General features: G+C 24.8%; 20 protein-coding genes and 1 long non-coding RNA gene across 40 annotated transcripts; 11 read left to right on the forward strand and 10 right to left on the reverse strand.

Annotated features, from left to right (window-relative positions):
• Nucleotides 1-436: 436 nt before the first annotated feature.
• LOC122498024 (RPII140-upstream gene protein) lies at nt 437-3,195 on the reverse strand. Its single transcript, XM_043605518.1, has 4 exons — nt 2,797-3,195; nt 1,056-1,310; nt 716-964; nt 437-614 (listed from the first exon to the last, which is right to left on the reverse strand). The coding sequence occupies exons 1-4, from the start codon at nt 2,952-2,954 to the stop codon at nt 515-517; spliced, it is 762 nt and encodes a 253-aa protein (XP_043461453.1). The 5' UTR covers nt 2,955-3,195; the 3' UTR covers nt 437-514.
• A 112-nt stretch (nt 3,196-3,307) lies between these two features.
• Nucleotides 3,308-139,064, forward strand: LOC122498021 (cationic amino acid transporter 3). Of its 2 annotated transcripts, none has more exons than XM_043605514.1 (14): nt 3,308-4,158; nt 84,651-84,795; nt 104,383-104,536; nt 108,415-108,645; nt 130,782-130,990; nt 134,365-134,536; nt 134,641-134,824; nt 134,900-135,024; nt 135,358-135,611; nt 136,323-136,568; nt 136,716-136,860; nt 136,935-137,028; nt 137,293-137,420; nt 137,786-139,064. In XM_043605514.1, the coding sequence occupies exons 2-14, from the start codon at nt 84,655-84,657 to the stop codon at nt 138,109-138,111; spliced, it is 2,409 nt and encodes an 802-aa protein (XP_043461449.1). In that variant the 5' UTR covers nt 3,308-4,158; nt 84,651-84,654; the 3' UTR covers nt 138,112-139,064. The 2 variants fall into 2 exon arrangements, with proteins under 2 accessions (XP_043461449.1, XP_043461448.1); XM_043605513.1 differs by lacking the exon at nt 3,308-4,158 and adding an exon at nt 16,928-17,944 and having other exon boundaries at nt 137,786-139,063.
• On the reverse strand, nt 32,446-146,580 carry LOC122498025. The gene is made up of 3 exons (XR_006301191.1): nt 146,357-146,580; nt 126,624-126,678; nt 32,446-32,515 (listed from the first exon to the last, which is right to left on the reverse strand). It is a non-coding gene; the product is annotated as an uncharacterized LOC122498025 (long non-coding RNA).
• A 311-nt stretch (nt 146,581-146,891) lies between these two features.
• LOC122497931 (protein wntless) lies at nt 146,892-160,528 on the forward strand. The gene is made up of 12 exons (XM_043605359.1): nt 146,892-147,097; nt 147,286-147,473; nt 150,508-150,613; nt 150,712-150,836; nt 151,015-151,170; nt 151,259-151,436; nt 153,233-153,360; nt 153,516-153,521; nt 153,599-153,760; nt 155,862-156,089; nt 156,163-156,316; nt 159,567-160,528. Exons 1-12 carry the CDS (start codon nt 146,992-146,994, stop codon nt 159,665-159,667), a joined length of 1,638 nt encoding a protein of 545 aa, XP_043461294.1. The 5' UTR covers nt 146,892-146,991; the 3' UTR covers nt 159,668-160,528.
• A 2,024-nt stretch (nt 160,529-162,552) lies between these two features.
• Nucleotides 162,553-196,609, forward strand: LOC122497971 (ubiquitin-conjugating enzyme E2 H). The gene is made up of 5 exons (XM_043605417.1): nt 162,553-163,521; nt 172,343-172,419; nt 194,165-194,332; nt 194,807-194,935; nt 196,214-196,609. The coding sequence occupies exons 1-5, from the start codon at nt 163,469-163,471 to the stop codon at nt 196,345-196,347; spliced, it is 561 nt and encodes a 186-aa protein (XP_043461352.1). The 5' UTR covers nt 162,553-163,468; the 3' UTR covers nt 196,348-196,609.
• Nucleotides 196,610-202,168: 5,559 nt separating this feature from the next.
• Nucleotides 202,169-262,035, forward strand: LOC122497972 (inositol 1,4,5-trisphosphate receptor). 8 transcript variants are annotated; one of them, XM_043605421.1, is made up of 45 exons: nt 202,169-202,937; nt 206,287-206,478; nt 219,071-219,141; nt 219,319-219,434; nt 221,676-221,762; nt 222,002-222,496; nt 226,796-226,934; nt 227,403-227,611; nt 227,800-228,126; nt 228,268-228,414; nt 231,953-232,254; nt 232,320-232,434; nt 232,786-232,961; nt 233,083-233,238; nt 233,524-233,674; nt 233,757-233,904; nt 236,242-236,268; nt 236,505-236,844; nt 237,034-237,199; nt 237,502-237,721; nt 237,948-238,489; nt 238,701-238,952; nt 240,521-240,778; nt 242,181-242,258; nt 243,019-243,139; nt 243,377-243,519; nt 243,618-243,805; nt 244,001-244,112; nt 244,616-244,723; nt 247,669-247,786; nt 248,103-248,335; nt 248,459-248,561; nt 248,866-249,158; nt 251,774-252,283; nt 254,079-254,228; nt 254,747-254,939; nt 255,069-255,206; nt 255,597-255,769; nt 258,650-258,814; nt 258,991-259,171; nt 259,556-259,797; nt 260,283-260,448; nt 260,930-261,090; nt 261,162-261,323; nt 261,594-262,035. In XM_043605421.1, exons 2-45 carry the CDS (start codon nt 206,381-206,383, stop codon nt 261,672-261,674), a joined length of 8,361 nt encoding a protein of 2,786 aa, XP_043461356.1. In that variant the 5' UTR covers nt 202,169-202,937; nt 206,287-206,380; the 3' UTR covers nt 261,675-262,035. The 8 variants fall into 8 exon arrangements, with proteins under 8 accessions (XP_043461356.1, XP_043461353.1, XP_043461354.1 ...); XM_043605418.1 differs by having other exon boundaries at nt 202,170-202,937; nt 248,459-248,594; XM_043605419.1 differs by having other exon boundaries at nt 202,170-202,937; nt 248,459-248,594; nt 255,084-255,206.
• A 2,650-nt stretch (nt 262,036-264,685) lies between these two features.
• On the reverse strand, nt 264,686-265,079 carry LOC122497975 (histone H4-like). The gene has a single exon (XM_043605427.1). It carries the CDS (start codon nt 265,052-265,054, stop codon nt 264,743-264,745), a length of 312 nt encoding a protein of 103 aa, XP_043461362.1. The 5' UTR covers nt 265,055-265,079; the 3' UTR covers nt 264,686-264,742.
• A 174-nt stretch (nt 265,080-265,253) lies between these two features.
• On the forward strand, nt 265,254-265,759 carry LOC122497974 (histone H3). Its single transcript, XM_043605426.1, has one exon. It carries the CDS (start codon nt 265,327-265,329, stop codon nt 265,735-265,737), a length of 411 nt encoding a protein of 136 aa, XP_043461361.1. The 5' UTR covers nt 265,254-265,326; the 3' UTR covers nt 265,738-265,759.
• A 4,312-nt stretch (nt 265,760-270,071) lies between these two features.
• LOC122497976 (histone H2B) lies at nt 270,072-270,582 on the reverse strand. The gene has a single exon (XM_043605428.1). The coding sequence runs from the start codon at nt 270,503-270,505 to the stop codon at nt 270,131-270,133; it is 375 nt and encodes a 124-aa protein (XP_043461363.1). The 5' UTR covers nt 270,506-270,582; the 3' UTR covers nt 270,072-270,130.
• A 108-nt stretch (nt 270,583-270,690) lies between these two features.
• LOC122497977 (histone H2A-like) lies at nt 270,691-271,221 on the forward strand. The gene has a single exon (XM_043605430.1). It carries the CDS (start codon nt 270,790-270,792, stop codon nt 271,162-271,164), a length of 375 nt encoding a protein of 124 aa, XP_043461365.1. The 5' UTR covers nt 270,691-270,789; the 3' UTR covers nt 271,165-271,221.
• Nucleotides 271,222-275,453: 4,232 nt separating this feature from the next.
• On the reverse strand, nt 275,454-870,949 carry LOC122497978 (serine/threonine-protein phosphatase 4 regulatory subunit 1-like). 8 transcript variants are annotated; one of them, XM_043605432.1, is made up of 13 exons: nt 870,867-870,949; nt 656,644-656,696; nt 603,842-603,886; nt 538,639-538,942; nt 301,051-301,163; nt 290,737-290,879; nt 289,954-290,094; nt 285,433-285,603; nt 284,892-285,184; nt 284,567-284,756; nt 281,026-282,183; nt 277,030-277,321; nt 275,454-276,866 (listed from the first exon to the last, which is right to left on the reverse strand). In XM_043605432.1, exons 1-13 carry the CDS (start codon nt 870,932-870,934, stop codon nt 276,715-276,717), a joined length of 3,123 nt encoding a protein of 1,040 aa, XP_043461367.1. In that variant the 5' UTR covers nt 870,935-870,949; the 3' UTR covers nt 275,454-276,714. The 8 variants fall into 8 exon arrangements, with proteins under 8 accessions (XP_043461367.1, XP_043461366.1, XP_043461368.1 ...); XM_043605431.1 differs by having other exon boundaries at nt 538,639-538,945; XM_043605433.1 differs by lacking the exons at nt 656,644-656,696; nt 870,867-870,949 and adding an exon at nt 603,971-604,007 and having other exon boundaries at nt 538,639-538,945.
• On the forward strand, nt 457,662-554,910 carry LOC122497984. The gene is made up of 4 exons (XM_043605445.1): nt 457,662-460,401; nt 553,927-554,003; nt 554,143-554,243; nt 554,334-554,910. The coding sequence occupies exons 1-4, from the start codon at nt 460,241-460,243 to the stop codon at nt 554,355-554,357; spliced, it is 363 nt and encodes a 120-aa protein (XP_043461380.1). The 5' UTR covers nt 457,662-460,240; the 3' UTR covers nt 554,358-554,910.
• On the forward strand, nt 607,358-618,024 carry LOC122497982 (DNA damage-regulated autophagy modulator protein 2-like). The gene is made up of 7 exons (XM_043605442.1): nt 607,358-607,543; nt 607,989-608,077; nt 610,967-611,088; nt 613,859-614,085; nt 614,675-614,813; nt 617,534-617,691; nt 617,838-618,024. The coding sequence occupies exons 2-7, from the start codon at nt 608,007-608,009 to the stop codon at nt 617,907-617,909; spliced, it is 789 nt and encodes a 262-aa protein (XP_043461377.1). The 5' UTR covers nt 607,358-607,543; nt 607,989-608,006; the 3' UTR covers nt 617,910-618,024.
• Nucleotides 628,535-630,120, reverse strand: LOC122497983 (BTB/POZ domain-containing protein KCTD16). Its single transcript, XM_043605444.1, has one exon. It carries the CDS (start codon nt 629,726-629,728, stop codon nt 628,946-628,948), a length of 783 nt encoding a protein of 260 aa, XP_043461379.1. The 5' UTR covers nt 629,729-630,120; the 3' UTR covers nt 628,535-628,945.
• Nucleotides 651,706-692,631, forward strand: LOC122497979 (lysophosphatidylcholine acyltransferase). 2 transcript variants are annotated; one of them, XM_043605439.1, is made up of 12 exons: nt 651,706-652,453; nt 657,416-657,559; nt 666,741-666,886; nt 677,306-677,523; nt 683,095-683,207; nt 685,594-685,748; nt 686,168-686,305; nt 689,290-689,415; nt 689,492-689,639; nt 691,480-691,578; nt 691,712-691,856; nt 692,163-692,631. In XM_043605439.1, the coding sequence occupies exons 2-12, from the start codon at nt 657,458-657,460 to the stop codon at nt 692,249-692,251; spliced, it is 1,479 nt and encodes a 492-aa protein (XP_043461374.1). In that variant the 5' UTR covers nt 651,706-652,453; nt 657,416-657,457; the 3' UTR covers nt 692,252-692,631. The 2 variants fall into 2 exon arrangements, with proteins under 2 accessions (XP_043461374.1, XP_043461375.1); XM_043605440.1 differs by lacking the exon at nt 677,306-677,523 and adding an exon at nt 680,575-680,789 and having other exon boundaries at nt 651,707-652,453.
• On the reverse strand, nt 701,291-723,595 carry LOC122497981 (transcription factor HES-1-like). The gene is made up of 3 exons (XM_043605441.1): nt 722,236-723,595; nt 705,317-705,544; nt 701,291-702,971 (listed from the first exon to the last, which is right to left on the reverse strand). Exons 1-3 carry the CDS (start codon nt 722,404-722,406, stop codon nt 702,021-702,023), a joined length of 1,350 nt encoding a protein of 449 aa, XP_043461376.1. The 5' UTR covers nt 722,407-723,595; the 3' UTR covers nt 701,291-702,020.
• A 35,014-nt stretch (nt 870,950-905,963) lies between the features above and the next one.
• LOC122497830 (dynamin-like 120 kDa protein, mitochondrial) lies at nt 905,964-926,110 on the reverse strand. 3 transcript variants are annotated; one of them, XM_043605167.1, is made up of 19 exons: nt 926,010-926,110; nt 925,882-925,925; nt 924,249-924,483; nt 921,370-921,505; nt 921,027-921,158; nt 920,478-920,522; nt 919,856-919,942; nt 919,605-919,762; nt 915,156-915,319; nt 914,468-914,732; nt 914,099-914,290; nt 910,773-910,957; nt 910,503-910,664; nt 910,137-910,324; nt 909,684-909,898; nt 909,136-909,393; nt 908,786-908,986; nt 906,370-906,574; nt 905,964-906,072 (listed from the first exon to the last, which is right to left on the reverse strand). In XM_043605167.1, exons 2-19 carry the CDS (start codon nt 925,908-925,910, stop codon nt 906,008-906,010), a joined length of 2,922 nt encoding a protein of 973 aa, XP_043461102.1. In that variant the 5' UTR covers nt 925,911-925,925; nt 926,010-926,110; the 3' UTR covers nt 905,964-906,007. The 3 variants fall into 3 exon arrangements, with proteins under 3 accessions (XP_043461102.1, XP_043461103.1, XP_043461104.1); XM_043605168.1 differs by having other exon boundaries at nt 926,046-926,083; XM_043605169.1 differs by lacking the exon at nt 920,478-920,522.
• A 278-nt stretch (nt 926,111-926,388) lies between these two features.
• LOC122497833 (sperm-associated antigen 7 homolog) lies at nt 926,389-931,060 on the forward strand. Its single transcript, XM_043605172.1, has 5 exons — nt 926,389-926,778; nt 926,914-926,981; nt 927,067-927,155; nt 927,242-927,579; nt 930,550-931,060. The coding sequence occupies exons 1-5, from the start codon at nt 926,700-926,702 to the stop codon at nt 930,669-930,671; spliced, it is 696 nt and encodes a 231-aa protein (XP_043461107.1). The 5' UTR covers nt 926,389-926,699; the 3' UTR covers nt 930,672-931,060.
• On the reverse strand, nt 930,994-941,090 carry LOC122497831 (exocyst complex component 8). Its single transcript, XM_043605171.1, has 8 exons — nt 940,818-941,090; nt 940,221-940,582; nt 939,774-940,076; nt 935,196-935,334; nt 934,605-935,114; nt 931,964-932,094; nt 931,469-931,885; nt 930,994-931,331 (listed from the first exon to the last, which is right to left on the reverse strand). The coding sequence occupies exons 1-8, from the start codon at nt 940,870-940,872 to the stop codon at nt 931,125-931,127; spliced, it is 2,124 nt and encodes a 707-aa protein (XP_043461106.1). The 5' UTR covers nt 940,873-941,090; the 3' UTR covers nt 930,994-931,124.
• A 430-nt stretch (nt 941,091-941,520) lies between these two features.
• On the forward strand, nt 941,521-948,740 carry LOC122497908 (ubiquitin-conjugating enzyme E2 J2-like). The gene is made up of 4 exons (XM_043605312.1): nt 941,521-942,355; nt 942,479-942,713; nt 946,281-946,409; nt 946,500-948,740. The coding sequence occupies exons 1-4, from the start codon at nt 942,231-942,233 to the stop codon at nt 946,710-946,712; spliced, it is 702 nt and encodes a 233-aa protein (XP_043461247.1). The 5' UTR covers nt 941,521-942,230; the 3' UTR covers nt 946,713-948,740.
• Nucleotides 948,741-962,858: 14,118 nt separating this feature from the next.
• On the reverse strand, nt 962,859-969,223 carry LOC122497961 (protein twist-like). 2 transcript variants are annotated; one of them, XM_043605405.1, is made up of 3 exons: nt 968,179-969,223; nt 965,752-965,849; nt 965,379-965,519 (listed from the first exon to the last, which is right to left on the reverse strand). In XM_043605405.1, exons 1-2 carry the CDS (start codon nt 969,209-969,211, stop codon nt 965,755-965,757), a joined length of 1,128 nt encoding a protein of 375 aa, XP_043461340.1. In that variant the 5' UTR covers nt 969,212-969,223; the 3' UTR covers nt 965,379-965,519; nt 965,752-965,754. The 2 variants fall into 2 exon arrangements, with proteins under 2 accessions (XP_043461338.1, XP_043461340.1); XM_043605403.1 differs by lacking the exon at nt 965,752-965,849 and having other exon boundaries at nt 962,859-965,519.
• Between the last annotated feature and the right edge of the window lie 18,880 nt (nt 969,224-988,103).

The raw sequence follows: 988,103 nt of genomic DNA on the forward strand, positions 1-988,103 counted from the left end.
TTTTTCAAAATTCGGAGCCATAATTAAATTTTTACCAAATAGAACTTTTTTTTTGTAAGAAGTTTAGAAAAAGTTTATAAAAAAGAAAAAAACACGTGAATCATTTTTCATATTACAAAAAGGACAATTCAATTAAGGCCAGAAGTTACCTAATATTGAGATTGTATTTTAAAATTATTTACGATATAAACTTTTTTTAATCACTCTATATATTATATGTTTATCGCAGATTGATCTAATACATCAAATACGCATAATAAATTTTCTGCACACGGATTGTTTATTTTAAGAGAAACATTCTTTTTTAAATCTATTGTATTTAATGATTATATGATTATATTTCAAGATTGTATTTAAAGATAGAATTAATTCATATCTGTTTTATTTGTTACCCGGGTTTGGATAGAAAAAACAAATTGTGATTACAATCAATAAATTGTGATTAATTATAATTTACTGTAGTTTTACTTTTTCTTTGTACAATTAGATATTAAATATTCATTTACAATATACATTACGACGTTGCCTCTTTTCCAGTCAGATCCTTCAGTGTTTTCATTATCTCTTGCTCCTCCTTCTCCAATCGTTTTTTCCTATCAGCTTTGAAAAAGAGGCTGAAATTTTTTTACAAACGTAAAATATCAATTAAACCTGAATGAATGAATGAATTGACTTTATATAGTCAATTAGAATTCAGAAATAAAAATAAAGTTACCCTTCTCTATGATCTCTCCATTGAACAGTGTAGAATTTAACGTCCTCCATTGTTTTTCCTGACAGAGTTAAAATTACGAAAGCTAAGGTTCCAAAAATTGTTCCTAAAACTGCACCTAATCCTCCGCCAACGATGACTCCTCGAAAGCCATTTTTCATATTATACAATGCTCCTGCGACCAAGCCACCATCTGTATGTTCAATAATGCCGGATTTTCCTCGAACAACTGCTACGGATGTTGAAGTAATCCTGAAATTATAATTACAAAAATATATGTCTCTCAAGAGAAAATTATTCAGTAATTTACTGGATGAAAATAATTTTTCCCCTTTAAATTTACCCATAAAGTGAAGTAAATAAAGCAGTTCTCCAGGCCCATTGAGCACCTCCTTTTAAGAGATTATATGACAAAATATCCTGCAGTCTTCGTTTTGCATCCAAATGATTTTGAAACATTGTCGCTTGATTGTTATCGATAAATTTGAAAAAAGCAGTTCGTCCATTAATTAAACCACCATAAAATCCTCCAATTACCAGTCCCATTGAAGTTAAATGTACACAATACTGAAGTTCCGGAGAAAGATTTCCATACTCACTGTAAATAAAATAAAAAAAAAAAATTAAAAAAAAAATTAAAATTAAAAAAAATTAAATAAAAAAACTCGTTTTATTCACTTCACAAGACTGACAAAAATCCCATTTCATATTTTTTATTTTCCTGCCTTTTTCCTAATTTTCATCAAAAATATTAATTTTTTTCTTATCCTGCTAATAAATTGAATTCCTTCAACGAATTTTATTATTCATCAAAGAATTTTAATATTTATAAAAATAATTTAATTCTTGCGAAGAATTTTATAAAAAATTTTAAACAATTTCTTTCGACTAATTTTATGCAAATTCTAATTTAAATAATTGAATTCCTGAGAAATTTTTATTATTCATGAATAGAATTGAATTCTTAAAAAGATTTTTACAAAACTTTTTTTAAATAATTGAATTCTGTTTGGAAATTTTATAAAAATAGTAAATATTGAAAAAATAACTAATTTCGTGCTAAATATTGTGAATCTCGTTTATATGTACGAAAGGGCTTTATGCCCGTAAGCTTCCTAAATAAATAATTAAATAAATAAATAAATATTGAAAATCATTGAATTGCGAAAAGTTTTTAAAAATAATTAAATTTTGCAAAGAATTCAATTAAAATTTTTGACAATAATTGAATTCTTGCGAACGATTTTATTAGAATTTTTTAAAATAATTGAATTTTCAAGAAGAAATTTTATACTTTTAAAAATAATTAAAATCCTGCGATGAATTCTATTATTTCTAAAAATAATTGAATAGTTGTTAAGAATTTTATTAAAATTTTCAAAAATAATTGAATTCCTGAGAAGAATTTTATTATTTATGAAAATAATTGAATTATTCAGAAAAATGTTATTAAAATCTTTAAAAAGAATTGAATTTCTGTGAAAAATTTTGTTATTTTTGAAAATAATTGAATAAAAATAGTATAAATAATAATTTAAATTCTTCGATGAATTTTATTATTTATGAAAATAATTGAATTCTTGCTTATAATTTTATTAAACATTTTTTAAATAATTGAACTGCCATAAAGAATGTTATTAAGTATTAGTGAAAGTAATTGAATTATCGTGAAATTTTTTTGAAAAAATATTCTAAATTAATTGAATTCCTGTGGAAATTTTATTATTTATGAAAATAAATGAATTTTGGATAAATTTTATCAATTACTTTTTGATATAATTGAATTGTTTTGCGAAATGTGATTAAAATACTAGATAATGAAAAGAATTGAATTTCGAATATTTTTTGAAAATAATTGAATCGTTTTAAAGAATTTGATTATAATTTTTGAGAATAGTTTTTTGATTTAGTGGAAATTCTAAAAAAAACAGAAATAGTAGCTTTTAGTATTACAATATTGAGCACGACTGATCACTCCTAGGAGTAACTCCGAGTAATTGCCGAAAACAGCCAATTAGTAATGAAAATGAACAGTAAAACTTGGCTTTGTTTCCAAAAAGAAATAATAAAATTAAAAAACTTACTCTTTGTAAAATATATTTTGAAATCTCTCCATTTTAGTCGTAGGTTTAGGTTTTTCTACATAAGTGTCGTCACTTGGAATATCAAGTGCATTGCCGGAATTATAAAATGGCAAAGCAGCCAATGCATATAGAGAACTTCTTGTCAATATGAATGTCATTTTTAAATAAATATAAGTTTAATAAATTCTTTTCATAATAAATCAAAAGGATCAAAAGTATTCACGGTATTCACTTGACACTAGTTTTAGGTTAGGTTTCATATCCACCTTATCGAGCACACATTTTTTTTACATAATATAGAATAATATTAATAATATATACAAAAGATGGCTCTAATTATACTTCACAATAATTAACACCTTAATTAAATAAACAGTTTGTAATAATTATAGAATATAAATGATATAAACGTTATATCAAAAAGTGAAAAATAATAAAAAATATTTGTGATTTAATCACAATTTATTTTACCGACAGATGATATTTTGTCGCCGGCGGGAAATTTAAATGCTTTTCATTATGTTGAAAAAAAGTTCAACGCTATTGGAAAAGTCTTGAATAATATTTTGATTAATTTTCATTTTCTTTCTAATTAGAAATTAGATGAGAATTAGAAATTAGTTTAGAAATTAGATAAAATTAGAAAACGGAGATAAATAAAATTGGTGTACAAAGAAGACATATATAAATACAAAAAAAATTTATCCACCAGATGTCTCTATAAGTCAAGTTCTAGTGTATATACCGAAATACACTCTACTCTCTGTTATTGAGAAATTCAAATTAATTTTTAAATGTCTCGGGAATAATTTTTTTTATTTTTAAATAAACTCTCGAATTTCTTATTTCTCGTTTCAATTACAATATAGAGGAAAAAAAGGATACAATTAAGTTAAGTGTCTCAATAATGAAGGTTCGACTGTATATTTCTAACTTTCAATTTTTCTCCTTCGTTTTCCTTTCAACAAGTATAAAATTCGACTCAAAGGAAAATTACAAAAGTGATTTGATAAGATTTCGTGTGATCAATTGGCGACAAATTTTCGTCAACATAAATAATTCTCGAATAAAGCACAGTCTAGACGGTCCACATATAGTGGAAATAGCGCCGGCGTACGTTGCTTTTCTGACGTAATTTGGATACGCTACACGCAAAAAAAAGGAGAGGAATTTCACGCGTGGGTGTATACATGTATATAGTGAAAATAGGGAAGGGGTGCACTGAAGCTTGCACGTCAATAGGAGAGTCCTTTTGGAAGAGAGTGGGGGGGATGACTGCGAATGAGGAAAGTAATAGTGCACAGGAAAAGAGGGGCGATTCGTTTCTGTGAATACTGTATGTGGAGAAATTGAGGAGAGAGGGTAGTAAATTTTCTCCCTCAAGCAAAGCTTGTTTCAATGTGGTGGGTCAGCTTTGCCCTTTTACGAGCATTTACGAGAGGGGAATGATACCATTTTCAGGAGCGTATCAAGTTTTCACCAAATTAACTAATTTATAATTTACACTTATTAATTTTCTAACTTTTAATTAATTTTTATTTTTTATCTTTATTTTTATCTAAAATTCTTTTTAATTTCAATTAATTTTCTGTATTTTTTAATTTTCAACATTGTCTCTTCTTTCAATTTATTTCTCCACGAGTTTTTTAATTACGTTCAAATTAATATTCATTTTTTAACAATAATTAAATACAAATTGAAATTATAAATAAAGAATGTAAATTCGATGAAACAAACAGAAAATGAAAAAGTATTTTTTATCTTAAGATTTATATTAAATTTTTAATTTATTTTTTTAAATTTAATTATAAGTTATCAATTTGATTATACAAAAAAAAATTAATTTAAATTCAAAAAAAAAATACTAAGGGAAATACGACAAAAAATAATAGTTTAAATTTGTCGAGAAATATTTATAATGCATATAAATTAATAAAAATGCAATAATAAAAATGAAATGAAATTTTATAATTTAATTTAAAAGAGAATTAATTCTTTTTTAATCATTTTAGAGTAATTACTCTGTTATATATACATAGGTTGGTTCATGAATAAAAATTGATGAATCAATGATCAAAGGGGAAAGGTTTATTACCCGAAAACATGTGAATGACTTAATAAAATTGACATTTTTTGATTGAAAACTTTGTCGATGAAAATTATTCAACGAGAAGATATTAAATTTCCTGACAAGGATATAATGTGTATAGCTTGAATCAAAAAGAAAAAATTCGATTTAGCTATATTCAAATATTAAAAAACGCTCTTTTTTAAAATTTTTTATAAAATTGAAATAATCTAATAATTTTTATATCTGCTTATCTAAACAGTCAATTACAAGAGATTAAATTAAAAAAATCTTTCAACATTTCAAAATTAGAAGAAAAAATTCTTTTTCATTAGCTAAAGGTATGTTTTCATGATTAATAATAAAATAATATTAGAAATTAGAAAATTTTAAAAAAATTATGATGAACAAATGAAAAATATACCCATTTTGTTTATTATTTATGAAAATAATTGAATTATTAAGGAAAACTTATAAAAAAATTGTAAATAATTGAATTCCTGTGAAATTTTTATTATGTATTTATAAAAATAATTAAATGTTTGCGTACAATTTTATTAATTCTTTTTTTAAATAATTGATTTATTTTGAGTAGTTTTATTAAAATGGTAGAGATATTGAAAATTATTGAAATTAGAAAAATTTTTGAAAATAATTGAAATTAGGACAAGAATTTTTTTTGACATTTATGAAAATAATTGAATTTTGGAGAGGAATTTTATTATTTATAAAGATAATTGGGATTTTGACGAGATTTTTTTTTTAATTTTGATCATAATTGAATTTTGCGATAAGAATTTTATTACTTTTGAAAGTAATTCGATTTCAGCAATAATTTGTAACTTCTTCAAAATTCAATTTTTTTTAGTGTTTTTAACAAAAATTCTTCTATAAATCCATTATTTTTAATAATTAATTAAATATATATTGACAAATTTAACTAATTTTAGAAGATTTTGAATTATTAAAATTTTTCAAAAATCTAAGTTCATTGTACACTGTAAAAAATTTAGGGAGTTAACGGACGCGGGAGTTGGGAGTGAAATAATTTTTCGAGTTAAAAATATCAACTCCAAAAGAGAGTTAATTTCTAACTCCCTTCATTCAACACCCGCGCGAGTTATTTTTTCCATGGGGAGTTAGCATTTGGGTGTTAAATTTTAACTCTCTTTATTTAACTCCCCTGGCATTAACTCTTCAATGGGTGCGACTTTTATAGACCCCCCGGGGGAGTTAAAATTTAACTCCCTTTTTTTACAGTGTAATTTCTAATTAAATTCATTCAACATTAAATTTTTATAAAATTTCAAATTGAAACCATTTGAAGTTCAGTTATTTATGAAAATTATAAACGCAACTCTTTTAAAATTTAATTAATTTTGAAATATTTAAGTATAATATATTTATTAAGTATATATATTCATTAAATAATTTATTTATTTTATGATATAGAGCCTGTTTACACCGCGTCGCATAAATGTATTCCTCCGCGTGCATAAACGTATATTCCTCCAGGAGAATAAACTCGCGCCTGCGCAAAGTGCTTCCCAGCGGTTTCTAACTCTTCACAACACAGCTGGGAAGCACTTCGCGCAGACGCGAGTTTATTCTCCTGGAGGAATATACGTTTATGCGCGCGGAGGAATACATTTATGCGACGCGGTGTAAACAGGCTCATAGTTGATCAAGATTTAAGTTATTTAAAAAGAAATTATTTTCAAAAATTGAAAAAATTGAATGTTTTGTATTACACTGTAAAAAAGGGAGTTAAATTTTAACTCCCCAGGGGAGTATCCAATGAAACACGACTAGTATCGAAGATAGTCGATGAAGCCCGAAGGGCATTTTGTAAGTGTACGAAATGTGCTCACGGGTGAACAAATAAAGAACAGTAATTTGAACAAAAATAACTCGCGCGGGTGTTGAATGAAGGGAGTTAGAAATTAACTCTCTTTTGGAGTTGATTTTTAACTCGAAAAATTTAACTCCCAACTCCCGAGTCCGTTAACTCCCTAAATTTTTTACAGTGTATAATTTGTAGTAATTTCATAGTTTGTGAGGCAAACAAAAAAGACACAAAAATTCAGAACTTTCTTATAAATTCTAAAAATTTAATTTTGTTTCAATACTTTTAATAAAAAGCCTTTACTTTTCACTGAATTCCCTGTGTCAGAATATATGATATTATAGTTATAATAATATTAAAACTATAACAATTCATATTTTATTTTTATGGAAATAAATTTGAATTACAAATTTAAACGTTCTATTATTTTTAAAATTGTTAATTTTATTTATAAAAGTGAGTAAGAAGTTAACCGCGCGCGAATTGTTGCTATAGTAAAATGAATTATTTTCCATCTAATTTTCCTTATTTCCAGTGCGAACCGACGAAACAAAATCAAAATTTAGTTAATTTTGAAAAGATTCTCTCTTTCTCTCATTTCAAAAATCCTTATAAAGACACAGAAATCTTCAATTTTTGCCAGTTATCCACAGTATAAGCACGTGTCGCATAACTCATAACTTTAAATTTATTCATAGGAAATCTTATATAGTTTTAGCCCTCGGCTTTCGGTTCCCATATAATCTTTCTAAATAAAAGATCAGCATTTTTTATTTTCCTTTTTAGATTTCAAGAGTGAAAATCATCCCCTGCATGTAAAACATGTACATTATTATTAGAACTTCATACGAAAAACTTTTCCGCCTTCAACAAAAAAGCACGCACATTAAAAAGAGGGGTGAAGAAAAAGAAACTTTTACGCTACAAAATTAGGTAATAACAAACCCCTAAATATGCGTGTGTATTTGACACGATCCCTCTGCTCTGTTTCATCGCTTTCCACTATCATATACATTGATCGTTACACGGAGAAATACACTCTTTATATATTCTAATTAATATTAACGCTTTCAATTAAAATTCTTTTCACCCTATAGAATAATAATTTTTACCCATCAAATTTTTTCTGATTTTAAAAATAAAAGAATTTTCTACTTTCTATTCGCCTTCATTTTCACTTCGCAATTCGAATTTAGAAAGGATTTTTCAAATACATACTCTTTTCAGAAAATGGATAAAACTTGAGTGGAAAAAACAGAAAAATGTAGAAAATGATTAGAAAAAGGAAAATTAAGAGCTAAACTTACTTTTCTAACTGTTTTTAATTATTATTTGAAGTTTTCCGATAACAAGGATTGTTGGTGTGTAACCTTCGGTATTCAAATTATGTGTACCTAATACGCAATATTCATTCTGCGACCCTGATAGATGTGTATAAAAGCCATTACACGCAAGAGTTAAATTTTCCGGTGATTGTAGCATGGAGATATTTGACGCAGTATTCGACAAAGAAGAGTAATCCGAGTCGTAATTTATCTGGGTACTAAAAATACTTTTAAATTTGTAAATATATTTTATATATAAAATTAACTCCCATTTACGTCGGAAATGGAAAATCTGCCATTAAATACCAAAGAGCGACTACATTCAGTCAACATGTAAACTTGTGTTTCACTCAAATGGCCACACGGAAAAAAATTTTTACTGTGAGGAACAGCTAATTTCAAAAATAAATAACATAAAGAATCTATTCAACTAATTCAGTGAATGATTTCCAATGCAGTAGTCAAACTGTTTCTCTGATATAGAGAAAATGAATTTCACTGGCCAGCCATATTGGAAATATTTGACAGTTTACCATTCTCATATAGAAATTTCTCTAAAATCACCCTACTAAAAATAAAATCACAAAACGATAGAAATTTAGTCAGAATCTCTGATGATTTTAGGCTGCATTTGTTACGATTGCAGCCACAGAACGTCAGGCTTGAGTCATGTTTAATCAGAAAGCTTCAAAAGTAGTCAGGTTTTTTATAGAAAGTCGACACCCTTTTTTTACCTGGAAAAAGGTCAGCTGACCGTCATAAAATTGAAGGGAAATCTTTTTATTTGTTTATATTCATATTTATTTAAACATTATATGGGTCAGTCCATTATATTTCATCTGAAGCCGTTGCGGCCTATTTTTAAAAAAATCTCATAATTTGTAAAAATGATGTTTAATATCCACAAAATTCATTTTTGAGAATTATTTTATAAAATTTTTTGAATTTAACTTAGAATTTTAATTTTTAAATTGAGTTGGACAGAAAAAAGGTTAGATTGACAGTTATGAAAATTTAATAAAAAAGCATGGAAATAATTTAGATAATACAAATTTCTAGATTGATATTTGTTAAAAATGGGCTAATTTACTTGTATAAATAGATTATTATGTAAACATACCCAAAATAATAGATAAAAATTGATTTTAAAATTTACCTATGAAATGTCGAAAGTCACTACATTTTAATTAAATTTTTCTAAAAAGTTTATAAATATTAAAAAATTTATTACTACTTAATGTAAAGTATTTTCAATGTACTTTCATAATATGTGCTAACTTTTTAATTTTATACTATAGAAATATGAAATATTTTACCTTTAATATTGAGTGTTTCATGATTTTCATTGATTTTAATTACTTATTTCTTCTCAGGTGCAAGACTAAAAAATCCAATTTTTGTCTTAATATTTAAGTTTGAACTTCTTTTCCATTCTATTACATTTTGGTGATGGAGAACGAGCTACTTTTCATTTTAAATTTAGTTTAAAAAATCTGCTGAAAAAACGAATTTGTTGGTTAAAATGCAAGTAGATTTTTGCATGACTATTGAGATAGCCAACTTCAGTGTTATAAAATTACCTGCATTTTAACCAACAAATTCTTTTTTTCAGCAGATTTTTTAAACTAAATTTAAAATGAAAAGTAGCTCGTTCTCCATCACCAAAATTTAATAGAATGGAAAAGAAGTTCAAACTTAAATATTAAGACAAAAATTGGATTTTTTAGTCTTGCACCTGAGAAGAAATAAGTAATTAAAATCAATGAAAATCATGAAACACTCAATATTAAAGGTAAAATATTTCATATTTCTATAGTATAAAATTAAAAAGTTAGCACATATTATGAGAGTACATTGAAAATACTTTACATTCAATAGTAATAAATTTTTTTATATTTATAAACTTTTTAGAAAAATGTTATTAAAATGTAGTGACTTTCGACATTTCATAGGTAAATTTTAAAATCAATTTTTATCTATTATTTTGGGTATGTTTACATAATAATCTATTTATACAAGTAAATTAGCTCATTTTTAACAAATATTAATCAAGAAATTTGTATTATCTAAATTATTTCCATGCTTCTTTATTAAATTTACATAACTGTCAATCTAACCTTTTTTCTGTGCAACTCAACTTAAAAATTAAAATTCTAAGTTAAATTCAAAAAATTTTATAAAATAATTCTCAAAAATGAATTTTGTGGATATTAAACATCATTTTTACAAATTATGAGATTTTTTTAAAAATAGGCCGCAACAGCTTCAGGTGAAATATAATGGACTGACCCCTTATTATATAATAAGAAAGTTTATATTCATTTTCTATAACATGTAATAAAAAGTTGCACTTAGTATTCCCCCCTTTTTTAAAAAACCCCTCAAGTGATGTAAACATGTAACTTCGTTCTACCTGACATTATGCATTATAACAATCAAAATATTGAAGATCCACAAATTATTGTCAACACTTTTGCGGATATTTTCTCGTCTATTAATGCTACGCCTTTACCATCATCATCTATTGAAAATATGGGTGACGTCCAGCCATTCCTTGAAAGTAATTTTTTCCAACTGACAACAAAACAAGTGCTTATTGCGACAAAAAAGTTAAAACCATCTAATACTGCAGGTCCTGATGGGATCTAAGCCTCTGTTTTTTCCCTCTGTTGACAGGTAATTTCAATTTATCCCTTCAACAATGTGTGGATCCTGGAAAATGGCTAAAATTTTACCAGTCTAAAAATCTGGCGATAAAATTAACTGTGGGAATTATAGACCAATAGCCATAATTAATAACTTTGCGAAAGCGTTCGAATTCTGTGTCTTACCCACTCTTAATTTTGCTATAAATATTAAGTCTTTTGTCTTTTATTTAAGAATCATTTAAACTACACTTTCAAGTTGATGTTATTTACTTAGACTTTGCAAAGGCTTTTGACACAATTGATCACAGGATCCTGAACAACAAGTTAGATCAATTAAACTTACTTTTTAACCTTAAACTTATAATTATTGATTAGTTAAAGAATCGTTCACATTCTGTGAGTGTTGGTAATTTTAACTCTGCACCTTCAGTACCATATCGTGATGTACCCCAGGGTTCTTCCTTTGGGTCTCCAATGTTTATAATCTATACACGGAGAGACCCACATTTGTAAAAATTACTAAAAATGGTTGCAATGACCGGAAATAAGGGGACTTTTAGCATAATATACTACAGAATTAGATAAATTTACAAAAGAAATAGATAGATAGAAATTTAATTAGACAAAATCTGACAAATGAAAACATTTTCCACTAAAACCTACTATCCACTGTAGTAATTTTTGGTGAGCAAGTGTGGCTAGCGAGTGCAGTCATATGGCGCCTGCATTTCTATTGGTTGCTAACTTCGTCAATCTCCGTAAATAAGCCGATGCCATCCGATCATTGACAGTGACTATGTTTCGCGTATGTAATATAAATTTGGATATTATCTAGAATAAGTAAATATAAAGTGAAACGTAGGTCGTTCGTTATCTCAGAAATTGACCATTATAAATTAAAAAATTTTGCATTTATTCCTGTCCCAAGAACTATGTCTCATAATAAGTTGTTAAAAGTAAACTGCTTTATCGTAAGTGCTGTAAATTTTCATCATTCAATATATAAGGAAACAAAGATGTATACTTTCAGTGAAATTCGATGTCGTGCGTGCAGTTGTGTATTAGTGTATTAATTAACCGCGTCTATACATATAAGTGAAATAAACATGTGTGTCTTCAAATATTTATCCAACAAATATATAAGTGTGTGTGTCTGTGTATGTAAAAATCCTTCCAGTTTATCCCCATTAGTCAAGAATTGACGGGAAACCGGCGACAAAAATCCGTATTTTTTCTTTCACTCTTTCTTTCTGCATTTACAAACGACTATAGTAATTTTACGTACACAATACTTCTGAGTTTACTACAGTTGTTTGGAACTATTGGACGAAATAGTAAGAAACTTTGCTAATTTGGTGAACATTTGTCGGATTAGTGACTTAGTGTAGAAAATAGTATATTTTTTATTAAAATGCATTTCTATTCATCTATGTTACAATAATTGAAAAAGGAGTTTCAGATAAACAATATTTATAAGTGTAGACTAAATAAAAAATTTGTATAATTTATTTTTTTAATTCACATTATTTACTAATAAACAAAATTTATTATAAATACATTTTATGGACATTTTCTGCAAGATTCCAATATTATTTTATAAACAATAGTTGATTCACAAATGAATAAAAATGTCAATTTCGAAGATGAAGGGTTCGTTTTAATTTACATTATTTACTAATAAACAAAAGTTATTTTTAATTAATTTTTTTAATTAAATTTTTATTTATTTAACTGCATATTTACAACAATTTTAGAATTTACCTTAGAAAAGATCATACAGTTTGTTGACCCTTTTTTTCCAAAATTAAAAATGGCTGATCGAAAATTAAAACAGCGATGAAAAACGGACTTTATGATGATCTCAAAAGAGAACAGAAACATAGCTCTGACTAGGACTGATTAATAGTTTTTTAATGTCAAAATATAAAATACCACTTACCTGCGAAAAACACGAAAGATTCGTAATGTTTTCACATAAAAAGTTTGCTGTATAGGGGAGAGTGGGGCAAAATGGGGTAGGCGGGTCAAATGGGGTACCTCTGTTTTTCCATGATAGGTACTTTTAATTTTTTTTTCCTCGACATATATCATTAATATAATTATTATAAGATGGTAAGGTGTCAATTTAGCGGATATATATTTATTTTGCTTATCATCGATAAGACAGAAATCAATATTTCAAAATTAATACTTCATTAATATTTGAAAATATATTTTATTTTGTGCATGGTTTCTGAAAAAAATGAATCGTCTCTCACCGCTGGGGTATGATCCCAGAACCTTCCTATTGCCGGTAGGATGCTCTACCAATTGAGCTACAGAGAGATCCGATATCATCAATTTCAGAAACCAAGCACACGACTTTTCAACGCATAGTACAAATTTTATTGTAATATCATAAGATATTATCACCTTACCATCTTATAATAATTATTATCACGGAAAAAACCCATTTACCATCTTATGATATTACAATAAAATTTGTACTATGCGTTGAAAAGTCGTGTGCTTGGTTTCTGAAATTGATGATATCGGATCTCTCTGTAGCTCAATTGGTAGAGCATCCTACCGGCAATAGGAAGGTTCTGGGATCATACCCCAGCGGTGAGAGACGATTCATTTTTTTCAGAAACCATGCACAAAATAAAATATATTTTCAAATATTAATGAAGTATTAATTTTGAAATATTGATTTCTGTCTTATCGATGATAAGCAAAATAAATATATATCCGCTAAATTGACACCTTACCATCTTATAATAATTATTATCACGGAAAAAACCCATTTACCATCTTATGATATATCATTAATGTTGATAAGAAACTGTTATTAATTATGAAGACACTCCAAAGAAAATTTTTTTTTGAAAGTTATACAACTTTTAAGTTTTAAGCAAAAAAAATATGAATTTTTTTCAAAATTAAAGTGCTCTCTAAACTTTTTGGGATAATGCATTTAATTTGGCAAGTGTGGGATCTGTTTCAGTACTTATTCTAGAGTAATTTCCAATAGAATAGATTGTTTAATTGTTTACAATAACTTGTAAACATTGCATTTTGTTTTAATATGCAGTGTGGGGCAGAATGGGGTACCTAAGTGTGGGGCATGCCGGAAGCTACGCCGTTTCACTAAAACTATTTAAAAACATTATATTATGCATATTTAAAGGTTTCCTGCAGAAGAATCGATATTTTTGCTTCGAGGCATTTATACTATCGATGTTTCATTATCGATATATCGATATTTTGCAATATCCATGTTTTTTTTGTTAAATTCCAATAAATATTACTTGTTTTGTCATAGTAATAAAGAATCCTACTTTTTGTTTGTATTTATAATCTCATACAACAAGAATTTAATGAATTTTGAAAAAATACTCAATGTTTTGTATAGTTATTTGATGCCACCCCATTTTAGCACTTTCTTAGAAAATACGATATAAGTTCTTTCAAAAATTTTTTTCTCCGCTATTATCATAATTTCCTCAAAGCTATAAGTGTACAAAGAAGAATTCTGAAGTTTAGCTGAATCGATTTATTCGTTTGGTTCTCTGTAAACAGCCAATTTCAAAAAGGTACCCCATTTTGCCCCACTCTCCCCTATATATTTTTCGTAAGTTAAAATTTGAGAAATAAATTTAACACAATTTGAATATTGTTTATTAAATTGTAATTAAAATTCTTTTATTATTATTAATTAGTTATTATTTTTCAATTTCCGCACTATTCTCATAAAAAATTAATATTTTTATAACAGCTTGTCAAAAAAATCAGTTAAAAAATTAAGCTAAGAACTTTAGTTTACTAACTCATAATATAAATTAAAACGAACTTCGTAGTTTTAAAATTAGTAAACTTACGCATTTGTTAATTAAGAATTTTAACAAAATTATCATCATCATTTTAAACAATTGCAGGAGCTGCAATTTAACAAAATTTAAGTAAATTTCGATATAAACCAAAAAAATTGTCTCTGGGTAGTAAGAATTACGAAAGATATGTGATTGTTAACTAATTATTGTTTATAAAATAATAAACAAATTGAAGAATGCAATTTATCAAATTATGACTTGTTTCCATATAAAATAATCAAATCTGATATCTTGACTTATCTTCCAAATTGACATTTTTATTCATTCGTTAATTAACTATTGTTTATAAAATAATATTGGAATCTTGCAGAAAATGTCCATAAAATGTATTTATAATAACTTTTGTTCCTTTGTAAATAATGTGAATTAAAACGAACCCTTTACCTTCCAAATTGACATTTTTATTCATTTGTTAATTAACTATTGTTTAACTCGCCCGACGCTCGGAGGAACGCGCAACTGCCAGTCAGTGAGTAGTGAGCGTCTCTGGGCCACTCACTGCTACCCGACTGGTATTAACCTTCGAGCGTCGCGTCGGGCGAGTTATTGGATCCAAGACCTCAATTTGTCTTAAAAAAGTACGTGTCGTAAATTTATTTGTTTATAACTAATTAAATAAATTTTTTATTTAGTCTACACTTATAAATATTGTTTATCTGAAACTCCTTTTTCAATTATTGTAACATAGATGAATAGAAATGCATTTTAATAAAAAATATACTTAAATACAATTTTTTTCTCTCTTTTACTTCCTCATAGAGGAAGTATTGTAATACCGAAATTTTTCGAGTTCGATTTTTTGACATATCTTTATGTTATTTGACCTCAGGAGTTCAAAAATGACATTTTTAAAAAATGTCATTCCGTATGTGTGTGTGTGTGTGTGTGTGTAAACATCACATTTTCATAAATATCTCGAAATCATGAAGAGCTTTTGAGTTGAATTTTTTTTTAAATTGTAGATCTCACCTGCGGACATAAAGCGAGAGTACTTTCTGATATATTAATAAAGTTTAACTAAATTTTTTTTTGATTTTTAATTTTGCAAAAAAACGTTTTTTGACCATAACTTTAAAAAAATGTTAGGACACCTATAAATGTTTTTTCATAATTTTGTAGAGTTTTTTTATACGCATCTTTTGAGCCTAATTGAACATTTTTCGTCCATATTAACCGGAGTTATTAAACTTTTAAAAATCAAAAATTTTGGAAAATAAGACTTTTTTGAAAATTTTGTTAAAAAACGTAGAAGTAACTTTAAAATTATCGTTATCAACTTGTAGAGCATTAAAAAACGCTTCGATTGACCTATTTTTGAACCTAATTCGATAATAAATTTCAAAATTATTGGTATTTTAAAAACCAAAAATTGTGAAAAATGACATTTTCTCAACTTTTTTGATTGACAATTTTTATTTAACTATTAAATTATTGTAACTATCTTGTAGTGTATTTAAAAATACATTGATTGACTCAAAATTCAATCACTTTTACCATATTTATAAAAAGTCATTCATATATTTCTATTATTTTTATCTCTATGAGGAAGTAAAGTGTTCATGAAATGAGCACCAAAATTATATAAAAAAATACAACTTGGCAGCGGTTTTTTTCATATTTATTGTTAAATAAAAAAATTGTTAACAATTTTCAAAATTCTACGACCACAGATCGATGCGCAATTTTATAAGTTTTCATTTAAAAAAAAAATGATTAAAAACGAATAATATTTGTAACCTCTAGACTGATTTGTCCACGACAAACCACTTTTGCCCCATTGTGTGCTGCAGTGATTGAGGCCTTCTCAGTGACTGAAATCAAAAAAACCAAAAAGATTATTAAACTAGAAGATATTTGCCGTACAATGGCGGAGTTTTGAAAAAAGCTGTTAAATTTCGCCAAAAAAATCCGATGGTTCTTGGCATCCCAAAATTTTATTTTTCATCCAATCAAAAAACTGGAGCCTCATTGTACGGCAAATATCATCTAGTTTAATAATCTTTTTGGTTTTTTTAATTTCAGTCACTAAGAAGGCCGCAATCACTGCAGCAGTGGGAAAACTTTTTTTTTGGAGATAGCGAATAACTCTTTAAAAAAAAGATATTTTTCTTTGAAAAAATTACAAAATGTTCACTATTTATATAAATATACATGTACAAAACTTTAAAAAAAATTAGATGCAATCATGTCCCTGAAAAAAATTCCCTGACTTTAGAAAAAATTCTCTGACATTTCCCGGTTTTCCAGGTGTTGTAAACACCCTGTTGTATACAAGATATCATGATCCGGTTTGTCTCAAAATGAAGCTTGACTCTTTTCCTCATTTTTATCTCATCACGTGTATGGGCCAGGATCAAAATTTAAAGAACGTTATGGATGATTATAGAGACTTGAAGTTGGTCCCAAACTGAAGCTTGACTCTTTCCCTCATGATAGATGATAAGTTTGCAACGTCAGGAATAAATTCCTTTATGCCATTTGTGCAAAAAATCGACAAATTGGACGCCTGCCTGGTGGGGACTATAGGATCTACGTCTCATGGAGATAAGTTAGCAACAAAAAGTATTAGCAAGAAAAAACTTTTTCCCTATAAAAAAAGAATTTGGATGTAGTGCAGGTGAAAAATACCCGCAAACTCACGCTCCTGAAGCGTAGTTAAAATGAAATTTGTACGCAAGTCGGGGAGGGTGACTCGAAAGATGAGAAGAAGGGATGCTGCAGGAGTGAGAGAGAAGGCAAAAGAGGGGATAACCCTTAGTGTTAGCACGATAGGGGTGGAATAAGCGCGGATAAGAACGAACGACTCTGCCCTAAAGCGCACTGGACACCCGTGTCGCAACTAAAATGTGACTCGAGGGTAGAAAACGGGGAACGTGTACCGTGCCGAAATTTTCATTAGTTTAGTATAACACATTTTGTGGTGCATGATGGTACACACATTTCCATCCGGTCAATACAAATTTTAATTATAAAAACCAAACAAACAAAAAAATTCCTAATCGTGACAGTGAAAAATCGAAAAAACAAAATAAAAAAAAACCGTGAAAAATTATTTCGAAAGTATCCAAAATATATACATATCATTTTATCGTAGTAAAAACAAAAAGAAAGGAAAAATATTTCTTTATTTGCATGTCGCGTGCTCCAAGTGTGGATTAAATGAAATCTCGATGCAAACACCAATTATTAAATGCAGTCGACAAATATAGTTAATCGATTTTTAGTTTTTGACTGGTGTCAATACATTTGTCTTTTTTGATAAATATTGTGATTTGTGATTTTTTTTCGTCTTTTGTGTGTCTCTTTTTTGAAGCGCCAAAGAAGAAATTAAAAAGGTAGAAGAAAAGGGTGAAAAAGAAACGAGTTGAAGAAGCAAAAACGAAATTAAGGTAAGTTTAGCTAGAGACGCAATTATTCTAAAGTGTATACGAGTGTATAATGAAGTAGTTTATGACGTTTTTTATACTTGCTTTCTTAGAATTAAATTATGCTTTCACCGAAGTAAAAAAGTGCATCTCCTGGCATTTTTAAAAATACTTTTACCAAGATCATTATTATACAATCCCCCCCCCCCAAAAAAAAAAGAAAAGAAGAATTACGAAACTGTTTATTGCATCTCTAAATAAGTCCAAATAGCTTTTGTGCCTGTACCCAAAATTATCAAACTAACCTATGTGCTTTCTGTTAAATACAATTAACACTAAATTAATAGTCAATTTAATTATGTTACTTTAGTGCAATTATTATACAATCAAACGATAATTAATTATATCTTCTACGCATATTTAAATTTGTAATTAATTCTTGCTTTTGCCAGCATTGTAAACTTTAGTCTTTTGTGTATTAAAAATTGTTTTTTGTTTTTGAAAGTTCGTTTATATACGTAAATAAATATTTCAAATATGCAAATATTTTGAATACCTAAATATTCCGCATTAATAAATATTTCCAATTAATATTTCGAATAAAAAACAAATTTTTCGAATAAATATTTTAAAATAAACATTTGAAAACACAAATATTTTCGATAAATATTTGAATAAACAAATATTTCGAATAAAAAACAAATGTTTCGAATAAATATTTCTAATAAGCATTTGAATAAATAAATATTTCGAATAAATAATTCGAATAAACAAATATTTAAAATAAATTATTGTATTTGCTAAAAAGTTTTGTTTGTTGATTATTATTTATATTTTGTTTACTTGTTAAAATTGATTTATTCAATTATTACTTCCTCATAGAGGAAGTATTGTAATACCGAAATTTTTTGAGTTCGATTTTTTGACATATCTTTATGTTATTTGACCTCAGGAGTTCAAAAATGACATTTTTAAAAAATGTCATTCCGTACGTGTGTGTATGTGTGTGTAAACATCACATTTTCATAAATATCTCGAAATCATGAAGAGCTTTTGGGTTGAATTTTTTTTTGAATTGTAGATCTCACCTGCGGACATAAAATGAGAGTACTTTGAGACAGATTAATAAAGTTTAACTAAATTTTTTTTGGATTTTTAATTTTGCAAAAAAACGTTTTTACCCATAACTTTTAAAAAACGTTAGGACACCTATAAATGTTTTTCCATAATTTTGTAGAGTTTTTTTAGACGCATCTTTTGAGCCCTAATTGAACATTTTTCGTCCATATTAATCGGAGTTATTGAACTTTTTAAAATCAAAAATTTTGGAAAATAAGACTTTTTTGAAAATTTTGTTGAAAAATGTAGAAGTAATCTTAAAATTATCGTTACCGACTTGTAGAGCTTCAAAAAACGCTTCGATTGACCTATTTTTGAACCTAATTTGATAATAAATTTCGAAATTATTGGTATTTTAAAAACCAAAAATTGTGGAAAATGACATTTTCTTAACTTTTTTGTTTGAAAATTTTTGTTTAACTATTAAACTATTATAACTATATTGTAGAGTATTTAAAAATACATTGATTGACCCAAAATTCAATCACTTTTACCATATTTATAAAAAGTTATTCATATATTTCTATTATTTTTATCTCTATGAGGAAGTAAAGTGTTCATGAAATGAGCACCAAAACTATACAAAAAAATATACAACTTGGCAGCGGTTTGTAATTCAAATTCTAATTTAAATTCAAGTTCAAAATTGCAAAAAAAAATTTATAAATATTATGCAGTAAAATATTGAAAAATAGTTGCCACAGTAAAAATGATAAATTTCCAAACATTTTCCTTACAAAAATCACTATTCTTTATATTTTTAAACAAACTTTTCATTTAAAAAAACTCTTTTCTTTCATTTTAATCAAATTTTTCATTAATGGAACTTTTTTTCAAGAGTTTATATTATTAGTTACAAACGATCAATGACAATTTCCCTTAAATTTTCATTGCTCTGACACTTATTGCTTTTTTTCTGCCCTTGTGCACACGTATCTTTATAAAGTATATAATATCAAACAATGAACACCGTCTTTGCGATAAAAAAGAAAAAAAAAGAAACAACACTTTATTCGCATTCTGAGGGCGTCAAAAATGTGAAATTCATCTCTGTCGTTATTTCCGCTCCATTCACAGTTCATCATGCTCCCTCTAAGCTTTGGATACTCTTTCAAGCTCTCACATACTAAATGTATATATATATATTTTTTTTCTATTTCTTTATCAGACGATTTAAGATACGACCTTTCTCTTATATAAATACAATAATACAATGAGCGCGCACAAGAATATAAAGAAAGTTACCAGAAAGTTCATTTTTCTTTTTCCAGACGGTGTGGAAAGATTTCAAAAATACATATGGGTGATTCTCCGCGTAGCGCACAATTTAATGTCCCTCATGTTTTTTAAGAAATCAGTTTCATATATTCTAATAAATTCAACGTGGATAACTTCTTTCCATGATAACAAATAAAAGTCTATAGTCGTTTTCATTTAAAAATTTATGATTTTACTTAAAAATCTGTTTTAAGGTGCCAAAACATCATGGTCTAATCAGTCCCCACTACTATTTCATAAATAAAATGTTATTTTTTTAGTAAAATATAATAATAAATATTATGAATATTGACATTTTCTTATTGTCTAAGTTAGTAGAATTGAGAAAAACAAAACACTTGTCGAAAAGAAAATTTATTTTTTAATTTTTTTGTAGATATTTCTTGTCCTCCGTTTTCGCGTCATGGTCTAATCACTTTGTAAAATTGAATAATTTACATAAAGAATCAAATTGAAAAATTACTTAACATTAATAAAAAGTATTAATAAACTCTCCTAAGTAAATTACTAAAAAAGAAATTAATTAAAAAATTTTTTTTCTGTTTTAAGGTAAAGGTCCCTATTATGGGACGCGATTTAATCTAAACTAAATTTCTATGATAAATTTCTTGGAATCAGGAGTGTTAATATGAATAATTAGGGTATAGATTGAAAGATTTATATGTTATGAATAATATTTAGACCCTAAAATGGTTATTTTTCTTGAAATAAAAATAATATTAATTAAATTTTGAAACTCTGCACTGCACTAATTATGGGACTATGTAACGGGTATGTACGGGTGTCCGAAAATAAATGTTCCTATTATGAGACATTTATTTAATTCAATAAGTAATTAGAATTCTATTGACTTCTCTTAATAATTTGAATATTAATTATAAAGAATAAAATACAATAAACGAATTCTGGTTTAATAAATAATTATAAAACTAATTTTTCTGGTAGAAAATTAATGTGAAAATACTGAAAATATTTGAGGTTATGTTTGCTGTGTGTCTCATAATAGGGACATGCAAATAATAAGTGTACCTAATGTGGGACGGTAGTCTGACGGAAAACCTGGCCTACCTTAATTTAAAAGCTAAAATGCAATTAAACATTTCTTATTAAATTAAATGCTATTCACAAATAATTATTCTTATAACGTGTAAAATTTTTTGAAGTAAGTAGAAATTTCATATGACCAATTTTAATTGCATTTATTTTATTTTTTGTAATACTGTCTCATAATAGGGAAAAAATTGTGAATTGTCCCATAATTGGGACCTTTACCTTATATATGTTAAAAGCATGAAAGTTGCATAGGGAATCACAGAATCGTCATGGTCTAACACGGAAAAAAAGAAATTAGCTGCAGCAGTAAACAGATGTTTGCTGTAAAATCTCTGAAAATTAGCTACCACAGCTAAGAAGTTTGCAGTGGCAGCGAACATGTTAGCTGTGACAGCAAACATTAGTAAAAATTTAGTCGAGTTTGCTGTCATAGCGAACTTGTTTGATCTCACAGCGAACTTGTTCGCTGTCCCTATTTCAACGAACAAGGTTTGCTGTGGCAGCAAAATGTTCGCTGCCACAGCAAACCCTTTCTATGCGTGAATCATCACATATTTGCAATAAAATGAATAATTATTTATATTTTACCTCAAAACAAGTTTAGTAGTATAAAGTATTGAACTGTGTCACTGAAGCACTCATAAGTGTAACTAAGATTTTAAGTTCAGGTAAATAATGAGTAATCAAATTAATTTCTATAAATTACAGCATAAATTTCTATAAATTACTGCATAAATTTCTATAAATTACCGCATAAATTTATATATATTTCCGAAATTTTTTTTCTTAATTACTAATTTTGCAACAATTTACTGTTCATTGCCGCACAACTTTCTATAAATTTCCATAAATTACCAAATTCAAAATTTTTAATAATAATTTAAACTTTACATATTTTTATGAATTATGGCGAAAATTTCCATAAATTTTCATAAATTTCTATAAATTACCATAAATTTCCATAAATTACCGAAATAATAATTTTTAAATAAGATTTACGCTATAATATTGTTTAAATTACCGCAAAATTTTTTTGGACAGAATCTGTCCAAACAGTAAATTTGTTAATTACTATACTTATGTTGACAACAAAAATTATAAACAATTTTTCCGGCCTGCTATGGATTTTTCTTTCTGGAGCCTTTATCTTCAAAAAAATATATTAGGTAATAATAATCATAACGATAAAATTTTTTTTTTAAATTTCATAAACCAAATCGTGCGCTACGCGGAGAATCACCCATATAAATGTGCTGTGACACTGAATAAAATTGTTTATTTCTTAATATATTATTAATATTTACTGCTACTAATATATTATTATTAACTTTTACTATTAACTTTTATTATTAATATTTACTATTAATTTATATTATTATTAGTATTTATTGCTAATATATTATTACATCCATAAAAAAGAAATATTTGACTCAGAGCCAACTAAACTTTATATTTGTTTCAAATAAATTTTATTTCGTTTAAATAACATTTTATTTAGTTCAAATAAATTTTATTTGATTCAAATAAATTTTATTTCGTTTATATAAAATTTTATTTGGTTCAAATAAATTTTATTTAATTTAAATAAAATTTTATTTGGTTCAAATAAATTTTATTTCGTTTAAATAAAATTGTATTTGGTTCAAATAAATTTTATTTCGTTTAATAAAAATTTTATTTGGTTTAAATAAAATTTTTCACAAATTAATTTGATTCAAGTAAATGATTACTTTTCCATTATCAAATAAATATTTTTTTGTATCAAATAATTTTTATTCAAGTCAATTATAACATTATAAGTACTGAAATTATTGGATATTATTTTGTTCCAGGAGAAAATTTTCTTAAAAAAAACACCATAGAGAAAATTTATTTCTATAATTACAAGTTGACAGTGAATGTGAAAAAAGACAGAAATTTAACGCTTGTTAATATTCTCCAGAGTTGACTCGAGAGGAGACCATTTTCTCTTTATTAGAGAAAGGTGAAGGATTTGAGTTTTCTCTTTGTCCCCAAAAAGTGAACAGTATTTAGAAGTCATTGTCCCGAGTGGATCATTAAATTTCAAAAATAAAAAATCACCATATATAGAATATTTTATTTAAAAACAAAATTTAATTAAAAAAAGACTACATTTTTAAAATAGAAAAAGCATTTTTTTTTATTTTGCAAGGGGGAGTATTAGAAAATATTAACTATAATAATTTAAATGTTCTTTTCACTTTTTCTGTCCCTCACACTCTGATATTCAATTTATTATTGTTATGCAAATTACAAAATTCTTTATTTTCAAATATAAATTTTTAAAATAATTTCATAATCAAAATTTAAAAAATTCACTTATTAAGTACAAAATTAATTATTCATATTTTCATAAATTTTAATAAAATTTCACGAAAGAATTAACTTATTTTCTAAAATTTTAATAAATCCTCCTAAACAATTCAATTATTATTTTAAATAGTAAAATCTTTACAAAAATTCAATGATTTTCAAAACAATTTTAATTGAATTCCTCGGATAAATTCAAATATTTTTAAATATTTTCATAAATTTCAATTATTTCCTAAAATTTTGATATTATTTTTCGAAACAATTCAACCATTTTTATAAATACTGAAATTCTTTGCAGAAATTAAATTATTTTTAATCAAATTTAAATAAAATTACATGAAAGAATTTAATAATTTTCAAAAATTTCCATAAAATTCAATTTCAACAATAATTGAAAATTCTCTAAAAATAATTCAATTATTCTCAAAATATTTTTAAAAAATTCTATATTAAAATTGAATTACTTTCAATGCAATTTTTAAATATATTCGTCAAAAAAATTAAAAGAATTCAATTGTTTTCAAAAAATAATAAAATTCTTGTGATGAACTCAATTATTTTGAATATACTTAATTTTAATAAAATTCTTTAAAGAAATTCAATTATTTTCGAAATAACTTTGATTGAATTTCTCTACAAAATTTAATTATTTTCAAATATTTCTATAAAATTCTTCATCATAATTTAATTATTTCTTAAAATTTTAATAAATTCTTCGAAACATTTCAATTATTTTTATAAATAGTAAAATTCTTCGCAAGATTTCAATTATTTTCAATTCACTTTTAATAAAATTCTTCTTCATAAAATTCAATTGCTTTCAAAATTTTCAATTAAAATTATTAAAGAAACTCCATTAATTCAATGATTTTCAATACATTAATTTTAAAATTGAAAATATTTGAAAAGAAAAATTATAAAAAAGTTAAGTTTATGAAAATAATTGAATTCCTGTGAAATTTTTATTATTTATAAAAATAATTAAATGTTTGCATACAATTTTATTAAAATAATTGGATTCTTTTTGGAAAATGTTATTAAAATAGTAGATATTGAAAATCATTGAAATTAGAAAAATTTTTGAAAATAATTAAAATTAGGACAAGAAGTTTTTTGACATTTATGAAAATAATTGAACTTTGGAGAAGAATTTTGTTATTTATAAAGATAATTGGGATTTTTACGAAATTTTTTTTAAAATTTTGAACATAGTTGAATTTTATAAGAATTTTATTTTTTTTTTTAAATAATTAAATTTTTGCAATTATTTGTAATTTTTCCAAAATTAAATTTTTTTTTAGTGTTTTAAACAAAAATTTAAATTAGAAAATTTTCAAAATTCTATTATTTTTAAAATTGCTAATTTTATTTAAAAAAGGTAGTTAGAAGTTAGCCGCGCGAATTGTTGCTAGTAATAATTTATAGAAAAATACTTTTCTATATAATCGATTAGAGAAAAAGTGACATTAAAAATATCTTGAGATGCGTGTGTAAAGTACAAGAGTTTAAGTGGATAACGTCAATTAGAAAACCCAGAAGACCTGTCTGACTAAATACTGTCTAATCTACTTCAAGTGAAGTATACAGAGAGTAGTTGGAAGGCACACCAGATAATGGCAGAGCAAATGACTTAAAAATTCCTTTAGTTGGCCATATTTCAACAGAAACAATAATTTTCAAATTCAAAAAGAAAATTCCTAATTTTTCCTTTGCTAATATTTACAATTATTATTTAAAACCCAAAGAAACAATTATATTATACTTTCTTTTATTTTTATCTTTATTCTTTCTTTTTTATTTTTTAAAGACTAATTTGTCAGAAAACAAAAAGACAATGTTAAATAAAAAAAAATTAACGAAATGTAATATTTTTATTTTCTAATTATAATAATTAATTAATAATAATTACAAATTAAATAATTGAATAAAATAAAAATAATGAAACATAAATAACAAGGAGAAAATTAAAGAAATAATAATAACAATTTAATTATTAATTAATTAATAATAACCACCAATTAAATAACAAAATATTAATCAAACATTTAGACATAAATAACAAACAGTAAGAAGAAAAGAAAAATTTCAACAATCGAGAGAAAATATAAAAAAAGTGAAAATAAAAAACAGCAATTGGAAAACTTATTATGTTAATGCAAATCTAAATATTAAAATTTAAAAAAAAAAAATTTTGCAATAAACAAACTGAAAGAATAAAAATGAAAAACTCGTTTATATAGCGTCAAGGATTTAAAAAAATGTTTATTGAATTTTTGCAAATTGTATTTCTGTGCCAAGAAAATATAAACTAAATTAAAAATTATATTACAAATTTTTCTTTCTCACTCACTTTACCCGAGAAGAGTTTTTTTGTACTATATATATATATATACACGAAATAAAAGAAAATTCTACATCTAGAAAATTAGCAAAATAAAAGGAAAAAAGTTTTCAACAATTTTCCTCCATTCGTACACTAGATGTGTAAACTCTCCTACACAACAATATAAACATTAATTCAAGAGTTGTCTTACATACATCTTCTTATTTTCCTTTTATTCTCCAAAAAAGAAAAAAATTTTGAAAAATTAAGGAATGTAAAAAAATAAAAAAAAATATCTCAGAAAATAAAAAGCAAAAAACTTGGAATGTATTTTTCAAATATTTCACTAAAAAAATGTTGTGTCTTTAAATTTTATTTAAATAGAAAATAAAAAATATTGAAAATGTAAGTTGAAAAACAGACTGAAAAAAATTTGATTCAATAACTTGTCTATTATCAAATAAATATTTACTTGAATCAAATAATTTTTATTTAAGTCAATTTAATTGTATTTGAACTAATAATTTCAATATTTGAAACATTTAACAGACAAAAACAAAAGTATATAATATAATAATAATAAAGTTGAAATTATCGATCACTCCGAGTCAAGTTGAAAAAAAATATAACAAATTTTATATTTTACGTTTCAACGGCACAGCCGTCCTCATCAGAAACTAAAATTTTATTATAAACAATTATTAAAAGAAATTACATAAACAAAACGAAAATGTTTTTTAAAATAAACAATAGGTATAAATAAAAAAATACATAAATGACAAAATTATTAAAATTTCTTTTACCAGTAAAAATTTTGTTAAAAAGAATAAATAATATTAAACATTTGAAAACTTGTAGATTATCAAACGTTCTGATCAACGCAAATTGCTACTTGACACTAATCAAATATAAAACTATTACACAGTCCGTCAATAATAAATAATCGAAAGGTCATTAAACTAATTACAATAAGTGAACATAAATAGGAAACGTCACAGTACAATTAAACAGTGGAAATCACAAATATTTCCTATCGTTAAGAAAATGTATATAACAATTACTAAGATTTTGAGTGTCATCCTTTTTATTTATCGAATTCTTTTGCAAATTAATATGAATCATTTCAGAAATTAGGCGTTTGCTCTCATTAGTTTCTTTGTCAAGTATATGAAATCTTTCCCAGTCAAAATTATGATTAAGTGAACTTCTATGAGTTGCAGTGACACCGACTTTTGAATTTTTGTGTTCATTAATTCGTACCCCTGCCATTCTTTTAGTTTCACCAACATACGATGCGGTACAATTTTTACATTGAATTTTATAAACAACATTAGTTGTTTCGGATTTTATATTTTTATCCTTGCCTTTTTTTAATAAATTGTGACTAAAATCATGGTTATTAGTGGGAACAGATAAAATATTATATTTTCTAAGCGTTTCGGACGTTCTCTCATATAAGTCTTGAACTATGGTAAAAAAAACTTTAGGTTGTCTACTATATAAAAATGAATTAACGTTATTTTTTAGCATTAGATTCTATAGAATGAATACGTTTTAAAATGTACTTATTAATAAAATCAATAGGGTAGTTATTTCTTAAAATAACTTTTTTTACATACTGAATGTTTTCCGAGTGGAATTTTTTATTAGATAATTTTAATGCTCTGTCAATTAAGTTATAAACAATAGCAATTTTTTGAGAGAAAGGATGTCTAGAGTCAAAATTAATGGTTCTTTCAGAAAATGAAGGTTTTCGATACCAATTAGTTATAAGCTTATTATTTTGTTTAATTGTAGGAACGTCCAAAAAATTAATTGAGTTGTTATTTTCAATCTCATGAGTAAATTGCAATCTTTCATCATAGTTGTTGAAAGAGTCCAATGTCTCAGAAATTTTATCTTTTGGGATGCAAGTGATTATATCGTCTACATACCTATAGAAAAATAAAGGTTTAAATGACAATTTGTTAATGCAGTCAACCTCAAGGTCATCCATAACCATATCAGCAAAAAGACCAGATATAGATGAACCCATTGATGTGTCATACGTTTGTTGATAAAATTTATTATTAAATTAAAAAAAATATTAATATAAACATAAATAATTATTAAACAATTAATAATAATATTTATTAAACGTTCATCCCCTTCAGCTTTCAACGTATTTAAATAAAAATATGGAATATATATTAAACGAAATATAATATTAATACCGTAATAAATTTCTCCAATTTGTTATTTAAACATACAGCGAATTCAATAATTTGCAAAGCAAAAATCCTCGATTAATCAATTTGTATTATCTTTATTTTCTTTTTAAATACGGATTTTGCAAGAGTCTTTTTTTTGCAACTGTGTCAACTATGTTTTTTCGTTTTACCAAAAACACTGTATACGTATTACGGTATATATGACATCAGGAACAGTAATTTTTGTGAGCTCGCTTTGTCAACGAGTTGAACAAAAGCTAAAATAGAAGAAGAAAAAATACAGGAAATATAAATAATCAAAAAACTTTAATTTCGATCCTCTGCGTGATAGCTGCGTGACAGTAATTTTGTTTGATTTTTTTTTCTTTTATCATAAAAGCGGTTTTAATTTATCTCCCTATCGCGAAAATAACACCGAGAACTGCAAATTTTAATTAAAATAATTTCAGTTACGAATTTATGAAATAAATTTTATAAAAATATAAAAAAGTAATTTATAAAATGAAAAAATTTTCGTAAATATTAACAAAGTATTGACATTAAAAGTTTCTAGAAATATACATTTATGTCGATAAACAAATTTTTATTTTTAAATTTATTTAATTAACAATTTACACGGTCTAAAGAGTCTTTTTATTTAATTGTTAATTTTCTGTTTCAATAATGAAGTTTTTAATTAAAATTTCGAATTTTTAAATTAAAAACATTTTTTGAATTGGCTTTGCTCGTGTATTTCAATATGGAAATAAATAGATAAATAAATAAAAGGTTTGCTTTTTAAATTAAAAATTCTAATTTTCGGATTAAAAATATTCCCCGTCAATTACAGTACCGGCCAAAATTGTCAGTCCACCCATTTTTGAAGAAATGAAAAAAATTTTTTAACATAAAATTTATGAAAACTCAAATTTTTTTTGGTTTATATTTTGAAAGACGATAAAATTTTGAAAAGAATAAGACCTCACAGAAGTCATTTGGCAAATATTTTTTCAAGATATTCTTAAAAAATCGTCATTTTCAATGTTTTACAAAAATTTGAATAACTTCTAAAATAATGAACGCTTTTTAATAATCTTAGGCTTATTTTAAAGGTCATTTTCTACAGAATAAGAATTACTTATAGGCATTAACCTGTAATTTTTTTCTTGGAATAAGCATGACGTCAAAGTTAGACAAAAAAATTAGAAAAATTTGAAATAAATTTTTTGTACTAAAAACTATTCTAGAACATATATAAAACATGATATGGTGTAGATTCTTCAAGAAAATTTAATAAAAAAATATGTTTGAATTTCAAAAATTATTTTTCTTTTAATAATATTGTTTCAAATTTTTTGAATTTTTTTGTCCAACTTTGACGGCATGCTTATTCCAAGTAAAAAATTACAGGTTAATGCCTATAAGTAATTCTTATTCCGTAGAAAATGACCTTTAAAATAAGCCTAAGATTATTAAAAAGCGTTCATTATTTTAGAAGTTATTCAAATTTTTGTGAAACATTGAAAATGACGATTTTTAAGAATATCTTCTACAAATTTTGGCCAAATGACTTCTGTAAGGTCTTATTCTCTTCAAAATTTGATCGTCTTTTAAAATATAAACAAAAAAAAAATTTAGTTTTCATGAATTTTATGTTAACAAATTTTTTTCATTCCTTTAAAAATGGGTGGACTGACAATTTTGGACGGTACTGTACATATTTTATTCTCTCATTCAGGCTTCACAGTGCCCCTAAAAAGTATTTTAGGGGAAATAGGGGACTAAAAATTTAAAAATAGGGGACTTTTAGGGGACCATAAAAATTAGTTAAATAAAGATAAAAATATTATTTATTTATACAGGGTTGCCACAAAAATTTAACTTCATTTTTCCCTGATTTCCAAACACAAATTTGACTTTTTCTCTGACCCTAAAGAATATTCTGATTCACTTTAAAAATTATTAGATACTCAAAAAAATGTTCTACTAAATTTATTTACAAATTTCTTTAAAAGTAAAGTTATTCGAAAATATCAATAGTTTTATTTAAAATAAATATTTAATCATTTCTTTTTCATTGGAATTAAGATGTTCAAAAATTTCAAATTCAAACCTTTTCAAACTGAACAACTCATAATAATTAAAGATGACCGAGTGACAAAATCATTATTTTATTATTATAAGAATATTGTTACTGTAATTTCTTCAAAATTATTTGTATCATTTCAATTCAATTAACATTTTCTAGAATTTTTAACTAAAATTCTACTTTCAATCAATAACATCAATTATTATTCAATTAAACATTTTCAAAAAAATTAATTCTACAGAATTGTTAGTTAAAAGTACGAAAAATAATAAATTTATTCTATGAGAAATCAATTATTTAAATACAAAAATAAATAATATTGAATGTTTCTTAAAATTTAATATTTACGAAGAATTGTATTAACAACTTTTGAAAATATTTAATTTCTTTTAAGGAATTTAATTAAAATTTTAATGAAATTTATTATATTAAAGAATTTTATAACAGTTTTTGAAAATAATTGAAAACTTTTTGAAGAGTTTTATTAAATTTTTTAAAAATAATTGAATTCCTGAGAAGAATTAAAATAATAATTTTTGAAAACAATTGAATTCATGAGAAGAATTTTAAAAATAATAATTGACTTCTTGAGAAGAATTTCCCTGTCTATTTATAAAAATAAATTTAATTCTAGACGAAAATTTAAAAAAAATTTTGAAAATATTTTAATTTCTGCAAAGTATTTAATTACTTTTTAAAAGAATTGAATTCTTGTGATGAATTTTGATATTTATCAAAATAATTGAATTTTGGAAAAGAATTTTATCAAAATTCCTTAAAATAATTGATTTTATGGAAAGAATTTATGCGATTTTGCTGTTTATCGAGCTAATTGAATTCTTCTGCAAAATTACTTAAAAATTTTTGAAAATAATTGATTTTCTGCGACTAATTAAATGTTATTTATGAAAATATTTGAATTATTGCAACGAATTTTATTGTTTTATTTAAATAATTGAATGTTTCTTAAAATTGAATTCTTTCCTCAAGTTTTAATAAAATTTTTAATAATAATTGCATTTTTCAAGGAATTTTTTAAAAATTGTATTAAAAGTATTTGAAATTCTGCGATGAAAATAATTGAATTCGTAAATGAAATTTTATTATTTATGAATATAATTGAATTTTTGCGTAGAATTGTATCAACAAATTTTTTCTATAATTAAATCTGTTGATAAATTTGATGAAAATAGTAAATATTGAAAATTATTGAATTGCAAAAAATTTTTGAAAGTAATTGAACTTTTGCAAAGATTTTTATAAATTTTTGAAAATAATTGAATTTTTGGCGAAAAATTTTTGCTATTTGTAAAGATAATTGAATTCTTGACGAGATATTCGTGAAAATTTTATAAAAATAATTGAATTTCTTCGAAGAATTTCATTACTTTTGAAAATAACTGAATTCTTGGAATGAATATTGTAACTTATGAAAATAATTGAATTTTGTAAAGAATTTTATTAAAATTTCTAAAAGTTATTGAGTTTCTGTGAAGAATTTTATTATTTATTAAGATAATTGGATTAAAACTTTTGTAATAATTACATAATATTAAAAAATTCATTCTTGTGTGAATTCATCATTAAAAGATAAAAGAAAAAAATAGGGGAAATTTAGGGGAAATTTTGAAAATAGGGTACGTTTAGGGGCCAAAATTAAAAAAAAGGGGACTTTTAGAAAAATAGGGGACAGACTGCGTGAAGCCTGCTCATTCCATAATTCTGATTTTATTATAATTATCGATAAAATTGCAAATATTTTATCACGAGAAACATGTTTGGAAAGTATCCTGTATAAAATATGTAAAATATCTTAAATATATTTCAACGAGAGAAAATGTTTCTATAATAGTGATTTCTTTTCCTTTTTTTAAAAAAAAGTATATTTTAAATATTCTATCTGTGTGTATAGTTTTAAACTCAAAAACGAGATCAAACTGATCAAATAATCTTGTCCAACCTCAAAGTGCTTCCTCAAGCGAAATTTCTCTTTCATGTAATAAAGTAACTTCATCCATAAAAGACGATCTTCTATATGGTTTCTACATACCGAGGGAGTGAGATAGCGAGAGTACGTCTAAATCATGATGATAATAATAATGATAATGATAATAATTAATAACTAAAGATCAATTACTTGGTTAGCAGTCTTGCGAGCATCAAATTCCACTATTTTTTGCGAGTGCGCCTTCCTTGATCGTGATTTATGTCTGAAAGAGAAATTATTTAAAATTAAAAAATTATTTAAAGCAAAATATCGTTTGAAGAAAAACTATTTAAAAAGTTATATTCTCTTTAAAAAAAGATTTAAACTTATTTTTAAAAAAGTATTTTTAATTCCCCATATTTTCCAAATTTTTATTTTTATTTATATTAAAAAATATTTTTAAAAAACCATAATTTCTAAACAAAATATAATTCTCTTTTCAAACATCATACTTAAAGAAGTGTTTTTAATTGTCTATTTTTAATTCCAATTTTACAAATTTTAATTTTTATTTATATTGCAAAAATTGTAAATTAAAAAAATAATTTCTAAACAAAACGAAATTTTCTTTTTAAACCTTTCAGAAGAGTATTTTTTTGTACTCTAGAAAAATTTTTACTGTCTTTAATAATTTAACCTACAAATTTATTGATTAGCTTCTCTGCAATATTGAAAATTAAAAATTGTACAATTAAAAATTTCACAAAGAACTGCAATTTTCTTTATAATAAAAAAACACACAATTCCCAAACAAAAAGAAAATTTCTTTTCAGTAAAAAATGATGTTTTCAAAAGAGAATTATTTTCATAAAAAAATACATAAAGAGTGGAGTTTTTAAATGTATTTTTTAATTAACAAAAACATGTTTTTTATTTAGAATATAAAAAGCAGTGAAATAAAAAAAAAGTAAAAAAATTTGCTAAATAAATATTTTTGTTTAAATGCAAACGAGAAAAAATGAACAATGTACTCTCTAAATTTGATTTTGTAAATTTTATTATATAAGTAGAAATTTCTACGAATTTATTAGTAAAATTTACTAATTCAAATCAGAAAAAATAGAACCAAAACAGCGCGCGTTGCGCACTCACTCCTAGTTTAATATAACTTTACCAAATTTCGCATTAGATTTTTTTAAGTATTAAAGTACAATTATATAAATAAAAATAAATACAAATTTTTCCCTTCATCTAATATTTCCAATTTTACTTTTATCCAACATAACCATTTTTCAATTTTGTCTTTTATCCCGCATTTTCAATTTTACCATTTATCCAACATAAGCAACTTTTCATCCTTTTATCTAATAAAACTAATTTACATTTCTGCCTTTTACCCTCTGAAACCAATTTTCAATTTTTTATATTATTAAATAAAACCAATTTTCAAATTTTCATATTATTAAATAAAACCATTTTCTAATTTAGCCTTTTATGCAACATTTACTATTTTACCTTTTATAAAATTTAACCAATTTCCAATTTTGTATTTTACCCAATATAACTTATTTTTCATTCTTACCTTATATCCAATATAACCAATTTTATCTTTTATCCAATTATAAACAATTTCCAAATTATAACCATTTTTCCAAGTCTACTTTCATTTAATTTTTATTTTCCAGTAAGCATCAATCAATTCTACTATTTTTTAACATTAATTTACAAAACAATAATAATATGAACTAATGTGAAAAATTAAACTTCATTAATTTACACCAGAAACTAAAAACAACTAAATGAATTATTTAATACTGGAAACAAATTTTAAAAACAGATTATTAATATAATTCGAGTATTACTTACTATTCACTAAATCACTTACTTAACTTTATATATTTACTAACATTCAGTGAGTGAATTTACCAGTGAATTAAAAATATTTTAATTCACTGTATAATGTGTCGCATCGAAAATATTCTATGATGTGATGAACTTTAAATTTTCTTCTTATTTAGGGGGTGCAGGCATTATAAAAACCGCTGCCAAGTTGTATATTTTTTTGTATAGTTTTGGTGCTCATTTCATGAACACTTTACTTCCTCATAGAGATAAAAATAATAGAAATATATGAATAACTTTTTATAAATATGGTAAAAGTGAGTTTAATAGTTAAACAAAAGTTTTCAAACAAAAAAGTTGAGAAAATGTAATTTTCCACAATTTTTAGTTTTTAAAATACCAATAATTTCGAAATTTATTATCGAATTAGGTTCAAAAATAGGTCAATCGAAGCGTTTTTTGAAGCTCTACAAGTCGGTAACGATAATTTTAAGATTACTTCTACATTTTTCAACAAAATTTTCAAAAAAGTCTTATTTTCCAAAATTTTTGATTTTAAAAAGTTTAATAACTTCGATTAATATGGACGAAAAATGTTCAATTAGGGCTCAAAAGATGCGTCTAAAAAAACTCTACAAAATTATGGAAAAACATTTATAGGTGTCCTAACATTTTTTAAAAGTTATGGGTAAAAACGTTTTTTTGCAAAATTAAAAATCCAAAAAAAATTTAGTTAAACTTTATTAATCTATCTCAAAGTACTCTCATTTTATGTCCGCAGGTGAGATCTACAATTTAAAAAAAAATTCAACCCAAAAGCTCTTCATGATTTCGAGATATTTATGAAAATGTGATGTTTACACACACACACACACACATACGGAATGACATTTTTTAAAAATGTAATTTTTGAACTCCTGAGGTCAAATAACATAAAAATATGTCAAAAAATCGAACTCGAAAAATTTTGGTATTACAATACTTCCTCTATGAGGAAGTAATTCATAAGACTGTCTTACTTTACCTAATTTGCATATCTACTCGTTTCTAAAGGATTGTGAAAAAAAACTTATAATAAGGAAAAAGCCTTATTAAAAGGGTTTTTTCAAAATTTAATTTTCACAGGGAGAAAAGAAAAAAACACCATACAAAAATTATTTTTTTTATTTAAAAATAAAAAAATAATTAACAATGTGATCCTTGAAAGAAAAATTGAGGCAAAAAGTCTGCCTGTTGCATTTGCCGTCACCCAGTCGCGTCAAGATTATATTATGAGCCTGTTTACACCGCGTCGCATAAATGTATTCCTCCGCGCGCATAAACGTATATTCCTCCAGGAGAATAAACTCGCGTCTGCGCAAAGTGCTTCCCAGCTGTGTAGTGAAGAGTTAGAAACCGCTGGGAAGCACTTTGCGCAGACGCGAGTTTATTCTCCTGGAGGAATATACGTTTATGCGCGCGGAGGAATACATTTATGCGACGCGGTGTAAACAGGCTCTATATAGCTAACTCTTAATATCAGATATAGTGAATCGCTTAAAGACCCCTCCCTCTCTCTCTGTCTTTGAAACATAATATAATATCGATAATACTTATATCCATCATCAAAGAGAGTGAGAGAGCACCCATTAATATACACGGAGAGACCGAGATTACTAATTTTTGTATAAAATCACACTAGAATTTACTATTTTCACATTGCAACCACCGGAAATAAGGGGACTTTTTGTATTTTTTACTATTTTCTACACTAAGTCACTAATCCGACAAATGTTCACCAAATTAGCAAAGTTTCTTACTATTTCGACCAATAGTTCCAAACAACTGTAGTAAACTCAGAAGTATTGTGTACGTAAAATTACTATAGTCGTTTGTAAATGCAGAAAGAAAGAGTGAAAGAAAAAATACGGATTTTTGTCGCCGGTTTCCCGTCAATTCTTGACTAATGGAGGTAAACTGGAAGGATTTTTACATACACAGACACACACACACACTTATATATTTGTTGGATAAATATTTGAAGACACACACATGTTTATTTCACTTATATGTATAGACGCGGTTAATTAATACACTAATACACAACTGCACGCACGACAACGAATTTCACTGAAAGTATACATCTTTGTTTCCTTATATATTGAATGATGAAAATTTACAGCACTTACGAGAAAGCAGTTTACTTTTAACAACTTATTATAAGACATAGTTCTTGGGACAGGAATAAATGCAAAATTTATTAATTTATAATGGTCAATTTCCGAGATAACGAACGACCTACGTTTCACTTTATATTTAATTATTGTAGATAATATCCAAATTTATTTTACATACGCGAAACATAGTCACTGTCAATGATCGGATGGCATCGGCTCATTTACGGAGATTGACGAAGTTAGCAACCAATAGAAATGCAGGCGCCATATGACTGCACTCGCTAGCCACACTTGCTCACCAAAAATTACTACAGTGGATAGTAGGTTTTAGTGGAAAATGTTTTCATTTGTCAGATTTTGTCTAATTAAATTAGAAAAAACTATAATCAATTTTTGCTACATTTACAACTCTTACACAAAATATTAAAACTTGCTATTTCAATGTAGCAAATTTATCTATTTCTTTTGTAAATTTATCTAATTCTGTAGGGGAGACTGGGGCGAAAAGTTAAATTTTGCATAAATGATTTTTTTTGGCAATATAAGCCGCTTAGATGCAAATATTTGTATATCAATATTGTAGGGCAACTTGTCCTCTACAACTTTCAATAAAAAAGTTCCTGATATTTTCGCAAAAAATACATGTTTTTTCCTTTTTTGAAAATTTTGTTTTTTTTAACTTTTCGCCCCACCCTGGGGCGAAAAGTTAAATTCTATTTTTAGCCTACTAAAACTATTTTCTGATAAGTGATAAGTAGTAGATAAGTTAAAGTATACGTAAACAAGTAATTCAGTAAATAAAAGATCTTTGTTTATTTGACAAAAGCTTTAGAATAGTTGTAAAGTTAAAAAATTGAAATTTCAAAAAAAAAAATAAATTTTTTTTTGGTTTATTTCACGTTAACCGGTTTATTTTTTGACAGAGTACTTGCCCAATATCAAATAAATCATTTTTAAACAAACAAACCCAAAAAAACAAAAAATAAAAAAAAATTTTTAACAACATGTAAAAATACATTTAACTTTTCGCCCCACCCATTATTTAACTTTTCGCCCCAAGGTGCGTTTTTGGCTTTAACAACAAATATAAAAAATCTGACTAAAGATATTTAGCAAATACCTTTAGGTATCTCTTCAGGGGACCCAAATAAGGATCTAAAAAAATCGCGATGAGAATAAATTCAAAAAATATACTTAAAAGTTGATATTTTCTTTTTCGAAAAAATTTTCAAAAGTAGGTTAAAAAAAACTTTCAATATAGACACCACAAAAATGAACAGAATTGCATACAACTCCGGACATTTATTTAGGGTGATAACACCCTTCTATAATTAAAATTGCAATGCTCTAACTATTTTCGTTCGAAAGATAATGAATTTTAACGGTTTTGTCAGTTTAACTTTTCGCCCCAGTCTCCCCTAGTATATTATGCTAAAAGTCCCCTTATTTCCGGTCATTGCAACCATTTTTAGTAATTTTTACAAATGTGGGTCTCTCCGTGTATAGAATCTCAATCATTATCGAATTTTAATCATTCTCCTCTCTCTCTATATAACGATTATAATATAATCTAATATTGTCAATTCATAGACAGAAATTGTTACGATACGTAGACGTACGTATGTTAATACCACAAGTGCGATCCATTTCGAGTGAATTAGTATATAACATTTACCAGCAAACGTATGCCTATATAAGTACAAATTTATGTGTATACAGTAAGAAAAGCTATCCGTCAGTCATAGGAAAGTATGGAAATCGCATAAGTCTGTCTCACTCCCACTCATGGGATATGACTGACGTGCTAGGTTTTCGTACTGTATATACACATAAACACGCGTCATCTATTAATTAAGGAGAAATTGTTGCATACAGGCGGTTAACCGTAGTTTCACGTTCTATAAGTGAATATATACCTACATTCTCTCTCTTCCTATGCGAGCGCAAAGACGGTGTACCAATTAAGCGCAATAACTCTTCTTCAGTGCAAAATTATTATTATTATTATTAATTATTTTATTATTATTACTACTACCATTACTATTATTACTATTCAATTATTATTATAATTATAAATATACACTACCGTCGGAAATTATCGATACGGCTCCACGCGCATGGCCCAAAAACATATCAATATTTAAACAACGATTTTTCTGTAAAACTTCTTCAAAATTACTTTCATCATCTTAATTCAATTATTACCCAGGTGGAAAAGTTAACGTTAGCTAATGTTATTTTTTCCACCTGGGTATTTAGGAAAGATCGAGAAAAGATTCAGTTATTCAATAAATTATTTATTTTCTTATTTTTCTCCGTGGATTTTCAAAGGTTTTAATTTTGAAACTTTTTCAAAATTCAATAATTATTTTCTAAAAATTCATGCTTTAATGCTTTTATTATTCAAATTATTATCTAAGATTTTTAAATCAATTTTTATTAGAAAATTCTACGAGAATTCAATTATTTTAATACGAAAATAAATAATTTATTGAGTAATTGAATCTTTCCTCGATTTTTCTTAAAATTGAATTCTCATTAAAAATTTTATCAACAAATATTTAGATACATAATTGTATTCGAATATTAATAAATTTAAAAACAAATAATTACATTTTTATTTATGAAAATAATAGAATTTTTGCAAAGAAATTTATAAAAAATTTGTAAATAGGGTCAGTTGGGGGTAAATCTGGACAAAATACCTATTTTTCACAAATGACGTAAGTTTTTTATTATAAAAGTCAATATACTTTCGGTTTTCTATTGCATTAATTTTTTCCTTGTGTTCCCTAGATTAATTTTATGCAGCATAAAAAAATTTAGATAAGCTTTAATCGCATATAACTAACTGTCCGGCTTTACCCCAAGATTTAGAAAATTTCCTAAAATTTGGGTTAAATCCGAATACTTAAGTTTCTAAGAAAGGTTTTTAAAAAAAGTTACCTAAAGTATACTATAGTGTATTAAGGAATGGAACAACTTGAAAAAAATTCATAATAGTAGATGTATAAAAGTTAAATCAGTTAAAAGTTATAGTATCACAAATGTTAAGGAATCAACCATTCAAAAAGTAGTAATGAAAAACTTAAAACCGCTGCCAAGTTGTATAATTTTTTTTTATAATTTTGGTGCTCATTTCATGAACACTTTACTTCCTCATGGAGATAAAAATAATAGAAATATATGAATAACTTTTTATAAATATGGTAAAAGTGATTGAATTTTGGGTCAATCAATTTATTTTTAAATACCCTACAATATAGTTATAATAGTTTAATAGTTAAACAAAAATTTTCAAACAAAAAAGTTGAGAAAATGTCATTTTCCACAATTTTTGGTTTTTAAAATACCAATAATTTCGAAATTTATTATCGAATTAGGTTCAAAAATAGGTCAATCGAAGCGTTTTTTGAAGCTCTACAAGTCGGTAACGATATTTTTAAAGTTACTTCTACATTTTTCAACAAAATTTTCAAAAAAGTCTTATTTTCCAAAATTTTTGATTTTTAAAAGTTTAATATCTTCGGTCAATGTGGACGAAAAATGTTCAATTAGGGCTCAAAAGATGCGTCTAAAAAAACTCTACAAAATTATGGAAAAACATTTATAGGTGTCCTAACATTTTTTTAAAGTTATGGGCAAAAAACGTTTTTTTGCAAAATTAAAAATCCAAAAAAAATTTAGTTAATCTTTATTAATCTATCTCAAAGTACTCTCATTTTATGTCCGCAGGTGAGATCTACAATTTAAAAAAAAATTCAACCCAAAAGCTCTTCATGATTTCGAGATATTTATGAAAATGTGATGTTTACACACACACACACATACGGAATGACATTTTTTTAAAATGTCATTTTTGAACTCCTGAGGTCAAATAACATAAAGATATGTCAAAAAATCGAACTCGAAAAATTTCGGTATTACAATACTTCCTCTATGAGGAAGTAATAATTTAATAAATTTTAATGCATTTTAATTAAACTTGGTAAAAAAATGTTTTTGGGGTCACTAAATAAGAATCCGAAGTTAGATTTTGAAAATTCAAAATGGCGGATCCAATATGGCGGACATTTTTAAAAATTGGTCGGATTTGCTTGAAAATTGTTACTCGGGGGTTTTTGGGGTCGCTAATTACGAATTTGAAAACACTCACTCTCTCCCCTCTTACTCTCTCTCATTCTCTTTCACTCCCTCTTACACTCTCTACTTTTTGAAATGTAATAGAAGCTCTGTCCGGATTTACCCTAAATACTGGACCAGTCTGAAAATTGATGTCAACTTTTTTTGCATTAAGCGACAACTTTAATTATCCTGTTGCCAATTGTCAAGATAAAAACTTGGCAATACTCAGAATCTCTTGTAGGTGATCTGAGCTTGAAATATTGACGTCGAACTTAATTTTTAATTTGTAAATTAAGCTCCAACACTTCTTGTCCGCATTTACCCCCTGTCCGGATTTACCCCAACTGACCCTAATTGAATTCCAGTGAAATTTTTATTATTTATGAAAATAATTAAATGTTTGCACAGAATTTTATTAAAAATTTTTTTTAATAATTGAATTATTTTGGAAAATTTTATTAAAATAGTAGATAAGTATTAAAAATCATTGAATTGAGGGAAATTTTTAAAAATAATTGAAATTTTACCAAGAATTTTATTAAATTTTTGAAAATAATTGAATTTTAGAGAAGCAATTTATTATTTATAAAGATAATTGAAATTTTGACGAGAATTTGAAAAAATTTTTGAACATATTTGAATTTCTGCGAAGAATTTTATTACTTTTGAAAATAATTGAATTTCTGCAATTATTTCTGTATAAATAAATAAGTAATATAAAATAATAATATAAATAAAATACATTCTCCAAAAATCAATTTTTTTTAGTGTTTTTAACTAAAATTTTTCTTTAAATCCATTAATTTTAACAATTAATTAAATATATAATATATATTAAGAAATTTAACTAATTTCAAAAGAATTTATTAAAAGTTTTTAAAAATCTAAGTTCTTAAAAATTTCTAATATTGTAGTTCATTTTAAATTGAATTTTTATAAAATTTCAAATTAAAACCTTTTAAAGTTCATCTATTTATAAACATTGTAATTACTTCTGTAATTATTATTTCTTTTATCATTAAAATTATTATTATTTTTCTTTTGCTATCATTATTATTTAATTATTATTATTATTATATGCGAAAAGAATAGAATCCATGAATTCTCCTCGCTAGATAGATAATAAAATTTTTTTTTGCCCTGACAGCAAAAGTTTTTTGTTTTTCTTTTGTTAAACAGATTTTTAGTCCATCTAAACAAAAACATATTCAGCAAAAAATTCTCTTTGTGAGGGTGAAAATGTATCTTTTTTAAATTTTATTTAAAATTCTGAAAAATTAGGTTTTTTAAACATATATTTCAGTTTTATATTTTTTAAAGGTAATTGAATTTTCATAATAATAGAAATTTGAAATTTTTTTAAATAATTGAAATTTTCTTAAATTTTATTAAAAATAATTGAATTTTATAAAAGTTGCGTTTATAATTTTTAATAATATTTGAATTTCAAAAAGGTTTATAATATAGAGGATGTTTAAACAATTTTAATTAAAAATTCTGTAAAGGTTAGTTTTTTGAAAAATTTTCAATGGAATTTTTTTGCAGTAATTTTACAATTAAAAATATTCACAAATAAATGTATTAAAAATATTTTTGTCTTCTAATATTTTTTAGGATTCAATTAAAATTTATTCGATTTAAATACAAAAATTATTTGATTCAAGTAAATATTTATTTGATGAAATATTCAAGTATAATCCAGTAATTGAGTCAAATAAATTTTTTTACTGCGACTGTTGGATTTATTTCAATATGGAACGTCCATATATTATGTGCCGCTTAATACGTGAGGCGGGGGGGGGGTCAAAAACAAATATTGTTATATTTATTTTTGTTAATAAATTTTTATTACAAATAAAATGAAATAAAAATTTATTAACAAAAATAAACAGGATAAGCCCACTTTCTAATATTATAGCTGTAGAAAGCCTAAAGGTAAAGGAGGTGTATATATAAAAGGTATAAAGGAGGTGTAAAAAGTATAAAAAAGACATTAGAACTTATACTTTATACCTTTATGAAAAAACAGAAAAGGAAATATACTATACTGTCCGAACAAAATCATTAAATCAAATAAAAGAAAAAAAGAAACACTGTGTCACTAATATTAATGATTAAAATTCTTAACAAGGTATATATGTAAATGAGTATAATTAGAGGACGGCAAAAGGTTGAGATGCAACTCCAGGTCTGCACAATATATGTGTGTATATATATAGTCCTTTTACAGCATAAGTTTAATGCTCGCATTTAAACATGTGCACGTTGTGCAAACCTTAAAATTAAACTCAACTGTATCTTCTTTCAATTTTACAACAATATATTATTTCTCACAGGAATATAGTCTCAGCAAACTCAAGCAAAATTTCAGCTCCGTTTCACTATTATACCAAATTCATACAGAATATTATATATAAATTTCAAAACGTTATAATGACTCATATTAATTATTTTTTCAAGGAATTAATAATTAAATAAATACTAATTAAAAAAATGGTAAAAATAATATAAACACAATGTTGATATTATTAATATTATAATAATAATAAGAAGAAGAAGAATAAGAAAAAACACAAAAATTAAAAAACGACTATGGAGTTTTATTTATAAAGAAAATAAATTTCCATTATATTATAAATAAAACAGTACTATTATTATAACTTAAATATTTATTGCTATCAACGATGTTATTATATATTTAATCTCATGTTATAACAGGCATTAATGTCTTGTATAAAAGATTAAATTTAACTTTTACAACAATATGAAGGTTTAAGAATGCGTCATATAATGAAGTGAAAAGTTAATCGTCGTCGTCGTTTAAAATAAAGATAAATTTTAAATGAAGTAATTTAAATGCTAATCAAATGACCTATATATTTACCCCACCGAAACTGCGTGTTTTCAAGGTAAAAAACAAAATTTATTTTCATGAAAAAATCATTCACTTTTCACGAAATTATTTTTCAATAAACCTCATCTCATCTAGATATTTATTAAAATTATATATAAACAGTAGAGATATTAGAGAAGTCGAAAAATTAGTAAATTAGCTTTTTCTTCTCCTCTACGTTTTATATATATAAATTTTGGCTGTAAAATCAACAAGATTATGTAAAATAATATATATCTAAATATTTGAGTACCTTTATCAAAACGGTTCAATAATTCATAAAGGGAAATATACAAATATTTGAATTATGTTTTTCATCTCGTATCCTTATGTTATATAAAGGAGATAAAATTCTAAATTATTAGATAAAATTACAAATAAAAAATTTCTTATATTATTTTAGTTATTATTCTCCTTAAGCAAATTTATTTTGTAAAGAACAATAAATTATGGTGATAATTTGTAAGTACATAACTATTTTCAAGAAATTAATAATTAAATTCAAAAATAGAAAAATATAACTTATTGTAATTACCAAGCTTCCTTGTGAGATAGCAAAAAGTAGTTAATGATCAAGAAGAATTAAAGCATTGACTCTCTTATTTTCTACTCTCTTTTTTGTATAACACCAAAAGGGTGTAACTTTTATATAATCCCGTCGGAAATTAAAATTTAATTCCAATTTTTTACAGTGTAATAATAATTTAACTGTTATTTGTTATATACATATATATACACAGTTTATATGCCTTTCGGCTTTGAACGTAAATCATAATTTTACTCTATATGTTTATATAAAGTATGTAGAGCATATAAATAAATAATAGTATAAACAGCACTCTCTAAATTTTAATTATTATATAGAAAACAACTAATTAACAATAAAACCGTAAACGACTTGTGGCCCTATTTCAATTAATAAAAAGTTGAAAATAACCAATTTTTAGAGTATAGAAAACAACTAATTCTGTAGTCGAATTTTACTAATTATTTTTATTACTAAAATATGTTCTCTAAAGAATTAATTAGAAATAACTGATTTATGTCAAATGGAGAAAAAAATACGCATTAATTTTTACTATTTACAAAGTAATATCAAAACTTGATGGTAAATTATACGGTGGTGAGACTCCGTGGCTTGTGATTATCGAGGTTTGTTGATGATGGTTGTATTACACAATTTTATTTTATTTTATATATTTTAAGAAAACATTTTTGTTCAGCGCATCCAAAACCATAAATTTACATCATCAAAGCAAAAGATTAATAAAAAAAGTTATCATACAAAATGTAAGAAAGTGCACTAATCCTATGTTAAATGCCATTTAAACTTTAACTCTTCTGTGGCACGGGTTAATATTGATCGATTGGACTGTTCTTATGCACAGCTCATTTTTTCACATTCTAAAACAAATTCAGCCCGGCGGCCTAAGAAATTCCAACTTTCGCAAATTAACGGTCACCCTAATAATTTTATAATATACGTATGAATTATATAAAGATAATAATAATTCCGGATTCCTATTTATAAAAACGGATCATTACGTAAACACATTGTTTATCAAAAACAAATCTTCCATTGAGAGTTTGTTACTTCTGTTTGGAGACAGTTGGTTAAAATGTGAAGCCAAATCTCCTTGATAAGATAAATATATGCATATATTCTATATATATATGTTTAAAGTGATGCGCGCCAGTTGACAGAGTTACACGTAAAATTTACTTGTTTCAATGTGTACAACGTAGAATATCACAGAAATACAAACGAAAGTACTTAACAATAGCTGAAACGAGTTTTCGAACCTAGCAACATATCAACACTGTAAAGGAGAGCTTTGTTGTACATACTATATTCAATACTGTTTCAATGCAAACTAGATATTCCGAATTATATATATACATATAAAACGACGAAAATAGAAAGAATTCAAAAATAAAAAATCCATTTCCATCAGAACATACAAGTATATGCATTAATGATAAAGCTAATATTTAGCATACGTGGATAAACTATATGGAAAATTATACTATTTCTAGATAAGTGAGCTTTAGTTTCGGCTTTAGTAAAAATCAGTAAACTATACTTCGATTGTAGTAAAATTTACTATTTCGAAAAACGGAACAAAACTCCAAAAAGTAGAAATAAACTTCTTCCAAAGCTCCTTTTGATCCAAATTTTGGTCTCATTCTCTTGTTTTAGAATCAATAATAATGCGGTTACAGGCTTCACAGTGCCCCTAAAAAATATTTTAGGGGAAATAGGGGACTGAAAATTAAAAAATAGGGGACTTTTAGGGGACCATAAAAATTAGTTAAATAAAGATAAAAATATTATTTATTTATACAGGGTTGCCACAAAAATTTAACTTCATTTTTCCCTGATTTCCAAACACAACTTTGACTTTTTCTCTGACCCTAAAGAATATTCTGATTCACTCTAAAAATTATCAGATACTCAGAAAAATGTTCTACTAAATTTATTTACAAATTTTTTTAAAAGTAAAGTTATTCGAAAATATCAATATAGTTTTATTTAAAATAAATATTTAATCATTTATTTTTCATTGGAACTAAGATGTTCAAAAATTTCAAATTCAAATCTTTTCAAATTGAACAACTCATAATAATTAAAGATGACCGAGTGACAAAATCATTAGTTTATTATTATAAGAATATTGTTACCCGTGTAGAAATCACCATGCTATGCCTAAAATGATTATTGGCCCTAGCTTGGACCTAACTTGGCAACCCCTTTTTATATATCCTAGGCTGGTCCTAACTTGGTACTAGCTAGGAGATCCAGTTATGACTTAGAAAAATTTTTAGGAAAATAAAGTGTCATAATTGATACATGAAAAACATGTAAAAATTGATAAATATTCTCAATTAATATTTATAAAATTAATTGATAATCATATTTGTTTAAACAATTTATTGTTTGACATAAATCAGAAAATTATACAAATACTATAAAATAAAGTTAATTTATTAATTTATTAATTCAGCAGTTGTTTAAACAAATAATTGTTATTTACTAACTTTTTACACAATCAACCTAGAAACTAGCAGTTTTTTCTAATTTTGCAATAAGTAAATACTCAGATTAGTTAATTGCAAAATTTTAAAAGACTACAAGTGTCTAGACGCTTTATTGTCTTAAGAATTAATAAGTAACAACAATTTTTTGTTTAAACAAATGCTGAATTGTTAAAATTATAAATTATCTTCATATTTCACTACTCAAGTGTAATAATCGCGAAGTTATATAGATAAAAAACTGCAAATTTTTAAGTAATTTGTTACAAAAGTTAATAAAACAGCAAAATTTATTTATTTAAACAGATACAGACTGCAATATAATTATCATTAGTAAAATATATTTCTAATTTCGTTCGCTGATTTTCAGTTTCGTTTAAGTTGGTGCTAAACACTAAGAGATATTGCAATTCGAATGTGGGCTGACCCACCCAGGTCCAACCCAGGACCTACCTGGGCTTCCTAGTTTCATTAGTAAAAATTTCTAAGTCCAAGTCTAAAAAATTTTTTGCAACAAAAAATTAATGCTTAAAATGATTTAGAATAATGAAAAACGTGTTTTTAACATAAATTTTTTTTACATTTTTTTAAAAAGTGGATCACCCGCTTAATTAATTAGGAAAAATTTCCAAGTCCAAAAGACGAATATTTTTTTTAGACCAAGAAATTAATGTTGAAAATGATTGAGAACAATGAAAAACCTGTTTTTAACGAAAATGTACAGATATTTTTTTTCTTGATATAATATAAAAATATTAATTTTTGAATTTTTATATTTTGATATTATTTTATTATTATTGTTGTTGTTAAACTATTTTTTTATTTATTATCGTGTATTAGTGTCAATAATTACTATATTGAATCATCAAAAGCAAGTTCACAAGTCACTGACAATAAAAATTTTGATCTCAACTAGTTTCATTAGCATAGTGGTTAGGGCGTTAGTCTCGTAGTCCGTAGGTCGTAGGTTCGATTCCCGCGTGCGTTAGATTTTATTTACTTCTTAGGTTTGCGTTTATTCCGATTTTTCTGCGTTGTATTCGTATAAGTAAGCAATTTAATGATTATATATACTGTAAAATAATTTAATTAACAAGTTTCTAATTTTTTTTATAATTTTTAATGTATATATTAGAGGAATATATATTAATCTCTACATATACTAATATTATTTATGAATTCGCTTTTGGTCATCACTTAATTAAAAAAAATTATAATTAATTAAAACTAATACTTATTATTAATAATTTAGGTTATTTCTTTAACAAATATTATTAACTAATTAAAATTATAATGAAATAGAAAATACTGTCTGAGATGGTCCTTTCTAGGTCCTAAAATGGACCCATAAACTGGTCCTAACTAGGCTCCCAAGTTAGGACCAGACTAGAATCGCATCACCACCCATTGTTGGTCCAACCTACACTGCCAACCTAGGACCAAGCTATTAACAGGGCAAAATAGGTAGGACCTGGCTAGGACCAATTTTCATTTTCCACACGGGTACTGTAATTTCTTCAAAATTATTTGTATCATTTCAATTCAATTAACATTTTCTACAATTTTTAACTAAAATTCTACCTTCTATCAACACAGTAAAAAGAAAATCTTATTTTAAGGCACGAAAGCTGCCTTAAATTAAGATGCAACATTTTTAAGACAGTCAATGTTGAATTTACGCACGTTTTTCGTATCCTTTAACATTATAGCAGACAGTGTTGAATTTAAGGCAGTTCTTAAATTAAGATTTACTTTTTACTGTGAATAACATCAATTGTTATTCAACTAAACATTTTCAAAAAAATTAATTCTACAGAATTGTTAGTTAAAAGTACGAAAAATAATAAATTTATTCTATAAGAAATCAATTATTTAAATGCAAAAATAAATAATATTGAATGTTTCTTAAAATTTAATTTTTACGAAGAATTGTATTAACAACTTTTAAAAATATTTAATTTCTTTTAAGGAATTTAATTAAAATTTTAATTAGATTAGATTTATTTTCTCCATTGTACACTTAATATAAGCTTTACAATATTTATCCCTCCAACTTAAAGTACCATATAAGTTATAAATGTTTAACAATATTATTAATAAATTAAATTAAGATTAAGAATAAGCTACATAAAAAATAGAACGAATACAAGTATATTTTAGACTTCTTGAAGTCTAGCATTTCTCGCGATTTTTTCAAAACATTTCGCATATTAGCAGAGCATATTACTTCTTCAACTAACGATTCGTTAATTTTGTGTAAAGCCTTAAAATTTCAATTAAATTTATTATATTAAAGAATTTTATAACAATTTTTGAAAATAATTGAAAACTTTTTACAGAATTTTATTAAATTTTTTAAAAATAATTGATTTCCTGAGAAGAATTAAAATAATAATTTTTGAAAACAATTGAATTCATGAGAAGAATTTTAAAAATAATTGACTTCTTGAGAAGAATTTTTAAAAAATTGTTGACAATAATTTAATTCTTGAGAAGAATTTCCCTGGCTATTTATAAAAATAATTTAATTCTTGACGAGAATTTAAAAAAAATTTTGAAAATAATTTAATTTCTGCAAAGTATTTAATTACTTTTCAAAAGAATTGAATTCTTGTGATGAATTTTGATATTTATCAAAATAATTGAATTTTGGAAAAGAATTTTATTAAAATTTTTAAAAAAAATTGAATTCCTGTAAAAATTTAGTTATTTATGAAAGTAATTGAATTCTTGCATCAAATTTTATCAAAATTTTGAAAAATAATTGAATTTCTGGGAAGAATTTTATTAAATTTTTTTTAAAATAATTGATTTTATAGGAAGAATTTATGCGATTTTGTTGTTTATCGAGCTAATTGAATTCTTCTGTAAAATTACTTGAAAATTTTTGAAAGTAATTGCTTTTCTGCGACTAATTAAATGTTATTTATGAAAATATTTGAATTATTGCAACGAATTTTATTGTTTTATTTAAATAATTGAATGTTTTTTAAAATTGAATTCTTTCCTCAAGTTTTAATAAAATTTTTAATAATAATTGCATTTTTAAAGGAATTTTTTAAAAATTGTATTAAAAGTATTTGAAATTCTGCGATGAAAATAATTGAATTCGTAAATGAAATTTTATTATTTATGAATATAATTGAATTTTTGCGTAGAATTGTATCAACAAATTTTTTCTATAATTAAATCTGTTGATAAATTTTATGAAAATACACTGAAAAACTTTTTGTTTCAAAAATTAATAGAATTCATTTCAAACTTTAATATGATGCATTTGAAACATAGGGAAAAACGATGTTTTTATGTTATTTAATCGTACGAACGTATCAGCTTTTAACAAAGTAATACAAAAAATTAGTATGGTCCGTGCCAATCTTTAGTATAAACCATATTAATAGTTGATACGTTAAGGGGTCTACCCACTTTAGACGCGCTAAAAAAAGGCTATTTTCATTAATTTTTTTAATAGGTTTATATTATAAATATTTTCATGTGAGGTATTACACATCTTAAATACACTCTCAAAGTGCAAAAAAAAAAATATTTTGATTTTTTTCAATTTGTATTTTTATTTAAAAATAATTGTTAAAAAATATGTTTAAAAAAGAAAGGGGTGTGGCGCTGTTGATAAAATTTTTGGCGTGGATGATCTAAAACAAAAAATTCAAACGGTATTAGATTCTGCATGTTAATAGCTCTTGCACATATCATACGATTTTTTTTCAAAATTGACAAAATGGCGGACATTTTTCGAAAAAAATGTAAAAAAACGTTGTTTTTTGACCGTTTTGGGCCCCAAAAAGATATTTAAAATTAAAATTTTGAAAATCCCTCGATATGCGCAAGAGCTATGGTCCCATAGAATATATGTGGTATAAATTAGGTAAGGATCGGTTCAGTAGCTTCGGAGATATCATCAACAAGCGGTCGAAAAACGCGTTTAAATAAAAAACAAATTGAAAAAAATCAAAATATTTTTTTTTTTTGCACATTGAGAGTGTATTTAAGATGTGTAATACCTCACATGAAAATATTTGTAATATAAACCTATTAAAAAAATTAATGAAAATAGCCTTTTTTTAGCGCGTCTAAAGTGGGTAGACCCCTTAATACGATTAAATAACATAAAAACATCGTTTTCCCCTGTTTGACATGATCATGTTAAATTTTGAAACACAAAGTCTTTCCGTGTAGTAAATATTGAAAATTATTAAATTGCAAAAAACTTTTGAAAGTAATTGAACTTTTGCAAAGATTTTTATAAATTTTTGAAAATAATTGAATTTTTGGCGAAAAGTTTTGCTATTTGTAAATATAATTGAATTCTTGACGAGATATTCGTGAAAATTTTATAAAAATAATTGAATTTCTTCGAAGAATTTCATTACTTTTGAAAATAATTGAATTCTTGGGATGAATATTGTAACTTATGAAAATAATTGAATTTTGTAAAGAATTTTTTTAAAAATTCCTAAAAATTATTGAATTTCTGTGAAGAATTTTATTATTTATTAAGATAATTGGATTAAAACTTTTGTAATAATCAAATAATATTAAAAAATTTATTCTTGTCAGAAATAGAAAAAAATTTTCAAGGTTTTGTATTAGAATTAGTGTCAGTTTCATAGTTTACGAAGCTAAATTTGGTGTGAATTCATAATTAAAAGATAAAAGAAAAAAATAAGGGAAATTTAGGGGAAATTTTGAAAATAGGGTACGTTTAGGGGCCAAAATTAAAAAAGGGGACTTTTAGGTAAATAGGGGACAGACTGTGAAGCCTGCCGGTTAATTATTTAATTTCACAGTATGCTATAGTTGAGGCATAATTAATATAAATTAATAATCTATATAATAAATTAATGAATAATTAATTATTTAACCGCATGGTGATACAGTTGAATAATTAACCACATTAATTAATTAACTGCACATAATATTGATTCTAAACACACTAATATAAACTGACATATAACACTCATCCCTAAATTTCAATTAGTAAATTTTACTAATAAATAGTAACACAGTTTTTCTAAGGATATCAAATTGAGACAAAAAATGTATCAAAATAGTTAACGTTTTGATACATTTTTTCTCTCAATTTGATATCCTTAGGAAAACTGTGAATTTCTACTAAAAAATAGTCATTTCTAGGAACATAATTTATTAGTAAACTTTACTAATTCAAAAGCAAAAAGTAAGTCGCTAATTCGAATTCTAATAAACATTTTTGTACTAATTCAAAAGAGAGGATTTATGTAAATAAATATTTACTATACAAATTATTTAATTACCTAACTATAAGATTGAAAATTTACAAACTTAATTAAGGTTGTAATTGTACAAGTGTATTATTACAATATTGCTCCTTTGAAAGTAAATATAATTTCATACAAAATTGTTAGATATAGTACTCCACTACAAGTGGTACTTGATACTGTATTCACGATAATGATTACAATCCGTAAATTAATGTAGTAAATTAAGTTTAGAAACAATGCCAATTTTAATCGATAATTAACCGCAACAATATTAATTACAAACGATAACATTTGTTAATATTGATAATAGTCACACCCTCACTGATATACTCAAAATGTATATAATGGTGAATCATTATTATTATAAATTCTTTGCAATATAGATATTAATTAATTATAAATTAACCAATAATTCAAATCAGAGCAGTACTCATGATAATTGGTTTATTGCTATTTTCATCATTATATATAACTAATATTATTATTAGTATATATAAATATTATGATTTTTACTATTTTCTTCGTTTATCACATTTTTTATATATTTATTTATTACTGTTTTTACTATTATTATTAGGGGACGTTCAAAAAATACGTAACCCGTTCAGGGGAGGGAGTGAAGCTATTTATTTCGTTTAGCAGAAAAATACTATTTTTTCATCGTTTATTATTCATCATTCATATTATTATTATTATGATTTTTACTATTTCTTCTTCGCTCGTTATCTATTATTCATATTACTATCATTATCATTATTATTTCTAATATAATGACTATTAAATTAAAATTATTATTATTATAATACCTATATTATATAAATGTATATCAAATTATTAAAAAAAACTTCTACAAAAAACATTTATATTTTTTTAAACCTTCGATCTCTTTTTTTCAAACTTCTTTATGAAAAATCCAATATTCTTGTTGAACATATAAAGAGAAAAACAAACTTTAATCTGACGTAACGGTAATAGATTTTTCTAAAGAATTTATATAGAGAGAATTTTGCGTCAAATAGGCAACTATATATATGTTGAGACATTTTATTTATTATATAAAAAAAATATCACCTGAGAATTTAAAAGAAAATGTTAAAAAATATTTTTAAAAAACATATCAAAATGCAAAATTAAATTTAAAATGAAAATTGTACAAAAATTTCTTTTAAATTTAAAAAATTTTTTTAAATTAAATTTTAAATTCTTTTTTCTTTTTTCTTTAAAATTTTAAATTCTTTTTTCTTTAAAATTTTGAAATTTATGAAACAGAAATTTAACTAAAATTTGTTTCACAACTGAATTTATAAATAACACGTTAAAGAAATTATGAAAAAATTCAAATTAAATTTTGTAATTAATTTTCTGTGTATAGATAAATATTTTATAAAAGTTGATGTTTATAAATTTTTGCAATTTAACAATTTTATGAGCTAGTATTGTATACTATACGTATTCTATTATATAATTACTTTACAGTCGTGGTAGCATGTTCGGTAAGTAATTAGAACAGCTTTTAAAATAGTTGTTCAACCTCTATGCGCGGCTTATTATTAACAGAGCAAGCTTTCTCTTTAAGAATACACACAAAATGGAAAAATCATCTCACGAGTAAATAATTTAAACAATTAGTTGCGAAATAGAAGAAAACTTCTGCATATAATAATAGTTAATACTATTATTATTATTATTATTATTTGAATAAGTTAGTCCCTTACTTTTTCATAGTTTTAATTTATTTTTCAATTATTACAGGCTTCACAGTTTGTCCCCTATTTCCCTAAAAGTCCCCTTTTTTTAATTTTGGCCCCTAAACATACCCTATTTTCAAAATTTCCCCTATTTTTTTCTTTTATCTTTTAATGATGAATTCACACCAAATTTAGCTTCGTAAACTATGAAACTACCACTAATTTTAATACAAAACCTTCAAAAAAATTTTCTACTTCTGACAAGAATGAATTTTTTAATATTATGTAACTATTACAAAAGTTTTAATCCAATTATCTTAATAAATAATAAAATTCTTCACATAGAAATTCAATAATTTTTAGGAATTTTTAATAAAATTCTTTACAAAATTCAATTATTTTCATAAGTTACAATATTCATCCCAAGAATTCAGTTATTTTCAAAAGTAATGAAATTCTTCGAAGAAATTCAATTATTTTTATAAAATTTTCACGAATATCTCGTCAAGAATTCAATTATCTTTACAAATAGCAAAAATTTTTCGCCAAAAATTCAATTATTTTCAAAAATTTATAAAAATCTTTGCAAAAGTTCAATTACTTTCAAAAGTTTTTTGCAATTCAATAATTTTCAATATTTACTATTTTCATAAAATTTATCAACAGATTTAATTATAGAACAAATTTGTTGATACAATTCTACGCTAAAATTTAATTATATTCATAAATAATAAAATTTCATTTACGAATTCAATTATTTTCATCGCAGAATTTCAAATACTTTTAATACAATTTTTAAAAAATTCCTTGAAAAATGCAATTATTATTAAAAATTTTATTAAAACTTGAGGAAAGAATTCAATTTTAAGAAACATTCAATTATTCAAATAAAACAATAAAATTCGTTGCAATAATTCAAATATTTTCATAAATAACATTTAATTAGTCGCAGAAAATCAATTATTTTAAAAAAATTTCAAGTAATTTTGCAGAAGAATTCAATTAACTCGATAAACAACAAAATCGCATAAATTCTTCCCATAAAATCAATTATTCTAAGGAATTTCGATAAAATTCTTTTCCAAAATTCAATTATTTTGATGAATATAAAAAATTCATCACAAGAATTCAATTCTTTTGAAAAGTAATTAAATACTTTGCAGCAATTAAATTATTTTCAAAATTTCTTTTAAAATCTTCTCAGAAATTAAATTATTTTTAAAAATTTTGATAAAATTTGATGAAAGAATTCAATTACTTTCATAAATAATTAAATTCTTACTGGAATTCAATTCTGTTGAAAAGTTTTAATAAAATTCGTTTTAAAAATTCAATTATTTTCATAAATAATAAAAGTTTTTAAGGGATTCAATTATTTAAAAAGTTTTTATCAAAATATTCTTAAGAATTCAATTATTTTTAAAAATTATAAAAATCTCAGAAATTCAATTAGTTTTAAAAATTTTATAATAATTCCTCTTAGAAATTCAATTATTTTTAAAAATTTTAATAAAATTCTTTTCCAAAATTCAATTATTTTGATAAATATCAAAATTCATCACAAGAATTCAATTCTTTTGAAAAGTAATTAAATACTTTGCAGAAATTAAAATATTTTCAAAAATTTTTTTAAATTCTCGTCTAGAATTAAATTATTTTTATAAATAGACAGGGAAATTCTTCTCAAGAATTAAATTATTGTCAAAATTTTTTAAAAAATTCTTCTCAAGAAGTCAATTATTATTTTTAAAATATTCTTCTCATGAATTCAATTGTTTTCAAAAATTATTATTTTAATTCTTCTCAGAAATTCAATTATTTTTAAAAAATTTAATAAAATTCTTCAAAGAGTTTTCAATTATTTTCAAAAATTGTTATAAAATTCTTTAATATAATAAATTTAATTAAAATTTTAATTAAATTTCTTAAAAGAAATTAAATATTTTCAAAAGTTGTTAATACAATTCTCCGTAAAAATTAAATTTTAAGAAACATTCAATATTATTTATTTTTGTATTTAAATAATTGATTTCTCATAGAATAAATTTATTATTTATCGTACTTTTAACTAACAATTCTGTAGAATTAATTTCTTTGAAAATGTTTAATTGAATAATAATAATTGATGTTATTGATTGAAAGTAGAATTTTAGTTAAAAATTCTAGAAAATGTTAATTGAATTGAAATATTACAAATAATTTTGAAGAAATTACAGTAACAATATTCTTATAATAATAAAATAATGAGTTTGTCACTCGGTCATCTTTAATTATTATGAGTTGTTCAATTTGAAAAGATTTGAATTTGAAATTTTTGAACATCTTAATTCCAATGAAAAAGAAATGATTAAATATTTATTTTAAATAAAACTATTGATATTTTCGAATAACTTTACTTTTATTGAAATTTGTAAATAAATTTAGTAGAACATTTTTCTGAGTATCTAATAATTTTTAGAGTGAATCAGAATATTCTTTAGGGTCAGAGAAAAAGTCAAAGTTGTGTTTGGAAATCAGGGAAAAATGAAGTTAAATTTTTGTGGCAACCCTGTATAAATAAATAATATTTTTATCTTTATTTAACTAATTTTTATGGTCCCCTAAAAGTCCCCTATTTTCTAATTTTCAGTCCCCTATTTCCCCTAAAATATTTTTTAGGGGCACTGTGAAGCCTGAATTTTTATTATTATTTTAAATAACAATGCTAATGATAATAGTTATGCTAATAATTATGACAATAATTATGCCAACTGAGATAAGAACGATTATAAAACGATTGTGATAAGAATTTTCAGATGATTAAATAATCATTTAGATAACTAGGTCATAATATAAGATTTTAGGATGCTGCAGCTTACAACTAATGCATTTTAAAATAATATATCTATATATTATTCTATTCTTCTAAAAATAATTTATTTATAGAATATTGAATTTCAAAAAAAAATTTCAATTACGTTAGGGGTCGTCCATATACCACGTGGACAGTTTAGGGGGAGGGGGGGTCAATACAAATGTCCACGTGGACACAAAAGTTTAATTTTATATCTTTTTTTCTTTTTATTCAACTTTCAAATTTCGCGGCAATGTATTGCAGCCAAAGTCCTGTCTATAATACTAAAAATGATATTTATCTATTTAATAACAATTTAAGATAATTAAATCTTTATTCAATTTTAAAGAAATTTGTTATAAATAAAAAAAAATTTTTGAATTGTATTTCTTATTAAATATCTGTTTATTATTCACTATTTTAAAATAAAAAACCCGATTGTCCACGTGGACAATCAGGGGGAGGGGGGGTTCGTCAAAAATCCACGATTGTCCACGAGGGGAGAGGGGGGGGTCAAAAAGTGCCTAAAAAATGTCCACGCGGATATATGGACGACCCCTTAGAAATAGTACAATTTTAGAATAATAAAAAAATATAAAATTATATAAATAAAATATAAGTGTAAACAAAATTCAATAAAAGTTATTTATATAAAAGTTTCTAACTCAAAAGAAAATAAACAAGATAGAAAAAAAACAGAAGAAAAAGTTTGCATTCAAAACATCAAAAAATTGTTTGAGTAAATAGGCATTGTGCATTTTATTTATATTTTTTCCAACATGTGCATGACGGGTAACGGAAATAGTATAGATTTATCGTCGTTATAAATCTCGCTTCCTATATATGATTTAGCTCTGTCTGACTGCACTGGCATTTCTGTCAAGATAATTAATTCAATGAAATCGTTCACTAATGCGTAATTTGACCGATATTAATAATTGTTCTCATTAAAATTATCTGTAAAAATGTTACAAATCGAATAGAAAAAAAATTCATTTTTAATTACTCGTTAAAAATTATCATATTTCCAAATTGGAAAATTCTTTTTGATTCAATCGAAGAGAAATGTAATTATATTTTTATATTTATTTATTTATTATTATTATTTACTTCGCGTACTCTTCATTATTAATCATTTCATTTATTATTATTATTATTATTATTATTATTATTTATTTCATTTACTTTTTATTTTATTATTTACTGCAATTATTTTTTATTATCATTTATGCCAATAAAGGCTGACAAGTTCCTTTTGCTAATTGGTTAATTAAATTTACTTTCACAATTATTGTTATGTCGTTACTTGAAAAACACTCGTTTTTTTATACACGTGAAATGGAAAAATGTATAAATGTACGTTTGTATTTTTGTAAAGAACCAAAAGGTATATATAAACATCAGTGAATGAAAAAGTGGGAGAAGGAAAATTGTAATTGCAGAAAAGCTTCTTTTGTATTTCCAATTACGGATGACTAGGAATTGATGAACGATTCGTAGAAATCTATATATACAATTTGAACGTCAATTTATTGGTTTTCATTTCTCACGAGGGGATGTTGCGCTTTTTTTCGATCAACTTACGACCTGTATTCGAAAAGTGAAAAAGAAAAAGAAGGAGAAAGAGAGGTACACGGGGAAAATTTTGTCCCTAACACTCGGCCAGTGACTAGCAATATTTTCACATTTACGACATTAGTTTTCTGATGCTGCAGATTTTTCAATGAGAGACAGACACTAACACACATGAGAAAAATTCACTAATTTAAACCAGTAGTGTAAAATCATACTTTCAATTTAGCTCATGAATTTTCTACTTCAAACACACAAGGATGAAAAAAGAAATCTATGTATGAGAAAAAAATTAATTACACACCTTTGACGATGATAATTTTGTTCTTTAGAAAAAGGAGACGACAAAAAAGTGAAACGTTTCGGAAATAATAAAATAAAAATTTAAGTAAATATAATAATAATAATAATAATAATAATAATAATAATAATAATATGAAAATGAATATGAAAAATAGGGTATAGAGTAAATATAACAAAGACGATAAATATTAAATACTCTTTTTAAAAACAAGTTTCATTTTTATCCTTCTATTTTTTATTCCAAAGGATTTATGGGATAATGATGTGAAAAATTTATACCCCGAGTATAAATGTAACACGAACGTTATTGATACGCGTGGCTTTTGTGAGAAGGTATCATCAGCTTTTCTACAATATTGTTCGGATTATTTCATTGGTTACACAGACGTACGGTCAATGTTTGTGCAGACGATCACAATAATGTACATACATACACACATACTCATCGAAAAAGTTCATTTCCCTTAATGCCCGGCAAATTAATTCATTAATTAAAATTAATTAATTCAAATAATCAATAATTTCTGCTATTTTCAGTTTGTTGAAAAGCTAATAAACAATATTTCGTAAAATAATAAAATTTTACTGTTACTTTTGATACTAATTTAAATAGTTTATTTTTCTTCTAGTGATTATAAATAAGTTTTTCCCCTTATTTCAATTTTATCCTCTTTTTCACCTTTTTTTGACGATTTGTCATTTTTTTCCCCTTTTTTCGCTGATTTGTCCCGCTTTTCACCTTTTTCTAATAAAAAATAAACAAGTTTTTCTTTTTTTGAAATCTTTTTCAAAGTGTAATCATAAAATTTAGACTCAATGTTATAGAATTCAGTGCATTTTATTTTTGATTTAGATTTTTAACACTAGAACATAATAAAAAAATGTGTTTTTATGTTAATGATTTAAGTAATCATTAACATTCAAACAGAATGCAGACCTCTATAATAATTAATCAACATTCAAATAATTAAAATATTATTAATAATAGTTTTTTCCAAAAAAAACCAAAATTCTAATCAATATCTTCAATTTTTTTCATTTCTGACAATAATTTCTTTTTAAATAACTTAATTCTTGAAAAACTATCATAAAATCATAACTTAGACATTATTTAATGAATAATTTTATTTATACATTTCAAAATTAATTGAATTTTAAAATAGTTTTGTTTACAATTTTCATAAATAGACGAACTTGAAAAGATTTTAATTTTAAATTTTGTAAAATTTCAATTCTGAATGAATTTTATTAGTCAAAAAGTTTAATTGAAATTATTCGAATTTTTTATTTTCAAATATATAATATATTTAATTGAAGAATTTTCGAATAATAATCGATGAAATTTCGTAAAATTGAATTCTAAACAAATACATTTGAAAATTCTCAGAATTTTTTAAAAAATTATTTTAAATAATTGATTTAAAGAAGAATTTTAGTTAAAAATTCTAGAAAATAATAATTGAATTGAAAGGATGAGAATAATTTTGAAGAAGTAACAGTGAAACAATATGTTGAATTTCAAAAAGATTTGAATTTGAATGTTTTGAAAATCTTAATTCCTATGGAAAAATAATAATGATTAAATATTTTTTTAAAAAAGAAGTTATTGCTGTTTTCGAATAATTTTACAGTTAAAGAAATTCGTAAATAAATGTAATAGAACATTTTTTTGAGTATCTAATCATTTTTAGTGTGAATCGCAGAATATTCTTTTAGGGAAAATGTCAAAATTTTGTCTGGAAATCAGGGAAAAGTCAGGGAAAAACAAAATGAAATTTTTGTGGCAACTCTGATTAAAATCGAATCATTTTTAAAAAATTGTATATAATCTATATGATAAATAATTTGAATTATATATGCACTGAAAAAATTACATTCTAATTTTAAGAAAATCTTTAATATTCTTGGCGCATATTTAAAAAGTTTTTCTTAAAATTCACAGTAAAAAGTAAATCTTAATTTAAGATCAGTCTTAAATTCAGCACTGTGTGCTCTATAATATTAAATCATGCAAAATCCATTGCTTAAATTCAGCATTGACTGCCTTAAAAATGTTGCGTCTTAATTTAAGACTGCCTTCCTGTCTTAAAATAAGACTTTCTTTTTACAGTGTTAGAATGTAATTTTTTCAGTGTGTAAGTTGTATAAACAAAAAAAATTTTATTCCCTTTTGGTCCCCTTTTTGAGGAAAAAAAATTCCCCTTTTCACCTCTTTCGAGGAAAAAAGGTACTGTGATGCCTGAATATATTTTTTGAAATCTATAATATTTAAAAAAATAATAAAAAAAAGTGACGCAAAGAATAACATTCTATTTCTAAAGAAGAGAAAATTGATATTGCAAAAAAGAAGGTAAATTGTTCTAATAAGGTCGTACATGAAAAATGACTTTAAATCAGAAATAAAATGAGCATCGATTTTAGTTTAAGAGTTGTCTGTGATGTTGGCAATGAGCCAGGTGTGACGAAGCTCTCCCTCTTTCTCTCTTTTCGGTTCGAATAAATTCAAAGAAGTGTATCACTATTGCAAGAACGAGAGGCACCGAGTTGTACAAAAAACGGAAACAAGGTTGTAGTTGAGAATAAAGAAAAAAAACCGAGAATGAAGTAGAGCTTAAAGTCTTATCCCTATACAAGTACATCTCATTCCTTTTGTTTTTCAAAAAAAAAAAAAAAAAAAAAAAAATGAAAGAAAGGGTGAAAAATTTCACCTCACCTCAAAAGGTAAAATTTCCGACTAAATTCAACAATATCGCACAGTTTAAAAACAAAAGGTCAAAAAAAACTTTTCTTTCAATAAATAAAGCAAGTTACTATCTAAACGATAAAGTTACTCTATCCAAACGATAAATTTGTTAAATTTTTATCCAGATAGTAAACACTTGAATTAATTGTTATGCATATGCACGATACCGATCATTTTGCAACACCAATCGCGCAGGCATTAATATGTCAAGTGTTCATGGTAAAGTCACAAGAAGCTAAGCCCATCAAAAGGTTTCTATATAATCTGGTAAATTTACTGAATTAATTTGTCTACAAAGTGGTTTCAGAAATTATGTGTATATATGTTAGGCTCAAAAGCCGAAAACGGCCAATGGCCGAAAAAAACAGCCAAACCTAGTTTTGGCAAGTGCAGTTTTGCCAAAACTAGGTTTGGACGTTTCACTTCGGCCATTGGCCGTTTTAAATTGACAAAACTAGTTTTGGCAAATCGACATTTGCCAAAACTAGTTTTGGCAATTTAAATTTGGCCATTGGACGTTTCTAATTGCCAAAACTAGTTTTGGCAATTTGACTTTTGCCAAAACTGGTTTTGTCAATTTGACTTTTGCCAAAACTGGTTTTGTCAATTTGACTTTTGCCAAAACTAGTTTTGTCAATTTGACATTTGGCAAAACTAGGTGAGGCATTTCAAATTGTGAGAAAGACCGCTTCGTTATACAATAGGAATATATTTATTTAAAAATGTGTCATTGATTAATATTATTTACAATAAGATGAAATTTCTCTAACAAAAATCCATTAATATTTTGCACATAAAAGTTAATTAAAATAACTTTTTTAACACTTATTTATTTTTACAAAGATTAATTTACCTTTATACAGACTAATTTACCTTGTTGACGATTTCTTATTTCATACACACAATCATTCAATACAGAAACAATATATAGACAGAAAAGAGTGAGAGACTACATGCTAATTCTAAACAAATTTCCTATTAATACGGCGGTCTTTCTTTTTCTATTCTTTCTTTCTTTCAATTTCTCACAATTTGAAATGCCTCACCTAGTTTTGCCAAATGTCAAATTGACAAAACTAGTTTTGTCAAAAGTCAAATTGACAAAACCAGTTTTGGCAAAAGTCAAATTGCCAAAACTAGTTTTGACAAAAGTCAAATTGCCAAAACTAGTTTTGGCAATTGGAAACGTCCAATGGCCAAATTCAAATTGCCAAAACTAGTTTTGGCAAATGTCGATTTGCCAAAACTAGTTTTGTCAATTTAAAACGGCCAATGGCCGAAGTGAAACGTCCAAACCTAGTTTTGGCAAAACTGCACTTGCCAAAACTAGGTTTGGCTGTTTTTTTCGGCCATTGGCCGTTTTCGGCTTTTGAGCCTAACATATATATATATATATATATATATATATATATATATATAAGTGAAGCTATGGAAACTGTTGGAGAGGAGATCACATTTCATGACAGATACAGATGCTTTCGAGGGTGATAATCTATTTTACCAAAAGTCTGTCTCATGATTAGTGTCTAATTAGACGATGTATATATTTCAGATAGTAATTAACATCAATAGAAACTTTGATCAAAAGAATAAAAATAGCAACTTATAAGAGCATTCGATGAAGACTATGCTTTCTAGGTTCCTTCTATTTTTCTATTCTATACAAAATTATTACTATTTTTTATTTTCTCCTAAGCTTTTCTATATATATGTCAATTACAGAAAAAGTAGAAAGAATTATTTATCGTTTTACTACTGCCACTGATTCAAACAGAATGTTTTTCATTTTTCTTCTAGTTTTAAAATTTCTAAAAAAAACTTGCGCTTTATTATATAAATACAATAAAAACATTACAGATCCACGTAATAATTTCATACAGATTGAAATAATAACATCAGATAAAAAAGTATCTAGGGAAATTTTTATTTTTCCACGATTTTCTATATGTATTTGAAAGACCCATCAATTGCAAACTTTATAAAAACACATCTTTGTGAACTAAAATTATATACATTTTAAAATAGTATATAAAGTTTCAAGAACCGCTAGGAGTCTTTTAAAATCAATTTTATTGGAAATAAGAAAACTTGAAGAAAAATTCATACCCATAGACATTTCTAAGTTTATGGACGTGGTTTTTTTTGTACTTTGCAGAAAAGAACATTTTCAAATTACTGTAAAAAATAACTTTCGATACAATTGTTGCTGATCCACTATCGAGAAAATATAATTATAATCGTCAGTCACTGTTTCTTGAAACTTGTGAGATAATTAAAGATCTTCTCTAAATCTGAGTTAATGAAAAATGTTCCACCAAACGAAATTGCAGACATCACAGTACTTTTTTTCCTCAAAAAAGGTTAAAAGGGGAATTTTTTTCCTCAAAAAGGGGACAAAAATTTATTTGTTTATACAACTTGCATATAATTCAAATTATTTATCATATAGCTTATATACAATTTTTTAAAAATGATTCGATTTTAATCAGAGTTGCCACAAAAATTTCATTTTGTTTTTCCCTGACTTTTCCCTGATTTCCAGACAAAATTTTGACATTTTCCCTAAAAGAATATTCTGCGATTCACACTAAAAATTATTAGATACTCAAAAAAATGTTCTATTACATTTATTTACGAATTTCTTTAACTGTAAAATTCTTCGAAAACAGCAATAACTTCTTTTTTAAAAAATATATTTAATCATTATTATTTTTCCATACGAATTAAGATTTTCAAAACATTCAAATTCAAATCTTTTTGAAATTTAACATATTGTTTCACTGTTACTTCTTCAAAATTATTCTCATCCTTTCAATTCAATTATTATTTTCTAGAATTTTTAACTAAAATTCTTCTTTAAATCAATTATTTAAAATAATTTTTTAAAAAATTCTGAGAATTTTCAAATGTATTTGTTTAAAATTCAATTTTACGAAACATCGATTATTCGAAAATTCTTCAATATATATTTGAAAATAAAAACTTGGAATAATTGCAATTAAACTTTTTGAAAAAAAATTAATTCTACAGAATTGTTAGTTCGAATTTTGCACAGCTCTAAATTATTGCAAAGAAATTTATAAAAAAATTTGTAAATAATAGAATTCTTGTGAAATTATTTCATTATTCATGAAAATAATTAAACGTTTGCGTAGAATTTTAATAAAACTTTTTTTAAATAATTGAATTCTTTTGGAAAATTTTATTAAAATAGATATTTAAATATCATTGAATTTAGCAAAATTTTTGCAAATAATTGGAATTTTGGCAAGAATTTTATTAAAATTTTTGAAAATAATTGAATTTTGACGAAGAATTTTATTATTTATAAAGAGAATTGAAATTTTGACGAGAATTTCTTTAAATTTTTGAAAATAATTGAATTTATGCGAAGAATATGATTACTTTTGAAAATAATTGAATTTTGACAATCATTTGAAACTTCTCCAAATTCCAAAATTTTTTTTTAGTGTTTTTAACTAAAATTCCTCGTTAATTTATTTATTTTTAATAATTAATTAAATATATATTGAAAAATTTAACTAATTTCAGAATAATTTAAATTTTGAAAATTTTTGCAAAAATTTAAGTTCTTTAGAATTTTTAATGAAATTTATTCAAAATTGAAAGTTTCTAAAATTTGAAATTAAAATCTTTTCAAGTTCAACTATTTAGGAAAATTGTAAACGAAACTATTTTAAAATTCAATTAATTTCAAAATGTATAAGTAAAATTGTCCATTCAATAATTTTTAAGTTATAATTTTATGATAAGTAGTTCTTCAAGAATTAAGTTATTCAAAAAGAAATTATTGTCAGAAATGGAAAAAATTGAAGGTTTTGTATTAGAATTTTTGTTTTTCTAGAAAAAACTATTAAAAATATTGTAATTATTTCAATGTTAATTAATTATTTTTCTAGAGCTCTGCATTCTGTTGAATGAACCACCTTACTCTTTATGAAATTCTTTACGTTAGGGGAGACTGGGGCGAAAAGTTAAATTTTGCATAAATGATTTTTTTTTGGCAATATAATCCGCTTAGATGCAAATATTTGTATATCAATATTGTAGGGCAACTTGTCCTCTACAACTTTCAATAAAAAAGTTCCTGATATTTTCGCAAAAAATACTTGTTTTGTCCTTTTTTGAAAATTTTGTTTTTTTTAACTTTTCGCCCCACCCTGGGGCGAAAAGTTAAATGGCTGGGGCGAAAAGTTAAATTCTATTTTTAGCCTACTAAAACTATTTTCTGATAGGTGATAAGTAGTAGGTAAGTTAAAGTATACGTAAACAAGTAATTTAGTTAATAAAAGATCTTTGTTTATTTAACAAAAGCTTTATAATAGTTGTAAAGTTAAAAAATTGAAATTTCAAAAAAAAAAAAAATTTTTTTTTGTTTATTTCATGTGAACGGTCTTGTTTTTTGACAGAGTACTTGCCCAATGTTAAATAAATAATTTTTAAACAAATAAACCCAAAAAAACGAAAAATAAAAAAATTTTTTTTAATAACATGTAAAAATACATTTAACTTTTCGCTCCACCCAATATTTAACTTTTCGCCCCATGGTGCGTTTTTGGCTTTAAAAACAAATATAAAAAATCTGACTAAAGATATTTAGCAAATACCTTCAGGTATCTCTTCAGGGGACCCAAATAAGGATCTAAAAAAATCGCGATGAGAATAAATTCAAAAAATATACTTAAAAGTTGATATTTTCTTTTTCAAAAAAATTTTCAAAAGTAGGTTGAAAAAAAACTTTCAATATAGGCACCACAAAAATTAACAGAATTGCACACAACTCCGGACATGTATTTAGGGTGATAACACCCTTCTATAATTAAAATTGCAATGCTCTAACTATTTTCGTTCGAAAGATAATGAATTTTAACGGTTTTGGCAGTTTAACTTTTCGCCCCAGTCTCCCCTATATTATTTAAATTATTAATGTAAAAGATCACATTTATATTATGTTGTGGTGTTAATATTCTAAATCAAAAATAATATGCACTGAAATCTATAACATTGAGTCTAAATTTTATGATTACACTTTAAAAAAGATTTCAAAAAAAGAAAAACTTGTTTATTTTTGATTAGAAAAAGGTGAAAAAGGGGACAAATCAGCAAAAAAAAGGGAAAAAGGTGATAAAATTAAAATAAGGGGGCAAAAGGGGAAAAGGGGACCAAGTGTGATGCCTGAAATTAATAAAAATTGCTAACGATTTCAGTCTAAAAATGGATCTTAAAAATTGAAGTTGATTCAGTTCTAAAAATTACTACCGATTCTATTCAAAAAATAGCTAACTTTCAATTTTATCTGATAAACATTTTATGCACCTTTTTCGATATTCTATAACATAGAATGACAATAATTTCCTATAAAATAGTATGACAATAATTTTCTATAAAATAGGAAAACAATAATTTTCTCTGAAATAGAAGAACAATAATTTTCTCTAAAACAGAATGATACTAATTTTTAATAGAAATTTCCAATTGATGCGCGTAAAACGGTTTAAAAGAGATCAACATATTTATATAAGTTCCAATGTTTCAAGAGTAATATTCGAATAATACAGAAATGGAAAACAAACTCTAACTCTTGGACCTTTTGATTGATTTTCTCCTACAAGCACAATATTATATAGATTTTATCCAAATATAAAAAGTATTGGCGTATACAAGAAAAAAAACCCCGGGGAAAAATAACCAGAGAATATTATATTGAAAAGTTTACTTCAAGGGGTGTGTGAGAATATATATACGAATGAAATTTTCAGATACGTGTGTGTATGTGTGAATAGTTTGTTATCCGAGCGAGCGAGTAAAAGAGGGTTCATTGATAAATTAGGTTTATGGAAGTGTTACTAACTCCCTCCTAAACTACGAATCGACAGGAAGGGTCGAAAAAGAAAAACCCCCAACACACATATGGTGTTGTTAAAAGATAACTAATGTGTGCTTTCTCTCGTGTATTTTCTTTTTTTAGAAAAAAAAGAACCAACGACTAAGATCTCATTTTGAAACTCGAGAGTTTTTTCCCGCGAGCAAAGAAATTCCTGTGCGTTTTTTCTCCTCCTTTTTTCATAACATATTTTTCATCTACATACTTATACAATATACAGTATCTTCGTAATACGCTATAAAAAAAAAAAGCTACAGAAAAAATTTCAAAAGCTTTATAATTCCCCCTTTTGCATACATGAGAAGACAAAAACAAAAACTTCTGATTTGTTGAAAATCCTTTTCCTTTGCAAAGTAAAACGTATATAACAAAAATTAAAATATACCTTCGTAATTCCAAGTATGAATGTAGAAAAAGATTTTCGCTAAACAGCTTTTAGAAAATTAGAAATTTTCTTCTCAATAATTTCCAAGAACATCGAGTGCACTCAAACTTTTAGTACATGATCTCATTATCAAGAACTAATTATTGTACTATAATTGAACACTAAGGGAAAGAACACAGTACTAATTACTAATTAATACGATAGTAATAGATATAATGAATCGAAGCAATCGAATTCAACAACTTTATTTAATCTCCTAGGAGTAAAACTGAAATAACAGTTGTCAGAAAAATGTGTAACAAACGATTTTTCTCTACACTGCAGAATAATATTGGTACAAAAGATTTTGCCCTGGGACACAAAAAAAATGTTCTATCAGAGAAAAGAAAACAGCAAAGTTTGCACTTAAAATATGCTGAGAGTGGCAAGATAATTGAAATTGGATGGGTGCGGCAGTAAATTATATGATATTGAATAAAGAAATTGATTATTTAGAGAAATGTTCCCACGAGATCGAATGTCGAGGACATTTTAAAGGAAGAAAACGCTGATTGCCTCTCACCGATATTGAAAAAGCAGTTTCGATTGCCTGCTTTCCTAACTATACACCCTTTCCTCCCTCAGCTATTCAAAGAAAACGTTCCATCCAAGAATATCGCCGAGATTTTCGAATTCATAAGATGAATAGTAAAGGAGGACGATAGAAAAAAGAAGTTTCAAAGAACAAATATATATATATTTTTTATACACCCGAGGCGTGAAACTAATTCCCCATGCGTCAAGAAGAAAAATCGAGATATTCTCTTTATATTATATAGATAAAATTGTATCTCACGTAAAGTATTTTAAATTTGTTCAAAATATGGGAAAAATATAGAAGTAGTGGTAGAAATTTTAAGTACTTTAGTTTCTAGATAATTTCAATGTGTTCGTTAGTTGTCATTCATATGAATGATTTAAATTTATTGGTCTTTTGCCCTCTCGAGGATTTTCCACTAATTTCCTACTTCAAGATGTGCGCAATGTGAATTATTAATCTCCACGGATTTACGTTTACTCATGACATGATTATAGCACTGCACATTTTAGGCATGCATTCACAACAATTTTTCGTCAAATTAAAAATTTCTTTCTCGAAAACTGTTATCAGAAATTTTATTTTAATTTTTAATTAAAACATTTTTTCATTTTTTGTCTAGTGATCATAAATATTTTTTTTCGTAAGAAACAAATATATTTCATTATTACCACAGAGCCTGAAAATCCAGGAAAACTTGGAAAAGGTATGGAATTTAAAAAAGGGTCTGGAAAATCTGGAAATAGAATGGAATTTAAAAGAATTTCTGGAATTTCGCCTGTTTTCAAAGATTTTTAACAAAATTTTAATTTAAAATTGAAAAATTTTTGTGTCATCGCCATATAAAAATCTCTGAAGAAAAAATTTTTGGCTCGTAATTATTATATTGAATTTCTGGTATTTGGAAATTTAAATAAACTTTTAAGAGACAAAGCTATGTTCTTAAGCCAGCAATTTTTTTTAATTTTTCACTAGAATTTCATAATAAGTATTGACCTGGAAAAAGCCTGGAATTTTACATTTATTATTTTGTGGCAACCATGATTATTTACAAATTATTTTCATAAATAATAACATTTTTTACACGGATTCAATTATTTTCATAAATCCATAATACAACTCATCAAAGTCTTTCAATTATTTTTAATTTTTAACACAATTTTAATGGAATTCCTCGAAAAATGTAATTATGCTTAAAAATTTTATTGAAATTCAGCACAGAAATTCAATTACTTTAAAAAAATTTGCTACAATTTATTTATTACAATTTAAGTATTATTTTCAATACATTTTTAATTAAATTTCTTCAAAAAATTGAATTATTTTTATAAATAATGAAATTCTTTGTAACAATAAAATATTTTTTTAAAAATAATTTTCATAAAATTCTTCGTAGAAATTTAATTAATTTCAAAAATTTGGCAAAATTCAATTATTTTCAATGTCTACTATTTTAAAAAAATATCACAAAAGAATTCAAATATTTAAAAAAAAATTTTAATAAAATTCGTCTCAAGAATTCAATCATTTTCAAAAGTATTATAATTTTTGCAAAAATCCAATTATGTTAAAAAATTCACAAAAATTCTCGGCAAAATTTCAATTATCTTTATAAAAAATAAAATTCCTCTTCGAAATTCAATTATTTTCAAAAAGTATTATAAAATTTTTGGCAGAATTTCAATTATTTTTAATAAAATTTTCATCAAATTTCTCAACAAATGAAATTATTCTTAAAAATTTTATTAAAATTTGTCAAGAGAATTAAATTATTAAAAAATTTTGTTAATAAAATTCTGTATGAAAATTCAATTTTAAGAAACATTTAATTATTTAATAAAATATCTATTTTTGTAGTTAAATAATTGAATTCTTGTAGAATTTTCTAATAAATGTTCATTTATAAAAAATAATGAATTTTAGTTAAAATTTTAGATTATAATTGAATATTAAAAGCATTATAGCGTGAATTTTTTGAAATAATTGAATTTTCAAAAGGTTTCAAATTAAAATCTTCGAAAATTTGAACTTTTTAAAAATTCTGTAGAATTAATTTTTTTCAAAAAATTTAATGGAGTTTTTTTTTAATTATTTAAAGTTTTTCATTTCTAATATATTTAATTGAGGAATGTCAGAATAATCGAAATTTTATAAAATTAAACTGTAAACAAAAGAATTTAAAAATTCTCAAAGAACTTTTTCAAAAATTATTAAAAATAATTGACTTACAGAAGAATTCTAGTTTCAAATTCCAGAAATGAATAATCGTAATGATGAAAATAATTTCGAAGAAGTTACAGTAACAAAGTAGCAAGTTTAATTTAATTATTGTAAAACATGAAGAAAGCGATCACTCCGAGTCGAAGACTCTCGGAGTGATCGATATCTTATAATAATAATATAATAATAATAATATTAATAATAATAATATAATATAATATAATAATAATAATATTTATAAATAATAAAATTATTATTATTATTATTATTATTATTATTATTATTATTATTATTATTATTATTATTTTTATAATAATATTCTTATAAGTTATTGAATTTCAAATTTTTGAAAATTTTAATTTCTATATGAAAAAATATTAATGATTAAATATTTATTTAAAAATGAAGTTATTGATATTTTCGAATAATTTTCGTATTAAAAACCTAGAAAAATTCCGTTTTATAACCTGGAAAACCTGGAAAAGTCAGGGTTGTTTGTTTTTTTTTCATTGTTGTTGCTGAATAATAATACTTGTCATGTTTTTAATTTTTCTTCTAGTGATCTTCAATAAGTTTTTTTTACACTTCTGAAAAGAATATTCAAATTAAGAAAAACATGCTGAGATTGTATAAAATGTACGGTATTTAAATAGAAATATCAAAGTTTCTAGTTTAATTACTCAGTAATAGTTGTCTAATCTAAAACCAAATGAAAGCATATGTAAATAAGAGTAGTAGAAAGTAAAGAAGAGTGTTATTAGTCTGAAGCAAATATTCCGGTCTAGAACTAGAGGAAACAAATTACAATACTGTTTCAAAAAAACGAATATAGAAAGAGAAAAAAAAAGAGAGAGAGAGAGAGAAAGAAAGAAAGAAAGAAAGAAAGAAAGAAAGAAAAAAGCAGTTAGAAATCGTACTTTCTTTATATCAGTTTTTAGCGACTTTGATCCCTGGAGAAGCATTTCCCGGGCGTTCAACATCGTTAAATACTGTAGCGCAAGGCGAAAGACAAAATATAGAAAAGTAGATAGTGCATTAAAAAACAGGGGAGCCAATGAAACACCGAACAGCAAAGGGTTGCACATCCAAGCCAAAGCGTAAAGTTTACATGAATAAAATTTTCATAGCATTTCACCTTCTCTTAACCGACATTTCACTATATTTTACGCTTCACTGTCAAGTGCACTTTAAATATTTTCAAGTTAAAACCTAGAGAGGGTAAAATTTCCCCATAATATCATAATAAAACTGTAATTATTCATTTAGAAAAATTGCCAGTTTAAAAATAACTATAATAAAACATATTCTCAAAAAAAAAAAAAAAAAATTAACACATATAGTAATAATAACAGTAAAGAAACGAATAACAAAATATTTTCTTATTACTAAAGTATACCCCACGCAGAGCTCGAACCAGTAAAAGTATTTAAAAATACGAACTTTACGAACTTTTCAAAAAAATGAATTTCACAGTATTGTTAGTTGAAAATATGAAAAATTAATATTTCCAAAGATTTTAATATGAAGCCTTTTTAAAATTCAATTATTTCTAAAAATTCTCGCTCTAATGCTTTTAATATTCAATAATAATCTAAAATTTTAACAATGAAATTCATTTTTAAATCAATTTTTATTAGAAAATTCTACTGGAATTCAATTATTTAAATACAAAAATTAATAACTTATTGAATAATTAAAAGTTTCTTGAAATTTAATTCTTTTGAAAAATTGTAATAAAATTTTTAAAAATAATATTTCATTTTTTGAGAAATTCGATTATAAAATTGTATTAAAAATAATTGAAATTCCTCAATAATTATAGTTTTATTATTTATGAAAATAATTATTTGTAATAAATTTTATTGTTTATGAAAATAATTAAATTATTTCGAAAATATTTGTAAATAATTGAATCCCTGATTGAAATTTTTATTATTTACGAAAATAATTAAATATTTGCGTAGAATTTTATTAAAATCGTTTTTAAATTATTTAATTCTTTTAGGAAATTTTATTAAAATAGTAGATATTGAAAATCATTGAATTGAGAAAAATTTTTGAAAATAATTTAAATTTTGCCGAGAATTTTATCAAAAATTTTTTTAAATAATTGAATTGATACGAAGAATTTTATTAAACTTTTTAAAAATTGTAATTGAATTCTTGCAACGAATTTTATTGAACTTTTTAAAAATTGTAATTGAATTCTTGCAACAAATTTTATTAAAACTTTTCAAAAATAATTATTGAATTATTCTTACAAAGAACTTTATTAATTTTTTCAAAAATAATTGAATTCTAGCGAAGAATTTTATAAAAATCATTTTAAATAATTGATTTTTTTCGAAAAATTTTATGAAAATTGTGTTTGAATTTGAAAATAATAAAATTCCTGTGAAAATTTTATAATTTATGAAAATAATTGAATTCATAAATATTAAAAATTATTTACAAAAATAATTGAATCCCTGTAAAAATTTTACATTAATTAAAAAAATAATTGAATTATAGCGAAGAAATTTATAAAAAATTTGTAAATAATTTAATTCCTGTGAAATTTTGATTATTTATGAAAATAATTGAATATTTTTTGTAGAATTTTATTAAAATCTTTTTTAAATAATTAAATTCTTTTGGCGAATTTTTTGAAAATAGTCGATATTGAAAATCATTGAATTCAGGAAAATTTTTGATAATAATTGTAATTTTGACAAGAAATTATATATTAAAATCGTTGAAAATAATTGAATTTTTGCAATCATTTGTAACTTCTCAAAAATTTTTCAAATTATTATTGTATAAGTAGCAACAATTTGTGCGGCTAACTTTTTAGGATAAAATTAGCAATTTTAAAAATAATAGAATTTAAAAATTTGTAATTCAAATTTTTGTTGAAAACACTAAAAAAATCCAATTTTGAAAAAATTACAAATAATTGCAAAAATTCAATTATTTGCAAGAGTGATAAAATTCTTCTCATAAAATTCAATTATCTTTCAAATTTAAAAAAATTTCTCGTCAAAATCCCAATTATCTTTATAAATAACAAAATTCTTCCCCAAAGTTTAATTATTTTCATAAATAATAAAAATTTCTCAGGAATTCAATTATTTACAAATTTTTTTAGAAATTCCTTCGCAATAATTCAATTATTTTTATAAATAATATAAAACAATGAATTTATCACTCGGTTATTTTTAATTATTATAAAACATGAAGAAATCGATCACTCCGAGTCTTCGACTCGGAGCAATCGCTATCTTCATGTTTTATAAAAATATTCTTATAAGTTATTGAATTTAAAAAGATTTGAATTTGAAATTCTTAATTCCTATGGAAAAATAATATTGATTAAATATTTATTTAAAAAAAAAAGTTATTGATTTTTTCGAATAGTTTTACAATTAATGAAATTCGTAAATAAATGTAATAGAACATTTTTTTGAGTAAAATTTTTTCCTTTATTTTCTAAAAATTCAAAAAGTTTCAATTTCAATTTTCAATTAATATTTGTAATTGACAAATGGAATAGAATATGTAATGTTTCTTTTCCAAAAGGAAAGAATGAGTTTCTGAACAATATTGTTATTGAGAAATACAAATTATGCGTATATTTCCTATTTCTTAATTATAATTTTTTAACAATTAACAATTTTTTTAAAAAAACTGAATTTTACGGGCTTTAAAAAAATTTACGGAACTAGTTCGAGCCCTGACCCCTCATTTTTTAGATAAAAAGTAATTTATTATATTCATTGTCAGGAATCTTTTTTTTACCAAGATTAAAATTAAAGTTAATTTCTTTTATTTTTCTACTGTTAAAGCAATGAAAATCAATTGAAAAAAAATGTTTGTAAAAGTTTTCTTCTTATTTACCAGTAACTGGAAGTTTTTAATAAAGCCTAAATTGAGAAATAATCAAGTTTTCTATACTAGGTTTCATAGGAGAAAAAAGTTTATGCCAAGTTTGACTAGATTTTTACCTTTTGAAATAGTTTGCAAGACTTTTGTGAACGTGTTAAAAGTTTAATGAACTGTGAAATAAGAATCCCATCAAGAATAATTGATTTTGAATTCATAATGGTTATAATGCTTTTAAGGAGGACGGTCTTTACCCCCCACGAGGATGCGATTATATTGCACTGTGTGAACGCTTTGACTTTTTGACTTTGGAAGAACGACGCATAGTCAATGCAGCTATTTTTGTATTTAAAATTATTAACTATAATATTGACTGTAGAATTCTACTGGACTTAATTAATTTCAGGATCCCTCGTATATCATCTAGAGATGTTTCACCTTTTTATATTGACCAAAATGACTTCATTCGAATAAAAAATACTCCTATCGTTTTTGCGTGCTATCATATAAACCGAATGTACAACTCTTTTCGCCCGAATATGGACTTATTTGTAGCGTCACAATCTAAGTTTGTAGAATGCGTAAAGAATTATGTTGTCAGCCTACGAGAGCACAACTAATCACGTCACTATTAGCTAACATATTTTTTGTTTTTTTTTTTAATTTTATTTTCCATATTATTTTTTTTTCTCTTTATGCAGCTTAGTTCCGATTGTAGTAGTTTTTCTATATACACAGTTTTTTTTTTTGTTCTGTTCAATTCTATTTTTCTTTTGTAACCCATTTATGGTTCTTTGTTGGACCGCGGGGATGTATTTTGATAAATAAATAAATAAATAAATAAATAATAAAAAAGTTTATATTTTTTTTATAAAAAGAATTAAAGTTTTACTTATTTTTTTAAACTTTTGTTTTTTTAGATTTTCAATTTCAAAAGGTAAAAATTAATTTTAAAAGAATTTTCAAGTTTTTATATATATATATATACATATATATATATGCATACCTATGTGAATTAGTTAGCTATGAGACGTATTTCATCGGCTATTATCTGTTACATTTCAGCAATGTATATATACACGCAGAAACACGATTTATGAGCTTTTCAAACTATTCTCAGCACCTATATTATGAGGTTCCCCAAATGCATTATTGGTATTTTGCCCCAATTAATCCCCCTGGTTACAATTTTGCAATGTCAGAATTCTTGAATTATTGAAAATAAATTTACAATATTTTTTTAAAATAATTTTAACATCAATTTTAATTCTCTTTTCAACTCATTCATGCGGATGAAAATAATTAGTAAAACTTTAAAAAAAAATATTAATTATACAACTTTCTAATAATTAATATTGTTTTCTTAAGTTAAAAAAAAAAGATTCGAAAATACAAAATAAAGTCCAGATTTACCTGCGAAAAATGTCGGTGTACATTCAAAGAGAATGGATAAAACTTTATCTCTTATTCTGGTTTAGCAATTTTTCCAAAGTTTCTGTTTTCAACTACATCTTATCACTCTTATCAAAGCAATTGTATTAACATAAGCATTACTTGAGTCCCACTTGACTTCTTTTTCTATCTTTTATTATTCGCATCTATTTACATTTTTACATTTCGAGAATGCACAACACTCTCTTGCGTAAACAGTTACTTTAGAATCAAAATAAAAAAAAAATATTATGAAAAAGAAAAAATTTTCCGAAACAAAAACAACTAGAAAATATATCGTAATGAACATTTGTATTATATATTTTATGCAAAAAACAACAATTTCATGGAAAATTTAAACCATTTATATTTCGAAATATTTTCTCCCGCTAATATAATTTATATGCAAAATTATGACAAACATGTATATAATTTATATAATATAGAGGGTGATAAAGTAAATTACAAACTGTATAATGTAAAAGCGTTAATAAAACTTATTATATATCTGCGTGTAAAAACACTTATGCTTCGAAAAGTTATTTAAATAATGGCAGATTAATCCAATAAAATACGATATTCATAAATGGAAAAGCTTTTATTATTAAACTTGATTGAGAAAACTAATGAGCGCGAGTCAATTAATGTATGTTTACCTCAATATTTAACTATACTAATTTTTTCACATTTTGTTCAAAGTAAAATAAAGCTAAAAATAAAAATACTTTATTAACATTCAATAAATTCCTATTTAAATTTAATATCATTACAATATTTATGTAATTAATTACGATATATTTATATATAAGTACATAAATAAATACTAAATAAAAAAAATAATAAAAACCGCTGTCAAGTTGTACATTTTTATAATTTTGGTGTTCATTTCATGAACACTTTGCTTCCTCATAGAAATAATAATAATTGAAATATAAGAATTACTTTTTATAAAAGAGTTAAAAATCATTAAATCTTGGTCCAAAAAACATAATAAGTTAATAGACAAGAATGTTGAAAAAATGTTATTTTCCACAATTTTTGATTTTTCAAATACCAATAATTTCATAATTTCTGCCCGAATCAGGTTCAAAAATAGGTCAATCGAAGCGTTTTTTAATGCTCTTCAAGTTGGTAATAATTTTTTGAAGTTACTTTTACATGATTTAAAAAAATTTTTATAAAAGTCTTATTTTTCAAAATTTTAGATTTTTAAAAGTTTAATATCTCCGGTTAATATGGAAGAAAAATGTTCAATTGGGGCTCAAAAGATGCGTCTGAAAAAACTCTACAAAACTAAATACAAAACAAAAACTAAACTTCTACATTTTTTAAAAAAATTTTTAAAAAAGTCTTATTTTCCAAAATTTTTGATTTTTAAAAGTTTAATATCTCCGGTTAATATGGACGAAAAATGTTCAATTAGGGCTCAAAAGATGCGCATGAAAAACTCTACAAAACTAAAGAAAAAGATTTATAAGTGTCCTAACATTTTTTTAAGTTATGGCCAAAAAAAAAATTTTATGTCCCCCGGGGAGACCTACAATTTAAAAAAAATTGAGGCCTTTAGAGCTCTTTCTCGTTTTGAGATATTGAGGCAAATGTAATGTTAGTACACACACACACACACACATCGGGACAAATTTTTAAAATCCGTTTTTTGGACTTCGGAGGTCAAAATACGTCGAAATTTTTTTTTATTTATTTAGAACATTTATACGGGGAGTTCCTGTGCATATATAAAGTACTAAAGTATTAGGCATAATAAAAAAAAATTTATAAATATGTCAAAAAATGACAATCCAAAATTTTGCTAATACAAAGCTTCCTTTATGAGGAAGCAATAAATAATAAATAAATAAATAATAAATAAATATAAATAAAATATACATTTATAAATATATGAAAATATATTGAAATTTAATGTGATGCAATTTCGTTTTACGATTCAAAATTCGAATTCCGAGTAAATAAAAAATAATTCGTTATTTTTAAAAAGCATGAAATATTTGAAAGAGTTCTTAAATTTTCCAGTGGAGTGCAAATAAAGTGCATTTCACACACATTTTTTATATATAAATCTAGTCCATAAGTTTAATATTTTCTTCATAAAAAGTAATTAGATTTATTTTTTCATAAAATGTTGATATAGTGGAAAATATTTTGTTACTTAATGTTTAACTTGAAATTAAAATATGGGCTAAAAAGTAGAACATAATTTTAAATGATATTATTATTATTATTATTATTATTATTATTATTATTATTAATGAATATTTAATAATATTATCTTTATAATTTTTTTTATTTTTATTCAATTTGAAAGATAATAATTATATTATTAATTATCTCAACGAATACAATAAATAATTATAATTATTAATTATATTAAGATTGTTCCACTACTACAGATAAATAAAAATAAAATACAGGCAAATTATCAACTATAATAATCTTCGTATTTCATTCTTTCATTTTGTCTGGCCAAACTTTGAAGTTAGTTTTTGTGTATGCTTTGTTTTTTTTTCTTTAAAAAATATTGTTTGACAAATCGAAAATATACAGGTATTTTTTCATGATTTATAATAAAATAATAAGTATTTGAAATTAGAAAATTTAAAAAAAATTATTATGATAAGGAAATAATTTGCATCAATTCTATTTCTTAATTTCAATTGTTTTAATAAAATTGTAAAATTATTCGAAAACAATAATTTCTTTTTAAAATATTTAATTATTATTATTTTTCCATATAGGAATTAAGATTTTTAAAAATTTAGAAAATTCAAACCTTTTTGAAATTAATCAACTTTAAAAATATTGTTATAAAACATAAAGAAAACGATTACTTGTTTTTGATCGATTTCTTCATGTTTTATAATAATTAAAGAGGATCGAGTGTTAAAATCATTATTTTATATTATAAGAATATTGTTACAGTAACTTCTTAAAAATTATTTTTATATTCTATTATTATCTAAAATTTAAACTAAAATTCTTTTTCAAATCAATTTTTATTAGAAAATTCTACGAGAATTCAATTATTTAAATACAAAAGTAAATTATTTATTGAATAATTGAATGTTTCTTAAAATTTAAGGAGGTTCTATCGATAATTGATTTAATGAACAGATTTTGATAAAACTTGATGAGCAACTAGATAAAGTTAATATGAAGGCGTAGTTAAATTTTTGTGACCTCTAGGTACCTATGAAAAAAGTTATAAACATTTTTGATTTTCAACATTTAACATTGAGTCTTATGGGAATTGAGTAGTTTGTCATATATATTTACAAACTGCAAAGTACACTGAAAAAAAAAGTTCATTGAATCAAGTAAATGCATTTTCTTGACCTGATTTATTTGAAACAAACCCATATTTTCTTATTGGAAGAAATTTATTTTCTTGTGTCAAGTAATTTTGAGCATTGATCAAAGTTATTGGAATAAGAAAATATGGGTTTGACATAAGTAAATATCTTACTGTTTCAAACGAACTGTTTTACATGCGCCAAGTCTCGAAAAAGTATTGAATCAAGAATATCATGTTCTCACGTCAAGTAATTTACCTTGAGTCATTTGGTATCTTGAGTCAAATAATTTTTTTATTTCCTTTAAAGCAACTATTTATTTCATCCAACACCCATAGTCTTGAGCCAAGAAAATGGGAAGATTAATACAAGTTAATAATTGTTTCAACTCAATTAAAAATTATTTTGTTTCAAAGAAATATTAATTAATCTAAGCATTTCTTTTACTTGAAGCATTTCTATATTCTCATGTTTCAAAATCATTAATTTCTTGCGAGAATGTTATATTTTCTGGAATGAAATATTTTATTTATTCAATTCAATTAAGTGTAAGATCTTGAATTAAATCATTCTTTTGTTTCCTTTAAAAAAGTTTTTACTTAATTCAACGCTCATATAATCCTGATTCAAGAAAATACGAAGGTTAATATAAGTAAATATTTGTTTCAAGTTGATTAAAAATTATATTCAATTAATCCCATATTTATTTGAAGAAAGAAATTCATTTTCTTGTGTCAAGTAATCATTAGCATTAAACAAAATTCTTGAATTAACAATTTAGTATTTGTCAGAACTCAATATGTAATTATTTCAACCAAATATTTTACTTTTCCGAAGTACCAAAAAGTATTGAATCTAGAATATCATGTTCTTAAGCGAAATAATAAAGTATTGTGTGGAGAATTCATGTTTCTTGAATCGAATCATTTTATTTATTTGCTTTGAAACTTTTTTTTACTTAACACAATGCCGGTGTTCTTGATCCAAGAAAATATTTTTCTTCAAATGTATATGCAACTTAAATATCAGTTTTTGAAAACTGTCCATTGAGGCTAGGATGGCATAGCGGTAGCGTGACGGCTTCTGGTGCGTGCAACCCGAGTTCAATTCCTCCGACCGTGGAAAATTTTCTTTCAAGGTATATTTGTTGTATTTGTGTTAAGTAATAATTAAATGTAAATATATATGTAAAATAACAATTATTTAATTATTTAAATAAAAAATATAAATGTTAATTAATTAAATAATAAAAATGTTTGACCTAAGTATTAGAAAAGATGGGATGGAGGTAAGGGGGGGGGGGTAATTTAAGTAAATAATTTACTTGTATTGAGAAAGTATTTTTTTGATTGAAATCTATAAATTTTCTCAAATCAAGAAAATATTTTCTTGGATAGAGAACATACTTTCTTGATTTGATACATAAATGATTTTGAATTAATATATTCTGCATTTCTTACATGCTACTTAACTTCTTGATCGAATTCCATATTTTCTTGGATCAAGAATATCTGCGTTCTCTCACAAAATAAATGTTTTCTTCATTTAAATCTTGAATTACTTGAACGAACGTTACAAAAAATTGAATGAATCAAATAAAATAATTCAATTAACTATATATATTCTTAGAACAAGAAAATATTTTATTCATTTAATACATTTCATACTTCGTATAAGAAGACTAACTTCTTGGTCGAATTCCATATTTTCTTGGATCAAGAATATATGTTCTTCTCCCAAATATCCTATGTCAAGAAAATCGTTTTCTTGAAGCAATACTTTAATAGTCTTGGCCGTATTCAATCCCACGATTTGCTTCAACCAAGAAAAATTTTCTTGGTTCAATACTTTTTTTTTTCAGTGTATTAAATGAACAGATATTGATCTAAATTTTTTAAATACTAAACCGATAGGCAATAATTACATATCTGTTAAAACAATTGTCAATAGGTACCTGTAAGATTTACAATAAATCAATTTGTAAACAAAATTTACGTTTCATCTAAAAATATAAACAACACTTATAGCGTTTGGCAACGTTGCATGCACTATACACATTAAATTTGAGCGCGAAATTCAAATGATAATTTTTATCAGAGGTTAGAAATAATTCGGCGTTGCCAAACGTTTGACGTTACCAAGTGAGTCAAAACATTAAATATTTCTCACTGTTTTGACTAGCTGCGTCAAGCGATAGAACCTCCTTAATTCTTATATAAAGAATTTTAAACAAATTTTTAAGTAATTGAATTCTTTTGACGAATTTTAATAAAAGTTTTTAGAATATTTACATTTTTCAAGGAATTTTATTAAAATTGTATTAAAAATAATTAAAATTCTACAACGCTCTAATACTTTTAATATTCAATTATTATCTAAAATTTTAAATAAAAATTTATTTTAAAATAAAGTTTTACTAGAAAATTCTATGAGAATTCAATTATTTGAATACAAAAATAAATAATTTATTGAACAAATGAATGCTTCTTAAAATTAAGAATTTTATTATATTTATGAAAATAATGGAATTTCAGTAAAATTTTTATTATTTATGAAAAAAATTAAATGTTTGCGTACAATTTTATTAAAATTGTTTTTAAATAATTGAATTCTTTTGGGTATTTTTATTAAAACAGTAGATATTGAAAATCATTGAAATGAGGAAATTTTTTGAAAATAATTGAATTTTGAAGAATTTTTTAATTTATAAAGATAATAATTGATATTTTGTCGAGATATCTTTGTAAATTTTGAATATAATTGAATTTCTGAAATCATTTGTAACTTCTTTAAAATTCAAATTTTGTAGTGTTTTTCACTAAAATTCTTCTATAAATTAATTTTTTTTAATAATTAAGTAAATATGTATTGAAAAATTTAACTAATTTTAGAAGATTTTGAGTTAATAAATTTTTCCAAAAATCTAAATTTATTAAAATTTCTAATTACATTCATTCAACATTGAAATTTTATAAAATTTTAAATTGAAACCGTTTGAAGTTCATTTATTTATGAAAATTGTAAAGGCAACTGTTTTAAAAATTATTTTTTTTAGTACTTTTAGTAAAAATTCCTTACTTTTCCCTAAATTCCCTATGTCAGAATACATGATTATTATAATTATAATAATATTATTATTATTAAGTTTATTTGTCTTGAACTTACAGTTCATACAAAGAGGTTGCGATGATACAAAAAAATATATATATACATATAAGTAGAGTAAATAATTACAATGTGGTTATCTAGTTGTATAATTTGTTATTCTTACATCTAATTTTTATTACATTTATAAGGAATAGGGAGGCGGCCTTCAAAGTTTCCGTTGAAGGTTCATTAAGTATTTTGTGCCATATATCTTTAATTTTGCTAGGATCATTGCTCATGCTAATTTGCTTTTCCCTCTCTTCTTTATGTGAATAACATTCAACCAGAATATGGTATAGTTCCTGATCATCTTTTTTACTATGCGCGTATCCGCCTTTCCTGTAGATTAGTATCTTAGTTTTATTTTCATTGACCTTTAACATATTACGTACACAGTATTTTCTAAGAGCTCGAAGTAATTCTCTCATTTTTACTGGTGAATCCGCGAACAATACCAGATCGTCGGCGTATGCTGATACTATAATTTCTGTTTTATGATCGATCGAGACCCCTCTAATTCCCTCCTCCCTTAAAAAATCCTCTAAGTCATGCATAAAAAGGGAAAATAGCAGAGGGCTACTGACTTCCCCTTGAAGAACACCTTTCGTCACATTAATTGGTTTTGAAATTACGCAGTCATTTTTTACCGCCATTGTGGCCTTCGAGTAGAAGTCTTTTAAAATTTTTATTGTTTTACTACCTACACCTAGCTTGTACAGTTTCTCCCAAAGTAAATTGTGCGAAATAGAGGGAAAAGCATTGAAGAAGTCGACAAACAAAGTATTATACTGTTTAAAACAAAAATATTGTCTACACAACTTCTACTTTTTCTAAAACCGGTTTGAAATTCTGGGAGAATTTGGTTCTCCTCAGCCCGATTGGTAATTCTAGTTGTTAATAATCGTGTAAAACCTTTTGTTATATTGGTTAAAAAGGAGGCACACTCGTTCAACCCAGCCTTGCGTTAGATTTTTAAAAAATTCGAATGAAATTTCATCGGGACCCGAAGCTTTATTGTTTTTGCAAGTCTTAAAAGCTGCTAAGATTTCTTCAGGGGAAATAGGAGCCTCTATCATAGGATTGGTATTGGTTATTGGAAGCTCTGAAATATTTTCAGTAGTGAAATTAGGTATATTTTCAGAAAGGAATTTTTGTAAGTATTCATCCCAGCTTTCTAAGTCAATACAATCCTTACTAGTATACCTCATTTTATAACCGTTAATAATTTTTCAGAATATTTTTGAGTCTCTGGTTGAAGACAATCTATCAATAACTGACTTGGAGTGGGCCTCCCTCTTTGACCTGATTACATCTTTATAAATTTTTTTCTTATCGCTATAAATCTGAACAATATTTTTATTAAAATTTAGTTCTTTGCAATTTTTCAGAGTAAGTTTAACGAATTTTTTAAAGCCACACATTCGGCGTCAAACCAGGGTTTGGATAGGCCAGTTTTGCCATTTATTTTTGTTATCATACCTATTCCTTTTGCTTTTGATTTTATATGGTTAATTAAATTATTCGATATTTCATCCAGAGAGCAGATATCCATCTCCTCAAACTCCGGGGGGTCTCCCATTGCTTCAATAAAATTATCCCTCAATTCCTCCCTCCATTTTATTTTATTCTCATTTATCTTATATTCTTCTTTTATTTGTAATGTAACAGCTACTGGGAAATGGTCCGAGCCAGAGACTACTTGTAAAACTTCAAAATCTTTTATTTCGGGAATTGCGTTCAGACTTGCCCAAATGAGATCAATTGTAGATTTCCTATTAACTAAAATATAAGTATATTGTCCGAGATGGTTACGTCCTTGAGCTATATATTTTTGATCTGGTTTGAATCCTTTTCTTGGTCCGGGGTTATTTTTTGTGGTGCAAAGAATGATTTAATTGAACTTCTTTGATTTAAACTCGTTAATGTTTTTTGTTTTTTCTTTATTTTATTTTTCGATCCAGATTTTCTTCCCCTCTTCCCGCTGGCGTTAGAGATCATTGAAGAAGAGTCATCGCTGTCCGAGTTGAAAAGGGATTCCTGTTCCTCCTCAGAGACCTCTCTCCTGCTAATGATTTTTTTAATCTCTTCTACATCCATGACTGCATCGCCAACGATGAGTTTGGAGCCCTTGATGATGGAAGATTCCCCTCTCTGTTGCAGGATTCCTTTGTATCTTGTTAGTAGATTGAAGTTCTCTCGTCTTTGCTTCCTTTGCTCTTTCGAGAGAGATCGAAGGAGAAGCCGAGATTTGTATGTCCAAGAGCTATTTTGTCTTGAAAAATCATTGTTTTCCATTTAAAATCGTTAAAAGTGACAAGAATTGGTCTCGAACCTTCTTGTTTACCCAATCTCTTAGCTTCAATAATACTTTCGGTGGGAATATTAGTGTTAACACTTTGAATGATATTTTTGACAGTAATGAGTAAGTCATTGTTTTCCTTTTCAGTGTCCGGAACCTTGTATATTACAATGTTATTAGCTCTGTCTTTATTCGTTAGATAATTCATGTTTTTCTCAAGTAGGTTTATTCTTTCATTTAGCCTTTTGTTTTCCTTATTTAATTTAAAAGCTTTATTTCTATAATTTTTCATATCATTTTTTAAGAACTCCACGGTTTGCTTTATTTCTTTATTGTCCTGGTCCATTCTATCCAGTTTTTCATTTGTTTGCTTGACTCCTTCTTGAATGGATTCCAGCAAGGCTGTAAGTTCCTTTGAGTTAGACATCGTCCATACACTAGTTGCACACATAACTCTAATAAAGAAATAAACGAAGAGGAATACACTTTCAAAAGTCCTTATGTGAAAAATTCACTTAGAAAAACACTTGCCAATACAACAGATTATACATATACGGATGATACAGAGCTGTTTATAAACACGTCCGAACACTTCGACTGCTCATTCGCAACTCTAATTATAATAATATTAAAACTATATATTCCAATTCGTATTTTATTTTTATTAAAAAAATTTGAATTAAACATTTTTACGTTCTATTATTATTAAAATTGCTAATTTTACTTAAAAAAGCGAGTGAGAAATCAGCCTCACAAGCCTCAACTAGCCAAATGTTGCTAGTATTATTATAATTTAAAAAGAAAATTAAAATTGAATTTTTTATCTGTTGCAGCAAAATGAAGCTTGATGTGGATAGAGACAAAGCTCTAGAATTATTCGGAAAGTTCATTAGAACAAAAAATGTTAGCAGTCTTCAAGGTGAACAAAAAACTAGGGCCGGACAAGTTTGTCCTCCAGAATCTAAGCAGAAACTACAGGTACGTCTCTTTTCTTTTAATCCAATATTTTTTAAATGGTAATTAAAATATAAAAATCTGAATACCCGGATATTTCATTTTCTTCTAGTGATCATAAAATCTATTTTCAATCTTTTATTAAGTCGTGAAAATATATTTCTTCTTCTCTTTCAATAAAAACTCATCATTCCTTCTTCACTGAAAAAAGAGTATTCTAACTTTAAGAATATTTTACTTGACGTTAGAATATTCGCCACTTAAATGGGCGCCAAGAATATTTTCTTATTGTAAGTGGGGAATATGCTTTAGGTAAGAATATATTCTAAAAATCTCTTACGAGAATATATTCTTAACCTATTAAGCCGTACTTCTTATATTAAGAATATTATATTCTTAAATTTATAAGCACATAATACTTTTGGGTTTCTGGAAATAATATTTTTCATTTATAATCTAAATAATAAATTTTTAATTAAATACACTGTAAAAAATTTAGGAAGTTAACGGACTCGGGAGTTGGGAGTTAAATTTTTCGAGTTAAAAATCAACTCCAAAAGAGAGTTAATTTCTAACTCCCTTCATTCAACACCCGCGCGAGTTATTTTTTCCATGGGGAGTTAGCATTTGGGTGTTAAATTTTAACTCTCTTTATTTAACTCCCCTGGCATTAACTCCCTAATGGGTGCGACTTTTATAGAATCCCCTGGGGAGTTAAAATTTAACTCCCTTTTTTTACAGTGTAGACATAATTTTGGAATTATAATTCCAAAATTATAATAATTAATTTAATAATTAAATAATTAATAATAATAATAATAATTAATAATTAATAATAATAATTATTATTAATTTAATAATTAATTTTATTATTATAATTTCTTTAAAATTATTTGCATCATTTCAATTCTATTAACATTTTCTACAATTTTTAACTAAAATTCTACTTTCAATCAATAACATCAATTATTATTCAATTAAACATTTTCAAAAAAAAAATTAATTAATTAATTTAATTATTATTAATAATAATTTTTTAAAAATGTTTCATATAAGTTTTGATAGATTTTATACATTGGATTACCTATAAAAGATGTAATTGGTCTCATAGGGATGTTATTTTTGTGTAGTTTCGGTAGTCCATATTTTGGAGCAAGTATTTTTTTTAAAATATTTTTTATTTAAAAAAGATTTTAAGAGATTTTTTGTAAATAATTTTGAATGGAGATTGTAGGATCCGAATTTATTGTAAATAGTAGTGTCAGTTAGAAGATTAAGCGTTTTCGAAATATAATCAGTTTTTGTTATAATAACAGTTTTATTACAATACATTTATCGGCAGTGGTTACAATGATATTTTTATTTAAGTTTAACATTTTTTTTGTTTCGTTAATTTAATTAATTAAATTTTTTTGAGTGCAATTAAAATTATATTTACTAAAAATTAAATTTTGTAACCAGTAAGATACATTTTCTCTAATAGTATATTTTTAGTATCAGAGAATATTTTAGTATCTACAATCTACAAAATAATAATTATTATTATTTTATTAAAATTTAAAATGTCATCCTCGGAATTAAATAATATAATCGAAAAGCGGATATATATAGTTGCATTAGATATCGGTTTTCCACGAAGCATTGCAATATTCTTCAACAGAATTCACACAACTGCGGTCAATTTCCGACGCATGCATCAGAATTTCCGTCTGATGTTGATTATAGAGAGAAAATTAATTACAAGGTCGCGTTTGAATGTATATGTCAATTTTGTGACAAGTTATAATTATCTCGTTACACTTCCCCATTCAAAATAAGATTTTATTATCATTAATGAAACAATACCCTCTAAATTTGAAATATAATCACTTTTCAACTAATCCAACTGCACTGATTCGTTTATTATAATAATCCACTTTGAGGCAAATTAAAAAAAAACATTCCACAACTAAAAGTTTTTCCAATTATTTCCGCAATAATGAGAAAAAAATTATATATTATAAACTTTTTCCAATTTCTGATTAATGAAAAAAAATGTTAATTTTCTTTAAAAAAAATGAAATTTTAATTTCTGTAAATAAAGAGAAACTTTTATTTCTATAAATTGTAAGAAATTGTATAATTTCTGTAAATAATAAGTTTTAATCTCTATATAAAGTAATTATATGAAAAAGTAAGAAACTTGAAGGACCTGAAGGAAAATGTGAAAAACAGATTCATTAAAGAGTTTATGGAATGTCTTTTTGTATTACTAAAAAATTATACCGCAAGCATTATTTGATCAAAAGAGAAAAGGAACTTAGTCGTTTGAAACAAACGAACAATTCTTGTTACGTTTCGTTTAGGAGTTTGAAACTAGTTCACAATCGGTTACCAGACGTGAAACAAAGTTTGCGCCAATAGCAGATATTTTAGCGCCAGTGACTATATATACATATACGTATATATTCTTGATATATTCTAAACTTTATACCATTTGAGTAAAAAAAAATTCTCATTTTCTTTTTTTCTACTTTTTTACTTATTCGAGCAAAAAAAAATAATTTTTTTTCTTCTCCGGAGAGGCCTCTTTCCTCACAGGCAATTGGTCGAGAAAGGAAATCTTATCCGGTTTAAGAGAATGAGAGAAATCCATTTGAATAAAAGAAAATAAATTAAGTTTAAAGAATTCAAGAAGAGGGATCTCAACTGAATGAAAATGGAGCTTATCAATAGAAATTGTGTATATTTTCCAATCCTCTTTCGATAGTATATAGTGTGCTGTTAATTGAAATTGAAGTCTACGATACAGTCTCATTTAAAATATTGGAAAATAACAATAAACTTATATATGTTTAGCAGAATATAATGTTTCTCACTTTCATTGAACACATTAAGCCTGCCAATAAGAATAGCTTCAATAAAAGAAATTTACCTCTTAGTATTCTAAACGATAAAAAAAGTTTATGAGATTAAAAAACGTAAAAGATAAAGCAGGGTTGCCACAAAAATTAAATTTTGTACTTTCCTGACTCTTATCTGATTTTCAGACAAAATTTTCACTTTTTCCCTGACTCTAGAAAATATTCTGATTCACTTTCAAAATGATTAGATACTCAAAAAAAATTCTATTTACTTATTTCTTTAATTGTAAAATTATTCGAAAACATTAATAACTTATGTTTTAAATGAATATTTAATCATTATTATTTTTCCAAAGAAATTAAGATTTTCAAAAATTCCAAATTCAAACCTTTTTTAAATTAAACAATCATGTTTTATAACAATTAACGATGATCGAGTGATAAAATCATTATTTTATACTATAAAAATATTGTTACTGTAACTTCTTCAAAATTATTTTCATCATTTCAGTTCAATTATTATTTTCTACAATTTTTAACTAAAACTCTTCTTAAAATCAATTATTTAATTCAATAATTTCCGAAAAAGTTCTTTGAGAATTTTCAAAACCATTTGTTTACAATTCAATTTTACGTGAAATTTCGATAATTCGTAAATTCTTCAATTAAGGGCATCCGGAAAATAATACTGGTTTCGTGATAGACGTCTCATTTAAAAAGAAAAGAATATATTGAGTCGGGATTTTTTGGTAAATATAGAGAAATGCTCTGGGACCAGCGGTCCTCTCGGAATTTAGAGAAATTTTGATAAATAATTATTGAAAAAAATTGTTTAAATATACGGAAAAAAGGGGTTTTGAACGGTTCAGTATAGACGTCTCATTTTGAGAGGATAAAATATTTCGGGTTCATATTTGGAGGGGTGATAGAGGAAGACTCTCCGAGGAGCGGCCCTCTCCGTTTTTGCAATAATTTTGCGAGGAAATTATTTTATTAACGATTGAAAGTGGAGTAATTTGAGGTTAATACATTTCCCTCAGTTCAACTCGCGACCACTTCCGAGAATTGGCGCCACCTCCTTGACCACTGACACATAGATCTATTGTCTGTGTGCTCGCCGCCATATTGCCTCTCACTTTCGCCAAAAATCCAACTTTTGTAATTTCGTTTTTCAATATTTATTTCAAAAATTACTTGCAAATTTCGAGAATATTCTTTATCATCATGAATTCCCCTAATTATCATGATAAATCCGAACTAAATATCTCTCATTATTTAGGAGTGAGACGACACGCGGGAAAACACTTTTTGGGCTCGATTTTTCCCGGATGCCCTTAAATATACATTATAAAATAAAAACTTCAAATAATTTTTAAAAAAATTCAATTAAACTTTTACAAAAAAAATTAATTCTACAATAGTTAAAAGTATGCAAAAATTAAAATTTTCAAAGATTTTAATTTGAAATCTTTCATACTTCGCACTTGATAATTAATTTTAAAAAAGTAGCAAAAAGTAACTTTCAAACTAAAAACAGTAGTAAAAAATCTGTCCGCGCAAGCGCGGACACATTCTTATCCGCGCTTCGCGCGGGGGCTCGCTTCGCTCGCAAGTTTCAGCGCGCCTCGGGGCGCGCGAATATTGATCGTCGCGCTTCGCGCTCCGACGACTATTTCGCACGTCGCGCTTCGCGCGCAAATGGCTCGCTTCGCTCGCGGTGGTCTGCAATTATTGTGCATTATTTGTGTTCTTGTTTCCTATTACAGTCGAGCCGCAGAACTGCACGGTACCCCAGAAATAACCCCTCCACTTGATTTCAAACTGAACGCTGACGAACTCATCCCTACTATCTAATTCTCACGACCGTACTTGGATATTTATCCTCTGGGATTATAATTGAGTTCATAGAATTTTAAAATATACGGCACTGAATTTAGTACCGCCACCGTTCACTATGGAGTACTTAGAAACTAAAGCCAGTGTGAAGTTTGTCGACAGCGTTCAGTTTCAAAGCGTGCAGTTCGGAGGCTTGACTGTATATGTTTCATAAAACATTTTTTTTTCTTAATGTTACTACGACTTTAAGGATTACATTCTCATCACATGTTTTTGTTTGCTGATGATTGCGAGATTAAGTGGATTTAAATGTATATTTTTGGTCTTGATGATTAAAATTAAGAAGTTATTTTTAATTATACTAACTCTCTTAGCAGAAACATGATTTACAGAAGCAGCTAAAATATTCTTAAAGCGTTTGTCTCCTCCCAGATAGCACAACAATTTGCCACAAGTATGCAGCAAGTTTGCATTGCAAACTTCGAAAATTTGCATGGGAAGTTTGCAACAAATTTATGGTAAATTGGTAAATGTCCGCCTTGTGTAAAGTTTGCGGAGCAAACTTGCAGAAAACTTGCGTGGCAAGGTAAATTAAAATGTCTGCGCAGTAGTTTTCTATGATATATACCCAGGTGCGAATTTTGGTCGGCCGCCAGAGTTGGAAGGTCGGGCGCAGCTCGGCCCATCTATGGCTGCCAATAGGTCGGCAGCCAAAGTCGGGCCGACTTTGGTTACTGTTTCCACCCAAGTTTGGGCCGACTATGGGTGCCAAAGTTTAGAGAACCTAATTTTAGTTGGTCGGGCCGACTCTGGCCTGAGTCGGGCCGATGGTCGGTACAACTATGGCAGCCAGAGTTTAAAAAGGTTAATTTCTGTTGGTCGGGCCGACTTTGGCCTGAGTCGGGCCGATGGTGGGTTAAACTATGGCAGCCAGAGTTTAAAAAACCTAATTTCAATTGGTCATGCCGACTCTGGCCTGAGTCGGGCCGACGGTCGGTAAAACTATGGCAGCCAGAGTGCAAAAAACCTAATTTCACTTGGTCGGGCCGACTCTGGCCTGAGTCGGGCCGATGGTCGGCTAAACTATGGCAGCCAGAGTTTAAAAAACCTAATTTCAATTGGTCGGGCCGACTCTGGCCTGAGTCGGGCCGACGGTCGGTAAAACTATGGCAGCCAGAGTGCAAAAAACCTAATTTCACTTGGTCGGGCCGACTCTGGCCTGAGTCGGGCCGACGGTCGGTAAAACTATAGCAGCCAGAGTTTAGAGAACCTAATTTTAGTTGGCAGCCAGAGTGCAAAAACCTAATTTCACTTGGTCGGGCCGACTCTGGCCTGAGTCGGGCCGACGGTCGGTGAAACTATGGCAGCCAGAGTTTAGAGAACCTAATTTTAGTTGGTCGGGCCGACTCTGGCCTGAGTCGGGCCGATGGTCGGCTAAAGTATGGCAGCCAGAGTTTAAAAAGGTTAATTTTAGTTGGTCGGGCCGACTCTGGCCTGAGTCGGGCGGACGGTCGGTAAAACTATGGCAGCCAGAGTGCAAAAAACCTAATTTCACTTGGTCGGGCCGACTTTGGCCAGAGTCGGGCCGATGGTCAGTTTGAAGTTGCAGCTTATAAAATCATTTTTGTTCTTAGGCTTTCATGTAAGCGTAGCGTAATGGTTAGCGTGTTAGACTTCGGTGCGTTAGGTTGCGAGTTCGATTCCTGCGAGCGTTAGAAATTTTAATTTGTATTTATGTGTAAGATTGCGTTTAGTGTTAAGATGTATACAATAAATAAATAAATAATGAATAATAATAATTAATAATAATAATTAATAATTTTTTGCAATCGGTCGGCCGACTTTTGGCTGCCAAGGTCGGCACGACCAAGGTTGCCAAAGTGAATCCGACCTTCTTTCTCATGGTCGGCAAAACTTTGGCACCCCTGGTCGGTCCGACTTTGGCAGCCATAGTCGGCCCGACCATGTCAGCCACTGGACGGCGGGTGTTACAATTCGCTAGTTCGGCCGACCTTTGGCTGCCAAGGTCGGCACGACTATCCACTTGGTCGGCGCGACCATGGCCCGACCAACTTTTCGCACCTGGGTAGAGCTGCGCACTACATTTTGTCACCTTCCCCTAGAGGGAAGGCAACATTTGACAAAATATGTACATTTTGAATACAAAAAGATTTTTTTTTAAATTTTTAAAGTTTTCAGAAAGTTTGTTGCAAGTTTGTTACAACTTTTCTGAAAGTTTTCTGTGAAAACTTGTAGCAAGTTTGCACCGCAAACTTCACACAAGGCGGACATTTGACAATTTTTAAAAAACGAACGTCCCTATATTACTCTTACTTTTTTTCTACAATGAACGTACACTTCGTCGGAAGTCGGACTTCCGAATCACTTTACTCATTGTAAGAGCGACTTCTTTTTTGGTTTGTGTTCTTAAAAATGTGTTACATCAAACGTTAACGTTTGTGATTATCGCAGAACTTAATTTCTTACGGTTTCTAGGTGCAGTGCTGCTATTCACACTATTTATTTCACATTTCCGCTGTCAGATAACTTAAAAGCTCAGGCGGTCCACTCTAGGTGACATTACCCTACATAATAATTTATTAAATACATTATATGTTATTTTGAGCTTAAACAAATTCACTTAGACATTTTAAAAAAATCGCCATTTCCAATGCCACACAAATATTTGAATAACTTATAAAATAGTAAACGTTTTTTTCTTCTTTTATTTTAAAGGTCATTTTCAACAGTATGAGAATTACTTAGCAAAAGTCAATTTTCCACTAAATCTAATACCTTCTCATGTGATGAGAATGTAAAAAACCATTTCCAACAAGATAGGACCAAAAATTGAAATGTAAAAAACGGTCACATCAGACCAACTGTGTTAAAAAAAATTTCATTGATTTTCTAAAATGTTAAAACTTTTATGAATATATTTTAGTTATAACATTTTACAAAATCAATAAAAAAATTTTAACCCAGTTAAGCTGGCCTGATCGAAAAACTTAAAAAAAATTAAGTTTCTATGAAAGAATGTTTTAGGGAAAAGTTGTTTGTATTTTTCTAATTTAAAGTAATATAAAATTAAAAATGTTGAAATTTGAAAAAATTGAATTTTCAAAATTTTGAAACTACTGTAGTTTGTGTAGTTTTCGACGAAAATGGATAGCTAACGAACTTGATCTGTATTTTAACACTAACTTTGTGCATGCAAAGTTGCAAGTAGTTGCAATAAGTTTTTCAAGATTTATTGTAGGGACACCATTGTGTCTACAGACAGACACGAAGACAGACTATGTTTTTCGGATTCAGGGGACCCAAAAACGTCGAGATTTCATGAAATTAGCGAAAGTCAATTTTCTACCAAAACTAATACTTTCTCATGTGATGAGAATGTAAAAATATTTCGTTGTGGAATGAACTTAGTTAGCAGAGACTACTTACGTATCAGAAACGACATATATCTTTTAAACCATTAAAATATTTACTTGTCTTAAAGTTACTACGACTTTAAGGTTTACATTCTCATCAAATATAATCAAAAATTTTTAAATTATTATTAATTTTGTGCTTATTAAGTAGAAAATTAATTATTATTGTTTATATTATCAAAATTTTAATATTTTTTGCAAGAACTGAATTATTTTTATATAAATAATAATCCAAAATTTTAATAAAATTTCACGAAAGAATTAAATTATTTTTTAAATAGTAAAATTTTTCACAAGAATTCAAATATTTTTACAAATATAGTAAAATTCTTTGCAGGAATTCAATTATTTTCAAAACAATTTTAATTGAATTCCTCGGCAGAATTAAAATATTTTTAGGGTTCCGTACACCTACGGTGTATTGGCGGAACCCTATTGGTGAGACTCTGTTGTCCGTAGCCAAATCGTGCCCCCCCCCCCCCTAGCGGCTAAACTATTTGACCTAAAGAGCTCAAATTTGGTCCAGATATGTATTTTCACACGTAGATTACAGGAAAAATATAGCGAATGTGATTGGACGTGATGGTCACAGCGTTGTCAAGGAAATAACAAGATTTTTTGCCAAAAATGCATAAAAAGTGACCATTCCCCCCCCCCCCCTTAACTTCTAAACTATTCGACATGGAGAGCTGAAATTTTGCATGTTGGTGTATTTTTACTCGAATATTACAGGAAAAATATAGAGAACTTGATATGTAATGATGGCCATAGCGTTGTCAAGGAAAAACTAAAAAAATTTAAAAAAAAAATTTTTTTTCTCTAACTTTTACATTATTTGACCTAATGAGCTGAAAATTGGTATCCTAGTGTATTATTACAGTCTGACGACAAAAAATTTATTTAAGAAACTTTTTGAAAAAAAATCAAAAAAAATTTTTTTTTAATTGTTTTTTCAAAAAAAAAAAATTTTTTTAATTTTTTTTTTAGTTTAAACACGTGGCATTAAATATTTTAAGGAAGAGAGTGAAATTTTAAGAGAATAAATGAGAGATTGTTTTCTGACTTTAATTTCTTAACTAAAAAAAAAAAAATTGGACAAGTGCGAGTTGTACTCGCACTGCAATGGCGGGTTCCGTACACAAATATTAAAACAATACTTGCAACATTTATCGGTAATTGATAGAATTAAAATAAACAATTAAAAAAATATATTAAAATCATTTGATAAAAAAAATAACTAAAAAAAATTAAACTATTGTATATCTAATATTGTAAACAATAATAAGCAGAGGAACTATAATTTTGAAAATTTTGTTCCTCTGCTTATTATTGTTTACAATATTAGATATATACAATACTTTAATTTTTTTAGTTATTTTTTTTATCAAATGATTTTAATATATTTTTTTAATTGTTTATTTTAATTCTATCAATTACCGATAAATGTTGCAATTGTTTTAATATTTGTGTACGGAACCCGCCATTGCAGTGCGAGTACAACTCGCACTTGTCCAATTTTTTTTTTAATGTTTTGGCTAATGCTTCACTCACTATAAATCTCAATTTTTTGCACTTTTTTGGGAAAAAAATTCATAACTTTTTTGTTTTTTGTTGTACAAAAAAGTATCCAAAGGAAAAGTTGTTTGTTTTTGCTCAAAATTTAAAAAAAAAATATATATATTTTTTTGAAAATTGTAGAAAATAGAAAATTTTGAAAATTTCAAAATTTCAAAAAAATTCATAACTTTTTTGTTTTTTGTTGTAAAAAAAAGTATTCAAAGGAAAAGTGGTTTGTTTTTGGTCAAAATTTAGGGGAAAAAAATGAAAAAAATATTTTTTTGAAAATTGTAGAAAATAGAAAATTTTGAAAATTTAAAAGTTTTGTATTTTTGTTGTTTTTCGACAAAATGAGCTGTCCAACGAACTCAGGCTTCATTTTTATGGAATATAAAAGTGCCCAAAATTGCAAATCGATTCATAAAAGTTTATTCGAGTTATCGTGGAGACAAATTTTTCCACAGACAGACTACAGACATACAGACAGACAGACGGACAGACACTTCTCTAAAAACCACTTTTTTGGAATCAGAGGGTCATGAAACGTAAAGATTTACCAAAATTAGACATTGCTTAAAATCGCACAAATCCAAGACTTTCTCATTTTTGATGAGAATGTAAAAAAGTAGCTGACGAAAAATTAAACTTGACGACCAAAAAAAAACTCGTTTTAGACACTTCACAAAACTGACAAAAAATCCATTCCATATTTTTTATTTTCCTGACTTTTTCCTAATTTTTATCAAAAATATTTACTTCTTTCTTATCCTGCTAATAAATTGAATTCTTGCAACGAATTTTATTATTTATGAAAGAATTTAAATATTTATACAAAATAATTTAATTCATGCGAAGAATTTGTTAAAAATTTTTAAGTACCTAATATTGATTTCTTTCGACTAATTTTATGCAAATTCTAATTTAAATAATTGAATTGAACTCTATTTGGAAATTTTATAAAAATAGTTAATATTGAAAATCATTGAATTGCAAAAAGTTTTTAAAAATAATTAAATTTTATAAATAATTCAATTAAAATTGTTGACAATAATTGAATTCTTACGAACGATTTTATTAGAATTTTTTAAAATAATTGAATTTCCAAGAAGAAATTTATTACTTTTAAAAATAATTGAATTCTTGTGATGAATATTGTTTTTTATAAAAGTAATTGAATTTTGCAAAGAATTTTATTAAAATGCCTCAAAATAATAGAATTATTAAGAATAATTTTGTTATTTATCTTTAATAATTGAATTCTTTTGAAGAATTATTTATGTAAATGATTGAATTCTTGGGAAGAATTTTATTAATATCCAAAAGAATAACTGAATTATTTCAAAAAAATGTAATTAAAATTTAATTTTAAATAATTGATTTCTTTCGAACGATTTTATTAAAATATTTGAAATTGGATTCCTGTGAAAAATTGTAATATTTTTGTAAATAATTTTTTATGCAAACATTTTTTTAAATAATTGATTTTTTCGAGGAATTGAAAGTAAATTTTTTAGAATAATTACATTTTTTCGAGCAATTCTTGTAAACTTTAAAAAAATAATTGAAATTCTGCGATAAATTTTATTATTTATAAAAATAATTGAGTAGTTGTTGAATTTAATTAAAATTTTCAAAAATAATTGAATTCCTGAGAAGAATTTTATTATTTATGCAAATAATAAAATTATTGAGAAAAGTTTTATTAAAATGTTCAAAAAGAATTGAATTTTTGTGAAAAATTTTATTATTTTTGAAAATAATTGAATTCTTCATAAGAATTTTATAGACATTGTTTTAAATAATTACTTTTTTTCAAAATATAATAAATATTATTAAAATTTAAAATTTTATTTTAAATAATTGGATTTTTCGATTAATTATTAATTTAAAGTAGTATCAAAAATATTTATGAAAATAATTGAATTCTTGCTTAGAATTTTATCAAAAATTTTTTTAAAAAAATTTAATTTCCATGGAAAATGTTATTATTAGTGAAAGTATTTGAATTATTGTGAAGAATTGTATAAAAATTTTGTTAAGTAATTGATTTTTTCGAAATATTTTTGAAAATGCTATTCTAAATTAATTGAATTCCTGTGAAAATTTTATTATTTATGAAAATAATTGAATTTTGGATGAATTTTATCAATTTCTTCTTAATTAATTGAATTCTTTTGCGAAACTTTATGAAAATACTAGATATTGAAAATAATTGAATTTCGAATATTTTTTGAAAATAACTGAATCGTTTTAAGGAATTTTAAATATAATAATCAGTGGAAAATTTCACTGATTTCAATTTAGTGGACGAGTTTTCTTTAATTCATCAGTGTAAATTTACTGAGAATTAGAGCTGTGCAAAATAATTCGAACCGAACTGTTCGAATTTTTTCGCCTAGTTCGAATGTCGAAAATTCGACATTTCGGCGCCCCAAAACCGAACAAAACTCGGTTCGGTTCGAATTTTGCACAGCTCGACTGAGAATCAGTAAAAACGACTGATTGTCAGTAAAATTCCACTGATTCGTCAAAGAAAACTCGTCCACTGAATTGAAATCAATGAAATTTTCACTGATTCATATTTAGAGAGTAATGAATTATTATCTAAAAGTTCAACTTAAATTTACGGAAATTCATTTTTTATCAAATCAATTTTTATTAGAAAATTCTACGAGAATTCAATTATTCAAATACAAAAATGAATAATTTATTGAATAAGTGAATGTTTTTTAAAATTCAATTCCCATAAAGAATTTTATCAACAAATTTTTAAATAATTGAATTCTACTGACGAATTTTAATAAAATTATTAAGAAACAAAGAAATAATGCATAATAACATTAATCATATTTTTAGATTAATAAAAATATTTTTGAATTATTAGAAAAATAAAGGTAATATTATTAAATTAAAAAATAGTAAAAAATAAAGAAGTATAATATTATCTATCAAAAATACATAAAAAAACAAAAGCATGCACAAAAGTCTAACTTCAAGTGTGGACAGACTGGACAGAATATGACGATTATTATAGTTAAAAATAAAATTCCAAACCTGTGGCAGCCCTGAAAAAAAATATATAAAAGATACTTTTCTATTCAATCCAAGGTGATAAAAAAAATACGATCGAATAATAATAAATTGAGAATTCTAATTGGAATGTACAAGTAATAACTTCATTATATTGTACAGTTTAGCGCGATATTTACGTTTTGTAGGGTACTTCCTAAAGATTAGAGAAGCTCCAGTTTCATTCTTTATATTTAGCATCGTTCAAAGCACACCTGGGTTATCTTTTGCGATTATACGTTCCTTCACATGTCTACCTATCGTGTAACAATGCCCTATCAGTGAACTAATAGCTATTGAGTGTTTAGTTATTCTCACATGAGATCAATATATGAAAACATAAAACGGTTTTTCTATCCTTTCAGGTCAATTACGTCTATCATAATTAAAAAAAAAAGTATATATATAGTTCCACTGTTATTGTCTAGACGATTATAGCCTACAATAATCATATGACTGCATTTTACATGAACATACTTATTTCATCTTCAAAGCAAAATCAATAGATTCTTTACACTACCGACAATTCTCAATTGACAACATTGAAACAAATTAATACCTTGTACGAACTACAAAAAATCTTCTAAAATTTTGAAAGTTCATAAAACCTAACCTTTAGATGCTTAAAAAATAAAAATTATATACGGTAATTATTATTCAATGTTAATAATTGAAATTTGTATTATTTTGCTGTTTCGTTTTCTGACCACAAAACTAATTTTTAGTCTAAATATTTTTTACACCTTTTTTCAATTCCACTAATTGGAATTGAAAATTCATTGCCTTTTTCTAGTATGATCATAAAATTAATCTTTAAGTTTAACACAGTTTTTCAAAAAAAGGCCTCTTTGGAATATGAGAATATTTTTCTATTCTGAAATTCTTTCTTCTAGTGAATATAAAACGTACTTTTAATCTTTAACCTCTGGCTTCTCGAAATGTGCAAATATTTCAATTTCCATGTTGAATTTTCATCCTGAAAACAGAGAATTTCAAATGAACCTTTGTCCTCTCAATAAACAGAATCTCTTATTGAAACTTCTACTTTAGCAATACTGAAGCTGCATTAGTCTGCATCGAACTTTCCAAGGAACGTCGAAAAAGTTTTCAGAATTAAATTTTCAAACTAATATCCAATATTGATAGAAAGTATAATCTGAAACATTACTTCAATACAAAGACGCTAACATTACTCCTATCAGATTAAACACTACCATCAAGAACCCTAAAAAATTACAATGTTTATGATCAAAATTATGTTCCTAATGTTTTCAACGTTCAAATGAACGACATTTATTACGTCTCTTATTAAAAATAAATTATTATTGTAAATGTTTAATTTTGTTTTTGCTTTCATATCAGTCAGTTTTCAAAAATATTTGTAATAGTAAAAAATTTCGTTCATCCGCATGCGGATCATTCAAAATTACAGGGCTCGAACCAGTGAAAGTATTTCAAAATACGGGCTATACGGACCAATTACTGACAAACATATAACAAAAATTCGTAAATTCTTCAATTAAATATGTATTAAAAAAATAAAAACTTCAAATAATATAAAAAAATTCAATTAAACTTTTTCAAAATTCAATTATTTCTAAAAATTCTCGCTATGTTGCTATTAACATTCAATTATTATTTAAAATTTTAACTGAAATTCATTTCTAAATCAATATTTATTAGAAAATTATACTAGAATCTCGACTAGAATTCAAATATTTAAATACAAAAATAAATCATTTATATTGAATGTTTCTTAGAATTGAATTCTCATAAAGAATTTTATTGACAAATTTTTGAATACTTGAATTCTTTCGCCAAATTTTATAATAAAATTTTTAAGAATAATTACATTTTTCGATAAATTTGATTAAAATTGTATTAAAAAATAATTGAAATTTTCCAATCAGTTTTATTATTTATGAAAATAATTGAATTGATCAAAAAAGAATTTTATTATTGACGAAAATAATTGAATTTTTGCAACAATTTATAACTTCTCCAAAATTACATTTTTTTAGTGTTTTTAATTAAAATTCTTCTATAAATCCATAACTTTTAATAATTTTTGAAAAAGTTTTTTGAGAATTTTCAAATTCATTTCTTTACAATTCAATTTTACAAAATATCAATTATTCGGAAATTCATTAATTAAATATATATTATAGAAAATAAAAACTAAATAATTAAAAAAAAAAAATTCAAGTCAACTTGTAAAAAATAAATTCTACAGAATTGTGCGGCTAACTTCTTACTGCCTTTTTTTTAAAATAAAATTAGCAATTTTCAAAATAATAGAATTTAAAAATTTTCTAATTTAAATTTTTTTGGATACACTAATAAAATTCAATTTTGGAGAAATTACAAATAATTGCAAAAATTGAATTATTTTCAAAGAAAAAGAAAATTCAAATAGGTATGTTCAAAATTTGAAAAAAATTCTAGTAAAAATCCCAATTATCTTTATAAATAACAAAATTCTTTTCTAAAGTTTAATTATTTACATTTAAATAAATAAATTAATTAAATTAAAAAATAAATAAATTTAAAAAAAAATTAAATAAAAAAAACAAATTCTTAAATAAATTCTTGTCCTAATTTCAATTATAATAATTATTAATTAATTAATTTATAATTAATAAAATTTCCCAAAAAGAATTCAATTATTTAAAATAAATTTTGATATAAAATTCTACGCAAACATTTAATTATTTTCATAAATAATAAAAATTTCACAGGAATTCAATTATTTTCATAAATAAAAAATTTTTTTTAAGGAATTCAATATTATTTTCATAAAAAATAATTTAAAATTCTAGAAAATAATAATTAAATTAAAATGGTGAAAATAATTTTGGTAAAGTTACAGTAATAATATTCTTATAATATAAAGTAATTAAAAATTATCTTAAGGCTTATTTTTATCTCTCGGTCATCTTTAATTATTAGAAAACATAAAGAAATCGATGACTCCGAGTCTTCGACTCGGAGCAATCGATTTCTTCATGTTTTATAACAATACTTTTATAAATTGTTTAAAAAATTTTAAAAAAGTTTGAATTTGAAATTTTTGTATGTCTTAATTCTTGTGAAAAATCCTGTTCCAAAAATAAGATTTAAAATAAGAAATGGTGCAAATATTTTTCTTCTGTTTTTAAAACAAAATAATAATTTTGTTAAAAAAATTGTGATTCATAAACAAAAATAATGCAAAAATAAATAAATTTTCTACTTCTTAATCATAGTTGTTTAACAATTTTCTAATTTTGTTTAGAAGTAAAGAACACAAATCTGCATAATTTCAATTTGACAAAACATAATATTTAACAAAATTTTAATCTTTTAATGAAAAGAAGTGGAAAAAAATTCTGATGATTTCTATTTGTCATTACAATTTTGAATTAATTATAAAATAAAAATAATTATAACATAATAATATAATATACAATCTATCTAAAGTTAACAAAAAACAAAAGTATAAACAAAAGACAACTTCAGAGTGTGAGAGACAGAAAAAGTGAATGAATGAAAGAAAGAAAGAACATTCAAATTATTATCTATAATCTAAAATTTTAACAGAATAATTACATTTTTCGAGGAATTCGATTAAAATTGTATTAAAAATAATTGAAATTCTGCAATGAGTTTTATTATTTATGAAACAAAATGGAATTATTGCGAAGAAATTTGTGAATAATTGAATTCCTGTGAAATTTTTATTATTCTATGAAAATAATTAAATGTTTGCAAAGAATTTTATTAAAATTTTTGCAAATAATTGAATTTCGGAAAAGAATTTTAATATTTCTAAAGATAATTGAAATTTTGACGAGAATTTTTAAAAAATTTTGAAAATAATTGAATTTTTGCGAAAAATTTTATACTTTTGAAAATAATTGAATTTCTACAATCATTTGTTATTTCTCTAAAATTCTCTTAATTATATCGTACTCATTTACAAAGTAAATTTGCGTTTCGTCATTTTTCCGATTTTTCTTATTTTTAAACAATCTATTTTTGCAATAACTAATTCAAATTGTTCATTTTTTTACACAGTTAGATACAGATTCTTGTGCATTATTTGGCAGCACTGAATACTAACTAAACGCGTTTGTTTCTAACAGAGATATCGTTAAAATTCAGTAAAAAAAATTTTGAAAGAATTGTTTTTAAAGTGATACCGTGATTACAGTTAATAGTTTAAAAGTTCTAAATTTTGTGGTAATCTTGTTTACATATAATACAATAATATTATAAATGAATATCGATAAAATTGTGTGTTATACAATTTTTTGATAACTTTTAAAAAATATGTCGTCCTGGCCCTAAGGTGGCCACCATGCATTTTTATGTAAAATCACTTTTGAATTTATTTACGATGTAATATTTATCAAAATATATTATGGAAAATGTAAATTTTATCGATTTGGAGAATTTTATGATGAATAATAAAATAATTTAGTTTTTAATGTATGAAATAGGATAAATAATTAACAATGTTTTAAAATGGCTTCTTATAAGCAAAAAACAGAGTTTGCAACTATTGATTCTGTGATTATAAGCAAAAAACACTACATTTCAAATAAAATTACCTTAAATTGATTTTTACAACTATATTTTTAATTTTTCAGTGGATTTTTGAATGGTGGCCACCTTGAGGCCACTTTTTTTTAAAGAAAAATTTCAGCTGTTTTTCCAAAGTCGACGAAGTTTTATTTTCCTTAGTAAAATAAAAAAAATTTTGTTGTTAAAAAGTTAGCTAAGGAGATACAGTTTCAGGGCATATATTATTAATTATGTTATATTGCTTCCTCATAGAAGAAGGATTGTATTAGCAAAATTTTCGATTGTGATTTTTTGACATATTTATAAACTTTTTTCATTATATAGGGGAATGTAGTCAAGGTTGGCCTACTGTCTAGGTAGGCCACTCGCGTTTTTTTGTCAAGTTCACTAGCGCCACCTACGCGCATTTTTGTCGAAGCTTGTCTTAGTGAAACCTAACTTTTTGTTCAATTACATTTTCGGAAAATCGAAAATTGTGTTTTTTGTGACGTCGGTACAAAAAAAGCTCAAAAAAAGTTTTGTGCATAATGTGAAAAACCATTAATAAAAGATAAAAAACAAATTGAATCGTCAAGGCAAGTATGCAGAAAATTTGTGGGACTCATGGTTGAAAGGAAAACAAAGTAAAAAATCGAATCCCGAAACGTATTTCTTTTTGTTTACAACAATTCGGTAATGTTACTTACTGTCAAGGTCGGCCACTATGTGTTTAAAATGCGCAAAGTTGAGGACGAGCTACTTCATTTGCAAAAACTGCAATTCTGTATAACTCATAATATAATTGATCATCTTATTAATATTTTTATTTAATTTTATTAATATTTTAGTGCAAAACTTTTTTTTATTTATATTTATTTTTTTATATTGTTTATTGTTATTATTTTGTTATTTCATTAAGTTACAAACTGTAAACAATAAAGAATCAATTTTCCGTAACTCCAAACATGTTATTTTATTTTTTAACGATTAATGCCCTTTGAATTTTAAACATGGCCGACCTTGACTGTAATGGCTAACCTGGACTACAAATTTTTTTTTTTTTAAATCTTTATAACTTTTTCATTTTTAAACCTGTCAATTTACTTTGTACAGAAAAAATGTTCCTATTAAACAGGACTTTCCAACCATATACTTCAATTGTCCAAATTCATTTTTAAAAAAAAGTTATAAACAAAAGTCAAAAAGGTGGCCGACCTAGACTATGTTCCCCTACCTAATCTTTTAGTACTTTATGCACGAATGGGCATTGCTCGTATAAATGTTATAAATAAATAAAAAAAATTTTTGATGTAATTTTATCTCAGAAGTCCAAAAAACGGATTTTAAAAAATTGTCCCGATGTGTGTGTGTGTGTGTGTGTGTGTGTGTACTAACATTACATTTACCTCAATATCTCAGAACGAGAAAGAGCTAAAGGTCTCAATCTTTTTTTAAATTGTAGGTCTCCCCGGGGGACATAAAATGAGAGTATTTTCATTCCGATTCATAAAGTTTAACTATATTTTTTTTGCATTTTTCATTTTGTAAAAAAACGTTTTTTGGCCATAACTTAAAAAAATGTTAGGACACCTATAAATGTTTTTCTTTAGTTTTGTAGAGTTTTTTCAGACGCATCTTTTGAGCCTTCATTGAACATTTTTTGTCTATATTAGCCGGAGATATTAAAGTTTTAAAAATCTAAATTTTTCGAAAAGAACACTTTCTTGAAAATTTTGTTGAAAAATATAAAAGTAACTTTAAAAGTATCATTACCAACTTGTAGAGCATTAAAAAATGCTTCGATTGACCTATTTTTGAACCTGATTCGGTCAAAAATTATCGAATTATTGGTATTTGAAAAATAAAAAACTGTGGAAAATATAATTTTGTCAACATTCTTGTTTATTAACCTATGTGTAATTATTAAACTATTATAACCATCTTATAGAATATATAAAAACACATTTTTTGGACCAAGATTGAATGATTTTTAACTCTTTTATAAAAATTAATTCTTATATTTCAATTATTATTATTTCTATGAGGAAGCAAAGTGTTCATGAAATGAACACCAAAATTATAAAAATGTACAACTTGGCAGCTGTTTTTTAATACCGTTTAGGAATTACAGTCGTTCAAAAGATGGGTGTCCACCTTGGGGCCCCTTTCCCTACAATTATAAATTGTAATAACTAATTTTACCCTAATAGTGCAGACAATAGAAAATATTTTTTTACCCCAAATAGAGGTATGTAATTACCTCGCAATTATTAAAGAGAGAGAATCGAAATTTAATATTCAGCAATCAATTTTCTTTGGTTTTGCAGAAGTGCCTGACAACACTGGACCTGACATCCCTTGGAGTGGGATCTTGCGTAGGAACAGGAATGTATTTGGTCGCGGGAATGGTAGCACGTACTGTGGCTGGGCCCGGGGTTGTGATTTCGTTTGTCATTGCGGCGGTGGCCTCAATTTTTTCGGGTATATCACTTAATTACATTAAAATTGACTTTTTATTTAATATACATATTCCCCTTTTGTATAATTGGTTATATGAAGAATTATCTAATTTTAATTGCAAATTTGATTGAATTTTCCCCTACATAGAATCTCTAATTTATCTTTAATTCGTAAAATGGAAAAAAAATTAACATTTGGCAAGAAGAGAATATCGTTGAATATAAAAAATTTACAAAACATTTACATTAACATGACAGAAAAGAAATGAATAAAGTCGCAAAAAGACGGATAAATAAAAAATAAGTGAGTTTCTATTAAAAGTAAATGAAGAATTTAAAGAAAAATTAATTATTGACTAGTTTTTGTACTGCAATAACATTTATGTGTGTGAGTTACAAAATTTAAAATTCACCTCATTTCCTGCTAGTAAACGATATTTTTCTTTTTTTTCTGGTTCAATTATTTAAGATGATCCCGTTAGCGATAAAACTTAAATGTTTGGAAGAGATTTTAAAATAAGACACATATTCCCCGGGGGTTTTGAGATTTTGCTATACGCTTAACTGCATAGAATAAATTTCCTTTCGTACGTTAAAAACACGATTCGGAAGTGAAATCTTTTCTTTTACTCTAAAAGTTAAATTTCCTTTCTTACCATTTTTAATGGTGTATTTATTGTATATTTTAAAAATGTACAATTTAGAAACAATAAGTCTTATAGAAGGGTTTTTTTTTACCTTTCTAGAAATAAAAGAATTGTTACTTTAAACTCAAAACCATTGTTGCTTTGAAATAAAAATAATATTTTTTGTCCTAAGCATTATTATTAATCATAACAGCAATTTTTGAATTGAGTGATAATTTACGACTACTTTTAAAAAAATGTTAATCCATCCTGTAACAATTTAACAACAATTTTTCAAGCAACCGTGAAGAAAGTTTCGAGAAATTATGACATGGCTATAATTTTTAAAACTTCCTTAATATCGCGCAACAAAAACACAACATTTTTCTTCTTTACTTAAAAAAAACTTTTTTTTTAAATCTAAAAATCTTTCCTTTTCAACAAAAGATTATCAGGCTTGCCACAAAAATTAAATTTAGTTTTTATTATTATTATTATTTTTCCATATGAATTATTGAATAATTAAATGTTTCTCAAGATTGAATTCTCAAAAAAAAAAATTTGAAAATAATTGAATTTCTGAGAATTTCATTATTTTTAAAGATAATTGAAATTTTGACTAGAATCTTTTAACATTTTTTAACATTATTCAATTTCCGCGAAGAATTTTATTACTTGTGAAAATAATTGGAATTTGAACAAGAATTTTATTAAAATTGAAAAAAAATTAAATTTCGGAAAAGAATTTTTTATTTATAAAAATAATGGACATTTTGACGAAATTTTTTGAACATAATTGAATTTAGGCAATCATTTTTTGTAACTTCTCAAAAATTTAATTTTAATTTTATTTATTGAAATAAATCCAACAGTCACATCAAAAATGCAATTTTTCTGAAGTTCACATATTTATGAAAATTATAAACGCAACTCTTTAAAATTCAATTAATTTTGAAATATATAAGCAAAATTATTTATTAAATAATTTATAATTAATAACTTTATGCTAGTTATTCAAGATTTAAGTTATATTTAAAAAGAAATTATTGTCAAAAATGGAAAAAATTGAAGGTTTTTTATTAGAATTTGTGGTAATTTCATAGTTTATGAGGCAAACAAAAAAGACACGAAAATTAATAATTTTCTTATGAATTATAAATATTTAATTTTTTCCATTACTTTTAATAAAAATCCCTAATTTTCCCCTGAACTCCCTGACCTGTGACAACCCTGATTATTATTATTTACATCATTTAGTGCATAAATCTGAATTGCAAATTTGTTTTTAATTACAAAATAATTTAAAATATAAATTATAAAACATGAAGATAACGATCGCATTTAAAAAATATTTTTAAATATTAAATGAATAAGAAATTTTGCAAATAGTGATAATACTGCTGTTATTATATACAGAGCAGAGGAAAAATTGAAATTTTATGGTAAAATAAAAAGAAATCAATTCAAAACTGTTATAAAAGATTTTAATTATGATCATCATTAGATAACGATGATCGTTCATATTAATCACTCATAAATGACAAACCTCGAACAATTTTGTGTAAATGTAAACTATCCATCGCACCTCTATAATCGCTTATCGTTTATGTAATGGCATGTCACAGCTTGATTCGATGGTTATTTGTTTCTAATATTGATTTCATATATAAAACCGTTTTCACTGAGAATAATTAGCTACTATCCAGTTTTCTACTTTACACTGGAAACAAAATTATTTTATTCAAAGAAACGATTACTTGTCTTATATTAAATAAAATCTGATAAATAAATCTGTATTTACTTATAAATTAATAAATAACGAAATTTTATCAAATAGGTTTTATCTAAATCAATTAAATGTTATTTGGTTGAATTACTGAAATTATTGATTCAAACACAGTTTATTTGGTTTAAGTAAAATTACGGACTTTATGGACCTTTTTTCAAAAAAACGGACTTTTATGGAATTTACGGACCTAGTTCGAGCCCTGGACAAGTAATCGGTTATTTGAATAATAAAAATGTTTATTTCATGTGTAATTTGTTTGAAATTAATGAATAGTGGAAAAAACCAGTGGTTACTACCAATACAGTAGTATAAACCTGAAATATTCAGACACAGTGGTAGTAGTCAATTTTACGTCAGACACGTTCCTTCCTTTCTCTATTTTTTCCCCCTCAAAAAACAGATAAACTATTTTTACACTTCTTTCTATTTACGGTTACAAAAGTCTATTAATTATTTATAAAGAAAATTCCACTTTTACGTCTATGCAGGTGAAATGTTGTGTGGGTTTTTTCCTCTTGTATTATACACTTGTATATATAGTTGTATCAAAATGAATGTTTCCAAACTTACACATTGGATGGGATTTCGTGACACATTCTTTTTATTTATTTAGAGATCCACGATATATACTACTGCTAAAAGACTGTCAGGTATTCTCGAGACTTTCACACAGTGAAAGAATGAAAGAAGGAACAGATGGAGAAAAAAAAGAGAAAGAGAGTGAATTCAAAAGTTACCAACAAAAGTGAACTTATACTCAAAGAGAGATATTCTCCTTTTTTCATCATCTTTCCTACATAGCATCAATTAAAGTCCGAATCAAAATTGTTATAAATTGCTCTCCTATGTATAATTCTAAAAAGTAGGTTACCTCCAACAATCGTAAAACTGAACGAGACTAATAAATTCATCCTTCTATATTGACAAATGGAATTATTTTGTCCATAATTAAATTTATGGCAAAATTAATGAGAATGCAATTTGCAGAAGTTCAACTAATGATAGAGTGGAAAAGACTAAAGGGAAAATAATAGAGTATTTCAAGGAGTTTGATGAAAAGTTTCTATAAATTGTTGCACTATGCGAATTGTTACTAAATTGATAATTGTGGACATAAAGATCCAGATGATCTATAGCAAAAATTAATTCTTTCTTTTGCTCTCTCATAGAGGAGAAATTGTATTTATTTATGTATTTAAGAAAATAATAATGCTACTTTAATTATTGTACAAGTATTGTAAAAAAATAATGGTACCTTAATTATATATTATTGAACAAATATTGTAAGAAAAATAATTTAATGGTACTTTAATTTTGAACAAGTATTGTAAGAAAAAATAATCGTACTTTATTTATTGCACATTGTAAGGAAAAATAATGGTACTTTAATTATTGTACAAGTGTTTAGACATCTTTGTCATAAATTAAAAATAATGGTACTTTAATGATTGTACAAGTATTTAGACATCTAATTTCTATCTCTAGGAGCCTGTTACGCCGAATTTGGTGTCAGAGTGCCTCACACAACTGGCAGCGCGTATATGTACAGCTATGTGACAGTAGGAGAATTAATAGCGTTCATTATTGGATGGAACATGGTGCTTGAGTACCTTATAGGTACGAGTGCGTGTGCCTGTGCGCTTAGCGCTTGTTTGGATGCCTTGGCGAATGGTGCCGTTTCGGGAGCCATAAGCAACAGCGTTGGTACCATTTTCGGTAAGTCTATCGACAATCTCATAAATTTTATTGCTATCTGATAACGATTGAATTTTACTCCACGACTAGTGAACACAATCATGGACTTCAAGCTCTACATCAAATCAATTTCTACCATCAAAAAACTTCTTATACAACAACTATTATTTATTTATTTTTTTTTATTAATTATCAACAACTATTTTATCTTTTTCATTTTCTAAGAATATCAAATTGAGACAAAGAAAGTATCAATTTGACATTCTTAGAAAATTAATGCTAGTGATAATCATAAAACTTATTTTACTTATTCTGGAATAAAGAAAATATACTGGAAATATTAAAATTTTCCCCGGAATTCATCTCTTATTGAAATTTTCTTTTTAAAAAACAAACAATTTAAATGATCATTCAAAGACCATAAATTTTCCTCTTAAGTATAAATAAAATGCATTATTCATGGAATGGACAAATAAAAAAAGAGAAGAAAAAGTTAACAGTCCGTTTTTAAAGCGTCAACAGTAAACACGCACAAGATGTTAAAAGAAAAAAATTCCCCACATACAATGTGAAATCAATATTTACTATCAACATTATTTGCTGAAATGATACTTTCTCCTCTGATTGAATGACAATTAATTCGAATTATTTCCTACGGAAAAATATAACAAACACTTCTTAGAAATATCCTTTCTTTATATCATTAATTTTTCGTATTTTATATCTTATTTAGCATTAAATAAAAATTGTCTACCTCCAATTTTTTTTGTTTCTATATATATATATATATATATATATATATATATATATACTAGGGGGGCTTCGCCCCCCTGCGCGCCGCGCGAACAACCCCCTATCTCTATTTTTCTATTAATTTTAATTTTTATAAATTTAAAGTAATTTTTTCTTAATATCAATGCATCTTAATAAATTGCATACAATACATGACAAAATACGCATAGATTTTGACGTAATGTAATAATCGTTATGGACCTTTTTTATATATATGTCAAAAATTAGATTAAACTTTGACATATATTTTGACCCATTTTAACCTATAGGTTAAAAAGGCGTCAAATTTTAAATAGATTTTGACGTATCATAGATACGTTTATTGTCCTTTATTGTCCCTTTTTAAGTTGTAGTTAAATAAAAGTCAAATTACACATAGATTATGACGTAACTAAATGAGGAAGTAAAAATAAAACGTCAAAATTAGGTCAAAATGATAGGTGTAAGAGCAAACACAATTTTAAAATTACCTTACATTGTTAGGTAAGATGCCAAACTTCACCTCATCATTAAGTCTGCGCGCGGAAATTGTTTGACAAATTTTGATGTGTAGGTCAAAACTGCCCTCAAAATTGACCTAAATTTTGAGGGTAGCGGAAATTGTTTGTCAAACTTTAACGTCTAGGTCAAAACTGCCCTCAAAATTGACCTTAATTTTAAGGGTAGCGGGAATTCTTTGTCAAATTTTGACGTCTGGGTCAAAACTGCCCTCAAAATTGACCTAAATTAACGTAATGTGAGGCCTTTATTTATCCTCTTTTTGACCTACAGGTAAAAAAATATGTCAAATTAGACATAGATTTTGACGTAATGTGAGGCCGTTATTTATCCTCTTTTTGACCTATAGGTCAAAAAATAGGTCAATTTTGACATAAGTTTTGACGGCCCCTTTGGGCTAGGGCGCCCTTACAGAATCTTGAAACAGCGGCGGCGGCGGCGGCGATATCTTTTTGTAATATATATATATATATATATATATATATATATATATATATATATATATATATATATATATATATATATATATATATATATATATATACATATATAGATGGAAGTGTAGTATCAATTTAATTATACAATAAATATTAAAATAACTCCAATTCAGTTTAAAATCAATTAATTAAAATGAAAATACAGTTATTTTGATTTAAACTAAATATAAATATAGAACCATTAACGAACCATTGGTTCAACGTATCAATTAAATTAATTAAAACTTTTTTAACAGGGTTGCCACGCTTTTGCTCTTTTCAAATTCCCTGACTTTCCCAGGTTTTCCAGGTTAAAAAACGGAATTTTTCCAGGTTTTTAATACGAAAATTATTCGAAAATATCAATAACTTCATTTTTAAATAAATATTTATAATCATTATTATTTTTTCATATATATAAAAATTAAAATTTTCAAAAATTTGAAATTCAATGATTTATAAGAATATTATTATAAAACATGAAGATATCGATCACTCCGAGTCTTCGACTCGGAGTGATCGCTTTCTTCATGTTTTACAATAATTAAATTAAACTTGCTACTTTGTTACTGTAACTTCTCCAAAAATTATTTTCATCATTACGGATTATTCATTTCTAGAATTTTCATCTAAAATTCTTCTTTAGGTCAGTTTTTTAAAAATTATTTTTGCAAAAGTTCTTTAAGAATTTTCAAATTCTTTTTTTTATTTGGTGAAATTTCGATTATTCTGACATTCCTCAATTTAATATATTAGAAATTAAAAACTTTAAATAATTCAAAAAAATTCCATTAAATTTTTTGAAAAAAATTAATTCTACAGAATTCTTAATTAAAAGTATAGAAAGTTCAAATTTTCAAAGATTTTAATTTGAAACCTTTTCAAAATTCAATTATTTCAAAAAATCCACGCTATAATGCTTTCAATATTCAATTATAATTTAAAATTTTAACTAAAATTTATTATTTTTTAAATCAATATTTATTAGAAAATTCTACGAGAATTCAATTATTTAACTACACGGAGAGACCGAGATTACTAATTTTTGTATAAAATCACACTAGAATTTACTATTTTCACATTGCAACCACCGGAAATAAGGGGACTTTTTGTATTTTTTACTATTTTCTACACGAAGTCACTAATCCGACAAATGTTCACCAAATTAGCAAAGTTTCTTACTATTTCGTCCAATAGTTCCAAACAACTGTAGTAAACTCATAAGTATTGTGTACGTAAAATTACTATAGTCGTTTGTAAATGCAGAAAGAAAGAGTGAAAGAAAAAATAGGGATTTTTGTCGCCGGTTTCCCGTCAATTCTTGACTAATGGAGGTAAACTGGAAGGATTTTTACATACACAGACACACACACACACTTATATATTTGTTGGATAAATATTTGAAGACACACACATGTTTATTTCACTTATATGTATAGACGCGGTTAATTAATACACAACTGCACGCACGACAACGAATTTCACTGAAAGTATACATCTTTGTTTCCTTATATATTGAATGATAAAAATTTACAGCACTTACGAGAAAGCAGTTTACTTTTAACAACTTATTATAAAACATAGTTCTTGGGACATGAATAAATGCAAAATTTATTAATTTATAATGGTCAATTTCCGAGATAACGAACGACCTACGTTTCACTTTATATTTAATTATTGTAGATAATATCCAAATTTATTTTACATACGCGAAACATAGTCACTGTCAATGATCGGATGGCATCGGCTCATTTACGGAGATTGACGAAGTTAGCAACCAATAGAAATGCAGGCGCCATATGACTGCACTCGCTAGCCACACTTGCTCACCAAAAATTACTACAGTGGATAGTAGGTTTTAGTGGAAAATGTTTTCATTTGTCAGATTTTTTCTAATTAAATTAGAGAAAACTATAATCAATTTTCGCTACATTTACAACTCTTACACAAAATATTAAAACTTGCTATTTCAATGTAGCAAATTTATCTATTTCTTTTGTAAATTTATCTAATTCTGTAGTATATTATGCTAAAAGTCCCCTGGCCTTATTTCCGGTCATTGCAACCATTTTTAGTAATTTTTACAAATGTGGGTCTCTCCGTATACAAAAATAAATATTTTATTAAATAAATAAATGGTTCTGAAAATTGAATTTTCATACAGAATTTTATCAACAAAAGTTTTAAATAATTTAATTCTCTTGAGAAATTTTAATAAAATTTTTAAGAATAATTTCATTTTTCGAGAACTTTGATGACAATTTTATTAAAAATAATTGAAATTCTGCCAAGAATTTTATTATAATTTTTGAAAATAATTGAATTTCGAAGAAGAATTTTATTTTTTATAAAGATAATTGAAATTTTGATGAGAATTTTTGTAAATTTTTTAACATAATTGGATTCTTGCGAATAATTATAATACTTTTGTAAATAATTGAAATCTTGAGACTAATTTTCTTAAAATTTCTTTTTAAATAATTGAATTCTTTTGTGAAATTTTTTTGAAATAGTAGACATTGAGAATAATTGAATTTTGCCAAATTTTTGAAATTAATTAAATTTCTCTAAAGAATTTTCTGAAAATTATTTTGAAAAAAATTTTATTGTTACAAAGTATTTCATTATTTATGAAAATAATTAAATTTTTTGAACAAATTTAATTAAAAATGTATTGAAAGTCTATGATGAGTTGTATTATGTATTTATGAAAATAATTGAATCCCTGTAAAAAATGTTATTATTTATGAAAATCATTGAATAATATTTTATGAAAATAACTTGTAAATAATCACGGTTGCCACAAAATAATAAATGTAAAATTCCAGGCTTTTTCCAGGTCAATACTTATTATGAAATTCTAGTGAAAAATTTAAAAAAATTGCTGGCTTGAGAACATAGCTTTGGCTCTTAAAAGTTTTTTTAAATTTCCAAATACCAGAAACTTAATAATAATTACAAGCCAAAAATGTTTTCTTCCGTAAAGATTTTTATACACTGTAAAAAACTTAGGGAGTTAACGGACTCGGGAGTTGGGAGTTAAATTTTTCGAGTTAAAAATCAACTCCAAAAGAGAGTTAATTTCTAACTCCCTTCATTCAACACCTGCGCGAGTTATTTTTTCCATGGGGAGTTAGCATTTGGGTGTTAAATTTTAACTCTGTTTATTTAACTCCCCTGGTATTAACTCTCCAATGGGTGCGACTTTTATAGACCCCCCGGAGGAGTTAAAATTTAACTCCCTTTTTTTACAGTGTATGGCGATGACACAAAAATTTTTCAATTTTAAATTAAAATTTTGTTAAAAATCTTTGAAAATAGGCGAAATTCCAAAAAATTTTTTAAATTACATTCTATTTCCAGATTTTTTATTCCCTTTTTTAAATTCCATACCTTTTCCAGGTTTTCCAGGATTTCCAGGCTCTGTATAGCAACCATGTCTAATAAAAGGAGTATTTATTCGAAATAAAAATTAATGAATTGAAAATGTATAATTATAATACTATAAATGACTTGCTATATATTTCTTATATAGCTTTTTGCCTTTATTATCAATAAATCTATTTATAAAACTAGTATAAAGCAAAAGGGGAAAAAGTATCACGAAAAAATTAGTCATTTTGAACGACAAGTCGTACTCAACTAAGTATCTGTTAATGGCTTCAAGGGTCTCTGAACTAAAATGGGAGTATTGTATGTCCAAAAGAGACTTACACATTATACAACTCTTCAGACAATAAATAGTAAACATGTTTACGTTTCACTCGACTCCGTTGAACTTTGCGCATTTAACTAGCCACGTAGTTATAACATACATTCAAACATCATTCAACTAAATTTCCTTTTGTTAGTTATCAATTAAAATTTTTAAAATATTTTAACAAGGTAAAAACAGGGTTGTGAGGGAATTCAGGGAGAAGTTAGGGAGAAATAAAATTTAATTTTTGTGGCAACTTTGAAACAGAATTTAATTTTTGATAACTACATCAACCGAAAAATGTGTACGCTACACTTTCAAATTACTAATTTTTTTCCATTATATTCTTCTAGTGATTATAAAACTTATTTTGCTTCTGAAATAAGAAAATTAAGAAGACTGAAAATATTCACATTTTTATACAATTTTTGAAATCTAATTCTTCAATGTGAATTATTTTTTTGATTTTTTATCTTCTTTATCGATCTTATAGAGCACTACCTGTACATAATGAATTATTAGAAGGCAAAGAAGTGTTAAGAAAACGAAGCAAAAAGAAAATGATATGAAAAGAAAGCAAAAGGAAAAGTTAACGGATGAGACATTTTGCCTTCATTTCATGAAAAAGAGAACTTGAAACGTTCTTGATACTATTGGTTGATTTCTCTTGGGTAACTTTTAGAAGAGATAAAAAGAGAGTTCTCGGCATTTACGATCGGTCGCTTCATTTCTTTCCACTTTTGCAAACGACAAATTTCCCTTTCGACCTCCCTCCTCATCAATAATGTCTCGATTTCCAAAAAGAAACCCAATCGTACCCAAAAATTGGAGTTTATTACGATAATGATCAGTAAAAGAGTAATTTTTATTTAATCGGTAATTTTCATCAATGCTAATATTGAACTTAACGAAAATAGAGAATTTTGGAGAATCATAAGTCGTCTCGTAAATAGGCGTAAAATCTATTCCTTAATCTGTCATAAAAAGCATAAGAGCTTTCAACAATAAAGCCGAGAGTTTTAGAGCCTAACAAAAGCTGATAATCCTATATTGCTGTTATGAACTCTTCGTATAACGGATTTGGATTTCACAGTATTTTTTGTTTTGTTTTTACCATTTGTCTATTATTGTTCAGAAATATTAAAATAAAAAAAATGTCTTCGATATTTCTGTCTTGAAAATCTCGTGTGTCTATCAAGGAGAACTAGGTCGATTGACGGAAAAATAAATCGATCGCAATCAACTCTGACTTTTACCGGAGGTAGAATCTTTTAAATACTTGATGGTTTTCCAATAAACCTCCATAAATTCTTCTCCATCATTCTTAAAAGATTTTATGACAATTTTCAAAGAGAGAAAGAAACAATGAAACCGAGATGATCATTCGATTTATCCGTCTATCTAGCATTTCTCAAATAAATTGCTGCTGCATTAAAATTGTCTCTTATTTCTCTTATCCTAATCGACAACAAGAATATTTAATGAGAATAAATTTAATTTCTAGGACTTTAGTAATTGTGAAATAATTATGAAAATAATGCTCTTTCTGCAAAAGAGAATTTAGAATAAAAATCCAGAAAAGGAAAAACCAAGCGGTACCCAAATTAAAATTGGGATATTTAATGTTGGGCGAAATGGAATACAGCAATAAAATGTTAGAATTGATTCACAAAGTTTGCTGTATGGGAATATTTTTAATTTTTCTACTTTTTTTGTGTGGTTTCACGTGTCAGAGGTGAGTCTGCGTGTTGAGGGTTTTCAAGGAACATAGAGTGCAAGTGTACTTAAACAGAGAAGAATAGTATAAAGGACGCTTGCGCAAATGGTTCTTGGTCTGGCACCTGTGGACCCCATCGATCCGATCTGAACCACGTACAGTATACACTCTGACACATCAACTTGCTCAACTGCACCTACCACCTTGAACCTTCTTTTTCTTCCTCCTATTCTTAGTACTCCTCGCCAAAAAAAAAATCCTGCCTCTTCAATTATAAATGATAATCACTGGAATCTTTAGCGGAAACAAGGAATAAAAATGCTTCTTTTTTTTCATCTCGAGAGACCTCAAAATGAGGAAGTCCATCAATAATAAGATAATTTCTCTAAATCAAGATATCTGAATCGTTATTATACAATCTAAACTGATATGAGCTGTTATTTTATATCTAAACTATATCTAAATTTTGAACCGATATATCTGAATCAATATTATATCTAAACCGATATAATTTCCCTCTTAAAGGAAAATACTTCCTTTTGAATCAAGGCCATTTCTTTATTTGGATTCAAAATTATTTGAAAATTTCAACAAATAAAACCGTTTCTGAACAGAATGGAATTCGAAAAAAGAGCTGAAAAGTGCTCCAAAGGGGTGTTTGCAAATTAATGGACAAATACACTGTAACAACAGTCAGCAGTTTGTCAAATATTTTTAAAAACCTGACAATAATTCACCAGTTTTTAAATCCGATTTTCCTCTCAATAAAAACGGAGAATTTTTTTTTGTTCTACTTGGAGTAATTTTTTTGAAAATAAAACCTAGTAGATGATGATTTCATTGTCAAATATAAAATCACAGTCAGAGTTGCTACCAGTCAGGGAATTCAGGGAAAGGTCAGAAATTTTTATTAAAAGTACTGAAAAAAATTTAATTTTTATAAAATTCATAAGAAAATTCTGAATTTTAGTGTCTTTTTTGTTTGCCTGATAAACTATGAACTTACTATAAATTCTAATTATACAAAACACTAAAAAAAATTGAATTTTGGAGACGTAACAAATGATTGCAGAATTTCTATTATTTTCAAAAATACATAATAAAATTCTTCACAGAAATCCAATTATGTTCAAAAATTTAAAACAATTCTCGTCAAAATTCCAATTATCTTTATAAATAACAGAATTCTTCTCCAAAATTCAATTATTTTCAAGAATTTCCCTCATTTCAATGATTTTCAGTTACTATTTTAATAAAACTTCCCAAAGAAATTAAATTATTTAAAAATAAAAACTTTAATAAAATTCTACGCAAACATTTAATTATTTTTATAAATAATAAAAATTTCACAGGAATTCAATATTTTTTATAAATTTCGTCGCAATAATTCAATTATTTTCATAAATAATGAAATTTTTTACAGAGATTCAATTATTTGCACAAATGTTGCAGAATTTCAATTATTTTTAAAACAATTAGTTTGTAATTTATTAGGTAAATATTACCTAATATAATAAGTACAATATGCTTAAAACTTTTATTAAAATTCATAGAAAAAATTTGTTGGCAATATATTCTTTACGAGAATTCAATTTTGAGAAACATTTAATTATTCAATAAACTATTTATATTATTATATTTCCGTCAATTTCAATTAAAATTCTAGATAATAATTGAATATTAAATTAATTCTGTGGAATTAATTTCTTTGAGAATCTTTAATAATTGGGGATATTTTTAATATTATTTTAAGTTTTCATTTTCTAATATATATTTAATTGAAGAATTTACAAATAATTGAAATTTTGTGAACAAATGAATTTGAAAATTCTTAAATAAATTTTTCAAAAATTAATAAAAATAATGGATTTATAGAAGATGTTTAATTAAAAACACAAAAAAAAATTCAATTTTGTAAAAGTTACAAATTATTGGAAAAATTCAATTATTTTCAAGAATTTTTTTTTATTTTTTTATTATTTCTTCGTAAAAATGAAATATTGTTCAAAAGTATAATAAAATTCTTCTTAGGGATTCAATTATTTTCACAAATAATAAAACTCATTGCAGAATTTCAATTATTTTTAATACAATTTTAATCAAATTTCTCGAAAAATGTCATTATTCCTAAAAATCTTATTAAAATTCGTAGAAAAAATTCAATTACTTAAAAATTTATTGGCAATATTTTTTATGAGAATTAAATTTTGAAAAGGTTTCAAATTAAAATCTTTGATAATTTTAATTTTTCGTACTTTTAACTGACAATTCTGTAGAATTAATTTTTTTTGAAAAAGTTTCATTGAATTTTTTTTTGCAATTATTTCAAGTTTTTATTTTCTAATACCTACATATATATTTAATTGAAGAATTTTCGGTAATTATGCAGAAGAAGGACTTTTCTCAACTTTAAAAATAAATAAAAAAAATTTTAATTTTTTAAAATCTTTTTAATTTTGATTTTGTTTCCCATCCTTGGCATTCCTAAAATCGACTTTTTCGTCTTCTTCCATCTGATTTTTTCTTTTTTAGCTAAATGAAAGCTTTCCCAAAAAGAATTAACCATTTATCTTTAAAATTGTGAAAAGTCCTTCTTCTGCATAATTACCGAATTTTCGAATTTAATCGAAATTTATTTTAAAATTTAATTGTAAATAAATGGGTTTGAAAATTTTGAAATAACTTTTTCGAAAATTATTAAAAATAATTGATTTGAAGAAGAATTTTAGTTACAAATTTTAGAAAATAATGATTTAAATTTATTTTTATTTATTTTTAGAGTGAATCAGAATATTCCTTAGAGTCAGGGAAAAAGTCAAAATTTTGTCTGCAAATCAGGGAAGAACAAAATTAATTTTTTGTGGCAAAGCAAAAATTGATCTACATTTTTGGTATCAACTTGATATACTTTAATATATCAATTCGATACTTTCAAGAAAATGATAATATTATGCTAAATATAGATTACAAAAAAGGGGAAAAAATAGAAAATTTATAAACTGCAGTCGTACTATTTCTGCTATTTCCTCTACTCGATCTATAATTTAATTAATAAATTGTTATTTACAACTTAAGGATTAAACGACCATAAAACGATTCTCCTAAATAACTGTATTTACTCTGTCTCTGTGGTTATTGGATTGCATTTTTCTCAATATCACAGTTCCATTATATAGTTGGAACGCATCCAAAAGGAAAAGGTTAAATATTTTTTTCAACTATAAAAAACAAAGCATTAGAATCACAGCAAATACAAAAGAATTATAAAAAGTGAATTAAAGTCTGCAAATGGCAGTTTCACCAAAGAAATAAGAAATGTGAAAGAAAAAACAAAATATAGACGCGTATAGAACAATTTTATAGAATATATCTCAAAATGTATAAGGAGAAAAATATTCACTCCAGAAGGGAACCTTACGTAAATCCTGATAAAAGAAAGCTTTATTTTCAAATATATGTATGCATAGTGTATTGTGCGAAGAAAATTGACGTATTTTACGATAATTGAAAATATTTTTATGCTTCTTACTGTTATAATGCGAGGCGAGTATAAATATTCTAAAGAATACGAAGACGAGAAAAAAAATTCCTATACATAAAATTTGTTTCATACAAGTAACAATGTCCTTCATTTAATTTCAATATATAAATATAAATTTTTTATTAAAATATGATTCCGAATACATTCGTTCGATCATAAATGTTATATTTATATAACAAGATTGAAAAGAATAGAATTTATTTTAAGGCTATAAGTTATAAGGGATACTAAAAATTCCTCAGAGAGATGCCTCGCATTGAGCTTTATTCACATACGGTTACGTTTCAAATTGATTGATTAGATCCGCAAACGCATAAGGTTAGATTTGAGAAAAATCGAAACAATTCGAAATTTTTTTCTCTTCATTTAACTGTTAAATTTCACCCATAAAACTATTCTGAAAATTTTATTATTTCTACTAATGTATCGTTTGTCTTCTTTCCTCTTCAGAAAATAATATACCAAATTTCAGGCTTCGCAATCATCTACTAAAACCTACTATTTTTACTACTTTTTTACATTATACTGATATTTGGGTACTTTTTTTAGATTTCAGACACTCAAAGCTACTATTTCTTTTTTTTGAGAATCTATACTACTTTAAATTCGCTATACTAGAAATAAAAAAAATATTTAAAAAAAAATTCTTTAAAACGATTCAATTATTTTCAAAAATTTTCCTCAATACAAGGTTTTTAATATCTAGTATTTTAATAAAATTTCCCAAAAGAATTCAATTCTTTCAACAAAAAAAATTGATAAAATTCATCCAAAAATTCAATTATTTTCATAAATAATAAAATTTCCACGGGAATTCAATTAATTTAGAATAGCATTTTCAAAAAAATCAATTATTTAACAAAATTTTTATACAATTCTTCACAATAATTCAATTACTTTCACTAATAATAACATTTTTCATTGAAATTCAATTATTTAAAAAAAAATTTCATAAAATTCTAAGCAAGAATTCAATTATTTTCATAAATAATAAAACTCATCGAAGAATTTCAATTATTTTTAATACTATTTTAAATTTATTAATCGAAAAACTCAATTATTTTCACAAATAAAGTTTTTTACAAGAATTCAATTATTTTCATAAATAATAAACTAAATAAAACTTATCGAAGAATTTTAATTATTTGTAATACTATTTTTAATTAATTAATCGAAAAATTCAATTATTTAAAATAAAATTTCCATAATATAAAATTTTTTCGCAATAATTCAATTATTATTATCATAAATAATAAAAGTCATGGCAGGATTTCAATTATTTTTAATACAATTTTACAAGAATTGCTTAAAAAATGTAATTATTTTAAAAAATTTCATTTCATTTCCTCGAAAAAATCAATTATTTAAAAAAATCTTTTTTTAAAATTCTTTCAAAGAATTCAATTATTATTATTTACAAAAACTTTAGAATTTTTCACAGGAATTCAATTATTTTCAAATATTTTAATAAAATTGTTGGAAAAAAATCAATTATTTTAAATACAATTTGAATTAAATTTTTTTGAAATAATTAAATTATTTATTTAGATTTTAATTAAATTCTTCCCAAGAATTCAATTATTTACATAAATAATTCTTCGAAAGAATTCAATTATTAAAGATAAATAACAAAATTATTTTCATAAATAACAATATTGATCACAAGAAATCAATTATTTTTAAAAGTAATAATTTTTTTCTTGGAAATTCAATTATTTAAAAAAATAATAAAATGCTTCGTAAGAATTCAATTCTTTTCATAAATATTATAAATATTGAAATTCTTTCATGAATAATAAAATTCGTTGCAGGAATTCAACTTATTAGCAGGATAAGAAAGAAGTAAATATAATGTTTGTCAGTTTTTTTGGTCGTCAAGTTTAATTTTTCGATAGCTACGTTTTACTACTTTTTTTACTATTTGAAAGCTACTTTTTGCTACCTTTTTAAAATTAATTATCGAGTGCGAAGTCTGAAATTTATTATATAATATGTAACGGGGAAATTAATAGTTATTAATAATTACTCAATTTAAACTATTGCATCGATAACCCGAAATTCAGTCACTATAATCTCAAACCTCTAATTCACAAAGGGACACAAAATTCAACAAAACCTCATTAAAGGGGGGAACTGCTGAGAATTAAAATCGCGATGCATCGATGTCCAGATTCCTTGGACAATAGGCAAACCTTAACTGCTTCTTTGAAAACTCGTAACGACAGCGTCTCCGAATCTCCAACAAATTTCGAGAAACAATAACGCCAAACAAACAGGGAATTAACTAAAATAATCACTCACAAATTAAAATAAAAAGGAGTAATAATTTATTTAATAATAAAGAAAGTTAAGCAATTAAAATTGAAAGTGTACAAATATTAAAAATGGCAACAATTCTACTTTAAATTCGTCTCTCATTTTCGTACACACGAAAATACAAATTAGACCAAACTACAAATCAACTCTCTCAAAAATCAATCAACACGATTGATATCTAGGCGACGAGTGTTCCTCCGATCCGCGGCTTTTCTGGAAACCGGCAGCGAATTTCGGAAAACTCCTTCCTTATCACACCTCATGATTTTTCCTATGAATCCTTCCTTGTCGAATTTGAACGATATACCTATTAGAAAGAAGGGAAAGGGTCGCTATAAGCCATGTGACATCTCCCTCTTATCAAACAGACGAGAAATCATTCAGGGAAGGGGCACTAGGTGAGATAGACACAAGACGCTGACCAACGGACTATACCAAAATTGGGAAAAATGCGACGGAGACAAAATCACTAACTATAGCACTGGACTCAGAACGAAAATTTGCCTATACAAGTAACGATTTACTTCGTTACAAATAATAAAGTAGTTTACCAAAATAAAACGTTTAAAAACGTCTTATCGTTTTTTTTTTGTCTTTCTAAACATTTTTTGTTTATTTTGCCAAGTTGCAAAATTTAAAATCATAAATTCCTTTTTAGAGAATCTTCAAAAATTATACATAAAAGTCTAATTGCAAATATTTTTCTTTAATTTTCCTTCTTGAGTATACAATATTTTTAAAGGTAATTTTTACATGAATGTTTGTATAATGAAAAAAATACATAATATATGTATATACACAAGTACAGCTATGTGTACTATACATTACGGTTAACGATTCATGGAAAAATTGCAAAAACATGGCAGTTTGTATCACGCAATATTTTCTTTAACATGGAAACGATAAAATCAGCAACTTCTAGTCGCATACCCTCACACTTAATTCAAAATTATTTATTAATAATGTTTATTTATCCCACGACGATGAAAAATAGAAATAGCTTAAAATTATTTAAACAAATAAGAAAAGAAAATTAGAAATACGATGAAGACATTTTTCAAGATTTCAGGTTTAAAAACAGTAAAAAAAACACAATAGTCAAGTAATGACGATATTATGTGATTCAAATAACTTTTTTCCACTCTTTATGCGATTAAAATCAAGTACTAAAAATAAAATTGTATGTATACACAGATTTATTGCTCTATTCGTTATATTCTTTCTTTCCAGTAAAATCCACGGCGAATAATTAGCGTAACCGATATTAATCAAAATTCCATTGTTCAACTAAAGAGAAATTCAAAGAAACTCGAACCAAACATACATATATAAGAAAATTATGATCAAAGAGTGAAAGCTTTGTCGTCAAGCTATATCTTTGTCTTCAAAGATTGCCTATTCATTCTCAAAGTCTAGTGATTTATCTTCGTTCCATGTCATGAATCACCTAATTTAATTCTACCCCTAGTATATAGGAAATTGCTTTCAGAATACAGACGACTTTTTCTTATATATACATATATATATATATAGTGTCCCAAATCAAAATGAACATACATTGCATATGTATATATTTTTCATAAATTGAAATTCTTCTTTCCATATATTTATATATTTTCTTTTTTCGCATTATTCAAATTCAAATTTGCAAACCATTAATAATCGCGGGAGAAATTTTTATAGAAATAAATCATCGCGAGGAGGAAAATTTTATTCGAATTTTAAAATTTCTACAATACAGTCATCGGAGAAATGGTTTTATTTTAAACAAGTACCTATAAGATATTTTTACGTTAAAAAATTGAAATTTTTCTCACATTCAATTTTATTTGTTTCGAATAAAAAATTTTATTTAAAACAAGTAAATTTTTTTCAGGTGGAAATAAACATGTTCCTAAAATTAGAGGTGACGCTCAATGTCGAAAACTATTATTTAGGGTTTTTAGAGATTAAAATGTCCCTTTATTCACCTAGGGAATTGTTTATTGTACGCACCCAGAGAAATGGTATATTTGTCTCAGAACCAACTAGACTTTTTATTTGTTTGAAATAAATTTTATTTGGTTTAAATAAAATTTTATTTATCTCAAATATATGTTTTATTTGTGTCGAATAAAATTTTTATTTAACCTTTAAAGTGCTAAGTGTTGAAAAATCACGCTCAGTGCTAACCCCGGTCTGTCAGACCGCTATTCCCTTTTGACAGTTTTTTAGTAATTTATAATTTTTAAAAGACAACTATTATAAATATTTTTTACTTTTTAACAAAAAAAGTCATTTCTGTATTATGCATTTATTTATTTTATTTATTTTATAAATGCAGTCTATGAGAACTGTCAGTAGAACTAGCTGCGCGTCAAGTTGCGCAGACGTCACTCATGGGAATATACTGGAATATACTTTCACTTAAAGCTAACCCCGGTCTCACAGACCGCTATACTTCAAATATTTATTTATATTACAAAATTTAACGAATAAAAATTTTTGAAAAAGTTGTCTCCTAACAGATTTTTATAAAATATGAAGCTACTAAAAAGTTCAAGTTCTTATTATACTTTGAAAAAAAGTTACAAGCAAAGAAAATTTTAATAGCGGTCTGTCAGACCGGCATAGCACTTTAAAGGTTAAAAGAAATAAAAAGTCTAGTTGGTTCTGAGACAAATATACGTTTATTTAACTCAAATAAAATATATTTGGTTTAAATAATATTTTTCTCTGGGTGTAATAAACAGGAAATTATTTTTTTCAAGTGTAAATATGTATAAAAGTAATTTTAAATTAAGAAAAGAAAAATTAATTGTAGTTTATTTTTATAATTTTTATTTTAATTCTATTTTTAATATTTCAGTGACAGCGGTGGGATTTTAGGAAAATTAAAAAAAAACTATTCTGGAACATTTAGGGAAAGCACCCAGTGAGAAATTGCCAATAGACTTTAATCGGTCCAATATCGGTCCAATATTGGTTGCCGTGCTGGGCGCCGATTGACTCCCAATATTGGACCAATATGGGCTGATGCTTGGGATGTAACGGCATCGCCAATCATCGGTTGTCAATATTGGTCCAATATTGGCCGAATATTGGCAACCAAGAGAAAAAAATTTTTTTAAATAAATTTTTTTTAATTAAATAATAATAATAAAAAATTAATGTTTATAATTTTTGTTTAATATATTTATTTGTTTAATTATTTATTTTTAATAATTCATGTAAATAATAAATAATTTATTATTCATAAATTATAATTATTTAAAAATGCAGCAGCTATTAGAAAATAGCATTCTGCAAAAAAATTCTATCATTGAAAAATCAATGATAGGCGAGAGAAATCCGCGTCTTTAAATAGATTCGCAGATGATAGACAAGAGATATCCGCGTCATTAAACGGATTCGCAGATATACTCTGGTCTCGCGACGAATCTCTCGATACTTATATACACTGGAGTCGCCGTGTCAGTTGCGAGAACGGTTACAGCGTCCCTCTTGCGGCAGAGATAAGAATTGTCACGTAAACTGCTAAATCGCTTTACCGACCGCCTTATTATACCCGCAGTTTACGTGACAATTCTTATCTCCGCCGAAAGAGGGACGCTGTAACCGTTCTCGCAACTGACACGGCGACTCCAGTGTATATAAGTATCGAGAGATTCGTCGCGAGACCAGAGTATATCTGCGAATCCGTTTAATGACGCGGATATCTCTTGTCTATCATCTGCGAATCTATTTAAAGACGCGGATTTCTCTCGCCTATCATTGATTTTTCAATGATAGAATTTTTTTGCAGAATGCTATTTTCTAATAGCTGCTGCATTTTTAAATAATTATAATTTATAAATAATAAATTATTTATTATTTACATGAATTATTAAAAATAAATAATTAAACAAATAAATATATTAAACAAAAATTATAAACATTAATTTTTTATTATTATTATTTAATTAAAAAAAATTTATTTAAAAAAATTTTTTTCTCTTGGTTGCCAATATTCGGCCAATATTGGACCAATATTGACAACCGATGATTGGCGATGCCGTTACATCCCAAGCATCAGCCCATATTGGTCCAATATTGGGAGCCTTTATTGGACCGATGATCGGTCTCTTGGCTCCCAATATTGGACCGATATTGGACCGGTGAGAAATTTCTCACTGGGCAGAACAAATGATGTCTGTCTGGTGCAAAAACAATAGAATCCAACTTTGATTTCAGAATTTTCATTATATATAATTAATTTGGAACTAACGAACTTTTAATTGGAATCGATAGCAAATTGATGGACACTAAGCAGACAAGGAACATTTATCCCCTTGTCATTTTAGGGAATTATTTTACTCTACTTTCTTTCTTTTTTTTTTGAAGAGGAAAACACGTTTTCTTAAGTGGAAAAGAAATTATCAATCTTCCTGATAATGCAGCAAACCAATTTCCTAATTACTGTTATAGTTGATGGCTATTTGGTAAACGAACATCCCTCCACCCTTATATATATATATATAAATTTATCGCACAAATGAAGAATTACTATCACATGAGAAAGTATTATCCGCAAATAATGTCGAAACCCTACTCACCAGTATTTTTTTTCTTTTTTCTTAAAAGAAAAACGTAATTTTGGTCAATTTTGTTTTTCTACTCGAAGGAAAAGAAATCTGTTTTTAGAAAATGTAGATGAATTTTTATCTCTTAATTTTTGTGTTTAAAATTTTTGTTATTTAATAATAATTTTTTTTCTTTATCAATTATTACAATTTTTGGAAAATCGAAAGTCTGTCTGAGAATAATAAATTAATAAATAAAAAATATGTTTACCTTCCGCAAAAAATTCTAATTTAATATTTGTCGCTCTCTTTGAAAATGTGTTTAATTTTTGTTTGATAAATTTAGTAGCAATATTGTAAAAGTTTGATAAATAGTATAAAAAATACCAAAAACTAAATATAGTATCATAAATGTACTCACTCATTATCACAGCAAAAATTATCTCTCCATTATTTCATCACTAGTAAAAAATAACCTGAAACAACAAAATTTTTTATTGTACATTTTACAAATAATAAATTACGTATCTTATTTTCGTTCATGTTTCTCCTCTCTAAATCTAAATTAGTTAAATTCTAATTAATTTTTTTTTCTTCAATGATTAATAGAAAACATAACTGATTATAATCAGGGACTTTTCCAGGTTTCCCAGGTTAAAAAACAAAATTTTTCTAGGCTTTTAATACGAAAATTATTCGAAAATATCAATAACTTCATTTTTAAATAAATATTTAATCATTATTATTTTTTCATATATATAAAAATTAAAATTTTCAAAAATTTGAAATTTAATGATTTATAAGAATATTATTATAAAACATGAAGAAAGCGATCACTCCGAGTCGAAGACAATACAATAATTAAATTAAACTTGCTATTTTGTTACTGCAACTTCTTCAAAAATTATTTTCATCATTACGATTATTCATTTCTAGAATTTTTATCTAAAATTTTTCTTTAGGTCAGTTTTTTAAAAACAATTTTTGAAAAAGTTCTTTGAGAATTTTCAAATTCTTTTGTTTTTTTACAATTTAATTTTATGAAATTTCGATTATTCTTACATTCCTCAATTAAATACATTAGAAATTAAAAACTTTAAATAATTTAAAAAGAATTCCATTAAATTTTTTGAAAAAAATTAATTCTACAGAATTCTTAATTAAAAGTATAAAAAATTCAAACTTCCAAAGATTTTAATTTGAAACCTTTTCAAAATTCAATTATTTCAAAAAATCCACGCTATAATGCTTTCAATATTCAATTATAATCTAAAATTTTAACTGAAATTCATTATTTTTTAAATAAATATTTATTAGAAAATTCTACGAGAATTTAATTATTTAACTACAAAAATACACTACCGTCCGTGAGTATCAGGACGCCCCTTTTTTCATGAGTGGAAAAATTCTTAAAACGTAAAAAATAAGAATGACAAAAATTTTTCGTATTTTTTTCCTGAAAGCTAATGAAATTATAAAAAGACTGACACCTGATCGAAGAATTTTCGTTGACTATTCTGTCAGATACAGAAAAAATACTGGATTTTGCATGCTTTTCGTAATTTTTTAATTTCTCGAAAACTAATTAACTTTTATTAGCGCTCTTGGTCTTGTTTTAATCTCTATTTAATGTAGAATCTAAATTATTAACTGCTATTGTGAAATAAATTTTTCCAACAAAATTTGAAACCGTAAAAGTAGGATTAAAAAAATTCAAAAAATTATCATGAATATTAAAGTGTCAAAAGGTCAATGTAAAATATATTCATTTGATAGATATACTAAAATTCAAAAAAATCTTTTTTATCCCACATGCACAAAAACGGCGCTTTCTGATAGCAGCCGACAGGGAGGAAAGTCATTCATTTCTTCGACCGTATGAAAATGGCGGCCGTGTTCTCCCAAGGGCAAGAAAATTAGCTGTTCACATGCATTTTTCTTGCCCAAGGGAGAAATCGGCCGCCATTTTCATACAAATCGAACAAGTGAATGACTTTTACTCCCTGTCGTCTGCTATCTGAAATCGCCGCTTTTGTGCATTAGGAATAAAAAATATCGTAAGTAACACGAGAATAAAGGCAGCCAATTTCTTTACAATGATTTTTGTGACACTCGTTCCGGTCTCGGGGCGCCTACGGCGCCCTCGACCTCCACTTGTGTCACAAAAATCACCGTAAAGAAATGGCTGCCTTTCTCCTCTTGTTGCTTAATATACTATTTAATTACTTAATTATTTAATTTAAAAAAAAATTTTTCTGTTGAAAAAGTGTCAATCTGTTTTTCAAAATTTTTTTATCCGACTTTCACATTTTTAAATTTTTTTGGAAAAATTTATATCACAATACCATTAATTAATTTAGATTCTACATTGAATAGAAATTGAAACAAGACCAAGAACGCTAAAAAAAGTTAATTACTTTTCGAGAAATTAAAAAATTACGAAAAGCATGCAAAATCCAGTATTTTTTCTGTATCTGACAGAATAGTCAACGAAAATTCTTCGATCAGGTGTCAGTCTTTTCATAATTTCATTAGCTTTGAGGAAAAAAATACGAAAAATGTTTGTCATTCTAATTTTCTACGTTTTAAGCATTTTTCCACTCATGAAAAAAGGGGCGTCCTGATACTCACCGACGGTAGTGTATTTTTGTAGTTAAATAATTAAATGTTTCTTAATATTGAATTCTTAAAGAGAATTTTATCAACAAACTTTTAAAAAATTAAATTTTTTCGACGAATTTTAATAAAATTTTTTTAAATAATTACATTTTTCGAGGCATTTGAATAAAATTGTAAATAAATTGTACTAAAAATAATTGAAATTCTGACAAGAATTTTATTACAATTTTTGAAAATAATTGAATTTCGAAGAGGAATTTTATTTTTTATAAAGATAATTGAAATTTTGATGAGAATTTTTGTAAATTGTTTAACATAATTGGATTTTTGCGAAGAATTATAATACTTTTAGAAATAATTGAATTCTTGAGACAAATTTTATTAAAATTTCTTTTTCAATAAAATTGAATTTTTTTTGAAATTCTATTGAAATAGTAGAATTTTGACAAATTTTTGAAATTAAATAAATTTCTACGAAGAATTTTATGAAAATTATTTTGAAAAAATTTTTATTGTTACAAAGAATTTCATTATTTTGAAAATAATTCAATTTTTTTTTAAATTTAATTAAAAATGTATTAAAAATAATACTTAAATTGCAATAAACAAATTGTGGCAAAAGTTTTTAAAATAATTGAATTTTTTTGCTGAATTTTAATAAAATTTTTAAGAATAATTTCATTTTACAAGGAATTCCATTAAAATAATTGTATTAAAAATAATCGAAATTATGCCAAGAATTTTATTATAATCTTTGAAAATAATTGAATTTCGGAGAGGAATTTTATTTTTTATAATGATAATTGAAATTTTGACGAGAATTTTTGTAAATTTTATTAAAATTTCTTTTCCAATACCTTATTTGGATTTTTTTTGAAATTTTATTGAAATAGTAGACTTGGAAAATAAATTGAATTTTGCCAAATTTTTGAAATTAATTTAATTTCTACAAAGAATTTTATGAAAATTATTTTGAAAAAATTTTTATTGTTACAAAGAATTTCATTATTATTTATGAAAATAATTCAATTTTTTGAAGAAATTTAATTAAAAATGTATTGAAAATAATACTTAAATTGTAATAAATAAATTGTAGCAAAAGCTTTTAAAATAATTGACTATTCTCTTGACAAATTAATTTTAATAAAATTCTTAAGAATAATTTCATTTTTCGAGAAATTTGATGAAAATTGTATTAAAAATAATTGAAATTCTGCCAAGAATTTTATTATAATTTTTGAAAATAATTGAATTTCGAAGAGGACTTTTATTTTTTATAAACATAATTGAAATCTTGAAGGGGATTTTTATAAATTTTTTATCATAATTGAATTTTTGCGAAGAATTATAATACTTTTGAAAATAATTGAATTCTTGAGACGAAATTTATTAAAATTTCTTTTTTAATAAAATTGAATTTTTTTGTGAAATTTTATTGAAATAGTAGAATTTTGACAAATTTTTGAAATTAATTAAATTTCTACGATGAATTTTATGAAAATTATTTTGAAAAAATTTTTATTGTTACAAAGAATTTCATTATTTTGAAAATAATTTAATTTTTTGAAGAAATTTAATTAAAAATATATTGAAAATAATACTTGAATTGCAATAAACAAATTGTGGCAAAAGTTTTTAAAGTAATTCAATTTCTTTGCTGAATTTTAATAAAATTTTTAAGCATAATTACATTTATCGAGGAATTCTATTAAAATTGTATTAAAATTTAAAAATAATTGAAAGTCTGTGATGAGTTGTATTATGTATTATTAGCAGAAATTTGAATTAATAGAATAAAATTAGTAATTAGAAAGAATTAGTTTCAAAAATTTTGATAATTATTTTTGACTAATAATTTTAAAAAATGTTTCAAATTTATGAATTTGAATGCACCTGTATTTTTTTCTCCTGCGTAAATTATAGAAAGAAAAAAAAATGAGATTAATTTTTCTTTTTGCAGGACGACCGCCGGACTTTTTAGCGTTCGTTATCACGTTGTTAATGATGCTGTTGATGGCGGCAGGAGTTAAAAAATCTCTCATATTTAACAATGTGTTGAATACTATAAATTTGGCCATTTGGGTCTTCATTATGACTGCGGGTCTATTTTACGTCGACTCCAGCAATTGGACAGAGCACAAGGGCTTCCTCCCTTATGGCTGGAGCGGGGTAAATATTTCTATTCTTTAAAAAAAAATTATTTAAATTACTATTCAAATTACTATAAATATAAATTACTATTCCCATTTCAATTTTTTTTAAAATAAATAGAATCGTATAAAAAAATAAAAACAATTAAACATAAATTTTTTTCTAAACGACTATTAAAATTAAATCATATAAATTTCTTTTATAAAAACACTTTCAGACAAACTCTTTTTGTTTTCATCAACATTTTAATTTATAGAATTTCAGCTTTTAGCATTTAAAATCTCTCTCTTCTTTTTCACACGATTCATATTTATAATCTCTCCGGTCTTATGTTTATAATCCAAGTTAATAACTATCCAAGGAAAGTGTGTTTTAATAGAGAACACGCGATTATATGGGTATAGCAAAAAGAAGAACGATCATAATCTACGTTTGGCATCTCATTAATTTTTTAAACGCGCAAACAAAACATGTGCGTCCAAAAAAAAATTCGGATATAGAATAGTAAATAATAATATTATAACAGAAACTGTTATAATATAAAATATTGCATAATTTCACAATATAAAGCTTCTTGTTGGATATACCAAGAAAATTTTATTGCTATATACACATATATATAAATGTGTGGGTGTAGTTTTTACTCAGTTTTAAGCCAATCGCAATGCTAGAAAACTAGGACAAACTGCAACAGCCTGCATCGTTGTGGATATGAAGAATTCTCCACACGATTTGTTTTCTGAACGCAATGAGCGTATCATCTGGTCATTATTATAAGATTTTTCTTTTCCTCTCTCCTATACCTATGTACACAATTACTTTTTGTATTTGACAATTATAAAGTTTCTGAAACGAAAAAAAGGAAAAAATTTCTCCTTTGTAAACTTCTTTTTTAATATAAAATTAATGCTTTGAGGGATGCATTTAAAATATTTAGAGAAATTTAATTTATAAAAAAGTTGTTCAAAAACATTTTTTTACACTTTTTTAAATCTAGAAAATATTTTATATAATTTATAAATTTATGTAACTTATAAATTTAAATAATTTAAATGTTTATATAATTTATAAAATGTAATTCATACATTTATATAAAAGATAAATATAAAGAAAGACTTAAATATACATAAAAAGTGTTTTTTTAAAATGAAATGAAAAATTTGCAATCAGACTGTTGCTGAAAGAAATATTCTTCTTGAGATTAAAAAAAGTAGAAAAAGGCCAAAGGCGATTTCAAAAAAAGAAATACAAAGGCGATATCTTTTCTTCGCCCGACTTTTTTATGATACACTATCCCCTTATGGTCCTCTATTCACCCCTTTTCAACCTTCTTAACCTACCACTTTATGGTTAACCCGAACTAGTAGAATATCGGATACTTTTTCACGAATTCAAAGTTTTCCGCAAACGTGACTTGTAAATGGTCGAAAGATTTTCCGTCCACACTTTATTTCACGAGAACAATGGCAAACTTGTTGCGCAAGGTTCGGTCTATTAAAACCTTGTTTGAGAAAAATAAAAACAGGGTATATGTATGCATGTATATATATACCATAAAGGATCTACTCGAGGATCTATGTATAAACAAAAAAATATGCCAAGACAAAATTATTAACATTTTTAAATTGCTTTAAGTGGAGATAAGAAAAATGAAGAAATAGAACAAAATCGATAACTGTGGTAATATGGGGTAGATGTAGAAGAATCTCTCTCTCTATTACGTTAAAAAAATTTTTTTTTTCTTCTTAAAGAAAGGGATAAAAAGCACAATATACCTATCTTTTTGAATTAATAAATTCACTTAAAACTGAAGAAAAGTTTTAATATAATTTTATCTTGTCTGAATGAGAGCAAAAAATTTACTTTTCTCCTTCTTCTATGTTTATCGGAAAATATTTAATAACCCATATTTTCAAAAAGCCTAAAAAAGACTCGATATTACTAAAAATACTCTCCCATCATCCTAATGAGAATAAATTTTATTATAAAATCAATATTTAAGTGAATTACTGCAAAAAAATTAGTCTCGTCAAATTTCTCTTTGATGATTTTTTTAACTTAAAGTTTCATTTAAAAAAACTAGAAAGTTAACTAAAAAAAATTTTTTTTCGATGTTTAAAGGATTTTTTCTGTATAGCTAAAAAAATGTATAGAAAACATATTTTTACAAATTCTCTGAATAAAAACCGAAAATTACTTATTGAGATGCTTATAAATTGAATAGCAATTTCTTTTTTTGGAAAAGCATACATGTAGAAAATCTCTATTTACATAATATCCATTTGAATTTTCAATACCAGAATTTAACGGTATTGAGAGTTTACGTTCTCGTAACATCCAAAAGAAAAGTAAAAAGTAAAAAAAAAAGTATTTTCAATATTAGGTCAACCGTGATTGACCTACAAAATTGAGACCGCAAAAGTAATTTTGGATTATATGAAAAGAAACATTTAGCGTCTAAAAATAATTACAATTCCAGACTGATAAAAATATATCAAAATTCTATCAACAAGTAGTAGTAATTATCCACTCCACATTATATTAAAACATTATTTTTCAATCCTTAGGTCAAACTTTAATGATTAAATAATACTGATCACTTTTTTTCAATAATCTGCGCAAAAAACTAAAAAGAAAATTTCACTTTAATTTCTTTATTTTATATTTTTCAACAAACACTTTCATTGATCGTAAAATTTTTTTTACGATTTACCGAAAAAAGTTTTGAGAAAACATTTTTTTTTTTTATTGAAATATGCAACTTTAGAAAGTATAATAAAGATTGACCTTCGGAAAAAAGAATGTTTTTTTTTCTTTCGTGAAAGATAGGAAAAAAGCTACATTTGACCTTTGAATGATAGAAGGGTGGGCGTGTAATTTGGATGACAATTTGAAACTTGAATAAAAGCGGACAATACAAACAAGGGTTGGGGAAGGCTTTCGTTATATGGGTTTTTCAAGAATACTCTTTTCACTCGCTTTTAAAGGCTCAGGAACATCCGATATTTAATTCTATACACTCCATGAAAATAGGAAAAAAACGAAGAAAGAGAAAATATACAGAAATTGAAAAAACCTACACATTTTTGCAAAACACTACCTGATGAACTTTGATGACTAAATATTCTAAACACTCGCTTTTAAAGGCTCAGGAATATCCGATATTTAATTCTATACACTCTTCGTGAGGAGAGAGAGAAGAAGAGAGAAAAAATATATAGAAATAGAACAAACCTACATATTTTTGCAAAACACTACCTGATGAACTTTGATGACTAAATATTCTAATCTAGAAGCACACACTAATCACTAAAAGGCACACATTTTGTTGCTTTTATGAATTAACATGAATTCTACGGATTTGATGTTAAGAAATAAATTACTTCTTTTAGGTATTTACTGGCGCTGCCACTTGTTTTTATGCCTTTATTGGATTCGACATAATAGCCACAACCGGAGAAGAAGCAACGAATCCAAAAAGAAGCATTCCACTAGCTATAGTATCATCATTGATCATCATACTCATCGCGTACGTCACCAGTAGTATGATTTTAACATTGATTGGTAAGTTATTTGAATTTTACTACTTCGATTTTAGACTATTTTCAAATTTGAATCAGAAATTATTTCTGTTTAATTTAATAATTTAATTTCTGAATTATTTCTAGTACCTTATGAAGAGGTGGATCAAGATTCGGCATTGGTGGAAATGTTTGGCCACGTTGGTGCCAATAAGTGCAAATACATTGTTGCTGTTGGCGCTCTTGCCGGATTAACTGTTTCCATGTTTGGAAGTATGTTTCCAATGCCTAGAATAGTATACGCTATGGCTCAAGATGGACTGATTTTTCGGTAACAATGGACTTTTTCAATGTCTAGATTCTATCTTTGATCGAATTTTCCATAAAATATTAATTTATTACACAGATCCTTGAGCCAAGTGTGGCCCGTGACAGGGACTCCTGCCTTAGCCACTCTTACTTCGGGAGTATGCGCTGCTTTTGCAGCACTGTTAATTAAATTGGAAATTTTGGTGGAGATGATGTCGATTGGTAAATATTTTTAGTTCTCTAGCAGAAGAAGAAAAAACAGCTTAATGATAATTAAGAAGTAGATGAATCTATTTGAATTCATTCTTTTATTAGTGTATACTCTACTAGAGTCGATTCCAACTAACACAGAAAGTATTGAAGAACACTAAAGAAAAGTGGTTCTGCTAAACCATTTCTTGAATCATCTTGATGCCTAATAATTACTAAACTCTTTTACAAAAAAGTTGTTAACTATTTTTTGTTAACTAATATTACTGTATTATTGTTATTGTACCATTATATTCAATGGTAAATTTTTTCTTCTACGTATCTTTAATAAGCTTTTTTTCCTAGGTACTTTGTTGGCCTACACTTTAGTGTCTACTTGCGTCCTGATATTACGATATCAACCTCACACCACAAATTTGGTCGAACTGCTTCCGCAAAGTTTGCGAACGCCTTGTCGTACTCCAACAAAGGAAACTCAAGGCAATGGTCAAGTTAATTACGGGAAAGAGTTGAGACCGGATCAACTTTCCACCGCCTTGAATACAGTTCAGGTATCTCAATCGGAAGTCGTCGCAAGTAATAATGGCCAGCGTGTCATGGTAATTTTAATTCCTTCCCCTTATCTAAAACAAAATAAAAATCAGAGAATAAATTAAAACAAATCGGAAAATAAATTGAAACTAAATGGAAAATAAACTCATTTTAAAAAAAAAGAGTTAACAAAAAAATTAAAATAAAAGTTCTTTTATTAAAGTTTTTCTTTTGCTAAGAGAGGTTTTTAAAAAAAAATGAACTTCACTCAAGAACGTGAAGCAAAAGATAAAAGAGACTCGAGATGATATTAACTTAAAATAAGCGTAGACTAGTCTGACCTAGACAAGAGCTACTATTTCTGTACTAAAGCACGAATCTTAATTTCATTCATAATTGAAAGCATAGTAGCAGATGAAACATGTACAATTGTAACTCTTATCACGTAAAAGCAAAATTCCTCACCACAATAAAGACCGTTCCCTTAACTTGTTGAATTAATATGCAAAAAGAGCTAATTAAACAATTTGACGTGAATAACTTATAAACATAATTCATCATCATCAATTTTTCACCCCACCAACGAAAGTCAACTTCAATTATAAATTCACACGAGAATAATATAATAGATGCTAATTAGGGAATTCGATTAACACACTCACTCGTAGAATATAAATTGAAATATTTCACAATTGTCATTTTTATTTTGAAACAAAATAATAAAAATGAATTTTCAAAAACCCAATTAAAATGCTAAATAATGTTGTAAATATTTTTAGGTACGACGAGTTAGAAGAGCTAATAGTTCATCGCCTGATTCAGATGACACTTACGGCGGAGAGGAGGATGAAATTGGTTTGGGTAAAGATGACCAATATTTGGTTAGTGATCGTACTGAGAATAAATTTTATGGAAGTGTTCATGCTGCCACTGCAGCAGGTTCGAGTTGTGGTAGTGCACATCAATATCCCGGAAATACACCCATTATAGGGCCACCATTAAATTATTTGCAACGCAAATTACAGGTAAATTCCCTTTAATTATCAACTAATCCCTTTTGACAAAGCAATTTACATATTTAATTGCAAAAGTTAAATTTGGAAAAAATCTTTTGAAAATTTGTTCTTTGAAAAGTATTTTTTTGAAATTAATCTAAATTCTATTTTTTGCAGGACGTTCAATACCTGTGTCCAGGCATATTCCCTTGGGTCGACAGGGGACCTGCCACCGAAGAAACGGGTCGATATGTCATGAAGTTGGTCGGAATATTGTATTTACTAATTTTAATTTTCGACCTGATAATAGTCTGTGGCATGGGTGAGTTAATATTTTACGATTGAATGAAAAATATTTGTGTTAATATTTACGAAATATTCTTTTAATTTTTACAGGAAATATGGGAACGTTCACGACACTTTTGATGTTTGGGTTTCTATTCGGAATCATCGGTGTACTTTTAGTCATTAGTAGAAAACCGCAAAATAGGTAATGTTTATTTCTTACTATCAAGCAGTTGGTGTAGAGAAAAGCTTTTTAGAAACACTTTTAATTGATAAACAAAATTATGAGAATTTGTTATAATAATGTGTAAAAGAACTGATCATCTAAACGATAAGTAATATTCTTTTGTTTGCTTTCTAATCCTTGACTGTGAAATTAAAGCTGACCTCAACAAATAAGGATGTTAGCTACTCTTCAGCTTTTAATCCTAAACATCTAAAGTAAATCCAACTACCACTTTGTTTACAGACATACCCTGATGTTTAAGACCCCAGGATTGCCATTTGTGCCAGCCATTGCTGTCACAGTGAACATTTACCTTATATTCAAACTCAGCGTGTTGACACTAGTGAGGTTCACAGTTTGGATGACACTTGGTAAGTTGCTAACGCAAACAAGAAATTTTAGCGAAAATCAAAAATGTTAAACTTGCTCAAGTCGAGTTTCGACAAATATTAATCCTAAATACTTGAAGGAATTCTAAACTAAAAGTAAACGAAAATAAAATAAAAATTAAAGCAACACGTAAGGAAAGTTTCACCTGGAACAGCGAAAAGTTCCTCTAGAGTATCAAGTTTTTACTGAAAGAAATACAACTTTCGTCGATATGATAAAATTTGTAACCATTCTAGATGAAGCTTTCTTTCCGGAATTTTGATGAAATGATTATATGACTGATTTGATGAATGAATGACGAAAATTAACCCAAAAAGAAAATCTAAACTAAATAAACAAATTACAGGTTTTATCATGTACTTCTACTATGGTATTAAGCACAGTACGTTGGAAGAAGGTAACAAGACGGATAATATGGATGATGGTGTTACTGAAATTGCTGGTAATATTGAACTCACCGTCACTGAGCATACAAAACCACAATCATCATCGTCATCATATCCATCGCAAGATCGTAATATTTATGAGGGCCAACAACTTGATGTTTTTGGTCAACCAGTATTTGGTAGTACGAATTTTGGGGGCACGCCTAAACACAATGCATCCCAATCGCAATCGCAATCGAGAAATTTATTTATTCCACAAGACAGTTTTCCCACTTGGGATGATTGAAGATGCGAAACATTCAACGCGCGATTAAAAAATCAATTTCGAAATTTTAGACGCATAATATTTCATTTTGAAAATTGCAGATCAATCCCCGAAATTCTTGAAAATGCTTTCTTCAGAATTTAATTCCATTCTTCCTCTTCTTCTTCCAGTGTTTTGAAAATCTTTTTATATTTTAAATATTTTATTTAAAATTTTTACAATCTACTATTTACATAAAGATAATTTTTATGGATTAAATTTGTTTGGGGTATTGTTCATGACCCTAAAGTTTGCGTCGACGCTCGTGGACAAAAAATATTATTTGAGGTTTTTAGAGATAAAAATAAGACAATTTCACGTCGTTCGCACTTTTCTAACTTAAAATTAAAACAATTAAAATTAATTAAATAATTATAATTCTCATTAATTATTAAAAAAATAGTCGACGCTAACTTCAAGGAACTTTTTTTCTTTAACAAAAATATTAAAATTGCGATTCCAATACTGAAATTTCAAGATTAAATAGAAAAAAATATATCTGTAGCATAAGGGAGAAGAAATATTTTTTCTAATTAATATTAAGACAAAAAAAAATATTCACAAAAGAATAATTTCTTTCTCTCTCTCTCTCATCTGAATCTGTTCAAAAATAACAAATTATCAAATAAAATCGTTTGGAATTTGATTTTTTTTTTCTAAATTATTGTTACTATTGTAACAAATTTTGATTTAGAGAATATTCATATCTGACAATATATCGAAAAATGAAAAAAAGGGATCAAATTTACCGCACATATCATTTTTCTCTTTCGAGTAAATCAACAAATTTTATCAGTTCTTTTATTTTAGTGCAAAATTGGTACTGAAAAATATGGACTAATTGAATTGCAAAATTGATATTTATATTGATATATTTAATTAACGAGAAAAATAATTAACTATTAATTAATAGCAAATAATCGCAATTTTAAAATAATCTGTTTTTACCCAAAAATATTTAATTTTCACCTTTGTATAATTTACAAAACAACAATATTATTAGAAAATAATTTCACTAAAATTTTTAAACGCTCAAGTGAACGTAAGTTTTTTTCTACTTAATTATTTTGAAAAATTACTATACTTAATTGCAAAATAATGCAAATTCAACATTTTATTGGTTAACAATTAATTTTTTCAATATAATTTTTTTATATAATATTTTTTAATATATTTTATTATTATTTTTTTTAACATAATTTTCAATATTATGTTTTTATATATAACATTCACTATTATACTTTTTATATAATTTTCTTTAATAAAATACAAATTAAAAGTAGTGACAAAAATATAGACAATCATTTGAACGTTCAAAAACTTTAGAAAAAATTAAAAATATCACAAACTCGCGCTTCCAAAAAAATTCTTATTCACGCTCAAAAAAAAAAAAAAAAACTATCATCATAAACAAAATAAAATGAGTAAAATAAAAAGAATTTATATCTGCAATTTTCCAAAATGACCTCGAGTTCTTGTTAACTAATATATTGTTCAGAACAAATGTAGCAAATCATTTTCGGCAATATTTAATAGTACCATAGTTGTTGTTACGAAAACGAAACGAGAAGAGGAAAAAAATGTTATTCAAAAGCAGAGGAAAGTCATTTTAACAAAAAAACAAATCTCTTTCTCACTTCTTTAAAGAGGAAAAACAAAGCGAAAAAAAAAGTTTATTGTTAAAAAGAAAATATAAGGAAAACGTTGATGAATTTTTTCCTCAAAAAAAAAAGAAGAATATTAATACAAAGAGAGAAAAAAATGTGAAGAAAAAAGGAATTAACAGAAGGAAGAGACCACTTTAGTTAATAAGATAATAAAAGAAGAAAAAAAATTGTGTTTCGCACGCGAACATTATATAGAAAATAAAAAAGTTAGTCTATCGAGAGAATATGTGCGAATGAAAAAGAAAATACTTGCATTATAAAAAATTGAATCGCGAATACGAGAGAAAGAAATCGATAGTGTGAATGTATCCGTCTGTGACTGAATGAATATAAAAGAGAAAAATTCGAAAGCAAGAATAATAAATTATGATCTTTGCCTAAAAATTTAGTCTTTCCCAAAAAGAGAAAAAAAAAACTAGTCATTAAATTATAATTCCCTAAAATCTATAAGCTCACTGTAATATTTATCTACGTCTTACCTCCTTATAAATCGTAAATATAATTGTTATTTTACACCATTTGTATATTCGTTCCCTTGTAGATTATACTAGAATCGCATAAATATATATATACACACAAAAAAATCTTTAAAGGACAGAAAACTACTTTTTCATTTAATATAAAATGAATAATGTCTGTAGACATTTTTTTTCCAAATGTAATTAAAAAAAAGAATTTTCGCTGTGCTTCGTTTTGTAATCACTGAAACATATCCAGAAATTAAAAACGAAACTCGACGTCTTCCTATATTTTATAATTAAATTATCATTCTTTTTCCTGCATTATTAATTAATTTCTGTTTCTTTTTTTTTCACTTTTTTCCTAAAAAGAATAAAATTCTTCCATTTGAAAAAAAGCTTCTTTAATTAATTTTTCATCTTCTTTATATTAAAGTGAGATTATAATTTGTTCCAAGGAACAAAAGAAAAAAAGGAGATAGAAAAAGACAGATAGTACAATTATTGTGCAGTTGTATTCATAAATAATCCTGGATATGTTTCTATATATATATAAATACATATACATATTCGAATATATTGTGAATTGGATTCGAAGTCGAGTCACGAATTTATATTCATAGAAACCTTCAAATATTAATTTCCACATAAATATTCCGTCGGCGGGAACGACGGTCGATATTTCAAGATTTCGCTTTAAAATATTTTTGAAAATGTCACCCCACTCAGATTTTCATGTGCGTTTGTGACACCACTCACGCAGCACAGCACGCGAAAAAGAAAAAAAATTTTAAACATTCAAATGAAAGAAAAATAAATTACATTTTTTAACATATACGAATTTATTATTATAGAGATGATGAAGAAAAAAAACACTGATGATCATTTCATTTAAATGTTTGAAATTCGAAAGAAGGATAAAAAAAGGGAAAAAGAATGAGTTGTGAACTGTTGAACAGTAGCGATAGAAATTAATTATGTGTATACGTGCGTGAGTCGCTTGAAGTATAAATTATAATAGTTTTCTTTTTGAATCACTACTTATTAGTTATTTATTCAATAAAATAAATAATAATTTTAATACAATACAAATGTTCTAATTTAAAAATTTAATAATTTTTTATGTATTAAAAAAAGAAGCTAGAATCATTTCTTTAAATTCACTTTTTTCTACCAATTTATGTATTAATGATAACATTATTAATATTACAATGTTAATTATATCAATAGTTGATACACTAATAAAAATTTATTTATAACAGATTACTTGACTATTATCAAATAAATATTGACTTGAATCAAATAAATTGTATTTGAATAAATTATTTCAGAATTTGAAGCAAATACCGCATTTAATTGATTCAATTAAAAATTATTTGACCCAAGTATAAATATATTTATTTAATAATAGACAAGTAATCGGTTAATTAAATCAAATACATTTTTTTCTGTGTAGTAATGTTAATTATATTGTTAATTAATATTAACTTATTAATTATTAATTCAATTAATTAAATTAGTCTTCCTTTTGTTGTTATTTAAACTTTTATTCAACTGGTATGATTAAAATTGTTTATAAAAAGGTTATATTGTTAATAATGATTAATTCATTAATTATTAATTAAATATATTAATAATTAAAAATTATTTATTAATAGAATACACATTTTAATAAACAATTTTAATTTCAATTTTTATTATTAATTTGTAAACAAATTTTCATTTACGGCTCACGTACGCGCATACTTCGAAGCGCTACCTGATGTAAAACATGTATGTATTGCGAATTATAAATTGTTATTATTATTAAATATTTTGAATGCACGTCTCTCTCAAATTTAAACGAAAAGATAGAAGTTTACAACAATAGAAATTAAAAGAGGAAAAAATTAACGAAAGAAAAAAAATACTATACATATTAATAATGTTTATAATTAATAAATTATCTTTCATCGAAATATATATTGCGAAGAAGAAATTAATTAAATTAAAGAATTCCAATTTTTATTGGAAAAAAACAATTGAAATTTTTATATTAAGGGCATTTGAACCATTATGACGTCACAATTTGCGCAAAGCATGTGTTCCAAAATTGTGACGTCATAATGGTTCAAATCCCCTTAATTTAAAATTAAAAAAATTAATTTAAAAAACTTGTTAATTATTAAATTTTTTAATTGAATTGAATTGAAATTGAAAATTTACGATTTAATGATAAATTGAAAATATGAAAAATATTCTGAAATATATTTGAAAATTATTGACAATTTTTTTAAAAATCATTGAATAAAATATTATTATAATATAAAATCGGTCGGAATTAATATCATTGTAATATAAAATCGGTCAGAATTAATATATCATTATAATATAAAATCGATCGGAATTAATATATAATTATTAAACGTGTGCTTAAAATAATAAAACTAAATTTGATCTTATTCAAAATAAATAAATACCTTTACGTATTTATATATAAATTCCAAAATATATGAATGTACCTATTATGCTACCTATATACACACTATAAAAAAAATAATAAAGGGAGATTATATTATATTCTGTGAAAAGAACAGTGCCTGTACCTCAGACGCTAGGGAAAAAAATTAGATTCTTCCGTTTGATTTTTGAGAAAAGAAAAATAGAAATCTTCAAAGTTAATTGAAAAGAAACAAGAAAGAAAAATTTGCTAAAAATAAAATTACAAAGTGATTATAAAATGAGATGACAGTGAATAGACTTTTAGAATTATTTTATCTGCAATATTTGAAATCGCCGACAATCCGAAAACAAAAATAACTTCCAGCTTAATATGTTTCTTTAATTTTTATTTCATTTAATTACTTTAATTTATTTATTTTAACTATTATTCGTAAATATCTTTCTCCCAATATTTAAATAATTTTATAAATAATTATTTATTATAAATATTTAAATAATTTTTATAAACAATTAATGATTATTAACAATGAATAAATAATAATTATTAATTAGGAATAACTTTATAAATAATTAACAACAATTTGTTAATAAATAATTTCTGTATGAATTATTTTAATATATAAAAATCTATTTATTTCTATATAAATTATTTATTTGTATAAAAATTTATTTATTTATTTTTATACAAAGTATTTATTTATATAAAAATAGATAGATACTAATGTAAATATTCATAAATATTTATTTACCAATTTTTTATAAATATTTATTTCTCGTCGTTTAATATAAATATTTAATAATAAATATTGAATTCAAAAATATTTATTCACAAATAATTCACAAATAATTCATATAAATAATTCACAAACAATTCGTAAATAATTCACAAAGAATTTATAAATAATAATAATAATAATAATAATTGTCAATATTTGTGTAAATTACTAAAAAAAAATCCTAAGTGGTTAAGTAAATTGAAACTTTTTTCATGCAATTATATTTATACTTTTATTAAAAAAATTAAAATTTAATTTTCTCTTTACAATCCACGATGCGTAAATTAAATAATTCCTACTTTAAGTCCATTTAATTATTTATTTAATTCTAAAAGTTAATTGTAAAAAAAAGGTTTGTGCATAAATATTAAAATTTTCCTATTTTGGAAATTGTAAAATTGTAACAATAACAAAATATTAATTTTTAATTTAACAATTAATGTTTAAATGATAAATATAATAATAAGTACATTTTTCACTGTGATAAATGAAAATATATAAGAATATTGTTTCGGATTGTCGGTGAAAAAGAGAGAAAAAAAAATAATAAAAACAGAATTATACATATCTTCCGTCGTGTTCACGAGTTATGCGTTATGTTTAAATATATAACTAATGCACTAAACAGTTTTAAGACTCATGGTAAAATATTTTTTATACTAAGCAGATTTACTAATCTCAGTAGGCTTGAAGTTTTTCATATCGTTGGCTAAATTTAGTTTTCAAAATGAAAAAACCAAAAAAAAGAAAAAGGAAGAAAGGTGTTTTCCAACTTTACTTAAATTGAAAAAAAAGAAATAATAAAAAATAAAAACTATATTAATACTTGTATATTCAAATCTTGAACATTAAACAAAAAAATGACTGTAGCTAATTATATTAAAAAATAATTTATTGAAAAAAAGGAACTTAATGAAAAAACTGTATTTTACCATTTTTTTAACGAGAAAAAGCAGGGAGAAAAATATACGTATACTTTAAAAACTGTCTCATCTCAAAATTATTTAGAATTCATTTTTTTGTTGCGTATTAGAGAATTCCGAAATAGCACAAAATGCTTTTTTTATGTAAAAAAAAGAATAAATTGTAGAACTGAATTATGGGAAAATATACGAGCACGGTCATAGGTAGTTAAATGAAAATTAAAAAAAAAATGTTACAATGTTTCTCTCGACTCTTTCGACTTTTACAAAATGAAAGTACCATAAAAAATGTATTGGTCCGACGCGACGAAAAAAAATAGTTGCGCACCGTTTTGAAAAGCAGAGCATTCGTAAATTATTTTTTAATGCAAGAATGTAAAGAAATGACACAATATAGAAAATAATGATGAATAGAAGTGAAAAAAACGATTTTATTGAGGAAATTTTGACGTAGTAAATTACTCTGTGCTTTTTAGTTAGATTTTCAAATTTTTAGATAAGAGGAAATGGCCTATTGCATTTTATGAGTACAGGGTGTCACAGAGACGATCTTTTATTAATCTAAGGCAGCGAAACAGATTTAATAGGCGGAGAGAAAATATTGTTCAAATGATCCTTCTTCTTCTTTTAATTGTTAATTTTAAATTTTTGAAATTTTACTCACTTTTTTTCAAATATTGATTATTCTAATTATTAATTTTTATTCCAAATATTGATTATTTGTTCCAAATTTACAGAAGAACAGATGATAATTAAGAGCTAGCATTAAAAGTAATTCATATAGAAATACGCAAAAGTCTGTGAATCAAGAAAAAAAAAGAAAAATAAATTCCATTAAACATTATTTCTCTCCAGCCTGATGCATCCTGTATACTATAATTAATTACTACTTGATGTACTTGTTCCAAAATGTTATCGCGTTATAATTTATAATTAACAATTCGAAGAACAAATTTCTACACTAATGAATAATTCACTTGTGAAAGAATTACAATATTTTTGTTATTTATCCATTTTTTCTATTTATTAGTGAAAATAAACTAAACTAAATTTTAGACAGAAAAATTATTAATTTTGTTTTAAATTGCATTTTCCATGGATAATGTGTATTGTAAAAAAATAGATTGTATTGAAAAAAGTTGAAAAAATGTGTTATTTGGAGTGAATGTCTCTGTATAATGATTATGGAAAATTCATAGCGAAACACGAACACAATATTGTCGCCAATAAAACGCCAGTTATGAATTTTTTTCAATTTATAATAGTCGATAAAACAAATTTTATGCCCGAAAGTGTATAATTATATTTCCTGACGAAATGATGACGAGTTTCAATATTTGATACTTGAGTGTTATATCGTCAGTGAACAATTCTACATAACGGACAAACAATTTTCCATGTAAAATATATACCCCTACATAGGGTGTTTTCGACGTTGACACTCTGAGCGCTCTGAAAGTACGAAACGTGGTTGGTTGGGCTAGGGGAATTCTGAATGTTGATTGGCTGAACTTCAAAATTCATAGTTTTATGCTCTGGTTTCCACACTCTGTATCGCTCGGACCTTTGATACCGAGCGATACAGAGTGTGGAAACCAGAGCATAAAACTATGAATTTTGAAGTTCAGCCAATCAACATTCAGAATTCCCCTAGCCCAACCAACCACGTTTCGTACTTTCAGAGCGCTCAGAGTGTCAACGTCGAAAACACCCATAAAAACTACGTTATTTAATATCGATAAGGATCAAAATAAAAATGATTATTCAAAAATAATTTGCATTTTGTCATTGTAATGCGGCTTCCCTCGTGGCCATGTGTACGTCCCATTAAAACTGTTGAAATTTTTATTATTCCGATAAGGGTATAAATGGTATAAATCATTGTTTAGTAAATTATTCGTCTAAAATATACAAGCCTTAAAAGAAAACTTTGATAGTATGCAAAAAGAGGAGAAATTTACCATTTAGAGATGAAAAGAGAGGTTGGAAACGACACAGACCGGTGAAAAGTGAAGCACTTGTTGACAAAATTGACGCGCACTGGATTTTAACACTTTTTACTAAAAAAAAATAATCACTAACTATTTAACACTACTGGGTGGTGTATTTCTGTTAAAAAATACTTTACGAACAATAAAAAACTTCAATAATGGGAAATTTTAGCAACTTTCGAACTAAGCTGGTCTTCGCGGGAATGTCACACTAAAGCATGAAGTACACACAAGAGAAGGTCGACTCAGAAACATCCCTATAGTTCCGAATTCGACCACCAGATGTAGCGTCAAGTAACTTCCCCGCTCTTATTTAAAATGTTTAAACATATTTATTAATAATTAGAAATTAATAAATAATTTTCACTGATAGTTGTTTGAAATACAGAGGAAAAATTAAGAATTATCTTTAGATTAATCGATTAATATTTTTTAAGCAAAAACACAGCTGGAAGTTAACAGCGCCACCTTTAGGCGGCGCTGTTAACGCTTCTCAATTTGACCGGCGTCTTTTCCGTGTCTTTTGTCTTCCGAGACATTGCTAAGCGTGTATACATTTCATTTTTAAATTAAAATTTTTAATAATAAACTATATTTTCGACACAATGCAAGGAACAATTATTGAAAATTTAAGTGGCAGAAAACTCTCAGTACTAGTGTCGTTGCTGATAATTGGACAAATTACTTCCTTTTTAATTGGTGGTCTCATTGGTAAAGTATTATTCATTTTGTTTATGTTACTTGCATGTGGGGCATTATTGTCAACACAAACGAATGCATAAATAAATCTTATGGGGGTAAATAATTTCTTTTAAATCAATTTGTTTGGAATATTTGAGTATTTCTTTAAAGAATCAGGTCATTTATATGTGGATTAAAGGTTTATTTCGTTTTTATAGCACCCACTCCATCGAATACTCAGACTATTCTTGGTTATACTTGCAAGGATGTGCGAATTAATGGAACAATACCGAATGATAAGTGGTACTATTCCCGTGGAAAAGGGGCTTGTAATCTTGTCGATTTGCATACATTTGATGATTACGAGAGCCACTTGAAGGCCTTTCAAGTTGTCTTTGCATTCCAGGTTGGGGAATTTTCTTTTTCTTTGTATTTTTCTACTTTACGAATTTTCTACTTCTGTTCTATATTTGCAATTTTTTTTGCAAATATGTATTGCAAATTTTTTTACTTTTTTCTCTTGAAAATAAATTTTCAACTAATTTTAAGTTATTAGGGTATTAAATCGTTTGTACTTTTAAGGGGAGACTTTGACTACATTTTTAACTGTAGTTTATCATAATATTTTTGTATTTTATACTTTTTACAGGCTTCACAGTTTTTCCCCTTTTGTCCCCTTATTTCAATTTTATCACCTTTTTCACCTTTTTATTGACGATTTGTCACCTTTTTCCCCTTTTTTGGTGATTTGTCCCCTTTTTCTAATAAAAAATAATGAAAAATAATTTCTTTTTAAATAACTTAAATCTTGAAGAACTATCATAAAATTATTACTTAGAAATTTTTAATGAATAATTTTACTTAAATATTTCAAAATTAATTGAATTTTAAAAAAGTTGCGTTTACAATTATTTTCATAAATAAAGATTTTAATTTTTTATAAAATTTCAATTTTTAATTGATTTTATTAGAAATTCTAAAGAACTTAAATTGCAAAAATTTTCAAAATTCAAATTATTCTGAAATTACTTAAATTTTTTAATTTATATATTTAATTAATTATTAAAAATAATGAATTTATCGAGGAATTTTAGTTAAAAACACTAAAAAAAATTTGAACTTTGGAGAAGTTTTAAATGATTGCAAAAATTCAATTAATATTTTCAAAAGTAATAAAATTCTTCGCAGAAATTCAATTATATTCAAAAATTGAAAGAAATTCTCGTTAAAATTTCAATTCTCTTTATAAATAATAAAATACTTCTTCAAAATTCAATTATTTTTAAAAATTTTAATAAAATTCTTGGCAAAATTTCAATTATTTGCAAGACTTTTCCTAAATTCAATGATTTTTAATATCCACTATTATAATAAAATTTTCCAAAAGAATTCAATTATTTAAAAAAAAGTTTATTAAAATTCTACGCAAACGTTTAATTATTTTCGTAATTAATAAATTTAATTATGTAAAAATTTGGTGACAAAATTCTTTATGAAAATTCAATTTGAAGAAACATGCAATTATTCAATACATTGTTATTTTTGTATTTAAATAATTGAATTCTAGTAGAATTTTCTCATAAACATTGATTTAAAAATGGATTTCAGATAAAATTTTACATAATAATTAAATATTAAAAGCATTAGAGCGTAAATTTTTAGAAATAATTGAATTTTGAAAAAGTTTAATTGAATTTTTTTATGTTATTTAAAGTTTTTATTTTCTAATATATATTTAATTGAAAAATTTCCGAATAGTCGAAATTTTGTAAAGTTGAATTGTAAACAAATACATTTTTGAAAATTCTTAGAATTTGTTTAAAAATTATTATAAATAATTGATTTAAAGAAGAATTTTAGTTAAAATTTTTAGAAAATAATAATTGAATTGAAATAATGAAAATAATTTTGAAGAACTTACAGTAAAAATATTTGTTAAAGTATACAAAATAATGATCTTATCACTCGGTCATCTTTAATTATTATAAATTGTTGGATTTCAAAAAGATTTGAATTTGAATGTTTTGAAAATCTTAATTCCTATTGAAAAAATAATGATAAAAAAAAATAATAATAATGATTAAATATTTTTTAAAAAAAGAAATAATTGCTGTTTACGAATAATTTTACAATTAAAAAAATTCGTAAATAAATGTAATAGAACATTTTTTTGAGCATCTAATAATTTTTAGAGTGAATCAGAATATTCTTTAAGGTCAGGGAAAAAGTTAAAAATTGCCTAGAAATCAGGGAAAAACAAAATTAAATTTTTGTGGAAACTCTAATTGAAATCGAATCATTTTTAAAAAATTTTATAGAAGCTATTAAAAAATTTGAATTATATATGCAAGTTTTATAAACAAATAAATTTTTGTCCCCTTTTTGTACCCTTTTTGAGGAAAAAAATTCCCCTTTTCACCTTTTTTTAAGAAAAAAAAGGTACTGTGATGCCTGTTATAACTTAAAAAAATTATGATTTAAAATTAGTTAAAAAAAATAAACAAATGAATTTCCATAAAAAAAAAAAATTCAATAACAATGGTTTTTTAACATTTTCGACTTAAAAACAATGTTTTTTTTTAAAAAAAATAATAAAAATCATTTTTTTCATTCAGCAATTTTTTTGAGAATACAGAAACATCAAACATATTTTCTAAAAAATTACGGATGGACTTTAAAATCTTTCAATTTTTAAGAAAAATAAAAATCCGAAAAGCAGGCTTCGGATATTTTCCAAAAATGCGACTTTTTTCGACTAATTTTCAAAAATTGCTACAAAATACCACATGTTTAGTATAAATTCACAATTATTGTGAAAGTTTTTAATTAAAATTCTTCAAGAAAATACTTAGTTTTTTTTTAAATTATACAAAAATTCTTTTAAGAAATTCCACTATTTTCGAAAAATTAAATTAGAATATTTTTAAAAAACTAATTCTTATAATTGTTTTATCATAATTTTTTAAGATTTACTTATCTTCGAACAAAGTAAATTATATTTTCTTTAAATTTACTTCGTTAGTTTATTATTAAAATTTCGGAAAAATCATGTTTATATTTATAATTAAAATTCTTCAAAAATTTGATTATTTATTTTATTTTTAAAAATATTTTTAAAAATATAATAACTTAATAACTGTAAAAAAAACATGGTCAATTATTACAGTTACAAAGATAAAATTTTTGTTGCAAAACTGAATTAAATAAACGATTTTTTCGACTTTTTTTCTGTATTAAACTCGATCCGAGGCCTGCAAAAACTTCAGAATATTTTATGACCGTTTTTATTTTCTGACCATTGACTTTCCCTCTAAAAATTACTATAAAAATAATTTTATGGGAGATATAAATCATTTTCTTGATACAGTTAAAAAAAAATGTAGCCAAAGTATAAAATACAAGAATTTTTTGTATTTATTTGTTTATTTATGAACTTTTAGATGCCATTGCCTCGAGATAAAGTTCAGTTGGATTATTCTCGTTGGCATCACAGTTTAATTGGCGTTTTGCACGTGGATATGGTCTATCACCACAAAATCACAATACGTAAGAAATATTTTTCTTAAATATATATACAAAAATTATGGTAGTAATATTTTTTTATTAATATTTAATTTGTTACTTTTATTTACAATGTTATTCAGCACCGAGAACGAAATTGACAATTGATGCTAGACTTGGATACAGAAATAAAGAAGATCCTGATGATGCTTGGAAAATGTACGCTTCTTCGGAATTCGAAAGAAATTTGGAATGCAGCATCAGTACTGTAAGTACTTTTTTAATTTTTATTTATTAGAGCCGAATAAAATTAAATTATTGAAATTATTATTCACTATTAATTTATTTGCTATGAAAATTATCGTTGGTGATTTACCATTAAAATTATTATTTACCGTTAAAATCAATTCTAGTTTTCTATTTTATAAATTTTATTTCGGTTTCAGAAAATGGATCAATATAATTACAACTGCAGTCTCGTTTCACTTTTTGAATTGGGTTCACTGTTTCATGATTATTATTTACTCAATATTCGTCTTCCTGCAGATAGTGATAAAAATATAAATCAGGAACTAGGCTACGTTACGGATTTATTACTCACCGTAAGTGCTAGGAAGTTTTTTTCTTTTTTTCGCAAAATCACAGTTTATCAATTTTATTTTTAATTTTTAAATTCTGTTTTAATTACAGACGATAAATCAAAATGGAGGATTTACGAAAGTTTGGGTTGGTCTTAAAACATTTTACTTTCCAATTGTCGTGTGCCTTCTTTTGTGGTATTGGCGACGAGTTAATATGCTCACGAGATCGCCTGCACTTTTGGAATATATGCTTCTGGCTCTTGGAATATCCCTCACGTTTTTAAATGGTTAATTTATTTTTTAATTAATTTAACACATTTAATATTTTTTAATTTAATAACAATATTTCTAATATTTTTTGATTCAATAATTACATTTTAAATAATTTTTAATTCAATAATCTATATTAATAATCGTTGTATTCCGGTAAACTGTTCGCAGTTTCAAGTTAGTTGCTGTTTGCATTTTTGTTTCCTAACTTTTTAAATAATTTTTCTTTTTAAATATTTTCAATTTTAAAATTAATGTAAGTAAATGAAAATAATTGAATTCTTGCAAAAAATTATATTAAAAAATTTGAAAATAATTGAATTCCTTCGATGAATTTTATTATTTATGAAAATAATTGAATTCCTTCGAAGAATTTTATTATTGATGAAAATAATTTAATTCTTGCAAAGAATTTTATTTAAAAATTTGAAAATAATGGAATTCCTTCGAAGAATTTTATTATTTATGAAAATAATTGAATTCCTTTGAAGAATTTTATTATTGATGAAAATAATTGAATTCCTTCGAAGAATTTTATTATTGATGAAAATAATTGAATTCTTGCAAAGAATTTTGTTAAAAAATTTGAAAATAATTTAATTCCTTCGAAGAATTTTATTATTTATGAAAATAATTGAATTCCTTCGAAGAATTTTATTATTGATGAAAATAATTTAATTCTTGCAAAGAATTTTATTTAAAAATTTGAAAATAATGGAATTCCTTCGAAGAATTTTATTATTTATGAAAATAATTGAATTCCTTTGAAGAATTTTATTATTGATGAAAATAATTGAATTCCTTCGAAGAATTTTATTATTGATGAAAATAATTGAATTCTTGCAAAGAATTTTGTTAAAAAATTTGAAAATAATTGAATTCCTTCGAAGAATTATATTATTTATGAAAATAATTGAATTCTTGCAAAGAATTTTGTTAAAAAATTTGAAAATAATTGAATTCCTTCGAAGAATTATATTATTTATGAAAATAATTGAATTCTTGCAAAGAATTTTATTAAACTTATTAAATTAATTATTATTATTAAATTTTATTAAAATTTTTAAAAATTCTAATTAAATTCTTTTGAAGAATTTCTTTGGATTTTTTAAAATAATGGAGTTTCTTTAATAATTTTAATTGAAAATTTTGAAAGTAATTGAATTTTATGAACAATTTCTTTCAAGCTAGGTATTAAATTCGATCGTGTTTCTTAATAATTAAAAATAATTATTTAATTATAGATTTTAATAACATTTTTAGAAAATAATTAAATTCTTCTTAGAATTTTCTTACAATTTTTTAAAATAATTTAATACATTCGTGGAATTTTATTAAAATATAGAAAATAATTGAATTCTTTCAAAAAGTGAAACTCCTTTAAACAATTTTATTAGAGTTTTTGTAAATAATTAAATTCTTTTGAAGAATTTCTTTTTTTAAAGTTTTTTTTAAAAATAATGTAGCTTTTTGAATAATTTTAATTAAAAATTTTTGAAATTTAATTGAATATAATCGTGTCTGTTAATAATTATAATTGAATATTTGATTATTGAAGTTTATTAAATTTGAATTGAAAATAATTAAATTTCTCAGAATAATTTTAGTACTTATAAAAAATAATTTAATTCTTGCGATGAATTTCATATAATTATATTTTAATTATATTTTTTTTTCTTTCATGAAAAATTCAAAATATATTTTTACTGTACTTTACTTTTATCAATAAGTGAATTTTTAAATATTTTCTAAAAAGTTATTAATTTCTGTTCAACAATCCAAGAGGAAAATTTACGTTTCTTTATTTTTCCAGCACCTTTGGAGTACTTTACACTTGTTTTCGACATGCCGTTTATGTTACTCTTGGAAGATATTCGTCAGGGTATATTTTACGCGACTCTACTTTCATTTTGGTTGATATTCGCCAGCGAACATCTTATGGTGAGTTACATATTCATAGTAATTATTTATTGTATCATAATAATTGTTATTTTTACTAGAAAATATTGACTTTTTTTACCTTTTTTACTATTTGAAAAAAAATCACTGTTTAATAATGAGAATTTTCTTTTTATTTCATGTCGCAAAACGAACAGATTCAAGTAAGTTTACGCTTTTTCATTTATAATTTTCAAATTTTGAATATCGTTTAATGTAACATTGCTTTTTTATTTATTAGGAAGGTGATCAAAGAAGTTCTTTGAAGTCCTATTGGCGTCATCTTTCCGCAGTTGGAATCGGATGTTTGTCACTCCTATTTTTCGACATGTGCGAGCGCGGAGTCCACATTAGAAATCCGTTTCACTCCATTTGGGTTACAACTGTCGGTGCACAAATTGCTGTATCCTTTTCTTTTTCTATTTTAAATTACTTAGTTTAACATAATTTAATTTTCATTCATTCTATTTAGTTTCATTCTTTTTGTTCTATTTTTAATTTGTTTTATTCCTTTTATTTCATTTTCTTTGTTCCATTTTTTTCCATTCTTACTTTGTTTCATTTTTTTTTTTTTTTTGTTCAATTTTTAATTTGCTTCAGTTTTAATCTGCTTCATTTTTAATTTATTTCATTTTTAATTCGCTTCGTTTATAATTTGTTTTATTCTATTTAATTTAAAAATACGATTTAACTGTCTTTCCTTTTTTTTCCATCAGTTGTTGTAAATTCAGGCCTCGGATCGACTTTAAGCTTCTGACATTTAATAACTTCTAAAAATTACAACTTTAATTCTCTTAAAATTCAATTATTTTCTACAATTTTTAATAAAACTTCTTCTCGAAATCAATTATTTTTAATAATTTTCCAAAAGTTCTTAGAGAATTCAATGATTTAAATACAAAAATTCATTTTTTTATAATGATTGTAACTGTCCATGTTTTTTAAGTTATTAATTAATTTTCAAAAAATTATAATAAAAAAATTCTTAAAATTAATTTTTCAAAAATAGTTTATAAAAAAAATACTTTTTAAATATTATATACAATTGAAAAATTTCCAAAACAATGAAAATTTGATAAATTCTATTAAAAAAAAAAATAAATTTTTAAAGAATTTTAATTATTAAATATAAACGTGATTTCTCCAAAATTTTAATTAATCTAAAAAAGTAAATTTAAAAAAATTTTAATTTACTTTGTTCGAAGTTAATTGAATCTCAAAAAATTAAGATAAAAAAATTGCAAGAAAAAGTTTTTTTAAATATTGTAATGTAATTTTTCGAAAAAAATTAAATTTCTCAAAAGAATTTTTGTAGGTATAATTTAAAAAAAGAATTTTTTTCAAGAATTTTGATTAAAAATTTTGAATATGATTGTTATATGTTATTAAAATGTTAAAAATAATTGTAAACAATTGTAATGTTATTATTTTTTGTATGTATTTGAATTTTTGGAAATTTATATTTGAAAATATCGAAAATAATTGAATTTTAAAAAATTAGAATGCAAAAATTCTAACAATTATTTTCTTCAAAAATATTTTTTAATATAATTTTTAGAAGTTAATTTTCATTAATTACCATTTTTAAATTTATACTTGAAGATTTTTCATTAAATTTTTAAGAAATCTTATTTTTTCAAAAATTTGCAATTAAAATTCTTTAAAAGTTGATTTTCAAAAATTTTTATAAAACACTTTCAAAAAAATCAATTATTTTCAATTAAATTTTACAAAATTTCAATTATTGAAACTCTTTTCAATTCTAAGTTTTGAAAATTTATTTAGTATTTATAAAAAATAGTTGAATTGTTTCGAAGAAATTATTAAAATTTTAGGAAATATTTGAATTCTTCCAAGAAATTCAATTAAAGATGTTTTGAAAATAATTGAATTCCTGCAAAGAATTTTACTATTTATAAAAATAATTGAATTCTTGCGAAGAATTTTACTATAAATAAAAATAATTGAATTCTTGCGAAGAATTTTACTATTTATAAAAATAATTGAATTATTTCGAAGGATTTATTAAGAATTTAGAAAATAATTGAATTTATTCGAAATATATTAACATTTTTTTTAGAAATTGAATTCTTTCGAGGAATTCAATTAAAATTGAATTAAATTTCAATTATTTTCAAAATTTGCAATTAAAATTCTCCAAAAGTTGATTTTCAAAAATTTTTATAAAAAAAAACACTTTGAAAAAAAATCAATTCTTTTCAATTAAATTTTACAAAATTTTATTTATTGAAACTTTTTTTAATTGTAAATTTCGAAAATTTAATTAGAAAAATTATTAATAAGTTGCATTTTATACTAAAAATTATTGCAATATTTGGAAGAAAAGTCGAAAAAGTCGTAATTTTTAAAAAATAAGTCGAAAAAAGTCGGATTTTTGAAAATAGTTTTAAAAAGTCGAAAAAGTTATAATATCCGAGGCCTGTAAATTTAATTTTCCGAAATTTTATTCACGAACTTAATTATTCCTTAACGAATTTAAACAGCTTGGCTTTATAATTCTAGCTGGAGTTTCAGCGGGTATTTACTTTTTGTTTTTGTGCTACATAATATGGAAGGTTTTCACGAATATCAGTATTAAAAGAGCCTCATTACCATCAATGAGCAGCGCACGTCGTCTACATTACGAAGGTATTATTTATCGTTTCAAATTTCTCATGATTGCAACTTTACTCTGTGCATCTTTAACCATCGCCGGATTCATTCTTGGAGAGGTAAATCAATTTTAAAAAAAAGACACTTAATTTAATAGTTAATAGTAATTAATTCTTTTTTTTTCGCAAAAAGGTGGCTGAAGGACAATGGAAATGGGACCAAGATATTAAATTAGAAATGACTTCAGCATTCTTTACTGGTGTTTATGGAATGTGGAATATTTACATCATGGCACTGTTGTGTCTTTATGCGCCTTCTCACAAACAGTGGCCCATTGAACCTTCAGGTGAGAAGAACTATTTAATAATTTAATAATAAATAATACAGGGTGGTCGCTGGACCGGGAAAACCGGGAAATGACAGGGAATTTTGATCTTGACCGGGAGTTTGGAAATTTTTTATTAAAAAATATTTTTTTTTTATAAACATACATTGATTATTTTGTGAGAAAAAAATAGAAATATTTATTTTAAGACTTATTAATTCTATTTCATTAAGAAAAATTTAATGATCTTCTAAAACATCGTTTTATTTTGTCAGGAAATTTTATCAAAAGTACTGGAAAAATATTCAATTTCTAGAATTTAAATAAGAAATTTATGAATTTTGTTGTCCAACTTAACAGACTTGAAAAAAAAGAAAATATTAAATTTAATTTTAAATTCTTTCTATTTCTAACAATAAATAATTGAACAAAATACAGTTTTAATTAAATTCGTCGAAAAATTTCACATCCTATAAAATAGTGAGAAATAAATCAAATTATAAATTTTTTTTGCAATAATTTTATGACAAAACAAATTTGAATTATTAAAAATGTGAACTAATGAGAACAAAAGTGATAAGAAATTTCTAAGAATTAATTTTTAATTTCTAAATATAACGAAACATTAAAATAAATAAAATTCTGTTTTTCTTAGAAAATTCAATTATTTCCAAACGTGATAAACTTCTTCGCTTAAATTCAATTATATTCAAAAGTTTAGAAAAATTCTCGTCAAAATTTAAATTATCTTTATAAATAATAAAATTTTTCTCCGAAATTTAATTATTGTCAAAAAATTTAATAAAATTCTTTGCAAGATTTCAATTATTATCAAAAATTTTCCTCAGTTCAATTATTTTTAATATCTACTATTTTAATAAAATTTTCCAAAAATTCAATTATTTAAACTAAATTTTAATAACAATTTTACAGAAATTCAATTACTTACCAATTTTTATAAATTTCTTCGTACCAATTCAATTATTTCGAAAAATTTAAATAAAATTTTTTTAAAAATTCTATTATTTAAAAAAATTTTGACAAAATTCTTTACAAGATTTAGTTAATAAAATTTTGCTATACAAATCAATTATTGTCAATAGAATTCTTCTTAAGAATTCAATTATTTTCATAAATAATAAAATTTTTCTCCAGAATTTAATTATTTATAAAAATTTTGTTAAAATGCTTTATAAATTTGAAAAGTTATAATAAAATTGATCATAGAATACAATTATTTTTGTAAAATATATATAACACTCTTCCTAGGAATGCAATATTATTGTCAAAAATGTTTGTAAAAATCTTTGAAACAATTCAATTATTTTCGTAAAAAATAAAATTCTTTGAAGCAATTCAATTATTTAAGAAATTTTAATAAAATTCTTTCCAAGAATTCAATTCTTTTCAAAAATAAAATTTTTCACTAGAATTCAATTATTTAAAAAAAAATTAATAAAATTCTTCGTTAGATTTCAATTATTTTCAATTTTTTAATGAAATTTCTCAATGGAATTTAATTATTTACAAAAAGTTTTAAGAAATTCTGAGAAATTCAATTATTTAAAAAAATTTGAATAAAATTCTTCACAAAAAATTATTTATTTTCATAAATAATAATATTTTTTTCTCCGGAATTCAATTCTTGAAAAAAATTGTTAATAAAATTCGTTGCAAAAATTCAATTATTTTCATAAATAACAAAACTTATGGCAGAATTCAAATTATTTTTTATACAATTTTAAATGTACTAATAGAAAATTGCATTTATTCTTAAAATTAATTTTTAAATTCGCCGAAACAATTCAATTATTTTTAAAAAGATTGATAAAATTCTTCATAAAAATTCAATTTTAAGAAATATTCAATTATTTAATAAATTATTTATCTTTCTATTAAAAAAAATTGGATTCTCGAAAAATTCTCTAATAAAAATTCATTAAAAAATAATGAATTTCACGTAAAATTTTAAATTGTAATTGAAAATTAAAAGCATTATAGTGTAAATTTTTAGAAATAATTGAATTTCGAAAAGTGTCTAAATTAAAATCTTAAAAAATTTGAATTTATTGTTACAATATTCTTATGATGGAAAATAATGATTTTATCACTCTGTCATCTTAAATTTCTTCATGATTTATAATAATATTCTCATACGTTATTGAATTTTAAAAGGTTTGAATATTCTTTAGTGTCAGGGAAAAACAAAATTAAATTTTTGTGGCAACCCTGTTACTATACTTTTATCTTTCATGGAATAATTTATTTTGAAAGCTATACTTTTTGACCGGGAAAAGTAATTAATGACCTTGAAATGACCGTGAATTTTCAGGGTTGCAACGCAACCTGGAAAAGTCAGGGAATTTTGATTGGAATCCTGGAAAATTATTGTTTTCTAAAGTTATTGTGCTTATTCTTGAAATCTAATTTTTCTTTTATTCAATTTTCTTAATTCAAATTTCTTAATTCAATTTTAAAAGAGTTGCCTTTACAATTTTTCTTCGCAAGAATTAAATTATTTTCATAAATAATAAAAAAATTTATAGATTTACAATTATTTTTATAAATAATAAAAAAATTTATAGATTTACAATTATTTTCATAAATAATAAAACTCATCGCAAAATTTCAATTATTTTTAATATAATTTTAATGGAATTTCTCGAAAAAAATTTCTTAAAAATTTTATTAAAATTCATCAAAGAAATTCAATTATTTTCAAAAGTAATAAAATTCTTCGCAGAAATTCAATTATGGTCAAAAGTTTAAAAAATTTATCGTCAAAATTTCAATTATTTTTATAAATATTAAAATTTTTCTCCAAAATTCAATTATTTTCATGAAATTTCGTAAAATTGAATTTTGTAAACAAAAGGATTTGAAAATGTTGAAAGAAATGTTTTAAAAATTATTAATAATAATTAATAATAATTAATTTAAAGAAGAATTTTAGTTAAAAATTCTGGAAAACAATAATTGAATTAAAATAATGAAAGTAATTTTGAATAAGTTACAGTAAGAATATTCTAATAATAAATGTATTTTTAAAAACCTGGAAAACCTGGAAAAGTCAGGGAATTTGAAATGAGCAAAAGCGTGGCAACCTTGATTTTTTTAATGAAAAAAGTGGCCACCCTGTAATAACAAAACTGTTAAAAATAGATAAAGTAAAGAATTAAATTTAAAGGAAAGTTTAAATTAAAATTTTTTTTATACTTAAATCATGATATTAAAATGGAAAATTGTAATTTTATTTGATTTGTATTTCTAGAAAATAGTGCAAGTGAAGAAATTGAATTTTCGAGATTGCAGTCGGAGCCAAATGAAATGTTGTCATTGACAGCATTCGCTCGCAAAACAGCCGTAGAATAAATGGGAATTGATAAACAAGGAATGAAAAGCCAAGTGGCCACATACTTGTGACTGATATTCGTTATATTATCTTTTATACGAAACTTAAAATTATTAGTTATCGCTAACATTTTTCAGTTGGAATAACTATTTTAAACGTCAGATTTTGATAACAACTTTCTCGACAAAGTTTGGGAAATTTTTAATTTATATACACTTCTAATATTTTATATTTTTACACTTTTTTAACTTTACACTCTTTTAAATTTATACAAACTTACAAATTTTTTGAAAACGACTTTTTTTATATCTAATTATCTTTACATTTACATATTTCAAAATGTAATTCTGTACATTATTGAATTTATTTATTTTCTTCACTTTTTTATAATTTGTATATTTAAATTTTTTGCTATTTATAATTTTTTATAATTTATTAATTTTTATAATTAATTTATTAAGAAAATATTTAATGGCACTAAAAATAGTTCAAACGACAATCAAAATGAGAAGAAAAAAAACAATGCTTGCACTTTTACAAATTTTATGTGACAAGTGAAATTTTTTTATTTTAAAACAATCATTAATTTCAGAAACAGAATAGAATAAATTAAAACTTGCATTATCAACGAAAGTAGCAAATCAAAAAATGAAATCAAGTAAAAAATAATAATAAGATTTAGATACTGAAGAATGAAAACAAACTGCTAATATACATATCAATATTGGGCATTTACTTACGTTTTATGAAAGCTGCATTTATGAACAAATTGAATTATTTGTAGACACTAAACAGTATTCAATATTTGCTTAAGAAGTGCTGTGGTACGTTATACATTAATCTTAGAGGTAATTGAACTTTTTTTTTTTAATTATTTAAAATGAACTTTTTACACCGTCTTGGTCGTAAAATTTGGATTATTTAATTCTTTTTTTAATGTGTATGAAAATATCGAATTTAGAGAACGTGATTAAGTAGATTTAAGGTGTAATAATCACTCACGTAAATTTAGAGTCAGAATTCACTCTAATTTTTTTTACATTTATATATTTATAATACAGAGAATATTATTTTGGCATAATATTGAATTTTATTTGACTAATTATATTGAGTCTATAATTTATTTAAAAAAATTTTTTTAATGTTTAAACTATAATAATTGTTCAAGGAATTGAAAATTTAATGAAATTATTAATTAATTAGTTATTTAAATTATTTTATTCAATTTAATAAATTAAATTAATTACTTAAAATTAAAAGTTAAATTAATTACTAAAATTGCTTTTACTGTTGACATTATTAATTATGTTATTAAATGTTTAATTCTTATTTGATTTGAGATTTTCTTTTTCATTTGGACGAATATCTGACTTTATTTGACGTTTACAATAATCTGCATGAATATGAAAAAGTATTAGCCGATAATAGATCGATCATATAAATATATAATCCGAATCAGTATTCAAATCATAATAGAATTTACAAACTAAAGTCATTAGTGTAGCAAAAAAAAAAAAAAAACGAAAATAACTTTTTTTTAAATATTACTCTTGCCTCTCAAGAAGTTTTACTTTTTTTCAAATTCAATTTTAAATTAATTTATATATTTTGTACATTATAATTTATTTTTCTTATTTTTTACTTTAGATTTTAATCTAGAAAAGTGAAATGCATGAATGATGAAATTAAATTAATAGAAAATATAAAGTACATGTGCCATTTACAAAAAAAAAAAAACTTTATATTATTAACAATTAATTCAACTGTAATTCTTGTAAACTTTTGTACATTTTTTTACAATAAATTGATTTGTTATAAAATTTTATTTCAGAAAGTTTTCAAAAGGAGGCGATAAATAATAATGATTACAAAAAATAATTTTCAATTTATCAATATTAATTAATTATTAATTGATTATTATTAATTATTATTAATAATAATAATAAATATTAATATAAATATTAATAATAATTAATAATTATTAATAGATATTAATTCATTATTTTATTTTTTTCTTATTTTTTGCGTTTATTGTATAAAAATTAAATTACGGTAAAGAAGTATTTTTATTTATTTATTTATTGAAAATTTATTTCTTTAAGCATAAAGTCTTAAATAAAAAATTAAATTGTTTATCATTTAATGAACTTTAGTTAAATTCCAATTTGCTAATTGTTTATACAAATGAAAAACGATTTTATTTTGTTTTAGTAATGTCAAGATGAATTTTGAAGACAGACGTAAGAAATCATTTATAAAAGTGACCCGATTATTTTTATAATAATAATTTCTTTTTTACAAATAAAAAATTGAGCCTCAAACCGAAAAAATCCATGATTTTCACCTGAGAAGAAAATATTGCAGGTATTTCTCATTTACAAAATATAAAAACATGATTAAAATATCGATATTTAGAATATTAAATTATTTGTCAATATTGAGTGCTGCAAATATTTCATTGCGATTAATAATTGGAAATAAATTTGAAATATGTGAAAAAGGGAACATTTTACCATTTTACTAAAAAGTAACAATTTAGAAAATTTACCAAAGTAATTAATAATACTACGACTGTTTTTTAATATCTATTTTATCTTATTTTTAAAATAAATTTTATTACTCAATTATTACATTTATTTTAATACTAAATAAATAGTGGATTTTAATTTTCCCACGCGATAATCCGATTGGTTGGCTCAGTGTCAAAACAAACTTGACGCATGCGCATAATGTGAATTCGAAATTTCCCGCGCAGGGGATTTAAAGATGGCTGCCGCAAGTTTTACCTTTCACTTTCACGGATTGGTTCGTTCTAATCTATCGCAACATTCTATTGGTGGAAATTTAATGGCCTAACAACAATTCAAAAAAAACTAAACTCTGGCGCAGTACAAATAACGCCTGGAGAAACACACAACATAAGAGAACACACTCATACACGGATAACATACATTGTGTCTACACATGCCCTTATGCGCATGAGAAGCCTTTGTCCGTATTTGTGATTGCTTTTCGCAGCAGAGTCGAGTAGTGTGTGCGCATTGCATTCACGGGATCAGTCTGGATTGTTTGGCAACGATTGCTCGATTAGCAACCTGGCAGATCTACAGTTGGCTAGTGCTGCTATCGAGATTTATCAAGTGTTTTGTGTGACGGAGATTGTGAGATTTTTTTTGGAAAATTGTGTTGTGTTAAAGTTTAAAGCAGTCCTCGGATTGACAGCTCGCGACAAGTCCGCTGAACGGAAGTTTTCATTATCTGTAAGTTGAAGTGGATAGTTCGACCATTCGTGTGTGAAATTTTCGCATTATCAATCGGTAATTTTTGCGTGTCTAATTATTAAATCAATTCGTGGTGACTCTTTAATTTTTCCTCACACATGAATCTAAATTGTAGATGATCGTGACGAGAGTGAGACAAAATGATGATAATTTAGTATTGGTGTATGGGAAGTGTTTAAACAAAGGGACGATTCAATTGTTTATCCGCGGACCATCAGTGTTAATTATACGAACATAAAATCGGATCATTGACGACTCTCTTTCCTATCACTTTCTCTCTTTTTCTTAATTCGCAGACCGTTGATTGTCGAAACTGTTTGTTTGTTTCTTTTTTTTTGGTGCTGCCATTGCTGCTAGAGACTAAAACCCCCATAGAGAGAGTCGGAGTGCTACAGTGCATTTCAAGTGAGAAGATAGACAATTGGATTGGAGTTGTGCAGTGTCGTGCCTGCGAGGCCCTTACATGAGAATCGGCTCAGCTGATTCATAGACTGCGCCATCACGGGCTCTTCGCAGCTTTTCCAATAATCAACAATAAAAATGTCGTCTCCAAGTGCTGGCAAGCGACGTATGGACACGGACGTTATCAAACTGTATCCTTGACTCTTTCTCTCTTTCTCTAACCTCCCACTCTTTTGCTTCTTTCTCCCTGTCTCTCTCAGCTTTGCATCTCTCTTTCTCTTTGCCTATCTCTCTTTCTCTCCCTTCTATTTAATTCTCAATTTTTCTCTTCCTTAAAGACTATTTTTACTATGCCCTTTATTTTATATTTAAACAAAAGAAGGTTTGTACTAAACTATTCTCAATTTATAACTCTAAATCTTTACGAAAGTGAAATTTTAAAAATATCCGTAAATCGTTATTTTGATGATAGAAAGTAAACACTTGAATAAAGAATTCAACAATGGGATTTTATTTTGAGGAGGGGCATTTAACCTCGTGCTACGCCGATGACAAGCACAGCTGTTTTTAACCAGCTGATTGTGTACAGTGTTTTGTATATATGCGCAGATTTTTATTTTATTGTGTATAAAAATATCAAAAAAAAAGAAAGAAAAAGACAGATTTTACAATCAGTAGAATTTTCCCTGTTGCTAACAGGAAATGATGTGCCAATTTTTGAGTCACCCTGAAAACAGAATTAAACCCTTTAAATTAATTATCAAAATAGAATTTTTTATTTATTTTGAAAATTTTCAAAATATTTGCTTGTTAATACAGCTTACTTGATATTTGGTTTTTTATTCATGTTTGAATTTAAATATGTACCAATAAAGAGAATTTATAATTTCATGAAAATGTAAATTTTTTTTTTTTTTGAATGAAAAATTGACAATCTAAAGCAAAATTTTTTTGAAAATTATCAAGTATTTTGTTTATTAAATGACGTGTATAAATATAAAATTAGCGGAAATGTTTTCAAGAAAGTGGAAATGAGAGAGGAGCACGGAAAGTTAATTAAGCCCCTCTGAACTTTACGTGTAATTGTAAAATACAAAAGCACATTATCGCTTACTGAGTGAGTAGTGTAAATCAGATTAAACTAAGAAATCCTATTACACTTTTCATCTCTCTTTTGAAGTTGAAATCAATAAAAATAGAATTCTCGTCAGACGTGTATTTAAAAAAAAATAAAAAAGATGAAATTCATTATAATTAAAAGCGAAAAAAAACTCTTTTCATGTTTTAAAAAGTTAGTTTTTTTTAATATCAAGATATATATATTATACAAAGATTTTGATTTCCTTGACATGCGTCACTGACATAACAATCAATAGTTACATACATTTTTATTTCCCATTTTGATCTGCAAACGACCTTGGTCGAAAAGGAAACTTACGGATGACTTAATATTAATTGCATGTGCTTACACGCACGCTAAAATCTATTCGCTTTCGAAAGAATACGTCACAGACGAACGTTTCACATAATCTTTTGTGCTCTATCGCTCACCGTCTTTCTCTCCCTCTCTTTCTTTCTCTCTTTTCATTTACTGCAACTTTTTAACGCGTGTAAAAAGAAAAGATGTGCGGGTAAAATTTAATTAGAAAAAAAAAAAATCAAATGCCTCTTAATTTTTATATATAATTGCGTACATTCTAGAAATTGCTTCAATTTTCGCAATTAATTTTTTATCTTTTTGAAATAAATTATGTAAGCATTCATTGATTGATTTAAATTACATTATACACTCCAAATATTATTATTTTATACTAATTATTTTTAATAATTATAATAAAAATATTACTAATAATAATAATTATAATAACAGGCCCTCGGATATTATGACTTTTTTTTGAGTATTTTCTAAAAATGCGACTTTTTTTCGACTTATTTTCGAAAATTGCGACTTTTTCGACTTTTTTTTCAAATAAGTATTGCAACAAAATACCACATTATTTGTATAAATATTGCAAATTATTTCGATTTTTCTAGAGTGAAAAATAATTAGACAACTTTTTCAAAAATTATTTTTGTATATTTTTCTAATTAAATTTTCGAAATTAGAAAAATAATCAAATGAATTTCCATGTAAAAAGAAATTCAATAACAATGGTTTTTTAACATTTTTGACCTAAAAACAATGTTTTTTTTCAAAGAAATAATAATAATAATTTTTTTCATTCGGCAATTTTTTTGAGAATAGAGAAATAAATTTTCTACAAAATTACGTATGGATTTTCAAATCTTTCAATTTTTAAGAAGAATAAAAACCAAAAAGCAGGCCTCGGATATTTTCCAAAAAAGCGACTTTTTTCGACTTACACTAGAACCTCCAACGATTGCATCTCTATCTATTGCAGTTGTTTACGAAAGTTTGGTGGTCATCCGCTAGGGGGGTGAGAGGGGAGGACACCGCCATATTAATGCGAAGGCAGTATTGTACTAAGTTTAGTGTTCTTTTGCGCCCCGTTTTTTAAAGTTGTATTTTCATATTTCAACATGAGACTGAAAAAGGTCAAAAACGTAAAAGAACGCACTTAGGCATTGAAACTAAACATAATATTTTAAAAAAAATAAAAAATGGCGAGGATAAAAATGACATTTTACGCCAATACAAAATATTTGAGAGTGTACGGCCCTGAGTGTTGACACTTTTATGGAAAGATGGCGCCAAGGTGAAAACCTCCATCTATTGCACACAAGAAGGTCACGCTGCAATCGTTGGAGGTTCTAGTGTATTTTCAAAAATTGCAACAAAATACCACATTTTTAGTACAAATTTTAAATTATTTTGATTTTTCTAGTGTGAAAAATAACTATAAACAAATCATTCAAAAATTATTTTTGAATAATTTTTCTAATTAAATTTTCGAAATATACAATTAAAATGATTTGTAATAATTGAAATTTTGTAAAAATTTAATTTAAAATAATTGATTTTTTTCAAGTATTATTATTACAATTTTTGAAAATCAACTTTTGAAGAAATTTAATTGCAAATTTTGTGAAAATAATGTAATTCTCAAAAAAATTTAATGCAAAATCTTCAAGTGCAAATTTATGAAAATGAAAATTAATAAAAACTAGCTTCTAAAAATTGGTATTAATTTTTTTTTTAAAGTAATTCTTAGAATTTTTTTTATTATAAATTTGTAAAATTCAATTATTTTCAATATTTTCAAAAATGTAATTCCGAAAATTTTTCAGAATTATTTTTAACATTTTGGAGAAAACAATCATTGTGAAAATTTTTAATTAAAATTGCTCAAAAAAATTACTTAGTTTTTCTTAATTATACAAAAATTCTTTTAAGAAATTCGATTATTTTCGAAAACCTACTTTAGAATATTTTTAAAAAACTAATTCTTAGAATATTGTTTTATCATAATTTTTTAAGATTTACTTATCTTCGAACAAAGTAAATGAAATTTTTTTTAAATTTACTTCTTTAGATTACAAATGATTTCTTAATGAAGAACATGAATCCTAAAGCGTGGACCATCGGAACTAAAATTAAATACTCATAACTTCGTCAATTTTGCTCCGATTGTCTTGAAATTTTAACACAATATTTTGGAGACATTATGCATTCATTTAAAAAAATTTCAGACCTTCCCCCCTTAAAGTCGATCCGAGGCCTGTAATAATAATACCTAATTATTATTATTGTTACTATTTTTATTATTATTATTTATTATTATTATTATTAATTACTATTTTTATTGTTACTATTTTTATTAATATTATTATTATTATTTTTCACGAAAATTTTAGTACATAATTAGGCAAATGTTAATGATTTTCTTTATAACTGGTACCAATTTGTGTCAGGCTTTTCATTATTTAGTTTATTTTTCAAATTGTAGGAAATAATAAATTCTTTTGTCTCGTGTCAATTTCTAATTTCAATAATATAGTGGAAGTTGAGGTTAAAATACAAAACGTGCGTGATTCTCGAAATCAGAAAGATTTCATCATTCCTTTATTGATTTTAATATGCCTTCTGAAAAGCAGAAGGAAATTTTTTTTTAAGTTCTTTCATTTTCTTTACTTTTATGTATAAATATGTATATACAACAAAAAACCTTTGTTTCAATTTTTTATATTTTTATTTTCCTTTTAAAATAATTTAAAAGCCACACAGGGAATGAAATGAAATTTATTTTCTATTTTTGTATTCTTTGACTTATTGAGTTTATTTATTTTATTTTTATTATTTTTTTCATTAATTTATTTCTATATTTTACATTTGTTTATTTTTACTATTTTTTTCGTTTATTTATTATATTTTATTTGTTTATTTTATTATATTTATTTTTTGTTTATTTTCTCCCCAATTTATTTAATTCTCTTGCCCCTTTGACTAATTATTTTCTATTAAGAGTTTAAATTAAAATAATGTTTATCCTTTTGATACAAAGATTCAAGGGAATTAATTTTATCTTTGACATATGTTAATGCAAAATATATTTATGATAAATTGAAAAATTGATGATGATGCAACTGTGTATTTTTCCCTTTGTCCAGTATGCTTTTCCTTGAAAGTTTAGGTTCCTTGTGGCTCTTTGTTAGGAAAGTATAGCGATTTTCAAAAGAGGAAGGCATAGAAACCTTTAGTTATAAAACTGTATACAACTCAGGCTCTAAAATACGGCGGGCATTGAACTAGAACACTCTTTATTGTATAAACTATACATTAGTATATATTTATATATATGTGTGTGTGCATGTACATGCGCGCGCAAATGCGTGATTATTAAGAATTTCCATCTCTTTAGAACCATAACAAAGATCTTGGTAATCTATTTTCAAAAAAAAAAATTTCTCCTCATTTCTATGTACGGTGAACGCAACGTAACATTATTTTACGTATTCAGAATCTCCCCCCTCTCTCTCTCTTTCTATTAACTAAAATGTAATTTTAACTCTTTTTAACATTTATATTATGTGAAATGTGAATATTCGATTTTTGAATAAGTATTCGATTGGAATAAAATAAATAAATAAAATTCGAGTTGATTTATTTTTTTAGGAAGGGGCGAAAATATATATATATATGTATATTAAAAATTTGAAAGTCAATTTTATTGTGACTTGAGTTTCGTAAATGAACGCGCTCTTGAACGAAAATAGACCGTGGCATTATTTCTAATGGATCTCTCTTGCTTGTTCTCTTTTATTTGATAGTGTCTCTAATTGGCATCGTCATTTTTAACACATCCCTGTAATTTTGATTTTCTTATCGCGCATCAAGTTCAATATATATACACATTTTTTCCTCCGCGCGAAACAAAAGAATTGATCTTGTTACTTTTACTTTCACATTATTGTGCGTATTTTTTTTTCAAAAAATTTTTTTTACATATTTTGAAAAGAAATTTTTTTTAATTTATTATTTTCTAAGTTTGTTCTAATTTATTATTATAAGAGATCACTTTTTAGTATAGTGGTTTATTAGTTCCAGTTGATATTAAAATAATTATTTAAATACGAAAGGAAATGATAATTAGAAGAATATTTTATTTCTCTCGTTTCTTGAAATGAAGAAAAAAAAATTTAATTTTCGATCTCTTTTAGAGCCACGTGTGTCTTTTAAATATGTACTCGAAAATTTTCTTATAATCTTTTTTGGCTGCATGCCCAGTGAGCAGTTTATTCATTTATATTCTTCACTAATTCTAAACAGATGTTGATAAGTTTCAAGTCAGGAAATGATGCTTTTTGATGACGTTATAAAAAAAGTGTATTAAAATGTCGTTGGTTAATCGTCATTTTCTACAAATAGGAATTTTCTAAGACAAATAATTATAATATAATAATAATATAATAATAATAATAATAATAATAATAGTCCCAAAAAATTTTTTTTTCCTACAAATAGAAATTTACTGAACCAAATAATTAGAATATAAAAAATAATAATAAATAATAAAAATAATAATAAGAAAAAATAGTAAAATAATTAATACAGGGCTCGGATTGTGCGACTTTTTTGTGAAAAAATGCGACTAATCGACTTTTTTGATTCTTTTTAGTAAAATGCGAATGAAATTAAAATTTTTTTTTTAAATTTAAAGGAAAAAGTTTGATTTCAAAAAATGTTCTGTTACATTTATTTACAAATTTTTTGAAAACATCAATAATTTTTTTTTTTTTAATAAATATTTAATTATTTTTTTTCCATAGGAATTAAAATTCTTCAAAAGATTCAAATAAAAATAAAATTTTTAATTATTTTTTATGCAAATAATTGAATTATTGGGAAGAAATTTATAAAACATTAGTAAGTAATTGAATTTTGCAGAAGAGTGTTGATATTTACAAAGATAATTGAAATTTTGAAGAGAATTTAAAAAAAAATTTTTGAAAATAATTGAATTTCTGTGAAGAATTTTTTTACTTTTGAAGATAATTGAATTTTGCAAAAAATTTTATCAGAACTTTTCAAAATAATTAAATTTCCAGAATGAATTTTATTATTTATGAAGATAATAAACATTTTAACAAGAAATTAAAAAAAAATTTTGAAAATTATTTAATTTCTGCGAAGAATTTTATTACTTTTGAAAATAATTCAATTTCTAGGATAAATTTTATTATTTAAAAAGATAATTGAAAATTTGACAAGAATTTTATTAAAATTCTTTGCAAATAATTGAATTTCAGAGAAGAATTGTATTACTTTTGAAAATAATTGAATTCATGTGAATAATTTTATTAATTTTGGCAAATAATTGAATTTCTGTGGAGAATTTTATTAAAATTTAAGAAAATAATTCAATTCTTGCAAAGATTTTTATTAATATTTGAAAAAAAATTTATTTCCCGTAAAAAATTCAATTAAATTTTGAAAATAATTGAATTTTTGCGAAGAATTTTATTAAAATTCCTTAAAATAATTAAACTTCCGCGAAAAAAATTTTGTATTGAAAACAATTCAATTCTTATCATTAATTTAATCAAAATTTTTCCAAATAATTGAATTTCTTGAGAAGAATTTTAGTAATAATTGAAAATAATTGAATTCTTACGATAAATTTGATGAAGTTTTGAAAATAATTGATGTCATGCGAAGAGTTCAATCATTTTTTGAAAATAATTCAATTCTTGTGAAGAATTTTATTAATTTATAAAAAAAAAATTACTGTCAAGAATTTTAAAGTTTTTAAAAATAATTAAATTCTTGTAAAGAATTTGATGAATTTTAAAAAATAATTGAATTCCTGTGAATAATTTTATTAATTTTGGCAGATAATTGAATTTCTGCGTAAAATTTTTTTAAACGTTTTTAAAATAATTGAATTATTACAAATATTTTTATTAATATTTGAAAATAATTGAATTCGTAAGAAGAATTTTATTTCAAATTTGTGAAAATAATTGAATTTTTGCGAAGAATTTTTTTACTTTTGAAGATAATTGAATTTCTGCGAAGAAGTTTATTACTTTTGAAAATAATTGAATATTTCAGAGAAAAATTTTATTATTTATAAAGATAATTCAAACTTTGACAAGAATTTTATTAAAATTTTTGTTAAATAATTGAATTTCGGAGAAGAATTTTATTATTTATAAAAATAATTGACATTTTAAAGAGAATTTTTAAAAAAATGTTAAAAATACCTAATTAAAATTTTGCTATGAATTTTATTTAATTTTTAAAAATTTTATTCTTGATTGTTTGATATTAATGTATCTGTTGTCGAGAAATGTGATTTTTTTTACAATTTTGACAATTTCGTGTTTCCTTTTTGTTTTTTTTTTCTAAAATTTCATGCAACTTTTTTCCGACTTTTTTTGGAAATTTTATGCGACTTTTTGTGACTTTTGTTGTAAATTTATGCGACTAAAGCGACTTTTTTTGAGTCTTAAAGACGATCCGAGCCCTGCGTTAATAACAATAATAAAATTTTTATTTATACAAATTAATTTATGCACAAAATTTTTGAAAATAACATAAAAATTTCTTTTATTGATTTTCGCGGGCGTTTGAGAAATTTTGTCTTTTCAATAAAAAGAAATTTTTCTCTTTTCTTTTGCACACTCTTAATAAAAATCTTTTAAATTCAGGGCGAGAAAATTTCATTGTACAATAAAAAGAAAAATTTTAAATTGAAGGGAACTTTTTATAATTTAATATGAAAGACTTGAACGAAAAGTTTATAAAGTATACATATGTGTGAATTGTAAATGGAAAATTTTAACTTTTTGAAAACTTTATATTATAAATGAAAAATATTTGGCGAAAATCTCGTCATTGAAAAGTTAAAATTTTTATATCTTATTTGTATACTCTGAAATATAATTTTCGAATGGAATTTATTTTTTAATGTCATACCTATTCTGAAATATTTTTTCCCACTATTTTTAACTTCAGCGATTAATTTTTTATTTTTCATTCATTTTTTTTCCTTTTTGTCTTTCCCTCTTTTTTCTCTCCTATCTTTCTTTCTTTTCTTCTTTTTTTTAATCTTTTTTCTTTCCCTTTTTTTCGTGTATAAATACCTACAAAAATACGCGAAAGTGAAAAAGTACGATTAAAAATAAAATAAAACTCACACTTTCAACTAACATTATTGTAATTTTATACTTCGGAAATCGTTTTAGAAATCACGTTCAATAATTATTTCACTTGAATAGTAGAAATTATTTATTATATTATTATGTGAGAGATTTAAGAGGAAATTATTTTTTTTCGATAAGAAAAGAAATTCAGAAAAATAAATTTTTTCTCCATGATTGTATTTTTATTTTTTATGATTACTAAAATTATTTTACTTTCTATCATCATTTTGCGCTATTTTATAAATGTACATGTATCTTTTTCCTCTCTATATATATTTAGTGTTGCTTAATCTTTTAATTGCCGCTTTTTTACTATCGCTCTCAAAAACAATTATCAAAATATATTTTTAAGTATATCTTACAGAAGCCAAGAAAAATTTTTCCTTAACTTATTTTTAAAAACAGAATAGAAAGCAAACACGAAGTGACAATTTTAGGTGGACTCAACGAATTTTCCGTCAAATTTTACGGACCTCGAGGGAGTGAGTATTTTTACTTTCTATATGATGATAATTACAATTTATTTATTTATATATAAAATATTAACTCCAATCTATCAAAAAGAAAAGAAAGGGGAAAAAATTATCTCTAAATCTGAGTTTGAAAATAAAAATAAAAAGTTTACAAATAATATCAAAGTTCAATCTATGAAAAAGAAAAGAAAAAAATGATCTCTAAATCTGAGTTTGAAAATAAAAATAAAAAATTTACAAATAAAATTAAATAAAAAGTTTAATACAATAGGAGAATAAAAAGTATTTTTTTTATAGTAAATAATTATTGGAAAAATTTATTTTCCAAAAATAAATATCGCGCGAGTTTAATTAAATAAGCTAGTTATAAATTTTATGCGAATATAATTAAACGATAATAAATTGGTGTTTGGTGCGTATAAATTATTGCTTCAATCGTGAAAAGATTTATATTTTGATGATGTTCAATAATATTGTGCCAAACCCATTTTTGGACGGAAGTTGTAAATTATATAACAGTGCGTTTGTTTTCCTGTTGTAGATTTTAAAATATAATAAAAGTCGATGTCGTTATTTTAAAAGCTTCATTCACTTGATAATTTATTTTTTTCAAATCTCTTCACAAGCAATATTAATTTATTTTTCTATCAAAAAAATTTAATTTCAGTAAAAAATTTCCTTTTTCTCTTGTAAAAAACTTAACTTAAATATAATAATATTTAGTTGTAATTAATAAATAAAGTATAATAAATAAATAGAAAAGAATAAAAATATAAAAAAATAAAAAATTCATTGAGGGAGAAATGTTTCCTTTCTGAATTTAATTCGACCTTTTTTTCACTGGTATAAAAATAATTATACACTGTGTTTATTAATAATTGAATAGAAACAAATTCCTTCTTGATTGAAAGAAACATTTTTTTCTGGGTGTGTCGATGAGAATAATAAATATATACATGTATATTTGTTTCCATTCGAAAATCTTTCTTTCACTTTCTCTTAATAGTTATTCCATAACAGCTTCCATATTAGTTCATGTATAATATTGATAAAATTTTATTACAACTATTTTAAATATATATTATATTTTCATTGTAAATTCGAGTGTAAATTTATATTTAAATTTTATTAAAAATTTTAATTTCTCCTTTTTTCTTGTTTTTAATTAAATTATTATAAATTTATAAATTCTTTCACACGTGATAATGCTTTATAACTTTTTACATTCTTTTTTTCATTTGTTAATCATGTGATATTATAAACAAAAGTTTTATTATCATACTTTTTTTTATCTGTATAATATACTTGCAATAATTTTACCTTTCTTGTTCCACTTAACTTGCTTTTATACTCTTTTTTACTGCAGTTCTGATAAATTTTATTCGTAATTTAATATTTTTAATTGCATGGAAAAATTTATTGTTTCAAAATTAATTTTAGAAAGAATTTTAAAATAGTTTTTTTATGTTACTGACCAAAAAAAAATTATTATTTGATTCAAATAACTGATTACGTACCTATTACAGGCATCACAGTTGGTCCCCTTTTCCTCTTTTGTCCTCTTATTTCAATTTTATCACCTTTTTTTACCTTTTTTGACGATTTGTCACCTTTTCCCCCTTTTTTGGTGATTTGTCCCCTATTTCTAATAAAAAATAATGAATAATAATTAATTAACATTATAAAATAATTAAAATATTATTATTAATAGTTTTTTCTAGAAAAACAAAAATTCTAATACAAAACTTATTCAATTTTTTTAATTTCTGACAGAAATTTCTTTTTAAATAACTTAATTCTTGAAGAACTATCATAAAATTATTACTTAGAAATTTTTAATGAATAATTTTACTTAAATATTTCAAAATTAATTGAATTTTAGAAAAGTTGCGTTTACAATTATTTTCATAAATAAAGATTTTAATTTCAAATTTCATAAAATTTCAATTTTTAATGAATTTTATTAGAAATTCTAAAGAACTTAAATTGCAAAAATTTTCAAATTTTAAATTATGTATTCTGAAATTACTTAAATTTTTTAATATATATATATTTAATTAATTATTAAAAATAATGAATTTATCGAGGAATTTTAGTTAAAAACACTTAAAAATTTGAACTTTGGAGAAGTTTTAAATGATTGCAAAAATTCAATTAATATTTTCAAAAGTAATAAAATTTTTCGCAGAAATTCAACTATATTAAAAAATTTAAAGAAATTCTCGTCAAAATTTCAATTCTCTTTATAAATTAATAAAATTCTTCTTCAAAATTCTATTTTTTTCAAAAATTTTAATAAAATTCTTGGCAAAATTTCAATTATTTGCAAGACTTTTTCTAAATTCAATGATTTTCAATATCCACTATTTTAATAAAATTTTCCAAAAGAATTCAATTATTTAAAAAATTTTTTACTAAAATTCTATGCAAACTTTTAATTATTTTCATAAATAATAAATTTAATTATGTAAAAATTTGTTGATAAAATTCTTTAGGAGAATTCAACATTAAGGAACATTCATTTTTTTAGTATAAATAATTAATTTTTGTATTTAAGTAATTGAATTATATGAGAATTTTCTCATAAACATTGAATTATTTGATTTAAAAGTGAATTTCAGTTAAAATTTTACATAATAATTGAATACTAAAAGCATTAGAGCATGAATTTTTAGAAATAATTGAATTTTGAAAAAGTTTCAAATTGAAATCTTTGAAAATCTGAATTTTTCATATTTTTGTAGAAAATTAATATTTTTCAAAAAGTCCAATTGAAATAACTCGAAGTTTTTATTTTCTAATATATATTTAATTAATTTTGTAAAATTGAATTGTAAACAAACATATTTTTGAAAATTCTCAGAATTTTTTTAAAAATTATTGTAAATCATTGATTTAAAGAAGAATTTTAGTTAAAATTTGCAGAAAATAATAATTGAATTGAAATAATGAAAATAATTTTGAAGAAGATCAGTAACAAAGTTCTTACAATATGAAATAAATGATTTTATCACTTTCTTCATATTTTAAAATTATATTCTCATAAATTGTTGAATTTCAAAAAGATTTGAATTTGAATGTTTCGAAAATCTTAATTCCTATGGAAAAATAATAATGATTAAATATTTTTTTAAAAAAGAAGTTGTTGCTGTTTTCGAATAATTTTACAGTTAAAGAAATTCGTAAATAAATGTAATAGAATATTTTTTTGAGCATCTAATAATTTTTAGAGTGAATCAGAATATTCTTTAAGGTCAGGGAAAAAGTTAAAAATTGTCTAGAAATCAGGGAAAAGTCAGGGAAAAACAAAATTAAATTTTTGTGGCAACTCTAATTAAATTTGAATTATTTTTAAAAAAATTTATAGAAGCTATATGATAAAAAATTTGAATTATATATGCAAGTTTTATAAACAAAAATTTAAATATAGAATTAATTTAAAAAATATTCTATAGAAAAATTTTCTTTTTTCATTTTAATGGTAAAAAACAATATAATATGTGATAATGTAACAATCAGAATAAAAGACTTGTCTATAGAAATATGAAGGCTTTTTGAATTTGTTAGTCAGAGTAATAAGCGTTTAATTAGCATATAAGGGTATATAAACGTAACTATATATATATGCGTACGCCGAGAAAATATTTTTTATTGTGTAATGATTCAAGATATTCTCTCAAAATGGTACATGCCCTTGTAAATTCACACCTCTCATAATCAGTTAAATGAGAACAAAGAGCAATTATTATATCATTCAGAGATAGTTTTGTTAATACTTTCCTATATTAAATAGAGTTTTTTTTAATTCTATTCATTCATATTTATATATTGCTAAATAATCGCAAATGACACATGTGAGTCTAAAACGATAAAATTATAATTTTTCTGCCTATTAATTATCGTCATTTACCTTATTTAAGTACTGAAAAGATTTTCAATTACATGTGTATGGTAATTAAAAATAACAAATCTACAATAACAATAGAAAAATTTGTAACACTCAAGAACAAAAGATTTCTTTGTGTCAAATTTTTTTCTTCTTTTTGTTTTTAATTTGACGCGTTTATTAATTTTTTTCAAATTAGTTTTTTAGTAGTAAAAATTTATTCTTTCGATAGCAACTTTTTTACATTTGTAATATGAAGATTTGAACGTTTAAATGAACGTAATATAATTTTGTTTTCCAATATTTTGAAAAAGTAATGAACTGAATTAAAAAATATTTTAATTAATTATTTATTCAAGAAACATTAATTTTTTAATAATTAGAACAAACGAAATTTTTTAAATAAAAATTCACATTAAAAAAAATCAAATATCGTCGTTTATTTGAACGTTCGACATCTTAGGGCATTTTTTTACTATTGTTTCTAGTCTTCAAGCTACTTTTTTTATAAAATTAATTATCGAGTTCGATGTCTGTAATTAATAAAATATTACATTGAAAAAAAAACTTGACTATTATTGCAATTAAATATTTACTTAAATCAAATAATTATTTATTTCAGTCAATTAATGGTCAGGGCTCGGATTGTGCGACTTTTTCGACTTTTTTGTGAAAAAATGCGACTAATCGACTTTTTCGAGATTTGTTTTAATAAAATGCGAATGAAATTTAAATTTTTTTTTAAATTTAAAGTAAAAAGTTTGAGTCAAAAAAATGTTCTGTTACATTTATTTACAAATTTCTTTCAAATTTTTCGAAAACATCAATAACTTCTTTTTTAAATAAATATTTAATTATAATTTTTCCATTGGAATTAAATTCCTTCCAAACATTCAAATTCATTCGTTTTTGAAATTAAACAACTTATAAAAAATTGTTATAAAACATGAAGAATCGATGTCTTTATGTTTTATAATAATTAAAGATGACCGAGTGATAAAATCATTAATTATTATTATAAGACTTTATAAAAAAAAATTTTTTAAATTATTTTTTATGCAAATAATTGAATTATTGGGAACAAATTTATAAAACATTAGCAAGTAATTGAATTTTGTAGAAGAATGTTGATATTTACAAAAATAATTGAAATTTTAAGGAGAATTTAAAAAAAAAATTTTAAAAATAATTGAATTTCTGCGAAGAATTTTATTACTTTTGAAAATAATTGAATTTCTGGGGAAAATTTTATTAAAAGTTATGAAAATAATTGAATTCTTGCAAAGATTTTTGTTAATAATTGAAAAAAAATTTATTTCCTGTCAAAAATTCAATTAAATTTTTGCGAAGAATTTTATTAAAATTCCTTAAAATAATTATACTTCCGCGAAGAAAATTTTGTTAATTATAAAAATAATCGAAATCTTGTAGAGAATTGATTTAAAATTATTGAAAGTAATTAAATTTTTTCAATGAAATTTAATTAAAATTTTGTATTCAAAATAATTCAATTCTTATCATTAATTTAATCAAAATTTTTTAAAATAATTGAATTATTGCCAATATTTTTATTAATATTTGACAATAATTGAATTCATAAGAAGAATTTTAATACTTTTAAAAATAATTGAATTTCGATGAAGAATTTTATTATTTATAAAGATAATTGAAATTTTGACAAGAGTTTTATTAAAATTCTTTGCAAATAACTGAATTTCAGAGAAGAATTTTATTATTCACAAAGATAATTGAAATTTTGAACAGATTTTTTTCTAAAAATGTTTAAAAGTAATTGAATTTTGCAGAAGAATTTTGATATTTATAAACATAATTGAAATTTTGAGGAGAATTTAAAAAAAAATTTTGAAAATATTTGAATTTCTGTAAAGAATTTTATTATTTTTGAAGATAATTGAATTTTGCAAAGAATTTTATCAGAACTTTAGAAAACAATTAAATTATTATGATGAATTTTATTATTTATGAAATTTTGAGGAAAAATTTAAAAAAGTTTTTGAATAGGGGAGAGTCTCCAGTTGTGAGACGGGTTTCATTTTTGACCCGTAAATTGTAAACAGGTAAACGAAATTGTAAATAAAATACACCGTTCGAAAGGTAACAGAAATACGCAACTTTTATTAAAAGAAAGTATAGTGTTTCGATGAACTCAAAAAATTTTACGATACATTTTCCGAGCACATCGCTTTTTTCAAAAAAAAAAAAATGTCTCCAGTTGTGAGACACTCATTAAAAATTGCTAAAATTTAATAAGTTTGACATAAAACGTTATGTTTAGTAGAAATAATTAAATATTTTAATAATATATATTATTATATACTAAATAATAATATTTATTCGCCAAAATATGACTATCAAATAAACACAATTTAATAGCTTCAACAAGAGCATTAAAATTGATTTCTTCTGAATCAATTGACTTTTTTCCACTTGACATGCCCAAAAATACTAGAAAAAGAAATCAAAACAACATTTAAATAGTATGCCTGCAAATTTGTATTTTTTATGCTGCCCAGATGGGTGTTGACACCGTCTCACAACTGGTGATATGCTGTGTCTCACACCCAGAAATTGGCGCTATTTTGAAAAAGGAAAATTAAATTATTTTCAACCGTAGATTGGAACAATGCAATATTGCATCACAAAATATAAGGAAAAGACTAAAAGAAAATGCATTACATTTACCTTTTCCAATTAATTAACTTGGAAAAAAAGTACTTTGCATTTATTGAAAAAACGCTTTTTAGTCGATTATCACACACAGTGTTGGTATTTAACAAAAACAGTTTATATATCCGCTTCGGCGTACATGAAAAAGTTGGCTCATGTAAAAAGAAATGTTTTTATATAAACCAATCGGATTTTTAATATTGCATGTTAAAAAAAATTGACTGTCTCACAACTGGAGGTGTCTCACAACTGGAGACTCTCCCCTATAATTGAATTTCTGCGAAGAATTTTATTACTTTTGAAAATAATTGAATTTTAAAGAAGAATTTTATTATTTATAAAGATAATTGTAATTTTGACAAAAATTTTATTAAATTTTTTTTTAAATAATTGAATTTCGGAGAAGAATTTTATTATTTATAAAAATAATTGACATTTTAAAGAGAATTCTTAAAAAAATGTTAAAAATACCTAATTAAAATTTTGCTATGAATTTTATTTAATTTTTAAAAATTTTATTCCTGATTGTTTGATATTAATGTATCTGTTGTCGAGAAATGTGATTTTTTTTACAATTTTGTCAATTTCGTGTTTTCCTTTTGTCGTTTTTTCTAAAATTTCATGCGACTTTTTTCCGACTTTTTTTGAAAATTTTATGCGACTTTTTGTGACTTTTGTTGTAAATTTATGCGACTAAAGCGACTTTTTTTGAGTCTTAAAGACGATCCGAGCCCTGAATGGTACTTGAACCAACAATTTTAGTATTTGAAGCAAATATGAATTTTGAACCATTTAATTAAAAAAAATAAAAATTATTTGATTCAAGTAAATATTTAATTGATAATGGTCAAGTAATTAAGTATTTGAATGAAATAAATTTTTTTTCAGTGTAATAATTAACTGCAAATATTTTTCTTAGTGAAACGATAAAGTGAATAAAAAATAAAATTTTCGATAGACGAATTTTTCTCAATTTTTCGAAACAATTAAAAATTGACGCAATTTTTTCCATTAAAGTGTCATTGACACTACGTAGCAAGCACATTATCTTTGGACAATAGTGGCGGAAATTACGCATTCTCTTCGCGGGTTCAGATGAGTAATTACGTAAAACGTTCTTAACATTTCGAAAAGCGTAAAATTATGTGCAGCATGCGACATATCTTTAGTTTCATCTCCCTTTTCTTATATACATTCATAACTCTCTCGAAAATCTGAAAAAGATTTTGTAAAAATGCATATTCGAAAAAGTAAAAATATCTTTTTTCCGGTATAAAAGGAAAAAAAAAATTGCGATATTATTTGTATAATAATATTATTATTAATAAAAGGACGAGGAAAAAGGACTGCGCTCCACTTTATACGCATGCGAAACCCAGGGAAAAACTGGGTCACTAGGGCAAGCGCGCGCGATGTTGGACTCGAGCTCTCTGCACTTCTATTGAATCATGCAACTGCATCTGCATGTGCAAACGCGGAAACTAGATTCTGTGTGTGAACCATTTGCAAACCATATAGAGGAGGAACCAAGCTTCCTTTGTGCTCATGATACAGTTCACTTGCGCTCACAATCTCCACGTTCATATTATGATCCCCGTTACAAAACTAATTATGCTAACAGGTTTCTTTTCTTTTGCACAAAAAAAAAAAGAAAAAGAAATAATTTTTTTAACATTTCCCTGCGCGTGAGCTATATTAACATTAACAAATAGCAATTTAGAAAGTAAAACTTATTTTTAAAATCAAATGTTCAAAATCGCACAGTTTTTCTAAATAATGATAATATGAAATTGAGACAAAAAGCGAATCAAAAATGTTGCTTCGCAACACTTTTGATTCGCTTTTTGTCTTAATTTCAGGGCTCGAACTAGGTCCCAGGCATCACAGTTGTAATGAGTTGTTCCCCTTTTGTCCCCTTATTTCAATTTTATCATCTTTTTCACCTTCTTTGACGATTTGTCACCTTTTTCCCCTTTTTTGGTGATTTCTCCCCTTTTTCTAATCAAAAATAATGAAAAATAATTAATTAACATTAAAATAATTAAAATATTATTATTAATAGTTTTTTCTAGAAAAACAAAAATTCTAATACAAAACATTTAATTTTTTTAATTTCTGACAGAAATTTCTTTTTAAATAACTTAATTCTTGAAGAACTAGGTATCATAAAATTATTACTTAAAAATTATTTCATGAATAATTTTACTTAAATATTTCAAAATTAATTGAATTTTAGAAAAGTTGCGTTTACAATTATTTTCATAAATAAAGATTTTAATTTCAAATTTTATGGAATTTCAATTTTTAATGAATTTTATTAGAAATTCTAAAGAACTTAAATTGCAAAAATTTGCAAAATTTAAATTATTTTGAAATTATACTTAAATTTTTTAATATATATGTGGGTCATTCCAGGCCAAGTCGGAAATCATTTTGCTTTTGTATGTCAAAATTTTTTTCTTTTAGTACTCTTTGAAATGAGCAATCTTGATTTTTTTCAAATTTTTTCATAAAGCGGTTTAGGAGATGCAGATTTTTTAAAAATGACGTTTTTTACGTAAATTTTTTTTTAAATGCTTATAACTTGGTAAAAAATTGATCAAATTGGAAGTTTTTATAAGGAATTGTTTTGTTTTTACACGTAATTTTTAATAAAAATATTTTTAAATAATTTACGATAAGATTTTAAATTTTTTAAATAAAATTTCATTTTTAACGGTGTATCTATAGATTAATTTTTTCAAAATTTTTTGTAAGAAACTAGCACTAAATTAACAATGAAATTTTATTTTAAAAATTTTAAAATCTTATCGTAAATTATTTAAAAAATTTTTTAAAATATTTTTATTAAAAACTACGTGTAAAAAGAAAACTTTTCATTATAAAAACGTCCAAATTGATCAATTTTTGACCAAGTTATAAGCATTTAAAAAAAAATTTAGGTAAAAAACGTCATTTTTCAAAAATCTGTATCTTCTGAACCGCTTTATTAAAAATTTGAAAAAAACAAGGTATCTCATTTCAAAGAGTACTAAAAGAAAAAAATGTTAAAACAAAATTTGAGATGCAAAAGCAAAATGATTTCCGACTTGGCGTGGAATGCTCCATATATTTAATTAATTATTAAAAGTAATGAATTTATCGAGGAATTTTAGTTAAAAACACTTAAAAAATTTGAATTTTGGAGAAGTTTTAAATGATTGCAAAAATTCAATTGATATTTTCAAAAGTAATAAAATTCTTTGCAGAAATTCAATTATATACAAAAATTGAAAGAAATTCTAGTCAAAATTCTATTTTTTTCAAAAATTTTAATAAATTTCTTGGCAAAATTTCAATTATTGGCAAGACTTTTCCTAAATTCAATGATTTTCAATATCTACTATTTTAATAAAATTTTCCAAAATAATTCAATTATTTAAAAAAAATTTTATTAAAATTCTACGCAAACGTTTAATTATTTTCATAATTAATAAATTTAATTATGTGCAAATTTGTTGATAAAATTTTTTATAAGGATTCAATTTTGAAAACATTTATTTATTCAATAAATTATTTATTTTTATATTTAAATAATTGAATTCCTGTATAATTTTCTAATAAAAATTGATTTAAAAGTGAATTTCACTTAAAATTTTACATAATAATTGAATATTAAAAGCATTATAGCATGGATTTTTAGAAATAATTGAATTTTGAAAAAGTTTCAATTGAAATCTTTGAAAATCTGAATTTTTCATATTTTTAACTAACAATTCAGTAGAATTAATATTGAAATTACTCGAAGTTTTTATTTTCTAATATATATTTAATTGAAGAATTTCCGAATAGTCGAAATTTTGTAAAGTTAAATTGTAAACAAATACATTTTTGTAAATTCTCAGAATTATTATAAACATAAAGAAAGCGATCACTTTCTTCATGTTTTATAGTACCTAATATTCTCATAAATTGTTGGATTTCAAAAAGATTTGAATTTGATTGTTTTGAAAATCTTAATTCCTATGGAAAAATAATAATGATTAAATATTTAAAAAAAAAGAAGTTATTGCTGTTTTCGAATAATTTTACAATTAAAAAAATTCGTAAATAAATGTAATAAAATATTTTTTTGAGCATCTAATAATTTTCAGAGTGAATCAGAATATTTTTTAATGTCAGGGAAAAAGTCAAAAATGGTCTAGAAATCAGGGAAAAGTCAGGGAAAAACAAAATTAAATTTTTGTGGCAACCGGTGGCAACTAATTAAAATCAAATCATTTTTAAAAAATTGTATAGAAACTATAGGATAAAAAATTTAAATCATATATGCAAGTTTTATAATCAAATATAATTTTGTCCCCTTTTTGTACCCTTTTTGAGGAAAAAAATTCCCCTTTTCACCGTTTTTGAGGAAAAAAGGTACTGTGATGCCTGAGGTCCGTAAATGTCAGTTTTTTTTAAAAATGGTCTGTAATTTGATTGAGAAAAGGCGAAAAGTTCGTAAATTGTACGATATAATTTGGAGAATTTTAGAGAAATAACAAATGTTTGCAGAAATTTAATTATTTTCAAAAGTAATGAGACTCTTTGCAGAATTTCAATTATCTTCAAAAATAAAAAAAAAATTCTCGGCAAAATTTCAATTATCTTTATAAATAATAAAATTCTTCTCCGAAATTGTATTATTTTCAAAAATTTTAATAAAATTCTTGGCAAAATTTTAATTACTTTCAAAAATATTCCTGATTTAAATGTTTTTCAATATCTACTATTTTAATAACATTTTTTCAAAAGAATCTAATTATTTAAAAAAAAATGTAATTATTTCCATAAAATAATAAACATTTCACAGGAATTCAACTATTTAAATTTTTTTATAAATATATATAAATTTTATAAATTTCATAGGAATTCAATTATCAAATTTCTCGAAAAATAATGTAATTATTCTTATACATTTTTATTAAAATTCATCAAAAGAATTCAATTATTTTAAAATTTATTAATAAAATTTTGTATGAGAATTCAATTTTAAGAAACATGCAATTATTCCATAAATTTTTTTTTGTATTTAAATAATTGAATTCTAGTAGAATTTTCTAATAAAAATTGATTTAAAAATGGATTTCAGTTAAAATTTTAGATAATAATTGAATATTAAAAGCATTATAGCCTGATCCTTTAGAAATAATTGAATTGGATATAAAAAAAATAATTTCACTTTATTTTTTGGATTTTTTGTCATGGTCAAAAAGTCTAAAGAAATTAAAAATCCAATGAAAAAAATTGAGATATACATATGTGACGCGATCTGAAGAAAGGGACCTTAGAAGCAAAAAATTATAGGTTATGTTTTCAATTTTTTAAATGAAAATACAAAAAAGGGATCAACTGTCAATATAAATCATTGATGTTTAAGTCTTCATTACAACTAAAATATTTAATAAACACTGATTTTAATTCGAAATAAATAAAAAGAAACTTTCAAACAAGAAAAAAGTAACTCTAACCCAACCTTAAAGTGATTTGCTTCTAAGGTCCCTTTCTTCAGATCGCGTCACATATACAAATTTAAATGGTTGCCTTGATAAAATATTGTTATTTTCTTAATTGATTAGTTCAATGACTGTAAATCGAAAATTGGTAAACTTTATATATTTTAAATTTCTGAAAATAATTAAATTAATCGAGTAATTTAATAATTGTAATTGTATTGAAAAAAAAAATTGAATTTTTGTAAAGAATTTTATCAAAATTGTTGAAAATCATTGTTATTTCTTGGAATAATTGTTTTAAAAATTTTATCTAGAATAATTGAAATTTTTCTAGAAATTTTCTTATTTATGAAAATAATTGAATTTTTCTGAAGAATTTTTTTATTTATGAAAATAATAAAATTTTTATTATATATGTAAATAGTTAAAATCCTTTATTTTCTTGGATTTTACGGTCTGGATTTTTTGGTTTGGATTTTTTGTCCTGTACCTAATGATGTTTAATATTGAAGAATTTCCGAATAATCGAAATTTCGTAAAATTGAATTGTAAACAAATGAATTTGAAAATTCTCAAAGAACTTTAAGACTGTAAGAGATGTAAAACATTATTTGTAGTTTCAATAAATAAATTCTATTCTATATTCTCAAAGAAGTTGTTCAAAAATTATTAAAAATATTGCATTTATAGAAGAATTTTAGTTAAAAACACGAAAAAAAATTTAATTTTTTAAAAGTTAGGTACAAATTATTGTAGAAATTCAATTATTTTCAGGAGTAATAATATTCTTTGCAAAAATTAAATATTGTTCAAAAATAATAAAATACTTCTGAGGGATTCAATTTATTTTCACAAATAATAAAACTCATGGCAGAATTTCAATTATTTTTAATACAATTTTAATCGAATTTCTCGAATTCTCTATGGGAGTTGAATTGTAAGAAACATTCAATTATTCAATAAATTGTTTTTTTTATTTAAATAATTTAATTTCCTTAGAATTTTCTAATAAAAATTGATTTAAAAATGAACCCACTTTGTGGGTTTTAGATTCCGAGATAATCGCAATTTACTAATTTTGAAAAAAAATATCGAATCTTTTTTTATTCTTTTTTTTTTTCTTTTGAAACAATATAGAAATATATTTTATTCTCTACCATTTTTTGGGTGTAAAAAAATGCACAATTTTTAGGAGGAAAAATTTTAATTTTGAAACAATTCTAATTATTATATAATAATCAAGTAATTATGCATAAAATGGTTCGAAAGAGATAAATAGGTAATAATTGATTTACTGTCACTTAAAATTTGTTATTATTTCCATAATAATTTCAGCATCATTGTTCTTCTTCTAATTTTAAGTTAATATTAAGATTATAGTTATTGATAATAATATTTTGAAATGGAGATCTAATTTTTATAATAATAAAATAATAAAATAATAGAAATAGTACTAATAAAAGTCTAACAATAATTATAATTATTATAACAATAAAAATAATAACGAAAATACTAATATAAATAAAAATGATAATAAATATAGTAGTAATTTAAATAATTAAATAATCGACGACAGAAACGTAAATAATTAATTACAATAATAACAATTAATTTTTTTTCTTAATCTAATTACATAATTTATACGAATTAATTATTTGTTTATAAAAATTAATCTAAAAAAATCACTATAACTATAATAGTTAATTGGAAAGGGAAAATTTTAATAATCCTGTATGTTGTAAAACATAATTTTCTGATATTTATAGCGAAGTTAAAAGTGTGAACTAGAACATTCAATGAATATATAATTAAAATCAATTTTTGATTAGCGTTAAATCAAGTTAATTAGAACGGAGAAATTATTTCTGAAAAACAAATAATAATTTCAGTGAACCTTTTTTTCCGTGATGAGTAGTTAATAATTATTAGGGCAATTTCTAAAAAGTAATGAATTATTTTATTATTATTTTTTATTATTAATCAATTATTAGCAAAATTAATAATTATTAGCTCAATTACTTATGAGTAATTAGTAATTATTAATTAGTATTTAGTATTTAGAAATTATTAATCAGTAATTAGTAATTTGCCTAATTTGCTATTAATAAGTCATTAATGATTAATAAATTAGTAATCACTAAATATTAGCAGTTATTAACTAATAAATTAATAATTACTAATTAATAGTTACAATAATTAGTAATTAAAAATTAAATTTTCGTTTCAAGTTATAATAAAAAAAATTCATAAGCAAACAAATAATAATTCTTAAATAAAAAATAAATATATTATGCATTTTTCTACAGAAGAAAATAAATTGAAATTAATAGTTAAATTTCTTTAATATAATTTTTGTCCACTTTACAATTAGTAATCAATTTTATATTCAATTTTCTTATATTCTATGTTTATAATATTATAGAATTTCCAGCGACTGAAAATTATTCTGTTACTAGAATATCCACTCACTTTAATTTAATAGTACTTTCACCTAGAAATGTATTATAACTATAAGTGATCGCGATTCATCTTTTTATTAAACAATAATAATTTTAATCAAGTTTTAATAATAAAAATAGTATTTCGCTTAAGAAAATTAAATTTTCCTGCTATTATATTTATAAAAATGAAAAATGAAATTAATTTTGAAATTATATTTTAATTTTTTTTTGTAGATAATTTTTTTTCGTACGAAAATATATATTTTTCTTTATATAGTGTATAACAATCTAAGCACAACAAAGGAATGTAATTATTCATTTAGGGCTAATCACGCATCTTGTGTGTCTTATATTGACAAATCGAAATCGTCCCACTTTCTTTGCATATAAACGTTAGATAGATCGTTTTACTCATAGAAGATATTCCGTTATTAGGGGTCATCAAATGTATGTCAAGGGAATGTAAGGGATCACATAAATTTTCTATTTGTCCAATAATGTACTCGGAAGTTTTCTCATTTTTATTCAGGAAAAATATTGTCGTCCAAAAACTCATTATATTCATCTTATATTTAACATAATAATTTTTAATAATATTTTCGAATTATTATAGTATTTTTTTTTTAATTAAATAAATAAAAATCACGATAAATTTATTTATTTTACTGTCAAAATTTACTAATTAGGAGAAATTACTATTTATTGGTCAAATTTACTAATTCAAAAGCAAAAAGTCAGAGTCACTAATTCAAATTTGTAAACATTTTTGTACTAATATAAATTTACAGAGAACGAATTTTTTTTCTATTTAAATATTTTTCAAAATACTATACAAAAAAGAAAAATAATTAAAATTAATTAACTTAAGGAATTAATTTTTTAATATTATACAAAACAATTTTTATTATATAGAAATACGAAGTACAAGCGATAAAAAAATATCGTCGTTTAAAACTTTAGAAACGTTTTTAAAGGAGCTCGAATTTTTACATTTATAATTAAAATTAATTAATTATTATATATTATTATTATTATTATTATTATTATTATTATTATTATTATTATTACCATTATTATTATTATTATTATTATTATTATTATTATTATTATTATTATTAATTTATTTTTATTATTATTTTATTATTATCATTATAATTGCGTAATTATAAATTAAATTAAAAAGAAAGAAAAACTAATTACAGTTTTTAATAAATTGCAGTAAATTTATAATTAAATTTTTCTCATTGAATGAATTTTAGCGATTAGTTAAAAAATTCGTTTCAGTTTTTTTTCTTTTGCTTTTCATTTTTTTTTTTTTTTTTTTTGAGACTTTTGTACTAATCAATTTATTGTTGTCGCGCGAACTTTATTAGGTGATTAGTGCTCTTATTTGGTTTACTTACCAAAGTCGTAACTAATAAAGAGAAAATTAATTTGACCTCTGAATATAAATGTGACTTTCTATTTATTTACTGTTATCTCATAATTATGATGATGATGTTATTTTTCCATTCGAAACTTTCAGTAGATGACCCAAGGTTAGATTTTTGTCTTCGATTTTTTTTCCTCTTGTCTTTCATTTTATATGAATGAAAAAGAAGTGCATTTATTTTTCTGTATTTTGTAAATTATGGAAATTTGATTTTTTAAAATATAATTAAATACTAATACTTAATAATTTATATTAAGAAGAAAAATTGAAAATTAGTTAAATAATTGAAAAAAAGTTAAAATATATTATTGAAATTTTTTTCTATTATTAATTAGTATAAATTAAATACTAATTTTTAATTAGTAATTTATAGGAATTTGGCTTTTTAAAATATATTTAAAAAAGAGAAGAAAAGGAAAATTATTTAATTAATCAAATTTACAAATTATTTTCATAAATAATAACATTTTTTACAGGGATTCAATTATTTTCAGAAATACATAATACAACTCATCACAGACTTTCAATTATTTTTAATTTTTAATACAATTTTAATGGAATTCCTCGAAAAATGTAATTATGCTTAAAAATTTTATTAAAATTCAGCAAAGAAATTCAATTACTTGAAAAAATTTTGCTACAATTTATTTATTACAATTTAAGTATTATTTTCAATACATTTTTAATTAAATTTCTTCAAAAAATGTTTAATTATTTTCATAAATAATGAAATTCTTTGTAACAATAAAATTTTTTTAAAATAATTTTCATAAAATTCTTCGTAGAAATTTAATTAATTTCAAAAATTTGTCAAAATTCAATTATTTTCAATGTCTACTATTTCAAAAGCATTTCACAAAAGAATTCAATTATTTAAAAAGAAATTTTAATAAAATAATTCGTCTCAAGAATTCAATTATTTCCAAAAGTATTATAATATTCTTCGCAAAAATCCAATTATGTTGAAAAATTTACAAAAATTTTCGTCAAAATTTCAATTATCTTTATAAAAAATAAAATTCCTCTTCGAAATTTAATTTTTTTCAAAAATTATAATAAAATTCTTGGCAGAATTTCAATTATTTTTAATACAATTTTCATCAAATTTCTCGAAAAATGAAATTATTCTTAAAAATTTTATCAAAATTTATCAAGAGAATTAAATTATTTAAAAATTTTGTTGATAAAATTCTGTATGAAAATTCAATTTTAAGAAACATTTAATTCATTAATAAAATATTTATTTTTGTAGTTAAATAATTGAATTCTTGTAGAATTTTCTAATAAATATTCATTTAAAAAATAATAAATTTCAGTTAAAATTTTAGATTTTAATTGAAAGCATTATAGCATGGATTTTTTGAAAGAATTGAATTTTCAAATAAGGTTTCAAATTAAAATCTTTGAAAAATTGAACTTTTTATACTTTTAATTAAAAATTCTGTAGAATTAATTTTTTTCAAATATATAATGAAATTTTTTTTGAATTATTTAAGGGGATTTGAACCTTGATGACGTCACAGTTTGTGCAAAGCATTAGTTTTAAATCTGTGACGTCATCATGGTTCAAATGCCCTTAAAGTTTTTAATTTAATTGAGGAATGTCCAGAATAATCGAAATTTTATAAAATCAAATTGTAAACAAAAGAATTTGAAAATTCTCAAAGAACTTTACTCAAAAATAATTTTAAAAAACTGAATTATTTAATAAAATATTTATTTTTGTAGTTAAATAATTAAATTCTCGTAGAATTTTCTAATAAATATTCATTTAAAAATAATAAATTTCAGTAAAAATTTTAGATTATAATTGAAAGCATTATAGGTAGCGTGGATTTTTTGAAATAATTGAATTTTCAAAAGGTTATAAATTAAAATTTTATTAAATTTGAACTTTGTATACTTTTAATTAAAGAATTCTGTAGAATTAATTTTTTTCAAAAAATTTAATGGAATTTTTTTTGAATTATTTAAAGTTTTTAATTTCTAATATATTTAATTGGGGAATGTCAGAAAAACTAAATTTCATAAAATTAAATTGTAAACAAAAGAATTTGAAAATTCTCAAAGAACTTTACTGAAAAATAATTTTAAAATAACTGACCTAAAGAAGAATTTTAGATGAAAATTCTAGAAATGAATAATTCGTAATGATGAAAATAATTTTTGAAGAAGTTACAGTAACAAAGTAGCAAGTTTAATTATTAATTATTGTAAAACATGAAGAAAGCGATTATAATAATATTCTTATAAGATATTGAATTTCAAACTTTGAAAATTTTAATTTCTATATGAAAAAAATAATAATGATGAAATATTTATTTAAAAATGAAGTTATTGATATTCTCGAATAATTTTCGTATGAAAAACCTGGAATAATGTAATTTTTTTTTATGATTGATTAGTATAATTGTATAATTTACATTAATGTTATTAAACATTCAAAGAAATTCATTTTGCGTTTGTTTCTTTGTAATTTAAATATTTATTTATTTACAAGATAAACGGACTAAAAAAAATTATAATGCAAAAAATAAAAAAAAAATAATTTTTTGAAAAGGGAAAATTTATTTATTTTATATTATATGGTTTATTTTTGGTAATTAATTATTAAAGTAATTGGTGATTAAAAAATTAATATAGAAAATTTTAAAAATTGACTATTGACATGAAAACCTTATTTTAACTGGGTTTTCGCGTTAAAGAGACAGATGCAAAATTATATAATTGAATAATAAATGATCTGTAAAAAAAGAGAGTAGGAAATATAAAAAAAATAATATATATGGTCAAGAAAATATACCGGAATCTTCATGGCCAAGTGTCACATTATGGATTCTTGTGAGCACATTGCATTCAATTGCACGTGTATATATCTATATATATACAGTATCGCACATATCATTTTTACTTTAAATGACACTACTGAATCAGTCATTATAAAAATTAAATTCTAGAATTACGTGAGTTATTTAATTTTCTTTTTTATATTTTATTCTCTTTTACAACAATCACCGAAATTTGCGAAAAATAATGAAAATAATATTTCGTTTACATTAAAAATTACAAAAAAAAGACATCTTTGCATATTTTTTATTACTGTTCATTAAAATTTATTCTTTACGTTTCCGGTGCAGATAAAATGAATACTAGCAATTTTTCTTTTTATTCCATAAGAAAAGTTCAAAGAGAGTTATTGAGAAAGGAAATTTATTAAAGTTTTTTATTTTATTTTTTATTTTATTCATTTTATTTATTAAATTTATTATTCAATATATGTATTATTATTAAAATGAATTATTAATTATTATAAATTAAAATTTATTAAATTTATTAAAATGAAAAATTATTGAGAGTGTAAGAATGAAAAAAAGAATGTTTTCTTTTTTTTCTTTTTTTTTTTGAAAATTGTGCGTGGGAAATGAGAAAAAATTCTGCGAAAATGTGAAAAAGATTAGCATTATACTTTGTGTGTATTAAACTCGTGTATTCATTGCCTCATTTGATTAATAAGTTTGTGTTTGTGTCATTGTTAAAACTTATACGTAGCAGGAAAACCTTGCATAGAATGCTTACCACTTTTGCAATTATTATTATTTAAAAATTGGCATACTTTTTAATGTGCTACTTTTTGTTTTTTAAATTTTATTTAATTCGTCTATTAAATTCATTTCAGTGGAGATTTTTTTCCACCTGTTATTAAATTTTAATTATAGTGCAATCATAATTAATTGCAATTAAACTGTAACTATAATGTAATATTTATCTGTATTTTTAATTAACTTTTTAATTTATTTTTTAATTTTTGTTTATTTAATTTTATTGTAACATTAATTTTTTCTGTATTTGTTTTTTTTTAGTTTAATCGTTTTTTATATTTAAATCATTTTTTAATATTTTTATTGTTTTTTTTACTATTTTTTTATTTTTACTATTTTTTATTAATTTTTATATTTTTTTACTTTAATTTTTTACAATACTTTTTAATTTGATATTTATCTGCATTTTGTAATTAAATCTTAAATCTATTTTTTAATTATTATAAACTATTTGTTATATTTTTTACTAATACTAATATAATATTTTCTGTATTTTTAATTAACTCCTTAATCACATTTTTCAATTATTTGACTGTTTTTTGTATTCTAATCTATTAATTTTTTTAGTTATGCAATTTCTAATTCTTAATTTTATTTTTTATATTTAATTTTATTTAAAATATTTTTAATATTTTAATATATTTATAATATTTTAATTATTGTTTTTACTATTATGTTTTAAATTTTTATAAAAAAATTTTTTTGTATAGTATTTTTTTTATTTGATTTTTAAAAATATTTTCCAGAAATGTTTATTCATATTTTTCCAGAAATGTTTGTATATAATTTTCCAGTAGTGTTTATACATTTTATTTCATTAGGTCTTTGATATTTTTACTTCATTTAAAAAAGTTAAATACTAAAATTTTTTTCTTCCATGAAAAAAAAATTCTGTTCAATGTAAAGCCAACTATAATTTTATGTTCTATAAAAATCTATCCTACAATTTTACATGCGCGAATATAAGGAAAAATATGAGATTCACTCTTTTGTGAATAATTCGTGACCCACTTTTTCACTACATAAAATTTATAACATTCGAATTATAAATCAAAATACAAAAAAGAAATAACAAATACATAATTGTTTATGTTATTTAAAAATTTATACTAATTAGAAATTATATTTTTAATTCACATTTTGGCAAACAGAGGAACAAAAGTTACTTATTTTATTTTTTATTATTTTATTAAAAATTATTATTTTCATTCAAAATGAAATGAATTTTTCCTACTGATTTTTAGTTTTATTTTCTTTCAATTTTAATTTTTAATTTAAAAAAATTTTTTATTCCTTCAAATCTCCCTCTAAAAATATTTTTAAAAAAAATTTTTTTTTTGTTATGAAAATAAAAGGAAAAAAAAATTTGAGGACCTTCAAAAATACTCAATTGATGATGTAAATAGATTGTTTAATGGCGAAATAATTGTCGTTCACGTAAGTGAAATTTTTCTTCTCCTTTACTAATCGGGTGGGTGTTTATCATGAACTGAATCCTGTTTGATGATTCAATATGTTGCCTTAGAAGCTGTATTAGGTGACAAGTAATATGTCTCACTTTGATTAAATTACTGCAAGGTTACGAATTCACTTTTTAATTGTCTTCAAGTTACATTTTTGTCCTTCCGTATTGTCTTTTATTCAATTTTTTTCCAATATTTTTATTTCATTTTATTTCAATTTCAAACATTTCAATGAAAAATATTTTGTTCTAGCCAAAAAAAGGGAAAATATTTATTAATAACAATAATAATAATTGCAATAGAAAAAAAGGAGAAAAAACTTTGTTAAAAAAATAGCAATAATAGAAAAGGAAAAAAATTGATAATAAAAGTAGTAGTAAAAAAGGAGAAAAATAATTTGATAATAAAAATAGTAAAGAAGGATAAAGAAAATTATTTGACAATAGTAATAATAATAATAATAATGAATAATAAACATAAATAATAATAATAAAAATAGCAATAGTAAAGGAAAAAAAAATAATTTGTTAATAATAAAAATAAAAAATATAGCAATAGTAAAAGAGGAAAAAAAAATTTGTTAATAATATACAAAAAATTAAATAAAATATGAATAACAATAAAAATATCATAAAATTTTTAAATAATTAAATAAATAAAACATTTTTATTTTGTAAATAATTAGAATTAGAATAATACAAAAAATATGATTTTTAATTAATGATTTATTTGGATGAAAAGATTTTTGACGATTCTTTTTAATTTCAGCGCCATATGAAGGAGGAATATGGAAAGTGCGGGTTCATTTACCAGAACATTACCCCTTCAAATCTCCTTCGATCGGTTTTATGAACAAGGTTTACCACCCTAACATTGATGAAGTATCGGGCACCGTCTGTCTCGACGTTATCAATCAAGCGTGGACAGCCTTGTATGGTAAATTAAAAAAAAAATCTCGCCTCTTTTTGTATATATTCAAATTTTCTGGAAAATTGATAAAAAAAAGAACATTGAAAAATAAAGGAAAAAAATTACCAAAAATATTTTCTAAATAGTTTGTTAAAATATTTTTTTAAGAATACAAGAAAGAAATAGAAGACAATAGTTTTTGTTTAAAAAAAAACATTTTTATTAATTATAATATATTTTTATTATTTTAATGTTAGAATTTTTCGCTGATTGAGAATTATAATTACGAAATTTAATTAATTCAAGTATTTCAAAATTTTTATTTATTTATTTAATATTAAATTATTTTTACATTGTTGAAAGAAAGACAATAATATATTTATTTATTTAATAAGTAAATGAATAAATTTATTTATTTGGTAAATAAATGAATAAATAAATTTAATTTATTTAAATATGATAATTTAATATGATAATTAATTTAGAAAAAATTTATTTCAGATCTCTCAAATATTTTCGAGTCTTTTCTACCACAGCTGTTGACATATCCTAATCCAATTGATCCCTTAAATGGCGATGCAGCTGCAATGTACCTTCACAAGCCTGAGGAGTACAAGAAAAAAGTCGCAGGTACTTTAAAAGAGTATTGAACCTTTATTTTTAATCAGGATTTTTTTTCATTCTTTTTATTTTCAAATATTTACTCTCTACAAATTTTTATTAAAATTCCTTTTTCCGTTAAATTTATTTTTAATTTAACTTAATTCTAATTTTATTCTAATTCTACTTGTTTTTATTCTATTTTATTTTTATTTTTTTTATTTAATATATAAACGGGACATTTTATTCTATTTTATTCTATTTTATTCTCAAATCTAAATAAAATTAAATATTTGTTTAAAATAAATATTTATTTTCTATAAATTGTTAAAAGCATTTGAACCTTGATGACGTCACACATGCTTTGCACAAACTGTAACGTCATCAAGGTTCAAATGCCCTTAATGAGGAATTTTGAAAAACTGTTTTTTTAAAGTATTCATTTTATATAAATTGTTTTAAAAAAATTTAATTCCTTTTTTTTAGAAATTTATTCTAATTTTATTTTATTTCATTTTATTCTATTTTATTTTTATTCTAAAATCTATTATTTAAGTACAATTTTTATTACTATTTATTTAAGGAAGTTTAAAGAGATTATATTAAACCTTTTTATGAAAGAGAATTTTTTTTAACTCTTTATTTTGAATTATTTATTCTCTATACCTATATATAAATTATTTTTTTATTACTTAGAATTTTATTTTTTAGAATTTTTAGACTTCTATTTTATTTCATTCAATTTTTTCCATAAACTTTTATTTTATTTATTTATTTATTCAAAATACTCGGGCTTATTATTATTATTATTAAATATTATACCTAATATTTATATTATTTATTCAACGTTTTTCAAGAGAGTACTGAACTTTTTTTTAATCAGGTTTTTCTTTCAACTTCTTACTTTGAAACATTTATTCTCTATAATTTGTATAAAAATTCTATAAATTTGTTATAATTTGAAAATGTTAATATTTTATGGAAAATAATTTAATTTTATACTTGTTTCAAAAAATGATGAATGTCTAAAATCAAATCTGAATGTCTCAAATCAAATTTTAATTTAATTTAGTAATTTACAAAAATTTAAATAATATGATTGAATTTACAGAAAATAGAAAAATAAAATATAAAAATTATTATAAAAAATGAAGACAATGACAATCTTAATTTTTTTTATAATTAAAACGAATGATAAATATCATTACTTAAAATTCAAATATATTTATTTACCTAAAACAAAAAAAATAAATAAAAATTATTTTGTCAAAAAACGTGGGACTAATTTCTCTTGTTTCTCATTTTCAGATTACGTAAGGAAATACGCGACAGAGGAGGCGCTTAGGGACCAGGAAAATGGTACGGGGAATGGAATGTCCTCGGACAGTGAGTCTTCAATGAGCGACTTCAGTGAGGACGAGACGCGAGATATGGAGTTGTAACCAAATATTTTACCATCCATACCCATACCCTTAATCACGATTCCTTGTAATCTCCGATCGCTCGTCTTATCAAAATAGATGCTTACACCTAAAAATTTCTTCGACCTTCGATCGATATCAACCTCAGACATTTTTTGAGAGGCTTACAAAAAAAAAATATTGATGGCGATCGGTTTGTAGTGTAACAGTGAACACATTATTACCCGGAGTTGATTTCTTTTCAATGTCGAAAGTCAAAAGCAAAAAAAAAAAACTTGAAAAATAATAATAATAATGATGAAAATCTTGCTAACAAGATGCCAATAGTTACGAATTTTTTCTCTCTGATCGTGTCGAGTTTCTTTTTTCTTTCCGCAAAATCTATCGCCAATCAAGAAGAATCGCGTTTTCTTTTCTTTTCATATTTTTTATTAATAGTTTTCGCATTTTTTTATTAATGAATTATTTTTATATTTTATTAAAGAAAGAAGACTAAACAAACCTTGGTTTTAATGGTCTTTCTTTTTGTAAATTTTGAACGAGTTTTGATTTCAATTTTTTTTTAGGAAACGAGATTAAAAAAAATTTTGTCCAACCATGTTTTCCTTTTCTTCCTCCCAAATTACGTATCCTTTTGTATATTTTCGTCACAGGCGACAACATCACGAGAGGGAGATGACAAGCTCAAGTGATGGGAAATCAGATGATAAATTAAAACGTAAACGTCATCGTAGCATTGACGGCGAACAAAATCAGCCACTATTGAAACTCGCTCGCTCCACGAGCTATGATGAAAGAAGAACGTTGACGGATACACTCAATATCTGCATTTCCTCGGCATCAAGTTTGCAAATTGGAGCACCTGGTGATACACATCGAGTAGAAACCTGGAACTGTCGCAACGACCAAGTCCTGGGAGCACAACAGTACACAAGACTCTAGTTTGGCTCAATAGTTTCCGAATTTTTTACTAGAGGAATCTAAAATGAAAAAAAGAGATAAAAAAACCGAAAAAAAACAGAATCTCAAATTATCGGAACTTCTAAAAAGTTTTTATTTAAAAAAAAAACCCCCAAAGGAAAAGAAAACAAATGGGTTGCGTATCTTTCATAAATATTCATTATTTATTTTCATATTTTCGAGTTTTACTATTTTCTAGTTTTTCTTCTTTTTTTTATCATTTGCGAATTTTTATCGTGTTTTAATCGACGAAAGAAAAGAATCGAAATAGAGAGAAAGAAAAGGAAAAATAATTTTCAATTAGAAACAGAAAAAAAAATTTACAATTATTTTTTCTTAAAAAAAATCGTCCTATTTTTAAATACTCAAGATTTATTGTTTTTTTAAAGAAAAGAGTAAAATGTTTTTTTTAAATTAAAAACTCGACAAATTGAAAATTTTCTTTTTTTGAGTTTAAAAAAACTTTTTTAAAAAAAAAGATTTTTTTTTAAAAATTATTTTTCTATTTTTTAAAATTAATTTTAAAATTAAAATTGTTTTTTCCTATTTTGATTAAATTGAATAAAAAGAACGGTCTATTAATATTAACCGTTGGACAATAATTTTAATCCAATTAAAAGCAAAAAAAAAGGGGGAAAAACATGAAAGCGAGCACAAGGTTTCTCCAGATCGGAGTAATTGAATTCGTGGTCTCAGATCTCACGCATTAAGATTTATAAATATATATTTAGCACTATATTAGTATATTATACAAAAAATATGCTTACGATTAGCTAGTACGTTTTTATTAATTATTAGAATAAACAAATCTAACATTCAGAATTTTGTAGAATCATTCTTTTTTTTCGAAACAAAAAAAAAAAAGTTTTAATTTTTTCGAAAAGATGATTCAGAGACTAAAGAAATATATTTTTCAAAAAATAAATTTATTTTTGCGTATTCTGTTTTGTTTTGGGAAAATTCTAAATTTTTGAAGGATACGTAACTGTAGGAGAATTATTGTTTCTTCGGCAAATTGACAATAGGGTCTGGAAATTTTGTAAAAAAAATTGTTTCTTCATGATAGAATTTTCGTTTCTTTGGATAAATTTTCCGGGCTTGTAGTAAATGTAAAAATATATTTTCTTTTTTCCTCCATTAAAAAAAAAAAAAAGGCGCGTATTGAAAAAGAAAAGAAAAATGTCTATTTCAAAACACATACATGTAAACTGCCATTGATTCACAAGAACATGCATCTTTCTATCCATTGTAATAGTTCGTTGTGGTTGTTCGGGTTAAGTAATTTAGTAGAAAGCCATTAGAGTTCGATAATTAATAAGCACAAGATTAATTTCACTAGAAAAAATTCAAAAATAGTATTTTATATTTGAAATACTATTTGAAAACTTGCTTTTAAATTTTTGTTTTTTAAAATTAATATTTCGAATAAGAAAAAGATGTTTAAAGAAATGATTTTAAAAATCTGTTTTTAAAAGATGAAGATGAAATTAAAGGAATTTTTTAAAGCAAAATTTCAAAACTATAAAAATCTTGGGAAAAAAATTGATTAACGAACTCTTTTTAAAGAGCTTAAAAAACGAAACGACGGGAGAAGTTTTCTTTTCCTTTTTTTTTAATTCTCGTCTCTCGTCGTTTTGTGCTTGTTGATATTCGATAGATTCTTGCTAGGCTTCGTCTTGGAAGATAAATGGTTGCCTCTGTGTCTTGTGATTAAAAAATTACGTCGAACTGTATTGCTTCAAGTTATCAGAGGGCGAACACATTATACGAAGTTATTAGACCTTCTATAATTTACTGATAAGTGAATTTTCAAGCAAAAAAAAGCACTTTTCGAAATGTTCAATTATTGTTCTCAAATTATCCATTCTCATTATTTTTTTACTAAACAAGGAATTTTTTTCGAAACAAAACAAACTGCGACAGTTTTGGCAAAAAATTCCAATTTTTTCAAAATTTCGGCAAAAAATTGTACCGTTTGGAAAAAAAGTAAAATCGAAAGATAAATAATGAAAATAAGTAAATAATAAAATAAAAATAAATTGAAATTACATTACAGAAAATAGAAGTACAGAAAGAGAAATTAAAAATATTTGATAACTGATAATTAAATTAAATTCAAGTTAATTATGATTAATTTTCGCCGAAGACTGTCGACAGTGATGTGATGTTAATAATTCGCAATTCTTATACGAATAATGCTGCGAGAATTCGAACATTGTGGGTTAAATATTATAAAAGTTGAAAACTTTTTTCGATTTGTATTAATTTTAAGAATTTTTGTTACAATGCAAAAAGAAATTTAATTGTGATATAAGACAATTTTTAGTGAGCGGAATTTCTACTCATTTTCTTCTCAAAAAATTTTGTCAAAGAGAGAGTGAGAGAAAGAAAGAAAGAGAGAGAGAGAGAGAAAGCGAGATGAAAAACAAAAATTTCAAATTTTTTTCAAAAAAAAGAGAGAGAGAGAAAAAAAAAGAAAATTTTGTCAAATTTATTTTACGAACTTAAAAATCTATTTCCGATTTTTTAAATTTAAAATTATGAATTTCAATTCATTTTAATTTCAATTTCATTTCATAATTTTTCCTTTTCATAAATATGAATTAAAAATTTAAAAAGAAACAATTTATTTTCAAACAAATTGAAAAATTATGAATTAGAAAAAAATAAATCAATTGAATTAAAATAAAGTGAATAAATTTAAACGAAATGAACCAATAACTTTTGCATCAATTTTCAAGAGTGTAAAATAAATTTGCCAAAAATTGTTTTCAAAACGAGAAAAAATTGTTTGCTTTGAAAATTCAAACTCAATGATTAAAAAATTAATAACAAAAGAAAGAAATCACGTACCAAAAAAAATAATCTCGACAAAGTTTTTAATATGGTGCTTTTTAAATTGGAAGAGAAAAAATAATCGCAAATGATTTATAAATATTCTACTCGAGAATGACTTTCCTATTTATTGTATAACTTAGTCGAGTTTTAGTGGGACACGTGATTTAGAAAGTGGTATTAAAAATAAAAAAAAAAAAAATGAAAATGTAGTGAAATATATTTTTGTATTTTGAGTGAATTTTTTTTTGTATAATACAATTTTATTATCGATCACTTGCGCAGCTGCGTTTTTTCGTTTTAGATTTTTTTCCGTTTATCAAAATTATTGTCCATCGCCCTCGCTATTGTCACACGAATAATGCATTGCCGTTCTAATTTAAGAAAAACAGATATAAATATTATTACAAAAAAACAAGGAAGAAAAAAACAAGAAGCAAAATGAAAGAGAGTAACTTTCCATATATTCTTGACAAGAATGTAGTTATCGTAACAAATCGTTTAATTGTAAGATAAATTTTTAAATTATTTTCTTTTCTCAATGATAAGCAATTAAATTTTTCGAATTTCCGTTTTCTTTTTTGTCACTGGGTCGAAAATTCGTTCAAATTTTGTTAGAAAAAATCAAAAAATTGATTGTCTTACGTAGTAAGAAAAATTGTTTATAAAAACAAATTTTGTTGTAAATTGTTTGAGAATGAAATTCTATTTTCATCCAATATTGTAAGGGAACAAAAGTTTTGCGAATTTATTATTATAAAATAGTTTTTGTTATATATGTTGAATGAAACAAATTTTTTTTTTGTTAACAATTTCGTGAAAAAAATTCTGCTTTGTCAAGAATTCACAAAAATTTTGTTAAATTAGAATTTGTTTGTTAAAAGGAAAAATTAATTTTAGAAAAAAGAAAATCGAAATTTCGACCCAGAATAATTGGAGCAGCAGCTGAATTAGAATTTTTTCTTTATTACGAAATAATCTTAAACGTGTAGTTGTCTTTTCTAATTCCACGTATCACTTTAAAGACTTCTAGAGTCTCTTTGTAGCTCCTGAAAGGATTAAAAAAAAAGAAGTAGCACTCGATGGCTACGAATTAACATATTTTCAAAAGAATACAAAAGAAGATAAAATTTTACTGCGAATTATAAACTACAGGGCGTTTTCGTCAATTATCTTCGCTGATTTTTCAATTTTATTCTAGAGAATCGAAAAAAAATTAGAAAACAATTATTAAAAAACAAAAAAAAAATTACAAATTAAGAAATTTTGTCCATTTAATTAATTATTAACAGTTAATAATAATTATATAATTAGAATTTGAAAAAGTCTTTCTTTTAGAAAATTGTAAAATAGTTGATAATTTTTAATTAGCAGAAAACATTGCAAAAACGCCTTGTAAAAGAATGTGACGTAGGGATATGAAATTAAATTCCCGAGAAAAAAAAGGAGAAAAAAAATGAAAATTTTTTCCGTTGAAAAAATAAACCGATAAAACGACAACAGCTGCAAAAGAATGTTTCACATACATTGTTACAAAGCGTCTCAACAACAATGAAATAACTACAAAATATTTATTATAAATTAAGTTTAACAAATATATAAATTATAAATATATTATATTAAACTAAATATAAGTGAACAAGATGCAATTTTTTGGTACAATAAGATAAAAAAGAATCAAAAATGGTGTTTTTCATTCAGAATCCACACATTTTTTTTTTTGACATTTTCTATGATTTAAAAAATTATTAAGGAAATTTGAATTTTCCTCCTTTTTGTTATATTTGAATTTCGCGCGCTTTCTACAATTTTGAATTCAAATCTCAGGATCGGAAGAAACGGTCAAAATGATTAATTGTTCACAAAATTTTTAATCAAACGATTTAGTTTATATTGAACTAACAGGTAAAGTAAAAACGGTATACTTTGTCCTTAAAAAAAACGGGTAAAAAATTATGTAAATTAATAAGTGACGAAAAAAAATTGATAAGCCCCCTGTGGATACGCTACTGCAAGAGCCGGAACCGATGAAAATAGGTCGCCATATTGGTTCCAGAAGCGGAAACGGAACCGGTACTTGTCAATGTTTTTGGTACTTGTGTGCTTGTCAACGATAAAACTTTCGCGGTTATAACTATAGTGGTCAAAACATTTGCCACTCGTGAGATCTTCTGGAACAGTGATTATCCGGTTCGCTCACAACACAACCCTCTCCCTGTTGGCCACATGTGTTATCCAGTCGGAGCAATTCCAGCTCCAGTTTTGTCTGAACCATCGTGGAGGTAACATCGTTTGCTCTTCGCGTGTTATACCATTTAATCCGCCCGTGACTAAAACATTTCACCAAATTATCCCATAACTGTTGAATTCATTTGAAAATTGAGAGAGAAAATAAAATTTTCATCATATTGTGAGTAATTGATGGTATTTCTCAATAATCGACAAGTGCCCGGTTAATCAACATACAAAAGTAAAACGTTCGCGCCTGATCATAGTCATATACACAAGTATTTTGACTTTTATGAATCCTATTAAAACTCTACGGCAGTGACTGGTGATCGAGCAGTAAAAGTGAAGTGAACCTCGTGGCACACGTTCTCTTTCCGTCTTTTTTTTAGTGTAATATACAGAAGTTCGTTCTTGTTTTTCTTTCTTGAGATGTAATAATTTCTTGAGGATATTTTTGAACTGGAGAAACAGATGAAATTTTTGTTTTTGGAGGAAATTGCGGAGGAAACGGAAATATTCTACGCGCGGATTATAGGTTTCGACTTTTCAAGCGACTTGAAGTTCGCTAGAGGAGTCAACTCTACGCGGTAAGGAAATGAGTAAACACGTTTTTTTAATTCCTTCTCATATATATTATTATTGTGCGAGACACGAGTGTACAAAGTGCGAGTTTTTCTCAATCATTTCTCTTTTATCGCATTTTAACAGCTGTGTCAACTATATTTTTTCTTTATTTCCTTCCGTTTCAGTTAGGCAAATATTTTCTTTTAATTGCATTTTATCTCCCATTTATCGTTATTTACCTCTTTATCATCGATTTTTAGATAATTTGGTTTGAACTATTTTAATAATCTAATTCTTGTTGATACATTCAGTATTCGCTTTTTTAGTTGGAATTTTTATTCTCAAGTTTTTGTATAAAAATATTTGATGTATAAAACTGCAAACGGAAATTTGAGAATTGTGTATTTATAACCTAAAAAAATAGTGATCTTTACTTTTTTATTTTATCTTCATTATTGTTGACGTTTGAAATGAAATTGTTAAAAAGGGAAATTTTAAAGTTAATATGGTATGTATTCAATTATTTCTCTAACAATAATTGTTTATTCAAACTTTTAATATCGTCCTTGATAAATTTTACTCGAGTTCGAAAATAATTTCAATTTAATCAAAATTGGCATTTAGGAAATTTTGATTTTAAAACACGTACGTTTTAATAACATTTCCAATTGTTTTTGTAATAAAAAAGAAGTGCGCACATTCCAATTGTTTGCAGACGATTATAAATTTCTTAGAAAAGAATTTTTATTTTTAATTGTAAAAATATGAAATTTAAAAAAAAACCTTGGAAAGTTTATGTTTACAGTTATAATTCCAATAAGTTGCCAGAAATCTCATCAACTTTTATTTATAGCTCAGGGTGACGAGTCTTTTTTTCCTATATATATTACATGGGGATATGCACCAAAAAGAATTTATTTAATGGTGTTAGTGTTACTTCACAAATAAATGAATATTACAGTCCATCTTTTCATTTAAATTCAGAAAGTTTTATCCAATAATAAATTGACAATTTTCCAATACCACAACAACTTGGAAGTAGGTGACAACAAATAATTGAATTTCGATCAATTTTCAGAAAAAAAAGTGTTCTCTTTAACTCTCAATAATTAGTAAAGTTTAAAGTTCAAAAATTCGATTCTATATTCTAGAATTTTTTAAAATGTTTGGGGGGGAAAAAATAAAGGAAAAATTAATTTCAATGTCTGACGACATTGAAATTAATTTTTTCTTTATTTTTTTCTGTTTTAATAACAAATTTGTTTGAAGTTCATTTTCGAAACTGTCTAAAGAATTTTATTTTCGAAATTTATTTTCCATTCACTAAAAATTAAAATTTACAAAATTGATTTATTTTGAACAACAATGTTATTTAAACGAATTTTGTCTCTTGCGGGGAAAATTCGATACTTGGCGTAATGCGATATCTTTCTATATAAAATTACGAAAATGCGAATGATTATGCAATTTTTGTAGCGGATTAACTGCAATAATAACGGTCATTTCAACGTTTACAAAAAAATTTGAGGAATTTCCAATTCATAACCTATTTTCCATTCGACATAATTGGAGTTTTTTTTAGTTTTTTTCCCTTTTATTTATTTATTTTTAAAAATTTTTATTAAGAAAATTTTATTGTATATACAATAAATTTTAATTTATTTATTTCTTATAAAAATGTTTTTTTACACAGTTAGAAAGCCGAGTTACGTTAATTTAGTTAAATGTGTAATAAAAAAGGATTGGTTTCACCTTCATGCAGTTGGGAAATTTAACTCTTCTTCTTCTGCTTCTTCTTCCTCTTCTTAAATGCGTTCCTGCTGTAACATTATTATAAACACAAAGGCACACACGTGTTGTCTCTTTAAAAGTCATTCTCACATGTAATGTAGACTTTATTTCAAACAACAACAAAGAAAACTAGTATCTGCCTCTTTATTCATTATATTTTTGTAACTAAATATTTCTTTCTTTCTTTTATACTGTAATTATAAAAGTGTACATATGTAAATCCAAATTATAAAAATTAGTCAGTAATTTAAAATTTTTGATTATTATTATTATTATTATAACTATTTTTTCATTATATTTATTAATTACTAGCAAATGTTACGCGCGCGGAACTTGATCCATTTATTCTTATTATGAAAATGACAAAATTTTTTATTTACAAATCCAAATTTTCGAATAATTTCATAATCAGAATTTAAAAAATTCATTTATTAAGAACATAAGTAATTATTATTGTTTATATCTTCAAAAATTTTAATTTCTTCTCAAGAATTCAATTATTTTCATAAATAATAACATTTTTCGGAAGAATTCAATATTATTTTTATAAATAGTAAATTTTTTTACAAAAATTCATTTATTTTCAACAAAATTTTAATAAAATTTCACGAAAGAATTCAATTATTTTCTAAAACTTTAATAAATTCCTCAAATCAATTAAATTATTTTAATAGTAAAATCTTTGCAAAGATTCATTATTTTCAATAAAATTTCACGAAAGAATTCAATTTTTTTCTTAATTCGCTTTTATAATTTCCAAAAGAATTCAATTATTTTTATTATATAAAAAATCCTTCGAAAAAATTCAATTATTTAATTATTTTTGTAAATTTTAGTAATTTTCTTTTCAAAAGTTTAATTATTTTAAATACAATTTTAATAAAATTTCAATAAAATTTCATGAAACAATTAAATTTTTTTTTAATTTTCAATATTTTTCTAAAAAATTAAAATATTTTCTAAAATTCAATTTTTTTTATTAATTTTTAATAAAATGTTTCGAAAGAATCCAATTATTTTCTAAAATTTAAATAAATCCTTTGAAACAATTCAATTATTTTTATAAGGAATAAAATTCATCGCAAGAATTAAATTATTTTTTATAAATATTAAAATTCTTCTCGCAGGAATTTAATTATTTTTCAATACGATTTTAATAAAATTCAGTAATTAAATGTTTAATTTCAATTATTAAGAAACACGATAATATTTTAAAAGTTTAATAAAAATCCTTCGTAAAATTTAATATTTCTTTAAAAACTTCCAATTAAAATTATCAATGAAACTCCATTATTTTTAAAAAAATTCAAAGAAATTCATCAAAAAAATTGAATTAGAATTTTCAAAAATTTTACTAAAATTCTTCGTTGAAATTTAATTATTCTCAAATTTTATGATAAGATTCTTTGAAGGAATTAATTTCTTTTTGCCTTTTTCTAATTTTTGTTATATTTATCAAATTTTTTTTAAATTTTTGTTATATTTATTAATTTTTTTTTAATTTTTCGTACATTAATTATTATTTATTGTTTTATTCATTTTCTGTTGAAATTAACAATATTTATTTTCAATATATTTCAGCACCAATGATGATTTTTGCGTACGGCTAAACGGACGACGGATTTAAAGAAGGATTATCAATCTTTTTACTGAAGAAAAAGGACAAAAAAAAAAAATGGGGGAAATTTTAGGATCGGCCAGTTTTCTGCACCTCGGCGATATTGTCAGCTTGTACGCCGAGGGAAGTGTTTCCGGCTTTCTTTCCACTCTCGGGTATGCTGTCATTAATCTTCATTTCTATAATAATTGAAAAATCCAGAAAAGAAAAAAATCGTTCACTACAATCTTTAATAGATTTTCAAGAAGAGAGACATTTTTTTCAATTCGAAGAAATTCGAAATTCGAAAATTCGAAAATTCGAAAATTCGAAATTCGAAATTCGAATTGAAAAAAAAAATTAATGTTGTAATGGAAAAAATTGAAATTGAAAAAAAATTCACTGAATTCAAAATGAAATAATTGTTTCTTTAAAATTGAAAGAAAATGAAACAATTGTTTCGAGTAACGAAACATTTAGATAGAAAGAAATAAAAGTATAAATAAAATGAATGGAAAAAATTATCAAGAGAGGGATAAAAATTGACGATTAAATAATAAATTACGGTACGAATCACAAAGGGAGAAATTTTAATTCGAAGAAAATGAAAAAAATCATTTTTTGTGATGAAGATTGAATTTAATAAGTTAAATGAAATTAATTACTTAAATTTAATTATTAATTAAAGATTTAAATTTAATTTTTAACTAAATATTTAAATTTAATTATTGATTAAAGATTTAAATTTATTTTTTAACTAAATATTTAAATTTAATTTTTAACTAAATATTTAAATTTATTTAAGTGAAATAAAATTTTCTCCTCGTGTGGAATTAACAATTATTTTATCAAATTTATCGAATTCCGAAGTGAATTTCAAGTAAAGTGTACATATTTTTTCTTTTCATTTCGTGCACCACGGTAAAATTACCACGAAGATTAAAATAACACTTAAATGGAATATTGCTTGAGGGTACTTTTTCTAGAGCCCTATGTTTGGTAACTGGTTATATTGACACGAATCGAAAATATAAAGAAAATAAAAAAAGAGGAGAGAAAAAAAAGGTGTGAATGAAGTTAGGATTTTTATGTTATTCATTCTAATTAATAGAATTTAAATTATCGACACAGCGAGAGTTTCTTTTTTCGCATATTGTTACTAATAATTTTTGCAACATCTCCTTTGTCTCTTATATATTCTTCTTGCGGATAAACAGATCAATTTTATCGATTGATCTTTGTATTTGAATCTTATTGAACAGTTTGACATTAATTTATTTATTATATACTTATAGTAGCGTCATGCGTACATTTTATTAATACTGATTTTAGTGTTTGAGAAAATTATTTTCTTTTTGTTAATAAAAATAAAAAATATTTATTTATTTTATTTTCAACAATAATTTATTGCTAATTTAATAATATTTGAGTAAACATACAAAAAATTTTTTTTTATTTTTTGTTTTTTATTTTTAAATAGGTATTTCAGCATGTGAAAGTAAAAAGAAATTGAAATTAAAACTCAATTTAGAGTAATTCAAAAAAGTAATCGTAAAAACGTATCGGAAAATAATTCATAAGTAGATATTTGAGAAAAATATTTATTTTAATTCTAAGCTAAATTTATAATTTTGTAAATCTCGATGTGTTATAATTTCTATTTTTGAATCGATATTTAGTATTTCAGAAAATTAACATTTATTCAGCATTTAGTTTAAAAGAAGTTGGAAATAGAATTCAGGCCGATAATCTTCGTCTTATCTTATTTTGTGAAAACACTTGTGTAATTCGTATAAAGTTTATTTAAAAAAAAAATTATAATTCGCACACTTTGATAATTATAATTTAATTCGAATTTTTTTCTATGGATAAGAGAAATCTGCTAAAAGTTATTTCAAGGTTTAGTTGCAAATATTTATTTTTATGTCAATTTTTATCATTCTCGAACTGCTTTTTACAAGGAGAGACCCACATTTGTAAAAATTACTAAAAATGGTTGCAATGACCGGAAATAAGGCCAGGGGACTTTTAGCATAATATACTACAGAATTAGATAAATTTACAAAAGAAATAGATAAATTTGCTACATTGAAATAGCAAGTTTTAATATTTTGTGTAAGAGTTGTAAATGTAGCGAAAATTGATTATAGTTTTCTCTAATTTAATTAGAAAAAATCTGACAAATGAAAACATTTTCCACTAAAACCTACTATCCACTGTAGTAATTTTTGGTGAGCAAGTGTGGCTAGCGAGTGCAGTCATATGGCGCCTGCATTTCTATTGGTTGCTAACTTCGTCAATCTCCGTAAATGAGCCGATGCCATCCGATCATTGACAGTGACTATGTTTCGCGTATGTAAAATAAATTTGGATATTATCTACAATAATTAAATATAAAGTGAAACGTAGGTCGTTTGTTATCTCAGAAATTGACCATTATAAATTAATAAATTTTGCATTTATTCCTGTCCCAAGAACTATGTCTTATAATAAGTTGTTAAAAGTAAACTGCTTTCTCGTAAGTGCCGTAAATTTTCATCATTCAATATATAAGGAAACAAAGATGTATGCTTTCAGTGAAATTCATTGTCGTGCGTGCAGTCGTGTATTAGTGTATTAATTAACCGCGTCTATGCATATAAGTGAAATAAACATGTGTGTGTCTTCAAATATGTATCCAACAAATATATAAGTGTGTGAGTGTGTGTGTCTGTGTATGTAAAAATCCGTATTTTTTCTTTCACTCTTTCTTTCTGCATTTACAAACGACTATAGTAATTTTACGTACACAATACTTCTGAGTTTACTACAGTTGTTTGGAACTATTGGACGAAATAGTAAGAAACTTTGCTAATTTGGTGAACATTTGTCGGATTAGTGACTTCGTGTAGAAAATAGTAAAAAATACAAAAAGTCCCCTTATTTCCGGTGGTTGCAATGTGAAAATAGTAAATTCTAGTGTGATTTTATACAAAAATTAGTAATCTCGGTCTCTCCCTATAGGGAAATTAAATTTTAAAGTAGTTTTTGTAAATGGAAAAGATATTTTTTTTCTAATTTGACAGAAAAGAGGAAAAGAACATTTTTTCTGATTTGACAAAAAAAAAAGAAAATATTTTCTCTGAATTAATTTTTTTCTGATTTTGACAGAAAAATATTTTTTTTTATTTAACAGAAAGGAGAAAATAAATTTTTTTCTGATTTCACAGAAGAGAGGAAAATATTTTTTTTATTTCACAGAAAAGAGAAAAATAAATTTTTTTCTGATTTGAAGGAAAATTTTTTTTTTCTGATTTAAAAAAAATGCACAAGTTTGCATTTTTTGAATTTATTGTTATATAGTTGGAAAATGAGAGGCAACCCTCTTTAGAATATCGATAATGCTTGACACAGGTTAATTAAGTCACTAAAAGACCTTCAATTGGAGGTGCTTCAACGATTTCATCTCAATAGCTATACAGCTAATGAGATAGCCTCACATGATTAACTTCAATTATCTATAAAAATTATGAAATTAACATACATACATAAATACTTTAATCTTCTTTGTGAAAAAAGAAAAACTCTTCATTGTCAACTTATTTTTAGAAAGATTCTTTCTCTCTCTCTCTCTCTCTCTCTCTCTCTCTCTCTCTCTCTCTCTCTCTCTCTCTCTCTCTCTCTCTCTCTCTCTCTTTTCTTCTTTGTTTTATTTATGTATTTTTTTCTTAATTAAAAATCTCAATATTAGCTTTATTTATGTAAATATTTTCTCTTAATTAAAAATTTCAATATTAGTTTTATTTATGTATTTTTTCATTTTCTGTTCTAATGAAGTTGCTTTTTTCTTTTATTCGTTATTTCTCTTTTGTCTGTTTTTTAATTCTGTTTGCTTTTCGTTTTTTTTTGCGAAAATTTAAAAATTTAAACAATTTTTTCCAAATTTTGTTATATTGTCAATATAAGTTTATTCATAATTTAGCAATTTTATTAATTATTCGACAATGCTATGAGTTTTTAATCGTTTTCATAAATTTTTTAACAAATTTTTCTTCTTAATAAATAATTAAAAAAATAAAATATATTTTCCTCTTTTCCATGTATATTATATATAATTACAGGCCTCGGATATTATGATTTTTTCGACTATTTTCAAATAATGCGACTTTTATCGACTTATATTAAAAAATTTCGACTTTTCTTCCAAATTTTGCGACAGAATACCATATTTTTAGTATAAAATGCTGCAATTTTTTCCATTTTAACGCGCAGTATAAAAAATAGCTGTAGATAAATCTTTCAAAAATTATTTTTGAAAATTTTTGCTAATTAAATTTTTGAAATATACAATTAAAAAGATTTTGAATAATTGAAATTTAGTAAAATTAATTGAAAATAAATCCTTTTTTTCAAGTATTTTATTATAATTTTTGAAAATTATAAAATTATAAAATTATAAAATTATAAATTTCATGAATTTTAATAAAACTCTTTGCAAAATCCAATTTTTTCTGGAATTTTATTAAATTCTAATTCTTCTATAATTTTAATAAAACTCTTTGCAAAATTCAATTAATTTCAGAAATTTTATTAAAACTTTTACCAAATTTAATAATTTCAAGGAATTTAATTAAAATTCATTGCAAATTTTAATTATTTTTCAAAAATTTTACTAAATTTTAATTATTTTTTAAAAAAATTTTATCAAATTTCAATTTTAAAAAAAAAATTTTAATTGATATGTACATAATTGTAAAACTATTACGTCTTTCAAAAATTATTTAGAAATATTTTTAAAAAGTTAATTTTACGAATTTATTTATTAAAATTTTTGAATATATTCTACCTTAATATCTTTAAAAAGAAAAATGAACGGTTTCAATTATTATAAAAAATTGAATTTTTGTATGTAAATAATTGAATTCTTGAAGAACTTTCGGAAAAATATTAAAAAGTAATATAGATAATTGATTTAGAAATGAAGTGTAGTTAAAAATTGTAGAGAATAATTGAATTTTTGTAAGGGTTATAGTTTTAATTTTTAGAAATTATTATAAATTTCAGAATTTGAAATTTTTAAAATTTTATTTTCTGGTGAAAAAAGAAATAAGAAGTATTTAAATATTTTATTTAGCAAAATTATACAAGTTTTGATTAATTGAATTTAGAAATCAGTGAAGAATCAGGGAAATAGAAAATAAAATATTTGTGACAACACTAAATTAAATAAACGACTTTTTCGACTTTTTTTCTATTTTTAATCGACTAAAGCGAATTTTTTTGTTCGTTAAAGTCGATCCGAGGCCTGTAAATATAATGTTAAAAATTATAATTTAAACAAATTATAAAAAAATTTAGATATTTAAAATTATTATTATTATTATTATTATTATTATTATTTATAATTTCATTTTTAAATTTATAAATTTTTTTAAATAAAATTAAATGAAAATTTTATTTATTTTGCAATTTATGAAAAAAATGTACCTATTTGAATTTAAAAAATAAATATAATTTTGAATAATAATATAACGAATTTATAATAATTAGTAATAATATTATAATGATAATAATGAATTTCGGTTTCGATAAAATGCATTTTCCCGTTATTTTAACATTTTCATCAAAGTTGATTCAATTTCATTAAGGAGTGAATCACTTTATCGTGTGTAATTTCCTTAAAAGTATTTTCCTCGCATTCTTTAAACTTGTTGGCTTCTTTTATATAATATCGAATGAATTAAATGGTTTTCCAATTCTTCCTGGAAATCAATTTTCCTATTTTTTCTCCCCCTCTTCCTTTTTTCTGAACAATGATTATGTGCGTGAAAAAAATAAAAAAAAAATTCAAGGCCATCAAAAAGTCGGATAAAATATTCAATTTTCTTCTTCTTTTCTCTCTTTCTCAAAGATAGAAATTTAATTAACAGTCTCGACTAAATATAATTTTCCATGAAGTGCGTGTGGGAAAAAAATCTATTTTTATTTTTTTTTAATCTTTCTTTCTGTTTTTTTTTTTTTTTTGAGAGAGAGAGAGAGAGAGAGAGAGAGAGAGAGAGAGAGAGAGAGAGAGAGAGAGAGAGAGAGAGAGAGTAAATATGGTGTCCTATTTTTAAAAAATATGTGTTGTAATTCGTATATATAATAATAATATAATACTCGTCTTTGCATACATTATAGATTATACAATATGAATGAACTGAGTTTATGTTCCAAGTGTGAGTTAACGTGTATACACTTGAGAGAGAAAGAGAGCGCGGAAGGTTGTCGCATCACAAAAGATATATAAGCACACTTAAGGTGTTTCCTTTTCTAGACAGAGACATGCTTAAGTAACTGCTTATATGCCAACATTTGTATAATGAACTAGTAAGAGTCGTCTTTCCCTTTTTATCGCAATTAAAGGGAAAAAAAGAGGAGAATAAAAAAAATCAAAGTGTCTGGAAAGAGCGACGTTTATTTTGCGCGCAGAAAAAAAAGTCATGTTAACTTTTTTTTCATAACTCACCTTGTTTCGAAGAAAAAAGGAACAACCTGAGAATGTTAATTTACTGAAAAATTATCTTTTCTTTAATTATTTTATTAAATTATTCTAATTCTAATTGCAGAAAAAAATGGAGAATTTATATTCGATTTTTTTGAGGTGGAATTTACCCATTCAATTTACCAAGTTAAAGTCCACAACGTTGATCAACGAAAAAAAATGGTTCACTAAGCAAATTAATTAAAAATAAAGCAGCAATATTGACACAAAAGTATTTAGAAAGAAAAGGTTGATGTTTATATTTAGATAATAATTATTTTACAATTAAATATTATATTCAAAATAATACTTGAATGCATTAAATAAATTTTTTTCGTTGATCATCGTTGTGGACTTCAACTTCGTTTCAATTTTAGTTTTTGTTGATTTTTTTCATAGATTTTTTTGTATTTTTCGTATATTTTATTTTGTATTTTTTTTTTATTTAGGTATTTTTTATTTTACGTATTTTGGTATTTTTCGTATTTTCCGTATTTCTCTAGTTTTTGTATTTTCGTATTTTTGTATTTTCTATATTCTTTCTGTTTTTTTATTTTTTGTATTTTCTGTATTTTTCGCATTTTTGTATTTTCTGTATTTTTCGCATTTTTGTATTTTTTTGTATGTATTTCCTGTATTTTTCTATTTTTTTTCTTTTGTTGTTATTTTGTCATATTTGTCATATTTTTATTGGGTGGGGCGAAAAGTTAAATGTATTTTTACATGTTGTTAAAAAATTTTTTTTTATTTTTCGTTTTTATACACATTTTTATATATTTTTTTAGAAAATTTTTCCCTGACTTGAAAAGAATCAACATTAATAGGATAAAAATGTGAATTATTATAATAAAAAAAAATTGAATGAAAATTAGAAAAAAAATTATTTCTCCAATGAAATGAAGTGCAAAGAAAAAGATAAATATTATATTAACGAGTTTCCAAATCAAGAATATAAAATAGATTCAATTATATATATTCTATATGAGATAAAAGTAAATCCGAAATCGATTTCGCAACAATTATTCGCTTTACACAGTAAAACGTGCCTATTCCCACAGCACCATTTGATTGTTGATATCGACAACATATTATATCGCTTGAGCAATTTATTACTCAAATATTGACAAACCTATCGAAACAATATAATCATTCTATTCTTTATGTTAATAATATGCAATTTGCGATTTTTTATTGATCGACAATCTTTTTTTCTTTCAAAAAAAGAAAAAAAAAAGAAAATTCAAAATTACAAACTCAAAATTATTTATCTTTTTCTTCACACATGATTTTATTATAAATATTTTTTTCATTCAATTTTTTATAACTGTTAATTCACATTTTTATTATTAGTTTTCACTCTAATTAGTTCATTAATTAATAATTATTATTTTCATTTATTTTTATTTGTGATTTTGAAAAATAAAAATTAATTATTAGTCCTTGAATTGAAAATTAAGAAAATTTTAATTTTTACTTCAATTTGCGGAATTAAATCGTTTTTAGTAGAATTAATAAAATATTCCACTGATAAAAAGAATTTATTTAATATTTAATTATTTGTACAATTGAAATTAATTTATGATTTAAATATTAGCAGAGTAATTATTACCAATTAACAATATTTATTCTGCTAATTATAATTAATTACAAATGAATTAATTATTATTAGTTACTATTGATTAATTTAATTAATTGTATACAATTAAACACTAAAAGCTACTTTTTTCTTTATTTTTGAGGAAAATTTATAACACTTTAAATTAGCTAATAGTTGAAATAAAAAAAATTCTAAAAATTGTAATAAATTCTTTAAAACGATTGAATTATTCTCAAAAACTTTTCGAAAATCAATAATTTTCAATATCTATACAATTTTAGTAAAATTCCACACAAAATTTTAGATAAAATTCTTCTCAAACATTCAATTTTTTTATAAGTAATCAAAATTATTAAAAATATTTCATAAAATTTTTCGAAAAAAATCAATTTAAAAACTTTTTATAAAATTCTACCTCAAGAATTTAATTATTTTTACGCAAGCAATAACATTTTTCACGAAAATTCAATTATTTATAAAGATTTTAATAAAATTCTGCTGCAAGAATTCAATTATTTTCCCAAGCAATAAAAATTTTCACGAGAATTTAATTATTTAAAAAGAATTAAATAAAATTCTTTGCGAAAATTCAATTATTTTCATAAATATAATAAAATTCTTCTCAGATATTCAATTATTATTTACGAAAATTCATAAATTCTTTCTTTAATTCTTCACAATTATTCAATTTTTTTTCCAAATACCTAATAAAATTTTTCACGAGAAATCAATTATTTAAAAAAAAATTAAATAAAATTCTTCGCAAAAATTCAATTATTTTCATAAATAATAAAATTCTTTTCAGATATTCAATTAATTTTTTACAAAAATTCATAAATTCTTTCTTTAATTTTTTACAATTATTCAATTATTTTCCTAAGCAATAAAATTTTTTACGAGAATTTAATTATTTAAAAAAAGAATTAAATGAAACTCTTCACAAAAATTCAATTATTTTAATAAATAATAAATTTTTTAACGAGAATTCAATTATTTAAAAAAAAATTAAATTAAATTCTTCGAAAAAATTCAACTATTTTCATAAATAATAAAATTCTCTCAGAAATTCTTTTTTTTTTACAAAATTGACAAATTCTTTCTTTAATTCTTCACAATTATTCAATTATTCAATTATTATCCCAAATAATAAAATTTTTTACGAGAATTCAATTATTTAAAAAAAAAAAATTAAATAAAATTCTTCGCAAAAATTCAATTATTTTCATAAATAATGAAATCCTTCTCATATATTCAATTAGTTTTTACAAAAATTCATAAATTCTTTCTTTAATTCTTCACAATTATTCAATTTTTTCCCAAATAATACATTTTTTCACGAGAATTCAGTTATTTAAAATAAAAAATTAAATAAAATTCTTCGCAAAAATTCAATTATTTTCATAAATAATGAAATCCTTCTCATATATTCAATTAGTTTTTACAAAAATTCATAAATTCTTTCTTTAATTCTTCACAATTATTCAATTTTTTCCCAAATAATACATTTTTTCACGAGAATTCAGTTATTTAAAAAAAAAAATTAAATAAAATTCTTTGCAAAAATTCAATTATTTTCATAAATAATAAAATTCTTCTCAGATATTCAATTAATTTTTTACTAGAATTCATAAATTCTTTCTTTAATTTTTCACAATTATTCAATTATTTTCCTTAGCAATAAAATTTTTCACGAGAATTTAATTATTTAAAAAGAATTAAATGAAACTCTTTACAAAAATTCAATTATTTCAATAAATAATAAATTTTTTCACGAGAATTTAATTATTTAAAAAAAAATTAAATTAAATTCTTCGCAAAAATTCAATTATTTTCATAAATAATAAAATTCTCTCAGAAATTCTTTTTTTTACAAAATTGACAAATTCTTTCTTTAATTCTTCACAATTATTCAATTATTTTCATGAATAATAAAATTTTTCACGAGAATTCAATTATTTAAAAAATTTAAATAAAATTCTTTGCAAAAATTCAATTATTTTCATAAATAATATAATTCTTTTCAAAAACTGAATTATTTTTTACAAAAATTGAGAATTCCTTCATAAGAATTAAATTTTGAGAAACATTCAATTATTCAATATATATTAATTATTTTTGTATTTAAATAGTTGAATTTCAGTTGAACTTTCTAATAAGAATTGCTTTAAAAACGAATTTCAGTTGAATAAAGTAAATCAGGAAACAGCCAGGAAAATATTGAATCAAATTTTTGTGAATCGACTAAAACCATTTTTTTTCCTTAAAATTAATTTTCGACAGCTACTTTTTTTACTACTTTTTTTAGTATTAAATCTACTTTTTGATACTTTTTTAAAATTAATTTTTGAGTGTGAATCCTGTAATTGAGGCTCCTGATCTTAAAAGGGCACTTTTACCATTTAAAATCAATGCTGAAAGTTCCCTTTTAAGCTCTGGAGCCTCAATTAGCAAATTAATATTGATAATTAGCAGATTTAATATTAATAATAAGTAGATTATGTAAATATTAATAAGAATACAATAATTATATTAATAATATAATTAATAAATTAAATATTTATTTTGCTTATAATAATTTAATTTTTTAAAAAAATTTACAGTGAAGATTTTTTCTCTCGAATATTTTTTTTGTCAAGTTGACGAAATTTCGCTTTCTAACGGGTCGAAAGGTTAATAAGTATGTGAATAATTAAAATGTTGACTGGCATATATAAGAAAAGTAATCTAGTTTTTTCATATTTGCAGAAGACCACGCTTGAATTGCTTTCTTCCGCCCTACTTCCGGTGCCTTATGAGTGTGATGATGTTCCTCTCTTTAGCCACGATCACTTACTGCTCCAGTGAAACGATGCGGCTAGAAATAACAATATCGGCTTTTTTACCTTTCAAGCTTCTAAAGCTCTCTTTCCGATCTTGTTTTTTTCTTTTTTTAATTACACCGTGTCTCTTTCCTTGGGCTAATTCTTCTTTCCGCTCGTAATATTGCCCGAATAATTTTCTCTTTTTTTCATTCTCTCTTTTGCTTTGTTTTCACATTTTTCTTTTTTATTTATTTATTTATTGTAAATTTGAAATTGGATTGTGAGGGGAAAGAGAATATTTGGAATTTTATTGTTTGGCTGTGGCATTCAAATGTAGATTTCGTTTCGAATGGGTGTTATTTCGGTTTATCATTGCAGCCAAGATGTGCGACCTACCTCAAATATCGATCCGTGCGTTCGTTCCACCCCCTCATTCCCAACCCACTTTTCATCCCATGGACCAGAACTGCATCTGAAGGAATGATTTAGATGTGCCGTCTCTGACATTTAGGAATAAATCCAAATGTTTTTTTTTTTACTTTTTTCGGTATTTGCATATTTTTGAATTTAAATTAAATTGGAAATTTTTTTCCATTCCCTCTGGTATTTTAAGACAAATTTCTATTTATCTTAATTTGATTCTCAATTTTTCGAATTTCAATTTTGCAGAGTTTAATTTTAGATTCAATTTTCCAGAATTTAATTTTATATTAATTTTTGACGAATTTAATTTTAGATTCAATTTCGCAAAATTTAATTTTAGCTTCAATTTTCCAGAATTCAATTTCACGTTATATTAAACTTTGCAGAATTTAATTTTATATTAATTTTTGCCGAATTTAATTTTAAATTAGATTTTTCAGAATTTAATTTTAGATTCAATTTTCAGGGTGGCCAAATGTTAGTAAAGTCAGGGAAATGTCAGGAAAAAAATTTTTCGTCTGGGAAATTTATAAAATTGTTTTTTTTTCCGATTTATTTTCAAAAATTGCAACTTTCTCAACTCTTTTTCCAAATATTTTGCTACAAAATATATTTTTTAGTATTAAATGTAACTCATTTCGATTTTTTCAGTGCGAACAATAACTATAAACAAATCGTTCAAAAATTATTTTTGAATCATTTTTCTATTTAAATTTTCGAAATATACATTTGAAAAGATTTTGAATAAATGAAATTTTGTAAAATTTAATATTGAAAATAATGAATTTTTTTCTAGTATTTTGTTAGAATTTTTGAAAATCAACTTTTGAAAAATTTTAATTGCAAATTTTCAAAATAATTGAATTATCAAAAATTTTAATGAAAAATCTTTGAACGTAAATTTAAAAATGAAAGTTAATGAAAATTAGCTTTTAATTTTTTAAAATTCAGTATTTTCCGTACTTTCAATTACATATTTCCGATAATTCAAGTAAATACAAAAAATAATTACATTTTAGAATGAAACTTGTGAACACCCTAATTTTACATTACATTTGTCAGAATTTAATTCTATATTAATTTTTGTCGAATTTAACTTTACACTTGATTTTTCAGAATTTAATTTTAGATCAAATTTACCAGAATTTAATTCGATATTAATTTTTGTCGAAGTTTTATTACATTCGATTTTTTAAACTTTAAATTCAGTTTAAAAGTTCAAAAAATTAATTTTGCAATAAATTTTACAGAATTTAATATATTTCTATTAATTTTTGTCGAGTTTTATTTAACATGAAATTTTTCAGAATTTAATGTTTCATTAAAGTTTTCATAATTTAATTTCAACATTAAATTTTAGAATTTAATTTTTTCGGATTTGATAAAAATGGAATTGCAGAAATTTTTGTTATAAAAAGAAAATAATTTATAACTTTTGTTTACAGATTAGTAGATGACAGATGTGTCGTATGTCCGGAAGCTGGAGATTTATCAAATCCTCCAAAAAAATTTCGAGGTAGGAAAATAAAAATAAAATGGATTTGAAGAATTTGGAAATTTACAGAATATAAAAAATATCTTCGAATTGGAATTATATATATTCATATATAATTTCAATTTGCAGAATTTTTTTTTTTTTTTAAACGAAAGTTTACGGAAAATTATTTAATTTTTTCTATTCTCCTTTTTTTAGATTGTCTCTTCAAAATATGTCCTATGAATCGGTATTCGGCTCAAAAACAATTTTGGAAAGCTGCAAAACAAAGTGCAAGTTCAAGTACAGATGCTGTTTTACTCAAGAGACTTCACGTGAGTTTTCGAATAATTTAAATGTAAAATTTTATTTTAATGGTAAATGATAATTTATATGTTATGTATATAAACATAATTTTATTTTAATCGAAAATAATAATTGATTTTTCCTTTAATCGAAAATGATAATTGATTTTTATTTTAATCGAAAATAATTGTTTTTATTTTAATCGAAAATAAGCCTAGATATTGATTTTTATTTTAATCGAAAATAAGTATTGATTTATTTTTCAATTATTATTGTTACAATCATGGTTGCCACAGGTCAGGGAAATCAGGGAATTCAGGGAAAAGTCAGGGAAAGTAAAATTTGTCAGGGAAGTCAGGGAAAAGTCAGGGATTTTTATTTAAGTAACTGGAAAAAATTGAATTTTGGAGAAGTTACAAATGATTGCAGAAATTCAATTATTTTCAAAAGTAATAAAATTCTTCGCAAAAATTCAATTATGTTCAAAAATTAAAAAAAATTCTCGTCAAAATTCAATTATCTTTAAAAATAATAAAATTCTTCTCCAAATTTCAATTTTTTTTCAAAAATTGTAATAAAATTCTTTGCAAAATTTCAATTATTTTCAAAAAATTTTTCTCAATTCAATGATTTCCAATATCTACAGTTTTAATAAAATTTTTCAAAAGAATTCAATTATTTAAAAAAAAAATTTGGATAAAATTCTAAGAAAACTTTGCAATAATTCAATTATTTTCATAAATAATAAAATTCATCATAGAATTTCAATTAATTTTTAATACAATTCTAATTGAATTCCTCGAAAAATTTAATTATTCTTGAAAATTTTATTGAAATTTCTCAAAAAAATTCAAGTTTGTTGATAAAATTCTTTATGATAATTTAGTTTCGAAAAACATTCATTTATTCAATAAATTATTTATTTTTGTATTTAAATAATTGAATTCTTGTAGAATTTTCCAATAAAAATTGATTTTAAAATGAATATTAGTTAAAATTTTAGATAATAATTGAATATTAAAAGCATTATAGCATGAATTTTTAAAAATACATAATTGAATTCTTTCGAAGAATTTTAACAAAATTTTTGAAAATAGTTACATTTTTCGAAGAATTTACTTAAAATTGTATTAAAAATAATTGAAATCCTGTGAAGAATTTTATTAATTTATGAAAGTAATTGAATTCTTGCAGTGAATTTTTTCAACTTTTTTTTTAAATAATTGAAATATTGTAAAGAATTATTATTTATGAAAATAATTGAATTCCTGCATCGAATTTTATTACATTTTTTTAAATAATTGAATTCTTTTGAGAACTTTTATTAAAAAAGTAGATTGTGAAAATATTTGAATTTCAACGAAGAATTTCATTATATTCGTGAAATGTAATTAAATTCTTACAAAAAATTTAAGAGAATAATTCCATTTTTCTAGGAATTTACTTTAAATTGTATTATAAATAATCGAAATCCTCAGAAAAATGTTATAATTTAAGAAAATAATGGAATTCTTACAACGAATTTTATCAATTTTTTTTAAATAATTGAATTCATGTGAAAAATTGTATTACTTGTAAAAATAATTGAATTTATGCAACGAATTTTATCACATTTGATTTAAATAATTATATTCTTTTAAAAACTTGTATTAAAAATTTAAATTTTGAAAATTTTTGAATTTCAGCGAAGAATTTCATTATTTGTGAAATGAACCTAATTTAATTCTTGCAAAAAATTTTTGAAGATAATTTTATTTTTCGAGAAATTTATTTAGAATTATATTAAAAACAATTGAAACCATGTGAAGAATTTTATTATTTATGAAAATAATTGAATTCTTGCAACGAATTTTATTATAATTTTTGTAAATAATTTAATTTTTTTTTGAAAAATTTTATGGAAATTAAAATTTTTATAAAACATGAAGATATTCTTATAAGTGGTTTAATTTTAAAAATGTTTGAATTTGAATGTTTTGAAGAATTTTAATTCCTATGGAAAAATAATAATTAAATACTTTTTTAAAAATTTAGTTATTGATGTTTGCGAATAATTTTACGATTTAAGAAATTCGTAAGTAAATGTAATAGAATGTTTTTTTGAGTATCTAATAATTTTTAGAGTGAATCAGAATATTCTTTATGGTCAGGGAAAAAGTGAAAATTTTGTCTGGAAATCAGGGAAAAGTCAGGGAAAAATAAAATTAAATATTTGTGGCAACCCTGTACAAGAAAGAAAGTTTGTGCTAATTTTTATTTTTCTATTTTAGCATGCGGCCGAAATAGAGAAAAAGCAGAACGAAAGTGAAAACAAGAAACTTTTGGGCACTGTTGTCTCGTATGGAAACGTCGTCCAAGTAAGAAAATCCTTGAAACAAATTTAGTTATCGTATTTTTTTATTTCAATTTAATTTTTCCCATTTTACTTATTTTATTTACTTTATTTTTCATTCATTTTTTTATTTGATCCATAAGATTGTTTTTAATAATTATTTATTATTTATATATTTAATTGATTAAATTATTATTCAAGTTTTTTATTTAGCATTAACTCGAAGGGAAAAAAGAAGGAAAAGAAAAAACTTTTTTGTTTCAGCTCCTGCATCTGAAATCGAATAAATTTCTGACAGTGAATAAACGATTGCCAGCGCTATTAGAGAAAAATGCAATGCGCGTTTATTTGGATGCAAATGGAAACGAGGGTTCATGGCTCTATATAATGCCATTTTATAAACTGCGAAGCGATGGCGATAGTGTTGTGGTGGGTGATAAGGTAATTATGGAACCTGTGAACGCCGGTCGTCAGGGTTTACATGTTGCTGCTAATTATGAATTGAGCGACAATCCCGGTTGCAAGGAAGTTAATGTTGTTAATTCATCGACATCATGGAAAGTCACATTATTCATGGAGCACAGAGAAAATCAGGAGGAAATATTAAAAGGTGGCGATGTCGTTCGTCTTTTTCACGCTGAACAGGAGAAATTTCTCACCATGGACGAGTACAAGAAGAAGCATCACGTTTTTCTTAGAACAACCGGTAGGACATCGGCCACTGCAGCGACAAGCAGTAAGGCCCTTTGGGAGGTCGAGGTAATTGATAAATTGCAATTTATTTCACTTTTATTCTTAAGCAGATCAAATTTATCGTTACATCTTTATTTATTAATTATTAATTAGCAAATGCTACTCACGGGACGTGATATTCAATTTATTATTATTATGCAAATTACAAAATTTTTTATTTTCAAATATGGAATTTTGAATAATTTCAGATTCAAATTTTTAAAAATTCAATTATTAACTAATTTACTAATTAATTATTCTTGTTAATTAATTAATTAAATAATAAAAATTTCACAGGAATTCTATATTATTTACAAAATCTTTATAAATTTCTTCGCAATAATTAAATTATTTACCATAAATAATCAATTTTTTTTAAAAGAGATTCAACTATTTTCATAAATAATAAAACTCATCGCAGAGTTTCAATTATTTTTAATACAATTTTAAAGGAATTTCTGAAAAAATATAATTATTCTTAAAAATTTTATTAAAATTCATTAAAGAAATTTAATTTTTTGATAGAATTAAATTATTTTCAAAAATTTTAATGAAATTCTTTTTAACAATTCAATTTTTTTTCAAAATAATTTTAATAAAAATTCTGCGTAGAAATTTAATTCAATTATTTTCAAAAGTAATAAAATTCTTCGCAGTATTTCAATTATGGTCTATAGTTTCAAAATTTCAATTACCATTATAAATAATAAAATTTTTCTCCAAATTTAATTATTTTTAAAAATTTTAATAAAATTCTTGGCAAAATTTCAATTATTTTCAAAAAGTTTTTTCAATTCAATCAAATTTTTTTACAGAGATTCAATTATTTTCAATACAATTTTAATCTAATTTCTCGAAAAATGAAATTATTCTTTAAAATGTTATAATTGTTCAATATAATTTGGAGAATTTTAGAGAAATAACAAATGATTGCAGAAATTCAATGTTAATAATGTTAATAATATTTTTCAAAAAAAAATTAAATTTTTTTCTAAAATTTTAATAAATCCTTGGAAACTATTCAATTATATTTATAAATAGTAAAATTCATTGCAAAAATTCAATTATTTTCAAAAAAAAATTGCACGAAACAATCCACTTTTTTCTTAATTCGTTATACAATTTTCCAAAAGAATTCAATTATTTTCTAAAATTTTAATAAAATTCAATAATTAAATGTTCAATTTCAATTATGTATTAACAAACAAGATTATTTTAAAAACTTAAATAAATTGTCCGTAAAATTCAATTATTTTCAAAATTTTTAATTACAATTATTAAAGAAACTCCATTATTTAATACAAAATTCCAAGAAATTCTTTAAAAAAGAATTTAATTAGAATTTTTAAAAATTTTAATAAATTTTTTCGCGAGAATTTAATTATTTTCCTATGTAATAAAATTCTTCGAAGGAATTCTATTATTATCAAATGTTTTGATAAAATTCTTTGCAACAATTTTATGGTTTTTAATACATTAATTTTAAAATTGAAAATATTTAAAAAGAAAAATATTTAAAAAGTTAAGAAACAAAAACCAAACAACAACTTCAAACGTTCAGATTACCGGAATACAATGATTATTAATATAGATTACTAATTAATTATTTTTTTGTATTTTTTTTGTTTTTGTCTTTTTTCGTATTTCTTGTTTTCTTATATTAATTTTTTCGTATTTTGTTGTTCTTATATTTTTTGTATTTTGTTCTTATATATTTTTTATTGCTCTTGAATCTTTGTCTTTTTTTGGCCATTTCTTCGTATTTTGTTGTTTTTACATTTTTTGTATTACTTCCTCATAGAGGAAGTATTGTAATAATACCGAAATTTTTCGAATTCGATTTTTTGACATATCTTTATGTTATTTGACCTCAGGAGTTCAAAAATGACATTTTTAAAAAATGTCATTCCGTATGTGTGTGTGTATGTGTGTGTAAACATCACATTTTCATAAATATCTCGAAATCATGAAGAGCTTTGAGATGCATGAATATTCCCCATATGACAAGTAACCGAACTGTCATTTAACCGAAATGCATATAACCGACCTGTCATGCAACAGAATTGTCATTTGACCGACCCGTCATGTAACCGAATTGTCATTTAACCGACCTGTCATTTAACCGACCCGTCATGTAACCGAATTGTCATTTGACCGACCCGTCATGTAACCGAATTGTCATTTAACCGACCTGTCATTTAACCGACCCGTCATGTAACCGAATTGTCATTTGACCGACCCGTCATGTAACCGAATTGTCATTTAACCGACCTGTCATTTAACCGACCCGTCATGTAACCGAATTGTCATTTGACCGACCCGTCATTTATCCGACCTGTCATGTAACAGAATTGTCATTTAACCGATTCGCCATTTAATAGAACTATCTTGTAACAACCCCTTTCATAGAAATTTGTATGAATTTCTTTGAATTACTGTAAATTTCCAAGAAATAGGTTGTTACGAAACACTTCTGTTACATGACGGGTCGGTCAAATGACAATTCTGTTACATGGCAGGTCGGTCAAATGACAAGTCGGTTAAATGACGGGTCGGATAAATGACAATTCTCAGGGTTGCTACAGAACCTGGAAAACCTGGAAAACCTGGAAAAGTCAGGGATTTTTTAAAAAAAGGTCTGGAATACCTGGAAATGTCATTAAAATTTGAAATGCCTGGAATTTTTTAAAAATAAAATAAATATTTTTGTTCAAGTAGGTTAATTTAAATTATGTTAATCGTAATATGAAATAATATTACACATGTAAATGTCCTGGAAAAATAAAAAATCTGTCCTGGAATGTCCTGGAATTTTAAGTCATATTTTCAGTAGACACCCTGTCTGTGCTTTAATAATCAAATAGCGATAATCTAACGTGAATATTTTTATAATACAGAAAAATTCTAATTTATTATTATTAGGCCAATTTTTCTTCAAAAATTGCTCTAATTTATAATGTTCAAAAGGTGACCTGAAAATTTATCAGATTTGGTACTGGAGAACCTGGAAAAGTCATGGAAATTTAAAAACAGACTTCTGTAGCAACCCTGATTCTGTTACATGACAGGTCGGTTAAATGACAATTCGGTTACATGACGGGTCGGTCCAATGGCAAGTCGGTTAAATGACGGGTCGGTCAAATGACAATTCTGTTACATGACAGGTCGGTTACATGCATTTCGGTTAAATGACAGTTCTGTTACTTGTCATTTGGGAAATATTCATGCGTCTCAAGAGCTTTTGGGTTGAATTTTTTTTTAAATTGTAGATCTCACCTGCGGACATAAAATGAGAGTACTTTGAGATAGATTAATAAAGTTTAACTAAATTTTTTTTGGATTTTTAATTTTGCAAAAAAACGTTTTTTGCCCATAACTTTAAAAAAATGTTAGGACACCTATAAATGTTTTTCCATAATTTTGTAGAGTTTTTTTAGACGCATCTTTTGAGCTCTAATTAAACATTTTTCGTCCATATTAACCGGAGATATTAAACTTTTAAAAATTAAAAATTTTGGAAAATAAGACTTTTTTGAAAATTTTGTTGAAAAATGTAGAAGTAATCTTAAAATTATCGTTACCGACTTGTAGAGCATTAAAAAACGCTTCGATTGACCTATTTTGGAACCTAATTCGATAATAAATTTCTAAATTATTGGTATTTTAAAATCCAAAAATTGTGAAAAATGACATTTTCTCAACTTTTTTGTTTGAAAACTTTTGTTTAACTATTAAACTATTATAACTATATTGTAGAGTATTTAAAAATACATTGATTGACCCAAGATTCAATCACTTTTACCATATTTATAAAAAGTTATTCATATATATTATTTTCCTATTACTATTATTATCTCTATGTGGAAGTAAAGTGTTCATGAAATGAGCACCAAAATTATAAAAAAAATATACAACTTGGCAGCGGTTTTTTGTTTTTATTTTCTCTTGTATTTTGCTCGCATTTCATATTTGTCTTCTTCGCATTCTGTTGTTCTTATGTCTTTTGTATTTTGTTTTCATATGTATTTTATTCTGTTATTTTTATATATTTATTTTTTGTATTTGATTCTTCTTGTACCTTTGTCTTTTTTTGTCCATTTCTTCATATTTTATTGTTTTTATATTTTTTTAAATATTTTGTTTTTTTTATTTTTTGCACTTTGTTTTTTTCCCTTCTTGTTTTTATATTCTTTTGTATTTTGTTTTTATATATTTTTTGTTTGCATTTTGATTTTGTATTTATTTTTTTGCATTTCTCGTATTAATTTTTGGCCTTTTTGAATTTTGCTTTTTTGATTTATTTACACGATTCTCGCTGTTTTTCAGGTGGTCCAACACGATCCATGCCGAGGCGGTGCGGGTCATTGGAATTCACTGTTTAGGTTCAAACATTTAGCAACGGGTCAGTATCTCGCAGCGGAAATTGATACGGACGAACCTGTTGAAACTACGAAAGGAAAAAGAGGTGATTATTTTAGCGGAAGCGATATTATTTTTCACTAAAACGGAAATTAGTAGAAAATCCTGTCACTTTATGTTAATAATAATACAAATACTTTTATTTTTTTTAATTTACGTAAATAATTACGATTTTTTTTATTCAATCATAAAAATTAAGTTAAAATGGTTTTATTTTTTAAATATTCATTATTGCTATTTTTTACTATTTTTATTTCTATTATTATTTTTTATTTATTTTTTTGGATTTCTATTTTTATAATTGTTTTTTATTTCTATTACTGCTTTTTATTTATATAATTACCTTTTATTTCTATTATTGCTTTTTATTTAACTATTTTTGCTTTTTATTTCTATTGTATTTTTTACAACTTTTTATTTTTATAATTGCTTTTTTTAATACTTTCTCTATTTATGTTTTGATTTCTTGAAAATGTAGAAGAAAATAAATCGATTTAATTTTTTTTGCCAATAGATCCTGGGCCAGTGTACAGATTAGTTTCAGTTCCACACAGCAATGAAATTAGTTCTCTGTTCGAATTAGATCCCACGACATTAACAAGGGGTGATAGTTTAGTGCCTCAGTCATCATTTGTAAGACTGCACCACATTTGTACAAATACTTGGGTACATTCGACGAGTGTACCGATAGATAAAGACGATGAGAAGCCCGTAATGTCCAAGGTTCGTATTTTTTATTTTTTTTCACAGAAAAGTTAATTATTCAATTCACTTCATTTATTTTCAATAAATTAGTGAAAAATTAAATTTTCTGCAATGTATGATTATTAACGATAAAGTATTTGTTTAAAAAATGGTAATTAATTATTTAAATTTAAATTATTATTATTTTGATTCGAAATTAATTACAGGTGGGCTGTGCGATGAGTAAAGAGGACAAGGAGGCATTTGCACTGAGATCCGTCTCGCCGGTTGAAGTTCGCGATTTGGATTTTGCGAATGACGCGTGTAAAGTGTTGGCATCGATTAGTAGTAAATTGGAAAAGGGAACAATTTCGCACAATGAAAGACGATCGGTTACGAGTTTATTGCAAGACATTGTTTATTTTATAGCCGGATTAGAAAATGAGCAAAATAAGTCTGAAGCTCTTGATCTGACTGTCACGAATACTGTTAGAGATAGACAAAAATTACTCCGCGAACAATATATCCTTGGACAATTATTCAAAATTCTTCAGGTAATTGCGCTAATTTTATTAATATAAATTAATTATTAATTATTATTTTTAGTTGGATGGATATTTATATTATTTTCTATGGAAAATATTTTTTTTTTTATATAAAATTAAAGAATAAAATTTCATTGTAATTTTTTTTAGGCGCCTTTTCTGGAATCGGCGGAAGGTGAGGGACCATTTCTTAGGATAGAGGAACTCAATGATCCAAGGCATGCTCCTTACAAATACATGTTTCGATTGTGCTATCGAATACTCAGACTCTCGCAGCAGGATTACCGAAAAAATCAGGTATAATTTGAAAAAAAAATGAAAAAAAGATTCTTTATTCTTAACTTTATTATAAATAGATTGCTGATTATTATAATTTTACTAGACAAACTATTCGCGTGGGAATGTTGTATTGCATTGCTTATTCTTAACAATTTGAAGTGATTTTAATTTATATAATTTTTAAAGAAATAATAATTATTACACACGGAAAAGAAGTTTCATTTGAAACAACGATAAGTTTCTCTAGAATAGCGAAAGCAACTGAAAAATTTCGCTAATACAGTGAAATTTGTAGTTTTTCCAGGTGAATATTTTTTTCCGTGCATAACGAAAAAAAGAATTAAATTGACATCAGATTTTCTAAATTCAAAGTAACGAATTCAACTTTACCAAATTAACTCCAAAAATCACTGAATCTGATAAATTAGAAGAAAGTCAAACAAACGGAGGCTCTATTTCGAATTTCTAAAATTTTACGTCAATTCGTAATTAGAAACGAATTTCAAGAGAATCGGATAAATTTTGTTAAATTACTATTATTTCGCAAAAATTGGTACATATTTCATACTTTTATTCTCCAAATAATTTTAAAATTAAAAATAATCATGATTACGAAAATTTTAATTATTCTAAAAAATTAAAAAATAATTATACATTCAGCTTTTTAAACAAAGAATTCCGTATCTTTTAAAACTAAAATAAATGCAACAAATTAAATTAATTGAAAAATGATAAAGTCAAGGTTGCCACGCAACCTGGAAACCTTGAAAACCTGGAAAAGTCAGGGAATTTTTATCAGAATCCTGGAAAATTATTGTTTTTTAAAGTTATTGTGCTTATTCTTGAAATCTAATTTCACTCAAATATTTCAAAATTAATTCAATTTTAAAAGAGTCACGTTTACAATTTTCATAAATAGATAAACTTCAAAATTTTTTAATTTGAAATTTTGGAAATTTTTAATTTTGAATGAATGAAATAAAAATTTCGCAGGAATTCTATTATTTACAAATTTTCTATAAATTTCTTCGTATTTCAATTATTTTCATAAAAAATAACATTTTTTACCGAAAATTCAATTATATTCATAAATAATAAAATTCTATAGGGTAAGTGCGGGTATAGTCGGACAGTACTAGTAGTCGGACACTTTCGTGTTTTTTGGCAAATAAATAATAATGCATTGTGATAATTACTTTAAAAAGTATACTAGACGAATGTGTGAAGTTTATATTTTATTAGAATAGTGTTATTTTCGAAAATAATTAAACAAGAAATATTTTATTTAATGTTTTAAAAATCATGGTGTCCGACTATAGATACAACCATTTTCGAGTAGCGCGATGAGTGGCACAAAGTTTTGTTGATAATTAATCATAAATATTAAAACTTATAGGGTTTAAATATTATATTAATAACTTCTAATATGCTTTAATTCCATTTTCCAGCAGATAGCAATTAAAAAATTATCTTTTTTACTTTATAAATTCAAAATATTTGACAGATGTCCGACTATAGAAACAAGGGGAAAAAGTGTCCGACTACTAAAGCATTCGTAATTTTTTATTAAAATGTTTATATTTTATTAAATACTCAACTATTTGTAACAAATTTATATGATTTTTAATCCTGAAGAACTCCTTTAATTAATAATGTGCTTATAAACACAGTAGATATTTGCTATTTCAAAAAAAAAGCATAATTTAAGATTGTATCCTTAAGTGTCCGACTACTAGTGCATTTACCCTATATGTTTTTTTTTTATAAGTAATACAACTCATCGTAGAATTTCAATTATTTTTAATACAATTCTTAATGGAATTTCTCGAAAAATGTAATTATTCTTAAAAATTTTATTAAAATTTATCAAAGAAATTCTATCAAATTAAAATGCCTTCCTATAATTTATTTATTAGAATTTAATTATTGTCAATACATTTTTAATTAAATTTGAATGAAATTTGAATGAAATTGAAAATAGAATTAAATTATTTTCAAAAATTTTAATAAAATTCTTTTTAACATTTTATTTTTTTTCAAAATAATTTATCAAAATTCAATTATTTTTAATGTCTACTATTTTAATAAAATTTCACAAAAGAATTCAATTATTTTAAAAAGAAATATATTATTAAAATTCGTCTCAAGAATTCAATTATTTTCAAAAGTATAATAAAATTCTTCGTAGAAATTCAATTATGGTCAAAAGTTTAAAAAAATTCTTGTCAAAATCTCAATTATCTTCATAAATAATAAAATTCTTCGTAGAAATTCAGTTATCTTTACAAATTTTAATAAAATTCTTTGCAAAATTTCAATTATTTTCAAAAACTTTTCTCAATTCAATCAAATATTTTACAGAGATTCAATTATTTTTAATACAATTTTAATCTAATTTCTCGAAAAATGAAATAATTTCAATTTAGAGAGAAAGTGGTCTAGCGTGAATTTTTAGAAATAATTGAATTTTAAAAAGGTTTCGAATTATAATTTTTGAATGTTTCATACTTTTAACTGGAAATTGTGTACGTTTAAATTTTTTAAAAAAGTTTAATATGGGACTTTTTTGAAATTATTTGAAGTTTTTATTCTCTAATATATATTTAATTGAAGAATTTTCGAATAATCGATTAAATTTCGTAAAATTGAATTGTAAAGAAAAGAATTTGAAAATTTTCAAAGAAATTTTTCGAAAATTATTAAAAATAATTAATTTAAAGAACAATTTTAGTTTAAAGTTCTGGAAAACAATAATTGAATTGAAGTGAGAATAATTTTTATGAAGTTACAGTAACAATATTCTTTCAATATAAAATAATGATTTTATCAGTCGGTCTTCTTTAATTTTTATTATAAAACAAGAAGAAATCGATTGCTCCGAGTCAAAGACTCGGAGTGATCGATTTCTTCATGTTTTATAACAAACAATTTTTTTTAAATTGTTTAATTTCAAAAAAAAATGAATTAGAAATTTTTAAAAATCTTAATTGTTATGAAAAAATAATAATGATTAAATATTTATTTAAAAAAAGAAGCTATAGATCATTTTTCTGAGTAATAATTTTTAAACTGAATGAGAATATTCTTTAAGTCAAGAAGAAGTAAGAATTTTATCTGAAATTCAAGGGAAAGTCAGGGAAAAACAAAATTAAATTTTTCTTGTCAACAAATGTAATTTTTTTAACCTGGAAAACCTGGAATAGTCAGGGAATTTGAAATGAGCAAGAGCGTGGCAACCCTGTAAAGTTAAACAACTTCTAAAATTTTGTTTAAAATTCTAATAATTTTACTAAATGGTCTCATTTTAAATAGCATTTATATTGATATAAATTATAATTCTTTGGAAAACAAAATATCTGTAGTAAAAATACTAACTATAACTTGCATTAATTATTTAATTACAATATGTAATATAATATAATGAAGCTTGAAATGAAAAAAAATATTCTAAATTCTTTTTTAGAAACAGAAAAAAAAATATTTTAATATTTGTTTTCTATTTTATTTACATTTAATTTAATTAATTTTATTTATTTAAATTTTCGTTTCTTTACAGGAGTACATAGCGAAGCATTTTGCATTTATGCAAAAGCAAATTGGTTACGATATTTTGGCGGAAGATACAATAACGGCATTGCTGCATAATAATCGGAAACTATTGGAAAAGCATATAACGGCCGCTGAAATTGAGACTTTCGTTGGACTTGTGAGGAAGAATATGTATACTTGGGAATCAAGATTTTTAGATTATCTCTCTGATTTATGTATCTCCAATAAGAAGGCCATTGCCGTTACTCAAGAATTGATCTGCAAAAGTGTTCTTAGCGAAAAGAATAAAGACATTTTAATAGAGACTAGGTAAAATTTTGATAACGTCAAAAAGTTAGCGATTTTCGTCTATTGTTGCTAACAAATTTTCGTAGGATGGTCAGAAATCCGGTGGAAGTCGTGGACATTGACGAGAGGCAAGAAAACGAGGAACCACAGATATCCATCATCGAGGAACTTGAAGTTATGCTCGTTTGGAATAATGGAACGGTTTGTCGCAACTTTTCTTTTTCTTTTCACTATATTTAACATTTTGAAAAATTATTTCTTCTTCCTCTTAGTATTATTTTTTTTTATCGAATATTTATATTTCTATTTGGAATTCTATATTTATATTTGAAATTCCTATTCTATTTCTTATTCAGTTTTCTACTACTTTTTATTTAGTTTTTTATTTTTTATTTAATTTTCTACTATTTATTTAGTTTTCTATTTTATTTAGTTTTCTATACATTTTTATTTACTATTCTATATATTTTGATTGAATAATCCGTCTATTTTTTTCTATCCAATTTTGGAAAATTCTAATTTTCCGACATGAATTAATAAATGGTTTTTCAGAAAACATTGCCTCTGAGTGAATTGTCACGTGGCGCGAAATTGGGAAATATTGAAGACGCAGCGATTTTGGATTATTATAGACATCAATTGAATTTATTTAGCAATATGTGTCTGAATAGACAATATTTGGCGCTGAATAATCTCTCACCCCATTTAGATATTGATTTAATACTCAAGTAAATGTGAATTTCATGTTTTTTTGTTTGGTTTAAAAAAAAAGAGAAACATGTGAAATGAGAAAATTTCTTTTGTGGGAAGAAATATCATTTTTCTATTTTTATTCTTTTTCTTTTCTAGATGCATGGAAGACGAAACTGTTTCGTACGAATTGCGAGCTTCATTTTGTCGATTAATGCTTCATTTACACGTGGACAGAGATCCACAGGAACAAGTCACGCCAGTGAAATACGCTCGTCTTTGGTCTGAGATTCCTTCGAAAATGAGCATTAATGAGTATGTAAATAATGTAAATATTTTCTTTTCTTTTTCTATTATTAGTACAATTTTTTTATTATTATTTATTGTTAATTTTTTCTCTTCTTGTATATTTTTATTTTTCTATTTATTTATTTTCATTTCTCCATTTATATATTTTTATTGTTTTGTTTTTATTTCGAATTTTTTTACTCTGAGAAAAACGAAAAAGTACAATAAATAGATTAGTTTTCTTTTTGATGTCTCTTTAAAAATTATAATTGTCGGCATTGAAAATAAAAAAAAAATTGGCTGTTTTTTCAGTTACGATACAAATAAAATGCCGGATGAAAATAAAGAAGCTGTGAGAGCGAGATTCAGTTCAACAATAATGTTCGTGGAAGATTATTTGTGTAATGTTGTGGCGAAGGTTTGGTCGTTCGCTGATCAGGAGCAAAATAAACTTACATTTGAGGTAAATTTTTATCGAATATAAATATACGGAATTTTTTTTATTTTCTTTTTCTTTTCGAATGAAAGTTCTATTATTCTTTCAGGTTGTTAAACTTGCCCGCGATCTAATTTACTTTGGATTCTATGGCTTCAGCGATTTACTTACTCTAACAAAAACTCTCCTAAATATTCTCGATTGCGTGTCTGAAAACGATTGCTCAAATGGAAAAATACCCACTGGAGAAATTGATTGTAAGTATATTTTCCTAATTTACAAAAAAAAGCAACAATGAAGAATAGGAAATAATTTACTTTGAGTTGAAAAATTTTTTCATAGAATATCATTACTTTTCATTACTATATTATTTTCAATCAAATTGAAATTTATTTTCTATATTTTTACAATTTACAGGCCTCGGATATTATAACATTTTCGACTTATTTTCAAAAACTACGACTTTTTCGACTTTTCTTCCACATATTGCAATAATTTTTAGTATAAAATGCAACTTATTTCGATTTTTATAAATAGTGTGAAAAATAACTATAGACATCTTCAAAAAAAATTTTTTTTAATAATTTCTCGAATTAAATTTTCGAAATTTACAATTGAGAAGAGTGTCAATAAAAATTGAAATTTTGTAAAATTTAATTAAAAATAATTGATTTTTTTAAAGTATTTTATAAAAATTTTTGAAAATCAACTTTTGAAGAATTTTAATTGAACATTTTTAAAATACGTGAAATTGAATTCCTCGGAAGAATTTAATTTTTAAAAATATTTTCAATACATTTCGAATAAATTCAGTTATTTTCTAAAATCTTAATAAATCCTTCGAAACAATTCAATTATTCTTATAAATGGTAAAATTCTTCGCAAGAATTCAATTATTTTTATAAATAGCAAAATTCTTTCCAGGAATTCAATTATTTTCAAAACATTTTGAATTGAATTTCTCGGAAGAATTCAAATATTTACAAATATTTACATAAAATTCAATTATTTCCTAAAATTTTAATAATGTTAATAAATTTTTTTTTTAATGTTTCTTCGAAACAATTCAACTATTTTTATAAATATTAAATACTAAATAAATTTTTAAAATTTACAATAAAACAGAGTATAAATAATTGAAATTTTGTAAAATTAAATTAAAAATAATTAATTTTTTTCAAAGTTGTTGATAAAAATTTTTGAAAATAAACTTTAAAAGAATTTTAATTGTAAATTTTGAAAATAATTGATTTCTCAAAAATTTTAATGAAAAATCTTCAAGTGTAAATTTAAAAATGGTAATTAATGAAAATTAGCTACAAAAAAATTATATTAAAATATTTTTGAAAATAATAATTCTTAGAATTTTTGCATTCTAATTTTTTAAAATTCAATTATTTTCAATATTTTTAAATACAAATTTCCAAAAATTCAAATACATACAAAAAATAATAACGTTAAAATTTTTTACAATTATTTTTTACATTTTAACAACATAAGACTTTTTTAGATTTATTAAAATTTTGGAGAAATCGCGTTTATATTAATAATTAAAATTCTTTAAAAATTTAATTATTTTTTAAATAGAATTCACCAAATTTCAATTGTTTGGAAATTTTTCAATTCTATATAATTGAAAAACTATTATCTTTCATAAATTATTTTTAAAATATTTTAAATAATAAATATAATAATATATTATAATAAATAAACAGATTTATTTAACAAAAATTAAGGTCCTGGAAACATTCTAAGTTGTATTTAAATAATTGAATCCTTTAAGAACTTTCGGAAAATTATTAAAAATAATTGATTTCGAGAAGAAGTTTGATTAAAAATTGTAGAAAATAATTGAATTTTAAGAGAATTAAGATTGTAATTTTTTAGAAGTTATTAAAGTTCAGAAGGTTTTAAATAGAAATTTTTTAAATTTTATTCCCGTATAAAAACAAACAAGAAGTATTTAAATATTTATTTAATGAAATTATTTAAGTTTTAAATAATTAAATTTAGAAATCAGTGAAAGATCAGAAGAATAATAAAAATTAAAATTTTGTGACGACACTGAATTATATAAACGACTTTTTCGACTTTTTTTCTATTTTAAATCGACTAAAACAACTTTTTTTGCACCTTAAAGTCGAACTGAGGCCTGAATTTACTATAAATACAAATTTGTAATATTTAATACATTCTTTAAATATTTTTTTTATGGGAAGACGATTATTTTATTAATTATTATTTTTTTTTATTTATTTTTAATTTTATTATTTTTCTTTTTACTTGTTTCGATTTATATTATTTTTCTTTCAACTTGTTTATTTTTATTTATGGAAAATTATTGTTTAAGTTTATTTATATTTTTTTACTTTATTTCTATCTATAGATAATTTTTTGTAAATAAACATGTAAATTTCTGCAATTTTTTCAAGAAGATTGTTAATAACTATTTGCATGACGCTTCTTAATTTCCAGCAATAAAATAATTAATTCTTAGAAAGAAAAAAATTTGAAAATTAATTCTTCTTGTTTGATTGATAAATGTTAATTAAATTGCAAAATGTAAAAATAATTACAAACTGAATGTTTCATAGCCGAAAGCGTGGAATCTGAGGAAACAGGTAAAATTGTAATTATTTAAAATTGTGTTTAGTAGAAAAATAAGTTCTTTTGTATTATTAAATAGTAATGCATGTTTTTTTGTAAAAAGCTGTAAATACATTTCGAATAAGTTTCTATACTATTAGGAACGTAACAATAATTCCCTGGAGGATCGTAAACAATAATATCAATATTTTCGATTTTTATTTTTATTTAAATATTGAAAAATTGAAATAATTTTGTTTTTATCTTTCAGCCGAAGGCGGTGTTCTGAGATGCATCGGCGATATGGGAGCAGTAATGACAAATCTAACATTAGGACCAGCGGGTCAAGTTCTCGCTGGAAATTCCTCTCAAAAACCAAATCCATCGGCGAAAAAGGAATATCCTCTCGTGATGGACACAAAATTGAAAATTATCGAAATTCTACAATTTATACTTGACGTGAGATTGGATTTTCGAATATCGTGTCTGCTCAGTATTTTTAAACAAGAATTCGATGAGACTGAGAAAACTTCAGGTGATATGAATCTCGGACAGAAGGGTATCGATTTGGAATTAGTTGGCACACAGGCAGAAGGTATTTTCGGGAGTAGGTAAGTTTTTTTATTTTTTTTTTACATAGATTTTTGCTCTCTGAAAACCGTTTTAAAGAGCAATTTTGATTTAATTTTAAAACTTAAAATTTAGTTCTACTAGAGTTCATTGTGTAATTTAAATATTTTAAAATCAAAATAGATTGTAATTTGAAAGAAAAGTACTTAAAAATTTCATTTTAATTGAAGTGAGGAATGTGTCGCTTTGGACTTGGATGGTCAAGGTGGAAAAACATTTTTGAGAGTTTTGCTTCATTTGGCTATGCACGATTATCCGCCCCTTGTTTCTGGAGCCTTGCATCTTCTCTTTCGACATTTCAGTCAAAGGCAGGAAGTTTTACAAGCCTTTAAACAGGTAATTTCAGTTCATTTAAATATTTTCACTTTTATTGATGAATAAGAATACGAAACAAAAAAATACGAAAAAATTGAAAAATATTTTTGATTATCAAATGAATGCATTTTTTTTTAAAGAGCTTTTGTTGAGAATTTATCTCTAAAATAGAAAATATTTGTATCCTGAAAAATTAGAATGGTCTCAAACCTTCTTTTCATAAATACAAATAAGGAAGTTTTATTTTTAGGAATTAATTACATAATTTTCAGTTTAATCAATTAATTGATGAAAAGTCTAATTAAATTTTTGTTTTGTTAAAGGTGCAACTTTTAGTCTCGGACAGTGACGTCGAATCTTACAAGCAAATAAAAGCAGATCTCGATGTTCTTCGGCAATCGGTGGAAAAATCGGAACTCTGGGTTTATAAATCGAGAGCAACCGAGGAGCATGAGGCGAAAAAGAAGAAGAGCAAAGAAGATGAAGACGAGAACACGGCTCCGAGGAAGACTCCTCCTCAGCTCTCTTCTCTGGAGAAAAAAGGTTCTAATTATACTCCTATATTGATAAATATTTTTATTTTTAATCCATTCTATTAATAAAAGAAAATATTCATTTTATCAGTAATAATCGAATTTTACAAACTATAATGAAAAATATTACGAAACTAAAGAAAATATTACAAAAGTATGAAAAATATTTAGAAAAAGAAAAACAGACAAAAATGAAAATCACAATAAAAAATTAGAATAAATTTGGTGTTTTTCAGGATCAGCAATTGATTTGGACATTGGACCACCATTGCACGCCGATCAAGCCGAGGAATATAAAAAGATTCAACGAATTTTAATGAGAATGAATAAACTTTGCATTCAAACATTGCCGAATGGTCAAGCGATACCGCGAAAACATGAACAACGATTATTGAGAAATGTTGGCGTTCATATTATTGTATTGGATTTACTGCAAGTGCCATTTGATGCAAAGGAAGATGTACGAATGAATGAATTAATGCGTTTGGCGCATGATTTCCTGCAAAATTTCTGTCTAGGAAATCAACAAAATCAAGTTTTATTGCATAAACAATTGGATTTATTTTTAAATCCCGGTATTCGTGAGGCGCAAACTGTTTGCAGTATTTTTCAAGATAATTCAACTTTGTGCAATGAAGTCAATCCAAAAGTGATACAGCATTTTGTTCATTGCATCGAGACGCATGGAAAACATGTTCAGTACTTGAAATTTCTTCAAACAATTGTTAAAGCGGAGAATCAATTTATTCGCAAGTGTCAGGAATTGGTTATGCAAGAGGTTTGTTTAAATTTTCTTTTTAATTGTTCAAAAATAGTTTTAATAGATTTAATATTTGATTGGAAATTTTCTTTCGATTGAAATATTTTTAAATAGTTTAAAATAATTTGCAAATGGTTTTAAAATTGGTTTAAAATAATTACGTGTTGAATTATTTGCTTGATTGAGAATTTTCTTTCAATTAAAATAATATTTTGGGGTAATTTTTCAGATGGTGCAATCTGGAGAGGATGTTTTGGTTTTCTACAATGATAGAGCGTCATTCAATCAATTTGTCGAGATGATGCGATCAGAGAGACACAGAACGGAGGAAAGCAGTCCATTACGATATCATGTCGAACTTGTGAAACTATTGGCTTGCTGTACAATGGGCAAGAATGTCAATACGGAAATCAAGTGTCACAGCCTTTTGCCATTAGACGATATAGTTGCCATGGTTTCCCATCCCGATTGCACTCCAGAGGTTTGATTAATTATTTTCTGTATTAATTTTTTTTTTTATTACTTTTATCGATTTATTTCAAAAAAATACAAATTTTTCAAGTAACAATAGTAAAGTTTGTGAATAATTATTTTTTAAAATAATTTTTTTGAAATGTATAATTCAAATGTTTTTAACTAATTGAACTTTTTGTAAAATTTTATTGAAAATAATAAATTTTTTTCAAGTATTTTAATTAAAATTTTAGAAAATCAATTTATTTGAAGAATTTTATTTCCAAATTTTGTTATTTATTGAATATTCTCAAGAACTGCAATGAAAAATCTTCAAATGAAAATTTGTATGAAAGAAATTAATGAGAATTAAAGACAAAAAGTTGTATAAAATAGTTTATAAAAGAATTGTTTACATTAAGATTTTTAAAATTCTAAATTTTTCAGAAATATAATTTTGAAGAATTATAATTGCAAATTTTGAAAATCATTCAATTCTCAAAAATTTTAATGAAAAATCTCCAAATGAAAATTTGTATAAAAGAAATTAATGAGCATAAGATTAAAAAAATTATATAAAATATTTTTTAAAAAATCTAATTTTTTAGAATTCTTACTAAAATGTTGGAGAAACAATTATTTTCAAAAATTTTTAATTTCAATTCTTTAAAAAAATTGATGAATTTGTTTTTAAATTTTACGAAATTTTTTGAACGAACTCAATTAATTTCGAAAAATGACATTACAATATTTATAAAAAAAACTAATTCTTAAAATTTTCTACCTTTTTTTTTTAAATTAAAATAAAAAATTTTTATTTTTTTTTATTTTCTAAAAATTTTTTTGAAAAATTCAATTTTTTTCAATATTATTGCCCAATTATTTTCAAAAATTTTTAATTTCAATTCTTTAAAAAAATTGATGAATTTGTTTTTAAATTTTACGAAATTTTTTGAACGAACTCAATTAATTTCGAAAAATGACATTACAATATTTATAAAAAAAACTAATTCTTAAAATTTTCTACCTTTTTTTTTTAAATTAAAATAAAAAATGTTTATTTTTTTTTATTTTCTAAAATTTTTTTTGAAAAATTCAATTTTTTTCAATATTATTGCCCAATTATTTTCAATAATTCGCCTTTAATAACATTTAAAAAGAATCAGAAAGAGTTAATGTTACAATTATTATAAAAAATTGAATTTTTTTATTGAAATAATTAAATTCTTGAAGAACTTTCGGAAAATTGTTAAAAATACCTAGTTGATTTAGAGAAGAAATTTAGTTAAAAATTTTAGAACATAATTAAATTTTGAATGATTACAGTTGTAATTTTTAGAAATAATTAAATTTCAGAAAGTTTGAAATTGAAATTTAGAAAAATTAAATTTGTTCGTCAAATATTATTTTAAATTCACGTTGAAAAACAAATAGCAAGTGTTTAAACATTAATTTAAGAAAATTATTGAAGTTTTGAATAATTGAATTTAGAAATCTGCTTAAATTCGAGACTTGAATTACTAAATTATTAATTAATTAATTATTATTAACATTATTATTATTATTATTATTATTAAAAAAAATCTTGTTGAATAGGTAAAGGAGGCTTATATCAACTTTCTCAATCATTGCTACATTGACACGGAAGTGGAAATGAAGGAGATTTACACGTCAAATCATATGTGGTCACTATTTGAAAAATCGTTCATTGTCGACATGGGTCTGATAGCGAACGCCACACACGATCGAAGTCATGCCGATACTGTTCTGGAAAATTATGTGACAAATTGTTTAATGAACATTATCACAACATTTTTCAGCAGTCCATTCTCCGATCAAAGTACAACAGTTCAGGTAAAATATTCATTTTTCTTTCTTTTTTTTTTAAATTTTCTCTTTGGGAAAAATTGAATTTTTCTCACTTTTTTTCCTGGTTATTTCCTTTTTTTTAAATAATGAATTTCAAAAATAATTCTCTGCATACTACGTTTGATGTCAGCAACAAATATTCACAGAAAGAAACATATTTGACACGTGTGCCACTGAAAATTTAAAATTGTTTTTTTCTTTTTGAGCTTGCGAAAAATTTTTGATATTTCTTTCTTTTATTTTTTCTTTCAAAATTTGCTTGAAAGGGAAAGAAATTGTCTTGAGAACGAGAAAACAATTTTTTTCACTTCGCATTCTTTGCACTACTAGTTGTTTTTTCAAATTTATGGGCATCAAATAAACACACGTTTTTATTTGAAACTGAAAAAACAACACATGCTCGACATTTATGGAATAACATTTGATTTTCTATTTAGAAGATGAAAATTTGCTGTGTGCATTAACAAAATTAATTTATTTTGCATTCTGCTTTTGAAAGTGCAACCAAATGGAGGTAATTTTTTTTTTTATAAAGAGAATTTTAGGACTTGAGGAGTAGTTTTTTTTTTGAAAATTTAGAGAAGCTAGATTTAGAGAGCAATTAAAATTTAGATAGGAGAATAGAATAGTTTTTTTTTTGCCTTGGAAAAATAAAATCGTAAAATGATTTAAATTTCTAAATATTGATAAAATGTAGACGAAAAGAAAAATTTGAAATTTGGAATTACATATTAAGGATCAAATTAAAATTAAAAATTCTAAATATTAAGATAAAAATTAGCTGAAGGAAAAATTTGAAATTTCCTTTTTGAAATTTTTTCCTCAATTTGGATTTATTGTTGAAGAGAGATAAAATATTGATTTTTTTTCTTCTTGTTTTACGAAAATATTTTCTTGTTTCAAATTAGAATTTTTTCTACATATTCTTAAAAACATTTTTGGAACATTTACCTATTTAAATATTTTTTAAACACTTTTTTAACATTTTTTCAAACAGTTTTTAAAACATTCTTTCAATACTTTTCGAATATTAAAAAAAATTCTTGTAACACTTTTCGAACATTTTTTAAAACATTTTTTACCACTTTTTAAACATTTTTTGAAACATTATTTTAAAACTTTTCGAATATTTTTTTAAACATTTTTTTGAACATTTTTCTAAACATTTATTTCGATATTTTTCTTTTAACATTTCTTTTCATTTTGTTTGAACATTTTTTAAAAACTGGTAAAAAATTAACGAGGACAGAACAAAAAAAGTTGTTTTGATTTCGGGCTTGATTAATGCTAATTTTGCACAAGCGGCATGTTCTGTATTTTCGGCATGTGTCAACTGGTCTTCTTTCTGATCTGGTCTGTTTGGTGATGGGTTAAAAAAAACTAATAGAAACACCTGCACGAAGCAAGACTATACTGGAATCTAAAGGAGTGTGACCGCACCAGTAATAATAATTGCGAAGATAGTGTAAGTGCTAAGATCGGAAAATTATGCTCACTTTGAATGCTTGCATGATTCTTTCTCTCCAAAAAAAATCTCTCTCTCTCTTTCTCTCTCTCTCTCTTTCTCTACTATTATAAAAATCTTTCTTTTCAAACTATTTTCTTCTCAATTCATCGCTTTTTCACCGATCACACCAATAAAAAGGGCTTCAATACCGGTAAAAAAAAATTTGTGTATATTAACAAAAAGGGAAATTTAATTAATTAACGAAAAGTGACTAATTATTGAATTATTGTATTTATTGTTAATTGATTAGTATATTTATTTTTGTTAAGTAGAATTTTAATTGCAATTTTTATTTTTATTCTGTGGTATATTTATTACGATTTTTTTTATTCAGTGATATTTTTATTACCATTTTTTTACTAAGTAGTATTTTATTTTTACAAAGTAGTATTTTTCGTACAATTTTTATTTTTACTAGGAATTTATTATAATTTTTATTTTGATTAAGCAGTATTTTTATTGCCTATAATTTTTATTTTGATTAAGTAGTATTTTTATTAAAATCTTTATTTTTACTTTATAATAATTAAATTGATCAATGTTAATTAATCAATTAATTAATTATTGCATGGAAATTAATTTTTTTAAATTATTTAATAATTTAATTTCTTAAATTCTTTGAAACTAAAATTTATTCATTAAATTTGACTTTTTTCATCTGCTATTGAATTTTTCGTTTTTGTTCAATGAGAGGCTATATGAATTTTTTGCTATACAGACTCGACAGCCAATATTCGTCCAGTTATTGCATGCTGCGTTCAAAGTTTCTCAATGTACGTGGCTCAGTGCAGGACAACGCTTCAGCGTAGAAAATTGCATAAGAACATTGTCCGATGTCGGTTAGTAGTTTTTTTTTGTTAAATTCAACTCTTTCGAATTTTTTAGCATCACAATTTTACCGGAGAACATTAAGAGAAATTTTTTTATTTACAGATAAAAGTAACAAAAGGATTCTTGCATTTGAAAAATAAAATTTTGAATCGAAAGAGTCATTTGTGATTTGAATAAAGAGAATAAAAATGAAGATAAAATAAAACTAAAATTGATAAATTTTTCTAATTTATTTATTTTTTCAGCCAAGTCGAGAGGAATTGCAATACCAACGGATTTGGAGAGTCAAGTCGCTTCTATGTTTAATAAAGCTGCGATGCTTAGTAGACAGACGAGTAAATGGCTTCAGGCTGCGAAACAACCGAAAGTCGAACGTACTCACAGTCAAGTGAGTTTATTACGAAATTTATTATTTAAAATTAATTTTTCTTTAAGAAACCAAATTCTTTTTGAAATATGTACTAATAAAAAAATTACATTTTTCAGCTAATGAGATTAGATCGCAGTATCATTGAGGGACTACAGGATATTGTTTCTCTATTGGAGGAACAATTAAAACCTTTGGTACAATCGGAATTGTCTCTGCTTGTTGATATTCTCTACCGACCGGAGTTACTTTTTCCCTCGGCAACCGAGGCCAGAAGAAAATGTGAAAACGGCGGCTTCATTCATCGGTGAGAAAATAAATTCTTTCTTTTATTTTAATATTGAAAATACAAATTTCAGTATATTAAAAATACATAATTTTAAATTTAAAGTAGTTTTTAAATTTTAAATTGATTTTGAACTAATTTTGAATTAATTTTTAAATATATTTTTTCTAATATAATGACCACTGTTCAGTTGAATATTATTCATTTTTATTTTAGACTGATAAAGCACACGGAGAAATTGTTGGAAGTAAAGGAGGAAAAATTGTGCGTCAAAGTTTTGAGAACTCTACGAGAAATGATGGCAATTGATCCTGAATATGGAGAAAAGGTGAGAATTTAAAATTAACTATTCATTTTCTTTTTTTTCGAAGCATGAATTTGTAAGTTAACATGATTCACGACGATACAGAAAATTTACCAAGAAAGTTACATCAATTTACTAATATAAAGAGCATTCGCATTAACGTACAATTTTTTTCAATTAACAATTAAATTTAAATTTTTCAATTAATAATTTATTAATTGAATTATTTTTTCAATCTTTGATTCTTCAAGAAGATAATTCTTTTGAGAATATCTCTTGAATGTCGAGTGCTCTAATATTTTTTGCAGCACATTTAGAGAATCGGTATGCGATTAGAGAATTATTCACTGCTTGCTTTTTGAAATTTCGATGATAATTATATGTGTTTAGAATTTTTTTTGCTCTAAACGAACAATTTTCGAGATAATTGTTTTTTGGGGGAGATTATAAAGTTTTTACTTGAGCAGGTGAGTTGCTTTTGTAGACATAGTTCTTTAGCTTCAAGTGTTTTCATGCTGCTAATGGAGATTCAGGAAAATGCTGATAAAATCGAAGCGCCCAAGGAGATCGAATCTGAAATTGCGCCGGGTTCCTTGCAGCAAATTGAAAATCATCGATTGACACAACAGCAGCGGGTAAAATAAATTCCTAAGTCGGAGTCGACGTCTTTCCCTTCTTCTTTCTTTTGATTCAGTTTCAACGCATTTTTATTTTCCATTTGTTCATTTTTAGTATTTATCGAATATCAAAATATTTAAGTATTTGTTCTTTAAATATTTTAGTATTTAAGTACTATTAGTTAATTAAGTTACTATTTTATTCCTTTTTATTATTGTTATTGTCGGTTGTGGATTTATTCGACTTTTCGTCCTGCAATTTTTTGTTATATTTCAGTAAAATTTATATAATTTACTTGTTGATAAATTATATTTATTTTAGTAAATATTAGAAAATTTATTTAATAGTAAATATAATTTATTTAATAATACATATAATTTATTTAATAATAAATGTAATTTATTTGAAAATAAATTATGTTATTTATTATTTTTACATACAAGTGAAATTTGTACTATCCACGAGTTTTGAACCTTTAATGAAAAAAATTATTATTAAAAATATTTTCATAAATAACTGATTGTAAAAAATTAAAATTTTAATCAAAAACTTAAAGTTTACATTTAGAAACTTGATAATTAATTTTTTTCACAGTGACCCAAAATTACTGAAATAAAAACAGGCCTCGGATCGACTTTAAGGTGCAAAAAAAGTCGCTTTAGTCGATTTGAAATAGAAAAAATGTCGAAAAAGTCGTTTATTCAATTCAGTGTCGTCACAAAAATTTTATTTTTTATTCTTCTGATCTTTCACTGAATTATAAATTTAATATATTTAAAACTTGAATAATTTCGTTAAATAAATATTTAAATACTTCTTGTTTGTTTTTATACGGGAATAAAATTTAAAAAATTTCTATTTAAAACCTTCTGAAATTTAATAACTTCTAAAAATTACAACTTTAATTCTCTTAAAATTCAATTATTTTCTACAATTTTTAATCAAACTTCTTCTCGAAACCAATTATTTTTAATAATTTTCCGAAAGTTCTTAAAGAGTTCAATTATTTAAATACAACTTAGAATGTTTTCAGGACCTTAATTTTTGTTAAATAAATCTGTTTATATTGTGACCTTGGGTCCAAAGGACCCAATTATTTAAATACAAAAATTCAGTTCTTTATCATTATAAAAATATTATTATTATAATATTAATTAATATTATATTAATATTATATTATTAATATTAATATTATTATTATTATTATTAATTCTAACTGTCCATGTTTTTTAAGTTATTATGTAATTAATTTTCAACAAATTATAATAAAGAAATTCTAAAAATTAATTTTTCAAAAATAGTTTTAAAATAATTTATGAAGGATAAAAGTTTTTCAATTATATAGAATTAAAAAATTTCCAAACAATTGAAATTTGGTGAATTCTATTTAAAAAATAATTGAATTTTTAAAGAATTTTAATTATTAATATAAACGCGATTTCTCCAAAATTTTGATAAATCTAAAAAAGTCATATGTTGTTAAAATGTTAAAATTAATTGTAAAAAATTTTAATGTTATTATTTTTTGTATGTATTTGAATTTTTGGAAATTTGTATTTGAAAATAATGAAAATAATTGAATTTTAAAAAATTAGAATGCAAAAAATTCTAAGAATTATTTTTTTCAAAAATATTTTAATATAATTTTTTTGAAGCTAATTCTCATTAATTACCATTTTTAAATTTACACATGAAGATTTTTCATTAAAATTTTTGAGAAATCAATTATTTTCAAAATTTGCAATCAATTAAAATTCTTTTAAAGTTTATTTTCAAAAATTTGTATCAAACACTCTGAAAAAAATCAATTAAATTTTACAAAATTTCCATTATTGAAACACTTTTTTTATTATAAATTTTGAAAATTTATAAAAATAGTTGAATTATTTCGAAGAAATTATTAAAAGTTTTAGGAAATAATTGAATTTTATGGAAATATTTGAAAATATTTTAATTCTTCCGAGAAATTCAATTTAAGATGTTTTGAAAATAATTGAATTCCTGCAAAGAATTTTACTGTTTATAAAAATAATTGAATTCTTGCGAAGAATTTTGCATTTATAAAAATAATTGAATTGTTTCGAAGGATTTATTAAAATTTTAGAGAATAATTGAATTTATTCGAAATATATTAAATTCTTTTTTTAAATTAAATTCTTCCGAGGAATTCAATTTCAATTATTTTCAAAATTTGCAATTAATATTCTTCAAATGTTGATTTTCAAAAATTTGTATAAATCACTTTAAAAAAAATCAATTATTTTCAATTAAATTTTACAAAATTTCAATACTTATTTATTGAAACTCTTTTCAATTGTAAATTTCGAAAATAAGTTGCATTTTATACTAAAAATTATTGCAATATTCGGAAGAAAAGTCGAAAAAGTCGTAATTTTTGAAAATAAGTCGAAAAAAGTCGCATTTTTTGAAAATAGTCGAAAATGTTATAATATCCGAGGCCTGTAAAAATTGAATTTGAGGCAGAAGTAAATAAATTTTGTTCAGAACTTTGGGATCATTTTTCTTGATTTTGGAAATTTAAATTAAGTTTAGTATTATTTGACTTGCAATTTTTAATTTTGTAATGAAAGATTATATATTTTCATCCTATATTCGAAAATTTATTCAATATTATAAAGAATGCTTGAAATTTATATTAAGTTCTGCCCGCATGTCTTTTTACCGCTTTTTTCTGATTGTCAAATTAGAATTGACTTTTTAATTTTTGTTGTTTTAGAAATTTTTGTTTAAATTGAAATTTATTATCTAATTTATTAAAATGTGCGCATTATTTGAAATTTGTTCTTTTATAAAACTCCATCGAACGTATTTTAGTTTGAGAAACGTATTTTTTAATAGCATAAATAGCAGATGTTTATATCTACAATAATTTTTATTAATTAATATAATTCATTTTTTTTTTTTTGGTATTTTAATAATAACGATCGATTTTTTTCTCTAGGGGGATGTTCTCAGGAATAACCTGCTCAGCAGATACTTCGGCAAGGCATTTACTCAAAAACCTGACAATATGGAAATTAAAAATTCTTGTACAGTTTCCGTGACTCATGGACCTGGAGGTATTTATTTCTTTATAAATAAACAGTTAAAAGAAACCTTAAATAAATTAAAAAAATATGTAGGTTTTTTAATAGAATTTTTCCAATAGATTTCTTTTCCAATAGAATTTTTTTCAATAGTATTTTTATCAATAGAATTTGTTTTTTATTAATATAAAATATAAAATTTTGAATAGCTAATTAAAAATGAAAATAAGATTAATGTCTAGTTGTGAAAATAAATATTAAATAATATTAGTAATAATATATTTTTTTGTATTTTTTTCTTCAATTTTCGGTGTAATTTTAATTTTCCTTTGTTTTCTTTGATTTAAAGCGAAAATTCTGAGCAGAGCTGGCAGAACATTACACGAGGTACAAAGTCATTTGGATCGTGAAGGAGCATCGGATTTGCTTGTGGAATTAGTTATAAGAAGCGTTCACTCGCCAAGTATATTCGTCGAAGTCGTGGAACTTGGAATTGCACTATTAGAAGGGGGAAATCCAATTATTCAGAAGAGTATTTTTTCCAAACTAATGGCACTTGACTTAAGTCAATCATTTTTCAAGGTAAAATTCTAAATTCTCTGTTCTTTTAATTTCTTTTGCGCAAAAAGGAAAAAAATAACTAAAAGAGTAAGAAAAATTTGAAATCTGTATTTTTTTTTATTTAAAAAAATATTTTTTTGTAAGGTTTTTTACGATAAAATGAAGGACTCGCAGCAAGAAATCAAGTCAACGGTCACTGTTAATACATCCGATTTAGCAGCAAAAGCTCACGTGGACAAGGAACAGAGTAAGGAACTAGAAAAAATATCCCGAAAGCCAGGTGTGATGAATTTTTAGTTTTATAATTTCTGTATTTTCCTTTCTCTAAATTATTCTTTAATTTTAATTAAATATTTCAATTTGTTTAAATTGATTTTAATTAATTTCAATTTGTTTTATTTTTAATACTTTTTACGATTTTAATACTTTAATATTTTGATTTCTTAATTTTAATTTCAAAAAAATACACTGTGAATGATTTTCTTCCATTTTTGTTTTATTTTTGTGAATTTTTCTCTTTGAGGTTTGAAATTAATTTGTTTGTCATTCAGGAAAACCGAATGGAATTGTAATAACGGATGAGTTGCGGGAAGAATTGAATCAAGCAGCGGCGTCAACAGTTCAGGCTTATGCGTCGATACGAAATTTAACACCAGGCGAAGATGCATCGAATAATGCGGCTCTCGGCTGCGCTTTGGAGGATATGCTCGCGGAAAAATTGGAAAAACACACGGGCGCTGGAGTTGAGAAAGACGAAGCCCAACTGAGCACCAAGGTTTTGGTTATGCAGCCAATTCTCCGATTTCTTCAACTTCTCTGTGAGAATCACAATCGTGAGTTACAGGTAATGACAATTTTTCTATTTACTTTTTTCTTTACCTTTCATTAATATTAACATTATTACTATTAATCTTTTTAATTAATTACTAGCAACAATTCCCGCGGCTAACTACTTGCAGACTTTTTTCAATAAAATTAAGAATTAAAAAAAATACAATTTAAAAATTTTTATTTCAGTTTTTTTTTCAAAAATAAAATATGAATTGGAATATAGATTATTACTATTATAACCACAATAATCGTATTGGTATTCTGAGACCGGGGATTCAAGAAAAAGTCAGACAAAGTACTGTAGAAAATTAAATTTTTAGAATTCGTAAGAAAACTCTGAATTTTGGTATCTTTTCTGTTTGCCTCATAAACTATGAAATCACCACGAATTCATTTTTTTTTTATTTCTGACAATAATTTCATCTTAAATAACTAATTCTTGAACAACTATCATAAAATTATTACTTAGAAATTATTTAATAAAAATTTTACTTAAATATTTCAAAATTAATTCAATTTTAAAACAGTTGCGTTTATAATATTCATAAATAAATGAACTTCAAAAGGTTTTAATTTGAAATTTTATAAAATTTCCATTTTTAATGAATTTAATTAGAAATTTTAAAATATGTACTTAGATTTTTGCAAAATTTTAATAATTCAAATTCTTCTTGAAATTAGTTAAATTTGTCAATAAGTATAAAATTAATTAATTATTAAAAATACTGGATTTATGGAAAATTTTAGTTAAAAACATTTTTAAAAATTGAATTTTGGAGAAGTTACAATTATCTTTATAAATAACAAAATTCTTCTCCAAAATCCAATTATTTTCAAAAAATTTCCTCATTTCAGTGATTTTCAATATCTACTGTTTTAATAAATTTCCCAAAAGAATTCAATTATTAAAAAAAAATTTTAATAAAATTGTACTCAAACATTTAATTACTTTCATAAATAATAACAATTGCACAAGAATTAAATTATTAAAAAATTTGTTTATAAATTTCTTCGCATTAATTCAATTAATTTCATAAATAATAAATTTGTTTAAGAATTCAATTATTCAACACATATAAATTATTTACTTTTGTATTTAATTAATTGAATAATTTTAAAAAGGTTTCAAATTAAAATATTTGAATATTTGAATTTTCTATAATTTTCAGTGGCAATTTTGAAGAATTAATTTTTTTGAAAAAGTTTAATTTAATTTTTTTCAAATAATTTATAGTTACATGGAAGTTACATGCAAAATTTTCCAAATATGGGAATTTTTCCAAATTCTCAACAATTTCCTATCTATATTCCTAACAAACCTCTTTGATAAAAAATCTGTCCTTCCCGTCCTTAAGGGGATATTTGCAAATTCTCAAAGAACTTTTTCAAAAATTATTAAAAACTAGCAACAATAAGCGCGCCGTTAACTTCTTACTTACTTTTTTAAATAAAATTAGCGACATTAAAAATAATAGAATTTAAAAATTTGTAATTTAAATTTCTGTTGAAAACACTAAAAAAATGAATTTTGCAAAAATTAAAAGAAATTGCAGAAATTCAATTATTTTCAAAAGTAATAAAATTCAATTGTGTTCAAAATTTTTTAAAAATTCTCGCCAAAATCTCAATTATCTTTATAAATAAAAAAATTCTTCCCCAAAGTTCAATTATTTTCAAAAATGTCAATAAAATTCTTGTCCTAAATTCAATTATTTTCAAAAATAAAATGCATTTTTCTAATTTCAATGATTTTCAATATCTACTATTTTAATAAAATTTCCCAAAAAGAATTCAATAATTTAAAACAAAATCTAATAAAATTTTATGCAAACATTTAATTATTTTCATAAATAATAAAAATTTCACAGGAATTCAATTAATTACAAATTTTTTAAAAATTTCTTTGCAATAATTCAATTATTTTCATAAATAATAAAATTTTTTTTAAGGAATTCAATTATTTTCATAAAAAAGAATTAAAAATTCTAGAAAATAATAATTGAATTGAAATGATGAAAACAATTTTGAAGAAGTTAGAGTTAACAATATTCTTATAATATAAAATAATGATTTTAATACTCGGGCATTTTTAATTATTATAAGTTTTTTAATTTAAAAAAGGTTTAAATTTTAAATTTTTGAATATTTTAATTCCTGTGGAAAAATAATAATAATTAAATATTTATTTAAAAATAGAAGTTTTTGATGTTTTCGAATAATTTTACATTGAAATAAATATAACAGAACATTTTTTTGAGTAAAATTTTTTTCTTCATTTTCTAAAAATTCAAAAATTTTCAATTTAATTTTCAATGAGAATTTGTGATTGAAAAATTAAAATAGAATTTATAAACATTTTTTTCTTTTATTTCTAAAAAACTTTGAATTTTATTAAAACAATCGTAATTAAGAATATGATTTGTCAAACAATATTTTTTAAAGAAAAAAAAACAAAAGCATACACAAAAACTAACTTCTAAGTATGGACAGACAGAATTAATTAAAGAATGAAATACGAAGATTATTATTATAGTTAATTAATAATTAATTAATTATTAAAAATTCATTTTTTTCTAATTTCCACACATCGATAAATAATTTTTACTTTTCTTGTTTCCATTTCAATAGAACTTTCTGCGAAATCAGAACAACAAAACGAATTTCAATCTTGTCTCGGAGTCTCTAATGTTTTTGGATTGCATTTGCGGCTCGACAACTGGTGGCTTGGGTCTTTTGGGATTGTACATAAATGAGCATAATGTCGCATTAATAAATCAGACACTTGAAACATTAACGGAATATTGTCAGGGACCGTGTCACGACAATCAAAATTGCATAGCAACTCACGAATCAAATGGTCTGGATATTATCACAGCATTGATTTTAAACGATATCAATCCATTGGGCAAGACACGAATGGATCTTGTTTTGGAATTAAAGAATAATGCCAGTAAACTTTTACTTGCAATAATGGAGAGTCGTGGCGACAGTGAAAATGCCGAGAGAATTTTATATAATATGAATCCAAAGCAACTTGTCGATGTTGCTTGCACGGCATTTCATCAGGAATCATTGGATGACGATGCGGATGTTGATGATACTTCTTCTGATAATGAGGATGGAGTCTCTCCTAAAGAGGTTATTTTTTTTAAATTAATAATGAAATTAAGGGTTCATAGCACATTACACGCTTGAAAATGAAGCTATTTTCTAGAATTTTTTTTTACTATTCCTATGGATTATATTGAGCTGCATCTTTTTTAGTTCAATAAATACACTCTTTAACTTTATATAAAACCTTATTTTTTATTTAAAATTTTTATAAAGTTAAAAAGTGTATTTATTGAATTAAAATCTCTGAATTTTTTGTGTCTTTTTTGTTTGACTCATAAACTATGAAACTACCACGAATTTTAATACAAAACCTTCAACATTTTTTCTAATTCTGATCAGAATGAATTTTTTAATATTATTTAATTATTTCAAAAGTTTTAACGCAATTATCTTGATAAATAACAAAATTCTTTACAGAAATTCAATTATTTTTAGGAATTAAAAAAAAATTTTTGCAAAATTCAATTATTCTCAAAAGTAATAAAATTCTTCGAAGAAATTCAATTATTTAAAAAAATTTTAACGAATATCTCGTCAAGAATTCAATTATCTTTATAAATAAATTCTGCAAAAGAATTTAAGTATCTTGATAAACAAAAAAGTTTTCCCCATAAAAATCAATTATTCTAAAGAATTTTAATAAAATTCTTTTCCAAAATTCAATTATTTCGATAAATATCAAAATTCATCATGAGAATTCAATTCTTTTGAAAACCAATAAAATACTTTGCAAAAATTAAATTATTTTTAAACTTTTTTTAAAATTCACATTAAGAATTAAATTATTTTTATAAATAGATAGCGAAATTCTTCTCAAAAATTAAATTATTGTCAAAAATTTTAATAATATTCTTGGCAAAATTTCAATTATTTAAAGATTTAAACGAAATTTAATCAAAATTCTTCGCATGAATTCAATTACTTTCATAAATTATTATCAAAATTCTTCTCAAGAATTCAATTATTTAAAATAATTTTAATAAAATTCTTTAAAAACTTTTCAATTATTTTCAAAAACTCTTATAAAATTCTTTAATATAACAAATTTTGGTAAAATTTTAATTAAATTCCTCAAAAGAAATTAATTATTTTCAAAAGTTGTTAATAAAATTATCCTTGTAAAAATTAAATTCTAAGAAACATTCAATTATTGAATACATTATTTATTTTTGTATTTAAATAATTGAATTCTTGTAGAATTTTCTAATAAAAATTGATGTAAAATTTAATTTCAATTAAAATTTTAGATAATAATTGAATATAAAAAGCATTAGGAGGGAATATTTAGAAATAATTGAATTTTGAAAAGGTTTCAAATTCAAATCTTTGAAAATCAGAATTTTTCGTACTTTTAACTAACAATTCTGCATATAGAATTAATTTTATTTTAATATTAATTCACTGGGTTATCTTTAATTATTATAAGTTATTAAATTTCGAAATATTTGAATTTGAAATTTTTGAAAATCTTAACTCTTCTGGAAAAATAATAATGATTAAATATTTATTTAAAAAAGAAGTTGTTGATGTTTTCGAATAATTTTACAATTAAAGAAATTCGTAAATAAATGTATTAGAACATTTTTCTCAGCACCTAATTATTTTTAGAGTGTATCAGAATTTTCTTTTCGGGTCAGGGAAAAAGTGAAAATTTTGTCTGGAAATCAGGGAAAAGTCAGGGAAAAACGAAATTAAATTTTAGTGACAACCCTGTTAATTTTCAAGCGTGTAAAGTGGTTTGAACCCTTAATAGTTTTTATTATATTTTTAATTTGTTTTTGTAATTTTTTGATTTTATTTCATATTTCTTTTTATGTAGGTGGGACACAATATTTACATTCTTTGTCATCAATTAGCACAACACAATAAAGAATTAGCAGCGTTGTTAAAACCGTCTGAACAAAGTAATATGGATCCGAAAACTCACAAGGCACTTCAGTATTATGCCTCTCACACTGCCCAAATCGAGGTCTGTATTTTAATTTTTTTTTCTACTACTTTTCATTTTTCCTAAAAAAATATTTTTATTATATTTTTTTTTTTTTGCAGAAAAAAGTTTTTGTCGATTGAAAGAATTTATTTGCTTTGAATTGTTTTTTGGATTGAAAATTAATTTTTCTTTGATAGAAAGAAAATTTCTTTGATTAAGAAAAAATTTCTTTAATAAAGAGTAAATTTCTTTGATTCAAAAACAATTTATTTGTTTCGAAGAAATTTTCCCTTTTTAATTAAAGAATTCTTTCTTTTATTGTATAGCAAGGAAAAAAGAAATTTTCTTTGAATCAAGAACCCTCTTTATTTAAACGAAAAATTTATTTTGACTGAAACAAAGCGAGTTTAAAAAAAAATTATTTCTTTGCCTTAGCAAAAGTTTTTTTCTTTTAAGAAAATTAATTTTTTTTAGAAAAAAATATTAAATATTTTTGTTTTTAAAAAAATTAGCGAAATCTGAATATTTATCTAATTGTTTTTTTGGTTACATTTCAGATTGTCAGACACGATCGAACTTTGGAACAAATTGTATTTCCAATACCGGAAATTTGCGAACTAATAACGCTCGATACAAAAATTCGTGTTTTAAATACAGCCGAGAGAGATGATCAGGGCTCAAAAGTCTCGGAATTTTTCGAGAGAACGGAAGATATGTTCAATGAAATGAAATGGCAAAAGAAATTGAGAGGTACATTTTCTTTTTTTTTAAATTTACACAAAAATGTAGGTTTTATTGTTTTTCTTATTATTAACGAATAATATTTTGCACTTCTATTCGATATTTTCGTTATTAAATAATAATATTACTTTTAAAAAGTAATTTGTTTTTTAGGGCAACCAATGCTGTTCTGGATGAGCAGTTACATGTCACTTTGGAGCAATATTCTCTTTAATTGTGCCGTATTAATTAATCTTATTGTCGCGTTTTTCTATCCATTTGTCGATTCTGTTCCCAGTAAGTTGTCATTTTATTAATTCCAACGGAAATTGTTTTTCATTTTCATTTTATGTATTTTTATTTTTTATTCTATTTATTTATTTTTTTACTGTTCTATTTGTTTTTTAATCTCTTTCTTTTCTTATCAGTTTAATTTTTATACTTTAATTTTTAAAATTCGCTTTTTATTCTTTTTTACCTCCTTTTTTATTTATTTTCTTTTCTAGATATTATTTATTTTCTTATTTGTCAATCTTTTTATTTTCAGTTTAATTCTTATATTTTAGATTTTTAAATTCACTTTTTATTTATTTTTATTTTGTATCATATATATTTTTTTATTCATATTTTTTTGTATGAAAAGTGAAGTAAACATAATTTTTAATTGTCGATAATTAATTATTTCAGAACTTAGTTCACATTTCTCGGGACTCATTTGGACCACAATGCTCTCATCGGGTGTTATAGTTGTCACTCTACCTCGAGAATCCGGCATTCGTACATTAGTTGCTTCGACTATTTTAAGATTAATATTTTCATTGGGACCAGAACCAACTCTTTGGTTACTTGGTTTCTTAACAGTGAGTAAAATATTTGCAAACTTATTTTTTTATAGAAATTAAGATTTTCAAAAATTTGAAATTCAATAACATATAAGAATATTTATTGTAAAACATGAAGATATCAATCACTCCGAGTTAAAAAAAAGTTAATTATTTACAAAAATCCTTCGCAAGAATTCAATTATTTTTGCAAGTAGTAAAATTTCTCAAAAAAATTCAATTATTTAAAAAAAATGTAATAAAATTCGTTGCAAGAATTCAATTTTATTATTTTCATAAATAATAAATCTATTATTCGGTAATTCATTTTTAAATAAATTTTTATTAGAAAATTCTAGAAGAATTCAATTATTTAAATTAAAAAATAAATAATTTATTGAATATTTGAATGTTTGTTAAAATTGAATTGGTAAAATTCAAATTTCAAAATTTCAAAATTGGTAAAAAATTTTACCAACAAATTTTTAAATAATTGAATTCTTTTGACAAATTTTAATAAAATTGTTAAGAATAATTACAAGAAGTTTTGTTTAATATTTTAACATAATTGAATTACTGCGAAGAATTTTATTACTTTTGAAAATCATTGAATTCTTGCAACGAATTTTATTCAAGTTTATAAAAATAATTGAATTTCGGTGAAGAATTTTATTATTTATAAAAAAAATTTATTTCTTGAAAAGAACTTTGTTAAATTTTTTTAAATAATTGAATTCTTGCGACGAATTAATTTATAAAAAAATCTTTTTAAATAATTGATATTTTTCGAAAAAATATATAAAATTTTGTATTTTAAATAATTTAATTCCTGTGAAAATTTTATTACTTATGAAAATAATTGAATTATTCTTCTTCGAGTTAATTTTTTTAAATAATTTTTGAAAAAGTTCTTTTTAAATATTCAAATTCTTTTGTTTGCAATTTAATTTTACGAAATTTCGATTAGTATGACATTTTTCTATTAAATATATTAGAAATAAAAAACTTGAAATAATTTTAAAAAAATTTCATTTAACTTATTGAGAAAAATTAATTCTTTAGAATTCTTAATTAAAAGCATGAAAAGTTAAAATTTTCAAAGATTTTAATTTGAAATTGATTTTTAAAATAATATTTATTAGAAAATTCTACGAGAATTCAATTATTTAACTACAAAAATAAATAAAATTTTATTAAATAATTAAATGTTTCTTAAAATTGAATTTTCATACAGAATTTTATCAACAAATTTTTAAATAATTTAATTCTCTTGACAAATTTTAATAAAATTTTTAGGAATAATTGCATTTTTCGAGAAATTTGATGAAAATTATATTAAAAATAATTGAAATTCTGCCAAGAATTTTATTAAAAGTTTTGAAAATAATTGAATTTCGGAGAAATATTTTATTATTTATAAAGATAATTGAAATTTTGCCGAGAAGTTTTGTAAATTTTTAAACATAATTGTGACGCGATCTGAAGAAAGGGACCTTAGAAGCAAAAAATTATAGGTTATGTTTTCAATTTTTTAAATGAAAATACAAAAAAGGGATCAACTGTCAATATAAATCATTGATGTTTAAGTCTTCATTACAACTAAAATATTTAATAAACACTGATTTTAATTCGAAATAAATAAAAAGAAACTTTCAAACAAGAAAAAAGTAACTCTAACCCAACCTTAAAGTGATTTGCTTCTAAGGTCCCTTTCTTCAGATCGCGTCACAATTGGATTTCTGCGAAAATTTTTATTAAAATTATTTTGAAAAAAAATTGAATTGTTACGCAAAGAATTTCATTAAAATTTTTGAAAATAATTTTATTATTATAAAGAAATTTAATTAATAATTTATTGAAAATAATACTTCAATTCTAATAAATGAATTGTAGCAAAGGTTATTAAAATAATCGAATTTTTTTGATAAATTTTAACAAAATTTTTAAGAATAGTTAATAACTTTTTTCAAGGAACTCCATTAAAATTTGATTAAAAATAATTGAAATTCAGCATTGAGTTTTATTATTTACGAAAATAATTGAATCCTTGTAAAAAATTTTATTATTCATAAAAATAATTGAATAAAAAATATATGAAAATATGTAATTGAATTTCTGTGGAATTTTTATTATTTGTGAAAATAATTTATTAAATGTTTGAGTAGAATTTTATTAAAAAATTTTTTTAACTATAATTGAATTCTTTTATTAATTTTTATTAAAGTAGTAAATATTAAAAATCATTGAATTGAGGAAAGTTTTTGAAAATAATTAAAATTTTGCCAAGAATTTTATTAAAATTTTTGAAAATAATTGAATTTCTGCAATCATTTGTAATTGCTTTAAAATTCAATTTGTTTTAGTTTGTTTAACTAAAATTCTTCTATAAATCCATTATTTTTAATAATCAATTAAATATATATTCAAAAATTTAACTAATTTCAGAAGAATTTTAGTTTTTCAAATTTTTTTTAAATCTAAGTTTTTTTTATGTTTCTAATTAAATTCATGTAAAATTGAAATTTTACAAAATTTTAAATCAAAATCTTTTGAAATTCATATAGTTATGAAAATTGTAAACGTAATTCTTTTAAAATTGAATTAATTTTGAAATATTTAAGTGAAATTAGATTTCAAGAATAAACACAATAATTTTAAAAAACAACAATTTTCCAGGATTTCGATCAAAATTCCCTGATTTTTCCAGGTTTTTCAAGGTTTATGAAATTCCCTGACATTTCCAGGTTTTTTAGGTTGCGAGCAACCCTGTATTTTTAAGAATATTTTGCATATTTATATTATTTTTGAATTGTTTTATAACATTTCTATTGGTTTTGAAATATTTTAGAATATTTTTGTTATTTTTGAAATATTTTCGAAATATTAAATTTTTAATTTTAAATATTTCGATTTTTTCAGGTTATTTTAAAAATAGTTCATTTCATTAGTATAATAGGCAATCAAGGAACGTTGACCAAAAATATCGAGCATATTATAACAGACGTCGAACTGCTCTATCACTTATTATATCTTATATTTTGTGTCCTTGGAATATTTGTACATCCATTTTTCTACTCTGTTTTGGTAATTATTTAGTAGAAAATTATTATTATTACTATTGATATTGATATTATTATTTTTTGTTTTGAGTATGTAATTAATATTATAGTTGCGTAATAAGAATTTTTATTCTTATTTATTTTAAAAATATATATTTTCAGTGAAGTAAATATTTACTAATTTTTATGCATTTTTTTTAGCTCTTCGATGTAATTTACCGGGAGGAAACTTTGCTCAATGTGATAAGATCGGTAACGAGAAATGGAAGATCTATAATATTAACTGCAGTCCTCGCATTGATTCTAGTTTACATGTTTTCCATTATTGGATTCATGTTCTTCAAGGACGATTTCTTAGTTAGCGTTGATGAGGAAATAAACTGTAAGTTTCTCCTCGGTATATATACATTGAGAAAAATTTATTCTCTCTAGAAATTAATATTTTGGTATTCAATTTAAAATTTTTATTTTTACCATTAAATTAAAATTTTCACTATTTAATTAAATTTTTACATTTTGGTTAAAATTTTTATTTAACAATTCTCTGAATAGTTTGTTTAATAATTTATTTAAGAATTCATTTAGTAATTTATTTAATAATTTATTAAATAATTACAATTGTTTATAATATAATATTTTACCGTATTTTATTATTTTTTAATTTACTTTATTTCTTTTATTTATTATTTTTATTTTATTTCATTTTGGATATTTTTATGATACACCATTTCTGTTTAATTTACTGTTTTTCTTTGTCATTGTTTAGCCCCGGAGAAAATTGCAATGACTGGTTCATGCAGTAAGGACAATATGGAAAATTGCGAAACCACTGAAACAATTTCACGATCCGTTCAGGAAAACGATCGTGAATCGGAATTAATAAACGTTGGTGGCGATTCGAAGGAACGAGCTTGCGATTCTCTCGTTATGTGTATCGTTACAACTTTGAATCAAGGACTTCGTAATGGCGGAGGAATTGGCGATATTTTACGAGCACCCTCAAGTACCGTGAGTATTTTTAAATTTATAAAGTATATTGAAATAATTAACAACAATTTTTTTTAAATGAAAATAATTGTTTCTTTCAATTTGCTTATTATTAGTTCATTTTTCAATTTCTATTTCTATTTTAATTTATTAAAATTTATTGATTTACTTAAATGTATTTCAATTTATTAGTTTCCTTAAATTTATTTATTAACTTAAATTCTTTCTATTTATTTTCTTAATTTTTTTTTAATTCATTAATTTACTTGAATTTATAATTCAATTTATTAGTTTTCTTAAATTTATTTCAATATTTATTCAGTTACTTAAAATTATTTCGATTTAGTTACGTAAAATTATTTCAATTTATTTAGTTAACTTATTTTTTTGCAATTCTTTAATTTACTTGAATTTATTTTAAATCATTAATTTACTTAAATTTATTTCAATTTATTAATTTTCTTGAATTTATTTAAATAAGATTTAATTGTAATTTTTGCTTTTAGGAGCCATTATTTGTCGCAAGAGTCGTTTACGATTTACTCTTCTTCTTCATAGTGATAATTATTGTTCTCAATTTGATTTTTGGTGTCATTATTGATACATTTGCGGATCTAAGATCAGAAAAGCAGCAGAAGGAACTGATTTTAAAAAACACATGTTTCATTTGCGGTAAAATGAATTTCTTCTACAAATTAAAAATTATTTATTGCAAAAAAAAAAAAAATTTTCTTTCTCGTTAAATATTTTCTTTTTTTTTATAAAAAAAAGTTGTTTTCTTTTTAAATTTAATTAGTAATATTTAATTTAATATCAATTAATTTAATAAAAATAATTTAATTTGTCTTATTAATTAATTAATTATTTATCTTATATTTTTTATTAATCAAGGGAATAAAAATTCATAAACTAAATTAGAAAAGTGAAGAAAGAAGAAAGAAAATTTTATTTTGATTTACATTTTATATTTTCGATTAATCAATGGAATAAAATTTAACAATTCATAAATTAGACGAGAAAAGTGAAAAAATGTTTTTTTTTATTTTTCTCTTGTATTTTTTATAAGACAATGGAATAAATTTTTTTTTTAATTCATAGATTAGAAAAGTGAAAAAAAGGAAATTGAAATGAATTTTTTTTCTTTTTTTTACAGGTTTAAATAGATCGGCATTCGACAATAAAACAGTGTCGTTTGAGGAGCACGTGAAACACGAGCACAATATGTGGCACTATCTTTACTTCATTGTTCTCGTAAAGGTAAAAGATCCGACTGAATTCACAGGACCGGAATCATATGTCTACGCAATGGTCAAGGTAATTGTCCATTGAGCTTGGAAAATTAATTTTAAGTATACAATTTCTTTAAGCTCTATGTACTTTCACAGGATCGAAATCTTGACTGGTTCCCACGTCTCAGGGCGAAATCATTAGCCGCCGACGAGGGAGAGGGCGAGCAAGTTGAACTTCGAAGTTTACAATCGCAATTAGAAAGCACGCAACAATTAGTTAAATGTCTATCACAACAACTCACTGAACTTCGTGATCAGGTTTGCTCTCAGTTTCTCTTTAAATAAACATTAATTAACTAATTAATGAAAAATTAATTTAATTAATTACATTTTTTAAATTTAGAAAAAATATTTAAGAAAACTTATTTAAAAAGTTAGAAAAATTTTTTGTTTCCTAACTTTTTAAATAATTTTTCTTCTTAAACGTTTTTTTTCAATTTTAAAATTAATGTTATCATCAATTATTAATAATTTTTATTTTCACTTTAAAAATAGATTTTTAATTGACGAAAATAATTTTATTTAAAGATGACGGAGCAGCGAAAGCAAAAGCAACGATTGGGACTTTTAAATTCTGCGTCAGCGTATCTGCACAATATGTCTTCGTAAATTCGATTCAATATTATTGTCGTGTTTATCTCAAAATCCTGACAATGACCTTCTTCAATCTCTCAAAAATAAAAATAAGCATTTAAATCAAGTAAAATCCATATCGAAAAAAAAGTTATATTACGTGTGTAATAGCATTTGTACGGTGTTGTTCCTAGCAAATGGAAAAGAAAAATAGTATATAGAATGTTGTAATACGTATTTGTTATTAATTGTTCTACTATTAATTAAAAAAAATCATTGTTAATGATTAAGAAAAAAATATTACTGTAAAAGAGACGCAGTGATTGAATATTTGCTCTATGAGTTTAAGACGATTCGTTGTTTCTCTTATGTTTAATAAAATTTATCCATTTTTAAATTGTTTTTGTTTCATTCAACTGTAGTCAATAGTAAAGATAAGTATATAGTTGAAAATTATTAATTATAAACTATAAATAATCGTGGTATTCTTTCTTTCTGTCCACATTTGAAGTTATAGTCTTTTGTGCATTCTTTTGTTTTTCGTTAAGTTTTTATAGATTTTATTGTAATTTTTCTTATTTATTTTTATAATAAATTGAAAATTTTTATTATTAAGTGCTTAAAACAAATATCTTTTAGTTTTAAACAATTTATTGATTTTATTTATTAATTATTATTTTATTGAGAAAAAATAAAATATTGCAAATTTTTTCCTTTTAAAATAAAATTTAAACTTCGTGACAAAAATTGTAATTAACGAATAGAAATCATACAAACTTTTTCCATTTCTTTTGAATAAAAATTTTTAGATACTTAAAAAAATGTTCTATTACATTTATTTACGAATTTCTGTAATTGTAAAATTATTCAAAAACATCAATAACTTCCTTTTTAAATTAATATTTAATAATTATTATTATTTTTATGTAGGAATTTTAAATAAAAACATTAAACATTAAATTAAACATTCAAATTCAAACCTTTTTGAAATTCAACAACTTATAAGAATATTATTATAAAACATGAAGAAGGCGATCAGTCCGAGTCTTCGACTCGGAGCAAACAATTTCTTCATGTTTTGTAATAATTTAAATTACCATAAAATTTTTTAAAAAAAAGTTAATTATTTACAAAAATCCTAATAAAATCCTTCGCAAAAATTCAATTATTTTTGCAAGTAGTAAAATTTCTCAAAAAAATTCAATTATTTAAAAAAAATGTAATAAAATTCGTTGCAAGAATTCAATTATTTTCATAAATAATAAATCGATTATTCGGTAATTCATTTTTTAATCAATTTTTATTAGAAAATTCTATAAGAATTCAATTATTTAAATTAAAAAATAAATAATTTATTGAATAATTGAATGTTTGTTAAAATTGAATTCTCATAAAGAATTTTATCAACAAATTTTTAAATAATTCAATAGACCTTTTCATTTCAATTCGGAAGTCGCGAATGCGCCTGCGCAGCAACCATGACAGTTCACCAATTTTAAAAGTTTCGGCCCTGTTCTATTAACATGTGTTAAAACTTTACTTTTGCTCATGTTTTTATAGAGAAAAGAAAATGTGTCCGGTGCAAAATTGGTATCAAATTTAAACATAAAAACACGCAGTTAAATTTGCAATTAAAAATATCACTGCAGTGCAGAAAACAGTCAACTAAAAGAAGAAAAAAGAGTTGGTTCCAGAGTGAGGTTATGTTTACTATATATTGACATATTGTTATTCGCTGATGAAATGTGAAAAACATAATAGTTACCTCTTTCACTTTTATTTATTATTTTTATTAACGTTGCATGTAGAAATGCAAAAAAACTAAAATAAATTATTGATATTTCAAAAATAACTTATTGATAAAATAATTAATATATGCTCCGTCCTTAATTTTTTCATTAAATTTATTCCAGTATTTGTTATAATTATTATACTCCATTTTTATGCAATATATAATAATTATTAGAACACTTTTTATAATTTTTTCATATCTGAATAATGCAATAGCTGTAAACAGGGCCGAAACTTGAAACGGAACTTCAATTCCATATAACGCATGCGCAAAGAAAATAATTGAAATGAAAAGGTCTATTATTTTGACAAATTTTAATGAAATTTTAAAGAATAATTACATTTATCGAGGAATTTGATTGAAATATTGTATCAAAAATTAATTAAAATCCTGTGTTTATAAAAATAATTGAATTTCAGTGAAGAATTTTATTATTTATCAAAAAAATTGATTTCTTGAAAAGAACTTTGTTAAATTTTTTTAAATAATTGAATTCTTGCGACGAATTATTTTATAAACAAATCTGATATTTTTCGAAAAATTTTGTGAAATTTTGTATTTTAAATAATTGAATTCCTGTAAAAATTTTACTATACTTATGAAATTTATTAAAAATTTTATAAATAATATTGAATTCCTGTGAAATTTTGCCAAGAATTTTAATAAAATTTTTAAAAATAATTGAATCTCGATGAAGAATTTTATTATTTATAAAGATAATTAAAATTTTGACGAGAATTTAACAAAAATTTTTGAACATAATTGAAATTCTGCGATGAATTTCTATAACTTTTAAAAATAATTGAATTTCTGGAATCATTTGTAACTATTCCAAACTTCAAATTTTTTTTTGTATTTTTAACTAAAATTCTTTCATCAATCACTAGATTGATTTATGAAAATTAATTTATGAAAATTGTATAAAAGTTATTCGTTAAATAATTTATAAGTCATAATTTTATGATAGTTCTTGAAAAATTAAGTTATTTAAAAAGAAATTATTGTCAGAAACAAAAAAACTGAAGGTTTTGTATTCAAATTCGTGTTAATTTCATAGTTTACGAGTCAAATAAAAAAAATATCAAAATTTAGAGTTTTCTCATGAATTTTAAAAATTTAATTTTTTCCAGCACATTTACTAAAAATCCCTGACTTCCCTTACTTGTGGTCACTTTTTAAATTTTATATTCACTTATCGAACAATTCGAAAATTAAGTAAAAATTGAACAAAAATTATTCTCACAGTGAAAAGATTTGTTGGCCCTGAAAAGGGCCGATTGATGTTTTTTTTTTTGCAGTTAAGGAGGAATATTTAACCACCGAATCCGTAGAGAGTACGTCCCTGGCGTTTCAAAGCGTAAACAACGTCCATTGAAGTGACAGTTTTCCTTTTTGCGTGTTCAGTATAAGTGACGGCATCACGGATAACGTTTTCCAAAAATACTTTCAATACACCACGTGTTTCTTCGTAAATCAAGCCTGAGATACGTTTAACTCCGCCACGACGAGCCAGACGACGAATTGCGGGCTTTGTGATACCCTGGATGTTATCACGAAGAACTTTGCGATGACGTTTAGCTCCTCCTTTACCCAATCCTTTTCCTCCTTTTCCACGGCCGGTCATTTTTTTTTCTAGTAACGAAACAGGTTTTTAACGAACAAGATGAGAACAGAGAATGATAAACTCACAGTCTTAACACGTCTTTTTATAGTAACGGTAAGCAGGGTACCCCCTCTTTAGAGAAAGTGTTTCAACTTTTTCCACCTCCCATTCCAAGCCGACCAATCAGCGAATAGCAGAGTCGCAATATAAGTGACGCTCTCGTCTCGGTCAAAGCATTCTCGTGTTGTCTCTCGTTCAGTAAACATCATTTGTCATCTGAAAACGAAAAGAAAATGGCTCGCACCAAGCAAACTGCCCGTAAATCAACTGGAGGAAAAGCGCCAAGGAAACAGCTTGCCACTAAAGCTGCAAGAAAAAGTGCACCAGCAACTGGAGGAGTGAAGAAGCCGCATAGATATAGGCCCGGAACTGTTGCTCTCAGGGAAATTCGTCGTTATCAAAAGAGTACAGAACTTTTGATTCGTAAATTGCCATTTCAACGACTCGTGCGTGAAATTGCTCAGGATTTCAAGACTGATTTGCGATTCCAAAGTTCAGCTGTGATGGCCCTGCAGGAAGCTAGCGAAGCATACTTGGTTGGTTTATTCGAGGATACCAACTTGTGCGCTATCCATGCTAAAAGAGTGACAATTATGCCAAAGGACATTCAATTGGCTCGTCGTATCCGTGGTGAACGCGCTTAATTTTCCACAGTTGACATCGAAAGAAGAAAAAAAAACCCAACATCAATCGGCCCTTTTCAGGGCCAACAATTTTTTCTACATTGAGAATAATTTCATGTTCAGAATGTAAGTTTTTAGTACTCGAATTTATTAACTTTTAAAAGTAGTTTTTGTAATTTCGTAATTTTCTTTGTAGTTTTTTTTTAATCTCTCTATTCAAACTTAACTTTTTCTTTGAATTTTATATTTTTTCAATGCAGTTATTTAACTTTTGATGTTCAATTTTTTTTAATTCCTTCATCAGAGTGGCCACATGTCAGTAAAAACAGGGAAATGTGAGGATAAAAATTTTTTTCAGGGAAATTAAGACATTTCGACATATTTTCAAAAATTGTGACTTTTCTTTCAAACATTGCAACCAAATACCACAATTTTTAGTAAAAATTAATGAAAATTAGCTTCTAATTTTTTAAAATTCAAAATATCCAAAAATAATAACATTTTAGAATTATTTATAACATTTAGGAGAATATAGTCATGTTAAACATTTTTAATTAAAATTCATCAAAAAATTAATTAGTGTTTTAAAACTATACAAAAATTATTTTAAGAAATCCAATTATTTTCGAAAAATTCCATTAAAATATTTTGAAGAACAAATTATTAGAATTATTTTATAATAATTTCTTAAGATTTAATTATCTTCGAACAATATCAGGGTTGCTACAGAACCTGGAAAACCTGGAAAAGTCAGGGATTTTTTAAAAAAGGTCTGGAATACCTGGAAAAGTCAGGGATTTTTTAAAAAATGGTCTGGAATACCTGGAAATGTCATGGAAATTTGAAATGCCTGGAATTTTATTCCACTTAATATTTTTTACTACATTTTTTCTTTTAAAAAATAATGTCCTGGAATTCCTGGAAATGTCCTGAAATATCCTTGAATTTTCCATATTTTGCTTTTAAATATTCAATAATTTAAAAATTTTACTCAAATTTAAAAAAATAATTTTTTTGATCCATCAAAAAATAATTTTAATTTGTCGTTTGATTAAAGAATCTGATATCTATATTATATAATATTGATTTTTAACTCTTTTTATAATAAAATTAATATTTTTGTTCAAGTAGGTTAATTTACATTATGTTAATCGTAATATGAAATAATATTACACATGTAAATGTCCTAGAAAATTAAAAAATCTGTCCTGGAATGTCCTGGAATTTTAAGTCATATTTTCAGTAGACACCCTGTCTGTGCTTTAATAATCAAATAGAGATAATCTAACGTGAATATTTTTATAATACAGAAAAATTCTAATTTATTATTATTAGGCCAATTTTTCTTCAAAAATTGCTCTAATTTATAATGTTCAAAAGGTGACCTGGAAATTTATCAGATTTGGTACTGGAAAACCTGGAAAAGTCATGGAAATTTAAAAACAGACTTCTGTAGCAACCCTGAATATAAATAAAAATTTATTAAAATTTTTGAGAAATCATGCGGTCCTGATTATAATTAAAATTCTTCAAAAATTTGATCATTTTTATTTATATTTTTCAAAAATTCAATTATTTTTAAAAGATTTTTTGTAGAGAATTTTATAAACCTTGAAAAAACCTGGAAAAGTCAGCGAATTTTAATCGGAATCCTGATATAATTTTTTAAAGTTATTGTGCTTATTCTTAAATATTTTAAAATTAATTCAATTTTAAAAGAGTTACGTTTACAATTTTCATAAATAGATAAACTTCAAAAGGTTGTAATTTGAAATTTTGTAAAATTTCAATTTTGAATGAATTAATTAAATAATAAAAATTTCACAGAAATTCTATTTATTTACAAATTCTTTATAAATTTCTTCGCAATAATTCAATTATTTTCATAAATAATAAAAAAACTTTGTAGGTTTACACAAATTATTTAAAAAGAAATATTAAAATTCAAATTAAAAAATTATCAAATTTTTTTAAAGAGATTCAATTATTTTCATAAATAATAAAAAACTTTGTAGGTTTTCACAAATTATTTAAAAAGAAATATTAAAATTCGTCTCGAATAAGAATTCAATTTATAATTTGAAAATATCAAAAGTAATAAAAATTCTTCGCAGAAATTTAATTATGGTCAAAAGTTTGAAAGAGAATTCTCTTCAAAATTTAAATTATCTTTATAAATAGGTAATAAAATTTTTCTCCAAAATTTCAATTATTTTCAAAAACTATTCTCAATTCAATCAAATTTTTTACAGAGATTCAATTACTTTTAATACAATTTTAATCTAATTTCTCGAAAAGTGAAATTATTCTTAAAAATGTTATTAAAATTCGTCAAAAGAATTTTAACTACCTATTTAAAAATTTGTTGATAAAATTCTTTATATGAGAGTTCAATTTTAAAAAAAACATCCAATTCTTCAATAAATTATTTATTCTTGTATTTAAATATATGAATTCTCTAAGAATTTTCTAATAAAAATTGATTTAAATATGAATTTCAGTTAAAATTTTAGATAATAATTGAATATTAAACTCTCTAAATTTGAATTAGTAAAAATATTTTTTTAATTTGAATTAGTGAATTCCAATCAATTTTTCAATTAGAGTTTTTGTAATTAATTTATTAACTTCGTATACTTCGAACGAATTTTTTATATATAGAAAATTATTTAATTTATTATAAATTATTTAATATTTATTTCGCCATTTTGATTTAATTTCATAATTTAGGTAATAATAAGAAATATAATTAAAATATTTATATTAAAAAATTTATTTTTTAATTATAATTTTATTATGATGCTTTAATACTTTTAATTAATTTATATTATATTTAATTTAAATTAAATATTTAAATGGTATTAACTGAATAATTAATATCATAATGCTAATAATTAATTAATTAAACAAATTCTTTTTAACAGTTTAATTTATTATAATACTAATTAATTATTAAACTAAAATTATTTTCAAATATTTTAATATTTCAAGAAAACTTTATAAAGCTTAACGTTTCACTTGAGTTTTGTTTTCAAAATTTGTCGACGAAGGTTATTCTTATTATTTCAAGACATAAATATCTAATTGAAGGTGAAACTTATACTTTCTTGAAACCGTTTATTTCATTTCTAAATTATATTATACGAATCCCTCAATTTAAGAATATTTCACTAATTTCTTCGTTTAAAAATAAATTTTTTAACTTCCTAATAATCTCAAAGTATTCTATGCATTATTTTATTATTTAAATTAACATTAAAATTTAATTATATGGAAATTAATTTCTTTCAATTTTTCTTTTATTTATTTCAATTTTTCTTTTATATTTATTTCGTAATTTGTATTTTACAATTATTGATAATAATAATAAAATTTTATTGAAATGTTGAAATTAATTTCATTAAAATTTTATTTTCTAATTTAATTTATTATTATTAAAAATTTTTAATACTAATAAAATTTTATTATCATACTGTAATTAATTTCAATAAATATAAATTTTCATTATTTTGGAATATAATATGTTTTATTAAAATTTCTAATAATATTAATAAAATTTTACTATCTTTAGAAATTAAATTGATTAAAATTTAATTTTTTTTATTTTGAAATTTATTTTAGTATAATTTTTAATAATATTAGAAATTAATTTAATTCAATTTTAATTTTTTATTTTGTATTTCTTTTTATTGTAGTTTTTAATAAGAATATTAATAAAATTTTACCATTATTTTGAAATAAATTTTATTAAATTTTAATTTGGATTATTTTTGGAAACTAATTTAATTTTTTATTTTGTAATTCTTTTTATTGTAGTTTTTATTATTATTTTGAAGTAAATTTTATTTTGCCTTGTAATTCATTTTATTATAATTTTTAATAATATTAATATTAAATTATGTAATATTATAATATTAATCATATTGAAATTAATTTTATTATATTATACTTAATTATTTTATTTCATTATGAATTGTTTAATTCAACTGAAATTAATTGAATTCTTAATTTATTACCTATCTGATAAAGATAATATTATAATAATATCAGAGTATTAAAAATCAGGCAAATTAAATTTCAAATTTTATTTAAATTTATAAACTAATCAATTAAATTACTTTAATTATTGGTAACTAATTAATTACATTTAACAACATAATTATTTAATTTGTATAAAAAAATATTTCCAGAATAGTCATTAAATTATTAGTATTTTTATCAATTGATTTTAACTAATATAGTATTTTTAATTTAATAAATATCCGCAATAATTTTTGTTGACATTTATTCAATAGAATAAATTAAAAAGATAATTAAGAGAACAAAATTGTAATCCAACGTGTAAAAATTTGGTGGCCCTGAAAAGGGCCGATTGATGTGTTATTTTTCGTTCCAAAAAATTTTCTTTTTGGATTTACTTGGAGCTGGTGTATTTTGTCACAGCTTTTGTACCTTCAGAGACGGCGTGCTTGGCAAGTTCGCCAGGTAATAAAAGTCTCACGGCAGTTTGAATTTCCCGTGATGTAATTGTTGATCTCTTGTTGTAATGCGCCAAACGAGAGGACTCTGACGCAATACGCTCGAAGATGTCATTAACAAAACTGTTCATGATATTCATTGCCTTGCTGGAAACTCCAGTATCGGGATGCACTTGTTTTAGCACTTTGTAAATATAAATAGCGTAACTTTCCTTCCTCTTCTTACGCTTCACTTTCTTGTCTGACTTTGAAATATTCTTCTGGGCTTTACCAGCCTTCTTAATCGACTTGCCACTTGCTTTGGGAGCCATCTCGAATGAAAATTATTCTTCCAGACACAAATGTAGACTCGACAAAAATCAAAGACTGAATGCGGTGTTGAGCGTTATGCGCGTTCTTTTTATTGAGTTTGGCGGGAAGATGGCGCACCAATCAGCGTACAGTGGACGAACTGTTTGGTGGGGATTTCGTAGCATCGGGGAGTATATAATAAGCGGGTAAATTCGGCGACGGTTCAGTATCATTCGACTCGAACAACTGAGCAATCAGTTATCCTCGACCAAATTTATTCGCTGAACATAAAAAGTAATTAAAAATGTCTGGACGTGGTAAAGGAGGAAAAGCGAAGACAAAGTCAAAGACACGTTCAAGTCGTGCTGGACTACAGTTTCCTGTTGGTAGAATTCATCGTCATTTGCGTAAGGGAAATTACGCTGAACGTGTTGGAGCTGGTGCGCCCGTTTATTTGGCAGCTGTCATGGAATATTTGGCTGCTGAAGTCTTGGAATTGGCCGGTAATGCTGCGAGAGACAATAAGAAATCGAGAATCATTCCAAGACATTTGCAATTGGCCGTCAGGAACGACGAGGAATTGAATAAACTTCTTTCTGGAGTTACCATCTCTCAAGGTGGAGTTCTGCCCAATATTCAGGCAGTTCTTTTGCCCAAGAAGACAGAGAAGAAGGCTTAAATAATTCCTTTTTCCGCACGACAAACGAAAACAAAAAAATACAATCGGCCCTTTTCAGGGCCAACAAATTTTTACACGTTAGATTCAATTTTCGTTTGATACATTAATTGTTGTGATTTAAAATTATTTCCACGAAAATATTAGTTTTTATTTTCATAAATTCTATTCTTTTATAATAAATTAAATTTTCTAGTTCTTCACGTACATTTTAATATTTTTTTCAATTTTAAACTAAAATAGTCGAAATTTCTACTTAATTCTAATAAAATAATTGAAATTGAAAGTTAGAGTAATTAGAATAAAAGTAAAAAAATATTTTAATAAGAAATAAAATTTGAACATAATTCTAAATATAATATTGAAAAATTATAATTATAACTAATAATAAAATTAAAAATGAAAGAACCGTTTATTTAATTTGGGTCAAAATTTTATAATTTATTAATTACTAAATAATAGAAAAATAAAATAAAAAATAAGATTCAAGACAATAATTAAAAATATAAATTAAAATAAATAATTGAAAAAAATGGTAATAATTATTTTAAATAATAAAAGAAGGTTATTTTATTATTTGAATATGAATTTAAAAATTAAATATTTTATTCTGGCTAAAATTTTTCAAGGTATGTAATAAAACCAAAGAGACATCAGATAATTAAGCTAAGAAAATTGAAATTCAAAATTATAATATCAGTTACATTTTGAAGGTCATTTTTCAAAACACTCATCGAGTTCACAGCAGTGGAGTATTTAGGTAAGTTTCATAATTTAAATTACGTTTAAAACTTATCATTAAAATTCAAATTTTTCACATTTTAATTTAATAATATAATAAATTTATTATAAATAAATAAATTTATTATATTTAAAATTTAAATTTTCGTATTAAAATGAAAACTACAAGAAATATATTTTTATAACTTCCAAATTTTTATCAATTTTTATGTAAGTTCTTTTTAAATAAAATTAGAATTTTTCGTATTGAAATTTTAATTATAGATAGATTATGTCTTCAAAATGGAAAAATATTTAATAAAAATTATTATTAAACATATTTTCTATGATTTAAAATTTTTTTTAACCAACTTTAATTCTTAAATAAAAAATGTTAAAACAAATTTTTTTCTAATACATTTATTTAAAAAAAAATAAATCATAAAAAAAATAATAAAAACGATGAGATAGTCGATCACTCCGAGTGATCGACTATCTCATCGTTTTTATTAATTTATCGACCGAGTGATAACATCATTACTATGTACATTAAAAAAATAAGTTATAGATTCCAAATAAAATTAGAAAACAATTTTATTTTCAAATAAAAATAGTCAGAAATATTACAAATAAATAATTTTTTCTTTTAGATAAAAGTTAGAATTAAAATTAATATTAATTTCTTCTTTAATAAATACAGTAAACACAAATTCAATATTCAAATAAAAACTAATATCCAGAATAAGAATTAAAGCTATTTATTTTTATAAATTTCAATCAAATTTTTATTAATTTTCATTGAAGTTTTTATTAAAATTTTAATTATAGATTGTCTTTAAATTGAAAAATACTTTCATAAAATTATAAACAATATTGTTTTCTTGCATTGCAAAAAATAGGAGAAATTAAAACTAAATAAAAATAAGAATTAAAAATAAAACATTTTTTAATAAATTTTTATTCTAAAATTTTACTTTTTGTTTTTTTTAGTAATTTTACTTTCTTTCCATGAATTTTAAGTGGAAAATTACAGGAAATTGTAAATAAGAAAATTTACGTCCTTGGGCAGTTGTTAAGGAATTTTATTTTTTTGAAAATTTTTAATAAATTTTGTTAGAAATTCCAAATTCTTTAGAATAATTAAACAAAAATATTTCTAGACAAATAATATTTTATTTAAAATTTAAATTAGTAACAATGAAAAACAAAAATAAAGATAAAATAAAAAAAAACTAAAAATTGAAAATTATAAAATTATAATAATTAAAAATTTTTAAAAATAAATTGAAAATAAAAATATATTTAGTCACAATTGTTAATGAATTTTATTAGCTTTTCTATTTGCCATTCTTAATTTTCTTAAAATTTTAATGGTATAAAATTACTGTAAACTTTAAAAAAATTGTTAAATTTTAACTAGTCTTAAAATTATTTTTCTTTAACTATAAATTTAAATTTCAAGTTTGTTAAGAAAGAAAATGAAAAATATTTCAAGTCAAATAAATATTTATTTGAAAAAAAAATAGAATTAAAAATTGAAAAACTAGTACCTAAAAATTAAAATAAAAAAGTAAGAGTTAAATTTTTTGAAAATAATTATTATCTATTGATAAATATAAATAAAAATCAGTAAATACTTTTACTATTTATTTCTGTAAAATTTTATTTTTTATTGAGTAGTTTTTGAATTTTTTTTTCTTAAAATTTTAATGGAAAATTACTGAAAATTTGAAAATTATTCATTTAAATATTTCGTAGCCTTTTAAACATGATTAGAAAGAAAAGTTAATCCCCTATTGTAAACAAGGGGATAACGACCCTTGTTATTGTTGAGAGAATTGTTTTCTTTTCGTCCTTGTCTATCTTTTTCTCAAAACGACCAAATAAGTACAAAATTAAAATTGAGCCTTTCCCCTTCTCTTCTTTCCTTTATGAATATTTTTCTCCTTCTGCCTAAGTGAGTTCAATAGCCTTCAATTTATTAATAAAAATTTATTAATTGAATATGACGTGCAATAGCTATCGAGATTGCGACGCATTTTCGAGAAGACGATTTTATGTTCAATTTCCCCAGTCATTTTTGGAAAAATAAAGAGTAAGTACCAAAAAATATAAAAACAGTTTTTTTAATAATAATTTTTTATTTATAGAGTTAATGATAGTTGAAATTATTAGCAGAATTACAGCAGTTGAAAATAATATTTGTTACACTGACAATATCTATTTCTCATTATTAATTAATAATTCAATAATTAAAGGAAGGGAATTTATCATTCGGTATTAATATTAAAGGTGGAATTGTTACGATTGGTAACTTCTTCCACCTTTAATAATTAAATAAGTAAAACTTAAAATCATTATTTATAATTGTAAATTAAATTTATAAATGAAATATAAAATGTAAATAAATTGGTTGGTTGGTTGTGAAATTAAACTAAGTACTTATACTTACATTCTTATATTAATCAAATGAACCTAAATAAAAAAGTAGACGTGAAAAAAATTTTTCTGGTGGAGAGGAACAAAAGTTAACTATTTGTTAATTAATATTGTTTTTAACAATTTAAATAAGTTACTTTTTAAACAAAAAGGACATATATTCTTGAAATGAATTTAAATTAAAAAGAAAATGTGAAAAAAAAGTTTAAATGAATAATTTTCAAAATTTCTATTAATTATTTTGCACTAAAATTTTGAGAAAGAAAAATTCAAACTGGGCTCATTAAAAATAAAATTCTACAGGAATAATTAGTAAAAACAGATTTACTGTTTTTTATTTGTATTTGTTAATGAATAATAATTTTTTAAGATTTCAACTCTTACTTTTCTATTTCAATTTTTACTAGTTTTTTATTTTAAGTTCTATTTTTACTTTTACGAATTTTTTCTGAAATAAATAATTATTTGTCATTTATTTATTTTTTATTTATAATAGAAAGTCTTGAAATATTTTTGATTTTCTTTCCTAATAAATTTGAAACTAAAAATTTCCAGTTTAAGACAAAATTCTAATTTAAAAGAAAAATTAAATGGAAATTTGACTGGAATTTATAAAAATATATTTTTAAGTCTAAAGTAAATAGTTTTTACTATTGAATAGGTATTGAATTTGTGTTTTTACTTTATTTATATTAATAAAGAAATTAATATTAATTTTGTTGCTTAAATATTGTCAAGAAAAGATTTCCTCTACTCAAAAATATTTTATTATGAAAATCGAAATTATTTGAAATATATTTAAAAAAAAAATCTCTACTTAAAATAGAACGAAGAGCGATTTTTAAATTTAAATAAAACATTTTTCCGAGTGTGGAATAATAAAAAAAAAATTATTTATCACCCAATAAAATTAACGATTAACTTTTCAAAAGTTTAGAAATTAAAATTTTTCGTGCCCTTGACAATAAATATAAATTTATTATTTAAAAATTGAAATAAATATAAAATTATACTTGAAATTTTTTGAAATAAACGTAAAATTATTTGAAAAAGATATATAAATTCATTATTTGAAATACACAAATACAAAATAATAAATTTACACGAAATTAAAATGAAAAGAAAAAACAAAATATGTAACAAATTGCTTGAAATTTATTTGTCGTCTTATTTACCAAATACATAAAATATTATTGTACACATTAAACGATACCTCCCTTCCAAATGCGCAAATATTCACAGTAAATCGAGCATTATTCTCTCTCGAGAGTGGAAAACGAAATATGGAGGAAGAGGAAAAAAATATGTCAGAATCGGCTTTTCCCTTTTTTTTGCATCCAGATCGACAATTATAATAATCACGTTAATAATAAAGATAATATCACGATTATAAATAAAAATAAACAACCTTTTCTTTTCAAATATCGTGACCGAAGAGTTTTTTTTTCCTTTTTATTATTACAAATAATTGGTGTTAAATTGTTTATTACAAAAAAACTTTTCCTTTTACAAAAACGACAGAAAAGAATCGGGAAATTTGCATAGGCAATATCTACTTTCAGTTAATTATTTTATTCATTTTTTTGTTTTGTAAAAGTTTTTTGACATTTTTTTTTCTTCCTTAAAAATTGTATTGTACACGATTTTTTATATAACTAGAGTGTGCTAAAAAAATGCAATTATTTTCTGGACGCAAAGCGCTAAAAAAAAAGTCGGCAGCAATTGACGCTCACATTTACTTATAAAAAGGAAATTTTTTTGGACAAAAAACCTTGGACGTACTTTTTTTAAAAACTGGAAAATTTCTTTTTTATTATGTATATTTTTTTAAGCTTCGGTAGAATATTTTTGATATGATGCTGAATTATAAATTTATTTTTCATTAAAAAAAAAGACACGAACCGCAAAAATTCCATTTAATACTTAGTTTTTTACTTAACGGAAAGTTTCATTTTAAAAACTGGTTTCTTTTTTACCTCGATGTTTACTCATTGAGTTTTTGTAAGACATTAACAATATTATTTTAACGCAACTGATGAGTTAAAATTAAAAATTCTATTGCCTTTCGAATAAAAGATAAAAACAAAAAACAAATTCTAACATTCACACTGTCTTTTGCCAATCAGCGGATTATTGACAAAAAAATGGCTACTTTTTGAGAGCCGTAAAAAATTGATTTTTCTAAAAAAATGTTCGTCACTATTTTTATTCAATTCACGCTTTGTTAATCTTTTTTTTTAAGTGAAATTTTTTTTTTAAGTGTACAAAAGAAAAGCACCGTTACGAATGCATTGTTTTAAAGGGTTTCTTTTTTCTTCCTAGTGAGAGATATTTTTTTTAATTCGTGTATCCTTGACGGAAAATGGTCCGCTGTGGAGACGAGTTGAATTTATGTTAGAAAGCGTCTAAAAGAAATGTATGGTTAAGACTCTGGTCGTTTGATTCCTTCGGATCACTAGCCCCCGCTAAAACTCGAACATCGCGATCTGTATCCTGCTTTAATTTAAGGATAGCCTGCCACGTCCTCTCGATATTGAACCTATCAACTGCAATCGAACCGAAATATTAAAATATTTTTAAAATATTGTTAGTTTTATTAAAATATTAAGTATGAAAAAATATTTGTTTTAATATAGTCGGAGAATTATTAAAATAAAAAAATAAATTTACATTTTTATATATAATAATTATAATGAAAATTGTACTCACTATTCAAGGGCAAGATGTCATTTGTTAAAGTCCTAGCTACAACCAAACGAACATTTGGTACCTTGTCTTCACACAAAATGAAAAGATGAGGGAGCATTTCATTGACGAAAATTAATAAGTTAATTGATTCTGTACTAATGAGTTGCGAACAAATAAGAGCATAAGTCTGTCTACATTTCCATTTACTTCTGAATATTAATGGATGATCTAATAGTAATTGATGATTGAGCTCCTGTATCAAAGCTATCACCAAAGGCTCTTCACTCCCCAGGAACCTTGTAATTTGCGTTATCTGCAATCACAAACAAAAAATTAAATTTTAGTGACAAACGTTTTTTAGTGAAAAATAAAATCTCCAACATTTACTTAATATAATAAAAATAATAAAATATTTTATTACAAAAAATTTTCTTTTAACAGAATTTTTAAAAGAATTTTACGATTGAAAAATTGAACTGAATAGAAATTTGTTAAAAATGCTAATAAATGAAAATTAAGTTTTAGTTTATAACAGTTGTTTAAAATTTTTATTTATTTAAAAACTTTTTTAGTTGCAATTTTTATTTAATTAAAAGTTTTAGTAACAATTTTTATTTATTTAAACGTTTTAGTTATAATTTGTATTTACGTACAAACTTTAGTTCAAAAATATTTAAAATTTGAATAAGAGGAGAAATTATTTGATTTCTTTTTAATTTTGTCAACAAAAAAAAAAATTGTAAAAATTTAAATTATTTATCAGAAATATTTATTTATAAATATAATAATTTATTATAAAAAGTTTTATTTAACAGAATTTTTAATTTGATTAATTTTTAGGAATTTTTAACAAATTTACGTTTTAAAAATTGAACTGAATTAATAGAAATTTAATTAAATATGCTAATAAATTAAAATGAGGTTTTAGTTTATAAATTTTATTTAAAATCTGTATTTATTTAGAAGGTGTAGTTAAAACATTTATTTATTTAGAAACTTTTAGTTGGAATTATTACAGGGTTGCACAAATATTTAATTTTATTTTTCCCTGACTTTTCCCTGATTTCCAGACAAAATTCTCACTTTTTCCCTGACCCTAAAAAATATTCTGATTCACTCTAAAAATTATTAGAAACTCAAAAAAATGTTCTATTACATTTATTTACAAATTTCATTAACTGTAAAATTATTCAAAAACATCAATAATTTCTTTTTCAAATAAATATTTAATCATTATTATTTTTCCGTAGGAATTAAAATTCTTCAATACATTCAAATTCAGACCTTTTTGAAATTCAACAATTTATAAGAATATTATTACAAAACATAAAGAAGGCGATCACTCCGAGTTTTCTTCTTCATGTTTTGTTATAATTTAAATTACCATGAAATTTTTCAAAAAAAATTTTATTATTTACAAAAATCCTAATAAAATCCTTCGCAAGAATTCAATTATTTTTAAAAAGTAGTAAATTTTCTAAATAAAATTCAATTATTTGAAAAAATTGTAATAAAATTCGTTGCAATAATTAAATTATTTTCATAAATAATAAATCGATTATTCGGTAATTCAGTTTTAATCAATTTTTATTAGAAAATTCTATAAGAATTCAATTATTTAAATTAAAAAATAAATAGTTTATTGAATAATTGAATGTTTGTTAAAATTGAATTCTCATAAAGAATTTTATTAACAAATTTTAATGAAATTTTAAAGAATAATTACATTTATCGAGGAATTTGATTGAAATATTGTATCAAAAATTAATTAAAATCCTGCGATAAGTTTTATTATTTATGAAAATAATTTAAAATTTTGCCAAAAATGTTATTAAAATTTTTCTAAAATAATTGAATTTCGGTGAAGAATTGTATTATTTATAAAAATAATTGAATTCTTGAAAAGAACTTTGTTAAATTTTTTTTTAAATAATTAAATTCATGCGACGAATTTTATAAAAATCTTTTTAAATAATTGATATTTTTCGAAAAACTTTATATGAAATTTTGTATATTAAATAATTGAACTCATTTGAAAATTTTATTACTTATGAAAATAATTAAATTATTTCGAAGAAATTTATTAAAAATTTTATAAATTATTGAATTCCTGTGAAATTTTAACAAGAATTTTATTCAAGTTTTTAAAAATAATTGAATTTTGAAGAAGAATTTTATTAATTATAACAATAATTGAAATTTTGACGAGAATTAAAATTTTTTTTTTAAAATAACTGAATATTAAAGAATTTTATTAATTATTATTTATAAAGATAATTGAAATTTTGACAAGAATTTTTTTTTTAATTTTTGAACATAAATGAATTTTTGCGATAAATTTTATTCCTTTTGAAAATAATTTAATTCTTTCAACGAATTTTATTTAAGTTTATAAAAATAATTGAATTTCGGTGAAGAATTTTACTACACTGTAAAAAAATCTAGTGTAAATTTACTATGTCCGACGTTGGAAAGTTTGGTCACTATGTCCGACGTGGTATTTTTACACGCCGACTGTAATCTACATAACCTGCAAATATTTTTGAAATAATATTTTCAGTCGTAACTTTTTGTATTTATGAAATATAGCCCAAAACTTTTTGTAATATTATTATTTACTTATAAATTAGCATATACTTTCTATAAATGTACATTATGTACACTTTTTTAGAGTTATTTATAAAAACTTGAAATTTTTTTGAAAATTTTAAAGGAATAAGAAAATTACATTCGCCATGTAATTGTACAGTTCGTGCGACGTAATATTACGTCAAAGTGTAGAAATACACGCAATGTAAAAATACATGTGGGACATAGTGACCAAACTTTCCAATGTTGGACAACGTAAATTTACACAAACTTGTTAAATTACATAGTCATATTATGTAAAAATACTGTGAATAGTAAAACTACTTTTGGAACGAAATAAATTTACTACGTACAACCTATAATTTTGATGTGTGAAATTACAAGTTTCGTGTTATTTTACACCAACTTTTTTTACAGTGTATTTCTAAAAATAATTGAATTCTTTGAAAGAACTTTGTTAAATTTTTTTTAAATAATTGAATTCCTGCGACGAATTTCATTAAATTCTTTTTAAATAATTGATATTTTTCGAAAAAAATTTTGAAATTTTTTATATTAAATAATTGAATTCCTGTGAAAATTTTATTATTTATGAAAATAATTGATTTATTTCGAAGAATCGAAGAAATGAATTAAAAATCTTGTAAATTATTGAATTCCTGTGAAATTTTCAGGCGCGGATCCACGGTGGGGCGAATGGGGCGATCGCCCCCCCCCCAAAATTTGCTTCTGAATCCGCGCCTGGAAATTTTGCGAAGAAATTTATTAAAGTTTTTAAAAAAAATTGAATTTTGAAAAAGAATTTTATTAATTATAACAATAATTAAAATTTTGACGAGAATTTCTTTGAATTTTTGAATATAATTGAATTTTGGAGAAGAATTTTATTATTTTTAAAGATATAATTGAAATGACCAGAATTTTAAAAAATTTTTGAATATAATTGAATTTCTGCGAAAAATTTTATTACTTTTGAAAATAATTGAATTTTTGGAAAAAAAAATTCCTCTATATTAAAATTTAGTGAAAAAAAACTTTTTTTAATTCTGATTTATAAAACTGCGGCTTAATTACTTTAAACTAAAATATTTGTCAATTAAATATACATTCGATTGAAAAGTACCATCATTAATACTCATAATGAAAATACAGACATTTTTTTACTAACAATTTTTTGAAAATTCTGTTAAATAAAACTTAACATAAATGGAAATTTCACCAGTATTATTATAATTATTAATTAGTATTTAATTTATTTAATTATTAACTTAATAAATAAATAATGAATATTAATTAATAGTAAAAATAAAAATTACTTTTACTGTAAAGTAGAAAAAATATTTTTGAGTATTTCACCCGAAATAATAAATAATCTACTTCAAGTTTTGATATTTATTAATTAAGAAAAGGAACAAAAAGAAAACTCACCAACTGAAGAGCAATTTGCCTCACAGCAGCCACCTTGTCTTGCAGCAATTGCAACGCCAATGGTGCGATATGTTCCGAAATATCTTGCGGTTGATAAAGTAAAATAGCTTGTAATAATTGATTGGCAAATTCCTCGCGAAATCTCCAATTATTTTCATTGTCAGGAACAATGAAATCAGACAATTTTGATAAATATTTCTGCCGATTAACTGGCCTGAGAACCTCTAAAAATGTACTAAGATGTTTTAGCGCGCCAATTCTCACTTCGTCGAGATCCTTAATGAAACCATCGTAAATTGGCATGAGATCAGTGCTGGTGAGTTCCTCGCCTAATATTAATGCAATCTCATGTATACTCGATGCAAGTGTACATCTCACTTTCCATTGTACAGCGCATGCCAATGCTTGATAGGCGTTCTTCAATTGAAACCAATTTTTCCTGCCAAGTGTCATGACAACGGCGGGAAAATAGAAGGCACATTGATGGTGAAGTTCGGTTCCATAATCAAATAATGGCGCTGGATCGGCCATCGATATAAAACGAGCTATTAAAAATTGAGGTACACTTTCGTCTGTTTTTTCGTCTTTCGCTTTTGTCCCTTTTAATAATGATGGAAGAGTATTATTTTCCATTGACGACGCTGCTGGATAATCTTTTTTTATTACTCTCGTTATTGTTTGAGTTGAATTATCATCGATATTTTCGGAATTTGTTGATGATTCTTCATTTGATTTTTCCGTTTCTTGATCGACTATTGTACTTGAATTATCTACAGTTTTATCAGTATTTTCAGAATCAGAATTTAAATTATTGCTCTCTGGACTCGATGATGATGATGATGATGTTTCGATAGAAATTTCGCTAGGTTTATTTAAATTTTCCTTGTCCAATTGTGGTTCTTCTTGTTGCTGTGACGACGGCGACACTGCCGAATCATCCACTGGTGGTTGTATATCCGAAATTTGATTTTCATACTCCAAATCATAATAGTCGTCAAACATTTTTCGTATATCTTCCGATTGTGATGATTTATCACTCGGGCGGACCAATTCCAGATCTAATGGCATTTCCGGTGGATTGTAGTAATACTGGAAAGGATTGAATTTATTTACGTCATCTCCTGATGACTCGCCTGAACTGTCGTTTTGTTCTTCGCTCTGGAAACAAATAGAATTTTTCGTATAAGACTTTTTTTTTACAGATTGCAACAAACTAGTACTTTTTTAAGTAGAAAATGCTACATATTTTCATTTACAAAATATAAAAAATAACCATAGTACATTTTTTTTTCTAAAGTGTCTTAAATTGTTTTGCAAAAATTTTATTTTTCGGTGAACATTGCCCTTGAATTAAATTTTTCACTTTAAAAGCTTAAAATGTGAAAAGAATCAAAAGAGTTGAAATTTTTATAAAAAATGAAATTTTTGTGTTTCAACAAGTGAATTCTCGAAAAATTTTCTGAAAATTATACAAAATAATTAATTTAGAGAAAAATTTTAATTAAAAGTTCTGAAAATTAAACATTCAGGCCTCGGATCGACTTTAAGGTGCAAAAAAAAGTCGCTTTAGTCGATTTAAAATAGAAAAAAAGTCGAAAAAGTCGTTTATTTAATTCAGTGCCGTCACAAAAATTTTATTTTTTATTCTTCTGATCTTTTACTGATTTCTAAATTTAATTATTTAAAACTTGAATAATTTCGTTAAATAAATATTTAAATACTTTTTGTTTGTTTTTATACGGGAATGAAATTTAAAAAATTTCTATTTAAAACCTTCTGAAATTTAATAACTTCTAAAAATTACAACTTTAATTCTCTTCAAATTCAATTATTTTCTACAATTTTTAATCAAACTTCTTCTCGAAATCAATTATTTTTAATAATTTTCCGAAAGTTCTTAGAGAATTCAATTATTTAAATACAACTTAAAATGTTTCCAGGACCTTAATTTTTGTTAAATAAATCTGTTTATATTGTGACCTTGGGTCCAAAGGACCACAATATAAACAGATTTATTATTTAAATATAAATAAATTCAGTTCTTTATAATGATTCTAACTCTCTATGTTTTTTAAGTTATTTATTAATTTTCAAAAAATTATAATAAAGAAATTCTTAAAATTAATTTTTCAAAAATATTTTTAAAATAATTTATAAAAGATAATAGTTTTTTAATTATATAGAATTGAAAAATTTCCAAATTTTTGAGAAATCAATTATTTTCAAAAATTTTTATCAAACCCTTTGAAAAAAATCAATTATTTTCAATTAAATTTTACAAAATTTCAATTATTGAAACTCTTTTTTTATTGTAAATTTTAAAAAATTATTTAGTATTTAATATTTATAAAAATAGTTAAATTATTTCGAAGAAATTTTTAAAATTTTAGGAAATAATTGAATTTTATAAAAATATTTGAAAATATTTGAATTCTTCCGAGAAATTCAATTAAAGATGTTTTGAAAATAATTGAATTCCTGCAAAGAATTTTACAAATTATAAAAATAATTGAATTCTTGCGAATAATTTTGCCATTTATAAAAATAATTGAATTGTTTCGAAGGATTTATTAAGATTTTAGAAAATAATTGAATTTATTCGAAATACATTAAAAATTTTTTTAAAGATTAAATTCTTCCGAGGAATTTAATTTCAATTATTTATCAAATTTGCAATTAAAATTCTTCAAAAGTTGATTTTTAAAAATTTTTATAATACACTTTTAAAAAATCAATTATTTTCAATTAAATTTGACAAAAATTCAATAGGTAATTCTTTTTTTTAATAATTTTTAGTGAATCTTTTTTTTTTAATATTAAATTTTCAAAGAATTTTCTAAAAATTATTTTAAAAAAATTATTTAATTGAAAAACAATCGATTTAGAAAAGAATTTGGATTAAGAATTCCCAAAAATAATTTAATTTTGGAAAATTTATTAGTAGAAATTTTTAGAATTAAATTTCAAAAAGTTTCTAATGGAAATTTTCGAACGTTTAAATTTTAAATAATTTTAATTAACAGTATTGTAAACTTAGTTCTACGAAAAATATTAATTCAAAGTTTTTTTTAAATTAGATATTTCTTAGTAATATTTTGTTATTTTTGGGCAATAATTTAAATGAAAAGTTTCGAATAATAAAAATTTCGTGAAATTAAATTTAAAACAAATTTTAGACGTATTTTTTGTATTTTTCTGAAGTGAATCTTTTTTTGGTATAATTAAATTCTTAAAGAAATTTCTCAAAATTATTAAAAAAAATTGATTTATAAAAGAATTTAAATTATAAATTCTAGAAAATAATTGACTTTTAAAGAAGTTTAGTAGCAATTTTTGAAGAAATAATAAATTTTAGAATTTTCAGAAGGAAAAAGTAAACAAATTTTCTGAAACTGAGAGAATAGTCAGTCAAATTTTCATAAAAATTCTGAATCTACGAAAACAATTAATAATTTTCTATTGCGTCTTAAAGTCGATCCGAGACTTAAAAATATAAATTCGATGGTTGCAAGAAAAATAGAGGAAGCCGAAGAATATTTACCTCTACAATTTCGCCTAGCCATCCAGTAAGTGGGAAGAACATCATATCATTTTTGGACACAGATTGATTTCGTTTATTTCGCTTATTAGACGTGTAGGTATCAATTCCAATAATTCCAATTTCCTGTTCAAGTGGAGTTGCAAAATTATCGTTTGGTCCAACGACTGATTCGTTTTTCGTTGACGGTATTCTGTGTAAGAGAAAAAAAAATCAATTTATTTATCCAATCAACGGGATATTTTCTTCTTAATTACAAATACTTTTTTCAAATGAAGATATTTTTTAAATTAATTTTTCTTCTTCTTAATGAAATAAAGATAATTACATATTTTGCCTGAGTTCGGAACCTTGATTATGGGACATGACAAAATCTCCAAATTGATTGTATCTTAAGCCACTGAATTGTGTGGCGAAAATTGAAATGAAAGGACCGAGAATTTGATGAGCTGATGTTCGCACCCATTTTGATTCGTCCGATAATTGATCCATCAATAATTTTGAGAGTATCATTCGATATTTGTAAATCGTAACGCAGGAAGCAACTGACAGCATCACATCGACGCATGCTTTTCTTACGCCCCACACATCATCTATACACAAATTTATATATTTCGGCAGCTGGAAATAGAAGAAAAAAAATCCATTAATTTATTGTCAATTTATTTTTAATAGCTTTTTGAAAAAAAAATCATTTACTTCAGTAAATGAAGTAATAGTTTTTTTAATGTTTTAATTACTAATTTTTTGCATTTATTATTATTATTTGTTATTAATTATTATTTTATTATTATTTATTTTTTTTATAATTAGTTATTTTTCCTTATTATTAGTTATTTTTATGAAATAATTAAAACCATTGAACGTACCAATTTTTCATAGACTATACTTTTCGAGATGTTCGCACAAATCTCTCCTAAATATGAGGCACAAACTTTCCTCACGAAAAATCTCTCGTCCTCACAGAGTTCCAAATATCTGTCCAGCAAAATAGTCTCCAACACTTCACTTCCTAGATATGGTCCCAATTTACTCATGAGCTGTTAAAGAGAAAAAAAATTCACAATTAGGTAAACGAAATTGATTTTCAGTTTTACTAAAAGAGAAAAAAATTGCAAGTTAATAAAGAAGGAAGAAAATTCTTAAAATACATTTCGTCTTCTCAAGATTGACGCGCGCATATATATATATCTATAGATATTTTTAAGAGAATGTAAAAAGGGACAGGAAGTAATGAAGAGGAAAATTGAGGAAAAAAGTACTGCACATGCAGAAGATTTTTATCGTACCGTTCCGCTCATCAAAGCTGGCTGTGATATGAGTCGAGGTACCACATCACAACCACTCTGACGGGTGGAACAATCGATCTCGCCTTTGTACAGTCCAAGTGCCGTGTTCCGTACACACTCTTATAATACCTATCTACAGTCCAGGAAAAGATTTTTCCCTGCAAAACAATTGTGCGGTGGAACCTCATTCATTCTTTTTCTTTCTTTTTTTGAATCGAAAGGTGTTTTCGAAATTATCAAAGAGCTCAAGTTCAAAAAGCAAAATTATTAATTGTATTAATTATTATTTTCGGCATTATTATGAACGATGAAGAATCAAGTGCCGCAACGCTCATCAAAGCTGGCTGTGATATGAATTTAAAATATCAACATACAACAGCCACTTTGTGAGCGATGCAAACATTGAAAGAAATGTTTCTCGTGCGCTGCGCGGCGTTTTCCTTCTTGAGGCAAAAAAAAGTTGACGATGAAAAACGTAATCCAACTCGTCAAAAATGGCTGTGATATGAATGTCAGAAAGCAACACGCCACAACCAATTTGACGATTGGATCAACGTTTAATAATTATTTCCCCGAAGTCAAAAATCTCCTCTTGGAAATCTACCTGGAAAAAAAGAGGATCAAACAAATGCGAGGCGAGAGGGCTCAAGTAGCCATCTTGATTAATAAAAAAGAAAAATATTCTTCAGATGAAAAAGAAAAATACATTTACCAAATAATAAAATAATAGAAAAATATTAATAGAAAATAATAATGGAGAGAAAAATACTTTTACAAAATACAGGCCTCGGATCGACTTTAAGGTGCAAAAAAAAGTTGCTTTAGTCGATTTAAAATAGAAAAAAGTCGAAAAAATCGTTTATTTAATTCAGTATCGTCATAAAAATTTTATTTTTTATCACTGATTTCTAAATTTAATTATTTAAAACTTGAATAATTTCGTTAAATAAATATTTAAATACTTATTGTTTGTTTTTATACGGGAATAAAATTTAAAAAATTTCTATTTAAAACCTTCTGAAATTTAATAACTTCTAAAAATTACAACTTTAATTCTCTTAAAATTCAATTATTTTCTACAATTTTTAATCAAACTTCTTCTCGAAATCAATTATTTTTAATAATTTTCCGAAAGTTCTTAAAGAATTCAATTATTTAAATACAATTTAGAATGTTTTCAGGACCTTAATTTTTGTCAAATAAATCTGTTTATATTGTGACCTTGGGTCCAAAGGACCACAATATAAACAGATTTATTATTTAAATACAAAAATTCAGTTCTTTATAATGATTCTAACTGTCCCATGTTTTTTAAGTTATTAATTAATTTTCAAAAAATTATAATAAAGAAATTCTTAAAATTAATTTTTCAAAAATATTTTTAAAATAATTTATGAAAGATAATAGTTTTTCAATTATATAGAATTGAAAAATTTCCAAATAATTGAAATTTGGTAAATTCTATTAAAAAAATAATTGAATTTTTAAAGAATTTTAATTATTAATATAAACGCGATTTCTCCAAAATTTTGATAAATCTAAAAAAGTCATATGTTGTTAAAATGTTAAAAAAAATTGTAAAAAATTTTAATGTTATTATTTTTTGTATGTATTTAAATTTTTGAAAATTTGTATTTAAAAATATTGAAAATAATTGAATTTTAAAAAATTAGAATGCAAAAATTCTAAGAATTATTTTTATCAAAAATATTTTTCTATAATTTTTTTGTAGCTAATTTTCATTAATTACTATTTTTAAATTTACACTTGAAGTTCATATTACATTAAAATTTTTGAGAAATCAATTATTTTCAAAATTAGCAATTAAAATTCTTTTAAAGTTTATTTTCAAAATTTTTTATCAAACGCTTTGAAAAAAATCAATTATTTTCAATTAAATTTTACAAAATTTCAATTATTGAAACTCTTTTTTTATTGTAAATTTTGAAAATTTATTTAGTAATTTATAAAAATAGTTGAATTGTTGCGAAGAAATTATTAAAAATTTTAGAAAATAATTGAATGTTACAGAAATATTTGAAAATAATTGAATTCCTGCAAAGAATTTTACTATTTATAAAAATAATTGAATTCTTGCGAAGAATTTTGCTATTTATAAAAATAATTGAATTGTTTCGAAGGATTTATTAAGATTTTAGAAAATAATTGAATCTATTCGAAATATATTAAAATTTTTTTTACAAATTAAATTCTTCCGAGGAATTCAATTTCAATTATTTTCAAAATTTGCAATTAATATTCTTCAAAAGTTGTTTTTAAAAATTTGTATAAAACACTTTTAAAAAAATCAATTATTTTCAATTAAATTTTACAAAATTTTAATATTTATTGAAACTTTTTTCAATTGTAAATTTCGAAAATTATTTGCATTTTATACTAAAAATTATTGCAATATTCGGAAAAAAGTCGAAAAAAGTCGAAAATATCCGAGGCCTGAAAATATAAATCGAAAGAAAAATATATTTGCAAAATAATAATAAACACAATAATTAATATCTTTACTAAATAACAATAGAAAAATAGTAAAAAAGTAATATTGGAAAAAATACATCTTTACGAAATAAAAGTAAAAAAAATTACAATAAAAGGAAAACTATTTTTGCAAAATAATAACCGAAAAAAATATATTTACAAAATAATAACGAAAAGAACAAGAATATTTTATAACAAAACAAAAATTTAAAAAGTAACAAATAATATTGTTATTTATGATTTGTTGGTGATTGACAATTGTTTCGTGAATAATTTTCTTGGGAAAATTAAAACAAAAAATATCTTCTTTTTAACATAAAAAAAATTATTAGAAAATGAGAATATTTTCCATTTTTCAAATTTCATTTAGAGAAAAAAAATTACTTATTCAAAAAGAGTTTCCCAAGATGTTGAAATATTCCGAGTCGATAAATTCTACGGGCCAAGCTCATCAAAGTGGCTGTGATATGACTTAAAACATTCCACAACCAATTTGATGTTTTGGACCGCAAAAGTACTTTTTGTGCTCCTCTCTTTTTCTTCTTTTTCTTTCTCCCATCGCTCAATTTTCACTTTCTATCATCAGCTTGATAATATATTTTTTCAATTCTCTCAAGTCCTTTTTTTAAGCATTTACACAATTTCGCTGAAATTGAACACAATTTTGCTCATCAAAGCTGGCTGTGATAGGTAATCTCTATGACAAACCAACTTTGATGGTAAAAGCATGCCCACACTTTGTTCCAATTCGTGAAAATTTCTTTTTTAGTAAAAATTCTGTTCCAATCTTTTTTTTCATAAAAATTACTTTAATTTTTCAATTTTTCTGATGATTCTTTTTGTCTTTTCTCGTGAAAGTTTATTTTTTGTTTTTGTCTTTTTTCATTACGATTTATGTAATTTTTATCTCTTTTCTTCTTTTTTGGTTCAAATTTTTTTCTCGTATCTTGGTTCAAATAAGTTTTTTTTCTGGCTAAGTACGTCTTTATCTTCAGATGAATCAAGTTGAAGGGAAGACGAACGCTGCATGAAAGACAAGGTAGTGAGACGCGAACGCTAAATGAACATCTCACTACCCATGTCTTTCATTCAGAATCCGCTATCGATCTTGTTTTTTTGTTCCTGTTCCTGATCCTCTTCTTCTTCTTCTTTTTCTTCGATTTCTTCAGTTGCTGAAAACACTTCTTTAACATTTTTCAAAATCAACTTTTGCCCTCTAGACAAGATAATTACAGATTTTTATCGTATAACGAAACAGGTATTTTCTATTAGAGACACAATGTACATCGATGGAAAAAAGAATCAATTCTTTATTTGCCAAAAAGGCGGAAAGTGAATTTTTTTCAAGTAGATAACTTTGTGTTGTTTAACAAAAAAAAATAAGAGTAAGAAGATTATTTTTATTTAAGGTAGAAAAAGTTATTTCACTCAAGAAATTAATTTTATTTTTTTATTTTTAGTTACTCTCTATAACAAAATAATCAAAAAAAGTTTTTACTCTCTAGTCGAAAAATTCACTTTCCTCACAAAGATTTGGCGAAGTTTCAATAAAAATGAACAAAAAAAAACAATGTTTTTTTTATCTCTAATAAAAAAATGTCAACTTACAACAATAGCCGTGTTGAGAAACTCAATTTGCAAATAGGTCATATTGAGAATCACAGGACAGACTTCGACCTCGAGTTGTTTTTTCGTTAAAATTCCACGCTCAACGATGGCAATTAGGGCTGTTTGCGCCATTTGTCGCACCTGGAAAAAATTTTCTGTCATTAATTTCAAATCCAACTGAGAGTTTCAATTTTTACATTTATATTAACTATAAATAAATATTTACAATTTAAAATTTCAATTTTATACTCTAAATATTTTTGAATTTTCCTTTCTTTATTCTTTGAATATTTCTAATATTTTATTTTAAACTTTGAATATTTTTCACTTTTTCTATGAATTAGAATTAGAATTTTTTTCTTTTATATTTTGAATATTTTTAATTTTTTCTTTTATAATTTGAATATTTATAATTTTTCTTTTACATTTTAAATATTTTTACTTTTCTATTTTACACTTCTCTATTTTTATTTCTATTTATTTTTAACTTTTTCGTTTATACTTTGAATATTTTAAGGTTTCCCGCTTATGCTCTGAATATTTTTAATTTTTTCTTTCATAGTTTAAATATTTATAATTTTTTCTCCCATACTTTAAATATTTTTTCCTTTATTCATTGAATACTTTTAATTTCTAATTTTACCCATTTTTCCGTTTTTTTCTCTTTTCAAATATGAAAAAGTGAAAAGAAAAATGATTTTACTATTAAATTAAATTAAAAGTTAGAAATAAAAATATAATTTTCCTCTATGCATATAAATATAATGATTAAATGGATTATACCTGATTATCCGTGTCACGGAGATATTTGAGAATGATCTCAATGATGTAGCAGGATAATGCGTCCCCAAAAAGGTGGGGCGTTTCATGGCATATTATCGCCACATGTGGAAGCTGTTCAACTAAGTCCAACCTAATTGATGGTTCTGAAAATAAAAACGGAAGTTGTTTAATTTCATTTCTTTTTCAAACTCAAAACTATAATTTCAAAAAAAAAAAAAAAAGAAAAATTCCAATGCAGCATTTATTTTCTATTTTTTTTTTCGTCTCTCGTTTGAAAACCATTAGCTGCATCGGTGACAGAATTCCCGTCCCCCCTCTGCCAATAATTGACTAATAAAATATTATTTTTACACCGAAGGGAAAAAAATCGTTAGGATTTCAAATTAGAATATTCATTTTTTTTTTTGTATTTTCTACTTTTGCAAAAAAATGTTCCATTTCAAAATACGATCGTTTGAAAAAAAACAATTTTATTCATAAAATGGGTTTTTTTAAATTTGTTATTAATTAATAATTAATAGAAAATAGAAAAAAAATTATGAACAAAAATGAAAATAATAATTTTATTAACTAAAAATTTATTAATTAAAACAAATTCGAATTTTCTTTACCCGAAAATATTTGGATCTACGAGGGAATTTCTCTGCAGCAATGAAAATAATAAAATCACTTTCACTGAAATGGAAAATTCAATCGATTTTTTAAGGGGGAGGGGGGAATGAAATTATTTACAATATTTACACACGAGATAAAATGTAACCCCTTTTTCTGAGTTCAAAAATGATATTTTATGTGGTAGCCTGAAGGCAAGTTTTATATAGGAATTATTTTGTCTGTTCAGTGAACTTTGAGTGTGTAGGAACACCTCATCTTTATTTTTTCTTTATTATTATTTTTATTTTGCGATATAGCGCAAAAACCATCAAGCGACCATACGAGATTTCCACATGAATGTACATGAGTGAACTTCTTTCGTCAAGATGCTATTGATCTCAGATGGAGAAGAAAACTTTTCGAATTCCTCAGCAATTTTCCCGTTATATGCATTGATAAAAAGAATAAAAATTGGAAAACAACCGCGCGCGCGAAGAAAAAGTTAAGAAAACTTGCGAGCTCGCAAAATAAAAATCCTTCTCGTCGTTTTGTTTTCAAAAATGGAAAAAATAAAAATATTTTTATTGTTCTTCTAATATTTTTTATAGAAATTAAAAAAAAACATTTTTATTTTCTCTACTATTTTTTTTTATATATAAATAAAAAATATTTATTTTTTACTATTTCTTATAGAAAAAAAAATAATAATGAATAATAATAAACAATAAAAAATTTAAATAAATAATTAATTATTATGTTTATAATTATTTAATTGTTCAATTTCATTAAGTTAAATAATATGAAAGTCGAATATTTTCGAAAGATTCCCGACAGAATTCTTTGAAGAAATAAAAAAAAAAATTCATAAAACTAAGTCATGCCGTCATGCGTTCCTTTTTTTCTTTTTCTTTAATCTATTTCATTCCAGGAACTAAGGAAAAGAGAGGCTATTATCTATGAGGATGGGTTTTCTATTCTCAAAAGGAATGAAACCTGTTGGCAGTGAGATGTGTTTCTCAACGAAAATGAAGAAAATGAAGAAGTTGAAGACGGAGGGTGCCAAGGAAGGTTTCGAAAATTTCATTGAAAAGAAGCACCGCTAGGCTTCTTCTTCTTCTCGCAGATTAGAGGGAGGGGGGAAAACTCGCACCTTTCCCTTTTACCCAAAATATTTCTAAACCCCAAAAAGGAAAAGGTATTCGCATCCCAGTCATTAGGAAAAATATTGAACGCTTTCGAAAAGAAAATTTCACATTCGAAATTCTAGTTGGAAGAATATATTCCAAATATTTTTCTCTTCCTTCAAAAATAAATTTCCTTCAAAATACAAAATTTTGTCAATTTTATATAAAATTTGTTATTAAAATTAAATTGAATTGAAATTAATTTTTTTTTTTAAATGAAATTGGAATTTATTTTTTTAATATTAAATTGAAATTAATTTATTTAAAAATTAAATTAAAATAAATTTTTTTTAATTGAATTAATTTGAAATAAAAAATTAAAAAAAAAATGTAATTGAAATTAATTCTCGTTTATAAATAAATAAGATTTTTTTAAATTCAAATGAAAAAAATGCGACAGTTGGAATTTTAAAAATCGTAAAAACTTGAATAGAAAATAACTTTTTCCAAGTCAACTAAAAACCAGATTCGCTCAAAGAAAGTAAAAAGAAAATAAAAATTTCTTTGAATTGAATTAAATTAAAATCTCTTTTCAATTAAATTAAAAATAGAAAAAATATTTTTTCAAATGGATTAGAAATATTATTTAAAAATCAGTCAGAAAATTGAAATTAACAAAAAATTGGAAAATTTCCCAATAGAAAAAGAACTATTAAAGAAATAAAGAAAATTGAATTTTGACATTGTAAGAATTAAATAAAAAATTTTTAGACAAAAAATTAATTTCTAAATATTGTTTACATAAAAAATATTAATAAAAATTATAATAAAAATATTCTCAAAATATTATATTCGAAAATTGAGAGTAAATAACTCTTTACCTGTTAATTTAAAAAAAAAAAAAGAAACTGAAAAATAAATAGTTTCACGAATAATTCCGGGAAAATTAAAAAATATATATATTTTGTTAACAATAATGAAAAAAGTTTTTAAATAGAAAAAAAAGTTCAATACAAAAAAATGCTCGAAGATCGAAAAAATATTCAACGCTTTTTCACTCGGAAAATAAAAGAACCTGGTGGCAAAAATTTTAGGAAAAATAAAAAATATCGTATAAAAAAATCGAGATGGAAAAATCATGAACATTATAAAATAAATAAAAAAAGTAAGTATGTAAAAAATATGACTATAAAAAAATTATACTTTACAGAAAAATACCAAAATCCCCCAAAAAAACACACAAAACGAAAACTTACGAAAATTGTCCAAAAAATCACTTGATACAATAATTTCTGATAAAAATTCTCCAATGCAGAAGTACACGTAAAATTTTGTAAAAGAAGAAAAATTTCATTTTCTTTTCCAAAGAAGAAAAATAAAAAAGACCACTAACACAGAGAAGAAGAAAATCGATCGCGATGTAAACCGAAAGAAAGTGTGGGAGCGACTGGTTGGATTTTTGGGTTTTAGTTTAGGCTGACACACCACCGTCATTCGATTTTAGGGGCTTGAGAGAGGTTTTTCTTTGGCGGGAAGAGCCGAAAGTCGATCCCCACTCTTCTTTTTTCCTTTTTTGAATGAGGAAAATGAGGGATGTCAGTTGACGGGGCCCGAGGGTGGAAAAGAGAGAGAGAGAGGGAGAGAGAAAAAACCGGTCCTTAATGAAAAGGAAAACGGGCGGTAAAAGTATATAGTAGAGAGACAAGCTGCCAAAATGTTCTTTTCCGAAGCACGTGCCCCTCGTCATCTGCTCGATGGATTAAAATTTTTCAAGGAAATCCGGAAAATATTAACTTTCAATATTTTTAGCCTCTTCAAATAATATATACTCTCCCCCTTTTCAAAAATTCGTCAAAAGAAAAACTAAATTTCTTCTCGTGTTTTCAATTATTTTATTTTAATGCTTAGAATTTTTCAATTTAATTTTATTAATAAATTTTTTAAATTTTATTTTATTTTTCAATTTTTAAAATTTTATTTTATTATTCAACTTTTTCAATTCACTAATTTTATTATTCCACTTTTTCAATTATTTAATGTTATTATTCAAATTTTCTTAATTATTGAATTTATTATTCCATTTTTTAAATTATTAAATTTTATTATTACTATTCCATTTTTTCAATTATTTAACTTTATTATTCCATTTTTTCAATGATATAATTTTATTGTACCATTTTCCATTATTTAACATTATTATTTGCAATTTTTTCAATTATTTAAATTTATTATTCCATTTTTCAATTATTTAATTTTATTATTCAATTTTTTAAAATTATTTAATTTTATTATGTATCTCATTATTTTTTAAATTGTTTTAAATTATTTTCAATTTTTAAATAATATTAATTTTTAATGCTCCAAAAATTAGGAGATGTACATCGTCTATTTTTATTATTTAATTATTTCCTACTGTGTTTTCAATTATCTTAATTTTTAATTAATTATTCAAAATTAAACAAAGTTTGAAAATAAATTCACTAAAAGAAAGAATATAATTATTAATTAATTAAATAATTTTCAAATCCATTAATTATTAATCAAACATTTAATAAAGAAAAATTTTTCGAAATTATTACATTATTTTCTAGTTGCATTCAATTAAATTTATTTATTGTTCAATTTAATATTATTTATTTATAAAAATATATATTTATATTCCTTGAAAAAATTATTTGAATAAATACTTGTCAATTATGAAATAAATATTTGTTTTTATCAAATAATTATTATTTTAGTCGATTAAATGGTATTTGATTTGAATACAATTTATTTGAATATAAAATATAATTATTTGATTCAAGTAAATATTTATTTGATAATTACACAATTAATCGTTTATTTGAATAAAATAAATTTCTTCCAGTGAGTATAATAACATAAAAATATTATAAAAAGATTTAAAATTCTGCTTTTTATTAATTATTTGATTTATAAATAATGTAATTGAAAATTTTATTTATAATTAATAGAATTGAAAAATATTCCTATCATTGTTAAAAAAATTGAAAATACTACGACTTGTAATGAATAAAATTGAAAATACTTCAAATTATAATTAATAAAATTAACAAAACAGAATTGAAAATATATGAATTTATAATTAACAAAATTGAAAATATTTCAATTTGTAATTAAAAAATTCGAAAATATTTCAATTTTTAATTAACAAAATTGAAAATATTTTAATTTGCAATTAGCAAAATTGAAAGTAATTCAGTTTTTAATTAACAAAATGGAAAATTCTTGTATTTTTTAATTAACAGAATTGAAAATATATCAATTTATAAATTAACAAAATTGAAAAGACTTTAATTTAGAATTAACATAATTGAAAATATGTATTTCAATTTATAATTAACAGAATTGAAAATAATTGAATTTGTAATAAAAAAAAAATTGAAAATACTTGAGTTTTTAATTAACAGAATTGAAAATACTTGAATTTGGAATAAACAGAATTGAAAACATTTCAAATTGTAATTAACAAAATTGAAAATACTTGAATTTATTATTATCCAAATTGAAAACTATTCCTCTTATAGAATAATTCTTAATTTAATTAGAATTAGAAAAAAAAATAAATATGTTTTTGATCTACCTCAAAAAAAGAGGAGAGTCGCTCCAACAATTTTATTTTCGGGAGAGAGAGAGAGAGAAAAAGGGTCCTAACTGCGGGGTTAGACTGGGTCAGGATCGAAATATTTTTTTTTCCTCTATTTTATCCCAGCACGTGCCGTCTTTTTTCACTCTAACCACCCTTATTTATTACTCCTGATTCATTACTCATCCATTCTGAACAATCTTTTTAGAAAGGATATATCGTGAAAAAAATCCATAATTCATTTTTTACTCTGATTTATTTCCCTTGCCCACAAATGTCGCGCGTTCTCTCTTATATATATAAATTATTGACTCGCCTATTTAACAATGATTTTACATTAAATATCAAACAAAAGAAACAAACTCAAATTAATTTTCTTTCAATTATTCCAATTGCAATATAGTGAAAAATTAATTTTCCAAATTATTATAAATGTAAATAGAATAGAAAAATTATTTTTTGGAGAATTAATTTAATAATAATTCTGGAAAAATTTGAACTAATTATTAATTTATTTATTTACTGATTTAAAAAAATAATAAATAGGTGTTTATTTGCTAATTTTAATGAATTTAGTAATTTGATATTTAAAGAAACGATTATATATTATATTCTAAAAATAAATTTCTTTTTCTCTTTTGCTTTTAAAGCGCGAGTTTTGTCTAATTAACGAAACATTTGTCGATTCAGTGGACTATTTGACTATAAGTAGACAGGAAATGAGATAATTTCTTCCTTCCGGAATGATGCTAAAAATATAAGGAAAGTACGTGACTGGGGAAAAAAATTTCTGGCGTGTCGCGTGCCCCTTAATTTTTCCTCCTTTTCGACCCCCCATCAAAAACATCACAAGACATACACCACGTGTTTTAAAAAGTCAAGAAGCTGTTGCGGATGTTGCTCTAAAAATATAACCATCAAAATAATAAAAAAAGTAAACAAAATAAAATGCAATCGAAAATTTCATTAAAGGGAGACATTCATAAATTCTCCTTTTTAAAAAAGGAGAATGTAGAGAAAATCTGAAAAAATTGTTTTGTTTATATTTTAAATTATCTAATTGATTTTTGAAAAAAAGGAAAAGAAAAGAAAGTAATGAAAGAAAAGAATAAAAGAATGAAAAAAAGAAAATAAAGAAAAAATAAAAAAAGGATGATCCACAAGTTTTGAACGTTCAAATGAACGAAACACTTTTTATTAGAAATGTTTTTATAATTTATTGTTTGCAATAAAAATTAAAAACTTAAATTTTACACTTAGAAACTTTATAATTAATTTATTTTATATCGACAAAAAATTATTGTAATAAATATTTAAATTAAAGAAGAAAATAATTAAATTATGTTCATTCGAACGTTCAGAACTATAGGATCATAAAAAAGGAAAATAAAGAAAAAAAATAAAGAGAAAATAAAAAAGAAAGAAAATAAAGAAAGGAAAGAAAAATTTAAGACAAAATTGTAATTTTTTATTAAAATTTTTGCCTTTTTCCATATTTTTCTTTCCCGTGACTTTTTTCTTTCTTTTTTTTCTGAAGCCATTGGTTATTAATAATAATAATTTTTCCTTTTTTCCAGCGATTTTTTCGATTCATCGAATTTGTTTTCGTGCAAAAAAAATATTTAGTGAAATTTTTTCTTAAACTCTATAAAAGCAATTTTATCCTTCTCTCTCTCTCTCTTTTTTTTTACAACAAACGTAGCATATTTTCTGTAGTCTTTTCATTTATTTTTTAATTCCGCAAAACCAATAGAGTGTCTAATATTTCTCCTGGATCCTTTGGGACATTGAAGTACGAGTATTGCTCGAATAAGGAAACTTTTTCACGTTTCTTCGTTTACTGCGAAAGAAATGGGCTTGCTGCTTCCTTTTTTTCGCAAAAAAAAAAAAAAGGAAAAGAAAAGAAAAATAAAGACGATGGAGAGAAAAAAAATAGAGTAACGGGAAAAAAGCTGAGTTGGGAGAAGAAGAAAAAAAAGAGTTATTCCATATTCCTCGCCTCTTGTTCAATTCTTGGAGAGGCAAGAAAAAAATGTTAGAAAATAAAAAAAAAATACCAAGGGGTTAATGGTCACGATCCTATGGGGGTCTCGACATTTCTTCTCCTCCCTATTTTTTTCCTTTCTCTGTCTTTAAATACATAGATATATAAATATTCTGGTACGTCGAGCTTTCTTCTTCGTCTCCTTATCCTCCTTATTTTCATCTCTACTCTCTCGCATTATTATTTTTTTTTTTTTTAAGCCATCGATGACTTCCAGCTGAGCACGTGCCCCACCGGAAGTGCAGAACAGTCTTTCGTCACCTCTCCCCTCTCTTTTTTACCAACCAGCTGCATTCCCTGTGTTATTGCCTTAAAAGGAACTGAGTCTCTATTTTTAATTTTAAGTGGTTTGTATCGTCTTTCCTTGTTTTCCTCAAATTAAAAAAAATTTTTTTTGTGAATCCTTCCGGTTTTTTTGAGACTAAAAAAAAATTTCAACTTCGTCTCTTTTTAGTCTTTTAACCTTACAGGGAATATTTAAAACTACTTTTTGAATATAATTAATTTTTTTTTAAACAATTATTTTTCAAACATAATTTTTTTAAAACATTTTTGAAACATTATTTTTGAAACAAAATTAATTTTTTTCTAATGAATGAATAAATTATTTTTTTACTGAATTAAAGATTTGGAAGTTTTTTCAAAATGCATTTTTCGACTGCATTGCAATTCTCATTAAATCTATCAATTTTTTTTTCTAATATTACTAATTAAATATTTAAGGAAAAAACAATATTTATATAATAATTAGTAAAACGAAATTTTTCTAATTATAAATACAAAATTCTGATTTTATTTATTTATTTAAGTAGTAAATTGATTATAGAAAAGAAGCTAAGTATTTTCTATCAAAAAGTGCGAATCGAATTAAATCGAATTTAATTAAAAGAAAAAATGTTTCTTTATCAAAATAATAAATGTTTATGATATTAATAAAATGTTTATAATAATAAATGATTATCAAAATGATAAATTATTGAAGTGACACTGAAATTATTAATTCAACAGAATTAAAATAATTATTAACCTATAAAAAAAAAATATTTCACGACTCAATTGTTATTAATAATTGATTTAAATACTAATTAATATTTTCTTACAATATTACGAAGTTAGTAATTAATTCAAATATTATTAATAATTATTTCAAATGCTAATTCTCTAAATTTTAATTAGTGACTGACTTTTTGCTTTTGAATTAGTAAGTTTTGTTGTTTCAGGTAAAAATTTTTTTCCTATTAAATTAATAATTGATCAAAATTCAAATATTAATAATTGATCCAAATTCATATATTAATAATTGATTCAAATTCAAATATTACTAACAATTGACCCAAATTCAAATATTATTAATAATTAATAATTCAAATAATAATTAATTCAAATACGATTAATAACTAACAGAACATTATTATAAATATAATGAATATAAATAATATAAAACATTATTAAAGCAAGATATCTAATTATAAAAGAAAACAACTAATTATGGTATTCAAAACTATATGTATGTATTATAATTATAGTGTAAGAGATGGAAAAAAAACTATTTCTATATATGATGAAAAGAGGGCTAAAAAGCATTAATTATTATTTACTCGTGCAAAGCAAACACATTTTTTTTGTCTAGTTTTGATATTATTAATTTTTTCAGGTGCGTTATTTATCCTAATTACATGCACTTTCTATTAAAAAAATCTATTGTCAATAATGTCAATATAATTATAATTTCCCGTGTGAATAAAATATATACATATATATAATGTGTGTAAATCAGGATTTGACTCAGTTGGGCGATTTTTCAATCCTTTTACACATTATTTTTAATAATAATAATAATAATAAGAATAACAACAATAAAATATTAAAATTTGTTAGTTTCTTTTATTGCTTTTTTGTTTTTATCATTTTTTTTTTATTCGCAAAAAATGTTAATTAAAAAGCGAAAAAATTGTAGATTGCTTGAAAGGTACTCTCTAAATTTAAATTAATAGAATTTTTATTAATTGAATTAGTAAATTTCTACTAATTTTCAGTAAATTAATTCTGACTATTTTTTTACTATTATTAATTAATTAATTTGACTATTAGTCAATTCTGATAATTATTAGTAGAATTCTACTAATAATTAGTAAGATTTTACTAATTCAAATTTGGAGAGTCTATTAAAAAGCTGAAATTGTGTAGTAAGCCTTAAATTCATAGTAAAAATGGGGGGGTGTAGGAAAATATTAAAGGTGCTTCAATTTTTTTTTCAAATTTTTCCCAAAATGTATTTTAGTTTTTATGTGGAAAAATATTAATAGTCTAGTGCAGAAAAGAAAGGTGGTGAAAATTACACTCTTCATTTTCCTTTTCTTTTGGAGTAGAGTGAAAAATTTTAATTATGCAATGAATGTAATGTTGCAATGTATCATAAATAACAAACATTTTTTTTGCTTTTTTGCTACATTATTGAAAAAGTAATATATAATAATAAATTATTATTAATGTATTTATTATTATTAATAAACTATTATTTTATTAAATAGTAATTATTAATGATAATAACAACATATAATTATTATATATAATATAATAACAAGAATTCTAAACTAAAAACTGTGAACTTTAATGTGCAAAAAATTCAAAAAGAATTGTGCAAAATAGGTGCATCTTAATGTCTTAATTAAATTTTATACCAAATACCATATTTTTCTTTATCAATTTGCAATTAATTGATTAATTAATTGATTAATTAATTAATTAATTAATAACTTATCTATTTCACTTTCTAATTTGCCTATTTCCATTTTTCATTTTTTATTTCGAATTCTATTTAATTATTAACGAAATAGAAAACAGTTAATGGATTAAAAAGGGAAATTCCAGTGAAATAAATTGCAATTTTACATAAATGTGTATTTTAATTAAATATTTGAAAATTTAATATCTTTGAAATATTTTACCTGGATCACTGATGATCTGGTTGACTGTATTAAAAACTTCATCGAAATTCAATTCGCTATTTGATTCAACTGCAGATTTAAAGTACTCCAGCAAGATCCTTCCAACCATTTGTCTGTAAAATAAAAGATAACAATAAACATTAATTACAATATTTTCCACTTAAAATGTTTATTTATATTTCTATTTTATTTATTTTTATTTATATTTTTGATACATAAATGACTTTTAAAGAACAGAAAATTAAATTAATAAATAAATAAACATTGATTAATAAAAGTATCCAAGAGCAACAAATTAATTTCGAATTTTCGTCAATAAAATAAGTATAATTTACTTTGTCAATATAATATATTATAAAAATATAATTCACTTTTTATATATAGTAGTTCACATTTTAGTTTTGAATTTGCTATTTATTGTCAAACATCATATGAAATTTTGCCTTTTATATAGTTCAATATAAAGTGACGATAATAGAATTTGCACATTTTAACTATAAAATAATTCCCCATAGGAAGCCGTTGTGCAAAATAGAACTAAATTTAACTTGAAACCTATATAATGAAATACTCAACCTGTTGTGTGCGCTTGTCAAGGCTCTTCTATTTAAACAGATGGCACTTGAGGTCATTTCTATGGCAACCATAAAACTGGACCTACAAATGACCACAACAGGTTGAATGTTTCCTCATATTATTATATGTACGTATATGCAGTTATATTGTTCTTTCTTTCTAAAAAGACAATTTAAAGTAAGCAATTAATCAAAAATTAATAAAACTGTATATATTACTCCAAATTAAAAAAACAATTTTTTTGGGACAATTTTTGAAATAACTCTTCTCTTGGGTTTATTTATTTATTTATAGGTTTATGTTCACCTAATAGCGAGCCTAATGGCACAATAACAATATAAGTTTACTTGACAATGTTAAAATACTCTTAACATTTGAATTAGTAAAAAAATTTACCAATTTGAATAATGAAAATTATTTTTCGCATTATAGAATCAAAATAAGTTGCACTTTTTTTTTACTGAAAATTGTTGTATTTTGTTGCAGTGTTTGGAAGAAAAGTCGAAAAAATCGCGATTTTTTTAAATAAGATGGCAAAATTCTTAATTTTCTTATTTTCCGTGACAAAAAATTTTTTTCTTGACATTTCATTTAAGATATTCAAAAATTTGAAATTCATTAACATATTCGCTTTCTTCATGTTTTACAATAATTAAAACTTACTACTTTGTTACTTTAACTTCTTCAAAAATTATTTTCATCATTAACGATTATTCATTTCTAGGATTTTCAACTAAAATTCTTCTTTAAGGACAATTATTTTTAATAATTTTTATGAAAAAGTTCTTTGTGAATTTTCAAATTCTTTTGTTCACAATTTAATTTTAGGAAATTTTTATTATTCTGACATTCTTCAATTAAATATATTAAAAATTAAAAACTTTAAATAATTCAAAAAAAAAAATTCCATTAAATTTTTTGAAAAAAAATTAATTCTACAGAATTCTTAATTAAAAGTATAAAAAGTTGAAATTTCCAAAGATTTTAATTTGAAACCTTTTGAAAATTCAATTATTTATTTATTTATTTATTATTCAATATTCAATTATAATCTAAAATTTAAACTGAAATTCATTTTTAAATCAATATTTTTTACAAAATTCTACGAGAATTCAATTATTTAACTACAAAAATAAATATTTTATTAAATAATTAAATGTTTCTTAATATATTAAATTTTCATAAAGAATTTTACCAACAAAATTTTTAAATAATTTAATTCTCTTGACGAATTTTAATAAAATTTTTAGAATAATTGCATTATTCGAGAAATTTAATGAAAATTGTATTAAAAATAATTGAAATTTTGACAAGAATTTTATTAAAAGTTTTGAAAATAATTGAATTTCGAAGCGGAATTTTATTTTTTATAAAGATAATTGAAATTTTGACGAGAATTTTTGTAAATTTTTAAAGATGTTTATTATAATTATTTTGAAAAAATTGAATTTGTTACGCAATTATTTGTATTAAAATTTTTGAAAATAATTTTATTCTTTAAAGAAATTTATTTAGAAATCTATTGAAAATAATACTGAAATTCTAATAAATAAATATGGCAAAGGTTATTATAATAATTAAATTTCTTTGATCAATTTTACTAAAATTTTTAAGAATAATAACTTTTTTCGAGGAATTCCATTAAAATTGTATTAAAAATAATTTAAATTTAGCATTGAGTTTTATTATTTATGAAAATAATTGAATCTCTGTAAAAAATATTATTATTCATGAAAATAATTGAATAAAATATGAAAATATTTTGTAAATAATTGAATTCCTGTGAAATTTTTATTATTTATGAAAATAATGAAATGTTTGTGTAGAATTTTATTAAAATTTTTTTTAACTAATTGAATTTTTATTAAAGTATAGTAGATATTAAAAATCATTGAATTGAGAAAATTTTTTGAAAATTATTGAAATTTTGACAAGAATTTTATTAGAATTTTTGAAAATAATTAAATTTCTGCAATCGTTTGTAATTGCTTCAAAATTCAATTTGTTTTCGTGTTTTTAACTAAAATTCTTCTATAAATCCATTATTTTTAATAATCAATTAAATTGTATATTCAAAAATTTAACTAATTTCAGAAAAATTTTAGTTTTAAAATTTTTTTTTAAATCTACGTTTCTTTATATTTCTAATTAAATTCATTTAAAATTGAAATTTTACCAAATTTTAAGTTAAAATCTTTTGAAAGTTCATCTACTTATGAAAATTGTAAATGCAATTCTTTTAAAATTGAATTAGTTTTGAAATATTTAAGTGAAATTGGATTTCAAGAATAAACATAATAACTTTAGAAAACAACAGTTTTCCAGGTTTTTTCGAGGTTTATAAAATTCCCTGACATTTCCAGGTTTTCAAAAAATTGAAAAAAAATAACTTATTATATTATAATTTAAAAATAAGAAATAACTTATTGTTTATTTTTGACCCGACCCGATCGGATTGAGACACGAATTTGGTGAAATTAACCAAATCGGCTGAAATTGGAGGAAAAAAGGGGCAAAATTGAATAGAGCAATGTACAAGCAATTTAAAGGACGATGCATAGGAAACAATTGCTAAAAAGGAAAAGTAGGCGAATCGATAATTTCCGGCGTAGTAGTGTAACATTTGGGCAGAAAAAAAAATTGGTTTACCGAAAATGGTCGGGAAGTATGTCGTGTGGTATAAAAGGGGGATGGGGGCAAGGGCGGGAAGATCGTGAGGGGAAGAAAATCACACACACTCACATGTATATGGAAAAAACTCTCTCTCTCTCTCTTTAACTTCATTCCCATACGAGAGAGTTGGAATACAAGAGAGAGAGCACAAGAGAGAAAGAGAGAGAAAGGTGGAATACAAGAGAGAAAAAGAGAGAGAGAGGACTATCGCTCTTCCAATGATTGTCGAGAATGGAGGGGAAGCAAGTGGCGAGGAGAGAGGTGGCACTGCCAACGAGAAATGCTCCTCGGCTCCCCACCTTTAGGCTCAACGATTTTTGGTGGGGGGTAAGACTTTCTCCCAAGTTGTTGGAGAATGGGCTTTAAGTTGTTACCGCCCGCCACGCCTACGACACCCGCGCAAACATGGCCGCCATAGTTTGTTCGGGTTTCGCTTTGCCTGAAAACTTCTCTCATCGTTGCTGAGAGAGCACTCTCTGCTGCCTGCCATTCTGTATACTATGTATTCCCCAGCAGGATATAACACACGCCATTTGCGTAAACGCTCTCTCTCTCTTTTTCTGCGTTGCGTTGTGCGTTGTTGCTCATGCGATCTACAATCTAACTGCGTAGTGCGTGAAAAACTCGAGTCTATATAGTCTACTGGGCTACTAAAACTAAAATCCATCTTTTCGGTCGTAGTTTCGACATCATTTTCTCTTCAGGGTTGTGGGAAAAATAGAACGTAGAAAAACCTTCCCCGCTTACGTTGTAATTGATCATCTTTCGGTGTGTGTGTGTGTGGTCTCGACTTTCGAGAAAAGAGAGAGAGAGGGAGGGGTTCATTGATTATTTTCCGAAAAATTTTTGACCCTCTTATTTGGGTGCATTTACAAAAATCTAATTGAATCTTGGGGCGGGACTAAGGACTATTTCGGATGGAAACCCGGTCATAACTTAATTATCCTTATATTCCATTATTTGTAATCTTATTTATTTTTATTCCCTAATTTTTACTATTTTTATTTTCCAATTTATTTATTATTATTAACAATATTTCCTTATTATTATTTTGTTATCAACAATATTTTATTGTCATTATTTTGTCAGTAACAATATTTTATTATTAAAATTATTTATTTAGTTCTTTCATTTGTATTTAAATAATTGTTTTCAAGTCAAAAGGATTTTTGAAGTATTTATCATTCTGAACAATATTTATAATGCTTTTAATATTCAATTATTATTTAAAATTCTAACTGAAATTCACTTAAATCAATTTCTACGAGAATTCAATTATTTAAATAAAAAAAAATAATTTATATTAAATAATTGAATTTTTCTTAATATTGAATTCTCATAAAGAATTTCATCAACAAACTTTTAAATAATTAAATTCTTTCGACGAATTTTAATAAAATTTTTGAAAATAATTACATTTTTCGAGGCAAATAATTGAAATTCTGACAAGAATTTTATTAAATTTTTTGAAAATAATTGAACTTTGAAAAAGAATTTTATTATTTATAAAGAGAATTGAAATTTTGACGAGAATTTCTTTAAATTTTTTGAATATAATTGAATTTCTGTGAAGAATTTTATTATTTTTCAAAATAATTGAATTTTTGCAATTATTTGAAACTTCTCCAAAATTCAAATTTTTTTTAGTATTTTTAACTAAAATTCCTCGATACATTCATTATTTTTAATAATTTATTAAATATACATATTAAAAAATTAAACTAATTTCAGAATTATTTGAATTTTGAAAACTTTTGCAAAAATTTAAATTCTTTAGAATTTCAAATAAAATTTGAAAAAGTTTTTTGAGATTCTTTCAAATTCTTTTGTTTACAATCTAATTTTATGAAATTTCGATTATTCTGACATTCCTCAATGAAATATATTAGAAATTAAAAACTTTATAAAATTGAAAAAAAAATTCCATTAAACTTTTTGAAAAAAAATTAATTCTACAGAATTCTTAATTAAAAGTATGAAAAGTTAAAATTTTCAAAGATTTTAATTTGAAACCTTTTGAAAATTCAATTATTTAAAAAAATCCACGCTATAATGCTTTCAATATTCAATTATAATCTAAAATTTTAACTGAAATTCATTATGTTGTAAATCAATGTTTATTAGAAAATTCTACAAGAATTCAATTATTTAAATATAAAAATAAATATTTTATTAAACAATTGAATGTTTCTTAAAACTGAATTTTTAATGAAGAATTTTATCAACCAATTTTTAAATAATTGAATTCTCTTGACAAATTTTAATAAAATTTTAAAGAATAATTTCATTTTTCGAGAAATTTGATGAAAATTGTATTAAAAATAATTGAAATTCTGCCAAGAATTTTATTAAAAGTTTTGAAAATAATTGAATTTCGAAGAGGAATTTTATTTTTTATAAACATAATTGAAATTTTGACGAGAATTTTTGTAAATTTTTTAACATAATTGCATTTTTGCGAAGAATTCTAATAATTTTTGGAAATAATTGAATTCTTGAGAAGAATTTTATTAAAATTTATTTTTAAATAATTGAATTTTTTTGAAATAGTAGACATTGAAAAGAATTGAATTTTGTCAAATTTTCGAAATTAATTAAATTTCTTCGAAGAATTTTATGAAAATTATTTTTAAAAGAATTTTATTGTTACAAAGAATTTCATTATTTATGAAAATAATTCAATTTTTTGAAGAAATTTAATTAAAAATGTATTAAAAATAATACTTTAATTGTAATAAATAAATTGTAGCAAAATTTTTTCAAGTAATTGAATTTCTGTGCTGAATTTAAATAAAATTTTTAAGCATAATTACATTTTTCGAGGAATTTCATTAAAATTGTATTAAAAATTAAAAATAATTGAAAGTCTGTGATGAGTTGTATTACGTATTTATGAAAATAATTGAATCCCTGTAAAAAATGTTTTTATTTATGAAAATCATTGAATAATAATTTATGAAAATAATTTGTAAATAAAAACATTATTTTATTATTATTTAGTTATTTCATTTTTATTTAAATAATTGTTTTCTGGTCAAAAAGGATTTTCAAAAAATAAAAATTCAGTCTTGGTTTATCTTATTAAAAAAAAATTCAAAACACTAAAAAAGACTGTAATTCCACATTAATAGAATTCAAAAGCAATAAATAATTTCAGTACACGTTTTATTAACAAAAACCGCAATTGATATATACATATATATGCTTACGAGAGTCTCTCTTGCAGAGCACAATATGGTCTGCAGGAAATGTCATACTCTGGAGAGTTTAATCGAGTTTCCTAGGAACCACCGTTCTCAATTCGACCTGCATTTAACTTTTACACATAAATACAGAGTGAAATTGTTCGCTAGAAAGTCTAGAATAGACAATTTGCGATAGATTCCCTTTACGTTGCTCTGGGATGTGTTGAATCGAACAATGGACGGAGGAAAACTTGAGCATAATTTGAATTTAATTACAAAAAAAAAATAATTTTTAGTCACATTAGTTCTATATGTATGATAATTAAGAAAAGAGGGGGTGGAAAAAAGAAAAGAAATCCAATTGAATAGCACTGTCTAATTTAATTTCAATTAATTCCTCACTCTAATTTATTCGCGAGTTAATTTTAATTATCAATTTAATCCAAATAGTTCACTTTTATTCTTAATTCGAATATAACGTTTTTTAACAAACTGTTTAGTATATTATTTTATTATTATCTATTAATATTATTATTATTATATTAATAAAAGAAATTTACTTTTTTCTGTTAAATTTATTCATTATATTTATTTATTCTCAAGTTTATTTATTATTACATTCATTTCTTATTAAATTTATTTATTATTGAGGTTATTCATTGCCAAGTTTATTTTATTGTTTAATTCATTATTATTTATTTATTCCCAGGTTTATTAATTTCTTATTTAATTTATTTATTATTAAATCAGTAGGGTGGCCGCAAGATTGACTTTATCAATTTCCCTGACATTTCCCTGACATTTTACTGACTTAACAACGAATTTCCCTGACAAAAATTTTTTTGTTTAGAGCAAAAAATGTATTGCATGACCGTCTTAATTTCTTTTTGCCCTGACAAAAAAATTTTTCCTGACATTTCCCTGACTTTACTGACAAAATTTTTTTTTTCCTGACATTTCCCTGACTTTACTGACAAAATATTTTTTTCCCTGACATTTCCCTGACTTTACTGCCAAAAAATATTTTTCCTGACATTTCCCTGACTTTACTGACAAAATATTTTTTCCCCTGACTTTACTGACATGTGGCCACCCTGTAAATTCCCTATAAAAATTACTATTAGAAGTTGATTATAAAAATAAATTTTCAAATTCAGTTTAATAAATTATTATTTTTAAAAAATAAAAAAAAAATTTTAATTTCAATACTTTATTTAAATTTATAATTTTAATTTTTGCAGTGAAGAAAAGAATAATTGCAAATCAATTGAAAGAAAGATGAAACAATTTTTATAATCGTCGAAGTTCAAACTTCCATTTAGATTGAGGTGTGTACATCGTCTCCGCCATTTTTACGCAAGTCGCATTTTCTCCATTATTTAACACACACACATTAAAAATTTACATTTTCTTCGTTAATAAAATAAAATTTAATATTTTTTCCTTAATAGATTCATTGAAAAAAAATAGTTGTAATTTTAGTTTCATTAAAGTACAAAATTATAATAATTATAGTTATTAATGATTATTATAATTATAAATAACTATAGAATAATAATAATAATAGCAACAAAAATAATAATAATTATAATAATCAATATATTAATTAGTAATTAATTAATTAATTAATAAGTAGTAATAATACTAAGTAGTATAATTACAATAATTATTACTCATTTATTATTATTTTTCGTTTTATCTTTAATCTATTAGTTTCTCCAATTTCTTACCCTATTGCTTCATTTTTGATAAATTATATAAAAATAACTTTTTTAAACATAAAATATTTATTAGGAAATCAATTCAATTACCTTATTTTTATTTTAACTTGAATACACCCGTAAATAAATAATTTCACACAAATACTTAATATTTTTTTCACAAATTATCTAATTAAAAATTCCAAGATCCGGATCGGATTTTTTTCTTATATAATTTTTTTTTTATTTAATAAGTGACAGGAAGAAGGTTTGGAAAAAAATCGCAGGTCGAGATACACAACTCATATATACTGAAACATTCCCATGGAATACGGGGGATGTACTGCCAGAGGGGAGGGAGGAGGGGAAGTTTTCTATTGTACCAAAGGGAACCGTCGTCGAGGAGACAAAAAGAGAGCAAAAAAAAAAAAAATGAAAAGGAAAAAAAGAAAAAAGAAGAAGCAAATGGCTGAAAAGATCTCGAGCCCTCCTAACCTCGAATTTACTCATCTAAACTCCTAAGTCTAAGGTCAGGTACCAGCTTCCCCATACGGGACTTTCTTTAGACTCTTCTTCACACGCTTTAACCCCATGATATTATAGACGACGACGCGCAGGTTTTCAAGTGGGGTGAATAATTCCAGTTAATCTCAAAATTCACATATCATTTCATTTATTAATGACTCAATTTTTTCCTCAATTTTTATTTCTTTATTAAACGAAATTAAATAATTATTAGTATTTTTCCTATTTTTTTTTATTTTTTTTATTCCTTTATTGACAAAATTAAATTTAAAATACAATTAAACATTTATATTTTTTTATTTACCATTTCTGTATTTTGTATTTTTTTATTGTATTTATTTATAAATTATTTTACTATTTTTTACTTCGTTTGTCTTTAATTAATCTCCTTCGTTTTTTTTATTTATTTTCATTTTATTTCACTTTTTATTATTCTCCTTCGCTTTTTACATTCTCATCACATTCAATTATTTTCTACAATAATTTTTCGAATGTTCTTTCAGAATTCAATTATTTAAATACAAAAATTCAATTTTTATAATAATTGAAACCGTCCAATTTTCTATTCAAAGATATTATTATATGGTAGAATATTTTAAAAAATTTTAATAAAGAAATTCAAAAAATTAACATTTTAAAAATATTTCTAAATAATTTTCGAAGGTTTAAATATCGAAAATATTGAAAATAATTGAACTTTAAAAAATTGCAAATTAAATAATTCAGAGAATTACTTTTTTCAAAACTATTTAAATATTATTTTTAAAACCTTATTTTCACTTTTATTCAATTTACACTTGAAGATGATTCATTAAAATTTTTGAGAATTCAATTATTTTCAAAATTTTCAATTCAAATTCTTTAAAAGTTAATTTTCATAAATTGTAATAAAATACTTGAAAAAATTATTTATTTTCAATTAAATTTGACAAAATTTGAATTATTCAAAATCTTTTTAATTTTATATTTCAAAAATTTAATTAGAAAAATTATTCAAAAATTAATTTTCAAAAATTTGTTTATATTTATGCTTTTCATAATATAAAAATCGAAATAAGTTGCATTTTATACTAAAAAATATGGTATTTTGTCTTTGGTACCTTTTTTCCTCAAAAAAGGTGAAAAGGGAAATTTTTTTCCTCAAAAAGGGGATAAAAATTTATTTGTTTATACAACTTGCATATTTATAATTCAAATTTTTTATTATATAAAAATTCAAATTCAAATCTTTTTTAAATTCAACAATATGTGAGAATATTATTATAAAAAATTAACTTTTTGAAAAAATTAATTGTACAGAATTGTTAGTTAAAAATATGAAAAATTCAGATTTTCAAAGATTTAAATTTGAAATTTCTTCAAAATTCAATTATTTCTAAAAATTCACGCTATAATGCTTTTAATATTCAATTATTATTTAAAATTTTAACTGAAATTCACTCAAATCAATTTCTATTAGAAAATTCTACGAGAATTCAATTATTTAAATAAAAAAAAATAATTTATATTGAACAATTGAATGTTTCTTAATATTGAATTCTCATGAAGAATTTCATCAACAGACTTTTCAATAATTAAATTCTTTCGACGAATTTTAATAAAGTTTTTAAAGATATAATTACAATTTTCGAGGCAAATAATTGAAATTTTGCCAAGAATTTTATTAAAATTTTTGAAAATAATTGAATTTTGAACAAGAATTTTATTATTCACAAAGTTTTGTATTAGAATTTAAAAAAAAAATATTAATAATAATATTTTAATTAATTATTTTTCTAGAGGTCTGCATTCTGTTGACTGAACCACTTTATAATTTTTATTCTATAACATTGTGTTTAAATTTTATGATTACATTCTGAAAAAGATTTCAAAAAAAGAAAGCTTGTTTATTTTTGATTAGAAAAAGGTGAAAATGGGGAGAAATCAGCAAAAAAAAAAGGGGGAAAAAGGTGACAAATCGTCAAAAAGGTGATAAAATTGAAATAAGGGGACAAAAGGGGAAAAGGAGACCAAGTGTGATGCCTGAAAGTCGAAAAAGTCGCAATTTTTTAATAAAAGTCGATAAAAGTCGCATTATTTAAAAACAGTCAAAAAAGTAGAAAAAGTCATCAGGGTTGCCACAAAACATCGATTTTAAAATTCCATGACTTTTCCAGGTTTTCCAGACCCAAAAATAAAATTGTTTTGGTATGTTTCTAGCTAATTACGACAAAAAATATAAAATCCTTCAAGTAAATTGTTAATAAAATAAGTTATTAATTTTTAATTTTATTAATAACAAAAATTTAATTAAAAATTTGTGAGATTATTTAAGATACGCTCCGAAGAAAGGTGAGGAGCAAATCTCTTTAAATTTAAAAATTTAGTTTAGTTCATAATTTTTCACAATTAAACAAGTATTTTAAACATTTTAATAACATTTTATGAAACTGAAGTTACCTACGTTTATCCAATGACAATTTTTTCTTTTGATAATTATTTATTTTAATGTTAGAACCCCTTTAAAAAATTTCAAAAGATCGAAGTCGGGGAAATCAGTAATTTTTATTTTTTACACGGATTTTCCAAAAAACCATATATTTCAACAAAATTATTATTTCCTCAGCTCATAAGCAATTTTTTCTTTTACTAATTATTCATTTTAATATGTGAGAAGTCATTTAAAAAAATTGTAAGATGATCTATGGCAAGGAAATCAGTGATTTTAAATTATTTTTGTCGTGGATTTTCCAAGTATCCCGAAATTTCAACTAAATTTTTATTTCCTCGCTTCAGAAGCAATTTTTTTTCTATTGGCAATAGTTTATTTCTTAATATGGATGCACTTGCAATTTTTTAAAGGGCTTCTTACATTAAAAAACAATTATCAAAAGAAAAAATTTTCATTGCATAAAAGTTGGTAACTTCTGTTTCATAAAATTTTTGGGTTCCTAAAATGTATTAATTTTAAAATTATTTAAAGGAAGATATTGACTAAAAGAAACTAGAATTTAGAAATGCCATATTGATTTCAATTGTAAGCACTAAATTTAAAATCAAAAAGTTGTATAATGTCAACTTGAGAACTTGAAATTTTTACGACTCAAATACAAAAAAATTGAGTTTTTAGTATCAGGCTTTATAAAATTCCCTGACAATTCCAGGTTTCCCAGGTTTTCCAGGTCCGTGGCAACCCTGGTCATAATATCCGCAATAGCCAAGTATTGTAAAAACAATTTTTATAAGATAAAAATAGAAATTTAATTTTTATTGGATTTTTACTTTATTACTACTTCGTTAATTAACAAGGAATTTTAATAAAAATAAAATTTTTAACTTTAAAAATAAATAGTCTGTAGATTATATACATAGAGGAATTTCCGAAATTTCTTCTGCGAATAATTTGTATCGGTTGGTTCAATTTTTTTCGACCAGGTGCGTATTAATGCACACAGGGTAAAGAGAGAAAAAGTACATTTATCGAGAGAGAAAGAGAAAATCTGACGGTATTTGTTAACGCATCTGTCATGCCGGCACGACCCATTAATCTGCTCTAATGCGGCGTTATGCTGTATTATGCAACGAAAAGGCATGGACCGTATCGAAAATATGTAGGACGAAGTAATATGTTCAGGACCGATGATCGATTGCAAATCGAAAGGGAAACAAATATAAATGAATTATACGAATGATGATGAAGACGACGAAGATAAAAAAGATGAGATCCTTCTTCTAAATTTTTTTCGAAAATTTTGATATTTATTCAAAAAATTATTTATTAATTTAATTTTTTTTTTTAATTTTTCGAAGCATATTATAATTTTAAATATTAAAATTTGTCAGAAAAAACATTGTCCACCTATAAACAATAAAAATTTAGATGAGATCTATTTGTCAATTACAAATTTTAATTGAAGATGAAATTGAAACTTTTTAAATTTTTAAAAAATAAAGGAAAAAATTTTACTCAAAAAAAATGTTCTGCTACATTTATTTACGAATTTCTTTAATTGAGGCCTTGGATCCAATAACTCGCCCGACGCTTGGAGGAACGCGCAACTGCCAGTCAGTGAGCAGTGAGCGCCTCTGGGCCACTCACTGCTACCCGACTGGTATTGGCGCGTGCCTTCGAGCGTCGGGCGAGTTATTGGATCCAAGGCCTCAATTGTAAAACTATTCGAAAACATCAATAACTTTTTTTTTTAAATAAATATTTCATCAATATTATTTTTCCACAGGAATTAAGAATTTCAAAAATTTCAAATTCAAATCTTTTTAAATTCTATAACTTTTATAATAATTAAAAATGACAGTCATAAAAACATTGTTTTATATTATTTATAAAAATAATTAAATTATTGAGAAGGAATTTATAAAAAATTTGTAAATAATTGAACTCCTGAGAAATTTTCAATATTTATGAACATAATTAAATGTTTGCGTACTATACTTTTGGGAATTTGAAATTGATTTGAAAATAATTGAACTTTCGGGAAGAATTTTGTTTTCTATAAAGATAATTGGGATTTTGACGAGAATTTTTTTTTAAATTTGAAAGATAATTGAATTTTATGAGAAGAATTTTATCACTCTTGAAAATAATTGAATTTCTGGAATTATTTGTAATTTTTCCAAAATTGGATTTTTTAGTTTTCAAAAAAAATTTGAATTACAAATTTTTAAATTCTATTATTTTCAAAATTGATAATTTTATTCTAAAAAGTTAGCAGCGCGCGAACTGTTGCTAATTTTATTGAATAATTTAATTGAACCTAAATTTGAATTAGTAAAAATAATATATACTGATTTAAATTAGTGACTAATTTTTACTTTTGAATTAGTGAAATTTACTCATTAAAAAGCCAAGAGTAAAATTTAAATTAATAAATTTTACTAATTCAAAACTAAAAAGTAAAATTTGAAATTTGAATTCGCAAATTTTACTAATTCAAAAGCAAAATTCGAAATTTGAATTAGTAAATTCTGTGAATTCAAAAGCAAAAAGTAAAATTTGATATAGTAAATTTTATTAATTTAAAAGCAAAAAGTAAAATTCGAAATTTTAATTAATAAATTTTACTCATTCGAAAGTAAAAAGCAAAAAGTAATTCGAAATTTGAATAATTAGTAAATTTTACAAATTAAAATTTAGGAGAACGAAAAATTGTACTTTTAGCGAAATATTTGTTTTTCTTCAAAATTCCTTTATTTTGACTAAACAACTTTCATTTTTCCTAAGGCGAGTTATTTATCATCGCCCGTCTCTATATAATAAAAATAGAGACGAGATTCCTCTCTCGGAAGTAGAAACCTTTTAGTCCCACGAGAATACAATATCGTTCGACAAAGATCTTTCCGCTAAACTTGTATTGTAATTGTTAAATGCGTCAGTCAAATTTTCAAATGCAAACTATGAAAATCTCTTAAAAGTGCATTTTTGTTTTTGTTTGACAGGTAAAAGCTTCGAAAGTCAACATTTAACGCATGGAGAATTATATGAATTTTCATAGAAAAAGAAAAAGTGAAAACAGGTATACAATGTGCGTTTATCCTTGAAAAATCACGAAAACCAAATAATGGAGAGAGAGGAGGGAAAAATAGGCAAAAATTTTACTGCGGGACTATTTTTCAAAACTAAAATGTCCACAAGATGAATGACAAGTTTTTGTCTCTCGAAAATATAAAGTTTTAGAAAGTACTTTAAGCGAAGAGCTTTAAGGGTCCCTTTAACATACTTTTACTTTTCGTCACTCTTTCTCTCTCACTCACTCTCTTTTGATGCTATGTTTCTTTTTCCAGTCTCGTAATAAATTCGCCAAAAAAAATAATAAACAAATAATATAAAATTTCATTTTTTTACATTTTCTTCCATATCTCTCTATTTCATTTATTTTTTTCTATTTTCTTCTATATTTTTTTATTTTATATATTTCTCCATTTTCATCTATTTTTTCCATATTTTTCTCCATTTTTTCTATATTTTTTTTGAAATTTTCAATAAAATAATTTTTAGAATATTTTTTTAACTTATTCTTTTAGGTTGTTTATGTTATTCATTAACATTTCAAATAGTTTTTTCTCTTTTAATGTTGTGAAAAAAATTGAATTTCTTTGCCTTACCAAAAGTTGCGGGAAAAATTTGTATTTGAATATAAGTGCTTTGGCTGAAACTCACCTGTAACAAACAAAAAGAACAATGCGTTAGTTGTCGTAATTATAATAATAATTTCATACTAATATCTATCATTATAAATTATAATTAATAGCATTTTATAAAAATTTAATTGTTAAATTACAACTTAATAAATTACAGTTTAATTAAACTGTCTGAAATATCTACACATTTCTGACAATTTTTTTTTATATTTCTGGAATAAATTTTACTAATTTTTACGAACATTTTAAGATGTTACAGACTTTGTATAGTATAACAGTTATTTTTTCCGCCTATAAAATTGAAAACGTTTCTTAATTAATTATAATTACAATGTTTGTTGCAACAAACAAAATTACAAAATTATTATTGAATTACAGCATGCTGTAAATTTTTATTAGTGAAAATGATAACTATATTTTATTGAATTAGTAACTTTTACTAATAAATTAGTAGAAATTACTATTTATTAGTTAGTTTTGTTAGAAAATTAGTTTTATTAGTAATTTTGCTAATAAATTAGTGGGAATTATTATTTATTAGTAAAATTTACTACTCATATTTACTATTCACAAGTAAAAAAGTTTACTAATTTAAATTTGTGAATAAATTAGTAAAAATAATATTTTTTAAATAATTTTAATTAAAAATTTGAAAAATAATTGAATTAAACAAAGAATTTTTTCAATTTTTAAAAATAATCTTGTCTGTTCATAGGGGCCATTCAAGTATTACGTAAGCATATTTTTCAGGTTTTTAGACCCCCCCTCCCCCATCGTAAGATTTTTTATATGTATTAGCGCCATTTTTTCTAATGGAAATAAGCAATAGCTAGACCCCCCCCCTCCCCCTTAAATGCTTACGTAATACTTGAATGGCCCCATAATTATAATTGAAAATTTGATTAATTCAATTTTATTGTAAATGTATTGATACTAATTGAATTTCGGCAAAGAATTTTACTATTTTTATAAAAGTAATTGAATCCCTCCAAAGAATGTTATTATTCATGAAAATAATTAAATGTTTGCGTAGAATTTTATTAAAATTTTTGAAAATAATTGAATTGTAGAGAACAATTTTATTATTTATAAAGATAATTAAAATTTTGAGGAGAATTTAAAAAAAATTTTAAACATTTAATTGAATTTCTGCTAAGAATTTTATTACTTTTGAAAATAAGTGAATTGTTTTTTTTTAAGAATTTTATGGAAATTTATAAAAATAATTGAATTCTTGTGAAGAATTTTTTTAAAAATAATATTCAAAAGAATTTAGTAAATCTGAAGAATTTTGCTATTTATGAAAATAATTGAATTCTTAAGAAGAATTTTTTTTACAGTTTCCAGAAATAATTGAATTCTTTCGACGAATTTTAATAAAATTTTTAAGAATAATAAAATTACATTTTTCGAGGAATCGATTAAAATTGTATTAAAAATAATTGAAATTCTGCAATGAGTTTTACTATTTGTATTTATGAAAATAATTGAATATATTGCGAAAGAATTTTTAAAAATAAAATTATAATTACGGTGACTAACTTCCCTTGATTATTTTCGAAAAATTTAAATAAAATTCTTTAAAAGAAGTTAATTATTTTTAATAGAAGGTAAAGAAATTTCAAAAATTTGTTTATAAAAATTCAATTATCTTGAAACAATAGAATTGAAAAATTTCAAAAATCTTATTTTTCAGAAAGAATAGATTAGAATGTGACTCTTTATAAAATTCAATTATTTATCAATTATTAAATTAAAATACTTTGGAAATTCGATTTGTTAAAAAGTTTTTAATGAGATTCTTTAACAAATTTAATTATTTTTAGTTGAATTTCACAAAATTTCTATTAATTCGATCATTTTTTTAAAAATTTATTTACATACTATATTTGAATCAATGACTGATTTTTTACTATCAAATTAATTATTATTAACTAATTCAAATTTAGAGAACAGTACAAATATCTATAAAAATTGAAATAAAAAGCGATTTTCAAAAAAAAATTAAAATAATAAAAGTTTTTCTAATTTGGTGAAAAAATTCCCGGTTTGGCATAACATTCCTGGCTTATTCCCGGATTTTCCGGTTAGTAGACACCTTGTTACTCCTCCCCGAGACTGTTTTTTTCCAAACCAAAAACAAACTCAAAAAGAAAAATTGCCAATTTCCATACGCTATATACCCAAAATATTTTTCGGTGGTACAGAAAATCAGAGTTTTTAAAAGACGATCACAGATAGAAAAAAAGACGAAGAAGAAGAAGAAGAAGAAGAAGAAGAAGAAGAAGAAGAAAAGGATTGAAAGGGCTCGAGAGAGAAAGAGAGAGAGAAGAGGAAGTGAGAAGGGGGTGAGAAAAAAGAGGACGAAGAATGGGCGACTAGGAGGTGGTGAAGTGAGAGGAGGGAAGCGTCTGGTAGCGAGTAGTCTCCGGTGCCATGAAGGGACTCGAGAGGAAGGAATGTTGTTGTTGTGTCGGGAGGCAGTTGCACCGGGGCAAGTGGGGGGGTTGGGACACGTCAAGGGCGAGGGGAGTGAAGGAGGTGGGCAAAGTCAATGCACCGCAGGGGAATGCAATGCTGCGCCGGACGATCATCAATTCCGTCGTCCCGTGTGAGGGGAAGTGACCTTCCCCTCCCCAACCGCGGGAGAAGAATCAACGCCCGTATACACTTCCAAGACCCGAACTCCAAGAGTTGCCACAGTGCGATCGACTTGTCGCGTAAAACTGTCTATAATAATTATTTATCATTTTTCATTAACGTTACCAATTTCCAAAAATCTATTTTAAAAAGTATTTAACGCAATGGTAACAAGTTTGCCTCAAATCAACCAAGTAATTTATATTTTTGTAAAAAAAAGTAATTACAGAAAACTCGTTAATGAGGTTGAGGAATTAAGGGATCGGGCCCCCCGCAGTGCTGGAACACAGGCCCCTGGCCGCATGGTGGGGGGAGGTTACTTCCCTTCACGGGAGCGAATCGATGACTGCATTGGAAGTTCATTCTACCGTACTGTATGACTATAATGTCTATAGTTTCACGTTTTAAGTGTACTGCACTAATTTCAACCCATGTTCGCATAACTTGAATGAAAAAAAATATTCATCTATATCAAAAGAAAAATACTATTCATTTAAATATTTAATTATTATTATTTTTTCATTTAGAAATTAAGATATTCAAAAATTTGAAATTCAATAACTAAAATTCTTCTGTAAGTCAATTATTTTTAATAATTTTTGAAAAAGTTATTTGTGAATTTTCAAATTCTTTTGTTCACAATTTAATTTTACAAAATTTCGATTATTCTGACATTCTTCAATTAAATATATTAGAAATTAAAAACTTCAAATAATTAAAAAAAATTCCATTAAACTTATTGAGAAAAATTAATTCTATAGAATTCTTAATTAAAAGTATGAAAAGTTCAAATTTTCAAAGATTTTAAATTTAAATTATTCATTTTTAAATCATTATTTATTAAAAAATTCTAAGAGAATTCAATTATTTAAATATAAAAATAAATATTTTATTAAACAATTGAATGTTTCTTAAAATTGAAATTTCATATCGAATTTTATCAACAAAAGTTTTAAATAATTTAATTCTCTTGACAAATTTTAATAAAATTTTTTTAAAATAATTGTATTTTTCGAGAAATTTGATGAAAATTGTTTTAAAAATAATTGAAATTCTGCCAAGAATTTTATTATAATTTTTGAAAATAATTGAATTTCGAAGAGGAATTTTATTTTCTATAAAGATAATTTAAATTTTGACGAGAATTTTTGTAAATATTTAAACATAATTGGATTTCTGGAAAGAATTTTATTAAAATTATTTTGAAAAAAATTGAATTGTTACGCAAAGGTTACGCAAAGAATTTCATTACAAATTTTGAAATAATTTTATTCTTTAAAGAAATGTAATTAAAAACATATTGAAAATAATACTTAAATTCTATTAAATAAATTGTAGCAAAAGTTATTAAAATAATTAAATTTCTTTGATAAATTTTAATAAAGTTTTTAAGAACAATAACTTTTTTCGAGGAATTCCATTAAAATTGTATTAAAAATAATTGAAATTCAGCATTGAATTTATTAAAATTTTTGAAAATAATTGAATTTCTGAGAACAATTTTACTACTTTTGAAAATAATTGAAATTCTGCAATCATTTGTAATTGCTTCAAAATTCAATTTGTTTTAGTGGTTTTAACTAAAATTCTTCTATAAATCCATTATTTTTAATAATAAATTAAATATATATTAAAAAATTCAACTAATTTCAGAAGAATTTTAGTTTTTAAAATTTTTTTAAATCTATGTTTTTTTTATATTTCTAATTAAATTCATTTAAAATTAAAATTTTACAAAAGTTTAAATCAAAATATTTTGAAGTTCATCTACTTATGAAAATTGTAAACACAATACTAGAAATCAAAAACCTATTCTCAAAAAATTAAAAATTATTATCAAATTCTTTAAAACGATTCTACTGCTGTAAATTCAATTATTCAACAAAATTTTTAATAAAATTCTAAGTAAGAATTGGATTATTTTCATAAATAAGAAAACTCATCGAAGAATTTCAATTATTTTTAATACTATTTTAAATTAATTAATCGAAAAATTAAATTATTTTCACAAATAAAGTTTTCTACAAGATCTCAATTATTTAAAATAAAATTTTCATAATATTTATTATTTTTCGAAATAATGAACTATTTAAAACAATGTTTATAAAATTTTTATAAAGAATTAAATTATTTTAAAAAAAAACAATTTTTTACATAAATTCAATTCTTTTTAAATAATTTAATAAAATTTTTCGCCAATAATTCAATTATTTTCATAAATAATAAAATTCATCGCAGAATTTCAATTATTTTTAATACAATTTTACAAGAATTGCTCGAAAAATGTAATTATTCTTAAAAATTAAATTTCAATTACTCAGCAAAAAATCAATATTATTTAAAAAAATGTTTTTTAACATTCTTTGAAAGAATTTAATTATCTTTCGCTTGATTAAAATAATGAGGGAATTAATTTAGCAAATCTATTACTCTCTAAATCTGAATTAGTTAAAAATAACTAATTATTAGTAAAATCGTGGCTGACTTTTTGCTTCATTAATTACTGAAAAAAATAATTATTAGTGGATAATTACTCATTTTTAGTATATAAATACTGCCTGTATTTATTTTTATACAAAAATATAATAAATTAAAAATAGTCAAATATTTATAATTGAATTAAATACCTAAATTATTCCAGTTACTTTTATTTTTACACAACCTAAAAGTGAATTTAACTAATAATTAGTTTCACTATTAAGTATTTAATTAGTAAAATATTACTATTTCAATCAGTGACTGAATTTTTCATGTCAAAATTATTTATTTTTAACTAATTCAAATTTAGCGAATAAGTAATTATCTAAATTAGAAAATTAATAGAGTAATTAAATTAGAAAATTAATGGAGTAATTAAATTAGAAAATGAATAGAGTATTTAAATTAGAAAATTAACAGAGTAATTAAATTAGAATATTAATACAGTAAATAAATACTTCAATTTTTTTTATGTAATTAATTAAGTTATTATTAATTGAAATTAATACAACTATTATAAATGATTTAAAATGGGGTTCTGACAAGGAAAATTGTTAAGATCCTTAATTAGGTTCTATTTTGACTAAGTAATTATTATTAAATGTATACGCTAACCACGTGGTGACCTTCAATAAATTCTGCAATCACTTTTTTCCCACGGTGTTTACATTTTTTCTCAGACATACGAAATTTCTTTATATCATTCTCGAAAATCGTATTTTTTTAATTATACTATCCTCAACGACTACTGATTATAACATTTAATTCGTATAATAATTTATTTAGTTACTTTATTAATTTAAAAATTTAATTACTTAATATTAGGAATTTAATTGCTTTATTAATTTAATAATTTACTAATTTAGTTACTTTATTACTTTAATTTATAAATTTAATTACTTAAGAACTTAATAATATAGTTACTTTATTAATTTTATTTATTAATTTATAAATTTAATTACTTAACTTAATAATTCAATTACTTTATTAATTTAATAATTTATTTATTAGTAATTATCTACTAATAATTAGTTATTTTGGTTTTTATTTATTTATTAATTTAAGATTTAGAGAGTACGTGAAAATAACTAAAATTTTTTGTAACTAATTAGTAAAATTTGATATTATAGTTATTTATTTCTAATAATTACTTATTTTGAACTAATTCAGATTTGGGGAGTTATATTTATTATTATTATTTTTATTCTAGTAAAAATGGTATGCAAAATGATTATTTGTGCAACAAGAGAGACTCAGTGTTCACGTGTGTCTTTTTCATTAGAAAAAAAATTCTCGCAGAAAACAAAGTTAGTAAAGGAAATGAGTCGCGTGAGCAAAACTGCGTTGCAGATGGTTCACTACTATATACATTATACGACTATACTATCGTTTCTTGGAAACTATAATGCACCACAAGTCGAGTTGAACTGAGCTTTGCCTCGCTTCATGGCACACATTATAGAAATGCAACATTTCCGGAAATATGATTCGAAGGGTGAATATATAAATCTCGAAAGAAGGGAAATTTTTAATTTTACGTTTTTCTTAATTGAGAGTGAAAGAGAGAGAGAGAGAAATTACAATAAAAATATTCTCTTAAACCTTTATTTTGTATTTGATTGCATTTCATGATGCGCATGATGATGATTTTTCTTTAATTTTTATTAACTGCATCGGAAAATAATTTTCGTATTCATTTTCTTTTTCCCGAGGGGGTATATACTCCCGTATTGGAGTGTACACTCTTCTTGTAATAGTCGTGTAATATCGCGTAATAGGGCGTAATAGTACGTTATTACGTGGGTGTAATACCTAGAAATATCTCTGTATTGCCCTGTAATACCCTGTAATACTTGGTAATAAGTGTAATTTTAGCGTAATAAGTGTATTGGAGTGTACACGTTTTCAACCAGTAAATACCCCCTCGCTTTTTCCTTTTTAAATATACAAGACACCGAGAAAGGTGTAATAAGACGAGCTTGAAAGACTTAAACTCAATTTGAAGACTTGTTTTTTTATGTCTTTTTACAGCAGACAACCAGAAGCCCTTATCGATCTGCTCCTAACGGGCCTAACGTAAATACGCAAGCTTGCCCAAGCAACTAATAGGAGATGTAATTCTCTTCTTTTTTTTTCCTTATTTCACATTTCAAGACAATAGAAAATCGTGCGAATACCGAGAATTAAGCAAATGTAATAGTAAAAAACAAATACAATAGTATACAAATACATAATAATTGAATACGAATAAATAAAAATAGTAGATAAATAAATATAATTGTAAACAAATAAATATACAAATAGTAAACAAATAAATATAATAGTAACAAAATAAATATAATAGTTTATATTAATATTTTACAAAAATTAGTGAATATTTTTACTAATGTTTAGAGTTTACAGGTAAAAAATTACTAGTAGTATTTTTTAATAATTCTTTACTAAAGTTTAATTATAAGTAAAGATCAAACTTCATAAAATTTTTACTATTTATGGAGTAATTTTCACTATTTTCAGTGTGATTTACTATTTCCGAAATAAATTTTACAATTTTCAGAGTTACTATTTTAAATTTACTCCAAAAGAACTAAATTATGTATATAGAAAATATTAATTTTTACTTCAAAAATAGAAAATTTAGTTCTTTCGGAGTAAATTTTACTATTTCCAATATATTTTAATATTTCTAGTGTAAATTTACTGTTTTTCGAGTAAATTTCCCTATTTTCAGTATAGTTTATTATTTTCGGAGTAAATTTTACTATTTTCAATATGTAATTTACTATATTTTTATTTATGTTGGTCCCTGAAATTAAAGACATACATTTTATTTCCCGTCTAATACGTTTTTCCCCATAAGACGCATTCTTAGTACTGTAAAATTATTCGAAAAGATCAATAACTTCATTTTAAAAAAAAATATTTAATTATTATTTTTCCATAGAAATTAAGATTTTCAAAACATTCAAATTCAAATCTTTTTAAAAATTCAACAATTTATGAGAATATTATTATAAAACATGACCGATTGATAAGATCATTATTTTCTACTACAAAAAATATTTTTACTGTAACTTCTTTAAAATTATTTTCATTTTCATTTAAACTTTTTGAAAAAATTAATTCTACATAATTGTTAGTTAAAAATATGAAAAATTCAGATTTTCAAAGATTTCAATTTGAAACTTTTTCAAAATACAATTATTTCTAAAAATTCACGCTATAATGCTTTTAATATTCAATTATTATTTAAAATTTTAACTGAAATTCACTTAAATCAATTTCTATTAGAAAATTCTACGAGAATTCAATTATTTAAATAAAAAAAAAATTTATATTGAATAATTGAATGTTTCTTAATATTGAATTCTCATAAAGAATTTCATCAACAAACTTTTAAATACTTAAATTATTTCGACGAATTTTAATAAAATTTTTTAAAATAATTACATTTTTCGAGGGAAATAATTGAAATTTTGACAAGAATTTTATTAAATTTTTTGAAAATAATTGAATTTTGAAGAAGACTTTTATTATTTATAAAGAGAATTGAAATTTCGACGAGAATTTCTTTAAATTTTTTGAATATAATTGAATTTCTGCGAAGAATTTTATTATTTTTGAAAATAATTGAATTTTTGCAATTATTTGAAACTTCTCCAAAATTCAAATTTTTTTTAGTATTTTTAACTAAAATTCCTCGATAAATTCATTATTTTAAATAATTTATTAAATATACATATTAAAAAATTTAACTAATTTCAGAATTATTTGAATTTTGAAAACTTTTGCAAAAATTTAAATTCTTTATGAATTTATAATAAAATTCATTAAAAATTGAAATTTTATAAACTTTGAAATTAAAATCTTTTCAAATAAATTCTTCTATTTATGAAAATGGTAAACGAAACTATTTTAAAATTCAATTAATTTTGAAATGTATAAATAAAATTATTCATTAAATAATTTCTAAGTTATAATTTTACGATGGTTCGTTCACGAATTAAGTTATTTAAAAAGAAATTATTGACAGAAATGGAAAAAATTAAAGGTTTTGTATTAGAATTTTTGTTTAAAAAAAAAATATTAATTAATAATAATATGTTAATTATTTGAATGTTAATTAATTATATTTCTAGAGGTCTGCATTCTGTTGAATGAACCATCTTATAATTTCTATTCTATAACATTGTGTCCAAATTTTATGATTACACTTTGAAAAAGTTTTCAAAGAAAGAAAAATTTGTTTATTTTTGATTTGAAAAAGGTGAAAAAGAGGACAAATCAGAAAAAAAGGGGAAAAAGGTGACAAATCGTCAAAAAGGTGATAAAATTGAAATAAGGGGACCAACTGTGATGTCTGTAAAATATACATCAATTATTGTAGTAAAATTTACTCGACCTGAAATAAGAAAACTTTCGATCTCAGCAATGCTCCGAAAGTTAAGATTTTACTTGATAAACACGAAAAAAGTTACTCATTACTCGATTACTCATCATCAACATTAAAGACGAAAAATTTTTCAAAATCAGAATTCAAAGAGAATGAGTGCAAAAATATTTTGAAATACCAAAAACAAAAAAGGCTGCGAAAAAAATTGCCCATTCCCGTTGGTGACTAATACAAAATTCCCTCCAGAGAGAGATTGTTGGAAAAAAAGCAAAAATGCTCACTTCAAATAAAGACCGTCTTAGACTGACGAGATAAAAATAATAAAAACAACGAGTAAAAGGGCGAGAGGTGCTTGGGGGGAGGGGAGGGATTGGAAATGAAAGAGAGTAAAAGCGACGTTGTTACTACGCCTTAGCATTCACACACTAGGATGCACGTCGGCCACGAGAGCGTGTGGTCGTCGTCGTCGTTTGCAGTTCAGTCACTCGGCCGTTCGCACTGGCGCGCTCGCTTTCGTATATAAGTTTGTGAAAAGTACACTCACACACACACACTCCAAGTTTTCGCAATCGAAAGCCTTCGGCCTCATTCCTTCTCTCTCTCTCTCCCACTTTTTTTCTCCTCTCCTACCATCACACGTTTGTAAGAGAAGCCCGGATGAATATTGCATGTGTGGGTCTTCTTGTGTGAGCCAAAGTCCGCGTGGTGTTGAACAGCGTGAGTAGCGTGTGTACTCGCGAGGCGCGATGCGCATGCGCTCTACTCTTCAAACGCGACACTGAATGAAGCCCCCACTATTCTCTTCATTTTGCCACCGGCTCCAGACACTCGTCGGCCACAGTTACACGATGTGAAACAAGGGCCGCAGATGCGAATTTTATCGCCGTGTATATATAAAATGTTGAGGAGAAAAAAAACTAGGTAACTCTAAATGGAGAGCAAAATAATCATTTTAGAGAGATTCAAATTTAATAAATTTAATTTAATACTCTCTACATTTTAATTAGTTTACTAATTTGAATTAGTCACTGACTTCTTGCTTTGAAATTGGTAAATTTTACTAATAAATAGTGAAGTCTACTAATTTTTGCTTTTAAAAAGCTAATTGCTTTTGAATATTTTATATTCAAAATATATATATTTAATAAATATGTATATTTTACTATTACATTAGTAGAAATTACTATTTCTAAGTAAAAATTACTATATTTCTTAGTCAAGTTTAGGTACTAATTTCAAAGCAAAGTCACTAATTTAAATTAGTAAACATTTTTACTAATTCAAATTGAGAGTACTAAAAGAAATTTTTATATTAATGAAAAATATGTCGTGAAATATCGTAAATCCTTTATAGTTAATCGAGTCAAATTTCACTGATAATTTAGTGTAAACATTATACTATTTTGGTCAAATTTGCAATAATTAGTCGAAAATAAAATTACACTCTAAATTTAAATTAGTAAAAATATTTATGAATTTGAATTAGTGACTGACTTTTTGCTTTTTAATTAGTAAATTTTGCTAATGAATTAGTAGAAATTACTATTTAGTAGTAAAATTTACTAAATCAAAAGCAAAAAGTCACTAATTCAAATTAGTAAATATTTTTACTAATTCAAATTTAGAGAGTAAAATCGAAATTGATAGCAATAATTAGCAATAAGTACGGTAATTTAAATTTAAGTATTTCTATGATTTCGAAGAATATTTTACTAAAATTTACTTCGGAAATTATAAAAATTACTCCAAAAATAGTTAAAATTATATTTTAAAAATAGTAAAAATATTCAAAAATAATGAAAATTACACCGAATAGTAAAAAATTTCGAAATAAATGAAAATTACACCAAATAGTAGGTAAAAATTTACTTCGAAAACAATAAAGTGACTTCAAAAATAAAATAGTACCTAAAAATTTATTTTGAAAATAGTAAAAATATTCAAAAATAATGAAAATTACACCGAATAGTAAAAAATTTCGAAATAAATTAAAATTACACCAACACGCAGAGAAAATTGATATTAAATTTTGTAAAATTATTTTACAAATTAGGGAAAAAGTGCAACAATGAGAAATTTTAATATAAAAAGTACTAAAATTTATAGGAAAACTTATGAGAAATTTAGTAAAGTTGTATTAGAATTTAATCAATATTTTTGATATTTTAATGTAAATATATTAAATTTCTCATAACTTTTCTTAAACTTTAGTATTTTTTTATATTAAAATTTCTCATTGTTGCACTTTACCCTAATTTGTAAAATACTTTTACAATATTTAATATCATTTTTCTCTGCGTGAAATAGTAAAAATTTACTTCGAAAACAATAAAGTGACTTCAAAAATAGTAAAAATTTATTTTGAAAATAGTAAAAATTACTCCAAAAATAGTAAAAAATTTCTAAATTATTGAAAATTTTACAAAATAGTAAAAATTTATTTCGAAAGTAATAAAGTTACTTCAAAATAAATAGTAAAAATATCCATATTTTATAAAAATTAGTCCAAATAGTAAAAAAATTCGAAATTAATGAAAATTACAATAAATAGTAAAAATTTATTTTGAAAATAGTAAAAATTACTCTAAAAAGAGTAAAAATATTGAATAATAATGAAAATACTCCAAACAGTACAAATTTACTGCGGAAACAGTAAAAATTAACTGCAAAAATGAGCAGAAATTACTGACAGTTTTCATTTTACTACAAAAGTATAGCAAACATTACTATATTACTATTTTTCGAATATGGAAATATTTTGTAACTATAAATTCAAGAAAAAATTGACCCACCGTTTTCTCCTTTTTTCTACTTAATTCAAAAGTAATTCACATCAAGACACAATAGTCTTGAACTAAACAAAAATTCGATCAAATTTCACAAAAAAAAAAAAAAAAAAAAACACCGTTTACGAATTTAGAAAAACTGTCACAATTGTCATCCTTTTCGGACCAACTATTCGAGATATATTGAGTTGTTATCAGGGAATGTAAAGCCAGCTGCCACTGAATCTTTTCAATATCAATAGAACATAGGTGGCTGGGTTTGGGTCGGTGGGTGACACATTTTGCCTATGGTGGCAACGCTCGCCTATGGGAGAGAAAAAGAGAGAGAAATCAGAGAGAGAGAGAAAACGAAAAAAGAGACAGAGAGCGAAAAATAGAAAGAGAGAGAGAGAGTAAAAGAAAAGGGAGAGAAAAGAGATGGAAAGAGATAGAAAAAAGAAGAGAGAGAGACAAAAAAATAGAGGAGAGAGTGAGTGAGAGAGAGAAGTGGTGTTGATATTGATTTGCGAAACGAAAGGCACCCCTTGAGAGCAGAGCCACCCTTCACGGGAGAGAGAATACGAGGCCTGTTTTCTCTCTTCTCTCTCTCTCTTTCACCAGGGTGTCTAGTACTTTGGTAATATAAAATTCCCGGTTTCTTCCCGGTATGTAAATCATTTTCCCGGACAATTTAAAACTAAAATTATACAGTAAAATTAATCCTAATATTTATAAAACTATATAAAAAGAATTAGATAAAATGCATATTTATAATATATAATAAGGCCGCTTTTTGGGCCCTGATAAAATCAGCTTAATATTATAAAAATTTAATTTCTTAAGCATGTTTCCGACAATCCCCCAAAACCGTTTTTCGGTTTGTCAAGAACTAAGGAAAATAACTCAACTTCAAAATTGCAAAATACATGAGTCACCGCTTGTGAGAAACTTTTTTTCTCTAAAAAAATAATATTTACGTTAGAAATTAATTTTTTCAACTTGTAAACAAATAAAACACATGAAAAAATTAGTTGGTCAATTTTTCTTAATAATTAATTAATTAAATTACAAATAATTGTTACTATTTACTAACTCTTGACTCAAAGCAATTGGAAACTTGCAGTTTTCTTTCCAATTTTGAAACTATCTAATCTTAACAGTACAAAATGAAGATAATTTATGATTTTAACAATTTATCAATTGTTTAAACAAATAATTGAGGGGCTGAATGCTATGGGGGGGATACGCGTGAATTATGCCGAATAATTAAGGGACCGGAATGTTTCGCTCCGGAACCGCATGGTGGGGGAAGGTTACTTCCCCTCACGGGACGCAATCGATGACTGCCCACCGCCGCACCCCATCGGCCACAGGGAGAGAAGGTTGCATCCTTTGGGTGGGTCAGGGCCAGAGAAACAGAGGGAGAGTTCGTTAAACTGAAGGTCCCTGCACCCTGCAAAACTCGCCTGTCTCTCTCTCACTCTCATTGCACTAACCAACAACGTGAGATCGAATTCCGCCGGACGATGTGCTGCAAACATACAAGAGATGCGGGACTGTCATGTGTGCGTGTACACACATACATCAGCGAATAAAATACAATATCCATCCCAGACCGAAACCAGAGAGGAGACGAGCCTCACGAAAAAGAAGATCAAATATTAAAGAAAACAGAAAGGAGCAAAAAATTTACCTATAAACAATCTCTCCTATAAACCTACATCGAAAAATTAAACAAAAACATATCAAAATTGTTCCTTAATTATAATAAAATAATAATAATAATAATACAAAATAAACAATCACAACGAGTCAAAATTATATAAACATACTTTTTCTAAGGATATCGAATTGAGACAAAAACGTATAATAATATTAATAATATATAATAATAAATTAATTAAATTACAAATTAAGTATAAAAAATATAATCAGGGTGTCTACTATTTTCGTTGAACAAAATTCCCGACTTTATCCTAATTTTTCCCGGTTTTTTCCCATCAAATTTAAATTTATTTGATTTCAAACATAAATAAATTTACAAATGACTTTCAAAATTTTTATTAGAGTTTTTATGAATAATTAAATTCTTTTGACGAGTTTCTTTAAATTTTTTGAAAATAATGTTCTTTAAATAATTTTAATTCAAAATTTGGAAAATAATTGAATTAAACAAAGAATTTTTTCAATTTTTTAAAATAATCTTGTTTGTTCATAATTATAATTGAAAATTTGTTTAATTCAATTTTATTAAAATGTATTGATACTAATTGAATTTCTGCAAAGAATTTTACTAAACTATTTATAAAAGTAATTGAATTCTTCCAAAGAATTTTATTACATATTTATGAAAATAATTAAATGTTTGCGTAGAATTTTATTAAAATTTTTGAAAATAATTGAATTGTGGAGAACAATTTAATTATTTATAAAAATAATTGAAATTTTGATGATAATTTAAAAAAAATTTTAAACATAATTGAATTTCTGCGAAGAATTTTATTACTTTTGAAAATAATTGAATTGTTTTTTTGAGAATTTTATGGAAATTTATAAAAATAATTGAATTCTTGTGAAGAATTTTTTTTAAAAATAATATTCAAACGAATTTAGTAAATCTGAAAAATTTTTTTAAAAAATAATATTCAAAAGAATTTAGTAAATCTGAAGAATTTTGCTATTTATGGAAATAATTGAATTCTTGAGAAGAATTTTTTTACAGTTTCTAGAAATAATTGAAATTCTTTTGATACGAATTTTCATTAAATTTGTAAGAATAATTACATTTTTCGAGGAATTCGATTAAAATTGTATTAAAAATAATTGAAATTCTGCAATGAGTTTTACTATTTATGAAAATAATTGAATATATTGCGAAGAAATTTTTAAAAATAAAATTATAATTACGGTGACTAACTTGCCTTGATTATTTTCGAAAAATTTAAATAAAATTCTGTAAAAGAATTTAATTATTTTTAATAGAATGTAAAGAAAATTTAATTATTTGAAAAATTCTCAATTATTTGTTTATGAAAATTTAATTATCTTGAAACAATAGAATTGAAAAATTTGAAAAATTTTATTTTTTAGAATTTTCTGAAATTTTAATAAAATTCTTTTAACAAATTTAATTATTTTCAGTTGAATTTCACAAAATTTGTATTAATTCGATAATTTTTTTTAAATTTATTTACATACTATATTTCAATCAGTGACTGATTTTTTTACTATCAAATTAATTATTTTTAACTAATTCAAATTTAAAAAACAGTATAAATATCTATAAAAATTGAAATAAAAAACGATTTTTTAAAAACAAATTAAAATAATAAAAGTTTTTTTAATTTGGTGAAAAAATTCCCGGTTTGGCATAAAATTCTTGGGTTTGTTCCCGGTTAGTAGACTATTATAATAATTAAATATTATTATAATTATTATTATTATTGTAGCATTATAATTATAATTAATGAATTAAAGTTACTATTATTTATTTATAATTATGGCACTTTCAAAAGAAAAGCAATTAAGAAGCAAACGATTTGTAGGTTATGTTTGTGTTATTTTTACCTTAAATAAAAGTATCAGTGTTTAATTTAAAACCGAAATTAGTTTTTAAAGAATATTTTGATGAAATGAAGAATTGAAAGTCTATAATTTTTGATAATTAATATAATTGATTCTCTTTCTGCATTTTCACTCTAAAAATTATAAACATAATTGTTTGCTGTTTAGGTACCTTTCTTCAGAGCAGGAGTCACAATTACCGAAATTACAATTATAATTTCAGTATTTAATTATTAAAATATTTGAATTTTAATATATAGCGACGAAAATTGTTGCCGAAAAAAATGAGAAAAATAATGTTCATGTGCGAGTAGAGACCGCACATGCGAGGGCGTGGATACAGTATACACGACGCTAAAAGGGTGAGGTTTACGAGAGAACGACGAGGGGAGGGGGAGAGATGAAAATAAGACGAGTTTAAAAACGAAAAAGAAGAAGAAAAGGAAGTATCGGAGACTGTGAGAGCGGCGCGAGAGAGAGTAGGTCCGAGTGAAGTAAACAAGTGGAAGACGCTGGTGGTAGGGATCAAGCACTGGTCAGTGCAGTGCATTTAGTGCATTCCTGCGTAGTCTGTGCTCTCTCTCTCTCTCTCTCTCTCACTCACTCTTTCTCTCAGGAGCAAAACAAGAGGGACAAGGATAGAGACCTTGGCTGTCCTTTTCTTTCTCCCTCTTATTTTCGTTTTTGTCCCTCTCTTAGGAGAAAAACAAGAGCAACAAGGATAGCGTCAATAGGCTATCCTTTTCTCTCTCTCTCTCAGGAGAAAAATAGAGTCAATAGGCTATCCTTTTCTCCCTCTCTCAGGAGAAAAATAGAGTCAATAGGCTATCCTTTTCTCCCTCTCTTAGGAGAAAAATAGAATCAATAGGCTATTCTTTTCTCCCTCTCTTGGGAGAAAAATAAGAGCGACAAGGATAGAGACGAAATAAAAGAGAGGGATAGGATAGGAGTAAAATAAGAGTTACAAGGATAGAGAGAAAATAAGAGAGAGAAGGTAAGGAGCAAAATAAAAGAGAGAATAAGAGCGACAAGGATAGAGGCAAAAGGATGGAAACAAAATAAGAGAGAGAAGGAACGGACGAGAGACAATATGTCGCAGACCAGTGTGAGTGCGTGCGAAAAGAGGAAAGAGAAAAAGAACAAGTTGAAGAATCTGAGCAAAAGAGAGAGAGAGAGAGAGAAACGCTCTCCGCAACGCGGCACGCTACTTTGGACCGACGGGCGCAAACCGCATTCCCGGCCGTGACCTTCGCTAGGACATCGCCACTGCCCCATCCTCCTTCAACATATATATCCCCTCTCATCAAGCCTCCCCCAAAGGCAGACTCATCGTCCCTCCCTCCTGAGGTTTGCTGTGCCCCCTCCCCCCTCCCTCACCGCCTCGGGGGCTCTCTACTCTTTTGGATTCACAATCGCCCCACTAGATCCATAATGCGGCCCGCACACAGCATCTCCATGTCCTTCTTCTTTTATCTCCTCCTTCTCTTTTTGATTTATCTCCTTCCTTTTGCTTCTCTCCTCTACTCGCCAATCTTTACTCTAGAGCTTGGTTTCCCTTTTCTCGATCGGCTCCCGACCGTCTCATTTCACACCGAGGAGACACTCTCTCGCAAAATCATTCGCTAAATGTTCAAATGAACATGTTTTGCAGAAATAAATTATGATTCGATTTGTTGAGGGTTTAAGGGGGAAAATACAAGGCTGGAGCCAGTGACAGTTTTTGAAAATACGGACCTTACGGACCAAAAATTAAAAATTACGGACCAATTGCTGACAAAAAATATAACCAGTCAGAGTCAAATAACAGAACAATTTACTTAAATCTTTCTTCATGTTTTATAATAATTAAAGATTGTTGCGAACCTTAGCAAAATTTACCCAAAGTATTATTAAAAATGACAAAAAACAAAAATTGTCAGATTTTTGTTAAATATTAAAAAATGTATTATTATTACATAATAAATTGTTAATTAATACTTGTTTCCGCGTAGTGAAATTCCACTTATTTATCAGTGTTAGTCTCTGATTCACTAAATATAAAAAGTCATGCACCAAATTTAAATTAGTCATCAAGGGCCAGTTTCATCAACTTATTAACTGGTTTTCACCAGTAAATAAAGCCACTAAATCCAGTTCAACCCACATCGTTGGTTCAAGACTCAAGTATATTAACATTCAATTACAATTAATTATTAAAAAACTATTAATTGCTTCAAAAAAATACAATATAAAAATGTAAATTCTTATATTTTTGAAACACACAGTTTTTCTACAGATATCAAATTGAGACAAAAAACGAATCAAAAGTGTTGCGAAGCAACGTTTTGATTCGTTTTTTGTCTCAATTTCATATTCTTAGAAAAACTAAAAATATAAACGTAGTTTTATATTTTACTTTATAAAACGAAAAAAAATGACTCTTTTTATTTAATGAATGCAATGACATCGGCTTTTTAGGTATTGTTGTATCGTCGTCACAGTCAAGGAGACGGAAAAAATTGTTGATTTCTAAGAATAAAAAGCATATTATCTATTAATATACAGGAGACACAATTTTCCCTTGAATTCTAACCTCAAACCTGAACCGTAAATAGGAAGTAACCATAAAAATAAGATAAAAATTCCTTCGTTACGTGACACGAATGCGAAATAAACAAAAGTGGCTTAACTAGACAGTCAAGTATATATGCTATTATAAGCATATATTGTAGTAGCATTTTAATATGTTCCTTAAAGCAACAGCATAAAAAATCCATTGCAGTAATTTGAATCTTATTTTTAAATCCCTAGGGAAATTAATGACATTTTCATCCCTAAAAACCCTAAATTTTTTTCAAAACTGAACTTCGACGCTAACAGGGTTTCTACAAATTTCTCCTTATAAAATTTCATGATTTCCAGGTAATAAATGATAATATTTCCGTGACACATTAAAACAAAATTTTTGTCAGTTAAGTCAAGTAAATGTCATGAAAAAAATTTCAACTATTTTGTTACAATTTTTTAAAATCAACTTTTGAAGAATTTTAATTGCAAATTTTGAAAATAATTGAATTATCAAAAATTAGCTTCTATAATTTTTTAAAATTCAATATTTTCAGTATTTTCAATTACATATTTCCAAAAATTTAAGTACATACAAAAATAATAATAATAATAATAACAAAAATAATAAAATTTTAGAATTATTTTTAACATTTTGGAGAAAACTTTCAAAAAATTTTAATTCAAATTCATCAAAAAATTAATTAGTTTTTTTTAAATTATACAACAATTCTTTAAAGAAATACAATTATTTTTGAAAAATTATACATTCAAATATTTTTAAAAATCTAATTATTAGAATTGTTTTGTAATCATTTTTTAAAATTTAAATTTTACTTTTTGGACTTATTAAAATTTTTAAGAAATCATGGTCCTGTTTATAATTAAAATTCTTCATAAATTTCATAATTTTTATTTATTCTTTTCAAAAATTCAATTATTTTTAAAAGATTTTACCAAATTTTAATTGTTTGGAAATTTTTCAAAATTAAAAAACTATTATTGTTCAAAAATTATTGTAAAATATTTTTAAAAAATTAATTGTAAGAATTTTTTTTTTATAATTTTTTGAATATATTATACCTTAATAACTTAAGAAAAAACTATGGAGAGTCACAATTATTATAAAAAGAAATTGAGCTTATGTATTTAAATAATTGAATTCTAGAAGAACTTTTGGAAAATTATTTAAATTAATTAATTCAGAGATGAAGTTTAGTTGAAAATTGTAGAAAATAATTGGATTCAGGAAGGGTTATAATTGTAATTTTTAGAAATTCTTGAAATTCATAAATTTTACTCAATTACCGTAAACCTCAATATTTTTCTCTGTAAAAAGAATTTTGTTAGGGAAATTGATAAATTGAAACTTGTGACCACCCTGAAAAAATTCTATGAGATTTCCATGATTCCACACGGAGAAAAAAATGCTGTTGAATCAATGACATATGGGTTTGATTCATTGAATAGTGTCATAACGGGCTGCCTAACGTATATGCTGTTGTTTTGAAAGCACCGATTCTAATGATTCGATAGTATCACTTTCTTTGAAACAAAAGCATATTTCTCAAATTGACAGCATACTATGTTAATTCGAAGGTGAATCCTTTTGAATCAATAAACAAAATTTTTTAATTTAACAGTATATGCTTTTGAGTCAATGACTATAACTTTTAAATTTAAAAGCATCATTTTTATGATTCAAAAATTTGTACTCTTAATTTTTTTAGTTGTTGCTATCGATTGAATAACACCATACTGTTAATTCAATTCTTTTATGTGGTTAAATATATACCAACGATAAATTGAAAAAAGGGAATTTTTGTTCACATGTTTTTTATATACTATAATTAATTCTCACACCTTTAACACAACACTTTTTATACACATCTTTTTTTCAATTTTTCACACTAACATATACATCTTTATTATTATTTTCATTTTTCCCAACGGCTAAACACACACACACATACACATTCAAACACACTTATCTTTTTTAGTCAGAAAAATACGGCTATTCCCAAGCGGTCACCCATCCATTTAGTAACCGCGACCAACGACGCTTAACTTCCGTGATAGACGAGAACCGCCGCGCTGCAATGTAATACATCCGCTTCTCAACGTTGGGTACTTACTTTGTGGTTAAATACCGTGCTCGAGATTTTTCGCGTATATAAGGGAATTTATATAGGGAATTTATATTTAACTAGTCATTAATTAATTAAAAGAATTTAAATAATACTTTTTTATATTGGAATCTCAAAAACGACAGGTTTAATAAACATATAAATATATGTGGGTAAGTATTTCAATAAATTTAGTACCTGTCAATGTCTCAAAACATAGTGTTCTTATTTTTATAGCATATGCTATAGGCAGTCCGCAATAGCACCACTCATTGAAACGAAAGCATATGCTTTCGTTTTCAGAGCGCGCTTCTTTAGAGCAAACAATTTTTCATTTGATTTAAATTTACACGCATTTTCTTCAAATTTATCTATTAGATGCTTCAAATGAATAATGTCAAAGAAGCAAAAAAATAATTCTGTTGCTATATATAGATGAACTATAGAAACAATTTGCACAATATCATTAATTCTACAGTACCGTACTTTTAATTTAAACAGTTTCATTTTTTCATTTTAAGCAATATACTTTTCGATTAATAAATGTGTCATTGAATCAATGACGGGGAATTCAATAGCATGGAGATATTTGATTCAACAGCACTTTTTTTTCAGTGCATGAATCAAAATGAAATCCAATGACAATTCCATGATTCCCAGGTTTTCCATGAATGTAGAAGTTACGATACTAGAAATTATAGTAGTGTTAACACTACTGAAACTTATGTCAATAATTACAATCGATACAAATATAAATTTCTGTGACTTCGATTACCGTGGGATAAAAATTATTCTAATCTTCAGAGCGATTATAGTGCCAATAAAAATTAAGACGCTAAAAACTCGACTTACATTGGATTCACATATTTAGTGGCACTTGGTTCTGCAAACAAAATAGTTGGAAAGGAAGATAAAGACGATAGTTCTTGGAAGTTATATTAACACAACGAGTGCTTAGCAGCTTCAATTAGCATCCCTCCAACTTTAATCTCAATTTTTTGCCTCACAAACTTATACCTTATACTATATTACACAAGTTCACCTTCAATTCTGTTTTCGAATTTCTTTTATACTGCTTTTCCGAAGGCAAACAAATTTTCGTTTATTAATTATGCCAAAAAGAAAAAGAAAATAAATTTGTTATTTTATCATTTTTTTCGCTTGAAAGATTGAAAAAAATGTTCAAAAAAGGAAAACGAATGCGGAACATCAGACAAAAGGCAGTATTCTATAGTTAGTACTAAACACACAGAGCGACTGTGGAATGCGGAAGTTTTCAATTTCATACCAAGTTGCACTTGAAATCTTACAAATTACTAATTAAACTTTGTTAACTAAGAGGACTATTATCGCACCTATTTGTTAATCACATGAACTGTTATTCGAAAAAGTTTACAGTTAATTAATATAAATAGTCTGTTGGAAAAGCATTTTATTATATTATGAATAACCAATTAGTTTCTTTTTAAGTAAAAAATGTCAAACAAAATTCCTCCCTAGCAATTGTTTAGGTATAAAAAAAAAGTTCAGTAGCAAATTGAGTGCGTTGACGGGACGCTAACTTCAGGAGCCCGTTTTCGACGCTAACTTTACAAATCTATTTAAATACAGCAAATGGATTAACGCCATGCCAACTAAAAATGCCCTTAATTTGAAAAAAATAAAAATCTCCGAAAAATAAAAAAATTCTCATCCCTTCAAGTGCAAACGAAATCGAAAACAATAGAATGTATTTCCCTCTATTCCCATTGTAAAATAATTTTACTACGGCATCGAAATAATTCGAGTCATATTATCGTGTACGTCGCATGAATGAGAGAAGTGGCTATGGACTCTACTGTTGTTTACTGTCTGGCAAGAACGAGAAGTAACCACATGCACGATCCCGCAGTGGCACAAGGGGGTTAGAAAAACTGCGCTAAAGAGAGATAGAAACACAAGGAGCGAGAGAGAGAGAAACCTATTTAACAAAAGTGGTGAGGTGAAGAGAGGGGAATGAAAGAGAGAGAGAGAGAGAGAGAGAGACAGAGAGTGCGCCAGGACGGGGATCAGGCCCAGGATTCGAAGAAAGAAGAAACGGAGAGTCAACGACCCAATGAGAAGAGCCATGGAAGGTTAGGGAACGCTTGAAAACCTCGACTTCTTTTCTTGACATCGCTAAACATATCCCGTGCAGAAATTCAACTTGGAAACTGGTGAGGTACTGGATAGTTTTCCTTATTGATTATAGGGTCCTGGACCCGATTGATTCTGTAACGCTCAAGTGATCGGGCCCTGACCGGAGAAATCTCGCGAGGTACTGGCTAGTCTGCCTCTCTACTGCCCGACAAAAATTACCAGAAACTCATTATTACTATCAGCAGCAATGCAGATAAAAATATTTTATATTTAAACATGAAAAAGTACTTGGATGGTGTAATAGGTGAAACATTGTCAATCTTTTTTCTAAATGATATATTTTATCTGAAATAAAAAAATATTTGTTTCAAAAAATTATTCTTTCGTTAAAAAAAAAAATGATATATCAATTTATATGTACAAAAGTACATGCTCAAATAAGTAGTTGAAATAAAAAAAATTGTAGGTTTGACTATTAAATATCCTTATTTATTAAAACAATAACAGGGTTGCAACGCTTTTGCCAACTTTTCCAGGTTTTTCAGGTTAAAAAACGAAATTTTCCCAGGTTTTTAAAACGAAAATTATTCGAAAACATCAATAACTTCATTTTAAAATAAATATTTAATCATTATTTTCTTATAGAAATTAAGATATTCAAAACTTTGCAATTCAATAACGTCTAATAATTAAAACTTGCTACTTTGTTATACTGTAACTTCTTCAGAAATTATTTTCATCATTACGATTATTCATTTCTAGAATTTGAAACTAGAATTCTTCTGTAAGTAAATTATTTTTAATAATTTTGGAAAAAGTTTTTTGTGAATTTTCAAATTCTTTTGTTCACAATTTAATTTTACGAAATTTCGATTATTATGACATTCCTCAATTAAATATATTAGAAATTAAAAACTTCAAATAATTCAAAAAAATTCCATTAAACTTATTGGGAAAAATTAATTAATTAATTAATTAATTAGAATTCTTAATTAAAAGTATAAAAAGTTCAAATTTTCAAAGATTTTAATTTGAAATTCATTTTTAAATCAATATTTCTTAGAAAATTCTACGAGAATTCAATTATTTAATTATAAAAATAAATATTTTATTAAACAATTGAATGTTTCTTAAAATTAAATTTTTATAAAGAATTTGATCAACAAATTTTAATAAAATTTTCAAGTATAATTGCATTTTTCAAGAAATTTGATGGAAATTATATTAAAAATAATTGAAATTCGGCTAAGAATTTAATTATATATTTAATTTTTAATTTTATTAAAAGTTTTGAAAAATTGTATTATTACGCAAATATTTGCATTAAAATTTTTGAAAATAATGCTATTCTTTAAAGAAATTTAATTAGAAATTTATTGAAAATAATTCTGAAATTCTACGAGAATTAAATTATTTGGACGAATTTTAATAAAAGTTTTAAAAATAATTGCATTCATATTAAAAATAAATTAATTGAAATTTTGACAAGAATTTCATTAAAATTTTTGAAAATAATTTTATTTTTTAAAGAAATTTAATTAAAAATACTTAAATTATAATAAATAAATTGTAGCAAAGGTTATTAAAATAATTAAATTTCTTTGATAAATTTTAATAAAATTTTTAAGAATAATAAATTTTTTCGAGGAATTCCATTAAAATTGTATTAAAAATAATTGAAATTCAGCATTGAGTTTTATTATTTATGAAAATAATTGAATCCCTGTAAAAAATGTTGTTATTCATGAAAATAATTTGTAAATAATTGAATTCCTGTGAAATTTTTATTATTTATGGAAAATAATGAAATGTTTGCGTAGAATAAATTTTATTAAAAATTTTTTTTAACTAATTGAATTCTTTTAGGAATTTTTATTAAGGTAGTAGATATTAAAAATCATTGAATTGAGGAAAGTTTTTGAAAGTAATTAAAATTTCTGAGAAGAATTTTAATACTTTTGAAAATAATTGAATTTATGCAATCATTTGTAATTGTTTCAAAATTCAATTTATTTTAGTGTTTTTAACTACAATTCTTCTATAAATCCATTATTTTTAATAAAACTAGTGAAATATGTATTAAAAATTGAACTAATTTCAGAAGAATTTTAGTTTAAAAATTTTTTTTTTGAATCCAAGTTTTTTTTATATTTCTAATTAAATTCATTTAAAATTGAAATTTTACAAAATTTTAAATATAAATATTTTGAAGTTCATCTACTTATGAAAATTGTAAACGCAATTATTTTAAAATTCAAAAAGATTTTTATTTTAGATATATAGACACTTTGTTACTGCTTGCTACCAAATTTTAGTTAAAAGAATAGTAAAAAATACTATAATTCCAGAGTAAAATAAATATACAAAAAAAATTATTCCTCTATATTTGTATTTGAAAAAAAAATTTCTGCATATTTTTCGAAAATAAACTTCTTTCTTTTTTTCTGAAACGAAATTCCTCATTTCTTCATTATTTTAATTTTTAGGTTATTCACCGTGGGATAAGAATTTTTTTTTCCAGTAGACAGATAACAAATGAGCACGGATTTGTCATTTTACATGACGTCATGCAGCGTCGTCGGCCGTGTTACGACGGGCAGTCATCGATTGCGTCCCGTGAGGGGAAATAACCTTCTCCCACCATGCGGTCAGGGGCCTAAGTTTGAGTTTCGGAGCGAAGATAGCATCGGGATAGCACAATTATTATTCAAAATAATTTTTTTTTGTCAAGAGTTAGTAATTAACAACAATTATTTGTTTAAACAATTGATAAATTATTAAAATCATAAATTATCTTCATTTTGTACTTTAAAGATTTATTAGTTGTAAAGTTAGAAAAAAAAACTGCAAGTTTCCAACTGCTCTGTGTTAAGAGTTAGTAATTAACAACAATTATTTGTTATTTAATTAATTAATTATTAAAAAAAATTGACCGACTAATTTTTTCTCGTCTTTTATTTTTTAGAAAGTTGAAAAAAATTATTTCTGACATAAATATATTTTTTTTTCAAGAAAAAATGTTTCTCACAAGCGGTGAAAAATTCCATCAGTTAGTATATAAGGACGGAGATTCCTATAGCTTTTGGTTGTTGTCGGGATGTCCCAGTCTCGCTTTGCGGACTGTGGACACAACCAGCAGAAACAAATTATACTACAAGTGGTTTTTGAACGAAGTAGTAGTTTTCTGCTTACACGCACAGAAATGTGTGTGTATTTGAACGCCATCCCGACAAAAATGTACCTAATCCATTTGGGTCAAAATTCGTAAAGTGGGCAACTAATTTTCAGTTGGTCAATAAGTTTTCATAAAATTTATGTTTTTCTGTTTGAAATAATAAATAAAAAATACAAGTTGAACAGTTTTGCAAAATTCGATTTTTTGTTGTACATATTGTTAAACAAACTTTTTTGCATGAATTTAGAAAAGTTTTTTTTTTAAATAAAGTAATAGGTAAAATTTAATGATTTTTGGTATGGTTATATAAAAATAACACGATTTTTGATTAACATTTTTCATTTTAAAATTTAACGTAATTTGATAAAATTATAAACAATTTATTTAAACAAATGAAAATAAATGCAACTTCTCGATCTGTTATTTTATTTTTCAAAATTGAATATTGTTCCTTATTTAATGCCCAAGTATTACCAAAAAGAAAAAATTGGTATTTTACATTTGTTCAAAAGAAATAAATAATTATGTTAATAATAATAAGCATTAAAAAATCATAAAATCTTAAAAATATTTTTTTTAGCTTCATTAATTAACAAAATTAATTAAAAAAACCTATTAAAATAATGTTTAAGTGTTTCTGATGTATGAAAAAAGTATAACAATTTATTAAATTGTTTAAACAATTAATTGTTGTTATTTTTTTAAATCTGCACTTAGGGCTGGAAATTTCTAGTTTTTTCTCAATAATTGTGCAATTTGTCAAGAGTAAAACATCTTGTAATGATAAAAAATAAAAAATAAATTAATTAAACATTGTTTAAACAATTAATTGTTATTTTTCTCATAAAGTGTACTTAGAGCTAGAAATATCTAGTTTTTTCTAAATTCAATCAACTAAAAAAATTAAATTTAAAAAAATAATAAAATAAATGTTAATAAATTGTTTAAACAATGGTTAAAAAATAAATTTTTAGTTTTTCTATTACACTTAAGTGTTTAAGTTATATAAAAAATGTCACAATTAAGAAAAAACTAGGAATTTATAGTTTTAAGTACAGTAAATTGAAAAATTAATAGAATAAATTGTATAAACAATGTTTAAATATTTAATTTTTTGCTTTTCTTTGATACTTAAATGTGGTAGTTACAAGAAAATGCACAATACAGAAAAAACTAGAAATTTCTAATCCCAAGTACACTTTATGAGAAAAATAACAATTAATTGTTTAAACAATGTTTAATTAATTTATTCTTTATTTTTTATCATTACCAGATGTTTTACTCTTGACAAATTGCACAATTATTGAGAAAAAACTAGAAATTTCCAGCCCTAAGTGCAGATTTAAAAAAATAACAACAATTAATTGTTTAAACAATTTAATAAATTGTTATACTTTTTTCATACATCAGAAACACTTAAACATTATTTTAATAGGTTTTTTTTAATTAATTTTGTTAATTAATGAAGCTAAAAAAAATATTTTTAAGATTTTATGATTTTTTAATGCTTATTATTATTAACATAATTATTTATTTCTTTTGAACAAATGTAAAATACCAATTTTTTCTTATTGGTAATACTTGGGCATTAAATAAGGAACAATATTCAATTTTGAAAAATAAAATAACAGATCGAGAAGTTGCATTTATTTTCATTTGTTTAAATAAATTGTTTATAATTTTATCAAATTACGTTAAATTTTAAAATGAAAAATGTTAATCAAAAATCGTGTTATTTTTATATAACCATACCAAAAATCATTAAATTTTACCTATTACTTTATTTAAAAAAAAAACTTTTTCTAAATTCATGCAAAAAAGTTTGTTTAACAATATGTACAACAAAAAATCGAATTTTGCAAAACTGTTCAACTTGTATTTTTTATTTATTATTTCAAACAGAAAAACATAAATTTTATGAAAACTTATTGACCAACTGAAAATTAGTTGCCCACTTCACGAATTTTGACCCATTTGCCTTCTGCAGTTTAACTGCGATGTGCCTATGTCATTGATTTCATGTCAATGATATACCACGGAAGTATGAACTGACCAAGTATCATGCATCTGAGGAATGGATTGTTGTTTGAGGTACTTAAAAATATAGCTTTCTTCTTTATCCGAATGAAAGTTGTAGGCAGTTTTATGCGACAACTCGATCGCACTGCCAGTCCTGAGTTCGGCTCGGGATACGGGCGTGAATCCTTTCCTAGTGGTGGAGGGGAATTCTCACTTCCCCTCACGGGACGGAATCGATGATCGTCCGTTACGACCATGCAACCTTATTTTTCTTTTTTATTTATTCTTGCAATCCAATACATGTATACATTCCTATCGAACTCTTCAATTATCATAAATCATCTTCTCTCGCATGATTCGGCATTTTTGAATTTCGAAAACGCGGCGAAATTTCCCTTTTTGTCACCTTGTTTTTAAATTTTTAAAGTGGCGCAAGTTTTTTTTGTACAAAAATTCCTTAATTAGAACTGTAAAAATGTTTACACATTTTTACATTTCTAATAGGAATTTTTGTACAAAAAAAAACTCTGTTTTAAAGAAAATAATCTTCACGAAATTTAACGAAAAAAGAAACAATAATAAATATATAAATTCCCTTCTATATATGAATAATATACTGCGCACGTGAAAAGATTCGGTCGCGAAGAATTGAGATAAAGGGTGGAGTCGGTTTAAGATGAGCGAAAAAAGAAAGCTTGAATCTGACGAGAAAAATAAATGAGTGATAAAGAGAGAGAGAGAGAGAAGGAGAGGGTCAGTAGCAATGCGTTCTCACAGCGGTTCCACATGGAGGCAAAATCGCAGCGACGTTGCGATTGTCGTGCTCCCACCATCCCATCTACTCAATGCACTCCCCGCCTGTGACGTCATGAGGGGAAAGCATTGTGTAGATGGGATGGTGGGAGCACGACAATCGCAACGTCGTTGCGATTTTGCCTCCATGTGGAACCGCTGTCATGCATTCCGCTCTGTTATGGCGGCCGGCGACTCAGATGTATCTCTCGTCCTTTTCTAATGTTTTAAGGCGCAGTGCGTCGCAATCCTTGGTCCTTGTTCCACTCCTGTCGTCATCAAAAACCCCCTTGTGCCAACGATATATGTTAAGGGGAAAGAGAGAGAGAGAGACGCGGCGGGGCAAAAGGGCGAAGAAACAGGAAGGAGGCAAAGCGTAGGGCAAGGGGCGGGGAGGGGGATAAAGGACGATAAAAAGAGAAGGGGAGAGCGCCCACTGTACTAAATGCTTCGTCCAAGGCGCCCGCTCTCACGCTGCCCGGGCCCCTTTTGCCCCTGGGCCCGCTCCCACTCGACGTAAACAACCTCAGAAATACGCGCATGCCCTCCACTACCAAGCGTTATAGTTTCCACTCTCAATCACGTGCTTTTATTTTCGTATCGTATTCAACGAATTTTTCAATATTCGCCTCACTTAATATTTTAATCGTATAAAAATAATAATAACACTAAAAAAATAATAATTGCAACAAATATTATTTAGTAATACTACGTTTAAAAAGTTACGCTAAAAGTAACGTTAACAATATTACACCAAAAGTAATATTACGTTCAACTGCGAAAATTACCCTCAACTTAATATCGACACAATTTAAATAGAAGAAAATAAAGTTTAATTGTTGAAAATAAAGAAAAACGGGGACAGTGTCGCCGGGGCTAAAAATAGAAATACGCTGACTAACGTGGGAACGTTTTCCGAAAGTGTCTATTTAAGAAAGATATGCCAAGCAACTCATTAAATGAAGAAGATTTTACGAGCGTTTAGTGAAATTTTCAATTTATAATGCAAAAGCAGAATATATGAAGAAAGGAAAATTAAAATACATTTTAAGCAAAACGAAGATTATCTATCTCTGGTTTATTAAGTCGTCAATATTATATAAGTACAAAAAGGGGGGTAAAAAAAGGATATATAAATGGAAAATGTTGAAATAAGGTCACAAGTCTTGTCAAATATGTGCGCGTCATCATGATTGAATATATAAAAGGATAAAATATCTCAAGGAGAAAAAAATAGTTTCCTTGAATTTTTATTTTTATAATTCTCTACAATAAATAACTCCTCTTCGAGTCAATTTTTACAAATTTCGACAGTGGGGAAAAAACGACGTATTTTTTTAATTTCATATTAGTGGTAAATATTTTTAATTAAGACAAAATCAACAGGAGTTGAAAAGATTTGAAAGAAAATAAATGTCTAAATATTGGATTTCAATTATAAAAGTACCGTGTAAGAAAGAAAAAAATAAAACCGGTGGAGAATTTGGCCTCGAGAACTTCCCACACACATAGAGTTTACTAACAACAATAGCAAAAGAGAGAAGGATAGAGACACATACGGGAGCAATGAACTTGAATTTTGCAGAAAATATAATTTTTTTTTTCAAGAAATCAAAATTTTAAAAAATGGTTACAGCTATTTATCGAATTTTCTCGCGGAAATCATCAGTCATCACTAGAATGCAAATAAAATCCAAAACTCGATAATTAAATTTTCTAAAGACCCGAAATTGGGAACTGCTCTTCCGAGTTCTTGGAAAGACAACGAGGAAATTTTTCCGGAAACAAAAAATACCGGGAAAAAAAGTTAAAAGTAAACACAAGTTGAAAAGTGTAGTTGGTAGTTAAAAGTGTGATGCGTCATACAGGGTGTCTACTATTTTCGTTTAACAAAATTCCCGGTTATTTCCCGGTTTTTCCCGGCTATATCCTAATTTTTTCCCGGTTTTTTTTCTTATCAAATTTAAATTTAAATTTGATTTCAAACATAAATAAATCATTAAATTTTTTGAAAATAATGTTTTTTTCAATAATTTTAATTAAAAACTTGGAAAATACTTGAATTAAACAAAGAATTTTTTCAAGTTTTTAAAAATAATCGTGTCTCTTTATAATTATAATTGAAAATTGTATTTTTCAATTTTATTAAAATTACATTGATAATAATTGAACTTCTGCTAAGAATTTTACTATTTATAAAAATAATTGAATCCTTCCAAAGAATGCTATTATTTATGAAAATAATTTAATTTTTGTGAAGAATTTTATTAAAATTTTTGAAAATAATAAGCAGCAATAAATAATTATTTACTTAATATGTAATAAACATTTAATTTGCTCAAGAAATAAATAAATATCATTTATTTGAACATTCAGAAATTTAAAATGATAAAAATTTAAGAGAAGTTCAATAATTATAATTATTAAATAATAATAGAATAGTATAATTTTTAGAAGCAAAAAATTGATTTAAAACTGTAAGAGGGACTTAAAATTTTAAAAATAAAATTATAATTATGGTCCCTTGATTATTTTCGAAAAATTTCGAAAAAAAAAAAAATTCAATTATTTTTCAAAAAAAGTAAAAAAATTTCAATGATTTGTTTAGAAAAATATTCAATTATCTTGAAACAATAGAATTAAAAAATTACAACAATTTTATTTTTTAGATTTAAAAAAAATTTTGCGAAAGTTCAATTTTATTAAACAATTTTATTAATTTTTAATTTTTTTTAGTTAATTTTAAATTAACTAATAAAAATTTTAATTATTAATCTTCGCAGTAAGAAACATGAATACATTAGAATTTTACTCTTTATAATATTCAATTATTAATCAATTATTATTAAATTAAAATACTTTGAAAATTCTATTTGTTAAAAAGTTTCTAATGAATTTCTTTAACAAATTTAATTACATATTTTCAGTCGAATTTCACAATATTTCTATTAACTTCATAATTTTTTTAAAATTTATTTACATAATATATTTGAATTGGTAACTGACTTTTTATCATCAAATTAATTATTTTTAACTAACTTAAATTTAGAGAACAGTATAAATATCTATAAAAATTGAAATAAAAATTGATTTTTTAAAAACAAATTAAAATAATAAAACTTTTTTAATTTTTGTGAAAAAATTCCCGGTTCGGTATAAAATTCCCGGCTAATTCCCGGTTTTTCCCGGTCAAATAAAATTCCTGGTTATTTCCCGGTTTTCCCGGAATTCCCGGTTAGTAGACACCCTGGTCATAACACCCGGGAAAGAAAATGGTGCGTAGGGGCAAAATTTTGCTTCACAAGTAGAGAGAGAGAGGTTTTTGTCCGATCCTTAAAGGTTTTGATCGCACACGTCGTGAAACAGTGGAACGCGACTCTCTCGGGAGAGAAGAAACAAGGAACGCACGCGGGGAGAGCCTTTGGGTTCACAGTCTCAGATATATTCGAGCCCGAAGACGGCATTCCATGGGTACCTGTCCTTAACTCAGCCTCCTACGGTTCGCGTTCTCAGCTCACCGGCAATCGGCCCACAAACCATAATACGGTATGCAAGAAGGCGGCTCTCAACTTTATCCCCCTGATTGGTTATATAACGGACCGCCGCAAAATTCGATCGTCTTTTTTAATTATCCTCGAAAAAAAGGGAAAAAAAGAAAAGGAAACTAAAAGAACGAAAAAGAAACCAAAAAGAAAGAAGTAAAAAAAAAAAAGAAAGGAAAAGAAAGAAAGAAAACAAAAAAAGAGAATAAAAATTACTCTTTAAAAATATATAATACTCTTTAAATTCTTTTTCATTAAGTAATAAAAAATAACTGTATTTTCAAAAAAATAACCGTTTTCTCCAAAAACAGTCGAAAATATATCAAGTGTTCACACAATTACTTTTGACTATTTTTAATTAACTCTCATGATCAATATTTTAATATAAAAATATACAACATAACCTCACTTTTCTTATTGTTAAAAAAAAAAAAATTCAAAACGGTAAGGAGAAAAAAAAAATTGGTATAAATTTAAAAACTAGAAAGTCGTGAAAACAAAATATTTACGGAATTCGAAATATTTTTGAGTAAATTAATATTAAAAGTGTTTGTAATAAAAACATGGACGGTTAATAAAGCGATAAAGACTAAAATATTACGCATCTTTGACAAGCAACTTGGAGATCGTGTGCCACAATACGGTTGAAGAAGAGTAAAGTTCAAGGCGAGAAAAATAAACAAGTACATGATCGAACGAACGCGGATTTCTTGCATTCTCTCTTTCCCTCCCGTCCCCGCTACTCAGGCAGATCAACATTTCTCTATTCATTGAAAAATTTATATCCAACAGTGTATCTCTAAACTATATCTGTGTATTTATCTGTAAATAAGTATATATGTGCCTATTATATGTATACTGCAGGTAGATATATACAAGAAATTTATATAAATATATATGTCTTTTATATCTATATATTGCAGGTATATATTCTATATATTATATACAAATGTATAAAATATACATAATATAACTCAGCAGATTGTAACGAGTGTAAAAAAAAAAAAATGAGAAAAACGGATGATGCAAGGTAATTGGCACGCGTGAGTTTCCATGGCATGTAAATAATGTAAAAGGGGTTTGGCACACAGGATATAATTATCATAATAACGCATTCCTGCTTGAATCGGATTTCTGTTGGGAATTTGTAACTTTGCGTTGAAAATTCAAATACACGCCGCACGTTTTATTCCTGCTAAATTAAACCCCAATGTTTACAGAGAAAAAAAAAATTCCCGTCATTGTCCATCAATCTTCAAATTACCGTTTCTAGTCGATAAATATCAACAACAGCCTCAATGATATTTACAAATAAGTATAATCAGAATACAAGACGAATAAAATATAAGAAAAATAAACTATAATGCTAGGTCGAATATAAGAGAAGTAAAATAAAATAATAGTTGAATATTAGAGAAACAAAATATAACAACAATAGAATAGAGACAAAATATAATATTGTCGTAAAATATAGGAGAAAATAAAATACTAAAAGAATATAAGACAAGTAAAATCCAAGAAAAAGAAGATGTAATGTAAGAGAAACAAAATGTAGTAATAAAATAGATAAAATAAATTCGAGGAATCCTCCTAATTGGATATAAAGAAAATTTTCAACAAATCGAAAGAAAAAATTCCAGAGTGTAAAAACAAAATCCGCAGGAGAATGAGAACCACTGTTTGAAAGAGCACAAGCGCACTCCCGCAATATGGCGAGGGAAATGAATGTGGCACCAAAAATTCATTCATAATGTAAGTAATCGAACTAGGCGGGTGCGGCAAGTGAAAACTGGCGCTGCTTTTCTATACCCGATAACGATAACAGAAAGGCGGTCAGTCGAACTTTGAGACTTGCCCCCTCTCCCTCCCACATTCGAGATAACTAGAGAGGGGAGGGGGGAGTAACACAAACGTAGGGGAGATGAGAAAGGGAAATAGTATTTAACGTACAACGGGAAACCGTAATAATAAATTTCTACAAAAAGAAAAAAAAAAAGCAGCACAAAAAATGAATTCAAAATACATACTTGTTTATAGATTAGACGTAATTATCCAAGGGCATTCGGAACAGTAAACACTGTTAGAAAATTTTCAACACTGTCTGCTTTTTCGATCGTTTTCAGAAAGGAGAAGGCGCAAAGGAAGCAAGCAGTCGTACTTGTAACGCACCGCAGGGTAGAACTCGACACTGGTATTAGTATGGGAACACATACGCCCGGACACGTGTGTCTCACTTCCTGTGGCGGGCCGGAAGTCTCTATAGTACTATGGCGCACCGTGGTGTAGCGTGACCACGCTACAAGGGCCATTACTACCTCAATGGCATAAGGAATGGTCCAATTACCGGTTAAAGCGACGCACTCGTTATTCACATTTTTCTACTAAAGCAAAAAAAAAGGAATCACTTCTCTATTATTTGCCACATGTCATCACTAATATTCCAGTTCGCAAAATAACACCACATGGTTTAATAATCCAATTTTTGCTTCACACTAACTGCGTATTTCAAGTAAAAGGAAAATTTTCAATGTTGAATCGATTTCTTTTATTTCGTCGTCGTCGTAGTCGTTCGCCACTGATCCGCACTTCCGGTCCTTCAACTGGACCTGCGATAAATTGAAAGACATGAGTGTATTCGAGGAAGTTGGCTTGCGCGCGTCGCTTCCGGTTGACGAACGGCGTCGTCGTCCTCGTGGTGCCACATGTGCTTACATGAATGTCGAACAATTTGCACACTATTTGTTGCGACATTTTTTCTTTTTCTTGTTTCGATTCAAACTTCCGCTTGTGATTCTTTAATTGGGTAAACACTCCCTTTGTGTAGGGGGAACTAGTGCGCAATTATCGTACGTAACGCGGGAAAAATTTTCCTTTTTAAACACATATACACACACAGACACACAGTTTTCATGGGGGAAAAATAGCGTGCTCACTTGACGATGGCCCGGTCCGAACTGAGAAAGATTGGTGGCGCGCCACGCTCAGCGGCGCGTAGTGGTCTGCGCAGTGACGAGTGCGCAACGAGGCGAGCGCCCGCGCGCTCCCCAATGAGCACATGCACTTTATCACGAATATACACATACACACTGGTATTGGATTGGTTGCGCGGGGGGAGGAAGAGTGAGTTACATAGCTATTGGCGCGAGTGGTGAGAAGGAGAGTGGGGGGGAGAGAAAGAGTATGAGAGCGAGAGGGGGGATTGCGTTCCGTGAGGGGAAGTAACCTTCCCCCACCATGCGGTCAGAGGCCTGCGTTTGAGTTCCGGAGCGAAAATAGCACCGGGGTCCCTTAATCCCTCATTAAGGAGTTTTCCTTACCTAATGACTTTTTTTTTACAATAACATAAATTGTCATTCTCCAGCTAAGGCGTATTTTGCATAGAAAAAAAATATTTATAGCAAAGGAATTGAATTTAAAAATTATTAAACTAATTGTTTATATTCTTCGCACTCATCTACTAAAACTCTATACTATTTACTACTTTTTTACGCTATGATAGTATTTGGGAACTTTTTTTTAAATTTCAGCCACTAAAAGCTACAATTTCTGTTTTTTTTTTAATTTCCACTACTTTTAAAATAGCTAATACTAGAAATCAAAAAACTATTCTCAAAAATTATAATGAAATTCTTCAAAACGATTCAATTATTTTCAAAAAAATATTCGAAATTCAATTATTTTGAATATTATTATTACTATTACTATTACTATTATTATTATTATTATTATTATTATTATTATTAATATTATTATTATTATTTTTATTATTTTTATAAATAATGAAATGTCCACAGGGATTCAATTAATTTAGAATAGAATTTTCAAAATAATTTCGAAAAAATCAATTAACTAACCAAATTTTTATATAATTCTTAACAATAATTCAATTACTTTCACTAATAATAACATTTTTCATTGAAAGTCAATTTTTTAAAAAAAATTTTGATAAAATTCTAAGCAAGAATTCGATTATTTTCAAAAATAACAAACTTTTTCACAAATATTTAATTCTTTTCAACATTTTAATAAAATTTTTTAGCAATAATTCAATTATCTTCATAAATAATAAACTTCTTCTCAGGAATTTAATTATTTTTGAAAATTTTAATAAAATTCTTCCTAATAATTCAATTATTTACATAAATAATTCTTCAAAAGAGTTCAATTATTAAAGATAAATAACAAAATTATTCTTGAAAATTCAATTATTTTGAGGCATTTTAATAAAATTCTTTGCAAAATTCAATTATTTTCATAAATAACAATATACATCACAAGAATTCAATTAATTTTAAAAGTAATAAATTTCTTCTTGGAAATTCAATTATTTTAAAAAATTCTAATAAAATCGTTCGCAAGAATTTAATTATTTTCATAAATAATAAAATGTTTTTTAGGAATTCAATTATTTTCAAAAAAATTTAATAAAATGACACACAGACATTAAATTATTGTCAAAAATTTTAATAGAATTCTTTGTAAAATTGAATCTTTTTAAAAAAAATTTCGCAATTCAATGATTTTCAATATCTACTATTTTCATAAAATTTCTAAACAGAATTCAATTATTGAAAATATTTTTTGTAAAAATCTTTTTAAGAATTCAATTATTTTCATGAATGATAAAATTCGTTGTAGGAATTCAATTTATTAGCATTAGGATAAGAAAGAAGTAAATTTTTTTTTTATGAAAATTAGGAAAAAGTCAGGAAAATAAAATATAGAATGGAATTTTTGTCAGTTTTATAAAGTGTTTAAAACGAGTTTTTTGGTTGTTGAGTTTAATTTTTCGATAGCTACTTTTTTACAATTTTTTTTTAGTTTGAAAGCTACTTTTTGATACTTTTTTAAAATTAATTATCGAGTGCGAAGTCTGTTTGTATCGAAAATTAGTAATTAACAATTATTTTTTTTTTATTTAAACAATTTTATTTTAAACAATTTGATAAATTGTTAAAATCATAAATTATCTTTATTTTGTACTTTTAAGATTGGTTAGTTGCAAAATAAGGAAAAAAAACTGCTATTTTCCAATTGCTTTGAGTCAAGAGTTAGTAAATAGTAACAATTTTTTGTAATTTAATAAATAAATTAATTAATTATTAAGAAAAATTGACCAACTTATTTTTTCTTGTGTTTTATTTCTTAACAAGTTGAAAAAAAATTATTTCTTTCATAAATATTATTTTTTTAAAGAAAAAAAGTTTCTCACAAGCGGTGAAAAATTCCGTCAGTTAATATATAAGGAAGGAGATTCCTATAGCTTTATGTTGTTGGGAAGTTCCAGTCTTACTTTGCGAACTGTGAACACAACCAGCAGAAACAATTATACTACAAATGGTGTTTTTGTGTCCCGACAAAAATTGTACCTCTAATCTTTATTTGCCTTCTGCATTTTAACTGCGATGTATTTCATATCATTGGATTCATATCATTGGATGGATTTCATATCAATGATGTTACCACGGAAGGTGGTATGAACCTCAAAAAAGTATTCCATGCTCTGTGAAATGGATTGTGTTGACAGGTACTTTAAAAAAATAGCTTTCTCTTCTCATAATGAAAGTTATAGGCAGTTTTATGCGACAACTCCGATCGCATTGCCAGTCTCGAGTTCGGCTTGGGATACGGGCGTGAATCCATTCCTGGTGATGAAGACGGAGGGGGGGGGGTCACTTCCCCTCACGGGACGGAATTGATGATCGTCTGATGCGGGGGATTAAGCCGACCCATTTTTTTTTTCGGAAACGTTTCGTTGTTGTTGCCGCCACCGCCAAACAGAAAACCTCTGACGGAGAGAGATTGGGTCTTCTTCTTCTCTCCTCTCTTCTCCCGTATGTTTTTGAAACGAGAAATCGACGAGAGAAAACTTTATAATGTTTTCGCGGTGAGGTCCCAAAATGAGAGGAACGCGCGACGACGATTCCCTTCTCACGATATTTGCTGCGCGACTCTCTCATGAGTATATATCGGCATCTCGGGGGCCCCGGGACTTATGGCACACCGTAAAGTGCGAACAACTTCGCGGAAATGAAAACGGTAAATTTGCAATGTCACCGCCTTGTATGTCTTCTTAACAAAGAAAAAAAAAAGAAATTTTTTTTTGTCGTGTGTGCTTGTGTTATACATTAGGTATAGTCTCTTTTTTTCCGACCAGTCGAAATTTTATCAGCTCAATAATTTTATTATTAAAATTTAAATAGTGCTGCAATTAATATTGTATAATGACCATAAAAGAGGAGCTTTTGAAAATATTTCCTCTGTGACTTTTTATAAGTGTCTGTTGTGGAATTGACAGTTCTTTTTTGCAGAAACTTTATTCATTTTTTCAGAGGGAAATAAGTGTGAAGAAATATTTTAATCTCCACTCTACTTTTATAGTAAAATCTAGTTTATTTAAATTTAATTTCTACCATTTCGGAAGAGTTAATTTTAGTAAAAATTAGTGCAAAATATACTCTAATACTAGGAGAAATAAATGCGATAATTAAACTGATTATAAATACAGTAAATCGGTATTAAATTTTTTATAATTATTACTAAAAAATAAATAATTGTCAAAAAAAATATTTCTCAATAAATTAAAATTAATAGTTAAATTAATTTTCGTCGGTAAATAAATTACTCTTACCAAATTGTTAAAATAGAAAATCCATCAGAAAACTCACCTGAAACAAAAAAAAAATTCTGTTAAATATTGTAATTATAATAAATTAATATTAATATAAAATTTATTTTTTTTTCAAAAGTGACAGTATAAATGACAATTAATTTTCTACTACATTTTTATAAAATTCTATTAAATTCAATTAATAATTTCATTTTTCAACAGAAATTATTAAACTAAATTTGAACTAAAGCGTTTTCTCATATTGGCATTGATTTAAAATTGATTAAACTGAACAATAATTAAAGTTAATATCCCTCGGAGATTAACTTGGACATCGCAATAAGCCTTGTTTACCTATAGATAGCAATTTTATTTCTCTACCTCACTGAGCAAAAAGTAATATTTTGAAGTGCCTCTTGTACGACAAATCAATAATAACTTAATTACAATTTTCTTATCAAAGAAAATTCGGCTCAAAATTAAATAGAAATCTCATTTGTCATCACCTGTGACGAGTTTCATTCACTTATTTATTAATGTCTATAATTCTATGTATTTAATTAGTAATGAGCATAATTAATAAAGTACTACTGAATACCCCATTAAGAAATAAGTCACTAACAAACCTTATTAATTTGTAATAATTAGTAATTTAATTAATTAGGTAATTAATAACCAAGTAAAGTAATTAATATTAATTAATTGATTATTAGTTTTAATTATAAAACAAACATTGTGTAAATTATTAAATAATTTGGTAATTAATATAACTAAGTATAAATAAGTAAAGTAATTAATATTAATTAATTATTAGTATTAAAAATATAAATTAATAATTAATGTAATTTCAAAAATTGATGAATTAAAAATTTTAATTATAAAAAATTACTAATTAGCAAATAATTTCCTTTTCACTAAACTGTTAACATTAACAATTTAACCGATTAGCGCAAAAAGGGCGAAGGACACGCAACAACAATCGATAAATTTGTTATGAGAATCCCCCCTCCCCCCCCCCCTTTTGAAATTCCTTGATGAAAAAAGAAACTTTTAAAGCACCTTGAATACTTAATTAATTCATATATAATAATAATAATAATAAAAAAAAAATTCTTACATTCTTCCGATACCAAACTTAGTGGTCCCTCAACATTTTTATTTGTACCGCTTTAATCTCATAACATTGTACGAGGAGATAACGATCTGGTGTAACACTCGGAAAAAATTCGGGAAGCGATAAACTGCATTCCAATGTCGTTTGGGTAAAAAAAAACTGAAGAATTTTTTTTCCTCTCTTTTTCTTTTCTGAATATCGGACCTTATCGGTTCAGTGACTCGAGAACGAGAATATAAGAAGTGCACTCACTCTCTCTGTCTCTCTCTCTGTTTCGATCTGAAAAGACGAAAAGTAGGGAGGAAGTGCATCAGTTTTTGAGAGAAGGGCGAGCACGATGCACCCGTGCGTGTTTAGCATCCGCGAGAATACAGAAGGATCGAGAGGAAGATGATGATGATGATGATGGAGGTGGAGAAAAAAGAGGAGCAAAAGATGAAGAATGAGAAATAGTAGAAAAAGTAGAAGAAGAAAGAAAGGAGAAAATTAAGAAGAAGAAGAAGAAAAAGTACAAAAAGTTGAAGGAAAAAAAACGAAGGGAAAAATTAAGAAGTAGAAAACGAAGGAGATGAAGACGAAGTAGAAAAAGTAGAATAAGGAGAAGAAAATTAAGAAGAAGCGGAGGAAGGAGAAGATGACGAAATAGAAAAAGTAGAATCAGGAGAAGAAAATTAAGAAGAAGAAAAAAATTAAGAAGATGAAGACGAAGTAGAAAAAGGAGAATATGGAGATGAAAATTAAGAAGTAGAAAAATTAAGAGAAGAAGACAGAGTAGAAAAAGTAGAATAAACAGAAGAAAATTAAGAAGAAAAAATAAAAAAAGGAGAAGAAAATTAAGAAGAAGAAAAAGGAGAAGATGATGAAATAGAAAAAGTAGAATAAGAAAAAGAAAAAGTTGAAGAAGAAGAAAAAAATTAAGAAGATGAAGACGAAGTAGAAAAAGGAGAATGTGGAGATAAAAATTAAGAAGTAGAAAAATTATGAGAAGAAGACAGAGTAGAAAAGGTAGAATAAACAGAAGAAAATTAAGAAGGTGACGAAGTAGAAAAAGGAGAAGAAAATTAAGAAGAAGAAGAAGAATAAGATAATGAAATAGAAAAAGTAGAATAAGAAGAAAAAAATTAAGAAGTAGAAAAATTAAGAGAAGAATACAGAGTAGAAAAAGTAGAATAAAGAGAAGAGAATTAAGAAGGATAGACGATGTAAAATAAGGAGAAGAAAATTAAGAAGAAAAAGGAGGAAAAGGTGACGAAATAGAAAAAGTAGAACTTGGAGAAGAAAAAGAAGAAGAAAATTAAGAAGTAGAATAAGGAGAAAATTATTATGAACTATAATAATCTTCGTAGTTTATTCTTTCATTCTGTCTAATGTCCACACTTTGAAGTTAGTTTTTGTGTATGCTTTTGTTTTTTCTTTTTCATTAAAAAATATTGTTTGACAGATCGAAAAAATTATTTTCATAAATAATAAAATTTTTTTTTAGGAATTCAATTATTTTCGTAAATAAAACTCATCGCAGAGTTTTAATTATTTTTTAATACAATTCTAATCAACTTTATTGAAAAATGTAATTTTTCTTAAAAATTTTATGAAAATTCGTTAAAAGAAATCGATTATTTAAAAATTGTTTGATAAAATTTTTTATGAGACTTCAATTTTAAAAAATTTTAATCATTCAATAAATTATTTATTTTTGCATTTAAATTATTGAATTATCTAATAAAAATTTATTTAAAAATGAATTTCAGTTAAAGTTTCACATAATAATTGAATATATTAAAAGCATTATAATATGAATTTTAAGAAATAATTAAATTTTAAAATGGTTTCAAATCAAATTCTTTAAAAATTTGTATTCTTCATACTTTTCTGTAGAATTAATTCTATTCTATTTGTCAATTACAAATTTTAATTGAAAATGAAATTGAAACTTTTGAAATTTGTAGAAAATAAAGGGAAAATTTTTACTCAAAAAAATGTTCTGCTACATTTATTTACAAATTTCTTTGATTGTAAAATTATTCGAAAACATCAATAACTTTTTTTTTAAATAATTATTTAATCAATATTATTTTTCCATAGGAATTAAGAATTTCAAAAATTTCAAATTCAAATCTTTTTAAATTCAATAATTTATAAGAATATTTTTATAAAACACGAAGATATCGATTGCTCCGAGTGTCGAAGACTCGGAGTGATCGATTTCTTCATGTTTTATAATAATTAAAAATGATCGAGTGATAAAATAATTCTTTTATATTATTTATAAAAATAATTGAATTATTGCGAAGGAATTTATAAAAAATTTGTAAATAATTGAATTCCTGAGAATTTTTGGGGAAGAATTTTGTTATTTATAAAAAAGATAATTGGGATTTTGACGAGAATTTTTTTTAAATTTGAAAGATAATTGAATTTTATGAGAAGAATGTTATCATCCTTGAAAATAATTGAATTTCTGCAATTATTTGTAATTTTTCCAAAATTGGATTTTTTGTAGTGTTTTGAACAAAAACTGTGAATTACAAATTTTTAAATTCTATTATTTTTAAAATTGCTAATTTCACCCTAAAAAGTTAGCCGCGCGCTTTAGCGTGCGAATTGTTTTCTAGTGATGACAATAATCATCATGATGACGAAAAAGATGAAAAGTCGGCGCTTCTTCCTTGCAAAAAGAGATACAATTTCTTTATTCGTGGGCAGTTGCGGGGGCGTAGAGTCGCGAACGCCGTGTGACAAATATTACAATATCCCACGTACGGCGGAAACAAAAGGTCGTTCCTAATTTAAATATTCCAATGTGTCATCAAACTCTCCTTAATCGCATCACTTTCAATTTGTCAAAAAAAAGAGAAAAACTTTGACGCAAAAGTTAAAATCTGCATTATAACCTATTTTTTCAAGTTTACAGATATAATTTTCCTTTCTAATTGAGTAAAATTAGAAAAAATGTAAATTATTAAACGAAATGAAGAAGAATTGAAGGACTGGTTGCAATAAGGGGATGAACTGATATAGAATTAGAAAAAATTAACATTGTCATATAAAATGGAATAAAATTGAAATAATTGAACAAAATCAGAAATAATTGAAATAGAAAAAAATTAATATTAAATAAAATTGAAGTAATTGAATAAGATTAGAAAAAACATGAAATATTATTAAACGAAATGGAAGAAATTGAAACAATTGAATAAAAGTAGAAAATAATTGATATGTCTATAACCGAAAGGAAAAATTTGAAAATTGAATGAACGAACATAGAATTAAATAAAAAATTTTTAATTATTATTAAATAAAAAATAAATGAAATCAAGATACCAAAATATATAATTTTTAGAATTAATTTTTAAAAAACCCTTTTAAAAAATTATGCCGAGATTCCTCATCGCCCTTTGTGACAAGTCCACGCCACACTGACCTTATTGCAATAATAACTATAGTGTGTTGTTTGTGAATGACACCTAGACGAGACCTACTGTCTTATTTTATGAGGTGAAGCTTGCATATCAAGTATCTTTACTCGACTACTTAACATCCCCCAATCCTCCCCTTCTGAGTGATGAAATTTTCACTCCCTCTATTCATGAATACTTGTCTCTTAAAAAGCCATCCTCTCTCTCTCTCACATTGTTGTTCTTTCGTTCAACTTTTAAGCACATCACACTGGCGTTCACACGCGTGAGAGCAAAGGAATGCACAAACGTTCGTGTCGAGGAACCGTTAATGAATCTTGCAGTTCTTAAGTTTACCGCCTGCGATGTCGACAGAGAGAGAGAGAGAGAGAGAGAGAGAGAGAGAGAGAGAGAGAGAGAGACCCAATGTCAGCAAAAGCGGGAAAAAGAAATACGACTCCTCAACCAAATTCCATTTTATTTCGGACCACTTTTTTTTCAGAAAAAAATCGAATTTTAAAAAAGAATCTGCTTTTTTCCAGTAAAGTAATATTTTTTGCCAACCATTTTTTGGTGAATTCGATTTGGAAAATTTTATTTTTTTCAAAATTTTCAATTTTTTAAGTTGATAATTTAATTAATTTAATTTTGTTTATATAATAAATAATTGTTGTTAATAATTAACTACAATAATCTTCGTATTCTGTCCAGATAATATTATATCTACTTCTTTATTTTTTTTACTATTATTTAATTTAATAATATTATCTTTATTTTTCAAATAATTCAATAGTATATTACGATACTAGGCCAGAAAGTTGGATTTCCTGGCCGGCGTGATATATAAGGCCGAGGCGAAGCCGAGGCTTTATATATCACGCTCGCTAGGTTATCCAAATTTCTGGCCGTGTGTCGTATACAATTTTTCTGTATCCCCAGCCGAAAGTACGTTAAATAATTATTGTTTGAATAATAAAATAGCTGAATAAGTTGCCCGCCCGACTTTTGCAAAGTCGAGGCGAAGCCGAGACTTAGCTGGTCGGGGCGGGCATGAAAAAAAATTATAAGTAAAAAATAATTGGAAGTAAAATTTAAAAAATAGTAAACAAGAAATTTTATTTTACAAATAAATATTTAATAATATGCAAAATATAATAATAATAAATAAAAGAAAATAAGAAATTTCATGCATTATTTTGATGACTGTCAGTTGTTTTCAAAACGTGAGCTCTGTAAGTAACGTGTTTGTGTGGTTGCTATGCTAACATGTACGTGTGTTGAAATTCTTGTAACCAATCAGAGCGCTCGTTGGGTCTGTCGAGCCGGCCACAAAAGTCGCTATTCCCGGAGCCAAATCAGACCGGGAAGACAGTACTTTCGGCAAAGGGATACAGAAAAAATATTTTTATTAATCTAAAAAAATGATTAATGTTATTATTCATTATTTCTTTGTTTCTAAAAAAATTAGCATTCTGTAACATACGTTTTAGATAATTAACAAATGTAAATCCTGTAAAATATTTTCCTTTTTTTAATATGAAAAACTTAATTGTTTGACAAATCGAAATTATACAGCTATTTTATCCTTTTTTTAAAAAAACAATTGAAAAATTGTTAGAAAATTAAAATTAGAAAGTAGAAAATATTTTGCACTTTTTCTGCTTCTCAATTATAATTCATAAACAAAGTACAAGTTTTAAGTAAAAAAAAATGTTATAATTCAAATTTTGTTTAAGAAATTTTTAATTTATTTTGGAAAAAATATTAACAAAATTTCTATTAGTTCTATTTCTATTTTTATTCTATTAAAAATTATTGTAAAATTATTCGAAAACATCAACAACTTCTTTTGTAAATAAATATTTAATCATTATTATTTTTCCACAGGAATCAAGATTTTCAAAAATTTCAGAAAAAAATTCAACTAAACTTTTTCAAAATAATTAATTCTACCGAATTATTGATTATAAATATGAAAAATTAAGATTTTCAAAGAATTTAATTTGAAACTTTTTTAAAATTCAATTATTTCTTAAAATTCATGCTATAATGCTTATAATATTCAAATATTATTTAAATATTTGAATAATTTAAATAATAAATAATAAATATTCAATCTAAAATTTTAACTGAAATTCATTTTTTAATCATTTTTTATTAAACAATTCTACGAGAATTCAATTATTTAAATAAAAAAGTAAATAATTTATTGAATAATTAAATGTTTCTTAAAATTAAATTCTCATAAAGAAATTTATCAAAACATATTTAAATAATTAATTGATTTCTTTTGACGATTTTTAATAAAACTGTTAAGAATAATTACATTTTTCGAAGAATTCGATTAAAATTGTATTAAAAATAATTGAAATTCTACGATGAGTTTTATTTATGAAAATAATTGAATTCCTAAAAAGAATTTTATTTTTTTTATTATTTATGAAAATAATTCAATCTCTGTAAAAAATTTGATTATTTATTGAAAATAATAATTAAATTATTGCGAAGAAATTTATACAAAATTTGTAAATAATAGAATTCATATGAAATTATGAGGAAAATTTTTGATAATAATTGAAATTTTGCCAAAAATTTTTAAAAAATTGAATTTTGCCAAGAATTTTATTAAAAATTTTAAAAATAATTGGATTTTGGAGAAGAATTTTATTACTTTTGAAAATAATTGAATTTATGCAATCATTTATAAATTTTCCAAAATTCAATTTTTTTTAGTGTTTTTGAGCAAAATTCGTCTATAAATCCATTATTTTTAATAATTAATTAAGTATACTTATATTAAAAAATTTAATAAATTTCAGAGTAATTTGAATTATTAAAATTTTTAAAAACCTAACGCGCGCGTTACTTTACTTTACTTTACATTACTTTATCATTAACTATTATTAATTACAATAATAATTAAAATTATTTTTTTGTAATTTAATAAATATAATAATTATTTAACTTAATTTAATAAATAATAATTATTTAATAATCAACCATAATCAATAATTCAAATAACAATGAAAAAAAAAATTTCGAAACAACAAAAATTTTCTTCTATTCTTTTTTATAACAAAAAAAAATGTTTCACTCAATGTCAATGAAACGAGAGAAAAAAAATGACAGTCTGATGTAATCAATTATCAATTACTCATCTGCTTTTTTGATAAAAATGATAATAAGTGACTTGAGAAAATACCGCCGATAAGAATGGCATTTTATCTGAATGGACATTCCAATTGTAGAAATATATATTTAATTGAAGAATATTTTTCATAGAGTAAAAGAAAGAATTTTAATCTAATTTTTTCTCAACGACGATGATGATGATGATGAAAATAAAGAAAATAATGCTCGTTAAATAATTTAGTTTAGGATTAATTTCAAAGAGATTGTATTTAATGAACAATGTATAGAAGTGTTGATGATAAAAGTTTTTTTTTTTTTTTTATTTCATAGCTGAATACACGTGGCACGAAACATTATTATTGACATGAAACCACATATTGTCGCGACAAACACGTGTCTTGCATGGTCTGCAACACTTAAATTACATTTACAGAATTTAGATTAATTTCCAGTTATTATAATTTTTGCAACTGCATTTTCATTAATTTTGCTCTCTTTTTTCGAGAGATCAGAAATAATCGAATGGTTCACAAATGATGTCACGCAATTTTTCGAGATTTTCAACGCCCCCCCCCTCCCCTGTCACGCAATTAAGTACTAAATTAATTATTACTATATTGTTCATTACTATTGCTATTATTTTTGCTATTTTTACTTCTATTATTAACTAATGCAATTATTATAACTATCATTATTATAATAATAATAATAATAATAATAATAATAATAATAATTATAATAATAATAATAATTATTATTATTATTATTTTCGTTGCCATTGTCGTTATAATTATTATCATAATTGTTATATCGTTATAATTATTATCATAATTGTTATATCGTTATAATTATTATTATTTTTATTATTATTATTATAATCATTATAATTATTATCATAATTTTTATCATTATAATTATTATATTGAATGAAAAGCAACCGAACATTTGTTTAATAGAAATGAAAAATTCTCCCAGGGTGCGAGGAAGCGAACTCCGAATATCACGAACCGTTCGGAGAGTGCGACGCCTTACGCACGACGGCCACAAACAAACGTTGAACGAATTGATCAATTAGAACCTAACACTCAACGCTAATTCCACCCAATTATCACTATTTTTCTCTACGATTATTGAAAAATTCAATAAACATCATTTAATGAAAAGAAACCAAAGAAAAATGAGAACAATAACAAAAAAAAGTGCAATTGTTTTTATTGCTTCGTAATCGACTAATTGGTTGAAGTTCATCAAGCAAGTGGAAACGGAAATGCATATAAGATAAGGCATTACGAGCAGTTATCGGATTACAAGTCGATGGGAGGGCTTTATAACTGCAAAGAAACATATATATATAGATATAATGTGCGTTTATATTCTTATGGACAAAGTTCACTTCTAAGGAGCAGAGAGGCACATGACTATACATGCTTATGGCGTATTATAAATTTACAAGGCAACTTCAGGACAACGTGAAGGAATGCTTTCGATATATATACAATATATATATTGCCTCATCGACATTTACTGTAGATGATTTACGAGCGCCTCTTATCGATCACTAATCTACGTGGGGGATCGCCTAGTTAATGAATATCACAACGATTAACCATATGAGGAATTATTATTATTTCTCAAGTGTCACACTGGCGAGCCGAAAAGTTCGCGAGTTGAAGAAAAAGAGAAGAAAAAAAATTCCAAGAACACTATTCATTTGGTTATTACTTTTCATTTAGACTTTTTTGGACTTTCTTTCAGACACAAAATAAAAATTCTGGTTCGAATAAAGTAAAATTCAGGTTGGGGCATTAATTTTATTATTTTTTTACTATCTATAGTTACTTGCACCAGAATTCTAAGTATTTAAACCAAAATTCTAATAAATTTAGCCAGACTTCTAATTATAAAGTAACCAGAATTAAAATTCTGTAAATGTCCTTATCAGAGTTCTAGTTATTTCAATGAAAATTCTAATTAATTGAACCGAATTATTGTTATTTTAATTAAAATTAAAATTCTGGTTACTTTGTTAAACAAATGCATTCTACAACCGCAGAATCACTAAGTGCTAATAATAAAAAGTTAATTTTTCTTCTCTCTTTAGAAATTGTTGAATAATATAAACAAAACAATTGGTACAAAGGATTCTCAAATAGACAAGATGACTAATTTGAATTCGCTCATTAGTCAAAATATATATCCTTTCACAGATCTACGAATAGAGAAGTTCTGCTGGGGAGGAGAAGAGGGGGGGGGGGTGGACTAATGAATATTTGAAGGACATCTTCCAATTAAAGTGCACCGCTAATTAGTTTTCTAAACTCATTATCGCAAAGTGTAGGAACCTCATTTAAATTACATTTCCTACAAAAAAAAAAAAGGAAAATGTGAGAATAATCACTTTCAGCGAAAACATTATTATTATAGAGTTGCCACAGGTCAGGGAAATCAGGGAAAAGTCAAGGATTTTTTTATTAAATAAAGTTAAATTGGAAAAATTGACTTTTGGAGAAGTTACACAAATGATTGCAGATATTCATGATCCCCAAGTTTTGAACGTTCAAATGAACGAAATATTTTTTATTGAAGATATTTTAATAAATTACTAATCAAAAACAAATTTAAAAACTGAAATATTTACGTTTAGCAACTCACAGTAATTAATTTTTTGGATAGTAACGCAAAATAATTTCAATAAAAGTTTAATTTGGAGAATAAATAAATAAATTTCGTTCATTTGAACGTTCAGAACTTTAGGATCTTGATATTCAATTATTTTCAAAAGTAATAAAATTCCTCGCAGAAGAATCAATTATATTCAAAAATTTTTAAAAAAATTTTCGTCAAAATTTCAATTATATTTAAAAATAATAAAATTCTTCTCTAAAATTCAATTATTTTCAAAAATTATAATAAAATTCTTGTAAAAATTTCAATTATTTTCAAAAATTTTCCTCAATTCAATGATTTTCAATACCTACTGTTTTAATAAAAATTTTCAAAAGAATTCAATTATTTAAAAAAAATTTTGATAAAATTCTAAGCGCAAACATTAAATTATTTTCATAAATAATAAAAATTTTACAGGAATTCAACTATTTGCAAATTTTCTATAAATTTCTTCGCATATTCAATTATTTTCATAAATTAAACAATTTTTTACAGAGATTCAATTATTTTCATGAATAATAAAACTCATCATAGAATTTCAATTATTTTAATCGAATTCGTCAAAAAATTTAATTATTCTTAAATTTTTTTATTAAAATTCATCAAAAGAATTCTGTTAATTAAAAATTTGTTGATAAAATTCTGTATGAAAATTCAATTTTGAGAAACATTTAAATATTCAAAAAATTATTTATTTTTGTATTTAAATAATTAAATTCTCGTAGAATTTTGTAATAAAAATTGATTTAAAAAATGAATTTCAGTTAAATTTTTTTGATAATAATTGAATATTAAAAGCATTATTAGCGTGAATTTTTTTTTAAATAATTGAATTCTCAAAAGGTTTCAAATTAAAATCTTTGAAAATTTGAATTTTTCGTAGGGTAACTGCACCAATTGCCGAGGGTGCACCAATTGTCGAGGATCATAATTTTCTTTTTTAGATAAATAGTATAATATATAATATTTAAGAACAAAAAAAATTTCTAAATAATCTTTGTATTTTCAACTGTATATTTATATATTCAAATTTCGTAGCGATTCTACTAAAATAATTATTTAATTAATATTATAATTCACTGCTGTGAAATTTACTCAAATCTCCATTTTCTTAATACTTCAGGTTGATTAAAACAGATTTTTAGAAATGCAAATTAAACGTATTTATAATGACTTTTTGTGTACAAAATTATTATTATAATTTTGTACAAGAACTAAATTAATTTTGTATGCATGTTTTTTTGTTAAAAAAAAATATTTAATATTTTTTAAAAGCAAATCATCGGTATTTGGTTCCTTTTTTTTGACAGTTCCATTTTTCGAGGTAATGACTCGAAAATTGGTGTAGTCACTTTTTTCGCTGATGCACCATTTATCGATGGTTAAGTGTTTATTTACTAAACGTCAAACATAAATGCCAAACATTTATAGGTACAGAGAAAAAGAAAACAAAATGCTTCAAAAATTTACAACCAACAGAAAATAATCAACCAAAAAAACGAGGAAGACCGAAAAAAAATTAATAAAAAAAATGCATTATTTAAAACTAAAAAATTTTGTTCTATAGTTTAATTATAACCATTATATTCACAGTTCGTAATAAAAGTTTATTTTATTCGTTTACAAATTTAATGTGACTTAAATTAATTTATTTTTTCAATTAATGTCTGATTAACAAAATTGATTAAATTTAATTAACTTATTTATAAAAGTTTAAAAAATAGTTAAATAATTTTCTGTCCTGTATCATCTACTATAAAAAAGGTTTTATATCGATATTATATTAATTATTCAATTATAGTTAAATAAATATATTTTTGTTTTCTGGTAATATTCTATAATATTTTTATCGAAAAAATAAATATCTACTCGATTTTCAAATATCTGTACAGGTTAATTGTTAGGTTATATTGGGTTATATGTTTAAAAATGTCATACCCTCGACAATTGGAACAGACCCTCGAGAAATTAGCACAAGACCATCGACAAATGGTGCTTTTGCTCAATTGACTTTTAAATATATTTTTTGCTTAACAATTTAGTTTATATTAAAAAAATAAATATGAATATTAAACATTATTAGATCCTTCGTTTAAATATACAAAAATCAAATTTTAAAGTGCATTTACTTCCGAGAAAAAAAATTTCAAAGTCACATGTTGCCTAAAACCCTCGACAATTGGTACAGTTACCCTACTTTTAACTGACAATTCTGTAGAATTAATTTCTTTTTTTAAAAAGTTTAAGTGAATTTTTTTTTGAAATTATTTGAAGTTTTTATTTTCTAATATATATATTATATATTTATTTGAAGAATTTCCGAATTATCGAAATTTCATAAAATTAAATTCTTTTCAAGTATTTTAATACAGTTTTTGAAAATAATTACATTTTTCGAAGAATTTACTTAAAATAATTGTATAGAAAATAATTTAAATCTCGTGAAGAACTTTATTATTTAGAAGAATAATTGAATTCTTGTTCACGAATTTTTATTACATTTTTTTAAACACTTGAAATCCTGTTTAGAATTTTATTATTTATGAAAATAATTGAATTCTTGCAACGAATTTTATTACATTTCTTTTTTAAATAATCGAATTCTTTCGAGAAATTTTATTAAAATAGTAGATTTTTCTGAGTAATTGAAATTTCGTAAAATTGAATAATGTAAACAAATGGATTTGAAAATTCTCAATGAACTTTTTAAAAAATTATTAAAGAAAATTCATTTAAAGAAGAATTTTATTTAAAAATTCTAGAAAATAGTAATTGAATTAAAATGATGAAAATAATTTTGGAAAAATTACAGTAAAAATATTGCTATTATATATAAAATAATGATCTTATCACTCGGTTCTCTTTAATTTATTATAAAAAATGAAGAAACCGATCACTCCGAGTCTTCGACTCGGAGTAATCAATTTCTTTATGTTTTATAATAAATATTCTTATAAGTTGTTAAATTTCAAAAAGGTTTGAATTTGAAATTTTTTGAAAATCGCAATTCATATGGAGTAAATAATAATGATTAAATATTTATTTAAAAAAGAATTTAAAAAAACATTTTTTTGGAGTATGTAAACGTTTTTAGAGTTAATCAGAATATTCTTTAGGGTCAGGAAAAAAGTAAAAATTTTGTCTGGAAATCAGGGAAAAAGAAAATTAATGTTTTGTGGCAACCCTGTATATTAACACTATATTAATAGATGTTAATTAATTATTTTTATTACTACTATTATTATTATTTTTGTTTTTCCGCCAAACACGAGACGATTTTGACTGTTTTTTTTCTCAAACGGGAGGAAGAAAAAAACAAGGGAGTTAAAAACCCGTCACAGCAGATGCAGCACCCAAAGATGCTCACAACAGGAAATTCCTCTTCCCCAACCCTCTTCCTTCCTCACTATCTTTCGCCTTCTCTCTCTCTCATTCTCTCTTTCTATGTGCTTGTCTCTCTACGCCACTTACTGTCATCGCAACTTGAGTTTTAACCCTTTCCTTCCCCTCCTCCCTTCTTTCTTTCTTGTCTCTCATGTTGTTTCATCACTCTCTCTCTCTCTCTCTCTCCTCCCGCAGGCATCCCTTTCGTATAAAGAGAGAGAGAGAGAGAGAGAATTCCTCCTCCTCCTTCACCCTTTTCTCTCTTTCTCTCCGTCGCTGCACCGGAATGCACAAATAGACACCACGACTACTCCTCGAAAGTAAAACGCCAACTGGTGAATGGACCCGCGTGTAAAGAAAGATGAGAGAGTAAGAGAGAGGGAGGAGGGAAGGAAGACATGAAAGAGTTGGATGAGGCAACCATTTGAGGCAAAGGGGGAGGAAGAAGAAGAGGAAAAGAAAAAAATGTCAATGAGTCGCGTTTGCCCCGTGCCTTGATTATTATCATCAACGGACTTACAAATACAAATGTTGACATTGCGCGCGCGTGTATATGCGTCTCAATTTTTCATACTCTCTTTCTTCATCTTCTCATCCAAAAGTAAAATCCTCTTTGGAATTCATTCAAACCTTTGCAAATTTTTTAATTATAATTTTCAAACGAAAAAATATACTTTCTAAAAATGCATTATAACCGAATATTGTTACTGTAACTTCTTCAAAATTATTTTCATCATTTTAATTCAATTATTATTTTCAAGAATTTTTAACTAAAATTCTTTTTTAAATCAACTGTTTTTAATAATTTTCGAAAAAGTTCTTTCAGAATTTTCAAATCTATTTGTTTACTTTTCAAAATTCAATTATTTCTAAAAATTCACGCATAATGCTTTTAATATTCAAGTTTTAATATTCTTACTGCCCTTTTTTTTAAAATAAAATGAGCAATTTTAAAAATAATAGAATTTAAATTTTTGTTGAAAACACTAAAAAAATTCAATTTTGGAGAAATTATAAATAATTGCAGAAATTCAATTACATATTTTCAAAAAAAAAAAAAAATTCTTTTTATAAAATTCAACTATATGTATAAAATTTGAAAACAATCCCACTTATCATTATAAATAACAAAATTCTTCCCCAAAGTTCAATTATTCTCATAAATGTCAAAAAAATTCTTGTCCTAATTTCAATTATTTTCAAAAAAATTTTCTAATTTTAACGATTTTCAAATATCTACTATTTTAATAAAAATTTCCCAAAAGAATTCAATTATTTAAAAAAAAAATTAATAAAATTCTACGCATAAATCTTATATTTTCATAAATAATGAAAATTTCGCAGAAATACAATTATTCACAAATTTTGTATAAATTTCTTCGCAATAATTCAATTATTTTCATAAATAATAAAATTTATTAAAGAGATTCAATTATTTAAATAAATTAAAAAAATTTACGGCAACATTTGAATTAACTTTATAAATAATAAAATTTTTCTCCGAAATTAAATTATTTTCGAAATATTTTAATAAAAACTTTCGTAAAAATTTAATTAATTATAAAAATTTTTCGAAATTCAATTTTTTTCAATATCTACTATTTTCATAAAATTTCCCAAAAGAATTCAATTATTAATATATATATATATATATATAAATTTGCAAACAAAAGACAACTTCAGAGTGTGAGGGACAGAAAAAGTGAATGAATGAAAGAACATTCAAATTATTATAGTTAATTAATATTATCTAAAAGTTTAACTAAAATTCACGGAAATTCATTTTTAAATCAATATTGATTAGAAAATTCTACGAGAATTCAATTATTTAATAAAAAATAAATAATTTATTGAATAATTAAATGTTTCTCAAAATTGAATTTTCATACAGAATTTTATCAACAAATTTTTAAATGATTAAATTCTTTCGACGAATTTTTATAAAAAATTTTAAGAATAATTTTTACATTTTTTGAGGAATTCGATTAAAATTGTATTAGAGATAATTGATATTCTGCGATTGAGTTTTATTATTTATGAAAAGAATTGAAATCCTAAAAAGAGTTTTAATCTAATTGAATTCCTGTAAAAAGTTTTATTATTTATAAAAATAATTGAATTTATTTCAAAGAAACTTATAAAGAATGTGTAAACAATAGAATTCCAGCGAAATTTTTATTATTTATGAATATATTAAAATGATTGTGTAGAATTTTATCAAAATTTATTTCAAATAATTAAATTCTTTTTGAAAATTGTATTAAAATAGTAGATATTGAAAATCATTAAATTGAAGAAAATTTTTGTAAATAATTAAATTTTATAAAGAATTCCCTTAAAATTTTTGAGAATAATTGAATGTCTGTATGACATTTTATTAAATTTTTTTGAAAATAATTGAATTCCTAAAAAATAAATAATTTTAAAAATAAAATATTTGCGTAGAGTTTTAATAAAATTTTTTCTAATAATTGAATTGTTTTGAAAAATTTTATTAAAATAGATGTTAAAAATCATTGAATTGAGGAAAATTTTTGAAAATAATTGCAATTTTGCTAAGAATTTTATTAAAATTTTTCAAAATAATTGTATTTCGGAAAAGAATTTCATTACTTATGAATTTAAAATTTAAACGAGAATTTAAAAAAATTTTGAAACATAATTGAATTTCTACGATGAGGTTTATTATTTATGAAAATAATTGAATTCCTAATAAGAATTTTATTTTTTATGAAAATAATTGATTTCTTAAAAAAGAATTTTATGATTTATGAGAATAATTGAATCCCTGTTAAAAATTTTATTATTGATAAAAATAATTGAATTGTTGCAAAGACATTTATAGAAAATTTGTAAATACTTGAATTCCTGTAAAATTTTTATTATTTTCGAAAATAATTGAAATTTCGAAGAGATTTTTATTAAAAATTTTTGAAAATAATTGAATTTCGGAGAAGAATTTTATTATTTATAAAGATAATTGTAATTTTGACGAGATTTTAAAAATTTGTTGAACATAATTGAATTTCTGTGATGAATTTTATTATTTTTGAAAATAATTGAATTCCTCCAATCTCATTTGTGTAACTTTTTAAAAATTCAATTTTTCTTAGTGTTTTTAACTAAAATGCTTCCATGTATATAAATACCAAGCTGAAGTCCACAACGTTGATCAACGAAAAAAAATTGTTTATTTAGTAAATTAATTAAAAATAACGTAGCAATATTGACACAAAAATATTTAGAAAAAAAATATTGATGTTTATATTTTGATAATAATTACTTTACAATTAAATATTAAATTAAAAATAATACTTGAATGCATTAAACAAATTTTTTTCGTTGATAAACGTTGTGGACTTCAACTTCGTATAAATCTGTTATTTTTTATAAATTAACTAAATATTATATTAAAAAAATTGAACTAATTTTGCCTCTTTAACAATGAAAATTGACATTTTCCATATTTTGACATTATTAAGAATTTATTGAAATCGAGTCGATTTCCACTTATTACTTTGTTGCGGATGCGTGCGTCAATCATCTGCTGTATGGAAGGCGCGATTTTACACTATGGAGAACTTATATTGTATTTACATATATACATAATATGGTTTGCACGATTCATGAGCGCATACACCTGTCCTTTTTTTTATTGCGCCTACCTCTTTCATTTCCGTTCTAAAACATTGTAACTCGGTGGTGGCAGAAGAAAAAAGAAAATATTCGAAAGAAGAAGCGCGCACTTATAAAAGAAGACATGCTGATGCTTTATCCGGTATTTTTGTATAATGAATATGTATAATATATATTCACACTCTGAAGTGGTCTTTTGTTTATACTTTTGTTTTTTGTTAACTTCAGATAGATTGTATATTTTATTTTTATGTTGTAGGGTCACACCTAGAGAAATGATTTATTTGAATTAAATAAAATTTATTTCAAACAAATAAAAAAGGATATTTGTCACAGAACCAACTAAACTTTTATTTAGCTCAAATAATATTTTTTATTTGAATTAATATATTTCGTTTAAATATCCATTTTTATTTAAATGAAAAAAATTTTATATTTTCTTTAAATATATTTTATATTTAGAACAAATAAAAAACACTTTTCATTTTAATAAATCCTGTAAGCATTCTAAAATATTAAAATTCACTTATAACCTTCAAATAAATTTAACAATCACAATCACTAATGGAACTTTTAATATTCATTAAAATAAATGTTTATTTTTATAAGAATATTTGTTAAATAAAGTCAGGTTTTTTTATTGTTAGTCATTTTACTTTACTTTTTCACTTCATATGTAAAAGTCCACTGTCACATTTTTCTCACAAAATCTCAAATAAGACACTAAAATGTAAATGAAATCACATACAAATCTGTTACTTTGTACTAATTAAAATTTTCACTTAAAAAGAAAAATTCTGTACTTAAATCAATTAAATTTGTTAACTATTCATGATGAATAAACCTCTTATAATTGTACGCGTTAAACTGTTAAAAGCAAAACATCTTATTGTTTTACTATAGCAATGCAATATGCGCAGGCGTCTACTTATAAGTCAAACAAACATTTATTTGAATCAAATATATTTTTTATTTGCTACAAATATACTATTTCATAAATTGCAAATATATTTCTTTATTTTAGATTAATTAGTGCATTTATTTGAAATAAATATTAGTTTATTTATTTTAAATAAAATATTTATTTGCAACAAATAAATTTTTCTTAAATATACACTTTTAGTTAAAATAAATAACTTTTTTCTCTGGGTGCAGTCCAATTGACTTTCGTCTGGGGGTTGTTGCGGCTATATTTTGAAAAAATCTGGTTTCAAAATATGTAAAACTAGAAGACTTCCTGATTCCATTAACCACAATATTATTCCGAAAATTATATTTTTTTAAATTTTATTATTAATCAAAAGTTGGCCTCTCATAGTGTTATTTTGTAACCTTAAATTTTGCACTTTTTTAAAATCGTTTTTATTCAATTATTATTTTATGTCATATAACAGAACTGACCAAAAGCATAAATTATTTGATGGTGAATCAGGAATCGAAGCAATTACTATAAAAATATATTATTTTTAATTAATAAAGCGAAATCGAAAATTTTTTTCACAAAAAAATTTTCCGATTTTCTGAAGACTATAACTTTTTTCTCAATGCTCCTAAAATTTCAATCTTCTCCGTGTAGTTTAAAAGTAATATAATTTACTCAATATTAAAATTTGACGTATGTGTTTTGCTTCGTTTTTGAAAAATTAATTTTTTAATTTATTTTCTTAAAAAGGTTAATTTTATACAATTCTCATCGAATTTCAACGTGTAAATAGAGTGATGTGAAATTGGTCGGTTAACTTCAAGTCGTAAAATTAACCTTTTGAAGTGAATAATTTAAAAAACCCCCAGACGAAAGTCAGTGGAGTGACCCTGTAATTATTTTTATTTTACAATTAATTCAAAATTGTAATGACAAATAGAAATCATCAGAATTTTTTTCACTTCTTTTCATTGAAAGACTAAAATTTTGTTAAATATTATGTTTCGTCATATTAAAATTATGCAGATTTTTGTTCTTTACTTCTAAGGAAAAATAGAAAATTGTTGAAAACTGTAATTAAGAAATAGAGAATTTATTTATTTTGCATTATTTTTCTTTATGAATCACAATTTTTTTAACAAAATTATTATAAATTTTCTTTTAGAAAAAGAAGAAAAATATTTGCACAATTTCTATTTTTAATCTTATTTTTGGAACAGGATTTTCCACAGGAATTAAGACATTCAAAAATTTTAAATTCAAAACTTTTTTAAATTAAACAATTTATAAAAGTATTGTTATAAAACATGAAGATATCAATTGCTCCGAGTCGAAGACTCGGAGTGATTGATTTCTTCATGTTTTCTAATAATTAAAAATGACAGAGAGATAAAATCATTATTTTACATTATCAGAATATTGTTACTGTAACTTTTTAAAAATTATTTTCTTCATTTTATTTCAATTATATTTTAATTATGTGAATGTTCAATTCGAATTATTTATTAAATTTTTTTTTAATATTGCAAATTTTTTTTTTATACAAATAATTTTCAAAAGAACGAAAATATTTTATCGTACGTTACCAAAGATGGAAAAAGACACCGGAAGCATTATTTGTTGATGAAAAATTACTCACCTGAAACAGAAAAAACATTTTCTCATTAGTACTTAGTTACACCTGATTTAGTTTTAATAAATATTATTTATTAATAAATATACTTAAATTAGTAAATATTATTAAAATATTGAGATATTATTTATTTCGAAAAATATCCCTAAATTCTAATTAATAATAGACAATATGACAATAATAATTATATTTACAGTAATTAGACGTTATAAATATTTTGTTGTAAAACTTTGTAATATTAAATATTAAAATAAAATTAATGCCTATTTTTTCAATTTATTAACTAATAAATTAATTAAAATAATTAAAATAATTAAAATAATTAAAAATAATTATTTTACTAAATATTATTAACAAATTTCGAAAAAATTACTAAAGAGCAGATAAGGAAAAAAAATTCCCCTTAACGAGATGAGAGGAAAATAATTTTTCTCTCCTTGCATTTTTTTCATGCACGCAAACTTGAAGTTTCACAAGTTATTTTCATAATTTTTTTTTCTTTATTTCTATGTGTTAATGTATAAGTAAAAGCAGGGTCGTGTCACGCCTGGTTATAGTATTATTATTATTATTATTATTTTTGTACTTTTTTTTATGTTCAAGCCCACTTTACCACCTTGCATGAAAGTGACGACAGTTCCGGTATATAGTAATACTACGCTCGCCTCATCGTATACACAAACTTCATTGAATGAAACCAGAGGCAAAAAAAAATGTCAATGAGTGCAATTATTAATGTACGAGCTCGATGACGCGTGCGCATTATTCCTTAGGTCTCTCGCGAAACCGGCCAAGTGTATTTTTTTTCTTCAAAAGTATTTTATTCTAAATTTCATTCAAGTCCAGACGCTTATAATTATTGTTTCTTCAATTACTGTCGATTTAAGCTACCGTCGATTGTATTTTCCGTTTATTCAATTACCGTCGAATTTTTTGTTTTTGAGAATTTCCACTACTTTCAATTCGCTAATTCAATTAAATATATTAAAAATTAAAAACTTTAAATAATTATAAAAAATTCATAAAGAATTTTATCAACAAATTTTTAAATAATTGAATTCTCTTGACAAATTTTAATAAAATTTTAAAGAATAATTGCATTTTTCGTAAAATTTGATGAAAATTGTATTAAAAATAATTGAAATTCTGCCAAGAATTTTATTAAAAGTTTTGAAAATAATTGAATTTCGGTGAAAAATTTTATTATTTCTGAAGATAATTGAAATTTTGACGAAAATTTTTGTAAATTTTTAAACATTATTGTATTTCTCAGAAAAATTTAATTAAAATTATTTTGAAAAAAATTGAATTGTTACGCAAAGAATTTCATTAAAATTTTTGAAAATAATTTTATTCTTTAAAGAAATTTAATTAAAAATGTATTGAAAATAATACTTCAATTCTATTAAATAAATTGTAGCAAAAGTTATTAAAATAATTAAATTTCTTTGATAAATTTTAATAAAATTTTTAAGAATAATAACTTTTTTCGAGGAATTCCATTAAAATTGTAAAAAAAATAATTGAAATTCAGCATTGAGTTTTATTATTTATGAAAATAATTGAATGCCTGTAAAATATATTATTATTTATGAAAATAATTTGTAAATAATTGAATTCCTGTGAAATTTTTTTTATTTATGAAAATAATTAAATGTATGCGTAGAATTTTATTAAAATTTTTTTTAAGTAATTGAATTCTTTTAGGAATTTTTATTAAAGTAGTAGATATTAAAAAGTTATTGAATTGAGGAAATTTTTTGAAAATATTAAAAATATTGCCAAGAATTTTATTAAATTTTTTAAAAACAATTGAATTTTTGCAATCATTTGTAATTGCTTCAAAATTTAATTTGCTTTAGTGTTTTTAACTAAAATTCTTCTATAAATCCATTATTTTTAATAATCAATTAAATATAAATATTAAAAAATTTAACTAATTTCAGAAGAATTTTAGTTTAAAAAATTTTTTTTAACTCTAAGTTTTTTTTATATTTCTAATTAAATTCATTTAAAATTAAAATTAAAAAAAATTTTCAATCAAAATTTGTTGAAGTTCATCTACTTTTTAAAATTATAAACACAATACTAGAAATTTCATTCTTTTTAAACAATTTAATAAAATTTTTGCTAATAATTCAATTATTTTCATAAATAATAAAATTCATCGCAGAATTTCAATTATTTTTAATGCAATTTTACAGGAATTGCTCAAAAAATGTAATTATTTTTAAAAATTAAATTTCAATTCCTCAGCAAAAAATCAATTATTTAAAAAAATGTTTTTTAAAATTCTTTGAAAGAATTTAATTATTTACAAAAATATTCGAATTGTTCACAGAAATTTAATTATTTTCAAATATTTTATTTAAAGTTCTTTGAGAATTTTCAAATTCTTTTGTTTACAATTTAATTTTTTGAAAAAAATTAATTCTACAGAATTCTTAATTAAAAGTATAAAAAGTTCAAATGTTCAAAGTTTTTAATTTGAAACCTTTTGAAAATTCAATTATTTCAAAAAATAGATTTCAATATTCAATTATAATCTAAAATTTTAACTGAAATTCATTATTTTTTAAATCAATATTTACTATAGAAAATTTTACGAGAATTCAATTGTTTAACTACAAAAATAAATACTTTATTAAATAACTAAATGTTTCTTAAAATTGAATTTTCATACTGAATTTTATCAACAAAATTTTTAAATAATTTAATTCGCTTGACAAATTTTAATAAAATTTTTAAGAATAATTTCATTTTTCGAGAAATTTGATGAAACTTGTATTAAAAATAATTGAAATTCTATTAAAATAGTAGACATTGAAAATAATTGAATTTTGCCAAATTTTTTAAATTAATTAAATTTCTACAAAGAATTTTATTAAAATTATTTTGAAAAAAATTTTATTGTTACAAAGAATTTTATTATTTATAAAAATAATTAAATTTTTTGAAGAAATTGAATTAAAAACGTATTGAAAATAATACTTAAATTGTAATAAATAAATTGTAGCAAAATTTTTTAAAGTAATTGAATTTGTTTGCTGAATTTTAATAAAATTTTTAAGTATAATTACATTTTTCGAGGAATTCCATTAAAATTGTATTAAAAGTAAAAAAGAATTGAAAGTCTGTGATGAGTTGTATTATGGATTTATGAAAATAATTGAATCCCTGTAAAAAATGTTATTATTTATGAAAATCATTGAATAATAATTTATGAAAATAATTTGTAAATAATGGTTGCCACAAAATAATAAATGTAAAATTCCAGGCTTTTTCCAGGTCAATACTTATGAAATTCTAGTCAAAAATTAAAAAAATTGCTGGCTTGAGAACATAGCTTTGGCTCTTAAAAGTTTTTTTAAATTTCTAAATACCAGAAACTTAATAATAATTACGAGCCAAAAATTTTTTCTTTCAAAGAGATTTTTATATGGCGATGACACAAAAATTTTTCAATTTTAAATTAAAATTTTGTTAAAAATCTTTGAAAATAGGCAAAATTCCAAAAAAATTTTTAAATTACATTCAATTTCCAGATTTTCCAGGATTTCCATGCTCTGTGTGGCAACCATGAATAATTATAAAAAAAAGTATAAAAAAAGTAATCAAAACAAAAGTTTTGATTTTGTTTCCCCTTTCTTTTGTTTTGCCTTTTTTCGAAAGAGAGAATTTCGTATTGGACAGACAAGAATAATTTATTTATAAAGAAGAAACGAGGCAAGATGTACACACACATGCATAAAAATGGGTCCATAAACGTATACCCAATCGCAACCGTGAACCCGATAGAGTCGACTTTGACTCCTCATCGGTGACTTCCGGTCGTCCATTGACCCGAAGCGCGGCACGACGCAAAACTATACAGTCACGTCGGGAATTAAGGGGTAAAGTTTTCTTTTTCTTTTTTTAAAAAAAATTTTCCTTCTCACTCTGCCTTTACCATTCTTGATTGCTTAATATCCTCAAAGGACGACTTTCACTTTTCAAAACGATACTTTTTTTGTTTTGTTTTTTCCCCCCTTTTTTTAAAGTGTCAAACATCATTAAACATCTTTAGATAATTAACAAAGTTAATTATCCTCAACTTCATTTTTGTTCTCTCTCTCTCTTTATTCTTTTTTTTATATTCTTCATATAAAGTATAAATATACTCTCTACTTTCTTTACTTCGTTTATTGTGTTTAATCGATTCCTCTCTCTCCTCTTTCTTCCTCTTTCTCGTTCTATTGTCGGTGAAGTAAATTTGCGATTGTTGAAAAATTCAATTCATAATTATAAATCGATAATATATTGAAGTTAATTTGTAAAATTTGCGCAGTACAATAATTCTTTATTCGTTTGCAAATCAAGATTTAATGCAACAATGTAATGAGGAATGAATTGAAAATTTTATTGTTCGAATTTTAAAGAAGATTTTATCTTGAATTGAAGTTTAATTATCAGAATTATCGTACGGTAAATTTTTGAATTAACTTCATGTGTTATAAAAGATGTCTTTATTATTTCGCAGGGTAAAAGTGCCATTAAAGTTTGACGAGTCACGTGAGGAGTAATCGGAATTTATTTATTTAATAAATATTTCGAAAATTTATTTTTTGATTTTTTTGTTAAATTTCATATTTATGTTTACATATACTGAACAACAAACTTTCAACAACACTTGTTGTTTTTTGTGCGTATAGCAAATGTACCTAACTTTTTTTTTCTTTCAATTTTTTTTTTTTTTTTTTTTTTTTTTTTTTTGATAAGCAGCTATTTAGCGCCACTGAACTGTCGACGATCGAAAAGGAATTCGAAGGAGGCGAGATAACAGCTTTCTACGGACCGTGAGATTATATTCTTACGCAAATAACCAGTTTCTCAGACAGGAAGTACACTGATATGAATTTTTAATTTTGTCGAAAATCGTGTGAAATGTAAAGATCATTCAAAAATATAGAAGACAAATTGTAACACACAAAAACATTTAACCCGAATGTATATGAAAAAGAAAAAAAAATAAATAACAACGTAACACTTTTTATCAGTTTTAAATTCCTTTTTTCCACGGAAAAAAAGAAAGAAATTTACTACTTAACTGTCAAATATTTAATTAAGAAAACTATTTTTTTATGTAATTTTCCCGCGGTATTAAATAAACTTTTTGAAAATAATGTATTTGAAAATATTTGTTTTTGGAAAAAAAGAATGATATATTTCGAGAATATTAATTGAAAAAATATTTAACTTGAAGTAATTGTGAAAAAACATTTTTTTTCTTTGAGAATAATTTTTTTTTTTTTTTAAATATTTATGAATTATGATCTAATAATAATATTAATCATTAATTATATTAATAATTAAACTTGACGATAAAAAAATTCGTTTTAGAAACTTCACAAAACTGACAAAAATTTCATTCTATATTTTATTTTCCTGACTTTTTCCAAATTTTCATCAAAAATATTGACTTCTTTCATATCCTAATGCTAATAAATTGAATTCCTACAACGAATTTTATTATTCATCAAAGAATTTAAATATATTTAAAAAAATAATTTAATTCTTGAGAGGAATTTTATAAAAAATTTTAAATAATTGATTTTATTTTGACTAATTTTTATGCAAATTCTAATTAAAATAATTGGATTCCTGAGAAATTTTTATTATTCACGAAAAGTTTTTAATTCTTACAAAGATTTTTACAAAAAAATTTTTAAATAATTGAATTCTGTTTGGAAATTTTATGAAAATAGTAAATATTGAAAATTATTCAATTGCGAAAAGTTTTTAAAAATAATTAAATTTTACAAAGAATTCCCTTAAAATTTTTGAGAATAATATTGAATGTCTGTATGACATTTTATTAAATTTTTTTGAAAATAATTGAATTCCTAAAAAGCATTTTACTATTTATGAAAATAAATTGAATTCTTGCAAACGATTTTATTATAATTTTTTGAAATAATTGAATTTCCATGAAGAAATTTATTACTTTTAACAATAATTCAATTCTTATGATGAATATTGTTATTTATGAAAATAATTGAATTTTCCAAAGAATTTTATTACTTTTAAAAATAATTGAATTCTTGTGATGCATATTGTTATTTATGAAAATAATTAAATTTTACAAAGAATTCCCTTAAAATTTTTGAGAATAATTGAATGTCTGTGTGGCATTTTATTACATTTTTTTTATAAATAATTGAATTCTTCCAAAGGATTTTAAAAACATTTTATATAAAAATATTTCATATATGATTTTTTCGAAAAATTGAAATTAAATTTTTAAAATAATTACACTTTTCGAGCAATTCCTGTAAAATTGTATTAGAAATAATTGAAATCCTGCGAAGAATTTCATTGTTTATAAAAATAGTTGAATAGTTGCTAAGAATTTTATATAAATTTTCAAGAATAATTGAATTATTCTAAGAAGAATTTTATTATTTATGAAAATAATTGAATTATTGCGAAAAATTTTCTTAAAATGTTTAAAAAGAATGAAATTTCTGTAAAAATTTTTTTTATTTTCGAAAATAATTGAATTCTTCATAAGAATTTTGTAACATTCTTTTAAATAATTAATTTTTTCGAAGTATAATAAATATTATAAAAATTTTATTAGTTTAAATAATTGAATTCTTGTGGAAAACTTTATTTGTGAAAATAATTGAATTTTTCAATTAATTAATTTAAAATAGTATAAAAAATAATTTAAATTCTTCGATGAGTTTTATTATTTAATTTATGAAAATAATTTAATTTTAGATAAATTTTATCAATTTTTTTTTTTAAAAATTGAATTGTCTTTCAGTGTAGTTCAAAAAACGTAAAAATTTGAAAAATTCAAAAATTTGAAAATTCAAAAAATAGAAAATTTAAATCTAAATTTACCCAGAGTAAATGAAATATACCGAGCAAGTTATTCATGGAATTGAATATATACGTGTTTTTGAAACAAAAGTACAATAGAAAGCTAATAATATATACAATGCAAATTGTTCTAGTTGTTGTAGAAGGAAAGGAAAAAATTATTTTATTTTCTTCACGAAAGATATAGTGTGCTCTTTTCGATATATCGGGTAAACGTCATTAGCGATCGACTCAATTTTCTTTATGGAATCGAGAGAGAGAGAGAGAGGGAGAAAGATGTGTGTATATATGTGGTGAATGTGCTTTTGCCAGGCGAGCGCTGTCTGGTAATGTCGCCAACACACGGGAGCGGTGAATGACTCGACATCCCGTGCATGTGACCGTATAAGTGTGTGACTGGAGGAGTTTTAACTGACGTCAGAATCAGGGTTTACTAATATACAAGAACGTGACGCCATCAAACAGAAAAAAAGGACGCTTAGCGTCGTGCCAGCGTTTTCTCGATGCACTGTATTCATTCTTATTTGATTATCTCATTTTTATGACTGGACGCTATTATTTCTCCAGCAGCTAAACGCTATTAATTTAATATCTAAACGCTGTTTTTTTGCTGATTAAACGCTATTAATTTTTTAGCATCTTAACGCTAAAACCTTCTGTAATAGCTAGACGCTATTAATTTTTTTAGTAACTAAACGTTGTTAATTTTTTTAGTAGCTAAACGCTATTAATTTTTTCAGTAGCTAAACGTTTTTCATTTTTTTCGTCGCTAATCACTACTAACTTTTAAATACCTATAAGCTATTTACTATTTAGTAGCTAAACGCTATTAATTTAATACCTAAACGCTGTTTTTTTAGTCACTAAACGCTATTAATTCTTTAGCACCTAAACGCTATTAGCTTCTTTAATACCTAGACGCCATTAATTTTTTCAGTAGCTAAATGTTATTAATTTTTTCAGTAGCTAAACGCTATTTACTTTCTAGTAGCTAAACACTACTAATTAAATATCTAAACGCTGTTAATTTTTTAGTGGTGAAACGCTATTAGCATCTTCAATAGCTGAACGCTACTAAATTTTTAGAAGCTAAACGTTATTAATTCTATAATTGTTAAACGCTGCTAACTTTTTAATTAGTAACTGAAAATTCATGAAACGTTAATAATTTGGAAGCGTGGAAAGAGTTAATAATTTGGAAGAATATAGGATGATTATTAGGAAAACGTTTATTATTTTATGGATGTTTTTGCTTCTTGAACTGCGAATACCAAACGTTGGTTACTCTAAAATATGGTAATTTTGGTGCTGGGTAGTTTTAAACGCTGCTCTACTTCAAAAAAGTTTTCAAATTTTACTAATTGGTGACAATTATAAAAGGTGGTAATTTTACCGGATGGTAATTAAAAGCGTTAGTAATTTTTTTAATTGGTAATTTGGAATTCTGGTAGTTCCAAATGCGAGTAATTTTACTAACTGGTAGTTTCCAACGCTGATAGTTTTAAACGTTGGTAATTTTACAAATTGGTAAGATTACCAGTTTTTATTATTACCAATTGGTAATAAAAGCTGGTAATTTTACAAATTGGTAGTAATAGACGCTGGTAATTTTACACCAATTTGTAATAATAAAAGCTGGTAATCTTACCGATTTGTAATAATAAAAGCTGGTAATTTTACCAATTGATAATAATAAAAACTGATAATTTTATCAATTACTATTAGTTGGTAATTTAAATTGAAAAAATAAAATTATTTCGACGAGCAGTAAAATCGTTGGGCAGGAAGAAGAGTGAGTTTAGTAAAAAAGAGAGAGGGAGAGAGAGAGAGAAATGGATTTTAACACTGCTAAATTATTCCCAAAATTAATAATAAAAAAAAAACCAAATGGGATAGAGTTGTTTTGATAAGCGGTAAAATCGCCCTGAGCAGCACACCTCGTGACTCCGTCACTGTGAGATGTTGGTGTGTGTGTGTATGTTTAAAACACGCAAATGTAACACTGAGCAAAGAGAGAGAGAGAGAGAGAGAGAGAGAGAGAGAGAGAGAGAGAGAGAGAGAGAGAAAATGCTTGGCCATGTGTGGGACCGGAAGTGTGAGTATCCGGCCAGACTTGTGTGGGCTTCTCTGCGCGCTCTCCATTCCTCTTCCCTGTCAATGCTTCGATCTTTCCCTTTCACTCTTTCTGCATTTCTCATAGATATATATCCTACGCCCTCTCTCTTATACTAAACTCACTCTTCTTCCTACGCAACGATGGTTACAAGTGATACGATATCGCGCGAGAGAGCAAACTAGAACATCGTTTTATGTTTATCGATAGTCACCGCGATTCTATTGTGTAATCGAGTCGTTATAATGTAGATATAATCACGTACAAGCTTTTTTTTTATTTCTTCCATACTCTTCCATGATAATAATAATAATAATATAAATAATAATTGCTGTATAACAATAATAATAATAATAGCAGTAGTAGTAAGAACACTAGTAGTTATATTGATACTAGTAATAGTAGCAGTAGTAATAGTAATAGAAGCAGTAACAATAGTAGTGGCAGTAATAATCGTAGCAGGAATAATATTATTAATAATTAATTAATTAACTATAATAATAATCGTTGTATTCTGTCCAGTCTGTCCACACCTGAAGTTAGACTTTTGTGCATACTTTTGTGTTTTTTATATGTTTTGGTAAATAATATTATACTTCTTTATTTTTTACTATTTTTGTAATTTAATAACATTATCTTTATTTTTCAAATAATTCAAAAGTATTTTTATTAATCTAAAAAAATTATTAATGTTATTATTCATTATTTCTTTGTTTCTAAAAAAATTAGCATTTTATAACAAACGTTTCAGGAAATTAACAAATGCAAATCCTGCACAATATTATCCTTTTTTTAATATGAAAAACTTAATTGTTTGACAAATCGAAATTATGCAGCTATTTTTACCGTTAAAAAAAAAAAATTTTAAATTGTTGGAAAATTAAAATTAGAAAGCAGAAAATATTTTGCACATTTTTTGCTTCTCAATTACAAATTCATAAACAAAATAGAAGTTTTAAGTAAAAAAAAATGTTATAAATCAAATTTTGTTAAAGAAATTTTTAATTTATTTTGGAAAAAAATATTTACAAAATTTCTATTTGTTAAAAACGATTGTAAAATTATTCGAAAACATCAATAACTTCTTTTCTAAATAAATATTTAATGATTATTATTTTTCCACAGAAATCAAGATTTTCAAAACATTCAAATTCAAATCTTTTTGAAATTTAACAAACTATAAGAATATTTATTATAAAACATGAAGAAATTGATTACTCCGAGTCGAAGACTCGGAGTGATCGGTTTCTTCATGTTTTATAATAAATTAAAGATAACCGAGTGATAAGATCATTATTTTATATAATAGAAATATTTTCACTGTAATATTTCCAAAATTATTTTCATCATTTTAATTCAATTACTATTTTCTAGAATTTTTAAATAAATTATCTTTAATAATTTTTGAAAAAGTTCTTTGAGAATTTTCAAATCCATTTGTTTACATTATTCAATTTTACGAATTTCAATTACTCAGAAATTCTTCAATTGAATACGTATTGAAAAATGAACACTTCAACTAATTTCAGAAAAAAATTCAATTAAACTTTGTCAAAATAATTAATTCTACAGAATTTTTGGTTATAAGTATGAAAAATAAAGATTTTCAAAGAATTTAACTTGAAACCTTTTCAAAATCCAATTGTTTCTTAAAATTCATGCTATAATGCTTTTAATATTCAAATATTATTTTAATATTTGAATAATTTAAATAATAAATATTCAAATCTAAAATTATAACTGAAATTCATTTTTAAATCAATTTTTATTAGAAAATTCTATGAGAATTCAATTATTTAAATGGAAAAATAAATAATTTATGCAATAATTAAATATTTCTAAAAATTGAATTCTCATAAAGAATTTTATCAAAACATTTTTAAATAATTCATTTCTTTTGACGATTTTTAATAAAATTATTAAGAACAATTACACTTTTCCAGGAATTCGATTAAAATTGTATCAAAAATAATTGAATTCATTTGAAATTGAGGAAAACTTTTGAAAATAATTGAAATGTTGCCAAAAATTTTATTAAAAATTTTAAAAATAATTGAATTTTGGAAAAGAATTTTATTACTTTTGAAAATAATTGAATTTATGAAATCATTTATAACTTTTCAAAAATTTAATTTCCATTAGGAAATAATTTGCATATCATTTCTATTTCTTCATTACAATTGTTTTAATAAAATTCAAAGTTTTATAAAAATAAAGGAAAAAAATATTTATAAATTCTATTTGTCAATTACAAATTTTAATTGAGAATTAAATTGAAACTTTTCAAATTTTTTAAAAGTAAAGGAAAAAATTTTATTTAAAAAAATGTTCTGTTACATTTATTTACGAATTTCATTAAAATTATTCGAATAACTTCTTTTATAAATAAATATTTAATTATTATTATTATTTTCCACAGGAATTAAGATATTCAAAAATTTCAAATTCAAACCTTTTTGAAATTAAACAATAACTTATAATAATTAATAATTAACGAGTAATAAAATCATTATTTTATATTATGAGAATATTGTTACTGTAAATTCTTCAAAATTATTTTTATCATTTCAATTCAATTATATTATTTTCTACAATTTTTAATTATTTTTTATGAAAATAATTAAATTATTGCGAAGGAATTTATAAAAAAATGTTTGTAAATAATTGAATTCCAGTGAAATTTTTATTATTTATGAAAATAATTAAATGTTTGCGTACAATTTTATTAAAAAATTTTTTAAATAATTAAATTTTTTTTTGAAATAATTTTATTCAAATAGTAGATACTGAAAATCATTGAAATGAGAAAAATTTTTGATAATAGTTGAACTTTAGAGAAGAATTTTGTTATTTATAAAGATAATTGGGATTTTGATGAGAATTTTTGTTAAATTTTGAACATAATAATTGAATTTTAATTCTTTTGAAAATAATTGAATTTATGAAATTAATTGTAATTTCTCCAAAATTGAATGTTTTTAGTGTTTTCAAGAAAAAATTGAATTAGAAATTTTTAAATTCTATTTTTAAAATTATGCTAATTTTGTTTTAAAAAGTAAGTAAGAAGTTAATAATAATAAAAATTGCTTTTTTTCTGCCCCTTCAATGAATGAAAATATGTATTATATTTGATGATTTCATTCGTTCTATTTCGAAAATGTGATCAACTGCATTGCGTATTGCGTGGGAGAGGTGAATATTTTTCACATGACACATTCCAAGAATATATATATGTATATGTGTCTAATATTTGTCTCGCGGATATTTTTACGTTAGTTGTCTCATTATTATTTTTTGTTCTCTCTAATGAATTTAATATAATGGTATTAACGCCTAATTATATCTCCTGGCACAATATGAGTTTTTAAAAACACGACAATATTCCTTCTCAGATAAGTTAAATTTTTCTATAATTAATGTACTCAATTATAATAATTAATGTGTATGAAAATAAATAAAATTGCAAATCTACAATTTGTAATCAAGAAACTGAAATTAAATAATAATAATAAAAATAAATTTTATTTATTTTTACTATAATATAGTTAAAGTAATAAAATTTATAATACTTAATAAATTAATAATAATTTTTACATTAATAAAATGAACGTGAAAAATAATATTTCCTCCAGTATTTTGAAAGCCAAAAGAAAAAGAAGATATGAGAAAATAGTACAAATTCCAAATTGAGGAATTCACGAATGTAATCAATGTTTTACAATATTTTTCTTTTTTCTCCCATGTATATTAAATAAAAATTTTTTTTTAATGTGTACATACTGTTTGAATTTAGTTTTTTGTAAAGTATGCATGACAAAAGGTTCGTCAACAGATGCATCCATTCATAATTCAGATTCCTGACATTCCGATCTCTGTGTTATATTCCGGGAAACCAAACGCAGCACACAATGTTTTAGAAGTTGCGTGTATAATAGTGAAATTCTTGAAAAATAAAGTTTTATACGCTCGCCTCGGAAATATCTATCTCTATATATATACGTATCTAAACATTTGTGTCATACATTTTTTTTCGCATTGGGGTTGAATATTTATTTTTAAAAAAATCACTTTTTTTTAGTTACATTTTTTCTATCTAATTTATTCTTATTTTTTCCTCTAAATTCCTCTTCACTATTTCGACTATTTTTGGATATTAATTAACAATCACTGATTCGTAACTTGAATTCCCGAAAATAATTTTAAAAAATTGAAACAATTGGAAATTTTTTAAAATTTTATATTTTAAACAATTTCATTTTTTCATCTTTAAAAATTATCTATTATAATTCTATTTTTGAAAAAAAAAACATTATTTTATGAATTTACGAATATTATTCTATTTAAATAATTCATTTCTCGTATAGTTGAATTCTGATAGGAATTGATTTAAAAAAATTTCAAATTAAAATTTTAGAAAATAATTGAATACTAAAAGCGTTATTAATCAGAATTTTAGGAATTAATTAAATTTTAAAAGGTTTTGTAAATTAAATTCCTTAAAAATTAACGGCAAGCAAAAGAATAAAAAATGTTTAAATTTTTATTTAAAAAAATTATTAATTACATTATTTTTCTTTAAAAATTCTCAAAATTTTTCAATAATGTTATTCAAAAATTCTAAAAAAAATAATTTAATTTTTAGAAGAATTACAGTTGCAATTGCAATTTTTAGAAATAATTAAATTTCATGAGGTTTTTCATTGAAAATTATTTGAAATTTTAATTTCTGTGGAAAAATAAAGAAGAATAATTTTTAAAATTTTTAACTTTTTTTTTTTTTTTTTAATTTTTTTTTTTTTTTTTTTTCTATTTTTTGTATTCAAGTTCTGAATAATTCAATTCAATAAATTCTGAAAAATTGTTTATTGAAAAAATGTAATTAAAATTTTCTAAAAATAATTATATTTTCGAAAATAATTTTAAAAAATTGAAACATTTGAAAATTTTGTCAAATTTTATTGAAATAAATGTTATATTTTAATGAATTTTATTTGTTTACCTACTTTTAAAAATTATTTTAAAATATAATCGTATTTTTGAAGAACTCTTAAAAAAAATTTTTTTTTTATCAATACAAATAAAAATTTTATTAAAATTCGTCAAAGGTATTCAATTCGTAGAATTTCAATTATTTTTAATACAATTTTAATTGAATTCCTGGAAAAATGTAATTATTCTTAACAATTTTTTTAAAAATCGTCAAAAACAATAAATAATTTACAAATGTTTTGATAAAATTCTTTATCAGTATTCAATTTTTAGAAATATTTAATTATTCAATAAATTATTTACTTTTCCATTTAAATAATTGAATTCTCGTAGAATTTTCTAATACAAATTAATTTAAAAATGAATTTTAGTTAAAATTTTAGATTTGAATATTTATTATTCAAATTATTCAAATATTCAAATAATATTTGAATATTAAAGGGCATGATAGCAAATTACAGTAGAAATATTCCTATTATATAAAATAATCATCTTATTACTCGGTTATCTTTAATTTATTATAGTTTGTTAAATTTCAAAAAGGTTTGAATTACAAATTTTTGAATATCTTAATTCCTGTGGAAAAATAATAATAATTAAATATTTATTTAAAAAAGAAGTTATTCGAATAATTTTAATAAAATTCGTAAATAAATGTAACAGAACCTTTTTTTCAAGTAAAATTTTTTCCTTCATTTTCTAAAAATTTGAAAAGTTTCAATTTAATTCTAAATTAAAATTTGTAATTGACAAATAGAATTAATAAACATTTTTTTCCTTTATTTTTAAAAAACTTTGAATTTTATTAAAACAATTGTAATGAAGAAATAGAAATGATGCAAATTATTTCCTTATGAAAATTGAATTTTTGAAAAATTATAAATGATTGCATAAATTCAATTATTTTCAAAAGTAATCAAATTATTTTTCAAAATTCAATTGTTTTTAAAATTTTTAATTATCTTTAATTTGTTATTAAAAAGGAAGTAAAAAAAAGCAATCAATTTCTTCATGTTTTATAATAAATATTCTTATAATTTGTTAAATTTCAAAAAGGTTTGAATTTGAAATTTTTGAAAATCGCTTGATTTCTGTGGAAAAATAATAATGATTAAATATTTATTTTGAAAAGAAGTTATTAGTGTTTTCGAATAATTTTACAATCGTTTTTAACAAATAGAAATTTTGTAAATATTTTTTCCAAAATATAAATTAAAAATTTCTTAAACAAAATTTGATTTATAAACATTTTATTTACTAAAAACTTGTACTTTGTTTACGAATTGTAATTGAGAAGCAGAAAATGTGCAAAATATTTTCTATTTTTAATTTTCCAACAATTTTTTTTTTTTTTTAAAATAGCTTTATAATTTCGATTTGTCTAACAATTAAGTTTTTCATATTAAAAAAAGGATAATATTTTGCATGATTTACATTTGTTAATTACTTAAAACGTTTGTTACAAAATGACAATTTGTTTAGAAACAAAGAAATAATATTATTAATAATTTTTTAGATTAATGAAAACATTTTAGAATTATTTGAAAAATAAAGATAATAGTATTAAATTAAAAAAAAAAAGTAAAAAACTAAAGAAGTATAGGTTTTGTTTATAAAAATTGAAAATTTTCTTCAAAAATATTAAGAAACGGGAATATGTAATTTTTTTCCCAAAGTAAAAGCATTCTTTTATATATATATATATATTCATTATATTCATATTGTTCACAAACTCATTAGTTTGTGAACAATATTGTTATTGAGAAATAAAAATTATGCATAAAATGGGTATTTATTTCCTATTTATTAGTCATAATTTTTTAACAATTTTCTATTTTTTGTAAATAAAGAAGAGAAAAATTTGCATAATTTAGATCAGTAAAACGAAATTTGTTTTAGAAAAAAGCATATAATAAACAAAATGGGTATATTTTTTATTTGTTAATCATAATTTCTTTTTTTAATTTTCTAATTTCTAATAATATTTTATTATGAATCATTAAAAAAATACTTGCAGATTTTCGATTTGTCAAACAATATTTTTGAACGAAAAAAAAGCATATAAACAAAAACTAATTTCAAACTGCAGACACAATATGAATAAAAGAATACGAAAATTAATACAGTTAATAATATAAAAAAAATGTTTGTGAGAGCAAAGTGCAGGTACATATTGAGTTAAAGTAAATCAAGAACAATATCGCCTTATCGAAAACTGGGAGTCAAAATATTCAAAAGGTGCTGCTCTCACATCGTTCTCCATGTCCAATTATCATATTGGGGTCCGGTTTTTGGTCCACCGCGGGAACATTTCTCCTAATTCTCCATATATATATATGTACCCTCCCTCCTCTCTTTTCTTCATCATCTCCCTTCCTGTGCTATTAAGCGTCTTCTTTTCTTTTCTATTCTCTCTTTCTCTCTCTCTCTCTCTCTCTCTCTTTTTTCTTCCTTTTGGCGCCTCGATCTTTCATATCGAAGAGGATCTTTCGGCTTCTCTCTGTCCCTTTCTCTCTCTCTCTCTCACACCTTTACTCTCACACCTATTGTCGACCACCCGCCAGCATAATGCATCTTAAACGGCGGCGCCTCAAAGATCGACGCCTCGGCTTTGCCCTCTTTGGAATTCTTCAATATAAATTAGATTCTTGAATGAGGGCTCGGGGATTCGGTCTGAGACGTATCTCGGGGCAAGAGGCGAAGATATAGTCACGCGAGAATGAAAAAGAAGGTAAAAAAAAGAATGTATGGTAAGTCTCTGCTGAAAGACAAAAAAAAGAAAAAAAAAACTATCGCCAACTTTTACTCATGTGTATAAATTTTATTTATCTATGCAACTTTTTTTGTATATATAGTACAGAAGGAAATTGTCAGGGACCAAATATTGCGGAATGTTCGCTATATTCTTTACGTCACTTGTCTTTCAAAGCGGGAGGTTTTTTTTCTGTTTATTTTCCAATTTTCTCATAGACGTCAATGCGACTTTTATTGATTTGCGCACTTGGCTTTCCTTTCTTTTGTCTTTTTTTCCTCCATCGAATATTTTGCATTTTCTTTTTCGTCACGATTATTTATCGACGATTTGGAAGAAACAAATATTTTTCTCCGCGAATTTTTTTGTTTTCGATTGGAAATTTTTTGTTTACGAATTTTCCTAATTAACTATATCTTGGAAAGGAAAAGCGGTAACAACACTTCAATCTGATTGGAACCTGATTTTAGTATACTTCTACAAATACTTAGGACAAAGTGGGGCAGCGATTTTTTTATTTATTAAACCAATAATATATTGAATTTAATAATTTTTTTGAAAATAAAAATTCCACAATTTTTTTCAATTAAAAAAAATTATCTATTAACAATATAGAATAATTTTCATTAAAATACAAAATTTTATTTTTAATTTGATTGAATAAAAAATAATAATTTTCTCAAAAAAGTAAATTTTAATTCGATCAAAATGTAAAATTGCGTAATTTTCCTTCGATACAAGACTCAAAGTTGAAAGTTAATTATAATAGAAAATTGGTTTTTTAATTTGCAATAAAATAAAAAAAAAAAACTAATTTGATGTGAAATCAGAAAATAAAATTTTTTTGCTCAGAACACAAAATTGTAATTTTAATTTAATAGGTACAAAAAGGAAGATTTTAATTTCATACAAAAATTTAAAATATAAAATTTTTAGTTTGTTTAAAATACAAAAAATAAAAAAAAAATAGAATATTTAAATTTCATACAAAACTCAAAAAAGAATTTCGATTCGATAAAAATGCAAAATTTAAAGTTATACAAGATTTAAAATTGAAAATTCGAATTTGATTAAAATACGAAACTGTTATTTTAATTTGCTGCAAAATAAAAAAATTTGATTTGATAAAAATACAAAATTGTAATTTTAATTTGATAAAAAAACAAAATTGTAATTTTAATTTGATAAAAATAGAAAATTTTAATTCTAATTTGATAAAAATAGAAAATTTTAATTTGCTACAAAATAGAAATTTCTAATTAGACTTAATAAAAAATTTTAAAATGAAAACATTAATTTGATCAAAATACAAAATTGTAATAATTTGAAGCAAAATACAAAATTTTCATTTGATAAAAATACAGAATCGTTATTTTATTTTTGTACGAAATACGAAATTTTGATTCGAACAAAATACAGAATCGTAATTTTATTTTTTTATGAAATAAAAAATTTTGATTTGATCAAAATACAGAATTGTATAATTTTATTTTGTTAGGAAATAAAAAATTTTGATTTGATAAAAATACAAAATTGTAATTTTAATTTGATAAAAATACAAAATTTTAATTAGATTTAATACAAAATATAAAAATGAAAACTTTAATTTGATCAAAATACAAAATTGTAATAATTTGAATCAAAATACAAAATTTTAATTTGATTAAATAAGAAATAATAATTTTCTCCAAAAGAAAATTTTAATTCGATCAAAATTTGAAATTGTAATTTTCCTTTGATACAAGACTCAAAATTGAAAATTAATTATAATAGAAAATTGGTTTTTTTATTTGATGCAAAATCAGAAAATAAATTTTTTGCTAACAAAAAATTGTTAGAGAAAAAAGAAAAAAAAAAGAACACAAAATTGTAATTTTAATTTAATTTAAAAAGAAAGATTTTAATTTCATACAAAAATTTAAAATAGAAAATTTTTAGTTTGTTTAAAATACAGAAATCTAATTTTTAATTTGATACAAAATTACACGGAGAGAGAATATATATTAAATTTTGTAAAAATATTTTCAAATTTGGGAAAAAGTGCGACAAAGCGAAATTTTGATATCAAAAAATACTAAACTTTAAAAAAACTTATATGAAATTTAGTAAAGTTATATTAGAATTTAATTAATATTCTTGATATTTGATATAATTATACTAAATTTCACATAAGTTTTTTTAAAGTTTAGTATTTTTTGATATCAAAATTTCGCTTTGTCGCACTTTTTCCCCAATTTGAAAATATATTTACAAAATTTAATATATATTCTCTCTCCGTGTAAAAAATTAAAACTTTAATTTGATCAAAATACAAAATTGTAATAATTTGAATCAAAATACAAAATTTTAATTCGATAAAAATACAGAATCGTAATTTTATTTTTGTACGAAATAAAAAATTTTAATTGGATCAAAATACAAAACGGTAATTTTATATTGTTACGAAATAAAAAATGTTAATTTGATCAAAATATAAAATTGCAATTTTAACTTGATAAAAATACAAAATTGTAATTTAAATTTGATAATAATAGAAAATATTAATTTGCTACAAAATTAAAAATTTTAATTAGATTTAATACAAAATTTAAAAATGAAAGCTTTTTTTTGATAAAAATACAAAATTGTAATGTTAATTTGATAGAAATAGAAAATTTTAATTTGAAAGAAAATGAAATCAATCGGTTAGAGTGAATCTGATTTGAAGATTTTTTAACCCTCATTGAGTTGCTCCCCCTTTGGATATATGGAGTTTCTTCATCATTTCTATATAATCTCTTGCAACGATGCTACATTATCCATGCAATTGCTCAATGACATTTGAGTAATGCACCTGTGCTCCCGCTCAGTCACTATATAACAAGACATTTCTATTTCCATTTCTTAACGCTATTGCGGCTGCGTATTTTCAATTATCCGGACTTATAAATAAGTTTTAACTTGCAACTCATACAGCTATTGCTATATAAACATTCATTGTGAGTGCTAAAAGGATTTTTCACGAGAATTCAGGTCAATATTCATAAAGGTGAACAAAAAAAAAACTCTTTTTTTCTCCCCGTCACCGAGATGTCGATTTGGAATATTTTAGCCTTTGGCATTTTGGAAAAAAAATTCATTACAACATATCATTTTTTATTGACCGTTGTATAGATAGTTCGACTGGAGTATTGAATGAAGAAGAAAATTTATTTGATTCAAATATGAACGATTAGTTTTCTACTACCAAATAAATATTTACTTGAATCAATTTAATGTTTATTTGTATCAAGTAAGTATTTACTTACTTGATAAAAATAAACCTATTTATACAAATTCAAACCTATTTTTCCTGCTATTCAAAAATATATAAAAAAGAAATAAATACAAAATACAGAAAAACATTAAAAATAAGAAATATCTTATAACGAAAAAGTCTCGATGACAAAAATTGAAAAAAATGAAAGTAATTTTTCCCTAAAGAAAGTTAAAAAACAGAAATAATATGACCTACTTAAAACTAAAACATCACAAAATGTTAGGAATTTCCTAACAAAAGAAATTGAATAGTCGAGATAAAAAGAAAAGAAAAAGATTATAATGAATAGATTTCGAAAAAAACATTCCAAATGTGCTTTTACATCAATAAATAGAAAAATTAAACACGACATTTTTTCATATATATATACGCAATTTGTATATTATATCAAAACGGGAGCAACCAAAAATTTTTCTCTTTCATTTTCGGGCTACATTGTCGTCATATATATATATATAATAAGAGAGAGAACATCTGTCACGTGCTGAGTATATAGTAACTGCAGTGCTTTGTCATCGACAGTTTATACATATATATATATATATATATATGTTTCAGCGTATAAATGGTGCAGCATGGCTGACACAAATACCAGTATGACACGTGGTTACCACATGACTTTTCAAGCGTCAGAGATAAATTATTTCAATTATTATTTATATATTATAAATATGAAAATAAAATTCTCGAGAGAAGAGATTAAATATTTTTTTGGTAAATATTTATTTATATTTTTTTTGTTCCGTTTTGTACTGTTTCTAATCTATAAATATAAAATATCAGATTTTTCTTTACCATACGGAAAAAAATAATTGGGTTCTATTTCATTTTTTTGAGTCGTTTTTTGAGTGTAACTCAAAAAAAAGAAGCAATTTTGACAATTCTAACTTTGTATTCGGATTCAGCGCAGGGCTCGGATCGTCTTTAAGACTCAAAAAAAGTCGCTTTAGTCGCAAAAAATTTACAACAAAAGTCACGAAAAGTCGTATAAAATTTCAGAAAAAGTCAAAAAAAAGTCGCATTAAATCTTAGAAAAAAACGACAAAAAGAAAACACAAAATTGTAAAAAAAATCACATTTTTTTGACAACAGATACATTAATATCAAACAATCCGGAATAAAACTTAAAAAAAATTTAATAAAATTCATAGCAAAATTTTAATGAGGTATTTTTAACATTTTTTTTTAAAACTCTCTTTAAAATATGTCAATTATTGTTATAAATAATAAAATTCTTCTCCGAAATTCAATTATTTAAAAAAAATTTTTAAAAAATTCTTCTCTGAAATTCAATTATTTTCAAAAGTAATAAAATTCTTCGCAGAAATTTTAATTCCTATGGAAAATAATAATTAAATATTTATTTAAAAAAGAAGTTATTGATGTTTTCGAAAAATTTGAAAGAAATTTGTAAATAAATGTAACAGAACATTTTTTTGACTCAAACTTTTTCCTTTAAATTAAAAAAAAAAATTTTAATTTCAGTCGCATTTTACTAAAAAAAATTTCGAAAAAGTCGATTAGTCGCATTTTTTTTAAAAAAAAGTCGAAAAAAGTCGAAATAGTCGCACAATCCGAGCTCTGTCAGCGGGCTCATTATGGGAATATGCTAGTGTATTGTCTCGGCCAAAACACTTTTTTTGTGTGCCTGTACAATTAGTAAAATTTAAACTATTTGTTTGTAGAATTATTCTACTAATTTAGATTTAGAGAGCAACCAATTAGTGAAAAATGAGAAAATTATTTAGTATGATAGGTTGATTTTATATTAATTTAAAATGAGAGAAATGATACTTTTTATTGAATATGTTTGCTGGCTAGGTTAGCGCCATGCCACAGAGGAGTTTATCATATCGTTGCACGCCGACTGGCGCCTCCACCTTGTATTGTGTGTGTAATAAAGCCGACACCAGCATCAGCCCCCGTTCCCTTCTGCGTAGCCGTCTCCTTCACCCCCGTACCGCCCCTGACCCCAAAAATCAAGCGATCACAAACCTATCGTCTCAGCATTATATTATTATCGCCCGAGAGATAACTTGCCTGCCGATGCCGCTGCCGCTGCCGCTGGAAATCCTCGAAGGCGTCACGAGCAAACGATTTGCGATATATGCCCCGTGGCAAGAGACACTCACTAAAGCCTTCGCGTCATCAAATTCTCATTTTTATTTATTATTTTACAACGTTTACGTGTCAATTTCTACAATTTCTACTGTTATTCTACTCTCTACACTGGCAAAATTTATTTCATTCAAGTCTCAAAAATTACTATTGTCTATTATCAATTAAATATTTACTTGTATCCAAACAATTTTTATTTGAGGCAATTAAATGTTTCAAATTCATATTTCCTTCAAATAAGGAAATTATTGGTACAAATATAGAATTTATTTTTGATTTAAATAAAAATTATTCGATTCAAGTCTAAATTAATATTTGTTAAAAAGAAATTATCGGCCATTGAGCCAAAAGAGAAGGAGGAAGAAGAAGAAATGGAAAAAATGGCGAGCGAGTGGAGAGGTTTGTTGGCTGGAAGAAGAATTCTGAACCTAATACCGCATGAGAGTTTAAGGTGAGACAGAGGGAAGCTGGGAGGGAGGCTGGGAGGCTGATTTTCAGAGAAGGGATGGAATGCACTTTTGAGAGTCTTTCCACAGACAACAAGTAGTACATACGTGTGTGCAGTTCAGGAACCAGGAGAGAGAGAGAGAGAGAGAGAGAGAGAGAGAGAGAAAGAGAAAAAGAAAGAATCGAAAGAGAGAAGGAATTACAAAAAGAGAAAATAAAAGGAAAGAAGAGAGAGAGGGAGAGAATACAAGAGAAGGAAAAAAAGAGAGGGAGAGAATATAAAAGAAGGAAAAAAGAATGAGAGGGAAAGAATATAGAAGGAAAAAAGAAATAGAGGCAAAGAATATAGAAGGAAGAAAGAAGGAAAAAACAGAGATAGGGAGAGAGCACAATAGATGGAAAAAAAAGAAAGAGGAAAAGAATATAGACGGAAAGAAAAGAGAGGAAAGGAATAAAAAAGGACATAAATAAGAGAAAGAGAGAAGGAATAAAAAAATAGAAAGAAGAGAGAGAAAATGAAAATAAGAGAGAGAGGGGAGAAAAATAGAAATAAGAAAGAGAGAAAGAAAAGAGAAAACGAAAAAGGAGGAGAGAAAATATATATATAAGTATATATATAATAAAAGAAAGAGAAGAAAGAGAGAAGAGAAAGAGGACCTCCAGTCTCTCAAGGCACAACAAACAGACGCCGCCTCGTAATTTGTTTTCATACGTTCGCGGCGTTCGTCGGTCTACGCCTTCTTCTCCTCCTCCTCCTCCATGATCGTTTTTCCTCATTCTCTTTTTTTCATTCCATGTCCTACCCCCTTCCCCTTCGCACTTTCTGGGTCCTCGCCCTCTCATGGACCGCGACTCTGCTATATCGAGAGAGCCAACAGTCCAAATAACCGCGCGCAATTTTTTAATCACAACACAACACTGCTCCAATCCCTCTCTCTCTCTTCTTCTTCTTCTTCTTCTTCTTCTTCTTCTTCTTTCCAAAAGTAAGAAAATTCTTACTAATTAACCAACCTTACCAAAAATTGGTGGGAAAAAATTATTTTTCCAGTAAATTGAAATTATTTTTCTTCTCTTTTTACTATATTCTCGCTTCTATCTTGTTTCATTGCTTCTTGACTCAGTTTTAGCAAAATTGGAAAATATGTTAAATATAAAAATTATATTTTTTTTTATTTATAGGAAAAATGTAAGAAAAAGGGAATGAGAAAGAGAGAACGAGGGAAAATGAAGGAAGAGAGAATGAAAGGGAGAAGAAAAAAAGAGAAAATGAAGGGAAAAGAGTGGCAAAAAGAAAGAGAGAGAGAGAGAATAAAAAGGAGAAAACAAAGGGAAAAGAAAGAGTAAAAAAGAGAGAATAAATGAGAGAGAAAGAGAGTAAAGGGGAAAAAAGAAAAGGAGAGAATGTAGGCGAGAGAAGGAGTGAAAAAAAGAGAATGAAGGGTAAAGAAAGAAGAAAGAATGTAGTGAAAAGAGAGAATAAAAAGAGAATGGAGGGAAAAGAAAGAGTGACAATAAGAGAAAACGTAGGAAACAGAAAGAAAATAAAAAGGAGCGACTGAAGGGAAAAGACAGAGTGACAATAAGAGAGAATCAACAGGAAGCAAAGAGAAAATGAAGAAAAACGAGAGATAAAAAGAAGAGAATGAAGGAAAAAGAAAGAGTGAGAAAAGAAGAGAGAACGAAAGAAAAAGACAAAAAGAGAGAAAGAATAAAAAGAGGAAATAATGAAAAATAAGGAATGATGGAAAGAGAAAGAAAGAGAGTGAGAGATGGAGAACGAAAAAGAGAGAAGATGGTGCGAATTGCAGTTAAGAGAGTATAGAGTGAGGGGTTTGTGAGAGGAAAAAGAGAGAAGTGGACCAAAGTCTTTGGTTAGGAACAGTACAGCGGCGCCCCGGGGCCATCCATCATCTCAATAATTGCTTCCCTTCCCATGATATAATTCCTATAGAATCTCCTCTCTTCCTATCTGCCGCTTTTCACCCCCTCCTCCTCCTCCCCCCGCTATTCCCAACACTATATACATACATACATACACTCTCAACTAAAACCCTTAGGTAACACACGACGCATTCTAAGGGATCGCATTTGCCATTCTCTCCTCATTCTTCCACCATTTTGCAAAGTTCACTGAAACCACACATAAGCGAATTCAATGCTACCAAAAATTCCAATAATTTCGAATCATGTGAAATTACCCGTTAAACTACCAACGAATCACCCCTCGAATTAGAATTTTAATTATACATTCAAATCTGAATAAAAATTAACTAGTGACAATTGGTAGTATTTTCCAATTGGATTTTTTAATTAGTAGATTCAAGTGGTAGGAAAAAATAATCGAGGGGTAATTGTAATTGGTAGCGATTGTAAACGACTGTAGTTACAATTGGTAGCAAGAACAATCGACGCAGTTACCAATTGAAACTACATATCATCGACTAAATTTGCTCCCAATTGTAAATAATACCTTCGATTGTGTACGCTACCAATTGTAACTATCGTTGATTATTTTATGCTATACCAGTTAAAGTTTGAATTGGTAGCAAATACAAATGGTAGTTACACTTACTGTCAACTACAATCGATGATATTTCCAATTGGTAGCTAATTTAATAGACGGTAGTTTCAATTGGTAGCAACTAAAATCGATGGTAGTTTTACTTGGTAGCAAATATAGTCGACGGTAGTTTTAATTGGTAGCAACTTCAATAGAATAATAGATGGTAGTTTCAACTGGTAGCAACTACAATCGACGGAAATTACAATTGTTATCAACTACAATTAATGGTAGTTTCAATTGGTAGCTACTACAATCGGTGGAAATTATAAATTCTAACAACTACAATCGATGGCAGTTTCAATTGGTAGCTACTACAATATTGATGATAATTTCGATTAGTGTGAACTGCATTCAACAATAGTTACAATTGGTAGAAACCGATGGTAGTTTCAAGTTAATACAATCGACGGTACCGACAATTGGTACCAAATACAATTGACGGTATACAATAGCAATTTAAATCCAACGTATTTTCAATCAGCAGCTACTACAATTCGAACAAAAAGTTGGAAAAAATGAATAAAAATCTATGAGTCAATTTTGAGACTCAATTGATTGAAAAGTAAGAGGCAATAATCAGGTCGAGCATTGAATGTGAACGTATATACAAATACAAATACAATATTCCGCCTATCGCGATGGAGTTTTGTGGGACATCGAGTGGGATTAGATTGGAATGCGTGAAGGTGCCAGTAGGGGCGATTATAAATTCGCTCCCGTGGGGGGAAATTAGCCTTCCCCCCACCGTGTGATTTGGGTCCGAGCTCTCGAACAAAAGTTAGCGTCGTGAAAAAAATTTTATTTCGTATGTAAAAAATGTAACAAAATGGGGTAAAAATTAGTCCGGAAAAGCGCAACTTAGTTTGTTAATGATCCCTAGAAGAATAAATAATAAACTAAACTATAATAATCGTTGTATTCTGTCTATTCTGTCCACACTTGAAGTTAGACTTTTGTGCATGATTTTGTTTTTTTTTTATATGTTTTGATAGATAATATTATACTTCTTTATTTTTTACTATTTTTGTAATTTAGTAATATTATCTTTATTTTTCAAATAATTCTAAAATGTTTTCATTAATCTAAAAAATTATTAATGATATTATTTCTTTGTTTCTATAAAAATTAGCATTTTGTAACAAACGTTTTAGGTAATTAACAAATGTAAATCCTAAAAAATATTATCCTTTTTTTAATATGAAAAACTTAATTGTTTGACAAATCGAAATTATGCAGCTATTTTTTCTTTTTTTCTAAAAAAAAATTTAAAAATTGTTGGAAAATTAAAATTAAAAAGTAGAAAATATTTTGGACATTTTCTGCTTCTCAATTACAATTCATAAACAAAGTACAAGTTTTAAGTAAAAAAAATGTTATAAATCAAATTTTGTTCAAGAAATTTTTAATTTATATTTTGGAAAAAATATTTACAAAATTTCTATTTGTTAAAAACGATTGTAAAATTTTTCGAAAACACTAATAACTTCTTTTCTAAATGAATATTTAATCATTATTATTTTTCCACAGAAATCAAGATTTTCAAAAATTTCAAATTCAAACCTTTTTGAAATTTAACAACTTATAAGAATATTTATTATAAAACATATAAAAATTGATTACTCCGAGTCTAGAATTTTTAAATAAAATTCTTCTTTAAATCAATTATCTTTAATAATTTTTGAATAAGTTCTTTGAGAATTTTCAAATCCATTTGTTTACATTATTTAATTTTACGAAATTTCAATTACTCAGAAATTCTTCAATTGAATACGTATTAAAAAATAAACACTTCAAATAATTTTAGAAAAAATTCAACTAAACTTTTTCAAAATAATTAATTCTGCAGAATTATTGCGCTTAGAAATATGAAAACTTAAGATTTTCAAAGAATTTAATTTGAAAACTTTTCGAAATCCAATTGTTTCTTAAAATTCATGCTATAATGCTTTTAATATTCAAATATTATTTAAATATTTGAATAATTTTAATAATAAATATTTAATCTAAAATTTAAACTGAAAAACATTTTTAAATAATTTGCTATAAGAAAATTCTACAAGAATTCAGTTATTTAAAAGCAAAAATAAATAATTTATTGAATAATTAAATGTTTCTTAAAATTGAATTCTCATAAAGAATTTTATCAAAACATTTTTAAATAATTGATTTCTTTTGACGATTTTTAGTAAAATTGTTAAGAATAATTAAATTTTTCCAGGAATTCGATTAAAATTATTGTAATAAAAATAATTGAAATACTGCGATGAGTTTTATTTATGAAAATAATTGAATTCCTAAAAAGAATTTTATTATTTATGAAAATAATTCAATCCTTGTAAAAAATTTGATTATTTATTGAAAATAATTAAATTATTACGAAGAAATTTATAAAAAAAAATTGTAAATAATCTATTATTCATATGAAATTTAGGAAAACTTTTGAAAATAATTGAAATTTTGCCAAAAATTTTTAAAAAAATTTTTAAAAATTATATTTTAACAAGAATTGAATTGAATTTTTTGCTTATAATATTTTTTACTTTTATTTTCAAAATATAATTTAATATGAAAATGTAAAACGTTTTTAAGTATGTTTATGTTACAAAAAGAAACCACACTCGCGCTTGAGCGCGCGTTATTTTAGCCACTAGTATAATAATTAATATCATAAAATAATAAATAATTAGTTAACTAAATTAGTAAACTACGTTTCCAATCATTAAATTGTATATTAAAACTAAAATGTTGACTATATTAAAAATTAAAAATTTCAAAGAAAATTTCCGGCGGTGGAGGGGATGACTATACTTCTCCTCGCGGGACGGAATCGATAATCGCCAGCTAGTAGGATACATGTAACACGATTCTTTGGTATTTACCTTTAAGTTACCTACCGCTGAGTGTATAAATGTTTTTGAGATTGTATTCACGTGTGTGAGTGTGTGTGTGTGTGATGTTAGTTGATGCGTTTGCGCAATTGTGTGCGCTGAAAGAATCCCATTCATAGTCGTTGTAAAAGAAGAAAAAGAGAAGGGATTTAGCTTCAAGAATAAGAAGCGAGAATAACGCAAATACGAGGAAGATCTTATAGAAACAGTTTTCTCGAAATTATAATATTTATTTTCAGCCTTTCATCGTTCTCAATTATTGCAAAATGGTTCATTTTCTTTTTCCTCAAAAAACTTTCTCTTTATTCATCAATTCTATTGAAGAAACGACAAAGTCAATATCATAGTATAATAATAAATTAAGTAAATAATAAATTAAGTAAAATAATAAAATAAGTAATAATTTTATTACTTGGTCATCTTTAATTATTATAAAACATGAAGAAATCGATCACTCCGAGTCTTCGACTCGGAGCAATCGATATCTTCATGTTTTATAACAATATGTACTTTTATAAATTGTTTGATTTGAAAAATGTTTGAATTTGAAATTTTTTAATTAAAATTTCTGTGGAAAATCCTGTTCCAAAAATAAGATTAAAAATAGGAATTGTGCAAATATTTTTCTTCATTTTCGAAAACAAAATAATAATTTTGTTTAAAAAAATTGTGATTCATAAAGAAAAATAATGCAAAATAAATAAATTTTCTATTTCTTAATCACAGTTTTCAACAATTTTCTATTTTTCCTTAGAAGTAAAGAACAAAAATCTGCATAATTTCAATTTAACGAAACATAATATTGAACAAAATTTTAGTCTTTTAATGAAAAGAAGTGAAAAGAATTCTTCATTTCTATTTGTCATTACAATTTTGAACTAATTATAAAATAATAATATAATATACAATTTATCTAAAGTTGACAATAAACAAAAGTATAAACAAAAGACAACTTCAGAGTGTGAGGGACAGAAAAAGTTAATGAATGAAAGAACATTCAAATTATTATAGTTAATTAATTAATTTATATAGACAAATTAAAAAAATAATGCAAAATAGAGAACTTTTTTGAAGATTCCATTTAAAATTGAAAGAAAGTGGGTGGAAAGTGCAGTGAAAAAAAAATTGATTGTAGATTTGTACGGCGACGTTAGTTATCTGAAAGATGGTTTATTATTTGTTGAGCGTATTTGTACTGCGAGGAGAGAGAGAGAGAGAGAGGGAGCCAAAGTGGAACGCTCAATCCGATATTCTGCGATAGTACTGCAGGTCCATTAATGCATATCTGTACGCTACTCCCGTTTCCGTAGTACTCCCGTTTTCATGAATGAAAGTCTCTCGCTGGCAGGAGGGAGTGAGTGAGACAATGCGACCGCGTGAGGTGTAGAGAGAAAAAGGGACAGAGGGCGAGGAGGAGGGGGAGGATTGAGAGGAGTCACGGAGTGAGAAAGGGAGGAAAAAGGAGAAAGAGAGTGTATTACCTCGACGGGCTTGGAATCCGCGTTCGTCGGCGCGCGGATTCTCTCTCTTTCTTGCTCTTTCATTCCAATTCGCGAGAGAATCTCTTTCTCTCTCTCTCTCTCTTTTTCATTCCGCGCCGGAGAGAAAGAGAAAAAGCGAAAGAGAGTGAGAAAGAGAAACAGCAATAAGCCACGGAAGGCCTTTATTTACAGTAGATTTCATGGCAGTTATCTGAAAATTTCAGTCACACAAAAGCGCATTGCCTGAGGATATCAGTCGGTGACCCAATATTAACCGAGTGAGATAAACTCGATGGTCATTCATATCTCCCCGAACTCGCGGTCAAGTCTCGTGACCTCAATGTTCTCATGCCCTTATTTCTAAACAATGTTTCTCATTCAGTTCAAAATTTCCATCACTCTTCATTTCATTCATTCGAATCGAATTATTATTATTTTACTATCGTACACACTCACTCAATTTTATTTTCATTCTTTCTCCTCTTCTTCAAAAAATATAAGTATTTCTTTAATTCTTTTCGATGAAAAAAAATCTTCTTTATTCATTTCAATCATTATTTTACTACTATATATATTCGATTTTGTTTTTAATTTAACTTTTTAGTTAATTTATAATTTAATTTTTAACTACATTTTTTAATAGGTATTAAAAATTGTACTACTGTTTCATTTCCTCTCTAAATTTAAATAGTTTTATTTAAAATAAATATTTAATCATATATTTTTCAGTAGAATTAAGATGTTGAAACATTTCAAATTCAAACATTCAAACATTTTCTACAATTTTCAAATGAAATTCTTCTTTAAATCAATTACTTCAATTATTATTCATTTGAACTATTTAAAAAAAATTAATTCTACAAAATTTTTAGTTAAAAGTACGATAAATAATAATTGAATTCTACGAGAATTCAATTATTTAATAATACAAAAATAAATAATATGAATGATTCTTAAAATTTAATTTTTACGAAGGATTTTATTAACAACTTTTGAAAATGTTTAATTTCCCTTAAGGAAATTAATTAAAATTTTACTAAAATTTATTAATTAAAGAATTTTTTTTAACAATTTTTGAAAATAATTGAAAACTTTTTAAAGAATTTTTTTTAAACTTTTAATAATAATTGAATTCCTGAAAAGAATTTAAATAATAATTTTTGAAAACAATTGAATTCATGCGAAGAATTTTATTAAATTTTCTTTAAATAATTGAAATTTTACCAAGAATTTTATTAAAATTTTTGACAATAATTTAATTCTTGTCGAGAATTTTTATAAAATTTGGAAAATAATTTAATTTTTGCAAAGTATTTTATTATTTTTCAAAAGAATTGAATTCTTGCAATGAATTTTGATATTTATCAAAATAATTGAATTTTGGAAATTAGAATTTTATTAAAATTCCTTAGAATAATTGATTTTATGGGAAGAATTTATGCAATTTTGTTGTTTGTCAAGCTAATTGAGTTCTTTTGCAGAATTACTTAAAAGTTTTTGAAAATAATTGATTTTCTGCGACGAATTAAATGTTATTTATAAAAACATTTAAATTATATGTAGCAACTAATTTTATCGAATAATTGAATGTTTCTTAAAAATGAATTCTTTCCTAAAGTTTTAATAAAATTTTTAATAATAATTGCATTTTTCAAGGAATTTATTTAAAATTGTATTAGAAATATTTTAAATTCTGCGATGAAAATAATTGGAATTTCTGAATGAAATTTTTTTAATTATGAAAATAATTGATTGTTTTCGTAGAATTGTATCAACAATTTTTTTCAATAGTTAAATCTTTCTATTTAAATTTTTTTTGAAAATTATTTAATTGCAAAAAAGTTTTAAAAATAATTGAATTTTTGGCGAAAATTTTTGCTATTTGGAAAGATAATTGAATATTGTTGACGAGATATACGTTAAAATTTTTTAAATTAATTGAATTTCTTCGAAGAATTTTATTACTTTTGAAAATAATTGAATTCTTGGGATAAATATTGTTATCTATGAAAATAATTGAATTTTGTAAAGAATTTTATTTAAATTCCTAAAAAAAATTGAATTTCTGTGAAGAATTTTGTTATTTATTAAGATAGTTGCATTAAAACTTTTGTAATAATAAAATAATATTACAAAATTCATTCTTGTCAGAAATAAAAAAAAATTTTGAAGATTTTGTATTAGAATTAGTGGCCAGTTTCATAGTTTATGAGGCAAACCAAGAAGACACAAAAATTCAGAATTTTCTTATGAATTATAAAAATTTAATTTTTCTAGTACTTTTAATAAAAATCCCTGACTTTTCCCTGATTTCCCTGACCTGTGTTAATCCTATATATTTATCTTAGAGCCAATAGGGAACTGATTTTAAGACCTAAAATTGTCTTATTTTTATTTTAAGCCCAAAAATGAGTTGAATTGGTAGATATTAAAAGCCTGATGGATATAAAAAGCCTGATAGATCGAAAAATTGATACACATAAAAAACAAAATACCGCATCGATAAAAAGAAGAATTTCATTGTGAACAATGTTATTTTTTCTTCTTCTTCTATTTTTTCTCCTTCCTAAATAATGTGTGATAACGAGGAGAGAACGAGAGTGAGATCTGCATATATTCAACGCCGGAACGATAATTAACGACTATATTTTCATCTTTCACTAATTCCTTTTGGCTCGCACACAGCATCTCTCTCCCTCTCTCTCTCTCCACCTCTCATTTGTGAGAGAACTTCACTCCTCTTTTTCGCGTTCATCGACAGTGGCGTGGACTACCTCATTCATTCTATCTGCATTCCTTTAATGCTACCTGGAGAGTCCCAGGAATGCTTGGCAACCCCTCGACTTACGCAGGGCCGCCAACACTATCGCTTATACCCCTCTTCCAGGAATGGACTCCACGATTATTTAAATATTCAAATTTTTCGAAAAACAAATTTTTGTTTTCCACTTTAGGGGGGAGAGAGGTATGCCCACCCACCAAAAATGGAAAATAACAAATTTTAACAATTTTATTGTTAACTACCTTCCTCTTTTAAAAAGTTTTTAATTATCCGCTGAATTTTCGGAAATTTTAATTATTTAGAATAGTTAACTTTAATTATTAACTATAATAATCTTCCTTTTTCATTAATTCTGTCTGTTCACACTTTGAAGTTAGTTTTTGTGTATGCTTTTTTTTTCTTTAAAAAATATTCTTTGACCAGGGCTCGCACCAGTGAAAAAAAACAAGTATTTAAAAATACAGACTTTACGGACCAAAAATGAAAAATTACGGACCATTTAAGGACCAATGACAACAATATAACCTGCCCGAGTCAAATAAGAGAACATTTTACTTAAAAGTATAAATTTTTCTTCATGTTTTATAATAATTAAAGATGGTCCAGTGATAAAATCATTATTTTATATTATAAGAATATAGTACTTCTTCAAAAGTATTATCATCATTTCAATTCAATTATTATTTTTAAGAATTTTTAACTAAAGTTTTTCTCTAAATCAAATATATATATTTTTGACATTTTTCAAATCCATCTGTTTACAATATTCAATTTTACTAAATTTCAATTATTTGTAAATTAATTCTTCAATTAAATATATATTAGAAAATAAAAACTTCAAATAATATAAAAAAAAATCCGCAAGTAAACATTTCAAAAAAATTAATTTCAAAATTCAATTATAAAAATAATTGAATTATTGCGAAGAAATTTATAAAAATTGTTTTTAAATAATTGAATTCTTTTTGGGAAATTTTATGAAAATAGTAGGGGAACATAGTCTAGGTCGGCCACCTTTTTGACTTTTGTTTATAACTTTTTTTTAAAAATGAATTTGGACAATTGAAGTATATGGTTGGAAAGTCCTGTTTAATAGGAACATTTTTTCTGTACAAAGTAAATTGACAGGTTTAAAAATGAAAAAGTTATAAAGATTTAAAAAAAAAAAAATTTGTAGTCCAGGTTGGCCATTACAGTCAAGGTCGGCCATGTTTAAAATTCAAAGGGCATTAATCGTTAAAAAAAAAATAACATGTTTGGAGTTACGGAAAATTGATTCTTTATTGTTTACAGCTTGTAACTTAATGAAATAATAAAATAATAAAAATAAACAATATAAAAAAGTAAATATAAATAAAAAAAAATTTTGCACTAAAATATTAATAAAATTAAATAAAAATATTAATAAGATGATCAATTATATTATGAGTTATACAGAATTGCAGTTTTTGCAAATGAAGTAGCTCGTCCTCAACTTTGCGCATTTTAAACACATAGTGGCCGACCTTGACAGTAAGTAACATTACCGAATTGTTGTAACCATAAAGAAATACGTTTCGGGATTCGATTTTTTACTTTGTTTTCCTTTCAACCATGAGTCCCACAAATTTTCTGCATACTTGCCTTGACGATTCAATTTGTTTTTTATCTTTTATTAATGGTTTTTCACATTATGCACAAAACTTTTTTTGAGCTTTTTTTGTACCGACGTCACAGAAAACACAATTTTCGATTTTCCGAAAATGTAATTGAACAAAAAGTTAGGTTTCACTAAGACAAGCTTCGACAAAAATGCGCGTAGGTGGCGCTAGTGAACTTGACAAAAAAACGCGAGTGGCCTACCTAGACAGTAGGCCAACCTTGACTACATTCCCCTAGATATTGGATTTCGGAGAAGAATTTTAATATTTCTAAAGATAATTGAAATTTTGATGAGAATTTTTTTAAATTTTTGAATATAATTGAATTTCTGGGAAGAATTTTATTACTTTCGAAAATAATGGAATTTCTGCAATTATTTGTAATTTCTCCAAAATTGAATGTTTTTAGTGTTTTAAACAAAAATTTACATTGGAAAATTTTTAAATTCTATTATTTTTAAAATATTGATAATTTTATTAAAAAAAGTAAGGAAGAAGTTAGTTGTTGGTAGTTCAACTTCAAATATATAAATTTTAATTATGTACTGTGAAGTTCTTGAAATTTAAAACATTTTGATTATTACAATTCATAAAATTTTAATTATTCAAGTCAGCAAAATTTTAATTACTAAAGTTAATGAAATTAGTGAATTTAAGTATTAAAAATTTGTACATTTTGAACATTAAAGTTACTAAATTTTAATTTTTTTAATTTAAGAAATTAATTAATTTTTTGCAAGTAATATTGCAAGTAAAATTCTTTACTAAAATAAGAAAAGAGAGGGGAGAGAGAGAAGTGTTTAATAAACTCTTACCAAATGTGAAAATTATTGTCGAGAAGAATTTGGAAACGTCACTTACCTGAAACAAAAAAGAGAGGAAAAATTATAATTTACAGATAAAATGAATATTTAAAAGTGTAATTAATTTAATTTTATTAAATTCAATAAGTAAATAAATAAATTTTTCTTTATACCTCGGTCGAAAGTACGTACTTCCCGCTTAGACTTCGCAGCAGAAAGTCAAACATTTTTACGCTTTGGTTGATATACACACACGCCCTCTATTACAGCGGGAGTAAAAGAATTCTTTGTCGGTAAAAATATCAATGTCGGTAAATAAGAAAATTGTGAGTTCCAGAAAATTTAACGAATTTTTTTTTATTTTAATATATAAAACGAGAATAAAAATTAACAAAAAGATTTTATAATTTATTTTTTTACGTGCCACAATATTATAATAAAATTTTAATAATTTAAAGAAATAACGACATTTTGTTTATTAGAAACGTTTAGAATTTCCGAAATATAAAATTAATTTTGTACGAACAAAAAAATTCTTTTGCGAATATAATATTACTTTGCTTTGTTGCCCGTGTATTATTATAAATAAATCAATAAATTTATCTTTCACATTTTTTTTCGTTCCTGCTTCAAATGTCGGGGCAGGCATTGAATGTAAGAGAGAGACAGAGAAAAAACCAAAGCTTCACGAGCGTCCGCTAGAGGCGTTGAAGCGGGGAGCGAAAGTAAATAAAGATGGCCGGCTGTCAAATTAATCACGATTCCAATTTTCTTAAAAAATAAATTAACGGGCGTACTTTCGACCGTATATAAAGAAAAATAGTATACATTACACGGGCAGAAATTTCGAAGCCCTTCACAGTGCGATGATGCCCTCGGGTTCGCCTCGGGCATCATTTCGCACAGTGCCGGAATTCGAACTTTCTGTCCTTATAATGTAATATACTATATTAATAAAATGTATAAAAAATTATTATTATTAATAGTAGATGAGCTGAAACCTGAAATTTAAATTTAAATCAAGTTTTGTAGAATTCTGTATTAAATATTTACGAAAACATTTTTTACATTAAAAAAAAGACTGTTTAGGTGAAAAACGAGAAGTATTTTTTCATTTACGCAAAATAATTTCATTTGCGTCGGGAATTTTATGGTGTAAAAAATAAAATAAAAAATAAACAATTCTTTGAAAAATTCCAAATAAGTCAACTAAGTACATCAATCAACATTACTAACCATACAATTATGTAAATGTCTTCCTCAAGATTTTTACTTTCACTTCTTGGGAATTGATTGTCGGAATTTCGCACAGAATTCGATGAGAATGTTTGTAGGCAAATTCATGTTTACACGTTAAAATGTATAGCGTTACCACAATATACGAGAAAATATACGAAAAAACTAAAAAAAAAAAAGAAAAAAGAAAAGAATAAACAAAAAACAAATAATAACAAAATGCAAAAACACTAAAAATAAAGAAAAACAAAAAATAAAGGACAGTAAAGAAGATTGGAAAGAAACAAAAAACGAAAAAAGGTAAAGAGAAGAAAAAAAAATTCCCTTTTTTATCCTCTTTAAAAAAAACACTACCCTTATTTTTTTTGTACCCCAATACCCATTTTACCCCTTTCAACTGAAACTTGTTATTAATAATACCAATTGGAAAGTTTCGCTCTCGATTTCCGATGAATAAATGATCCGATAAAATAACTTTACCGGGAGAATATCACAATAACCAGACTCCAAAATGAGAAGCGAAATTCGATGATTGTAATTGAGTTTTAGAAGGTGAATCTTTGGAGCGAGAGGACCCTTAAAAGTGCCTCGGGGCAAAGTAGGAGGTGAAATTTCTCGCAAGAGCGATGACGAGAGACAGAGACAGAAAGAGTATATATATATATATATATATATACCTACATACTGAATATCGTTTATTTTAACGATAGAGTTCTGAATTTGCCCGTGTATATATAACTAGTTCACTCGAATTTCAATTCTGTTTGCGATAAATTATCATTTCACAAATTTATATTTATTTATATCAAGAATTTTTTTAGAGAGTAAATTTCAGTTTTTCCGCAAAAAGTGAAATAGGGTAAAATAAATTATTTTTCAAGTTTACTATCGTTTAGTACCTAATATTTACTGAAGATTATTTCCAAATATGCGGTAAAAAGTGACAAAAATATGCGAATGCTCCAAAAACTAAATGAAAAAAGTAACTTTTACTATTATACTTTTATAGTAAGAAATCTAAACTCTTATATTGTGAAACTTTTTTTTTACAATTTAAAAATTTTATTTTAAATTTAAATTTAAAATTTTATTTTAATTTAATTTTTTTTTACAAATTTTCACGCTAAAGTTTAATTCGAAAATGGTGGAAATTAACACAATCATGGAATTGACTTATTTATACAATTTTTGACTAATTTTTATTATAAAAGTTTAAGTTTGAATTTAAGTGTTTTTCCTAAATAGTATTTTTTACAATCCTATTTTTTTACTATTTTATTAATTTTTACTACTAAAATTTACTACTACACGGAGAAAAATATAAAGTACGTTTTACTACTTTTATAGTAAAAAATTTCCGGTAAAGCATTTCTGGTAATTTTTACTACTTTTGGAGTAAATTTTTCTACGTTCGAAGTAAATATTTATAAAAATTAGTAAAATTTACTTCAAAAGTAGTAAAATTTACTCCAAAAGTAGAAAAAATTACCAGAAATGCTTTACCGAAAATTTTTTCCTATAAAAGTAGTAAAAGTTACTTTATATTTTTCTCCAAGTAAAAACTGACAAAAATATAAAAATAGTTCAAAAAGTAAATTTTTAAATTACTTTTTGTTAGAAAATTTTACTTCAGAAATAATCAAAATTGACAGAAATAAAAATAAATATAAGAGAGGAAATTTTTCTCCACTATAAGAAAAGAAAATTTTTTTTTCTGCAATAATTTCTACTAAAATTTTACTAAACTATAAAAGTAGTAAAAAATTACAAATTTATGCACAAATTTCCTAGGTGTAAATTTTAAATACTTTTTTTTATTAAATTTTTTTAAATTTAATACTGAAACTCCAATGTGTAAATATTTTTCCAAAAATAGTTTTTTTTACAATCCTTTACTAATTGTTCCTACAATTATTTACTTCCAATATAGTAAAATCTGACGGAAATATAAAAATACTTCATAAAGTAAATTTTTAAATTACTTTTTGTTAGAAATTTTCACTTCAGAAATAGTGAAAATTGAACAGAAATAAAACGGAAATGCAAAAGAGGGAATTTTTTTCCAAAAGTAAATAATTTTTATTACTCTTCTGCACTAATTTTTACTAAAATTTATTTCTGAAATAGTAAAAATTTACAGAAATAGTTTGAATTTGACTATATAAATATATATCTAATATGTAGAAATTTTCTAAGAAAAAATATTTCAATTTTTTTTAAACTACTTTTTTCTTATTATTTTTTTTTAAATATATTACTGCAAAAACACAAAAAGTAACTTTTTTAAGCATAGAAATTTTTTTTACTATTTTTAACAAATTTTTACTAAAATTCACTTCGAATGTATTAAAAAAATAATATGCAAATACTTGAAACAGTAAATTTTTTTTACCTTGTGTTTACTTATTTTTACTAAAATTCATTTTGTAAATAGTAAAGATTTACAGAAATGTGTAAAAACTACAAAGAGTTAAAATTTGACTACGAAAGTATAGTAAAAGTAAATTTATTCTTTTTTTACGTCCAAAAATAGACTTTATAATACTTGTGATTTAAAAATATTCTCTTTTAGTTTCAGACTATTTTCGGACTTAAAAATATTAATTTATTTTAGATCTGAAAAGATTTTTCTTTTTACTTTTTTTCATTAAAAGATTAAAATTTTGTTAAATATTATATTTTGTCAAATTGAAATTATGCAGATTTTTGTTCTTTACTTCTAAACAAAATTAGAAAATTGTTAAACAACTGTGATTAAGAAATAGAAAATTTATTTATTTTGCATTATTTTTCTTTATGAATCACAATTTTTTTAAGAAAATTATTATTTTGTTTTAGAAAAAGAAGAAAAATATTTGCACAATTCCTATTTTTAATCTTATTTTGATCGATTTCTTCATGTTTTATAATAAATTAAAGATGACCAAGTAATAAAATAATTATTTTATATTATAAGAATATTGTTACTGTAACTTCATCAAAACTTGTAAATAAATAAAAAAAAAAATTATTTTCATCATTTTAATTAAATTATTATTTTCTAGAATTTTAAATTATTTTTTATGAAAATAATAATTGAATTCCTGTGAAATTTTTATTATTTTATGAAAATAATTAATTGTTTGCATACAATTTTAATAAAATTTTTTTTAAATAATTGAATTCTTTTTGTGAAATTTTATTTAAAATAGTAGATATTGAAAATCATTGAAATTGGAAAAATGCATTTTATTTTCGAAAATAATTGAAATTAGGACAAGAATTTTTTTTTGACATTTATGAAAATAATATTGAATTTCGTAGAAGAATTTTGTTATTGATAAAGATCATTGGGATTTTTACGAGAACTTTTTTCAAATTTTGAACATAGTTGAATTTTATTTATTTATTTTTTTTTTAAATAATAATTGAATTTCTGCAATTATTTGTAATTTCTCCAAAATTGAATTTTTTTAGTATTCAACAAAAATTTAAATTAGAAAACTTTTAAATTCTATTATTTTTCAAAATTGATAATTTTATTTAAAAAAGGTAGTAAAAAGTTAGGCGCGCGCTTTAGCGCTCGAATTGTTGCTGGTAATAAAAATAATTGTTCTTAATATTTTTTCCCCAATGAATTGTTTTTTTCAATAGTCGAAATTGAATCTCAAAAGGAAAGGAATTTTTTTACAGTATACAAAAAAGGTGGAGAAATACAAAACGTAGAAGAAATAAAAAAAGTAAATGAAGAAATTATAGAAGAAATATTAAAGAAAAAAACAAATTTTTTAACAGCAAATAAAACAACACCATGAATTTGACATAAAATTCCCTATAAAATTTGCTATAAAATCAATTTCAGGGGTAATAACTCTAAATGAAATGAACCCATATACAAAACTAACGAGTTATTAGAATACAAAAGTGTCAGTTTAAATTTTTGTATAACAAAAAAAAAAAACAACTTCTCTAGATTTATTTCCTCTATATATTCGTATATATGATGATTTTTGCCGAAAATTTTTGTTAACCTCTCTTTCTCTCTCTCTCTCTTGTCGCTTCATGGAAATCCATTCACCTGCCACGCCTTGCCGCGATATGTATATACCTGCGCGCCTTTGAAGCCCACCTGTAGCCGATTTCATTCGAGGCGACTAGGCCACCGTTTCCCGGATTTCTTCCAAAAAATTCTGTTTGCGAATAGTCCCAAAAGAATTTAGTCTAATTAGATGCTGGGAGAATTTTTTTTTTCTTACTTTTTAAAGACGCGCGGCCTCGTGTTTTTTAATCCGACAAACACTACCGAGAATAAATATTTGTCAAATTGACCTCGTTTTTTCTGTGTCATGTTTTCAGTATTTTTTTAGCTCTTCAGATTTTATTTTCCTTTTTTTAGTAATTTTTTTTTGTCCCTTCCTCTGTGAATATTTTTTACTCCTCTACTTTTTTCTTTTCTTCTCTATTCCTTTATTTTTCTCTTTTACTATTTTTCCCTCTTCCCTTTAATTTTCTCTTCTCCACTACTTTTTTCACTTTTTCTCTACTCTTCTCTCTTCTTTAATTTTCCCCACTCTTCTCTCCACTTTTCTCCTTTTTCTCTATTTTGCCCTCTTCTCTTCCTTTTTCCCTCTTTTTCTTCCTTTCTTCCTCTTTTTCCCTCTCTTCCACTACTTTTTTTTCACTTTTTCTGTACTCTTCTCGCTTCTTCAATTTTCTCCACTCTTTCTTTCTCTTTCTTTCTCTCTTTTCTCATTTTTTTCTTCTTTCTTTTCCTACTCTTTTCCCTTCTTCTCCCCTTTTTTTCGTTCTTTATCTCCTTTCTTCTCATTTTCTCTCGTTATCGTACTTCTATTTCTCCTTTTTTTTACTCTTTTTCCTTTCTTTGTATCTCTTTTTCAATTTTTTCTTTACTGTTTCTCTCTTCTTCATTATTCTCCTCTCTTTTTTCTTTTCTTTTTTTCTTTTTATCACTTCTCTCCTTTCTTCCTCGAATTTTTTTCTCCTATCTTTTTCCTTCTCTTTTCCTCTCGTCTTTTATTCACCTTTCTCTCCTCTCCCCTTTTTTCCGATCATTTTCTCTATTTTTCTCTCATTTTCCTTCATCTTCTCTATTTTCCCCTCTTCTCTTCTTTTCCCTTATTTTTCTTCTCTCTTCTCCAATTTTGTTCGATCTTCTTCTCATTTTCTTTCCTCTTCTCTATTTTTTCCTCTTTTCTTCTCTTCCTTTCTTTCTCTTCTTCTCTTCTTTCTCTCTTTTGCTCCACTTTTCTTGCTTTCTTTCTCGAATGGAAAAGGGAAAGAGAAAGAAGGAGAGTAGGAAAAGAAGAGAAAAAGGAGAGAAGAAAAAGAAAAGAGAATGAAGGAGAGAAAGAGAGCCTGCAACTCGAGAAGGAAAACAAGAGAGAAAGAAAAAGAGAGAGCCTCCTCTCGATGCAGCACAACAACAACAGCATCCTCTTACAGCTTCTACTCTTTGGTCATGCCGCCGCCTCATACCCGTTTATCTCCTCCTTCCAATCACTATACTCTTCAACTCTTCTTCTTTTTTTTGCCCCCAACCCTTCCTCCCTCACCGTTAATCCCTTCTCACAACCAAGTGGTCCATGTTTTCATCCGCTTTTTTTTCTTAACCTCCTATTCCTAAGTTATTTTTTCCCTCTCTCTCTCTCTTTCTCTCTCGTTCGTTTTGCGATTCGCGGTCGAATTTCCGGCCGTTGTTATTCACGCGGAGCACGATTAGATAGGACAACATTTTTTGACTGACAAACTCTCCTAACAAGCAAGTGATAATTCACTTTGATAATTTTTAATCGGCTTGGAAGAAACGGGAGATTAGCTCTCACAAAAAAAAGAGCTTCTCTTCTTCCTCTTTTATTTATTAGACTTTTTTTTTACTCTTTTTCCTATTTCAACTATATTCTTTTCTTTTGACCCTTTTTTTTACTTCTCTCCTCTTTTAACACTCTCTTTTGACCCTTTTTCCTTCTTCCTCTCTTGCTTCTTTCCTTTTTTAACAATTTTTCTTTTTTAACCATTTTTCCTCTTCCTTTCTTTCCATTCTTTTTCGCAAAATTTTCCAAAAAAAAACCCTTCTTTTTCCCCACCAGTAACTGCCTTGGAAACGCACCCTTTCGAGAAGATTGTCTGCGTTTTCTTTAATGCCAAACGAGAGAGAGTAGGAGAGCTCGTCGGCCTCTTCTTAATCGATACTGTTTTCTTCGAAGGAGATTGCGCATTCGAAGAAGTATATAAACCTACCGCTAAATGGCCATCCACCATTCGCCCTTTGGCATTCCGTGCTTAAAGTCAGTAATAATCATTTAGCGAAAGTAAATAAGGAAGTTACTTGGGGAAAAAAGGAACAATTCTCCCTCTCTTCTTTTTTTTTCATCTCACAAAAATAATTATTTGCTCGTGAAGAAAAAATTTTTTGCCACCCAAAAAAAGTCACTTAATTTGAATGAAATAAAATGGGATGCTGCGCTGCTGGACCGTAAACTCTTTCTCTCTCTCTCTTTCTCTGTGAGTTGAGGCAAACGCTCTCAGGGCTTTTCCATTGACGAAGGTCAAGACGCAAATTTACAGTGTGAGTTCAGAACAAGAGAAGGAGTGTGGAATAACAGAGAGAGAGAGAGAAAGAGGGGGGCAAGAGAAATAGACAGAGAAAGAGAGAAAAGAGACAGAAAGAGAGAAAAAAGACAGACAGATAGAAAAAGACAGAAAGAGAGAAAAGACAGAAAAAGAGAAAACGGCAGAAAGAAAGAGAAAGAGAGAATTTACAGTGGGTCCAAAATTAGAGAGAGAGAGAGAGAGAGAGAGAAAAAGAGAGTGCCGCCGTAGCAGGATTGCCAACTAAACGAATTCAGGGCTGGGCCTTCCGAGAAGATCGAGCGACTGATCGACGAGACCTTCGTTCTTCTCTCGATTCTCACGTTTTCTCTATTTATCTTCCTCCATTCATCTCGACATTTTTTCTTTCGATTCAGTTCCCGTCCTTCCTCAATGCATATCAATTGGGAGCTAACCGACTAAAAGCGTACTTAAGAAATTATCGTCCATTATAATATACACTCCCGAAAAAAGAAAAGAAAACATTTTTTTAAATTATCATCAAACTTCATTTTTGTATATTTTTTCATTGAATTTCCAAAAAAAAAATCAGTTTCCCCCCATCAACTTGATTTCAATTTTTCTCAATTATTTCACTCATTCTTTTTTTGAATTAATAATTTTATTAAATAACAATAATAAATTTAAATTAATTGCCTAATAATAATTAATTTTTTTTACGTAAATATTAAGTACTTTATAATTATTCATACACTTTTTCTAAGGATATCAAAATTGAGACAAAAAACGAATCAAAAGTGTTGGGAAGCAACATTTTGATTCTTTTTTTGTCTTAATTTTGATATCCTTAGGAAAAATGTATATTTTTAAATTTATATTGAAATTAATTAATATTTATATTATATATATTAATTTTTTAAATTATTAACATTAAAGGTGAAAGAAATTTAATTTTAAAATTAATATTTATATTTATGTATATAAATTTATTATTTGATAAATAATCGATAAAATGATGTAATGAAGAGACGATTTAATTAAGAATTTAATTAAGTAAATATATTCAACAAATTATTTCACTTAATAGTGGCATTAATTAAATACATTTAATTAAATAACTTCAATTAAGTAAATGCATTTAACAAATTGTTTAATTAACAGAACGTTTAATTCAAGACTTTAATTATGTAAATTTCATAACTAAAATTCTTTCAATTAAACATTTAATTAAATTTAGAATAGAGTATATAAATATAACTCCTATTGAGCAATTAATATTCTAAAATAATTAAATCTTGAAAAATTCTCAAAAAAAAAAAAAATATTTCTATCAAATATTTGCCTCATTCACACTGTGTGTTCGCAAAATATTTTCTAATTCCATGCGAATTTTCAGTTAAATGTCTCGGCTTCTAATTATTTATTTAATTGTCTAATATGTACTTTAAAATAGTAAAAATTACAATAATGATTTTTTTTCGTAATTACCCAGTAAATAGTTTGGATAAATAGTAACGAAATTTAGTTTTTTATTGAAGGTGCAAAATAACAAAAAAACAAAAGTAAATATAATACTAAGAAATAATAAAATAAAATAGTAAAATTCTAATGGTAAAAATTTGCCCAAAAAATGGAGTAGTATAGGTACCTAACAAAATAGTAAAATTGAAATAGTTTAAAAAATGAATATTGAATTGAATAGTAAAAAAAAATTACCACCAATTTAAATAGTAAAAAATATTAAAATTAAAATAGTAAAAAAATATTGAAATCGAAATGGTAAAAATATTACCACTAAATTAAATAGTAAAAAATAGTAAAATTTAAATAGTTAATAATTATTAAATAGTAATAATTATTTAATGTTAATAAAACTATTTTTAATTATTTCATAATAATAAAACTATTTAATAATAGTATATTATTCGATAGTAAAATAATTACTACAACTTGAAGTAGTAAAAAAATATTTCAATTGAAATAGTAAAAAAATATTACAATTCTAGAAATTAAAAAAATTACTAAAAATAAAATATTAAAGAAATATTAATATTATTCAAATTTTAAAAAAATAGTAAAAAATTCCAAGAAAATGAAATAGTAAAAAATATTAAAATTAAAATAATAAAAAAAAATAGTAAAATATTAATAATATTAATAATAATAACAATATTATTTTTATAATTATTATCAATAATAAATACATGTAAATAAAATAGAAAGCCCATTAAACAATTAATATTCTGTTTGAATAATATTTTTTACTAAATTTGCAATTTAAAAGTTAACTAAAAAATTAATTTTCCATCTGAAAATTCAGAATCAGAAAAAAATTGTAATTAAACTGTAATTAAAATCGTATTCGTCGAGAAATGGAGCGTTAATAAGTGAAAAAAAAATGAAAAGCTCATTAAAATACGGTTTACAATTTGAGGGGAAGAAGAAGAAAAAGAAGAGAAAAAAAAGTTTCTCGTGATTCCCCTATTGGGAGGCAATCATTGAGATAATCGTGACCTGCAGCGCATAAACTATCCATTTTCGTCGATTTCATAAGAAGGCTCGTTTCCTGTGAGAAAGTAAAAGCTCCTGAATAAGTATAAGGAATTGACAATGACTTTCTAAGAATTTAAGTCGCGACTATTTTTTCTTTTTCTCACTGTCTTTTTTACTCTTTCTCTCTCTTTCTGTCTGTCGTTTTCTCTGTTTTTTCAGTCTTTTTCCATCTTTTTTCTGTTTTATATGTCTTTTTCCGTCTTTTTTTTTGCTTTTTACTGTTTTTTCTGTCCTTTTCCGTCTTTTTGGTCTTTTTTCCTCTTCTTCCTGTTTTTTATGTCTTTTTTCGTCTTTTTTTGATTTTTACTGTTTTTTCTGTCCTTTTCCGTCCTTTTTTGCTTTTTATTGTTTTTCTGTCCTTTTCCGCCTTTTTGCCTTTTTCCCTCTTCTTCCTGTTTTTTATGTCCTTTTCCGTCTTTTTGTGTTTTTTATGTCTTTTTCCGACTTTTTTGCTTTTTACTGTTTTTCTGTTCTTTTTCGTCTTTTTCTGTTTTTTATGTCCTTTTCCGGCCTTTTGCTTTTTATTGTTTTTCTGTCCTTTTCCGTCTTTTTTGTATTTTTCCCTCTTCTTTCGGTTTTTTATGTCTTTTTCCGACTTTTTTTGCTTTTTACTGTTTTTTCTGTCCTTTTCCGTCTTTTTCTGTTTTTTATGTCTTCTTCTGACTTTTTTGCTTTTTACTGTTTTTCTGTCCTTTTCCGTTTTTTCCTGTTTTTTTTTCTTTTTCCATCTTTTTTTGGCTTTTTACTGTTTTTTTGTCCTTTTCTGTCTTTTTCCGTCTTTTTTTGCTTTTTACTGTTTTTTCTGTCCTTTTTCGTCTTTTTCTGTTTTTTATATCTTTTTCCGTCTTTTTTTTTTGCTTTTTACTGTTTTTCTGTCCTTTTCCGTCTTTTTCTGTTTTTTTTTGGCTTTTTCTCTCTTTTTTCTGTCCTTTTTCTGTTTTTTTTTGTTTCTATCTCTATTTTTCCTCAACTATTTTGACTCTATAAAGAATTTTCACCTACGCCCACGCATTCTTATAATTTAAATTAAAATATTTTCTATGGAAAATTCTTTTAAGAGCGAACCATAAACCGCAAATAAACGATATAAATATAAGTTTTTATTTTTCCCAGGCTTGTGTGGTATGCAACCTGTATAGACACATTTTTATTTTTCAAGAGGACCTGTCCAAACGTTCTTGGAATTAGTGGCCCTTTGGGCCATTTGGGGTCCACACTTGACTCCACGCCTTTTTTCTCTCTCTTCTCTCTTCTTTCGAAACATTTTCCTTTTTGTCTTTATCTTTTCGGGGGAAAAAAAAGAAAGAAAGAAAGAAATTTTTTCCACAAATTCCAAACTTTTTTCTTTTCACATGTTTTTTTAAAAAAATTTTTCCCTCTTTTCAAAAAAAAATTGTTTTCAGAAAATTAGCCATTTCCTAATTAGCATAATTAGCAGAAAGGAATTTTCATTTTTCTTACATTTGTAGACTTAAATTTTTTTGTATGTAGAATAATTTTTATATTTATTTATATAAACGGGCCGTGCGTGCCCTTTCGTAATGAAAAATAAAAAAATAGTTTTATTACAATTTTTTTTAGTCACGAAAATAGTTTTCAAAAATTTGCAAATTCCTTTTAAAAAATAGTTGTTTGCAGTTACCTAATTAGCATAATCGTCTGAGAGGGATTTTTTGGAATTTTTCTTTTTTGAGGGAGAGACAAATTTCCTAGAAGAAATTTGTTTCGTGTCGTTCTCATTGGATTTTTATACTCGTGAGAGAAAAAAGTGCTCGATTAAGGAAACAGTCTATTTTTTTTTCTTTCTTTTTTTTCTGATTGAGAAATCCCATCGATAGGGCATTCGTGAGAAAATTCCAAACCAATTGTCGTTATAACACATATATATGTATAGCGGTGGGATAAAAATCTTTCGAAAAGCAGAACGTCTTCTTCCTCTTGGAGGAAATTCCCACGCACCCTCAAAACGAGATGACGCCCTCTCACCGAGTGCTTTTACCTTTCACCCCCGGCGATTTCACGTTAAAGGGATCCAAACACAATCTCACACAGTCATCCTTTAATATAATCCGCCAAAATGATATTGTCCTCTATTTTTATTTTTATTTTATTCCCAGTCGACTTTGAATCTTTTACAATTTTTCTCAAAAATTCACGGGAATTAATTTATCGACACTTGAAAAAAAAAATGGAGAAATTCTGCAATTTTCTGTTTTTCCCCTTTTTCTCGAATTGAAAAAATTTCTTTTTGTTTTGACAAAACTAATGATAAAAATTGTTTTATGAAAAAAATTTTTTCTGAAAATATTTTGTATAGAAAAGAATTATTTCTTGTTTCGAAAAGAAAATTTGATGGAAAAAGCAGGAAAAAAGGAAAATTAATCAACAAAATTGTATTCCTAAGAAAATTCCTGCCTCATTTTTTTTAAATTGGAAATTTCAGAGAAGAAGAAATAATAAACAAATTGTCTCTATTTGGAAATTTTATTTGGGGGGAAAAAATAATTATTTTCTGAAAAAGAAAATTTTGTCTCTTAATGGAAGAAATAGAAATAAAAAGGAAAAATAAATTCTGTTTGAAAATTAAAAACCGAAGTTTTTCCTTCCATCAAAAGATTTAAAAAAGAAAGGTAAAAAACTAATAAAATAAAAAAATATTAATAATGATAAATAAAAATCAAATTCTTGTCTTCCCCCCCCCCCAAAAAAAATTGAGACAGAAAAAGAAAAATGAATAAAGAAAAATTTATTTACAAAAATCCTTTTTTCTCCAATTATTAACTAATGAAAAAAATCTGTTTCATAAAACAAATGTTTTCTTTTTGGAAATTTTTCTGGAAAAAAGAAGCATTTGTTTTCTCAAAAAGAAAATTTGATGGAAAAAACAGAATTTCTATTTATCTAAAGAAAATTCTATTGGAAATATAAAAACAAAATTTTTCATTCCTTTAACAAAATTTAAGAAAGAATGTGAAAAAAAAGAAAATCGTATTTATTGAATATTTTTGTTAAAAATAATTTTGAAAAAGAAATAAAAAAAAATTGGTTAGGGGAGGGGAAGGGGGTGAACAATAAAAAAAGGAGGATAAAATTTTTCCTTTACATAGAAAAAATAAAAATTTTTCAAACTCACAAATTGGACAATTATATTATTTATATAATATAAATAAAAATATGTATCAATAGATGCAGAATGTGTTCGGGGGTAATGGTTTTTTGAAGACGATGAGTCGAGGTCGACCATCTCTCGAAACCTATGAAATACGACCTTGCATCATTTTTGTAGGATCCAACGGCCCTGTTTTCAAACCCGGGCCTTGGATTCAATTTTTTCTCGTTCACGAAACACGGCGCCTGCATCACAGCCGGATTTCGAAAGAAGCACCTACCTTTCTTGGAAAGCCACTCTGCTCTCAAATTTAGGAACGCGTCTACTGGAGTCTACTCTTTCAAAAGCCAAAGTGGACCGCCTCGATTTTTATTTTTCAAAAGTCCCTCAAAGTTTTTTTTTACAAATTTTTTTTTTTTTCATTATTTTTTTGTTCATTTTTAAACAGAGAGAAATAACAGTTTCACCTTTTGGCACATGCCGTCACGATATATATATATATATACATACACAAGTCGAACACCATCGATGGAATGCACCGAAAAGAGATTCCTCGAATCATCATCACCATCATCAATCTGATGATGAATATTAGAAATTAAGACTCATAAAAACATAAATCCCCTTCCTCACTATATTATCAAGAAACATTTTTTCCAGACGGGTCAATGGATTGTTGTTGTTGTTGTTTTCGTCAAAAAAAAAAAAATTTTTTGTGGATTTGCAAATTTTTTTTTTACAAATGATTTAATTTACATATTTTAAAGCAATTTAGATTTATAATTTAATTTTCAATCCTATTTAAAATTAAATTTGACGATCAAATTTATAAATCGTGTTTATTTAGAAAAGAGAGATAAAGGGGAGGAATTCAAGTTTTTTGAATTTGCAAATTTTTCGTTTTAATATAAATAATTTAATTTCAATAGATTTACATTTATTTTTATAATTAAGTCTGAATCAAATTTCTAAATCGTGTTTATTTACAGCAGAGAAAGAACGGAAGGATTTTATGTATAATAAATATTAAATAATAAATTAATAATAATAATATTATAATATAATATTATTTATAACTAATAAATTTTTAAGTTTAAATAAATGTTTATTTAAAATAATTCAAAGGAATTCACGGATAATTTATTTTTACAATTAATTCTGAATTCAGGGTTATGCCACGTTTTTGCTCTTTTCAAATTCCCTGACTTTTCCAGGTTAAAAAACGGAATTTTTCCAGGTTTTTAAAACGAAAATTATTCGAAAACATCAATAACTTCATTTTTAAACAAATATTTAAACAATATTTTTTTTTTTACAAAAATATTAATATATTTAAAAATTATTTTCATCATTACGATTATTCATTTCTAGAATTTTCAACTAAAATTCTTCTTTAAGTCAATTTTTTTAATAATTTTTAAAAAAGTTCTTTCTGAATTTTCAAATTCTTTTGTTTACAATTTAATTTTACGAAATTTCGATTATTCTGACATTCTTCAATTAAATGTATTGGAAATTAAAAACTTCAAATAATTTTAAAAAATTCCATTAATCTTATTGAGAAAAATTAATTCTATAGAATTCTTAATTAAAAGTATGAGAAGTTAAAATTTTCAAAGATTTTAATTTGAAATTTATTTTTAAATCAATATTTATTAGAAAACTCTAGGAGAATTTAATTATTATTTAACTATAAAAATAAATATTTTATTAAACAATTGAATGTTTCTTAAATTTGAATTTTCATAAAGAATTTTATCAACAAATTTTTAAATAATTAAATTCACTTGACAAATTTTAATAAAAATTTTTAAGAATAATTGCATTTTTCGAGAAATTTGAAGAAAATTGTAATAAAAATAATTGAAATTCTGTCAATAATTTTATTCAAAGAATTGAAAATAATTGAATTTCGAAGAGGAATTTTATTTTTTATAAAGATAATTTAAATTTTGACGAGAATTTTTGTAAATTCGTAAACATAATTGTATTTTTTAGAAGAATTCTATTAAAATTATTTTGAAAAAAATTGAATTGTTATAGCAAAGAATTTCATTAAAATTTCTGAAAATAATTTTATTCTTTAAAGAAATTTAATTAAAAATGTATTGAAAATAATACTTAAATTCTAATAAATAAATTGTAGCAAAAGTTAGTAGAATAATTAAATTTCTTTATAAAATTTTAATAAAATTTTTAAGAATAATAACTTTTTTCGAGAAATTCCATTAAAATTGTATTAAAAATAATTGAAATTCAGCGTTGAGTTTTATTATTTATGAAAATAATTGAATCCCTGTAAAAAATGTTGTTATTTATAAAAATAATTGACTAATATATGAAAATAATTTGTAAATCATTGAATTCCTGTGAAATTTTTTTCTGCTTGAAAAAATTTTGTGAAATTATTTTTGTAACTGCTTCAAAATTCAATTTGTTTTAGTGTTTTTAACTTAAATTCTTTTACAAATCCATTATTTTTAATAATCAGTTAAGTTTCTAATTAAATTCATTTAAACTTGAAACTTTACAAAATTTTTGTAATGAAATTAATTTAATTTAAATTTTCAACCGAATATTAGGAATTAAATTTTATAAAATTTAGTTTCGTATAAATCAATCAGAAAAGAAGTCCCAACATTATAGTTTAAAAAGAAAAAATTCTCTCCACTTGCAAAATTATACTAAAAAATATGAAATTTTTTTCTTTTTTCGAAATACTCAAATTTCGTGGAACTCATTTCCGTGTTGTGGAATTCATTTGGAATGTAAAAATGCGTACCCCGCCTAAAAAAATATTTGTGTGAAGAAAATTTATTTGTCCCCCTTGAGGATTAGTTTCTAGATAAACGATCCTGGGATTTTTTTTTCCTTTTTTTTTGTTCAAAAAATAGTTTGGTGTTTCCGAAAATTCGTGTAGCGCCACTGTGTGCTTTTAAACGTGTTAATAAATAAATTCTTAAGGTGCTGATCACGAACTGAATTCGTAAAGAGAAGAAGGGAAAAGAACGAGAGAGAGAGAGAAAGAGAGTAAAAAACAGGGAGAGAAACTAAAAGAGAGATAGAGAGAGAGAAGACTATTTTCAAAACTATTCTTTAGGTGGGATTCTTGATCCAATTAAGGGCCTCAGGTCCCGTGCGAAGGAACGCGCGGCGATCGTCGCTTCCTTCTTGATGTCCAATTCGCTCCCGCCCCCTTAAAAGGCCCTCCACTTCCCCCCTCTTCTCTCTCCCTTATAGCCTACGATATACAAGGCCCAATATATATTGGGCCTAATATATATCGTAGGCCTCGAAATTCGATTGGTCCACTAATCCGGTCATTCACGGAAAACTCAGAATGCAGACGATCACGTGACCAGAGCGAAAAAAAGGGGAGGGGAGGGTGCAAGTGTGTGCACACTATGGCGCCAGTGGGTCCACTTTACCCCCTCCCCCCAAACCATCAAAGGGATATTACTGTTTGTAGTTCTGACCCGCATTGAGTAGAATCAAATTCTTCTTATTCCATATTCATCATCATCATCATCAAGAAAATTTTCATTCAAAATTCTTTTCAGTCACATATATTATCTGGTGAGAAAAAACCTTTTAAGTGAATTATTCTTTTTTTTGGGTAAAAATTTCAGAATTCTTTCAATTCAGAAACATTTCATTCATTCATTCATTTTTAATATTATTTCATTTCCTTGTCCTTTGAACATTTATTCTTTTTTCTTCTTCGGGGAAATCTTTTCCTTTTTGGCATATTTCCCGAAATGATTTATATGTGTTATTAGGTCCAAAGACCGTAACTTTGCTGTAAACTATGCAGAAAATGATACTTTTCGCCACTGTTTCTTCTTTAACATTTTTGCATTCTGTGGCAGAAAAGTCTGTAGTTAAGTTACTATGAAAAACAGTTTAAGTTTAGACAAACACTGAAGAAAAGTATAGCAAGGTTAGAAAACAGTGAAGAAAAGAATAATTTTCTGCACCGCATGCAGAAAAGTTATAAAAATAGTGAAGAAAAGTACGTTTTCAATTCCGATATGAGAGGAAATATGTAGAGGAAAATAAAGAAAAATGAGAATGTAAAAATGTTTCTCGAGGGAAAATTTATTTTTAAATAAAAAGAAATAGAGAGAGATAGAGATAATTATCGGTGAGATTTTTGATTGCAAGAAACTTGTATCTATCGCTTCTCACTCCCTCGCTCGTCAGGCACTGTGTCGGTGGCCCGATTCTCGGAAGGACCTCATTTGTTGCTCGCTGCATATATCTCTTTGGGTCCTCCAGTGTTGTTGTTGGTTCGAGGAGAGTTGCTTGGGTAGGAGAGGATGCCATGCCGGGGCAAATGCCGAGGGTCCTTTTGCGCATTTGCACACACTCACTCACTCACGCATGTCTGTGGTCACGCACAGTTCGCGTATGTAATCGCCATGAGGATAAGTAAATGAACCCATACAACGTTAACGCACAACTCTACTAATTTAATTACATTTTCCCCAGTGACGTATATAATTAAGATTTGCATCGTGATTCTCACTTTAGTAATGGATCGTCACTAGTCTTCATTACCGAATTCTTCCCTTTTTCCCTTCTTAACATTTTCGTAGGGGAAAGATTTCAATTTTTCATAGTTCGGGGCAAAAATTGTTACCAGGAATTTATTTTTTAATACAGATTCATTTTTTTCTCGGTCGAAAGCGATCAACCTGTTTTTCATGGATTGAATGGACAATGAAAAGAAAGGCAGTGTTTTTATATAAAGGTAATTGAATTACGTGGACGTTTTAGTGCACACGTGCAGTGAACGCGTGGGATCCAACATTTCGGGATAAGAGAGAGAGAGAGAGGGAAAAAAAGGAGAAAGATTTGAATTTCTGTAATTCGACGCGTGAGAATCTGGCGCCTCAACACACTTGATAAAAGCTCATTTTTATCGACTGTGTTTGAAGTTCACGAGAATATAAACGAGATAATTTTTTTTTAAAAAAGAACATTAAAAACATACTGAACCGTTCTGGAAAATTCAAACTAATATTTTCAATTTCTGTTGTTTTAGTTCTGCACTTTTCGAAATGAATCTGAATTTGTAATTAGAATTCAAATTGAAAATTGTTCGGTCGGCATTTTAAATTTTGACTTCCGATTCGGATTCAAAGGCGCCGACAACGAATATCAAAAATAAATAAATTAATACCAATAATTAAGTGAATAAACAAACATCAAGAACTAAATAAATAAATAATGCAATAATGATGATTCTATCACTCAGTCGACAAATAATTAAAAATTGTAGTCAAGGACTCGGAGTCTTAATTAAATAAATAAATTAAATAAATAATATGTAATAAGAAAATAAATAATATTAATAAGAAAATAAACATTACCAGGAATGCAAAAAAACAGCATTGTTTCAGCTCCCATAGATTCTATCGTTCCAGAACATATCCAATTTACACCATCATCACGAAGAAATATCATCATCAATTTGTCAGTGCAAAATGTACATCGAGAAACGTTTCGCGTCCAAAGTGTTTATCTGACCGTTTCTCACAATTACGTATCAAGCACGTTGGCAGCGCCGATTTGCCGCTAAATTATAGTCGAAGAGCGCGATATGATCCAAGAAAATACAATATCCCTCTGTCTCTCTCTCTCTCCTTTTCTCTTTTCTTACGCCTCAAAATCTATTCAACTTCTCCTTTCGCGCAATGCTACATTACAGTATATGTATATATAATAAAAATTTCGCTACAGTTTGTAAAAGGGAACACACTTCTCCCCATGGTCTCTTTCTCTCCTTCTGACTTTCTTCTATTTTCTGCCTTTCCTCTCTTTCGGTCTTTATTCTCTTTCTGTATTTTTCTCCCTTTCTGTCTTTCGTCTCTTGTTTTGCCTATTCTTCTTTCCTTTTCTCTTTCTCTTAACATAAAGAAAGAAAAATCTCTTGACATAAAGAGAGAAAGGCAGAAAAAGAGAGAAAGATAGAAAAGTAGAGAGAGAGAGAGAGAGAGAGGGGGGGGGGATTTCTCTATGTGTGTGCGTCGTACAGTCAGTGACTTAAGTTTTACGTACAAGCAAAACGCCATAGCCATAATATTACCTCTCTTCAAAGAAGAAAAAAAAAACTTCTTCTTCTCACTATATAGACGATCATCATCTCTCTCTCTATTGCGTGTGGTAGCTAAACAGCTAAACTCCACGTCCTCGTCTCCTGTACTCACGTCTTACAAGCGAGTAAGTGCCTGTGAGTTGAAAGAAGGGGCCCCAAAGAGAAAATCGTCGGCTCGATTGAGAATGGTTCCCCGCTGTGCATGAGCAACTGTGAAAGACAGAGGATCATGTGTACCAAGAAAGACAGAGATCCCAAGAAGCCACAACCCGAAGAAGAAGAAGAAGAAGAAGTGGGTACAGAAGCACAGAGCGAAAACAGAAAGAGAGAGAGAGAGAGAGAGTAAAGAATAGAGCGAATCAGAAAGAGAAGCAGAGAGAGAAAGAGTGATAGAAACAGAAGAAGAGAGAGAAACACACACAGAGAGAAAGATGCAAGGCCAGAGAGTTGTGCTGCCGCGCCGGATTCAAAGAACTGGAAGCGAGGTAAACAAAATATTTCTCCATGTCGGTGCATGCGAGCCAATCTCTCTTAGTGTGCGAGACTTCTTTCCATGTGTCAAGTTTATAAGAGGCAGAGAAGAGAGAGAGAGAGAGAGAGAATACAGTTTTGCCAATGCATGAAAGAGAGAGAGTCCATAAGAGAACGATAGAGAATTAAGGAAGGTGGTTGGAGCAACAAAGAACAAGAAATCTGGTGGCGCCGGTACAAGCCAAAAGAGTGGGGGGAGTAGGGCCCGTTCCACGCGCAAATGGTGGAAGGGAGAGGCCACACCATATCTACTCGAGAAACAGACAAGGAGCCAGATAATAAGAGAGTGAATAACAAGTACCAAGAGCAAAAGAGATGGAGAAGAAGAAAAAAAAAGACGAAAAGGTAGGGGGAGGCGGGAGGAATGAGAGAGGGGCAGTGAGAGGGAGGACGGAGGTTGTGGAATGCGGCCGTGGCCCCGGTATACGCGTCGGGTATGCGCGAGGGTATTTGTGTATTTATGTGGAACACCGCGAGCGGCTCTCTGTCTTTCTTTCTCTTTCGCTATAGAGAAAAAGCTCTCTCTCTTTCTCTCTGTTTTTCTTTTGCTAGAAAGAAGAAAAAGCTTTCTATCTTTCTTTATCTTTCGCTAGAGACGTAAAAGCTCTAACTTTCTTTCTCTTTTGCTAGAGAGAAAAAAAAGCTTCCTGTTTGGTTTCTCCTTTGCTAGAAAGATAAAAAAACCTTGCTATCTTTCTTTCCCCTTTGCTAGAGAAAGAAGAAGCCTGCTAACTTTCTATCCCCTTTGCTAGAGAGAGAAAAAGCTTTGCCGTAAGGTCGATAAGCTACTTTAGAACACAACGGCAAATTCGCCTTACTAGCAATAGAGAAACAGGCGAGAAAAATAGGAAAAGAGAAGAAGAAATAGAGAAAATGAGCAAGAGATAAAGAATGACAGAGAGAAGGAAAGAAGAAAGAAAGAGTAAATGAGCGAGAGAGTGAAAAAGAGAGAGACTAAATGAGTGAGAGAGTGCAAAAGAAGTGAAAAAGAAGAAAAGAGAGACTAAATAAGCGAGAGAGTGCAAAAGAAGAGAGAGAAAACTCGATATCGAGCCAATGACCAAGCAAGGTGTGCCTGTCGGCAGCGCGGATGCCCTTTTGGAAAAGGAGTATAGGTATAAGTTCCAACTATATACGAGAAAGAGTGACCGACTGCAGTAAAAGCATCAGGAACCATGACGACGACGACAACCATGAACGTCATCTTCTTTTTCTACCACAACCTTCTTCTTCTTCTTCTTCTTCTTCTTCCTCGAAATTCCTTAACAAGTTCCACGTTCCTTCAAATAGAACCACTATACACAGTATATATAACCACTCCGGGTGCCAGATTCATCTCTTAACTTCACAACATCTTTTGGATACCCTCTCGATGATCCCCCAACTGGAAAAGACTTTATTCCACACCAAAACTTGCTCTACACCCTTTTTTTTCTTTTCTCTGATGCCAAACTACCTGATTCGTAAACCCAAACAGAATTCCTAAAAAAGAATAAAAATGCCTCGAAAAGAGGGAAAAAAGTTGCGACATTTTAATTAACAAATGTTTCCAGGTGTTGAGAAATTTGATAAACTAGTAGATTGGTAATTAAGTTGTTTTTTGGGTTGACTTGACTTTTGGAAGTGGGAAAAGAAATAAAGGACCTGAGATATGCTGATACTGTATTGTATATGTAAAGAATTTTGAATCTACTGTTTTGGTATTTGATTCTTAAATCCGAATATTTAATTAGGAACTAAAGAATCAAAAAGCGATGATGCTGTAAACAAACAGAATTTAAGAATCAAAAGTTTTGTAGTCGAATAGGACTTTCAATTAGGAATCGAAGAACCGAAAACAACCTGCTAATGCTGTAGGTTAAAAGAATTTTGAATCCACGATTTAGACAAAATTCGAATTTTCGATTAGCGATAGAAGCATAAAAAAAGGAACTAATGCTGCAAATGTAATTTCGAATTCCGGAACAATTATTAGAATTGGGATGAATGTGTTGTGTAAGGAAACAAGAGCAGGAGAAATGTCGCACAATCACCTTCTGACAGATGCATCAAGGCGATTTATCAACGACGCTGACAAACTGTTGATTTCCGACTTGTTTTACTTGTTGCAGTTCATTATTCTCATAATAGAAGTATACAAGTCCTTTAACTTTTTGTCACCTTTATAGTTGATTTTGATTCCTTCCTCACGGGTATAAACGACATTTAACGAAATTATCACCCCTAGGATCTTTCTTGGTGTTTTGATCTTAGATATTTAAAGAAGGAAGAAAAAGAACAAGAAAACTATTTATCCTACCAAAATATTCCCAACTGATCATCATTGTCAATTTTTTACCCAAAATTCACAAAGATACCAAAAGAAACATCGCCAGCAGAGTTCTCAATTTCGCTTCGCACTTCCAAAGAAGCGTCAAACAGGAAAAGAAAACAACACCAAAAGAAAACAATTCCAAAAGAAATGGAAATGACGGATAGAAACGAAGGAAACTAGATTAGAAGTCGTTTCTCCAGATTTAGTCACCATTCCAGAATCATATTTCCTTCGTGTGGTGCACATTGCAAAGCACAACAACATGGGAGGAGTGCTCAAGGCTCAACTATGCAGCAAAAGCAAAGCATCAGGAACCAAACCCACCACATCTTCTCCCTCCATGTCCTCCTTCTCTTCTTCTTTCTTTCTTTCTTTCTTCTTCCATGAAATTCCTCAACAAGGTTCCACGTTCTTGGAGAACGATATAGAAAGGGCAAAAATCTTGATTCTCCAAGTCAAGGAGAAGAGGATACGAGATGGGGAGGAAATCAAGAGAGAGAGAGGGAGAGATCCGGACTCTCGTAATAGCGTCATTTGTCGTCTTAGGAGTGGAATATTCTCCCTAATTTCTTTTGGTACGAGATCCTGGTCCCATGTTCGCGAATGTGGATGATGTCTCCTACCTCCTTAAGTCTCTCCCTGCCCCTCTTTCTCCCTCTCTGTCTCTCTCACTACCTGGAACGACAAACGCGACACGAGCGCTTGGCACGTGAGAGAATGTCATCAATGCGAACTCTGTATAAGCGACTTTGAAACGAAGGGAAGGGGATATTGAACAACTGTACTCCATCATCGTCTGGACGCTTCGTTTTTGAATATTGCATTTCTATTTGTTCCACCTGTACTCCATAAAGTCTCCGAATAGATATTCGGTTAATCATCCATAAAGTCTCTGAATAATATTCGGTTAATCCTCCATAAAGTCTTCAAATAGATATTCGGAGACTTTATTGATGGCTGATGTTGTATCATACCATAAATATGATACCATCTGATGGAATCTCGGATTGTTGCTGATGTCTTCATGTCTATCTTTGCATCTGCTAATAGTTCTAGTAGGCTAATTTTTACTACGTACAATCAGCTGAACCTAATTTCCGTACTTCGACTGATGGACCAATGCACTAAACATGAGGCTAATCGGAAGCTACAAAATTTCCAAACTGGAATTAATGGAATAACTTCTGAAGTTTACAAACCGTCAAATTAATTTTTACAGCGCATTGTACAATTAGAAGCTGAACCTAATTTTCACAGTTAAACTAATCGTACAACATCTGAAGTTTAAAAATCAGCATTTCAAAACTTTAACTAATGGAGCAACATTTGAAGCACACGCTAATTTTTTTACAATTGGTTCGTACCAATTATAATGAGAAGCTAGATGCCACTAAAATCCGTTCGTCCAGAAAAAAGAAAAAATTCCTCAATTTAATTTCAAATCATATACTGACAAATTATCCAAGATGTCATCCGAAGAATACGAGAGAAGAACCTTGGGAAAGCTGTTCGCAAACTAACCAAGGGTCAAATAGGGGCAAAACAAAAGGGGGATGAAAAAAAGTAGCAAAGTAATGTCCTCCTGGAAGATTAGCAGCAGCAGCAGCATCAGAAGCACCAACATACTCTCTCTCTGTATTCTGTATTCGCAGGAGAGTCCAGAGGAATGTACTCACACACCACTATAATATGAGAATGATGTTGTGTGTGGGAAAAGGGAGTGGTGAGAGAGGAGAGAGAGAGAGAGAGAGACTCTCCCCTACTTCTCGTCGTCTCTCTATCTCGGGCAAAGCGAAACACACAGCATCTCAGGCGGTCCACACTGGTGTCGGTGTTTCTCTCCCTACTCAAACCTCTCACATCATATAGTTGGAGAGGGAGGAGATTAAGAACAAGAAAAAGAGACAGAGATGCAACGCATCATGAGAACCGTGGAAAATGTTTCCTCTCCCTGTCTCAATTACCACCCCCTCACCACCACAAACAAGAGGAACACGCATTGATGACACGTTAAATTCAATACACATATATATAAAGAGAGGTGAACTGATACTATATAACGATTGGTTTTCAAAGTTATTCACGACCATTGGCGCAAGACTTGGGCGTAAACACTATAAACACACAGGTACCTGTGCACTTGTGAACACACATGAAACGAGAGTGGGGATGAGGTGCGGGAGGGGGGTTCAGAACACAACTGAGGCGGAACCACGTGATCGAACCGTAACTTCTATTCGGAGAAGGATGTGTTTTGTGTGTTTAAGCGCATACACAGAGAGTGCAGTCGGAATTCGTTTGTGTGTGTGAGTATTTCTTCCTTATCCTTATGCGAACGACGTAGTTGCGCGGATATTGTTTACCGTCACATTCAACAGCAGCAACTGCGTCGCACAAGGTACAAGTCGATATAATATCGAACAAGAAGAAGGGATTTTCAAGTGTCAGATTTGTTTTCGATTCACTACCATAATCTGTTAATGACCATAATTACGAATTACGCTGTTATCCACTTTTTAAGTATATGTAGATATTAAATTTAGTGACTAACGATTTAGTTAGATACGAATTTAGCGACGACTCACAACTTTAGGAAAAAATCCTTTTTGCGAAATCGAAAAAATCGAACAAACCTTTTGGATTAAAACACTACTGATGATTTTAACTCTCAAGGTGCACTAGCACACAATTTTGAAAATTAAATATCTCCTTTTTTTAAACCAACAAAAGTTAGCACCCTGAAGTTAGCGTCAACAATTTCTTTAAGGTTTCAGAAGAAAAATGTGCCCTAAACTTATTTGTCACTCTCGAAGAGTATATGAATAAAAGAAGTAAAATTAGTGACATTATCATCTCCTAAAAATGCTAAAAAAATAGTTCTCGATAGTCGTATTTTTAATTAACGTTTTAGCGTCTCTTAGCGTTCGTTTATGTCAATATAGAAACGAAAAAAAATTCCCCCTCCCCCCTCGAGAGACAAACCGTTTTTCACTAATCTCTGTCTATCGTTATCGTTATTCTTCTACATTTATTCCTAATTTAACACATAAAAAGTACCATTTGCAAAAATTTGTCATCTTTTTTCCCTGTGTGTATAGACACACATGTAGGTAGAATTTAATACAAAAATCGATATCATCATAAATCATTGAGAAATTGCATCACTTACCCCGATGAGATAAAAAGCACATGATTGATTAGACAAGGTAGACAAGACTTCCAAGTTGAAAATAAATTTATCTAGTGGCATAAAAGTGTGTATGTGTGTGTGTTGTCTCACAACTTACCTGAAACAGAAAATAAAAATATAATTAATACAAAATTTACAAAAAAAATTTTACTTTTTTTCAAAAAAATTTATATATTTATTCTTTATACTATAGAAAATAAATCTTACTTTTAGTTTACGCTTTTGACTAAAACCCTTTACATTAGAAACATTTATTACTGAATCTTAACTTTAAATAAAATTAAGTTCTTAATAATAATTTTAAATTCTTAATTCTTAATTTTAAGTTCTGAAATTATGACTTAATCTAATTTTAAGCTTAAAAATAGGTTACTTTTCAATTATTTCGATTTTAGGATTAGGTTTGCGACATTAATTTAATTTTGTTTTTCCCTGACTTTTGTCTGGTAACTTCAAATAATGTAAAAAAATTCAATTAAATTTTTTCAAAAAAATTAATTTTACAGAATTGTTAGTTAAAAATATGAAAAATTCAGATTTTCAAAAAATTTTAATTTGAAATCTTTTCAAATTTCAATTATTTTAAAAAATTCACGCTTTAATACTTTTAATATTCAATTATTATTTAAAATTTTAACTGAAATTAATTTTTAATAATTCAATTATTTAAATACGAAAAACAATAATTTATTGAATTATTGAATGTTTGTTAAAATTAAATTTTCATAAAGAATTTTGTCAACAAATTTTTAAATAATTGAATTCTTTTCACGAATTTTAATAAAATTTTTAAGAATAATAATTAAATTTTTTGAGAAATATTCTATTAAAATTGTATTAAACAATAATTGAAATTCTACAATGAGTTTCATTATTTATGAAAATAATTGAATTTCTAAAAAAGAATTTTAGGTATTATTTACGAAAATATTTGAATCCACTTAAAACTTTTTCTTATCCATGAAAAAAATTGAATTTTTACGAAGATTTTTACAAAAAAAATTGTAAATAAATGAATTCTGTTTGGAAATTTTATGAAAATAGTAGATATTAAAAATCATTGAATTGCGAAAAGTTTTTAAAAATAATTAAAATTTTCAGAGAATTCTATTTCAATTTTTGAGAATAATTGAATATCTGTGTGACATTTTATTAAATTTCTTTAGAAATAATTGAATTCCTAAAAAGCATTTTATTACTTATGAAAATAATTGAATTCTTGCGAACGATTTTATTAGAATTTTTTTAAATAAATTAATTTCTAAGAAGAAATTTATTACTTTAAAAAATAATTGAATTCTTGTGATGAATATTGTTATTTATGAAAATAATTGAATTTTGCAAAGAATTTTATTAAAATGCCTCAAAATAATTGAATTTACTGGAGTAAATAATTGAATTCTTGGGAAGAATTTTATTAAAATGTAAAAGAATAATTGAATTATGAGAAAATAATTTAATTTTAATTATATTTAAATTAATTGATTTCTTTCAAACAATTATATTAAACTATTTGAAAATAATTGAATTCTTTTGGAAAATGTTATTAAAATACTAGATATTAAAAATCATTGAATTAAGGAAAATTTTTGAAAATAATTGAAATTTTGCCAAGAATTTTATTAAAATTTTTAAAAATAATTTAAATTTGGAGAAGAATTTTATTATTTCTAAATTCAACTTTTCTAAAACTTGAATTTGAAACTTTTTAAAATCCAATCAATATTAATATTAGTAATATTTATTTAACATTCTAAAATATAGAAATAGTTGCTTATGAATAATTGTAAAAAAACGAATTGATATTGATGCAAAATACGGTCTTTAAAAAATTTATTTTCTAAGAAAAGAAGTTTTATTTATTTTAATTTTTTATTTACTTTATTTATTATTTAAAAGTTAATTTTAATAAATTTCGTATCACTTTTGTTCTAATCAGTTCAAATTTATTTTGTTAAAATATTATTGAAAAAAAAATTTTTTAATTGATTTATTTTTCACTATTTTATAGGATGTGAAATTATTTTTCTTTCAAATTTTTTCGACGAATTTAATTAAAATTATATTTTGTTTAATTATTGTTAGAAATAAAAAGAATTTAAAATTAAATTTAATATTATCTTTTTACGTTGGACAACAAAATTCATAATTTTCTTATTTAAATTCTAGAAATTAAATAGATTTTCTAGATACTACACTGAGAAAACTGGAGGATTGGACTAAACATCTGGAGGGACAAATCGTTGATATTTGAGAGTTAGCTATTGGATAACAATCTAAATGTTCAAATACACCATTGACAGATATTCGTGCCATTTCTCTAACAGAGGGACAAATTAACCATCTTGAGAAATCCCTTCCTTATCCGGCGCGAAATGAATAAATATGGCAACCTAACCCCTAAATTAAATACATAAAATGTCAGAAAAATAATTTCGCGCGCATCAGATCGTACACATTTTCTGCGCAACTTTTAACCCTCAGATATAATGGGAGAGAATATACAAGTAGATTTCCATTATCAATTCAAAATTTATTTTAGAAGGACTATTTAACTCTCTTCATAAGCAAAGGAAACATACACTTTTTGAACCTCTGAATTTGACTCTCCAGTTTTCTCAGTGTATTGATAAAATTCCCTGACAAAATAAAACGTTTTTATAGAAGATCATTCAATCTTTTTTAATGAAATATAATTAAGTCTTAAAATAAATATTTCTATTTTTTCTCACGAAATAATCAGTGTTTTTTTAAAAAAAAAAAATTTCCAATTTCCCGGTCAAGATCAAAATTCACTGTCATTTCCCGGTTTTTCCAGGTCCAAAACCCTGTACGAGAAATAAAATAAAGAGTGAAAGAAAAAATTTAGTTGCGACAGGTAAATTTATTCTGTCTGGAACTAAATAATCTCAATTATGAAAGAGTTTAGAGATTGAAAAAGTGATTACAGAATAGAAATGAAAAGAAGTGATACAGAAATGAATTCAAGAAGGCACAAATATAAAAATGAAAATTTTACACGGTTTTGAAATAACACATGTATAGGTAAGAAGAGGAGGGAAAAAAAGGTCGGTCGGTTGTCGACGGCGAATGCCTCTTACATGTTTCAGCAGCGGCGTTTCCTTTTTTTATGCGAATCACACTTATGAACGATTCAACCTTTCCGAGTGAACGTCGCCGATGGTATCTTCCCACGCGATGTTTAAGGAAGAAAGAGCGACAGACATAAGAAAGAAGGAGCGCGAGATAAATCGAGAAACAGAGTGAGAGAGAGAGAGAGAGAGAGAGAGAGAGGGGAACTTGAATCTATCAAGGAAAAAAATCACTGAATCGACGAAAAACAGAACATCGATTTGTGAATGTATGTGAATATGTGTGTTTCGAGAGAGTGTATATAATTCCAGTGGATGTTAAAGAATAGGAATGGAGAGTGAGAAGGAAGGAAGAAGCTAAGGGTGAAAAAGTGAGAGGGAGGGTGGGAGGGAGAGAGATCAGGTCCAAGTTTATAAGGGTTCCTGGAAGGCCGGCGACCTCCCTTGGGTCTCCTTCATCTGGACCGGAGACTCTCTCTCTCTCTCTTTACTTCCCCTCCTTCACTCCCTTCTCTCCTCTCTCATTCCTCTCTCACACACTCTCACTCGTCTATCATGTTTCCTCTACTTCTCTTTCTCCGCTTTTTCTCTCGTTTAATCTTCCAAACACCCTTTCAAAAAAGGAGAGAAAGAGAGAGAGAGAGAGAGACTCAAAATATACGAATTTTTTGACTCTAGAAAAATTGCTAATTTTATTATTTAATAAAACAAAAGAAAACTAATTGCGTAATACTTGAATGGTCCCATTCTTCGGATGAGATTTAAGAAAAGAAAAATGTCCCCGAAATTAATGGTAATTCGTCAAGTTAATTATACACTCGCATTGGTCAGGGACCAATATGATGTAATCACAAGCTGATAATTGATTGACGAGATAGTCAGATTGGCTCTTGGACACTTGGTTGCTCAATTGTCCAGACACACCCCCCGGCGAAATGAAATTTGATTTTCTCGGGCAATTTCGCACCGAAATCAACCACCCCCCTTTTTCGAAAACTTGGTTACGAGAAAAAGAGAGAGAGAGAGGGAGAGAGAGACACTTTAACCGTATTATTTTCATTGAGCTAATCAAAATATTAACTGCGCTTTTCTTTTTCTCTCTTTTCAAGCGCTGAGAAAAAAAAATTCACTTAAGGGCATCCGGGAAAAATCGAGCCCAAAAAGTGTTTTCCCGCGTGTCGTCTCACTCCTAAATAATTAGAGATATTTAGTTCGGATTTATCATGATAATTAGGGGAATTCGTGATGATAAAGAATATTCTCGAAATTTGCAAGTAATTTTTGAAATAAATATTGAAAAACGAAATTACAAAAGTTGGATTTTGGGCGAAAGTGGGAGACAATATGGCGGTCAGCACACAGACAAGTGGATCTATGTGTCAGTGGTCAAGGAGGTGGCGCCAATTCTCGGAAGTGGCCTCGAGTTGAACTGAGGGAAATGTATTAACCTCAAATTACTCCACTTTCAATCGTTAATAAAATAATTTCCTCGCAAAATTATTGCAAAAACGGAGAGGGCCGCTCCTCGGAGAGTCTTCCTCTATCACCCCTCCAAATATGAACCCGAAATATTTTATCCTCTCAAAATGAGACGTCTATACTGAACCGTTCAAAACCCCTTTTTCCGTATATTTAAACAATTTTTCTCAATAATTATTTATCAAAATTTCTCTAAATTCCAAGAGGACCGCTGGTCCCAGAGCATTTCTCTATATTTACCAAAAAATCCCGACTCAAAATATTCTTTTCTTTTTAAATGAGACGTCTATCACGAAACCAGTATTATTTCCCGGATGCCCTTAATTGTAGAAAAAGAATAAAAATAAAAAAAAATACCAAAATTAATCATTTTTACCATAATGATTAATATGAACTAGCAACAATTCTTTAAAACTTTTTTTTATACTATTTGCTATAAAATTAATAATTTTAAAAATGCGATAGAATTTAAAAATTTATAATTGAATCTTCTTTCATTCATTCACTTTTTTTTGTCCCTCACACTCTGAAGTTGTCTTTTGTTTATACTTTTGTATAAATTTGAATGAGAAATAAAAATTATCAGAATTTTTTTCACTTCTTTTCATTAAAAGACAAAAATTTTGTTAAATATTATATTTTGTCAAATTGAAATTATGCAGATTTTTGTTCTTTACTTGTGAACAAAATTAGAAAATTGTTAAAAACTGTGATTAAGAAATAGAAAATTTATTTATTTTGCATTATTTTTCTTTATGAATCAAAATTAAAAAAACAAAAAAAAAAACAAAAAAATTTAAAAAAAAACAAAAATATTAATTAATTAGTAAAAAATTAAACAAAATTATTATTTTGTTTTAAAAAAAGAAGAAAAATATTTGCAAAATTCCTATTTTTAATCTTATTTTTGGAAAGGATTTTCCACAGGAGTTATAAGAAATTCAAAAATTTCAAATTCAAACCTTTTTAATAATTTACTAATCACAAACAAAATTAAAAACTGCTCTCTAAATTTGAATCAGCGAAAAGTCGCTGATTCACCAGCCCAGAGTATGCAGCTGATGAAATAGCGTATATACACTGATTTTCCAGCGTATATGCACTGATTTTCCAGCGTATATACGCTGTTTCATCAGCTGCATACTCTGGGCTGGTGAATCAGCGACTTTTCGCTGATTCAAATTTAGAGAGTGAAATATTTACGTTTAGAAACTCAGTAATTAATTTTTTGGATAGTAACGCAAAATAATTGCAATAAAAATTTAATTTGGAGCAGAAATAAATAAATTTCGTTCATTTGAACGTTCAAAACTTTAGGATCTTGACCGAGAGATAAAATTATTATTTTATATTATAAGAATATTGTTACTGTAACTTCATCAAAATTATTTTCATTATTTTAATTCAATTATTATTTTCTAGAATTTTAAATTATTTTTTATTAAAATAATAATTGAATTCCTTAAAAAAATTTTATTATTTATGAAAATAATTGATTATTCTTTTGAAATTTTTATTATTTATGAAAATAATTAAATGTTTGCATACAATTTTATTAAAATTTTCTTTAAATAATTGAATTCTTATTGGGAAATTTTATTAAAATAGTAGATATTGAAAATCATTGAAATTAGAAAATTTTTTGAAAATAATTGCAATTAGGACAAGAATTTTTTTTGACATTTATGAAAATAATTGAACCTTGGAGAAGAATTTTGCTATTTAGAAAGATAATTGGGATTTTTACAAAAATTTTTTTCAAATTTCGAACATAGTTGGATTTTATAAGAATTTAATTTTTTTTTTGCAAATAATTGAATTTCTGCAATTATTTGTAATTTCTCCAAAATAGAATTTTTTTTATTGTTTTCAACAAAAATTTAAATTAGAAAATGTTTAAATTCTATTATTTTTAAAATTGCTAATTTTATTTAAAAAGGCAGTAAGAAGTAAATCGCGCGAATTGTTGCTAGTTAACTATAATAATTTGAATGTTTTTTAATTCTTTCATTCATTCACTTTTTCTGTCCCTCACACTCTGAAGTTGTCTTTTGTTTATACTTTTGTTTTTTCTTCACTTTAGATAATTGTACATTTTATTATTGTTTTAATTATTTTTATTTTATAATTAATTCAAAATTGTAATGACAAATAGAAATCATCAGAATTTTTTTCACTTCTTTTCATTAAAAGACTAAAATTTTGTTAAATATTATGTTTCGTCATATTGAAATTATGCAGATTTTTGTTCTTCACTTCTAAATAAAATTAGAAAATTGTTAAACAACTATGATTAAGAAATAGAAAATTTATTTATTTTGCATTATTTTTCTTTACGAATCACAATTTTTTTAACAAAATTATTATTTTTTTTTTAGAAAAAGAAGAAAAATATTTACAAAATGAAGATATCGATTGCTCCGAGTCGAAGACTCGGAGTGATCGATTTCTTCATGTTTTCTAGTAATTAAAGATTGAATTGGTTAAAAAAAATTATTATTTATGAAAATAATTGAATTTCTGCAATTATTTGTAATTTCTCCAAAATTGAATTTTTTAGTGTTTTCAACAAAAATTTAAATTAGATGTAAAATTGCTAATTTTATTCAAAAATAATTTTAGATAATTTAATTAATTGAAATGATTAAATTTTATTAGTTTGAACAAACAATTTTGACACTTATAATTACACCAAAAGTTGGCAATAATTTTTCTCTTACAGTCGAAACTTTACAATCAATATTTTTAACCAACTAATTATTTACAAAGTTGTCAATAAATTAATTCTTGAATATTATTTTTCATAAAGTTAGTGTTAGTATAGTAAGCAGGAAAGAATAATAAAATTGTTACCAAAAAAGGTTTAATAATAAATTTTTTTCCTTTCTTTAAAAAAAAATTAAAAAAATTTTATACAAAAATTGTGATTAAAAAATAGGAATTATACAAATATTTTTCTTCATTTTCTAAAACGGACATAATTTTATGTGCAAAATTGTGATTGATGAACAGAAAATATCCAAAATGGGTATATTTTCTATTTCTTAATCGTTATTATTTTAAAAATATCCTAATTTTGTGTAAAAATAACGAAAAAAATATGCATAATTTCGATTTGATAAACAAAAATTTTTAATGAAACTTTATTTTCCTATTCAACAGAAATGAAAAAAATTTGCATGATTTCTATTTGTCAATTACAATTTTTGTCACAAAGTTTCAATTTTATTTTAAAAGGGAAAAAATTTGCAATAATTTCTATTTTCTCAATAAAATAAGAATTAATAAATAAATTTTATCTACTTTCGAAAAATAAAAAAAATAATTTTTTTTTTACATTTCTTCTTGTTTATTTATAACAATTATAAAAGTATGTACGAGACTACTTTTTACAGTAATTTACCAACTTTTTACAGAATGCATCTAGAAAGTTACAGTTTTTTCTTAATTCTGCATTTTCCTAAACCTTATCTGATTGCAATTTTTTAAAATTGATTAAATATTGATTCAATTTTTACTCATAGAGTTTAGTAAATTGCAAAATTGAGAAAGAATACCATGATTATTATAGTTAATTGACGATAATAATAATAAAAATATAAAGTAATAAAAATGAAGAAGAAAAAAATAGTAGAACCGAAATAAAAAAAGCCCGACAAATAATGAAATGAAAATTGTCCTAAATAAAGTAATAAATTCTCACATAGAATTATAGCTGAGTAAAAGGAAAGGAATTCTTTGATATTCACATACCAATAAATGTCTATATAGATGTAGGTAGAAGTATATATTTATCAATGTGGATATTCAATTTAGGAAGGACAATGGTTGGATATTTCGCTATTATATTGAGTCCAGACGAGAATGTATGCAAATTGAGGGCTATATTCAATAAAATAATATATTCGAAAAGGGGGTTTCGAATTGCTAAAGGGGTTAAACGGGAAAGGGTCAGAAACACACCAAGAGTGATTCAAGTCAGCTAAGAGGTTTAAAGCATTGATCAGCAAGTCAGATAGCAAACAACGGAATCATCGGATCCGCCATTGATACGCAGTCGGCGCACTATTATTTTTTCTCCTCTTTTCACACCAAAAATTTTACAATATTTTTTTATACTGACAATTTAATAAAATATCGCTTACGCGTGCATTGGTTAAATAATTATTCATTCGAAAGGAAATTAATTGTTTTACTCAAAAATTTACTAAATTAAAACTCAGTACTTTGATAATATTTTTACTACTAATAATTTAGTCAGTACGAACATTTTTTAGTAATAATATTTAAATTAGTAAACATATTTTTAATGCAAATAATTTTAGTACTAATGTTTTTGGTTTTTCGTAATAATATTTTTAAGTACCTACAAATATTTTAAGCATAAATATTTTTAGTACAAATATTTTTAGTACTAATATTTTCAGTAAGAATATTTTCAGTACTAAAATTTTATTTAGTGAAAATATTTTTAATACGAATATTTTAGTACTAACATTTTAATTAGTAAAAATATTTTTTAGCACGAATATTTTTAGTAAAATATTTTAATTAGTGTAGAGTAATTGAAAATTAGGAACCTTATTAAGAAAATTTAGCGAAAAATGAAAATAAAGAAGCAAAGAGGGAAAAATTTGAAAATGGAAAAATATATATATTAATAAATACAAGTATACAAAAATATATAAAAGTTTTTGAGAAATAAATTTTCTTTTTATTCCCAAATACGCAAAAATTGAGAGAAAATATTCGTTTCATTAAATTAAACGTATATTTATCGTGAGTTTATATTATATAAAAAAAAACTGACACGTGTCACCCTTTGAGTGTTGTCCTTTTATGAGCCTTCATATATATTTCTATTTATAAATTTATAATAATACGAACAGGTCACTGATGATAATCATCTCTAAGACCGCGTATACAGAAGAAAATATTTGTTTTCATCAACAAAATGTTTTGTGTTTTGCGGGGAAAAATCATATACGATTCTCGTGAAATTAATTAAATTCTTCACGTTCATAAAGTTGAAATCAAAATATTTTGATTTCCTAAAGATGTAAAATGCAAAAAAAAAAAAAAATTCGAAATAAAATGAAATAATATAAAATAATACCTACAAAATTATTATTTTGTATTATTTTATATTATTTCATTTTATTTTGAATTTTTTTTTTTTTTGCATATAAAATGATAGTAACTAATAATAAAAGAGCATAAAAAAAATACAAAACTTACTTATTTTAGCATTTAATGAAAAAAGAAGTTATTTTTTGTAATTATTTATTAAAATTTTTAAAAATAATTGAATTACTGCGAAGAAATTAATGGGAAATTTTAAAATAATTTATTGATTAAAATAATTTTTGAAAATAATTGAAATTTTGCAATGAATTTTATTAAAATTTTTGAAAATAATTTAATTTTTACTACTTTTGAAAATAATTGAATTACTGCGAAGAAATTAATGGCAAATTTTAAAATAATTCATTGATTAAAATAATTTTTGAAAATATTTGAATTTTTATTGCTTTTGAAAATAATTGAATTACTGCGAAGAAATTAATGGGAAATTTTAAAATAATTCATTGATTAAAATAATTTTTGAAAATAATTGAAATAATTGAATGAATTTTATTAAAATTTTTGAAAATAATTGAATTTTTATTACTTTTGAAAATGATAGAATTACTGCGAAGAATTTAATGGCAAATTTTAAAATAATTGATTTTTGCGAAAAAAACTTATGCAAATTTTATTTTAAATAATTGAATTAATGTAAAATTTTTTTTTTAAATAATTGAAAGTTTGTGTAAAATTTTTTAAAAACTTTTGTTTAATAATTAAATTTTTTCGGGAAATTTTATTAAAATAGAATATTGAAAACCATCGAAGTAAGAAAATTTTTTGAAAATAATTAAAATTTTACCATGATTTTTATTAAAATTTTTGAAAATATTTGAATTCCTGTGATGAATACGAAAATAATTACGAAAATAATTGAATTTTGCAATTAATTTTATTAAAATTCCTCAAAATAATTGAACTTTCTTGAAGATTATTGTTATTTATTTACAAAGATAATTGAATTGTTGACCACAATTTTTAAAATTTTTTTAAAATAATTGAATTTCTGCGAAAAATTTAATTTACTTTTAAAATAATTGAATTCTTGTGGTGAATATTGTTATTTATGAAAATAATTGTATTTTGCAATGAATTTTAATAAAGTTCCTGAATATAATTGAATTTCTGGGAAGAATTTTGTTATTTATGAAGATAATTGAAATATTGAAGAGAATTCAACTTAAAACATCAAGGAAATAAATCTCATTTTTAAGAATTTTAATTTTTCAAGGTTTTGTCATAAAATTCAAGGTGTTTTCAAGGTTTTTAAGGTTTTCAAGGTAGCTGGACACCCTGCTAATTGTTAGTAAAAAAAAATCAATTATTTGGTAGTAAAAAAAAATTACAGTAAAAAAATAACTAATTTTGAATAGAAAAATAGCTAATTTTAGTAAAAATAGAACTAATTATCAGAAAAAAAATTAATTTTCAGTGGAAAAATAATTGTGATAAAAAAGTCAACTACTTGATAGTAAAAAATAATTAACCGTAAAAAATAACTAATTTTAGTAAACATGGAACTAATTAGTAGTGAAAAATAGCTTTTTTTCTGCAAAAATAGAACTGAGTAGTGTAAAATTGCTAATTTTAGGTAAAAATAAAACTAATTAGTAGTAAAAAGTAGCTAATTTTAGTAAAAATATTACTAACTAGTAGTGAAAAATAGCTCCTTACTTTTAGCAAAAAAAAATAATAATTGCTACCAAAATAATAACTATTCTTAAGTAAAAAAAAAGATAAATATTTCCCTCCAAAGAAACGTATGAAAAACAAACTTGTCGAAAACTTAAAAAGTAAAATAAAAATTGTAATACACTGAGATATGTCTGTTTTTTCAATTTTTTTCAATTTTTTTTTTTTTTTTTGACAAGATAAAGAGAACAGGAAATGCTCATGATTCTGGGATTCTTAAGATGGTAGCCAACGATGGTGGTGGCATTATATCGCATCGGAGAGCTACTGCAGAATGACTGATGGCGCTTTAAACTGAGAAACTGTAAGATTCTCCGAAGTCAGTGTTACTAAAATAGGCAGCAGTAGCAACATACAGAGGACCTATTTCCTGCTTTGCCTTTCTGCCTTTGAGACGCGTTTGCATTTTTAGGAAAGATAATTACAACGCTTGTCTAGTTCCTTGATTCCACAAAGGCGCGCGCGCAAACACTATTATATACATTGCCCAACAAAATATCTCGGAAAATTGGAAAATATGAACACCACACAATAAAAGTAATATTTCAAGCAAAATATTCAAAAACTACAAAAATTTTTTTTGAACTTTGTTTTTTTTTATATTATAAAAATTTTGTTTCAATTCTCATATTTTCACAGTTTTTCTACGGATATCAAATTGAGACAAAAAAAACGTATCAAAACGTGCAACGTTTTGATACGTTTTTTTGTCTCAATTTGATATCCGTAGAAAAACTGTGGCTTTAAATTTCATTTAATAAAATAATAATTTAGTCATTTTTTCTATTTTTGTTAACAATTTCCCCTTAAATATATATTTTGAAAGAATATTATTTTTAATATCCGACAACTAAATTGAAAGATAATATTCTTTTTCTTCAATTTTTCTAGCTCTAATTTGAATTTTGAGTGACAATTTTTTTCTTTTATTTCGTCGAGAGTTGGCTACGAAATAAAATTGACGATTACGGATTATTTAACTGACAATAAGAATTGTAGGTTATACGGCACTAAGCGTCAGCAGTTGTTACTGAGATGGCGAGGGATTTGCATGGGTACCGGATGTTTACAATCTGCCACTTGACTGCGACTACGGGTCGCAATGGATTTACGAATAGAAATCATCATTTCAAAGCTGATTTCAAATCCCTCTCTTTCATCACATTTCATTTTTTTTACATATTCATTATATTATTATATTAATTTGCATTCAACTCTTAATTGATGAGGAGTCAATTTTTAATTTTTGTCTTTCAATAAAAATGAAAATAAATTTTTTTTCTTTCAAACATATATTACTGTTACTACTACCATTTCAACTAACTAATTATTGTCACTACGAAATATTGTTTTTCAACCATTAATCAGGGCTCGGATATGGGGTATTATTAGAATTGAATTATTAGAATTTTTATGAAAATTATTTTATTTCCAGTTTTTTTTATTTGCAATGAGACACAAAAATAATTATTTCTTTTGTTTTTTTTAACATCTTTGTCAATATAAGTAATAACTGACATTAGTTTACAGTTTACATTAGAAACATTTTTTACTGAATCTTAACTTTAAATAAATTAATTTTAAGTTCTTAATACTTAATTTTAAGTTCTAAAATTGACTTAATCTAATTTTAAGCTTAAAAATAGGTTACTTTTCAATCATTTTGGTTTTAGGGTCAGGTTTGCCACACTATTAATATTCAATTATCTAAAATTTAAAGAGAAATTAATTTTTAAATAATTTTTTTTTAGAAAATTCTACTAATAGAATTCAATTTAAATATAAAAGTAAATAATTTATTGAATAATTAAATGTTCCTTATAATTCAATTCTCATAAAGAATTTTATCAACAAATTTTTAAGAATAACAACATTTTTCGACAAAATTCGATTAAAATTGTATTGAAAATATAAAACAATAGATAAAATATATCAATATTATTATTGATTATTAAAAATAGTTGAATCTCTAAGAAGAATTTTATTATTTTTGAACATAATTAAATGTCTGCGAACAATTTTACTACTTTTGAAAATAATTGAATAATTCTTCTATAAAACCATTATTTTTAATAATTTTTGAAAAAGTTCTTTGAGAATTTTCAAATTTATTTGTTTACAATTCAATTTTACAAAATTTCAATTATTCGTAGGTAAATTCTTCAATTAAATATATATTAGAAAATAAAAACTTCAAATAATATAAAAAAAATTCAATTAAACTTTAACAAAAAATTAATTCTACAAAATTCTTAATTAAAATTATGAAAAGTTCAAATTTTCAAAGATTTTAATTTGAAACCTTTTCAAAATTCAATTATTTTTAAAAATCTACGTAATAATGCATTAAATATTCAATTATAATCTAAAATTTTAACTGAAATTTATTTTTTAATAATTCAATTATTTAAATACTAAAAACAATAATTTATTGAATAATTGCATGTTTCCTAAAATTTAATTCTCATAAAGAATTTTATCTATAAATTTTTAAATAACTGAATTCTTTTGACGAATTTTAATAAAAATTTTAAGAATAATTACATTTTTTCGAGGAATTCAATTGAAATTCTATTAAAAATAATTGAAATTCTGCAATGAGTTTTATTATTTGTGAAAATAATTGAATTTTTAAAAAGAATTTTATTATTTACGAAAATAATTGAATCCACGTAAAAATTTTATTATTTATAAAAATAATTGAATTATTGCGAAGAAATTGAAATTGAAATTGAATTCCTGGGAAATTTTTATTATTTTATGTATAAATAATTAAATGTTTGCGTAGAAGAGAAAAATATTATTATTTATGAAATTAAGTAATTTCTTGTGAAGAATTTTATTCAAACTTTTTAAATAATTGAATTTCGCAGAATTTAATAAAATTTTTTGAAAATTAAATTAAATTTCATTGAGAAATTTCATAAAAAAAATTTAAAATAATTGAAATCTAGCGAAGAATTTTATTAAATTTTTTTTTAAATAATTGAATTTCTGTGAAATTAAAATTAAATTAAATTAAATTAAATTAAATTTCATTGAGAAATTTCATAAAAAAAATTTAAAATAATTGAAATCTAGCGAAGAATTTTATTAAATTTTTTTTTAAATAATTGAATTTCTGTGAAATTAAAATTAAATTAAATTAAATTAAATTAAATTTCATTGAGAAATTTCATAAAAAAAATTTATAATAATTGAAATCTAGCGAAGAATTTTATTAAATTTTGTTTTAAATAATTGAATTTCTGTGAAAAATTTTATTTTTGAAAAGAATTGAATTCTTAAGAAGAATTTTAATAAAATTTCTTAAATAATTGAATTGCTTCGAAAAATTTTATTTTTTACGAAAATAATTGAATTGTTTCAAAGATTTTTACAAACATTTTTGACAATAATTGTATTCCTACGAAGAGTGTAATGTACTTTACAAAAATAATTGTATTCTATGATCGAATTTATTATAATTTTTCAAATTTATAAAGCATTTTAACAAAATTTTTTAAAATAATTAAATTCTCGAGAAAAATTTTATTATTTATGCGAAGAATTGAATTCTTAAAAAGGATTGCATTGAAAATAATTGAATTGCATAGGAAAATTTTATTAAAATAGTAGATATATTAAAAATCATTGAATTAAGGAAAATTTTTGAAAATAATTGAAATTGTCAAGGATTTTTAAAAAATTTTTCAAAATAATTGAATTTTGGAGAAGAATTGAATTATTTATAAAGATAATTTTAATTTTAATGAGAATTTTAAAAAATTTTGAACTTAATTGAATTTCTGCGAAGATTTTTATTACTTTTGAAAATAATTGAATTTCTGCAATCATTTGTATAATTTCTCTAAAATTATCCAAATTATATCGTACAATTTACGAACTTTTTATTCTTTTTGAATCTAATTACGGACTTTACGGACCTTTTTTAGCCAAATTATGGACTTTACGGACCGTTTTAAAAAAAACGGACTTTTACGGGATTTACGGATTTAGTTCGAGCCCTGTTGTATATAACTAACAACCATTATTACAATTGTTACAACTAATAAATATTGTTACTATAATTGTTATTAATAATTATTATAAAGTTATAAACTAACAAATATGGTTAGGTACTGCAATTTTTATCAACAAATAAATATTGTTAATACCGTTATTGATAGTAATAATACAATTAAAATAAAATAATAATAATATGTAATACAAAATCATAAGATTTGAAACAAGAATAAAAAAATATAAATAATAAAAAAATAGTGACAAAAATTGAAATACTCGCGGTCAAAATAGAACAGGATACAAAGTCCCTAGTTTGAAATTAATATTAATACAGAGAGAGCGAAACAAGGAATGAATTTAGAGATCTATATAGACAACGTGTTGTCGAAGGGAGAATTATGGGTAGAGGGGGGAGGGGTCTGGGTGAATATTATTGGAAATCTTATCACTACGAAGGCAGACTCTATTTGGGTCTTGTCGACAGTCAAAGGGGTTGAAAATCAATTAGACAACGAGTCGCCGGAAGTAAGTCACAGACGTTATGGCGGACACATTATTTCCTATTGTTCAACAGACGATGCTGACATACGAGCCACCTGCACCCCTCTCTCTCTCACTCTCGTCTCGTTTCTTATTTATATGCGACATAAATATTTTATTTACCATTATTTATCCAATCATTGTTGCTACAATCGACCATTGCAACTGCTTTATTAAAATAAAATAAATAAATAACAGTTCGGAGAACAAAAGTTCTTCCCCAATGACGAAATTCTCTCATTAGTAAAACAATCACATCATTCATAAAACCGATAAATTATCAATCCCCATCAACTTTTAGGCTTAATCCGAATACGAAACAAAAATCTCCTCACATCCTTATACTACTGATTAAATCTGAATTAAAAAAAAGAACAAAAATTAATTAATTCAAATTAAATACAACCGATAAAAGGAATAAAGGACAATATAATTACGATCTTGAAAATTATTTTAAACGAACAAAAGAGTCTTTGGATGATTTTTTAAGAAGAATAAGAAGAAGAACAGTACACGTGAGTTGTGCCATGCGTATACATTCTATACCTATAACCATACGACATGTGGCAAGCGCTGATGTCGAGGATCTGAAATATTATTTTGTGTTTTTTTTTCCTTTATTTTTTTGCCGCGAACAAAACAACTGTTATAGGACTTGAGTCCGCGAACTAGTCTACCTTCTTCTTGTTCTTCTTTTTTTTCTTCTTAACACGGGAAACACGACACTTTGGCAGATGGTATGCTTCCCTTTTTCAGAAGTTAACCAACTTTCTATACCACTTTACCTAATTTCAACATGTCAAAAAATTACTATCAAAATCAGGTGAACAATCACTTCTTTGACAGACTGTTATTATACAAGTTGAGAGGGAGAGAGTAAATTTTTCCATCGGCTAGAACTTTTCTAAAACTTTCTATCCTCTATGTATTGGTACGCGATGGAAATTATTTTACACTACATATGAAATTTTTAAATTTATATTTAAAATTTTTCTAAAAAAACTCCCCTTTTATTACAATATGACACACATGGAAAATCTATCCTCTATCCTTTCTAGCAGCACACGTTTCCAAAAAGATGAATTCTCAACGCGCGGCTTCCTTATTCTTTCTCCCTATAATATTTATGGGCACATTCTTTTTTCTTCGACGTTAAGTTTTTCCACGTATCTTTCATGCGTTAGTGAGCAAATTATCCAGATCACGTTCTAAGTATACGTCGGGAAAAGTCTTAAGTGTAAGAAAAGAGAGGGAGGGAGAGAGAAAAAAAGAAGCAGGAAGCACGTAAAAAATTGCACACGCCACAAGTTTAGAATACGTATTACGTTTATGTGGGTTAAAACTATATGCCGGGTACATCAATTTAAATGAATAATATAGAAAAAAAAAAACGTTAAGTACTTTCTCAACATATTTTGATATTCTACAAATAAATACGTTCTAAATAAATAACTAATAAGAACTAAAAAGAACTAAATACTCAATAAATATTATTACTATTCATTCACAAACTACGTCACGCATTTTCGGACTAATTTTTACCCCCTCCCCAAACTCCTTCGTCACATTTTTTAAATACAAAATAAATTTTTTTCTACATTTCGTCCTCTCACTTCTAGGAGTGTTACGTAGTTTGTAAACGACCCCTATTATAAAATAATTAATTATTTTTGCTAGAAAAAGCCTAAATACAAAAAACGGTCTTAATAATCATATTATATTATTTCATTTCATTTATTTGACGGGACAAACCCTTTCGTACATAGTATAGTCCTAAATCTAATACTTACACATGTAACAATACCAAAAAATAAATTTAAACTAAATCTATAGTCTGTAAAATTACATGAGATTATTGTAATTTTTTTTAAATATCAAATTTTTCAACGATTAAGTATATAAAATTTGATTAAATTTTGAAGTAACTAAATAACTAGCAACAATTCGCACGGCTAACTTCTTTCTACCTCTTTTAAATAAAATAATCAATTTTAAAAATAATAGAATTTAAAAATTTTCTAAATTTAAATTTTTGTTGAAAACACTAAAAAAATTCAATTTTGGAGAAATTATAAATAATTGCAGAAATTCAATTATTTTCAAAAAATAAACTAAAATTCTTATAAAATTCAACTATGTTCAAAATTTGAAAATAAATTCTAGTCAAAATCCCCATTATCTTTATAAATAACATAATTTCTCTTCAAAGTTCAATTATTTTCAAAAATAAAATGCATTTTTCTAATTTCAATGATTTTCAATATCTACTATTTTAATAAAATTTCCCAAAAAGAATTCAATTATTTAAAAAAAAATTTAATAAAATTATATGCAAACATTTAATGATTTTCAAAAATAATAGAAAATTCACAGGAATTCAATTATTTTCAATATCTACTATTTTAATAAAATTTCCCAAAAAGAATTCAATTATTTAAAAAAAATTTTAAGAAAATTCTACTCAAACTTTTAATTATTTTCAAAAAATAATAAAAATTTCACAGGAATTTTATTATTTACAAATTTTTTTATAAATTTCTTCGCAATCATTTAATTATTTTCATAAATAATTGATAAATATAAATTGATTTAAAAATGTATTTCAGTTACAATTTTAGATTATAATTGAATTTTAAAAGCATTAGAGCGTAAATTTTTAGAAATAATTGAATTTTGAAAAGGTTTAAGATTAAAATCTTTGAAAATTTGAATTTTTCATATTTTTAATTAAGAATTCTGTGGAATTAATTTTGTTTTTAGAAACTTTAATTGCGAATTTTTTTGAAATTGTTTAAGGTTTTTATTTTCTAATATATGTTTAATTGAAGAATTTACGAATAATTGAAATTTTGTAAAATTTAATTGTAAACATATGAATTTAAAAATTCTTAAAAAACTTTTTCAAAAATTATTAAAAATAATTGATTTATAGAAGATGTTTAGTTAATAACACGAAAAAAAAATTCAATTTTAAAAAAGTCCGTATAATTTCAATTTGACAAAACATAATATTTAACAAAATTTTAGTCTTTCAATGAAATGAAGTGAAAAAAATTCTGATGATTTCTATTTGTCATTACAATTTCGAATTAATTGTAAAATAAAAATAATTATAACATAAAAATAAAATATACAATCTATCTAAAGTTAACAAAAAACAAAAGTATAAACAATCACTTCAGAGTGCGAGGGACAGAAAAAGTGAATGAATGAAAGAACATTTAAATTAGAGGTGTGCAAAATTCGAATCGAAAGAAAACTCGAATCGAACTACCAATTCGAAATTCGATGTTTCGAATTTCGAATTGGCCGATTCGAATCGAAAGTAAATTCGAATCGAACTAGCAAATTCGAAAATTGGAGTTTCGAATTGTATACAACTCAACTCGGTTACTTTATTCGCACAATTAATTATTCTATAATTTTAATATATAAATAACATACAAATATCAATAATGTGTTGAAAGTGAAGAAAATATTTTGCTTATTGTTTGTAGTTTGTTCAAGAAAAATTGAAGAATTTTTGTATAATTTGAAAAAATTATTTTTTGTGGAATTTTAATTTATAAATAGGTATGATTATAATTCTTAAAAATTTTAATTGTTTTAATTTAAATTTTTTAATTATATTAGTTTGTGTATGTATTTGAATTTTCGGAAATATTGAAAATATTGAAAATAATTCAATTCTTTGCAAGAATTCAATTATTTTCATAAATAATAAAATTCTTCTCAGGAATTCATTTTTTTTAAATTTTAATAAAATTCTTTGCAACTTTTCAATACTATTTTAATTGAAATTTTGAAAAGAATTTAATTATAGTCACAAATTTTAATAAAAGACTTCGCAGTAATTCAATTATTTTTAAAATATTTTACAAAATTTCTCTAAGGAATTTAATTATTGTCTTAAATTTGAATGAAATTCTTTTCGAAAATTCAATTATATTCATGAATGATAAAATACTTTGCAGAAATTTAACATTTGTGTTGTTACTTAAAAAACTCAATGCAGAATTTCAATTATTTTTAATGCAATTTTAATCAAATTTCTCGAAAAATATCATTATTCCTAATAATTTTATTACAATTTGTTGACAACGATTTTTTATTGGCATTGAATTTTAAGAAACATTCAATTATTTAAGAAATTATTTATTTTTGTATTTAAATAATTGAATTCTCGTAGAATTTTCTAACAAAAATTGATTTAAAAATTAATTTCAGTTAAAATTTTATACCACAATTAAATATTAAAAGCAATATAGCGTGAATTTTTAAAAATAATTGAATTTTGTAAATATTATTTTAAGTTTTTATTTTTTAATATTTATTTAATTGAAGAATTTAGGAATATTTGAAATTTTGTAAAATTGAATATTGTAAACTATAATGGATTTGAAAATTCTCAAAAAACTTTTTTGAAAATTATTAAGAATAATCGATTTAAAGTTATCAAAGAAACATTACACGATTTTCCATTACGAGGGAATTAAGTTTATTGGATAAAAAAATACTTTAATCTTCAATTGTTTTCCTGGATTTTGTGTTAAAATAAAAAAATGCAGAAGTTGGAAAAAATTTAAAATATTTTTTTTTAAAAAAGGAATTTTTTCATTTTTGAAACATAAATTTCAATTTTTTTTTGTATTTTATGGCATAAGCGACTCATATTTTTAAAAAAGAATTATTTTCGCTGTATTATGAATACCAGCCTACTAATTTTAGGTTAGGATTTCTGTCAAAATAATTGTGCAAATAAAATAACCGAGTTGAGTTGTACAATTCGAAACTCCGATTTTCGAATCGGCCAATTCGAAATTCGAAACTTCGAATTGGTATTTCGATTCGAATTTACTTTCGATTCGAATTTTCTGTTGTCGAGTCGAATAATTTTCGATTCGACTCGATTAAATGCACACCTCTAATTTAAATTATTATAGTTAATTATTATTTAGTCTAAAATTAAGTGTCTATAATTTAATATTAACATTATTTTAATATAATAATTATTTATATTCTTTGTTCAAAAAGTTGAGTGTATAATAATAATTTTTATTACCTTTTCTATTCTTTAGAATAATGAACATTTTCATAATGAAGATTATTTTCAATTTAAAAATGAAAGTATCAAATAACAATTTTTGCGAAATTCAATTTTTCTCGTAGAAAGTTTAATTATTTTGAATTTAGAAAATCTCATGTCAAATTTGAAATTAGTATCAAAATTTGTTAAATTTTTTTTTTGATACTATATAGTTTTAAAATAATATATAAATTGAAAATTTAATACTAATTTGTTTTTCACTTATGTGTCATAATAATTATTTCTTTAAAAATTACTTAAATTAAAATGACTCAAAATTGTTTACAATAATCAGTGCAATACAACATTCACGCGCGCGGATAATTTACCTGGTAAAATAATAATTTGAATACAATGAATTTTAACATTAAATATAAATTTATGGATTGTAAAAAAATATTTCATTACCAAAATTATTCTTTTCACACGCATATATATATAGATACATATTTAATGAAAGTTGCCAAAAAGCAAAATTAATTAGATAAAATCTAAGAAGAATAAAAGAGTGAAATATGAGTTTGTTGACCTACTCGCAATATTTTGAAGAGAACGAGAGACGCGACCACGTTTAGCTAATTTAGTTTTCGACTTTTCATGGTGTTCCCATCGATCTTTATTATGTACACCTTCCGACAGCTTATACCATTCTCTTATTCCCGAGACATATTCTTTCTCTCTTTCTCGCATAGACACTCCCTTTTAAATTCGCGTTCACGCCATATAATATCGTTATATACACACCCATTTTTGCTTCCGTAACTTATCGGAAGTGCCTCACAACCTTTGGCTCGAAAATTTTCAACGACTATATACATATATACATGTACAATTTTGAATAAAAGCGTTATCATCACTTGCCAGTGAATTATTATTTATCTCATATTCAGTATGTGGTGTACATATTTCGAAGGGGTGGGGGGGGATATTTCGCTTCAAAAATTTCTTTTTTGTTACTAGCAGTTATTGTAACTGGGATTGATTATAACTACCAAAGATTGTTACTCCCATTAATTGTAACTACCAACGATTGTAACTACTAATGATAATTATTGAGTTAAAATAATTTTGTAGTTACAATTACAGTTTTTCTAAGGATCTTAAATTGAGACAAAAAACGAATCAAAAGTGTGATAATTGTTTAGTTAACAATATAGTAACTCCTTTTTTTAGTTTTAGTACTAAAAATTTATTTTAGTTTTTGTTACTTTTAAGTTTTTCTTTTTGCTTTTGTATATTTTGCATAAAGAAAAATGAGGAGAATGAAGAATATTTTGGTCGTTTTTGTTTCGAGCGATCGCCACACTAATAATTCGGCTAAACGAAGGTGCGTGCTGCATGCAAGGGAAGAAGCCGACATATATATATATACGGTGCCGCCTTTACTCCCTTTTTGCAAACGAGAATATTGATTGCACCGTTTCATCCAAAAATCATGTAGAAAATATATATTTTGAAAGTAGGCGATACGACGCCCAAAGGAGAACTAAACGAACCAAGCAACAAGAATTAGTTTTCAAACCATCCAATTTTCTCGTCTCGCTCAAATCATGTCAATTGTAAAATAATATTATATAATATATTTTACTGTTTATATCTACACATCACTTTTTTTTACTTTCTTTTCTTCTTTTCTACTTTGTTCTATTTTAAAACAGTTTTTTTTACTATATTTTTGAAATAAAATTATGTACGTTTATTTTTATATATCGTTATTACCTATTTATTATTTTTTTTTTTACAAATTTCTCTCCCCCCTCCTCTCACAAAATAAAAACAAGTTTTAATAACACGTGCACGTGTCACTTTCAAATTTTCAAAACAAACAAAAACGTTTCATTCAATTCACAATATATCAATAACAATATACCTAAAGACAAGTTTTATTTGTGAATATAAATATTATATAAAATCTTACCAGAATAACTGCGCGTCATCATTATCATCATCATCCGGTTCATTGTTTCCCATTGACCTTCACTTATTCCAAAAAAAACATTCTTCGTTTCTTAATATCAATTGTTCACGAAAAAAAATTTTCATTTCGAAGACAATACTATTCGGAAAATATACACATTTTCGCTAAAGAAAGAAAAGAAAAAAGAAGCAAAAACACTTTGAAATTACTTCTCTAACTTTTAGAAATATATTTTCACAACAAAAATTTCTTTCTCTCTTCATCTTTTTTCGAGTGAAAAAGATGAAAAATAAATAAGAATGTGATGCGAAAAATTAAAAGAAATGAGAAGGAAGCAACCTTTTAGGATTACAGGGCATCGATCGTTGCGTTGTAAGACAGAGAGTCATCGTCAAAGGTCAAGTAAGGTGTCGCGTGTAAAGATTGTTATTTCACGTGCAAGACTTTAATGCTATATATGAGTGCGCGCCATTTTGATTCGTCATCCACCACATCGGGAAATCCTCCCTCCCCACCCACCCTCAGTTATACTCTTTCATTTCACCGCGAAACTGCGATCACCACCCGTTTTATACAGTCGTTGTCGTCGTTTTACAACACTTTCAAATGGTCTATAAATGCAATTCTTTTCTCGATAAACCGCGCGGATGATTGTGCTCTGCTCGCACTGAAAGTCTGTCTTATTTCCTTTTCCATATAGAGGACAAAACTACTATATTTAAAGTAGTTTACATATTAACTAGTATTTCTATTTAAGTTAACATTATTACCATATTTATTATTTTTTAATCACCGTTTTTCCTAAAGATAGTAAAAAGACAATATTATTACCAACAACTATTTCTGTATACAATTTATTTATCACTATATTTTTACGTTTTTTGTCATATCTAAAGAACCAATAACAAGAAAAAACTTTCAACACTAAAGAAATGAGAAAAATTTTCTCTTTAATACCAAGAAAAAAAAATAATAAATAACAAGGGGGAAATACGTTTTCTATTAAAGAAATTCACATATATACATAGAGCGAGGCCGCGTTCTGGCGCCACGCATTTAACTGCGCAGATATTTTCTATCGCAAGAAACCATTGCCATCGTGTATATAGTCATTGTCATCGTTATACAAACTCCCTATCACTAATACTAAAACTATCTCCGCTAAGATTCGGTATCGCGACAACATGCAATAAAGCCCTTGTCACGCGTCATGCTCACGCGTGTAAACATTGCGGGCACTGGTTCTCGTATCGAGAGACAAAGAAGATAGGGAAATTGTAACTATCAGCGATTATAACTACCAAAAATTGTTACTACCAATGACTACCAACGTAATTAGCAATGATTATAACTATACTAAAGATTGCAATTGCTAACAATTGTAACTAACCAGTGATCGTAACTGCCAAAGATTGTGACTACCATGATTACAACAACTAATGATTCCAACTATCAATGATTGTAACTACCAGTGATTGTAACTATCAACGACTGCAACTACCAATGATTGTAACAAACAATGATTGCAACTATCCACGATTGTAATTACCACCGATTGTAACTATCAAGGATTGTAATTACCCGCATTTGTAACTTATCAATGATTGTAACTAACAATGATTGCAACTAACAATGATTGCAACTATCAACGATTGTAACTACCAATAATTGAAACCACCAATGATTGTAACTTTCATTCTTTGTTACTTGCAATAATTTAAAGACTAGGTAGTTAAAAATTCTGTAACTGTCAGTAACAGATGCTCAACTGAATGCTATAACTAAACATCAACTATTTTTCAACCACTTACTTACGAAAGTTTAAAAACTAGTTGCATTTAAAAAAACACAGCTCAAACGCGTCTTGTTTCAAATGCTACCAATTTTTCATTGATAAATAAATATAAGCTAACTTTAATTTTTGAAAATTTGTGTGTAAAACTATTGCATAAAAGTTGCCTGGAGGTTATCTTTGCACGCGCTCGAGTTTTAGAGAAAGTGTGTATTTGTTTGTTGTTTAAAGAAGAAGAGCTTTTCCCGCTCGCTCCTCCTGCACTGTAATACGCACTATATACATTTACAATAATTAACAAAATGAAAACATGAATCGATTTTATTAAAAAATAACCAGTTCACTTTCCTTTCAAAACAAGAAACATTTCCCTTTTCTTTTTTCCTCTTTCTCCTTTAAGTCTATTGATTTATTTTCCATTTTTTCCTATTGGCCTATTTTTCTTTTTTTTCGTTCCGTATTTTAGTCTACATCCCTTTTTACAAGCAATTGTCACTTTTATTGAAAAAAACCTTTCTTGTTCCCTTTCCTTTCTTGTTTATTTTGAATTTCTTATTCTGTGTTTTGGTTTGCCGGTGCGTCGCGAGCAGGAGCACAACAACAAACAACAACTACCTACAGCTCACACTAATATTATTATATACATGTAATACTTATACACACCACCATGATGATAAAACGCGAATACATATTATGTGCGCAGTGCTTCATTGCGCAGCTCTCAGTGAGACGCAGTTTGCGGGTTGCGTGGTATGCCGACACTGGCTTGCCCTGGTCCGGTTAGGTTACCAAAAACTCTGGGTGGCCGACGAGGAAAGAGAGCGCGAAATAAAGGAGGAGAAACAACAAGTAAGGTAACGGGAACGAATAAAGGAGTAAGCAGAAGGAAACACTGAGAACGATACATATATGTGTGTATGCACTTCTTGAGACCGACGACCAGTTCGTTCACTGCACGAGACACACGTAATGAAAACAACCAGATTCACTCCACACTAAATATTCCGTCTATTTCTTCTGTTTGTTTTTAATATTTCACTTCGTCTTAGCAACCACTGTCTAGTACTTTTTTGCCATCACTGACTACAATAAATTATGGTTACTTTTTACTGACAATAATTTTAACTGTCGTTACTTTTTACTACTAATTTCTATAACTATTATTAGTTTTTACAATTAATTATTACAAATGGCTTTTGTTGTTACTAACAGTGATTGCAATCACCGACGACAGTAAATACCTGCGTTTGTAATGATAAATGATTGCAACTATCAACCATTGTAATTACAGGGTTGCCACAGGTCAGGGAAATTAGAATTGGTCAGGGAAATCAAGGAAAAGTCAGGGATTTTTATTAAAAGTACTGGAAAAAAATTTAATTTTTAGAATTTATAAGAAAATTCTGAATTTCTGACAATAATTTCTTTTTAAATAACTTAATTCAATTACAGTGGAACCTCGATTATCCGAACCTCTCTGTTATCCGAACCCTCTATTATCCGAACCGAAAATCATCTTATCCGAACTTCTGTTATCCGAATTTTTCAATTATCTTTATATAAATAATAAAATTCTTCTACGAAATTCAATTATTTTTAAAAAATTTAATAAAACTCTTGGGAAAATTTTAATTATTTACCTATAAAATATTTTCACAATTCAATGATTTTCAACATCTATTTTAATAAAATTTTCCAAAAGAATTCAATTATTTGAACAAAATGATAATAAAAAATTTCACAGGAATTCAATTGCTTACCAATTTTTTTACAAACTAATTCAATAATTTTAAATTTTTTAATAAAATCTCTCGTGAGAATTCAAATATATTTCAAGGAATTTTTAAAAAATAGTTCTGAGAAATTCAATTATTTCGAAAAATTTAAATAAAATTCTTTTAAAAAATTCTATTATTTAAAAAAATGTTAACAAAATTCCTTAAAAGATTTAATTAATAAAATTTTCGTAAAATATAACATACTTCCTAGGAATACAATTATTGTCAAAAATGTTTGTTAAAATCTTCGAAACAATTCAATTATTTTCTTAAAAAAAAAAAATTAAACTCTTCAAAGCAATTCAATCATTTAAGAAATTTTAATAGTCAAGAATTCAATTATTTTTAAAAATTTTGATAAAATTCTTCATAAAAATTAAATTTTAACGAATATTTACTTATATAATGAATAATTTATTTTTGTATTTAAATAATTGAATTCTCGAAAAATTTTCTAATTAAAAAATGAATTTGACTTAAATCTTTGAAAATTTGAATTTATAGTTACGATATTCTTATGATATAAACTATAATGATTTTATCACTCTGTCATCTTAAATTTATTATAAGTTATTGAATTTCAGAAGGTTTCAATTTGAAAATATTAATTCCTATAGAAAAATAATAATAATTAAACACTAACAACAATTCGCGCGCTAAAGTGCGCGGCTATAACTTCTTACTACCTTTTAAAAAAAAATTGGTTATTTTAAAAATAATAGAATTTAAAAATTTTCTAAATTTAAATTTTTGTTGAAAACACTAAAAAAAATTAAATTTTGGAGAAATTACAAATAATTGCAGAAATTAAATTATTTAAAAAAAAAATGAAATTCTTATAAAATTCAACTATGTTTAAAACTTGAGAAAAATTCTCGTAAAAATCCCAATTATCTTTATAAATAACAAAATTCTTCTCCAAAGTTAAATTATTTTCATAAATGTCAAAAACATTCTTGTCCTTATTTCAATTATTTTCAAAAATAAAATGCATTTTTCTAATTTCAATGATTTTCAATATCTACTATTTCAATAAAATTTAACAAAAAGAATTGAATTATTTCAACAAAATTTTAATAAAATTATATGCAAACATTAAATTATTTTCATAAATAATAAAAATTTCACAGAAATTCCATTATTTTCATAAATAATAAATTTTTTCCAAGGAATTCAATTATTTTCATAAAAATGGTTATTACAAACAATGGTTGTTAGAAAAATAGTTAAAAATAAATGGAATTGAAAAAAAATGTTTGTTACTAAAAACAATTATTAATTACAGCAGAAGGAGAAAAAGAACTATAAACTTGAAACTCCAGGGAAAATAAACAAACGTTTTGAATTTTTGGTGTTCCCAGCACCCTGTTTCGCGAATAAAGTTCCCTTGGTACCTTGACGCGCACACTGCCGAGGAGGGAGATTAAGGGGAGAGTCAAAAAGGGCTGCCGAAGAGAGGAGTGGAAGGGGGGAAGCACACAGTGCGCGCCGATATCGCGAGAGTGCATCGGGCCAAGTGCGTGAGTGTCGTCACATCCGGTATACACACCGTCGTTGTGTCGACGAGCCGCACGCACACTCGAGACTTCTCGAGCACCGGTAGAAAATTTTTATATCACTGCATTGCATCTACAACAATGGAAAAGAATAAACAACTTCTTGGAGGAGCGAAATTGAGAAAAATGGATTTTTTTTTACTCTCAATAATAGAAAAACGGATCTTAAGAAAAATGGATTTTCTTTACTTTCAATAAGAGAAAAGGGCTAAAAGCAATAAGCAATAAGTAAAAAAAGTCAAAAAAAAAAATTATTTTTCCAGAAAAAAAACCCCCTAAAAGGAACAAGAGAACAGAACGAAAATAACATTGTACACCAAAAAAGAGCGAAAATAACAGAAAAAAGAAGAAAAGTAACAAGGAAATCACGTTCTGCAAATTAAGACACAGCAGAAAATGAAAGTAGCTTCGTGGTAAAGACGCCTAATTCACAATTCGAGCCAAAAGTGGTTCGAATCTCGGTGTCAACAATTTTTCTCCTTTTTAGCAAACGTTTTTTTTTTTACAATTTTTCTCTTTTTTTTGTACAATTCAAGAAGAAAAGCAAGAAAATTATGCGAAAAATTCTAAGTAAAACAATGAAATTCAAGTAAAAGAAATTATAAAAATTCAATGACTAAAGTTTTGTATAAACGGTGTAAAATACTAGAGTGGGATTTTCTTCGTTTCACGTGAGTTCCTCGTCGATGTAAATTGCCGTGCGTGTATGTATATATGTATATACTTACGCATATACACGCCTCAATGCGTATATTTACGACGCGTAAAACACATGTACAGTTACACACAAACATCCTGTACACACAGGATCTTGAGCAGAACACTACGTTCCTTTAGGGTTCACGCTCTATTTTCGCCTATATATGTTATATAAAAATAAATATATTTTTTTACCAATAATTTCATTCTCTTAGTCTATAAATTAAAGCTGGAAAAAATAATACAGAAGAATAATAAATTTTTCAATCAATAACAATAAAAAAAAACTACCAATTATTGTATATTCGCGATCGTTTTTAGTTATAAATTTAAAGTACAAAAACTGAATCGTGAATTTGAATTGCAAAAACCGATTGATAATTGCAACAACCAATAAATTTCGTAACTTACCAAAATTTATAATTCACCATTATACTCTAAACTATCACAAAATTTTTGTCTTCCAAGCTTCCCAACCGCATAATTCATTCTACTTTAAAGTACAAAAAAAAAAAAAATTAAATTATAAAAACATGATATATATTCAACATTTTTATACTATCGCAAAGTCATGAAACTTAACGAGACAGAAAATTTACCTTCGTCTCAAGGATTTACCTAGTTTTCAACATTTTTTTCGCCTCTTTTCTTCATACTTTTGTTTGTCTTGACGTAGAAATAACATAACAACACATCTAAAAATGAAAATACTGTTTGACAATGATATGGATTCCTTATTTTTTCTCCCTCCCCTCTTTTGCGAATCTCGTAAACAAACAAAATCTCTGACGTCTTGATGCAAATAATAATATGAATACGATATCATTCGCGGGAATCTCTATGACGAGAGCGTTTTGTTTTAAATTCCCTCATAATCATAATTTACAGTTTATTTCATGCATCGACTATATCGCATTCCGCGAGTTCAAATAACCAAGTAGTGTAGTAAACATTTATTACCATTATTGAAACAAAAAGGAAAAATATTTTTTCAGAGAGAGAGAGAGAAAAATTTTTCTATTAAAGAAGAGAAATTATTTACTTTTTCTTTAATGAAAAATTTATTCCTTGATTTATTTATTATTTACTTTATTCCTTATTTAATTATTTATCTGTTTATTTATTTTTCTACTTACTTTAATCTTTATTTTACTATTTATCTGCTTAATTATTTACTTTATTCTTTATTTTATTATTTAATTATTAAATATTCAATAAAATAATAATTATATAATGATACAATTAAATATCCAACATTATTTAATATTTATTAATTTTTTACTATTTGTCAGTCATGTTTCGAAAAACGTAAATAAAAAAAAATAAATATAATTAATTAAATAAAGAAAAAATAAACAGAATAAAATAAATAAAATTAATAAATAAATATTAAAATAAAAGTATACCAAAAAAAAAAAAAATCGTAAATAGAAATAATTAAAAATAATCTAAAACAATAATTAAAATACAGAAAATCATTTTTTATTTTAATTTTCAATTCTGAAAGTGCATGAAGAATAGAAAATAAATAAATTTCTTTAAAATCGGTAAAATTCATTATCACTATAATTGTCGAGTTCTAGTCACGTTCAACGTAAATGGGTCACGTGATTAGTGACGTAGGTCGTAGAAACATAAATGCAAGCGATCACGTGTTAATGAACGTACGTCACTGTGACAATGCGATTCTCCTGGGATCGTAAAAATTGAAAAATAAAAATATTAAAATAAAAAAGAAAATAAAACCAATTTGAATAATAATACTACTTTTGTTAACAAAAAAAAAAAAAAAAAATTACCTATATGTTCACTTAATAATCGCACGTGCCTTGATCTGTTCAACGTATAAATCAGATAAATCTAAACAAGAAAAGAGGCTGTGATTTTGCCTCACAACATCTTTGTTCTTTCTTGTCCATCGTCTGAAAGGTTATTTCCTTGGCGGCAACGCGCAGACGTCGTCGATCTTTCGATTTAAATAGCAGCGCCGATCTGAATTCCGCCGCGTTTGCGCTCGTTACGCTTTATACACACGACACTCTGCATTCCGCGAGGTCGAAAGATTCTAGTCCTTTTTTCACTTTAGACGAACCCTTTTTTGCTTTTCTTTCTTTTTTCTCTTTACTAGCGCCTCCGTCGACCGCTACGCAACTACGTTGCTTCCACTTTCCATTTAACACGTAATTATTCTTTAAAATTTTTAACACGTAATTGGCTTTTTCATGTTATTCCTACCTTTAAATTATGATTTTGTTGTGATAAAAAAATGTAAAAACAACATATTTCATTTGTTTAAATAAATTTTGAAACAAAATGTTTGTGTCAAAATTCAAAAATTATTATATTTGTTCAAAAATAATAAAACATTAAAATATCACTTCGAACGAAAACTGGTTTATAAACAATAATAAAAAAACTGTTACCCTACTTTTTTTTCAATTTTTACTCATTCTTCAGCAAATAAATGTTTATTTATTATTTATACGTATAATATATATGGTTATTTTGTTGTATTTTTAGTCGGTCACAACAACAACAGAAATTTGTTTTGTTCCGATTAAGTAACTAAGTTAGTGAGGTTACATTTGTTTACAAAGTGCATACCTTGTACATTTAGCACTAACCAGAAATACTACAACATAACACATTCAACACATTATTATTTTTCCATTGTAGACGCAGCCCAAAAATTACAAAATTAAAAAACATTTAATATACTTTTATTTATATTATAATAATAAAAAACAATTATTTGCCGAAAATAAAATAAGATTCCAAAAGAAAACAAACAGTGGCCATCTTTCTATCTTGGTTTGACGTCATCCTGCATTTCACGCGTGCGTAGTCTTTTTTAAGAAAGTTCTGTGATGACGTAATATCGATATATCTCTAAAGTTTCGAGAGAATTCGAGTTTCAATAGAAATAGAGTTTCGAGCTAGTTCTTCGATTTTTCTCGAACTTTCTTTTTTAGGAAAGGACTATTAAACACCGGGTCAAAAAATTTCATATACTTAATATGGCAAACAAAATTTCTTCTATGAAAAATACTTAGTTTTGTTATTTTATTTATTTTTTATATTATTATTTAATCACGAACACTATATATTTCATTTATTACTTTGCATCTTTATTATTTTATTTATTCAATATTTTATGCACTTATTATTTTATGTATATACTTATTATTCTATGTATTTATTATTATAATTCTTTATTATTTTCTTTTTTATATTATTTTATGTATTTACTATTTTATTTTTTAAATGTCTTTTTATTTATTTTTTAATATTTTTTCATTTTTTCTTCATTTTTTTAAAAACGAAGGTGCAATTTTGTTCTTTTATTTAGAAAAGTTTTATTAAGATGCTAAATAAAATTTTTATTTAAAACGAATATATAATTTAGTAGGCTCTGTGACAAATATATTTTTGACTCAAATTATGTTTGGATTGAATAAAAAATTTATCTGGATATAGTAATTTAAAAAATAACGAATAAATAATTTATTATTTATTCGTTATTTTTTAAATTACTATATCCAGATAAATTTTTAAAACAAAAAGAAAAAGTAAATGAATTAAATAAATAAAACAAGCAAAATAAAGAAAATGAATAAAATAAATAAAAGAAAGAAAAGAAAAAAGGAAAGAAAATAAAGCAAAGAAAGAAAAAAAAAAGAAAGAAAAGAAAGAAAATAAATGAAATAAATATAATAAATAAAATAAATAAATAAAAAGAGTAAAATAAATAAACAGAATAAAAATAAATTGGAGTAAAAAACGAATGCTCGGACGAAATTTAAACGGAGACTCGTCATGTGATTCCCTCGGGTGAACTTTCTCGTAAATATTGCTTTTGAGATTACTTCCCGACTATGACGTTATCGTGAGGAAGAGATGTTCATGGAAAAGGGGTGGGACGCGGCTCTGGTTGAGGGAGAATTATCAATTAGAATTAATTAGCAATTAAGAACGCGCCCGCCGCGCTTGCGATTAACTTACTGCGCGACTACCTCGCACTCTTGACGCGATACTAACTTGTTCTAAAATCAACTGATTCTCTCAAAGTCCTCGTCAGGAATAATACTTCACACGTATTTAAATTCACTGTTTTTTTATCCCCCGGCCCCCTTATTTTTATGTTAATCGATATTAATGAAATAAATATAAATTTGCAATATACGTAACTAAATAAAAGTATTTTTGACTCGCAGAGCCTTCTAAATTTTAGTTTAAATATATTTTAAACTGGTTCAAAAAAATTTTCATTTGATTCAAAGAAATTGTATTTGGTTCGAACAAACTGTGTTTGATTCAAATCAAGTTCATTTTGTTTAAATAAATGTTATATGGTTCAAATAAACTTAATTTGGTCCAAATGAAGTTTATTTGGTTCAAATAATGTTTATTTCAACAAAATTTATTTGGTTTAAATCAAGTTCATTTTATTCAAATAAATTTTATTTGGTTCAAATAAAGTTTATTTGGTTCGAACAAACTTTATTTGGCTCAAAGAAATTTTATTTGGTTCGAACAAACTGTATTTGATTCAAATAAAGTTTATTTAGTTCTAAGAAATTTCATTTAGTTCGAACCAAATTTATTTGGTTCAAATAAAGTTCATTTTGTTCAAATAAAGTTTATTTGGTTTAAAGAAATTTTTTTTGTTCGAACAAACTTTATTCTGTTCCAAGAAATTTTATTTCGGTCGAACAAACTGTATTTTGTTCAAATAAATTTTATTTGGTTCCAACAAACTGTATGTGATTCAAATAAAGTTTATTTGGTTCAAATGAAGTTTATTTGGTTCAAACAAAATTTTTTTGGTTCAAATTAAGTACATTTTTCTCAAATAAAGTTTATTTGGTCCGAACAAACTTTATTTGGCTCCAAGAAATTTTATTTGGTTCGAACAAATTGTATTTGGTTTAAATGAAGTTTATTTGGTTCAAATAAATTTTATTTGGTTCTAATAAAATGTATTTGGTTTAATCAAAATTTATTTGGTTCGAACAAAATTTATTTGGTTCAAATCGAGTTCATTTTGCAAAAAAAATTTTATATGGTTCAAATAAACTTCATTTGGTTCAAATAAAGTTTATTTGGTTTAAAGAAATTTTTTTTTGTTCGAACAAACTTTATTTTGTTCAAAGAAATTTTATTTCGGTCGAACAAACTGAATTTTGTTCAAATAAATTTTATTTGGTTCCAACAAATTGTATTTGATTCAAAAAGAGTTTATTTGGTTCAAATGAAGTTTTTTTGGTTCAAATGAAGTTTATTTGGTTTAAATAAATTTTATTTGGTTCAAATCGAGTTCATTTTGCAAAAAAAATTTTATATGGTTCAAATAAACTTCATTTGTTTCAAATGAAGTTTATTTGGTTCTAATAAAATTTATTTAGTTCAAATAATGTTTATTTGGTTCAAACAAAATTTATTTGGTTCAAATCAAGTTCATTCTGTTTAAATAAATTTTATATGGTTAAAATAAACTTTATTTGGTTCAAATGAAGTTTATTTTGTTCACACAAAATTTATTTGGTTCAAATTAAGTTTATTTGGTTCAAAGCAATTTCATTTGATTCGAACAAACTTTATTTGGTTCGAAGCAATTTCATTTGGTTCGAATAAAATTTATTTGGTTCAAATAAAGTTATTTTTCTCAAATAAAGTTTAATTGGTTCAAAGTAATTTTATTTGATTCGAACAAACTTTATTTGGTTCTAAGAAATTTTATTTGGTTCTAATAAAAATTTTTTGACTCAAACAAAGTTTATTTAGTTCGAATAAACTGTATTTGATTCAAGTAAAGTTTATTTGGTTTAAAGAAATTTTATTTTGTTCGAACAAACTTTATTCTGTTCCAAAAAATTTTATTTATTTCGAACAAACTGTATTTTGTTCAAATAAATTTTATTCGGTTCGAACAAACTGTATTTGATTCAAATAATGTTTTTTGGTTCTAACAAAATTTATTTGGTTCAAATAAATTTTATTTGGTTTGAACAAAATTTATTTCGTTTAAATAAAGTCCATTTTGCTCAAATAAATTTTGTTTGGTTCAAACAAACTTTATTTGGTTCCTAAAAATTTTATTTGGTTCGAACAAACTGTATTTTGTTCAAATAAAGTGTATTTGGTTAGAACAAAATTTATTTGTTTGAACGAAATTTTTTTTTGGTTCGAACAAACTTTATTTGGTTCAAAAATTTGGTTGAAAGAAATTTGATTTGGTTCTAAAAAAAATTTAGTAGGTTCTCAGTCTTTTATTCAACTGAAATAAATTATAATTGTTTGAAGTAAAATTTTTCTCTGGATGTAAGAAAGAAAAGTATAAAACAAAAAAAATGCTTCTAGAGCATAAATGAAAAATTCTCAGAAATGAATAATCACCAATGATTCAGGATGAAGAACAAATTTCATGACAAGATATACATAATATAGATTATTATATTTCTACGGATTCACGCGTCATCGATATTATGATTCATTTTCAATAGAACTGACACGTTAATATTCCATCCTTCCTAAAAACTATAGTTTACAAAATAACCTCTTCTTTTGCCCCTATATTTACCCCTGTACGCATAACTGCTATTAAAGAAAAAGAATTGACGCCTATTTTTGGAAATTGTCGGGAGAAAAAAGTAATTAAAATATTTCCAAGGAAGATTGAAGGAGGATGGGGATCAGTGAACGTTAATGGACCAAGGCAAACTCTATATAAGCGAGAAGTTACATATGACCGACTATGGTTGAGGCGAGAGAAAAGAGAGGAGGGTAGGTATTTTTAGCGGTTACACATTGTTGTTGACTGTTCATCAGCGACATTGAACCGCGTTTTGCTAACGTAGTAATACGTAGCGGCCTACGCACGTCATCCTCTTTGAATATGGTACAGATCCGTAATTATATGTCTGTGCATTTATAAAAAGTGAACAACTCTACTATATCTGGGCATTAAATATAGCTGAGGTGTCATTATCTCTTCGCTAAGGAATTTTCTCTTGTAACTAATCGTATAATTACGTATCGTAACTACGCTTGTTAATCGAAATATTGTAAATATAATTACTGACAAATTTTTATTCACACTTTTCCTAAGAATATCAAATTGATATCAACGAAAAACGAATTAAAACGTTGCATCGCAACACTTTTGATTTGTTTTTTTGTCTCAATTTGATATCCTCAGAGAAACTGTGCAATTATATTAAATAAATATCAGAAAATAGAAACTAAAAATAATATTTAAAAAAATCAATTAAACAATTGATTATTAAACAAAATTCGATTCAAATTGTATTAAAAATAATTGAAATTCTGCATTGAATGTTATTATTTATGAAAATATAATTGAATTCTTGCAAAGAATTTTATTAAAATTTTCAAAAATAATTAAATTCTTGTAAAAAATTGACAGAAATTCAATTATTTTTAAAAATTTCAATAAAATTCTTGGCATAATTTAAAAATAACAAAATTCTTAGCAGATCTTCAATTACTTTCAGAAATTAAAAAAAAAATTTTTCGGAAGAATTCAATTATTTTCGTAAAATAATAAAAAACTTTAGAGAGATTCAATTATTTTCAAAAGTCTTAATAGAATTCTTCGCAAGAATCCAATTATTTTTAAAAATATCAGAATTTTAACAGAAATTCAAACATTTTAAAAAGTTTCGATAAATTTTTTTTTTTGGTAAAAATTCAATTATTTTTAAGACAATTTTAAAAAAATGTCTCGATAAAATTCAATTATTTTTAAAATTTTAATGAAATTCTTCGAAAGAATTCAATTATTATAATCTAAGATTTTAATGGAAATATATTTTTAAATCAATGTTTATGAGAAAATTCTACCAGAATTCAATTATTTAAATACAAAAATAAATAATTTATTGAATATTTAAATGTTTCTTGGAATTCAATTCCCATTCAAAATTTTATCAACAAATTTTTAAATAATTAAATTCTTTGGACGAATTTTAATAAAATTTTTAAGAATTTTTTCGAGGAATTCGATTAAAATTCTATTGAAAATAATTGAATTCCTAAAAAGAATTTTATTATTTACGAATATAATTGAATCCCCGTAAAAATTTTATTATTTATGTTAATAGTTGAATGAGTGCGAAGAAATTTATAAAAAAATTTGTTATTAATGAAATTCTTGTAGAATTTTTATTATTTTTTGAATAGGGTAAACGTACCAATTGTCGAGGATGGTTCCTGTTGTCGAGTAAACAAACTTTGAATTTTATTTAAACATTGGAGCACATTGTAAATGGAATAAAGTGATAAATATTAATTTTCTTATGCGTTATAAATGTGAAAAAAATATATTAATGTTATATCCACAAACAAATGAGACATTTTAGACAATATTTTTTGGTTATTACCATGGTAACATCGACAAATGGGACACCCTCGGCAATTGGTACACTTACCCTATAATTAAAAGTTTTTGTAGAATTTTATTAAATTTTTTTTTTAAATAATAAAATTCTTTTGGTAAATTTTATGAAAATAGTAGATATTGAACAATATTTAATTTTTGCGAAGAATATTATTACTTTTGAAAATAATTGAAATTTTGCAATGGATTTTATTAAAATTTTTGAAAATAATTGAATTTTATCGAAAAATTTTGCTATTTATTTATAAAGATAATTGAGATGTTTTGACCATTTTTTTTTAGGTTTTTTTAAAATAATTGAATTTTGAAGAAGAATTTTAATATTTCTAAAAATAATTGAAATTTTGACGAGAATTATTAAAAATTTTTGAACATAATTGAATTCGTGTGATAAATATTGTTAATTATGAGAATAATTGAAATTTTGTAATAAATTTTAATAAAATTTTTGAAAATAATTGAATTTTGTCAAAGAATTTTGCTATTTATTTATAAAGATAATTGAAATGTTGACAATATTTTTTAGATTTTTTGAAAATAATTGAATTTCTGAAAAGAATTGTAATATTTCTAGAGGGAATAATTTAAATTTTGACGAGAATTTAAAAAAAATTTTGAATATACTAGTATAGTGTTATAAAAAAATTTTTATATTTTTTTTATTTTAATTCGGTTTTTTGAGTCATTTTTTGAGTACCTATACAGGGTGTCTACTGAAAATATGACTTAAAATTCCAGGACATTTTCAGGACATTCCAGGACAGATTTCTTATTTTTCCAGGACATTTATATGTATAACAGGGTTGCCTCAAGTCAGGGAAATCAAGGAATTCAGGGAAAAATCAGGGAAATTAAAATTGGTCAGGGAGAAGTCAGAGATTTTTACTAAAAGTACTGGAAAAAATTTAATTTTTAGAATTTATAGGAAAATTCTCAATTTTGGCGTCTTTTTTGTTTGCCTTATAAATTATGAAATTGCCAAGAATTCTAATACAAACCACTCAATTTTTTCTATTTTTGACAATAATTTCTTTTTATACAACTTCGCATAAATTCAATTATGTTCAAATATTTTTTTAAAATTTTCGTCAAAATTTCAATTATCTTTATAAATAATAAAATTCTTCTCCAAAATTCAATTATTTTCGAAAAATTTAATAAAATTCTTGGCAAAATTTCAATTATTTTAAAAAATTTTTCTCATTTCAATTATTTTTTATATCTACTATTTTAATAAAATTTTCCAAAAGAATTCTATTATTTAAACAAAATTTTAATAAAAATTTAACAGGAATTCAATTACCTATGAATTTCTTTTATAAATTTTTTCGCATCAATTTAATTGTTTTAAATTTTTTATTGATGTTTCTCGAAAGAATTTAAATATATAAAGAAAATTGAAAAAAATAATCTAAAAAATTCAATTATTTCGAAAAATTTAAATAAAATTCTTTTAAGAAATTCAATTATTTAAGAAATTTTAATAAAATTCTTCCCAAGAATTCAATTATTTAAAAAAAATGTTTTTCAATTCTTTGTCAGATTTCAATTATTTTCAATTTCTTAGTGAAATTTCTGGATGGAATTTAATTATTTTTAAAAAGTTTTAATAAATTCTGAAAAATTCAATTATTTAAAAAAATTTGAATAAAATTATTCACAAGAAATTAATTATTTTTATAAATAATAATATTTTTCTCTGGAATTCAATTATTTTTACAAATAAAATTCTTCACAGGATTTCAATTCTTTAAAAATATTTTTAATAAAATTCGTTGCAAGAATTCAATTCTTTTCATAAATAACAAAACTTATCGCAGAATTTCAATTATTTTCATAAAATTTTATACAAAAATGATAGAAAATTGCATTTATTCTTACAATTTTTTTTTAAATTTGCCGAAAGAATTCAATTATTATTAAAAATTTTGATAAAATTCTTCATAAAAATTTAATTTTAAAAAATATGCAAATTACTTGAATAAATTATTTATTTTTATAGTTAAATAATTGAATTCTCGGGAAATTTTGAAGTTTCTAATAAAAATTGATTAAAAAATGAATTTCACTTAAAATTTTAAATTATAATTGAATATTAAAAGCATTTATCAGCGTGAATTTTTGGAAATAATTGAATTTTGAAAATGGTTAAAATTGAAATCTTTGAAAATTTGAATTTATAGTTACAACATTCTTATGAAATAAAATAATGATTTTATAACTTTGTCATCTTTAATAAGTTAGTGAATTTGAGAATATTAATTCTTATAGAAAAATAATAATGATTAAATATTTTTATTTAAAAAAAGAAGTTTTTAATGTTCTTCAGGGTCAGGGAAAAAGTGAAAATTTTGTCTGAATATCAGGGAAAAGTCAGGGAAAAACAAAATTAAAATTTTGTGGCAACTCTGTGCAATATTATTTCATATTACGATTAACATAATTTAAATTAACCTACTTGAACAAAAATATTTATTTTTTATTATAAAAAGAGTTAAAAATCAATATTGTAGATAGCAGTTTCTTTAATCAAATGATAAATTAAAATTATTTTTTGATGTATCAAAAAAATTATTTTTTTAAATTTGAGTTAAATTTTTAAATTATTGAATATTGAAAAATGAAAAGCAAAATGTGGAAAATTCAAGGACAAAAGTTCAAAATCCAGGACATTTAAAGACACATTTCGGCAAATTCAAATTCTCAAAAATTTCTGTGTCACATCTGTTGAAGTTTTGAACCGATTGGTGAAAACATGATAATTTCTTAGTTACGACTGTTTGGTGAAAATTTGAAAATTGGTTGGTTAGAACTGTTGAAGGTTGACACCTTCAACAGTTCTAACCAACCAATTTTCGAATTTCCACCAAATAGTGTAGCAAAATCCACTATAGTCAAAAAGTAGAAATTCTACGAAACTGATTCAAAAAAAAAAAACATCCGAAACCAATTTCAATTATTTACTTTTTCGCGATCGTGCTGGTTATCTTGGGTTGTCAAAAGTAAAGAGAAAAAAAAGCTTCGAGTTCATTTGAAACTCTCGTCGACATTGCTCTCTCGTCCGTGGCGTGTTTGACCCTTAAGCTCAGTTCACGGTTCGGGTCGGGGCCATTTCGCAGAGATAACGCATTCATTCACAAACCAAGAGCGCGATTCACGATTGGAGCGTTAGATTTCAAAACAGTTGCGTCCACCTCTCTCTCTCTCTCTCTCTTTCTCAATAAAATAATATTTATTAATACACAATTTTTTTATGCCAACGAAAATAAATTTTTCACACATTTTCCCATTATCTTTATTCTTTTTTTCGCCTCTTTTTCTCTTGCTCAAGATGAGCATTCTAATTCCAAAGATAACAAAATAGACTTTTATTACTTTACAACTTTTTATCGTGAAAGACGTTAATCTAATATAATATAAAAAGAAGAAAAAAAATAAGAAATGAGAGAGAGAGAGAGAGAGAGAAGAAAAGAATTTCTGAGAAATGAATTCCCGGAGGTTATATACAAAAGTTATTTTCTCTTTTCGAGAGCATCGACCTGTTTCCGCTCCCAATTTGCGTGTTGAAGAATGTATGTCATGCGTGCGAGGGGGTGTACGATGGACGTAAGCATGTATAGTGCGAATAAAAAAGATTCCAAAATTGGTGAGAAATCCAATGAGGGTGGATAAAGGAGTGCAATAATACAGGAACAATATGTCTCTCAGTGTGTGTGTGTGTGTGTGTGCGTGTATAAAGGGGGGACGAGGGAGAAATTTAGCAACAGAAAGAGAGAGAAAGGAAAAGGGCTGGGTCGATGCGTCCCAATGACGCAGACGCCCACGCATATTTACGCACACCACACCATCGTCGACCAAATGCCCTAAAATTACTACCTATAAACTTTCTGTCGACGGAACCAACTTCATGGAAATGAGACTAATGTTAAAATAAAAGTTAAATTTCCCCCCAAATTATTCCTTATGAAATAAATATATTGCTCGATAAAAGGAACCGTGATTTGATTTTATTTTATTCTTTAAATATTTTTCGATCATATCTAAGTTTCTTTATAGTCTTCAATATTGATTTCCCTAAAGTTTCCAACGTTCAAGTGAACGACGATATTTTTCTTACTTCTTTTAATTTTACATACTTTATTTATTTAAATTTCTCGAAATTAAAAATTATTTTTGAATCAAGTAAATATTCAATAAAGATATTCTTTTATTTCAGTTGAAATTGAAATTCTGTCAATAATTTTATTAAAAGATTTAAAAAATAATTGAATTTTGGAGGAAAATATTGTTTATAAAGATAATTGAAATTTTTGTTAATTTTTAAACATAATTGTATTTCTTAGAAGAATTTTATTAAAATTTTTGAAAATAATTTTATTCTTTAAAGAAATGTAATTAAAAATCTATTGAAAATAATACTGAAATTCAAATAAATAAATTGTATAGCAAAGGTTATTAAAATAATTATTGAAATTCAGCATTGAGTTTTATTATTTATGAAAATAATTGAATCCCTGTAAAAAAATGTTGTTATTTATAAAAATAATTGACTAAATATATGAAAATAATTTGTAAATAATTGAATTCCTGTGAAATTTTTTTCTGCTTGAAAAATTTTGAAATATTTAAGTGAAATTAGATTTCAAGAATAAACACAATAATAATAATAATAATAATAATAATAAAAAGTTATTTACTTTCTTCAAATTAACTTTTTATTACAATAATTTTTTATATAATAAATAAAAATTTAATCTTATCAAAAAAATTAATTGTAAAGTTTCTATAAATGTAAAATTTTAATTTTTAATTTTAATGCAATCAGTAATTTATGAAAATATTGTTGATAAAAAAAATCGTTGATTTGAACGATCAAAACTTGTGGATCATTAAATTAATATTAAAGAAAATTAAAAAAAGACTTTAATAATATTAAAAAATATTAGAGAATATTAAAAATTGTTAGACAAATTATTTAAAAATATTGAAGAATGCCAGAGGATAAAAAAAAATATTTAATAATATTACAAAATATGACACTGAGAAATATTTTTTTAATCCAAAAATAAGTAGCGAACCAAAAAAATATGTTTGTATTAAGCATATTTTATAATTGAATTAAGCATAATTATTAATTTTTATTGAATCACACTTATAATGTATTGAAAAAAAAGTATTGTTTAATTTAAAAATATTTTTTGGTTGACGGTATAACAAAGATTATGTTTTGTTAAATTTTGCAAACTTCGGCAGCACCAGACGGCGTTATCATCCCAGTGCCATGCCAGCGCTGGCTCTCAGCCTTGCCGCCAGTGCTGCCAGTGCTGGCGCAGTACTAGGCCAGTTGTAAATTTCCCATTGGGTAACCAACAAGATTTAAAATTTTAGTTTTTTTAACTAAAGAAATGCCCAAAATTATAAAATTCTTTATTTATATATTATAATTCACTTTAATTAATAATGAGACGTTTCTAAGTTCAAAAAAGTATTCTGATATAAATAATTCAGTAATATATTTTTTCTATTTTGAAATTAACTTTGGTTATGTGTCAAATTGCATTTGTTTGAATTTCTCGAAATAGTAAAAAATGGACTTATCCATTATTGGCCGCTTACTCCTCAAATGTTGTGTGTCTGATCGAAAAAGAATTGTTTCACTGTCAAAAATTTTTACTACTTAAAACTTAAAAGAAAATGAAATCTCACTCACCAATCGTGCCCAGTTTCATCAAAATTCCTCAAAAAAAAAAAAAAAAAAAAAAAAATGAAATATAGAAGTTTGTCGTAAACAAAAACTCACCTGAAACAGAAGAAAAAGAAAAATTTAGTTTTAGTGAAAGTTTTTTTAATAATATAAAAAAAATATATAGAATTTAACTTCCGCTAGCCTAAAAATTTATACTCTTCATATATATAAAGTAAAGTGGAATTTTCCTAACAATTAGTAATATTTAATTAGATATTTTTAAAATATTACTAATCGTTAGGAAAATTTTATTAATTGCCTTTTTATTTTCTACTCTCTAAACTTGAATTAGTAAAAATGTTTATTAATTTAAATTAGTGACTGAATTTTTTGATTTAGAATTAGTAAATTTTACTAGTTTCTAGTATAAGGTCCATGGTAAAAAGTATTTTTCTTAAATATAGGGCAAAGTGGGTCAATTTCTACACGGGGTAGGTATTATATTAAATTATTATAATTACTAAATTCACTAAATTTAACTCATATACACTTTTATCCAGTGTACGAAAATCGGCGCGAAATCACCGGTTAATTTACTCCACACGTTTGGTCAAAAAAGAAAAAAGGGGGAAAAAATGCAAAAACAGAGTCTGCAGGAGAATGTATAGAAGAGGGAGCAGCAATAAAAGAAAAAGAATGCAACGCCGTCGAATTTAATGTCGAGTGTTGTAAGAGAGAGAGAGAGAGAGTGAGAAAGAGGGGGAGGGTTGAAGGTGGCCAAGAGAACTCTGGACTAGGGGGTGGAGGCGGGGGAGATCTTAAGCAGGGGGCAGCAGGTGATGCGCCAGGTGTACTACGATGGCGCGTGCGCTGTGTTTTTCCTCCCCTTGTGCCTTCCTGTCACGTGCCCGTACACCCTCAACCCCCGCCCACCCCTCTCGATACGACTGCGTTTCATTATTCCTCTCTCTCTCTCTCTCCATCTCTCTCATATTCTCTCTTCTTCTCTCTCTTTGTCTTTCTATCTCACGTACTCTCCCATTTTTCTTCTCTATTCTCGCGTCCTTTCTAGAGATCATCCACCCCAAAAGGCATCGAACCGACAGATGCTTCGTGAATCGTGTTGGAACGTGTCTATATATTCAACAGCAGCAATGCTCTTCGTCCATCCGTCCGTCTGTCTGTCGGTCGATTATCTTGTTTTTATATGCACTTTCTGGGCCTATTTTTTGTTTTCACTTTTGGCCCACCATGAAGGCAATGCTACCATCTCGACTATCTTCTACTAAAACATTAGTAAAATATTACTAAAAATTAGTAATATTCTACTAATTGAAAAGGGGAAAAGTCTTCCATGAAAACTACTAAAAATTAGTAAAATTTTACTATTTCTTAGTAGAATTCTACACTGAGAGATGAAAAGCGCAGAATCCGTACTGTGACAAACACCGGCCGTGTAAAATGTCTGTCAGTGCCCGTTCTTAATTTTATTCAGTTGGTGTCATTCATAGTGGCACTGCTGCTGCGTTCAATAATTGGAGTACAGATGCTGAACTTTTCCAATTCTGAATCTGTGCTTTTCTTCTCTCAGTGTACTAATTCAGATTTAGAGAGAATAATCAGGGTTGCCACAAATATTTAATTTTATTTTTCCCTGATTTCCAGACAAAATTTTCACTTTTTCCCTGACCCGAAAAGAAAATTCTGATTCACTATAAAAATTATTAGATACTCAAAAAAAACATTATATTACATTTACTTACGAATTTCTTAAATTGTAAAATTATTCACAAACATCAATAACTAAATTTTTAAATAAGTATATTTAATTATTATTTTTCCATAGGAATTAAAATTCTTCAAAACATTCAAATTCAAACATGTTTAAAATTCAACAACTTATAAAAATTTTAATTTCCATAAAATTTTTCAAAAAAAAAAAATTAAATTATTTACAAAAATTATAATAAAATTCGTTGCAAGAATTCAATTGTTTTCATAAATAATAAAATTCTTCACACGCGGTTTCAATTATTTTTAATACAATTTTAAATAAATTTCACGAAAAAAAAAATTATCTTCAAAAATTTTTTGCAAGAATTAAATTAGGTATATCTCACAAAAAATGGAATTCTTCACTGAAATTCAAAAATTTTCAAAATTTACATTTTTAATACAAGTTTTCAAAACAAAATAATTATTTAAATAAAATGTAATAAAATTCCTTGCATAAATTCAATTATTTTTACAAGTAATAAAATTTTCCACATGAATTCAATTATTTAAAACAAAACCGCTGCCAAGTTGTACATTTTTATAATTTTGGTGTTCATTTCATGAACACTTTGCTTCCTCATAGAAATAATAATAATTGAAATAAAAGAATTACTTTTTATAAAAGGGTTAAAAATCATTAAATCTTGGTCTAAAAAATGTGTTTTTATATTTTCTATAAGATGGTAATAATAGTTTAATAATTACACATAAATTAATAAACAAGAATGTTGAAAAAATGATATTTTCCACAATTTTTGATTTTTCAAATACCAATAATTTCATAATTTCTACCCGAATCAGGTTCAAAAATAGGTCAATCGAAGCGTTTTTTAATGCCCTTCAAGTTGGTAATAATTTTTTGAAGTTACTTTTACACATTTTAAAAAATTTTTTATAAAAGTCTTATTTTTCAAAATTTTAGATTTTTAAAAGTTTAATATCTCCGGTTAATATGGAAGAAAAATGTTCAATTGGGGCTCAAAAGATGCGTCTGAAAAAACTCTACAAAACTAAATACAAAACAAAACTAAACTTCTACATTTTTTAACAAAATTTTAAAAAAAGTCTTATTTACCAAAATTTTTGATTTTTAAAAGTTTAATATCTCCGGTTAATATGGACGAAAAATGTCCAATTAGGGCTCAAAAGATGCGTGTGAAAAAACTCTACAAAACTTAAGAAAAAGATTTATAAGTGTCCTAACATTTTTTTAAGTTATACCAAAAAACGTTTTTTTACTAAATGAAAAATGCAAAAAAAAATAGTTAAACTTCATGTATCGGGCTGAAAATACTCTCATTTTATGTCCCCCGGGGAGACCTACAATTTAAAAGAAAATTAAGGCCTTTAGCTCTTTCTCGTTCTGAGATATTGAGGCAAATGTAATGTTAGTACACACACACATCGGGACAAATTTTTAAAATCCGTTTTTTGGACTTCGGAGGTCAAAATACGTCGAAATTTTTTTTTATTTATTTAGAACATTTACACGGGGAGTTCCTGTGCATATATAAAGTACTAAAGTATTAGGCATAATAAAAAAAAATTTATAAATATGTCAAAAAATGACAATCTAAAATTTTGCTAATAATACAAAGCTTCCTTTATGAGGAAGCAAAATTGATAAAATTCGTTGTAAGAATTCCATTATTTTTATAAATTATAAAATTTTTCTGAGAATTTCAATTATTTATAATACAATTTAAAGTAAATTCCTAGAAAAATGGAATTATTCTCTTAATTTTTTTGTAAGAATTTAATAACATTTCACGAATATAATTAAATTCTTCATTGAAATTCAAATATTTTCACAATCTGCTTTTTTAATAAAAGTTCTCAAAAGAATTCAATTATTTAAAAAAATGTAATAAAATTCGATGCAGGAATTCAATTATTTTCCTAAATAATAAGATTCTTTACATTATTTCAATTACTTAAAAAAAAATTTTTTTTAAATTCATTGCAAGAATTCAATTACTTTCATAAATTAATAAAATTCTTCACAGGATTTCAATTATTTTTAATACAATTTTAAGTAAATTCTTCGAAAAATGTCAGTATTTTCAAAAATTTTGTTAAAATTCTTCCAAAGAATTCAATTATGTATTTTTAAAAATTCATGCTATAATGCTTTTAATATTCAATTATTATCTAACATTCTAACTAATATTCATTTTAAAATCAATTTTTATTGAAAAATTCTACAAGAATTCAATTATTTAAATACAAAAATAAATAATTTATTGAATAAATGAATATTGTTCGAAACTAAATTAACATAAAGAATTTTATCAACAAATTTGATTTTTGTCGAGAAATTTTAATAAAATTTTCAAGAATAATAAAATTTTTCGAGAAATTCAACTGAAATTATATTAAAAATAATTGAAATTCTATGATGAATTTGATTATTTATGAAAATAATTGAATTTTTGTGAGAATTTTTTTTAATTTTCGAACATAATTGAACTTCTGCGAAGAATTTTATTACTTTTGAAAATAATTGAATTTCTACAATCATTTGTAACTTCTCCAAAATTCAATTTTTTCCAGTTACTTAAATAAAAATCCCTGACTTTTCCCTGAATTCCCTGATTTCCCTGACTTGTGGAAAACCTGATAATTGAATGTTTCTTAAAATTCAATTCCCATAAAGAATTTTATCAACAAATTTTTAAATAATTGAATTCTATCAACGAATTTTAATTAAAATTTTAAGAATAATTATATTTTTCGAGAAAATCGATTAAAATTGTATTAAAAGTAATTTTCTTGAAATTCTGCAATGAGTTTTATTATATGTGAAAATAATTGAATCCCTAAAAAGAATTTTATTACTTTTGAACAATATTTAATTTTTGCAAAAAATATTATTACTCTTGAAAATAATTGAATTTCTGCAATAATTTATACCTTTTTTAAAATTGAATTTTTTTTCGTGCTTTTAACTTTTTCTATAAAGCAATTATTTTTAATAATTTTTGGAAAATTCTTTAAGAATTTTTAAATTAATTTGTTTTCAATTAAATTTTAAAAAATTTCAATTATTCGTAAATTCTTCAATTAAATATTATATTAGAAAATAAAAACCTTAAATAATTTTAAAAAAACCGCAATTAAAGTTTCTCAAAAAAAATTAATTCCACAGAATTGTTAGTTAAAAATATGAAAAATTCAAATTTTCAAAGATTTTAATCTAAAGCCTTTTCAAAATTCAATTATTTCTAAAAATTTACGCTCTAATGCTTTTAAAATTCAATTATAATCTAAAATTTTAACTGAAATCCATTTTTAAATCAATGTTTATGAGAAAATTCTACTAGAATTCAATTATTTTAGTACAAAAAAAACAATTTATTGAATGTTTCTTAAAATTGAATTCTCAAAGAATTTAATCTATAAATTTTTAAATAATTAAATTTTTTTGACGAATTTTAATAAAATTTTTAAGAATTTTTTCGAGGAATTTGATAAAAATTGTATTAAAAATAATTGAAATTCTACAATGAGTTTTTTTATTTACGAAAATAATTGAATTCCTAAAAAGAATTTTATTATTTACAAAAATAATTGAATACCCGTAAAAATTTTATTATTTATCAAAATAATTGAATGATTGCGAAGAAATTTATAAAAAAATTTGTGAATAATGAAATTCCCGTGAAATTTTTATTATTTTTTGAAAATAATTAAAAGTTTGTGTAGAATTTTCTTAAATTTTTTTAAAAATAATTGAATTCTTTTGGCAAATTTTATGAAAACAGTAGATATTAAAAATCATTGAATTGAGGAAAATTTTTGCAAATAATTGAATTTCGGAGAAGAATTTAATTATTTCTCAAGATAATTGAAACTTTGACGAGAATTTTTAAAAATTTTTAAACATAACTGAATTTTTGCAAACATTTGTAGTTTCTTTAAAATTCTCCAAATTATATCGTACAATTTACGAACTTTTTGTCCTTTTTCTTTCAAATTACGGACCTTTTTTTAAAAAAAACCGACTTTTACGGACTTCAAGCAAAGTTACGGACTTTACGGATTTACGGACCTAGTTCGAGCCCTGCAATCATTATTATTAGATTAGGAATAAGATTTGCTATTCAATTGCAAAAGAAATCCAAATAGGAGTAAAATTTACTCCCGATAATACAATTTTCTCTAAAAAAAAAGAGTAAAAATAATAATCAATATAATTACATTGAAATAGTTTTTAATCACCGATTAATTAATTGTCATCACTACTATTTATTTACATTCGGTATTATTTATAATATATTAATTAACTCGTCTTTGTTATTGTAGAAAAAGTATTTTTTGCTTTTGCAGTTTGTTTTGAAAAATGAGAGGCGAGAGGATGAAAGTTGTACGTATGACGAATTTCAATATAGTGCCTCCTCGCACTATTTAGAGAATCCACGCGTCGTTATCTCTTTGAAGAGTGTTTTCTTGCGGCTAGACACAAGCTAAGCACAAAGATCCCTAGTATTTGATATATATATATAAATATTATTATGTCGGGACAAAACCGGACATGGAACACAATATACACAGTGTATAACGCCATTCTCTGCCGGATAAGCGTTTTGAGAACATGTGAATTCCCCGTAAATGCGTGTACTTGTTCATTATGATAACACGTTTCATATAAATATATGATATCAAAGAAGAAGATGAAGAAAAACAAAATCGAAAAACTGACATCATTATTTATTTCTACTTGACGAATTACCTAAAGAAGCTAATTTTTTGTAACTATATTTAATTAATTAAGGGACTGTGTGTAAACTACGTAAACATTTTTTTTTGTCAATTTTTATCAAACGTATCAAAAAAATACGAACAGTATCCACTACCAAACGTATAAATTATATCGTACCAAGAAGTAGTCTTCTTGTATCGTACAATTTACGAAACTTTTCGTCCTTTTTCAATCAAATTACGGACCTTTTTTTTTTTTAAAAAAACTGACTTTTATGGACTTGAAGCAAATTTACGGACCTTTACGGGATTTACGGTACCTAGACGGTACCAAAAGGGGCAAATTGGTACCAATGTTATCAAGTTGGTACTAAAAGAAACAAATTTGTACCAAGAAGAAATATATGAAAATGATCTAAATTTCTGCATCAATTTTATATTTTTGGTAACAAATTGCTACACTTTATGGTATAGTTCCCGCCAAAAAGTCGTCTTGAAGCAAAATTGACCCACTGTGAGGTTAACGTGACAGAAATAAATTTTGACCGAAAGTATTTTTTTTCCTGCAACTTGTATCGTTTCGATAAAAATCATGATGAGCCCATCCTTTCTCATTCGCATATTGTGTATTATACACCGTGGCGAACGTGTGCCTTCGCGTTGCAGCTGACGTTCTTCTTTCGCGGCACGTGGCCATCGGTGAAAGAGAGAGAGAGAGAGAGAGAGAGAGAGAGAGAGAGAGAGAGAAAAGAATACCTATACACACAGAAGCCGAAGATCAAGTAAGAAAAAAATGAATAGGAAGAAAAAAAAACCTCCCTCTCTCTCTCTCTTTCTCTCTGCAAAAAAGGAAACTAAAGACGTGAAATAGCCCCCGACCTGTGCCCCCGACCTTTTGGAGACACGCCACTACCTCTGAGGACCACTATTATTATTATTATTATTATTTTTTCCATAGCAGATGCTCGCTAATCGTCCCTTTTTTCGTCCCTCTCTCTCTCTCTCTCTCTATTTCCCTCCCCCAAAATATACACGGAGAGAAATTGCATTTAGTGAATTGGGATTAAGAAAATTTTGCTTCTGGCAAAGAGCGTCGTTGATGCCCATAGGGTTCCTAAATATCATCTATGTGACACAAGCATGCATCAATTGAATAAATATTCGCAAACATACCACAAAATTTATCCCATTTTGTTTACCGGGGGAAAAATATGAGATCATTTCGATAATCTTCTCAGTCACGCAAATGCTACACTTTGACAATGTTCGCTTTATGCTCGCCTATAAGTTTAACCCTAGCCTTTATATACGATCGTCTATAATCACGACGACCGAAGCTTGTTGTGCATATAGGTACATGAAAGCAGTACTAATTTAGGAAAGCGTTACGACTCGTGTAATTCGGAAACTTGCCGGATAAATATAATGTATCGCTGATTTTGTTTCCTTTTTCTCAACTTTTTATTTGCTATTCATTTTTGGTTTTTTATTATTTAATAATAGTAGTACTAGCAACAATTCGCGCGCTAAAACTGCCCCCTTTTTAAAATAAAATTAGCAATTTTAAAAATAACAGAATTTAAAAATTTTTAATTCAAATTTTTGTTGAAAACACTAAAAAAACTTCAATTTTGGAGAACAAATAATTGTTGCAAGAAATTCAATTATTTTCATAAAAAAAAAAAAATAAAATTCTTCTTATAAAATTCAACTATGTTCAAAATTTGAAAAAAATTCTCTTAAAAATCCCAATTATCTTTATAAATAACAAAATTTTTCCCCAAAGTTCAATTATTTTTAAAAATGTCAAATAAATTCTTGTCCTAATTTCAATTATTTTCAAAAAATATTCGAAATTCAATTATTTTCATAAATAATAAAACTCATTGAAGAATTTCAATTAATTTTAAAACTATATTTTAAATTAATAAAAATATCACAGAAATTTCGTTATTTACAAATTTTTTTTATAAATTTCTTCGCAATCATTCAATTATTTTTATGAATTATAAAATTTTTACGAAGATTCAATTATTTTCGTATAGGGTAAGTGTACTAATTCCTGCGGTATTTTGGTCAAGACGTCTTTTAACTATAAAATATAATTTTTATATTGATCAAATTGAACTTATGTCTTATTAAATTTGTAGTTTGTGTTATTAAGATATGTTTACAATAAATAACATCTCTAAAATATAATTTATTTTAATAAATTTAATGAATTAAAAATAATATTCAATGCGTTTAATTCTGCGCGTTTGAGTCAGTTGCTGCGCATCAGTTGCTGCGCGAATTTAATTCCTGTGGGTCAGTTTCTGCGCATAATTTCGTGTTTATGTGTATAATACCGCAAACTACTATGAAATCAAAATGGGACAATGATTTTAATCAACGTTTAATTGAATAGAATATAAATTTATTAAAAATAAATATATATCATATATTAACAAAAGTAACAAATAATTTCTGAATTATCACATTTTTGAAACATTTAGTTAAAACTTAATAACAGAATTCTTCCTTAATTAATTTATGTATTTATTAAATTTTCTTTAGTTTTTCCTCCATAATCTTCATTTTTTCTTTCATTTTCATAATTTTTTCTTGCTCTTTTTCAAAATAGATAGTCTATTGTAACCAGTCTTAGTTGATTTTCTGAGGGCGCAGAAATTAAATCAAGCCCAAATTCTGTGTTAATTACTACTCTTAAAAATAAAATATAATAACAGACAAAAATAAAGTAAAGTTTAATTTTTCTTTTAAAACAAGGTTTTCTTTATCTAAAATCATCATAATAATAACCACTTTAAGTCTAAAAACAATAATAAAGCCTTTTTTATGTAGGTATTTTTGCACCGCCAGCAAAGTTAGCAATGAAAATAAATAAAACCTTGAACACGTCAACTTTTAATTAAAATAAAATACATAAATATTATGTTTTGGTATATACTTCCTATATCTATTTTAAAACTTACATCGTTAAGTAATTTTTAAAAAAAATTTCAAAATTATTTGTGCCCTGAACAAATGTATTCACTTAAATTATTAAAATGCCGCAGAAACTGAAGCACCCGCAGCAATTGACGCACTTACCCTATACAATAAAATTCTTTTTAGGAATTCAATTATTTTTATAAATAATAAAATTCATTGCAGAATTTCAATTATTTTTAATACAATTTTTAATCGAATAACTGGAAAAAATTCTTAAAATGAATTAAGTTAATTAAAAATTTATAGATAAAATTCTTAATGAGAATTCAATTTTAAGAAACATGTAATTATTCAAAAAATTGTTGTTTTTGTACTAAAGTAATTGAATTCTAGTAGAATTTTCTCATAAACATTGATTTAAAAATGGATTTCAGTTAAAATTTAAAATTACAATTGAATTTTAAAAGCATTAGAGCGTAAATTTGTAGAAATAATTAAATTTTGAAAGGGTTTCAGATTAAAATCTTTGAAATTTTGAATTTTTCATATTTTTAATTAAGAATTCTGTGGAATTAATTTTGTTTTTGAGAAACTATAGGTGCAGATTTTATTTGAAATTATTTAAGGTTTTTATTTTCTTATATATATTTAATTGAAGAATTTACGAATAATTCAAATTTTGTAAAATTTAATTGTAAACAAATGAATTTGAAAATTCTTAAAGTACTTTTTCAAAGATTATTAAAAATAATTGATTTATAGAAAATGTTTAGTTAAAAACAGGAAAAAAAAATTCAATTTTAAAAAAATTACAAATTATTGCAGAAATTAAATTATTTTCAAGAGTAGGTAATAATTTTTTTTCGCAAAAATTAAATATTGTTCAAAAGTAATAAAATTCTTCTTAGGGATTCAATTATTTTCACAGAAAATAAAATTCTTCTTTAAAAATTAAACTATGTTCAAAATTTTGAAAAAAATTGTAGTAAAAATCCCAATTATTTTTATAAATAACATAATTCTTCTCCAAAGTTTAATTATTTTCAAAAATTTTAATAAAATTCTTGTCCTAATTTCAATTATTTTCAAAAAAAAAAATTTCTAATTTCAAGGATTTTCAATATCTACTATTTTAATAAAATTTATAAAAATAAAAACTTGATATAATTATAAAAAAAATTTCAATTAAAATTTTTCAAAAAAATTAAATGCCGAATTGTTAGTTAAAAGTAATGAATAATTTAAATTTTCAAAGATTTTAATTTTGAAACCTTTTCAAAATTCAATTATTTCTCATAATTCTTGCTATAATGATTTTAATATTCAATCATTATATAAAATTTAAAACTGACATGCATTTTCAAATAAATTTTTATTAGAAAATTCTATCAGAATTCAATTATTTAAATACAAAAATAAATAATTTATTGAATAATTGAATTTTTCTTAAAATTCAACTCCCATAAAAAATTTTATCGACAAATTTTTAAATAATTGAATTCTTTCGACGAATGTTAATAAAATTTTTAAGAATAATTACAATTTACGAGAAATTTGATAAAAATTTTATAAAAAAAATAATTTAAATTCTGCGATGAGTTTTATTATTTATAAAAATAATCAAATATTTGCGTAGAATTTCATTAAATTTTTTTTAAATAATTGAATTCTTTTGAAAAATTTAATTAAAATAGTAAATATTAAAAATCATTGAATTGAGGAAAATTTATAAAAATAAATTTTACCATGACTTTTATTAAAATGTTTCAAAACAATTGAATTTAAGAGAAGAATTTTATTATATTTATAAGGATAATTGAAATTTTGATAAATTTTTTTTAAAAATTTTGAACATAATTTAATTTCTGGGAAGAATTTTATTTACCTCTGAAAATAACAGAATTTCTGCAATCATTTGCAACTTTTTCAAAATTCAATTTTATTTGTTTTCAGAAGAATTTGAAATATTAAAATTTTTCAAAAATCTGAGTTCTTTATTTCTAATTAAATTCAGTCAAAATTAAAATTTTGAACTTCAATTCTCATAAAAAATTTTATTAACAAATTTTTAATAATATATATGAATTGTTTTGACGAATCTTAATAAAAGTTTTAAAAAATATTACACATTTTTTGAGGAATTCGGTTAAAAATTGAAATTCTGCAATGAGTTTTATTATTTATGAAAATAATTGAATTATTGGGAAGAAATTTTATAAAAAATTTGTAAGATAGAAATATTTTCTTTCAATGAAAGTAAAAAATTGATTTTGTTTGCTCTTTCTTTTTTATTTTTTAATCAAGTCATTGAAAACCGAGATGGGTCAAGTCAGTGACGTTTATCTTGTTTACGATTCGTTTCCTCCCTTATTAAATAGTTTGCATACATTTATGTACACATATGTATATATATATATATATATATAGTCAACTCAACTCTTGACATTGTAACGCCGGTTGTGCTCTCTCTCTCTCTCTCTCTCTCTGTATAAAATAATAATTTACAGTTTCTGTAACCACAAAGTTATCAGATTGTTGCACGCATTCACCGTCGCGCGCGATGCCTTGTGATATATCCAGTATTAATTTGAGGGTCTATTTTCAAATGCGCCGCTTTTAATGGCCGCAAAGGTCTAGCAGCTGTTTGCACTCAAAACCCATTATGAAACGAATATAATGTACTATTCCAGTGTCCAAATTGATAGTCTTCAAGAAGAAGGATTTTTTTTTCGATTTTGAGTCAGACTTTCTTTTTTGATATAACTCTCGATATATTTAACAATATGTTAATTTTCACTAAAATATGGTAGAGAAGAATGGTTTTTTCTTGAATTTATGAAAATTGAAAAACAATTCATTTATATTTTTACAAAATAAGCGTTTTCTAAATTTTAATTTTCCATTTTTTCTTACTAAACTTTTCCGAAAGTATCATTAGCAGGGCTCGAACCAGTGAATGTATTTAAAAATACGGACTTTACGGACCAATCATTTACAATTCAATTATTATTTACAAGAATTTTAAACTAAAATTCTTCTTTAAATCGATTATTTTTAATAATTTTCAAAAAAGGTCTTTAACAATTTTCAAATCCATTTGTTTACAATATTCAATTTTACGAAATTTCAATTATTCGTAAATTCTTCAATTAAATAAATATTAGAAAATAAAAACTGAAAAAAAATTCAATTACACTTTTACAAAAAAATTAACTTGAAAATTCAATTATTTCTAAAAATTCACGCTGTAATGCTTTCAATATTCAATTATAATCTAAAATTTTCACCGAAATTAATTTATAAATCAATTTTTATTAGAAAATTCTACTACTAGAATACAAAAGTAAATAATTTATTGAATAATTGAATGTTTCTTAAAATTCAATTCCCATAAAGAATCGTTATCAACAAATTTTCAAATAAGGGGCTGTCCATAAATTACGTAACACGTTTAGGGGGGAGGGGGGGTTCGAGAAAATGTTATCATATGTTACATTGGAGGGGGGGTCAATCATCATTGTTACGTAATATTTATAAGGAACTTAATCTCTTTATAATGGATAAATTTTTGAAAAGCTGTCCCTTGCCGCCACTTCAATATAAGTAAAAATCGAATCATTTCGCGAACCGATTCTTGGGAATAATATACAATTTTTATTGTTAAAAAATCAATGTTATATTTTTGGTTATTCAGTATGATTAATAAAATTATTCTTCTAAATGTTTTTTATATTTAACTTAATTTTGTATTGCTATTGTACGATATAAATACTAAAAATAACAGTAATAAACAAATTTGTTTCGAAAAACGTTAGTAAAAAAATATTTTTAAAAATTACGTAACATTGATAAGGAGGGGGGGGGGGTGTAAAACGATTTTGTTACAACTTGTTACATAGGGGGAGGGGGGGTTCAAAATTTCACTAAAAACGTGTTACGTAATTTATGGACGGTCCCTAATTGAATTATATCGACGAATTTTAATAAAATTTTTAAGAATAATTACATTTTTCGAAAAATTTGATTAAAAGTGTATTATAAATAATTGAAATTCTGCGATGAGTTTTATTATTTCTGAAAATAATTGAATTATTGAGAAGAATTTTATTACTTTTGAACAATATTTAATTTTTGCAAAAAATATTATTATTCTTAAAAATAATTGAAATTCTGCAATAATTTGTAACTTTTTTGAAATTGAATTTTTTTTTCTTGTTTTTAACTAAACATTTTCTATAAATCAATTATTTTTAATAATTTTTGAAAAAGTACCTAGTTTAAGAAATTTTAAATTAATTTGTTTACAATTAAATTTTACAAAATTTCAATTATTCGTAAATTTTTCAATTAAACATATATTAAAAAATAAAAACCTTAAACAATTTTAAAAAAAAATTCGCAATTAAAGTTTTTAAAAAAAAAATTAATTCCACAGAATTGTTATTTAAAAATATGAAAAATTCAAATTTTCAAATATTTTAATCTGAAACCTTTTCAAAATTTAATTATTTCTAAAAATTTACGCTCTAATGCTTTTAAAATTCAATTATAATCTAAAATTTTAACTGAAATCCATTTTTAAATCAATGTTCAAAAATAACAATTTATTGAATAATTGCATGTTTCCTAAAATTGAATTCTCATAAAGAATTTTATCTATAAATTTTTAAATAACTGAATTCTTTTGACGAATTTTAATAAAAATTTTAAGAATAATTACATTTTTCGAAGAATTCGATTAAAATTGTATTAAAAATAATTGAAATTCTGCAATGAGTTTTATTTTTTGCGAAAATATTTGAATTCCTAAAAAGAATTTTATTATTTACGAAAATAATTGAATCGACGTAAAAATTTTATTATTTATGAAAATAATTAAATGATTGCGAAGAAATTTATAAAAAAATTTGTAAATAATGAAATTCCTGTGAAATTTTTATTATTTTTTGAAAATAATTAAAAGTTTGTGTAGAATTTTCTTAAATTTTTTTTTAAATAATTGAATTTTTTTGGAAAATCTTATTTGAATTAAATTACGGACATTACGGACCTTTTTTTTTTAAAAAAACGGACTTTTACGGACTGAATTAGTAAAAAGTCAACTAATTTTAAATTCAACTACCAAATTAGAAAAAACTTTAAATTCTCTTTATTAAATTTTGCAGTCTTAAACTTTTTACTAAAGTTTTAATAGTTAAAAAAATTAAAAGTTTTAATTTTAATATAAACGGGCTTTTTATACTCGTTTATACATTTAAATAAATAAATAGAAAATTACTAACAATCAGTAGTAATTTTCCACTAAATCTGTTAATGAAAAAATCAGTTACAGATAAAAATAATTTTTTTAATACATATTTACATTTTGAAATTGTTGTCAAAATAAAAAAAAAATGGGTCAAGTGTTCAATATAGTGTAAATAGATTTAAAGCCCGACAGTGAATATTTTTTTTCCAGAGGAGTGGAAATGAAAATAATTGATGATTGATATTTTTTACATATATATTTGAAACGATTAGGAAATGGTAACATCAGTTTTCCATCTGCCAAAGAAAAAATTGACAAGTCATTATATTGAAAATCGAAAAGCATTATTGAAAATTTCGTGAAAGGTGCAAATTTTAGAAAAATTGTTTTCTTCATAACGAATAGTAGAGAAGGTCTTGTGCTTGAAAATGAACAAAACACAACATCTGTTTAAAAATGGTTTTTGTGGTAAAAATTAATGCATTTTTCAACATCGCGCGCCCAATTTCTTTTTTTTCTTCGACAAAACGTCGCCACAAAAACCATCTGCTTATTTAGAATTTCGATGAAGTGATTTCGAACTATTTTGACTATTTTCTACCTACCGCCGCGTCGATATTTTCCTCCCCCCACATTCGTTTTTATAAAATTTCAATTTTAAATGAATTTAATTAGAAATTTTAAAGAACTTTGGTTTTTAAATAATTCAATGGAAAAATAAATTAAAACTACGAAACAAATTTTTTTAAATTCTCATCAAAATTTCAATTATTTTTTTAAATAATAAAATTCTTCTCCGAAATTCAATTATTTTGAGGCATTTTAATAAAAATTCTTGGCAAAATTTCAATTATTTTCAAAAATTTCCTCAATTCAATAATTTTCAATACCAAACTATTTTAATAAAATTATCCAAAAGAATTCAATATTATTTTCAAAAAATTTTAATAAAATTTTACGCAAAATGATTTAAAAATAAATTTCAGTTAAAATTTTAGATAATAATTGAATATTAAAAGCACTATAGCGTGAATTTAGAAATAATTGAATTTTGAAAACATTTCAAATTAAAATTTGTTGGTTGTTTTTTTTTTTTTTTTGATGATTTTTGAACTTGTGCGACTAAAAAACAGTTTTTTAAATTATAATTTAAGTAACAAAAATAATTTGTACTTTTAATGCCGAAATCTATAGGCATGAATAATTTCAATACAAATCAAGTCGATCAAATTTCCATAATAAAAATTTCAATTTCAATTAAAAAAAAAATACGAAAATTAAAAAATACTAATAACAATAGTAATTGAAACAATAATTATAAAAGAACAAGAACCAATAAAATCGCCTTATTGCCCACCAATTGAAATGCAAACGTTACTTCTTTATATAAACGAATGGCATTAAATATGAAATTGAAAAATACTTTTACGACCCACTTTTAATGTATAAACACAAAAAGTACATTGAGTGCAAAAAGAAAAAAAAAAGAAAAAAAAGAAAGAAAGATCGAGTCGTCGAAATGTGTATATATAGATATAGAAAGGCTGAAGGAAAGAGAGAGTGTTGTGCGATTGAAAAGGATTCCAGCTGAAATCTAGAGGAAGGAAAAAAGGAGAGGGATGAGGGTGGATTGGAGGTGCCAGAGGGGAGAGAGAGGTGGATGCAGTAGTAGAAGGAAGGAAACACATGCCGACGAGGCTCGTGCCACGTGATCTAAGTGGTATCTCCTGGGTTGCAGCTGCTTTTTTTTAAGGGGGGCCCCACCCCATAACACTATATATATGTGTGTACGTTCTTCAGACCATCGTACAAAACGTGGCTTTGCAATATTCCTTCTTTAAAACGAGACATTCATCGGTTTCGCGTTCTTAGCATATAGGCTTAACACGTGAAAGAAGCCAAAACTAAAGGAACCATTTTATGAATCACGCAATTTTCCTTCACTTTATTCACTTGAAAAATAATCAATTTTGTCCCTTCTAATTCTAATCGAACTTGATTTACTCCTTTTCTTTTTTTCCACCACAAAAATTCTTCTTTTTTTTAATTTTAATATTTATTCTTTTAATATTTATTATTATTAATATTATTTATGTTCATCTCTTAGGAATAATAAATTCATTTTCTACTTTGGAAATTTTTTCGTAGAAATATTTCAAAGTTAATACTGAGAATTTTCGTCAGGGGAACAAGAATACAATAACTATAATTTAATATAGTAAATAATCTGAACTGTATGTAGAAATTCAATAGTAAATTTCATTGCGCAGGGAAAATAAATTTTATTGTGTTAGTAAAGTAAATTTTACTAATTTTTTGCAAAAAATTTATTTTTCGAAAATGCAGGGCTTGAAGCTCGAACCAGTGAAAGTATATTTAAGAATACGGACTTTACAGACCAATTACTGACAAAAAATTCATTTGTTTACAATTCAATAATTACAAAAATTCATAAATTCTTTAATTAAAAATATATATTAGAAAATAAAAACTTCAAATAATATAAAAAAAAAAATTCAATTAAAGTTTCTAAAAAAAATTAATTCCACAGAATTATTAGTCTAATGCTTTTAAAATTCAATTATAATCTAAAATTTGAATTGAAACCCGTGTGGAAAAATATTGTGGCAGTCTAGAGTCCAATGATTTCCCGATTAGCAATCATCAAGTCCGTCTAATTCTAGACGGTCCATCAAGTCCCGAATCAGTGACTTAACAGATGGGCTTATTAGAAAAAATCTAAGTCAAATATGTCCGTCTAATACGGTATTATTAAGACCGTCTAGATTTGGTCTAGGATGTTATATGCGCATGCGTCGATGTATGCCCAGCTGTTAAGTAACATGGCGCCTAATGGCGTCGCGTCGTTTGGCGTCGTTAGATCAGTCAGCGTATGGTGCATTTTCTTTGCGAATTTTAGTATTCGTTGTGGTTTCTGTTTTATGTGAATGTTGAATTTTATGTGCTATGTTGTTGCTGTTTTCTGTATCATTTAATTTTAAATGTGCACTGGAAAAAATAGATTTTGATGTGTTTCTATGTGTTTTGATTAGTCGGCTGAAGCTAGCAGTCGTACTCAGCATCAATGTTTAGGCGTCATCTACAAATATTCCTCTCCTTCAAATTTAGTAATACTTAATGATTTAAAAAACCATCGAGTATTGTTATTTGTGAATCAATATCCACTAAATAGCAAATTTAGTAAGTTTTTATTTATTAATTTCATTAATTAGTGGTTGACGCCTAAAGATTGGTGCTAAGTACGACTGCTAGTTTCATCCGGCTGTTTTGATTAGCAGTAAATTTTATTTTACAAAAAGACTACTATCTCCAATGCCAAAGATTGGGAGAGACACAAAGCCTTACGCTTAAAGAAAGTTGAAGTGAAAAATACAGAAAGTTAAAATATTTTTTTATACTTTTTATGTAAAAAAAAGTCATTAAAATTATTTCAAATATAATTAAGTCTTATCATTCTAAGAATAGTTGTCGTAACATATAAAGGGAAATTTGGAATAGACGTATATTAGAATTTACTAGCACTGCTGATCAGACCAGAAACGCTGGTCTATTCTAGACGATAGCGTGGAAGTTTCGTTTCAGTTCTGAACAGCCGCTCGACAAGACCGTCTGCCCTGGGTCTAGAAAGACGTTAGACAGTCTATTAAGCGCTTGGTCAGCGCCCTAAAATTTTTCCACACGGGAATCCATTTTTTAATCAATGTTTATGAGAAAATTCTACTAGAATTTAATTATTTAAATACAAAAATAACAATTTATTAAATAATTGCATGTTTCTTAAAATTGAATTCTCATAAATAAATTATTATTTATGAATTTATGAAAATAATTAAATACCTAAAAAGAATTTTATTATTTACGAAAATAATTGAATCGACGTAAAAATTTTATTATTTATGAAAATAATTAAATGATTGCGAAGAAATTTAGAAAAAAAATTTGTAAATAATGAAATTCCTGTGAAATTTTTATTATTTTTTGAAAATAATTAAAAGTTTGTGTAGAATTTTCATAAATTTTTTTCTCTAAATAATTGAATTCTTTTGGAAAATTTAATGAAAATAGTAGGTATTAAAAATCATTGAATTGCGAAAAGTTTTTAAAAATAATTAAAATTTACAAAAAATTCTATTACAATTTTTGAAAATAATTAAATGTCTGTGTGGCATTTTATTAAATTTCTTTGAAAATAATTGAATTCTTGAGAACGATTTTATTGGAATTTTTTAAAATAAATGAATTTCCAAGAAGAAATTTATTACTCTTAAAAATAATTGAATTCGTGAGATGTATACATTTTTTGAGCATTTCCTGTAAAATTTTATTAAAAATAATTCATATCCTGCGATGAATTTTATTATTTTTGAAAATAATTGAATTCTTCATAAGAATTTTATAAACATTGTTTTAAATAATTAATTTTTTCAAAATGTAATAAATATTATTAAAATTTTATTTTACATAATTAAATTTTTGCAGAAAACTTTATTTGTGAAAATAATTGAATTTTTCGATTAATTAATTTAAAATAGTTTTAAAATTAATTGAAATTTATCGATGAGTTTTATTATTTATGAAAATAATTGAATTCCGAATATTTTTTGAAAATAATTGAAATTAGGACAATAATTTTTTTGACATTTTTAAAAATAATTGAACTTTGGGGAAAAGTTTTTTATTTATAAAGATAATTGGGATTTTTACAAGAATTTTTTTTAAATTTTGAATACAGTAGAATTTTATAAGAAGAGTTTTATTTTGTTTTTTGAAAATAATTGAATTTCTTGCAACAATTATTTGTCGTTTCTCCAAAATTGAAGTTTTTTTAGTGTTTTCAACAAAAATTTGAATTAAAAAATTTTAAATTCTATTATTTTTAAAATTGCTAATTTTATTCTAAAAAGTTAGAATTGTTGCTAGTTATTATATAATATATAAATTATATAAATATTATTATTATAAATATATAAATAAATTAAAAAATACTATAATAGAGAATGTTTCAAATCAACTGATCTATAATAGTGCTTTTCAATAAAAAAAAATCTCCATAATTATAAATTCTCACCCAATCTGATTGTTCCATAATGTATATAAAAATTAACCACAATAATATACCTTTCAACCCCTATATCAATTTTCTATTCGCCATCAATTGCCAATAAATGTCAATTAAGTGCATGATTGACAGTATATAAACATATAGTCGCCATTTCTCTTTTTATCGGCACAAGTCATTACACGGACTTAACTAAGAGAGCCACATGGATATGTGGGGAGGGGGAGGAAGCAAGGGGATAAAAAAGGAAATTACTGCCCTGTCAAAGAATTATGGATCTAGTAATAAATAAAGAATAATTGGAACACATTTTTTTCCGCAAGAGTCAACAAACGATTTTCGACATGTGTGTATGTGCATATAAACACATATACATGTGTGTTGTAAATAAGAAACGTTCCATTATTGTAATGTTCACAACACCTTATAATTTCGATACCCCAATAATAGTGCGTGCATTTCTCTCTCTTTCTCTCTCTCTCTGTCTCTATATTTATGCGCATAAAAATTCGTTTCTTTTTTAAAAACAAAGCTTTTTTAAAAAAAATAACGTAATTTTATAAAAAATTTGATTTGAAAATTAAACTTCTAAATATCTCAAAACACGTTATATCCGCGATTTTAATAAAATTGATGTCAAAGTAAAGCATGTGACCGGTCCGACTTTCATGTATTCGTTAAAATTATTATAATTTCCGTGTCCTGTAATATTCGGACGGTAGTGGGGGTTTGGTGGGTTAAATCGCGGGTCGATGAAGAGTTCAATTAATTTATTAATTGACTATCGCAATTCGTCGACACCGGTTCAACAACGGCTACGCTCTCACGTGCCGGCCGAGGACACGGAAGGTAGTTTTTTGACGTCGGTGAAGTTTGCAACGTTTATGATCAACGATTGAAAGGAAAAAATTATTTTTTTTACCAAAATGAATAAAATTTTTTGTTTACAAATATTTCTTTTTGTAAATTATTATTCAAAAAACTAACCAAAATATTTTCTATAGAAAAATGAATTAAAATTTGTTTAAAAAAATAATATTCTTTTTAAATCGTTGATTAAAAACGTTGTAAACTTCACCAACGTGTTTTTTGTGTAAATTTAAATATTTCTCATTTATTAAATATAGTTTATCATTTTTTTTATATAAAATATTTTTGTGGTGTTTCATTATGTAAAGTGTGGCCGTTTGTGTCCGTTGGAGTTTTTTGGGAATAATAAGGATGGCCCTAACATACAGACTTTATCAAAATAACGAGTATTGGAAGTCGGAACCATCCACAAAGCCTGAGCCTCCGTTGTCATAATAATTGTGTGAGAATCATACAAATAACCCGTAAGTTAATCTTATAAAAATGTCTTTTCGGGTATATAACATTAGAAAATAATATTTGACTTGACAATATTATTTTTCAAAATATTCTGACGGATTTAAATATGAGAGCAAATTTAGTTGAGAGGCGAATTGCGAATTATTTCTTTTAATTGTATCGTTTGTTAATTTATGATTTTTGATTTTATTATTGTACTTGTATATTTCGTTTTACATATTGTTGTCTGAATGTGTGTATATTTTTTGAATTATTTCTAATTTCTATTTTCCATATTTTGTATAATTCCTGACGTCAGGCCTATTTTATTTAAACTGTTGACTGAAATATAATAATTATTTCTTTTTGTAAATTATTTGTGTGTTGATTATATTGTGTATTTTGTATTTTCACGCAATTCCGTTATTTTATTTATTTATTTGAAATCTTTTGTTTTATAATTTTTATTGTTTTTAAATTTTGTATTGTCGCGGTTTTTATTTATTTTCATGAAATAAGAAAATCGTTACAAGCATAAATATTCTATTTTTATTCCTGTAAAAATTATCTTGGACATTTTAGTGCAGGGAGAAAAATTTTCCAGGTTTTCCAGGTTTTTTAAACTATATTTATATGTTACAAAATTTAATAATTAGTCATTATAATTTTTCCATACGAATTAAGATTTTCAAATTCAAACCTTTCTGAAATTAAACAATTTATAAAAAAAATGTTATAAAACATGAAGAAATCGATCACTCCGAGTCTGCAATCAATATCTTCATGTTTTTAAATAACTTAATTAAAATTTTGTATTGTAAAATCAGGGCTCGGATCGTCTTTAAGACTTAAAAAAAAGTCGCTTTAGTCGCATAAATTTTCAACAAAAGTCACGAAAAGTCGCATAAAATTTCCAAAAAAGTCGGAAACAAGTCGCATGAAATTTTAGAAAAAACGACAAAAGGAAAACACGAAATTGACAAAATTGCAAAAAAAAACACACACATTTCTCGACAACAGATATATTAATATCGAACAATCCGGAATAAAACTTTTAAAAAATTAAATCAAATTCATAGCAAAATTTTAATGAGGTATTTTTAAAATTTTTTTAAAAAATTCTCTTTAAAATGTCAATTATTTTTATAAATAATAAAATTCTTCTCCGAAATTCAATTATTTAAAAAAAATTTTAATAAAATTATTCTCCGAAATTCAATTATTTAAAAAAAATTTTAATAAAATTCTTCACAAAAATTCAATTATATTAAATATTTTTTAAAATTTTTCGTCAAAACTTTATTTATAATAAAATTCATCATGGAAATTTAATTATTTTCAAAAGTTCTGATAAAATTCTTTGCAAAATTCAATTATTTTCAAAAGTAAAAAAATTCTTTGCAGGAATTCAATTATTTTCAAAATTTTTTTTTAAATTCTTCTCAAAATTTCAATTATCTTTATAAATGTCATAATTCTTCTGTAAAATTCAATTACTTTTAAACATTTTTGAAAAAATCTGTTCAAAATTTCAACTATCTTTATAAATAATAAAATTCTTCTCTGAAATTCAATTATTTGCAAAAATTTTAATAAAATTCTTGTCAAAATTTCAATTATCTTTATAAATAATTAAATTCATCCTAGAAGTTCAATTATTTTCAATTTTTTTTAAATTTCTCGTCAAAATTTTAATAATCTTCATAAATAATAAAATTCATACTGGAAATTTAATTATTTTCAATTTTTATTAAATTTAACTTTAAAATTTCAATTATCTTTATAAGTAATAAAAAAAAAGTAATTAAAAAAGTAATTTTTTTTTCAAAATTTCTTGTCAAAATTTCAATTATCTTTATAAATAATAAAATTCATTCTAGAAATTCAATTATTTTCAAAAGTAATAAAATTCTTCGCAGAAATTCAATTATTTTCAAAATTATCTTTAAATTTCTCGTCAAAATTATCATTATCTTCAGAAATAATAAAATTCATACTAAAAATTTAATTATTTTCAAAAGTTCTGATAAAATTCTTTGCAAAATTCAATTATTTTCAAAAGTAAGAAAATTCTTAACAGAAATTAAATTATTTTCAAAATTTTTTTTAAAGTCTTCTCAAAATTTCAATTATTTTTATAAATATCAAAATTCTTCTGCAAAATTTATTTACTTACTAATGTTTTATAAATTTATTCCCAATAATTTAATTATTTTAATAAAAAATAATTAAAAATTTTTTTCTTATAAAGTTTTATAATATAAAATAATGATTTTATCACTCGGTCATGTTTATATAATTATTATAAAACATGAAGACATTAATTGCTCCGAGTCAAAGACTCGGAGTGCTCAATTTCTTCATGTTTGATAACAATTTTTTATAAGTTGTTTAATTTCAAAAAGGTTTGAATTTGAATCTTTTGAAGAATTTGAAAGAAATTTGTAAATTAATGTAATCGGACATTTTTTACTCAAACTTTTTCCTTTAAATTTAAAAAATTTTTTAAATTTCAGTCGCATTTTTTCACAAAAAAGTCGAAAAAAGTCACATTTCCTTAGAAAAGTCGAAAAAAGTCGAAAAAGTAGCACAGTCCGAGCCCTGTAAAATAATTGAATTCTTGAGAAGAGTATTATTAAATTTTTTGAAAATAATTGAATTTTTTAAAGAATTTTGTTACAACTTTTGCAAATAATTGAATTCTTGGAATAATTTTATTAAAATTTTTAAGAAGAATTAATTTGTTTTGAAGATTTTTATTAAGAACTTTTAAAAATAATTAAATTATTTCAAAAAATTTAATTAAAATTCTATTGAAAATAATTACACTCTTGAGAAGATTTTTAACAACAAATTCTTAAATAATTGAATTCCTTTGACGAATTTAAATAAAAGTTTTAAGAATAATTGCATTTTTCGATGAACTCGATTAAAATTGTATTAAAAATAATTTAAATTCTTCGATGAATATTATTAGTTATAAAAATAATTGAATCTGTTTAAAAATTTTGATTATTTATGAAAATAATTATTGAATTATATTAAAATTGATTATATTTAAATCGAATTAATTTTGAAATATTTAAGAAAAATTAGATTTCAATAATAAGCACAATAACTTTAGAAAAAAATAATTTTCCAGGATTCTGATAAAAATTCCCTGACTTTTCTAGGTTTTTTTTAAGGTTTATAAAATTCCCTGACATTTCCAGGTTTTGACATGAATTTTATGAAAATCGAATTTAACGTGTTTTGAGATATTTCAGAAGAATTTGTATTATTAAAATTTGTGAAAAGTGTAAGAAAAGTTCCTTAAAATTTGTAATGAAATGAATTGAAAATAAATGTATATGTGAATAAGAGTTGTATGTAAATGTGCACAGAGTATGCGGATATGTTTATGTGCTATTGGTACGGGGGCAACGTATAGGGGCACGTCCAGCGTTAACTACCAGCATGCCTTTGCACCTGGAGACCTCGAGTCTCTCGGGCCATTCGCAAAGTGTTCGATAATAACTGCCTGACGATGAACACTGTTTACTGCTGTGCCACGAGACACACATCTTGCATCTTTTCCTACATTCGCCCCTTCTTCTTCCTCTCCTTCTTCTTTCAATTTCACAAAAAGAAAAAAAAAGAAGAAAACCACTTTACTCACAGGTAGTTGCGATCATTTTCTCCAAACACGCATGTAATTTCATCGGTTTAATACCGAGAGGGTTCTGATTTTCTTACACGAAAACCTACTGTCGAACACAAAAATCCCCCTGAGCATTACGAGAGAAAAGAGACGGAGAAAGATTTCTTCTTTCTTTTTATTAGAATTATATTATTTGCGATTACAATTTCAGGCATCATAGTTGGTCCCCTTTTTTCAATTTTGTCACCTTTTTCCCCTTTTTTGGTGATTTGTACCCTTTTCACCTTTTTCTAATCAATAATAAACAAGTCTTTCTATTTTTGAAATCTTTTTCAAAGTATAATCATAAATTTATAAAGAACTTAGATTTTTGCAACAATTTCCATAATTTAAATTAATTAATTTTTTTTTTATTTTTTAATATATATATATTTAATTAATAATTAAAAATAATTAATTTATATAGAAATTTTAGTTCAAAAAAACTAAAAAAATTTTAATTTTGGAGAAGTATCAAAAGATTGCAAAAATTCAATTATATTTTGAAAATTAAAAAAATTCTTCGCAGAAATTCAATTACATTCAAATATTTAAAGAAATTTTCGTCAAAATTTCAATTCTCTTTATCAATTATAAAATTCTTCGAAAATTTTAATTATTTAAAAAAATGTAATAAAATTCTTGTCAAAATTTCAATTATTTTCAAAATTTTTAAAAAATTTTCGTCAAAATTTCAATTCTCTTAATAAATTATAAAATTCTTCGAAATTTCAATTATTTTCAAATTTTCAAATAATGTAATAAAATTCATGTCAAAATTTCAATTACACTCAAATATATAAAGAAATTTTCGACAAAATTTCAAATTCTCTTTACTTAAATTATAAAATTCTTCGAAAAATTCAATTATTTTCAAAAAATGTAATAAAATTCTTGTCAAAATTTGAATTATTTTCAAAAATTCTTAAGAAATTTTCATCAAAATTTCAATTCTCTTGATAAATTATAAAGTTCTTCGAAAATTTTAATTATTTTCAAAAAATGTAATAAAATTTTCGTCAAAATTTCAATTCTCTTGATAAATTATAAAATTCTTTAAAAATTTCAATTATTTTCAAAATTTTTAAAAAATTTTCGTCAAAATTTCAATTCTCTTGATAAATTATAAAATTCTTCGAAATTTCAATTATTTGCAAATAATGTAATAAAATTCTTGTCAAAATTTCAATTATTTTCAAAATCTTTAAGAAATTTTCGTCAAAATTTCAATTCTCTTGATAAATTATAAAATTCTTCGAAAATTTCAATTATTTTCAAATAAAGTAATAAAATTTTTGTCAAAATGTCAATTATTGTCAAAAATTTTAAGAAATTTTCGTCAAAATATCAATTCTCTTGATATTTTATAAAATTTTTTGAAATTTTAATTATTTAAAAACAATTTTAATAAAATTATTGTCAAAATTTCAATTATTTTCAAAAATTTTGCTCAATTAAATGATTTTCAATAACTACTGATTTAATGAACGTTTCCAAAAGAATTCAATTATTTAAAAACAATTTTAATAAAAATCTACGCAAACATTTAAATATTTTAAAAAATAATAAAATTCTCTTTAGAAAAACAATTATTTTCATAAATAAAAATGATCGCTGTATTGAATTCTCGTAGAGTTTTCTAATAGAATAATCTAATTGAAAAATTTCCGAATAATAGAAATTTTTTAAAATTGAATTGTAAACAAATGAATTTGAAAATTCTCAAAGAACTTTTTTAATTTTTTATAGAAGCACATATAATTTTTCTTTTTCTTCAGTAATCCGACTGTTGAAAGGTTCTAGAATTTATGAAACAATTTTAATATAATTTAGTAATCCAATAAGTCAAAGGGTGCGAAATCTGCCCAAATAATCACCGTCTGAGAAGTTTAAAATTTAAAAAAAATAGAAAAAAGGTGAAAAGACACCGTGAGGCTGTTCTGTCTCATTTCTCCTATTTTCTTTCATATAGATTCACATATGCGAATCGTGTGCCAAAAACTGGTCACCTTCGCATCAGCGATTCTCAGATCTCATTTCGAGAACATTGTATAATATTCAATAATTTTACCCTCGTGAATTTTCAACACAAAAAAAAGTGTGGAGGGGAAAACCAAAGAAAAAGAAAAGAAATTTATTAAAAAATTGGAACGACCCAAAGAAACAAATATAGAAGAAGAATACAAAAATATATTCAAAATGAAAAAAGGGGAAAGGGAAAATTGAAAATTACGAAAATTCATAAAGAATGGGGCAAAAATTCATAAAGTTGAGAACTCCCTGACCGATATTTTGGCAACGCGGTGGCGACCAGCAAATAGTGCCACGGCTGAATGAACAAATTCGATCGTTGTCCGTTTGACGGCTATTGGGCAGAGATATATTCAGTTACCAGACCCAACACAAGCATCGCATCGTAACACGATAACTCGTCATCGTCGTCGTTTCCTCCCCGAATTCGCTCAAGTGACTGGCTACGAAATGGCCGATGGTATTAGTGCGTCTTTCTAGATTTAGACTGAGAAAAAACACAACTATTTTTTCTTCAACTATTTTTTCTCCAACTATTACTAATTCAACTATTTTTTGTCCAACTATTATTATTTTTAATTCAAATATTTTTTTTATCCAACTATTATTATTCCAACAATATTTTTATAGTACGACTATTACAGGGCTTGGATCAAAATGTTTGTATTTTGAGAAAAATATTTTTAATGAAAATTATTTTATTTGTAGTTGGGTCAGAATTCTTGACATTTTCATTAGAAATAAAAAGTTTTTTTTTAAATCGAAATTACATTACCAATTTCTTTATTTGTAATGAGACAAAAAAATAATTTATAATCGTAATAATTATTTTTTATCACAAGAAAATACTTAAATGAATAAAATAATCGGTTTGATTATTATCATTTATAAAAAAAAATTTTTTTTTATTTATTTTATTATTTAAAAAATTTTAATAAAATTGTACGCAAACATTTAATAATTTTCATAAATAATAATAATTTGACAGGAATTCAATTATAAATTTAAATATAATTTAATTACAAAAATTTTTTTAAGGAATTCAGTTATTTTTATAAAAAATAATTAAAAATTGTAGACAATAATAATTTAATTGAAATGATGAAAATAATCCAACTATTTTTAGTACGCAACTATTATTAATCCGAATTCATTCTCTTAAGTAAAAATATAAATCAATAATCACCATTAATAGTCTACCATTAATTATACAATGAAAATTTGAAAGTACGTTGATATAAATTTGTCAATAATTACAAACAAGTCAACTTAGAAAGTAGAATTATTATAAATAAGTAAAAAATTACTATTAATTCTAAAGTATTAAATAAATTAATTACTATTATTATTTTAAATATTAATATTAATAATATTACAATTAATTATTTTCTACTTTTAGTAATAAATGAAAATCAATAAATATAAATAAAATTGTTATTAAAAAGAAAATAATAAATAACATTGGAATAATAAATAATAACAATAATAGAATACTAAAGACTAACAATAGTAAAATAATGAAAAAATTAAATTTGAAAAAAATATCGTTTGCAAAAAATGGATCATTCTTTTTTTCAAAAAGAAACAATAGCAGCCTCGGGCATTTGGTAATTTTATCCGGGCATTGCTATCGTTTAAAGAAAAGTAATTGTTCGTATTAATACTAAATTATAAAAAAATACTATTCATAATAAATTATTAAAACTTCTATTGGTAATAAAGAATTAAAAATACTATTATTACTAAATTTTGAAAAATACTATTAATACTAAATTGTAAAAAATACTATTACTACTAAATTGTAAAAAATACTATTACTACTAAATTGTAAAAAATACTATTAATAATAAATTATCAATTAATAATATAAAATTAATAAATTATTAAAAGTAGTATTAATAAAATAAATAACTAAAAGGACCATTAAAAAATAAATTACTAAAATTACCATCAACATTTAAACTATACCAAAATCCAAAATAATTTATTTACTACAATTAATAATGAATTACCATTAATCTCCTTCTACATTTACAGTATAAAACAAAATTAAATATTATTTGATTTATTTGCATACATATACACAGTGATTGTGTGGAATAATAATAATAATATAATGTATGATGTACGTGAATGACGTGTTTTTCCGTGATAGGATTCCGCGACATTCCAATCGCGTTTCACGAGTTGAAAATGCATCATTGCTGCATTCCTGTAACGCCTTCTTGACGATTCATGGTACGTGACGCATCATTGAAACTATCCATAATTTCATGAACCGTTTTAAGCCTTCTCTTTTACAATAATTTACTTATGCATTCCTCGTATTTTAGAAGAAATAATATAAAAATAAAATAAAAGAATGCCAACCCATCTATCATCCTAACAATATAATCCGATCAACTTTTTTTCAACGAGTACTCAAATTTTTTGTTTTTCTGTACTCTTCTTGCAAATTTCTATTTAACTTTCCTCAACAAGTACTCAATTTTTTTTGTACTCTTCTATCAAATTTTCTATTCTCTGGATGATACGGCTTTTCTAAGGATATCAAATTGAGACAAAAAACGAATCAAAATTGTTGCTATGCAACAATTTTAATTCGTTTTTTGTCTCAATTTGATATCCTTGGAAAAACTGAATTAGAAACTATTGATAAAGTATCATAAATATTTTAAGTATCATTGGTTCTAATTAGCAGAGGTCTAAGTACCAATGGTCTATTAAAGCCTCTATGGTATAGTTGAAACTAATGGTAATTAAAACTAATGGTAAATAAAGCTCATGGTAGTAAAGGCTCATGATAGTTAAAACCTTAAAACTAATGATAAATTAAAGCCCATGGTAGTAAAAACCAATGGTAGTAAAGGCTCATGATAGTTAAAACTAATAGTAAATAAAATAAATGGTAGTTAAAGCCAATGGGAAATTAAAATTAAATTAAAGCCCATAGTAATAAGCAACAATGGTAATGTAAAATTAACATTAGTTAAAGTCAATGATATTTGAATCATCAATAAATAAAATAAATATGGTAGTTAACTTACCAACAGTAATAAAATCAATAATAAAATCAAAGCGATAGTAATTGAATCAATAGTATATAGTTAAATCGATATGATACTAGTTGCAACTAATTCCTACTACTGATTCATGAATCAGTAGTACTTGAACACAATAATAATTAAAGTTAACGCTAATAAAAATCAGTTGTACTTAGAACCATAATCCTCTCCTAAAACCAATTCCAACAACCATTATCACACGACAAAAAACAATAAAAAAGCGAATACATAGAAAAAGATAAAAAGGACACGGGACATAAAAGTAAAAATACGAGACAGAGGTTAAGTTGTGCATAAAAATTTGAAAGGCGTTGGACGGTCAAATGGCCGCATAGTCCTCAAGAGGAAGCACTTAGTCGACGTCGAGCTTTTAATGCACATCAAAAAGAACGACCATCTTTATATTATTTAACGTTTTGTCCCGTTTACCTAAGATACACCTGAAAAGATAACTCACATAAAAAATAAAAAAATAAAAACAGGGCAAATTTTTCAGCGGGAACGACAAACGACAAACTCTCTCTTTCTGCTAATTAAAATCTTAAAAGACAAATTTTTCTCTAGATCCCAAAACTTTACCCATTCCTATTCTCTATACTCCTTGACAAGATTTTTTGAGAGTATAAAATTTATAATAAACTGAATCAAATTGATGGAAAAAATTTAGAACAAATTTTTGGTTTGATCCATATTTTTGGTATCAATTCATTGCAGTTTGATACTTTTAAGCTTGCTTTTAAGTTAAGGGGTTATTCTGGTCTAGAGGCCTCAATTTTAGGCATTTTTCCGAATAGCGATAAAAAAAAGTATTCACTTTTTTTGCAAATTGTTTATTAAGATTTAAACAGGGTGTCTACTATATTTTCGTTCAACAAAATTCCCGGTTTTGTCCTAATTTTTCCCTGTTTTTTTTCTCATCAGATTTAAATTTATTTGATTTCGAACATAAATAAATCTACAAATGACTTTAAAAATTCTGATTAGAGTTTTTATGAATAATTAAATTCTTTTGACGAGTTTCTTTAAATTTTTTGAAAATAATATTTTTTGAATAATTTTAATTAAAATCTTAGAAAATAATTGAATTAAACAAAGAATTTTTTCAATCTTGTCTGTTCATAATTATAATTGAAAATTTGATTAATTCAATTTTATTAAAATTTATTGACACTAATTGAATTTCTGCAAAGAATTTTACTATTTTTATAAAAGTAATTGAATCCCTCCAAAGAATGTTATTATTTATGAAAATAGTTAAATGTTTGCGTAGAATTTTATTAAAATTTTTGAAAATAATTTTAAAAAAATAATATTCTAAAGAATTTAGTAAATCTGAAGAATTTTTCTATTTATGGAAATAATTGAATTTTTATTGAGAAGAATTTTTTTTACAGTTTCTAGAAATAATTGAATTCTTTCGAAGAGTTTTAAGAAAATTTTTAAGAAAAATTACATTTTTCGAGGAATTTGATAAAAATTGTTTTAAAAATAATTGAAATTCTGCAATGAGTTTTACTATTTATGAAAATAATTGAATATATTGAGAAGAAATTTTTAAAAATAAAATTATAATTATGGTGACAAACTTCACTTAATTATTTTTGAAAAATTTAAATAAAATTCTTTAAAAGAATTTAATAACTTTTAATGTAAAGAAATTTCAATTATTTCAAAAAATTTCAATTATTTGTTTACAAAAATTCAATTATTTTGAAGCAATAGAATTGAAAAATTTCAAAAAACTGATTTTTCAAAATTTTCAAAAAAACTTTGAGCAAATTTAATTTTATTAAAAAATTGTAAATGTGTATCTTTTTTTAAATTAACTAATAAAAATGTTAATTATTAATCTTCGCACAAAGAAACATGAATACATTACAATGTGACTCTTTATAAAATTCAATTATTTATTTATCAACTATTCAATTAAAATACTTTGAAAATTCGATTTGTTAAAAAGTTTTTAATGAAATTCTTTAACAAATTTAATTATTTTCAGTTGAATTTCACAAAATTTATATTAATTCGATAATTTTTTTTAAATTTATTTACATAATATATTTGAATCGGTGACTGATTTTTTACTATGAAATTAATTATTTTTAACTAATTCTTTAGAGAATTGTATAAATATCTATAAAAATTGAAATAAAAAGCGATTATTTAAAAAGAAATTAAAATAATAAAACTTTTTTTAATTTAGTAAAATAATTCCTGGTTTGGCATAAAATTGAGGCCTCTAGACCAGAATACCCCCTTAACAGTGTTTTATTCGATATTGAAAAAAAAAATTTCAAAAGAAAGTAAAATATGGAAATTTTGTTTTTTGATCATTTTTGGAAGGAGAAAGAGGAAGGGGAGGGGGGAGGAATTTCTGATCTCTTGGCATCTGGTGTGCGATTTCTAAAGCTCCGCTCAAAAGCTTTAGCGCAGCAATTTTCGGATAAGGATGTGTACGCAGATGTTAAACCTCAAAATAGATTTTTCGCCCCCCTCTCTCTATTTCTCTCTCTCTCTCTTTCAGGATTCAATGTTTTCACTTCCTGCGCAGAATATGTAGTGAAAAAATATTTTTTTTTCTCTTTTCAGAAGACAAGAATTTTTAATATGTATATTTTTATTATTTTCTTCTTTTCTTTGACAAAATATTCCTAAAAAATGATAATCAACATATTTTTGATTTTTAATTTAGTGAACTAATTTTTTTTTTAAAGGATGCTAATATTCCTGAAATATAATTTTAAAAAAACAAATTTTTAACTCAAAAGTTAAAATAATTTTCACTTAAAAAATTATTTCCTAAACATTTCTTAACATTTTGATTTTTTCTTTCAGTTCAGGAGTAAAAATCACATTTTTTCTGTAATTTTTCTTCTTTGAAAATAAATGAATTACAAATTAGAAATATTTTAACATTGTTTATTAAAATTTTTTTTTTTAAAATTGTAACGTAATGTATTCGCAGCAAAATAAATTACAAAAAAATATGAATTTTACGCCTGAGCTAAAAGCGAGGCTAAAAGAAAGAAAATATTTTCTAAAATCATTATTATTTTAATATTGTGATAAATATATCGTTTAAAAATTATTCAATGAATAAAATTTGTAACGCTTATAATTTCTCGATACAATATTAAAAATTAAAAACCCACAAATTCATAAATAAATAAAAAACCTAAAAATAAATAAATATAAGGAAAAAATTAATAAAAAATAAAAATTTAAATAATAAGTGAAAAGAATAATAAATATAAAAATAAATAGAAAGAAAAAAGAAAAGTAAATAAATAGAGAAAATAAATGCAATAAAAAAAACTAGTTCACTAAATTAAAAATCAGTGCACTTTTCATTAGATTCAAGTTACAGAAGCAACATCTATAAATACTCGAGAACAAAATGAAAATTGAGAAAGAAGTATAAAAATTTTTAAATCTCCGAAATTAATTTCAATCAAAATGTATCAAATTCACTTTGAAGGAGCTGTGGATTTGTTTTTTCCCCTCTCTTTCTCCTCTTTAATCTCGGAGGCAATTATTATACATATGCATGTAGTAATAAAGGTCAAAAATACATAGCGAGTTTTTTTTCTTTTTGTTTCAGTTTCTCTCTCTCTCTCTCTTATTCTCCTTTTTTTGTATAAATATGTACATGCAGATGAAATAAACGTGACACGAGACCGCCCTAAGGGAGTTGAACGACGAACCCTTGAACGGAGAATTAGTGCAGGCATCGTCGCCATTTCCGTGTGGGCGTGCGCGACAATTTTGCTCCCCCAATCCGACTACTCTACCACCGGGCCTAAATTCAAATCCACAAAACGGAAGTCGATTTCAATTCTAAACTAAAATTCACATTCGAAAATTATGCAGAATATCAATTATTTTCATTACACTTTTTTTTCTGAGTCGAGAAAATAAAATTATCAATACTGATTTTTTGTCAATTCTTATCATCAATTACTTTTCGAAATAAATTTTTTATTAACAGACTTTTACTAAACAGAATTGTCTAGAATTTTCGAACATTTTTTTTTTTGCATTCAGTCAATTCGGTTTGTAAAATTATTTATTCAATTGAAATGTTTACAATTCAATCAATTCAGTTTGTAAAATTATTTATTCAATTTAAATGTTTACAATTTATACAATAATTATAATTAAGTAAATTTTACTAATTCTTTTTGTTTTGAAATATTCTTTTCAAAAATGATAAAAATTTACTCAAGGAATTAGTGAAAATTGGCAAAAATTCCAGACTGTTTGTATTTTACTACAAAAGTATGGTAAAAGTTACTTTATTCCCTTTTAGCTGATTTTTGTAGACTTTTGTCAAAAAAAGACTGTTTGTTAGACTAAAAGGTTTATGTAATTTAAATTTTTCAAAATTAAATCTAATTAATTAATTAAATTAATTTTTCAACCTTGTCAAAATAAGAAGTAAAAAAAAATTGAGTTGTTAACTAACCAGGGTTGCCATGCTTTTGCTCTTTTCAAATTTCCTGACTTTTCCAGGTTTTCCAGGTTAAAAACCTAATTTTTCCAGGTTTTTAAAACGAAAATTATTCGAAAACATCAACAACTTCATTTTTAAATAAATATTTAATCAAATTCATTATTATTTTTAAAAAAAAAAATTAAAATTTCAAAAAATTTTAAATTCAAACCTTTTTAAAATTAAACAACTTATAAAAAATTTTTATAAAACATGAAGATATCGATTGCTTTGAGTCGAAGCCTAGGAGTGATCGATTTCTTCATGTTTTATAATATAATTAAAGATGACCAACTAATAAAAATCATTATTTTATATTACAAGAATATTTTTACTGTAACTATAGATTAAAATTATTTTCATCATTTTAATTCAATTATTATTTTCTAGAATTTTAAATTATTTTTTATGAAAATAATTGAATTCCTTAAAAAAAATTTTATTATATGTAATTATGAAAATAATGGAATTATTGCGAAGCAATTTTATAGAAACATTTGTAAATAATTGAATTCCCGTGAAATTATTATTATTTATGAAAATTATTAAATGTTTGCGTACGCTTTTATTAAAATTTTTTAAATAAAAAAATAATAAAAAAAAATTTTTAATAAATAATAATCAAACCGATTATACTATTCATTTAAGTATTTTGTTGTGATAAAAAATAATTATTACGATTATAAATTATTTTTTTGTCTCATTGCAAATAAAGAAATTGGTAATGTTTTGTAATGTTCGGCGCCTTTTAAAAATTTGAAAAAATCTCAACATACAATTAAAACTATACAAATCAAAATCCGTTGAGAAAATTTAGGAGCGACAATTATTTAAAAAAAAAAAAAAATTATATTGCCCGAAGATGCGATTATTCATTTCTAGAATTTTCAACTAAAATTCTTCAAGTCAATTTTTTAAAAATAATTTTTGGAAAAGTTCTTTGTGAATTTTCAAATTTTTTTGTTTACAATTCAATTTTACGAAATTTCAATTATTCGGAAATTCTTCAATGAAATATATTAGAAATTAAAAACTTTAAATAATTAAAAAAAAATTCCATTCAACTTATTGAGAAAAATTAATTCTATAGAATTAATAAAAAAAAAAAAAAAAAAAAAAAAAATCTAATTAATAGAATAATAGAATTTTAATAGAAAAATTTTAAATAGAAATTAATAGAATTAATTAATATTATCTAATTAATAGAAAACTCTACGAGAATTCAATTATTTAACTATAAAAATAAATATTTTGTTAAACAATTGAATGTTTCTTAAAATAGAATTTTCACAAAGAATATTATCAACAAATTTTTAAATAATTGAATTCACTTGACAAATTTTAATAAAATTTTTAAGAATAATTGCATTTTTCGAGAAATTTGATGAAAATTGTATTAAAAATAATTGAAATTCTGACAAGAATTTTATTAAAAGTTTTGAAAAAAATTTGATTCCTTAAAGGAAATTTAATTAAAAATGTATTGAAAATAATACTTAAATTCTAATAAATAAATTGTAGCAAAGGTTATTAAAATAATTAAATTTCTTTGACAAATTTTAATAGAATTTTTAAGAATAATAATTTTTTTCGAGGAATTCCGTTAAAATTGTATTAAAAATAATTGAAATTCAGCTTTGAGATTTATTTATTATGAAAATAATTGAATAACATATGAAAATAATTTGTAAATAATTGAATTCCTGTGAAATTTTTATTATTTATAAAAATAATGAAATGTTTGCGTAGAATTTTATTAAAATTTTTTTTTAACTAATTAAATTCTTTTAAGAATTTTTATTAAAGTAGTAAATATTGAAATTCATTGAATTAAGGAAAGTTTTTGAAAATAATTGAAATTTTGACAAGAATTTTATTAGAATTTTTGAAAATAATTGAATTTTTGAGAAGAATTTTACTACTTTTGAAAATAATTGGATTTCTGAAATTATTTGTAATTGCTTCAAAATTCAATTGTTTAAGTGTTTTTAACTAAAATTCTTTTATAAATCCATTATTTTTAATAATCAATTAAAAAAATATTCAAAAATTTAACTATATTGGAAGAATTTTAGTTTAAACATTTTGTTTTAAATCTAAGTTTTTCTATATTTCTAATTAAATTCATTTAAAATTAAAATTTTACATAATTTTAATTAAAAATTTTTTAAAAATCATCTACTAATGAAAATTGAAAACGCAATTCTTTTAAAATTGAATTAATTTTGAAATATTTAAGTGAAATTAGATTTCAAGAATAAACACAATAACTTCCCTGACTTATCCAGGTTTTCCAGAACCCTGCTAACTAAATAATTATGATTATTTATTATTTGAAAATTTTTTTAAATAAAATTCTTCGCAAAAATTCAATTATTATCAAAAGTTGCAACAAAATTTGACAAAAAATTTCACTTATTTTGACGTCACCTAAAAGTAAATTTAACTAAAAATTATGTTATTATGAACTATTTTATTAGTAAAATACTACTATTTGAATCAGTGACAAAATTCTTCAACAGATTTTCAAATATTTTCCAATAAAAATTTCACAATTTTTGCACTTTTTCCTCGTCTCAAGTTAAACATCTCGTATTATAAACAATATTTCAATAAAAGCCTTCGCCGTACAATTAATCGTTATCTTATCATAAGGAAAATTTTTAAGAATTTTTTCTATTCAATGAATGAGGATACCTAGATATAAAATGATCGCACAAGGTAAGACACATAGACATATATACATACCTATTCATATTATTATATTGTTTACAAAAGGATTCATCTCGACTGACGTTTATATACATACTAAATGATGACGTTTCCATACTTATTTCGATCAACGTCACATTCTATCCAAGACTTACGAAAGACTAATATATAATATATATACACAACCTCAATTTAAAATACCTTCTCTCTTCTTAATTATCAATATTATTATTAACAAAATAAAAATTGCTTATCAAATATCGAGAATTCATCTTTACATTCAAAGATTATATTTCAAAGATTAAAATGAAAATATTTCAAATATTTCTTCCATATATGTTCAAAACAAAAGGATGTTATCAATTATTGTTCTGAGATCTGTATTTGTACTGAGAGATTAAAAAAAACTGATTGGGTTTTTTTTTAAATAGGTCAAAATTTAAATTTGAAACCTTTTTCATCAACTTTGCTAACAGTATAAAAAGTAAAAAGTAAAAAGTAAAAAATATCGTTGCACCTGTTTTGTAGCTTGTCATCCTCCTTTTCGGAAAGATTAAATCATCCTTTTCGGTTGTAAAAGTAACTTTTATTATCATTATTATTACCATCGTCATTATTATTATCTCAACATCTATGCCAAAAAGACCAAAAATTGCTCTAATTAAAATACCGCTTGCTTTTCAAAGATTCAAAATCGGAGTATACAAATGAAGCAAAAACTGTCACTCACTTAATTTTGGAAATTAAATAATTTTTTCTCAAAACAGCATACAATTTTGAAAAATTAGATGCTGATAACTGCGAGTGCTAAAAAATATTTAACATTAAAATTTAATTTCCAAAATCAATAAGTAGGTGCTCCAGTTTCAGCTTCATGGACTACAATGATAATGAATGACACAAAACTGAGAATAATTCCATTCTATATTTTATTTTCCTGCCTTTTTACTAATTTTCATCAAAAATATTTACTTCTTTCTTATCCTGCTAATAAATTTAATTCCTGCAAAGAATTTTATTATTCATGAAAGAATTTAGATATTTATAAAAATAATTTAATTCTTGTGAAGAATTTTATTAAAATTTTTAAATAACTGATTTCTTTCGACTAATATGCAAATTCTAATTTAAATAATTGAATTCCTAAGAAATTTTTATTATTCATGAAAAGAATTGAATTCTTATGAAGATTTTTACAAAAAAGAAATTTTATGAAAATAGTATAAATATTGAAAATCATTGAATTGCGAAAAGTTTTTAAAAATAATTAACCTTCCGTTGGATCAAATTTTTCAATTTTACAAATAGATTTTATTATAAATTTTTAAAATAATTGAATTTCCAAAAAGAAATTTATTACTTTTAAAAATAATTGAATTCTTGTGATAAATATTGTCATTTTTCTGAAAATAATTAAATTTTTCAAAGAATTTTATTAAAATGTCCTAAAATAATTAAATTTTCCGGAATAATTTTGTTATTTATCTTTAATAATTGAATTCTTTCGAGGAATTATTTATGTATGTAATATTGAATATTCTTGGAAAGAATTTTATTAAAATCTAAAAGAATTGAATTATTTCAAAAACATTTAATTAAAATTGCATTTTAAATAATTGATTTCTTTCAAACAATTTTTTAAAAATATTTGAAAATAATTGAATTCCTGTGAAAAATTCTAAAATTTTTGTAAATAATTGAATTCTTCCAAAGAATTTAGAAAAAAAACATTTTTTTAAATAATTGATTTTTTCGAAGAATTGAAATGAAATTTTTACGAATTTTTTTCGAAATATAATAAATATTATAAAAATCTTTTTTTAAATAATTGAACTAGCAACAATTCGCGCGCTAAAGCTCGCGGTTAACTTCTTACTGCCTAAAAGAATTCAATTATTTAAACAAATTTTTAATAAAATTGTACGCAAACATTTAATTATTTTCATAAATAATAGAAATTTTACAGGAATTCAATTATTTTCAATATCTACTATTTTAATAAAATTTCCCAAAAGAATTTAATTATTAAAAAAAAAATTAATAAAATTCTACGCAAAAATCTTATATTTTCATAAATAATAAAAATTTCCCAGGAATTCAATTTTATTCACAATTTTGTATAAATTTCTTCGAAATAATTCAATTATTTTCATAAATAATAAAACTTATTATAGAGATTCAATTATTTATATAAAGTAAAAAAATTCACGGCAACATTTCAATTAACTTTATAAATAATAAAATTTTTCTGCGAAATTAAATTATTTTCAAAATATTTTAATAAAAACTTTCGTCAAAATTTAATAAATTATAAAAATTTTTCGAAATTCAATTTTATTATTTTCAATATCTACTATTTTAATAAAATTTCCCAAAAGAATTCAATTATTTAAAAAAAATTATATAAATTTCTACGTAAAAATCTAATATTTTCAATATAAATAATAAAAATTTTCCAGGAATTCAATTATTTACAAATTTTGTATAAATTCCTTCGCAATCTTTCAATTATTTTCATGAATAATAAACTTTTTACAGGAATTCAATTATTTTCATTAATAATAAATTTTTTTATGGAATTCAATTATTATTTTCATAAAAAATAATTTAAAATTCTAGAAAATAATAATTGAATTAAAATGATGAAAATAATTTTGATAAAGTTAGAGTAACAATATTCTTATAATATAAAATAATGATTTAATCACTCGTTCATTTTTATTTATTATAAAATATGAAGAAATCGATCACTCCGAGTCTTCGACTCGGAGCAATCGATATCTTCATGTTTTATAACAAATACTTTTATAAATTGTTTAATTTAAAAAAGTTTTGAATTTAAAATTTTTGAATGTCTTAATACCTGTGGAAAATCCTGTTCTAAAAATAAAATTAAAAATAGAAATTGTGCAAATATTTTTCTTCTTTTTCTAAAACAAAATAATAATTTTGTTAAAAAAATTGTGATTTATTAACAAAAATAATGCAAAATAAATAAATTTTCTATTTCTTAATCACAGTTGTTTAACAATTTTCTAATTTTGTTTACAAGTAAAGAACATAATTTGAATTTGACAAAACATAATATTTAACAAAATTTTAGTCTTTTAATGAAAAGAAGTGAAAAAAATTCTGATGATTTCTATTTGTTATTACAATTTTGAATTAATTATAAAATAAAAATAATTATAACAAAATAATATAATATACAATCTATCTAAAGTTAAAGAAAAAGTATAAACAAAAGACAACTTCAGAGTGTGTGGGACAGAAAAAGTGAATAAATGAAAGAATGAAAGAACATTCAAATTATTATATTTAATTCTTGTTTGAAAACTTTTATTTCTGGAAATAATTGAATTTTTCGGTTAATTAATTAAAAATAGTATTAAAAATAATTGAAATTCTTCGATGAGTTTTATTAGTTATGAAAATAATTGAATTCCTGCTTAGAATTTTATCAAAATTTTTTTTTAAAAATTGAATTTCCATGAAAAATGTCATTATTAGTGAAAATGCTATTCTGAATTAATCGGATCCCTATGTGAAAATTGTATTATTTATGAAAATAATTGAATTTTGGATGAATTTTATCATTTTTTTAAATAATTGAATTGTTTTGGTAAATTTTATGAAAATACTAGATATTAATCTTAATATTCGTTTTAAAGAATTTGATTATAATTTTTGAGAATAGTTTTTTGATTTCTAGTATTAGCGAATTTAAAGTAGTGGAAATTCTAAAAAAAATATAGAAATAGTAGCTTTTAGTGGCTGAAATTAAAAAAAAAGAATCCAAATAGTATAGCATAACGTAAAAAAAGTAATAAATAGTAGGTTTTAGTAGATGAGTGCGAAGCCTGAAAATGGGTCAAAACTGGTCCAATTTGGTACAAAGGACAACATAGAGATCACACAACATCATCAGCATGATCATCATCGAAACCATCATCGCAGGACTCATTCTGGAATCAAAGGTCCAAAAATACAAGAAACTTGTGTAAAAATGGATGAGAAGGTTACACCTGGCCTAAGGATAGTCGACGGCACGCGCTACTTTCTCTCTTTTTCTTCCACCGACTCCATCTTCTTCCTCTGCCCTCGGATATGTAGTTGCTTGTTCCGGAGTGGAAACCAACGAGGGCCCACACCTGCCCCTCACAAATACACTTTTAAAAATACACTAGAATTGTTGTACCGTATTTCTGTGTTCACGTATACATGTGTTCACGTCAGAAACACACACGAGGGTCGTAAATGCACGCGCGGATTACTACTCCCCGATGGTAATATCTGACAAACGGGAACGAGTGTGAGTCTCAAGATGAAGCGAGAAGGGAAATAAGATAATGACGATGATGACTACCAAAAGAAAGAGTAAGGGAGAGAGAGAGAAAGAAAGAAAAAAAAAGTGATAGCATAGAACGGGTGCTGCACAGCCGGCTATCGTATTCCAAGGTTTATTAACCTTACCCGAAAAAAAAATTATTTTCAATTCACTGAATGATCAGGTGATAAATACCTGCGACAACGGTAATAATTCTTTTTCATAATCAAAAGAAAGAGAAATTTCTAGAAATAGTCGTTTCTAAATGAAATAGTTCTTTCTTTTATCTTATTTCAAGATCTGGGAATAAATTATTAATTATGAAAATTAATTCAAAAATGTACAATTCTTATCACCTGGTGTGTGTGTGTGTGTGTCTGTTAAAGACTCGGTTAAAGGATCGAAGAATACTATTTTAGTTACTTCAAATTTCCAAGTCAGACTACAAATTGTGTGTCTTATATTTTAATCCCTATTTAGCAGCTGAAACAATTTTAGAATCCAAAAACTGTTCATAGGAAAGTGTTCTGACTTCAACAGATAAAAATTTGTAGCAAATTCTATCAAACTACTCTCTAAATTTGAAAAAGTTAAAAATTACTGATTTAGAAGCAAAAAGTCAGTCACTGATTCTCAGTAAAAACCATGATTTTTAACTGATTCAAATTAAGAGAATAATAAAAAATTGTACCAAATACATCAGATTCTATCAAAATTGATGCTAAATTGTAACAAATATACCTAAATCTGTCAAAATGGTATGCCAAATTGTATATAAAACTGGACCAAATATTTATACCAAATCCAATATATCAAAAATGATGCCAAATTGCAACAAATTGATGCTAATCTGTATCAAACATAACAAAAAGGCATTTAATTTAACAAAGATTTTTAAAAATTGATGTTAATTGTGTCGAATATACCAAAGTGTATCCATACCAAATTATATCAAATTAATTTCAGATTATTGTATTAATTATTTTTTGATTCATTCGAGGAAAATAGTTTCGAAGAATAGAGTTCGAAAAGAAAGAAGAGTTCAAAAAGAAGAAAGTTTTAAAGAAAAGAATTAAAAAGAAGAAGATAGTTTCCAAAAAAAGATGAAAACAAACAGAAGACAGTTTCACAAAAAAAGTAGATTAAAAGAAAAGTCCTTTCAAATAATGCATGCGTCTGCTTTTTTAGGGTGCATCCGAGATGCATCTAATTAACGTTGCATATTGCAGTGGAACAATATATATGAAAACAAAACACACCTTTTTATCGGGAAAAAGATTCTCGCTCTCCTGGACACATAAAAATCTCTTTTTTTTGACCTCTCTTTCTCTCAGACATGAAAGCAAAATTTTTCTCTGCACGCAAAAGTGTTGTACACATGAAGATGTAAATGCAAGATAAATTGCAGGTGCATCCTGCGATAATTTAAATTGCGCCTGTCAATTACTATATATTACTCATTTCAAAGTAGAATTCATATTTTCATAAAAAGATATACATAAAAGCAAATGTTTCTATTTACATCCAATGAGAGAAAATGAAGATTTTTCTATATTAAAAAAAAAAATTAAAATCTGTAAAAAGGAAAATTCGAAAAATTTCTTTCGATTGTTCAAAATATTTTATATATGTTGAAAAAACATTTCTATTTGGCCTTAAGAATGTGTCTACCATAAAATAGAAAAAAAAAATTTTTTTATAAAAGTTATTGCAAAATGAATTTTTTTTGCAACTTTTTAAACAAAATTTTATTTCTCCTAAATGAATGAACCCATTTACATAAACCAAGCAGGAATATAAAGGAGATAAAATATACTTTCGTTTAGAACACTAGAAATTTTTTAAAAAGTTTATTTTTTAATAATTATTTAATAAATTTTTTATAAACAATTTTTTTTTTAATGTTCTGTGCCTTTTAAAAATTTGAAAAAAATCTCATCTTACAATTAAAACATCATCATACATAAAATTAAAACTATAAGGAATCAAAATTCGTTGAGAAAATTTAGGAGCGACAATTATTTTAAGAGTTATAATGAAAATTGTATTGCGCGGAGATGCAATTTTGATGCTTTTCCGAATTTAAACATTATTTTCAATTGTGAAATGAACAAAACACTGTCGAATTAACATTTGCATTCAATTTATTATAACCATAAAAATGATCATAAACTAATTGTAGCGAATTTTCTCATTTTCTCAACGAATTTTGATTCCTATAGTTTTAATTCTATGTTGAGATTGTTTCAAATTTATAAAAGGCGCAGAACGTTAAAAAACGTAATTTTTCCAGGTTTTTAAAACTACATTTATATTTTACAAAATTTAATTTTTAATTTTACCAAACTCGTTGATTTCCAGACAAAACGACTTTTTTCCTGTTCTATTACATTTATTTACGAATTTCTTATTTAATTGTAAAATTTCTTAAAAACATCAATCACTTCGTTTTTAAATGAATATTTAATTATTATTATTTTTTTACAGAAATTAAAATTTTCGTTACATTTTCAGAAATTTCCCACTTCTCCAGACTCAGCTCTGTTATGTGCTCAAATTATGCTTACTGCGCACCTTTCAGGAACGTAAATATATACACCTCAAGTTTGGCCTAGAAGTATATGCACCCTTTTCCTTTGTCTTAAGAATACGGCCCTGAAAATTAGTGACGTAACATGACGTCACCTAACACTTCTGAATTTGGAGGTTATGCAAAAACATAACACTACTGAGGACATAACAGTTTGGAATCTAACAGTATGGGGACCCGACTGTAATTAAAACTTGATACTATCATTATTTTATATTATAAAAATATTGTTACTGTAATTTCTTCAAAATTATTTTCATTTCAATTCAATTCTTCATTTCTAGAATTTTAAACTAAACTTCTTTTTTAAAACAATTTTTTTTTAATAATTTTTGAAAAAGTTCTTCTTTGAGAATTCTTAAATCCATTTGTCTACAATTCAATTTTACCTAAACTTTCGATTATTCTGACATTCTTCAATTAAATAAATTAGAAATAAAAAAACTTTAAATAATTAAAAAGAAAAATTCCATTAAACTTTTTTGAGAAAAATTAATTCTAAATTTCCTTATAAATCTTGTCAAGAATTTAATTATTTTTATAGATAATAAAATTATTCGCAGGAATTCAATTATTCTAAAAAAATTTGAATGAAATTCTTCGTAAATATTCAATTATTTTCAATATTAATTTTTACGTAATTTTGATTATTCTGACATTCTTCAATTAAATATATACATTAGAAAATAAAAACTTGAAGAATTAAAGAAAAATTCAATTAAACTTTTTTAAAAAATAAATTCTACAGAATTGTTAATTAAAACTAAAAGTATGAAAAGTTAAAATTTTCTAAAAGATTTTAATTTCAAACATTTTTCAAAATTCAATTATTTCTAAAAATTTACGCAATATTGCTTTCAATATTCAATAATAATCTAAAATTTTAACTGAAATTCATTTCTAAATCAATATTTATTAGAAAAATCTACGAGAATTCAATTATTTAAATACAAAAATAAATATTTTATTAAATAATTGAATTCTCTTGACAAATTTTAATAAAATTCTTAAGAATAAGTTTATTCTTCGGAAATTTAATTAAAATTTAATTAAAAATAATTGAATTTCTCCAAAGAGAAAAGAGTTTTTGAAACTTTTGTTTTTTATAAAAGTTTTTGAAAATAATTGAAATTTTGCCAAGAATTTTATTAAAGTTTTTGAAAATATTTGAATTTCGAAGAAAAATTTGTAAAGATTATTGAAATTTTGATGAGAATTTTTGTAAATTTTTGAACACAATTAAATTTCTGGGAAAAATTATATTACTTTTAAAAATAATTGAATTCTTGAGACGAATTTTATTCAAATGTCTTTTTAAATAATTGAATTTCTTTGATGATGAGTTTTAATAAAATTTTTAAGAATAATTTCATTTTTCGAGGAATTTCATTAAAATTGTATTAAAAATAATTGAAAGTCTGAGATGAGTTTTATTATTTATGAAAATAATGAAATGTTTGCGTAGAATTAAAAATTTTTTTTTAAATAATTGAATTCTTTTGAAAATTTTTTATTAAAGTAGTAGATTTATTAAAAATCATTGAATTAACAAAAGTTTTTGAAAATAATTGGAATTTTGCCATGAATTTTATTAAAATGGTTGGAAATAAATGAATTTTTAAGAAGAATTTTACTAATTTGGAAAATAATTGAATTTATGCAATAATTTGTAATTGCTTTAAAATTCAATTTCTTTTAGTGTTCCTAATGCCAAATAGAAATGTTTTTTCAAAATTTCGATTTAAAAAAAAAATAGTTTTTATTTTTCGTGAAAATTTCACGAATTTTGACCCTTTAATTTAATTTCAGTTTTTGGAACGGAAGGGGAAATTTCTTTTTTCGAAACAAAATCTACGAACGTAGGTGGTTATAAGTGAACGAATGTGGTTAAGTAGCACGTACAAAATCCCAAAATATACTCAAGATCCTCTTTTCCGCTTCCTTTTCCAAAATTCAGTTTCCTTCCTCATTTACACCAGATGACTTTACCATTAATAACAGTCGTCTTATAAATATATTTTATTCATTAAACGTTAGGTGAAACTCTAAATTTAAATATTCATTCAGGGGTAATGACTTAAAGGGAATTTCAAAAATTCCAAATCGTTGATGAACAGTATAAAATAAAAAATTAGTTTCCCGTATTTTTGTTAAATTAAAAAATGTGGAAATAAATTTATATCCCTGAAGCGAGCTGAAGTCTTACTCCCTGAGTTAGAGTCAAAAATGATTATTTTATGTTTTTAGAGATGAAAATGTCAATAATTTCATTAATACACTAAGGAGTTAAAGAATTATTCGGTGTATTTTTACCTTAAAATCTTCTTTTTTGAAAAAAATTGTAACCAAAATTTTTCTGCCAGTAATACTACTTTTAACTAATTCAGAATTAGACACTAATTAAAATTTAGGAATTATAAACATTGATGGATAAAAATGAATGAATTGTCATACATGGTTGTAATCGTTAATTATTATAATCACCAGCCTCTCACCAATCGTCGCAATTGGCAATAATCCCTCTTCTCCTACGTCCTTATCCGAAAAGATCATTTTACTCATTATTTCTTACGTCACATCATTATATTTGTTGCTTGGGGAAAATTCAATTGAGACTGTAAATGGGTAAAAACCTGCGGAATTAGATGTAATTTAAGGGGGTCGAATATATGAAGATATTATGTGTAATTACACAATATGCACCTTTGTGCGCTGCATTGTATAATTAATGGGATAATCGGGACGAAAGCTGAGAGAAAGGTGGAGAATGACGGGGCGAATGGTTTTGCTAAAGAGAGAGAAAGAGAGACAGAGAGATTGTCTGCGTTTCTGTTATCCCAAACGAGAATCTCTAATTATCATCTGGTCGACGCCTTGAAAGAAATCGTAAGGGCGGGTTAGGGGCACGAGCCCTTGCTCCTAAAAAGCGCCATCTGCTCATCGTCCTCACTTTAATTTTCAAGTCATCGAACTTGACTGATAGCTGATACTGACTCTGAAAAAATAGAGTCTTCAGCAGTAAACATTGTTTGAACCTGTTTCAGGGTTTTTGGAAATTTTATTTTTTGAAACTATATTTTTTTAAAACACTATTTGTTTCAAATAATCTTTTTCCAATAATAAAATACAGTAACAGGGTTTCCATGAAAAATAAATGTTCTTTTCCCCTGATTTTCAGACTAAATTTTTACTTTTTCCCTAACCCTAAAAAATATTCTATTCTATTTACGAATTTCTCTAATTGTAAAATTATTCGAAAACATCAATATAACTTATCTTTTAAATAAATTATTATTTATTATTATTATTAATTATTATTTTTCCATAGGAATTACTATTTAAAAAAAAATTCAAATTTAAACTTTTTGAAATTCAATAACTTTTGAAAATATTATTATAAAACATGAAGATATCGAGCACTCCGAGTCGAAGACTCGGAGGGATCGATCTCTTCATGTTTCATAATAATTTAAATTTCTATAAAATTATCAAAAAAAAAATTAAATTATTTATAAAAATTTTAATAAAATTCGTTGCAAGAATTCAAATATTTTAAAAAATGTTATAAAATTCGTTATGAGAATATTTCATTATAATCATAAATAATAAAATTTTTCCTAGGATATAAATTATTTTTAATGCAATTTTAAATGAAATCCCCGAAAAATGTAATTATTTTCAAACATATTTTGCAAGAATTCAATTACATTTCACAAATAATGAAATTCTTAGCTGAAATTCAAATATTTTCAAAATCTATTTTAATAAAATTTCTCAAAGCAATTCAATTATTTACAAAAAATTTAATAAAATTTCTCAAAAGAATTCAATTATTTACAAAAAATTTAATAAAATTTGTTGCAAAAATTCAATTATTTTCATAAATAATAAAATTCTTTACAGGAATTCAATTATTTTCAAATATTTTTCAAAAATTGTTGTAAAGAAATCAATTATTTTAAATACAATAATTCTAATTAAATGTTTTTGAAATAATTCAATTCTTTTAGATTTTAATAAATAATAAAATTCTTCACAGGATTTCAATTATTGAAAAGAAATGTAATAAAATTCTTTACGAAAATTCAATTATTTTCATAAATAATAAAATTCTTCACAGGATTTTAATTATTCAAAAAAAAAAAAAAATGTAATAAAACTTCGTTGCAAGACTTCAATTATTTTCCTAAATAATAAAATTCTTCATAGGATTTCAATTATTTTTAATACAATTTTAAGTAAATTCTTCGAAAAATGTAATTAAATTTCAAAAATTTAATTCAAATTCTTCGAAAGAAATAAATGAACAATTATCAATTATTTTTCATAAGTTTTGCAAAAGTTCCTAGAGAAATTTTTATTATTCGGAAATTCTTCAATTAAATATGTATATTTAGAAAATAAAAACTTGAAATAATTTCAGATAAAAAATTCAAAATTGAACTTTTTCAAAAAACAAAATTACCTATTTCTAAAAATTCACCCTATAATGCTTTTAATATTGAATTATCACCTTAAATTTTGACTGAAATTAATTTTTAAAACAATTTTCATTAAAAAATTCTACGAGAATTCAATTATTTATATACAAAAATGAAAAAATTATTGGATAAATGAATGTTTTTTAAAATTTGATTCTCATAAAGAAGTTTATCAAAAAATTTTTAAATAATCAAATTTTTTCGACGAATTTTATGAAAATTTTTAAGAATAATTACATTTTTCGAGGAATTTGATTGAAATTTAATTCAAATTAATTGAAATTCTATGATGAGTTTTATTATTCATGGAAATACATGAATCTCTGTAAAAAATTTTAATATTTATGAAAAAATTGAATTATTGCGAAAAAATTTATAAAAAATTTGTAAACAGTTGAATTTCTGTAAAATTTTTATTAATTACGAAAATAATTGAATTTTAGAAAAGGATTTTTTGTCCTACCTGCACGGAAAGTATGTCATTTCGGGCACTTAAGGCGGGCGCAAAGTAACACATTAAGCCCGGGAGTGGGGGAAGCAGGCGGAAAAGTATTTTGCGCCCGCTTGTTAATTATTCGATTTTCTTCATTAAAATGCGACATTTTCGACTTTCTTCTTATGTTGACTATAGAACTGCAAACATTTTCAATTTGTTTTATTTTGTCTATAAAAATTTGCAATTTTTTTTAATTTTCTCTAAAAAAAATAATGAGACATTTGGTTTTGTTCCCATTTCGTTTATCAAAATTGTCAATTTTAAAAGTTCTTGTTTCAGTTTTGTTTAATTATTAATTACTGCGTTCTAAATAAATACTATGTTTCCAGAATACATTGTTTTTTATTTTTATTTTAAAACTTCCATCATTCGATATAATGTTTATATAGAGCTTAATTTTTAACTAATATGAGCGTTTAATCGTGCGTGCCCTCAATGCCATACTTTCCAAGCAGTTAGGACAAAAAATTATGTTCGCATCATGGGCGCAAAGGTGATTACGACTTCATTCATTTCATGAATGAATTTCCTTCATTTCGCTATCGTCGCAATCACCTATTTTGCGCCCTTGTTACGAAAATAACTATTATTATTTTTAAAGATAATTGAAATTGACTAGAATTTTAAAAAAAATTATAAACAAAAAAACCTGTGGCATAATCCTATGAATAAGATCAATTTTTTTATTTCGCGGTTTTTTTTTTTGACTAGTTATTTTATTTTTAAATCTGTCTAAATTGGGGTCATTATACACTACGAGACTATTCTATTTTTGATTTTTAAAGAATTGCCAAAAAGCAGGAGTCTGCTTTGATGAGAGTTTTATTTTGCGTCAAAGATAATTATTTCATTTCTCGTGTTACTTGCGCAAATAAATAAAAATTATTCAAGAACGAGAACTATTATTCAGTATTTTATACTATCTTAATATTTTAATTATTCAGTTCTTTACTATTTTAGTATTTCATTTGTTTAGTATTTTACCTGGTTAGTTCATTCATTTTAGTGAATTTTTATTAGAACATTTTTCGAGAATTCAATTATTTAAATAGAAAGATAAATAATTAAATAATTGAATATTTCTTAAAATTGAATTTTTATGAAGAATTTTATCAAAATTTTTAAATAATAATTGAATTCTTTCGGCGAATTTAAAAAGTATAATTTAAAGAATAAATGCAATTTTCTATCAGTTTATTTAAAATTGTATAAAAAATAATTTGAATTCTGCGATAAGTTTTTTTATTTATGAAAATAATTGAATTCTTGCAAAGGATTTTATTAAAAAATTGTTTAAACAATTGAATTCCGGTGAAAAATATTATTATTTATGAAAATAAGTAATTTCTTGTGAAGAATTTTATTCAAATTTTTTTAAATAATTGAATAACATAAAATTTAAAAAAATTTTTTTTGAAACTATTTAAATTCCATCTAGAAATTTCATTAAAAAATTGAAAATAATTGAAATCTAACGAAAAATTTTATTAAGTTTTTTTTTAAATAATTGAATTTCTGTGAAAAATTTTATTTTTGAAAAGAATTGAATTCTTGGGAAGAATTTTAATAAAAGTTCTTAAATAATTGAAGTGCTTCGAAGAATTTTATTTTTTACGATAATAATTGAATTGTATCAAAGATTTTTACAAACATTTTTGACAATAATTGTATTCCTAGAAAGAGTGTTATGTACTTTAAGAAAATAATTGTATTCTATGATCGCTTTTATTATAATTTTTCAAATTTGTAAAGCATTTTAACAAAATTTTTAAAATAATTAAATTCTCGAGAAAAATTGTATTATTTATGAGAAGAATTGTATTGAAAATAATTGAATTGTATAGGAAAATTTTATTAAAATTGCAATTTTATTAACTAAATCTTGTAAAGAATTTTGTCAAAATTTTTTTAAATAATAGAATTTTTAAAAGAATTTTATTTAAATTTTTCGAAATAATTAAAGTGGTGCGAAGAAATTTATAAAAAAAAATTGCTAAGTAATTAAATGCCTGTGAAATATTTATTAAAATTTGGTTTAAATAATTGAATTCTATTGGAAAATTTTATTAAAATAGTAAATATTAAAAATAATTGAAATGAGGAAAATTTTTTTGATAATAATTGAAATTTTGCTAAGAATTTTATTAAAATTTTTGAAAATTATTGAATTTATGAGAAAAAGGTTATTATTATTGTAAAAATAATTGAAATTTTGATGAGAATTTTTAAAAAATTTTTAACATAATTAAATTTAAGCGAAGAAGTTTATCACGTTTCAAAATAATTGAATTTCTGTAATTAGTTGTTCTTAAAATTTCTGTTTAAATTCATTAAAAATTGATATTTTCTAAAATTTCAAATTAAAACCGTTGAAGTTCATCTACTTATGAAGATTGTAAATGCAACTCTTGTGAAATCCAATTAATTTTGCAATTTTTAAGTAAACTTATTATAAATAAATAAATAAATAAATAAAATTATTCATTAAATAATAATTTCTAAGTAATAATTTTATGATAGTTGTTCAAGAATTAAGTTAATTAAAAAGAAATTATTGTCAGAAATAGAAAAAATTGAAGGTTTTGTATTAGAATTCTTGTCAATTTCATAGTTTATGAGACAAATAACAAAGACACCAAAAATTTTGAATTTCCTGATGAATTCTAAAAATTTAATATTTCTCAGTACTTTTAGTAAAAATCCCTGACTTTCCCCTGAATTCCCTGACCTGTGGCAACCCTGAAAATACTGAATCAGTTAAATACTAAAATAATAAAATATGGAAATAGTAAAATATGGAAATGGAAAAATACTAAAATAGTAAAATACGAAAAAAGTAAAATACTAAACCAGTTAAATATGAAAATAGTGAAGTGCGAAAATTGTAAAATACTAAAATAGCAAAATAGCAAAATCTCCAAAAAAAGGTGAAACAGGAAAAAAAGTGAAACTAAAAAAATGAAGTTGAACATAATTGACGAAATCTCGTCAAGTTTTGAAATAATTCCTCCACCTTGTATATAACCCACATAAATACACATGTTTAAGACCGCCGTTGAGAAGATTCTCTTTTATAGTTTTCGAGACAAGTATTGGAAGTCTGTGAAAATACATTGGCCGAGAGTTTATCTATATATTCGCGAACTCACTGCTAGAATGAGACACAAAAAAACAGCATTTCGGACACTAGTATATACACATAGGCGCAGCGAGAGAGCGAGAGAGGCGCAGACGAAACAAAATACCGCTAAATTTAATTCGGACCTTAGGTTATATACATATAACGTGTCTGCTACAAGTCTAGACTCGAAAGACTCTAGACGCGATCAAAACGAAGATGAGGCGATGAAAACGAACCGGCAAACCGCGAATACTCCTCCTCCTCCTCCTACTTCTCTCGTTATATATACGCACATGTACATAGTCTTTTCATTACCCACAAGCAGACAATTTCAATTGAACACTGCTGAAAGACATTTTCTACTGGAATTCGAATAAGAAGACCCAGAATCAAAAACTCAAAGAGAGCACCCGCAGACATTATAAAAAGAATGCGTCTCAACTTTGCGGAACTAAAACGTGTGTGTGCAAGTCTGCAGAAAGAAAAAAACAAGAAAAAAGAATGCAACAAAAAAAATTGTTTCCTTCTTCTCTAATTTTGAGTCTATCAGAATTTTTACTAGATTTCTTCTCTCGCTGAAACTTATATGTAAAGGGGATTTTTTTCAGTCAAAATTTACTAGAATGGAATTTTTCTCAATAAATATGTACAGTAAAAATTATTTTCTTATTTAACCTTTACAGTAAAAAAAATATATATTAAATTTTGTATAAAAGTATTTTACAATTTGGGGGAAAAGTGCAACAAACCGAAATTTTTACATAGAAAATACTAAAAAGTGAAAGAAATAATATATTAATAAAATTTAACTAAAATTCTTGATATTTGATATGATTATACTAAATTTCACATAAGTTTTTTTATAGTTTAGTATTTTTTCAAAGTTGCCACGCTTTTGCACTTTTCAAATTTCCTGACTTTTACAGGTTTTCCAGGTTAAAAAACGGAATTTTTCATTCATCATTATTATTTTTTCATATAGAAATTTTCGAAAAAAATTTTTTGCATTGAATCAATTCAGTTTGTAAAACTATTTATTTAATTTAAATTTTTACAATTTATACAATAATTACAATTAAGTGAATTTTACTAATTCTTATAGTTCTGAAATATTCTTTTCAAAAATGATAAAATTTACTCAAGGAATTAGAGAAAATTGGCAAAAAATTCCAAACAATTTGTATTTTACTACAAAATTATGGTAAAAGTTACTTTATTCCTTTTTAGCTGATTTTTGTAGATTTTTGTCTAAAAAAGACTGTTTTTTAGACTAAAAGGTTTATGTAATTTAAATTTTTCAAAATTAAATCTAATTAATTAATTAAATTAATTTTTCAATCTTGTCAAAATTCGAAGTTAAAAAAAATTGAGTTGTTAAATAACCAGGGTTGCCACGCTTTTGTTCTTTTCAAATTCATTAACTGCTCCAGGTTTAAAAACAGAATTTCTTCAGGTTTTTTAAACGAAAATTATTCGAAAACATCAATAACTTCATTTTTAAATAAATATTTAATCACTATTTTTTTTATATAAATTAAGATATTCAAAAATTTGAAATTCAATAGTATATAAGAATATTATTATAAAACATAAAAATATCGATCACGTCCTAGGAAAAATTTTATTGTTTATGATAATAATTGAAATCTCATAACGAATTTTATTACATTTTTCTAAATAATTGAATTCCTGCAACGAATTTTATTAAATGTTTTGTAAATAATTGAATTCTTTTGAGAAATTTTATTAGAATAGTAGATTTTGAATATATTTGAATTTCAGCTAAGAATTTCATTATTTGTGAAATGTAATTGAATTCTTGCAAAAAATTTTTGAAAATAAGTACATTTTTCAGGGATTTAATTCAAAATTGTATTAAAAATAATTTAAAACCTAAGAAAAATCTTATTATTTATGATTATAATGAAATATTCTCATAACGAATTTTATAACATTTTTTAAAATATTTGAATTCTTGCAACGAATTTTATTAAAATTTTTGTAAATAATTTAATTTTTTTTTAAATTTTATAGAAATTTAAATTCTTATAAAACATGAAGATAGCGATCACACGCTTTCTTCATGTTTTACAATAATTAAATTAAACTTGCTACTTTGTTACTGCAACTTCTTCAAAAATTATTTTCATCATTACAATTATTCATTTCTAGAATTTTCAACTAAAATTCTTTTTTAAGTCAATTTTTTAAAAATAATTTTCGAAAAAGTTTTTTGTGAATTTTCAAATTCTTTTGTTTACAATATAATTTTATGAAATTTCGATTATTCTGACATTCCTCAATTAAATATATTAGAAATTAAAAACTTTAAATAATTAAAAAAAAATTCCATTAAACTTTTTGAAAAAAATTAATTCTATAGAATTCTTAATTAAAAGTATGAAAAATTGAAATTTTTAAAGATTTTAATTTGAAACCTTTTCAAAATTCAATTATTTCAATAAAATCCACGCTATAGCACTTTCAATATTCAATTATAATCTAAAATTTTAACTGAAATTCATTATTTTTTAAATGAACATTTATTAGAAAATTCTACGAGAATTCAATTATTTAACTAGAAAAATAAATATTTTATTAAATAATTTAATTCTCTTGACAAATTTTAATAAAATTTTTAGGAATAATTGCATTTTTCGAGAAATTTGATGAAAATTGTATTAAAAATAATTGAAATTCTGCCAAGAATTTTATTATAATTTTTGAAAATAATTGAATTTCGAATAGGAATTTTATTTTTTATAAAGATAATTTAAATTTTGACGAGAATTTTTGTAAATTTTTTAACACAATTGGATTTTTGCGAAGAATTATAATACTTTTGGAAATAATTGAATTCTTGAGACGAATTTTATTCAAATTTCTTTTTAAATAATTGAATTCTTTTGTGAATTTTTATTGAAAGAGTAGACATTGAAAATAATTGAATTTTGTCAAATTTGTGAAATTAATTAAATTTCTCCGAAGAATTTTATGAAAACTATTTTGAAAAAAAATTTATTGTTACAAAGAATTTCATTATTTATGAAAATAATGCAATTTTTTCAAGAAATTTAATTAAAAATATATTGAAAATAATACTTAAATTGTAATAAATAAATTGTAGCAAAATTTTTTAAAGTAATTGAATTTCTTTGCTGAATTTTAATAAAATTCTTAAGTATAATTACATTTTTCGAGGAATTCCATTAAAATTGTATTAAAAATTAAAAATAATTGAAAGTCTGCGATGAGTTTTATTATGTATTTATGAGAATAATGGAATCCCTTTAAAAATGTTATTATTTATGAAAATTATTGAATAATAATTTATGAAAATAATTTGTAAATAATCATGGTTGCCACAAAATGATATATGTAAAATTCCAGGCTTTTTCCAGGTCAATACTTATGAAATTCTAGTCAAAAATTAAAAAAATTGCTGGCTTGAGAACATAGCTTTGGCTCTTGAAAGTTTTTTTAAATTTCCAAATACCATAATTAAACGGTAATTAGTAATATCAATAAGAAGAGGAAGAAATAAATTAATAAATGCTTCTCAAAAAAAAAAAACAATTATATTTTTCCAAAACAAAAACAAGCAAAACGATGGCTAAAAATTAGGAGGAAAAAAAAATGTCGAAATGAACATTAAAACGTAATATCCTCCCGCAAAATAGATTGCATTTTAGGGAAGATAAACATTTCTTTTCTTTTGGCAGAGTTTTGCTTTACAAGTAAATAATTACTTTACTTTGGACATTGGGATGTTTATCTAAATAGATGTAAAAGTATCTCATCAAACATCCCTAGGGAGTTGAGGATGACGTTGACCTCAAACGAAGCTACTGGCTGAAAGAGAGAGTTGGTGATGCTAACAGCAGGAAGGGAGGACGCGACGCCGCGCGCCGCGACGCTGACGCACAGCGTATATTTGGCCCTGCTTCTCTAATACTATTTCCCTCTTTCTTGCACGTTATGTCTTTCACCACATTTTCTCCCTCTCTCACTCTTTTTCTTTTCGCCTATCACACCAGAGCAAACAAATTTTCCGTCTATCTCCTTTCTAGAATTTCATTCCTTTGATCAATCAATATCGCGATTCTTCTTTATTTTTTCTTACTTTTGGTTTTCATTTTTCAAAATTTTCTTTCATTAGTAATGAGAGAACATTTTTCTTCCTTCTCATATTAACTTAGTTTCAATTGAAAATAACTTTTTCAACTGATAAGAAAATTTCTACTAACTTTTAGTCACTTTTTATTAAAAATTTAGTCAAAAAATTCTACTTCTGTATAAAGTGGCAAATTCAGGGCTCGAACCAGTGAAAGTGTTTAAAAACACGAACTTTACGGACCAAAAATGAAAAATTACAGACCATTTATAAACCAATTACTGACCAAAATATAACCAGGTCGAGTCAGATTAGAGAACATTTTACTTAAAACTAGAAATTCAATTTTTTATAATAATTAAAGATTACCGATTGATAAAATCATTTACAAAAATTCAATTATTATTTACAAGAATTTTTAAATAAAATTCTTCTTTAAATGGATTATTTTTAATAATTTTCGAAAAAGTTCTTTGACAATTTTCAAATCAATTTGTTTACAATATTCAATTTTACAAATTATTTCTGCAATCATTTGTAATTGCTCTAAAATTATCATTTTTGACTAAAAATTAACTGAAAAAAATTTTTGAATTACTTAATGAAATAGTAAATTTGACTACAAATTGTATAAAAGGAAATATCACTAATTTTTAATCTTTTTTTACTCAAAATGTAGTAATTAATATTGAACCAATAAATAAAATAGTAAATTTGACTAAAAACTGATAAACAAAATTCTACTGACTTTTAGTCACTTTTTATTGAAAATTTAGTAAAAAGTAAGCAATTTTTACTGAAAATTAGTAAATAATTCCTACCACCATCTAGGAAATTTTACTAAAATTTGGTAAAAAATTTCTACTACTAAATAAAGTAGTTAATTTTACTGAAAATTGATTTAAAAAATTGTTGACTAAAAAAAATATACTGATTTGAATTGGCATATAAAATAGTAAATTTTACTGCAAATTAGAAAAAGAAATTCTACTAATTTTTAATCACTTTTCACTCAAAATTTAGTAACAAATTTTAAACCACTAAATAAAATAGAAAATTTTACTGAAAATTAATTTAAAAAATCTAATTTTCAGTCACTTTTTATTCAAAATTGTAGTAAAAAAATTTGAACTACTAAATAAAATAGTACATTTTGCTGAAAAATGGTAAAAGATTTTCTCTACTAAATAAAAGTAATAAATTTTTACAGAAAATTGGTAAAACATTTTCTACTAGGTTTTCAGTAATTTTTGACTAAATATAGTAAAAAAAAAAAAATTTAATCAACTACTGAACAAAATAGTGAATTTTATTACAAATTGGTGAAGAAAAATTCTATCAATTATTAGTCACTTTACACTCAAAATTTAGTAACAAATTTTAAACCACTAAATAAAATAGAAAATTTTACTGAAAATTGTATCTAAATTTCTACTAATTTTTAGTAATTCTTCAGTAAAAATTAAAAAAAATTATAAACAAAATTTTCTGTACAATTTTGAAAATAATTAATTCATCTTTCTTTAATTTTCCTTTTATTAAAAAATTGATTTACGAATGAATTTTATTTCTCTGGCTTATAAAATAAGAAAATAAAATAGAGAAAAATACATCGATTGCGTCATTAGCCGACTAAAGTGTGTAATGAATAAAGTTTGTATTGTCCGCGACTAATTTGACAAATTATTTTCGTTTTGATGGAATTGTTCAAAGAGAAAGAAGGCTTTTTGTACAATTGTGCCCTAAACAAAAGAGGCGTCAGTCGAGGGCCGTACGAGAGCTTTAAGAATTTCGCGGAATTTCGTGAAAGGAGAGCAGGAGTGCACCGCGAGAGGGCCGCTCGAGACATCTTGTATCTTGAGGAGAGAGAAAGAAAGAGAGAGAGGGAGAGAGGGAGAGAAAAAGGGACCGGATGTCGTCTCTCCTTCGAAAATTTATGGGCCAGTTTTATTCGTCGCGACACTTCCGCTACAAAACTACTAGGAAAGGAAACGTATGCAAGACGATTCTTGTGTCATTTCGACGCTATTTTTTACATTTAACCAAATCACTTCTAATTTACACAAAGAAAAAAGAGTCAAAAGAAACAATCAATTTTACTGGGACTTTTCATTTCGAATCTTTTTAAATTTTAATGAATTCAAAAATTATATTCCAATTTATTCATAAATTAATTTTTATTTTCTTCCTTTATTATCTAATTTTATTTTCTAATTTTTATTGAAATATATTTTTATTTTCAATTTCAAAATTTTCTCGATTATTTAAAATTAATGTTAAATAAATTCTGTTTCTATAGTAAGATTTTTGTATTTTTTTAAAGTTAATGTATTATTATAAATTACAATATTATTATTTTTTAGAAATAATTATTTATATTTTATTGATATATAAATTTATATTTTATTAATTATATTTTTTATTGTCTTTTATATATTTACTTCTATATTAATATAATTATATATTTATTTTATATTTTATATAAAATCTAGAATTTTTTATTTTTTTAAATAAACATCTTCTTTAAATGAATCATTTTCAATAATTTTTGAAAAAGCTCTTTGAAAATTTCCAAATTTATTTGTTTACAAATTTAATTTCACGAAATTTCGAATATTCGCAAAGTCTTCAAATTAAATATATATTAGAAAATAAAAACTTCAAATAATTTTTTTAAAAAATGCATTTCAACTTTTTCAAAAAAATTAATGCCACAGAATTGTTAATTAAAAGTATGAAAAATTCAAATTTTCAAAAATTTTAATCTGAAACCTATTTAAAATTCAATTATTTCTAAAAATTTACGCTCTAATGCTTTTAAAATTCAATTATTATCTAAAATTTTAGCTAAAAATTAATTTTTAAATTAATTTTTATTAGAAAATTGGACGAGAATAATTGAATATTTCTTAAAATTGAATTTTTATAAAGTATTTTATCAAAAAATTTTTTAATAATTGAATTCTTTCGACGAATTTTAATGAAATTTTTAAAATTATTTGCATTTTTCGAGAAATTTATTTAAAATTGTATTAAAAATAATTGAAATTTTACGATGAGTTTTATTATTTATGAAAAAAATAATTGAATTCCTAAAAAGAATTTTATTATTTATATGAGAATAATTTGAATCTCTAAAAAGTTTATTATACATGAAAATAATTGAATTATTGTGAAGAAATTTATACAAAATTCGTGAATAATTAAATTCCAGGGAAATTTTTATCATTTATATTGAAAATATAAGATTTTTGCGTAGAATTTTCTTAAAATTTTTTTACAATAATTGAATTATTTTAAGAAATTTTATTAAAATAGTAAATATTGAAAATAATTGAATTTCGAAAAATTTTTATAATTATTTAAATTTTTACGAAAGTTTTCATTAAAATGATACATGAAAATAAATAAATAAATAAATAAATAAAAATAAAATATTTGGAAAATAATTTAATTGTTATCAAGAATTTAATTAAAAATTTTTAAAAATAATTGAATTTCGGATAAAAATTTTATTATTTATAAAGATAATTGAAATGTTGCCGTGAATTTTTTTAATTTTGGAACATAATTGAATCTCTTTGATAAATTTTATTATTTATGAAAATAAATTAAATTATTGGGAAGAAATTTATACAAAATTCGTGAATAATTGAATTCCAGGGAAATTTTTATTATTTATATTGAAAATATAAGATTTTTGCGTAGAATTTTATTTGAAATAGTTAAATTTTAATATTTGACAATTAATAATATTTGAAATTTAAATTTTTTTGAAATAATTGAATTCTTTTAAGAAATTTTATTAAAATAGTAGATATTGAAATTAATTGAATTTCGAAAATTTTTTATAATTAATTAAATTTTTACGAAAGTTTTCATTAAAATATTTGAAAAATAATTTAATTGTTATCAAGAATTTCATTGAAATTTTTGAAAATAATTTAATTTTGAAGAAAGATTTTATTATTTATAAAGATAATTAAAATCTTGCCGTAAATTTATTTTAATTTTGGAACACAATTGAATTTCTGTGAAGAATTTTATTAAACTTTTGATAATCAAAAGTATAATAAAATTCTTCACAGAAATTCAATTTTTGCGAAGAAGAATTTTAGTTCAAAAAAACTATTGAAAAAATGGAATTTTGGAAAAATTACAAATAATTGCAGTAATTCAATTATAATTGAATTACTGCAATTATTTGTAATTTTTCCAAAATTCAATTTTTTAAATAGTTTTTTTGAACTAAAATTCTTCTATTATTTTTAATAATTAATTGAATATATAATTATTAAAAAATTTAACTCATAACAGAAGAATTTTAATTATTTAAAATTTTTTAAAAATCTGTTCTTTAAATTTAATTTTCTAATTAAATTCATTCAAAATTGCAATTTTCAAAAATTTCAAATCGATATCTCTTGATGTTCAGCTATTTATGAAAATTGCAAACTTTTAATAAAAATCCCTGACCTTTCCCTGACAAATTCTATTTTTCCTGACTTTCCCCTGAATTTCCTGACCTGTGACAATGCTCAGGTCAAAAATTAAAAAAAAAAATTGCTATAAAAATTGCAGTGTAAATAATAAAAATATGAAAAATAATTTTTCTCTCTGCAATCTCTCGCTATTAAATAAAATGCTAGACTCTAAACGCACGAAGAAAGAGAGAGAGAGAGAGAAGACGTTTCCGGTGCTTGAAACATAGCTGGCTAGGAATGAAATTCCCGTTAGTTAAAGATCCGTGATTGGAGTCCGTTTTATATATATTGAAAGGAATGCACAAGTCACTCACCGGTTGAAGGTCGTCTGGGATCTTGAGTTCTGGAGCAATTGTTCGAAATGCATCAGCATCTGTCCACAGCCAGCGTTCTTAGGCTTATTTCTTAGACAGCCTCTATAGTGAGCGTATTGACCTCCTCCATCGTTCTCATCTCCTTCATAGTCCGCATCTTCTTTATCGAACTGACCTCCTGCTCCTCCATAGTACGGTCCGTCTTCTCCACCATCTTCCTCATCGAACTGACCTCCTTCGCCTCCAAAGTACGGACTGGCTGCTCCACCATAATTCTCGTCGTCCTCCTCCTCCTCGTCCTCCACTGCTGTAAACAACAAATATTTCATTATTTTTCTCTATTTTCTTTTTCACATTTCTTCATTTACTTATTTCAATTAATAAACGGGCGAAACGACAAGAAAGTGGCATTAAATTGGAAGAAATGGCAAAATGTTAATGGGGTATTATTAGAACTGAGTGTAAATGTAACAAAATATTTTTATGAAAATTATTTTATTTACAATCGTAATAATTACTTTTTACCACAACAAAATACTTCAATTAACTATAATAATCCTATAATTCATTCTTTCATTCTGTCCTCACCTGAAGTTAATCATGATTATGCTTTCATTTTTTTTAATTTATTTATATTATTTTCATTAAGGGCATGTGGAACCAGCCAACTTCAGTTGATAAATGTATTAATATTCCCATGATTTTCTTAACCCCTTCACTGTCACTGACCTCTATAGAGCCACAAAAATGTCGTGCCCTGTATGTCCATGGGCTCTATAGGGCCATCGGAAAAAAGACATGTTTAGGTTAACGAATCTGGCTAAAAATGCCTACTCGGTGGTTTTCAGTGTCGCTGAATACAAATCTGTGGTCGAAAATTCAAAATTCAAAATGGCTGCCCCAAAATAGTAAATAAAAAAATTTTAAAGTCAAGGAATTAGTTAACTTTAAAATTTTTTGGCTTGCCATTTTGAAGCCGACATTTTGAATTTTGATGTTTTGACTATGGATTTTGATTCAATGATCCAAAAAACATTCAATATGACAATGTCACGTTTTTTAAAAAAAAATTTTTTTTTTTGAACATTTATGGCACAAAAACTTTATTTTCAATGGACTGTGAAGGGGTTAAAAAATATAAAATAAACATTCATTTTTTTCCCTGACAATTTGTATTCGATTGTCTTTTCTTCTCGAAAATTGTCAAGAAAAAATGAAAGTTTTGAATAGAAAAATATAAATTTATTCATTTTTTTAAATGTTAATTTGTATTCGATTCTCTTTTTTTCTCAAAAAGTATCAAACTTTTTATTTAATGAAAAATAATATTTAAAAGCAAATTTTTGTATTAATTGAACTAAAGATCCATGAACAAATAAAATATTATTTTTCTTATACACTTTGTCAAGATTTATTTTATATTTTTTAAGAAAAAATGAAGTTGTCTTTTGTTTATACTTTTTTTTTTGTTAACTTTAGATAGATTGTATATTATATTATTTTGTTATAATTATTTTTATTTTATAATTAATTCAAAATTGTAATGATAAATAGAAATCATCAGAATTTTTTTCACTTCTTTTCATTAAAAGATTAAAATTTTGTTAAATATTATGTTTCGTCAAATTGAAATTATGCAGATTTTTGTTCTTTACTTCTAAGGAAAATTCGAAAATTGTTAAACAACTGTGATTGAGAAATAGAAAATTTATTTATTTTGCATTATTCTTGTTTATGAATCATAATTTTTTTAACAAAATTATTATTTTGTTTTAGAAAAAAAAGAAAAATATTTGCACAATTTCTATTTTTAATATTATTTTTGGAACAGGATTTTCCACAGGAATTAAGACATTCAAAAATTTTAAATTCAAACCTTTTTTAAATAAAACAATTTATAAAAGTATTTGTTATAAAACATGAAGATATCGATTGCTCCGAGTTGAAGACTCGGAGTGATCGATTTTTTCATGTTTTAAAATAATAAAAATGAACGAGAGATAAAATCATTATTTTATATTTTAAGAATATTGTTACTGTAACTTCATCAAAATTATTTTCATCATTTTAATTAAATTATTATTTTCTAGAATTTTAAATTATTTTTTATGTAAATAATAATTGAATTCCTTAAAAAAAAATTTTATTATTTATGAAAATAATTGAATTCCTGTAAAAAGTTTATTATTCATGAAAATAATTGAAAGATTGCGAAGAAATTTATACAAAATTTGTAAATAATTGAATTCCTGGGAAATTTTTATTATTTATATTGAAAATATTAGATTTTTACGTAGAAATTTATATAATTTTTTTTAAATAATTGAATTCTTTTGGGAAATTTTTTTTAAATAGTAGGTTGAAAATAATAAAATTGAATTTCTAAAAATTTTTATAATTTATTAAATTTTTACGAAAGTTTTTATTAAAATATTTTGAAAATAATTTAATTTCGGAGAAAAATTTTATTATTTATAAAGTTAATTGAAATGTTGCCGTGAATTTTTTTACTTTATATAAATAATTGAATCTCTAGAATAAGTTTTATTATTTATGAAAATAATTGAATTATTTCGAAGAAATTTATACAAAATTGTGAATAAAATTGAATTCCTGGGAATTTTTTATTATTTATGAAAATATAGAAGATTTTTGCGTAGAATTTTATTAATTTTTTTTTTTTAAATAATTGAATTGAAGAATTTTTTTGACATTTATGAAAATAAATGTCAAGAATAATTTTTTATTTCAACTATTAGTGGATTTAAAAGTAAAGTAAATTGTTATTCCCCCCCCCCCCTCCTAGAAGTAACTATTATTATTTACAAAGTAAAATCTAAATTGTCTGAAATTTCTACTTTGCAACTTTTACTATATTTTCAAAATTAATTTCGCTACGTTAACAGGACATCTTTGGAGATCAATCTTTTTTACTCCTTTCATTCTATTTTCTCCTCGTTTTCGCACAAAATCCCCCTTCTCCCCCCTCCTTTTCCTACCACTTCAACTCTCCTGGAAGCCATTCCTGTTTCAATGAAAAGAAGACCTCCGACGCTCCTTACGCACGTGAGATCAAATTATTACTCCCTTCCCGTATTACGCTTTACTCGAGCATATTATGTTCCTCTCTTCGTATGAGGTTTAATTTCTCGAAACTAGCAAAAGAAAAAAAAAAGTAAACTTTATACCAAAAAACGAGAATTGTCCCGAAAAAAGTTATAATAACAATTGACTCTGAATATAATATTAGAATTTTTCTTTTCCTATTCCATTATAAAATTTTTTTTACTCTAGAGAAAATTATAATAAAAAAAAAATTTCATAATAAATATTAAAATATTTCTCAGAGGAAAAAAAATTTTTTTTTGAAATAAAAAAAAATATGTTCTTTATTCACGAATTTTTTCCTAGAGAGAGAGAGAGGCAGAGGGAGAATAAATAAATGTCATGGGTGTTATTAAAATTACACAATTCGTGAATGGGAAACTATTGTTATGTGAAAACGTATACAAGAAATACGCGAGGATAATTTCTAGGAAAACAGAAAAAAAAAATTAGTGATATTGTTCATATTTCTAGGAATTATTCCAAGTTATATTGTCGGATATTTTCAAATATAACAATGCGGTTTCACTCTACAAGAATTATGTATAATTTTAACGAAAAAAAAAGAAAAGAACTTCCAGACTTTTATATATGCAGTCTTCTTCGTCAATAAATTTAAATTCTATGTTATTAAACTTTTGAATTCTTTTTATTTTGAACGTTAACTGTTCCATTATAATCGTTGCTAATGGTTACTGTTATTAATTTTAGCAGAAAAACTGACAATTTTTAGCAAAATTATTACTAATTATTTGAAAAATTACTAATTAATTGAAAAATTACTAATTATTTGAAAAATTACTAATTATTTGAACAACTGATGATAATTAGCGTAAACTAGAAATTTTTTAGCAGAATAACTACTAATTATTATTAAAAAGCTGCAAATCATTAGCATAAACAAGTAAATATTGTTATTAGAAAATAATAATAATAATTATCATGAAATAGAAATTATTAGTTGAAAAATTACTGATTAATAGCAAAAGAATTCCTAATTATTAGCAGATAAACTACTAATTATTACCATAAACTAATAATTATTCGCAGAAAGACTACTAATTAATTGTTATAAAAAGACTGCTAATTATTGGCATAAATTAGTAATAATAAACTAGCTAATAATTATTAGCAGAAAAACTACTATAATTATTACGAAAAGAACGACTAACTATACTTGAAAAATTACCAAGCAGTAGCTAATTTTTAGCAGAATAACTATAAACTATTATTAAAAAAATTGCTACTTATTATCATAAACTAATAATTATTATTAGTAGAAATTAATTAATTAATTTATTTTTAATTTATTTAAATTTATTTATTTATTTATTTAAAAAATCGTTGTTCCTAAGGCTAATCAGCCTACCGAGGAGCAAATATAGGTTACATTTTATCTTATCATTATAAATATAAACAGAATAATTATAATAATAAAGTATACAAAAGAAAGCAGAATGTTTTACAACGACGTAAATAAAATATAAATGGGAAAATTAAGAATATGAATATACTATATAAATTGTGTTAATATCAAATACAAAAACAATACCTCACCAGTATGTAACATCGAACAGTTGACTGTTTCCCTTAAAAAGAAAGTTAAAATAAAGCCTTTTAAACAGTATTTGATCAGATACATCTCTTATAGAAGTTGGAATTTTATTCCAAAGCCTAGCACCTCTAACTATAAATGACCTCTGCAATTTGCAAGTACGATAAGGAGGTATTATTAAAACATTATTTATTTATTATTTATTAAATTATTATTTATTAAATTAATTTAATTAAAATTTGTTTTCCTTTGAGAAATACAGGCCTCGGCCTCGCCTCGGATCGACTTTAAGACACAAAAAAAGTCGCTTTAGTCGATTAAAAATACAAAAAAGTCGAAAAAGTCGTTTAACTAATTCAGTGTTACAACAAAAATTATATCTTGTAACTGTAATTATTGTCCATGTTTTTTTAAAATTATTAAGTTATAATATTTTTAAATAATTATAATAAAGATACTCTTAAAATCAATATTTGAAAAATATTTTCGAATAATTTTTTAAAGATAATAGATAGTCTTTCAATTAAATATACATTTTAAAAATTTCCAAACAATTGCTCTTTGGTAAAATCTTTTAAAAATAATTGAAATTTGATAAAATCTTTTTAAAACAATTCAATTTTAGTTAAACCGTTTAAAAATAATTTAAATTTAACAAAAAAACCTTTTAAAAATAATTGAATGTTTGAAAAATATAAAATAAATAATCAAATTTTTGAAGAATTTTAATTATAAATACTTATAAACATGATTTTTCCGAAATTTGAATAAGAATCTAAAGAAGTAAATTTTAAAAAAAATTTAATTTACTTTGTTGGAAGATAAGTAAATCTTTAAAAATTATGATAAAACAATATTTTAAGAATTAGTTTCTTAAAAATATTCTATAATGTAATTTTTCGAAAATAATTCAATTTCTTAAAAGAATTTTTGTATAATTTAAAAAATAAACCAAGCAATTTTTTGAAGAATTTTAATTAAAAATTTTTACAATGATTGTTTTCTAAAAAATATTAAAAATAATTCTGGAAAATTCTAATGTTTGTATTATTTTTTGTACCTATTTAAATTTTCGGAATTCTATTTTTGAAAATATTGAAAATAAAATTGAAATTTAAAAATTTGTAATAAAAGAAATTCTAAGAATTACTTTTTTTTTTTTAATTTAAGATTAGTTTTTAGAAGCTAGTTTTCATTAATTTTGATTTTCATAAATTTACATTTGAAGATTTTTCATTAAATTTTTTTGAGAATTCAATTTATTATTTTCACAAAATTTGCAATTAAATTTCTTCAAAAGTTGATTTTCAAAAATTGTAATAATAATACTTGAAAAATCCTTAGAGAAAATCTGTAAAAATAAAAAATATTGTCAAAATTTTTGTAAAATGAATTTTTTTAAAAAAATGCTAACATGTTTTTTTTTTCTTTTTACCAAAATTTAATGAAAATTTTCCCATTGTAATTAAAATTAATGCGGACAATTTTTCCCCAATTCAGATTTTGATAGTTCATTAGTTGATTTTCCGAAGAATTTAATTAAGGACGAACTTAAAGTCGTTTGGCTAACCCTTGTTAAAATTATCTCTAACAAATTTAGACTTCCCTTTTTTTCTCTAATACTATTTACTCTTAGTCTATTCTTCACTGGAAGAATTTTCAGTGGAACAAGTCTACATTTGGTAAGACGTGTCTAGAATGGGACACTTGAAATTGTCCCTCCAGATTGGAATTCTACTGAATCAATAAAAATAAATTAATTAATATACACCCAGGAAAAAGGTTTATTTAAACTAAATATAGTTTTATTATAAAAAAAATCAAACCTATTTTTTTATACCCGACGAAAAAGAAAGAAAAAATTGCAGACGAAATAATTAGAAAATAAAGTCACTAAATAACTATTCGATTGTTTTAATTATACTAATGGTATAGTGTGTGTGTATGCATACAAGTACCACTCGAAAGTAGATGAAATAAATTTTAAAAAGCAATCGCATTAAATTTTTCGATCTCTATCAAAAATAAATTAAACACGCGGGACTTTGGCTGTTTATGACCTTCCATTTGATTTTTGCGGTTCTCGACCTCTTATCGAGGCACTCAATCGCATCATCGACTGTATTACTACCACTAAACCTCTGTCCAAAACAGACATCTACACTTGGATGTGTTTTCACCCTCCAAAAAAACGCATCTTCCATCCCCTCTATTCATTTTCGCAATCGTCTCTTTCTCTCTCTCTCTCTCTACAATTTATTTAAATTACATGTACTACAAAACCCATCAGAATCATGTCTCAAATTTAATAAAACGCTTATTAGATTATAGGTTTAGTTCAACGCTTCAAATCATTTCTAAATTCAAATCTGTAAATTTGAATTTTTTTACGAGTTTCTATAATTTTCCATTCAGTAGAAAAGTTCATATTCAGAGAGAAAATTTTTTTAAAATTTATTTTCTATATGTACTTGAAGATCAGAATTTTCAGTGTACGAAAAAGTCTGCAAAACAAATAATAAACTAAAAATAAAAGCACTGATAAAACTAATTTATTAATGAACTTTTAATTTAGTAATACAAAATAAAAGAAAAAAATAAATGAATTTTCGGAAAAGCCAACAACTTTCACATTTTTTCAAAAAACAGGCCAAAAAACTGTTTTTGTCAGAGTTCAAAATCAACAAATTTTATGAAGACCACGCTAAATCAGGGTTGTCACGCTTTTGCTCTTTTCAAATTCCCTGACTTTTCTAGGTTAAAAAACGGAATTTTTCCATGCTTTTAAAACGAAAATTATTCGAAAACATCAATAACTTCATTTTTAAATAAATATTTAATCATTATTATTTTTTCATATAAAAATTTAAAATTTTCAAAAATTTAAAATTCAATAACTTACAAGAATGTTATTATAAAACATGAAGATATTTTTTATGTTTTATAATAATCAAAACTTGCTACTTTGTTACGATTATTCATTTCTACAATTTTCAACTAAAATTCTTCTTTAGGTGAATTTTTTTAAAAATAATTTTTGAAAAAGTTCTTTGAGAATTTTCAAATTCTTTTGTTTACAATTTCATTTTATGAAATTTCGATTATTCAGACATTCCTCAATTAAATATATTAGAAATTAAAAACTTTATAAAATTAAAAAAAAATTCCATTAAATTTTTCGAAAAAAACTAATTCTAAAGAATTTTTAATTAAAAGTATAAAAAGTTGAAATTTTCAAAGACTTTAACTTGAAACCTTTTCAAAATTCAATTATTTCAATAAAATCCACGCTATAGCACTTTCAATGTTCAATTATAATCTAAAATTTTAACTGAAATTCATTATTTTTTAAATGAATATTTCTTAGAAAACTCTACGAGAATTCAATTATTTAACTACAAAAATAAATATTTTATTAAATAATTAAATGTTTCTGAAAATTGAATTTTCATACAGAATTTTATTAACAAAATTTTTTAATAATTTATATCCTCTTGACAAATTTTAATAAAATTTTTAAGAATAATTATTTCATTTTTTGAGAAATTTGATGAAAATTGTATTAAAAATAATTAAAATTCTGCCAAGTATTTTATTATAATTGTTGAAAATAATTGAATTTCGAAGAGGAATTTTATTTTTTATAAAGATAATTGAAATTTTGACGAGAATTTTTGTAAATTTTTTAACATAATTGGATTTTTGCGAAGAATTATAATACTTTTGGAAATGATTGAATTCTTGAGACGAATTTTATTAAAATTTCTTTTTAAATAATTGAATTATTTTGTGAATTTTTATTGAAACAGTAGACATTGAAAATAATTGAATTTTGCCAAATTTTTGAAATTAATTAAATTTCTACGAAGAATTTTATAAAAATTATTTTTAAAAAAATTTTATTGTTACAAAGAATTTCATTATTTATGAAAATAATGCAATTTTTTGAAGAAATTGAATTAAAAACGTATTGAAAATAATACTTAAATTGTAATAAATAAATTGTAGCAAAATTTTTTAAAGTAATTGAATTTCTTTGCTGAATTTTAATAAAATTCTTAAGTATAATTACATTTTTCGAGGAATTCCATTAAAATTGTATTAAAAATGAAAAATAATTGAAAGTCTGTGATGAGTTGCATTATGTATTTATGAAAATAATTGAATCCCTGTAGAAAATGTTATTATTTATGAAAATCGTTGAATAATAATTTATGAAAATAATTTGAAAATAATCATGGTTGCCACAAAATAATAAATGTAAAATTCCAGGCTTTTTCCAGGTTAATACTTATGAAATTCTAGTCAAAAATTAAAAAAATTGCTGGCTTGAGAACATAGCTTTGGCTCTTAAAAGTTTTTTTAAATTTCTAAATACCAGAAACTTAATAACAATTACGAGCCAAAAATGTTTTCTTCTGTAGAGATTTTTATATGGCGATGACACAAAAATTTTTTAATTTTAAATTAAAATTTTGTTAAAAATCTTTAAAAACAGGTGAAATTCCAAAAATTTTTTTAAATTCCATTCTATTTCCAGACTTTCCACAATCTTTTTTAAATTCCATACCTTTTCCAGGTTTTCCAGGCTCTGTGTCAACCATGTAAATTTCAAAAGAATTTAAAAAAGAATTATTCATTTAATGGTACAGAATAGGAAAAAAAATTGTTCGGTTCGTCAAAAACACCCACAATTTTCATGTTTTTTCAAAAAATTGTACAAAATTATCAAATACGCTATTTTTGGCAGACTTCAAAGCCAAAAAACTTGATGAACACCACGCTAAATTTTAAAATAATAAATTAACGAATTGCTTATTTAGTGATGCAGAATAGGATGAAAATAGTTTAAGGGGTTATGCCACCCTGAACGCATGTAAATAGGACGGTTTTTTAAGAATTTTTTTTCGACGAAAATATTTAAGATAAGACATTTTTATTTTTATTGTCTTTTAATACAAACACTAAAAAAAATTCTTAGCAAATTTGACTACTTTTTAACTACTTTCCTTAGTTCAGTAAGTTATTGGTGAAACTTAGCAAATCTGTTTCTATTTACCCCAACTGACCCTAGTTATTCTTATTTAATTCAAATTTTGAGATCAGTTACCTTTATTACTTATACCAAAATAGTTCTACACTGATCTGAATCATTTCACCCTTATTATATAAGTTATTCAACATAATAAAAAATTCATCACCGTTTTACCCCTCCTACAAAATTGTACATGACCTATTTAAATTCCCTCCTAGTTATGAAAATTTAATTCCACACCTATTAATACTCCAATACCTATTAATACTGAAAAGTCAACAGTATTTTTAAAAAAATTCAAGTGAGGTCATTCTGCTTTCAAGAATTTGGGACATCAAAGGGAGAAAGAAATGAAGGGGGTGAGGAGGGATTATATTGTGAAATTAACCAAAGATGTAGATGCAAAGAAAGAGGGAGGGAGAGAGAGAGAGAGAGAGGAAAAGGGGCTGATGGGTGGTGATAAAAGGAGATAGAAAAGGGATGAGGAGGGATGGGAATTGAGGGTGGAAAAGGGTGAGTAGGCTCGGGAGGAAAGTGGTGGCAGAAGTGAACGGGGAAAAGGGGGATGAGAGGGGCGTGGCGAAATGAATGATCGCAAGACGCGGGAGTATTGATCCCGGGGACTCTACTCTCTCACGCTCTCTCTCTCTCTCTATTTCCATCTCTCACTCTCTTTCTTCTTCTCTCTCCCTATTTCTCTCACTCTCTCTATTTCTTTCTCTCTTTTCTTCTCTCACTCTCTATTTCTCTCTTTCCTTCTTTCGCTCTCTCTATTTGCCTCTCTTCTTCTCTCTTACTGTCTCTATTTCACTCTCTTCCCCTATTTCTCTCTCTTTCCTTCTCTCACTCTCTCTATTTGTCTCCTTCCTTCTTGCACTCTCTCCTTCCTTCTCTCTCTCTCTCTCTTCCTCTCTCTCTTTTTTCTCTATTTCTCAAGAGAAAGGGGCAGAGAGAATTCCCTCTATTTCTCGAGAGAAAGTGTGAGAATTCTCCCTATTTCGAGAGAGAGGGAGAGAGAGAGAGGGGGGGGGGGAATTCTCTATTTCTCTAGAGAAAGGGAGAGAAAGAGAATTCTCTCTATTCCCCTAGAGAAAAGGAGAGAGAGAGAGAGAATTCGCTCTACTTCTCTGGAGAAAGGGAGAAAGGAAATCCTCTCTCTCTATCTCTCTTGAAAGCTTGCTCGGCACCCCTGTACCGGGCGGCGCGGTACGGCGGTTGGGTTCAGGGTCATGCATGTACCCCTTTCGTCTGGTGTCGATTCAAGGATGATTCCTTCCTTCCTTTTTCTCCCCTTTTGTTTTTTTTCCTCTTTCTTTTTAACCGGTCCGTTGCCCAGAATCGAAATCGATTTTAAGGAACCGTTCTCTCTCTCTCTCTCTCTCTCTCGAATTTTCTCTCATCGTCAAGTGTCTAATCTCTAGATTGATCTCAATTTTTGTTACTGTCTTCCCCCTCCCCTCACTTTTTATAGTCCATTAAAATAACGAAAGCAATATACATCGTCCAAGGACATTTTGATTTATAATAAATGTATTCTCTACGCAATTCGTTTTGTGCCCTTCTCTTTTATGATTTTTTTTTGTCATCAATATATTTTAGTAATGTAATTCATACACAATTGAGGGGCTGGATGCTATAATGTGTTACGCGCCATTCACTTAACATGGCGCGTAACACATTATAGCATCCAGCCCCTCAATTAATGAAATTATAAAATTTTAATTAACTGAAAACGTAATATGTTTTATAGTTTAGTAAATAAATTATTAATAAATAAATAATTATGACGAATTTAAATCGATCACTTTGAGTCAACTCTCTAAATTTTAATTAGTGAAAATATTTCATTTATTGAACTTACGACTGACTTTTTGCTTTATAATTAGTGAATTTTAATAATAAATTAGTAGAAATTAATGTTTATTTGTAAAGTTTAGTAAATTTTATCAGTAAATTAGTAGAAATTACTATTTATTATTAAGGTTTAGTAAATTACTAAAATTAAATTAAAATAATAAGATAAGATTTTAATAATAAATTTGTAGAAATGACTATTTATTAGTAAAATTTACTAAAATTCAATTTATTTATTTAGTAAATGACGGGACAAGCGCTTTCGTACAAAATTCTTCTAAAACTATACAAAACACTATACAAGAAAAAAGTTCGCAACAATTTCAAATTAAAGAAAAAGTTTCTAACTAATCATCTCATATACTAAATAAAAAAATTACAATTTTTAGTTTAATTTCAAAAATTGAAAGGAAAAGTAGTCTTAATAGATTTATTGATATTGGAATGGGGAAATATTTCTCATGTCTATACATTATATATATATATAAAAAAAGTAAATATTGAAACATAAGAGGACAATTTTACTTGAAGCAAAATCATATCAGATATATATACGCAAACGAGAGAACTCTCGAGGGATTTAATCGAATTAGGGATGCTTCTTGCGCAAGTGCTTCTCGAGTTATGCATAGGCATTCGACTACCAATGAGTAGCCAATGTGAAATACCAAAAGGGGTAGGGTTCAAATTGACGAACAAAAATTCAACTACACTTTCGTAAATTTCCGTTTCAATTAAAAAATATTTTCATTATCATCATTATCGTAACAATTCCACAAATAATAATAATAATTATTATTAAGTAGTAGAGTTTATCACTCGGTAAAAGATAATATTAAATGTCAAGAAATTTATTATTATTATAAAATATTTATTATTATTTGTAGAATTATTACGATAATGATGATAATAAAAATATTTTTAATAATAATAATAATAATAATAATAATAATAACAACAAAAATAGTACAATGAAAAAAAATTCATTTGATTAATAAAATTAATCAAAGTTTTTGTTTCAATTTTTCAATTCAAAATTGAAAATTTAAACTTAAATTCATACCTATTAATTAATTTACCGATTACATGTGTATCGTCAAATAAATATTTACTTGAATCAAATAATTTTCATTTAATTTAAATAAATTGTATTTGAATTATTTAAAAAAAAAATTCTTATAAAATTCAACTATGTTCAAAATTTGAAAAAAATTCTTGTAAAAATACGAATATTATCTTTATAAATAACAAAATTCTTCTTCAATGTTCAATTATTTTCATAAATGTCAAAAAAATTCTTGCCATAATTTCAATTATTTTCAAAAATAAAATGCATTTTTCTAATTTCAATGATTTTCAATATCTACTATTTTAATAAAATTTCCCAAAAAAAATTCAATTATTTAAAAAAAATTTTAATGAAATTATATGCAATCATTTAATTATTTTCATAAATAATAGAAATTTCACAGGAATTCAATTATTTTCATAAATACTAAAATTTTGTTAAGGGTTTCAATTATTATTTTCATAAAAAATAATTTAAAATTCTAGAAAATAATAATTGAATTAAAATGATGAAAATAATTTTGATGAAGTTACAGTAACAATATTCTTGTAATATAAAATAATAATTTTATCTCTCAGTCATCTTTAATTATTAGAAAACATGAAGAAATCGATCACTCCGAGTCTTCGACTCGGAGCAATCGATATCTTCATGTTTTTTAACAATATTTTTATAAGTCATTTAATTTAAAAAAGGTTTGAATTTGAAATTTTTGAATGTCTTAATTCCTATAGAAAATCCTGTTCCAAAAATAAGATTAAAAATAGGAATTGTGCAAATATTTGTTGTCTTTTTCTAAAACAAAATGATAATTTTGTTAAAAAAATTGTTATTCATAAAGAAAAATAATGCAAAATAAATAAATTTTCTATTTCTTAATCACAGTTGTTTAACAATTTTCTAATTTTGTTTACAAGTAAAGAACAAAAATAATTTCAATTTGACAAAACATAATATTTAATAAAATTTTAGTCTTTTAATGAAAAGAAGTGAAAAAAATTCTGATGATTTCGATTCGTAATTACAAATTTTGAATTAACTATAAAATAAAAATAATTATAACATAATAATATAATATACAATCTATCTAAAGTTAACAAAAAACAAAAGTATAAACAAAAGACAACTTCAGAGTGTGAGGGACAGAAAAAGTTAATGAATGAAAGAACTTTTAAATTATGATAGTTAATAATTTTAATAATAATCTCTAAATTAGAAATCAGTTCAAAAATGTCTAATTTTTAGTAAAATTTTTGACTGATTTCTCGCTTTGGAAATGTAGTAATTACATGACCTTAATTTACCACAACAACCTCCAAAATATTTAATAAAAAATAATGATAGTAACAAAATAAAAATAATATTTATCAGAATAATAATAAAAATACTATTACTATAATAATTAATAAAAATAACAAAGTAAAAAATTCATAACATGCAATTTACCAAAGAGACAACATTATAGAAATGCAAAATTTACCATATACTGTTTTACAATTTCCTCTTTTTAACTTTATAAAGTAGCAACAAAAAAAATTCACTTTCATCACTAAAAATTCTTCTGTGACTATCAAAAAAAACATTTCACAGTAGATATTTGAAGAAAAATAAAAATGTTTTCTTGCATCCAACAAGAGTTTTGTGTACTACTGCGCTTAAAGAAAAAGAAAAGAGAGAGAGAGAGAGAGGGAGAGAGAGAGAGAAAGCTTAGCAGACTGGAGTGATAGATAAGAAGAAATGGAAAAATGGGTGCGGGTGGCTGTCTTTTATAGGGTTGAAAGTTCTCAAGCAAAACTTGCCTGGTACTATATTGGCAAGCCTCGAGAAACCAAGGATTCAATATATAAATCCACCCTTCAACGACGATCGCCTCCATATATATATACATACATACATACATACAAATCGACCACGAGACGACGAAGAAAAAAAAAGAGAGAGAGAGAAAGGGTCGGGGGCAAGATGAAAAGTAAAGAAAAATAGGAGGAAATGGAGATCAATAATAAACTGTGTTATAGATTCGGCAAAACTTTCAAGACAAATTGCTTAAAATCATTCCGAGAAAATATATCACTGCATTTTATATGAACCACTTGAGATGTGGAAATGTGTATGTATATAGACAAATTTACTGCTACTCTCTAAATTTGAATTAGTCAAATTATAACTATTTAAATTAGTAGCCTGCTTTTTTACTGTTAAATTACTCATTTTATTATTATCTACTAAAAAATTAGTCACATTCTAACTACTAATTTAAATAGTAGCTCAATTCTACTAATTCAATCAACAACATTAATAGTTAATTGAATTAGTTAAAGCATATTTCTTAAACATAACACAACCTTAAATTTTGAAATTTTATTTCGGTAATAGTATATAGAAATGCATTTTCAGATATTTTTGTAATTTTAATTAAGAATTTGACTTTTAGTAACTTTTTTTTAATAAATGTTGTTCTGCATTTCACACGTATGGTTTAAAAGTTTAGAAGGAGTATACATTTGCCTTTACGCGACTTTTTTTTTGATAGTTTAAATGATAACGTTTCGCTTTTTTCATTCTATTATATTATTATTGTAACGCGAATGATTATTTCCCGCAAATCCTTTCCTAATGAGCTGTGCTTTATCTCTTCTAATAAAACTTGTATTAAAAAATTTGTTACAGATACTTTCTACTCGAGAACTGTCGAATTATCAATTCTACATTGCGCCAATTTGTAATTCACAACTTCCTTGACGAAGGTGAGCATTTTTTATATTATTAAATTTAGTTTTAATTTAAGTATTTATACATTTTAAATGTTTCTTGACATTATATTTCTATTCTTAAAAATAGATATTCCCCAACTTTCTAATGAAAATTATATTAAATTTGTTACAGATTATTTGTACGTTGTCCATTTTGAGAACTTTATTACTTGCTGTCGAATAATCAATTCTACATTGTGCCAATTTTGGAATTTACAACTTGTTTTGTCAAAGGTAAGAATCTTTTATATCATTATAATTATTTATGATTTAAATTTTTATTATTGTGTACATAATATCAGGTTGTATTTTTTGTGATATCAGTTTTTTGGAGCACCGTCACAATGAGCCGAACAAACAGAAAAAGACTCGATTCGGAACTGGAGGAATCAGTTAGATTAGAGTCAACTATCTACGGACCGTCAACCAGTAAACAATCGAATCTAAACATTGAAGCAAAACAGAATCTTAAAGAAGACTCTTCTTCTTCTTCTTCTTCAGTAATTAACAATGAAGATCAATTTCCATCGAAACTTCCAATACCGAAGAAGAAGAAGACGACAACTGAAGACATTGCAACTGAAGATTCTGAAACTCCAAAATTGCTTCAAGATAGAAAAACTGTCATTAAAATTGGACTCGAAAAATTTTGGAAGAATGAACAAGTTTTCCGAATAATCAACAGATACGCTGTTTGTAACAACTGTCATGTCACGTGGGAGAGAGACATTAATGCTGAACGCAATATACTTAATATTGCGTTAATCAAAGAAGGGATTATTAAAGAATCAAGCATTCCAAATCCTAAAAACTTTCGGGCTGTAAAGTCTGAAAGTGCGAACGGAAATTAATTTATTCCGGTTTGAAGTGCCGAAAGGCGTACTCTCTCCATTTGTATTGATCAAAATTAGTAACTTATCCATATTCAACATTATATTATTAATTTAATTAGTTAAAGTATTTTTCTTAAAGATAACATAAATTTAAATTTTGATATTATTTTAGAAATAATTTTAGCATTTTATAACGTGTATTATTACTTTTAGAAAAACTTTTTAATTTGTAAAAACCAATTCTATTGTATTGTCATATTTAGTTAGAAACTCACTAATTCATTCAGTAGGTTAAGTTACTAATTTATTTTAATGGCCTTTATATTACCAATTCAAATAGTTAACTTTGACTAATTCACAATAGAAGAATCGTTCCTATTTGGATTAGTCAAAATCTACTATGTGAATTAGTGAATATCTACCAATTCAAATTTAGAGAGTAGAGACCTACTTTCCGGAAATAATCAAAACCTATATATCGGATTGTTCCACTCTTTATACCGTTTATAACCTCCTTTTCATCATTTAAAAATAAGAAACCATTTATCCGATAATAAAACCTATATAAATAATTGCAATATATCAAATAAATCAAGGAACCTTTCTCTCAATGTTAAATATAAAGTTAAATAAAAATCATAAGTCAAATAAATATAAAGTCAAATATAAAATACACTAAAAAAGAAATGTATTTGATTCAAATAACAGATTACTTGTCTATTATCAAATAAATATATTTACTTGAATCAAATAATTTTTATTTCAAATTTCTCTCAAAGTTAAATATAAAGTACTTTTAAAAATTAACTATAATAATAAATAAAGGAAAAAATTTTATTATTTTATTGTTCTGTTACATTTATTTAAAAATTTCTTAAATTGTAAAATTATTCGAAAACATCAATTACTTCATTTTTAAATAAATATTTAATTATTATTATTTTCCCATAGGAATTAAGTTTTTCAAAAATTTCAAATTCAAACCTTTTTGAAATTAAACAACTTATAAGAATATTTATTATAAAACATAAAGAAATTGATTACTCCGAGTCGAAGACTCGGAATGATCGATTTCTTCATGTTTTATAACAATCAAAGATGATTTTTATTTTTGAGTCTATTTAAATGATATTCATTTTTAAATTTACATTTAAAGATTTTTCATTAACATTTTTAATAAATTCAATTATTTTCAAAATTTTCAATTAAAATTCTTAAAAAGTTGATTTTCAAAAAAAATTAATTATTTTCAATTAAATTCTACAAAATTTTAATTATTCAAAAAGATTTTTATTATAGGATATATTTAAAAATAAATATTAATCAATAGTAATTATCTTATATATGTAATAACGCAAAAGTTTCACACCCTTTGAAAATAAACTTTTCTATTTTAAAACTCATAGCTGGTTTTTTTCCCTAACTGGTTAATATTTAATTTAAATTTAAACAACGTAAACATTATTCAAATATTAAATTCAAGTGACATTAAACATAATTAACAGAAATAGAAGAAAAAATTTTCCTAAAAGTCATAACTACCAATAATTATCAAATTCCATTTACATTTTTTAATAATAATAATTATATATATGTAACAGCCAACAAAAGTGACTTCCGGCTCTTATCGGTCAGAGATAAATTTAACTATAAAATTCACAACAATCAGAAAAGGTTGGACGATAAGCAATGTCATCAAACGATAATAAAAAATAAATCACGTCAACTTTGTACTTAACTTCAGAGATGTGTTCACATTCTTTTTGAAAAATGTAAAACAAAATGTTGACAATAAAAAATTTTGAAATTGTGAAAAAGAAAACAGTTTCTTCTAAAACAATTATAAATAAAATAAAAATAACAATAACAGAAGAAAAATTGTAAAAATAATTTTTTTTTAAATTAAAAAAAAAATTGAAGAAAAATCTTAAAGTTTTGGAATAATTATTTATTATTACTATTTTTATTATTATTTTTATAATTATTATTAACAGTTCAGTTTAATAGTTTAGTTTAATGGTTTAATAATAAATAATAGTTTCTTGATAATTAATAATACGAGTCAAAATTGTTTCAAATTTTTACGAAGAGCTTTCATAAAAAAACTATATCGAACTGCCTTTAAAAATTAATTTAAGAAAAAAAAAGAATGTGCAGAAATTGATCTTACCCACGGAAGTGTGTCTGATACGTAATCCCACATCTTATCCTTGGATTATCCAAAAAAGTGCAAAATATAGTTGTAGTAATAAATTCACAAAATTATCACTCGAAAGAATCCAAATTAAATAAGTTCAAAAATTGACGTGCGAAAATGTCAATGATATATTTGAAGAAATATTACGAAAAATTATTCTCGGGTAAAATGTAAATCCAAAAATTAATAAAAAAAAAGAGATTTTTTCTTCCTTTTTCCAAGTTTCTTCCTTTACCATTCCTTGTGCATTAATAATGAAACAACTTATAGCTTCTCGGAGTTTTTCATGCCGATATCTGCAATGTACATTCTCGCCATGATGCAAGCACGCGTGGGTCAGGTAGATCCCCACGTTTTTTGACACTCCTTAAGCGAAAATTCAAGTGTTCACTTCCGGTTTCCTGTTTCACATCAATTTTTAATCTCTATTCGAAAATTCAAGTAGTTTTTTCTTCTTCTGCTTAAACTCCAATGAGAGATTTGTAATTGTTACAAAGAAACGTCCAAGACATTTAGGTTTCGATTTTACTTTGTTTTTGGCACTTCTCCAAAAGTCTAGTCGCCTGTTCACTTTACCGTCAAACTTTCAGATCGAAACGACATTTTTTTTCTCTGCTTCTTGAGAGTCAATTTCAATTAGTCGAAATTTGTTAGTCATCGGTATGTCTTTTAGCTCTTTAATTTGTAGCTTCAATGTTCAAAAATTTTTTGATAGGGAAATATTTCCAAACTTGACAATTCGATTTTGTTCTTCTTTAGAAAAGAATGCGAGGATTCTCTTTCAAAAATAAACTATTTTGAAGAAGAGGTTTTGCAGAAAGTTCACTTGAAAATTTCATGTTCCGAAATTCACTGAAGAATAATTCACTGCTTTAGCAGAGGAGCGAACATGTGCGCTTCATAGTATATCGGAGAAAAACACAAACACTTTTGGTACCAAAAAATCAGTAAGTGAATTGTTATTTTTGTACTTCTCTTTCAGCATTAAATATTTCCAAAACTCTTCTCATCCGAAAATCCGAAGTCACTCCTCCAACCGAAAGTTCTCCCAAATCAAAATTTACTTCCGCATTGAAGAAAATGTTTGACGAACCACTTCTTCTTCCAAAAGGGATATTTAACACTTTAGACATCTTTGCAAAAATCCAAATCAAAAGCAGCACCAAAATTGACATCATTGCAGAAATCCGAATCAAAAATAGCACCAAAAAGTTATCTATGGTTGTTCAAAGATGGTTTCTCCCACACGCAACACTATTATCTCAAAAGTCCCGCACGAAAAACTACTTTCTGTTTCAAGGAACAATTCTCGTTTACAGCATACTTTCCTTTACCAAAGCATCATTGTTCCTAAGAATTTTGTTAAAAGTTCCACTAAACGTTTCCCTAACAATTTCACTAAACGTTTCCCCAAGAGTTTCACTAAAAGTTCGACTTGAAGTACAACCAGAAGTACCACTAAAAGTTCGACTTGAAGCACAACCAAAAGTTCCACTAAATTCTTCACTAAAAGTGCAACAAAAAGTACAACCAAAAGTTTCCCAAACCGTCACCAAAAATTCTTTCAAAAACTAAACCACCCATCAATTTCCACAACACAACTAGTGCAGCACAATCCACAAATTTTTTCAAAAATGTCCATACGAAAAATTCCGTTCAACCCGGATCATTGAAAAAACATCGACGAGACAATTTTGAGATAAATTTACCCGCAAATTTACGCGTGGGTTGCACAAGAGCGAATTCGGAGACGGCCATGCTTGCCGGAAAGTGGCGGCTAGTCCAGGGAAGGCATGGCTCCAGAAACGGAAAGGTGTCCGGTACCATGCTCGGGAGGTGAAAAGCCGCTTGTCGAGCGGATTTCACGTTCATGTGCACACACACACACACTCTCTCTCTTTCTCACAAGCACATGGTGTGTGTACAAAATCCCCGAGCAAATACACAGACATTGTGGGCGACGACGATCATGTTCCTAAAGAGAGAGAGAGAGATGATGATGATGGTTGCTTGTTAGGGCTCTCCTCTCGCGAGACTACGCCTACCTCCGATACAAAACGGGGCCGACGACGATAAAGTCGAATGATACCAATCGAACTACTTGACACCGGTGGGCACACACTCGCGCATTCACGAGAAAGAAACAAGAATTTACCAGAGATTAATACAAGAATTCGCCATAAATTCTTCGAGATTAATTTCTAAGTAAATAATTTGTAAGTAAATAATTTGTAAATAAGTAAATCGAGTAGATTGTCGTTCGAGAAAAGGAGAGAGAGAGAGAAAGAGGGACAAACAGGAGCACATCGCGAATCTTGCGAACGGACTCTGCCCTCACGGCTAGGGAACGGACACGCCGGGCAACCGGTGCGACGCTACACCGACGGCATGATCTCGAAGCGCCCTCTCGCGAAAACCTCCCCCCCCCGGGTGGGCGAGGGCGCCACCGTGCGGCAGCGACGCCGACGCCCGCGATCGATAGTGTATCTCGTCGACGACGTTGAGGACGTTGTCGTCGTAGTCTCGCGGAGTGGTCCTCGAAAGCAGCGTACGCATCGCGCGTATAATGTGTACTAGCGGGAGAAATAAGACGTAGAGACAAAAATGGGTTGGGCAACGTCAATTTTTACCCTAACCTATATTACTTTACCCAGCAATTTTCTTCTCTCTCTCTCTCTTTACCAAAATCAAAATACACTCAATAAAAGTCTTGAAAGAAATTTAAAAAAAAGATTCCATCACTCAGAGAGGAAAAAAATCATCATCACGGTCACTGCGCGCGCCGTATCGTCATTCATTGATTGCGTTTTGCGAATCTACGTCGTATATCTCACGGCGTGACGGACGTGGGTGCGCGCGCGTACCACCACCGCCGCCGCCGTACAAAATGCAACCACACCAAGTGGAGATGACAGGATATGGAGAGAACGTCATGAGATAAATATATTGAGAGAGAAGGCGAAAGAGAGAGAATGAGAGGGCAGATTAATACTCTGTCCACTAAAAGGATGCTCTTTCTTTGCTACTTAAGATTTGATTTAGATGCGAGATTACATACTCTGTAATATACGATATGATTCAGGACATGATTTGATTCGGCAGAGTCGCGAGGATAGTTCATATTGAATTTGAGGAGGAGCAAGAAGGTCACTGGGGTGTATCGCCCATCTAAATTAAAATAAGTGCCCAGCTCCTTTTTCGAAAAAAAAAAAAATATTTATTATATATTCAACCATTTTTCCACTATCCCTAAATAATAAAAAAAAAATTGTTTTTTCGATGACAATAATAAAAAAAAAATAATTTCAATTATAGTAATTTTCAATACACTGAAAAGAAAATTTATTTGATTCAAATAAACGATTACTTGTCCACTATCAAACAAATATTTATTTTTATCAAATAATTTTTATTTCGATCAATTTAAATGGTTTAATTCATATTTTCTGCAAGTACTGAAATTATTGATTCAAATATACAATTTATTTAATTTAAATAAAAATTATTGAATCGAATAAATTAACTATAATAATTTGGATTTTTATTCACTTTTTCTGTCCCTCACACTCTAAAGTTGTCTTTTGTTTTTTCTTAACTTTAGATAGAGTGTATATTTTATTATTGTTTTAATTATTTCTATATTATAATTAATTCAAAATTGTAATGCCAAATAGAAATCATCAGAATTTTTTTTTCACTTCTTTTCATTAAAAGACTAAAATTTTGTTAAATTGAATGTTTTGTCAAATTGAAATTATGCAAATTTTTTGGTTCTTTACTTTTAAACAAAATTAAAAAATTGTTAAACAACTTTGATTAAGAAATAGAACATTTATTTATTTTGCATTATTTTTCTTTATGAATCACAATTTTTTTAACAAAATTATTATTTTGTTTTAGAAAAAGAATAAAAATATTTGCACAATTTCTATTATTAATCTTATTTTTGGAACAGGATATAATAATTAAAGATGAACGAGTGATTAAATCATTATTTTACATTATAAGAATCCCAGGCGGAAAAGTCGGACGAATGTCGGAATTTACAACCGGCTGGGATCCGCGCCCGTACAGACCGCAAGTACCGACGGTCTGTACCGATTCGGATCTGAAAAAGCAACCGGCGCGGTACAGATTATGCTCCGACTGTCGGAACCGTCTTCCCACTATTGTCAGTACTGGCTCGGTACTGGATTTCTTCCGCCGGCGAATCTTATTCTTCTGCGGCGTCGGAAGAATGACGGATATGTTTAGTCTGTACTGGCTCGGTGCTGGGCCGGATCCGACTGCGGATGTCGTCATTTATTGTCACATTATAAATCACATTATAAATTTATTTTCAATAAATGTGTCATAACTAAATAATTATTACAATAATTAATTGCATTATTTTAGAAAATAATGATTAATTAATAAATGAATTTAATCAAAATATTAAGTAATTATTTATTAAGAGTTTTTTCAAAATTAAGCAATTAAAAAAATTTGTTGTGCACTTATAGTTTATAATTATTATAAATAAATTTATACTATTAATATAAATTTATTATTATTGAGATATTATTAATTAATATTATTGAGAATTAATAATAAATTATTAATATTAATAAATATTAATATTCATGTTAATAATTTATTATTAATTCTCAATAATATTAATGTTAATTAATAATATCTCAATAATAATAAATTTATTATTATTGTGATATTAATTAAAATTATTAATATTATTATGTTCAATATTATTATATTGAGATACAATTGAGGCCTTGGATCCAATAACTCGCCCGACGCTCGAAGGCACGCGCTAATACCAGTCGGGTAGCAGTGAGTGGCCCAGAGGCGCTCACTGCTCACTGACTGGCAGTTGCGCGTTCCTCCGAGCGTCGGGCGAGTTATTGGATCCAAGGCCTCAATTATTTAATATATTAAATAATAATAAAAATATAGCTGTAGCATTGACGCGTAGTTATTCGACAAGTTTTATTTCAGCTTGTGACACTTGAGAGTATTTAAGATTTGAGAGTCCCATGCGAGCGTAGCATAGTGGTTAGCGTGCGAGATTTCGGTGCGTAAATATTCGGTTAGGCGTAGGTTCGTACCTCCAAGCGTTAGGATTTTTCAAATGTGTATGTAATAACAAATTACGTTTAAGTGTATAAAAAAATAAAAAAAATGTGTAAAGTGAACTGTCAATGAATTGTTATCAGTATTTATCTTTTGCAATTAATTATTATTTTTTTTATTGATATTTGTTGAAATTATCATTTGGATCCGATCCGGTTGTCAGTCGGTAGAATGCCAGCGCTCGGCTGGCTATTAAATGAAAAATCCACGGTCGGTAGAGTGCCAGGTCCCAGCCGGTTGAATTATACACGGAACGGCTTCTCCCGGCCGGTCAGCGGGCGGTAGAATGCCAGTTCCGAGCCGGTTGCCAGCGCGCTCCTGGCCTAGTCACTATTCGGTAGAATGCCCGTTCACATTCGGTTGGCAGGCGGTTCCGAGCCAGTACAGTTACACCGGCGTCAGTACGGGCTAGGATCCGCGCCGGTTGGAAATTTACGCCTGGGATATTGTTACTGTAACTTCATCAAAATTATTTTCATCATTTTATTTCAATTATTATTTTCTAGAATTTTAAATTATTTTTTATGAAAATAATTGAATTCCTGTAAAAAGTTTATTATTCATGAAAATAATTGAAATATTGCGAAGAAATTTATACAAAATTTGTAAATAATTGAATTCCTGGGAAATTTTTATTATTTATATTGAAAATATAAATATCTTTGGTCTGCGGAGATATGTATTAAATAAATAAATAAATAAATAAATAAATAAAATATTAGATTTTTACGTAGGAATTTATATTTTTTTTCTAAATAATTGAATTCTTTTGGGAAATTTTATTAAAATAGTAAATATTAAAAATAATTGAATATCGAAAAATTTTTATAATTAATTAAATTTTTACGAAAGTTTTTATTAAAATATTTTGAAAATAATTTAATTTCGAAGAGGAATTTTATAAAGTTAATTGAAATGTTCCCGTGATTTTTTTTAATTTATATATAAATAATCGAATCTCTTTAATACATTTTATTATTTATGAAAATAATTAAATTACAGTGAAATTTTTATTATTTATAAAAATAATTAAATGTTTGCATAAAATTTTTAAAAAAATTTTTTTAAATATTTGAATTCTTTTTGGAAAATTTTATTAATAATAGATATTTGAAAATCATTGAAATTAGAAAAATGCATTTTATTTGTGAAAATAATTGAAATTAGGGCAAGAATTTTTTTTACATTTATGAAAATAATTGAAGATTGGGGAAGAATTTTGTTATTTATAAAGATAATTGGGATTTTTAAGAGAATTTTTTTTTCAAATTTTGAACATAATTGAATTTTATTTATTTATTTTTTTGAAAATAATTGAATTTCTGCAATTATTTGTAATTTCTCCAGAATTGAATTTTTTTAGTGTTTTCGACCAAAAATTTAAATTAGAAAATTATTGCTGGTTTTTATTTAATAATAGAAAAGTAATTGTTTATTTGAATCAAATAAAATTTCTTTCTGTGTAACATAAACAACAAACAAAGATAATAATAACAACAATAATAATAGTAATAATACTAATAATAAAAATAGTAATAATAATAATAACTATGTGCAAGGGAATTTTCTCTAATTTTTACTCTAAAATTTACTTCAAAACTATCATAAAATTTATTCAGGAAATAGTAAGGTTTACTACACGAAATTTTCATTTTCTGTAAAGGAAAGTATACCAAGTCGAAAGTAAGTTTTCTTAATTTTGTTTTTCAAAATTTTACTCTGAAACTAATTAAATTTGTTTCTCCGGAAATAGGGGAATTTACACCGAAATTGGTTAAAATTTATCAGAAATTATATGTATTTTTGCAAAATATTTTTACTATTTAAGAAGTAAATTTTGCTTCAGTAAAACTTATTAAAGTAAAAATTTAAAATTTACTTTTTTCATTGTAAAAGTTTTCTAATTTTTCTAATTCTTTTTACTAAAATTTACTTCGAAAATAGTGAAATTTAAACTAAAATTGAGTAAAAATTGACCGAAATTCCAGTTAATTTTACTATAAAAGTTGTAAAAAATTATACTTTATTTGCTTTTTCAGTATAAAACTAATTTCTACTATAGAATTATGTTAAAAATTTCGTAAGTTTTGTAGAATCTTTGCTAATTTTTACATTTAGAAATAGAGTAAAAAATAATTAAAACAAATAAATAATAAGTGAAAATATAATAAAATCAACAATTTTAATTAGAAAAAATAAAATAGAATTTACTTTTTTAAATTTTCAACTGAAACATTTATATTTAAATTTAAAGAGTAACAGAAGTAATTTTTTTCACTTAAATAGAAAATGATAACTTTTAAATAATTACTTTTTATCTACCAATTTTCTATACATTACAAAGATAATTTTTATACACATACTTATCAGTTGTACGAGTACTTTATCACTTAAATATTTCCATCTAAAAATATTTTATCACTTAAATAAAATATTTTCATACTTATAAAATTAGAATTTTCACCAATGAAAAAAAATCTATTTCTCCACTTGTAAACACTAGTAATCGGTTATTTGAATAAAATCGTTATTTGTTCAATGTAATAATGCTAATGTTAATATCATTAATGACATTAATGTCAATTTTAATGTTAATGTTATTATCAATTTTAATGTCAATGTTAATGTAAATTTAAATGACAAATGTAAATGTAAATTTTAATGACAAATGTTAATAATAACATTAATGATAACACCAATAATATTGTTAACCATCAGAAAACATTTAAAAATTTCTCTCTCTCTCTCTCTCTCTCTCCCTCTCTCTCGATTTTAAACAATTTGTCAAAAAAAAAGAGAAGAAACAATTATCGAAGAAACCAGAAAAAAATAACATATTACTCAAAAGCGATAATATTCTCGATAAAATAGTATTCCCAAAGTAGAAACGGAAAGTTTTTGTCAGCCACTGAAGATTAGAAAAGAACTCTACTCCAGGATATGAATGACATTCATCAAAAGAAGAAAAAAAGAGAAGAAAAAAAATGCGTATATAGAATTAAAAATAGAGATGACGATATACAAAATTAATTAAACCCTCGATAATCTTAATTCATTTTTTGATAAGACAAACGGACATATAATTTCCATACGTATCATTTATTAGAAAAAAAAAAGAAATTCGACACATATATTCAAATAAAACGAACACATTTATAAATGTGTAAAAATATATAAATTATGAATAGAATACTATTAAAAATTTTCTGTTCACTCTTTCACAAATCTTTTCTCTCTTCAATTACATTGTACTTGTTATCTATCATTCACTGTATATTGTAAAATCCGTATGTATATTCTGATCAATTTGTTTATACACATACTAGACTTTTTGCAGAAGCAGAACAAAATGTTACTGTACGCCCAAGAAAGATAAAGTGTTGTAAAATAAATTTTACCAGCTGATAATGTTGAGCGGTTTTTTTCTCTTTTTTTTTGATATCTTTATCTCGAGTTGAACAAAACACAGAACAAAATGTATATGTGATAGGTCAAAGATTTTGATAAACTCAAAAAAAAAAAAAAAAATGTCTCTGTAGCCAAGTTGATTTTAATTTCACTTTATAGAAAAAATTTGACGAACTGTCTCTTTTCTGTTTACTAATAAATCTTTAAAATTCGATCAATTTGAATAATTAACTTTGCTTCTAACTTAGTTCTAACTTTTTTGTCAACTTTTACTGTTTTTGGAGTAAATTTTGACTTTTGTCAACTTAGGTTTTACTGTGAAAGTATGGTAAAAGTTACTGTATTCTTTTTTTCCATGTATATGAGTTTCTAATAAAAGGTTTTGCCAGCAAATTTCGATAAATAAATAAATAAATAAATATTATTAACACAATTGCAATATAATTGTAATACAATTGAAAGACAATTGTTATATAATTGTACTAAAATTCTAATATAATTCTAATGATAAATGAAGAGAAAACAAATTCAAAAAGAAGGGAAATAAAATGCCCTGGAGGAAAAGGAATTTTTTTCATTGAATGTTATCTGGGAATGGTTCTAAATTGCCCTCCATATGTGTCATTAAGCAACAGTATGGTGACAAAGAATGTCTCCATATATGGTAAGGTTGGTCATGTTCTTGAGCTGAATCACGACAAGCGCCCAGAGGACCTTTGATGATCCGTGAATCATGCTCAAAGACTTCCAAGTGAACTTCAGTCTCGCCAAATGCAAATTATTGCAATTGAAATGAGTTCTATTGGTCGAGAGGTTTTTCTTTCACTTACATGCAGACAATTTAATGAACAAATTCTAAAGTACTGTTATAATAATCCATTCTGCACATTTTTACATTTTTACTAATTTCTCAATTTTTACTATAATTCAGAGTGTGCTTTTATTTTATATCACTTATTTTATTTATTAGTATATTTTACTCATAAATAGTAATTTCTTAGTTATTAGTAGAATTTTCTAATTCCAAATCAAAAAGTAAGTCACGAATTCAAAACTCGGTTTAACCAAAAATATTTTATTAAAATAATCCAAATGAGTGTTCGATAAACAAAAAAAATAAATTCCATTCTTGGTTGAAAATCATATACTATTTTTTTATTGAAATCTAGTGAAATCTCTAAATGTAGAACAAAGTGTGAGAGATAATTTCTCTACAGAAATATACTTGTCCAATTAATTTATCTATAATAAATGCTTCTTCCTCTTTGCTAGAAAATTTAGTGAGGAATTTTGTTCGTCATTGTGTAATGTGTGAGATAAGTCAGAGGAAAAAGGTCAAATTGCTCTATGCATTCGGTGTATTACAGACATATGTATATAGTATAAAAGAATGACTGAGACTTTTATATGCCACACAAGAGTAAGGTGCCCACGCAACTTAGTCATTCATTGATTAAATTGTGGAGTGTATAGTACACGCTAGTCTTACGTTGGCTGCACGTAAAATAGCGTGGCGCGTGAGTATACATTTATACGTCACGATTAGCGATCAACGAATATAATGCCATGTTAAATATCCTGCCGTACATAATGTACTCATTGTCCAAAAAAAACCCTTTCAAAATTCTACTAAAAAAAAACTAACCCCCCCCCTCAAAAAAAAAGAAAAATACTTATAAAATAATTTCTTTGAAAAGAAAACTATATGAAAATAATTCTGAAAGTAATTCTAAAAGAGACTAAAAATAATTCTCTGCAACTAATTCTGGAATTTCCACTTTGACTTTGAATTTCATTTTCGCTTTCACTTTCCGAGTCAGAGTCAAAGAAAAAATGAAATTCAACTTCAAAGTGAAAGTCAGAGTGAAAATGAAAGTCAAAGAAAAATTGCAAAATCGCAACCGTTGGAACAAATTCTGATACATATTCTAAAACAAATTCTCAAAAAGAATTACTGACAAAAATATAACCATTCCGAGTCAAATAAGAGAACATTTTACTTAAAAGTAGAAATTCAATTTTTCATAACTATAAAACATGAAGATGACCAAGTGATAAAATCATTTATACAATTCAATTATTATTTACAAGAATTTATAACTAAAACTCATCTTTAAATCGATTATTTTTAATAATTTTCAAAAAAGTTCTTTGACAATTTTCAAATCCATTTCTTTACAATATGCAATTTTACGACATTTCAATTATTCGTAAATTCTCCAATTAAATAAACATTAGAAAATAAAAACTTAAAATAATATACAAAAAAAAAATTCAAAAATTAAACTTTTTAAAAAAAATTAATTTCAAAATTCAATTATTTTTAAAAATAAAAAATAAATAAATAAAAAAATATAAATAAATAAATAAATAATAATAAATAAATATTTTTTTTCATTTTTAAAATTTTTAATATTGCTTTTAATATTCAATTATCATCTCAAATTTTAACTGAAATTAATTTTCAAATAAATTTTTATTAGAAAATTCTACTAGAATTCAATTATTTTAATACAAAAATAAATAATTGAATGTTTCTTAAAATTCAATTCCCATAAAGAATTTTATCAACAAATTTTTAAATAATTGACTTCTATCAACGAATTTTAATAAAATTTTTAAGAATCATTATATTTTCCGAGAAAATCGATTAAAATTAAAAATAATAGAAATTCAGCAATGAGTTTTATGATTTGTGAAAATATATGAATCCCTAAGAAGAATTTTATTACTTTTGAACAATATATTTAATTTTTGCGAAGAATATTATTACTGTTGAAAATAATTGAATTTTTACATAAATTTGTAACTTTTACAAAATTGACTTTTTTTTTGTATTTTCAACTAAACATCTTCTATAAATCCATTATTTTTAATAATTTTTTAAAAAGTTATTTAAGAATTTTCAAATTTATTTGTTTATAATTCCATTTTACGAAATTTCAATTATTCAGAAATTCTGTAATTGAATACGTATTAAAAAATAAACACTTCAAATAATTTCAGAAAAAAATTCAATTAGAATTTTTCAAAATAATTAAGTCGACAGAATTGTTGGTTCTAAGTATTAAAAATTAAGATTTTCAAAGAATTTAATTTAAAACCTTTTTAAAATTCAATTATTTCTTATAATTCATGCTATAATGCTTTTAATATTCAAATATTATTAAAATATTTGAATAATTTGAATAATAAATATTCAAATCTAAAATTTTAGCTGAAATTCATTTTTAAATCAATTTTTATTAGAAAATTCTACTAGAATTCAATAATTTAAACACAAAAATTACAATTTATTGAATAATTGCATGTTTCTTAAAATTGAATTCTCATTAAGAATTTTATCTATAAATTTTTAAATAACTGAATTTCTTTGATGAATTTTAATAAAATTTTTGAGAATTTTTTCGAGGAATTCGATTAAAAATAATTGAAATTCTGCATTGAGTTTTATTATTTACGAAAATAATTGAATTCCTAAAAAGAATTTTATTATTTAAGAAAATAATTGAATCCCCGTAAAAATTTTATTATTTATGAAAATAATTGAATGGTTGCGAAGAAATTTATAAAACAAATTTGTAAATAATGAAATTCCTGCGAAATTTTTATTATTTTTTGAAAATAATTAAAAGTTTGTGTAGAATTTTCTAAAAATTTTTTTTAAATAAGAATTCTCTTTTGGAAAATTTAATGAAAATAGTAGATATTAAAAATCAGTCAATTGAGTAAAATTTTTGAAAATAATTGAATTTTGGAGAAGAATTTAATTATTGCTTAAAGTAATTGAAATTTTGATAAGAATTTTAAATAATTTTTGAACATAATTGAATTTCTACAATGAATTTTATTACTTTTGAAAATAATTGAATTTCTGCAATCATTTGTAATTTCCCTAAAATTATTTCGGACCAAACCGTAAAGTGAGTCAACCTGCAATTTTTAACTCTATTTTTAAATCGATGAAAAAAATATTAATTCTTGATATTTTAAAAATTTCTTTTGGATTCTTAAAAGTGATTAAAAAAGCAACTCAGAAAAAAATGTTAACTTAAATTATCTATAAAAAATATTTCATTTGTTGGCACATGAAAAAGTCACAATTTTAATTTTGTAATTTTTCCACAAGTCAATTTCAGAATTTGTTTAACAGGAACATTTTTATTGCTTCTTCTTGCTCCAAAAGATCATAAAAAGTAATAACTAATCATTCGACAACAATTTCAATCGCGTTTTTAATTATGGCACTTCTAGAATAAAAAATAACGCAAGTGGGACAACCTGGAAGCATTTCCCCTACTAAATAAAAAAAACCAAAAAATAAAATTTTTGAGATTGACATCATCAGTAAATAATAAGCATTATGGAGGTCAGTGGCGTGTGAGAGTTAATTCGTGTACATGAATGTGATGAACAGATAAGTACTCGAGTTTTGAATGAAACGAAATGAAATAGTCCAAGGGGTTGGTTAAAGGACAATTATAAAACACGCATTAGGGGTTGCACTATGAGGAGAACAATAATGTGGAGGGTTATTGAGTTAATTTTTTCACTCTTTACAAAATTGCAGAAATGGATTTTCGTAAATTTATCAAAAAAACCCTATTTGCGACATTGCAAAATAAATAAATAAATAAAATACGCAAAAACCAAAAAATTGGAGCATTAGCATGAGAGTCGTGAAGACATTTTTTTTCCATCACTTTTCCTATATCGATCTGTTCTATAATAAAACATACTACAAAAGAAACATCGAGGGAGATTTGTTTAAACTCAAAGAAAATCTCATTTAATCGAAAGCTTTTGAGAAAAAAATTGCATGCATATTGTTATAAGTTAATTAATTTGGAAAGAGAAAAAAATGGATATTTGATTTGTAGAATAAGCGGAGTATAGGTAGACAAATATTTCGAGTAATGGAAAAAATGGAAATAAATGAGAAAATGAGAGTAAGCAACAAAATCAAAATAAGAAAAGGGGAATAAAGAAATGGAAATGGAAAAAAGGAGAACAAAAAAGGAAATAAGGAAATAGGGTAAGTGCAGGTTTACAATTTAATTATTATTTACAAGAATTTTAAACTGAAAAAAGGAGAATGAAAATGAAAAAAGAGGAGAAAATAAAGAAAAGGAGAATAGAAATAAGAAAAATACGAAAAGGAAAATAAGGAAGTGAAAATTAAAAAAATGTCAAATTGCAGCGAATGTTCATGACGAAGGAAAACTATATTGTTAGAAGTTGGTTCGCCTAATTAAGAGAACGGTGGTAAGATTATTAAGCGCCTGGTTTTAAAATAGCGAGCGACCCACTGCCCAGGAATGTAAGGGCAGACCGCTTTTATTGTCGTCCGGGCCCTAAGATTAACTCCGACTGATCCCGCGGTCTCCACCAGCAGATCAACATACGAGAGAATATCCAACCCTATTATATATAAATATTTCTCTCAATATACACAAAAAAATTGCACTTCTATTTTTAAAACTAATTAGATTTTGTGTCTAACTTGAATATTTTTTCTTCAAATCGTAAATTTTTTCTTGCGTGCAACAACAAATTTAGGGGTTGTCTACAAAAATTTTAACCTAATCCATAAAAAATTGAACCTTCTAGAAAAATTTAAAAACACATCTACGAAAAACTGAACCTTCTAGAAAAATTTTAATCAAACCTAGAAAAAATTGAATCAAATCTGCAAAAAATTGAACTGTCTAGAAAAATATGAACCAAATCTTCAAAAAATTGAACCGTCTAGAAAAATTTGAACCAAATCTGCAAAAAATTGAACAGTCCAACGATCCACAAGTTTTGAACGTTCAAATGAACGAAATACTTTTTATTAAAAATATTTTCATAAATTACTGATTGCAATACAGATTAAAAGCATAAGTTTTATATTTAGAATCTTTATAATTAATTTTATTCATAGTGACATAAAATATTATAATAAAAATTTAATATTGTAGAAGAAGAAAATAAATTTCGTTCATTTGAACGTTCAGAACTTTAGGATCATACCGTCCAGGAAAATTTGAACCAAATATCGATAGAAAATTGAACCGTTTAGAAAAATTTGAATCAAATCTACGAAAAAATTAACCGTCCAGGAAAATTTGAACCAAATCTGCAAAAATTTGAACCAAATCTACGAAAATTTGAACCAAATCTGCAAAAAATTGAACCGTTTAGAAAAATTTGAACCAATTTTACAAAAAATTAAACCATCTAGAAAAATTTGAACCAAATCTACAAAAAATTAAATAATTTTTGGAAAAATTTGAACCAAATGTGCAAAAAAAAAATTGAACCGTATGTACAAAAATTTAAAGAGTATTTACCAAATTTTGAATCAAATCTACAAAAATTTGAAATATATCTATAAATATTTGAACCGAGTCTAAAAACTTGAAACCAAAACCGTATCTTCATTCCTTTTACATAAAAAGCGGGAGCAAAAGAATTCTCTGTCGGTAAAATTACTTATTACTACTTATTCTTTACGCAAAATATTTTCCAAAATCTCGCCAAAATGAACCGTAAATAGAAATTGAAGTACAAATCGTCCTGCAAACAACAATTAAGTACCGTATCTACAATTTCGTTTGTTCTTTGCACGAAAAATGTTCTACAATCCAGTAAAAAAAATCCGTAATTATACAAGTCGAGCTAGAAAAATTAAATTCTAAAATTATTCGCAAACATAAATAACTAAATTTTTAAATAAGTATTTAATTATTATTTTTCCATAGGAATTAAAATTCTTCAAAACATTCAAATTCAAACATGTTTAAAATTCAACAACTTATAAAAATTTTAATTTCCATAATATTTTTCAAAAAAAAAATTTAATTATTTACAAAAATTATAATAAAATTCGTTGCAAGAATTCAATTATTTTCATAAATAATAAAATTCTTCACATGGTTTCAATTATTTTTAATACAATTTTAAATAAATTTCTCGAAAAATAAAATTATCTTCAAAAATTTTTTGCAAGAATTAAATTAGGTACATTTTACAAATAATTAAATTCTTCGCTGAAATTCAAAAATTTTCAAAATTTAAATTTTTAATACAAGTTTTCAAAAGAATATAATTATTTAAATAAAATGTAATAAAATTCGTTGCATAAATTCAATTATTTTTACAAGTAATAAAATTTTCCACATGAATTCAATTATTTAAAAAAAAATTGATAAAATTCGTTGTAAGAATTCCATTATTTTCATAAATTATAAAATTTTTCTGAGGATTTCAATTATTTATAATACAATTTAAAGTAAATTCCTTGAAAAATGGAATTATTCTCTTAAATTTTTTGTAAGAATTTAATTACATTTCACGAATATAATGAAATTCTTCGTTGAAATTCCAATATTTTCACAATCTACTTTTTTAATAAAAGTTCTCAAAAGAATTCAATTATTTAAAAAAATGTAATAAAATTCGATGCAGGAATTCAATTATTTTCATAAATAATAAGATTCTTTACATTATTTCAATTATTTAAAAAAAAATTTGAAAAAATTCATTGCAAGAATTCAATTACTTTTATAAATTAATAAAATTCTTCACAGGATTTCAATTATTTTTAATATAATTTTAAGTAAATTTTTCGAAAAATGTCACTATTTTCAAAAATTTTGTTAAAATTCTTCGAAAGAATTCAATTATGTATTTTTAAAAATTCATGCTATAATGCTTTTAATATTCAATTATTATCTAAAATTTTAACTAATATTAATTTTTAAATCAATTTTTATTGGAAAATTCTACAAGAATTCAATTATTTAAATACAAAAATAAATAATTTATTGAATAAATGAATATTGTTCGAAACTAAATTAACATAAAGAATTTTATCAACAAATTTGATTTTTGTCGAGAAATTTTAATAAAATTTTCAAGAATAATAAAATTTTTCGAGGAATTCAATTGAAATTGTATTAAAAATAATTGAAATTCTATGATGAATTTGATTATTTATGAAAATAATTGAATTTTTGTAAAAAATGTTATTATTTATGAAAATAATTGAATTATTGCGAATTTTGCTTAGAATTTTATCAAAATTTTTTTGTTTTAAATAATTGAATTTTTTTGTAAAATTTAATAAAATAGTAGATATTGAAAATCATTGAATTGAGAAAATTTTGTTGAAAATAATTGAAATTCTGCAAAGAATTTTATTAAAATTTTTGAAAATAATTGAAATTTGGAGAAGAATTTTATTGTTTTTAAAGATAATTGAATTTTTTTTAATTTTCGAACATTATTGAATTTTTGCGAAGAATTTTATTACTTTTGAAAATAATTGAATTTTCTGCAATCATTTGTAACTTCTCCAAAATTCAATTTTTTCCAGTTACTTAAATAAAAATCTCTGACTTTTCCCTGACCAATTTTACTTTCCCTGACTTTTCCCTGTCTGTGGCAACCCTGCTATAGGTCTGCTATCTACAAAATAGTTTATTTTCCAACAAAACAAAACGTCATTTCAAAATCCCGACAAATAACTGTAACTGCAAATCGAGCTACTTTAGCACGATTATTTTTTATGGCGGGCTTTTGATCGATTTCCCAGAAAGCTACAAGAATTTTTGAACTCCCATCCATCGTATATTGACTTGAAATTAGCGTAGTGAATGATTCTCTTGCAAATTCACGGAAAGACGCAGAAAATGCGTTTTGAGATGGGGCGGCGATCTCCGGGATGAGAGCAAGAAGAGGGTTTAGGGAAAAAGAGTATAAAAACTACCGAGTGAAGAAGTGAGGCCGAAAGAGGGAGCCAAGGAAGTATCAACGTTAAAAGCGAGGGTCAGGATTAAATATAACCGTGGGCTCGGGCTATTTATAAAGATTAACTTGTTGGCCCGATAACGAAGTAGGCGAGACAGAGAAATCTCTCTCCTTCTCACTCTTTCTCTCTCTCTCGAAAGAGAGAAAACGGGAGAAAAAAGGATGGACGATACACAGAGGGAAAGAGAAGAAATGCTAGGAGTGAGAAAAAGAGAAATAGAAGGCAAATAGAAGTGAGAAAGAGAAAGAGAGAAACGGGGAAAGAACCCAAAGGGGGCTGTAGTGGGGTGGAGGGGAGGCGGGGGCAACGACCACGTCACATTGTCGCGCAGCAATTGCACGCGGGAACCGGGCCGAGTCCGAGGCAAAATTCCTTCTACTTATTTCTCATCTTCTTTTTTCTCTTCCAGCCTCTTCTGACTCGCCTTCTTCGTCTACTTCTTCCACATCTTTCTATCTTGCTCACTCGCGCCCGGTCGTTGAATAGTTCGTTTACAGTTTACATGCTTGGCGACTCGCGCCAGTCGAGTCGAAGGTTCTGAGAACTTGCTCCCTGCTTGTACACACGTATATTCAGCGAGAAGTTTGATTGCTATTACTAACGACTATCTAGTTAGTTAGATCAATGTTCGTCGATGAGGATGTCACTGAGATCATCTTCTCTCCTACTCAAAACCCACTTTTTTTTTTTTTTTTTTTTTCTTTAAATTCTATTTCAATTATTTTTAAATGTCAAAATTTACTTTATTTCAAAATTATTCAAACTTTTAAAATTACTAAATAATTCGCAGAACTCTCTAAATACGATTTAGTAAAAATTGAGTTGCTAATTCACCTTAGTAAGAATTTTTTTTCTAATTTTTAGTCATTTTTAATTAAATTAATAATAGTAAAAATAATAATAATAAGTATATACTGAAAAATAAATTTAATTGAATTTAATCAAATTTTTTTCACCTACATCAGGGTTGCCACAAAAATTTAATTTCAGGGTGGCCACAAGTTTCAGTTTATCAATTTCCCTGACAATTTACTGACATTAAAATTACTTTCCCTGACAAAATTCATTTTACAGGAAAATATGATTGTTTACGGAAAATGAGTAAAATTGATGAATTTTAATAATTTTTAAAAATTACAATTATAACCTTTCCTGAATCCAATTATGCACCCCAATTGAATTATTTTCTATAATTTTCAACTAAACTTCATCTCTGAATCAATTTATTAATTTAAATAATTTTCCAAAAGTTCTTCTAGAATTCAATTATTTACATAAAAAACTCAATTTTTTATAATAACTGTAATTATATTCCATAGTTTTTTCTTAACTTATTAACGTATAATATTTTCAAAAAATTATAAAGAAATTCTTACAATTAATTTTTTAGAAAATGTAAAACAATTTTTGAAAGATTATTTTCAATTCTAAAATATTTCCAAATAATTAAAATTTGGTCAAATCTTTTAAAAATAATTGAATTTTTGAAAAATATAAATAAAAATGATCAAATTTTTTGAAGAATTTTAATTATAAACAGGATCATGATTTCTCAAAAATTTTACCAAGTCCAGAAAGTAAATTTTCATAAATTTCTATTTACATAGTTCGAAGATAATTGAATCTTAAAAAATTATTATAAAACCATTCTAATAATTAGTTTTTAAAAATATTTTAATGTAATTTTTTGAAAACAATTTTCATTTTCAAATTTACGTTTAAAGATTTTTCATTAAAATTTTTGATAATTCAATTATTTTCAAAATTTGCAATTAAAATAAATTCTTCAAAAGTTGATTTTCAAAATTGTAACAAAATACTTCAAATAAATTAATTATTTTCAATTAAATTTTACATAATTCCAACTATTCAAAAAGATTTTTATTACGAATATACATTTGAAAAATTTAATTTCAAAAAAAATATCCAAAAACAATTTTTGAAAGATTTGTTTATAGTTATTTTTCGCATTATAAAAAATCAAAATAAGTTGTACTTTTTTACTAAAAATTGTAGTATTTTGTTGCAATGTTTGGAAGAAAAGTCGAAAAAGTTGCAATTTTTGAAAATAAGTCGAAAAAAGTCTTAATTTTCTTAATTTCCCTGACAAAAAATTTTTTTCTGACATTTTCCTGACTTTACTGACATGTGGCCACCCTGAATTTTCTTTTTCCTTGACTTTTCCCTGATATTCAATTATAATTTAAAATTCTAAGTGAAATTAAATATTAAATATTAAATCTTTTTTAAATAATTTAATTTCTGTGAAAATATTTATTTTTGAAAAGAATCAAGATAAGTCCAGAGAAATGACACTCCGAAAATAATTGAAATCTAACGAAAAATTGTATTAAATTTTTTTTTTAAATAATTGAATTTCTGTGAAAATGTTTATTTTTGAAAAGAATATTAAATTCTTGGGAAGAATTTTATTAAAATTTCTTAAATAATTAAATTATTTAGAACAATTTTATTTTTAACGAACATAATAGAATTGTTTCGAACATTTTTGACAATAATTGTATGCCTAGGAAGAATGTTATGTACTTTACAAAAAAAATTGTATTCTATGATCGAATTTATTATAATTTTTCAAATTTATAAAGCATTTTAACAAAATTTTTTAAAATAATTGAATTTTGGAAAAAAATTATATTGTTTATGAAAATATTAATTTCTTGGGAAGAATTTTATTCAAATTTTTTAAATAATTAAATTCCCGTAAAAAATGTATTATTTGTGAAAATAATTGAATTTTTAAGAAGAATTGTATTGAAAATAATTGAATTGTATAGGAAAATTTTATTAAAATTGCAATTGTATTAACTAAATCTTGTAAAGAATTTTATCAAAATTTTTTTAAATAATAGAATTTTTAAAAGAATTTTATTAAAATTTTTGGAAATAATTGAATTTTTCAGAACTATTTTTTTTCAATTCTTCGAATATATTTGAATTCTTTCGAGAAACTTCATTAAAAAATTAAAAATAATTGAATTGGTGCAAAGAAGTTTATAAAAAATTGGTAAGTAATTGAATTCCTGCGAAATTTTTATTAAAATTTTTAATTTAATTCTTTTGGGAAATTTAATAAAAATAATTGAAAGTGTGTTATTAAAAAAAAGAAATTTTAGTTAAATTTTTAATAGAACGAAACGAAAAATTCTTTTCTAATTCAATCATAAAATTTCGATTTTGAACATTTTTATCATATAAATGGCAATTAATTCTTAATCCGGGTCAAAATGACCCACTGTGTCAACGATAAAGATTAAATTCCACGATTACTCGAAAAATCCATTTCCTCAAAATTACCCCACACCTATATTAAAAAAAAACAGCAAAAAAAAAAAAAAAGAAATACACAAGAAAAAAAAGTAAACAAGCACAAAAAATACACAAAAAGAAAAATATTGCAAAAAGCAAGAATGCGATTCACGGAATGTAGAAAAACATGAAAAGAAAAAGAAGAAGAAGCAAATAATAAGAGAATTTCAAACTCGCCCATTTACAGCTAGTTTTCCATCGTATTTACAAGACGAGAACTACATTAGTCCCTCACTTAATCGTCCCTGATTTGAATAATACTTGAGAGGAAAAAGAAGAAAAAAAAACCGGTCAAATATGTATAAAATCAAAATAACAACAATATTTCACTGGCGGGGGAAGAAAAATAATAAAAAGAGAGAGGAGATATATATATGAATACGGAAGACAAAGACCTAGGGACATCGACTGGTAATCGTCATTGCGGTTAACACGCATATGCGATCCTGATGCGGTTCCACAGTCCGAATGGAAAATAAAGAAAAAAAAGTGTATTAAGAGACGTGAGAAAAGAATGCGAAAGGGAGATAGAGAAAACAGGAACATAACCGGTCGGGGCAACGTTATGCAGCAATTATCACGCGCTCGTGGAAGTGTCATGATAACGTGTACTTTCATGGCGACGCGACGGTCCTCAACTATTCAGAAAACGAGAGGATATAAGAAAAGCAAAACAACAAATTTTATTTTTATACATGTACATATATAATTTCAATTTTTTCTTATTGTTTACATCACTTTTTTTTTATTAAAAACCTCCTTTATTTAGTAACATCATTTTATTTAAAACAATTCTTCAATTTTAACCCTCCTTTAATTTGAACTACCATTAATTTTTAACCCTCGTTTAATTTAAACTCTTTTTTTTATTCAAATTCTTTTTTTATTTAAACCCTTTTTATTAAACCCTGTTTTCTATTTGAACACTCCTTTAATTTAAACTCTCTTTTTTATTTAAACCCTTTTTTATTAAACACTCTTTTCTATTTAAATCCTTTGTTTATTTAAACCCTCCCTTAATTTAAACTCTCTTTTTTATTTAAACCCTTTTTTATTAAACACTCTTTTCTATTTAAATCCTTTGTTTATTTAAACCCTCCTTTAATTTAAACTCTCTGTTTTATTTGAACCCTTTTTTATGTTAAAAATCCTCTTTTCTATTTTTAACCCTTTTTTATATAAAAATAAGCGGTTTTTTTTCAAAAAGGTCCCAAATTTTCAATTTTTTTTTTTTTTTGTTTCAGACTTCGCACTCAATAATTAATTTTAAAAAAGTAGCTTTCAAACTAAAAAATAGTTGTAAAAAGTAGCTATCGAAAAATCAAATTAAAAAATTTATTACTTTCAAAAATAATTTAATTCTTGTGATGAATATAGCTTTATTTATGAATTTTATTAAAATAACTCAAAATAATTGAATTTTCGGGAATAATTTTGTTATTCATCGACATAATTGAATTCTTGGGAAGAATTTTATTAAAATCTAAAAGAATAGTTAAATTATTTCAAAATAATTTAATTTAAATTGTATTTAAAATAATTGAAATCCTGCAATAAATTTGATTATTTATGAAAATAATTGAATTGTTGCAAAGAATTTTATCAAAATTTTCAAAAATAATTGAATTGCTGAGAAGAATTTTATAAAAAAATTTTTAAAAATTGATTTCTTTCGACTTATTTTAAGCAAATTCTAATTTAAATAATTAAATTCCTGAGAAATTTTTATTATTCATGAAAAGAATTATTGAATTCTTACGGAAAATTTTTACAACAAGTTTTTTAAATAATTGAATTCTGTTTGGAAATTTTATGAAAATAGTAGATATTGAAAATCATTGAATTGCGAAAAGTTTTCAAAAAAATTAAATCTCACAAAGAATTCTATTAAAATTTTTGAGAATAATTGAATGTCTGTGTGGCATTTTATTAAATTTTTTGAAAATAATTGAATTTCTAAACAGCATTTTATTATTTTATGAAAATAATTGAATTCTTGCGAATGATTTTATTGGAATTTTTTTAAATAATTGGATTTCCAAGAAGGAATTTATTACTTTTAAAAATAATTGAATTCTTGTGATGAATATTGTTATTTATAAAAATAATTGAATTTTGCAAAGAATTTTATTCAAAATGCCTTAAAATAATTGAATTTTCGGGAGTAATTTTGATATTTATCGACATAATTGAATTCTTGGGAAGAATTTTATTAAAATCTAAAAGAATAATTGAATTATTGCAAAATAATTTAATTAAAATTGTATTTAAAATAATTGAAATCCTAGAATGAATTTTATTGTTTATGAAAATAATTAAATAGTTGAGAAGAATTTGATCAAAATTTTCAAAAATAATTGAATTTCTGAGAAGAATTTTATTATTTATGAAAATAATTGAATTATTACGAAAAATTTTATTAAAATATTTGAAAATAATTTAATTTCGGTGAAAAAATTTGTTATTTTTGAAAATAATTGAATTCGTCATAAGAATTTTATAAACATTGTTTTAAATAATTAATTCTTTCGAAATATAATAAACATTATGAAAATTTCATTTTAAATAATTGAATTCTTGTGGAAAATTTAATTTTTGAAAATAATTGGATTTTTCAATTAATTAACTTCAAATGGTATTAAAAATAATTGAAATTCTTCTATGAGTTTTATTATTTATTAAAATAATTGAATTCTTGCTTAGAATTCAATCAAAAATTTTTTTTTTAAATTGAATTTACATGAAAAATGTTATTATTATTAAAAAAAATAATTTAGATAGATTACATTATATACTTCAATGTGTGCTTTACTTAAATTCAATAAACTTTACCATTTTTGTGGAAAAAATTCTTGAAAAAACATGCGTTTACACGAATTCTCCCCTTAAACCTTTTTTTTCTATTTAAACCCTCCTTTAATTTAAAAACCTTTATTTAAATTTTCTTTTAATTTAAACCCTCCTATAAGTTTAACTCTCTTTTTTATTTCTTTTCTTACGAACAATTAAAAATTGTTAGTTAATAATAACTAATCTTTAATAATAACAGTAATAACTAATTTTTAACTTTCAGTTTAAAAATAATAATTATTTCCAAGTCAAAAATAAAAAATAGTTTATTATTTTTAAACTAAAACTTAGAAGTTAGGTACATGAAAATAATAATTATTTTTAACGTAAAAGTTAATTAACAATAATTATTTTTATCATAAAATTAAAAGTTAATTAAAAATAATTAATTACTTTCAAATCATTTATAGTTGATTACTTTTAACCCAAAAATTAGTTTAAAATAACGAATTATTTTTATAATCCAAAAGTTAACAATTATTTAAAAATAAAAAATTATTCGTAACGTGAAATTTTACAATTATTCCCCCCCCCCCCCCTTTTCAAATTATTGTACAACTCTCGCCCCCTCATTAATTTACTACGAACGTGTTGCGGTCTTTCCTACTTTGATTCTTTTACTCTCGCATCATTCAGTGTCATCTTTGGAGATTTGTCTCCCTCCCTCTGTTTTCTTTCATTTTTTGTTTTGTTTTGTTAGAATTATAACAAACACGTGTCCAGTCACCCCTCGCGGCATCGTTCATTATCATTATCACACACTCACGATGATTGCACTTTGTCCTTTGGAATGTGTTCACGTCATGAACGGTTGTTTTTAATTTTTGCACGAGAAAGAAAGAAACGCATACCGAAAGCTATACGCACAAATCAATTATTAAATTTATAATTTTAAAAAACATTTTTTTTTTACTTGTAAAATTATTTTAGAACTATAACTATCGGCGAATATTACGAAACGAGGAAAGATAATTTTTCTATTTTCCTGATCATTGAGAATTTATAATTTAATTAAAAAAAAAACAAAACTTTAATAGGATCATAAATAATAATTAATAATAATTAAATAATTATATAGTAATAAATTCATTTAATTATTTAATTTATTAATGTTATTAATTATCACTATCTTAACAAAATTCTTTTACAGTGAAACTTGTAGGAATGCAACTCGATTATTTAAATTTTATTACAGTAAATAATTCAATTAATTCAATTTATTTTTATATTAATACAATTTTAAGTATTATTATTACCTATTAAATTAAATTTTAATTAATTATTCAATTAATATTAAATTATCTTATTACAATTTCTAATTAATATTTTATACATAAATTCACAATCATATTTTGTATATTAATTTCCAATTATTCACAATCTTCAAACAATAATTAAAAAGCGTATCATTCCAAAAAATTTCGTTCTTTTTTTTGGTTTTAAATTTAACATTTTTGAATGAACCGATCCCAATCTTTGGTGGGATTAATACAGATTTAGCGAGAGGAAAAAAAATGTGTCCCAGTGCCCTTGTAAAAGCATGAGGGTAGAAAATTGACTTGATTTTCCACGATATCTTTTTTTTCCTTTTTCGTTATCATGTCTATATTGTTTTTATCGACGCTTGGAGTTGAATAGTATCAAAAGAGAGAGAAAGAGAGAGAAGTCTCTCCTATATTGCACGAAGGGTAGCGAAGGTCGAGGGCAAAGCGTTTTCATTTCCGCTCTAATGAGAACGATACAATGAACGCAATTCAAGCCCAATGAAATCTCAACGAAGAATGTTTTTCAAGAGTAGACTTTCGGAAGTCTTTGATCAATTTTATAAATAATTTCCTGCTTTACAATCGCGAGCGGAAGTGACTTTTCACTTATAATATATATGCATATGAATATAGAACTATAATAAGTCAAATTTAATTCTAAATAGTGAAATATTTTAAGTTTTTTTCCTCTAAGTACTTTTTTTAAATAGAAATTAAAATTTTCAAAAATTTGAAATTCAATAACATATATAAGAATATTATTATAAAACATGAAGACATCGACCACTCCAAGTCTTCGACTCGGAGTTATCGCTTTCTTCATGTTTTACAATAATCAAAACTTGCTATCTTGTTACTGTAACTTCTTCAAAAATTATTTTCATCATTACGATTATTCATTTCTAGAATTTTCATCTAAAATTCTTCTTTAGGTCAATTCTTTATCAATTAAAGATGTTTTGAAAATAATTGAAATCCTGCAAAGAATTTTACTATTTATAAAAATAATTGAATTCTTGCGAAGAATTTTACTATTTATAAAAATAATTGAATTGCTTCGAAGGATTTATTACGATTTTAGAAAATAATTGAATTTATTCTAAATACATTAAAAATTTTTTTAAAAAATGAATTTTTCCGAGGAATTCAATTTCAATTATTTTCAAAATTTGCAATTAAAATTCTTCAAAAGTTGATTTTCAAAAATCAAAATAAAAAAAAATTGAACTCTAAAAAGAAAAATGCACCTCTAAACAGTAAAATTTAATCCTTAACAGCATGTGACTGTTACAGAAATCAATGTTAATTTTTTCGACCACTTTTCTCTTAAAATATTAAATAAATTAAGCTAGTTTTTTGTGAATAACTCTAAAATATAATAAAGAAGAGCAGTGATGTGCAAAAGTTTTAATAATTCTAAAATAAATTATAAAAAATACTTTGAAATCGGAAAAGACGAGAAATTGATTAAAAGTGATTTTGAGAACTGATAATTTTAAAGTTATATTTTAATAAATAATTTTAAAAATATTAAAACTTTTTCACATCACTGCCCTTTTTTATGATATTTTAGAGTTATTCACAAAAAACTAGCTTAATTTATTTAATATTTTAAGAGAAAAGTGGTCGAAAAAATTAACATTGATTTCTGTAACAGTCACATGCTGTTAACAGTGGAATTTAATTAACGCTAAAGCACTCATTAGCGAAACTTAACGCTGAATAGTTAAATATAACGCTAAAGATTAAAATTTACCTCTAAAGAGCAAAATTAAACTCCAATGAGAAAAATTTATCGCTAAGCAGCAAAATTGAACCCCAAAGAGTAAATTTTTAACGCTAAAGAGAGAAATTTACCTTTTAACAGCAAAATTTAACGGTAAAGAGAAAAATTTACTTCTAAACAGTAAAATTGAATCCAAAGAGTGGAATTTAACGCTAAAGAGAGAAATTCACTTCTAAAGAAGTAAATATACTAAAGAAAATTTGTTCGAGGCCATTAAAGAAAAAATGATGACTATTCTTTAAGTGATTTGAAAAGTATTAAGGAAAAAAAGAGGAGAGAAAGAGGTGATCTCAAGCTTGTTTCTCTTTACTCGTTAGTCACGGTCTCGCCTTCATGAATGAATTCATTCCCAGCTACGAAGAATAGTAGTATCTACCGCTATTACAACTTCTACTACTAATACCATCACCACTTATACTGTCATCACTGTCACTACAATCACCGATTCTTATATACATACGTGTTCATATAAATGACGAATCATGACTTTAACATTTTTTTTAAGGACCCTTTCTCAAACAATTGATCTTTGTTCTCTTACGAGTTTAATTTTATTGTTTATCACCAAAACATTTCTCTAATATACAAAGGCAAAAATGCCGACTTTTAAATTGAAACAATGTCAACTTCCTTTATTTCATTTTTTGACTCTAGTTACTCACAATGGTTTTTTAAACAAGAGAAAGAGAGAGAGACATTTTTTTAATTTATGACCAAGACAAAAATAATTAAAAGTACTTTCAAAAATTTATTTTATTATTTTTCACTCTTTCTTATATTTTCAGTCAAATTTTACTTAGCTTCAGCAATAATAAGATCACCTATTTATTTTTGAAAGCGTGTATACGCTAATTAATAAATTTCGTTGTTTATTTATAGTAGCAAATTAAACCAAAAAATTTACTAAACTGAATTAAATTTTTACTAAACTGAACCGAATGTTTAAGGAGGATGGTGACACCTACATAACCTCAAAAGTAAAATATTCTTGAAATTGTTTGTACAACAAATAAAAATATAATTAAAATTAATTTGATCATACTTTGAATGATTTAGTTATAAAATGTTAAGAAAACATTTATATTGAGTTAAAATATTTTAACAAATAATAATTTTTTAACATTCAATATTTTTTCTTTCAGCTTTAGAGAAAAACTACAATTTTTATCCAAATTTAACGAACAATAGCTTATTTTACTCGTTGAAACATTATCTTTAATCGTAATCTTTTTAATGTTGTTGAAAATACGTTGTTAAAAAATTGTTTAAAAAATAATATTTAAATTGTTTATATTTTTTAAACACAATATTTTCAACAATATTAAAAAGATTACGATTATAGATAATGTTTCAACGAGTAAAATGAGCTATTGTTCGTTAAATTTGGATAAAAATTGTAGTTTTTCTCTAAAGCTGAAAAAAAAATATTGAATGTTAAAAAATTATTATTTGTTAAAATATTTTAACTCAATATAAATGTTTTCTTAACATTTTATAACTAAATCATTCAAAGTATGATCAAATTAATTTTAATTATATTTTTATTTGTTGTACAAACAATTTCGAGAATTTTTTACTTTTGAGGTTATGTAGGTGTCACCATCCTCCTTAATAAACTCAAATAAATGGTCAGTAAACTCAACTATAATCGTTTGCTAAACTCTACCAACTATTTAATAAATTCAATTAAATATTTATTCAAATCAAATAAATATTTATTTCTGTTAAAAAAACTCAATTCTGAATAACCTAAAGTTTGGTAAACATTGTGTTTAAATTAAATTCTTTATTGAAAAAAATTGCTACTCGATTCAAGTATAATCGATAACTTGTCTATTATACCAACTCTTTATTATTTGTATTAAATATTCATTTGTAAAAAATAGTTTTTATTGAAATCAAGTAAATGGTATTTGCTTCAGATACTGAAATAATTGGTCCAAATACAATTTATTTGATTTATTAAATAAAAAATATTTGATTCAAGTAAATATTTATTTGATAATAGACAAGTAATCGTGAAAAAATTCTTTTAATTTATTATTATTTTTTTGCATAAACCTAATTTTAGGTTATTTAAAATAAAATTTACTTAAACTGAAAAAATATTTATTACAGTTCAATAAATATTTGGTTGAATTTAATAAATTTTGCGTTCCATAAAGGATCGAAATTTGATCATCGGAAACAAATTTTTACTTGAACCAAACAAATGTTTGGTTAAACAGAAAGAAAAATTTATTCGATTCAAATAACCGATTTATTGTCTGTTATCAAGTAAATTTTTTGCGACAGTAGCAATCCATTTATTTGGTTGATTCGACCAAAGTTTATTTGTTTCAACCCAAAATTTAGCTATTTCAACTAAAATTTCGTTGCTTCAATCAAAATTTATTTCTTTCAACCAGAATTTCGTTGCTCCAATCAAAATATTGTTGCTTCATCCAAAATTTAGTTGTTCCACCCAAAAATTTCGTTGCTTCAACCAAAGCAATTAAAATTTAATTAAAATTCTTAAGTTCTTCAATTAAAATTTAATTGTTTCAACCAAAACGTTATTGCTTCAATCAAAATTTAGTTGTTTTAACAAGAATTTCGTTGTTTCAGCCAAAATTTAATAGTTTCAATCAATTTTTTTCCAAAACTATACACTGAAAAAAAATTTATGTAATTCAACCAAACAAATACTTGATTATTAGGTATCAATTAAATATTTACTTGAATTAAATAATTTTTATTAAAGTCAATTAAATGGTATTTCTTTCAAATACTAAAATTAATGGTTCAAATACAATTTAATTGACTAAAACAAAAATTATATTTGATTCAAGTAAATATTTATTCGATAGCAGACAAGTATAAACGATTATTTGAATTAAATTTTCTTTTCAGTGCATTTATTGTTCTAAAACATAATTATTTCCCAGTGTACACTAATTAAAATTAGCCCCAAATTCTCATTGACATTTCACCTATAAATATATTTATAGAGAACCAAATAGAAAAAAAAAACCTACTACACCGAAAGAATCTTTTTTTTTCCATCGAAACGCACTTCTTTTAAATTCCAAACAAAATTCTTTTCTAAAATAAAAAAGAGAAAGAATAGAATACAAAATTCCCCGACCATATACTTTCTATTATAAACCATCCATCAACAATATTAATGAAATATTATCATCGGCTCAATAACAAAACAGGACCAAAAATAAAAAAAAAAAAAAATTAAGAGAGAGACTAGAGAAAGATCGCTTATGAAGACTACTCATGGGTCGAAGTACGAATTTCGGGTCAAATAAGATGGCTGATTCTTCAATCTTCTCTTTTCTCATTCTCTCTCCCTCTGTCTCTCTTTCCTTCTTTCTCAGTCAGTCGAAATTCCATCTGACGTGAATTCGTGTCACACACTCGAAACGAGGCCATCTTAAGGCTACTAATTCACCTAGTAGACTTACAAATTGTTGTCGATACGAGTGAATGAGAAAATTTGCTCTCAGTGAGATGAGGTAAAGACAAGAGATTTTGATGATGATGATGATGATGATGATGATGATTTGGAGTGGTGGGGGACCAACGTTTATCATTCATATCGCAGGCCTACTTTGGGCCCTGAAGCGAAGCCTTCGCCTCTTAGGAGGTCTGTTTCGTCCCTAACAAGAGATGGAATGAGAGAGGGACGAAGTCGAGGGGGGAGGCGTAAAGAGAAAGACAGAGTGAGAGAGAGAGAGGGGGGAGGGAGGAAGAGAGACTGAGTGAGCACCGTCTAGCAGTCAAAAGGAAAGAGAGGAGAGTGTCCGCCCGGAGGTCTGGCGGTGGGTCGAGGGGGTGTCAGAGGGACAAGGGGGTAGACGATGGCATTCGAGGAATGCCATGTAATAATGTTCATGAGAACCACTCGATAGGAGGCGCCACCACCCGGTACACCGCAACAATACTTCCTTAATATGTTAAAACCATAAAAAAAAAACCCTTAAAATATTCTCTTTTCAAAAAAGAAAAGGAAACTATATACTTCAAAATATTCCGTTAAAAATAGATAAAATTTATTTACTACTTTCAGTAAACTTTACTTCAAAACATTTCCATATAATTCTTTTGGCAATAAATATTTCAAATTATCAAATTAATTAATTACAGGGCTTGAAGCAGTAAAAGTATTTAAAAATACGGACTTTACTTTTTCAAAAATGAAAAATAATTATAATTTTTCATTTTTGGTCCGTAAAGTCCGTATTTTTAAATACGAGAAAACGATTTATTTAATTCAAACATATTTTGTTTAGATCAAACTTAAAATATCTTTGCTATATAGTCAAACATATTTAAGTTTAATTCAAACATATTTTTTGGTTCATTTAAAGAAATAATATATTTAATTCAAATATCAGTTATGGTTGATTTTAAATTATTTTTAATCAACTTTTAAGTTTGAATCAAACATAAAATTTTTAAACATATTTTTTGTTTAAATCAAAACAGAAAATATGTTTGAATAAAACATAATTATTCAAACAAATAATATTTTAGAATCAAAGCAGCAGATATTTTCTACATATTGGGATTAAGTTTACAAACTAATATCAATTAAACAAAATCACTTAAAATTATTTTTCCATTTGAATTAAGTATAATGCTTTCTCCGCAGTGTACCGACCAATTACTGACAAAAGTATAACCAGTCCGAGTCAAATAAGAGAACATTTTACTTAAAACTTTTTTTTTTATTTTACTTAAATTTTTCATAACTATAAAACATTATTTTCAAGAATTTTTGACTAAAATTCTTCTTTAAATGGATTATTTTTAATAATTTTCGAAAAAGTTATTTGACAATTTTCAAATTCATTTCTTTACAATATGTAATTTTACGAAATTTCAATTATTCGTAAATTTTCCAATTAAATAAATATTAGAAAATAAAAACTTAAAATAATATACTAAAAAAATTCAAAAAATAAAACTTTTTCAAAAAAATTAATTTCAAAATTCAACTATTTTTAAAAACTCACGCTATATTGCTTTTAATATTCAATTATTATCTAAAATTTTAACTGAAATTTATTTTTATGAAATGAAAATCAATTTTTATTAGAAAATTTTAATAGAATTTAATTATTTAAATACAAAAATAAATAATTTATTGAATAATTGAATATTTCTGAAAATTCAATTCCCATAAAGAATTTTATCAACAAATTTTTAAATAATTGAATTCTATCAACGAATTTTAATAAAACTTTTAAGAATAATTACATTCTTCGAGAAATTTGATTAAAATTGTATTAAAAATAATTGAAATTCTGTAATGAGTTTTATTATTTGTGAAAATAATTAAACGCCTAAGAAGAATTTTATTATTTTTGAACAATATTTAATTTTTCCGAAGAATATTTATTACTGTTGAAAATAATTGAATTTTTGCAATAATTTGTAACTTTTACAAAATTGAATTTTTTTTTCGTGTTTTTAACTAAACATCTTCTATAAATCCATTATTTTTAATAATTTTTAAAAAAGTTCATTAAGAATTTTCAAATTCATTTGTTTACAATTCAATTTTACAAAATTTCAATTATTCGTAAATTAGTCAATATTAAATATATATTAGAAAATAAAAACTTTAAATAATTTCAAAAAAAAATCGTCAAAAAAAGTTTTAAAAAAAAAAATAATTCCACAGAATTGTTAGTTAAAAATATGAAAAATTCAAATTTTCAAAGATTTTAATATGAAACCTTTTAAAATTCAATTATTTCTAAAAATTCACGCTCTAACATTTTTAAATCAATGTTTAAGAGAAAATTCTACTAGAATTCAATTATTTAAATACAAAAATAACAATTTATTGAATATTTGCATGTTTCTTAAAACTGAAATTTTCATAAAGAATTTTATCTATAAATTTTTAAATAACTGAATTCCTTTGACGAATTTTAATAAAATTTTTAAGAATTATTTTTGAGGAATTCGATTAAAATTATATTAAAAATAATTGAAATTCTGCAATGAGTTTTATTATTTATGAAAATAATTGAATTCCTAAAAAGAATTTTATTATTTTCGAAAATAAATGAATCCCCGTAAAAATTTTATTATTTATGAAAATAATTGAATAATTGCGAAGAAATTTATAAAAAAAATTCGAAAATATTCAAATTCCAATGAAATTTTTATTATTTTTTGAAAATAATTAAAAGTTTGTGCAGAATTTTATTAAATAATTGAATTCTTTTGAAAAATTTTATGAAAATAGTAGATATTGAAAATCATTGAATTGAGGAAAATTTTTGAAAATAACTGAATTTCGGAGAAGAATTAAATTATTTCTAAAGATAATTGAAATTTTGATGAGAATTTAAAAAATTTTTGGACATAATTGAATTTCTGCAAAGAATTTTATTCTTCAATTTTAATTTTATTATCCAAATTATTTCGTACAATTTACGAAGTTTTCATCCTTCTTGAATCAAATTACGAACTTTACGGACCTTTTTTCAAAAAAACGGACTATTACGGAATTTTACGGGATAACTTTTTTCTTATTAATTTAACATTTTTTCTGACTACCAAAAATTTTCCTAATTACCAAATTTCCCTGTTTTTCAATTATTTTCAACTTACAGACAGGAATTCAAATACTATATACAGAAAAATATAAAAAAAAATAAAATTTAACTTTTTGATCATCAAAAATGCCCAAAAATACAAAATATTATCAAAAATTTTTTCTCTAATACAGATTTAGAAGAACGTTTACTTTCCGATCGTCGTTACGGAAAAACATGTGAAAAAAATCACTGCTCGACATTCCCTCTCTCTCCATCTCTTTCAATTGTAACTGTGCAACTTTTTACATATTATTCGTTGCAACGTGTCTTCTCGAATGTGAATTTAATGAGAAGAATAAATCATTTTAATGTAACGCGAAAGATCGTTGTATCAGGTATGGATGTATGTGAGTATATGTGCAAAAGGGCGAAGGGGTGTGTGGGGGGGAGAAGCAAGAGAAAGAAATAAAAAGAGAGGAGAGGGGGGGGGGTCAAAAAGGGGGATAGAGAACCAGATGAAGAACCGAGATGAGAGACTAAAAAAGAGAGAGAGAGAGAAGGAGGGATGAAAAAAAAACCGGTATTTTTGCGTTGAGCTTCGAGGGGTGCATTTCGTTGCGATTATAAAAGGCAGCCAACCCCCGGTGGTGTGTCTAGACGACGTGGCCTCCGATCAAAAACAGACCACCGAACTGAAAAGGCTGAAAGGGCAAGGAACTCCTCACAATGCCAAGAAATTAAAGTTTCTTCGTACCTACCTAGTCGCTCATTCTTTCTCTCTCTCTCGCAATTGGTTTTTTTTCGCATTTCTCTGTGTCTCTCTTTTTCGATCGTACCGAATCCGTGTTACACGAGCAGGAGCAAAAATGATGGAGAGGGGAGTTAAAAAAAATTAAAAAGAAAAAAAAAGAAGAGAAATACATAGTAGTAGAGTAAAATAAAAATCAACGAGAGACGCGATCGCGGTGTTGTGGTGGTGGTGGTGGTCCCGGACGAAAGTCTCTGGAACGGACATAAAAGAGGAAACAAGAGGGGGTTGAAAGGGCTTTATTCTCTTGCTGGGATTCTGGGTCCCCGCGATGGGGTTGCACTTACATTGTACCAGATAACCCACTTTCCGTTATTTTCACAAAAAAAAAATAAAAAAAAAACAGTCACTATTTAATCCAACTAGGAGAGAAGAATACACTCGGGGCAATGTTTTATTCGAATCAAGTAAAATTTATTTCAGTTAAGTAATTGTACATTTTTCTCAAGGCAAATGTATTTATTTGATTCACATAAAAAAATTTATATGCTTAAAAATAATTTATTTGCTTCAAAAGGAAAATTTGTTTGTTTCAAAAGAAAAATTTATTTAGTACAAAATAGATTATTTGCTCCAAAGAAAAATTAATTTGCTTCAAAAAAAGTGTTTGATTAGAAAAACAAGTTATTGATTCAAACGAAAAATTTATTTGCTTCAAGAAAAATGTATTTGGTTCAAAAGAAAAATTTATATACTTCAAAAAATATATTTGCTTTAAAGGAAAGTTTGTTTACTTCAAAAAAAAAAAAATTTACTTGCTCGAAAAAAAAATTATTTGCTTCAAAAGAAAAATTTGTTTCCTTCAAAAACATGTATTTGCTTTAAAAAATATATTTAAAAAATATAAAAATATAAAAATATAAAAAAAACATAAAAATAAATAAATAATAATAATAATAATAATTAAATATAAAAATATATTTTCGTTAAAGAAAAGTTTGTTTACTCCAAAAGAAAAATTTATTTGTTGAAAAAATGTATTTCCTTTAAAAAAAATGTATTTGCTTCAAGAAAAAATTGTTTACTTCAAAAAATGTATTTGCTTCAAGAAAAAATTGTTTACTTCAAAAAATTTTTTTTGCTTTAAAGAAAAGTTTGTTTACTTCAACAAATTTATTTACTAAAAAAATTAATTTATTTGCTTAAAAAAAAATTTGTGAACTTCAAAAGAAAAATTTGTTTACTTCAAGAAAATGTATTTGCTTTAAAGATATGTTTTTTTGCTGCAAAAAAATTTACTTTCTTCTGAAAAAATTTATTTTTCTTTAAAAGAAGAGTTTATTTACTTCAAAAATTTTTTTTTTGCTTCAAAGAAAATATTGTTTACTTCAACAAATTTATTTACTAAAAAAAATTAATTTATTTGCTCAAAAAAAAAAAATTTGTTAACTTCAAAAGAAAAATTTGTTTACTTCAAGAAAATATATTTCAAGAAAAATTTATTTGCTCCAAAAAAAAACAAGATTTATTTGTTCAAAAAAATGTATTTGCTTGAAAAGAAAAATGTATCTACGTCAAAAAAATAAATATTTGCTTTAAAGAAAAGTTTGTTTACTCCAAACAAATTTACTTTCTTCAAAAATAAAAATTTGTTTACTTCAAAAAATGTATTTGCTTCAAGAAAAAATGTTTACTTCAAAAAAATTTATTTCCTTTAAAGGAAAGTTTGTTTACTTCAAAAAAAAATATTTGCTCCGAAAGAAAAATTTATCTTCTGCAAAGAAAAATTATTCGCTTTAAAGAAAAGTTTGTCAGAAATTCGTAAACATCAGGTACAATTTAAAAATTGAAAAACGAAATATAATGCAGTATTTTCTGCAAATAGAATAAAAAGGAAAAACATAATTTACCTATATCAATGGCTAGAGTAAATTACAACTTTGTTTTCTTTTTTTTTGCTCCCAGGTTTGCGATAAACCGGAAAGACAAGCTATAAATTTCGATTATTTCTCCGCAACTAACAGGAAATGATTTGTGACTATAAGAAATGCGAGATTAATTGAACTGGAAATATGATATCAATGCCTAATTGAACTTATTATTATTTTGGTCCAAGAAGATACATTCGTAATAAAAAATACCAATTGTAAAATATTTTCCATAACAAATAAATTCATTCAAACTAAAATCAATAATTCCAAAAAAAAATTGATAGAAATCGATAGAATTCGATAGAAATTCATTGATAAATTCATAAAAGAATTATTAATTTACATTTAATTCAAAAAATCCATTTCTATAACCACATTCTCATTTGATATATACACAATTTCGAGATGCAGAATTGAAATATCCCCCGATAGATTGGGTCTGAGTATATATACACACAAGTGGAATTGATAAAGACCTCTGGAATGTTAGATAATTCCATCTAGGACTATATAGCAAAGCAACAGCTGTGAATTCAATGAGGAATCTCACTTGTACACCAGAACCAGAGTCCAATGCTCTTTTTAGAATTTCCTACACACCGATATGATGTTCATGATTTCAAAAATTATTTACATTTTTAAAAAATTCTTCATACTTAAATAAATATTCCTGTATTTTTTCTTTTAAACAATGCATGTTTTTTTTCATTCAAATTTATGACTCGAAACATTTTCACAAAAAAAAAAAAAAGAAATTCTATAGAAAATTCCACTCCAAAAACATTTATTTGATTCAAATAAACGATAACTTGTCTATTATTAAAAAATGTTTCAGATTCAAATCCAGGGTGGTCACAAGTTTCAGTTTATCAATTTCCCTGACATTTCCCTGACAATTTACTGACATTAAAATTATTTTTCCTAACAAAAGTCTTTTTACAGGAAAATTTGAAAGTTTACGAAAAATAAATAATTAATTTCATTTTTCCCTGATTTCCAGACAAAATTTTCACTTTTTCCCTGACCCTAAAGAATATTCTGATTCACTCTAAAAATTATTAGATACTCAAAAAAATAAATCTCCGCGATACATTTATTTAATTTAATTATAAAATTATTCAAAAACATCAATAAATTCTTTTTTAAATAAATATTTAATCATTAATATTTTTCCGTAGGAATTAAAATTCTTCAAAACATTCAAATTCAAACCTTTTTTAAATTCAACAATTTAAATTACCATAAAATTTTTCAAAAAAAAGTTAATTATTTACAAAAATCCTTCGCAAGAATTCAATTATTTTTACAAGTAGTAAAATTTCTCAAAAAATTAAATTATTTAAAAAAAAATGTAATTTGTTAAAATTGAATTCTCATAAAGAATTTTATCAACAAATTTTTAAATAATTGAATTCTTTTGACAAATTTTAATAAAATTTTCAGGAATAATTGCATTTTTCAAGGAATTCGATTAAAATTGTATCAAAAATAATTAAAATCCTGCGATGAGTTTTATTATTTATGAAAATAATTCAAATTTCTCCAAGAATTTTATTATTTATAAAGATACTTGAAATTTTGACAAGAATTTTTTTTTAACTTTTGAACATTATTGAATTTCTGCGAAGAATTTTATTACTTTTGAAAATAATTGAGTTCTTGCAACGAATTTTATTCAAGTTTATAAAAATAATATTGAATTCTTGAAAAGAACTTTGTTAAACTTTTTTTAAATAATTGAATTCTTGCGATGAATTTTATAAAAATCTTTTTAAATAATTAATATTTTTCTTAAAATTGTATGAAATTTTGTCTTTTAAATAATTGAATTTCTGTGAAAATTATTTCGAAGAAATTCATTAAAATTTTGTAAATAATTGAATTTCTGTGAAATTTTGCCAAGAATTATATTAAAATTTTTCAAAATAATTGAATTTCGAAGAAGAATTTTATTATTTATAAAGATAATTGAAATTTTGACAAAAATTTTTTTTTTAATTTTTGAACATAATTGAAATTTGGCGAAGAAGTTTATAACTTTTGAAAATAATTAAATTTCTGGAATTATTTGTAAACCTTTCCAAATTCAATTTTTTGAGTACTTTTAACTAAAATTCTTCTATCAATTTAGTATTTATGAAAATTGTAAAAATTATTTATTAAATAATTTATAAGTAATTAGTAATAATTTTATGATAGTTCTTGAAAAATTAAGTTATTTGAAAAGAAATTAAGTTATAGAAAAAATTGAAGGTTTTATATTAAAATTCGTGGTAATTTTATAGTTTACGAGGAAAACAAAAAAAAAATCAAAATTTGGAGTTTTCTCATGAATTATAAAAATTCAATTTTTTCCAGTACTTTTACTAATAATCCCTGACATTTCCCTGATTCCCCGGATCAATTTTACTTTTCCTGACTTTTGCCTGGCTTCCCTGACCTGTGGCAACCCAGTTCATCTCTGCATTAATTATTTTAAATAATCTTCCAAAAGTTCTTTTAGAATTCAATTATTTAAATAAAAAAATTTCTATTCTTTATAATAATTGTAACTGTCCATGTTTTTTTCTTAAGTTATTAAGGTATAAAATCTTTTAAAAAGTAATTGAATTTTTTAAAAATATAAATAAAAATAATCAAATTTTTGAAGAATTTTAATTATAAATATGACTACGATTTCTCCGAAATTTTAAAAAATCAAAAAAAGAAAATTTTTATCAATTTTTTTATTTACTTTGTTCGAAAATAATTGAATCTTAAAAATTATGATAAAAGAATTCTAAGAATTAGTTTTTAAAAATATTTTAATGTAATTTTTCGAAAATAATTGCATTTCTTAAAAGAATTTTTGTATAATTTTAAAAAAAAACTAATTAATTTTTTAATGAATTTTAATTAAAAATTTTGAACATGATTTTTTTTCTCCAAAATGTTGAAAATAATTCTAAAATGTAATTATTTTTTGAATGTATTTGAATTTTCAGAAATTTATAATTGAAAATACTGAAAAAATATTGAATTTAAAAAAATTAGAAGCTAATTTTCATTTTTAAGTTTATATTTAAAGTTTTTCATTAAAATCTTTGATAATTCAATTATTTTCAAAATTTTGAATTAAAACTCTTAAAAATTTGTTTTTTAAAAATTGTAACGAGAAATACTTGAAAAAAAGTAATTATTTGCAATTTAATTTTACCAAATTTCAATTATTCAAAAAGATTTTTATTATTTAGATATATTTGAAAAATGTAATTATCTTCACTGAAAAAAAAGTTTCTGGTAATTTCAACCAGAACTTTTTTTTCAGTGTTCAAAAATGGTTTAAAAAATTATTATATAGTTATTTTTCGCACTTTAAAAATCTAAATAATTTGCATTTCATACCAAAAAATTTGGTATTTTTTTGCAATATTTGGTAAAAAAAAAAAGTCGAAATTTTTGAAAATAAATTGAAAAAAGTCTCAATTTCTTAATATCCCTGACTTTACGGACATGTGGCCACCCTGAAATCAAATTTTATTTTGTTCAAAGAAACTTCCTTCGGTATTTAAATAAAACACCGAAAAATAATTATTACCAAAAATTTTCCATTTCCATCCCCCCGAAAGCATTGAAAATCATCATCACAGGCCTCGGATCGACTTTTGTAGTTGAAAAAAGTCGAAAAAGTCGATTGTAATCTTGAAAAAAGTCGAAAAAGTCGATTGAAATCTTAAAAAAAGTCGAAAAAGTCGATTTTAATATTTTTAATATTTCCAATTCAAATATCAAAACAATGTACACTACGAGGGTTTATTATTGCAATTGAATAACAAAATTTTGACATAAAAAGTTATCTAATATTTTATATAAATTATTATGATAATAATATTAGAATAACAGTAATTAAAAAATGAATAATACTTTTCTTATTTAAGATACTATTTTTCAACAAATATTAATAATGGGTCAGAATTTTTCAAACAGATCACCTAAAACTAAAAAATTTTCTTTTTGAAGCAAAATATTTTTTCTACTCTTAATATGGTTAAGAAGTTAATAATTATCATTGTTATTGACAATTATTATGAATAATAATCAAGTTTCTCTGATATTTGTTAACATTTTAGGCATTTTTTAAACAAAAAATGTTTATATCATATGTACATTCTTTTAAAAACTTTAAAAACTTATTAGCACAAACAATTACATTTGTTTTGAACAAATTATTTACTTTTTAAACAAATAAATGAATTATTTCTGCAAAAATATAATTTTTTTTCTTATTTTAACGAGTTTAAAGTCAGGTAAAGCTCTACTCATGGAGAAAAATAGTTAGCTATATTTCAGCTAATTTTTAGCTACCTTAGCTATAACCTTAATTGTTATTATATGGATAGCAATTATTGTTAGCTAATGCAGCTAATAATTAGCTAAAATAGCTAACTTTTTTGCTAAAACAGCTAATTATTAATAATAGCTAAAAATTCGCTATCCATATAATAGCAATCTCATTTTTCTCCGTGCTTGATTATTGATAACTACATTATTGTTCATATGATTGTTACAACAATGGTAATTATTAAATTCAAAATAATTTTTTACCAAAATCGACATAGATTACTTAAATAAACATAAATTTGGCTGCAAAAAAATTTTAATAAAAAGAACTAAAGTTATCTATTTGTTAATTAAGATTGTTTGCAACAATTTAAATAAATTGTATTATAAATTATTATTTGTCTGGTGGTCATGCTAGACTAATTTAAATTGATTTCATGAAAAATAAATAAATAAACATGATTTTTTCTAAAAAAATATTGCAAATTGTTAACTTTGAGTAAAAAAAATTATAAACAATTTAAAATTCAAAAATTGGTTTAGAGGGATCTTTTAGAAATTGTATCCCCTTTAATTTACATTTTATAAACAAATAATATACAAAATTATAAAAAATAAAAAAACAAAATATGTATATTTTCGAATAGTGCAATTCAAGACGAAACAAACCCATATTTTAAAATTTAAATCCGTTAATTGAAACTCCAGAAAAAAATTTGTTAATTTAGCAGTATTAAACAATTCAATTGTTAAGAACTTTTACAAAAAAATTTTTTGGCTTAATATTTTCAGGGATTCTTCTTAACCATATAAGAGTAAAAAAGAATATTTTCGTTTAAAAAAAAAATTTTTTAGTTTTAGGTGATCCGTTTGAGAAATTCTGACACAAATATTTTTTTTAAGATAAGAAAAAAAGTTGAAAAAGTTGCATATTTTTAGAAAAAGTCGAAAAAGTCGCATTTTTTTTAGAAAAAGTCGAAAAAGTCGCATTTTTTTAGAAAAAGTCGAAAAAAGTCGCATTTTTCAAGATATCCGAGGCCTGTCATCAGCAAAAATAACAAAAAAAAAAAAGGGAAAAAAATGAGCAAACATTATTTCCAGTCGAGATATAGAAAAGAGGTAAATTGTCGAGAGGAACTGTGTTAAAGCAAAGGCAACGGAGTATATAAAGTATCGTGTAAATTGTTGAAGGGGTGATTTCCTTGGAAGCGTTGATGCGAATCGAAGGCACAGTGTCTTGTGCTTGGGTTTATGCACCCCGAGCAAGTCCAAAAAAAAGGAGAGAATGAAGAAAAAACGAGTGTTTAGCTGCTTCTGCCTCCTATATACCACTGCAATGTATGTTAACTATATAAAAGCCAGAAGGGAAAGCCACGACAGATGGCACCAGCAAGTGGAGAATAGGCAACGACGAGCAAGATCACTAACCCCGATAGGCGAAAGACCCCGAACAGTTTAATTCCCTCTGGCCTTGACAGATGTCGCCACGAAATGGACTCGCAATTTCTGCGTCATTCCCAACATTTATATATCTATATATTATCATTATTATCAAGTTCATTAATTAATATAATATATATATTAAATTCTCTCTAAATTTCAATTAGTAAAAATAACTAATTTGATAGTAAAAAATCAGTCACTCATTCAAATAGTAATATTTTACTAATTAAATGTTTAATAATAACTAATTTTAAGTTAAATTTACTTTTAGGTTACGTTAAAATAACTCAAATTTTTGGTAACTAATTCAATTAGTGAAATTTGACTATTTTTGTAGTTATTTATTTACTACACCCTGAGAAAAATATTATTTAAACCAAATATATTTTATTTCAGCTAAATAAACGTATATTTGTCTCACACTGAAAACAAAATTTATTTGATTCAAATAACCGATTAATTGACTATTATCAATTAAATATTTAATTGAATCAAATAATATTTATTGGAGTCAATTAAATGGTTCAATTCATATTTGCTTCAAATACTGAAATTGTTGGTTCAAATACCATTTAATTGACTCCAATAAATATTATTTGATTCAAGTAAATATTTAATTGGTAATAAATAGTCAAGTAATCGGTTATTTGAATCAATTAAATTTTTTTTTCAGTGCAGAACCAACTAGACTTTTTATTTCTTTTAAATAAAAATTTTATTCGACATAAATAAAACATATATTTGAGCCAAATAAAATTTTATTTAAACCAAATAAAATTTATTTGAAACAAATAAAAAGTCTAGTTGGTTCTGAGACAAATATACCATTTCTCTGGGTGTAATAATTAGTAATTTTCTACTAATAAAATGTTATTTTTTACAAATTGCTGATGATGCAAAAAGTCAGACACGATTTTATTAATAATTAGTTACTTTTAAGTAATTCAGATTTAGAGAGTTATTTTATTATATTATAATAATAGTAATAAAAATAATATCAATGTATATTATCAGGGTTGCCACAAAAATTTAAATAATTTATTAAATAATTGAATATTTCTTTAAAATTGAATTTTTATGAAGAAAAATTTTTATCAAAATTAAAAAAAAAAATTTTAAGAATAAATGCAATTTTCTATCATTTTATTTAAAATTGCATAAAAAATAATTGAAATTCTGCGATAAGTTTTGTTATTTATGAAAATAAGAATTTTAATAAAATTTCTTAAATAATTAAATTATTTAGAAGAATTTTATTTTTTACGAAAATAATAGAATTGTTTCGAACATTTTTACAAACATTTTTGACAATAATTGTATGCCTAGGAATAGTGTTATATTTTAAGAAAATAATTGTATTTTATGATCAATTTTATTATAATTTTTTTAATTTATGAAGCATTTTATCAAATTTTTTTTAAATAATTGAATTCTGGAAAAGAATTATATTATTTATGAAAATAAAATTAATTTCTTGGGAAGAATTTTATTCTAATTTTTTTAAATAATTAAATTCTCGTAAAAAAATGTAGGTATTATTTGTGAAAATAATTTAATTTTCAAGAAGAATTGTATTCAAAATAATTGAATTGTATAGGAAAATTTTATTAAAATTGCAATTTTATTAAATAAATCTTGTAAAGAATTTTGTCAAATTTTTTTTAAATACATAATAGAATTTTTAAAAGAATTTTATTTAAATTTTTGTAAATAATTGAATTTGTGAACTATTTTTTTTCAATTCTCCGAATAATATATATTTGAATTCTTTCGAGAAACTTCATTAAAAGATTAAAAATAATTGAATTGGTGCGAAGAAATTTATTAAAAACTGGTAAGTAATTGAATTTCTGTGAAATTTTAATAAAATTTTTATTGAATTCTTTTGGAAAATTTAATAAAAATAATTGAAAGGAGGGGAATTTTTTTAAATAATTCAATTGAAATTTTTTGAAAATAATTTGAATTTTGGAGAAGAATTTTATTATTTATAAAGATAATCGAAATTTTGAGGAGAATTTTTAAAAATTTTTGAACATAATTGAATTTATGCGAAGAAGTTTATAACTTTTGAAAATTATTGAATTTCTGTAATTAGTTGTTCTTAAAATTTTTATTTAAATTCATTAAAAATTAATATTTTCTAAAATTTCAAATTGAAACCTTTAAAGTTCATCTATTTATCAAGATTGTACACGCAACTCTTTTGAAATTAATTAAATTTGAAATTTTTAATTAATTTCTAAGTAATAATTTTATGATAGTTCTTCAAGAATTAAGTTATTTAAAAAGAAATTATTGTCAGAAATAGAAAAAATTGAAGGTTTTTTATTAGAATTCGTGGTAATTGCATATTTTATGCGAGGCAAACGAAAAAGACACCATAATTCAGAATTTTCTTATGAATTCTAAAAATTCAATTTTTTCCAGTACTTTTAATAAAAATCCCTGACTTTTCCCTAACCTGTGCCAACCCTGATTATTTATAAAAAAAATACAACAAAAAATTTCACCACTGAAAAAAACACGAACTTTTTCTTCAACCAATTTGTTATAATAAAATAAAAAACTCCCAATAAATTTTGTCAAAAATTTAAAGAAAAACATTGATAACTGACTATAAAAGAGGGCAAAATAAATAGAGGAAGGAATTTCTAAGAAAAAAAAGAATTTAATGAAGAATTTACTACTCGTCCCTTTTTTCGGTAAATACATATAAACTTGTGTTAATAAAACGATGATTCAGCCACAAATGACAATCATGATCAGAAAGACAGAGAGAGAACGAGAGAGGGCTAAATCAGAGCTGGAAATTTTTTATTACAAGTTCAATGATACGATGAATATTTTAAAGTAAAAACTAGATATGTTAATTAGATATTTATTCTTGTCAATGAATTTTTAAGTGAAAAAAATTGAAAGTAAATAAAAATTATTTACTTATAATAGATAAAAAAAAATTGTATTATGTTTAAAAACTGATTTATATATTTGAAGTTTTTCAAAGACAAAATAATAATAACAATAATAATAATAATGAAATTAATAATAATAATATTAAAAATAATATAGTAATAATAATAATAAAAATATCAATAATATTTTTTACTAATTATTATTATTTTATAATATATTAATATTTATACGAGATGAATTATTATTATTATATTATTATAATTATAAATTTAATTTAATTATATTATTATCAATTATTTATATTAATTCAATTTATGTGATAATTACCAAATTGTGAGTGTAATTAAAGCCAATAAAAATTTCTTAAATTTCTCTTTATCATCTACAAATTATTTCTTAGAAAAAGTTATAATTCTTTATAACTTCATTGTTTATTAATTTTAAAATATCTATATTTGAATTGAAATATCTCTATTAACAAATTATAATAAAAAATTGTTGTTAATAATTTCTTTCATTTAGAAGATAAAACTGTAATTATTAGGGTTTATTAATTAAAAAAAGGTGAGATAAACAAAATTGCTGTTAAACATTAATTAATGTTATAATTATTATATTAATTATATTTTATTAATAAAATTACTAACTATTCAAATAGTGTTAATAACATTATTATAATATTATTATTATTTATTAAAATAAATATTTACTCGACATAAATATTTACTTGCAAATAGTCAAATAATCAAAATTATTTGGAGCAAATAAATAAAGTAAATAAATAAAATCCCAACAGGAATTTTTTCTAATTTAAAAATTATTAATTCCACTAAATAAAAAAAATTTTAATTTAATTCTGAAATTAACTAATAAAATTAATTTCAAAACGAAATAATTTTTTTTCATTTAGAAACAATTATGGAGTATAAAATTGTCAAAAATTAAAACATATAAATAGTAAAATATTTTGGCAAACAATAAGAATTTAAATATAATATTAAAATATAAATATTAACAAATAAAATACACAATTTTTTTTAGTCAATTTTGAAACAACAGGAAATTCTTCGTTCTCGATTTCAAACTTTTGTGAAACGTTTCAGTTGACTTAACCTCAAAACAGACATTGTTGACATTCTTTGTCTTGATGAAAGTCAATAATATTATATTTCACCAAGTTTCTCAAATGTCCATTAAGGGTCTTAAATATTATTTTCGACATTATTCTTATTTGCAATAACGTATTTCTTTGTCTAAAATACTTTCAATTTTTGCAAAAAATGAAACAAATTATTTTTCTTCATTATTCCTTTCCTATAATTACTAATCGTACCAAAAAATAATGTTAATTAGTATCGAAAAAATTAGTAACGTTTACAAGTACGAATAAAAGTTTCTTTTGTCACACAATATAAGACAAAGAAAAATTCATTATTCGTCTCCGGGTTAACCTAACTTTTTTCCATCATTCATCATGTATTAAATTTGACATTGAATATAAATTAGCAAAACGAGAAATCAAATATTCCCAAAATAATAATAATAATAAATTGGTAAACAAACTTACAGAAATGATAAAACTCGGGCATAATTGAAAATACACACGCAAACTTATAAAAACGAATCTTTTTACAGACTATAGATAAAAAGTTTTTTTAGCACAGCCGACAATAAAATTTCATCTTATCCAGAGTAATATGGACTCACAAAGTAAATCATATTTCGTCTGACAGATCTACGCAACGCGTGTTGACTTCCCCTGCCAATTTTTTTTTCATTCTTTTTTTTTTTGTCTTTTTTCTCGTTATATCCCACTCTTTCTGAATAATATTCTCTCGAGGTAAACAAGAAGGAAACCCCCGGTAGGTGGCGCTTTCAATGTCGCAGTATAATTGAATTTTCAGCAAAAGCATGCTTTTGGAGAAAAATAAATTCTAAAAATTTACAATTGAAAAAAAAAAACTTACCGATATTGAAAATAATTCACTGATGACACCAACGGAGGGCAAATAATGATCAATTAATCCACAAGAACAAACTTTAAACAATGTCCGATATTGGCATTGACATTTACAACACTATAATAACGATGCAAGATTATCGACCCGACTTTTTCGTTTCGTTCATTTTTTTTTGGCCAACACACGCGGTCCCACCTAACCTCGAAACAAGAAAGTAAACGAATTTTACGCAATAATACAGTGAGTTGAGAGATATTACGTTGGAAATAACACCGATTGGCATGCTTCGAGAAACTTGGGATCTGTGCACCGCGCGGACCGACTTCCTGCATCTCAAAATTGACAATAATACAGGTGAATTAATTGAATGCTTACCATCCATTGAGTCTTCAAGGTCCTCATTCTGGAGATAGGAAATATCTGAAACCCACAAACACCACGGGTTAGCGGAAAAATCCCTCGTGTTTTTGGGCAACCTCGTCCCATCCACAGGCACTCACTCACCCGCCATCTTGTAACAAACTGACGCGCACTCTTGCGGCGGCGAAGCCAAGTTTCTTACAAGATATCGAGAGTTATCGCACTGCGATTCGATATATCGATTATATTCAAATTTGAATTTTTACCATTTTCTTCTTTCTCCTGTTTATTTCAATTTAAAAACAATTTTAATAATTGTTATTAACTAGAACAGTAGAAATTAAATAGTCTATTATAACTGCATTTTCATTTCAGTAAATAAATATATCCGAAAAATTAAGAATTGCAATAATTATCAATAATATTAATAAATTACTCATTCTAAAGAGAATTCACAAAGAGAAAAGAAAAGTTTAATGATAAAAAATAAGAAAAAAGGAAATAATATTAGTAATTTTATAATAATTGATCAAATAAATAACAGTAAATTGTAAAATAAATACATAATTATTAAAAAAATAATTATTTATTTATTTTCTACTTTTATTAATTATTAATTAAATAAAATAAAATTATTTCAATAAATAATTATTAAAAAGGGGAAGTTAATAATAATAATAATTATTATTAACTAAAACAGTAGAAATTAAATTTTTATAAATCCTCTATTATAACTGCATTTTCATTTCAGTAAATAAATATGACCGAAAAATTAATAATTGCAATAATTATCAATAATATTACTAAATTATTCATTGCAAAGAAAATTTAAAAAAAGAAAAGAAAATTCCAATGATACAAAATATAAGAAAAATGGAAATAATATATTAGAAATTATAATAATTAATAAAATTTAATAGTAAATAAAAAAATAAATACATAATTATTAAATGAATATTTATTTATTTCGTACTTTTTAAAATTTTTAATTAAATAATTAAAAATTAATTCAATGAATAATTATTAAGAAGAGGAAATTAATGATAATTATTATTATTGAATTCAAACAGTAATAATTATTATTAATAATCAATTAAAATAACAATAATAATAATAATAATAATAATAATAATAATAATAATAATAATAATAATAATAATAATAATAATAATAATAATAATCAATTAAAACAACAATAATAAAATATTTAATTAATACACAATTATTATATTAAACATTAAATAATAATTAGTAAATTGCATCTATTTTGCGGGTAGAATAAAAGAGAAAATTCAAAAACTAAATTATAATAAATTCGAAAATAAATTAAAATATTAGAAGCAATAATTATTTTTTAACAAATTCTTTCAAATAAACCACAAGTTGTTAAAGAAATGTAAATAAAAATAAATATAGCTATTTAAATAAATAAACACATATTACATTAAAATATTTATTTACATAAAGTTCAATTGATAATTAATTAATAAATTAATTGTAATTGATTTTGATTGATCCTAATTAATATTTAATTTAACAAAGCGAAGAAAACCGAAAATGGAAAATGAATAAAAAGTTAAATTAATAATTAATTATTAAAGATTACTCTGAAAAAAACGATTACAGGATAAAAAATCCAATCCAAAAAGTTCAGACCGAAAAATCCAAGAAAAAAAGTCCAAAGTTAAAAAAATCCAAAATAAATAAAAAAGGTCGAAAATAAATAATGAAACATGTGAAAAAGGCACGTTTTTACTTTTTATGCAATAAAATCGAAATTTAAAATGTTAATGTGAAAATCGCAGGATTTTAATTATTTACATAAATAATAAAATTCTTGACAAAAATAATTCAATTATTTTCATAAATAAAAAAATTTCTAGAAAAATTTTTAATTATTCTATAAAATTTCTAAAACAACTATTCCAAGAAATACAATTTTATTTTCAACAATTTTGGTAAAATTTTGAACAAAAATTCAGTTACTTTTTTTAATATAATTCCAATTAATTTACTCCATTAACTTAATTATTTTCAGAAATTAAAAATTTTAAGTTTAGAAATACTTTTGATTCACAGTCATCGAAATGAGGAACTCAAAACAAGAACAATTTCATTGTTCTGGATTCTTTGGATTTTTAATTTCTTTCGACTTTTTGACCAGGACAAAAAATCCAAAAAATAAGTCCAAAATGAAACTATTTTTTTCCTTTTTTGGATTTCATTCACTTTAGATTTTTTGTTTCTTGTCCGGTTACCGAAAAAAACATTTTTGCAAATATTTTAATTAGAATAAATTTTATAACCTTCTTTGTCTTAAATAATTTTTATTTATTATCTAAAAAATCAATGCTTTCAAAATCTTTTTAGTTAATAAACAAAAGTATAAAAATAAAATAAAAATGTAAAAAAATAAATGTTTAATATTAATTTTAAACAAATATTAAAATAATATCGTCTAAATTCGAACAGTTACAGTAGTAATAATAATAATTAATAATAATAATATTGAAAATAATAATAATAATTATAATAATAATAATGAGTTAATTAATAATTAGTTAATTGAAATAATTAATTAAGAAAATGAATAATATTTTCTAATTTTGGAAATAATTTATTTTCAATTAAAATTATAATAATAATTAAGATTGCAGTTCTAATTATTATTAATTATTATTTTTTATTGAAATAAACAAATAATAACAAAAGATTGAAATCATATCTGACAAATTAATTGCTCCAGTAATATAACAATTGTTCTAATAATTGTGTCTCTATTTTATATTGTTTCCAATTAGAAGTGAGTACAGCTCATCATCGAACCTGGCATAATATTAAACATTCAATCGATCATCAATACTGTGATAATTCCTTAAGATCACGTATTCAATTAGGAAAAGAGAAACTATTTTGTCTCTTTTGTTTTCCATTATAATATTAATATAAATATTTTTCTTTATAAATTTTCATCTATTTTCAATATTTACTAATTTTAATTAATTTAATTAAATAAATTACTTATAATTTGCAGATTGAAAATCAAAAAAATAAATAAAAATAAAATTGAGAAAAAACTGAAGAATAATAAAATAGAAAGAAATAACAAAGGAAAGTAAAGCAGAAAAAATAATAATAAATTAAAATACTTCTGTATTTTTTCAACTGAAATTGAGAAAATATTACAACAAAAAAATAATTATTTATATATCAAATCTGTAATATTAAATATTAAAAATTAAAAAAAGAATAAATAAAGAATGCAATAAATGAAAAAAAGATTTTATATTTGTTTTTTATACAAATCTCCTCGATTCTCGTTATTTAAATAATAGAATTGTTATTAATAAAATTATCATACACAATTGATTAAATATGCAAAATTTCTTTGTAAATCGCAGAGAAATTCTTTTTAATAAATGTGAAATGTCTTAAACGAATGAAGTGCACGTTCGCGATATCAAAGTGTAATTGTGCAGGTTATCAATAACTGACAGATTGTTTCGCACTCATTTAGACTTGTATAAGTGTATATGTGATGTTCTCTTGAACAGTCATTTGAAACTGCCTATGGCAAAGTGTACGTTCTTCAAAACCTTTCTTCAACAAACTGTGTTTTATTTTCCTTCTTTTTTCATTTATTTCAAAAAAAAATTATAATATTTAATGAATAAAAAACATCGAAAATTCCCATAGTGCTAAATTACATCCTGAACGGTAAATATTATAAAGAAAAAAAATTACTTATCATTTTCTCCAGAAAATAAATTCTCATTTTTCAATAAAATACTTTTGAAAAAAATAAATAAAACTTAGAAAAATAATTCTAATTAATTAATTTGATAATTTCCATATTTATTGTTAAATTTTAAATAATGCGATTCATATTTTATTTATTTACTTTTAAAAAATATAATAATGTAAATTTTTTATCAATTAATTTCAAATTTATTTTAAAACTATTTCTTTTTTTTTTAAAAAAAGAGAAATAGATGAAAAAATTTGTAAAACAATTTTATTTATATGTATGTAATTTAGAGTGCCACTTTTATTTTGCAATTTATTCACGACATTTCAAAAATTCATTTCAAGTGGAGAAAGAGAAAGAAAGAGAGATTAAAAATAAACAAATATTTAAATTATTAAAACAGCTAAATTTCAGATTTCCGGATGTCTAAAAATGACGTGGGAGAATCTGCATGTGCTACCACTCAGCCTCTTTATTTTGATCCCTGTCACTTTTATTATCACGTAGGTCATTAAAATGTTTAAAAATTTGACAAATTCCGCGAAAATAAAATTTAATTGTCAAATCATTTTTTAAGACAAGTTATTATTATTATTTTTACTATTATTAGTATTTATTATTGAAATAAATTATTAAATAATAATAATAGGTAAATAAATCAATTAATTAACATTTAATATAAACAGGGTTGCCACAAATATTTAATTTTATTATTCCCTGACTTTTCCCTGATTTCCAGACAAAATTCTCACTTTCTCCCTGACCCTAAAAAATATTCTGATTCACTCTAAAAATTATTAAAAACTCAAAAAAATGTTCTATTACATTTATTTACAAATTTAGTTAATTGTAAAATTATTCAAAAACATAAATAATTTCTTTTTTAAATAAATATTTAATCATTATTATTTTTCCGTAGGAATTAAAATTTTTCAATACATTCAAATTCGAACCTTTTTGCAATTAAACAATAATTTTTTTGTTATAAATTAAATTACCATGAAATTTTTCAAAAAAAATTTTATTATTCACAAAAATCCTAATAAAATCCTTCGCAAGAATTCAATTAATTTTAAAAAGTAGTAAATTTTCTCAAAAAAATTCAATTATTTGAAAAAAATGTAATAAAATTCGTTGCAATAATAAATCGATTATTCGGTAATTCATTTCTAAATCAATTTTTTTATTAGAAATTTCTAGAAGAATTCAATTATTTAAATTAAAAAATAAATAATTTATTGAATAATGGAATGTTTGTTAAAATTGACTTCTCATAAAGAATTTTATCAACAAATTTTTAAATAATTCAATTATTTTGACAAATTTTAATTAAATTTTTAAGAATAATTACATTTATCGAGGAATTTGATTAAAATATTGTATCAAAAATTAATTAAAATCCTGCGATAAGTTTTATTATTTATGAAAATAATTAAAACTTTTCCCAAAAATTTTATTAAAATTTTTCTAAAATAATTGAATTTCAGTGAAGAATTTTATTATTTATAAAAATAATTGAATTCTTGAAAAGAACTTTGTTAAATTTTTTTTAAATAATTGAATTCAAGCGACGAATTTTATAAAAATCTTTTTAAATAATTGATATTTTTCGAAAAATGTTATGAAATTTTGTATATATTAAATAATTAAATTCATGTGAAAATTTTATTATTTATCAAAATAATTGAATTATTTTAAAGAAATTTATTAAAAATTTTATAAATTCTTGAATTCCTGTGAAATTTTAACAAGAATTTTATTCAAGTTTTTAAAAATAATTGAATTTTGAAGAAAAATTTTAATAATTAAAACAATAATTGAAATTTTGACGAGAATTTATAAAAAATTTTTTTTTAATAATTGAATATTAAAGAATTTTATTATTTATAAAGATAATCGAAATTTTGACAAGAATTTTTAAAAAATTTTTGAACATAATTGAATTTTTGCGGAGAATTTTATTCCTTTTGAAAATAATTTAATTCTTCCAACGAATTTTATTCAAGTTTATAAAAATAACTGAATTTCGGTGAAGAATTTTATTCTTTATAAAAATAATTGAATTCTTGAAAAGAACTTTGATAAATTTTTTTTAAATAATTGAATTCATGCGACGAATTTTATAAGAATCTTTTTAAATAATTGATATTTTTCGAAAAATTTTATGAAATTTTCTTTATTAAATAATTGAACTCATGTGAAAATTTTATTATTTATGAAAATAATTGATTTATTTCGAAGAAATTAATTAAAAATCTTGTAAATTATTGAATTCCTGTGAAATTTTGCCAAGAATTTTATTAGAGTTTTTAAAAATAATTGAATTTCGTTGAAGAATTGTATTATTTATAAAGATAATTTAAATTTTGACGAGAATTTTTAAAAAAATTTTGAACTTAATTGAATTTTGGAGAAGAATTTTATTATTTTTAAAAATATAATTGAAATGACCAGAATTTTTAAAAATTTTTGAATATAATTGAATTTCTGCGAAAAATTTTATTATTTTTGAAAATAATAAATTGAATTTCTGGAATTATTTGTAACTTTTCCAAAATTCAATTTTTTTTAGTATTTTTAACTAAAATTCTTTTAGCAATCTAGTATTTATGAAAATTATAAAAATGATTCATTAAATAATTTATAGACGTCAAAATTTTATGATAGTTCTTGTAAAATTAAGTTATTTAAAAAGAAATTATTGTCTGAAATAGAAAAAATTCAAGGTTTTGTATTAAAATTCGTGGTAATTTCATAGTTTACGAGGCAAACAAAAAAAATCATTAAAATTTAGAGTTTTTTCATGAATTTTTAAAATTCAATTTTTTCCAGTACTTTTACTAAAAATCCCTGACTTCACTGTAAAAAAAGAGCGTCTTTGTTTAAGACGTTTACGTGGTCACATTTAAGACGTTTATAAGCGTCTTATTTGCCTTCTAAAATGCATGTATTTGGAGGTTATGTTTTTCATTTAAGACGCTCAAATAAGACGCTTATTTACATAATAAGACGTTTATAAACGTCTAAGCGTCTTATTTTTAGACGCCATTTTTTGCAGTGTTTTCCCTAATTCCCCTGACCAATTTTACTTTCCCTGATTTTCCCTGAATTTCCTGACTTCCCTGACCTGTGGCAACCCTGATTATTATTAAAATCATTCAATAAAATAAAATCGTTTTTTGAGTTAAAGAAAAGAATTTCCGCTTTTTTGAAATTGATTTCCAATAATTAGATTAATATGCTTATTAATTGTGATAGAGATAATTTTTGGTTTTTTTTATGGAATTATTTTTCGATTTTTCTTTAACGAGACGTTCAGAAGAAAAAAATGCTTTTGTGTATATAAACTTATCACTCAACTATTGTATGTTTAATAAAGTGTCATATTTCAGATACACTATATCAGTTCAGTGGGATCACGTAGTACCTGGCTTCCCTTACATATCGGAGACAGGAACATTATCTCCTGAATCCTGCATTTTTGCACAATTTCTTAATATTGCTGCTCTTTTACGTAAGTTTCATGAAAAAACAAAAAAATAAAAATTGGAAAATAATTATGATTACACAATTTATAATGGATGTAGAAAAAAAAATGACAAGTGAATGTTTGAATATGAAAAATATTTTTTTTTAATAAATAGATAAAATGGGGGAAATAAATAAATAGAAACAAAAATAAATAAATGAAAAATTCCATGGAATTTTCGTGGAGTTTCCATGGAAATTGTGCAAGTTTTTTATTTTAAAAATATTTTAATATTTCCGGGGTTGTTATAGGTCAGGGAAATCAGGGAAAAGTCAGAAATTTTTATAAAAATACTAGAAAAAATTGAATTTAGAAAAAGTTACAAAATGATTGCAGAAATTCAATTTACTTTCAAAAGTAATAAAATTCTTCGCAGAAATTCAATTCTGTTCAAAAATTTTTACAAATGCAACGTTAAAATTTCAATTATCTTTAAAAATAATAAAATTCTTTTCCAAAATTCAATTATTTTCAAAAATTTTATTAAAATTCTTGGACAAAATTTCAATTATTTTTAAAAATTTTCCTCAATTCAATCATTTTCAATAGTATCATCTATTCTAATAAAATTTTCCAAAAGATTTCAATTATTTAAAAACAAGTATTGATAAAATTTAAAGCAAACATTAAATTATTTTCAAAATTTTGTTTTACAAGAATTCAATTACATTTCACAAATAATGAAATTCTTCGCTAAAATTTAAATATTTTTTCAAAATCTACTATTTTAATAAAATTTCTCAAAAGAATTCAATTATTTAAAAAAAAATGTAATAAAATTCTTAACAAGATTTCAATTATTTAAAAAAAATGTAATAAAAATTCGTTGCAAGAATTCAATTATTCTTCTAAATAATAAAATTCTTCACAGGATTTCAATTATTTTTAATACCATTTTAAGTAAATTTTTTGAAAAATGTAATTATTTTCAAAAATATTATTCAAATTCTTCAAAAAAATTTAATTATCAATATTATTTTTAATACTTTTTGCAAAAGTTCTTTGAGAATTTTCAAATCCACTTGATTACAATTCAATTTTACAAAATTTGATTATTCGGAAATATTTTTTAATTAAATATTTCGAAAATAAAAACTTGAAATAATTTAAAAAAAAATGCTATTAAACTTTTTAAAAAAAAATAATTCTATAGATATATTTTCAATGATTTTAATTTAAAACCTTTTCAAAATTCAATTATTTTTGAAAATTCATGTTATAATGTTTTTAATATTCAATTATTATCAAAAATTATTATGTATATAACGGGAAATTTATATTTAAATTAATTTTAATTAGAAAATTCTACAAGAATTCAATTATTTAAAAATTTTTAATTTAAATACAAAAATGAAAAAATTCTTGAATAAATGAATGTTTCTTAAAATTGAATTCTCATAAAGAATTTTATAGACAAATTTTTAAATAATTCAATTTTTTCGACGAATTTTAATAAAATTTTCAAGAATAATTGTATTTTTCAAAGAATTTACTTAAAATTGTATTTAAAATAATTGAAATCCTGTGAAGAATTATATTATTTAGGAGAATAATTAAATTCTTGTAAATAATTTTTATTAAATTTTTTTTTCACATAACTGAAATCCTATGAGGAATTTTATTATTTATGAAAATAGTTGAATTCTTGCAACGAATTTTTATTAAATTTTTGTTAAATAATTGAAGTCCTGTAAAGAATTTTGTTCTTTATGAAAATAATTGAATTTTTGCAACGCATTTTATTACATTTTTTTTAAAATAATTGAATTCATTTAAGAAATTTGATTAAAATAGTAGATTTGAATTTCAGCGAATAATTTCATTATATTCGTGAAATGTAATTAAATTCTTACAAAAAAAAATTCCATTTTTCGAGGAATTTATTTAAAATTTTATTAAAAATAATTCAAATCCTATGAAAAATTTTATTATTTATAAAAATAATTGAATTCTTAGAGCGAATTTTATTACATTTTTTTTAAATAATTAAATTTATGTGAAAAATTTTATTATACTTGTTAAAATAATTGAATTCTTGGGAAGGATTTTATTTAAACTTTTGTAAATAATTTAATTTTTTTTTTATTTTATGTACACGTAGAGAGAATATATATATTAAATTTTGTAAAAATATTTTCAAATTGGGGAAAAAGTGCGACAAAGCGAAATTTTGATATAAAAATTACTAAACTTTAAAAAAACTTATGTGAAATTTATTAAAGTTATATTAGAATTTAATTAATATTCTTGATATTTGATATAATTATACTAAATTTCACATATAAGTTTTTTTAAAGTTTAGTAATTTTTATATCAAAATTTCGCTTTGTCGCACTTTTTCCCCAATTTGAAAATATTTTTACAAAATTTAATATATATTCTCTCTCCGTGTAAATTTAAATTATTATAAGTTGTTGAATTTCATAAAGATTTGAATTTGAAATTTTTTGAAAATCTTAATTCCTACGGAAAAATAAAAATGATTAAATATTTATTTAAAAAAAATTTATTGCTTTTTTGGTATAATTGTACAATTAAAAGAGTTTGTAATTAAATGTAATAGAGCGGTTTTTTGAGTATCTAATCATTTTTAGAGTAAATCGCAGAATATTCTTTAGGGTCAGGGAAAAATTAATAAATTAACAAAAATAACTTAACAAAATATTTAATATTTAAGTATAAAATTTTGATTTTGCAAAAAAAAGAAAATAAAAATTTTATTTTTGCAAAAAACATAAAAGTTTTCTTTTGACAGTTGGTTGCTGTGTGTATATCAGACATCGACAAGTTGAACAATGGCGCAAGGAAAGAGGGCAACAATTAATTACTCAAAAATTAACCGGATTAACGGCAATGTGCGGAATTTTGTCATGTTTTGGACTTGATATTTTAGCCAATTTTCAAGAAGCGCGAGTCGTTGGTGCCCATATGGTTGGCGCAATTACCTGCTTCACAGCTGGAACTGCATATTTTTGTTTACAGGTAACAAAAAATTTCACATCCCATAATAATAAAAAATTGCTGATAATAAAATTTGATTTTAATATTTTATTATCAAAATTATCAGTTTATGAAAAATTATTAATTATTTATTATTTTTCCAAGTTTCTTGAAATTAATAATTGTTAATTATTATAGTAATTAATTTTTTTTAAGATAATCACTCACTGAAATAATTTTCAATTAATTATTTATTATTTTTCCAAATTTCTTCAGACTAATGTTATTAAGTCCTACATTAGTTTATTTATAATAAGTTATTTATAATAAGTTTATTTGTAATAAACAATAATAATAACATTATTTTTATTAACTGTTACATTTATAACAGTTAAATAATTATTTTAATTATAATAATTATTGAACTGCGTTTATAAAATTAATTATTCAATATTAGGTAAACTAATTAATTAATAAGCTAGATAATAATGGGAGAAAGTAGACTGTAATTTAAATTTATTAATTTATTAATAAATTAAAAATTTAAGTTCAAATTAAATTTGAACTAAATTAGTCATTAGTTGATAAAAATTATATAAACAAAAAAAAATGAAATTAACATTTTTTTCAGACTTATCTCAGTTATAAAATGATTTTTGCTGTTAATGGTTGGACAATTACTTACGTTCGGGCATGTCTCTCGACTCTTACTATAATTTTAACAGTCGCTACGATTGTCCCTGGCTACTTTTCCACATTAGAGTTTAAAGGTAATTATTTTTAATTAATAATTAAATTAAAATTTCATGAAAACCCAAAAATAAAGTTTCAATTAAAATAAAACATTCTTTCTATGAGAATTTTTTTGTAAAAATTTTCTAATATTTTTTTGTATCAATTTCAATTATTTTTATAATAATTGTAAAAAATGAGAATTCTAAAAATTATAATTCTTCAAAATTAACATTATAAAAAATCAAAATTACTGAATATTATAATTCTTCAAAATTAGAGTTATAAAAAATTACAATTATAAAAAGATTAGAATTACAAAAAATTAGAATTTTCCAAAATTAAAATTATAAAAAATTACGATTATAAGAAATTAGAATTACTAAAAATTATAATTCTTTAATATTAAAATTATTAAAAAAAACTGTAATTATAAAAGATTAGAATTATAAAAAATTAGAATTTTTCAAAATTAAAATTATAAAAAATTAGAATTTTTCAAAATTAAAATTATAAAAAATTAAAACTACTAAAAGTTATAATTCTTCAAAATTAAAATTATAAAAAATTACGATTATAAAAAATTAGAATTACTAAAAATTATAATTCTTTAATATTAAAATTATAAAAAAAACTGCAATTTTATAAAAGATTAATTATAAAAAATTAGAATTACAAAAAATTACGATTGAAAAATTGCAATTACAAAAAAGTTATAATCATAAAAAATTAGATTTATTAATAATTTGAATATTATCATTTTTGAAAAATAAATTAAATACCTTCAAATGGTTTGAAACTAAAACAAATATTCCAACTAAATTTGAAATCAAAATGTAGAAGAAAAACATTTTTACTTCTATGATTTTTTTTTCTCTCAAAATAAATTGAAGTTAATAAAAATAATATATTTTTTTAAAACAAACTAATCGATTGCAGTGTAAAAAGATAAAAGTCCAAAAAAATACAACCAAAAGTACAAATAAAAAAAAATGAATAAAACAATTTAAATCGAGAAGGTTTAATAAATTTCACAAATTTTTGTGGAACTTGGTCAGTTTTTTTTTGGTTTTTTTTAATAAACATTTAATATATAACATCGTGAAATATATACATAAAATGTTTGTTTTCTATATATCGTAAAAAAGTCCGAAGTTGACTAATTACGATTAAAACATTATAGAAGAGTACATAATTTTTGTTTTTTTTTTGTTTCAAATACACGGCATTGATTTTTTATGTCGAGAAAAAGAATCTACATAGGCCGCCCAATGAAAAAAAAAATCAATTTCAAAATTTTTATAATATATAATATATTTTTCGCTATAATTATATATATAGTAATAAAAAGATATCATTATAGAGTTTTACAGAAGCAGGCGGGAATCATACAGAGAAAAATATAGATTTATATTATTTACTTTTGTCTTTTTTCTGATGTGCGATTAATAAAATTTACTCTTATTTATTTATTTATTTTACGCATAAAGCCTATTATTACTATATATATTTTTTTAAACATACATTTGCGCAGTAGATTTCAACTACTCAGAAGAGATTTTTCTTATTTTCTTTTAGATTTTTTTTTCAATTAAATATAGAGGTATAATAAATTATAATTTATTATTTTAATGAATTATAATTTTTCTGAAATTATTAATTATCGATAATAATTTTCCTGAAATTATTATTTTCCTAATTATTATTTAATTATTATTATTATTTAATAATTTTTCTGCAATTATTATTTAACAAAATTAATTTTCCCGAAATTATTATTTATCAACAGTAATAATTTTTATCATAATATATAATTACATAAAATTTATATAATTGTAAATAAACAATCAAAAGTGAGTAATTTTACTCAAATTTTTTTCAACAATTTTCAAATAATCAAAGAGAAGAATTTTTCACCGCCGAAACAATTTGTTTTTGTAAAAAAAAAAAGAAAAATCCTATGTAATTATATTACTCATTATATTTAATTGCAAAAATTTGAAAATATACATATACATACGTTTTGCAGAAAAATATACAGTTATAATTTGAATATATTTTAAAATATACATACACACACACAATATTATATTGATCCCAGAAAAAATCGTTAAAACATACGGAAAAAATTGATCCCCAGAAAGAATTTTTTTTTTATATAAACATTTGAAAAATTATATTATATAAATTTGATTGTAGATAAAATTTGTTAATGATTAAGTTTGTCAATAATATAAATTTGTTAATAATAAAGTTTCTTAATGATAAAAATTTGTTAACAATAATAATTGTTAATAATAAAGTTTCTTGATGACAAAAACTGGTTAAGAATAAAGTTTCTTAATGATTAAAATTCATTAATAATATAGAATTTACTGTTATTAATAAGAAAAATTTGTTATTAACAAAACTCTTAATAATGGAAATTTGATAATAATAAAATTTGTTAATATTAAAAATTTGTTAATAATAAAAATTTCTTTATAATAAAATTTGTTAATAATAAAAATTTGTTAACAATAAAAATTTGTCAATAATAAAATTTGTTAATAATAAAAATTTGTTAACAATAAAAATTTGTCAATAATAAAATTTGTTAATAAAAATTTGTTCATAATGTCAGTATATTAAAAAATTGTCATATATAATTTATATATATTTAAGTCTATTGTTTCAGTTAGAGTTATTTGAAGAGAAAAAAAATGGAGAGAAAAAAATATATGAATTATATTATTAATTTTTTTTGTACTTATCACAGGGAAAGATTACAAAAAATGGCAACCAACAGATGGTGGTTGGGAATGGCACGTTGCTAGTGTTATTTCAGAATGGATACTTGTGCTAATTTACTGTGCCTTTTTACTAACATTTGTTCCTGAGTTTCGACAAATTAATTTTGAGGCTCCAGTTGTCTCCGTAAGTTATTTATAATACAGCTTTGAGATCTTTAGTTAAATATACAATTAATTCTACTTAAAAAAATAAAATAAAAAACAATAAAATAAAATTTTCCAGAATATTCATTAATAATAGTTTTTTTTTTTCTTCTAAAATTTCTATAGCTCACCTACTTGGACACAAGAGAGTCGGATTTACCAAAAGAGAAATTTAAGAAGACGTCTTTAGAAGTGTAAATTATTTTCATCGAGATTTTCTACTTTTTTTTTTCATTTTTTGCTTTTTATTTTCATTTGCAATTTTTCGACTATTATTTTTACTTTCAGTTTCATTTACAATACATATTTGTTATTTTCATTTTTTGTAATATTGAAAAAGAAAGGAAAAATTTCTTTCCAAACTAATTAAATTTAAAAATGAAGACTATGTAAGAAAAATTATTTTTGGTTTTTTTCACACACACATACACAGCAATTACGTATCGTCGACAATTTTTATTTGTTTTCATGTATTACACACGAATTTTTCATCTTACAGTGACCTACATTTGGAAGTTTTCGCCAAGTTTTTTTTCTCAATTTATATTTTTATATTCGTCATCAAATGACGATGTAGCTACTCTTCGTGTAATTAATTGCACAAAAAAAAAATTATTACTGATCTTCTTGTTCATTAATTGGAAAATTAAAAATAAATTTGCCATTAATTTGAAAATTGTAATTAATTTGTTTATTTGAAAATTGAAATAAATTAAAGAAAAGAAAATGATACATTTTAATTATGTAGAAAATTTTGCCCTTTTAACTAAATAATTAAAAAATAATTGTAATTATTTAAGTGCCAATTTTTATTCGAAATTATATTATTTCAATTATAAATAAGATACTTTTATTCAAATTTAAATTTAATTTAATTTTAAAAAATAATTTTATTATTTTTCTTGTCTTTTTTTTTTATTTTCTTGCGAAAACAATTACAATAAATGAAACAATAAAGAAAACGGAAAAAAAATTGCTTCGAATAAAATATTTTAATACCAACGAAAGTTTATTATTTTTTTTTAATTAAAAACAAAAATTGTCCGCGGCTTTTTTCCAGAAATAATTATAAATATTTCCACTTTATCATTGCTATTCGAATTGAAAGTCAATGTTGACAAACTAATATTATTTCAAAAAACAAAAAAAATAATTCCAAAAGAAAAAAAAATGGAAATAGATATTTAATTCTTTTATGAACTGTTTTTTTTTTACTGCGGTACAATTGTTTCCACCAATATGAAATTTTTGCAGCGTTTGACCACCCAACGGGAAGTTGCCAATGTTAACGATTGGTTCAATAATGGGCCATGCTTGGTACCCAATGGTTTTTTCTTGGCAAAACAATTGGCAACCATCATTGGACCACCAATGGTTTAAACTTGGGATGATCACGCTACTGCCAATGATCGGTAGCCAAGCATCGGGTCAATATTAGTTGCCAAGGAATTGCCAAGAAAACAAAATCGATTTTCAAAAGCTTGATTTTTTTATTGGCAGCCAACAAAAAACCAAGGTTTTGAAAATTTATTTTTTTTAATTATTAATTAAAATTTATTTTTCAAAAATTTATATTTAAAAAAAATATATTTTTCAAAAATTTATTATAAAAAAATATATTTTTTTAAATTAATAGAACATATTAATTTAATTTGTCACCTCTGGTAAAACAAAGATGAAAGACTGATAAATTCCCTCACTTTATATCTTACAGTGGAGGGATAACTGTGAATGTCTTTGCGAGAGAGGAGCAGGTACTTATATAGAGCCAGTGAGAAAGGTCACAAGCGAGAACAAATCACTAGCATGCACTCTGGCGGCGCTTGTCGGAAGTGGCGCAACGTTGGTTGCCAAGCGCTGCGTCGATAATGTCAGGATATGCATGCGCGCCAGAAAACAGTTCCGACAAGCGCCGCCAGAGTGCATGCTAGTGATTTCTTCTCGCTTGTGACCTGTTTCACTGGCTCTATATAAGTACCTGCTCCTCTCTCGCAAAGACATTCACAGTTATCCCTCCACTGTAAGATATAAAGTGAGGGAATTTATCAGTCTTTCATCTTTGTTTTACCAGAGGTGACAAATTAAATTAATATGTTCTATTAATTTAAAAAAATATATTTTTTTAAAATAAATTTTTGAAAAATATATTTTTTTTAAATATAAATTTTTGAAAAATAAATTTTAATTAATAATTAAAAAAAATAAATTTTCAAAACCTTGGTTTTTTGTTGGCTGCCAATAAAAAATCAAGCTTTTGAAAATCGATTTTGTTTCCTTGGCAATTCCTTGGCAACTAATATTGGCCCGATGCTTGGCTACCGATCATTGGCAGTAGCGTGATCATCCCAAGTTTAAACCATTGGTGGTCCAATGATGGTTGCCATTAATGTTCCAATAATGGAACGGAGTTCGCCAAGCATGGCCCATTATTGAACCAATCGTTTACTTCCCATTGGGCATAAACCATCTGGAAATGAATCGTTTGACGAATAAAAAGTATATCACGCTTCTACTGTTTTCAATGAATATTCAATAGTCTGAAAATATTATTGAGCACAAAATACTATTTTTTTCGCATTTCGTTTTCGATTTCAAAATTTCTCCTTTTATCTTTATATAGAAAAAATAAATGAAAACGATTATTTTTTTTTCTAAGGAAAATAAAAATATTTATACAATGACGTCAGTAAGAAAATAAAAAGAAAAAAAAATAGTCCAAGTTTCGAACAAAAATTACAAAGTCACTAAAAAATATTTGTAAATAACAAACGTTATTTAGTCAGTCGGAATTTTTTTCACCAATACGAATGAATATAATAAGCAAAATAATAAAATTTCGATTTTACTCAGAAATGAATTAATTAAAATATAAGTGGACTTTTTATTCGAATTAGTTTCTCCCTAATGGATGAATAAATTTAGAATAATTTAAAAAAAAGAAAGTAATGAAAAAATAAAATAAGGAAAATAATAAACCAAATAATATTAAAAAATAGTCGAAGTAATTAATTACACCTTTAAAAATTAGTCAAAAAGAGAAAATTTACTTTTAACGGTGAAACATAAATATTTTCATTTTTTTTTTTTACTAAAATTTCTAAGAGTTTATTTATAATATTCACACTCATACACGCACACATGGCGTCTTCAAGAAAGTTTATCTGTATAGAAGGGGCAGTGTCTGTAATTATCAGCTCATTATGATACACATTTTTGTTTTTTTATGAAATATTCGTTTCAATTGTAATATAATTGAATATTTACTCAATTTTTGAGAAATTATTTGAATCATACAATTTTAATGGTTCTACAATAATAATTATAATATTTAATGTAGATGTCTATAGAAATATTTCGACGCAAGAAAAAACTGTGTGTTATTATTATTATTATTAATATTATTTTTGTTTCTTTTAACTATTGGGGGCCATATACAATTGTTTATATAAAATCGTCTAAATAGTTTTTATTATAAATACTGTTTCATTCTAAATTGTCTCTAATTTTTCGTATTATATATTTTTTATTTATATATATTTCATGCTCGTGCTGTTTTGACAATAGTTTTGAAAAAATAATGTATACTTACAAAAAAAAAAAAAAAATTTTAAATTCGATTAATTTATTATTTATTAAGAAAAAGTGTAACGAAAAAGTAGGCTCACTATAACACACAAAAAACTACAGAAATTTACTTTTTAAAATAATTTTTTTCTATGGTTGTAATTGAAAATTAATTTATTAATTCCAAAATTTTGTTATTAATTTATTTATTTCTTCAATTAATATTTAATAACTAGTTTATTTATAAATCAATGAATTGCCCATTGAATAATTAATTTATTGAACCAATAAACTGTCAATTAACTTATTTATAAAATCAATAAATAATATTGTCAAATAAAAAAAAATTCTCAACTAGGAACGTATTTTTAAATAAATAAATAATGTAATAAATTAATAAATTGTCAATCAATTAATTAATTTTTCAAGTCAATAAATCTTCTGTCAAGTAATAAATTCATTGATTAAATGAATTTAATTAATGAATTTAATTAAATTTAATTAATTAATCAATTGATTAAATTAATAATAAATAATTAATTTACTCGAAGAAATTCCTAATAAATTTTGTTCTACGCAATAATTAACGGGAGTTTAGTGAGCCTCTTAAAAAATAAAACAAAAAAAAAAAATATTATCGCGTCTATAAAATAATAAACAAAATATAAAAGATTGTTATAATTTTCACATGAAAAAATGGTACTATCATCTCAGTTAAAGATAAATATTTGTCCTTCGTGTATATATTTTTCATGACCTTCTTATAAACTCCTAACGAATCGATAATCATGATTCATGTGTGTCTCTCTCTCTCTCTCTCTTCATCCTTGTTTAATTTTACAGAATTTTTTTTTTCCTTTTTCAAATATAACAGAAGAGTCTTTTTTTCATTATTATTATTACATATATTATTTTTATTAGAACATCGCGTTACAATGTATTTGTTCTCAATAGCGATCAATTTAATGCCGAGGGCATATTTCTTTTAATAATTTTGCAAATGTCAAGTTCTCGACTCTTAATAAATCAAATACTCTCGCAGGAATGATTTTTTTATACAATTTTTCCCTCTCCCTCCTCTCTCTCGCAACCAATGACAATTTATTGGTCAAATGTTCAGGTGAATGCGGGTACTTTATTTAAATGTTATTTTTTTTCTTTTACACGTTTGTCAATTTAATTGCAAAAGTTTTTTTTCTTTTTTTTCATTTTAAACTGACCCGCAGAATGAAGAAGACTATTAATTTTCTTAATAATAAAAAAAAAAAAAAAAAATGCGAATGAAATTAGAAATTTGTTCTCTCGAAAGAATTTAATAAGGAAAATTTCTAATTTCTTTACATTTCTATGAGAAAGTTGAAAATTAGAATGTTGAAAATAATAAAGAAAATTAATTTTTTCTTTTTATTGCTGGCGCAACTTTTTTTTGTCAACAATTAATAATAAACTTTGAAATCTTTGAATGGAATTTTTTTTACGAAAATGACATTTGATTATACCCTGAAAATTACTTTAAAATATCTTTACATTAAATTTTCCATAAATATAGAAACAATTTATTATTTTATTTTAAATTAATTTGTTTTTAAACAATTATATTATTTATTTTTATTTATTTAGAATAATAATTAGAATACAAATATAATAAATTAGTATTATTTATTATAGAAAATTACTAATTTTAGAAAATTAAAATTAAAAATTAAGAATTAAAAATTAAAAATTAAAAATTAAAAATTAAAAATTAAAAATTAAAAATTAAAAATTAAAAATCAAAATTAAAAAAATTAAATTATTAAATGAATAATAAATTAAAGATAATTTTCAACAAAATTAGTTTTTTTGTCTATAAAAATAAATTTTTTTCTTTCAATTTAACAAAAGTTTAGCAACTCATTAAATATAATGAATCAATGAAATATAAATTGATTTTGCGTCATTGTATATTTTAACATTTAAAATTCACTCGGAAAAGCTTTTATTATAGCTTTTACTGACATTTCGCTGACAAAGAAAGGAAAAAAAATGAATACGGATAAAGAGAAAATGTAATCAAATCAAACTTAGCATAAAAAAACCGTTTTTTCAATAAAGCATAGACTATATATATATACACAGAAACACCCTAATTTTTTTTTCATTTATTATTCATAAAGATTTCCGTTTAGGACCCAATTTCCTTCTTTCCACTTTTTTTCACCTCATTTTTTTTCATTTTCACAATTTTTTCTTTTCCATTATTTGAAGTTTTAATATAGTTTCAACTTTCAATGAATTATTCAATTATTAATTCAATTTAATATTTTCAACATTCATTTGACCACTTTTTTTTTTTAATTATTTTATTTATTATCATAAAATTGAAATTAAAAATAAATTATAATTATTTATTCAACTGTACCCTCATTTTAGGATCGAGAAAAATAATGAAATTTTTTTTAAATATTTGCAAAATAATAATTAAAGTAAATAACAAATTATCATTGATCGCGTAAAGCTACAAAAATAAATTTTTACATAGAGTTCTCTCTATTGTTTTTTTTTCTATAATTATTATTATAATTTTTCCTTTCACTATTTATTTAATATAATAATACCATTTGATGAGAGTTTTTTTAATATTATTATTATTATTATTATTATTTTTCGTGCGCTTTTCTGAAACTAATATTATAGTGAACACAACCAATTGTGATCAGCTGATTAACAATTAAGTGCAAATTACTAACATATTTCCATTATAATTAACTATATAATTGTTAACTATATCATTGTTATTTTAATATATATTTGAGTAGTAATCACAATTCAATTGTCTCAAGTATTTTTTTTTATTTCTTTTGAATAAATTGGAAGCCATAAGAATATTGTTCACTAAACAGAAATACTATAACTGTTAGACACTTTTATACTCATTTTTTACTTATTGATTTTTTGTGGAAATTATGATAAAATTTTTTTTTTTGTAATTTCAAGTGAACTAATAATAATACAAATATCGATCATTTTTTTAATAAGAATTTTTTTCGAGTCACTCTATTAAAAATATTATTTTATCTAATAATCAATCTTTTCTACGTTCCTGCGTTTTCTCAGAAATAAATTGAATATAGGAATAATAAATAAACTTCTTTTGAAGTTTCACTTGCTTATAAATGAAAAAAAAATATATATATATAGAAATGAAAATAAATTAAAATTGAAATTGAATACCTAATAATAAATATTAAATAAATATTTTGTTAATTAAATATAATAAAAAATTAAATTAAATAAAAATAAATTAAATTAAAAATAAATTAAATTAAATTAAATTAAATTAAATCAAATCAAATATTATGTTAATTAAATGTTATATTAATCAAATATCCTATTAATTAAACCTTCCAATAATGAAAAATTCTATAAATTAATTATTAACAACAAATTAAATTAAAAAAAAAAATCGCACTTTTCGAAAGTAATAAAATTTATACGATCGGTGAAATGGATTTTGTCGAAAGCTTAGCGAAATAATAATGTTGGTTAATTTACAATATTATTATAATAAGTCTATCGTTCCTAGAGTCTAACATTTAAATCTATCTTCAATGTGGTCATCATTACAGTGCGATTATTCTTTCTTGTCACAAAAATTCCTTATTTTTACCAAAATTTAATGTGGATTTATAGTTTGATTTGTCACGTTTTGAAAATTATTTTTCATCTTCTTTTTCTTCTTTCTTCTCTTTTTGAAAAAAAATCCCCCTTTCACGGTTGACTATTTTCTTAATTAAAGAAAACAAATCCCTTTTTCCTTTTTTTTATTAGTCACATTTCTCTTGTACATTTCATTAAACATTTTCTTCATTAATAACTTCTTCCATTCCATTTCTTCTTCAAATTTTTTTCCATTAAGAATTTTTTTCATTATCCATTTTATTCATTAATGAATTTTGTTATTAACCATTTTTTGTCTTATTATTGTTTTTTAAAAATTTTTTAAATTATTTCTGCAATAATTTTTTAAATTACTCTTTTAATAGTTTTTTTATTATTTTTTTAATTATTGCCTTTTATTTACCACTTTTCCTGATTAATATTTTTTTCATTATCTATTTTGTTCACTAACGGATTTTTTCATTAACCATTTTTCCATTAGTCACTGACTTTTATTAACTATTTTTTTCATTAATAATTCCTTTCCTAAATCATTTTTCTCATTAATAGTTTTAACTAATTATTCTTCTTATTAATTTTTTCTTCATTAACTATATTTTCAGTGAGTATTTTTCATTAACAATTTTTCATTAACCATTTGTTTCTTCATTATTCACTCCAACTATCGAGGAAAATTTTTTTTCTTCACTAACTTTTCATCTGATTTATGAATAAACTTGTCTCTTGATAATTAATTTCCTTCATTAGAAAAACTTTTTCCATCTTCATTAATTATTCCTTTTTGTTTGATTAAAAAGAATTTGTTTCTCCTCTTCGATTAAAATAACTTTCTTGTTCTTCCTTGTCGAGTTCATTAATAATTAATAAGAAAAAATTTTTCATTTTCACTGATAATCAATAATTATAACTGACAATAGAAAATTCTTTTGGTTAATGACAATAAAATTGAATAGATTAATAAAATTAAAAATATCATGTAAATAATAGTCAGTAAAAATAATAATTATTATTTATATTATTTAACATAATTGTCTCAGATAATAGTCACAAACACTCGTAGAACAAGAAGAAATTTTACCGAAACGAATAATAATTAATTTTTTAAAATAAATTTTTCTAATAAGATAAATAATTTTGTTTTGTTCTATTTTATTTTCTTTCACTCTAAACTTATATTTTCTCCTAAAACTCCTTGTATTTTTTCTCACCTCTCTAAACTCATTTAAATCAATATATTTTACCCGTGTTTCAGAAACAATTCCATGATAACTTTTTTTTTCTTTTCTATCTTTATTCTTTATTTTCATTTACTGCAATGTCACTTGTAACAATTTTCACTCTGTCTTTTAATAGCACAACAATTTCACCTGTCCACTTGTAACAAATTTTCATTCATTTCAATTTGCACGACAAAAATTCCACGCCAGTGATTGTATCAATATTATCTACGTAATTCGGAACAATTCCATTTTTTTGTGTATGTATTTTTTTTTTTTTTTTTAATTTTACCCGTGTTATTTTCAATCAATTCATCCAGTGCTGTTTGTGTGTGTCTTCAATTCCTGAAAATTCTCCTGCTTGAAATCATCATCAGTCAAGTGGTCTCTTGGCAGAAAAACACAGAATTCGAATTCTTTTCAATTCCAGATGTTCAGTTTTGCTTCGGGAATATTTTTTTTAATTCTTAAATTCAAGTTGTGAATAGTTTGGTAGTTTTACAATTTCGTTTTTAAATTTCGCTTCAAGAATTTTTCAACTCCCGATATTTCAGTAGTTTGCTGGTTAAAAACTAAATTTCTAGTTATTACTATCATCGGGAATTTTTCAATTCTTATATTTAAGTGGTTTTCTAGTTTACTTAGTTTTACTAAGTTTGATTTCAGAAATTTTTTAATTCTGAAATTCAAGTAGTTTGGTAGTTCACTTGGTTTTTAATTTTATTTCGGGAATTTTTCACATCTGACATTCAAGTAGTTTGGTAGTTTACTTAGTTTTACCAAGTAAATAGTTTGGTCCAAGTATTTTTCAATTCTAAAATTCAAGTAGTTTGGTAGTTCACTTAGTTTTCAATTTTGTTTCGGAAATTTTTCAATTCAAATTCAAATAATCAAGTAGTTTACTCGGTTTTATCAAGTAAAGAATTTTATTTCAGGAATTTTTCAATTCTGAAATTTAAAGAGTTTAGTAGTTTCCTCTAGTTTTAAAATTTTAATTTAAAATTTTGTTCTAGGATTTTTTTGTAATTCTTAATATTCAAGAAGTTTTGTAGTTTATTTAGTTTTACAACTCTGGTTCATGAATTTTTCAATTCTTGATATTCAAGTAGTTTGGTAGTTTATTTAGTTTCAAATTTTTGTTAAACATTTTATTTCAAATTATTATTCAATTTTAATTTCTATTTCAGTAGTTTTGCAGTTTTACACACAGTATTAAAATTTCGATTCAAATTTTTTTCCAAGCAGATTTTTGTAATTAAAATTAAAAATTTTCTTTTTCAATTAATTTTTAAATCTTCTTTTTCATTAATTAAAGTTCTCTTTTTCAATTTATTTAATTTTTCACTCTTCTTGAATTATTCGAAACTGTTTTCTTGAATTTATTTAGTTTCTCTTTTTCAAGTTCTTCAATTTTCTCTTTTTGAATTCCTTTAATTTTTCTTCTTGAATATTTTTAATTTCTCTTCTTGAATTTTTTTTTAATTTTCTCTATTTGAATTTATTCTATTTTTCTCCTTGAGAATTACTTGAATTTATTTAATTTCTTCTCTTGAATTAATCGAAACTCTTTTCTTGAATTTATTTAGTTTCTCTTCTTGAAGTTCTTCAATTTTCTCATTTTGAATTCCTTCAATTTTTCCTCTTGAATATTTTTAATTTCTCTTTTTAAATTTTTTTCATTTTCTCTATTTGAATTTATTCTATTTTTTTCCTTGAGAATTATTTAAATTTATTTAATTTCTCTTCTTGAATTAATTGAAACTGTCTTCTTGAATTTATTTAGTTTCTCTTCTTGAAGTTTTTTAATTTTCTCTTTTTGAATTCATTCAATTTTTCCTCTTGAATATTTTTAATTTCTCTTCTTGAATTTTTTTTTAATTTTTTCTATTTGAATTTATTTTATTTTTCTCCTTGAGAATTACTTGAATTCATTTAATTTCTTCTCTTGAATTAATCGAAACTGTCTTCTTAAATTTATTAAGTTTCTCTTCTTGAATTTCTTGAATTTTCTCCTTATCAATTCATTTAATTTTTAATCTAGAATTTATTTAGTTTCTCTCATTGAAGTAATTGAATTTTTCTTGATTAAATGTATTTTCTATTCTTGAATTAATTGAATTTATTTAATTTTTCTTCTTGAATATATATTTAATTTCTCTTCTTGAATTATTTGAATTTTTCTCTTCTTCAATTAATGGAATGTATTTAATTTTCCTTCTGGAATTTATTTAATTTCTCTTCTTGAATTTCTTGAATTTGTTTTCAATTCCTTTAATTTTTTTTCTTGAACAATTTTTAATTTCTCTTCTTGAATTAATTTAGTTTCCCTTTCTGAATTAATTTAATTTTTCTTCTTGAATTTATTTAATATCTCTTCTTGAATTTATTTAATTTCTCTTCTTGAATTTATTTAATTTCTCTTCTTGAATTTATTTAATTTCTCTTCCTCAAAATTCAATGATGATGATGATTATGAAAGTGTAGAACAAAAATGAAAATAATCGTTGATTTTACTAAAACAAACTCGGTTTGTCTTTTCTTTTTTTTGTCTTGTTCTTTTTTCTTTTATTTACTAGTTTTGTCTCTTTTCCTTTATTTCCATTTTTTCTTCTTCTTTACCTTCATTTTTTATTTTTATTGTTTCCATTTCTTCTTTTTTTCTTCATTTCCAATTCTTATTTTCCTTTATTTTTATGTTTTTGAATTAAAATTAAAACCTTTTCTTTTCCTCTATTTCCTCTAGTTATTTTCATTTCCCTTCGCCCTTTGCTCCCCCTTCTTCGTCTCCGGCTCTTAATCTCGAACAAAGGCAAACTCGTTGTAATGATTCCAGCGATTTTCCTCTAAATCAACTCCGGGCTTTAACTGTTCAGCACTGCCACCGGCAGTACCCGAGCCACAACTCGCCACCAATTTAAAACCCTGCTCCTGAAGCATATCGAAAGCCTGTTCAATATAGCTGTGCTTGAGGAAAAACCGACTCGTATAACGATCCGAAACACCGTGATCCGGATCACGACTCTCATTCAACGTTTCACCGAAAACATCGCGACATAATTGCACACGTCCACAAACGAGGATCCTCGATATTTTCCGGAATTTCACATCTGCCAAACCATCCCTACCAAATGCGAAACTACCACGATAACCAATGGTAATATAACCACGTTTTGATGATACCAAACTTGTCGCTGTTGCTGCTGCTGCTGTTGTTGTTGTTGTTGCTGCAACAACTGTTGATCCCGAATCATCATGCTCGTTAATAGCCTTCTTCAGTCTCTCGAGACCATAAAAATCCGCCTCCTGCAAAAGTCTATCACGCTCTCGAAAACCCTCGGGCAATACAAGTGCCTGATTCCTCAGGAAATCCAATACATAACGAAATAGAACACCGTCACGATCGAGGAAATATTTCCCCTTCGCGTCCTTTTTTAATTTCAATTTCTCCGTGAATATTGCCGCTAGATTCGAATCAATTTCACTTGTCAATGTTGACAATGTCGTTGTGTAAAAAACACCACCAACGTTTAATTCCACGATACTTGGAATTGCATCCGCGTGCTCTTCATCTGCCATTTTTATCTCTTTTTTTCTCCCACACTTGTTTGCTTTTCGTAATTTGAAAACTTCTTTTTCTTCTTCTTCTTCTTCTTCTTTTTGGTATTTATTTATTTTTTTTTCTTTTCAGTGATTGCGACTTGAAGAGAAGGGGATATGAGGTGTGTGGGGAGGTGTGATAAAAATGAAGAAGATAACTCGTCGCGATCCGGATTTGGACTAGTTTCGGTTGGTGTCCTAGAGGGAGAGGATGAGACGAGAAAAAAGAGGGAGAGCATCAGGAATGGGAATATAGAGAGACATGAAACATGAGCGCAGCGGGTCGCGCAGCTATAGAGGTATTTGATGCAACGCGCGCAACAACTCGACCTCGGATTCGATCCTCTTTCACTTAGGACTTTTCCCCAATTTTTTTTTTTTTTTTTTCTATTTTTCATTCTCTGTTTTCTCGTCTCTTTTCCATACTATTTTTTTTTCCTACTTTTTTTCTCTCTTCATTTTTTCTTCTTTATTCTCAACTTTTACTTAGGTTTTTTTTTCTTTTACTCGCTAGGTATTTTTTCTTATGTTTTCTTCTCTTTTTCTCTCGTTTTTCTTCTGTTTTTCATTTTTTTTAATTTTGTTTATACTTTTTTCCCCCTGTTTTCTGCACTTTTCTCCTGCTTTCTCCATTTTTTCTATATTTTTCGTTTTATTTTCTTCTCCTTTTTTCTTAATCTTCCGTATCACAGTTCTTCTAAGGATATCAAATTGAGACAAAAAAACGAATCAAAATGTTGCTTCGCAACACTTTTGATACGTATTTTGTCTCAATTTGATATTCTTAGAAGAATTGTGTATGTTTTCTTCTATTTTTCTTCTGTTTTTTCATTTTTTCGCTGCTTTCTCCATTTCTTCTATATTTTTCATTCTATTTTCTCCTTTTACTTCTCTTTTGTTCCTCTTGTTTTCTAATTTTCTAAGTTTTTGAAATATTTCCTCCCTTCTACATTTTTTCTATATTTTTCCTTCTATTTTCTTCTTCTATTTCCCTTTTTCCTTTTTATCAGTAAAGTCAGGGAAATGTCAGGAAAAAAATTTATGTCAGGGAAATTAAGAAAATTGAGGATTTTTTCGACTTATTTTAAAAAATTGCGACTTTTTCGACTTTTCTTCCAAACATTTCAAGTATTTATTTACAATTTTTAAAAATCAATTTTTGAAGAATTTTAATTGCAAATTTTGAAAATAATTGAAATATTAGCTTCTAATTGTTAAAAATTCAATATTTTCAGTATTTTCAATTACATATTTCCAAAAATTCAAATACATATATATAAAAATAATAACATTTTAGAATTATTTTTAACATTTTGGAGAATACAATCAAGCTCAAAATTTTTTTAATTAAAATTTAAAGAAAAATTAATTAGTTTTTAAATTATAGGGTAGAGTGGGGTAAAAAAGCCATGGTGTAAAAAAGCCATTTGAGTTTTATTTAAAAACTATTAAGCCGATTTATCAGCTGTTTAGAATATAAATACTATTAGGTAATACGCAACTTTTGAATCCAATTTGAATGTTGTACCTAGATTAATATTGTTTTTATTGTAATTTTAATTTTTTGTTGCTTTTTTGAAAACATTTTGGTGAACTTTTCAAACATATTACAACCTGATTAAGTGAACGAATAATAAAAGTAAATGTTTGAACATAAGGAGAAAAGTATACCGAAAACGTATACAATGTTAATTTTTGGAAATTGAACTGAATTAACAATTTATTTTTGCTTTTTTTAATAACTGGTCTTGGGTGTAAAAAAGCCAGGGCAAAAAATCCATTGAATATTTTGTGAAATTCACTTGTTTTCTATTTAAACTAACCTTCTTATTTTACAAAATTTCTCGTGTTTATTTAATAAAATAAATTAAACACGACGAAAAAGTAGTTCAAAGTGCATTTAAAAAATAAACAATGAATAAACGGTTGCAACGAAATATGTTATCTGTGGTGAAAGTTAAAGAGAACTTCTAAAAAAGGTACGAAAAATTGGCAGTGCAAATCGAAAACAGGTAAACTTAATATAATTTTCAATTTTGCTTGCTAAAAACTCTTTCATAATTATTAAAATATTTTTCAAATAAGACTATTTATCATATAAATAAAGGAAAACTATAAAAATACCTAAATTGATAACATGTTTTGCTAAAATCGTAGGGTGGCTTTTTCACCCCACCAGGTGGTGCAAAAAAGCCACTTGCAGTGCTTTCGTAAAACTCTTATAACTTAGTCCTTTCATGAGATAAAAATTATTTTCGTCAAGAATTTTCAAGCTTAATAACTAAACTTTCAATAGCAATTGGAAATTTGAGAAAAAAATTTTAAATACAGATTTTACAGCATCAAAAATAAAAATGTGGCTTTTTTACCCCACTCTACCCTACCAAATTTTTTTTAAGAAATTCAATTATTTTCGAAAAATTACATTAAAATATTTTTAAAAACTAATTATTAGAATTGTTTTATAATAATTTTTTAAGATTTAATTATCGTCGAACAATGTGAATAAAAGTTTATGAAAATTTATTTAAAAAAAAAAAAAAAAAAAATTATTTAAATTAATTGATTCAGAGATGAAGTTTAGTTGAAAATTGTAAAAAATAATTGAATTTAGGAAGGGTTATAATTGTAATTTTTAGAAATTATTCAAATTCATAAATTTTACCCATTTTCCGTATAAACATTCATATTTTCCTGTAAAAAGAATTTTGTCAGGGAAAGTAATTTTAATGTCAGTAAATTTTCAGGGAAATGTCAGGAAAATTGATAAACTAAAACTTGTGGCCACCCTGAAAATATATAAAAATTTTAAATAATAATATATAATATATAATATACATTATAATAATCGTAAGTTTCCTTTCCGTTAGCAAATTATCTGCATTCATTTGTTTGTTTTGAAAATTAATTTTTGTGGGTTAAGTATTGGCATTTTTTATATTTTTAAATGTCAAATTTTTCAATGTTCATGTTATTATTGTTCAGTGCTGCCAGATTGGAAGAAATATATAGTAAAAACTTGAAGATTGTTTGAAAATTTTGTGAAGGCTGTGTATATATCAAGTAATAATGAAAATATTTATAAACATTTAAATAATATAAATAAACCATTTTTTAAAGATAAATTATCATTTTTGTTCTTTTGTTTTTATGATTATAATAATAAATGTAATAATTATTAATTACTAAAGTATTTGTTACTGTTCCATTTATTATTTTGCATTTAAAAAAATTTTATATTTTCAAATATAAACATTAATTTTTTAATTTCAGATTAACTATATAATTAATTATTCTTGTTTATTATTTTCAAAAATGTTAATAACAGTTTTCGAAAGAATTAAATAATTTTAAAAAAATTTTTAATAAAACATTCTTTGGAAAGAATTGAATTATTTAAAAAAATTTTTTATAAAAATCAAATGACTAATTAAAATTTCCAAATTTTTCAATAAAAACTTTGCAAGAATTTAATCATTTTCAGTGCATTAATTTTTAAAATTAAAAACATTGAAAACTTTTACTTTCAAATTGCGAACAGATTCAAACACAGCAAAATTAATTTATTTCTTTATAATTCTTTGTGAAATTTAATTTCATTTATCATATTCTAGAAAAAATTACAACCAAAATCTGAAGAAAGTTTTTTGACTAATTTAAGGGCATTTGAACCTTGATGACGTTTCAGTTTGTGCAAAGCATGTGTGACGTCATCAAGTTTCAAATGCCCTTAAAGATTTCTGAAGATAAATAAGAAAAGTCTGAAGATTTGTCGTTTTAATCATCTGGCAGAACTGTTATTGTGTTTGATCCAATTTTTAGCTTTATACAACTACTATCATTCACTCTAAAGGTAAATACTTTTCTATAATTTAATGTTAACATTATTTCAATATATTGAAAAAAGTTATTTGATATAATTTACATTCAATTGAATTTTATTTTTATAAATTTCTTAATTACAGAATATTTAGTTTTTTAACTTTTTAATAATTTTTTAACTTACAAAACTCTACATAATGTAATTGTTAAAAATATAATATTTATTTTTCATAATTTAAAATTATTAATTATTAATTACTTTCATAATAATTTAAAATAATTACTATATATTATTAAAGACTACAACATAAATTTAAATTATCAAAGTATATTTTATAAAATAGTAATAAATTTAATACAAGTTTTATTTTTATATTTTTTATTACATAAAAATATTGTCTAATATCATGTTTATTTTATAAACTTTTAACGTGTCTTAATTTTCATGTTTTTAATAAATACGTGATTTATAGAATATTCAACAAATCAATGAAAATATATTGTCAATTTTTTCAATTAAAAATATATTACATCAAATATCTATTCCCAATATTAAAATAATGTTGTCATTAAATTTGGACACATACCTGCCGAGTAAATAATCTCTTATTATATTAAGTTGAAGAACGACCGACCGACCGACCGACCGACCGACCCTAGCCGTATATATATGTATATCTTTTAAAAATAATATTAACACAAATGTATACATATTCACAATGTCACGCATGCGCAGTAGTGTTCTGTCAATGTTACGCATGCGTAGTAGTGTTCTGTCAATGTTACGCATGCGCAGTAGTGTTCTGTCAATGTTACGCATGCGCAGTAGTGTTCTGACAATATTACACATGCGCAGTAGTGTTCTATTAGTGCCACGCATGCGCAGTAGTGTTCTGTCAATATTACACATGCGCAGTAGTGTTCTGTCAATGTTACGCATGCGCAGTAGTGTTCTATTAGTGCCACGCATGCGCAGTAGTGTTCTGTCAATATTACACATGCGCAGTAGTGTTCTGTCAATGTTACGCATGCGCAGTAGTGTTCTATCACTGTTACGCATGCGCAGTAGTGTTCTGTCAATATTACACATGCGCAGTAGTGTTCTATCACTGTTACGCATGCGCAGTAGTGTTCTGTCAATATTACACATGCGCAGTAGTGTTCTAACAATATTACACATGCGCAGTAGTGTTCTATTAGTGCCACGCATGCGCAGTAGTGTTCTGTCAATATTACACATGCGCAGTAGTGTTCTGTCAATATTAGGCATGCGCAGTAGTGTTCTGTCAATATTACGCATGCGCAGTAGTGTTCTGTCAATATTACGCATGCGCAGTAGTGTTCTTTAAATATCAGGCATGCGCAGTAGTGTTCTATGAATATCAGGCATGCGCAGTAGTGTTCTATCAATGTCAGGCATGCGCACTATTGTTCTATGAATGTCAGGCATGCGCAGTAGTGTTCTATCAATGTGAGGAATGCGCAGTAGTGTTCTATGAATATCAGGCATGCGCAGTAGTGTTCTATGAATATCAAGCATGCGCGCATAACACCCACACATGTATACTCACACATATACACTAATCACATGTACATGTATACTCACACATGTTCATAAATTACATACACATGTATACTGCTCATATGCAGATATAAACTCCTACATATACACAAATCACATATATGTATAGATTTAATAAACGATTGATAATATAAATTGTTGAATTTTTTAAGGTTCGTTGATGCACGTAGTGTCTGTTGAAATTTTTTTAAATATACGTAAATACCTCACTCGCTAATGCTGCGCTGTCTGTGTTGTAATGGAACTTATTTATTTACTTGTGTATTTACTTATTTATTTCAGGGTTGCCACAAGACATCGATTTTAAAATTCCATGACTTTTCCAGGTTTTCCAGACCATTTCTTAAAAAATTCCAAACCAGAAATAAATTGTTTTGGTATGTTTTTAGCTAATAATAATAATAATTGTTATTAAATAATAATTAATAACATTTTATGAAACTGAAGTTACCTACGTTTATTCAATGACAATTTTTTCTTTGCTAATTATTTATTTTAATGTTAGAAGCCTTTTAAAAAATTTTAAAAGATCGAAGTCGGGGAAATTATTAATTTTGATTTTTTACACAGATTTTCGAAAAATCCATATATTATTTAAACAAAATTATTATTTCCTCACCTCATAAGCAATTTTTTCTTTTACAAATTATTTATTTTAATGTGACAAGTCATTTAAAAAAATTGTAAGAGGATCTAAGGAAGGCAAGGAAATTAGTGATTTTTAATTATTTTTTCGTAGATTTTCCAAATATCCCGAAATTTTAACTAAATTATTATTTCCTTGCTTCAGAAGCAATTTTTTTCGATTGCAATTTTTTAAAGGGCTTCTTACATTAAAAAACAATTAGCAAAAGAAAAAATTTTCATTGCATAAAAGTTGGTAGCTTCAGTTTCATAACATTTTGGGGTTTCTAAAATGTATTAATTTAAAAATTATTTAAAGGAAGATAGAGACCAAAAGAAACTAAAATTTAGAAATGCCATATTGATTTCAATTGTAAGCACTAAATTTAAAATCAAAAAGTTGTATGTGAAAAAAAATTCCATGACAATTCCGGGTTTCCCAGGTTTTCCAGGTCCGTGGCAACCCTGTATTTGTTTGGCAGACATCAACAATAATTTTTTAAATGGATAATCAGTGAAAAATGACTTATATTTCTGTAAGTTAGTGTTTCACTTCGATCCGCGAATTTCATTTTTTCGAGCGATTATTTGGTTATCGTCTTTGGTTTTCAAACGATCATCTTGTTTATTCTTTTGTTAATTGTCAAATCGTATCGTCTAATTTTCTAATTGTCATCGACCGAACTTCTCGACTGCTTCTCGACTTTCCCATAACTGACAACTAAAAATAATACAATAATAACCTATTTTTTGAAAAAAATCGATATCCAAAAACATTTAAATTCTTTTTTATTAATTCTATTAAAAACTAAAATTAAATTCATTTTAGTGAATTAAAATTATTATATCAAGTTAAAAATTAATTCAAGGTGTCTAGTGAATTATTATTTTTAAATTCCCGGACCAAAAATAAATATTCCCGGATTGATTTTTTAAAACAGCAATTACTATAAAATTTAAATATTAATACTTTTAATAAAGAAATTTTTAAGAAAATCAATTTTAAAAAGTCAATAGACATCTTTATTTAGAGAAATATATATAATATTACTTGTTATATATTACTTAATAAATCTATAACATTGTAATAGTTGGATCTAAATTTAAAATTAACCTACTTTTTTATTTTTCTATTAGTTGGGCTTTTTTGCGGAGTATTATTATTATTTTTAATTGTGTATTTAAATAATAAACATTAAAAATAATTATTTTTAATTTTTATTATTAAAAGAAAAAGTTGTCTGTTCATTGAACAAGACCTACATGTCTTATAGTATTTTGGCCCCCTGAATACGAATATGAAGTCAGAATTGCTCCATCACCCTCTGTTTTCTTTTAAATCGAAAAAACTACCCTTAAGTCTAAAATTCAAGAATTAAAGTAAAAAAAAATAAAAACACGGCTTTCTTCGGAGTAGAAGAATATATTTATGCGTTTTCTTCTTTCAACAACTCAAATAATGTCAAAATTGCTCCACCACTCCTACTTTTTTTTAAATCGAAGAAAGTACCCTTAAATCTAAAATTCAAGAACTAAAGTGAAAAAAAATGAAATAACCGGTTTTCTTCGGAGTAGAAGAATATATTTATGCGTTTTCTTCTTTCAACAACAAATAATGATAAATTAACTCTGATTCTGCTTTTTAGTTATGAGAACAAAAATAAAGGAACGTATGCTTTTGTCTAAAACTAATTGTTTTTATTGTTGTTAGTATACTCTGGGTTCATACTTAAAGGGGTAGTTTTTTCAATATAAATCAATAAGAGGGTGATGAAGCAATGCTGATGCTTTTTTAAAAAGTACATAAATATATTCTTCTACTTTGGAAAAAACCTGTTATATCATTTTTTACTATAATTCTTGAATTTTAGATTTAAGGGCAGGGGGTGATGGAGCAATTTCGTCATTATTTCTAAATTGTTGAAAGAAAAAAACGCATAAATATATTTTTCGACTTCGCAAAAAAACTGGTTATTTCATTCTTTGACTTTAGTTCTTGAATTTTAGATTTAAGGGTAGTTTCTCCCATTTAAAAGAAACAGGGGTGGTGGAGCAATTTTGACATTATTTCTGAGAGGTTAAAGGAAGAAAACGCATAAATATATTCTTCTACTCCTAAGAAAACCGGTTATTTCATATTTTTTTACTTTAGTTCTTGAATTTTAGATTTAAGGGTAGTTTCTCCCATTTAAAAAAACAGGGGTGGTGGAGCAATTTTGACAATATTTCTGAGTGGTTGAAGGAAGAAAACGCATAAATATATTCTTCTACTTCGCAAAAAAGTGGTTATTTCATTCTTTGACTTTAGTTCTTGAATTTTAGATTTAAGGGTAGTTTCTCCTATTTAAAAAAACAGGGGTGGTGGAGCAATTTTGACATTATTTCTGAGAGGTTAAAGGAAGAAAACGCATAAATATATTCTTCTACTCTTAAGAAAACCGGTTATTTCATATTTTTTTACTTTAGTTCTTGAATTTTAGATTTAAGGGTAGTTTCTCCCATTTAAAAAAACAGGGGTGGTGGAGCAATTTTGACAATATTTCTGAGTGGTTGAAGGAAGAAAACGCATAAATATATTCTTCTACTTCGCAAAAAAGTGGTTATTTCATTCTTTGACTTTAGTTCTTGAATTTTAGATTTAAGGGTAGTTTCTCCTATTTAAAAAAACAGGGGTGGTGGAGCAATTTTGACATTATTTGAGTTGTTGAAAGAAGAAAACGCACAAATATATTCTTCTACTCCGAAGAAAGCCGTGTTTTTATTTTTTTTTACTTTAATTCTTGAATTTTAGACTTAAGGGTAGTTTTTTCGATTTAAAAAAAACAGAGGGTGCTGGAGCAATTCTGACTTCATATTCGTATTCAGGGGGCCAAAATACTATAAGACATGTAGGTCTTGTTCAATGAACAGACAACTTTTTTTTTGTGTGCCTGTGATTGTAATCATGCCTAAATTAAAAAAATTTAACATTTTTAGGTATAAAATAATTTTTTAATAAACATTAATAAAAATTTAGTTTTCTAAACATTATTCAAAAGTAGACGAAAGAACAAAGTTTTGTCCTCTTGATGTAATTTTTCTAAATTCAATAGATTAAGTTATAGATAATTAAAAATAAGTATACTTAGATTTCTTTGAATAATTTTTTAACACAATTAAATTTTTCAAATATGTCTACAATAGAAACCTTTTTGAATAGTTGAAATTGTGCAAAATTTAATTGAAAATAATTAATTTATTTCAAGTATTTTGTTACAATTTTTTGAAGAATTTTAATTGCAAATTTTGAAAATAATTGAATTACCAAAAATTTAAAAAAAATTTTTAAAGGTAAATTAGGATATAAGAATTATTTTAAGAAATTCAATTATTTTCGAAAAATAACATTATAATATTTTTAAAAACTAATATTATTAGAATTTTTTTATAGTAATTTTTTAAGATTTAATTATCTTCGAATAATGTAAATAAACATTTATGAAAATTTACTTCAATAAGACGAGCGAACATGACAGCTTGGTTATCAAAACAAAAAGAAAATCGTTTTTTGTTCGTTTCTCGGATCGTGTTGCTCGAATGAAACACTACTGTAAGTGTAATTTTCAACTGACTTTTAGTAAAATTATTTGTTTGATAGAAATTTACAATATTAATAAATAAATCACAATAAAATAATAATCAGTGAAGAATGACTGATATTTTAGTACTTTTCAACTGATTTTCAGTAAAATTCCACTGATTATGAATCCAAAGTCACTTTTTAAAAATACAAAATGGCGAATCCAGGATAGCGGACGAAAATGAAAGGTTTAGTAAGAGAATACGTAAAAATAACATTTCGTATAATGTACAATGACATTTTTTGTAAATGTCACTTCATAATTTTTGTCTTATTACACAATGATTTTAAATAAAATAATTTATATTTTTATAAATATTAATAATTTTTTACATTTTCTAACCACTATAAGGTTTTAATTTTGTAAATGTTCAAATTCTGGTTTAGAAAGAAAAATTTATATTATTATACAACTATATTGTCTAGACTTGCAAAAACCCAAAGTCTAGACTTTGTTGTAACAATATTGTTACAATATATATTGTAACAATATTGGTGACGGTGACATGCGTAAGAATAGTGCAGTAAAAATTTCAAAAAAACACCCTGATCATTACCTACAGAAAATCCTATTAGTAAGAAAAGAATGGACGTATCTTCGCCCTTTTCTTACTAATTATTCAGAGAATCAGGCTAACATTCAAAATCTAACCTTCTAAGTTTAGTTATTTCAAAAAAATTATTTTATTGATGCAAATAAATATTTATTTTAATTAAAAACTATGCATTATTTAATCAAGTAATTTTTATAATTGATTTAAAGCAATATTTATTAAATTAAATTATTCTATTTAATTGACTTAAGTAATTTGTATTTGGTTCAAATAACTATTTAATAGATACCATAAATTAAAATATTTATGTCCAGTAAATATTTACTTAGTTCAAATAAAAAAAAAAAAATAAGTAAAAACTAATAAGTTTAAATACAACCGAACGAGCGTTAGCGAGTGAGGTATATGTTGCTAGTAATTATTAAGTTAAAAATTCAATTAAACAACCAACGTATAGAATTAAAATTTAGGGGCTATCATTATAATATTATATTATATCTTGTAATTAAATAATTAATGCAACTTATAGTTAGTATTTATATTATAGATATTTTGTTTTCCAAAGAAATTATAATTAAAAGTTGTTTAACTTTATCATTTTTCAATTAATTTAATTTTTTGCAGTTATAGTAGTTTCAAAAGATACCTACGGAATTTTTTGTTTAAAAAGCTAAATGAATAATTATTTTTTTAATTTTTGGAATAATTAAAATTTTCGTAATCAAAATTATTTTGAAAATAAAAGTATAAAATATGTAACAATTTTTGCGAGATTCAATTTTCTTCGTACAACATGAAAGTTTAACAGCAGTAATAGTATTTTAACAAAATTTATAGGATTCACTAAAAATTCGTTTCTAATACGTTAAATATGACATTAAAATTTAGAAATTCAAAATAGAACTTCCATTTGTCTGACTTTCTTCTAATTTATCGGATTCAGTGATTTCTGGGGTGAATTTGATAAAGTTCTAAAATGATTAATTTCTATGTTGAATTCGTTATTTTGAATTTAGAAAATCTGATGTTAATTTAATTTTTTTTTTGTTATCCACGACAAAAAATATTTACCTGGATAAACTACAGATTTCACTTTATTAGCGAAATTTTTCAGTGCTTCAATTATAATACTTTCGCTATTCTAGAGAAACATATCGCTGTTTGAAGTAAACCTTTTTTTAGTGTGCAATAATTATTATTTCTTTCAAAACTATATTTAAATTAAAATGGCTTTATATTGTTTAAAATAAGCAATGTAAAAGATAAAATTTGCTCAAAAAATAATTTTTCACCTCCTGCTGATTACCGGCTGTGGCTATTTTTTTTATTAATTGTGAATTAAATTAATTTTTATGACCCAGATACTAATTGGAATTGTTCTAGCCATAGTTCAGGTCCAGTAATGTATAAATTCTATTTAAATTGAGACCATTAAGTGAAAGTATTTAAATTTAAAAAATAATTTAGAAGTTCGAAGTTGTTGAATTTCTTTTGTAAACTTTAAAGTTTCAAAATAATATAAAATGAAAATTTAATTCTCTATAATTGTTAACTTTTTCTACCTTTAATTATTTCAATCTTTTTGTTAGGTAATAATAATTATTTCTTTAAACATTTTTACATTCTCATCAAAAATGAGAAAGTCTTGGATTTGTGCGATTTTGAGAAATTTCTAATTTTGATAAATCTTCACGTTTCATGACCCCCTGATTCCAAAAAAATGGTTTTTAGCGAAGTGTCTGTCTGTCGATCTGTCTGTCTGTCTGTCTGTCTGTCTGTCTGTCTGTCTGTCTGTTGGTCTGTAGAAAATTTTGTCTCGACGATAACTCGAATAAATTTTAATGAATCGACTTGCAATTTGGGGTGCTTTCTAAGTCCATTAAAATGAAGCCTGAGTTCGTTGGACAGCTCATTTCGTCAAAAAACGACAAAAATATAAAACTTTCAAATTTTCAAAATTTCGTATTTTTTCGAATTTTCAAAAAAATATTTTTTTCCAATTTTTTCCTTAAAATTTGTACAAAAACAAACAACTTTTTTTTTTTTTTTTTTTTAAGTTTTTGGGCCAGGTATATTTTTTAAGTTTTTGGGCCAGGTTTAGCCAAACGGTTTATCTAGAACTAAAAAATTTTATTTTCAAATAAAATTATTTTTTTTTTACTCTCAACATTATTTAGAAGTATTGCTTTACATATTGCTCAGAAAAAAATAATTCAAAAATTTGTTAGTCAGGGAAAATCAAAAATTAGTTAGGGAAAAATCAGGGAAAAGTCAGGGAATTTTCAAAATAAAATATTGCGGTCACAATGAACATGGTCCGGCGATTACGTCTGTCTGTCTGGCCATAGACAAAAACTTTGTTTTTGTTACCTACGATACTGACGACATTGTAGAAAAAAATGTAAGAGTACAGTACCGTCCGAAATTGTCAGTCCACCCATTTTCAAAGGAATGACAAAAATTTTTTAACATAAAATTCATGAAAAGTAAAATTTTTTTTGGTTTATATTTTGAAAGACGATAAAATTTTGAAAAGAATAAGACCTTACAGAAGTCATTTGGCCAAAATTTGTAGAAGATATTCTTAAAAATCGTCATTTTCAATGTTTTACAAAAATTTGAATAACTTCTAAAATAATGAACGCTTTTTAATAATCTTAGGCTTATTTTAAAGACCATTTTCTACAGAATAAGAATTACTTATAGGCATTAACCTGTAATTTTTTTCTTGGAATAAGCATGACGTCAAAGTTGGACAAAAAAATTCAAAAAATTTGAAATAATATTATTAAAAGAAAAATAATTTTTGAAATTCAAACATATATTTTTATTAAATTTTCTTGAAAAATCTACACCATATCATGTTTTATATATGTTCTAGAATAGTTTTTAGTACAAAAAATTGATTTCAAATTTTTCCTAATTTTTTTGTCTAATTTTGACGTCATGCTTATTCCAAGTTAAAAATGACAGGTTAATGCCTATAAGTAATTCTTTTTCCGTAGAAAAAGACCTTTAAAATAAGCCTAAGATTATTAAAAAGCGTTCATTATTTTAGAAGTTATTTAAATTTTTGTAAAACATTGAAAATGACGATTTTTAGGAATATCTTCTACAAATTTTGGCCAAATGACTTCTGTAAGGTCTTATTCTTTTCAAAATTTTATCGTCTTTCAAAATATAAACCAAAAAAAATTTTAGTTTACATGAATTTTATGTTAAAAAATTTTTGTCATTCCTTTAAAAATGGGTGGACTGACAATTGCGGACGGTACTGTAATATAGGAACGTTCGTTTTTTTAAAGAAAGCTAAGATACCAGAGTATCTTTTCTAGGAGATAAACACTGAATTAAAACAAAAATGTCTGAGTAAATCAACAAAGAGTGAAAATTTAGTCATTACGCTCCGGTCTACACTACACAAAAAACTTGATACTAATACTTTAAAAATATTTTAGCTGCTTCTGCAAATCATGTTTTTACTAAGAGAGTTAGTATAATTAAAAATAACTTAACAATTTCAATCATCAAGACCAAAAATATACATTTAAATTAACTTAATATCGCAATCATCAGCAAACAAAAACATGTGATGAGAATGTAATCCTTAAAGTCGTAGTAACTTTAAGAAAAAAAACTGTTTTATGAAACATATAATAGGAAACGAGAACACAAATAATGCACAACAATCGCCGACCACTGCGAGCGAAGCGAGCCATTTGCGCGCGAAGCGCGCAACAATACACGGAGCGCGAAGCGCGACGATCAATATTCGCGCGCCCCGAGGCGCGCTGAAACTTGCGAGCGAAGCGAGCCCCCGCGCGAAGCGCGGATGAGAATGTGTCCGCGCTTGCGCGGACAGATTTTTTTAAATAAAATGGAGTTTAAATTGTTTAAAATAAGCAGTTCGATACAACATTCCCGCGCGCTTGCGCGCGGATAATTTGGCTAGTACATTATAATAATCGTAAGTTTCCCTTTCCGTTAGCAAATTATCTACATTCATTTGTTTGTTTTGAAAATTAATTTTTGTGGGTTACTGTAATTTTTTATTTTTTTTTCAAATGTCAAACTTTTCAACAGTTAGGTTTATAAAATTTAGGAGCGCATGATTTCACCCAAATTATAATATTTATAATTGTCATATAAGTATCGGAATTTTAAATTTAGTAATATTGTAATGTTAACATTATTACAATATTGAGAATAATAGTTAATAATTTTTTTTTTTAAAATATTTTTTCCAATTTTAAAATTAATATATTAAAAATCATTGAATTCTTGCAAAGAATTTTATCAACAAATTTGAGAATATTTGAATTTCTCCCGAAGAATTTTATTATTTGTGAAAATAATTGAATTCTTGACAAGAATTTTATAAAAATTTTTAATAATCTTAATTAAATTCTTTTGAAAAATTTCTTTCAATTTTTTTTTAAATAATAGAGTTTCTTTAATAATTTTAATTAAAATTTTTGAAAATAATAGAATTTTATGAAAAATTTCTTTCAAGTTTTCAAAAAAATCGTGTTTGTTAATAATTGAAATTAAACATTTAATTACATAACGAATTTTATTAAAATTTTAGAAAATAATTGAATTCTGTTGAATTATTTTATAACCAATTAAGAAAAAATTGAATTCTTTCATAAAAATTTTTTGAAAATAATTCAATTTTCGGAGAGGAATTTATTATTTATAAATATAATTAAATTGATTCAAAGGATTTATTAAAATTTTAGAAAATAATTGAATTTTCTTGAAAAATATTATTAAAAATTAAGAGGAAATTGAATTTTTGCAAAGAATTTTACTATTTATAAATATAATTGAATTTTCTCGAAGAATTTATTAAAATTTTTTATAAACACAAGAAAAAATTAAATACTTTCATGACATTTTTTTTTTTAAAGTAATTGAATTTTTGTAACAAATTTTAAAAAATTGAATTCTTTCATGAAATTTTTTTGATAATAATTGAATTTTTGCAAAATATGTTAATGTTTTTAAAAGTAATTGAATCCTTACGATGAATGTTATTATTTATGAAAATAATTGAATACTTGCAAAGAATTTTATTAAAATTTTTGAAATTAATCAACAAGAATAATTAATTAATAATTTTGAATTTTTTTAAGTTTGAATTTGAAATTATTCAAAAATTCATATTTGAAAATAAAAAATGTTGTAATTTTGATAATGAAAAAATGAAAAAAATGAAAAAATGAAATTTTATATACTTTAAACTTTTAAAATAAATATAAATTGAAAATTTAATTCCAATTAGATTCTCAGTTATGTATAATAATAATTATTTCTTTAAAAATTTCTTAAATTAAAATGACTTGAATTTGTTTAAAATAACCAGTGGAATACAACATTCCCGCGCGAATAATTTGTCTAGTAAAAAAATAATTTAACAATAAATAAATAAACATTGATGAATAATTATCTCACCAAAAATTAATAATTAAAATAGAAGACTTAAATGTTAATGGAACTTAATATTGATAAAATAAAATAACAATAAAATTAATTGAAAAGATTAAAATAAAAATAACAAAAAATAAAAAAAGAATTTTAAAAAATTAAAAATTAATAATAAAAGAATTAGTGGAAAATTGAAAATTAATATGAAATTAATAATTAATAATAAAGGAATTAGTAAAAAAATCAAAATTAAAAATTAATATTTTCTATTTTTTTCATTTTTTCTCACCTATTTAAAAATTTTTTTTTCTCTTCACTTTTTTTTCTTTATTCTGAACTTTTCCTCTTGTTTTTTTCTTTTCTTTCTCTATTTTTCTCCAGTTAAAAAAATATTTATTACTTAAAAATACAGTTGCAATTAGATAAAAATAAGTTAAAATTAGTTATTATATTATTTTATTATTTATTATAAATTATTATTATATTTATTTATTATAAATTAAAAAAAGGAAAATAAAGAAAATTAACGACAAAACATAGTTAATTTTTTCTCCATTTTTTCTTCTGCTTTTTCTACTTTTTTCTCTCCTTTCTTTTTCCTTTTTTTCTCCACTTTTCCATTTTTCTCTATTTTTCGTTCTGGTTTTTTATTTTTTCTCCACATTTCTTACTTTTTTTTCTTCATTTTCCCTCGAATTTTCTTCTTTCTTCCCTTTACTTATTTATTTGCTCCTCCTTTTACATTTTTCTTCCTATTTTTTTCGTCTTTCTATTTTCTCTTCTTTTCTTTCTTTTTTTCTTTTCTTTTTTTTTATTTTTTTATCTTCTTTTCTTCTTCATTTTTTCCTCTAGTCTTATTCTCCTTTTCTTCTGTGTTTTCTTCTGTTTTCTCCTTTTTTTGTTTCTTTTCTAATTTTTTTGTTCCTGTATTTCTAATCCTTATTATTTTTTCTACAATCTTCTATTCTTCCCCATTTTTTATTCCTTTCCCTTCCTTTTTCTAAATTTCCTCTCCTATTTCCTTAGAAATTAAGTTAAAATTAAAGTAAAAAAAAGTAAATTTAAAGATAAAAGTAAAAGCAAAAGTAAAAGTACAAGTAAAAAAAAATATATTAATTGAAAAAATTTAATTACAATTAATATAACAAAATATTTACTATTTAAAAATTTACTTACAGTTATAGTAAAAAACTGAGTTAAAATTAGTTACTAAATATCATTTTATTACTATCTCTTCATTTATAATAATAATATAATAACAAACTAAAAAGACAAAATTAATTTTAAAAAAATTAGTTAAAAGTATTTATCATTCGCTCCGTTTTCTATCAATTTTTTATTTTTTTCTCTCTTCTCGGAGGGGAATGTTGTGGGGAGGAAAAGGCGAAATATGTCAAACGGTTGGTTTCATAAATTTTTTGATTGATGTTGACTGTGCTAATGGAAGGGTGTTATATGTAGGAGAAAAATCAAGTGCAGATTGAATCAGAGTGATTTCTATTTGAAAAAAGTGTGCCTGAGTGTATGTATGTGTGTGTGTGTGTGTGTTTGGCTATTTAATTTTTTTCGAGGAATATATATTAAAGGGCCAAGGTTAAGAATTGAAAGTGGGGGATTAAGAAATTTTTTTTCTTCTTTTTTTTTTGCACAATTATAATTAGAGGCCTTTTAGGAGATTATATTGTATGTGTGAGTGTGAGGGAAAAAAGGGGTCAAGAACTAATCTTTTAAAGCAGCGCGCCACTTTAGGAATGTATATAAAATTTTTGGCACTTTACTATAGATGTATATTTGGTGCGAAATAATTTTTTCTCTCTTTCATTTAGTACGAGAGGAATATTAAAATAAAAAAGAAGTGAAAGACGAAAAAAGGAAAGAAAAAAAAGAGATATAGAAGAAAATACAAATAGTAAAAGAAGAAAAGACAAACATAGTAAAAGAAGAAAATACAAATAGTAAAAGAAAAAAAAAGATAGAAAAAGAAAAAAAAAAAGAAAAATAGTAAAAAAAGGGAGAAAAAGAGACATGAGTCAAAAAATACATAAATCATTTAATAATGAATTATTCAATGGGGAAAAATGCAAACCGTGGAAACTAATCTCGAATATTAATGGTTGTCGTATATTTATGGTGAAACGAGGAGGGAAATTTTTTAGAAAATTTTTCCAATCATTAATCGAAGATAAAGATAACGATTATAAAGACTATATAGATAGAAAAAGAAGAAATTTTTTAAAAGACTTAGAATTTTTTTTTTTATTAAAAAGTATATGTTTTAATATGAATACTTACTAAATATTAGCGAACACTAATTTTTTTATTAATTTCTACTCTTGTGAAAATGAATAAGTGAACGTTAGTTTAAGTAAGAAAATATTTAAAGTGGTAAAAGTCCGTAATAGTCAGACATAAAATTCGGCGTTAGTAGTATAAGTAGTAAAAGCCAATTCCAGTCAGACGGAATTTTTTATTCGCAGACACAATTCTGGTATTATAGTAGTAAAAGACAGTTGCAGTCAGACAAGATTTTTACTCATGTAATTTTGTGAGTGGTAAAAGTAAAGTATAGTCAGACAAAGCTTTCGATTTGGTACGAACAGTAAGTAGTAGAAGTAAATTTTAGGGGGCGCATGATTATTCCTCAAATTTCAATTTCCTAATGTTCAAAACATCGAAATTCTTATCATCGAAACATCATTTCGCATAATTTTCAGTTTTCGAAATTTCATTCAACATAATTTTTAATTTATCGATTTATTCTTTATCCTATTATTTAAATAGTCGAATTGTTTTTTAATATAATTTTTAATATGTCGAAAATTTTTTTGACATACATTTTGTTTTTCCGAATGACTATTTGTCATAATTATTAATCCTCCGAATTGCCATTTAACATAACCTTCAAATCTTCGAAATGTCATATTTAAGAAATTTCATTTATCGAAATTTTATTTGTCATAATGTTCATTACTCGAATTATCAAGTGACATAAAACGCATTTACTCGAATTCTCATGTGACATAACCTTCAAATCTTCGAAATGTCATATTTAAGAAATTTCATTTATCGAAATTTTATTTGTCATAATTTTCGTTTATTCGAATAACCATTTAACATAAAATAATTTGAATGTTCTTTTATTTATTCAAAACAATTTTAATTGAATTCCTCGGATGAATTCAAATATTTTTAAATATTTCCATAAATTTAAATTATTTCCTAAAATTGTAATAAATTCTTCGAAACAATTCAACTATTTTTATAAATACAAAAATTCTTTGCAGGAATTAAATTATTTTTAATCGAATATTTAAATAAAATTACACGAAAGAATATAATTATTTTCAAAAATTTCCATAAAATACAATTTCAGCAAGAATTTAAAATTCTCTAAAAATAATTCAATTATTCTCTAAATATTTTTAAAAAATTCTATATAAAAATTAAATTACTTTCAATGCAAATTTTTAAATATATCCGTCAAAAAAAATTAAAAGAATTCAATTATTTTCACAAAATAATAAAATTATTGTGATGAATTCAATTATTTTGAATATACATGAAATTCTTTAAATAAATTCCATTATTTTCGAAACAACTTTAATTGAATTACTCGAACAAATTTCATTATTTTTAATTATTTCTTAAAATTTTAATAAATTTGTCGAAACATTTCAATTATTTTTATAAATAGTAAAATTCTTCGCAATAACTCAATCATTTTTATAAATATAGTAAAATCCTTTGCAGAAATTCAATTCTTTTTTAAAAAATTTTAATAGAATTCCTCGAAAGAATTGATTTATTTTCTAAAATTTTAATAAATTCTTCGGAGCAATTCAATTATTTTTGTAAATAGTAAAATTCTTCGCAAGAATTCAATTATTTTCAATACAATTTTAATAAAATTCTTCTTCATAAAATTCAATTGCTTTTAAAATTTTCAATTTAAAATTTAAAATTATTAAAGAAACTCCATTAGTTAAAGAAAAAGTCAAAGAAATTCTTCAAAAGAATTTAATTAGAATTTTTAAAAATTTTAATAAAATTTTCGCGAGAATTCAGTTATTTTCCTAAATAATAAAATTCTTTGAAGGAATTCTATTATTATCAAATTTTTTGATAAAATTCTTTGCAACAATTCGATGATTTTCAATATATTAATTTTAAAATTGAAAATATTTGAAAAGAAAAATTATAAAAAAGTTAAGAAACAAAAACGCAAACAACAACTAACTTCAAACTGCAAACAGATTACCGAAACATGTTCTTTATCATTATTAATAATTGCAAATTTTTAATAAATTTATTATTTTATCAACTAATTTTCAATTGATTTCGGATTTAGTATTATATTAAAATTAATTAATTATAAATAAATTTTGGAGTAATTTATTATTAATTATTCATAATCATATTAATTAATTATAAATCAATTTAATTTTGAATCAAATAATCAATTATTACTTTAATTGAATTTCCTGAAAAAATTTTGTTATTTTCAAATATTTCTATAAAATTCTTTACAACAATTTAATTATTTCTTAAAATTTTAATAAATTCTTCGAAACATTTTAATTTTTTTTATAAATAGTAAAATTCTTCGCAATAATTCAATTATTATTATGAAGGAATTTAATTATTTTCAAAACAATTTTAATTGAATTTCTCGGATGAATTCAAATATTTTTAAATGTTTTCATAAATTTCAATTATGTCCTAAAATTATAATAAATTCTTCGAAACAATTCAAATATTTTTATAAATAGTAAAATTCTTCGCAAGAATTCAATTATTTTCAATTCACTTTTAAGAAAATTCTTCTTAGTCGTAAAATCCAATTACTTTCAAAATTTTCAATTAAAATTATTAAAGAAACTCCATTAGTTTAAAATTTTAAATAAAGATAAATAATATATTATTATATTATTTTAAAATTTAAACAAACTTTTTAATATTATACATTACAGTAGTAAAAATCCTTTATAGCCAGACACTTTAAATTCTACTTTTAATTTCAATTTTCAAATTCTACTTCAAATTTTCCGACAATTTCTAAATTTTTTTAAAAATTTCCAGTCATCATTTGCTATATATGAAAACTTAACGAAAATTTGATTATTATTTTTCCTTCAATGAAATGTTCAATTAAACAAAAAAAAGAAAGAAAAAAGAAGAAGCCTTCTCAATCAACTGTCACTAAAAGAGTGAACCGTTTGATAAACATAATTTCCTAGCGAGTCGCTTCAATCGGTAAAAAAACTTCTTATCCGCTCAGGTGAACGTTCAATGCAGTTATCGTGTAAAGGCGCTGCCAGCAAATGCCACCAATAAAAATAGAAAACGAAATCTAAAAAAAACTCAAACAAGAAAAATAAAAATTAAATTAAATAATAAAATAACGTTTATACTAACACTGTTAGTAAATTACTAAAATGGGTTAAATTACTAAACATCGCTAAATTGCCAAAATATGCTAAATTACTAAAGTAGTATTCCAACGTTAGTAAATTATTACTAAAAGGCGTAAAATTACTCAAATACGGTAAATTACTAAAATACGTTAAATTACTAAAAGACATTAAATAATTGAAATAAAGTAAATTATTAAAATATTTTAGTAATTTACTATATTTCAGTTAAAATAAATTTAAAATTAATAAATTAATTTTTTAATTAAATTTAAAATAAATTTCATCAATAAAAGTAATGTATTACTTTTATTGCTAAAATTGACGAATACTTTTAATCGAATTGAAAAAAATTCCCAAAGAAATACTCAATCGTTTCTCAAATAAGTAAATTTATATAAAGAAAAATAAAAAAAAAAGAAGAAAAAAAGAAATTAAAAAACGAAATGTTTATAAATTATTACAAAAATATTGGTTGTTAACGATAAAGAGTATAAATTACAAAAATGACAGCAATATCCTGTAACCCATTCCGGGGTCACCTTCCACACTCTCACGCAATTATATAAATAATAAATCGTAATTTACATTTCCTCAAAAATTATTCCGACTCTAAATAATTAAAAACTTATTTTCATCTTTTTTTATTTAATTTCTTATAAAAATAAAGAAAAAAAATAATTTTTTTTGAATCAACGATCGGTAAAACGGAACTACCCCACTCCCTTAAAATCCATCGCGTCACTGTACCACGCAGCTTTCCACCATTTTACCAGGAGAAGTGAGAGAAACCAGAAAGAGTAAGAGAGAGAGAGAGTGGCTTTCCACCATTATACACTAGGAGAAGTGAGAGAAGGAGAAAGAGAGAGAGAGAGAGAAAGAGAGTGGGGAGAGGGGAAAGTCTATAGGCTATCTTATAATACGCGAAGGAAAGATATGGGCTTTTTGGTTCTTGGTTTTTACAAGAGAAAGGAGAGGGAAGACGAGGGCCACGAGTAATTGCACATTCTATATCCTCCTGACTTCACGTCGATTTGTGTCTGACTGAACTTGCTTCTTGCCAATTACTATACAGTCAGTGAAGAAGAAAAAAAAAAAATTTATATTTCCCTTTCGAAAAACGAAAAAAAAAATCAGTTCGCGCTCCTTCCTCTTTTGTCGGCAATTTTTTTTCTTCCCTAAAATCTCTCTCTCTCTCAAAAAAAAAAAAAAAAACAGTGACAAAAGAAAAAAATTTTTCTACTTTTCCGGCTCCTCCCGGTTTGTGTGTGTGTGTACCTTCCGTACATCCCCCATGCGTTCGTGACAGCTGTCATCATCTCTACGCGTGCAATGATGCGCGACTTCGATTGATTCAGTGTCTGTGCTCCGGTGCGCGCACCTCTTTCACCAAATTTCGTTTTCTCAGTTTCTTTTTGTTTTTCCAATTTTTTTTTCCTCTTTCTTTTTTGGAAAATTCGTCTTTTTAATATACATGGACCGGGCAAAGTTTAGTGTGCTAATAAAATTTTCCGAAGAAATAACTAATTTTAGGGGGGAAGAAGAAAAATCTTGATTGGAAGAAAAAAAAGAAGAAAAGTGTGACAATTGTTTAAAATAATTAATTAAAAATAAAAGGAATTGTGTAATTCAAGTTATTTCACAGTGGCTACCTGGCACAAGGTGAGTCTCACTGCGGGTGCTCTGCACTTGACTTTGAATCTTTCAATGAAAATAGTTCAAATTCTCCAACCGAGAAATTTCTCTTATTATAATAACTGTATTTTATTATAATTAGAAAAAGAAAATATATAGACTTTTTGTCAAAATTTCTCGTTTTTCGTTAAAAAGTATTTTTTTTCGTTTGGTGAAAATTTTTACGTTTTAAGTGAAATTTTTATTCATTTATTTAACGGACGAATGTAAAATAACTTTTATTTCCTTTCATTATTTATTTTACTTTCATTATTTTCCTAAAATAAATATTTACACTACACAAATATTTATAATTATTTCTTTCAATCTGTCACAGGTTTCAAAGAAACCCTTTTGTTATTATATTAAATAATAAATATTTTTATAACTGTAAATAAATATTAAGAGTAAATAACCACTTTTTAGTTTCTTTAATTATTTACAAACTTAAAATATATGAACATTTACATATTTAATAAATATTTTGAGTAAATAAGTAATTTTTTTTTTTTTTTAAATTTTTTACAGTAAATAAATATTTAAGATAAATAAATACTTACAGTAAATAAACATTTACAGTTTATAAATATTTTAAATAAATAAAATTACTTATAGTAAATAAAAATTTACGGTAAATATTAAGAAATATTAATATTTAGAATAAATAAATACTTATACAGTAAATAAGCTTTTACAACAAATAAAAATTTACAAATAATTAACAAAAAAATATTGAAGGTAAATACATAATTATAGTAAATAAATACTTACAGTAAATAAACACTTACAATAAACAAATATTTACAATAAATTAACATTTACGATTTAATAAATATTTCGAGTAAATAACTTACCTACAGTAAATAAATATTTAGAGTAAAACTTTTAGTAATAAAAAAAAATAGAAAAAAACTAAAACTTTAGTAATAAAAAATTCTAAACAAAGTATAAAAATAGTTTACCAATAAAATAAGAGTTTTGAATTTTTATGTTAATAATGGCCAATTTGTACGTTAAACATAGATAGGTATGTGTAAAATTCGATAAATAAATTATGCATTATGCAAATTTGTTTATCAAACGTTATTTGATTAATCATTTTAATACTGTACAAAATTATATGCGCGTGATAACTAATTAATTGTAAAAGATTATCAGTTAATCTCGTTAATAAGACGCAATTAACAAATTACTGTTTAATGCCATTTATTATTTATTGTCCGGAAGCAAATTATTATTTATCGTCATATCCGATTATTCTTTCAAAACGTTTAAAATTATAGTACAAAAATTGTAAAAAATTGTAATTTAGTACAAGGTTTATTAATCCTAGTATTTTTTTTTCTACTGATTTAGAAATTGTTTAATATAAGTAATATTAACTGACTTGTGTAAAAATTATTATGACAAAAGATAATAATAAAAATAATAATAAAAATAATAATAAAAATAATAATAACAATAAAAATAATAATAATAAAACTAATAAAATAATAGTAATAATAATATAATAATAGTGATATAATAACAGCAAGAACAATATGTTCCTATTAACTAATGTAACAATTTTTCTGTTTCTGCAATAAAAATTTATGAATGACATTTTTTTAAGAGCAGGTGTTACATAAAAGTAACACAAATTTCAATCTTACATTTTGCAATTATTTTAATAGCACATGTTTCAGTAAAAAATTTTTAATTCGTTTACATTTACATTTTTACCACTTAAATATTTATTTATTTATTTATTTAAAAGACATTTAAAGTATTTACTTATTTAAAAGGCATTTAAAAGAATTTATTTATTTAAAAAAACATTCAAAAGTATTTATTTATTTAAAAAATATTCGAAAATATTTATTTATTTATATTTATTAATTATTTATATTATAATTATTTTAATTAGATAATTATGAGAATTAAAATTTTAAATTTTAATAAATTATACTTATTAATTACTACACGAATTTACTCATTTATTTAAGAACAAAAATTATTTTTACTTCAATCAAGTAATATTTTATTTTAGCTTCTCTACTATTAATTTTTAATAAAATAATATTTTGCAAAAAGAAAAGAAAATTTTGTTAAAAATAATTATTCGACAGTCATATATATTTATGAAATAAAAAAAAAATAAAAAAATATTTACAGTTAATAATTAAGTAGTAAGTAATAAAAATAAATAATAATGATAATAAGTAATGATTATAATAATAAATGAATACAATAAAAAATAAACGAATGATTATAATAAAAAATAAATAAATTTAATAAAAAATAAATGAATAGCAATAAATAATATATAATTAACAAATAATAATAACGCACAGAATAATAATTCACTACTGATTCATTCACTAAGAATCGATATATTAAAAATTTATTAAAAATATTTAGTCAAAATTAAATTAAATGAAAATTTTAATTAAATGCTAATTAAATTAAAATTTAATTAAAATTTTAATTTTAAATTAATAAGATTTGATTTTGAATAAAATTTATTTTTTACTTTTATTGAATAAAATTTAGCCGCATGTTAAATAATTAGTAGTTTCTATTAGTTGAATCAGTTAAAAAAAACTCTCCTATTTATTAATAAATAAACTCCTTATTTTAAAAAATGTATGAAAAATAAATAAAATACAAATATTATTCACTTGTAATTTTTTTTGTATAAAATGCGAACGGGAAGTCTAAAATTTCTACAGTTTAAATATGTCGTAACACTTAGATTTCACTTGACACTACTTTAGTCATGTATCTCGATTTCTTTCAGTATCGAACTTCAATATGCGTCTTTAATTTTAAATAAAAAAGTTTCTAAAGCTTAAAAACTTTCAATCAATTACTTTCACAGTATTTTCATACGTTTAATACTGTATAATTATTTATATTTATAAATTCGTTAAAACATCCTGTATAGTAAAATTTATATTTATTAATATAATTAAAATTATATAATTGAAATTATAATAATAAATAAATTATTATAATAAATAAATAAATTGTAATTTAAATTATAACAATAAATTATGATATAACAAATAACAACATTAAATTATAAAAAAATTAATTATAATAATAAGTTGTAATAATAAATAATAATAATTTAAAAATATAATTAAAAATACTAAATAATATAAATTAGATAAAAAAAATTAATTCTTTACAAATTATTATACACACCAATTCAACAAATAGTGAAAATAATAATAATTGAAAAAAATAATTCGAACTGTGAAGTACCTACTGTATAATATTTCATAAAGTTATAATATCAAAGGTTAAAGAGAAAAGTTAATATAATTAGTATCACATAAGAATTTTTTATTTTTGCCAAAGAAAAAAAAACCAACTGAATAAACTTTATTGCGTCATAAAACATTTTAGTAAATGTAGCAGGTGACGATAATGTATATACCACCTAATCTTTTATAAGTTTACCTCGTTAACAAGAAAAAAAAACTGGCTTCTAAGCTTCGATAGTATGAAAAAAAAAGAATTTTAAATAAACACTTTATACATAGCACAGGCAAGTGTGATTACTAAACAATTTAACAAGTGATGAAACATTGTTTTAAAAATTTATCACGCGAAATAATTTAATTTATTAATACTCACTGTCAATTATTAATCATACTAATTATTATAAATTTTTATTAATTTTTATTACTTTTCGTTAATAAATTAAAATCTCAGTTTTCTTTTAAGAACGCGTCAAAAAGAATAGAAATTTAATGATTAAATAATTGCAATAATAATAATTATTATAAATATATTATTAGTTAACTAATTAGTTTTAACTAATTAATCAGTTAGTTTTAGTTTTTTAATTAGTTAGTCAATTAATTAATCCTACAAATGATTCAATAATAATATTTAATTCAATATTAATTTTAATCCTATGAATAATTTAATAAGAATATTTAATTAATTTTTCAATGTAAGAAGAATTAAATTTTCAAGAATATTTATCAACTAAAAAAATATTTTTTTATATATTTATATATATATATACGTTTATACGAATAAATAAATAAATAAAAATAAATAATAATATTAAAATTATTATTATTATTATTATTATAAAGTAATTTTACAAATAATTCAACAATAATATTTAATTTAATATCAATTTAATTACTTAAATTAAACAAATATTAATAATAACTTACGTTTCAATCCTGTTTCTATCGACTTTCTTAATAATTGAAAATCTGGATAGAATCTGTAACAAAAAAAAAAAGAAATTTACAATTTGTTACTTATAATAAAAATAAAACTAAAAATAATAACAAAGAAATAGTTAATATTAATAAATAAATTAATTTATTATTAATTATTATAATGAAATATAAATAAATAATTATCATCACTTGATTTGACGTAAAGCAAACTTTTAAAGGTTATGTTTACACGTCTACCCTAAATAAAAGATACTTTTTTAATTTTGTAAAATAAAAAAAAAAATTTTTATTGAATATTTTAAATGTAACAAAAGGCTTGAATATAAATAGTTTGTATTAGGAGTTAACCCACTTTATGAATTTTCACTTTAAACATAACAAACATAACCTATAAATTTTTGCTTCTTAGGTCAATATTAAATTATTGTTTTAAACAATATATTTATTAAATAAATGAATAACAATATAAATGCAATCCTTCCTCTATATATAAGGAAGCAATAAAAATATATTTAATAATATAACACATTCTATAATAATTTGTTACTTTAATAAAATTTAATATTAATTAAATATTATTAAATTATTATAAATTTTTTAAATTAATCAAATTAATTACATTAAAACATAATTAATTCTCTTAACGACAGTTTATTTTCATTTTAAATTGGGACAAAGTGGACTTATAAATTTTTGCAAAATAATTCCCCAAAAGTCAATACTAATAAAAATTGTGACCCATTTTTCTCTTTTTTTTCAGAAAATAATCATCGTGGGAAATAGAGGAAATTAACGTGAAAAAATGTATGATCAAAAGGATGAGGAAAAGGCATCCTTTGGTGTCGACATCCTCAACCCCTTTGTACATCGTTTGGAGCTTGACACGACCTACGACAAACTCAAGGTTAGCGAGCAAATTTTTTTTTTTTTTTTTTGCTTTTTTAAAATTAGTTTGACTCTAGTTATAACAATTAATGAACCAAATCTCTCTCTCTCTCTCTCTCTCTCTCTTGGTTTTATTTAAATACATAAAAATAAATAATCGATATTAAATTATAGACTGTTGAAATTATTAGAAAGTGTAGTACGATTTTAAATGACATTCCTTTGCCAGATGAAAATAGTATTCAAGAGTGTCGTATGTTAATAAATTTTTAAACGAAAATCAATGCAAAAATTTCTACATACAGGCAAATTGGCATCTAATTAAAAAAAAAGTTATTCTTTAGTCTCTGCTTTCGGAAAATATTTCTAAATATAGTAATTTTGTTCTCATTTTCTTTTCTTTCTTTCATTCTCTCTTTCTTTCTTTCTTTTTTTCTAGTATCTTTCTTGTTGAATTTTTTTAGTTCTTTTTCTAATTTTCCTTCTAGTGAAGAATTCAATTTCATTAAATAAATTAATAACGTAATTAATTAATTAATTAATAGATACCTAAGAGATGCACTTATTTGATTAGTAATAGAAGAAGAAATTTATACTTTTTTTAAAATTTAATTAACCAAATTAATCTATTTAATTATTTCACAGAAAAAGTGGAAAAAACCAACTGCTACAAATTTCCCTATATTAACAAAATTTTTAGTTGCTTCAGTTAAGACTTTTGCTATTCTAGAGAAACTTATTGCTGTTTCCGGTGAAATTTTTTTTCCTTAAATTAATTTAATTAATTTAATTAATTAAAAATGTATATAATTAATTGGATTAATTTTATTATTTGTGACGCGATCTGAAGAAAGGGACCTTAGAAGCAAATCACTTTAAGGTTGGGTTAGAGTTACTTTTTTCTTGTTTGAAAGTTTCTTTTTATTTATTTCGAATTAAAATCAGTGTTTATTAAATATTTTAGTTGTAATGAAGACTTAAACATCAATGATTTATATTGACAGTTGATCCCTTTTTTGTATTTTCATTTAAAAAATTGAAAACATAACCTATAATTTTTTGCTTCTAAGGTCCCTTTCTTCAGATCGCGTCACATTTATTTCTTTTAATTATAATTTTATAATATTATAATTATTTTATTTAATTGAATTCCCTTTGATTGAAATTTAATGCCCTTTAATTTAAATTCAAATTTAATTTAATTAACCAAATTCATTTATTTCATTAATAATCTATTTCATTATTAATCTATTAAAGACTTACTGCAATCTATTTCATATTCTTTCACAGTAAAATGTGAAAAAATTTTCACTTTTTATGAATCAAAAGAATGTAAATTAAATTCTAAAAAAAAATTGACTCAAATATTAATAATAAATAATTTTACTTCAATTTTTCAATTAATAATTTTTTTTTACTATGCGTGCTAAAATAATTATTTTTCTTTAAAAACAGAAACAATATAAATCCAAAGATTATTATAAATATTTATCCAATCTTTTATTTACTGAGACAAATTTACATGAATGACAATAATCGACTCAAAAAGAAAAAAAATATGTACATCCATTAAAAGATTATTCCACAGAAATTCCAGAGTTGATTTTTTTTTAAAAAAGCTTCAGGGCACTTACGCTTTATTGAATTTCGAAGACCCACAATCTTATTATTTCAATTCAAAGTAAATCTCTTAACAATTTTTCTGTCCTTGACAGATTACGAAACAAGTGAAGGAGAATGGTCTATTTTTCTTTTTAGAGTAAATTAAATAAAAATTTTACGAAGACAGAGAGAAAGAGAGAGAGAGAGAGAGATAGAAAATAACAATAATCGTGAAACAATTATTTAAATTAAATCATCATAATATTCAATTTCACAAAAAGGAGTAAAATTGTAATTCGTCTAGTCTAGGTAATCGGCATTTTTTTCTATCCTTAAACTGATATTTCCAAATTGTTAGTAGAGTTAATTTTTGGAGCAACAATACAAAAATTTGATCTTGCAATTATTTTAATGATAAGAGTTTTTTTTATTAAATGTAAAATTTTAGACACTGAAAAAAATCATTTGGTTTAAATAAAGTTTTTATTGACTCAAATAAATTACATTTTTTTTTAAAATAAAACATTTTGTTTTGTGTTTTTCATTATCGAAAGAAATATTTACTTCAATTAAATAATTTTTTTTTTTAAATCATAGACATTGCTTTTGAATAAATAATTTCAGTAATTGTATCAAACACCATTTAATTGATTAAAAAAAATTATTTGATACAAATAAATATTTATTATATACAGATAAACATTTATTTGATAAAAATAAATTTTTACTTGATACAATTAATTATTATTTATTTGATAATAGACAAGAAATCGTTTATTTGAATCAAATACATTTTTCTTCAGTGTATAAAATTTAATTATTTTTACAGAATTCAAAAGCAAATTATTTTCAAAATTAAAAATCAAGAATCATTGAATATAATTTTAAAAAACGATTTTTCATTTCGAATAAAAAGTATGGCAAATAATAATAAAATAATAATATGTAATAATAATTAAAAAATATATCGGGTACTTGATTTATAAATAAATAAATATAACAAGCTATTTTTATCGTGCATCGAAAAAACCATCAAACTTGTTCCATTTTCGTCGCAAAAACTTGAAAAACAAAACAAATTTTTTTTTTTTTACATAATTCCCTGTTCATTACAGTAAGTTAATAAATTTTAAATGATAACAAATGTTGCAAAAAAACAGAAAAAATTACGAATAATAATATAGCATTACACGCATCTATATTTGCCTGAATTCCAAAAGAAATTCATGAAATTCTTTACAAGTAAACACATAAAATTATGAAAAGTATAAACATAAATTTTTCAGAGAAAGGTATAAATATATATATCTATACTTTGAGGCTTTCACAAATGAATTCGTACACCTATATATATATACATACACATATATTAATTATATAAATGTATAAACTAAAATGTATAATAAAAGTGTTACGACTGTGTTTGTGTGTTTGGTGGGGGGAAATGTGAGTCTCGACAGTAACCTCGATCTTCAGAGAGGGCTATGTTAGTAAGGCAACGTATATACGGATATTTGCGAGACAAACGTGTGTCCTATACAAGAAATGTGTGTATTAGTGAATCGATGCCACAGATGAGAAAATAACGGAACGACTGTACGGTACTTGGGTACACGGCTAGATCTCCTTTCAGCCCAGATATCTCAAAAAAGAGAAGAGAGAACAAGAAAAAAGAATGAGGAGAGGAGAGGAGAGGAGAGGAGAAAAAATCTATATTCGAAGCAAATCTTTAGCGGGTCAATGAATGGAAATCACTATACACTGTATAGTACAATTATTACTATACTGGTATATCATTACTTTATACACAGTATGAAATACTCTCTAAATCCGAATTTTAGTAACAAACAAAAAAATTGATAGTAAAATTTCAGTTCACATTTACTTTAGGATCTAATAAACAATAACTAATTATTGGTGCACTACCGGTCAAAATTGAGAGACCACCCATTTTTCAGATGATTGAAAAACATTTTAAAACACAAAATGTATACGGAAACTAAAATTTTTTTCTTTTTATTTTTTGAAAGATGATAAAATTTTTATCACCTATCATATTTTTTTACAAGATCTTTTAGAAGTCATTTAGCAAATATTTTATTTACATATTTTTAAAAAATCGTGTCATTTTCAATGTTTTACAAAAATTTGAATAAAATAATTAACGCTTTTTAATGATCCTAGGCTTATTTTAAAGGTAATTTGCTACACTATAAAAATTACTTATAGGCATTAACGTGTAATTTTTTTCTTAGAATATGCAGGCCGTCAAACTTGGACCAAAAGAATTTGAAAAATTTGAAACAATTTTTCTGTACTAAAAACTATTCTAGAAAATATAAAACATCATATAGTGTATAGATGTTTCAAGAAAATTTAATAAAAAGAATACGTTTGAATTTTAAAAATTATTTTTCTGTTAATAAGATTGTTTCAAATTTTTTGAATTTTTTTTAATCCAAGTAATTCTTATAGTGTAGCAAATGACCTTTAAAATAAGTCTAAGATCATTAAAAAGTTTTCATTATTTTAGAAGTTATTCAAATTTTTGTAAAACATTGAAAATGACGATTTTTTTAAAATATCTAAATAAAATATTGGCCAAATGACTTCTGAAATATCTTGTTCTTTTCAAAATTTTATCATCTTTCGAAAAATGAACATAAAAAAATTTTAGCTTCAATAAATTTTATGTTTTAAAACATTTTTCATTCGCCTGAAAATAGATGGTCTCTCAATTTAGACCAGTAGTGTAGCAAATAAAAAATTAATTACAAGTAGAAAATAATTCATCTTTAGTATAAAATATGACCAATTTTTAAAAGAAAATAACTAATTATTGGTAGAAACTAACTAATTAATTTTTAGTAGAAAATTACTAATTATTGGTGGAAAATAACTAATTATTGGTAGAAACTAATTAATTAATTAATTAATAATAGAAAATTACTAATTATTAATAAATATAAAAATGACTAATTGATAGTAAAATATTGACTGACTGTTTGCTGCAGCAATTATTAAACATAATAACTATGTATTAATAGAAAATAAATAAATTAATTAACTATTAGGGGAGAGTCTCCAGTTGTGAGACACCTCCAGTTGTGAGACAGTCAATTTTTTTTAACATGTAATATTAAAAAGCCGATTGGTTTATATAAAAACATTTCATTTTATATGAGCCAACTTTTTCGTGTACGCCGAAGCGGATATATAAACTGTTTTTGTTAAATACCAACACTGTGTGTGATAATCGACTAAAAAGCGTTTTTTCAATAAATGCAAAGTACTTTTTTCCAAGTTAATTAATTGGAAAAGGTAAATGTAATGCATTTTCTTTTAGTGTTTTCCTTATATTTTGTGATGCAATATTGCATTGTTCCAATCTACGGTTGAAAATAATTTAATTTTCCTTTTTCAAAATAGCGCCAATTTCTGGGTGTGAGACACAGCATATCACCAGTTGTGAGACGGTGTCAACACCCATCTGGGCAGCATAAAAAATACTACTTTGCAGGCATACTATTTAAATGTTGTTTTCATTTTTTTTCTAGTATTTTTGGGCATGTCAAGTGGAAAAAAGTCAATTAATTCAGAAGAAATCAATTATAATGCTCTTGTTGAAGCTATTTAATTATGTTTATTTGATAGTCATATTTGGGCGAATAAATATTATTATTTAGTATATAATAATATATATTATTAATATATTTAATTATTCATACTAAACATAACGTTTTATGTCAAACTTATTAAATTTTAGCAATTTTTAATGAGTGTCTCACAACTGGAGACATTTTTTTTTTTTGAAAAAAGCGATGTGCTCGGAAAATGTATCGTAAAATTTTTTGAGTTCATCGAAACACTACACTTTCTTTTAATAAAAGTTGCGTATTTCTGTTACCTTTCGAACGGTGTATTTTATTTACAATTTCGTTTACCCGTTTACAATTTACGGGTCAAAAATAAAACCCGTCTCACAACTGGAGACTCTCCCCTAACTATAATAATTTGAATGTTCTTTCATTCATTCACTTTTTCTGTCCCTCACACTCTGAAGTTGTCTTTTGTTTATACTTTTGTTTTTTGTTAACTTTAGATAAATTGTATATTATGTCATTATTATTTTTATTTTATAATTAATTAAAAATTGCAATAACAAATAGAAATCATCAGAATTTTTTTCACTTCTAAACGACAAAAATTTTGTTAAATATTATGTTTTGTCATATTGAAATCATGCAGATTTTTGTTCTTTATTACTTGTAAACAAAATTAGAAAATTGTTAAACAACTGTGATTGAGAAATAGAAAATTTATTTATTTTGCATTATTTTTCTTTATGAATCACAATTTTTTTTAACAAAATTATTATTTTGTTTTAGAAAAAGAAGAAAAATATTTGCACAATTTCTATTTTTAATTTTATTTTTGGAACAGGATTTTCTACAGGTATTAAGACATTCAAAAATTTCAAATTCAAACCTTTTTTAAATTAAACAACTTATAAAAGTATTTGTTAGAAAACATGAAGATATCGATTGCTCCGAGTCGAAGACTCGGAGTGATCGATTTCTTCATGTTTTATAATAAATTAAAGATGACCGAGAGATAAAATCATTATTTTACATTATAAGAATATTGTAACTGTAACTTCATCAAAATTATTTTCATCATTTTAATTCAATTATTATTTTCTAGAATTTTAAATTATTAAATAATTAAATGTTTGCATACAATTTTTAAAAAACTTTTATAAATAATAGAATTCTTTTTGGGAAACTTTATTTAAATAGTATCTATTGAAAATCATTGAAATTAGAAAAATGCATTTTATTTTTGAAAATAATTGAAATTAAGACAAGAATTTTTTTGACATTTTTGAAAATAATTGAACTTTGGAGAAGAATTTTGTTATTTATAAAAAATAATTGGGATTTTTACGAGAATTTTTTTTAAATTTCGAATATAGTTTAATTTTATAAGAAGAATTTTATTTTTTTGTTGAAAATAATTAAATTTCTGCAATTATTTGTAATTTTTTCAAAATTAAATTTTTTGAGTGTTTTCAACAAAAATTTAAATTAGAGAATTTTTAAATTCTATTATTTTTAAAATTTGCTAATTTTTTTTTTTAAAAAAAGGTAGTAAGAAGTTAGCCGCGCGAATTGTTACTAGTAATTAATTATTGTTAGAGTATAAACTAGTTATAAGCACAAAATAATTAATTAACTAACATTACAAAAATAATTTATTATCCGAAAATAATGAATTATTTTTTTACTAATACTACTATTTAATAGCAGAAAATAACGAAATAATTAATAGTAGAACATATTTAATTTTCTACCAATAATTGGTTATTTCATTATTAGAAGGAATTTATTATTATAGTAGAAAATAATTAGTTTTCTATAAATAATTAGTTATTTTAATATTAGTTATTATTATTGGTAGAAACTAATTAATTACTAGGAGAAAACAATTAATTATTAGTTAAACATAATTACAGTCTTTGCACTCGATAATTAATTTTAAAAAAGTAGCAAAAAGTAGCATTCAAACTAAAAAAAAAGTAGTAAAAAAGTAGCTATCGAAAAATTAAACTTGACGACCAAAAAAAGTCATTTTATTCACTTCACAAAACTGACAAAAATTCCATTCTATATTTTATTTTTCTGACTTTTTCCAAATTTTCATCAAAAATATTGACTTCTTTCATATCCTAATGCTAATAAATTGAATTCCTACAACGAATTTTATTATTCATCAAAGAATTTAAATATTTAAAAAAATAATTTAATTCTTGAGAGGAATTTTATAAAAAATTTTAATTAATTGATTTTATTTTGACTAATTTTTATGCAAATTCTAATTAAAATAATTGGATTCCTGAGAATTTTTTATTATTTACGAAAAGTTTTTAATTCTTACAAAGATTTTTACAATAAATTTTTTAAATAATTGAATTCTGTTTGGAAATTTTATGAAAATAGTAGATATTGAAAATCACTGAATTGCGAAAAGTTTTTAAAAATAATTAAATTTTACAAAGAATTCTACTGAAATTTTTGAAAATAATTGAATGTCTATGTGGCATTTTAATAAATTTTTTTGAAAATAATTGAATTCATAAAAAGCATTTTATTATTTATGAAAATAATTGAATTCTTGCGAACGATTTTATTAGAATTTTTTAAAATAATTGATTTTCCAAGAAAAAATTCAGTTACTTTTAAAAATAATTGAATTCTTGTGATGAATATTGTTATTTATGAAAACAATTGAATTTTGCAAAGAATTTTATTAAAATGACTCAAAATAATTGAATTTTCGGGAATAATTTTGTTATTTATCTTTAATAATTAAATTCTTTTGAAGAATTATTTATGCGTAAATAATTGAATTCTTGGGAATAATTTTATTAAAATCTAAAAGAATAATTGAATTATTTCAAAAAAAAAAAATTTAATTAAAATTGTATTTAAAATAATTGATTTCTATCGAACAATTTTATTAAAATATTTCAAAACGAAATCAGTATAGAAAAAATTGCATTCATTTAAAAGATATTTAAATAAAAATCTAAATCAGAAACAAAAGTTATTGAATTTTTCCTGCTATAATTTATATATTTCTTAATTAGTATTGAAATATAATTTTTAGTCAGTTAATATAGTGCGGATATAATTAATTGACTACCGGATTGGAGGAATTTTACAGTGAGAAACGTTCCCTTTGCGCTTTCTCTGCTAAAGACATTGTTTCATCGTGAGTGTAAAATTTCGCTTACTACATGAGAATCAGTGAAAGGCGCAACAATGAACTGTTCCAACAGTCCCGGTGGACATTATTGTCCATTGAGAAGATCAATATCTTCTCACTCGAGCGAGATTTCCATATTGGAAATTTTCTAATCTGGCACATTTTGACAATGACGAAATTATTTTTTCTTTTCTTCAAAATTAAAAGTATTTTAGTTATTATTTAGAGTTATAATAATTTTTTGCCATTTTTTTTTAATGCAGATTAACAGTATTTCAGTTATTCTTTAAATTTGCAAATATTTCTTTTCATTTTTATAATTGTAAATAATTTTTGTATTGTTTATGGTATTTTTATTTGTGTTTATAGATGTAAATATTTTTAAATCTATACACAAAAATGACAAAAAATTATTTGTAAATCTAAAATAAAACGAAAATATTTTTTAATCTGTAAAAAATGACAATAATAATTATTTGTGACTCTAGAAAGAGACTAAAATAATTTTGGGCTGCAAAATAATGTCAAAAATTGTTTGTAAATAAAACTAAAATATTGTTGGTTTACAAAAAAGAGGATTTTAAAATTTTTTTATAATTCGGTATTATTTACCAAAATCAAAAATGCTTCTATTAGAAATATTTTTGATTTGGGCAAATAATAATACCTAATAAGAAATGTAACTCTAAATAGTGACAATAATTATTTTTTATTGCAAATAATAAACTATTTGTGTCTACAAAAATGTAAAGACAAAAAAAAAATATTTATAGCCACGAATTTTGAAATTTATTAAAATATAATTATTTTTTTTTTAAAAAATGTTTCAGACGGCGTTTCTCACAGTGGCCTTACTGCCATTTAGGCTAGCAGCAATAACAGCCTTAGTAATAATGGCCTGGTTACTGGCTTGCTTAGGATTACACGGTCTCTCCGAAGATGATCTTCGAAGAGCTCCACTACAAGGCTGGAGACGGTAAGTGCCTTATTCAATTGTTTCCTTTTCTTAAATTCCCATAAACCCCTAGATATAAAAAATCTAAACAGAAATTACTAACTAAAAATCTAAAAAATACTATGCATCAAAAAGATTTATATCTATAAAATGATGATACATGATAAACATGTGTTATACAGAATTACAGATGGTAATTTTTAGATTTTACCTTCACAGAGAATTTTTCAAACAAAACCAATAATTTAACTTAGTAACATAGTTACTAAATTCAATTGTGCTCAAAAATTTTTAAAAATTCTCGTCAAAATTTCAATTCTCTTTATAAATAATAAAATTCTTCTCTGATATTGAATTATTTTATAAAATTTTAGTCAAATTCTTGTCAAAATTTAAATTATTTTCAAAAGTTTTCTAAAATTCAATGATTTTCAATATACACTATTTCAATAAAATTTTCCAAAAGAATTCCATTATTAAAAAAAATTTTGATAAAATTCTACGCAAACATTAAATTATTTTCATAAATAATAAAATTTTTTACAGGAATTCAATTATTTACAAATTTTTTTTATAAATTTCTTCGCAATAATTCAATTATTTACATAAATATAATAACATTTTTACAGGGATTCAATTATTTTTATAAAAAATATAATTCTTTTAGGAATTCAATTATTTTCATAAATAATAAAACTCATTGCAGCATTTCCATTATTTTTAATGCAATTTTAATCGAATTCCTCGAAAAATGTAATTATTCCTAAAAATTTTATTAAAATTCGTCCAAAGAATTTAATGATTTAAAAAATTGGTTCATAACATTTTTTATGAGAATTTAATTTCAAGAAACATGAAATTAATAAATTATTTATTTTTGTATTTAAATAATTGAATTTTGGTAGAATTTACTAATTAAAAATGGTTTTGAAAAATGAATTTCAGTTAAAATTTTAGATTATAATTAAATATTAAAAGCATTATAACGTGGATTTTTATAGAAATAATTAAATTTTGAAAAAGTTTCTAATTAAAATCATTGAAATTCTTAATTTTTCATATTTTTGACAAACAATTCTGTAGAATTAATTCTTTTTAAAAGTTTAATAGGATTTTTATTGAAATTATTTCAAGTTCTTATTGTTCATTATATATTTAATTGCAGAATTTGCGAATAATTGAAATTTTGTAAAATTGAATTGGAAACAAATGAATTTGAAAATTGCTAAAGAACTTTTTCGAAAATTATTAAAAATAATTGATATAAAGTAAAATTGTAGTTAAAAATTTTTGAAAATAATAATTGAATTAAAATAATGAAAATAATTTTGAAAAAGTATAATATTCTTATAATATAAACTAATTATTTTATTACTTGGTCATCTTTAATTATTATAAAATATGAAGAAATCAATCACTCCGAGTCGAAGACTCGGAGTTATCGATATCTTCATGTTTTATAGTTATAAAAAAATTTAATGAACTAAAATTTCATTCATTGTAAAAAATAACACCAAAATTGATTATTTTAATCTTTTTTGGTGTTAATTTAATCTGCAACACTTTTTAATATCTCACGATTTACTGTGAAACTTATTTTAATATTTTTATTATATAAAGCATGATTCTTTTACGCGGAAAAAGCGAATAAAGTAACTTTTACTATACTTTTATTTTTTACCTAGTAAAATTTACTCTAAAAATAGTAAAATTTACTCTGGAAATAGTAAAAATTAACGGAAATGCGCTGAAGTTCCAGAAATCTTAGGTTTTACTTTGTTAATATAGTAAGAGTTACTTTACATATTTTTTTTCCTATGTTCATAAGTGTATAATTAATTTGGGCTTAATTTTGCACGATAATTAAGTATAATTACAAATTATGTAAATTTTCCAAAAGCGTTTCTTTAGTGTTGTATTTTTAGTCTATTTCCATTATTATTGCTTTATTTGTCGACTTCTTTCTTAACCTTCGCGCTACCAAAGATTTTTGTATACGCGGACTACCGGCTGGCCACACGGTGTGGCCAAACGCTATTTTACTTTAATGTTCCCAAAACAATTAAAATTCATCAAAGCTTTTGTATATAGTTATGTGTTAAGGGCATCCGGGAAATAATACTGGTTTCGTGATAGACGTCTCATTTGAAAAGAAAAGAATATTTTGAGTCGGGATTTTTTGGTAAATATAGAGAAATGCTCTGGGACCAGCGGTCCTCTCGGAATTTAGAGAAATTTTGATAAATAATTATTGAAAAAAATTGTTTAAATGTACGGAAAAAAGGGGTTTTGAACGGTTCAGTATAGACGTCTCATTTTGAGAGGATAAAATATTTCGGGTTCATATTTGGAGGGGTGATAGAGGAAGACTCTCCGAGGAGCGGCCCTCTCCGTTTTTGCAATAATTTTGCGAGGAAATTATTTTATTAACGATTGAAAGTGGAGTAATTTGAGGTTAATACATTTCCCTCAGTTCAACTCGCGGCCACTTCCGAGAATTGGCGCCACCTCCTTGACCACTGACACATCCCAATAGGAAATTTACAACTGGCGTAGTACTGCGCCAGCACTGGCAGCACTGGCGGCAAGGCTGAGAGCCAGCACTGGCATGGCACTGGGATGATAACGCCGTCTGGCGCTGCCGAAGTACTGTCTGTCAGTGCTGCCAGACAGCGCTGGCGCAGCACTGGACCAGTGCTGGCTGAGAATATTGCTGCAATAAATGCCGTATTGTTATTGATTAGTCGTAAATTCATAATTATAAATAATTTAACAACAAAATGGTAAATAATATTAATAAATAGTTATTATTCATAAAATATTTCTCTTCTTAAAGAAATTGTATTAAAGATGGTGACTAACAATGGATATAGTAAATGAAGTAGAAAAAAATTGTTTATAACATTTAAAAATTAAATAATAAACAATTACAGTAAGTGTGCATTAGATTTTCATATTTTAGTACCTAACGATTGGAATCTAGAAATATCGCAAACCTATGAAAATAAACAAAATTGCTGACGAGGGGAATCGAACCTACGACCTACGGACTAACAGACTAACGCTCTAACCACTATGCTAACGACACATGTGTACAGTGAAGTATTAACATCTCAGTATCATTCAGACATACAATTATTGAGTCAAAGATGAGAAAAAAATAGGGATACGTTAGAAATAATAAATTGAAGTAAAATAAGTTAAACTAAATTTTTAATAATTAAATTATTTTATTTATTGCATTTAACATTTTACGTAATTCTTAAATTGCGTGGTAATTTTTTAATAATTTTTTATTCATAGTAAGAAGTATAATAGTATTTTAATAGGAACCAAATTATTATTGAGATTAAAGTTTAAATTTTGTTTATAATTTTAATTTGTTTAAATAATTTATTATTTACAAAATTAGACAATTGTGTTAAATTGTTATTATTAAATTTAATAAGAATAAAAATGAACAACCAAAAAGTAAAATATTAATTTTTTTCAATAAATTTATATTTATAAACATTCATAAACTTTTTTTATAATTTTTTTCAAGTTTATGCCAAAAAAGCAATGTTGGCAAAGAGCGTCGTGAACAATTTTTCTATACTCAGCCAGCACTTGCCGCCGTGGCTTGTCCAAGCTCTGGCGAAACAAAAATTCTGTACTGCGCCAGCACTGATTGTCGAGGCTCGGCTAGACTACGCCGAACAATCGTCTGAGTACTAAGCCAGTGGTGAACATCGGCACTACACTGGCATTTCCCATTGGGATAGATCCACTTGTCTGTGTGCTCGCCGCCATATTGTCTCCCACTTTCGCCCAAAATCCAACTTTTGTAATTTCGTTTTTCAATATTTATTTCAAAAATTACTTGTAAATTTCGAGAATATTATTTATCATCATGAATTCCCCTACCCAACGGGAAGTTGCCAATGTTAACGATTGGTTCAATAATGGGCCATGCTTGGTACCCAATGGTTTTTTCTTGGCAAAACAATTGGCAACCATCATTGGACCACCAATGGTTTAAACTTGGGATGATCACGCTACTGCCAATGATCGGTAGCCAAGCATCGGGCCAATATTAGTTGCCAAGGAATTGCCAAGGAAACAAAATCGATTTTTAAAAGCTTGATTTTTTATTGGCAGCCAACAAAAAACCAAGGTTTTGAAAATTGATTTTTTTAAATTATTAATTAAAATATATTTTTCAAAAATTTATTTAAAAAAAAAAATATTTTTCAAAAATATATATTTTTTTTTAAATTGATAGAACATATTAATTTAATTTTTCACCTCTGGTAAAACAAAGATGAAAGACTGATAAATTCCCTCACTTTATATCTTACAGTGGAGGGATAACTGTGAATGTCTTTGCGAGAGAGGAGCAGGTACTTATATAGAGCCAGTGAAGCAGGTCACAAGCGAGAAGAAATCACTAGCATGCACTCTGGCGGCGCTTGTCGGAACTGTTTTCTGGCGCGCATGCATATCCTGACGTTATCGACACAGCGCTTGGCAACCAACGTTGCGCCACTTCCGACAAGCGCCGCCAGAGTGCATGCTAGTGATTTCTTCTCGCTTGTGACCTGTTTCACTGGCTCTATATAAGTACCTGCTCCTCTCTCGCAAAGACATTCACAGTTATCCCTCCACTGTAAGATATAAAGTGAGGGAATTTATCAGTCTTTCATCTTTGTTTTACCAGAGGTGACAAATTAAATTAATATGTTCTATCAATTAAAAAAAAAATATATATTTTTGAAAAATATTTTTTTTTTTAAAATAAATTTTTGAAAAATATATTTTAATTAATAATTTTAAAAAATCAATTTTCAAAACCTTGGTTTTTTGTTGGCTGCCAATAAAAAATCAAGCTTTTAAAAATCGATTTTGTTTCCTTGGCAATTCCTTGGCAACTAATATTGGCCCGATGCTTGGCTACCGATCATTGGCAGTAGCGTGATCATCCCAAGTTTAAACCATTGGTGGTCCAATGATGGTTGCCATTAATGTTCCAATAATGGAACGGAGTTCGCCAAGCATGGCCCATTATTGAACCAATCGTTTACTTCCCATTGGGTAATTATCATGATAAATCAGAACTAAATATCTCTAATTATTTAGGAGTGAGACGACACGCGGGAAAACACTTTTTGGGCTCGATTTTTCCCGGATGCCCTTAATACGAATTAACTGAAAAATTTTGTCCAGTGAGTTAAAATGGCGATTCGATTGATTACAAGAGTCGAGCAGATATACAACATTATGTATACTTGGCCACACCGTGTGGCCAGCCGGTAGCGCGAAGGTTAATTTCCAGTCGCACTCTTACTTTTTCTATTTGCTTTAATAATTCACGTAAAATACTCGCAGCACATTAGTGAATTTTACTGCTTGCTTATTATATTAACCACAATATTTTGTACTGTAAATAATAAAATGCAAATATAGAACCAAAAATACGTATAATAATAAAATATAGGTACAATTAATTTCAAACACATTAGCAATAAAAAATAGTCGATTCTGATGATAAATATGTATAAACAATAAAATAGATAATATTATTGGTATCAAAAATAAAAAAAAAAAAATAATATTAATTTCTTCGTAAAAATTCAATTATTATTTTCCTTAAAATTTCAACTTTCAAAAATTTTAATAGATTTTAATAATTTAATATTATAATATTAAATGAAATATGAATATTATTATTAAACTATAGGGGAGAGTGGGGCAAAATGGGGTAGGCGGGTCAAATGGGGTACCTCTGTTTTTCCATGATAAGTACTTTTAATTTTTTTATCCTCGACATATATCATTCATGTTGATAAGAAACTGTTATTAATTATGAAGACACTCGAAAGAAAATTTTATTTTGAAAGTTATACAACTTTTAAGTTTTAAGCAAAAAAAATATGAATTTTTTTCAAAATTAAAGTGCTCTCCAAACTTTTTGGGATAATGCATTTAATTTGGCATAAGTGTGGGATCTTTTTCAGTACTTATTCTAGAGTAATTTTCAATAGAATGGATTGTTTAATTGTTTACAATAACTTGTGAACATTGCATTTTGTTTTAATATGCAGTGTGGGGCAGAATGGGGTACCTAAGTGTGGGGTATGCCGGAAGCTACGCCGTTTCATAAAAACTATTTAAAAACATTATATTATGCATATTTAAAGGTTTCCTGCAGAAGAATCGACATTTTTGTTTTGAGATATTTATACTATCGATGTTTAATAATCGATATATCGATATTTTGCAATATCCATGTTTTTTTGTTAAATTCTAATAAATATTACTTGTTTTTTCATAGTAATAAAGAATCCTACTTTTTGTTCATATTTATAATCTCATACAACAAGAATTTAATGAATTTTGAAAAAATATTCAATGTTTTGTATAGTTATTTGATGCCACCCCATTTTGCCCCACGGGTGGGGCAAAATGAGATTTTAGCACTTTCCCAGAAAATACAATATAAGTTCTTTCAAAAAATTTTTTCTCCGCTATTATCATAATTTCCTCAAAGCTAAGTGTACTAAGAAGAATTATGAAGTATAGCTGAATCGATTTATTCGTTTGGTTCTCTGTAAACAGCCAATTTCAAAAAGGTACCCCATTTTGCCCCACTCTCCCCTAATATTATTTTGAAGTGTAAAAACCCATTTCTTTTAAACTTTCAATAATAGCAGGCCTCGGATATTATGATTTTTTCGACTTTTTTCGACTATTTTCAAATAATGTGACTTTTATCGACTTATATTAAAAAATTGCGACTTCTTCGACTTTTCTTCCAAATTTTGCGACAGAATACCATATAGTTTTAGTATAAAATGCTGCAACTTTTTTCGATTTTTACTATTTTTACTATTTAAAATTCAGAATTTGAAATTTTTTAAACTTTATTTCCTGGTGAAAAAAGAAATAAGAAGTATTTAAATATTTTATTTAGCAAAATTATACATGTTTTGATTAATTGAATTTAGAAATCAGTGAAGAATCAGGGAAATAGAAAATAAAATATTTGTGACAACACTAAATTAAATAATCGACTTTTTCGACTTTTTTTCCATTTTTAATCGACTAAAGCGACTTTTTTTGTTCGTTAAAGTCGATCCGAGGCCTGTAATAGATAAAAGATGTTTGAAATTATTTATTTATTAAACTAATTTGTGATAAAATATTAATATTAATAATACTTAGTGATAATAATATTCAATATTAATAAAATATTTATTTAAACATAATACATAATTATATAAGTAGAAGAAAATGTAATAAATACAAAATACAAAATAATACCTAATTAGTGATACAAGCAGATACATATCTACTTTTTACACTATATATATTGAAAATATATCGTAGAATTTCATTATCAATGTTACAAGACGACCTCGACATGCACACCAGAATGATAAAAGTCTTAAAACGTGTATAGTGAGGTGTCTTTAGGCACAATAATTTTATTCCATACAAAAAGTAGCGTACAACGTTTAGAGACTCGTGAATAATTTAGAGTTAAATCAATCTTTTCAATGCTGACCAAACACCTTGATATTCATTTTTTATTAATTTATTCAACTTTTAATTGCCATTTATTTTGTTACTTTTCAACTTTTCAGTCAATATCAACAATATAACCCGGAACTTTTCTTTTTAATAAAATATATTTCCTCTTTTTTAATTATTTGTTAATTTCGATATTTAAATTATATCTCGAATATAAATATACATAAATCTAATTTTTTTTGAAAAAAAAAAATATTTTTTCAATAACAATTTTTTCTAATAGGTGAAAAAAAGTCAAATGTCTTAATATTATTAGATTAATATCAAAATAACGTAGTGTATAAACCACTTTGCTTAAATGAACTTCTAATTCCGTCACACAAAATTGATATAATTATAATTTTATTGAAAGCATTTTTATCGAAACAAACCCTAATATTCTTAAATTATTTAATTAGAAATTATTATTATAAATTGTCTGTTATTCTTTTTATTTTGTAATACCGTTGATACTAAATAAATAAAAAATTTTTTATAATAAAATAATAATATCATTGCAAAAAGAAGTCTCTTAAAAGTAACTTTGTAGTCACTTTTAAGATACTTAATTTTTGCAGTGATAATTCTCAACTATGATAATAATCATAATTTATTTATTTCAATGTTTAATAATAATGATTGTAATAATAATAAATCGGTTCAATAAATAAATATTAAAAATATTGATAATTTTAATGGTAGTAAAAATAAAAAATTAATAATAATAATTTTTTTTTTTTTTTTTTTTTTTTTTTTTTTTTTAATTTTAGGTCTTGCGAGAAAAAAAATACAGACATATTACAAACTCGAATTACAATAAGTCCACATAATAATAATACATAATAATAATAACAAAATAATAATATAATAAAAATATGAAGTCACTACACTAAGTCCTAAATATTCAATATTGATCGAAATTGAAAAAAAAAATTATTTCCCTATAAAAACCGAGTCATATTAAGGCACTTCTAATAGTTGCAGAAATAAAATTGTTGTTGTTGACTATAAATATTTATCTATATATAATTATACAACTGTGTGGTATTATTTTTAAATACTAAATTGGATTGCATCCAAACATACGTATTTAAAAAACAAAAATATAAAAAAGCACTCGAAAAAATAAAACTAAAAAAAGAAAAAATTTTAATTAAAAACAAAAAGAAGAAATATTGCGAATGAAAAAATAATGAAAATTTCTCATTTTAATTTTTCGCTGTAAATTAAAAATTCACTTATTCGAATTTGTTCCTTTTTTTTCTTTAGTAGAATATAGAAAAGGGATTAAAAAAAATTTCTGTAAATTCTGCATGAATAGTCGAAAATTATAAATGTTGTATTTTTTTTTACACGTCAGCATTCAATAATAGTCGGCAACGCAATACTTTGTTTTGTTCAGTCGTTTGCTTAACTTTGTAATGTCTCCAATATTTTTAGAGCACGCTTATAGTTTTTCTATTGTTATAGATTGTTATTTTCTATTTATCATTTAATTATAAAAGTATATTTTTTATATTTCACTTAAAATTTTTTTTATATTATTGTATTATTGTTATAAAATCACTGGTAATAATACTATACTGAGAAAAACTTTTTTTTTTAAATCCAAAAATAAGTAGCCAACCAAAAAAATAAATATATTTGAATTGAACATATTTTACAATATTATTGAATTAAACGTAATTTTTATTAAATCAAACTGACACTGGATAAAAATTTATTTGATTATTATCAATTAAATATTTACTTGAATCAAATAAAATTATTTGATTCAAGTAAATAATTATTTGAGTCAATTAAATATTAAATTAAAAAATTTAATTTAAATTAAATAGTATTTGCTCTATATTTGCTCCAAATATTTAAATTGATGGTTCAAATACCATTTAATTGATTTAAATACAAAATTATTTGATTCAAGTAATTCTTTATTTGATGATAGTCAAGTAATCGATTATTTGAGTCAAAGAATTTTTTTTCAGTGTATTATGTGTTAAATCAAAATTATTATGTTGGAAAATAATTTTTAATTTAATGTATAACAAAAACTATTATGTTTGATTCAAATATATTGTTTTCTCAGTGTAGATAAATAAATAATTAAATATAGAATATATACTGTTTTATAATATTATACTTATAACCAATAATAATAATAATAATAATAATAATAATAATAATAATAATAATAATAATAATAATAATTTAACATAATATATAAAAATAGCTATTACTATAATTAAAATTATTATTATTATAATAATTATTATAGTTATGGTATTATAGTAATATAGTATTTTAGTATTGTAGTTAAAATAATATTTATAATAGTAACATTTTTGAATTTTTTTTATAAAATTTGTATAAAAACAAAATTTTATTATTCATTTAATCGAAAATTTTTCAAAATTCAGTAAGACCTCGATAAATGAAAAAATTTAAAAGAATTCAATTCTCTTCGTTGAAGGTGTCTCAGACTATAGAGGTCTGACTGTAATCAACTTTTTCTATCATTAATCAAATAAAATTAATTTGATTAATTAATTTACTGTGATAAATTAGTTTAATTGAATTACCTTATTTAAATGAACTAATTTACTTTATTAATAATTAATTAATTATAATTTACTTAAATCAAAAATTTAATAAATTAGTATAATTGAATTAACTAATGGAATTAATTATCCGATAATTAATGAAATTAAATGAAATAAGTAATTTAATTCAATGAATGATAAAATATTTTTTTCACAAAAAATTACCATATTTTAGAAATTTTTTCGAAGAGAGAGAATATAATAGACAAACTATTATTGGAAATGAATGAATAATGAAAAAGAGTAGTTTAAAAAAAATTTTGCGTGTTAATTAATGAAAATAATGCAGAGACATGCGGGTGCTGGTGTGCTGGGTGATGAGAGCACTTTTTGTCTGCGGTGGATTTCATCATTTAAAAGTGAAAGGTGAAAAGGCGCCAATGAAGGATGCCCCAATATTGGCCCTAGCACCCCATTCTTCTTTCTTTGATGCACTTCCGGTTGTTTATCTCGGTGGACCGAGTATTGTCGCCAAGGCAGAAACATCAACAATTCCCTTTTTCGGAAGTACGTTTTCTCTTCACTGTTTTTTTTTTCTTTTTTTTTTGCTTAATAATAATACATCATATTCTCCTATTTTTTAAAAATTTTATTTATTTAAGAATAAAATAGTTCTTAGAACTGCACACAGTAAAAAATTTTATATTTTAATTCAAATGACTTTTTAGTTAAAGTAAAAGTATATTTGTCTTGGAGACAATTTGATTATTTATTTGGTTTTAAATAATAATTTTATTTTACATAAATAAAATTTTTATTTAAACCAAATGAAAATTATTTTACATAAATAATAAAATTTTTATTTGAACCAAATAACATTTTTTTGAATCAAAGAAAAAGTCTAGTTGGCTCTGAGTCAAACATATTTTTTTTGTGTAATTAGCTCGTAAAAGATGAATTAATTTGTTAAAAGAAGAATTTTTCTTAAATTAAAAAAACTAATTATCGATAAGGATAAAGATCAAAATTAAAAATCTTTAAAATTTTAAGGCTAAAAAAATAGAAATACTTTTTTTTAAATTCAAAAGATACAAATTTTTTAAATTTATGAAAAAGTTGAAAAAAAACATTACACGAATGATGTATTACTATAAAGTAAATTTTTCATTTTTTTTATCTAAAAAGCACAGAACCAAATATTCCTATAGAAAAAAATTGGATTCTATAAAAATTTTTATTCTTTCTTATTTTTTTTTCGCAAATAAAAATTAAAAATAGAAATTTTTAAATTGAAAAAAACGTATTTTCAACACTTTGAAGCTATTCTATTGCTTTTTACTTTTTTTTTGCACTTATATGAAAATGAAAGCAAATTAACTATCCATTCAGGCACACTATACTGTATTTTCTCGACATGCTTCTTATATACGTGCTCTCAAACAATTTGCAAAAAACAATAAGCATGAAGGAAATTTGTGATTGGGAATATGACTAAAAAAAAAACTTAACAAAATTGAACTCGACTGAAACTAATTATTATATTTAAGACCAATTTGTAAGAATTGCTTCTCAATATGCGTATATTGTACACAAAATAACACTGGTGAAAATCTAAATGGTATACAATTTTTTTCCTATTTTTATGGTTTAAGGAATATTTCTATGAATTTTTATTGCCTATGAATTTTACTATTCAGAAAAGGTAAATAAGAAAAATTATTTTTATAATTCTATTGTATATATATATATGGTGGATGTGACTTCTTACTTCTAATGATAGACTTTATATGCTCCAAGTTAATATTTATATGAATTGGAAAACAATAAAAATTAACAATATTTAGTTATTAGTAAAAAAGATTAACAATTTTTTTATTAATAAGAAGAAATTTTAAAACAATATTTTTCTTATTGATAATAAAAAATTAACAATATTTTTCTTATTGATAATAAAAAATTAACAGTATTTTTTTATTGATAAGAACAAATTAACAATATTTTTTTATTAATAAGAAAAAATTAACAATATTTTTCTTATTGATAATAAAACATTAACAGTATTTTTTGATTGATAAGAACAAATTAACAATATTTTTTTATCAATAAGAAAAAATTGACAATATTTTTCTTATTAATAACAAAAAATTAACAGTATTTTTTATTAATAAGAAAAAATTATGTTAATTGTTAATATTATTTTACTACTGGGAACATAATAATAAATGGTGTCGGTGAATATTGTATCACTTATTTTCTCAAAAATTAATTATATTTAATTATTTTATTTCGTTCTCTTTTAATTGTAAAATATTCTGACTATGTAAAGTATATTTTTTTCGACTAATTTTCAAAAATAATAATGAATGCACCAGAACTGGATTTTATTAAACTTCAGATTTATATTAGCAGAAAAATCGAAATAGGTATTTTTTATTTATAATTTACAACACTGTAATTTATAATTATAATTATAATTATAAATCATAAATTATTATTACAAATTATATTACAATATATTTGTAATTCGAAATTTATAATTATAATTATTTAATTATAATTATTTATGATTATAATTCAAATTCAAAAATTGGTAATTCCTGATTAAAAAAGTTTTCCGCAAAGAAATTAATTATCAATTTATCTATATTCTTCTATTTTTGTTTGAAAAAACAGAAACTTCCTTTATTACGAGAATTGAAGTCGTTTGTTTTATTTGAATGCAGAAAAATTATGATTACTTATCAAAGAAAAGAAAAAAAAATACTTATCTACTTGTTGGAGTTACGGTATGAATTATAATTTTAATTATTAGAATTACAATAACCGACAATGTTGTTTATGTTAATTAATCACTTATTTTTATAAGTTATGTTTTTTTTCTTATCTAATTTTCTTTTTAATATTTGTTTATATATTTTTTTATTTTTTATTTATTTTTTATTTTTTATTTTATACTTGACTCAGCTGTACTCAATTTTAGTTTTAATTACTCAAATCCCGTCTTCTAATTAACTTCCAAAACTGTATTAATTTTCACTGTAATTATACAAATACAGTAAAAAAATTATTTTTTGAAATAATAAATTGACTAATTTTTTTTTTAATTTGCTAATGAATTATTAAATTGACTGCATTAGAATATAATTGACTACTGTTCCCCACGGTCATTAAATATCATAACGGGATTTGGATAGAAGTAAGTGAACTTACTTGAATATTAAAAAGTTAATTAAAGAAAAATTATTTCATTTTCTTCATTGGTAATAAAAATTATTCATTTTTAGGACATATAGTGAATTATTAATAACGAAATATAATAAAATCCAGTTCTGGTGTTCAAATCAAATATTTATTTTTCTCTCTAAAAATTGAAAAATAATCTCTAATTTTTTATTTTTTTATTATCCACTTTTTTGTCAATTTTATTTTTTTATTTTCCAATTTTTCTATTAGTTTTTTTTTATTTCCTCATTTTTCCATTTATTTTTTTTTTTTTTGCTTCCTCATGGAAGCATTGTTTTTTTTATTATTTTTTGTTTTTAATTTATTATTTAATTATTGAAATTTACGTGAAAAAATTGAAGTTATATTTTGAATTTGATTTAAAACCTCATATAGCAAAGTAGTACCATGGTTATGTTTTCTGGGCCGACTGACATATCAAGCAGGGGGAATGAAAATTGTGGTGCGTGGAAAACAAGCATCAAGAGCTGAAGCGCCAATCTTAGTGGTCGCACCACATTCCACGTTTATAGACGGTGGTATCGTCTATGTTACTGGATTTCCTTCCATCATCGTTAGACGAGAATCAGGATTGAATCCTTTCATCGGAAGTATGATTTTTTCCAAACTCTTTTTTTTCTCTTTCTCTCATGTCTCTAGACGATTTTTTTACCCCTTCAAAAAAAACCCAACATGTAATCAAATTTTTTTTTCTTCTTTAAATCAATCCTTACCACAATGTCTTTTGCAATATATATGTGTGTGGTTAACAATCCAGACTTCTTCTGCTTTTTTTTTATTTATTGAATTTTTAATTTATTTTGTTGTACAATCTTCTATTTCATTTATTTTTATTTATCGAATTTTTAATTTATTTGTTGTACAATCGTCTTTGCAATTAAACTTTCTATTTATTATCTGTTTTTTCTTTAAAAAATTTTTTTTTTATTATTTTATTTGTTTACTATTTTATTTTAATATTTTTTTATTTGCAAATAATAGTCAAACAATAAATAATTTATTATTTTATTTAAAAATTTTTTTATTTGCAAAATAACAGTCTAATAATAAAATAAATTTTTGATTTTTTACTATTTACTCATTATTTTACTTTTATATTTTTTTATTTGCAAATAACAGTCAAATAACAATGTTTTACTTATTATTTTTTTTGTTTTCGAAATAATAGCCCAATAATAAATCAATTATTTATTTACTTTTTTTTACTTTACCATTTATTGATTATTTTATTTTATTATTATATTCTTTATTATTTTATTTTATTTGATTTCAGTCGGAAGATATTTTTTTTATAAGAGGATCTGTATGGAAAGTAAATTCTCTCCTATATTGAATGAGTTATTTTTTCCCTATTTGAAAACATTTCTTCTTATTTTTTTGCACAAAAAGAATTTTATTAACAATTGAAAATACGATTTTTTCAATTTTCAATTTTTAATAAAAAATAAAAGACTTCTTTTTATCAATATATGATTGAAAAGAGTTTTTCCTCGAATTTACGATATCGATATAAACGATAAAAAATATTTTACTTTTCTTCATAATAAATATTAATATAAGTAATTTCATTCCTAATAATTTATAATAAAAATAAAATAAACATAATAAAAATAATAATATTAAATATTAAAAATATTGGTTTTCAATTTTTATTTTATTATTATTAATATTTTTATTATTATTTTACAGGCAAAAAATAATTTTCCATTTCAGAATAAAAATAATGACAATAATAATAATAATAATAAAAATAGTAAAAATGAATATTTAAAAACCCGAATGATTACAAAAAAATTATCAAGTTCACAATTGTAAAATGACAACAATTTTTTTTCGAAGTTAAAAAAAAGAAAATAAAAATACACTGCGCATGCTCAAAGCAGGTAATACACTTTAACTAGGGCAGGCAACTCATTTACAGCAAGGCACACCGACCCAGTGTTACAAAAAAAAAAAAAAAATGAGCGACTCCCTTCCAAAAAATTAAACTTTACAATAATTTATTATTATACAAAATAAATAAATGACAAAACATTTGCAGTAAACATTTGTCATTTATATAGCATTTAATGTACTTAACGATAAACATATTTAAATGTCCTATATTTCAACGTCCTTCCTTCTAACATTTTTTTCTCTCTCTCTCTCTCTCTCTTTTTTTTTTATTATACACAATGAAAATAATATTTAAATTCAAGGTAACTTTTTCCATATGAAAGTAACAAAGCTTTTTTTTATATAAACAATAAATATATATTGAGTGTATAAAAACTTTGTGATTAAAAATACGTCCTAATTTTTAGTAAAATGAACATTAAATATGATTTATGATTTGAAAAAAAAAAATAATGAAGAAGAAGAAGAAGACAAGAGTAGTCACATTCACCATATATGTACACGAAATCAAGTATATGGAAAACTTGTTAGGGGGGGAAAATTACACAAAAAAGAGTATATTAAAATTCATTTAAAAAAATCTCTTTTTGAAATTCCAACAGAATTTTTATTTTTTATTAAATTTCAAAGGAAAAAAATGTTTTGTCCAAAAAATAATATCCAAAAGAGAATAATTAAAATTCATTAAAAAAATCTCTTTTTGAAATTCCAGCAGATTTTTTCAATTTGAAATTCAACGGTTAAAAAAATTGTTGAGGGAAAAATATTATCAAAAAAAAAAAAAAGAGTAATTAAACTTCAATTGATCACAGACGGAAAAAATGTTACAATAGTAACGAATTTATTGCAATATTTACCTTTCAATTGTTGTCAATATTTAGATAATTATTATAATTTTACGATTTTATTAATTTTAATTTTTTTTTTATTATTTGAATTATTTAAATAATTGAAAGGGAAAGTTTTACTAAAAGTAATATATCTAATGAATAATTACAGAACTCATCAATTATACGCAACCCGTTTATGTTTGGCGAGATGATCCAAATTCAAGGCAAAATACAATTAAAGAAATTATCGATAGAGCAACGTCGAAAGAAGATTGGCCTCAGGTAAAATTGTTTTTTATCTAAATAAATAACTAAATAAATATCAGTACCAAATTGTCAATAGATAATAGAAAATAAATTTTTTTAATGAAAATGAAAATAATAAAAAAAATAATATCAAAATTGATAAAAGTTGCAAATTTATTTGCGGAAAATAATTTTTATCTTAGTGCATTAAATTAATTGAATTAAATTAAAAAATTGAAAAATTAATTGAATTAAATTAAATTTAATTAATTATTAAAAATAGTGGATTTACAGACGAGTTTTACTCAAAAATACTAAAAAAAATTGAATTTTGAAAAAATTATATAACTGATTGCATAAATTCAATTATTTTCAAAAGTAATCAAATTCTTTTCCAAAATTCAATTATATTTAAAAAATTTTTAATAAAATTCTTGTCAAAATTCAATTTTTTAAAAAATTTTAATACATTTTTTGGCCAAATTTCAATTATTATAAAAAATTTTTCTCAATTTCATATAAATTCTATTATATTTACAATTTTTTTTATAAATTTCTTCACAGTAATTTAATTATTTTCAATAAATAATAAATTTTTTTACAGGGATTGAATTATTTTCATAAATAATAAAATTCTTTTTAAGAATTCAATTATTTTCATAAAAATAAAAGTCATTGCAGAATTTCAATTATTTTTAATACAATTTTTATTCGAATTCGTCGAAAAATGTAATTGTTCTTAACAATTGTATTAAAAATCGTTTTAAAAAAATCAATTATTTAAAAATGTTTTAATAAAATTCTTTATGAGAATTCAATTTTAAGAAATATTTAATTATTCAATAAATTATTTATTTTTCCATTTAAATAATTGAAATTCTCGTAGAATTTTCTAATAAAAATTGATTTAACAATTAATTTCAGTTAAAATTTTGAATTTGAATATTTAGTATTCAAATTTTTCAAGTATTGAAATAATATTTGAATATTTATTATTCAAATTTTTCAAGTATTGAAATAATATCTGAATATTAAAAGCATTATAGCATGAAGTTTAAGAAATAATTGAATTTTGAAAAGGTAAATTAAATTCATTGAAAATCTTAATTTTTCATACTTATAACTAACAATTTTGTAAAATTAATTATTTTGAAAAAGTTTAATTGAATTTTTTTCTGAAATTATTTGAAGTGTTTATTTTTCAATAAGTATTGAATTGAAGAATTTCTGAATAATTGAAATTTCGTAAAATTGAATAATGTAAACAAATGGATTTGAAAATTCTCAAAGAACTTTTTCAAAAATTATTAAAGATAATTCATTTAAAGAAGAATTTTATATTTCAAAATTCTAGAAAATAATAATTGAATTAAAATTTCTTGTCCTAATTTCAATTATTTTCAAAAATAAAATGCATTTTTCTAATTCCAATGATTTTCAATATGTAATATTTTAATAAAATTTCTCAAAAAGAATTCAATTATTTAAAAAGAATTTTAATAAAATTGTATGCAAACATATAATTATTTTCATAGATAATAAAAATTTCACGCAGGAATTCAATTATTATTTTCATAAAAAATAATTTAAAATTCTAGAAAATAATAATTGAAAAAAAAATAAAAATAATTTTGATGAAGACAGTAACAATATTCTTGTAATATAATATAATGATTTAATTACTCGTTAATTTTTATTATTATAAAACATGAAGATATTGATTGCTCCGAGTCGAAGACTCGGAGTGATCGATATCTTTATGTTTTATAATAAATATTCTTATAAGTTGTTAAATTTCAAAAAGGTTTGAATTTGAATGTTTTGAAAATCTTAATTCCTGTGGAAAAATAAAATGATTGAATATTTATTTAGAAAAGAAGTTTTATTGATGTTTTCGAATAATTTTACAATCGTTTTCAACAAATAGAAATTTTGTAAATATTTTTTCCAAAATAAATTAAAAATTTCTTAAACAAAATTTGATTTATAACATTTTTTTTACTTAAAACTTGTACTTTGTTTATGAATTGTAATTGAAAAGCAGGAAATGTGCAAAATATTTTCTACTTTCTAATTTTAATTTTCCAACAATTTTTTAATTTTTTTTTAGGAAAAAGGAAAACATAACTGCATAATTTCGATTTGTCGAACAATTAAGTTTTTCATATTAAAAAAAAAATAATAATAATAATAATAATAACAATAATAATAATAATATTAATAATAATAATCATAATTAATAATTAATTAATAATTAATAATACCCAGAGAAATGTATTATTTGAACCAAATTATAATTAATTATTTAAAATTATATTTAGTAAAAATAATTTTGAACCAACTATAATTTATTAATATTCATTTATATTTTTGATATATTTATTAATTGAGTTAATTAATTCTTCTTGACAAATTGTTCTAGGTAATGATATTTCCCGAAGGCACTTGCACCAATCGCTCTTGCTTGATTACATTTAAGTCTGGCGCATTTTACCCCGGTGTGCCTGTTCAACCAGTCTGCATACGCTATCCCAATAAATTAGACACAGTCACATGGACATGGGAAGGTCCTGGAGCGTAAGTATTTCATTTCTCACTTTTCTAATTCTCAGACAAAAACTAAAAAATTCAAACATATTTTTTTGGTTGACTACATATTTTTGAATTAAAAAAAATTTGTTTTAGTAATTTAAATAAACATTTCATGTTAAATTTATTTTATTTAACTTTTTACTATTATTATTTTAATTTTATTCCAGTAAATATTGTTTCAAATAATTACTATAAAGTAAAATTAAACTGAAAAAAATATTCATTCATTTCAACGTTCGAATTTTTCAGAAAATTTAAAGTAAACGGAATTTTAATTTTATGAGTGAAAAAATTCTAATGAGAAAAAAGAATAAGAAAAATTTTGTTTTATAATTAAATTTATTTTTTAATCATATAATTATATATAATATAATTATGAATATGGAAACAATTTTTGTTTTTAGATTGAAATTATTGTGGTTGACCCTCACTCAGTTGAACAGCAGTTGTGAGATTGAATTTTTACCTGTTTATAAACCAAGTGAAGCTGAAAAGACAGATCCTAAACTCTACGCAAACAATGTTCGTCGGTTTATGGCCGAGTAAGTCTCATATTCTTTTTAAAATTATAAAATTTTATCTATAAAATTATTTGGTAAAATTTCTATTTATTCTTTTTATTCAAATTTTTTTTTCCTTTTATTTCTCTTTACAAAATGTCGTAACAATAAAAATAAGAATTTATTTTTAATTTATTTAAACTTTTTAAACTATTTATTAAATGCAATATGATCAAGAATAGGTATAGTAATTTATTTTAAGCAATAACATTAGTAAAATTAAATAGTAATAATAAATTTGATTAATAAATAATGAAAAATAAAAGAGGAATGAAATTTTTTGCTTAGTTTGACATCGTCTACGTGTTTGCGCAAATAATTATCAGCTTGCACGCATTGCAGCAAAACGTTCCTTATAAACCTATATATATCTATGTGTACATATGACTTTCGATAATTAACTCTATACCTAAAATTTCAATTCGAAATTCTCCATGACAAATATGCAACTCACAATAAAAATTTGAAAATTACTTATAATTTTAGAAATTATGCAAATTTATTTTTAATGCTATCATCAAATAGTATTTTCGAAATAATTATTTTTTAATTTTTTTTAATTATTATTAATTGACTTTCTTCACTTTATTCAAGTATTTTCATACTTCATTGATTTTATTAATTTTTTTTTACTTTAGTAATTGAATTTCTTTTGCTTTTTTTAGTTTATTAATTAATTTATTAATTATTAATTGCAATTAATAAATTAAAGAAGCAAAAGAAATCCAATTTCTAAATTTTTTATTTAGATAAATTTATCAATTGATATTTTTTGCTTTTCAATTTTAAATTGATTCTATTTTTATTTTTCACTTTATTAACTAAATTTTCTATCAAAATTAATAAATGAATTTCTTCTGCTTTTTCATTTTATTAATTGACTTATTTCTTACTTTTTTACTTTAATTGAATTTTTTACTCTACGAATAGAATTTTTTTTACTTTTCATATATTATTAATTGAAATGAAACAATTGAATAGTTACTTAAGAAGTTACAGTAAATATTAATTAATTAATAAAAACTTTACTTTCTTTCTCTTACAATTAATATATTAATAAATAAATTAATTAATTCAATAAAAATTATAAAATTCATTCTCAATTTCGAATTTATGTTTTTGATATTTTAATAAATAGCAAAATTTTTAAGTAAAAATTAGTTTGTATAATATATTAAAGCTATTTTTTTTAATTATCATTTTCAAAAGCTGTCAAATTCTAAAAAAGTGGATAAAAAGTATTGACTATGTAAATAATATCTAAATATAATTTAAAATTGAAAAAAAGGGAAAAAATTATTCAAAATCTACATTAAGTTACCATCAGAGATAACTTGATCAGTTACTAGCAAAAGGTACACATTCTGTACGATCTAAAGTCTCGTCCGTCAGATGGTACCACCTGTACAATATTCATACATTTCGAAATTTTTAACAAAAAAATTTTTATTTATTAATTATTTTATTTATTTTCTATTTACAAAAATAGATTTTATTTTTTACATTTAGAGAAAAAAGATGTATTTGACTACTCAGAGTGTACAAGATTATTTATTTTTTCCAAATAAATTGTATTTGGTTCAAATAAATTTTATTTTTCACAAACACAATTTTTATTTGAACTAAATAAAATTTATTTAAACCAATTAAAAATTATGGACAGTTTTTATTTTCACCAAATGAAAATTATTGGCAATTGTTATTTTGAACAAAATACAAATAAATGATACTAATTTTATTTGAACCAAATGAAAATTGCAGTCCTTCGAAAAAATTCAATTATTTTTATAAATAGTAAAATTCTTCACAAGAATTAAATTATTTTTAATCAAATTTCAATAAAATTACATGAAAGAATTTAATTATTTTTAAAAATTTCCATAAAATTCAATTTCTACAAGAATTTCAAAATTCTCTAAAAATAATTTAATTATTCTCAAAAGATTTTAAAAAAATTCTATATAAAAATTAAATTACTTTCAATGCAATTTTTAAACATATATTCGTCAAAAAAATTGAAAGAATTCAATTATTTTCAAAAAATAATAAAATTATTGTGATGAATTCAATTATTTTGAATATAAATAATAATTCTAATAAAATTCTTTAAAGAAATTCCATTATTTTCGAAACAACTTTAATTGAATTTCTTGAAAAAATTTCATTATTTTCAAATATTTCTATAAATTTCTTTATAATAATTTAATTATATTTTTAAATTTTAATAAATTCTTCGAAACATTTAAATTATTTTTATAAATAGTAAAATTCTTCGCAATAATTCAATTATTTTTATAAATAGTAAAATCCTTTGAAGTAATTTAATTATTTTCAAAACAAGTTTAATTGAATTCCTCGGATGAATTCAAATATTTTTAAATATTTCTATAAATTTCAATTATGTCCTAAAATTTTAATAAATTCTTCAAAACAATTCAACTATTTTTATAAATAGTAAAATTCTTCCCAAGAATTCAATTATTATTTTCAATTCACTTCTAATAAAATTCTTCGTCATAAAATTCAATTTCAAAATTTTCAATTAAAATTATTAAAGAAACTCCATTAGTTTAAAAAAAAAATTCAAAGAAATTCTTCAAAAGAATGTAAGTGGGATTTTTAAAAATTTCAATAAAATTCTTTGCGAGAATTACATGGGTTTAATTGAAACAAATTTTTTGGTTCATTTAAAGAAATAATATATTTAATTCAAATATAAGTTATGGTTGATTTTAAATTATTTATACTCTATACTTTTAAGTTAGAATCAAACATAAAATTTTTATATATATGTATAATTTTTGTTTAAATTAAAATTAGTTTTATTTAAAAAAATATTTGGTATTTTTAATTAAAAAACTAATACCAGAATGTAAAAATTAATTTTTAACTAATTTTTTCCAAATCATAATTTAATCATTCAATATTATTTCCCAGTGTAATTAAATAATTTCCATAATTTTCAGAGCACTACAAATTCCTGTGTCAGACTACACATACGACGATTGTAGAATAATAACAAAAGCTCATCAACTTCACATTCCTTATGCCTCAAGTCTCGTTGAGGCACAAAAACTACGCTACAAACTAGGGTAAATAAAATATTTATTATGCAAAAAACAAAAAAATTTAATCACTCTCTAAATTTTTTTTTTCTTTTTTTTTTAGTTTAATAAAAGCAAAAACCGAGGAGGAATTGGTACAGAACAAAACTGAGAGGTTTTCAACCGAAGTCGATCTAAACGAATTCGCCAGATTACTTAGACTCGATGATAAGGATCTGACGACTCAACAACTTTTCAAAATCAATGACAGGGTAAGTGATGGAAAATTTAATTGTCCCTCGACTACTAATTTTTTTTTTTTTTTTTTTTTTTGGAAAATTAAAAACAAGGTGAAATTAGAAATAGACTACGGCGCACTATTAATAGAGGAGATTGCGCCGCGAATTCATTCGCATCGATTTTACAAAAGACTTCATCATCTCAAAAATGTTCGCTCTGCAGAGCATGATTGAGTATATAGAGTCATTTTTATCATTTTGAGATCTAAGAATAAATATAATTATAAATAATTAAAAATTTATTAATAATTACTTAATATTAATATAATACTACATCCGAAATCGATTGAAAATTAGTTGATAAAATAATAAATTTATTCAAAATTTACAATTATTAATTATTATTAATATATCTAATAAATAATAAAGAACATGTTTCGATAATCTGTTCGCAGTTTGAAGTTAGTTGTTGTTTGCGTTTTTGTTTCTTAACTTTTTTATAATTTTTTTTTTTCAAATATTTTCAATTTTAAAATTAATGTATTAAAAATCATCGAATTATTGTTGCAAAGAATTTTATAAAAAAATTTACTAATAATAGAATTCCTTCAAAGGAATTTTATTACTTAGAAAAATAACTGAATTCTCGCGAAGAATTTTACTATTTATAAAAATAATTAAAATGTTTCGACAAATTTATTAAAATTTTAAGAAATAATTAAAAATAATGAAATTTTTTCGAGAAATTCAATTAAAGTTGTTTCGAAAATAATTGAATTCTTTCAATTTTTTTCACGAATATATTTAAAAATTGCATTGAAAGTAATTTAATTTTTATATAAAATTTTGAAAATAATTCAATTATTTTTAGAGAATTTTGAAATTCTTGTAGAAATTGAATTTTATGGAAATTTTTAAAACTATTTAAATTCTTTCGTGTAATTTTATTTAAACTGGATTAAAAATCATTATTTTCCTGCAAAGAATTTTAGTATTTATAAAAATAGTTGAATTGTTTCGAAGAATTTATTAAAATTGTAGGAAATAATTGAAATTTATGGAAATATTTAAAAATATTTGAATTTATCCGGGGAATTCAATTAAAATTGTTTGGAAATAATATTGAATTCCTGCAAAGAATGTTACTATTTATAAAATTAAATGAATTCTTGCGAAGAATTTTACTATTTATAAAAATAATTAAATTTTTTCGAAGGTTTTATTATAGAAAAAATGGAATTTTTTCGAAATGTGTTAAATTTTTTTTTAAATTGAATTCTTCCGAGGAATTCAATTAAAATTGTTTTAAAAATAATTGAATTTTTATAAAGATTTTACTATTTAAAAAAATAATTAAAAATAATTAAATATTAAAATTAATCCTTTAAAAGGATTTATTAAAAGTTTAGAAAATAATTGAATTCTTTCGTGAAATTTTATTAAAATTTTTGAAAATATGAACAGTAATAATTAATTTTGTACTTAAAAATTGAATTTTTTAAATTTTGATTATGAAACTATTAACATTTGCTAGTTTTTATTATAATGGATAGTATCAAAGTCAATTTTTAATTATTATAACAATTAGTTAATTAAAATTTAATTTGTAATTAACATAAATATAATAAATAATAAATAATAAAACATAAATATAAATATAATTAAAAATAATTAAAAGTTAATATAATAAAAAAAAGTTAATAATATAAAATTGGTTTACAATAAATTAATAATTAATTAACATAATAATAATATTTAATTCGTAAACCGTTTTACAATCAAAAGTAATTAAAAATTGTTTGAAAATTATTTTACAATTAACATAATTATAAATTTTTTTTCGCAAAAATAACAATTATTATCAAATTTTCAGCATGGAACGGGGAAAATAGATTTTGAAGAGTACATCTTCACTGTAGTAGCAGTTGCAACAGCAAATTCAGAACAAGACTTACTTAATTTTGCTTTCGAGGTAAAGTTTTTAAATTTATTTTTGACAAAAATTTAACTTTTAAAAGAAAAAAAAAATTACAAATTCTTTAAAAAGAAAATAAAAAATTTCTGCTTAAAATAATATTTTCAAAAATTAAAAATTTAATTTTCAGCTATGTAGTCCTAGTGGAATGAAATATTTAAATATACTCGAACTTGAAAAAGCTCTCAAGCTCTCATTGCATATTTCATTGGAAGATTCAGAAAGGATTTTCCTTCAAGCTAAAAGAGAAGAAAACGCCGATCGAGTTAGTTTAGGTAATTAATTTCTATAAATTATAATTATTAATTTTATAAATAATAGGTCATTTATTTATAAATTATATTTTTTATGTTACTTATTACTACAAGAGAGGAGTTAATTAATTAATTAATCATTCAATTTTTAACGGACTAGAGGGAGTTATGAATAAATGAATAATTTATTAATTATTAATTTATTTAATTTAATTACAATTGAATTTAATTTCAATTTTATATTTTTAATTTTTTATAAATCGATTTTTAAATTAATAAATTTAATTTAATTTTAATTTTTAATAAAAAAAATAAATTTAATTTCAGATGACGTTTTAGTGGTTTTAAGTTCACGCACCGAATTCTCGCACATGTTCGTCAGCAATACCGACTTAAAAAGGAAAAAGTCCATTTGAGAGTGCCTGTGTTCAAAATCACAAAGTCCTCCACTAACTCGGAAGCATCAAGATTCCGACACTCTACTTGTGAATAAAACTTGCTCCAGTCCCGTGTAAAACAAAAAAAAAATTATTATTTATCAATTCATGAAAAATATTACGAGAAATAAAAAAAAAATTTTTTTCGGTTTTCTTCGAAATCTAGTGATGCATCATCACTAGCAAGTGAACTAATAGACAAAATGAAAGAATAAAATATAAGCGAAAGATTAATTTTAGTCAATAAATATATGGCACCGACCTAATTAATAAATAATAGAAATAGTAAAAAAAACCTATGCAAAAAATAAAAAAGTAATATTGATAAATAATAATATTAATAATATTGATATATTATTAATTAGCCAATTAATGATAATATTAATTTTAATTATAAAAAAATAATTACTATTAATATTAATAATAGTGGTGATAATATCGATCTTTCTCAGCGAATTATTAATTAATAATATTAATATTTATTAATGTTAATACATCAATTAATATTATAATAATATTAATAAATAGACAAATTCGCTTTACAGAGACATTTCCCTTGACGGGATAATAATAATAATAATTATAATAATAATATAGCTTATATATTGGTTGTTATGCATAATTTATTTTTGTTAAAAAATACTTTTTAGAGTCATGTAAATAATAGACGCTAAGTATAGAAAACGTCATTGTTGGGTATGTGCAGTAAAGTTGTCAATTTTTCCGATCTATATATATATTATAGTAATTTGTATTTTATGATATATACATATAAGTAATATATTATATAATCGTGGTATTATATATTATATATTATATTATATGCGTATAAAATATGTTGAACGCTTGAAAAGAAACAACTATTCATATAACTGTGTACAAATATATTTCTTTGTATAGAAATTATTTAGAAAAACAAATTTCACTGTAAGAAAAAAAACAATATAGAGCAATTGTTATTTACGCAGAAAAAAAAGTTTCATCATAAAATTAAATTTCACAATTCTTCCATTAATTACTATACACGGAGAGAAGAGCAAAAAGTTATAAACAAAAATAAAATATACAAAAAGCAGGAATTTAAATTAAATTAAAAATTTTATATCCTGAAATAATAGTAAAAATTGTAAAATTTGTAATTTCCGCAATTTTCAACATTTCAATTTTCCAGTTTTTATTTTCTACTTTCAATTTTCAATCTTCAAGTTTCAATTTAAAATTTTCGACTTTCAATTTTTTTATTTTCAAACTTCAATATTATCAATTTTTAATTTTCTATTTTAAATTAAAATTCGTCTTCTTTATACCGCGAAAATTCAAAAGTTTTATTTATTTCAAGTTATTAAAAAAAAAAAAAATCTGAAAGTATACAATAATGCTTAAAATAAAAAAAATTTCAGTATTTTTTGAAAACTCCAAACAAAAATTTGAAACTAAAAAACTTTTCTTGTTTCAAAAGAAAAAAAATGTGTGAAATATTTATTGAAATGAAATATTTCTTTAAATAAAATATTTCATTAAGTAAAATATTTATTTGGACTTTATTTGGAAAAATATATTTGAACAAAATTCCAGACATAACTTCCAAAATAAAAAATCTCTTCCATTAAATATCGCTAATCAATCATTAATACGCTAAATATGAAAGTATTAGTCAATATATCGCACGTTATAAAACAAGAAAAGAATGGGAAAAAAATCAAAATAAGAAAAATTTGTTATTTATCTTAAAAAAAATATTTATGATTGTTAGATTATATATTAATGTTACAAAGAATTAAGCGGACATATTCTTAAAAAAATAAAAAATTGGTCCATTATCAATAAAAAGAAAGATGTAAAAATTCATCTATTATTTAATTTTTAATGTATTTAATTATTTCATATTTTTTTTGCACATTTTTGCCTACTATTTTTTGGTACATTATATATACTTTTATAGATAAATCATTTTGTTTAAAAATTATTGAAAATATTAATATTACGTTAAATAAAATATTAATAATTGAAAATTAATAACTAATAATAATTGTTAATTATTCTGAACAAAAATCTTTACTCTATGTTAATACTATTAATTGTTATTATTAATAATTTTTTTTCTAACATTTATTATTAATAACTATTTATTTACTAAAAAACATTTATTTATTAGGTAATAAATATTTATTAAAATCAATTAATAATTAATATCTAACAATTTCATAATTAATGAATTTCAAGGCTCGAATAACCAGGGAAAATATTTAAAAATCTTTGACAATTTTCAAATCCATTTCTTTACAATATTCAATTTTACGAAATTTCAATTATTCATAAATTCTTCAATTCAATAAATATTAGAAAATAAAAATTTATAATAATTTCAACAAAAAATTCAATTAGGTATTTTTAAAAATTCACACTATACTGCTTTTAATATTCAATTATTATCTAAAATTTTCACTGAAATTCATTTTTAAATTAATTTTTGTTAAAAAATTCTACGAGAATTCAATTATTTAAAATTGTAAATACAAAAATAAAATAATTTATTGAATAATTGAATGTTTCTTAAAATTCAATTCCCATAAAGAATCGTTATCAACAAATTTTCAAATAATTGAATTCTATCAACGAATTTTAATAAAATTTTTAAGAATAATTACATTTTTCGAGAAATTCGATTAAAATTATATTAAAATTAATTGAAATTCTGCAATGAGTTTTATTATTTGTGAAAATAATTGAATCCCCAAGAATAATTTTATTACATTTGAATAATATTTAATTTTTGCAAAAAATATTATTACTCTTGAAAATAATTGAATTTCTGCAATAATTTGTAACTTTTTTAAAATTGAATTTTTTTTGCGTGTTAAACTAAACATCTTCTATAAATCCATTATTTTTAATAATTTTTGAAAAAGTTCTTTAAGAATTTTCAAATGCATTTGTTTACAATTAAATTTTACGAAATTTCAATTATTCGTAAATTCTTTAATTAAATATATATTAGAAAATGAAAACTATAAATAATTTAAAAAATAATCCGCAATTAAATTTTCTCAAAAAAAATTAATTCCACAGAATTGTTAGTTGGAAGTATGAAAAATTGAAATTTTCAAAGATTTTAATCTGAAACCTTTTCAAAATTAAATTATTTCTAAAAATTTACGCTCTAATGCTTTTAATATTTAATTATAATCTAAAATTTTAACTGAAATTCATTTTTAAATAAATTTTTATTAGAAAATTCTACTAGAATTCAATTATTTAAATACAAAAAAAAATTTACTGAATAATTGCATGTTTCTTAAAATTGAATTCTCATAAAGAATTGTAACAATAAATTTTTAAATAATTGAATTCTTTTGGCGAGTTTTAATAAAATTTTTAAAAGTAATTACATTTTTTCGAGGAATTCGATTAAAATTGTATTAAAAATAATTGAAATTCTACAATGAGTTTTATTATTTATCAAAATAATTGAATTCCTAATAAGAATTTTGTTATTTACCAAAATAATTGAAACCCTGTAAAATTTTTTTTGATTGGGGTACAGTTTTTCTAAAACGAATTTTCTATTGTTTTATTTTCTAAAAAATTTTTTTCTATTAAAGGTGAATTTCTAAAAAACTTTTTTCTATTGAAAGTGATTTTTAAATTTTTTTTTCTTTTAATAAAGGCTTGAATAAAGGTCACTTTCTAACAATTTCTTTTTCTAATGAAGGTAATTTTCAAAAAAAAAATTTCTAACAATATTCAATTTTTGAAATAACGAATGATTAAAAAACAATTTATGAAAATTTTTTAATTCTATAAAAAAGTACTTGAGATTTCTTAAAAAAATTATAATAAAATATAGAAATTATGCAAATTTTTAAATAATCTAGTTAAAAATCGTAATTAACAAATATAAATTATAGGGATTTTTTTTCTATAAAGATATTTAAAATTTTTTAAAAAAATGTTTTATAAATAAATTAATTTTGGAAATTTTGATATAAAAATGATGCAAATTATTATTTTTTTCCAAAGAAGAACAGAATTTTGTTAACAAATTGTGATAAGAAATATAGTAATTTTATAAGAATTTTTCTACTTTTTCAAAAAGAAACTTATAATCTTGTTAACAAAATTGTGATTGAGAAACAGAAAATATACAAAATAATTTCCATTTCTTAATCTTAATTTTTTTTAACAATTTTCTAACTTTTATCAAAATTATATGGAATTTTACAAAAATTTTAGGAAAATAAATATTAGAAATCATAACTTTTTAGAAAAATTTTTTTTAGAAATCAAAACTTGTTAGGAAAACCTTTTTTAGAAAACAGATTTCATTAGAAAATATGCTTTTTTTTAGAAAAAAAGGATTAGAAAATATTTTTTAGAAAAAGTGACCACCTACTAGTTTTTTTATTTATGAAAATAATTGAATGATTGGAAAGAAATTTATAAAAAAAATTTGTAAATAATGAAATTCCTGTGAAAGTTGTATTATTTTTTTGAAAATAATTAAAGGTTTGTGTAGAATTTTATTAAATTTTTTTTTTATAAATAATTGAATTCTTTTGGAAAATTTTCGAAAATAATTGAAATTTTGCCAAGAATTTTATTAAAATTTTGTGAAAATAATTGAATTTCGGAGAAGAATATAATTATTTCTAAAAATAATTGAAATTGTGACGAGAATTTAAAAAAATTTTTGAACATAATTGAATTTTTGCGAAGATTTTTATTATTTTTGAAAATAATTGAATTCCTACAATCATTTGAAATTTCTCTAAAATTATCCAAATTATATCGTACAATTTACGGACTTTGCGGACCTTTTTTTTAAAAAAACGGACTTTTACGGACTTCAAGCAAAGTTACCGACTTTTACGGGATTTACGGACCTAGTTCGAGCTCTGGAATTTTTAATTTCTTTTTTATTATGTTAAAAAAAATTTACAAAAAAAATAATTAATTATTTTTTTTCACAATAATAATAATTTACAATTTTATCAGAATAATAAAAAAAATATTCCTGGTTATTTTTCCGAATTTTATCATAATAAATTCTTCTAAATAAATAAATAAATAATACTAAATGTTGTCATTATAATGAAATATAAATTTGCAATAATAATAAAAATAAAAATAATAATAATAATAATAATAGAAATACTATATTAATAATAATAATTTTGTGATCTATAATTCTAAAATTCGCAATTTCGTAAATTTTTAGTATCGATAAAATAATCGAACTTTAAGAATAACAAAAAAGAACCAAATTATTTTAAATGATAATTGTTTATTATATATATATATATTTTTTTTTTTCTTTTATAAAGATGAAGGATGATGGATCACAGGAATGGTTTGCATTATCAATAAGGAAGCAGTCAAAATAAATCGCGATACAGTTCAATTATTGCGTGTATTGACTGCAAAAAAAAACTAAGTACACTCAATGCGGAATCAAATTCCAAGATATTTTAGTAATTGTAATTTTTGTTTTTTTTTCCTTAATAACACTAGAACGTGAATGATGTTTTCTACGTCATATAATTTCGTATAATTTTTCTCTCGCACACGCACACACATTCATTACTTTCGCATATATACCTAGATAACATCAAAATAAATCTATCTTTTTTTAATAGCAAGATTCATCAATTGAAAACTATTTACATATATATTAAAGAGTGTCTAAAGAATGTAAGAATACAGGAGCTTCTTTTTTTTCTCTTTGTTTATTTCAACCACTCTCTTTTTGTTATATATATTTTTTTATTTTTTTGGAAGAAATTCTTTTGTGCTCTTCTTGCATTTTTTTTTTTTTTGTTTCTTCAATTCTCTCGTCCGCTCCTCGTAATTTACATTTTATAATTTACATTATAGTAAAATTCGATATTGCGCGAATTTTTATTTTCATTTGCACTACGTTAATAAATAGGTACAGATTTTTAATAAAATTGGATGATAATATTTATGATGATAAATTGATAAATTTTCTCCGATTATTTTCGAGATTATGATAAAACGGAAATTTTTACAATTTCTTTTTTCTTCAATTATATGTTCAATTTTCAAGTAGTTCTTTAAAAATTTCTTTCATGAATATTTTAACAAACAAATTTCGACACTTGTTACAAGTTCGATGTATGGCTTAAATAGAAAATGCGTGAAAATTGTTTTCACAAATATTTTCTTTGTCGTCACTTGAAAAAAAATTTTATTCTCCATTTTAAGAAGTTGTCTCAATTTTTATTTAATGTTTTCGTTTTTTTTATTTGAACAATAATTTATAATTTTTTAAATGTAAACAATATTTTATAATTTTCTAAATTTAAACAATATTTTATAAGTTTTTTAAATTTAAACAATATTTTATAATTTTTTATAATTAAAAACAATATATATTTTATTAATAATTTATTTTTATTTGAAATAAAAAAATTTTTTCGTAAGAAAAAGTATTTAAAAGATGAGATGAGACACATTTATTCTTAAATGGAATATAATTTTTTTTTCCAGCGCTTTTAGTAGCTCAATAATTTATCTTACTATAGGAATTTGTAAACAAAAAAATGCTATATAATAATAGAGAGAAAAGCGATAAAAAAAAGCTTTATAGAAAAAATTTGTTTTTAGTTTTGCTTTCTTCAAATTTGTACAATAAAATATAATTATTTTATGTGGAATTCTATTGTATTTATCATATATTTATATAAATGTCGATGAGTTTTCGGTTTTTTTTTTATAAAATATTATATTATAATATTAATATAATATTATATTATTAAAATATTATTTTAATATTAGTATAATATTATACTTTGTAGAACATTAACAAAATATTTTAAATTAACGCTATTATTGGCAAAATAAACTTTCAAAAGTGAACAGAACATTTTTCTTTGGTAGCACAAAACATGAACTAATTATTTCTTAAATTGAGTAATATAATTATAAATTTGCGTATTAAATTCACATAACAAAAGTAGAAAAGAAATTTTTCTTTTCCTATAGAAAATTTATTCTGCATACGTAAAATTATCTTTTTCTTTTTACTAAAACAAACTTTCTATATATATTTTAGTTGAAAATAAAATTTTTTGTTTCTTTAATTTTAAATTCTATATTTTAATAAAAATTTGAAATTAAAAAAAACAACAAAAAAAAATATAAAAAATAGCAAAAATCGGAGCAAAGCAATTTTCAAATGCAGAAAATTTTTCCGGCAATTTTAATTTCAACATAAATCGCTCAATTTACGTGTGTGATATATATATTTTACATAAATTACAGCATTAAAAATTAACAGCATGACTGAAACTTACGTAAAAGTTTTCGTGTCGCTCACAAGTAATATAACACGCGAAACCAAATGAGATAAAAAGACAGAAGATAGAAAAAAAAATGCTTTTTACGTCTAAAACCTTTTTGCAAATCTATACAGCTTATTAATAAATTGAAAACGAATTCAAATAATTAACGAAAATTAATTTAAATAATTAACGAAAATTAATTCAAATAATTGACGAAAATTAATTTAAATAATATGTCTGGAAATTAATTCAAATAATTACCGAAATTCAATTCAAATAATTAACTAAAATTAATTTCATTTACATTTACTAAATAATTTACAAAAACAAAAATGCATTTTCATCTCATTTGTTTTCAATTCAACAGAAACTTTATATAAATTTACACTTTCTTATTCAATAATAGCATTTTTAATTTATAATCTTATTTGTTTATTTAGTGATTTTAGATAATAATTATAAAGAAGAGGATGATTTAAAAATTTTCTTTAATGATTTTTAATGATTTTTTTAGATTTAGACCCATAAGATTCTGTTACTATTTATTATAATTATTAGATCAAGTGCTTAGTTGATATAATCATCAAACAATAACGAGTGATTCTTTACATTTGATAAGTATAGAAAAGAAAAATTATTCCTTGTTTTGTTTCATAGTTCGAATAACAATATTAATACATATTCAGTCGCTGTAACTCGAATGATAATTTTCAGAAACACAAAAAATAGAAGGAAATTATATCAGTTGATAATTTTCACAGTCATGTGTTGCGAATTTGTTCTTTTTTTATTTTTTTATTATTATTTTTACATTTTTATTTTCTCCATCTCTTATTATTATTTTTCTTAGTTTATTAATTTTTCTGATAGTGATTTTGTCTTGTTTCAGTTTTGGTAATTTTTCTTTCTCCTTTCTTTCTTTTCTTCTTTTATCTCCATTCGATTTTTTTCATTTTTTCTTGTTCTGGTTTTATTTTATTTTTCCGATTCATTTTTTTTTTTTGGGATTTATTAATTTTTCTGTTTTTATTTTGTTCCAGTTTTATTAATTTTTCTGTTTTGTCTTGTTCCTGTTTTATTCACTTTTCTCTTCCATCTCGCACCATTTTCGGAAAATATTCAAAAATAATCAACGAATAATTAAAATAATCTATGAATACTTGAAAAATACTCAAAATAATGGAAGAATACTTAATAATAGTCGAAATAATCGAAGAATAATAAATTGAAGATAATCAAAGAATACTTGTAGATAATTAAAGAATAATCGAAAATGGTATTCGGACAAGAAGTCCAAAACAAAAAGTCCAATCCAAAAAATCCAAAGTAAATGAAATCCAAAAAATTAAAATAACAAATAGTTTCACTTTGGATTTATTTTTTTGGAGTTTTTGTCCTGGTCAAAAAGTAACTTTCCTTTTTTTAAAAACATTTTATAGAATAATCGAAATTATTCTAGAAATTTTTTTATTTACGAAAATAATTGAAATTCTGTGAAGAAATTTTTTATTTTTGAAAATAATTGAATTTTTGTAAAGAATTTTTTTTTATTGTAGTAAAAATTTTATAGCATAATTGAAATTCTTCTAGAAATTTTTTTATGTTTCAAAACAATTGAATTTTTTGTAAAGAATTTTATCAAAAATGTTGAAAATAATTCCGATTTTATAGCGAAAAGTAAAAATGTGGCTTTTTTACAAGTTTCATTATTTATTTTGGACGATTTTATTTATTTTTGATTTTTTGACTTTGGACATTTTTATTTTAGATTTTTTGTACTTTGGGCTTTTTTTCTTGGACTTTCGGGTCTGGATTTATTAATTTGGATTTTTTGTCCTGTAATCTTCGAAAATAATCGAAGAACTCTCGAAGATAATTTAATATTTAAATAATCAAAAAGTGCGTAAAGCTAAAGAATATTAAAGAATACCTGAAGGTAAGCAAGAAATACTTAAAGAATAAAGAACAACTGGTGCAGAACTAGTTGCAAAATCACCCAAAAGTTAAACAAAAATCGTAACACATGTCTGTTGATTATAATTTCATAAAAAATTTTTCCTCGCTAGATATCGAATTTGCAAAACGATTACTATCAGATATAACTTCTTATATATCGTTTAAATAAGATAAGACGTTATTTAGATGTCCTTTATTTGAAACAACAATATAACTTTAATGTTAACACCACCGTCTATTGTTTCTTGTTCTATACATCAAAGTTGACATCGTGTCTTTAATAATAATTCACAGTTTTTCTAAGGATTTGAAATTGTTGCTGAGCATCATTTTGACACTCTTTTCCTAAGGATCTCAAATTGAGAAAAAAGCGTAGGAAAATTGTTGTCTCGATGTGATAATATATCCTTAGAAAAACTGTGAACTGAACAACTTTGCCATTACTTGAAAATCGCGCGCAAAACATTATTTTTTGTACAAATTCGGATTTACCAAGGTCGCCACATGCCTTCCTCATCCTTGACAGTCTGTTGACTAACAGGCGGTAATAAATCCATTCGTCCAGTCTCACTACTCGCATGACTAGAAGGTCTGACCTCATTAATAATTGTATTATCGATAATTGCCGATCGCATTTGATGTTGATGATGTTGTCCAGCATTATCGACATTATTAATACGGGGAATTTTCGCCAATTTCTTGCCCGATGTGGTGAAGTCGAGTGGTTGCTCCGGTTGCTCCAGCTTTGATGTTTTCTTGTTGTGCTTCGCACCGTCCGTCGACCAGTCTTGAAGATCGTCGTGTGGCCTTTTGTTCAACTTGTCAGTTGTCTTGAGGAGTGACATGTTTGTCGCGGCCCAAATTGCAGTCGGTGGATTCGGTCCAATGCTGATGCCGTTCGCCGCAGCGGCTGCTGCCAATTGAACGTAGTGACTAGGCAGGAGGAACACGACTTGACCGTCGGGTAGCCTCGATGGTATTACTTGAACCACGGACAGCATGTTGGCATTGTCCTGCGATGTTGAGGCTTGATCGGCTGAAATTTCGCTTTGCTGATGTGGATCGAGACTCGTTGGATTCACCTGACTGAAGGCGGATGTTGGCCTACTGCTGTTGTTGTTCTCGTCGCCGGCCGTTGTACTGCTGTCGGGTCTGTCGGCCTCAATTTCCGGAATTTCCGTTTTCATTACTGCTGGCTTTAGTGCCGTACTGCAATGGGGTGTGTGATGATCCAAAGGACCGGGACTCGTTACGCCTGTTATTCGATCTGTCACACTTCCGGGACTGCTGCCAAGACCACTGTCGGGCCTTGAACCCAAATCCAAATCCAATTCCGAAACGCAACTGTCCAAGTGACGCTGTAGCCTTTGCTTCACTGCCGGATCCATTGGCGTTGTATTTCCGGTTATGATGTCGGGTGCTTCCAAATAACGACTCACCTGCGAAAAAAAACAGTTTCGATACTTGAAACAAGTGGAAAATGTAAAATTAATGTCAAATTAAAACTAATGCAAAATCTAAACAAGTGGAAAATTAAAACTAATGTAAAAAAGTTCCAATAAAAGTTAATGTAAGTGTAAAATCTAAATAAGTGTTAATAGTCAATCTAAACAGAAATTTACACTCAATTTTACGAAAGACAAAAATTTCTTTAATCTCTTGTTGGTATTCCAAAACATTCAACAACAAAAAATACTTTTGCGTAAAATTAGAATTTTCTAAAAGTTACTTTTACAAATATAGTTCAAAAAAAAAAAAAAATAATAATTCTGTTGAGTAAGACTCAAGGAAGGTCAAAAGAAAGACTTCATAAGTTAACGAGACGGTGGAAACACGTGCAAAAAGTTAAAGCCTAAGGCACTAAGCAAAAAAGGAAACATAGAGGTGCTCTTTTATTCTTCTTGAAAAAAAACAAGTCAAGTGCAAAGTTGTGGTACAAATTTAGAAGGAAAAAAAAGATAAAAATTCCCTACTTCTAAGGTGTACAAAAAAAAAACATAAATATATAAAAACCAAAAATTCACCTGGACTAAAAGTTAAAATTAAAATTAAACTGAGATACCAAAAATTAAAACAAAAAGAAACCAAAAAAATTAATTTTCTTTACGAAAAACAAAAAATACAAATTAAAAAAAAAATAAAAACTTAAGGAAACAAAAAGAAATAGAAAACTAAAAAATAAAAACTAAAGAAAACAAAGAACTAAAGGAAACAGAAAACTAGAAAAACAAAAAACTAAAAGAAACAGAAAACTAAAGACTAAAGGGAACCGAAAATCCAAAGGAAACTAAAAAATAAGACTAAAGAAACAAAAAACTAAAAGAAACAGAAAACTAAAGACTAAAGGGAACAGAAAATCCAAAAAAAACTAAAAAATAAGACTAAAAAAACTAAAGGAAACAGAAAACCAAAAAATAAAGAAAAGAAAAAACTAAAAACTAAAAAAAAAATAAGAAAAGAAAACACATAACTGAAGAAAACTAAAATGAAAAAACAATAAAAAAAATGGAAATAGAAAACTAAAATAGAATAAAAATAGAAAAAAATAAAATAAAAAATAAAGACTAAACAAAAAATAAAAAAAATTAATACCAAAGAAGAAAAACTAAAGAATAATAAAAACTGAAGGAAACTGAAAACTAAAGACCAAAAGAAACTAAAAAATAAAACTAATAAAAAAGAACACAAAGCGAAAGGAACCAGGAAACTAAAAGTAATTCAAAAACAAAAACACTAAGAAGAAACTGAATTACAAAAACTAAAGAAAACTAAAAACTAAAAGAAACTAAACAAAAAACTTAAGAAAACAAAAACTCAAAGAAATAAAAAACTAAAAAATAAAAACTAACGAAAATAAATAACTAAAGGAAAAAAAAATTAAGAAAACTAAAAACTAATAAATACTAAAAATTAAAAAAATTAAAATTAACAAAAAAAACTGAAGAAAAGTAAAAACTAAAGGAACCGTTATAATTAAAGAAAACTAAAAAAACTAAAAGAAACTAAAATATAAAAACTAAAAAACAACAAAACTAAATGAAAACAGAAATCCAAAAATTAAAAAAAACGAAAAAATAAACGCTAAGAAAAAAAAGAAACTAAAAAAAGAAGAAAATCAAAAGCTAAAAAGAACTAAAAACTATAAGAAATTAAAAATTAAATACTAAAATCTAAAGGAAACAAAAAAACTGAATGAACTACAAATTATAACAACAGAAAATAAATAAAAACTGAAAGAAACTAAAAAAAATAAATAAATGAAAAGTAGAAACTAAAGAAAACTAAAAGAAACAAAAAACTAATAAAAATAACTAAAAGAACTAAAATCTAAACAAAAGTATTTTTCAATAAAAAAGGCCTAAATACAAAAATTCAGTCCATTTTTATAACATAATAATTAAAAAACGATTTTAAACAAAAAACCGCAAATATGAATAAAAAACAATAAAAAACAAAAACTAAGCAAAACTCTACTTATTAGGTAAAATATCCATCTCTCAGAATACCCACAAGAAATAATTATAAAATTGTAAAATAAAAAAATAGGATCTAAAATAATTTCTAAAATTGGTAAAATTTGGTAAGGATTTGAAAAATTTGTAAGAATGGTAAAAATTTGTAGAAATGGTAAAAAATTACAAAATAAAAAAATTTGTAAAAATGGTAAAAATTTGTAGAAATGGTGAAAATTATAGAACAAAAAAAAATTAGTAAAAATGTTAAAAAATTTATAGAAATGTTAAAAATTTGTAAAAATGCTTGTAAACAAAATTTGTCTTCTCACCTCACGTGAACAATCCTGATATCCAGCCTTATACCTGGATAATCCAGGCTGGGCCAGAGAGCGTTGCCTCTGTAAATGTCGAACTGTTAATTCGAGAATATCAGCTTTTTCCAATTTGCTGTGTTTTGTATTTTCTAGGCGAGCACTATCCAGAATGAGGGCCTTTAGCGCCGCCAAAGACTGGTTGATTCTCGCTCGTCGTCGCTTTTCCATTAGTGGTTTATTTGCCTTCAAATAGAGAAAAAAAGAGAGTGAAAATAAAACATAAACTTAAATGTTTCACTGACATTTCCCTCTTAGATCTAAATATTCCTTGAAAAACAAGTCTCGAAGCCAAAATCAAGACAGAAAGTGGAGAAAAAAATAAAAAAAAATAAGAAAAATATATAAATCCAATTAAAACTTTTTTTCGCATTTCATTCAACAAGTTCATCGAACTTCACTTTTTTCAAAATATAATAAAATTTCTATTTTCTTCATTTTTTTATTTATTATTTCATTATTTTTAATATTTATTTTTATTTTCATTATTTTATTTTTTTTATTTATCTTTTTTCTTTTTATTTAAATATGAACAGGACATTTTATATTATAATAATAAATATATAAAAATGAGTCGATTATGAGTATAATTATATGTATTATGTTTCGGAAGAAAGAAAAAAACATTCCATTCGTGAAGAATTTCATTTGAAAAGTTCGCTAATGGAGCAGGTTGGAAAATTATTCCAGGAAACGAGCAATCCATTTAAATAAAATTCAAATAGATTCCAGAAGTTTCGAACATCAAGATTAGTTACTTGTCTATGCCTCACTCCATTCAGACACGTGTACCGACAATATAAATTTGTCCAGCGTTTGCCGGGGGAGTGGAGGGAGGGAAGAAATTTGTTTTCAAAAGCGCGTGTACACACAGAGAGAATGAGTATATATATATACATACTTGGAATCAGAAATATTTTACACTTTTTAAAATGTCGAATTTTTTTATTTAATAACAATTATTTCAATATTTTAATTTTTCAAATATTAAAATTTTTAAATATTTTATTATATATGATTTTTTCTATAACAAATTTCGTTTGACTGATCAAAATTATGCAAATTTTTTTCCTTTTTATTTATAAAAAATAGAAAATTGTTAAAAAATTGTGATTAAGAAGTAGGAAATAAATACCCATTTTATGCATAATTTTTATATATATTTCTTAATAACAATATTGTTCACAAACTCATTCTTTTATTTTGGGGGAAAAAAACATTACATATTCCCGTTTCTTAATATTTTTGTAGAAAATTTTCCATTTTCATAAGGAAATAATTTACATAATTTCTATTTCTTAATTAAAATTGTTTTACTTTTAATAAAATTCAAAGTTTTTCAAAAATAAAGTAAAAAAATGTTTATAAATTCTATTTGTCAATTAATTATTAACTATAATAATTTGAATGTTCTTTCGTTCATTCACTTTTTCTGTCTCTCACACTCTGAAGTTGTCATCTATTTATATTTTTTTTTGTTAACTTTAGATATATTGTAATAAAATTATTTTTATTTTATAATTAATTCAATTAATTCAAAATTGTAATGACAAATAGAAATCATCAGATTTTTTTTCACTTCCTTTCATTAAATGATTAAAATTTTGTTAAATATTATGTTTTGTCATATTGAAATCATGCAGATTTTTGTTCTTTATTACTTGTAAACAAAATTAGAAAATTGTTAAACAACTGTGATTGAGAAATAGAAAATTTATTTATTTTGCATTATTTTTCTTTATGAATCACAATTTTTTTTAACAAAATTATTATTAATTTTCTTTTAGAAAAAGAAGAAAAATATTTGCACAATTTCTATTTTTAATCTTATTTTTGGAACAGGATTTTCCACAGGAATTAAGACATTCAAAAATTTTAAATTCAAAACTTTTTTAAATTAAACAACTTATAAAAGTATTGTTATAAAACATGAAGATACCGATTGCTCCGAGTCTTCGACTCGGAGTGATCGATTTCTTCATGTTTTCTAATAATTAAAGATGACCGCGAGAGATAAAATCATTATTTTACATTATAAGAATATTGTTACTGTAACTTCATCAAAATTATTTTCATCATTTTATTTCAATTATTATTTTTTAGAATTTTAAATTATTTTTTATGAAAATAATTGAAATCCTTAAAAAAATTTTATTATTTATAAAAATAATTGCATTCCTGTGAAATTTTTATTATTTCTGAAAATAATTAAATGTTTGCATACAATTTTATTAAAATTTTTTTTAAATAATTGAATTCTTTTTGGGAAATTTTATTAAAATAGTAGATATTGAAAATCATTGAAATTAGAAAAATTTTTGAAATTAATTGAAATTAGGACAAGAATTTTTTTGCCATTTATGAAAATAATTTAACTTTGGAGAAGAATTTTGTTATTTATAAAGATAATTAGGATTTTTACGAATTTTTTTTTTCTAATTTTGAACATAGTTGAATTTTATAAGAAGAATTTTATTCTTTTTTCGAAAATAATTGAATTTCTGCAATTACTTGTAATTTCTTCAAAATTTGATTTCTTTTAGTGTTTTCAACAAAAATTTAAATTAGAAAATTTTTAGATTCTATTATTTTTAAAATTGCTAATTTTATTTTAAAAAAAGGTATTTAAACAAATTTTAGTTGAAAATGAATTTGATAATGAAATTGAAAATTTTTAAATTTTTAGAAAATAAAGATAAATATTACTCAAAAAAGTGTTCTGTTACATTTATTTACGAATTTCTTTAATTGCAAAATTATTCAAAAACATCAATAACTTTTTTTTTAAATAAATAATTAATTATTATTATTTTTAAATAGGAATTATAAAATTTTAACTAAAATTAATTTTTAAATCAATTTTCATTCGAAAATTCTACGAAAATTCAATTATTTAAATAGAAAAGTAAATTATTAATTGAATATTGAATGTTTCTTAAACTTTAATTCTTATAAATAATTGTATTACATAAGTTTTAAATAATTGAATTCTTTTGACGAATTTTAATAAAATCTTTAAGAATAGTTACATTTTTCAAGGATGAATTCGATTAAAATTGTATTAAAAATAATTGAAATTCTGCATTGAGTTCAATTATTTACGAAAATAATTGAATTTCTAAAAAGAATTTTATTATTTACGAAAGTAATTGAATCCCCGTAAAAATTTTATTATTCATGAAAATAATAATTGAATGAATGCGAAGAAATTTATAAAAAAAATTTGTAAATAATTGAGGCCTTGGATCCAATAACTCGCCCGACGCTCGGAGGAACGCGCAACTGCCAGTCAGTGAGCAGTGAGCGCCTCTGGGCCACTCACTGCTACCCGACTGGTATTAGCGCGTGCCTTCGAGCGGCGGGCGAGTTATTGGATCCAAGGCCTCAATTGAATTGCTGTGAAATTTTTATTACTTTATGAATATAATTAAATGTTTGCGTACAATTTTATTACAATTTTTTTTAAATAATTGATTTCTCTTAACTAGTTTTATTAAAATAGTAGAGGTATTGAAAATTTTTGAAAATAATTAAAATTTTTACAAGAATAACTGTATTAAAATTTTTGAAAATAATTTAATTTTGTGATAAGAATTTAATTACTTTTGAAAGTATAATTGAATTTCTGCAATTATTTATAACTTCTTCAAAATTCAATTTTTTTTTAGTGTTTTTAACTAAAATTCTTTTATAAATCCATTATTTTTAATAATTGATTAAATATATATTGACAAATTTAACTAATTTTAGAAAATTTTGAATTATTAAAATTTTTCAAATTATTGTCAGAAATTGAAAAAATGGAAGGTTTTGCACCTATTATAATTAATTTCATAGTTTATGTATTTTTTTTTTTTTTATTACTCTTTCCCTGCACAAGCCGCAGGGTGGGACGCATGAATATTCCCCACATTGAACTTGCAACAATTTTTGTGTATCGAAATAAAAAACTTAAAATATCTACTTATTAGAACTGCAATAATTCGAGTTTTCTTTTAAACAAATTTTTGTCACAAGAAATTAGTATTTGAAGAAATATTTATTAACTGCTTTTTTCATTTGACTGTATTTTAATTTATAAAAATATCCATGTAGGGAAATATGAAAAAATAGAACATTTAGTTTTTCATAGTTTTTTATAGTATGTATTTTAAAAAATAAAAATTTTGCTTAAATGAAATTTTAAGTACATAAAAGTTTATTTAAAAGGATTATAACCTAAAAAATTTGTCAATTATCAGAATTTTTATATCGTAGTATTTCTATACTATCGAATTTTTATGTAACCTAAAATATATGTAATTGAGTTATAATCTCACAGAATTTATATTTAACATAATTTTGATGTACAACTATTTACATTTAGTTGAAATTATATTTAAAATAATTTTTATTCAATCAAATTTTTATTTAACCATATTTGTAGTTAACCGAATTTTCGTATGAGTGAATTTCCAAAGTACCAAAATTTATAAAACATATAGAATTTTCAAAAGGTCGAATTTCTAAAGCATTAAACTTTTAGAATGTCGAATTTTCATTTGTCCTAACTTTTTTTGCCACAAGAGTTTCCTCTCTATAATTCTTATTGATATGGTTGATTTAACCCGTTGACTGTCGCTGACGCATATATGCGCAAAACAAAACTGGCCAAAAGTGTTTCATGACGCATATATATGCGCAACTTAAAAAAAGTGATTAAAAACTTCTTAAATGTTCCTGAAACCGGTTACTCGGGGGTTTTGAGGGTCGCTGATTACGAATCTAACATTAGTTTTCCAAAATTCAAAATGGCGGATCCAATATGGCGGACAACGAAATAAAAAATTGATCACATTGGCTTGAAACTGAATACTCGGGGGTTATTAGGGTCGCTGATTACGAATCTGTCATTATTTTTCTAGGGTATTTATCGAAATTCGATTTCACCAAAAATTATCATACTGATGTCATATTAACCAGTTTCAAACAAATTCAATAAATTTTAAAAAATTTTCCGCCATATTGAACCAGATATTTTGAATTTTGAAAAACTGATTTCAGATTCGTAATCAGCGACCCTAAAAACCCCCGAATATTCAGTTTCAAGCTATTATAAATAATTTTTTATTTTGTCGTCTGCCATATTGGATCCGCCATTTTGAATTTTAGAAAACTAATGTTAGATTCGTAATCAGCGACCCTTAAAACCCCCGAGTAACAAGTTTCAAGCAAATTCGACGAATTTTGAAAAAATTTCCGCCATCTTGGATCCGCCATTTTGAATTTCTAAAAACTGATGTCAGATTCGTGATCAGCGACCCCAGAAACCTTAGGGTACCAAGTTTCATAAAAATCCATTAAAATTTTTTTCAACACACTTTTGGCCCAAACAGTGGAAATCTCGTTGCAAGCCAAGGGGTTAAATTGTGTGGGAAATTTGAAATCATATGTTAAATCAAATTTCGCGCATATGCAGGTATTTTTTCATGATTTATAATAAAAAAAATTATTTTTTTGCAAGATTCTTCTTGTATAGCAATGCATTTATTTGGTTGATTCAACCAAAATTTTGTTGTTTGAAATAAACTTTTTTCTGACTGAATATTATTCAATTTTATAGTCCAAAACATAAAATAAATGCCCCACCTTCTTTTTTCCGTAAAAATTCACGTGAAACACACCTTTGAGATTAAAATGATAATGATGATGATGATTTTCGATTCAAAGAGGGGTTCAGGCAACATGTAACCTTGGTCACGCTTCCACAGTTTGCGAAGGGGTGATTATGTAGGATCTCCCCTATTATAAATAGTCGTGGATAAAGGGATGGTACGCGTGTGCATCTTGGGAGGGATTGAATGGTTTCCCTCGTGGACAGGTTACATAATTGTGTTTTGATTTTCTAAAGATCCTATCGTTTCAGTATATATATATATATATATATATATATATATATATATATATATATATATATATATATATATATAAAACTTTTCCGCCGCAAAACCTTCGATATATCGTGTCTACCTATATATGCAGAGCGTCAGAGAGGACCCATCTGTGTAGTGGAATTACATTCAATCGAGGGTCACACACACTATATGAAAATTGTCTTGTAACAAAATTGAACAATAGTTTCAAATTGATTACAACAAACCAATTCTCCTCAAGACTGTTGTACATTTAAGAAGACATTTATATTATCTTGGTGTTTTATATTATTGATGAAAGCTGACATAAAAATGCATTGCATTCTTTACTTTCTTTTACTCGATATTTTTCAATGAGGTAATGGTAAAAAGAAATTTTGCCCTTTTGCGCAAATTAATACAAATCCAAAAAATTATTTGGTACCTATACGCCTGAATTATATTTTATTTCCTTTAATTCAAAGTTATTATAATTATTCAAAATTATTCAAAAATTTATTTATTACTTCTTTTTATTATTATTTTTAATTATATTTAATATTTTTTTACTGTTTTTATTTATTTCAATTTCATCAATCGTCATTATCAACATCATCATTCGATCATTTGAATTATTAAAAATGTTTACTAATTTGAATTAGTGGCTTACTTTTTGCTAATGAATTAGTAAATTTTACTAATAAATTAGTAGAAACTACTATTTATTAGTAAAATAAAAAAATTTTAATTTTATTAATTTAGTTGAAACTACTATATAGTAAAATAAAAAAAATGCAATTTTAATAATAAATTAGTAGAAACTACTATTTATTAGTAACATTTTCTAATTAAAAAGCAAGTCAGTTACTAATTCAAAATTTACTAATAAATTATATTAACAATAAATAATAACTAATAAATAATTTTTTACTAAATTCTACTAATAAATGAGTAGAAATGACTGTATTTATTTAGTAAAATTTACTAATTCAAAAGCAAAAAGTCAGTCACTAATTCAAATTAGTAAACATTTTTACCAATTCAAATATTTAGAGAGCGGGTGGAGCATAAAAAATTAAAATTTTAATACAAGAAAATAAGTTCAACTAATTTAAAATTAGTTCAATAAAATTACAAAAAAATATTTAGAAAAACTTATGAAAAGAAAAAATATTTTCGATTCCATAATCTGATTGGAAAAACTATATTCCGCAATACTCAGTTTTGAAAGAATTAAAAAGTTATTTTTAAAAAAATAAGGTATTCCTTGGATAGCTTGATTCAAGGTGTGACCAAAACAAGTTATGATTATTTTACGACTTTTTCTTTAACTCTCAACTTTATACTAAAGGTTATACATATAATTCAGAAATATGTACTTGAAGTTTCTGACTAATATTTTAAAGATTGGTAAAAAGATAAAAAAAATTTCTAAATAAACAATGTTGTATTTAAATCTTTCTAAAAAAATTTTTATTAATAGAAAATTTTATTCCATATTCTGTTTTATTTCATTTATAATTTTATTTAGGAAATTATATTTTATACTATTTTCTTCTATTTTATTTTACTAATAAAACTTTTTCAAACATATTTACTCTCTAAATCTGAATTAGTAGTTTTATACTAATTAAAGAGTGCGAATTTATTTACCAATTAAATATTAAGGAATTTACTAAGGTAATAAAACCCAACTAATTTAGCAGTAGAAAAAATACTAATTTAATAGTAAAAAAATTACGAATTTAATAACAAATAAGTAGAATTAATTAATTAATTAACATTAAAAAATTATTAAATTAATTTTTTAGTAGAAAAACTAATGGCTAAAATCAACTGATTCGCTAAATGAATTAGTAACACTGTTTTGATTACTTTTAATAAAATTTATTTATTTTTATTTATTTATATCGATAACTCCAAGTTTTCGAGTCGGAGTGATCGATTTCTTCATGTTTCATAATAATTATAGATGACCGAGTAATAAAATCATTATCAATATTCAATTATTATTCACAAGAATTTTTAACTAAAATTCTTCTTTAAATCGATTATTTTTAATAATTTTCGAAAAAGTTCTTTGAAAATTTTCAAATCCATTTGTTTACAATATTCAATTTAACGAAATTTTAATTATTCGTAAACTCTTCAATTCAATATGTATTAGAAAATAACAACTTTAAATAATTTCAAAAAAAAAAAAAAAAATCCGCAATTAAAGTTTCTTAAAAAAAATTAATTCCACATAATTATTAGTTAAAAATGGAAAAAATTCATATTTTCAAAGATTTTAATCCAAAACATTTTCAAAATTCAATTATTTCTAAAAAATTTCACTCTAATAATTAAGGAAGATTTCGACTATATCAGCAATTAGTGACATCTATTAGACGTCAATTGAACTCTTTGGTTTAGAGTCAGGTGTTATTCTTAAGATAATTATTCCGATATGGTTGTCGGTAAATAATTATATTTTTGAATTTAATTTTTGATCTGAAAAAATAAGCTGCGTGAACGACTGCACTGTGCATCTGTGAGGACTCGAACCCCAGTTAATAGCTGCCTTTCGCGGGACTAACGCCTACCAATGCACCATGCCAACACAGCCTGGACGTTCACGTTTCTTATAATCTCAGATCAAGCCCATACACTAGTCGAAGAGCTGTATAGTTAATGTAGGAAATTATTTGCTGATTAAGAATTTTAATTAAGGAAGATTTCGACTATATCAGCAATTACAGATGCACAGTGCAGTCGTTCACGCAGCTTATTTTTTCAGATCAAAAATTAAATTCAAAAATATAATTATTTACCGACAACCATATCGGAATAATTATCTTAAGAATAACACCTGACTCTAAACCAAAGAGTTCAATTGACGTCTAATAGATGTCACTAATTGCTGATATAGTCGAAATCTTCCTTAATTAAAATTCTTAATCAGCAAATAATTTCCTACATTAATTTCACTCTAATACATTTAAAATTTAATTATGATCTAAAATTTTAACTGAAATCCATTTTTAAATCAATGTTTATGAGATAATTCTACTAGAATTCGATTATTTAATATTACAAAAATAACAATTTATTGAATAATTGCAAGTTTCTTAAAATTGAATTTTCATAAAGAATTTTATCTGAAAATATTTAAATAACTAAATTCTTTTGATGAATTTTAATAAAATTTTTAAGAATTTTTTCGAGGAATTCGATTAAAATTGTATTAAAAATATTTAAAATTCTGCATTGAGTTTAATTATCTATGAAAATAATTGAATTCCTAATTCCTAAAAAGAATTTTATTATTTACCAAAATAATTGAATTCCCGTAAAAATTTTATTATTTATGAAAATACACGGAAAGAAAAAGTCCGTCAATCATTAATAGACTAGTATATTACTTTGAGACGGGACACAAAATCATTCAATGGATAACATACTTTGAGTCACAATCAGTGACGAGTTGCTTGCTAAAATTTAGAAAACTGTCATCAATATATAAAACTCGTTCACTAAAATTTAGAAAACTGTCTATTAAATTTTCTATGACTATCAAAAGCATTCAAAAAATTCAACTTCTTTCAGAATTATCCCTAATTTTAGACACTATTTGGTACAGAATGAACACATTTTTTTCGTTGCACAGTTCCGATATTTTATTTACACTCTTAGACGCTTTAGACCAACACATTTTCGCACTTATAATAACTACACGTAGAAACGCACACTTATAACACTTTAAGTTTAGAAGCGAACTGTTCTTATATACCAAATAACAAAATTTTTCACAACTTGTGAGAAATGATTTTGCACTAATAACTACTTTTTAATTAGCGAGAAATATAAAAGAAAATATATTTTCATCGAGGTCAATTTCTAGACGCAATTCAACTGCAAATTGTTGGTTAAGTTAAATATTCACATTACACATAATAGTATATAGGGATATGTATAGCAGACAGCAAAAACACATGGACTATAGAGAAACCGGAAGAAATGCGCATCGGTACACTGCGCAACAATGCGCTAGTGAAGAGCGCCGATTTAGAATACGAGTCAACTAACGTTTCACAAACTTTCACTAATGATTCGTAAACATTCAAACAGCCATTGATAACAATTCAGCATTAAATCTAAAACAATTGGTCACATACTGGCATTCTAATCAATCCATGACTCGTTTTCAATCGTTAAGTAAAGTTAAGTAACCATCAACGGAAAAAGTGTCCCGTCTCAAAGTAATATACTAATCCATTAATGGTTGACGGACTTTTTCTTTCCGTGTAATAATTGAATGATTTTTGAAAATAATTAAAAGTTTGTGTAGAATTTTATTAAATTTTTTTTTAAATAATTGAATTCTTTGGAAAATTTAATGAAAATAGTAGATATTGAAAATCATTGAATTGAGGAAAATTTTTGAAAATAATTGAAATTAGGACAAGAATTTTTTTGACATTTATGAAAATAATTGAACTTTGGAGAAGAATTTTGTTATTTATAAAGATAAATGTAAATTTTTTACAAATTTTGAACATACTTGAATTTTATAAGAAGAATTTTATTTTTTTTTATGAAAATAATTGAATTTCTGCAATTATTTGTAATTTCTCCAAAATTTGATTTTTTTTAGTGTTTTCAACAAAAATTTAAATTAGAAAATTTTTAAATTCTATTATTTTTAAAATTGCTAATTTTATTTTAAAAAAGGTATTCAAACAAATAATTGAAAATGAAATTGAAAAATTTTAAATTTTTAGAAAATAAAGAAAAAAAATTTTACTCAAAAAAGTGTTCTGTTACATTTATTTAGAATTCTTTTAATTGCAAAATTATTCAAAAACATCAATAACTTCTTTTTAAATAAATATTTAATTATTATTATTTTTCCATAGGAATTAAGATTTTCAAAAATTCCAAATTCAAACTTTTTTTTAAATTAAACAACTTATAAAAGTATTGTTATAAAACATATATTATTATTATTATTATTATTATTATTATTATTTTTTATAATAAGTAGAGATGATCGAGAGATAAAATAATTAGTTTATATTATAAGAATATTGTTACTGTAACTTCTTCAAACTTATTTTCACATTCAATTATTAGATAAAATTTTAACTAAAATTCATTTTTAAATCAATTTTTATTCAAAAATTCTACGAAAATTCAATTATTTAAATACAAAAGTAAATTATTTATTGAATATTGAATGTTTCTTAAACTTTAATTCTTATAAATAATTTTATTACCGAAGTTTTAAATAATTGAATTCTTTTGACGAATTTTAATAAAATCTTTAAGAATAGTTACATTTTTCAAGGAATTCGATTAAAATTGTATTAAAAATAATTGAAATTTTGCTATGAGTTTTATTATTAAGAGAGCTCTGAATTTGTAAAAGTATTTACCAATTTGAATTAGTGACTGACTTTTTGCTTTTCAATTAGTAAACTTTACTAAAAAAATTAGTAGAAATTACTAGTTATTAGTAAAATTTACTAATTCTAAAGAAAAAGGCAGTCACTAATCTAAATTAGTAAAAATTTTTACTAATTCAAGTTTAGAGAGCACTAACTCAAATAGTAAAATTTCTACAGATCATTTAGTTAAAAATAACTGATTGACAGTTAAAAATAACTCATTGTCAATTAAAAATAATAATTGATGTTTCAGTAGATTTTTTTAAACTGATTCAATTAGTCAAATTTAAACAATTTTTCAGTTATTTTTTTTTACTGAAAACCAGTCACTTTTTGACTGACAATCAGTTATTTTTGACTGATTGCAGAAGCAAAAAGGCAGTCACTAATATTGTCACTTAAAACTGTGATTTTAACTGATTCAAATTTGCAAAGTATAATAAAAAACGTTGCTGCAATAAAATTTTTGCTTCTTTTGATTTGAAGCTTTGTTTTTTTGTGGAAAAAAGTGAAGTTCCCTTAAAGAAAATTAAACCTTCATGGAATATTTTACCATCCAACTTGAAAAAAATACAAACGATGAGACTATTTTTCAAGAAGAATTTATAGTGAGAGATAGATATAGAAATATTTTCAACAGAAAAATAGAAACACAGTGGAACCTCGATTATCTGCATTAATTCAGGCAGAATCTAGTTCGGATAATTGAAATTGCAGTTATTTTCGTATTATTTCGTATCATTTTGTATTATTGAATGGCATTTGTCTTCTTTTTGGTATTTTCATTAAAAGTCAATGGTTAGTCAATAAAAAATCTTTATTTTTAGGAGATTTTTCGTCACATGAAACACAAATTTAAAATTTTTAGTTTTTACATCTGTAAAAACTGAAAATTTGTGTTTCACATGACGAAGAAATTGGGATAATCGAGGTTCCACTGTATATTTGTTTCGATAATATTATGATAAGAGTTGCATATATTGTTATGCTACAAATTTTGATAAGAGTATTGTTTTGAGCATATTGTTTTGATATGAGTTGTATATACTTTTTCGATGTAAAGTATATATTGTACACACTTAGAAATAAGACCACGATTTTAGACCACGATTTTAGACCACTTCTTGTTACACAATACAAATAATACACTATCAGCTTAAACTAGGGAATAAACTAGGGAGAGAAGTAGCTTAATGAGTAGGAAGTATTTATGGTGTAATGAAAGAAAGGTACCGCCACTGCCACCGTTTCTTTCTCACACCAACACATCCAAGGTTATATCATTCATTTTAAGCAGAGCGACGCGGCGCTTTTGCGTGTTCCACAGTTTAGGGAGGAGATGAGGGAGAGTAAGGAGAATGTGAAAACATAGTCTCTCTCTCTCTCTCTCTCTCTCTCTCTCTCTCTCTCTCTCTCTCTCTCTCTCTCTCTCTCTCTCTCTCTCTCTCTCTCTCTCTCCTCTCTCTCTCTCTCTCTCTCTCTCTCTCTCTCTCTCTCTCTCTCTCTCTCTCTCTCTCTCTCTCTCTCTCTCTCTCTCTCTCTCTCTCTCTCTCTCTCTCTCTCTCTCTCTAAGTGCACCAAACTACAATCTCAAAGGTCTGTTACTCAACAAAACTTATGTCAAGGATGAAAATGAGAGTCGTCTTATTCGAGAGAGTCACGTATCTTCAACGCAGTTTAGAGACATTTCAAGAGGATACAAATTAGCTGTTGAAACATGTACCACAAAGTTCGTAATTCAATGCCTTTTTTTTCCTCAAATTTCACTATATAACACGACAGAAAAAATAAGCTTCCATAGGTCATTATTTTAATGTTATTTCAAATATCGCAATGCTAATTGTATGGCACTTATTCTACAAATATGGAATATATATGTATATTATAACTGGGTGATTCTTCTGAAAGTCCCAATTTTTATGTCTCGATTAATTTTACAATATCTACTCTCTAACAATTATTATCAATTTCCATAGTAAACATTGAGCACTTACTTATATCATTAAAAAAAAATTAAACAATTTTATTCATCTGCATTTATGCAGAAATAATTTCATCTCCGAAGCCTTTTTAGCATGTCTCCAATAGGACATTTATTTACATTAATTTAGTTTTAAAAAACTAAATTTTTACAGTTTTTTTCGAACTCTTAGAAATTTTTTAAAAATAGTGTCAGAAAGTACAATGTTTTTTCTATGATTATATGCATTTAAAAATTTTTTAAACCTCAGTTTTATTTTTGATAAAAATGTTTAAACTTTGTCTTCAGTTTTATAGGTTAAAATTACTTCACGATGATTACTGATATATTTTTGTACATTAAAAATATCCTAAGCAAAATTTTAATGCACATTAAAATAAATCTGAGAATCTGATGTTTAATTTGCCCAGAAATTATTTGTGAAAAGGAGGCAAGTTATTGCTTTTATAAATAATCGAACTTTACATTTTGGTTCGAATAAAAATTCAATTTCATCTCCGAAGCCTTGCTTTTTGTTAAAGAATTGAATATACAAGTAAATTTAACGGAATATTTCGATGATAATAAAAAGTTACATTATGAATCACTCTCTAAATCTTAGTGTAGAATTCTACTAATAAATAGTAAAATTTCACTAATTGTCCGTAATTTTCATGCATGACTTCTCCCCCTTTTTGATTAGTAAATTTGACTAATTTTTAGTAAAATTCTACTAACAGCTAGTAAAATTCTACTATTTCTTAGTTAATTTTTAGTAATTTAAATTCAAGCAGTACATTTCTGCAAAAATTAATAAAATAATTTTATTTATTTTTCCATAATACCAAATTTGTTAAAAATAAGAGCATTGTTTCTTATTCCAGCACAATTTTCAATAAACCATCGTGTAAAAATGTCCCTATTGTATCATTTGTTAAATTGTATTGTACAATTCAGTATATACCTATACACGTAAATTTTACCATACTTTTACGTAATCTCTCTTTTTCAATCCTAACAAAATGCAACCAAAATATCAATAAAAATACTCAAAATTCAGTAGCATAACAAATACAATTTCTCATTTTCCAAAATTTCAATAAACGTTCAAATGAAAAAAAAAGTTATTTACTTCTTTTTCAAATTCTAATTTCATTGTAGAATTATTAAAAAAAAGTAATTTATAAGGCTGAAGTCCGCAACGTTTTTAAAAACGAAACAATACTTATTTTATTTGCAATTTTAAAAATAATAGAATTTAAAAATTTTCTAATTTAAATTTTTGTTGAAAACACTAAAAACTCAAATTTTAGAGAAATTACAAATAATTGCAAAAATTAAATTATTTTCAAAGAAAAATAAAATTCTTTTTATAAAATTCGACTATGTTTAAAAGATGAAAAAAATTCTCATAAAAATCCCAATTATCTTTATAAATAACAAAATTCTTCTCTAAAGTTCAATTATTTACATAAATGTCAAAAAAAAATTCTTGTCATAATTTCGGGGGCCCCCTGATTTCAATTATTTTCAAAAAATTTTCTAATTTCAATTATTTTTAATATCTATTATTTTAATAAAATTTTCAAAAAAGAATTCAATTATTTAAAAAGAAACTTTAATAAAATTGTAACAAACATATAATTATTTTCATAAATAATCAAAATTTCACAAGAATTAAATTTAAAAAAGAAGTTATTGATGTTTTTGAATAATTTTGCAATTAAAGAAATTCGTAAATAAATGTAACAAAACACTTTTTTGAGTAAAATTTTTTTCTTTATTTTCTAAAAATTAAAAAATTTTCAATTTCATTTTCAATTAAAATTTTATTTCAATACCTTTTTTTAAAATAAAATTAACAATTTTAAAAATAATAGAATTTAAAAATTTTTGTTGAAAACACTAAAAAAAATCAAATTTTGAAGAAATTACAAATAATTGCAAAAATTCAATTATTTTCAAAGAAAAATAAAATTCTTCTTATAAAATTCAATTATGTTCAAAATTTGAAAAAAAATTCTCTTAAAAATCCCAATTATCTTCATAAATAACAAAATTCTTCTCCAAAGTTCAATTATTTTCATAAATGTCAAAAAAATTCTTGTCCTAATTTCAATTATTTTCAAAAATAAAATGCAGGTTTCTAATTTCAATGATTTTCAATATCTAATATTTTAATAAAATTTCTCAAAAAGAATTTAATTATTTAAAAAAATTTTTAATACAATTGTATGGAAACATTTAATTATTTTCATAAATAATACAGGAATTCAATTATTATTTTTATAAAAAATAATTTAAAATTCTAGAAAATAATAATATTGAAATAAAATGATAAAAATAATTTTGATGAAGTTACAGTAATAATATTCTTGTAATATAAAATAATGATTTAATTACTCGGAGCAATCGATATCTTCATGTTTTATAACAAATACTTTTATAATTTGTTTAATTTAAAAAAGGTTTGATTTTGAAATTTTTGAATGTCTTAATTCCTGTGAAAAATCCTATTCCAAAAATAAGATTAAAAATAGAAATTGTGCAAATATTTTTCTTCTTTTTCTAAAACAAAATAATAATTTTGTTAAAAAAATTGTGATTCATAAAGAAAAATAATGCAAAATAAATAAATTTTCTATTTCTCAATCACAGTTGTTTAACAATTTTCTAATTTTGTTTACAAGTAAAGAACAAAAATCTGCATAAAATTTCAATTTGATGATCCCCAAGTTTTGAACGTTCAAATGAACGCAATATTTTTTATTGAAGATATTTTTATAAATTATTAATCACAAAAAATTTAAAAACTGAAATATTTACGGTTAGAAACTCAGTTATTAATTTTTTGGATAGTAACGCAAAATAATTGCAATAAAAATTTAATTTGTAGATGAAATAAATAAATTTCGTTCATTTAAACGTTCAGAACTTTAGGATCTTTCAATTTGACATAAAACATAATATTTAAAAAAATTTTAGTCTTTTAATGAAAAGTAGTGAAAAAAATTCTGATGATTTCTATTTGTCATTGCAATTTTGAATTAAGTATAAAATAAAAATAATCATAACATAATATACAATCCATCTAAACTAAAGTTAACAAAAAACAAAAGTATAAACAAAAGACAACTTCAGAGTGTAAGGGACAGAAAAAGTGAATGAACGAAAATTCAAATTTTTTTAGTAATTCTTGTTATTTTTTAGCAATTGTCTTTGAAGTAACAATTATTTTTTTGAAAAATTTGTACATATTAAAATTAGAAATGAATTTAAATTGAAAAAAAAATTCTTTTTTGAATTTTCGTTTTTAAAAACGTTGTGGACTTCAGCCTCAATAATTTATAAACATTAAAATTATGTTTAATGTACATTTTTAATTTTTGAAAATCATTTTGCAATAAAATGTCCAAAATATTTCATTAGAAAATAAGAAAAAGACGTTTTTATAAGAGAAAATTAATTTCTTATTGCAATCAGTAATTTTTGGATTTCTCTAAACTTAAATTAAACTTGCTTCATCTGAACGTTGTAAAAATTTGAAAAATTTGTTTTTTTTTGGTTTAAAATTATTTTTAAAAAAGAGGTACTCACTCTTCTTCCGTCAGAATGTTTGGGACTAGGGCTTGGACTTGGCGTTGGACTGGGTCCAGGAACAGTGACTTCTTGATGCTGTTGTTGTTGTTGTTGTTGAAGATGCTGCCTCTGGCTGTTGCTAGTAGATTTCTTCTCCTGGTGCCTCAGCGAGTGGAGACGCGCAGTCATCTTAACAGGACCTCTCGGCCCTTTTTAAGGTCGTTCTCTTCACCCGTCGAATTTCAAATACTGAGACACTTATCATTGCGTAAATGCGCCCTTCAAATTTTTCAGTCTCACTTTTCTGCTTCTTCTTCTTCTTTCTCTACTCCTTTTTTCTTTCTTTTCTGCTTCTTCTTTTTCTACTCTTTTTCTTTCTTCTTTTTCTACTACTGTTTTTTTTTCTTCTTTTTCTTCCTCTTCTACTTCATTTTTTACTCCTTTCTCTTCTGTCACTTCTTTCTCCTCAGTAAATCACTAAATTTCAACTCAAGACTTTAAAATTCCGCCTTAAAAAACTCTACAAAATGTTAATTTACAGTTTATCAAAAAAAAATTCACCGATACACTCCGAATGAAGAAAACTCTTTTTCCTTCACTTTTTTTCAACCTTTTTTCAATCTTTTTTCCAAAAGTTTTTGAAAAAATTCTTTTTCCCGAAAAAAGAATAAATTCTTTTCACTCTTTATTGAAGTGGGGGAAAAAATAAAAAAAATTTTGCCAAAAATTTATTCTCCCGATGAAAAGAAAGTTTACAAAAGTTTCAACCCCTCTCCATCAAGTTGTAGTGAGCGCCGCCACATGGTTTGAAATCGCTCGACCACTTGTCAGTGTCGCACTCGCACTGTTCACCGTGGGAACGCGGGAAGAACGTTTCTAGCAAAACACACGTGACACACACGTAAAATCCAAAGTCGTCGGAATTGTATTTATATATATGATGTCCTTCAAAACAAACGATATCCAAGTCCAGTCAACACGTGTCCTAACAACTTGTTACTCGCGTGATTCACACACTCTTATACACCATAGATATATATGTGTGTAAATAAAAAAAAAACTTTTCCTAATTCCACTTTTCGAAAGAAGAAAAAAATTTCCTCTCTCTCTCTCTTCTTTTTTATTCACACCAGTTTTTTCAAAAAACTTTTTTCTAAATCTTTTGTTTTGAAACCGAGGTTAAAAACAGGCAAAACACGAAAATCCATAAAAACGATGATTGAGAAGAAAATAGTTTGTTTTGGTAAATACTGTTTTTTTTTGTTGTATTTTTTGCAAAAGTGCGAAATGCACGAATGATGTTCACACGAAGAGCGACGTCGACGGACTGTGTGAGGGTGCGATTGGCTCTTCAGTGTGCCGGCTGACGTGTGGGAGAGGGTGGCAAAACGAGGGGGCGACCAGAGGTGGCAGCAAGCGAGAGAGTGAGTGACTGAGAGAGAGAGAGAGAGAGAGGAGGGCGGCGATCACGCGCGATGGTTTTGAGCATGGTTGGGAGTCCCCTGGGGGGACTAGTCGGCTCACTCGCTCGCTCACGTGCGCCCTTGCCTACGGGCATCCAAACAGTGGCGTAAGCATTAGTGTCGGTAAACTTTAAAACTCTTTCCGACTTTGCGCTTGTTGGCGTAATGGGGTCAATGTGTCAAATCTTTAACTATTTAAATAATTTTCATTTCTCAAGAAAATAAAAAAAATATTTTTTTTATTCAACCCAACAAATTTTTTATTTAAATCAACTCTCTAAATTATAAGTAAAAAAAAAATTATTAAACTATTTCATCAATATAACCTTCAGTTTTAAATTTGACACTAATTTTTACACAATTAACTAAATTGTTTATTAGTAAACATAATTTATACAATTGTTTGTAATACAATTTTTTACTCTCTAAATTTTAAATAGGTAAAATTGTTTACTAATTTTGACATAGTGACTGACTTTTAGCTTTTTATTTACACGGAAAAAAATATAAAGTAACTTTTACTACTTTTATAGTAAAAAATGTCTGGTAATTTTTACTATTTTTGGAGTAAATTTTGTTTTGTTCGAAGTAAATTTTATTAGTTTTTACAAATATTTACTTCGAATGTAGCAAAATTTACTCCAAAAGTAGTAAAAATTACTACACGGAAAAAATTAATTTAGTACATTTTACGAAACTAATTTTGGAATAGCGGATACGGAGAGGAGTTTAGTATAAGATAAAACAGAATCAATAGTAATATATGATGACTGCGTTTCTCGAAAACTCAAAAAAAATTCTATGGAATTCACAAATGATCGGTTGGACGTTCTAATTCAAGAGTTTTGTAAAATGTTTAGCCTGAAGCGCATGCGCCACGGAAAAAAATATTCACGGAGAAAAAAACGAATAAAGCAGAAAAAAGAATTTCTTAATGTACCAATGAGCTCTCAAGACCATTTTTTCTCGTCTTCTATAGGAGATAGATGATTGGTTCGACACATGTGACTGCACTCTACAACGCAATGGTTCGCTTGGATTGGCTTATTTTATTCTGACACTAACTTAACGGAAATACGCATACATATAAACGAATTCTGACGCAACGCACATACAATATAACTCGCACTTGTAGATGAAAGAATTGAGTTTCTTTATATACTAACTGAGGAGATTAAAACTGCACTTGTGAGAAATGTCAATATACTGAATATTAATTTAAAAAAAAATCATTTTTTTAAAAGTTATACAAAATATTTTATGGTTTTTAAAATAACATTTTTTGATTATAATTAGTTATAAAATCTCTATAAAATTTTTCAATTTTTAGAAAATAATTTTATTCTTAATTTTAAATTATAAATAAATTGACAAAAAATTTTCAAAATTAAATTCAAACTCAAAAAATGTTTATATTAAATTGTCTAAAATTTGAAGTAATAACAGTTAAAACTTGAGAAATTAATATATATATTGTCATCGGTAAATATTATGATAAACTATAAAATTTATTGGAATGTAAATTAAAAGAAATTAATAATAATTAAAAGTTTGGATTACAAAAGCACATAAAAAATGTTACGAATTTGGAACAATGAAATGTGAAATACGTAAAAGAAAACAATTATCCAAATGTTACCGGCAGGTAAAGCAGTTCTCTTTTTCCTTCCACATATTATCTCTATATACAGCAGACAAGTTAATACCGACGCGACGAGACAAGCTTCAACATATCTATTTATAACGCGACTTTTGGTACACCCCGTATAGAATTTTACGAAACTTTGTGTTCGAGAATTCACGATAGACAGCGAAGTGGAAACTCAAACCACGCGTTTTTAGATTGCACGAAACATTTTTACCATTTTCTGATAAAATGTTCACCAGAAAATACGAAACATTTCTACATTCAAGCTTGTTTTATAAATTACAACATTGGTTGCAGTTTCTCGACAATTGTTCTGCTTAAAGTAGTGAAAGTTTCTGGGTTTTTGAAAAACTTCGTCAAGGAATCTTAAATATCCGCTAGTGCGAAATTAGTTTCGTAAAATCTGCTGAACTTATTTTTTCCGTGTAGAAATGCTTTACCGCAAATTTTGTACTATAAAAGTAGTAAAAGTTACTTTATATTTTTCTCCGTGTAGTAAAATTAACTATAACAATCTTTTTTCATGATTCATAATAAAATAATATTAGAAATTAGAAAATTAAAAAAAAATTATGATTAACAAATGAAAAATGTATACCCATTTTGTTTATTATATGCTTTTTTCTATAACAAATTTGACTGATCTAAATTATTATGCAAAATATTCTCCTTTATATTTTTAAAAAATACTAGAAAATTGCTAATTGTTAACAGCATGTGACTGTTACAGAAATCAATGTTAATTTTTTCGACCACTTTTCTCTTAAAATATTGAATAAATTAAGCTAGTTTTTTGTGAATAACTCTTAAATATCATAAAGAAGGGCAGTGATATGAAAAAGTTTTAATATTTTTAAAATTATTTACTAAAAAATAACTTTAAAATTATCAGTTCTCAAAATCACTTTTAATCAATTTCTCGTCTTTTCCGATTTCAAAGTATTTTTTTATAATTTATTTTAGAATTATTAAAAATTTTGCACATCACTGCTCTTCTTTATTATATTTTAGAGTTATTCACAAAAAACTAGCTTAATTTATTTAATATTTTAAGAGAAAAGTGGTCGAAAAAATTAACATTGATTTCTGTAACAGTCACATGCTGTTAAAAAATTTTGATTAAGAAGTATAGGAAATATAACCATTTTATGCATAATTTTTATTTCTCAATAACGATATTGTTTACAAACTCATTTTTTTCATTTGGGAAGAAAAACATTAGATATTTCCGTTTCTTAATATTTTTGTAGAAAATTCTCAATTTTTATAAGGAAATAATTTGCATCAATTCTATTTCTTAATTTCAATTGTTTTAATAAAATTCATAGTATTTTTTTAAAATCAAAGGAAAATATTGTTTATAAATTATATTTGTCAATTAGAAAATTTTTAAATTTTTAGAAAAGAAAAGAATTGAATTCCTTAAAAAAATTTTATTATTTATAAAAATAATTAAATTCCTGTGAAATTTTTATTATTTATGAAAATAATTAAATCTTTGCATACAATTTTATTAAATTCTTTTTGAAATAATTGAATTTTTTTTTTGAAATTTTATTAAAATTGCAGATATTGAAAATCATTGAAATTAGAAAAATGCATTTTATTTTTGAAAATAATTGAAATTAGGACAAGAATTTTTTTAACATTTATGTAAATAATTGAACTTTGGAGAAGAATTTTGTTATTTATAAAGATAATTGGAATTTTTACAAGAATTTCTTTCAAATTTTGAATTTTTATTATCTAAAATTTAAACTAAAATTCATTTTCAAATCAATTTTTAATAGAAAATTCTACGAGAATTTAATTATTTAAATACAAAAGTAAATTATTTATTGAATAATTGAATATTTCTTAAAATTTAATTCTTACAAAGAATTTTATTAACAAATTTTTTTAATAATTGAATTCTTTTGACGAATTGTAATAAAATTTTTTAGAATAGTTACATTTTTCAAGGAATTTGATTCAAATTGTAATAAAAATAATTGAAATTCTACAACGCTTTAATACTTTTAATATTCAATTTTTATTATTTGAAATTTTAAATAAAAATTTATTTTAAAATCAAGTTTTACTAGAAATTTCTACGAGAATTCAATTATTTAAACACAAAAATAAATAATTTATTGAACAATTGTATGTTTCTTAAAATTAAGAATTTTATTATTTATGAAAATAATGAAATTTTAGTAAAATTATTTATTTATTTATTTAATGATTATTATTATTATTTATGAAAAAAATTAAATGTTTGCGTACAATTTTATTAAAATTGTTTTTAAATAATCGAATTTTTTGGGTATTTTTATTAAAATAGTAGATATTAAAAATCATTGAAATGAGGAAAATTTTTGAAAATAATTGAATTTTAAAGAAGAATTTCTTAATTTATAAAGATAATGATTGGTATTTTGTCGAGATATTTTTGTAAATTTTGAACATAATTGGATTTTGTGATAAGAATTTTATTACTTTTGAATAAAGAGTATCAAATTGTTACTAATTATTAAATTTTTGTAGTTTAATATTTTAATCTAATATATAAATATTGGAGCGCATGATTATTCCCCAAATGTCAATTTTGCGAAATGTCATTTTTGCGAACTGCACTTTTGCGAAATGTCATTTTTGCGAAATGTCATTTTTGCGAAAAGTCATTTTTACGAAAAGTCACTTTTACGAATTGTCATTTTTGCGAAAAGCCATTCTTGCGAAATGTCATTTTTGCGAAAAGCCGTTTTTGCGAAATGTCATTTTTACGAAAAGTCATATCAGCAAAAAGTCAATTTTGCGAAATGTCATTTTTACGAATTGTCATTTTTGCGAAAAGTCATTTTTACGAAAAGTCATTTTTGCGAAAAGCAAATTTTGCGAAATGTCATTTTTACGAATTGTCATTTTTGCGAAATGTCACTTTTACGAATCGCCATTTTTACGAATTGTCACTTTTGCGAATCGACATTCTTACGAAATGTCATTTTTACGAATTGTAATTTTTGCGAAATATCATTTTTGCGAAAAGTCATTTTTGCGAAATGTCATTTTTACGAAAAGTTATTTATGCGAAAAGTCATTTTTGCGAAATGGCATTTTTACGAATTGTCATTGTTGCGAAAAGCCGTTTTTGCGAAATGTCATTTTTGCGAAAAGCCATTTTTACGAAAAGTCATTTTAGCGAAAAGTCAATTTTGCGAAATGTCATTTTTACGAATTGTCATTTTTGCGAAAAGTCATTTTTACGAAATGTCATTTTTGCGAAAAGTCAATTTTGCGAAATGTCATTTTTACGAATTGTCACTTTTGCGAAATGTCATTTTTGCGAAAAATACAATAGTAAACTAGTAGTATATATAGATTCACTATTGTATTTTTCGCAAAAATGACAATTCGTAAAAATGACATTTGGCAAAATTGACTTGTCGCAAAAATAACTTTTCGTAAAAATGACATTTCGCAAAAATTACTTTTCGCAAAAATGATATTTCGAAAAAATTACAATTCGTAAAAATGACATTTCGTAAAAATGTCGATTCGCAAAAGTGACAATTCGTAAAAATGGCGATTCGCAAAAGTGACATTTCGCAAAAATGACAATTCGTAAAAATGACATTTCGCAAAATTTGCTTTTCGCTGATATGACTTTTCGTAAAAATGACATTTCGCAAAAATGACATTTCGCAAAAACGGCTTTTCGCAAAAATGACATTTCGCAAGAATGGCTTTTCGCAAAAATGACAATTCGTAAAAATGACTTTTCGTAAAAATGACTTTTTGCAAAAATGACATTTCGCAAGAATGGCTTTTCGCAAAAATGACAATTCGTAAAAATGACTTTTCGTAAAAATGACTTTTCGCAAAAATGACATTTCGCAAAAATGACATTTCGGAAAAATGACTTTTCGCAAAAGTGCAGTTCGCAAAAATGACATTTCGCAAAAATGACATTTGGGGAATAATCATGCGCCCCTAAATATTCATATATTTTTTTAATGCTATTTTCACATAAATTTGTAAATATTTATAATTATATTCACTGAATGCTATTAGAAGAATGTTATAATTTTTATGAGTAGAAAAAACAATTTCGTGAGAGAAATTTTATTGTTAACTTGGTAAAGTTATCCCAGAAAGAAGTCGCATACTTTTTAAATCATAAAAAAATACTTTATCTAGGTAAAACTTGTTTATAAACAGTTGCCGTGGATATAAAGACAACGCACTACTGTTTAAGTAGAAAAAGTTGTTTACGTTAAGGCAACATTATATTTAAGTAGATAAAATTATTTAGTCAGACAGCATGTTCAATAAGCAATAACAGATCAAAACGCCATTATCTGCGTATAGTTAAACACGTTTATGTCAAATGTTATTGTTAATGTTAATGTTAATATTAATGCTAATATTACTGTTATGATCAATGTTAACAATAATTATAAATAAATAGAATTTTATAAAATCAGTAGATTAAATATCATTATTGTTAATCTGTTGACATTAATAGTTATATTAACTTTAACATTAATATTAATGTTAATATTATTGTCTCTGTTAATAGTTATATTAATTGTTAATAAATAACATAAAAAATAAAATATTAATATTATTATTATTTTTGCTAATAATAATGGCAATATTATTGCTAATATTCATGTTAATATTAATTTTAATATTGACGTTATAATATTCATACTAATATTGACGTTAATATTTATTTTGATATTAAAATAAATATTAATTGAGTAATTGATTAATTAAGATTAGTGTTAACACAAATATTAATATTAAAGTTAATGTTATTCTTAATGTTAACAATAATTAAAATTAATACAAATATTATTATTAACATTAACGTTAATGTTCATTTCAATAATTAAGATTATTGTTAACACTAAAATTAATATTAACGTTAATTTAATCTTAATGTCAACGTTATTGTTATTCCGAATGTCAACATTAAAATTACCCTCCTAATGTCAAAGTTAGCCCTTCCCGAAAAAAAGATTCTTTCAACTCTTAAAACCACACCTCGTCATAAAGTGAAATTTGCACTCAATAAACAATAAACGCAAAAATCTTCCCTTCATCCAGATATGGATTAATTATTGCGGCTTTTCGATATATATACAGCGCCGATTTCGTCCTTTTTCTTTCTGTTTTGCAAATCTATTATACAAATGAATGTCTTTTGATCAGTAAGAATGACGTCATTTGTCATACATTTGTGTAACACAAAAGGGACACCAATGGGTCATGAAAAATCAGGACATATATAAGGACGCTCCTTTGATGTTCCAGTAATGAATTACGATGTTTTGCTCTCTAGGTACCTCTTTGTTACGGCCAAATTGGTTAATACTGCACGTGCCATGGGGTGGATTAGAATCTCATCGAGTTGACATAGCGGGAAAAGAGTCGACGAGCCTCACTCCCTTGCAGATATTTGCAAAACAGCAATTTTTCTTTTAAATTTAACTTAATGGCAAACACTTCTCTTATACCCTTTCACCTTCCCTCTGCATCTTGCGATTACAAAAAAGAAATTCAACAAAAAAGTTCATTTTATAAACAACAAACTCTAAATCTGAATCAGTGGAATTTCACTGAGAATCAGTAAAAACCACTGATTGTCAGTGAAATTTTCACTGATTCAGATTTAGAGTGCAATGTATCAATATCAAATACTGGTGAAATATTTCCCAATTAATTATAGAATTCATTTCTAATCCTGTCGATATTTTCTTTAAATTAATAACATTTAATTACTCTCCCAAATACTGGAGAAATTTTTCCTATTAAAAAAAATTAATACCAAATAATGTCGAAGTTTATCAGAATTAATGAGAATTAATTTCAAATTCTGTTCAAGTTTTTCCAAATTAAAAAGAGTTAAGTACAAATACTGTCAAAATTATTCCCAATTGACACACGGAGAAAATTTATTTCTGAAATTTTACTGAATTTAGTTCGATAAAACTGGGATGAACTGTCAAAACAGTAATTTTTCAAGAATTTGACTGTAAAAGAAATTGCATTGAAAAATAATGTAAAAAGCATAAACCTTACGATACATGTATTAGGGCTTCACTTACAGTTCGGTAAAACGTAAGCTAAGTGCTCGCTACATTCATATATATGTATATTTATTGAATAGTTCGTTAAAACGTAAGATAAAGTGTTCGGTAAAATGGAACCAGTTGCAATTTACTGAAAGTTCGGTAAAACTTGAAGAACAAAAATAAAAATTATGTTAATTTAGTAGATCTGTATATTAATACTGCCGTAAATCTCAATTTACCTACTTCAATCACTACCTAAACCCCCTACAATTGTTTACGAACAAATGCTAATTGATTTTATTACTAATTATAACAAATTACTAATTAATTGAACTGTCCTTATATATTTATCTCAATTTTATTTCACCGCTTGTGAGAAAGATTCAAATTAATAAACTATACAAAATTAAAAATTGTCTATATTAATTAATAATTAAGAGGCAGCAGGCATTCTAAAAATGGAGGAAGAGGTCAGCAAGATGCTGAAGTCCTGCGAAGTCCAGAAGAATGTCAATAGGACAATCAAGGATGGACTCAAAAGCTTAACATCGCTCATACAGGAGGTAAAGGAGAAGCACGCAGCAGCGGACAGAAAAGAAGAGAAGTTCTACCAGGGACTAACTTGGTCAGAAGAAGCACGAAAGGACCAAAGAATGAGACGTGACCGTTTTAATACAGTAATGCTTAAAAACGTTGTCTTAGAGTCTCAGAAGCGGAAGAGAAGTGATCCTGAGCTTACGAAGGACTCAAAAAAGAAAAAGGAGGAGGGACCTCCTAAAAGGTCCAAAGGCAAGGAGACCAAAAGAGCACCAAAGCCAAATCCAGATAAGAAGGGAAGAGCCACAGTGGTCGTCAAAGTGGCTGAAGGAACTACCTTCGCCGAAGTGCTGGCGAAAGTTCGAAAAGAGACTGACCTGGAGGCCAGCCAGACAAGGGTTGTGGGAGCTTTACTCACTAAAAAGGAGACCTTCTCATTAAGATTGGAGGGTCTTCAAACAAAAAGTTGTTCACCGAAGAGGTGACAAAGGTAATCGGCGATTTAGGTAAGGTGTGAATGGCAGACCAGCAGACTGTGCTTGAGATCCGCGACATGGACACCCTTACCGAACAGGAGGATGACAAGGAGGGCCTAGACAAACTATCTACGGTGCCAGCAGGAAGCAGGAAGGTGGCGGTCCTCAGACCAAATAAGCGAGGTATCAAGCTCGCAGTCGTAGTCACCACCCAAGAGGACGCTAACCAGGCTGGAGAAGATAGGGCACATTAAGATCGGTTTTGTGTCCTGCAGAATAAGTAGGAGAGTTATGTTCACAGGTGCCTTGACTACGGCCATGTAGGTCGAGACTGCCAAGCAGTAGATAGGTCGGCTGCGTACTTCAAGTGTGGAGAAGCCGGCCGTAAGGTAGCAGATTGTAAGAAGAGCCCATGCTGATTTTTATGCAAAGCGAAGTTCGGCGAAAAGGAAAACATCCAACACGTCGCTGGATCAGGGAGATTCAGAGTCTTCAAAACTGCCCTAGAGGAAGCCAAGAAGACTTTGTCACGGGCAAGAAGGAAGTAAGGCCAGAACAAGAGCGGTTCGGAAGAGTTGCGTCAGCGACTAAATGGGACCATTCATCTGCGAAGTCTGAAGCCACTAGGTAGTTCCGTAGGTGGATAAAAGTTTCGGTAAAAAAGGGTTTTTAACATGGTATGGTGGATGTGAGTCCTTGATGTCTAAAATCAGAAGGCAATCGACAGACTCCTGTATGATTCAATTTGTAACAAATTGTTTCTCTATAAAAGATTTTAATGTTTTCATAACCTTTCCAATTGAATTTATTCGGTTGTAAAGTTTATGTTAACTAACCTGCAGAATGCTAAAAAAACCCCAATACTGTTTAAATTCATTAGAATTAACAAACATTAACTCCAAATACTGTCGAAATTTTTCCGACAAAACAAGAAGTAACTCAAATACTGTCGATGTTTCTCAACTTAACAATAATTACTTCAAAATACTGTTATTTTTTTCTTATAACAAGAACTAACTCAAATACTATCGAACTTTTTCCGAAATAAAAAGTGTTAACCCCAAATACTGTCGAATTTTTAGAGAATCAGCACGGACTAATCCCACGTACTGACGAAATTGTTCCGAATGATCAAAACAGAATAACAAATACTGTCGAAAGTTCCTCCAAATAACACAAATTTATTTTCGAACCACTGTCGAAATTTGCCCCAATTAACATAGAATTAATTCGCAAATATCGCGAATTTCATCTCTGATGAAAAAGAAAAGAATAACAAAAAAAACTGAATGAACGGAATTTAAAAGTACGCCAATGGATCCGTCTATGTCTCGCCGCGAAAAAGCGACGAGCCACGAAGGCGGCAGTCCGTGCATGACCGTGTGGTCGTATATATACGCGAGTGTTGAGTTGTATATGTATGAGAGCGCGTGATAGTGAAGCCGAGCAGCTCTCGCTGTCGCAACGACGACAACGACAACGACAACGACGAGGGTGGGCGAGAAAAGGCAAGAGTGAGTTGGGTGAAGACCGTGCCGCTTGGGTCGCAGAGGCGATGAGCCTTCAGGGCGGCGTCCGTCGGTGGCAGAGAGCGGAGGCGCGGGGTGGGGAGGGAATTCGTGGCTAAGTGAGGCAAAGGGAGTGTCGAGGGAACTCGAGCCAAGCGGCGCGGAAGGCCGAAGCCGTCGAGTGAGATCGGTTAGGGACGAGATGAGGAGTGAGAGGAGGGGGAGAAAAAGGTCTTTTCAACGGCACGCGCGCCGCGAAGAGCGCGCGAGACACGAGATCTTCACTCGGTATGCGTAAAAGATTCATGTATACCATCTTCATATATCTATATACACATATATATATATATGTATGTTGCTTGCCAGAAAACTCGCGGTCGTGCGTGCTTTTCAGTACATACACACGCGGGGGTACGGAAGAGTGCACTAACGAAAGAGAGAAAGAGCCAAAAAAAAAAACGATTCTTCTTCTTTCCACTTGGCTACATATCTTTCAAGACGTACATGAAACTTCAACGTGCAAAGTTCATCCGTAAAATAAAAAAAAGAACTATACAATTCCTGTTTCTTCTTTTTTTTACTATAATTTTGTACTATGAACTTTCTAAAACATATAGAATGTGCTCGTCAATTCACAAAACTTATCAAGCAGAATGTTCCATCAAATTTTATAGAAGACGCTCAGGAAATTAATCATGTGTACCTAATGCGAATAACTACTTTTACCTGTCGCTAATTATCTCTCTCTCTTCATGTGACATTTCACAATATTACAATATGAAAGATGAAAAATTGCAAGACAAACAAAATACATGGTACATTTTGCGTCAGTATTGCCTTGTAATATTGAAACAATATTGCTGCATTGTTTTTTCTACCTTGTGGCGAGTGTACCTGGCAATATTGAATAGAAATATTATAGTTATATTAAAGCAATATTACCTTGCAATACTTATGGAAGTTTTTCAAGCAAAATTTTTTTTGTAAATATTATAATGTAAAACACACATTAAATTAATTTTTATAAAATCTTAAATTTAATATTCATTGTTACATTTTATGTTTTTTTAGTATTTCTATTTCTGACATTTAAATATTTTGTTTCTTTTTAAAAAAGTCTTAATGAAGAATAAATAACCCGCTAACTTTTTTACGTATTAATTTATTAATTACTGCGCATGCATGATAGGACACTACTGCGCATGTGTGATATTAATAGAATACTACTGCGCATGTATAACATTGATAGAATACTACTGCGCATGCGTAGCATTGACAGAACACTACTGCGCATGTCTGGCATTAATAGAAAACTACTTAATAAGGGAAGAACGAACGAAACGAAGGAAGCAACTTAATATAATAAGATATAATATAATAATGTTAATATTTAAGCATTAAAATCTGGCAATATTGCTTGAAAATATTATCTCAATATTTAAGCAATATTGCTAGAGACTATTATTTAAATATTTAAGCAATAATACCTGACAATATTAAAGTAATATTGCCTTGAAATATGGTAATATTAAAGCAATATTACCTGGCAATATTTGCTTGAAAATATGTCAATATTTAAGAAACATGACCTACAAATATTAATGCAATATTGTCTAGAAATATTAGGCATAATATTAAAGCAATATTGCCTAAAAATATTTTGGTAATATTAAAGCAATCTTGTTTAGAAAGTAGGTATTAAATAATATTGCTTATGAAATATTATGGCAATATTTAAGCAATACTGCTTGGAAATATTACGAGAATATTGCCTTAGTATTTATCTTTCAATTAGCAACGTTTACAACCTGATTTAGTATCCTTAATAATAAATTAGTAGTTTTATACTACTAATTAGTAGTTTTTGACTAATTGCTCAAAATTATGGAAAAAACTTTAGAATTCGTCAAAAATGGTAAAAAAAAAATTTAGAAGTAGTTGAAAACTACTTACTTTTAGTCAAGAAATACTATTTTTTAGTCAAAAACTACTCATTTTTAGTTAAAAACTTCTAATTGTTAGTAGAAGACTATACTAATTGATTTGTTAAGTCCACTATTTCAATTGGCAATGTTTACTAACTGCTTTAGTACCCTTAACAAATAAATTAGTAGTTTTCAACTACTAATTCGTCATTTTTGACTAATTAATTAAAAATTGTTGAAAAAAATTTAGAATTAGTCAAAAAATTATGGAAAAAACATTAGAATTAATCAAAAACTATGTAAAAAACATTTGAATTATAGTCTAAAACAATGAAAAAAAAATTTTAGTATCAATCAAAAGGCTTACTGTTTTAAAAATCCAAAAGTGACTAATTCGGATTTAGAGATCAATAATTAAAAACACAATTTTAACATTTGAACTAAAGGTAATTAGTTATTTTATAGCTAAAATTTAGCTTGATGCAAAACATATCTATTTTACAGTCTATTTGAAAAAAAACATTTGCTAAAATTTCGTGAATAAAAAAAAGAAATATTTTATACTGTTAATGATCTCGTGTTACTGGCAGGTTGAAAAAAAAGTAATGTGTTAAGTTCCCCCTTGTCAGCCGTATATCTAAATGCAGCGTGGCTAATTAGAAGAGCACAATATAGCTATGGTCTTTACGTGCTTTCGATGTTGTATATGTTCAATCCGTACTTTTCAAATGACTCTTATTAGTGGAATTTTTTTATTTCCATAAATAATAACAATAAAATCAAATATGGAAATAAAGAAAATATTATTATTATTATTAAATTAACTTTAGTAAACATTGCAAAAACAAAGTCTCAAACCAACACACAATAAAACCAAACTATTTCGAAAGTAGTCTATTTTTAAGCTAAAGCCAAATTAAGTAAATAGGTCTTAAAATCATACACTCTCAAGGATAAAATTCAGTCAAAAATGATTCTAATTTATACGGTTCTACTCAAAAATGAACTGAAGGTAAGATTTACTTTTACAGTGAACTTGAAGATTATAGTTATTTTTCACTAACAATTTTCTACAAAAAAATACTAAGAACGTACTATCAAAATTACTGAAAAACTACAAAGAAAAATTTGTAAATTATAATTATTTATATTTTTATACTAAAAATAATTATATATTTATAGTAATTATAATAATTATATCATAATTATAATATTCAAAATAATGTCATCTCTGGGTACAAAAATTGAAATATCATTATTTTAATCAAGTAAATATTTTTTTTTATAGTTAATTCAAAATGAAAGACGTTTAAGTATCTTGATGAACGGAAGGTGGTTAATGTGATCACATCAATACCTATATATGAAACAAAATAAATTGCCCTCATCAACAGCTATCTTTCATTCGATCTGGAAAGTTCACCCTCACGCGGCTCGTTCACAAAACTAGTATAGTCTACCCACTTATCATCCATTTCGATCAATGCAGCAATTGCTGCAAGCTCTGACAGTCAACTATACATATATATAATATACTTTCTCAAATGACAACTTTTTTTCACGATATTATTAAATATTTATTACACATTTTATTTTTTCAAAAAAATATCATTGTATACGAAAAACTTAATATTTTATTTTTACTATCCTATTAGGGAGCGTTCATACAAATGATGTCACGTTTTTGTGGACAGGGGGGGGGGGTCTACTAAACGTGACACAATGTATTTTTACATGTGAAATTGCATAAAATTGAGTGCCATCATTTGTGTACGCTCCCTTACTATTTTACTATTTATTTTTACTAACTAATTCAAAAGCAAAAAGTCAGTTACTAATTCAAATTAGTAAAAATGTTTACAAATTCAAATGTAGAGAGTAGAATTGATAGAAATCGGTAGAAATTACTATTTATTAGTAAAATTTTCTAATTCAAAAGCAAACAGTCAGTCACTAATTCAAATTAGTAAATATTTTTAATAATTCAGATTTAGAGAGTAATTATTCTATTGTTTAATATCTATAAGGATTAAAGTTAATGTGAAATTCAGTTTTACAGAAAAGGGATTAATTTGCCCTCAACAATTTGGAGTGATATATATATAATATGAGGACATAAGTTAAGTTGTACGAGCTTGCGTTTCATGTATAGTCGAATGTTTTCTTGCGCAAATGATAAAAAAAATACATAATAAATATATTCTGCGATAAAGAGCAAACAACTGTACGAGCTCACGTGTAGATTATATGCAACGCCCTTTTTTTTAATAAACATTTATATTTCTTTTTTCTTTTAATACAGCGAGATACACACAAACTTATCCTAAAATCTACAATAACATGGTTGCCACACAGCCTGGAAAAGGTATGGAATTTAGAAAAGGGTATGAAAAACCTGAAAATAGAATGGAATTTAAAAAAATTTCTAGAATTTCGCCTGTTTTTAAAGATTTTTAACAGAATTTTAATTTAAAACTTTGAAAAAATTTTGTGTTAACGCCATATAAAAATCTCTATGGAAGAAAAAATTTTTGGCTCGTAATTATTATTTAGTTTCTGGTATTTGGAAATTTAAAAAAACTTATAAAAGCCAAAGCTATGTTATTAGGCCAGCAATTTCTTTAATTTTTGACTAGAATTTCATAAGTATTGACCTGGAAAAAGCCTGGAATTTTACATTTATTATTTTGTGGCAACCATTATTATTTACAAATTATTCTCATAAATTATTAATAATAATAATAATAATAATAATAATATAATAATAATAATAATAATAATAATAATAATAATAATAATAATAATAATAATAATAATAATAATAATAATAATAATATTATTATTAGAGATGTGCAAAAAGCTCGAAAAGTCGAGCCGAGCCGAGCCGAAATTTTTTCGGGCCGAGCCGAGCCGAGCCCGAGCCGGCTCGATGTATCGAGTACTCGAAATTTTCGAGTACTCGAGTGACTTCGAGTACTCGAAAAATTCGAGTACTCGGGTAAATTCGAGTACTCGATTAAATTCGAGCACTCGAGTGAATTCGAGTACTCGAATTTTTCGAGTACTCGAATGGATTCGAGCTTTTGACTTACTAAAAAAACTATTAATAAGTAAAAAATTTCGAATTTTTTTGAATTACTGAATCAATATTTCTATTTGCTAAATATAATAAATGCGAAAATTCTATGAATTTTCTCTAGAACTCGAATTTACTCAGAGCTCGAAAAAATTCGAGTACTCGAATTCCCTCGAGTGCTCGAAAAATTCGAGTACTCGAATTAACTCGAGTACTCGAAACTATTCGAGCTTTTTACACAGCTCGGCTCGGCTCGAACTCGGCTCGAGCTCGAACTGATTAGGCTCGGCTCGGCTCGGCCCGAAAAATGAAAAGCTCGAAAAAGCTCGCTCGAGCCTCGAGCCTCGAGCTTTTTGCACAACTCTAATTATTATTATTAATTATTTCAATGATTTTCATAAAAAATAACATTTTTTACAGGCATTTAATTATTCTCATAAATACATAACAAAACTCATCGCAGACTTTCAATTATTTTTAATTTTTAATACAATTTTAATGGAATTCCTCGAAAAATGTAATTATGCTTAAAAATTTTATTAAAATTCAGCAAAGAAATTTAATTATTTTAAAAGCTTTTGCTACAATTTATTTATTACAATTTAAATATTATTTTTAAAACATTTTTAATTAAATTTCTTCATAATATTGAATTATTTTCATAAATAATGAAATTCTTTGTAACAATAAAATTTTTTTAAAAATAATTTTTATAAAATTCTTCGTTGAAATTTAATTAATTTCAAAAATTTGGCAAAATTCAATTATTTTCAATGTCTACTATTTCAATAAAATTTCACAAAACAATTCAATTATTTAAAAAGAAGTTTTAATAAAATTCGTCTCAAGAATCCACTTATTTTCAAAAGTATTATAATTCTTCGCAGAAATCCAATTATGATAAAAAATTTACAAAAATTCTCGTCAAAATTTCAATTATCTTTAAAAAAAATAAAATTCCTCTTCGAAATTCAATTATTTTCAAAAATTATAATAAAATTCTTGACAAAATTTCAATTATTTACAATTTTTATCAAAGTTCTCGAAAAATGAAATTATTCTTAAAAATTTTATTAAAATCTGTCAAGAAAATTAAATAATTTAAAAATTTTGTTGATGAAATTCTTTATAAAAATTCAATTTTAAGAAACATTTAATTATTTAATAACATATTTATTTTTGTACTTAAATAATTGAATTCTCGTAGAATTTTCTAATAAATATTGATTTAAAAATGAATTTCAGTTAAAATTTTTAGATTATAATTGAATATTAAAAGCATTATAGCGTCGATTTTTTTAAATAATTGAATTTTCAAAAGTTTTTGAACTAAAATCTTTGAAAATTTGAACTTTTCATACTTTTAATTAAGAATTTTGTAGAATTAACTTTTTTCAAAAAGTTTATTGGAATTTTTTTTAATTATTTAATTTTTAAAAATTTAAATTATTAATTTATTAATTAAATTATTTAAATTTAATCAAATTAAATTGTAAACAAAAGAATTTGAAAATTCTCACAGAACTTTTTCAAAAATTATTTTAAAAAAATTGATCTAAAGAAGAATTTTAGTTGAAAATTCTAGAAATTAATAATAATCGTAATGATGAATAGTATATCTATATATATTATAAAATCAGACCTTTGTCTGTACATTGCTCAAAACATTAAATTTCACACATAATTATTCGTCTTGAGTATCAAGGATTTCAAATATACCAATAAAAAATTTCGTGTATGTATGTATGTATGTATGTATGGATGTATGTATGGATGTATGAATGTGTGTATGTATGTCACAGAATCTTTGTCGCGCATCACTTAAAAACGGCTGAACCGTTTGCAACCAAATTTGGCAGAATGTTAGACCTTGGGCCAAGGAAGGTTTATAAATTTACAGATTTGAAAAATATTAATTAGAACGGAAGATATTCAATTTTTTCAAAAAATTCAAAAATTAAAAATTTTCAAATTTTACATTTTTTTAAAAAATGCTTTCAAACTTTCTATAATTGAGTATAACATGTTATTTAGTCACATTTTAGAATAGTTTTGCCAAAAATACTGTTCTATAACTAACATGTAAGTATAAAAATAATTTCAAAAAATTCAAAAAATCGCAAATTTCCAAATTTTACATTTTTTAATGAATTGCTTTTAAACTATCTATTATGTTTATTTCAATATTCAGAGCTTGTGGATAATAAATTTATAAAGTATAAAAAGTTTTCTTGATAATTTTTTTTCTCATTTTATATTGCGATAACAATTACTCGTTAAATTGTCATTGAACTCGAAATTTTCTTATTTACCGACAGAGAATTTTTTTACTCCCGCTGTAATAGAGGTTGGGTATGAAAATCAACCAAAGCACAAATGTTTGACTTTCTGCTGCGAAATCGCAGAGGGAAGTACCTACGTATACTTTCGACCGAGGTATGAAGAAAAATAATTTTTGAAGAAGTTACAGTAACAAAATAGCAAGTTTTGATTATTGTAAAACATGAAGATAGCGACCACTCCGAGTCAAAGACTCGGAGTGATCGCTATCTTCATGTTTTATAATAATATTCTTAAATAAGTTATTGAATTTCAAATTTTCAAAAATTTTAATTTCTATATGAAAAAATAATAATGATTAAATATTGATTTAAAAATGAAGTTATTGATATTTTTGAATAATTTTCGTATTACAAACCTGGAAAACCTGGAAAAGTCAGGGAATTTGGAAAGAGAAAAAGCGTGGCAACTGTGAATAAAAATGAAAATAAAATTAGAAATAAAACAAAAATTTTCTAAAACAGACTTTAAGTCCAACCGCAGTTAACCAAAATATTCACACCTCGAGAATAAAGAAATAAACTTCAAATTCAAGAAAAATATTTCTCCAGGTGAAATAACAACTTTCAAGTAAATTTTTTTGTCGCATTTTTGTTGCCATGCAACAATTTTAATAAAAGTTAATAATTTAGTTAAAAGTATTAAAATTGTTGCATGGCAACAATTTTAATACTCTTTTTTGTCTCAATTTGATAGACTCAGAAAACCTGTGTATAAAATATTCGGCTAAACAAAAGCACTCTAGAAAAAAATGGAAAAGGAGTAATTATTTTATCAGCAAGAATAAAAAATGTTATACAAATACATTTTAGAAAAACGGAAATAGAAATGTCTGGATCATAGTCCCTTTGAAATTCTTTTTGCCTATGTGTGTGTGTGTGTGTGTGTGTGTGGATGAAAAAGAAAGGGGAATTTCGAGTTTTATATTTTATTTTGAAAAACTCTTACAGGTGACTAATCCGAAATGCAGATACGTCTTTCAATATTTACTCCGTTGCAATGTCATTCAACAGAGTATGACTTCTCAGATCCTTTGGTATGTGAAATACTGCCGAGTTTCAGAGTAACTTTCTGACCCGATTCCAGGAGCTCATAATAGAACATACCTTTTATATTCAACCAGATATAGAGGAGGATCTTCTTCATGTTGATGTTTCGCTGGCTTGTCGTTGCCATTGCACGACTCTAAAGGATGTACATGTACTGTTGCACATGTCGCTTGTCGATTTCTCATATTTATTCACAACCCATATATATAGGAATATTATTAAAAAAAAATTCTAAACAAAGAAAAAATAATTTATCTGAAAATCTCCCAAGGTTCGAAAATTCGCCATGGCGAACTTTTTTTTTGGTCTTTTTAGTCAAATTTTCAGATAAATTCTTTTTCTTTCGGAATGTCTGATAAATTTTGTTTTTTAAGAATTTCTTTCTTATTTTGAGCTAAAAAAATCTAGTCAACAATTTATAAACGCAGGGAAAAATTTTATTTCAACAAAATATTATTTATTTAAGTTGAATAAAAGTCTGAGAATCTACTAAATTATTTATTTGAATCACATAAACTTTATTTGAACCAAATAAAACTTATTTGTACCAATCGAAAATTATTTGAACTAGACAAAATTTATTTGAACCAAGTAAAGTTTATTTGAACGAAAAAATTTGTTTTGAACCAAAAAGTATTTTCACTGATTAAAAAGTGTTTTTTTTTTTGTTGAAAAAAGACAAAATTTTTTGAAAATTAAAAAATATGAATTCCTTATCGGATAAATACTGCAGAAAAATTTCCCGTCCTACGCTATTGCGATTCCAGTTCCTATACAGTACTTATGCAGTGAGGTACTGAGTCTGCCAAAACTTTCCTTTTTCTACTTATTTCTCGGTAAGACAGTAAACGTGTTTAGAATAAATACCCGAGAAAGAACACGATTACTATGCAGCTCACTTCACGGACTCGAAAAAAAAACTGCAAGAACTTTTAATACAAAAAAAAAGAAAAAAGTAACAGTAGTGTTTCCATAAAAAAAATAAACCAACATTTGTAGAAATTTACGTGCTAAAAAAATCATATATTCTATGGAAAAGAATAGTTTTGTCCAGTCGACCAAACCTCTCGTTTTATCCATTACAAATACAATGCTAAAAAATTTCTGTGTTTTAACTTGAAATTCACAAAAACACAAGAATTTCTGAGTTTAAACACAGAAATTCCAAAAATCAAAATTTTCTCCATTATAACAATAAGAAAACAATTTTGCCTAACTGCGACAATTGTAACAAAGTTTGACTAATTTAATCCATTTTTTATTATTGATGAGAATATTAGGATTTGAATCTTACTTTCAGTCCACTTTTAACTAAAACCTTTTTGATTAGACCCATTTTTAGACCGAATTTTAGCCATAAGAGTACGATTTTAAGTCCTAAAATAAATTTAATATAATTTTGAGCTAAAATTTCCTTTCAATAATTTTTTCATTAGAACCATTATAAGACTAAATTTTATCCAGAAGAGTATGATTTTAAGTCCTGAAATAAATTTAATTTAGTTTTAAGTTCAAATTTTCTACCTTTTAATAAGTTTTACTTAAAAACTAATTTTTAGACTGGTTCATAGCCATAAGAGTATAATTTTAAACCTTAAAATAAAAATTTACTTTTAAGCTCAAAAATTGGCTAACCTTTCAATAATTTTGGTCATAAAACGGGAATTTGGTTTTCGCCTTTGCTTTTTTTCAGCGAGTTAAAGTAAAATTTCAACTCCCAGGAGAATTCCATAAGAGTCCCACCCATTTTGAAGGTTGAAACAAAAGCAAAAGAAATCAAAATTTACCAAAAATTGATAGCAACAAACTAAAATAACAAAATTAATAAAAAACAATGCTATACACGGAAAGAAAGTTGTTAACAAATTTTATAAAAGTATTTTACAAGTGTAGGACAAAATCCGACAAAGGTAAATTTTGATATCAGAAATACTAAACTTTAAAAAAACTTATATGAAATTTAGTAAAGTTATATTAAAATTTGTAAAAAGTTTTCGATACTTGATATAACTTTACTAAATATTATATAATTTTTTTTTAATGTTTAGTACTTCTGATCATGGTTGCCACGCTTTTGCTCTTTTCAAATTTCCTGACTTTTCCTGGTTTTCCAGGTTAAAAAACAAAATTTTTCCAAGTTTTTAATACGAAAATTATTCGAAAATATCACTAACTTCATTTTTAAATAAATATTTAATTATTATTATTTTTTCATTTAGAAATTAAAATTTTTAAAAATTTGAAATTCAATAACTTATAAGAATATTATTATAAAACATGAATATATCGATCACTCCGAGTCTTCGACTCGGACTGATCGCTTTCTTCATGTTTTATAATAATTGAAACTTGCTACTTTGTTACTGTAACTTCTTCAAAAATTATTTTCATCATTACGATTATTCATTTCTAGAATTTTCAACTAAAATTCTTCTTTAGGTCAATTTTTTAAAATAATTTTTGAAAAAGTTCTTTGTAAATATTCAAATTCTTTTTTTTACAATTTTTAATTTTATTACATTTCGATTATTCTGACATTCCTTAATTAAATGTATTAGAAATTAAAAACTTTAAATAATTAAAGAAAAATTCCATTAAACTTTTTGAAAAAAATTAATTCTACATATAATTCTTAATTAAAAGTATGAAAAGTTCAAATTTTCAAAGATTTTAATTTGAAACCTTTTGAAAATTCAATTATTTCTAAAAATCCACGCTATAATGCTTTCAATATTCAATTATAATCTAAAGTTTTAACTGAAATTCATTTTTAAAATAATATTTATTAGAAAATTCTACGAGAATTCAATTATTTAACTACAAAAATAAGTATTTTATTAAATAATTAAATGTTTCTTAAAATAATTTAATTCTCTTGACAAATTTTAATAAAATTTTTAAAAATAATTTCATTTTTCGAGAAATTATAATTTTTGAAATTATAAAAAACTTTTGAAAATAATTGCATTTCGGAGAGAAATTTTATTTTTTATAATAAGATAATTGAAATTTTGACGAGAATTTTCGTAAATTTTTTATCATAATTGGATTTCTGCGAAGAATTATAATACTTTTAAAAATAATTGTATTCTTGAGACGAATTTTTTTAAAATTTCTTTTTAAATAATTGAATTCTTTTGTGAAATTTAATTGAAATAGTACCTAGACATTGAAAATAATTGAATGTTGACAAATTTTTTTAATTATTTTAATTTCTATGAAGAATTCAATTATTACGATTCAATTCAATTACACGGAGAAACTTTTAATACCACTAATTCTTAAAACTGGTGAGACATTTTAGTATGTTAGGTTAGATTCAAGGGAAAAACGACATAGGTTATAGAAATTGCTATTGAGAATATCAAAAACACTCATTCAGTATATATTTTACAGTTCTTCATAAGGAAACTAACGAAAATTAGTATGTTGTTTTAGAAAGAAAATAATAATTTTTGCAAAGTTGGGAAAGCCATGAATTAAAAAGAAACACAACAAATTAATTGTCTATAGATACTCATAGAGACGATAGTGATACTTGGATCTGATGGTAGATGGCATTAGTGTATGTCACTGTAACTGTAGGTAAATATATTTAACACGACGTAAGAACCTAACCTATATTATTAACGCACACACGCACACGCAAGTAAAGACACGACGATTGGTCACGGAAACCGAAAGATCGCATGATTCGTTAGAAGTACACAGCTGAATCGTCCTTATATATTAAACGAGTGGAAAAATATGTGCCTTCGAGAGAGAGCATTTTTTAAAATAACTTACTAATCAAATTATGTAAATAAGTAAAAGTCGTGAAAAAAATTATGTTATATTGAGGAACAGTTCTTGAATTTAATTTGACATGAGGAGACATTCACGTTTATTAATAAAAGGATTTTTTCTTTCATAAACGTGTGAATTTCAACTTCGAAAACATTAGGGTTAGTTCGCGACGTCAGGTGATGGACTCGGTGATGCTCGGGCGAAATCGGTTAAGTCCGCCCGCAGTCCTTCCAAAATTGGTATGTTACGTTAGAATGTCTGTTATATATTCTATCTATATGTGGAAAAAAGGTTAGAATTACCGTATTATTTCACAAACAAAAACTAGCATTTTATTCTTTTCTAAAGAAAAATAAGACTATTTCTAATGCAGATAGTAATTTTTGTACACCGAAGGTTGCTTAATATATAACGAACTTATCATATTTTCGTATTAATGTTGAAATTATTAGCACAACGCACGAAAAATCCTCACATTCTAACGTACTTTTAGAATAAAGATAACCAAATATATTCAATATTAGAAGAAAAAGTTTCTCCGTGTATAATCTAAAATTTTAACTAAAATCCATTTTTAAATCAATATTTATTAGAAAATTCTATAACGAGAATTCAATTATTTAACTACAAAAATAAATATTTTATTAAATAATTAAATGTTTCTTAAAATAATATTTTCACACAGAATTTTATCAACAAAATTTTTAAATAATTTAATTCTCTTGACAAATTTTAAAAAAATTTTTAAAAATAATTTAATTTTTCGAGAACTTTGATAAAAATTGTAAATAATTGAAATTTTGTCAAGAATTTTATTATAATTTTTGAAAATAATTGAATTCCGGAGAAGAATTTTAATTTTTTATAAAGATAATTGAAATTTTGACGAGAATTTTTGCAAATTTTTTATCATAATTGGATTTCTGCGAAAAATTTTAATACTTTTGAAAATAAGTGTATTCTTGAGACGAATTTTATTAAAATTTCTTTTTTAATAATTGAATTATTTTGTGAAATTTTATTGAAATAGTAGACATTGAAAATAATTGAATTTTGACAAATTTTTGAAATTAATTAAATTTCTTCGAAGAATTTTATGAAAATTATTTTAAAATAAATTTTAATGTCTCAAAGAATTTCATTATTTATGAAAATAATTCAATTTTTTGAAGAAATTTAATTAAAAATGTATTGAAAATAATAGTTAAATTGTAATAAATAAATTGTAGTGAAAGTTTTTAAAATAATTGAATTTCTTTGCTGAATTTTACTAAAATTTTTAAGAATAAATTACATTTTTCGAGGAATTCCATTAAAATTGTATTAAAAATAAAAAAGAATTAAAAGTCTGCGATGAGTTTTATTATGTATTTATGAGAATAATGGAAACCCTTTAAAAATGTTATTATTTATGAAAATCTTTTAATAATAATTTATGAAAATAATTTGTAAATAATAATGGTTGCCACAAAATAATAAATGTAAAATTCCAGGCTTTTTCCAGGTCAATACTTATGAAATTCTAGTCAAAAATTAAAAAAATTGCTGGCCTAATAACATAGCTTTGGCTCTTATAAGTTTTTCTAAATTTCCAAGTACCTGAAACTTAATATTAATTACCAAAAAATTTTTTCTTTCGTAGAGATTTTTATATGGGGATAACACAAAAATTTTTCAATTTTAAATTAAAATTTTGTTAAAAATCTTTAAAATTTAATTTCAAAAATTTTTTAAAACTCCATTCTATTTCCAGGTTTTTTATACCCTTTTCTAAACTCCATACCTTTTCCAGGTTTTCCAAAATTTCCAGGCTCTGTGGCAACCATGCTGATATCAAAATTTAAATTTGTCGGATTTTGTCCTACACTTGTAAAATACTTTTATAAAATTTGATAATAACTTTCTTTCCGTGTAGAAATATAATAGAAAAAAGAAAGAAATATAATCAAAAACCAGTAACAATTGAATATAACAAGAACAACAATTTACAGCAGGAAACTTCAACGACAGATCAGAATTGAAAAAAAATCTACAATTATAATTTCAAAAAATTAATGACACTTATTGAGAGAGAGAGAGAGAGAGAGAAGAAAAAAGGGAAAAAGAGAAAAAAACTAGCGTGTAAACAACTAAAATATACGACTTTGCGGAAAATCCATGAAGATCGACCTTTCACGGAGTTTTATCAATAAATATATAATATGTACGCGGCGCACATCAACAATCATCTTGCAACACGCCAGGATCATTATTCACACGTCATGGTCGCAATCGACGAACAGTTGGTTAATCGTTGGATACAACATAGACAGCTATTATATACGTATACGTATGTGTATATAGTATATCTAGTTGCGGTGAATCGTCAACTTGTGTATATAGTTAAGTTGAGGACCGAGGGGAGAAAATCCTGGCGAGAGAGAAGGAACGAAAATTATGTGAATACATAGTATATAATACAGACGCGCATCTCTCTCTTTCTCTCTTACTCTCAAAACAGACAACGAGAGAATCTCTCTCGCTCACTCTCAAAAACAGAGAAGGAGTGAATCTTTATCTCTCTCTTTTTTACTATCAAAGACAGAAAAGGAGAGGAAAAGAGAAAGACGGAGTGAAAATAGAGGAGAGAAAATAGAGAAAGAGAGAAGGTGAAGAAGAGAGAAAGAGAGATAGGAACAGAGAATGTAGTATGAGGCTATTTTGTCTCACGCGTCTTTACCGCGAGAGCCATTCCAAGTTTATAAGAGTCAAGAGAGGAGAATATAACCATAGATATACATATACGAACACAAATACACACAAAAAAAAGATCTGTAAGTGTGATAAAACGAAACAGATGAACGAAGCTGCTTTAACCGAAAACAAAAAAATAACTACTAGGAAGAAAGGTAATGAAGGACGAGAGCAAAAATAAAGGTGAATTTTTCCACAAAGAGCAATCAGGATGAAAATTATTCCAAATCATGTTTCTGTTTGTTCTTGTTTTGTGTCTAAAAATCAATAAGTAATTTTTTCAAAACGTATTACACTCTCTAAATCTGAATTAGAGAATTTCACTGATTTCCAACGATAAGTATATACACACCACTAATTTCAAAACGCTAACACTGTTTCAAATGGCAACAAATTGATACCAAAAATGTGAATCAAATAAAAAGATTCTAATTTTTAGATCAATTTTTGATCCAAAAAGTAAAGAAACTTTAGTTAGTGCAAGTTTCACTTTAAAAAAAAACTGTAATTTATCAGTGAAATTTCATTCATTCACCAGCATATTTATACGCTAACTGAAATCAGTGGCATATAGTTATCGCTATTTCAGGTTTAGAGAGTAAATATGTAAACCATATGCCACACAAAGTGGACCAAAAAAAACTTGTTCTACTTTTGTAAATAAACATATAGTCCGAATTACTTTATACTCAAACCGCGAGACTAACAAAAAAATCTATTTTTCATTAAGAACCCCATACACACACACACAACCGACAATCATTTCATTTAATTATTTTTTTCACACTCTACTCTTTTTTCTACTCTCCGATATCATGCGGAGAAAAATATGTTTACATCTATATAGACATCCTCACATGCTCGCACAATAGAACAGAACGTGATCTGTGTTCATCAGAGAAGATAACTCACAGTATCACACAAAGCTCTGTAATGTAAACATCGTGTGGTTATATATATATATACATATAAAGAAAAGAAACCCATTCTCCAGTAGTGGAAGAAGAGAAAAAAATTCATCAAAATACAGTATTATTATTAATAATAATACTGTAACAATATTATTATAGTATTCTCTAAATCTGAGTTAGTAAAAAATCCTAATACCCACAAGTATATATAGTGAAATTTTACTGATTGTTGGTCATTTTTATGGACGATTTTTCTCGATTCTGATAATAAATGACTATAAATAGTAAAATATAGTAAATTTTTACTCATTTTTTAAAATTTTTTGTAGTATTTTACTAATTATTAGTTATTTGATTTGCTGAATGTATTACTATCTAAACTTGAATTTGTAAAAATGTTTACTAATTTGAATTAGTGACTGACTTTTTGCTTTTGAATTAGTAAATTTTACTAATATTATTAGTAAAATTTACTAATTCAAAAGCAAAAAGTCAGTCACTAATTTAAATTAATAAACATTTTTACTAATTCAAATTTAGAGAGTATAGTTAAATTGCTTTAACGCACTTTTCATAAAACAGATCTACTATTTGTTAAGTACTAATTCTAAAAAAGTAGACTAACAAGTATTATTATGCTGTTAAGTATTATTACTAACAAGTATTATTACTAACAAGTATTATTACCAACAAGTATTATATAATACTTGTTGGCAATATTGCCAACAAATAATAATTTCACTGATTGTTAGTAAAATTATCACTAAAAATCGTTTAGTGTCTTGTAAAAAATAAAACATATTCTCAGACCATTTTTGACTAAAACAGGGATAACAGTGACTTTTTCATGTATACATGAAACCTAATGTACATATGATTACCTAATTTTACGTAAAATTAAGAAGAAGGAGGTTTTAATTTTCAAAAAGGGGATTCAGTTTAAAAAAAAGTGGTTCTTTCGAATTTAGTAAAAAATAATATTTCGTTTAATAAATGGATCAGAATTTTTTAATTATCCCCTTGATAATTATATTTTACTTATAATAATATATAATTATATATATTTACTTACAAAATATACTAAACAGGAAATATGTTGACTCACCTGAAAAAAAGAAAAAAGTATGTTAGAATTATTATTTAAAAAAAAAAATGAAAATAAGTAATTTCTATTAATTAATTCTACTATAAAATTACTTTTAAAAAAAATTACCTAAATTTTACTATTTCCGAAGTGAATTTTAGTAAAAACTAGTAAAACTGACTTCAGTTATTAAAATTTTCTCTAAAAATAGTAAAATTTACTATTATGAAAATTGCAATTTCCAAAATAAAACTATTTTACTAAATATTTCCAAAGAGAATTATTTTATACAAAAATTAGAAAAATTTATATTTAATAACAAGTTTTAAAGAGTTTTAAAAAAACAAATATTATACAAAAATAAACAGTGGAAACAGTAAAATTTGCTAAAAAAAAAAAAAATTTCTAAAACATGAAGATATCGATTACTCCGAGTCGAAGACTCGGAGTGATTGATTTCTTCATGTTTTCTAATAATTAAAGATAACCGAGAGATAAAATCATTATTTTATACTATAAGAATATTGTCACTGTAACTTCTTTAAAATTATTTTCATCATTTTAATTCAATTATTATTTTCTAGAATTTTAAATTATTTTTTATGAAAATAATTGAATTCCTGTGAAATTTTTATTATTTATGAAAGTAATTGAATTCCAGTGAAAATTTTATTATTTATAAAAGTAATTAGTTTGCATACAAGTTTGCATACAAGTTTGCATACAATTTTATTACAATTCTTTAAAAATAATTGAATTCTTTTTGGGAAATTTTATTCAAATAGTAGATATTGAAAATCATTGAAATTAGGACAAGAATTTTTTTTTTTTGACATTTATGAAAATAATTGAACTTTGGAGAAGAATTTTGTTATTTATAAAGATAATTAAGATTTTTAAAAGAATTTTTTTCAAATTTTAAACATAGTTGGATTTTATAAGAATTTTATTTTTTTTGAAAATAATTGAATTTTTGCAATTATTTGTAATTTCTCCAAAATTTAATTTTTTTAGTGTTTTCAATAAAAATTTAAATAAGAAAACTTTCAAATTCCATTATATTTAAAATTGCTAATTTTATTTAAAAACGACAGTAAGAAGTTAGCCAGTTAGAATTGTTTAATATTAATAACAGTACACTGAGAAAACTGGATAGTCAAACTTAGAGGGTTAGGTTTCGAGTGTTAAGCCTGATTCTCTGAATAGTTAACTTTTCCTTCCGAGTGAGTCAAATTAATCATCGGAGTGTCTATTTATCCCTCCGAGATTGTTACGAAAAACTTAACCTCAAATATAGTCTGTTTGTCCCTCCAGATAGTTAGTTAAATACTCCAGTTTTCTCCGTGTAGTTACACTGAAAAAAAAATTTATTTGATTGAAATAACCGATTAATTGACTATTATCAATTGAATATTTAATTGAATCAAATAATATTTATTGGAGTCAATTAAATGGTTCAATTCATATTTGCTTCAAATACTGAAATTGTTGGTTCAAATACCATTTAATTGACTCCAATAAATATTATTTGATTCAAGTAAATATTTAATTGATTCAAGTAAATATTTAATTGATAATAGTCAATTAATCGGTTATTTGATTCAATTAAATTTTTTTTTCAGTGTACAACTACTATTAAATACTACTAGAAGTTAATAACAAAAAATGTCTTAGTCAATTATTTCGAGCGTAAAAAATAGTAGTGCCTACAGTTATTAAATAGTGAAAATACTACTGGAGAGTAATAAAGAGAAAAATTTGTTCTTCCAGTGAAACTTTTTTTTGCACTATGGACTATATAGTGAAATTACAGCAGCGTGTCAAGTGTGCGACTGCGCGAAGAAAGCTGACATGAACAAGGGAAACAGGCATACAGGCGAAACTGGCAAGGCCGCTTAAACCGGCAAGGCAACGAAGTTGTGCGATAGTCTAGTAGGCTATACAGTGTGAATATATATAGAGAGTGAAAGAGGGAGAGAGAGAGAGAGAGAGAGAGTGAGTGAGATATACGTGTGTGGTCGTGCAGTAATATGCGTGTAGCATGCCACTTAAGCGTATCGGCTTGATCCGCCGTTGGATGGTGTGGGTAGCGCACCACTCAGCAGCATTGATGCCGCGCCGCTGGTAGTGGCGGCACGGCGTCAGTGGCGAGACATCACCCGCTACAAGAAGAGAAGAGATACGGCTCATTAACGCCGGTGCTCTTCGTGCTCTCACTTACGCTCCCCACACCACTTCCACCCTTCTATCCATCTCTCTCCCCCCGTCTCCCTCTCTCATTCTCCCAGCAGCGCACACTTCAACACCAGCCCCTTCCGATGACTAACCTTCGATGATTGACCTCGTCCAAGCCCTTGCAATATTCTCCTCTACGCTGCCAATCCAACACGTATGTGGGTAATCATCGGCGCTTGTACACGCAAATACGGAGCTAACGTCACCAAATCATTGACGTTCGACAGCACTGACAATTGATGAGTTCCAGCCATTGCTGTTTCAACCCTACACACACACACATATATATATAATAGACTTTATGAAAGGCATTCTCGTCCAAGAAGATGTTCTCTCACGCCCCAGAAAAGTTATATACATTCGACTATACACAAGGACAAAAATTTTCCTTCAATCAAATATTCTAGTTTGTTCTATCAACCATTTTTATGGTTACTCCAAGTAATATTTATTTAATTTAAATAAAGTCTAAATCTGCTCTCTAAATCTGAATCAGCCATATTCCATAGATAAGTATGCCACTATTCCAATTAGCGCATATACACTGTTTGAAATTAGTGGCATACTTATCGCTGAAAATCAGTGAAACGCTGATTCAGATTTAGAGAGTGAATTAGTAGTTTTCTACTAATGAATTAGTGCGGATTCGTTTACTTATTTAAATTAGAAACATTTTTTACTAATTTTCAGTAGTTTTCTACTAATTGTTAGTAGTAAACTACTAATTATTAGTAAAAAAAACTACACTGAAAGAAAAAAATAGTAGATTTGACTACTGTTTAACTACTCTGCGTGATTCAATAGGTCCTCACCTGAATTTAATTAGATGTACTGACTATCATGAAAGAAGTTAAGACAACTAAGAATGTAGTTGGTTGAATGTGATTTAGTAGTTCAGTTGACTAACTTTAAAGTAATTATAACAACTAAGATTTTGGTAGTAGATTTTATTATTTAAAGTAATTCGATAGGCTTTAACCCCTTTGCAGTCAAGACCAAAATCTCATAAGTGGGCTCAAAATGTCGACAACTTTTTAGAAAACTAAAATTTGCGCAAACGAGTATACTATTGTATTTGAAGTCGCTGATTACGAATCCGATATCAGATTTTGAAAATTCAAAATGGCGGATCCAATATGGCGAACTTGAAAATTAAAAATCGACTGAATTCACTTGAAACTTGTTACTCAGGGGTTTTCGGGGTCGCTGATTACGAAACCGATTTCAGATTTTAAATATTTAAAATGGCGGATCCAATATAGAGGACGAAATTTTCTAAAATTCATCGGATTTACTTAAAACTTTTTACTCGGGGGTTTTCGGGGTCGCTGATTACGAATCCGATTTCAGATTTTGAAAATGCATAATAGCGGATCCAATATGGCGAATGAAATTTTCTAAAATTTATCGGATTCATTTGAAACTCGTTACTAGAGGGTTTTCGCTGATTACGAAAATATACAGTCGGATCTTACACTCCTTTATTTACAGTAGGATCTTTTAATAGTGCAGTCGTCGGGAATATTGTGCACTGTTCGAAGCAAGCAAAAACTAAAATATTCAGGTCCGTGTCAAGAAAATTAAGGGTCCCCCACTACTAAATACCGGGCACCACTAAATTATACTAAATAATAATCAAATGAGCGACGGCACTGTATTTGACGTCACAGATTCCCTTTCCCTTTGCCCCCCGAAACCCCTTGTCTATTCAACTCACTAATGACTGCACTGTTCAGAACTGCACTATTGAAAGATCCTACTGTATTTTGTTTTTTTATATTTTTTCTGTTTGTTCTTATATTGGATCCGCCATTTTCAAAACCGATATTACATTTTTAATCTACGACATCAATAAATCCCAAGTAACAACTTTTAAGTAACTCTGATAAATTTTTTAAAATGGCGCCAGCCATATTCGAAACGCCACATTGTATTATAGAAAGTTTAAAAGCATTTTTTAAAAAAATGTAAAATTTGAAAATTTTTAATTTTTGAATTTTTCGAAAAAATTAAATATCTCTTGTTCTAATTAATATTTTTCAAATCTATAAATTTATAAACCTTCCTTGCCCCAAGGACAAAGATTCTGTGACATACCGACACACATACATACATACATACATACATACATACACGAAATTTTTTATTGGTATATTTGGAATCCTTGATGCCTAAAACGAATAATTATGTGCGAAATTTAAAGTTCTGAGCAATGTACAGACAAAAGTCTGATTTTATATATATAGATTCTGATATTTTTATTTGTAAACCCACTATTTTGAATACTATTAAATGTAAAAAAATTTTAGATACTGTATTATTTTCAATACTAACACGCTCTAAAATGGTAAGCAGTTTGAATTTTTACAAAATTTTATTTGAATATTTTCACGAAGGTTTCCGAACAGTTCCGTCCACAACCGAAGACCGCAGTTAATATTAGGCGAACACTCAGCAAACAACCGAGCGTCATCATCGTCTTAAAAGTATTTTGTTAAAAACGTTTCAAAAGTTATTAGTGATTAAACAATTGAATTGTGTAATAATATTATAATAAATCATGTATATATTTATATACATATGTATTATATACGTATACACGTGCCTAGTAACGCATTTTGTATACCCCTACCCTATATATGCTATATATATATATGTAGCGTCACCTGATCTTCTTTTTTAGTATAAAGCTTTAGAAAAGATTCAAAAAACTTTGAGACTTATTACCAAAAGTGACGTTGACTATGTCTTTTCATAATCTTTATTAGAATTCTTCTAACTATACCTTGATTATCCCTAAATTCTTACGTTTTATTAGAAATATCGAAATACTATAAAGTAATTTTTCTAACTAAAAGTCTCTCCGTGTATAGAATTGACAGTGCCATGCTATAAAATTGACAGTACCGTGCAGTAAAATTGTAGTCATAGTTATTTAAATTAAAGATGTTAGGTATTGTCTTGTTGAAATGATTTTTCAATATGAAAACATATTTCTACTGTTTAATAGCATTTGCATTTCATATAAAAATATGTCTTGAACTTAAAAAAAAATTTATTTAACAATGATAAAAATAAAGATTAAAGAAGATTTATAAAATAAGGTAATTAGGTTATTAATAGAGGTGTGCAAAAAGCTCGAATAGCATGGTCGAGCTCGAGCCGGGCTCGATACTCGAGCCAGGCTCGAGTTTTAGTTACTCAAAAATATTTGAGTGCTCGAAAAATTCAAGTGCTCAAAATTATTTTAGGTTTAATACTGCACGTGTCGGATAGAATTTGGTTCAAGTTCGGATTGATTCTGCTCAGCTCTGCTAGAAAAACGAAAAGCTTGAAATACTCGATCGAGCTTTTTGCACAACTCTAGTTATTAAACATTTTTTTCACTGAATATTTGCTATGTCTACTTAAAAAATTAATTTTTTCTCTCACAAGCGGTGATAATTTCATCAGTTTTGTATATAAGGAAGTTCAAATCAACATCATTTAAATGTATTATGATTATATGAATGCATGTGTAATGTTAAATAGTGTGTTAAGTTTATATTGTGATAAATTATGAGTTTAGGTCAAGTTGTGATTTTCTATCTCAAATTGTGTATGTTGTGTGTAAAACTTCGAAAAAGTGTATCTTGAAATAAGATTCAGATGTATAAGAGAGCAAAGATATGTTTATTTCTTAAAACATTTTTTTTATAAAAGCAACAGTTTTGATCATTGAAACTATAGCATCATGGTATAAATTCTTGTTCATGTATTTTATAGAATCGATAGCATGCGCTATTGATTCAAAATAAGGTAGAAATCAAATCATTAGAACATGCTATTAAATTTATAACAGATTTAATTATATCTAAGAAATGCATTTCTTGATATTATATAGTATTTTTCGTTAATACTATAAATTCTGTAATAATATTATATAAAATTTATTTAAATCTATAGTGCAATAATTAATAGCACAGGTTATTGAACCAACAGTATTTGTATTCGAACGATATTGAATATGCCGTTTATTGCGACAAACAAATATGTCATTGATTCAATAGCATTTTTTTCTCATACTACATTACGATAGTCAACTCTACAACTCACATGTTGTTTCCAATTTAACCGTATAATTTCTTTAATTTAACTATTTCATGTTAACAACATTAAAGTACAGTCAGGTTTCGCTAAGTGTTGTCACTGGGAATTTTTTGGGACCGTCTGTCTCAGTAAGTGTCATTGGCCTAAGCCACGCCCCTTTAATAAAAGTGGTCATTTCATTGGTTTATGTTGCAAACCGGTTCGGGGAAGTCCATTTTTAGCATTGGAGAGGGTAAAAAAATGTGGGGAAAGTGACACTTGTCGGGTCTCGAACGACGACACTTTGTGAGTCATGACACTTACTGAAAACAACACTTGGCCAGACCTGACTTTAGTAAAATTTACTATCTAAAAAAGTGTTACATTACTTCAAAAAGTAGTCCCTTTTACTACTTTCTATTTATTACCATAGAATTGTTTTTACTATTACTTATGAATTATTGAGTAAACTATTATCTTAGTTAAAAAATTTTATCAAAATCCGTCAAAACGTGTAAAAAAAAATTTGTTTACAAGAATCAGTGACATACATACACACACACATACATCCGGACATTTGTTCCTCTTGACGAAATATATAATTATATATATATATATATATACTACAATTTAAAATTTGTAAAAATAATTGATTCACACAATATAAGGCTTCCTTTCAGAGGAAGCAAAAGTAAGTAACTAATTCAAATTAGAAAACATATTTAGTAATTCAAATTTCCTACTTATTTATTAGCAAAATTTACTAATTCAAAAGCAAAAAACCAGTCCCTAAATCAAATTAGTAAACATTTTTACTAATTCAAATTTAGAAAATTGTTATATAATTACAATTGTAATCCTCTTTTGAAAGTCAAATTTAAATAATTTAAAAAATATTGAAATAATACAGAAAACAATTTCTTCTACTATACATGAAGTTTTCTACTAAAGTTTTCATTGAAAAAACATAATTGTCATAAAAATTTTAAAGATTCTATTCAGTAGTTTCTAAGAAGAAGAAGCGAAAAAGTTCAACAATTGAGCACCTGGATCGTAGAAGGGCACGTAGATTTTTCTCAGCCGAAATCGAAGTCCCCTAGACAGTTAAAATTCAATTTCTGAATTTTAATATTTTAAATGCACATCCTTATAGAAAATTTCATTGCGCATCTTTTTTTCTTATGAAATTTTTTTGTATCTATAACCGTTTTCGAAATATTTGAGAAAAATTGATTTTTTGAAAACTGCAAATTTAATGACATTTTTCACTTCAACACGCGATAATTCAGATGATTTTAAATCTTTTAAATATTTTTCAATGTACCAAAAAAGAAAATACGTCTAAAGATATTCTACGAATGATAAAGAAGGAAAAAAATTATTTTCTTTATAAACAAAATTGTTATTAATTTTTTTCTTTATTAATGTAAAAAACATAAAATACAATCTTCTCAGCTCTCGTTTAACGGGCGAATTTTAAGTAACAAAGAACTTTCAGTGAGAAAGTTGTTCATTATGGACCAAAGAAGTTTTCTGGAAAATCACAGGGTTAATAATTAATTAGTGTTGAAATGGTGAATGTTTAAAGTTGACACCGTCCGAATGTGTAGCACGCGTCACTCGCCACAGGTGCTTGGGAGGCTTGGGAGTGTCGTTTCATAGGTTATGGCCATCGCGCGTGCCACACGTTCGGACGGTATCAACTTTAAACATTCACCATTTCAACACTAATTAATTATTAACCCTGTGATTTTCCAGAAAACTTCTTTGGTCCATAATGAACAACTTTCTCACTGAAAGTTCTTTGTTACTTAAAATTCGCCCGTTAAACGAGAGCCGTGAAGATTGTATTTTATGTTTTTTACATATGAAACTGAAGTTACCAACGTTTGTTCGACGAAAAATATAATACGTAATAATTTCCATTTCCCCGCCTCAGATCCAATTTTTTTTCCACTTTTATTATAAATACTAATGTTAGAAGCCATTAGAAATTATTTTCAAGTGGAACCAGGTCGGGGATGGCAACGATTTTGACATTTTTTTTGTTACCGATTTTTCGAAAATTCAGAAATTTCGAAACAATGTCTATTTCTCTGCCTCAGATCCTATTTTTTTCCACATTTATTAAAAATACTAATGTCAGGAATCATAAGAAATTATTTTCAACTGGAACCAGGTCGGGGAGGGCAATGATTTTGACTTTTTGTCACGGATTTTTCGAAAATTCAGAAATTTTGAAACAATTTCTATTTCCCCGCCTCAGATCCAATTTTTTTTCCACATTTATTATAGATACTAATATTAGAAGACATTAGAAATTATTTTTAAGTGGAACCAGGTCGGGGAGGGCAACGATTTTGACATTTTTTTTGTTACCGATTTTTCGAAAATTCAGAAATTTCGAAACAATGTCTATTTCCCCGTGTTACATCCCGAGCAGAAGGCGAGTTTGATAGGTTAGGTTAAATAATTTTGGAGGAATGGTAGGCTGATTATGGTCAAGTTGGTAAAGCTTGACCTTTATTTTTAAGTAGGATCGTTTGTACTTGTCAAAACTACGGGTTTTGAGCTACAACAACAATAAATATTCCCTTTTAACAATGTTTATTAAATATTCAAATAATGTTTACAAAATTATACAATTGTTACTTACTTTTAATTACAGGTTTATTCGTAGATTTAAATTGAAGCGCTGGTCGATATTAGTTTGGTTTTCAGAACGTTGTTTCAATTGAATGAAACTGAGAAAGTTTGTTATGTTACACTTATGTAACTTTCACAACTTTAGTGTTTTTGCAATTGTTTCAAAGAATTAATACCGTTTCTAAGTGTTACTAATCGTTACTTGCACCTAATTATGGAAAGAAAACTCGTTTCTAAGTGTAAGAAAAGCAACTTGCACGATAATCGAGTACAACGCACACTGAATTGCCGATTAAAGAAAGAATTGGTAGTTAACTATAATTAATGAAACTTCATATGCAAAATACGACAGTAAATACATTTAAATTATTGATTCTAAGTGTTAACTTGCTTTTCTTGCACCTTTAATGGAAAGAAACTTGTTTCTAAGTGAAAAACAAATGTAACTTGCACGATAACCGAGTACAACGCACACTGAATTGCCGATTAAAGAAAGAATACAATAATTTTTAGTATAACTGAAGGGTCGCTCTACAATGGTTACAGGTCTATAAAACCGCACTGGAACTTTTGACAATTTGTGTTAAAAAGCTTTGCCTTATATACTATAAAATTATTAAAAAGTGGGAGAGTTTGTAGACAATTATGGGGGTAAAAGGTGTCAATTCTTTAGAATAATACTTATTCATTATAATTCTATTTATAATTGAGAAAAGAAGAAAGAATGCGATTTCGACAAATGATCTAAATATCTACCTCAATTATGGAAAAAGTGAAGCTAGAGTTACAAGAAGTGATTCACAGAACTCGGGTTGCGTAATGAGGTCATAGCGGCTGAGTGCGAGCTTGCGTGAGTCACTCCTTGACTCAACGCATTGTTTCTTATTTTTGTCAATTTCTATCTCTGGTTTTGTTTTTTAATCATTATTCTAATATGTAGGACGAAGTATAGAATTTCAGTTATAACTTCTATCTCAATTTCGGAATATTAAATGCTTTTATCGTGTTTATTATATGTTATAAAAATAGTTACATCGCAGTTACATAAACAGTTTCTTAAAAATGTACCTGGGATGTAACAGTCCTCCCTCCTTACTTTTTTCATCGTCTCGATGAAATTCTATTCTTATCGTTTAAATACCCATGTCGCGACTATAAAATTCTGAAATTGAGACTGTCTTTTATCACCTAAATTATAATTTTCATACAGTGTTTGCAGTGACATCAATATCCTTCCGCTCTTATTACATTCGGCGGCGCCTAGATAAGAATGTGAAGTGATAATTTTACGTGTTTGTTGTGTAATGATATGTGTTGTTTGTGATTCTTTATCATCTTCTTAAGGTAGGTATGGATTTCGTTTTTCTCAGGGTGGTCGTTGACTCTTTGTTTCTCGTAGTGGTGATTAAAATTGTCAACCTCAGCATTTTGCATCCCTATAAAGGATGATAGTACTTGGGACGTCTTCAGTATTTGGCTTCTTGAGATAGAACGTACATACGCGCAATTAAAAAGTAAGCAGTGTGACTTCTTAGCAGTGTTACTTATTTTTCTTTGACATGTGTTTATAAGTTGTTAATTTTAATAATTTCCTCTATTTCGGTTTTTTGTGTCTGGTGAAGGAAATTGTAGAATGGAATTAATGAAATTCCTCCAATCACTCTAAACTTTGGCATTCGTTGGCAGCATCAATACATTATTCGATGCAGGAGATCGACTGTTATGAGGCCATGGAGCGTCCTGGCCGTCCATGGAGAGGAGAATTCCATGGGTTTAAGGTCTATTTAGCACAACCTGGTTCTTCAGAAACTTCGGTCAATGATCAACCGTTGGATTTGTCCGTGAAGTCGACAGTTTGCGATCCGAAATTCCAAGCCAAAGGTGTATCTAAAGGACATTAGGTCCTTGCTGGAAAAATCGCCATTGATTCAGCCCAAATTTAACATTTCCTTCCAGGATGAAGCAGGTCCTTCCTGATATCTCATTCCAGGGAGAGTTGAATCCTTCCTGGTACGTGAAACCAACCGATGCAGAGGTCATTTTGGAGGAAAATCCTCTCAGGATGGATCCTACACCATGTACTTCATTCCAGAGAGAGTTGAACACTTCCTGGTACGTGAAACCGAAAGATGTGGAAATTATTTTAGAAGAAAATCCTCCCATGGTGGATCCATTTAAAGTTAAATTGTGTGCATGTGGAACGTGATTTACATAAAATTGTAGTGTGAATGTGTGTGTTTTTAAATAAATAAAAATTTTTTTTTTTTTATAAATGTTACATTCTCAATTTATGGAGTTAATTTATTTCATTTTGTCAACCACTTTTGCAAATTCAAATATAAGAGTTTTTCTCCTTAATTCTTTTTTTACATTTTAACAATTTATTAAATTTTGCTTATTTGATTCGTAGAATTTATTCAATAATTAACTTTATTTCTCTAAATTCTTTTTATTTATTTCATTTAAAATTGTTAACTTTTGTGATTTAGTTTCTAAATATTTCTATTGTGTTGAAAGTATGAGGTAAAAACGATAAAACATACATAACTTTTACAGGGTTGCTGCGCTTTCGCTGATTTGTAATTTTTTTGACAGTTTTTTTTTTTAAAACTACACTTATTATTTACCACATTAAATCTATTACATATATTTAGAAATTTCGGTAATTGTGAAATTAATCAAAAACATCTATTATTATTTTTTTTTTATAGGAATTAAAACTTTCAAACATTTCACATTAAAACATTTTAAAATTCAATAACGTAAAAGAATATTATTATAAAACATTAATATTTTATATTATAATTATTCGAAAATTCTTCAAAAAATAGAAACTTCAAATATTTCAAAAGAAATCTATTAAACTTTTAAAACAACAATTTCACACAATTGTTTGCTAAAAGTACGAATATTCCGATTTATAAATATTTCAATTTTTAAATTTTATGAAAATTCAATTATTTAAATATAAAAATAAATAATTTATTGAATAATTGCATGTTTCTTAAAACTGAATTTTCATTAAGAATTTTATTAACAAAATTTTTTTTTTTTATAATTAAATTCTTTGCACGAAAGCAAATAAGAATTTTTAAGAATAATTATATTTTTCGAAGAAATTGTATTAAAATCGTATTTAAAAGTACTTGAAATTCTGCGATGAGTTTTAATTATATTAATTGGAAAATAATTGAATTACTAAAAATAATTTCATTATTCATAAAAATAATTGAATGCTTGCGTACAAAATACTTAAAATCCTTTATAATGATTGAATTCTATTGAAAATTCTATTAAGTCAGCAGATATAAAAATATATAAACATTATTTATTTATTATATTTTAATTATAGAAAGTGAATTTATCATTCGGCAGTAAAATATTAAAGTTTTTTTTTTTTAAAGGTTCTGTTTTTTTTTGTTCTTCAATAATTTTGAAATTATTAATTAATTTCGAAAATATTTTTCAGATTAGGCAGGTTTCTGCATTAGGACAGCTGTGATGTCAATACAAATGAAACCCACGAGCTTATAGATTTATTTAAGATATTTAATTTATTTGTTAAAATTGATAGCTTCTTTCACTTTTAATTATTAATTTATGTTTCAAAATCTAAGTTCATTAAAATTCTAATAAAAATTTCAGCATAATTGCATTAAAGCATTGTTATAGCTTAAATAGTATGGTTAGTTGCTATTTACTAATATTAAGGAAGCAATTTTTAGTTAATTAATTGTTTAAGCATATTATTTGTTTAAAAGTTATAACGTAATGTTTTCAGGACCTTAATTTTTGTCAAATAAAATTGTTTGTATAAACACAATATAAACAATTTTATTTAAAAGTTATATAATTTTTAGTAATTTATTTATATATTATTGTTAATTTAGCAGTTTTTAAATAATTTAATTGTTAATTATTAATCAAAGCATATTGTTTATTCATATATATGTGTATCATTATTAATGTATGAAATGCTATTTTACAATATTATTTATTTAATATAAATAATATAATCGGTATAATTTTATTATTAATATTGTTTATCAAATTGCAATGTAATTAATTGATTAGTATTAATTGTTAAGGCGTTAATTAGAGATTTATTGCCAGTATGGTTAATATTATATAGCTTTGTGTTTGTCTTTCATACTTCAAGAGCTATATTTAATTTTAAATTTGAATTGTTTGCCGCTCTTTCATGATGGAAGTCATTAAAGGTTGTTTTCGGTCTTAAAATTGTTGAAATTTTTGCAGATTTTTGAGAATTTCCTCCCTCCTTAGATTTTACATTGTTCTCCGTGTGTAGAAATATTTGGTTTCATTGAGTTTTTCTTCTGTTAATTTTGTGTTCTTTGTATTAGATTTAAATTTCTTTTCCTTCTAATTGCAATTAAGGAGTAGCATAGATATAGTTTTCTTGCTGTGATAATAATTATTATTAATAAGAATAATTGAACGGAAACTATGAAATCATCTTTGATTGTTTATGCATATTATGATTTTTTTTTGTTTATCAATAAATAAAATTAGTTTTAAAGTTTAGTTTTTTTTTATAATGATTTTTTTTTATTGATTAATGACATTTTTACTCATAAAATTATTTAGTTGTTTAATTTTTGTTTTCATCATCTAGCTGATTAATATGGAATTTATTTAATTATTTATTTAATTCTTAGATTTATTTTCGTGTAACGTCTGATTAGTCAGATGTTTATAAATCACAAGTTATTAATTTTTGGTTACTAATTATTAAATAAAAGAGGAAATAAATAAGGCAACTACTAATTCCTCTAGGTTCCTTTTTTTTTGTTCCTCGAGTACTCCTTTTGGGTATGGTATGTTGTCTATATTTCCTTTTGCAGATGGAAAGAACGGTACCATTTTTCCTTGGCGTAGTGGAGAAAAATTATGGATTTTGTCATCTAAAATTTAAAACTATGTTATTATCATTATTTATGGGCAATTTTTTTTTTTTTTTTTTTTTTTTTTTTTTTTTTTTTTTTTTTTTTTTTTTTTTACATGTCTTTGGAACCTTTGTCCTTTTCATTTGGTGCCCTAAGTCAATCACTATTCTCCACTTTTTCTCACCAGTTTTATAATTCATTTTTGGAATCATAAGCAGTGGTGAGTTGTATGGTGAACATGATGGACCTACAGCTCCTTTTGACTTCATTTTGTCAATGACTTTATCTATTTCTTCTTTTTGGGATGAAAAGAATCTTTGTTTTAAATGTTTTATCAATTGGTCAATTGTTCCAAAGATTTTACCGTGAATATTACCTCTAGCAGCACCTTTTAATTTAGTAAGAATAGATTGAAAATATTGATCGTCGTATTGCTTTGGAATAGTAAATTCAGCATTAAAAATATCTTCAATAAAGTCATTTACTGGCATATTATGCCCATTATAAAAAGGAATATTCATTATACCCTGTTGTAACGCAAAACATTCAGCCATAGAATTTACCATAGTATCATGAAGGGATCTATTAATGGAGGTTGTGAAGGTTGATCCACTTGGTCCTGTGGTTTCATCATTATTATCGTCTACATAATCTTTTTGGTGTTTTCTACGAGGCATTTTGATGTTAGTTTAAATTATTTCGTTAATAATATCAAATGAAAAAGGAAGCCCTAGAACTCCAATAATATCTGAATTGTCGTCACAAATTATCGTTTGAAATTCTATTACTGTATAATTAATACAAACTTTTGTCTCTCCGTGCGTTCGTAAAGTACCGTCTCTCAAAAAGTATTTTATTATACGATCTATTCCTAAAAATGGATTAAGTCTGTCTTCTTTAATGATATTAATAGGTAACGAGGGATCTAATATGAATAGGCCTTCGTTATTTGTAAAGAATGAAGAATTTAATGATAATAGTGGATATAATTCGCTATACTTTAGTAAGAACTGAAAATATGAATTCATTAATTAAATTTTACCGGGAGTATTATTCTCGTATAGGTGTGAGATTTGCTTTATATATATATTTTTGTTTTTTGATATTCTTGAGATTTATTCAAATTAAAATATTTGATGAATTATTGAATTTAATATTTTGATTTATGTACCAAATTCTTAGCCACAAAATTATTGAAAATGTTACAATAAAAAGTGTTGTGAATAATATTATACAATACATGTAATATGTAGTCGATTAGAATGTAAATTTACTAGGATCTGTATTAAGGAAGGGAGATCCTAATATACCTGTTAACTCAGGTTGATTTTGATTAACAAAAGTTTTAAATTTTATTGCTTTATTAGCAATTACTATTTTTGTTGTTCCGGATGTAACGAATGACCCGAAATTTATTGTGTATTTTTCAATTCTCTTGATTTCAGTATCTTGAGTGAGTTTGTTTTCATTTATTAAATTAATATCCAAAGCAGGATTGATTAAAAAGAGTCCTCTATTCTCTATTAAATTTTTAGAAGATATGTGAATTTTCGGATAAATCTCTAAATTGAATGAAATGTTATTAATATGCTCACTCATGAGAAATTTCTATGAGTATTAGAAGAATCTTCTAAATAAATTATTTCTGAAGAAATTAGCTACGCGACGTCTTAATCGTCTCTGAATTGATAATTCACGTCTCCAGATTTCTCTTTCGTAAATGACTGCTATTCTTTCAAAATATCTAGTTTCAAAAATTTGATCCAGAAATGGTGCTCCTAATATACCGATAATTTCTGTATCACTATGAGAATAAGCGTCAACTTCAAATCTCAAAGAAAAATCACTAAATTCTATTATTGTATTTCCAATAGTATGAATCGCACCTTGTCGAGATATAGTTGAACTATTACGTTCTATGTATACGAATGATGCTATTGCTGATTGTTGAATTAAATTTATTGATAAGGTGTGATCTATTAAAAAGTTACCTCTATGTAAATTGAAATAACCCGAAATCAATTCAACGTAAGGGTAATTATGTTGATTATAACTTAGATTTGAAAAATAACTACTCATTTAAATTTTTTTTTTTTATTTATATTTTTATTAAAATTTGGTTGGCTGTGTGCAAGATTAATTGTCTTAGCAAAATTACAATATTTTTGTTACAATTCTTTATTTTTATTTAAAATTTGCTCCGTATTAGTTAATAATTTTTCGAAAAATTTTTTGAAAATTCTTGAATTGAATTAAATTCTCGTACTTCTAATAAATTATCAGTATATTCTACTTGTTTTTGTTGAAAGCGTTTCTGATTTCTTTTTCCTCCTCTATTCCTTGGTTTATCGTTATTATTTTGCATGATCTCAAACTGCAAATAAAGACATTTTGTCTTTGATTATAAGAAAATTTAAATTATTGTTAAAGTAGTATGTTTGATTATGGATTTTTATTAAGGAAAAAGCCTTTACTTCTTTAAAGTTAAAATTCGCCGATCGGCGTAAAAATAACTCTAAAGTAAGCCTCAAACTTAACAAAATTTAGAAAAGCTCTTTATTTTAACAAATTCGCCGATCAGCGTAAAATGATAAAATCAAGAACTTGTGTTTTAATAAAGCTAGTTGCCCTAATAACAAATTCGCCGATCAGCGTAAAATGCCATTAGTAAAATCGAAATTCGCCAAAAGGCGTAAGAACGATTTTATACAACTTGTTCTTTTATTACTTAAAGTGATTGTTGTATAATGTGTTGTGTAATTAATAATTTACTTGAAAAGAATGTTGTTAGAGCGTCAGTTAAATTGTTCTTTATTCTAAGTGTTGTAAGTGTTTAACTTGCACCTTGTAGAAGGAAAGAATAGTGTTTCGTATAACTCCGATCCGCGAGCAGAAACTAACAATTCTAAGTGTTAAAACTGACAACTTGCACAATAACCGAGTACAACGCGCACTGAATTGCCGGTTAAAGAAAGAATAATTTGAATTATTAATTAACTCTCCTAAGATTTTGATAAGTTATTTTAATTTTGAATTTAATATTTTGTAATGGAAAATATTATAATTGTCTAACAAAAGTGACGAATCCCACCGCTGCCACCAAATCAGCTGTTACATCCCGAGCAGAAGGCGAGTTTGATAGGTTAGGTTAAATAATTTTGGAGGAATGGTAGGCTGATTATGGTCAAGTTGGTAAAGCTTGACCTTTATTTTTAAGTAGGATCGTTTGTACTTGTCAAAACTACGGGTTTTGAGCTACAACAACAATAAATATTCCCTTTTAACAATGTTTATTAAATATTCAAATAATGTTTACAAAATTATACAATTGTTACTTACTTTTAATTACAGGTTTATTCGTAGATTTAAATTGAAGCGCTGGTCGATATTAGTTTGGTTTTCAGAACGTTGTTTCAATTGAATGAAACTGAGAAAGTTTGTTATGTTACACTTATGTAACTTTCACAACTTTAGTGTTTTTGCAATTGTTTCAAAGAATTAATACCGTTTCTAAGTGTTACTAATCGTTACTTGCACCTAATTATGGAAAGAAAACTCGTTTCTAAGTGTAAGAAAAGCAACTTGCACGATAATCGAGTACAACGCACACTGAATTGCCGATTAAAGAAAGAATTGGTAGTTAACTATAATTAATGAAACTTCATATGCAAAATACGACAGTAAATACATTTAAATTATTGATTCTAAGTGTTAACTTGCTTTTCTTGCACCTTTAATGGAAAGAAACTTGTTTCTAAGTGAAAAACAAATGTAACTTGCACGATAACCGAGTACAACGCACACTGAATTGCCGATTAAAGAAAGAATACAATAATTTTTAGTATAACTGAAGGGTCGCTCTACAATGGTTACAGGTCTATAAAACCGCACTGGAACTTTTGACAATTTGTGTTAAAAAGCTTTGCCTTATATACTATAAAATTATTAAAAAGTGGGAGAGTTTGTAGACAATTATGGGGGTAAAAGGTGTCAATTCTTTAGAATAATACTTATTCATTATAATTCTATTTATAATTGAGAAAAGAAGAAAGAATGCGATTTCGACAAATGATCTAAATATCTACCTCAATTATGGAAAAAGTGAAGCTAGAGTTACAAGAAGTGATTCACAGAACTCGGGTTGCGTAATGAGGTCATAGCGGCTGAGTGCGAGCTTGCGTGAGTCACTCCTTGACTCAACGCATTGTTTCTTATTTTTGTCAATTTCTATCTCTGGTTTTGTTTTTTAATCATTATTCTAATATGTAGGACGAAGTATAGAATTTCAGTTATAACTTCTATCTCAATTTCGGAATATTAAATGCTTTTATCGTGTTTATTATATGTTATAAAAATAGTTACATCGCAGTTACATAAACAGTTTCTTAAAATGTACCTGGGATGTAACACCCCGCCTCAGATCCAATTTTTTTTCTACATTTATTAAACATACTAGTGTCAGGAATCATAAGAAATTATTTTCAACTGGAACCAGGTCGGGGAGGGTAATAATTTTGATTTTTTGTCGCGGATTTTTTAAAAAATCCGAAAAATCCGTGCCAAAAAATCAAAATCGTTGCCTTCACCGACCTGGTTCCACTTGAAAATAATTTCTAATGGCTTCTAATATTAGTATCTATAATAAATGTGGAAAAAAAATGTGGATCTGAGGCGGGGAAATTGTTACGTTTTATAATTTTCGACGAACAAACGTTGGTAACTTCAGTTTCATTTTTACATTAATAAAGAAAAAAATTAACAACAATTTTGTTTATAAAGAAAATAATTTTTTTCCTTTTTTATCATTCGTAGAATATCTTTAGACGTATTTTCTTTTTTGGTACATTGAAAAATATTTAAAATCATCTGAATTATCGCGAGCTGAAGTGAAAAATGTCATTACACGCATAAAAAGGGTTTGCTGTGGCAGCGAACATTTTGCTGCCACAGCAAACCTTGTTCGTTGAAATAGGGACAGCGAACAAGTTCGCTGTGAGATCAAACAAGTTGGCTATGACAGCAAACTCGACTAAATTTTTACTAATGTTTGCTGTCACAGCTAACATGTTCGCTGCCACTGCAAACTTCTTAGCTGTGGTAGCTAATTTTCAAAGATTTCACAGCAAACATCTGTTTACTGCTGCAGCTAATTTCTTTTTTTCCGTGTAAATTTGCAGTTTTCAAAAAATCAATTTTTCTCAAATATTTCGAAAACGGTAATAGATACAAAAAAATTTCATAAGAAAAAAATATGCGCAATGAAATTTTCTATAAAGATGTATATTTAAAATGTCTAAATTCAGAAGTTAAATTTTGAGTGTCCAGGGGATTTCGATTTCGGCCGAGAAAAATTTACGTGCCCTTCTACGATCTAGGTGCTCAATTGTCGATAATGTAGAAATCTGCCTTGACAGTCTAAAATAAAAAAAAACAAAATTTATTTCTTATAAGTAACACAACCCAAGTGTAAAACTAGGATCGAGTTCTACCTTCGACCATTTTTTAGAGAGTCAAAAAATATTTTATACGTTGTTTTTTATTTTGACAGACATGGTATTTTAGGGGTTGAAAATAAAAAAAACCCTCAAATGTGTATGTAAAATTTTAGTTTAGAACATTTTTTTAAATTCAGCGGATTCGCTTGAAACTCGTTATTCGAGGGTTTTTAGGGTCTCTGATTACAAATATGGTGTCCGAATTACAAAATTAAAAATGGCGGATCTAATATAAAATATAAATACCCCCAAGTAAAGTGTTTCAAGCGAATCAAATAAATTTTTTTAAAAATCATCCTCCATATTGGATCCACCATTTTGAATTTTGTAAATTGGACACCATATTTGTAATCAGAGACCCCAAAAACCCCCGACTAATGAGTTTCATGGCCAGGATCGTCGAATTTCGGCCAAAAATACAATTTTTCAACTTTCAAATATGCACAAAAGAATTTATCCACAGTATTTAATAGTAAATAAGAAATTTATTGCATAAAGGATTTGTTAGATAATAAAAAATTGTGTCTTCTAGAACTATTTAAAGTTTAACATTTAAGATAAAATAATTAAATGTTTTTGATTGAAATACTTAATATATCTAGAAATAAATTAAATATTTTTGTATAAGTATACTTATGAGAAAAAATAAGTATACTTATTTTTTCTCATCAACAGATATATTGAAGTAAAAAAACCTATAGTAACTTTAAAAAAATAAAATTTATTAAAATGTAGCTCCATTGAAGTTAACAAATAGTGGATTTTTCAATAGAGTGCCGACTTTCAGTTAGTCGAGCTCCTCCGAGCAGCATAATATTTGGAAAAGCAAGTTATAGAACGATTACTCAGCATGTCTACTTTGACGCAAATATGTGCCATTTTGCGCCTTTTCATATTTTTTCAATATAACAACAATATTGCAATAAACATAAATATATGCAATAAATATATAAAGACAATTTTCAAAATTAATCAATTATGATGAACAGTGGTATTTAACGGTTTTCTGTGTCGCTGATTACGAATCTGATGTCAGATTTCAAAAATTCAAAATGGCGGATCCAATATGGCGGACATAAAAATTTTAAAATCAATAAATTTGTATTGAACATAGGTATCTATGGGTTTTTTGGGTCGCTGATTTAGTATCTGATGTCAGATTTCAAAAAATCAAAATGGCGGTTATAAAAAATTTTTAATTAATCAATTTCAATGAAGCATAGGTATGTAGAGGTTTTTCGGGTTGCTGATTACGAATCTGTTGTCAGATTTTAAAAATGTAAAAATGAGCACTGTGTTTCTGAAATCAGATTTAGATATGAAATGGAGTGTTTACCTGATCCATGGAAATAAAAGCAGATTCTCCAATAGAACTACATGCGCACCTGATATACCCACGCGATAAACTATATGTAAACCTATAAGTAAACATCAGGTGTAAAAAAACCAAAAAAACTAAAAAATTTTAAAAATCTAAAAAAAATACAAAATGGGATCTTTACTTGTAACCTCCTCGTGGTAGATCCTGGAAACTACAGTACGTTTTATTTTTGCAGGCTAATAACAGGAAATTTTTTTTTATTTTCTGAATTTTATACACGCAGAGAAATCTGTTGCAAATAATGCATAGAGTAGAGGTTATGAATATAGCATAAGCACTTACTAGCGAAAAGTATAAGAGGTCCGCCTGAATATCAGTCGACTAGTTTTGTTATCACCAAACTTAAAAACTCCCAAGCAACAAATTGTAGGCGAATCTCATCCAATCTAAAATCTACTTGAATTCTTACATTAGATTCGTAATCAGCGACCTAAAATATCCCTAGATACAACGTTTCACAAAAATTGATTAATTTTAAAAATTGTATGTCCGCTATTTTGGATCCCCCATTTTAAATTTTTGAAATCTGACATCAGATTCGTAATCAGCGACCCAAAAAACCCATAGATATCTATGTTTAATTCAAATTTATTGATTTTAAAATTTTTACGTCCGCCATATTGGATCCGCCATTTTGAACTTTTGAAATCTTACTTCAGATTCGTACACTGAAAAAAAAATTTAATTGATTCAAATATCCATTTAATTGACTATTATCAATTAAATATTTATTTGAATCAAATAATATTTATTGGAGTCAATTAAATGGTATTTGAACCAATAATTTCAGTATTTGAATCAAATACCATTTAATTGACTCCATACATTATGCCAAAAGTTCCATTATTTCCGGTCATTGCAACCATTTTTTGGTAATTTTTACAAATGTGGGTCTCTCCGTGTACGCTTTAAGGCACTTTGTTTGCTCCTTAAATAACCGAATAATACAAAAATCTCGAAATTATTTCTTCTACTTCACCAGAGAATTGAAGGAAAAATAATATATATAGATGTCTGTAATTTCGAAATAAAACTCAAAAATACCACCAATTGTTCAATAAAAACTGTTGATAAACTTGCAATAATTAAAAGATCTAAAATTTATTTTTCGCCATCTATATCAATTTTTCGACAAATCAATTTCAGAATTAGTTCAACAAAAGGGCATTTTTATTGATTCTTTTTGCTCCAAAAGAGTATAAAAAGTAATAACTAATCATTTGACAACAATATTAGTCGCGTTTTTAATTATGACACTTCTAGAATAAAAAATAACTGACTGACTTTTACTATCAAAGTATTTATTTGTTATACTAATTCAAATTTAGAGAGCAAATTAAAAAGAAAATCGTTGTACCACTCTTTAGATTTCAAATAATATACAAAACATACTAAAATTCCAAAAATACAACAAAACCTATACTATGGTAACGCAAACTTTCGAAAAGACCTCCACTCCAAAAATTAAGAACGCTGTCATGTCAAAAGTACCAAAAAGAATAAATTCCTAAATACTCTCAAAAATTCCCACACAAATATACATATATATAGATCACGTTCCAACAAACTCGCCGCAAGTTTTCTTTTACTTTCAACGAGAATGCTTTCCGGAATTTTGTGCGAGAGTATCTCGTGAGAGACGTGGTTGAAATGAAAGTGACTATCGTTTCGGTTTGGAAAACCGCGAGAGAGAATCGAGAATAGGAAATGTCGAAACGGTTTTTCCGTGGTCGATTGGAAAAAGGAAGAGGGGAAAAAAAGAAACAAGAAGGAATAGGGCAGTAGAGAGTGTAAAAGAGAGTCTCTCTCTCTCTCCTTTACTCTTTTCCACTTTTTTTCTCCAAGTAAGAGAGAGAAGAGGAAAATAGAGTAAGAGAGAGCTTTCTCTCTCTCTCTCTCTTTCTTACTCTCTTTCACTCTTCTTCTCTAAGTAAGAGAGAGAAACAGAGTAAGAGCTCTCTCTCTCTCTCTCTTTTCTCTAAGTAAGAGAAAGAAATAGAGGAGAAAAGAGAGTAAGAGAGAAAGGAAAAAAAAGAGAAAGAGTAAAAAGAGAGAAAGAGAGGATTCGTCCGAGTAAAGCTTTGATGCGGGCAGCGTACCGTGCACAGTTGGGAGTTGGGGGTGTCAGGAAATGTGCGATGCCGTGACATTCCCCGACCTAACGGACCCTCCTCTGCCCCCAGACCCCTTGTATTTCCAAACCCCCCACGTTTCCCCTCGCCACCAAATCTAGCAGCCTTCTCCGATAGCCCACGCCCGCACACTACGCCATCCAGAACTCCAACCCACGAACTCACGAGCTCGGGTTCGAGCTTGCCGTTAATCCGTTTATCGCATTACCGCCACTGCCGTTCCAGCGACCCCCGACCATCAACTTCGTCTCTCACCCCCTCACCGCGAATTCAACCCGGTTACCTCATCGTCTACTAACACGCAGGTGGTTCACGAACACGTTCATGAAAGCGAAACACCATATACTGAAAAAAAAATCTGCCTCCCTGCCTGCCTGCCTACGCTTCATCGGTGTGGCTACAATTTTGTCACGCACTTCACTCCCAACTTTCATATCAATACCACAATTCTGTGTATACACGCTATACTCATGCACTTACACACACACACACACACAACCATCATTCGAGTATTTTTCATTTCACTAATTCAACACATTTTTATTCCACTTTAAAGAATAGAATTCTTTTCCAATGATTTTTCTCGTTTTCACAAAATTTTATAGATTTCGATCAGAAATTATATATGATAACTATAACGCGCAGTACTAATGATAATCCACTGGGGAAAAACAATTCTTTAAACGTAAATTAGTAAAAAGTTGTTTGCTAACTATATTTGATAAAAATTACTGTATCAAATCTTAGAATTTTCCACTAAACCTTTAAGAAAACAAAAAATAAAAACAAAACAAACAAGAAGGAACAATTAGATGGTAGGAACAATTAAATGAAGTAAATTTTTTCAAAGAATATATAAATAAGTCTATTAGTCTAATATTCTATTCAAAGAATAGACACTCACACTGAATGAAAAAACTAGTAGATTTGACTATACTTTTTAACTACTCTGCGTGATTCAATAGATCCTCACCTGAATTTAATTAGTTGTACTGACTATCATAAAAGTAGTTAAGACAACTGAGAATGTAGTTGGTTGAATGTGATTTAGTAGTTCATTTGACTAACTTTAAAGTAATTATAACAACTAAGATTTTGGTAGTACACTGTAAAAAAAGGGAGTTAAATTTTAACTCCCCAGGGGATTTAATAAAAGTCGCACCCGTTGGGGAGTTGGATAAAGAGAGTTAAAACTTTACACCCAAATGCTAACTCCCAAAGGAATAAAGAACTCGCGCAGGTGTTGATAAAGGGAGTTAGTAAATTAACTCTTTTTTGGAGTTGATATTTAACTCGAAAAATTTCACTCCCGAGTCTGTTAACTCTCTAAATATTTTACAGTGTAGATTTTACTATTTAAAGTTATTCGATAGGCTTTAAGAACATTTTTGTTGTAGAATTAACTATTATTTTGTCATGAAAACTACTACATTAAGTAGTAGATTTTACTACCTAAAGTAATTCGATAAGCTTCAACAACATTTTTGTTGTAGAGTAAACTATTAAAAGTATACACACTAAAAAAGAAGTCTTACTTTCAGCCTATTTTCGAGGCTGAATTAAGGTGGAAAACGGAGTCAGACTTTTTTTCTCGTGTACACTGAAAAAAATTTGGTCGAAATCTTCAACTACTATTACCTAGTTGAGTGGAAAGTTGTTAAATTAATTACTTTTTTAGTTTTGCTAACAATTTTTGTGTAGTTGATTTTACTACTTTTGATGTAGTTAAAGAATAATAGTTCAGATAACTGAAAAAAGTAGTTAAATTACAAGAACAACTACAAAATCTGATTACACCAACTACATTCTTAGTAGTTCTTTTTACTACTTTTCTGTAGTCAATATAACTTTTTAAATTCAGTTGAGGACCTATTGAATCACGCAGAGTAGTTAAAAAGTAGTCAAACCTACTATACATTTTTTCAGTGTAGTTAATGATCTGTTTTATAAAGTAAAAATTAACTACTTAAAAGTAGTAAAATGGAATTATTTATTATTATTTATTAATTGGTGGATTCCACGTCAGTTCAACACACTTATTTTCATGACTTGTTGTGATTTGGCCGTACTTTTGTAAATTTATTACTTTTATAGTGATAAACAACTCCACCAAATATTTTTTCAAAATTTTGAAAATTACCAAAAATATGGCATTTTCAAAATTTTTGTCTTTTTTTTGAAAGTGCTATAACTTTAGTTCTAATTAACCGATTTTGGATTTTAAAAAAAGGATTCCTTTGGTTTTAAGTATATTTTAAGTTAAAATTAATGTAAAAAAAAAAAAATTTTTTTTTGAAATTTTGAAAAATTAAAAATCCGTTTTTGAAAAAACATAATTTTTAATTTTTTTCAAAATTTTACTAAATGTTAGGGCAAATGTGCTTTACATGTCCTGTAAATTTCATCTTGGGATCTCAAAGGGATTCGGAGTAAAAAAATAAAACGTAACCACAAATTACGAACATATGGGGCAAAATTCCTCAACTGCCCAGGTAAAAAAATGAATTTTCTCTAAACTTTGCTAAAATGTTACTATTATTAGTAGAAGTGTAAATATTCATTTTTTTTTTAATTTGATAAAATATTTTTTGAGTTATGGCGTTTCAAAATTTTGATTTTTTTTTAAATATCTTTTTTTCGATTTAATATATTGATAAGTAAAATTAATCACTCCGCCGCTGGTTGTCCACTCCCGAACATCATTGATGTCTTAGATGTGCTAGAAGAAGCGGGTCCACTGCCAAACATCATTGATTTCTTTGATGTGCTGGGAGAAGTGGTCCCGCTGCCAGACACGACTGGCATCATGGACATGTTCGGTAGATCTTGCCGTGGTGGCGGGGCTTTTCACTAAAGGGCAACCAAACAGCAAGAAAGAATGGATTCACAAAATTGAAAGAAAGTACCCCATGTGAGCAGGCCGGGAACCGTAAATCTCACCATCGGTCCCAAGACTGATGCTCAAGTGCGCGCGGATTGTGGGGGCGCACAATTTCTTGCAGTGCCACGGGTGATCGTGGAAAGATTTGATCCACAGAACATCGTGGAAGGAGAAAGAATAAGAAAGGGAAGCGCGTCGAGCCTTCTGAGTGTGTCAAGCTGCAGTAGCGGAAAGACCGTGCATAGCGCTATCCACTCAGAAGTAGACAACGAGGCGATAGAAGAGACTCGCGAGATATGCTCGCGGCTTAGAAAGGAGGAGGCGACTTGCCTCGACAAAATGAAGTTGAAGGTCGCAAAGATGATAAAATCTTGCGACATTCAGAAGAACGTCAACAGGACGGTAAAAGATGGACTCAGAGCCATCGAAGTCCTGTTGAAAGAGGCAAAAGTAAAGCATGTCGCAGCCGATGAGTCGGACTTCGATTTAGCATGCGTTCTCAGCGGTGCGGAGTGTAACTGCAAGGACCGTAAGGAAAAGAGAGAGCGTTCCTATAAGCGTAATCTCAAAAGCGTCCTAAGAGATGCTCAAAAACGGAAGCGAGAGGGTGACAGTCCAGGGGAGACTCGAACCTCAACCGATAAGAGGAAAAAGGAGGAAGCTCCTCCAATGGAAACGGAAGTACCAGATCCAAAGATTCCTCAAATGGAAAGAATGGGGTCAAAAAGATCCGCAGTTCTAATCCGAGTCGGTCAAGGATTAACGTATGCTGACGTTCTGAGTAAACTTCGCAAAGAGGTCAACCCGGACGACTGCCATACGAGAATAGTAGCAGCAAAAGCTACAAAGAAGGGAGGCCTTCTAATTAAGATCAGAGGAGGCTCCGACAAGGGCGCTTTCACCGCTGAGGTCACCAAAGCGGTTGGAAGCATGGGTAAGGTGCAGTCATTGGATCGAAGAGTTACACTCAAGATCCGTGATTCGGATTGCCTTACCCAAGAAGCCGAGGTGCAACAAGTGTTGTCGGAAGCGATAGGAAAGCCAGGATGCAGGAAAGTGACGGTCTTAGGACCCAACCGCCGAGGGATGAAGCTCGCGGTTGTAGTCACCAACCCGGAAGGGGCGAACAGGCTGGAGAAATTGGGACATGTAAAAATTGGTTTTATGTGTTGGCCAATTAAAAAAATTGGAAGAGAAGCAGGCGCAAAACGCCTACATCTAGGGTTTCGTTGCATTTAAAAAGAAAATCCTGTTTTCGTTATCATAAACCATTGTGGTTAAGACTGACTGACTGATTTGGGATCTATAGTGCCCCAAATTTGGGATCTATAATGCCCCAAATTTGGGATCTATAGTGCCCCAAATTACGACGGACAGACGGACGGACGCCAAAGTGAAACTATAAGGCTTTCGGCCATGGGCCACGAAACCCTAAAAAGAGTAATGGTCGTCCGGTGTCATCGATGCTTGGGATACGGTCATATTGGAGCGAAATGCCAGAAGGTGGACAGATCGGCTGCGTGCTTTAAGTGCGGTGAAGCCGGTCACAGGTTCTCCAACTGTAAGAAGAGCCCAAGTTGCTTTTTGTGCAAGGAAAAGTTTGGCAATAAGGTGTGAACCACCCATATTGCAGGCAGCGGAGGATGCGGAGTCTTCAGGACAGCCCTTGAGGAGGCGAAGAAGACTCTCGCAAGAACTAAAAGCAAATAAGAAGTATTAAAAGAAGCAAGTCGAGAACTTCGTAACCTCGGTTATGTCGAGGAAGGATCTCGACGGCCGCCAAAAAGCGTGATTTAAACAGCTTTTAATTTGTTTGTTGGTTTTTATTAATTTATTTTGTGATTTATTTGTCCTTATACATTTTTTTTAATTTTTTTTTTATCTTTTGACTTTTTACACTTCTTAAAAAATTTGTTTTTTTATTATTGTTGTGCTGTGAATTCCGCTTGGACTTTGTAATAGTTTTAATCATTTTTTTAACTACGGACGCAGGAGAACCGCAGAGAAAGGGAGAAGGCCGCATCAGCGACAGAGTTGGAGCGCCACCCTCGAAGGCTAAAGTCTTACGACAGTTCCGAGGTAGGGTAAAGGGCTCCAGAAGAAGGGTTACGGGTTTTAGTTGGTCGGGCTGGTAGTAGGTCGCCAGTTTATTAAATTTATTATAACATTTATTTATTTATCTTTTTTTTAATATTTCCTTTTGTTTCATTGTACCAACCCCACATAACCTTGGCGTGCGGAATCCAAGGTATCTGTAGGCAGATTTCCCAAAAGTCCCTAGGCAAAAAAAAAGTAAAATTAATCAAATTTAAAGTATGAATAGTGATTTTTAAAGGGGTTTTCACGGGCTATAAGCTGGTGACCTTTTTTCTATGCGCCATGTAAAAATCAGAGTGGGACCATGAGACTTCAAAAAGTTCCGTGATCCCACTCTGATTCTTACATGGTTCATATGAAAAAAGGTAAGCTTTCGATTAAGATAGGTTACAAAAAATGAAAAACACGATTTTTGAGATACAGTAGAACTTGGTTAATACGATTCTGTAGGGACCGCACTAAGAATGCGTCTTATGCGGGAAAACGTATTAGGTGGGATATAAAATGTATGTCTTTAATTGCAGGGACCACCATAAATAAGCGTCTTAAGCGGGAAATCGTATTAAACGGGATCGTATTAACTGGGTTCTACTATATATTGAAATTAAGAATTTGACCTTGAATTTCAAAGTCAAATTGACAAAAAACAACTTTTTTTCAACACCAGCTTATAGCCCGTGAAAACCCCTTTAAAAATCACTATTCATACTTTAAATTTGATTAATTTTACTTATCAATATATTAAATCAAAAAAAAGATATTTTCAAAAAAAAATCAAAATTTTGAAACTCCATAACTTAAAAAATATTTTATCAAATTAAAAAAAATGAATATTTACACTTCTACTAATAATAGTAACATTTTAGCAAAGTTTAGAGAAAATTCATTTTTTTACCTGGGCAGTTGAGGAATTTTGCCCCATATGTTCGTAATTTGTGGTTACGTTTTATTTTTTTACTCCGAATCCCTTTGAGATCCCAAGATGAAATTTACAGGACATGTAAAGCACATTTGCCCTAACATTTAGTAAAATTTTGAAAAAAATCAAAGATGATGTTTTTTCAAAAACGGATTTTTAATTTTTCAAAATTTAAAAAAAAAATTTTTTTAAACTTTTTTTTATATTAATTTTAACTTAAAATATACTTAAAACCAAAGAAATCCTTTTTTTAAAATCCAAAATCGGTTAATTAGAACCAAAGTTATAGCACTTTCAAAAAAAAAAGAAAAAATTTTGAAAATGCCATATTTTTGGTAATTTTCAAAATTTTGAAAAAATATTTGGTGGAGTTGTTTATCACTATAAAAGTAATAAATTTACAAAAGTACGGCCAAATCCTAACAAGTCATGAAAATAAGTGTGTTGAACTGACGTGGAATCCACCAATTATAATTATTATTATTGAAATTTATTTTTTCACAACTACTTTTTTAGTAAACATGTTTACTAATTTGAATTACACCCAGATAAAAATGTTACTTAAACCAAATATAATTTATTTGAGTTCAATAAAAGTATATGTGTACACGGAGAAAATTTCTTTCGTAATGATTACAATAGTCTATATTACAGCTCGGATATGTGACCACTTTTTGTAATGATTATGAAAACTATGTAATTTATTAAGAATTTAGTAGGAGCGATTACTATAGTTACTTTAATGAATCCAAACACTGTATTAATCGTGTTGAAATTTATTTTTTGGAATCATTAATAGTTTAGATGTACAGGTTCAGAAAGGGTACTGTAGGCATTCACGCAGAGACTTGTTATAATTACAATAGTCTACGTTAGAAAGAAATCTTGGATTCTGTTCACATTTGCAGCGGTCTGAGGGAATCAGTGATACAGACTGTAGTAGCCTTTACAACAGGACTATTGTAAAATAAGGTGACCGCGGCTGCCTTGCCTTCTTTATTTTACTATAGTTCTTCGTAAAGACTACTATTGCTATATTTCTGATTACAAATGACTGTTGTAAAGTAAAAAAGAGAATTTTCAACTAAAATAATTTTTTTTTGTGATTTATGACTTGCGTAAAAAACGTAAGTTACCTAATTAGTGCAATTTACAATAATTCGTCCATTACGTAACTTAAGTTATTTACGTAAGTGCAACTTACGTTATTTACGTAACTTATATTTTTACGTAGCATACATTATTTACGCAACTTATATTTTACGTAACTTGCGTAAGTTATGTAACTTACGTAAGTTGTGTAAATTATATAACAATTTATACAGGCAAGAAATCTTTTACCTTCGGTGCGTGTGTTAGAAAAAAAAATTTTCACTATGGAAATGTAATAAAAAATAGACCTTACAATGTTAAAGACTAACAATGAACAATAATTGTATTAATTATTGAGAACGAAGTGATTTTTTTACATTTAAAGGGTATAAGTCTTTCTCGCAAGCGGTGAACTTTCATAGCAGTTAGTATATAAGGAAGTTTAAGTCATGTATAAATATGTGTAAATAGCGATCATTATTATGTTATGCGTTTAGTTTTTAAGTTAGATTTATGTACTTAGGGTTTAGTGAAATTGTCTAGTTTAATAATATAATTAATCTTGAAGTGGGTAGTCTTGGAAGAGTGAAATTAATGTGCAGTACATGATTAGAAGTCATGAATTACAAAAAAATTTTATTTTAGTTGAACATTTTCTTTTTTAACTTTACAACAGTCATTTGTAATCAGAAATATAGCAATAGTAGTCTTTACGAAGAACTATAGTAAAATAAGAAGGCAAGGCAGCCGCGGCGCGGTCACCTTATTTTACAATAGTTCTGCTGCAAATGTGGATTTGACGCTATGAACTCAACTTAAGATGGAGATATCAATACTGTGAATAGTACTTAACATTCAATTTATGTTAACGAACTTTGGTTTAGTTTCATGAATTCAACATGGAATCAGTATTGTACGTCCTTTTTCGAAGTACATATATAGTTTTGTTTGATTTCAAAAAGATTTAATTAAATTTATTCTGAAATGTGAGGAGTACATTCATAGGGTAAAGTCGGTCACGGGAACTCGGGGTAAAGCCGGACACTTAGTATATTTTAACAAAAATAAAATTTATAACTTGTTAAATCAAAAATTGTAACCACATTTCTCTTTCTCTTAATAAAATATAACATTATTTAAATCCATGGTTGTAATTTATGAAACCTATATATTTATTATTTATTAAACCAATATTTAATGTTTACAGAACTCATAATTTATCAACAATAAATCATACTTAAGTCGGGAATAAGACGAATTTTAATATTTAAAAAATAAAACTGTTCCGTTTTGGAAAAATCAAGTGACCGAATTTTCCCTGAAAAATTGTGATTTTGAAACTTGGTATATATATATATATGAATTAAAAATTATCTATAAGTATCTAAAACTAAAAATGATAAATCAAAAATTCTTTTTTATTTTGGTAGTAAAAATGATAAGCTTTCAAATATAAATTAACTTGGATTTAGAGAATAATTTTCTAGATTTTTACCTATGTGACCAAAAATGATGTTACATTTTATATTTAAAAATAGAAAAGTAAGAATGTAAAGTCCAAAAGAGCATTTCAAATGATTTTCCATGACAGTCGTACTTTCTGGAAAACATGAATTTTTCAGTCTAGGAGAATATTATTTATTGTTAATGTTCTAAACGAAGACCACATGTACGGAAACAGAGACTTGTATATCAAAGTAAATTAGTTTGTTAGGGAATGATTGTACATACAAAAGACAAAAAAAATACTGAAATTAAAAATAACTTATTCTAATATCTATTTTAGACTATACCTTAAAACAATATTTTTCAAAATATATTCGAAGAAAAAAATGTTTGTTTAGAAATAATATTTTTTTATCTCATGACGTAACACAAAGTAGATTGTTGTAATGTACATTGTTTTATGGTACGCATATGCATGCTCTACATGCGTTACGTTTCATGTCCCCAAAAACCATGAATTCTCACAATCAGTTAAAACTTTCCGCATAAAAAAGAAATTCAAACGAATATATTTCTAATTTAAAAGTTATTTTATAATAACTTTTAAATATTATCATACATACAAACGAAAGAAGTAGAATTTTATTTCGTTTATCGTTAAAAACAAAAACATCTATAAATTAAACATACATTTAAATTATTCAAAACAATTAACAATTATAAATTATAATAAACTTTATTTAATAAAAGAAACTTTTTTTAAGGGACAATTATTGCCACACCTTTTCGGAAATAAACCCTTTTTTAAAAAAAGTGTCCTTGTTGAATAATTAATAAATTATTAAAATTAATAATTTGGATGCCATTAAATTTGAAGAACATTTTCTTTTTTCAAGGGAAAGTCATACTTTATATTTCATATAACCGTATTGCTGTACCACACGTTTTCGAAAATAAGACCTTTTTTAAAAAACGTGCCCTAATTGAATTAATGAAATTGATAATTACTTAATTAAATTAATAATTTCAATTTGACAAAACATAATATTTAACAAAATTTTAGTCTTTTAATAAAAAGAAGTGAAAAAAATTCTGATGATTTCTATTTGTCATTACAATTTTGAATTATTTATAAAATAAAAATAATTATACCTATACTTTATAATAATCGTAAGTTTCCTTTCCGTTAGAAAATTCTTTGCATTCATTTGTTTGTTTTGAAAATTAATTTTTGTGGGTTATTGTCATTTTTTTCATTTAAAAAAAAAACAAAAAAAATTTCTTTCCAATAATTTTATGCAACTTCTAATTTAAATAATTGAATTGATGAAAATTTTTATTATTCATGAAAAGAATTTTTAATTCTTACGAAAATTTTTACAAACCATTTTTTAAATAATTGAATTCTGTTTGGAAATTTTATAAAAATATTAGATATTGAAAATCATTGAATTGCGAAAAGTTTTTAAAGATAATTTAATTTTTACAAAGAATTCTATTAAAAAATTTGGCAATAATTGAATGTCTGTGGGAAATTTTATTAAATATTTTTAAAAATAATTGAATTATTGCAAACGATTTATTAGAATTTTTTAAAATAATGGAATTTACAAAAAGAAATTTATTACATACTTTTAAAAATAATTTAATTATTATGATGAATATTGTTATTCATGAAAATAATTGAATTTTGAAAAGAATTTTATTAAAATACCTCAAAATAATTGAATTTTCGGAAGTAATTTTCTTATTTATCGACATAATTGAATTCTTAGAAAAAATTTAATTAAAATTGTATTTAAAACAATTAATTTCTTTCGAACAATTTTATTAAATTTTTGAAAATAATTATTCAATTCTTCCAAAAAATATAAAAAAAACATTTTTTTAAATAATTGATTTTTTCGAGGAATTGAAATTAAGTTTTTAAGAATAATTACATTTTTTGAGCAATTCCTGTAAAATTGTATTAAAAATAATTGATATCCTGCCATGAATTTTATTATTTATGAAAATAATTGAATAATTGCTAGGAATATTATTATATTTCTCAAAAATAATTGAACTACAGAGAAGAATTTTATTATTTTTGAAAATAATTGAATTATTGCGGAAAAGTTTATTAAAATGTTTAAAAAGAATTCAATTTCTGTGAAAAATTTTATTATTTTTAAAAGTAATTGAATTCTTCATAAGAATTTTATGAACATTGTTTTAAATAATTAATTTTTTCGAAATATAATAAATATTATGAAAATTTTATTAGTTTAAAATTTAAATAATTGAATTCTTGTGGAAAACTTTATTTGTGAAAATAACTGAATTTTTCGATTATTAATTTAAAATATTAATAAAAATATTTGAAATTCTTCGATGAGTTTTATTATTTATGAAAATAATTAAATTCATGCTTAGAATTTAATCAAAATTTTTTTAAAAAATTGAATTTTCATAAAAAAAATTTATTTTTAGTGAAAGTAATTGAATTATTGTGAAAAATAAATTGCATAAAATTTTGTTAAAACCGCTGGCAAGTTGTATATTTTTTTTATAATTTTGATGCTCATTTCATGAACACTTTACTTCCTCATAGAGATAAAAATAATAGAAATATATGAATAACTTTTTATAAATATGGTAAGAGTGATTGAATTTTGGGTCAATAAATGTATTTTTAAATACCCTATAAGATAGTTACAATAATTTAATAGTTAAACAAAAATTTTCAAACAAAAATGTTGAGAGAATGTCATTTTTCACAATTTTTAGTTTTTAAAATACCAATAATTTCGAAATTTATTATCGAAGTAGGTTCAAAAATAGGTCAATCGAACCGTTTTTTGAAGCTCTACAAGTCAGTAACGATAATTTTAAGATTACTTCTACATTTTTCAACAGAATTTTCAAAAAAGTCTTATTTTCCAAAATTTTGAATTTTTAAAAGTTTAATATCTCCTGTTAATATGGACGAAAAATGTTCAATTAGGGCTCAAAAGTTGCGTCTAAAAAAACTCTACAAAATTATGTAAAAACATTTATAGGTGTCCTAACATTTTTTTAAAGTTATGGGCAAAAAACGTTTTTTTGCAAAATTAAAAATCAAAAAAAAATTTAGTTAAACTTTATTAATATATCAGAAATTACTCTCACTTTATGTCCGCAGGTGAGATTTACAATTTAAAAAAAAATTCAACCCAAAAGCTCTTCATGATTTCGAGATATTTATGAAAATGTGATGTTTACACACACACATACACACACACATACGGAATGACATTTTTTAAAAATGTCATTTTTGAAATCCTGAGGTCAAATAACATAAAGATATGTCAAAAAATCGAACTCGAAAAATGTTGGTATTACAATACTTCCTCTATGAGGAAGTAATAATTGATTATTTCGAAATTTTTTTGAAAATTAGCGAATTAAAAGTAGTGGAAATTCTCTCAAAAAAATATTATTTATATTCTTTGTTCAGAAAGTTGAATATATAATAATTTTTTTACCTTCTGTATTCTTCAGATAATTAAAATTTTCGTAATGAAGATTATTTTTAATTTAGGTATCAAATACCAATTGTTGCGAAATTCAATTTTCCTCGTACAAGAAAGTTGAATTATTTTCAATTTTGAAAATCTGATGTCAAATTTGAAATTAGTATTAAAATTTGTTAAAGTTTTTTTATATACTTTAAAGTTTAAAAATATAATATAATTTGAAAATTTAATTCTAATTAGTTTTTCAGTTATGTGTCATAATAAGTATTTCTTTAAAAATTACTTAAATTAAAATGACTTGAAATTGTTTACAATAAACAAGTGCAATACAACATTCCCGCGCGGATAATTTGGCTAGTAACATAATAATAAAATATATACAATCTATCTAAAGTTAACAAAAAACAAAAGACAACTTCACAGTGTGAGGGACAGAAAAAGTGAATGAATGAAAGAACATTCAAATTATTATAGTTAATTTACATGAAATTAAAAAATTGAATTTACATTTAATATGTTTTAAACAAATAGTGCCAATAAACTGTTAATTAATCACGCTGAAGAGAAAATTTCCATTCCGAGATGAATGAGTCTGGTCGTGGTATATACAGACGTTAAGCATCAAAATTTAAAAAAAAAAACCTCGAAGTGAAAGAGACGAGAAAAAAGTTTCCTCTACACCCCCTTGAGAGAGATTTCGTTGAAACTACACACAACAATATATAGGCAGGAGTGTACAAATACATGGAAAATGTCCTGGATATTTATCAAAGTCACACGCGCGCGCGGGCATACATACGTATATATTCGTACATATATTCGGAAAATGCGCAAATTCAACCCAAAGTAAAATAGGGAAAACTTATTGTTCCCGTTTGAGCGTAATGCACAAAAAAGACTAGAAACGATCGATCGTTCTCGTTTTACCCTTCGCCTCTCCCCTACGACTCTACTTCTCTCTCTCTCTCTCTCTCTCTCTCATTCTCTTTCTCTTTCTCTCTATATACATATAGCCCTTGATATTCCCTCGGGAACGAACCTGTTCCCCGGGATTTCCTTCGTCCAGTTCGATAACTCGGTGAGCTTAAGTGGCCGATTTATGCGTCGTCACGTATTCGTGTGCTTTCGTTTCGTTCGCCTTGACTCGTGGATGGGGTGGTAAACGACCAAACCCTACTTCACAACGTGTGGACGTTTTTCTTTTTCTCTCTATTTTTTCTCTTTTTTTTTTCCTTTTTTTGTTTTCTGTTGCAGAAAAAAAAAGGAGAACGAGAGAAAGAGGGAAACTGGAAAAGGATGCTTTCAAGCAGTTGGACTTGATAACAAGGGGGAGGCAAAAAAAAGAAAGGGTGTGTGTGCACACAAGAGAGGGTGGAGAAGAGAGAGAGAGAGAAAAAAGAAGAACTCTAACTGTTGCACAACCTGTCAAACTTTACAATCCTAAAAATACGAGATGGTCCATTTGAAAAGTAAACGTCAAGTACAGATTTAATACACACAGCGAACAAAAAAAAATTCAAATGATTAAAAGCCGAGATGAGTAACATGTCGAACATTACCATACTTTATACTTATGGTAGATTTATTTATCCCTATTAAAATATGGAAAAAAAAACATTTTACTGCCCATAAATTTTAACTTTCAAACCGAATGTTCCGCTCTCTCAATATTGTAATAAAACAATATAATAAATTTAATGAATACTTTAAAAATTTTATTTATTTATTTTTACGTTATTATAATATTCTAGTCACAAAACCTAAATTATAATGAAATATTCTACTATAACAAATAGTAAAATTTCACTAATTGTTGGTAATTTTCATGGAGAGGAATTTTCCTTTCTTGATCAGTAAAATTTTACTAATTTTTACTCTCTCCATCTGAATTAGTAGACTTCTAGTAACAACTCTCTAAGTTAGTAGAAATTACTATTTATTAATAAATTTTACTAATAGATTAGTAGAAATTACTTATTAGTAAATTTTACTATATTTTATTTAATTTTTATTAGTAAAGTTTACTAATTCAAAAGCTAAAAGTCAGTCACTAATTCAAATTAAAAGAGAAAGATATTAAAATTTCACTAATTGTTTAGTAATTTTCTTTGGCGTCTTTTTTTATTAGTAAAATTTTACTAATATTTTCTCTCTAAATCTGAATTAGTAAACATCTAGTAACAAATCTCTAAATTTGGATTAGTAAAAATATTTACTAATTTAAATTGCTTTGACTTTTTGCTTTTGAATTAGTAAATTTTATTAATAAATTAGTAGAAAATACTATTTATTAGTAAAATTTACTTATTAATTAGTAGAAACTACTATTTAATAGTAAATTTTACTAATAAATTGATAGAAATTACTATTAATTAGTAAATTTTACTAATAAATTAATAGAAATTACTATTTATTAATAAAGTTTACTAATTTAACAGCTAAAAGTTAGTCACTAATTCAAGTTAGTAGGGGAGTGTGTCTAGCAGGGTTGCCACGCTTTTGCTCTTTTCAAATTCCCTGTCTTTTCCAGATTAAAAGACGGAATTTTTACAGGTTTTTAATACGAAAATTATTCGAAAATATCAATGACTTCATTTTTAAATAAATATTTAATCATTTTTATTTTTTCATATACACGGAAAGAAAAAGTCCGTCAATCATTAATAGACTAGTATATTACTTTGAGACGGGACACAAAATCATTCAATGGATAACATACTTTGAGTCACAATCAGTGACGACTTGCTTGCTAAAATTTAGAAAACTGTCATCAATATATAAAACTCGTTCACTAAAATTTAGAAAACTGTCTATTAAATTTTCTATGACTATCAAAAGCATTCAAAAAATTCAACTTCTTTCAGAATTATCCCTAATTTTAGACACTATTTGGTACAGAATGAACACATTTTTTTCGTTGCACAGTTCCGATATTTTATTTACACTCTTAGACGCTTTAGACCAACACATTTTCGCACTTATAATAACTACACGTAGAAACGCACACTTATAACACTTTAAGTTTAGAAGCGAACTGTTCTTATATACCAAATAACAAAATTTTTCACAACTTGTGAGAAATGATTTTGCACTAATAACTACTTTTTAATTAGCGAGAAATATAAAAGAAAATATATTTTCATCGAGGTCAATTTCTAGACGCAATTCAACTGCAAATTGTTAGTTAAGTTAAATATTCACATTACACATAATAGTATATAGGGATATGTATAGCAGACAGCAAAAACACATGGACTATAGAGAAACCGGAAGAAATGCGCATCGGTACACTGCGCAACAATGCGCTAGTGAAGAGCGCCGATTTAGAATACGAGTCAACTAACGTTTCACAAACTTTCACTAATGATTCGTAAACATTCAAACAGCCATTGATAACAATTCAGCATTAAATCTAAAACAATTGGTCACATACTGGCATTCTAATCAATCCATGACTCGTTTTCAATCGTTAAGTAAAGTTAAGTAACCATCAACGGAAAAAGTGTCCCGTCTCAAAGTAATATACTAATCCATTAATGGTTGACGGACTTTTTCTTTCCGTGTAGAAATTAAAATTTTCAAAAATTTCAAATTCAATAACTTATAAGAATATTATTATAAAACATGAAGATATCGACCACTCCAAGTCTTCGACTCGGACTGATCGCTTTCTTCATGTTTTATAATAATTTAAACTTGCTACTTTGTTACTGTAACTTCTTCAAAAATTATTTTTATCATTACGATTATTCATTTCTAGAATTTTCAACTAAAATTCTTCTTCAGGTCAATTTTTTAAAATAATTTTTGAAAAAGTTCTTTGTAAATATTCAAATTCTTTTTTTTACAATTTTTAATTTTATTACATTTCGATTATTCTGACATTCCTTAATTAAATGTATTAGAAATTAAAAACTTTAAATAATTTTTAAAAAATTCCATTAAATTTTTTGAAAAAACTTAATTCTACATAATTTTTAATTAAAAGTATATAAAGTTCAAATTATCAAAGATTTTAATTTGAAACTTATTGAAAATTCAATTATTTCAAAAAATCAACGCTATAATGCTTTCAATAATGAATTATAATCTAAAATTTTAACTGAAATTCATTATTTTTTAAATGAATATTTCTTAGAAAATTCTACGAGAATTCAATTATTTAACTACAAAAATAAATATTTTATTAAATAATTAAATGTTTCTGAAAATTGAATTTTCATACAGAATTTTATTAACAAAATTTTTAATAATTTAATTCTCTTGACAAATTTTAATAAAATTTTTAAGAATAATTTTATTTTTTGAGAAATTTGATGAAAATTGTATTAAAAATAATTGAAATTCTGCCAAGAATTTTATTATAATTTTTGAAAATAATTGAATTTCGAAGAGGAATTTTATTTTTTATAAAGATAATTGAAATTTTGACGAGAATTTTTGTAAATTTTTTAACATAATTGGATTTTTGCGAAGAATTATAATACTTTTAAAAATAATTGAATTTCTGAGACGAATTTTATTAAAATTTCTTTTCAAATAATTGAAACATTAAAAATAATTGAATTTTGACAAATTTTTGAAATTTATTGAATTTCTTCAAAGAATTTTATGAAAATTATTTTGAAGAAATTTAATTTAAAATGTATTGAAAATAATACTTAAATTGTAATAAATAAATTGTAGCAAAAGTTTTTAAAATAATTGAATTTCTTTGCTGAATTTTAATAAAATTTTTAAGAATAATTACATTTTTCGAGGAATTCCATTAAAATTGTATTAAAAATTAAAAATAATTAAAAGTCTGTGATGAGTTGTATTATGTATTTGTGGCATTCCACCTCAAGTGATCCGGCACCAAATTTGAAATGTTTGGGATCAGGTTAAAAGTTTGCACAAACAATAGTCCTATTAGATACAATTAAAAATACCAAAAATTATTAATTTATTTAAACAATTGTAAAATCTAGAGCGGGTCAAAGTTTAAATTTTTTGTCTTACATGCAATATTTGAAAAATTTGTAGTTTCTTTAAAACAAAACGAAAAAATGTTTGTAAATATGGGTTTTTTTAGCTGTTTTTATGCACTTTCTAGTGGTGTAAACAATTAAAAAAAAAATTTTTTTTTGACCTTGAAAAAATTAATTAAAAAATAAAATTTCATTTTTTTATCAAATGGACAATTTTTATTTTTTTTTAATATTTTTTTTCATAAAGCTGAGGTTTTTTCCTAAAAAAAATGTATAGGTCAAAACGTGGGACAAGAACTTTTAACTGGTGAAATTAAGCATTTACTTTTGCAGTGCACCGCCCATGCATGTTGTTGGACTGTGTATGGTTAGTTCTCTCCGCGTCCGCTAGGTATCGACTTTGAAAACCTCTCACTAATGAGATATGACAGCACATGTATAAGTATAGAGGACTGGTGCCTTGAAAAATATTGATTTTATCGTATTTTTGTCGGTAAGTTCGTTTTCTTATTATAAGTTATCTTGTGTCTTGAAAAATATTGATTTTATCGTATTTTTGTCGGTAAGTTCGTTTTCTTATTATAAGTTATCTTGTGTCTTGAAAAATATTGATTTTATCGTATTTTTGTCGGTAAGTTCGTTTTCTTATTATAAGTTATCTTGTATCTTCTTATTCTTTTAAAGAAATTCCTGCAGTTTTTTTTCAATCTGTTCTTTTCAGAACTCTTTTGAATCGTTTCAGTTTTTCAAAGGACTTCGCACTCTTTGTACAGAAATTTGCTTTCGGTCAAATCTTTTGCAACTCAATAGTTTTATAGTTCAAGACCTCCTGAACAAAAAATGTTAATGCCAAAATTAAAAAAAATGTACAGTTTTTGAGCTAGAGTAGCTCAAAGTTACAAAATAATATTAATTAAAGAAACTTTTTTCTGATGTTCCTTTTTTTAAAAATTACTCGAATTAAATAAAAAAAAGTTGCTCGGGGGTTTTTTTAGGTCCTTGATAACAAAATCAGAAGTCAGAATTTCAGAATTCTAAATAGCGAATTCAATATGGCTAAAATTCCAAATGGCGAATTCAATATAGCAAACAAGTTCTTGAAAAATAAAACGAATTAACTCCAAAAACATTGCTTGTGGGTTTTTGGGATCCCTGATGACGATTCTGAAGTTAGAATTTCAGAATTCCAAATAGCGAATTCATTATGGGAAAAATTCCAAAAGGCACATTCAATACAGCAAACAATTCTTAAAAAATAACACGAATTAACTCCAAAAATATTGCTTGTGGGTTTTTGGGATCCCTGATGACGATTCTGAAGTTAGAATTTCAGAATTCCAAATAGCGAATTCACTATGGGAAAAATTCGAAAAGGCACATTCAATACAGCAAACAAGTTCTTGAAAAATAACACGAATTAACTCTAAAAATATTGCTTGGGGGTCTTTGAGGTCCGTTATGACGATTCTGAAGTTAGAATTTCAGAATTCCGAATGGCGAATGCAATACGGCAAACAAGTTCTTGAACAAAATCACGAATTCACACAAAATCTGTTACTCGGGTGTTTTTGGGTTCCCTGATGACGTTCTGTAGTTAGAATTCCAGAATTCCAAATAGCGAATTCACTATGGAAAAAATTCCAAAAGGCACATTCAATACAGCAAACAATTCTTGAAAAATTACTCGAATTAAATAAAAAAAAGTTGCTCGGGGGTTTTTTTAGGTCCTTTATAACAAAATCAGAAGTCAGAATTTCAGAATTCTAAATAGCGAATTCAATATGGCTAAAATTCCAAATGGCGAATTCAATATAGCAAACAAGTTCTTGAAAAATAAAACGAATTAACTCCAAAAACATTGCTTGTGGGTTTTTGGGATCCCTGATGACGATTCTGAAGTTAGAATTTCAGAATTCCAAATAGCGAATTCACTATGGGAAAAATTCGAAAAGGCACATTCAATACAGCAAACAAGTTCTTGAAAAATAACACGAATTAACTCTAAAAATATTGCTTGGGGGTCTTTGAGGTCCGTTATGACGATTCTGTAGTTAGAATTTCAGAATTCCGAATAGCGAATCCAATATGGCTAAAATTCCAAATTGCGAATTGAATATAGCAAACAAGTTCTTGAAAAATAACACGAATTAACTCTAAAAATATTGCTTGTGGGTCTTTGAGGTCCGTTATGACGATTCTGAAGTTAAAATTCCAGAATTCCAAATAACGAATTCAATACAGCAAACAAGTTCTTGAAAAAATCTTGAATTCACACAAAATCTGTTACTGGTGGGTTTTTTAGGTCCCTGATGACGATTCTGAAGTTAGAATTTCAGAATTCTGAATGGCGAATGCAATACGGCAAACAAGTTCTTGAACAAAATCACGAATTCACACAAAATGTGTTACTCGGGTGTTTTTGGGTTCCCTGATGACGTTCTGTAGTTAGAATTCCAGAATTCCAAATAGCGAATTCACTATGGGAAAAATTCCAAAAGACACATTCAATACAGCAAACAGTTCTTGAAAAATAACACGAATTAACACGAGATCAGTTACTCGGGGGGTTCTTGTGGTCCCTGATGCCGATTCTGAAGTTAGAATTTCAAAATTCCGAATTCAATACGGCATACAAGTTCTTGAAAAATATCTCAAATTCACACGAAACATAGGAAGGAAAAGGAAAATGGATAGTTTTTGACATTTAATGGTTGCAAGTGAAAAATCCATAGTTTATGTTTAACAATCAAAAACCATAAACCTTTTTTTATTAATATCACTTATATATATAAATGAAAATAACTTTACATTTGTAATATTACTCTTTAAACCTTGTTTACTGATCTCTCTTTACTCAAATAATAATCATTATACTGAACGTCGACTCATAAACTATTAACATGTTTTAAACTCATTAAGATTCAAAGATTTTTTAATTCAAATAGATAATAAGTTAAAGCCTTTAAACTTTACGCCTACTTTATTGAAGTAAAAAGAAATATTTACAAATATAAACAGTTCTTTGAAGATAAATATAACTTTTAAAGCCTATATGCTTTGAGCCAACTATATTGCTGATCCTCCGACAGAAATAAGAGTTAAATAAGAACAGGATATTAGTTTTTTGTCAAATGAAAGCGCAATCTTTTCTTAATACAAAAATTCGCATTAGCATTTTTCAATCTTTTAGTGTAGACAACATTTACGAAAAATTCATTTATATAGAAATTAATATTCATAAAAAAGCTGCCCTGAAATAAATAAAAAACCCAAAAATAACACTTGATAATGTTCCCCTAAGATTAAATGAAAAGTATGTTACGATTCTTAATGTCAGCTTTTTTCTATTTACACTTTCTTTTACACAATTATTTCTGCAATGTTGTCTTCAGCATCGTTGTTATTCATCACAGGTCTGTTTGCAGCATCTTCAATAATATTTAAAAGACGATTGTCCGGATAATGAACATTAGCCTGATGTCTTCCAAATCCGAGGAACCAAACTATACTGGCAACATGAGCACATGAACCTAGTGTTCGTGCTCCTGATTGACAGGTGCAATAGTAGCCATAAATCGAGTCGTCATGATCATTTCCTTCTTCTCTTCCATCATTGTAGGAAATGAATATTTGGTGTCTCCTTGCATTGCGAAAGCGAGAGTAGAGTCTAATTCTTAAGAAACCTGGTTCATTAAAGTGCTCATCCAATTGAAACTCCTCCTCATTTTCCCTTTGCAATTTATCCTCAATGTAAGACGGGGCTAATTTAATTTGGTATATCCCCACTGTCAAATCTTTTAAATCGTCTTCGGTCAAGATTGGAAAGTCTAAAACATCTAAATGATTTAAACGTCTCCACTGACCATTTCTTAACCAAAGATTATCTACCTCCACTCTAGCTTGAACAAGATTTGGAACTTGTGATCTTTCCAACATTCTACGTGCCAGTTCTTCGTTTGCACCTTCCATAGTGATAAGAGGTCGATATCTATTTAGTATCGCACCAGCGATATTATAAAAGCCAGCAAGATTCTTCGAGTGCGTTATACTAATCGTTTTATTAAAAAATGCGAAAACTGTTTTAAGATGGCCATTTCTTGCTTCAACAAGCCATCTGTTTTTTGTCACAATACGCGAATCGTTACTTTCTTCTGTCGATAGCTGACTTCTTCCAGTCAGAAGAAGAGAAGGCATTCTATGCTGAATACCTAAGCGATTTAAAAGGGCTGTTACGTCGCGATAACCTCTATCTACTATAAGAATATCATTATTTTCCAACCAGTTTCTTATAGAACTAGCGTCTTTTTCAAATTCATTGGTTAAGATTTGTGCGTCATTATTTCTGGCGTCAGCAAAATATGGGCCAAGAATAGACAAAATATATCCATCTGTACCAACAAGTAAAGTTGGTTTCAACAAATGTCTATTCTTGTGTATACTATAAGATTGTCGGAGAACTCTAAAATTAGAACTCTTTTCAATAAAAGCGTAGGTACCGTCAACGATAATAATTGTTTTTTTTTCATCTGGTTGAGGGTTGTAGAGAACGTTAGCGAAGTCCGTAACATGTTGATCAATGAAATCTTGTCGCCTTATAGATTCAAATCCAATATTTTCATTTACAAATCTCTGCATCAATGATTCTCGCACCTTTTTTATCACCAAACTTACATTCTGTCTACTTGAATAGTCAAAAATAATTTTTATAAATCTATCACTTAAGCCATTTCTTAATTTGCACAAGAAATCCAACAAATCTTTTTTACTAATATTTCTTAGCGTGCCATACATTTCGACAGGGTCACAATAGTTATAGAGGTCTTGAAACTGAGCTTTTGTTATCGGTGAAACACAATCAAATTCTTCATTAGTAAAGTCACTTTCATCAACAAACCTTTTTTTTCGTTTGCAGCATCTCTTAACTGTTCTAAAAATAATTGTAATATTGGACCTCTTATAACATAGGGTCTGTTTATAGATCGAAAGTTAGCTAACATATCTTCAGGAAATAAACCATTTTCATCTAAATGATTTTCGCATATCCTTGTATTTTCAGGTATATAAATGTTTCTTTTTATAAAAACATTCACTCTGCACTCTGAAGATAAAACATGTATATTATTTGCTACGTTACAAATGACACAAGTGTGACTTGATCTTTGCGATAGGACGTTTAAACGTAAACATGCAGGATCTTCTTCAATTCTTTGAATATCGATTAAAATTAAACGATTGCAATTAAGACACAGCCTTGAATTTTCATCTAATAAAAGCGCAGGATGCCCAAGCCCAATACGACGCTCTATAGCCATTTCACGTTTCACAATATTTTCATCGCCAATCATTAAAGATAATTGTTGTATACCAAAAGGTCTATTGCAACAATAGCATATTTGTCTAACTCTAAAAGCCATTGTATTTTATTTACATTTTTAAATATTAATAATGAACTAATGTTTAATGATTTATATTCTAAAAGAATAAGTTCACTAGTAGCACAGATATTTTCATCAATAAATACTCACAGATATTTTCTTCAATAAATGCTCACAGATTTCACAGTCACATAACAAGGTAAAGTTGAGAGTAGTAGCAGACAGCTGTAATAACTCTCCCACTTATGATGGAGGGGTAAAGCGTCGATTCTTTCAATGGATCTTCATTTTGATTGGATGACAAAAATTGTCCAACACAAAACCATGGACGCAAGAATACATAGACGAAGTATTATCTATCCTGCCGCGCGTGCGCTGAGGTTCGTTTCAGAATAAGACAGTTCAACTTGTGACGTATGGTCACGTGATTTTTACAATATGGCGGATGTCCAGACCAATTCAATGGGACGAAATCAGTTTTTCAACCATAGCTTTTTAAATATTTATTATTTAACCATAGTGTAAAGACAAATTATTCTTTATTTAACAAAAGCTATTTTTTAAAGCAATAAAATCGAAAATCAATTTTTATTGTTTTAAAAAATAGCTTTCGATAAATAAAGAACAATTTGTCATTACACTATTGTTAAAAAATAAATATTTAAAAAGCTATGGTTGAAAAACTGATTTCGTCCCATTTAATTGGTCCAGCCATCCGCCATATTGCAAAAATCACGTGACAATACGTCACAAGTTGAACTGCCTTATGGAGTCGACGCAGAAGCGTCCCTATTTGGTTAGCATTGCGACGCGTCGCGTTTCGCCTCATTCTGGAACCAGCTTTGTAGACGTAAGTAGGAAAGTAATAATGTATTGCGACCATAGTGGACGGTAAACATTATTCAGTGATGTGATTGGTTATATATACACATATGTATTATCACCTGTAGATTAAAGAAAAATACAGCAAACGCAATTGAAGTTTCTGGATAAGAACTAGAAAAGGAAAGAATTCGAATTTTAAAAAAAATTCCAAAAAATGACTCTTCGGTACAGCGTCAAAGGCGCATAAATTCTTCCCAAAAGAGATTTGATAGAATAGACATTCGACAAAACAGCATTCTACCGAATGAACATTTGATCAAAAATACATTAAAATGTCCATTCTATTCAATTAAATGTATTTTCGATCCAATGTCAATTCGATCAAACAAATGTCCATTTGATCAAATGTCTATTCGGTAGAATGTCTTTTCGATAAAATGTCCATATAAATAAATGTTAATTCGATCAAATATCTATTCGGTCGAATATCTATTTGATAAAATGTCCATTCGATCAAATATCCATTCGGTCGAATATCTATTCGATCAAATGTCTATTCGGTCGAATATCTATTCGATCAAATGTCTATTCAATCGAATGTCTATTCGATCAAATGTCTATTCAATCGAATGTCTATTCGATCAAATATCTATTCGGTCAAATGTCTATTCAATCGAATGTCTATTCGGTCAAATGTCTATTCTGTCGAATATCTATTTGGTCGAATATCTATTCGATCAAATGTCTATTCAATCGAATGTATTTCATCAAACATCGATTTGATCAAATGTCCATTTGATCAAATGTCTATTCGGTCGAATATCTATTCGATCGAATGTCTATTCGGTCGAATGTCTTTTCGATCAAATGTGCATTAAAGTAAATGTTAATTTTGTTAAATATCTATTCGGTCAAGTGTCTATTCGATCAAATGTCCGTTCAATCAAATGTTTTTGAGAAGAATTCATGCTCTTCCTGTACTCTCTCTACTTTTATAAAAATGTGGTGGTTTGTAATTCGCTACATATACGTTTTTTTACCAGTAGATTCTAGGAAAATATATCTAACGCGATTTAGAAAAGAACTCTAATGTTTTCCAAAAAATCCAGAAAAAATGACCCTATTTTTCTCCTTTAACTTCTACCTTTTTAAACTTCGTGATCTGTATTTTGGTACACATACGAATTTTCTCGATAAAAATAAAAAATAGCATTATCTCTATATTAATATAACAATAGTGCTTTAAGATACTAGTAGGTGAGAGCTAGTCCGAAGTAATGACATCCAAAAGTCACTGTTTTACCTCTCTCCTTTTCAGATACTTTATCCTCCTCACCCACGTTTGTAAGAACGTTTTATCTATATATGTTTACGTACAAATAAAATTCAAACTACATGGGAATAACACTTTACACATTTAAGTAAATACACGTTGAAGCAACTGTCAAATAAGAGGATACTCATACTATCTCATGTATACACTGTACATACATGCAGAGGCATTTGACATATATTAAGTAACTACTTAGTTGGAACTAATATTTTTTAGATTTACCAGATTACCCAATTGGTACCGTTAAATGATCAACTGTAGTACTGCGAAGCTGTTATACATTTTTTCGAATTCGTAAAAATGATACTGGCAAAAGTGATTTTCGAAGAAATGGTAATTCGATAAAGTGACAATTCGTAAAAATGACACTTCCAAATAATGGCAATTCGTAGAAGTGTCGCTTCGTACAATTTAATTCGTTTGAACAGTTCGTTTAAGTTACATTTTGCAAAAGTGACAAATAATAATGAATCTTTAGTACTTTGCGTCTGCTCTAAAATATAAAAAGTACTATTAGTATCCACAGAATCGAATCACGACATCATTAGGCGCAACATTTCGTTTGGGGCTTTGCTTAGTAGACGGATTTAAGTAAGCTGCGTATATACCAACGTTATAAAATAAAATAAATACAAGTCCTAAACAGCTGATTGTCAGCGCACGCGTATTAATGTGCGCGGAACACTCAAATTCGTTACTGAGAAAAACCCCAAAGGAAAAGAAACGCCTACTATTGGCCTATTGGTTACACCACTACTCCGTGTGTAAAAAAGCTAAGTTTTACATCCTGGCTCTATTCTTCTTGAGAGAGACTAAGATTGAAGAAGATTAAGAGAAACTAAAACAGATCAAGAGCGTCCAATATAAAATGTGAAGAAACTAAGAGACATGAAGAGAGTAAAAGAAAGATTGAGAGCGACTAAGAGAGTCTAAGAAAGACTAAGAAAGTCTAATACAGATTAAGAGAGACAAAGTGAGATTATAAGAGAGTAAGAAAGAATGAAAGTGACTAAGAGACTTAGAGAGATAGAAAGAGACTAAGATGGAAAAAAATAAAAGGAATGAGACTAAGAGATTGTTTTGGAATCTAAGTATCTTTCTGTTCCGTACACACTAACCTATCTCTGATAGTCGCTTTAGAAACTACTAATATACTAGATAATATTACAATATTTTTATGAAAAAAATTAAATTATTAATAAAAATATCCATTTTAATGCAAAAACTTACAAAAAATCCACTTCACAACAAAATATTAACCTCGTAATAATAATAATAATAATAATAATAATAATAATAAAATATAGAGTTTCTGAAGCAACTGTGAGAGATACGTAGCTTTTTCACGAAACCTGAAAGATACATACACGGAGAGAAAGAAAAGTAAGCGGCTCTACCTGTCGGTAGAGCGGTTGCGTTAAATGCGAAACAGCCGTTCAACTTGAGGTTAAGCACGCTGCTTACTCTCGAGGGGAGAACGGTTCTCATTTTTGGGGAAAGCGGGTACACTTTTTGGAAAGTAAGCGGCTCTATTTGTGTGGAGAAGAGAACCGATACTCCTCTTTCAACTTTTTTTTCTCTCCGTGTAGTTTCTAAAACAATCTTCTAACTTAAGTGATTTCATAAACAACGTTGAAGATAGGTAACCAAAATATTTTTTAAACATACGTTCATTTAACTTGAAGTGAACGAAGTGTCTCAAAAGACGTTTTGTCTCTATATTTGAAACACTTTAGATGTCTTGTGTTTACATATTTGAAGCAGATATGTTTCTTTGCTTCATAAGTCTTCAGTTGTGTCACTTAAAGTGTTTCAGGTTGGTTTTGTGACGTAGTGTTGATTGCGCGTTACAAGAGGAATGTAATTAAGCGGAACTGCTACGTGCATATGTGGAGATACTTTAAGTGACAATTAAGGGCTAGTTTTATCAACTCGGATTAAAAGTTAATCAATGATTAAAGACAGTGTAAATGTTAATGATTTAAGCAGAGTCTACAATGAGAGAAGGTGCACATCGATGTTCATAGCTATAGATATAGCACAGCATGTTTTAGTATACCTATAGCTATGAACAGCGATGCGCATTTGCTCTCATTGTAGAATCTGCTTCATCAGTTAAGGATTTAATCAATGATTAACCTTTAATGTTAGTGAAACCAGTCCTAAGAATTAGATTAAGAGAGATTCAGATAGCCTAAGAGAGACTAATAATAATAAGAGACTAATAAAGAACAATAATTAGGAAGGCTAAAAGATATGAGAAGAGATCCTATATGCCACTTAAAGCTCAGGAGTTGTTTGAAGGTAAAGAATCGTCTTAGACTTAAGATTAAACTAAGACATTTTAATACTAGAAGGCATTTTAGTACTCGAAGCATACCTAAATATGAAGACATGTTTGAGAGCAAATGTAAGGTCATAGGCTTTTATCTTCAAACGAGCATTGAGCAGGTTTTACTTCTTAGATCAATCTTAAGTCTTGGAAGAGCTTTCAGGTTCAAATAACTCTTGAGCCTTAAACGAATATTTAGTTTTTGAAGTGACTTTAGCCTCATCTCTTAGTTCAGTTTTAGCTTTAAACAAGTCTGGGACCTTAATCAAGTCTTAAGTCATTAGAAGGTTTCTTGCTTTAATCAAATCTTGAGCCTAAAGTGAGTCTTAAAACTCTTAAGTGCAGCTTCAGCTTTAAGCAAGCCGTATGTCTTAGTTCAGTCTTGAGTCCTAGACGAGTTTTTAGCTTCAAACAAGTCTTAAGCGAGCCTTATGCCTTATTTCAGTCTTAACTTAAGACTTAGACGTGTTGTAAGCTTCAAAAAAATTAGAAGACAGCTTTGGGATTGCCTTGAAATAATCAACATTTTTTTTAACCCAAGCTGTCCCGGTTAATATACGTTTTAAGTCACTTATGCCTTCCTGTTATTTTTCAAGAACTTGTTTGCTGTATTCAATTCAGAATTCTGGAATTCTAACTTCAGAATCGTCATCAGGGACCCCAAAAACCCCTGAGTAACAGATTTTGTGTGAATTCGAGATTTTGTTTAAGAACTTGTTCGATGTATTGAATTCGCCATTTAGAATTCTGAAATTCTAACTTCAGAATCGTCATCAGGGATCCCAAAAACCCACAAGCAATATTTTTGGAGTTAATTCGTGTTATTTTTTAAGAATTGTTTGCTGTATTGAATGTGCCTTTTGGAATTTTTCCCATAATGAATTCGCTATTTGGAATTCTGAAATTCTAACTTCAGAATCGTCATCAGGGATCCCAAAAACCCACAAGCAATGTTTTTGGAGTTAATTCGTTTTATTTTTCAAGAACTTGTTTGCTATATTGAATTCGCCATTTGGAATTTTAGCCATATTGAATTCGCTATTTAGAATTCTGAAATTCTGACTTCTGATTTTGTTATAAAGGACCTAAAAAAAACCCCGAGCAACTTTTTTTTATTTAATTCGAGTAATTTTTCAAGAATTGTTTGCTGTATTGAATGTGCCTTTTGGAATTTTTTCCATAGTGAATTCGCTATTTGGAATTCTGGAATTCTAACTACAGAACGTCATCAGGGAACCCAAAAACACCCGAGTAACAGATTTTGTGTGAATTCGTGATTTTGTTCAAGAACTTGTTTGCCGTATTGCATTCGCCATTCGGAATTCTGAAATTCTAACTTCAGAATCGTCATAACGGACCTCAAAGACCCCCAAGCAATATTTTTAGAGTTAATTCGTGTTATTTTTCAAGAACTTGTTTGCTGTATTGAATGTGCCTTTTGGAATTTTTCCCATAGTGAATTCGCTTTTTGGAATTCTGAAATTCTAACTTCAGAATCGTCATCAGGGATCCCAAAAACCCACAAGCAATATTTTTGGAGTTAATTCGTGTTATTTTTTAAGAATTGTTTGCTGTATTGAATGTGCCTTTTGGAATTTTTCCCATAATGAATTCGCTATTTGGAATTCTGAAATTCTAACTTCAGAATCGTCATCAGGGATCCCAAAAACCCACAAGCAATGTTTTTGGAGTTAATTCGTTTTATTTTTCAAGAACTTGTTTGCTATATTGAATTCGCCATTTGGAATTTTAGCCATATTGAATTCGCTATTTAGAATTCTGAAATTCTGACTTCTGATTTTGTTATCAAGGACCTAAAAAAACCCCCGAGCAACTTTTTTTTATTTAATTCGAGTAATTTTTAAAAAAAGGAACATCAGAAAAAAGTTTCTTCAATTAATATTATTTTGTAACTTTGAGCTACTCTAGCTCAAAAACTGTACATTTTTTTGAATTTTGGCATTAACATTTTTTGTTCAGGAGGTCTTGAACTATAAAACTATTGAGTTGCAAAAGATTTGACCGAAAGCAAATTTCTGTACAAAGAGTGCGGGGTCCTTTTTTCGAAGCTATTTTCTGCATTTTTAAGTGTAGCTAATAGTATCGATAGAATGGAAAAAATTGAATCAGTCGTATTTAGGGACAGATGTCTTAATCCACTAAACAAAGAATCTCACAAAGTGAATGTTAATATACGTCCTATTTCTGAAAATTTGCGCTCAAATTTTCCGACAATACCTGCAGGTTCTAAAATTTGTGATTCATGTAGAAAAGGGCTTAGTAAAATTAAAGAATTACCAAGTATAATAACAAAAGATGATTCTTTACGCGTTAGTTCTGATATTTCAGAACAGGGAGAAATTTTTTTAAATGAAGATTTCAAATCAGATTCAGAAGATTCAATTTCGACAGAATCTAAATGTTCTGATAAATATCATATGGCTGGAGTTGAAGTTCTGAATCAGATTAAAGAAAAATTTAAATCCTCAAAAAATAAATCTGAACAATTTCAACTTCTCACACTTACTCCACAATCTTGGACTCGCAATGAATTAATGACCCAGTTTGAAATATCTGATAGACAAGCTAGAAATGTAAAAAATATCGTTAAAGAGCACGGAATTTTATCTTTGCCAAACCCGAAGAGAGGAAAATCTTTAAATCTTGAAACAGAAATTCTTGTGAGTAATTTTTATGAATCAGATGCTGTTAGTCGATTGATGCCTGGTATAAAAGACTATGTATCTGTTAAAATAGATAATAAGAAATGTCATGTGCAAAAGAGATTAATTCTATGCAATCTGAATGAATTGTATTCTCTACACGGAAAAAAATTTCATGACGCGAACGAGCAATATTGGGAATATAATTAAAATGAAGAACAACATAACCCACGTTTGGAATTAAGCTTAACTACATTAGCCGAAAGTTTAGCCAATTCAGTGATAGTGAGCTTTGGTTGAGTGCAATTCGTCAGCCATATTGGAACTATATGGAAACCTGCTGCTCCTACGGCTCCTACCCAGAAATTTTTTTGACAGCACAAATATCAGTTTTGTGTTTTTTTAGTTTTAAAACAGTATTAATTTCAATAATTTACTTTCATATGGTTATAATTTGAAACATACAATTAAAAAAAATTAAAAATCATTTTAGGGTTAGGTTGTCTTTCAAGTAAAATTCAATATCGCGATTCTAGCGATAATGCCAATATCGCTCGCTCGTTTTTGACGAAATGTTTAGCTGTTATGGCGAAAAATTTCTCCATTTCGGTTGTACTTTTTTTTCCGTGTATTTAAGACCGAATACCCAGACATTAAAATAGGTTTATCAAAATTCGCGGCTCTTAGACCAAAACACTGTGTTTTAGCAGGTAGTAGTGGAACCCACACTGTCTGTGTTTACCACGAAAACTTTAAATTAATGTTGAAAGGAATAAAAATGCAGTATTTGACTAATGATCCTAATCTAATTCTAAATGATTTTCGCGACTGTTTACAGTTAACAATGTGTTCTAATGCGACAAACTCGTGCCATTTTGGTACTTGCGCAAATTGTCCTGGTACAGAAAAAATAAAAGATAATCTCATTCAATCTTTAGAGGAAGACAATATTGAGGAACTCAAATTTGATTCTTGGGTACAAACTGACAGATGCAATTTGAAGACTGTATGTATGAATGCAGAAGATTTTGCTAATGAACTTTGTGACGAATTACTAAAATTGAAACCTCATGACTTTCTCAGTCAACAGCAGGCATTGTTCTTTAAAAATTTGCAAATGAATTTAAAAAGGAATGAATTTCTTATAACATTTGATTTTGCTGAGAACTACAAGTTTGTACTTCAAAATGCCGCGCAAGGATTCCACTGGAACAATGATCAGGCTACAGTTTTCACAGTTGTGATATATTTCCTGAGTGATAAGGGACTAGAACATAAAAGCATGGCAATTATATCAGATAATTTAAATCATGACACCGCTGCAGTATATGAAGTATCAGCTGAATGGCATTTTCATCCCACTGCTCACGGCAAGGGACCTTGTGACGGTATTGGTGCGAATGTTAAAAGAGAAGCGGCAAAATATAGCCTGCAATGTACCAATGAAAATCGTATACTAGATGCTCAAGCACTATTTCAGTGGGCAAAAGAATACTCGAAAAAAACTGAAATTTGTTTTAGTAGCAAACAAGAGAGCGAAGCAACTGCTAGTTGGCTAAAAAAAAGATTTGATAATGCAATAACAATCAAAGGTACATTGCAATATCATGCATTTATACCTACTGATGACGACGACTTCAGTTAAAAAAGTTTTCTGCTTCTACGGAATACGATTTCTTCCCAAAAAATAAGAAAAGGGAATTATGTAATAAGGCGAAACCAAAGAGACAAATGAAGAAACAAAAAACTCTATGAATTGCAATAAAATAATAATTTCTTGATATAAATAAATGTGGAAACGCATTTTTGGCATTTAATAAAAATTAATACCAATTACTTTATTAATAAAATTCATTAAATAAATAATAAATTAATAAAATAAAACTATGTCTTTGAACAAAATCTCTTTTTTAACTTCTAAAAATTTCCTTTAATGACCCGAGATGATGCTAGAAAGCATCAAAAAATTTACTTCAACAATAAAAATTACTAATTAACTTTTTATAAAAACTTCACAATATTTTAATTTTATAAGCTTGTACATTCAGGATTTCAAGTTTTTTATCTATTCACTTACAACGTAACTTAATTTAAAAATTAAAATTTTTTCAAAATTTAACTAACGTAATGCAGGCATTAAAAAATGACAGTCTCAACCCTGTAAAATGCAGAGAGCGTTCAAAAATACATCATCGACAAAATTTCAAAGAATTATGTAATATACTACGACATAATACGGTCCAACAACATGCATGGGCGGTGCACTGCAAAAGTAAATGCTTAATTTCACCAGTTAAAAGTTCTTGTCCCACGTTTTGACCTATACATTTTTTTTTAGGAAAAAACTTCAGCTTTATGAAAAAAAATATTAAAAAAAAATAAAAAATGTCCATTTGATAAAAAAATGAAATTTTATTTTTTAATTAATTTTTTCAAGGTCAAAAAAAAAATTTTTTAATTGTTTACACCACTAGAAAGTGCATAAAAACAGCTACAAAACCCATATTTACAAACATTTTTTCGTTTTGTTTTAAAGAAACTACAAATTTTTCAAATATTGCATGTAAGACAAAAAATTTAAACTTTGACCCGCTCTAGATTTTACAATTGTTTAAATAAATTAATAATTTTTGGTATTTTTAATTGTATCTAATAGGACTATTGTTTGTGCAAACTTTTAACCTGATCCCAAACATTTCAAATTTGGTGCCGGATCACTTGAGGTGGAATGCCACATTTATGAAAATAATTAAATCCCTGTAAAAAAATGTTATTATTTATAAAAATCATTGAATAATAATTTTAAATTGAAATTTGTTAGAAATCTTTAAAAACAGGGGAAATTCCAGAAATTTTTTTAAATTCCATTCTATTTGCAGGTTTTCTATACGTTAAAATTTTCAAAACCTTATATTTTTTTAATTACACAGTTTTATAAAATGTGCTTTTCGTTTTTTTGTAGCTTAATTATCTGTCTTTATGTTGTAATAGTGTATTTTAAAATTACGTGCAATGCTTTTCGTTTTTTTGTAGCTTAATTATCTGTCTTTATGTTGTAATAGTGTATTTTAAAATTACGTGCAATACTTTTGTGTAATTTTAACTTTTTTGTTGAAAAAGAGAGTGAGGAGGAAAGTAACACGTATTGTTATACTTTCCTCCTCGTTTCAATATTGTGGTTTATGTTTGTTAAAAATAATAAATTATATAAGTAAATTGACTTTTGTTTTGACATACATAATAATACATTGTTTTGACATACATAATCTAAAAATGGTTTATTGAATCAGGCAAAATTTTTATTTTGTGTTCATATTTCGTTTTCTTTTATGTTTGTCATAATTGTTAATTTTTGCTTTTTTAAACTTTAGATAAAGTTATTTTCATATTTTAAAAGTTTAATATTTTATTTTTTTTAATGTCAAAAATATGAAACATGAAAAATTTGTCAACTTTTCTTAAGGGGTAACACACCACTTTATATAGAGGCAGAAAAAGATACCTATATCTTTGATGATTTCTTTTGAGAAAATGAAAAATGGAATACGATTTCTTTTTAGAGGGTTCATTAAATACTTATTGAAGTATGGGAAAAAACTTTTTGTTTACATTATATATAACAAAATGGCGGCTGAAATTGCAAATTATTATTTTTTAAGCAATGTAATTTTATTTTAGATTACGTGAACGATATGAGCGATATTAGCAACAAAGTAAATTTTCTTCAAAGCACACTGAGAAAACTGGAGTATTGGACTAAACATCTGGAGGGAAAAATCGTTGATATTTGAGAGTTAGCTATTGGATAACAATCTAAATGTTCAAATTCACCATTGACAGATATTCGTGCCATTTCTCTAACAGAGGGACAAATTAACCATCTTGAGAAATCCCTTCCTTATCCGGCGCGAAATGAATAAATATGGCAACCTAACCCCTAAATTAAATACATAAAATGTCAGAAAAATAATTTCGCGCGCATCAGATCGTACACATTTTCTGCGCAACTTTTAACCCTCAGATATAATGGGAGAGAATATACAAGTAGATTTCCATTATCAATTCAAAATTTATTTTAGAAGGACTATTTAACTCTCTTCATAAGCAAAGGAAACATACACTTTTTGAACCTCTGAATTTGACTCTCTAGTTTTCTCAGTGCAGAAAAACTTTAATAGTTTTAACTATTAATTTTGCTCAACTCAAAAATCTTTTTCTTGAGTATGAAATAAAGTAGTTTCAATAGAAAAAATCATATAATTTCAAAAAAATTAATTTGAAAAATTGAAGTTCAAAAAGTAGCACTTTCGGAGAAATCTCCCATTTATAATATATTTATAAATATAAATGTCTGTAATATATTATTTAACACAATTTTGCAGGTAGCTTACTCAAAATTAACAAAGAAAAAAAAGGAACAATCTTAAAGTAGAAGAGAAAAAAGTGTATACTTTTTTTTGGAAAGTTGTTTCATTCCACAGAATCCTATTTAGACAAATACAAGTTTTTCTTTCCTTCATTTTCTTTTTGGGAGAAAATATGAGAGTTACTTTGAAGAAAAATATTCTTATTCAGAGGCAAAAACCACTTAAGTGTGGACCAGGGAGAGAAATAGAGCTGCGGGAAATGCCAGTGGGGATTCCCGAGTTAATGCGTAAGTGGTAATGTCCTGACTCGCACGTGGCAAGATTGTCGCGTTGGCTGATTGGTACGGCAGTTACTACTTGCAATCAATGTTACGGTGTGTGCGTGTGTGTGTTGCGAATTCAGTGACGAATATTAACATATTTTATTATATCGAATTAATAGCATCTGCCTTTTATGCACAGATTATTTTTTTTTTACATTGTATATTATAAAATTGAATTATTATTATTATTATTATCATTATTATTACTTTTTTATTAGTATTGCTATTAATGTTACTATTTTTATTATTTACATTATTATTACTATTTTCTTTATTGTTATTATTATTATTATTACACAAAAAATTAATTTTGTTTTTCCCTGACTTTTCCCTGATTTACAGACGAAATTTTGACTTTTTCCCTGCCCCTAAAGAATATTCTGATTCGCCCTAAAAATTATTAGATATCAAGAAAATGTAATAACTTCGAAAAATAAATTTAAAACTATGAAAAAATGGATGACAATTGTTTCGTTGAAAAATTCTGGGAAAATTCAAAATCAATAACTTCATTTTCAAATAAATATTTAATCACTATTATTTTCTTATATATAAGAATTAAAATTCTTCAAAACATTCAAATTGAAAATATGAAATTCAACAACTTATAATAATTTAAATTTCCATAACATTTTTCAGAAAAAATTAAATTATTTATAAACGTTTTAATAAAATTCTTCGCAAGAATTCAATTATTTTTACAAATAATAAAATTTTTCACATGAATTCAATTATTTCAAAAAATGTGATAAAATTCGTTGTAAGAATTCAATTATTTTTATAAAGAATAAAATTTTTCATAGGATTTCAAATTATTTTTAATACAATTATTTTAAATAAAGTCCTCGAAAAATGTAATTATTTTCAAATATTTTTTGCAAAAATTCATAAATAATGAAATTCATCTCTAAAATTCAATAATATTTTCAAAATCTACTATTTTAATCAAATTTCTCAAAAGAATTCAATTATTAAAAAAAAAATGTAATAAAATCCGTTGCAAGAATTCAATTATTTTCATAAATAATAAAATTCTTAACAAGATTTCAATTACTTAAAAAAAATATAATAAAAATTCGTTGCAAGAATTCAATTATTTTCATAAATAATAAAATTTTTCACAGAATTTCAATTATTAAAAAAAATGTAATAAAAATTCATTTTCAAGATAATTCAATTATTCGTCTAAATAATAAAATTCCTCACAGGATTTCAATTATTTTTAAAGCAATTTTAAGTAAATTCTTCGAAAAATGTAATTATTTTCAAAAATTGTATTAAAATTCTTTCCAATAATTCAATTATCAATTATTTTTTAATAATTCTTGTAAAAGTTCCTTGAGAATTTTCAAATCCATTTGTTTACAATTTAATTTTACGAAATTTCGATCATTCGGAAATTCTTCAATTAAATATTTAAAAAATAAAAACTTGAAATAATTTTAAAAAAAATTCAATTACACTTTTTCAAAAACATTAAATAATATCTAAAATTTGAACTGAAATTCATTTTTAAATTAATTTTTATTATAGGAAATTCTACGAGAATTTAATTATTTAAATACAAAAATAAATAATTTATTGAATAAATGAATTTTTCTCAAAATTGAATTCTTATAAAGAATTTTATGAACAAATTTTTAAATAATTGAATTATTTCGACGAATTTTAATGAAATTTTCATTTCGACAAATTTTTCGAGAAATTCGATTAAAATTTTATTAAAAATAGTAGTTGAAATTAAGCGATGAGTTTTATTATTCATGAAAATAATTGAATCTCTGTAAAAAAAATTTATTATTTATAAAAACAATTGAATGATTGCAAAGAAATTATTTTAAAAATTTGAAAATAATTGAATTATTGCGAAAAAATTATTTTAAAAATTTGAAAATAATTGAATTCCTGTAAAATTTTTATTATTTATGAAAATAATTGAATTGTTGCGAAGAAATTTATAAAAAATTCGTAAATCATTGAATTCTTTTGGAAATTTTTATTAAAAATAGTAGACATTGAAAATAATTGAATTGAAGAAATTTTTTGAAAATAATTAAAATTTTACCTAAAATTTAAAAAAAAAAATTTATTACACAGAAAGACTTTGTGTTTCAAAATTTAACATGATCATGTCAAACAGGGGACAACGATGTTTTTATGTTATTTAATCGTATTAACGTATCAACTATTAATATGGTTTATACTAAAGATTGACACGGACCATAATTTTTTGTATTACATATTAAAGTTTGAAATGAATTCTATTAATTTTTGAAACAAAAAGTTTTTCAGTGTATTTTTAACGATAATTTAAATTTTGATTAGAATTTTTTAAAAATTTTTGAACATAATTGAATTTCTGCAATCATTTGTAACTTCTCCAAAATTAAATTTTTTCCAGTACTTTAATAAAAATCCCTGACTTTTCTCATGATCCACAAGTTTTGAACGTTCAAATGAACGAAACACTTTTTATTAAAAATGTTTTTATAATTTATTGTTTGCAATAAAAATTAAAAACTTAAATTTTACGAATATAGGACAAAAAGTCCAATCCAAAATATCCACACCAAAACATCCAAGAAAAAAAATCCAAAGTACAAAAAATCCAAAGAGAAAATGTCCAAAGTAAAAAAATCCAAATGAAATAAAAAAAATAAATCAAACCAATTTTGAGGATGAGAAGACTCTTAAATTTATTCCGTTTGTATTCACATTTACATGTGAATATGGTGACCAAGTAATTTGATATATTCTAATTCTTTCTCCTCCTGTGAGTACTCTTCGTAAGTTTTTACTATATTCAAAATTTGTTCGTCTAGACGTCTTTGCTTTCCAGGCGGCAAATTTTTTACTCCTTTTCCCAAGTTTAGGTCTCTTAACATGTACTCCACATCGGCTTGTTCCTTTTGTAAGTCTTTGAGAAAGTGATACAGGCTTGGATGACTTCGTCCGACTAAAATTTGAAATCTATTATGCCACCCTTCCGAGGCATTGTTGGTACGAGCAGTTCCCTGAAGTACTGAGTGATAGTGGTTCCAAACAGACGGATGATAACGCACCTTTACGGCCTTTCTTCTTCCGACAGCCCGAATGCCACGAATGTAATTTACTTCAAAGTAATTTGCAACTGGGGCGAAATCTTCGGGAATTTCGTTGTAAAACATGTCAAATATATTGACAACCTCTTCTGGAGGCACAAAAGCTAATGCGCACATACTTTGTGCAGCTTCTCAGATGCTCAAATCGTTCACATCACGATATCGTTGCTGAAGACCCTCTGCTTGAATTTTGCGGTAAATATTTTGACTGAGATGAAATAAGCACAATTTTATAATTTCCGAGTTAAAATGAGTTTTTATTGCGTTTATTATGCCTAGTTCAAAATCGGTCATAATAGTTGTAGGATGTTTCACATTAATACCACTACTCTCAGCGTAGGACGATACGACTTCCAAAACTTTTGCGTATGCTTCTTCTTTCTTGCTTTCTAGGAGGCAGTAAACAAAAGGAAAAGCAATTTTTCGTTCTATGCCCTTTTTAACTTGCAGAACAGATCCCATTATTGTAAAGAGCTGGAAGAAAATGGAAGGAACCGTTTGAAACGTACCATCCAGGTACCATATATCCGATTTAAAAAGGTTTTTCAAATTTTCACGCGTTGCAAATACTAAAATTCTCCCACAGCTCAAATTGTATTCCTGATCGCTATATGAATTGTATATTAGAAAATTTTCACCGACCAAATTTTTTGTAAATATATCAGGCAAATCTTCCAGATCTTCGATATTTATAGGGTTAGAAGGCAATAAACGCAAGCGTTCTCGTTGAATCGTTTTACGAATATTAGGCATCTCGGGCAACTGTGCTTGTACGGATTCTATCACATTTTGCGCTTCTCGCATTACTGCAGACGGTGGACGTTCAGGATGAGTCTGTGCTGCTCGCTGCACGTAAAATTTTTTTTTTAATAAAAAAATATTCCATCCATTCTAATATTTCTTTTCATATTAACATTTTTTTTAATTACCTTTATTTTAGACATTATACGTAAAGCTTCAACCTATTCAGGGTTAGGTCCATGACCGGTATGAGACTCAGCTGAACCACCTTTTCTGATCATAACATTTCGTCCTCCACTAACAGTAGTCAAACGTGCTGCACAAGTTTTATTATTTTTGCACTTCCAATATTTTATATCACCTCTAACATAAGATCCAACGTAAAGGAACCCTTCAAAATGTCCATAGGTGTTTCGACCTTTCACAATAATTTCTAATTCTTGTAAAGCCATTGTGCTTTAAACACGTTGCAAAATTCAAAAATTTTTACAATTCAAAATGAATAAATAATGATTAAAATGACTTTGAACTTTATAATTTTGAAAATTTTGAATAAATGTGAACGAGAAAGAGAAATTGACAGAAGATTAAAGAAAAGACAACCGCATAAATAAAAATGACAATTTCACATTGCTTATATTTTTTTGGAATTTTTTCAATTTTGGACTTTTTACTTTTACTTTGGACATTTTGACCAAGACATAAAATCCAATCTAAAAAATCCAACATAAACAATTTTCAAAATTTTTTTTTGGATTTCATTGACTGTGGACTTTTTGGTTTGGACTTTTTGTCCAGGTACCAAATTTTACACTTAGAAACTTTATAATTCACTTACACTCGATTCTCGTTATAACGACGATCTCGGGACTTCAAAATCTCGATATTACGACGGAAGGAGGAATCCTACTTCACGTTATATTCAAACACATGAATTTATCTGTGATTAACAGAACAAAACGTCAAATACGTGTAAAAAATTTCGTAAAGTATATTTATTTATATTAAAAGTTTCTGCATTATGGAATCAGTTTAAAGAAAAAGTAAGAATTTTTAATAATAATCACATCACTAGATTCTTTAGGTTAAATAAAGTTAAGGGTTGATTAACTTAGTCGTTTTTTTTTGAGTTAACCAAAATTTTGGTTAAATTAAATTCTTAAATTCGTTCGTGTTTTTTTTGTCGTTGTATCGAGAGTTTTAATGTTCGTTGTAACGAGAGACCGTTGTAACGAGATTCGTTATAACAAGATTCGAGTGTATTTTATATCGATAAAAAATTATTGTAACAAATATTTAAATTAAAGAAGAAAATAAATAAATTTCGTTCATTTGAACGTTCAAAACTTTAGGATCATGATTTCCCTAACCTGTGGCAACCCTGTAATATTATTACAATGTCAAAAATTTACTTTACACTGCAAAAAAAAAGTAAAATTATATAACTCTAAATTTTACTCCTTTTGCCTAAAAAGGTGCGAAATTTTTGGAAACCCGTTTGGAGTTAAAATTGAACTCCCTTTTTTACCGTGCACTTTGAAAAGTTGCAACTTTTTCTAAAATATAAAATTTCATGCCCATATTCAGAAAGAAAAATTTCAAAGAAAAAATAAAAAATATAATTTCTTTTTGCAGAAAAAATAAAAACTTGTATTTTTTTTTTTTTTGAAATTGGAACAAGGATATATCTTTACTTTCAAGTGCACTTGGTGGAGGACTGTCACAAAGGAATATGAATCGAGAAATAAAACTAGATTGCAGCGGTACTTCTGGCACGTGTAGAGACGTGTTTTTACGTTCGTGCCGGAACGACCGCGACTGTGAACCGCAATCGCGCTTCCTTCCTTTCCGAGATATATATTGACGTAAAATAATAAACGCATAGAATTATTCTCCACTTCTCATTCTCCTCTCTTCACACGACACCCGGAGATTTCAAAGATTAAAAATTTTAACAACAAACACTATATAAATATAGATATAGATAAACAAATTTTTCTAAAAAAGAATTTCTACCCCTTTCTCTCTGACTTATCATACAGCACAGCATTTTTTACCAGAAAAAAGACTTTTTAAAGATTATAATGTTTTTCAATTTTGTTACATAAAAAAAATTTATAAAAAAAATAATTTCTTTTCAAGAAAAACATTTTTATTGAAAAAAAGAAACTTTTCACTTTCCTTAGCTATTTTGGTTCTTTTATCTTTTTTTGTTTTTTCTATTTTTCAGCCGAAATTTCGGCGCATTTTACAAACACAAAATTTACTCTAAAAATAGTAAACTATTTCCAGAGTGAATTTGGCAACGTTCGAAGTTTTATTTGCTACAATTTTTACTAAAATTTACTTATTTGAAACTATAATAGAAATTTACTAAAAAGCGCAAAAGAACCAAAACTTCAAATTTTACTATTTTTGAAAGTATACTATAGTAAAAATTAATCTACTAGTTTGTTCTCTCTGAAAAAATTGCGGACAGAAAAAAATTTCCAAAAGTAAAAAACATTATTTAACTCTCTAAATTTTAATTAGTAAAAAATTTTTACTAATTTGAATGAGTGAATGACTTTTTGCTTTTGAATTAGTAAATTTCACTAATAAATATATATTTCGACTTATTTATTAGTAAAATCTTAATTTTGCTTTTGAATTAGTTAATTTTACTAATAAATAATAATTTCTACTAATTGTACTAATAAATAGTAATTTCTACTAATGTATTAGTACAATTAGTAGGAATTACTATTTATTAGTACAATTAGTAGAAATTTCTATTTATTAGTAAAATTTACTAATTCAAAAGTAAAGTCAGCCACTAATTCAAATTAGTAAACATTTTTACTAATATAAATTTAGAGAGAAGTAAATTTTACTAATTTGGTCGAAATATCTACATATTAGTGAAATTTACAAATTCAAAAGCAAAAAGTCAGTCACTATTTCAAATTAGTAAACATTTTCACTAATACAAAATTCGAGTTTCGAGAGCAAAAGAAAGAGATTCAAAAATTTCTAAGAGGGAGCAAAGAAATTTTTCGAGACCAACCAAAACTGCTCTCAATCAAAAAAATATTCCTAGTCCCCAAAAATAAAATTCCTCCCATAAAAAAAAAATTCTTAAAATTCCTCCTAAAAATTTAAAAAATATTTTTTTTCCTCTTAATCTAATTCGATCCTGCAATTGTAAAATGGTCATTTTAAGACCACTTTATTTTACGACAATATAATAAAAGTAACGATTAACCACGACATAGTAAAAAAAAAACAGGAGAAAAGGAAAAAAAATTACACAAAACTTTTTTTTCCCCATATCCTGTACAATGCGTATGGTTCTTTTTTTTACTACAATACTTATAGCTTCCACATCCGAAGGACATAAAGATTTACTCTAGCCGCTCGCCAGTTTTCGAGTTTCCGCAACACGAAACGGATGATTAAGCACCACTGACGCGAGTACCAGTGCACACTGCGTTGGTTGGTTTTGAACGTGGCGTCGCGTTGGATTCCGACAAGGTACTAACTATATATCCATGTTGCATTTTCCCGTGTGAAAAATTAGTAATTTATTGTTGAAACAAAGAAGTTTTGCCTTTAATCACATTTGGACATTTTTTCCTTGACATGTGTACATATTTAGATTGAGAATAATTAACAAGACACTCTCTAAATTTTAATTAGTCATTTTTCAAGGATGAAATAGAACAAGATTTGTTTGTTAAATTAATTAATAAGCTTTTTCACTAATTTTATGTCAAAAACTATTAATTCGACTACTAACTTTTACTAAACGATTTAGTAGCCTCAACAAATGAATTCTACTAACAATTAGTAGTTTTTATTGAGAACTCGTTAAAAAGTTTACTATTCTATTTAGTAAACTCTTTGAATCTGAATTAGTAGAAAGTTACTAACTCTAAAAATTTGAATCACTTACTAAAAACTAAAAGATTTTTATCTTTACTAATTTGAATGAGTTAATTAGGGGAGTGTGTCCAGATGTGACCCCTACTAAGTAATTAATTACTAATTTGACTTTTTGCTTTTAAATTAGTAAATTTTACTAATAAATAGTAATTTCTACTAATTTATTAGTAAACTTTACTAATTCAAAAGTAAAAAGTCAAATTAGTAATTTGACTTAATAAACATTTTTCAAATTCAAATTTAGGGAGAATAAAGTGATGAAAAGTCGTGCAACAAATGATTTAGTAATAATTTTACTATTTATAGAATTTTACTATTTACAGAATTTTACTAATAATGAGTAGAACTGTTTTATTAACAGTCAATAAAACTGTTTCACTAGTTCATTTAGTTAATAAAAAGACTAGAAATTTAAATGAGATTCTACTAAAAAATTAGTAAAATTTTACTAATGAAAAAGGAGAAAAGTCGTCTATGAAAATTACTATAACAATTAGTGAAATGTTTACTATTTCTTAAGAGAATTCTTGTTATTCAGAGTTAGAAAGAAATAATCGGCCCTAATATTTTCAAAAGAGACTAATATAGATTTAAAGAGTAAAATGTTTTTATTTCCCGCAGCTAATAAAATTCTCTATACTCTCTAAATTTGAATTATCAAATAAATGCCCCCAAATTAAAGTTAATAAAAAATTCTCCTAATTTTTAGTAATTTTTCACTAAGATTTAAGTAAACATTTGCAAACTACTGAATTTAAATATTTACATAAATATTTAAATAATTAGTAATCATTTTCTCTAATTCTTTAGTAAAATTTAATTCTTGTATTTAATAGTTTTAATTTTTTCTTTCTTTTTTATTAGTTGTAGTGGAAAATTAGTAAGAATTATTAGTAAAAAATTTACTAATTAAAATTGAAGAACGATTTTTCACGAACTCAGAATTAGAGAGTATACCACTTACGTGAAAAATCGAATAAAAGTAGTAAAACTAAATTTACTACTTTTATATAGTAAAACCTAATCTGTCAGGAAATTCTGCATATTTTTTGCAAATTTTATTATTTTTCGAGTAAAAATTGCTATACGATAATAATACATGTTTATAAAAATTAAAAAAAATTAAATTGTAGTTCAAGAATAGTAAAATTTACACCTAAAATTATAAAAATGTCCGAAGTAAATTTAACTATACTAATACAGTTTTTCTACAGATATCAAATTGAGACAAAAAACGAATCATTTTTTATGATTCAATTTGATATCTGCTGAGACACTGTAAAAATTTACTTATTTTAAACTATACGTAGAAATTGACTAAAAAGCGCAGAAGTTCGAAAACTTCAAATTTTACTATTGAAATTAGCAAAAATAACTGGGTGATTCTTCTGAAAGTGACATTTTTGATGTCTCGATTAATTTTACAAAATCTACTCTCTAATAATTATTATCAATTTCCGTAGTAAACATTGAGCACTTACTTATATCATTAAAAAAAAATTAAACAATTTTATTCATCTGCATTTATGCAGAAATAATTTCATCTCCGAAGCCTTTTTAGCATGTCTCCAATAGGACTTCTATAAGAAAACTAAATTTTTACAGATTTTTTTCGAACTCTTAGAAATTTTTTAAAAATAGTGTCAGAAAGTACAATGTTTTTTCTATGATTATATGCATTTAAAAATTTTTTAGATCTCAGTTTTATTTTTGATAAAAATGTTTAAACTTTGTCTTCAGTTTTATAGGTTAAAATTACTTCACGATGATTGCTGATATATTTTTATACATTAAAAATATCCTAAGCAAAATTTTAATGCACATTAAAATAAATTTGAGAATCTGATGATTAGATACTCAAAAAAAATATTCTACTACATTTACTTACGAATTTCTTAAATTGTAAAATTATTCGCAAACATAAATAACTAAATTTTTAAATAAGTATTTAATTATTATTTTTCCATAGGAATTAAAATTCTTCAAAACATTCAAATTCAAACATTTTTAAAATTAAACAACTTATAAGAATATTATTATAAATATTATTTATAAAAATTTTAATTTACATTAAATTTTTCAAAAAAAAAATTAAATTATTTACAAAAATTATAATAAAATTCGTTGCAAGAATTCACTTATTTTCATAAATAATAAAATTCGTCACATGGTTTTAATTATTTTTAATACAATTTTAAATAAATTTCTCGAAAAATAAAATTATCTTCAAAAATTTTTTGCAAGAATTAAATTAGGTACATTTTACATATAATGAAATTCTTCGCTGAAATTCAAAACTTTTAAAAATTTACATTTTTAATACAAGTTTTCAAAAGAATATAATTATTTAAATGAAATGTAATAAAATTCGTTGCTTAAATTCAATTATTTTTAGGTACAAATAATAAAATTTTTCACATGAATTCAATTATTTAAACAAAAATTGATCAAATTCGTTGTAAGAATTCTATTATTTTCATAAATTATAAAATTTTTCTGAGGATTTCAATTATTTATAATACAATTTAAAGTAAATTCCTAGAAAAATGGAATTATTCTCTTAATTTTTTTTTGTAATAATTACATTTCACGAATATAATGAAATTCTTCGTTGAAATTCAAATATTTTCAAAATCTACTATTTTAATAAAAGTTCTCGAAAGAATTCAATTATTTAAAAAAAATGTAATAAAATTCGATGCAGGAATTCAATTATTTTCATTAATAATAAAATTCTTTACATTATTTTAATTATTTAAAAAAAAATTTGAAAAAATTCATTGCAAGAATTCAATTACTTTAATAAATTAATCAAATTCTTTACAGGATTTCAATTATTTTTAATACAATTTTAAGTAAATTCTTCGAAAAATGTCACTATATTTTCAAAAATTTTGTTAAAATTCTTCGAAAGAACTCAATTATCTATTTTTAAAAATTCATGCTATAATGCTTTTAATATTCAATTATTATCTAAAATTTTAACTAATATTCATTTTCAAATCAATTTTTATTGAAAAATTCCACAAGAATTCAATTATTTAAATACAAAAATAAATAATTTACTGAATAAATGAATGTTTTTCGAAACTAAATTGTCATAAAGAATTTTATCAACAAATTTGAATTTTTTCGAGAAATTTTAATAAAATTTTCAAGAATAATAATTAAATTTTTCGAGGAATTCAATTAAAATTGTATTAAAAATAATTGAAATTCTATGATGAATTTTATTATTCATGAAAATAATTGAATTTTTGTAAAAAATGTTATTATTTATGAAAATAATTGAATTATTGCGAAGTTTGCATAGAATTTTATCAAAATTTTTTTTTTTAAATAATTGAATTCTTTTGAAAAATTTTATTAAAACTGTAGATATTGAAAATCATTGAATTGAGAAAAATTTTTTGAAAATAATTGAAAATTTGCAAAGAATTTTATTAAAATTTTTGAAAATAATTGAAATTTGGAGAAGAATTTTATTATTTTTAAAGATAATTGAATTTTTATGAGAATTTTTTTTAATTTTTGAACATAATTGAATTTCTGCGAAAAATTTTATTGCTTTTGAAAATAATTGAATTTTTGCAATTATTTGTAACTTCTCCAAAATTCAATTTTTTCCAGTTATTTAAATAAAAATCCCTGACTTTTCCCTGACCTGTGGCAACCCTGATATATTTGGTAGACAATTTTTCCAAATTATTTGTCTTTTTTCTAATTCAGATTTAGAGAATTAAATAGGTATTATAATCATAACCAGAAATGCGGTTAAGAAATTTGTTCTCATCATCAAAATTCCCAGTTAATTGTCGATTCCTCCATTAAACTCGAATTCTTTTCATCTTTGAATATTTTATTATTTGTTTTAGAGGAAAAAACTACAGCCTTGCATCATTTCCCAGTATTTAATGATTATCCGAAAACTATTTGTTCCTTAAATATTTGTCGTCAGATATTCCCTGAAATCTTCTTATAGATCAAGAAACGTAAAAATAGTTCTTTTAGGATATAGAAAGAAACCTTTTGTACACAATATTTAGCATATTTTGTATATTTTTTATTCCTTCTCTTTTTCTAAAAAAAAAAGACTACGTGCAGTTTTTTTGATGGGAGGGGGAAAAGTAAAACGAGAAGAAGAAGAAGAAGTGGAAGAAGAAAGATGCTGGGAATCGTACGGTCGAATTTGCCGGTGGAGCAAGTTTTAGCGAGTGAGGCGAGTTCAAGAGGGCTTTAACAAGTGAGCTCCTGTCGACCAAAGCCTAGGTGGTAGAAATTTAGTCCGTCTACCATTGAGAATAAAAGCGGCTTTCGTTCCCTCCCAATGTCAGAAAATATCACCGAGCAATCTGGCAAAATCGAGGAGTATGAGTCGACGTGAATATCGTATCTCTGCTGATGATAGCATCACAGACAGAAGGGATCTTTCCTCGATGAAATGTTCGTATTGCCGATATTTCTGTAGGACAATAAATTTCATGGCTGTGGATGGCGAAGAGCCGTAAGGGGTGTGGGGAACGGGCGGTGTGGTTGTAGTTGGAGAGAGAGTGTGAGTGAACGGACGAACGGAGGGCTGCTGCTTGCATTAATCATCTCCGTAGCCGCTTCTCTCTCTCTTGCCTCTCTAGAGCTGCTATTGCTGCTACTACCGCCTCTGCTACTGCTACTGCCACTACTAATACTACTACTCCTACCACCACAACTTGCTTGCTTGCCTGCCTGCTTGCTTGCTTGCTTGCTATATCTGTAGATATAGACATAGACCTCCGTTTTGCAGAGCGACTCGAACGAGCAGGAATACGCTTCAGGATGCAAGGCAAAATAAACAGTTTGCCGCATCTTATGCTCTGCGAACGAAGGTGGAAAAAAGTTTTCTTTCTCCTTTTTTTTCATCAATTCTATCATGTATCTGTTTTTTCAGTTCGTATTACTACTATGATTATGATTATGATTATTATTTAATGGCATATTTGCTAATCACGCTTTCCATATCGTTAAAGCACTAAGGGGCTTTTAAAAAATAATTGAAAACTGTGGGAAAACGATAGGAATTTCCTTCCTTAAAAACAACATCCGTTTTATCTTCAGTGTTGTAGTCTAGAAACTTACTTTGATTAGATTTGAAAAAGAAGATTAAAAATTGATACTTGTTATCTCAAAACAATACTCTTTAAAAATGCGTGAATTAGTGAAAAGTCCTTCCCTAATTTAAATGCGTAAAAATGTCTTCTAATACTTAATAATTTTTGCACTACAACTTTAGTAAAATATTAAAAGCTGAATAGCTTGAATATTTGAATAACGAAAATTCAAATACATAGTAAAATTACTATCGATAATCAGTAGAGCAAAAATTTCCACTAATAATAAAAATTAAGACTAATAGTAAAAAGTAAGACTAATATAAAAAGTAATACTAACAGTAGAATAAGTTCTATAAGTAACAAATTAGTAGAATTTTAGTAAAAAATATTCTACTAGGTACTTCTTAAGTAGATAGACAGGGAGCGTTCTGGACCAAGATTCCTGCACCGACATGTTACCGACATTTTTAGCCCAGACTCAAACCACTTAGCCAAGACTCAATCCATTGGGGGGGGGGGGGATATTCTGACTGTTATGCTGAGCCGGATATGACGTCATACTTCCTAGAATTTTTGGAGTGGGGGGATATTGAGATCATGATGCAAATGTGATTCTTGGAATTTATCTAATTTCTTGGAATTATAAAACAATCCTAGAATTTTCCATAGGGGTTGATGACTCAGAATTTTGCAATTTTTTATTGGAATTTACCGTTTTTGTTTTTTTACAGGGTGCATTCTTTAACGATGACACATAATTTCTTTGTTTCTCGCAAAATGGGGTTGATGACTCATTATCATTGGTATTTCCTGTTTTTGTTTTTTACAGGGTGCATTCTTTAACGATGACACATAATTTCTTTGTTTCTCGCAAAATGGGGTTGATGACTCATTATCATTGGTATTTCCTGTTTTTGTTTTTTGCAGGGTGCATTCTTTAACGATGACACATAATTTCTTTGTTTCTCACAAAATGGGGTTGATGACTCATTATCATTGGAATTTCCTGTTTTTGTTTTTTACATGGTGCATTCTTTATCGATGACATAATTTCTTTGTTTCTCGCAAAATAGGGGTTGATGACTCAGAGTTTTGGAATTTTTTATTGATGACTCATTATCATTGGTATTTCCTGTTTTTGTTTTTTACCACAATTCTAAGAAAACCATAATTAACTTGAAATAAAATTAGTCATAATTTGTGTATATAAAGAAGGCAATTTTTCTTAACAAAATCATTCCTGCAGTTTAAGTTGTTCAATCAACATATCAGAAAAACATCGTGAAATTCAAGTGCGCTTAAAAAATCTCGTTTTAAAAAAATCGCTATAGTTAAAAGTTCAATTTTAGTCTGATCGGAGTTAATCATTGTAGTGAAAAAAATTGACAGTTTCAATACAAGTGATAAAAATGAATTTGGATAAATTAAATGCAGCAATTAAAGTTATGGAAACTGATAAAACCTCTAACTATTGTAAAGATTTTGTGAAAATTATGAACAATGCTTTTAAAACATTAAGTAAAAAAACTACAACAGAGGAATTAAATTTTTGGATAAATAATAGTGTAAAAAACATTAGATTACTGAATAAATTGTTAAGAAATAGATCTGTGTCATGTGGAGAGAAAAAAAAGATTTTGTCAACTATTGGACTATTGAAAGCAAATAGCAGAAAGTTTAAGAAACTAAGAAGAACAGGAACTGGTTTATTTAAAAAGGATGAGAGATGGATCAGGTGGGAAGAATTAGAGAATGCTTTCGAGAATAGAATTAGAACAGGTGTTGTTATTAATTTAAAACATAAAAATATGGACAGTTTTCTCAGTGATGCAAAGAAAATGATTATTTCTCGATTAAAAAATGCATTTAAAAAGGTGGGAAACATGAAAGTTAATGTTGTTCTTGCGGCAAATTATACTGTTTTAGAAGAAGGTGAGGAAATTGATGATATTAAATATTTCAATACTAGAAATTCAAAAATTTTAGAATCAACAAACTTTGATGAATGGTTTGATCATAAAATTCGTGAAAAACTTCTAGTTAAGATTGATGATTTTCAACAAAAAAAGTCAGGTTGGTCTTTAAATGAAATTATAAATTTAAGTGTTAATATAAATAAATATGTGCCTCTTGCGGCTGGATACTCAACTTTTATAAGAATGCCAAAATTTATAATTGATAAAAAAGCTGTTATTAATGTTATAAATAATGACAAATTCTGTTTTTTATGGTCAATAATTGCACAACGTTATCCAGCTAATAGTCACGTTGATCGTACAAGTTCATATCCCCACTTTAAAGATACTGATTTAAAGTTTGATGATTTTGAATTCCCCATTTCTCTCAGCGATATTCCAAAATTTGAAAAATTAAACAATTTAAATATTAATGTGTACGGAATTGATAAAAGCAGTAATAAAAAGAATGAAATTATTCCACTTTATTTAAGTAAAAACAAATCAAATGAACGTACTTATCACTTATTAATGATTGAAAATACAGAACTTGATTTAGACGATGATGATGATAATAATAATTTTCAAAATAACAAAGTTTATCATTTTGCATTAATCAATAATTTATCTCGTTTAGTAAAATCTCAAATAACAAAAGATCATAATCGAACCATACTTTGTGATAGATGTTTATGCCATTTTAAATATGAAAAATCATTTAATAATCATAAAATTGATTGTGATAAAATAAACATGTGTCGAGTAATTTTGCCTAATGAAGAGGATAAAATTTTAAAATTTAAAAATTACAGAAATAAAGAAAGTGTTCCCTTTGTCGTGTATGCTGACACTGAAAGTCTCTTAGAACCTATAGCAAGTACACACACAAACACATCAACATACCAAAAACATATCCCGACAAGTTTTGCTTTCTATGTACATTGCAATTTTAATGAATCTCTTTCAGAATTTAAATCATATCGAGGTCCAGATTGTGTTGATTGGTTCATGGCTGAATTAGAACAATTGGCTGAAAAAGCAAATACTTATTTTACAAATATTATTCCAATGGAAAATTTAACTATTTTACAACAAATTCAATTTGACACAGCAACAATTTGTCATATTTGTGAAAAACCTTTTGAAAATGATGACATTAAACACCGCGATCATTGTCATTTCACGGGAAAATATCGTGGTCCAGCACATCAAGGTTGCAATGTAAATTATAAAGATTCGCATGTTGTTCCCATAATTTTTCACAACTTGTCAGGATATGATGCACATTTCATTATTAAAGCTTTAGCAACGTCTTTTGAGGGTGAAATGAAACTGTTACCAATAAACAAAGAAAAGTACATTTCATTTTCAAAATATGTGAAGGGTACCAAAGTAGTATTAAGATTTCTTGATTCATTTAGATTTATGCCCAGCAGTTTAGACAAATTATCCTCCTATCTTGAAAATGATGAGAAAAAAATTACTAAAAAGTATTGTAAAAATATGAACGAGTTTAATTTATTGACAAGAAAAGGAATATTTCCTTACGAATATGTTAGTAGCTGGGAAAAATTAGAAGAAGGTCAATTGCCAGTAAAAGACTCTTTCTACTCTAAATTAAATGACGCTCATATTTCAGACGAAGACTATGAACATGCTTGTAACGTATGGAAAACGTTTAATTTAAAAACAATAGGAGAATACTCTGACTTGTATTTACAGACTGACGTTCTACTACTTGCCGACATTTTTGAAAATTTTAGAAAAACATGCTTTACAACTTATAACTTGGACGCGTTACATTACTATACTGCCCCAGGACTGGCATTTGACGCTATGCTCAAGTACACAGACGTAAAGCTTGATTTGTTGACAGATGTAGAAATGTTGCTTTTTATTGAAAAGGGAATAAAAGGTGGAGTTTCACAATGCTCAAACAGATACGCGAAAGCTAATAATAGATTTATGGAAAAAGATTTTAATCCCCTAATACCAGAATCTTACATTATGTATTTCGATATAAATAATCAGTATGGTGCTTCTATGAGCGAAAGCTTGCCTTATACAGATTTTGAATGGTTTGAAAATTATAGCAATGACTTTTTCTTGAATATTCCAGATGATTCAGAAGAAGGATACATTCTTGAAGTAGATTTAGATTATCCAACTCAACTTCATGATTCACATAAAGACTTGCCGTTATGCCCTGAACATTTCATACCTCCTCTCCCAAAATGTACAATTCCCAAATTAATTCCAAATTTATTACCAAAGAAGAACTATACAATTCACTATAGAAATTTAAAGCTATATTTATCTTTGGGAATGAAATTAACTAAAATACATAGAGTTTTAAAATTTAAGCAAAAGCAGTGGTTAAAACCCTACATTGATTTAAATACCGAGCTTAGAAAAAAATCGAGTAATGAATTTGAGAAGAATTTTTACAAGCTAATGAACAATTCCGTATTTGGCAAGACAATGGAAAATGTTAGAAAACACAAAGATGTTAGATTAATAACAAAATGGGAGGGAAGGTATTGCGCGAAAAATTTAATTGCTCAACCAAACTTTCATAGTTGCACCATATTCGATAAAGATATGGTCATTATTGAGATGAATAAAACAAAGGTATACTTTAACAAACCAATTTACATAGGATTCACTATTTTGGACATATCAAAGATAATAACATATGACTTTCATTACAATTACATTAAAGAGACTTTCAGTGATTCTGCAAAATTACTCTACACAGATACTGACAGTCTTGTTTATCATATTACAGTACCAAATTTTTATGATTATATTAAAAGAGATTTACATGAATTCGATACATCCGATTATCCTGAAAACAACATTTATAATATACCACTTGCAAATAAAAAACTCCTAGGTCTTATGAAAGACGAAAATAACGGTAAAATTGTAGACGAATTTATAGGTTTAAGATCAAAACTCTATGCATTCAAGTTATGGGGTGATGAGGAAGCTAAAAAGAAAGCAAAAGGGGTAAAATATTCAACTTTAAAAAAAATAGGTTTCGATGATTTTAAGCATACTCTCAATGAAAATGAAAACCTGATCCGATCTCAGCACTTTATACGCAGCAAAAAACATGAAGTATTTACTGTCAAACAAAATAAAATTGCTCTAAGTTGGCAGGATGATAAATGAATTTTGATACCAGGGAAAACTGACACCTTTCCTTGGGGTTACCAACAGCATGAGCCAATGGAAATAGATGAAATTGATGTATAAAATGTAAATATTTATTTAAAATGTAGTTTGTATTAGTTCTCTACTATTCGCTTTATACAATTTTTACAATAAATTATACTTAAAAAATATTGTAATTTATTATAATAAATAAATGTATTTAAAATAAATGTCGTTTCTTATTCCTGAAAACAATAAGGTTAGGTTAGAAATAATAATTACAGTGCAATTGATATTTTATAATTTTATTGAGGAAAAAAATAGAATACATTTTCAACTAAAATACTCAAATATTACAGTTTTTGCAGAACCAAGTTTTTAAGTTTATAACATTCTGAAGAGCACAAGTAAAAGTTTTATTGTTGATTAAATGTTTTGAAAAAGTTCCAGTACATGTTTCAATGTTTAACTTTTTTAAAGAAGGACAATTTAAATCATTCATGTCGATAATTTCAGTACAATATTTTTCATCGATTAAGCTTTTTAACCATTTTTTCTTCTCTAAACCTTTAACATAAATTGTCTTTGCTTTTTTAAACACATTTTCTAAAATTTCTTTTAAATAAACGTACGGTACATTACCAGCATTCCAACGAATACCATGGAAATTATTTTCTAACCAACGATTGATACATTTATATTTGTTTGTGACGCAATTCCATGGACAAGGAGGTTGGAAAACCATATTTATTGGTATTGAATCATTATTTACAGAAACTATAGCTAATTCTTTTAAAACAAATTCATTAATTGGCAATTTGAATCCTTGCACATCTATCAAGTACTGCATTTTTAAATCAACTAATCTCATTACGCGTAAAGAGTTAAATATATATAAGCTTAAAGTTAAACAATTTTTTTGACAATTCCACTGATTGGTTTATATTCAACGATGCGGTCATGCAAAACTAAGCAATAAGCTGAAGTATTGGCGGGAAAATTTTCTTTTGATTCAAATTCTAGGCGAATATCAACTGGTCCACTTTTTAAAGACTCATTTTGTTTTGAACAATCCACTACAACTAAAGGAGCATATTGTAAAAATTCTTTTTTTGATAAAATTGGTTGAGACTCTTTACTATAATAAGATGCTTGAAAATTTGTAAACATTTCATATAAAGTAGAGTACTGATTTCTATTAATATTGAGATTCATATTACCATAAGGATAACATTGTGAATTTAAAAATAATTTTACATCAGATAAATCACAATGATCGAAACAACTAGAGTTTTGAACTGTATTATTTTTTCTGTTTCTCTGAAACCCTAATACAATAAATCTAGGTTTCTCTAATTGACTTGAAGTTTTTACACTCCAAATATGCTTAGGAGTAATTGGTAATAAAGGATATTCATACAATTCCCAAGTTCTAAAACTTATTGGAATAGATGGATCTTTTTCAATATATTTTAATAATTTAAATTTTCGAGCATCTGATAATTTTATGTATGGTAATAACCATTCAATTTTTTCAATGACAATTTTAAACTCTTCTAAAGGTGCTACTTGCAACACTGCGTTAGCATCAGTTCTTGATCTGATTAAAATAAGCTCATGTTTTGCGTTAATAATAACTTTTTGGTAATCTTCAGCAAAACCAAAAATCATACTGAGAGGAATACAAACATCAAAATAACCTTGTGCATTTGTTAAGGTTGGTTCATTCGTAAATTCTAACCAGCCAACATTTTCAAGAAATTTATTTTGACTAGAATCGAGAGAAATATAATTTTTCATTAAACTTGTAAGACCAACATTTTTATTTTTATCAATTTCTACACCATTAAGTTCATACTTTGCTTCTTCAAATAAATGACATATGCCATTAGAAATTAAATTTGTACGCTCTAGAGCTGTTCCATCAGGTTTCACAAGTTTTCCAGTGATGTGAATCGAGCTTTTGCTTGGAAATAAGCAATGATCCTGATTCTGTACCGTGATGCGGATTTCGTCACTATTGTTGTATGTTGATGATGTGTATGGTTGTTGCGCATGAACTTCATAATGAGCAATAGATTCATCAAAAATTACTGGTGAATCAATATTTAAAATTTCCCCTTCCATAGCAAAAAATAATACGTTGAAATACAAAGGCACAAATACAAGTAAAAATAACCTTAAATCTCTTTTTTACTCTCTTCCTTTTTTTACAATCCTTAGACCGAGATTTTTCAGTAGTTGCAGGTTCTGAGGTGTTAATCTCTTCAAGATTCGCCGACGACTGATTTGCTTCTGGCATGGTGTCTTAATTTTATAACCAAAACCAATCCTTTTTCTATTATTAAAAACAATACCCATTATTTTAAGGATTTAATATGAAGCCTTATTGTTAAAGTTTCCCCTCGAAAATTAACTAAATTTCCGTCTTGGTCTACAATTCGCAATTGAATATAGTCTATTGTCTTGACAGCGACTGGCAAGTAAATGACGTGATTTGGTACTTCCACTATTTTATATCCTGGTGGAACAATAGGAAAAAATTCATGAATTGTATGCACTTTTTCACCATTAATGTATGCTCCCGTTGTTATATTACATTCTACTCTTAATGAATTTATTTTAATGATTGATACTGGTTGATCAGACTCATGGTATTCTTGAGCTTTTAATTTGCGAGGAGAAAATCCTAACAAACTACCTATAGAATCATTGGGTTTAAAATTAATTTCTTCATCACAATAAACTGTACATTTCAATGTATTATTGTTTGGTTTGATTCTAAAATTAATTCCTTTATTTTTTAAAATTAAATGCAAAACTTGATCAATATCACTAACTTCATAACTTCCTGTGGGTATAATAATTTCTTCATTTCCTACGTAAAATTTATTCTTTCCAACATCTATATTAGGAATAGAATTAAAAGTTAAAAATTCAACAAGACCAAGAGCATAATTTTTAAAATTAGACAACTCTATTGGTGGAAAAAATTGAGATTCTAAGATGGAAGAATTTCCAGACAACGTTAAAATAAGTGAATCGTCCATGATGAGGTCAAAGTAATAACTAACGTTTAAACTAAGAATATCATTTATTTATATGCAGAGTATACAAATCAGGAATATTCAATTGTTTACATAAAAATTTAAGACATAAATGTCCGCATACATATGTATTATAGTTTTGATATCGTTTATGATTATATTTTATGCTATCAACACCAAAATATTTAACAAGATCCGAAGGTGGTCGAAGATTACCAAAGCTATCAAAATATATGATTTTATCTTTATTCTTTTTATATGCACACCAATGTGTACCGGGACCATTTTTATCATCTAGATTAATAATTGCAAATTCAGTTTCTTTAGGACCACGCATAGGTAGTTCATTTCGCATAAAAACTCCTCGAAAATATGGAATTTTTAAACTTTTTGCAAATTTTAGTAAATCTAAATCTGTTAGCGCACGGTGAGGTAGCTTTACTTCAAGTTTTTTGACTGGCATCCTTGTCCTAATTTGTAGGGTTTTAGATGAAGGCCTAGTCCTGCTTTATATGGTTTTAGAAAGAGACCTTTTCCTAAGGCAATAGATTCCATTGTTTGATTATGTCGCTTGCTTTCCTCTAGTTGACGTTTTGCAGAATTTGCATCATTTACAGCTTTTGCTATGCCAGCTGCTCCCCCTGCTAGAGCCCCTGTTGCACTTAAACCCGCAAACAAAGGAATAAGAAAAGGTAAAATTCCTCCCACTTTAGAAGGTATCGGTAAAATGCGAGGTTTATTAATTTTTCGCCTGCCACCAGCAATTTTAACTGCCAAACGTGCACCTTCAAGTGCTGATTTAATAGTAGACTGGGCATTTGTATCCAATTTCATAGATTTTTTAGCTGCGGTTACAATCTTCCTCAACGTTGATTTTTTATTTTCCCTCTTTTTCTTCATATTTTCTTTTGACTTGATTCCCATACCCAATTTTGATTTGACCTTCATTGCATTTGTTATTGCGTAAGCTGCAGCTCTTTCACTATAATTTGCGTCAGGAGCAAACACACGATGCCAAGCTTTATCAGCAAGTACTCTATCAGCTGCGTTTCTCGCTTCTACACTTTCCCTATTTTTTTAATAAGAAATATCGTGCTGTTTACAAGCAGCGTCGAGAGGGTTGATTCCTGGATCACCTCGTGCTAATCTCTTTGCTAATTTTGTTCCTGGACCACAGTATTGATAGCCAGGTATATGAAGTTCGAAAGGTAATTTATTGATAATTTTATTCAAAATACCTCTACCTCGTCTTACTCTTTTCGAAGTTTTCTTTAAACTAATTTGTTTTTTATTTACACCCATATTTATATTCTTTACGGTTAGAAAACTTTTTCAAGACTAAAGGGGAAATCTATATAACCAATGTATTTATAGTTTTTTGCCATTTGACTACAAACAGTCGACCTTTAATGATCTAACAAAAAAATTATGACAGCAATAGTCAATTATCACAGTAATAGTCAATTATCCCAATTGCCTCCGACAGTAGGAAACGTGGACCTTGCCCAAAGCATGAAAGAGTTGACGATCGACACCAAATCGCAAACCTCTCCTAAAAAACTAGACCTAGCAATCAGATGCTGTAAAGTAGCATGGACCTTATTATTGGACTTGCATGTAAACGTTACAAGCGACTACAGTAAACTGACATTGAAACTATTAAAAACCTTGTATTTATAGTTTTAACCTCAGTTATCGTAAGAATGGAGTTCGAAGCACAATCGATTAAATTACCAGTTTACAATTTTGACACTCTTGTTCAAGATTGTAATAAAAAAACAGATAATCGTCATGGAAATTTATTGCCAAATAGTGTGCGAGCAATATTTTGTGGACCGTCAAATTGTGGAAAGACAAATGCTTTACTTGCTCTTTTAATACATCCCAATGGATTACGATTTGAGAATGTTTATGTGTACTCAAAATCGTTATATCAACCAAAATACAAATTTTTAGAAAACATTTTGCAACCAGTAGAGGGTGTTGGCTACTTTCCATTTAATGAACATGTGGATGTTGTAGAACCAAACAATGCGTTACCAAACTCAATATTTATATTTGATGACGTAGCATGTGAAAAACAAGATAATATTAAAGCTTTTTTTGCTATGGGAAGACACAAAGCTGTGGATTGCTTTTATTTATGTCAAACATATGCGCGCATTCCAAAACATTTAATACGTGACAATGTTAATTTACTAGTTTTATTCAAACAAGATGAAATGAATCTTAGACATATTTATGATGATCATGTAAATACTGATATGACATTTATGGAATTTAAAAAACTTTGCAACTCTTGTTGGAAAAATAAGCATGATTTTATAGTGATTGATAAAGATCGTGATATCAATGAAGGCAGATATAGAAAGTGTTTTGATTGTTTTATAAAATTAGAGAAATGATATTCTTTATAAACAGTTTCATTCAAGGCATTGGTCAATCAACATGTCTTCTACACACTTGAAACATTTGCGAAAACAAAAAGATATTCTTGGTCAAATTGCAAAAGCCAGTGATGCTATTCGACGAAAGCATAGACTGATGAAATTGGGCAAGGAAGAAATTGAACAGACTTTAAATAATACCTTTAAACCTATAGTGACACCAATTCAGAAATTAGTTGACGACATTGAAATTGTTAAACAAATTCGACCAGTAAAAATTGAAAGAGAGGGAGACCTTCCTTTAGAGTTTGAAGAAGATCAAGAAGTTAAGAGAGAGAATGATTCATTTTTAAGAGATGACTTATCATTTGCAACAGCTGCTGATGATGATGATAACGGTGATTATGACGATGATGATGATGGAGATGATAATGGAGATGGAGATAAATCAGAGAAAGATGGTGCTATTTTATATCTTCAAATGTTGGATGAAAAGGGAAAAGATTTAGATGCTTCATATGGAGTTCGTAAATTATCTAAAGGCCAATTAATGATTGGTAATTCAGGAATAAATTTTGAACAAAATAATATTAGTGTAGCTAATAAAACATATCCTGCAACGAAAGGTTTACTTGAGCTTTTATTCAAAAAAGTTCCAGAAGAAGCTGTTTTAAGTGTAGTTGATCGAGAAAATTATAAAAATATTGTAATATCAACTAATGCTCATAAAAAATATTACAAAGCAGATGGCGCTGTTAGAGATAAAAAGAGTTTAAAATATCTAAACTATATAGCAGTACATTCTGGTGAAGGTTTAATTCCAGAATATATGACTCAACAAGAAGATACAAAAATTGATTATGTCTATTGGGATGATCCTAATGAATTGGTTGATCGTTTAAGATTGCTCTTGGCATCTCAAGCAGCTGGAAATCCCAGTCATAATAATGAGATTATATCAATTATTGAAGAGTTGAGAGAAGCTGGAATTGTTTATTAATTAACAGTTGTAGAAATTTTTATCATTTTCATGATGAGTATTGACATATTCGGACGTCAGTTTAAAAGCACAGAAACTTCAAATCGAGGTCCACCAGGACTTGGTTTTAAGTTGACTGGTGAAGGAGATTTTAATATTGAAAATAAGAAACTTTGTAACGTAGCTGATGCTGAGAGCAACAGTGATGCAGTAAACTTGAATACTGTAAACAAAGTTATTGAATCTAAAACGAACGCCATCTATGATGTAATCGGTTCTGTGAGAAATGATATAAATGACAATGTTGTAAAGATTGCAGAGATAGAAGATTTGATAAAAAAATATTTTGAAAATCTAAGAATCAGTATTGAAAGAAATATAGAGATGATGTCTACCAGCAAAGAGATTATTTTACAATTAGACAGCAGACTGCGCACACTTGAAGGTAATTAACAATGGAGGATCAAAAACTACAGTTGGTGAAAGAGTTACATAAACCAGCGAGAAGAAATTATAAGCGAAGAAATGTTGACATTCGAGGTATTGACGAGACTTGGCAAGCTGATCTTGTTGAAATGCAACCTTATGCTAGAGAAAACAAAGGTTACAAGTACCTGTTAACCGTCATTGATACATTTTCAAAGTTTGCTTGGGCTGTTCCAGTAAAGTCCAAAAAAGGTGAAGATGTGACTGCGGCAATGAAATCTATTTTATTTAAAAAACGTATACCAAAAAATTTGCAAGTAGATAAAGGAAAAGAGTTTTATAATTCACAGTTTGAAAATCTCATTAAAAGTTATAACATTAACTTGTATTCTACGCATAGTAATTTGAAAGCGTCAATTTGTGAGCGATTTAATCGTACTTTGAAGAATAAAATGTGGATGCAATTCAGTTTACGCGGTAATTACAAATGGATAGACATACTAAGTGATTTAGTAAATGCGTATAATAATAGTAAACATCGAACAATAAAAATGAAACCAATAGATGTAAATGCTGAAAATGAAAATAATTTGTTGTTTGATGTATTTAAAAAAGTTGCAGTAAACAGGAAATATAATAAGAAATTTAAAGTTGGAGATAGAGTACGTATAAGTAAAGTTAAGCATGTTTTTGAAAAAGGTTATACGCCAAACTGGACTACGGAAATATTTACTATAAGCGATGTAAAAAATACTAATCCAATAACATATATCTTGAAGGATTATCAGGAAAATCTAATAAGTGGATGTTTTTACGAGCAAGAACTTTCTAAAGTTAAATATCCAGATGTATATTTAGTTGAAAAAGTATTAAAAAAACGAGGATCTAATGTATTTGTAAAATGGTTAGGTTTTGATAACTCTCATAACAGTTGGATAAACGAATCTGAATTATAATATATTTAAGGAAGGTTAAAATAAAAATAAATTGAATTGTATGCATTCTTGTATTTATTTATCCTCTCTTTACAATAATTTACCATTTATACATTGAATATTTGACATTTGTTGAATAGCTTCATTTGATATTTGTTTACAGTGAAATGTGACAAGTTCCAGCAATAATGTCTCTAAATTTAAAACATTAGTTCTTCCCATCATTTTTTGAAGTATTCTACTGTAATGTTTTTTAATAAACTCTGTGGCATGTTTTGTAGACTTTACATTATTTTTAAAGATTAATTCTGCAATAAACTTTACAATTATATCTTTACTATACTGCAAATTGAATTTTGATAGTTCTACATATTTTTGTTCAACACAAGGAATAAGTTCATTAAATATTGCAAATGAAGTTTCACTAAATGTAAATGATTGATCTAAACGCTCAATTGATATTAAACGATATGTAACACTAAAACGTATTGTAAACGTTTCACAATCCAGCACTGTTGCATCACAATATCCGTTGAAAAATCGTATGATATGTTTTACTGCATCACACAATAGACGCCATTCTTGAAGCTTCAAAGACAATGATACTCGTGGATGGCTGCTTCTTAGTTGAATTTTTGGTATTATTTTCCCATTTGTGTCCAGTTCTGCTCCAACGACAACTTGCTTAGTAAATGATGGATTTAAGTTGTAAATTTTAGATAATAACATTTCTCTACATGGTAAATATGACATTTTTTTGTCTTCTACTGGTCAACTCCCTCAGGAACAAACTCTATTTGATTGTAAGGTCCTCCACGATTTCTCAAATATACACCACCTCTTACAGCTTCTGCTTTCAGACTGTTGAAAAGATTTGCATCCTCTTCAAATATTTTTAGCATTCTTGGTGGTAGGAAAATGTTAAATTCATTACTTATTTCAGCAACAATTTTCGGACCAAATTTCGTATCAATTTTTCGAATGTCTGTTACTTTATAGAATGCATCGATGGTTAATTCCTTTGTTGTCTTGGTGACAAAGACTTTGCTTGCCTTGTTTAATTTATCGAAATTCATTTTTATCACTTAAATTTAAATTTTCAAATTTTTTCACTAAAATATTTAACTGTGACCTTTCTTCAATTAAACTTTTAACTTTATCAATTTCTTGTATTAATTTGTTTAATCGCACTTGAATTTCACTATGCTTTGCTAATAATATGTTCATCAGCCAACTTAAACTGCAGGAATGATTTCGTTTAGAAAAATTGCTCTCTTTATATACACAAGATATGACCTATTTAACCTTGAAGTTAATTATAGTTTTCTTAGAATTGCGGTAAGATCAAAAGCATTCTTATGAAAAGTACTAAAAATGTTGACCGGAAGCAATAAATCAAAGATATTATAAACAACAAGTACATGGGAAGAATTCCTTAGATAAGAATCTAATAAACAAGATATCAAATTACATGTAAAACAATAGCTTAAATAAAGACTATAATTCCAAGAAATAAATAGGCATCAAATTACACGTGGGGAAAATTCCTTAGATAAATCCCAAACCGGAAGCAATAAATCAAAGACATTATAAACAACAAGTAAATGGTAAAAATTCCTTAGATAAGAATATATCAAATTACACAAGCAAAAATTCTAGGAAGTGTGACGTCATATCCATCTCAGCATCATGGTCTGAATCACACCCTCCCCCGTGATGTCATATCCGCCTCTGAATCGCACCCTCCCCCAAATGGTTTGAGTCTGGGCTAAAAGTGTCGGTGCAGGAATGTGTATGACGTCATTTCCGCCTAATCATCAAGATCTTACCCCCACCCAAGGGTTTGAGTCTTGGATAAATGGTTTGAGTCTGGGCTAAAAGTGTCGGTAACATGTCGGTGCAGGGATCTGTATATAGAACCGGCACTGCTTATCTACTTTCTTAGTAATTTCTCACTCCAACTTTAGTAAAATAAAACTTTTGGTACTATTAGAATAAAAATAATTAATAGAATAAAAAAATTAATCCTTTCTTAAAAAAGACATGGAGTGGAAAGGTCGAATGTATCGAAAAGTATCGAAGTAAAGAATGGGCAATGAGAATGTAAAATCTTAATAGAAGGGTGTTTTTAAAATTGTTTGTACATGTGAAGGTGGCGCTGCAGTCGTATGTTATTTAAAAAGAGCGCGAATATATAAATTTTATTTTTGTTAAGAGAAAGTACTCATAATAAATCTTATTTTGCATTGTCAAAAAAAACGTCAACATTTCAAATATAAATAAGCAAATTATTAACTGAAAAAATTTGAATATTATTATTAATGAAATAATGGACTTGGACAATGGACATATAAAAACTAGCACCGTAGACGGCCGCTTGCGGCCGTCGGAGGAGCTAGTATAATAAAAATTTCAAACTCAAAAACTAATAATAAAAAGTAAGGCCAATGGTAAAGTGTTCTACTAGTAAGACATCATTAAAAAATTGCTACTATTTCTCAGTAATTTTCCACTACAACAGGGTTGCCACGCTTTTGCTCTTTTCAAATTCTCTGACTTTTCCAGGTTAAAAACCCGAATTTTTTCAGGGTTTTAAAACGAAAATTATTCAAAAACATCAATAACTTCATTTTTAAATAAATATTTAATCATTATTTTTTTTATAGAAATTAAATTAAAAATTATTCAAAAATTTGAAATTCAATAACATATAAGAATATTATTATAAAGCATAAAGATATTGATCGCTTATAATAATTAAAACTTGCTACTTTGTTACTCTAACTTCTTCAAAAATTATTTTCATCATTACGATTTAGAATTTTCAACTAAAACTCTTCTTTAAGGGTCAAACCATTTTATTTCGCCTAATGTATTTTTGACCTTTATAAAAAATTTCAATACTTCGGGAAAATATTCTTACATGTTTTGGGATTACGAAATGCACAATGATTTGTAAAAAATAATTTCATTTCATATAAAAAAAGATATTATAAATTGAGAGTACATGAAAAAAGGTTACATTGACAGGCATTACAAAATATTCAAAAAAGGAGTACACGGAAAAAAAAAGTTCACGAATCTCTCGTGAACTATAGTATATCACTTTTGGATGGGACACAAAATTTCAAAATTTTCATTCACTTTTGATTAGAAATGGCGAACGTCAACGAAAAACTGAAACAAAGTTAATGAATTTTTGATGAACTGTTAATGAAGAGTAGTTCGTCAAAAGTAGAGGTACAAGTTTACGAAAAAATCGTGAACTCGCGAGTGTCAGTAGTATGCGCAGTTCGTAATGCGCATCAAATATGGCTGATCAAGCATTCATCATTCAGTCGGTGTCATCGGTGTTTACATTCGGGAAAATTCTTTGATGAAAGTTATTATTTAGAATCAGTGTTTTTTATTACTTAGTGAATATTTTTGTTTGCTAATTTCCTTTGTGAAACAAATAATTCATAAAATGAATTAAAAGTTACGATAAGGGACTTTTTCTACTTTGCACGGTCCTGAGTTTTACAGCAGACAAAGCTAATCGTTTCGTTTGTCGAAGGACAGTGTAGGTATCTAGATTTAGCCGTGGCGGTTAGTTGTTAGAAATATTATGTTATAGGTATAGGTACTAGGTTCGAATCCCGTGAAGCGAATTACGAATTTTAATGGCGATAAAATTGTGTATTCTGTGTAGTTGGGTGCGTAATAGGCGTCAAGTTATCAAATAAAGTGAAATACTATAAAAAAGTAGTGTCTGGAAATTATTTTTTCTTGTTTTTAGCATTTTTTAAAAGTTCACGAATTTTTCGTTAACTTTGACGAAAAGTTCGGAAACCGTACTATGTTTCTAGTGAAGGAGTTGATGAAATTTTGACGAACTGTGTTTGTTGATTTTCAAGAATTTTGTGTCCCATCCAAAAGTGATACTACTTCACGAGAGATTCGTGAACTTTTTTTTCCGTGTAATCTCTTTAAGAAATATAAAAAAAGCGATTGATATTTATTTTTAAAGACTTAATTTGTGATTTGAACTTGATAAAAGTATCAAATAATTTATAATAAACTGTAAAATATGTTATTTAAGTTTCTGTATGAAATGTCAAAAATCGATCATATTTAACAATTTTTTTTTGACAAAGTAATTTAATTTTAGTAAATCAGAATTATTTAAATAATACGTATTTTAAATACACTTTAATATTATTGAAATTTTTTTTTGATTATCAACTGAGAAATATATAAAAATTTACCTTAAATATTAACCATTCTTCATTTTATCGTGATTTTGAATGTTTGTAACTTCGTTGGAGAAAAACCGATTCATGCCAAATTTTTGGAGCATGTAGATTGAAGCAATATTTTCCTGCTGCTAAAATTTCGCGATGGGTTTTGCACTAGTTTTCAAAAGAAATTGATTTAAAAAAATTGTTTTTTTTAAGGTTACAGACAAGTATATTATAACTAACTTGAAGTTGGTTTCCTACTTGCAATAAAAGTCAAATTCAAAATAAAACGATTTTTTTAAAGTCAGTTTAAAACAAGCCAACTTCAAGTCAGCTATAATACTTGTCAATAACCTTCAAAATAAACACTTTTTTTTAAATCGAATTTTTTTAAAACTAGTGCAAAACCCATCGCGAAATTTTACCAGCAGGAACATATTGCTTCAATCTACATGCTCCAAAAATTTGGCATGAATCGGTTTTTCTCCAATGAAGTTACAAACATTCAAAATCCCGATAAAATGAAGAATGGTTAATATTTAAGGTAAATTTTTATATATTTCTCAGTTGATAATCAAAAAAGTATTTAAATAATATTAAAGTGTATTTAAAATACTTATTATTTAAATAATTCTGATTTACTAAAATTAAGTTACTTTGTCAAAAAAAATTGTTAAATATAATCGATTTTTGACATTTCATAGAGAAACTTAAATAACATTTTTTATAATATCTTTTTTTATATGAAATAAAATTATTTTTTACAAATCATTGTGCATTTCGTAATCCCAAAACATGTAAGAATATTTTCCCGAAGTATTGAAATTTTTTATGAATGTCAAAAATACATTAGGCGAAATAAAATGGTTTGACCCTTAAATAAATTTTTTTTGGTAATTTTTGAAAAAATTCTTTCTAAATTTTCAAATTCTCTTGTTTACAATTTAATTTTACGAAATTTCGATTATTCTGACATTCTTCAATTAAATATATTAGAAATTAAAAACTTCAAATAATTCAAAAAAATTCCATTAAACTTATTGAGAAAACTATTAATTCTATAGAATTCTTATACATAATTAAAAGTATGAAAAGTTCAAATTTTCAAAGATTTTAATTTGAAATTCCTTTTTAAATCAATATTTATTAGAAAATTCTAGGAGAATTCAATTATTTAACTATAAAAATAAATATTTTATTAACCAATGAATGTTCCTTAAAATTGAATTTTCATAAAGAATTTTATAAACAAATTTTTAAATAATTAAATTTAATTCTCTTGGCAAATTTTAATAAAATTTTTAGAATAATTGCATTTTTCGAGAAATTTGATGAAAATTGTAATTAAAAATAATTAAAACTCTTGAATTTCGGAGAAAAATTTTATTATTTATAAAGATAATTGAAGTTTTGACGAGAATTTTTTAAAATTTTGAAATATAATTGGATTTCTACGAAGAATTTTATTAAAATTATTTTGAAAAATACTGAATTGTTACGCAAAGAATTTAATTAAAATTTTTGAAAATAATATTTTATTCTTTAAATAGAAATTTAATTAAAAATATATTGAAAATAATGCTTAAATTCTAATAAATAAATTGTAGCAAAAGTTTTTAAAATAATTGAATTTCTTTGATAAATTTTAATAAAACTTTAAAGAATAATAACTTTTTTCGAGGAATTCCATTAAAATTGTATATTAAAAATAATTGAAATTCAGCATTGAATTTTATAAATTATGAAAATAATTGAATCCGTTTAAAAAATGTTATTATTCATAAAAATAATTGAATAATATATGACAATAATTTGTAAATAATTGAATTCCTGTGAAATTTTTAATATTTATGAAAATAATTAAATGTTTGCGTAGAATTTTATTAAAATTTTTTTTAACTAATTGAATTCTTTTAGGAATTTTTATTAAAGTAGTTGATATTAAAAATCATTGAATTGAGAAAAGTTTTTGAAAATAATTTAAATTTTGCCAAGAATTTTATTAAAATTTTTGAATTTCTGCAATCATTTGTATCTTTTTCAAAATTCAATTAATTTTAGTGTTTTTAACTAAAATTCTTCTATAAATCTATTATTTTTAATAAAACTAGTTAAATATATATTAAAAAATTTATCTAATTGCAGAAGAATTTTAATTTAAAAATTTTTTTTAAATCTAAGTTTTTTTATATATTTTTAATTAAATTCATTTAAAATTGAAATTTTACCAAATTTTAAATAAAAATCTTTTAAAATTCATCTATTTAGGAAAATTGTAAACGCAATTCTTTTAAAATTGAATTAATTTTGAAATATTTAAGTGAAATTAGATTTCAAGAATAAACACAATAACTTCGATCAAAATTCCCTGACTTTTCCAAGTTTTTTCAAGGTTTATAAAATTCCCTGACATTTCAAGGTTTTCCCTGTACAACTTCTGTAAAAGATTAAAAACTGAACAGTAATAATAACAATAAATAAAAATAGTAAAATATTTAGAATTAAAAATTAGTAGAGTAGAATTAGTAGAAAATTAGTAGAGTGAAATATTAATATTAAAAACTAAAGAGTAAATAAACAAAAATAGAAGTAGTAAACATATTACTGAGTGAAAATTTTTGACTAATTTAAATTATCTAGTTGACAAATTTTTACTGATTTGGATTCACAAATCAAAATAATCAAAAATAACCAAATCAATAAAACGTCAAGTTTTATAGAAATATTTTTGTAAATATATAAAATACAATATAACATATCTGCTATTTACATTTTCCGTACAAAATAATCCATCGTCTTTAAAAACTTTACTTGAATTTGAAATTTTAATCGCAGTCTCATATATTTTCCATCCAAGTCTATATAAATAGTATCTCAATCATCAAATCTCTTACACTACAACTAAAATTTCAGTCAAACTTCTAGTGAAAAAATATTTTCACCTGGAACAGCGATACAGATTACACTGAAATAGCAAAATTCTCAATCGAATCAACTAAAATTTTTGATATTCCAGTTAAAACTTGTATAGTCAAACTTTTTGATATTACAGAAGAAACATCATTCTTTCCAGGAGGAAAGTTTTTATTATATTTTACTGTTAATTTAAGAATAAAGAACATATTCTATTCTTAAAGTAACAACGGAATAGAAAAGAATATGTTCTGTTCTTAAATTAAACAATAAAATGATCATTCTAAAAAAACAATAGCAAAAAAAGAAGTAATTTTAACAGACTGAAGTATATGTAGAAATAAAAAATGTTATACGCAATAATAACCAAAAAAAAACGAAACTTTTTTTTAGAAACTTCCAACAAAACTGATAAAGACAAAAAAAAGAAGAAAATGCAAACATTCGAGGAATGCTGAAGTCATTTAAAAAATATTTCATAAAAATAAGAAAAGAAGTCACACACAAGATCCACTTGAATGTCGAATATGCCGTAAAAGTGGCTACGCTCCCGTCGGCTATTTAAGCAAGAAACGCGTTCGTGGGTACAGTGGTTTCACGTGATGAGGGTGTTGATGACAAGAAGAGTAAAAAAAGAAGAAAAAAAAGCATAGAAAGAGAGAGAGAGAGAGAGAGAGAAAGAGAAAAAAAAAGTTAAAATGTCGCAGTCGTGAAAGCATGAGAAAATGGGGCTCAAACTCAGCGAGGCTGTGTTTGCAGTCTCGTCGTCGTAAGGTTTTCAGTCGCTCGAGTCGCAGTCGGGTTCCCTCTGCTTCCGTTTTTCTCATTTTACCACCATCGTCACGTCGTAGTCTCGGTTCCCTGAGAATCCTCTCTCGGATCTTTCCTTTTTCTCCACTTCTTTTTCCCTCGATGTGCTCGACTCATACCTCACTCTCCAAAGCATCTTTATATCTTCTTCTATGTACCATCTCCTCTCTCTCACTCTCTTTTCCTCAATTCTCCCACCACTCTTTTACTACTGCCAAAGCTTATCTATATAGCTTTAGCCTTTTACAATAATTATAAAAATCGATTGCTTTCCTTTTTTTTTTATTTATTTAGAGGAGAATCAATCGAGAGCTAATCAAACCGATCAATATATTTATTCTCAAAATTTCGAAAAGTATACTTTACATCGGAATTAGTATAAAAACTCGTTCACTAACTGATAATTCATTAAAATCATTATAATTTAAATTATTAAAGTCATTATAATTTCAATTATTAAAAGTATTATAATTTCAATTATTAAAAGTATTATAAATATAATTATTGCACCAATTTTTACTAATTTCCAACTAAAAATTCAGTAAAAAATTTAAGACTTCTCAATAAAGTACCCAGTAAAATTTTTATTTAAAAATTAGTTGTAATTTTTACTAATTTGAATTAGTGGACGACTTTTCATTAATTCAAATTTAGAAAGTGTACCTAGGTTTATTAAAATTTTAAAAATACCCTTTTGCAAGTAAGGGCCTGCAACGCATGGTCGAAAGGGTCTATGACTATACCAGTCAGACAATAGTGAGCGCCTCTAGGCCTCTCACTGATGTCTGACTGGTATAGTCCCTTATCCCTTTCGACCATGCGTTGCAGGCAGTTATACGTTCCACGCCCTCAATTATAATAAATTATTGTTTAACACTGTTTTTTATTTTGTTCAAGTTTTTCTATATTGAATTGAACAATAAATTTTGTAAATATTTTACAAAATTTATATTCAAGTAAATAATAATTCATAATTTATTTATAATTATAATAAATTATTTATTGTTATACACTGATTTTTATTTAGTAAAAGCTTTTTTCATTAAATTGAACAATAAATTTTGTATAAGTCACATTTAGGTAACATTTACCTACTCGCAAAAAATATATGTTTTAAAATAAAGAAAACTTGATCTCTCTAAATTTTGAATTAGTAAAAAGTCGTTAACAAATCATTTTCAAAATTAATAAATTAAATTAATAATAAACTAAAAATAGAAAAATAACAATAAAATTTAATTCAAAATAATAATAAACTATTTTATTAACTCTTCAAATTTAAATTAGTAATTTCTACTAATTAATAGTAATTTCTTCTAACTAATTAGTAAAATTTTCTATTTCAAAAGAAAAAGTCGGTCTCTAATTCAAATTAGTAAACATTTTCACTATATTAAATTTAGAGAGAAAATTACGATAATTTACATTATTAAATTAAATTAATTTTTACTAATTTTCCACTTAAACTTTAGTAAAAATAAAAAATTTTCTCAAAAAAATAGTAAAAATTTTATTAAGAATGAATAGAAATTTTTACAAATTTGATTTGTTGGACGTCTTTTTCTAATTCAAACTTAAAGAGTACCTACAAGTTTTCATAATGTAAAAAAAAAATTTTTTTATAAATAAATATTAATTTATAGTTTATAACTTATTTATAAAATAAAATACAAAAGTAAGAAAAATAAGAAAAATAAAAAAGTTTAATTTAATAAAACAAAGGGAACTTGACCAAAAAAGAAAATAGTGTATTATAAAAAATTACATTACAAAAAAGCGTTTAAAAGTAGATTTAAAAAAATCTCTTTCATCGTGCCGTGTTTTTTTTACATTATTATTGTTATAACATCAGCGAAATTTGATTCAAGGGAAATAAATATTCATTCGACCGCTGACACGTGTCCGGAAACCACCGCACTTACCCCATTAGTATTTACATATGAGAAAGCATATTTCTATACCCACACTCTTAATGTATATATATAAAAGAGATTAACCACGAAACTCTCTATTTTACAAATTATTTAAACGATTTAACGCGCGAAACTTTTCCAACGTGATATGTATATTTGTTAGTAATTTGAAGGAAAAAAAAGTATTAAAGGCTTTGAGGAAAGGGATACTTATATAGTATAGCAAATGTCTGAAATTTCAAAATATTTTTGCATTCACTAGGACTGAAATATATTTTACTAACTTTTAAGTGTATTTTTACTATAGTAAAAGTAATGAAAATTTATATAAATTCTGCTTCTTTGGAAACTAAAATTTACTCTCGAGATAGTAAAAGGTGACTAAAAAATTGTCAAAAGTTAACTTACTGTTTAGGCTTTACATTAATAGTATAGTACAAGTTACTTATTTATTCGTTTTTTCAAGTAAACTAAATAGAAATAGTTTAAAAATTACAAAAAATGTGAAAGTTCACAATAGCTATAATCAACATTTAGGAAAAAGTTTATAAACAAATTTTACTGTTTTCCGTTTAAAAATGTTTTTCCATTCAATCATCGATCATAAACATTGTAAACTTGACTGAGTATTCGATTATCAGCTCTCCAAAAAGTCTTTAAATTTCAGAATTTCCTTTTTTTAATACAACATACTACACTAAATTGTACAGTTGAAAAGAGAAAAGGATAAAAAAACTGTACAGAACATAAATTGAACTCACGGTTGAAAGAAAAACCTCTTTTTCTTTCAACCGTGAACATGAGACTTTAAAGTTTAGCAAGAGGGCAAAACAAAAAAAGGAAGCAATTTTGGACGACGTGCGCGGAACATCCAACTTTATATACGGGTAACTCGTTATTCGCAAGGTCACGCTATGTCTTATTCAGAGATATATACAGCACACGCACTCGTTTGCGGTTGAAAGACAAAAAGAGGAGGCCCTGGTGGGAAGGAGATGGGCTGAGATGTATATAGCAGAGGAGGAAAGGGGAGGAAAGTATCAGGAGGCAAAATTTTACTGCGAAGAAGGCAAAAGAAAGACTCAGTCACTCAACCCCCAAGTGTGCTTGCTCCTTCTACCCTTCCGTTTTCATCTATAGAGGATACCCTTCGACTGTGATCCCTTTTACGCCTGGCACACTCTCGAGGACACATGCACGTGCTCACACTTCCACCCACACAATCCGTATCATCTCTCTCACTCTATTTCTCTCCAACACACAACCATCTATCCTTCTCAAACACCCACGCTCACTTGCTCGCAATTTCTCTCTCTCTCTCTCTCTCTCTCTCTCTCTCTCTTCGGTCGTCGTGTTCCCGCCCTCTCCGTGTTTCCGCGGCCCGTTCCAACCACCCCGTTCCAAGCCGTGTCCCGCAGGGCATGTCCCTATATGACACGGATATACTCTTGTCCAATGCTATATCCAAATAAACCTCATTCACAAAATTCCAAGCAATCCTACAAAAATTCCCTCTCTCTGTATTCAAATAATTATTAATATCAAATCTAATGATATTTTTTGTTTTTAATTAATTCCATTTTTACAATTTATAGACAATTTTCATGTCTCGGATATCAGGACAATAATTTTCCATGATGCGGAAAATTCTCATCCCCTTTGGTGGCACGCTCCGCGGCACGCCCGGTCGTCTCTGTTATACCGCCGGCAGCAACCAACTCCTCTCCCTCGTCCTCCCTTCTCTAGCCCCTTTAACCGTATAGCCGCTGCTGGAATCACCCTCCCTCCCCCTCACTCACTCACTCACTCACTCTCTCTCTCTTCCTCTCGCGCGCACAACCCCTACGTCGCCACAACCCATCCAACCCGCCTCGACCCTCGAACCACCATTCCAGACCACCCCGCGAGCCGCTCGTTAACCTGCTAGCGCCCCTCTAACCACTACGTGCAGGGCCGCCGCGTCGTTCCTATATTTACATATCAATATTCTAGCGCTCTAGCACGCACTGCAAAATATAGGGAATATAGTGCGTTCTCTCATTGTGTATTGGTAGTATGTACACATTACAAGATTGCATGCATGTGAAAGAGAATGTCGTATATATATAGATATATGCATATATTTCTCATAGATTGGAGGATGGGTTTTATATGACGCGCGGTCGCTGCGTGGCGGTAAGTGCGAGCGCGGACAATTAATGAGAACGAGAGAAATGAATCGGGATTGACCTGATGCCAAAAAGAGTGGAAGATTTCGTTATAGGGGTGTTTTTTTTCAACAATTGCCAGTCTTTCTTTCTTTCATTCTCTATTTTTCATATATATTTTATTATTCGATTTCTATTCATAAACTTTTTAAATAAAGTTTATTTACCCTTCGATGTCTAACTTTTTATAAAAAATTACAACTACTAATCGATTAAAAGAACATCAACAAAATTACAACTAATATTAATAAAGAACGGAGAAACCCATAAAATAAAGAAACAGTTTAACGAAAAATACAAAACTAATAATATATGCATTTTAAGAAATACAAAAGTAAGTAACAAATTTAACATATTGGGTCCAACATATAAGTGGAATTTCACCAATCTTGGCAAAAAAATGACAGTAATGGATTAAACTGATCGATTAACACTGGCATTTACAAACGTGACAATATTAACAGCAAAGAAATACCACAATTAATTAACCGATAAATACATATGATAAGGAATAAAACTAGACCATTATATAATAACACTGTTTGACAGTAAAATGGCACTTTAAATCGGACCTATCCTAACTTATTCGTCTTGAAAAACTAAAGAAATTACTATGTATTAAATCACTCAAACACCCCCAAAATTTAATTTTAAGGGCAAATAACCGTTTTTGTGTATTCATGTAAAGAATTACTCGTAACTTCCGCAATTTTCAACCGATTTTCAAAACTGTTCTTTTGTTTGAAAGGGAAAAAGCACATCTTTTTAACTGTGTATTTTTCGTATAGTCAAAATAAAAATTGACAATACCGCGGTTGAAAATATTTTAGTTTTATCGATAATCATTCCATTTTTTCAACTTTAACGAGGTTTTTAGAATACTATATTTGAATTTAAAGATTTTTATCATAACAATTACTTAAAACTATACTTAATTCTGCGTAAAATGAGCATTTTTTGAAAAAATTTTAATACAAATTGAGGGAGATACATGAATTTTAAGATTTTAGAATTTTTTCGTTAAATTTATCAATATTTCAAATTTGTTGTGGAATTTACAGCAGAGCATTTTAAATTTTGTTTTCACTAAATTTAATTGATTAACTAAACAGGCATGCATGTCAAACTGTTTTTTGATAGATTGATTGAGTCCGTATATTTAGGAGGGGGGTCCGGTTAAATTTTAACTTTTCTATATATTTATATGTATTGTTTAAGTGTGTCAATGTTTTTCAAACAATATTTAAGATTCAAATCTATTCTATATTATCAAAATTAGTAAAATTGTTCAGTATTGCGAAAAAAGCATATGAAAATTTCGACAATAAAAAATAATTAAAAAATGTGGTAGAAGTTCAAAATTATATTTGGTGAAATTTTAATTTCTTATATAAATTGTTAAATAATTATGAGTTATTCTTTATTTGAAGATTATAGAATAAATTTGAATCCTAAATAATGTTTGAAAAACATTGACACACTTAAACAACATGAGTCCATATTTAAAGGGGGGGGGGTCCGGTTAAATATGGACTCAGTCTTTATTTAAATCTATATCAAAAACAAGTTTAACCTGCATGCCTTTTTAGTTAATCAATTAAATTTAGTGAAAACAAAATTTAAAGTGCCCTGATGTAAATTCCATAACAAATTTGAAATATTTGTAAATTTATCGAAAAAATTCTAAAATCTTAAAATTCACGTATCTCCTTCAATTTGTATTAAAATTGTTTAAAAAAATGCTCATTTTACGCAGAATTAAGTATACTTTTAAGAAATTATTATAAAAAAAATCTTTAAATTCAAATACTATTCTAAAAACGTCGTTAAAGTTGAAAAAATGGAATGAAAATCGATAAATCGCTAATATTTTTAACCGCGGTTTTGTCAATTTTTATTTTAACTAAACGAGAAATACACGGTTAAAAAGATGTACCTTTTTTCCCTTTTAAACAAAAGAACAATTTTGAAAATCTGTTGAAAATTACGGAAGTTACGAGTAATTTTTTACATGAATACACAAAAAACGTGTTTTTTCCCCTAAAATTAAATTTTGGGGGTGTTCAGAAAATTTCTCATACATCATTGTTAATTATTTTACTAGACCTACAACTTGTACTAGGTGTCTATGAAAGTGCAGGCAACTTTTTTTATTTTGTCACACAGTGAAATCCCAGGGACCGACAGGGATACGAAAAAACAGGAAAATTCGTGTCGTACCCCACAAAAAAAGTACCCGGATCTGGGTGCAAGACGTGGGTCTTGCACCCAGATCCGGGTATATTTACATGTATTTTGATGCGCTGAATCCGAATCTACCATCAGATTTAGTCCTACGAGTCTAGGTTCAGCCTTAACCTCAAAAAACTATAAAAACACTAAAATAGCTATTTTTTAATAAAGCCTTCATGCTCCAAGCAAATTGAGAGATTGAATTCACTTGAAACTCGTTACTCGAGGGTTTTTGGGGTCACTGATTACGAATCCGCTGATAATTTTTCAAAATTCAAAATAGCGGACCAAATTTTAAAAAGTGATTGGATTTTGTTGAAACTTGGTACTCGGAGGTTTTTGGGGTCGCTGATTACTAATCTGAAGTCAGATTAAAAAAATTTTAAATAGTGTATCAAATATGGCGGATCGAATATCTAATAATACCTTTTGCCATCTTCCAGGAAGGAAGAAGTTAAGATATTCAAATCAAAGTTGGTACAGTAACTTTTAAAAACATGTGTGAAATTAATTTATTATTGTGACCTGATCAGATGATTCACGGTAAATCGTTAGGTGTTAGAATAACACCAAAATGGATTAAAATAACACTAAATTGGATTATTTTAATCCTTTTTGGTGTTATTTTAATATACCTAACGATTTACCGTGTTCTTACTAGTAGGTCCAGTACAATGACCAAAATTAAAAGATCACTGAAATCGAACTAAGCGCTCTTAAATGATCTTTATTATATTTTCTTACAACTGTATCGTATTCTTTTTTCCTCAAAAGATGTATGTAAAGGTTTTCGCTTTCGATTTAGTCCTCTTTGATTCGTTTCTCTCTTCAACATCTAGCAAAAATCAGCCTTCATTACTTCACCCCATCTACCTTGATATCTTTGTTCCATCAATTTTATATTTTAATGGAACCGTTTCCCTTGTTCCTCGCTGTGGTCTTCAGGATTTTCGGGAAACCTGTCCAGATGTGAACCGAGGAAGTGTAGTTTCAAATTCTTTAAACACCTCAAATTTTTAAAGTTTTTTACCATAGGACTTTTCTTGTTACCTATAGGAAGTTTGTTGCTGCAGGTTTAAAACTATCCCAAACTTGTTTTTCAATGTCAGTCATAATGTTTCATCCATACAAGGAACATGAATATAAGTTAATAACTTTATCAAGAAAATATACTAGTCATGTAAACAAACATCTAGTTCACAAATAACCAATGATGTAGCAACCAAATTGTCGTAACTACTCTTAATACAAATGGAAAAGAGAACTAAAACCCTATTAACCTAACTAACGCATAAGCAAGCATTTCCCGAGTCGAAATTCAAACCCAACTTAGCCTCTGAAAATGTAAGGGTTATTTAGGTTTAGCAGTCGTAAAGTAGGGTCTGATTTCAATACAATTTATTAAAATTAGACCATCCTTTGACTCCCAAAACAGGCTGAAATTTCTCAATCTTCCATTTGGAGAAATAAAGGAGGGTCTAATTCGAAGAAACTATACATATACCTTACTTTATAAACCTCGTAGACCCTACAACTAGAAGAAGAAAAATTTGAAGATTTGCTCAGATTAAATTGAAGCACTTGGGATGAGTAAAAGTGGAATTTTATGTGTTTTATCAATTTGGAGTACTTTTTGCATTTGCAGTGTTTCAATAAGTAATGCATTAAAAAATAATTCAAAATTTTCTTTCAGAATGTAGAGTCTAGGACCCAATGGGAAATGCCAGTGTAGTGCCGATGTTCACCACTGGCTTAGTACTCAGACGATTGTTCGGCGTATTCTAGCCGAGCCTCGACAATTAGTGCTGGCGCAGTACGGAATTTTTGTTTCGCCAAAGCTTGGACAAGGCTCGGCGGCAAGTGCTGGCTGAGTATAGAAAAATTGTTCACAACGCTCTTTGCCAACATTGCTTTTTTGACATAAACTTGAAAAAAATTATAAAAAAAGTTTATGAATGTTAATAAATATAAATTAAAAGAAATTTTTTTAGTAAAATTAATATTTTACTTTTCAGTCGTTCATTTTTTATTCTTATTAAATTTAATAGTAACAATTTAACACAATTGTCTAATTTTGTAAATAATAAATTATTTAAACAAATTAAAATTATAAAAAAAATTTAAACTTTAATCTCAATAATAATTTGGTTCCTATTAAAATACTATTATACTTCTTACTATGAATAAAAAATTATTAAAAAATTACCACGTAATTTAAGAATTACGTAAAATGTTAAATGCAATAAGTAAAGTAATTTAATTTAATTATTAAACATTTAGTTTAATTTATTTTATTTCAATTTATTATTTCTAACGTATCCCTATTTTTTTCTCATCTTTGACTCAATAATTGTATGTCTGAATGATACTGAGATATTAATACTTTACTGTACACATGTGTCGTTAGCATAGTGGTAAGAGCGTTAGTCTGTTAGTCCGTAGGTCGTAGGTTCGATTCCCCTAGTCAGCAATTTTGTTTATTTTCATAGGTTTGCGATATTTCTAGATTCCAATCGTTAGGTACTAAAATATGAAAATCTAATGCACACTTACTGTAATTGTTTATTATTTAATTTTTAAATGTTATAAACAATTTTTTCTACTTCATTTACTATATCCATTGTTAGTCTCCATCTTTAATACAATTTCTTTAAGAAGAGAAATATTTTATGAATAATAACTATTTATTAATATTATTTACCATTTTGTTGTTAAACTATTTATAATTATGAATTTACGACTAATTAATAACAATACGGCATTTATTGCGGCAATATTCTCAGCCAGCACTGGTCCAGTGCTGCGCCAGCGCTGTCTGGCAGCACTGACAGACAGTACTTCGGCAGCGCCAGACGGCGTTATCATCCCAGTGCCATGCCAGTGCTGGCTCTCAGCCTTGCCGCCAGTGCTGCCAGTGCTGGCGCAGTACTACGCCAGTTGTAAATTTCCCATTGGGGAGTAGGAAAGCAGAGTCTACGAGGTTTAAAATTAAAGTATATATAGGTTTTGTTTTGGGATTTTGTTGTGTAATGGAAAAAGAGAGTCATTTAAGGGGAGACCCCACCTTAATTTTGACCCCTTTAAAATAAAATTATTAAACGAGGTAATATTTTTTTTCTTGCATCATTTTTAACTTGAAAACATATAAGATGGTCCAAAATATTTAATTTTAATTTTTGAAGAGGTTAGAATTTTTTTTTCTGACCTATTGCATATTATTGCAAATCCATGCGAGAAGTTGTTTAGAATGGTAAAATATGCATGGAAAAAAAATTTCGTGAAAAAATATTAAAAACTGTAAGAGAAGATCGATTTTTAATATTCAAATCTTTAAATTTTGCCGAAATTTCGGAAGTCCTGAACCTTTATTTTTTTCCAATTTGATGCTCTGAGTCGAAAAAACATCGTTAAAATTGACGATTAGCTCATTTTCATGGTAAAAACTATAAAAATCATGGCTTTTTGCATTTATTTTGGTATATATAAAGTATACCATAAAAGCTTCGGACTATGATTTTTATGAAATTTACCACGAAAATGAGCTAAATATAAATTTTAACAATGTTTTTTGAATAATAGCATCAAATTACGTAAATATACACAATTTGGAAAAAAATTAAAGATTTAAGGCTTTCGAAATTTCGGCAAAATTTAAAGATTTGAATATTAAAAATCGATCTTCTCTTACAGTTTTGAATATTTTTTAATGAAAATTTTTTTCCATGCATATTTTACTATTCTAAACAACTTCTCGCATGGATTTGCAATAATATGCAATAGGTCAGAAAAAAAAATTCTAACCTCTTCAAAAATTAAAATTAAATATTTTTGACCATCTTATATGTTTTCAGGTTAAAAATGATGCAAGAAAAAAAATATTACCTCCTTTAATAATTTTATTTCAAATGGGTCAAAATTAAGGTGAGGTCTCCCCTTAATTAATAACACTTATTTGCACATAAATTAACAATATATATTCACTTTGGTACAAGGGAAAGTTAATTAAGTTATAGAATTTAGCTAATCTGTTTTTTCGAGAATATGTAATTAAGCGTCGCGTCAGTTTTGTTACTATTGAAAAGATTTGTCGTACTTCGTCACGTCCGATCTCGTCAAACGATAGTTTTTTACTGTCTCAATGTCCCCCCTGTGTCCTAGTTCTTTACCTGAATTAACCTCTAAGTTCATCCCTTTAGGCACAGTAGGATCTAAGAACGTTATGTTTAAAACGTTAATTATAAAGTTTAAAAATCGTCAAGAATAAAAAAAAAGTAAAAGTAAGTATAATATTTTTCTAAGTGAGTTCGTATAACAGGTATCTTCGAATTAGACACTCCTTTACTTCTCCAAATAGAAGATTGGGAAATTTCCGCCTGTTTTTGGAGTCAAAGTAGGGTCTAATATTAACAAATTGTATTGAAATCAGACCCTACTTTACAACTGTTAAACCTAAATATGCCCAACATTTTCAGAGGCTAAGTAGTGTTTAAATTTCGACTTGGGTTGACCAGTGGAATAACCCAAAGATCCTTTTTTTTTTGTTGGTTAAAAAAAAAAAAAAAAAAAAGTAGTGTTTAAATTTCGACTTGGGTTGACCAGTGGAATAACCCAAAGATCCTAACTACAATAATGAAGCATTAGACCAGTAGGATTCAACACCCAAAAATCGTAACTACAATGCCTGTTTTCGGCACTCGCCCAGAGTTAACTCCGGGTTAATGGTGATTGGTTGATCCAACAGAATGTTGTTGATGATTGGATAATCATTAAATCAAAGCAAAGTTAACCCTAGGCGAGTGTATTTTAAATACTTCTGAATTCCTTTTTTGTCTGCTAGATTTGAATACTTCTATTAAGTCAAATTCGTCTATAAAACGAATCCTTTTCAAGCGCGCTGAAACTAGCAGTCGCAACCAGCAGCCACCCATAGGCGTCCACCGCTCATATTTCAAGCATTTGCCCCTCCACTTAAAATAGCTAAAAAAGTACAATAAACATACGACAAACCTTTTGAAAATTACACAGGGTATATCCCTGAGTAAAAAAAAATAATAAACAATTATAAACAATCCTAATTGTTCATTATAATGTACAACAGTTGAGATTTTTTTTCTAAAAAATTCTACATTCACAGAAAAGTCTAATTTCTGAAAAATTTAGGCGGGTAGAAAACGACGAGATAATTTTTTTCTTACTCTAGATATGTCTATCAGTAATAAAAAAAATATAAACAATCCTATTTGTTTATAATAATGTACAGCAGTTGAGATTTTTTTTCTGAAAAATTATAAGTTCACAAAAAAGTCTAATTTCTGAAAAATTTAAGGGGGTAGAAAACGACTATACAATTTTTTTCTTACTCAAGGAAATATATAGGGTAAGAAAAAAATTGTCTCGTTGATTTCTACCACCCTCAATTTTTCAGTAATTACACTTTTTTGAGAACTTAGAATTTTTCAAAAAAATCTCAACTGCTGTATATTATGATAAACAATTATGCTTGTTTATATTTTTTTTATTACTGATAGACATATCTAGAGTAAGAAAAAAATTATCTCGTCGTTTTCTACCCACTTAAATTTTTCAGAAATTAGACTTTTTTGTGAACTTATAATTTTTCAGAAAAAAAATCTCAACTGCTGTACATTATTATAAACAATTATGATTGTTTATAGTTTTTTTATTACTGATAGACATATCTAGAGTAGGAAAAAAATTATCTCGTCGTTTTCTACCCCCCTAAATTTTTCAGAAAATAGACTTTTTTGTGAAATTAGAATTTTTCAGAAAAAAAATCTCAACTGCTGTACATTATTATAAACAATTAAGATTGTTTATATTTTTTTTATTACTGATAGACATATCTAAAGCAGGAAAAAAATTATCTCGTCGTTTTCTACCCCCCTAAATTTTTCAGAAAATAGACTTTTTTGTGAAATTAGAATTTTTCAGAAAAAAAATCTCAACTGCTGTACATTATTATAAACAAATAAGATTGTTTATATTTTTTTTATTACTGATAGACATATCTAGAGTAGGAAAAAAATTATCTCGTCGTTTTCTACCCCCTTAAATTTTTTAGAAATTGGACTTTTTTGTGAACTTATAATTTTTCAGAAAAAAAATCTCAACTGCTGTACATTATTATAAACAATTAAGATTGTTTATAGTTTTTTTATTACTGATAGACATATCTAGAGTAGGAAAAAAATTATCTCGTCGTTTTCTACCCCCCTAAATTTTTCAGAAAATAGACTTTTTTGTGAAATTAGAATTTTTCAGAAAAAAAATCTCAACTGCTGTACATTATTATAAACAATTAAGATTGTTTATATTTTTTTTATTACTGATAGACATATCTAGAGTAGGAAAAAAATTATCTCGTCGTTTTCTACCCCCCTAAATTTTTCAGAAAATAGACTTTTTTGTGAAATTAGAATTTTTCAGAAAAAAAATCTCAACTGCTGTACATTATTATAAACAATTAAGATTGTTTATATTTTTTTTATTACTGATAGACATATCTAGAGTAAGAAAAAAATTATCTCGTCGTTTTCTACCCCCCTAAATTTTTCAGAAATTAGACTTTTTTGTGCACTTAGAATTTTTCAGAAAAAAAATCTCAACTGCTGTACATTATTATAAACAATTAAGATTGTTTATATTTTTTTTATTACTGATAGACATATCTAGAGTAGGAAAAAAATTATCTCGTCGTTTTCTACCCCCCTAAATTTTTCAGAAAATAGACTTTTTTGTGAAATTAGAATTTTTCAGAAAAAAATCTCAACTGCTGTACATTATTATAAACAATTAAGATTGTTTATATTTTTTTTATTACTGATAGACATATCTAGAGTAAGAAAAAAATTATCTCGTCGTTTTCTACCCCCCTAAATTTTTCAGAAATTAGACTTTTTTGTGCACTTAGAATTTTTCAGAAAAAAAATCTCAACTGCTGTACATTATTATAAACAATTAAGATTGTTTATATTTTTTTTATTACTGATAGACATATCTAGAGTAGGATAAAAATTATCTCGTCGTTTTCTACCCCCCTAAATTTTTCAGAAATTAGACTTTTTTGTGCACTTAGAATTTTTCAGAAAAAAAATCTTAACTGCTGTACATTATTATAAACAATTAAGATTGTTTATATTTTTTTTATTACTGATAGACATATCTAGAGTAGGAAAAAAATTATCTCGTCGTTTTTTACCCCCCTAAATTTTTCAGAAATTAGACTTTTTTGTGCACTTAGAATTTTTCAAAGAAATCTCAACTGCTGTACATTATTATAAACAATTATGATTGTTTATATTTTTTTATTACTGATAGACATATCTAGAATAGGAAAAAATTATCTCGTCGTTTTCTACCCCCTTAAATTTTTTAGAAATTAGAATTTTTTGTGAACTTATAATTTTTCAGAAAAAAAATCTCAACTGCTGTACATTATTATAAACAATTAGGATTGTTTATATTTTTTTTATTACTGAGAAATATATGTAGAGTAAGAAAAAAATTATCTCGTCGTTTTCTACCCCCTTAAATTTTTCAGAAATTAGACTTTTTTGTGAACTTATAATTTTTCAGAAAAAAAATCTCAACTGCTGTACATTATTATAAACAAATAGGATTGTTTATATTTTTTTTATTACTGATAGACATATCTAGAGTAAGAAAAAAATTATCTCGTCGTTTTCTACCCCCTTAAATTTTTCAGAAATTAGACTTTTTTGTGAACTTATAATTTTTCAGAAAAAAAATCTCAACTGCTGTACATTATTATAAACAATTAGGATTGTTTATATTTTTTTTATTACTGAGAAATATATGTAGAGTAAGAAAAAAATTATCTCGTCGTTTTCTACCCCCTTAAATTTTTCAGAAATTAGACTTTTTTGTGAACTTATAATTTTTCAGAAAAAAAATCTCAACTGCTGTACATTATTATAAACAATTAAGATTGTTTATATTTTTTTTATTACTGATAGACATATCTAGAGTAAGAAAAAAATTATCTCGTCGTTTTCTACCCCCCTAAATTTTTCAGAAATTAGACTTTTTTGTGCACTTAGAATTTTTCAGAAAAAAAATCTCAACTGCTGTACATTATTATAAACAATTAAGATTGTTTATATTTTTTTTATTACTGATAGACATATCTAGAGTAGGATAAAAATTATCTCGTCGTTTTCTACCCCCCTAAATTTTTCAGAAATTAGACTTTTTTGTGCACTTAGAATTTTTCAAAAAAATCTCAACTGCTGTACATTATTATAATCAATTATGATTGTTTATATTTTTTTTATTACTGATAGACATATCTAGAGTAGGAAAAAAATTATCTCGTCGTTTTCTACCCCCCTAAATTTTTCAGAAAATAGACTTTTTTGTGAAATTAGAATTTTTCAGAAAAAAAATCTCAACTGCTGTACATTATTATAAACAATTAAGATTGTTTATATTTTTTTTATTACTGATAGACATATCTAGAGTAAGAAAAAAATTATCTCGTCGTTTTCTACCCCCCTAAATTTTTCAGAAATTAGACTTTTTTGTGCACTTAGAATTTTTCAAAAAAATTTCAACTGCTGTACATTATTATAAACAATTAAGATTGTTTATATTTTTTTTATTACTGATAGACATATCTAGAGTAGGAAAAAAATTATCTCGTCGTTTTCTACCCCCCTAAATTTTTCAGAAAATAGACTTTTTTGTGAAATTAGAATTTTTCAGAAAAAAAATCTCAACTGCTGTACATTATTATAAACAATTAAGATTGTTTATATTTTTTTTATTACTGATAGACATATCTAGAGTAAGAAAAAAATTATCTCGTCGTTTTCTACCCCCCTAAATTTTTCAGAAATTAGACTTTTTTGTGCACTTAGAATTTTTCAGAAAAAAAATCTCAACTGCTGTACATTATTATAAACAATTAAGATTGTTTATATTTTTTTTATTACTGATAGACATATCTAGAGTAGGATAAAAATTATCTCGTCGTTTTCTACCCCCCTAAATTTTTCAGAAATTAGACTTTTTTGTGCACTTAGAATTTTTCAGAAAAAAAATCTTAACTGCTGTACATTATTATAAACAATTAAGATTGTTTATATTTTTTTTATTACTGATAGACATATCTAGAGTAGGAAAAAAATTATCTCGTCGTTTTCTACCCCCCTAAATTTTTCAGAAAATAGACTTTTTTGTGAAATTAGAATTTTTCAGAAAAAAAATCTCAACTGTTGTACATTATTATAAACAATTAAGATTGTTTATATTTTTTTTATTACTGATAGACATATCTAGAGTAGGAAAAAAATTATCTCGTCGTTTTCTACCTCCCTAAATTTTTTAGAAAATAGACTTTTTTGTGAAATTAGAATTTTTCAGAAAAAAAATCTCAACTGCTGTACATTATTATAAACAATTAAGATTGTTTATATTTTTTTTATTACTGATAGACATATCTAGAGTGAGAAAAAAATTATCTCGTCGTTTTCTACCCCCCTAAATTTTTCAGAAATTAGACTTTTTTGTGCACTTAGAATTTTTCAGAAAAAAAATCTCAACTGCTGTACATTATTATAAACAATTATGATTGTTTATATTTTTTTTATTACTGATAGACATATCTAGAGTAGGAAAAAAATTATCTCGTCGTTTTCTACCCCCCTAAATTTTTCAGAAATTAGACTTTTTTGTGCACTTAGAATTTTTCAGAAAAAAAATCTCAACTGCTGTACATTATTATAAACAATTAAGATTGTTTATATTTTTTTTATTACTGATAGACATATCTAGAGTAGGAAAAAAATTATCTCGTCGTTTTCTACCCCCCTAAATTTTTCAGAAATTAGACTTTTTTGTGCACTTAGAATTTTTCAAAGAAATCTCAACTGCTGTACATTATTATAAACAATTATGATTGTTTATATTTTTTTATTACTGATAGACATATCTAGAATAGGAAAAAAATTATCTCGTCGTTTTCTACCCCCTTAAATTTTTTAGAAATTAGAATTTTTTGTGAACTTATAATTTTTCAGAAAAAAAATCTCAACTGCTGTACATTATTATAAACAAATAGGATTGTTTATATTTTTTTTATTACTGATAGACATATCTAGAGTAAGAAAAAAATTATCTCGTCGTTTTCTACCCCCTTAAATTTTTCAGAAATTAGACTTTTTTGTGAACTTATAATTTTTCAGAAAAAAAATCTCAACTGCTGTACATTATTATAAACAATTAGGATTGTTTATATTTTTTTTATTACTGAGAAATATATGTAGAGTAAGAAAAAAATTATCTCGTCGTTTTCTACCCCCTTAAATTTTTCAGAAATTAGACTTTTTTGTGAACTTATAATTTTTCAGAAAAAAAATCTCAACTGCTGTACATTATTATAAACAAATAGGATTGTTTATATTTTTTTTATTACTGATAGACATATCTAGAGTAAGAAAAAAATTATCTCGTCGTTTTCTACCCCCTTAAATTTTTCAGAAATTAGACTTTTTTGTGAACTTATAATTTTTCAGAAAAAAAATCTCAACTGCTGTACATTATTATAAACAATTAGGATTGTTTATATTTTTTTTATTACTGAGAAATATATGTAGAGTAAGAAAAAAATTATCTCGTCGTTTTCTACCCCCTTAAATTTTTCAGAAATTAGACTTTTTTGTGAACTTATAATTTTTCAGAAAAAAAATCTCAACTGCTGTACATTATTATAAACAATTAGGATTGTTTATATTTTTTTTATTACTGAGAAATATATGTAGAGTAAGAAAAAAATTATCTCGTCGTTTTCTACCCCCCTAAATTTTTCAGAAAATAGACTTTTTTGTGAAATTAGAATTTTTCAGAAAAAAAATCTCAACTGCTGTACATTATTATAAACAATTAAGATTGTTTATATTTTTTTTATTACTGATAGACATATCTAGAGTAAGAAAAAAATTATCTCGTCGTTTTCTACCCCCCTAAATTTTTCAGAAATTAGACTTTTTTGTGCACTTAGAATTTTTCAAAAAAATTTCAACTGCTGTACATTATTATAAACAATTAAGATTGTTTATATTTTTTTTATTACTGATAGACATATCTAGAGTAGGAAAAAAATTATCTCGTCGTTTTCTACCCCCCTAAATTTTTCAGAAAATAGACTTTTTTGTGAAATTAGAATTTTTCAGAAAAAAAATCTCAACTGCTGTACATTATTATAAACAATTAAGATTGTTTATATTTTTTTTATTACTGATAGACATATCTAGAGTAGGATAAAAATTATCTCGTCGTTTTCTACCCCCCTAAATTTTTCAGAAATTAGACTTTTTTGTGCACTTAGAATTTTTCAAAAAAATCTCAACTGCTGTACATTATTATAATCAATTATGATTGTTTATATTTTTTTTATTACTGATAGACATATCTAGAGTAGGAAAAAAATTATCTCGTCGTTTTCTACCCCCCTAAATTTTTCAGAAAATAGACTTTTTTGTGAAATTAGAATTTTTCAGAAAAAAAATCTCAACTGCTGTACATTATTATAAACAATTAAGATTGTTTATAGTTTTTTTATTACTGATAGACATATCTAGAGTAGGAAAAAAATTATCTCGTCGTTTTCTTCCCCCCCTAAATTTTTCAGAAATTAGACTTTTCTCTAAACTTAGAATTTTTCAGAAAAAAAATCTCAACTGCTGTACATTATTATAAACAATTAAGATTGTTTATATTTTTTTTATAACTGAGAGACATATGTAGAGTAAGGAAAAAATTATCTCGTCGTTTTCTACCCCCTTAAATTTTTCAGAAATTAGACTTTTTTGTGAACTTATAATTTTTCAGAAAAAAAATCTCAACTGCTGTACATTATTATAAACAAATAGGATTGTTTATATTTTTTTTATTACTGATAGACATATCTAGAGTAAGAAAAAAATTATCTCCTCGTTTTCTACCCGCCTAAATTTTTCAGAAATTAGACTTTTCTGTGAATGTAGAATTTTTTAGAAAAAAAATCTCAACTGTTGTACATTATAATGAACAATTAGGATTGTTTATAATTGTTTATTATTTTTTTTTACTCAGGGATATACCCTGTGTAATTTTCAAAAGGTTTGTCGTATGTTTATTGTACTTTTTTAGCTATTTTAAGTGGAGGGGCAAATGCTTGAAATATGAGCGGTGGACGCCTATGGGTGGCTGCTGGTTGCGACTGCTAGTTTCAGCGCGCTTCCTTTTCAATGCTCAAAGTTTACAATATCAGAATGAATATACTTTTTAATAACTTAAAGTGGAATAAATTTGTATCTAATCCCTTTTAATTCCTTGTAAATCAAATGCTTGCTCGTGGACAACTAACAAAAATTGACCAATCAAAATCCAAGTTACTTGAGAAATGGATGAAAAAAGAAAAGAAAGTGGCTCTGTTCAAATAAGTGATTTTATTGACAGTTGTAATGTGCTTGACTTTGTAACTATCGTGATGACTGGCGTCAACCGCGACTGTCCACGTGCATATAATCGGGTGCAAATTACCAAAGTCCAAATAAAATCCCACACAGCACCGAGAATTTCTCGAAACTTGACAGGACCTCGGCCAGCGATATTAGAAATATTATGTGGTAAAACTCATGGAGAATGTGAGGTTATTTAAATGTCCGCATATAAGGAAACATTGAATATCAAACTTGAGCAAAAATTTTACTATAAATAATGACTTGTCATGTTTAGGCAATATTCTGAAGGCAATATTGTATTAATATTCGCTCAATTATTAAAATTTCGCCTGCTAATATAAACTAAGCGATTTCCTGTCAAGTTTCAAGAAATTCTCTGTGCTGTGTGATTTTCATGTAAATCACGTATAATGTAAAATTTGTCTTAAAACTTTATTTAATTTTAATTATTACTTTCCTTTATTTCACTTACTCAAAAAATTGACTTCATGAGCATTAAATTTGTCATAAATACCAATATTTAAAATTGAATACCTTTCTATACCTAACTTAAAATTAGGTGCTTTTCAATTCCTTTCTATACCTTGGTCAGCGTTTATGTGACGATATTAAAAGGTAGAAAGATTTAACACCCAAAGGTCCTAACTACAATAGTAAAGCATTAGACTAGTGAGCTAACGCCCAAAAGTCCTAACAACTAAGACTACAAAATTACAACTGGTTGAAACAATCATTGATTATAAATTGTCAAAACGGCATAAAAATTTCTCAAGTATGGATTAACTATTGCTATTCGATTAACAATGGAATTTACGATTGGTCTATTTTCAAACTATTAACATATTACTAAATATAAGTTGGAATGTTTGTTCTTTGTGATTCAGTTTGAGATTATACTATTTTTTGTCATATCTAATGAGTTTGATAAAGTATTTGATAATAGACGATAATTGCTGTAAACTGTATAAGATATTTTGCTTCATATATTTCTTTAGTCTTATATCATTATGACTTTATTTATTAGAGTATTAAAGGGCAAAGTTATGACTCTCAATATTGAGAAATAAAGTTTCATATATATATACAAGTATAGTAAATTACACCCTAAAATAAGAGTCTTAATAAAGTAATTCCCTTGTAATAAGGAAAAAATGGAGGAGAGAAAAGGTCGAAAATGAAATATCGAATATAGGCCAAATATATCCGAAGCTTGAAATACTTTGAATATATTCACAGAAGATAAACGGATAATTATTACATTGGAGCATTACAATTGCTACCGTTTAAAGGGTAGTATTTCCTTTAATGCATAGTCGATGTAAATACCACTATTCACTCTATAATATTCTATAATGGCTATAGTGTCAGGATATAAAATTTATAAAATATATAATATTATCACACTAATCCTTTATTTTACGAAATCCTTTAATTCACATTATATCCCGTGCAGTCTTGCCGACGCTATTAGTGGAAACTTCAAAAAAGTACCACCTTCTCAGTTTTTACTGTATTTCATTCTAATGATATCTATTTTCCTCTCTGATTTAAAGTAACACAAGTTTTACCCAATGAAAGTTTTACTCAAGTAAAACTTGAAAAATTATTCAAAAAGGAAAAAAAACAATTTCCAAATTCTAAAATTAAATAAAACGCACTAATTTTGTCAAATATTCAAAATAAATGGATCGAAAAAAGTTGGGGAGGAAACTAATGTGCATGAGTTGTTGAAAGTTGAGGGGAAAAAAAATTATCATTTACAAATAGATGTTTCTCACCCTCCTGATATATCATAAATTTCAGGAGAGATGTTGTGTGTAGCCTCACTCCTGCAACAAACCAACTCGACGGACTAAACTTTGACGAAGGATATATAAAGTACCAAAAAGTAGGGGGATGACTCAAACCCCAATTACTACAGTGCTCTGGTACTAAATAGAGTTTCACAATTTTAAACCTTCCACGCTGTTTAAGCTGTTTCTAATTATCCAATAGCTTGGAAATGCATTCGCCATCATCAAACAACAAATTAGTTGTTGAAAAATAATTTAAAAACAACTAAACTTACTAGAAAACCAACTAAAAAACGACTAAACAAAACTTTTTTAAAGCCAAATAAAATTTTTATTTTTATAAAACATAATTGATATTTTCATGAAACAAAATTTTTATTTTTAATAAAATAAAATATATTTAAAGTAAATAAAGTTCCTACATTTTTTTCTCGATGCGTCAGTTCTAAAAAGTTTTCTATTTTCAAAAGACCGTCATTAACACAGCGAATTTTCGACTACAATTTGGACCATTATATTTAAAACGTACTCTCGCGCGATGTGTAATGATACACGATGATAACATGAACTTAGAGAAATTGTAACCATTATACAATGCTTTCTCTCGAAGAAAACAAAAAACAAAAACCGAAAAAAGGTGGAAAAAAAGAAAAAAAAATAGTAAAGCCGGACCTGAAGGGAGTCGACGAAAGAGGAAGAGAACGTGGCGGGTGGTAAAGAGTATAGAGTGTATGAGAGAGAGAAAGAGGGAAAAGTGAGTAAGAGGAGAGGAGAGAAGAGAAGAGAGAGGAATACGATAGCGGCATAACGACGCTATAACGCGAGCCGCTGGGTGATTACCTACCACCTCCGCCTTCTCTCTTCCTTCCTCCCGTTGCTCACCATCCTTCTCTTTGTCCTTTGCCGGGTCTCGTTCTCGCGAGCTGCCAGCAACTGCAGCAATGGCCACGCCATGTGGTATATATCATAGCGAAACCAAGTGGGATCGAGTTGGCGAGGGGGAGTTGGTGCCACGCCGTCAATACACTTTGCCACGCCGTTTCGGGGCGGCAGCCACGCCAAAAAAACCTATATAGTTTGCCGCGCCTGCCATCTACCACACCGATTTCGTGGCTCCGACACCCCGTGATAGCATTGCAGGCATTGCTGGTGTTATTTGCACATCCGCTCTCGCCAAGCCGTGCTGTCTGCGTGTGCTTGCCTGCCTGCCGCCAACGTAGACGTTCTAAACGCGACGCCCTCGTAACGACGCCGCCAGGGAACAGGGACGCAATGACATATCTCAGCAACGTGAAAATCCAACCATCCTCCACCTCCTCCTTCTCATTCCAAGCAGACCTAGCATCGTACTCGTTAACCCCTTATATGCTCGTTCGAGTTTCCTGGTCTCCCAAAGACGACAACGAGTCGCTTCGTTAAAATTAACCCAGAAATCCTCCCACACACCCCTATATATCAACCCACCAACACTCGTTCGTCATTTACAAAACTATAACAGTAAGATAGCAATTGGCAATATATTTATTGATTCTTCCGTTTCTTTTTATAATTCTCCCCTAAATTTTCTTTACCTCCACTCCTTTCATTTTTGAAAAACCCTTTTTTTAAAAACCATTCCGATTTAATAAAGGAAATTTTCATTGCAAATCTGACTGACTTTTTGCATCCAAACTAGTTAAAATTTACTGATTTATCAATTTTTTTTTTGATGAATCGAAACATTTTAATTGATTCAGAAGCGAAAAGTCAGTCCCTAATTGATAAGTTAAAATTTTTACTGTTACAGTTTCAGAGAGAAAGTACTATACATTTCTGTTTAAATGTTTTTATTTCCAAAGTAAAACCTAAGCTATCTGAAACTTCTGCGAATTTCCAGCAACTTTAACCGTTTTTGAACTAAATTTTACTATCTATACACTTTCGAACTACTACTAATTTTTAATAAATTATTTATAATTATTTTTTTTAATTTTTCGAAATTACAAAATGGGGCTATAAGGAACAAGGCGGTAAAACTATTAGAAAACGTATTTAAAGTTAAAGAAATTATTTTTTATTGATCGAAAGTAAACACAGAATATAAAACAAATGTAAAAATAAAACTAAACGTTGCTGGTATCATCAGTTGAGGTCGATGATGATAACTGGTCGTTTTTTGTGACTTGTCGGTACCAACACTCTTTTACAATTTCGAACCATCTTTGAACACTAAAAACCAAATTAGGTGATAAAAAACAAACGAAATTACGAAAAACTTACGTTTTAACAACACACTTTAACAATTCGGAAGAAATAATTGTGTTCCTTATATACCCGCCGTTTGTGAATTTTGGTTTTTTTCTCGTAAATCTTACTGTAAATACAAAATAAACGTATTTATTACTTAGTGAACTCAATAAAACTTCCTATAATAAATCCCTTTAATAAAAAAAAATTACTTTGAGAAGTTAAAATAGGAACAACTTACCTCGGCAATCAAATGTTTCCCAAGTTTGAAATTTCACTAAAACACAATTACTCACTTACAAGCTACTACTGTTCACAAAATTATTAATAGTCGCAATTATTGCATTGAATAGTATTGGCAGTTACCCCAGCAACAATTTTTCAAAAGCAAGTAACACAATTTATTCATACACGGCCCCGATAACTTCAACTCCACCCGAACACAGAGTTTTGTTCCTTATAGCCCCGGTTTACGGTAATATATGAAAATGAAACATAATTATAAGATAATTAAATGCCTAGAAGGATTTTTCAAAAAAATTAAATTTCAATTATTTATAAACAATTAAAGTTTTTTGCAGTGTTTTATTAAAAAATTAATATCTCGGAACAGAATAAACGAATCGTTATAAAATTTGGTATGTATACTCAGAAAATGATGTACTTTCAAATGAAATAATTAAAAAATTAAATAAACAAATTAATTGTTCATTTATATAGTCGAAATGCCATCGTTTTTTTCTAATCGTTCTAAAATTATGTTACCAATAATATCTTTATAGACATTTTTTATAGCCATTTTTCCTATAATCAAGTGAAGAGTTCATTTTGAGTTAACTTTATTTGTTTATATCATAAACAAATAATAAACTATGAAAAATGTCCATAAATATTATTGATAACATAATTTGAGAACGATTAGAAAAAAAACGATGCCATTTCGCCTATAAACAAATGAACAATTCATTTGTTAAGTTAATTTGTAAAATGTTATTTATAACATTAATAAATAATATTTTTCGAACAATATGTATGGTACAGCTACTGTTAATAGTGACGTAATTCTAAAGCCAGTAAAAATGAAACAAATTTTGTTCTACTACAAACAAGAAAGCTATTCATTTGTTAATTTAGCTTAAAAAATTAAAAGTTGTTCAAAATTATAAAAAAAAATTTTTTTATTGTCGAAATATAATTTTTTGTCTTTTATTTTTATATGTTTTTAATTGATATTAAAAAAAAATTCCATAATGTACTTCCAAAGTTAATATTATATAGATCATGAAATTTCTTTGTTTTCTGTTCCAGGACTTAAACTTTTCAAAAAACCTTTCTGGCCGTTTTGGTAAAAAGAAAATAGTCGACATTGACTATAAAATTTATCGCCTCCATTTTGTTATAAAATTTTAAATAAAAAGTTTTTCTACACTTCAATATATATTTAACAAACCCTCCAAAAAGAAATCCTATTCCTTATTTCATTTTCCCAAAACAAATCATCAAAAATTATTCTCTATTTCTGCCTGTAGAGTGGTGTCACCACTTAAAGAGTACTAATTCAAATTTAGAGATTACGTTTCACCTCAAATACATCCATCGGCTGTTTTGACAGTTTTGACAGTAAAAAAAATCTCCGCATCAGCAAACAAAATATGTCATTCGAGATAAGAAGAGGACCTCCAACACTTTCTCTTCAAGGAATCGATAATGAGGCTTTCAAATGTCTCACGCTTTGAAAATGAAAATGGTTTCTCCTTCTACTACTGTACCTATATATATATATATATATATAGAAGACAAGCCGTAGGATTTCTGTGTTCGAATGCTTCAATTACGAAAAGGCTGAGGTGTCGCGTTGCTTTCTTTGATGAGAAGCTGAACGTAATTGAAAAAAGCAGCCCTCCGACATTCTACCTTGAGAAGTAGTGCTCAGGTGTGGGCACGTTTGTGTTTAATTGAATAAGACGCAACGAGACGGTTTGCGGTTATTAATGCGACTGAAACCATTTTCTATCTCCAACTTTTCCCTCGACACCTTACCCTCTCTTTATACTTTCTTTTTTCTTAATTTCCTTTCTTTTACGCAGAAGAAAGAAAACCTTCTTTTCTATTTTTTTGCAATAACAAGACAATATATAGATAGAAATAATTATTCTATTGCAGTAGACAGTATATCACGTCACATTTTGTCTTTCCGACCAACAATAAGAAATGACGAGATCCCTTTTGTTCTCCTCGCACATACATTCAACAAACTTATAAGTCAAAGGGGAAGTTGTTCAGATGCTTACAGAGGATTGACATGGTTTCACGGTACTGTGAACATTCATTTGACCCACCACTACAAATACATCACAATGAGTATGAGAAAAAACATTAGCAAAAAATGACGATACGAACAAAACAGCATTTTTTGAAAAATAGCAAGTATATAAGCAGAAGAACAAAAAATAAGTTGGAATATGAACTCCGCTGCACTGTTAAAACTGAAATTTCCGAGTTGATATCATGAACACTACTTTCTTATAAAGATTTTCAATTTTATGTAGATTTAATACCAAAAACAAAACACTTTTTCAAATCTTTATTTTTGAAAATGTTAACAAATTTGGCTATGATAAATGAGATTCAAAGATCACTGATTTTGTAACGATAAAACTACAATTAAAAAATGCATTCCTTTAGCTCTAACAGAATTTGAGAGATTTTTAAAAATATATTGTAATTCAAGTCAAAAACTACTTTCTGCAGTGGAAAACTAATAATTTCTTTGGTATGGCCAGTTTTTCACTTAGTAACGTTTACTAAATGATTTAGAAACCTTAACAAATGAATAAGTAGTTGCCTTCTACTAATCATTAGTTTCTGACTAAGAAAGGAATTCTGAATACAAGACTAACCTGAAATTAAGATTTTCTAACTGTCGTAATTCCTTTTGAGAATGAATCGGTCCTATTTCATTAGTCAAAAGTGACTATAATTCAGATTTGGAGTGTAGCATACACTAGTAAGAGGTAAATACTAGTTTACACGAGTCATTAGTGCGGTTGTTAATTAATTAGCACGAGTAAATTAATTAATTACACCAATGGAAGATTTTAGAAGACAAAATATAGATATTCATTTTCTAGACCATTGGCTAGATGGTGGTTAGCAAACTTTGAACCTTCTTCTCCTCTGCACCCTTCTCAAATCTAATATTATCCTACCCTCTCAATAATTCCCATACTCTTCACCCTGCTCAACCGCCCTTTAATTTATCGACATGTCTATGGCGAGAATATTATAATATCTTGGTTCTATAACCGCAGTGCATATATATGTATACATAAAGCAAAGACTGTATACACATTACATATGAACGCACATATAACTATAAACCACCCCTGACTAACTGTAAACCACCTCTCAAAAAAAAAGATCCCCCATATAACAAATGCAGAACAAAACTACCCTCTTCTAATATCTATTTTCCTTCTGCATTCTTTCTTCTACTTTCATTCAGGTAACTTTCAAATGATAAAAATTGTTAGAATTAGAGAAAATAAAATCTCCTATCCTGCAGGATGTTGTCCAGCAACATTCCAACAACAACTGAGTTGTTTTGTAACTGATAAAAATTTTTATTGTCTGATAGCGTATACGGGTGGACAAAAATGATTAGATACACAAGTTTCTAAAAATTGTGATAGCAACTCTTACAATCTTACAAAATTTAAATATTTTTTTGAATATTCAAGTAAAGTTATTCGCTAAATAATGTTTAAATAATAATTTTATTGAAAGTTCTTCATGAATTGAATTACAGTGGAACCGCGACTATCCGAATTAATTCAGACTGAATTTGGTTCGGATAATAGAAATAATAAAAATTAGAAATTTTTGTTAAAGATGAAGAATAAGTTCGGATAACAGAGGTTCGGGTCATCGAGGTTCCACTGTATTTAGAATAAATTCAAATTCATAGTCTCAAAAGTTCAATTATATTGTCTGTTTCAGATTTATAGAGATTAGAACAGAAAAACTTTAAAAGAAATTAAATATTTTTAATATCTTTAAATGTTTTCTAGACACCGAAAATTAAATGTTTTTTTTAAATTCTAGAAATTTAATACTTTTTTCAGTACTTTTGAAAAAATTACCTGATTTCCCTAACGTGTGCATTATTCATATGTATACCACAGTAAAACGTGAGATGTTAAAATAACACCAGAATGGATTAAAATAATCTGCAACAGTTTAATCCCTCTAGGATTAAATTAACACCAGAAAGGATTAAAATAATCTATTTTGGTGTTATTTTTAGCTATGAATGAAATTTTACTTTAAATAAAACACCAAAGTCAACGATTTGTAAAAATTCAACGAATTTAGCTTCTCCAGGAAGAATAGTAAGTTAGCAAGTTAGTTACTAATTTAGTAACATAGTTACTAAATTCAATTGTGTTCAAAAATTTTAAAAAATTCTCGTCAAAATTTTAATTCTCTTTATAAATAATAAAATTCTTCTCTGACATTCAATTATTATACAAAATTTTAATCAAATTCTTGTCAAAATTTCAAATATTTTCAAAAGTTTTCTAAAATTCAATGATTTTCAATATCTACTATTTCAATAAAATTTTCCAAAAGAATTACATTATTAAAAAAAATTTGAATAAAATTCTACGCAAACATTCAATTATTTTCATAAATAATAAAAATTTTTACAGAAATTCAATTATTTACAAATTTTTTTATAAATTTCTTCGCAAACATTCAATTATTTTCATAAATAATAAAATTTTTTACAGGAATTCAATTAAAAAAATTTTGATAAAATTCTACGCAAACATTCAATTATTTTCATAAATAATAAAAATTTTTACAGGAATTCAATTATTTACAAATTTTTTTATAAATTTCTTCGCAATAATTCAATTATTTTTATAAATAATAACATTTTACAAGGATTCAATTATTTTTATAAATATTAAAATTCTTTTAGGAATTCAATTATTTTAATAAATAATACAACTCATTGCAGAATTTCAATTATTTTTAATGCAATTTTAATCCAATTCCTCGAAAAATGTCATGATTCTTAAAAATTTTATTAAAATTCGTCAAAAGAATTTAATGATTTAAAAAATTTGTTGATAACATTTTTTATGAGAATTTAATTTCAAGAAACAGGAAATTAATAAATTATTTATTTTTGTATTTAAATAATTGAATTCTCGTAGAATTTACTAATAATAATGGTTTTAAAAATGAATTTCAGTTAAAATTTTAGATTATAATTAAATATTTAAAGCATTATAACGTGGATTTTTAGAAATAATTAAATTTTTAAAAAGTTTCAAACTAAAATCATTAAAATTCGTAATTTTTCATATTTTTCACAAAAAAATTCTGTAGAATTAATTCTTTTTAAAAGTTTAATTAGGACTTTTATTGAAATTATTCCAAGTTTTTATTTTTCAATATATATATTTAATTGCAGAATTTCCGAATAATTGAAATTTTGTAAAATTGAATTGTAAATGAATAAATTTAAAAATTCTCATAAAACTCATCGCAGCGTTTCAATTATTTTTCATACAATTATAATTAAATTCCTTGAAAAAAGTACTTATGTTCATGCAAGTTTTTATAAAATTCGACAAAAGAATTCAATTATTTTAAAATTTATTACTAAAATTCTTTATGAGAATTGAATTTTGAGAAATATTCAATTATTCAATAAATTATTTACTTTTGCATTTGAATAATTCAATTCTTGTAGAATTTTCTAATAAAAATTCATTTTCATTTCATAAAAATGAATTTCAGTAAAAATTTTAGATTATAATTGAATATTAAAGGCAAAATAGCGTAAATTTTTAGAAATAATTGAATTTTGAAATTAATTTTTTTGAAAAAGTTTAATTGAATTTTCTTTTATTTTCTAATATGCATTTAATTAAAGAATTTAGGAATAATTGAAATTTTATTTATTTGTTTATACACCCGTCTTAAGCCTACAATCTTGGCTATACAAGTGTTTTTACAACCGTAGAACATTCCTTACAAACATTTCTTACTAAATTTTTGCGCCTACAGAGCGACTTGAAAATTAGGAGTACTCGCATTTGCCTGGACCACCCGTCTAATGGGTTTTCTCGCCAGTCATCTTTAATTATTATAAAATATGAAGAAATCGATCACTCCGAGTCGAAGACTCGGAGTTATCGATATCTTCATGTTTTATAGTTATAAAAAAATGTAATGAACTAAAATTTCATTCATTGTAAAAAATAACACCAAAATTGATTATTTTAATCTTTTTTGGTGTTAATTTAATCTGCAACACTTTTTAATACCTCACGATTTACTGTGATATGATTATATGATAGGCAGTTTTTCCAGATATGTTAAAATTATAGTATGGTATGTATATCAGCCTTAAATTATGGTACATCCACTTGTAATTCAATAAGTTGTACTCTCGAATCGTTTCGCAACCTTAATTTAGGATTTAAAGAGAAAATTAAACAATCACTAACCGAGATCGTGGAGTCCCAGCGTCGCGATAGTCTTGGGATGACAACAAGACTTCCTTGAATCTGCTCATTATGAAGATATTCCGGACTGCTCTCCTTTCTGTACACTTTTCTCCACCACTTATACTAATCCTCTATCAGTTGCACCAACACAATTCCTTGACTCAAGTACGAAGTAAATATTGTGGGATTAATTGCTAGGCATCCTGCAACAAATACAATAAAATCATTAGCAAAAAAGTAGTTTTTTTAAATTAAAAACGAAAATAAGCATTAATTAATAATTTCTTAAATTTCGGTTACGTTTTAGGTTATACAGAATTGTATAGAATTTTTGGAGTAAAAATAAATGTAAATCTTAATTTAAGAATTCTTTTTTTCTGCCCTTATTACTTTCGCTGTTAATTTAATAATATCAAATTTATCAACTTGATAATACCAACTTGATCCACTTTAGTATCAATTTAATACTTTCAAGAAAGCTGTCTTCAAACCACTTTTGACTAAAACCCTTTAGATTAAAACCATTTTTGACTGAATTTTAACCTGGAGACAACGATTTTAAGACCCAAAGTTACGACTTAACCTATAGTTTCAAATTTAAAAATAGGTTGCTTTTCAGTCATTATAGTTTCAACATATCCGTATTTAGATCTTAAAACCAGAATAATTGAAAAGTATATGACTTTTTCCTTTACAAAAAATGAATCAAAATCATCGCAACATAAAGTAAAGAAATATCGCTCCTGTCAAAAATTCATCATTTAAAGAAAATTGTTTACACTGTCAACGTATATAAACGAAAAAAGCATTTCACGTGCGTATTTAAAGGTTATATACTTCTTTTCGGATTATTTCCCTTCGCATTTAAATTGTGACAGCACGATTGCAATGCCCATCCAGGCGAAGGGTCGCTCGCATCGCTGCGTCAAGTCCTCCATTAATTACGCAAAACGCGGCTACGAGCCGTCACTTGCAATATAGCCTCATTCCCTGTGGATGCGGCCCTGTGCTTTCCGCCCTCGCTCAAATGTACCGTCCGCTTTCCGGTATGTACATTCACGTATACATGTGGGTGTACAATTGCAAAGCGCTTAAAGGCTGCACACGTTTAGTCGATATACATATATATAAAATATTTTGCGAAATTTCAAAATTGTAATATAAATGCGAAATTTCGCAAAATATTTTCCTTCAATACATACCAAACTGAATACCCAATTGGCTTCTTTAACTTCAAAAATTATAATTAGCAACTCCGTAAATACTTAACAATGGCATATATACCAACAAATTTTACTAAAAAAACGCTGATCAAGTTCGCAACGTTTATAATCAACAATTTAGAATACAAAAAATATTTTCTCTACAAATTTTTGTATAGAAGATCAGTGTTTTTAATATGAAAAACCCAATTCAAATTTCTAAGCTTTTTTTAGGTATTCTCTATATAGAGAACTCTATGAAGTCACTAAAAATCAGTCAAATTTTACTGATCTTTATACAATTTGATACTTTAAAGATAATAGTGTATGGTTAAATTAAACTAATTCATATTTAGAGAGTATAAGAGAACAAAAGATTTTCTTTTTGGATTGACGCAAACTATACGCAGCATCGATTATCGCACAAGTGATTAAAGTAATTTTTCCAAAAATTCGCATCGCAAAAAGGAGGAGAGCAATAGAGACAATAAGTTAAAAAGAAAAAAGAAAGGAAAGAAGTAAGCGAAAAAGAAAAATCATAGATAATAAAAGCTTTGAATTTGTCTGTACCAAAAACGATCAGGTTCGCTTAAGCGTGTTCGCGCATGCAAAAAGGAGACTCTCTCTCGTTCGTTTCGCCAAGCCGCCAATCAGCCGCTCTATCGGTTGTACACTCGTTGCATGTGGCGCAAGTAAAGTGGTTTTCAGGTAGAGCGGGAAGAGCGAGGTATGCGGGTGGCGGTTGAACGAACATCGGATAGTACATGAAATGGATCCATGCATGAGTGTCATCAAAAATAGAAACTAGATTATCCATTACTTTAACACTTTTTGTTCACTGCGCGCATTTTCAAAATATTCATGTACATACGACGATTGATTTTTCTTCTATTTACACCTAAATACTAAATTATACCAGGATACAAGGACCTAATCATTAAAGAACTTTGCTATTGTCAAAGCCACCTAAAACTAAAATTCTAAATTGCATATTCTCTTCTCTCTAAATTTACTATTAGCAGAATTTTTACTGACCCAATCAGCACGTTCAGTTTCCGCTAATGATTCAATTCTTGCAATTTACTGATTCGAGTAGTATTCAATAAAATAAACTTTTGATCAGAAATAGAAATTTACACTGCAAAAATAGGTGTCTTTTTTGATTTCTTAAAATAAGACGTAACACAGTCTACCAATAATAATGTTGGGGACCTCTATATAGAGGATAATACACACCACTGACTGACGTTGCTAAGGGTAATGACAAGGATCAGAGGTACTTGGGGTCTGACCCCTGGGACTAATCTCAAAGCAAGAGAGAAATTCTTCCTCGCCCGCATCTAAGATTAACTCGCCTCAAAAATATACGATATTTTCTAAAAGTCAGGACATCAAAGTAAATGTCTTGGGAATTTTTTTCTTTTTCCTCTTCTACTACTTTTTTTCTCTCCTAACGACAAGGATTTCTTTTTCAAGCAGAACTTTAATAAGAAAATATGAAACTAACCTAAAATTACCACACGTATCAAATAATTTTCATTATTACACACTTTAAAACATGCTGATTGCATTTTATGTAACAATTTGTTTCTATTTTGAAATTCACATCCAATAGATAGAAGCGTTTACGGTTGCACCAAATTCGCTGTAATGACTTTCTTTAATGCGTAAAACAAGAATTCAGTAAAATTTTACTGATTTCTGAAAAGTTTAAAATAAATGTCAAGTACTTTTTTCAAGTTTTGAAAATTAAAACTATGAAAATACGTTTGAAAAAAAAGTATTAAAAAAATGTTGTTTATAACAATTTTTCTTTTTGGGGGAAAAAATCTCTTTTGCCAGTAAACCATCGATCTGGATTCGAGAGCATGGATATCAGCATATATATATGTGGTTGCTTATGCTCAGAGAGGAGCGTAGAAACCATCCTTTCGAGACTTCGGATATCATCGAACTCGACACTGAGCCACCGAAGCTTATTCGCTATTCGCCTCAACCCACACAGATTCAAACCCCTTGCAAGCACCACCACAGTCCTTCCGCTTGCCCTCAGCTCTTGGCCTTGCTTTCAACTCGGTTGCTGCTGCTTCAAACCATCTCTCTCTCCACTACCCCAACCTCAAACTCTCGTCCGTCGAATCACCCTCTCATCCACCCTCTTCACGATTTAAGCAAGCCAGAAATCCCGCACCAGAACCTGTCTCTACGTTAGATCGACACGACATACAAACGCGGATACGGATGTCAAGCCCGTTTCTCCCATATACCCTCTCATCCTCTTTTTACCCCTTTTCCTCGTCATCATTCTACATCTCACTTTCGACTTTATTTCATTCTCTTCTTCTCCCTCTAACCAACATAGATATAAATACACAAAAAGAATTTTCAAATATTTATATACTCTCGACTGTACGCACATATATACATATGTATATAGTATCACTGTATACAGTTGCCACTGGTGTTAAATTTTTAGAATAGTTTTAGCAAAAAAAAAGAACAAGTGCGAGTTGCACTCGTACCGAAACATATAGGGCTCAGTAGACCAATTAAATTAATTTGGGGTGCAAACATAAATGTAAAAGACACAGAAGCATTTGTGCGTGTTTCACACACTGAGAGAAAAAAAAAGTTGTGGTAGCCATTTTTTCCAAAATTATTTTTAGTTAGAAAACTAAGCTGCTGCTAACTTATTGGTTGGTGTTACCATTTATATTAGTAAATTTACGTATTTTATTAGTTGATTCTACTAATTTTTTGTTTCTCTACCTATTTAATTAGTTACGTTTACTAAATGGATGGAATTACTAACTAAATAGTAAGAGTAACCAATAAAAATTGACAGCGACGTTATTACTAACCAAATAGTTAAACTTACTGTTAAACGCACAGAAAAACCTGAACTAATTTTTTATGCTTATCATTTTGCGTTCTGTATCAAAATGATAAAAGGTTGAGTGAGTCCACGTCAACTGATCACAACATTTTATGAGTAAATTTGATGAAATTAATAATTTGAGTTCCTTAAAGGGTTAGAAAAATAAATACCAAGTATTTTTGAAAAATTCGAAATATTTTCCAAAATATTCAAACTTAAAATTTTTAACATGAGTTTTTTTTACTTATCATATTTTCCGTTATTTTAAAACAATTGAGATCGGTTTTGTTTTAAATTACTCGTATAGTTAGACGCATTTTTATAAAAAAAATATTAAACAAGTGGATCTATGTGTCAGTCAAGTGGTCAAGGAGGTGGCACCAATTCTCGGTAGAGGTCGAGAATTGAACTGCACACAAAAAACCCAGTCTCATTTTTGTTGCATCTCAAAATGAGACTAAGTTAAACGCCATAGAACGTGGCGCCACCTAAGAGTCTCATTTTTGTTGCAACACAAAATGAGTAGCGTACGCTACTCATTTTGAGACTAGGTTTTTTCAGTGTAAGGAAATGTGTCAGCCTCAAAATACTCCACTTTTAATCGTTAATAAAATAATTTCATCGCAAAATTATTGTAAAAACAAAAAGCAACGCGCCTCGGAGAGTCTTCCTCTATCATTCTTCCAAATATGAACCCGAAATATTTTATCCTCTCAAAATGAGAACGCGATACCAAACCGTTCAAAACTCCGGTCTTTTCCGAATGTTTAAACAATTTTTTCAATAATTATTTATCAACATTTTTCAAAATTCCGAGAACAGCGCGGATCCCAGAGTATTTCTCTATATTTACCAAAAAAATCCCGACTTAAAATATTTCTTTTCTTTTTAAATGAGACCGCGATTACGAAACCATTTTTTATCCCACATGCCCATAACAAAAAATTCTTTATTCTTTAAATAAATGGAAAAGTATATTTCCGATTTCTTTCAAAAATTCATGAACATTCTTTATAATCTCCTGAAAAATTTAAGACCTTGACAAAGATGGTACCTATAATAGTTTTTGAGAAAAAAATTATTTAGTGGAACAATGCAGACTGCTATGTGCGTCGCGCGCGACTTGACTTGCGCAGTAGGTAGACACGCCGGTGAATTTCTTATAAACCAGTATAAGTGCTGACGATAAAATCTAAAACTAACTAACTATTCCTTATAAACCTTACATATATTAAATATATAATGTAAATGCAAAAATTTATTATCTCCCTATATTACAAAAAGATATCGCCGCCAACGCTGTTTCAAGATTTTCTGACCTACTGGTCAAGACTTGACCTGTAGCTTATCTGCCCTCAAAATGTAGGTCAATTTTACGGGCAGTTTTAACCTACAGGTAAAAAATTGACAAACTAACCCCTCTGCCCTCAAAATTAAGGTTAATTTTAAGGGTAGTTTTGACTTAAACGTCAAAAATTGAAAATATTATCACTCTGCCCTCAAAGTCAATAAGGTCAATTAAGGTCAATTAAGTCAATTTTAAGGGCAGTTTTGACTTAAGCGTCAAAAATTGACAAACAATTCCCTCTGCCCTCAAAATGTAGGTCAATCTTTAGGGCAGTTTTGACCTAAACGTCAAAAATTGACAAACAGTTCCCTCTTCCCTCAAAATTTAGGTCAATTTTAAAGGCAGATTTAACCTACAGGTCAAAAATTGACATTCTAATCCCTGTGTCCTTAAAATGTAGGTCAATTTGAAGAGCGCAGTTTTAACCTACAGGTAAAAAATTGACAAACAATTCCCAGAGTCACCTATATTTTATCTTTTATTGTTTAGTTGCTGTATTAATTTTATAAAATTTTACAAACAGTTAGGTTTTTTATCTATAATATATATTGCATTTGTATAATCTACGATAACAACAAAAATAAAAATCCGATTTTCTTAAAATTCAACATTTTTTCTTCTCTTTTATGGGATTTAGCTTCATTATTTTTGTGCTTTTGGAAAATACTTTACTTATTAAATTGTCTCGGCTCTTTGGTGAAAAATCTAAAATTATCGAAAATTATCAAAAATTAAAAAATCCGAATATCTTAAAATTCAACATTTTTTCTTCTCTTTTATAGGATTTAGCTTCATTATTTTTGTGCTTTTGGAAAATACTTTACTTATTTAATAGTCTCGACTCTTTGGTAAAAAATCTAAAATTATCGAAAATTATCAAAAATTAAAAAATCAGAATTTCTTAAAATTCAACATTTTTTCTTCTCTTTTATGGCATTTAGCTTCATTATTTTTGTGCTTTTGGAAAATACTTTACTTATTAATTAGTCTCGAATCTTTGGTAAAAAATCTAAAATTATCAAAAATACGAAAAAATTCAAAAATCCGATTTTCTTAAAATTCAACATTTCTTCTTCTCTTTTATGGCATTTAGCTTCATTATTTTTGTGCTTTTGGCAAATACTTTACTTATTTAATAGTCTCGACTCTTTGGTAAAAAATCTAAAATTATCGAAAATTATCAAAAATTAAAAAATCCGAATTTCTTAAAATTCAACATTTTTTCTTCTCTTTTATGGGATTTAGCTTCATTATTTTTGTGCTTTTGGAAAATACTTTACTTATTAAATTGTCTCAACTCTTTAGTAAAAAATCTAAAATTATCAAAAATTCGAAAAAATTTAAAAATCCGATTTTCTTAAAATTCAACATTTTTTCTTCTCTTTTATGTGATTTAGCTTCATTATTTTTGTGCTTTTGGAAAATACTTTACTTATTAAATTGTCTCGGCTCTTTGGTAAAAAAACTAAAATTATCGAAAATTATCAAAAATTCAAAAATCCGAATTTCTTAAAATTCAACATTTTTTCTTCTCTTTGATGGGATTTAGCTGCATTATTTTTGTGCTTTTGGAAAATACTTTACTTATTTAATAGTCTCGACTCTTTGGTAAAAAATCTAAAATTATCAAAAATACGAAAAAATTCAAAAATCCGATTTTCTTAAAATTCAACATTTCTTCTTCTCTTTTATGGCATTTAGCTTCATTACTTTTGTGCTTTTGGAAAATACTTTACTTATTTAATAGTCTCGACTCTTTGGTAAAAAATCTAAAATTTTCAAAAATTCGAAAAAATTCAAAAATCCGATTTTCTTAAAATTCAACTTTTTTTCTTCTCTTTTATGGGATTTAGCTTCATTATTTTTGTGCTTTTAGAAAATACTTTACTTATTTAATAGTCTCGACTCTTTGGTAAAAAATCTAAAATCATCAAAAATTCGAAAAAATTCAAAAATCCAAATTTCTTAAAATTTAACATTTTTTCTTCTCTTTTATGGGATTTAGCTTTATTATTTTTGTGCTTTTGGCAAATACTTTACTTATTTAATACTCTCGAATCTTTGGTAAAAAATCTAAAATTATCGAAAATTATCAAAAATTAAAAAATCCGAATTTCTTAAAATTCAACATTTTTTCTTCTCTTTGATGGGATTTAGCTTCATTATTTTTGTGCTTTTGGAAAATACTTTACTTATTTAATAGTCTCGACTCTTTGGTAAAAAATCTAAAATTATCAAAAATACGAAAAAATTCAAAAATCCGATTTTCTTAAAATTCAACATTTCTTCTTCTCTTTTATGGCATTTAGCTTCATTACTTTTGTGCTTTTGGAAAATACTTTACTTATTTAATAGTCTCGACTCTTTGGTAAAAAATCTAAAATTATCAAAAATTCGATAAAATTCAAAAATCCGATTTTCTTAAAATTCAACTTTTTTTCTTCTCTTTTATGGGATTTAGCTTCATTATTTTTGTGCTTTTAGAAAATACTTTACTTATTTAATAGTCTCGACTCTTTGGTAAAAAATCTAAAATCATCAAAAATTCGAAAAAATTCAAAAATCCAAATTTCTTAAAATTTAACATTTTTTCTTCTCTTTTATGGGATTTAGCTTTATTATTTTTGTGCTTTTGGCAAATACTTTACTTATTTAATACTCTCGAATCTTTGGTAAAAAATCTAAAATTATCGAAAATTATCAAAAATTAAAAAATCCGAATTTCTTAAAATTCAACATTTTTTCTTCTCTTTGATGGGATTTAGCTTCATTATTTTTGTGCTTTTGGAAAATACTTTACTTATTTAATAGTCTCGACTCTTTGGTAAAAAATCTAAAATTATCAAAAATACGAAAAAATTCAAAAATCCGATTTTCTTAAAATTCAACATTTTTTCTTCTCTTTTATGGCATTTAGCTTTATTACTTTTGTGCTTTTGGAAAATACTTTACTTATTTAATAGTCTCGACTCTTTGGTAAAAAATCTAAAATTATCAAAAATTCGATAAAATTCAAAAATCCGATTTTCTTAAAATTCAACTTTTTTTCTTCTCTTTTATGGGATTTAGCTTCATTATTTTTGTGCTTTTAGAAAATACTTTACTTATTTAATAGTCTCGACTCTTTGGTAAAAAATCTAAAATTATCAAAAATTCGAAAAAATTCATAAATCCGATTTTCTTAAAATTCAACTTTTTTTCTTCTCTTTTATGGGATTTAGCTTCATTATTTTTGTGCTTTTAGAAAATACTTTACTTATTTAATAGTCTCGACTCTTTGGTAAAAAATCTAAAATTATCAAAAATTCGAAAAAATTTAAAAATCCGATTTTTTTAAAATTCAACATTTTTTCTTTTCTTTTATGGGATTAAGCTTCATTACTTTTGTGCTTTTAGAAAATACTTTACTTATTAAATTGTCTCGACTCTTTGGTAAAAAATCTAAAATTATCAAAAATTCGAAAAAATTTAAAAATCCGATTTTCTTAAAATTCAACTTTTTTTCTTCTCTTTTATGGGATTTAGCTTCATTATTTTTGTGCTTTTAGAAAATACTTTACTTATTTAATAGTCTCGACTCTTTGGTAAAAAATCTAAAATTATCAAAAATTCGAAAAAATTCAAAAATCCGAATTTCTTAAAATTCAACATTTTTTCTTTTTTTTATAGGATTTAGCTTCATTACTTTTGTGCTTTTGGAAAATACTTTACTTATTAAATTGTCTCGACTCTTTGGTAAAAAATCTAAAATTATCAAAAATTCGAAAAAATTTAAAAATCCGATTTTTTTAAAATTCAACATTTTTTCTTTTCTTTTATGGGATTAAGCTTCATTACTTTTGTGCTTTTAGAAAATACTTTACTTATTAAATTGTCTCGACTCTTTGGTAAAAAATCTAAAATTATCAAAAATTCGAAAAAATTTAAAAATCCGATTTTCTTAAAATTCAACATTTTTTCTTTTCTTTTATGGGATTTAGCTTCATTATTTTTGTGCTTTTAGAAAATACTTTACTTATTTAATAGTCTCGACTCTTTGGTAAAAAATCTAAAATCATCAAAAATTCGAAAAAATTCAAAAATCCAAATTTCTTAAAATTTAACATTTTTTCTTCTCTTTTATGGGATTTAGCTTCATTATTTTTGTGCTTTTGGCAAATACTTTACTTATTTAATACTCTTGAATCTTTGGTAAAAAATCTAAAATTATCGAAAATTATCAAAAATTAAAAAATCCGAATTTCTTAAAATTCAACATTTTTTCTTCTCTTTGATGGGATTTAGCTTCATTATTTTTGTGCTTTTGGAAAATACTTTACTTATTTAATAGTCTCGACTCTTTGGTAAAAAATCTAAAATTATCAAAAATACGAAAAAATTCAAAAATCCGATTTTCTTAAAATTCACCATTTTTTCTTCTCTTTTATGGCATTTAGCTTCATTACTTTTGTGCTTTTGGAAAATACTTTACTTATTTAATAGTCTCGACTCTTTGGTAAAAAATCTAAAATTATCAAAAATACGAAAAAATTCAAAAATCCGATTTTCTTAAAATGCAACATTTCTTCTTCTCTTTTATGGCATTTAGCTTCATTATTTTTGTGCTTTTGGAAAATACTTTACTTATTTAATAGTCTCGACTCTATGGTAAAAAATCTAAAATTATCAAAAATTCGAAAAAATTCAAAAATCCGATTTTCTTAAAATTCAACATTTTTTCTTCTCTTTTATGGGATTTAGCTTCACTATTTTTGTGCTTTTGGCAAATACTTTACTTATTTAATAGTCTCGACTCTTTGGTAAAAATCTAAAATTATCGAAAATTATCAAAAATTAAAAAATCCGATTTTCTTAAAATGCAACATTTCTTCTTCTCTTTTATGGCATTTAGCTTCATTATTTTTGTGCTTTTGGAAAATACTTTACTTATTTAATAGTCTCGACTCTATGGTAAAAAATCTAAAATTATCAAAAATTCGAAAAAATTAAAAAATCCGATTTTCTTAAAATTCAACATTTTTTCTTCTCTTTTATGGCATTTAGCTTCATTATTTTTGTGCTTTTGGAAAATACTTTACTTATTTAATAGTCTCGACTCTTTGGTAAAAAATCTGAAATTATCAAAAATTCGAAAAAATTTAAAAATCCGATTTTCTTAAAATTCAACATTTTTTCTTCTCTTTTATAGGATTTAGCTTCATTATTTTTGTGCTTTTGGAAAATACTTTACTTATTAAATTGTCTCGGCTCTTTGGTAGAAAATCTAAAATTATCGAAAATTATCAATAATTCAAAAATCCGAATTTCTTAAAATTCAACATTTTTTCTTTTTTTTTATGGGATTTAGCTTCATTACTTTTGTGCTTTTGGAAAATACTTTACTTATTAAATTGTCTCGACTCTTTGGTAAAAAATCTAAAATTATCAAAAATTCGAAAAAATTTAAAAATCCGATTTTCTTAAAATTCAACATTTTTTCTTCTCTTTTATGGCATTTAGCTTCATTATTTTTGTGCTTTTGGAAAATACTTTACTTATTTAATAGTCTCGACTCTTTGGTAAAAAATCTAAAATTATCAAAAATTCGAAAAAATTCAAAAATCCGATTTTCTTAAAATTCAACTTTTTTTCTTCTCTTTTATGGGATTTAGCTTCATTATTTTTGTGCTGTTGGAAAATACTTTACTTATTTAATAGTCTCGACTCTATGGTAAAAAATCTAAAATTATCAAAAATTCGAAAAAATTCAAAAATCCGATTTTCTTAAAATTCAACATTTCTTCTTCTCTTTTATGGCATTTAGCTTCATTATTTTTGTGCTCTTGGAAAATACTTTACTTATTTAATAGTCTCGATTCTTTGGTAAAAAATCTAAAATTATCGAAAATTATCAAAAATTAAAAAATCCGAATTTCTTAAAATTCAACATTTTTTCTTTTTTTTTATGGGATTTAGCTTCATTATTTTTGTGCTGTTGGAAAATACTTTACTTATTTAATAGTCTCGACTCTATGGTAAAAAATCTAAAATTATCAAAAATTCGAAAAAATTCAAAAATCCGATTTTCTTAAAATTCAACATTTCTTCTTCTCTTTTATGGCATTTAGCTTCATTATTTTTGTGCTCTTGGAAAATACTTTACTTATTTAATAGTCTCGACTCTTTGGTAAAAAATCTAAAATTATCGAAAATTATCAAAAATTCAAAAATCCGAATTTCTTAAAATTCAACATTTTTTTTTTCTTTTTTATGGGATTTAGCTTCATTATTTTTGTGCTTTTGGAAAATACTTTACTTATTAAATTGTCTCGACTCTTTGGTAAAAAATCTAAAATTATCATAAATTCGAAAAAATTCAAAAATCCGATTTTCTTGAAATTCAACATTTTTTCTTCTCTTTTATGGGATTAAGCTTTATTATTTTTGTGCTTTTGGAAAATACTTTACTTATTAAATTGTCTCGACTCTTTGGTAAATAATCAAAAATTATTAAAAATTATCAAAAATCCGAAAAATCGAATTGCTTAAAATTCAACATTTTTTTTTGTCTTTTATGCCATTTAGCTTTATTATTATTTGAATTTTTATTCAAGAGAAAAAATGGAAAACTGAAAAAATTTAGAAACTTTTAAAAATTCCAGGCCTTTTCCATGATTTCCCTGATTTCCAGAAGCCTTTTAAAAATTCCATACCATTTCCATGATTTCCATGATTTCCAGATTCTGTAGGAACCCTGCTTTTGTCTGACTTTCTTCTAAATTATCGAATTCAGTGATTTCTGTGGTGAATTTGGTTAAGTTGTAAATTGATTAATTTCTATTTGAATTCGTTTTTTTTTAATGTAGAAAATCTGATGTTAATTTAATTCTTTTTTCGTTATGCACGGCAAAAAATATTTAGCTGGATGAACTACAGATTTTACTTTAGTAGCGAAATTATTCAGTGCTTCAATTAATACTTTCGTTATTCTAGAGAAACTTATCGCTATTTCAAGTAAAACTTTTTTCATTGTGTAATAATTATTATTTCTTTGAAAAGTATTTAATTTAAAATGGCTTTATAAAATAAGCAATGGAAAAGATGACCCAGATACTAATTGTAATTGTTCTAGCCATAGTTTAAGTCTAGTAATGTAAATTCTATTTAAATTGAGACCATTGAGTGAAATTATTTAAATTTTAGTTAGTTAAATCTCTTTGTTAGGTTATAATAATTATTTCTTTAAAATTTTCTAAATTGTTTAAAATAAGCAGCCCCATACAACATTCCCGCGCGCTTGCGCGCGGATAGTTTGGCTAGTTAATAATAATCTTCGTGGAACTCTGATACAATGGTTTGCCGGTTTGCCCCACAGGCATATTTTGAGAATTAATATTTATTTTAAAAAAACGCTTTGCCAATCTATCAAAGTTTTTGGTGGTAAATATTCCTGAGGTGTTTGCTCCCAGCGTTGCACAAACAAAAGTAAAAAATGTCAAATTGAAAAAATAAGCTATACTACACATGATTGTTTCAAATTTCTAAACATAACACTTTTGACAATTTCGCCATTTCCGAGATATTCACACCTGGCCGATTTGACCCACTTTTCCCTAATAATTATTAAATTATTATTATTTATTAATTAACAATTATTTAATATTTTTATTGCAACAATTATTATTAATAATTAATATTAATTTACTATTCAAGGAACACGAAAATTGCATTCATTCGTATTCTATAGAAACATAACCGAAATTGAAACAAAAATATATTCGAATGCATCGTGCAGCTCAACTAAAAAAATAGGACGATAAAAACGTATGGTTAATTCAATTAAATTTTCTGAAATGAATTTAAATGATCTAATTACGTTATATTTATCTAATGTTTAAGAAAAATTTTATTTTCCCACTAAGGCCTGTGATATTAACCAATTTTTATAAATTTTGCATAATTAACAACTAATCCGATAATATTATTTATATTTCATAATTATAAGTTATAATAAATTTTTGCATTTGTGATGCGCTCCCAAGAAAGGTACCTAAGAAGCAAACGAATTCTAGGTTAGGTTCGTGTTACATTTATCTTGATTAAAATTTTATTTTTAATTATTTGAATTTGAAACCAATTTTCATTGGATGTTTTGGATATAATGAAGACTAATATCAATAATTTTTAAATAATAATTGATTTTCTTTCTGTATTTTCACTTAAAAAATTAAAAACCTAACCTCAAATTTTTTGCTTCTTAGGTACCTTTCTTCGGAGCGCGACACATTTACATAATTAATATGTAAGCGTTATAAGGAATTCACCAGCGTGTCTACTGCGCAAGTCACCTCGTGTAGAAATTTTGCCACCGCCCTAATCGGGGCCAGATTTGGCGTCCCTATTATTGCGGCATGAAACACCTTCCCAGATCGGGGCCAAGTCTAACCAACCACAATGTGTCAATTTCTACACGGGTAGAAATGATAAGCTTTCAAATGATATAAATTAACTTGGATTTAGAGAATAATTTTCTAGATTTTTACCTATCTGACCAAAAGTGACCGGATATTTACCCCAGTCAACCCACCTTTAAATTATTATCAACGCCCTATTGCAAAATTATTAAAAATAAAAGGAAAATTCCACATTTTCATAAATCTAAAAACTGTCGAACGTTGGAGGAAGAGAATATATTTTTTTCTCAAAGTGTTAAAGTCAAAGAGGTAAAGTTTGGAAGGGGGTGGTGGGGGGGTAAAAGGGGGGCATGAAAAATTGAAGTTTTTCAGAGTACACCCGTTATGTGGATATAGAAGTGGTACTCGTGAGGCAGAGGCTGGCTTCTGTCCTGCAGCCTCCGGGCTCTTTTTCACCCGCGCTACCACTTCCACATCAACATCCACATCTACACACATACATACATATACAGAGGAGTAACTCTCCCCCATTCCACGCTCTTTTCCGCTTCCATCCTCGTCTCTGGCCGCCACTCCACACGCGGCGTTTAAGTATCCCCAATATTCTACTCTCTCTCTAGTTGGAAAACTACTGACTCGTACTCGTCAAATTCGTTTCTATTCGAAAGGAGTATTTCTAGAAATTTGAACCTCTGATTTGCACACAGACAGTGTACGTGCCGAGATATTCATGGTGAATTCGTGAATTTCGAATTGGATAATATGGAATGATCGCTAAAAACGTGACCTGACTCTTGTCAAGAGGACAGTACTTTTAAAGTTCGCTTCACAACGGATGACAGGCTCGCTCGCCGCGTAATAAGCAAGCGAACCTCCGCGCGCTGTAGATGGCACGAGACCCGCGTCGAGTACCCAGCAACTATTCCTCTTTTTTTCCCTCTTTTTTTTCTTTTTTGCCTGTTCTTTCCGTTCTCTCGGGGAGTTTTTTTTTCTTTCTATCACCGCACAAGAGCAGCATCGAAGAAGGATATCCGCACGCTGCCAATTCGAAATAACCCTTTCTTTTCTCTCTTTCTCTCTCTCTTAAACTTAACGCATCGATATATCGACTTTTCCTGATACTTTTTGCTTCCGATCGGTTTTTAGAAAAGAAGACTCGGTATCTTTTCCAATACTGGGTTACTAGAAAATCAATTTTTAAATCCCTCTTCATGTATCCAGTAAAAGGTCAAATGACTCAAAGGACAAGAAAAGACTTTTTTCAAAGTTCATTTATAAAAGAAATTTAACAATTCCCTCTAAATTTTGAATTAGCTAAAAATCACTAAAAAGAAGTCATCCATTCAAACAGAAATATTTTTTTTACTAACGCTTAAAAAAGACTTTTATTTAAATTGATAAATGTTGAAATTATTAAGCTTCAAAGTTAAAATTATTATTTAAAGTATTAATTATTTAAATTAATTTTTAGGTTATGGCATCAACATAATAAAAATAACTTCTAATTAAAAATATCTACTAAAATTAAAAATATAGTCTTATGTCCTTTTTTTAATTTTCTACTAATTTTCTAAAAATTTTGTATTAATTGCTCAAAAAATGTCAGCTAAAATTTTTAGTAATTGTTTACTAATTCAAATTAAGAGTTCAGGTTTCTGAACATTTATCACTCTTAATCATTTTTAAAATAATTTTAAAATGACTGAAAAAAAATTTATTTGATTTTACTGCACTTGAAAGTCAAAAATTGTTATTGTAAAATTGGTAATTTAAGAAAAAAAAGCTCCCAGCGTTACCTCAAAAAAATCTCCTTTAACAAATGAACCGTTCGCTCGAATAACGGCTTAAGTGTTTTTGAGGCATTTTGGAAAATCTTAAAACTAACACTAATTTATAAATTATAAGTAATTTAAAGCATTACTATTTAATTTAATAGGTTTTGTTTTAAACAATTCCAATGAAACATTATAATTTAGATGTTAATTAACAGGATGGTAAGCGTCTTTTGAAAAACGGCTTAAATCAACTTAAGCCATTATTCAAGCGAACGGTTCAAATGCACTTTAATTTTTTGTTTTAGATGATTCTATTGCGAGTTAGAGTGTACACCGCAAATCAATTTTTTTTGGAGGCGCCTGAGGAAAATCTCATTATCTCGCTCAATTCTTAATATTTTTAAATTAAAATTTAGAGAAATATTATTCAAATATTGCAATATTATATGCAAAGCGATAAAATAAATTAACTTTTTGCGTATCAACAAAAAAAATTCTTAAAAACATGCTTTTTTCACGGTTTAGAACACCCCCTTAAGGGGTTACACCACTTTGACCCAACCAAAACATACGCTTTTTCAACAATTTTTATTGAAGAATAGAAATTTTGTTAAGAAAATTAAATTACAGTAGGGTATTGTACTACTCTAGAACTACAAAAAATATATATATAAATTTCTTATTTTTTTAAATTGTCGATTTAACAGATGATATGTCAAAGTGCTTTAAAAATGTATCGCCGCGCGGTGGACACTATCAACTTTTTTGTACTCTATAAGATTAGGAAAAACACACAAAACCACTGATATTTCAAAATTTTTTTAAAAATTCTGAAGACCATAATTATTTTATAATCATAATATTTTTAACAATTAAAAATGTAGCCGGTGTTAGCAAAATTGGTGAAATTGACCCACCTCTACCCCCTCGAAATTTTCAAAAAAGTCAAAAATGTTTTTTGTGTCACATTTCTACTTGATATAGAAGAACAAATTCCCCGAGTTTCTATTTTTTTCAAGAAGTTAAAATTTCAACTTGGGACATTTCATGTAAAATGCCTTCAATAAGATAAAGTCTTTTTTATTGCAGTTATACAACCAAAATTCCTTCCATTAAAATTTAAAAAAATCATTTTTTTAAATTAATAATTAAAAAATAACCTCAAAATATAATAACAATGAAAAAATAACCGACAAATGTTAATGTGATTGTTTATCACATTCAATTTTTTTAATAAATAATAATTAAAAACATAACCTCAAAGAATCTATATTAATAAAATCAGACTTCTGTCTGTACAATGCTCCAAGCTTGAAAATTTTTATATATTTTTTCGTTTTGAGACATGAGAATTCGAAAAATGTAAAAAAAAATTTCTGTCTGTCTGTCTGTCTGTATGCAAAACTTTGTTCGCGCATCACTTCAAAATGGTTTAACCGATTAAAGTAAAACTTGGCAGTCTATTAGGTATTAACGTAACTTAAAATCATAGCCTTATCCGATTAAAAAATATTAACTTAAACGAAAGTTACGACATTTTTTCAAAAAATTCGAAAAATCAAAAAAATGAAAAATTTTTATTTTTTATAAAATGGATGAAAAACTATCCTTAACTAACTTTTTAGATAAATACAACCCATTTCTATACTAAAATTTCAAAAAAAGACGTATTTTGAAATTTTTTTCGATTTTTCTGATCAAATTTTTTCTACAAAAATGATGATTTTTGATTTTTAAACAAGCTTTTTATGGAAAGTTATTAAACTTTTTTTATTTAAAGACCAGTATTTAAAGCAAGAAATTTGCCTCATTTGACCAAAAAAATTGTTTCAATATTCAGTTTTTAAAATCAAGAAAGTTATACAGAAGTTAACAAAAAAATGTTCATATAAATTAAATGTATCACTGCTACTCAAAGGGTTAAATATTAATTAATTCTTGCATTAAGTTGGTATTGATATTTTCTAATTAATTAATTAATTTGTTTTCTTGGTAATTTTAATTTCAATTTTATTATAAAAATAGAAAAAAATAGGAATTTTAAATATAAAATTTAAAAGTTTAAATATTTTTACCCATAAAAATTGAAAATATTAATATCTAATTTTTTTGATTTTACCTACTTATTACTTCTAAATAAGATGTTTTTTGTTTTTACAAATTATGATCCAAGATAATTTAGTAATACTGAAATAAAAATGTTTCATATTTTTTATCGAATTTAATTAACAAGAATTTTTTTTTAGTTTTACAAAGCTCCTAGAGAATAATCCCGAGTAGAAATTTTGACAGGGGCCTGGCCGGGTCCAGACAGGGGTGAAACAGGGAACCCGCCCAGCGCCATGACGAAAAGCCCGATTGGACTAGCTACCAGGCCGGGGCCCGGTCGGGTTCCCGGTTTCATGCGGGGTCAGGGCCCTGTTAGGGCAATTTCTGCACGGGATTTAAAAACTTGCCAAAAACAACCAATAGTGGTCACCTCCACGTGGTGCTTCTCGGAAAAAAGATAATAAATGGTTTTTTATAAGCTCCAAATGCGAAATTCTAAGACTGCAAAACGGGCCCGTCAGCACTGAAAAAATTACATTCTAATTTTAAGAAAAACTTCTTAAATATGCGCCAAGAATATTCCCCACTTAAATTAAGTAGGAAATATTCTTACAATACTAATTTTCTTCTTATTGTAAGAATATTTCCCACATAATCTAAGTGGGGAATATAAGAATATTAAGATTTTAATATTAAGATTTTCTTAAAATTAAAATGTAATTTTTTCAGTGAATGTCTGCAGAAAACTGGCAAAAACTACTGGACCTATACTGGCATTCAAAACGTCTCATTGCTGGTAACGGGACTTAGCACGGACCAATAGTGGCACATTATTATCAGACTATTAGGCTAAACTTTTCTATTTATGATGGAAAGTTGTAATTGAAAGTATTGGATAAAACTGAATTCTCGGATTTTTGGAAAATCCGTGACAAAAAAATAAAAATCACAACTTTCCTCGCCTCGAATCCTCTTGCAATTTTTTTAAATGGATTCTGATTATTAAGAGAAAAAAATGCTTGCGAGGCGAGGAAACAATAATTTAGTTGAATTTCCAGGAATTTCGGGAAATCCGTGATCCTTTTGTAATTTTTTCAAAAGGGTGTTAATATTAAAATAAGCAATTAGCTAAAGTAAAAATTTTCGTCGAATGAACGTTGGTATTTTCAGTTTCAGAATATTGGGACGTTGATCGGCTCAGTAATGGCACATTAATAGTAAAAATTTTGTATCTGCAATGATGGCAAAATATAATTGCCAATATTGGGACGTAGTTAATTAATAAAAAATGGAATAATTTATATTAGTTTTTGTATTTTGCCAATACTGGGAAAGTAATGGCAGTGCCCAGTGAGAAATTGCCAATAGACTTTAACCGGTCCAATATTGGTTGCCGTGCTGGGCGCCGATTGACTCCCAATATTGGACCAATATGGGCTGATGCTTGGGATGTAACGGCATCGCCAATCATCGGTTGTCAATATTGGTCCAATATTGGCCGAATATTGGCAACCAAGAGAAAAAAATTTTTTTAAATAAATTTTTTTTAATTAAATAATAATAATAAAAAATTAATGTTTATAATTTTTGTTTAATATATTTATTTGTTTAATTATTTATTTTTAATAATTCATGTAAATAATAAATAATTTATTATTTATAAATTATAATTATTTAAAAATGCAGCAGCTATTAGAAAATAGCATTCTGCAAAAAAATTCTATCATTGAAAAATCAATGATAGGCGAGAGAAATCCGCGTCTTTAAATAGATTCGCAGATGATAGACAAGAGATATCCGCGTCATTAAACGGATTCGCAGATATACTCTGGTCTCGCGACGAATCTCTCGATACTTATATACACTGGAGTCGCCGTGTCAGTTGCGAGAACGGTTACAGCGTCCCTCTTTCGGCGGAGATAAGAATTGTCACGTAAACTGCTAAATCGCTTTACCGACCGCCTTATTATACCCGCAGTTTACGTGACAATTCTTATCTCCGCCGAAAGAGGGACGCTGTAACCGTTCTCGCAACTGACACGGCGACTCCAGTGTATATAAGTATCGAGAGATTCGTCGCGAGACCAGAGTATATCTGCGAATCCGTTTAATGACGCGGATATCTCTTGTCTATCATCTGCGAATCTATTTAAAGACGCGGATTTCTCTCGCCTATCATTGATTTTTCAATGATAGAATTTTTTTGCAGAATGCTATTTTCTAATAGCTGCTGCATTTTTAAATAATTATAATTTATAAATAATAAATTATTTATTATTTACATGAATTATTAAAAATAAATAATTAAACAAATAAATATATTAAACAAAAATTATAAACATTAATTTTTTATTATTATTATTTAATTAAAAAAAATTTATTTAAAAAAATTTTTTTCTCTTGGTTGCCAATATTCGGCCAATATTGGACCAATATTGACAACCGATGATTGGCGATGCCGTTACATCCCAAGCATCAGCCCATATTGGTCCAATATTGGGAGCCTTTATTGGACCGATGATCGGTCTCTTGGCTCCCAATATTGGACCGATATTGGACCGGTGAGAAATTTCTCACTGGGTGAATATTGGGCCGTTAACGTCTGCCGACGTCAAACCGAAATTAACACCACAAGAGTAGTCCCAATAATATCGACCAAGACTAGGTGACAACTTTGCCAGTACTGGGCCGTTATTAAGCCATGATGGTTTTTACATTTGGGCGATTTTAAAAATTGTAAACATTATCATTTTTCTTTCCTTAAAATTTCGTTTTCTTCTTCATTAATTAATATTAATAATCATCAAGAAAATTATTTTCAATGTAGTTGGTTAAATACCAATCAATACTCAATATGGAAAACTATAAAAATACTAAGAAACACGTCGAAGACGGGTATCGCAGCTATTAATATATAACTAGGAATAACAATAACTAATAACCCGTCGAAGACGGGTATCGCAGCTAGTAATATAATAACAATGAAAAAATAACCGACAAGTGTCAATATGATTGTTCATCACATTCAATTTTTTAAATAAATGAAAAAATTATATTATTTTCACTGACAACAAAAAATTGCATTGAAAGAATATAGTTATAAAATTTATATTATTAAGAGATTTTTTTAGAATAACAATTTAATAAAAAAAAATAATTTGATAAAAACTAGGTATAATAGAGAAAAGATGACATCTACTTCTGTAAATTGTGAATTTACATGCTTCAACTATGTTTCTCAATAATGACAATATTAAACAATTTTTTATTAAATAATTCCAAAAGTTTACAAGTAATTATTTAAATACAAGATGATTTTAAGAATGATTATCAAGTAAATACTGTAAAATGTAGATAAACAAAAATTTACCAAAGAGACGCGAGCTCCGACTCACGTCATTTGAAAAATAGTTCAATTTCACACATCTTCTATTATACATTCGAAAATATTATTCATGAGACTTTATAAAACATCGATTTAAACTAAATTAAATAAATATTTGTGTAAATTCATGTAAAAAACTTCGATTGTTTGTAAACTTTGACGACACTTCACGTGACTTCACATTTCGCTAGGCAGCCATTTTGCTTTTACTGAAATGAGTGTTGCCAACTTAAGAATTCAAAATGCTGTTTTTATTGGCGCGATAATTCAAATGCAAAGTTATGTTTCAAGTAATAGTTTCAAAAAAAAATTACAATAACAGTTGTTATTAATTAAAAAAACAATATTTAGAGAAATTATTTAAGATATTACATATTCAAATTATTAAAATATTACAAAAAAATATTTGTAAAAAATTTTTTCAATCAAATAGAGAAATTATGTAATAAATTACAAAAGTCAAATAAAAAATATTTTGTAATAAATTACTAAAGCCAAATCGAAAATATTTTGTAATAATGTAATTACAAAATCAAGTAAAAAAATTTTTTTTTAATTTTTCATAAAATAAAACAATTATTTCAACTACTCAAAAACAGCTGATATTTTTCAATAAATTAATCGATTTCCTATCTACGCAGACGCAAATTGATTGTTGTCAAAAATCAAAAAAATATATCTATATTACTAAAATCAGACTTCTGTCTGTACATTGCTCCAAGCTTGAAAATTTTTATATATTTTTTTGTTTTGATACATTAGAATTAGAAAAATGTAAGAAAAAAAATTTCTGTCTGTCTGTCTGTCTGTCTATATGAAAAACTTTGTTCGCGCATCAATTGAAAACGGTCTAACCAATTAAAGTGAAACTTGGCAGTCTATTAGGTATTAACATAACTTAAAATCATAGCTTTATCCGATTAAAAAATATTAACTTGAACGAAAGTTATGACATTTTTCCAAAAAATTCGAAAAATCAAAAAAATGCAAATTTTTTATTTTTTGTAAAATGAATGCAAAACTATCCTTAGCTAACTTTTTCAGATAAATACAACCCATTTCTATAATAAAATTTTAAAAAAAGACGTATTTTGAAATTTTTTTTGTTTTTTTAGATCAACATTTTTCTAAAAAAATAGTGATTCTCAATTTTTGAGCAAGCTTTTCAGGAAAAGTTATTAAAGTTTTTTATTTAAAGACCAGTATGTAAAGTAAGAAATTTGCAAACATTAGACAAAAATATTGTTTCAATATTCAGTTTTTCAAATCAACAAAGTTATGCACGAGTTAACAAAAAAATGTTCATATGAATTGAAATTGAATGTATTACTGCTCCTCATAGGGTTAAATTGATAAATTCTTGCATCAAGCTAGTATTGATATTTACTGATTAATTAATTTATATTTTTGGTAATTCTAATTTCAATTTTATCATAAAAATAGAAAAAAGTAGGAATTTTAAATCTAAAATTTAAAAGTTCAAATATTATTATACCCATATATACAAATGAAAATATTGATAAATAATAATCATTTTCATTCTACTTCCCCAGTAGCACGTAATGTTCCAGTAACATTCGCAACATTAAATAAGTAAAGTGTTTTTTAAAGAGCACAAAAATAATAAAGCTAAATGCCACAAAAGAAAAGAAAAAATGTTGAATTTTAAGAAATTCGGTTTTTCGAATTTTTGATAATTTTTAAAAATTATCAATTTTTTACCAAAGGTTAGAGACTATTAAATAAGTAAAGTATTTTTGAAGAGCACAAAAAAATAGTGCTAAATGCCACAAAAGAAAAGAAAAAATTTTGAATTTTAAGAAATTCGGTTTTTCGAATTTTTGATAATTTTTAATAATTTTAAATTTTTTACCAAAGGGCAGAGACTATTACATAAGTAATAGTATATTGTGCAACAAGTACAGAAAGAAGCTGTTTTCCGACGAGTGCAAAAGTTTGCTGTCCCGAGCGAAGCGAGGGCGGCAATTTGCACGAAGTTGGAAAATCTTCTTTCGTACGTGTTGCACACAGTACTTTGTGCAACACCTTTTGGTTTTGATAAAAAAGCTGTTTGGAAACGCTAGTTGACGCCAACATACGTACTGTTTAGCAGGGTTTGGAACGTATGTTACCGCACGTAATATTCATGGTTTTTTACGCGTATATTACTGTAAAAAACAGGTCTTCTACAAATAGAAAACAAATACCTATGTATATCACCAAAAAAACCCAAAAGTTTAAGAACTTTGCCGCACTAGTGCAGCAAAGTAAGCACTTTGCCGCACTAGTGCAGCAAAATAAGCACTTTGCCGCACTAGTGCAGCAAAGTAAGCTCTTTGCCGCACTAGTGCAGCAAAGTACTGTTTTGCGCCTACTTTACAGGCATGCAAAGTATTACTTTCCTTACAGGTGTTGCACAAAATATTTTTAAAGAGCCCAAAAATAATAAAGCTAAATGCTACAAAAGAAAAGAAAAAATGTTGAATTTTAAGAAATTCGGTTTTTCAAATTTTTGATAATTTTTAAAAATTATTAATTTTTTACCAAACGTTAGAGACTATTAAATAAGTAAAGTATTTTTGAAGAGCACAAAAAAATAGTGCTAAATGCCACAAAAGAAAAGAAAAAATTTTGAATTTTAAGAAATTCGGTTTTTCGAATTTTTGGTAATTTTTAATAATTTTTTATTTTTTGCTAAAGGGTGGAGACTATTCTAATAGTAATATTTTCCTACCGAAATAGCTAATGGTAACTAATTATAATTTTTTTTCGGTCAAATTAAATTCCCGGCTATTTCCTGATTTTACAGATTGGTAGAAACAGTGCTAAATGTATTGGTAGAAACTAAAACCCGTCGAAGACGGGTACGACAGCTAGTTTTCTATAAAATAATTCAAAAATTCATAAAAATGTAATTAATTACCAAAGAATAACACGATTAGAGGAATAATAATCTAAAAGATTATTTAAGAACAGGCGCGGATCCACGGTGGAGCGATCGCCCCCCCCCCACACTTACAGTGTAATGTTAGGTATTAATATGTCTATGCCTTCATTACTAATAAGGTTTTAATTTACGAATTGCCCCCCCCCCCCCAAATTTGCTTCTGGATCCGCGCCTGTTTAAGAAATGTAAAAAAATCATTTTACCGTTAGCATCATTCGGAAAATACTTTTGTTTATCACATCTTTTGATATATCATAAAAAATACTATTCACGGAGCTTTGCAAAGAGAATTAAAATTATAAATAAAGAATATATTTTAACAGGTTGTTCTCTATTACTTCGATTGTGTGTAAATTTTGACAACACTTAACGCGATTTGTTAACAATAACAGGCAGATATTTTGCTTTTACTGAAGCCATTATTGCCAACTTGACAATTCCTAAATTTCGCAATTGTCAGTCGCGCATGCGCAAATTGATCTTCCTCAAGAAACATAATTAAAAATATTTTTTTTTGTAAATGTACAAAATATTAAAAAAAATGTTATAAATTCCGAATACAAAAAAGATAACAAGAAATAATAGGGTAAGTGTACCAATTGCCGAGGGTGTTCCATTTGTCGATGTTACCATGGTAATAACCAAAAAATATTGTCTAAAATGTCTCATTTGTTTGTTTATATAATATTAATATATTTTTTCACATTTATAACGCATAAAAAAATTAATATTTATTATTTTTTTTCACTTACAATGTGCTACACTGTTTAAATAAAATTCAAAGTTTCAAAATTTGTTTACTCGACAACAGGAACCATCCTCGACAATTGGTACGTTTACCCTACCAAGTAAATACTAAAAAATTAATATATTACGTAAATTTACCTATAAGATGCGTCATTTGGAAAATGCTTTTTTTCCTCACATCTACCGTAATAGGGTAGATGTACCAGTTGTGGCCACTTTAAGCTGTTAGTCGTCTTTTAGTAAGAAAATAGATTTATTAAAGTACTGAATTTTATTATAATTTTTTTATATCATATTTATTGGAGTCAATTATATTGATTTTCAAACTTAATAAAGTTTTTTAGCTATATTTGCTATTAAAAAATAAACAAATTGCTTCAAAAAACCTGTTTCACCAGTAGTGGCCACACCAGCACCACTTGTGGCCACCACTGTCCCAGTTGTGGCCACTGCTTAAAAAAGTGTTATCAGGATATTGAGGAATTATATTTTTTTAATAAATAATTAGAATTAGTAAATCTAACTTGTACAGTAATTAAGTACATTTATAAAAGAAATTAATTAAATTCCATAAATCTTTAATTTATTTAAAATCACAGTTTACTTTTTTAACATGCACTGGATTTTTTTTAAATCTTCCTTCTTCCTTTTATTAACATTTTTGCCTTTAAGAAAAAAAAAGTTTTGTTATTTTACCCACACTTTTAATATAATAATTATAGCATAATTCAAATTAAAAAACTAATTAATTAACTATTACAGAGGATAAATAATTAGAAAATACAACAGCAAGAAATGTATTACTTAAACGTAAAATTATTATTTTTATTCAGTTATTAATTCAATGGAAGTAAAATAAATACTGTCATACTTCAAATTATTTTTCGAAATGAATTCATTTATTAAGATAATTATAATATGAAAACTACTATTAATCAAACTAAAATCATGACAATTTTGCCGATAAAATATATAGTGTGGCCAAAAACGGTGCTTTTATATTTTTGCTGTACCGTTTTTGGACACGGGCTTTTTTACAAATATTTGAGGTTATTATTTTAAAAGCATTGTTTTTATATAAATATTTATCCCCTAGAAATATTGTATAAAAAGAAAAATATGAAAATATTGATATTAATGTCGAAAAACAATCATTTACTTCCCAGTGATATTTCAACTCATCTACTAAAAATTGTACTTATTCGCCACTGTCAAAATATTTGTACAGTTATGTGTGTTTTTAAATTAAATCAGCTGAATTTCTGTCAAAAACAAGTGAACACAGTGTTGCCTACTTATTTTAGAATTTTATGAAAGTATTTATAATTCACTAGTAACTATAAAAACTTCAATAATGCCAAAATAAATCTGAAAGTGGCCACAACCGGTGCAGTGGCCACAAACGGTACATCTACCCTATAATGAAAAATATCATTCACGGAAATTTGCAACACCAATTTAAACTAAATAATCAAAATATTTGAGCAGATTACTATTTTACTTCAATTGTGTGTAAATTTTCACGACGTTTGTGACACAAGTCTTCCTGGACAGCCATTTTGCTTTTAGTCAAGTCAATACTACCAAACTTGAAAATATAAAATTTTACCATTATTGGCTGCGCATGCGCATTTTGACTGATGTCCGGAATATTAATAATAATTTTGTTTTTAACAACTTTTATAAAAACGTAATAGCTAATTTAAATAAATAAAATAATGAAAAATACTGCCATATAAATAATAGAAAAGGAATATAAAACGTTTTACCTAAAAGATGCGAGCTCCGAATTCGATTGGCGTCATTTGGAAAATACTTATTTTTTCCTCAAATCCTGCAATATCATGGAAAATAACATTCATGCAGATTTGCAACACCGATTTAAACTAAATAAACAAAATATTTGTGCATATTGATGCAGAAAACTTCGATTATATGTAAACTTTGACGACACTTGACGTGACCTGACAATAATGATAGGCAGCCATTTTCCTTTTACTCAAGTCAGAAATGCCAACTTGAGAAATTCTAAAATTGTTCGTGCATATGCGCAAATTGATTGTTGTCAAGAATTACAATAATAAACTTTTTCTGTTAAATAATTGTAAAAATTTATAAAAAAAATATAAATAACTGCCCAAATATTACTGGATTATAAGAATAATAGTCGAATAAATAATTCAAAAAAATGTAAAAGTAAATTTACCTGTACGATGCATGCTCTGAATCCTTTGAATGATGTCACTTGGATAATACTTTTTTTTCACATCTCCCGTAATTTGTTTAGATTTATTATTTATGGGGATTTGCAATATTGTTTTGAACTAAATAAACCAAATATTCATACATTATACTGCACAAAACATTTATTTCTTGTAAATGTTGACGACACTTGACGGGACTTGACAAAAATGATAGGCAGCCATCTTTCTTTTACTTAGATCAGCACTGCCAACCAAAAGTTGCACTAAATGAGAAGCCAATCAAAATGCTTCACTGCTGGCGCGTCTTTTCAAATTAAATTATTATTATCAATATTTTTATTATTATTATTATTATTATTATTATTATTATTTATTATTATTATATTTTTTATTTATTGTTATTATTAACAATTAAATTGTTCCTTTGCAGTATTATTAAATTGTAAATTATATTTTTTTATATTCATATAAATTCTAAATAGTTTAATAATAAATAGATGATAATCGACAATTTTTTTTGTATGTAAAAATAGATATTAAAAAAAAAATATTTTTTCAAAATTCGTGACATACGATTAATAGCGTGATTTTCAGACTTTTCTAAACTCAAGAGTCCTTTCTTGTGAAAATTTCTCTGCGAACGAAATCTATCTTCTTTCCTGCTATCTGCAGATTTCTCCACTTTGCTCTCTGATGAGTATGCATCGCCTAGAGTAAACCAGCCTGTAATAAACGACAAAAATATGGAAAAATCTACGTCGCCGTTAAAATAATAAGAAAAATAATAATTGTCATAAAATGAAAAATAAATTAAATGAAAATAAAATTATTTTATAAGATTTTTCCTTAAACTCTTTTTGAATTAATAAAATTAATTAAATTAAATTCTTAAATTCGTTTCTTATAATTTTTAGAGTGAAAACAAAAGTACAATTTCTAATTTAATTAAATGCAAAATTAATTTTAAATATTTTGAAATTTTTTAAATTAATTGTAACTCAACAAGAATCAGATAGTAGTTAATAAAATTATTTAATTTTAGTTAATAAATTGAAAAGTATTTTTATAATTTGAAATTGAAAAGTAAAAATAAGAAAATGGGGAAAGAAATTTTCATAAATATCTTGCTTAAAAAAGATTTTCTTCTTTTAAAAATTTCAAAATTGATTTGTAAATATTTTTCTAATCCTATCGTTTTTAATGTGACTGTTAGTAAAAAGAAAAATAATTTAATTTTAATTCTGCTTTTGAAATTTTCAAAATTAATTGCTTTATATATTATTTTTTAATTCCATCGTTTTTTATGACTGTTCGTAAAAATATAAAATTTATAATTCAATTTTAATTCTTGTTTTAAAATTTTCAAAATTATTTGATTTGTATTATTTTTTAATCCTCTCTCATTTTTTTTATGACTGTTAGTAAAAAAATCAAATTTATAATTTAATTTTAATTCTTCTTTTGAAATTTTAAAAATAAATTAATTAATATGTATTAAATATCCTTTTTAATTCTATCGTTTTTTATAAATCGCAGAATTTGTAATTTAATTAAAATTTTTCTGTTAAAATTTTCCAAATTAACTGATTAGTAAATATTTTTTAATCCTATCATTTTTTATGACTAAAAAAATACAATTTATAATTTAATTCTTCTTTCGAAATTTTTAAAAATTAATTGATTTGTAAATTAGTTTTTAATTGTATCGTTTTCTATGACTCTTAAGAAAGAAAGCAGAATTTGTAATTTAATTTTAGTTCCTCTTTTGAAATTTTCAAAATTAAAGAAATTCAAAATTAATTTTTATAATTTGGAGATGAAAAGTGAAAATCAGAAAATAGGGGAAAAAAATTTTTTTATTATAAATATCTTGCTTAAAAAAGAGTTTCTTCTTTTGAAAATTTCAAAATTGATTTGTAAATTCTTTTTTATTCCTATCATTTTGTATCACTGTTAGTAAAAAAAGTAAAAATAATAATTTAATTTTAATTGTTTTAAAATTTTCAAAATTATTTGATTTGTATAAATATTTTTTAATCACTGTTAGTAAAAAAATAAAATTTATAATTTAATTTTAATTCTTCTTTTGAAAATTTAATAATAAATTGATGTATAAATATATTTTTTTAATTCTATCGTTTTTTTGTAAATCTTAAGAAAAAAAGCAGAATTTGTAAAATTTAATTTTTCTGTTGAAATTTTCAAAATTAACTGATTTGTAAATATTTTTTAATCCTATCATTTTTTATGACTAAAAAATACAATTTATAATTTAATTTTAATTCTTTTTTCGAAATTTTCAAAAATTAATTGATTTGTAAATTTTAATTGTATCGTTTTCTATGACTTTTAAGAAAAAAAGTAGAGTTTGTAATTTAATTTTTAGTTCGTCTTATGAAATTTTCAAAATTTGAAGAAATTCAAAATTAATTTTTCTAAATTGTCGAGAATAAAAAAGTAATTAATTGTATAGCTATATTTTAAAAAGTATTTTTATAATTTGGAGATGAAAAGTAAAAAATGAGGAAAAATTTACGCATTATAAACATTATAAACATCTTGCTCAAAAAAAGAGAAGTAAAAGAGGGGGAGTTTTTTGAATTTCAAAGTATAAAAAAAGAATTCTAAGAAGATGCAAAAGAAGAAGAAGAGGAACACGTCTTGGATATTTTTTCTGACAACCTCAAATCATAGAGAGATTAGTCGAAGAAAATCCACTGATTAGTAATTGTTATTCAGTCAGTAGACTTGACCGACCTAGTTTGAAAAATTCTTAAGACTCCTCTTCTCTTCTTTTTTTCCCCCCAGTATTACAGCTTCAGCTTGAAATCCTGAGCTTTTTGCTGTGACCTGTACTATCTAACCGTGGGGATATTTCGTTCGGCTCATGGTTCGCCTCATCACACGCTTCTGGCGTGGCGGATGGCGGCATGGCGCAGCACCATTTAACGCTCAGTCTCGTGGCTCCAGAGTGCTGGCGTGGCGTGGCGCGATGCCACGTATCTGCCATCGCCACACACCAGGAACGAGGCTATTACGCGAGCGTGCATACGTATCTACCACCAGTCGACAGAGTGAGCGAGGGAGAGAAAAAGAGAGAAAAAGACCGAGAGAAGTGCTATGGATAGAGGGAAAGTGCAATGGCAAGAGAAAGAGAAGGAGAAAATACGTTGGCAAGCGAAGAGAAAATGCGATGGCAATAGAGAGAAAAGCTCGAATGTTATATAGAGAGAGATATAGGTTTGAGGGAGAGAAAAAGAGCGAGAGAGCAAGAATGGGAGGAGTGAGAGTGCGAAAAAGAGAAAGAGCTCTCTGAACCAGGGTGTTGACTCCACCTCCGGACGATTTTGAGCTCTTCGTACTTCTAGGATCAGCGAAAAGCTCCCGCTAACGCAGGGAATAAAGAAGAAAGCTCCGTGTGCCACCCGATGGTTCTGGCACTCTTGATCCAAAGCTCTAGCTGTTGTAGCACACGAAAAACGGACGATATTCATCATTCTCCTAAATCTACCTCGACGCGACTCTTCGCTGGCCAAAATTTCTAACGAGCACTCCTTTTACTTCATTCACATTTTCATCCTCTTCCTTCATATCCACCTCCTCAACTTCTTCTTCTTCTTTTCTTCTTCCCTTGTACTTTTGGCAAGCACACATTCTCCAAGAAAAACTCAAGTACTCCGCAGTATTACTTCATCTCATCTAGACCACAAAAATAACACAAATAATTAACAAAAATTTTAATTTAGAAATCAAATTTTAAATTACTTCAAGTCTACAAAAAAAGTTTAATTCCATTTTGAACTATTTTCAATTTTTCTTTAATTGCAATATTGAAGGAATTCAGAAAAGAAATTCAAAATTTAATAGAGATTTAAAAAGAAATTAAGAATTTAAAAAAGACTTTAGAAAAAATTAAAATCAAGAATTTAATAGCGATTTAAAAAGAAATTGAGAATTTAAAAAAGATTTTAGAAAAAATAAAAATCGAAAATTTAATAGCGATTTAAAAAAATTTTAGAAAAAATAAAAATCGAGAATTTAATAGCGATTTAAAAAATAAATTGAGAATTTTAAAATGATTTTAGAAAATAAATTTGGAATTTAAAAACTTAAAAAAAAAACGAAAATTTTATAGCGATTTAAAAAGAAATTGAGAATTTGAAAAAGATTTTAGAAAAAATAAAAATCGAGAATTTAATAGCGATTTAAAAAGAAATTGAAAATTTAAAAAAGATTTTAGAAAAATCAAAATCGAGAATTTAATAGCTATTTGAAAAGATAATTGAGAATTTAAAATAGATTTTAGAAAAAATAAAAATCGAGGATTTTAAAATGTTTTTAAAAATAAAATGACAATAAAAAAGATGTTTTAAAAAATTAAAATCCAGAATTTAATAGGAATAATAAAAAAACAAAAATTGAGAAAATTTAAAAAAGATCTTTTATAAATTAAGATAGAGGAATTAAGAATAATTTAAAAATTAAATTAAGAATTTAAAAAAGGTTTTAGAAAAAATAAAAATCGAGAACTTAAAAAGAATTTTAAAAAAATAAAAATTGAGAATTTAAAAAAGATTTTAGAAAAAAAATCGAGAATTTAAAAAGAATTTTATATATTAAAATTGAGAATTTAAAAAAAATAAAAATCGAGAACTTAAAAAGAATTTTAAAAAAATTAAAATCGATAATTTAAAACAGATTTTTTATAAATTAAAGATTGAGAATTTAAGAATAATTTAAATATTAAATTGAGAATTTTAAAAAGATTTAAAAAAAAATAAAAATCGAGAATTTAAAAAGAATTGTAAAAAAATAAAAATTGACAATTTAACAAAGATTTTAGAAAAAATTAAAATCCAGAATTTAAAAAGAATTTTATATATTAAAATTGAGAACTTAAAAAGAATTTTAAAAAAATAAAAATTTAAAAAAGATTTTAGAAATAATAAAAATTGAGGATTTGAAAAGAATTTTATATATTATAAAATTGAGAATTTAAAAAAGATTTTAGAAAAAATAAAAATCGAGAACTTAAAAAGAATTTTATATATTAAAATGGAGAATTTAAAAATGATTTAAAAAATAAATTGAGAATTTAAAAATGATTTTAGAAAAAATAAAAATCCAGAATTTAATAGGAATTTTAAAATAACAAAAATCGAGAATTTAAAAAAGGTCCTTTATAAATTAAAGATTAAGAATTTAAGAATAATTTAGAAATTAAATTGAGAATTTAAAAAAGATTCTAGAAAAAATAAAAATCGAGAATTTAAAAAGAATTATAAAAAAATAAAAATTGATAATTTAAAAAAGATTTTAGAAAAAATAAAAAACCAGAATTTAAAAAGAATTTTATATATTAAAATTGAGAATTTAAAAAAGATTTTAGAAAAAATAAAAATCGAGAACTTAAAAAGAATTTAAAAAAAATATAAATTGAGAATTTAAAAAAGATTTTAAAAAAATAGAAATCGAGAATTTAAAAAGAATTTTATATATTAAAATGGAGAATTTAAAAATGATTTTAGAAAAAATAAAAATCCAGAATTTAATAGGAATTTTAAAATAACAAAAATCGAGAATTTAAAAAAGGTCTTTTATAAATTAAAGATTGAGAATTTAAGAATAATTTAAAAATTAAATTGAGAATTTAAAAAAGATTCTAGAAAAAATAAAAATAAAGAATTTAAAAAGAATTATAAAAAAATAAAAATTGATAATTTAAAAAAGATTTTAGAAAAAATAAAAGTCCAGAATTTAAAAAGAATTTTATATATTAAAATTGAGAATTTAAGAATAATTTTTAAAAAATAAAAATTGTGAATTTAAAAATGATTTTAGAAAAGATAAAAATCGAGGATTTAAAAAGAATTTTATATATTAAAATTGAGAATTTAAAGAAGATTTTAGAAAAAATAAAAATCAAGAACTTAAAAAGAATTTTAAAAAATAAAAATTGAGAATTTAAAAAAGATCTTTTATAAATTAAGATTGAGAATTTAAAAAAAATAAAAATTGACTATTTAAAAAAGATTAAAAAAAATAAAAATCATGTATTTAAAAAGAATGTTATATATTAATTAAAATTGAGAATTTAAGAATAATTTAAAAATTATATTGAGAATTTGAAAAAGATTTTAGAAAATATAGAAATCGAGAATTTAAAAAGATCTTTTATAAATTAAGATTGAGAATATAAGAATAATTTAAAAATGTAATAGAGATTTTAAAAAAGATTTGAAAAAAATTAAAATCGAGAACTTAAAAAGAATTTTAAAAAATGAAATTGAGAATTTAAAAAGAATTTTTAAAATAAAAATTGAGAATTTAAAATAGACTTTTAAGAAATTAAAATGGAGAATTTAGAAAAGAGTTTTCGACGAAAAGTATTGAATGTAAAGAAAAATAAGAAATTAAAAGTAAAAGAAGTTTGAACCTAATGTGAAGTGAACGTTGGTTCGATGATTGAGAGGAGAATAAACGAAAACACTTGGTCATCCTCTCTTTGAAGTCAATATAGATTAAAGCATCAGTTACTTTTTCACGACGATTTGTAGCCCTCTTCGATCTTCTTCATTCTTCTTTAGAATGATTCTCTTCTTTGAAAAAGCGACTATCAAATTTTAGAATCCATCTCCATCGAACTTCGCTCGCTGTTGAAAATCGAAACCAATGGAACTAAAATAAACGAAAGAAAATAAATAAAAATTTTAATTAAAAACTTAAAGTTATTACCAAATATTTATAATAATAATATAACTAATTTTAAGAAAATTAAAAATTTTAATTATTGAAACTAAAGGCAAAAATAATAATTAACTGAAAAAATAATAAAACAAATTAAAAACAGTTAAAAATAACAATAATAAAGTTTGAACTTTAGTAAATTATGATAAAAAAATATCTTACCATTCATTTAAATAAGAGATGTGAAATTAATCTCCCTAAACACCAAACTTTCTTCAATTTTTGCCAAGTTTTCTATTTCTTTAATTATTTGCCCTACTTTAAAGTTAACTAAACTATAACTAAAAATCATTATGTATAATTTTAGTAGAAAAATTTAGCAAAAAATAATAGAAAATCCAAAAATAATTATAAATTAAAAAATTTCTTTATCACCGTGAAGGTGATTTTAAACTTCTTTTTTAGGGAATTTTTTTTAAACTTCATTTTTGAACATCAGAAAGAAAAAAAAAATTTTATTTTGAAAAAATTTGAGTTTTTAATTTACTCTTTTTTTTTAGAGAAAATTTTTAGTCGCCTTCTATTTTTTTTTTTAAGAAAATATTTTCAAAAATTAAAGTTAAAAGACTTTAATCACATAGGGATTATAACAGTGTATATACATCGCGTGTTTCACTAGCATTGGAATACGATCACGAAACAAAACACTCATTGTCACAAGCAACGAATGTCACATTTCATACACCCACTTACATGATGACAATTTTTCCATTTTTTTCCCCTCAAAAATGAATTTTTCAATTTACATTCACTAGAATCAATCGATTTTACAATCATTTCACTTTCTATATTACAAAAATTTCTCTACCTCTGTTTTTCTCTTCTTCAGTCAGTGATAAATCTGAATTTTTTCCCTCTTAATGTAAAATAATAAATAAAGAAAATAAATTTTCGCGAAACAATAAAAATTCGATGTTGATCTTAATGTATGTAAAAGAAATAAAAGTTTACATAATATTCATAAAAGCACAATTTTAATGTTTAATCACTTCTTTCGCATGGGAAAAATTAATTTTTGTTTAATTCACAAATAGACTGAACTTAAAATAGAAAAAAATTATTATTAATAAATACTTTAATTCATTAATTATGTATATTCAGATTTTTTAAAATAATGATAAAAAAGAATTGTAAAATATAAAAAATCAATATAAATTTTTTAGTTCAATCCTTGTTGAAAATTTTTATTGTAAAAAAGAAAAATTGTGTTTATGAATATTTTGAAAAACTTGCTTCGTGGTATTCGGTCGATAATGAAATTGTGATATTTTGTACTTGAAATAAATCACTAGTCCAAAATTGATGTTGTGGAGTGAACCTCGCACAGTTGCAATTAATGAAATTAATTAATTCACACACTCGCGAGTTAACAGTTCATCTTTGGGGTTAACCACGCGTTTGTTGCTGTTGTTATTATTTTTCTTTCATTTACGACTTTGGCCTGATCGACTTTTATCCATCTCCATTCATTTCTCTTTATTGAGAGCTTGTATAAATTCTTCTAATTTCTCTTGAATTTGCCTCACTCGTTCTGAAAAGAGTTTGATTATTCTTGTAGATTTTTTTAAATTAAATTAAATTGTAAAAATAATTGGAAATTAAATTAGAAGTAAATAAAAAATAGAAATTTATAGTTTAAATGTTTTACAGAACGAAATTTTTTCCAATCGATCTATATTGATTACTGAAAAAAGTACGTTACAGTTTACTGAATATTTAATATTTTTAATTGATAACTATATTTTTATAAAATAAATAAATGAATTGAAATTAAAACAAGATTTCGTTCAAACAAAGAGATATTAAATGTGAAAAATGTAATAATTACTGAGTTCTTCGGCAAGCGTTACTCTTCGTCCGGTTAAGAGTTTCTGTTTTATTTCATTGTCCTGACTATAATCTTCTAGCACTTCTTTAATCTCTTTATCAAGTCTTCGCGCCTCTCTATTCATAATCTGCTGTCTTACTGCGTTTGCTGTCACTTTCAGCACTTGCTGTATTCGCCAGAAAAGAACCACATCGTTGCATTCCATCTGAAATGAAATTGGAAATTTTTTTTTTATTTTAATTCCAAAAAGAAAGGAGATCACTTTTTTAAAAAAAAACTGAAAAATTATTTTAAATAAAAGAAAAATTAAAAAGTCAAGCTTCACAGTGACACTAAAAAGTATTTTAGGGGAAATAGGGGATTGAAAATTAAAAAATAAAATAAAAAATAGGGGACCATAAAAATTGGTTAAATAAAGATAAAAATATAATTTATTTATACTGGGTTGCCACAAAACTTTAACTTTATTTTTCCCTTACTTTTCCCTGATTTCCAAACACAATTTTGACTTTCTCCCTGACCCTAAAGAATATTCTGATTCACTCTAAAAATTATTAGATACTCAAAAAAATGTTATATTAAATTTATTTACAAATTTCTTCAAAAGTAAAATTATTCGAAAACATCAATATAGTTTTATTTAAAATAAATATTTAATCATTTTTTTTTCATTGGAATTAAGATTTTCAAAAATTTCAAATTCAAATCTTTTCAAATTGAACAACGTCATAAGAATATTATTATAAAACATAAAGATGACCGACTGACAAAATCATTAGTTTATTATTATAAGAATATTGTTAATGTAATTTCTTCAAAATTATTCATTTCAATTCAATTAACATTTTCTAGAATTTTTAACTAAAATTCTACTTTAAATCAATAACATCAATTATTATTCAATTAAACTTTTTCAAAAAAATTAATTTTACAGAACTGTTAGTTAAAAGTACAAAAAACAATAATTTAATTCTACGAGAAATCAATTATTTAAATACAAAAATAAATAATCTTGAATGTTTCTTAAAATTTAATTTTAACGAAGAATTGTAACAACTTTTGAAAATATTTCATTTCTTTATAAGGAATTTAATTAAAATTTTAATGAAATTTATTATATTAAAGAATTTTATAACAATTTTTGAAAATAATTGAAAACTTTTTGAAGAATTTTATTAATTTTTTAAAAAAATAATTGAATTCTTGAGAAGAATTTTATTAAAATTTTTAAAAATAATTTAATTCTTGAGAAGAAATTCCCTATTTATTTATAAAAATAATTTAATTCTTGAGAAAAATTTAAAAAAAAATTTTGAAAATAATTTAAATTCTGCAAAGTATTTTATTACTTTTTAAAAGAATTGAATTCATGATGAATTCTTCTTGATGAATTTTGATATTTATCAAAATAATTGAATGTTGGAAAAGAATTTTATTAAAATTCCTTAGAATAATTGATTTTATGGGAAGAATTTATGCGATTTTGTTGTTTATCAAGCTAATTGAATTCTTTTGCAAAATTACTTAAAGATTTTTGAAAATAATTGATTTTCTGTGACGAATTAAATGTTTTTAAAAAAATATTTGAATTATTGCAACGAATTTTATTGTTTTATTGAATAATTAAATGTTTCTTAAAATTGAATTCTTTCCTCAAGTTTTAATAAAATTTTTAATAATAATTGCATTTTTCAAGGAATTAATTAAAAATTGTATTAAAAATATTTGAAATTCTGCGATAAAAATAATTGAATTCATAAATGAAATTTTATTATTTATGAAAATAATTGAATCTTTTCGTAGAATTTTATCAATAAGTTTTTTCTATAATTAAATCTGTTGATAAATTTTATGAAAATAGTAAATATTTAAAAACATTGAATAGCGAAAAACTTTTGAAAATAATTAAAATTTTGCAAAGAATTTTATTTAAATTTTTGAAAATAATTGAATTTTTGGCGAAACATTTTGTTATTTATAAAAATAATTGAATTCTTGACGAGAATTTATAAAAATAATTGAATTCGAGCAAAGTATTTTATTAAATTTTTGTTTAAATAATTGAAATTTTGCCAAGAATTTAATTAAAAATTTTGACAATAATTGAATTGTTGAGAAGAATTTTGATATTTATCAAAATAATTGAATTTTGGAAAAGATTTTCATTATAAATCCTTAAAATAATTGATTTTATGGGGAGAATTTTGTTGGTTATCAAGATAATTGAATTCTTTTGCAGAATTACTTAAAAATTATTGAAAATAATTGATTTCCTGCGACGAAAAGAATAGGAGAAATTTTCAAAATAGGGTACGTTTAGGGGCCAAAATTAAAAAAAGGGGACTTTTAGGGAAATAGGGAACAGACTGTGAAGCCTTAAAAAGTAGAACTTTTTGGAGAAAAATAAAATCTCTACCTCTTGATCGTGTCCAGTGTGATAAAGATAATATCCTTTCCTACAATCGTAGGCCCTCGATAAACTTTGTTGTAGAAAGAATCTTCTATAAACCGGATGCCATGTTTCGCGAATAAATTCATTATCAACTTCCAAACCGTTTCGCTGTATATTCTTTCTAACTGCTGTCAATTCATCTTGTGTCAGAGTTGGCGCATGTTTCTGTAAAAAACAAAATTTCAATTAATAACTTTAATAATTTTATTTTACTTATTTTTCTATTTTATTTATTTTATATACTTTTTTATTTTACTATTGCCTCTAATTTGTTGACAGAAATAAAACATTTTTAAAATTGATTTTAATTATACCTTGTCGGAGTAGAGAATTTTATCGAGTTCATTCTTCACCGACGTTCTTCTTTGTTGCTCCTCACTTTGATATTCCCAATAAAGCCAACGTTGCTTTCGATTTGGACCCAACATTTCCTGCAATATTTGCTCCGTATTCTGCAATTTCTCCTTCACTGAATTTTCCAAAAATCGAACTGCTTGATCCCAGTCTCGTTTATCGCTGACATTCCGATCTTCTAGAGTATTCAATTGAATTACTCGCAACATATCCGACGCCTAATGGAAAAAAATAAAATTTTATTACTAATAACAAAATATATAAACAAAAAAAAATTAAATAACTATAACTATAACTATAACTATAACTATAACTATAACTATTAATAATAAATATATAAATAAAATATTAATAATAATAAAATATAAATCAAAAATAAAATGCAGAAAATCAAAAGGAAAAAAAAGAATTAATTCTTTTTTTTTCTTTTGATTTTCTGCATTTTATTTCTTATTTATTTATTTTAACAAGAAAATTTTGTTAACAAATTAATTTTGAGAAATATTACTTTATCCTCCCACGTGTGTCTGGTCATTGCTTCGTCAACAACTGCGTTCTTCAAACTATCGAAAATATCGTCGTGATCAGTATTCAAACGCGCTTGTGACATGAATTTTTCGAATTCCTGTTTTAAACATTCCCAGCCACCTTCGACACTTTTGGCTGGTAATTGTTGTTCCGCCCAGTGTTTTAATTTTATATCCACCGTTGTATTAAATGTACCTGAAAATTAAATAATTATTTAAACACTTGTAAAATGAAATAATCATTATCCAATAATTAAATGAAATAATTATTAAACACTTGTTAAATGAAATAATCATTATCCAATTATTAAATAAAATAATTATTATCCAATTAAATGTAAATATTAAAAGAAAATAAAATTATTTTCAAAATATTTTGATTTTATTCATATTTTCTTTCCGGAATTGAAATCAAAATCAAATTTACAACTTACTTGGAGTTCCACTTTGGGCAGCGGGTAAGTAAATATTTTCAAAAACGTGCATGCTGACTTTACTCCAAATTCTCGCCATCAATACTTCTTCCCAATGTCTTGGCGAAACTTGGGACAAATTAACAATTTCGTCTAAGATTTCTCCTCTCGCCTTCTCAAAAAGTTCATCACGATCAAGCTCACGTAGCCTGAAACAAATTTCAAGTATGAAAAAAAATCATATTAATACAAATTAAATTCAAACTTTATTTTGAAAAATATTTCTTAAAACTATTTAAATTTAAAATAAATTTTAAAAATATTACTAAAAACTATTTATTTAAATTTAGAATAATTTTGAAAATACTTATAAAAGTTACTCAGTACCTTGGAAAATTATTTTTCCACTCAGTTTCAAGATTAAATCTTGTGGCTTTAAAAGCGTCCGCTTGTTGCTCGACTGTTTCACGAACCATTTTCCAAAAACACTCAGACACGGCCATACTCAAGTTCCTCGTCGTTACTTGACTAGACATTGCTAAACCATCTCTGCGAAACAATATGAAAAAAATAATTACAAATTTGTAATGAAAATTGTACATAAGTAAATAAAAAAAATAATAATAATTCATTCAGAATATTTAGATATTTACGCACTTAAATAACTTTGAATTTCTAAAGAAATTTTCTTCATAATCTTTTATTGTCTGAATACTGTCTTCCTGTCGTCCTCGCCCAGTGACAACAGCAAAGTAACCCAACGCTTTCATAGGGAACAATTTCCCCGAGAGAATTTTCCTTAGACGATCAGGATTCGCTAAATTCTCCTCTGCCATATCCACCTATTTAAAAAAATATTCTTTTAATATTCTATTAAGAATAAAAGTGTAATAAAATATTAAAAACTAGCAAATTTTACGCGCGGTACGTGATATTCAATGTATTATTATTATGAAAATTCTTTAATTTCAAATATAAATTTTTGAATAATTTCATAATCAAAATTCAAAAAATTTACTTATTAAAGTACAAAATTAATTATTATTGTTTGTATTTTCTAAAATTTTAAATAATTCAATTATTTTCAATAAAATTTTGCGAAAGAATTTAATTTTATTTTCTTAATTCGTTATAAAATGTTACAAAGGAATTCAATTATTTTCTAAAATTTTAATAAATCCTTCGCAAGAATTCAATTATTTTTATAAATAGTAAAACTGCAGGAATTCAATTATTTTCAAAACAATTTTAATTGAATTCCTCGAAAGAATTCAATTTTTAAAAAAATTTTAATACATATTTAAAATAAATTCAATTATTTTCTAAAAATAATAAAATTCTTCTGAAGAATTCAATTATTTTGAATATAGATACTTAATTTTAATAAAATTCTTTAAAAAATTCAATTATTTTCGAAACAACTGTAATTGAATTTCCCGAAAGAATTTAATTATTTTCAAATATTTCTATAAAATTCTTCAAAATAATACAATTATTTCCTAAAATTTTAATAAATTCTTTGGAACAATTTAATTATTTTTATAAATAGTAAAATTCTTCTCAAGAATTAAATTATTTTTATAAATAATAAAACTCTTCTCAGTAAGTCAATTATTTTCAATATAAATTTCAGATGTCGCACTCGATAATTAATTTTTAAAAAGTAGCAAAAAGTAGCTTTCAAACTAAAAATAAAGTAGTAAAAAAGTAGCTATCGAAAAATTAAATTTGACGACCAAAAAAGTCGTTTTTAGACACTTCACATAACTGCCAAGAATTCCATTCAATATTTTATTTTCCTGACTTTTTCCTAATTTTTATTAAAAATATTTACTTCTTTATTATCCTTGTAATAAATTGAATTCCTATAACGAATTTTACTATTAATGAAAGAATTTAAATATTTATAAAAATAATTTAATTCTTAAGAAGAATTTTATAAAAATTTTAAAATAATTGATTTATTTCGACATATTTTTATTAAAAATAAATAAATTTTTCAAAGAATTCTATTAAAAGTTTTGAAAATAATAGAATGTCTGTGTGTCATTTTATTAAATTTTTCTTATTATTTATGCATTATTTTTATTATTTATGAAAATAATTGAATTCTTGCGAACGATTGTATTAGAATTTTTTAAAATAATTGAATTTCCGAGAAAAAAATTATTACTTTTAAAAATAATTTAATTCTGCAAAGCATTTTATTAGAATGTCTCAAAATAATTGAATTTTCGGGAATAATTTTGTTATTTATCGACATAATTGAATTCTTTAACATAATTATTTATGTAAATAATTGAATTTTTGGAAAGGATTTTATTAAAACTTAATTAAAATTGTATTTAAAATAATTGATTTCCCTCGAACAATTTTATTAAAATATTTGAAAATAATTGAATTCCTGTGAAAAATCCTAATATTTTTAGTAAATAATTGAATTCTTCCAAAGAATTTAAAAAAAAACATTTTTTTAAATAATTGATTATTCCGGGGAATTGAAATTTGATTTTTAAAAGAATAATATCATTTTTTGAGCAATTCCTGTAAAATTGTATTAAAAATAATTGAAATCCTGTGTTGATTTCTATTGTTTATGAAAATAATTGAATTCTTCCAAAGAATTTAAAAAAAACATTTTTTTTAAATAACTGAATTCCTGAGAATAATTTTATTATTTATGAAAATAATTGAATTATTGACCAAAAATTTCATTAAAATGTTTAAAAAAAATTAAAGTTTTGTTGAAAAATTGCGTTATTTTTGAAAATAATTCAATTCTTCATATGAATTTTATAAACATTGTTTTAATTAATTAATTTTTTCGAAATTTAATAAATATTATGAAAATTTTATTTTAAATAATTGAATTCTTGTGGAAAATTTTATTTGTGAAAATAATATTGAATTTTTCGATTAATTAATTTAAAATAGTAGGATTTAAAAATAATTGAAATTTATTAATGAGTTTTATTCTTTATGAAAATAATTGAATTCTTGCTACGAATTTTATGAAATATTTTTTTAAAAAATTAGAATTTCCATGAAAAATGTTATTATTAGTTAAAGTAATTAAATTATTGTGAAAAATTGTATACAAATTTTGTTAAATAATTGATTTTTTCGAAATTTTTTTGAAATTTCCATTTTAAATTAATTGAATTCCTGTTGAAATTTTATTATTTATGAAAATAATTGAATTTTGGATGAATTTTATCAATTTGTTTTTAAATAATTGAATTCTTTTGCGAAATTTTATGAAAACACTAGATATTAAAAATAATTGAATTTTGAATATTTTTTAAAATAATCGAATCGTTTTAAAGAATTTGATTATAATTTTTTAGAATAGTTTTTTCATTTCTAGTATTAGCGAATTTAAAGTAGTGTAAATTTTCAAAAAAAACAGAAAAAGTAGCTTTTAGTGGCTTAAATCTGAAAAAAGTAGTTAAATAGTAGCGTAACGTAAAAAAAGTAGTAAATAGTAGGTTTTAGTAGATGAGTGCGAAACCTGAAATTTAATAAAATTCAATTGCTTCCAACATTTTCAATTAAAATTATTAAAGAAACTCCATTATTTAAAAAAGATTTATAGAAATTCTTCAAAAGCATTTAATTAGGATTTTTAAAAATTTTAATAAAATTCTTCGCGAAAATTCAATTATTTTTTCATAAATAAAAAAATTCTTCGAAGGGATTCAATTATTCTTTTCAAATTTTTTAATAAGATTCTTTGCAAGAATTCAATGATTTTAATTAAATAAATAAATAAAATAAAATTAATAAAATTAAATACATTAATTTTAAAATTAAAAATATTAAAAATGAAACATTTTTAAAAAAAAGTTTGGAAACAAAAGCAAACAGCAACTAACTTCAAACTGCGAACAGATTACCGAAATAAAACGATTATTATTAATATAGATAGAAGAAGAAGAAGATTTATGAAACGAAAAAAAGATAATTTTGAAAGAAAATCTCACTTTTGTCAAAACAAAAATAGTTCTCTTGCCAGAAGGGTCCATTTGAGCTACTAAATCAGTGACATTACTCCTCTCAGCATCCACAGAACCATCCTGAATACAAAGAATAATTGCATTCGGATTACTCATATATTGTTGAGTCATGTGACGAATCGCATCTCGAGTATCTTCCGCCATATCGACTGTCACCGTCTAGAAACAATTCAAATTCAATTCAAATTCAATTCAAATTTAAAATCTATTCCTTTTCATTTTATCAATCTATCAATTATAAAAATTAAAATATAAAAATAGTAAAGAATAAGTCTTGTTAAAAGAAACAAGAAAAAAAGTTAAATTTAATTAGATTAAAATTGGAATTTTTCTTACGCTAATAATTCCAGGCAAATCAACGAGGACCATACGAGGGAGACCGGGACCTTTCACTGTCATCGCAATAACATCCTGACTGACAGTCTTTCCATTTTTAACACTATTTTTCATGCGAAGTTCCACTTCTCTTCTTAAGTCAGCCAATTCCGATTCCTTTGATAAATCAAATTCTCGAGAACTGTCTTTGAACTGTGCAATATGATAAGGTCCTTCGCTCAAAGTTACTTTTACAGGTGATCTTGTCATCATTTCTCCGCCACCTCTGCGGAACGGAAATTTTAATTTTAATTAGACTATTAAAGAAAAAAATATATATTTAAAAAAATAAATATATTTAATTAATTAAATTATTTATTTTAACTTTATTTGCTTTCAATTTTTACTACATTTATAAACAAACTAAAAATTAATAAGTCATGAAAAAATTCCTTGATTTCATTGATTTTAATTTTATTTACTTTCTCTTTTAATTGAATTAAGAAACAAAATAAAAATCATTAAATCATGAAAAAATTAAGTGGTTTGATTGATTTTAACTTTATTTCCTTTCAATTTTAACTAAATTAATAAAGAAAATAAAAATTAATAAATCGTGAAATTAATTGATTTTAATTTTACTTGTTTTCAAATTAAACGAAATTACCTAATAAACAAAATGAAAATTAATAAATCGTATAACTATTACCTGGGAAAAATTCTCGCCTGTGCAATCATTTCGAGAACAGAAGTTTTTCCCGACGATTGATCTCCAACTACAACAACTCGAGGTAAATGATCAGCTGTCGAATATGCGCTATCGTACTCGCTAAGTTCATCAAGCACATCACTGTACATGTCAATCAGAGATTTCTACAAAATTCAATAAAAAGAATCATCATTTATTCATTTTTTTCTCGTTTCTATTTGTATTTTATAAATTGCAGGGCTCGAACTAGGTTCGTAAATTGTACGATATAATTTGGAGAATTTTAGAGAAATTACAAATGATTGTAGAAATTCAATTATTTTCAAAAATAATAAAATTCTTCGCAAAAATGCAATTATGTTCAAAAATTTAAAAAAATTCTCGTCAAAATTTCAATTATTTTTAGAAATAATAAAATTCTTCTTCGAAATTCAATTATTTCCACAAATTTTAATAAAATTCTTGGACAAAATTTCAATTATTTTCAAAAATTTTCCTCAATTCAATGATTTTTAATATTTGTTATTTTAATAAAATTTTCCAAAAGAATTCAATTATTTAAAACTTTTTTAATAAAATTCAACGCAAACATTTAATTATTTCCATAAAATAATAAAAAAAATTCACAGGAATTCAATTATTTACAAATTTTTTATATATTTTTTCCAAATTATTCAATTATTTTCATAAATAATAATATTTTTACAGAGATTCAATTATTTTCGTAAATAAAATTCTTTTTTGGAATTCTATTACTTTTATAAATAATAAAACTCTGTAACAATAGTTAATTTCGAAACAAGTTATTCTGTAAATTTGAAAACTTGGGTACGCGAATTAATAGTTACGATCCTGTGAATTGCGCGCGCATCACCCCACCAGACGGCGACGACTAGTCCTGTGTTCCCGACGGCCTATAAAAGCTGGAGCGCAGCACAAAAATGCGAGACGAGGCGGTTTCTACCGCAGTAAAGGGTTCTACCCTAAGTGGTCCTACCACGAGCCGAAGGAGTTCTACTCCGAAATGGTTTTACCATAGGCACCAGGAGGCGATAGTCTCGAAGCGGTTTTTCACCGCCGACGAATAAAAGTTGCGTTTGTCACGAAATGGTTCTACCGTAAACTTCGCGATTTTACAAGCGGTTCCACCGCAAGGTAAAAATGCCGTCCCCGCGTTAAATTTCACGAAGTCGCGAATTAAAGAATTCGCGCACCGACCGATAATTACGTTTCCGCTGTTACCGACGTTTCCTCGTTTAATTAGATTCCGTTACGTTTTTCACGCGATTTGACGATTTTTATACGTTTAATTAGTTTCTTTATCATTTGTAAATATTTGTAAATACACGTTTTCTATGTTTCTGTAATTGAACTTGTTAATTTCCAATATTTTAACGAACCCTGACCGACGAGCTAATCCCTCACAATTAACAATCATTACAACTCAATGCTGAATTTTAATACAATTTTAATGGAATTCCTAGAAAAATGTAATTATTCTTAAAACTTTTATTAAAATTCGTCAAAAGAATTCAATTATTTGAAAATTTGTTGATAAAACTCCTTATGAGAAGTCAATTATTCAAAAAAAATTTTTTGGAATTTTTTCCTGAAAGCTAATGAAATTATGAAAAGACTGACCCCTGATCGAAGAATTTTCGTTGACTATTCTGTGAGATACAGAAAAAATACTGGATTTTGCATGCTTTTCGTAATTTTTTAATTTCTTGAAAACTAATTAACTTTTTTTAGCGTTCTTGGTCTTGTTTCAATCTCTATTTAATGTAGAATCTAAATTATTAACTGATATTGTGAAATAAATTTTTCCAAAAAAATTTGAAAGCGCAAAAGTAGGATTAAAAAAATTCAAAAAATTATCATGAATATTAAAGTGTCAAAAAGGTCAATGCAAAATATGTTCATTTAATAGATATACTAAAATTCAAAAAAACTTTTTAATTACTTAATTATTTAATTTAAAATTTTTTTTTTTTTTTGAAAAAGTGTCAATCTGTTTTTCAAAATTTTTTTAATCCTACTTTTACGCTTTCAAATTTTTTTGGAAAAATTTATTTCAAAATACCAGTTAATAATTTAGATTCTACATTAAATAGAGATTGAAACAAGACCAAGAACGCTAAAAAAAGTTAATTAGTTTTCGAGAAATTAAAAAATTACGAAAAGCATGCAAAATCCAGTATTTTTTCTGTATCTGACAGAATAGTCAACGAAAATTCTTCGATCAGGTGTCAGTCTTTTCATAATTTCATTAGCTTTCAGGAAAAAAATACGTAAAATTTTCGTCATTCTTATTTTCTACGTTTTAAGCATTTTTCCACTCATGAAAAAAGGGGCGTCCTGATACTCACGGACGGTAGTGTATTTAATTGAAGAATTTCCAAATAATTGAATGTAAAATTGAATTGTAAACAAATGAATTTGAAAATTCTCAAAGAACTTTTTCAAAAATTATTAAAAAATAATAGATTTATACAAGAATCTTAGTTAAAAACACTTAAAAGAAAATATAATTTTGGAGAAATTACAAAATATTGCCGAAATTCAATTATTTTCAAAATTAATAAAATTCTTCACAAAAATTCAATTATTTTCAAAAAATCTAAAAAAAATTGTGATCATTTTAATTATCTTTATCATGAATAATAAAATTCTTCGACAAAATTAAATTATATTCAGGAATTTTAATAAAATTCATTGCAAAATTCAATTATTTTCAAAAATTTTAATAAAATTAATTTCAAAATTTTAATTATTTTCAATATTTTACTATTTTAATCAATTTTCCCAAAAGAATTCAATCATTAAACAAAAATTTTGATATTACTAATTAAATTCTTCGCAGTAGTTAAATTATTTACATAAATTTTAAAATTATTTTCAGGGATTTAATTATTTCCATAAATAATAAAATCATTTGGAGGAAGTCAATTATTTTCATAAATAACAAAATTCATCACAAGAATTCAATTATTTTCAAAAGTAATAAAATACAATTATTTTCAAAAATTTTAATAAAATTCATTGCAAAATTTCAAGTATTTTTAAATTTTTCTTAATTCAATAATTTGTTTAGTTTAATAAAATTTCCCAAAAGAATTCAATTATTTAAAAACAATGTTGACAAAGTTCTACACGAATTTTCAATTATTTTCTAAAATAATGAAAATTTTACATGAATTCAATTATTAAAAATAAAATTTGCATAAATTTTTTCAAAAAAAATTAATTGTTTGAAACTTTTTTATAAAATTCTACGCAATAATTCAATTATTTTCATTAAAAATAAAACTCATTGCAGAATTTCATTTATTTTAAATACAATTTTGATCGAATTCTTCGAAAAATGTAATAATTTTTAAAAATGTTATTAAAATGCGTCGAAAGAATTCGATTATTTAAAAATTTTGTTGATAAAATAATGTGTAATTGAATTCTCGTAGAATTTTCTAATAAAAATTAAAATTTTTGAAAATTTGAATTTTTCATACTTTTATTTAAAATTCCATGGAATTAATTTTGTTCAAAAAGCTTAATCGAAATTTTTTAATATTATTTAAAATTTTTATTTTCTAATATTTATTTAATTGAAGAATTTATGAATAATTGAAAGTAAAATTGAATTGTAAACAAATAAATTTGAAAATTCTGAAAGAACTTTTTAAAAAATTATTAAAAATAATAAATTCATAGAAGAATTTTAGTTAAAAACACTTAAAAGAATATTTAATTTTGGAGAAATTACAAAATATTGCAGAAATTCAATTATATTTTTGTATTTAAATAAATGAATTCTATTAGAATTTTCTAATAAAAATTGATTTAAAAACGAATTTAATTAAAATTTTAGATAATAATGAAATATTAAAAGCAATATAGCGTAAATTTTTAGAAATATTTGAATTTTAAAATTAATTTTTTTTGAAATAGTTTAATTGAATTTTTTTCTACATTATTTGAAGTTTTTGTTTTCTAATATATATTTAATTGAAGAATTTACGAATAATTGAAATTTCGTAAAATTGAATATTATAAACAAATGAATTTGAGAATTTTCAAAGAACTTTTTAGAAAATTATTAAAAATAATTGATTTAGAAGAATTTTAGTTACAAATTCTTGGAAATAATAATTGAATTGAAATTATGAAAATAATTTTGAAGGAGTACGATATTTTTATAACATAAAATAATTATTTTATCACTGGGCTATCTTTAATTATTATAAAACAGAAATAAATTGATCACTCCGAGTCAAAGACTCGGAGTGATCGATATCTTCATGTTTTATAGTTAAATTTTAATTTAAGTAAACTATTTAAAATAGTTTTCAAAAACAGCATGTTATGAAAATAATTTAGAAAAATATTTTATGAAAAATATTTAAAGAAAAATATGTAAGAAAATGAATGTAAAGAAAAATTTGTGCTTACTTTGATTTTTCGATTACTAAGTTTTTGATTTCCTCGCAATAACATTTGCTTGCGAAGTTCCTTATTTTCCTTTTCCAATCTTTCCAATTCTCGTTGATATTTTAATTGAATTTGTATAAGTTCATTCTGCATTGCATCCATTCTTTGCTGTGATGATTCTGAACATTAATAATAAAAAGAAAAATTGTTATTTATCGTAGAAAAAAAATTTATACTATAAATTCAGAACATTTTACATTAATTATACCTACGAGCTTTTCGACGCTCTTCTTGAACACTATCGTTTAATAATGGTCGAGCTTGAACTACCGAATTCTTTAGAAATTCATCCTTTGTATCTGTTTTAAAAATTCGATTATTAAATATATATTCTAAATATTACAATAATATAATATGAAACGAATAGCAAGTACAAAACTACAGTAAATATTAGTATTTAAAATAATACAGTATAATTTAAATTTAGTATTTCTAATTGGTAATTTTTATTTAAAAATTAATTATTAACTTTTTAGTCAATTACAATATAGTAAAATTATAAAAAAAAATGTTTAATACATTATAAAATTAGTAATAAATTGTTTTACTTGTTTAGTAATTTTTTAAATTACTAAATTATAATTTTCACGTGAGAGAAAACATTATGTATATATTTTTTTGAAAAAAATGTGCAGGAACAAATAAAAATAAAAAAGCAATAGGTCTGTCCCATTCAGTTTTAAATGCATTAAAAATAATAAATTTTGAGTTATTTTCAAAAATAAAAGTCATTTACGAAAAGTCAAATGTACTGAATGGACGGACAATTCTATTTATAGTCTGTCAATTATTTTTAGTCTTTTTTTTTAGTTTTAATTTACGTATTTTACACACCTGAGTAAACTTGGTTTGCTACAGTCGAGATCACGTCAAACATACCTGAACAGAACAGACCAAATTAATCATTAAAAATAAAAGAAAAGTGAAAATTAAAGAAAAACACTTCACATTCCAAATCATGCAAGTAGAAAAAAATGTTTTCAAGAGCGAAATTTTTTCTGATTAAAAGGAAACGATTCTAATTAATCCAATTTTAAGTTAATTTAATAGCAGAATTTAATGTTTACTATATTAATCAAAAACTAATGAATCAATAAGCACTAATTAATTTATCTCTAACTTACTTCGAGTATTCATTTGCCTTAATATATTTTTGGCAACTTTTAATTAAAAATATTCCTCAGAGAAAATAAGGGCGAAAATTTGTCACACGAACACAAAAGCAATTAAAAAAAATAAAGCTAAAGAATTTTTTTTCAATTAATATTAGATTGAAGAATAATATTTTTAATTTGAAAAAAGAAATGAATAAAATTCTAATTTTCGATGGACAGGGATTGGATTAAGGAGGCATTTCCAAAACAACAACAAAAATCGACTCACGATTTGAAGAATTGCCATTTTGATCAATGCTTTTGCGGCTTTCTGCCGCTTTAATTGCATTATCCAATCTCTGGTCAAACCACATCTTATATTCTCGATATTTTGCCTCCCCAAGCTCCTTCAATCGTGGATCTGTTCGCAGTTGCCAATATTTCATGGCAAATGAATTTTTTTTTTGTTTACGATGGAAAATTATTAGCAAATTTGAAATTTTCAACCCTGGAGTCTGTTTACTTACCTTCTTTGAAAGTTTAATTTATTTAATTTAATTTGAGAAAGAAACATTTCCTTTCCATAAATTTAAACTCCAAAGTTGAAAATAGTAATTAATTTATCTACAAACCTATATTCACATTTCCTATCATTTTGTCTTTGAATTGAATAATAGATTGAGTCGCGTCTTGCCATTCTTGATCTTTAGGAAGTAATTTTTGAACCCAACTCATGTCTGGTAAGGCTTCTTTCCATTCTTCATATTTCTAAAATTTTGTTATTAATATTGTAACAATTAAATAATACAAAATCTAAATTTTTTCGATAATTCAACTCTACGATTTCTCACTGCCCTACGCAATTTATTATTTGAATATTACACAGCGTAATCAAATAATTAATTAACTATTCATTGTAATTAATATTCTTTTTTTTCTTTTCTTTCTCTTTTTTCCTTTTCTTATATATTAGTACTTTGTACGAAAGGGCGTTTTTTATTTTGTAAGCCCGTTGATACTTGAAATAAAATAAAATAAATAAAATAAAAATGTTATATTTTAATTATTATTTTAACATAATTAAGTAATAGAAAATTTTACTTTAATTTAATTGAGAAAATGATACGCGCGCTAGAGTGCGGAACGTTGTATTCCATTTATTATTATTTTGTAAACTAAAAAATGTTATATTTATATCAAGAATTTTGATATAAATTCAATTATTTTCAAAAATTCAGATAAAATTCTTCGAAACTTTTCAGTTATTTTTATAAATTAAAAAATTTCTTTAAAAAAAATGTAATTATTTACAAAAACTATGATAAAATTGTTTAAAAGAATTTAATTTTCTATGAATAATTTTAATGTAATTTAATAGGAAAATTGTTAATTAGAATTAATAATAAAAACTATTATCTTAAATATTTGAAAGAAATTCTTCATAAAATTCAATTATTTTCAAAATTTTCAGTACAAATTATTTAAAAAAAGTTCATTAGGTATTTTAAACAATTTTGATAAAATTCTGTTAAAAAAATCATTATATTCAAAATTTTTAATAAAATTCCTTCAAAAAAAATAAATTATTTACAAAAATTCAGATAAAATTCTTCGAAACTTTTCAATTATTTTTATAAATTAAAAAATTCTTCGAAACAATTCAATTATTTTTATAAATAAGAAAATTCTTCGCAAGAATTAAAATATTTTTATAAATAATAAAATCCTTCAATGAAAATCAATTACTTTCATAAATAATTAAATGTTTCGGAGGAATTCAATTATTTTCAATACAATTTCAATTAAATTTCTCGAATGAATACAATTAGTTTTAATAATATTATTTAAATTCAATTATTTTCAACAATTCTGATAAAAAATTCTTTGAAACAATTCAATTAGTTTTATAAATTGTAAAATTTTGTCTTAAGAATTCAATTATTTTTGTAAATAATAAAATTCTTCTGAGAAATTCAATTATTTTTAATACAATTTTAATAAAATTTCTAGGAAAAAATTCAATGTATTATTATTATGAAAATTACAAAAAATTTTATTTTCAAATATAAAGTTTCAAATAATTTCATAATCAAAATTCAAAAAATTCACTTATTAAAGTACAAAATTAATTATTATTGTTTATATTTTCTAAAATTTTAATAAAACCTTCTAAATAATTCAATTATTTTTTTAAATAGTAAAATCTTTGCAAAAATTCAATTATTTTCAATATAAAATTTCGCGAAAGAATTTAATTTTATTTTCTTAATTCGTTATAAAATGTTTCAGAGGAATTCAATTATTTTCTAAAATTTTAATAAATCCTTCGCAAGAATTCTATTATTTTTATAAATAGTAAAACTCTTTGCAGGAATTCAATTATTTTCAAAGCAATTTTAATTGAATTCCTCGGAAGAATTCAATTTTTAAAAAAATTTTAATACATTTAGAATAAATTCAATTATTTTCTACAAATAATAAAATTCTTCTGAAGAATTCAATTATTTTGAATATAGATAATTAATTTTAATAAAATTCTTTACAGAAGCTGAATTATTTTCAAAACAACTGTAATTAAATTTCCCGAAAGAATTAAATTATTTTCAAATATTTCTATAAAATTCTTTAAAATAATTCAGTTATTTCCTAAAATTTTAATAACTTCTTCGAAACATTTCAATTATTTTTATAAATAGGAAAATTCTTCATAAAATTCAATTATTTTCAAAATTTTCAGTAAAAATTATTTTAAAAAAGTTCATTATTTTAAGGAATTTTAATAAAAATCTTGCCAAGAATTAAATTACATATTTTCAATACAATTTTAATTACATTTTCTTGAAAGAATTCAATTATTTGAAAAATTGTTGATATAATTCTTGTAAATAAATTCAATTATATTCAAATTTTTTTATAAATATTTTAAAAGAATTCAATGATTTTCAGCACATTAAAAATTTAATTATTTCTGACAATAATTAATTATTTGTAAAATTTTAAATATTGAGTGAATTTTTGTGAAGGATTTTACGAAAATTGTATTTAAAGTAATTAAATTCCAGGAGAAAATTTTCTATTTACTGATATAATTGAAATTATTGAATAAGTGAAATTCTGATAAGAATTTTATTATTTGTATAAAAATAATTGAATTTTTTTACGAAAATTTTTATTATTTATAAATTGAGTTTTTGCAAAGAATTTCATTGCAATTATTGAAAATAAATAAATTCTTCATAAAATTCAATTACTTTAAAAATTTTCAGTAAAAATTATTTTGAAAAAGTTCATTATTTTCAACAATATTGACGAAATTCTTCAAAACAATTCGATTATTTTAAAGAATTTTAATAAAAATCTTAACAAGAATTAAGTTATTTTCAATAAAATTTTAATTATATTTTTTAAAAAAAAATTTAATTATGGAAAAAAATGTTGATAAAAGTCTTAAAACTTCAAAGTGCGAACAGATTACCGGAATACAACGATTATTATTAATATAGATTATTACCTTCTGTGCAGTGACACCTCCACCTATTGCTCCACCTAAAAGAATGTAGCGTAGTTTTAAAGCTCCTCTCAATACTCTGGTGATAAACATTCCATATGTACGATGAGGATTTAAAAAATAACGAGGATGTGGAGAAGCAAGTAAAGGCCTTGTTAATCTTCCTGTCATTAAACTTTTTGAATTTATAATCGATACTGCTTTACGAGATGATTTTGATCTCAATAAAATATTTCGCCTGCAGAGAAATAAAGATTTAAAACTGATATATAAAAGTTTCGCTGTGTCTATTTCGCCCGTTTGCGGGCGAAATAAGAGTGATGAATTATTTCGCCCGTCACTAAAAATACGTAGGTGGGGGACAACTGGCGAAATAAGAGAGATGAATTATTTCGCCTGTCATGAAAAATTAGTGAGTAGGGGGAAACGGGCGAAATAAAAATAGTAAATTATTTCGCCCATCATGAAAAATAAGTAAAAAAAATATGTCAAACGGGCGAAGTAGCAATTACACATTGCTTCGCCCGTTTTTGGTTTTTTAATTAATTTTAATGGGAAAAAGGTTAGCTTGACACTTGTATATTTTTGTGAAGATTGAATTAAAAACTTAAAAAGTTGTGAATTTTTATAATAATTCACAAACTTTCTTTATTTATCAATATTTTTGGTGCTCATTAGTAATTTTCTACATAATATTTTATAAAATAAACTAGATTATGTATTTTAATATTTTTTCTACCTATCTATGTAGACTAAAAACATTAATTTTTAGAAAATTCTTATTATTTTTGTTCAAATCAGTTCAAAAGTATATTAACTCAGATTTGGAAAATAAGTTTTATGATACTATTTTTGAAAGAAAAATTTAGAAATAATTTTATTTTTTTTTATTTTGATTGACAAAAACATTTTTTTTAAAGAAAGTGTGAAAGTGTGAAATTCATTTTAAAACTTAAATAAAGAAACTGTACTTTTTTTAAAAATGAGCTACACATAATTATTTGAATTTGGTGTGAAGGTTACTAACCTGACTTGAACACACTTCTTTTCATTTCTGTCATTCACCTTAAAAATTAAAAATTTTTCAATGGTATTATAGGAATAACTATATAACGGGCGAAATAATTCATTGCTCTTATTTCGCCCGTTGTCCCCCACCTACGTATTTTTAGTGACGGGCGAAATAATTCATCACTCTTATTTCGCCCGTTTGCGGGCGAAATAGACACAGCGTAAAAGTTTCACCTATAATTAATAATTTGTCGTTTTTTTTAATGAATATTTAATTCAATTTCCCCGAGTACTTTCCTATAATAACCGATATTTATCATTTCCATTAAGTTAATAATTAAAATTACCCTTTTTATCTAATAAATTATTAAAATCTTCATTCAGAAAAATAATTAAAATGTCGAAATTATATTTTTTTTTTCAATATCAAAATAAAAATGATTGATAGTGAACATAACCTACAAAACGGTAAAAAAATCGTATTGATCCTATTTGATATAAAGTAATAGTTGAGAATAAATAAACTAATACTTTTTTTCCCTCAAATAAACGATGTTGATTCGCAAGTAAATAATAATTGTCAACTATTTTATTATAAAAATAAAAATAATGTTGAAATTCTTACCCAAATCTTCCACATAAAATTTGCTTCATGTTTGTTGATTTTTACTGTAAAATATAAATAATGTAAAGAATTCGTATTTTTCTGAAAATTTCGTGGAACTCTTACAATTATTATTATTAATAATTTACCAATGTTAAATTGTATTTAAAATTAAATATATTTACAAATTAATGTTTCATAATTTTTTATGACACCGTATACTCCATAATGTGAATACAGCAACAAAGTAATCCCATCTGAACATAGCAGGAAATGATATTTTCAAAAATTTGACATTTTCAAATAATGGATAATTTAAAATTGAAATCCTAAATAAAATTGTTTAAAGAAAAAAGTTAGTGAATGTAAAAATAATTCTAACAAAGTAAATATAAAATTATTTTATTGATATTGCTGCTTAAATTTTTGAATTGTTTAAGGTTGGTTTACATCAAAGTTCTATAATTAAAGATACGTTCATAAGATTTCTATTGCAATATTCTGAACTAGTGGATAGTGCCTAAAGTTAATAACCTAACTTCAAAATGCCCATAAAATTCGTTAATTGTCAAAGTGCCAGGAAATTTTGTTTTGCTTATTGAACAATTTTCAGAATATTACTCTGTTTTTTTACGCATTATTGTGACGTGCTATACTCTGTGTAATTGTCAGTTATAAAAATTATACTTCTGACAAATTGACAGTTAATAAATCAATTGAATTATTCAACAAAATATCTCGCAAACCCGTACATTTTTGTCAATGAACTCAATGAATTAAAATTGTTATTTGCTGTCTTTATTATTACAAATTTACAAATTGTATAATTAATTGACATCATGGATCTCCTTGATTCGATTCTTAATTCGATGGATAAACCTCCAAGTATTAGTGATAAGCAAAAGGCTCTAATAAAAAGTAAGTTTTTCTTATTAAAATATAATCGTAATCCCTGCTTATATTAAAATTGGAGTAATTAAATTTATTAAAATCATTTTAATATAAAGGAACAAATCGTGACATAAATTTAAATAAAAATTTTGTTTATCACAGAACAAAGAGAGGAGCATGAAAAGTTTAAAAAAGCAGAGGCAGAAAAATTGAAGAATTTTCGAGAAGAGGTAAAAATAAATTTCTTATTTATACTTGTAGATGAATCATAATTTAATTGCTAATTATACTTTCTGAATGCATTAAATATTTTAGGTTGAAGCAAGATTAAGCAAATTTCTTAAAGATGACTCTGCAAAAGAATACAAATTTCCTCCAATGGATAAAGTTTATCGGACAATAATGTATGTGAATTATAAAGGAATTCGATTCTTAATATTAATTTAATTATAATTAATTATTAATATTTGTTATTCATTTCCAATTTTAGTCATGACGTTGCTGAGGAAGCGAACATTTGGGCATATTCATTTGGCGAGGAAGGTATCGACAGGTATATGATACTTTTTAAAAGAGAACACGCTCCTTCCGAGGATCAAATAAGTACTTTACGAAAGGGTGAAGTTTGGAATGAAGAAGTAGGAAAAAGACTGCAAGAAGAGAGGGAACGTTTGGCCAAAGAGACACTCGAAGAGGTTAAAACTCGAAAGGAGAGAAATAATTTTGTGCCTAATAGTTTCTATAAAGATAAATATCAACATTTAATTGGCAAAGAAGCTGCTCTCGAAGCTGCTAGAAAAACCGAAGCAAACAGTAGTTATGGATGCGGTAAGTATTTTGCCAAAAAAAAATACCACTTCTTTGTAAAGCATTCATTTCAATCAAATGTTGTTACTTAATTTAAATTTATTTAAATTACTAGCCAGATTATGTTGTATTGCACTGATTATTGTAAACAATTTCAAGTCATTTTAATTTAATTAATTTTTTAAGATATTATTATGAAACATAACTGAAAAACTAATTAGAATTAAATTTTCAAATTAAAAATAATCTTCATTACGAAAATTTTAATTATTCTGAAGAATAGAGATAAGGTAAAAAAATTATTATATATTCAACTTTTTAAACAAGGAATATAAATAATAATTTTTTAAGGAAATTTCCACTACTTTAAATTCGCTAATATGTACTAGAAATCAAAAACTATTCTCAAAAATTATAATCAAATTCTTTAAAAAGATTCAATTATTTTCCAAAAATATTCGAAATTCAATTTTCAATATCTAGTATTTTCTTGAAATTTCGCAAAAGAATTCAATTAATTTAAAATAGCATTTTCAAAAGAATTTCGAAAAAATCAATTATTTAACAAAATTTGATACAATTTACATATTTTTCACAATAATTCAATTACTTTCACTAATAATAACATTTTTCATGAAAATTCAATTTTTGAAAAAAAATTTTTGATTCAATTCTAAGCATGAATTTAATTATTTCAATTATTTTTAATACTATTTTAAATTAATTAATCGAAAAAAGCAATTATTTTCACAAATAAAGTTTTCCACAAGAATTCAATTATATAAAATAAAATTTTCATATTATTTATTATGTTTCGAAAAAATTAATTATTTAATACAATGATTACAAAATTCTTATGAAGAATTCAAATATTTTCAAAAATAACAAAATTTTTCACTGAAATTCAATTCTCTTTAAACATTTTAATAAACTTTTCCGCAATAATTTAATTATTTTCAGAAATAATAAAATTCTTTTCAGGAATTCGATTATTTTTGAAAATTACAATAAAATTCTCAACAACTTCATAAATAATAAAATTCATCTCAGGATTTCAATTATTTTTAATACAATTTTACAGGAATTGCTGAGAAAATGTAATTATTCTTAAAAAATTTAATTTCAATTCCTCGAAAAAATTAATTATTTAAAAAAATACTTTTTTAATATTCTTTGGAAGAATTCATTATTCAATTTTACTTTCAATTATTTGTAAATTCTTCAATTAAATAAATATTAGAAAATAAAAACTTGAAATAATATTAGAAAATTTCGATTAAGCTTTTTGAACAAAATTAATTCTATAGAATTTTAAATAAAAGTATAAAAAATTTAAATTTTCAAAAATTTAAATTTTTAATTAGAAAATTCTACGAGAATTCAATTATACATTATTTTATCAACAAAATTTTTAAATAATCGAATTATTCGACGCATTTTAATAACATTTTTAAGAATTATTACATTTTTCGAAGAATTCGATCAAAATTGTATTAAAAATAAATGAAATTCTGCAATGAGTTTTATTATTAAAGAAAATAATTGAATGATTGTGGAGAATTTTATAAAAAAAAGTTTCAAACAATTAATTTTTTTTTGAAAAAATTTATGCAAATTTTATTTTTAATAATTGAATTCATGTAAAATTTTCATTATTTTAGAAAATAATTGAATATTCGTGTAGAACTTTGTCAAAATTGTTTTTAAATAATTGAATTCTTTTAGGAAATTTTATTAAACTAAACAAATTATTGAATTAAGAAAAATTTGAAAATATTTAAAATTTGGCAATGAATTTTTTTTTAAATTTTTGAAAATAATTGTATTTTACTACTTTTGAAAATAATTTAATTCTTGTGATTTTTTTTTTATTTATGAAAATAATTGACTTCCTCTCAATGATTTTATTTTTTATGGAAATAATTAAATCCCTGAAAATAATTTTAAAATTTATGAAAATAATTTAACTACTGCGAAGAATTTAATTAATATTATCAAAATTTTTGTTTAATAATTTAATTCTTTTGGGAAATTTGATTAAAATAGTAAAATATTGAAAATAATTAAAATTTTGAAATTACTTTTATTAAAATTTTTTAAAATAATTGAATTCTTGTGATGATTATTATTATTTATGAAAATAATTGAATTTTGCAATGAATTTTATTTAAATTCCTGAAAATAATTTAATTTTGTCGAAGAATTTTATTATTCATGATAAAGATAATTGAAATGATCACAATTTTTTTTAGATTTTTTGAAAATAATTAGATTTTTGCAAAGAATTTTATTAATGTTGAAAATCATTAAATTTCGGCAAGATTTTGTAATTTCTCCAAAATTAAATATTCTTTTAAGTGTTTTCAAGAATTCAATTCTTTTCATGAATAATAATAATTTCTCAGAAATTCAATTATTTAAATTAGAATTTTCATAAAATTAGTCGAAAGAAATGAATTATTTAAAAATTTTTATAAAATTTTTGGCAAGAATGAAATTATTTTTATAAATATTATTTAAATGCTTTCGTGAATAATAAAATTCGTTGCAAGAATTCAATTTATTAGCAGGATAAGAAAAAAGTAAATATTTTTGATGAAAATTAGGAAGTCATGAAAATAAAAAATATGAAATGGAATTTTTGTGAATTTTGTGAAGTGTCTAAAACAAGATTTATTTTTAATTGAAAAAATTAACAATAGATTTTCATTGATTTGTGGAATATTCTAAAAATCACGAATTTTTTGACATAAAATTAAGACACATTAAAAGTTTATAAAATAACCATTAGACAATAATTCTATGCAATAAAATGCAATAAAACTTTTATTAAATTACTAATAAGTAAATTAATTTTCAAAACAAACAAATGAATGAAGAGAATTTGCTAACGGAAAGGAAACTTACGATTATTATAAAGTATATATATATAAGTATATATATATTATAAAGTATATTTAATATATATATATATATATTCCTTTTTTTCAGTTCCAAGCGAAAACAAAAGAGATCAAAGGAGTATAGAACAAACTCTAAATGACATTCGTGCAAAGAAACGAAAATTAGAGGCTGCAAATGAACAAAGTAATTCAAAAGGTGATGCAAAATGATGAAAATAAACTCGAAACTATTTCGTTATTATTCTACTCCGAAATTTATCATTCGTTTCTCATGATCAGTTTCTTTCTTTTCTGAAAAGTATTTAATTTTAAATTTAATCAAGAAAACTCAATAAAATGCATGATAAATCTCGGAAAATTAAAATAGACTTAAATTTCGCGACATTTTTCGATCAGGTTGAATCGAATGAAGTTAAATTTGGACCAGTTTAGTAAATTAAGTTATTATGTCATGTTTAGTGCATTAAAATTAAGTATATCTTTTAGAGAAGTAAGTTGGTTTTCTCGGATTGTACGTTAATTAATAATGTAATTAAATTAGGTTTGATTTATTCTCATTAATTCATATATACAATAGATTATATTAACATATATATATACGGAAGATAATGATTTAATTCTCTTGACATTCCATATAACATATTTAATATCAAATTCATGACATTAAATGTATTCGGTTGTAGAGTATTTTTGAACTGAAGTCCTCGGGGCAGGCTTTGGTTTATTTGGAGTTAATGGGCCAAATATTATTTGTTCTTTAAGTGCAATTAGTTTAACGAACTTTTGCCTCGTAACACTTTTGTAAAGTTCCAGAGCGCGTGCAATTATCACTTCTCGAACGTACGCCGCATTCTCTTGCACCAATTGTTTCTGTAATTGTTAAAATTAATTAAGAACTTTATTCAAAATTAAGAAATAATAATAAAATTACGAAATAATTTTTAGTTAAATAAACAAAGGGGAAAAAAAAAGGAATTGCGAATATATTAAAAATTGGAAAAGAATACCTCTTGTTTTAGTCGGGGATTTGAGAGTGAAGCTGTGATGTGTTGCACTTGTGCTCTCATAACGGAAGTGAGAACATTTTCGACAGTTGAAATAAGTTCGGGTGTTGTTACACTAAGGCAGTCTTCTAATAATCCTATGTACAATCTTGAAAACGCTAAAGTATTTGTTGTCAGTGAAATCCAACAGTCACTCGTCAAACAACTCGTTGGCACGGGAATTCCAAGATCGTCTAATTCCGTTGAAAGTTTACTTAAATTTTGACTTGTTTGAAGATTTGATGGACGCCACGTGTCATCGGAAGCGCGAAGTTTCACAGCGTCCACATATTTTTCGCCGGCGTCCTGCAAAGCTTTTGCTAACGGCGTACGAAGTTGTCCGTCCAATTGATAACGAAAATCCATGCCCAACTGAGATAACTGAAATTATAAATTTATAAATAACCAAAAAAGTAATAAAAAAGACACTACAAAAATAAAATAAAACTACAAACTTACTTGATCGCAATGACTTCTAACTGCAACGATGCATTCTACTAGAGTGCTTATCGAAACTTGAGGAATAAACATCTGTTTAATTAGATGTGAGGTAAGATGTTTTATTTCATGACTGCACCAAACGAGTAAAGCTGCAAAAATAATTTAAAGTTTTAAACTCGTATTTAACACACGGAAGATTAAAAATCAAATACTTCCAGGGCAGGGCTCGAACCAAGTGAAAGTATTTAAAAATACGGACTTTACGGACCAAAAATTAAAAATTACGGACCAATTACTGACAAAAATATAACCAGTCCGAGTCAAATAAGAGAACATTTTACTTAAAACTAGAAATTCAATTTTTCATAACTATAATTATTACTTACAAGAATTTTTAAGTAAAATTCTTCTTTAAATCGATTATTTTTAATAATTTTCGAAAAAGTTCTTTGACAATTTTTAAATCCATTTCTTTACAATATTCAATTTTACGAAATTTCAATTATTCGTAAATTCTTTAATTAAATAAATTTTAGAAAATAGAAACTCAAAATAATCAGGCCTCGAATATTATAACATTTTCGACTTTTCTTCCGAATATTGCAATAATTTTTTGCAGAAAATGCAATTTATTTTCGAAATTTACAATTGAAAAAAGTTTCAATAAATATTAAAATTTTGTAAAATTTAATTGAAAATAATTGATTTTTTTAAAAATGTTTTATACAAATTTTTGAAAATCAACATTTGAAAAATATTAATTGCAAATTTTGAAAATAATTGAAATTGAATTCCTCGGAAAAATTTAATTTTTAATATATTTCGAATAAATTCAATTATTTTCTAAAATCTTAATAAATCCTTCAAAACAATTAAATTATTTTTATAAATGGCAAAATTCTTCGCAAGAATTCAATTATTTTTATAAATAGTAAAATTCTTTGCAGGAAATAAATTATTTTCAAAACATATTTAATTGAATTTTTCGGAAGAATTAAAATATTTTCAAATATTTCCATGAAATTCAATTATTTCCTAAAATTTTTAATAATTTCTTCGAAACAATTCAACTATTTTTATAAATTACTAAATAAATTTTCAACATTTACAATAAAAAAAGAGTTTCAATAATTGAAATTTTGTAAAATATAATTGAAAATAATTAATTTTTTTTAGAGTGTTTGATAAAAATTTTTGAAAATAAACTTTAAAAGAATTTTCATTGCTAATTTTGAAAATAAATTGATTTCTCAAAAATTTTAATGAAAAATCTGCAAGTGTAAATTTAAAAATAGTAATTAATGAAAATTAGCTACAAAAAAATTATATAAAAATATTTTTGATAAAAATAATTCTTAGAATTTTTGCATTCTTATTTTTTAAAATTCAATTATTTTCAATATTTTCGAATAGAAATTTCCAAAAATTCAAATACATACGAAAAATAATAACATTAAAATTTTTTACAATTACTTTTAATATTTTAACAACATATGACTTTTTTAGATTTATTAAAATTTTGGAGAAATCGCGTTTATATTAATAATTAAAATTCTTTAAAAATGCAATTATTTTTTTAATAGAATTTACCAAATTTTTGCACCTCAAACTCGATCCGAGGCCTGAATAATATTAAAAAATTAAATTAAACTTTTTCAAAAAAATTAATTTCAAAATTCATTTATTTTTAAAAATTCATGCTATATTGCTTTTAATATTCAATTATTATCTAAAATTTTAACTGAAATTAATTATTAAATCAATTTTAATTAGAATATTCTACTAGAATTCAATTATTTAGATACAAGAATAAATAATTTATTGAATAATTGAATGTATCTTAAAATTCAATTCCCAGAAAGAATCATTATCAACAAATTTTCAAATAATTGAATTCTCTCGACGAATTTTAATAAAATTTTTAAGAATAATTACATTTTTCAAGAAATTTGATTAAAATTGTATTAAAAATAATTGAAATTCTGCGATGAGTTTTATTATTTGTGAAAATAATTGAATTCCAAAAAAGAATTCCATTATTTATGAAAATAATTGAATGGTTGCGAAGAAATTTATAAAAAAATTTGTAAATAATGAAGTTCCTGTGAAATTTTTATTATTTTTTGAAAATAATTAAAAGTTTGTGTAGAATTTTATTAATTTTTTTTTTAAAAATAATTGAATTCTTTTGGAAAATTCTATTAAAATAGTAGATATTGAAAATGATTGAACTGAGAAAAATTTTTGAAAATAATTGAATTTCAGAAAAGAATTTTTGTATAATTTAAAGAATCTAATTAATTTTTTGATGAATTTTAATTAAAAATTTTGAACATGATTCTTTTCTCCAAAATTTTAAAAATAATTCTAAAATGTTATGATTTTTTGTATGTATTTGCATTTTTGGAAACATATAATTAAAAATACTGAAAATATTGACTTTAAAAGAAGCTATAATTTTCATTTTTAAAGTTAAAGTTAAAGATTTTTCACTAACTTTTTTAATAACTCAATTATTTTCAATATTTGCAATTAAAATTCTTTAAAAGTTGATTTTCAAAAATTATTTAACAAAATACTTGAAAAAAATTTGACTTTACTGACATGTGGCCACTCTGACTTCTCTTGTTAAATAAAAAATTATAAAATTTTCTCATACCTGAAGTACAATTCGTGTTCTCGGGGAAAATTTTCAAAAATTCTCGCGACATTTCAACAATATTACTAAAAGCAATAGCACTTAATTGCTTAATATAAGGCACTGTTGCACCCTCGCGTTTAACTCGTTTCAATCGAGCCTTGAGGGCGGCGCTACATAATTTTAAATACAATTGACAAGCTTGAGCACTTCTGTCAAGTTGTATGAGAATTCTAACTGCACGTCGTGCACTTCGTAAACCGCCTCCTTGCAATGATTTCGCCTCCGCACTCAATTCCAATTCTTTCGTGAGCACATCAACCAATGAATTGGCCCTTTCGTTGATTTTTGTTTTCATTTCAGTTAAATGTGACGTTGCATGTGCAGAGTCTAAATAATTTTTCGCTTTCTCCAAAAGATGATAGGCTTCCTCAAAATGTCGTTGTGCAATACACGAATCCAAATCCTCGGGTACTTCGACAACCCATTCGGGAAGTGGTTCACATTCAATATTTTCATTGTCATCCCCACCTGTTGAAAAATTAATTTAATTTAATTTAATTATTTAAATTTAAATTTACTCCAAAAATTAAAAGAAATGTATTTTTCTACCTATTGTAGTTGATTCCAGTGACATTGAACGAGAAGACAATAAATGATCTTCCTTTTTATTAATTTTCGTCGACTCTGATGGTATTTCTTCGGACAATTTCGCCTTCTTTGCTTGTTCACACTTCTCCAGCCATTCTTTCTGCAAAAAAAAAATATGAAACGTAAAAAAAAAAATAACGGCGTAAAAAGTACAGGGTTGTCACAGAAATTTAATTTTGTTTTTCCCTGATTTCAAAGACAGAATTTTCAAATATTCCCTGACCCTAAAGAATATTCTGATTCACTCTAAAATTTTCTGAAGAAAATTTACTAAAATTTCTCTTTAAATCAATTATTTTTAATAATTTTTGAAAAAGTTCTTCTTTGAGAATTTTTAAATCCATTTGTTTACAATTCAATTTTACGAAATTTCATCGATTTTTCGAAAATTCTTCAATTGTATATTATCTATAGAAAGTAAAAACTTGAAATAATTTTTTTAAAAAATGCAATAAAAATTTTTTCAAAAAAAATTATTTCTAAAGAATTGTTAGTTGAAAGTATGAAAAATTCAGATTTTCAAAGATTCTAATTTGAAACCTTTTCAAAATTCAATTATATCTAAATATTCACACTATAATGCTTTTAATACTCAATTATTATCTAAAATTTTAACAGAAATTAATTTTTAAATAAAATTTTATTAGAAAATTCTACAAGAATTCAATTATTTAAATACAAAAATAAATAATTTATTGAGTAATTAAATGTTTTTTTATATTGATTTCTCATAAAGAATTTTATCAAAAAATTTTTAAATAATTGAATTCTTTCGACGAATTATAATAAAAATTTTAATAATTGCATTTTTCGAGAAATTCAGTTAAAATTGTATTAAAAATAAATGAAATTGTGCGATGAGTTTTATTGTTTAGAAAATAATTGAATTCCAAAAAACGAATTTTAATATTTATGAAAATAATGGAATGATCGCAAAGAAATTTATAAAAAATTAATTGTAAATTGAATTCTTTTGGAAAATTTTATTAAAATAGTAGGGGAGATTGGGGAATTGTGGGCCATCTCAATTATTTAATAATATTTATAAGTTTGATCACCCAAATTTTTTTTATTTTTTTTTTTGTTCATCCAAAGTAAATTTTTCATTAGCATTTCATTACTTTACAACGCTTTATAATTACCTATAAACCGTAAACAAAAATCACCTGAAAAATTGCATTCAAATATTTATTTTGGACCTTCATGTTTTTATTGTTTTTACAAAGATTTTCAAGAATAAATTATGGAAAATATTTTTTTAATTATTGTGTGGGATTGGTACTTTGACTCAAAAAAAAAAAATTTGCATCAAATTAAAATGAATAAATAATACAAAGCTTTTTGTAAAATGAAGCATTTGGGGAATTATGGGCCACTTTTTTTAGGGAAGTATTTATTGCTTGTTTTTGTCGATTTAATTGCAAATAATATTAAAATTACTCATAGTTATAGTAATTTAACAAAAACAATTCGTTTCATTGCGATTCATGCGATAAAGCTATTTACTTAAAAATTTGTAATTAATTAATTGTGATTCCGATTAATTTCATTTTCTTACTTTTTCTTTTCGAATTTTAAACTAATAATTAAACATTTTTAACATTTTTAATATTTCTAACCATGTAATAAATATATTTCCTTGTTATTTTTGATTTTGAACTCAATTTAGGCAGTGGCCCACAATTCCCCAACATTTTTAAAAATGATAAAATTGCACTCTTTGGTAAAACTGAAATTTCTTTAAGGTAACTGGTAATTTTGGGAAACTGACTGTGATATATGTTAGTTTATACCTCCTATTGACACGAAAAATTTAAAAATTTGAAAAAAAAATCCCCTAAATATTTAAATCAATCATTTTTAATATTTTTTGAAAAAGTTCTTTGAGAATTTTCAAATCCATCTGCTTACAATGAAGTTTAATGAAATTTCGATTATTCAAAAACTCTTCAATTAAATATATTTAAAAAAATATAAACTTCAAATAATTTCAAGAAAAAATTCAATTAAACTTTTTCAAGAAAATTAATTTCACAGAATTGTTATTTAAAGGATGGGAAATTCAAATTTTCAAAGATTTTAATTTGAAACTTTTTCAAAATTCAATTATTTTTAAGTATTCACGCTATAATGCTTTTAATACTCAATTATTATCTAAAATGTTAAGAGAAATTCATTTTTAAATCAAGTTTTATTATAAAATTCTAGGAGAATTCAATTATTTAAATACAAAAATAAATAATTTATTGAATAATTGAAGTTTATCTCAAAATTGAAATCTGATAAAGAATCATATTAACAAATTTTCAAATAATTGAATTCTTTCGACGAATTATAATAAAATTTTGAAGAATAATTACATTTTTCGAGAAATTTTATTAAAATGGTATTAAAAATAATTAAAATTTTGCGGTGAATTTCATTATTTATGAAAATAATTGAATTTCTAAACTTCTCCAAAATTCATTTTTTTAGTGTTTTTGACTAAAATAGGTTCCTGAACCAGAGGTCAGGGAAATGTCAGAGATTTTTACTAAAAGTGTTGGAAAAAATAAAAAGTTTTGAAATTCATAAGAAAATTCTGAATTTTTGTGTCTTTTTGTTTGCCTCATAAACCATGATACTACCACGAATTCTAAAATAAAACCTTAAAAATTTTTTCCTATTTCTTAGCAAAATGAATTTTTTAATATTATTTAATTATTTCAAAAGTTTTAATGCAATTATCTTGATAAATAACAAAATTATTTTTAGGAATTCACAAAAAATTCTTTGCAAAATTCAATTATTTTTATAAATAAGAATATTCATCACAAGAATTTAATTATTTTCAAATGTAATATAATTCTTGGGAGAAATTCAATTATTTCTACAAATTTTAACGAATATCTCGTCAAGAATTGAATTATCTATATAAATAGCAACATTTTTCGCCAAAAATTCAATTATTTTCAAAAATTTAAATAAAATTCTTTTCAAAATTTCAATTATTTTCAAACAAGTTTTTCCTAATTCAATCATTTTCAATATTTACTATTTTCAAAAAAATTTATTAAAAAATTTAATTACTGAAAAAACTTTTTGTTAAAATTCAATTACAATTTTCAATTATTCAATAACATTCAATTATATTCATAAATAATAAAATTTCATTTAGGAATTCAATTATTTTCATCTCAGAATTTAAAATCTTTGGAAATCTAAATTTTTCGTTCTTTTAAATAATAATTGATTTAAAGAAAAATTTTAGTTAAAAATTGTAGAAAATAATAATTGAATTTAAGTTATGAAAATAATTTCGAAAAAGTTAAGAGTAACAATATTCTTAAAAAAAACAATAATTTTATCCTTGGGTTATCGTTAATTATTATAAAAATATGAAGAAATGGATTGATTGATTGACTTCTTCATGTTTATAATAATATTCTTATAAGTTATTAAATTTCAATAAAAGAAGAATTGATTGTTTTGAAAAATCTTAAATTTCAATGAAAAAATAATGATTAAATAATTATGATAAATAAAACAATTGTTTTTGAATAATTTTACGATTAAAGAAATTCGCAAATATTCGAACATTTTTCTGAGTTTCTAATCATTTTCAGAGTGAATCGCAGAATATTCTTTAGGTAGAGCTGTATAAAATTCGAACCGAACCGAGTTTTGTTCGGTTTTGGGGCGCCGAAATGTCGAATGTCGAATATTTGACATCCGAACTGGGCTAGTTCGAATGTCAAATATTCGACATTCGAACTAGGCGACTGAAATGTCGAATTTTAGAATTCGACATTTTAGCGTTCCAAAACCGAACACAACTCGGTTCGGTTCGAATTTTGTAGTAACTCAAATGTCGAATATTCAACATTCGGTTCAGTTTGAATTATTTTGCACAGCTCTATCTTTAGGGAAAAAGTCAAAATTATGTCTGGAAATCAGGGAAAAGTCAGGGAAAAATAAAGTTAAGTTTTTGTGGCAACCCTGTAAAATTCTTCTATAAATCCATTATTTTTAATAATTAATTAAATATATATTGCAAAATTTAACTAATTTTAGAAGATTTAGAACTATTAAAATGTTTCAAAAATCTAAATTCTTTAAAATTTCTAATGAAATTCATTCAAAAATGAAATTTTATTAAAATTTTAAATTGAAACCTTTTGAAGTTCATCTAGTTATAACATTTGTAAACGCAACTCTTTTAAAATTCAATTAATTTAATAATATAATAATATTATAGTAATAATTTTATGATAGCTCTTTAAAAATTAAGTTATTTAAAAAGAAATTATCGTCAGAAATAGAAAAAATTGAATGTTTCGTATTAGAATTCGTGATAATTTCATAGTTTATGAAGCAAACAAAAAATACACAAAAATTCAAAATTTTCTAATGAATTCTAAAAATTTAATTTTTTCCAATACTTTGAATAAAAATCCCTGACTTTTTCCTGAATTTCCTGACCTGTGACAACTGTGGTGAGAACTAAAAAATAACTAAAATAATAATTGAAGAATTAATATTTAATAGAGAAAAAAGAACCTTGCTCGTTGCAGTTGCACACTGAAAGACCCTCGTGTCGGGAAAGGCCAAAAGTTTAAAAGCCAATTTTACAGTTCCAAGATCTCTGACATTAACAATTGCTAAACTTTGTATATCGTAAACGGCCTGCATTTTATATTTAGGAGGACCTCGTCTAGCACCAGTCGCCAACCATGAGGCAACCATTAGAACATCATTGAATAAATAAGCGTGAACTCTTTTTAATGGAGTTCCTTCTAAGGGATCTAGTTCCAGTAAAGATCCTTCGTGAAGGCACACTCGACCCGGTGTTTCAACTAAACCCTAGAAGAAAAAAAGTACATTCAACCATTTTTCTTCCTTTTCAGCAAAATATTGAATTAATAAAATGATTTAACAGAATATTGAATTAATAAAATAATTCAATATTATTAAGAACTAATTAATTATATAATTGTTTTAACAAACCGAGGCGCCTTCGACATTTTCCAATAATTGTATTAATTTCTCCTTTTGCTCGTCTTCCTTTGTTATTAAATCGTTTGCATTTTCTTGCAATGCATCGAATGCCCCATCAAATATAATACCGGTCGTTCCAGTGGTTCCTAGTGAACTTAATAATGTACGTTGTTCACTGAGAAGTTGTGACAATTGATACATTTCACTTTCAAGATGCGATATCTCCTTGGCTGTCTCAATAAATTGCATATAATTTTGATAAACATTTCGCTTGAGCTGTGCAGATGTACTGTCTGCAAGTTCCTGAATTCTTGCTCGTTGTTTTCGTAATTCATCGGCTCCCACACATTGAGCACTTAGATCTTTCACAACTGGATATTTATGAAAACAAATATAGTAATTAGTGAAAACTTAATTTAATACTTCTCGTAATATATTCTAATGTATGTAATTGTAGTCAAATTATAGTATTATTTATAATACTTTATTGTAAATAGTCAATATATTCTTTTAATAAAGTCTAAGTCTACAAAAGTCCATTTTGGAGAAATTATGTAAATACAATTTTTATTAGCATTTTACAAGTCTTGTTTCAAAAATACTTACATTTTTCTGGATTAAAGGTTTCTGATGCAAAACTTTTAGCTAGTGGGTCGGTCATGTTTTTTTTTTTTTGCCGAAAGGAAATTTTGTTGAATATTCTTTATAAGTATACGTATAATTTACATAAATCAACCTTTAGATCTTTTTTCTTTTCTATCATTTCTTGAATTTTCTTTCGTTTTGCACAGTTTACAGGAACAATTTTCTACATGGCACCCATTTTTTAATATAAAATAGAATACATTTTAATTTTTTATTTGTTATGACATATGCATTATTATATACAATAAATAGAAAATAGAACATTCAGTGTTGCCAAATTTGCTTTATTGTTGTATTGGCAGTATTGCAATTAGTGGAAACTTGACTTAAGGGGATGTCAAAGTCGATTGGATTTTTGCATTGAGCTTCAATGGGAAAATCGCATCGACTTTGACATCCCCTTTTTCCTCTTTCAGCGGGAATTAATTTTAAGTTTATTATTATTTTACGGCAGAAAGTTAAACTTAGTAGAAGTTTTTATGTAACAAAATATATTTTTTAAACTATTTAACTAAACTTTATTGTTTTTTCTGAAATACAAAATATGAAAAGTTCAATTGAAATCTGAACAATTGGACAAGAAATGACATGCTTTAGTTCAAGTCCGCATCGATAAAGAAAACCTAACCTATAAATTCGACATTATCGACAGTTATTTATCTGATTACTGAATAACAATATTTACTGTTAATAGTGGTAATCGTATTTATATTAATATATGGTTAACAATTACGGAGTAATTATAATTTAACATTTATACTAAAAAAAAGAATAAGAAATTTGAAACTTTATGAACTGAACTTTATCGACTGGGCAAATGACATCACAGATGACGAATTCGTCATATGTTTTTCCCTCATTAAAAAAAAGTCTGTCAAACTTCTCCCAGCGTGCAATTCCAAAACAAAAATCGCAAAAATCTTTTTTTAATATTCCATAGTTTCTATTTCTAACAATAATTATAATAGTGAGTTTAATCAATAATATTTAGTTTGAGTTATTGACTTGTGACAACAACACATATTCCAGAAGACTGACGTGGTGCAACTGCAAATTTCTAATTATCTGGAAGCCAATTTATTGGCTATAATGCTCTCTAAAGTATTTTAAAGCATTATTCACGATCATAACAAAATATTATTCTCGTAATTTTAAAATTCAACGAATTAAAATTAAGTCTTATCATCACAGTGAAATTTTTATAATAAAGTTGCAAGAGAAATTTAACCTCTAATTTCACTGGAACTTCTAGTGGGTCAAAGATTTTCAGCAGTAAAAGAAACATTCAAGAATTGTGTCACTGGATTAAATTGAGAAAGAAAGTTATAAATTTCATTAAGATTTTTCTAGAATATTTAAAATTTCTTCAGTCATATGGCCAGGATGAACAAAAAGCCTAACAGTGCGACTGCTAGGTTAAAGCAAGATTACATGAGACTCAAAAACGACCCAGTTCCTTACGTTTTGGCCGAGCCAGTACCATCTAATATTTTAGAATGGTAACTAATTATTTATTTATTGAACTATAATTCTTTTTTTTTGTATATTCTTAATTCTCGAAATTCTTTTCTCAGAAAAAAAAATTAATAATTTGTAATTTAATTAAAATATTCTTTTCACAGGCATTATGTAGTGAAAGGACCAGAAAATACGCCATATGAGGGTGGATTTTATCATGGGAAGCTTATATTTCCAGGAGAATTTCCATTTCAACCACCTAGTATTTACATGACCACTCCAAATGGAAGATTCAAAGTAAACACAAAACTTTGTCTATCGATATCAGACTTTCATCCGGACACGTGGAATCCTGCTTGGAGTGTATCCACAATTCTCACTGGTTTATTAAGTTTCATGGTGAGTAATTTCAGAGTGTCTACAACACCTGGAAAACCGGGAAATTTTTTTTAAATTCTCGTCAAAATTTCAATTATCCTTATAAATAATAAAATGCTTCTCCGAAATTCTATTATTTTCAAAAATTTTAATAAAATTCTTGGCAAAATTTCAATTATTTTCAAAAATGTTTCTCATATGATATGTATTTATATCGTATGATATGTATATATCGTATACATCAAACGTATATCGTACGATATGTATTATTTTAGTAAAATTTTTCCAAACGAATCTAATTATTTTTAAAAAATTTAATTATTTTCATAAAATAATAAAAATTTCACAGGAATTCAATTATTTACCAATTTTTTATAAATTTCTTCGCAATAATTCAATTATTTTCAATAATACAATTTTGATTAAATTCCTCAAAAGAAATCAATTATTTTCAAAAATTTTAATAAAATTCTTTGCGAGAATTCAATTATTTCCATAAATAATAAACATCAAAGAATTTCAATTATTTTTAATACAATTTTAATCGAATTCTTCGAAAAATGTAATTATTCTTAAAAATTTTATTTAAATTCGTCATCAATTTAATAATTTGTTGGTAAAATTATTTATGAGAATTCAATTTTAAGAAACATTCAATAATTCAATAAATTATTTATTTTTGTATTTAAATAATTTAATTCTAATAAAAATTGATTAAAAAATGAATTTCAGTTAAAATTTTAGATAATAATTGAATATTAAAAGCAATACGTGAATTTTTAGAAATAGTTGAATTTTGAAATTTATTTTTTTGAGAAATGTTAATTGAATTTATTTTTATATATTAAATTATTTGAAGTTTTTATTTTCTAATATATGTATATTTAAATTGAAGAATTTTCGAATAATTGAAATTTCGTAAAATTGAATATTACAGGCCTCGGATATTGTAACATTTTCGACTTTTTTCGACTATTTTCAAAAAATGAGACTTTTTTCGACTTATTTCCAAAAATTACGACTTTTTCGACTTTTCTTCCAAATATTGCAAAAATTTTTATTAGTATAAAATGCAACTTATTTCGATTTTTATATATAGGGTGAAAAATAACTATAGACAAATCTTAAAAAATTATTTTTTAATAATTTCTCTAATTAAATTTTTGAAATTTATAATTGAAAAGAGTTTCAATAAATATTGAAATTTTGTAAAATTTAATTGAAAATAATTGATTTTTTAAAGTGTTTTTTATAAAAAATTTTGAAAATCAACTTTTGAAGAATTTTAATGGCAAATTTTGAAAATAATTGAAATTGAATTCCTCGGAACAATTTAATTTTTAAAACCATTTCTTTACAATATTCAATTTTACGAAATTTCAATTATTCGTAAATTCTTTAATTAAATAAATTTTAGAAAATAGAAACTCAAAATAATCAGGCCTCGGATATTATAACATTTTCGACTTTTTCGAATATTTTCAAAAATTACGACTTTTTCGACTTTTCTTCCGAATATTGCAATAATTTTTTGCATAAAATGCAATTTATTTTCGAAATTTACAATTGAAAAAAGTTTCAATAAATATTAAAATTTTTTAAAATTTAATTGAAAATAATTGATTTTTTTAAAAGTGTTTTATACAAATTTTTGAAAATCAACATTTGAAGAATATTAATTGCAAATTTTGAAAATAATTAAAATTGAATTCCTCGGAAAAATTTAATTTTTAAAAAAATTTTTAATATATTTCGAATAAATTCAATTATTTTCTAAAATCTTAATAAGTCCTTCAAAACAATTCAATTATTTTTATAAATGGCAAAATTCTTCGCAAGAATTCAATTATTTTTATAAATGGTAAAATTCTTCGCAAGGATTCAATTATTTTTATAAATAGTAAAATTCTTTGCAGGAATTCAATTATTTTCAAAACATCTTTAATTGAATTTCTCGGAAGAATTCAAATATTTTCAAATATTTCCATAAAATTCAATTATTTCTTAAAATTTTCATAATTTCTTCGAAACAATTCAATTATTTTTATAAATTACTAAATAAATTTTCAAAATTTACAATAAAAAAAGAGTTTCAATAATTGAAATTTTGTAAAATTGAATTGAAAATAATTGATTTTTTTCAAAATGTTTGATAAAAATTTTTGAAAATAAACTTTAAAAGAATTTTCATTGCTAATTTTGAAAATAAATTGATTTCTCAAAAATTTTAATGAAAAATCTGCAAGTGTAAATTTAAAAATGGTAATTAATGAAAATTAGCTACAAAAAAATTATATTAAAATATTTTTGAAAAAAATAATTCTTAGAATTTTTGCATTCTAATTTTTTAAAATTCAATTATTTTCAATATTTTCAAATAGAAATTTCCAAAAATTCAAATACATACGAAAAATAATAACATTAAAATTTTTTACAATTACTTTTAACATTTTAACAGCATATGATTTTTTTAGATTTATTAAAATTTTGGAGAAATCGCGTTTATATTAATAATAATTAAAATTCTTTAAAAATTCAATTATTTTTTTAATAGAATTTATTAATTTTTAAAATTAATTAATAACTTAAAAAAACATGAATAGTTAAAATCATTGCAAAGAATTGAATTTTTGTATTTAAAATTTGGCAAAATTTAAGGTCCTGAAAACATTCTAAGTTGTATTTAAATAATTGAATTCTCTAAGAACTTTCGGAAACTTATTAAAAATAATTGATTTCGAGAAGAAGTTTGATTAAAAATTGTAGAAAATAATTGAATTTTAAGAGAATCAAAATTGTAATTTTTAGAAGTTATTAAAGTTCAGAAGGTTTAAAATAGAAATTTTTTAAATTTTATTCCCGTATAAAAACAAACAAGAAGTATTTAAATATTTATTTAACGAAATTATTCAAGTTTTAAATAATTAAATTTAGAAATCAGTGAAAGATCAGAAGAATGAAAAATAAAATTTTTGTGACGACACTGAATTTAATAAATGACTTTTTCGACTTTTTTTCTATTTTAAATCGACTAAAGCGACTTTTTTTGCTCCTTAAAGTCGATCCGATGCCTGATATTATAAACAAATGGATTTTAAATTACTGTCACTGGTTCGAGCCCTGATAATTTTTTTAAAAATATTCATTTTATATTCATAATTTATAACGTTGTTGACGTTTACAATGATTTAGAAGAAAAAATAATTTTCTATTCAAACTTTTGTCTTAATAAAAATTTTACAATATTTCTTGTACAAAAAGTTAAAAAAAGAAAATTTTGTAAACGTAAAATATTGTTTTCTGAGTGAAAAACAGTTTTTTTCTTCAAATCGTTGATGACAAACGTTGTGAACTTCTCCCACGTAATTTATAAGTGTTATTAAATAAAATTTAATCAATGCATTTTTTGTAACTTCTTAATATGTCGATTCTTAAAACCTGGAAAAAAAATTTGGAAGGCCTGAAAAACCTTGTAAATGCCAGGGAAATTTTTTTTACATCAGTTTTAGACACCCTGGTAATACTAATTTAAATAATATTTTTAAAAAAGAAAAACACACAATAACATTTTTTTCTATTAAATTACAGATTGAAAACAGTCCAACGTTGGGGAGTATAACCACAACAGACTATGAAAAAAAACATCTGGCTGCCCAAAGTTTAGAATATAACTTGAAAGATAAATTATTTTGTGAATTATTTCCCGAAACTGTTTCAGTAAGAATGAAAATTATTAGAAAATTATTTTCACAAATTATTTTTCTTCTAGATGAATATAAAAATAAAATTTCTTTTTTTTTGTTTTAGGACATTAAGAAGGAGCTTGAACGTCGGAAAGAATTGGAAAAACAAGCGAGGCATCAATTGACATCCTCTGAGGTATCGTCATTGATCAGAGATCAATTTCAAATCGATCAAAGTCCATTGCACAGTGCCATCACGAATCTCGTCGTTGTTATTGGATTTGCAGCGTTCGCCTATGCGGTTAAGTATGTTTTAAGGAATATTGCACTGGAATAGAAAGACACTTTATCAATTTATGACTGGTAGGTTACTATACATATATAAAAATATATATTTTCAAGCGTAAGACGCTAGTGATCGACACATTCACGGAAGACTAAAAAAAAAAAAAAAAACAAGAAACTTTTCAATTAAAATATTTCTCAAGACTTCCGCAATATTGATTGACTGTCCAGCGAGAAACATATTTTAGAGTCTTGCGTATCGAGAAGTTAACATTTTTTAGCATAATAGTGATTTTTTTTCTATGCGGGAAAAATAGAATTAGAAAACACGACTTTTTCTGATTCTTACCGGTAAATATTGTGCTCTAAGAATAAGTCAATTTTCTCGTTCACTCTTCATTTTTGTTCTCCAATTGATACACGATATACACAAAAAAAAAAGAATAAGTCTGCTTTTTTCTATTTAAAATTGAATTCTTCGAGATTTATAGCAAATCACATTTTTATTCTCAGAGTTTTGAGCTTCCACCATATTTTTTTTCCTCTGTTTTTCAATACTAATTGAAATTTGAGTGACTAATATTATATTCTTCCTTTAAATGAGCTTCTCTATAATTCCTAAATATATACAATTTTCAAAGCTCAGGTTTACAAATAGTTAATATATAAATAATTCTTACTTTCTCCAGCTTTTTTCCTTCAGTTTTTTTTTTATTTAAAAAAAAAAGAAAAATATTTTCAATTTTCACTATTTTTACACGCACATTTTTTGCGAAACTTGGTTTCTAAGGTAGATTCGGTTTCATAAAAGTGCCAATAAACATTAAAACTACAGAGAAAAAAAGAAAAAACAATTTCGAATTCGCGTAAAGAGAGAGAGAGAGAATGAGATAACCACGGTGATCATATATTATTCTAGTTAGATAACAGAAGTGTAAATAAACGATAAAAACTAATGTCCATTAAGTTAAATTATACATCAAGTGCAACGTCGAATTATTTTTAAAATAAACAATCTCGGTGCGTGATCTTGTTGATTTAAAAGAAACACAAAAACGAAAATGTATTATAGTAGTATTTTTTTTTTTAATTTAAGAATTTCTCCATTTTTTTAGGCGCAAATTTCGTTTGTCTGTTTGAAATAAAATTGTAAATCTTAAAAATTTTAAACGAATTCTTAAATTAAGAATTTTGGGGTGATAAAAAAGGTAATTTAATTTCGAGTAAATATTTTATGTGAGTTTCACTTTTTTTTTAAAGAGAAAGAATATTTTTCCATTTGTGTGATTCTAGAGAATATTCTTTTTTCTAATATCCAGTAATAGAAAATAATTATTTACTCGATTTGAAATTCCTTTTTTCTCTTGCGATATTTTTTACGTCTGACTAAAAAAAAACAAAAATCTTGTGAGCTTCTTCTACTCATAAATTATTAGTTAATTACATAGATTTATAGAGAATGACAAAAAAAGTTTTTTTTTATTCTCGTTAAATTATTATGAGCTTATATAATATGTTACCTGTTAATATTTTTTTCTTTTGCTTTTTTTCACACATTTTTCCAAAGCAACGATTTTTTTCATAAAAGCATATATCAGCTAATTCTTTTCATTTTGCAATAAAAAGAAGCAATTTTGGTAAAAGTTTTCTATAAATATTATCATATGTTAAGCATTATCTGTTTTTCAAAGCGTTTATATACAACAGGAAAAGAACAAAAAAAAGCAAAAAAAAATAGTTATTAAATAAAAATTTTTAAATAAATGTTTGTTTTTTAAAATATTGTAATAATTTTTTTCTTTTACTAAGTAGTAATTTTCCAAAGATATTTTTTGAATATTCGGAATCAAAATAGATTTTTAGACATCGTATAGATTGTGTAACTATATGGGGATGGGAAAATGTTTTGTTTGGAGGGAAAAATAATTTTTTTTTGAAAATTGCACGATTATATAAAATGCGCATTATGAAAAGAAAAGTTTTAAATACGTTTTAATTTACTGTCCGAAACAAAAATTTGTAAATAGAAGGTGTACGTTACAGTTATGTAAAACTGGAAAATACATTTATTTGCTTAGAATATATTCTAATTTTTAACTTTTTACAAATAAAATTTCTTTCCCAATATTTTTTTTAGTATTTGGTTTTAAGGTTTTAAAAAAAAGTTGACTATTCTTTGAGACGAAAGACGACGAGTTGAGCTCTAGCGATAAACCAGCGATAAACTGTTAGAATTTCGTTCTGAATGAATCGTTGTTCATGTTTGTTCGCGAGGAAGGATGCATCCTGTGATTCATTTTCAGAGATTGTCTTCCTTTCCTCTCTTTTCTACTCCACAGCATCTATAACTTTGTATATTTTTACGTCGTAGAATTCTAAATCTAGGCTAGAAATTTTATCTCAGGAAAATTTCCATCAAAAACAATTTCAGGGCTCGAACAAGTGAAAGTATTTATAAATAAGGGCTTATTTTAAACTTTAAAGTATATATAAAAAAACTTTAACAAACTTTGATACTAATTTCAAATTTAACATCAGATTTTCAAAATTGAAAATATTTAAACTTTCTTGTACGAGGAAAATTGAATTTCGCAAAAATTGTTATTTGATACCTAAATTAAAAATGATCTTCATTACGAAAATTTTAATTATTCTGAAGAATAGAGAAGGTAAAAAAATTATTATATATTCAACTTTCTGAACAAAGAATATAAATAATATTTTTTTTAGAGAATTTCCACTATTTTTAATTCGCTAATTTTCAAAAAAATTTCGAAAAAATCAATTATTTAACAAAATTTTATGCAATTTATTTTTCACAATAATTCAATTAGGTACTTTCACTATAATAATAAAATTTTTCATGAAAATTCAATTTTTTAAAAAATGTTTTGATTAAATTCTAAGCATGAATTTAATTATTTTCATAAATAACAAAACTCATCGAAGAATTTTAATTATTTTTATTAATATTTTAAATTAATAATCGAAAAATTCAGTTATTTTCACAAATAAAGTTTTCCACAAGAATTCAATTATTTAAACTAATAAAATTTTCAGAATATTTATTATATTTCGAAACAATTATTTATTTAAAACAATGTTCATAAAATTCTTATGAAGAATTCAATTACTTTCAAAAATAATTAAATTTTTCACAGAAATTCAATTCTTCATAAACATTTTAATAAACTTTTCCGCAATAATTCAATTATTTTCGAAAATAATAAAATTCTTCTCTGTAATTTAATTATTTTTGAGAATATTATAATAAAATTCTTTGCAACTATTCAATTATTTTCATAAATAATAAAATTCACAGCAGGATTTCAATTATTTGTAATACAATTTTACAGGGATTGCTCAAAAAATATAATTATTCTTAAAAACTTAATTTCAATTTCTCGAAAAAATCAATTATTTAAAAAAATGTTTTTTTCAATATTTTTTGGAAGGATTGAATAATTATTTTCAAAAATTTAATAAAATTGTTCAAAAGAAATTAATTGTTTTAAAAACAATTATAATCAATTTTTTTTGAAATAATTTAATTATTTTTTTAAATTTTAATAAAATTTTTTCTAAGAATCCAATTATTTACACAAATAATTTTTCGAAAGAATTCAATTATGTTGATAAATAAGAAAATATTAAATAAATAAATTGAAAAATTAAACTTGTCGACCAAGAAAGAAGAATTTTATAAAAATTTTTAAATAATAATTGATTTCTTTCGACTAATTTTATGAAAATTCTAATTTAAATAATTGAATTCCTAAAAAATTTTTTTTATTCATGAAAAAAATTGAATTCTTATGAAGATTTTAACAATAAATTTTTTAAATAATTGAATTCTGTTTGGAAATTTAATGAAAATTGTTGATATTGAAAATCATTGAATTGCGAAAAGTTTTTAAAAATAATTAAATTTTACAAACAATAAAATTCTATTAAAATTTTTAAGTATAATTGAATATCTGTATGGCATTTTATTATTTATGAAAATAATTGAATTTTCGGGAATAATTTTGTTATTTCTCGACATAATTTAATTCCTTCGTTAAATTATTTATGAAAATAATTGAATTCTTGGGAAGAATTTTATTAAAATCTAAATTCTAAAAGAATAATTGAATTATTTCAACAAAATTTAATTAAAATTGAATTTAATACAATTGATTTCTTTCGAACAATTTTATTCAAATATTTTAATTCCTGTGAAAAATTCGAATATTTTTGTAAATAATTTAATTCTTCCAAAGAATTTAAAAAAAAATTTTTTTTAAATAAATGATTTTTTCAGGAATTGAAATTAAATTTTTAAGAATAATTACAGTTTTCGAGCAATTTCTGTAAAATTGCATTAAAAAAAATTAAAATTATGAGATAAATTTTATTTTTTATGAAAATAATTCAATAGTTGGTAAGAATTTTATTAAAATTCTCAAAGGTAATTGAATTCTTAAGAAGAATTTTATTATTTTTTATGAACATAATTTAATTACTGCAAAAAATTTTATTAAAATGTTTAAAAATAGTTGAATTTATTCTGTGAAAAGTTTTGTTATTTTTGAAAGTTATTGAATTCTTCATAAGAATTTTATAAACATTGTTTTAAATGTAATCAATTTTTTCGAAATATAATTAAATATTATGAAAATTTTATTTTAAATAATTGAATTAATAATTAAATAATTGAATAAATAATTGATTAATTAATTTATAATTGTATTAAAAATAATCGAAATTCTTCGATGAATTTTATTATTTTTGAAAGTAATTATAAATTCTTGCCTAAAATTTTATCAAAAATTTTATTAAAAATTAAATTTCCATGAAAAATGTTATTATTAGTGAAAGTAATTGAATTATTGTGAAGAATTGTATAAAAATTTTGTTAAATAATTGAGTTTTTCGAAACAAATTTTTTAATAAAATTTTTAAGAATAATTACATTTTTCGAGGAATTTGATAAAAATTGTATTAAAAATAATTGAAATTCTGCAACGAATTTAATTATTTATGAAAATAATTGAATTCCTAAAAAGAAGTTTATTATTTACGAAAATAATTGAATCCCATTTATGGTCCAAAAGGACTGCGGGAATCAACTTTGTTAATAAATAAATAAATAAATAAATAAATCCCTGTAAAAATTTAATTATTTATGAAGAAAATAATTGAATGATTGCGAAGAAATTTATAAAAAAATTTATAAATAATTGAATTCCAGTGAAATTTTTATTATTTTATGGAAATAATGAAAGGTTTGCGTAGAATTTTATTCAATTTTTTATTTAAATAATTGAATTCTTTTAAAAATTTTTTATTTAAAATAGTAAATATTAAAAATCATTGAATTGAGGAAAATTTTTGAAAATAATTGAAATTTTTACAAGAATTTTATTAAAATTTTTGAAAACATTTGAATTTTGGAGAAGAATTTTTTTATTTATAACGATAATTGAAATTTTGACAAGAATTTAAAAAAATTTTTGAACATAATTGAATTTTTGTGAAGAATTTTTATTACTTTTGAAAATAATTGAATTTTCGAAATCATTTCAAATTTTTCTTAAATTCTCCAAATTATATCGTACAATTTACTATTTAATTTAATATTTATTATTTTGATTTCAGTTGTAATTTGAACAGAGAAATAAACTAGAAAGACAAGAGAAGGAAAATAGTGAAAAACCAAAATAGAAAAAGGAAAAAATTTTTAAATGAAAGAAAATTAAAACCACATTCTCAACCGATGCAATAAATCTTATTCCTAATCCCACTATATAGCCGGAGATTTTGAAAAAGAAGAACATGTCGCATCTGTTTATCTCGAGGAATTTTTTGAGGAAAACCTCAGTACCTTAAAAAAAACCACTTTAATCTGCACAAACAACCCACAAAAGAATCAAACAGCAATTTATTCGTACGAGAAATAACACGGAAGTTCAAGTTTCACCCTATTTAGGAAATAATTCATCCCCCTTCCTTTTTTGGATTTTTTTCCTCTCGTTTTCGTCTCGTTAATTTCTTTTTACGAGTTATGTAATACAGTAGCCTCTCCTCTATATTATACCTTGGTTATTTAAAAATGTCACGCCTACTTGACATATAAATCATCAGCAAGGCGCCAGGATACCAATGCCTTTCAGCAAATAAGATCCACATGCGTCCTTTTTTCACAGGATGTCGGCATTCAATTTACGATGCACAATGACATCAGAACTCCTTCCCTATGCTTTTTTCGAGAGAAAGAGAGAGAGAGAGAGGAAAAAAAATATATTCACAAAATCTCAACGTTTCCGAAAATCGTAAAAATTATTTTATACCGCCACCAACTGATGCATAGAGGAAGAAGCTATAATATACATATTTGTTTAATTTTTACATTTTTCAAAAAAAAATACAACTTTGTATTTTTTTGAGTGGAATCTCTTAACGATTTTTTCTTGATGTCATAAAACAAAAAAATTTATGATGATTCCAAGAAGTAGTTATATTTTTGGAGAACAATGTTTTCTTTAATATTAATAATTTATTATTAATCTAAGAATAAGAAATAATAATTATTATTTAATTTAACAATATTATTACTTAATTCCAAAAATGAAATTTTCGTAATTTTTCTGTGGAAAATGTATTTTTCTTCTTCTTCAATTTTCGTAAAAATATAATCAAAGGATTTTGGATTTTTTTTTTTTTTTTGAAACAGATTTAAAATACGCATAAAAATTTGATCTGCATGAACATCAAAAGGGGTTTCGAGATCAAACCGGAAGTGTCAATAGCTTATTCCAGGAGTCTAGTTGCGAGTGGTAACAAATCTTCGTGAAGGCAATTTAAAGACCCTTCAATATATCGTGTGCAGTTTGTTTTCGGGGAATCATTTCAACGTTTCATCTCACGTGAAACTAATACGATGTGCCACAAGTGACTATTATTTATAAATACAATTTAATGGATTTGTTTATAAAAATAATTTTCATATTTTTCTATTTTAATAATATTGAAACAAACAATTTTAAATTAGAAGCAAATTTTAATGATATAAAAATAAACAAGATCAATAACATTAACAAAAATTTAATTATTTAAAAGTAAACTATTTAAAGTAAACTATTTTAATATTATTAAACTATTTTTATAATATTAAAATAAAGAACTTTAATTATATTGATTTAAACAATTTTAATAATTAATAATAATAAAGTACATGTTCCGGTAATCGCAGTTTGAAGTTAGTTGTTGTTTGCTTTTTGGTTTCTTAACTTTTTTATAATTTTTCTATTCAATCGAATTGTTACAAAGAATTTTATCAAAAAATTTGATAATAATAGAATTCTTCCAAAGAATTTTATTATTTAGGAAAATAACTGAATTCTCGAAAAGAATTTTATTAAAATTTTTAAAAATCCTAATTAAATCCTTTTGAAGAATTTATTTTTTATTTTTTTTAAACTAATGGAGTTTCTTTAATAACTAGCAACAAACTAACTTCTTCCTTCCTTTTTTTAAAAAAAAAAATTAGCAATTTTAAAAATAATAGAATTTAAAAATTTTCTTTTTTAAATTTTTATTGAAAACACTAAAAAAATCCAATTTTGGAGAAATTACAAACAATTGCACAGAAATTCAATTATTTAAAAAAAAAAAATAAAATTCTTCTTATAAAATTCAACTATGTTCAAAATTTAAAAAAAATTATCGTAAAAATCCCAATTATCTTTATAAAAAACAAAATTCTTCTCCAAAGTTCAATTATTTTCATAAATGTCAAAAAAAATTCTTGTCCTAAATTTCAATGATTTTCAACATCTTAGATTTTAATAAAATTTCCCAAAACGAATTCAATTATTAAAAAAAAAAAATTAATAAAATTGTATGTAAACAATTAAATATTTTCATAAATAATAAAAATTTCACTGAAATTTAATTATTTTCATAAATAATAAAAATTTCACAGGAATCCAATTCTTTTTCTAAAACAAAATAATAATTTTGTTAAAAAAATTGTGATTCATAAATAAAAATAATGCAAAATAAATAAATTTTCTATTTCTTAATCACGCAGTTGTTTAACAATTTTCTAATTTTGTTTACAAGTAAAGAACAAAAATCTGCATAATTTCAATTTGACAAAACAAGAATTTCACTAATATTTATAAAAATAATTTAATTCTTACAAAGAATTTATTAAAATTTTAGAAAATAATTAATGAATTTTATGTTAATATTTGAAAATTTAAATTCTTTCGAGAAATTCTATTAAAATTGTTCTGAAGAGAATTGAATTTCTGCAAAGGACTTTACTATTTAGAAAAATAATTGAATTATTGCGAAGAATTTTACTATTTATAAAAATAATAATTGAAATGTTTCGTAGAATTTATTAAAATTTTAAGAAATAATTTAATTGTTGTGAAGAATTTTATAGAAATATTTGAAAATAATGAAATTTTTTCGAGAAATTCATAATTAAAATTGTTTCGAAAATAATTGAATTTCTTTAAAAAACTTTCATTAAAATATTTAGAGAATAATTGAATTTTTTTTGAGTTTTAAATTCTTGTTGAAATTAAATTTTATGGAAATTTTTGAAAATAATTAAATTCTTTCGTGTAATTTTATTTCAATTGGATTAAAAATTATTTAATTCCTGCAAAGAATTTTAGTATTTATAAAAATAGTTGAATTGTTTCGAAGAATTTATGAAAATTTTAGGAAATATGTAATTGAAATTTATGGAAATATTTAAACATATTTGAATTCATCCGAGGAATTAAATTAAAATTGTTTTGAAAATAATTGAATTCCTGCAAAGAATTTTACACTTTTATAAAAATAATTGAATTGTTTCGAAAGATTTATTACATTTTAGAAAATAATTTAATTTATTCGAAATGTATTAAAAAATTTTTTTAAAAATTGAATTCTTCAGAGGAATTTAATTAAAACTGTTTTGAAGAGAATTACATAAATTTCTGTAAAGGATTTTACTGTTCATAAAAATAATTGAATTATTGCGAAGAATTTTTCTATTTATAAAAATAATAATTGAAATATTTCGAGGAATTTATTAAAATTTTAAGAAATAATTAAATTGTTATAAAGAATTTTATAATAGAAATATTTGAAAATAATGCAATTTTTTCGAGAAATTCAATTAAAGTTGTTTCGAAAATAATTGAGTTTTCGTAAAGAATTTTATTAAAATTAAGTATTATTCAAAATAATTGAATTCTTTCAATTTTTTTTTTTGACGAATATATTTAAAAATTGCATTGAAGGGAATTTAATTTTTATATAGAATTTTTTAAAAATATTTTGAGAATAATTGAATTATTTTTTAGAGAATTTTAAATTATTGTTGAAATTAAATTTTATGGAAATTTTTGAAAATAATTAAATTCTTTCGTGTAATTTTAGTTAAATTGAATTAAAAATTATTTAATTCCTGCAAAGAATTTTAGTATTTATAAAAATAGTTGAATTGTTTCGAAGAATTTATGAAAATTTTAGGAAATAATTGAATTTATCCGAAATATTTAAAAATATTTGAATTCATCCGAGGAATTAAATTAAAATTGTTTTGAAAATAATTGAATTCCTGCAAAGAATTTTACACTTTTATAAAAATAATTGAATTGTTTCGAAAGATTTATTACATTTTAGAAAATAATTGAATTTGTTCGAAATGTATTAAAATTTTCTTTTAAAAAATTGAATTCTTCAGAGGAATTCAATTAAAATTGTTTTGAAAATAATTGAATTCCTGCACAAAATTTTACTATTTATAAAATTAATTGAACTCTCTCGAAGAATATTACTATTTATAAAAATAATAATTGAATTTTTTCGAAATGTGTTCAAATTTTTTTTCAAAATTGAATTCTTCCGAGGAATTCAATTAAAATTTTTTTGAAAATAATTAAATTTTTTGTAAAGATTTTACTATTTAAAAAAATAATTGAATTGTTTAAAATGATTTATTATTATTTTAGAAAATAATTGAATTTTTCCTGAAATTTTATTAAAATTCTTGAAAATATGTCCATATTTTCAATATTTTCAATATTTTTTTTTTTTTTTTTTTTTTAGTAATAATTAAATTTGTACTTAATAAGTAAATTTTTAAAAATTTGATTATCAAATTATTTAAAAAATTTATATTTGAAAATAAAAAATTTTGTAATTTGCATAACAACAATAAATTGAATTTCCCATTCTGTAACATTTGCTAGTATTAAAATAAATTTTGCTATTAGAATAAATAATATTAACTTTATAATAAACAAAAATTTTGACAATATATTCAAATGAAAAATATGAAAATTATTTTTATGTACACATATTATGTAAGTACAACCGATTAATGTTTGTATATCATGTGTGTAACATTGTCGAAAAGGTCTCCAATATCGTCGACATAATTAACTATGGGAACAATTCCATTAAGAAATTTAATGAGCTTCTGATCCTGTTGCCATTAAAAAAAAGAAGCAGCATCTCAGACTCACAAAGAAATACAGACGCTATATCCATAAAAAACAGGAAGAAGCTTACACCAGTTAAAAAAACAAGAGAAAATATTGACCTTTCTGGGCAGAGATAAGCCAAACGAAAATATAATATTTAAAAATATGGATTTTGTATAAATATACTGTATTTTTTGAAAAAACCATTTTTTTTATATAATAAAAATAGATATTTTTGAAGAACATGTTTATTTTCCGAGAAAAATAAAATGAAACGAAATTATATTCCCGCAAATGGAAAATTTAGACAAATTTTTCATTTATTATATTTCTAATATTAATTTTAGTTAATAAATTATTTGTGTTAATTAATTAATTTAATAGCAAATATATTAATTATTTGTATTATGAATACTATTGTTATTATTTTAATTAATAACTAATAATTAATAAACTCTATAAAGCATCAATTTTTTAAAATTAACGAAAAATATAGAATAATAATAGTATTTTCAGTTTCATTTTTTTTCTTGATTTGAAAAAATTGCTGATATAAACAAAATTGTAAATATAAAATAATTTTTATTGCTTTAAATTTTTCGTTGATTTGAAAAATTGTTTGCGCTTTATAGAGTTGAGGTCCAAGAACAAAAGCTGTAAATATACGTTGTGTGCATTTTGAAGTCCCCTTTTCTTCTTATATATCCGTGAAAACAGCGAAGCAGTCACCTAAATCGCGAGAAAATGAAAGCTGCCGTTTTATCCGTGCACCGATCGTAAAATGTAAAACACTTGAAGAACCTGGCTGTCTTGTTCTATCCTGGTTTGCAACCCATCAGAAATCCAAGAAATCACCTAAACTAAACATAGAAATACCAAAAAAAGATTTTATTAATATTTAGAAAAAAAATTATGCTAAATTTTAAGTAGTAATTAAAATAATAATAATATTAATACGACCGAGTGATATTTAATATTATTAAAAATAATAAAAAAATTCTAATTAATTATTGTTTGTTTTTTTTAAAGTTTTGATAGATAATATTATACCAACTTCTTTATTTATCCCCCTTTTTTTTTAATTTAATAATATTATCTTTATTTTTCAAATAATTCAATTAAATATTTTTATTAATCTAAAAAAAATGATTAATGTTATTATTCATTATTTCTTTGTTTCTAAAAAAATTAGCATTTTGTAACAAACGTTTTAGGTAATTAACAAATGTAAATTTTGCAAAATATTATCCTTTTTTTAATATGAAAAACTTAATTGACAAATCGAAATTATGCAGCTATTTTTTCCTTTTTTCTAAAAAAAAATTTAAAAATATTGTTGGAAAATTAAAATTAGAAAGTAGAAAATATTTTGCACATTTTTTCTGCTCTTCAATTACAATTCATAAACAAAGTGCAAGTTTTAAGTAAAAAAAAATGTTATAAATCAAATTTTGTTTAAGAAATTTTTAATTTATTTTGGAAAAAATATTTACAAAATTTCTATTTGTTAAAAACGATTGTAAAATTATTCGATAACATCAATATAACTTCTTTTCTAAATAAATATTTAATCATTAATATATTATGATTAAATTAAATCGACTATTTTTAATAATTTTCAAAAAAGTTTTTTGACAATTTTCAAATCCATTTGTTTACAATATTCAACTTCACGAAATTTCAATTAATTGTAAATTCTTCAATTAAATATTATATTAGACAATAAAAACTTAAAATAATATAAAAAAAATCCGCAATTGAGCTTTTTCAAAAAAATTAGTTTCAAAATTCAATTATTTCTAAAAATTCACGCTATATTGCTTTTAATACTCAATTATTATCTAATATTTTAACAGAAATTAATTTTTAAATAAAATTTTATTAGAAAATTCTACGAGAATTCAATTATTTAAATACAAAAATAAATAATTTATTGAGTAATTGAATGTTTTTTAAAATTTAATTCTCATAAAGAATTTTATCAACAAATTTTTAAATAATTGAATTCTTTCGACGAATTGTAATAAAAAATTTTAATAATTGCATTTTTCGAGAAATTCAATTAAAATTGTATTAAAAATAAATGAAATTGTGCGATGAGTTTTATTATTTATGAAAATAATTGAATTCCTAAAAAGAGTTTTAATATTTATGAAAATAGTAGAATTATCGCAAAGAAATTTTTTGTAAATTGAATTCTTTTGGAAAATTTTATTAAAATAGTAGATATTTAAATCAATTATTTTTAATATTTTTTGAAAAAGTTCTATGAGAATTTTCAAATCCATCTGCTTCACAACGAAGTTTAATAAAATTTCGATTATTCAGAAACTCTTTAATTAAATATATATTAAATAATATAAACTTCAAATATAATTTCAAGAAAAATTTAATTAAACTTTTGCAAGAAAATTAATTTTACATAATTGTTATAGTTAAAAGTATGAAAAATTCAAATTTCTAAAGATTTTAAATTGAAACCTTTTCAAAATTCAATTATTTTTGAAAATTCACGCTATAATGCTTTTAATATTCAATTATTATTTAAAATTTTAACTAAAATTCATTTTTAAATCAAGTTTTATTAGAAAATTCTAAGAGAATTCAATTATTTAAATTAAAAAATAAATAATTTATTGAATAATTGAACGTTTATCTCAAAATTAAAATCTGATAAAGAATTTGATCAACAAATTTTTAAATAATTGAATTCTTTCGACGAATTTTAATAAAATTTTTGAGAATAATTTCATTTTTCGAGAAATTTGATTAAAATGGTATTAAAAATAATTAAAATTCTGTGGTCAGTTTTATTATTTATGAAAATAAAAATGCAATTATCTTGATAAATAACAAAATTATTCATAAAGATTCAATTATTTTTAGGAATTTAAAAAAAATTCTTTGCAAAATTCAATTATTTTTATAAATAACAATATTCATCACAAGAATTTAATTATTTTCAAAAATAATAAAATTCTTGGAAGAAATATAATTATATTTACAAACTTTAACGAATATCTCTCGTCAAGAATTCAATTATCTTTATAAATAGCAAAATTTTTCGTCAAAAATTCAATTATTTTCAAAAAATTTAAATAAAATTCTTTGCAAAATTTCAATTATTTTCAAAAAAGTTTTTCGTAATTCAATGATTTTCAATATTTACTATTTTCATTAAATTTATTAAAAAATTTTATTATTGAAAAAGTATTTAATGTTAAAATTCTACGAAAACATTCAATTATGTTCATAAATAATAAAATTTCATTTAGGAATTCAATTATATTTTCATCGCAGAAATTCAAATCTTTGGAAATCTAAATTCCGAAAAAGAATTTTATTATTTATGAAAATAATTCAATTCCTGTTAAAAAAATTTATTATTTATTGGAAATAATTTTAAAAGTTTGTAAATAATAGAATTCATATGAAATTGAGGAACATTTTTGAAAATAATTGAAATTTTGACGAAAATTTTATTAAAAATTTTCAAAAATTGAATTTTGCCAAAGAATTTTGTTAAAAATTTTAAAAATAATTGAATTTTGAAAAAGAATTTGATTACTTTTGAAAATAATTAGATTTATGCAATCATTTATAATTTTTCAGAAATTTCTAATGAAATTCATTGAAAATTGAAATTTTACAAAATTCCAATATTCATCTATTTATGAAAATTGTTATTTTGTAATAGTAATAATTATTATAAATAAATAATTATAAATAATTTAATTCAGAAAAAAACGTGGAGGCAATGAAAGAGAATTTATAAAAAAAAAATGAAAAAAAAGTTCAAAGACGTTTTATTGGAGATAATAATCTGAAATCGGGCAAATTATATAGTTTAAGTGTCCCATGTTTCTGCCATGAGTGATCTATGAAGCGTAACTCGACTTGTTGATCCTCCCACTCGCTGAAATAGCCAATATTAATCCAGTGAAATGATTTTATTAACTATCTATTTTCATTGCATTTACGATCTTTTTAGTATTCCGTGAATTCATCTCTTTCCCAATCTCCGAGCCGTGACCACCTCGAAATCTCTTCTCCCTATTTTTATGCAAAAATTTTTATCATTATTACCTGTTTTTGTATTTTTTTAAAAAATTTATTTCTATTATAATTAAAATAAAATAATAGAATAAGTGGTAATTTATTGTTATTATTATTTTTATTTATATTTACACTAAAAGAAATTTTGATTTAAATAACTGATTATTTGTCTATTGTCAAATAAATAATTTACTTGATTTCATATTTGAACCAATAATTTCAGTATTTGAAGAAAATACAATTTAATTCACTCAAATAACAATTATTTGATACAAGTGAATATTTATTTTAATCAAATAAATTTTTTTTCAGTGTAAATATAAATTATTAATATAATAATTTATACAATAATATAAATATAAATTAAATTTATATTCTATTTATTATTTTATATTTTACATTTATATTCTAAATATTAATCAAATTATAATATATAATATGAAAAAATTATAAATTTCATATAATAATAAAAAGAATAGAAGAAAAAATTGCAAACTAGGAGGAATGGATACAAAAACAATAAAAAAAACCATCGTATACATTTGGAAGTATTTTCTTTTTTATTAAAACAATTTCAAAATATAAAAATACTGTACAATTATTAAAAAATATAGGAATGAAGTACTTAATATACTAACACTTAAAACTATCTTATAATTAAACATATAATTTTATGTACAAAAAAAGTCACGGATCAAATATATATACATCGTCATTAGTTGAAATTATGCTTTTCTTTAAAATACTTTTCTGCTTTTTTCAAATTAATTTTCATTTTCACCCAAAAATATAATTATTGTCCTTCAACCTCGACAGTATAATAAAACTGTTCACGTGACTTTATTTTAATATCACTCCATTTTAAGTACAAATCTAAAATTGTTCTTAAAAATTTTAAGTCCATATACATATAATACTATTCCCTCAAAAAAAAAAAAAAAAAATACAGAAACCCTTTGTATATTAATAGTCAAAAAAAATTTACTATACACAAATGAATTTTCAAAGTACGACGAGAAAATAATAATATTTATCATTTACATACAAAGAATCAAAAGTCAATCTTTGGCAGATTTGCTGTATGGCTGAAGGTATGAAAAACAGACAGTCCGAACTTATTATTTAGTTAACAATTCTTGTTTTTTGAAAACACTCGATGTTTTTTTTTAACAAAATTTTTTTTACAAATAATCTTTTGTTATTAATTATTATCAATCTTATTAATATCAATATTATTAGTCTTATTATCGATATCACTTATACATATAAATTTGTCTTTATTTTTTAACATTCTTTCTTATTATTTGCGACATTCGTCAGTTTTTGTTGAATAATTTTTTTTTTTAATTAACATTTCGCTTACTCGTTCAATTTTTGTAATTTTTATAATCATTATATTTATAACTATATAATTTTCATAATTATATTTATAATAATAATTTTCATAATTATATTTATAATAATAATTTCAATAATTATATTTATAATAATAATTTCAATAATTATATTTATAATAATAATTTCAATAATTATATTTTTAATAATAATTTTCACAATTATGCTTATATATTAATTAATCATTTTTATAATGTTTTTTTTTGACTAATTAATCAAAATTAGTAAGAAAAAATATAATTTTTTTTAAAATAATCAGAATAAAAATTAATTTTTCATTGATGGAAAATAAATGAAGCGATGTAAAAATAGAGAGAAAAATATAGAAGTCTCTGATAAAAAAATGAGGCGGGATATCTTAATTTTTTGTGTGTTTGTTTTATAATATTCAGACGAGCGTGAAATATTTGAATGTCATTTTGAATTTGACGAAAATAATTAAAGGAATCGTGAATCCTAAGGTCAAATTGGCCTTGGTTTCTTTTAACGATCCCTTGTCTAGGCCTCCACTGCGCTAAAGCAGCTGTTAGTGTCATTTTTGACATTTTTTTTCCTTTACTCTCCCTTGTGACTACCACACACATGCACATATCATTCTCCTTTTTACAACGGATGTGTTCGCCTACTACTTAATTAGTCAATTAAAAAACATCATTTTTCTCTAAACAATATTAATTTTTATTTTAAACACTGAAAAAAAATGACAAATCTCTCCTTGTATTTATTTAAATCTCAAATTTTATTTCTCTCTCTCTCTCTCTCTCTCTCTCGAGAAAAAAATGACAAATTTCAATTTCTCTATTTATTTAAATCGAATTAATTAAATTTTATTTCAAAAAAAGAAAAACCGCACTCTGACTAGTGAGTTCATGAAAATTAATAATCGTGAGAATATAATGTTTTCTAAAATCAATATTATTTCAAGTGTTTTAAGAGAATTTTCCAAAAAGGAGAAATATTGAAACTTATGTTTCGACAATAGTATTAAATTTTGTTTTTTCAAGCTCCAGAAACAAAAAAAAAAAAACAAAAAAAATTTTTCTGAAAAATTATTTTGACGAGGTAATTAATTATCTCTTGTTTCAAGTTTGTGAGTTTTGGCAAAATATTTTTGCAACTAGAACAGAGAGTGAGAGAGAGAGGGGTAAATTTGTAATAAAAGTAAAAAGAAGAAGAATCGGTGTTTTTTTCCCGAAGATTCACTACCGCAATAAAGACAGTCCGAGACTTTAACGCAGCGTGTCTTCGTTAAGCGAGTAAAACGCAGCTAGAGAGAGAGTTTGCTTTGGCTGGATTAAAATAACTAACTCCATCCAAAATATTCACACGCTCGCCTTCGCCTGGTTACTGCATATGCGTGAACGTATATGTAAACACATATCTCATGACAGACAGGTCTTATATACCCATACATAATCAGTAGTCAGAAAATAAAACAAAAAAAAAATTGGTGCCTTTTTTTGTATTAGAGCGACGTTCTCGTAAAAAATATTCCCCCACTATTCTAAAATTGGAATTTTTACCTCTTTTCTTTTTTTATTGAATTTTTTTTGTAGAAAAAATTCTACAAAAAAAAAAATTCAATTTTTTGTTATAAACATAATTTTTCTAATTAATAACTTTTCTTTGAAAAAAAAGAAGAAACAGGTAAATTCTTTTTTTTTTTGCGAGGAAAAACCCAGTGTAGAGCTTTTGGGGGATTTTAATTTCTAATCCTGAATTTACTGGTATTATACGGGTCAGTGTTGCAAATAAAAGAGCTTGTATTGTTAAAAGGCAACCAATTTTCTTTTCGTGGTCCCCCTTATTCTCGAAAAATACAGTGTGCAATATAATCACAAATCGTAAATTTAACTTTAAAAGGATCCTATTTTACTCTCAAGAGCTGTTGGGATTAAAATTCGGATACCTGTAAAGGGAAGATATTTTCCATTTTAGTAATCTTCCATTTACCATTTTGACATTGTGAAAAATCCAAGGTATTTCCTATGGGGAATCCCCATGGGCACGCGCTTTATAATTTTCCTCCATATTGCCCCATCGTAGGGCATATTAATATTATACTATTTTATTAAACGGAAATAAAAATAAAAAATTTATTTTCCTACCCTATTTCTCTTGCTTAATTTATTTTCATTTATTCATTAGATTAAAAATTATTTATTTTTATATTTTGAAATTAGAACATTTTTTCAAATTTCTAATTTAAATTTGAACGAGTAAGCAAACAAAAAAAAAATCGCCGAGATCAGTAATTCAAATTATTGCGAAATTATACTAAAAACTTTGTTTAGCAATATTGTAATAATAATCAATCGATTAACATTATGATCTCGAAAGTTTCTGCAAAAATTTTTCTACTTTCATTAAAACCAGGAAAGTAGCAAATTTTTTTTTTCCCAACAGATAAACAATCCCGAATTACATAAAATATGTAATCTATACAAATTTACGAAAAACAATGACAAATTAATGCAAAATTTATAAATTAGAAAAATATTCAAAATATTCAAAGGAAGAGACATTTTTTTTAACGAAAAATTGCGAAAAGAAAGAAAAGATTTAAAATATTCTTTCTCTATATAGAAGAAAAGCAATCGAGTTAAAAATCTACTTATATAGAAATTTACAAAGTAAATGTTGCTTGCTCGGAGACATTTGGAGGTTTTCGTACCAGCGAATCCGTGAAAATGCTCCTCTGGTCAAAAAAAAAAAAATCACTGGATCAATAGGATTTATCATGAAAAATACCTCGATAAATCCAAATATTTTTTTGTCGCCAAAAAAATTTTATAAATTGGCGTTCCACTCTCCTTGCATTCTCCAAACGCTGAAGGCATAGGATATTTTCTCCTGTGCCATGTAAGTACAAGACGACGATGCAATTTCCTTGGCTGCCAAATGAAATGCATTTCTTTGATTGGACTCACCTGTTGAAAGAAAGAAAACTGAAAATTAATTATCAAGAAAAATTTTTTATAAATAAATTTAAATTTAAATAAATTCAATTTTTGATGGTGAAAAGTGAAGTCGTTAACCCATTAAAAAGTGTTAGTAATTTCTACGCATCTTTTTCCTTTTAGTTTTTTCGAAAAAGCAATATGTACCATTTTTCAAAATACATATTAGAATAAAATTTACAATAAAATCTACAAATCTTACCCATTAATTTTCAATTGACTCCATAAATTGTGTTTGTTGTGTGTTTGAAATTGTATGTTCGTGACCTCGCGCGATCCGTAAAAAAGCTCTTTTTAGATCTGAAAAATAGTTTATATATGCTTTCTTTTACTAAAAGGAAAATAATGTTAAGAATTTTTTTAAACAGCAGTTTTTGAAAGATTTCAAATAAAATATGGGGTCGTGTAATTTTTTTTTTTTTTTTTTTTTTGACAAAATTTACTTTGCGAATTAATTTTTCCTTTGGCTCTCTTTTCTCAAAATTTACTTTACAATTTAATTTTGCGGCTCTATTTCTGTGTTTTCGCAGTGGAAAATACAAATATTGTATAAATGAAAAAATAAATTGAAATTCTAAAAAAGCGAAATGAGAAAAAGTTTCATGAAACTTTTATGACGAAAAGTATTACACGTAAAATGAAAAAGAAAGTAACACAAGAGAATGATTAATAGACTGTTCAATGTCAAAAATTATTCCTGAAAGGCTTAGTTATATGTTTAAATTTGAATGAATGTTTTGAAAAAAAAAATTGAGAGACGTAGGGAAAAAAAGTGGATTTAGGCGCGAGTGCAGAGCAAAGCACTCGTGAAAGAGAAGATAAGAAACTGGGGCCTACATTCAATCGTCGGGTCCAGCTTCCTAAAATTATATAAAAAAAAAAATCAACTATGGAGGTCTGTTTAAATTACATCAAGAATAAATAAACAATTCCGTTCTGTAAATAGTGTACAAGAACTGTATTTATAAAATCATCGAGTACATCTTCCAAAAACTACCGTTTATCATATAAATATTAGAATTGAAAAAAATTTTCACACACAATTTATGGTTCTATTAAAAAAAATTAAAAGGAATAAATCCCTTAATTATGTTTCATTGCCAATTATTATCAATGTTTGCTTTTATAAATTTTCCTTGTTCAGTTAAAAATTCGATTTACAATTGGAATATAAAATTTCAATTAAGAATTGCAATTACAAAAAAAAAGAGAAAATAAAATTACAAATGAAATTAAAAAATTAAATTTCAATTAGTAATTGCAATTAAATTTGTAATTAGAAATTATAATAACAATTAGAAAATAAAATTGTAATTGCAATTAGAAAATAAAATTTCAATTAGAAATGACAATTACAATCAGCAAGTAAAATTACAATTGCAAAATAAAATTACAATTTCAATTACAAAATAAAATTACAATTTCAATTACAAAAAAATATTTCAATTAGAAATTGCAGTTACAATTAGAAAATAAAATTACAATTTCAATTATAAAATAAAATTTCAATTAGAAATTGCAAATATAATTAGAAAATAAAATTACAATTTCAAATACAAAATAAAATTTCATTTATAAATTGCAATTTCAATTACAATTATAAAATAAAATTTTAGTAAGAAATTGCAATTACAATTAGAAAATAAAATTCCAATTCCAATTAGAAAATAAAATTTTAGTAAGAAATTGCAATTACAATTGGAAAATAAAATTATAATTGCAATTAGAAAATAGAATTTCAATTAGAAATTACAATTACAATCAGCAAATAAAATTACAATTTCAATTACAGAATAAAATTACAATTTCAATTACAAAAAAATATTTCAATTAGAAATTGCAGTTACAATTATAAAATAAAATTTCAATTAGAAATTGCAAATATAATTAGAAAATAAAATTACAATTTCAAATAGAAAATAAAATTTCATTTATAAATTGCAATTCCAATTAGAAAATAAAATTTTAGTAAGAAATTGCAATTAAAATTAGGAAATAAAATTATAATTACAATTAGAAAATAAAATTATAATTGCAATTAGAAAATAAAATTACAATTTCAATTACAAAATAATATTTAAATTAGAAATTGTTATTAGAATTAGAAAATAAAATTACAATTACAATAAGAAAGTAAAAAATTAGCAAAATAGTGCTGGCAAAAAGACGGAAATAATTATGTTCAGCAACATTGATAACAATCAATAATAGCATAAGCTGATATAAATAAAAAGAATTCAGAATAAATAAAACCAAAATAAAAAAACAGAAACAAATAAAATAACATAAATAATTAAAAGACAGAAACAAATAGAATAACAGAAATAATTAAAAGACAGAAACAAATAGAATAACAGAAGTAATTAAAAAAAACAGAAACAAATAGAATAACAGAAATAATTAAAAGACAGAAACAAATAAAATAACAGAAGTAATTACAAAACAGAAACAAATAAAATAACAGAAATAATTAAAAAAAACAGAAACAAAAGAAGTGATAGAAACAGAAACTGGAGAAGCTTTTAAAAAAACAGAAACAGATTTGAAATTAAATGGAGACAATAGAATCAGCTTATGGGAACAATAGAAACAAAAGCAACAAGAATAATTTATTAAAAATTAAATATACCTTCGTCTAATCCATCCAAATTGTCAGCAGGACATTGAGCAACCGTGGAGAGGAATTCGATGTACCTGGTCGCTAGCCTCAGGGTTTGTATTTTACTGAGCTTATCACTTGGCATTGTTGGTATTTTCTTTCTTAAATCCGTAAAAGCTTGATTTAAACTCTGCGTTCTTTGTCTCTCTCTAACGTTGGCGATGACCCTTTGATTTTGAATTTCCTCAAATGAAGCGCCACTCTTTCGTCGTATTTTAAATTTACTCGACGATGACGATGAATTATCACCATCATCCGAATCATTATCAATGCTGTACTTGCGTTTTCTTTTTGTTGTCGTTACTTTTGACGATGTTGTTGTTGTTGTTGATGATGAATAATTTTTCGTCGATGCTGGTAAATTACGCATTTTATTCTCCTTAAAATTTGTCACATCTTGAAATTTATCATTTTTATTGTCAGCGAAATTTGTTAATTCCTGCTTGAAATTTGTCACTTCTTCTTTAAAATCAATCACCTCGGGTTTGAATTCAATAATATTGTTCATGTAGGCAGGATCGTGAATTTGGGAATTCATTTCCTCGCCGGATGAATACATTTGTGGTGATGGAGATAGATAGAGGTTTTCATGATCACGAACGTCGGTGATTAATTCCGGTGAATGATCGTGTACCCGACGATCGCAATCGATCTTGTCGTAAATCAATCGTTCATTATGAGATTGTTGATAACGTTTATTGTTCACGTTCTGATAGGAGATGTAGTTTTGCGATTGATAAGGATGATGATGATGATGGTGATGATGTTGTTGTTGTTGCTGCTGTTGTTGTTGTTGTTGTTGTTGACGGTGTAAACTTGGTAAAAGTCTTTGATCCTGTGGATTGCTGAGATCCATCAAATGACTCGGTGGTGAAAATCTCTCGTAATGATTTGGCGAATTACTCGCAGAACTTCCGCCGCTGTGTGGAAATCCTGAACTGTCATTCACCATCACATACACACTCGGAATACCCGGTAGACTCATTTGCTGAGCTTGCATCATTTTTCCAACAAAAAAAAAAGAGAATGTAAAAATAAGAAAAACTTAAAAGTTTGCGAAAAAAGGAAATGAGTTACTTGGGGAAAATTTCGACGATGTTTGGGGTTGAGGTGCACAACTCGAAATGTCAGGTTTGAAGACTTATTGGAAGGAATGGCCCTGTCTTCTTCTCTGGGATGTCAGATGAGGAACCCCGCCCTCTTCAAGATGCGTTTCTGCCTTCTTTTACCACCACTCCAATACTCCCACTACGAGGATTTCTTTTATCTGAAACTGTCAGTTATACTCCCCACCCACGCCTTTGGAGTTTCAGGTTCAGAATCTTTTGCTGCCCCTGAGGATCAGTGGTTTTAAGAAGAAAATGGAGAGGGGATGGGGATGCTGGAATGTGCGAGGGGAAATGGAGAATTGTGGGTGGAGGCTGAAAAAGAAGAAGAAGAAGAAAAAGAGAGGGAAAGAAAATCCAAAAAGGTAGGGAGAGAAAGAGCGGAAGAGCGAAAAAGCAGGTTGTAAAAAGAAAAAAAAATGTTATTGTATCTCCACATCTGGAAAAATGAAACAATAGAAAAAGCGGGTCCATATATCCATCCATCAGTGCAGGCGAAAAAATTTCAACAATAGAAAACAGGATGTAAGGAGAAAAATTTTCAAATTCAAAATACTTTTCAAAAAAAAAAAAAACATGTTTTTCTCCATAAATCAATTAAAAACCTTCGGAGAATTTATTTAAAATTGCAGTAAGAACCATTCAATTCCGAAGAAGAATTTTATTATTTATAAAAATAATTGAATTTCTGCTAAAAATTTTATTATGTACTTATAAATCATTATACTTATATCATTCACTTATAAATCATTTCTTCCGAAGAATTTTATTGTTTATAAAAATAATTAAATTCTTTCGACAAATTGTATGATATTATTGAAATTATAATTAAATTCATGCGAAGAATTTTATTGTCTATGAAAATAATTCAATTCATGCGAAGAATATTATTATTTATTAAAATAACAATTGAATTTTAGTGAAGAACTTTAATAAAAATTTTCTTAATACATGAATTCTTTCGAGAAAGGACCACGCACAAAATACATATACAAATTGGATCCCAGTCAATTTTTTTTTATTTTTCAATTAGGAATCTTTTTCCTGACACCAAAAAACTACTTTTCTACGTAATTTAAAAAAAAATCGACTGGGATCCAATTTATATGTATTTTGTGCGTGGTCCTTTTATTAAAATTGCAAATGATTGAATTTCAGCGTAGAATTTCATTATCATTGTATTAAAAATAATTGAATTCCAGGGAACAATTTTATTAATCGTAAAAAAATAACTAAATTCTTGCGAAGAATTTTATCAAAATTTTTTGAAACTCATATTGTTTGTTTTGAGAAATTTTATTACAATTTTTAAAATAATTGTATTTTTTCGAGAAATTCTGTTAAAATTGCAGGATTAAAAATAATGTAATTCGCGCAATGAATTTTATTATTTATAAAAATAATTTAATTATTGGGAAGAAATTCAATTAATACCTTTGTAAATAATTGAATTTTTTTTGGAGAATAGTATTAAAAAATTTTTAATAATTGAATTCTCTGGAGAAATTTATAATTAAAATTACATTGGAAAAAAATTTCAATTTCTGAAAAAATTGAATCGAAAACTTTTGTAAATAATTAAATTTTTTTCTTAGTATTTTATTAATATTTTTTAAAATAATTGAAATCTTTTGAGAAATTTATTTAAAAATATACTGAAAATAATTGAATTCTTGAAAAAATTTTATTGAAATTCTTTAATACAAATTCTTTCAAAGAATCGAATTAGAATTCTATTGAAAATAATTGAAAATTACTATGTAACCAATATTTTATAAATATTTTTGATAAATAATTGCTTTCTTTTAAATAATTTTTATGAAAATTTTTTAGAATAATTAATTTTTTTCAAAGAATATTATTAAGTTTTAAAAATAATTGAAAATAATTGAATTCTAATAAAGAATTTCATTAAAATTTGTTAATATTATTGAATTTCTTCGAAGAAATTTTCTATTTTTAAAAATAATTAGATTCTTGCCAAGAACTTAATTAAAATTTTTGTAAATAATTAAATTTTTTTCTTGTATTTTATAAATATTTTTTAAAATAATTGAAATCTTTTGAGAAATTTATTTAAAAATGTACTGAAAATAATTGAATTCTTGAAAAAATTTTATTGAAATTCTTTAATACAAATTCTTTCAAAGAATCGAATTAGAATTCTATTGAAAATTATTGAAATACTATGTAACCAATTTTATAAATATTTTTTAAAAATAATTGCTTTCTTTTAAACAATTTTTATGAAAATTTTTTAGAATAATTAATTTTTTTCGAAGAATATTATTAAGTTTTAAAAATAATTGAATTCTAATGAAGAATTTTATCAAAATTTTTTAATATTATTGAATATTTCTCCGAAGAAATTTTCTATTTTTAAAAATAATTAGATTCTTGCCAAGAATTTTATGAAAATTTTTGTAAATAATTAAATTTTTTTCAAAAATTTTATTAATAATTTTAAATAATTGAAAACTTTTGAGAAATTTAATTAAAATTTTATTGAAAATAATTGAATTTCTGCGAAGAATTTTATTATTTGTGAAAATAATTGTACTTTTTCCAGAAATTTTGTTAAAATTGTAGGACTGCAAATATTTTAATTACAAGGAACTATTTTATTATTTTTAAAAATAAATAAATTCCTGCAAAGAAAAAATTTAATTGAAATTTTTGTAAATAATTAAATTTCTTCCAAGAATTTTATTAATATTTTTTAAAATAATTTAAATGTTTCGAGAAATTCAATTCAAATTCTATTGAAAATAATTTAATTTTTGCGAAGAATTTTATTATTTATAAAAATAATTGTACTTTTTACAGAAATTTTATTAAAATTGTAAGACTGCAAATATTTTAATTACAGGGAACAATTTTATTATTTTGAAAAATAATTGAATTCTTCCGAAGAAATTTAATTGAAATTTTTTATAAATAATTAAATTTTTTTTCCAAGAATGTTATTAAAATTGTTTTTAATAATTAAATTCTTTGGAGAATGTCAATTAAAATTACATTTAAAAAATAAATGAATTTTTTCGAAGAATTTCATTAAAATTGTATTTAGAATAATAATCATTTAATAAATTGAATATTTAATTGAATATTTTAATATTTAAAAATTTTGAATCTGAAATTATTCCAAAATTAAAGTTGATATTTGAAAATAAAAAAATTTTGCAATTTGCATAATAAGATTACCGCGTTTTGCGCGCAAGTTTTATAATTCTTTTTAAACAGTTGAAGCAAAAATAACATTTTTTTTTCTTTTTCTAAATTAGCAGTGCAGGAATTTATATGGAAAAAATGAAGGTTACAGTATTAGATGATCTAAGATCAAGATCTACATGACGTGGGAGAAGCAATAAAAAAAGTTGATCCTTTCGAGGCAAAAGAGAAGGAAACAAGATAAATATGGACCACTACTGTGGCGTGTACATGAAAAAAAGGTTAAAAAGGAGAAAAGACGGAGGAACCCATCTTGAATATTTATATCGAAGCCCGAGACTGCTGAGCTCATCTTTCTGAGTTTACAAATATATAACCTACATTACAAGAAATACTTTGTACTTTGTCATGAGAATCTTCCATATATTCTCAGATCACAAGGTCAACTATAATTTTAGCAACCAAGTGTAAAATATCTAATAAAAAATTATTACTATGTTTATAAGAAAATTTTTTTTCCTTACCAATTTTTTCATTCTCAACTCAAATCAATTCTCAACTCCATGAGGCAATAAAATTCGATCTCTTTGGCAACATTTTGAAAGTTTTTTTTTTTTTTTGTAGATTTTTGCATTCGAAACAAATTCTCAACTCAATGATGCATTAAAACTGCTCATAACTTTTTGAAGTGTAGATTTTTCCAGTCGAAACAAAAGGTAAATTAATTCTCTTCTCCTTGAAGCAATAAAATTCTCTTGGTAACTTTTTGAAAAATTTTTTTGTAGATTTTTCCATTCGAAACAAATTCTCAACTCCATGATGCAATAAAACTGTTGATAAATTTTTGAAATGTAGATTTTTCCATTTGAATCAAAAAATAATTCAATCCTCAAATCCATGAGGCAATAAAACTCATGTAAATGAGTAAATTGAAAATGGTAAATTTTTGAAATGCAGACTTTTCCATTCGAAACACAAAGGTAAATCAAATTCTCAACTCCATGACGCAATAAAAAGCTCTTTGGTAACTTTTTGAAATGTAGACAAATTTTCTTCTGTCACAACAAACACATCTTTATTCCTCACAATCTGAAATCAAAGCAGAATGAGATTTATTAGAAAACGAAATAGAAATTACATGGTAAAATTTATACTATTCTAACATTCAACTTTCAGAATATATATATATTACTCAAAAGTTAAGGTTTACAAAAAAAAAAAAATATTTTCGCACTTTTGGAATTTTGTAATAAACTGTCAATCATTTTTCGCAGAAATATTCTCTATGGTATGCGCGCAAAACTTTGATCGCCATAGAGAATTATTTTGGCCGTAAGCTTGGAGTTATTTATTGGCGATTTGATATTACATACATTGGCATTTTGCCAAAATCACCAAGGGAAAATTCATACACATAATAAATGATGAACTGGTCATTTAAGACTAGACTGATATTTTCAAACAGTTTCACCGTTTAACAGAATTTCAACAAATTGCAACAAAATACAATAATCATGGTTGTCACGCTTTCTGCTCATTTCAAATTCCCTGACTTTTCCAGGTTTTCCAGATTAAAAAACGGAATTTTTCCAGGTTCTTAAAAGTACATTTATATTTTACAAAATTTTTAATTCAATTTTTTTTTTTCTTTTTGAAATTCAACAACTTATAAAAAAATTGTTATAAAACCTTAAGAAATCGATCACAATCGATTTCTTTATGTTTTATAATAATTAAAAATTACTTTCATCATTTCAATTCAATTGTTGTTTGCCAGAATTTTAAACTAAAATTCCTCTTTAAATTAATTATTCATTCATTTTTAATAATTTTTGAAACATTTCTTTCAACATTTTCAAATCCTTTTGTATACAATTCAATTTTACAAAATTTCTCCGATAATTCGGAAATTCTTCAATTGTATATTAGAAAATAAAAACTTCAAATAACTTATAAAAAATTCAATTGAACTTTTACAAAAAAATTGAAGCTACACAATTTTAAGTTAAAAGTATATGAAAAATTCAAACATTCAAAGATTATAATTTGAAATCTTTTCAAAACTCAATTATCTAAAGTTTTAACCGAAATTCAAAAAAAAAAAAAAATTCAATTTTTTTTTTTTTTTTTCGAAATTCAATTTGAATCAATTATTATTAGAAAATTCTACGAGAATTCAATTATTTAAATACAAAAATATAATTTATTGAAGAATTGAATATTTTTTAAAATTGAACTCTCATTTAAAGAATTTTATCAACAAATTTTTAAATAGGTAATTTAATTACCTATTTAAAAATTAAATTTAATTTAATTTCTTTTGAAGAATTTCAATAAAATTTTTAAGAATAATTTCATTTTTCGAGAAATTAGATTGTATTAAAACTAATTGAATCTCTGTAAAAAAAATTTGATTGAATTGAGAAAAGTTATTGAAAATAATTGAAATTTTGACAATAAATTTTTTAAACTTTTCATTATAATTGAATTTCTGGGAAGAATTTTGTTACTTTTGAAAATAATTAAATTCTTGAGACGAATTTTTTAATAATATTTCTTTTTAAATGTCTAATAATTATTTTTAATACAAAAATAAATAATTTATTAAATATAATTGAATGTTTCTCAAAATTGAATTCTCATAAAGAATTTTATGAACAAATTTTTTAAATAATTGAATTCTTTTGACAAATTTTAATAAAATTTTAAGAATAATTACATTTTTCGAGAAATTTGATTAAAATTGTATCAAAAATAATTGAAATTCTGCAATGAGTTTTATTATTTATGAAAATAATAATTGAATCCCAGGTAAAAAATTTTATTACACATTTATAAAAATGTTATTAAAATAGTAGATATTGAAAATCATTGAATAGAGAATATTCTTGAAAAAAAAATTGAATTTTTTAAAAAGAATTTCATTGAAATTTTTGAAAATAATTGAAAATTTTGGAGAAAAATTTTAGTATTTATAAAGATAATTGAAATTTTGACGATAATTTTTTAAAAATTTTGACCATAATTGAATTTCTGTAAAAAAGTTTATTATACTTTTGAAAATAATTGAATTCTTTGTTATGAATTTTTTAATAATATTTCTTTTTAAATAATTGAATTCTTTTGTGAAATTTTATTGAAACAGTAGATATTGAAAATAATTGAATTTTGATAAATTATAGAAATTAATGAAATTTCTATACAAAGAATTTCATTAAAATTATTTTGAAAAAAAATTGAAGTGTTAAAAAAAATTCCATTAATATTTTTGAAAATAATTTAATTTTTTCAAGAAATTTAATAAAAAATGAATTGACAATAATAATTAAATTCTAATAAATAAATTATAGGAAGGCTTTTGAAAATAATTGAGTTTCTTTGATGAATTTTAATAAAATTTTTAAGAATAATTGAGGCCTTGGATCCAATAACTCGCCCGACGCTCGGAGGAACGCGCAACTGCCAGTCAGTGAGCAGTGAGCGCCTCTGGGCCACTCACTGCTACCCGACTGGTATTAGAGCGTGCCTTCGAGCGTCGGGCGAGTTATTGGATCCAAGGCCTCAATTACATTCTTCGAGAAATTTGATTAAAATTGTATTAAAAATAATTGAAATTCTGCGATGAGTTTTATTATTTATGAAAATAATTGTAAATCTATAAAGTTTTTTATTATTTATAAAAATAATTGAATTATTGCGAAAAAAAATTGTAAAGGCAACTCTTTTAAAATTGAATCAAGAAATTTGAATTAAGAAAATTGAATTAAAGAAAAATTAGATTTCAAGAATAAGCACAATAACTTTAGAAAACAATAACTTTCCAGGATTCCAATCAAAATTCCCTGACTTTTCCAGGTTTTTTCAAGGTTTATAAAATTCCCTGACATTTCCAGGTTTTCCAGGTTTGAAATAAAAATTCATTTCAGAAAAAGTTTGAAAAAAATTGAATATATAAGTTAAAATTTTTAATTTTTATCTAGATAAATACTATGATAGTATTTTTCCTGAGTATAGAAATTGGAAACTGTGCGCATGGGGAACATTGAAGATAATCGGGGAATTCCGGAAACGTGAGGAAGAGATAGGATTATGTTATTGTACCTGCCTACTTTTGCCACCAGGTAAATAATTCTTTATGAAATGGACGAATTGTCAAATTGCCACCAGCAAGGTAATAATTAATACCTGCCGAAATAAGCAGGTCTGTTTACCTAAACACCGCATTCGTCTTTCTCTTTTCTCCCCTTTTCATCAATTTTTCCAAAAAATTTATCGAAAATAAAATTTAAAATTGCATTTCCTCCCAAGAATTTCCTCAAAATTTCCAAAAAATGTATCGAAAATAAAATTTAAAATTGCATTTCCTGCCAAGAATTTTCTCAAATCTAACGATGAAACGAATTTGTTCGGCTTTGGGTTAAAGAGCCAAAAAAAAAGGTGTCGGACAAAATAATGTTGAAGGACATCTGTGACTTTTACTGAACTATTAGGATTTTGAAGAAAACTTTCACCTCTTCTTGCCGTCATTAGAAACATGTGGTAGTGCATTTTCCCAAAGAACACATGTTCGTCGAATTTCCTAGTACCATACTCATAAATGCAAATTTTCCAACCGGCAAATAAATTCTACCGTTTTTTTTCTCTTTTTGACATTGTTAAAGTATTTTAGCTCGAATTGAGCAAAATGCGCACTGAAACAAATTGAACAGATTTGCGAATTTTTTTTTCAATTCTTCTTTTCGGAAATAAAACAGGATGTATCGGATAAGAAGTTGAAAATTTATTTTAATCATTTACCGCATTGTAAATATTGCCAAGTTGGGAATCGTATTGAGCACTTATTTTGTTTTTCCGGACCACATGTTCAACACATGTTATAATCGTTTGAGACAAACTTTGTGCAAACTGTCGACGTTTAATCGTAAAATCGGCACATAAACAACCGATATAGAACTTGTGTATTACTTATCCAGTTGGAAACACACGTCACGATTGTCATCAAGGTAGTAAATTTTATATTTCTTAACCATTTCGAAAAATCATCAAAGGTGGTCTCAGCAATTAATTCTGTGCTGATGTTTGGTATAGTGAACGTATTTTTTTTCAATATCTTTTCGTTTGGATTGATTGTTTTAATTTATACAAATATTCAAATGAAAATTTGTTGCCATAAAAAGTTTATTTTGCGTATTTCCCTGATTTTCGGACGGGAAATTCATTCCTGATTCCTATAACAAAAAAAAATCAAGGTATAAGTTCAATTAATAAAATTAATTAATAAAAAATTTTATTTTAACTCCTGTGGAAATTAAATTATTTTAGATGAAATTTAAACCTTTTAATGATGATTTTATAAAAGCAGGCATATTAATAAATTCGGTAAACGCGCCAAATCGCCCATGGATAATTCTTTAAAAATAGATTTTTTTTAAATTTCTAATAAAATTCCTTAACAAATTTAATTATTTTCAATTCAATTTCACACAAAATTCAATTGATTAAAATTATTATTAAAAATTATTTAATAAAGTATTTTTATAGAAATTCAAGTAACTTTAGAAAATTGAATTAAAATTTCTCTGAAACTAATTTTTTTCAAAATGTTAAAATTAATTTATTTCAATTTTAGACGAAATTTTGAGTCTTTTAATGCTATATGCTTTTAATGCTAACAAGAAAATGAAATATAGATTCAATTGTGATTCTTCTTAAAAATTCAATTATTTACCAATTTTTATAATAAAATTCTTTGAAAAATCAATTTTTTTTTAAATTCTAATAAAATTCGATTTTTTGATAATTTTTTTTTTAAACTTTAAATTTTTAAGTTAATGAAATTTGAATTTACTGCTTTGAAGATTAAAAAATACCAAAAATTAATTAAATCAAATTGTTTTCAAATAAAAATATTTATAAAGGATCTCGGACCTTAAAGACTATTTAACGAATTATTGATTATAATTCTGAATCTAAAATAATTGAATTCTTTTAAAGAAAGATATATCCAAATTTTTTAACTTGGTAAGAATTTTATCAAAATTGTATTAAAAATAAATTAAATTCTTATTAAAGAATTTTAACAATATTTTTCAAAATAATTGATCTTCTGCGAAGAATTTTATTAAAAGTCTTTAAAATAATTAAATTCCTGCGAAGAATATGATTATAATTATAAAAATAATTCAATTCTCATAAATAATTTTATCAAAAATTTTCAAAGTAATTTAATTTCTACGAAGGATTTTCTTAAAATTCTTGAAAATAAATAAATTCTTGCAAAGAATTTAATTATTTATGAAAATAATTGAAATCTTGCTAAAAATTTAATTAAAATTTTCGAAAATAATTAAATTTTTTCAGATTTAATTAAATTTTATTGAAAATATTTCAATTCTCATAAAGAATTTAATCAAATTTTTTCAATATAATTTAATTCTTGTAAAATATTTTATTAAATATTAAAAAATAATTAAATTCTGCTTTTGATAAATTTGATTGAAATTGTGTTAAAAATAATTGAATTCCTTTGCGAAAAATTTTATTACATTTTTTGAAAACAACAAATTAGTAATTAATAATTAAATTTTTTTAAATTTTGAATATGAAAATTATTACCTTTTGAAATGCAATTAATTGCAACTACGTTCAAATAAAATCTTTTTTAATTTATATTAACTCGAAGAAAATTATTTCTAAAATTTAATTATTATTTAGTAAAATAAAAAAAGAGGTATTCTTTTAAAATTAAAAGAAAATTATTTCTAAAATTTAATTATTATTTAGTAAAATAAAAAAAGAGGTATTCTTTTAAAATTTATCGCGAATCAAAAGTTCTTATGGTCGACGAAAATTCAAACAAAATTCAAGATTTTCAATTTTGTCAAATATATTTTTTGACTCTATAGAACCAAAATTTTTTGTATTAATTCTAGAAATTTATTTTTCCCAGTACTTTCAATAAAATTCCTTGATATTTTCCTGAGCTTTCTGACCAATAATTTCAATTTTTCCTAATTTCCCTGCGACCAAAGGGAATCAAAAAGAAAATTTGTACAAATACATTCCAAAGAAAATTTATACAAATTTTTTGACAATACGAAATAATTTTCGACAAAATGAAGGAGATACTTGATTTAACAAAGGTATACCTTCATTCATTTCTTTTCGATTTTTCTAAATGGCAACAAGTGCCTCAACAATGGCGACCATTATAGCAGGTGCACCGCCTCATCTCATCCTTATACATTTCGCCTCCATTGTATTCCTTCAAAAGTACCTGTTGCTGTCGACAAGCTTTTTCTTCTCAATATAAACATCAATTTTACACTATTTTACTTTACAATGCACGCTAGACCACAATTTTCATTCATTCAAATCAAAACAGCTAATTTTATTTTTGTCCACAAATTTTTGGCCCATTCCGTCCATTTTTTTCTTGGCAAGATTTTTACTAAAATTCTTTAAAATAATTGAATTGTTTTTAAAGAATTTATTTCCATTTTCTTGAAAATAATGAAGTTTTTTTTAATAATTTCCACTGAAAATTTTGACAATAATTGAATTTTATGAAAAATTTATTTTAAGTTTTTAAAATAATCGTTTTCATTATTATTTGTAATTAACCATTTTCCTATTAAATTACATTAAAATTATTCGTAGAAAATTAAATTCTTTTAATCAATTTTATTATAGTTTTTGTAAATAATTATTTTTTTTTAAAGAATTTCATTAAAGTTTTAAAAATAATGTAATTTTTTAAAGCAATTTTAATTGAAAATTTTGAAAATAATTGAAATTTACAAAGAATTTTATTAAAAACTTTTCAGAACAATTGAATTGTTTAGAAAAATTGAATTTGTATTAAAACTTTTGAAAATAATTGAATTTAAATAATATTTTTAAAAATAATTGTCCGAAACATTTTATTATTTATGAAAATAATTAAATTTCTCTGAAGAATTTTTTATTATTTATAAAAATATTTTAATTCTTGCAAAGAATTTTCATATTTCTAAAAATAATTGAATTGTTTCCAAGAATTTTATTAGAATCCTTGCAAATAATTGAATTTGTATTAAAACTCTTGAAAATAATTGTTCGAAACATTTTATTATTTATGAAAATAATTAAATTTTCTCTGAAGAATTTTATTATTTTTGAAAATATTTTAATTCTTGCGAAGAATTTTCTTATTTCTGAAAATATTTTAATTCTTGCGGAGGATTATACAATTCATAAAAAATAATTGAATATTGTTTCCAAGAATTTTATCAGAATTGCTGAAAATAATTGAATTTGTATTAAAACTTTTGAAAATAATTGAATTTAAATAATATTTTTTAAAATAATTGTAGGTATTCTGTCGAGAAATTTTATTAAAATTATATTGAAAATAATTGAATTTGCCCTTAAAAAAATATTATTATTTATGAGGATAATGAAATTGTTGCGAAAAATTTTATTAAAATTTTGAATAATAATAAAGAAGAATTTTTAATATTATGTACTTAGTGAGTGAATTCTTAAAATTTTGAATCTGTATAATCATTCAAAAATTGAAGTTTATTCTTGAAAATATAAAATTTTTTAATTTACAAAATAATAATAAATGGAATATTGTATCATTTGCTAGTTATTAATACTCGATGATAAATATTAAAAAAAAAAAATTTTGTTTCTAGACTATATAAAGATTAGCGAATGATTTACTACTATTTATTTTTCGATGAGGGTTTTAATTTGTTTAAAGGAGTCAAAATTCATGTTTGTGATTGAAGAAGGTAAAATCACGTGAAATAAACAATTATAAATTTCACCAAGTTAGAGGGAAAAATATATATATGTGTTTAAAAAGAAGATTAACGGAGGTGAAATAATATTATGAAAACACGTAATCCACTTAGGTAGCCAAAATTTCGAACAGGGTTTGCTAAACAAATTCAGAAGCGTGAGTAAACTCATTCTTGTTTTCAGTGCAAATTCTCAATTTCCAAAGCCGGAAAGTGACTTTTCGAGATATTTTTCCTTGTAGCGGAAAGTCATTCATTCCTTGCATGTAGATCTATTATTTATACAAGAATATTAATATTCCCCTCGTGCTTTTTATTCCTTATTTTTATCTTATTCCTTCCTTATTTTCTCCCCATATTTTTGAAATATTTTTGAAATCTTTTCTAAACTGATAAAAAAAAAATGTTCTCTTACCCATCGGAAAAATGATTTATTTCGATTTTTTTCGAAACCCTTTTGAATTTTTTTCTCTGCACACAAGTCCTTCACTTGACAAAAATCCTACTATGAGGCGCCAAAAATTCTTATGTTCAGTATTCAGTGGTGAAGGCCTCTCTTTCATCTGGTCCTTATGGATACACGTGCTACCTGTTTATGCCGATGTTTATGGGCTACCTTTGCCGATTTTAGTGTTGTGCTCACTTCTGGTAAACATATGTCGAACGTCTGGTGTTGAATGCAATATAAAGTGGAAAAAATTTGGAGACCACGTGCCCAAAACTAATAAACTCCATAGGCATACCTTTAATGAGATTCAGGTCACGTTAAAATCTATCACGAAAGTCTCTCACGGCAATATTTTACACATGTTCTCCAGATTTTTTTCTATCTCCCCCATCACACCCCTCTCAATATCATCTTTATGATTTTTGCAATATCTTCTTTCAATTATCCCTTGACTTCTCCTGTAATAATAAAAAAAAAACAGTCTATTAACATTCGCTGAAAATTTGTAATTTATAAACAAAAAATCAAGAAGAGTTTGAATTCAACTTGTATATCAATCGCTAAAAATTATCAATTAAAGAAATTAATAAAATGAAATTTGGAAAATTTAAATCGTACCTATATTTGAAATTCAGTATTAATTGTAATTGTAATTACAATTGTAATTTTTTAAACAAAAAACAAAAACATCATATACTAAATTTAAACAATCCAAAAAACATTTACATCTTTTTTAATTTTAATATTTAAAACAATTGGGGTTGTTAATTAAACTAATAAACAAATTATTTAAATTAATAATCGTTATATTCCGATTGTCTCTTCGCAGTTTTAGTTTAGTTGTTCTTGTTTGTTTTTTTCTTTCCAAAATTTTTTGATAATTATTTTTAATTTTTTTAATTTTAAAATTAATGAAATTCTAATGTTTTGAAAATATAAAATGAAAGAAGTGAAATTGTTTTTAAATTTGTAAATTTAATTTAACATTAATAACAATAAGTTCTGTGATACAATTTTTGCAAGAATAGAAATTTTTTGTATTTTCTTGAATATTGCGTTAATTAGGGGAATTTTTTTTTTAATCTTAAAAGATAATATTTTTGTTTAAAAAACTAAGCATTTTTTTGAAAAATTTATCATTAAATTTGAATCTAAAATAGGTAATTCAATTCTTGCACAGAACTTTATTAAAATCATTGAAAACAAATTCTTTCAAACGCAATTGAATTAGAATTCTATTGAAAATAATTGAATTATTATAAACAATGTTTATCAAAATTTTTGGTAATAATATTGAATTCTATAGAAGAATTTTTATTTTATCAAATGTTTTAAAAAATAATTAAATTTTTTATAATATTAAAAGTTTTAAAATAATTCAATTAATTGAATTATTTTTCTTTCGATAATTTCTATTAAAATTATATTGAAAATAATTGAATTCTGCACAAAATTTGTTGAAAATAATTAAATTCTTTTCAGAAATTTTCGTAAAATTTTAATAAAAATCTTTAATTCCCGCAAAAAATTGTATTATTTATAAAAATAATGTAATTTTTGGGCAGAATTATTATATTTATGAAAATAATTGAATTCTTTCGAGAAATTTTATTAAAATTAATATTGAGAATTATTGAATTCCTTGCGAAAAATTTTATTATTATCATGAAAATAATTGAATTCTTTCAAGAATTTATATTAAAATTATATTGCAAATAATTGAATTCTGCACAAAATTTTATTGAAAATAATTAAATTTTTTCCAGAAATTTTCTTAAAAATCTTTGAATTCTCGCGAAAAATTCTTACTGTTCATAAAAATAATTTAATTTTTGGAAAGAATTTTTTTATTTATGAAAAGAATTGAATTCTGCAACAAATTTTATTGAAAATAATTGAATTCTTTCCAGAAATTTTCTTAAAATTGTAATAAAAATCTTTAAATTCCCGCGAATAATGTTATTGTTTATAAAAATAATTGAATTTTTGGGCAGAATTTTTATATTTATGAAAATAATTGAATTCTTTCTGAGAAATTTTATTAAAATTCTATTGAAAATTATTGAATTCCTTTTGCGAAAAATTTGATTATTTATCAACATATTTGAATTGTTAAATAAATAAATAAATAATTTAATTTTTTAGAATTTTTGTAAAAAATACATTGGAAATTATTATTGAATTCTGCAAAAAATGTTATTGAAAATAATTTAATTCTGTCTAGAAATTTTTCTTAAATTTTTAATAAAAATCTTTAATTTCCGCAAAAAAATGTTATTGTTTATAAAAATAATTGAATTTTTATATTTATGAAAATAATTGAATTCTTTCTGAGAAATTTTATTAAAATTTTATTAGAAATCTTTGAATTCTCGCGAATAATTGTTATTGTTCATAAAAATAATTTAATTTTTGAACAAAATTTTTTTATTTATGAAAATAATTGAATCCTGCACCAAATTTTATTGATAATAATTAAATTCATTCCAGAAATTTTCTAAAATTTTTAATAAAAATCTTTAATTTCCGTAAAAAAAAATAATTAAAAAAATATAAAATAAATTTATGAATTTGGAGAATCTGCAATATTTAACCAGAAGAAAAAGAAATTAAATAAATACATAATTAAAAACAAAATATTACAAAAGAAAAATTGATGAATTTGAATAATATATTTTTACCATGGGAAAAGATTTGAGACCAGGAGTTATTTAAATTTTCGCACAAATTCACGAATACAATAGACAAGTCATTATTGCTTTTGCTGGTACCATTAAAAATTGGGGAAGTACGTCTCCTAAATTTTTCCTAAACTGGTAATATAAATGTGGTTGGATTAGAAGACCGGTCCAATAAAAACCTGGTTCTCTCTTGCAAAAATTTCCCAGGTCTCTCTGCTCACTTAGCAGAGAGAGGTGTGAAAAATATTTTACAGGTATAAATATATTGCCACCAGCAAAAGTACAAAATATTCTCAAACTATTTTAGGTTTTCCCCAAAAATTTGTCATTATATCTTTTGAAAAATTTTTGAATATTACCAGTTCTATTATAATAAGGGATTAGGGAGTGATAAACCTTATTTTTATTTTCTTCACTTATATAGTTAAATATATTAATATTATAAATAAATAATCTTGTGGATTTTTTTATTACCCTCGACATTTTTTTTCCTTTTTTCTCTTTCTCTTTTTTTCTTTTTCTACCAGAGAATTCATTTTATGCGAAGAGTAAAAAAATTTTTGCTTACCATATATAGAAAAAAAGTGTTCCTTTTTTCTTTCTTTTGGATTTTAAAAGAATAGTTTTCCGAGTTACTTCTTTTATTTTCAACTTCCGCTGTCACTGATATTGTTTATTGTTCCAAGAAATCGCCCTGCGGGACCAACGCATCGTCTCTGTAAATACAAAAGGGCGATGATATAGTTGAGCAAAAAAACTCTCTGGGTTTATTTAAAATTCAGTGACGTGTCTTTAAACTCATCGGAAATGTATAAGGAAGAAAAAAAAGTAAGAAAAAAAAAGTGTTTCATATTCAGAGAAAAATAACATTTTGACTAAAAGTTCTGAAACTTTGATTCGACTGAGAATGGACCACCCGTACTTTTGATTATTATTATTTTTTAATTACTAATATTTTTATTATGAATTAATTACCTAAATTATTAATTTAATATAATTAAAAAATTTAATTTAAAGAACGAATTAAATTATTAATTAAATTAATTAACTACTCTTCAAGTCTTATCAACTTGAATATTTTCTGTTCATATTTAATTCTATATTACAAGAGCTATTTTGTTTACTTATTTCTTTATTATTATATTTATTTGCACGTGTGGTTTGGAATTTCTACGAGTCTTATTGGATTGACGTAAATTTATATAGAAATTGGCTTAATTTATTTGGAAGTGAGACAGCATTTAGCTTAATCTTTCGGTGATACACTCTTCGACTATAAGGCAATGTAGAAATTTCTTAATGGATATAATGAGAATGAGACATGTGTTCACCAGACGTCTTTTCGTAAGGTGCACGAGATGGGAGTGAATTATGTTTTATTACAATACCAACTGATGTGTCGCATCTCTAGAATAATTTTTACCATACACTGAATAAATCTAATTGCAATTTTTATAAGCAATTTCAAATCTACATTTTTTTTTTTCATAAAAATAAATTTAAATTATTTAATACACAAAAACAAAATAGAAAAATTAACGAAAAATTGAAATATGTTTCATAAAAATATTTTTATTTCAAAGACACTAATATTTTCGAAAAAGTTCTTTGACAATTTTCAAATCCATTTGTTTACAATATTCAAATTTACGAAATTTCAATTAATTGTAAATTCTTCAATTAAATATAATATTAGACAATAAAAATTTAAAATAATATGAAAAAATTCAATTAAACATCTTCAAAAATATTGCATTTAATAGTCAATTATTATCTAAAATTTTAACTAAAATTCATTTTCAAATAAATTTTTATTAGAAAATTCTACCAGAATTCAATTATTTAAATATAAAAATAAATGCTTTATTGAATAATAGAATATTTCTTAAAATTGAATTTTCATAAAGAATTTTATCAATAAATTTTTAAATAATATTGAATTCTTCGGACGAATTTTAATAAAATTTTTAAGTATAATTACATTTTTCGACAAATTTGATTAAAATTGTATTAAAAATAATTGCCATTATGCGATGAGTTTTATTATTTGTAAAAATAATTAAATCCCTAAGAAGAATTGTATTATTTTTTAACAATATTTAATTTTTGCTAAGAATATTATTACTCTAGCAAATTAATTGAATTTTTGAAATAATTTGTAACTTTTCCAAAATTAAATTATTTTTTCGTGTTTTTAACTAAAATTCTTCTTTTAATGCAATATTTTTAATAATTTTTTAAAAAGTTCTTTGATAATTTTCAAAATCATTTATTACAAGAATTAAATTATACAAAATTTCAATTATTCGTAAATTCTTCAATTAAATATATATTAGAAAATAGAAACTTTAAATAATTTCAAAAAAAAAAAAAAAAATTAGCAATTCAACTTTCTCAAAAAAATTAATTCTACATATTAATTGTTATAGTTAAAAATATGAACAATTCATATTTTTAAAGACTTTAATTTGTAACCTTTTCAAAATTCAAATACTTCTAGAAATTCACTCTCTAATGCTCTTAATATTCAATTTATTATTATCTAAAATATTAACTAAAATTCATTTTTGTATCAATTTTTATTAGAAAATTCTACGAGAATTCAATTATTTAAATATAAAAATAAATACTTTATATTGAATAATAGAATATTTCTTAAAATTGAATTCTCATAAAGAATTTTATCAATAAACTTTTAAATAATTGAATTCTTTCGACAAATTCTAATAAAATTTTTAAGAATAATTAAATTTTTCAACAAATTATAGATTAAAATTGTATTAAAAATAATTGCCATTATGCGATGAGTTTTATTATTTGTAAAAATAATTAAATTCCTAAGAATAAATTTATTATTCTTGAACAATATTTAATTTTTGCGAAGAATATTAATTACTCTTGCAAATTAATTGAATTTCTGCAATAATTTGTAACTTTTCCAAAATTAAATTATTTTTTCGTGTTTTCAACTAAAAATTCTTCTTTAAATCGATTATTTTTAATAATTTTCGAAAAAGTCATTTAACAAGTTTCAAATCCATTTGTTTACAATATTCAATTTTACAAAAATTTCGCAATTATTCGTAAATTTTTCAATTAAACAAATATTAGAAAATAAAAACTTCAAATTATATTTTCAAAATATGCAATTAAACTTTTTCAAAAAACGCTTTATTGCTTTCAATATTCAATTATCTAAAATATTAACTGAAATAAATTTTTAAATCAATTTTTATTAGTAAATTCTACGAGAATTGAATTATTTAAATATAAAAATAAATACTTTATTAAATAATAGAATATTTCTTAAAATTGAATTCTCATAAAGAATTTTATATCAATAAATTTTAAAATATTTGAATTCTTTTGACGAATTTTAATGAAATTTTTAAGAATAATTACATTTTTTGAGGAATATGATAAAAATTATATTAAAAATAAAATTTGAAATTCAGCAACGAGTTTTATTATTTATAAAAATAATTAAATTCCTAAATAGAATTTAATTATTTACGAAAATAATTAAATCCCTGTAAAAATTTTATTATTTATGAAAATAATTGATAAAAAGAAGAAAATTATCAAAAATTTGTAAATAATTGAATTCATTTGAAATTTTTATTATTTTATGAAAATAATTAAAGGTTTGCGTAGAATTATATATTTAATTTTTTTTTTAATAATTAAATTCTTTTGGAAA

Source organism: Leptopilina heterotoma, unplaced genomic scaffold, assembly GCF_015476425.1.
Source record: "Leptopilina heterotoma isolate Lh14 unplaced genomic scaffold, ASM1547642v1 Lhet_14, whole genome shotgun sequence".
Classification (NCBI taxonomy): Eukaryota; Metazoa; Arthropoda; class Insecta; order Hymenoptera; family Figitidae; genus Leptopilina; species Leptopilina heterotoma.

Excerpts from the sequence above, each read along its gene's own strand:
- LOC122497984 (XM_043605445.1), top strand. The coding sequence starts at position 460,241 with ATGTGCGCAGTGCTTCATTGCGCAGCTCTCAGTGAGACGCAGTTTGCG. Across the intron at positions 460,402-553,926 it reads GAGGAGAAACAACAAGTAAG|ATACTTTCTACTCGAGAACT; the intron begins GTAACGGGAACG and ends AATTTGTTACAG. Across the intron at positions 554,244-554,333 it reads TACAACTTGTTTTGTCAAAG|TTTTTTGGAGCACCGTCACA; the intron begins GTAAGAATCTTT and ends TTGTGATATCAG.
- LOC122497908 (XM_043605312.1), top strand. The coding sequence starts at position 942,231 with ATGGCCAGGATGAACAAAAAGCCTAACAGTGCGACTGCTAGGTTAAAG. Across the intron at positions 942,714-946,280 it reads CTGGTTTATTAAGTTTCATG|ATTGAAAACAGTCCAACGTT; the intron begins GTGAGTAATTTC and ends ATTAAATTACAG. Across the intron at positions 946,410-946,499 it reads TATTTCCCGAAACTGTTTCA|GACATTAAGAAGGAGCTTGA; the intron begins GTAAGAATGAAA and ends TTTTTGTTTTAG.
- LOC122497961 (XM_043605403.1), bottom strand. The coding sequence starts at position 969,211 with ATGATGCAAGCTCAGCAAATGAGTCTACCGGGTATTCCGAGTGTGTAT. Across the intron at positions 965,520-968,178 it reads TTTGGATGGATTAGACGAAG|GTGAGTCCAATCAAAGAAAT; the intron begins GTATATTTAATT and ends TTCTTTCAACAG.
- LOC122497974 (XM_043605426.1), top strand. The coding sequence starts at position 265,327 with ATGGCTCGCACCAAGCAAACTGCCCGTAAATCAACTGGAGGAAAAGCG.
- LOC122497977 (XM_043605430.1), top strand. The coding sequence starts at position 270,790 with ATGTCTGGACGTGGTAAAGGAGGAAAAGCGAAGACAAAGTCAAAGACA.
- LOC122497975 (XM_043605427.1), bottom strand. The coding sequence starts at position 265,054 with ATGACCGGCCGTGGAAAAGGAGGAAAAGGATTGGGTAAAGGAGGAGCT.
- LOC122497833 (XM_043605172.1), top strand. The coding sequence starts at position 926,700 with ATGGATCTCCTTGATTCGATTCTTAATTCGATGGATAAACCTCCAAGT. Across the intron at positions 927,156-927,241 it reads AAAGTTTATCGGACAATAAT|TCATGACGTTGCTGAGGAAG; the intron begins GTATGTGAATTA and ends TTCCAATTTTAG. Across the intron at positions 927,580-930,549 it reads AAACAGTAGTTATGGATGCG|TTCCAAGCGAAAACAAAAGA; the intron begins GTAAGTATTTTG and ends CCTTTTTTTCAG.
- LOC122497979 (XM_043605439.1), top strand. The coding sequence starts at position 657,458 with ATGTATGATCAAAAGGATGAGGAAAAGGCATCCTTTGGTGTCGACATC. Across the intron at positions 666,887-677,305 it reads CCACTACAAGGCTGGAGACG|AGACATGCGGGTGCTGGTGT; the intron begins GTAAGTGCCTTA and ends AAAATAATGCAG. Across the intron at positions 683,208-685,593 it reads CGAAAGAAGATTGGCCTCAG|GTAATGATATTTCCCGAAGG; the intron begins GTAAAATTGTTT and ends AAATTGTTCTAG.
- LOC122497981 (XM_043605441.1), bottom strand. The coding sequence starts at position 722,406 with ATGACTGCGCGTCTCCACTCGCTGAGGCACCAGGAGAAGAAATCTACT. Across the intron at positions 705,545-722,235 it reads AACATTCTGACGGAAGAAGA|GCAAATAAACCACTAATGGA; the intron begins GTGAGTACCTCT and ends CTCTATTTGAAG. Across the intron at positions 702,972-705,316 it reads ATCAGGATTGTTCACGTGAG|GTGAGTCGTTATTTGGAAGC; the intron begins GTGAGAAGACAA and ends TTTTTTTCGCAG.
- LOC122497972 (XM_043605418.1), top strand. The coding sequence starts at position 206,381 with ATGGGGGAAATTTTAGGATCGGCCAGTTTTCTGCACCTCGGCGATATT. Across the intron at positions 238,490-238,700 it reads AGGAATTGGTTATGCAAGAG|ATGGTGCAATCTGGAGAGGA; the intron begins GTTTGTTTAAAT and ends GTAATTTTTCAG. Across the intron at positions 244,724-247,668 it reads GATTGACACAACAGCAGCGG|GGGGATGTTCTCAGGAATAA; the intron begins GTAAAATAAATT and ends TTTTTTCTCTAG.
- LOC122498024 (XM_043605518.1), bottom strand. The coding sequence starts at position 2,954 with ATGACATTCATATTGACAAGAAGTTCTCTATATGCATTGGCTGCTTTG. Across the intron at positions 1,311-2,796 it reads CAAAATATATTTTACAAAGA|TGAGTATGGAAATCTTTCTC; the intron begins GTAAGTTTTTTA and ends TTTTATTTACAG. Across the intron at positions 965-1,055 it reads TTATTTACTTCACTTTATGG|GATTACTTCAACATCCGTAG; the intron begins GTAAATTTAAAG and ends TTATAATTTCAG.
- LOC122497978 (XM_043605431.1), bottom strand. The coding sequence starts at position 870,934 with ATGAGCAGATTCAAGGAAGTCTTGTTGTCATCCCAAGACTATCGCGAC. Across the intron at positions 282,184-284,566 it reads GGCTAGGCGAAATTGTAGAG|AGCGAAGAACAAAACGACAG; the intron begins GTAAATATTCTT and ends ATTTGTTTCCAG. Across the intron at positions 277,322-281,025 it reads GGCAAATTGCTCTTCAGTTG|ATAACGCAAATTACAAGGTT; the intron begins GTGAGTTTTCTT and ends TTGTGATTGCAG.
- LOC122497982 (XM_043605442.1), top strand. The coding sequence starts at position 608,007 with ATGACGTGGGAGAATCTGCATGTGCTACCACTCAGCCTCTTTATTTTG. Across the intron at positions 611,089-613,858 it reads TAATATTGCTGCTCTTTTAC|TTGGTTGCTGTGTGTATATC; the intron begins GTAAGTTTCATG and ends TTCTTTTGACAG. Across the intron at positions 614,814-617,533 it reads TTCCACATTAGAGTTTAAAG|GGAAAGATTACAAAAAATGG; the intron begins GTAATTATTTTT and ends TACTTATCACAG.
- LOC122498021 (XM_043605514.1), top strand. The coding sequence starts at position 84,655 with ATGAAGCTTGATGTGGATAGAGACAAAGCTCTAGAATTATTCGGAAAG. Across the intron at positions 135,612-136,322 it reads ATAATGGCCAGCGTGTCATG|GTACGACGAGTTAGAAGAGC; the intron begins GTAATTTTAATT and ends AAATATTTTTAG. Across the intron at positions 136,569-136,715 it reads ATTTGCAACGCAAATTACAG|GACGTTCAATACCTGTGTCC; the intron begins GTAAATTCCCTT and ends TATTTTTTGCAG.
- LOC122497931 (XM_043605359.1), top strand. The coding sequence starts at position 146,992 with ATGCAAGGAACAATTATTGAAAATTTAAGTGGCAGAAAACTCTCAGTA. Across the intron at positions 150,614-150,711 it reads TCACCACAAAATCACAATAC|CACCGAGAACGAAATTGACA; the intron begins GTAAGAAATATT and ends AATGTTATTCAG. Across the intron at positions 150,837-151,014 it reads TGGAATGCAGCATCAGTACT|AAAATGGATCAATATAATTA; the intron begins GTAAGTACTTTT and ends TTTCGGTTTCAG.
- LOC122497983 (XM_043605444.1), bottom strand. The coding sequence starts at position 629,728 with ATGGCAGATGAAGAGCACGCGGATGCAATTCCAAGTATCGTGGAATTA.
- LOC122497830 (XM_043605167.1), bottom strand. The coding sequence starts at position 925,910 with ATGAAGCAAATTTTATGTGGAAGATTTGG. Across the intron at positions 919,943-920,477 it reads AGCAAACCAAGTTTACTCAG|ATACAAAGGATGAATTTCTA; the intron begins GTGTGTAAAATA and ends TTTTTAAAACAG. Across the intron at positions 906,073-906,369 it reads AACGCTTGCCGAAGAACTCA|AACGAGTGAGGCAAATTCAA; the intron begins GTAATTATTACA and ends AACTCTTTTCAG.
- LOC122497971 (XM_043605417.1), top strand. The coding sequence starts at position 163,469 with ATGTCGTCTCCAAGTGCTGGCAAGCGACGTATGGACACGGACGTTATC. Across the intron at positions 163,522-172,342 it reads GACACGGACGTTATCAAACT|AATAGAAAGCAAACACGAAG; the intron begins GTATCCTTGACT and ends TTTTAAAAACAG. Across the intron at positions 194,333-194,806 it reads AGCGTGGACAGCCTTGTATG|ATCTCTCAAATATTTTCGAG; the intron begins GTAAATTAAAAA and ends AATTTATTTCAG.
- LOC122497831 (XM_043605171.1), bottom strand. The coding sequence starts at position 940,872 with ATGACCGACCCACTAGCTAAAAGTTTTGCATCAGAAACCTTTAATCCA. Across the intron at positions 940,583-940,817 it reads AACCTTTAATCCAGAAAAAT|TTGTGAAAGATCTAAGTGCT; the intron begins GTAAGTATTTTT and ends ATAAATATCCAG. Across the intron at positions 940,077-940,220 it reads AAAATGTCGAAGGCGCCTCG|GGTTTAGTTGAAACACCGGG; the intron begins GTTTGTTAAAAC and ends TTTTTCTTCTAG.
- LOC122497976 (XM_043605428.1), bottom strand. The coding sequence starts at position 270,505 with ATGGCTCCCAAAGCAAGTGGCAAGTCGATTAAGAAGGCTGGTAAAGCC.